This window comes from Drosophila yakuba, chromosome 3L (assembly GCF_016746365.2).
Source record: "Drosophila yakuba strain Tai18E2 chromosome 3L, Prin_Dyak_Tai18E2_2.1, whole genome shotgun sequence".
Taxonomy (NCBI): Eukaryota; Metazoa; Arthropoda; class Insecta; order Diptera; family Drosophilidae; genus Drosophila; species Drosophila yakuba.
Genome location: NC_052529.2, coordinates 4,324,011 through 5,423,916, shown reverse-complemented (window position 1 = coordinate 5,423,916; position 1,099,906 = coordinate 4,324,011). Strand labels below are relative to the sequence as shown.

The following is a 1,099,906-nucleotide window of genomic DNA, read 5'->3' as shown; positions in this document are numbered from 1 at the left end:
ACACAAATTATTACAGAATGCCCCTGGGTGGCAGGGACATGCCCACTTCCTGTTGCCTTCTCTAATTGCCGAGTGCCATAAAAATGCGTTTGTTGTTTGTCTCCGCCTCATCTTGCCATTGGATCCTCATCCCACTCCCATTTCCACTCCCCTTTTCATTCCCACTCCTCAAACGATACGCTTTGTGTGCTTTATGGGTGGATGGTGGTGCTGGTTTCCGCAGGACTTCCCTTCCAAAAACCGAAACGCGTTTGTTTATATTTTTTAATTTGTTGCGGGGCGCAGCAATAACGCGTGGCAAATACATAAATTCGCGTCAATTAATAAGGAATTGTGGGGCATGGCAAAATGCGAAACAAAATGGCAAAAGCTCACGGCACAGATTATTACACGTGTGTGAGCAGGAGGCGTGGCTGGGAAATCGGTCTGCGTACTTCTACTTAATTGCACACTAAAGAGGTTTCGGGCCGCGGAGCTGGAGACGGGGAAAGCCCGGGCCGGGCTAAATTACGATGCATTTAATTGCTCGGATTTGGTGCACAGATTTATGTCCGCGCCACTAAGTGGCCTGCTTAAGGCTTAAATGGCCCGGCGACGTGAACGCGCCAAGGACGCCATAGCACCAGAATACCGGAATGCCAGGACCCGCAAGGACGCAGGGACGAGGAACGCACACGGAGTGAAAGTGAAATCGTTGCCAGGATATGAGCCATGTGCCCCACCATACCAAGCACCTGTCTACGTGCTCCGGTCGCCACTTGGCCAACAAAAATGGCCAGCAGTCCACTTAACCCATTGTGGCTGAACGGAAAAAATCACAGCATAAGGCGTGGCAAAGAAATCTTTATCCAACTATTCATTGCCTCACAGAATTTCAAATTTTCAAAGCATATATCCTTTATATACATATCTTCAGTTGCACATATGATAACAAAACCTAGTTAAATTTATCGATTTTCAATTTAAGGATTAAATTTGCCTGAGTAAAAGTTGCCTTGCATAGGTGATAACTTTATTATAGTCAAATGAAAACATTAATCAACAACTTTTGGGTCTAGTAAGCACAAAACCCAACCTCTTTCGGAATTTAACTATCTCCAAGTCATCAAACATTTATAGATACTTCCACTGTGCGTGGCTCTAAGCAGGTTGTAAAAACTCTGCACACAATAATAATATGAGGGACATGTATTTACCGAAGAACAACCAAAACATTTTGAGCCGAACTTTACGCAAAGTTCTTATTTAATTTCTACAAATCACCAAGCGCAAAAGCGACTCGCAAATGAAATTCCTGGAGTGCGGATTCATCAAGTGCAACCGCTTTGAATCCATAAAACTTTAAAACTTTTTACTTAACGTAACTTCAGCAGAAGGCAGAACGGGTTAATTGGCAGAGCAGAAAGCAATTCCCATATGAGATCTGGGTGCTTCTAGTTGGTTTCGCAGTCGAAGGGAATGTGGAAATGTGGAAAGTGTCGCGTAGCTTTTCTAATTGGAGGTCGGCGAGCCAGCAGCATAATTTTAATTTAATCTTTTTCCTACCGCACACAGAGGGTCGTGTCGCGTGGGAGAGCTCAGAAAATCAGTTTAGGAATGTAAATTGATTTTGCGGTAATATGCAATTTAGTGCCCAGACGACCGACGGACGACGGACAACGGTTGCTTGTGCAGTGACCAGGCCAATGGTGCGTATGCGCAATCTTGGGTCAGCACAAAGTTATGCGCGAGGGGTCAGCAATTTGAACAATTTAAGATATGGTGCACCATAAAAAAGCAAACTAGCGCAAGTATTCCTGGCCCGGCCGTATAAACTTGCCGAAAATAAACAGAAATTACCAGAGGACCACGCCGCAAGTAAATAAAAATGTTCAAGCAGAAAAGCTGCTCAAAAGAAACCGAAAGCGAGGAGGAAAACACAGGCAGTTCTCGTCGCATTACGCATGAGGAATTTTCGCTTTTTAAATTCTTCAAGTAATGCAAATTAAATTTAAATAGCAAATAGGCAAGAGGCAAACACACACAGCGGCACAACAACGAAAGCAAAAAAAAAAAAAAATGGAAAGAAACGAAAGCCAAGGAGCACAGGACTTAGCAGGACATTCTGGGGTCCACTTGCTGGCATGAAACAAATTTCAAAGACAAATAAGCGCCGAAAACAGCAGCAATTAATTTGCTCCCTCCGTGTGATGGTGTCCTGCAGGATAAAGGGACCTACGGCCAGACAATTGCCGGGGCATTGCGTGGGAAACTTTCTTTCTTTCGGCCCCAGACTGAGACTCAGACTCCAACTTTCCGGCGCAGTTTGCAAACCGCACGGCCAACTGTGAAGCGGAGCAAGAACCTACGAGCGACAGCCACAACAGCTACTAGCAACTTAGGGCCCAACAACTTCAAGTTGTTTCGTAAGCAAACAAACGCACCCGCACGCCAACAACAAGGAGCAGGCCCAGCGCGGCGCAAAGGACCAAAAACAGGAACTGCCAACTGGAATCGGAGTGGCGGTAATAGTAGAACTTGTGGGCTAGATAGCGGGGGATTTGGCCGAGAGGCGATGCGACGTTTCCCCGCTTGACTGCCGCTTACATTTCACACATCTCGGTTATTTGTGAACTGAGAGAACTGCTTGAAAAGTTGTTAAGAAACCAGAAGTATTAATAGAAAAATCAACTGGTTACAATTGGTTACAAATGCGTGTTAAGCCATGCAGGAATATATTTCGATGCTCGATTGATTGGCGCCTTAATATTATTAATATTATTATACTTAGGATCGAATAATGTTATATAATTATACAAAATATTTAACTGAAATATTTTACTTCAAAGAAATGTATTTATGTATCTATATCAACTGCTGCTGTTAAATTGCATTTTTTCTGACTGTGCAGCTGCTCTCAGTGCTGCGGGAGGATCGCCCTGCATGCGGTTTAAATTCAAATTTGTTGGCAACAAACAGACAATTAATTTCGCATATACCATGAATGTGCTGAAGGCGCTTTTTGTTTTGTCCTGCCACCAGGCCTCCAGCTCCTCCAGTTCCTCCAGCTCCTTGGCCCCCTTGAATATATCCCCCTACTACTCCGCCGGCTACTCCGGCCAAGTTGTCGTTGTCGCTGTCTATGGCCCGCAGGCATAATGGGCATCTAAGTGCCGGCACAGGCAGACAGCGCGGTTACTGCTCCTCCGCAGGACTCTGTTTTGAGTCCTACCCCGCACATCCCTGAATCCTCGAAGTCCTGCTGCTCTGCATATGTGCGGAGTCTCAAGGCTTTCGCCTACGACCGCGCCCACTTTTATTAGCTCAATTTTTTGCCAGCGCCCCACGCTGTGTGTTTGCATTTGAATTTTAAATGTTATTACTTCTTTTAAATTGATCAGCATCAGGGCGAGTGGGGAGGAGAGCGGGAGGGGTCGCCAAGTCGTGCTAATTTATTCATGGCAAATAATTGTTTGTTAAAAGGGCGCAAAAATGTAGCCAAGTAAATGGATGCTAATCTGCATATGCTGCAAATTGAAATTTGTCAGGGGATAGAAAGGAAAACAGTTTTATTCAACATCGGTTTTTAAATTTTTATTTTAAGGGGAGAATAAAATGGAAATACGCTTATAATAAACTTGGGCAAGGTCAAAGGCGACATTTTGATTATCGTATCTTAGGCATATCAACCATTAAGCGAAATATAATTAATTTCTTGGACTAGTCGGACTTGTTTGCATTAGCCTCAGTTCCCGAGAGACCCTCTGTTTGTCCAGGATAATGCCCGTGCAGGATAGTTGTTACCGAGTACATAACTTAAAGCCAAAAGCAGCTCCTACACTATTCTGCGTTAAATTCCAGGACAAACAGACCTAAGGACATGTCAAGCACAGGCAAACAGGAGGGGCAATCCAAACACACACACAAATGTACATACATATGTACGCAGGGAGATCCTGGAATCCTGGGTGGCGAGGTGTTGGAGTCATAGACAATGATTAAATGATGCCCATCATTCATATGCAAGGCATGAGCGGGAATGGGATTTGGCGGATGGACTGCTGCTGCGGGTCCTGTAATGTAGTGCCATAATCCTTGGCGCAATTTTTGTGTGTACGGAGCAATATGTCGTAATATCCGGCGTTGCCTGTTTTTATTTGCCACGCACACATTCATTTGGCCTACGCAAGGACATATGAGCTAACTGACAGCCATTCTCCTGGCCTCTCCAAGTTTTTGTCCTCCATTCAGGTTTTTGGGGTGGCAGTTGAAAGTACTAAGCGTGGCTATGATTTAGCGCTTTATTATTTGTCGGCTCCTTTTGTCCGCATACCCATACACAGCCGAAAACCATTTCAACAACCTGGCCAACTTGCTTCGACGTGACCGAGTCTCAAAGCTCCAAGCACCGCCGCTTTGTAGCCACTTCATCAATTATTCTTAAGCATAAAATATTTGTCACTTTTACTAAATTTATTGTGACAAGGCTCGTGCACACCTATCACAGCCACACACACACACACACTCGCACACCAGCTGAGGCGAAAGCCAGCGAAAGGACACTTTATAAGAAGCTCTGCATATGAATCACGTGCGTAATGGCAGAAGGAAACCAGAGGGGAAAGGACTTCTTTGGCCTGCGATTGCGTTACCTGGCTCAAGTGGACAGCATTTTGTTTTGTTTACCTTACAGGAAAACCAGAAATGTTGACTTGGATTTGGTTTAGTTACTTAGAAAAAAGATGTAGACTTCTAATATCTGTAACAGCCTAAATGTATCCTACTATTCCATTTCCGTTGGTGAATTTAATGCGAAAGTATACTACTAGTTTTTAGTATACTGCACCATATTTTCCTAGCTCCTAACCCATATACCATTACTTTCCCAGGGCATCTTGACTTCGTTCCGCCTGAACAGACTTCTTCAACTTATATTTTCATTTCCAGGTTTGTTTTGCTGGCACTTCCGCCACGTTTTGTACGCCATATATTTTAACGTCCTGCGTATTTGCCTTTATTTATGCCCTGGCCAAACCATTTCCACATTCACTTCCCGGCATCGTGGACTCCTGGACTCCTTGACTTCTGTACTCCCGGCCCACGTGGCGTATGTGCGATTTGAGTGCTGCCCCAACTCGAAGCGCATTGAATTGAAATTCGCGGAGGACGGAAGTCGGTGTCAAGTGTCGCGGAAGCTTTCTGGCACTTCATCAACTTTGAAGTAAACGTCCGCCCGCCAGGTGGAGCCACAAATCAGATAAGGGCGCACGCGATTAATATTTTTCGAGTCTCTTGGCTTTTCTTCACTTTGTGGTCCTTTGTGGTCTTTGTGGCCGAATCAAAGTGACTTTTGCTTGAAGTTGCCGACGACGACACAACATTTTGTAATTTTCGTCATATTCAACGAGCGTGCTTGCAGGCGGAGGGGGCGTGGCCGGGGTCAAAGGTAGCAGCAGCAAAAACCCATTTAATCCCCGCGTTCCTCAGAAATGGGCGCAAAGTAAACTGTTGACATTTCAGCCTCGGCTTCATGACACCCCAAAAGTGGGTGAAAAGGTGGGCACGTGTGTGTGTGTGTGTGTGAGTTGGTGCTGCTGCTGTTGCAGGACATGCACGTGCTGCTGTCGCTGCAACAGAAGTGGATGTGCATCCAAAGGGACGGGAACAAGCAATCCCCCCTCATATCATCACCGCCTCCCTGCCACGTGTTTACTAAGCACATACACAAAATGCTGCAGCAGGATGCGGCAAGCTCCTCGTTTCCCGCCCAAAACAACTTTACAAATATTTTTGAGGCCTGTGGAGCTCACGAGCAGCTAAATGAGAATTACAATGGTGCAGCTAAGTTGGGGGAAATAATTGGAAGGTACTGAAACAATTCAGCACGCCCAGAAATGTGATTCAAAAGGTTACATGTATTTAAAAGTACTTCAGCCTTTCAAACACAAAAACATACATAATTTCTGTAGGATAACAATTTTTAAACACATTTTGAAAACATTTGGCTGGTCATGATATTTATTTCTGTATTTTTTATCCTCCTCATGATATTTATTTCTGTATTTTTCTCCTCCTCATGATAATTATTTTTTTTATTTTTTCTCCGTGTAAGGGCTAAGTTACAACGTTTGAAAATGGGCGAAGTGTGCGACTTCGATGGTTGGCTGGTGTTAGGGAATGTGTTTTGTGGGTTTGTTTCCAGCCCACCAGCAATCAGGTGCCAACATGCAGGTGAAATGCAAATAATTTTTGTTTTATCTGTAGCGCGGGTATTTTCTTTTTCCTGCTCACTTTGTTTGCCGCACTTTGTTTGCCGAGCTTCCCTTTCCGTTGATTCTGATTTGGATTTGGATTCAGTTCTGTTTTCGCTGCTGGCGGCTCCCCTGCTGTTTGTTGCTGTTGTTAGGATGGCAAATACGAAGGCACACACCCCGCAGTTCCACAATTCATTGTAACTCAAAAACATCACAAAATAAGCGGCTAAGTAACACGCTCCATGCACCACGAACAATTTCTATTATAGTATTTATATATCTATCATCCTTTATTAATTTTATTACATTTTCATTTCGTGATGTATTTGCCAAATATATAAAACCAACACACACATTTTCCTGGCAAAAGGTAGCAGAGCAATTAACAAATTCTCCAAGTAAAAAAACGTATTTTTTCTCATAACCCATTGGCATAGATTGTCATATTTCTACCTACACTAGCCAATAGTTGACATTCAAATGCTCTGATTGTGGCACAATGCAGACTGCCAAAGAAATTGATTTGATTCAGAGTGGAATGGAATGACGTTTACAATCCCCAGCCCTTTAACCAACTTTACTTTCCTGCAATCTGTATTGACTGAATGTGAAACTGTCGACGTTAAGTCGATCCTGGTAGCTGTTTCTACCGTGGCTTTCTATTTCCGATTTTCCTCTTGTTATCCTTTGTCGATTTGGGTTGAGGCTTCTGTTTCATATTTCTGCGTACAGCCAGGCAAATGAAAATTCATTTTCTTCGTTGTCTTTATCCGTGCACTTCTTTATCCTTGTTTTCATAACTTTTGCGCTTGCTCGCACGCAAAACCAAAAAAAAAAATGGGTAAACTGGGGAAAGCCCTCGAAGTGAGGCTTTTGTGGTTGTGTGTGTGGAAAATCCGCATCCGCTGCTGAATCCACATCCGCAGCTATGCGGCTCATGGGCTGTTATGGCAGAAACTAGTTGCATTACACACATTTTTTTTTTTCCTTTTTTGATTCACTGAACGGGACCTCAACCCCTGCCGTGCGTCACTGCCGCCGTAATATTTACTGATGCCACGCCCACTCCGGCCTTTTTCGCCCTCCGGAGAGCGCTGTCAAGTGCACTTGTCGGCGTCATGGCTATTTGGGTTCACAAAATACAAAAAAAAAAAAAAGTCGAGGGCTGAGGGAAAACCCCCTTTGGAAAATGGTGGATGTAAGCCCCACACTGTTGACTGAGCCGATTCACTAAATATTTACCTTGCAGCTGCGTCAGATTTACTTTTATTTGCCCGAACGCTTCTGGAATTTCAATATTAGTTGCGAAAAATATATAAAATGCAACAGCTTATAATACCACAAAGGTGGGGCGACGATTTCGGAGGGGCTGGCGCTCCTCTCACGTAACATTTCAAAGTGTAGTTAATTGATTTTGCAGCACAATGCCAAGCGCAGAAATATGTGCCACCTCCACCCACACACACACACACACCCACACCTACACCTACTCTAGCACCAATACCAATAGCAATTTTCGCAACGTGTTGACAGCCACCCATGAACGCCGTTTTGTATGCAACACAAAAATTGCTGCACTTGTTTGCTCGCTTTTTACATAAATGCCATAAATTGCGTGTTGTTGTCAGTTGATTTTTCGGCAAGAGGCAAGAGGCAAAAGGTTGCCGCACTGCAGTGTTCAGTGTGAAAAGTGTCGCAAAAGGAGTTGCCACGCACCCCCCCTCACCCCTTTCCCAGGCGCGATAAATAAACAAAAATTGTGTTTGTTACCCATGAATATGAATAAATATTTGTCGCAGCTGCAGTTTGCAGCAACAGCATGTGCCGGCAAAAATGAAAGTGTCAACATTTAGGCCAGCTAACTGATTGCTTGAGTGACTAACTGACTGACTGGCTGACTGACTGAATGACTGACGGTTGTCGTTGCCAACAGAAGTTGCCAAAAGCTGTAAATGGCACAAAACTTGTAGCCATCGACATTTTTTTTTGGCAAATTGTTAAAGCGAAATGCGATTGAGTAGTTTGGAGCCTGATCGATTGATTGGCAGTTCCTTCGATTGAATGCAACGCTGAGTGACAGTTTCCTAATGCAATTTGCTTTTCCTGGTAATTATTCGATACGATAGCAGGGAAGTCAACATTTTCAGGCGTGAAAAATGTATATAAATTATACGACAAATTATTGTTCGTCTTGCTCAATGACAGCTGGAAAATTACACATTTATGGTTATCAATCGATTGACAGCCGTAATGCGCTAATTTCAACTTTTGATTGGCAAATTGAACTACAAAAAGTATTTGCACCTACAACTTTTGCCCTTCTCGGCAGAAAAGTTTGTTGTTGCCCGTTGCAAGTTGCAAGTTGCCGCTGCTGTCTGCCGCCTGGTCAACAATTTTCTCACAATAGCATCTCGGGTCGCTTCCTGTGACCCCAACACGTAGATGGGTATACAGCCAATCAAAAGGAAAATCAACCGCAACCGGGGAGGAAAACGAAGGGTAGAGTTGGAGCAGAGCAGAAAAAAATACAAGTAATATGCAAGCATTTTATGCACTTCGACAACTGCCAGCCATGTATTTCAACATTTCCACAATGCGAGTTGGAGTGGCTGGCTGAAATACACAGCTAAAATCGATTAAATCGAATTAAAACATAACTTTAATCTTTTAGATTCAATTTTTAATAATTTCAATTTCTTCCTAATTAACCTAGCTTGTATTGAGCAGATTTAATTTGATTTATATTTATATTTGATTACTTCGTCACTCCAATTATATATTTCCCGTGTAGTAACATATTGGTCAGCAGAAGCTCTGCCATATCGAGATGAGCATGTTCAGCCACTCACGTGCTACATGCTTTGATTTCTTTCGTTACGTTTCATTACAACAATCTCGCTGTCTCTTTCACTTGGACTAGCCCCCTCTCTTACGCTCTCCTTCAGTTCGAGTGGCATTTCGTGTTCGATATTGATGAAAACATACTCACACACACACAGGAGCTCTGTGGTTTTGATTTGCAGTGGCCAAGATGCTCAAGAGTGCTGCTAGAAAATTTCATTTTATTTAAAGCCCCAAAAACAAAAGGCAACTTTTTTTTTTTTGCATGCCAGCACACAACACACAACTCGTTGACCAAAAGCCACACCGTACGGCAAAATCAGCAATCCATCCGAGGACGGACCATTGGTAATCGGAGAATTGCATCAGACCCTTGGCCATAGACAGCATGCATCATGCACTCTTATTATTATGCCAAATATTTTTCTATACCCCCCAGTGATGGAGTTTGCCACCCTCACCTGCACTGAGCGAAAACGGCAGTGACACCCCATCCATTTTCAAGGCAGCCGGGCATTTCGAATGGCAGTTGTTCATTTGTCTTTTTCCGTCTCGCTCCCAAAGTTTGTGGCTTTGCACTCTCGGTCCAAAAACACAACACACTTGCTGAAACCTAATTTATTTAGCAACTAAATCGATGGCAGACACAGCAACAGCATTAGGAGCAACAAAAATAGAAATCTATTCTGGAATAGAAACAGGATGAACTGCGGGCAACAATTGCTTTAAATGGCCAGATCTTGTACGAAAACAGGAAAACTTTCCCTTTATTATTTAAGTTTTGCGAAATCTAAAACGGATTTCTGTGAAAACTTTGAGCGAGTGCTAAGACAGCGGAAATATATTGTTCGGTGAAATTTATTGGTATTTGCGGAAATGCTACGCAGCCTAATGATTCATAAATAAATGTCGTAGAGATGACTAGAGATGTGCAATCAAGTTTAAATGACTTGATTTTGGGGGAATTTTTCAAGTTTTGTTTCGATTTTTGATAAAGAAATTCAGTTATTAAATACTAAGAACAATAAGCTATTAAATAATTGAAAAAACTTTTGTTTCGGACTGTCTTTTTTTTTTTTAAACAAGTTTTTGCTACTGCTAATTGGTTTCAGCCAGCACTTAAGGCAATTGAAGTCATCGGCTTAAAGCACTTAAAAATAGAATGATTTTTTCCTGAGTTACTCTACACCTTTTCCACTTTTTCCTTTCCCACTTTCTAACCTCTCATATCTTTGGGATTTTCAGAAGTGTCCGAGACTTTTCCTCATTGGTTTTTTTGGTCCAAATTCGATGAGATTTTTTCGAATGCTAACTTAAAAGTGAATGTCCCATGTCGCGCACACACATGAGCACATGAAAATTTACCATTCTGTTTGTTGTTAAGCTGTCTTTCTCCTTTTCTTTCCCTTTCATTCACTTCACTGTGCTGTTCTTGTTGTAATGCAAAAAGCGCATCAGGCATTTGTATGCATTAGCTGGCAAAACGAACATTTTATGGCAGCTGAGAGGGGCAAAAGCTGGGGAAAATCGGGCAAAAGCTGGGGAAAGCGAGCCAGGAGAGCTGGGAAATGGCTTTAGCACAAATATGCATGTCGGCACATTCTTGCATAGAATTGCACTTAAATGCAGAAAATGGCACACAGGGTTAGCATAGTATTGGGGTTGAGGGAAAAGGGGGGAATTGTACCCGGGAAAACCGAGAAAATGCGGCCATAGCTGGACAAGGGCTCGTTGGGCACTTATAGGGACGTCATGAAAATCAGGAAACAGGATATATTAAGTTTGAGGAATGGCCGAAGCCTGGACACACTAGTGATGTTGCTGTTGTCGCAACAATAAAATAGCCGCAGCAGCAACTCAAGTAGAAGAAGGGCCGTAAAACTGCCCCCCTTTGCCGCCTGCGACACTTTTTATGGCCACACATAAAACAGCAGCAGCAAAAGCAGCAACAACAGCAGCAGCAGCAACAGCAGCAGCAACATGGAGCTGCAACAGCAGCAACTTTTTCAATTGCCTGCCGCAATTTCTATTAGTGTAAATATGCAAAGTACATGAAGACATGAGGCTCAACTTCCGCTGAGCTTGGCAATATAAAATGCAAAATGTAACAATGTTGCTGCTGTACTATAGATGTTTCCACTGCTGTTGCTGCTGCTGCTGCTGCTGCTGCTATTGGCATTTGGTGCTACAATTGCTGGCCATATTTAAAAATCTCATTTCCAAACGCTTTTCACATTCACACTTCATTAAAGTGCGCAAAAGAGAGGGTCAGTGCGAAATGGAAAGAGATGGCGAGTGCGGGAGTGAAAAGAAATTTAAAGCAGACGCCATTAAATGAATGGAGCGACGTTTGAAAACAGAGAAGAAACATTAGTGAAGCAAATTGCAATGAGCAGGAAAGCAATGCGAAAATTTCGCAGAATGGTAAAGGAAAAAGGGAGGTGGAAATGCTAATGACTTAATATCCACCATCTAGTATACATAGATATTCCTTTGAGACTCAAATGACGGCAGCGTGTTAATTGGAAATGTTTCCCAACCCAATGCCACTCGAAACTCGGATTAAATAATTTTATGATTTGCTCAATTAAATGCTCCTTTCGGCCCTTTATCAAAGCAATTAAATTCTATTAGTCACAAGTTTCTATGTGGGCTAAAAGCCGTCAGTTGTGCAATTTATGACGAGTTTCCACAAATTAATTAGCTATAAAAATATATTCTTAGATAAAAACGTATTTGCTTTGCAGATTAAAGAGGATTTTTTGCGTAAATGTGGAAAAATAATAACGCTAGTTAAGCAAAAATATAAATCAAATAACTTTCATTAACTGAATGTAATAAAATGACAATCAAATAGCTGAAAACTATTTTTTTTTAGCATAAATTCATTTTCAAACAAATCAAAAATCAATAGAATCATTTTTGTTTTGTTTCTCTGATGATGAATAAAAGGCTTTTCCACCTGATTTTAAAGCGAATTGCTATGAATGAACACACTTTTCTACCATCGACTTAATGGAAGGGAAAACTTTTTCCCAGCCGGCACTGAACTACTTAAAATATTACAATTTTCATTCAGATTCCATTCGGAAGTCAGAGTTCGGACATCGGACATCGGGGCGCACTTTTTTCCTATCACAGACGAATATTAAATATTAATAGTCCGGCGAGTTCAGGCCATGGTCATGACTCAAATTTGGCCGCGTTGGCGTTGCGGCATTAGAAATGCAAATTTCACCGTCGAGCGGCCAGACTCTATCACTTTAATGCCTTTCACTGCGATTTGGCCCGTCTGGCGACCCACTCTCCATCTACATTTTTCCCTCTTTAATATATTTTTTTTTTTTTTTTTGTACACCGGTGAATGCAACACGTGCGCCATAAATCATCTCGGATGGTCGGAATATTGGGTGGGTGGGTTTTGGTTTGGCTCTAAGCGCCCGTAGCGAACCAATTTCAAAAATCAAATCAAAAATAGTTTGCAAACTTCCAAGTGCTTTAACTCCCGGCAAACAATGCAACAAATTGCAGTCAGCGCAGGAGGAACTTTGTAATTGTCTTGCGGAGACACGTGGGCGCCATTGCCACGACCATGTCACCTTTATGACGCTGTTGCTCCTCCTCCCCAATGCCTCTCCTCTGGGCTTTTGGCCACAATAGACAGCCACGAGCGAAGTGAATGCCATGGTGGTGGTCTGTTGGTGTCTTTGGGCCCTACGACGCGTTAGCATTGTCTGAATGCATTGCTGAAATGCTTGGGTATTGCAAGAAAGTCTGCTATCCTTTCCTTCAAGAAGGTTTCTATGTGTAGGGAGGAAAGTCTTCATTTATGAATTTCAAAAATTATAGAAAAGTTCAACTCGGTAAATGAGCGAAATAACATGCTTGCAAAGCCTTGAAACACACTATTATAAACTTTAACCTTCTAAAATTGTCATTCATTTATTCTCCTTACTTATGAAAGCTTAAATTCTAAAACCATTTATTTTCAAAAGTAACTATGCGTTGGATTCTGATTAAATGCTTATGTTTAATAAGTACCGAACTTAAATCAAATTATTCGCTGTAGTTGCGCCATATAGGCGAGTGAATAACCCTGATACCCACTCAGTTCACTTTAGTTCAGTGCAACTCAACCGAACTCAACTCGATTCCCTGATGGACAGAAGTTTTTCTCCACCGTCGAAATTTAATTGAATGAAAACTTTTTGTCTGTCTATGGAGCTCTTGTTTCCCCGCCAGCTTAACCCCTGTGTGCCGGCTGTTAATTTGCTTTGAATGAAGTCGAACATGTGTGCCACGACCCCCCTTCCCCTCCCCCCTCTCTGTACCTGGCGTAAGCGTACTGCATATGTGAATGCGAATAGTTCGCCGGCATATCGCCGTGCGTCGCTGCCATTTGTGGGTGCAAATGTCACGTCTACTTGGCCTGCTAGTCGTTTCCGTTGTAGTTGGAACTGTCGTTTTGTTTGCCGCTCAACTACGTGCTGTGGGTGGTTCAGGGTGGTGCTGTTCACTGGGTGGTTCAGTGGGTTACGTGCAGTGGATAGCTCGGTGGGTGGGCGGCAGAGCGTGTGCCGTTGACAGGGCGACTGTGTCAAAGGGCCTGACTGCGGCTCCGTCTGATGCTTGATTATGGTGTTAACCCCTGCGTGAACTTGCGCTAGGTGTGACCCCTTATCCTCTAATTCTCTACTCCCCTATTCCAGCACCTCTATCCGCATTCAAATGCCAGCATTTCAATTGGCTCTCGCACAACCCCCTGGCCAAAACAGTTTTCATGCTTGTTAGGGAATTTGTATAATGCATAAAGTGTCGCCGCCAACTTTGCGTATACGTAATGTGCAATGTGGCAAACTCCGTAGACCGTGCCGTGATGATGAGCAATTAGCAAACAATGCCAGCATTTTCATTTTCACTCAAAAGCAAACAGAGTCCAGTGAGTGAGTGTATAAATGACAGACAGATAGTTAAAATGCTAGTAAAATGGTAGACAGCGAATAGGAGTTGCTTCCACTAGGGAATAGATATGTCATTTCTAAATAATACACAGAAAAAGGAACTGTGAAATTTTTACATATTAATATGTGACTATTTTAGATGCTAACTACGGCAACAACTTATATCAAATGTAGATTTTTGCATTTAAAATCCTTTGAAATAGTTTTTAAATTATAAAAACTTTACTTTTCTCTTTGTTATAAAAGTTGGTTAACTAATGAAACTTGGCTGAAAAGTGCTGGCCCTTGCAATAGTCCGAACTGCTAGCTCATAATTAAAAGTCAACTGTTTTATGGCATGACGGGATTCCAGAAGCGAAGTACTCACCAGTGGGAAAAATGCTGACAGGACTCGCAGTGACATGCGGCGACCCATCCGCTGGCAGTGATAATTTGGCAGAGGACTCGCTGCTGTCAAATATTTGGGGTCCTGGCAGAACATCTTCATAATGCAAACTATCCGGTTTTATGAACGGCGTAGCTGCCTCGCCGGAAGTTGTAAAGTTATGCTCATCATCAACGTCAGCCGCAAACAGCGTTGCCTCCTGCTGATCCGTTGATGTTGCTGCTGTTGCCGGTGATGTTGTTGCTGCTGCTGTTGCTGCTGCTGCTGTGGCTCCTATTGTTGCTGCTGCTGCTGTTGCTGCTGCTGCACAATTTCGCTTGCGATTGTAGTATTCGTAGTTTGTTTTCGTTGCTGCAGCACCGCTGCTGGCATCGCTGTCATCAGTTGTCGCCGCTGTCGCAGTCGTGGCTATGATTTTATCCTCGACCATAAATTGCACTTTTTTGCGTGAACCCGGCGTGATTGCTGCTCCGGCTGCTCCAGCTGCTGTCGCTGCAATGGCGACATTGGGTGTAGGTGTTGATGTCGCCATGGGCGTGCTGGAGGGCGTGGGCGTGGCAGCTGTACCCGTCGGCGTCGGTATATAGAACTGTGACTTGCCCGCGGGCGTTACCAATCCAGAATTGTCAGCCGGATGAAGTGGCAAAGGAGTCATACCCACACCAGGCAACTCGAGTGTCGTGGGGCGCTTCAGTATGGACTTGATGGCTGGCGAAGTGGGCGTTACAGTGAGCACTGTATATGCTGAATCATTGTCCTTCTCTATTTTCTCCACTTTGGCTGGCGTCACAGCCTTGGGCTTCACTGCCGTTGCTGCAGTTGCTGCATTTACTGCAGCTGCAGGAGGTGATGTTGCTGCTGCGGTCATTTCCGCTGGCTCATCCGCTTTTTTATTGGGCGGCGGTCGTCGTGGTCCATTAGACGCCGTCGACTCTCCTCCAGAAACCATAATAATTCGCTCATAGCTGTCACCTGGATCGGAGCTGTCACCAGACTTATCGCCCAGGCTAATACGCTGGCCAGCTATGGCCGCCACATTGCCGCTGTAGAACTTGCTGGTGGTGCCCTTGGTCTTCCGCTCACCCAGCTCGTCGTCGTTCAGCTGGGCATCGGCCACATCAAAGTGGTCGTTGGGCTTCCTTAGGTTGCTCTGCAGCTTGCCGTTTTCGCTTGAGATCAGGTCATAGGGATTGACATGGCAGCGGAGTATGGATCGCCGGCTGGTAGCCCTCGTGGCTAGGCCGCTGCTCTGGAGCAGCGATTCATTATCCTCCATGAGCCAGCAGTCCGTGGGATCGGGAACTGCTGCTGGAACTGCCACCCCTGGAGATTTCTGGTTGGGCGCCGGTGGGGGTGGTGCCCTGGTGCGAGTGCGACCCCTTGTCTGATTTGCCACCGTTTCGCTGCGACTACGTGACTTGCTGTCCGCGTCCTTGGAGCTTGGCTCCGGCGACAGGAGTCGCGTGCGTCGCATCAGGTCATAGGGATCCTTCTGCGGATCCAGAATGGAGGGACGTGATTTCTTTGTCGCACTCACCACACGCATGGTGGCCGCCATGGGGCGACGCGAGTTGCTCGAACCGCTGACAGCCGGCAGACGCACTGTGCCGCCGGTGGTGCCACCAATGGTGGCCAGGGGCAGTCGTGACCCCTTGCACTTCTTGCACACACTCGCCTTCTTCACGTCACGTTTCGTGCCATTCAGATACTCGGCACAGGAGCAGATCACCACGGCCAGGGCTGTTGTGCCCGGCACTCCCTCCGTTGCCGCGAAAATGGCAGCAGCATGTGGATGATATCCGTAGGATGGGCGAGCCGGGATGCCACGCACCGTTCCATAGATCCATGGCTCCGCGTACTTCATCGAGCGTGAGAGGGCGCTGGGCAGGAACTCGGCGGCGGGAACCGGCGGCAGTTGGTAGGCGGTCACCATCTGGTGATGGCCATGGTGGGCCAAGTGTTGTTGCTGCTGCTGCTGCTGTTGTTGGAGTTGCTGCTGGTGCTGCTGCAGTTGCTGGTGTTGCTGCTGCATGTGCAGCTGCAGCTGCTGCATGGCCTGCATGCCGCTGACGGCGGCTAGAGAAGCGTTCTTGTCCACGCTGTCAGCGCTGCCGAGGGTCTTGAGCCGCTGACTCCACGATTTCTTAGACTTGTCGTACATGAGCTGTAGAAAAAATAAAACATTTAAAAATATAAATATATTTTATATATGTATAAGTAAGTAACAAACCATATTGTAAGTAAATACTGATTATAATAATATATATAAATACGTATTTACAAACCGAACTACATTAAAACAAATGTTAGTAATTATCAATCATGTTTCACGGTAATTATTAATTATTATTAGGTATGTAAAATATGTTAGAATTAAAAGGTATTTAAAACCAGACCCATATGATAACCATTTTTAGACTGCATTTTAAATGGCAATGTGCGAACGAACCTTTTTGTCCTTGTTGCTAGTGCGCTCATAATACCCAATTTAAATTAATGGCTCCGATGCACTCTGTCCTTTGTTGCTCATCAGCTAAAAAACCGCCTGCTGCCTGGAATAGAGGAGATAAAAAGTGAAAAAATGGGAAAAATTATTAAAGCGCAACGCGTCCAGCGGGAAATCCGTTTAGAAAAGTTTTATTATTGAAAAAGTTTAAAATGCGATTATGTGAAGGGTGCGGGAAGGGCGAAGAGAGTTCGGTTTTATCTAATGTTTGTGTTTTGCTTTCGAGTTGGCTAATGAAAAGAGGTCCTAAAAAATCGTCCAGGATTAGGCAGAAAATTGATCCGCAAAATAAAAAAAAAGGTATTCCTTGTTTACCTTAATTAATTTCGCCCAAAAGTGATTAAATATTTTCAGCTGTGCCTTTTGCAGCCTCAAATCGCATCCATGCTCGAAAACTCAATTTGTTCCACACAAGTCCCTAGCAATTTCTCACAATTCTCATCCGCTCATTCCCAACTCCTTGGCTGCCAAATCAAATAAACCAGTCAAAAGAATATAAACCGCATTCAAGGCGCTGCTGCCACTTTCCTTGCCTGATTTTTTTCTGGTTTTTGGGAAAGTTCTTTTCAGGCTGCTTTCACTGGAGATTGGCCAAAAAAAAAAGAGTGAGAGAGAGAAAGAGAGTTAGAGTTGGTAGCACCTACACACTGGCTGAAAAGCGGACAACTTTGTTTTCATTTCGCCGGCAGTGAATTTTTGTCATCATCGTGACCACTTTTCACAATCAGTGGGACTGGACCAGAATCTTTGCCAGCTTTCATGTTGCTTTCTTGCTGCGATTGCTGCGATTGCTGCGACTGCTGCGCTTTCTGCTGCCAGTTTCGTGATGTTGCTGCATCTTGCTGCCTCTTGCCGCATCCTGCAAGTGGATATTAATCAAAATGCGGGCCAAAACTCCCACGCGAGAGGTGCTGTTTTGGCCCAGTTCGGACCTGGGTTAGTAGACTCCTGTGGCACCGGGGCTTAGTCTTGGCCAGACTTTCTTATTGTTGTTCTGCCACAACAACAGCAAGTTGCTGATTTTTAGGTTTTTTCATTTCTTATTTCGGTGTCTTGGCCTGCAAACACGTCCGCGTGCCCCGTTGAAAAATGTTGATAAATGTTGACAATTTTTCCGGCAACCACTCGTGATAAATCTAATTTTTCTCTGGCCCTGGCCCGGCCAGTGCCTTCAACTTTCAGTTAGTTGCATTGTTGTCACCAGCAGTTGTTGTTCGTGTTGCTCATGTTGTTCGCTGTGTTGCCTGTTGTTCCGTTGTGACTGTTGCTCTCTAGCAGTTTTGATTACACGGCTGCCCTTGTGTAGGTGTGAAATAAAATTAAAAACGTGTCATTTTTTGCTTTATCGCCATCGCCTGACGCGGTGGCGCCCAAGTCCACTGGGTAAAGTATGAGCAGAGCATGACCCCTGACCCCGACTGCAACTAAGTAACGATGTAGCTACATGAACGGGAACAACAGCTACACTTGCTGTGGGTGTGGGTGAAATTTAAGCCACTTTTGTAGGTTTGGCTTATGTTTAACTGATGGTTTCAGGTTGAGGTTTGAAATGGTAAATATGAGGTGAGTTTGACTCCCAGCTAACTTACATTCTACGCAGGGAGAGACGTTCTTTGCAATAGATATAGTACTTTACAGATAGATATAGTCTAAAAATCTAAAAATTATTTTTCTATAGAAAGGTCATAGACGACTTTTACATTGATTTTTTGTCAAACTTTTTTCACGTGTGATTATCATGACATACAAATTTAGCATAATAAAGAGTGCCTATGTATTATTATCTGATTTTACTTTTATCTTTTCTTCTCTTTTAAAGTATATTTTCTTTGTTCTATTGATTCCTCAACCATTCGATTGTTTTCCGAAAGTCTTTCACTTTTGTCTGCGACTCTCCCACCTGGCGCATTCATTCATTTTTCACTTGGCATAATCAGCGAATCAGAGGGAGGAATTTGCATTTAAGCGGATTTAAGCTGTAATTAAGCACTTTGATTGTCTCTAGCTGGCTGACTGGCTTTGGCTCTAATCCGTTTCCTTTCCTTTCCAGCTTCATAATTTTTCACGCTCAATTGGCCACGACTGTTGGGCGAATCGTTTCGTCCACTTTTTTTTTTTTACCCGCCGCATTTGCGCCAAATGCAATTTGTCATTATAAATTTACGTCAGTTTAGGCAAAGGCAAAGGATCGAGGAGGGGGAAAGAGAACGGTTTCAGGACGACAGACGCAGCCAAGTTGCACAGAAGTTTGCTTCCGTGCGAACTCTTGGCGAAAAAGGAACTACTGCATTTTTCAATATATTTCCAAGTTGACTCTCTTTCTCCCTGCACAAAAGTTTTTCCCCCATTCTTTTCTTTTCGATTTTGTTATTGTCTTGGCCCCGTTGGTAGGTGTTTGGTTAGGTGTCGGATTCGCCCACTTGGGTGGCAAACTTGGCCATGCCGCAGATTGATGGTCATATGAAAAAGTAGTTAACGCCCAATCGAAACTGCAGCCAAAGTCGATGCCAAAGTCGGGCTAATTAAGTGACTGAGGGTTAAAGTTTAATATAAATTCCAGTAATCATTTGCCCATTTGCAGCTGCACGAACATTTAAAATGCAATTACGGTGCAGATGCCCAGCAGCAACAGCAACAGCAGCAGAGACACAAAGGCGAAATAAAGGAGCTCAGATGAGCTCTGGGAATACACCGGAGGGTTCCATTGATGTGGGCATATGCTGCCCGTTGGATTGGGATCATGCCATAAGCGGATTAGCGGACAGCGGACTGCAGACATTGGACACTGGACTCTGGACTTTGGACTGCATCCAGACTGGTGGACATTCAGCAAACTCCGGTTTCTCAGGTAACGGGCAGACACATCAAGCATACGCTCCGTTGTGCAGCTCTAAATTAACAATTTCATTTAGCTGTTTGCCAGCAACTTAATTTATTCAAGTGATGACGTTCCCGGCGCCACCGTTTGCTGTCAGCTCGAAAAATTGGCCAAGAAAATGGTTGCGGGAGGTGGAGCAGCAGTTGCCGTCATGGTGGAAATGTGCAGCACAACCAGACGACGACGACATAATCACCGCTTTGGAGCGCCAAATTTACGCGTTGCAAACGCTCAGCTAAGCTCGGCTCAGGCTAAGTAACATAAAATAAAAGTGGTGGAGTGGTCTGGTCCTCGAAAGGAATCAGGAAGCGTGGAGGGTACAGGCTTGAAGCGCTGAGAAAAATAACTCGGCAGCTAAGTAATTTACAAGTTTAAATCAATATGTTTAATTTTATTAAAATAATCTTAAATTACTGCGCAAAAATAGCTGAAATATGAAGACATATTCGGAACAATATTTCGAATGTTCTGATCTATATACTGATACTTGTAGTCGCAAAAAACAGAAAAACGATATTTGGCCAATATTCAAAAATCATCATCAAAAATTACAAAAAATGTGAAAAAAATGGGATTTTTTTTGAAAACGCCGTTCGATTGGAAATTTAATTACGAACTCAGCGAGGTATGGCATTCCATATTTGGACCACTATTTCGAATGCCGTGATAAAAATACTGATAATTATTTACGCAAAAAAACAGAAAAACTATTTTCGCCAAAATTTCAATATTTACGATTGGTATTTTCGGTATAATTTGTCTGAAAATGGTCAGAAAGCGAAAATAATTACAGTTTTTAACTCCTAATTACCAATACTAACCAACCAAATCACTTTTTGACCGACTGTGTTAAAATAATTTTTGTCCATTTTTTCGCATTTTTTGAAAGGGGTACCATCATCAAAAATTGCAAAAAAAGTGAATAAAATAGAATTTTTTTTTGAAAACACAGTTTGATAGGAAATTTAATTACGAACTTAACGAGGTATGACATTCCATATTCGGACCAATATTTCGAATGTTCTGATCAAAATACTGATATTTATAGTAGCAAAAAACAGAAAAGCGATTTTCCGAAAAATTTCAATAAAATTAACTTTAACTGAATCATGAATACAATATTAGCATTACTCATTAAAATTTATTTATGGATGTTGCATTAGGAATGGCTTAATGAATGCATGATACATATTTATATATTTTTTGTATTTAAACATATTTTTCTAAGTGCACAGCCAGCAGCATTTTCGCTTGGCAAGCGTTGTAGTGGAAGCAGCAGCTTCATCCTGCCCAGGAGATGGCGGCATCAGGAACAGGAGCTCCGGCATCAGCTGCCTTAAGTCCTCTCTGAAGGCGACGTGTGCAACTTTGGAGCTGCTTCCTGCTCCTGCTCCTGCTCCTACTCCCGCTGCTGCTCCTCGCCTGCTTTTGTTGCAGCTGCCACAGGCGGTTGCCAAAAGAACCAGACGGATGCGAAGCCCAGAAGGAGATGAAGATGAAGTGGCTGACGGCAGATGGAAGACGGAATACGGAAGACGGCTGACTGGCAGCGTCTGAGTCGGCACTCTATTTATATTGAATTAAATTTATTGAAAAACCTAATGAGGTATCTTTCCTGCCATCACTCGCAGCCTCGTTTCAGTTTCGGTCACACAGTGCAGCGCCAAAATAGTCGGCAGATTTATGCTTAGACAAATTAATTTATGCAAGCAGACAGTTAAGTAAATTACGACAGGCATAAATTGCAAAGCCGAAATGGGAACGGCAATGGCAACTTTCGGGGCATTAAAGTAATTTACTAAAATGTACACATGCCTGCCTTTGCGGGGGCAGATGACGACAACAAACTAATTGAATTTGCTACTTAGTGAAATGTGAAATGTTAACAACTTTTGTGGTACATTTGCTTGTAGAGTGTAGAGTACAAATAGTGTAGGCAGTTTCTGGCTGCAGGCGGTGTGGCCCAACTTTTGCCAGCCAACTTTCTTCGCCTTAAAGTGCAGTGGCAGTGGCCATTAAATTTGCGCAATTAACCAGACGCAAGCGGAGACTGTGTGTCTGTCTGGCTGGATGGCTGGCTGGCTGGGCCGGAGTTGCTTAACTTTGCTAAACTAATTAAAATGCATATTCTGCTGCAACTTGCACAGCAACATAAATGCGAAAACTTTCGCTCGGTCGCCAAGTAACAGGCAACAAGCAACCAGCAACAATGCAACATGCCAGTGCAAATGGGATAGGTAAACAAATGGCAGCCAGCCAGCCTAACTCGTCTAGGATTCACTATCCTCCTTCCTGTCGCCTGTCTTCGTCCTGCCTTCGTCCTCCATCCACATGCAGGAGCTGCAAAAGGACGACACGTTGATGACAGTTTTGTCCAAGGCCCCTGCAATTTGTATAACATGCTGGGCAGTTCCTGCCAACTCCACACCACACCACTGCTGCTAGAGCATTTTGCTAAAGCAAAACTTTTTGTAAACTCATTAGGGCAGTTGGCCAAGCAGGCAGCCAAGCGACTGCGCTAACCAAACGGGTCAAAGCCGAGCCCAACTAGCCCACCACCAACGAAGGCAACTTTTTGAAAGAAAACAGCCATCTAGTGACAGCGAAGTACACCGCCAAAAAGTGTTTAACTTACACATATTTCTAAATTAAATTTAGCTTATATAGAAATACTACATTGCTGAGGCTAAATTACGTTTATCGGAGGTGAAAAGTTATAGACCAAAACTATATTTTGATTATAGCTTTTTTGCGGTGTAACAAATGAGCCCGGCCAGTGGAAAAAACATGGGATAGGGACAGTTGTTGCCTAGTTGCTGGTTCAGTAATAGGAACAGGAGCAGGACCAAAACCCGGACCAGTATCCTTACAGGACACCGGAATAAACAAAAGGCAAAGAAGGGGCCAAGATAAACAGGCAACTTCTTATGCAGGCACGGCTTACTGTCGCTTTTCATGCGGCTAAACATGCCCGACGGTGCAGTTGAAATTTTATTTATGGCATTAACTCGAGACAAGGGCGTTTCCTTGGCGATCGGGCCGCACAATGAAAAGTGGGCGGGGCTCACACCCGTGGCCAGCTCGTAATAAACATAATGAAAATGATGCACATAATGAAGCGCACTAATCGACTGCCGCTGTCGCTTTAAGTATTTATGCCTTACAAGATGGCAATTGATTTAAATTTCAACGGGATGTTGCTGCAATTAAACATGTGGCTATGTGCATATACATATGTACGTAAAAAACATATTTTATAGAAATGAACATATGGGAAAGTGCGCCTTTTGGCTCGCCAAATTGATTGTGTGGAAAATTTAATGTGCATGCGACATTTTTCATAGCCTACTTTGGAGTGTTTGCAAATTGCATTGCCCACAGACTGCATAATTGCGAGCATATGTAAAACAACACCCCGTGTTGTGCGTGTGTGTGTGTGTGTGTATGTGTGTACTTTAATTGTTAACACTCACATTCACTTTGGGCTGAGGTTTCTGTTTGAACATCGCGCGACTCATTTCAATAATAAAATTGACTTGCTGGCCGCATTATGTGCGCCATTTATTTATTACGGGCTAGCGGGGTTCGGTCGGCATTTATTAATATTATTTGAGCGAAAATAATGATGTTGGTGTTCAGTTAAGTGTAAAGCACTTTGTGAATATTATTTTCCAATTAAAAAAAAATGCTGCTGCTGCCCCAAAAAGTACCCAATCATTAACTGCATATTTTTGTGACCCGCTTAAAAATTGCCTTCGCCAATCGATGATGGCATTCGAGTTTAATGCACCCCGAAGGGCTCATAAATTGCAAAAGACTTGCGGTCAAGAGATAAGGCCCAAGAGCTGAGATGATTTGTCTTGACACGTGTCAATATGGTATGTTGCACAGAGAACTCAATTAGTGGCTGCCGCAAATTGGCCTCACTTGATAGTCACATTGAGGTTGCTTCTGTCCACATCCAAGTCGTTATCTAAACTTGAGTAGGCGGCAACAGCAGTTCAGACAGTTAGGTTATTGCCAAAAATACTATTTACAAGTGCGGTCCAAAAACAGTTCACAGATAGGTCAAAATATTATGATAGATGCTTTAAAAGTCATCATTTAAAATGAATGAATGCATTTGTAAGCTTCGATAATTGACACCATCAGAGTTTATTTAATTATATTTTAATCAATTTATTATGAACGCTGTGCTTTTCTTAATTATCTTCATTCCGCTTACATAGGTTATTAAATTAATTAATCAATAATGTTATTAGTGCACATTAAAGCCCCACTAATTAGAAATAGTGTTCTGGGAATTGCAGTTTCTTGTATGTCCAATAAATTAGATCCCATCTCAATTAATGCGTTTCTAGTTTATCATATGATATGTTTTATTCGTTTATAGTTTATGATTATTTATTGATATGTTTTTTAAACAATACAATTTTATAAATTTACGCAGTCCGTCACTTAAACTAATGAAATTTCCAAAAAGGTGAGTGGTAATACAGAATAACTTTGAGCTATGCCTAAATCATAGCTGGCAAATATTCTTTCCTCAAAAGATCCTGTGTGTATGTGATCACTATTACAATTCCGTGCTCTCCATTTTGGGATTGGCATTCTTGATACCCAGGCTTCTCAGCTTGCGGAGTCGCTGAATTTGGTGACGCAGTTTGTGCCGGAAGACGATCTGATGGTTAACAGTCTTCAATTCGTCGACGCTGCATCCTTTCAAATTCCGAACCGTTTTGGCCAGCAGTGTGTCGGTGATGAAGTACTTGGCCTTGGACAACCTCATGTACTCCACATTTTTCTGAGAAAGTTGCTGGCGGTACAGATACAGGTGATATCCCACATTGGGCGTCCCAAGTGGCTGCTGCTGTTGTGGGGCGGAATTTGCAGCAGATTTGCTGTCGCATTCGTTGATGAGTTTCTGGTAACGTGGCATTTTTGTTCGATTTGTGCGGATGGATAAGGTAACTGAAAACACAAAGTCCGGTGCGGATTTCCTTAGCAAGTTGATAGCACTTCGTTGCTGCTTCTGTTGCAGATTTTCCAGGTGGTGAATAATGATATCCGATGTTGCTTGTCCAACGTTGGCAGAAGGATTGATGTCCTTTCAACAGCCACTCTAGTTTTTATACATTCCAGCTAGTCACATCCTGCTGCTTGTGTATACCTGCATTTTCAGAGTCCCGACATTTTTTTTTTTAAATCCTTGTCCATCGACAAAAAGTTACCTGCGCTTTACCTGCACTTTTGACTTATGCCCCTTTTCGGCTGGCGTAATAAAAAACAATTCATTCTTAATCTGCTGGCCGTCGTAAAGTTTTAGTATTTTGCAAACACTTTCATTCTTAATCCGTTTCACTAATCCGCTCACGCGGCCGCCGCCCGGGCAATTTATATAAAAAGATTAAGTGACATTACACAACGTATTTTCCCAAGCAGCTGAAAAATTTGCATGCCTCTGCCGGATGAACAAGCATTTTCCTGCCACGGAAAAAGGGTGAATTGCAGCGCAGGATGCTAGGGATAACTGCTAAACAGGATTAGCGACCGGCGGCAGCTGCGACTCCTTTAAGAATTTATTAATGATCTCTAAGAAAATACGGCAGCCGATATGCATAATGACAGCCATAACTGAGAAAAATTGCTCACTAATTTTGTTTAATAAAATGTCTTACAAATTATATGTTGACTTAACTCTAAATAAAAGTACTTTCCTATATGTTCCATGGAATTCTTTTCCTTCTTTGGTAATCGCATTAAGCGATATAAATGTGTAATATTTAAATGACACCCATAAGCTAATACTTCCCTATCTATTACCACCCTGCCACATTTTGCATTATTTGTGTAGAGAGCATGACTTTGGAAGTTCCAAACCGCCGAGTTCAAGTTTCATAACTGCATTGTCAGTGCAAAGTGCACTCAGGAGAAAGTGAAATGGAAAAATGTCGCCTGGATTTGAGGGCAATTTTTTCACAATTTTACATTTCTTGCCCCTGCATAAAGCATCATGTCAAATTCCTGATCAAATAACACAAAGTTCAAGCTACTTTTCCGCTCTAAAATAAATACGTGGCAACAAAAATAAAAGTAATCAGTTGAGACAGCTAAGGAGTGAGGTAAAAAAAATCGAGGACGCGGTATAAAAGTGATAGACCTCTGGCAAAATTATGGCAAACTTTTGCTTCTTTTTTTTTATTTTTTCTTAAAATGTAACGAGACGAAACGAAAGTTTTCCAAGTTGAATGTTGAAATAAGCAATTTTCGCGTTCAACTATAGAACATATATACATAGGGCGTGTGCCAGACTAGACGAGTAGGACTCTTGGAGAAAAATATAAAAAAAAAGATTGAAAAGTAATTGCATTCAAGAGCTTGTAGTTAAAAATTTATGGCCATAGTGCCCAAGAATCTGGGGAAAAGGGCACAGCGAATGAAAAAATGAAGCTGATGCAAGTGTTTTTGCTATTGCTTTTGCTTTGCTTTGCTGCTGGGAAATATTGAAAATGTAATTCCAACTGTTGTCTGCCCTCCGATGGTAATTGCAAAGACCGGCAGCTCGAACGGCGGTATTACCAACGGAACAGCGAAAGCAGCAGTTCGAAATAAAAGTAAGTTAAATTGAAAATGAAATGCAATCAGCCTGTGCTCTTTGGCGCGCTTCCTTGGCCCCCAGATACTGTATCTACGCTTGTATCTCCATCTTTATCCGCTGGATGCATCTCCATTTCGCAGCTGCATTATTAACGCAAGGTGTGAACGTTTTAGCCATGTAATAGACACGAAACCATTCACTGTTTTTTTCTTAGAAGATAAAATAAAAAAGATGACGAGAGCTGAAGTTAAATTAGATTTTTAATTTATTCGGTTTTACAATCAGATATTCCTTGAATATTAATCAACAGAAAAATGCATTTGCAATATTTTGTTGTTTATAAAACTTGGTATTAGATATATGCATCTAAATATATATTCATTTTTCATTTTAGTAAGATGTTTTATTAAGATGTTTGAAAATAAATTAAGGCAAATATGTATAAAATATCCTCAAGAACTGTTTACCATTTTACTTCTAATATAGTTTTGCACTCTGATTTTGCAGTGCACATTGCAGGCAATTTTTGCCCAATTTATGATGGGCAAACACTCAATGCCCACTTTCTGGCCTCGTTTAATGGCTTATTTTCCAGGGATATTTGTACAAATTTTCCTCTCCATCTGGCTGCACATACCCAATGCACAAGTGCGCACTGTGTAGCTCCGGATTTTGGCCAAGTCGTATGCTTAGCAGAGTGCACAATGAAATTGAAACATATTAGGTTGAGCTTCTGGTCCACAGAGCGACAGGCAGGTAGTATTGCCGATGAGTTTGCCCAACAGCAAATTGAATTGAATGCAGAAGTGCTTAAAGCCTTGCTCAATTTGACAGGATTTAACCCAGATATATGGTGTCACAACACTGGGAGACACAAATGCAGCACTCTCGACACTTATCGCCCAATCAAAACGTCATAAATCAAGCGACGGGTCTGCGCGTTTGATTTGACAGTGACGGCGAGTGAAGTGCCAGCTAAGCGTTAATTTGCGCGTCTCTACTACACTGGTATTCGGTTTTAGGTATAAATCACATCAAATGACAATTAAAGCGCCATTCAAAGTCAAATGCTAAATTCGAATGCAGGGCACATGCGAAAAATGCAGCTGCATTCGCAGATGCGGATTAAAAATTGGAACGCGAACTGGAACTGGCACTGTGGATGGGGTTTTGTGGTGGCAATTAATTAAGGCAAACCTCAGCGACATCGCTCAAAAGTATGCAACACACGAACCGCAAAGGCAATGAAATATTGCAATCACTAAAAGAATGAAAAGCCACCGAGAAGGCAAAAGGGTAGACGGGAAAGGAAAAAGGGCCAGGCATCCACTTGGTGAGTCGCAAAATCCGGAGACGCTTGCAGCTCTAGGTTTGCCATCTCCAACTGTGGCTTCTTCTCTTCGCAGTCGTCGTCTCGGTTGGCTGGCTGACGCCTGCTTGCCAAAATTAGTTTCTGTGTCAAAAGTTTGAAATGAGCAAGCTCCTCTGGGCCTTCGATACACTGCAAAAAATCATGCATTCTTTTGTGTATCTAAATTCTATGGGAGTTGGGTTTTCGCCACTTTACCGTTGATCTGCTTAACACAGTTTATCTTCATATATCTATTTAATGAAATTTATATGTTTTTGTGTGATCTTTGTTCAATAATTAAATTTATATTTCCGTTTTGATTAAACCAAAGCCAAATTGCTTTTTAATTGAGCAACAACCATTAGTACGTTATAAACCAAAACATTCATAAAGCTAACATTAATACAAACAGAAAATATTTGCAGCTGATGTCCAGTTTCTTCGCGTGCCAGCATCACCCAGTAAAAACTAACCAACGGAAGCCAGAGGAAAAACTACTTGGCAAAGGGTGAGAGGACAAAGTTTGCGCTGCGCTGATGTAGTTAAGAATTGGCAGCAAATGCTGCTTAATTTCAAAAGAAACTTTACGTATTTGTCATGCGGCGCACATTCATTGCGGTGTTCATTTGAGCGCTTATTCAGGCAGTACCAAAATAAAATGGTCAAAAAAAAAAAAAAAGGTAAAGAAAATGCCTGGCCAAAACCTCAGACGTTGACAAACGTTGCCTTATTCGCTCGACAAGACGACGATGACGATGACGATGACGATGACGACGATGCTTCTGCATTGGACACTCGTTTAATAATTCATCAGAATCATAATCAGAATCGAAATCGTGCTCGAAGAAGTGCCAATGCCAGAAGTGTGGGTCGGCGGAATATTCGCGTTAATTTGCGGTCGCCGAGTAGCAAATGCGGTCACCATCTTCGCACTCTTCCAAAAGGCACTTGTGCGCCTCATTTCCTGTGGCCGAATGCCATTTGACTTGCAGTTTCCGTTTCCGTTTCAATGACGCTTTGATTGGCCTTGCGGTATCCGCTCCACCCCCCCTTTTCACTCCCCTCCCGCCGCACAAAAGTGCTCGACTCTCAAGCGATAATTATTTGTGTGGGCAACGAGTTTAGTTTCTTCGCTGACCGCATCGCAAACTTTCGAGGTTGCCACGCACTTCAGATGCGCGTTTCCTTTGGTCATGAGAAGTGAAGTTAATGGTCAAAGAGTGATGCTAATCGCTGGCCACCAACGCTGACTTCAATTAAGATTAATTTAAGGAAAGCCAAGGCAGTTGGCCATTTCAAACAGTTCACACTGTATTAGAAAGAACTCATATAGATTTTTCCAACAAGTAGGAAGTTTTTAATCCTAAAAGTTAACTTGTTCATAGCTAACTACAAACAAATAACAAAACTCACTAGAAGGCCGTCAAAATAGTGCGCTGATCTATTGATCCAATTCGCCTGTCGAACGGAAGGGGTAAACAAATATTTGCACTGTAAATCCAAATCTGTTTGAGTGCGGCACACAAAATAGCCAAAATAAACGAAAGCGTCTCTCAAAAGCGCAAATACAATAAAACTGATTAAATTTGACTCGATAAGCAAATACGATGCAAATACGTGCAGAATATTGAGATACTCGCACCTTATCTCACCTGTTCAATCTCGCTGTCTTGGCCGTTTTTCAATGGTTTTTCTTTTACTGTTGCTGTTGCCCTTTTTCTGTTTATCTGCAAGTATACATAAATAAATTGTTATCTTATTAGTGCGCTGAGTGCTTTGCAGTCTCTATATAAATATATATGGGATTCATGTGATAATTGAATTTTCGGCTTCGACAGCGGCATCGCAATTGCACAATTGCAATCTTTACGTTTAATTTAGCCGCTGAAAGTTGCGCACAATTAAGCAGCGATGCAAGGCCTGAATTTATTTAATTTTATTTCGCTTCTATTTGTATTCGTGGCTGTATTTGCATTGGGCGCTCAGCAGATAAACAAACACGCTTCGTGCCTATCGCATCGGATGGGGAAATTCCGGACTACACCCATATATACCGCTGGATTCGCGCTGGAGATGTGGAAAACTTCATTATCATAGTAGTACGAATATAGTGTAGTATTTGGATGCAAGTGCGGGTGCGTGGGCGCTGATTTCTTTTGGCCATAAACATTTCCGGGCCGAGGTGGGATGCAGTCGTGTGTGAAAATGATTTTAAAATTGGCGCTGAATTGTGCAAATGCAAAGACAATCAAAAGGCAATGGGCGTTGCGCTGATTATAATGGCGGAAACAAAGCAAACGCAAAGCGAGCAAAGGGGCCTTTTGGTAAAGTGAAATTTTGACAGCTTTTAATTGTGCACCGATGCGAGCAATGTTGCCGAATATATATATATATATATATATATATATATATATATATACATATATTTATATGTACATATCAAGCAGACACATCCATATATTTAACTGAATTTGGCCCTTTTCCACCGGCACGCAATTATCAAAACGCATCACGCGTCATGGCCAGGCCCAAATGATAAGCGGCAGGTGAAAGGAAAAAGGGTGGGCGAAGGTAGGGGGCGTGGCTGCAGGTGGCCAACTGTCAGCTTAACGCCTCAACGAGCAAAGTGAAGGCAAAATTGCATTTGCCTTGGAGGCCGCCGCAATTACCGCGGCATCATTTCTATCCAACTTGATGATATTTCAACTTGACTTGAATTGGTCGCAGTTTAACCCTAGTTTGATGTTTCGGTCTCAAAGGGTGCAATTTATATAATTTTATAAAAATTATTATTATTAAACTAAGTAGCCTGTGTACTTAAAGGAGATCACTTATTTATCAGGAAAAATATCATATAATGTTTTGAAAAACAAAATAAATTAAGTTGATCACTAGAATAAATGTTTTTCAGCTTTTTACAAGTTTTTTTAAAATGTGTAAAATATTTGACCTCCTTTGCACATTTATAGGGTTAAAGGCGGCTTGGCTAAAGACCTCAGTTTACGACTGTTCCGTGCGAATCATCATTAATAGACCAAAGTGAGAGTTTTCTAGCGCGGCTGACGCTCCTTGCCTAATGGCAAAATGGCAAAGATGGCAAGATGGCTAAATAAGTGCGCACTTTTAGCTGAGAAAACGGCGAGGAGCGCAGTCATCATCAGATGTGAAAATTGCTGGGCCCAAGGCCTCACAGCTATTTATAACGCTTTTCACTCGCACACACTCTACACTCACACACACACACACACACACGCGAATTAATTAAAAACTGTTGAGCTTTTGGCTGGCGTATCGGGGGCATTATGCAAATGCGCCGCACTGTACCACATCCTCTGCCTTTCAATTGCACTGCACACGTTTAACGAAGCATAAATCTCTCTGATAAGCTACAATCAAACGCAATCAAACTAAATTCAATTTAATGGCAAAAGTTGGGGGGCTTAGAAACCAGGAACTGCAGACTAAAGAGCGCCGATCCAAGCCAGAAATCTGGCTGCAAGTCGAGTGAAATCAGCTGGAAGGGAGCAGCGGGATCAGCCAGCCGTTGACTAAATACAATTTACAAGCTCTCCAGCTCGGACTCAATCTGCATCCCAATCTCCAGCCTGCCTTTCGCTCCAAGGTGGCCAAATATTGGCCGAAATTGATTAGATACGCCAGGTGAAGTTAAAACTGCAGCCGGATATAAGAAGCGGATTAAGTGAAGGATATAATCGCAAATTATAATCTCTGCCTTTTGAAGTTTATATAGCTTTAAATTATATGGTTTTTAGCTTATTTTAATGACATCGTTTAAGACATTGTTTAATATTTATTTTTAGTTTTTACACATAATTTGTACCCAAAACTCGCGTGAATCTCCACTTTTGCTTCGCCTAGAGCCATTCAAGGTTGCTGCATAATCGTGTCCTTTCAGCGCGGCTTATAAATATTTATAGACACGTCGGGACCCCATGCATGTTGTGTTACCTTATGTGAGGATTTCTATTTTCCCCTTCGTTTTCTGTTTTTTAGGAGCCGCAAAGTGAGCTTCAGCGAGATGCGTGGAAAGCGAGCGAACAGCGCGATGGCGGAAACTGCAACGACGCTTGTTGCAGTTTGCAGTTCAACTGAAACCCTCCGATTTTCCCTCAAAGACCCAGCGATTTCCTCCCCCACTTTGCTGGCAATTCAAGCGTTGCGAAAACGTTTCTGCCCCGGCAGCCGTAGCCTCTGCTTTTTGCCCTCTGTCTGTCTAGTCTACGAGTATCTCCCCCCATCACTTCAGTGCACTCTTGGCCCATTTTCCTGGCCCCGGTTTGGTCCCCATCCCGATTTTATTGGCATCGAAGGCTCGTCGACAGGCAGCGACCGCAGAACTGAGCCCCTGATATGCACTGGGCGAAATAATAGCTCAACAACTCTGCATTACCAAGATATAAGTTGGAATCTCTTCCCTATTAATAATAATAACTTCTGAATTACATGTTTTATTCCACCTATTTTTTATTACAAACTTTATTCTCAGCTGTAGTATTTTTTCGCAGTGCTTTGGATTTTTTAAGCTGCCTGGTGAATGCCGTTCGCCGTTGCCATTGCCTTCGACTTGCACACAACTCGCCGCATCTCAGTTAGACTGTGTTTGAGTGAGTGTTTGCTTAACATTGTTTGATATTTGGTTCGGCGGTTGTGAGCGCTTTTCCGCCCTCAGTTTTTTCTCAGTTTTTCCACCCATTCCCACCGATTTGTGCCACCCATCTTCTCCGGCAGCCTCTTGGCTTCTGTTCATTTCTTGACTTGGATGTTTATCTTCAATGATTTGCGATTTTCCGGCAATTTACGCAAAAATATGTGACGAAATTTCAGCACTCCAGCCCAGCTCCTCCTTGTGACTACTGAACTGCAACAGTTTCGTGCTTTTTTTTTTATTTCATTTTAAAATATCTATCTTTCCCGGCGACCCCCTTACAAGCTTTATGCGTTGCGCGCGTGATATCAGAGTCCCAAAAATTTGCTGAGGAAATTAGCGTGCAAAAATGTTGATGGCAAATATTTGCGATTGGGACGGAGAGGATTGGAGATTGGGGATTGGGGACTTGGAGGGAAAACACAACTCCCACGCTCCACCATTTGCTTAACGAATTTCGTAGATTGGCATTCGGCTGCAGTTAATTGAATTCGAAAGGTGAAAGGAAAACAGTCGGGGACGGATTGAAGTTGGGATTGGTATGGCATCGAATCATATCGGTTTGGTTCGGTTCGGATCGAATGGGATGAGATCAGAGCGGATGGAAGTCGGCGATAACAATGAAATACTTCGTTGGCTGATTTATCGACCTGGAACAGCCATCGATTGGCGGCCAAAAAAGGGCCGAGATTTGATTAGCAAACAGTAAAGTGTACAATTTTTTGAATGCGGAACAGGAAAAGGTGAGAGTAAATTATATTGCAAGGGACTCAATTGAATTCGGCGTGAATCACATAAAATATATTTCACTTAAAGTGGGAGACAAATGAATTGAACGAATTTTATTGCTTCCGCATTTTACCTTTCAGTTGCTTTCAAGTTTATTTGCTAACCAAAATATTTGCCTTTTTAGTCACAGTCACAGGAATGCTTGGCAAATATACACAAAAAATTGAACAAATAAAATGTACATTTAATGCCTTTGGGATAAGCCCACAGCTCGCAGCAGCCACATCATCATCATTATAATCATCTTTATACCAGAGATAATCGTCGCCATTGTCGGCAGTGTAACGATCATGTGCTGATTTGATAATTAAAAGCAAACACTAAGCGACATCGTGACAACACAAGTAAACCTGCACAAATACTAAACGCACCATAAAACTCTCGCAAAAAAAAGGGAAGAAAAACAAAGGCGAGCAATTTACTTAAATGCCTGCAGGACTGCCTGCCTCGAAGGAAAGAGCCCCTGCTGACCAATATAGCCAGAGTTTACTACTTCTTCTCCTCCCCCACTCCTCCGGCACTTGGCGAAATAGTAGTTAAACTAGCTAACCAGATTGGGTTACAACCGCATATGCCATAGAAGTTATAGTATTCAGATATACCCCATAAAGTTCATTACACTTTAAGGTGTGGATTTTGTGAAAACTTCATTTGGTACACCTCATATTTGCAAAGTGTAGTTAATCGCCCCCAAGTTACTCCACTATATCTGTCTAGTGGGTAAGAGTGGCAGTCAGGGACTGTCTCAGTGGCAGTGTCTAACTGTGGCAGCGATAACAACTTTCGTGCGTGGCCAAAAGATTGGGAGGCGGGGGGGTGGGTTGAGTGACAGATACATACATACATATATATGTTGAAGGGGGTATAGCAGAGCAGACTTGGCCCCCTGCTCCCCTCCCCACACCACAAATCTCCCCACGAGACTTTCAGGAATGGAACACGTTTCATTTCGTGGCGACAAGGTTTTTGCTCCGTTGATGAACTCGCTCCTCCGCTCCACCGCTTGGCCCCCCCCTCCTCATCATCACCTCGCTGCCGCCGCCGGCCAACGCATTTTTCATTAACACGCCGGCGAAAAGTAGTTGATCCGCTTTTGGCCGTTACACTTACATCTGTGGTGTATATGCGATACATCTTATGGTATCTGTATCTGACAAGCGCAAACCCAAAAACCAGACCTTGTGCCACTTTACGATGCGGGTAAGCCGGAGAATATACGATATACCTATGTACATATATCTTTATGTAGATATATACATTTGTATATATTGAGGCAACTGGCAAATTGATTAACGCTAATCGACGCCATTTTCGTGCAAGTAGCGGTCACTGAGCGTTACCTGAGCTGGCTTAAATGCTGTCTTTATATATTTGTATTTTCTTTTTTTTTTTGATATTTTTGGTAACAACTTTTTCGTACATTGGCTTGAAAAAAAGCTGGCCTTAGAGGGAGGGGGCGAAACGCGAAGAGATTTCGGGGAGCGGTCGAGCAACTGTAAATTGCAGCGGCGACAACTCACAAAAATCTCGTTTGCCTAATAGCCGAGTTCAAGTTGAACGGCTCAATTTCTCAATCTATCAGTCGCCGTCGAATCAGCGTCATCATCGATTTTTTAATTAAGACTCACATAAATTGAAAAATACCCGAATTGACAGACATTTCAACAACAGTAACAATGCAGCCGGGCCAAAAATAGCTGGCTAACTCTGTGGGGAACCCTCATAAAGTACTGCAACTTATGGTCCACAGAAAACTGGTTTTTAATCCCAAAAGAACGAATTTCTTTTAAACAAAAGAAAAGCTAAGCAATCTGTGTAATTAATCAAATGATCTCGGCTTTCGTTTAAATATTTCAGATATTCCCGTTCGCCGTTTATTTAGAATCTAACTTGGATCTATGTTGCGTACTTTGGTAGCCGGAAAAAACGCCCATTAAACGACAAACCAAATCCCACATAAAGGCAAAATAAATCTCTCATTCCTCACTTAAATTCACATAAATGTTTTTCGGCTACCGAAACACTTAAAGTCGCTCATCCCAAAGTGAGAACATTTAAAAGGCCGAATCGCCCGAAAGAAAATATATAGTATAAAATGAGGCAAAGTTCATGAACTCAAGAAGGCGAAGAATTTCTCACACAGCCATGGCAACGGCGTCAATTACATGGCAATGGATGGAGATGAAAACGGGCAGATGGAGCTGAAGCTGGAGTTGGAGCTGCTGGTGGAGTTGAAGCTGGAGGTGGAGGTGGACGTGGAGTTGGAGATCCGAGATGGCCACGGCTACTTAGGAGAACCAGGCAGAACCATGGAGCAGCAGCTTAACTTTTAACCGCACAGAAGTCGACATCGATGCGCCATGGCCACTTGAGTTGGTTACGGCCAAGCCAAGTAATTAAAACGAGTCGAGAAAAATCAGCCCAAAAAGAAAATGGGAATGGGAATGGCAATAGCAATGGGCTGGGAATCGCTGAGGGAAAATGGGAACGGGAATGGGAATGGGAAATGCTGCGCCACGTAACTGAAACTTCAGAGTCAAAGCGGCGCTCGGACATTGCTCATTTCGTCGTTTCGTAATTAATTAGTCTTAAAAGTTAAATAGCCCAAATGATTTTGGACAGGCTACAAAGGCGGTGGCTAATAGAAAACGTTGCCAGGAATGTGGCGGGAAAGCGTATGGTGGTATGGCTGGCAGCGAAAAAGAAGGAAGATCCAGTCCAGTTCGGTTGGGTTCGGCTTAGTTCAGCAAATGAAGATAAGATACGTCTTTGACAGGGGCGCGACAGCAGGGGGATGGGGGCAATGACAGGGCAGTGCATATTTGTGTAAATTTAGTTATATACACAGAGAGATTAAATGCATTTAATGCTAAAAAAAACAAATAGCGTTGACTATTTTTAGAACGTTTAAAATTAGCTTACTCCTTGGCAATTTATGTTCAAAGTTAAAAAAGGAGATTATACCATTAAATTTACTTGCAATGGGATGCTAACTCCCTTAGAGCATGAATGGCATGAAGTAATGAAGCGTTGCTTTAGTTATTTTTCGCAGTGCACGTAGGGATTGTGGCCATAGGAGAGCCAGTTGGATGCTGTCAGTTTGTGTACGCATTGAATTGCAGGAAGAATTTATCTAACGCCGGCAGCAAATGGTGGAAATGTTGGGAATGAAATGGTGAGCTGGCGAGCGTGTGTTCGAGTATCTGGCGGATACGTGTGAATGCTGCAGCTCCGCCCGTTTCTGCCATATTGATTGAGACAGAATTTATTGGCCAAGCTAGTGCCCTGGCTTCAACTTGTATAAATGTGTGTGTGTGTGTGTGTGTGCCTGCGTTGTGGCTTTTTGACATTAAAAACTTGTGCGTTGTTGTTGACTTGGCATGAACATAAAGTGCTGGCTTAAAGCAATTGCATATAGTACCTATATATCCTATATATGGTCTATGACGATTTTGTATTTGTATATTCAAGTGCTGGTTTTGCTCGTTAGCAGAGCTCTTGCAATGCGCCCTCTGCCGGTTTGGGTATATTTAAATATTTTGTTGCAACGTTCTCGAGCTTGCCACACAAATTGGCAAAAATCAACTCACAAAATGCCAGCACCCACCCTCAATGGCATATCAATTTCATTTGGCTTTTCATACCCGATATTTCGCACATATATTTGCCAATTTATTTTACACTTTTGCCGGTTGCTGCTGTGGAAATTGTCATCCGCTTTAAGTGCTACTCAGAAAATTGATAGCTGGCTAGGTGACCACACAGAATTTAAATATAAGAGAATACCACAAAAAAGTTTTCGTCAGTGCAGTGAGACAAGTGGAAAGCCGAATAAAACTCAGAGTATGCCCCTTGTGATGGCCCACAGCTATTAATTTGTATTCCCAACTAAAAATCGAAAATAGCACAAAGTTAAACTTCGGGCCAGAATCTTTATGGCTTTATGCTGACCAACCAATGATTATGCAACCGATGGCCAATACTCAAACCCAACTGGGCCAAGTGCTCGGGAAAAGTGGCAGGGGCATTGGCATCTCTTGACCGCCACATGCAAATTGCAACTGATTCAAGATTCAAGTGCTGCCCAGAAAAAACTATGCTGGAAAATCGAATTAAATGGGTGTGCTACCGAAATAACTGTAGAGCTATACATTTTGAATTCGTTTATTGCGATCTGAAGGGCTCCCTTTGCACTGCACATTTTTGACTATTTTCAAAGGAAACTCATATTGGTCTCATTATTTTCTCATCTTTCTGGCTGCATAAAAAATATCTAGCAGAGAACATTGGACCGAGATCACATTCCATATGTAGCTCCCCAAAGCTGTTGCTGCACTGCATAATTTATGGCCCAGTCTAGACCAAAGTGACAGGCAAGGCAAACGCCCTATGTCAATCCCTAATTGTTCACAAGCCAAGCACACACACAGACACACACACAGAGAGATTTTTTGATAAAGGGAATTTTGGGCATTTCATATTTTCTTTTGCTCTGCCACATAAATTTTGCCAGCTGAATAATATTTTCGTTTGGGGGCCGGCGTGTACGTAAATATTTGGCCAAGACAAATTGCAGTAAACAATTTGCAACAATTTCATGCGGTTGCGGGCAGCAAGTCCTTTGGACCACCCAGAGCAGCAATTACAGCTCATAAGTTGGTGATTTTCTTGGCCCAAAACGCACACACACGCACTTGACCCAGGCAGGCAGGAGCAGATGCAAAGTTTATGATAAAATTATCAACTTAATTGCCGGCCAGGGAGATCACCTAATTGGGCGCCATATGAAAATACTCTAATACTCTCTATGGTATGCTGCAACATCGGCCAATAGCCGGACTCAAAATCGACTCTGTTGGCAAAGTTTTGAACTGGTTTTTGTTGCCTTTTGCCGGCCAGCGAAAGCAAAAGTTGTTGTCTGCCATTGCATATTTGCATTTGACGTCTCCTGGCCAAATGCTTTCAAATTGGGTTAACGACACTTTGGCCAAGGCGAACAACAAAAAGTGCAACTGAAAACTAAAAGCTAAAAACAGCACTTTCCACGGCAAGTGTCGCCGCTGCATGGAAAGTGAAACTGAACTGCAACACAGTTGTTATACATCCACATAGCCCCCAAAAACAAAAAAAAAACTGAAAAAACACAGCGAAACACAACAATTACACAGCTTGATTCGGTTTCGTTTCGTTTGGCTCGATTTTGGCCCGGCCAAAAGTGATGAAAGTGAAGACAAAGTGGGTCTACTAATGGCAGGTGCCGCACCAGATCAGGAGATCTTGGGGATTCAGGAGATACGGAGGAGTGGCTGGGATTCATGTCAATTAGAGCTGGAAAAGTTACCATCATCTGGCATCTTACGTATGCGAGCGTATAGATCGCTAGACCGATGTGTATCTTTGGTTGCATTATGTAAACGATGGCCAACTATCTATGGACACGAAAACTGCAGAGTGGAGTGGCGGTGAAACCTCTTGATTATCCCATATAATAATTATTGTTGCGTTACACTTAACTATCGGTTGTGAGCCTTCTTTGTTTGGTTGAATATTATATATGGCTTTAAATGAGTTTATGAATTGTCTTCTCAAGCCATTTCATTAAATTTAAATCAAAAAGTATAATTATATATAACTAGCTTCACTTATGCATAAAATCCCCTTAAGCCAAAAGCCAAAGTTGCAGAGTAGAAATGCGCCTGAATACCTAAGTTAGCAACTCCCTAAGAGAAAACGCATGCAAATACTCGACTCTTAACCTCCTTCACTCAATTTACCCACAAGTTGCCTTTGAAGCACGCACTTGGTTGATATGTCACATGTTTTCTGTAATTCGAGGCATTAGCAATTACCATTTTGCCTTTAGCCTTTCTGGCATTCGACTAAGAGGTTTCATTAAGTTTCTCCATTTTGTCTCTATTTCTCCGTGAATTAGGAGACTTTACTCATGAGACGCACAGAAGTTGAACAAAAATCTCGCATAATTAGCGGCGGCAACTCACAGGAACTAAACTGTACACAGATGCAAAATGGGAAAAATTCAAACGGAATGGTAAGCATAATGATTGCATAACTCTGACTAAGATGCAAATGCAGAATGCAGAATGCAACTCCGCAGAGATACTCCACACACACCTAGCACACACCTAGCACACACACACACACACCACACACAAATCACTGGGAAGTGAAATCAAATGAACTAAGCCGCAAATGCAACTTGTAAGGTGAGTCGCCTCGGAAGTCAAGGAACCCATAAGCGTTGACAATATGCTGGGCCCAGGGAAGGGAATCAGGGCTCAAATGCCAGAGACATGCTAATTATGCTATATTTATGAGAAATGCACAAAACACAGAGCCCGGAACTGTGTCTTCTCGAGTGAGAGTCTTTACACGCGGAAAAAACGGCTGAAAACGTAGAATATCCAAGCAACATATATATATTCTCGAAGTCATGAAGTCACGAAGTCTTGAAGGATTGTGAATAACCATATATAACATTCTAAGGAATGAACCACACTCTGTTTATAAATGTATCCTATTTTTTTCATTGCCTTGAACTTTTTTTTTGGCTGGCATATGGTGGCTGGTACTGTAAAAGTTAGCCTGTGGTTTTTTAATGCAATTTTTTTCCTGCAGTGCATGTGTGTTGAAGTGCATTGGCGTGCATATGAGGAGCACATTTGGCTCCATGGCAAACTTTTGCCTGACATTTGCCTTTGCCATTGCCGTTGCCGTTGCCAACGAGTATGGAGCCGTACAGCATGCTCCACGTTCTCGTTCACGAGTTTGACAAGAACTCGGCCCATCAGGGGCCATTATCATGCGCCTCATCAGCGTCGTCGTCTAACTCTAACGCCAAAGTCATTAAACTCGCGCCGCAGCTTCAAGTTGGGCGCAGAGATTCCAACTCCTAACTTTCAATGCCCAACTCCTGGGCCAAACAGAATGAAACCAAAGCTCGGCTAACGACTAATTTGCGCATATGACAGGGCGACATGCGAGTCGTTCGATGGGCAAAGACGCAGTCCCAGTCCCAGTCGCAATCCCACCAGCCGTTTTGCCATTTTGCGGCCCTCGGTTAAAGACTGGCCTGCAATGTCAACGATTGGCAGCTCTCGTTCGCCGGATTGTTCAACTGACTGGCTGGGATAGCTGTGTGCGTTGGTTTCCCATCCGCAATCCACCATCAACCATCCGCCAGTCAGCTCTTCAGATTTCCCATCCCGCCATTTGGCCGAGATTGACTTTAAGCGCCCATAAACGGCGGCCCAGGCCCATGACACGTTTATGTGCTTTAGATGATAAGAAATGTGCAGGTTTAACAAAACAAAAAAGAAAACGCGATCCGAAAAACCATTGCACTTAAATGCCCAGGCGGCCAAAATGCTGGCACCCGCGGCGTATGCGCAACAAACGAGGCGTTGGGCCAAACAAATCGTTCAATTTGTTGCGAGTTTCTTTCGCCTTTTTGTTTCACTCCTAATATATGCACTCCCCCATCGGTTATTCACTTTTGCCTAACTAAATAATATAGCACGCAACGGGGAAAATGTTAAATCATCCAGTGCTGGGAAAGCAATGGGAAAGGAAAAAAAAAGGGAAAGGCAGGTGGGAAATCAGGTGGAGACCTTTGCTAATTGCGGAGCAATCACGTGTCAGGTTGCATATTGTGGGGCGGCGCAAAAGGTTATTGCGACAGGTGAAACTTATGAGTCAAAGTCACTCAAAAGGATGGCAGGTGGCGAAAGAATGTATAAGTAACGAGCTTTAAATATTGGTGTGAAGAGAATTTTAAAATGTGCTTAACTCGCCACTTCAATTATAAGAAGATTAAAGGCTTAACGAAGAATGAAGTAAGCCAAAAGTCCTTACCTCTCTCCCTTTAAATTCCAAGTTATATTCTTAGTTTAAATTTAAGTTTTATGTGCAATTTAGGCAGAAAAGTTTTAAGCTTGTTAATCGGGATGCCGTTAAAACAAAAAAAGTGCATGCTAATAATCAGCTGTTAACTAGATATCAATCACTACAAGTTGCAATCCAAAATGAATACCTATTTCGCCTGGTTGACCACAGCACTTGCTTGCATTAGTGCTGAGTGTCATTAGCACCTTAAAGGCATCCTCCTCTCAATAGAGCCACATAGCCCACTTGACTCGCAAACTCCAGTTGGCCCAAAACCCGGAGACAAGGCCTAAGCACAGGGCTTGACAATGGCATTGGATGGCGGCTGGCGGATGCGGCGGAAAAGCGGGTGCGAAATGGATGGATGCACCTTCGGGGCAGCACTCTAATTAAACACGACAGTGAAAATGTGCTCGCGCTGCCATTGACACGTGCGCCCAACAGCAACAGCAAAAGCAACACCAACAATGCCAGAATCAACAATGGCCAATGTCCAGGCGGATGCAGTGCGGCCGATAGGCCGTTAACTCGTACAAATGCACTGAACAAAATTTACAGAGCCTTCCTTTCTTCAACAAAAATATAGGAATATATTCAATAAACTACGTTATACAAATCATTTCAGCTGAAACATTACTCCTTAAAGCATAATAACATATAAAACAAAATTGAAAATTTTTTTTCACTGTACATATGTGAGCAGGCGAGACCGGGTTTTCCTGATTTTCCGTTTGCCAACAGTTGCCGTGACCCTGCAACCCCCACGCATCCCCGCCCCACGACCAACACATTCACAGAGATTCACGCACGTGATTTATGTGCGTGGGTGCGCATTTTAACGCGGCGACATCGCCGGGAATCCAGCTCCTGCTCCACCTCCACCTCCACCTCCAGTGGCTCCAAACGATGTACCGCCTGGTCCTGGCCCCCAAAAACAAGCTGATGGCAACTTTATTGAAAATCGCATATTTTATGTGGCCATGGACGCTGGGCGCCCGGCCTTCCTGGCCGAACCGGGCAATTCAATCAGGATATAATTTTATGCGTAACTTAAACACGCAGGATATGTTAATATTGTGGCGCCCACGCTGAAACACATGCACACAGAAACCCATGAGATATGGGGCATTGGAAAAATCGTTGCACTTTACGCACGAAATAACAAAATACTATATGTGTAAACAATTCGGTGGGCGTGTGTGTTTGTTTGCGTGATTAATTAATTGCGTTTAAAGGATAATTGCCTCTAGCTTTCATTTGATTAAATTTCAGCCAGTACGCCCGTCCTTTTGTGCGTATGTGTGCGTGAGTGTGCGACTGGGAAATACCAGGTGGAAGTAAGGTAGATGAAGGGAGCGGAGGAGTAATAAACCTCAGGTCAGCTCAGGCAGCTGGCTTCCTGGAAAGATTACGCACAGATCAAACTGCACAACCATTCACATTAAATTTTAAATGAGACAGAAATATTCCTGCGCATAAAAGTAGGCAACGAATTTCTATCATTTCGTGTCCTTTGCCGCAATAGCAGTGATTACGGATATTTAAACATAATATTCTTGCTGCGTTATTCCTAAATATAAAAGCCTATAAGCTGTTTGTTAAAACAGTTCGTAGCACTCAATATTATATTTAATCTCTCCCAATTAGCGCATCCAGCTTCGATTCAACAATTTACCTTAGGAGCCGCAATCAATTAGCTAGCTTTTTGTTAGCCGTATTCCATTCGGCTGGCTTTTAACAGCATTTTAGTAATTGATTAATTGCATTCAATGTTCGTCAATTATGGACATAATTTAAGTAAAACTTTTTCCTTCCACTCGCCAATTTTTTCGCTCAACTTTTTTGTGACTTTTTGAATATTATTAATTTGCTATGGAATTTTATGCGAGAGCCAGCTAAATCGCAAATTAAATTTGCTATTTCTGTTACGTGACTCGTGACTGGTAAATGGTGACTGCTGACTGCTGACTACTGACTGTTGCCATGATGCTTTAATTATGACAATTTTTTTCGGAGACGACAAGATAGATTTGTTCGTTAACACGCCGAGAAGTTGACGTGTCAACTGTCTGACATATATATGCATGGTATGTATATAAAATATGTATATATAATCAGGAGCTGAGCGTGCCACTTCCTGTTCCTGCATAATCGATGCCAGTCGGCAGCCTTTTCTCGTTTTTTGGCCAGCATTTTCACACGCAAAGGGACGCGGAACAGCAGCCCAACAGCAACAAGAACAATATTAATAACAAATTTAACCAAGAGCTGGCAGGCGGCGGCGGCACGGGGCCCAAAAAGTTTTGGGAAACAAAATATATGCGTAAATCTCTTTAGTTGGCTTATAATTATGACATTAAGCGGCGATGCGGCTTGAATTTTAATTGGCATTCCGTGCGTTTTCTATTTATTATGGCTTCGCCGTTTCTTCTGCGCTTGTTATTATGTTTATTAATAAATAATTTCCAGCTTGTCGGCTTGTTGGCTATTGCCAATTTGTGGCCATTCAACGAGATTCGCGTTTATGGCCGCAGTTTGACATGTGTTTTTGGCCATAACCGTTAAGCATTGTGGCTTGTCACTAGCGGATTGTCGGGTTCAATGTAACTGAAATCTAGGAAAGATTGTAAATAAAGAAAAATCTGCAAAAAAAAATGTATCTTTCTGCTCATTTATTTTTTATGTATGTATTATTCAAGCCAAGAACGCATTACCTTAGCACTACGCTTAGATTGCCTCACAAATTACTTTGAAAATTCCTCATCCTATCCGTGACCCGAATCGATTTCGTTGCATAAGGACGGACATGTAAATTAAGGTTAACGCTAATTGACATTTCGATTTGCACATAAAAACTTTGGGTCCGGGATTCGAAAACAAATTGCGGGCGAATCCAACGTCTTGCCCACATTGTCTCACTCTTTTTTTTACTTTTTATGGCCACATGAAAATTAAATTAAATCTGCGTGAAAATACGGTTACTTTGCTGTTTGTTTTTCGACTCTTTGATTCGGTTGGCTTGTATTTTATTTGTCTTTGCTTGCCCTTCACACGCTTGAACTTTGAGTTCGAGCACGACAGACATAAAAAACAAAAAAAACAGTCAGACAATCGGGAGCATTGAAGTAGTAACAACAAATGGAATTGGTAACAACATTATTTGCCATTTCCGTGCGATTGTCTTGCAGTCGCTTCTGCCCGATAGCAATCTGAGCCAAAATGTTGCAATGCCATTCAGTTACAGCAACTATGCAAACAACGCACACACAGAGACAACGCCTGAATAAAGTTATTAGCGCATTTAACTGTGGCAACGGACGTGGCGCACTCGAGCATTGTTCGTCTGGCGCTGCTGTTGTTGCTGTGTGAATGCAATTTCCATTTTAATTACCTCGAAAAAGGCAGTTGGAACGGCACAAACAGCACAACCAGCACAACAACACAACAACCACCGAAGAGGCAGACGCTCGGCAGACAAACAACAGTGGCGCATGCGTCGTGATGCATACGAGTGATGCAAAACACTGGCAACAACATCGCCCAACAATGGCCAAAAGCAACACTGCGGCGCTGAAATTAGTCACACACCTCGTGCAGCGCTTAAGATACAAATGCGAAAGGCGAGGCTTGGCTCAAAAGTAATGAGCCAGGAGCAAGCCAGGATAATCAGTGGTTACATCTGAACAGAGGCTCTATAATCACTTAGGCATATATTAAATATCCATCAATTAGCAAGTTCCATTAATACCTTTAAATCAATTTTATGTCTAGCAATAAAAGTAGTTTCAATGAAATATGCACATGCTTTAAGTACTCTTCGATCCACTCACTTGTCGCCGTTGTTTGTGTGGCCATTAAAAACGCGAATTAAAATTCGACTTGTTGTCCGCAGGTTATCACCATATCGCACTATATATAGCTGAAGAGACTTGTCGTTCGCTACCTTTTGCTGCTTTTGTGCATTTGCTCTGTGCACAAATATTTCAACACTTTCGCTTTTGTTTATGTCATACACAAACACACATGCAGAGTGGGGGAAAAATTATTTTAATTATTCCCAACGTGAGCCAGCAAACACCCGCCCCTTTTCTCGCTGCAGCGAAAATGCTGTGCATTTTAATTGCATTTTTATTTAATTTCAGCCTGCTGCATCTAATTTGTCGTCATCTTGCATTGTTTGCCACACTGTTGTTATTTGGTAATCATTTTTTTTAGCTACTGTAAGCTTTTGTTTTGGCTTCTCGATGTCGTGTTCAGTGCTTCCCACGCACTTTGCAGACATTTCTGTTGATTTTTTCTTTATTTGGCTGTCGTCGTGCGATCGTTTGCGTAATTTTGAACAGCAAGACCACAACAAAACATGAAAGTAATTTCGTCACAGTTGACACCATTGTCTGCGAATGAACGTCATCACAAGTTGACTTTTGTCGGCCAGAGAATTAATGCTAATGTTTATTTTTACTGCAGTGTACTTAACACTTTGACTCAATTGCTTTAGTTCATTTCATAGGGATTTATTTGAATTGGTTACACAAATATAAGCACATAGGGCTTTGCAATTTGGTTAGGGAAACATAAGCTAGATTTCTTTGCCAACAACACTGTCGAAAATCTACCAATCTCCGGCGATTCAACATCCGCTGCGTCTGCGCAATTCTAGTGACCCAATTTCGAATTGGTTTCCAAATCCATTCATTGTTGGCCCGATTCGCTGATGTCTGCTAATTTATGACCGCCTCTAGTTTTTGTTTTTTTTGTACAGTGGGCGTAGCGATTAATTTACATACAAAAACACATACCATTCGCTTGACTTCTGACTTCTTTTGTGGCCATAACTCTTTAAGCAGCTTAAATTTGCATTTTTGGTATCGTTTAGATTACCATTTCAGATCAAAGATCGCTGGGGCAAACAATTTCAATACTGTCGGCTTACACAATCCACTTCTACTGGCAAACATACTCGTATAATGCTGAAAATTTCACACACCAAATGGTAATTAATAAGAGTTCAACAAAAAGCGGAGCGCTGCCAGGCTGTATAATAAATTAATTACGACCACGATATCAAAGCGAAAGGCGCCGAAAGCTGAAAATTGAGAATCAGCCAATTTGGCACATGGAAAAATAAGAAGGCTGTACGAATTAAATCAAAAATATCCTGGAATTTTCTATATTAAGGATTAAACAATGATAAAAATGACTAATAAGTTTTAATAAAATTCAATATGCTTCAAACCCAAAATACAGATATGAATGGGAGGAAGTAATACATATAAAAAATTTTATATCAATCTCATAATACATTATTAATTTGTAACCATATTAATAAGATGTCCGAACTATTTGGATATTTTTTATTTATGAGTGTACCGCGAATGTTCTGAACATTTTGTGCCCACGCAGTTCTTTTCCAGTGGCCGTGGAAGTAACAGTAACAAATAATTAGCTTGTAAACTAAAAGTCATCATTAATAATGATTACCACTGCCGGCTCCGCTGGGTTCTTGCCAGCAATACAAGCAGGGCTAAAACCCCTCCACTTCCCCCTCTTGTGACCCATTGTGTGGGTGTCTGATGGCAGATGCTGGCATAAACGTCAACATAATTAAGTGAGCGACTTCTTCGGGCATCGCCATCGACTTTTTCTACTCGTCTGCGATTTATTTCGCATTAACGTTAAATATTGCTTCCTAATTAACCACGGCCCGCTTGCCACATGCAAAAAGTGTGTGGGTGTTTTCGGGGGAAATGTGAGGGATCCACAGTGAAATATATATATTTAGATCTATGTATATATATATATATACAGCCTCGTAGGTATCGAGTTTTGCCCTCGATGATGATGAGCGGCAGGATGATGATGCGTCAATTTTTCGGCAGCTAATTAGTAGCCGGCAAAATAGAAAAAACACGCGCTTAGCGTTTACAGTTACTGTCAAAAGTTATGGCCAAGAACTCGGACGAAAAACTCTAACTGCGATTTGGCGTGACGCATTACAGTTAAACTGATTTTAGTTTGTTACATTTCTGTGCTCAGCGGTCATCAGCAGCTTCATGTGGCCACCCACTACAGTTTTTTGAACTCACATATCTCCCCCTTATTGATGACTAATGAGAAATAGAGGTATATAATCAGCAAAAATATAGGTAGTTAGGTTATGCCTCATAGGTAAGGTTAAAATATAACAATCGAATGGTTTTACTATAATATTTAATAATTAAGGCCAGCATTATCCTAGCTGGTTAATGCATGTGAAACCACACTATCTGACTCAATTTTGGTTATTCACTTATTGATAATTACCATTTAGCTGGATGGAGAGAAAGCTTAAGCTGGCTTAACTTAAAATCAAGCCGAAATCAATCGTCTGTTTCCGCTAAGAAGCCCATACAAAGTTGTCAGCAGGAAGGCACTTAATTTAAGTACCATGCCCACTTTAAGCCTGGCCAGTCAACTTTCGCCCCCGAGTCAGAGCCATAAAGTATGGCGACAATGCTCTTAGCCCGACTTTGGGTGCGATAAAAATTGATATATAATGGATTATCGTTTATTACACGCACGATTACCCACCGTTCGCACACACACACCCACACACACACACACTGGCACAATCTCGCAGAAGATGATGTCCTTGCCGACGTCCTTCGCTGGATATGCATATTGTTTGCTTTTCTCCTTTTTCTCCTTACTTTCCACGTCTTTGGCCTTTTTTCGTTTTTTGTTTCGTTGCGGCGTACATTTTAATGAGCCTTGGCACCCCGCAACCCCGCTGCCAATTTGCATGTGCAGCCGCGACCGGGGCGCTCATATGGTTCTCGAGCCACCGAGCCAGCAAACAAAGAAACGAATAAATAATCGCACAAAGTATTGCCGGCCATAAATATCGGAAGCCCTGGGGGCTGAAACACGGCAGAAGATGCTGCAACATCGGCAGTGGAACGATGGAGGTGCAATTTTCATGCAGCATGAGTCGACAATAAAGTGGCATAATAAAGGCAGCAGTCTAAAGTTTGCAGGAGCAACCATCTACCAGGAGCTTCATAAGCAGGAGCGGCAACTCAGGCGGCCAGAGTTGCCAAATCAGTCATCGGAAATTGATAAATGTAGCTCGATCAGTTGTGTAAATATAACAATATCTGACAAAGCTACTGTTTCCAGCAATATGTGGTTTTGGTTATGTTTTGCACTTTATCATGATTAGAATTTTTTAAATTATTTATATCTAATATTTGTAAGGATTTCTAAGCAATGTAGTATTTTTAAAATAAGCCACTCTTGGACGGAAACTCGCCAGCTTGCCAACACTTGCAGCCAAAAGCAAGCAGCCAAGTAGCAACAACAATAAACAAGACGCGCAGCAATTTCACTGACTACTGAGAACTTTACGTACTGTGACGAGGACTCAACTCCCACACCGTGTTCTCCAACTTCCACGCCCACTCCTTCCCATTCCTCCTACCCAGATCGCCTCGATTCCCCACCATATGGCCATCCCTTTTGGACCTTCCTGCACCGTGTGCACTGAACGAAAATTATGCCGCTGAACGCATGTTGCGCACAGCTAATGGGGCGTATGCGTAATGGGCGCGCTTATTAAAACTTAAAGAGGCGTGGCCCGACTCATTACCGTCGAAATCAAGGGACTGCGCTTACCTTTGAAGGCAAATTGCCAAGGAGTGAGTTCCGATTCCGTTCGTTGGGCAACTGAAATGATGGAAAAGAGATTTGTTGTTAGCTGGGATTGTTAACCTAAAAGATGTTACTATGTAGACAAACAGTTTGGCACAGTCTTAATATATAAAGTTTAAAATATAAAGGCAAGCCAAGATATTCATATATTTTGTCTTTCCTATATCAGCATGCATTATTTAATGATATATTTTAGGTACACTTGGCTGTTAAAGCCCAATAGCATGATTTTTCCTCAGTGCCAATTTTGCACTTGCTCGTGTCTGTTGTTATTATATTATTGCTGCTGCTCCCTGGCCTGCCCCTTGTTGCCTTCATTTATATTACTCTGGCCTTTCTGTCGCCACTTCGCCTGCATTTCCCGCCCGCTTTCCCCCTGAAAATTTCCCAGCCCCCCTTCCCCAGCAGTTTTCCTCGGGCACGGACGCTTTCATTCATGCGCCTCACGCTGCACACTCATTTACCCTTTAACCGAAACGTTCGCCTCCCTTTTTGCATATCATTTGCGCGCATCTTGTTCACCCCTTCCGCCCCACGCCCCTGCCAGTACCCCCACCTCCCCCCTTAAGTGCATTACAATGAACTACGCTGCGGAGCCATTGGATCCACTGGAGCCACTGCATCCACCCCGTCGTGACTCGTAAATAAGTTTTATTGTGTTGGTGTGCCCACGCCCCCGAAAATAGACAGCTCCCCACTTCCTTTCCTTGACCCCCCTTTACCTTTTAGCACAGCCCCCCTGCGCCGCCCCTGCGGGTCCACAACGATACAAGTTACCGCTTCCTTTTGTTTTTGTTTTTCGCTTTTCCATTTTTTGATAATTTAGCCAGCTTGCGCTCCCCAACGAAGTTGTCTAAATTGCTGGCATACATTCTGCAGCTAATACACATCCGCAAAAACTTTGGAACTTCTTTAGAACTACCAGGTAAGTAACCCTATTATTTCTCTAAAATAATATTTAGGAATTAAATATGAAATAAAAGATCTATTACTAAGATTTAAATATGAAATCTTTCATCTTTGGAAACACATAAAACATTAATAAATATACATATCAAATTCAGTTTATAATTAAATACAAATAACTGCTAAATTAAATTAGAAAATTTAGAAACTATTTTCGTAAAGAAAACCTATGAAGCAGATGGCCAGTTTCATTGATTTTTCTCAGTATGTTGCTGCTGCCCACTGTGTTGCAGTTGCCACCGCTGATGTTCCTGTTGCTGCTGCCGCTTTTGCCTAGGTCCCAGGCAAATGACTACAAGAGTGGGCTTAGCAGGGACTCGAGTCGAGGACTGCCGTCCCAGCCATCGCCGCTGAATTATGGCATTCCTAATATGGGGTATAGTAGTTGTTGCTGCCTCGCTGTGGCTCCCCCCTCGAAATACGCGCCACTGGTTTGGGTTTGTTGCTGTTGCATATTTAAGAGCGAATGGGCGCAATTGTTGCGCGTTTTATTGTTTTGGGAATAAGTGCGGATTTATAGAAATTTTCAGTTTCCCCGGTCTGCCACGGGCTAAGCTGGCCCCACGAGAGATTTTCTGGATTGCTGCTGCTCTTGCTTTTCGCCGAATAAGTAAACACGAACAAAAACACGAATAATATGCAAGAATATTTTTAATGCAATTCTCAGCAGTTTTGCAAGGGGCAAGTGAAGAATATTAAAAGAGGTAGAGGCCAAAGCGAGATAGACTTCGACAGCACATGACATGAACTCAATTACGTACTACCATGGCCTACTCCCACCACAAAAAAAAACAAAAAAAAAACAGAGAAGAAGTTAAGGAGGCGGAGGTACTTGGCTAAGAGTCCACAAATTACAAATGCCGCTCTGCATGCAAATGTTCACTTTTCTCTGGGCCAGCATCAAAATTAATATACACCAGTGCGGTCAGGAAGTGCAAGGAAGATGGCATGTAGCAAGCCACAGAAAGAGACAGCTGTCCGGGCGGGGAAAGAGACGGGTATAGTGGACTAAAAGGGCCGAGAGATGGCGCAATAATAACAATGAAAATGCACAGAATGCGCCTTATATAAACGACAACAAATTGCCCATTTGGCACAGAAGACGATGATGACGGTTCGGTTGCTCCGAAAGGTTCGTTAGCAACCAAGTTAGGGAATATATATACATATATATATATATATATATAATATGGCAAAGAGGGCACAGCACAGTATAGCACAGCAAGCCCGTGACATGGTCGACATTAATTGGCTGCCATGTCATTCTGTTTATGGACAGGACTTGGCCCGGCCCCATTCTATTCCGTTCCATTCAGTTCTCAGTACTCAGTTCTCTTCTGTCAACGCCAGGAAACTCGAAGCGGTACATTAGCGTTGAACGCGGCCAGGAAGACCATATTGATTAATAAGAGCGGAGTGATGAATGGTAATTTGGAGGGCCTAATAACTCATACATTGAATGGCAGATATTTCAGTGCTATGAAGAACGAAAGCCAAAAAAAATTCTAATTTTATGCAGTAGTATTTTCTGTTAAGGTATAGAACCATATCTTACTTACAATCCTTGCACTTTAAATGACCTTCTTTGGAAATCAATAAAAAGTGAAATTATCTCTTTGCTAATTGTGTTTCCATTAATCCCCCTCAAGAGCATATCTTTTGACCCCAAAAAAGTCAATTCGAATGCAATAACAGCCATGTCAGCTGTCCAGTTCACATTACGCATACGCCGCTTGGGACGTCCAAAGGACGATGTGTGTGCGTTTGTGTCTGCAGGTAGCCAAGTGACTATGACGGTGAGTCTGGTTTTGGTTCTCTAGCCAGACAGCCGTATTATTAACGCAGTTGCTGCTGCTGCTGCTATTGCTGTTGCTGCGGCTGGCATTTGCAATTTTACGCCGCGCATGTGCCACTTACGTGTTTGGCTGCCACAAAACTCCGCTTGGCTTGGCTGACTCGGCTAAGCTCCTATCATGTTCAAGTGCTTGGCCCCAAAAACACAACACTAGATAAAAAAAAAAACAAGAGACTCTAACCAAGAAAGAAACAGCGTGGCGAATGCATAGGGCTTCTGATGTTGCTGCTGTTGATGTTGCTGCTGCTGCTGCTGCTGCTGCTGCCGTAGATGTTGCTGCTGCATTTCCACTCGAGCTAACCCATGGTGTCACATTCGTCGACGCCAGTCAGTCAGTCATAGTCACCATCCGACTGGCTGTGTGTTGCAATTCTTGTGGTATTTGTGGCAGCATAAAATAAAACGTAAATGAGCGAAGGCAACAGAAACAGCAGCAACAGCAGCAGCAGCAACTGCAACACCACGATGCCACAATCTCATTTCGTAGCTGTCGTATTGAATTCAATGCATTTTCCGTACGACACCTTGAGGTGTTCATTTTCATGCCAGAAGAAAATGCGCTTAATTATGCGCCGCTTGCAAAGCGGTTCTATTATTTGCACATTTTTTTTTGGAGGCCATCACTTGCAACTGGAGCGCGCTTCAAGGCTAAATTCGGCAATTGCAACAGAATCCCAATGGTTTGAAAGAGTTTTACGGCCAAACCGTACAAAAATGTAAAGAGAGAGCGATAGCTTGAAGAGTTATTGCCAGAGACAGCATGAAAAGTCAAACAAAAAAAAAAATAAAAATAAAATAAAATAAGGACACAAAAATAAACGAAACGAAGCGAATCCCTGCAGAAATATGAATGAATACTTTATTGAATATTGTGCGACGTATGCAAAATGATGGCCGGCAATGCTGCTGTTGCCCGCTTCTGGTAAACCGAAGACCGCAACTGACAGGAAACCATTTAAACTGACCTCAAATGACAACGGCAGCGACAGCCGGGATCCAGACTCTCAGTTCCAGTCCCAGACCCAGACCCAGTCACTTTTCCGTAAAATACATGCGAAACACAAAATGCAATGCCAGCGAAGAGGGAAAGGGGGTTACAAAAAAATAGACCCAAACCCAACCCAAAACCATGGTAACCCATAGATGGACAATGCGACCGGCTGGGAAATAAAAACGTGGCGGTGAAGGAAAGAAACGACCAAAATGGTAGCCAGCCACAAACAAATTGGCAGCAATTTGAGGACCCAACAAAAGGCGACAAAAGCCCCACCGAACGTTGTTGTAAGCTCCTGCTACTGCGATGCAATGCGATGCGAAGCAATGGCAGGACTTTCGCGGATTGTGTGACTCAACATTGCGGAAAAACCAACAGGAGAGCCGGCCATGTTGATGGAACGATATGAAATATAGAATAGAGCTCCACATTTCGATTGATTTATATGCCCGTGACCCTCTGCCCCATCCCCCCTTCCATCCCACATTCCCCATCCGAATTGCGAGGGGTTCCATTGCAGCTATGCAAATTGCATGGCTCAGTTATAATGCCATTCCCCCGGACAAGGCCAAAGCATCCAGGGTAATCCAATACGCAGCCAGCCACTGAAGAAGCTGAGCCAAGGCTAAAAAGAGCCAACAGGGCAGATGGCTTGTACTTGTAGGAACGCGGTAACGTGGAATCTCCGGTGAACGGACAACAGTCGATCCATTAATCACAACCATCGTCATCAGAAAATTTCCACTCGATATAAGAAAGTGAAGCTGAAAGATGATTTCTGTCTTTCTGTTACTAAACAAGAGTATTTCCTAGGCAGATTCATCTTGGAGAAAAATGATGGTAATAAGTACAAGTGTCATCAAAAGCAGACTGATCCATGGAAAACTATTTCCGCATAGCTCCCTTAAAGATTCTTTCTATTAAGCGAACAGCTTCCGTAGTTACCTCTCTGCCCAGAACCAGTTAAGCACCCTGGGCTAGCTGGGTCGTCCGCCTGCGGGAGGTTTCACTGTTGGCATCTTAGAGCTTCCTCCAGTTTCGCCAGCACCCATTTTGTCTATACGTGCAGTCACAAAATGCAATTTCAGCTTTCAATTGCCCGTAGAAACGGAGTGGAACCACCATTTCTCGTTGTTTGTGTTGCTGCTGCACTGTTTTTTTTCTTGTTCGCTTTTTTTTTTTGTTGGTTTCAGTTCGGTTTGGGTCATTTTCGTTTGTTGCACTGCATTCGTTTTGCCTTTGCCACACACAATGGCCACGATAACTTTGCATTACATTAGTGCAAGTCGGTGTGGGAAAGACCCCTCGAAACTCCGCTTTCCTCACCGATCAGCGGACAAAGGAAAACTGGTTTCGGTTTCGCTCCTTTTAGCTGTGGCATTTGCAACAATTGCATCAATGGATGCTGCTGCTGCCGCTGCTCTTGCTTTTGCAATTTTTATTTATTATTTTTATGGCCAGAGACAATATCAATACATTGATTTTTCACTAAAAGCGTGGGCGGGTTTTTTTTAGTCAGATATGGGACAGTTAAACAAATACTTGTTTTTAAACTAAATGAATCTTGAAATAAAAGAAATTGCACATAAAAAACATATGTTGTAAGTGAAGCTGCTACAAAATGGTTTTAGTAAAATTAATACTTTTTTCAATTTGAAGTAAGAACACATTACTTGCAGTGTCGTGAACCGAAAACTATAACAATGTTCATTTCGCTTGGCAGCCATCGAATGGGAAATTGTGAATGCACTTTGAACTATTCGACTGCATTCCTTGGCATCTGCAGCAACATCAGCTGACAGCTTTATTATCAAATTGCCATGAGCCAGCTATTTGGCTCAATTTACGTCGTGGATCTTCTGCTGAATATCAGTAGTGTGGCATACGAGTAGTAGTAGTAGTAGTGCAGCATAGTGTGGTATGTGGAATTGTATTTGGCGTTTCGATGGGGGGAAGTGGGACCAGGCCAGTATATAAATCACTTTCGCCGCAAGTATCAATCTCTGACATGTGGCAAAAGTTGAACTGAAACTGAACCTTCCGATTGTGCGGGAGCAAAAGAGAAAGACTTTCGCACAATGAATGAAAGAAAGGAAAGGCAAAACGTCGTCGCCGTTGTCGTTGTCGTGTGACACTGAAATGCGGATACAATAAAAGTTTATTTTGTGTGTGTGTTCGTTTTTTTCTCCTCTACCCTACGTTTATTTTTGTTGTTCATTTTTTTCTCTGCTACTTGGCTCCGTTTTTTGGTCCTTTTTTCATGGTTGACAAGACGCGAGGAGCAGCCAAAGTGCACCCCATGGAGCAATCACTCGATGCCAGTCGGTATGGCACGGTATCCTTGCCGGCAGCCAAAGCAACAGTATTGGTAAGGGCCGCAAGGACTCCTCACACGCATTAACGGCAGCTGCTCCTAGCACACACACCAGCACACAAACACACACACACACACAGCCATCCATAAAAGTTTATTAAATTTACAAGGAACTTTTATGCAGTTACTTTTTGACATGCTTCCTTGTTCACTTTCTTTTCAGAAAATTGTCAACGACAATGTAAATATATGCGCGTATTTGGGTGCGAGCTTATGCGGGCGCAAAGGATTTCAATTTAAATGAACTTGCAGATGAGCATTTTATTTTCTTACACATTCAATAATTTTGTTTTCAGGTCATATAGAAAATTGCAAAAACATATACCCAACATACATATATGTGGACGAAACCAAATGGCATTGAAATACAGCCAGCAACTTGTCATATGTCACATATTTGCGGCTGATTTTTACGAATATTTACGTTGTTTATTTGCGGAATTTTTCTTCACTTTTTGCTTCAGAGCTGAAAAGGGAGTCGAGACTAAAACTGAAACTGAAACCGAGTCTGAATCTGAATCTGAGCCGTTATCTCGTCTCGTGTTCGAACCGCCAACACGTCGTCGTCATCGTCGCCGGTGAAAGGAAGTTGACCTCTAAAGTTTAATGCATTTAAATAAATCTTAAAGAAAAAAAAAACAGCACATTAAGCGAGACAAAGCTGAAAGCGAAAACAACAAAGTCGCACAGTAAATCGCACGGGCCTGAAGTGGAGTTGAAAGGGAGTAATGTAAATTAAAAAAATTTAAATTTTTGCATTTTTTAGTCGGCGGCAATTAAGCCGAGCGACGCGTGCAGCCTAGCCACACAAATATTTGCCAAAAGCCGGTTGCTCCGATGACTCAGAACTGGTTCGAACCGATTTTTTGGAATCCAGTCTGAAATTCGGTATAAGTTGATATATGTAGGAAACTTTTTGCAAAGGGAACTTAAAAAGTACAACCAATCGATATATTTTATTATTTTACGAGCTTACTTTATGAAAAGTACATTTAATCTTAACACAACAAAAGAAAATATTTCCCGCAGAAAAATATTTGTGTTTTACGATAATACATTTTGCTCAACGAGAACATCCTTAACAATAAATGCAAAGCTTTTTAAAACTCTTAAAAATATGTAAATTGCTGCATTTATAATCGACCTCCAGCTGCTCATACATGGATATTAAATAACCACTTTTTCTCCCGCTCCATCGCAAGTAATCATTAATATGAGTAATTATATTAACCCTATTTCCCGTCATTTCAATTCAGCTTGATTGAGTTTCCTCCATCACGCTGACGCATACGTATACGCACCGAGGTCTCAGTCTCAACTATCAGTTTCAACGGAGAAACGGAAAAAACCGAAAGTGATTTGCATTACAAAACTCAATTAGAGGCGTCAAATAGCCTTGTCCCACAGACTCACATCCGCCCACAGTCCAGATGCAAATCCAAATGTCCGCTCCGCTGAACCCATTGATCAAATTTTGATTGACAAGTCGAGTGGCTGGGCTGTCTTGCTCTATTTTTGGGCTATATATCTTTCTTGTGCTCTATTAAGCAAATTCGTTTGGCATTTCAGTGATCTTATTGTTGCTATCTGGCAGGCCATAATTGCATCATTAACGACAATTAATGCGGGAAAGGGACGGCGCTGAGACGTAAATCCATAATGACAGGTCACCACAGAGAATGGACACGCTAGAGATGTGAAGATTTTTATTTTATTTTTTATTTATTTCAATTTCTAGGAAATGACTATATTTTGATACTACATTTAATTTACATATGTTTGCATTTTCTCTTAATGGTTTATTACATGTAAGCATTGCTTATAACATTTAAATGTTGAATAGGAAAGGATATGTATATTGTTTATCGATTTGCTTGTATTTTAAAGTAAAGATTTTTTAAGTTTATTTACGAATATACTTCTCACGCTGGCACCTCTATTACATATCTTTGACTCAACTCCGCTCCGATATTCCTGTGGTTACTATTGAAAATCGTCGGTAATTGTGCGCGAAACATAACAGATACATTTATGGGTTGAGACAGGCGAACGGATACAGCTACAAAACCGTTGCTCGATTATGAAACATGATGCTCAAATTGTAATTCAATCTTTACTGCAGGTGATGTTTTTTTTTTGCATTTAAGATATTGAACTTTAACTCAGATGTCAATCTCGGGCGGAAGTGAAAACGAAAAACATTTAAAGCTCCGATGCTCCCACTCGATAAACACAAGATAAACGACCGTGTTTCTTGGGTTTTCGCCTTTGTGCCCGTATCTGTATCTGTATCTCGAAGAACACAAGGTCAACCGACAACAGCTTGGCAGTCAAATGTTGGCCAAAAGTTTCCTTTTCGCAATTCGACATGTAAGAACAGGAAGAAGCCTCAAATTGAAATTTAACAATTGGCTGTGAAGGTTTTTGCGTGTGTTCTGGGATTCCGATAATCTGACAACCTCTTGAGGGGAATAATTCTCAGCATGAGTGGTTGAAGGCCCTTCACAGATATTCGCCTGATAGAAACGCGAATCAGAAGCTGGCTAAGATTTCATTTTCACAAGAGAGCGGGAAAACTTTTGGTCTTTAGCTGACAAAGTGGGAAATCAAACTTGACATAAATAAACACTGGGCAAAGCTAATTAATGCTTTAATGAATTTACAGTAAGCCTAGCAATTACATTTTTCTGGAATTTTCCACGTTTAACTTTGGTTATACCTGAAAACTTAAAAATATCTGCTTCTGATCTCACGATATCCCTACCCATATTTGCCATTAATTTGAAAATTCATTTTCCATTGTTTGGCTTGTAATTTTTTAAGCTCTCTCAACTGTCCGTTTAACAAACTAAACGAGGCAACTTTTTAGGATTCGTTTTTGCTGTGCATATGGAAACACTGTCATTAGTTAAAGCAAATATGAGCCAGTAAAAAACAAACACAAGCAAACGGCTACTGCTAATTTTTCATATATACATATTTGCATAAATTAAAATGTAATTATAATAGTGTGTTAAAAAACACCGGACATGATTTATGCATGGAACGTAAAGTCCGAAAGATTCTGGGGGACAACAAATGAAATTGTCGCTTTCTATATAAAAATATATGCAAATATTCCATGTTTTTTTCTGAGCACTGTGTTTGCATTAATAATTGCTACAAATAAAATAAAGAGCTATTAAAAAAATGATGTATATGTACATCATAAATTTTAAAAGTGAGCTTTTTTTGTGGCGCTTGGCATTCGCTTTTTAATTTTCAATATTTAACTTTTAATTGTTGGCAATCAATTTTGAAAGAGCCCAGGCTCAGGCCCAGACCTTGCTGTAAAATATATCAAAAATAGTTATTCAAGCGCATTTACTCGCACATATGAATATGATTTTTCATACACGCCGCGCCTCAGCATCATTTATCAAACCGAATATTTTCATCTGTCAAGCGCAAATTGTTATTGAACTGAACTCATTTTTAGAAAGTGAGTTCGACTCGAAGTTGGTCCGCACTTTGGGGAGTCATCGATTATGACTTTGAACGTACGTCAAAGTATATTTACATATACTCGATACATACATACATATGTACATACTCGTACATATATGTGGTATATGGCTACTGTGCAAAATTGACTATTCACCGAATTGATATTTCAAGAACGCTCTCAAACCGCCGCACACACAAAAAGCAGCTCTTGGAGTTTTCCCCCCAACTGAGATTTGATTTGTTTATTTATATTTTAAACATTTTTGTTTGCCTGACTTTTTTGCCCCATCATGGCCAATCCAAGATGTGAAGTGAATATATGTTCACTTATGCCTGGTCATGGCCCCACGCACAGTTTGCCACAATTTTACTTTCATTTCTAATTATCGTATGATAATGTTTCGCAAGTAATCAAGATCGAGATCTCTTAGGAATCCAAAAAATACTGCTGTCGATTTTTAAGAGAAAGTACGGGTACTTAGGTAAACTATTTAATTTTAGAGAAATACTTAATTTGCTGTAAATCATTTTTATGACCTCAAAATCCGCTAACTAATGTCTCTGACATCGAAAAGAGTTGCTCGACTTGTAGAACATTGAAAGCGATTCATTTAGTTGTTAGTGAGTCTTTTCTTGCCCCGTTTTAGTTTTTATGCGCAAAGTTCAAACTACTTAAGACAATTATTTCCGGCACTTTTTCTTTAGCTTCGCCATAAAAACTGGCACAGAATTGTTGTGTTGTTTGCCGTATTCCTGTTCTGGCAATTTGCCTGTCGCTTTAACTGAACTCGACCGAACTGAAACTGAACTCGAATTTCACAGCAAATCGCTGTATAATTCCAATTATAAACAATTACCTGGAATGAACCCAAGACGCCCCGAGTCAAAGTTACTTTTTTGTTTTGTTTTTGTATTTGTAGATATTTTCTTGTTCTGTCCTACTAACCTGAAACGAAAAAGAGAGAAATTGTTTGGGTAAAGTAAACTTTTTAACACTTATATGCGAAAAATCAGCAAGAGTTTCGTTTCGGGGTGGCAAAAACAGAGTGTGACTCACTGGGCGTATGAGCGATTTCGTATCAATCCGGTTCAATGACACCCATGTGGGCCAGCGCCGAGTGCAGTCAGCATTAAATGTTAATATATTAATGATTTGCAATAACCACCGCAACCAGACTTTTCTCGGCCCGCATTGTGGACATTGGCCAACTTAGGCGACAATTGGTCGTTTTTAATTGCCAAGTCGAGTTGCCGCGATTCCAAACCATTCCCATCCGGTTCACTCGGCACCCTAATGCGGTGGCAGATCTCGCATTCATTCGCTGTCTAGGCACATGAAAAAATATTCTTGCATTTAATATTGAAAGAAAAAGTTACCACATCTTAAAGTAAAGATTGGTGGCATTCATTCGTACTTAGATACAAATTGGGGGAAATATTTATTGGCTTTTTAGACAGAACTATACTCTTATTTATTAACAAAAAGTCCCCATTTTTTCCCAGTGCAACTCTCCGCTATGGCAATTCATTAACGCTCCACATGCGAAAGAAACGCTGCAAGTCCGTCTCGGACTCTGGCTCAAAGAAAAAGTTGCTGTGCCAGTTTTGGGTTTTGTGCAACAGTTGCAGCTCGCAGCCTGCGACTTCAGCGGCCAGCCAAGTCATGATTGTCTATCCATCCGTCCGCCTGTCCGTATGTCCGTTTGTCCGTCCGTCCATTTAGCTGGACCGGCGTTGGTTTAATTATTTAATTTTGCGCTCATTTGCATGGGGCAAGCCAGCCCAGTCTCCGCGCCTTTCGCAAGTGATTTGCATCTGAGAGCGTTTGTGTGCTTGGATCCGTGCAGTGGAGCGCATTCCCCCGAAAAACCACCATACACCGATACACCCACGCCCCACAGCGATCTATGACCAGTGCCAAGCCAAGTGGAAATGGAAACTCTGGCAACATTCGAAACGAAAATGAAATGAAACTGAGCCAAAGCCTCGAGCCAAAGGTGCCCCCAGCAGACCGCGTTTAAATTTGGCAGTCTTGCACGTTCAATCTGGCGGTTATAAAACCATGGAACAGCCATGCACATTCAAATATGCAGTGCAAATAGGGAAAAACATTTATTTAAAAGAAGAGAAATATACATCGCACTGCAAAATATTAATTTCTGTATAAAAAAGTATATAGTTGTAGTAGTTGGATATTAATAGAAAAAATAATAGTTTCCTATATCTATAGCTAAAATACATGTGAACTGTATCATTACTGTATATTTCTTTTTGTAATTCCATTTCCATTATTTTCCACACAGCTGTATAGGAAGCCACCAAAGTAAAAGCCACAGGGCGGCTTTAAGAGCGGAAACCCCACCTAACAGCGGAGTAACTGTGAACCAAACGCCAAATTATCCTCCATTAAGCTAAATTCACTTTAAATTTTGTAAACATTTTCCCGTAACAAAATTCATTGTAAAAACATTTGGCCTGCCTTGGCAACCAGTGCAATTTAACGGCCACTGCAGCCCTCGGCCCAATATGTAAATTTTTCTATAAAAGCGAAACCAAAACAGAGACAACAAAACAAAAATGTTAGCCCCGAAATAAATTCAAATTTTTTATGAATCAGGGAAAGATGTGAGTATGTGGGCGGGGCAGCTCGGTGCGTGACTGAATGGCAGACTTGGACAAAGTTAGAGTGAGCCATAGAAAAAAGACCACTACAAAGTGGATTGTGCACTGAAAAAAAAATCAAGAAAGGCAGAAGTTTTGTTAACTCAGAATTTCTGGAATTTATAAGATATCTCCAGCATTCAATAAGGTTTTCCATGGGTATTCAAACAGAACATTATGATTATGTGAGTTAGGATCCCAAAAAAACATTTCTTTACGGCTGTAAATTTTCATCTTAAAGAACTATAACTGCGTTATAATATATTTTAAGTAATAACATATTTTTTTACCGTGCACATTGCAAGGTCCGAACGAGATATTTGATTGCATTTTGAGACGCCATATAAAAATGGTATATTCAATGTATTTTTTTTCCAAGTGACATTGCCCACGTTTGATGATGCTGCTCCTATGATGCTGTGGATATTTTTTTTGGCTGGTCATCACCGAAGCCTGTAGAATGTCTTTCAATATTTTATGCGTGGGCGCAGTGGGGGCAGGTACGAAGATGCCGACGACACACTGACACATACAAGCTGCTGAAAAATTAATGAAAATGTCGTAGCAAATTGAAAACAATCAAGGTCCAAGCGGATAGATAGAGATGGCTGCCACTGGCGTGAAAGAGACGGCGCTTAGGAGACTAGAAAGAGAGGGGCGATAGAAAATGCAGTTGACCAAATATGCGCAAATATTGTGGTTTGAAAAGAGCAACAGCAAGGCAAAAGCCGGTAAAGGCAGAAATAAAGCGTGGCAACAAGATGATGCTAAAAACGTTGACGATGATGATGATGGTGGTGGTGATGAAGAAGCCTCTCTGGCTAAAAAAAGAAAAAAAAATAAAAAAAAGAAAGACGAGGCAAAACAAGAAGAAGACGAAACACAAACAAGCAACTTGAAAACTTGATGTAGGTCAAATATTTTTTTCTTGCGGCTTCCAGTCAACGCCTGCTAAAAAGTGGTAGAAATAGGGGCATTGCGGGGTATCTGAAAATGGAAGAGGCTACCCGGGAACTCGTCTTAAATGTCTGCCTATGCATGTGTTCGTGTGTGTGTGTGTGTGTGTGTGTGAGCGTGTTACTTTCGGTTTATAGGCCAATGCAAGATGGCAAGTTTATGAAGCATATGCGGAAGCAGAACGCAGAAAAGGAGGTGGGCATATTTGTTTGAAAGTCTGAGGTGGGGTGCCTGACGAGTATAAAGTTGCACCCTCTCACCATCCGCATATGGCCCGGGGTTATGATGAAGTTTCCGACATTGATGAGGCTGCCGGAGGAGCGGAGCGGAGCTCCTCGGCTGCCACAATAACCAAAGGAGACTGACAGCTGGCCCGGCTCGGTCTCGGGCTCGGGTTGCTCCTTCTGAGCGTTCTTAATTGCCGGGGCAAACACACGCACAAAAACGAAACAAATAATAACCCACCGGGAGAAACAAAAAGTTGGTCAATAACCAAGTAACCAAGTTCCAAACGAAACTTCCGTCAAGTTGTTGCAGTCTTTTTAACTGGTTGTGGCAACAAAAAATATTCCCCAACCGCAAGCTATTTTTAATAACACCATAAGCGGTTTTAAGTTATGGCTTCTCGGTTCTCATTTTATTAAGCTTATATCGCATTGAATTGCAGTTGGTAATGACAGCTCAAATGCCTTTTTCAATTTCAAATATAAGTATAAATTTAATATAAAGTACAACATTAAAGTGCTCATTTATAGGTATGCATTATTAAAAGCACTTTAAACTGTCTAGAATTTAGGTATGCATATTATTTTTTACTGTTTTGTACTTACATTATAAATACACTATTGTATATAGAATAACTTTGGATGTTCCTAAATTAGATTACTAGACAATTTGAAATTCAGTTTAACTTCATCAGAGATCAAAAAGCGTATTTCTCGCTCTGCAGTCAAGCCAAAGAAAAGCTGCTGTCGAAGTTCTTGGCATCTGGTGTCGTGGGGAAGTGTATAGGTAGTTGAAAACATATTTACACGAAAAATGCAGCCCTGAGCAGATGAAAAGCCCCCCACCAACTGCCAAACCCACTGAACTCCTGCCAAATTGGACCATGAACGTGATCAATTATTGGCCATTGTTGCGCATTTTTTCTTGTGTGCGGCTCGAAATCAATAACACAACAAAAGCCAAGTCAAGCAGCCAAGCGACTCAAGAGTCAAGGCTAAAATCGAACTTAACTCGAATCGAGTTGCGTTTCGTATTTGTCTTTATCAGAGACCACACTGTGAACTAAGCTTAAATAATAACTGTCCAGAGACCGCAACAAAAACACAATTATGAGCATGGACAAAAGGCTAGAAATGCATACAAAATCACATTAAATATCAATGTCAGTCGTTAATTGTGACTCGACCCAATCGATTGTCAAGATGTATGTGGCTATAAAAAGATGATGGCGTCGCCTCGTTGACTTTTGGGTATTACCTTCTCTATAAGTCGGGTCTGCTGACCCCAGGGGCAATTAGAGGAGAGGTGTTATGTGGCCAAAGTGCCGTGGCCAAATATAGATCACCTCAGTTTTTTACTCGGTTCAGTGAGCTGGCACTATTTTTTTGTTGTCAATATAATGAAATACTTGAAAAATGAGCCGTTTTTTAGATTCCGTTTTTTGTACTTCATTGTTCAGTTTGTCTTGCAAGTGGCTTCCGCTTTTTAAGTTCGCTTGTTCGGCTATTCAATTACGTTGGCTGACTTATTGTATCGACGGCTTTTTTAATTTTCGGTTTTTCTGCTGACCTTTGCTGTTTTTTTTTACTATTTATAGTTTGGCAAATAAAATTTATCGATCGTTCACGTAAGCAGTGGTTAAATATCGAATTTAAGATAGTGACAAAGAAATCAGTTGGTAAATAATAGGATAAAAAGAGTGCTTACCTAAGCATTGGGATTAAAGAAAAACATAAACTTTGGTTCATTTAAAAGATAACAAAACTGAATAAAGAGGCTATAATGCGCGGATTACATAAAAAAGTGTTGGTAAAATATTTGAAATATACATTCATACCGCAAGTTTATTTAAATTTACCATTTCATTCAAGTGAAGTCATGCTGTCTTTCCCGTGAGCTGACCAAAGAACACAATGGCAGATAGTTTTGCATTCCCAGCAAAAGAAAATGATTCCAATAGAAAGTCGAAACCCTAGATTAGTCTCTTTCAAATTAACCATAATTAATTTTTTAACCATCTGCAGTTAAAGGCCGTTCAAATAGCTGGACTTTCCGCTTTTTGCCGCAATTGAATTAATTCAATGTGAATTTGAGCAAGAAACAACTAATTTCAGTTTACAGCGCTTTAAGGAAATGGCAGACATCAAGCAAAATGCTGGCTCTTCTGGCCAAGTAAAGATACCGTTTTGGCCAGGCATTATCGGCTTTTGTGTGCATCTCCTCTGGCTCTGGCTCCAACTCCATTCTTTTCAATTTCGTTAATGGATTTGCTTTTGTTTCGGTCGGAGCTGTGAAATGTTTTAGACAAAGTCGTAAAACTAATAATGGCAATATAGTATGTATGCAGGTACTTGGAATCGGGTATTTGGGAAGCTCAAATTAATTTGACGTTAGCTTAGCATTCAGTGATTGCAGTAACCAGGCTAATTGGTGGCCTGCTTCTCCGTTTTTTTTTCTTTTCTTAATTTAGTAGCTTGCTTTATATCTTTTTCCCTTTTGACTAATGGTGACCAGGCCCAGCATGTGTGCCGCCAATGATATATAATTAGCCAAGGCAAAAAGGCAAATTGGCTGACCAATGTCTGGGCCAGGGTTTAAAGCCGCAAATGCCCAAAAGCAAAGTAGATACCCCACCCTTCTTCCGCCGACATAGTGTTTTTACAAATTGCAGACTAATTTGGTAAGGGGCCCTACGAAAAGGCCAACACTTGCTGTAACTTATGGCCCTCTGTTCGGTATAATATTTGTATGTGAGTGTAAGTGTACGTCTATATGTTGCACATTTCCTTTTGAAAAGTTATTAGCGTGTTGAGCGCCATTTTTCTTGCTTTTCTTTTTGATTTAACATTTTTTATTTCCACCCTGCATACATACACATTTTCATTAAAAGACATAAATTGTGCAGAAAAATGCTCCTCCTCTGCTGGCGGCTAAAGAATGTCTGTAGCTGTAGATGTATCTGCATTTGTATCTATGGCTACAGCTATATGTATATATACATATATATAGCTCTGGATCTGGATCTGAATCAGAGTCTGGGTCTGAGTCTGTCTCAGTGGGCGGTAGCAGAAGGAGTAGATCTATGTGTGCATGTCGAGTGCTTTATCTTTCAGCCTTTGCGCTTTTTATTTACGTTATATTTTTTCTCCCAGCATTTTGAATGAATGAAAGTTGCACGAGTGCAGCGCGAATAAATGAATGAATGAATAAGCGACCGAGCAACTGAACAAGTGAGTGGGTGGCAGCAACAAGAATGTTGCAAATGGTTCAACAAAACGCTGCACATTAAAATATTTGACTAGGCGAGGGCGTACACCACTGCGTATGCTCAACATTTGCAATTCGTTGCATTACTGTGAAAGGAAATTAGTCAAATGCCGGCGACAAATTGAATAGCTAAAAAACAAACCAAGCCGTAATGGAATACAAATACCGTTTAAAAAGTCGGCGGAAGAACATTTCTGTTTGAGGGCTCAGAAAAAAAGGTAAAGACCTCTCTGCACCTGTTCACAGCGGAAATGGAAGACTTTGAAATGCTCAGTGGCCGCAAAAAAATACAAGGTGAAGTAAAAAGACTTGCGGGATATTATATTAAACACTCAGACACGCCAGAAAAAAAAGAAAGAAATTATGTGTTCTTCGTGGATTTAGTTAGGGATTAACAGCAGATGGTGAAGTACAAATATCGGCTGACAGAAGGGGAAACTAGATACAGGTATTTAAAAATATTAGGCTGCACATCTAAGGCTTGAACTTAAAGTGAAGGAAAGATAAACTCATTTAAGAAGTCTCACAGTTTACACTTGGATTTTAAAGTTTGATGCTTAGTAACCTCTTCTGCACAAATTCAAATATTTTTCTTTAAGCTATTACCTCAATAACCTTAATGCTTAAAACCAGCTGTAGGCAATGATGAAATCTAGTGATTCTAGCACTTATTTCCACTCTTTCACCATTTCACCGGCGATTAAAGAATTCTAACAAGCCCGCGCCCACTTAAGGTTAAGGTTTTCACTTTTTCCCCCGTTTCGCTTTTCTTTGGCCATTAACTTTGGACGTTGGTAAACAAAAAAGCGAAAGATAGCAACCGAGTGTGTCCGACAATTTTTGCCCATTTCGCTGATGCGACGTCGTAAACTTTCATGTGCCGCCTTCGCTGCCAACTTTTTGGTCGTGATCTTTCACTCACTCACTCACTTTTTCCACTGTCTCTCTTCAATCTAACTCGAAAAAACACACACGCCGAGGCATTCAAATTAGTTGTGGGCGCTGTTCCCTGCTCTTTTTTTTTTGTACCATTTTTGGATCCGTTGTAATTTCAGGCAACACACGTTCGTGAGGGCCCCAAAACCAAACCCAACTGACCACGCCCACCTGCCAGGAGGGACACGCATAAATCTCGCCACTATGTCAATCGCATCAAAGTCACGTAATCTATGCGACATTTTCACTGAATCGTTAAAATTGGAAAAAGCGCTACGGAGGTGCACTTAATTAAGCACAGAAAAAAATGAAAAGAGTTTAATAAGTAATAATTATCTTATAATATTACTTATTACAACAATTAAACTTAAACTAAACTAAAGTTTTGTAAGACAAAAATACATTTTTTTTTTGTAATTTAAGTTAGGTGGTAGCAAATCATTTTTTCTTGTGCACTTTGATCGACATGTCTGCAGGCTCATCATGCATTATTCGAGTGGCATTCGGCAAATGCAGTTAGATGCACATTTGTTTAGCAAATTGTTTTTGAATCTGTTTGTCCAAGTCTGTTAGTGGCCCATCAGCTGACCAACACTTCACGGCCAGTCAACACGATGATTAATGTCAAAGTCAGCGACATGGCGAGCAAAAATAGTAATTAAAATTTTCGTTAAATCCTATCATTATGTAAAAACGAATTGAGTACTGCCAACGCGTGAAGGTTTAATCAAAGTTTTTCACACGAAAATGTTTTGTAAAGCTTTTTGCTTAACCCCGACTGCCAAAAAAAAACAATATTAAAAAATAAACATTAAGCTCAACGTTGGCAAACCGAAGCACAATGCGCAGAAAAAGTGGTTAACACGCCCGTGAACTCTCACACATGTTTAAAAATGGAAGTTGTTGCACTTATTTTTCGCTTTTATTTTGTTGCAATCTCTCGCTATCTTTTGTAGTTGCAGGAAAAGGGAAAATTGTGCGACTTTGTATGTATCTCAAAATTAAATGCATCATAAGTGCACGCGATTTCAGCACTACATTATGCTCCTTGGTATCAAGTTGCAAGGTCAAAACGCTTTTCATTACAGCTGATAACACACATGCTCACATTCAGTACATGGCTGATGTTACCTTATTGATAGAAATCTGGAGATAATAGATTACACTGCGAACTGAAAGGATTTTTAGTGTAATACTTAATGTTTTACCTGAATTTCTCAGGGCTTTTGTTCAAACATTACATCTAACTTCTACGGCTACCATAATAATATTTTGTTGTCATAATTTCTCCCAGTGCCGAGTGCTTCAGTCTGGCTCACCAGTTTCCTTTTGACAGCTTTAAGAATGGCCCAAAATGATTTGTGCGAGGCCGCGAGAGCAGCACTTTCCATTCACGCCCGCGCCTTACGCTTTTCATTCGCAAACAGTTCTCCAGTTGTGCGAAACTGGAAATTAAAAACACTTAATGTGCACTTCCGGCACGAGGCGGGGGTGAAAAAGATGAAAATTCCGGAGATACTATGTTTGAGATGCCGGAGTTGCTGCTGCAACTTATCGGTGCCATCAGCAACAGCAACTAAAACAGCAACATGTTCAGCGGCAACATCGGCGGCCAACAACATTTTACGTTAATATGTTTGTTTGTTTGTCTTTTGTTTCTGGCTCTAACCCTTTTTTGGCACGTTTTGTCTTCTGGCTTTGTTGCCTGTGTGTCGTCTTGCTTTTTGTGTGTGTGTTTTTTTACCACTCCACTCTGCTCTTTCGCTAAATGTTGTTTACTTATTGTCATTGTTGGTGTTGTTGCCATTTTTCTTTTGTTTTTCCCAACATTGTTGGTGCCGCTGCTTAACATTCACCTACTTTTCACCTTGTTAGCCACGTTTGTACAGCAGCAGCAGCAGCAGCAGTAGTAGCAGTAGCAGTAGTGGCTGTAGAAAAAGCAGCAAGTTCTGCGCTTGGCCCTGGCATCATCATCAAAGCCAACGGCGGAGGCTTCAAATGAAATTAGAAGTTGACGCAGTGCAAAAGTAGAAAAAGCAGCTAAAGCACCAAAAGCACCAAAAGGCGGCCAAAACAATAAGGTACAACGGCACGATAGGGGCTGAAACAAAAAGCCAACAATGCAAACTGCACAGCGAACTAAAGCCCAGGAACGAAGCGAATTCAGAAGACGATGGCCTACACTGCAACAAAAAGAACTAGGCCGGTTTTAGGTTCAATGGTAATAAAGAAGTATATGTATATCCTCTATGTATAGGCTATTATAGACAACAGTATAAAAGATTAAAGAAAGATTTTGCCTAAGAAAAATAAGTTATGAAATTGATAGCAGTTCAAGGTACCCATAGTTTTCCCCCAGTGTAAATCCACTCTCCTCGGCGGCGAGAAGATGAAAACTGAGCTCTAAGTAGAAAGTTAATTAGGCTTAAATGTGCGAGAAGTCAACGATGACGACGGCATTGAGTAGGAAACACAACAAATACAACAAGAATAATGGCAACAATAGCCAGTGAGAAGATGAAGCAGAAAAGCCAATTAAAAATTCTTACGCTTTTGCCTTAATTTTTTTTTTGCACCAGCTTCGCAATGGCTAATAATAATAATTTTAAGCCCAAAAACTGAATCGCTGTACGGCATCAGCTGCTTGTTAATTAATTTTTATGCATTTCTACAAATGTTCAATTCGAAAAAGTTTTCGCGATCCGGACTTGGCGTTTTTGTTAGCGTGCAGCGAAGCGAACCAATCAATGGCCAAGCGAAACTTTCGTTTTGACTGAATTTCACTCTTGGCCCAAAGGCGCCCACTGAAAATCGCCCAGAAATCATTGGCAAACCCGCCGCCAACTTGGTTGACATTAATTGGTCCCATTAAACGGTGTTCGCTAATAAGTTGGCATCAACTAAGTTCCGGAAGTGCCGCTCTAGCTCTTCAGTTCCGGCCATTGTTGTGTTCTTCTCGGCCTTGTCCGGCGTACAGATGTGCCGGAATGGGAACGATTAACACTTGGATAAGTTGGGGCAAATCGAATTGGTCTAGATTGCGTATTTCTGTGAGTTTGCGCCACTAACGACATGCCAATATGTGCCACAAAGCCCTTTGAGCTGGATTAAGAACTTTTGCAATGTATGGCTGAGTTAAAGAGAATCCAGAAAAATAATATCAATTTTACCTTTTTACGAATTGACATATTTTATTAAGATTTTTATGAACACGAATTTTAAAGATATGTGTAGATAAAGCTTGTGAAATCATTTAGTATCATTAATACTTAAATATTTAGAACTTGTGTGTTAAAATCAAGTCAAGTAACTAAGAACAAAACGATAGCACACTAATTAAATTATGAATATATAATGAGCGAATGCGTAATGGTGAGTTTTGCGGTTTTGTGAATCCCATACATATATCTATGCTAACCAGCCAAATATTTACGAATTTCTTTAAAAATAGTTCAAGAATATACTTTGTAAGTAAGTCCATGGGAAAACACATTCTTCTTTGCTTATTTTCCGTACATGTATCAATGGAAAATATGGGCTGCCTACTCTACATCCGCCAGCATCGCGATGACTTCATCGAGAGGCCCATTCTGAATTCCAAAAGGGGAAGTATTAACGTGGCCTTAAGGTCGTACCATCAACGCGGCCAATGGCAGCAACTAATTTAGGGCTTAACTCTAATCAACGTTGAGCAGTCCGCCCGCCAGAAATCTCATGGATGCGTGTGCGCCTGCATTTGAATGCGAGTGTGTGTGTTTCTGTGTTGGCCACAATTGAATGGAGTTGCGGGTAGGTGGGTGTTCCAGAAGGAGTAATCCACTGGGGAATGCAGCCACAAAAGGGTCTCCACTTCAGCAACTTTCTACATGTGCCAGTCAATTTGCATTTTGTGGAGCGGAGAGCCAGAGAAGCTGGCAACTGTTGCATAATTAAAATTGGAAAATTAATTTCATAATTTCTGCCAGCGCTTTCATTATTAACAATTGTCCCGAAAAACACAAAAGCTCCTTCTGCTGACCGACATATTCTCTCGGTTTTTTGTTTTCTGTTTTTTCAGTTTTCCGTACTCAGTTTTCAGTTTTCCGTACTCAGTTCTCAGTTTTCAGTTCGCCCGATTCTGGCATCTCGATTCGCTTTTGTTTCAGGTTTCGAGTTCCTGTTCTGGCCGTTTGGTTCTGGTTCCATTTATTATTTTGTGCATTTTGATGTGGAAAATATTCCTTTTTTTGTCGTTTTGTTTGCCTTGCTGTAGCTATGTTTTTATATATTTTGTTGTTACATGGAGTTTTGCCAGTTGGAAATTTGTCGCCACCCGGAAAAGTTTTTAGGGAGATATGTACGTATATATTTTGCGTATTGTCATTTTGTCATTTGGATAACATTGTAATGCAGTTGGACTGGAATAGTTTTTTTACAGTTCGAGAGCTGGAAAAGCTGCAGAGCAATTTCCACTTTACACTCTTGGCCATGTGGGTTAATTAGCACTGGCTTTTCCACAGCTAAAGGGAAATCACTTGGCAGTTATGTACGTTTGAATCTGCAACATTACGGGGCCTTTGAGTTTCCGCCTTGGCAGCTACATATACATACATGTGTGTATGTAGAGTTCCGATTAACCCCGGCTTGAAAACTACAGTTCCGAATTAACCCGGGCTTAATGAGGCCGCAGATGCAGAGTTGGCCAAAAGAAATCGCTGATGTAATGCCACGCACATTTGCAACAAGGCAATGCCCCTACCACAGGCTAACTGCCCATTGTGTGTAAATTTGTTACCATTTTTTTTTTCTGTTTTTCGTTGTATATCTTTTTTTCTGCGCTACCTCGTATTGCACATAAAGGTAATTTCTAATTTGCTGGTGTTTTATTGTTTATTGTTTTTCTGCCGGCTCATTTTATGGCGCCGACTTATGCAACACCTCTAAGGCAGCGACGCATGCGCTCGAATTACACACATGGACATGGACACTAAACGCAGGGTTTTGCCTCCATATCGACCATAAAAGCATAACGGCTTTCATTAATCATGCCGGTCACGTCTACGCAAGAAAAAAAAAAAGAACTGAAAACTTACACTAATACAAAATGTCTAGGAGCGCGAGAATGTGCTCTAGTAAACGGGGAACTAATTGTGAATAATTAATGAGGTTTGGAGACCAAACACAGCAAACACAGTAAACCTTGAAAACACCGAAAATCTGATTTCTTACGAAATTATTCTATTTCGGGAAATTAAGTGGTTTCCCAATGCCATGCTTAATTGAAGATTAAAGGTCTGAGAAGAACTTTCAGAATACTTAATAAGCATAAACAAGTGAGCTGAAAAATCCAACTCGTACTACAAATAAGTTTGTGTTAGTCTTAAAAGGAGTTATACTTTTTTTTTACTTTTAAGAGGGATTTTTTTGTATATGTTCCTTCAAACTCTATCTTAAACTTGTCTTGGACCTAGATTTTTCGCTAACTGCACCGATGCAAGGGGGCAACCTCGTGTGGCAGCAAAAGAACAGTAGCATCGACAACCGTTGCCAATTAGCGGCAACATGCAAAGCGCATTTGCATTCGCATTGAACCTGCAGCTCTCTATTTTGCGATTCTGCCTGCTGGCGATGACACCGGAGCATCGATGGCACCAACAGCCGAGCCGGAAAACGTAATCAGTTCAAGTCGCGGCGCGGGATTAGGTTCAGCTATAGAAGGGCCAGGTATATGCATCCTAATTGAGCACTTCACCTATAATGCGCAGCAATAAATTCAGGATTTTTGCATACCTGGAAAATCGGGGGAAACTCGAGGAAGCTCACATCTAATCATATACCTGTGGGGGTTTAAAAGTCGCCCGCACACGCACTGATTGCATCATTTGGCCTCAAACCAGTGACGAGAACGTTTCGATTTGCATATAAGATACCGCGTAGAGAATGTCAGACTATTCCAGCAGCAACTACAGTGGCAACTCCTCCCAGAGGACGGAGAAATCCGTGAGCTATGCCCTCTACCTCCACCGAAGGGAGTTGGGCCGTCCCAAGCGCAAGATGATGCGAATCGCCAGCACCAAGCTGCAGCTGACAAACGAGCTCATCCAGCTGCAGCAGCGTCGCCAATGGGAGACGGCCTTTGACCTCGAGTTCGACGCGGAGGCCAGTTCCCAGCAGATGAGGGCCCTCGATAGGGAACGGGAGTATCGGGATAGATTGCGCACCAATATGCAGCGGCAACTCGAGAAGCAGCAGAAACGCAAGCGAAAGTATCTACAGGAAATCGGCAAGCGCTAGTACAGCCAACTACCAGCATGATGCGGAAGGCAATTATTAATATATTAATTAATTAATTGAGCACCTTATTAAGTAACTTAAAGAGCATGATAACTCATATGGACAAACTAGAAAATCAAGATTTTCAAGCTATAGGTTTAATCTTTCTGACCATTTAGAATACTCCTATCTACACTCAGGAAAGCAGGAACATAAAACCAGGAACTCAGTAAAAGATTTTGTGATATAAAGAGACAGCCTTTAACATCCCTTTACAAATATTATTTAGTTTTACGGCATTACGAGTGCATCACCTTATATGAATTATTATATAAATCTAGCATTAAAACAGAAGACTATCGCTCAATAAAACAGTTGCATAACAATTACAGACCCTTTTTCATTACCAATTACGGATCAAAAGTAATTTCGAAATATGCCAAAAGATTTGTGATTAGCTACCCATCGTTTATCTTCGCTCGTTTGCAGAATTGATATTCCTTCTTTCTAGGCCACGGACTTTAAGCCAGTCTTAGCCAAGCGATAAAGAGCATCATAAATCACGAAAAAAAACTGCGTCTCTCCGTGTGACTTCCACAACTCAAGAGATCGGGGCTGAGACAAGCAAAAGTGTTTGACTTTTGACACTCTTTCCTAGGCGGTTAAGGTGGCAACGACTGTCAAGTGCAGGAAAACATGAAAAACTACCAGCAAATAACAACTAAACCGATACCTGGTACTAAACAACATTTTTACTAGCAGCTACCAATTGAACGATAATTGCAGTTCTAACCAAAAAGGAAATATAAATGAAGTTTTTATTAGCCACTTTGCTAGTAAACCCTTTTATTGTAAAACTCAATTGCAGTATGTTTTATAGGTTTACCTTGAAAATAACTTTGAGTTTAATGTTTCTTCTGAAATTCAACTATTCACTGTGTTGGGCGTACAGAATATACCTCGTGAATGCCTCGACTACCTCGTGGAAAAGAAAAGCGCCAAGAACAGGCGAGGAAATGCAACAGAAGCCGCCCAAAGGTGAGCGAGCGGCAACTTTTTTTCAATTTCCTGCTGCCATTACGCCGAGCGTCGCAGCTGTGCGCCGTCCCTCTTGCACGCAGTTTTTCACGAGGCCCAACCACCGCTTTTCCCTGCCGCTTCCCCTCTCCACTCAGAATTTTCCTGGCCATTGACGTTTTTTCGCGCACGAAGGCTGCGTCTTCTTTTCAGTTTTCCTCTGGTCGCGGTTGTTGTCTTCGCTCTCGCTTCTCGCTTGATTTGTCACACAGTCCCAACGGGAAAATAAACCTGTCCCCGTGTACTATACTACACTATGCTACACTCGCAGTGTCTCTGGGCCGCGGAAAACCGGTATGTGCGCTTTCTTTTTGCTCCCACTGTGCTGCCGAGTGGGGAAATGCCTTGTGGGGCAGGGGAGCGACGAGGGGACGGGGGCGGTGGCGGGATGCATTGCGTTTCATCTTAGCTCTCGTATTTAGTTGCAATTCCCTTGCACACACTCGCAAGGAGCACCCACACACAGAAAAATATGGTTCTAATTTTACAAAAAGAAATTTTACCATTAAAGCTTCATGTATAGTAATTTTCAGATACGTGATATGTGGGCTTTATACCCTTTCTTAGAATTTGTATTAATTAATTCAAGCCATATTATGCACTTAATAACTTGGTCTCTCTGTGTACCAATCCTATTCCCCATCGCTGTTTACAATTCTAAGTGCAGTATCTCGGCGAGTTTCGCTTAGTTTTTTACAGGCATTTTCTTCGTTTTGTTTCTGCATTTTATTTTTGTTGGCATGTCGGTTATTTATGCGCCTTGTTGTCCCAATTCTTGAAAAATACTACAACAAGCCTCGTGACTGCGTCCGTGTCTCTGTGTCTCTGACCATGCACTTTAGGATTTTTTTTTTGTGTTGCAGCCTGCTATTTTTAATAAGCAATGCTACAAAAGCGCTCCCCATCTCGCTTTTTGTTTCACTTACCTCACTTTATCCATTGGCCATTAAACGCTGCAACGCTGGAAAAGAGGGCAAAAAGAAGTTTTTATTATTTAAGGCAAAATCAATATGAGAAATTCTGCTGACAGCGACCACCAGCTCGCTGCGTTTGTGTGTGCATATAAAATTTTACAACAGCCCAGAGGGCGGGGACTGACATAAATTTAATACCTTTTCAAATTGTTTTTCATAACCCATTTTCCTATAAATGCGCTGCTGCACTCTGTTGGCCAGCAGATAAAGTGCATTTGTTTACTTTTCCTTTATTTCACGCTGCAGTAATTGTTGCAATAGCAATGCCCAAAAACAAATATGAACAATGCAAATACAAAACTAACTCGGTCGCTTGTTCTTTGCTGAGTTTTATCTATTCCCCGGCCCACAGCATTTGAGCCAAAGAGCTTTGCTAATAAGCCTTTTTAAATATGGAAATTTCACTCGTAATAAGATTTTAAGCTGGGCTGTCAAATGTATGCCATGATGTGCTGTTCGTTGAATTTTCCCCAATTTAATGATTTATGGTTGTAATATACAGTTTTAATTTAAAATTATATACTAATTCTATTAGCAAATTTGGAAAATATAAGCTTAATTACATTCTTATTCTGAGTAAAACTATGAATTGACTATAATATCAAAATTAAATTTAATTTCAGTTTAAGATTGTTAACTTTCGTTTATTCCTTGGTGCAAAGCAAACCTCTTCACACCGCGCTGAATGTTATCATTAACCCCACAATGCCCCATCTATTCGCCAGTTCCGTGTACCCATGTCTTTCTGTTCATTCAACCGTGGGACAATGGGAAACTTTGGATTCTACCCATTTGAGTTTTTCCAATGAGTTTTGCTACTGCTGTTGGTTTGTTTGCTTTTACTGTTTTTTACGCTTCGTTTTGGCACTTGGGCTTCTTCTTGTTGCATTGAATTCTGCGTGTCAGCAGCAGCTGTGTTGGCCACTAAACAACGTCCAATGTAACAACAACTGTAATAATAGCAACAATAATGGCAAACAAAACAAAAAACACACTCTCCGGCTCAAACAAACAACATTGTACAAATAACAACACTTTTTATTGCTACCAAAAGGGAGATGGATGGAGTACTTGCCAAAGCAGAAGAAGCAGCCCACTGAAAGGGGGTAAAGGGAAAATTCATTGCGGAGGGGTGGGTGGAAAAGTGGGCGGTGGGGCAGAAGGGGGGGCGTTGTGAGAGCAGTAAACACAAATAAACAATTGCAATTGTGTGGCGATGGTTGTAATTCTGTGAGCTGCTAAATCGTCTGTAAATACTTTTGTACAAGTTAACAGTTATAAATGGGCTTTTTATGACTTGTATGGGACAATATTTGTGAGCACACTACACAACACTGGACACGAGCCGAAGGACGAGAGGGAAAATGGCTGGGTGGCGAAGTGGATTAATGGGCCGAAAGTCCTTGTCAAAGAGATAGATGTGTGCTTCGACTTGAAAAATACCCAGTGCTTGCATTCTTCGTAATGCACGCAATAAGGAAATATACGCTTAAGTGTAGGTATAAAATGCTAATTTTTACAATCCCTGGCATCGAAGAACTGCACATACCAAAATTTATTTCCCGAACTCCAATAGATCCTGAAATACAGCTGTCTTCCCAGGCTAGGCAGCATACAAAACCTGTACTTTGCAAGTTTATAGCGGATAATTCATGCGGAATCGTTGGTAAGATAAGAGGGATAGCATAATTATGCCGATAGTCACAACAAAAGTTCGCATACCAAAGATAGTGAGCCAAAGTCCCAAGGATCGTAAGTTCCAAGTGTTTTATGAAGCCACACCGTACGTACACTCTGCATATTACAGGTAATTGGGGATTTGTTGCCCAATGATAATGGCATTGAGCTGTTTTTTGTTTTTTTTTTGCTACTGCCACTGCTGCACTGCCTTCGCTCCACATTTTTCATGTTGCAGGCATTCGGAATCGCTTAGAAAGTCACTTGAGGGATATGGCCAACAAATCGAGCTGCGAGTGAAGCCAAACACTTTACTTACGTCTGTTTGTCAGTCAAGTGAAATCGTATGCCGCCTTCTGCGTCTATGCCCCATGCCCCATGTCCACATCCACATCCATTTCCATGTCCATCTCCATGTCCAACTTTGAATCCAAGACCGTATCCGAATGCGTATACGAATACGAACCCCAGTTCGAATCCAACTCGACGTGGATGTCTGCTCGTTGTCTGGCCAAGTGGCAAGTAGTTATTGTTACGATTTATGGCATACGCACAGCAGATGAACGGGGGAGAGTTGCTCCATCCGGGGGATTTCTATTTCTATTGATTTTTTTGTACCACTGGAGTTGCTGCTACAGCTTCTGCTGTTGCAGTGTGTTTTCTATTTGCTGCTGTTGATTTGCCACACGTCCATAATAATGCTAAGAAATGGAAATCATAAAAGTCAACAATCATCCACGTTGGCCATGACCAGATTACTGCAGTCGGTGCGCTGGAAAATCGCTTGGGGTATGGGGATATGGGTATGGGTATGTATATAGCAAACAGTTAGTTGCAGTTGAATTTGCGCGGCATCATTAGGAAAATTTTTGCGCTTTCGTCAAAGAAATCAGGCAGTACCGCCATAATGATGTTGACGCTGCGTTTTGAGCAGCCAGGTGAAAAGATGTCTGGGGTCGCAATTCAGTGGGCTTGGGAAAATAATACAGCTCAATCGATTTCCACTATCGATACAATACAAAAAATGTAAAGAGCTAGTTAAATCTCAAATCAAAAACGTATCAGTAAAAGAATATAACACCATCGTCGATATAATTGACATTGCCAGCGGTTCTGGACTACCACTTTGGATTAATACTCTCCAATTACTCGACATTAAAACCCAATCACTTGGGACTGACCAATCGAATCTGAAATTTATACAGCACTTGTGTGTTTGACAATTTTGCATTCGGCGGTGAAAGTCGGAAAAAAAAACTGTAAACATAAAACTAGGCAGGCGTAAAAATGCAACGACACAAAACCCAGCCCTTTTAGCCCATTTACATGCTACCAGCAACAGCAAAAATCAAATCTGCTACGACGAGAGTAATGCAAGATTAAATGCAACAAAAAGTGGCATATAGCATTCGCAAAAGGCGAAGCTCTACATAAGCAAAAGCCAAACAAAATATTTATTATTGCACAGCAATGCATGCAGAAATACCCTAACCCAAAACTGCTTTCAACTGACACACGATGGGCTTTGTTATGCCATAAATGCCATGGGAGCTGGAATATTAATTCTTTGCTCTATTATCTAACAATTAAACCATAAATTCTGATTATCAAGTGACATGGCAGCATGAAAATTTATGAGCGGATGAGGATCGAGGTCAGTAAAAACACATTCGGGTGATGATTTTCGGACATGATGTTGAAAAGGTGATGCAAGAATTTTTTAAATATGTTTTCATGTGGTTTTAGTTTTTTATATAATTCTTTTTGATGGCAATTTGTAGATGAGTTATTGGTCCACAATTAGTGCATTAAGTTAAATAAATTTGATATGTTAAATAAAATGAACCCATTTTGGTTGCTATGTTGGACAGGGAGGGCATACAACTATGTGGTATTTAATTTTGAAGACCGACAACATTTTCCGACTTTTTTACTTCTACAGCAAAATGTTGGCTTTTCAATTTGTTTTAAAATACAATAAAAGTGCATTTTGCATTTTGTCGGCCACGCATTGATTGAATGCGTCGCATCGCGCTGACTTTTTGTACCTCTCTGCAATCCCCTCAACTCAGATTTCGCTTTGCGAATTGACATGAACAATTTTAATTATATTTTACGTCAATTGTAAAAGGCCCCGGTCGAGCAGCAACAGAAGCAACAGGAATATTTTTGGTTTAATTAAATGAAAATTGTGTGGAAATTGCCGGGATGGAAGTGGAAATCGCTGTGGAAATGGGCACCGAAGCTGCTGATTTCGTGCATCGTTAAATGCTAAATCGAATGTGAAAGGGATAACGATCCGCGGAGTTGGAGACAATTGAAGGTTTTTTTCCCACTTGCCCATAATATTGTTTGCTTTTTGCAAAGGTTCATTAAGCCCATCATCGCAGTCTCATTAATTGTTTTGTGCCTCCAACAATACGCCCATTTCTTCACAGGGTATACGCTACAAAATGTGTGTCATTTAGCTGGGATTTTGCAAAAGATTGTCATGAAAATGAGCTGAGGCAACTGTGATTGCCGGCTGCGATTTGTTTGTGTGGCGATTTGATGCAATGGAAAATTTATTGAACTTACATCATAGCCGGCAATCGGAATGTGTAATCCACTGACACTTTGGCCACTCTACCGTGACATTCTTGAAGCTAGAACAAGTTAATAAAACCCACTCGGACATGGTCAAAAAAGGGAGGGCTCCTCAACTTCAGAGTCTTCATAAATTTGTACTTGAGCGGCCAAGCGTGACGAACGAGATTACTGAAATCTTCTGGAGCAGATCCATTTTTCATAGCAGAGAGCCAAGCGCATTGAGTTGTCTTCTCTCACAGATACAATTCTGGTACAATGTCCGCCACTGTATGTGTGTATCTGAGTGAGTGCAACAAATTGCTTTTGCTTCAGCCAGTCGCTGTCATAATAGTTGTTGCTTCTGCTGCTTGGCTGCCATTGTACCTTTTTTTCTATTGTTGCTGCTCTAGTTAGCGTTGCCGCCTGTAATCGGACATCAAAATGCGAAAATGATACTGAATAGGTATCCCCCCTTCTCATCACCCGCCATTGTTGGCCAATAATGAGCAGCTAGCGATCTGGGCGGAAAAAGTGGTTTGAGTTTTATTCAATTAACAGGCGGTGCAAGGGCAAAAACATTCCTGGTAAGGAAACTGAGCATTAATGGTATTGAAAAGTTGCAGCATATAATTTGTAACCATTACCTCCATTTAGCCTCATATTCTTTTACTTAGAAACAAAGATAACCAATTTGTGATATAACATTTTTATCTTTTCGTGATTTTATATAAACTAGGTTTTCAGTTTTCGTATACTTGTTAAGCCTTCTATATAAATGGCAATTAATATTTTAAATAAATTTTACCTTGAATCCTAATTCCATTTTTTTGAGTGCACAATTAATTAACTCCAGTGAGAACTTGAAAGGCTTCCATTCATCAAGCGAGTGTTGAGGTGCCAACAGCAAATGTTTGCAAAATTCTTGCACAATCGAATAACATAAATTACAACTCCCAAAAAAATTATAACAAAACAGGAAAATAAAAGAAGCAAATAAATGAGTACACATGTGAGCGTGTGCAGAAACCAAACTGTGAAACAAAAAGCAATTGTCACATAAACAAAGTCGCACGTAACTGCTATAAATATGCGCGCAAGAAAGAGCGAGGTTAACATTGCGTATGAGTTATATCTGCTCCTCTGCACATTACCCATACGCCACCCGACCACCGCACCACCTCACCACCTATAGCACCATAATGCCAGTTTCTTTGTAAAGCAATGCGCGAATAACCGAAAGAAAAACACAACAACCGCAACAATAAATAAAGTGTAACATATGCAAATGATGATGAGAAGTATTTCGATATAGCGGCTTCTGCTTCTGCGTCTGCAGAGAAAAAAATATATATTTATTGGATGATTTATGCAGCGGTAATTATAGCTATTAATCCTTTTTGTAGTAATCACGTCTTTTATTTAAATTTTTTCAAAAAAATTCTTGCCATTAAAGAAGTAATTTTAAAAATATAAATTATTTTGATAGTTTTCTCTACATTTTATACAAGTGTATTTCTGCGAATCCTCTTTAGTTGCCGTTTCACCCGATGTTGATGACTCTCGCCATCGATGTCCTTGGGCGCTCAAATGAATATGCAACATCGAACAGGTTAAGATGCTGAACTGAAATGCAAAGGCTTGCCTCTGCGATTCCAGAATAGGGGAAACCATCGAAAGTCGAGCGGCAACAACGGCTTCAAAAGTGCAAAGGGCAAGAAACAAGCTGCGATACGTATATAAACGTAATTGTTACAATTTCAATCTCGTTGGAGAACGGAAAACTTCATCGATGTTCACACATACAGACACCCACCACCGCACCCACCATAAAACAAAAGGCGAACCGCGGCAACATGCATGTCAACAACATGTGGCGACAACAGCAGTTGCAACTGCAACAGCAGCAGCAGCAACAACAGCAGCAGCAACATCAAGAGCAGCAGCGGCAACTTGCGCCTGTTGTCATTTGTGCAATTCCCACACACATGCAAAGTTTTTCTTTAATAAAATTAAATGTAATGCTGCCAAATGCTCGGCGCCCGCCACTCGTTCGGTTCAATTTTTTGTATATTTTCTTTATATCATCATTTTTTTGTTGGATTTTTTCTGCTGCAAATTGCATGGCAGACACCCAGCGCAAGGATGACGACGCCAGCAACCGCAAATGCAAATGAGCTACAAATGCAATGCACATGCATAAAAAATGAAAACGGTTAAATTGCCGAAGAGAAAGATGCAGATGCAGATGCAGGCCCACAAAGTATCCATGAGTTACGCTCGAACGACATTTCTGCCCGTCGTCGTTCGTTGGTCGACGGTCCTCACGAAATATGATTAAATATTGTAAATGCCAAAACTTATGAAAGGCTCACTGGGGGCCGCCCCAAGAAGTCGCCTTTTTGGAGCCGTGCACAGACATACCAGAGTTCGATTCCAGTTTTGGGGGCAGCGGCTTACGCCCACCGCAGAATATCGCTGGTTGTGGAAAAGTGCAATGGCCACACCTACGAGACACAATGCAACTCACTGGGGGCATCGGCTGCCTGTTTTGGCCAGAGCAAAGTTGCAGCAAACAAAGGAAATGCCACCAGAAAGGACAATTTAAGCCGGTTTGAGAAATCGCAGGGAATACTAGCTTTAAGAACACAAGAAAACCTTTCCATAACAATATGTTACTTGTTTCCATACAATTGCATCCTAAAAACGATTTATATATCCATGATCGCCTTTCTAAAAATAACCCAGCGAATCTCTTGTCAGCTGTTTTTCATCGCACGAGGAAAAAACATTTTTGTCGCAACTTAATTGACCACCTTGAAAACAAAAGTGGCGGGTTAAAAAAAAGAGTGTGCATATTTTAAAATTATAACAAGTTTCGCTATGGAAATGCAAAAGTGGGCATGGCCAGCGAGTCATGCCAAATATAAGCAATGAAAGAAGGCTGAAAAAATAAGTAATTGCAGCTAAATGTCAAATGCGACAATTGTTGCCTTAGTTGCTCTTGTAGCTGCTATTTGTTGGATTGTCGACTGGCGTTGGCGACTCAAATGGCCGCAAAGTGAACGGTACAAGCTGAGCGGTCAAGACGTTGACGAAGGGGAGGTGGTGGGGGGTGGGGCAGCGGAGGCGGCCTGGTGGGTTGGTCAATTGGTTCGTGGCAATGGCAACAGAGTGCGGCTCTAAATGAGGCTTAACTTGAAATGAGTACACTTGGCAAAAGTAATAATTACCATGTTACTATTCACAAATCTATTTATGTTAAAAACAAACAATCGTTTTTATATTGTTTATTGATATTGTTTACCTATTTCCCGTATTATATTTTATTAACAAACTTGAAATTATAAATAAAATATAATACACAATACACCATTTTTCTCAGTGCCAAGTAATGCTGTGTCACTTGTATCCGAGCGAAACTGAGGCAGGGTATCGAAGTAATTACTCGGCGGGATGCAATCTTCGAGCCACACTAAATATGCTAATTATGCGTAATAAGCGCTCTGGCTAACGGGGCGTATTGGTTATGTGGTTATACTATGTATGTACATATACAGCCAAGTAGAGTGTGTGAGATAATTCCTTGGTGATTTGAGCCAACTGTTAGATTCATTCTCTGTCACCTCGAGACGACTGGCGAGTCCGGTGACGCCAAAGAATTATTGCGAAATTTTTGTGATTTTACTGACTTATTTTTTTTTTTTATAACAGCCTCGGGCCGCTGACTTTAATTATGAACAACAATCGGGCGGTGTTTCGAAGTTGTTGCTGTTAATGTTTGTTCTATCGCTTTTTGCTCCTTTTTGTGCATGTCAATCAAAAGAGCTCAAAGTCGTGATTTGATGATTTTCCTATGCCGCAGCGAATCGGTTGCCATTGACGCCGTGGGTCAGGCCACAGAAATCCATTTGTCAAGTAGAACACAGCAGCAACCTCAAGTTGTCTGCGATTCTAAGCCCGCCTGTCTGTCCTTCAATAATCGTTGCCAAAAGCAGTGACGGCGGCAAAAACAATGAATTATTGAAGCCAACAATTTGTGATTGGCGGAGAAAGAGAATTCTAATCAAAAGTGAGAGGCATGAAAACTTTGATTTGCTTCGGACTAGAATATTTGATGAATTATGAAGTATACCAGAAAATTCTGGGAATTTTCCTTTATGTAGCTTGAATTAAAGTTGGAACTAGGGACTGTGTTCATATTACTGTCTTCATACAATAAGTAAATGTTATATTTAATTAATTCTAAACAATAAATATGAAATGTATCTAAATGTTTGCAAAGTGCTGTAAGGAGCATTCAAGTATCTTAAAAATTTCCAGCTAAGAAATAAATTTTTATAATCAAAACCTTGTTAATAATACAGCTTCTTTTTATTGCTGTTTTAAAAAATAAAGAAATAAGTGTGCAGTTAATTTTGTTGCTGACTTAGCACTGCCCTAACAGCATTTTTGGCCCATAAAAAATCAACAGCATTTCTTGAGCGGCATATGATTTATGGGATTAAAGGCAAGAATGATCGCCGCAATTATTTCGAGAGTTGGCGCCAGCAAGTCAGCAACTCGAAACTCAGAAACTCGAAGCAGCGACATCTGTTGCGATCTATGAACTGGGCTTGTTTTATTACAACATCTCGTAGGAGCTACGGACTCACATAAATTGAACAATGTCACGAAATAAATTTGTCTAGAGCTCGGAAACTCGGCAACTCGGATATTCGGACCTCGGTGGAGAGGAAACCATAGAGAAACAAAGGCAAAAGTGTTTCAGCTAGCGTCTGTTAACGTTGGCTGATTTTTATTTATTTCGCTGACTTTTAGCAAGTTGCTAACTTTTTGTTTCTTCTCATTTTACTGCTGCTCCCACACTCCCAACCCCATCTCCACCCCCTTCACTTGACTTAACTCAACTCTTTGACTTTGTTGCCGCTGCCTTTTTGTTAATTTATGCAACGAACCAGTTTTATTTGGTTTCCAGCGCGTTCGCTCAGTGTCAGCCAATCTTTGTATCTCTTTATAGCGCCACACATATGTACACATGTGTATATTATATATATATCGAATTAAAATTTTATTAAAAAATTGGCATTTGGCCGTTTGCCTTTTGTTAATTGCATTTGCAATTTCTAATTAAGTTGGCTGTGCAAAAACAAAACGTCAAGAAGATAAAACAAAAGCAGTGATCATAAAGTTTCCAACTGGTTTGGGTCAGCGCTTGTCAGAGGTCTTTTTTCGAGCGGATCTCTGGCGACTTTGCTTGCCTTTTGCCGTTAATTTGTACACAGAGAGAAAATGTCGATAAATATTAGGTTTAGTTCTAGACTGGACTGAATGTCACAGTTCATAAGAAAATCTATAGACTTCAATGTTACATCTACATGAATTTTAATAACCACGTAGGATATATGCGCATTTCTTTTGCAGTGTACCCATAGTTCAATGCAAACGAGAAGCTCTAAGCTGAATCAGCTACCAGTTTTTTTTCTCCCCCTTAGACCATTAAAATGAACAAGTTTCAAAAGCGTTTTCAATGCAAAAGTCTTATCAAAAGTATTTATTTACACAGGCTATATACAATAAATCAATCCGCTCTGATTGAATCGACACTAATCCTGTTTGGGTGAGTTGTCTTCGTTCTCTTGGCGCTGCTGCCGCTTGGCCTCCTTTTTCAGCTTGGACACGTTGCTCCGCAGTTTCCGCTTGAACAGAAGCTCCCGGTTGACCGCCTTCAGGTCGTCCATGCTGCACGTCTTCAGATTGCGCACCGTATTCGAGATGAGCTCGTCCGTGATCTCGATTTTGGTGCGGGAAAGCCGCAGCTGCCGGGCATTCCGACGGGCCAACTCGACGCGGTACAGGAACAGATGATAGGTGACAGTGGGCTTCAGCATCTTTTCGTGCTCCATGGTTGGCTTGTGGTTAGAGATGGTATCTGCTGGGTGAAAGTAACGTCTTGACTTCTCGACGAAGAGTGATATCCTCGCAACGCAAAAGCGGTTCTTATATATCTATCTAAACCTTCGATCGGTTACCTGTTGGCAATGATATACCTGTGGCCAGGTCAAAACAGGTCAAGTGCCGCTTGTCTCCCCTGTAAATATTTGTGCCAAAATATTTCATGACCTAATCCGTCCTAATCCCCATTTTGGATCTTAAGCCCTTCGCTCGGTTGACCAGACATTATTACACATTATGCCAGGGAAAGGGTAAGTAAAAGTGATTTCAGGATTAAATAAATTATGTACTGCAAAGCATCTTGCACGAACTTGCCTAAAATATTCAACAGAATATTCTGGAAAAGGATTTAGAGGAAGTGGTGTCAGGATCTGCCAGCAACAGTAAGACTTACTGTACAATTCAAATATTAATTGTACATGTAGTGGAAGTATGTTTGTACATAATTAATCAATACCTAACTTACTAAACTATTTTTGTAGGCCCATCAAATATTAATGAAAGAACTTGTTTTATTTATAACTTTCTCACTAATGAAATAAGATACCCGAAATTCCAGAAATGTAGAGAATATTCTCATGGAAAATAGTTATATGCATGTATAGTTATTCAATAATTGGTAAAAATATGTGTTAAATAGATGTTTGAGGTAATTTATCATCGAAGAATGTAATGTGAGCTTTGTAATAGCTTTTCCCACCGCATTTCTCATGCATTCCCACAAATTCCTAGTATAACTCCCAAGAACTTGTACACGTTTTGTTGTTTGTTTGTTTGTTGCATTTGGCCCAAAGTAAACCTTTCGCCGGCCACCGTTTCACAGAATTCTTGGGGAACCTCAATGAACCGCCAGCGTAGAAGCTCTGAGAACTAAAAACCATTTCCAAGTAAGGCAGCGAACAGAGTTTTCTGACTCAGCACCTGAGTGACATCAACGTAAAGTACGTCAATTTACACATGTGTCGTAGAGGAAGGAGCGCATGTAAATGGAAATCATTAGCATAACTGCAGTTCCCGAAAGACGAGAGAGTTTTTGCAACAGACTTAACTACTTCCAGGTAATTCATAACGGGTCGAGTGGTCCTTTTGGGTCAGGAGATGGCATAATCCTTTTATAATTGCACTTAGTAGCTGAAATGTAGCGAAAACAAAAGGATTTCGAAACCGGATTAAGAACTTTGGGAAAGACCACGCGCCGGATTAAGCAAATGTCCAGCATCAGCGTTTTATGACCCCTCAAGGCAGCTCGACCTCATCATCCGCCTCCTGCACTTCCATCTTCCACTTTACGATCGAAAGGTAGGGCAAGTAGGTAGTGGGGTAGGCAGGTACATTGGTGGGCTAAGGTCATAACGGTGGCCCAGGGGCTCACTAAAAAGGCCATGGAAGCCACACTGACCTGACTAGCAGGCATTTGAAGCAACTGCTTTTGACAGCTCGCCGACAGCTTCCAATTCAACGCGCTCAATGAACTGGCCATCGACATGGATTTGGATTCGATCTGATGATGGTGGGGCACCAAGTCTGTGCGTGCCGAGGCATTTATTCCATCGTATATTAAACCAGACGAGACAATCATAATGATGGCTATATGCTGTATCTGGCCATCATCATCATCATTGGCGCATCTCAGCTTGCGGCCCTTGCATTTAGCACCCAAATGGGCATTGAATCATCATTTATTTACAGCCACCAAAGAATTATCATAAAATACCAAGCAACTTTCACTGGTCATTGTTATAGCCATTACCATTATTATTATTGCGGCCTTAATGCAGGCCAATAAATTGTCTAAAAAAGAATTCGTTCGATAAGCCACAAGACAATGCAAAAGGGAATTTTCACTTTCCTTTGCTCGTAATTAAGTTGAAATTAACTTGATTGGGAGCGTTTTTAAAGCGGGGGCCGCGTGTCAATTACGTTAAGTGAAATTACAATTACATGAAAAGCATTTTTAAAACCATCTAACCAGCCCACAGCAAATCGCTTTTATGGCCAAAGGGGGGTCAAGACAAGGTCGCAGACATTCGTTCATAAATAAATATTTAACACGCAGTCCTTCAGAAGTGGGTTTGTTGGGCAAGAGAAAACAGGAGAAAGAGTGGGCGAGTGCCACTTTGGGATTATATTTATCACTTCATGGCAACTCATTAAATATAAATGATTTCCATTGCCGAGAGTTGAGAGGGAATACATTTAGTTGCAGCGGGATTGGGATTAAAAACGGGCCTTGAGAAATGGCATAAATTGCGAGTAGTTCTTGTGCAATAAACACTTCCAAAAGACTTAGAAAGAGTTGTTACTATTTTTAACTTAACTAATAATGTATTTTATATCGTTTTAGCAAATAACTTTTTTTTTCTGTTTATAAATCAAAATTTGGAAATACATACATCTTAAACTTTAATATAAATATTTGAATGGCCAACATTACATTTTAAATGTTTTTATGGGTTTTTACTTCACTTCCATTCAATATTCATGCTCTTTTAAAAATGTTTTATTTCATTGATAATTTTTCCACCAGCAAGTGTTGGTTGGTGACTAATCTAAGCTTAAAACGATTGAACACAATCCTCACACACTTAGTCACCGCTTTAATCTTTCCCTTATCCCCATATTTATTCAGCGCCAGCTCAACTTGAAAATATCTTTAAGCAAAAGGTCAAGCCATAAACCTTTTCCACCCGCACAAGCTGAGCACCACCCACACGTGGTGCAAACGAAAAAAGGTACAACATCTTTGGCCTGAGATGTCAACTAAGCAAGGGATCGAAATAGGGAGGAAGGATATCTGGTTTTACCGAAGCAATTCAGGTAATTACGCGACTCGCACAAGTCAGCAGGTCAGTTGGCGTGTTCAACAGGTAGCTAAGCGCCCCAGATATAAATAATCCTGGTAAACCACGACAGGACATCATTCACAGCTCAAGCTGCCAAGCAGTCACAGCTCGTCCTGTCACAGCCGGTATTTTGAGTCTACCAAAAAAAAAAAGCCGAAACAAAACTGAAATGGAAAGCCAACGTAATGTCGCCAACCACCGACGCGGAGCTCGTCCGAGCGTGGGCTATCTGCTCTTCCAGTACCAGAGCGAGCTGACCCGCCGTCATGCGGAACCCACGCGGCTGTCCCGCACCAAGATCCACATAATCGATGGCCTGGTGTCCCGCACCATCCGCCACATGAAGCACTGCAGCATGGAGGATCTGAAGGCCTGCAAGAGGGAGCTCGTCTACAAGGAGCAGCTGCGCGATCAGCTCAAGAACATGCGACGCAAGCGCTCCTCGTCCGCCAACAACATCAAAGCTAGTGCCAACACATCCGCCCCCGTTGTGAGTGTCAAGGCGCCAAGCACTCCACCGAAACCCCGATCCTCCACACGAGAGTTCTCCAAGATGGACATCATTGGACCGGAAATCTTCGTCTAAGTTTGACTTAATCTATTGCAATTTTAAATTCATTAGTTTAACACGATTATTTCCTTAATTGTTGACGATTAAAAATCATAGAACATGAAGAATACTTAAGAAAAATAGCAAATAAAAATATATCAAAGCAATGTCGCAAATGTTTTATACTTTACTTAAATGGTGGTCAATGGATATTTACAACTTTTCACAATTTTATTTCTTTTTAAAATGAGAGAAGTAAAACCGATTAAAAACCGAAAATTCGAAACCAAAAGCACAGAAACAAATCTGGCAATTACACAAAAATGTCAATTGTCCGCGGATTTGTTGTAGGAGTGGAAATTCCTGTTCTGCAAGCCTGTTTTTGGCTCTGTTTTTGCCAGCTAGAGTTAGCCAGGGCTAAAATGTGTGCCGCAAAATGCCAGGCCCGAACTCTGGGGCTCAAGAGTCAAGAGTTCCCACGGAGCGAGGCAGCATCGATCCATTGAAAATTGGCCACCACTCACCGATCTGTGATAGATGCGTCCGACCGAGAGAGCCGAGAAAAACAGAAAATCAGAAAAACTGAAAAAATCAGAAAACCAGGCAGCAGACGGGCCAAGAATGCGGTTTAAAGTTCAATCGTGCAGCAAGTGTTATTTAGGGGTTCGCAGAGAGAAGTGGGAACATTGATCTTTTTGGGGGGAAAACGTGAGTTGCGATGATCTAACCAAAAGCTTTCTTTGCCAGCCAAAACAGAAGTTATGAACCTGCGACCAAAGACGACTGATATGCAAATCGTCAGCGGGAGAAATGTATACTAATGAATATATTATCCAAATCAAGTTTTAAGCAGTTCTGATGTTTTCACAATTTACCTCATTAGCTTTATGTTCATTATAGGGGGGGAGTGGGATATTATAAATAGTTTGCTGGCACTATATTATTTTCTCATTTATTAGAATGCATTTGCCTTACCTTTGTGGTTTCTTCGGGGTCCCAAATTAAACGTTGAAATATTCCACTTGCTGTACAAATTTGTTGCTTTCTATTTGCATATCGCTGGGTACAATAAATTATGAGCACAATGTTAACAGGCGAACAAATAGAAGAAGAACGCGCACACCGAGTGACGTTTTTCCTTCTATATATCGAGCACTCTTTTTTCTTTCTTATTTATTTATATTTTCCACTTTTCGGCAAACACATTCGAGTGAAATGCAGCAGCTGCAACTGGTGCTCTGGTTGTAACTGTAGTTTAGACACAAACACGTTTTCTTGCGGCCAGCCCAGTAATTACGGCAAAGGCTATTTTAAGGCCCCCCCAAAACCAAAAATAACGAAAGCCGCCGATTCAAAAGCGAAGAAACCGAGAAATGCAATCGCCGAGCAAATGCAACGCGGCGAAATGGAACGAAATGGAAAAGGCGAGTTAAAAGCTAAAAAACCAAAAAATGCAAATGGTAACACGCACACCGCGCGCACTAAACACATGCACAAAACACACACACAAAACGTTCGTTCTTCGGCGAAGAAGAATCGTGTTTATATATCTTCGTTGGATCGCATATATCCAAATCCAACTGATCGCGTCGCGTTTCGACCTGCACGACGGCTAACTGGCGAATGACCAAAAGTTTGCGCCGCTTGGACAGCTTGGAGTTCGAGTTCGAAAAGCCCGCCGCTCCGAGTTCGAAATGCGAGCAGATCGCGCTCTCTCTCGCTCTCTCTGTATTCTTCATCTCCGAAGATCGCCAGTTCGTTGCCTGAGTTGTTCGTTTTTCCCCGTTGTTTTCTTTTTGTTTTTATTTGTGCTTAGATTCTGTAGTCTGTTGTTGCCATTGATTTATTGTCGAACAATAACTGTTTTTTGCATTGTGCGTTGAACTTTTGAGGGAGCGAGAAAGAGAGAGAGAGAGAAAAGCACAGAATTATCGATTCTTTAATGGCACACTTCGCCGAAAGATTTGTGTTTTTCGGGTGTTACTTTTTGATCTGACAGATCGGTTAATCTTTGCTCTACGATTCGAATGTAGCTTTAACTTTCGCTACTCAACGCTCTCGTTTGCTCAAAGACTTTTACTCTCAAGCTCAGCGCAATTACGATCGCAGCTCTCACTCCTCTCACTCGAAATGTTGTCTTCGGATTTAGCTCTGAATTCGCTCTGTTTACTCCAGAAATTACCACCACCTCTTGCTGCCTCGCTCACTCGCAGGGCGGCTTAGTGACGCTTCAGGTTTTTGTTTTTTTTTTTGGTCTATCCAACTTCGAATGACTTCTTAACGGTTTGGCACTTAATGCCTCGTTTTTCTACACTGATAGAACATTTAAAGATAATAACTAATATTATATTATAAACGCACGCCGAAAATTAAGTATAAAAATGTAATGTAAAATATGTATATGACCTTCTATGCATAAAATACATACAAATAAACTATTGTTTACTATTTATTTTGTAGGCAGTGAATCAAAATGCATAAATATTAAATTGCAACTTTCTTTAGTTATTTAATTATGCATGAAAACTTATGCATTATGTCTGAGAACTTTACGATATTGCTATCCATTTTCTTGCCGTGTGGTAGTTAGTTTTTTGTCATTACTGTGGCTCTCACATAGGGCGATCCCCCCTGCCCCGCTGGAATTGCAGCTGTTATTGTCATTTTCCTTTTAGCAACAGCTTCACCTCAACTTAGTTTGGTTCAGCTCGGTTCGCTTGAGCGTAAATTTCTGTGGTTTCCAGGCGATTCTTTTGGATACCATAATGCCGCAGCTCCTCCGCACCTTCTCCCTTGGCCATTATCAGCATTGTCATCGTTGTCGCTGAGTCGTTTGCTTTTTGCGATTTTTCTTGCAGCTTTTCGCAGTTTTTCCTGCGCCATGCCTTCCACGCTTGTAGGGCTGCTCTGCTGTTGGATCTGCCATATATATGTTTGTAGATATATAGTATGGGTATATATATGTTTACCACAACTGAAACCGCAGCAGTCGGCCGCCGATATGATCTGATTTATTGTAGTTTCCCGACTTCTTGTTGTTGCCGTCGTCTGTTAAAATATTTATTTACAATTTTCACAATTGGCATTTCAGTTCAACGAGCTTGTCTCTGATTGTTTGATTGCATTGTGCCATTGTTATTGTTGCTGTTGCATTTGCTGCAGACTGTTGCCCCACTTTTACTTATGCACATAAATAATTAGAGTATTTATGTTGTAAACTGCTTGATAACAGCATTTGCATCGTTAGCCAAGTTAGCACAAGTACGCCTCAAGTTTTAGGGAATTCTGAGTATGTTTGTCTTAATTTGCCAAATGTTCCACGCTATTCAGTATTTCTATTCGAGTACTAGGAGCATTGCATTGCATCCATGCACAGAATTGTTTTTGATGTTAAAATGTGCCATTTTTTCTAAGTCGTCAACACTCTCTCTGAAAATGGTAAGTTATTTAGTTTAAGCAACAAAAATATTCAAATCTATCCCTTGCTTTCCTATGTGTAATGAGATAAGAGACCTAAGAACAATTTTAATTGCCAACTTATTGTGTGTTGTATTTAATAACCAGGTATTACTGTACCATCGTTAATTAAGACACCTTAGAGCCATTTCCAATCAGCGGACTTTTTACGAACCCGCAAATAAGAAGTTCTCTGCATACTTTTCGGCGGTAAATGTAAAGTAATTGCGTTATCGCATGCGATTTTCCCTTTTTTCTTGGGTAGAAAATCAACAGCAATCGCTTTGCTGTTTTTCCCTGCAATATTTTGTTGGTCTTTGCCGCCGCATGAGTTCCTAATTAGCCCGCAATGAGTTGTCGATACGCCATTTGCGAGTACATGAAATTCGGTTTGGTTTTTGCCCTGCCCTGACATAACAATTTCGGCTTGTCTAATTGGGAGGGCCTCGTTTGTGCCTCCTCCAAAGTGTTCTTTCGGTTTGAGTTGCTCTCTAATTGCATTTCCAAACGATGCCAAACCATTTTGTGTACTCTCATCTAATGGGGAAAACGTTGACAAGGCAGGAGGCAAAGTTAAAGGGTTGGATTGGCAACGAGACAGATAATAAGCCGCTTGCCAGGGTCTCGTTAATTTGTGGGTGGCCCAAAACTGGCACAATTATCTGGCATGTGAGGAAAATTATAGAGGTGCGTTAATTGGCCAAAGGTGTTGGCCTGTTAACTGCCACAATTAAAATCAATGCCACGACGACCCAAATCCGCAGGGCAGCCCGCAGCTTATCGGTGGTTACCTCCACATTTCCATGAACAGGAAATCTTTTGGTTGAAACAACTTATATATGAAGTATATTGTAAATATACATTTAACACAATGAAATAAACAATATCACTTGATAGTTATGGAAGGCTTTGGTGGAGCAGTCAACTTTACTTAAGCTCACATACGAATTTGGCTCGTTTCCAACCACACACTCTCAATTCACATCACCCTTACCTAAACATACATATATCTTTCAATTGTCCTGTTCAACATGTCGCTAGTTTACGGTGTGGAAAAGAAGACGGTGCCCTCCTACATGAAGTTCGTGATGGGCGGAACCTCTGGAATGCTGGCCACCTGCCTTGTCCAGCCGTTGGACCTCCTCAAGACCCGAATGCAGATATCCGGAACTCTGGGCACCCGCGAGTATAGGAACTCCTTTGAGGTTTTATCAAAGGTTTTCAAAAATGAGGGCATGCTATCGTTGTACAATGGACTGAGTGCTGGGCTGTTGAGACAGGCCACGTACACGACAGCTAAGTTGGGTGTTTACCAGATGGAGTTGGATTGGTATCGCAAGAACTTCGGAAATGATCCCTCTATGGTGGCCAGCATGGCCATGGGCATTGTGGCTGGCGCTTTTGGAGCCATGTGTGGAAATCCCGCGGAGGTGGCCCTGATCCGAATGATGTCCGATAACCGCCTAATGCCGGAGGAAAGGCGTAACTACAAGAATGTGGGCGATGCCTTTGTAAGAATTGTAAAGGATGAGGACGTGGTGGGTCTCTGGAGAGGATGCTTGCCCACAGTGGGTCGTGCCATGGTCGTGAATATGGTGCAGTTGGCCTCCTATTCACTGATGAAGGACCAATTGCGTGGGTATCTCCATGATGGGATACCACTGCACCTGACCGCCGCCCTGATGTCCGGCTTGCTGACCACCACTTGCTCAATGCCGCTGGACATGGCCAAAACACGCATCCAGCAGATGAGAGTTATCGATGGCAAGCCGGAATACAGTGGCACCATCGATGTGCTGAAAAGAGTGGTCAAGAATGAGGGAGCCTTTGCCATTTGGAAGGGATTCACTCCGTATCTAATCCGCATGGGTCCACACACAATCCTTTCATTCGTCTTCCTGGAGCAAATGAATAAGGCCTACAGCAAGCATGTGCTCGGTGACTCGCCATCCGATTCATCAAAGGAAATATAGCATATCTCATCCCAAACTTATGGAAATTGATCCGATGTGTAAAGCGCGCTTGTTCTGTAAAGTAAACATTCATATCTTATATAAAACAAATATTTTATTGTGTTATTTTAATTTACTCGACTCAGTTCAGTACTTGCTAGTAGACCAATATCTATTGTATTCCCAATTTTACTAAAATAAGGTATCAAAGAAGGCATAAAAACACCTCTCACTCAATCCCAACAAGGATTGCCATTCTTAGCCTTTTAAAATTTGTTTCGGTTCAAATAACTTTCTTAAATTCGAATTTCTTTACTTCATTCTTTACTGCCATGGCGTACAGCATTGAAAAGAGATCGATACCCGGCTACATGATGTACATCAATGGTGGTCTGGCCGGAATGCTGGGCACCTGCATTGTGCAGCCATTAGATTTGGTGAAGACTAGGATGCAAATTTCCGCCACGACGGGCGAGTACAAGAGCTCCTTCGATTGTCTACTGAAGGTGTTCAAGAACGAAGGCATTCTTGCCTTGTATAATGGCTTGAGTGCTGGTTTGATGCGACAGGCCACGTACACGACAGCCCGCATGGGCTTCTACCAAATGGAGATCGACTCCTATCGCAAGAACTTCAATGCACCGCCCACTGTGCTGGCCAGCATGGGCATGGGCATTCTGGCCGGCGCTTTTGGTGCCATGTTCGGCAATCCGGCGGAGGTGGCCCTGATCCGTATGATGTCCGATAACCGTTTGCCGCCGGAGGAGAGACGTAACTACAAGGGTGTCGTCAATGCCTTTGTGCGGATCGTGAAGGACGAGGGAGTGACCACTCTGTGGAAGGGTTGCATGCCCACTGTGGGTCGTGCGATGATCGTTAACATGGTGCAGCTGGCATCGTACTCGCAGTTAAAGGCTGCCTTTTCGAATTACTTCTCGGGACTTCCGCTGCACATCGCTGCCGCCATGATGTCCGGTCTATTGACCACCATTGCCTCCATGCCGCTGGACATGGCCAAAACACGTATCCAGCAGCAAAAGACGGCCGAGTACAAGGGCACCATGGATGTCCTGATGAAGGTCAGCAAGCACGAGGGAGTTGCCGCGTTGTGGAAGGGCTTTACGCCCTATTTGTGTCGCTTGGGGCCGCACACAGTGTTTGCTTTCATATTCCTGGAACAACTCACCAAGGCCTACAAGCATTTTGTGCTCGGCGACGATTCCGAATCGAACATTTAAGTCTGTAAGGCTTCCAAAATCAGCAGTCATCTGTTAGTTAGTAATAACCTTGGAGAATATCGCCCACTTTGTATTGCCAAAACAAAACAAAACAACACAATGTATTGTTTTCATCTTACAAATTAGGTTTGAAATGAAAATATAGTTCACTGAAATTTCCTCTCTTTAAATAATCTGCATACAGATTTTATATATTAATATTCTGGGAAGTGATCAATTAGAACTCAAAAAGGTAACGATCCTCAGTTAGAATTTCTCTACAATCCTCAGCTAGAATTTCTCTACAATCCTCAGCTAGAATTTCTCTACGATCCTCAGTTAGAATTTCTCTACAATCCTCAGTTAGAATTTCTCTACAATCCTCAGTTAGAATTTCTCTACAATCCTCAGTTAGAATTTCTCTAAAATCCTCAGTTAGAATTTCTCTACAATCCGCAGTTAGAATTTCTCTACAATCCTCAGTTAGAATTTCTCTACAATCCTCAGTTAGAATTTCTCTACAATCCTCAGCTAGAATTTCTCTACAATCCTCAGCTAGAATTTCTCTACAATCCTCAGTTAGAATTTCTCTACAATCCTCAGTTAGAATTTCTCTACAATCCTCAGTTAGAATTTCTCTACGATCCTCAGTTAGAATTTCTCTACAATCCTCAGTTAGAATTTCTCTACAATCCTCAGTTAGAATTTCTCTACAATCCTCAGTTAGAATTTCTCTACAATCCTCAGTTAGAATTTCTCTACAATCCTCAGTTAGAATTTCTCTACAATCCTCAGTTAGAATTTCTCTACAATCTTCAGTTAGAATTTCTCTACAATCCTCAGCTAGAATTTCTCTACGATCCTCAGTTAGAATTTCTCTACAATCCTCAGTTAGAGTTTCTCTACAATCCTCAGTTAGAATTTCACTACAATCCTCAGTTAGAATTTCTCTACAATCCTCAGTTAGAATTTCTCTACAATCCTCAGTTAGAATTTCTCTACAATCCTCAGTTAGAATTTCTCTACAATCCTCAGTTAGAATTTCTCTACGATCCTCAGTTAGAATTTCTCTACAATCCTCAGTTAGAATTTCTCTACAATCCTCAGTTAGAATTTCTCTACAATCCTCAGTTAGAATTTCTCTACGATCCTCAGTTAGAATTTCTCTACAATCCTCAGTTAGAATTTCTCTACAATCCTCAGTTAGAATTTCTCTACAATCCTCAGCTAGAATTTCTCTACAATCCTCAGCTAGAATTTCTCTACAATCCTCAGTTAGAATTTCTCTACAATCCTCAGTTAGAATTTCTCTACAATCCTCAGTTAGAATTTCTCTACAATCCACAGTTAGAATTTCTCTACAATCCTCAGTTAGAATTTCTCTACAATCCTCAGTTAGAATTTCTCTACAATCCTCAGAATTTCTCTACGATCCTCAGATAGAATTTCTCTACGATCCTCAGTTAGAATTTCTCTACAATCCTCAGTTAGAATTTCTCTACAATCCTCAGTTAGAATTTCTCTACGATCCTCACTTAGAATTTCTCTACAATCCTCAGTTAGAATTTCTCTACAATCCTCAGTTAGAATTTCTCTACAATCCTCAGTTAGAATTTCTCTACAATCCTCAGTTAGAATTTCTCTACAATCCTCAGCTAGAATTTCTCTACAATCCTCAGTTAGAATTTTTCTACGATCCTCAGTTAGAATTTCTCTACAATCCTCAGTTAGAATTTCTCTACAATCCTCAGTTAGAATTTCTCTACGATCCTCAGTTAGAATTTCTCTACAGTCCTCAGTTAGAATTTCTCTACAATCCTCAGTTAGAATTTCTCTACAATCCTCAGTTAGAATTTCTCTACAATCCTCAGTTAGAATTTCTCTACAATCCTCAGCTAGAATTTCTCTACAATCCTCAGTTAGAATTTTTCTACGATCCTCAGTTAGAATTTCTCTACAATCCTCAGTTAGAATTTCTCTACAATCCTCAGTTAGAATTTCTCTACGATCCTCAGTTAGAATTTCTCTACAGTCCTCAGTTAGAATTTCTCTACAATCCTCAGTTAGAATTTCTCTACGATCCTCAGTTAGAATTTCTCTACAATCCTCAGTTAGAATTTCTCTACAATCCTCAGTTAGAATTTCTCTACAATCCTCAGCTAGAATTTCTCTACAATCCTCAGCTAGAATTTCTCTACAATCCTCAGTTAGAATTTCTCTACAATCCTCAGTTAGAATTTCTCTACAATCCTCAGTTAGAATTTCTCTACAATCCACAGTTAGAATTTCTCTACAATCCTCAGTTAGAATTTCTCTACAATCCTCAGTTAGAATTTCTCTACAATCCTCAGAATTTCTCTACGATCCTCAGATAGAATTTCTCTACGATCCTCAGTTAGAATTTCTCTACAATCCTCAGTTAGAATTTCTCTACAATCCTCAGTTAGAATTTCTCTACGATCCTCACTTAGAATTTCTCTACAATCCTCAGTTAGAATTTCTCTACAATCCTCAGTTAGAATTTCTCTACAATCCTCAGTTAGAATTTCTCTACAATCCTCAGTTAGAATTTCTCTACAATCCTCAGCTAGAATTTCTCTACAATCCTCAGTTAGAATTTTTCTACGATCCTCAGTTAGAATTTCTCTACAATCCTCAGTTAGAATTTCTCTACAATCCTCAGTTAGAATTTCTCTACGATCCTCAGTTAGAATTTCTCTACAATCCTCAGTTAGAATTTCTCTACAATCCTCAGTTAGAATTTCTCTACATATATCGCTACATTTTTTCTCGCATGCTAGAAATGATACCCGCACTGAATCCATCTGTCCCGCTCCAGCGATCAGCTGAGCTTTGTTTGCGGTGGGGCTTTGTGGCGCTTATCAGTCGGCCGATCAGCCGGTTCGGTATAATCTCGCCGAGTCAGTTGCGTTCCTACGTTGCGATCGAGCGGTTCGCGAGCGGTACGGTTGATTCAGATACACATAGTATCGGTGGCATCGGGTGTGCGGCTCGAGATTCCTTATATGAAATATATCTTCTGGCGGCAGGGAGCTGCAGCAAAGCAAAGTCAAGCCAAGTCAAGCCGGGCGGCGTCTCTCAATTGAAGCCACTTAAGTACGCCGACTGAGATCTGTGAAGGAAATCTCTCACTTGTGATGAATCAACCGTTGAGTTCATGCCGCGGAAGTGTTAATTTAGCATCCAAATACGACTTGTAGAGCTCTGCTCCGTACAAGTGGCATTCGAATGTGCTCTTTGTGTGCCGCATAAATCGTGCCCGAATAATCATAGAAAATATGCAAATGAAATTATGTGTGCGCTACCTTACAAGATAGACACATAAATCGGTAATTAAGTGATAATTGTTTATGGTGTGAATTCGGCCGGACATTGGCATACCTCATTTTTTTGGGCACTGTAAATCGCTGGATTCGCCGGAGGGAACCACTTCACACAGGTGGGTTTGCCGATAAGATCTGTAATCGGTATCTATCGCGGTTTTACGGCGGCACAGTGGGCACTCCTTTAGATTGTGGCGATACGAGAGGTTCTATCGCTGACGCCTCCGATCGAGTATGATTGATTAATTGCTTGAATCTCGAGCAAATTTACGAGCGGCTCATTGATTGCCGTGCCAATTTGTCATAAAAAGTCTGGGCGGCTTATATTTAGATTGATTGATGAAAAACCCGCGGAAATTATCACAGTATATATGTTTAAAATAAGATCCTTTATTAGGGTTTTCGCATTTCTTTATTAAAACTGTGATCTCACAGATGCTGCTCATCTCGCAGTTACAAGTATTTACACTTGTATTTTAGATATTCGCAGTAAACTGCTATTTTCCCAATCGTCGAATTTGACACTTCGATTACCGCCGAGGGAAACATCTGAATACCAGGTAATTGCTGGTTGTCAGTTGGCATGCGGAATGCTCTCCACTGGCTTGGGGTGTAAATTATTTGGCATTTATCATTTGAATCTCTGATAATCCCCACCGTGCTGGTGGATATTTACCTCAGATAGCAGGGAGATAATGACGCGCAAGGTTTTGCTCAAGTTCTATTTAATTATTTCTTGTTGACTTTTTCTTAGGGCAATTAAGTGATTCTGATGTTTGCTAGAAATGGTAATTGCCAAAAGCTAGGGCACCAGAATATTCAAAAATAAATAATGCAAACTTTTTATATTTACCTAAAGCTCTTCCCTAAACAATTAGCACATTTCGTTCCAGTGTAAAATTATTAATAAGAAATTTAGTCATAAATAAAACGACATTTTAATAATTTAATTAGTTTGAAACCGTTTGAAGTTCATAAATATATTACCCATATTCAGGAGTCGCTTCATGAGGCAGATTTGTCGGGCTATGTGAACTAGAAGTTCTAATTAGCACAATGCCGTCTGCATATTAATTTGTCAACAAATGAGCGAAAATAAACAATGAGTCGCCAGCCAGCACGCTCCACTTGGCATTTGAAATTTTTTTCGATTTATTGTTTGTTGAAATTATAATTGGAAATCAAGCGGCAGAGATCAAATTAAAATGCAATCTCCCTTCCGAACATAACTCTATAATGTAGTTAATGTTTGGTTAGGCCGATTAATGAGCGAACAATTGGTAGGGCAAACCGATATGTGTCAACAAAAAAGTGAATGCGGTTGACGTTGTGAGAATGTAAAAAATATATAGCAATATATAGTGACAAATTAAATATCACAATAATCGAGTTAAGTGAGGTGGCTCGCAAGGCGACTATTAGATACTCTTTAAATATTTATAAAAATATTATAAATAGTTGATAATGAATTTCAACTAATCTCTTAACATTCTTGAATGTATATCATATATTGCATTTTAAAAAAGAGGCGACAAAATACACCAGAAACCCTTCATTGAATAGGCTATTCTGTTTAAATAATGATAGCAAAACAATCGCTCCACTTCAAAATCAAATTAAGTGGAACTAATTCATGTTTTTCCAAGTGACTATCATGTCACAGCGATTGTACTCGGCTTCACACTTTTCCCTCAGTGTTTTGCAAATTAAAATGACAAACCACTGGACAGGCAAAGTGGACACACGTCTGATGGCATTCGTGTATACGTTTGCCGATCTGTGAGTCTGTGTCAAGTCATTACCATAGCCTATAACGGGCAGACTAAACCGCACGTGATCTCAGACCCCCAGATGGTGTTGTTGTTGTTGTTGTTGTTATTGTTGTTATTGTAGTGAAACACCCTCACACACAATTGCATATATAACTGGTTTAATAAGCTCGAGCGACGTTGGTTTCTCGATCACATGACAACAAGATCGGTGAATGGTGTTCGCTCGTGGAGGTTTTTATATGTTTTCGAGCATCAAATGCAATTAACCAATAAGCAAAATAATAAACGCCTCTAATGAATTCACAACAGTAAAAATGTCCATCTCAGAGCAGGCACGCAGTAGCCGGGGTCAAAGGTCAATCGCCAATTTTTGTTTGACCGAGCCGCGCAATTCTCTCATGTCATCGTTTCTGGCAAAAGAGACAAGCATGTATAAGAGTTTGTTTAACAAGGATGTAGTGAAAAAAATACTATAAATAAATAGTTAGTTTGGATGTAATATAATATAAATAATTATTTATTTCTTTGTAATTAAAAATCTGTCTTTATAAATTTTGTAGTGTAACTATAAGGTGTTTAAACCGCATCTATTCAAAATAGTATTTTAATTCTTGATGGTTTTAGAATGCGTTGCAAATTTATGCCTGCATGCAAGCACAAAGAAATTGAAACCCAGTTGAAGAGACTTTTTTTTTTAGTATTTTTCTCAGTGTGCGAATATATTTTCCCTCCCATTGATGGGCGGCAGATAAGGCGCAGCAGCAACAAAATAGAATTGTGTATGTCATCTGGTCGGATCTTGGATCTTGGGACACAATCATTATCGTGGTTGCCCAGATGCGTACACACTCGTGCATGGCCACAATTTGTCTACGACGGAACGCGAGAGTTGCAATTTTCGAATTAAGACAATTGCCACACGAATTACGAAGCCAAGATGCCCCGTCTAGATTCGCGACCCACGGCATCTGATTCGCTTTCCTTCGCCGTGCAAAAAAAAATCAATGCCAAAAGTAATGCAAATTTTGTGACAGATGCTTTTTTCGTGGCGCATTGTCGCCCGGCTGCCGAAAATAAATTGAATTTTAAATGAGCGGCAAAAACCTACGTAGAAGTCATCAAATATTTAGATAACACTGGGGCCACAGAGCCAAAGGCTAGACTTAAGATATGGAAGGACATCGAACTGCATGGTGCCGTTCATCTCAGTAAATGGTAAAAAATATATCTGCGTAATACCTTTTCTTAAGCTTAAAGAATGTGTATTGTATACAGCCTTAACTAACTAACTAATTCTAAACTCAATTCTGTCTATTCAATGTACCCCAACTACTTGGCAGAGTATCCAATAAAGGGTAACCAAATAAATTAGAGAAATCTTAGTCCCTGGCCTTTTGTCTTACAGACTCGGCGCAATCACAGCCCAAACACCCAACAGATACGGATACATTGTCGCCGGCAATTTGGCCTCAGATGTGCGGCAGATCGGCGGTAATTTTCCAATTGACGCCTATTACGGTTAATCGTAGCAGTGACCCAAGTCCGGACCAAGCTTAAACTAATAATGTGCCCAGTTTAATGGCTAAGCCGCAGCAAATCGCCCGGTCAGTCCAAGGCACATACATACATCCCAATGGCCCCCGCTCTTAAGTCGGCACCCACTACATAACCGCCACAAGACCGCACGACATCGTTGTCTCGGTCTCGAATGCTATATGTCACCCACCCATTTTGCTAACCACTCCTCGCCCATGTGTTTGTACACCGGGAGAAAGTTGTAGCACAAATTTTCTCTTATTTATTTCCAACATTTTATGGCATTGAGTTCTAATAGGAACTAGATTGTTTTAAACTTAGGAATTAATATTAAATATAAAACAACATAAATCACAGAATGAATATTTAACTATACACCAACTTCGTTGATTTTTTCTCGCGGTGCACGATATGTTCTATTGTTGTTCCTGCTGCTTAGCACGCTAACTAACTAGCAGCCGTCGTCGCTGCTTTAGCATTTCATCGCTGGAATTAGTCGCACCGCGTAGTTCGAAGCAAGTGGATTAAATGGTGACGAAAGATACAGTCCTCCGTCGCCGGCCGCCAAATGAAGTATTCATTATCCTGGACAAGCAATTAGCACGTCGCCTGTGAGACGGGTCAATTCGGCAGCACAAAAGGATGCGCATTGGCATTGCTCATACGACGTGTTGGCCGCCAGAATCTGGCTTAATCAAGAGGCCTTTTTGGGCATGCGGATCCTTTAACCGGATCTCGGTGTCTGTGTCCTGTTTTCGGCTTTTCCGGTTCGATGTGCCGTGTGTCCCGAGTGTACCGTGCGTTTCGATTGTCTCTGATTTCACGCAAATGTAATCCTCGACCGCTTGATTTCGGTGCGTTTTTCGGTTTGTGTTTCGTGACTTGAGTAAAGGCAAAAGTTGATTCATCAGCCGCAGGATACACGCAAACAAACAAACAAACAAATAGAGCTGTACGAGTTCACACGGGCTTGAGTTTTATGTGTGCGTCAGCAGAAAATAAAATAGTGAAAATATAAAGCACAATACCACTGCAGCGACACATCCTTGAATCCTTCGTTCATATATATAGTATATGTGTATATATATAAACATACATATATGAAGCGAGCGAAACGAGCGCTCAGTCACGCAAAACGCCAGCGCACTTTGACCTCATTTTGGGCAACGTTTTACGCTCCAGTGTGTGACCCTGCCACGCCCCCTTTCCTTCAATCCTGCCGCCCCCTTCGACATGTGTGTGCGCTCAGGAAGCAAATTAAATCAATAAGTTGGCGTATCATCGCTTAAACAGGATAAACTGCAGATTGCAATTTTTTTTAGCAACCTCTATTAAAATGGTTTTCAAGTGTTCGTTTGTGTTTGCTGTATGTAATTAAGCCATTTTTGGCCAGTTTATAAAAACGCACAATCGCAAACGCATTTAATTTAATAAATGCGGATATATAAAGTGCTGGAGCCGCAATAAATGTGAATTGAAATGGAAATTTTTGAAAATTTCACTCGTTTTTGAATGAATTAGCAAATGTAAATTATAAAGAATTGAATGTATCTGCGCTTTCTCCATTAACATGACCATTTTAACTAATGAAAATAATAAACTCGTTACCGGAAATGCATTTAAATAAATATTATTTATAAATACGCGACTGAATGGCAAAGCAAGTGCAAGTTAAACGTAAATGATGCCAATTATTTTCGCCAATGTAAAAAGGTCTTTGTTTTGTAAATCAATAAACGAAATTTAAGCCCATAATGTGTGTCCCTGAAAGATATTAACAATTATATACAAATTGCATTTAAATGTATTTAACGGATCAACATAAAATCGTCATGTAAAGAAAACTCAGCGATTACAGTTCAAGTTTATTGAATGCGGGCAAAATACATGTGCAGTTCAACAGTAAATATATTTTTAAAAAAATATTACCTAATTAAATTCTGTGCAAATATCAAATCAACACAAATAGAAACTTAATAAAACGTTCAAAGATTCAATAATATTTGAACAAAAAAATGAGTTAAATCAATGTTGGATATTTAAAACAAGTGTGTGGAAAAGTACACAATTGTACTTCCAATGCTACACATAAAAATACCTGATAATTTTACAGCAATAATTAAACAACCATTTAATCAAAATAAAAAGTATTTTGCTATTTATAAAGCATAAAACAAACTTTAGCTATTTCCAGCAAATCAAATAAATATTACAAATAAACTAAGATACCTACACTTTATTCACGACCGCACAATAAGGGTTTAAGGATTTTCAAGTTGGCCAACACCAATCAATAAAGTTGGCCAATTGCTATGGGCCATTTATGACATGCCGGTGTGGTAAGGAGTAATTTATTGATACACTTATAGACTAAATAGATTATTATTCACACGGGACTCAGTCAATTAAATGTATATACACGCACGTCCCATTAAAAAGCGCTCAGTAATCAGGAGTTAACATAATTCTTTGACGATGCACTCGCTGCGCAAGTTAAGAAACAAATAGTTAGATTGCACCCACAAGTGCAAGCAAATTAAATAATAATTATTTATACAATGGCCGAATAACAGGCAATTATAATGCATATGGAGCAGGCCAAACGGAAATTCCCGGACAAACAGACACACAGAGTTGAACAATTCCAAAACTAAACTAAACTCAACGCGTCCAACGAGGCGTATGAATTTCGTTTGGTATTCTAAGCCATGTTACTGGGCATTAGGCGAATACGAATACTCGTATGTGAGTTTGTGACATAAACTATTGCTAAATGCAAACATTTATAGTTTCGTTTAATGGCTCAATGTGTCGCTTCGTCGGGCGACAGGCATTAAATCATTTTTAAAGTGCCTGCAAATAATTGAATTTGTTAGTTTGCAAATGCTCGCACAAATCTTGTCTGCAGTGTCTTTGTCTTCACAGTGAAAGGTGACTATGAAGGATACCATAAAAGTGTCTTTAAAAACAAAAACGAAATATCTGAGAATTAATTATTAAAAATTCATTTATTCTGCATTATAAATCAGAAAAGTAAACTTGTCTTGAACAACTAATCTCATTTGAGTCTGTCTTCTTAAGTTGTATATGTGTCTTGGCAATTAATATTAATTGAAATGTGAAATTTTAATTTACATAAGTTGAGGCAGGCCAAGTTATCATCGTTCTAGATTAATGCATTTATTAATTAAGAAAATTAAATTATTCAACAGACCTGGATGATGACTCGGAATTATTATCGCTCAATCAATTAGCTATCAAAATTGTATAAACATTTAAACTTTATTATGTAGCTATAGCTATCCAAAAATCAATATCAGATCTATTCTTTGTTCTATTTTAAAGGGTCTCTTGCTTACATTTTTAGTACATAAAACTTTAGAGGAGCCAATTTTTTTGTAAAAATCCGCTGCATAAATATTTCTACTGTGAATGCGAATACTCACTGTGAAGTTTACTCACATGAGGGCGACTTGTGAAGCGAAACTGAACGGCTAAATGCCTGCAGCATTCGCCTCGTTTCTCGACCTTCCGCCTTCTTTCCCGTGTCCTTTGTCTTGCGAGCTCCTAGTTCCTTCCTTGGTCCTGGAACCGTTCAGAGTTCTCCCACGCAGTTAGCAGCGTTCATTCATGCATCCTGACTTCTATTGTGCAACAGATACACACACACACACATGCACTTCGCATGTGGCAGTGATATACTTCGCACTTGGCGAGTGCGACCGTGACGCTAACAGCATCAAAGACTAGAACAACAATGGCAAAGGCCATTGTTGCTGTCTTTGCCATTGTTGTCGTCACTTAATATACAAATTTCAGTAAATATTTTCCAGACACTACACACTCACACAAGGAGTGCAATTTCCGCGAGCTGAATTCGCTCTGCACACGATTTTCTGCCCAAAACCATTTCCCATTTCCATTTTCTGTCTCGAGTTCCTTGGGCAACAATTCGTTCAATTTCATGCAATCAAGTTATTTTAATTCATTACCCTTACGCGACCAACACTTGGGAGACATGCTAGCAGCTCCAACAAACACAACAAACACACACTTTCCCTACCAGTGGAGTATGCCCCGGAAAATCCCCCCCTGGAAACCCCCCCTCGAGGCCCATCGATCCCCGCCATTGTCGCTGTAAGTGCATGTGCATTTTGCCTTGCGACACTTGACATTTACATACACACACGCTTAAGCACTGCAAAAAAAAACTGCCTGAGTTCCTTTATTTACCAAAATAGGGAATTGCCTTGGAACAAAATAACTATTGATAAATAGACAACCCCTTTTTAGCCTGAAAATTATTTACAGTATCCTAAAAAAAAGATTTTGTAAAAATAATATTAAACAATATAAATATTAAACAATAAACAAATAAAAAGTATCACAAAAACTTTGTAAATCCATAGAAATTTGTCAAATTCAGTAGAAGTTTTTGCTCAGTGCACTATTTGCATGTGTTGAGACTGCACATCCACACAGACATGCCAAGGAATATAGAGCCTCACGCACGACTATCAAAATGTCAGACATCTGTCATTTCATTTAATTTGACTTCACTTTGCTTTCATTTGCCCTCCCACTTTTTTCGCCCAGCCTTGTGCGCTTTCTTTTTCCAATGTCTCCTTCAATTTTCCGCCCCACAGCCAAACGTATGTATATAGCAATATATACATGTATATATCTATATATATTTATGTATAGCTGTATGGCGAGGGAGGCGTCGATGTTGGAAACAAACGTGTAATTTAGCGGGTGGTGTTTGGAGGGGGTGGAAGTGGATAGGGGAAGAAGGGATCCCCCCCCCCCCTTCAGGCAGCTGTTATTACTTAGTTGTTGTACTTGTAGTTGTTGTTCCTGCCATTTTTGTATTGTTGTTGTTGTGCTTGGTGTGCAACGTACGCGAGCTCAATTTAAATCGCTTTGCGTTTGCCATGAAAGCGGTGAAAAGCGAGAAGGAAAAGGAAGAAAAAGGAAGGAAAAGTGCGAAAAGTTGCGCGGAAAATGCATCGATCAATGAATACCCTTAATGGGGTTAGTAAAATATTGCAAGAGTTTAAATAAATGGTTGAGTGGCTGCGCGATATAGTGAATGATTGAATTAAGGAAATTCCAATGGGAGTTTATTGATATCGGAGTGCTGATAAATGGCTTACGATTCCAATAAAAATGGAAAGGAATGCAGATTATTAATTATTGAAGCAGTTACATGAAAATTAGGTCTGGGGTTATGATTAAAAATATATGCATATGTAGTTTTTTGGCAAATAGATTAAGGCTTTTAGTCTTTGGTATAAATTATTTAATAATTTTATCGGAGAAAAAGTTAATTTGTATATATTTCCAGTCACAACCTCTACCTAATTCTTATTACTTAACTTTTGTAAGCCCAAATAATAAATAGATCTTATTCTTTTCTAAAAATTCAACCAAACCATCCCACTTGTATATCCCATTCCTTGAAAGGGCATCTCCAAAGACAACTTTGCTTGATTTGCATAGGAAATTTTATTTCTTTAAGCTTAAACCAACTAAACTACGGAAGAGCACACATCATTTGCGCCAAACTAAAACTAATTAAAGTGGCAACCCCGAGGGGAAGTCGAAATATCCTTTTTCGACTCAACCCCTCCTCTCCTGCTGCTTGGCTATGACTTTCAGCTGCTTGTTGCGGTGCTTGAGTTTCTGCTGAAGTTGCCTTTTGAACTGCGTTTGTCTGCTGAGGATCTGCAGATCCTCGGGTGAGCAGCTGGACAAGCGTTGCTTCTGCTCGGCTATAAGCTCCTTGGTCAACTGAATCTTGGTCTTGGACACCCGGACGTAGAGCATTTGGCGACGTTGCAGCTCCTGGCGGTGCAAAAATAAAGCGTAGGCGACGGATGCTTCCATGCTGGCGGCTTACTGGCGAATGAGTAACAGGTCGGCGGTTATCGTGGTTTTTAAAGGACCTCTGCGTCCAAGGACCTCTTTCTATGTGCATGCCAGGTCTTGTTTATCTTGCGTTTTTTGCCTGTCCTGCGGGTTTCCTAATACTTCGCCGCCAATCCTTTGGGCCGCCGTTTTACCTGCGAACCGATTTACCGGGCTCTCTAATCGCCTTCCCACGCAGGTAACAGATGGTTTATCGGTCCAAGTTTTCTTTTCGCTTCTTGCTCGTGCTGGTACGTTAATGCACTTTAGGCCAAAATCCTTCGCATATGGCCAACAGGCAGCAGTGGGTTTCCTTGCGGGTCTGGGTCCTTCAGCAAAGTTAGGTAAACTTTTGCTCTTCGCTCCCCACGAAAAAAGAGTGGGATTGGCGATGGGTGGCACTTGGACATGGACACATTTAGCAAACTTCTTGGTCATGCAGCTTCGCAGCGCATATTCAATGGAATTTTGGGGCCATCCATCTAAAGGACAGTGCAGCTTGGCTGGACTCACCGAGCGACAGGATGGCACGCACGTCCTGGACAGCCCAGCATATGCATCAATAATTTTTGCCAGCATGCAACTGCACTGAGAAAAAATTACTTGATGAAGAAATAGGGAATTTTTGGTTTTCTATGAATTAACTTAAAATTCTGCTGATCGGGACAATATATAAACATATTATAAAGATGCAAATGCTTCATTACTTTATGAACCAAATTAAATGCAAGTTTTAATGAACTTTGATCCACATCTTTTGATTTTCTCCACAAAACCTTACAACTTTTTTGCTTTTCCATTCTTTTTCTCCGTGTTGACCCGGCCTAAGACCCGGACCCGAAACCAGGAACCCAGAACCCGATCCGCACACGAACCCGTGTCTAATGCCACACCAACACTTTGAGGTTTATTAATTCGCATGAACTCCGTCCGGCTGCTCGACCCTGCACTCATTTTTCATGCTGTCCGGGCAACGAAAGCCACAATTAAAAATTGCTTATGAACGGAAATGGCAGACAAAAAAGGGAAAATAACTGCCTGCCGCTTAGAAGCTGGACCCAACTTTCAGTCTAAACCATAATCTGAGCCATGGGAAAGCACTCAAAGTTTTCCGGGGTGGAAGGGGGCGGTGTGCGAAAAACTTAATTTCCTATTTCCTTTGCAGTTTCCGCTCACTGCCACATACCGTCCTCCATCCATCCATTTGGTGTAAACTGTGCGCATCATTATTTTGGAATTTTTGACACTTTTTTAGCTTGCTGGTGCTAAGCTACTTGTAAATCAACCCAAGCTCATGCGTCTTCCTCTAGCCACTGTCTTTTATATATTGGTGTATAAGTGTGTGAGTGTGAGTGTATGTGTGTGTGTCACATTTCCGGCGGAAGTGAAAGCAGAAAACTTGGTTCGTTTTCCTCCTCGCTAAATGGCATCAAGAAATGCAGCATCGTCGCCTCAGAGGAACAGAGACATTGACTGATGATGATGAGCACGATGATGTAAATGGGATTTTAGTGCCGCACATGACAATAGTAAACTTCTTTAGCAGCCGGAATCATAAGCTGTGATGTCTCTGTTCAGATCTCTGCTCTGTGCTCTTGTGACATGCAAGTAAATTGCCTTGCTAAATTTATTGCGCAATTACAAGGAAATCTAATGAGCAAAGAAAAGGATGAGCCGGAAAGAAGATCCACTTAATTCCGGCTACGAAAAAGGAGAATTCGTTGCCTTGTGAGATTAAATATATAATAATTTTTCCAAGGGCGCAACTATTTTAATACAAAATGGCTACTCGTATTGAGGCTAAGCTGCTCTAAAATATTTTAAACTTAAAAGTGGTATTTAAAAATTAAAAACTCCTTAAAACCCGTCAGCTTAAATGTCTTCAGCTTCTAAGTAGTCTTAAGAATCTAACAAAGTTTCACAACCGAGTTAATCCATTAAAATCTTTTCTGTTTTTCAGCTCCCAAGGAAAAATAGGCCATTGCCCATTCTCCGTCCACAAAATGGCTTTCCCTTATATCCTGGCACTGCTGCCCCTCATTTGCTCCGCCTCAGGGCTCAGTCTTCCGAATATGACCTCAACGGATGCAGTGGTTGCCGGTGGAGGCATTTTGCCAATCCTCATTGCAGGAAATCCCGGCAATCTGGGGAGCAGCAACATGAGTCTGGCAGGCGGCGTAGGATTGGCTGGCAGCAGTCCCGGCGGACAATCGGTACCGGATTCCGGAGGAGGCAACTCTGCGGGCGGCTCGCCGACGGGTGGCAGCAGCGGCACCGGCGGCGGTGGCAGCAACAGCGGCATTAGTGGCAACAACTCGGCCATGATCCAAGGGCAAAAGAGCAGCCAGTACGAGAAGTGTGCGGGTCCTGGAGATCCGGGTCCCTGCAAGCAGTACATTTACAAGTGGCGCTACGAGCCAACCACCAACGAGTGCACCAACTTCATTTGGGGCGGTTGTGAAGGAAATCCGCAGAACCGCTTCGGCACCGAGGCGGAGTGCCTGTTCCACTGCATCGGCGGGCCACGTAAGGATTTTCTAGATTTTGTGACTTAATATCCATACAACCTTTAATTAGCTTACATATTAATACGTTAACTGCAATCACATTGATATTTATAACGATTAATTCACCTCTTGCAGACACTCTACCACCGTTCCTGCAATCCACCACCCGTGAGCCGAGCACCACGGAAAGTTCCATGCTCCTCGGCTTGCCGTACACCCAGAGTCCGGTTCAGTCGCCGGACGGAATGGGCGGGGCAGAGGGCGGTGATGGCACCACGCCCGTGCCCATCGAACAGCGCGGCCCCGAGCTGACTTTCGCGGAGACGGGCCAAGGCAAAACTTTCATTTTCGCCAAGAACAACACGTTCATCCAAATGGACGGCGACATCATACAGACATTTCAATTAAGGTGAGTGCAGCGCAGTCCACTGCAGGTGCAGCTGGGGCAACTGACCACCTGGCAGGTGGCAGCCTCAGGTCCTTTGCATGCCACTGCGCTGCAACGGTCGCGTCATTTGGCGGATTGTTGGCCTTTTGGCTGAAAAGTGGTTGATTCGCTTAACCCCAGAAAGCGCAGGGGATTAATTTTGAAATTCAGTTTTATCTGGGTTCTACAGATTGAAATCATTGGATTATTTTCTTTAAGTATGCAGTATTTATATAAATAAGTATCCTGAAAATCACACTAATGCCATTCATGAAGTGCAGGCACTTCAAATACCAACTAAAATATCTCTAACGAATTTTCAAAATACAGAACAGTGAAATCCGACTTTTGAGTGGAAATGAAACCAAAACATCAATCTGACAGCCAAAGTTATTAGGTCTAAAAAATGCTTAAGCCCCTTTACGAAATACTTCCATACTTATGGGGTTAATGGCGAGTGCTGTGCAGCAGAGCAATTAGCCAAACTGACGTTGCCTTAACAGTTTCAAAATTGATTTTCTCTCAGCAATTTTCTTGGGGGACTGCAGCCTTATCGGCAGCTTACACAAAACAATCAAAAGGCAGGCGGAAAAGGCGAAAAAGTCAGAGAAACAAAAAAGCGTACCAGCAACCAGGTCAAAAGTTAATTTTCTGCTCAATTGCCAGAACCTTTCGGCTCATGTTGTGACATCTAAATGGTCCAAAACGACTTCTGGTCCCCAGATCTTGGGGGTATTTAAATTTAAAATTCAATTTGGTTAGAAACATTTGACATTTGCATATTAAATTAAGAAAAAAAAAATATTATTTAAATTCGTACTGTGTGCACATGCTGCACAAACATGTAGACAGTCAGGCAAATAAAATTAAACATAACTTTGCCAAATAGAACTTTTACTTGTTATCCATGTTGCCGCTGGCCAGTAGCTCCTACTACGTACATACTTGGCCAACTTGGCAATTTGTGCAGTAGTTTTAATTGTAACTCATGTGGCTGCCGACAGCAGGAGCAGCACAAACAACAACAGCACCGGCAACAGCAGTCAAGAGCAAAGAACAAATAAATTTAAAACTCTGTCAGGCAAACACACATGTGCTTAAAAGTCCGGCCAACTTGGCTATTTTCTGGCAATACTCGGGTTTGTCTTGGAAATATCTAGTTATAATTCGTTAAGCTAGAAAGAGATTTTCGGGACTGGTAATCAAATGCAAAGGAGTTTCGTTCTCTATACAAAAGTTTATTTTGCCAGCAGATATTCATTTAATTACCAGATAAAACGAAAACATCAAATAGAAGGCTCACCAAGTTTCCAAACAGCTGGTTACATTATTAAATAATTATTTCATATTTTATAATTCATATATTGCAAGCACTTAAAATTAGCCAAATGCCAAATGAAGCCACTTTTGGAAGCCCACATCTGCAACTGAAATGCTAATGCACTAACCGCTCTGCGTCTTTCTGTCTTTCCGTCATTGCAGACTTTGCCGTGAGATTTCATTTCAATTCCGCACCAGACTGCCGCACGGCCTGCTCGTCTATCACAACGTTAAGAATCCGGATCGCATTATTTTGGACCCCTATGCACTCTACGTGATTGTGGAGAAGGGCCAGCTGAAGGTGGTCCATGTCTTTGGCAAGCATTCAACGAGTGTCACTGTGGGCGAGAGTCTAAATCGAGATGAATGGCACAGTGTGATGGTGAGTGTGTGTACCACCTGTGTGTATGCCCAAAATGTAAAACGGGGTCAAGTCTGGACGAGAACCCTCAAAAGAAACCCGGTCGAAGCCCAGTAATCCTGCGGGGCTATCAGACATCCGGTGGATGTGATTCCACTGGAGAGTTTCTCAGCCCCGCCAGGGTAATGGGCAGGTCGGTTAACATCTGGCGTTTTGGCCAAACATTAGCATGGCCATATGCGTTCAGCAAGCAATTAGCAAGATTGCAATGCGGAATGTGTGCTGCCGGTGCATGTGTGCAAAACGCTTTATCAAATTTTTATAACAAAGCGAGCCAGTTGATTTATGTGCGTTCAACTTTGTTAACTCACCTCGGACATGGGGCATTGGTCCGCTGCTTGCTGGTTGCATGTTGCATGTTGCTGCTGGGTTGTTGCATGATGCTGCTTCTATTGCTGCTGCTGCTGCTGCTGCTTTTCCACGCATGTAGCTAACCGCAATCCCTCAAGCATCGTCGGCATCATCATCATCAATAACAGGGGCAGAAACTAGTGAAAACCCAGTAGCAGCATGTTTTCATATTTAAAACAAGCAGATCCTCTACTAATCACATCCTCATCGCAAATGTTATAAAGTACACAAGAAAAAGTAGAAACTATAACCCGAATATTTTTGAAATTTTATTTTCTTGCATATTTTTCCATAACAAATTAGTGTTATCGTTGAAAATAATTAGTAATCAACTGAGTTTGCATCTGAATTAAATATGCAAGTTTAACAAATTTTAAATATTATAAATTCGCATTTTGGATGCAATTTCGAAATTTTGTTCAATACTGCCATTCATTTTTTCTTAGTGCACTCACACTCATGCAAATGCATACACGTGCAGGCACTCATAAATAACACGAAAATTCCTAATGAATTTCAGCTGATCCCAGCTATGAGTTTGTGCGCGCAGCAGTTGCAATTCATTTTCGTAGATTTTAACCCATGCTGTTGCAGCAGCAGCAGCAGTAGCACCAGCAGCAGCAGCAACAAATAGCAACAAAAGCGGTAGCAACAACAATTTATCGCTTGCCGCTTGCAAAAACATGCAACTTCAACTCGGGGCCAAAACGCATAAATTCATAAATTTTTATCATTTGTCTGTGTGTAAATGCCACGCCCCCAATTGCAGGCTGGCTGGTTTATTGGTTTTACGCTCCTAACCGATACCCAATGCTGTCTGTTTCGCACAGGTGCGCATCGATGTCCATGGCGCAAGATTAATTGCACGCGTCGACAATAGTCAGGAGGAGGTCTATCTGAAAGGACTGAATCACGAGTACAACTACGGCGTCTCCACGAATCTGCCATCGGTGGTCCTGGTCGGAGGTGAGTGCCCAAATCAATTGTGTGAGCGTTCTCGTTCCCATATACCCGTTCCCGATCCCGCACCATTGAAAATCCAGTCCAAAATCCACATCCACATGCAACGCACGCCAACGATGCGCCACAATCAATCATATTAAAGGCAACGCCTGAATGTATGCAATGATTTTCGTACGCGAAATTCGCACATAAACCATCGCATCAACGTGGAACATAGAAAGTTTAGTTTGGGTTTATATATATATATATATATATATGTATATAGATGTGGGATAGAATCGCATACAAGAGAGTCGGTGAAAATCGAAAAATGTGCAAATTGAAAATCGAATTTGCAGTTTAGCGGTGACGACGCACACACTCACGCAATACACGGGAAAATCAAAAACTTAAATTTGAATTCAAATATACCACGAAAGTTTAACAGATTAGTACGTTTGGGAAAGTCTCACTAGCTTTCACATGATTTTAAAGTGTATTTTCTAGTTCATCTTCTAGTTTCATACCATTTACACACTTTACAAAAAGGTAATAAAATTCACGAACTTAAAACATTTCTGCTAGTGAATGAGCGCAAAGAGTCGTGTTACTGAATCTATAAATTCGACTTGCTCATTTCCCATTCAATTGTAAGTGTTCGTATGTATGACTTTGAAAGCTGCTTTGGTGCGTTTATGGAAAATTTAATTATTTCACCAGAGGCATGGAAACTGGGTTTCCATAGCAGGTCGACGTAGTGGGCCATTGATTGCACTGTGATGATGTTGGTCTACTTTTTCACAGTCAGCTCCCGCTGAGCGTGTTATTGGATCGCATGGAGCTAGCGCATTTAGAATGTTAAAGTGCATAATTTTATGTACGTTAGCAGAAAAGAAAGGAAATGTGAAAACGAAATGGAAAGCACGATATGAATTTTACACTTACTCGAATAGGCAACAACTTTTTTTTTTTAATTTTATAAACGGACTAGATAAAAGCAATTAATTATACATATATAAATGGGTTAATGTTGTCCTTGAAAATGTAACGACTTACAGCGAACATATAAAATTATAACCTTTCTAAAATGAGTAAAGCTTCTTTTTTTTATAGAATCCCTACCGCCTTTGTCAGTTTGTATTTTTTTAAACCGGTACTTTGCCAATCCGAAAACTGAGTGGAGACAACTTTTTTAATTAAGCAATATTTAAATCTGTGGCAGCAGCAGCGAACAAAAATTCCATCAAAACTTTCAACTGTAAACAACGAAATTATGTTATGGCCATCTGACATACTCACTCCGCCCAACAAAAAGAGCCCCCCGCCCAAACAGATATAGCCAAAATCCATATCCAAATATCCAGCATGTTAATTAATATGTGGCCAGTGGCCACCCAGTCAAGAACAAACAACTGACCAATGCTCCGCAACTCACATCTCACAACTCCCCGTTGTCCCATTTCGCAGGCCTTTCCTCGGAGGAGAAGCTGCACGGCGTGAAATACATTACTGAGTCCTTTGTGGGCTGCATCCGCAATGTGGTCCTGAGCTCCGGCAAGGCCGCCTCCGACCTGCTGCCCATCGCCCCCCTGGTGGCCACCAAGCACGAGAACGTCAACGAGGGATGCTCGGACATGTGCGAATCCCGGCACAACCTCTGCTTCGTGGGATCTCGCTGCATCAACCACTACGGAGGAATCTCCTGCGACTGCTTTGGCACCCACTACGAGGGCGAGCACTGCGACATATACAGTAAGTACTTGTGCCAGAAAATATCAAACAAATTCCACTTTTACTCAAAATGTAGAAGCATTTTAGAAACAAAGGAAAATATATATCATTAATTTTTCAATCAGTAATATATAGAATTAACAATCAAAGCAAGTATTTAAACATATTTTAAATAATTTACGTTTTCAAAAACAGTCAATTTATTTCCTTTATTAGCTGTTGAGAATAGGTTAATTAAACATCGCTCTAAACACTATGAAACCAAATGATGTTCAAATATATATTTCATTTCAAGTATCTAACTGACACTCTCTCTGTTTTTTGCGAGTGTCATTCACATCCATCCAACTCTGTCCAAATCCCAATATATCTCTGTATCCGGACATGACCCTAGGGGCGCCATTTTGTTTTAATTATAAACTATGTTTGTTTGCCAGTGGTTAGCCACTAGCACTGCCCCTTCGCCTTTCCCCCATTTTGGTCGCTACAGTTTTAAACACGCCTGACCATAAATTATGCAAAATAGTGTTTGACTTTTTGACTGCCGGCCAGCTTGGGCCGCACCAGCGCAAAATGTGCGCAAAATTAGTTTGTTAAGCTCGATATATGTATATGTATGCCCCCCCCACACCCTTCAGCAACATCCGACATTTAGTTAATGACATAAAGCCAATTCCAGGCCGCCATAATCTCAATTAAGTCACGCGAGGCCATTATATAGGCAAGCCTATTAAAAATTGAGCAGCTCGTTTATGTTTTCTGACATTGCACAATTTTCCCGGCACTTTTCATTTCATTCCAACACGAAAATGGCAGTTGGCTATTTGGGCTCCCATGGAAAATGGATTTGTATAACTTACACTTACTTAAGACGATTTAGTTCGTTGGTTCAACTGGATTTTTCCCTTTCTTATTTTTTGCCAAAAACGTGATATTTTTCGCCATAAATTAGCCAAACTTAGCCGCACAGCTAAAATAAATACTGTTTTGTGCTGCTAATTAATATAGCCAACTATGTTTATCCCTACTTTTTGGATTTTCGAAAAAAAAAAATTTGAAAAATTTTTGCATTTTCGATAAGGGGTACCATCATCAAAATTTGCGAAAAATGGCCAAAAATTAGCATCTCAATGTATGTACATGGATCGATAGGGAATTTTGTTACGAATTTAACGAGGTATGGCATTGCACATTTGGACAATTATTTTCACTGCTATCGAAAAAAAACGGTTTATTTTTTATCAAAAAATCGAAAAAAAAAAGTAAAAATTGGGATATTATCAATCGGCGTTTTCGCCATAACTTGGTTAAAAATCAAGTTACCTAACTAAACTAAAGCCAAGTTAGGGCATCTCAGCATGCATTCTTCAGATTTGGTCACCATTGCATTTCAAATGTTTGCTAAAAATTTGCATGCAAATGATGACCAACACATGCCAGCGATGGAAAAAGAAAAAAAAAAATCCAAAATAAAATCCTGACTTCGCGGGTGGCAGTGGAATTAAGCGGAGTCCAGTCCGGGGTATATGTGTTTTTTTTTTGTTTTGTTTTTTTTTTGTGAAAAGTGAGGTGGCGTATTGATGCAACGGACAGCTGCAAATTGCAAAATGAACAAAAAAAAAAGGGAAAAACGCTAACGGTTGGCCGTTGCGTTGGCCATTTTGGAAAACTCGACGTGCCCTCTATCTGGGTATTTCCCTCTCTATCTGTCTAAATGGCGTCTGTCAAGGACATCGAGCGACCGCCGTGACGTGCGAGTTTGTCAAGCATTTACAGCGCCTGCTGCTGCTGTTGCTGCCGCTGCAACTGATCACAATTACGTAACGAGCGCCGGCAAGTGCAAGCAAATTACACAGATGTACCTCACACACATCAGCACCTAGAACCACCCACTGGACCACCACCCACCGCCCAACGCCCACCGCCCGCTGGTTTGCCGGTTGCATGTTGAACTGCTCCTGGAACGGAAACAGTGTCAGGCCATTAAAAGCTCGCACATATCGCACGGTGCAGCTGTATTGCAGTGAGAAAAAAGTTACTAAGTCTAAACTCCTTAATAATACTGCTACAATGTTTTTTTTTATAAGCAGAACATTTTGTATCCTAATCTTATTTGTAGCACTTTTTATCACTTCGTTTCCTTTTGGAAAGTAGTGAAACAGGGATTTCTCGCTATTGAGAATCGAGTCCCACTCTTTGCGCTCAGTGCACGCAAAATGGTGAAAATTCAAATACGTACAGGGTATAAGGGAAACGGGACACAATCAAACGCAGACGCTTTTGTAATGCAATAACTAAAATGACAACTGCCAGTACAAGGACATGAGCCTGTTCATGTGGATTTCACCCTGAACCCAGACAGTAAAGCCCGGAAAAGCCCCTCTTTACACTCATTCCGATTTTTGCAATTTTCCATGCTAAAAGTGTCAACGAAATGCGCTCAGTTGGGGAAATCATTAGCCCCCCAAAAAGCAGGCATCAACATTTCTGAAAGAGACTACAAGATTTTTCGCCTTCTTCCGGCATAAGCGAATTGAAATGCTAGCAAACAGGACAGATTGAGGGTGGGCCATGGCAGCATGTCCTGCCATGTCCTGCCATGTCCTGTGATATGATGACTCCGAGCTTAGTTCATCTCTCCACTTTGGTCGACAGTTGTCAGCTCAACTGGCATTCATCATGCAGCTGACAGAGATGCATTTTTCTGGCCCATTTTGAGTCAGAATTGCTGGGAAGGCACATATTAGGAAATAGTTTTAAATTGGGTGAGTTGCGATACAACAGCTCGGTTAAGCTTTAGGAATTCATTTTCAATTAACAATATTTTTAAAAATTGAATAAGACACTTGAGTAAAAGTTTCCATTTAGAGAGACATGTTCAAATTAAATTTGTAAACTTCAATTTATTTTTAAACGTGTTAATATCGTGGCTAGTTCTAGTTCACACAAACAAATGAGTGGATTGTGGTCTCATTTGCCCAAAAAAAAGAATGTCACACCTTTAATTAGTGCCATGGCTTTAATAATTAAGTTATTCGTACATCGCATTACCAAAAATCAATACAACCGTATTATTCCAACAATACAATTGTATTATTTTCATAGCAGACTTAAATTAAGGGATTATATTCAGCTAAATTAAAAAGAATTAAAAGTTCAAATGAAATATCCGACTTAGCTGGCTGTTTGTTAATAAGTCACACTCAATAAACCCAAGCAATTTGCTGTCTGTGTTTTAGTTTGCTTAACCCAAACACAAACACATCGCCACAAATTGCTAAGTCCACAAATTTGCAAGTTAATCTTGAGCGAAAATCGCCTATACAGTAAACCCTCTTGAAGCAGCATGAATAACAGTGGCTTCTCGGAGTTTTTTGTAAAAACTCCAACCAGTCGATCTATTCATTTGCGTGCCCAAAAGGTGGCCAAGGAACTGGTGCTGCAAAATAAGGAAGTGCGAGCAAAGATATTGAATAAAGTGCCTACCTATGCGCAGTTTCGAAAGATAATGAAATCTGCTGGTAAAGCGAGCGATCTAAATCCGATCACTTATAAAAGCATGATTGAAGTACGACAATCGCAGATCGACCATAGACGTCTCAAGAGTATCAAATCGACGGGTGACTCGCTGGGCTATCATGCTCGCCTTCTCAATCGCAGCCAGTTGGCCAGCGAGTTTACCCAAAAACAGGCGATTTTTCGACAAAATCTGGGACTTCTTGGACGGATCAGCAAGACCAATCGACTGAAGGGGGGCGTGGATAGCTTTAATCGCAATTTTCCCGCCCTTCAGTCGAATCGGAACAAGATCCGTGAGCTGGCAGACCGTTTGAGCCAGGAGAACAGGCAGCTCGGCTGCCGCCTCTCGCAAGTGAAATCCAAGGTGGACTCCCACAATCCTTGGGTGACACCCGTCAAGCCGCTCGAGCAAAAGGCCTCCGATGAAACGGTCAGCGTATTCTTGCCCTATATGCCATCGCCCCGCTTGGGCAAACGTAGTGCCCACATCCTACTCCGACCCATTATATACTTCGATATGGCGGTGCGAGAGAATAACCAGTTCCTGGGCAGATTACTCCTGCAACTCTACACCGAACTGAGTCCGGAAGTGGTGCTGCAATTCGTGCGTATGGCCACCCACAACGATGTGGGTTGCCATCGTTTTGTGCGAATATTTTCCAATCTCTGGATGGAGGGTGAACTTGTGCCGAATGGCGATGATCCCTTGCGCAATCACCACAGCGTTAAGTACTCCTTTCTGGATCCCAGCAAGTTGACCGGTGTGATATCATATCCATGGGACTATCGTCGTCACTTTCCCCAAGGACTACTCAGCTATACCATCAGCTTTAAGCCATCGGTGATTCCGTGGCAGCGGGTCATCTTTGGACGGGTTTGCGGTGGCCTGCGAGTGCTGCAAAATTGCCACGAATTTGGCACCAAAAATGGCAAGACCAAGAAAACCGTGATTGTCACGCGGTGTGGCCTGCTCTAATGGGAAGCCATACATCGTGCGCCTCATTATGCAACTGCATTAACATAAGTCCAACGAACGGGTTGCACTCGAAAGTAGCCAAATTGTGGCACACCTTGGTGGTCCAATGCAGCAGATTGTTTTTTTTTCCCAGCAAAATGCAAATAAAATTATGAAGTAAACTGGTTTTTGCGTTGGTTCTAGTGCACTGCAAAAAATACTAGGAAAATAGGGATTGTTGGTTAAGGTTTCTTCTTTAAATTAGGAATACATTTCAAGGCTAGAACTAAAATCATACATTTAATTTAATCATAAACTAAATTGATCAGTTAGTATAGCCTTTATACAAAGCCTTTTTAAATATGTAGGTCCAAAGACTCATAATTGTATTCCCTAGATTTTGTTAATTTAGATACAAAATCTTCTCTCAGTGTAGTGAGTGTGGCCTTGCATAGGCTGTGGTGCGTTATCGGCTGGGCGTGGCCCACGTGTGTCGTGTCAGATAAGCGGCCAAAACGCGGCTGCTGTCACGGCACCACCCACTCCACCCACACCACCCACACCACCCACACCACCCACACCACCCATGGTGGCCAACCACTATCCACTGCACCACCAGCGGCCACAAAAAAATGCGCGAAAATGGCGCGTTACACGATTTGCACATTTGGTCCACGGACAGGACAAGTGGCCAGGATCTGGACCAAGAGTGGGAAAACAGGAACATCAGGCGAATGCCTAAAGGCGGCCATAGAGCAAACAATATAATCCGCGTGTTTCGTTTTTCTCTGCATTTTCTTTTTGTGTGCAGCGCGCAGATAATGTACAAGTGGCCAGGGAGTAAAAAAAAAGGAAAGAACCTTTAAAGTTTAAAATACTTTGGTGGATAATTCGCATTCCAAAATATATATATACAAAAATGGCAAATACGCCAAACAAATTGTTTCGCATCGAAAAAGTTAACAGGTGTTTTATGCGAATGCCTTTTTCTGGTTATTTTTATGAGTATCCGGTTACAGTTTGCAGTTGCAATTGTCGATGGTGAAAAACAAAAACAAATTAAGTTTCGTTTTTTATAAGCTAGCTTTAATATTTTACATTATTTTTGTTGAAGAGCGTCCTTGAGAAATGCAAATTCAAGTAATTGGCACGCATCAATCATATAACCAATTTATATCATTTAATAACTATTAAATGGATTTTAAAGGCTAAAAAAATTGAATACAAATATTTGAGCGTTCTTTAGGAATACAATTGCTTTATTTATTCAATAACCGCAATAATTTTTTTCTCAGCGGCTACCATAATCACATTACGTGGTGCCAGCTACGTATCCTACAGGATATACGACTGGAAGGATCGAGTGCACTCCTCCACCAGGCGCATAAGTCTGATGTTCCGTACGAACTTCGACGATTCTGCACTATTCTACGCCAGTGGTGAATCACTGAAGCATCAGTATATAGCGGCATCCATTAAGAATCAGTCGGTACACGTGGAAATGGACTTTGGTGACAATGTGATGAGTACCGTGCTCACCGACGACTTGACCCGCGGCTATTGGCACAATTTGACGATACTGCATGAACAGCGAACGGTCAGCATTATCCTGGATCAACAGCAAAAGGTCCTGGAACTGCCGGCCACGGCCAGTGGGAATATGCTCTTCGATCCGGAGATATATTTCGGCGGTGGACCGGAGTTGCACAAGAAGAAGGGCCTGGCCTCCCACAACAATTTTGTGGGCAGCCTGAAGTATGTCTACTACAATGACATCTCCATTCTGTACGAACTGCAACGGGGAAATCCCAAGGTGCACTATCACGGTGAGTGGCGAGCAATTTAATATCGAGTGTATAGCGATTTGCTTTCGACATATTTGGCATACTCACTTACGTACCCAATGTACAATCTCGTTTCTGTGGGTCAGGCGTGCTGGAGGCGGAGTTTGTTGAGAACGAAGTGAATGTCATACCCATCACCTATCCCTTTGCGACATCACACATTTGGTGGCCCATAAATCACGCCGAGGAATTTAATATTAAATTCGATTTCCGCAGCAGTCGGCCGGGCGCGGTGCTGGCCTACAGTGACGTAACGACCAGTGCCGGAAATGGCTTTTGGGAGGTAAGTGTGAGCATTCAAGCAATCACCGAAGCATTGTGCACCGAAAGAAATGGGTGCAGATTTATCTAAAGACTATAGGAATTTAAAACAATGTTTAAGGAGCTTTTACCGAATTTTCTTGACATTTTTTAACATACTAACTAGTCGTGTAAATTTCATTTGTATCAAATGTATAATTTCTCTTAGTGCACATACACATAATTTCTCTTAGTGCACATACACATACGTTCATTCCTTGAGCTTTTGAGCCACACACACACATACTTATTACACACAGCCACAGGCACGCACACACAGACAACAGCCGGACGCTTGCAGTGAGAGACGTGCTGCTTAAGACGACTTAGCAGAGCGAATGAGCCGTCGACTGAGAGAATGAAATGCAAATCAAATGTGCATGTGGTTGTGCCGGCTGTTGGTGTGTGTGTGCGTGTGCTTCTGCAACTTGCATTGCGTTGGCTTGCGTGCCAGCCCAAAAACACCCGCATACACACCCGCACACACATCCGCATTTGGCAGGATTCGCAGGCATGCCTGCATATGTGTGCATATGTGTGCATATGTGTGCATATGTGTGCATATGTGTGCATATGTGTGTAGCATACATTGTGGGGCTATGGAAAATGTACCCAAAAATACGGACTGCCATTGGGGAAATGCGGAAAATGCAATTAAATTTAAGCGGTGCTGAGTGAAACTCGACTCCGGCTAATGCAATGAAAAGTCAAATGAGCTTACTGTTTTGTAATTGTTTGGCATTATTCATTCGTCGGTAGCCCAAAGCGATTGTGTGCTTCTTGTGTAGGGACAGTAGTTCTTAAATATCTTTCATATGCTCAGACGATAAGCTTTTTTTCTCATCTAGACTAGCTTAACGTATAGATATAAATATACAGGCAAACGTTAAGAATAATTACTCTATTATTTTTATGTATAAATGAAAACGTTGAAGAAGAAACTTGTAACAACGATATTAAACACAATGGCCCTACAAATGTTTCATTTATATTTTCTGTAACATTTCGTGGCCGGCCATTTATTTGAAATAACAATTTTTATAGATTTATGTCAGGAGCGTCGTATAACAATTGAAAGCAAGTTAAATGCGTCCATGAAATACCAATTTATAACCAGACAAGCAGAGAGAGAGATATTGGGCCAAACATATTGAGGTCCGGCATAAAAGTGCGTTGTAATCGATCACAAAAACAATTCAACAGTTTAATGCTGCCACTGGGGCAGCAATGCTGCCCCCAAAATCCCAACTTAATACCACACACTGTCCTGCCTTTGAGTGGATGTTCATATGGATGTCAGAGGCATTTATCTGCATTTAAGCAAACAAACAAATAAACCTTGTCTTGGCCTGTCCAAGAAGAACGTTTATTTGGTTACTTGGCTATTTGGGCAATGTTCGTAGAACATTTTATCGTAAAGAGAATATGCATGTGTTCCGTTCGTATTTATTTGCATTTTATTGTTGATTTTGTTCCTTTTGATTGCAAGTCGCACTCCCTCATCAAAAATAAACCCACAATGTCACTGCAGAGACTCTGACTTATTGGCATTGCAATAAAATTGATGTTGTTGTAATGCCAATGAATATTTATGCTGCAGGCCATTCAATTTTGCATCGACTGACTCTACGGCTTATTTGCCATTTGACGATTTATGCGCACCCAAATTAATACTAAATTGATTGTGTCAGGTTTAATAATATAGCTCTATTTATACTTTTTATTTCGCGAATTATTCAAATGCTGCCTGTCAACTTGCTAGTGCACACAGCTCGAGTAAAAATAATAGGTCTATGAATTAAAATGATATTTTATTGCTATTTTTGAGTATGCCACAATGTGTATTGATGGCGTTTTGTACTCTTACGAACATACACGAAGTTAATACTTATTTATTATAGAATTTAATAAGTTTTGACTGCTATCTGATGCATTTTCGCACTTAAAGCTATTAGGCTGCCCGCAGCTTTATAGTTTGGAAATATGTTATCTGCATATGTGCAGCTCGAAAAACGCATCAGTTACGAGCTTTTATTTATTTACTATTTACCCCGGCGTAGGCCACAAAATTGCCACCTGCGTGTTGCGTATGAAGCTCAACAAACTAATAAATTGCCAACAGTATTTTCGACCCCTCTGTCACTCATTCGATTCGAGTATCGAAAAAAAAAAATAGCAAAAACCCAAATAAAACCCTTCCATAGAGGAGACCAAACAAGTGCCTGCTACATGGAATGTCATGTCACAGGCGTCATTGGATGGTTTGGTTTTAAGGGGGGAGTGTGACATAAAAACTATGCGCCCGCACAAATCGCGAATCACAAATCAAAAATCGAATTTATTGACAGCGCGCAAATGGGCGAAATTGGCAAACAAAACAACAAAAATCACGATGGCAACGTAGGAATAAAAATCATTTGAAATATTGTCACAGAGTGCGACGAATGTGTTTGCCTTTAAACATAACGCTCTGACAAAAATCTAATGAAATATGCAATAAAATTTGAGTGTTTGCCATTTTGCATAAGCGGCGCAAAAGCGCAAAACACAATGAGCATAGATAAATACGGACTATACACACCATACACACTATGCACACACACCATGCACACACACACTCATCAGCTTGTTGGTACTTTTATTTATAGGGACATGTACAAATTGCAACTGTGCTGAGCTGCGTTGCATCATCGGCGGCACCAACAAGTTCATGAAATTTCAATAAATATTTTTTGCCATTTCATAAAATAATAGACTGCAGTTAGCAAACGGCGAAAATGTTTATATATGCACATATACGGCTATCAAATTAGTAGGATTATGGCAAACCGTTTTGTAGATAGATAAATAGCTTATGGCAAGGTTATCTGCGCGATTTGTTTGTCCATAAAATTTGTAAAAGTTATGCGGTAATCTGGCTAACCTTTTAACTCCATTGGCGTTTCGCTTATCAGCAATCAGATAGTTAGTGAATTGTAGGTGTATCTATTTAGAATTTAAAGGTTTGGAACTAGTTCCTAAAAACAGCATCCTAGCCAAGCTCACATTCATGCGTTGGCAGTAGTAATTATTGCTGCATGCGACACCAAGAAAAGCGCAATTCGGTTACTATGGTCAAGCGAATGATAAAGAGCCGTGTATAAATACCATTTCGAATCCGCTACAAAATCCCCCTTCCATTTCTGCAAATTAATGGGCTGCAATTTCAGCAACTACTCTCTCCCCTGTTCACCCAACGAACCCCATCGAAACTGGCCGGCCGATTGATTCGGCAAATGGCAAACTCAACGTGGCCACGTGGCGTATGCGTAATATGATTTAAGCGAAGCTAATGCACAAAGGCATTTAAATTGAAATGTGTGTGCATGGCAAAAGCGGGTGATTTCAATGTGGTCGTGCACAGTTTTACCAGCATTTCAGGCATTTTCGCAATTTTGATTTATTTCCACGTACACACACATTCAAATCTCCTAATGCTAACAGAATTTTGTATTTTTCTCTACCCCTTTTACATGCGCCGTCGTCGATGACAAAAACTAATATTTGGCAACACGCTAATGCGCGGCTTCGCGTTTTGTTCGTCTCTACGTGCAACTTCCGTCGGTGGCAACAATGGCTCCGCTTCGCTTCGATTTTGGTAAAAAAAAAAATAAAATAAACTAAAACGAACTCCACCGGAAATGTGCGACTAACGGAAATTGCAAAATCGACGCCCATCCATTAGATACGTCTGACGTCGGACAAACTAAGTTTCGATCTGGTGCCCGATGTCAACAACAACATAACCCACTCGACCACCATTAAAATCAATAGGGCCACCTCCTGGCACAGCGTGGAGCTGGACTATAAGCTCGGCGAGATTCGCTTCACGGTTGACTATCGCCACACTCTCAGCCAGATGTACGGCTTAACCTTTAACATCGGCGACAAGCTGATCATTGGCAGTAGTTTAAAGTCGGCAGCCATGGGCCTGGTAGGCTGTATAAGGGATATAGAAATCAATGGACATTTAATCGAACCACGACATGTGGTCAAAACGGAACGAGTTGTTGGAGAGGTAATATAGATTTTATATACTTAAATGAAAAGTATCAAACTCTACTATTTATCCTTGAATATTAATTTCTTAGGTTGCCCTGGACAACTGCAACTACATAGATCCCTGCAAGAGACCCAATACCTGTGAGCATGGGGGCAAGTGCTTTGTAAAAGACGATCGAGTCACCTGTGATTGCAAACACACTGGTTATATAGGCAAGAATTGTCACTTTACCAAATACAGAAAGACCTGCGAGGAGCTGGCACTCTTGGGTTTCACCAAATCGGATGTCTATCTCATCGATATCGATGGCAATGGTGTTTTTCCCCCGGCCCATGTCAAATGTGACTTTCAGAGCCTGGAGAATGCCACCAAAACGATTGTGGAGCACAATCTGCCCAGTCAAGTGGATGTGCGATCCGCCAGGGAATCGGACTTCAGCTTCAACATCAGATATAGGGAATTTTCACCGCACATGCTGCAGGAACTCATCTCACATTCACTGTATTGCACTCAGTACATCAAGTACGACTGCTACCGGGCACAGTTGGAACTGCACTCGGCCACCTGGTTCACATCCTCGGCCAAGAATCTCACCGTCGACTTCCTGGGCAATGTCAAGAGGTAAGAGTTGGTAACACACTCAGTCCCGAAGCTGGGTGTTTGTGATTTACGTGCTGGGGCCACGTCACCGCAAACAACACAAAATTGGATGAGGGCAAAGAGCTTTTGGCACTGTGGATCATAGGCTAGGAATATATAAGCAGAATTTTATTTAAGGAATTAAGTTCGGGTTAAATCACCCCATAGGTTTTACAAAAGTATGTAACCATATATATAAATTCCTTATTATGATGACCTACTTCTACTGCCTTATTTTAGTACCCTTTAATTGGTTTTTTATACTTGTACAAATCCTAATTTCTCTTATATCGTTTAAAGTCAAGTTGTGTATGTTTTAAATTCCCTTATTCCACATCCCACTACTCGGAACTAATGCTCATACTGGCGGATGATTTTGGTCCACCGCTTGCCACACAATTAATGTTGCAGTCTATTTGCTTAACTTGTTGTTGCACCCAAGATTATCATCGTATACCAAACGCAACCCAACACACACAGCTATTCTCCGATTCCCCGTGCAATTATGTGTGCGTTCTGAGCCAGTGGACAATATAGTACGTGCGGTAATCCAACAATATAAATGCGAAATTTTGGGGCTTGGGTAAATGCTTGCCCTTTGTGTCGGCGTTTCAATGGTAAACGAAACTTAAATTAATTGCTCGCACATGCATAATATAAATGGCAGGCAGGCAGCCAGGCAGGCACATTCGCCTAATGTTATCTGACATACTCGTACTTACCCATCACGCACAGATGCTGTGTTCTATTTTCCAGGGAAAACTGACTGCAACTTCAGTTCACTTTCAAAAGGCATCGATACTCGTATGTGTAGTGCTCTACAATCGTCAGTTGTGTGTGTGTGTCTTGTGTGTGGTTTCACTTCGGTGCCATCTGTCCTGTTTAATTTGTCATGGACTTCGGCCCACTGAACTGACCAAGATCTAGTGTTAGCTTAGCTCTTGAAATTTGCCTTCTTTTTAGACCCTCATCGGCCTTTTGCTCCAAAGTTATATCGGCCGCATTTGTTGCCATGCATTCGAGCATACAATTTTATGGCGTCGAAAGCTTGGGCAGCATAGCCGGCTACCAAATGCCGTTTATCCAAGGTAAACTGCTAACGAAATCCTTAAAAAAGCCAAACGAACCGAAGGGAATTTGCGGCATATGGTAAAGAATGCGGTAAAATTGCAAAAGTGCAAAACAAAAGGCCGGAGTTTGGTATTTATGTCAGGCAAATATGTTTCCGCCCCAGCGCTAATAAGGTTTATGACTAAGTCCTGGCACATCTCTTCCCGGTTCCTCTGTTCCATCCGTATTTCTTGTGTGCTCAGCCACCATATTGTCGAACAACTCTTTCGTCATGCCTCTTATTTTTATACTTTGCAGAAGGGTATATTCATTTCAATATGTTTGTAATGTAAATAATGTTGCAAGAACAGAAAATAAATGCAATAAAATGCAACTTATTTAACTAAAAGCGTTCTTATTAGCCTCACATAATTAAAAAGAAACCTAATTTTGTTCAGATCAAAGTCCTGTGAGGAGTCTTAAAACTCCCCACAAATCCGGGTGTAGGAGATCGGCATAGCAACAGCGAAGACGGCTGGAATGCGAGAGGAGCCAAGGGCGGTCAGGTCGAACGGTAAATAATGGACCTTGGACCCCGGCAAAGCGGAGAGACCGTGAATTAACGGTACCGCGCTGGACCTTGGACTCGAACCCGCCAAGGGCGTAGAGGTCATACGGTAACGGTGCGGACTTTGGACAGGCACAAAGAGGACGCACCGTGAACTAACGGGACGTGTTTGGACCTTGTGCCCGAGCGAGCCGTGTGCAAAACGGGAAATAACGGGATTCCCGCAGCCGATATAAGGGACGGCGCCGGCGCGGCTCGGGACAGTCAGTCAGTTAAACACGCGTAGGTCATACGCGCAAGCGCAGAGTACGGGCGCGAGGCGCTCTGCCCGGACACGGGCGTGCGATCAGACGGTCGGAAGTGCCACACAAGGACAGTCAAGGAGAAGTACGCGAGGGCCGTACAGCCAGACAGTCAAGAAGAAGTACGCGAGGGCCTTACAGCCAGACAGTAAAGAAGAAGTACGCGAGGGCCTTACAGCCATACGGAAAGCGAAGAAGTACGCGAAGAGTCGATACCGAGTGACAGTGAAACGACGGGAACACAAGTGCGTCAAGCGGGCATCCAGAGTGGATCGCCGCACGTGAAGATCAGCGAAGGACGAGCGAACACAAGGACCTAGCGTGGTCAGAAAGGGACAGTGGAGTCAGTGGACGCAACGGTGGTTCGGAGGGAAGCGCTAGCTTAACTCGTGGACGATACACCCTGCCCCATAACATCCTAAGCCCCGGTCGAGCCCGCAGGATATCCTTCGGCGAGGACCTAGCGTAGTCAGAAAGGGACAGTGGAGTCAGTGGTCGCAACGGTGGTTCGGAGGGGAGCGCTAGCTCAACTCGTGGACGATACACCCTGCCCCATAACATCCTAAGCCCCAGGCGAGCCGGTACGGATCCCCGTCGGCAGCGACGCAGGCGTACGACGGAAGGACGACGAAGGAGCAACGACGTGCAACCAGCGGCGAGGATCACCGAATCCTGGTCAACAAGTGACGATAAATAAAAGTGGTTAAATCTGAGAATCTGTCTTCTTCTTGGTCGGGCAATCACACAAATCATAAATTTGGTGGGACGAACAAACAAAATCTCTGAGCTAGCCGTTGCATTTCGTAGCGAGCCGAAATAGGAAAAACAGTTCGTTACATCTGGCGCCCAACCGTGATTGTCCTGGCCAAAAGAACAGAGGGGAAGATGGTGAAATCGTGGAAGGAGACCGGCGTGGAAATCCTGGTCAAGGAGCCTACAAGGAGGAGGAGGAGCCTTGGGTTGAAGACACCTGAAGCACGGGGTTTGGAGGCAGAGCTGAAGGACAGTCTCTCAGAAGAGGAAGGGGGAAGACGATACAGGGTATCGTAACGCCCAACCTACGTTCAGAAGGAGGAGTTCAAGCGCGGGGCGGAGGCCAGGAGGAGCAGCTCGCAACGACACGCGCAACAAGCGACAGCAGGGAGTTGCGGGAGACCGGCTCTGGGGAACAGCCCGGAGCGAGATGGAGTAGGGATTCCGGTTCCTATCTCCAGCTTCGGGCGTCACCCCTGGTGTCGCGACTCCATCCCCGGACGAGGGAGTCCGTATGCCGAGAGCCAGGATGGCATCATCGTGGTAGAGACGACGGGGGAGGAGGAGGCTTTCTTAGCGAATCGTTGAGCATCGCTTCCGAGGTAATCAACGTGTGGATTGGCACACAGGAGGATGGGGGTCACGACACAGCCCACCTTGGTAGGAAGGTGCGGAAACAACCGCAGCAGCAGGTCGGCGCGAGGATGCCGCAGGCGCGGAAGCGAGGGGGGCACGTGCTGCCGCAGGATGGTCTCCAGTGCGCTTGGAGTCCAGGGTCAGCAGCCCCGGAACAAGAAGGGACGTACCAGCGGTGGTCCCCAACATCAGAATGCAAGGATGACACCATAAAGCTTCTTTGGATGAAAACAAACCAAGTCAGCTGTGGGCATCAAAACACTGGAGAAAATCGGGATGGGGGCGCTACGATAATAGCGGTCGATCGATAGTGAGATCGATAGGGAACAACAAATACTGGATTTTAATTGATTTTCAACACGCTGCCACACTATTGGCAGCAATCGGCACGACATCGGAACATCGGAACAGGAAGTGGCAACGCCGGTCGCCAATATCGATAACTCGATCGCGCAATCAGCGATGGGACAATATCGGTAGGAATCGGAGGTGGCAACGCCGGTCGCCAACATCGATAAGTCGATCATGGTGAGTATCGGTGGAGTTGCCAGAGATGCGAAGCGAGGAAGAGGCGGCAAGTTTAAATGCGGAGCTGGTGACGAGAAGCGGATGGCAACAGATACAGGAGGCTGGAGAAGGGCGCAAAGATCAAGATGCCGAGTCGAGACGTCGAACGACAGGGTCTACTAGGCTGAGGCTGCCGGGCTGAGATCAAGGAGGCGCAGGTCGACGTGAGGACAATGGAACGGTGAGGATCAAGATGCCACGTCGAGATGCTCGAATACGCTGAGACGTAAGGCTGCGATCAGGAAGGCGCAAGGAGGTTCAAGATGCCAAGTCAAGACGCTGAACGACGGGGTCTAATAAGCTGCGACTGCCAGGCTGAGAACAAAGGGCGCAGGGTCGACGAGAGGTGATTGAGGAAGTTGCCCATGCAAGGAGACACCGAAGCAGAGGACCGCCGGAAGCAGCATTCTTTTGAAATCTTCCGAAGAAAGGGGGAGATGTGAGGAGTCTTAAAACTCCCCACAAATCCGGGTGTAGGAGATCGGCATAGCAACAGCGAAGACGGCTGGAATGCGAGAGGAGCCAAGGGCGGTCAGGTCGAACGGTAAATAATGGACCTTGGACCCCGGCAAAGCGGAGAGACCGTGAATTAACGGTACCGCGCTGGACCTTGGACTCGAACCCGCCAAGGGCGTAGAGGTCATACGGTAACGGTGCGGACTTTGGACAGGCACAAAGAGGACGCACCGTGAACTAACGGGACGTGTTTGGACCTTGTGCCCGAGCGAGCCGTGTGCAAAACGGGAAATAACGGGATTCCCGCAGCCGATATAAGGGACGGCGCCGGCGCGGCTCGGGACAGTCAGTCAGTTAAACACGCGTAGGTCATACGCGCAAGCGCAGAGTACGGGCGCGAGGCGCTCTGCCCGGACACGGGCGTGCGATCAGACGGTCGGAAGTGCCACACAAGGACAGTCAAGGAGAAGTACGCGAGGGCCGTACAGCCAGACAGTCAAGAAGAAGTACGCGAGGGCCTTACAGCCAGACAGTAAAGAAGAAGTACGCGAGGGCCTTACAGCCATACGGAAAGCGAAGAAGTACGCGAAGAGTCGATACCGAGTGACAGTGAAACGACGGGAACACAAGTGCGTCAAGCGGGCATCCAGAGTGGATCGCCGCACGTGAAGATCAGCGAAGGACGAGCGAACACAAGGACCTAGCGTGGTCAGAAAGGGACAGTGGAGTCAGTGGACGCAACGGTGGTTCGGAGGGAAGCGCTAGCTTAACTCGTGGACGATACACCCTGCCCCATAACATCCTAAGCCCCGGTCGAGCCCGCAGGATATCCTTCGGCGAGGACCTAGCGTAGTCAGAAAGGGACAGTGGAGTCAGTGGTCGCAACGGTGGTTCGGAGGGGAGCGCTAGCTCAACTCGTGGACGATACACCCTGCCCCATAACATCCTAAGCCCCAGGCGAGCCGGTACGGATCCCCGTCGGCAGCGACGCAGGCGTACGACGGAAGGACGACGAAGGAGCAACGACGTGCAACCAGCGGCGAGGATCACCGAATCCTGGTCAACAAGTGACGATAAATAAAAGTGGTTAAATCTGAGAATCTGTCTTCTTCTTGGTCGGGCAATCACACAAATCATAAATTTGGTGGGACGAACAAACAAAATCTCTGAGCTAGCCGTTGCATTTCGTAGCGAGCCGAAATAGGAAAAACAGTTCGTTACAGTCCATTAAATTAATACAATTATTTTCCATATATCATATAGCTGGTACTCCTTAGTCGATTGATCAGTTTACCCATTCATATGTTCCATTCATTTTAGCTCGCTGAAAGTTGGCCCGTGTAATTTTTCCTGCTACGGCAGACCTTTTTAAAACAAATGGCTTTGAGCACACAAATTTAGTCTTTACGCCTAATTTCGTTGCAAAACCTCGTCTTATGACTTCAGTTCTTGTGAAGGTCGGACCTATAGGGTCGTTTAGGGTTGCTTTTGAACCCTTTTGACAATACATCATGCGCAGCAAAGTAGGCAACATCTGGGGGCAGCGATTTCCAGTCGCTTGTTGCTGCCACTTGGTTTTTGTATTTCTTTTTTTTGCCGCTTTCGGCCTGCGTCACTAATTTCCGCTTTCAGTAAATCAATTCGAAAACCTTAACAGCTCCGACTTTGGTTTCATTTTCAATTTTTTTTTGCACTTGTTTGTTTGTTAGCCGCCATGAATGAATGGCGTTCTGGTTGGCTACGACCGAAAAATGCGCAACGAAACACACACACAGTCTGGGTCAAGAAAAAATGGGTTAACTTCTAGCTAAAGTCTCCGGATGTGTGCAATGTGCTGGCCCAGACCATTTGGCCATCCATCATTGGCTCGTAGTTTGGTCTTTACTCATTCAAAATTTGACAGCATCGTTTGTTTGCTGGTCTGTGCTGCCACTGCGCCGGTTTCGTTGCGGATCTTGCAACACGGATGCGGAAACGGAAGCGGCACATGCAGGCACAAACCGCAGCAAGTACAAACAGCAGACGGAGAAGGAGTGCCATTTATGAAAGGAAGGGAATTTTCATTTCACACGATGCTCTTTCAATGAAAAATCCCAAGACTGGGTTATAGAACACTGATATGTTGTACAAAACTAAGCATATCCGCTAAATCTCTACAGTAAAGTTCACCTTACTTTATTCTGTGTAAAAAAAGGCCACTATTGTCCAAACTTTAAACTGTGCACAATATTTGCTTAAATTTTCTTAAATAAACTCCCCTTTAACCCCCTTGATAATTGAAATTGATAGTTCCCTAATTGCCTTGTCACTGATACATCCTCAAATTGGCTGATACCCAACGAATATTTCTGCATAAATGCCGCACCGAAAAGCCAAAAAAAAGGGGAGTTGCCGTGGCGGATGTAGCCCAGTCGGTCACTCAACGGGCTCGTCAAACAGCCGGCAGATCTGCGACCCAAATGTATGCAAATGTATGTGAACTTTTTCTAATACCTTTCACCTTTTTTCCAAACTTTTCCGTTCCCAAAAAAAAAAAAAAAAAAAAAAATAAAAAACGAAACCAACTCTTCTGCAGAGGCGCCTGCCCGTGCTCCGTTAACAAGACGTGCGTGGACCCGAATCAATCATGCAACTGCGATGTGAAGGAGAACAAATGGAATTCGGATGAGGGCTACTACCAGGATCCGCAGAGCCTGGGCATTACCAACATGTACTTCCTGCAGCAGAAGGATATGGATGACGAGGCCCAGGGTCGCATTACTCTGGGTCCCCTGGAGTGCGTGGAAACAAGTGAGTGAATGTTGGGCTTAGGTATCTAAAACAACTCAGAAATTAAGCTAATTGAACTTAAATACATCAGTAAGGTTAAATATATCACTTACTTATCATAATCCTTAAATCATTAAATTAAACTTTAATGATTATGATAATTAAGTGATATATAATCATTAAATTAAACTTTAAGCTTATATATCATTTTGATACAGTTCCATGATGTATGTTGAAATTTTCCGTGCTTCCACTGATTGTGTTGGAATCCGATATAGCTATTTACTGCATCTGCCATTAGCCACTAGTTAATGACTCCATCTCCCCACCGTTTGCCCGCAGATACACAGAAGTACGTGGTCACCTTCACCACATCGCAGTCGTACATCGAGGTGCCTGGTTGGAGGAAGGGCGATATCGCCTTCTCGTTCCGCACCACCGGCGAGAAGGCCATCCTGCTGTTCCAGCCACCCATACGGCCGCACTATCCATCGTTCATGGTGGCACTGACCGGCGATGACCAGCTCACGTTCACCTTCACCCTGAGCACGGGCACCACCCGCGAGCTGGTCATTAACTCGCACCGCCGGCTGAACGGCGGCGAGTGGCATAAAATATGGATCGACTACAACCAGTATCATGTGCGCTTCATGATAAACACCGATTACCAGATGCTCGATTTGCTGCCCGAGGAGGAGTTCGGCCCGTTTGAGGGCAGCATGTACATCGGTGGCGCCACATTGTGAGTATCTCCCGGGGCGTCGCATTGCGCTTCACACTGTGCAACGCTAGTTATTTGTATATTTAAATTTATAGTATTTATTTTATTTTTTCAAAATTATTCCTATAAGAATCCCTCGTTCATAATTGCTTTTGAAATAAGTTAGTTTTCGCTGCTCTTTTAGAAAATTACGTATACGCCTATATTACGTATACGCCTACATTACGTATACGCCTACATTACGTATACGCCTACATTACGTATACGCCAGTTGGCACAGCTTTAAAACAAGCTTCAACACATTATTTTGAGGTTTCTAAGCAATATTTTGCTTGCTAGCCAGTGTAATCAGACATTTCTTTTTATGGCTGCCTGCATTGGTGGCACATGTAATGCGAATCGGCGGGTAAAAGCTCTATTTCTGCAAAATGCTCTCCTGCTCTCCAGTTTCTATATCTGCTCCTGCTGCCAGTTGCGGTTGGTGCAATTTATTGCGGCAATTACGTTTTAATTATAAACGCGCGACTAACTGCCGAGCAGGACTAACAATGTCCGTCCATCGAAATGCACCCAAAGGAATCCGTCGATTTTGTGCCCTGCGGGTGGCAAATGCCACGGCTGGGCGAACGACACACTTCAATTGATAATTGGAGCATCTCACTTATGAGTTAATTACAGGCTGGATTGATGAAAGTCGTTTGCAACGCTCAATGGGACAACCGATATCTTGGGGGCGTAAAAACCGTAATTTGCGTGCTCCACTTTATTGTATTCAATTCACTTGAAGTTTAAAGTCTCTCTTCTTTAACATTTATTGTAAACCATTACAATTAATCATGAATTCAGCCAAACGAGAATGTTTTTAGTTTCATGAATTAGATTTTAGTATTGCAGTTTATATTTAAAAGCATGTAGAAAAGCAAGTAGCATTTATTAACTTCGTCGGCTTAAGATTATAAACATTAAAAAGCATGGATAAACTCACACATTTTAACTGCCCAACTGAGAGATATGAAAACACTATTCCACATTTTAATTTCAAATTTTTAGCTGCCATTTACTTTGCATTCACTTTAATGGCCTTTGGCTTAAACAACTTGATCAAACGAGCAATTTGTATGCATAAACCGCTTGCCTGTTTCACTCTCACATCTCGCGAAACACAATCCTTCGGGGTTCGAAAAGAATGGACATAATTAAATTAACTTTTGCGCTGAAAATTCATACCAAAGTCATTATCAATAATCAAGCCACGGCGTCAAAACGGGGGGGGGGGGGGGCGATATGTATATGTATGGAATGTGGCTCTTTTACAATTTTTCTTCCAGTCCATGCCCCTCGAAAGTTAGCGCACTTAAAACGCGCTTATTCTTGATTGGCATAATTTATAAAGTTTTTTCCCTGTTGCCATGGAGCAAGGACCACCGGATGTGGATGTTGGAGCTCATGAGATAGCTGGATAGCTGGAGCGATGGTAAAAAAAAGCTTTTGGAGGGGTCTTTTGAGTACCATGCCCACATGTGCAGCAATTTTTATTTAATTATTGGAAATGTATAAAAATCAAATTGAATTGTATACTAACTACATATATGTGGCAATGTGGCAGAGAAAATCTGTACTCATTGGCACTTAACCCCGAAAAGTGCAGTACATCCGCAGCCACTCATAAAATTTCGATGAGCGGTAAACACGCAGAGTAATTAACGTTAAAGTGCATCCCCCCCAGTTACGATGTTACCGATCCGCTTTCACTGAGCCGATTCATTCAATTTATTTATCACGGACAAGAAAGAAAGCTCTGTAAAACATACGAGTAATATGGAAAATGCAATATTGATGCACTTTACCCTCAACGTTGAGACATCCTGCATCCTGCATCCTGCGAATCCCGACGAACGTAGGCGCATGTGGAGTGTAAGGTTGCACGTAAGCCAATAAGCGGAATCAGCTGTGAATCGGCTGTGGCACATAAATAAAGCAGTTAATCATCATATTGATAGAGACATGGCGAGACTTAAGTGAGACGAATCCAAAATGTGTGCAGTGTGTGGGGTGTGTGTGTGGTGTTAACCCATTAGGAACTTGGGGGTAGCTTAAAAATTCATGCCACACCACGAAGTGCTATTTTCACTAGCTGTTCCATGGGGTTAACAAACAAACAGCAAACAAAGTTTAACTTTGCCACGAGTTTCTTTATTTGAGAGTTGCGTTAAGTGGCATATCCAGCTTCAGTTTCAGTTAAGAGTTAGCTTGCACTTGTACGTAGCCCTTAAATCAACTCAATTAAAGTTCAATCATGTTTCGTCACGAAGCTAATATCTTCAATTAAAGTTCAATCATGTTTCGTCACAAAGCTAATATCTTCAATTAAAGTTCAATCATGTTTCGCCACGAAGCTAATATCTTCAATTAAAGTTCAATCATGTTTCGTCACAAAGCTAATATCTTCATTTAAAGTTCAATCATGTTTCGTCACGAAGCTAATATCTTCAATTAAAGTTCAATAATGTTTCGTCACAAAGCTAATATCCTCATATGCAGAACCCTTTCTTAGCTCGTTAATACCTACTTTTTCCTGCTGATCCAAACGAATTTAAAGTCACTTTTTTGTCCCGTGTTTTTCAAGTTGTTCACCCATAATCAATGGCAAAACTTTTCGAAATATGCTGCAAACACTTTGGGCAACTTCAGCACCATTCAGTTAATGGGTTAAGCAGTGCTTTTCGCACAGCTTAAAATGCCGCGAAGGATGCATGGAAATTTATGCAAAGTTTGGTTGTGGCAAGGGCGAAAATGGCAAAAATTACAATGGCCGTTGCTGCTAATGATTGTTGTAATCGGTTTTTGCATGCGGGTCGACCGCGATCCTCCAATCGATGTGTTGTGTTGTGTTGTTTAGGAAACAGCAGCTGCTGTTCCTCCTGCCACTCGTCCTGCTGTTCGTCCTGCTGTTCGTCCTGGAAACAGCAGCAGGCACTCGGATGTCCGTCTCATCATTTGCATGACCATCGATTACCAGCGCGCCACATGAACGGGGACCACCACACATGCCGATGGGGAAAACACGGGTGACTGGCGTGCCAAATATGCGAATTACTTGCAGAGCAGCAGGAAACAGGACGACGGCAATGGCATGTCCTTGCGTTTATATATGAAATCGGGCCACAGATAGTGGATAAATACATATAGAGAAGGGGTGCGGGGTTGGGCGGCCATGAATGAATGAAAAGTGCTTAATTGCTTGTGACGGCGTTAAATAAATTCTTAATTGCTTCGCACTTTGCGCGTTTGCAACGTTAATAGGATTTCCGTCGCCTGCATGTCGCCAGGATATGCACATCGCCAGCTTCTCCGGTTGCTCCGCCAGCTACTGCTACTCCTCCTGACCGAAAAAAAAAAGTTCTTTCCTTTGCGTTTTATTGCCGTTAATTTCCGTGGAATTTGGGTTTATTTTTTACACAGCCCGTTTTTTGGCCAGCCGCCGTACAAATCCTTTTAGCCAAGTGTCATCCAGGCCAGAAGCAGCCGGCGGCACATCATTTGCAAGGCAAAGCGCTAAATTTCATTTTGCATACGCGTGTGTCACGCGTGTCCACCCACGCGTCCTCGTTACAAAGTTGTTACACTCGGAGAAATAAATAATACAAAGGGCTTAATAACAAAAAAGAAGCCATCGATATGGAGTCATTTATCTAAAAATTTACACAAATTTATTAAAAGAGTTTTGGCATCCTTTAGTTTAGTACGGTATAAATATATGCCATCCCAATTATTTCAAGTGTATATTTGTATATGTATGCAAGCCTGCGTGTCTCTGGCTGTTGACGTATAAAAAAAATTAAAAATGCATTTGTGACGTGCTCGCAAAAAGAAATGCAGCACACGTTGCAAAAACTAATGACTTAATAGCTCGCTCGCTTGTGGCAAGGACATCTCCACGAAGTTAAATGTGGGTAAAGTGCACTCGGTAAATGCAAATGCCAAATTTGGACCTACTCACTGGCCGATTATGGCCAATTCAGTTGATGTTTCGGGCGACAAGTTAAACGCTTAAATACCGATTACGCAACGCTGGCCAAACAATTACAAGTGAAAGCGGAAAGAAAGTGAAAAGAAATTGTAATAAATTCAAGAAAAGTCGCACGGCAAACCCCAAAAATCGAGTTGGGATACTTTTTTTTCTCGTTTTTTGGGAACAGGGAACAAGAATTTTAATTTCACTTCCTGAAAACACTGGGGATTGGGAACTTGGATCAGGGGAAACAAGAAGAGTGTGTGGGTGGAATGTCTTGTAATGAAATTTACATAATTTAGAAAGACATTTGAGCAACTTTCTTTTGCCGCTGTACGCGTATAAACAAGACATTTCCGCCACTTTAATTTTCAAAAGCTTACACTTGAGATTTTATTGGCCAATTCATTGTTGGCCATGGCGAGCAAGGGAAAAAGGGCCAAAAGGGCGAAACAGAAGCTAAAAGTGCAGGAGAAAAACTTGCGAAAAAATGCGAATAAAGAGGGAATCGCTGTGAAGAGATTGCAACTGAAAGAAAGCAGTTAAAGTTAGCTGCTAAGAACTTGAGTTGCGCTTTTGTAACTTTAAATTTTAAAACTTTATACCAGCTGTATTCATATTTCACAGTTTTCAGAAACTAACCAAAATACTTTCCCAATTTACATCATATTTATTTTTGATTTTATTTCATCGGAACTTTGTAAACCAATTTATATATATATTTTTTGTTCGCTAATCAGCCAAGCTGTATCATAAAATTATATACCCTTTAAGAGATAAAAAGAAAGTAGAAAGTGGAAAACTTTTGCCACAGCTGTCCGCTCGATTCGCCATCCACTTTTTATAGAGGGTGTCGCTTCGATTTTCATCTGGGCAAGTTTAAAACTCAAACGCGTCGCATACGATTGAGCGGCTTGCAATTTATTTGCATAAAGTCAGGGAGGAAAGTCACTGGGCAAGTACATGGAATCAAGGATGCAGTTTCCAGGAGGCAGGACGTGATCTTCGATGATGTTTAATGTTGATCTGGGTGAACGGGGAGGGGGGGGGGAGGACTGCAGCTGGTGCGGCTTATGTCAAAGTGGCCAAGTTATTGAATAGTTACGACAAGTCATAATATAAAATAATCCCCAGCTGACTTCTTTTCACTTTTTTCCCCTTACAGCGACCTGCTGAAGAAGCTGTCAGTTAAGGCCGGCCTTATTGGCTGCTTCCGTGGGTTGGTGGTCAACGGCGAGATTCTCGACATCTACAGCTACATGTCGGTGCATCTGTCGGAGATTATCAAGGACTGCAAGCCATCCTGCGTCCCATCGCCCTGTCGCAATGGCGCCCAGTGCAAGGAGCTGTGGAGCAGCTTTAAGTGCGTTTGCAACAATCCTTGGGCACATATCGGCGAATTCTGCGAGACAAGTGAGTGAATATCTGTTTATCCCTGCAATAAAATACTGAAATATCTTCACTCTGAAGTATATTAACTGCCCAACCGTAATCATTCATTCAGACGTCTTTAAAGGACTTAGTTATATGTTCCTAAATCGCATCCCCTTTCTTTACAGACATCAACGAAAAGGCTCTTACTTTTATCAACCGGGAATCCTTCCTGATGCGAAATTATCTGAGTGTGGGTGCCACACCCGTTATCCTAATGCACGGTATAAATGGCGAACGGGATGTCCTGAAGGGAATCCTTAACCAAGATCTACTGATCAATCTACGAACCTACGACACGAATGCACTGGTGCTTTATGCCAACGATCATTATAACAACTTTGTGCACCTGTACATTAGTCTCAACAGGGAGATTGTTTTCCTTTACAATTACGGCGATGAAATTGTGAATCTCACGCTGTTGGATGACACCTTAATGGCGTCCTTAAAAAGCATTCAAGTGGCCATCGTGCGCGGAGAACAGGAAACCAGGATGCATGTGAACGAGCGCAGTGTGAGCATCGATAGAGGAACTCTGCTGCTAGATGAGTACGCCAACAAGCCGTGGAGTAATCCAGAAAAAGGCAAGTCCACTAAATATATATTAAAATTCACAACTTAAGCTCTTTTTGTATAATTTTATTTAAGCCAGTAACACAATACATTCATTTTCACACATATTTCTTAGCCCTTCACAGAACCAGTTAATAAATAGCTTTTAAAGACCCAACGATTCCCCTCCCCAAAACTACTTTCGTCACTTCCATCGGCTGCCCATCTTGGATGTTTTACTATGCGTGTTGCTGCTGCTGTTTTGGTGCTGCTCATCCTGGGCGGCCAACTCCTCATCTATGAGCAGTTCAAAGTTGCCCAAGGCATCGGCACTGGGCACCTTGTTCCAGCGCACATCGGGCACTCCATCGGGTGGCAGAACCACGGATAGTATGTTGTCAATCAGTTTGTACTTCAGTATCCTGTCGTTTACTGTCGTAGAAGTAAGTGAAGGCGAGGCGTTCACCTCCACAAGCCAAGGTTTCAGAGCATTGTCTATGATGATGTCGTAGCCATAGCACTCGAAACAATGCCTATCACTGGCCATCACCGGAGCCACAGCTCTCAGGGAGTGCACTATGAGCCAGGATATGGCTCCGAACAAGCGATCCGTAACCTCTTTTCCCCGGGTTCCTTCCAGATACAAGGCCAGATTTTGCACCGACCACTTGCCGCCATGTAGGGTATTGTATTCGCCACCATGTTTCTGCACACTCACATTGGTCAGATGCACGTACATATTATCCAGTTCCGTGACACTAGTATCGTATTTCACAGTGCAAAAACGACAGAATCCCTGCTTGAATAGATATGCCTTTAGGGGTCTGAACGATGCCACTAGCACATACAGACGAAGATCAAATTTTTTACCACCAATTAAGAGGGGATTGTCTATATATCTGGATATCACATACGATTCCTTGGCGATTTGTGGATGAAAAGGACCCTTGGCCTCCCTTGACCACTTTTTCAGTTTGGATAGCTTGTTTATGAGGAATATTCCCGCTCCTTGGGATTTTCCACAGGGTTTCATGATCCAAGTGCTCAGCGGAAACTTGCGATATTCCTCCACGAACATATTATAATCCGCTGGCAGGACAAAAGTTGTGGGCACAAAATCCAGATACAAATATCTAGTGCCACTGGAATTATTGGATTCCGTTTTCTCCGCCAAAGGATTGCCATCCCTTTCGAGGTCCTTGCGATAACGCTTGATGTTCTTGACCAGCAAATCCTTGCGAGATAATTCATAGTGATTGGGAAAATGATTGATCATCTGGTTGTCGTGCATCCTATAGCCACTATCCACACTGAATATATTGCGGCAGGTTTGCACGCCGGCCCAATAGAAATGCCAATCATCATCGCCATTCACCTGATGCCAGCCGCGTTTCTCGAAATTGTTGACCAAAACCGATTTATCCAGGTCCGTGCAGAAGCCAATTTTCAGTTTATCATGGCCCTGGGCACCACCACTAACACCACCGCCGCTATTGGCGCCACCATTTGAGGTGCCATTCGTCACCGATTGATTTGCACCGCCCGCCGTGCGACCGTACATGGCTGTACCGCTTGTGGTCGTCCTTGTACCGCTCGAGCGGACCGTCGGCTGCAGACTGTCGGTCCGCCACGCCTGCGTCCATTGACTCATGTCCCAAACAACGGCCATGTTGCCAACGTTCCAGTTTATTGAACCAACAAAGCCGAAATTTATTCACAACCCTTTCTTTTTTCTTTGTTTTTGCCTTCTTATGGCGTTTTAATGTGGGGCATGGTTGCCAGGCGGCACTCCTTTTGTTTTTCTATATAAATTTATATTTTTTCTTTTTTTGTTTTCTAGTTAGGGAAAGAGTCGAGAGAGGGGAAAATAAAGCGTTGCACCAAAATTTTCAAATAGTTTAGCAAGTTGAGCTGCAAAAATGCCAAAAATGTTCCCCCTCACAAAATCTGTGCACTGTGTGATGGCCAAATTATGTGCACTTGAATTTTTTCTGCTTAGTTTTTGCTGGGTATCTTTTATTTTATTTTTTTTTTTATTTTGTTCGTTTTATACAGCGAACAGTGTGTGTTTGAAAGTGGCCGTTAAACTCGGTAGAAAATTGTTTGGGGGGGAAAAAAAATAAAAAGCCATGCGAATGGATAAAGTTTTGCTCTATGGCATAAAAACAACGAGTTGCTTTGTAGTTTGTTGATATTTGAAAGCGTTCAAAGTTTTTATTTCGCTTTTGCTCACTCAATATGTAAATTGAACGGCATTTCAATGGTAGATAGTGTGCGGAAATTGTTGTTAAACGAGGGAAATGCATATAGAGTTGATTATGATCTGAACGGATTTTTTTCTAATCCTGTCTGCATATGGAAATTTTTTGACAAATACAAATTTCAAACAAATCGGAATATGCACGTTGGCTTGTTTACTATTTCTGACATTTAAGCCAGCAATTTCCAATGGGATCTAAATGCACAGGTATAACAGGATGTTGTTTTTATTAACCTCTGGGTACTCTTGTTTAGATGGTTAGATACTGGTAATGCTTTTATATATGTATTGCATTTTGAAGATGAACTTTAACACCAATAGAAATGTAATTCGGTTCAGAAACAGTGAGAATCATTACCATTTCCAAAAACCCCTTCCACTGAACCGCCCTTCAATTACACGAGTTGATAGAATTTTGGCAACCATATTTCCGTGGTACTGCACTTCAAAAGCCGCTCGTAACTCACCTTGAAATTGAATTTAATGGAAAAGTTCAGTGCATGGAGCTCAACTCGGCAATTGGCAAAAAGGATAAAATCAATCAAATTGTCCGTAACTCAATGCCAGCGATTTGCCAGCAAAATCAATCATAATTACTCTTCGTTGCCCCGAAATTTTGATGGGCAAAGCATGGCGCTGGTAAATGCATTTTGAAGCAAAATGCGATTACGATTTCGTCAATACTTTGCAGCGTATAACACATACTAAGTACTTTTGTAATTAAATGCGTTAACCAGTCGGATTGCACTGAGCACAGATAGTGGCATTCTGGCCATCGGATCGCTCTATTCAGTTTAGTTTGGCGAGCTCTGGTGGCCGGCAAACATTTCAATTAGACAAACTTAAACTCGAAATTGATGGGCCTAAACCTCAAACGGCCGGGCTTGGTTTGGTCCGGGTTCGAAACCGGCTCTGTGTCCGGCAGACCGGCTGAAACCCGAAATGCCATGGCAATGAAGGCTCATTTCCGCACACACACACGCACACACACACAAACAGCAATGCGCGCCAACATAAAGCAATCTGAACCAACAAGTGCACTGAAAATAATAAATAATTTAAATAGGAAATAATATAGATAAGAAATAATATAAATTAGAAATAATATAAATAAGAACAAAAAAATAAGTAAGAAATAATATAAATAAAAAATAATATAAATAAGATATAATATAGAAAGAATATAAATAAGAAATAATATAAATAAAAAATAAAATTAATAACAAATAATATAAATAAGAAATAATATAAATAAGAAATAATATAAATAAGAAATAATATAAATAAGAAATAATATAAATAAGAAATAATATAAATAAGAAATAATATAAATAAGAAATAATATAAATAAGAAATAATATAAATAAGAAATAATATAAATAAGAAATAAAATGTATAAGAAATATTATAAATAAGAAATTATATAAATAAGAAATAATATAAATAAAAATTAATAGAAATAAAAATTAATATAAATAAAAATTAATATAAATAAAAATTAATATAAATAAAATATAATATAAATAAAAATTAATATAAATAAGAAATAAAATGTATAAGAAATATTATAAATAAGAAATAATATAGCCCCACCGCTGATTAGGAAGCAAAGAAGCTTATATCTGTACCATATAATCTTATTTTATTTACTTCAATCTTAAAACATATTAAATATAAAGTTATTATACATTGTATTTATACAAAGTCTTGGAAATTGTATTATTATTTATTTCATGCCTAGCTTTCATGTTAATTAAGATATTTATTATTTTCAATTATATTTTCTCCATGATACACTGTTTTCCCCAAGTGTATTCCCCCCAGCTATGACCACTCCTCTCATTTGATTTTGTTTATTTGCAGAGGTTCTGTCGCCCCACCGCCCCCCAGCCCCGCCCACCGATTACTTCCAGTTCCACGTGGGCGGCTACGATCCGGCGAATTTGTTGCGGCCCAATGTGGATGCACCGGCCCTCGAAGGCTACATCGGTTGTGTGCGGGGCCTGAAAATCGGAACGCAGTTGATCGACTTGGCGGATATCAATGAAAGGAATATAGCGCCCAGTAAGTAGGCAGTATAAATCAATTTTCACTGAGTGCAATTTTCGTTTGGCCCCCAAATGCCAGTTTGGCTATACTGTTTGGTTCCTTCGAATCCGTGATAGTCCTGCGCTCCTACTCCAACTACTGCTGCACGGATTCTAATTCATAGGCCACCAAATCGACTCCATTCGGCGTCGAATGCGGTTGTGGTTGCATCTGTGGTTGCTGCTGCCTGGCTAACTTAATATGCATGCAATTTCCGTTAAGTGCTGGGGACTCGGTGGCGCAAAATGTGGAGAGAGAGAGAGAGAAATGGCCAACAGAACACAGGCCACTTTGGGGGCCGCACTGAGATTAATGCCAATGCGATAAGATGCAGGCCCACATGGCGTATGATTTATGCGGCCACGTAGCGCGGAAATTGCGACCTGACTTTGATGCTATTAAACGCAGCCGCAGTCAATGTAAACACTTTGAGTTAAAATCGCATGCTTTCAATAAGGTTTCGTTATTGGTAATTGAATGTGTTCGGTATGGAAGTGCAGCAGTTGTGGAGTTACTTTGATTGAACGAGATTGGGAATTGAAGCCACAGGACATGATTAATACAAATCAAAGTGTACTTGCAATATTATACTATTTTCTAGAATTTTCCCTAGCTCCGCTTCCTAGGCAACTTTTGAAGTAAACTCTTTATTGTTTCAGCCCAGGAAGGTGTCCTGCCCAACTGCCAGATCAAGTGTGATGCAGAGCCCTGCAAGAATGGCGGCACCTGCCAGGAGCACTTTGCCGAGCAGCTCTCCACCTGCGATTGTGAGCACACCAGTTTTCTGGGCGAATTCTGTTCGGAGGAGAAGGGTGCCGATTTCAGTGGCGAATCGACGTTGCAGCGCAAATTTGAACTGCTGCCAGGCACAGGTCGCGTTGACTATGTGCGCCTGCAACTTGCCTTCTCCTCCTTCGACCTGAGGCGGGCCAATCGCATAATGCTGCTAATGCAAACGGAGGCCGAGCGCAGCTACTACCTTCTGTTGGCCATCACCTCCGACGGCTACCTGCAGCTGGAGGAGGACCGTGATAATGGACAAACGGTGGGCGCGCGTATCGATCGGAATTTCCTAAACAGTGCCAGGCATTCGGTATATTACGTGAGGAATGGCACACAATCGCAGCTCTTCATTGATCGCGAGCAGGTGCCGCTGACCGAGTTTGCTGCACGTGTCCTTACCACCGGTGGCGATGCTGGCTCGAATCGCGTCCAGATCGGTGGCATCAACAGCACGGACTCGCGGTTCGCCGTCTTTAAGAGCTACAGCGGTTGCCTGTCGAGTGAGTGTCGTAAATTTCATGCCCGTCTGCCATTAATTTCTTTTTGGTCTCATCAAGTGACATTCCCCTTTACGCCCTTTACTAAAAAAATTCAAAATAAAGTACACCGAAAGAATTTGCTATGAAGCGCATTTTAAGAGAATGAAATTCATATCCAAATATGTCACCTAAAATCAAGTGAAGGTGTAAAAGCAGGCTAGAAGTTCTTGTTTTGTGATATATATATTTAATTTTAATTTTGAATTTTTTTATTTTTTTTTGAGCATATATATGTTATCCCTCTGCTTAACTGCTGCACTTTATGAACTCACTGAGCTGAGCTCTTGAAATTCGCTTGGCGCGCGGGGTTAGTGCTCGCTGAGGGGGGGGATTGGGGGTAGAGGAAAACTGCTTCACATTGTTGACCAAAAAATTAAATTTATTCGCTGCCATAAAAAGTCATTTCCGTGGCCGTGGCGTCGTTGCCATAAATTCTGTCAGTTTTTGCGCTCAAGATTTACAGTGGCTCATATTTAAATTGCTGCTTTGCTGCCACTCCAAAAACCGCAGCACAGTGACCAACACTCACACTTTGATTAAAAATTCACCCGAGCTTCCCAATTTCCCTCCTGCCCCCTTTACCCAACGCCCATAAAGCAGCTGCTCAGCCAGCCACGCCCACATCACATGTGGGCGGCCGTAAAACTTCCTTGATCACTGCATTTAAGAGGCATCGAAGTGGAGTGTGATAGTTTTGCTCATAAACAGGGAACATTAAGTTCAGCAAACAGTGAGAAAAAATCGAGAAGAGCTACAAAAATTAGGATAATATTCTCAACAAATTTTTAATATCAAAAGTGTTTAAAGAATGTTACCAAAAATATTATAAACCAAAAAAACACGTTTTTTTCCCATTGCACTTTAACTAATGATTTCAAAGTTTAGACATTTCCTATGAATAAGCACATTAGCACAAAAGAGAAAGTTCTACGATTTGGACTAATCAAAAGCTAAGCTTAATTATAATCTGAGCCCACTGGAAATACCATTAATTTGCCAATATAGCTGGCCACTCCCCACGAAAAACACACACACATACACACAATCAAAGGACATCGGCATTTGCCGATGGGCATTAAAAATGTTATTGCTAATTTCGGGACGGGCATAAAACACGCACGAACGACTTGCCACGGGTCCTTGAAACAGGACCAAAGTCAGTTGAAAGCCCAACCCACCACCGAGTGAGTCAAGATGGCAAACGTAATTCCAATTTCCACTCACTCGCCATCCCATCCACACACATTTGCATTTCAATTTGAATTAATGACCAATACTAATGAAAATTTCGATGCCCACCGCCGCTCCGTTCGCTTCCGTTGCCGCCGAAAACCACCGCAAATTGGGTAAACCAAACGTGTCCCCCCTTCACCCCCCCCCCCCTCCCACAACGGCAGACATCTATATACAGGTGAACGGGCATATTATGAAGCCACTCGAGGAGTACATGCTATTCACAAAGTCCGGTGCCGACAACATAACCGTCATCAATCCGCAGGGCGTGCGGAGCGCCCAGTGCAACGCCAAGTTCGATGTGAGCGAGCAGCCCACCCAGGAGCCCATGGTTAATGTCAGCATGGTAAGTAGACACTGCAAGAAAATGGGGCATACATTGGGAAAATATAGGGTAAATTATAGGGTTATAGAGATCCAAGCAAACCACAACAGCATGCTACATTTTATGGGCATCTACTAACTTCATGCCGAAATTTATCCTGTTTTAAATGCGCTCCTGTGATTGATAATTTGAAATTATATTAGTTCACTGATAAAAATACTTTTTTTTTACAATTGAAACCAACTTGAATCCCTGAATTTCTGTCCATGCAATGAGCGACTGCCTGCTAGGCGCTCCTAGAATCGGATTATCCGAGGCAGCCAGGCGACAAATTGTGCTAATGAATGCCCTCTACCTGTACACTTGTGCATCACCGCAGATTCCCGAGCCGTGGGTGGAGGAGCCGCCAGCCCGTGTTCCCTACATACCGAGATTCGTGTACGATGAGAACAAGCAGGAGGACTCCACGCAGGTCGTCTTCCTCACACTGACCAGTGTCTTTGTGATTATCGTGATCTGTTGCCTGCTGGAGGTGTATCGCAGCCACTTGGCCTACAAGAAGCGCATCGAGCGCGAGACGGACGAGGACATCATCTGGTCCAAGGAGCAGGCAACCAAGATGCACGAGTCGCCAGGTGTTAAGGCCGGCCTCTTGGGTGGCGTCACTGCCGGTTCAGGCAATGGCCTGCCTCCATATACCTACAAGGCGGTAAGTAATGTCTGCATTAGTTTACTTAAAGGACACTGCGAACAGTGGGTTTAATTTCAGTTTATACGTGTAATTATGCCATTAAATATTAGAAAGTTTTTTTATATAAATCATTTATTTTTAAGTATATCCTTTTTTAAAACTGATTTGTTGTGTAAATCGCAGTTGCCGCAGGAGGACAAGAAGCCGGGCAACGGCGCCCCCTTGGTGGGCATTTTGAAAAACGGCAGTGCCACGCCCTCGCAGCCCGGCACGCCCACCGCGCTGTCCAAAAACGGAGACATCGCCTCGCGCATCGAAGAGGAGGAAGAGGAGGAGGAGGAGGCGCCCGTGCAGAATGCTACAGAAAAAAGCGGCGAGAATGAGGAGCCTCCGAAGGACACAGCCTCTGGTGAAATGAAGGAGTCGCAGGCTCAGTCACCTGAACAGCCGACGAAGGACACCACCGATGCCGCTGCCACACCAAGTGGTATGTACATAAAAGTGTCTTAAATTTTCGAAAAAAATATATTGTTTGTTTATCACTATATATAAACATAAATATATAATATATAAAATCTTTCTTGGTTTGTTTTTTTCTGTTTAGCATCCAAGGAGCTGGAGCCGCAGGCGGAGTCTTCGGAGCCATCATCTCATTTAAGCTCGGCACCGAACGGACAGTTGCCACAAATGGAGCCGGTGGCTGGAGGGGATGATGGGCAGGTGCAGGTGCAGGTGCCAAGTCTACCGGTAAGCAGAGGACCCCAATCCACAGTAAACCTTATCAGAATGGCGCCCATAGCCACAATCAGCGAGACCAATTTGCATGGATTGGGCTGAGGGGCGCGGCCTTGGCATTGGCATGTAAATAACACCCCCCCCCCCCCCCCCCAAACCACCCGCTCATCCATAAACACCGCATGAACACACACACATACGCACACACATCATAAGTTAAATGGAAGAGCTTTCCATTACATAATGCAAGCGAGTAAATGGCCTGCAAATACATAGGCAAACAGCTGTAAGGCATGAAAGTGCATCATTTACTAGTGCATCGCAAGGACATCCCCGAAGACAAGCACACACACACACACACATTTGTGCACTAATATTTGGACAATCCACGGGGACATTAGCAGTCAGGTTGGATAAACAAATGCCGTAATGTCAAGTACAATCAGGGGTACACACGAGCGGGTAGCCACTGTAATTGCAGCTCAAGGGGATTTTCGAGAAGTACATCGAGTATTATTCATAATGAAATAATTCAAGGACTTCTTTTGAACATTATCTTATGCTTGTTATTATAAATGTTTTAAATTATTTAATTTTTTGTACCTTAGTTATACCATTTTTATGATTTTGCATGCTAATACTTGTTAAACAACTTTATCTTGTAAATAAATTTTAATACAGCGAATCGCATTTTACATTTACTAACCAGCTACACAATATGTTAATGTGAAAAATATATTATGTACTTTTTTATTTTTTAAATGATTTTTAAATCGATTGTCTATGTAACACACATTAAAATTTTAAGTTAAGCTTATAGGGACATACAAACATAAAGCCAAATACGTTTTTTTGTTAACAATATCCTCTTTTTAATAATTAATTTTTCATATTTAATGTTCGTTGGCTAATTAGAATCTATTGAATTGAATTCACGACGTACGTGAATAAATAAACCTTTATCCTTTGGAATTTTTGATTTGGGAAAATAATTTGAGTTGTCACAAAGAGTCGTTTGCATGATAAATAAATAATCATAGTTCGCACAAATCCAATAATCATGCTGGTTATTATTAGAATAAGAAATCATTCTTGGCTGTAAACTATGCATATATAAATTACATTTTTAGTGGCATTTGTTTGCTGTGCATGTGTATGTGTTGTGTCCTTTGCAAAGTGCCTGGCGGCCATTATCAACTTGGGAAAATGTTGCGTTTAATTAAATTGCGTTTAATTGAATTTAACTAAATAAACAAAACATGTGAAAATATTTCCCCCCACGCTGTCGCTGTGCATATTTGAATAGCGACAAACAGTTTCAGATGTATTTTAAAAATATTTAATCACAACATAATGGTAGAACACACACCATTGCGTATGCGCCTATGTGATTTTGTGCGTGTCGTTTTAATTGTTGATATTGAATGTGCTTATGGTGTGACTGTTTAATTAAATTTAACACAAACCAAGCGAGCACAAAAAAAAAGATTGCGCTGAACAAAGGGGGAAAACTATTGACAATTGGCTTAACGCGACGAAATTGGCCAGGCCAATAGACATTGGTATTGGTCCGATCGAGACAATTCAATTATTTCTCAATTATTGCATAAGCCGATTAACTGCACTATCAAGTTGAATGCATTAATGGCAGCGAAGGTGACTGACGATGTCGAGCCCCAAAAAATATGCTATGGTTTTTGCGTGGCTATTGGTTATTTCCGGTCATGTGAAAATGAATTCATTTTTAATAAATGAATTATGATTCAATTTCAACAGCGTTAAATATGAATAAAAATATAAATTATCAATATATTTCTGTGAACTGGACATCAAATATCTTAACAGCACACAGGTATTTACGTCCTTAAAGAATTTAAAGGAAGTTGGTTACCAGAGTCTTAAGATATTTTTAAAACTGACCGCACTTTATTTAATTAATTTTCATTTCAATGAAAATGCTTTCAAACTTTTCAAGTTTAACGATAAAACCCATTCTTTTGGAGCATTTAATGTGTGTAGGAATGGCCCTTGAATGCTCGTTACTTGATAGTTTTTACATCTCTTTGAAAGTTTTCGATTTCTGTGTGTGTGGTTTTTCATGTCTTCCCTTCGCCCGTTTTCTTTGTATATTGGCCAATTCTTTTCCCTTTGTTAGCCGGGGCAAAAAAAAAAAGAAAAACCCTTCGCCTGGCTGTGTGTTGTGGCCAGGACAATTTCTTAAGCGGCATCAATGCAATTTCTTGCCAGCGGCAGTGTGCTCTCCCTTTGGTTTTTGCAACCCAGCCAATTGTCTAAAATGTTATTTAATAGAAAAAGTGCTCTGCACAGCACAAAAGTTCGAATACCTCTGCGTACAAAATGAAATGTAGCTGCATTTTGAGGTGGTCGGTGGCGCTTTGTGAAAAGACGTTTATTAAATGAGTATGCGTTGAAGAGAAAACCGAGGGAATCCCTGCTTGGAAAATCATGCTTTTTACCAATGAACTTTGTGCCCCAGAAATAACAATTGTTGCAGGCCCACAATTTATGGCAACTTGATGGGGAAAAAAGGGGCTTCTTGCTTATCAAGTGCCTGTCCATGATTTATATAGATTGTATATGCATGGCGGTGACCAGAAACTCTTTGGGGCAAAAAAAAACTTAAGACAAAAAAAACTTAAGACAAAACCTTCAACTAAGCAACAAACGCAGCAGGAACTTTCAAGTTTTCCATCGACTTTTCGGCACGCCCAAAAACAAAGTTTCGACGAAGTTCGAACTCCCTTTTCCGTGGCCCCTGGTTTTCCAAGAGGTTTCTCGATGAGGAAATTGGAAAAGCAAAATATTGAACTTATTGGCTTTCATGTAGTTTTAGCTGCAAAAGTGTCTATCGAGGGGGCTGCATGTTACTTTTGAGCTTACTTAGCGTGTACTTTGTCTGAGCTTAAGCTGCAGTCAAATTGAATTTTTCCCGGCACTTTCCCGGAAACAATCGCTGCACATTCAAATCGGGCTATGAATTTTCCTACGATTTTCCTGCTTTATTTTCCCCCCTGGCGTCTTTTCGGGTGACATCCCAAAAAAATGGCGAAAGTTGTGCAAAGCGCCAAGTGCGTGCGGCATTGTCTGCCACCCATGGCGACCCACATTTTCCCGCCACATTTCCGCGCCGCTTTCCACTTTCCACGTTTCCACTTGACTTGCGGCGTCTACGCGAGCCTGATTGCAAAGCAACCGAAATTGAAGCGCACTCAAAACTTTTTTCCTGCCTCAAAATCAAAAAGTTTCGCTTCCCAAAAGGAGTGAGTGTTGGCTATCTGCTCCTTGAAGGGGTTAATACAGTGGGTTATCGCTAGGGCGTTTCTTATCTTAAAAGCTGCTTCTTGGAATAATTATTTTGACATCAAAAAGTTAATTTCATTAATTACCCCTTTTTACTTGGTGTCTTTTGAAATATAACTTTTGATAGGCCTGCTTTTTGCCAATAACTTTTGATATGAACATTGTATAGGCTGTTGCTTCATAATTTATTCACAAGCAATTAGATAAATTGAATAATTAATAATTAATTTATAGCAATGATATTATTTTTTTCTGTATTTTATCATAAATTATGTTTCATTGGATTTTTTTTACAATTTTAAATTTCAAATTGGTAATGAACGTAGTTAGCGAATATGAATTAATAAATCAAGTATCAACTTAATGAATTAATATATTTATCTATAAATTTATCAAAATGCATATTCATTTACTAATTAATCAATTTTAATTGTACGTAGTTTCCAGCTATAATTGTTGAATATTTACACATTTTTTAGTACCGAATATTGAAATTCCTTAGGTGTTTCTTGAATAGGCTTCACTGTAGTGCAAATCGAAGCTCAAGCTGCCTCTTTTGTTTAAGCAAACCCAAAAAGTGCAAGTGCCTCAGCTGGTGGATGTGGCTCATGCTCCTCGTGCTGATTCCACTGATGTTGCTCCTGTCATGCATGCCAAGTTTTCTTTTTATTCAAAAATGTTTGCGATCGTCTTTGCGCTTTTCTTTCATCCTGCGTTCCCCTGCCGCTTTTCTTTCCCCGGTTTCTTGTACGCTTTTCCAGATTTTCCAGTTTTCCCGCCCGCTGTTCATTTTGGCCTGCCGCAAACGCATCACGCACTTAACTTTGCCAGCTACCACAATGCTGCGGTGAAACTCATTACGAGCTTAGAATGCAAAAACGAGCCCCAAGCCCCCACAAAATGCAGCACCAGCAGCAGCAGGAAAAGCAAAGAAAAGCAACAAAGTGTTCCACATGCCCAAAAAGCACCCACATGTTGGGGCCATCACACAGATTTTGTCTTGTTTGCTCGAGTTTCATATAAATCTTAATGAAGGCAAGAAAGTCAAACTAACTCGATGTGTAAATTAAAACGCAGACCACAGTTTAATAAATAAATGGGAAAAAGTCGGTGATTAGAGATGGTCACCGTTCTTAATTGATTTATTTTTCTCATCTATTTGTTTAAAGCTAAGAAAAACAAAATGTTTGAAATTTCATAACAGTCAATTGTAGTGTAATTTTGCTGCACTTAAAATTGCATTCACTCAGTATGCAGCATATTCTTTAGCCTTGAATGCTTTTACTCCCTGATTTTCAAGCACTAAACAATGACTTTAAAAACGAACAATAGAGGTAAAATACAATGAACTTAACTTTTTTTGGGGGGGACTGCGACTCAAATTTCACTCTTGAATGCGTCCATAATTCTGATTGTCTGAAAATGGAAATGGAAAAATAGTGAATATCAATTGATTGCTCTAGCATCAAATATGCAAATATCGCCTAACTAACAAGTGAGCTTTACGAATTTTCTTGGCGCATGTTAATTAACAAATAAAAGTCGAATAAAAACCCAGCATGAATGTATGACAACGAATGGAATGAACAAAACTAATCACAGCGTACACTTTAAGAGGAATGTATCTTTTAAGCCACGAGCTGCATGCGAAATGTTAAAACAAAAAAAAAAATAAAATACCAACTTGCGATGGGAGACGAAAAAGTTTTTAATAAAAAGCAATACGAAACATTTGTGCACTTTGACAGCAGCAACATGAAATGCAAAAGCAGCTGCCGCCGCAACGACAACTGTCTCAAAAAGGAGTTGGACCTCAGCAGCAGTCGAGTTCCAAGCGGCGAAAGCCAGGAGGAAGTGGTGGAGCCGGAGGAGCTGGCGGAGGAACCTCTGTAGTTGGACCGGCAACAGTGCGGCGACAAGTTTCTTGGGGGCCGCCAATCGTGGCCGAAACGGATGTGGATTTGGCCAACAGCAGCGGCAACAGCAACGGCAATGGAAGTCGAAAAGCGGGCGGCAAACAAAATGGATACCATGGCGTCAATAGACGGGCCACCACCACCAGGAATTGAAGCTGGAAAACTGTCCAGCAATGCAAAAATGTATCCCGAAAATATGTATAAAAGCATAAATATTTAGGCGAATTGATGGCAAGAAAACAAAACAGGGCCAAAACCAACAAGGCACAAAGGCAGCAGGAGAGAGCCAGAGCCAGAAAAACAAAAGCAATTTGTATAAATAAAAGCGAGTCAAAAGTGCGACAGAGACAAAGGCAAAACAAATAACATAAATTGAAAAGAGCCAAGTCCTTGGATTGCTGTGTATAAAGAAAACTGTCTGCCCATCGACTTGAATATTCCTCAAAAAATACAGAATGGCAAAAACTTCTTTGCATCAAATGTTGCCGCATCTTGATTCAAAGCTGGCAAAGAATTTAAGACTTTCACTTAAATACATTTGGGCAACGACAAAAGGATTTCATTCTACATAAAACCAAAATAGCACTAGTGAGATATATGCTGCATTCCATCTAAGAGTTCCCAGTTCCAAGCAAAGGACATTAAAAAACATAAAATAAAAGTAAGGCACGCTTTGGAATTTTTTATAATTGTTAAGATGTTTATTTGCTTAGGAGTAACGATGTAATTTTGTGTAGTTAAAATAAAGCGCACACTTAGCAATAACCACTTCAAACTCATAAGCTTACATGTAAATTGATACCTTTTAGAGTTAAGCAGAAAATTGCCTTTGTTGCAACGGCAAAGTTGCCTCCATTATGTTTTAAGAAGTGCACAACTTATAGTTTTGGTTTTTTTTGTAAATTCCATTCTGTACTGTGTGATATACGAATGTAATAAAAGTTCTTCTCGGCCAGGAAATGAGAACACAACTTTAACTTCTTTTCATATTAAATGATGAGAAATTACGCAGAATAACTCGCCCATACATCAATTCATTTAAATGCGTTTATTAAAAAACTTTCGCACAGCAAAAGTGCTGACAGCGACAACAAAAAAGAAGGGCTTCGTCGAGATTGATACAACAACAAGGAGCCATGGAGTCGGAAAAGATGGAAAAAGTGAAGCTCACATAATGGCACTTCAATATGTGGATGGAATAACAGGGGGAAAACTGGGGGAAAATAGTGTATGTTACGGCGGGGGGTGGAGAGGTGGAGATTTCATGGGGGACGGTTACCAACAGCTTGTTAGTGGCTTTGTTGGTCAGTACTTTTAACTAATGTGTTTTGTGCGACCATAGAAAATCTCAAGTACTCATAGACGCTCTGACACACACATACAACGGCTCCCTCATATGATCTACTTAAAGTGTGCACTGCGAGAAAATCGGGCATCACTTGGAAAAAGTCTATACTAAAGGTACTAATAAGTTGAAGTAATATTTTCTTACTGGAGTGTAATTACTAAATCTAAAACGAGATTCTAGTACATTGACCACACATTACATGACTCTTCAAAATGCCAACCCTTATTTTTCTGAGTGCAGAACCGCAAAGGGTGTTTGTGTGGAAAAGGGGAGCTTATGTAGCTAGACTGGAGCTCCTTCAGTTTCGGCTCCTGACTGCATAAAATAACCGCATAAAATGTCGTTAAGTATAACGAAATTGAGTCTGCACATAAATTCAGATTATGAGATTAAAATGTTGTGATTTTCGCACATAGAAACGAGTCTGGGATGGCCAGAAAACCCTTTTATTTTTTTTGGTGCTATGATGGAACCCGAAAAATGAGCACCAAATATTTTCTGTGGAAAATGCGATGGAATAAGCTGAAGCTGCCCCATCAAAAGTGGCAACAACATCAACAGCAGGCAAGTCAATGTAATGAGTTTATATCGCCCTTTTGGCCCGAAGCATAAATTTATGAAAAAGCAACATTGCGCAGGCACAGTGGAATAAATCTGATTCCATTATCTAAATCGGATAGCAGATGTGGGGAATAATCTGATTTAAAGGAAAATTATGAAAAATATTCAAGAAATGTGTTTTGAATTGCTAAACCGCTTAAAATGGTATATTTCTTATATAGAACGTTACAAATGTAATGAAAGCAGCTTGAGTATATCATAAATATTATTTAAAAAAATCAACCAATTCCCAACAACGATTTTGTTCGATTAAACGCAATTTCGCTCCACTGTTCGCCTGATGAATAATAAAGAAGTTGCGGTTCTGGCCGGCGATCAAAGTCAAATATTTGGTTTGGATGTTTACAAATTGGGTCAGCTGGTCATTTGGCCTGTCCTCCAGCTCCTCCACATAGCTTCCACTTCAAAATGCCCCCTGGTCGCCACTGGTTTTCATCCCCATCGCTGTGAATTTTCCAGAAATAAAGGCCGTGGATCTCAGCTGTCGCTTCATTATGACGCTAATTGCCAGGACATGCCGGCCAAAGGATTAGCAACACGTAAACTGTACAGCATGGCATTCGATGAGACCGCAAAAACCAGGACGAGAAAGGACATGCGAGTCTCTCGACTCATAAACACTTTTGTTTGTCTTAATCCGGTTATATATCCGGATTAGCGACCCTGAGTGCGACGAAGGTGTATTTTTTTTTCGCTATTCCCGAGAACTTTACGACACTTTTTAGGTAATGAATGGGATTACATTTTTTTAATCCACCACCACCCGTTGGCTGTAAAAAAATTAGCGGCAAAAAAGCAGTGCATTCAGGTCAGTTTTTGGTGTGGAAAACCGATTGACCTGCGGCCACGGGTCTCATGAATGGGCAGGTCAGAAAAAAAGGCAAAAAGATTGCATATAAATTAAGCCAGCCACTCTGATGCAACCAGCAAACGAAGTTAAGCAACCAAACGATCAAGATGCGTCGCAGTCAGCAAAACAAGGAAGTTAAGGATAACTGCAAAGAGAATCCTTCCCAGAACTCAATGGAATCACCACCAAAGTCACCCACCGCCGCATATGCAATGTTTTTGCACCGCGAAGAGTTGAGGAGGCGAAAAATCCAAATCTCTCGGGTTTCAGCCACCAAAATTCACCTGACCAGCGAACTAATCGCTCGAACCAAGCAGAATATACGGCAGTGCAGCTTCGAGGATCTGGAGATTCTGGCCAGGGAGACGCTCTTCAAGAAGAATCTGCAAAGACATCTCTACTATCGACGCATGCACATCCATCAACTGATGATGAGCAAAAAGAAGCAGCAGGCCAAGGAAAAGAAGTGAAAAGATACACTTAAGATAAAGATAAGTTATTTAGTATAGGAACAGCAAAAGTGATTTTTACATGCATAAATATTATAAACCTAAATTAAGAACAATAAAACAACACAAAATTACAAAAACTTGACTAGAAAGTAAAGGGAGAAATGGGAAAACATTTTACTTCTAAAAGAAACTTTTTAACAATGCTCTATTATTTTCAATGAGAGAGAAGTGACTTTGAATATCCTTTAAATTCATAAATAGTCCTTTCCAGTTTAAGTAAACGACCTCACCCATTACAATCAAGAATATCTGAGATCCGGTCGAGAAGATATGGTTTAACCCAAACTAAAAACTTAAATTAAACTTCAGTCATTTGTAAAAGCCAAAGGGAAGGGACAAATGCCCCTCACATTCACATCTTATCTTTGCCCCGGCCAAAGTGCAATTTTCCATTTAAATATTTGATTATGTATACGTATACGTATACGTATACGTATTCCCCAGTCGTAATTGTCAGAGAGCAAAGTGTCGGCGTCGACCTGCACTTGTAATGGGTGTAAAAACAAATTTGCACATGATTACCAAAAAACCCGGTTGGCAAAACTGCGAACATTTAATACAACTCAAACAAAATGGGGGGCGTTGCATAAATTTGCACAGGCCAAGGGTAGGGGGGTGTAGAAAAATTCTTGCCTTTTTAGACTACATAAATTTTAATTAAATGTCACTCATACGCCATGTACGCCAAGCACAATGTTGAGCCATCGTGTATTTGCGCGTGTGTGTATGTGTGTGTGTGTGTGTGTGCGTGCAACGGAGTGGTGTTGGTGCGATAGTACGATAGTGTGAGTGCTGTGTCTGTGAGTGGTGCGACAAATGAATGCACATGAAAGTGGCGCACGAATTACACTTTATTGAACAGCAGCAGCAGCAGCATCAGCAGCAGGAGCCAGGAGCTAGGAGAAAGGATGGGAGGACCAAGGACGAAGGACGAAGGACAATGGCGACGAGAGTGGAGCTCATCTAAAGCGAAGCGAAAAACAAAGCAGGACACCAAAGGAGTACGAAGGGTTGCCGCCGCTCCGCAGCTGTGCATTTTTCGCAATTTGCCACAATTTTATTTTATGGACACTGCCAAATAGTTGCACAAAACTAAACTCATTTTTATATTTCTTAAACTTTGACGGGTTAAATGTACATCTTTAAAGGTGTTGAACAAGTATTTAAAAAATATGAATAAGCTATTCAGAACAATAAATTAATTACAATGTAAGACTAGGAATACTTTGATAAGGAATGTTCCATTTTATTTAACGTTTAGCTTGTAAATACCGAAGTTTTCTTTTCAAAGTTTCCATGTATAGAATTAAAATATAATTTAAAATTTTTCGTAGAACTCAGGAAAGCCTAGTTTTAACTTCAGAAAAGAGAAATAGAAAAAGGCGTTAATTTTCTTATATTTTGCCAGCTAGCTCTAATTATTACTTTTTTGCCAACTTTTTGTGTGTCTAGCAGTTTGTTTGTTTCCATTGGTTTCCAGTGGCGAATCTGCGGCGTTTCATTTTTCGTGCATTTTCATTAAACTTTCACAGCATGCATTATTCATGTTCTACAACAATTGCCATGGTCCAGCAGCGGAACATTTGGTAAATGGAAAAAAATTTCCACTTCGCAGTTCACAGTGCCTAATGAGAAGCCATCAGGAGCAACATCATCTTTCGCTGCCACTCGAAACTTTTACAATAATTTCAACATATGCGCCGCGCTTTCTTGACAAATTAACTCAAGTGCGCAATGAAGTGTTTATTGTGCTGGAAAAACTTTTTTCTGCCGCCATGCTGAGCTCAAGGCGTGGTCACGAAAAAATCAGGACATACGCAAGGATATACCCATGTTTGGATACTTTTTTCCACCAATTGAGTGACTAGAGATGGTATTCTTCATTAATAAAAAGCTAAAACACAATACAATAATAACATAAATAATATATGGAATTCAAGACTGAAGAAACAAAAAATCTATAAATAGGCTAACATTTTCTTTAATTTTTAAACCAAATATTTAATATCCAATTTGTTCATTTATAACTCTAATTAATATAGTATAAACTTTAAAACTGCTTATAAAGTAGCTATAATGCCACCACTGAAATCACTGGCTGAACGTAATCGTCATGGTGGCTTAAAGCAATTTGTTATTAATTTCCGCGTTGAAAAGTTGGAAAAAAAACAAACTTTTTCTTTCCTTTGTTTCGGCTGTTCGCTTTTCCCTATATTTTCCCCGAACTTTCCATCTCTTTTCGTCTCACTGCCCCAGTGTCTCAATGCCACTTGGCATTCATTTAATGCGAAAAGTTATTGTCGTTTTTCGTTCTTGTTGTTGTTGTTGTTTTTGTTGTTGGTGCTTGTGTGTTGCCACATTAAAACATGGCCCATAATGGTTAACAAGGCATTTGCTTGTTGACCATCGACCAAATGACCGGCAAAACTTGTGCTTACATTGTTCAACATGTGTAATAAATATATTTCCACTGCCACCCTTCCAAAATGCGATGTGATTGTATGGATAAATGTGCATATATTTATGTGCACCATAGACGCAGTTAATACTTAAAGAAAAAAAATATTAACTACATATTATTATAAGCATTAATAATATTTATCACATATTTCAAGAATAACAATTTTTATTCTCATGATGTTTAGTATGTTTTAAATAGTATGTAAATAGTCTAAATACTGTTTAATAATAATACAAATTTTTCTTTAAATATTTCCCAAAAAAAGACACATTTTTCCGCGTGCGGCAGGTCATAAATTGGAATTTTCCACCTTTGTGTGATGACTTGGCAAAGTACGTAATACAAACATATTCGAAAAGCATGCGCCGCGACGTATGCAATGAAAAATGTGGGGAAACAACAATGTTAATATGGCTGCCAAAGGATCCCTCCTCCGCCCCCACCCCAAAGGGGGCGTGGCAGGTCCAGGGGCTAAGGAAGTGTGTCAGTGTCAGTGTTGTGCTGGATGAAAGTGCAAGTTTTGCTTATTGTTTCCAACGCTGCCACTGCTCCAGTGCCTCCAGTAACCTTCGGCCAAGAACAATAAAAGTGCTGGAAAATGCAACTGAAATGCGTCCCATGGAAATGCGAAATGGAAAAGTATGAAAAGCGCAAGTGGCAGGGAAAAAATAAAATTTTTAATGCTTCATCGTATAATGTACTTTTTTCGTAGAGAGTTGAGCAGGTCTGCAATCTACTTAGTGTCACCTAACACCATTAGTTTTGCATAATTTTTTTTTTTCATTTAAATACTAGTTTGATAGTAGTAGTTTGATTACAGTTTGCTTAGGTTGTATTTTAGTTAGTTCTATTAAAATTACTTATTATTTTTCGGTTAGGATATTTCGCAGGCCTATCTGCTAGCTTTTGGCCAACTTCCTCCATTGGGAGCATGCAAATGCATCGCTGTCGCCGGGCCAAAACATTCGCACTTGACTGAAACGCGTTGGCCGCCTTTCTTGTAGTTGATTTTCGGCTGATGCTGACGCTGCCACGCCCCTAGATCCGGCGCAATATAGGGGGGCGGAATCGGGAACATGAGTTGTGGAGCTGCCATGCAAAGTCCCGTGAAGTGACTGGCGGGTTTCGTGTAACCAAGACACTATCCGGACTCCTGACGTGGCGCCTTTTGTTGGCCGGAGCCTTGGGGCGGGCTTATGGGGCAGCAAAATGGATTTTGGACGGAGCTCGCCAGCCAGAATACACTTGATGCACACACAAGGCGTGCACTTAGAGAAAAATATATACATTAATGTTTTGCATAATAGATTTCTAGTGGCTTGAACACGCAGCTTGATTATTGATTTTACTATAGAAATATGCTATTTAAATAAACTGTCACATTAATCTAGCTTTAATCTGACTATTTAAACTAGTTAAATGTTTATAAACGTATGCTTTGTCTTTTTGCATATCAAGTCAATAAAATAAAAAGAGGTTTCTTTCATAAAGTCACTTAAATTTTAAGGTGTACACCTTCATGTCAGTTCAGTGCATTTATTAACAACATAATCACGGCAGGTGCCAAAATCTCTGAATAAACTTTTGCCCGTAGAAAATGCAGCTTGAATAACCGTCTCATGCCCCCCTCGCTATCTTCTTCTATCTATCTTTCAAAGCCTTTAAATAATTATAAAACTTTATCTCTTCTCTGGACACACGCAAACATGAACCTCTCACCACCACCATGTCCATGTCCATTGAACGTCACTTTGACTAAAGCCAAATAGAATTAAACCCTGAAAAATATTTGATCTAAATTCCTGACTTCCTACCCGCCGCCCACCGCCCCCTTCGCTTTTTTCCCGACACACGCCAACCCGAATCCTGCAACCCATCCAACGTCCTGATGCCATTTTCATGCCCAATCTCCCCCAGAAAGCGCAGCAGCGGCAGCCACAGGAACACAAATCCCGCCACAAAGCGCCCGATGACACAGAGGCTCCAAAGCAGCAGCAGCAGCAGCAGCACTCCTTTGATGTAGCCACAAATGCCAATGGGTCCACCCTGCCCACGAAACGGGCGCCACCAAATCCGGAGGCGCCGAGTGGGAAACCCCCATTGGTGCCAAAGCGACAGCATCACTCGAAAGCGACACACCCACCAGCACCACCACCACTTTTCCTGGAAAACTCACTGCTGCAGCGCCAGTTCGCGAATCCAATTAGTTACTTGGGTGGACCGCGACTGCAGCCGCGCAGTAATCGCACCAGCATCGACTCGATATTATCGCTGGATTAGCACCGCAGCCAGTTTCCAGCATTCCGCCCACGCCACCCCGTGGAAAACCTCGCAGACTAGTCACAAACTGTCAACTGGTGGGCGGGAAAACCGCCCAGTGGATCCTTTTACCCAATGCCACAACGTCCTCAACTTAGGAACTTCAAGTTAGAAACTTACGAAATTGTTAGCTGGTCCTACTTAAAATACAAATAAATTGTTACAAATAATTATTTTGTTTTTTTAGTAACGAAAGAAACCGAAATGTAAAAAGGTAAGTATTTTTGTCATTTAAATATGTCTTTAAAATTATTTACTATTTACTAAATAGTACAAGAATAATTAAAACAATAGTTCTAAAGGAATGAATTATTAGCTGCCCAATTAAAACTCAAGCCCTTTCGTATTTATAAATATTTTTATTTGATTAAATTAGCTTCTGCGTGATTCGCCACATTGGATCGCCTGTATGAATGCATTTACTTTTTTTGCTTAGCTTATACACATGCGATCTGCACAGATTGACTTAATATTAAATTGTAGTTAAGCCTACGATGAGTTTAAGTTCCGCCCACTGATTTACTGATTTATCCCCCTGGGGATTATCCCCACTTCAAAAAGGTGACGATCGCAGGGGGGAGCGTTGTGAAGGGGGCGGTTATAAAAAGCCCTGGCCATGGCTAGGGGGCGTGTTGGGTGGTGGGCGCGAGGATAAGATGACGCTAGGTGAAATCCGGCGGCTTGTACTTCGGCGGTCGCTTAATTGGCTTCTATAACCAATTGCGGCCGCCACGTCAAATGTTGTTCTCCTTGGCGCCCTTGGCCCCGGCACCGGAACCTGAACCCGATCCGGATCCGGCATTAGCTGTCGCTCCGGCGTCGTTATCGCTCTTGTTGTTACTGTTGTTGTTGCTATTCGTATTGGACGCCGTCGACTCCTCGCCATCAGCGCCATCGCCTGAAAACGACATAACGATCTAGTAAGTATGGTTTTAATAAAACTTTAGTGATTTAAAATCACTCACCCTTTTCCTTTTCGTCCTTGATCTCGCTGGACGTCTCTGAGGATGCCTTGTTGCTGTTGGTGTCCTTGTCCAGACGCGGTCGCTTCCGCTGACCCTTGTACGTGCGGTTATCCCTGCGACCGCCCTCGCCCTCATCCTCCGAATCGGAGTACTCATTCTCGGGCACAATGCGCTTGTCCTTGTCGCTCTGCGGCAGGCGATCGTCCTTGTCGACCTTGTCCTCGTCGTCGGACTCATCATTGATGGCGTCCTCGGGTATCGCCTGGATTTGAACGCCCGGAGCGTGTGGCAGCATGCGCAGGTTCTCGAACAGACGATTCTTGATCTTCTCCAGGTACTCCGAGGTATTCTGATTCGTCATGTTGCTGGGGCTAATGTGCAGCTTGAAATCGGGACCAAAGTACTCGAAGTAATCGTTGTAGGGCAGTTCGTTGGCTATATCCACGGCCAGGGCCACGGAGGTCTCATAGGTCCAGCAACGGGATACGTTACGAATGGTATAACCACCACCGCCGACCATCAGGAAGGGCAGGTTATACTTCTTCACAAACTCCACGCACTTGCCGTGTCCCTTGACGGTGAGATTGAAGCAACCTAACCGATCGCCAGTCAGCGAGTCGGCGCCACACTGCAGCACCACGGCTGCCGGCTGGAATGTCTCCATCACCTTGCTGATAATGGGCACAAAGATGCTCTCGTACGCATCATCGTCCATGCCATCACGCAGGGGTATATTCACCGCATAGTACTTGCCCTTGCCGGCGCCAATGTCTCGCAGATCGCCGGTGCCCGGGAAATACTCTCCGTACTTGTGGAAGCTCACCGTCATCACACGATCGGTGGTATAGAACGCCTCCTCCACACCATCGCCGTGATGAACGTCTATATCTATGTACAGAACACGCTGGTGGTATTTCAGCAGCTCCAAAATACCCAGCACAATATCGTTGACGTAGCAGAAGCCGGATGCCTCCGATTTCTTGGCATGATGCAGTCCACCGCCCCAATTGATGCAGATCTCCGAGGCTTGCTTATTCAGTTTTACGGCCGCGGCTACGGATCCGCCGGCGGAGAGTTGGCAAAACTCGTAGAGTCCATCAAAGACGGGACAATCCTCGCCCACATTGAAACGCTGCATCTGCTTGTTGTACTCGGACATGTTGTCCGGCCGAATGGAACGCAGGAACCGGACGTACTCGTCCGAGTGGAACTTGGTCATCTCATCGGCAGTGGCTTTATGGGGACGCTGGAATACAGAAAATCGTATTTATTTATATATAGAAAATCGTATTTAATTGTATTTCGATTTTTTCAAAATTTGTACTAAGTAGTTTTATTTTTTATTAATAAAGTAACTCACGTATATTTCCATTTTACGATACAGCCCATAGTTGAGCAGCAGGTTGTGGGTCATGCGTATGCGGTGCGGCTTCATGGGATGACCCTGGCCATAGTAGTAGTTGCCAATGTCACCTGGGGATCAAAAATCGCGATTATGAGTACCTTGGAATTGTAATTATATGCCACGCTATGCGAAATACACATTTTACGGCCACAGTCGGCGAGGCGTCTGCTGGAGAGCATCACTTTTCCCGAACGACCGCAGCGGTCGCACTTTCGCCCCGAACGAAAAGGCAGCAACAACACAAAGAAGAGGAAGAGAGACATCAGGTACATACAAGCACACGCATACAAGCGCACTGCGGTCGTATGGGAAAAGTGCGCTGTTAACCGGAACGCGCTCGTACAGTCGCCGTAAAACTTGAAATTTGCAAAAATGCTATCATCTGACGCTAAGCGGATGCGAAAAAAACACAAAGTCGGCGTGGTAGTCATAGCTGACACTTTGTAATCACAAATCGCCCGGCTAGAAGGTATTTTACTTAACATAAGAGCACAAAACTTACTGTCGTAGTAGTAACAAACGCGCTTTTTGCTGTGAGACTGCATTTTGCGGTGCTGTTGGCGGTCTTAAAACTCCTTGAAGTCGGGGTTTTCCAGTTCTTCGTCGATCGGAAGAACGCGCGGGCTCCAAAGATGTTTAACTTTGGCGCCGGTCCGACTTTTGGCACTTTATTTCCAATATAATGCCAAATTCGGAAAGGTTGAGATAAATACGCGCAAAGAAAACCGCTGCTGGTGGCCAGTGTGACCGCGGACTTTTAAAAAAAACGTATACCGCGCGGCTCCGATAAATATACCTTTAATACTAGATACATTCATATAAATGTACAAAAAATACCAAACAAATATTATAAATTAATTATTTAATAAATATATTTGATAAGTTTACGTGTAATATATGATTATCCTTTTCATACAAAGTGATAATATTGTCCTTAGTGTATAAACAATTAACAAAATGTCTAATGTGCTAATAAAAAATTTTTGAATATTTTACTGAAATTTTGAACAGAAACGACCTAGATAATATATAATTCAATCTCATATTCGAATGAAATGTCAAGTAAATTTTTTTAAAATATCGCTGCAGCAACTTTAGCGGATAATAGCGGTGTCATGAAAAACATTATTAATCATCGAAAGTGATGAATAAACTTTAAGATTTTAACAATCTATTAAATTATAAAAGATTCATAATTATTTTAAAGAATGTAACTTAAGCGCCAATACGGGGAAAAAAGGAACTATTTGGTTGCAGTCCTGGATATATCGCTAAAATCGATTAATCGATAGGAAGCAGTGCTGAAATCGAACCTTCCCCATCGCCAGAGAGTGTATTCCCTCTCTCTCAGAGCATACACTATCTCGCTCTAAAATCCACCGCAGTTTCCCACGATTTTCCTTCTCACTCTAAAATACACCGTTGAACGACTCGGACGCGATTTTCCAGCGCGGGTGATTTTCCTCCTCGGTCGGCGTTTTTCGGCGGCTTCTTATCGACAAACAATAGTGCTCAAGTACACCGAGATTTTGTAGTGTTTTGGAGTTGCAGCATAAAGGGCGATTGCTAATTGAAAAAAATTAATAAAACTGCGACGCGTAAGTTACCAACTCCCCCATGTGCGAGTGTGTGTGTGTGCCTTGTGTGTGTGTGAAAAAAGAGAAAGAAGAATGGAGTTGCAGTGGAAACACAAACACGCTCTCTCGCTCCATCTCCCTCGCACACACACACTCACTGGGCGAATGAAGAAGTGGAAAAATTAAAACCGAAGTAAAGTGACAAAGCGGAGTGGCCAATAATGCAAGAAAAAAACATATGAAGCCCGCAGTAAACATTTGAAACAAAATTAATATATTTCATATGCGGCTAAAATATCCTGCGCAGCTTTTCTCTTCCCAACTTTTCTCTTTTTCCCGGAAGAGCCTTTTTCTATCCCTTTTCCCCTCGCAGACCAACGCCTCTCCTCCGCAGCTTTCTGTTACTTTTTGTTAACTTCTGTCTCTCGGTTTTCCTACTTTATTTCTCTCTGTTGTTGTTGCTGTGCCCGCAGGATATTTAAGACCTTTTTTGCTGGCGTTTAATTATAGTTTTCATTCCACTCTCTTTCCCGCATCTCTTTTTCCAATTAGCGCCGAAGTTCAGCGCAAAGTAAAAAGCAAAAATTTAGTATTTGTTGTTTTTATTTGGCCCGCAGACCGTGCATTAAAAACAACAACGTTAACTACAGTGGCAGGCGTAACTGTAAAGTCCGCTTTGCTTGTGATAGCCAATAAAGAGAATCGGAATCCGCAGCAAAGTTTTGATTTATTCTAATTAAAAAGGTAAGTGCGATATAAAACCGGATTATAGCTCCTTTTCATTCGCACCTCCTTGGCACGAAGTGCCGTTAGGAAGAGAAGCCAATGAACGCAAATAAGTAAACACAAAAACTAAAAAAAAAGAGTGCGAGATTTGCTCTCCCGCTGCATTTCTATCTATGCTTCTGTGGCTGATAATGTTTACAGTGAATACTCGGATGAAAAAATTAATGAAAAAGTATGATGTTTAACTAAATGATTTTAGAGTCTTGTTGTTTGTTGTACTGCGATTCATACTATCCATACATTTAAATTCGTTTTTGGCAGCGACGAAGTTTCCAATTGGAGTAAGGTCGGAGTTGCTTTTAGATAACTTAGTTCTAATAAATCATAAACTTTGTATTTGCAATGTATTTGTTTCACTATATCGAGTGTCTACCGTATTTAGTTATTCGTTGCTCCGGCTGCTGTAAAAAGTCAAAGAGCATTTGTTGTTGCTGCTATTGTAATTGCCTCCAATTTGTGGAGAGTCATGGGATGATGATTGAATGGGGGAGGGGAAGGGAGACGGAAAAGAAGAAGCTGAAGAGCAGCAGGCGTCGGCGCAGCAGCTGCTCCTTCTCTCTCTCCCTCTCGCTCTCTCTATCTGGTTTATCCCTTGTGCGCTATTTTCGGCATTTTGTGCTTATTTATTTACCTTTTGGTGGCTTGTTTATTAACCCCTCCTTTTCCCTCCTACTCTGGATCGCTCCATGTGCTTTGAAGTTTAAGCCACAAAATTTGTTTTTATTTTTTTTTCTTATATTTGTAGCTTATCTGTTGCAGTAAAGTTTCGCCCTCACTCCAAAAATAAAAACCCCTTCAATTAACATTGCTGCCGTCTGTTTTCTGTCTCTGCTACTTCCTTTCTTTTTCCCTTAGTTTTCTCTCCTTTTTTTTCTCCTTTTACTTTTTGTGGCCAGCCGCTGATAAAGACCGCAAATAGTTTGTCTGTCCCTTAAATTTTTTCAGTACAGTGACTATCGCCTAAATGTAACCAAAAAACAGGAAACTAAATTTCTGCATAAGTGTAACAGAAGGTGTATTTTAAGATCAGAGACATTTCATTCCTGAATGCGTTTCTTTGTCAGAACTCGATTTGATTCTCAGGATGGGAGCTCATTTAAACACTTAAAATTATGTATGTTTTAACGTACTAACATTTTTTCCAAAAACATTTGAGTCCGCAAATGATATCTGATTGTGACCTTTATCTTAGCCGTTCATCACTGTACAGATTTATGGTCGCTTCTTCTGGAGTCTGTTGCTCTTTAACCCTTAATTGGTGAGTGGGGGTTTTCAATGGAGATCCATTTGAGTGCAACTGGGCAATTATGCTTTTTGGCCTCTGCCCGCTCTTGAGCCCCCGTCCCTTTCCCTCGCCGCTTTAGTGCCCCCTCGTCTTTGACCCCTGCTAAATCATTGCAAAATGGCAATCGCAAAATGCTCTCAAACAGTTAATCTGCTTAGCTCGCCTAACGGCAAACTTGTTGAGATCTTTTCATTTCTCTATTTTGCTCGCAGTTCACTTGCTGTTGTTGTTCTTCGAATTTCCCATTTTGCACACAAAGCGTTTTACATGATACGGACGACCACAAAGGGAAAAGGCATTCGAAAAGCGGAGAGGGGTGGGGGAGTATGGGGATAACACAGCGTGGGAGGTGCAATAAGGAGAATCCAAACGAATAAAAAGTAGTCAAAGCAACAGAAGTGGAGACGGAAGAAGCGGCACAAGTAGAAAACTCAATTGTTCATCGCTCTCTTTTAGCTCCTCCTTTGTTCCTTTCCCTGCCAGCTGTGCGTGTATGTGTGCGTGTTTGGCCACTTAGCCAGCAAACAATGCACACAGCAGCAGCGTTTTATTGATAAGAATTGAATAGGAAAAGAGCAGAGAGAAGAGTGGAAAGAGGAGCGGAGAGGGCGAGGAAAAGTGGAAAGTGCGTGGCAAGTGCGACAAAAAAGAATTAATGTAGAGATGATTGCCTGAGTGGAGAGAATTTAAAGTGGATTTTCCCCGTTATTGTCAGAACAATATTTTTGAGCATTTCAACTTTATTCAATAAAATAAGCAAAAGAAACCAATTTAAAAATGCAAAAAGTAAACAAACTCAGGGTAGCAACTCCATTCTCCTTCTAAACGTATCTCTTAACTTATAGTCATCGATAATGAGGTCCAAATGCGGGCCAAAGGTAAACAGAATTTTGTATATACAGCGGTTTATGGCCATCATAAAATGATCATGGCTGGAGCATAGTTTTCCCCGCACCTGCATTTCCTTAGCCGCGATCAGCTTTTCCTCCACCTTCAATAAATACACCACAATGCGTTCCAGATCGTTCTGAATGTAGTAGAATTTGTCTTCCTTCAAGTATCTTACGCACATGGTGACAAGTCCTTGAAGGATCCAAACTAGAGGTTCTCCACACCGCAGCTCATGATTGAGATTGGCCAGAGGATCTAGTTCGTACAGAAAGCTATAGTACTGCGGAACAACTGGCAATATATCCCATAAAGCATTCCGGCAGCTCTGGATCCTATCATAGAGGTATATCCTCAGGTTACAGAAACACCAAGTTTTCTGCGGTGGCTGACAACTTGGAAAACATCGACATGTAGCACAAAGACGTCGTGGCGGAGGAGTTGGTTTCACCAACGAACGAATTCCTGGCTTCTTGGGGTTCTTGTTCTTCAGCAAATGGCTGACCTTAATGCGCGGAGCTGGCTCCAAACAGGACTCCATCCTGGCCAGAAATCGATCTAGCATTCCCATTATAACGTCGCGTACCTCATTCCAATATCGATTTCTTTGGCCAAATTGTTTTTCAAATAGTTTATTGCACAAGCTGCCCGACATGGCGGCATAAAAATCACGGGCTGCCAACAATTGAAAGCCATAGATTTCCGCAGTGTCCAGTGCCATGGCTATTGGTAATGAAAGGTTATAGCGCTGCGCATTAATGGGCATCGGTTTCATTCGCATGATGCAGATAAAATATTGAAAGCGCTCCCATATCAGATTGAATAGACTGATATCTATATACTCGTGCAGGTCTCTTAAATCGCAAATCAGTGATAGTGGGCGCTGCATTATCAGGCCATAAAGTTCCCGAACTATATGCAATTTGGCCAGGATCAAGGTGGCTAGCAACCAAGCTTGGAAAAGTCTTTGGGGTTGCGTTATAATAACAAAACATCCAGTGCTTACTCCGCCTAATTCAGTAGTATCTAGTAAACCCATGGTTGGCCAATAGATCAGAGCAAATAATATAGTTGGAACGAAAGCCGCTTTAGCAGAACTCTTAAAGTGGTGACACCAGATTTGAAGCAGACACTCCATCATATTCAAATGCACGATGGGCAATGGGAATCTTCGCAGAGATCTCTCATGGCTCTTATGATAATAGGAAATCCCACAAAAGCAGCCAAACGTCATGAGGTAATACCAGGACCCTCCCAGCAAGTAATTCCCATTGTTCAAGTCCACAAAGGATGCATAAAGCCAGCTGCTAGCAATGGTTGTAGAAAGTATCGATGAAATTAGCCAAAACCTTATAGGGAACTCATAAGATATCCTCAATAGATTGTATCTGAAGCATCGGGGAGTGACATAATGTATGTGGCATAATACCAAGCCAAACCCCATCGTGCTCAATCGTATGAGAATCAATAGTACCGAGGAATACACCGAAAACAGAGTCCATCCCAGGATTTCAGTTAGGGAATCCAATGGACGTCTCAACTCAAACAAATTGACTGATACGAAAATCGTCAGCATCTGATAATCCAGCCATGAGCAGAGCAATGTGGCAAATAGAAATCGATATAGCAGTATCTTCTTGATCTTACGTGGAAGCCACAGATAATATGGGGGCAACAACCCCATCGATATTTTTGCGTATAAAATCGTTTGATTTGATTTGGTGACTAGTTGATTCTATGCTCCTCGCCTGCTGAGCTGCAACTTGTAACCTTCTTTCCGTCAGTTTACTGTCTCAATTGACATAGTTCCCAAGTCGGTTGACCTGGTCATCAATCTATTTAATGGGCTCCCGTTGACCCAACTTACGCCCATTGTGGACCCCTGCTTGGTTCCTTTTTCGCAAAAGTTCAAAAGTTTTTATGCCAATTTAAACTTTTTCTTTCTGACTACGCTTACAAGGGGTAGTGTGACTATAGCTTCGATCTAGTAACAACAGAAGGAAAGAGTAAACTGTATCCCAACTGATTAAAAACATAAAATAAATCTGTAGCAACAAAATATTACCTCTTGGAAGAGAATATTCTAATAATATGGTAAAATGTTATCTTTTACCATAAATATAACCCAGTATTTCCAGCGTCAATTCCCCTGAGAAACATTTTTCAGCATAGCTGTTGCTCACTTTTTAATTTTTTTTGCCATTCAGGTGACAAGTCAGCCAGGACTAAGTGCATCTAAAAATAAAGTTGTTGCCGCTGCAGGCACAACATTGCATTTCGCAATTGTTTTTATTCAGCGAGCGCCACTTTATTGGAGCTCAGCCACCTGACGGGGGGATAAATGGAGGTGGGGAAGCTGCAGCTTCCAGCTAAAGTTCTAATTTATGTCGCTAAGTTTTTGCCTGCGAAAGAAAAGTTTGCAGTCACATTTAATGGTCAAAGCTGCAGGCGCAATTTCCACCAGGGCGAGGAGCGTATTTCGAACGGGAACTGGACATGGAAATGGACATGGGGCATGGACATGGACATGGCAGAGGATGTTGCTCCGTCCCCCTTTGTTTTTTTTCTTTTGTTTGGCTTGCTGTTTGCCATTTCGGCCTGTGTGTGTGACCGCCTAACCCAAAAGCTGGCCAGGAGTGGAGCGAGGTCCGGGGCCAATTAGATTTATGGGATTAGCACAGGTCGTTGGCTATAAAACACTCGCATGCTTGCAGCGGGGCGAAATCAACGTGAAAATCGAGTCCATGTGGATGAGGATGAGGATCCACTCGGAAACACACACCCATTGGCAAATGGAACCTGAAACGATGGGATATGTGTGAACACTAAACAAAATTTGTAGCTTTATTCTATGGGAATTTCCTTAAGGTTTTTATTTCTGTTTTGTCTTTAGAAAAGTAAAGATGTAAATACGAAATTAAAATTGGCTCTTGTTTATTGCAAAGGCCAAAATAAATTAAAATAAGAAATGGCTTTGTTAACAAGTAATTTTTTCAAGTGATGAATGAAATTGCACACAATCGGAGTATAATTAGCAAAAATTAAAAGGAGTTTCGTGCAATATTTTCTCTGTGGACACTGCAAACATTTGCATTGCTGTGTCCTGTTGAGCACGTCCATCTGTCTCGCTCTCTGCCCATATATCTCTCCCTATCTGTCTGCAGGCAGCTCCTGTGTGAGCCAACTCCCCAACAATCACACACACACTCCCCACTTCACCGCTTACCTTCGCCGAACATCCGGTGGGCAACAAAACATTGTTTCATCCCATAAACCGCCGCCAACTTTTGCATCGGTGGTGGTTTTTTTTTTTCGCTCTCGCACTCGGCGAGCTTTGTTCCGGCCTTTTTATCCGCTTCCCCGCAGTTCCTCCTGGTGCCCGTACTACCCACCTTCCGCCCACCACCAACCCACGTCCTGTTTGCCTTGCCATTGAGCGGCCGCGATGATGACGCGTGCTCCTGGCCCATGCCCATGCCCAGAACCCAGAACCACGTACCGCCGCACACATTTCCGGACTCAGACGGACTGCTTTTGTGCCTTATGAAGGGGCATGATGATTATTACAGAATATTACAGGGTATACTATAAACATACCTAAGAGATACGCACTTTCGATGATTCTATAAAAGATGTGACAGAAAGCTACATATCTGAAGAGGCTTTTTTGATACAATGTATACAGTACATCAAATCCCGAATCTACCACATAGTTCTATTAGAATCTATACCAGATCACAGCTTATAGTATAGTATCCCATTAATCTTAGTCAATGTGAGCATGACCTAAGGAAGGGTATTCCAAACTTCGTCACCCGAACTGAATCATATTCACTTCTTGTCCCTGAGTTCGATTGTGTGAGCTTTGGTGGTTGTTGCTCTTCCTATTTCAGCTGCTGTGGCCCTGTTGTGTTGGCTAGTTTTCGATTTTATCGATTTTCATAAAGCTGCTTTCATGGGCGGCAGGCATTCAGTGGCAGAAAGTTTTCGGCTCTGTTACTCCAATTAGAGCACATAAACCATGGAACACAGCCGTGCAACAAAAACGCTCAGGCGCACAAACGGAGGTGAGCAATTTGGCTGCTCTGCTGACCAGTTGAAGCCAAACATTTCTGGCATTCCAATCGCATTTTTCATTGACTTCGCTTCAGCGACAGCCAAAGGGGAGATTTCTGCTGTTCGGCTTCATAAATTGAGTTTTTACTTTTTCCACCGACCGAAATATTCCTTTGTCGATGCATCCGACTGAGAAATAAATTTCTCTAGGTATTTATTCCGTTTTTGATGGCACTCTTCTGCAGCCATAAACGAACTAATTCGGTTGGCATTCTGCATGCATTATTTTATTGAACACGAGGTCAAAAGTTCAATACAGTCACAAACAATAAATAATCTTTGTCCAGATAGGGTAAACGACACTTAAAAGACTCGTTTGATAAGTCACTTATTACGATAAATAGTGATTAATTCATAACCAGATATATGAATGAAACAAAGTGCTCATTAACTATAGTTATATTCTTCTTAACTCGCTTAACTATAAATCCCCAAAGAAGTAATATATAATCCCTGCGGCTCAATTAATCCACTCGGTCAGTGGAGCACTTTTAATGAGTGCCACTCACGTAGAAGAAACTGCAGCTGCAACTGAAACTCGACCCAATTCGAAGGCCCAAGCAAGTCATCCAAACTTATGGGATGACACTAAAATAAGAGCTCTGCTTTGCGACTTAGTAAAAACTTTTTAATTACAAGGATCAGGACAATAAAAGTTTATGAGGCGAAAAGTCCTGTCTCCATGAGCTGCTACTTTTCCCCTCCCACTCCCCTTTTTTTTTCTGGCAAATAAACACCAGAAGCGTGGTAAAAACTAATAAAACTGAGCTCAACTCTCGGGAAATGTTAAAAAAACTGAGAAAATCGAGCTGAAGTTGAACGTTTAATGTGTGCGGCCAAAACTTGTCTAATCCCTTCAAAGCGAAATTGCAGAGATAGTCAATAAATAGAGAAAAAATGAGACTGTTGCGCATATATTGGATCTTTTGGCACAAAGTTTTGTAAATATTTTCTCGGACGAGCCAAAGGTCCTGGGAACTTTGGCTATTGCCAGTGACAGGGCAACGAAATGGCAAATCGATTCCCCAAATGCAATCTCTGTCTATCTGGTGGAGCTAATATTCAAATGAAATTTCGGTGCATTGAACCCGCATCAGCCCAGCAGTACAAGGTGTGAATTTGCCAGGCATCCAAGGAGCAGGAGCAGAAGCCAGGATGTGAATTGGTCGGCGGCAGGAAGGAGCTCCGGGCCACCAGCCAGATAAATATAAACACGAAAGTGGAGCACAGGCAGCGCTGTAGCCGCAATAACTGTCTTGGGAGATACAAATGCCCCCGAAGCGCACGAAAGTGCACTGATATAAGAGCAAATTACCTAAACTTAATTTGGGAATAAAGATGTTGAATAACGCTTTCAATTTCTTAGTTCTAGCTTCTTGATATCTCAAAAATATATTGATTATCTTTATATTTTCCATATATATTTATTTATAATCATTATTAAGATGTATTTTGTGCAGTGTAGTCAGTAAAGCAGAGTGTGGAAGCTGAGTAAATTCGATGCAAAGGCATTTCCAGAATGACAGCGAATAAAGCAAATGCTCGGGATTCCAGCAACCCTTCATCCAACCCTATTTCCCACTATCCTAACCCCCACTGCCCTGGTAATTCCCCAAACGCACGGGAAACTTGACAACTTCACATTGCTGTGAGGTCTTAGACAAACTCTTTGCACACGCTTACACACAGAGATTCCTCACTCAAAACCCTCAAATGAAATTAAAAAGTTTAACTTCAAACTTGGAAGGGGGAGGGGGGCGAACAACCCCTAACTCACATTCTCACTTGTGCCTAGCAACTCTTCATTTTCCTCATGAAGTTCTAGAGATTTTTACTTGGGCTCATAAGACATTAGCCAGCTACTTTGAGGGCAGGAAGTTCCTTTGACTTTGGAGATGTTGTATGTGTGGGATAGTTGGAGATGCCCGTTGGATGGAACAATGTTTGTAATTAGTCACAACTGCCACAAATCTTTAGAAACATAGTTGTGCAAAACAGGGTCATAAGAGCGGCTTTACAGAACCATGAGATGAGAAAGATACCAGTTGTGTAATTAGGGTGCAATTAATAATCTTAAGGAACACCCAGGTGTGTAATCCTCTAGATAAACACTTTTTAAGTCAGTTGTTAAGATAGTCATTTTTTCTTGTATAACGTTGACAAAGTTTATTCCATTGTGCTAGAATTTTTGGCCAAATACATTTTTCTTTAGTTGGCGATACTTGTGAAACATATTTGTTATTATAGCGCCTGAACTAAATGCTGCTCAGCCATTCATAAAGTTCTCTGCTTATTCAAGTTTGCTTATTTGAGTATTTGTTCCAACACGTGAATTCCTTGTGACAAGTACGTGATAAATTCGTTGTAGCCTCATCAGGCAAACAAGCGCGACATGAACATAGTTTAAGTCTGACGGGTCTTGAGCTCCACAAAAGCGCTTTTAGAGGAGAAAATTGAGGAGGGGATGGGGGGTTAGTGCTCCTTTTCCAAACAACTACAAATTTTCATAGCATATTTCATGCTGACTTCAGTTGGCATGAGAGCGCCACACAAAACGGTGGTGATAGAAAAAAAAAAAACAACAAAAATGGAAAACGACAAACAAAAGAAACGGATTTGTTTTGCTTTGATAGTTCCCATGACAAAGTTTTGATAAACTAAAATGCTTTGATCAAGTTTTTAGCACTTCGCTGAAAATTGCTGTGCTCAACTATTTTTTTATGACAATAGTTTGAAGCTAAGAAACTAAATTGTTCACTAAAGCGAGCATAAAAACAAATTGCATTCTCAGACTAAGAAATAAATAAAGCGAAGTGAGCTAAATACATATCAATATATATATACTTTTTTGTTTTTAGAGATTGTGGAAGATGTCTAAGTTTTTATGCAGTATAGACATTAATCTCATTTTTTCTTAGAATCAAATGTGTCTTTTTTTTCTAATTGTTTAAGAGTTCAATGCTGAGATACTTAGACATTTTTTATTGCCATTACAACTGCAGGAATCTAGAACAGAATTTTTTGTGCCGTACTTCCAATGATGAAGTAGTAATTTGTCTCCACTTTTAAGCTTGACTCGAGTTATTTCCTAGCAACTGCCTCAATTGAATGACTGTCCAAACGACTGACAAAATGTCACGCTGCGATTGTGCCGATAGCGAAATCTCGTTCTCATTCTCATTTTCAATTCGGAGGGTGGGCAGAGTTTTCAATGCCCCCCGCTATCTCAGGGATTTTTCCCCCATTTTCCTGCTGCATTGCGCCGGAGCTTTTGTCTCAAGTGCATTGCAGTTGGAATTGTGTCTAGAGTGGGCTGCACTTGTCGCAAAAAAGCGGCAAAAGTTGGTGTTTTTTTTTTTTAGCTTCAATAGAGAGAACAGAATCCAAACCTGAAACTGAACTCAAGTGAACTGGAATTAAATGAATGGAAGCCCAGTACGCTACCCAAACGCTTCTGCAATGCAATGCACTTTGCTGATTATTATTGCAGTTTGCTGTTTTTTGGTTTGGTTTTTTTTTTTGTTTACTGGGCTACGTGACGCAGCTGTAATCAATTTGACATAGATTTTTTAAATCAATAAATGGGTTTGTCACGAGCCGGGGTTAAAGTGGGCTTTGACCAGGGCTTAAGGGCCATTCGATTTCCTCCTCAATTAACAAACACTGGGGATGCAATAAAAGCTTCTATCTACCATGTTTGCTTACCAAGCAAGCACTTCAAATAGACAAACAAACAAATATTTATATCTCAAATAGTTCGTTTTATCGTTTCCCAAACATTTAGATTCAATTCGGGATTTCGTTGCCGGCATTTCTTGAATTGTTTTCGTAAATTGCTATTTATTTTCGCTGTGAGGATAATTTTCAAATACATAATTCTTTCGTGTGGTCTTTTGGAAAATATTTTCCCACATTTGCATCAAATGTACAAGGCAGCTGTGCTGCCGGAAAATTGTTCACATGTCCATATTGCATGTTCGAGTGCCGCTGCCGCCGCTTTTTGCCACCGTGCCACATAAATTGCATTTTTAGCTAGGCCAAAACATGTTGCTTTCGTTGTTTATGGGGATTGAATTCGTTGCTTTTTTGGGGTGGGGTACGTCTACAACCAAAATGTAGGGAACTTGCAACCGAAAAAGTACTTCAAGATTAATTATTAACCTATGGTGCAACTCCCTAATCAAATTTTGTTATTAATTGGAGTTGGTTTAATGAAATTCCACTCAGTTTTCAAGCTTGCCATGTTTTGACGTCAGCGTATTACTTTGACGTCAAATTCATGACGAATAGCCTTGTTCTGAGAATTTATTTTGCTCGTAAGTAAATACCTTCATAAAGTTATTCGCCGTGTTTATTTACCCTCCTGATAAATGACAACATTGCAAATATATTTTGCTTGATTTCCGATTCGATTCAAGTGGAATTTGAAATTCTGTGCTCGTTCCAAAGGAGTTTCTTTATTTTTCTAGTGCACAACCGCGCTTTTACTATTTACTACTTTTTTGCCGCCATATAACAACTCTCTCGAGACGCTCTTATCTGGTCAGCACTTGAGTTTTGTTTTGATTTCATTTGCGGGTTTACTTTGAAATGATGCAGTCAGGAATGTTTGGACTGAAAATGATAAATCTATTTAAAGATGCCTGTCTATCACAGCTATCAGAATAGGTCCTAAACTTCTGCTTTTCAATATATGTTCGTTTTAAGGGTTTTGGTTATGTTAATGATGCATTATCTTTGTGTGTGTTCTTTGAATTTTTGGAGATGTGCTAAAAGTCATTGGCCTAGAAAAAATCCAATAAAATCGCCGTCCATCATTTGTTCTCGTTTACTCCCTGCTGTTTGTTCAAATTTTGTTCCACGCTATCTTCAAGTGCCCGATCTAAAATAAACACGAGAAGTGTGTGCACGACCCTCGCTGCTTCAACGCTTTTTATTTTGTGGGGCGTACACTTCTCAAAACGCAAAAAGAGAAGAGATACAAAGAAAACGAGGAACAGCTGGTGAAGACCAAGTCGAGAGTAGAAAACCCAGCTGACTGACGGAAACCGAAAGTGATACATCTGCTTCTCTAACGACCCGACTTGCTTTATAGGGTCAGGCGCCCCTCATGCTGGAAATATCCTTAGAAAATGCCTCGAGGCGCAATCCACACACATCCTGAGACGTTTCGGGTTTTTGCGTTGACTTTGGCAAGCAGGTCACGTGAGCATTTCACCATTTTAGCATTTCAGCAAACGAACAGAATAAAAACGACAAGGCAGGCGAGCTGGCAAAGGGAAATCCTAGAAATTCGTAGGGGTGGTCGTCCTGCAAATGTGATTGCTCGCAAAAGGAAATGGGGGGCGTAGTCTTCTGGCCAGCCTTCCCTCTCATATCATGAAATACAGAACAAATTTCCTAGATTTTTTTCGCTCCGTTTTAGCGCCTTTTCTTGGCAATTGTTTCAACGTGTTTGAAATAATTCAAGCCGCGCCGAACCAGCCAAAAAGCTCAGGGTCTGGGGCCCTCTTTTGTTTTGGGCTTGTTTTGCTTTGGGTCTTTTGTGTTTACGCATATTCGGCTGATGCATATAAAAATGAAGTTTCTACGGGTTTATAAATACGAACGAATACTCTTATACATACAAACATGAAAATCAATATTTGCGCCGCGTCGTCGTCACCATTAGTCAGTGTTGCGTTCTTTTGATACCCCTTACTTATATTATTGTGGGGGATTTATATAAGGATATGCATAAGTGCAAAAAATATAACAACTTTTCTGTTATTGCACTGGTGAATTTAATTGATTTGCAATTGATGATTGTAAATCTGGAGAAAGCATATTAAGCCTAAATAGTATTTGTATTTCACTGGGTATACTTTAGTTGATATTTATCTGTCTACTGGTTTATTATTACATTTATTCCTCCTTTATTTGTATTTTCTGTTTGCCCCGAAAGCAGTCTGTCAGTCAGAATAAAAAAAAAAACCGAGTCAGACAGCAGCAGCTGATAAGCCGCCATGCGGATGTGAAAATGTGCATGGATGGAGGGATAGTAGTAAATCTATTTACTTGCATATGGGAATATATACAAAAATATATGTTTTATGTACAATATACAGTGCCCAATTCTCACGATAATTGACGAAATCCGTATCTCTCTTTTTCATTTCAGGTTGCGATAACCAACTTTGACCGAATCAAAGGTGAGCAGAACACGGAATACTTTTTGTAGGATTTTTTTTTTTGGTGGTGAGGGGTTTTCTCTTTTGAGACTGCCAAGTTTTTGTCACATGGCCGCGGGCGATTTTGAACTTGTTCCACTTTGGCAGCGGGAATTTGTGGGGGCAGCTTTATCTTTGCATTCATCTGTATATCGGGCCATTCTTTGGCCCAACTTCTCCTATTCTGCTCCTAACGCCCAGATAAAACGCGAAATATTCTTTTTTTTTTTGGCCCACAGTATTTTCCTTCTTTTTTTTTTTTTTTGTTTCAAGCCAGCTGTGTGCTCAATTCAAAAATAGAAAAAGAGCAAAAAACCTGATGGAGCTAGAGATGCTGGAATATAACAGTGGATGGATACTCGAGCAGCTTGCTCCAGTTCTTGAAGTGGACTCCAAAACGAGTTTTTCGGCACTTGCCCAGCCAGCCGCCTGCCACCGCCAAACCCCGCCTCGCATACGTAAATCACTTGGGTTGAGTTAGGTCTGGTTTTCTGATAGTTGTTTAAGCGAGCGCATATAAAGAACCAGAGAACGAGATCCATAGGCCTAATACCAAGGTTTTTCCAGCAAGTATACTCTTTATGACCGCATAAAATCCGTTATTATATCTTTGACATGTTCGTGGCTGGCAATAAATTTCTATGCATATCCACACATCTGCGGCTAATTGACCAATCTGAAGTAACGATTTCGTTCGAGGCTGAAAGAGAATCGTAAAAATAAATCAGTAAAGCTATATATTTTAAAAGTTCATAGCTTCAGGAATGTACATTTAGGAGCACAGTAGAAAATAAAGTTGAATAGAGTTCGCTTTAGGCATATTACCATTATTCTGTGACTTTTATTTGCAAATTGAAGACAGTGATGAACAGGAAAATCTGGAACTTTTTCCCATTCATTTTTCAAACATAAGTTTATTTACTTCTCAGTTTGGATTTTTTACGCAGTCTGTTTTTCATCGGGTCTGTCTTCTAATCGCTGGAAAACAGATTTTCTATTCCGCTGACGGATTTCGATGGATAAATTGAATTACCATGTTGTCGGTGCCACACGCAATGCAGCTGTCGGGTCCGGCTTTAGCTTTTTGTGATGAGGTGCCTGCCGCAAAGGAGGGGAAAGTCATCGATGCATTGCCAGTACCCCTTCCCTGTGCCTCACTCCATTTGGATTTCCAACGATGCATTCCTTGGATCTTTTGTTGTGCTCTGTGGATGTGTGTTCAAATCACCTGGCCACATGCTGGGCGAAGCGGCAGAAGTTGCCAACAGTCGAGGTCAATAGAATAGCATAGGACATATATTGGGTCGTCTAAAAGTCAACTGTAATCAACATTAGCAATAATTTTAATAACAGTTTAACTAATGACCTGGTACAAAAACAACGACTTGTTTCAAGTAAACGAGTAAAAATATGAATTTTATGTATTAACATTCGATGTTAACGCTCATTTTCGCTTTTAATGACCATCTATTTTGGTGACCGCCACTGTGTGGCGGTAGAGGCCTGAATGACACACGCGGCAAGTAGCCAAGCGCAACTGGCGGGCGGTTGGGTGTACGATTTGTGAGGGGCCAAGGGGACACTGGGGCAACCCTTCAATGCCGCCTAGACAAACCCTCGGCACGTCTCGAATCTCCAATTTCATGACTAATTATACGGGAACGCATGTGGCAGCGGGTAAGGCGAGAAGGTTAAGCGGCTGCCTTCTCGCCTCGTTCCCTCACGAAATTATGCGGATTATATGTGTGTACTTTGCTGTTGCAACTTGCGATTGTGTTTGCCACCTCTGCCGATGGTTAAGGCCAGCCTTTTTGCCTTTTTACCTCTTTGGCCATTAATGAAGTTATGGAACTGACCCTCTGCTGACTTTTGGGGGTGCATGGAGGATGGTTATTTGGTTTCATGCATAAAATAGTTGCACATAAGTGCAAGCTGCAACTGCAGCATTGAAGCGATGATGAAAATTTCATGAATTTGCAACGGACCAAAGGAGCGGCGGTGTATCCTCATGCCTTGTTGGTCCAGTTATGGGATGAAATGCAATTTCGCCCTGCCAGTTTTTTGAGTGGCACATACAAACGAACACCACGTGTGCAGCACACTAATACACATTTATTTTAATAGGTGTAAAGGCCTTAAGTTTACAAAATTATGATACTCACCTCGGTTGTCCCGAGCACTGGGAGACTTTTTGGATCTAATTGTTGTGTTTTTACTCAAGACCTAACATTAACTTTAACCGGAACTTGACTTTAAACTTCTTTAAGCTTTTGAGGTCAAAACAATAATGTTATTGTAAATTAATGACTTAAAAACGGCAAGTGCTTAGATTAACTTTACCCTAAACTTATGTTTTTTGCAATTATGCATTTTGAAGGGTTATAAAGCAAGACGCAGTTTAAAATCTGCAGCACCTCTTATTTGTTCTATTCGTCACTCTGTTCTAGGTTTTTATCAGTGCAAAATCAGTTGCCTTGGCAAGCTGTTGCATAAATCAACTTCACCTGTGAACGTGAGTGTTTGTTTTTACCTGTGCCATACTACTACGGGTGCGTGTGTTTGTATTTTAGATAACTCAGCGTTAAGCGCCCGCTTGAAACTATGTCAAGCCCTCCCAAACACACACACAAACCATGACACACACACACCAGCAGCAGCACTAATGCCGGCATTAACCCACAGCTGCTGCTTCACCTGAAGAGGAAGCTTCGGATGCTGTTGGTTGCTGGTTGCCGGTGCCAGTGCCACCATCATGTGTGCTCTATAAAATATTTGTTTAAACTTGCACCACCCCCTTGCACCCCACCTTTCCCCTGGTTGCCCTGGCTGTTCAACGCCACATTTTCTGCATTTTCTGGTGTTGATAAGCACACTTTGCTTGCGACCACTTGAGGCAGCGCGACGGGTAATCACAACTTAAATGAGTAGTTTAATTTTGTTCAAGTGCAGCGCTAGACATTCTTCGCACAAGAAGGGGCCAAACCGTTAACAGGCCAAGATCACTTAAACAAATCTATTTACTTTCCATTACACCCCAAAACTTTGAAATCGCTCTTTGTTTCTTTAGAACAATCAGTTTTGGAAACACACGTTTAAGTTTTTCTGTATTCTTCATCGTTAACATTTTTAGAATATTTTTCCCAGTGTTTGCCATGGGTAAACGTATCTTTGATGTATTTCTCCCCCCATCTACGGTGAAGATATAGAGTCAGAGACCTGCTTTATGACCAGGCCGAGTGGCAAGTTGCGTTCCCCGCTAGAATGGCTGTTTATTGTATTCCTCTAAATTGTTGTTTATGTCTGCATTCAGACAGCAAACTGCAACGGCGCTGGCAATGGCGATGGCAATGGCGATGCAATGGGAACTTGCAACTGCAGCAACATTAGCAGTAGTAGCAACATCAGCCAGCGACTCGTCAACAACCTGACAATTTGTGCTGTCTCCCGTCTGATGGCAAAGTGTGGCGTTGTTGTCTGTTTCAGACAGTTTGCTGTAGTGGCAGCAGCAATAAAAAGTGCTAAAAAGTTTCATGCCCCCAGACTGCATCCTGTGCCAAAGTCCTGCTCCTTCTGCCGTTGATGCTGAAGTTCCTGGTGTCCACAGAACATTTTTTTAATCTTTTAAAACTGAGCTGCATTGTTGTGCTGCGCTGTGTGCTGCTGCATTTGAAGTTGCGGAAAGAAGAGCGGAAGAATGCCGGAGAGAATGCCGCAGTCCACCCCCAAAGAACCCACTGAATCCCAGTACCCGGCTATGTCCTTGCATATTCCTCGAGCCTAATGAGAGCATTATAACTTTGTGACAAACTTTGCTGTGGCTCTGAAGCCGGGAAAGCGAGCTAAAGTACAAAAAAATAGTAGCTGCTACTGATGCTAATGAGAGAATGAGTTTTAAGGCACAAATTGTACTCATTAAAAATGAAGTACAACTCAAGTTTTGTGTGCATCTCTGTAGAACGGACAGCAATCTTCCTTGGACGGACACAACTCGGAATTTACAATAAAATAATACCATCAGCAAAAACAAACTTGTCTTCTCTCGCAATAAATCTATTTAAGAACGTAAATCATCTTGAATGTTTTATATGATTTTTAAAAATTAAAGCGAATTTCAAGTTAGTTTAAGGGCAGTCTCAGTTAGTTAAAGAATTTGTTTTGTTTTGTTTATATTTTTTCCTTTCCTCATATTTTGCTTACCATTCTGCTTTTCCCTCGTTTCATTCATAATTTCTGTCGCATATGTAACTGCGGGGGTTGCTTGGAGTGTCGCAGGATGTACCTGATATGTCCCTGGGGTTGCTGAAATGTGAAGGTGGGTGTTATGAGGAGGTTGAGTTGGATGTCATAAGAAGGTGGGGGCGGTTGAAACAGAAACAGAACTTTGTCGCGTTGTCAAGCCTTTGTGGCTGTTTTCTATTTATGTTACGTTATGTTACTGCTACCTGACTGGGACTCCCTGACTTTTCCCACCATGTCTGATGTCTGGCTGGGTGTATATACACCTCCCACTTAGGCATTTCCTTCAGCATTTTACCACCACCCCACAGAATGTCTGCTCACGTACATAGAAATGACATCAGTGGCAGCCTGAGGCTCAGACTGCATCGTTGAGTAGGAAATTAAATACTTCATTCGGATGTTTGGGGAAATTTCCGTTTTTGCCTCTCCTTTCCAGCTGAAAAGTCAGTTAAAATTTGCCTGCGCTGCGTTCAAATATTCATACTCGATGCAAAGCAATTTGTATGGTTATTTAAATTGCATATTTGGCAAAATTCCTGCAAATTTATGACCCAACAGAGACTTTCACTATTTGGTTTTACTATCTGCCATTTCGTTTCTCCGACTCTCAACCAACCCCCCTTATTTTTTTTATTATCGCCCATTCAATTAGTCTGGCTCTAATGACATTTAGCCCGGCTCCCATGATAATCCCCCCATGGTCAGCTTCGGTTTCCACTGCTGCACTTTTGCCCCAATTTCCCTTGGTTGCCTGCCACCCTCCCCTGTTTTTCCACATTTCCGCCCCACACTTTGCGTTGCACTGCGCCAAAAATGCAATGGAAGCGATATAAAAGGCAACAAGGCATTGCAGCCTCATTTCGGCTTTCCTTTCCCTCTCAGTTTTTGTACAGGGTATCAGGAATGTGAGGTATGCTGTGTTAGGCGAACTTCATGATTTGAAGAAAAAGTGGCGATGCGGTAATTGGAATAATTGAATAATTAGATTCTTATATTATTTTTTAACAATTATCAGTTTCTACTTTACAAATAAACAACCTAGCTTTCAAGTATTTTATTTGCTACTAGGTATATCATAGTCTAACCACCCGAATACATAGTTTAATTTTTTATTTTTTCGGACACCCTTTTGTTGCCTGTTCAGTTGTTGCGTGTAACACTTTTGCAGCTCCCCATCTCCGCCCGCCCCTCGCAACAAATGTCACACGAATGTGGAGCACGTCATGTGTTTATGCATGCAAATGCAGCAAACACGTTCAGAAAAAAAAGGCAGAAAAGAAAAGGATGTCTCTTTCTCCGATTCTCGATCGCGATTGTTGCCCACATGCCGAGTTGTATAAGAAGATTTTCGATGCCGAGGGGGTGCGACATTACATTTTGGGTAATTTGTCTTGTTGACTTAAATGTGCGATACGTTCTACCATATGTTGTCGACTTGCGACTAGCGATGGTAGAAAATGTGTTCACATGTTTCAAACGAACATGAAAAATCGGAGGATTTAAAAAAATATGGTTCTTAAAGCTAACATTGTGCATGCACATTTAAAGCTTCAACAGTAAAAACCTAAAAATATAGTAAGTGCTATTTCCAAAGGCAAACTGGGAAATGCCACTTTAAACATTTCCATCTCTAACCAATGAAGCGTTGGGCGAATGCCCCTAAAGACCAAAAACAGTGTCTGCGATAAGCGAACCCACCTCCTCCACAGACCATTAAATGCACTCCATCGATATGCATTTGTACATTTCACTCTTTTTTTTTTTTTGGGTTTTGGGGTCAACTAACGACTCTCGAGCGTTTAAATTTTCTGTTGTCCGATAAGAGTCGACCGCATCTGATGGGTCGCTTCTGTTCCAACAGCGCCGTTCAGGCTTAATGGCTTATCAGCCGGTGGGCTGGAATACCGCTCCAGCACCCCGGTTCCCTCTCTTCCCTTTCGTTGATTCCCTCACAAAACTTTTGGGTGTCGAAATCCCGCGCTTGACCCAATTGGAAGTGCGACAAGAGGGACCCACACATGAGAAATGAGCTGCCAATGGCTACAAGACTTCGATTTGGGGGAAAACTTTGAGTAATTGCTGCACTCCAGTCGCAACTCCACCTCTAAAAACTGAACCTTACCCGCAGACTGTGCGAGGTAGTTCCAAAAATACTGGAATGCCACCTCAAAGTAGAGATATAAACTACTAAAAATCATATGAAATAGTCGAAATTTATAGAAAAACAAATGTAAGTTATTAAGTGGACTAATTAAATGGTTTTTCTTATAAAAAAATAAAATAAAAAGCTATTAGCAATTAGCAGGATAAACCGGATATTCCGTCTGCCTTTGGATTATTTCCATCAGCATTGCGCTTGCTAATTTCTGGATAATTACACATTTATTCTTTCCATTTACGTTTCCGCACACTGAATTAAATTCCTTGCGAGTTGCGTGTGTGGCAACATCAGGATTCAGGATACAGGCGTTAATGCCCCATTGTGTGTGTGTGTGTGGCTATGGCTTTCGCTGTCGTCATGGCCATTCCACAATCGACAATCGGACGGCGTTGGTAACAGCGGCTTGACTGGGCTTTGCCTCCACTTAACTGGTCACTGGCGGCTTTTTAGCCTTTTTAGCCAAGTGCTGACGTCGCGGGGTCAGGAACAACAAAAAAAACAAAAAAAGAAGCGTGTAAATATTGCCACCTCGTCACGGCGACGTCGTCGTCCTGGCGCCGTATCGCCATTTCCCGGAGCGCCTGTAATTTGCCACGTCCTTCGTCCTCTTGGTCCTTGGGGGGTGTTGTTTGCTGCCATCTAATCGCGAACAAATATTGTTTTAATACTGCAGCGAGCTTTCTTTAGTTTAGCTAGCCAGTCCGCCACACCCACACCCACTTCCACTTACACATCCCTTTTCCTCTGCAGTCAGCTTAACCTGCAATTAAGTTTTCTCATGGCTATGAAAAGGCAACTCCTGTTATTGTTGACGAAAATTACGGCTGTTTGTACTACCAACAATTGTAACTATTACGTGTTCCCGTTCGCTTTAAGAGGAGGGAAGAACTACTGGGATGGCTACACAAAAACCTTATGCTTTAATCCATTACATACAGAAATCTGATAATATTTTTCAATCCTGCAAAAAATGTATTTATGTTTTTAAGCCTGGGACAAAACAAGTAATTGCCGTCAGAAAGCTACTTATGCCACTGTTAACCACAATAATCCCTCGAGATATTTGCGGTGAAATTCGGTCGGTACTTTTTTATATAGCCCATAAAATATTTAAACTTTTCGCAACCAATTCATTTCCTGAGGGAAAATCTTTAAACGTCATCTATAGCATGTTTGTTCGTTAAGAAATTTATTACTGCCGCACTCGGCGTGTTGAGCTCACATTTTTCTTCATCAGCTCGATTTCGTCATCGTTCCGAACATTCCACGCCCCCATTTTGGTAACTTGTTTTCCGTTTTTTCTTCAACTTTTCCGGATTTTCTTTCCCTTTTTTTTTGCCGTCCTGGCACGAAATAAACTCGAGTTCTGAACTAACCCCGCCTTAATCCCTGTTTCTGTAATTTTGTTGCCCATTTTTTTTGTGCCATTCACGCTGTTGTTTCTCACACGGTAATTAGATTTCTGGGTTATATTTGGTTGTTTGCAAATTTATCCAAGTCTTCTCTTTGACGGCGCTTCTTTTTTATTTAGCGAACTAATTACGTGTCTTTGGATTGCTGCCTGTTAATTCCAAACAATCCCCCAGCCAACCCATCTTGTTCGTAATAAAAATCATAACTTTTAACTTGTAGCCACATACAAATATTTCATTAAAAATAAACGCGAATAAGCCACAGGATGTCTGGTTGGTTTGGTTGCCATCCCGCGACCGCAGGCGTCTGCGGAGGTGGGAACCCATTAAAGTAATGAGCTCATCTCGTGATGTTGCAACACGCCCCCTTCCATCCTCCCTTTTACATCCTACATTCCCTTCAGGGTCCTGCCTTTTCGCTGTTTGCTCATGGAGGTTGACAAACCCAGACCACAGCACACACGCGCTCATCATTGGAGGCAACACCCCATCTCGGATTCAAGTGTTATGCGTTATGATCACACAGCACTTCCGGTTCCCTGTCATATCCTCTCATCAGCCTCTAGGGTATTCATCAATAGGATAGGTTGCCAATAAAATGTATCAATCGAGTGCAAATATCTTAATTATTTATTTTTAGTAACCAAAGTTGTCAGGATTTTTTCTAGGCAAAGAATATCTGCTATTCGGTTTCGTAGCTTATTCCTTCATTTTGAAAGTTTTTTTTCACGGTTTTCGCTTTCAGAAGCCTCACGTTCACAGACAACAACAGAAACTGCGTGAAATTGTGCGTTACAAGCAGGTCACGCCCCCAAAAGGACGCCCTAGACAAAACACGTTCCTTTAGCTCCTTTTTTTTTCATCTTAACCCCTTGGTGCCCTGCTGGGAATGCGGGATTGTTTGGCGCCAACAAATAAATCTGCAAATCTGAACCAACCAGCCAGTGGGAATACCCTACTGTAAGCTCGGGCCACATAAAACCCTAGGGATACCCTACTTGGAGCTTTGCTTTACGGTTGGCATGGCCTAGATTAAATGAGATTTAACGGAATTTAAGGGAAGGCTGAAAATGAGTTTAATGCAGAGTTTTTTCGCACAGCACTAAAAGCCCTTATTTACAGCAGGGTGTACAGAATATAATAGGGGTTTTTTCCATGCAGTTTTTGATTTTATCTCCCGCGTTGTTTTTAGTTATTTTGTACGCTTTTTTTTTTGCCCAAGTACGTGACTTTTTTTTAATTGTGCATACAAACTATAAAGCTGCTCCCTTTCAACCTCCTGCTGTCCCCCGTTTTTTCTCGCCCAGTCCATATATATACATATATATAACTTTAATCTCCATATGGCTGCGACTGCTCACGCCATCTGATTGATTTTTGTCACATGAACTTGTCACACTGGCCCTGAAGTCGGTCAGTATACATAAGACCATATTAATGTATCTACACTTGAGCGAAAATCCCATAAAAAAATCATGTAATAAATATAAATAACAATTTAGCTTATACATGAAAACATTTACAAATAAAATAAAATATCTACTTGAGTCATTGCGAGGGGATCTGTAGTTACTTTATGTGGCACCCTGAATACCCTATTTTTTTTCTCTGTGTTGTCGATGTGGGTGAAAATTTCATTGCTCTGGCTTGTGATTATTGCTTCTAGTTCATTTGTTTAATGGTCTCGGAGGCAGGGAGCGGAAATCGTTACACTGCCAAGTCCAGACCCTCGTAAATAGAATCTCTGGGGCAGATCTGATCCGTGCCAAGAGTTCTAGGGAGTTGGTAATAGATACTTGCATAAATAAATTGATTGGTCCCTTATATCTGGCTGTCAACTTCCCATTTGCTTATGGCATAAATTAGCTTAATTTATGTGCTCGTTCATTAGCTCCCATTTCAATTTGGGCATCCACAGACAAAGTTCAATTAATTCCAACTTCAAAGAAGTAATTTCCTGTAAATTGATAGTCATGAATTACACTTACATATTTGCATTTCACCAGTAATTTTTTCCAATGAAATAACTTTAAATAAATGGTATTTAATACGTAAATTGGCTACAAAATATTTCGCTTGTCTGATAAACAATTTAATTTTCGTGGTATGTCATAATTTCATCAACATTCCGGTTTTAATACCAATTCATTTTTTTTGTTTCTCTGAACTTTTCCCTTGATGCATTATTAATGAATTCACAGAAACAAGGATGAATGTATAAAAATTGTTATTTGTTTGCTGGCGGGGGAAAAGCTCACAGTACGTGCCAATAAGCACTATGATATATTTATGTTTTCATTTATTTATGGCGCTCTAAAGTAAAGAGCAATTTAATATTGAAGCCAGGCGAACGAGTTAAATCAAATGTTTTATGCAACAAATTCCATTTCGTTGTCACGTCAAAGTCACTGGGATGGGTAATATTTCATTTAATCTATGGCGCCTATCCTGTTCACTTGGTGTATATACATATATCGAGAATTTATTGTGTTCTTCATTACTTAGACGAAGGCAATTTCATTGGCACACATTTCCCTTCCGCACCAACAGATGTCCGTATATATGTCCGTATTTTATTTGATTCGGGTAATTCCTTTAGAGGACTAATCGATAGCACGTGACACTTAAAGGTGAACGACTGTGTCACTGCGGGTTGAACGCACAGATAAGACAAAAGTCGGTGGGGAAATGGGGGAGTGCGGCATCGGCATCCACATACACATACACACATTTACACACACATCCATGGCAACAGGATGCCAACGAGGACGTCACACAAATTGACTTTTTAAGTAGGCAACAATGTGGCTACAGCTGACGAAGGACGAAGGACGACGGCGATGGTGGGGATGCGGCATAATAATAATGGAGCGCAATAAAAAATGTGGGCGAAACAGAACCATTTTCCATTTCCATTCTGCAGCAACCACCACCAAGAACACGCCCCCTTATCAAAGACGCTCCACATTTCTCAGTGTGTGTGTGTGTGTGTGTATAGGACTGTCATCGGGAAATGACGGCATTACGGCATTTACAGTTAATGCCTTTATGTCCTCGAGGATTTGGCCTGACATGCGGTTGGTTTTGGGACTCCCCAGGGGAATCACATTCTTTTTTGCATAATATTTGATTTTATTAGGCAGTGGTGAGACCATTTCCGCAACTATTTTTGGGGTCACATTGTTAATTTGGCCAAAATGTAGTTCAAATGGTGGGTTTAAAATGCGAGAAAATATATAAACGAAACTGGGCTGGAATAAATTGAATAAATTCAAAGACTTTGATCACATTTGTTGTGCTATTTAATTTTATAACTTTAAATGCAAATTAAGAGTTCTGATTAGTATTTACAGGCACTGTGATTTACATTTTAGTTTAAATTGTTCTGAGTAACTCGATTTGTTGACCTACTATTTCGCATTTTCATCTTGACACAACCAAACAGGCATCATAACTGCCAAGTTTTCACATTCGTGCTGCCGACTTTGTAGCGCATTCAAAGCCACAATATCCAATTAAGTATTCATTTAGTTTTGTCAACTTCCACAATGGTTATTTATTACTCATGTGCAACAACACAGCCCTCCCACAACCCACCACACACATCATACGTGAGTTGTTCGCCCAAAAACCCCTAAAAGTAAACTAGAAAATTACATTTTCATGTCACACACACAAAGAAATAAAACCGAATCGCTGTCAGCGGTGGAAAACCCGAGAATTGGCTTTTCATTTGCTGGCCATCAACCCATCAACTATGATATATTCGTATACTTTTTCGATTCCAACCCAACTCTTTGCCCGCAATCCCCAATCGACCATTTGCTTTCGGTTTTTGATATACCAGTGCATTGTGGTCATAAATCGCTCGTTTTTGCGGCACACTCTCCATAGCCCCTGTGTGTCACCTGTCCTTTTGGGCAGGAACAGAGTAAAAGTGTGAATATTATTGTGCAGAGGGATTTCATGGCATTTACATTTGAGAACAATGTTTATGCCCTAAGCAAAAAAGACACATAAATAAAATGTATTCAGAAGTACTCATGATGTCCTTTTTTAGGATAAGCAAGAGTATATTAGACTGCCTAAAGTACTCATTATATCCCCTTGAGGATAAGCCAGAGTATATTGGACTGCCCAAACGACTATGACCATTATATAGTTTTTATTCATCGTAGACATACTTTGTTGAACAACAATGAAGAACACTCATTCATCTTTACAAGCTGTTGATAACATTACTAGCATATTACCCTATCACTTCATCCCATCGCCAGCCCATCAACTGTTGCTCGTTCTTTGTTGAACGATGGGTAGTAAAAAATAATCCAGTCACTGACTTTTAAAGTACATCATCTCGTAAAGCCACGTACATAATTGTATAGAATTTCCCAACATTATTGCGCAGCTTCAATGCTGGCTACTCTGTTTCGTTCACTTCGACCCCAAAAAGTAAAGGTTGCTTGACCTCCGTGGAACTTTTCGCTGTTGTTTTTGCTGCTGTTGTTGCTGGGCGGACGGGTTCATGAACTCGCCGAAAAACAAACTTTGACTTTTTATGGGCAAACGAACGCAAATCCATTCAAACTTTTGCGCTTGTTGTTGGCGGATTTTAAAGCGTCACACACGTTGTGTGTGTTTATCAAGTTGAGGGGACAATAAATGCAGACGTCGCGCCGACAAAACGCAGACAGTTTAAATGTCCTGGCACAATTTCCACACTCTAGTCACTGTCAAGTCAGCAACACTTTCCACCATTTTCATTTTGGTTCGCATTTTGGTGCTCATGCACAATGCACTGCAAAAAAGCTATTCACATGGAAACAACTAATAAACATTTATAACATCATTTTGATAAGGTTTTTAAGTTGAACCTAAATGTTTGTAGCTCAACAAATTTCTGTAAAAAGATAGCGTATGAATTTGTGTAAATGATCTTACTTAAGGGATGATCATTCAACTAATTGTTCTAATTTCCTAGTGCATTTTCTTTGTTTGCCAAGAGCTCACTTGAGTCTCGGACTAAACATGGCTTTAATAATTGACGGCACGCCATGCCAGGCGGACCGGAACAATGTCAGGATATTAGCTAATGCCACAAATGCATCCTGGCAACTGCCAGCATAGCGACAATTTCATGCCAGCTGCGCACACACAACATACAACAAATGCGCAACAATAACAATTAAAATTGGAAACTGCAGCAGCTATATCTAGATTGTCAGGGGAGTGTCCTCGGCGCAGGAAGAGCCGGTCCATGCCATCGAGTGGTTCAACCTTGGCCCAACAGCACAACACGCCCATCCTCATGCCATCCTCATTCGCATCCTCGACTCTGCTCTGCTCTGCATTGGAGACCATAATTATCCAATTGAACAATAAACAGATGCCTGCCAGGCTTGAGTCAATAGACAATGGCTGCGGCGAAGTGAAGTTGAGCCTGCCCAGCTGGCATCCTTTCAAATGGTTGTTGTTGCTGCTGCTGCTGCTGCAGTTGTTGCAGCGGTTGATGTTGCTCCTGCATTTGCTGTATTGTGGCTCTTGTGGCATCGTCGAAAGGTTGTGTGCAACTACTGCCCTCCGGCAGAAGAGAGTGATGAGTTTTGCAGGGCAGAAGTGGTGTTTTCTCTTGGGGATCTTAATTGAGTTAAAAATATATATTCGCATTCTGAACGAGTTATTAAATTTCATATTAAAAATGGCACTAAAAAGATTATTTCTTTTTACGAGATATTCTAATTTTCAAATTGAAGGACTTCAATTTTATCTATTCCCTTATTATAAATGGAAAGTCATAATTGAATGCCAATTTAATGGTTTGTTTTATAGCCCTTTATACCTTTTAATGAGCCAAGCTAAAGAATGCCAATTAAAAGTGATATGGCAGCAGCGCAAATTAAATTCTAATGACAATTGCAATGATACCAGTCAAAACAGAATTCACAACAAATAGGTAAATTCAAAAGCAGAACGAATTAAGCCAATTAAATCTGACAACTTCTATTCAATTTAATGTGCGTATCTCAGGGCATCTCTAGAACAAAAGGGGCTGATGAACCCAAAAGCAGCTATGGAATGGAATAGGTTGTAGGGAACAGGACTAGGACATACTAGGGGATTTTAGTGCATAAGCTGAATTCGCCTGCCGGCCAAGTCAAGTGTAATAATGTGCCAAAAACGTTTAGGAAGCCACAGGATGTTGGACAATTGGCAAAAGGCAACTGTCGTCCGGCTGAGTGGACACGGGTCAGTGGACTGAACTGAACAGTGGACACAGGACACAGGACACAGGACACTGCCTGCATTCCTTTGTCTGGGCGAAAATGTTTATTTAATGAATATTTATTAACACTAACTAATTTTGGTTTTCTCCGCTTTGTTTGCTCCCATTTTGGCTCACAGGTGACTGACGACCAGGACGGCCAGCAATGTGCAGACGGTCGCTGGCTGAAATTGCTGGCAGGACACAGAACCAGACCGCAAGGATCAACGCAATCAAGGAGCAGCAGTTGCAGCTGTGAATGCATCAGCAACTGACAACCGGCTACTGGCTACTTTTTATATATATAAATCCAGAACGAAATGCGTTTTTGCAGCTCGGCCAACAAGAAGATCATCACACAGATAGCAGTTGATCGATGAACTAATGCAAATGCCCTCCAATTGCAGCTTTTGATGCAAACTTAAGGCCGGGGCCCAACACACAGAACCCAACTTGACTGATAGTTTAAACTACTTACTATAAAGTAAACGAACAACATAAATACGAAACAAAAGGGCTGCAACAACTTTTTAATTACTGTTAAGAACAACTCGTTAATTGCCAAATATGTGTTGCCTGATCTAAAGCTGAACAAAACTTATATATACATATATATATATATAATAATACTTAATAATACAACAATAAACCAATAATCCAAAAACGCCACGAAAAGCTCAAGATCAAGAGTTGACGCCGGGAGACACTTGCATAAGCCATGGGCAACAAATGCTGCAGCAAGCGACAGGATCAGGAACTGGCACTGGCCTATCCCACTGGGGGCTACAAGAAATCCGACTACACCTTTGGCCAGACGCACATCAACAGCAGCGGCGGCGGCACCATGGGCGGCGTTCTCGGCCAGAAGCACAACAACGGCGGCTCCCTGGACTCGCGCTACACTCCCGATCCCAATCATCGGGGTCCGTTGAAAATCGGCGGCAAGGGCGGCGTTGACATCATCAGACCTCGCACCACACCAAGTGAGTACTTCCCCAAACAAAATGTCATTCTAATATTCCATTAGTAATTGCAGTAAAGAATCTATAACTTATATGATGCATTTTAATTAGTAAGGGTTATAGTTAGTTCGGTTAGGATTCCAACAAGGATTCTACCTTACTTAAGTCAGAGGATCGAGGTTATAAAGCTTACAGCTACGAGTTTTAAATCCTTTGCCCCCAATTTTTTTTACAAGCTTAAGCAATTTCATATAAACTAAGCTGGCGCTGTTGGATTTTCACTGTTTGTTTACGTATTATCATGCATTAGTAATTAGCTGTTGGCTGTTAGTCTCTCCTGGGCCGCGCGGGTGGAGTGATAATTCCAGCTTTTAATTAGCAATTTGACTTTTTGCCTGCCACAGAAATTGGCTTTTACCCGCTGGTTGGCCTTGTGTTTGCATAATGTGGCAGGCAGGGAGACAGCCAGCCAGCTAGCTAGCTAACTAACCTGCCACATAACCAGCGTTCATCCAAGTCACCAGTGCCATGGAACCCCACTTCCATAATTAGAGTTCCCCTCCCAGGAGGTTCAGAGGTGGAGTCAAGTCATTTGCCAGGTGGCGGCAGCGCAATTCTCATATTTGCAGTGGTAATACGATGAGAGTCGTTAACCTTGACCACTTCTCGGGTGCGTGGCCCAGAAATGGAAGGAAAGGGGGTCGGGTTGGGTTGGTCTTGGTGTTGGTTTAATGCCACCTTGACGGCGATATTGCATTCCATATGACACGACATTGCGTTTACGAGAGCCCAGGGAGTTGGCCAAGGAGTTGCAGCTGGCAAGGAGGTTTTCAAGCAGCAATTTCTAGCAGAAGGGCTGGGGCATGTTGCTATATTTGCACAAGAAAATTGTAAGGTTCAGTACAGGAAATTCAAAGGGGTTAAGAAATTAGCAATGCAAATAAAGGGGGCTGCGTTTAAAATTGGCACATATTTTTATACCAAGCTTACTATGAAGTCATTAATTCAAATTTAAACAGGTGCTCTTAAGAATCTTTAGGTTTTGTAGCAATTTAAACTATTTAACTTTTAAATGTTTAAATTCAAGAGCCTAGCGTTTTTTCTTCTAAAATCTGTCCCATTGGTTCACCATTGAAATGGCGGTATTATTTTGATCTGACCTGTCTTTTGTTGAGAAGGCAGACCTCGCTGGCAGGCGATTAACTGCTGGCATTTCTATCCGTGACATGACAGTACTGCCTTATAGCATATATGGCCGTAAAGCCGCTTAGGTCGTGTAAACCCATCGAGAGGTTGAGTGCTTGGCCAGTGATTTGTGCCGACTTTGTCAGCACGAACTTTGCATTCGGCATTTCGCATGGGTTTTGGTGATGATGAAGGGGGATTCGGTGATCCAGAAGGGTCAAAAAGGGGATGGGCGTTGCAATGGAGGTTGCAGCAAGCGGCCAAGGCAACTGAACTGGCAAGCGGCGAGAGCCGTTTATTTATGCGTTGCCTCGATGTGAGCTAAATCAATTAGCCAAATGCAAGTCAGTGCCAAAAATTGTGGCTTGGCAGCTTTTTCCTCCATGCGCGAAATGAAAATGTTTCGTTGTTTATGGCCCCGGCCACCAAAAAAGTATGCTATCCAATTTGCAATTTGCATTTGGCACCCCCTCAACTCTCCCATACTTGAACTCATTAGATTCTAATTAAGTTTCGGTCATGGCTGGCAAATTGGTTAGTCAAAATAGGCAGAGAAAATGAAAAAAAAATAAAAATATTATTTCCCAATTTGTCGCCATAAATTGCAATTTAAGGACGCAAATCAAATTTGCCCAGCCAGACGAAAATTGCCACTAACTCGACTCAACAAACCTCACTTGCCTCATCCTTTACACCTTTTTTCATACTTCCAGCCGGTGTTCCTGGTGTCGTGCTCAAGCGCGTTGTCGTGGCCCTGTACGACTATAAATCCCGCGATGAATCCGATCTGAGCTTCATGAAGGGGGACCGCATGGAGGTCATCGACGACACCGAGTCCGATTGGTGGCGCGTCGTGAACCTAACCACCCGGCAGGAGGGCCTCATCCCGCTGAATTTCGTGGCGGAGGAGCGCAGCGTTAACAGCGAAGAGTAAGTGCCTGTATACATAACAATTTAAGTTATTTTGGTTACTTTTCACAAGCAGAATCACTTTAATCGTAGCCTAGTATTTTGATTTAATATTAAGCAACATCTTCTATTCCCAGCTGGTTCTTTGAGAACGTGCTGCGAAAGGAGGCGGACAAATTGCTGCTGGCCGAGGAGAATCCTCGTGGCACTTTCCTCGTGCGACCCTCTGAGCACAATCCCAATGGCTACTCACTGTCGGTGAAGGATTGGGAGGATGGACGTGGATACCATGTGAAGCACTATCGCATCAAGCCGCTGGATAATGGCGGCTACTACATAGCCACCAATCAGACGTTCCCCTCGCTTCAGGCCTTGGTCATGGCATACAGCAGTGAGTATATAGCTTTCGAAAAGTGTGAGACTGTTAAACCTATTTATTAATTTCCCTATCTCTGAAGAAAACGCTCTTGGCCTGTGTCACATATTGTCGCGTCCCTGCCCCAAACCGCAGCCCCAAATGTGGGACTTGGGTCCGGAACTGCGTGATAAGTACGAGATTCCGCGCTCGGAGATTCAGCTGCTGCGCAAACTGGGACGCGGCAACTTTGGCGAGGTCTTCTACGGCAAGTGGCGCAACAGCATCGATGTGGCGGTCAAAACACTGCGTGAGGGCACCATGTCCACGGCTGCTTTCCTCCAGGAGGCCGCGATTATGAAGAAGTTCCGCCACAACCGCCTGGTGGCCCTCTATGCTGTTTGCTCGCAGGTATGTGCTATAAACATATTGAGTTTGATGTGTGTATTAACCTGAACTATGAATTCTTTGCAGGAGGAGCCCATTTATATCGTGCAGGAGTACATGTCCAAGGGCAGTCTTCTGGACTTCTTGCGCGAGGGCGATGGTCGCTACTTGCACTTCGAGGATCTCATCTACATAGCCACCCAGGTGGCCAGCGGCATGGAGTATCTGGAGTCCAAGCAGCTCATCCATCGCGATTTGGCAGCCCGTAATGTGCTGATTGGAGAGAATAATGTGGCGAAGATTTGTGATTTTGGATTGGCGCGTGTTATCGCTGATGACGAGTACTGCCCCAAGCAGGGATCCCGGTTTCCGGTTAAGTGGACGGCGCCCGAGGCGATCATCTACGGCAAGTTCTCGATCAAATCGGACGTGTGGTCCTATGGCATTCTGCTGATGGAGCTGTTCACGTACGGACAAGTGCCCTATCCGGGCATGCATAGTCGCGAGGTGATTGAAAACATTGAGCGCGGTTTCCGCATGCCGAAGCCAACGAATCACTACTTCCCGGACAACATTTATCAGCTGCTGCTCCAGTGCTGGGATGCTGTGCCCGAGAAGCGGCCGACATTCGAGTTCTTGAACCACTACTTCGAGTCCTTCTCGGTCACGTCGGAGGTGCCGTATCGAGAGGTGCAAGACTAAACAGAGTCCAGCCTATTCACACACATCACCTACACTCTCTCACACGCATACACACACATACGATATATATATATAGTATATAAAGTTATACATATATTATACATTTATATGCATATTTACTATAATTCTTAAGACTTTTTAATGGCATAGTTGCATACCAACCAAACAACACACATGAACTCTATATGTATGGTATATGTATGTGTTTAAGCGTATCTAAACAATTCAGAAACCAACTACAAACAAAAAAAAAAATCAACAAAACACACAAAAAAAAACCTAAGATCGGAAAACAAAATTTTATATTTTACACGCAAAACTATTTTATAATTTATATACCTAACTGTATGTACTATGGAAATAGAAAGTATTTAACTAGTTTTTTAAGCTTAACCAGAAACAGTAAGGGGCCGAGAAATGATACCAAGAAATCAAGAACAGAGCAAGAAAGAAATTGAAGGCAACTCTATTGAATTTCAAATCGAATACAGCTACAATTTAACGCTACTTTAATCGGTGCTTAGGTTTTATGTATAAACAATCCAATCCAATCTACAACTAGAACTTTTTGATCTTAACCTCCCTCTGCTGAATACTTTCTTCTGATACTTTCCACACACACGACTATCAACTAAGCCAAGTATTATTTGACTCAATCAAACCGTATCAAGAAATCGAACATTTACGCAAAACAAATTGTTGCTAATGAGAAACTCCAATGATGGCATTTACTTATAAGGTGGCGTCCACCCCTCGTCTCTACTTCCAAGTCAGAAATCTACACGATCTATCACCCGAAACATAACATGTTGCTTCTTCCTCAAGTAGGTGAGGCTAGGAAAAAAAGGCAAAAAAAAAAGCGAAAATTGCATTTTGTACAAATCAATGAAAAGGAAGAAAAACGCATTTGACATATTTCGTTGTTAGCAATTGAACCAATGAATGTTTATAGTACATTTAAGTTTATGCCAAAATTATTGTTTATTCTTTGTTCGTATACTTAAGCACAAGCAAATCGATTGGGCACTGTCCATGTAGTCTAGATATATCTATTGATGTATAACCTGCAGCGTTGGCCCGCATTTAGTTCCTCTCCAGACCTGCTGTTCCTTGCGCGTGCAGCCCAAATCAATAGCCCGACTCAAGCCATACGGATAAACTGCTATCTTAAGGGTTTCAAATGCAAATTATCAGACGATAACGATTCTAATCGATCAATGTATCAACCAATCAGAACACACACATCTATCTTAGCTTCTAGATGACCGACACGAACGTATCCAGACACTAGAAGAACATACATGAATCGAACATCGATTGAGGAGACCTTATTTAATTTATTTGATTTTTGTTATAATTTTAGTTTGTCGTTCATCGATATAGTACATATAGCATATATTGTGTTGGCCATTGTGTGCACATTCTGTAGCATAAAACCAAAGTTTAGCATTTCGTATTGAGATATATGTATTTGTAAAGATTTATACGGCAACTCAAAGCATTTCACACGTAAACACACACAGAGATCAGTTTTTAGGATAACCACGCTTAGAACTAACAAGAACAACAAACCAACCAATCATTGTATGAAATGGCATTCAACGTAATCACAACGGAATCACTGCAAATAATTAATTAAAATATTGTTATAATTCACAGGCAAAACTGAAATTGTTTAGCGTAGTTGATGAATTTTTGTATATAAACTTGACATAACGTGTAGAAATAAACGAGAAATTTAATTGAATGATAATACCGAACTAATAATTAATAATTTTTTGGCAGCTGAAAAACAACAGCCATTGGCGGCGCAAGCGGCACGAGAGGCATTAACTCCACAACAAGAACAAAAACAAAAATTTCACAAATTTTGTATACAAACTGCGGCAATCAAATTGAAAGATTTACAAAATTTTTCAGCCTTTTGCCTGGGTAGGCGTGTTGCATGCGCCGACAGCGGTTTTTGCCTGATAACACACGAATAGCAATGTCTGATGAATAATTATAGTATAACAACTGCGAATTGTCATGTACTGCGGATAATGGTTCAACACGCAGATTCAAATATGAATGAAAACTGAATTTAGCTGATGTAAAATGATAGAAATGTGTCCGTTAAGTCGGTTAGGTGTGTAATGCATAATACAAATAATAATGATAATAACTAATAAAATTGAAAGATATGTAATAACTAAGAACCGCTTGTTTTATTGGGTCTGCTTGAGAATTTGGAAATAATTTGTTTATATGATTTCCTATTTTACTTCATAAAATACGAGTATGTTTGTAACTTACCATCTTTTAAATTATAATTTCATAATTAAATTAAAAATAAGTAAAACTCACGCTCGGCTTTGTTGTTTTTGCTCTTTTGGATACCAAAAAAGTTGAAGAAATTTTATTGTTCCTTTACACATAAATCTAATTGTATGTGGATAATGAAATCGTTTCTGTTTAAAAATTTTCAAAGGCAAAATTGTACATAATATGTAGTTCGTTATGCTTGTATATGTATATATATATATTATTAATTCATTAACTCTTTTTCGTAATCCATGAAGTGCGCTAAAAAGTAAACGTTTCTGTGTTGCAAATGCACTTTAGTTCCAATTGCATTTCTTTGTTCGACATCTACTTACTTTAAACGCATTTAAGTAGACAGACGGCTTCTACTTCGAGAGAGAGACTAGACGATCTTCTACTTCCTGTGTTTATGTTGTGTGTTTGGTGTGTGGTGTGTATCCGATATGAATATCCAATTTTAATTAATATTTCAATGGGTAAAACAGTTCTGTACGACTTAATTGCTCTATTTGTTTATTGTATGTACAATAAATTCGTATTACTCTTATTTATTGTTTGGCATTCGTATTTTGGACCTACGAACGTTGCTGACTAGTTGATTTGATCTGCTATCATGGGTTTAGCCAACTTTTAAAAGTTCTCTAAACCCACTGTGATCAAACCGCCTAGATGTCTGGATATAATCCAGTGGAAACAGATTAACAGTTGTATTAGTTGTAGGAATGTTGGGTGTACCACATGAGTACAACTGTTCGTAATGAGAGTTATTAAAGTCCTATAAAGTTTTAATTGGTTTTGAACAACAGTAACTCTATTTATACGGGCTAACCTGATCACGTCTTAAAGGTAAATTTGCATAGCTAAGTATACAGCAATATCTCAAGTCATCAGATTCATCCATAATTAACAGGGTAACCATCTTAATGATAAACATTTACAAAACGCATTCGTCAACAATTCTATGGGATATTTGGTTCAACAAGGGCCCGTTTTCTTAACACAGTTTTTAATAATCATATATTAATATTGAAATAAAATTATCTTTAATAAAATACCTAATTAAAGTAGGAAAATGCTTTAACTTTTAAATAGCATGTAAGGAAACGGACCTTTGTGGAATATTGAGTGAAAAACAATAATCTGTGGCTCGCTCAGTTCCAGAAAATACAAAACCAAACCAACCATTTTTGACTATTTCAAATTTCCCAATTCGAGACTTTCAAAACTGGTTGGTTTTAGAATTTTCACCTGAACGACCGCACATCATATGGTGTGATTTGACTAGTTTTTATGCAGGCTGTAAGTATTTTGCTTTGATTTTTGTGTTGTTTGGTAAACTTGAGTTGCACCTCTAGATCCTACATTTAATATTTAGAATTGCATCCTCTGGTCGTAAAGCTACAAATATTAAACTCTATTTTCGCCTCGTATGAAACTAGTCTAGGTTTGTATCTTTGTATCTATGTGACCTCAGATCCCTCGTTTCTTTCGTGAAGGATCTGCAGTCGGCTAACGCATTCGAATCGCACTTATCGGTGTTATGAACTAAGATTTTTGATTCATTTGAATCGTTGTTTCCGTTGGTTGTTGTTTTGTTTTTTGTTTTTATGTTGAAACGCTCTGCACAATCATGTTTTTAACTGATGCTTAATAAGCCCAGGAAAATGACTTGCATTCCCTAACAAAAAATGCATATCCAGCTTTCATTCCCTAAAGGAAAGTAACTCTAAAATGTGCATCTCGGGAGGGAGGGCTATGGGATTTGAGATACATATTTTTAAGCTGGACGTCAGAGTTACCCAGCCTTTGAAAATGCGAAGCAATATTTTCGACTGAACAAAAAGACACTGTTCAAAATCCTTTTTTCTATCGATATTGATATATGCATTTTTTCGAAGGAAATGCAAGTATGATACATATTCCTGAGGTATTTTTATGCCATCTCGTTAACAGGATTTTCTTCCAACATTGTGCAGGACATTTTGGAGTCGACGAGGCCGAAACATTTGTGATCTTAAGCTGATTTACATGGCTGATGAGATCTGCTGCCCCTGCTGATAGAGTTGATCCTGCTGCTGCTGCGACTGTTGCTGCTGCTGCTGTTGTTGCTGCTGCGGCTGGAACTGCTGCTGCTGCTGTTGCTGCAGTGGCTGTTGGTACTGCGGTTGTTGCTGCTGCATCTGCTGCTGCGGTGCCAGTTGCAGTGGCGGCGGTGTGTTGCCAATTGCTGCCGCAGCTGCTCGGGCATTTTGCTGCGTTGTGGCCTCGTTGGTCTTCAGGAAATATGTTATTAAATCGATGGGCAGCGGGAACACAATCGTCGAGTTCTTCTCCGCAGATATGGTGTTGAGTGTCTGAAGTGGTTACAATACGCATAAATCAGTATTAAATCTCTGCTAAATCGCAGATAAGCAACCCACCTGAAGGTAGCGCAGTTGGAGTGCAGCCGGCGAATCGCCAATCACCTCGGATGCCTCGCGAAGAGCCCTCGACGCCTTCTGTTCTCCTTCGGCGGCGATGACTTTGGCACGGGCTTCCCGGGCGGCTTCTGCCTCCGCGGCCATGGCACGTTGCAGTTGCACCGGCAGACGCACGTCCTTGCTGCTCGGTCGATGGAGAAAATGAGATTAGCCGGCGTGACTTGCAGATACTTCGCGGAAATAGCACTAACTCAAAGGAGGTGCCATATTTTACCCACAAAGTGTCTTCCCCTTAACGTTGACTATTAATCTCTCTTCCCTTATACTGCGACGTTTTTTTTTTTTTCAGTGCATAAGTGCGCACGACGAAGCTTGAACATCCCATTTAGATTTGTAAAATTTATCTTTTTGAGCGCTCATCCTTAGCAGTTTTAAATTTAAAGCTATCAACCGAAATGTGCGGAGCTGTATGCTAATGGCGCTCAGCTCAATGGCGCATCTTAAATTCAAATGTGGAACTTGGCAAACATTTTTTACGACCAACGAGCCGTGAAGTTAAATTTATTAAATACAATTTATATCGCCCTATTTTTCTTAAATTTAAATCGAGTTATATAACTCATAAACAGAACAATTTCTCGCATCATTTTATTGGCCATTTGAGGAAGTTATAAACCATCTGATCAATATCATAACACCGACGGCGAAAAAGAAGTGAGATGCAATAATGAAATATTCAACAACTGCCATAAAATGAAACCGTTCTCAACGCAAAGCGCCAAAGTTGTGCCTGATGGAAAAGTGGGAGTTTTTTTTTTGGTGGGAAAGAGGGGCGAAAAAGGTAGCAGCCGCAACATAGCCACAGCAACAGAAACAGCAACAATAATACGAACAACAACAAGCGACAGGGCGTCAAGTTGTTGCAGCTGTTTCAACATGGCCAACACACCAGCAGCAGCAGCAGCAGCAGGCTCATCCACTCCGCCATATTGTGTTGGCCCTGTATGAGCATTTGACATGCCAACGTCAAAACACTTGGCACTGCGAAAAAGTGAAGCTGACAAAGTAGCCACGTGCCCCCTTCCCTACCCCCTCCCCTTTCCACCAAAGAGGGGCAAATAATAAATTATAACAACGGGGCCTCGGTGACAGCAGACAAAGGGCAGCAGCCAGCTCCAACAATCCCACACTTGCCGCCCACCATCAGGCAGGCAGCGTTATTGTGATAAATGTCCGGAAAAATGGTATAACAAATAAAACAAATAACGTACAATCTCGATTGCTGTGGCCTTGCAGGGGCTACGACAATGTTTACGGGTCTCAAACTAGCCAATTTAAATGTTATATAAGCTGGGGATTAGGGGCCACTCGGGAGACTCCAGTCAGCAGAGGTACTAGAGTTTTTTAACGTTCTTTTTGGAGCTCTGACTGGAACTTTCTCGGTTTATTAGTTACAGTTAATTTTAAAATAAATCTCGGTGGAAAATAACTTTATAAATATTAAATAGCTATTATTAACCAGATGAAATCCACTTTATTATAATATTTTGAAGCACATTAAATGGCAAGAAATCTAGGCTAGAAAACTATAAAAATCTCGTTTCAAAAATTAGCCACTGCTAACTAACTGGCACACAATGTCGTTTTCCTCTTCACAATTGACCCAAAGTGAGGAATAAAATACGTAAACATTGAAACTAATCCATTCCCTTTAGAGAAATCACCTCAAAAGTAGCACTAAAAAGCAAAGCTCACAATATCCTTTGGAGAACATCAACTTCGACTTGGCGAGGTGAAACGTTTATAACATTACTTTTATAGCTTGACATAGAAACTTTTCCAGGTTGCCACTGCAAGTGTTGTGTGTGTGTGTGTTTGTGTGTAAGGGGGTTAAAAAAGCTGTGCTACTTACATTTCCACACGTTCAACTTTGATGCCCCAGGCATCGGTGGCTTCGTCGAGTTGAACCTGTTTATGATTGGACCAGGCCAGGTAGTTGAGGTGGGTGCAATCGTTGGTTGTTGGGTTGGTTTAGACGGTTTTGTTGGATTTGTTCGTTTTGTTGGGTTGTGAGGTGGATGATCCGTGTGAGAAATAGCAGTAAAAATACATTAGTTTTTGTTTACACGCGTTTTTCAGGTCGTTAACAGTTTTGTTTCGGTTTTGCTTTTATTTCTTTCACCCTCTCCGCTGCCCTAGTGCATAGTTTTCCGCACATTGTTTGTGGGTCGTGCAGCATCCTTGAAATGAAAAACTAAAAATGCAGCACTTGGCATCGTCGAGGGGAGTGAAAGGAGCCATACAGCCATATAGCCATGGAGCCGTAGAGCCCTGGCAACTTGGCATTTTGCACATGTTCGCACATCGACGTGCACCAACGGCTGGCTGCCTCTGCCGCTGATGCTCGAGATTTTCGCCTGATTTTGAACTATTTTTCATATGGCATGGAAAATAAATAAATAAAACGACCCGTTGCCTGGCTTGCCATAGAATTTGGGTTAAGTTGGCAGCTGCTAAGATATGCGGCTCGTAACTTTACCACCATCGCCTCCCCGATGCCTTTTCAATTTGTACTTTGCGATGAAAAAACGCTTTGGCTCCGAGATTATTTTCATGCCAGGCACGGAGGCCAGACAGACATATCGCCTTTGGCAGCTGGTAAATTTCGCAATTAATATTTCGCCAGCGGAGTTTCACCGCAAAACTTTAAGGTTTATGCTGCATAATTAGGAGCGGAGGCTTAAATGTCATCTGTCAGCAGAAGGGACTGGCAAGTAGCTGCATTTATTCTGCGTGGATTTTCTCGTTTCCTTTGTGCACGCAAAAAAATATTGCATTTTAAATTGAGAAAGAAGAGAGGCTTACGGCCTAGGACTTTTCTGGGTTTTTTTCAACTCATAAAATGTAATTTATCACGATGCATTTGTTAGTGGCGCCCAACGTGGAACTTCTTTTCTTGTCTACGTTAGTGCAAATGGCGCCCAACGTGGAATTCATCTTGATACAATTTTGTACGGATGGCAATAGCACTTTACGTGAGACAATAAATCTTGTATATCTCCGAAAGTAAAATTTGTTTTTAAAACGTAACGAACCATTGCGATTTTTAATGCGGCTTATTAATTATTGATTGTTTTTTTCTATGTGTATTTCTTTGTGACGGCATACTAAGTAAATTAGAGGAAGCAGCTCGACGGAGCCACTAGATTCTCTGGAGAGGGAGAGAGTTTGTTGGCGGGCCGGGCCAACTGGCAACTGTCAACTGTTTTGAACTCACCTGCATTGTGCCGGAAATCGTCATACGCTCGCTGAGTATCTCATGCAAATGCCGAGTTCCCATTGTGTTTCGTAGAGTAGTCTGTGCCAGTAGCCTGGTCGAATGGTGAGCATTCTCCACGTTCGCGATAGAGACGGTCGCATTTGATACCCGATAGTAAACCACTGCATCCACCGAAACCGTAACGCTATCCTTTGTGAGAACCTACAAGATGCAGTGGGTATTTTGTTTTGGGGACATTTGCTTTTTTGCTTTCTCTATTGTTCCTGCTATTGTTGTAGTTGGTCTGTTAGTTATTTTTATTATTCGCTTGTTATTGTTGCCAACAAACACATTCACAGAAGTAAAGAGATATGTGCGTATATACAGATACAATTCGTATACGAGTATATATACACATGTGGGTGGTACTTTGGTGATAAGCTAAGCATTTTGTATTTCAGTATCAGTGGTTGGCCAGTTGTGCTGTGCACTTTATAGCCGACAAGGAGAGTGGTATAATGCGAATGCACTTGACTTGAACGTCGCTGGCTTCTTTTGGCCGGGTCGCTTTTCTCTAATAGAACTAAGTGCAGGGAGTGCAAAACTTTTGCCACAGACCAACGGACCGACAATGGCGAAAGACACACACAAACTCACAAAGGCAAACACACAAAGGCAGCGTTTTTTTTTTTCATTTGGATTATTGCATCTGTGTCTGTGCATTTGGATTTGCATTTGCATTTTGCATCTGAATGTGTATCCGTGTATCTGTGCATCCCAAAAGTCCCAAAGTCTTTTCGCATTGTTTCACATTCAGCGAACTTTATCCTACCAATTTGCCGGCACAACTTTTATGTGCTCGAGTGGGACTCGATCATCTGCGCAATGACGACGATACGTGAAGCAAACCCAAGAGCTTGGGGGTTACAGTGTATAAGTTAATGTACAGATAGTGGGGAAGTTAAACAAATTATTCAAGTACACGTGTAAACGGCACAAATGATAAGCTGAAACTCAAGTACGAAACTGAAAAGCTAATCAAACTGAAGAACCAATAGCATTAAATCGTTTGTAGAGAAGGTCTTACATTCTAGTGGGGAGAACGATAGTGTTGCAAGGGTTTTGTGGGAACAGAGAGATGTGGTGAGTGGGTTCTCGTGGGCGGTTTATGTACATATTTCCGGTGGTCCGTGCTTGGATTACTCCATCATGACCGAAAGTTTACTGGCCCTGCCCCAGTGGTGTCAGCCTCGCTTCATGATGCCCAAATCGAATTCTCGGAATTTTATTTTTATGGTTTCTTTCCTTTCGGCCAAAGGTTCGGAGTTGGCCAAACTTGTGCCCAACTATCTTCCGCCTCTGGCATACACACAGCCCATATACCAGTGGTAAAAAGTTGCTCCCTCAACGACGGAGCGCTTTACATTTTATGACCTGCCCAAACATTGTTCGGCGTAGTCTAGACCGCTTTTTACGGCCTCTCCACAAAGCTGAAGCTGTGGTGTCAATGTTGTTTAGTGTCATCGTTTCCACTCGGCCAGTCTCGAGGCTTTTCCATGCCCAGACTTTTAGGGGGTGAACTTTTGGGCGAGGGAAATCTCTAGCACTTTGCATGTGAATCAACTGAAATGTGAGCAGCAGCTGGAGGAAAACCTAAAAGACAAGGTCGGAAATATTCCTGCAAATCCAGTTATGCATTTGAATTTGCCAAGATTTATTCTGTTTGCTATGGTTCTCATTTTCAAATGTTCAACTATTGTTTGCCAACTTTAAACAGAGGTGCGTATACGCTGCGTATACGTTATACCATAAAGCAATGACTTATGATATTAATTCTCTTATCCTGTTTGCAAAATATTATCTAATAACATTTGTTGTCATGCCATTCATCTGAGAATTTCTCATTTCAAAATGTTCAACTATTGTTTGCCAACTTTAAACAGAGATAATAAAGGAGTTTTATGAATGTCTATACGGTGCATATACGTTATATTGCAGCCATAAACAGGCTGTGACTTATGATATTGATTCTGTTATCCTGTTTGCAAAATATTACCTAATATCATTTGTTGTCATGCCATTCATCTGAGATTAAATTTCATTTTAATCTGGGGCAACAGTGCGTATGATTAACTTTCCATTTTCATACTGGCTTGCAAGCATTTCAGAGATTCACATCCTTCAGTTAGGCAGCTTTCACTACTGCCAAGAACTGGCTTAAACAAATAATCTACAAATTCAATTGGGCTTTGTGTGCGTTCTATTGAAAAATATCAGGGGCCTTCGCTCTGCATACCTTCAGATAATCATGCACTATTCACTTCATTATGAATGCCGTTCGAACATCCAAAGCCTGCTGCCTGTCCATGGGCAAAGCTCTAAATCAATTTGGCTCGAACAATGGCTTATTATTTCGAACAATAGTTGGTCGGGTTAGTTAGGGGGTGGTGGGTGGTTGGTTGGTTTTGTGTTTCAGGTGGAGTGGAGTGGTGAGGTGCTGAGTGGGTGGGATATACATAGGTCGCTTGTTCATTGCATTTTACGGAATAGAATTGAATGAGCAAACGTTCAGGAATCAATGATGAAACCATGGAAACAAGAGCAGAGATATAGGCAGATATAGAGAGAGAAGGGGAATCGGAAGTGAATGAAATGAAAATTCCAAACAATAGTTTATACACTGTAACACCTAAACTAATGAGTTTTCAATTAAACATAATTTGGTTATTTATTACAATTTGCACAGTTTATGCTGCGAATTTGTGTCAGCATTTTCGCAATGGGACTCAACTGAAAATGTCCTTCACTTGCTACCGACTACTGAGTTACTGAGTAAGATAGTGATAGATAGAGCGATAGTTTAAAAGAGTCACAGTGAGTGATTAGTTGGAAATATAGTAATCTTCTTTGAGCTCCGAGCTTTGCTAATCAGGTATCGTATGGTATAGAGTAATCTATATCCTATGACTATGGGGCAACTACTGATGCACTGATGCTGTGATGCTGGGACTTGCTCTAGCTCTAGCTTTAGCTTAACGTCCATGTACTATAGATATCTACTATATCATCACTATAACTGTGGCGAATCTAGCGCGTTTTGGCGGGCGGGCGTCGCATTTAGCTTTTGTTTTTTGTTTTTTTTTTGGTTCTAATGCTCTGGCTTTTGGCTTTTTGGCCTGCATGCGTGCAGGAGTTGAGTTACCACTTTTAAACAGCTTAAACCACGCAAAACACACATAGATGAACTCGACATTATATGTATATATGTATATTCGCAGTGTGCGCATATATATATCGCATATATACAATGTGTTCTTGCATTTTATATTGGGAGGGGTGCGTCCTTTCGCTTGTGCTCAAACAAATCAAATTGTAACGATTTAATTAGTTAGTTGTACAATACATATTTTGTTGTTGTTCTTTTTGGACGGGGCTGGTTTTTTTAATTCTTTTTAGGGGGTGGTGGTGGTGACTATGTTTGTAAAAACTAAAAGCTGTACGTGTGTGTTGTGTAGAGCGTGTGTTCCAAAATGACGAATGTTTGATGTCTGTGTGTGCTTTGTGTGAGTGTTAGATTCCGTGTGGTTTACTTATATTTTGATTTTATACTGTTTTTTTTTTCCAGTCTGTACCAACATCATAAACAATCTGTGGTATCTGTTAGCTGGTTTTTGGTATGGTTTGTTTGGTTTCTTTTTCGTTTAAGACAGTTAGAAAGCTTTTAGAATAGACATTTATGAAAATATATATTTAGCATGCTCTCAAAAATTATTCGAACGCTTAACCGAACAGGGGAGAGTGGGGATTTATCAAGTAAGTGCAATTCGATAGTAAATTTCTTTTTCGTGTGATTTGTTTTTGGGCGGGTTTTCTTTGGTAGTTAGTTTTTAGTATTTGTTGGTTTTGGTTCTTATATAAGGTTTGCTAAACAAAACTCACATAGCTCATAAAACAAAATCAATATATATTTAGATATATAGAGACAGAGAGAGGTAGTTATATAGTTTATATATAGAGCTTAGGTAAGATAGACAGTCAGATAGATAGAGGCAGAGACATATAGATAGTTTAGACAGAGATAGAGAGACAGTGAGAGATCGGTTTGTGACTGCTTAGCAGGAGAGTGAGCAAGACAGATGTAGTAGTAGACAGAGAGAGGTTTAGATAGACAGATTATAATTTTTTTTTTTTTTTTGGTGGGAGGGAGTGCAATTGACAGTGTTTCTGTTGGATTTTTAATGGGGTTCCACTTGCATTTTAAGCTACGCAAGACCTACATTATTTTTTGTTTTTTTCTTTTTTTCTGTGTTCTGGTGTTGTTGTCTTTGTGTGGGTGTCCTGGGAATTGCGTTTGTGTGAGTGCTGCACCCTGTGTTCAGTGAACAAACATTTGACATTCATTTCTTCATCAAGTTTTCTTTTTGGACAGACAGAGATAGAGACAGACAGTGAGTGACAAACGGAGAGGGATAGAGAGACAGAGGTGGAGAGAGATAGAGATAGATAAAGAGGGGTTATGTGTGCGTGTGTGAGAGAGAGAGAGAGCCAATGCGTAATGCGTACAGTTCTTTTGTGGTTTTGCCCCGCCCCCGCCCACCAATTCGTTTTGCATATGCATATGTGGTGCTCGGCTGAACACAGAGAGCGAGACAGATAGATAGAGAGAGATAGAATTTTCAGTTGATATGCATTCTGGCACTTTTGCTTTGATTTATTTTTGTTTTAGTTCTTTGTTTTCAATTTTTTTTATTTTTTTTGGGTTTTTCATTCCTAATTGCAGGAGACAATCAGAGCTTTAACTATGCAAATTGTAATAACTTGAAGTTAATGTTCAAAAGACATCAAAAACTAAATACGATTACGATAACGATTACGATACGATTCAAAATGAAAAGAAATCCAAAATGAAAGTGAAACGAAATGATGCGCAAAAATCGCATTTCGTATGCACTTAAAAGGGAGATTTTCGGGTGAATGTGTTTGTAAATCTGGGCTTGTATGTGTCCTTTGGTGTTTGTGAATAATAACATCGTCATCGAGATGGCTTTGGGGGATTTTTTCATTTTTTCTTGTCCTTTTTTTTTATCCTTGCTGCAGTGGCCTTCATGCGATTTACACAAAAAACCGAACAAACTCAAATGGAACACGAGAATGCTGGCGGATATGCAAAAAACGGAAAAAAATAATAAAAAAGGGGGTATTTTTGACTTTGGTGTGTGAGATTCAGTATATGAGTGTGAGTGAGTTTTGCTCCACGTGACGTCAGCAAGATGTTGAAAAAGCCAGCGGATTGAAATCGAACCAGTTACCATTACTACTATCTTAAAATTCACTTTGGCCTCGCTTTTTTCACCGCTCCATATTTCATTTAAGTCTGCCAAGTGAACAATGAAATATGCGCAGGTAAAAATGAGAAATGTGTGCGGTGTTTTTTTTTTTTTTGGGTTGGCTTGGGCTTGATTGCGATAAAAGATCAAGTAAGCGAACTAAAGGATGAAAAATTCCCAAAAATAAATGGAGCGCGTATCTTGATGGGACTCCTGTGTATCACTATGTGTATGCGTGTGTGTGAGTGAGGACAAGGTGAGTCCTACCTCTGTGTATGTGTGAGTCGTGGGTGTGAGGTTGAGTGCACACCAATGGCAATAATAATAAAAATTCTGCAACATTGTTCAACTTCAATACGACAACAAGTACCATACAAAGTATTTAAAATATATATTTATTTATATGTATATATAGGATACAACAAGACTACCAACAACAACAACAACGAGAGTAGAGAGAGCAATGTGTTAGTATGTGTGTGCGTTTGTGGGTGTTAGAACCACAATATTCTTTTTCTCGTTTTATAAAACAAAATGGACTGCAGCCACTCGAAATGGTAGGGAAAAACAATTAAATAAACTATAAATGTGGTCAACAAAAATGGTTTTCTTTCACTTTGCTCTTGATGATGCTGTTTTTTGTATAAAAGTGGTTGGAAAGAGGGTTTCTTAGCTGGTTGGAAAGTGGAGATAGATACGTTAATAGATATAGATAGCCGTAGACATAGATATAAGTATATGAATATAGAATGTATATAGGGGGAGAGCAGGAAGACACACAGATAGAGAGGCTGCATTGGAAAGAAAATCAAAACCGAAAAAAAAACAAAACGAAACGAAAGTAGAAGAAAGTAGAAACTAAAAGTAAACACCGTGACATGCGACGACAACAAGAACGAGGGGGAAGAAGTCAAAGAAACGAGAAGACAACGTGGCGTATGCGTAATTCACGCTCCAGTTGCGCGTCCTGTATCCTTGTGTCTACATGTATGTGTGTGTGTCTGGGTGTTTGTGTGGCTTTTGGTGCCCATGTGTGTGGGTGTCCTGTCAGCAGTATCCACAAAACAACTCAGATTCCGGCTGTGCTCAGCCAAGCTTCTCTTGCGGATTCCGCCAACAGGGCCCAAAAATCTGTATCTTTTCATCTGTGTGATGGTGTGTCTGCGTGTTTTTAGTATCTTTTATTTTTGGTCAGAACACAAAACCAGAAAATGCAACCGAAAAATACATATATGAGAGTATATATGTTTAAATATCTCTTGTTAACAAACGTGTTGGCTGGAATAACTTGTGGCGAAAGCTAAAAGTTTAATTGGTTTCTGCTTTACTTGGCATCGTTTTAAAATGTCATGTGTTAGTGTGTGTATGTGTGTGTGTGTTTGTGGGTTGGAGGGGACTTTTTGAAGTACATAAACTAAAAAGATTTCCACTTCTGGTTAATAAAACAACAACAACAACATCGAAGAAGGCAGCATATGTTTGTGGCTGCCACTGCAGGTTGCAACCTGCTATTTTTTCGGTCCCAACCGGAACCGGAAATGTTACCGGAACTTACCTCCTGCGGTGGTACGTCGTAGGTGCGAGTACGCAAGTCCACTCGAGCATAGGAGTCGATGCAGGGCAGGATGAAGAAGATACCTGCAATTATGGTTTAAATGCTTTAAACGCTCGTTACGAACTACAGAGCAAACTACACTGGCTAACAGGGAACACCAAATAAAAGAACCCCAGGAATTTTTTAAAGTATCTTTTTAGAAGTTATCATGGGATTTTTGATATAAGAACATCTTAGCTTTAATTTTAACATTTTTAATTATTTGTACTATATTGTGAAGTAAAGGGAAATATTTTATTTTTAAGTATGAACTTTTGAACAGCTTAACAAACCATAGGAATTTTAAAGTACTCTTAAATGAAAGAAAAAAGGAACACCTTGGTTTGTAGTGTTTCCCTTGCTCTAGAAATTGTCGTGGAAATTCTTCACAAAAATGATGCAAACTAGTGTCATGACTGTGGAAGAAGTTCGCCTCGATTTGGCTAATCTCTTCCTCCCTCGGAATGGGAGCACAAAAGCAGAGCACACCGGCTGAGAGGCCGCCCCAGAGTCGCTAATTTGGAGCAAGTGCAGCAATTAACACAAATTCATGTCGCAGGTGAGCGCCACTAAAATTTGCATAGAATCGTTACCCCGCCGCTCTCCGCCGCAGCCCACCCCTATTTGCACCTGCGAAGCTGCAGTTCTGAGTACTCACCTGGGCCCTTGGCACCTCCCTGCATAAGACGACCCAAACGGAAGATAACCGCGCGCTCGTACTCCTGCACCACCTGCAAAATGTGGCACGTGAGTGAAATGTTCGTGAAACGAAATTGAAACTTGAGGAAAAGCTATGGTTACAAGTCTAAACTACCCTGTTAATCTTAATATTCACTAGTACTAACATTTAATACTTTAACAACTAAAAAAGCATCCTGACATGTGGCTTCAACAGCTTGGAGAAAGTGACTGCTTATCCTGTTGTATATTAAACTTAAAAATGTATATCTAGTCAGCTTTTTCTTGATATGTATATAATATATGTATAAAAAAGTATGTTAATCCACAAGCAGCTTAACATTTCATAAACACATAATCTCCATAATACGCTTATTACTTATTATTAAAAACAAACTAGGTCATGGTTGCCATAGAGATTTAGATATACTTAAAATTCTCTTGCTTTATGTATGTCAAAACAGATTTAATTAGAACTTTAATATCTGCTTGGGAAAAATATTATTTGAGTGTTTAAGGATCAAGATAACAACTTGCATAAATAAAGCTTTTCTGCATTCTATTGCATTTTCATAAAATTCATAATTAAAAGAACATTCAAAATTGATGTAGTTTAATTAAAAGCTTACCTTGAAGCAGACGAAGAGACTGAAGGGTAGCGTCATTATCACAAGAGCCACGGAGAGAAATATTAGCAATTTTCCGCATGTTGATGCCTTATCGCTGATTTCCTCGTCCGCTGCGAGAGAACGTGGCGAGAAAACGAGAAATTTTCTTATAAATACATGTAACGTGGCAAGATGGAATCAAGTGCTCAAAGCAAATGCTGCAAATTAAGGCTTAAGCTATAAATTCGTTTTGTATTTTCCTCGCTTTCCTTTCGCTTCTGCTCTGCTCTGTTCTGCTGAGAAAAGAGCTAAGACTGTTACATGAATAATGCGCTGAGCATCTGAAGAAAATAAGAAAAAATCCTTAAACGAAAGACCTCCGCATGGCGCATACAAAAATCGCAGACAGAATGTTGGAATAAAAATTGGTGAGCAGAAAAAAAGGGGGCATTCTTCAATACGCAGTACTCGTATTACTTAAAGTTTAGTAAAAATTGAAGTTTTTGCGAGGGTTTTTGTTTTAGGGCAACAAGTCGCCCATTTGGCTTATTGATACTTGAGTTGCGCCATAATTTCGATGGCGCCCTCGTCGCGTCGTAAAAGTTAAAATGTTGTTCTCGTGGGTAGCTCGAAAAGAAACTGTAGCATACTTAGGTGCGCTCACCAAAAAAGAAAAGGCGGAGACGGAAATCGAAATCGAAATACAAGCAAACAAGGAGTGTGCATACATTTAAAAAAGGAAATATCTCAGTAAATACTCATAGATAGTAGTCATTATAGTTATAGATAGTTAGATAGAGTTACACATAGAAAGTAGAGTATAGCTTTGTAACAGGTTAAAAAGTAGCTGTTTGTGTGTTTCTGTTTTTGTTTTCTGTTTGATTTTGGCTGTAGGATGTGGGGATATTTTTCTGTTTTTTTTTCTTGGGCATTGTCCAAATTGGTGCGACTTACAATAGAGAAATCCATGTGAATGTTTTGCTTGTGTATCTGCAAGAATACGATAAATCGAACAACAAGAGAAATTAATTGGGGGGAAAGCTTTTCGGCTCGATCAGCAACTAGCCAATTGTTGTGTTTTTTTTTGTTAGATTTTCTGGGAGCTGGTTTATGTGTTTCATCGTCTTTTCTTGAGTGCTCGGCGATCCTGCGGGGATCTACTTAGCTGCTCCATGCCATGCAGTTTTATTTTCTTTGGGTTTTTCTTTTGGGTTAAACAGCATGCTTCAAATGAACTACGAAACTTAAAAAACTAGCTACAAAACGCAAGAAAAATCATAAATTATTCATGCCACACATTTAAATGCTGTTTACGCGCCGCTGTTGCATTTTATTTGCCTTCTGGTTTTTTGGTCTGGTTTGCAGCTTTCCGTTTTCAGTTACCCGTAACCAGTTACCAGTTACCAGTTACCAGTTTGCTGGCTGCAGCTGCTGGCAATTAGCGGCACGGCACAGTTTGCATTTCAGTTTCAATTACAGTTCATTGAAAAGTTGCCACAATGCCAACACCCAGCAACGGCGACGTCAGCAAAGTGTTTTTAACGAGCTCTCACCCACTCACTTACATTCACCCAAACTCACACAGACACACACACACAAAAAGTCACACACACACACACACACACAGACAAAACATGAAAAGCGACGCTGGAAAAGGGAAAACTTTGATGGGCGAATCCTAGGGCCCAGGCTAAGCCAACAAGCTGCCAAACATTCTGGGCAATTCCTCACCACCTTCAAACTCTTCGCTTCGCATCGCATCGCATCGCACCGTACCGCAGCAAACTTTTATTGAAATTGATTTCAGAATAATTGCGATTTGAATGTGCCACTGGCACAGGCACAGATGAAAGGATTTCAGGATCTGAGGATTTATGTGTTACGCCCGAGGCTGGTGACCGCAAACCTAATAGATTTATAGCTAAATTGCTTCTATAAAAATGATAAAAAGATGGAGGAAGATCCGCAAAAAAATGTGGCGCTGAAATTGTAATTAGGTGAATGGGAACTTTTGCCCTTAATTGCATCACCTTAAGCCAGGTTTTAAGTGGCGCTTAATTCAATTTGCACACAGTTACATTCAGTACTAATTTTAGCCAAAGGGTTTTATAATTGTTGGTATTGTTCGTTTGCTTATAAATATGATACGTTTTATAGGATATTAAATTGATGTTCCAGTGATATGTATTATGGTGAAAAATGAATGATTTGTAAGTTTATAAATACAAAAATACGAGACTTGATGTAGATACCTTATTCATTTTATGAGAAATGTACCTCAAGTATCTTTAAAAGCTTAACTGACCATTCAAATGTCAATTATCTTTAAAGTCAGTGCACGATTTCCATTAGTTTACATCTAGATCCTGCCAGTTTTAATCAACGTACCCCATATTCAATATTTTATCGAGGCGCCACTTTAGTTACCTGCAAACGATATATCTGATAATTATTCGAGTGCTGCTGCTGGGTAAAAAAGCACTTATTTGGCCTCCTTTTCGGCTGCGGGTTGTTTGGTTTCTGTTATTCCATTTGTGTTGACCCCAACAAACACGGGAAAAAAAGAGCTGAATTTACCTTAATGTACAATCTCGGAGAACAATGTGTGGTCATAATTTTTTAATGACCAGCCAACGGCTGTCCAGCTGCCCGCCGTTATCCACCACTAGCACCACCTTCCCCCTTAACCCACCCAGCCCGCTCCGCCCACCGCTCCCACGCCCCCTCCCCCTCAGCACCCCGCCTCCCTCGCACCACATCAACGCATACGTCAGAGCGCCAGCCCCTGGCAAAAAGCCTTGCTCGGGAAATAGGTCAGCTTGATGTTGCTGCTGTTCATGATGATGTTGCTGCTGGTGCTGCTGTTGTGGTGTTGTTGCTGCTGTTGTTGCTGCTGCTGCTGCTGCCGTTGGTCCTGGCGCAAGTTAAAGCAATTTCTGATTGAATTTTGCATGGCAAATGCTGGAGAGACTGAACTCTTTTTCCAGGGCCTAATGAAGCGATTAGCATGCATGTGAAATATCTTCCTCGGGCCATATATATATACATATATACATATATACGAGTTAGACACTTATGTACACTTGTGTACGCCTAACCTGATTAAGCACAGATACACAAAAAAAAAAAGAAAGAAGAGCAAACGATTGATACAAAAATCCGAATTGTGATTTGTGGCGTCTCTAAACAAATTTTGATGTGGCAAATGCAAATGCAAAAGCGAATTGGTTGGGTCTTTGGAGACCGAGCAACAAGTTCAGCCAGGCGGCTATGTACAGTGCACACTCTCTACAAGAGCCACCAGCAAACATCAGCTCACCTCTTCGCGCCTCGGCTCGATGGATGGCCTGCTGCTGTTGCGATTGCTGCATTAGCGCATGATGGCTGTGTGGCAGTTGCTGCTGCGGCTGCTGCATCTGCTGCTGCTGCTGCTGTGGTTGCTGCATCATCTGCTGCTGTTGCTGCTGCTGCTGCTGTTGGTGGTGTTCGCGTTCCCTTAACTGTGGTTGCTGCAACTGCGTCAGTGGTTGCTGCTGCTGCTGTTGTTGCTGCGGCTGCTGTTGATGCAACTGTATGGAGGCAGTCACTGGCAGTGGTGATGAGACCACATTATTGGTCTGATGGTGGTGCAGATGGTGGTCCCGTTCCCTGTCCCTGTCCCTGTCCCTGTCCCGATCCCGATCCCGTTCCTCCGACTGACTCCCCGCCGGAGCGGGTGGCGCAAAGGTGCTGGTGCTGGCCGCCAGACGGTTGGGCTGATGGTGGTGCGATTGCTGCTGCTGGCGGTGCAGCTGATGGTCCCGATGCTCCATGTCCATCATCGAATCGGGCATCAAGCCGCGCTCGCAAAACGAAGCCAGTGCGGCGGCTGTTCCTGGCTGCTCCTGGTCAATCAGAGTGGCGCGTCCTTAGCACGTTAAGTCTTGTCCTAGTCCTAGTCCTGCATCCTGCCACTAGCTCTGTTCTTTTCTTCAACGTACACGCACACGCACACACTCTAACACTAGCACAGCCACTACTGCGGGCTCACACACACACACTAGGCTGAGCTAGTTTTCCCAGCTCTGTGTCCATTTCCCTTCGGTGGTTCGGTCTCTCCTGGTTGAGCTGCTGTTGTTAGTGCTGCTGCTGCCTCGCTCGGAATCCAACTGAAAGTGCGCCAGCAGCCAGCATCCTTTTATATCCTCGCAGCACATATCCCTGCCGAGCCAAAGCTCACTCGCTCGCTCTCAACTTTGTTATCAGCCAGCGACCAGGATCAAAGAGCTTTTTTCGCCGCTCTCCCAGCTGCAGATTGCAGGTGCTGCAGCATCATCGCCAGATTCAACTTTCACCTTTTTCCCAACTTGCACTGACCTTGCGCACTCCCCTAAACATTGGTCCTGGTTCCTGAACTTCAGGAACAAAGCTTTCTCCTCTCTTTCCAAGCTTTCGACTCCTGGCTGGGGAAATGCGCAACAGAGATGGAGCGATGCTGCTGCCCATTTAGAACCTCCCACCCCAACACACATACACAGAAAGATAGAGAAAGAGAGATGGAGAGTGTGTACTAAAAAAGGACATTCCCCTACCTACTAGAAACAAAAGGCATAGAATCCGAACTCGGCTGTACAGCAGGTGTACAGGTGACAAACCTAATTTATGACACATTCGACATACACACAAAACCACCTGCTTCGACACTCGCATCCATTGTAGTCAGACAAGAGTGCCCTGTACTGTGTACTCTGTACTAGAGTACAGATGCCTTCTGTGTTTGTTAACTGGCATGGAATGATATGTGCGAGCATGAGCACCGGCTCCGGCTCCGGTGCCACTGGCACACCATCAACATCCTGGCTAGAAAAACACATCCTGACACCGCCTGCCACGCTTCACTGCGAATTTCTAATGAACCCACCTCCGAAGCCAAAGCCTGTCGAACTGTCGAATATTTTAGGTCACCTGCAGCTCCTGAGCTTTGCCTTTGCTTTTGAGCTGTCAATTACCGTTTACGCTTCATTAAGCGCCAATGGGGGGTGTAGTGGGGTATTATTTCTGGCGGAGGTGCACATAGAAAAAATGTCAAACTTGTATTAAAATATCATCTCATTCATAACTCTTGCCCATCAATTTATGAATCGAACTGAAGTAAGAAGTTGTCTATGATGCTTGACCTATAAGTTTGTAAGAATCAATGGTATGACAACAATCAGATGTCATCATCATCTATGTCATCATCACGATTCTTTACTTCGAATCATAACCTAAAGTAAATACAAACTAAAGTTATATTTTATGCAAACTTAAGAAACTAAATGTTTCCAAGGCGATGGATAGATGTTCATAATCTCAATTCAGCATTTTTAATAAATCCCTGATTAAACGCTTTTTTATTTGTGTAATAATATAATGACTGCTACTCCCTGAAGTACAGAAAGCGGCCCAGTGACGAGGCATCCGATACACCATACACCATACATGGTGTCAACTGTTGTCCCACAGTGCGTATGAGTGTCATTATGTTTGACATTCATTCACATCACTCCACAAAGGGAGCACTCCACTCTGGAGCAGGGCGGAGCAGTTAATTAATCTCGGGATGTTGATTAATGTCCGGATTGATTTGGGTATTGCCACATATTCCCTTTTGCAGACAAATGGGGCACTCGAGTGCCAGACTAGGTGCTTTATTATTAGTCCACCAGAATGGCCTGCGAATCGGTTACTCATGTGCTCATGTGCTGCACGTGCACACATTTGCCACCAGATTCTAATCACGGAGAGAGTTGGGACTTCGGGTATACCGGATGTGTTATTGCCTTCCATTAAAGGTTAAATTTCGTGTTAGGAGCTATTAGCAATCGATTTTTGGTTTCTACAAAAAAATGTGTGTTTTTAAAACTCAAACACAGTTTGCTTAACCTTGCTCATTTTCTTTAATATCACTTTCTAGGGAGTTCCTTTTTTAACTACCACTACTATTCCCACTCATTCTAGAGCAGCAAAAAACTAGTTTTCCATTCGATTTGCATTTTCTATTAAACGAAATGGCTTCATTTGGCAAAGCTAGATAAGACTGCATGGAAAAGTTGAGGTTTCAAAGAGAATTTCACAGTGGACGATTCCTAAACCGCTTTCGATTCCAAGGAGAAAACTCAGCTTTTCCAAACAGAATTTCATAGCCAAAGACAAGGGAAAACTTCTTAACCACAACCGGATGGCAGTTAAGTGAGTCCCGCCCTTGGCTTTTATTTCGCCATACGCAGGTTTAATAGACAAACACATAAAAACGAAGGCGTTCCTTTTTTTTGCCTATCGAAAGACAAAGCTGCGAAAGCCATAAAAACGATTTTTTTATCTGGTGACGAGGGGCAAAGGATTTGCTGGGCGGGTTTTCCTGTCAGGATTGCAGAGAGCTGAAAACTAAGACGGGCGAATGATGTCACAAACATGGCCACAAAAAAATGGGAAGTGAGTTCACTGGGCGACTGTATGCACACATATGTGTGTGTAGAAGTCCCAACAATTTTGCAACTATTTTGTATGGACGCCGAGTTTCCAGCTCAATTAAGCTGTGGAGCATTTGAAAAAATGTGAGGCTTTTACATAAATTAAATTTATTAAAGCCAGTTTTTAAAATCGATTTAAAACCGAATAGTGGGCTTTTTAAAAATATTTACATGAAAAGCTGTACAGCCTTTAAAGATGTCTCTGTTTTGCAGACTTAGTATTATTTGTGAAAAAGTGAAATTACTATAACTTATATTATATATTGTTGTATGGCCTTTTTGTTCTTCACAAGGCTACCATTCTGGCAGCTTGATTTGTGATCCTTAATTTAGATCTTGATATATTTTGCGGTGTAGGAATTTGGGCCCAGGTCCAGGACTTTGAACCGAAAGTCCTGCGGCGCTCTCTGTGCGAAATTAGCCAGGCAAATATGTCGCACTTAACTGCTAACGGAAGTGTAGCAGCACGTCCGAAGGGGAGAAGTGGGTGAAAGTGGGTGGATTTGGGTGGGTTAGATGGGTGGCTCCGATGGTTGGGTGGTGCGAGATGCTGTGCTGCGAGATGCGACTGTAACAATGGTCTGCTGTGCAATTGTCGAGGCCCGAGGCAAGGGGTCATGCGAAGAGATAACTGTCCCTATCTTTGCCAGTTCCCCTCTCAATTGTCAACGTTTGCGCTTTTCCGCCGGCAGTTGGGAAAAAGCGAGGAAAAACTGTTGTGTGTGTGTGTGTTGGTGGAAGGGATGTGACACAAATGCGTCGAATTATTGTCATATGAGGTTACTGGCCCTGTCGCGCAGTGGAAGTTTTCCGAGACACTCGGCCAAACAAAAACACACATTCAAGCCTTGTTTGTTTGCCCCGCTTTGCCCGTCGCCTGCTCTCGATTATAAGGGGCCAGAAGTTAAGCAAAGTTTGCTCGAACATGGCCACAAGTACAACTGGTAGTGCGATGTAACTACCATGTATCTGCGGCTTGTTGCGAAATTCTAAAGGAGCCCCGTTGAAAGGGAAAAAGGCAGTTGTGTATGTACTATGTAGGTTGTGCGTTTGTTTTACTCCAGCTTGGAATCAATTGGAGGAGAATTACGGAAGCTCAGGGACCCGTATATTCGTTAGCATTATGGCTGGATCCACTGCTCCTTTCGCACTCATAAAATATGAATAGACGGGGTCGGAATTTATTCGACGCCGCCAACGTGGCCGAATGAAATATGCCAGTTCAGTTTATGAAACTGATTGGGCAGCGACCAAGGAGCCTCCCTCTTTCAATTCTCGTTAAAGTTGTGATACTGAAAAAATTCGAACTTTTTCCAGAGATTTCATGGATAGTGGCAGATACTTTTGTAACTTTGAATAAACAGCGAAAAGGTAAGAAGTAAAAAATGTGCTGTACTGCATAAATGAGTTTTGAGAAGTGTCAATAAATCGTTTTTTGTAAAGAGCTTCAGTTATATGACAACTTTAAGTCCACGCTTAAAGCTGAGTAATTTTAATAATAATTATATTTATTATTCATTTATTTAATGATGCTTCTATGAGATAATTCTAAGCCTTTTCAGCTGGCCAAATTGCAATCAATTTTGTTCGGTGCTGGTGATTGAGATTGCGGTGCACTTTAAGCCCAGCAATCAATGGCCATCATTAGATGGAATATTCATCTTTGGCATGCGACCTGCTAAGTAGACCGACTGTCACGGCGTACTATCTCCCAATCAATAATTCATAACCACACACCACATACCATACATTGACGACGCACTCGTATTCGCCGGGCAATAAAATGAAAAGCGAAATGAAAAACTGGCCGAGCAAATGCTTGCCAATAATTCAACGTTGGCTCAGGGTCTTCAGTCTGTTCCCGCCATTGCTGTTCTGCTCCTGACTTTGTCAATGGTGAATATATATATATATATTTTATATGTATGTCTATAGATACTTTTTATATATATCCTGCCCCGCGACCACACAATGAATGAATGCCAAACGGCGCCGGACCTCGATGTCGTTGTCGATTTCGATGTCGCCGCCGAGTGTCGGACATTTTGTCCTTTTCTCGTCCCGTTTTCCCATTTGTATTTGGCCTTTTCCATTTTCCCTTTTAGCTGCTGGTTTGTTCATTTTCCCGCTTGATTTCATACTTTATTTCGTTGACTATCCTTTGGACGCTTCCTCGATAATGTCGCTGTTCCTTCCCATGAAGCAGGCATGAAATATTTATGTCTCACTCTGCGCAGCATTGTGAACGGCATATTAAGCGTTCACATACAGTTTATTATATGGACATATGCTCTGCGAATGACCAACGCGGCATGAAGCACTTTATATTAATTGGTTTCTGCTGCAGACTCTTGACTTTTCAGCGAACTAAAAGAAAACTCAAAGTCTGGAGCCGAAATCCATTTTCCTCATTACTTGCTGTTTACATGCCGATTTCGATAAGCTTAAAACTCTCGGGACTCGTAATTAATAATTTTGCGGGTAGTGGTTATGCTGCCTACAGTTTTTCTTAATGGAAAACAGTGAGCACACTGAGGAAATTGGTGCAGTTCAAAGTCAAAACACCTTATATTGTTATTTCATTAGCCAGTTCTGTTATGTTAACTTAAAACATTTTTCAGCTAAAAATTGTTTCAGTAAAGAGTTTAATAATTCGATTTATTTGCCTAATTCAATATATCTGAAAGTTTAATAAAGCTTCAAGCTGGTTTATAATTTGATCTCGATTTTTTTTATCACTGTATGAGCTCACGCGTTGGCAGTCTGCTGATGTCAGCACCGCTGTGCTAACCGCACCGAGAATTAATCAAACCCCTCATTGTTTGTCCTGCACGGGGAGCGCGATCAAAGGACGCGCCAGGATGAACCGGCGGGGTCAGAGTGGCTTACGCAAAACTAAAAGGATAAAGGATTGTGAGTTGAGGGGGAGAGAGAGGGGAGAGAGGGGTGCGACTGGCGTGGCTGCAAACAGCCAAAAGCTGATAACGTGACCAGCTTGGAAATCAATTAAAGTGCAGCAGGGACCGACTGGCGATGCGGATTCTCTGTGGTCGAGCAGTCGAGCGGTTGAGTGTGCTGGGCAACGGGGTGTTTGCTCCCTGGCTGGTAAAACTTAATTATGGCAAGCGGATGTGGAGCTCCAGGGAAGCGGAAGTGTGTGTGTGTGTGTGCCTGCATATGTGCCACGCCCACACAAACTGCGCTCAACCGCCCACCCCATTCGCCATGTCCACTGCACTCTACTCAACTCAACTCCTCTCCACTCCCATTTCCTCTTGACGCTGTGGGGAACACGCCTCGGCAATTTTTCGAACATATTTCTGCTGAGTTACACCCACTTCTCAATGGATTTCCTCTTTTCCGGCAAAAATGTCGCCCCAGCATTCCGAGGATTTAATTAAAAGCCCAGCAACTTAAAGGCACCTAGCCCAGGATTATAAATTATAGTTGGAGTTATGAAACTGCGTTGCGGATAATTATGCTGAAGGTAGTCATAAATTTGATTCCAGGAAGCTGAACAGGGCGTTTCAGAAAGGGAAAAATATCAAATCTTAGTAATCATTTTTTAACGATCTTTGCTGGTGAAATTTATATGGGTCAAAAGCAACTGAAAGTAATTTGATTGTGTCCAGAACTTCTTGCATTAATTATGCGTTTACATAGATACATTTTCCCATTAAAGTATTTTATGTGGCTTGACTTTCAGAAAATATTTTTTAAATGTATAGAAAATGGCTATTGTTTCAAACTATTTCTCTAGAGCATAGTATAGTTTACCAATTATCCAGCATAAATTAGCCATTGTTCAGTCGGCCTTTGAAACTTTTTACAGGATATTTCCCTCAGGACATTTGACATTGTTTTTTTCGTGCCCGATCAGAAAGAGATATTGGCTATAAATCTGTTGAATTGGCTGATTATTCAGTCCCTTGTTAAGTGCTTACCCCGATCGAAACCGAATCCGGAGGTGGATCCCGAGGCGGTGGTGTCGAGTGCCACACGGCGTGGCGACACGCTGTTCTCCCGCTGGCTACTGTGGTTGCTGCCCAGCATGGTTTGCCTGGCGGTGGAGCGCGGTGTTTGGTTCGAGTGGTTCTGGTGGTTCTGGTGGTGCAGTGCCCACTGGTTGTGGTGCTGGTGGTGCTGATTATACTGGCTGTGCTGGTGCTGTGGTGCAGGTCGACCGTGCCGCTGTGGCGGTGGCTGTTGCATGCTGGTGGCCGTCACTTGCCACAGGCTGTCCGTGCGGTCCGATATTTTGATGCTTTGCGAGGGACCTTTGTTGATTGAAATTGAAGTTCCTGCCACTTGCTAATTGCCACACACACACACAGAGAGAGAGAGAGAAACTGCTCGTCCAACTTTTGGTTGAGTTTGCCACCGCTTTCGTTTATTTAATTTCCCCTTTAAGCAGCACGCTCTCAACCAAGAACTCTGTTAAAAAGTTTTCGGGCACAAAGTTTCCGAGCGGTTGCTCTGGCTGACTGGCTGGCTCTGTTCCAGGACCTCAGTTTCCTCACTTAAATTAGGACGAACACAAAGGAAAAGCCACAACATCAACACAGTGCGGTGCACCAACTGCGATTGTCAAGTGAGCCGTACGTAAGATGGCGTTCCTGCTGCTAAAACTCATCGTGGTTCGTAGTCTGCAGTCCGTAATTCGTAGTCCGTAATTCGTAATCCGGAGTTTTTAATACGCTATCCTTAATCGGTAGGCCAACAACCGGAACACGAGCACTGGAGCACCGAGAATCGAGCACGAAAACACGGAAAACTAATTTAATAGCAAACACAATTCCTTGGGGGCATGCAACGTGCTGGTTGTTCGCTATCCGCTACTCGTTTGCCACAAGTCTGTTGCAGTTTATAGACCAAAGCGAACTGAACGTGGGTTTTACAATTATTTACGTATTTATCGGGTATATTTTGCTGCCCCCCCTTTTTTGTTTGCGCTTCGACAACAATTGATGGCGGTCAAGAGTGGGTCGCAATTTATGCTAATTGCCATTGACAGTGGACAAGTTAATAGCTCGCAAACTACTGTTCGACGTTCTCCACTTTCCGCTTACGTTTTCAGCTCAAGGATGCAGGATGTGGACTGCCGGATGCCAGATGTCAGATGGAACGGAGACCATTCGCTTTGGTGCAGCGCATCCTTTGTTGATGACAACCTCGAACTAGTTTACATGGAGCATAGCTCCATAGCAGCCCCGAAATATATATTACAATAAATACACTCGGAGAAGTTGGATTGCATTCGTTCGATTTCGGTTGAAACTTAAGATTAAGTTTCTTAAGTTGAAGCAAGTATTTCAGTCTTAAAAATACGTGTTCAAATACTTTCTGTTTCAATCAGTTGTTGTGTAAGTTAAAAAAGTAAAGACTCGTTCGCCGTTTTCTAATGGTTGAATATTTAAATAATTTTTTTTGAGTGCACCCCAACCCGTTAGCGAACCGCTGGCGTTGTGGAAAATAACCCCCGCAACCGTCTTCATTATGCCAGTGCTCATTTGGCTGCCCCGCTGATGCTTTTGCATCAGTCAAGTGAAGACGAGTCAAGTCGACTTGAGTCAACTCGACCGCGTTGTCAACTGTCGCATCTGTGCTCCCCCTTCCCGCGAACGCGAAGCCCCCCCTTTTTGGGCCAGCAAGTAGGCCATTTTAGCATGTTCTAAGCCCAGTTCGCAACCACGAACGACGAAGGCTCCAGTCTGGACTCTCAACCGGTTGCTCCCGTGGGCAGAAAACTGACGAAAGGAAAGGACTCGAGTCCTGGCGATATCCTCGGCGATACTCGGCTGGCATTTACATGCTTGCATAAACCTGAATATTTAATGCCCCAGTCACCAACAACTGCTGGCTCGTTATCTTTGTGTTTGTCAAATTGAATTGTAAATATTTGAAAGGCGGCCGTATTCATTTATCCAGCTGAGGGGAAACCTAATGCAGCCGATGAGCTCAAGGATAAATAGTCCAGGAATAGGGGTATTGTTTGAACAGCAAGTTAAATAAACTGTGAAAAGAACAATATCACTTACAGTGAGTGAAGTAAATATTGAAATGAATATTCCGTACGTAATAGACATCGTTAGAAGGCCATTTTGCACTAATCTTCTTATATTTCATATTTTATATTTTTACGTTCACTGAAAGTTTAAGCCATAACAGCCAGGACTCTTGAATGTAAGTAACTGTAACTGATATTGCAACGTGTTCCTTTAAAAGATGTTTAGAACTAAAACCCATTTCAATGTATTAGTTGCATGCCACTGTCAATAAATTGAATTTGTTGGCTTTCATGCAATTACCTGCTTTTGGTAATTTCATTTTCCGTTTTAGACTTTGCTAACGAGCAAAAACTGGTCTTCGTATTGAAATAAATTACACTAATTAGTTGCTTGTGTTTACTTTGCCAGGATGCACCATACAGTTACAAGCTATGTACATACTTGCACATCGAATTTAGAGCCCCATTCTGGCAACAAGTTAAGACTGGAAAGTCTGCAAGCTGCTGCCCTGTCCTTTTGGTAATTATCGGAATACGTATACGTCCTGTTGCACCACGTTGCTGTCTCATGCTAAAACGCCACTTGTGCCAGATTCTATCGCCATTTGCCTTTTGTGCGTCAAATTAACAACTTCCGCATGAGGCCACATGAGGCACTTGCACCCGAATGCGTCATTTTCTGGGCTGCGTTGGCTGGGCCTTTTGTCTGCCAAGCCGTATTGTCAGCGCCTCTTGGCCAACTGCCAGTGTCTGGCTAAAAACTGACGAGACTGGAGTCGACATAGCCTATTATTGTGCTTTAATGGCAGCTAAACTGGCTGACTGCTTAGCCAAGGGAGAGGACACAGATAGCAACGCCTCTAAAGACGGCCTAATTAATGGGATTCTTAAAGTCTATCCTTTTGTGAGTTAAGGGGTTTTCGCTTTAGAGAGAAAATAGTTTCCAATTGTTTGCCAACTATTCAATAGTCAATTTCCAGCATTTAACTGTCATCTTTCCGCTTGGCTCGATGTCCTTAGGGAATTCGAGCCGGATCGATATGCAATATCCTTGCTCTCCACTTGGCCAGAATGCCAAGCATCCTTCGTAAAAGTTGTGAAAAATCTGTGCGCATCAAGTATGTGCTTCAAACGTATCATTTGAATCTGGCCGAAAGGGGAAAAATGCTCAGACATTTATTTTATTATTTTTTTTTTCTTTTTGGCTTCTTGGGCGGGAAAACTCATAACCGAAACGAGCAAGGAAAACTTTCTGCCCTTTTACACAGCACAAATTACGAGGCGAGTACTTGAAACTTTGGGTTTGCAAGAAACTGAGCTCTTACTAATTTGTAAGCTAAGTTTCAAGTTTCAATATTAAAAAAGTTAATCACATTATAGTAAGTGTTCTTTATCATATATTTTTGGAGCAATATTAATTATTATATATATTTGTAGCAACGAATTTGAAGATTTTTGGCAAGCAATTTAAGTCGACCCATGACTCAAACATTAACAGATAGAGATCTAAATTAAAGGTCATAAGAAATCCAAAACTCACTGAAAGCTTATTCTTTTCTCCGTGCACCAAAGTAAAAAAGGCTGCGAAAAGTTTTTCAATGAAGGACATGAAATATTTGCTTTATATGGCTTTTTGTGTTTGCGTTCGCGTCTAAGGCGATTTTCTTAACTTTTGCTGCAGCAACCAGAGCATTGAACTGAGTGCCTCTGCATTTTCGTTGGCAGCCAATTCCCGGGGGTTTTGGGGTTTGGTTTGCTTGTGGAAAATGGGGTTAGACTGGGCCCAGCCAAGCGTTTTTAATTTCTTTTATTCCGACCCGCTTTTGTCATTGGCCTGCAAATGATTTGTTTCCTACTTTTGTTTTCCTTTGCCACTGCTAAATGCCAAGTTTATGCTAAATTTTTTGTGGGTCGAACTGCTCGGCTGGTGGACAACTGGGAACCCAAATTAACTAATGATGAGAAATGCCCTTTTCCCCATTTTTGAGGACCTCCTTCTGCGCTGCTACGTTAATTTACGTTGGAGGTCAGCATTATGGTTTATGAGCCTCTCTCAGTTGGCCCAAATGAAGTTGTATCTTTCAGACGGACGGGCGGACTGAAAGGCCACAGAGCAAAAGGGCCGGCAGGAATATGGCACAAACAGATATTAAGTATACGCCCCTCGAGACCATTTCCTTTTACTGGTAAACGCAAATGTGGATGTAATGCTAATGCGTTGCACACACACACACACACACACACAAGCGCACACAGGAAAACCAACATGCATTGCTCATACGCCCTGTTGAGCACTAGAGAGCAATCAGGCGCCTGTAAATATTTCATTTATGCACTCGGAACTTAATTTTGGTCTAAACTATCTCAATTGCAAATGAAATTATACTTACCAGCACAAAACTGTTGTGCATATTTGCACACAGCTTGCATATTTATATACTAAATGTACATATATACAAACCCGAAATCCGAAACCAAATTCGAATCGAAAGAGTTGTTATTTATAAATATTAATCAAGTTGCACTCACCAAGTCTACGTACTACAGATGATGGAGAGATGTGAGAGAGAAGCGTTTGGTTGGTTGATTTTGGTTAGTTAGTTGGTTAGTTGGATTTTGATGAGGCATTTTTCGTTATTTGATAATTGTAATGCAATTTTGTACAGATTGAGAGCGTTCCAAATTCGTCGAATTTGTTTCGGGCAAGCATCATGAAATGAGTTTACGTTTAATATATAATTTAAAGGAAAGAAACTGGTTAGTTGACGAATTTACAAATTGCACAAAGTTCTTCGTGTGTGTGTGTGTCACTCGTATTTCTATATATATATATATATTATATATAAATATTATATGTGTCGAAATGACGATTGCATCTACGCTTGGCTTAAATCTAGGCTAAGAGTAAGGCGCAGCGTGTGTGAAAGGCATGCAGAGACATGGGCGTGGCGAAGGGGGATGCAAAACGGTTAAGCGAAATGTGAAACGCTATTTATTTGCCCCTCCTGCTGCGGCATGAGTATGGGCATGATATGGGTGTGGGTTTGGGTTTGGGTTTGGGCTTGGGTGTTGGGATTAAACTAAGTATGTCAACTGCAAAGCCAGTAGGTCAGGGATAGTGGTCCTGCCAGTTTCGTTACCTCTCTGTGTGATTGGATGGGAGGGGTTGGGGGGATGGTACTTGGGGGTGGGTCTCTGTTTTCGGCTGCCACTGGCGACACACTTACTTTTCATGATCCGATTCCTGTACTCATCATCGCGCTGCATGGCCACGCTGCCACCGCCGTTGGAGACCATCGAGCTCACTTGTTCCATGGGCACAATATCCTGCAATAAGGATACGCAGTATATGTGAATATAGTAGCGGAAAACACAAACATGCTTGCCACAAACTCCCATCAATCATCAGCCCACGCCATATGTTTGCCGTCTGCTTATCGGCGGGAGTTATGGCCATGGGAAAAACAACAGAATGTGAAGAAATGTGTGTGGAAACCTAATTAGGAATGGCGCAAAAATTGCATTTATTTCAGCATGTCCTGCGGCCAAATAAATTTCATGAATTTCCCCCTACGTTTTTAATTGTGTGCAGGGGTTTTTGGTTTGGTAGGAAAAATGAACTAGATAAATTGCGTTTTTTTTCTCCTGCGCTTTTGTTGAAGTGCCAACAAAGGCATTCCATTTTCTTTTTTGCACTTTTTTGTGTTTTTTTTTTTTTTTGCCACTTTGACTGGTTCCAGCTGCCCGGACAGGAAGTGCCCAGTGGAGCAGCTGCTCCTGCCCAGCCAGCCGTGATATATTCCCCCGGATATATGTATCTGTATTGTGTGCAGTCAGCGGACTGTGGCCCCAGGGGTGGGGGTAGGGAAAGGGGGACGGATGCTGCCACGGGGGGAGATTGAGCAAAATGGATTATGCTCGGCTCGCTCGTCGACATTTATTAATGAATTTATGGGATTAGCGTGGTAATAAACGCATTCTGATCGTCCGGTTAGCTGGTGCTGTTCCTTTGGATTAGTTCGTGAAATTCCTTTTGTGAGTGGTGCTCAATGCACTCGAAATGAAGGGAATGAAAGGATTTACCAACTGTATAATATTTCACTTTGATTTCCTTGATTTGGCATGAGAAAAGGGAATGGAAACAGAAGGTGTTACCGAGCTTTTATTTATTTTATATCTGCGTGAAACATAAAACATAGACCAAACAATATTTTAAGATGGTTGACTACTAGCAGAAATAATAAATAAATAGTTTGGCGATATGAAAGGCTACTTGCATTCAAACTGATTAAATATCATAAATATTTATATCCAATCATGTTTCCTGGTAATTGCATTGATTTCAAATAGATTCAATTTTAAGAGCTGAATGAGAAACCATATGCAATTATAACAATTTTAAATGAAATACATTTTTTTTTTTTGGGATTTTACTCAATAATAAAATTTGAAATGAGGAAGTCAAAAAGCTGCATAATGCGGAGCAAGCAGTTTGATTAATAAAACAAAATGAAATGTATAATTATATGAGCTGACAAAAAAAACATCAAATATATCATAATAATTTTATTGCATTCACGGTAAAATATAAGCTAGAAATCCAATTTAAAAAAGAATTAAAATAAATAACAAACAGAAAAGGCACCCCCAGCATACGTGATTCCAACTAAATAAATATAATTTCACATTTATCTCAATAAACTGCAATCTATGCTCTTTTCTGCTGGTTGATGATGGCTGTGGCATCCGAGTGTTGAAATTTATAATTTATTTCAGCAAATAATTGTTTGATTGATGGCCCGAAATGAAAACCGAAAGAGATTTAAACCAAAAACCAGGGCAAACAAACCATTTTCCGGCCGAGCTGGGCGAAAATCAGCTCTGTCACTCACACTCGTTGGGTAAACACAAAAAAAAAAAAATAAAAAGGAACACGAATCATTTGGACAATGCAGTGAAAATGTGATCCTGAGCCCGAGGGCACATGATGAAGCGGCTGAGGTTGTCACGTATTCGACATGTATAATGCGCCATTCAATTTTGATCTAAACACGCATTATGCAGCATATTACGCATACGCCATGCTGCCCCATACTTGGGCCCATAAAACAGAGGCAATTTAAATGCATGGGCTTGTATGCGGAGTTCCGAATGCTCACCAACTGCTTTTCCGACTGTCATATTAACGGCCTTTGCATATTGAAAATGTTTTTGCCTGCAAAATGTGACAAACTTTCGACGACAATGTTCCTTTTTCGACCTTGTTGTCGTTGTTGCTCTTCGCTGGCTCGTTGCCAGCAGATGGATATATCTGCCATGTGCGGATATGGAGGACCATAGCCAGGAGTGTATGTCCCAGGATAGCGGAGCATCCCAGCACTGAGCACTGAGCACTGAGCTCTAAGCCAACTCGTGAGTGGGTTTTGAACAGGTGTGTGCAGGTGACAGCAGAAGGCGGAGCGACAGGTTTGTGGGCTTCAATTAAAATGTTGCCGAAATTGCTTTTTGTTTTGCAAATAAACTAAACCTGAATGGAATATCAATGATGGAGCCCATGAATCCGGGAAAACGGGTGGAAAACAAAGCTCTTTGAAAGGTTAAAAGCCAAATGCTAAATAACATAATATATTAAAGTGCATTTGCGAAATGTTTGCCGTAAAATTGCGTTGCATAAATTCTGTACTAAGAGCATATAAAAGAGAAAACAGTAATTTATGAAAAAACAATAAAAGCGTGAAACTATAATGGCGAAATGTAAATATTGCTAGATAAAGCAGAAAATTGAATGCCCATTAAAAAGTGTGTGCAGCATGGATAAATGTTTGGGAAAAAAATAAGGGAAAAAAAGAGATTGAAAACTTTAAAAGCATAGTCATATAAATCCAAGTGAAACACTTGATGCGATAATCCATTTTAATTGAAGAACAAGGACTAAAATTCGAGAAGTACACTAATAAATATCCCAGTACAATATTGTCACATAGATTCTGGCGAATTTGCCGCATGAATACTTCTGCAAATTAGGTTTCATTTCACCACAAAGTTGCCGCAAGGACTTGTGTGCAATTTGCATAAATCACGTGGGAAGTCCTGGCAACCGAAATGAGCTTTCAAACTTTCGATAAGAAACCATCAGCACATTTCACCTTTGCCACCTCTGCCACCTTTCTAAATTTCCCCCAGCTCATGTGTGTTGACAAAACTTCGTCATTGCTGTCGCTGGCATCGATTTCAATTTGGAAAATTGTCGTTCGCGCCGCTTGGATTTAATTAAATGCAATTGCCACGTCAAGGACACAGTGGATGAAATTCGATGTCCGCTTGAAATTGAATTTTTTATACGAATCTTCGCTGTGGCCTCTGGTGCCAGCCGTTTTTTGTTTGAATTGCCTCGGCCAAAATTTAACCATTTTCATTTACATGTCTGTCGGCGGTGGCCAGCTCGTTTTCATCCCTTTTTCCCATCGCTTTTCCGACCGCGACGACCTGCCACTTTGTCATGTAAATTAACGGGTATATTGTAGCGACAACGCGACCGAAACCCGCAGCTGTAAGTCGCACAAAGAAAGGTCCTGCCAGGAGCCGGATCCCAGCACGCGTGGAAGTGCACTGAGCAAAAACAGTGGCCTTATTAAAAATTTGAATATCTTACTTAAAGTCTCTATTAAGAAATTATATATGAAGCATTAAAGATCCTACTTTTTTGTGTTCACTTTTAAGTGTTGCATACTTTAGAACACCTGTGCAATATGTATTAGTATATTAATAGTATGCAACCGATTTGAAGCTCAGTTACTCAGATACCAAGTTATATGATTGCATTTTAAGAAACCCTGTGCTTCCAAGTGGCACCCAGATTTCTTTCTCTGCTCATCTGAATTTCAAGGCAGGCAGTCGCTATATGTGTTGGTCATAAATAAGCCATCGGCGGGATTAGTGCTGGCGAAAGTTGATGGCCTGTACTTTACCGCATATGCATGTATGCTGAATAATTAATTTTTATTGATCGCGATTGCGTAGTGACACCCAAACAGGCGCCTCTGCTGTTGTTTATTAGTTTTCCGAGGCTTTCCTTGTCCGCGCCTCGTTTTGTGTGGCATAAAGGGCTTACGAGGGTCGGGCGCCATTGTTCCCAATGTGCCGCATAATTATCAGCACACACTGTTGATATACTCAGCTGTCTTTGCAACGATGAGGATATGTGGATGAGCATGTGTGGATTGTGTGGATGAGGACAACGGATGTGTGCGTGCACTTGCCGCTGTTTACCCAATTGTATCGCGCTAATAAAGTTAATGTGCGCGCTAAACTGTTGGCCATGACTCGCATTTGGCCCCGATGACCCAGTGCCAACACAGCCCAGCCCAGTTAAGACCGAACGAGAAGTGCGCTAATTGCCTTTCAAGTTGTTGACTGAACCATCCCATTTGGCTTTCCCTTTGCGTGCTGGGCTCTTGGCCCGGCCAGAACAACTAAGTAGTGTTACGGCCAACTTTCAAGAGCTCGTAGAAAATATTGGAGCACGAAAGTTTGAGCGACGAAAGACGAAAGCTGAAGACATAATCGATGTGGCAACTAAAGTCAGCTAAAGAGTTCTCGATTTGTGGTTACTTCATTTGGTGGCTACGTAGAATTGTTTAAAGAGTAATTGGAATGGAACTTAGGGGATCGCTTTTGGGAATTTCATTTCATTCCAGTTTGACCACTTATACCAAATGCACATAACCTTGTCAGCTATTTACCTAATGAGTTTGTTTTAGTTTATTTGCCCAGCATGCTGTGTTTTTAATCCACTTGAATGTGATCCTTTGTGATTATCCAGTGGCATTTGCACTATTACCACTGTGCATATTTAAAGTGCACTAATAAACATGTACAAATCTGAATGTAAATATGGAATCAGCGTCTGCATTCACATCGAATTTAGAGACTCATATGCGCTGTTCAAACCCCTTTCACTTGCCATACTGCTGTGGCTTTTGACCCCGAACCACACTTAAGCCAAAGCCATCGCCAAGTCAATGACAACCCAAATATTTGGCCACAGCTCTGGGCGACGAAGACAAAGGATGCGGATCTGGGCTAATGCCGACCTCAGGTGGCAGTGTTTCATCCGGCTTCTGGGAAACCTTAGGCCAAATAATATTCGCCGTAAAACAAATGCGAAATGCGAATTGCGACTAAGTGCAGTGTGTAACTGCAGCACTCAACAGACGGCAGCAAACTGATTAAATATCCGGGCCGCAGTTGGCGTACGTTCCGCTTGCCATTCACAATCCCCGGCTCAAACGTGCACTCAGCATAATGCGAATCCATGTAGGGAAATGTAATTTGAATGCCAAAACAAACAGCGAGCTGGGGAGCCGTTTGAATGGCGGCCAGGAAAGGCTGCCTGCCAGGAAGTTGGCCAGGTGCTTGGGCTAAAAAACAAAGGCCGCCGCTGGATATTTACCCACTGCCAGTGCAGCTAAGCCAGCAAGACCCAAAGCTGGAGCAGTATAGCTTTAGCTGTTGTAAAAGCAGCAGCAACAGCAGCAGCAGCAGCAGCTGAGGGAGCTCAGAACAAAGCCTTGGTAAACAGCCCAGCAATGTGATTAAAAAATAAAGGAACGCAGCACAACAATGGGAAATGGAGCACAGAACCAGCCGTACACGGTGCGAAAATATCTAAAAGAGATTGGTACAATATTGGGCAAGTTTCAAGGCGATGCAAATGCATTTAAATAATCAAATATATTTAAAATAAATATTTTTAATTCACAAAGCATGTCAGGTAATAATTTAATTGCCTAACTCCTTAAATTCTAATTGATTGGTTTGAAATTCAAAAATCTAGGCGTCCTTGGCATGGCAATGCATTGGATTTATAAGACAAATAGTTTATATAATTATATATATTTATTATATATATTTATTTATATAATTTTATTTATATATTTTTGGGGCACACAAATATATGCTTTGAAACAAATGCCAAATTTTTAACAATTTTTTGGGGCTTCACAATTTTAGGATACAAATTTGGATACAAATTTTAGTGCAGAGCTTAGTAAATTCCGCGTATTTATTGGCAAAGAAACAAGAAAATGTTAGTTGTATTCAACTGCTTTTGATTTACTTTTAGGTCTGTTTTAAGACAGCTGCTTTAGTATATTTAACACTATTTTTTGGTGTTTCTTTTCACTGCTGTTTATTCTAAAGTATAAAGTTTTTAGGTTTTTCGAGTGCAACTCACCTCGTAGCGTGTGTCGATTTCTGGCAACTTCTCCAGGAACTCCTCGACCATCTTTCGTTGCACGTGCGCCGAGCACAGAAGCCACACACATACAAGCCCCTACGCACTCACACACGCACACACACACACTAGCACACGCACCTGCACACACACACAGACACACACAGAGTCAGCACGCAGCTCACGGACACGAATACTATTCAAATTGACACGCACTGAATAAAAGTTTCTGCTTATCAATTATGGACAAATGCTAATTGCTGCTGCTGGGCTTAATTATTTTGTGGCTCATTGGTATTGGCAATAGATAAAGCTGAAACACCTGTTGTTGTTTTTAGCTTATTGGCTTTTTTGTAGAATATAGAATTTGGATGTCACACACTGAGAAATTCGTAGGTTGCTGTCCTTTTTTTGTGGCTGTATTGAACCGCCTGAGTTTTGGCAGTCGATCTAAGATTAATCTAAGGTTTTTGCACTTTCCGTTGATGTCTTGTGTGATTGTCTTTTTTTTTTTTGTTTTTGATGGAGAAAGGGGGTGTGTGTGTGTTGTGTATTTCTGGTCACTTGGCACTTGAATTTGGGCGGTAGTTTTTTAGCCCACACACATGGGCGAAGAACCGAAGTTACAAAAATGCAATATTGTATTGGGAAGCGGAGAGGAAAAGAAGCTGTAGCGGAACCAAAACATGTGCCAAAAACTCCCTCGAAAAACGGCAGCTCAACTTTTTCGGGCCCTGTGTGTGCGAGAGACCAACAACCAACAAGCGCTGTCCGTTCACTGCCGTTCAGCACTAACAACAAACTGCAGAAAAACAAAACATTTATAGCCAGGCCAGGCACGAGTCGAGTCCAAAGTCCTCGTCCTCGTCCACATCGCATCGTCCTCATCGCCATCGCCATCGTCATCGTCGTCGTTGAATCGACGGCCCGAGCATAAGGATGTTCTAAAAACAGCCTGCCATTCCTACATGCAGCATCTCACTCTGAAGCGCCGCAAATTGACGGAAGCCGATGATGCTGGCCGATAAAGAGTGTGTGTGGCAACCAACAAAAAAAAAAGTGTGGCGCGCTTTTAGGCGCCGGCGCAAGGCAGCTCAAGCCGAAAGGGGCAAGCAAAACGGAACTCCTTCGCTCCGGCCACTCAGCCAGTATGTATATGGAATTCTGGGGATTCCCCTCTCAACGTGACACACATCCAACTCCGGAGCTTGCGTTCCAAAAGAGCAGAAAAACAGCATCCAGTGGATTGCAATTCGAGTGGCAAGCGCCGAGTGCCGCCGGAGTTGCATGTTGCATGTTATGAGCTGTGAGCTGTGAGCTGTTGGTGCCTTTGCTGTGCCTTTGTTTTGCCAGCACTTGGAAATAATTTGCAGCTAACGAAGGCGGCGCCACTCAAAAAGAAGTCTCTCGCTGGAGCACCCTCCTTCCACTCTATCTGTCTATCCAGCTAACCCATCTAGCACTTTTTTGTTGAATGAGAATGGGGAACCTCCAGGTTTTTCTAAGCCCACTCCGAGTCTAGCAGTTATCATTAATCTCGAGCACTGCACACACGCTCTCAATCGATTGCTGTCAGCAGGTCGAGTTTGTCTAGCAATAACCACTGGAAAAACAAGAATTACTTCCCAGGGAGTTCTGCGCTATGACGACTTTAACGACCCTTGGGGCACCATTAAGTCCCATTCAATCAGGAACAGGTAAACAGCTTGTTAAAGAAAGCACTCACTATCTAGATTAGATAAGGAATTACCTTAACTTAGATCAATGAAAAGTTTGTTAAGCTTTCTGGTTTAGCATACCTCATCTTTTAATGTATATATAAATATTTTTCAAAGGATTACATTTCAATCTAACTAGATCATTGATTAAAGCGATCCTTAGATTTTAACGATCTCAGCATAAAGTTGCTATAGTATACTACTGCTATCTCGATTTTAAAGCCACGCAAGAGAGCATTCCTCGTTCTATTATCAAACAATCTTAAAGAAGTACTTACCGCACTGATTGCCGCCATGTCCTGTCCGTTCGCAAGTCAAGTCAATATTTAATCCCAAGTTGAACTGCGACCCTACCGCACTCGCTGGCCAGTCAAGCAACACTGAACGGTGCTCGGCTAATCACAGTGAAATGGTCGCCGCGATAATGCAACAATTGGCTGCCCGCACACACCTCACTCGTGGGTGTGTGGGTCCTTGCCATATCCTTTCAGAATGTCAAAGGCAAACGTGGACAACAAAAAAAAAAAAAAAACAATTACTTGTCAACAGGCCAATACCAGTACATTTGAAATCCAAACAAGTGGCGAGTGAAAAGCAAATCTCAGCATTTCGGTTCCCTCGTTCGGAGTGGCGGTTTAAAGTCCTTGAACGCAGCTGCCTAAACGGGTTTTTGGTTTCCAGGCTCGCAATGAATTATTTACACGGCAAACAGGTGAGTTAGCAAAAGTGTGGGCGCGTGTGGGCTTAGTGAATATGTGACAGAACACGGACGTATTGAAAAGCCTTAGATTATTAGCAAAGTTCGTTTAAAGGGCTATTTTTATATGAGGCGCCAACCATTTTTAAATTAAAGGTCATCCAGCTGCATGCAATTGTATTTGCTTAACAAATAGAGTTGTTTTTCAACAATAATAGTGGCAATTAGATTGTATATATATGGAATTAAATATATATAAAATACAATTATTCAAAACAAAGGTGGTAGACAAAATATACATGTATTAGCGACTATGCAGTATGAGTTTGTAAATTACGAGAAGAAAGCCGAATATTTTTAAGTGGACTGCTTGAAATAATTGGACCGAGCTGGGATTACAAAAACAGTCATTAAAGAGTCAATGGCCAAAGGCCAAATAATTTGTTATTGCAGAATTGACTGCAATAATAATTACAAATTTCGATGATTTAAAATGACGAGAACAAAATGTTTATTTCTCATTGACAAGCAAACTTTGACTCGTTTAGGTCGAAATGGGTGCTCCTCGGTGTCTGATTGCACTTCTTGCTTGCCTATTTTTAGTTGAAGAGGTATATTTACTTTCTGAATACTTAAATCCTTCCTAAACGATGCAACTACAGGTTGAGCCTAAAGTGGAGTTTACCAACTTCAAATGCACTTCCTTGGACCCGAAATTTGCCATCGTTGAACACTGCTATCTGAAGTCAGTAAATCGTACATATAAATACCTGGCCTTAAAAATAAATTTGCTACAAAAGCCCGTTACCAGAATTAAAGTAAGTAAACTGTCTTAGTTCTTATTGCTAATTCTTATTAAGCTTCATCGTTTAAGGTCAACGGAGCCACATGGAAGCGATTTAATGGCTATAAGCCGTCCCTTTATAACGTTACAATTGATGCCTGCAAATTTCTCAAAAATCCCAAGTCAAATCCAGTCGCTGATTACATTCACAGGCTCTTCAGAACTTACTCCAATATGAATCACTCCTGTCCCTTTAATGTGAGTGCGTTTCGCACCAGTTAAAAAATTGTAATTATATTTTTAACTTGTTTATTTGCAGCACGATGTTATTATAGATAAGCTGCCAATTAGTTTCGTTAACAACCAGGTAACAGCAGTACTGCCAGTTCCCCCTGGAGACTACATGTTTCAATCGCATTGGTACGCCTACGATATCAACCGTGCTACTGTACAAGTTTATTTGACGATATTTTAAAGGAAATATATTATATAACTTTGTTTGCCCGCCAACTTTTCAAATAAAATGTTAAAGAATGCTGATGGATACAAAACTCATACTGCTTTAGAATTAGACTGCTATAAAACTTACATGGGTTGTGCAGTTGCCTCGTTCTCTTGTCATGGTGTCAACTGCTTCCCGGAAACCTAGCAAAAGCTGCTTGCTAGAAAACGCAGTACCTTTCTCCGCAGTTGGCGCGCACTGCTTTTAAATGTTTAAAGCAGTGGATTAAAATCGCAGTTTAAAATATTTGAAATAATAACACGTGTGCTTTGCAATATGTATTTTGAAATGACTTTTATATAATTTCTGACAAACTTGAACATTTAATTAATTTTATTACACATTTATTAAATTTCATTTGTTACCATTTTCGTTCATTCATCGTTTTCAGCGTTCTCGGACCGTACAATTTGCTATTTGTTTTTGATATTTTATGTTAACGTTCCTGGCATTTCTGTTCCCACTTATCTTATTAATTAAGTATATTTGTATAAATGTAATGCATTTGCAGATTTCGATTTTCCATCAATTGGCTTTACTGGAATTTTGGGGATCAAAACGATACGGAAAGTTTGATAGCTTTTAAATACACACTTTTAAAAAAAATAGGTAATTATTATAATCGTTTTTCGTTTGTCCCTACGTATATATATATTTTTTAATAAATACTTCCGTCCATTGTTATGCAGCCTACATCGAATTCAATATTTGGTTTGGTTATACACTGATTTCACAAACACTTGAATCGTCAGCTTGTGTGCTTTGTTTGTAGCAGTTTCATTTCAATCATTTCATCGTTTATTAAGTACTATTGTAGTTTTCTTACGATTTACGAGTTGTGCTTAAGGTTATGCGCTCCTTCTATTGTTGCCGCTGCTAAGAGTTTGGTGTTCGTATTTGAATTCTGGTTTTGGATTTTCTGTATTCGGTTCGTGAGCGATTCGCATTAGATGTACGAATGTGCGGATGTACATGACTATCAGTAGAGTCCTTAGATTAGTTACTGTTCATATGATACGAATGATTGTAGGCAGGTGGTTGGTGGTTCACTTGACTTGCAATGTTCCGTTGTATTCGTCCCGACAAAAATGCTACCTATCAGTAATAAGCTAACATTAGGGATAACTACGAGTTAATACTAAGGCTTAACGAAACCCTAAAACTGAACAGCCAAAGAAACTAAACGTAATCAATCCATTGAGTGGTGCCAGTCAAACTAGCTGAGGCCGGTGGAGCTCGTCTGGGCCACCTCGGAAATGTTGGCACTTGGCACAACAGGTGCGTATCTGGAAGCGAAGGATGCGGATGAGTAGGCGGGTTGGGTGAGCAGTGGCCTCTGGATTCTGTCCAGCGCCATCTGCCAAATGACCATGCTTTCGTCCGGCTTAATCGCGTGATTTGTGAAGAGAAACGGAGGATCCTCTAGATCAGCTCCCCCGGCGACCAGCATGCGAACGTCCTTCTGCTCGAGGTAATGCTTTAGCGGGGTGATCTTGCTGCCCGTCTCCTCGGCCAGGATGCCCGTGATGAGTACATCGTCCACCCAAAAGTATTGGGACTTCTGGGCCGCCTCAAACAGGCGACGCACCACGTCCGGTGCATAGACAATGGCCATTCCGGGACAGTATTCCGGATAGAAGCGGTTCGGGTACTCCTTGTACGTCACCCGCCATTTGGACTGAAAATGAAGAAGAAATCTTCGTTATTTATGGACTTCACTTAATACTCGCCGATAAGATAGCAACATTTTTAATGTTATCTAACTGGACAGTTGACAAAGTAGCCAATCTTCTTTGCCGCTAATTGGTTTTTAATTATATTTTTAAATATTTTCTACTCACACGATATGAACGCTTGACCCTCGAATGATGGACGGATCGGCAGAGCATCAGATTGGGATCACGGAGCAGGGAGTATTCGGGCAGCGAAGGAGTCGCCAAGTACTTGACCAGCTGCGGTGTGTTCATGAACACATCGTCGTCCACCTTCACCAGCAGCTGGGCATGCGCACACTTCTCGTTGAACCACTTGAGCGCCATGACATGCTTGTAGGTCATGTTGCGGTAGGCGTCATCGAAGTTCCCCTGGATGAGATCGCCGTGCAGATGGTTCTCGCGTCCCAGGAACTGTTGCCAATTCTCCGCCTTCCTACCCACGCCGCCCACCAGGAAGTAGACCTTGAGCGGTGTCTGATCTATATAGCTGCGATTCGCCCATGTTTCGCGGATGAGGCGGCGCTTGTCCACATTGCGCACGGCCGAATGGACCAGTATGAGTACCCGAACATCCTTATCACAGGCGGGCTGGTCTATCAGATAGACGAAATTCTGCAGATCCATGAGTTGCATGCTGCTCTGCGGCGGTGTGGGCGTTTGTGACGCCAACATGGTGGGCGTGCCCATGAGGTGGCTGTCGAATGTGTTGCTAACTAGGGTACTATCATTACTATTACTAGGTGTGCGACTAGGCTGGTGTATTTGGTTTGGTTCGCTTCTGCTCCTCCGCAATCCACTTTTGGCACTCGATGGCGGCGGCTGTGCGGTTGTGCTGCTGCTGCTGGCGCCACTTCCGCTGAAATCGGCGATGGCTTCCGCTTCCAGCATCGGCGACTGCTGCACACTGACCAGCCAGATGACCAGGCACAGATTGATGCAGATGAGCAGCAGGCACAACGATCGCTTGTCCATCCTAGCGGCTTCTAATTGGATCTAACTCTCTCTATTTCCGGACACCTCAGACGGTTGCGTTTTCTGCGTGCCTTGGCCATTTAACTCCAGATCCCAGTGGCTGCAATGGCACGAGGGTAAGAACAAAAGCAAACGGTTAGTAATCGCCCACGGAATTGCCACTTAAAACCCACTTCCCACCAGGTTATCGCCGATGCGATAATCATCCGAGGCATTAGGGCAATTGGCTCTGCCGCCTGACATGGGGCCAATTTTCTAAATGGCCAACAGCAGGTGTCAACAGGTCGCACATGAATTAAGTGAAGAGCATTATTCCTGCCCTTTTGGAGAAGTTCAATGAACTGACGTCATGATGTTACCCAATCGATGCCAATAAAACGCACCTGCCATAACCCATTCACAGCTAGATGAATTCCCGGGGACTTCCAAATGTGTACTGAAATATCTTTTTGGACAGTTTCTTTCCTATAATCGAGAGTGAAAAGTGCTCAGAGATAAGTTGAAATTATTGATTTATTGGCCACACTCTGAATTGCTTTGCCAACATCGATAATGGAATTCCACGAACTTGGGCACAACTATTTGTGAATTATTCTACATTCTACTGACAACTGAAACGGTGACGTCCTGCGACTGAAATCTTATCAAAAACGAGAAGTTAATCGTTATGGTTGTGAATACATACGTGTTAATTGCCTGTACTATAAATTTTGGTGGCTACTTGAACTCTATCAGTTTCAGATACATAAATATCTGTGGCCACCAAACACATGTCTGTTATCACTGAAGACCCGAAATGTTTTTAAGTACACAATGTTCAATCATCAAAGTCGGCAAAAGGTGTAATTATCTAATTAGACAATATTTGGGCCAAAGCACCGATAAGTAATATAGCTTATGTTTATGGAAAAATTTGAGTATAGTTTCTTCAAAACATTTACCTCTTAATTATGTTCTCCTTCTAAATATCTACTACATAAATGTAATACCTATATAATTCAATTGTTGTATTGCAAATGAGCAATAATCCCTGCGATTTACTACTGTTTTGAAGTTAAAACAATTACTGAGATTTGAAAATGCAGCAGTTACGTTTATCTTATCAGCCCTCAGTGTCCCTATCTTAAGCGATAAATTAGATGTCTGCTTTAAAGCTATGATTACTTTTTGGACTGAAAATGGCTTCTACAGTACTTAAGAAAGCTTTCTATCAGCTCAATCAAGTTTCACCAATAATGTATAGGATTATTTGTATTGTTTAACTTGAATACGAGTATAATATGCAGTTTATTGAACTTTTCAAGATTAAACAATTAAATGCGATTTGACTGCTACCACATCTTTGGACTCTCCTCGTTGCATATATATTTTTTTTTTGATATTTTCGAAGGCAACCGGAAGAGGCACTCATGCACATGTCCGTAGATAGTGCGACGGAAAGCAGAAGGAGCAATTCTCCCGACTCGAGACAAAAAAGGCTATCTGCGGTTGTTCACGGTCACGTATTCGGGTAAAATGCGCACATGAGCTGCACATTGTAATTGAAATACGACGTACGACGTATGACGGCTCCGTGGAATATGAAAATAGTCCCTACGTAAGGGTCACTTGCACTTCTCTGATTATTTGGCTGCGAAACTCTCCCAGGGGACTTTATTAAACAACATTTGGAAACGCTCTCGATTAGATAGCCAGCCCGTTTTTCGATAAGATTAGTCCCCAAATGCCAGATTGGATGTGCCCCTATTCCGCCCAGTGATTCCATAACTAATCCACATTTCATTACACCCATCGAAAGCGTCTCGAAATTGAGTTTGTGGCCGGAACGTCGCTATGTTCCACACACGAAACGTTATAAAATTTTTATATTTATGTAAATTTACCGATTCAATAGTTCTCCATAGACATGGTTAATGTAAAAGAACTGTACTAGATGGTGATTAATGTGTTCGATGGTGGCACGCAATGGTTGTCGTGTCCTTAGACTTTGGCCACGCCAACTACAAATACCCAGATCTGAGGCAATTGTAAGCGAGTTAAGGTTTTAGCAGCCGGATGCGACGGCCTCAAGATATGCAAAAACTAAATAAAACTGAACCTTTGACCTTAGCCAGCTGTACAGTGCCAGCAAACTTGGCCAAAAACGAACGCCAAATACTTCGTATCCAGCCAAGGGCAAAGTGCAATGCAAAATGAAGTTCTGCTGCAGTTGTGACTTCGAGGGTGGTTTCATCACCAATTGACTGCCAGCAGTCACGACATTCAGGTTGTTAAGGATATTAAAAGTAAGTAGAAAGCACATACGTACACTTTAATCAACACACAAATGAAACACATTTTTCATGTTTTATGTTCATATTTAAGTGAAACGACATTTGCATTCCTCGCGTGTTGTATTTCAACTTTTAAAAATGAAAATACCATACTCATGGTGTATAATGGCTTGTTCTAAATATCTCACATTCAATTAAGCTTCACAATCAATCGATTTCGTACATGCGTGCCACGCTGACCTTATCTGCGCAATTAATAACAGAGATAATTATCTGACGGTCACCCCGGGAAAGTCATCTTCATAAATTATCTGACTGACCCGAATAACGTGACATTTGTGAGCATGATAAGAATTCAATTAGGCAATTGCTTTTATTGACCTTTCAATTTGCATTGCAATATATGCACTGTCATCAAGACGAAAGAAGCGGACTTAAATTGAAATAAATAATAAAGAATTATTATTGGAAAATTCTTATCTTGTGATATGTTTCAGCACTCCCTATGATACTCGCCTCTTTGTGCAAACACTTTCCACATACCTCGCCTTTTTCCATTGAGGTACCCACACTCCTCGTGAACTTTACAAAAATAAGCCTAGACTACGAAAAGTGGTCGTGGTTTTCTGGGGATGGGGATGTGGATGGGGATGGGCTTGTGGGGCTGGGACGTCTGCCAAATGCTGGCATTTTGCAGTCGATAAAATGCCAACAGTAACAGCAACAGCAACAGCAACGCCGAATAACTTTTTCAAGTCGAAGGTTAAATTTTATCGTGGCCCGAATGGGCAACAAAAACGGCAACGACAACGACAACGGCGACAGCCACAATGGATGGATAGATTCGCCTGCAGTTTGGGCCAGACGTCTTCTATTGTTTATCTGGTATCGTATCGGGCTTTTGATTAGTTACCCACCGGCAGTTTTCCCTCGCTGCGATACCCATACCAGAGTTTGCTTTCATTGAATGGCACTGGTTGCAGGTTGGCACTGCAAAAACTTGGCTGCTGCCCAAAAACCACTTTGAATGCCTGTCGGGTTGTCCCTTGTATTCACTTGTATACAATGCAACTTTCACGTGCAGCAAATGCGAAGTGTGGCAATTGCCATCAATCGGGAGTACAATATTTATGTACGCCAAACAAATAAATACAATATGAGGGCCGCCGCAAGCCATAATATCCATTATTCCGACTCATTACAAGGCAAGCTCAAGGCATCGATCGCTATAATTAGCAAAAAAAAAACACACTTTGCAGTATTGCAAAACAAACATCGAGCAGATAATTGCAGCTACCACTTGGAGTTGCCTTAAATGAGTAGTTACATATACGCACCAATTGAAAGTATGTGGAAAGTGGCTGGGATTTTTATTTCACGTTTTGTAAGTCTGGTTCTGCTAAGCAGCTAAAGATTATTTTTAAGGCGTAAAAACCCACTTTAAGTGTGGATAACTTTAAAACCGGTTTTCGGCGTTTGCAATTGCAACGCAAGTCGCGTTGTCTCAAAATGAATGAAAAGTATTTGCTTTAAACTAAGAAATACAATCTTCCCCCAGATGCAAAATATGCAGTTTTAATAAGAATTCAACCATCTGGTTTTTAAACCGTGGATCAAACGCCCCTAAATTTTATTTAACTAAAATCTGGACTACATATGTATGTATGATAGTAATTTCTGTTCAATGACAGTTACACGGTTATTTCGAGGCGTTTACTGGTGATATAGCAACTTGCTACCTCATATATATGACTATATTCACATTCACTTTGCATTTACACAATTCATTTAAATGTGTAAAAGCGCTTTTAATTGCTTGGAATCTTCTCAAATTGATGCGGGGCCATTGTTCACGCAGCAAAGTGTGGCAACTTCTGGGAAACTGAGGCATGGATATGCGCCCAGCTGGAGATCGGGCATATATGTGTCACTGTAATCTGAAGACATCTCGAGATCCCAGGGAGCGTTGCATTCGCCACTTGGCATCCTGTCGCCATCGTCAAATGGGAGTCAAGAACTCAAGCATTAAACATTAAAAACCCCGCCGCCGGCCAAACAAATGTCCCTCACATGTTGATGCCTCCTCACAAATGTAGCCGTCCATTTGCGCTTACAAACATGGAGATTATGTACATACATATGTACAAATGCCATATGCAGACACACTTCGAGAAAACCATTCGGATGCAATCAATTTGATCAAGAATTCTGGTCCAGAATCAAGGTCTTATGAGTTCGTCATCAATTTATTCTTAAATGGTCAAATGCATTTATTATTTTTAGATTTTTGAAATTGCAAACTAAATCATATTTCCAGACATTTTATTATTAGGGTTTAATTGGCAATATTATACCGTTTAGAGTTTAAATCGATTTTCCGAGTGCATGCATCATGCTGAGCACCACGGAAAACTCGCCCTGTCCCAGATGTCGAAAAATGTGAGTCAGCGGCTTGAAGGAGTTTCGCAGACTGGCGGAAAAGCAACGAAATGGGAGAGGAAAGAGGAAAAATTGTGGTAGGAGGCCTAGGAAAACCCAGTCGAGTTTTCTGCTTGCCAACATGCCGCAATTACAACATGCTGAGGGAGTTTTTCTCCGCCGACAACAGCGTTTTGCGGTGCAGTGCGGTTTGTGGGTGAAACTGCATAGGCCGGCTTTGCAGTGCAAACTTTTCCCATTTTCATTTCCATTTCCAACCAACGACAGCACGCACACTCACGTGGGCTAACAAATTGCGGGGCAATGTTGAATAACGATGCCAGACAGATATTTAGCCGAATGCAACTTAGTGGGGGTGTGGATGCCACTTGCATGCAATTGCCATTGCAATCGCAATCGCAAAGTCGGGCATCGCAGCCAACGGATGCGGATGCGGATGCAATCTGCCGGAGCCTCCGAGGCTTTATCCGCCGCCTTCTCTGGACTTTCGAGACCATGCACATGTGCTCAAAAAAAAAATGTAATTTTTCGAAAATTTTCATGAAAATCGAAAATGTAAAATTTTTTGATCGATTTTTTGATAAAAAATAATCCGTTTTTTTTCGATAGCAGTAAAAATAGTTGTCCAAATGTGGAATGCCATACGTCGTTGAATTCTTAACAAAATTCCCTATCGATCGATGTGCATAAATTAATATGCTAATTTTTGCCTTTTTTCGCAAATATTGATGATGGTACCCCTTATCGAAAATGCCAAAATTTGTCAAATTTTTTTTTTTTTGAAAATCGAAAAAGTATGGATAGACATAGTTAGCTATGTTTATTAGCAGCACAAAACAGTCTTTATTTTAGCTGTGTGGCCGATTTTGTCCAAATTATGGCGAAAACGCCGATTGAAAATATCCTATTTTTTACAAGATTTTTTTTTTTTTTTTTTTTGATAAAAAATAATTCGTTTTTTTTCGATAACAGTGAAAATAGTTGTCCAAAAGTGGAATGTCATACGTCGTTGAATTCGTAGCAAAATTCCTTATCGATCGATGTGCATACATTTTTATGCTAATTTTTTGCCTTTTTTCGCAAATATTGTTTTTTTTTTTTAAATTGAAAAAGTAGGGATAGGCATAGTTAGCTATGTTTATAAGCAGCACAAAACAGTCTTTATTTTAGCTGTGCGTCCATTTTTGGCCAAGTTATGGCAAAAACGCCGATTGAAAAAATTTTATTTTTTACAAACATTTTTTTTTTCGATTTTTCGATAGCAGTCGAAGGCGGCGCCTTGGGCGTTGGCCTGCACTCACAGAAACTAATCCAAGCAAAGACGCCCAGGGGCTATACAAAACCTGAGTTTCAGCCAAATGAGCCATCTTAACCACTGTTGCATACATTTTTAAAACAAAATCCTATTGTAATAAGCAATTCCCTTTGATTGCATTGCACATAAGGGCAAAGTATTCAGTATTCGCGAGATAAGATTACACAGTTGGGAATGGAATGCCAAAGAAGAATGTATTTGAGATGCGAAATCTGAGGGCCATTTCTTGCAGTGTATAGGCGCAAGACCATAATTAACTCATCCAGTGCAGCTTGCGGTCGTAGAAAGAACATAGTTGCATGTATTCGTTATTCAGGACAGGGATGTCGAAGTTTCCTGTTTTGCACATAAAGTGCAGGGCATTACTCATAACCCCCAAGGAGGGATCATGTGCAGTGGGAGGGGGTGGTGGCAGGACAATATGGCCGTATGGCGACGACAAATGCATACAGCTCGATTGAAGGACACAAACGGGCTGAGTGACAAACTGGCGACCCCGCAAATTGGCAATTAAAATAGCCTGTGCTGCAGTGTAGGGGAATAAAAATGCAAAATAGAGAAGCCACGCCCAGGCCGACGTCCTGCCTACTTGATGGACTTTATGGACTTCCTGCAGGGTTGCTTGCTCCCGTCCATTCGCACGCTAAGTAATTTATGAATACATATTCCTCGGCTGCGTATAAAAATTTAATTACGCGCCTTTTGTTTACCTTTTCACGGGCCAAAAGTCCAGTTCCACAGAACCGAAACCAAAACGTGTTTTCTGCACGCACTCTAAGAGTTTCTTTTCGGACAAGGAACTCGACCAGAAACACACTGCAAATATTTGTATTTCAATAGGCGAAATACAGAACATTCAATAAGATAAAGCCACTGGGCGACGCCTTTAATGGACTCGCTGCTGAAGCAGACAATCGAAATGCTTGTGTGATGACTCAGTTTTCTTGGGGTTTGCAAGTTCACATTTCTGGGAATTTGCTCGATTCGGCTCGGGATTTGCACTTATGCAAATTTGTTGCTGATAAAAATTACAAAGAACTTTACCAACATGATCATGGAAATTTTGAGCTGGTCTTGCAATCCCTGCAATCGCGCACAGCTGGTAATCAAGTTATCAAGTTACGTTACCAATAAGATGTACAAATCTCATAGATTAGGACGAGAATTTGGTTAAAGTTCTCCTGCAGTGCACATATTTCACGGATGTCTGGTTTCTATCCATTTACACAGGCAATAATGAAATTCCAAATACTTGCAATATTTATAGAATGTATCTTATCTACATGAGCAAATACATGTGTAAGAATAGAGGCACCAATTTGTGTTTAAATTAAAAGAACAATTTTCACTATACAAACATAAACATTTAAAGTATATTGGTATGCCTTATTTAAACAAATTCCCAAGTGTTTAAAAAATGGGTTATGGTTATTCAAGTTTCCCCTTCCCAAATAGCTGATTAAATATTATATTTAATTGGAGCATTAGAATTCCAAGAGGTGCCTTGGGAATCACACGATGAAAGGGAATAAAATATTATTTTCGAGTATAAGAAGATTAGATTCTAGCTGATACTGACACATTGATAAACACCAAAACCCATTTTCTTTTAATTAAAAAGTCGGATAGGGAATTTATACAAAATATATCATTAAGTTCCATATTATTGCTGCGCTCTTTTAACTAAAATCTGTGGAACTGAACAAGTCCTAGTCATCCTTGGAAATACCCTTATCTTGAAACATTAAGTGAAAAATTATGCATGATTCAATGATATGCTTACAATCACATTTTTTTAATATATGATAAAGTGGAAAATCCAAAGAACATGTAAATAAAAAAAAGATGAATAATAGATGAGAATAAAAGATTGTAATGGACTGGTTTACGATGCCAAATCATTTGAAATGCTGGTATTAATAATGAAAAGCAGTTCGTACGTGTCGAAAATTTTGGCGCGGCGAGCGGCAAGTGAGCGTAAAAGAGAAAGCAAAAAGCTGAAAACGCTTACGTTGATTTTGACGTGACGTTACGTTGGCGGAGAATTTTGGGGTCACTGTACGGACCAATAAAAGTAACACCGCCGACGTCTAACGCTTCGCACCGCCGGTTATCAGTGGGCCAGAAGGCGCACGGGTGAATAGCGACGACAGCAGCTGATACGCAAACAAACAGCTAAGCAAAGCGAAGACAACGTTACCTTTGGGCCACTGAAAAAAGCGTTAAAACACATTCGACAGTGGCGGCCGATCGAGGGGAGCTGAATGTAAGGGGAGGGAAAAGAGAGAGCGAGATAGCGAGAGCTTCTCGCGGAAGCTGTCGCAATTAAAAATCAGAGCTTCGCCAACGAGCATGTGATTGGAAATTGAAAGCGCCAAAGCAAACAATGAACTTCAAACTGAACGGAATGATTATATTTCCTTAATAGTCATAGTGCTCAATATATTAAATGTACGTTTCAAAGTGCACATGTGGTGGCTATTACCTATTAAGTTATAGAAACTTATATGTACTTCAAATCTGAAATATTACCAATCATTGAAGATTTTGCGTTATCTTGGTGGAACTCGAACACGAACTTCTTCTTACAAAATGCTCTGGTCTTTTTGAGATAACAAATCTATGGGATATGTAATACGTTACGTACATCGGATTGATAGTGATTGCTGTGATACTAGGCCAAATTGACATGCGATAAGCGATATATCGGAACTAGTGAGGGTTCCACTGTACCTAAGTGATGAGGTAAACACTCTCGCAGTCTTGAGCAAACATTTCGACGGGAGCGAGGCAGACGGAGAGATATGATGAGGAGGACGGAGCGCGGCGGCACAGTGGGCCAGGCCAAGGACACGGCGCTGAGAAACGCGAAAAGGAGCAGAGGAGCCAAAACGGAGGACGACAAGCAGGCATGCGTGCCACTGTGCCTGAACTTGTTCAAGGTCAGTCCTCAGCGACAGCAAAGTGCAAAAAAAGCAAAGAGCAAAATTCATGTTGGAAAAAAACACAAAAGAAGAGCACACAACAACAAAGCCGCTTAAAGGCGACGAAAAGAGCGAATGAAGATATACATATGTAAAATAACAAAAAAAAAACAATACATCGACATAAAAGAGAGAGAGAGAGCGAGTGTCCGCCCCCGCAGCAACAATGACAACAATGGGAAGCTGTTCAATAGATGCTGATAAGAAAAACGAAAAGACAAAAACACTCGAAAGACAAGGAAGATAAGATTCAAGTACTCGCTTAATTAACATAATACATTTTATGCATTTTTATGTATGTATAGTCACCTGCTAGTTGTTTGCCGGGCTGCCTCCTCATTTGTCACCCATTCGTATCCTTGCGAGAGAGCGAGGGAGATGGCAACTAAGGTGCGTTTTTTAATTAATTTCCATGTGAAGCACTCACGCACACTTACACACACCCTTCGCTTTGAGTAACAGTTTAAAATACGGAGTTAGAGCGAAAGAGACACCAATTGGGAGTGCTAATTCCACACACACGCGCACACAGCACCAAATTTGTATAGATTTTTGGCATCAATTTCTTGTTGGCAGCGGGAATAAATTTACTTAACACAATTTTCAAGCTCGTACACACACACGCACATACACGAACACCAATACAAACGCGGCGAAAAGGAATGCAAAAGGAGATGAAGAGGAAGAAGAAGAGGCTGAAGGATGCTGGGCCTGGATTTCTCTTTCGTATTTTCGCTGCCCAAAAAGGCGTTGACAACGCTTTTATTCACTTTAAACTCATTTAACAATGATGTTGCGTCTGACTTTAATTGTTTATGCACTTAGTTTTTTAAAGAACTAAAAAACAACAGAATAGCCGCCGCCACTCATCGAACCATTTTCGACGCGGCTACTGTTCACTTATTATCATGTCATATTTTTCAACAGATTTGAAAGCGAAAGCCTGTATTTTAGATGATAAGTGTACCGTTAGATTTATCAGCGACGTGTGCAATTTTTATGTATTTTTTAATATTTTAATTGAGAATGATACACAGAGCGTTTCAGAGGGCGCTAAATTGTTTTTTGCTCGTTCGAAACTGAGTAACTGAGAAGCGTCGCGTTATTACCAGTCTTTTTCTTCTTTTTTGTTACTGCCCCGTTCGAATTTCTCTCGCACTGTTAGCCGCTCTCAATTGCTGTTAATGCGGCGAAATTCACTGTTATATTTTACAGAGGCGGCGGTGTCATATGTTCATCAAAGGTCTAAGAGGGTTGGCTTCATACAATTTATTGAACATTTAGTGTTTAAAAACAAATTTCCAACTAACTAACTTTCAACTACTATTTTATTCTTTAACAAAGTATGTTTAAAAACAACTTTTTTTAAGTAGTATTTTTATGTATTGAATATTATTTGAAGATCAATTTTCTATTACTGGCCCCGAACATGCGATCCTGTATACGCCACTGAAATGTTAACTATAAGAGGAAGATAGGGATGGAACTTAAATAGCGACACGCGTTTAAATTTTGGGGTGACCATTTCAAACGCTCGCTCTGAGCATATCTAGCTGTCATATCTATCTTGTCTGAATTTTAAGATTCATGTGTCCACAATTGCAATCAATTGATCTGCAGCGGTGCAGTTGCCGTCTGCACATTTGAAACTCAGAAACATAAGTAATGTAACTCATAAGACTGAAAAGCTAGACATTTATTTAGGTAAAAACACTTAAAATTCTAGATTTTTAAACTTTTTCTGGATTAATATCGAAATCAACTATTAAATATATTTTTATAGTTAAAATTGTATTTATAAATAATTGTTTGAATAATAATGTAATATATAATCATTGAACAATTTGAATTTTAAACTGTCAAATAAGACCAATATTTGGGTGACCATAAACAGCAGATTCCCGTTTTGATAAAGGTCTTCTTAGAACTCTTTGAAAAGATGGTTTTTCAGTCGTTCATTAGAAATACCAAATACCAATACATTATTTTCTGTTTTTTTTACTGTTCTTCAACATTGGCTATCGATAGACGCCTTGCGTTGCAACTTCCATCTGCAGATGTGCAACAATCATTGTGCAGTAAATGGGCAAAAATATAAGTTTGCAAAAAATGAGCGCAGCAAAAGAGAAAGATGAAAGCTTAGTTCCCACGGTCAGAGAAGTGCAGCAAAAGTTTGCCGACCTCTTGGGCCATAACAATGAAGTAACCTGGGATCTGTAAGTACGAAGCATCTGAAAATATGACAGTTTTTAAAGCTCAAGGTTCGCAGATTATCGGCGAGTCAACAACACGTGCTGGAGGCAAAGTTATCGCAGCTGCATTGCCATCCTAGGATGTTGCATTGGATTTGGAGTAATAGTGAGTAAATAAAGATTATTCCCAATAAGCGCAACTATGTTGACTACCTTCTTATATCAGGAATGTACTCAAACGGGCAGTGCCTCTCGTCTTTATTTTTTGTAATGCTCGTGGATAATGTATATGATCTCAAAATGGCCGAGCAAAGCAGATCCTGGCGTCTATATCCGGTATTTCGCTGTCGCCGATGTGTGGGTAAGCTCTACATGTCAAAATAAATCGAAATTGCAAATTAATTTACATTTGTTCAAGATGAAACTGGCAAGGCTAGTAACATTAACTGTTGCATGTCATATGTGACACAGTACACAACTTCTAACTCCTGGAAAGTACTTCTAGCCCACAACGGGTTTGGCTCAGGTCTATTAGTCACTCCGGATCTTGGAGTTTACAAGCAAGTCGACGGTCAGGTTGAGCTAAAATCGTATTCCAACACTGAGATATTGTTTCCGGAAAAAGTAGATCTGCCAATAACGCCAGAATCATTGAAAAAAGCCTCCAATATGACTATTAAACATATAAAACACCAGATACAATCCGAAAATCCATTCTTCGCTATCCCCATACCGGTCTATGAGTTTTGCGACTGTGAAAAGATGCTTAATGTGATTTTGGTACGATCTTTTTATTAACTTACATTTGAATTTGTTCAAAACTTAAGTTTTTTTGTAGATGCCTGGCAGTACTCAGAAGTCATGTGATGTGGCTGATCTATCCGATTCCTTAGTAATATTTACGAATAATATTAACAATTCACGCCTCGGAGCATTGATGAAAAGTAATAATAATGATCCTAGCATCCTTGTTAATCAGCAAAGGTAGGTAACAAGTAGATTATATTGCACAAACTCTAAATAAAACATTTTCCAGAGCGATGTGGGATAAGATTGCTGGGGAATCAATCCGCATTGAGGACAATGTGCATCTTATTCGTAGTGGCAATGGAGTGCCGACAAAAGCCAAGCTGGATAAAATATTGCAACACGTTGATAGCAAGAGAAAACAAAGAAAGAAACGTATGGAGCCTAAGAATCGAGAAAATACACCGATTGCTCTTCCAGAAATGTTATCTATTAGAGTCAAAGGAGAAGATATAAACCTAAGAGAATTCGGCACTGTTCTTAAAGAACATATTGCAAGCTTAGAGAGCTTCGACATTTTAATAAGTAGCATGTCAGAGCATTTGGAAGTCGACACTTTTAAGCTTATCATGCAGCTAACGCAAACATTCGTGGAAAATGTGAGGGAGGAAATGTGCCAAATACTGAAATATTATTTTTCCACGGAATCCATTTTATATCAGATAATATTGTGCATAAGTAAACATCATCCGAACTGGAACTTTAATGAAATTGAAGAGCAATCTTCGAATATTTTAAGGCGCGTTCGAATGTTTTTTGCTTCAACAGCACCGAATTCTCGTACAGAGTTTTTAAAGAAATGTGAATATTGTGTTGGGTATTATGACAAATGCAGATTAACTTAACACATTTGTTTTAAAAATATGTTTAATTTTTTTTATCTATTTTTATATTACATATGTGAACACGGCCTTATTATCATTTAATGTTACTAAAAATTCCACCAGAGTATTTTTGTATCTCTTCTAAAAACAGTGCCAAATAATTGAAATAAAACATTCTTATTTTAAATATTTTCAACAGTGTATATTCTGTGCTGGGGCATAATGTGTAATACGCATAACAAATTAATTTACAGCTAGTGATTATCTTATTAAGTATGGTTTCCACCGAAGTACAGGATAAACGTATAAGTAACTTTGACTAAGACGAGACTAAGTCTAGTGATTCGATAATAATGATTAGTTGTACATGAAAGCAATCACAATTGTCAGATGGAGGCGTGTGCGGTGACCTTAACGATCTAATTTAGGGCTAGCATCTTTAGACAGTTTTCGGCTTGCTCTGCCGTCGATTTAGCAAACTGGACAGATTGCTGAAGGGCAGCTCAAAGGCCAGCGAAAAGAGGATTGAGGCCAGGTAGACGATGACTGCAAAGCCGCAGGTGACCACGCACTGAAATTGATGAGAAAATTTATAAAAAATGTATTTTAATATACATAATAATGCGAAGTAATATATTCATGTGTTTCAGGTGTGTCTGAAGGTATACTACGATAAAATGTAATCTTCTGGTTATGGAAGCTTCTGGTTACATGTTACTTACCAGCATGAAGGGATCCGCATGCGTGCTCGCATTGGTCAAACTGTAGAATAAAGCTATCACCAGCGGGTTGAGAAGGTAAATGGCGTAGGACAGTCGACTGACATGTTGGAGGCCCTTGGCCTCCAGCAGGCGTGACCACCACACTCCACGGCCACCACAGCTGCGCGCTATCATCCAGCATACACTGAGCGAAAAGAACAGGCGACCCATCACGAAAAGCGTGATGGCCATCAGAGGGCCCAGATCCCTTTTGACAGTCGAATAAATGCAGGCGAAGAAGACGAACAAGGCAAAGTGCCAGCTGGCACGCTCCTTTTGCTCACTGATCACCAACTGGACACGATTCTCTTGCAACAGCCAAGCCGTTGCAGCTCCCAGGATATATGGAAGGACCCTCACGAAGGGCGATGTATAGATCTCTGTGCCAGTGGCAAACGCCGCGTCAAAGGACAATTGGAACTTGATGCTCAGTCCGATGGCGTAGGACCAAGCAATGGTGGCCACAAAGGAAGATACCACTAGGGACTTCACTACCTTGGGATATCTGTTAATGAATAAATATAGTTTATTAGTTTAGTTCGTATTTACATTTTGATATCAATAACTTACTTCACATAGAGGAACAGCAGAGCGTTGGCCAGGATAAAGAACTGCATTTCGCAGGCCAAGGACCAACTCCAATTGGCGCACATGTCCCGATGGTCGAAGAGGTTTTGAATGAACAATAGATTACGCCACCAGTGCCGGGTGCACATCTCATCGAAACGCTCGTTGATGTGGTAAACTGAGACATCTCCAATGTAGGCGTATACCAAGTCCACGGTGGCCATGACCACCAGGTAAAGAGGTCCAAGTCGCAAGTAACGATGGAAGAGCAGTTTGCCAAAGAGCTTCAGATTCTCGCTGAAGCTATTTTGACGTACTGCCTCCAATTGCGCAGAGTTCCTTAGAAAGTTAAATGTTTGCAGGAAGCCACTAAAGAAAATAAAAAAAAAATGTAGAAAAAGGAGTATGATTTTTTGCAGTGCTCAAAACCCACCTGATGGTAAAGAAGACATCCACGAGCAGAGGAGCCGAAGAGACGTATTGGAAAAAGGCCTGTTCTGCATACGAAATCAGCACCGTCTTGTTGTGGACCGTGAAGTACATGAACCACACAACGTGGAAAACCATGATCCAGATAGCGCACACAGATCGCAGGCCATTCATCAAGGGAATTTCATTCGGAGAATTCTCCCGCACCGCAAAAATTTTGGCCCAATTGGCGGGAACATCCCAGCAAGTGACATATTTCTGCAGTTTCTCCATTTGCAGCAGAGAGTTCAGACCACGCCACATTTCCGATTCCGCAGGTGCCAAGTCACGATCCTGTTGATCCTCAGTGGAAGATGGTTGTTTATTAGTGGCATGCAGTTGATGGGCACAAAGCATCAGAGTTCCAGTGACCAAAACACAGGCAACCAAAAGTCGAAAGCTGGCTCTCTCGAAGAACTCGTCCTTCAGCTGCAGATCCTTCATGTACACCACTTCCGGCTTTATGTCGAATATCTCGTTTTCAGTGAACATTCCACCAGCCACATAGTCCTGGGCTAGGCTCTGAACCTCTGCGGAACTGCAGGCACTGGGCAGGCACAGGCCAATGTGTATAATCTGCTCAGACATCAGCTTAATCTCAACCTGCCAGGGGGAATTGTGACGCAGATACAAAACCCGATAGTCCATGTCGAAGGGCGCCTGCTGGGTGATAATACCATAGTGCATCACACGATCGAAGTTCTTGGACAGGGTTATGCCCACGGGTCTTTGGACACCGCGACAAGCTTCCCGACTTCCCAGCCAGTAGTTTTGCCCATATACGAAGCCAGAGGGCTTTGTTCCAGATGCATCCAGAACTGTGGGAAAATTCAATATTGTTCCATGATTATTGCGAAAATTAACAAATACTTAACAACATGTTAAAAGATTCTGTGCTCAAGGGTTCAAGCTTCAATGCGATTCTGAAATTGATGGTTCTTTGTCCCCAAGTTGGAATTCTTGTGTCCCATGGAGTAATGTCATTCTCAAAATATAAAGTCCAAGATTATTCAAATTTTGAAATTTGCTTAGAAATTCGGTTTTCACATCTTTGCATTATGGTTATAGTGAGGCATAAGCTTATCTAAACAGATTTTTGTAAGATTGTTTGATGTTTTCTACGGTTCACAGTCATGAACTTACTGAGGTGTGAATCACATGTTATGTATTACGAGTAATATAAATATTTGTAGTGCTTAAACTAGTTGTTGTTTACTGATTGGGGAACTTGCTCATTATGAGTGATTAAAGGTGATCTATCTAAAAAAAACTCATTGGATTTAAGGTGATCTTTCTAACAAAACTTATTGGATTTAAGGTGATTTATCTAACAAAACTTATTGATTTAAAGGTGATCTTTCTAACAAAACTTATTGGATTTAAAGGTGATCTTTCTAACAAAACTTATTGGATTTAAGGTGATCTTTCTAACAAAACTTATTGATTTAAAGGTGATCTTTCTAACAAAACTTATTGGATTTAAGGGGATCTATCTAAGAAAACCTTTTGGATTTAAGGTGATCTTTCTAACAAAACTTATTGCATTTAAGGTGATCTATCTAACAAAACTTATTAAAGGTGATCTTTCTAACAAAACTTATTGAATTAAAGGTGATCTATCTAACAAAACTTATATGGAACCATTAATGGCCGCTGGGCCGTGCAAAATTAATTCATTAGTGTACCGAATGCTCTCCTTGGGACCAAATGTATTTGAAAATATTTATTTCGGTTTTTTTAATCGACTCACCCTTCATGGCCCATGGCTGTTTGCCGAGTATGCCGCGCTGCATTTGCCGCAGCTGCGCGTGGCACTTTTGGCTGACGCTGCTCTCGTTGGCCACTTTGGTGAGTCCGAAGATGACGGAGGTGCGAGTCAAATGGGTTTCATGCGGCGAATGTATCTCAATTGTGGTGGTGGGGGCATCCAAAATGTCCAATTCATCGGGCGGCGATTGCGACGCATTGAGTGCCTGACTGTGATATCGCTGCCAGGTTTGTGGACTGTTGGTGGCCGACTGATTGCTGGCGCCCTTGGCCAAAACCGAGCCCAGCCAAAGGCCGAGCAGCATCAGTACTGGTGTGTACCAAAGATATGGTCGAGAGGTGCGCCTGATCTCCATGCTTAGGTGCTGGTACTCAGTAACCTTGGCTTATATATATCTATTTATTTATTTATCTGTTGGGTAGTACGCGTATTGTGAGAGTTATTTGGACCGCGCGCTTGTTTGGCTATCTCAAATGCCTCGTTTGATTGCTGTTTGCTGCCGTCGCTTGCCGAAGGTCACCGCACTACGATTCACTGCGATTCACCTGGCTACGCCTCTACTTCTCTACTCCTCTACTCCTCGTCCCGTCCCGGATCCAGATACCTGTGGTATATTTATATTGGTTAATGCTTGCCAATTGATGGGGAGAAACTTTCGTCGGCCATCGATGGCCAATGAGCACGTTTTCAAACGCGGCTCAGTAATTTCCCACTGACACACATTGCACACACTAAAAAGTAGCAACGCTTTTATCTTCGGTTTTGCCGATTGCATTAGAATATTACGCATACGCTGTGTGGCCGCTTAAATAACCATCGTTGACCGAGGAATACAAGAAAACGAGAGCGAGCTTTTATTTTTTTTTGGTATTTTTGTTTTTAGCAATAATTAACATTTAACGTCTTTTTTTCGTTATGAATGAGTTGCATCTTTTGTTTGACTATTAGTAAGTTCGTTAAGAAATATTTTGCAAGGCATTCAGGCAATATACATATAACACCAAAATGGGTCAGCACTTAATTATATTTGTTTTTTATATATATTTGATGGCAATTAACGTGTTATTTCTCAATTACATTTTATAGCTTTCAATAAGCAATGATTTTAATTAAACTTTTTAGATACATTTGTTAATGAATCAATGGAAATGTAAAGAGTAAGTAAAGTTTCCCTTGTAAAAGGAGAACAATGTGAAGAAGACACGCAATGCACGCACTATCATCGATTTCGTTAGAATATTACGTATACGCCTTGTGCGTCCAATTACCGGATAAACAATCGGCGAAAGAGCAGAAAACGCACCGGAGGCAACTTATGCAATAATTAACGTTAATAATTTTGCGTTTTATTTCGATTGTATTGGATCTCTGCGGGCACAAACAAACGGCACGGGGAGTAAAAGTTTTTGAAACGCAGCAAAAAGATAAACAAAAACCAAATAAACGATACAAATAAACGAGACGAGACGGTACGAGACTCAACCCAATTCCGCTGGGAGTGCGACTCAAATGGAGACTAAGGTTCAATTTGTTCAAATTGCCTTCGTTGCCCGGCGACGAATTTGAGTTGTTGCCCAAAATGCCGGGTTGAGTTTCGATTTGAGTTGTTATTTCCACCTGGAGTGAATTATGCGCAGGTGTAAAGACAGCGGTACTTCCATTGATTTTGGACCCAAACTGCTGACCACACACAATCGATCGTGTGTTGGTGTTGGCCTTTCGTTTTCGCTTTGACACACTCACACACACAATCGCAGCTCACTCATACGTAATAATTCGCAGGTTATTGTTTATAATGACTAAGGGTGCGCGTAATCAAAATTAACAATGAAATGCGGTTAAAGAATTATGTGATTACTCGATTTGTGGTCCACGACAACTTAAAGAGTTAATCGAAAAAATTATCAACAATTTGGTTAGACTTCAAATAATTTTAATGCGTAAGCTTAACTTCATAAAATTCATAAGTTTTTCAATAAATTTTCCGGTTGATGAAACTATTCAACTCGAAATGAAGACAAATAGTTAAGCAACAGATAATTTGATTAACATATTAGGAATATTTATTCATGCTTGTGATAGAAATAAACTACCAATTTCACAACTAACAATGAAAAGCGTTAGGAAATGTGCCTATTATTAAAATACACAGAGAGCATAATATTTTCTTTTAATATTTCTTTTGAATAATTTACTTGTCAGTCATAAAACTAGGTAATTAGGTCTCTTTCTTATTCTTGTAACGCTTCTTTTATTTGCTTTATACTCATTAAGGTTGCTTAAATTTTTCTGGCTAAGTTTGACATATGCAGCTATTAGTAATCGAGAACATTGAAATCCCATTATGGAGCTCTGTTTTTTCTCGCTGTGCATGGTTAAAGCTTTTTGCTCGTTTTCTCGCTTTCCTAAGCGATCTTTTTGTTGGTTTTGCATAATTTAGACGCCGCTTCTTTTGTGGCAAGCACGACACGAGACGCCCATCGAGATATATGTGCATATATACATATATATATGCATATGGACTTTGCCTATTGGGGAGTTTCGAAATGTGTTTGATCTGCATTTACATAACCCTGCTGAACTCGCGGATTTGTCAAAGATTTGGTCTGGAGAGAGTGGGGAGTCGAGTGAGATGCGGATTCACACTAACGCCCAGCTTATTGAACACTGTTTGGGGTAACTTGTTGATCAGAACCCAATTAACAAGTCCTATTTGCACAGAGTACAGAACTCGCTGGAATTGCCACTCACTGATTGGTTTTTTATTTTTGGTTTTTTTGGCCTTCTGTTATATCGTATTTCGAAACCCGTTGAGCGCTTCAATTTTCACTTTTTCCTACATTCCGGCTGTAGTTAAGATTACTTTTATTGAGACATTACCAAGATGAGATCCGCGTGCCTCTGATGAAATGTAGTCTCTTCTGTTTCGATTTTTTTTTGGCTCGAACTTGGACCGACTTTCGTTTTCGTTTCTTTCGCTGACTGATAAAACGCACTGCACAACAGATTAGCTACTATATGTATATGTATGTAGTGCGCACTCTTTCTTCTTGGCCTCTTGCCTCTCTTTCGCTTTTAACTTGGCTTACTCTGGCCCTGCAACTTGTTTGGGTATTTTCTGCCTTTTGTCAGCTTCTGTTGACGTTAACCGAATTTCGTTTTCATTTTCGCTTAAAATTTTGTTTTGATGAGGGCCACGACGCGTGCAACGTTTTGGTAACAACTGTGCGCCGCTGCATTTTGGCTCAAAGTTTTATAAACTTGGTCGCTGGTCAAGCCGAGTGGACTGCGCTGCAGCAGCTCAGCAGCAGCGCAGCAGCCGAGAGATAAATCAACAATTGGAATTTCAGTCTCAAGATCAACAAAAGACGACCGACTCCCGACGACCGACTCCCTACGCGCCCGAGTCCGAGTTTTCAGTTTTCAGTTTCAGTTTTTAGTGTTCAGTCCGGATTTGTTAGTGGTCAGTAGTCGTTACTTTTTGCTTCGACTTCGGCCATTTGGCTCGTCAATTGCACGCACATTTGGAGCTCTCTTCCATTTCATGTTTGGCTCTTTCTCTAACTCTTTCAGACCCTTCAATCAGCCAAAGAGCTTCAATCATACAATGCTCTTTTTGGGAATGTTAAGGCATCACTTAACTTTAATTTTGTTTTACAATTGTTAACAGCGCCATTCTTGTTTTTTTGGTAAACAACTTAAACATTTTTTTCCAGTGCTTAACTTATTGCTTTAATTAATTACATAAATACACGATCTGTAGGTTAACTGGCATGTTCCAAAATACATTTTAATTGGGTTTATGTTACTTATTTTACACCCTGAGGTCAACAGGTTTCTGCAAATATTACGATGTGAAAAGTAAAAGGAAATAATTTTAGTAGTGATTAACAGCAAAAACAAGTTCAATGGAGAGGAAATGTTAAACAGGTAGCAATTATTAAGGTACAAGTACTATATTTATTTCTAACTTAACTATACTAGTTATTCAATGTTTATCAGATGTGATAAGCTGAAAATGCATTTTATTAAAAAGAACCTAGTCTTGAACTTTAAATTTATCTATTATTCATTATTTAATAACTAATTATATTTATACCTAAGTTAGTTTTAAACTTTAAATTATATGACAATCCCCTTTTCTAAATAAACTAAACATTTAAATATCCAACGGTTCGGTGTCCGTATTAGCTTCCCTAAAACTCCGACAGATGGCGCTGTGGTGCAAAGCTAGATGAGCACCTGTCTCGCTCACCTGCAAAAGCTCGGCTTTCGCTTTAAGCTCCGCTTTGGAGCTTCGCTCATCCGAGCGCGCACCTTCGCTCAGTTGATTCGCGCAACTTGAGGCCAACAGTTCGAATACGCGATACGCGCGCATGCGATTCACCGCCCCACGCCCACCACCCCCCGCCTCCGAACGAGTGCGAGCGAGAGGCAGATAGAGAAACTACTCCACGCTGCTTGCCAAACTAAAAAAAAAAAAACAAAAAAAAAATCGTTGTGGGTGCTGAAACGAAACCGAAAATCCGAAAAGCAGAAGAAACGCACGAAATTCATAAAAATACGAGTATTAACCAAAAAAAAAAAAGCTGTGCATCTGTGTGTTTTGTCGATATTGTGCGTGTGTTCAGAGAATACTAAAAAGTTGACAAGTGCAGAATGAAAATCATAAACAAAACAACCAGACGACGGGCAACAAGTTTTTTTGCGTAGAATCCAACGACGGGCAAAATTCCCAGTAAACAAGCCAACTTGCCGTGTGTTTTTTTCGTTTTTGTTGTACAAAATATATTGTTGCAACTCGTTTCGATTGTTGTTTTCACAATTTGTTGTTGTCAAAGCCACACAAAGCGGGTCAAATGCATAAATAAATGAATGAATCGAAATGAAGCAAAACGAGCCAAAATGAAATGCGAAATGTATTTATTATCATTTGGTCTGAAGCGAAATTAATTGCAACCGTGCATTGTCATTGCTGAAATCCGAAAGATACGCATCTGTACCTCAATAAGTGAAGTTTATGACAAAGTATCTACGGTATCTTCCGCTTTAAATTTTGGGAAGTATAGCCATCCCGCTCTCACCGAAAAGCTCTACAAATGAGTCTATCTGCTAGATGCGTTTGCACCTGAGCACCAGCGTATCGCCTCCACCAATGGCAGCTAAAGTAAGTTTAAAAAAACCCCAAAAATCCCCAAAAACCCCTCAGCAATCATACCAAATCCGTATCTTAAGAGCTGACCATCTGCATGGTGCAAACTGTCTTAGCAATTCGGTTCTCACGACACAAAATCATAGTACAAACACCGTACAACGACACCTTTGAACTTTAAAACGGGAGAGTGCAAAATCAGCCTGGCAGCGTGTAACGGTGCCACAGCCGAAACTAAAGCCAAAAGCAAACAGACATCAATGAGCAATTCGAAAAAACATAAAAACTTTACCAAAAAAAAAAAAAAAGAAACTCCAGCAAAAACAGACCGCAACCGGGCCCACAAAAAAGGTTCCAAACAAAAGCAACTGTTACAGCACTAGCACTGCACTGGATACGGTGGGATGAGAAGTCAATAAATCGGTTTCAGAATTTCCAAGAATTAAACGGCAATTATTAGTCAAGGTTCGGGATTTTTCTAGATTTTTGTAGAGCTGGTGCCGAAGAAAACGGTTATTTTACACGCTTTTTAGATTTCAGCAATGTAACTGTTTTAGCAATGTTATTTAGGTCTAATTACTTTCCTAGCGATTAATTCTTTTTAAAAGTAGCTTCTCTAGTTTAATTTATGAGAATAGATTTTCCCAAATTTATCATACTTTTTCAGAATTTTTTTTGAGAGAATGAGGAAGTTACGTACAATGAAAATATTTCCCAAGATAACTCAAAACATTTGACTTAATGACCAAGATAAAAAAATCATTTAAGACCTAGACTTTCAGCGACCATTAGGCACTTTAAATAGAGTTTTTAAATATAATATAGGATTGAAGAAAAATATTTTGAGGTCAATAAAATAGTTAGATTTATTTCATGTTGTTCATAGAACAAAAACGTAGTGCTCACCAAGAACTAATAAAGAATATAGATAATGTTGACAGCTAAGGCCATTGTTTTCATTCTCTATTTGTCGTTATTTTTTGTTAAAGATTTTAACTTTTTTTTAATGCCCTGCGGTTTTTCCGACCAATGTATAAGCATCAACCACTGTATTTTCAGTCCGCGACTGCATTTAGTGGCCATGTCTCTAACTGTAATGGACATGGACAGTCGCGGACCATGGCGCACTTGTCGCGAAACAGGTTTAATCTCGCATTTTGCTGGTTCTGTTTTTTTTTTTTGTATTGCTGCAGCCAATATATATACATATGAGTATTTATTAATGTCCCCCCTGCATTTTTCCATATTTTCCTGCTGACCTCCGGCAATCTGCAGGGGCAAAACGGCATCACCTTGCCGTTCTAATTTGCCAACTGCCACCGCGAGTTGCAGTAAGTGGAGCGTGGCTAATGTGGGGATTAAAAAAGGCCAGGGGTCGAGCTCATTAGCTGGGATCGCCACAGATCGGAGGAGCTGGCCCGAGGTACCACGCCCCCAAATTCACAATACATATTATTTGTCCCAAAGGGAGTTTACAAGTAGAACTTTGCCCGCCGCATTGTTGGCAGCTTGTTTAACATTTAAAAATAAACTTATCACAAATCGTGTAAACGCGAGACAAACACAAATGGCCAACTCGAAAGTGTGTGAACATTTTGCTCGAGTGCAAATTGAAAAGTTGTTTGTCCGGCCGCAGAGTTGACCATAACCATAACCATAATACGGTGGCAATCCGTACCGAATTATGGTTACTAGAGAAGCCACCGATCGGACTGTCTGTGCTGACAACTCACAACTGCCAACTGTCGACTGCTAACCGGTAAAATGTGAGACGGTGAAGGCGGTACAGGGTATGCGGTAAGGGGCAAAGCGGATCGAAGATCGAACCCAGTTGGTAACCGGACGCGGCAGCGGTGCATCGCCAGCTAAATGCATTTGAAATGGATGCTAACGGAGCCGCTAATGTGCCGCCAATGGAGCATTAAGCTGCTAGTTAGTCGCCACTTGTGGGTCTTCGTTATGCAACAGTGGTGCAGTGATTTTTCGATTTCTGTTTGTTTGCCTTTTGTAACTGCCGGCAGAGCTCCTAATGACTCACCACAGTCAGACGTATGCGAAGTGATAGCTATGTACATACATACATACATATACGGAAAATGGCTTACTTAATCTGGGTATAGAAAACTCCAAAATTTAAGACCTTACATTTTGGAATATGAGTTTACATTTGTGTAACACTAAGCTAAGCAAAATGGCATTTTGAAGTTATATACATCACTTCACAGCTTTTGGGAATATTCAACTCTATAGGTGCAGTATTCCGAGTGCTCACTGTGTGGACTTAGGTACAGTTCCAGACGCTTCTATTCTGGGGAACAGCCCCAGTACTTTGCTCTAATTAGTAAATGCAGGGCACTTTTCCGTCTACAGCCGTAAACAATTTTATGGGCATTTTTGCATTAGGTTCGGTCACTTTTGCAAATTGCGCGCCGCACAGACTCCTACTCGATGACTCATGGGCGCGTCTAGAAATTCCAAGCAAAATCGGTCACTGTATCAGTTCCCCCACGATCTCTTCCATCTGCAATATCCATTAGCTTGCATTACAACCTCTATTGTGTTAACTCCAAGCCGCCCACGCGCCTCCAAAGGCGGCACCTTAAAAGTGCACAATATAAGGCAAATAGAGTCGAATGAAAGCCTTGAGCTTGACAAAAGAATAAGTAAATTGCAATTTAGGAGGGCGCAGACTGTAGTCTTTGTGGGAAGTGCAGCCAAACACTCCCTGTTCCACTTGATCCCACTTGAAATGAGATGGTACTTAATTTTATGGTCATGAAATAGCACAATAAAATGATATATATTACATATTAAAGAACAAGGTTACTAAACTTTAGCTACATACAAACTTCAATGCGCGCTTGCGAATGCATAGTTACCCTGCAATTTGGAAAGCGCTGCTCCCGAACAGTTATAGCGGTTAGTGTGCCAAAGGCGGATTATCTAACCCGACCAGCAATTGACTCAAAAACGCCGTTTTCAGTTGATCACACACACTTTCCATAGCCATCGGCTGCCACTTGCGCTTTCCTTAGCCTTTGCATAACCACACACGCAAGTCTCCCATCTCTATCCCCATTTCAAAGCTATATCCCCCGATCCGATTTGATCCGATCCGTACACTCTATATTGCCTGACCGCAAACTGCAAATTTGCTTTAATGACTGCGTCGGCACGTTAACTGTCATTTTCAATCAAATGGCTCTGTATATAGAGGTATACGAGTATCCCCGTTGGTTGCCCCCACCTAACGCGATTTTAAGTGCAGCCCATTAGTTTTCAGCGCTTTTTAAAATGTCTTGCACAAACGGAGATGCGGATTGAATGTTACCAATTATCCAAATGTGCACCCTGGGGGAAAAACGATACAAGCAAATATATTTCGATGAAATGCTCCAAGTGGGAGGCCATTGCTTGAAGTTTGCCGAAGATATTAGCCAATCTCACTCAATGTGTGAGAGCTGAGGTATGAGGTATCGTTAAAAAACCCGAAAATAGCTGACAAATATTTGCGCACTTTGGCACATAGCAGGGATTTCTAGATTCTGCCCGGTTCCGAGAAGCAGACGTGTAAAAATCCGTGTGGCAAAATGATTATAGTGAGTGGGCCAACAACAATGGGGCATTCTTACGTACGTGAGTTCGCAGCGCCATAAGTATATTACTGGGTTCAGGGTTAATTATTCTATTGCACGCTCGGACTCAGCCTCAAAATCGAAATCAGACTCGAGCTCGGATTAAAACTCGGAACTGAATGCTGTGCCACTGTATGAGTATAACTAAATTATGCATTATTTGTATTATTAAATTTGTCGGTAGTTATACAAACAGCATGTAGACAGCGCCAAAAGCTTTAGTTACTTAATATTTATTCTACATAATTATTTCATTACCCCCACAAAAGGAAGTTGACGACATCTGCTGTCGATTTTGTCATGCGTGGCTTGGATTTTAAAATCTTTTGAAGACGACTTCACCTTCATGGTTGACAAAATACTCAAAATGTTCAGCGAGACTAAGCAAATTTGCGTCTTATTTTTAATGAGTTCATGAGCTTAATTTCTATATTTTTTCTAAGAATTTTTGATGTGAATTTCCAGTATTCGACTTAATTTCTTAATATTTTAAACGTTTGTTGATATATGTACTTTCTAACAAGTTAATCTTCAAACGGGTTAAGATGACCTTTGTAAGTGTGTACTTACTCGAAATAATTAGCTTACAGTTATATGATTTTCAATTATTCTACTAACCACTTTAATTATGGATGAGATGCGGCATTCCAGAAATAAATTGATACTTCCTAAGCGCCGTCTGTTAATCAGCATATTGAACAATTAATGTGGGAAAGACCTTGCTTCTTAGTCAATTTAGCATTCTTAGGAAATATATAAACTATTGTTCATAAAATAAATATACCACACTGCTTGAGATAACACACTATATTATTTTTAAACCCATTTCCGTGCTTCTACGAGCTTAAGAAGTTATCCATCTAACCGATTGCTAAGCTCCTCTTCGGTTGCACTCGAGTTGAGTGATTGCAACAGAAACTGGCAATCAAATTTGCATTTACTTTGCCCGCGATGTTTTGTTTTACGAGTTGTTTATGCGATCCGCAGATCGCTCCTGGCTGATAAAATCGGCGGATTGATAAACATTTTTAACTGGCCGTGTCGTGTCTTTGCTCGTCCACGATTTCCCAACGCCAATTTGCATGTTTAATCAGCTGTGGCCAAGTTTAACCCATTGTTCGCCGCAATAGTATAGAAAAATGGCTAAAAACACAGCCGCAGCATCGCACGATCGCTTGTGTGGGCGTTTTCTGAGATGGGGAATTCAATCTTTGTATCTATTCTATACCGAACAGAAATTCTTTCGCACGCTAGGTTCAAATCCCCTTTGATTTCGCGACTGCGCACTTTATCAATCATCGAAGGAATCAAACAAACAGCCCGAGAAACACTTCAAAACTCATCCAATTGTAAGCCACTCCACAAAATATTTCCTCTCATTGTGGAGACGTTGATTGAATTCGAGAGTCAACATGACAAATACAAAATATGATTCTAAGCTGATTTTTTGGCAATTAAAAATGAGGGTACACGTATGAGCAAGAAATGAGTAGGAATGGGTATTACTGGTTTTTTAACAAATGTTTTGAAAGATTTCCACGTAAAAAGATTTTATATTCTGGGGCAACAAATCTAACTTTAATGTGGTGTTTTTATTAATGAGTATCTTTAGGTCTAAACACCTTCATGTCGTTAGCTCACTTCTTTGTAAACGTATTGCGCGCTTTGGCAGTTAAGTTTAGAACGCTGATGTTATAACAAATTAACAAAAAATATATATATAATCATATAAAAACCAGCGCGAACGAGCGAGTCAATGGCATTTCTTATAATTAAACTGGGAGCGAACTTAATGAGCAAAGCTTTGCGGCAGGTACAAAAAAAATCTTTTTCGAATTATATCCAAATTACTAAAAACATATAATTTAAAAAAAAAGGCTATCATGGTTCTGTTCTTTGTGCTCAACACCATGATCATCATGCAAATCTCTTTCTTTTCGGCTTTTCTTATATGACATCCTGCTTGGCTCAATTAATCATGGGAACTGCCGATGGCCAAGAAAGAAGCTTATGATTATTTCTTGTTGGCCAACGAGCGTTGAACTTTCGCCCATCTGCTTTGGCCGTCTACTAGAAAGGTTTTTCAAAAAATAGAAATGTTATGTGTAGCTTTGTCTCGTTCTCCACAATATAATTCATCAGCATAACAAAGAATCAAAACTTAAGTGAGGGTCAAAATGTGGACTCATCATCCGGCCCTTAAAGTCTTGAGCTTCTTGTTTTTTTTGTTTAAGCCAAAAATTACGCAAAGCAATGCCGCACCCAGGCATGAAGGCTTCTTGTATTCGCTGGAGTTGAATGGCAGTTTATGCCGCATACCAAATCGAGTGAAATTGTCAACGTAATTTTGCGCAAGCCTCGCCAAAAAGGCCTCTCGAACACATTTTTAATTGATTCCTCGCCAGGCAATGACACACATTGCCATAAAAATTCATAGTTACTTATGGTTTAATGGCTAACGAAACTGACAAGTCCCGCGTACAACAGGGCGTATGCGTGATGTGGCTTCGGCTTTAGCTTTGGGCTTTGGGCATTGGGATTTTTATTGAACCGCAGGCGGTGTAGCTGATCGGTGAGCCCGACCTCAGTTATCACTCTTACTTACCGCGAATTATAATTGATGTTTGCCCATGCGATGGCCAAGTCACTGGTATATTTTTTACGACTTTATGGCGGCTACAATGTGGGGAGGGACCTTAGAGCGGGCTAGTGTCCTAAGTGTCATAATTTGTTGGTTAAGCTGCTTCTGGACTGCCAAACTTATGGCTTGAATGGCGCATTTGACAGTGGCAACAATTTTGATACCTTATTGGTTTGTGCAGGGTTGAGCAAAGCATTAATGAGTTTGCTTAGGTATTTGTGTGCTTTAATTTATGTCTTACTTACACCAAATTGGTCTTGGCTAATAAGATAATACCTTTTCTGACAAAAAAAAAAAACATTTAACTGTAATATAATGGCCAATTGACCAATTATGAATTTCATTGTTCAGATTGCCCTAAATAAGAGCCCAAACAGTGTACCCAAACGCAATGTACACTTGGCTTAAACCAGTTTAGTTCCCCTCCTTTAAAGTGCATTTGCGCTCCCAATGATTTTCGCCGCATTTACCCAGACTATTTGTGTACCAATCAGCAACATTTCACTAATGCACTCCGATCTCTCTTCCGACATTTGCAGCAAAAGGCAGGCGTACGATTTCCCAAAGCCGCAGCACAGATAAGTCGACAGCACGACTTGAATTATTGCACGCAACAGCAGCAGCAACATCCACTTGGGGCAGAGAAAGAGGAGCCACAGTAACCAAACAGAAGACGCAGCTTCATTCTACAAAACAATTGTGGAAAAGTGGAAAATCCGCGTGTACGTGTGTGTGTGTGTCGGTCGGTCGCTTTGTGTGAAAACGAACAATAGAAAACCAGATAGAAAATCAGCAGAGAAAACAATTGGCCAAAGCAGCACAGCCAGAGCAGCAACTATAATTTTAGTACTTTTGTTTATATTTTTTGTTTTTGTTTTTACGTTATTTGGTATATGCTTCGGTTACGATGTCGTTGATGAAAATCCATCGAGGCAATGAATCATTTTGCAGTTGCTGGTTACTGTTGCTGTTGCTGGTGGCATTGTTGTTGGCTGAGGCGGTAGTGGCAGCGGCAGCGGCAACATTGAGTGAAACGCAGACGAATGCAACTAATGGTGCAATTAGAGAGCCGCCTGTGCAACTGCAACTGCAACAGCAGCAGCAGCAGCAGCAACTTCAACTTCAACTGCAGTTGAATGCGACCGCCAGCGACGGCGAAAGCCGAAATTCAGCGGAAATTTTCAGCCCCGGCGATGTGGGTAAGTTTTCTAGCCAGTAATATACACATACGTACGAACACACACTCGCACTTACACTCACACACTCACATTCGGGCAAAACAAAAAAATTGCCAACTAGCCAAAATAAATCTATGCCAATTATTGACCAACTGCCAGCAGACGAAACAACAATCGCCGTAGACGCTGCAACATTCGAGTGGAAACTGGCTAAAAGCTGAAAAAACAATTGGCCCGGCCAACGAATGTGGCCGAAGAAGCGAAGAAGGCTCTAACTGCAGGCCACTTTTGCTCTGGCATTGGCCAATCTTTTGCATTTTGAAAGCCAGAAGTGCTTGTCAACCAACTTGATGTTGTTATGAGACAGAAAGGAATTGGTTTCTGGCACCGTTTGCTTGCTTTCAATTGTATGTCTTTGCTTTGGACACATAAAAAGAGTATTGTGCATATAATTTTAGTTTTAATGAGACCTCTTAACTTTTTATGTACATTTTTGCGTTTTTTAAAAGATTTACCATATAGTAACATCATAGTAATCAATGCTACATTGGGAAAGTACATTGTTAATATGTAATTCAAAGCTTAATTAAATATAAAAACAAACTACATTGAAACCACGGCCTTCCTGAATCAATTCATAAATAAATAATTTTTCTACGTTAATAATCAATCACTTTAATAAATATTGGTAAATACTGCAGAGTAATTAATAAATTTTAGAAGGTACCCAACCAGAAATGTGACCCTTTGCACTCCACTCGAGTTTATTAAATCAAGATGCCACCGCAAAGATAGGCCCACAAAATTTGATGCCCTATTGAGTTGCAACCGTTGAAAAAATAATATGAAACGGTTCTGCAAGGGCAAATGTCGAGGTGAAGATAACTTTAGCCTTTCATAAAACGCTTTTTAAAAAGGCTGCAAGTGATCGGCGGCCAGTGGATTGATTAGACCGGCTCTTTTGTCCATGGCTGCCCCTCGGATACTCATAAATGTAAACAGTAATTGTTATTTCAATTAAGTGTTTTCATAAACAATTAAGATTGGACTTGTTGGTTTCTCGAATTCTTCACGGCGTGGGTGTCGAAAAATCGAAATGGAAATTGTGTTTCGCATATAAATGTGAATTCAATGGACGACATAAGTGTCTTTTTTATTGGAACAAAGTGTTAGGCCTAGAGTTCCAAGATTCCGAGATTTCGAAGCGAAAAAAATGAAAACACTTAAAGCAAAAATGTTGTCCGCATCTTTATTCATGAACTCTTTGTTTGGCTAGAGACTACTCCGATTTTTTATTGCGGCCCAAAGCTAACTAAACAAATGTTAATGCATTTTGATTATGCTTAATTTATGCCCGATGAATGGGCATAATTTCGGGGTTCACTTTTTGGTCTTTTCCATTTGGCCACTCGCTTACGAAATGCAATTTTTCGGCGTTGAACTGGCGGGTAGTAGGTGTCGTTTGCTGGCCACTTGAACACTCGAGATACTTGGCCAAAAATATCAATATTGGTGTGTCTCGGGCTCGGTTTAAAAAAAAATTTGTGCTCATTACGTTTACCTGTTTCTTTTTGCCTTTATTTGCTTTTTTTTTTTTTTTTTGGTGGTCTGAGACCTCATGTGCGTCCATTGCGTAATGCCACTCGTTTAGCAGGCGTAGTGAAGCTTCAAGTTTTGAAGAAGCGGAGCCCAAAGAGCAAATCTGAAAAGTCAACAGAGAGTCAGCCAACCAGTCAGCCAGCCAAGTGCATTCGGGCCAGGTCTACAGATGCAGCTGGGTATCCAAACTCGGTCTAAGCCCGGGCGTATACGCAATATGAGGGCGTGCATCAATGTGGGAACGAATAAAAAATGGGAAAACTACGGAGAGAAAGAGGCAGTGGAATAATCATTGTTTGCCAGAGGTAAAAGCCACTGCAACTGCTCAAATATTTAGCCCTTTCACGTTACCCACTACCGTATTACGTACTCTGCTCTGATTCGGGTTTTGGGTTTACCTCAGTCTCTGCTCCCAATATGTTATAACAAATATTCAATCAAAACATTTGCTCTGTTTATTGTTCCATCGGCTCGAAGCTCACATGTGCAAACAGCACGGCGAACACACAGATATCGATTCATTTAAAATAGATCTTCGTCACGGAACTAATCGATGGAGTGTAGGGTTCAGTTGAGCCGGATGGCAAGGCCAAGAATTATTTACATATTTATTTTAAATTATGTAAGGTTTTCTGCGGGGAAAACGTTGAATAAAAATCAACAAGGTAGAGAACTAAAATAACAAACATTGAAAATGTGAAGTGTGAGTTAATATGAGTATTCCAACCATTTTTTTTAGTTTTTAGACAGTAACTATTGCTTAATAATTTTATTGGTCTTTTAATCATAAATTGGCCATAGTGAATCCCCTTATATGATTAGGCTAATCTAAGATCCTCAATTTTCGAATTTATAATAATTGCTAAGGCGAAATGAAATGCAAATATATTCAAATCATGTTATACAATTGGCCAAAAATGATTTAAATTGTTAAGCGAAGTATTTACTTTTTTATTTCCTGGATATTTACATTAATTTCGCATGGTTTTTGCCTTTCAATTGAATTTAATTTGAAGACCCAAATTCGCATTCGGAGTTGGTAACTTTGTGGTTGGTGGTTATTTTTTTATTTTTTTTTTGTAAGTTCGGCTAGGAAAAGGAAATAAAGCGCGCAATTTGTGTTTCGGTGGCCACGGCGAATTTCAATTTAGTGTGTTTTTGCCTTATTTTTATATAAAATGTTTATAATTTCTTTTTCATTAGCTTTCGTTGCGAAAAATGTGGCCAGCGTGGTAGTTTGTTGAACCTTTCCCAGGTCTCAGGTCCATAATTTTGTTAATTTCCTTGGCTTTTGTCTTTCGCTTTCTTATGTATTTGGTTTTTTTCGTATCGTGTGCGTGATTAATAATAAAACTGGTGGTGACCCAAAAGTTTGGGGAAAAGGGTTACGCAACTGCGATGATTTACCGGGGACTTAATTAAAATCCGTGGGACAAAAGAAAGCGGCCAAAAGCTAATGATAGGGGGTGGTGCAAAAGTCGTAGTAGCCTACGTTGCGTAAATACTTGGATGCGACTGATGAACAAAGTGATGAACATGTGCCGCGCCCACTCTACGGCCATTTGCAACGCCTCAATGCACAGCAACGTGGGGTATTGAAAACATTTGCTGAATTCGCTAAGCCAAACAAAAAAACGGAAGCCATCGTACAAAAAAAAAAAAAAACAAAACAGCGATATAAAAAAATCCTAACAAATCATGAACAACAAAACTTTGTAATTATCCAACGTTGCAGGTCGTATTGTTGGCCATTTAACATATGGGGCTTTTTAAATGGGAAACTAAAGTGGAAATCGCTCGCTGCGCCGTAATTGCGCAATTAAAAGGTCAGACCGAGCATTTTTCAGTTTGGGTGTCGGCAGTCTGTCAAGGCAGTTAGGGCAGCCAAGGGTTAAAGCCCAAAAACCAGGAAGCCAAGCAAGCCAAAAAAAGGCGCAGAAGGCAATAAGCCATAGCCAAAGCAACGCCAAAACGATTCATTTAGCGGCATTTCACGACAACTTTAGCTTCACATTCAGCTCCATTTCCGCATTGATATACGCGATGCATTTTGGCTTGCATTTCTTCGTTTTGGCCCGGTGCGAGTACCTTTGCCATTTCTTTTGGCTTTCTCACGTCGTCGCTGGCAGCTGCACTTCCTGCATTTGACTGCAATTCGCTGCATTGACTACATTGGCTGCACTTTTTAGCACCCACAAGAGTTGGCTGGCCGCGATGGCTCCTTCTTTGGCCAAAATGTCGAACCGGACAACTTTGAACTGGACTCGTTGTGGATTTATGAGTCCCGCGGGCATAAATATCCGTTTGCTTATGCTGGTGTTTATATAAATATATATTATATTTATAAAGTAATAAGTATATATTACAACATCCTGCTTTCACTTAAACAAGTAAAGAAATTTATTAGAGCAGGAGTATATGTGAGTTTGCCAGTAGCTTAAGCTTAAATTAATATTTATTTTTTATGATTATGATAAAGGGGACTTTATAAGTTTTTCTTTGTTTTTTAATTTTAATAAAATTTTTAGCGATGTTATTACATTTATTTTTGTTTAGATCTAATAAACAAAATTCGTTTTTCGCTTCTTTCTATTTTTTTTTTGCATTTAAGTGTAGGCCCTAAGAAACTTTTTGATTAATGTTCATTTAACGAGTTGGTTGGAGTTTTCCTATAAGGCAACTGAAAAACAGCTTTTCGTTTGGGATTTTCAAAGTCCAGCAATGGTGACTACACCCCCGAGAAAACGGAATTCCCCGTTATGGTTAAGGAGCTATGCGGCATTTGCTGCTTTTTTCGCGTTGCACGCTTCGATTTCACATTAGAAATGCTTTCGATTGGCGATCCCACTAAAAATAAAAAAACGAAAAAAACATGTCTTGCATGTCTGCAGCGCAGTGAGTCAAAAAATCGAAAAGCCAAAAATATATCCGAAATAAGCAAACACGTTTTAGCCATGAACGTGGGACAGGATGGATAGGGTGCAGCAAATACTGCACGCTGCAAACGAAAGCGAGAAGCTAAAAAAAGTTGGGAAAATAACAGGGACAGAGCTGCAGAAAATTGCAACGAAAGCGGAGAAAGTTTTTTTTGTTTCTGCCAAGGCGGCATTTAAAAATTGTATTTATGAACTGACTTTCGTATCGGTGTGAGCTGTTTTGAGTGCCTCAGTGTGTGGGTCTCGAATGCAGCAAGTTGTGTAAATACAAGCACAAATACCAGGCTAAAGGCCAGAAAGCAAAAGTGAAGTTAAGTTTCTGTGAATTGAAGAAAGTTTTCAGCATTTACGATTGAATTTGCATCTGCTGTTTGAATCGCTTTCATTTGCTGGCCAGGAAACATATAAAATTAGTCAGAAAGCGATGAGTCAAGGTCAGAAAGTGTAAGTCTTTTCCAATGAACACGTTGGCGTTAACAAATATGGAGCGGGACTTTAGTATATTTGGCTAAGTAATTATAAATTAATAATTTTGTTTATTAAGGAATATATTTTATATATTAAATATTAATCGGTTCCTCTACAATGGTGAATCATATTAAGCTTTAATACTACTTTAATAATATAAAAACGTACCGTATATTTTCTGTGCGAATTAAATTGCATTGAATTTCGAAGTTATTCTGACCTTCGTTGTACAAGTAGTTACTTAATTCAGGTTTTATTAATTCCCTTAAAAACTATTTCCGCTGACTTCACAGCAATTCAATAATAAATCACATTTAATGAGACCTTAAGGTATAATTCTGTAGCTAATTACTATATACAAAATATTTTAATATATTTTAATTATATATTCCTTAATTTTGGTTCTTGATATTAGAACTTTTTTATTCTTGATTATTCGAATTATTCTTGAATACTCGGTCTGTGTGTCATGGCTGCGATCGTTCGGAAATTTCCAAATTTTTTGTCAATTTGGCAGGCTGTAATTTCGCTTTGGCGGCCTGTGCAACGGTGCGTATGATTGACATTTGTGTCATAGCCCCATAGTCGCTCATATGTACTTATGTGATTATGAATTTTCCGCTCATTGAATGGTATTTCATAATTCCGAATGTGACACCATTAAATAAGTTTAGACAATCGAATCAAACACAGCTGTCAGCGCGATCAACTGCATTGCGTGAGCGATTGAGTATCGTGGTATCTGTGTGTTTGCGAAGTTTATTTTTATTTTCTGGAGTGTCGGTGTACTTGTTCGTTTGTCAATTAGCAATGAATAAAAAACGAATAACAAGCTGCAAAGTCAGCTGTCTGTCAGCCGCTCTGCCCACTCGTGTCCGTAATTCATTTTTAATTAAAAGTTCTAAACAAAAGTCAAGACATGCGATTCATTCAAGCGCTAATATACAACCCATAGTCAACTGTCTATCTATGGTTTAGTTTGGCGTTTTATAATTCAATTGTACTTCGTACACTGCTAGAATTACCAGGGGATTGTAGGAAAAGCGAACACTTAAAATAAGTTTTAAATTAATATATTTATAAAGATAAATACTGTAGTGGGCGTGTTAGTTGATCACAACTTGTCTTGTACAAAGCAGTATATCTGAATTTTGTCTCTACTTCTAGATACTTCTACTTATCTACTTTTCTGCAAGTGTATATATATATTTATTGTGGGTTCGGTTGGGGTAGCATCTGTGCAATTATTGGGCGGGGAGGAGTGGAATTAGCCTTGATGGGCATTGTGCGGCTGGCGGCGAAGACTCATTAGCTGCCAAATAAACTTGGCTTTTTTCGACCAGAATCGCCCGTCGAACCGGGCGGGGTCTTCTCCATTGTAGTTTTTGTTTGTTGTACAAAGATGGGGCCAGAGTTCGATGGCGAATTTCGCAAAAATGTAGAAGCTAATGGTGGCATTAGTCACGCCGCCGCATCCGTTTGATGGCCGCTTTGTTCTCAGCGGAGCTGAAGATTAATCACCTGCCAAAATGCTGCACAATTTTCGGCCATTATGTAAGCAGCTCGCCGAAAGTTAGGTAAACAGTCAGCTTAGAATTCCCAAACCGATTACGCAGTTAATTTCTGTACCCTCACAATAACACTTTGCCAATTGTCGAAGATACAACAGAAATTTCAAAATGGGGAGGGAGAACTGTTTCTGATGCCCGACTTGGGTTAGTTGGCCATTGGTTTTGGCCCGATTCGCTCAACTTGGCTCGCAGTCGCAGTAGAAGCCGAAAAGATCGTGTATATGACCAAAATCAAATTAAAATTCCACAACGCATGCCAAGTGGCCACGATGGCAACGGCAGCATAGCTAATGCCAAGAAGTCGCGCAGGCCAACCGATAAGTATTGGCCAGGCTATGGCCTGGAGTTCCCAATACAATAAAGAAGTCTGGCGGGGCGGAGTCAGCATGTCAAGTGGATACTCTTTTCTTGGGAGAAAAGGATAAATTATATACAATATTTGTATTTTAGATGCAATATTCAAACACTGATTGTTACACAATTGATTATTCCTCAAAGAAGATAATTATCCAGAGTAAACTACATAACATCAGTTGTGATGAGCTCCAATCGAGGCACCCAGTTAATATGCCTTTTGGTAGCATATACCCCAACGGATAGGCGCAGCCGATCCGATCCGTCGGTGACTGTGGCCAAAATGGCAGCGGACGGCTGCTTGTCGTTTCATTGAAGGCATTGCAGCGACGTGACGAGAAGCCCAAATGGGTTGCACAGTGTTGAACAATCCGGCAGAATAGGCGACAAACGAAGAGTGGAAAACGCGGAGCGGGTAAACGAACAACGACTTGGCCAAAACAAAGACAAATTGTTAGGCTAACGAGGTAGGGGCGGAGGGAAGTGGTGGTGGCCAGGGGGCTAAAGTGGCCGAAATGCGGCAGCCGGCGGTGGAAGCGGCATTTGCAACTTGTTCTAGCCGCCTGGCCGCGCTTGAGACGGCTGAAACTGAAATGCAACCTTGGCCTAAACTGCCAGCCAATGAACTAAATGTTTGTGAAAAGCAGCAGTGTTTGTTTGCGTTTGCATTTGGCCTGGCATTGTTTTGCTTACCATTTTGGCAACGCGAAAATTAAACAATTGTGCAAGCAGCCCGCTTGTAATTGTTTTGCCCGATGCCGCGGGTCAAAACAACAACAGCATGGATTTAGGCCCATTGCCCAATTCGGGCTTTTAATGGCCAGCTGCCTGGCCAGAGGCACATAGAACATAGAAACCACCGGGGGCCATTAGTTAATTAACTAGTTAGAGCAAACTGCAGTATAATATCGTAGTTATTCGCTGAACCAGTTGGGCAAGGAGCATATTGGCCAACTGATTAATGGCCCAAAGAGCAGCCTTGTTTCACGACATGTTCATCTTGCCGCCGATGGCAAAAGATGCTGTTTGTCTGTGAATACCGCAGATGATGATGGCGATGATGATTGTGGCCGAGTCGGCCTTACCCTAGGCAAAGTTCGCATTCCAAACGGGTTTCGTGCTCGTTGCCTTAGTCGCATTTAATTTCCATTTCGAGATTTGTTTTTCCAATATTTGTCACGATCTGGCGTCAAGAATTCCAGGCAGCCTACACTGCAATTAAAATTGATAAGGAAACGGGGTCGATTATAGCACGCAACTTTATTGGAAAGTTGTGTTCTTTTATTTACTGTTCAGCTTGAAAGAATTTTCAGTTTAAAGTCTTTAAAAATTGTTGGTTTTATTGATTCAAAGGGTAGTTTGTCGGCTTTTAAGCTAAGGTAGTGTAGTTGACATAATTAAAAGTTGTTTTTTATAATTTACATTTAATTGTTATTTTCCTGTGCTAATATCAATCAATCTAGAGTTCGTGAATATATTGCTATTGTTGTTTGTCGTTTGATGAAAATCTCTGGCATCCAAAGTATTTATATAATCTACTCAATTATTTTGTAACGTGTAAGCTGTAAAGCCACTTTAAAAATATGCCAGCCAATCTAAGTAAATATTTATCCATTCCTCTGCTTACAGATGTGGTTGGTGATAAGCCCACCACTTACAGGCCCTCGGGTGCCAATCGACCCTCGATTGCGCCACTGAATTCGGCTCAGGATCGTGAGAGGAAGCTGATGAATGTGCTGGCTGCTCGTCGCACCGCTCTGCATCGAGGTGGCTTCCGCACCAGGATTGGCACCACCGGACGGAGTGCCATTTCTCCGTCGGCGGCCGTGGAGAGCACCTCCAAGGCGCCCAGTGATCCCAGATCCGTGTGCATCCGGAATTGCACCAAGAACTTTACCCGTCGCACCACCGCCAGTTGCATGCGGCAATGTGCCAACTTCACCCGCATGGCCATGCCCTCCAATGGCAATAGTTCGGTGGTGCTCAAAGGTTCCGCCACTTTGAAGGCAGCTGCTCCTGCAGGAGATCGGGATACCAACGAGATCCTTTTCAGCGACGAGTCCTCACACGGACTCTTTGTGGTGGCCAAAGAGCAGAATGCCACCCTAAACCACATTGCAGATGGCACTAAGTCCGCAGTGATGGGCAAGGGAATACCCAGCAAAACCAACTCCATGGAGGAGGATGTTGAGGACGATGAGGAAGATGAGCTAAAGCCATATGTCTACTTTGGAGCCAAATTGCCACCCATTCGCCCAGGTGGTTTGACAATTAAAGCGGCCGAGGGCGATGACGATCATCCTCGCGTGCTGGAGGTTTCAGTGGCTCAGAGCACTGCACCTACCGTAACCACAACTAGCACCACTCCTGCGCCAGTGAGCTCCACCAGACCCACTGCGTCCACCCGAAGACCACTGACACCTGTGGAGCGAAGTCGCAGTAAATACAAGTACCATATGAGGGAAAGGGGACTGGTGGCGGCAGCTGCACCACCACGCGCTGCAGCACCACCTGCCCCACCGGTGAGTCGAACCAGGTACGTGGGTTCGGGAAGACCCACCGCTGGACTAGCAGATTCCAGTCAGGATTTCAAGCAAACGGAATCGGATGTGGCCAAGCCGGTGGTGCGTAGGTTGGTGCAAAAAGTATTGCCGTCATCCTCAACACCACTGATCATCACCGTGTTAAGTGCCGAGGAGGAAACCACAGTGGCTCAGACGGAAGCTCTTCCCACTGAGGAATTAACCACAACGACAAGCACAACCACAACAACGGAGAGACCTCGCACAACAACAAGCACAAGTACAACCACAACAACACCAGTGCCCAGCACCACAAGAAGAACAACCACCACAGCACCACTATCCACAACAAGTACAACTACCACAACGACTAGCACCACCCCCAGCACCACCACAACGAGCAGTACTTCAACCACTGCCATGCCCACCACAACGAAAGCGAACTCCATCATTGAAAAGGACAAGGAACTCATTCGAGCCTTGGGACCTGCTTTAACCCGGGAGATAAACATCGATGATGCGAACAACTTGATTGTATTCTGCAACAACACCTCCGATTGCGGGGTCACTCCACGCACCCAGACTCAACCCTCCCACACCACCGATTCCAGTCCAAAGATCCTGCGCACCACAGTCCTGACCTCCATAAGATCCACTGTGCACCCGCGACCCACCAGCACCAGTACCACTACGAGCACCACAACCACTGCACCGCCGCCGGTGACTGCACCTTCGAATGAGGTCTACATCGGCATTGTGGAGTCATCTTCATCAGCGTCTCCTGCGGACATCAGTTCCACGGTGATTGCAAATGAAAGGGATCTGAATATGGAGATGCGACGCATGAATCTGGTCACGTTAGTTTTGGTAGCAGTGGGAGTGATACCACTAGCTGCAATCATCCTCTATCTTGTGCGGAATTTTGTGATTCGACGACGGGCGAAACAGAGCGAGGTATTCGATGTGTGCATCACGGACCAGCAGCCCATAAGTCCGGTGAAGAAGGTGGACTCCAAGTACCAGGTCGATGACGATGAAGACGAGGTGGATCACCCGCACCACCAGCACATGCAGCATCATCAGAACCATCCGAGCCATCAGCACCACCAGGCCATGCCCATGTCACAGGCATCCCAGCGGGATGCGAACCACAATAGATACGGCAACAACGATGATAAGACATCCTTGGCCAGCGAGTTCCAGGAGTTCGAGCGCAGCAATATCAGGCTGAAGAGCCTCCTGGGCGAGGGAAACTTTGGTCAGGTGTGGAAGGCGGAGGCCGACGATCTGAGTGGTCATTTCGGAGCCACTAGAATTGTGGCCGTTAAGACTATCAGAGCCTGCAGTGCGCAGGTGAGTCTCAAGGACGAGGCGAATATCATGCGCAAGCTGGGATCCCATCAGAATGTGGTCACCCTACTGGGTGCCTGTGTGGAAGGTGGTGAGTACTTAAAGAAGTTTATACCTGGAGATTGTTATTTAAATATTTAATATACCCGTAGAACCGCACATGCTTATTATGGAGTACGCCATGAGGGGCCGTCTGCTGTCCCTTCTGAGAGCAGCTAGAAGTGCCACAAACATATTGCCAGCCTCAGTGCCAGGTGGTCGAAGTCTGGCGCCCTTATCGCCACGAACCCTGGCAGGATTTGCCCTGGACATAGCCTGTGGAATGGAGTACATCGCGGGACGAAGGGTAAGCAAATGAAAGATATAAACAATTAAACCTATATTAACTAACTCATAACCAACCTAGATTGTTCATCGAGATCTGGCCGCTCGCAATGTGCTTCTCGATCACAATGGCATGTGCAAGATCTGTGACTTTGGCATGTCCATCGATCTGGACGCTGAGCGATTGCGCAAGGAGCAGGAGAAGAATGCGGCGAATGATCTGATGCGCCACAATGCGCACAAGTTCAAGTTCGACTTTGGCAGCAGATACATCCTGCAGCACTGGCAGCACACCTTTGGCCAGGGTCAGGGCCAAGGCCACTGCTCCAAGGATCATCCGCACGGGGAGAAGAAGTCGCGCCATGGCCACGACACCATTGGCAAGCGGCACGCACTGCCCATCAGATGGATGGCGCCGGAGAGCCTGCAATACCACATGTTCACCACCGAAACGGATATCTGGGCCTTTGGCATCGTCCTCTGGGAGATCGCCACTCTGGGTAGGTTTTCGAATCCGTGTATGAGTTGAGAAAGAGATGGGCTTCTAACATCCAATTTAAGTTTAAACAATACCTGAAAGTTAGGTGTGTCATTAATTCGCAGCAACACGACTTCGCCTTTGAAGTTGTTATATCGAGATCTAAATGGGGTATTTAGACAGCAATAACGTTTACATTGAGCTATTAATATGTAGACTATTAAACACCAGCCTGATCAGTCATCAATTCAAACTAAAATGCTATTAGTGTTTTATGTTAGCATTATTCTTTGAAAGAACCTGATATTTTCTATGAAGTGCAGTTTATTAAAGTATCGATTTACGATCTTTTAATGAGCATATTCTGTTAGACGTTGTTTTCTTAACTATTTAAAAACACATTTATATATTTATGTTTAGTATAAAATGATAATAATAATAGTGGGTTTTCTTTTGTTCTGATCTAAACGCCTTAAGCTTAATTAGGAATCAATAATTTTAATTCTTTATAACCAAATTTTAGGCTCCACGCCGTACTCGCAGTTGACGGGACGCGAGGTCATCCGCCGGGTGCCGCAGGGTCTGAGGCCCGATCTGCCCAAGGAGAGCCGACACGAGTTCTACAACCTGATGTCCCGCTGCTGGCACAAGGAGCCGCACATGCGACCCTCGTTCGCCCAGTCGCGATTGGAGATAACCAGGTCACTGCATAAGTGGGTGGACGACGACTCGGCGGCCTCGGATTACATGGACGTGAGCGGGTTCAGCGAGGATCTCGAGCACGGAGTGGTGTACTTCAACCACCGGATCTCGGAGTTCGAGTGCGAAATATGACGCTGACTGAACCACCCCCTCCTTACTGATCCAAGCGCCACCAACTCACTGTGCATCTCAACCACTCCATCCACAACTCATCCACCGCCCACACATCTCTCTATTAGTCTATTTGTATATCCTTCGAAATTCAACTTCCTTGCGACGTGCTTGTCGAGCAGTATTATTTGTATTTTATTGTTAATTTTCCATTTCGAATACCCCGGGAGTTTCTTTCATTGTAAATATTTATTTGTTGACACAACAACATACATATGTTCTAGACCTTACGATTAATGAATGGCGCTACCTATGCCTAGTTTAATGTTCGTCACTTAGTTCTTCTAGTCTGTATCTAAAATCCCATTTTCGAGTTGAGCTACTTTCCCTGGATGTAGCCAAGATTTGACTGCACAAAAAGAAACTTTAAAACCCCATCAGTTATGAAAATAAATCGTTGATTTAGGCGTGCAGAGCATAGGATCTATGTAAATGTATTGAAATCTAGCTATAGAATTGTACAAATAAATTAATTAAAGACGAAATATAATTATTATTACACCAGTTGAATGGTTTTTATTTTAAACATTGCATCTTTAAGTGCAATTTAAATGGTGTGACAATTTTCTCGCCAATGATTATTCCTTGAAACTATGCTTCATTTTATTTTATTTATGACTGGGTATCTGTGAAACTTACAAAGTTTAAGCCACAAGCTTTTCTGTTAACGTCCGTAACCATGTTAACTTTTATTTAAGCTTTCAGTTTTTTCCATACGTCTGGCTTCTCTTTACTAGTTCCAAAAAAAACTGGTTCAAAATAACTGAGCGCTCAATTCAAATAAAAATTTAAAATCTTCAAACAATACCGAAATTTATTTGTTATTAACCGTATATTAATCTGTTTATAACTTTTTAAATTTTATTGACTCTCCATTTGAAACAAATATAGTGTTTAGAACTATTATTTTCGTTATAATATTGTGTTTTAATCTTAAATTTTTTAATGGTGTAGTATTTTTTCTCAAATTTTAATGAAATGTTTGCGCGGTATAATTTTTCTAAAAATGTGATATGTAAATCATCTGCGGGTACTTTACAAATTTTAAGCCAACAGACTTAATTAAAAACCGGAATTGCTTTGAGCGAAGAGTTTTCATCGGACAAGAATAAGAGGCGTAGGAATGCATAATTATAACTTATACGGCATGTATTTTGAATATTAAACTTAAATGTGAACTTAAAAGGCAAACCTGATTATTTTCAATGTCAATGCTTTTATGCATTCGAATAAATATGCCAAGAGCTTGTGACTATTCCAAAATGCAAGCTCAGCTCTGAACAGACTGCAGGGCGAAGTAATATTTTACTACCGGACCGGAACACAAACATCACAAAATAAAGAAAAATAAATATAAAATTAAAAATGTAATGTGCAAATTAGCCAAGTGCATCGCGCAGTTTTATGGTCAGCAAGTTGGTCAGCCGGGATGAATGCCGGTAGCGGAAAGTCTATGCTGCAAAAAGAAAAGCCATGGATAACCGAGTGCAACAAAGTGAGTGAGTGGAGGACACTATCGGACATGGTTGCTTGATTGATGACGCTGCAATTAAACACACGGCCAGCGATGCGGTAATGTCGACAAATGGACATTAAGATAAAATGCGTAAAGGCTGAAAAACATTGCGTGTTCGTGAAAATGAAATGAAAATTCAGCTGATGCCGTTTTGCCGCTGTGGTTACCAATGAAAGTGTGAAGAAAATGCACTTTAAGTGGTCATTGAAAGTGCCACAGAAGCCGGAGGGAGGATGCACTTGCCACTGCCCTGGAGCAGTTAAGCCGATAGTTTATGGTCCTAGCCAATGATGAAGAAATAACAATAAAGCGCAAAAAAGCGAAACGTCAAAATCACGAAAAGTCGTTATTAGACGCAAGTCAAAGTCATTGCACAGTGGGGTGCAAAACAGTAAAAGGTAATTAACTAGGAATAAATTAAACATTGATGCTAATGATCATGATCACTTTCAAATCTTATGAAGTAAAGATTTAATTTCAGTCTTGAATTTAAGTTTTTGATTTTGCTAAGGCACATAGTACTGAAAAATATTTAGCGAGCAATAACATGATAGCAATAATAAAATATAACATATATTTATTTTGATACAGAAAGTCAACAAACTATTTCAAATAGCTTTTGAATACACGAACTTGTGTTACTTCATTTCTTTTTTAGCATGACTATGTTTTGTCCCACTGTTCGGTGGATGAAAAACAGGCGGAGGCGCTAACCACCTGCCCAATGTTGCTACCGAGGGCTTTTGTTTTGAAAAACGAAAGTGCCGCGGCTGTGAAATTAATTTTCTTTCCTTAACTTTAGGGGCTGACCCTCGCGGGCGGCCGAAACGCCCAATGAAGTGGTCAAAGTGGTTTTCGTGGCTAATGATGCCGATAGAAAGCAGTTTAGATACGCCGTTTAGCACGCTTCCGTTTTAGGCAAATCGCTTCCTGACCCAGTGCCAAAACAAATGACTGAAGACACGAACTGGGCAGGCGAGGCTGCTATGAAGTCTATAAATATAGGAAAACTTCCGCTCTAAACGTAAATTAATTTCAAATTTATGGATATGCAAATGTGAGCCAACTAACGGTTCAATGAACTTGCGAACTGCACAAGAAATGCAATTTGCCGATGCGCATTTTTAATGCACAAACACGCAGCTATGTTGGATTTACTGCAATGGGTCCAATGGGTCCAGAACGCCAACTGTGGCAAAGTCACCGCAGCAGCAGCAGCAGAAGCAGCAACAAAAACCGCAGCAGCAGAAGCAACAGCAGCAGCAAAAGCGGTAGGTAAAGAAGCAGTAAGCAGCAGTTGAGGCAGCAAATCAGTCTGCGGCGAGTGTTGAAAGCGTTCAGACGTAGCAGTCGGGAAATAAAAAGCTGGCTCAAAAGCAAAACGAAGGTGAATGCCAAGCGAGCAGCGTTAAGAAGTGTGGCAAAGTAGAAATTTCTGTTAATTAAGGCGCGTGTGAAAACTGTGAAAATTCAGCATACAGACAGCTGAAAATCAGCGAAGGCTGCTGCCAAAGAGCCTATAAAAAGTGAAAATTATTTCTTCAAAGTGGAGTGGAATGGAAACTCGATTCTGGCACCGCAACAGGAAATAAACAGTGTTCAGTCTAAACATCGAAGCTCAGAAGATTGGAGAAGGGAGTGGCTTGGAGAACAAAAAAAAAAAAGAACAGTGGACTGAAGACAAGCTGATCTGAGGTGATTTCTGAAGCTCTGCTTTAGCATTATAAATTAATCGTAAAAACCTAGAGCGCAAAGCGGAGAACAAGAAACAAAATCGAAATTGGAATTTTAAAATACCATTTCATTTGTAAGTGTATTTTAGCCAAATATGTGAAATGGAAACAACTTTCTAAATGAACGAAAATAAAAGAGCGCTTACACCCAGCAATAACAACAACAACGACGCACAAAAATTTGAATTCTTTTTATTCTTTACGCCTGAGGAAATTGTGTCAGTCCACGCTGTTAAAGGTGTGCGTGTGTTTTCGTTTATTGATATGAGTTGCCGCTTTTCGGTGGTCGTCAAGTTTGTGTCTTAAGTCTTTCGTTTAGGGACCGATAAATTGGTTTGGAATTTATATGTCAGTTCGGGTGGCCAAACCTATGCGATGAAGATATTGATTCCCGATCTGTCCAAGAGAGCTCGACAGCTGTTGGCGGTTAGTGGTTCAGCGGGTTCGCTTACTAGGTTAGTCGGTTAGCACCTAGTTGCTTCTGAGGCTGCTTAGTCTGCTTAGTAGGATTCTGCGGAGATTGTCAGTACGACTTTCTTGGTTTCGCGCTTCGCTTTCAGATGTTTCTCTTCTCATTTGCAGCGCTTTAATTTGTTTTCTTCAATTCGTCTCGTTTGTTTTTTTTAGCTTTTTTTTGCCTTTTTTTTTTATTTTTTTGACTGGCCCCGTTTCGTTGTCTGCGCAACGCACGCAAATTACAAGTAAATTAAAGTGGCCAAAGAATTTGCCGAGAGATCGCATGCAAGCAGAGTGCAGCATCTTCAATTGCAATCCATTGCAAGCCCATTCCCATTTTCGTCTGTAATTTGTATTTACTTTCTTGCAAATGGCACCCACGCGAAATTACTGGGATGCCTGGGAACCGAAATAATGGTTGGCATATATGGGAAACGGCTGCGACTTATTGGCTTAATTTGATTTATCGTACTATGCCACTTTCCCAGCTTCAAACAAGTACTCGTATCTATACGTCTATGCAAAGGCCACACAAAAAAACCAGAAGCGCCGTCATCTCTACCCCTTGCGTAGGATCCATTAGCGGGGTCTCCTGTGCGCAGGTGTGCGAGATAAATTAAAGACATCGAGCCTGCCTGCATCATGACAACGGCAGCATCCTCACGTTCGTGCATCGCAAACTGTGCGCATCATTTCATTCAATTATTTGCTTGCCTTGCCTTGCCTTGGGTGCCCCGAAGAGACGTGTATCGCGCTGGCCGATCCTCTCCAGCCCACGTCCGCCATAAGTTTTCATGCTGGCCTTGGCTGCCTTTTCTAAACTGTCAACTGCTTGCCGATGTTGCCGATGCTGCTGCTGCAGCCAAATTTTCACTTTTCATCTGCACAAAAGGTCAAAACATCGATGCAGCTGGTATAGCCATTGCCTCGGAGAAGTTTTCCTGGCTTGGGTGTTGTTAGCATTCAGATTTGTCGACTCCTTGGGGTAGCCGCCAACTACATAAATAACGAACAAAAGGAAAGAAAGACTTTCCTTTGTGCTGAACACATTTGCATAGACAAGAAGAGAAAATCGCAGTTCATAGGGAGAAGAGCTATTTTAGCCTGACAAATGTCTTCATCATGATGATAGGAAGTTAAAGCGCAGTCAAATCAATCACCCGACCTTTGAATGGCTGGTGTTATTACCGCAAAACGGCCAGTTTAGTCAGGAGTCATAACCCCGTGCGCGAAAGTACCTATTACAATGGTAAAAATAGCAACAACCAGAGCAACTTCGGTGCTTCACGCCTTGTTGGGCAGTCAGCAGAGATGACAGTGAAGATCATGATGACGAAGCCGATGGCTGAGTGCGATTACCTAAAGCCGGAGACGACTGTGCTGCTGTAATAGCCTGGCCAAGATTACTATTATGTCTCTTACTGCACAGTCGTAATAGTTTACGCTCATGTTAATGGCTCTTGCTTTCGATGGAAAGCCAAAAATATGAATGGTTTTGAATTTGCCAAGCCGAATTGAACCCGTCCAAGAATAAACCATAAACTGATTTTTTGAAAGCGTGCGAGTGGCGACTGGGGTGCACTCTAGTCATAAATAAACAATTAACAAGACGTCTTTGTTTCGTCTGTTATTTCGGAAAATTAGAGCCAACTTAATAACCAGCAGTGACCGCCCCCTTGCTTTAACTTTCCTTTGCCTTTTGTCATTTTGCAGACGGCTGCTGCAATTAAAAACAAAGCCAAGAAAATAAAGCCAGAGTGAAAATGAAAGCTGGCCGCGCCTTCGGCTGCCTTTTCTGGGCCCTGCTCTATTGTGTGCTCTACTTGGATCTGGTCAGTGGGAACTCCGCCGACGAGGAGCTGCTGGACTTTGATTTCGCTGATTCAAATGATGCTGCTACGGAGGACTGGCAACTGGTTGATCCGGAGGAGGCCAAAAAGGCGGAGCTGGCCGAAAAGAAGTTGGAGTCCAATATGCTGGACTTTAGCGTCGATCTGGATGAACCTGAGCCGGAGAAACAATTACCACCTTTTGACTGGCGGGAAAGGATTTTAAGGAATGCTCTGGCCAAAGCCTTGGCGGATGAGGGATTGCGCCAGAAGTTCGCCGAAGTATTGCCCATCCTAAGAGTGCTATCTTCTCAACAGCGATTGGCTCTTTCCGCTTTGATCTCGGCTCAGATGAATGCTAAAAAGGGGCACGAACTTAAGTTTGAACAGGTGAGTTTCAAAACCAATTCAAATATATTTACGTACATCTATAATTAACGAATAGGTAAATTAATATTGCACATTTAATATCTTGCTAACGATTTTTCTAATCTAATCAGGTTCGCATGATGTTTGGCAATGACAAAAAACTGCTTTTGCCCATAGTGTTCGACATCGCAAATCTCATAAAGAGCTCTACCCGCAAGTACATCAATCTGGGCTCTGATCTCTCTTCTGCTGCCCTTCTTCATACCCCCATCAGTCGTCGTGAAGATGATTTGACTCCAGAAGAGTCCCAACAGGATGACCAAGTGGGCACCATTGCCGTGGAAGTGGAGCCAAAGAAGAATTCTGCTCAGGACGAACCTTCTGAATCCCTAGAGGACTTCTTTGATGAGATGGGTTCTGAAGTGCTCGATCCTCAGATGATCAATGAGGCGCTGACAGGTGATCTTCATGAAAACAAAACCAAGTCTTTTAAGCCAGAAAACCATGGACAAAGAGTTCGGCGATCGGCAAACGAGTTTGTACACAAGTTGACCCGATCCGTGCCTGCTTCTGTGACCGAGCAGCAACTTTTGGGTGGCATTGCTGGACGCACCATCAAGCTGAATACCACAGCTTTTCAACAGCCAAGTAGTCAGGAGGATGTGATGATGGCTTCCTCCAACGATGGCCAGTCATACTCTGAGATTGAAGACCTGGCCTTTGCTGGTCTTAATGGCACTGAAATCCCCCTGAGCGCTGACGAGCGATTAGACCTGCAAGGAAACAGCGCCGAAGAAACTGAGGAACCTCTACCAAGTCCGGAGGAGCTCATCGCTGGACCACGTTATCGACTGGGAAAAAGACCACTGCCTGGTCAAAAATCAGGAGCACCCATCAAACGAAAGAGAGTCACTTCTTCGGTGAGGGGAAGACCTAAGACCGCCGCCAGTTCACATAAACCCGTGGTTGCACCACCACACAAGAAATGCGAACGATTCACCAGCAACATGTGCATCCGCACCGACGACTATCCGCTGTAAGATCCCCGTAGCTAGTTGGTGAGCGGTTCTCCCGGGGTCCTGGTTCCGGTCCATAGTCCTTAATTCTAGTTTAGTCCGAATTTTAGCCATAATAAAACTTTAATTTATAAAACTCACTTGCCCAACTTTCCCTTGCACCTATGCTTAGTTATTGGTTTTGGCTAGAGTTGTTTAAACAAGTATACAGTTGCAAACTGCATATATTATTTTGAAATCTTAGTGAACAGATCATGGGCAGCATTAGGCGTCACAAGAACGCCATGTCCGCCCTTTTGGCCGAGTTCTACGATAGGCCCAATAACAATCTGGAGTTTAGCGATGACTTCGATGACTTCAGCCTGAGCAAAAAGAGGTGAGTCAATGAAGGGGGATAACCTGGTGATCCTTACTTTATAATTTAATAAAATAACTGCCAATATGTTTATATTTTATTTAATCTTGATTCCCATTAAAGGCGTGAAGACGAAGGCAGTGCAGGCGGGATGTGCCAGAGCGTGGTACGTTACGCGCGACCCCAGAAGGCCAAATCCGCTTCAGGAGAATGGAAGTACATAGTAAACACTGGTCAGCACACGCAAACCTTAAGATTGGAAAAATGCAGGTGAGTGAAAATCGATTTTCACTTGAATAACATGGCATTAACGTTTAATCTGTGCAATTATCAACAGTAATCCCGGCGAGAGTTGTTCCTACTTGGCGCAGACTTATCGTTCCCACTGCTCGCAGGTGTACAACTACCATCGTCTGCTGAGTTGGGACAAAGTGCGTGGTCTCCATGTGGATATATTCAAGGTGCCCACCTGCTGCTCTTGCCAAGTGGATGGTTATCGGCAGCAGTTCCCGCCGCTCTCCTCCATTCAAGCCAAAGATTACTCTCCCCATTCGCCAGTCATAAGCTCTAATCATAATGGGTATAGTACCATAAACGAGGAGGATCTGGACTATGCCGAAGAGAGTGAGGAGGACGAACTGGGCCTGCGATATCCCTCTTTCAACAATCGGGAGACCAATGAGCTGTACTCCAGCAGTAACAAGGTGCGCGTTAAGCTGCCTGGTATTAGCACCAGTGTGGGTCCGTATCTCAGTCCCCCTGATGATGAAGAGGATCGCTATGGCGGATACAAGAGCTCCAGTTCTAGTTCCAGTTCCAAGAAGTATTACAGCCAGGTGAGCCGCCGGCGGCCGCAGCATTCAGAGGCGCGTCTGGACTTGGATTTGGCGCCAAGCGAGACGCACTCGGACCAAGAGGTAAACCTATTCGCTGGCCCACCAAACGGCGGTGCAGAGAAGCCGCGTATACCGCTGAATCGCAAGCGTATTTATGCCTCCACCCACACAGCCCCCACCACCGCAACATCATCAGCATCATCATCTCCAGTATCATCGTCCGCAGGAGGAGCTGCCGTCCGCCTACGATTTCCACAGACCACAAGTCTACCAGCCCGAACAGGAACAGCTGCCCTTGGCCCGGGATCCGGCATTGTCACCGGTTTCAGTGCCAGTTCCGGCCTCTCCAGTGCAGCCCCTGCCCATACCGCCCATGCCCATCAAGCAGGTGCCATCGCACCATCAGTCGCATCACCAACAGCCGCACTACCATCATCATCCGTCAACCGGCAAAGTGGCAGCAAGTCGCGACCCCGCTTCTATGCACCACCAGTCGCCACCACGACGACCAACACAGCAGTGGTTACCGGGTCAGCGTCGTCACTTTCGACCGAGCGCACCACTCAGTGGGAGCGGGATCAGTCGACGGCACTACCACAACCGCCGGCAGTCTATCCAGTGAGCTCAATCTTCCCCAGCGGTGGTGGCAGCGAGATGTCGGGCAAGAGAATCAACTATAACTACCATCCCATTATCGATTTCTTCGAAAAGAATCGCAAGACGGAGGCGGCGGCTACAGTCACTTCCTTGGCAGAAGAATCCCGCATTGTGGAGCAGCGCATCTTTCCGCAGAACTCCCCCAAATCTCAACAGAATGGCATGGGCTTGGGCATGGAGAGCATCACTGGAGTGTACCAACATCCCATTCCGGTGCCCAAAACGCACGAGAGGCGTATGGGCTACCGGGCACATAACGGTGGCGTGGGTGGTGCAGGTGCTGTGGGTGGTGGTGCTGGTTTCGCCAGCGATAACGCCTGGCTGCCCATGGTTGTGGAGTAGCTTAAGTCGCATGAGTCCATCAATATCAAAGTCCTCAAATTCCCGAAATCTAACGTATTAACGCCGATGCCTTAGCTTGTAGTCTCTGCCGTTCTCGCCAGGAGCCTAACCTTGTAGTTTGTCTACCTGGCTCCTAATCTCAACCCCATTTACCCCAAAATCCACTCTAATGTTTAACCAACTATGTTTATTTATTTATTTATTTTGTAGTGTGTAGTGCAAAGATTATAAGATGACCTCGTTTTTGGGGGAGGTTCAATTGGTCGTAAGCTTGGTTGACTTGTCGCAAGAGTTCTAGCAATAAATATAATTTATTGAAATCTGAACATGTGTTTGAAGTTGGGCTATAAATAATATTTATTATATATATTGTAAAATTCATTGTCTTAAGGAAATGTGTGGAGTGTAATTTTACGCTCACTGTACTTCTGTTAACTCTGATATCGCTAACAGAAAAAATATTAAAGCATCTTTTAGGCGCTTTTTAAAATGCTGACTTATGTTAACCAAACAGGCATGCGCAACGGCATTGCCATTAAAAGAGCTGTATCGTTTTATTGCTAATATAATCTTGCAATAAATTTAAGTACAGATCAATTAAATAAAGTCCTAAAATTTAATGTCGATTATAGTGCTATTAAATTGTAAACGTGACAAGTATAGACATTTTCATAAATAATTCTGTAAAGATTTTAAACAATTATTTAAACTTATATTTTTGATTTGCACAAAATATTTAATTAAAAAATTAATTATAACGATATCCACGTGCCCTTAGGAGAATTCATTAAAATGACAAACAAAAATAAAAATGTTTTATTTTCCCCGCACAAAGAATCTCATGAATATATTTGTAACTCCTATTAGATATTCCCATAGAATAGCAAGTTCTGCATAAATCATTCCCATTTGAAGACCGCATTATTCCCCATATATTTAAAATACCCAAATTAAATGGCCAGTGCATAAATTAATTCACCGTTCCATCTGCCTTTCGCCCAAATGACACAAATACCATATCAGTGGCTTTCGGCGAAGTTCAAGTTGAGGGTCAAGTGGCGGGCACTAATGAGATTCGAGACTGCGAAAATAAAAACACTTACCCACACGATCGAAAATTGAATTCAAGACAGAAACTAGTTTCTGCACAGCAACCAGAAAGTTGCAATGTGCCAAGCCACCGTTGTGGCGTATGCAAAGTGGGTTTCTAAAGCGAAACAAGGCTTGAGCACCGACTTTGACCAGTTATAACATTGGACGTTGAACGTAGCAACTTGCAACTGGCAAATACTATAGTTGCAACGTCACTTCGGCTGGCCAGATTCGCTTTCATTTGCGGCCGAAGCTAACAAACGGCCGATGACGACGGCGATGACGACTTCAAAGACATCTATCTCGTCACGAAAGAAAGAAAGAAAGGCTCGTGGCGCGGTGATCAAACTGGAAAATTGGAAAAACGGCGAGGAAATTTTATAAAGCCACAATGATAACACACTTACTGCACAGTTGTCGGTTGGCCGTCGAACGCGAAAGTGAAAAGTTGCATTTCCCCTGACCTTGGGATAGTAAGAGTAAAAGTGCAATGGCAGTGCTAAGGATATACATTTTGCTCCTCTTCTATTTACAACTAAGTCGGGCGATCAAAGTGGAGAGTGGAAGCAAGGAAGGTGTTTCCAGTAGCACTCCAAGTCCCTCTGCTTATAGAGTATCAAAGCCCGAGCCCAAGAAACCGGAAAACAGGGTACCACCGCATTTGCAGGACATTCGTCCTGGTTACGTTGACGATGATGCGGGGGATGTGATCAGGATTATTGAGCCCCCGCAGCACTTTCAGCAGCTGAAACGTCTGCGTCAACGGCAACCTTCCAATCCACCTGTTGTCTGGGAGCAACCGCGGAAATTGGCCACCAATAGGGTGAAAATCTTGCCCCAAGGAGACCTGCTCACTCAGGAAACACAGATTCAAAATGCTCCTAATCAGCTACAAATACCCATGGAAATCTTGGCTTCTGTGCGAAAAACAGAGCGTCTGCTGCAGCGGCAAAGACAAAAGTCAAAGTTTCCGCTGGTTAGACAACGACATATACAGCGACAGAGTCACACGTTAATAGCCCAAAAGACCCTGGAGCAGCAGCTCTACCAACGTGGCCAGCAGCAAAGGCTAAGAGCGGTGTTAAGTCGCAATCAGGAGCTCAAGAGAAACAAAAGAAACAAAAGGGAGGTGCCTGCGAAATCCAAGCAGCCTTATGATGTACAAAAGGGTCTGAAGCTGGTGGCGCACATTGGGGATCTACTCAAAAATGCCACACAATATCTACCCGACGAGGGCGACACCAATGAGGTGAAGAGGTCACCAAATTGCAGCAATGCAGCCATCTGCGACAATCGGCGACGTCGCCAAAGACTATTCAAACAACAAGCCAAGTCAGCAGAGCGGGAAAAACTTAAGGAGAGGCGGCGCAACTTCCGGAATAAAGAGGCAACAACCACAGCAGCAGCACCAACAACCAAGGCGACAACAACAACCACTGGCAAATCGGTGTTTTCAAGTGCCAATTCACTTGCGGAAACTTCCGCAACTCCGCTGGCCAGTCGCCTGGTGAATTCACGCAAATCCAAATCGCAAACACCAAATTACAACCGCAATAGCAACTGGGGCCGCAGCGATGACTCCATACTCTATGCGGACGTAATGACAAATATACGCCAATTGTGGCAGGAGCACGATCAGTTGGCGGGACCCAAGTTCATTGCACCTGGCGAGGTGGCCAACAACACGGACTATCGCGCCTTGGACGTTTATCTCAAGCAGCTGGATGATTTGGCCAAAAAACTGCCCACTGCCGCACCCATTGGTGGTTTAAATCGGGAGGAACTGCAGCGAGTCACGCCCACGCCCAGTTGGTACTTGATAAACGCAGAGGGAGGCATCTTTGAGACCCGGCTGGATAGTCAAACCAAGCCCTCGTCATCACTGTTTCATCGCTTTCCCGACATGCCCAATCAAAATCAGAGTGTATCGACATTGGACTTGGAGTAGTTTTAGCTCTTAGCGTTTTAAGCTAGTTGTTATTTATTTATTTACAAAGAATAAAGTATTATAACTGCAACGGAGATAGAAATGCAAATGTCTAAATGGTATTTTCTTGAATTTCCTATAAGTGAAACCTTTAAAATTATTATGTTATTAACAATTAATTAACTTATTAGCCCTGCAACTCCTCACCTTAACTCCTTCAATGCTAAATCTCTGTTAGATTCTTGGTGGCCAACCAAGCATTTAACTCAGCTAATTACAACAACTCCCAACTCCCAACTCTCAAGTCACAAGTTCTTGGCTAATGCGGCAATTTAGATAAGCCCTAGCTGGCAATTAGCCCCGAGCTTGAATCCAAGCTGCCAAACGTGCGAAACGCATTGTCCCAAGCCCTGACCCCGCCAGACATGCAAAGTTGTGAGAAGATTTTCGGCAATTAGCTGGTACATGGAAATTGAGTGGCTCTGATGAAGCGGAAGAAAATCAACCTGACCTCTCTTACACGGGAAATATGTAGATCTGTCGTATATCTCACTCAGTTAATACTAGTTTCGGTTTCTGATCTACGTAGCTTTAATGGGGATCCCATCTCTATTCTTGGAACATTTTCCATTCCACAATCGTTCTTTTTGGCTACTAAACCTAGTCTGACGCTTTTGGGCGGCTATTTTTTTTTTATGGGATTAGAATGTTGTCCGGTCACTTTGACTAAGAATTATTTAATTTATAGAGCGTGTGTTAGGTTTTTATGGTTATTATTTGGTGTGTTGGCGGGACGAGAGATAAATTAGAGTGGATCGAAAGCGAAGAGTAGAGAAAACGGTCCACATTATGTAAGCAAATGAATTTCTGGCCTTTAAAGAAAAGAAGAGGGGCACTGCCCATTGCGACATTGACCCCACTGATCGCAGCCAGTGCGCATAGTGGGTGGCGGAGTGGGCGGTGGGTGGTAAGAGAAAAACAGACAAACAAACATTGGTTGGCCCAAAGCATTGTAATTAGTAGTCGGTCATGCAAGAAATAGAAGCCTCCCACCAAACCCCCCCCCCTTTTGGCGAATTCATTGATGTTTTGGAGGGGGGGGGGGGTTTTCTTTGAATTGTTAGAAGCACACGCAGCTGGAGTCGCCCAAATTGAAGGGGGAACCGTTTTTCGCTTAGACAATTGTTTTGTCGCTGCGCATTGATGGCAATGCGGCGTTGCAAGAATCGCTTTTTGGCCATTATAAAAGCCCACTGCACGTTTCCAGCGTCAGTCATTCAGTTTTTGTAAGCCCCGTGTGGCATTTCCATTTCCAATCCGTTGTTGTAAGCCCAAAGGAAATCCGTCGAAATACTCACCAAGATGTTCCAAGCCAGAAACGTTTGCCTGCTGCTCGCCCTCTGCCTTTTGGCCATGTTCTTTGCGGGATCTGACGCACTGCCACGCCCACAGGAGGGTCGGGAGGAGGGCGGCGATCAGGAGGTGAATGTGGAGGCTGAGGAGAAGGATCTGGAGGGAGCTGCATCCTTTGGATACGGATACTACTCATCGCCCTACTTGGGTGGCTACTACGGCGGATATTGGCCACATTACAGCGGCAGTTACTACGGCATTGGTAAGATTAGAAGAAGAAAAGAAAGAAAATACTTCCCTTAAAAAAAATGTGCGGTGTAAAATAAATATGTAATCGGATAAATTAGTGATATATCTTAAAAGGACTGGATATAATCTGTGAACTTACTTGCAGGTTATCCTTACTATGGAGGTTACTACGGATTGCATCATCACCATGGACACTATGGACACTACTACTAGGAAGGTTTCCCTACCCATCCAGATATAAATACATTTTCAGCCTCAGTAGAACTCTATCAGCACCAGACATCTACCAGCACTAGAAAAAATATTAGAGTTAGTAATAGAAGCGGACAAAGATAGCGTTAATAGCCAGCACTAGCCTCAATAGCCAGACGATGCGTTCTTGACCGCATAGCGACCAGATTAACTGCACTGCCCCTTGTGCGAGGATAATTGCTTCAATAAAGCATAAAATCACAAAAAAAAAAAAGAGTACAATCAACTAAATATTACATGAATAAATGTTATACTTTATATAAATTAATGCCTGCGTGTTTGATGGCTACTGTTGATTGTTTTAATTTTACTCTTAGCTCGTTATTTTATGCCATCGTAAAAAACTCATGAAGCGCCCAGCTAATTTGCAATTCAAATGGAGCCAAACAAACATTGACTCCATATCGTTGGCCTAATCTAATTAATAGGGGTTTTATTTCAGAAGCAAATTAACTGTACAAATTGGCAAGAACTTGGGCGGACGTTAGCCGTAAATGTCTGGCAATAAACGGCAAAAAAGTACAACTAAACTTCGGTTATTTGACTCCTGTTGTGCCACACGGCGTATGCGTTATTTATAGGTGGAATCGTAGAATCGCTTAAGACGAACGAGCATTGTGTAAGCCAAGTGTCTCAGATTCTCCAAACAAGCGCGCTGAACGGTGCTGCCCAAGACTATTTGTCTTGATCGGATTTTGACAGGCAACAATCGGATATTGGAAGTCAGACATCAAGTCCGAAAGGTCACGGAAGCGACGGACAATGGACATATAAGATTAACGGCCGGCAGACGGCGACGATGGTGCGACAATAATCGTTTGATTTCACAGAGGAACTTAAGCATAAATTTTGGTCGGTTAATCTAAGGTCAATCGGTAGCCGAGAAAAGGAACTCTTCAATTGACCGCTGCATTGACACTTTTCTTCGTGGCTTACAAACGTCAAAACCAAGAACGTCTCATCGATTTTCTTTGATTTGTATTCACGTTTTGATGGCCAGATATATCTGTAGACAATAATAGCGTTAAATTGGTTATTAAAAGATCGTTTAGCATTTCATTGTTGATCTGAAGCGTGACTTAGCTCAAAATATTGCTCAAATATGATTATTATTTATTCATCAGGCTGAAATGACTCACTTAAAAAATGTTGCCAAAATAGATAAAAAAAAACTTGTTTTAATTAGAGCTGGGAGACTTTTGTCTGGTTAGCTTCTGCTCTTTGTGGCTAAATAAATTAAGTCAGCTGACGCTAGCACCGACATTCATTGCACTTTCTCACAGTTACCGGACTTTGCCAATGGGTTTCTCTAGATCATTTCGCTTACTGGATTCATAAATCACTTGGCAATAGGCCAAAAATATCAGGCTGATAATTTGGCTAATTGTTTGTTTGTTTTAGTTAATTTTACCCAAAGCTGTTTGCGTTTCGTTGACATTTTTCTTCTATTTATTACTTTCATTAATTGAAAAAGTAAGTATTGAAATTCATTGAAAAACGTTCGCCCATTGTTATATGGAAAAACCACTGGAATTATAACCACGAACTTCTTTGTTGTTTTTTTTATGCTGCGTTATTGTATCTGGCGTGGTATTTAATTTGGGCATCGAACACTCGAGTTTAAGTGCAGAAATTGAAAGAAGTAGAGCACAGTGGTTCGAAATAAAAATATCTTAAAATAAAAAATCCTAAAAAATTTTATAATATAATAAAAACAATAATTTTGTCATAAATTGATTTCGAACTGGGAAGAAAAAGACAATAAAATGTTATGACCAATTGAAACCAATTGACTGCTTTATAATACATTTTACTTTTGAACCACTGTATAATGTTCATATTTTTTTGTGATTACAAAAAAAAGCGAATCAATAATTTGATTTGTATTCGAGTACCTGCTTGTTTTCCATGCGTGGGTCGCTTTATATCTCAATTAGATGCTAAGGCGATCATCATTAGCGGAATGCTGGCGACTGCATTCAAAGCGCAGTCTGCACTTGATGTGATAATAATTTCAGTACAGTAAATTATCAATCTATATGCTGATGGCATTAATTCCTCGTACCCGTCAGCAAGACGGCTTAAAGGTGTCGCAATCTGGCTTCAGCAGCAGCAGCAGTCGCTGTGAGAAGTTCCTGCTGCGACAGGTTCGTGTCTTAAGTCTTTCGTCTTTCGTGGAATTAACATGTCAAGCACGTATCATTTCAGGTCGAACAACAATCCCCATCCGCAATGTTGTGGCAGTCCCGAGCCAGTGTTCGCTTCTTCCTTGCCACCAAGGACGCTGCGGCTTAAACGCACTTGAACCCTTTTCAAATTATACACTGGAAAATATTACTTGTATTCATGAAAAATTTAATGAGCTGAATAATAATTTTATTTGACTAAAATTATGCATTTCACAATCAGTTGAAAGTTAAAATTTATTTCAGAGGTATTTCCTCAACATCAGCTTTGGAATTTTTGCTGCACTGGCATCCTGGATTTGGCCCTCAAAATTGGCCATTGAACTTGCGGCAAAACTTGTTTTCCCCTCGTTTTCTTATCGTTTCTGCGGCAGCTGCTGGCGTGGTTTTTGTGGTTAAGAGTCGAGGCGAGTTGGTCGGATTGTAATGGTAAGCATTTTGCATACCAAAGGTATTAAAGTCTTTCGACTTTGACCTTGCCCAATCTGATCTTTGCGTAGGTGAATAGAGCACAGCAGGGTGTATCTTAATGTGTGTGGCATGCTCGACTTGGCAAGAGGCAAGGGCGATCAGTTGTTGCAGAGCGACCCACCGAGAAGTCCGCTCCAAATGCAACAGACCAGAAACTAGACTGAATAAAGAGAACTACTAGGCTTTGGAGACTGCTCGTTATTTAATTTCCAGTCAAGCTCTTTAATTAGCTGTTAACTTCCGCAACATTTGCGCCAAAGAACGCTTGTCTTGTCTTGCCAAAAAAAAATAAAACAAAAAATTCCATGATACAAGCAACACCCAACCAAGTATTTATTCGTTGTGGGTGCGTTCAATGGCTGAAAGTGATTTATGAACGCCTGTTGAGCCATAGATATTTATGGCAATTGTTTCGCTTCGATTTGCTAAGCCATTTTAGGCTTTAATTAAAGTGCTTAGTACTGGGAACTAGTCTACTAGTCTCCGCGACGGAAACGACGCTCTGCCCAAAAAACTAAGTTAGCCGACAAGTGCTGACAGGAAGTTCTCATCTCTCGGTTCTAGCCATGAATTATGACCAAGTTTGAGCAAGAAGCGACGAAGCGTTTTAGAAAGGCGAAATCCTGTGCCACTAAGGTCACATTCTGGTCCGATCGAACGCACCAGAACCCGTTCTCCAGTCACTTCCTCCTTTGTAACAGGATCAGCTTGGGATTCCGCTTCATGTGCCGGCCATTAAGCGGGTATTCTGGTTCTCAGCCGTCGGATGCCACAGCGACCTTGAGACGAGAGTGCAAAAAATCTGTTCAGATGTTCGCTGCTGCCCCGATCTCTCGGTGTGTAGGTTGCAATTAAGCTGAACTTGTTATGGTCGTCGGTTTCACTTCGGTTGCTCACCGACGTTGGCTTTATGACCGAAAAAATGTGCTTAATGAAAACGAACCGACGCCCCATCCATCTCACAGTGCCAGCGGCTCCCCCATCTGCCTCCCCACTTTCAGCTAATCGCTCCGAAAGTTGTTATAAATTTGTCACTTAAATTCATTACATCGATTGGATCCATTGTCACTCGCGTAATTAGATATTGATGAATGGGCCTTTGTAGGTGCTTCACTTACCGAGTGGGGTATGTAAGCTTCTACAGGAATCGTGATCTAAAGTTTCAAAGTTTTCTTAAATTTTTAAAAATTAAAATACTTGTTTTCCATTTTTATGTTATGTTATAATTTATGCGTTAAATTAAATTCAGTCGAACTGGCAAATATTCAAGTGACATTAAATAGTCAACCTACAAGTTTTTTCGCCTTTTTAAATTTTGCCAAATAAATTTTGAAGAGTATTTGAAGCAGTGTCTGTAGAAGTTTAGCTTTAATTAGTCACTGATGAGTGCAAATTTATTTGCGAATAATTTGTAGCAGTTCGATTTATACAAGTAGTAAACGTTATGTATTTTATAACACACATTGTTTGAACCTTATAATAAATCTAGATTAAATTTAATTAGCGCGTGTTTGTGTCATTTACCTTCTTGATTTTATTAATAGCCAAACCCATCACCTAAATTAAAAGGGTATGACAGAATGCGCCGTCTCGAGTTTTACTTTCATTTGTCATATTTGATTATTTATTTGTGAATATTTTGTATCAGTTCGAATTGAACATGAGGTAAAGCGCCCAGAGGTTTAATGAACTGTTGGCGGATTTGTTTTTGGTGAAAACCATTGGGTCTGAATCACCTGCTGATTATTATTGTTGGTTGTTGGTTTTATGAGCGTTTACCTTGCGGTTGACGCTGCTGACGAATCATTTGTATGCCATGGGCGAAATTGTCCCAGCGAAATGCATAAAAACTTCAGGTGGCTTATATTATTTATGAGCTGAATACAAGGAATTTTAATCAGGTTCTAGCCACATCCTAGTTGCAGTGTTAATCCTGGTTAATATTTATTTATTATGTGACTACCAAATTGTAGAGAATCAGAAAGCTTGCAATCTGTAGCTTAAAATTCTTGAGTGATTTGCTTCGCATTTGTGGGAATGCTAAGTAGTTTTTAGAAGCTTTTAGTTTTAGTGCTAAGCCGCTTAGGCGAATAGAATTTCCAGTTAGCCACGCAAATAGAACTCCGACTGAAATGCGACTCATCTGTGGCAGCCGTCGATCATCTCTGATCTAGCTCTCTGGTTTTTAAATATCGGCTGGCAATAAACGATTTCAGTTCAAGTTGCTAATGGCATTTCGTTATGTTTCATAGTTTTGAAAGTTGAAATACTTGAGTCGAATCAAATGCTTGCTGTACAAGACAACGCATCTTGTACGGGTATCTTCCGGTTTTTCGTTCGATTTATGATTGTTATTAATAATTGAATTTCTATTTGTTCGACGAGCCGTGAACATAGACCAGCATCTTTTTGTGGCTTTGTTTCGCTTGCAGGGTTTTTGTTCCTTCATTTTTTGTTTTTTAGATGATTAGAGCTTAATTTAATGGAATCAACAATGGAAACCGTTGCTTGATCGATTGTCTAATTTGTCAGGCAAGAGATTAGTACGAAAATCAACATTAATAAGCCATTAAATGCGGCATGAACAAGGTTTTGCCCCCTCATCTCTCTCTCCCAGATAGTAAAAGGGTGCAGTTCCGCTTGATTGATGAAAAAGAACCGAAGCTATCTGATCGCTTTTCACACTTTTGGCCAGCTCCACTTCTACTTCCACTCCGCTGGGGTTCTGTTTCCCGTCATTCAAGCCAACTGCCATCTAAGGTCATTCAACAGCCCAAATAAAAGCAAATCAAAACAACTTCAACTTTAGATTTTGGGTGTTCTTTTTGCACTGCGATCGATATAAAATCAATCAAGGTCATCGCATCTCAGCTCACTTCAAACGGTAGCCAAACTGCAAGGCAAAATGGTATCCAATATTTTGGCACGCTTGCGTCTGATTTTCGGAAGTCATGAAAAGGTTTTTGTTGGTGGAGAGCTATTAAAAGAGATCAGTGTTGTTAAATATGTAAACTTGAAATTTATGAGTAAGCAATTTTATAATCAATTATCATTTTATTTGAGACCTGAGCTATTTAAACGGTATTTTGTAGTTTTTGTATAATATTATTTATAACAGATTTTCTGGGGTTCAAAGTTTTTAAATTTTCCATTCCTTCTTTCTTTTTTTATATTTCATGACTTTTATTTCCTTTTCCTACAAAGATTTTATTTATTTCCGTTTTTTTTCTTTTATTCAAATTAAATTTTCTCTCCGCCCAACCACTGCTTATGCTCAAGGTCGTTCCATTGCTATTTTTGGCGCATAATGATGGCAATTTGTAGGCCAATTTTCGTGGCTACTTCTGCAGTTTGTAAAGCAACGGGCTTAGGCAAACACCTCTAATTCCGGAGGAGGAGCTATGAAATCGATTAGCACCCCAAAGACGGCCTAATTGTGAGCACGCACGAAATACCCCACAGGTGGCGGCAGTCTTCTTGTCCGCAGACCCGTCCCACCTGGATTCAAGCGGCGCGGCTGCACTGCGCATGCGTGGCGACTGCCGAGCGATTCGATCGGGCGTCTTCGGCAGCAGAGTCTTATAAATACGCCGGGCGTCGGCGCAGTTTTTGTTATTTGAACTTCAAATTTGCTCGAGATCGCTTCGTCTCGCGCACTCGGCCGCTAGCGAAACGCGCGCGTTTTATTAGCGTTTTAGTAGCGATTTTCTGTGCCGCCTTTAACCGCGGCGATTTTGCGTTCTTTACAAGTGGGTAGCTGTTTGCCATAAACAGAGTGACTTCTATATAGAACTTTTTGGATGTAAATAAGTGATGTTCGTAAATATATTTTAGGTGCTGACGCAAGTGGTGCTGTTAAACTGAACTGAACTGAACTGATCTGCTATTGAATCGCAAAACGCGTTGTTGCATCACGACTCGAGAATGAAGATGGTGAGTGTGCTGGTGTTGCAGTGCGAAACGAGTGCACCGAAATGTGCGAACAATCAGGCCATAATCGTAACATTGTGGCGGCTAGAATCGGCAATGGATCCCAGAAATATTCACACTTTTTTGAGGTGCAGTTTGCATGCTGCACTCTGCAGCAGAGTGCAGCAGATCTGCAGCTTGCAGCTTGCAGGCAGTTGGCCTGCTGGCATCCCATGAGTTGTCTGTCAAACAAAATTGCCCAACGCCAAAGAGTTTCTAAAAAGCGACAGCGACGAAAAACAAACAAACTTACAGAAACAAAAACAGAAACAGATACGACTCCGCGCTCCGAGTGGAGGAGTCGCATGGTAAATTTGCATAAATGGCGCTACAATTGAAGAAAATCGGTACAAGTACAAATAAAATAACAGAAAACAGCTGGCAGCAGTCATCAGTCAGATGCGAAGACGGCGACATACACGTAGAGAAAGGATCATTATTGATTCAAAACCATAATTCAGAAGTTTAAAAAATTCTTTTTTGATAAGTTCATTAGAGTTCAGAACAATTGATTATCTGACAAGACGTGTTATTTGCAATAACCATTTCCCAACAACTTTTAATATTTTGCAATTTATTTATTTGGTTGGCTCTCTGTTATATTTATATTTTCCCGTACTTCGCAATCATTTTGATTCATTAATTTCACAAGACAACTGGAAATTTCTTACCGTGCTGACCTGCGGCAATGGTAACTGCATTGGGTGATTCCACCGGCTCCCAAACCGAGTTCGCTGCCAATGACTGACTCACTCGAGGGCGACTCCGGAGTTGCGACCGGAAGTGCTCATAACCGACCGTTTCAATCCGCCCAGCGCTGAGTTGCTCTTCACGCATGCGCGTGTTCTTGGCCATTTCAAGAGCGGCTAAACGGGCCACGGAATTTGGCAATAAGCCCTGGCTGCTGAATAGGCTTGAATGAGTCAATGGGTGCCCAGAACCAGTGTTAGGCAACAGCAATTAACACCGAGCGCCAAACTGATTTTCACCAAGGTCGTCACACCACATATAAATAGATGTGCTGGCTTTGGTTTTATGATGTGACTTCACACGCCTCAATTGTGACAATTAACGCCCCCCGTTTCGCGGCAATTGTCGCCCGAATTGTCTAAGATTTGGGTGTTTTTTTTTACTGTTTGTTTGGAGTCAGGGCCTAGGAAAATGACTCGACATGATCGAAACAGATTTAGATTCTGTGTGTAAAAAAAGTTCCAACGGCGGGCGCACCTCGAGCAGTAGACCTCACCCACTTTACACACTCTTAAAAACTTCAACTATTCAAGCCACACAGAATTATGCCACCCGAGATGACGCCGCACATTCGGACAGGTATTTTGTAATGGGTGCTTTAATTACGAGCTTGTAGATCGGTATGGTGAAATCCTCAATTAAGGTCAACAGGAAAACGGATATGTATATCTTAATTCACCTGAGCCATGTTCGTTTTGAATAAGCAGAAATCGTTGGTTTCCATCTTGGGGATTATTCTAAAGTGAATATTAACAAATAGAAACATCGAGAGCATTATTCATGTTATGCGACAACTGTGTGCGTCACTGCCATTAAAAAAATACATTTCAACCCAAAACTTAATTGGGTTCTGTCTTTAATGGACATACACATATCAACGCGAGTTGTCAACTAATAACGCAACAGAAAGCCAAATTATACGGGGGTTAGAACTAGTTTCTAGAGGTGCTAGCTATTCATGCCACAAGTTGAAAGAAGATTGGCAAATCCGCTAGAATTTAAGGCCCGACAGCTGACAAGCCGCTTGAGTATCTCACAAGTGGCATTTTTCCATAACAATTTATCAAAGAGGTTAAGCAAAAATAAGAAACATAATCATAAATCCATAAGAACATTGCGTGGGATGGCTTAAACTATATCCATTTGATTGAGATGATCGTTCGGTTTGACGCGACTTTTGTTCCATTTTTATATAACAAGTTTTTTTTTTGTTGAGTTTTTTGCTGCTATTGTCTTGATTCAATTAAGGTTTTTGTTTTAATGGCCAGTGTTTAACGACTTTGACTTGAAGCGCACTCGTAGAAGCCGTTTAAGTTTATTTTTTAGTTTTATTTTGGGCAAATTTATGTGTTTTAATTTGAGAAATGGAATTCCGGGTTTCAAAGATGGTTTTTGCACAGCAGATAAAGGTTTTCACTGCCTCTCTCAAAGTTTCTTATCTATGGCTTAATTAGCGCACGCCAAATTGCTAGTTTCGTATTTACATAAATCAGAGTGAGTGGAGGGATTTCCATCTAATTTAATTTTAACATCTTTTCGGGTTTATCGAACCGGTCGGCGTGACTCTGCCATCAAGTGCCAGTGTTTTTGTCAGACTCTCCACGAGGTTATTCACACAGGCCTGGTATTTAGAACATTTCTAGGCGGTCCAGATCGGTTCGATAAACTAATGGCCAATGTGGCAGATGCTACGACCTTGACTCTGAGTGATGCCCGCGGCAGCTACCAGTTTTTATTTATCTATTTTTTTGTTATTTGTTATGCAACCACATGCGGGCTTGGTGTAGGCCCGGTTTATACCGCCCCTGCCAATAATCAATCAACGCATGGGCAATTAGTGCGCGAAAATGCGTTTGGCTTGGCTTTCGACTTGTTAATCATTAATGTGCGTGGAGAGCCTTAGTTGAACGTGACCTAATTGGATTGTGAGCGCAGTGTCGAATTCTTAGCCAAAGATCGATGGTGTCAAAAGCTGACAATGGCCATTTGCCAAATTTGCGAGCCTTAATTATATGCGGAAATTTTCGATGCTGAGATGGCACGGAAAATAACCATAAACGGTCGAGGCCCACGTAGATATTGTCAGTCACACCGGCTAAATATAAATGTCATAGACTTGGCTTAAGATCATTACTGTTTTCAACACTAAATTATATTTATAAATATTTTTTTATTTTTGCAGCATATTCGCATGTTTAGCCTGGCTTTGATCGCTCTAAGCCAGAGCTACTTTATTGCGGCCCAGGTATGCAGATAATATCTCATTAATATAAGCATACTTAACTAATTGAATCCTTTGCAGGGCTATGACTATCCTAAGCCGAAGGTGTCCTTCACCGATGGGTATTCGTATCCGCAGCCGGAAATTCCGTTCCCACCACCGCTCCCGAAGGTTGTGGAGCCCAGTGGCTACTCCTACCCAAAGCCAGCTGTTCCCTTCCCGCCAGCACAGCCCAAGTACACGCCGCCAGTGCAGCAGATCATTCCGCAGGAACCCAAGCTGGTCAGTGGGTACTCCTATCCCAAGCCAGCGGTTCCCTTCCCGCCACCAACGCAGCCTCCACAGATAAGGGTGACTTCACAACCGGTTAAGGGATACGACTATCCCACACCATCGGTTCCCTTCCCCCAGCCAAAGCAAGGATACGATTACCCCAAGCCAGCAGTTCCGTTCCCACCACCAACTGCTCCACCACAAAAGTACTTGCCACCTGTAACCACAACTCAAGCGCCACCTCCGCAAGTGAAGCAGGGATACGACTATCCCAAGCCAGCCATTCCATTCCCACCACCTACTGCTCCGCCACAGAAGTATCTGCCACCGGTGACCACTACTCCTGCTCCACCTCCACCACCACCGCCGACTAAGAAGTACCTGCCCCCTCCTCAGGTCAAGCAGGGATACGATTATCCTAAGCCAGCCATTCCATTCCCACCACCCACGAACCCACCACAGAAATACCTGCCTCCCGTTGTGCCCACCAGTCCTCCTGTGCCAAAATACATTCCCCCACCTACACCTGCCTACATTCCACCACCACCAAAGAAGCAAGGATATGACTATCCCAAACCTGCCATTCCATTCCCACCACCCACTGCTCCTCCACAGAAGTACCTGCCTCCTGTGACCACAACACAAGCACCACCACCACCACCCAAGTACCTGCCACCTCCTCAGGTGAAACAGGGCTACGACTATCCCAAGCCCGCTATTCCATTCCCACCACCAACTGCTCCCCCACAAAAATATTTGCCACCTGTAACCACCACGAAAGCACCTCCTCCACCACCTACTGTTAAATACCTTCCTCCCCCACAAGTGAAGCAAGGCTACGATTACCCAAAACCCGCCGTTCCTTTCCCACCTCCCACTAACCCACCACAGAAATATCTGCCACCTGTTGTGCCCACGACTCCACCACAGCCCAAGTACTTGCCACCTCCGAAGCCAACTAATCCACCACAGCCCAAGTATCTGCCTCCCCCGCAGCCCAAGTCGGGTTATGATTACCCAAAACCAGTAATTCCATTCCCACCACCAACAAATCCACCACAGAAATACTTGCCACCCGTTGTGCCCACGACTCCACCACAGCCCAAGTACTTGCCACCTCCGAAGCCAACGAACCCACCGCAGCCCAAGTATCTGCCACCTCCACAACCTAAGTCGGGCTATGATTACCCAAAGCCTGCCGTTCCATTCCCACCACCCACTAACCCAACGCCCAAGTACCTGCCGCCACCAGTGATTCCAACTTCACCACCAGTGCCAAAATATCTGCCCCCTACAAACCCACCAACGCCCAAGTACTTGCCCCCGGTGCAGGTGAAGCAGGGTTACGACTATCCCAAGCCCGCCATTCCATTCCCACCACCCACTGCCCCACCACAGAAGTACTTGCCACCTGTGACCACAACTCAAGCACCACCACCACCTCCACCCACATCCAAGTACCTGCCTCCACCTCAGGTGAAGCAGGGCTACGACTATCCCAAGCCCGCCATTCCCTTCCCACCACCCACGAATCCCCCGCAAAAGTACCTTCCCCCCGTTGTGCCAACCAGCCCGCCCACTCCCAAGTACCTGCCACCCCCGCAGGTGAAGCAGGGTTACGACTACCCCAAGCCAGTCATTCCATTTCCCCCACCCGCCCCCAAGTCCGCGGGCTATTCCTACCCGAAGCCGGCGATCGCCTTCGACTTTTGAATAACTCATTCCGCGATCGGCCACTCATCATTGATTAAATGACACAATTGCCTCTGTGTGCGCATAGTGATCCTTAGGAACGTACGAAATTGAATAATTGTAGTCTACTGTAATATTTTATTTAATACCTATCATTAATGATGTACCGGGGATCTTGCCTGCGGAATCTCCAATCGAACTTAGTCATTAAAATATGTTTTTTAAACTTATGTTTTAACGATTACGCAATGCTGCCGAATTAAAAACGACAATGTGAATGTTATGTTTTTGCTGTTTTCGTTCAATGGGTCAGAGGGTAAGACACTAAATAGATATTAGCAAGATAGAGTTAGAGCAAGATAAGCTTATTCAGAATGATTATGCTTTTGAGCGGGTATACTCACATACTTTTAGACATCGCAGTCCATAGTGCTCGCCTGCCGGAAAGTATAATGCAATTGGCCCACAAAAAATTATAATAATTTTACTCAAAGACCTTACAAATAACAATAGTAATAACAAAAGCCTTACTTTGGATTTGGATATAAATTAAGGATTTTGGTAATACAGTAGAATCCGGTTATAGCGACTTTCAACGCAATTTTACGTCGTTATATTTCCAATCGAACTGTGTTTACAAACAAATTTTTTTATATTTTTACTTTTTTTTTACCAATTTTTAATGATAATTTTTGCCGAAAATCGTTTTTTTGTGTTTTTACGATTCCAAATATCAGTATTTTGATCAGAACATTCGAAATATTGGTCCCAATATGGAATGACATACCTCGTTGAGTTCGTAATTAAATTTCCAATCAAACTGTGTTTACAAAAAGTTTTTATTTTTTTAAATTTTTTTCCAATTTTTGATGATGATTTTTGAATTTTTGCCGAAAATCGTTTTTCTGTGTTTTTGCGATTCCAAATATCATTTTTGATGATGATTTTTGAATTTTTGCCGAAAATCGTTTTTCTGTGCTTTTGCGGTTCCAAATATCAGTATATTGATCAGAAGTACATACTATGATAAAATATAAAGAATAATAATATTTTACAAAATGGGACCATAATAAAATGAAATGATTTGAATGAAGACTGCTACAACCGACTTTCTTAGGACTTTTCCTTAGCCTTACTAAAGCTCAAAGACAAAAAAAAAATAAGTCCATCACTTCAGCCCGTAAGTATACAACATACACATAAAGGCCAAAAAGTTTGCTCTTATTAACTTATTGTTGACTTTGAACTTGAAGCTTCGGACGACAATGCACTTGCTGAACAAAAAATTAATTTCGGATCATTAAACGAGTTTCCGCATCTCGAGCTGAACTAGTTTTTTTCAGCTGCTGGATCGTCTCCGCTTGACGACAGGTATTAATGCCCAATATCCAATGGCTTTAATGGCCTAAGCTTCTTACTCTATTATGCAATATTATTGTTAGGCAAATAAGAGAGCTCCCGTGAATTGGGGTTTCCTGTTAGTAGATTAGGTAATAAGGCAGTGGGAGTATTTTTCAATATTTTTATTATTTATGAATTTCTCAATTTCGTTTCCCAGGTGAAACCAGTGAGTCAAATAACAGAATTAAACTCGGTTTGCTGGGGGTTCGTTGGAGCCTCTAGTAACGGTGACGGCGGAGGACGCGGCGACGCTGGGTCTTGTAGCGGTATCCATCGTTGGCGGAGAAGGAGTGGGCGGGCTCAGAGGCGGCGGTCTCGTAGCTCTCAGCGGGGGCGGAGTAGGAAGCAGCTGGGGCGGAGTAGGAGGCAGCTGGGGCGGAAGCGGCGCCGGTGTAGAACTCAGGAGCAGAGTAGCTCTGGGCGGGAGCGGCGTAGGAGGCAGCTGGGGCAGAAGCAGCAGCGCTGTAGGTGGCAGCAGGAGCGGAGTAGCTCTGAGCAGGAGCGGCGTAGGACACAGCTGGGGCGGAGGCAGCAGCGGTGTAGGTGGCAGCGGGAGCTGAGTAGCTCTGGGCGGGAGCGGAGTACACTGGTTCGGGGGCAGAGGCTGCTGGGGGCAGGTAATCGTTGGAGGGCAGGTGGCTCACATCACGACGGTGACGGCGGAGCACCACACGCTTGTGGGTCTTGTAGCGGTATCCATCGTTGGAGGAGAAGGAGTGGGCAGGAGCAGAAGCAGCGGTTTCGTAGCTCTCAACGGGCTCGGCAGCTGGGGCGGCATAGGACACAGCTGGGGCAGAGGCAGCTGGGGCGGGCTGGTAGACGGGAGCGGGGGCGGAAGCTGCTGGGGGCAGGTACTCACTGGTTGGGGCAGAAGCGGCTCCCTGGAAGGGGGGCAGGTAGTCGTTGGAAGGCACACCACGACGATGACGACGGAGGACGACGCGCCTCTGGGTCTTGTAGCGGTATCCATCGTTGGCCGAGAAGGTGTGGGCGGGCTCAGAGGCAGCGGTCTCGTAGGACTCAGCGGGAGCGGAGTAGGACACAGCTGGGGCGGAAGCAGCAGCGGTGTAGGTGGCAGCGGGAGCAGAGTAGCTCTGGGCAGGAGCGGCGTAGGACACAGCTGGGGCAGAAGCAGCAGCGGTGTAGGTGGCAGCGGGAGCAGAGTAGCTCTGGGCAGGAGCGGCGTAGGACACAGCTGGAGCAGCATAAGACACCGCTGGAGCAGAAGCAGCAGCGGAGTAGCTGGACTCAACGGGAGCGGAGTAGGAGGCAACTGGAGCCGAGGCCTCTACGCTGTAGCTGGGGGCAGGAGCGGCGTAGGAAGCCACGGGAGCCGAGGCCACACCACGGCTGGGGGGCAGGTACTGGCTGGATGGCAGGTGGCTGACATCGGCGGCCACGGCGGCGATGAAGGCGCAGAACAAGAAGAATTTCTGCAATGGAAGAAGTGGCACATATTAGCTGATTATCCTGATGGGTGCACCGTTCCTGGTTAGTACCATTTTGCTAGGTGCTCGGCTGTCCAGTTGAACGGAGAGTGCAAGTGGAAGTGATGCCTTAGACCATGTTCTGCGGCTTATTTATATGATTCTAATCACCGGCCTGCGGCGGGAAATTTGCATTTGACTATTTAATTTATGAATTTGTATTTAGTGACACCGCCAAAACATATCCATTATAGTTTTGCAAGCAGGTTTGTGGCGGGTTTTGCGATCTGCTCAACTCCAGCGAAATCATGAGCCACGACGATTTGGGGGTCCCCCTTTCTCCCCCGGCCTAACCACCTAAACAGCCAAACGGCCACTTAATACTTTTAATATATTTCATTAATACTTAGTGGCCAAGATCAGGTTCCATTGTTCCCCCATCCGCACTCGCCAATTTCTCCCAGGCCAAACGCGTGCCGATTTCGATTTCAATACTAATTCCAATCCACCCCAACTCAATTTGCTTAATTGTCGATAATTATATTGTGGCTTAATCAACTGGTACAACCAATCGGGTTCTCTCACTCCGGGTAATAAAAGCAGATGTTCGATAGCGGAGCGGAGAAAAGGCAAAAAAACAGTTGGTAAAAAAGCGAAATGACTGCCGAAAAAGCAATCAAGTTGCGGAAATAAATCACGATCTCAATGCCGAAATAATAGAATTGACTGCCGAAATCGATTGTATGTCACCGCCTGAAAGAAAACCTGAACAAAATGAACTGAATACACTTTTGGAAAAATTACCTTTTTTATAAAGCACAATTCAAAGGAAAACATTAATAAAACGAGGTAATTAATTCCATTTCTCGAACTAGATTGTGCTGAAAGCGTGTTGCCCCTTCCAATATTAAAATGCAAATATTTTGAAAATCAAAGAATTACTATCATTTTAAATTAACATTCTAATAACAATAGTGTTGCTTTATAATAAAATTTTCCTAAATTATGATAAGCTTCTAGGTCATATACAAATTATTGAGCGAATAACGACACTATTAAGATGGCACTCCAACCAAGAAAGTTAACATACCCCATACTTTTGTAGGTAAGCGGTCTAAAAGCGTCAAGCAGTATTGAACTTTTTATTAAAGATGAGTTTGCGGAAGCTTTGGCACAAATAGATTAAAATTAGAGTATGTGTCAAGTGTATATTGTTTGGCAAACATTACGTTCTAATGTACATAATTAGATAATGAAATTTTGAATATCTTCTAACACTTATCTTCTCTTCTTACACTGGTGAATCATCACAGGTAATAGAAAGGCAAAATGTTATAAACTTCGTCAGTTTTTATTATTCGTTGAATATCGAGCCAAGGATTTATATGTTATAGAAATATATTCCTCCATTTAAAATATTTTAAATAGATAAATTAAATGTTGTACACCCAACATTATAAAACTAAAAAGGCGCTTGAAATGATTAATTTGTTATCGTAATATTTTATTTGAATGAAAAGGAGGTATTCTAATAGTAGGGTCTGCACTCCAAAATGAGCACAAATCGATCACCTAGTGAAGCCTTTATCGGATGATTTAGTGACGGCGGAACACAAAACGCTTGTGGGTCTTGTAGCGGTATCCATCATCAGCCAGGATGGTCTCAGAAGCAGCCTCAGCGGGAGCCAGGTACTCGTTGGAAGGAGGCAAGTACTCGTTGGACAGCTCGTTGACGTCACGGCGGTGGCGGCGGTAGACAACGCGACGGTGGGTCTTGTAACGGTAACCGTCATCGGCCAGCTCATGAGCGGGCTCAGCCTCAACCACGACGGGAGCGGGGGCGGCCAGCTGGACAGGGGCGGCGATCTGAACAGGAGCGGGAGCTGGGGCAGCAACCTGGACGGGGGCGGACACTGGGGGCAGGTACTCGTTGGTGGGAGGAACAGCCTGGACAGGGGGCAAGTACTCGTTGGACAGCTCGTTCACATCACGACGTTGACGACGGAACACCACGCGCTTGTGGGTCTTGTAACGGTAGCCATCATCGGCCAAGACGGTCTCAGGAGCAGCCTCAACGGGAGCCAGGTACTCGTTGGTGGGAGGAACAGCCTGGACAGGGGGCAAGTACTCGTTGGACAGCTCGTTCACATCACGACGTTGACGACGGAACACCACGCGCTTGTGGGTCTTGTAACGGTAGCCATCATCGGCCAAGACGGTCTCAGGAGCAGCCTCAACGGGAGCCAGGTACTCGTTGGTGGGAGGAACAGCCTGGACAGGGGGCAAGTACTCGTTGGACAGCTCGTTCACATCACGACGTTGACGACGGAACACCACGCGCTTGTGGGTCTTGTAACGGTAGCCATCATCGGCCAAGACGGTCTCAGGAGCAGTCTGAACGGGAGCCAGGTACTCGTTGGAGGGAGCAACATCATCGACAGGGGGCAAGTACTCGTTGGACAGCTCGTTCACATCACGACGTTGACGACGGAACACCACGCGCTTGTGGGTCTTGTAACGGTAGCCATCATCGGCCAAGACGGTCTCAGGAGCAGCCTCAACGGGAGCCAGGTACTCGTTGGTGGGAGGAACAGCCTGGACAGGGGGCAAGTACTCGTTGGACAGCTCGTTCACATCACGACGGTGACGACGGATCACCACACGCTTGTGGGTCTTGTAACGGTAGCCATCATCGGCCAGCTCGTGGGCAGGGGCAGCCTCGGCCTCCGCGGGAGGCAGATACTCGTTGCTGGGAGCGGCGATGATCTGCTGCTCCTGGACGGGAGGCAGGTACTCGTTGGAGGGCAGGTGGCTGACATCGGCAGCCACAGCTGCGATCACGGCAAAGGCGACCAGGAAGAGTTTCTGAAAGAAACGGTTGGGAAAGTTTGTTTAGTTTAGTCCTTTAGTGGTGTTCCGATGGCTACGATGCCTAAAGTGTCGAATCCTACCATATTGTCCGATGAGTTGCTTGTTCACAGCAGTAAAACCGAAACTCTAATGAGGAATACGCAGAACCTTTTGGTATTTATACAGATTCTCCGCTCTTCGCTGGCCATTACAGAGCTGGCGTTTTTTTTTGCGCCTCTGCCCAAAAAGACGTCGCTGCCAGCGCACGCGTCTGTAAATTCGCACGAGTTCGTCTTTGGTTTTGTTGGACTACGGGTTCTAAGACGCTCTTTTGCGGCTCAAACGCAGCTTGGCCAACACGATTGACGGCGACTGCGACGCTTACATTCGCACAAGCTCAAGCTCGAGAGCAGTTGATGGCTAAAAAAAATGTTTAATGGCCAAAATCGTTCGCACGGATTCTCTTAATTGTTTTATTTAATCATATGCAAAAGATTTGATGGACATCAAAGTTTTGGACAAGTCGAGCGCTCAAACATACTCACATTGAAATATATATGTATATTATATGTATATATATATGATATGTATTAACTTGGCTCTCTCGTCTTGTTTACACCTCTTTGTGTTCGCTCCGCCTGCCTTGTTTCATTCAAGCCGCCGTTTTAAATTCAAATGATGAGTTATATGTTTCAATCCAATTCGCTCACTTCAATAGATTTCCGAATCGCCACTCAAAAATTCGATTATTTCGATCGCAGCCGCTTCTCTTTGTGGCGATGTCGTTCGCCGTTCATTAATCAACAAATAGGAACTGACCAAGCGAGCCATTCAATTTTGGAAATATGATATAATTATGCCCGATGCGTACGAATTGTTCAAGTTTGTAAACAGAATGCCGGATGTTGAATGAAGAGATCTTCAGCAGATCCCATTGTCAGTTCTTAGAATAATCTGCCTTATGCGGATGCGCGCTTATCAATTACTAAGTTTAAAAAATCTTATAATATTTGTTTATCTTATATGACATCAACATCGACATATGTACATATTTGGAAGAATATGGCATGCTTCTTAAGAGCACATTACTTTTAAAAACATGTTTTCTTACAATTATTTATCGACCAATTTGGTTGACAGCCCACAGCACACTTAATCCCAATTTAAGCATTTTTCTATATCATCCAGATGTGTCATTTGATCTGCAACTGATTTTTGTGTCACTTCTGTTCAAAAACCTCTCACCAATTGTTTCGAAAATTAAACATGGACATGCATGGGATGTTTGAATAAATCAAGTAAAGTTGTTTGCACCGGTAGATTTATTTTGGCTTATTTATGAGTTAGTTTAAATTTAAACGCGCCCTCCAGTTAATAAAACGGTATTAAATTATTTAATCAAAGATATTAAAAGAGGAAGGCAGGCCATCAATTCCAGCTAATCAATTTGTTAAGAGCAAAAGTGAACTATAGACTGCAGCTACTCTACAGCTAATGATTAATGATTAAACTTTGGAGAGGGGGAGTTCATGTTTTATTTGGCCACAATTCGTTGTATTTGCAACATCGAAGCAAAAAAAAAATAGCCATGAAGCAAGGCTTGTTAGTGCTAGGAACTAATCGGTTCCGTATAGTCGAGGATAAACGATGACTAATAAACCGTCAATCGATTCATCGAAAAATCGCTATACAAGTCGGGTCAAAGTACAGCTGCGAAAGTCAAGGCCATGATCTATGGGGTTGCCCGAAGTTTATGACGGGATGGAGGTGTTTTTTGTGGGGATTGCGCCGGTGATGGATGGTTGTCACGCGCCACCAATCGCCACCAATCTAAGAAGACGGGCCTTAATAGCACCAGTTTGGCCAATTAACGCGAGGGCCATAAAGAGGTTGGTCGGTATCAAATAGCAACAATATCAGTTTTCCTATTTCCAAATGCATAAAGGTTTAGAGCCTTACGATTCTAGTTTGGCTTGCCATTGTACGCCTGAGATAAATCATTTCATTTCCTGTGTGTGTGCAGCACTTAAAAATAGTCAAAAACTGCGAGTATTAACGATCTGAATTTATGGCTTTGCCAATTTACATTTTATTCACTGTCAACATAGCTAGTTCTATCTACCATATTCTACATACATATGTATGTATGTATTTCTATTTTGACTATGGTCCAGTTGCCCATAGATGTTCTACACGCAAGCTGCCAATAGTCAATAGATCACCAACATTGCCCCATCTGCTTATTATTGTTATCCATCAGTAGTTCGGTGAGTCGGTCCGCACACTTAAGAGTTCCATTTCGGCATCGCTGCTTATGCCGAAAAATAGAGAAATATGCAAATTAGTGAATGGCAGTTTCGGGGTCCCAACACAGTCGTCCCGTAGAAGGGAACAAAACCCCACCGCAGCGGCCACAGACAACACTTAAATTGTCAGCCCGGCTTAATAAGTAAGCGTGGGCATCGAATTAGCGTAACCCACAAAAATAATACGGGCAGGAGAGCGGATTGGCGAAAGGAGATCTCCGTCCCACTGATTGTGTTATCGGATAATGTATAATGGTTAATGGATGGGGACGCTCGATCGGTTTACCCAAATGGAGTTTCCAAAGCGCTGTATATACCAGATTCAAACTGCCTTTGCATAATCCCACAGGTCGCGTCGCTCTGTCTAACAAAAACCAAAGACCACTTGGCGCTGGCTTAATGAATGCAAATTCTATTCTAATTAATATTATGGCCATTCGATTTTTGCCATATATGTGAGCTTAACAGGCGGCAACTTCTTTCTCGTGGCTGCAGCCTTTCCTTTGTCTTAGTCTTTGTCTTTTGGCCGGCATAGTCACACGCGCTAGTTAATTTAGTTTTAAGATACCCTAACTGTGGAGGATACCCTATCACCTTAAAATGTATTTTTATATATTCTTAAAACTCTTGTGTATTTATATTTGATAGCTTGCATTTGGTAAGAAAATCGGAGTATTGTCAAAACTGCGAAATAAACTCAGAGGTAATGTTATTTTTAATAATAGTACAATTCCTTTAATATTTAATAAGACTGGTTGTTGCTATCCAGCTACATTTTCTGAATCATGAATTGCCTGCTGCTTTTTTTACAGAGTAAAAGACTGTCTGTTTAAAAAGGCCTTAATACTCACTAGCCAAGTACACGTTTTAGTCTTTTATGACAAACTTAACGTTTTTTCAGCCTGTGATGCTCTTTTTTCGTTTAACTAAAATATATGATAAATCATTCTGGAAACCCGTTCCAAAATCGCCCCACTCGTCCGAAGCCGGCGACTAGAAAGTGCCACCACCGTCAAGAAGCGCATCTTCAGAGCTCTAAAAAAAACATATCAAAGCCGAAAAAGGCTAAAATATAAATATACAAAAATCAACGCCAAGCAACAGGGCAGCAAGAAAGATAAAGAAAAAAAACTCCGCACACTTCTAACACTCGGCTTGGGGCCAATAAATAATGGAAACGCGTGGCAGCCGAAATTTGGCAAGTTCCTTTCATGTAATTCTGATTTTAACTCGATTCTTAATTTGGGGCTGCTTGCGGCTCATCGAGTGGCTTTCTGTTTGATGGCTGATGGAAACATAAGGCTTAAAGTATGATCGGTCTTGAAAATGTATTCTCGGTTGTGGGCTGTCTAAAATTAATTATGTGGCTGCAAAGTGCTGAAAATTAATCATCCGAGCATCGCATGCTTGTCGATTTCTCAGGCTAAATTTAACAGATGATGCAAAGCGGAGTTACATGAGACCGGATTAGTTATGATCCCAAAACTCAGAACCCTTTGAGTACACAGTTTTGGCTCTAAGTTGGCCATCTGGAAAGCCATTAAATAAAATATGCACATGAAGAAATTAATTTATACTCGATATATGTGAACTTAATGACTTTTGATAATAATTAATTATTTAATGACAATTTAAAAAACAAAACCGGATATTTAATATTCATTTTAAATAAAAATGCAAAATCGCTGAAAAGTAATTAAATTAAAGTGTACGAATTTTGGGAATAATGTTTTATTCTTTTATAGTAGAAAACCAAAAAAGTATAATTATATATACACATGAAGAAATCAATTTGCATTCGATATTTCAGAACTAAATGACTTTCGATAATAATTAAAATAATTATTGATAATTAAAACAAGTTTACTGACTGGGTATTGAATATTCATTTTCAATAAAAATGCAAAATCGATGAGAAGTAATTAAATTAAAATGAACGGATTTAGGGAAACAAGAACCATGTCGTTTCTCAGTTAGGATTTGGCTCAGTGCCTCGGGAAAACCTAGAAATGTTTGATAGCAATAATTGCCAAAGAAGCGGGTGGCTGCGGATCATTGAACTCCACCAGCCCCACTATTAACCCACTCACTCGCTTTGCATAGCCACAAGCCGGCGAAATTCGCACAGACATCATCCGAAATTTATTTCTGTAATCAGCGGGCTTTGAATACCCTAGCGGTCTCCGTTAATTTTATGCCGAGCTTGGGCTCCTACGTAGAGTTTGATCCGAAAGTTTGCCATAAATTATTTTAATTTAATGCTACTTGTAGCCATTTCTTGATGGCCCTGTTGCGGGCATTTGGCTCACTTAAGCGGGCTAATTTCACCAGGAGAAGTGCGCTGATTTATGGGGAGTAGCTAATAGCTTTCTATGGGTCGGTGTATTGGGTCAAGAGCCGACGATATGGACTAATCCTCTCTGACCTACAGTTCGCCAAAAAGAGACGCGCAAGCCGGCAGTGGAATGGCAACATTTGATTTAGGAGTCCACTCGCTAATATTGACATTGATTGCCGAATTTAAACATTACTAAGGCCCGCCTTAGTCTGCGCAAAAAATAATCATAACAAAAAGATAACATACACGCAGCCTTTTATCCATAGGTCACAAATGCGACGGGCCAAAAATGGATCCATTGAATGTGTTTTGGCCAGCTCACCTCTATGCAGTCGACTGGCCAAGATCTGCTGCCTTTTGAAACAATAGATTTTGTTTTATTTCTATTTTGATTTCGGTTGATTGGATTTGCATGAGAATCGAATCTAAATGATTGCATAAATTTATGTCGACAATTCCTTTTGCCTCTCTTTATATAGAAATCGCTTTGTGCCTCTACTTATATATAGCTCTGAACTAGTTTTCTTTCCGCGTACCCTAATGGCCAATATAAAAATCTTTTCCATCAAAGGCAATCGCAGATGTGGCCAGAAAATAAATGCCCTAATCTATTTGCACGTGTATATTTATGTAAATATATGTAATTTAAGCATCATTTGAGACAAACAAAGCTATCATATATTGTTTATAAATATCTAGATCTTTTTCTATTGAAAATGGTAGTCTGGTGTAAAGCTTAAACTGAAGCTCAATTGGTAAAGCTCAGCTTTAAAGCCACTTTGAGCGGAAACGGAAATAACCACCATACTTTTTCGCCTGAAAGTATGCTTTAATTATTTGAAATGATGTACACATAGTTTGTTTTGAGTGCTCTTGTAGCAAATGCTGATAAGTATGGTTTTATTTAGGGTATAATATGTTCTGCTTCAAAAACTTAAAACTCGAATGAATGTTTGGGCTTCTGGTAGTGATAGCCATCCTCGCGATAATCAGTGTCGTACTCCGAAGCAGATGTTTTAAGATCCACGTTCCTTTGCTTTAAAGGGCTCCTATGAGATCGCAGTTTTTTGGGAGCGATATAGGTGGACCTCTTCTGACTGGCCGCAAAGCCCAGAAAATCTAGCTGCCCATCATCATCCGCATCATCGTCGTCGGGAATCAGGACTGAACGCTGATTTGGAGTAACTGATACCAAGGCACGCTGGTGTCCATGATGGGGATCGCTGTAGAAGTTGCCATCTATGATGTTGGTGTCCTGCTGGTTTCCCAGCGCATTGGTGGGTCCCTGGAGATGGGGTTGTCCGAAAACGTTGCCATTCAGCACATTGAGGCCCTGGTAGTTGGATCGATTGGGCTGACGTCGGTTGTTGAGGCGTGGCACTTGTCCCGCCGCCAATTGGGCTCCAATGGAGGGGTCGAATTGTCCCTGATTGGGATCGAATGCTCCCTGTCCAGCTGGACTCGGTCGCTGATTAGGCGCGCCCTGACCAGCTCCAAGTTGAGCGCCCAAAGCGGGATCAAAGGCGCCTTGTGTATTGGGTCTCCGGTTAGGAACACCCTGTCCAGTTCCAAGTTGGGCACCTGTAGAAGGATCAAATGCTCCCTGTCCACTTGGTCTCTGGTTAGAAACACCCTGACCAGCGCCTAATTGAGCACCTGTAGCAGGATCAAATGCTCCCTGTCCACTTGGTCTTTGGTTAGAAACACCCTGACCTGCGCCCAATTGAGCACCCAAGGAGGGATCAAAAGGACGACCTAGCTGTAGGTTGGGATCATATTGGTTTTGCGCAGGTCTTTGAGCTTGACCTCCTGCAAAACCATTGTTAAATGGAGCTCCGGCAGAAGCTTGGGCACCGAACGAGGGGTCGAATCCTTGGCTCGCTCCGAGTTGAGCTCCTCCGGCTTGGGCACCGAAAGAGGGGTCAAATCCTTGGCTCCCTCCAAGTTGAGCTCCTCCGGCTTGGGCACCGAAAGAGGGGTCGAATCCTTGGCTTGCTCCAAGTTGAGCTCCTCCTGCAAGCTGACCTCCTCCGGCAGCCTGTTGATTTCCAGCAGCATTTCCTATAGCTCCTAGCTGAGCGCCCAGCGAAGGATCTACGAAAAAGTTCAGTCGGTTGCCATATCCACCTCCATAGCCACCTGGACGTGGAGGTCGCTGGCCATTGCCCAGAACAGCCAATTGACCACCGGCAACGGGTTGATTGGCCGGAAGATTACCACTAGTGGGTGCCAGAGCGCTGGCTGGAAGCTGAGCACCTATGGGATCAGAGGGTCCACAGCCAGGTGGTACGTTGCCAGGTCCAAACTGGCAGTTGGGTCGGAAACCTGGTGCCTGGGCTCCAGTCGGTGCTTGGGCGGCAGCAGGATCCTGTGCTCCAGGTGCGGGATCTGGGCGAGTAAGGGAATTCAATTCCGAGTCCTGAGACTGCACATTGATCTGTGTGTGGGTGTGGAACACCGAGTTGGGGGCACTGGCGTATAGAATTCGACTAGGACGACGGCGGCGATGAACCACTTGGGTAGCAGCTGGGGTGAACAAGTCCTGGTTGTGATCCGTGCGGACATGGGGCTTGCTATGCTTGTAGTGGATGTGCTGGGTCTTCACTTCGGGTTTCTTGTCATAGTGATGGTAGTGATCCACTCGCTGCTTTTTGGGCTCCTCATGGTGATGCTCCGTGTGCTCCTTGTAGTATTTGGGCTCCTCGTGTTCCTCCTCCTTGTGGTAAACCACCTTTTCACTGGTGTGCTTCTCCTTCTTGTAGAAAGGTTGCTCCACCTCCTTTTCCTCATGGGAATGCTGATAGTGGGATTCCTCATCGTCATCTTCATGATCCCTGGAGTGATGATGCCGCTGGTGCTTGTGGTGTTTCACATGGGAAACATCCGCCAGACATCCGATTGCCATAAGGCATAAAACCAGGATCACAAGGATGTTCTAAAATATAAATGTAGTAGTGAAATTCGGAACTCAGACTTATCGTTGATCTGTTACCATTGCTCAAGTGCCAGTGACTCTAAGCAGCTGTGGATGCAACTTATATACTCTCTTTGCGATCTTTGGCGTTGCATCGCGAGCCCCCAAAAATAAGAACAAAGTTGAAAGCGAAACCTGTTGCCTAGCGTGAGAAATCGATTCCGCGCTTTATGTGACCCATTTGTTTTTATTGAATAGCCGCCAATTTAAATTCTATTGAAATTATACTGAAGCACAGCGAAAGTGTCCCGTAAATTTGTCAGATCAAAGCGTTTAAATTTATTGGCCTAAGTGCACTGCACACTTATGCGATAACACATGGGTTCTTTGAACTCCATGACCACCTGTGAGTTTGGCCTAGTAATGAAAGTTAAGCTTCAAACATTTTTTTCAGAAACAAAGGAAGGTTTGTAATGGTCAAGACAAAAATAAAGCACAGGCCTCCTTGGTGACTTTAAACATAATTAAATTTGTTTCGATTTTATTTTTGTCTTGCCAATTTCTATTGAAAGGCCAAAAAAATAATGAACTTCTCGTTTACAATATATCAGTAACGGGTATCTGATGGTCGAGGCACTTGACTTTATTTTACTAGCGGTCAATCTTCTGGATGTATTTTATGAAGTTAAGGCCATATTATCTTAGTTCATTCATTGAAAAACTGCATTCCAGTGCTAATTAACATTAATTAATAAAAATTTAAGGTTGTTGCTCTATGCATCGTGCGAAATAGTTATTTTTCTTTGCTGATTATTTTTTAAAAAATGTATAATTTTATTTTCGGTGCTTCTTTTGCTATAACTATACACCATGTCATTCTTGTATAATCATCTAATTATCATATTATCTTTATTAGTGTCTCGATGCTCAAATAAAACTATGTTTTTTTATTAATTTAATATTCGCATTTTATTGTCGCATTTCGTTATCGTATCATCATCATCGTTTAAGCGCGGTGCTTGAAGACACGGCGACGGACGGTCTTGTACTTGTATCCCTGCTGGCTGGCGGCGGGCTGGCTATAATCGTATCCGGAGCGGGCGGCAGCGGGGGCGGAGGCGGCGGCCTCGAACACCGGTCCGGAGGACTCGAAAGCAGGAGCGGGAGCGGGGGCGAAGGACTGCACGGGTGCGGGGGCGGGAGCTGGGGCCGAGAAGCTCTGCACGGGAGCGGATGCGGCAGCGTGGTGATGAACTTGGGGAGCCGGAGCCGGAGCAGGGGCACGGTGCACCTGAGGAGCGGGAGCGCGGGAAACCTGTGGTGCAGGTGGCACATAGGTCCTCACTGGAGCGGGAGCAGACTCAGCGGCATGGAAAACTGGAGCTGGAGCGGGAGCGGAGAAGGTAGCTGGAGCAGGAGCAGGAGCAAAGGACTGAACTGGAGCTGGAGCTGAGGCGGCGGCATGGTGGTGCACCTGAGGAGCTGGGGGCACGTAGGTGCGGACTGGAGCTGGCGCAGAGGCGGCCTGCTGGAAAACGGGAGCAGGGGCAGCAACTGGAGCTGGGGCAGGGGCAAACGACTGCACTGGGGCAGAGGCAGCAGGAGCAGGCGGCACGTAGGTCCTCACTGGGGCAGGAGCAGAGGCGGCTTGCTGGAAAACTGGAGCCGGGGCAGAGGCGGCTGCCTGGCGGGGAGCATTGTAGTTGTAGCCCGATTCGGCGGCCACACAGCCAACCACGGCCAAAGTCAAGATGATGAATTTCTGCAGGGAAAAAAAAATAAACGAGAAATAATATGCAATCAAATACAATCAGCAATAGAGAAGACAGATCCTTACCATTTTAGATGATCTGTTTGCTTTAGGAGCAAAGAATCGAATAATATCTTAGACCGGCGACTCCTGTACTTTTATACAAGTCGGCGAATCTGCGATTCCAAACGGAAGTGCTGAGTATCATAAATCAACGAAACGTTTTTCTTCGCGTCCAAAAATATGTTTAATTGGGCGAACAGATACCTCGACCACGACGCCAGATGGGGCTTGTTTTTATCAGTTAGGTACGCCATGGAGTTTGGATTAAAAACTATCATTTTTTTTACTGTCATGCGAAATATAAATATTCATAAGAATACACGTATCACAGCTTAATTTTTTTGGCCAAAACAATTTTATTGCAAACCTGATGGTTGAGTTTTGTCTTGAAGAAGAGCTTTTTTAATTCACCCAAGCTTTTGATTAAACTAAGTCTCTATATTGGAATAATGAAAACAGTAGCAGAGAGCTATTTTTAAATCGATCCAGAACAAGAGGTATTGCAATTAGCCGGTCATAAACTATCTAGTCAGCCGTAGAGCTCATCCACTTAAGCTCAACAAACTGCTCAGGCTAATAACTTAATGTTCCGCTAAGTAGATTGATTGACTGATTTGATTAATTGTTCAGGGAAGCCTCAAGATCGCGACTTCAAAGATATTAGGTGTCTCAAACATTTCCGCTTGGGGTTATTGGCATCTGGGGCCCTTTTTTGCATAATTACGTTATCTGATCTGAATTGACGCCCTCCAATGGTCTGGAAGCTAAACAATGTTATTGTTTATCTTTCAAAGCTTTCTTTATTGTTTTTTCGCACCAATTTGAGAATATGCTAATCGTATCAAGTCAGACACACAAATAAACTCATTAAATGTATTTTTGCATTTCTTTGCCGTGATGGAGAATTAGCATTAGAATATAGTTGGTGTTGTGGGTTAAACCACAAACCAGTTGAGTTGGTGGTTGCTTAGAAATGTTGTATCGGATGATGATGCATCTTACTGGGGCGGCAGGTAGGTGTTCCGGGGAGCGATGACTTGTGGCGGCAGGTAAATATTGCGCGGAGCAGCTACCGAGATCAACTGCGGAGCAGGACGAGCAATGGACACCACCTGTGGAGCAGGACGAGCAATGGACACCACCTGTGGAGCAGGACGAGCAATGGATACCACCTGGGGAGCAATGGACACCACCTGTGGAGCAGGACGAGCAATGGACACCACCTGTGGAGCAGGACGAGCAATGGACACCACCTGTGGAGCAGGACGAGCAATGGAAACCACCTGTGGAGCAGGACGAGCAATGGACACCACCTGTGGTGCAGGACTAATCACTTGAGGTGGCAGATAGGTGTTACGAGGAGCAGCCACGGAGATCACTTGGGGAGCAGGACGAGCTATCTGCACCACTTGGGGAGCAGGACGAGCTATCTGTACCACTTGTGGAGCAGGACGAGCTATCTGTATCACTTGTGGAGCAGGACGAACGGAAATCACTTGTGGCACCACCCGAGGTGGCAGATAGGTGTTCTGTGGCTGAACCACCTGGCGCTGAATGATCTGGGGCTGAACTTCAATCCTGGGAACAGAGATCACCTGGCGCTGCACTTGAGGCGGCAAGTATGTCCTGGACAGAGAAGTCGCACCGACCACTCCCAAGAGAGCCACTGCAAAAGGCAAAAAGAGGACACGCTGGCCGCAGAAAAACTTTCCATTAATCCCACAATTATTAAATCCAAGCCGATTGAAACCCACCATGTTGATCACACAAAGTCGAACAATTAAACTGTTTTTTTGCAAGCAGAACATTTGGTATTTATAAGACATTTTGGGTAGAACCCCAAACATATAGTATATCTAATAAAATTCAGCTGCTATTTTTTTGCATCTGTATCGATATTGTCTTTTTGATTGCAGTCGTCTGGCGAAATGCGGTTGCGACTGCGAACCATAAATAAAAAAGCAGTAGTCCAGACGCGGGTTCCATGTCAGCCATAAAACAATTACTTGAATCAATTTGAGTTAAAATCTTTTTTAAAAAAAGTAACTTGGCAAGTCCATATATTTGTTTTGGTAAATACTTTCACTTTTCTTTGTTATTATGGGTTAACTAATAAGGCACAATTTTATTTTGTATTTGGCTCTGAAGTAAGAATGCAGTTTGTCACGATGTTTGGTATAATTACTATTTTGGGTAGATGATTCAGCACAGATATACTATGTCTACCATACGGAACGGTGCTCTAAGTAATGGGTACGAATTTAATATTTAATATCTATTTCTAAAATATTAATATAAAAATATTTACTAATATAGCAGATCGTCTCGCCTGGTGATCGCAGTCAAGAATGAATATATTTCATTAGGCTGGAAAAGATTTCTTCAAGTTGTTACATACCTTTTATCGAGTCTAGTATACCCTCTAATTTCAATGAGTAACGGGTATAATAACGGTTTTCAGTACTTGAGTTCGTGCTCTGCTAAATTATTTGAATGGCCGCTGTTAATAAAATTAGCTACCTTAACAGAGTAAGCAGAGACACGAACCGCAAATGTTAGTCACAACGGTTGGTTCAAAGATGATGTTAATAATTTTTGAAATTTATGTGCTCTTAATGCAGATTTATACAGCCAGAAAGAAATTTTGTTGTATTCTTAATGAACTTTAGCTTTTGTCTGCTGTGTTGGTGTGTCGTCGCGGTTTCGTTTTGTTCGTACAAAAAGTTGCCAAACATCCAGTATATATTGGCCTGTAGCTGGTTGGCTGTGTTAACTTGGCTTCCGTTGCCTGACCGCTAATTGATTCCCCCCATTATATTCCCCCATTGAAGATTAATGTCTGACATTATGCTAGGATTGATAAAGAGTTTTCAAAATTATTTGCGTGCATTCGGATGGAATTTGGTCTTGGATTTGGTTATGGAAGAACTCACTCATAGGAATGAAGAGAATAAACTTGTTCTTAATTACGCCCAATACCTAATGTGAAATTTATAAACACTAAATTCTAAAGCATTCACCAAACTAACTGAACCGGTTTCAGGATCGGTTATACGGCTCAGATCCCAAATCCCAATACACCGCACGCGTGTTTAGCGGTGCACATATTTGGCTATTTCAACAAAACGCTAAGCAAATTCATTGGCTGAAATACACATTTGCTATGATATATATTTGTTGTATATTTGGGGACTGCAGATTGCAAACTCGTTTACCGTTTTGTGGCATTTACCCAGCATTAATCTAATTAAACCGCAGGCAGAAGAAGCGTTGTTTTCACGTCGAATGAAGTAATCAGAGCTAATTTTTCATATTAGCGTGTAGATTAGCGTGTGTGAGAACTCATTTAAACGCCGGAAACTTTGATCCGCTCGGGTCAAAACACACATATCAAATTCGGACAAATTGCTAGAGTCGCTAACAGCCATTCAAAATTAGGCATCGAGATTAATCGATGACTATGGCATGTTTAATAATCACTTGATTGACGACATAGTCCAAATCATGACGTTGATAGTTCGCACTAAGTATGACGTGCAAACCAGATTTCGTTGATATTAAGAGATTTGCCCTATAGATTACGCAAGACGACTTCCAAATGGAAATTAAGCGAAAAACCCCCGAAATTCTAAAAATAGTACAGCATGAATCCAAAAATATTGCGTCGGTCAACGATCGACCTAGCCACGTTTGGTGAGAATTCTTGGAATACTAGCCATACTAGCCATTTTGTACGTCATAGCCGAAGAGGATAATAATGTATTTGAATCGAGAAGCAATTAACTGGCAAAAATAAATGGATTCCATTAAAATTCAAATCGATTGTATAACAATCAAGTTTGATCGTAGGAATTCAAACGGACAACATTAAAAATCAGTTTAAGAGTGCAACTTTCGACTTGTGTTTATCGATTTATCAATTGCCTTTAAAAAAGAGCAACAGGAATCTGGAACAGTGGGTTAAATTGGGATTGTGGTTGTCCTTGCAACAGGCCATGGCAAAGGTCAGTTCGAGGAGGGCACTGCATGTGGAACCGGTTTCATTCCCGATGACTGATTCATGCACCTGGATGACGTTTGGATGAAGGGCAACATTCACGGCCCTTCGAGAGTGTGAATAATTATGTTTGGAGAGAGAGAGATAATTTGGTGCCTCAGGCCACTGGCGAAACTTTTGGGAGAATTTATGCAAATCCACAAGCGCTCTCATAAATAAAACATCCAAATTAGTTTTTTTTTTATAGAACCAAATCAATGCGAAATTAATTTATGCTTTTCGTCGCGCTAACCAGCGTGGAACGCGGTTTTAAACTAGATTTATGTGGGGGATCATTAAAAGAGTGCCCTTGTCCATGTCGTGAAGTGCGAATTTGCCGAATTCGAAGTGCCTTAAATTGGCTGTCAAATAGTGAAGCACCCCTTGTTGGTCATCGATCACAACTAGCCAAATATTTGCAGATTATCGAGCATGAAATTGCGTGCCCATGCGGGACCTCCATCCCCCGAATTCCAGCATTTCTGCGCCTCCACTTTCTGACTTCTTCCACGCCATTTTTCGTCCATATTTCACCGGTTTTTCTTGAATTTAAATTAAATCTATTCAAACAGCTCACGAAGCGCAAACTCAGCTTTTAAGTTATCTCACATACTCGTATTTAAAAGTAGTCTTTTTGCTTTCTTTGGATTATGATTTTTATTATAGGTGGTGGTTATATTATAGATGGGTTCTACTTGGATGTGCTAGGGGCTTCTTTTTTTTTTTAAATATTGTTGCCCTGGCCAAAATCTAAATTTGTCGCCAAAATATAAAATTTCGCCTGCGACGTGACAGAGAACGAGATACACCGCAAGTTTATGGGTGTCGTTCTGAGGGAGTTGCGTAGCCAGAAGAATCAGAGACGTCAGCAGCAGCCGGTTAGCCATCCCAAGCAGGTTCTGTTTAGTTTTCGGTGCTCCGGCGAGAAGCTTCTGCCATGAAATCTCTTTTGTCCATCCTGAGCCGCGCTGAACTATAAATAATGTAGACCCGAGTAGAAAAGGCACAGTCACAACTCTACCTTCGAGGTGTTGAATTGGATCTGAGCAATATGGTAAGACCGTAGGCCGAGGAATCGAAATGGAGGATCAAGGATTAGTGCACTGCACTCGGTGGTGGATACGAATACCGAGCTAGCAGACCGTGGAATATCTGTGAATACCCAAATGCCGCTTTACTTACCGATCTGTGTTTTCTTCGCAGAAATTCCTGATCGCTTTTGCCCTGGTGGCCGTGGCCAGCGCAGATGTTTCGCATCTGTTCTCGCACAGCAACAACCTGCAGGAGGATGGATACCACTATGCCCCACCACGCGCCCCGGTCGTCATCGATGTGCCCTACGTGCCCCACGAGTCTGCCCCACCAGTAGTGGTCTACGAGGCCCCCAAGCCCAGGCCCACACCCCCTCGCCCCGTCTACACCCCTCAGCCCGCTGGTGTTCTCAAGGACGATGGCTACCACTACGCCCAGCCTTCCGTGAAATTCGAGGTTGCTGCTCCTCCACCACCAAAGGTCGAGTACCTGCCTCCTCCCACCAAGAAGGTGGTGATCGCCCCACCCCCAGTGTACGTGCCTCCCCCAACCAAGAAGGTCGTCGTCTACACCCCACCCCCACCACCACCACCGAAGAAGGTCGTCGTCTACACCCCACCCCCACCCCCACCACCACCGAAGAAGGTCGTGTACACCCCACCCCCAACTGGTATCCTGAAGGACGATGGCTACCACTACGGCCAGCCTTCCGTGAAATTCGAAGTGTCCGCTCCTCCACCACCAAAGGTTGAGTACCTGCCTCCTCCCACCAAGAAGGTGGTGATCGCCCCACCCCCAGTGTACGTGCCTCCCCCAACCAAGAAGGTCGTTGTGTACACCCCACCCCCACCACCACCACCAGTGTACGTGCCTCCCCCAACCAAGAAGGTTGTCGTCTACACCCCACCCCCACCACCACCACCGAAGAAGGTTGTCTACACCCCACCTCCAACTGGCATCCTCAAGGACGATGGCTACCACTACGGCCAGCCTTCCGTGAAATTCGAAGTGTCCGCTCCTCCACCACCAAAGGTTGAGTACCTGCCTCCTCCCACCAAGAAGGTGGTGATCGCCCCACCCCCAGTGTACGTGCCTCCCCCAACCAAGAAGGTCGTTGTGTACACCCCACCCCCACCACCACCACCAGTGTACGTCCCACCCCCAACCAAGAAGGTCGTCGTCTACACACCACCCCCACCACCACCGAAGGTGTACGTGACCCCCAAGGTCGAGTACTTGCCCCCCGTCCAGAAGGGATACAGCTACCCCAACGACCCCCAGCCCGCGTTCAACTTCTAGGCTCTCGAAGCTCGTTGTAAATACACAGATTAAGTATTAGCCATATTTTTGAACGAATTGTGAATGGGTGGCTTGGCCTTTCCCAATCGCAGGAAAGCCAAGACCACTTTATGTAACCGTGAAAATAAAAATCATACGATTTTAAAAATTTGCATTTTATTAGTCGGGAATTTAACAAGACAATATAAGCAACACAAAGCTTGGCAATCGTAATTCCACCTAAGTGGCTTATAGTCATTAAAATTAAATCAATTATGAATAGCTGTCTATTTAGGTACTCAAAAAAATATCCATATTAATTTATAAGTTATTTTGAAAATATAATTTAAAATTTATTTACTGTGATTTTTTGGATAATGGTTCTCATGGTTCACATATTATTTTCATTTTATATGCGCCTTGGGTTATGCAATACTTTTCAATGTGACCCAGTGAGCCTGAAAAGTATGCTTCGTTTTCTAGACAGCGAATTTACAGAAGTCTTATTTTATTGACATAAATCTGTTAGGTTAACAGAAGTAAGTTAGTTTAGTAAGACTAAGTTAATAAAAGACAACAATTTTGCTAACAATTTTAATACTTAAAGTAGGTTTGAGATATAATTTTTACGGTCTTGTCTTGTGTAATACTACCTCCTAGTACTACCGTTTTGCCACAATCAAGTGTGAGTTTTACAACTTTGGGATAAAATGTTAATTTATATTGCAGCGATTGAATTTCCATTGTTCGCCTCGATTGGGTGAACTACAAGTGGGTGTGTCTCCATTCAGATCCCGTTGGCACTTCACAGCAGGTGGAATTTCCGCCTAGACATAAAGCAATCCAATCAATGGCCAAATGGCTAGTGCCATCAATCTTCCAATGTCTACTGAAATGCGTTGCTATACTATAATCAAAATGTCAAGTTGGCGTGGATAAATTGTGCGATCATCGGCGGCAGTTTTGCAGCCATAAACTCCAATGGAACGGAAACGTGTGGAAGCGACGCATTAAAGCGCTTTATATGCTCCATCGATCGGGCAGGGCTGCATAATTGAATGTAAGACGTGATGAGCCACTTGGATCACGTGGATGGGAGCAAACACTGATCTGTCAGAATCATTAGTTCGCATACAAATCGACGAACAAATGCGCCAGAGACAAAAGCAACGCACTGACACTTGACCCCACAAAAACAAGTCTTAGCCTTGGCAATGGCTATGTGGTTGGAGATGGAGATGTTGTAGCATTTTGTGTGGAGTGCCCGATCGGCTGTAGCGGTAGCACCAGCATTTGGCCCAAAACATCGATTCGTTTGTTTGTTTATCTAGGGCCGCTCACTGTTCCACTGGTTCGGTTTATGTTTTGGCTTCAGCACAGTCATCACGATCCAAGACGACTTGGCGCAATTAATAAAATGAGGCAAATGTGGCGAACATATAGAAGTATAAATAGTTTGGGCCCGATCGCCGGCGCCTGCATTCGCTTGAGCAACGCGCCGTTGGCAGCGACAACTATTACGGCATTCTTAAAGGTTTCCATTCGCAGTAATACCCAGCTAAAGATCATCTAACATCATGGTAAGCCATCGTCTTCAGTAGCTTGTAACCACTACTAATTCGTATTGTAATACCCCCAAAGAGCTATTCAATCAATTTAAAAACTCAAAACTACAGAAGTTCAAGCCTTAACACTTCACATTTAACTTAAAAAAAAGTAAAACAAGTCCACTGCATAGCATAAGCTGATGCTTGATTGTTCATCAAATTTGCACTTCAATCATATATCGACTTTTTAAATATTTGTTTAATAATTCAATCAAAACTGGCTTTTTTCAATAGAGAGACTACTGAATGCATCATAAGAAAATTATCATAATTGGATTTGAGCACTATAATTTATTGCTACTATTTTGATTTAGCAAATCTAGTTTTCATATCAAGAGAATACACACTTCTAGCTTTGCACGCAAAAACTAAAATAACTTTTATGTATGCGCCTAAATAAGCTTTTGGTTTTTATTAAATTTATTAAATATTTTTACTCCGTAGCGCCTTTTGGTAATCAGTTTCATACTTGTGGTAATTTGTGTGGCCGCCCAAGCAGATGTCTCCCAGTTGGTGAGATCTGGCAATGGATTTGTTTACGATGTGCCCAAAGTCACGGAACTGGAGCTGGAGGTGAACAACGAGTTTCCCACGGGCGAGGAGTTCCCCCAGGATGCCATCCCAGTGGCTCCCTCCGATGCCGAACTTGGCCAGGCGGAGGATCTGGAGGAGCCAGTAGAACCAGTGGAACCAGCAGCATCCAGCACAACTATCTCCAAGAAAATCCATGGATACAAATACCAGGTGCCCAGTCGGCGCTTCAAGAGCTAAATACCCACCTTAGTAATTCCAATTTGTACCAAAGTTTCGTAAAGATAATAAACAATAAAATCAAATCGAGATCTAGCTGCGTTCCTTTCACAATTCAGGCCCTTGGCCAGGGCTTATTCCAAACACTTTTCGCCTTGGACGCGGCTCAGAACGAGATTCACCGCTTAGAGTGGTGAATTCATAAAAAGCGAAGCAGAAAATGTCTCTGCTCGACCAAATATTTCTAATCCAAACCGGTTGAGAAATCACAAAATTTGCAAAGATTTGCGATGGATCACAGCAGCTGAGGCCTAGCCAGCGCTGAGATGGATGCCCATAAAGAACGACAATTAATTTCATAATCGGCATAAATTACTCGCATTTTGGCCAAAGGCGAGCAGAAACGAGGATGGTTCAGCACACGCCATCCAATTCCGGCACTTGACAATCGATCAGTTCCATCTCTACTGGGCAGTTCATCAACCCATGGTTTTTTGGCATGCTATGAAATAAAAGTGATAGTTATACCCAGACCAGTATCGTCTGTTTGTTTATGCAATCTCGGCTGAAGACGCTAATCCAACTAATTAGTTGATTTTAGCTGGTCTCCAATCAGTGGAGAGTTCTCAGTAGCCCAGACATTATTTAAAATAGTTTTATAGTTCTGTAAACATCGTGTATAATTGGAAAAATATGTTATGTTAATATTATTCTTTAGAATAAAATGAAATATTGCTATACTTGTTCAAAATTTCATTCAAAATAAATATATGGGTCTACTTCTAAATAAATTTAAATAATTTCAGACCGCCACCATTCAAATGAAAATGTATTTTGAAAATAGTCTTAATTTTCCTCGGTTCTCGGTTAACTATAAGCTCCTTACCATCTTCTCCGCCTTTGCACTATAACTCGACTGATCTGTAACTGAATTGCTTCCGCAAAATCATGTCCAGCAGACAGCTTCATTGTCCATCTGTCCATGAAACTCTGACCACTCAAACTTCTTGAGTTGCAAAAGGCAGCGCGAGCCATAATTATTATAAATGAAGTCTAAATGATTTATGACAGCCAGTGGAGCACGCTTACAACGCTCCCAGCGACGGAACTAACTCTTCAGATGCACTGAGAAATAAAATGTAGTAGCTTTAAATAAATATCACTTACAAATCTTAAGGTGCATGGCTGCCAGTGACAGCTGATATGCATTTAATTTTCTATGAATTTACACATAAAATAAATTACTAATTATGAATTATATGAATTTACCCATAAAATAGTTTTTTACTTTACATAGATTTCTGGAGCATTCCATATCAGAATGCAAAGAATTACCAAACATTTATTTTAATAAGATTTCAAATTATTTTATATACTATTTTCTTGTGTGATGGGCTTTTGTAGGTTCCGTCGGAAGTGTAGTCTTACCTCTAATACCGTAACAATGAAAACCCAAGTGACGACTTTGATGAAAATCTGCTCAAAAGGGCCCCGTTGAGGCTTAATGGTGCCGAAACAATGTTGGCGATGTTGACGCTGCTCCTCTGTCAACTTCGGAGCACTATTGTGGCGCTAATCATTCATATAAACATGGCTACGGAGAGCGCTACAGATACAGATACAGATACAGATACATTTACAGATACAAAGAATGCCGTGGGGCTAGCGGTGTTATATCGATTTAAATGATAATAATTGGCCTCTAGAGCGCCATGGACAGTATCGATCTGTTTTAGAATTTTGACTATAAATAAACCACCGCGGATGCAAACGTTCAATCATTTGTGGTTTAAGAGCTCAAGGTGTCAGACATATCATAAGGAAGATGGTGAGTGTGGTCAGTTGTAGATCTGAATTGTAATCTGAATCTAACGATTTCTTACCTATTGTAGAAGTTATTCATTTTTGCCACCTGCCTGCTGGCTTTCGCAGCCGGAGATGTTTCGCATTTGCCGCTGGAACTCCTGGAGGAGCATCATGAACATGGCTATGGCTATGACTACCCCAAGCCGGAGATACCATTTGTGATTACCACGACGACGGAGCCACCACCGCCGCCACCACCACCGACTTATCTGCCACCCAAACCAGTGCCCACTTACCTTCCCCCTCCTCCACCCACGACCACCACTACTACTACTACCACCACTACCACTCCCGCTCCCACTACTACCACCACCACCACCACCACTCCCGCTCCCACTCCTGCTCCCACCTACCTTCCTCCTCCACCACCCCCACCACCAACCACCACTACCACCACCACAACCACAACGACACCTGCACCCACGCCGGCGCCCACCTACCTGCCACCCCCACCACCACAGCCGGAACCGGGTTACCACTACGATGTGCCCGCCCAAGAGTTCACCTTCTGAGCCAAATCGCCGTCGAAGTGAACATGGAAGATTTCCCCGGATTAGTTTTGTTTTGACTCGCTCCACTAGGCTTAGGTTTATATAAGGTTAAAACCATCTCAATAAACGCTGTTTTGTTAACCCCATTAGCATCGGTATCTCCCCAATATTTATTGGGATGGGGCAGAAGTGGTGCAGATGGCCGAGTCAATCACCGTCAATTGTCTGGGATTTCGTCGCATCCGCTGCATATTCATGAGCTGCTTTGTTGTGCAGAGCTAATTTTGGTCGAAATCGCATTAATTGTTTTGGGGTAGAGGGAGATAACACACGCCGATAATTGGCCGGCCTCAAGTTCATGAAAACCAAGAAAAGTGTGAAGAAAACCAAAGAGTCAGCCGAGAGTCGAGGAAGCCACAATCTTTGTATAAAAGCGGTGACCATCGACGTTATTGACATTACTACCTGTTGCCATCAAACGGCAGCAACATCATCTCGATCGGTGGATTATCTCTTGAAGGAAATGGTAAACAGTAGCACCTTACTCCTATCCAATTAAGATGACCTAACTCGTGGTTATTTTACAGAAACCCATGCTGATCCTTGTGGCCCTGGCAGGCTTTGGCATCTGCGTTCGAGCAGATGTCTCCCACCTGCACGGAGGAGGTTACCACGATCATGACCATGATCACCATCACCACCATGACCACGATCATGATCACCACCACTATGATGCCCATTCCCACCACCATTCTGCCTTGTCGCACGATCATCATGATCTGCACATTGATCTGCACTATCAGCCAGATCACCACCATCATCATCATCAGGAGGCCAAGTTCGATATTCCTAGTGGATATAGCTACGGACCTCCAGAGAAACCTCGCCAGAAGTACCTGCCTCCCAAGGTTGCCCTCCCACCGCCACCACCTCCTCCGCCCAAGGCCACCTATCTGCCTCCCTCAAAGCCCGAAGTGAAGTACCTGCCCCCCGAGCCGGTGGCCAAGTATCTGCCACCCAAGGTCGCTCCCAGCCTGCCTCCTCCACCACCACCGCCAGTTGTGGCACCCAAGCCCACCTATCTGCCTCCCAGTCCACCAGAGTCGAAGTATCTGCCTCCTCCGACGCCGGAGGTGAAGTACCTGCCTCCTGCCCCTGCGGCAAGGTATCTGCCACCCAAGGTTGCGCCCAGTCTGCCACCACCACCTCCACCCCCACCAGTTGCTCCCAAGAAGCTGTACCTTCCTCCTGCCGAGCCGGAGACTAAGTACCTGCCACCTTCAGAGCCCGTCGCAAAGTATCTGCCTCCTAAGCCCGAGCCCAAATATCTGCCACCCCAACCAGTGGTAGACTTCCACATCCCGATTCCTTCCTACGCCCTGCCCTTGGGCCCTGCTCCAAGTCTTATTCCCGACGCCGAGCCTGGTTACCACTACAAGCCACCACATCGCCGTTTTAGGCACTAGGATAATCGAGCAACGAAAACAAAACAAAACCCAAAAACAGAAGCACTGCATTTAGTTTTAAGCTGTACAAATTAAAAGCAATTTTAACAAGAAAACAAAATGGAGTATTCACTATTACACCACTCGCACTCTTACCCCATCCTCAAGGTCAAGGTATCGAACCCAAATTTCTGTCACCCAGCCCCCAAGGGATCCATGTGGATTTCAATCTGACCCCCAAATCTGATTGCGGCCAATCAACCGAAATAGCCAAAGAGCTTCGGTTTTAGCTTTAGTTCAGCTCGATCATCACCTGCAGTGTCTATAATTACTGTCTTTACGGATGAAAAATGATGTTAGTTTTGGTTTAAAAATACGAGTATATATAGGGATTGATCGGTGTCGGTTACAGAAAGCTTCAAAGCGACCCAAAATCGCTAATCGCCAATTGCAGCCATCGGCAATGGGGCGACAGTTGACCTCATTCAATGTTGCCCACAGATGGGGCAAGTCTTTCAAAGTTGCCTTGAAAAGATTGGACTGAACTAATTAACTACAGCCCTAACGAATTGAGTATGCTCTTTTGAAAAGGGTTTTTTTTATAGTTTTACTTTTTAAATATTAAGTTACTCTTATTTAATTTAATTCAATCCCAATCTGGAGGTATCAATAAAGTAATTTATGTTAGAAGTTTGGTAGCCCATCATGACTAAGGCATAGGCAAGCATAGGAAATAAATAGTCTGGCAACTGCAAAAGTACTCCAAACTATTTATCCCAATAATTGCCTAACCAGAAAACTATTTAAAATACTTGGCAAACGCAGCGGTGATCGTAAAACCCAACACGTTTATGACTACCAGCCATAAAGAGCTCCCTGGCCGGGCCAAAAAACAAAAGCCAACGCAACGAGATGACTTCGAATTAAGAGATTTAATAAAAATTGAATGCCAATTCCCAATACCGGACTGCCGGCTGCCAAAGGGGCGAGACCCCTAAACGACGCTTAGCTGACAACCGGGCCATATAGATAGATATAGATGGATCGCAGTCAGGTCGTCTGTCGCGGCGTCGGCGTTGGCCAGAGGTAATAACGTGACGCGATAGCTTTATAGCGACCACTGATTCAGATTCAGATTCAGGTTCAGGTTCTCTAACTGTATAAATAAAGAAGCACTTGCCGGAAACTGTATCACTTTGCTAGAGGCCGTCGTCGCAGCAAGAACGTTCCACCACAAATATGGTTTGTGTTTTTTCATCTCCAAGGATAATAATTTAGAGTCTTAAATGGATTCCATTGTATATTTCAGAAAGTCCTTATCCTGGCTGTGTGCAGCTTGGCTCTGGTAGCCGCTGATGTCTCGCATTTGTTCGGTCATGATCACCATGATCACCACGATCATCCTGGCTACAACTATGACCCACCGAGCATCCCCTTTGAGCTGCCCACTCCGGCTCCGGCTTATCTGCCCCCGGAACCCGTGACCGTTCGTGTGGCTCCTGTGACCCTGCCTCCTCCGGTTTACTTGCCACCAGCGACCGTGAAGCCCGAGATCCCGATTGTCAGGACCCCCAAGCCCGCCTATCTGCCTCCTCCACCACCAGTTGTCAAGGTCAACCCACCTAAGCCGGCCTATCTGCCTCCTCCACCACCGATTGTCAAGGTCAGCCCACCTAAGCCCGCCTATCTGCCACCCCCACCACCGGTTGTCAAGGTCAACCCACCCAAGCCTGCCTATGTGCCACCTCCACCACCAGTGGTGAAGATCAACCCACCCAAGCCCGCTTACCTGCCACCTGCACCCGTGGTGGAGCAGCCCCGTTACGTCGCCCCAGCTGTGGTGCCCACCTTCAAGATCCCGATCCCATCGTACGCCGCTCCCCTGGAGGAACCCGTTAACACCTATCTGCCGCCCCAGAAGATCGTGGAGTCCCATGACGATGGATACCACTACGATCCCCCGGCTCAGCCGTTCCTGTTCTAAATAGCCATCATCCTCAGCCATTTTTTATTTGTTGTCTTTGAGTGTGACGTGTATTTACCAGTAGTTATTTATTGTTTACCTAGCTCAGCCTGCACTAAAAACGAAATAAAGCTTAGCACTGTGAAAACGTATTTTCCCCAGCGTGTTTTATATCCTGTTCTGATCTTGAACTTGAGAAGGGAAAATCCTATCGCCAGGTAGGCCAAGACCACGAACTCGGCTCAAGTGCCACGATAGACAGCATAATTGCCCCGGGAGTGCTAAAAATATATCTCCAAGGCATCTGCGAGGCAGAGAACAGTTTCATTCATTGACAATCCAGTTGTGGTTATTTTGGGAACTAGACTGAGTAATGCTCTATGGCCAATTCCGGCTTGATTTATTGACAAACCCACAAAAAAAAAACCCAACTTTGAGTAATTGAACTTAGCAGCCATAACGGCAATAAGCTCTAATTTTATGGGTCGAAATGTGGCTAAGCTTCAATAAACGACGTTCTTATAATTTATGATACCACCTTAATTGCTTGAGACAATCGCTGGCATTGTTTAAGAGGTGTGAAGATACGCCTGAGACCACTGGAGGTATTTTATTATTTTTAATCCGCCCACGATGCTGCGAAAGTGAAATTAATGCGATCAGGAAGTTGAACATTTTTTGTGGGTGCTGCCATCGATGGAGAAGATCTTTTGCAGAATGTTTGTTGACAAAATGAATTGCTTTTATGCAAATCAACTTCATGATCTAATGGCTGGGAACTCGTTTCCCCTTATAGCCACCCGCTTCTTTCTGTCAGCAAATGCAAATTAATTGGATTATTACGTTTATCTTCGTTTGAACGCCCAACGATGATTAACTTAAGACTTTTATCTACGGTTGTTGCTCTTAGTAGCGCCGTTTAAATAAACATGGCCCATAAATTATCTGTCAAATCATTGATTTTAGAAAGCAAAACTGATGACCCCACTCGAGACCAGGCGGTCTAGCCTGTTTCTTATTCGCCACTAATGAAACCAACTATTTGTTTCCTTATTTTTTGGCACGATCATTTTGCTGATGCATTATAGACGAAATGCTAATTGGAAGTCAGCTTATATCGGATCATTCTAGTCGTAGACGTGGATCATAACTACATTAATATTTCGTGTTTTGCATGTGCATACTGTGCGTATGATAAATATAACTCTGCCTATCTTGATCGAACAATCAATTAACAAAATCAGAAAATAAATTAATAAGTGCATTAACACGAACAGAACAAGATTAATCAAATGTAATTTAAAATGGTTATTAAAACTGACCTACACGATATTCAGATTACAAAATCATTAATAAAAGTAATTTGATTTTTTCATGCGGTATGTATTGATTACGTTGACCTCCATTAATTTGTTTTTGTTTTTTAAAATAAAAATTATGACAGCTATTATGTATATTTACATATATACAATTGCATATTAAGGATAAGGATAAGTTGCACTAGCGACATTATAGTTTTAGCAAAATTAGTTCGTTTGAATTTCATTTGAAGTTTTATAAATTAATGTAGTCTATTTTTCGGTCGTGTATCTAAAAGAAACTTAATTAGTAATGCTGCCTTATTGTATGCTTTTCAACATGAGAGTATAACAGTTTTCTTTTCTGGCAGCTATAAGAAAATCCTTTAAGTCAACAATGTAACACATAAAGTGTGCAATAATGCTTGTTGCGAGGGAAGTTATAATTAATACAAACAAATACATTAATATTTAAATATTAATATTATATGATGTGTAAGAGCGAATACAAATTAGTAAATCAATTAAAACAAGTTGCAATGTGGATGTGTAACTCCGGGTAATCAATAGCCAATCATTAGCTCATAACTACCTATTATTGCCATTTGACCCAGGGAATAAATGTAAAATCCCAACAAAGACGGAAGCGCCGATGATGGATTCCGATGATGAATTCCCCGCCTGTCACCACTGGCATACAAAGGAGTCGAGTGGCGCGAAGTGGAGTGGAAAGATCAAGACCCAGTTTGTCATAGTTCACTGACAAAAGTGACTGTTAATGCCCCTGAATAGAAGCTGAGGCAAGGCAATCAAATTGACAATCAATCCATCAATCAAAAGTACATTGTCTCCAAAGCTGACCACCCGGACAGACTATGGCTATGGCTTTTAAATCGCATTGTTTACACTTCTGATTTGACGATGTGGCCAGTGGTCGTGTGAGTGTATTTTTGGGACTACTTGGCAGGTTCAGAAGATGTTTAAACCGGTTCAATTTAATGTATTTTGAAAGTAATCTAGTAGATTTATGTATTTCTATTTGTTTAAGTTGCGGCTAGTTTCGGTTTACGACCCGTCAAGAGTCGTGCAAGAAGCTGCATAAATAATTCCAACCTAATTGGCCGACAGAGTCGCACCACTTAAGCCCAGTGTAGACTTAATGAGTGCCAACACCACGCAACACAGAAATTATTTTCCAGCCACTTTGTAATAGGTCGACCCCAAGTGCGCAGATACGCAGCTTCCGTATGCAAATGTTTATATCAGCTGGAAAATACATTTTCCTCATGGCATTCCATGATTAATGAGGAACCAACACCAAAATGATGACGATGGGGGGTACTCATCAAATCGAGAACGAATCATTGTACAATTTCGACACACTTTATTGTGCCTTGATGAGCTGTGAATAATATAATTAAAACCTGATACTCTTCCCCCATTTGGTCGACCAGTTTGATTGGCCTTGGCAGATGAATGAAATAGTTGAACCAAAAATTTGTTTATCATTTTTACAAATAATTTACGTTTATTTATTCGTACTTTACTGGGCAATTCAACAATAACTGAATACTTCGTTTTTCGATCTTTGTCTTTAGAACATCATTTGTCTCTTTGTACTTCGCTCTTTATGCTTTTGATCTTGACTTGTTCTTGTTGGTCGTTTCTTTGATGGTTTCGTTCTAAGATTAGGATAGTTATAATACGATTTTTTCATAGTTGGATAGATTGATAGTGGGGATCAGTGCGTGGTAATGTGTGTGTATTGATTTAGGTAGTTGTTAATGCTTGATTCGGTTTAGGTTTAGGTTTTGATTTTGATTGGTTTTTGAGTTGAAGATTGGTGCGTAGAAAGTCGATTCGGGCAGGTGAGGAGAGGAGGAGAAGGAAGAGAAACGACAAAAATAGGAGGAATTACTGGGATTGTCAAGCACGTATTAAATATAGTTAAGAGCTAGCTGCGTCCTCTTAGTAGCGGCGCAGGCGGTAGAAACGTCTTACATAGACTGGACGGCGGTACTGGTATCCAGCCCTGTTGCTGTAGGTGTGACCAACCAACTGCTGCTGCTGCTGCGGCAACACCACCTGTTGAGCCACCGGCGCCACGTACTGAGCCCTCTGGACGATCTGCTGCTGGACGGGCTGCTGGACGAAGGATTGGGCCACGGCCACAGGACGAGCCACTGGTCGTGCGAGGGGAGCGGGGGCGGCGAAGACGGGACGGGGAGCAGCGGCCACAGGACGAGGAGCAGGTGCAGCAGCCACCGGTGCTGGTTCGTCGATATCGATGTACTCCGGCTCGGGAGTGGCAATATCCTGGGGATTGGGTCCCTGGGTGGCGGAGTCAGGCAGCTGAGCTCCAGCAGCAATGCCTACAAGGGCCAAAGCCAACAGCAAAAAGAATTTCTGAAAAAAGAAAGAAAAATATATTAACCATTTATTCTGCTACTGAATGACTTTATCCTGACTAATTGGTACACTGAGCACAAATATAAGACTGCAGTAACTTGCTCAGAAAAATATGAACTATTCATGCGTAACTTAATTTACAACAATGCAAATTTATCTTAATAAAACCACAATTTTACGAACACAAATCTAGTATTTGTATTAATATAATGAAGTTAATAATTTGTATAACATTGGAAGTCTTAGCCTTTTTTTTTATAATCTCAAGCAATATCCCATATGGACGAGCTTAAGAATCTGCCATGTACAAATTGAAAGAATTTTAAAAAGCTGCCCGTGAGTGAGATTGTTATTTTAAGAACATTCTGAAGCATAATTATGTGCGTGGCTCCGGCACGGGTGTGAAGTGAATCAAGTCCCGAGGAGCACTCGAAACGGGACAGCGCGTTGATGAAGTCGTTTAGAACACTTAAGTCCGGGTTGGTTGGCACTTGTGGTAAGAGTTATTTTTGGGTTTCTGATTTGAATAGTTTTATAAATCACTTTTCACTTGGTTTTCTTTTTTTTTGGTTTTTATCCTGGTTAAAGCAGATCACTACGACTCATTGTCCTTGTTGCAAGGATCACATACCATTTTTGATTGTTTTGGTTTTGGGGTTTCACGAAATTTTCTCGAGCAGAAGCGAACGAGCAATTTACACTTAAGAAGTTCAAAGCACAAATGATGATGAGCTGGTCAGTGGGTTTGAAATTTATACTATATCGCCCGTTCAGTCCGTCCGGTTCGGTTCAGTTCGCTACGTGGGTCTAAGAGAGTCTGGGTAGAGCGACGGCGACCGCCAAAAACGAAAACCCGATGAGACACAAACCGCACACCGCGTTATAAATAAGGCAAAAACAATGTCTTAACAGCAGAAGCAGCACCGTTCAGCACCAATAGCAACAACGATATCAGCGGCAATTCAAATCAAAATTTAAATTAAATAAAACGAAACGAATTGAGAAGAATCGGTAACTAGAAGAGGCCGCCGGGACCCTTCGGACGATCACTTTAATGTCGTCACGAGTCATGACGCACAAAAAAAAAGTTCCAAAAGATCAGAGATCTACACTGTTAAAAATATAAGCAACGTAAAAGTTAATCATAAGAATTATGCTACACATTCAATGCAGAGTCTTAAATTATTGATAACTATGAGTACGGGCAAGTTCATTGCCTAAGTCTTTTGATCTAAAAAGAGCGAATATGGTTTTTTTAATGCAAATGTAATATTTAGAGGATAAAGAAATAAAAAAAATATCAAAGTTTTATTAAAAAAATAAAATTCGCACCTCCTAATTTTTTGCAGTGCGTGTACTCTAATTTTAACGCCATTTGTCTCTTCACAGCGCGTGCCTCAATTAAAGTTTGTTGCCTAAGTCTTTCATTTTGTCTCCTACTTGAAATAATTTGCATAATATTTTGTTAGAATAATATTTTCATATTGAAGTGGCTCTATTCCAGTATGCAAAAATCTTGCCGCAGTTTATCCAAGAGAAAGATTAGTCACCGAAAAGATAACATAGGCAACGACAAGATTCTGGATACATATATAGTGATTGTGTTTTCAATAGGCAAAACATAACCATGTCAATTTGTAGATTGCTTGCCCATCTGCCTGCCGAACTTTTGCCCCCTCTTTCGTTTATTGGATTGACTGCTGGCATGATTGTTTGTATCTTCACTTGACCTTAGTGGCAACAATAAGCAAATTTAACGGCTTTCGGTCGTACATCATTTCCGTTTCTCATGCGTATGTGTGGGGAAATACATTCACCTGCCACCGTCAAGTGAATGAAGCCACTTGAGCCACAGATGCAGTGCCAATAAAAATGATTTGTTTGATATCAAGGCCGTCCTAAAAAGATTAAGTGGCTCAAACACAGGAAATTGTTAAACCATTTTCGACCCAGCTACCAACGGACTTTGTAAAGATGTTACCATGAATATAACTATAGCTATAAGCCCACTTTAAAATGGTTCTCAACCCATCATGTGACATCATTTTTGCTGCCTTTCACTTGCATTGATTGATGGAATATTTGTCAACGGCCCAAGATGAAACATACAAATTGTAGTAGTATTTTTCATAATCTACCCAAAATAATAAACACCCAACAACAATTTGTTTTGTGTTTTTACGGGTATTAGAAAAATTAAAATTTAATTAATAATGCTTTGGTCCGCTGGCATCTTAGGTTTCACATTCATAAATTTGATCTACCGCGAAACATTCATTATTGGCTGCTTATGCCATTTGCGGCCATTGTCTATTGAGTCAGCGATTTGACTTGCAAAATGTGTCATTTGCGTCTAAATAGCATCGTTCTACCAACGGTTATAACTCCATAGATTCGTATATCAATGACAAGGGCGGGACAGATTTATGTGGCCAACAATCGATTTCAATATAGTGCAGCTGTCTGCTCCGTGATAAAATGTATATAAAGGCACTGCTGACTCTTATTTATATTAATGACAATATACAAAAAATATAACCCGTTAAATATTTTTTGATCTTTCCATCATCGTGTCTTGTGTGTACGGAAACAAGACGACTACTTTTGCCCAATTTGCATACAGGAACCAGATATCGCATCAAGTGAATCAAAAGCCTCAAGCCGACATAGGAGTTTTTGGCTAAATGCCGGTAATCGAAGCTTCTTTAAATTTATTACCATATGCCTGCCTATAGTCAGAACCCAGGCGATTTCACGTGCCTCTCAATATTCGTTTTGTTTTGCTCCAAACGTTCATACATATTACGTATGCGACCTGTTGTGCGACCCGGGTTAAATAAACACAGATAATCGCTCCTGATAAGGGCCCCAAAATCAGCCCCGTGTTTTTTGAATATATCTTTTATGGCCGCTGTTGCTACCAAGAGGTTTTGTTTGGTGTCAGACACGCCTTGTTATCTTGTCACCAGTTTTGTTTAGCATTTGAATGTACGCGTGTGAATAAACAACAAATAAAACACTTTTAGCGGCTCACTAACTTCTTTTTTTGACATCTTTCTTAGTAAGAAGAGCTAGCTTAAAAACGAAGACTTTTTGTGCCGCTGTAATATAATTTTAATATGACCTCGTCTAAGCCAAGATTCTCAGGCCATTCTACCTTTCCCGTATATTTATTTTATCACGATTCTAGACAATATGCTTCGTAAATAGTGTGTGGAATTCCTTATTTGACGAAGCTTCCGCACATTCACCGCGACGTCTACCAAAGGCAATATGAATATTTAATATTTTACGCAAAAAAGTATAACAAACAACAACTGAAGCACGGCAAACAACATGCTGAAAAGTCAATTGAAAACTCTGGTATACTCTTGGCATAAAATATTACTACCAAAAAAGCACACAGTGATTCACAAAGTAATGTTACCCTTTCGTAAGGTAGTAATGATGATCTAGGCCCTGAAATATTTATTGCAACACCTCAAAATATTTGGGGTACTTGAAAGATTTATAACCGCCTCAATAAATTGTCTTAAAATAGCCCATTAATGCTAATGCTTACTCTCGTTTCCGCCTCTGCATTTGACTAAACAAATTGTTTCATCCAATTAACGTCGATCAGTCACTTGACCTACAGTTAGTCTGTCTTTGAAACCAAAAACGAAGAACTCTCTGGAATGGCAAACAAGTTGGATAAGTTGGATGTTTTGCAGGTGTTTCGACTTGTTTACCGTTTACCGAACCAAGGCAGATTCTCCGTAGATAATTCTGGTTCCAATCGATTGCCAGTCGTAGACCGCCAGTCTGGGACACGCGCACAGTGAAAGCTGCCGAAAAAGAACGTTAACATTTAATGGGAAGCATAAATTAATTATTGAAATTAGTCAGAATCGACATAAAACAAAAAACCAAATGGTCACGAGAATCGAAAGGTGATTTGAGAATGAGAATGGCCACAAAAGAGCTTCATCTAATCATTGTTTAACTTAATAATAAGTTTTTTATTATATCCCCCTATAATTGGTTTCGCAACAACACCAAAATGAAATCGATGCCGCCGTAGGGGCAAAAAGCATCAGCGATGTCTCGACACCTCAGCAATTTATTCACTTTGGCACTTTTTGTGCGGCTCGTGCCGCAAACTCAGACATGTGAACTGGCATTTTGAACTTTGAAGCTCATGAAAGAGTCGCGGCCAATTTGTATAATTAAATCGACTACTTCCCACAAATTCTTAAAGTCTGGTACGTAAGTATGAACAGGGTTTGTTTTACCAAAACAAATATAACCCAATTTATGCTAATAGGCATTAAATTTGGTCTGCATTCGGAACTGGTTGACTATAACTCAAGAATTAAGGTCAGGTTCCACATTTCATTAGTTGAGCGTAAATATAGCCATCTAGATAAGCAAAAAATAATATAAATCAGACATTTATGGAGTGCTATACACTTCCCCAATAGATATACCCCAGAATACTCTGCAAATGTGCTGTAATCGACTGGCAGTGAACTTGAATTCTAACTAATTGCAACCAATAAAAGCGGCATTAAGCTTAAAAGGCTAATGTGATAGTTGGAAGCGATCAATACGATTGATTTCATTCATGCCGCTCTAGTTCTGTGACAAGCCCACCCTGACACGAAGTCCAGCAACCAGTTCTAGTTCGGCAAAAACCCAAAGAGAGGTGGTCGATTTAAATGTTTATAGCTATAAGTATAAGCCATTCTAGCCAATTTGCACAAATGCAAATGCTGATTATTATAGTCGTATTTGAGAGTGAGACGATGGCTTAATGGCCATTAGAAGAACCCGTTTTGGGGTTCTTATTTTTCAGCTTCGTATGATTATCTCCAGGCGGCACATGGCGTGGATGATGATGATGATGATGATGAAGGTTCTTCTTGGCCGCCGCTCTGTCTGCCGGGTTTTGTAAAGTTCTGGCATCTGAATCTGTATCTGCTGTGAGTCAACGGATCATCTGGCCATCTGTGTATCCATCAGGCACAAAAGGCATTTGCATGTGTTTTGTGTTTTTGATGATTTGACTAACTGCTATGACATTGTTTCAAATCGGATGCCGTTTTGCTGCGCTTTGTGTGTGTAAGGCCAAGGTTGAAATTTGTAAAGAGATTGTAAACATTGGATTAACTGCTATGCGTCGTCGCGTTGCCTATTCAATCGGATTCGGTTTTATCTTTGTTGACTCTGCATTTGCATTTCTAAGCCAGCCTTTGCAGATCCATTGTGGCGACTTATGTGTTGCTGCTGTTTTGACATCCATTATGGATTGGTTTGACAAGTGCTGTCAGTGCTCAAGACAACGGCCCACATGACCGAATGGCCCAGACTATATACATATATATTTTTGCCGTTAATTGCTTCACGCTGTCCAAGTCGCCAATACAACGAGTCTCTTTTTTTGGTTTAGTTTGAAACATTCAGAAGCGGCATTAACCAAATTTGCGTGACAAAGCCGCCCTCTGGGGTTTAAATCTTCAACACACCACACCAACTGAATGAATGAATTTTCATATCTGATCGATCTGGACCGCATCGAGTTTGTCGCTCTTTTCTGCATCTTTTGATTGATGTTGGCGTTTTGTTCGTTTTATAATTAAAATTTAATAGAGCGCACAAAATGTGTTTTGCCAGTGCCTTGGTATTATGCTAATCACTGGCGCCCACAGCGTTTGTTGGAAATTTCAAGCTTACACAGGCAATCATCCTTAACAAAGGCTAAGTCAATCTCTTTTTTTTTCATATATTTTTAAACAATATTTTTTTAGCCACGAGCCGAATGACTGACTGACTTCTTCTGGAACGACCAAGCGAATAATTGCCAATTTTCGACTGCTAAACGATTTTGTTCACGCTCAAGAATCGCAGCGTTTAATCATAAATCGCCGCTGTCTGTGGGATTCGTGATTAATTCGCAACCACTTGAATGCTCGCCGGGAAGGTTAACAGTTGTTAAACATCTATTAGCAATTGATTAATTTAACGTTAATGCGATACAAGCATGCGAATTCAGGCGTAGGTCAGGGGTTTTAAAAATGGGATGGAACGTGTGGGTAATATCGGTCAATTGGATGAGGAAGTTGTAGAATCAAATGGATTACGCTGAATTTCGCTTGCTGAGCCATAGATTAAGACATCAGTTTCTAATCGAGATGTATGCTGATTGCCGATATTTAAATGAATGAACTGAAATCTCGAAATAGCTTTTTCGGGTATAAATAGTAAACACATTAGGGTAATCGAGGTTTGGGGTTAATTTCGATTTATAACCAGCTATAAGAGTTTGCAAAAATCGAGAATAAGCCAAAATTCAAAAGTCATTAAAGCAACTAAGATGCTAATTAACTCGTAAGTATTTAATAAATAAATATATATCAAAAATAGAAAACATGTTTGATAACTAGTAAAGGCAACATAATTTGTCTTAAATTCAATTAAATTTGCTTAATAATTGTGTAACAACGTTCAGCCATCATTAATAGCAATCAAGCAGCCTTAACAAAGTCCCTCAAATAAAACTGTCGTAAAGTTATTTTTAATATTTAATTAACAGTCGTTTATGATTATAATTGACTCACAAAACGACTGCAAAACACTCCATAAACACAAATAAAAAGCTTAAGATTAATCAATTAGTAAGCTCATGGCTCAAGAGAGGCTTAAATCAAGCTTAGTTAGCTTGGAGATCAGATGAAAAGTATGCTATATATTCGCAAGTAAATAAAGCTCGTCTTCGGTAGTTTGTTAAATATTTTCAAAGTGCAACTTAGGGCTGATAATGATTTTCTCTTTCAGCAAGATTGTGAGAACTGAGAGCTGGTTTCATGCGTGAGTGGTTTGCATAGCTGGTTTTTGCTAGCTGATCCACTCGAGCACCGCTGACGGCTTGATTCATATTTCTTGACTCGTTCCGTCTACACAAATCATTGTACGCAATGTTTGAAGACGTTTGGGTGCGTTGCCGTTTTACAATTGAACAGTTATGAGCCAAGACAGCAAAAAGCGGCACACGGGTGAAGAATAGAAAAAATCAACGGAAACTGTGCCAAGGGCAATTTCGCTGGTGATTGATTTACATGAGGGGCTAACGCAACGCAAAAACGGACCACGTTGCGTATGCGCAATATTTTTTGGCGCTAAGCCAACAGGTGCTGTTTCTTCGACTTTACGGCTTTGGTGCGGGCATAAATCAGTTGATGACTTAATTGTATGTCCATTAAGTCATAAATATAATATGCCCATTAATATTTTCGATTAGCCGCTGTCGGAATAATTTTTGAAGAATTAATTGGAAATTTGAGATGAACGATGAAGAAGCCGGCTGTTAAGAATTTCGCCCTCGGGCTTTAATAATTTATATATATTTGCCGCTTTCATATTTAGAATGATTTAATATTTATATATGTACTCGCATACTCGCATTTACATTTGCGTGTTCGCTTGACAGAATATTAATAGCTTGTTTGGGAAATTTACACCCGGATGGAATCGTAGGGAATTAGAATCGTCAGCGGAGTGGCAGAAATTAGTTGGGGTCACCAGGTGACTCGTATGAACTTCTTTTGGTGGCCCAGTGCTTCCATTTGGATTGCTGTAATTATCGTAGCAAGGCAAACAATGCGTCGCGAATCTCTTGTCATGCCCAATCTTTTCAAGTGCCGTGCTGTAATCATAAATCACGCAAAAACTTAAGTCTAAGTGCAGCTGCAGATCTGATGTGGAGTCTGATGCCCGATGTCTGATGCCTGACAACATAAATCACACCCAAGCCGCTCGTTAAGACGTTAATCAAATGGCTCGGATCGAGCTGAGTGAGTGAGTCTTAGGGCGCCCCCGTGTCCAGCGAAATTGAAGGCCGTTTTGTAGGTGCTTATGTAATTAGTGGCAAAGTACTCGCTCCCCCCCTCTCCCTACCGAAAACCAAAAGAAAAAAAATCCCTATTGGAAAATCGTTGCACAACCGCACATGCAGTTGCAGTTGCAGTTGCAGTTTTTGTTTCGTGTTTATCTTTATTTTTGGGCAACCTAATGAAGTTGCCACGGCTAACTCAATTTATTGACTAAGCCAACTGGCATATTGACTAAATGACTGATGAACCTGGCGACTGACTAACCGACCGACGACAGCCGGTGGGAATTGAGTCGTCGATTGCCGGATTGCCGGATCGCCGGCACAGATCGATCATTGATCGACTCGCTCATATTTATTTTGGCTCCGCCGGCACCTTGAGTGCCCCATGTATGGATGCAATGTCTGTGGCTATGCCAATTGCAATCATTATGGGCTCTCATCGACATCTACCTAAATCTATATATATATATATAGATATATATTTATGGTCGTTATGGGCTTAGAGATATTGCAAACAAAGCCGCCTGAGAACGAACGTTCACGGCTGCTTGACGCTCTCGGAATTTCCGCCTCTGATTTATGGCGCCCCCAGGTTTTTGATTGATTTGACCTACCAACTGGCCACCACACATTGCACCACTGGGTGGTGTCTGGGGACTGCACTTGAACCACTGGTATTTTGACTAGGCCATCTGCCTCCACTGCAAGAAAATTGAACACTTTAAATGAGTGTACAAAGAAGAGATACTGTATCTGTACATTAGATTATATTCCTTAAAAACGTTATATGCATAAAAATATCCCTGTACATGTATTTATCGAAACTATATTTGTATCTTTGATCTAAGCTATCTGCAAGTTTGAAAATTTTTCTCTGTCTTGCAGTTGTCAAAAGTGACGCCTCAGAAGGCCATTTTTAAAGCTGAAACATTGACCCACCAGCGAATCCCCCGAGTGATTGACACATCCAGCTTTGACTTTGGCTTTTGAAATTTGTTTTTATTTGGAAAAAGATTTGAGTGGTGGGGCAACTGGCTCCAATGGTGGTTCACAGGACAGGGGTTTTGAGTACTTTTCTAGAAGGTAAAGGGCTTGGCAGGCTTGTTGTAGTTGTAGCCATCGGGTCCCAGGGAGCCCGCCTCATCGCCACCACTGGGTGGTGGTGGTCCGTACTCCGGAGTGGGTGCAGGTGGTGCTGGTGGTGCTGGCGGACGTGGCTGGTAGGTGGGTCCTGGAGCAGGTGCAGGCGGTGCAGGTGGTTGTGGCTGATAAGTGGGTGCAGGTGGTGCAGGAGGACTCGGTGGGCGTGGCTGGTAAGTGGGGCCTGGTGCAGGCGTCGGTGGTGCTGGTGGGCGTGGCTGATAAGTGGGTGCAGGTGGTGCGGGAGGACTTGATGGGCGTGGCTGATAGGTGGGTCCTGGTGCAGGAGCTGGTGGTGCTGGCGGACGTGGCTGGTATGTGGGTCCAGCTGGTGGTGCCGGCACTGGCGCAGTTGGCTGCGGTTGAGGCGGGGTGACCTCATTCTCTCCAGGTGGTGGCAAATACTCAGCTCCTGGCTGTGGACGTGGCGGCTGCGGGCGTGGCGGTTGTGGTGCCGGAGGGGCGGGACCCGGTCCTGGGGGCGGTCCATATCCTGGTGTGGGCTGTGGCCTTGGTGGTGGTGGTGGTGGAGGAGGGCCGTATCCTGGAGTGGGCTGTGGCTTGGGTGGAGGTGGTGGCGGTGGTGGTCCGTAGCCTGGAGTGGGCTGTGGCCTAGGTGGTGGTGGTGGTGGAGGCGGCTGCGGACGCGAGGGCGTTGGGCGTGGCTTCGGCTGATCTGGAGGCAGGTACTCCGGGCCAGGCTGCGGCGAAGGTGGCTGTGGTGCCGGCTGAGTTGGCTGAGGCTGCGGAGGTCCATAGGATGGAGCTGGAGCCGAGGGTGTTGGCTGTGGTGGAGGACGAGGTGGTGGCGTTTGCGGTGGTCCATAAGATGGTGGTGGAGCGGGAGCCGAGGGAGTTGGCTGCGGTGGAGGACGAGGTGGTGTAGTCTGTGGTGGTCCATAAGATGGTGATGGAGCAGGAGCCGAGGGAGTTGGCTGTGGTGGAGGGCGTGGTGGCTGAGTCTGAGGAGGTCCATAGGAAGGACGAGGAGCTGGCGGAGTCGGCTGTGGTGGAGGAGGTGGAGGAGGAGGACGCGTCTGCGGGGGTCCATACGATGGAGCCGGAACCGAGGGAGCTGGTCCTGGTCCTATGCCCGAGTCCTCAATGCCGTTTCCCGATCCCGGAGGCGGGAAAGGCACCGACGGCTGCTTGTAATGGTAGCCATCCTCCTGGAGATCTGTGTCCAGGTGGGAGACATCCGCGTGGACACCCGCTGCCAAGAGCAGGGCCACCAGAGGCAGAAAACAGCGCTACAAAACAGTTAGGATGAAACCGGCGGCTTGTTGCCTTTGCCAACGAACTCACCATTTCCACTTGATGCAAAATGAGCGCGGTTTTTCCGATTTTTCCTAACAGCACAACACACACAGCGAATCGAACTATTACCGGTTTCGCAGACGAACCGCACTCGAGATAACTTTTCCAGGGGGCCTCGTAGCCGACGTCTTCGTTGCAAAATCAGAAATCGAATGATGCCCAAATGTTCTCCCTTGGCGCATTTATACCGGCCTGGCCCAGAGCAGCCCCTAAGTTGGCTAAGTTCGGAGCCCGCTCAGTTAGATGCCGAAGTTTTGAGTCAGCCGAGTACGAGTACGAGTTTTACCTCAATCGCCGCTCAGCCAAGCTCAGTCGTCATCATCGTCATCATCTTGGTCGTCGTCGTGATGCTGCAACCTTTGATGTAGCCATATAGCCACAGGTGAGGACAGAGATACTAGATACTGTATCTATATCTGTTGATCAGCGGCGATTGTAAGTCAATAACAGCGCGTACTAGTTAGTTTTTTGTCTTCAATTCCCCCGAACTTCACCCGGACCGTGTGAGTACTCCAACCAGGAACCAAATGGGGAAATTTCTGACCATGTTTATGTGTTTGGCCAATTAGGTTTCATGGGATCTGACAGAATTCACACCAAGTGGCTACGTGGGCGGATGATTAATGTGCGAATATACGACTGCAAAAAAAACAGAAACAGCTATGTCTAAGACACATATGCCCAAGTTATGTTAGAATCGTGCTTACATAATTGACTCCCCATTCCTAACACCAAACAATAAACATTATTGACTTAAACAATCGATGCTTACTATATTTAAATCTGCATTCTCCAGTTGGTCAATAAAACATTATGCCCATATCGATTAGTTAATGAGCCAAGTGACCAGGAGTGTAACACGCGGCGGATGAGCGATGCAGGAATGAAATTAATAGACGGGTTTGCTTAATTAACTTTGCATTTTTATTGGTTTTTATTGGTAGGCTCCGGGTCTCGAGTTCTTCGGAGTCTACGATTAATTCGATCTTTTTGCTAGCTGCGATCGTGTGAGAGCATTTACAAATTGATTCGGGATGTATTCCATTCTTAAATCTCATGCGTGAAATTGCGATTACTTATGATTAACTTCCTTGCACAACATAACAAATTATTTGGAAAACGTTTGCTCGCTATTTATTGCTCTTAAACTAAACTTCATTCTAGATGTCCATATTAGCTAAGTTCGTTTTAAAAATTATAAATTTACTCACAATTCCACTAGGTTGGTTTTCTTTGTTTTGATTTTTATTTGTTTAACATTTGTAGCTGGTGTGTTATTTGCTTATTTGTCTTACTCGACGACTGTTTGCTGTGTGTGTGTTCTGTGTTCCAATTCGTGTGTTTACCAAAAAGTTAATATTAGTTAGTTATTTTAGGTGTTAATTCTGCTCAAGCAAGTATCGTTTAGTGTTCATTAATTATTAAAATCTAAAAATCCTCATTAATTGTGGCAATTTTCATTGTGTACGTCTCTGTCTCAATACCTCTTTTGCTTATTATTGTTGCGTTTGCAATGCTGTTAACCATTTCAATCAGCCTCCGGCTGCTCCAAGTGCTCAATCGCTTACTTTCCCCTGTAAATCTCGATGATGCGATCCTGATCCACGTACTCGAAAATATGCGGAGCATCCATCAGAATGCCCACCGTTCCGGCCGTGGTCACAATGAAGAAGATGTACAGCTGCAAGCGATCGATCACCATGGCCACATACTTCCAATCTTCGCGGGTCTGCAAAATTTTTAAGGGCATATTTCATATCATATAAATAAAATTTTTCTGGATTACCCACCTGAATGTACAGATCCTCATTCCGCAAGTGCTCGGCAATGAACTCCACCGCCTCGGTGGCCTTGCTGGCCTCCGGAGAGAGCAGGATGGAGTCGGAGGACTCGCTCTCCCGGCGACAACCGTCGCCCAGGCCAAGTTCTCCACCGCTGTTAACCTTGCGGTTGATCTTGCAGTTGGGATGATGCAGGTCGGACAACTCCATGACCTCCATCTTGGATTGCTTGCCGCCGATGGCGCTGATATGCTTGGGCAGCTCCGCGGGCGAGCCGTAGGAGGGATGGGGATGGGCGGGCATGCTCATTCCGGGCATCTCCATCATCCAGCGCAGGCGGGTCTTCCGAGGGCGCTTCATGAAGAGGAAGGCGGGCAGGTAGTGCAGGAAGATGGAGCGAATGTACATGGGCATGCGGTGGGTGCGCGGCCCCCGGAAGTTCCAGTTAATGATGATCACGGTCACCAGGATGGAAACCGTGTTCATGATGAAGGTGAACAGCAAATATTTGGCGATCAGTGGCAGCACCAGCGATGTCGGTGGCAGAATCTTCGACACCAGCAACAGGAACACAACCAGTGACAGCAAAATGCTAATTCCGAGCGTAACCTGGGGACACAAATCGTTATTAACGGATCGCTTAACAGCCGAAAGCTAGCCTACACTGAAAGTAAATGTGCCGCCCTACTGCTTGTTATGAATTTGGGAATAAATACAAGCACAATGTTTTTAAAATCTTAATCACAAGGGCGTAACGAAAACCACAATCATGTTGTTTTTTGGAATTAAGCAAATCAAGCGCCAGATGCTGAAGCTTAGTTAATTAATGTTTGGGCGTATCATTAAATCATTAAATAAATGGAAATTAGTCGTTTGACGAACTCTAGGTGGATAAGGAGTATTTAAATATTATTTAAGTGTATTTTTGACATGACCCCTCCCGTGACCAGATGTGACCCTCTATAAAGCAGACTTAATGATCGAAAAGCTCTATCTCACCTTTTCGCCGGCCTCGGCTGGCAGGTAAAATACCAAGACGCAGAGGAAGGAAATCAGCACCGTGGGCAGAATTAAATTCACAGTGTAGAAGAGAGTCTTTCGCCGGATGATGATGTAGAATGTGATGTCCGTTTCCGTGGGATGGTTGCTATCGCCCTCGTAGACATTCAGATAGGCGGGCACCTCAATAATGTCCCAGGTGCCCGACTTCCAGTAATCCGAGAGATCCACAAAGTTCTTATTATTGTAGAGCGCCAATGAGACCTGATCTCCATTGAAGGTCCACGAGCCGAACTTCATGATGCAGGTCTGCTGATCGAAGGGGAAGTAGGTGACATCGATGGTGCAGGAGCTCTGGTAAATGGCCGGCGGAACCCACAGGACCTCGCCCGTGGGATAAATCAGCACGTTGGACTTGTAGCGCACCTCGTAGTTGCCATCGGCACTGTTAACAGAAAGATAGGTTATCAGTATGGGCTAGAAATGAAGCATGACTGCGAGGAAAGCTCCGACTTTCGCCTACTAGGTTCATTAGCTAATTGTCTTGGTTAGTGTAGAGAGTTGGAGTTGATGGGTTAGCTAGCAAATGGCCATTTACTCACTTATTGAAGAGCACAATGTCCGGCTTCCAAACCTTGTCGGGGGGCAGACGCAACACCCCGATGCCGCCGTAGTCGGCCTCATCCCACTGCAGCTGGTAGTCGTACCAAACCAAACGTAACCAAACGTTTGATTTCATAATTTGATTTTTCTCATTCTTGATCGGTTTTCGATTTTCGGTATTGTTTTTTTTTTCGGGAATTCGTTTGTTTTTTTTTTTCGGTTTTGATTTGTGATCAGATGGTGGTGGTTTGGTGGTTGGTTGGTTGGTGGTTTGGTTGGTTGGTGGTTTGGTTGGTTGGTTGGTTGGTTGGTGGTGTGATAGAGAACGGTACGAAGTACGGAGTACGGGTACGATTTTCATTTGAGATTCGAAACGAATCGAAATCGAATCGAATTTTTGGCGTACACAAATCGAGAAATCGAGAGAGAGAGAGCGGGTGGGAAGGTAGTTAAGACATTATTTCGCATGTGGCTTTACTTTAGTTAGTTAGTTTGTTAGTTAGTTGGTTAGTTTGTTTTGCTTGTTTAAACTTAATTGTTTAGGGTTAGTATTTGTATTTCGTATTTGATTTTCTAGCATCAAGTTCACTACAAACATACAAAGTCAAGACAACGTGTACGTAATTATTTACAAAGCATAACCGAAACTGAAACGTTGGATGCGCCCCTCCTCCCGCCCCCCTCTTCAGTCTGAGGGGGCGTGGCCGGGGGAGCAGCCAGTGCATGTGAATGTGTGGGTGTTGCTGACTGTTAATGGGCGATTGTGTGGGTGTTTTATGGCATTTTTTTTCAAATGGACGATTATGACAGCAACGAAACTGAAGAATTTGTTAGGAACAGAACTCGAAAACACATTTACACTCTACGAAAGTTAGTTATGAGTTTTGTTTTTTTTTTTTTTATTATATTAGCATAATCTTATTATTATTCAGGTTTGATTTTTGTTTGACAAATTTAATTTTGAGAACACTTACGACATTGATTAGCTGTACGAACGCCAAACCAAATCTTACTCCAACTTTTTGTGTCATATTCTGTACGGGTCGTATGAGTTTATTGTAGCCTCGAAAGAGGTCACGCACCAAGCGCTCTTCATCTTCGGATGCACTGACTAAAAAACACAACGGAAAACGGAAACGGAAGCGAACGAAAACAACGGAAGAGCGTACACACACATATAGGAATTCGGGGCGGGATTTAGGTTTTGATCAGAACAAAATGGCGGAGCACACAGAGACACAAAAGTAATGAAAGAAAATACAGAGAAACAAAGAAACGAACGGATGAGCAAAGTTGTTGTATTCATTGTTTAAGTTTTTCTTGTTGTTCTTTTTTTTAATTTTTGAATGGGTTTTGGGATGATTTAGCTTATAGACAGATAGACTTAGACAGAGCGAGGGAGAGAGACAGAGAGAGAGAGAGTGTGAAGAGTGAAAGAGAGGGTCTGAGAGATAGAGATAGGCAGATAGGACAGAGGCATTATCAGACTTTATAAACCGATTCTTCGTCTTTAGCATCAGCATCATTTTAGAATTTTGATGGGGAAAGTTAAACAAAAATGGACGACACATGAGAACCGCTCGATCGTGGTATATATTTCTGTTTTTGCTGTTTTTTGCTGTTTTTGGTGGTGCAGGTGGTTGTCTGTTTTGTTGGTGGTGGAGGTGGTGTGCGAAGTGGCACTGTTGATGTTGTAGCTGTTGTTCTGGCCTACGTTGAGTATACGCCGCATGGGAGGCACTTCCGTTAAACAAGAACTATGAGCAGGGGAAGAGGTCCTTCCAACCCCCACCCCCCACATAGTGGATGGTTTAATGCAAGTGCCTAGTGATTCTTACAGTCCTAGAGTCCTGACTCGTAACAAGTACTATGTTAACATGGTTATACAGCTAGCTGCTATTCAGTAACTTGTGCTTGACAAAGTGCAACATTTAAGTGGCGCCCGATCAGGGATTTCTGGGAACCTAACGGGAATTTCTGCTCATACATTCTACGTGGGACTGAGATGGCTATAGTGCCTGTTGTTTTCCTTGCCCTTTGGACAGCTGAGCGAACTTTATCCGGAAAAGCTCCACGCGGTGTCCTTCGTGAGAGGAGAAGAGAGAGAAAGCCAGGGCTTCGAAAGCGCAGGGATGCTGGGACCCACACTCTCGGCAGCTTGTGTGTGTGACCGGGTTATCCTTGTTCTTCGAGTGTGTGTTCGCGTGCCTTTGTGTGTGTGAGTGTGTGTGTGGTCTCATATATGGAGCACGAACTTCCTCTACTGTATGGGTGCGTGACTTTCGAAACTCGTTTATGGAGTTGCACTTTGCGCTAGGTGAACGATATGATTTTTTGGGGTGGGTACAATGATGATGATACTAAGCAAATATCTCTTTGTATGTGTGTGTGTATGTTGGTATGCGGGTGAGTGAATGCACTAATATATTTAGTTCTTCTCTAGTAAATATAAGTCTAATCCTGAAGGGGGGGTTCTGTCTATGCGAATATCGACTACAATTTCTATTTGCTTTTCTTTTCGTTACTTCTTGGACTGCTCAGAAGAGAAGGAGTATGAATTAAGATTCGGCAGTTGATACAGAAATCTTTATATACACGTATATATATATATAAGCATTGTTGGTTCGGTTCGTTGCATTTTCGTATGATTTGCATTTTCTGTTTCTTTTTGGTTGCTGTTCAGTATGGTTGCCGTGGTCGTTCGGGATGTAATGTGCCACCACCCATCCTGCGGGTCCCTCAAGGACCTTGGCTACCACGCTTTTCGTAGATACACAGTCAGGGGTTTTTAATATTTATTTTGGGGGGATGGACAGAGACAGAGAGATAGAGAGTCAAAGAGAGAGAGAGCGAGCGAGAGAAATGCAGAGGGGACTCTGGAGAAAGGTTAATTACAAAAGCGATTATAGCTAGGGAATATTATAAATTGCTTGTAAAATATTCATAGAGTAAGACAAGTATGCAGGTGTACTGGACGTATAATTTGATAGTTCGTATCGGGTATCGGGTACAGAAGTTTACAGTTGTCGAGCAATGGATATAGAGTCGGAGAGCGGGAGAGAAAGAGAGAGCAGGAGATAAAGAGAGAGAGATAGCTAAAGCTAAGCTAATGTTTAGTGAATCTATATAGAGATAGAAGATAAAGCTATGCCAAAAGATCTAATCTGTGGGGCGGCACTTAACTGAGTGCGAGGTGTGCTATATGGAGTTCTACTTGAGATTCCAGATTATATATATATATATAAATAGTTTACAGAGTTTTGATGACTAGCGCAGTTGTGATTCGGTTATAATTTTCGGTTCTTTTTTTTTTTTTGGTTTTGCAGCGCTGCAGCAGCGACGCTTTGACAGATTCTCCAAGTCCCATTTTTTCGGGCAATCGCAAGTCGAGATTTGTGTGGCGGTTGTTGTTGCTGGTCTATTTGCTATATAGCTACTAAATCCAGTACATTTGATAGTTCTTGTTGTTGTTGTTCTTTTGGGGGTAGTGTGGCTAAGCTATATACACGAAACGATGCCAGGATGCCAGAAGCTGGAGGGCCGGTGGTAGTTGGTACTTGGTACTTGATACTCGGTTCTTGGTGGTTGGCAATGAGAGCTTGGAGAACTTGTTAAGGCGGCGCTGCCAGCGCAAAGCGTAAATTTAAGAAAAAAATCAAATCATTGCTGTAAAATCGTAAGCTAGCTAAGGAGAAGAGAAATAGAGAGATAGTTTTCATTTTTGTTTTTTTTTTTCGGGGACTAAGAAACGGTTAGCAGAGTTAACAGAGTTGTTGGCCCTTCATTTGGTTTTCTTTCCTTTTTGATTACATAATAGCCCTTACCCGAAAGGGGGCGTGGCTGTCTTCCAGTCGTTCGTAGCCCAAAATACGTACCCAACGAAAAGGCCAGAAGCACCAGGATGCTGCACAACAGCCAGGATTTGCCGGAAGACTCCATGATTTTTTCCACTGCTTTCACTTACTCCAGGGACATGGCTAATTTGTATTTTTCACTTTGGCTGGCCCACGCCCCAAAACTGTAGACACAAAAATGGAGGCCTTAAATCCAGCCAAACGTCTTTAAAACAGCACACTTCACCTTATCTCAAGCTTTTCCTAATTTAAGCTATTTCTTTTTGGATTTTTTCTTAATTTTCACTGGGTTTTCAGGGAAATTTTCTTTCGAACTTTCCGTCTTGAGCTGGAGCCGTCAGTTTGGGTGCGGATTAAGAACTCTACTTCGGGAATCTGGATAAAAATCAATGGGATTCTGACTTTCTAGAGCGCAGCAGCCAAATCTGACAAAAAAAAAACAGCTGTGCGCAGACGCGAAAAATTCGGATAACTGAGAGGAAAATGGAAAGCCCTCTCATTTCCCGAGGTGTTTGTTCAGAACCCACCCTTCTGATAATCTTTAGTTTGTAAACAAAAGCAGTTGGCCTTATCAGCTGTTGATAATTTTTACTAACACGTGCTTGGCCTCCAGGGTTGCCGCCGCCCACAAAAAGGTTCCAACACAGTGATTGCGAAAAGTGAGTGGACGAATGCATCCGCTATCCGGGTATCTCGCTTTATTTTGTTATTAAAGTGCTTAGTTATGGCACAACACTTGGGCCTATAAATTAAGCGAATAACAACAAAAAGGAACAAGGAAAAAGTTATGTGGGACTGGAATTTAATGAGTTATTTCATAGTCTTTTTAATATATTTTCACAGCTTCTAATCGTTAGTGGCTATCATTAGCATATCGCAGTTCCTTATGGCGCATAAATGATTTAAATAAATGTTCCCTAACAACGACAATGCTTTCAAGTAACCACCTTTTGACGAAATTTGTTTTAGATTTCTAAAAATGCAAGTGCATTCTTTTTAAACTCTTTTATGGCCCTATTTTGACCTTTTGGATTTCCAAATCTCATTCAGCTGTCAGCACTTGTATTAACCTTTAATTATATTTGGAATTATATTGCCAAATGGTTTTGGGCTTGTAAACTTCCGTGAATTGATTGATAGCCGCTCAATTTATTTAATCTGTTGGGGATGGGGGAAAAGCAAGTACAATGAAAACTTCAAATAGATTTTTTGCAGAGGGAAAACCAAAAAAAAAAAGATTCAACGATGAGTTGCCCAAAGGAGAATATTATTCATACCATATGTGTGTTATACTGTTTGGTAATGAAAGCATATTTTAACATTACTGATTTTGACGGAGTTGCTAAAGTTGCCTTAGTTGCACTGAAAGAAATGTAACTTAAGGTGTTTATCAATGAAGGTAAAGGGTTAAATACAAAATATTTTTTAAAATATATGGAGGCAATGTTAAATTAACTACATGAAAAAAATACTTAATATAAATAAAGGGAAAAACATCAATCGTAACTTTAAAAATATATTTTTAAATAGATGTCGAACATAGTTTTGTATGTGGGCAAGTGGCACACATTGATCTAATAATAATCCCTTTTTTTCGGTGTGTTATTTCTTCGGCGCTTGGCTTCTCGGCCTGCTGATGATGATTTTCATGTGCGCATGACAGCGCAATACAATGCAGCGAAAAACGAAAGACTCAGGCCACGAACGTGCAAGTTATGAGACATGCGGCTGTGCTGGGCGAAAAGCAAAAACTCTAAGGTCGCCTCTAAGCGCATAAAAAGCACAACTTTGAAGCCTTTGTGCGGCACTGTTGCTGGTGCTGGTGCAATTTGGGTGCCACTTTTTTTTTGGTGTCACCAGCGGCAGCAGTTGGAGGCAAGTTTTTCCTCTCGCCCGCTGGAGATGCGATAAAATCAATGGCAGCAACGCCAACGCAAATTACATCAAATTAATTTCTGTATCTTCAAAAATTTTTACTTAATTATTTCGCTGCATTCAATTGAAACACTTTGCCCAAGGTCGCCGTCGAAAAGTAGTTAGCCGCAGATCTACGTGCTCAAGATGGCCTACAAATGGTGGAGAAATCACCTAAAAACCCACTGGGCGGGGTCGTTATGCAAAGAAATAGCGGCCGCGTGTCGAGGCATTTTAAAATTTGTAGATTGCCACTTCCACCTTATGATTCAATTAGTGTGTTTTGCTCACTCGCTTCTTAAACTGTCATTAATCATAAATGAGCAAAAAAAACAAGCAAACACTGTCAATTGTATGCAAAACTTTGTGAGAAAAAGACCGTCATTCTGTGCATAAGTGTAATGTGATATCATAAACATATTTGGATTGTTTTTGTGTGCGGATTCTTTTGTTTGTTTTCGCACAGCCACATAAATTAATTAGCCGTTGACTCTGGCCAATTCCGTGTTAATTTTTACACCCAAGAACAGGCGAAGAGCGTTTGCCGAAACAATAATAGAGGCGAAATGACTGGGCCATCGAAAATTGCACAATTAGCAGTGTATTTTTGCGGCTGCTGCTAATGCAGCAGTTGTTGCAGTTGCGATTGGGCAATATTAAAAGTCCTCAACCATATTAACACATTTTGGGCAATGTTTTGCGGCGCGCCGCAGTCGAAAATTTGTGTCAAACCCAACGTCTCTGAGCCACAACAACGGAAAAGCATGCGGCTGGGCGCACGACCAACCAAAAATAAGCAGTCAAAACACATAAATCTCCATGGCCCACGGTGACAAGCGCTGGAAAACACCGAATTTGGACGTGTCAATGGCTGAGGACAAAGCCGGTCCCATGAGGAAGTGCCACAGGTGTCACCAGTCACCTTCGACTTCCTTATGCCTGCCACATGGGGCGGCATAAACATGAGCGGTAACTCAAAAAACCAGCCTCCAAAGGCCACCCATTCATTTGGCGCTGAACAAATTGAAGCATTATTCAGTGGCAAGCCCAATGGCAGTCAACATTTTTTTGCACTCACAAATATTGAATGTTTTAGATGGAGCCTATAGCTAGGCAACGTTTCGTGTTGGATGAAGAAAACATGTATGTAAAATTCGATTTAATATACTTGAGTTACTTACATTTATTTTCAGAATATAAAAACTGTATACTAGTATAACCCAATCTCATAAAAATCTTTAAAAAGTCAAGTCATTTCAAAAATATATATATTTTACAAATATTTCTCAAATGTACTTTCTTTCGGCTGTCGAATGTAAAGTAAACACAAATTTTCTTTCAATCATCTCAATTAAATATTTTATTTATAGAGAAACCAAGGTTTTAAAAGGTCTATAATTTTTGAAAATCGCAGGATCCCTTCTCCATTCCATACACGATTTTTTGCCATTCCATGGCAAAATCAAGACTTAAAACTAGCACTCAAAACCTAAAGAAAAGACTACAGCAAACTTAGCTCTAACTAAAACAGAATTTCGTGGGCCATAAGCTATATACACAATGTGCTCAGAACAAGGCCAACACTTGGCCAATTCGGGTTTCATCAATCGATTTGTCCTTTGTGTGCAATATAGGAGTCGTACAGTGAGGACTCCTTGCGACGTTTTAGTCTCGAACAGGCAATGAAAAGAGTAACTGTTAGCACGCACAATACCGCTGAACAGCCGGCTGTCAGTGCCGAAAATGTGCTGGTCTTTAAACATGTTTGATGTGGCGACAAGGGTTTGGTCTGCCGATGGGCATACACATCATCTCCATCAGTTTCACCCTCCTGCAAAACTCGCAGGGACTGGAAAAGGTTCACATTTTCGGATAGGGAATTGGCTGGTGGATTCTCTGTGGTCAGTCCCTCGCCATCGGCTGATAGTGGAGGAATCGAGAGGTTTGTGGCTGTCATGTTGGAGGTATCGCGCTTGGTCACAGCTTTCAGATTCCTCCAGTGACATGGTTGGCTCTGAGTAAAATAATATTTATAATTATAATAAAGTGTTAACTATTAGTATTAGATATAACTCACTGGACACCGTCCATGGCACATGCGCACATCGCACTCGATATAGAGCGCCGGGGATCCAGTGAACCGAAAGGTCTTCATGTACGCATACACCTGCGTCTCGTACACTCCAGAATCCGACCAGGAGCCCCTGAAGCGTGAGATGAGCTTGTCATCCACCGGACAGCCGTGCTGATCGATGAGCTGTATCCGCTTGTTGGCGCCATTGTGGGCATAACAATCGTTGACCACTATGTCGAAGCCGTCTGCGTATCGCCATATTGTTAATAGATTAGTTTATATGGTATGACTCAATCCATTTACCATATTTGCTCCGCATATAGATGATCAAGGTCAGGGGATCGCCGACACGCACTGGACCTGTTACCCTTGGGCCTCCAATGCCATAACCATTTTGTATCTCCATGTAGCACTCGGGGGGACTTAGCGTGAAGACCACAGGATTGCCAGTAGCCACTCTGTGTGATATTTCATTATAATAACTAAATCTATAGCTCATTTCCTATACGTACTCCACATCTAGAAAGGGAAAAGTCACGGTTTTCCAGAAATCATAGCCATACTCGCAGGTGACCTTAAAGTGCTCATCGTACTCTTCTTCGATCAAGGGGTTATATTGAACTGTTACCGTGTTCCACATAAAGTTCTAAGAAAAGACCAAAATTTTCCTCAAACATTGTAATAAAATCTAGTATCAATCATACGCACCGTTGGATTCTTGCGACTTTCCTCTTGCAGGGAATTTTTACCCAAAGTGCCACAGCGATTCAATTGGATATAAAATTCGTAGTAATCCCTGCCAGAACCATTAATGTACATGCAATCCGGATCATAGGCATAGCCAGCGGAATACAGTAATCCACTGAAGGAGCCATTGAATCCAATCCGTATTTTCATATAGTCATCCTGACACTCCGCCTCGATATCTGTTTAGGTAATTGGATTATCTTAAGAACATAATATTTATGTTGGCAAATAGAGATTCTTACGTTGAACTCTGGTGCCATTGGGTTGATGCTGATGTCCTGCATACTCCTGATCCCAGTACTCCTCCTGCCACTTGCTGTTCTCATAGGGCGCCGCATGATAGCCACCGCTGCCAGTTGGCGCACCACTTGAGTCCACTCCCGTAGTTCCGTAGTCCAAGTGCACAGGATGACCAATTCGATGGGGTATGTAGCCGGAGGAGTCGGGCACGTGATCGGGCTGTTTTGAAACCACTTTTTAATTAAATAGTTCCCAAAAATATTCAATAAAAGCCTACAACTTCATGCTGCAGCTTGTTGCGCTCCACTGCATTACTGCTGCGATTGCGCACATCCTTGGGAAATTTCTTAGGTCCTGCCAATCCTGCTCTCTTTGACAACTTCGAGGGTGTGGTGGTGGGTCCGGAAATATACGATTTGGAGGAGATCCCGACCAATTCCTGTTGCGCTTCAGCTCCAGTGGCCAAGTGACGTGAGCCAGAAGTACTTCTAGTGGAGGGAGTGGTTGTCTGAATGCGACCTTTGAAAATTCGCAGTGGTGGCACTAGAGTGGGTGGTGCCGAAGTGGTGGTGGCCACACCTGCTGTCTTGCTAACCACCGAGTAGTCCGTGCTCTGTTCCAATGCACTGATGTGCTGCTGCAAAACAATCGCAAAATAGGCATTTTGAAAAAGTGCGTGTGGCGCGTGGGGCGTATACGCAATGCCATAAATCACTCGCTTGAGTTTGTGTCTCAAGTCTTTGGTTTTATGAGCGCCGCGAAAAAGGAAAAGTGCTGCATCAGCAGCAATGCCACATCAACAAAGCCACATTATTTTGGCCAGACAAAGCTTCTTCCGCTCGCGGTCGATACGCAATCTGCATTAGAGCAGAGCATATCCGTTAGACGGGCTGGGCGATTGGCCAACGATTGGCAACGGCTCATGTGGCCTAATCAGGAAGTTCATGCTAAGAACTGTTAAATAGATTAGATTTCCCATCAGCCAGCACCACTTGGGCAATGCACCACGTTGGCCAATCAGCCAGAGGTGAAAGGTTCCTTACCTGCAACTCCATGAGCAGCATCAGCATCAGAACCATCGACTGGAGCAGCCACGTTCGCTTGGGCAATCTGCACATCTTCATGTCCGTCACCCGACTGGCAGCTGCAAAAGATGAAACTGGAGTCCCATGGGGGACCATTCAATACGGGTATCGGAATGCGAATCGGAATGCGAATCATAACTATCGTCATGCTTGAGGCTGCCACAAGCTGACCTTGCTAGTGGTCACTCAAGTGTTGTCTGCCGTTGGTTACACCAAATGCGTGCTCGCCGGAAGGAAGTGTGTGCTTCATAAATTAATTGTGGCCAATGTGCACGGCTAGTAGATCTCGGATCTTAGTGATCGCAGAACGTGGAGATGAGATGCCCTTAACTTGATTTATGGCAGATCATAAAGATAGAGGTTATTATTCTATGGCTTCTTACTAGCAAAGCTCACTTAGTATGCCTACTTGGCATAGGTGTTTTATAATTTAAAGTTCCTTTGTTATAACTTTTAGCTTCTAGACAATTACAATAATGTGATTTAAAAAGTAGGATACCCTAGTCCAGTTTCAATCCCACTTGATATTTTATTGTTTATTTAAGGTTATCTTTGAGGTTTTATTATTAGATTCTAAGATTGTAATTGAACTACTTGCACATCTGGAAGTTATTTCTCATTCCAGCTATCAGCCATAATGTTACTTCCGTTGGACTCCTCAGCTTGTTAGTTCCAGCCCCTTCAATGTCGTTGAAACTGTGGCCAGAACAATAACCACTTCGGATACATCATCTTCTAACTCCGTTTGTCTGGCGTTAAGGTCAAAGCCATAAAACTGTCACCGGTTGCGATGGTTTAATTATGGCCCACGCAGAACGCACCTGTCTAAGATTTTAGTCTGCGCTTAAACTTGGATTACATTTTAATGAACAACGTGATCCGCCCCCCTCCGAAATCACCCCTTCAGTCATCAAAATGCTTGGCTGCCTTTTCGCTTAGCTGTAAAAACGCACGCCGTTTGCTTAATTGTTGTTATAATTACTTCAACTTCTTGTAGGTGTTTGTTTCATGTTTGTTTATTGTTTTTTTTTTTTCGTTTTTGTTTTATTTTTTCTGCCTTGTTGTTGGCCACTGTTGTGCAATAGTTGCTGCTGCTGTTATTGCCGCTTCTTCGTTTTGTTGGGTTTTTGGTTTCGGTTTTTGGCTTTCATTATTTGCCAGTCTTGTTGCTGTTGTTCTTCTGCTTTTGCTCCTACACTTGGCTTTTATAATTATAGTTAATCGCATTTAACTGACCTTGAGCCGTTTTCCTCTGCCTGCATTAATTGCAAATACCTAACGGTTCCGAACACGTTAATGGCGGAGGGCCAAAACGGTTTAGGCCATTCTTAGTTTTTCCTGGCGGATAATATTGATTTAACAGGATCCTTGTAGGATCTTAGTTAACTATACCATACAACACATGGCTTTATAGTTTCTCTAATAAAGAATTCTGATTTTGTTTGTTAGTTTTAAGTATTATGACGTAGATTCCCAAGTAAACCTTTGAATGCAAAGGTAAAGGTAAATCTAAATCCTTACTAAAGTCATCAGAAATTTACCTTTAAAAAACCCTGTTTAAAATGATAGCAGTCTATAATTTTTGGGCCTTCTCTATCAAATTCTTAACCATATATGCAGCCAAACTTACCTCGTATTTAAAAACTCCTTCGATTTAAAATCGCTTAACCTCTCAGTTCCAGATCAGTTTAATCACTGACCAGCTCAACGTATTTCGGATTTTCTAACGCGCTTTTCTCACACCCAGTACCACGAATCACGGGTCACAGTTCACAGCTCGGCACGCACTTTGACCAACTGACACCGAACAACTTGGCCCATTTCAGGGTGCTTAGCAAATCCTCGCGACGTTGGCCATAAAAGTTGACGATCCGGATCCGATGTTAGTATCAAAAAAACGCTACAAAACGGTTCGGTTTTCTTTTGGGAGGGTTTTGTCTCGGTCTCACTTTCGATAATGGTTTTGGATATTGCGCGATCTTTGGTTGGCAGCTTTTGTCGGGTTTTCTCGGCTACGTCATTTGGGCCGCTTTACATATTGCACGTATGTATGCTGTTCAAAAGGTTTGTTGGTTTTCCGTTTTTTTTTTTTGTTTTTGGAAGCCCGAAAAATCACTCAAGTGCAACTTGCCAAATAGAATCAGCCGCCAAGTGGGGGAGTTGGGCGAGTATGTAAGTGGATGGCTGTGGATGTAAGTGGATGTGTGTTCGCAGATTGCCTAATCTTACATAATAGTCCAAACCGAGTTCCGACCACCGTTGCCGGTCGAACTTCTGAGTCTTATAACTTTTGCGAACGCCGACGCTGGTTTGCAGCTCTTCGCGATGCGAGCAGGTGTGAAGCGAAGCGCGGCTAGTGCGGATCTTTATAAAGTTTTCCTCCATCCATCCACACATCCAGCCATCCAATAGTTTGCACAGAGGAAAATCTAATTGAAGGAGAGCTATCTGAAGCAATGAAATAGGTCTTGTAGCACAGATCCCTGTACCATCTGGCATTCTAGTTAAAATTCTAAATGGATCAGAACGAATATTTTATGTATTATGATTATACATATGTCGTTGCATAGTTGTTGACATCTGTATGATTTACTATAAATTTCTAGTGATTCGAAAGTACTTACAGGACTGGGTTGGTCTGCTATTTACCATGTTACCAAGATTTGTTCTCTGTGTACAAGAGCACAGCCAGCGAACCGCATTCTCGCGGCTCTCAGGGCTCCCCAACAGTTGCAGGTTGTGAAAGAATCTCTTGGAGCCCACCTGAGATGATTCCATTTGCTGATTTACTTTCGTTGTGTTTCGCCGTTAGAGCCGCTGTGCATCGCGGAAGTCGGAGGAAAATGGGGAGTCGGAGGAAATGGGGAGTCGGAGGAGCAGCTGCTGGGTAACCCCTTACCTTTTGGCCAAGGTCAACGGCACCTAACTGTCGAGTGCGGTCTGCTGATTGGGCTCGTTTAATTGCCACCGTTTGCCAAGCGTGTCTGCGTTAAAATACTAATCACTAATTAGTTACTTGGCACTTTAAGCGTTGTGAAAGGCTCGTCCGCCTCCCGACCACTTGACCCTGGGACAACTGCTACTCCATGGACAATGGCTCGAAATCCACGTCCACGCAAGGGCAGCCCTTGTCCATCGAGCGTGACAACACGCTCCTTAAATCCACACAGTTGACCTACATTGCAACAGATCGTATAAGATTTATAGGATCAATAAAAAATAACTTGCTATAAATATTTATACCACTTATAAAAACATGTACTAAGAAGGCTCTTCTAGTATTCCAGTTTTACGATCCTTTTACTCACGGAAATGATTGATAAATCCCAATGCCCATTAAAGTCCAGTTGGCTCTTATAGTTTAGCAGAATTATTTTTATTGTGATTTTTTCCTTCTGTTATATATATGTTTTTTTTTTAATCTTTTTAACCCCTTCTCACACATTTTTGTTTCATACATACGCACGCGCATTTCCAACATAATCAGGCATACAATAGAACATTGGATCTGGTGCCAGGGGTTTAATACAATACATCCTACATGTCGATAAGCATACACTTTACACACACACAGAAATTCATACAAACTCAAATCGATCTGAATCGATTTTCCGAAACTGATCACACAAATAAACATAAACTTTTGCAAAACATACCGTAAAGTAATCGTGGGTGTGTGTGTTTTTGATTGTTAAATAAATAAAATAGTTTTCTTAGCTACATTAACAAAATCGTTTCTGTTGCTTATTTTATACATGCTCTTTTTTGTCATTTTTCATGTTTGTGTTTTTTCTTATGGGTTTTTTTTTGCATAATCATTTTGAAAATTTTATTGCATTTATTTTTTTTGGTATTTTTCATATAAGTTTTGAAATCGAAACGGCAAACGTTAAAACCTACGCATTTACACAGATATTAAAATTTTTTTGTCGCTTTTGTATTTCGTGTTTACACAAGTAATTGTTAAGTTTAGTTAATTAAACATATGCGTTTCTTGTAGCTGCTAGATATTTGATATTTTTGTGGCAATTTTCTTAAGCGAATTTTCCTCGTTTCCACTTTTGGGGGGTTTTGGGTTAAAATACTAATTAAAATCGCGTCGCCTGCCATGATTGTAATGCTCCTCCTTCGGCGCTCTTGGGGCACTGGAGGCGTGGTGGTGGTGGTGGTGTTGTGTGTTGTGTGTTGGGTGGTTTTGGGTGGTGCACGCCTAGTAGCAGCACTTGCTGCGGTTGTTGTTGGCGCCGCTGACCAGCTTGCAGTGCTGCATCTCCGAGCGGCGCGGGCGGTTGGCCTTGGCCTGGAAGTCGCGCACCTTGTTGGCCCGCTTGATGGCACTGCGGCATAGCTGCTGGTGCTGCTTCTTGTTGTTGCTCTAAGGATTGCGAATAGTTTGATTAGAGATAACGAATTTGAGAAAAACTATAGATAATCCTTACCTTCTGGCTCTGACGAGCCAGCGTCTGCTGCTTCAGCTGGGCAGCCGCATGGCGATCGAAGCGAGCGTTGGTGGCACGCTGCTCCTGGAGCACCTGGCGCTGCTCCTGTGGCTCCTCAGCCTGCGACTCGGGCTCCTCCCGCTGCTGCGGCACCTCCGCCGACACACCGAGATCAAGATTAACAAAACTTTCGGTTCCCTCCTGGGTGGACCTAATACTACGATAAACGGACATGCTGCAAAAACGCAAAGAGAGGTCAAAAGTTAATTAAAGGGTCAAATAAAAACCAGATGGGTAACTAGTAGTTTTGCGTGCGTTATGGCCGCAAATTGCGGTTGTTGGTGGAACGGAGGGAGGGTGGTGGGATCGGGTGGAGAGAGACTCGTATTGTGTACTATAAAGATCACCAACCTTGGATGCTCAATCAATAGATTCTCAAATGGTGATGTTTCCATATTGATTGGCCCAATCGAGGTGAAGCATGGTGGCGGTGTTACGTACCAGGACTCCTCCATCAGCACGTTAGCACCCTGACTCTGGTCACTGCCGCTCGGCGAGGCCACGTACAGCGACTGGGTCAGAGTGTCAGGATCACCTGCCCCCAGAGCGGGCACACTTCTGGGCGGGCTGAGGGTGCTGATGCTCAGCGGCCTCGAGACGCGCGAGCGTTGCAGATAGTTGCGCTGCTGCTGCGGCCGCGGCCCACTGTACAGTGAATACGTGTTGACGCCCTGCCGGCGACGGCAGCTGGCCGCTGTGGTGCCAGTGGGCACCGTTGCCAATGCAGAGGGACGCGGCTGCGACACCTCCACCACGGAGAGCTCCTCCTCGGAGTCGCTGCGCGGCAGGGAGTCGTACTCCTCGACTGCAAAGGGAATGCAACGTTTTAGTTACTAAGTTACTTATTTTAAGTTAGTAGTTACACTTTGTTAACTTTTCGGTTTAAAGTTAGCTTAGTTAGAAACTCACCATCGTTCTCCACAATGTACCATTCGTCCTCGTCGAAGTCCTCGTCGGTGATCTCGCCCGCGGGCGTCAGCAACTTGGTGATCGCTGGCTGCTGCTTCCGCTGCTGCTGCTGCTGCTGCAGGTTGGACCGCTGCTGCTGCTTGCCACGCCTGTTCTTGCCCCGCTTGCCGTTGGCGGCGCGTACCGCGCCACGATTGCTGCCCGCTACCGAGGGCGTCGAGGAGGTGACCTCAATTACATCGCCAGCTGCGGGATCGCTGGTCGGGCCGGGATTCGAGTTGGGTTGATTCTGGGCGGGCTTGGCTTCTTGGCTAATGGAATCGGATGTGGCTGATCCAAAGAGATACGAGGCGAGGCTGCTTAACATTATACGGGGTTAATGCGGCTGATCCGGCGGTAAAGTGCGCTGGCTCTTCTTTTGTCTTATTGTTGTATTGCTTCTTGCTGAGATCAAAGTTGCGCTTTTCCACTCGGATTTTTTTTTGTGGGCCTAGTTTCACAGTTAGAGAGAGACGTTTTGTGGGGGAGATTGCTTATGTTGCTGTTGGTTTTTGTTCCTTGGATTTGCTTGAACGTTGCTCAGTCTTTTATTTAATTCTTTTTGTATTTGTTTCTGTTACTGGTTTGTACGCTGTTTTCTTGTCTTATCTTCTTCTGTTTCTTTCTCTTTTTTGATTTCTTCGTAGCGTAGAAGCTGCAAGTGAAAAGAAAAGAGAGAGAGGGCGGGGAAAACGTGAGAAATGAGCTTAGCAAATTGTGTGCACATTGCGTAATCGCCAACCCCTCGGAAAAGTCCCCCGTTTTTCGCAGTAAGCCGCTTGCTTGCGTGGGCGCACGCGGTTCAATGGGGCGGCTACTTGTTTTCATTTAATTGCCCATACTCTGCTAAGTGATGAGCAGCAGGATTTTTTTAAGTGCACAACTCGAGTGCTTGGGTAACACAGCATATTTGAAAAATTCCAATACACAATAATGGTGGGAAAAGTTGAGTTATCTAAGTCATTTAAGAAGAATTTAAGGTCTTGCCAATTTTGTTTGTATGAGAATACAAGTATTTCTATGCAGTATCTAATTCCAAAGAAAATTTGTTTATGGTCATTTCTGATATAATTATTTTATTTATTCTGATCGTCTTGATTTAGCTTTATTAACGAAAGTTGAAAAATACTTTAAAAATTGTAGAGTATTCAATGTGCGTTATTCACTCTATCCTTGTTAAACAATTAATTTAATTGCCTTTCGCTGAAACTCAGTTATTTGACTTCATTTTAATGGATGTGCGAATCCGATTGTGAACTCGAAAAAACACAAAAGAGCAGTTCTCTACATAAGGATGGCAATTATTTTTTATTGCATCACTTCGATGCTTTATTATAAGTATGTATGTATATAGCTCAAGCGAAATCAATGCAATTCGATTGCGAAAGTGAAATTTTCTCTACGCAAATTAACCGAACGCGCCAATTACTTGTGATTACATTAATCAGATTTTTCTTCTGTAGCACTGTGCTGACAACTGTATAATAAACTGGCCAGTGCCATAAAGTATCGCTGCACTGGCCATTAAGTTTCCCAGTTGATAGATACCCCCTCTCCCACCGCCCCAAACCCATCCGATTCCAATTGGAACGGTGTACATGCGCTGAGCTTATGATCGAGGCAATTATATATGGCACACACACACACACACACACATCAGTTTGCCTGAACACTAAGTGTGTACTGCATGTATGCAATTTGAATCGGGCTCACGTCATGACAATAGAAAAATGTGTACCCAAACTATACCCGCATGTGTCTCTCAAAAAGATGAAATAAACTAAATCGTAGGTGCACTTGGAAAAATATATACCAAGTGTATCAATGAAAACAATAGAAAATTCAAGGCAATACTAAAATGTTACCCCTACAAAATGGATATACTTGGATACAGGAAATTCAAAAGAAAAGGTAATATTATTCCCAGTGCACTTTGCTGATTATCGCATCGTCATAAAGATGCCAGCAGCTCGACTGGCATATATTTGTCGATCAAACTGCGCACGGAAAACAGCAAACTCAAGCAAATGGAAATGGAAATGAAAATGGATCTGAAGCTAAAGCTAAAGCTGAAGCTGGACTTGCAGAGACAATTGCCGGGGTAATTTGCAATTTGACCGCAAAGCAAAAACGTGAAAAGCCACAGAAACTAACAAAGTGAAATCTCCGGCAGCAGAGACACAAAAGCGTACGAAAATTGGGTTTGATGAGGCAGTCCAAGTCGAAATGTCAGCGAAAGTTTGACAATCAAATTTGATGGCGGGGCCATTGACTTGGACAGCACAAATAAATTCTGATAATTGCCTGGCAATGGTAATTATCGAAGCAGAGAGTGGGTATTAGGAATAAAATATTAATTTAGCAAACTTAACTTGACCTCAAAATGCCTGGCCATATTTTCGCACATTGAAGAATGCACATCTAACCGAAAATAGATGGAAAATGTTTTGCATACGAAATGCATTTGCGTTGCACAACCGCGTTTGCCGTGCAGGCATTTTATTAATAAACACGTACATATGGGCTACCGATCGAGGGTTCTTTAACTTTATGGCCGACAGCTTACAGCACCCTTGATAACCCGTAGGATTGATTGGTCATGGACCCGGCGATGTATATACTCTATTTGAATATACTCAGTTTGAGCTGCAGTAAGCACAATTTCACTTTTGTCACATCTGCAGCCAAATATATGCGACCTTCGAATGTTCAGATACAAAATATACTGCAGTCCTCGTTATATATTCTAGTCAGGGTGCTGCGCTAGATACCAGATATCATCGCGCTTATTTTAGCTCAGAATTTTGTTGATTTTTCTTTGGCACTGACCTTGATCGCTAATTGGTTATATAAGTCTAAGGAAATCGTTATCCACACAATGCTTTGGCTTTGTTTGCCATCAAATCAGCAAGCCGAAATATTTATCAGCAGCGAATACCAAAACAGAGAAACAGAAACAGAGAATTCGCCAACTCACTTTGAGGACCGAACCGATAAGCCGCACCCCAGACACAAAAATTTGCCAGACAGCGACAACTATGCTAATAATTTCTATTTGTATATTATTATACCATTGTTTACTATATAGTCTAGGTCCGACTAGAGCGCAGAGTCTGGCGTGTGTGGCAAACGAGCCAGCAGTCGAAAGTTCAGGCTTTGTTCAATTGATTGTTCTATATAGTTATACAGTCGAGATAGTGGGGTCTCTCTACTAGGTGGGGGCTTTCAAGTGGGGCTGGGCTAATGAACTTGAACTAAATCAGTAGAACTGACAGCTGCACAGCGAGCACAGCAGAGTGGAACCAGTGCAGAGCAGGGCTTTCGCAGAACTGGAATATCTGGACCATTAAGTCCAAACATCTCTAACCGAATTTATTTATACCTCGACAAGTGTTTCAAACAAAGAGCCGTTTGTAAAGCTCTCCGCTTGAGTACAAACCAATAGCCAATCTATATACGTTCAGAATGATATCTATATGTGGTCATATATTCATATCAGTCAAATCGTATCTGATTAGCTTTAAGCTCTCGCCCATTCAAAGTGCAAAAGAGCCTTTGTTTTCGGGGAATTTCGTGTTATTGTTTGTTACTTGTTTTTCGCTTTCTTATTTTTCAGGGAAAACAAAAAACAAAGTGGGGTATGGAATTTTTCTCTTTATGGCATAATGCGGAATTATGCAAGCTAGCCAAATGACGTCAGTGGCGACCTTGGCATTGCCAAGTGAGTGAAAGAATTCTGTCAATTACAGGCACTAATGCACAGAACAATTGGAAATAGATAACTGCGATCTGCTCACCTTTTGGATGTGGAAAACTATTCAACTGCACAAGGAAAACACACACGTAAATTCACTAAAACCACGTAGAGTCAGGCCACAAAATCGGGTATTGTATGCGGGATATACGTATATATATATATATGGATATATATATGGATATGGATGCGGATGCCACTGCAGACGGTACAGCCTAGTCGACACTCGATTGCCAACTGAATCGACGGAAGCGCATTTGAATTTCAAAAGCGGGCGCAAGAACAAAAGCTACAACACTCGCATTTGCGAGTATCTGTATCTGCGAGTACCTGTATCTGAAGCCGAGTGTGTGCGTACCTTGCCTGCTTGTATTCTTTCCGCTGCAGTTTGTACACTCGCTTATTATTTTGGCGTTTTATGTTTGGGTATCTCACACTGCTCTCGTTTGATTGTATTTACCTAATCTCTTCTGGGATTTTCACTTTTCTTTTACTGCTGCACTCGATTATCCGGTGCTGCTGCTGTTGCGTCTGCTTTCAAATATCAAAGGCGAATGCCAGGCAGCGATCGTTGTAAACGCTGGAAAAGTATCTGAGTATCTCTCGCGTTTTTTTCTTCACGAGAGAGAGAGCAACGTAGAGCGAGCGTTTCTAAGCCCATAATTATGTATTTTTTTAAAACGCAAAAAGCCAACAAAGCCAGCGACAAAATTATGCTCCAACCAAGCAGCTGAGCAGCGCTAAAAAACAGTGAGAGAACCGCGATCATACGTGTTGTTCGTGATTTTTGTTTACCAACAAAGCGATCGCGGCTCTCCTTCTGCAAATACAAACTATATGGCGTATAGTATTCGCTCTCCGATCAGCTGCTCTGACGTTTGCGCACTGACACACTTTCCCGCCTCCGAGCCCGCTCCCCCCTGCCGACCCCCCACCCAATTGTAGTCGTATCTGCTAGATACTTTTCTATCGCCAGACCAAGTGGCTCTTCGCTGCCAACTGGCCACGGACCGCCCGAGTGACTAAGCTTCGGCGGGAAGGGGGTGATGGAAAAAAATGAGTACACGTCAACAAATCATGGGACTTTTGAAATAGGAACTCAATGCCTACTTCAGTTACGCCATTCCAATTTTTATTAGTACATAAATAATAATAAATAAATATAACTTTGCTTTAATTGCATATTGGTTAAATACTATTTACTAACTAGTTAAGGTTTTAGTTTTACTAGCTAATAATGGATTAGAGCCATTAAAAATATCAATTTTTAGATCATTTTTGGCCATAACTTGGCTAAAAATAATCGCACTGTGCAAAAATCATATTTTTTATAAAGCTAATAGCACAAATTAACAATCTGTATCATTACTTTGTTAATTTTTGAACAAAAATTTTTTTTCGATTTTTTTCATTTTTTGACAGGGGTTACATCATCAAAAAATGCAAAAAATTTAAAAATTTAAAAATGTTCATTTTTAAATAGAAATCGATTGTGAGTGTTTCTGTAAGCTTAAAAAAGTATTACATTCCATATTTGAACAATTTTTTTATTGTTTTTTGAGAAAAATACTCATAACTGAAGGTAAGAGAGCACAACAAAGGAAATTTTTTGAAAAAAGAAATTAAATTGTTTTTCATTAATCCCTTAACCCTTAGACTTGTCTAATCAAGCGCGTAATAAAATTGCGTAGATAAGTTTACATACTATGCCTAAGATTTTGATAAGAAATGATGACTACTGTGTACTTAACATTTTCTATATTTTATAAGAACACCTATTTCTGCAAGTGCATGGGTGTGGGATACTCGCTGTGGCAGAGTAGTTGGCAGCTGGCAGCTCCAAAGTTCACGCAGAAATACAGTTTCTCTGCTTAATAATTTCAAATGTTTAATGCCGAGTCACGGCTGAAGCAAAAGGCAGCCAAGCAATAAGTTGTCGGACATTGGGAACGCATAAAAATGCTAATGAACGGCTGAGAACTATTTGCAAACTGTCATTCCCAGGCAAACGCAGAACACCCGTGGCATTCGAATAGGTTCAGACTCGATTTCGTTGCCAGTTTGCCAATCATCGCATTATGCAATTCGAAATCAATTTGAAAAGCAATCATCAAGTGTCGGCTACTGCTTACTGCTTGGATATAAAGAGCTATAAACGATATATGAGCTCATTTAAAATAATCATTAAAAGTCGGCTACTGCTTGTGCAGATATAAAATGTGCAGTATTCCATAGACAAAGCAGACTCTGGTGTTGAATTTGAATTAATAATATTAATTTGAAAATATTTAGAAGTTATAACGCACTAATTTTTACATTAAACTGTTTATTTATTTTGTACAAAATATAATTTTTTTCATCGCATTGTGAATTTTTATTGAGTTTTTTATAATTATTTCAGTCCGCAAGTGCTGCACACCCAAAAATTGATTCCCGTTCGCCACCCATTAAATAATTCCGTTTCGTTTTAGATAATGGGCAATAACACACAAGTGCATGTACTGATACATATTTCTGGCAAAAGCACAACCTCTCGGCCAGGTTCAAGGTTGCTTAGCCATTAGAGCAGCATTTTGTTGTGGCTTTCTATATATTTTTAGAAATTTTATCATGCAACAGCTGACGGCGACAAGCTGTAGCTTTCGTACTGGGAGAACTGCAACTACAAAAGTGGCCGAGCGACACACAGGTGCCAAAAAGCAGCAAAAAGATCGCCGGATATAGCCAGGTGTATATACTCGTGTATATATGGGTGAATATGTATGTATGTTTATGGCCACTAGACCCACACAAAATCTTGTGATCTCTCCCCATTCCATGCCATTGGCCAACCCAAAGTTTTTATAATTAATCTTGGTCTGCACGCGTTTGGTTTATGCTCGAAAAAAATAGTATGGAAAAAATTGGTAATACAAACAAAATTTCCCCACTTTTGTGTGGAGGTAAACAATATTGGCGTCATCGGCGGGACGCCAAGGAAATAGAAAACAACATAGAAAACTATTTGCGCGCGGCAGCACTTTAAATTCAAATAAACAAAGTTCAGATAGAGATGGTGCTTTATCTAATCTGGGGTAATGTTTATGCCAGCTATGTATGTGGCTGCCGCACATCTTCTGTCCCAAAATGATTACAATTACAACAAACGTCGGCGTTTTCATGCAAACAAGCAGAAAACTGGAAAAGCGGCCAGCATCAAAGGCAGTGAAGTGAACCATGGCCCATCCCAAGTGAACTCGCCTGTTCCGAGCACTTCTTTCTGGGTTATTGCGCACAAGCTTCGCTGCAAATAACCCCCTTTTTTTTGTTCATAAGACCCCCCTCTATAGAGTTGAGCTTGCAGATACTACGCAGTTCGGGGACATCACCACATCCATAATGCGAAGTCAAATGACGTACGCCAACGCATCGACAGCAGCTAAATGCGACATCAAGTGAAGCAACTTTTCATTCGCTTTATGTTTTCATTTGGATGGACAAACATTTGAGAATATGGAAATGGAGACGCACATGCTAGCTGCCATGCATGTGAATGCGTTTTTCAGCTGCAGTAAGTGGAATTTTGGGTGCATTGTAATGGATACCATATGCGGTGGCGCAGTGTGCTCATGTGCTATTAGATAGTTTTATGATGTGCTGCCGTTACTTGAATGATAGGTTCCGTCAAGCATTCCCTTGTATACTTCATCAGATCGTTACCATCTTTATTATTCATTTTCTACAAAATGAATCCCATTTCTTTATCATCAAGCTAAATAACAAGTATATTTCTTTTATATCTGCAAAGCCCAGCAAAGCTCCTCAACAAATGACGCAAGCGATTCTTTGATGTCATAGCAACAAAAACATCCCCTTCAGAAAAGAGACACCTGCGAGGCTCCACTGTACCAAAGCCTTTGAGAATCGAGGTTCATTGTGTGGCGGCTGCTTATCAAACGATCGATGATAAATGTGGGATTGCAGGTTCTCTGCCTGCATATATATAATTTCAAGTTCGCGCAACTCGCTGCACTTTGGCTGTACATATTAATGGCATTTAGTTGAGCTTTTTAATATATTTATACATATATAATTGGATGTTTTATAACGCGTAATTTCAATTAGTACGTGAGACGCAGTTGTGCGCATTTCATGCGACTCTTCCTTAGGCAAATCCGCTGGGCACGGCGCACATTTTTTATCACTTTGTTTATCAATAGAAGTCCAGGTCCAGCTGTCGTATTGGGAATTCTGGGTCAGCGCCGTCTATGGCCCTTGAATATATTTATATATTTATATACACTAAACAATCAATCAATCTAATATTCCGCTAGTAAATCGATTTACGGCCCTTCTGGCGCATTACATCAGGCGCTCAACTGGTGACTCGGAAATGAGTCTAGTCATTATGATGACTGTAGGTGAAATATACGACTTAAGGTCGCTATGAAATACTATAGCTTCTAGCACGTGTTCAGTTATAATAAGAAAGTGCTGCACAGGCATAAACTTAATATGAAAATTGTATTTATAAAGAGGCTAGAAAGAATATGGTCTTTAATTATACTCAAAATAGATAGTAGACATCTTTCTAATTGGTGCAGTATATTAGTGTTGATGTCTTCGCTTTATAGGCACTTTATGCAGATTGATAACCCTTAGCAGTACTTTCTTAGCTCATAATCAAATGGATATTTAACACCATAACTTTCCACAGCGTCGGGCGTAAATATAGCACTCAAATTGCTCAATTGCACTCAAAATACAATTGTGTTTGATCGACGCCAATTAAAAAGAAGATTTATGGGCGAATGTAAATCGACCGCCCCCCGCCCCTTGCAGACAACCACCCACTGGGCCTAAAATAGTTTTCCGACCGCAGTTTATTACTGTAACTGGTACTGCCACTGGCTTTTCCCCTACTTTCGCTGCAGGACTTTTCCCGAGCGCAAGAACCTCGCTCTCTTGCTGCTCCTTGCTCTCAGTCCTATTTTGTTTACAAACAATTTTGTTTGACCTGCGCAGTCGTAGGGCATTTTCCCCAATGATGATTACCTACATAGCAACCTTCGCGACAGGGCACACATTCAATGTTTTGGTTCTCTCTCTTGCTGCAGCTATGTGTATATACATATAGGGAATACCCACCATCCTATATATACATATATATTTGTATACAAAGTAACGACTTCCGCATTTGGGGAAATGTAGGCCCAGAGAAACTTTTTCGCAGCCTCCCGTTCCGCAGCCGTTTTTGGGGGTCACCTTTGCTATTTTTGGGTTTTGCAGAGGGTGCCCAGTGAAGAAGCCGCCCCCCACTTGTTTTTCCCCCCCGTGTGGAAATGGCTAAGCTGCAAATCGATGAAAGGCCCATAGCTGCAAATCAGCGCCAGTGGAAAATGAACACGTCAGCAACCCCCAAATGGAAAACGGGAAAGGGATTTTGGGTGGAACTGCGCAGTGTGCAGTGTTACTGGGCCTACCACCTGGAATCACCCCGTACACCACCCCGAATCTTCTGGCCCACAGTAACCACAGCTGCAGCTGCGTTTATTTTTGAGAATTATGACATAATTTTTGACATTTAGATGCGCATGCAAAATCTTACATAACTCGAAAATACTACACAGCTTGAACTTGACTCTGCTCTTTGTCTCGACTAGGTTTTTTCTTTGTTTATGTCCTGAGTAAACAGGTTTTGGCTCACACCTACAGCAGTTTCACTTTCTACACGGCCATAAATCAGGACCTGCGAGTAACCGAAAAACAGTAACCCAAAACCGAGACAGGAACATCAAGTGTTCATTGTTTGGACTTTTGTTTGGTTATCTTTCGGATGCACATGCCTCAGTACAGTTGCGGCAAGTCGCCTGACTAACTTTCTAATTATAGTCGTTCATTATCGGCTCTGCAGGGAGGGTAATGTAGGGTAGGGTAGGGTAGGGTCCGTCCGCAATGCGTGCCATTTTGGGATTAGCCATCAGCCAGCTGCCTTCCCTGGCTACCTGATAGCTGGGCACTGGGTTTTTGTATCTGAACTGAACTGAATGGGCTGAGTTGGGCAGAACCCCTGGGACTGCGGCAAACTGCCGCGTCAGTGCCTCTACTCTAATTAAACCCGCTAATGCCGTCTAACGATGACTTAATTGCCTTCATTCCCTACTCATTCGCTACTCTGGCGAGTGAAAAGCGCCTTAAAGGCGGTCAGCGCCTTAAAAGGCCAAGACTAGTTCCAAAATAGCTCACTAAGGAATTGGCACTGCTACATGGAGAGAAATAATCATCTAATTGGGTCGATACTTTCCCTAGCAGGTAAGTAGTGGTTACTCCAAAGTAAATAACTTTTTAACCATTATAGAAATTTTTACTTAAATACTTCTGTTAATAGAGATATCACCCTTTTTTTCTGCCTGTGCATCAGTTGGACTTTCTGTGACTACGGTTACCCTTTTGGCCAATTAAGGCGACCAGATTTGTTGGCCACGATCGAATCGAGCTAGCCAACTGACTTTATCTGCCAGATACACATTTGGCTGAGTTCGCGTAGCTGCAGCATCATCAGCTGTTCGCTGTTTATGTTGTTGTCTGTGGCTTTTGTTTTTTCAATTTTTCTTTCATTGCCACAGACACACAACTGGCCAGACTTGATTTATCATCCGGCACGGTTCTTCCCATTCGTTTTTGGACCCCTAATTCCTACCCCTCCGTTTGGCTCCAGCACCTTCACTTCTTTAGAGGTTCTTATTTTTTTTTTTTAGCTCTTCAGCTCGAAAAATGGACAATGGACAATGGCAACTGCAAGACCTGTTCTGCACATTTGCCGCATGATTCACTTGGGTTTTTGGGCCTGCTTTTGTGGTTGTGGAGTGGCAAGGTTTCTCCTCAAAGAGCTCCCTATTTTCGTTTGCTTTTCAGATGCATCTCAATGTCTGAGCAAATGTTGGCAGGCATCCAGGCGATTTTTTTGGCCAACACATTTGAGGAAATAATTGCAAGGCTAATTAAGATGTTAATCAGCGAAACATTCATTGCACTTGCCATCGCCAGTTGACACTCCATGAACACACAATGATTGCACGAAAAAAATATAACTCGATCGTGGGGCAAAGTGCAGTAGCTATATAAGCCTGAACACAGAGAGAAAAGTTTCTAAAAAGGAAATGAGAAATGCTGAATGTTTTATATTAAGAATATGGTAAACAAACTTTACACAAAGTATATCTTACATGTTGAGCTTAACATGATTACCATTTGAATTTATTTATTGCAATTCAGAACCTACTCAATTTGGGCCAATTTTTTTTTTTGCAGTGCACTCAGCTGGGAAATGCCAGAGATCTGAGATGTGGCACGGCTCTGATAACGATCGCTACAAATGCTGAAAACGTGATGCAAGTCAAATTTATGGCTATTAGATGCCCAGAATGGAAATCCCCTTAACAAGGAACTCGGCCGATTTGCAACCAAATACAATTGGGGGAAAACTGTGTGCATTTGTGAGCGTGTGTGTGAGTGCATGTGAAGAAGGAAAACTGTAGGCCTGACCGAAAGCCAAGGAAAACTCACACAGCCGCAAAAGTGTGAACTCTTTGGATGCGAAGGTGCAATCAGAATTTTTTCCTGCTTTTTCGTATGTATCGCTTGGCTGCACTTGAGATGTGTGTACATGTAAATCGGCTTGCAGCTGAACTTTTAAGAAACATATCTGAGCATGTGTTGGTGCGAATGCGAGTGTGAGTGTGAATGTCCTTTCCTTGGAGAAGGACTTCCGCTTAAGGTTTTTTTTTCCTGCTATTTTGGGGGTTAAAACTGCACTTACTTGCTGCCCGGAGTTTATTGATCGATCGGTGTCGGAATCTCCCCGTATTCTCTGCAATATTTTGCACCAGCAAGGCTTTTTGCACAGTTTTCGAAATGTTTTTTAATTGCCGTGCTTATAGGTTTTTTGTGCTGATTACTTCCGTTTTTTTTGCTTAACTGAGGGGGTGAGAAGTGCGGTGAAGAGCAGCGCTACAGGAACTCCGTGACGTATGCTAGCAACAACGACTGACGAGCGAATGATGGCAGAAGGTCTACAAACTGGCCAACAAAGCTGGTTGCCCCCTATGTGTGTGTGCCTCAATTGTGCGCTGGTGTTAAGGTGCTGCCCGTGTATTGGTGGCTCTACAGCTGAGCCCGACACACTTACCCTGTTTCTGCCTCTCCGCATCACTTTCCGCTGCTGCGCATGTGCAAGAGAGCCACTAAGGATACTCTATCCAAATCAAAAGTAACCCAGCTATGTCACTGAACGTGAGTGTATGTAAGTGTATTCGTAGATTTCAAACATCTTAGCTAATAAGCCATACCATTTTTATGAGCTTACTCTTCTTGAACACTTTTTTTCTTGAATAAATAAATGCTTTTAAGCCAAATTTGTTTGGCACATTAATATAAATATTATAGGCATTGTTATAATTATTAAAGGAAACTTTTGAATTTTCTAAGGAAAGAGTTTATTACATATGCACTGAATTTAAGGCCCAATTAATTTTTATAAAATTCAGATTTTGTAGTAGAATAGAGCATTTCACGACCACTATAATTCTCAATTTGATTCCTTTTTGTATTTGGCAAGCCTCTCATTTTCTCTTCAGCAGCTGATTTTGTTTGTATACAAACGTCATATTGCATTCTGAGAGCAGAGAGAAAATGGAAGAGGAGAGAGAATAAATGGTAAGTAAAAGAGGAAGAGGAAAAAGCCACATAAGCCTAATTAGTTGTTTTTAGACAAGTAATAGTTTATATGCATTAAAGAAAATAATTAATAAATGTGACATTATTTACACATAAGTAGTTTTTACGAATAAATTAATGCATTAATACACATATTTACCAAAATTGCTTTTACTTTCCTTACCATCTAAACTTAAGCTATATTTAAAAAACTATTTTAAAAATGAAAGTGTAAATCGAAAATTTCAAAACTTGGCGGCTAAATTACTGAAAATTAGCCCTGGTCGATTACTTTATTTGAGCTATCGAAAAGCGCCAGTCGAAAAAGATCGAAAAAATATCGGTCTTCGTTCCAGCTCTAACAAGAACACACGTGTTTACGTTTTTAGCAAATTGAACGCAATTTCTTTAATTCTTTGACTTTTTCGGGCATTACTTGATATCCAATATCCAAAATGGGCAGAAACAATCGGTCCAGAAAACGGCGCGATGAAATGAATAAGATAAAGAAGGCGCGGTATGAAGCCAAGGAGTTATTTCGACTGAAGAAAACTCTGGGACTCCTAGATGCCGATGGAAATGAGATCATGAAGGATATCAGCGATGTGGTCGAAATAAAGACCTCCAAGGAGCTGAAAAGGGTAAGTACCTACCTACAAATATCCCTATTTGCCTTATCTGGGTATACAAAAGGATATTGTACCAAAAACCGGCTTTACTTAGGATTTTTGAATCCTTATTAAAAAAAAATGAATTTTAATCCAAAATCAGGAGGCCAAATCCAAGGAGGAGCAAGAACTGATCTACGAGCACCAGGAGAGTCTGGAGAAGGGCGAGAAAGTCAAGGTGACCAACGAAAAAACGGGCGTAGATCACATATTCAACAGCAAAACCCTCAAGGATCAGTACGGCAATTATCCTGCGTGGTTCAAGAAGAAGAAGACCGCCAAGCGTCTAAGGAAGAAGCAGCACTCGCAGAAAAAGAACTTCAAACAGGCCTGGACCACGGTTAATGTTCCCCTCTAGATCCGGGACTAGGTTACCCATCTATCGTAGTTTATAAGTCCTCGCTTAGTTTAGGAGATTTTGTAGGCTTTTTCTACAAAGATGTTATAGCTAAGAGTTTATATTGCATATTAAAGCCCAAGTTCTAAAAAACCCAGATATAGTCTCACCTTCTCAACATTGTTAAAGCTACGAGTTATTATTGCATTTTAAAGCCTTAAAATCTACACACAGTTGCGATGTCATGTGAACAACAAGTATCTAACGCTTAAACTATACACAAAGTGGAGTTACATTATGCTCATTAGCTCTACTGCACGTGGAAAATCACAAAATGGGGATATTGAACTAAAATTGGTGTCAAAAATCTACTGAATGGAACAATAGCTGCGCACGCTGCAAATCACTCCGGTGGTGGCTGCCTCCAAACGCCTTGTATTCGCCGACCAGATGTGCGTGGTGGCCAGAGCCGTGGATGCGGATCGGGCACTTCCTCCTGCGGGTCATTCTGGCTTCTCTTTTAGCTCCAGTCTCTCCGTGGACTCGCTATCAGGCTCCACCTGCTCCTCCTCGATGTTGCCATGCATTACGTTGGGATTGGCCTTCAGCACGGAGCCGCCGGTGAAGCCCAGTATGCCACATCCCACCGCCGCCAATCCTCCAGCTTTCATACCCGCCACCAGTCCAATAGGTCCACCCACACAGGTGCCCAGTAGAGCTCCAACTACGGGGTACATGGCCTTCTTATAGGTAAGCGCCCGGCGCAGATTCAATTCGCCTTGCTGCACGTTCTCCAGAGCTTCCTCCGCATTGTCCGCTATCTTCTCCACCGCCACTGATTGCTCTACAGTCAATTGACGCATTCCCTGGAACATCCCGTGCAGATCGTAGATCTCCTGCTGCAGATTCTCCATCTGATCCAGACAGGCTTGCCTCTGGGCCAATTGGTGTTCTTCCAGCTGGAAGTTGAGTTGCAGCTGAGGCATATGCCGGTGAGCGGGTAAACAGTTCATATCCACCTCCTGTGGCTGATTGTCCAGATCGTCGTCGTACTGGGAACTCAAAGTGGAGGTGGGGGATTTGAGTTGGAGCTCTAAAGTTACAGTAGATAAGTTGGATCAAAAGTTATAAGACATTTCAAACTCACCCGCAAATTCCTTCATGCCAGCGAAGGCAGTTTCCCTGCCAGGTTTCATAAGGTCATCAAAGCGTTCCAGATCCTCTTCCCGCACTTTTTCCCGTAGTGCATCCATTTCCAGGAGGAGATTCTTGATCTGTTTGATGACCCTCAGAGCATTGAGTTCCTCTTTTTTGATTTTCTGCCAATCGCCCAGAGCCAGACTTTTTTCTATATTGCTGCGATGGTTTTTCAGCAGGCTCAGATGGTGGGGAACCTACGAGTGCTTAGAAATTAGTTTCGTACTTTAGAAGATATAGATAAAACCTACTGCCACATCTTGAAACCTCTGGATGGAGACCTCCGCCTGTTTGAGTGGCAGTTTCTCATCGCGCGTCATCGTGAACTGAATACTTGGAGCTCGCACCGCCTTGATTTTTAATCAGTTTTAGTTGTGGTAAAAGTGAAATCCGGGGGATCAGTTTCTATAACACCCCCCGCCCCTTTTTTTCGATGGACCTTGCTTAACAGATTTCCCTGGTTTTTCTGCGCAGTTTTTGCTTTGTTTTGCCAGTGACGTCACGGCTTGCCTTTCGCGCTGTTTGCAGTGAGTAATGCTTTGTTGTTGTACATGAAACTACGGTGGCATGGTTCCAATCATGCTGGTCTTGTCCCCTATATTTATACTGATAATATTTCTATTGTGCAGTCCAATTATTTGTTTGTTATTGGTGATAGGGATGGCACAAGGCTCGATACTACCGATTATTGCGCAGCCTAGCCCACACTCGATGATACTCGTTATCGATTGTCCCCACTATTTGTGAGGTGGGAATCCCCGCTAAAAGGTCAGCTTACAGCCAAGGTAAAAAAAATAGTAGTTGGCTGACTGTAATTGCCGTTAAAAAATAGAATAAAAAATATGTTTGTTAGCGCGTTAAGACTTCCTGTATATAATAATGGATTTGGCACCTATATTGGAGTAATTTACTTTTAATTCATTCTCTAGTTAATCCCAGAACAAAAACACTCAGACATTTAAATCAGAAAATGCATTTATTCGTGCAGTGATTTCTCATATACATTAAAATTATATACAGATACATGCAGAAACTAATCGGTGCACCACCCACATTGGGGTGGTGCAGAGTGCGGTGGTGCGCTTACGGCTATAACTTCAGATCTCAATACATTTATGACACGTTCGCTTAAGTACTAATAGCCCGATCCGAGGGCTGATTCTACAGACTACAGAGGCACTCGACTCGCATTCGGGAATGGCTTACAAGCAGGAGCAGCTACACATGAACGGAGTGGTCAATTAAGTTAACTAACATTTAATAATAGCGTAGGGAAATGCAGTTCTGTTTAGGGGCAGTTGGCATTGGGGCCATTCCGGCACTTCAGCAGCATTTTCAGCATCCCCTCCAGCTTGTTGGTCCGGGACTCCGTCTTGTAGAGATTCGTCTGCAGTCGACTGACATCCTGAGCCTGCTTTTCCTGCGCGTATACGAAAGTAATTGTTTAAATAACAATAGAAATATAAGAATATCACATATTAATCTAATCCTTACCAGCGTGCTAAGCCGGCCCTTGAGTGTGTCCACCACACTGTAGGTGGCCTGGAGCGACTTTTGCAGCTCGTTGGTGTGCACTCGCTCATTGGCCAAGGACTTCTCGATCTTCTGGAGCCGCGTGGCCACCTCCGCGTCCGTATCATCGATGTCGTTCTCCAGATCCCGAGCCTCGAACGCATCTTCCGCATTCGTGGACACCTTCTTGCAGCTCTGTTGATCCGCTTGGAGAACGAATCCTTGACGGCAGCGGCAGACGTAGGATCCATGAGTATTAATGCACTGTTGATCGCAGGGCTTCTCCGTCTGGCACTCATCCACATCCTGCTCGCAGTAACGTCCTGTGAAACCAGGCGGACAGCTACAGGTGGTTGGAGCCGTACAATTGCCACCGTTTTGGCAGCCTCCTGAGCAAATTGCTGCAAAGTGCAAATAATTATGATATATTTTGGAAAGCTGGATAAAACTTATTTTTATTTAAGACTCACGTTTCATGCACGAATCCGACCTAGGGTTTTCCCGGCTCCAACCCGTGCAGCAATCGTAGGTCATCTGCTGGGCGGTCTTGTGATCGATGACATCCCGGTAGGCCTGCTCGGGCACCACCTGCACCCTGGTGCACTTCTGGCCACTAAAAGTGGGCGGTTGGCAGGGCGTGGCCACGTGCTTCCAGGTTGGACGACTATAGACTTCCGTTCGTTTCACGGGAATCGTGACCGTTCGCTGTTGCATGCAAATGTGCCGCCTGTAATGAGTTGCAAGGAAAACCAGAGCGAGGTGTGAATCGAATTGGATTGGAATGGTTTCGAGCGGTGGGGCTGACCCAAATCAGCGGCTCATCCTCTGCAAAAGTGAAACTGACTTTTCCAGACGACTTCGGCCAATTACAGTCATAACGACAGTGCAGCAGAGCCAACAGGTTGTTTTTGGGAGTGGGATCTGGGCAATTGTCACATGTGTCTGGAGGTGCCAGCGGATTGGATTGGACTGGGTACGATATTAGCGTGTTCGCGTATCTGCGATGACAAACACGACACGCTCCCAACCGATGACTTGCAGCCATGTCAGCCATGTCATTTGCTTGCCCGCCATTCGGACTCAGATATGGAGGAGCAGCCAGATGGCCACTTGGCAGCATGGCAACCAAGTGCTCCAGTTCACGCAACCGACAGTTCAGTGGCTGTCGAACCAAATTTGAAGGCTTGTCAAACTGTTGACAGAAATATCACATGGATATTCAATATTAGCCGTAATCCAATTTAGTTTTCTTGTGCAACACGATAGGTAACCACGCAAATATTTATAAGTCTTGTGCATAATTTTTTTTTACTAATATTTCTGTGGATCATAAAATGTTTGGCATTTTAGGCAGATCTAAAAATATTTGTGAAAAAACTCTTTAACCGTTTTTTTATAACTTCACACACATTAAAACTCATAAGAGCAATTTAAGTTTATACTATGCCAACTTCACACCATATAATAAGTCTCTATATATGACCCTGTGCCTCTCAAACCCAGCCAAAATCCAATAACCAAAGTGCCAATGCTCCTTAGACCTTTGGCCCCAAGCAGCCAAACATAAAAAGCGCTGATAATAAGCGGTTTTTGATTTTGGTTGCCAAAAAAAAACGAGGTAAAAGCGAGGTGCATCCCATAAATTGGCAGGCTGTGGGGCTGCCAATAAACGCTGCTGTTTGATGTGGCTGCTGTTGCTGCAGCAGTTACTGTTGCTGATGCAGTTGCGGCTGCTGCTGCAACAACGGATGCTGCTGGTTCGCTGATGGTGTCGTAATTGGCAATGCGGGCCAAAAACAATTGCGAACGCGTGACGTGGCCACTGAGTGACGACGACTGACTGCTGCGATCACAAAACCGCTGGCCTTTTTGCTGCCCATTTGGTTGGCCAAAATTTCGCGATTTAAAAGCGGAAAGTGGCACACAGTTGGCCACAATGGTCCTGCGACCGGGACATTTACCAATTTCTTTATTGCCGCGCATGCATATTTATGCCCTGTTCTTTTTCCAATTTTTTCAATTTTTTTTCTCCTGTATGTTGTCTGCTATAACTGGCTTCTCTTGTACCATAATTCTCACGTTATTTATGCGCCAGCATTCTGAGCGTTAAGGGCGCCAAACAAAGCCGAAGATACTGGCCTCCATTTCCATCGACAACAATAACAAGAACGGCCAAATAAAATGCGGAAGTCTTCTCCCGAAAGGCAGAAACTGTGCCAACAAAGTGCAACATGGAATGCTCATTCCCAATTCCACATCCAATCCACTGGCTGCATAAATCTCCAATTGGATTCAGTGCACAGAAAAAATCAATTCCGCGTTAATTGTTTTAACTTACTTCTAAAATATTATTGTGGCTAAACAAATAATTATAATCCATAGACAGGTAATTTCACCTGTTTTTAATTCGGTTTATTCATTTATACCTAATCATAATTAAGTGTGTGAAATACAAATTTTTCCTCCGTGCAATTGCAGAGGATGCACCCCGACCCCAGGGCGATTTGCCCCGCCCCCTCCGCCCATCGGCGCATTGTATATATCCCGCTGCGCCAGACAGCGCCAGACAAAAAAGTGTAATCGCATGCATGTGTGCTGGTGAATGGATGGATGGCTTCATTGCTTTGTTTAGAAACGTTTAGGCTAAAATTAAATTTGAATTTTTAATTGCTGAAGGCCCGAACACCTGTGGCTACATCTTAAGGTTCTCCATTGCCTTCAGCAGAAGTTAAAGTTCAGTTAAGTCCAAGGGTTTGACTTCCAACGGACCCATAAAATTATAAAAACATCAATCAAAATTGTTTCGATTTCGATTTTGGAGACAGACGCAGAGCAGCAGCCACCAGAAATAAAATGCAAGCGGGCCAATTAATCAAAAAATGAAAACTGTTAAATTTTACAAGAAACGCAACGAGACAACAAAATATTGGCCACTCCAGCGGACTTAAAAGGAGACCCAAAAGATGCACTTAAAGAAAGGCAGTTAAAAATGTGAAAAGAGTTGGGGAAGGGGTAACTCAGATTCGAAACACGGGCCAAAGCGTCGAATGCGGTTTATTGATTTACGATTTATTTTCATTGGCCGCCACGCAGAAATTAATGAGCCATCGATGGCTGCAGGCCAAAAAGGTGACCCCGAGCGGGTGTGTGGGCTTAATGGAGTGTGCAGATGGGTCCAGGGCTAATAAATGGATAGAGCTCGGAATTCATTTAACTCTCGGATCCCCGCCCTCAAGAAGATGAGTCATTTCCCATGCTGCAATAAAACTATAAGGAAAAGGATTGAATAGATTATAATGCAATAAATATAAACGCACTACCATAAGACTTTCAATTAAAACCAGAAGTGAAAGATAAATAAACAGCCATATATTTTTATTTAAATTGAGATCCTTGCCTAAAGCCTCTGTAAATTGATAAATATTAACAAGGCATCAAAATATTATTCCCTTCACTTAAGCTTGCTTTTTAATTAAGTTTCAACACTTAATATGCATATACTTTAACACGTCGCATTGTGTTCGAAATAAGTCGGACCTTGGGTATCTTATTAAACCCTTTTGATGGGCATTGTAATTTATTAAGAGTGTGCAGCTAAAACTTCCTTTGTGTAGCGCTGAAAATTTGTTTATAGCTGAACAAATTAGGCAGATGAAATGGGTTTTAGCCAAAATGAAACACCAGTTAGATGGCCAGCCATTAGAAACCATAAAGAGCCTTTCAATGGAGTTAAACCCGATTTAAATCATTTTTATTAAGCTCTTTTGAGATTGGGTCATTTTGTGAAACCCGTTTGCATTTTGTCAATCTTTACAACGTCTTTGCAACGTGAATGCATTTAAAAAACAGTTAAGGCGAATAGTAAAAAACCTAAGCCACAAAAACTTGGCGACACTTAACGGCTGTAAACAGCTGAGATATGCGGAGAAAAGTGCAAGTCTAGCTTCGCGTATCTGGTTTCCAAATGAAAATGTGAAATAAATTTATAAAAACATAAAAATATTGTTGTCAGGGTCGTAAAATGAATTTTTATGACCGCGTCCGGATTGGAGGAGTGAAAATGTATTTGGCCCAGGCCAAGACCAAGACCAATACCAGGCCCCAAAACTTGGCTAAAACCGCAACTCAGTGCAGGGAACTTTGGCTAACTGTTTGGGCCATTTGTGGTCCGGCAACTGGGCAGCCAATCTGATTTGCTACATGAAATTAGAATTTAAATTGCCCCGGCCAGCAAATGCACAATTCGAGAACAGAGCGATCGGAGTTGCACTGCATCATTAGGCCAGTTGGATGCACTCACCCACTACGCCGTTCTGCATTTGGCTAAACTGAAAAAAAAACTTGTGCAATTTATTCATGCTGGCAAAGGGAGCTAGTTGAAATAGTAAAATAGCAAGGAGATTAGCTAACAACATTAAAATTACAACAATGTTTTACAATCTAACATATGCAATTAGGTAATGAGAGGTAACTGTTGTGGATAGTTTTCTTCAGTGTACCTTGCAACACGACCAAGACGACGACAACAGCGACAAGAGGAACAGAACAGAACAGAAACGAACAGAAATCAGGAGGAACAACCACGACAAGAAAGAAGCCTTTGGAGGAGGCGACCAGGAGCAGCAGCCGGGGGAGTAGACACATTTTTAGACGTGCTTCCTGGTCCAGCTGCCGCAGCTTTATTTGGATTCTTACTTAGCGTAAAATGCAACGCCCATGTGACCACGGCTCCCGATCCCAGGAAGATGCCACAAAGTCGACAACAACGCACTGCCTCGCCGTTTCTAATAATATTTCAGTCATGTCCGCATGTCTGGGCAAGTGCAACTAAAATCGGAGGCAGCACCACCGCTTTCGGTTTTGTTCCTCTTCTTGCTCTTGCTCTTTTAGCGAAGAAAATTATTACAGCACTCAGCGACGACTCAAGTGGAAATCCAATATGCGACTGGACAAATACTCAGGCCAAAAGGGAGGGAATTTCCCGGCCAGAAAAAAAGCCATGCAGTCGAGATGTCTATTCTCCTGGGATGCAACTTCCTCATCGAAAAAGGCAAACACTGCTGGAATTTCTTCACTGCTTTGAAGTACTTGTCAGCAACAAATCAGATTGGACTTTTCCAGATCGGCATAATATATAGCCATCATTTGTTAGCCACCATGTGTTGGCCTATGCCAAGCAGCAAATTCTTTTCTTTCCAGACTTCACATCATCTGTAGCTGCTTTTTAAAGCAATACAATTTGCAAAGCTGGAACTGAAATACCATTTAAAGGAATAAATTAAGTCATATAAAAGTTGTTATTTGTCCAATTTAATAGAGTTTCTAAGCAAACTCGCTGTCAAAGTCCATATGCCCCCTTAGTCGTACTCTACACAAAATTGTGGCAGAAATCGCCAGTCACGGCTAACCGCAGCCAGCCAGTTCTAATTTGGCTGTAAATTTGTCTTGCTCTCTTGGCCAGATTATGCAATAAAAGACGCAGCAAGAATTTGTTGCGAAAAGTGAAAAGAAAATTGCCGCAAGTGTCAGGCGGCAACTCGTACGAATTGCAGTTGCACTGCAGATGAAAATGGCAATTGCAATTGCAAATTCCTTACCCACGAAGATGGAGCACTATTTTGTGGTAATCTGAGCTGATTATATACATAGGGATTGATGCAGGATGCCCAGAAGGTGGGGTTCAGTGGCCCCTCGAGTTTTCCGTACAACATAATCGCGCGATAAGCGATCTGGAGGCCTGTCAATGGGTTCCTCCCCATTTTCTTCCCTTTTTCTCTTTTTTTATTTTTTTTCTTCTTGTGTAGCTGCAATCCCCCACTAATTCGGGCCCTTTTTTCTTGGTTTTGGGTGCCCTCTGTGTGGCAGCCTCCGCTGGCCAAGTGTGAATGCGATTGAGAGTGTGTGTCGGTGTGTTGTAAATCATGATTAATGCCCCAAACTTGTTTAAACAACAGCCGTGTCGAGCCGTGGCCGAAAATCCGATTAGTGGCAACGTGAGCTGCAGCCTCTGCCCTTCTCCAAAACTCACAAACTCGCAACGAGAAAGAAACAAAAAAATAAAAAAAAAACCCAAGAAGATCCGAAGAAAACGCCAGAGAAATGCAAGAGGCGTGCACGATTTCCATTTTATTTTTTTCTTACGTTGTTTTGGCTGCATACGTATACGTACGTATTCCCAGCTCTTCCAGCGGCTTTTTCCTCTTTCCGATGAACTGCTAACAAAAGCGCAACCGAACGGCAAACGCACACAACAAATTTTCATCAAATTAACATAGTCCATTCTCGGCTACCTTTGTTACATTGTTACTCCTAATGCTAATGCTGAAATTGAGATCCAAATCGCGCAACGACGAGTGAAAAGGCCGTAACACATTTTGAAAGCGCCGCGTTTGGGCAACCAGAAAAGAGAAGCTGCTGCCGAAATGGCCCAGATGAAGATATTTTCCAGCGAATCTCAGTCATTCAGCCCACGCCCAAAAGTCGAGCAAGTGCAGCGCCAGCAACCGATCCTATCCCACTCCCCATACCACTCCAGTTCCGAACCCAATCCCGATCCCAATCTCAATCCCAATCCCTGGTGGTATGTTGCACCGCTTGGTATCCAATTGCAACATAATTAAGTAAGCCAAATGGCGTGCCTCGTATGCTCTCCTGGCCAGGCTAGCATGCTTATCTGCTACACTCAGCGAAAGTAAGTAGTAGAAGTGTAAATTTAAATAGGGCAACTTGTGCTCTAAAGTTTAGTTTCATTAGATTGGGGCACCAATTTATCTATTCATATTTTATAAGTAAAAAAAGGGATTTTTTATAAGTTCTTGAAATAAATAAATTGTACCAATCAATCAGCAAAGCTAATCTATTTAAAATTAAAAAATTCTTGGACTTTGCGTATTTGCATTGTGATTTCAATTAAGAAACTTGAAATGACGATGATTGATGATTCAAGCAAAGGAAATGACTTCATCTAAACGATTGGCAAAGATAATATTCGTAGATCTCTTTGAAGGCAGCATTCAGTTGATAAAATTTAAATTATTTCCCAGAAGTGGGCTTATAAAATATATAACGCTTCTATGAGTCACTAAATTTTTATTAATTAAAATTAAGTAATGATTCTTAAAGTGTAGAGCATGTATGGCTGGAATTTTGTGCGTCATGTTTGGCTCGACTTTTGGATTTGAGCTCGTGTGTGGCGCTTGCATTTTTGTTGTCTTTTGTATGTTGTATTTTGTATTTCGTATTTTGTATTTCGTATTTTGTACTGGCTGCAAGACAAAAGCCCATTGCAAAGACACCGTCACCATCGCCATCGCCATCCGAATCCCCCTAAACCCCCACCCCATCCCGGACCACTCCCCGAACGGGTTTCCATGTAATCTGTCTGGGGTTTTGGGGAACTGCTTTTCGGTCTCCATCTCGGATTCAGTCCAATCCCCCCCAGCATTGCATTAACCCAATTTTCAACTTGAGATGCGAAGCTGCGTGATTTGCAAATTACCGCTGAGCCGATGCAGTTCCATTGTGACCGAGCTCGGCTGTCCATCTGTCCAGAGTGTCCACTGTCCACTGTCCAGTGTGTCCACTGTCCACTGGCCCATTCGAGTTTCGAGCGACTTACTCATGTTTATATAAAAAACTCACTAATTGCATGGCGTGGACAGCGCTGCAGACAATAGGCGTAAATTCAGACCATGAAAAGTGATTTGCATATTCATTTAATAAATTTCATTTTTGCTTTATGTTAAGGCCTGAGGTGTGTGATAGATAGTTATATAATCTGCATTCAGCCAAGGAACTATGCATTGTCAATTTCATTGTTATTGCACTATTGTTTTTTCAATGTATTATTACATTTGTATATCCTGTTTTTTCTTTAATGTATTATCATATTATATATCATATTAATGTAAAATACTTTTAAAACGATATGATAGAAGTTTTCAAGCAGTTTTCTAACTTTCAGTAACTTTCAGATAATTTTATTCTTTCCTCTAATTTCCCATTCAACGCAGCCTGATGCATTAATTACTTTGTGGTTCATTTGAATAGGTTTCCATAACGAGGTGGGGTAAATAACTCAACTGGCAGAGGTAAAGTGATACACCAACAAATACCGAACATGTCACACTTGAGGGAAAGTGTAACAAATATTATTGTCAGACCTTTGACCCACATATATTTTTTGAAAATTCCAGAGAGACAAAACCCTTGAAGGTTTGAGGCCCCCAGCCTGATACATTTAAAGTGACACTGACCATGACTAATGCTGCAATCGGGGTCACCAATTTGAGCGAGCAGTCGTAAACCCACCAATAACGAGGTTTCCATAGGGGGCTCGTAATGTTTCCAGCGGCTTGAATGAGAAATCCATCTTCATTAAAGCGAATATTGAGATGGCAAATCAGCGATTTGCATTTGTCAAGCAATTTGTTCAATTGATGTCGTATCAAGTCGTGTTCGCCGCTGATTTTTGATGAGCACGTGTACAAGTTGCAAGTTTCATGTTGCCCAGAGTGGGTGTAAGCCCAAGTTGCCCTCCCCACGAATCCCAAGAAAAACTCATTAAGCGAGCTTCTGCCTGGGCCAAGGTTTCCATGGCCTGATGGCATGACTTGGACTTCAGATAAGCCCAGTTAAGCTTATGCCCCTCCAGCTCCAGAGTCTAGGGGTCTTTCAGTCTCACTGTCTTCGAGACTTCAATTTTTCTGCCTTTTTAGCTGGGCACGCGTAGGCGTAGCCATTGAGCACAATGCTTCACGGTGCAAAATGTTAACGAATTTTCACAGGCCCAGCCGCGTTCTAAGTGCAGTTTTTCCAAGCGCAGCATATCAAATCATTCGTCACTCGCCCCCAGTTTCCCCCTTTGTGTCTATAATTATCGCAGACCTGGAGTTTGCAGCTTGGGGTATGGGTTTCCAAGCCCAAGTCGATTGTTGACAAGCAATTTGCAGGCGGCGGTCTTGAGCCCTGACTTCGCATCCAGTTGCGAATGGGCCAACGTCTGAGCCATACACTTGAAGGAAAGTGCAGCAACCTCTCTAATAAATTCCCAAGCTAACTAAATTGCTTAATATTTGCCTGAATTCGAATTGTTTTCAGTGCTGTCTGGGGTCACAGTGCTGCTTGGAGTGCACATAGCTCGGCGCTGGCTCTTGTCGCATTTGATTGTGCTTTTGCCAATTGTTGCATTTGGCTTTTATAGCAGCGCCTGATTGAAGTCAAGGCCCTGCTTTGTTTTCGATTTTTATGCTAGGCCATTGCAGATATCTGTATGATATGGCTGCATGTACTTGCAGCACTCGCAGTCGCGTTGCAAGTGGCATTTAAGCGGGACACGCCCACTGAAGTATGAGTGCCCTCCCCGAATCAACACCTTCTTGCATAGAGAGTACAAGATCTATAATTAATTTTCTTTGGCTCGCATTTCAGATCACTTCCAATCGATGGCGCAACTGCGAAGGCAAATCAAAAGTCAATCAATACGATCAGCGCGCCGCGCCATCAAAACCGGCTGAAAACAGACATCAATCAAGTGTCAGACACATGCAACTGCAACTGCAACAGCAACTGCCAGAGCAAAAACAACAACAAATTGGCCAAAACATGCACACTGCAGACATCAATTGAATTTATCACACAGAAGCCAAAACACTGCACCAAACAGACAACAAACTTCGAATGGTTCAAATGTTTTGGCTTTTGCATATGCAGTTACAACACGTTGTGGATAATTAAAAACTTAATTTCCTGCGCCTCGAGGTGGCACAGTGCACAGCAAGAAAAGAGGTTACATTTTTATACTTATTTAAAAGAAAATTGTAAAGTGTAGTTCCTTGCTTATCACTGAACACTTTTAAGCTGTCTTACAGAGATTTGAAAGACACATTTAACACTTTTTTCCAGTGCTTTCATTGCCAAAGGAGCGGAAAACGACTTAAGTTCACTTTTATCCGCAAATCGCCGCGTATGACGCTGATTAACACGGAGTACGTAGCCGCAATTGAATCGTTGCACTGGCCATTACCCATTGACCAGGTTCGATCGCCGTATGGAGTATGGAATGGGATTTATGTGCTGATGGCGGCGTGTGAATATCTGCAGGCAAAGCCAATCCGTACGAAAAGTAATTTCCATATGCTCTGTTGCAACTTGCCACTTGCAGTCGCAGTCGCAGTTGCAGTTGCAGTTAAAGTATCTTGGCGTTGCACGTGCAGTGCTTAAATAAATAGAGAAACAAATGGGCAAGGCAACAGCAACAGCAGCAGCAGCAGCGCCTACGTATTGAGGCAATCACAGTGGAAATGATGCCAGAAAATAGAAGATTTGCACAATCGCTGCACTGCGAAAAATATCAATTAAAAAGTGGGGCAGATTTATTATATAGATAAAAATAGATAGATAGAAATAAATACCATTCCACATAAATATAACCAATATAGTATACAGATAAGTGTCGAATTACATTTATAATTGCCCGCAGTCAGATTAATAATTTTGCGATAACTATCTAGTTTGACATTTTAATTTATTTCAAGTGCCCCAGCTCTTTTTTTTTTTGCCACTGTGCTGTGACTGATGATGCTGGCTGTGTGTTTGCCTTGTGGCGTGATTTTGGCAGTTGCCGCATAAATCAAAAAGTGTCATAATTTGCAACTCCACCACCGAGTCGCATGTGTCGAACGAGCCATAAGCGCTCAGATTGCGCATACGCGGCGTTGTACCGCGTGGCAGATGCAAAATGCAAAGGCGTCGGACTGCAGCTGGAATGCCAGTGCCCTTTAGTAGAGTCGCATTAATTCCAATTAGAAAACATCGGGCAAACAACTGGCAATTGAAAACTCGTTAAAGTTCATTACCTTAAAGACAACGGCCGACTGCCTTTTTCGAGTCAATGCCACCACGATCTTGGCCAAATGGGTGGTGCACACAAAAAAATAAGGGGGAAACATAACAAAGGCAAAGACCAGTCGTATCTAAGCGAAGATCTGCTTGTTACACTTAAGGAGCTGCAATTGCAATAGTTTCGCGCTCATTGATTCGCTGCAATTGACACACGACAATTGAAGTGCTTGTTGAGAAAAATCTGAAAATATCACGGCCACTTGGCCTTGGAGCTAATTTCCAGCCAGCAGTTGGCTGGCTTTTGGTCTTGCCTCGTCTTGGAGCTTGAATTAGCCACGAAGCGCAGCTGCTGACATTGAAAACGCGGCATGTCATAATATTTAAATAATTTATGTGCGACGCGATAAGCCGCAGATCTTGGGCCAAAGGTAAGACCGCATGACCAGTCCGGCTTTTTGGTCATATTTATGGCTGCAACAGCCTTGAACCGCCGCACCGAGACTCTCTGATAAATGCAATCGGACACGCCCCGCCCAAAAGATCCACATCCTCCAACTCCAACTCCACCTCCACCTTCAGCGTCATCTTCATTTTCGTCTATCCCAGGGGTGGAGCCCAAAATCATTACTCTTTTCCGCGGCTCAATGAACCGCAGATGGCAAGGCTATCGATTGGATTGAGGCGATTGGGGATTGGTGGCGTTTATTGGTTCATTTAGATTAGATATTGTATCTCTTGGTAGGTTTTAGTTATCTATCATGATAGCTTACAGTTCAGAATAGTATTTTCGCAAAAGAACCATTTCAACACACTTACCTTTCCATTTCCTTGGGATCTGTGGGATAGCCTCGACCAATGGTGTTCGTCTCGAAGGGATTGTCGGTGGTGATGGTGTTCAGTGGAGGAGCAGTTGTGCTGGTCGTGTAGCTGTAACCCCTTCTGGCCGGCACCAGAGGTGGAATGGTGCCGATGCTGCTGCGGGAACCAGGACTCGCGGATCTGCGATTCAGATTCGGTGGCGGCGCAGTGGTGACCGTCACCGAAGGCACGAATGAGTAACCTCTGCCCCGTTCCCGCACCCCAATGAACTCCACATCCTGGGTGTTGTCCTCGCCCTTGCCATATCGTGGTGACAACGGCATCGGCGGTGGCGGAGGTCCGAAGGTGTTGGTCAGGATGTTGTACGTGTTGTAATCCCATTCGGTGGGGTTTCGCGATTGGTGCAGGCGTCGTGTCTGCACTTTATGATAGGGATTGTGGGGCTGAACACGTCGTAATCTGGTGACCTCCTGCATGGTGACCCCGGGCAGCAGCTCCACATCCGATTTGGCTTGATTCAGCGCCTGCAGTCTGCGCTGCTGCCGTTGATGTTGATGGGTGGTCAAATAGTTACCCTGATGACGCGTTCGATGACTGTGACCATGTCCGCGATGAGTTCGATTCTGGTGAGGCTGGAGGGGACTGGTGCTGTTGGTGCTGGCATTCTGTACACCTGATACCGCTGTTCCCAGCAGCAGGATTGTGCAGCAGAGCAGCAGGAAAGAGGTGGAGTAAATCATTTCTGGCATTTCGATGGTGACGTCTCGCTATCTTAATACACTCGATGGCACTGCAAGTGAAATAAACATAAAATAAGCGTGACTTTATTAAGTGCTGAACTTGTTTCTGCGTCGCTGAAATGAAAACCCCCATCCTGCGTCCAATTACATTCACTTTCGTTCTCATTCAAATTCCTAGGCATTTTGCACGCCAGTCTCGCTTAATGTAAGCAACAAGACGGATCCAACGCTCCTCATTACCGATTCCTTTGTCCAACGGAGCGCCGACCTGTCTGTCAGTCTGTCCATCATCGGTAATTGAAAGGTAGCATAAATGTAAGTACTAACTAGGCTCTAGACGAAGCCAAAGGATCAAGCCGAAAAATGAGTGCACTTTACAGGTAAAACTTTCATTTAGAAATTCATTAATGTATATAAAAATACTTCCCACTTTTGCTTTTGAAAATGATTTAAGAACAAACAATGATTGCTGGTTTCAAAATCTTCAAAGTAACCTTCACTGTGGTTTTAAGGAAGTAATATGCTTTTCCGAACCCAGTTCTTGATGGGGCCAACGGTTTTCATGGTCGAGTGGCCAACACTTCCAAGTACGGTTCGATATTTTAGCCCAGAGACAAAGGCAATTTGTTCAACGCAGCCGACGATGATGAGACGCTGACTGTGATTACTTCTCCCGGTTTTATTTTTTTAATTTTTGTATTTTTTTTTTTGGCTGATAAATCACACGGTAAACAAAAAGAAAAGTAAACGCGTTAACAGTTAACCGGCAGGGGATGCCAAAACGTGAAGTAAAGTGGAGTGAACCGAAGCCGGAAGCGAAAAAGTGCATCAATATTGGCTTTGTTCGGGGGCATTTTTCAAAATTTCACGCACTGCGGGATTGTGGAGCAGTGGCATCTCATTTGTCAGTGGAGTGCACCACAATGCCCCACAGCACCCACAATAGCCACAGTACCAGCACCACCCAAAAAACCCATAAAGAAATGATTGCTGCAATTGCTCAGTGGGCTTATTAATATTCATTGCCTTCACTTGAATTTATGATTCCCAACGCCCAGCTCATTAAAGTGGATCTAACATATGTCCGTTCTTGTTTTTTAATTTCGAAAAACTGTGCACATTGAAAAATTATGATTCTTGGCAGGCTCAGTACTTTTCTGAAAGTCATTCAGAATGAAAACCAAATTGGTTGCAAAATAAAAGCAATTTTAAATCTCTTTTGTAGAAGCTAACACAGTAGATACAATAGCATAGTTTCTTGTGCCATTATAATGACAAATAAGTAATAGTCTTATCTAAACTTGTTACTCATTTTCTGGCAGTGCATGCATCGAGCAATTGAACTCCGCAGAACAGAATGACAGTCGTCATTAGCATTTGCTGCGCTAATTAAAAAACACCAGCCAAAGTTCGAGAATTGAGAAATTGTAAGGGAAATGTGCCAAGACTGACCCTTCTCTCGGATGCATTTTGGGAAAAAAAGAAATGAAACAGGGGGCAGTATCAATCAGGTGTGGTTTTAAGCTGCTTAGTAAGTGAAACCCTGGAACCCCTTGGGCGCGACTGTCACTCAAATGACTGCCAAATGTCAGACCCAGCCCCCAAAAAACCAGTTGTCATAACTCTGCAAGAGTTCCCAGAAATGCAAAAACGCAAAATAAAAATGGTAAAAAGGTTTTTCGGGCGCCGCCACAAAACTTAATCGAGACTGCAGACAAAGGGTACAAAAAAATATAACAAAGTATATACATACATACATATAAGAAGTGGAGTGAAAAACAACTTGATTCCATTGAAATCTAAGCCGCGTTGACAACTCGCCTTGACCTTGCTGGATTGCCAAAAACGGTCAGTCCGCAGATAAATCAAATCCAGCGGCATTTGTCTGAACCCGAAAAGGTGGAGTTCGAGATGGATCCACAGATATGCTTGAGTATATAGATATTCAAAGATCCAGCCCACTGCCGATTGGCGGCAATATTTTGATATATTTCTAATTAATAGCTGGCATTGCCTTGGGAATCATATATAAATCAACTTTCGGGTTGCCGGCTGCATTTTAGCTGTTTAGCTGGAATTTATGCAAAGTCTGCCATACATTTTTCTCATTTCTGTGTGCTGTGGGTCTCGAAATTAGTGTGTGTTAAATGTTATTGATTTGTTTTCCCAGCGCATAAATCACGGGCTAAATGTTTCTAGAGGCGTGGACTTTTTCTCAACGGAAAAGTGTCAACTTTATTTTTGTCACCCTGACAAGATACGGATTCTGTGGGAGTAGCTGTAGCCGAAACTATATATATCTACATCTACATCTGAATCTGTATTTGTATCTGTATCTGCAACTGTGAGCTGACCCAGACATGAGCTATGGCCAATGAATCACCAGAGATGCGTACTGGCAAACATATATGTATGTATCAGGAAACTTATAAAGATTTGGGATACGGTGAGCTCTAGATATGAGGTAATCTAATCTACAGCTACATATGTATGTACATTATATATGGTTCATGGATCAACAAAGTTATCCAAAGGCTTAAGCATACAAATAAATAAATGTATAAATATGCAAGCAATATAAATAAAAAAATAAAAGTGTCTAAAGCTCTATAAAAATTAACAAAATTAATTATACAATTCTGTTCTGATAAAAAATATTTCAATAATATTTATGTCTCATTAAAAAATCTATCTTATCAAGAATTCTTAATTTTCTGACACTACGAACTAGTCAGAAACATTGTCTATGTATCATCCATTTGACATGTTTGGGTTTTCATTGGAAATAGTTGGGAGAAAAGTGGGGAGAATGACACGACTCTGAATTATAAATAGAAATTTTTGCATTTCAAAATTAATCATGTGCGGGGCGCGACTAAAACTGCACCAATTACTTAATTAAGCAGATCATTATGGAAATTTTAACGTTATTTTTGGATGTTCTTCGATTCCGAAGTCTGTTTACCCGTGCTCAATGGCGTGTAAATTGATCATCTTTCGCTTTTCGGAATGTAATTTAAATTAACAACTCTTCCGACGCCCAGCCATTTAAATGTTAATTAAATGCCTCAGTCCGGCTCTTTCTTCGTATTTTTTTTTAAACATTTTTTTTGTGCAATTCCAAACAGCTGCCACTTTAGCAGGCGTTTTTATTTATGTTTTGTGTAATCGGGGCCGCTCCTCAAGTTCTTATAAAGAGATAAACTAAGAGCTTAACGCCGCCTGCCGAGGAGAATCCCCAACAACCAGAAATTGTTTGGTAACTCTGCAGCCTTTTCGTTTATGGCCGCTCGAGGAAAAGTCGAATTTTCCAATTTGTTGCTGTTGCAAACGCTTTTCAACGCTGCTTTTATTAACATTATCTTGGCAGCCGAGATGGGCCGCAAAATGCCTTAGATCTCGGGAAAACTGCACTAGATGTACGATCGATCGCACCCGCATCGTGTAATTGTGTGAGCAAATGGGGTAGGGAAAAGCGGAGGAAAAGCGATGGAAAAGCCACCCACTGTCGATATAATTTTCACGCTGCTTTCTGGGTTCAATAACCCAATGTGATGGGGCGGATTATCGAATATATCTTATCTGACATATTGCCAAATATTTGCGGCTGAGTTACACATTTCATTCATTCCTTCGCTTTGTTTATTGTTCTCGTTGCCAGGGCTCGTCTTGATTTTTTTCCCACGAGACAGCCAAGACAGCTGTGATGGGTAGAAAAATCACGGCCAACAAAATGTTTGTTTAATAGTGTGTGTCGCTTGGCTATTTGATAGCGCATTTCACATGCTGTTTTGTGTCTCAACTGTTGATATTGTGTCGCTTGTCTTTAATATGCAAAATCATGACACATTTCCGCGGCGTTTGTATCTCGTTTACTTTTGACGTGCCCTCCCCTCTATTTCATTTGGAATGTTTTTATTTTTTAACAAGATCAACAAACCATGGCTCGGTCGTTCGATCGCAATTTTTGTTTACACTTTACTTGCAATCCAATTTAAGGAATGTTGTTGGCCTTTGTGGCTGCGTTTCTTCCCCAACAAAGTCAGAGATGAAAAGCGAAAACTATGCAACGTGTTCAACATCGACAGTTTGACATCTCAAAAGTCCTAGGTCTCAGCAACCCCCCGTTAGTGCACTGAGAAAAATAATTTATATTTTTATAATATATATTAAATGAAGATAGGAGTTTATAAGTGCACATACAGTCCTTTTAAGTCACATTTTTATCCTGTGTTTATTTTAACTTATATCTTAAAAGTATTGAACGTTTCTATTGATTGGCCAATCATTCTTTTCTGATCGATAACCATGAGATACATGTATCTTTTTTCACTGCACGAATCGCCAGCAAGTTCAACTGAAAATGCGAAAACTCATTTCAATAACAATTGCAGCGACCCAAAAAAGGCCAAAGGAAAAACGGCAACAGCAGAGCTCAATTTGCTGGCATGTCCAGTCTTTTGCTAATTGCTTTGCAGCTGCAAGGGGGCGGAGGCCACGCCCACACGTGCCCCGTACACCCATTGCCCATATTCCACCGTATATCCATATATGCATGTACATATATACCATAGTTCATGTTGACCCAAGTCTAAGCCAGACAAAAGACATAAACCCAGTCACCGTTAGCGTTAGCTGCGTAATTTATGCAAATGACTTTGTTTAATTAGCAAAGCCGAGGAAAAACAAGAAAACCCGTGGACATGCGCCACCAACAAACTCCACCCCCCTTCCCGCCCCTTTCCAGTGGCGCTTCCCATGATAACATTTGCATAGACATTACGATATGCAGGAAGGCACGATCGCTTTTCTGCGGATCGTGCCCCAAACTTCGATTTTTGATTGCTCACCTGCTAAACGATATGTGTCTGAATGCAGAATGCACTGGCTCAAACCAAAAACGAAACTCATTCAAGCATATAAATACTTACATACATATATGCATAATTGCTGGCCAAACTAGTCTAAACAATGGAAAGTATTAATACATCTATTTTTGATTTGTGTCATTTTCCGCTTTGTCACATTATTTACACTAATTTTTGATGGCGATAACGTCATTGGATTTACATATTTAGTTTTGGGTGTTGACATCAAAATGGAATAGGACTAAAAAGATGTTCATATTTTTAGTGAAAGAAATAAGTTATGTAAACTACTATATTTAAGGTTTTACGTTTAATTTTGAACTTATCTTAAAGAAAAAAATGAGACACAGCAACAATCTCTGTTTACGCAAAAAGAAGCAACGATTAAATTCTTTATCAGATCAATGTTAAAATAAATACAATTTACTGAGCCATTTCGCCACTTCGAAATCAATAAATTTTCATTAAAGTCAACACGGAAACACATTAGACTGTCTTAAAGACCTTTTATTAAGATGGAAATTACCGTATACAAATTATCATAAATTTTACACAGAAAACTACTCAGAATTATTGACGAGATTTTAATAAAGACATTGTCTTCAAGTTCTCACGATAATTAATTCCTAATCCATTTATGGCATTGTTTGGCAGCCAAGGCACATAAATGAAAGACACTTGGTTACGGCCAACTTAGTTAGCCGCTCCACTAAAATGCAAATTGCGTCCATAAGTGACATGTAACTCCTAGACAGGATCGGCAATGTGAATTTGAGCAAGATTAATGCACTAGGAAATGCCGCACGTCGCTTGACACACATTCAATTCATAAGTAATGGCAATTAATTAAAAATATTTGCATGGGACTTACACGCGGCAAACAAATTCCAACTGACCCGCGAGTTCAGAGAAAAACAAGAGAGAACGCTATAGTCGAGTTCCCCGACTATCTGATACCCGTTACTCAGCTAGTGTAAGTGCGAAGGACAGTTTTTGGCGGTTTGTGGGCGTTAGAGTGGGCGTGGCCAAAAGTTTTTTGGCGGATAGATAGAAATTTACAAGACTAATACAAAAATGAAAAAATATCAAAACATTTTTCAAAAGTGTGGGCGTGGCAGCTTTCGGCGGTTTGTGGGCGTTAGAGTGGGCGTGGCCAAAAGTTTTTTGGCGGATAGATAGAAATTTACAAGACTAATACAAAAATGAAAAAATATCAAAACATTTTTCAAAAGTGTGGGCGTGGCAGTTTTGGGCGGTTTGTGGGCGTTAGAGTGGGCGTGGCAGCATGATTCGACAAACTTGCGCTGCGTCTATGTCCCTGGAGTCTGTATGCTTAGTCTCAACTTTCTAGCTTTTGTAGTTCCTGAGATCTCGACGTTCATACGGACAGACAGACGGACGGACAGACGGACAGACGGACAGACGGACAGACGGACAGACGGACAGACGGACGGACAGACGGACATGGCCAAATCGACTCGGCTATTGATCCTGATCAAGAATATATATACTTTATATGGTCGGAAACGCTTCCTTCTGCCTGTTACATACTTTTCAACGAATCTAGTATACCCTTTTACTCTATGAGTAACGGGTATAACAAAGATAATTGCGACCAGATTTGAATGCCTTTTTAAAGAGATGACCCGAAAAACACTCGCGTATAAATCAAAGCACAATTATGCCAAATTTGCAATCACAAACAATAAATTGAATTGAGTTTTCGCGCTGACATTAAGCAGGTACGCGGCATTGCGCCTTTTTATTGTGTATAATTAAATATTTTAATGGCCGTGAATTGGCCTTTTAAAACGTGTATACTCGTATACTTGAATATTTGTAAAATTTACGGCTCTTGTGATTTTCCGGATTCTGCGTTAGCCGCTTCCGTATGCCAGGAGGCGCAAAAAACTGATCGAACTGGCTGCTGCGATCTTTGAGATACAAATTTCCAGCTGGCGCGGCGGAGCTAACGAAATCCAAACCGATCGCTTAGAAGTCCCGAGACGAACTGAAAATGCACAGCCGAAACCGAAAGTCCAGTTAACGATCGGCGATCAACGCCGCTGTCAGTGCTGTCAGAAAAATGAGCTAATATTAATATATATACAAATTTTGGAATCAAAAGTGCTCTGAAAATCGACAATATTTATTTGTTTTTTTTTTTAAACATTCATATTTCATATTTCGGTAAAACACATTACTTTCAAAGGCACCCCAAAAATCGGTAAATATTTATTTGTTTTCTTAAACATTCATATTTCATATATCAGTAAAACATATTACTTCTTGTTTACATCATTGGAATTGTGATTCCGTAAAAATACATGAACATATAAATTTTTGAAAATGATTTAATGATTCTTTATACGATATTTTAGGTATGTCCTTAACTAAATCTGAAATCGATAAATTTATATAGGTTTATATGCCACAAAAAATACAGAACTGTGAGCTTAAGGGACTCAAAAAAACATGTTTACCTCTTATTTTCACCTTGCTAAATATCAAATGAATGTTGATACGTTTTACAGATGTATTTCACTTGTTATTAATCTACAAACACATGAAGATTTTTTTATAGCCAGAAATAGCCAGCTGTGCATCACTGTCAGACCAGTCGAAGCCCATGTTCGGTGCACATTGGCTGGTTCGCTCAAACGAAATTGGACCGATGGGGCACAAGTTGGCTTCCTTTGTTCGATGCAACTGGAACTGCGGAGCGGATGAGTTTGCGAAGCGGAAGAACTCTTTTTGGGAGGATCGAGCTGCGGAGTGGGTGGTGGGCGGAGTGGGTGATGCAGTGGGCAGGTATGCCCTCGGCTGGTCGTTGGCTGGCTTTTGAGTGCATTACAGCTGTTTTGTTTATAGGGATATCATCTCTACACTCCCTGGCACAGTACAAACTATTTGGAGTTTGCGGTTTATGCTTTTTATGGTCCGCCGTTGTTGTTCTTGCGGCCACGGCTGTTCTTTTGTTGCTTCTTCTCCGGTCGGTGGCAAGTTGTTAAGTTAAATATTTACCCACCGTTGGCCGGGCAGCCAGTTTAGGCCACGGCTCGCTGATCTTTCACATCGAGTATCCCAATCCCAGAGCGAAGAACTCGTTTCCAGCCCTACTGTCCATATCGGGTGCTGGATCTGTCGTTGTCATCATAAGAGTGCTACTGTCAGCCACACTCGAAAAAAAACCATTGTGTCTAGATTTATTTAAATGTATATTAAAATTTTAAGCTGCATTCCAAGTTATTTGTGAGTCTGCTAAGTTATATAGATATTTCCTCTTTCAGAAGAGGAATTTATTGATTAATCAATTTATTTCTCCAAGTGCATTGCCACATACTATTAGCCACTGGCAACAGAATAGCTGCCCACTGTCCAAACGCTGAGCACATTGGACATGTCAAAAGGATTTGCGCCTGCGCAGTGGAACATCCAGCATTCGGCATTCAACATTCAACATTCGTCTGTGCGAATCCCACAAACTGGTTGCACATTCCCTGGCCAACAGAATGGTCATAAATCGAAACGATGTGCCAGCCATTGACAGTTCGCTTAGCTGCACAAAGGTACGGTCTTCTTTTAACATTGTGTGTGTTGCTTCGGTTTCCCCGCCGCCGCCAATCACAATTTATTGGGCTATTAGTTGCCACTTGAGTGGGGACTTTGGGTTTTCGGGGGAACACCCACGCCGAGTTCCCAAATCGACTTCAAATAAAGCATAAAAGCGTAAAAGCTGATAACAAAGCCAGGTACCCCGCTCAGACAATTAACTGATAACAATTCATTAGCATTTCGTGTGGGTTGTCCATCATCATCGCCTTCATCGTAATCACGATCTTTTTCATCAGTTGCAGCAGCTCTGCATTCGAGTTTAGGTAAATTGACAGCCATTTGATGAGCGACAACATGGGGCCAAAGTTTAGCTGCTTTAATGGGTTAAGTGGGCAGCAGAATGGATTTAAGTCTGTTACAGAGAATATAGTTTAATGAAAAGTATAAAAAACAAACCCGGCATAAGTTTAGGAAGCATAACTATTATTAATTGAAAGATATACCTCTGAAATCGGTGTCGATTGTTAGGTAGTTAAAGTTTTATCACGGACTTTATTTAAATTAGGCATCTTAAATGAAATTTAAATATTATTGTGTGCTTATTTAAATTCAGAGCACAGTTTAGTCATCTTGATGTTATCGGTGTGTGTCAGCACATTTGTTTGATTCTTGGCCGCAAGATCGTAACTTTTCGCGTGCCCTGTCAGCTATTATCCATGACTTCCATCTGGGTTGGTTTTTGGTTTTGGGTTTTCGATTGGGGTTTGAATGCGAATTTGGGGCTGGGTTGCTTGACCAGCAATCGGTACGATCGTGCCTCAATTTGGGGCAATATGCAGTGTCACTTGGTGGGGGAGAGAAATACGCAAAGACAAAGGGGAAACCGTGAGGAATTCAAACTACAAGCCAGAGACGTGGCCATAAATCCGAAGCGAATGTGTCAAGCGCCAGGCAAATTTTCCAACAAAACAAAATAGAAACAAAAAAAAGACAAATATGCCTGAAATGTTCTTTTGACACTGTCAGCATTCTACAACCCCATAATTTATTTGATCACGCTTTTCCGAGACGATTGTTGACGGAAGCGCACGAATTGCCATTGCAAATTGCAATTGCACCTCGTAGACAAAAGCGAAATTCGCAATGTGGTCAATACAAGTTTAGTCAAATGATGATCCGGCCGCGCAATCGATCGTAGAATGTTCGACGATCTTCGACCTTGGCGCCTTTTTAAGCCGCAACTTCCAGGTTGTTAAGGATAAACAGCATAAGCAACTGGCAGCGAAGCATTGATCATGATTTTGCATTAATGAGGCAATAAGTTTATTGATACTTTAATAGCTACTATAGCTCATTATATCATTATAACTAACATAGTTAGTTATGTTTATTAACAGAACAAAACTGTCTTTATCTTAGCTGTGCGGCCATTTTATCGGATTTTTTTACCCTTATCGAAAATGCAAAAATTTGTAAAATTTTTTTTTTTGAAGATCGAAAAAGTAGGGATAGACATAGTTAGCTATGTTTATTAGCAGCACAAAACAGTCTTTATTTTAGCTGTGCGGCCATTTTTGACCAAAATATGGTGAAAACGCCGATTGAAAATAACCGATTTTTTACAAGAATTTTTTTTTTCGAGTACTTAGAGTTATATAGTAGAGTTATAGTACTTTAGAGTTATATTAGCATACAACTCAAAATCATTTGTCCTGCTTTTCCTTAAAACTCAAAGCTTGAATAACATGCGATTTAGTATTATTTTGAAATTTCTTCGAATCAAAACTAACACCTCGCACTCTTTAGTTATCTTCAAAATTTTTTCCGGACTTCAGTAGCTACCCAGTCGCCAGTCGACCAGGCCTATAATAATGACTCAATTTGTGTTCTGGAGAAGCGATGCCAAGAAGAATCAGCTCGAGCAGATCTCGCCCCTCTGGAAGGATTTGAATGCAACATTTGTGACGTAATATTCATGTAGTATTCACATCTATTATTCACCTCCATATTCTATATTCCAAATAGAGTCCTCAGCTGGAGTTGGCTTATCTACGCGTTTTCTGCATTGGTAATCATCGTTTGTGCCTATTTTGCATATTGTGAGCGCTGCCGCAGAACTGAATCTGTGCGACGTCGACGGGTGATTCAGAGAGCTCAAGAGCGGTAGAATAGTTATAATTTAAATTCAATTGTAAGATTTAATATAAGTATTTTATATATATTAGGCCCCCACAAAAGCGACGACCGAATGCGGCATATCGGGACCACCAGATCTATCGCCATATCATCCTCAGCGTGGCCAAGTACATGAAGAATCCGGATGGCATTCGACCCTTCATAGAGCACATGGAGCAGTTATATCCACTTAGGCACAACTTGGCCGATCAGCAGCAGGTGGCCGAGCCAAGTGCTGGAGAAGATTAGTGTGATCCAGGAGTGGGGGTAAAATGAAAAAAATAATTTAGAAACTAAATCCATAGAATTAAAAACTTAGAAGTAGTATGAAATGCAGTAAAGTGCTCTTATTTTTGTTACATACCAATTTTATTTTCTTATAAAAGTGCATAAAGTATTCAATCTCTTATTATTTTTCTCTACGAATAAAATATCAATTATCTAGAAAGGCAAATTTAAAGTCCCACTTGCCAACTGGAGTGTGGGCGCAACTAGATAAATTAATTAGTTTAACCAGGCTCATGCTTTTGGCCAACTATAATTGGGTCATGCGCAGTGGGAGATTCTGGTCGGCGGTGCCTAAAAATATGCAGTGCTATTTTTACCTGCCACAAATATAAACAAACGCCATGTGCGTTTGTCGAGCTTTCAGCTGGCGAAAGCTTCGCTTTCTCTCGCTTCCTGTTGCTGCCTTTTCCATTTCCATTTCCAGCTGCTCTCTCTTTCAAGAGAGAGAGAGAGAGAGTTGGCCGAGTTGTCGGGGCGTTAGCAGAAGAGAAGAAAAGCGATGGAAAAGCGGAAAACAGTTGCCAGTTAGACAGTGAGCGCGTCGCATCTACGCACGCATCGAAAAGATTCAGCGGCAGCAGCAGCAGCGCGTTCAGTGGTTGTTGTTGTTGGAAACGGTGGAAGCACACACACACACACACTGACACACAGCACCAACACACGCACTCGAACACACACCAACACGCGGCCAGCAAACACACTTTTCGGCTGGCCAAAAGAAACAAAAGTTTGTTCATCCTTAAGTTTTTCATTGTATACGAATGCGAATCACAATCAAAAATGGAAAATTAGAAAATTTGAAAATTCAAATCTCAAAGTGAATTCAATTAAATTGTGCAAATTACGAGCTGGAGGATAATTGAAAAATCAAGGCACACACCTGCGCACATGTGTCTGTGAGAGGGTCCTGTGTGCGCCGTATGTGTGTGTACTAGTATCTGTGTGAGCACGCCGTTTGGCTGTATGTGTGTTGAAGGCTAAGCAGAAAATCAGCAGCCCACGGAAAAGCCAACAAGTAAAGCGAAAAATTAATGTTGCATGTGCCCCGAAAATTGGGAAATTGAAAATGGAAAATCAGTTAACCGAAGTTAATCGAAAGTTCGACAGTGCAAAGTGACAACGTTTGAAAGATATTTTACTATCGCGCCAGCAAAGCCATAAATTATCTTATCTGGAGAAAAAAAAAATCCATTTAAATCAACACCACATAATGCATGCATTAAAATATTATTTGATTGATTCATTAGTGAAAAATACACAGGCTGCTTAAAGTTTTTGGTTTCTTTGAGGCCCACCGACTTTGGTTAGATATATCTTAAGCCCACATTCATCTAGATATTTTACAGTTCTTGCCTGTTGCAGCCAAAGGGTTAGCAAACAAAGTGATAAAGACAAAGTGTTCAAGACAAAATGTAATCAATACCATTAAATATTATACAAGAAATCAACAAACTAATCAACCGATCAACTGCAAAACCGAGCAATGTCAAGGCAAAGGTTCCCAACAGCATGTCCCGTCTAAGGTGAGTAGCTCCTCGGGAGCAGGAGCATCCTGTCGAGCTTTGCTCCAGACGCATCCTACCTCAACACAAAAAAAAAAGCAAAGATTGATGGGAAGAAACAGGGAGCGAAAGCGAAAGAGCGAACCAAAACATAAACAACCCCGAAAAGAGCGAAACTCTAAAAGTAATGTTCGAAAAGAAATGGCTGGCAAGCACTGAAAAAAATTGCATTAGAGCAATAGAACTTTGCGAATTTTCTTTATTTAAAAAAGGCACAATTAGTTAGCTTAACAGAAATGCTCAAAAAGTATTCATTGCATAAATGTATAATTGTAGATATTATTTGAAAATGTTTTTACTTGATTATAAGAACGGAATGAAATATGACATGACGTAAAACTCATTAACTTTAATAAGAATTAAATTTTAATTTTAAACTTTGGTTTTTTTTTCCCAGTGCATTCGGTTCCGTTTTTTTCGTCAATCGGAAATGCTGTGCTGTTCTTCTCATCTCCCTTATGCGCGGTCCTTCGGTGGCGATGTAGAGATACGAAAATAGGCAAAGTTTAGCAAAAAACCAAAGAATTTCACTTGGAAAGCTCAATGCAAAGAATGGCAGAATGGCAGCATTCGTTGGGGATTAGCCAAAGCCATAGACTTTGCGCAAATACTGAAAAGCTCGGCCTGAGCGCATCATTTTCCACGCAAATTTCGTTTGCGAAAATTTCAATTTATGTGCGAGCAAACAGGATTTGCAGGATCTATGTATGTACAGGATGTGTGTAGCCTGCATCAGCCAAGATTATGTATCTGTAACTCGGTCACACGTTACACGCTTCTCCATTTCTTTTTTTTTTTGTCGCCCCATTTTATTGACTTTGTCGTTTTATAGGCAATTTGTCTTCTGGCAGCCGTCGATAGGTTTTTGCTGTGTCATAAAATTACGCGCCAAGCGAATGCCCCGTATCCTTATGCTTATCCTTATCGGCAAGGACCGGGTTTTTGGTTTTTGGTTTTGGGCTACTGGACTCTTTCGCTGCCAAGTTGTTTATATTGTCGTAAATTCGCCTTCAAGGACGCGACAACACCGCACAGTCTGCCTCCCACCGCCCCTCACCCTCCCACAGGGCCATTTTATCGATCACACAATGGGAAATTTCACACGTTGTCCCAAAGGGCTGCGAAATGGGCTGGGAAAGGTACAGTGGTCGCTCCTGGCCTTTATTAAATCAAGTCACCAGTAAATGCACACTTTTACTACAAAAAATCGTTGGTAACATTATAAATCAGGTAGAGAAAAGGATTAATTGAATAAGTAATACATAACCGAAAAGTATTCATTCATAAGTTCTTAAGATCTGAAAAGATACAGTATCTAACCATTCACTGGATATACTTTTACTGAAATGGAATTAACATTTTCGCTTTACGCAGAGAGCACTGTGGCAACGGAACCGTTGTGTTGAGTTGCGTTTCGTTGCTCGTCTTTAATTACGTGCGCTGCAATTGGCAGCTTCAAGGTCGTTGCCGTCTTTTGCATAATTAAGGGTCACCCAACGCCACCCAACGTGGCACCCACTCTGACTCATTGGTGCACCCATCGCAAGTGGCTTTTGTTCTTGCAACACAGTTTCTGTTTCTGAATAATGCAATTGACGCGGGCGTGTGGGCGCTGACACAGTTGCCATTTTTCACACATGACTAGTCAGAAAACCGAGACCAGAAACCAGAGCCCAGAGTCCAGGCACAACTAACAACTGCCGCCGTGCAACGTGCGACGAGCAGCATGCAACATTCGCCGCATGTCCGGCACTCGAGTGCAATTTCCATAGCACACTTCAAGGCTGGCCGTAGTCTAATTTACATGGCAAATGACGCTGCTCTGGCTTTCTCCGCTTTCACTGCTTTCTGTGCTCTCTCCGCTTTGCATTTATGACTCGTGACGTGCGATGGCGATTGTCCGCCAACCTTTTCTTCGCCGTTTTGTATTTCGACACACGTATTCAATTAGCCCGATAAAGGAAGCAAAATGCCGCAGCTGCTGCAGCCCACACATTTGCATATGAAAGTCCGGGGAAATTCGAGGGTGCTGCTGTTTGTTGGCAGGAAATGTGGGCCGTTTTAGCCTTGAAATAAAACGGTAGCATCAACCTCAGCAGGATAATTTTTGTGGAATTACTAATTATTACTATTCTTATAGAGATTATTACCGTAGGTTAATTTTATCTAATTTTATTTCTATTTATTATCATCTAAATAATACTGCTTTAAAAATCAGTTTGTTTAATACACCAATTTAAGCCACTTAAAATTTAATGCCAATTATTTTTAATATGGCTGGCTGCTTTACTGTAAAGTATTCAACTTTTGGCAATTAATATTTATTATTCATCTACCGATCTGCAGGAATTGTGCTATATATTCTCACATATTTATATCTCTTCTGATTTATGACCACAAAGTGTCGCATTTCGCGAATGTCCCGTGTTTTTTATATTTTGCGGCAGACGAAAGTAAAATTTTGGAAAGTAAAAGTGTGGTTTTTTTTTTGCGGCTTTTAGGTTTGACAACAAATAGCTGGCAAAGCAGATGAGGCAAACAAAAAGTGTTTCTATATTTAAATGCCTTAACATAACAACAACCAATTCAGCATAACAAATATGTGTGACGAAATTTTAGTCGCCCAATGACGAGCAAATACTCTTTGTAAAAGTTTAAAATTTTTAAAATAGTTAACTCATATTGTTTTTAATTTTAATTAAATTAATTTTTTCGATATACTTTAGATAATTAAATGGGCTTGTCCGAGCACAAAAACCGCATTTAGCCAAGTGAAAGAAAAACACTTTAACCCAAACTGGCGGGGGAAAAAAACCAAACAAACGCTGGTCGATAGTCGGCCTAAGTGGGCACACCCATTCAGCCTAAATTCCCCAACACTCCCCTATTTTTCTTCCCCTCAATTTTCCAGCCCCTACCCATTTTCCCGCCCCCTGCTTTTCCCGATCCCCCCGCCATGCCTTCGGCTCCTTCCACGCACACACAAATCGCAACTCTCTGTTTGTCCAGGCCATCGCCTAATTAGTTGTGGGCTGTGACCGCCTTGATTTATATATTTATGATGGGCGTGGCCCTGGGCTAGTGCCAACTAATTGCCGCCGGGCATTCCCTTACCCTTTCCTCTCTTTTAAATGCAAGGAGTAGCTTTCTTTTTTACCCCTAGAAACAGATACAGATGCAGATACAGATACAAAACTCGTTCACAGATACACACGTTAATAAGTGTGCATTTGGCAGCTGCTGCGAACAAATTGCTTAAATGTCAAACCGTCCTCAGAGCTTCCGACTGAATCCCGGCCAGACTTGCCAGCTCTTTTAGCGTCAGCTGGCCCATTGAGCCAATAAGCCATTGGTGCACTGAGAAAAAAATAGGGCAGGGCCTAAATCATATTTTAGTAATGCTACAAAACTCATGTATCTAATAATGTAGGTTGTTATCCTAATACCAAATATATACAACTCATATTTTGTATGGTTCAGCTCCTAACTCTACATATTTATATAACTAGTTGATTATTTAGTTTTTACACAAAATAAATTATTAATAAATAAGTTTGTTAGGCGCTTAGTCTTATTAAACATTGGGGAAAAAGTTTTTAAATTTGTATAATCGTATGTAGCATAATCGTTATAAGAAATGTTTTACCATTTACAAATGATATGTTTTAAATTTTCGAAAGTTAACCGCTATATTAATAGCTAATATTATTTGAGTATTTTGATAGATTTTTTCTCAGTGTGCGCGCATAAAAACCGCATTGTCATAGTCCGCGCTTTCCGCACGACCCTCGTCATTGGCTGAATTCGATTCCCCGTTTGCTTATCAATCAGACAGCGAGTAACAGCAACAAATAAACAAGTTGCTGCATTTAATAAAGCAGCTACAGCAGCAGCAACAACAACAATGCAGTGAAAAGGAGCCATGGCGGGGATGACAAATTGATGCATTGCCGTATTGATTGAACGACTGGCTTTGCTATTGCCAGTGCCACAATAAACGCCTTGACTGAATGTCAAGTCGCAGCATTGAAATGAATTTCGTGTTGGGTTTTTTCTTTTATTGATCGATTGTTCCAGTGCTCTGTGTGTGTATGCGTATGTGTGTGTGTGTTCTGGGTGTATATGTGTATGTGTGTTAATGTGTATTGGTGTGGGGGTAGGATATAGCCGGTATCAGGAGCCAATACAATTGTCCTTAGCGCCGAGTGCCGCCAGTCTTATTTATTACGCATACGTCACGTTGTCGAGTGGAGGTTGCGGATGGAAACAAAACGAAGAGGCCAACCCATGACTGTGACCTTGCCAATTGTAGCAATGTACAACATCTGCAAACCCTTGCATTTTTCCTTTTGCCTGATTCAAGTTATTTCCCGAAAAAAAAGCAGACAATAGAACCTTCGCCTAAGGGGAAATCAGAGTTAGTGAGGCATTCGAGCGCCAGTAAACTCCAGTGGGAAATGGAACAATATAAAACTAAACACGAGCGCGTCGCCAAGTCGCTGTTTGCCCTTGGCCCGAGCCACGCCCCCTCTCTCTATCATCGCCCCCTATCACAGGGCACACCCGCGCAACGCAAAATTGGCCCAAATAAAAGCATTGCGTATACGACATGTGGTACGGCATTTCACAATGCGGTTTATGGCCATAACAGCGGGTAGCACGTGAATTTAAGTTGGCCCAATCACGCACCCCCCGCCGTCATTTATTTTGAGGACGCAAAATATTCAGGGCATTTCCTAGGCAAATTGGATTTCTTTTTATGGGGTTCCTTGGCCAAATTGCTGTTTTGGGCAGCTTATTATTATTGTGCCCATATCGAGAATGAGAATTTTGCTAACACTTTGGGATGAGATTACATTTTGCAGCAACATTTGCCAAGAAAATGAATCCTAAGTTTTTCAAGAATTATATCATGGCATTAAAGAACTATGACTTTACATTACTTTACTTTACTTTTTGTAACTAAATATCTAAGAGGGTTGCAATTCAATCAATGCTTTTAGCAAGCTTATATATAACATTTTCGGTATTGAAGTTTGCCAAATTGCCTTTGTGGTCGAACTGTTGCATTTTACGATAAAGTTTGCAGCGTTCCACCACTTTAATTGCAATTTGCCTGCAGGCATTTTTGGGTTGACAAAAGTTAGTGGCCAAAAAGTTTGGCTCGGTGAGCGTGGCGCAAAAGCAACAGGCAGCAGGACCGCCTGCAAAGTCCTTAAGCTACTGAGTGACAGGAGCTGCCAAGTCTAGCCCGGCGCCACGCCCCCCGCCGTCGCCTTCGACGCCCCCTTGCCGAAGGACGAGCATTTCCAGGCATATGCGACACTTGACATGCGTAAGCATAAATTATGCAGGCGCCGCACCAGATGCACTGAGCAAAACAGGTGGCCCCATGTAAATACGGTGCAGGAAATATCAATAGTCAGCTGGCTGCTGTGCTGGCGCAACGAAAATGAAAATGTAAATGTAAATGTAAATGAAAATAAAAGCCAAGGTGAGGTCATGCTTATGTAAAGACGCAGCCACGTGAATGGCGACGATGACGTGGCACCCATCCGCAGCAGCCTTGCCAGCCTTGCCAGCCTGCCACCCACTGTTGTGCCCACCCACTTTTCGTCCTGGGGCCTCCTGCCAACAGGAGGCAGCGTCATCAAACGGGTAGTATCCTTCCTCCTGGGCCTGCAGCTCGCCTTGGCCTTTGTTGCGGTATTTCGCCATTTTGTTTAAACACGTAGCCATCCAAAAGTTTATTTATAGCACCCAAAAGCTTTGCCTGCCATCCTGCCACCGTTATTCACACCCATCTGCCATATATTACATTTGGCATAGTACTTCCCACCTGCCAGGCATTTGTATTTATATATATGTGTATATAAATATATATATGGTTTTATGACAGCGCCACATTCGATGGTTTTCCGCTTCTGTTTGTATTTGGTTTCGGGCTCAAACTTTTGTGTTTTCTGAGGCGACATAAACACGCAGGGAACACATATTTTATGGTCCCGAAAGCTGGAAAATCTACAGCGCAAGAAATAAAAACAGGTCGACGGAAAGTCGGGCGCAAACATACAGTGCGTTTCGGCAATGTAGGCCAATGACTTCATAAGCCCACTTTAAGATTTGTTCTGTGCATATGTGCAAATGTTTAGAAAATATTAAAACATAATGTAAATACAAAAGTTAGTTAGCTGAATTTAGCTAGAATTTCTAATTATATTGTAAAATAATATTTTAATAGAGAGAACGCTTTTGATCTAGAAATAAATAATATTTTTTATCGTAGTGGCTGGTCAATATAAATGTTACTCCCCATTATTTTGTGAATTGTTGTGGCACTGACCCAGTTTGTTCTTTATTTTCCTACTCAGACTTTAATGCATTCCTTTTCCCTTTAACAATCATAAGCTTTAATGGTCAGCTATGTGGGTCAGTTTGATTTCCCACTGCAACGCAAGCTGCATTTCGCCACATTCACAGCTCCGTATCTGTGGTTTTTCAAGTTGGTCAAAGGACTTACCTTAGGGCAGGACAAGAGTTGCCCCCAAAAGCAGGCCACGTATTATTTTTAATTATGTCGAGAGCTTAATGGGCTGCCCTGCAATCCCAGTGGCAATCAAAATCTCATCAGCTTGTTAGCGGTTGCCTCGCAGAACAATGACCATGTTTACATAATTAATCACTGGCCGCGCTTATTGATTATCCTTCCAAGAAACAGCGTAGCGGGTTCGCTGAACCCAATTCTCCGGCTTCTGTGGGCCTCCGGTTTCCGGTTATTCCGGCAACGATTCCGGTGGTCAAGGGGGGCAGTCATTATGCGACGGGGTCCGCTTAAGTTGGCGGCCATAACAGTTATTTCTGCGTAATTGCAGTGGGCCCAACTGAGTGGAGTCGAGTGGATTTGAATGGGTTGCAGGCCAGGAAGTCATTTGCACAAATGACGTTACTGCGGGCTGCAGCGGCTTTCGCAATGATTGGCAAACAGGTGAAATGATGTGCTACACTGAGAGATGGGTGCGCCTAATGCAATACATTGATATTTATCACCTGACCTCCGTCACCTGGCTGACTGTCGAATCCGATGCCCAGTTACCCCGTTGTCGCTAATTTAATCAGCTGGTGGAGCGAAGGAGGGGCGCAAATGACAAACTTGTTACCTCACTCAACGACATCCCCTAATGGCATCCCCATACTCATTCTCATCCTTTGGCACTTGGAGCAGCCCCGTCGATGTCTAATGGCATTTGATAATGGTGTTTGTGTTTGTGTTTGCGTTTGTGTCTGCGTGGAAAATGGCACGATGACGTAGTGCGTGCCTCTAATGGAGGCTGTGGTGTAAAGTCAGTGTTGGCGTTAGAAAGTTTTTAAAAAATATATATAAATACATTATTTAATTGAATATTACATTCTTTAAAACGTATTAAATCCTGCAATACCATGGATTCAAGTGGTACTTTTGCTGCATTCCATTAGACTCATTTATAAGCGCTTATTAAACATTAGTGGTTTAAATATTACGCCACTAAAACCCATTAAAGTGTCGTTCTTAAAAACTTTAGAGTATTAGAAACTTTCTAGAAAAGAGCCAAGCTGGCAGCACTGCTATGAGGCTCGTTAAATATAGATAGAGTGGGCGTGATCGATGACGCTGGTCCACAAATAGAGACCAAAGCGCAGACCCCTCGAGATTTTTAACAGTTCCAGGCCCTCGAGAGACCAACCCAGTTTGAGCAGCCGGCCAGTGACAGCTATGGCTCTCAAACTGTGTCAAGTGGCACCGCAAAGTGGGTCATTGCAGGCGGGAAAAGTGGGTGGTTCTGCTGGTTCTGGTGGTTCTGGTGGGTGGTACGTATGGTCTGACTGGTCTGGGTGGCTCTGATATAGCAGGCAAGTGACGGGCGCAGGATAAGCACGCTTATGTAAAGCGTTTGTGCAGCTAAAAGGCTTTTTCCGCCTGCTGCCGTATGTGGGATAATTTATTGATTGGCTCAAGATGGGAGATTCTGTAAACTATTTATGGAGCGCTAGAGGCTTTCACTTGCTACCCTTTTGTCCTTCCAGATGCGCACAATTAGCTTAAAACGACAGCAGGACGTGGAGCAAAAACAAAAAAACATCAACAACAAACAGCCAGAATTTACAAGCAAAAGGATAATCACAATCACCAAGCAGCGAAATTAAATAGCAAAACCGATACTAAGCAACCGAACTATTATCGAACTATTTTAACTTAACAACTTAAATGTAGCACAACAGAAGCCTTACAAAACAACAAAACCATTTGTGCTGTGCTTTAATTATAGTCGAAAGATATTTCAACCACCCCGAAAAAAAAAACGAGAGCCCTGAAAACCGCGTAATTATTACACATTAAATAGTTAAATTAATAATCATTATTCTTCCACTTGCGAGTTTGAAATGTGTACATTTTTAAATCGATATTTAAACTACTAGCGAATTATTCAAGCATACAACTAACTGTTTAACGTTCATTAAAACTTAGCAAAGAGCGTTGTGAATTTAACAAACAAACCACTTCATTAAATCTTTAACAATCCTCTAAGGCAGAATAGAAATTGTACGCAATTACTAGATTTTAAATGTAAGATTTTAGCCCAAGCAACATTTTTTAAACGAGCTTCAGACACACACACTAGCAGAACCTTATCCTTAACCTTAACCACGACGGCAGGATTGTAAGGGTAACAATCAAATGCTTGGCTCGGCGCCAAAAGGTGGGCACTAGAAGTTGCGGGCCAAAAAAAAATAGTAGGCAGTAGAAAATTTATACAAATTTGGCGCCAACGGTGGAAAAAGGACGAAAAACAGCGCCAAGGACTCCGACGACCTTCGCGTGTGCAAGCCTCGTTGCACAATAAAGGACGCCACCAACACTTGCAACCAACCAGACATACACCAACACAGATCCACACATTCACACACTTACCTAGGCACACATAGACACTCACACACACTTACACACACACACACAACTGAAGGCACAGGACAATTGCATGGGCGTCCGCCATGACCGGAAGTAAAGTACGGTCACGTCCACGTCCACTGGCCTTTGCATAACAATCAGCCCGCCAAGAAGGTGCGGTGAAAGCGGGAGAAAGCAGCAGTGAAAGCGGGTGAAAGCGGGTGAAAGCAGGAGGAGCACCGAGGAAAAGGAGCAAAAACAACGAGCACAGGAGCGCCAATTTCAAACGCCAGCGGCCCGTAAAAATGCAGGAAATGAGCTACCTACAGGATAATTCCAAGGTGGAGGCCCTCACCAAGGCGGTGCTCATATCGATACTGGGCGTGGCCATCGTCCTGTCCAACCTCCTCATAATCGCCACCTATGCCAACTTCAAGGGTACGTTGCACGAATAACACACACGTTTAACACTTTCCACAGGAACATCTCGAACGCGGTTGGGTTTGGCCTAAAACATAATATTTTCATAAGTAACATACTATATGTGTTGAATATCATTTCTTTTGACCAATTAAATCCACTGTTTATACTGCATCCATATTTTTAAATGTGAAAGTGAAAGGAATGAAGTAAAATGGCATCCTACCCAACATTGAAATGTGTTCTTTTGTTGTTTTCTTAATTGCTTTGAAAATTCTAAAATCGAGTGTGCTTTAGAATATTATATGTTCTCCCTTTTTTAATACTAAACTTTAATCCCTTAAATTATTCATTATTGGATACATTTAAATGCCCTAGGTTACCAAATAGTTCTAGTGAATGTCGTACAAATAGACTCGCCCAAAATTATTGAATGATCCATTTTGATATTATTCTTTGCATTTGCTTATTATTTTGGAATATCCCCTATTTCGTTCACTAACGATATGTGTGTTCGCAGGACCCACAGAGGTGATCAACTACTACCTCTTGTCCCTGGCCATTGCCGATCTGCTCTGCGGCCTGCTGGTGGTGCCCTTTTCCGTGTATCCCGCCCTGACCGGAGAATGGATGTACGGCGACATCGTGTGCCGCTTCACGGGCTACCTGGAGGTCACCCTGTGGGCGGTTTCCGTGTACACCTTCATGTGGATATCGGTGGATCGCTATCTGGCGGTGCGGAAGCCACTCAGATATGAAACAGTGCAGACGAAAACGAGGTGAGTTGGGTCTTCAAACAAAGTGGGAATAGTATTGAGTGATCTTAGTAAAATAACATTCATAAATTAAACTAATCCTTGATCCTGTAATCTTTATCCCGCAGATGCCAATGCTGGATGGTGTTCACCTGGATATCGGCGGCCCTGCTGTGCTGTCCACCCATCCTCGGCTACTCGATGCCCATCGAGAACAACATGACGCACATCTGCATGCTGGACTGGGGGAATATGGCGGCATATAGTGCCACATTGGCGATATTAGTCTTAGGTCCCAGCCTCATTTCAATCGTACACAACTACGGCTATATCTTTGTAATGATGCGTAAGATTAGGTCCGGCGAGCCGATACACGATAAAGAATATGCAACTGCTCTGGCTGAAAATTTATCGAACCCTAGTCATATGATGTCATTCGCATTAGTCTTTGCATTCTGGGTGTCCTGGCTGCCATGGATTCTGTTGCGTCTGTATGAGGTGGTCACGGGCGATGTTATCCAAAGTACTCTTATCAACTTCGCCGTCGTCTGGATCGGCATATTGAATTCGTTTTGGAAAATTTTAATCATGACCAGTATGTCGCCGCAATTCCGTATCGCTTTGAGAGTATTTTGCTTAACCATTTGTTGTAAGACTAAGGGCCGTTTGCAAGCAGAGCTAATCGGGTTGGACCCAGATGACTAGAGTTAGATTTAGATTTTCATTCTCCTCAAAAAAAACTACAATAACTATCCGTAATAATCCCCAATCCCGAAACCCCCTCCTTCGTAATCCCTTTGAGAAGAACTACAAAGTCCTGCAAGTAAATAATTGGTTGTAATTGCATTGAGCCATTTCCTTAACTCTCTCTCTCTCTATCTCTCTCTCAATATATATAAACACTTACTTGCCTGTTTGCCATATAGTTGCATATTTACGGGCCGTTTGGCGCTACGCGACATGCCAATGAAAGCACCACCCACAGCCACAGTAAAACTCAAAAACGCAACCACTCAGCCACTCAACCACCATACAGCAACCACACAGCAACCACACAGAAACACCAAAAACACCAAAACCACAGACACGTTGAAAGACATATTCATATTTCTAGACCTAAGCTAAGCTAAGAGTTTTTAGCGTATCCAATTATGATTGATTCATTGATTGATTGATTGATTGCATTGAATTGATTGACGATTATTATTGTGTATTTATGAGCTTACCACGTATATACTTGTACTTAACTCTAGCCATATACATATACATACATATGTAGCAGCGATCTAATTCTAATTCTAATTCGTAGACAAGAGACAATTCACTAGGCAAGTGCAACATTTCCGTTTCCGGTTTACAATTTGAACTTGCTACTACAAAAACAATATACGAAAATCATATGCTATTCGAGCAGCAGGATTATTATCTAACGATTGCATAAGTATAAACCTTTTTCAAAGTCCATATTAAGTAGCATTTAGAATTTTACAAAAAGAAATCGTGTAGAGTTTATTAAACAATTTGCCAAACTTGACGACGGGCCGGAAAATGAGAATTCAAAATTCGGAAAATCTTCAATCTTCGCACGCTTTGCGAATGCGCTTTAGAAACGAAAGAACCCAGGCCCACTAAACGAATAAAAAAAAAAACACAGCAAATATGTTAAAATCCAAATGCAAATAAGCCCGAAAAGACATTTCCAGTAGTTCGTAGACGTACAAAATAAACGTATGATAATGAAAGAATAGGCTAGTGTGAAGTTTCGATCGTTGTTAAAATCGGTAGCATGAATTATTTTCCGTTTTGGCCGCCCCTGAACGCTTCGATTTGGTGGGCGTTGCAATTTTGCCTAGTTCCCTTAGTGGGTCAAATTCAGTTTCTCAGGCTACGCCGATGAAGCATCCAGGGTCCCAAGTCGAGTGTTTGTCGTTGAATATTGTTGATCATTATGTTGCATTGATGATATATTAGCCACAAACATGCCAAAAATGCGAAAATAGCGAACGAAACGAATTCGAAGACGAAACATTGTGTATATTTTGTTGTTGTACATTTCATTGATGATATTTTGTACATTTAGTTATAGTTCGAAACTAATTTACACACCAAAGAGCAAGTGTTATCGATTTTTAAGTGTAAGGAAATTGTTAGAGCCGTATAAGCAGATAGCAAGTGGCGTTTCGACAAATATAAACAATGAACGCAGTAAATAAATGCAAAAAAGAACATGTTGTGTTGTAAGTTTTATTTTGAATATGGCGGTTCTTTTAAACTGCACTTTTTAACACTTGAAGATGTTACTGTTAGTTCATGTTAACTGACACTTAACAGCGTTGCTAAAGATTGCATGCTAATATCGTTCGGCATATAAATATGACATATCGTCTCACGCCACCGTCTCTAACAGCATGTTTTACTAAAATCAAAACAACTAAAAACAGCAAATACTTAAAACTTTAAAAGTATGGAAATTAGAAACAATGATCCCGGCGCCGTTCAATATGGCAACTTCTTCAACTACTATCAGTTCAGTGACGCCACGGAACGCGTAAAGCTCTTGCCAGATGCGGACATATGGCTACCTGCCCTGGATGATGGAGAATCCCAAGGAGATAAACCCTATTTCATCCTGGATGTGGGTTGCAATTGCGGCGTACTCACTCAACTGATGCATAAGTACCTCAAGGAACGTCTTCGGAGAACTGTCAAAGTCCTGGGAGTGGATATAGACCCGCGGCTGATACAACGTGCCACCGCGGAGAATGAATCCCCGGAAGATGTTAGCTACGCCTGCGTGGATGTGCTCGATGATGCAGCCTTTGAATCGGTAAAAACATATATGAAGGAGAATGATCTCCAGAAGTTCGACGCCATTTGCTGCTACTCCATTACCATGTGGATTCACTTGAATCATCATGATCAAGGCCTGCGATTCTTTCTGCAGAAGCTCTCCAATCTGGCAGAGCTTCTGGTGGTGGAACCACAGCCCTGGAAATGCTATCAGAAGGCAGAGAGACGCCTGAAAAAAGCAGGAGAGATCTTCCCTCTCTTCCTGGAACTGAAGTGGCGATCTGATGTGGATTTGCAGATACAAAAGTACCTGGAAGAGTCGCTAGACCGACGGAAACTATTCGAATCCGCGCCCACTAAATGGCAGCGAAAGATCTGCTTCTACAGATGATAATTAAAATATAAAGGATAATGTTTTTATAGGAGAAACCTACTTCTATATTATCATTCCTATTTTAATGACAAGTTACTTGCTTTTGGATTTAAAGATTGGGAAACCTTTCAAATGGATGACAACCAAATAAATCTTTAAAGTAACATATTGACACTAGTCCACGTTGAGCTTCCTAAAGGAACCTTCAACTCCGAAAAGCCCCTCAAAATCAATTGGTTTTCCCGGACGCAGGCTCTCATCGGTGCCGAACTTGGTATTTTCCTGGAAGAAATCGGCATACTCGTCCAGCTTCTTCTCCATAGCGGCCACTATTTCCTCCGTGGTGCCATTTTCACCGCCGTATTCCACGGGCAGATATTTCAGCGGTATCTGCTCCGTCAAGAGCCCCATTTTGTTGCCGTGCACAAACAGGCGGGACTGCATTTTCTTGGACATCATGGGCTTGAACATGTTGAACAGCTGCTCGAATCCGGTGATGGTGTTGATGAAGTGCTGTGCCTTCAGACGCAGTGGAAGAGCCTCCTCCGAGAACACAGTGAACTTCTTGGCCATCGACGGCGTCATCTGGAACAGATGCGCGGCAGTAGCACCCTTCATGTCCATAATAAAGACTACTCCATTGACATTGGCATAGTCATCCTCCAGGATGGCAATCTCCTGCATTGCCTGGGCCACTTGCATGGCCTCCAGCATTGTGTACTTGTCCACTGACACCAATCCCATGCGCCAGATCGCGATGCGTGGTCCAGTTTCGTTAAGGGGCGTGGGCAGGTAGATGAGGGCACTGTTTGGAGAATTTAAGAGGTAAGCCAACAAACTTGTTGGTGATTGGAGTCGAAATCCTTACCCCGTTTGATGAATCTCCCGGAACTTGCTATCTTTAGTGTCACTAACTAGGAAATAATCCGGATACTTGGTCTTCAGCGTGTAGTACTTATCTAACTTGGACTTGGCCCGCTCCAAACTGTACTTGCAGCCGCGAAGGAAGGCCACCAGAAACTGGTCATCCATTCGGGGATTCAGATGCGGCTGCTGCTCGATCCATGTCTTGAATGCTTGCAAATCCGCCTCGAGACGTTCGGGATCCTCCTTCAGCTGCTCCTTGGCCGCTTTTTGCAGCTCCGGCGTGAGTGGACGGATTTGCGGAGACATTTCTAGGTCGATTTCGTGAGGAGGAAGTACTAGTGAACAGCTCGGCGATTCTTGGGGCACTACCTGCCCAATCTGCGTTCTATTGATGGTCGACTTTACGGAGCTTTATCAATTAATTGATAAGCGTCCGATTGGGGTCCATAAACCAAACAAAGACAAACATTGTGAATAGTACTAAGATAAGCGGCGCATTTCATAAGGAATACTTCAGTTTAACTTAGCCAACGATCGGGCAAACCACGAAAGGTTTTAGAATACATTATTAACGAGTTTTATTTGGGGTTTTCATTTCTGGAAGGGATAGTAGTCCAAGCCGGAGTTGTAGTTGAACTTCTTCTTTTGTTTCTTCTGCGCGGCCGCAACAATCTCCTGCACATCCTTGCGATACGCGGGTGGCAGCATCTCCTCGTGCAGCGTGCATTGCTTCTGCTCGGGCTCCTCCACCTTGAAGATGTAGCGCCGTATGATGTCGATATCCCGGCCAAACTCCTCCTTCAAATCCGCGATCTTCGTGGGCGCCGTATCGAAGGCGATGGTGAAGTGGGTGCCTTCGCGGTGAACCACACCATGCTCGCTGACTTTGTGTGGCAGGGCGCGGGATCCCAGGTTCTCCAGCTTTCGGATGATGCCTCCCTTGTCCAGGATGGACTCTGCCGTTCGCCTAATCACGGAAATCAGTTCGGGCTGCGGGCGATGCACATTTCTTATTTACATTTATGTAACTGCCGGTGGATTTCATGTGCTACTCACGCGGGGCAATTGACGAAGCACCAGTGCTAGTTCGTATGAAGGCATTGTGGCTGGTGGATTGTATCAGCTGCTATGTTAGTTGGTTTGTTATATTTGCACTTCTTCTTTTGAGTTTTAATTCATTAAAGAGTTAGCAGTAAATGTAAAATAATTGTTGACCAACCAGCTGATAGTGTTAACAGCTGTTGCACGGAAAGTACTAAAAATGATTTAGCGCCTGGCGCACATGCCACACTTTACAGTGGGTCAAAAACTATTGCTTAAAATATAAATAAAATATAATTCAAAAACTAACCTCTAGCCATTCTTTTGCCAGCTTAAAACCACTAAACTTTTTAATAAGGCTGTATCGAACTAAAGGATAGCATTCTATATTATTTATACTTAGCTATAATGTAATCTTAATGCATACTTGATTTATATGTTAAAGCCCCAATAATCTAGCTAGTCTAAAGTAAACGCCAAGTTATATTTGATTAGTACTACACATTACCTTATTTTATTATATATCTTTTATAATAATAATTAAACTTAACAGTTGTGGCTTAATGGGTTTATAACCCCGCTAAATGTTAGGGCGCTGTCGATCTCTGGTTACACTGCATTCAAGGTATGGTTTCCAAAACACACACTGGTCACACTGTGTTTTGATGCCGAAGTGAAAAGAGCGAACGGAAAGTTGCGAGCGGATAAAATTGTTTTTTCGCACGCCAAAAAGGAGAAACAAATGCTTGCGTTGTGTGAGTGCGGGTGTTCCAACTGTGTGTGTGTGTACAAATGTCGCCCGAATTATGACGCATACGAAAGTGCAGGCGCTAAATAAAACCCGAAATTGCAAGCAGTTGCAACTGCAAAGCAAATGCTGAAAGCAAGTTAACACAAAATACAAAAAAAAAACGGTGGCAAAGGAAGAAGAAGAGTGCGTGCACTCGGCAATTGTGTTTACTTGTGTGCGTGTGTGTGCAAAATTATGTAAATACAACAATAGTAGAATTCCAATTGTCCTCTCTCTCTTTCTGCTTTTCTCAATTATGAAATGCAGTTGCATTGCTCTCTATCTCGCCCTCTTCCTCTGACTCTCCTCTCTCTCTCTTTGCGCATCGAAATGCCAGTGCATAGAATTTTCTTATTTTGCACTTAAACAAAACTCCAAAAAAAAAAAGGGTTTAAACTCCCATTAGCTATAATTTCTTTCAACTTCATTTTTCTACCTGCCGCTGCAACTGACACGTCTGCATTGCCACTCTTTTTTACATGCTTTCTTACCTGCCCAACCACCGAAAAAAAAACAAAAATGAAATATATCTGACTCGAATTGCTCTCTTTCATAGAAAATTAAACATCGCGTCGCGCAACGTTGAGAAAAAAAAAAAGAAAAACAAACGGAAAATGAAAACGAAAAAGCAGCCATAAAATTAATTAACCTTTGCGGGAAAATATAAAACAAAAACGAATAAAAGTTCTCATCTTTTGCTCTCTCCCTTGCTTTCTACCTTTCTCCCTCTCTCCTCATCGTCTGTGGATTACATTATCTTCTGTGGATTATTATTATTATAACAACAACAACAACAACAACAAATACAGTGGCAAGCGGATCGAGCAGAAGCAGCAGCAACAACAAACTGGCCGAATCGGAAAACTCAGCGCAAAACTCCAACAACATGAGTTGGGGCACCGAGCTATGGGTGAGTTTTCACTGGATTCAGAGGGGCTATAACTTCAGATAAGAAGTCGTATATGATTTATTAAACATCGGGTTCTATAATGAATCAATTGTTCAGGGGATTTAGTTTAGAATCAAAACAGTTTCGTACTTTAGTTTGATCAGAATGTATAGTTCTCATTAGTTCTTATTTTCTTAGATTTTTCAGCGGGCTATATCTTCAGATAGGGGGTACATATTGAAATGCTCTAGGAAAGACATATAGAGATATATTTTCAGATACAGTTTATAAATGAAAACCCCTAAAACAGAGATCTTTGTAATAATATCAAATTATAATCATTTAAAGAATGCATTGTTATAACAGCATTCAAGTATCTTTGACCATTGCTCAACTTCCTTAAAGCTTTAAACATATTTTTTAAGCAGTTACCAAAAATTACAAATTGCAAGCAATAAAATTTTAAGTGACCATTCAAACCTTCTTGATTTGCCAAGCACTTGGTCAATCAAATTATTTTCCAACTACCAGAGATTAAGCTCGAAATTCCGGTTTTGAAACAAGCTGGCACTTGGTTCCTGTCAGAAAACCCTACATTTTCTAATTGGATACCCAATCTGAGTGAACTTATGCGAGGCAATTAATTACTATTTCAATGTCATCGGTTACCCATAGGAAAGCCACTCAAATGCTCGAGCAGTGAGAATTTTACAAATTGCTTCCCATAAGCCAAAGTGCAGGCAAATGTTTTAAGAACGCGCGCTTAAAGCGTTCGTCTCTTTCTGCCGCTGCATTGCTGTCTCTTTCCGTCCGCCGACCAAGTTGGAACTCGAAACTTTATAAAAAAAAAACTGGTTTTGCGGGTTTTATGTAAATTGCTGCCATATGAGCACGGCCAGCAGCAGCGTGCGCCTCAATCCAATATATGTACACATATATATATAAATGTATATTTCTCGGATATATCTGCTTTCTTGTTGTTTTTATTTTCCTCGTAGTTTGTGTTCTGTTCGCCGGAGACCCCACATTCCACTTGGATCCATCGGATTCCGAGTACCGGGTCTCCACATTATTATTATTATTTTTTTTTTTTTTGGTTTTTTGTTTTTTCCGCTCTGTCTATGAGCATTCTCCGCCACACAGCTGTTTTTTACCGACGCTTTTTTCATGTTTCGTTTGGGCCGAGGGCGTTGACACGCCCAGCTAAAGCTTACCTGCCTGTCTATACAGGGATTTATAAAAAAAGTGTAAAAAAAACAGGAAAACAATTTTTAGCTTACCTCTGCTGCCTTTTTTCCGCCGCTTTGGGCCGATTTAGTTTTTGCTGATTTCAATTCAATTCGGATACTCGAATATCGATGGGTTGCACATGCCTTCCGCCTTTCGGGGGTAGTTTTCCTTCATCAGACAGACAGCAGCCGGCACACCCTCTAAATGTGCGCTGGTGTGCGTGTGCTCGTAGGTGTGTGCGCTCCTGTGTGTGTGAGCGGAAAATTCGCCTCGACTGAAGAGGAGGCGCCCCGATGTCAGGACCAAAATTGCAAGTCTAGACATCGTTTTGCAATCTGTTAGCTGGCACATTGTACACTTTTTTTCGCATAGTTTTCCCCTTTTTTTAGTTGCAGGGATTTAGCCAGTCTCTAGTGTTGGTTTTGGGCTCTGAAAAGCTTACCAAGTGTTTGTCCACCGGATTTGCATGGGGCTCCAAACGGTTTGAAATGTGGCGGAAACTAATAAAATGCAGCTGGTCTTTAGAAAAGCTATTATTAGAAAATGACAAATGTAGCTCAACATCTATTTAAAGACCTGCAACTGCATATCAAAACTCAATTCAAAACTAGAGTAACTTGCGAATCGAAGCCAAACTTTAAATATAAACAATCTTTATAAATAAAGCAACAGTAGAAAAAACAAAGCCGCACATTCTCAAGAAAATAATAAACAAATGCTTCTCAGGTTTTATGGTCAATTCAACATTGTTCGAGTTTTTGCTTTATTCTCGACTTCGCAACTTTGTTTAGTGACTCATGTTAGTGGTAGAAATCCAGTTTCTACCGCCCCTCCACCGATTTTCCGCCCACCATATCTTTTGCAGACTCAATCACGAAGCATTGTTCGCTTGGGCAAAATCAGTAGCAAAACGGGCATTATGTTTTTAGATGGCCGAAACTGTATATTCAATATTTGCATAATGATTTGCACGCCACACGGAGAAATACTCGATATGCCACTTAACCCAAAGAAAGTGTAACCAGAAAGATTTCGGTTAATTGAATTTGTGCATGGAAAGCGAGGCGGACAAAATTAAAAAAAAAAAAAATAAGGCAATAATATTGTACATTTATAATGCAGTAACCACCATGGCCTATGCCCGCCACACCCCCTTGTGTCCAGTTTCTTGGCTAATAACTGCGGCGATCGAGCGCGTGGCTAAGCGGGTCAATTGTGGGGCCAGAAGAAGCCAACAAGCGCCAGTCGTCGTCGTCGGGGGGGAAAAAAAAACTTTCTTTGCATTTTTCGAGTGCCCATTTTTTTACGTACAAGATTTTCACTTTAATTAAATTTAAAGCATGCGCCGTCCGCTGCGACTCGTTGCTTTGTTGCTTTGCATATGCAAAAAAAAAAAAAATGCCAAACGTAAAAAGTTGCGCCACCACAGAAACTTGGTTAAATAAAGTCGCTTTTTGTTAAGTATTTATTTCGACATTTGCATTTGATGGGAATTTCTTTTTCGGGAAAACACCCCGCCCACATATCTCCCACCTTTTCCCTCATCTACCTCGCTCTTTCTCGCTGCCTCTTGGATTTTCTTGTGTCTACAGAGCGGGCCTAAAAATAGTCCGTGTTTTTGTAATTTCAAAGTGCGTCGGGTCTAGACAAAGTATATTGAATTAAAGATGGTTTTGGTGCCAGCAAATTCATTAGTTTCTTTATAATAAGTTTTAAATAACTGCTTTCAGAACTTTGATATATATTTTCAGGAGCTTTGCATCCTTTCCTGTAATAAATGCCTTTGTAAAACATTTTTTACTTTAATTTATCACAATGTGAGGGGACTTTATATACACGTAACAAATAATAAAGTTATCACCAGTTTATCTCGAATAAGTAAAGATTCCCTAGAGCACTTTCTCAGAATTGTAATGGAGCTGTAACTTTTTCTAATTTATTTGCCTTTGAATATGCTTGCTCCATGATCAATTTGTCTTCATTTGAGTGCTGTGCTCTGTCATACCCTATGTAATCAGCTGGATTTTCTAGAGCACTCTGTGCAGTATCATTCATACCGATGACTGACCGGCTCGTCTGCACTTTTTTTACACCCGTCCTCACAATTCCAGACCTCTGTGATCCACACTTGGCATTCAATGCCATCGAGTCGAGTGGAGTGAAGTCGAGTGCAGCTGTTTAATGTTGTCGAGCACTGTGTAAATAATTTTCATGCAATTTGTGCTGCTGCTGGTGATCGTTTTCGATCAGTTTTCACATGACATTGAGAGGCCCAAGACGGCAAACAAAATAAAACCGAAACATTCACCGCGACAAGTGCCGAGAGCCGTTCACCAGAGCAATTAGCAAATAAGTCGTAATGTATCGAATTGGGGAACGACTTTAGGTTCGCGTTGCCCCAAGTTGTCCCAACTTGTTGAACGGCCAAAAAAACACGGAGACTACAGATCATAAAGCATTTTTTATGCGTCCGGGGTGTGGACATGCTGTTGCAAGGAACTGTTCACTGGTGTGCTCCATAAAAAACGCAAGAAATATAGTCGAAGCTCGTATATCTGTTCGCAGCAGGTCGTTTCCGAGGGGGAGGACCTGGGGATGAGGGGCTTTCTATTTCTAACGTGTCCGCCATGATTGAAATTCTATCACCATCACCCTCTTTAAGACTGCACTTGGTCTTCGTTTTGGCCTTCCCTTTCCTTAACCGAAAAAATGTGTACGTAAGATCTCCTTGGGCACAATTCCAATTAAGCGAGGGCAAGTGTCAGGGCCAGGGCATCCAGGGAGAATTGGGGTGGACTCCTGGCTCAAGGCCATGACCAGCTCCTTGGGTCTCCTTCACTTGTTCACGTCCTGCGTGCAAAACGCACCCTATCTGAAAATCTCAATCTGCATCGCAAACGCCAACGCCCTCTTCTCCTTATCCTTATCGATTTTTTCTTTCTTTCCTTCTTTCTTGCAATATGTCGCCCTAATATACAATCAAAATAGTTTCTGGCTTACTCAAGAGATTTTTCCAAGTTCACGCTCGCCACGGGGGGTTGCAAAAACATTTTCGCTGATTTTATTGCATCCGGATGCGAAAATGGCAGCTCAACCGAATTTGGCGGCAATCCGAGACGTCGTTGAAAAGCTGACTAAGGCGATATTTATTTTGCGAATGGCTGAAGGGTTCCGAGTATGGGGCTAGTGTGTAAATCGTTTCCATGAGTGGCTAAAGCATATTTACCAGAATTTGTTTGGGGAAGTACGTCGAAAAGTGTATGTAAAGGGTTTGGATGGAAAATAATCTCACGAGCAAAAATAAAATGTATAAATTATAGCACTCATATTATTTAAATTTCTGAACTTTGCTTCTAAAATACCCGAACTACAGAACGCTTATTTTTGACAGCCGTGTTATCTGCACATTCCACTGAATATCTCTCACCATCCATCCACATATGAGTATCCTTCTCCATGTTACTCATAAGTCTCGCCTCGATTGCGAATTCTATTCACATCGCATGGGGCAGTGCATTGTAAAATTATTACTTTTAACTTTTTGTTTGCATTTTAGCATTTCGCACGTTTTGGCTCGCGTTGCCATTTTCCAAGTTGTTTTTTGTGATCCGTCTGTCGTGGCGTCTATTGATTTCAGTAGCCTTCAGCCAGTTTGCGCCGTATGCATACTAAACAGCATTCAGATACGTTTGCCAATGCAGCCAGAAAACCTTTTAAAATGCAAATTGCAACCGTTGGAGTTTGAAATAAAAATCGATTGTGGCGCCTGCCTGCAGTGACCATTTCAAATTTGTGCCACTGCCCCGGGATTTTTGCCCCACATGAGAGTAATTATTAACATCAAATATTATGCCTCGGGTTAAAAACAATTCAAAGATAAGCTTCAAATTCTTGTGCGATAAACACGTACATTACGCACTCACTTCCTTTCATTCAGAGCCTTCTCTGATAAGTTGACCAACTTAAGCTTAGTTTGTCCCTGTTTGTGCAGATAAATGAGTAAAAATATATTTTAGAAATATTTCCACAACCGTTCCTTGTGGAATAAATAAATATTAATAGTGCTAAGAACGTGAACGGAATGCTGCCGAATTTCTGTATTTCGATGATTAACACCACAGCGTTTCCAAAACAAATCAATTTGTTGCCACTTCCAGTGAGTCAGATTTTAGTTTTTATTTACAAATACCTGCTGCTGATTCAGCTGGAGAAACATCTTGCACGGAATTCATTATAATTATTTAAGGTCTTGAAGTTTTTAGGTTCACTGAGCATGTCGTTTCCGTTTCCAGTTAGTTTAGTTTGTTTTTTTTTCGTTTGTCGATGTGTCAGAAGAAAACTTATCAGCAAAGTCACTGGGCCAGTCGTATGTGACTAAATTGAATGAACCTGTTGCTGGTCATAAAATCTATATAGACACGCACACCAACAGGTGACAAAAAATCCCTGGTTCAGTTTATTCAATTTGTGGTACTTTTTTTTATCGGTCGGAAGTAGAGGGATTGCCTGGCCCCGTATCAAAAGTAGATTAAGCACCCTATCAAAATGAAGGAAATATTGCCTTTAATAGGAGGAATCATACATTGCAGTCATGTTTTGCAAGCATATATTTATTTATTTATTGTAAAGATATACAAATATTTTTTCGAATTTTAGGAAAGTAAACCTAACCATATAAATATTTTCTAAAAGATAACACTTTTAGTACAGTTTGCTCATCAAAAAGTGACATTGAAAAATATTTACTTATATTTCACTCAATCCTTTCAAGATGTTTGCGCTTTGTTAGCATATGCAAATTTGTCTCAAAGTGAATTATCTCACCTACAAACATATAAAATATTAATAAACATTGTTTTCCATGCATTTTTGACTAGAGTATGTGAAATTCAACGTTTCGTTTCCCAGCCAAACAATTTTTGTTTGACTAAGCACACTCACAATCGCCTATAATAAAAGCTTACACACATATCATATCATATCAGCAAAGGTTAATAAGTAAATATTAGTTAGACATTAGATACACAATGTGGCCGGTGCTACGTATCTCTTAGAATATTTTTTGTTTTCGTGGTTGCCTGAGGGGAACAAAGGCCAAATTCAATTATAGTGGCGGGTAGAAACAACATGGCCAATTTGGGTGTGGTTCGAATCGATGGCAAAAACTATAGAATACAAAATCATGAATCAAAGAATTCGATTTTGGATAATAATTAAAATTCCACGCGAAGATTTACGATGTCTGCATAGAAAACTAAATTCGCTGGAGAAAAAACAACCGCAAGAAAAGATACATATCAATTTCAAATCGAGAACCTGAGATAAAAATGGTCAAATAATTAATTATATTTTTAGCTGGTATCTCATTATTGGAATTACGGAAATTATTATACAATAAAGCATTTTTATCTGTGCTTTGTAAACATATAGTAATATGGTGGATCTAGCTCGCTATGGAGAATTATTAGTTTGTTTGCCAGCTCGATAAGAACGCTTATGCGTTGCCCATTATCAACAGGTTCGCTGGGCTCAACTTTGACCCTGCGCTGTCAGCTTTTGTTTGGCCTTTTTTCCCTTTTTTTATTCCACCATTTATTAATTAGTCTAGAGATTTATGGACAGGCGGTGATAATTCATTTACGCCTTCTGACTTTGCCGGCTTTCTGGGGCATGGCGACATGTGGCCGCTGATGGCTCATGACCAAGTCAAGTTAATGCCTGGAGAGCCCTCCTTTCGAGTGGATCTGGATTTGCAGAGGGAGAGTGTGCCATTTTGCCAGAAATCGGCAACAAAAATCGGCCACAAATCACTTGAAATTGCAGTTGGATCGGGCAACCCCGTTTCTTATTGTTTTCTTGTCCAAAATGCACTCCAACTGAAGTGGTAAATGGGACGTCATGGCAACCGATGCCCTTTGTTCTCAATTCCCTGTGCACATGCATGGGGATATACAGTATACATACATAAATGTATATGAAAATGTGCCCTAATGCCAGTTTGTATCACGTCTTAGCCGTTGGATCTAGCAACACGTTTCATTATTTACATCCATCCAGCTAGTTGATAAAGAGACGCTTTTCTTTTGAGTCACCCACTTCCTCTGACTGACTCAACCGAAAGGGGGTGGCATTGCCGCCTCCTGATTCCACTGTTGCTTCCACCCTCCCACGCACAACAGCCGTATGACTCATCAGCTGAGCCCGTTTGTCCTTCAGACCCACCCAAAGCCACCCAAAACCCTCCCAACCACGAGCAGAAACCCCCATGTAATGCCGCTAGCATTGCGGCAAAGTGCTTGATTACGATGTTTGTTTAATACTTTTTTTTTCGCTGTGTGCGGCATGCGACAATGTTTGTTCGAGGGGATCACTGCAGGAAATGGGTGTTTAAAAAAAGGGTGAATTTTTCCTTTAAGCTGACTTATGAATTATGCAAAAGGCTTCTTCATTGTTACCTTTTTAATGTTAATAAATTTACTAATTCGGAAAAAACTCTGTTTAGCGATATATATGTATATTCTTTTAATTTTTTTCAAGTTTTATAATAAAATATGAAAAATATTTAGATTGTGATAAATTCAAAATTCGTCCTATGTTATGTTTTTTCTAATATAGGTCGGCTGAATTTCTTAATAATAAAGATAAATACATCGTTGCTTAATATTTACAAGTTTCATAATGTAAATATATATCTTTAAATTCCTTAAATTATTTTTCGAGTGTCTTGCTATCGTGAGGAAGCTGTCACAGCTTTGGCCCCATTCAAAGCAGCTTTTTCCGCCTGCTGGAAGGCAAGTTCAAAGGCAGCTGGCGAGGCACGGGAATCACACAAAGGACTGGCTGTGGTCCCTGTTTCGTCATCAAATGTTATGCAAAGTAAAGAAAAACGAGGAATTGAGGACGCAGACCCGGCTTCGGCTTTTATCATTGTCATAAACATAAACGCTGTAAAACACGAAGGCTACGTCGTGGCTTGGGTTTCCTTCAGTTTGGGCTTCATATAATAACGTTTGGGTATTCCTCAACCCCTTGATGGAAGAACAAAAAAATGTCGATGGCACACCCGCAAAACAAATTAGCTTCATTTCCTGTCCATATGACATGCCCAAACATAAGCCCTGCCAAAATTCAAGTATTTTTTGCGTTCAGAAATACATAAATTCGCTGCTTGCCATCTTGTTTGTTGCAAAAAATTCAAACAAACTATGTTGTCTTTGTTGTTTTTTTTTCATACTTTTATTTGTGTGTGGGCAAGCTGGAACCTCCTCCACATGGAGGAGCTATGGCGGAAATCGTTAAATACTCTGGCGATAAGACTGGAAATGTTGCCGCAACATGTTGCTGGGCGAAGTCATTGAACCGCAGGAAGTTGCATTCAAATCGATTCTGGGGACCCTGATCCAGTCTCTTGACTCATCGCATCGCATCCCATTCCATCCCAACCATTTCATCCATCCATATGGTTTTTTGGGGTCGCTTTCCATTTCTGCACTGTCCTGATTCATTTTTTCGCCATTTCGCTGAACGCGTGTCCAGGGGGAGGTGATGTGTTATGATGTGATGTGCACATATAAAGTGCTCGCCTTTTGTCTGCCTTTTGATGTTTTATGACAGTTTCAAATAAAAAGCATCCATTAACGAACCAAATCGCATCATCAACAGCTGCCGGTCTTTGTTTTCCATGCTTTGTTGCACCGTGATTTCCTTGGCCAACCGTGAGAAATTTCACTGATATGGCTATAATGGCAGAGGATCAGTTTATCTGCTTTCTTTTGAATAATCATCGCCGGTAATCGTGATGCACTAAGAAAATTTTAAAAACTGCACGATGTATGTAATACCCATCCAATGCCACAGCTTCAATGTACAGTGCAAGATAATCTAGTCTTAATATCAATGTAAACTTATAATGCACTTTATGAAAGTCTTGAAACTTGTAGGAAATGCCCTAGTAATGCCAAAATATAGTTATAAAGTCTTTGCCCCAAGATGCTCGTCTGAAAAGCCTCGGTAAATTAGGTGGCAACATAGTTGCCACTCAAACGTGCCACATAATATTATTAAAAACCGCAGTTCACCGCCATAAAACGTTGCTAAACGGGGAATGGGTTGGGCCTGGCCTCTCCATGAGTAATGGAGATGGAGTATGGAGTAGTACGGTGGATTGGAGTGGATGGAGGGGCTTGAGGTTGAGGTTGAGGTACCATACACGAGGTACAAGGTATGCCAGTGGGAGCTGCAGATGGCGACAAAGAAGGCATAAAAGTTGCGCGCTGCTCGGTTGCAAGTGGAGCGCAGAGAAGTGCAACCGGGGGGAAAGTAGGTGGTTGGCTGGAGGTTGGGGAGCAGAAGGGGGATCTCCGGAGCATTGCACCCGCCGTCATTGTGGAAAACTGTGCAAACTTGAGGCAGCTGCCAACTATTTTGCATCCATGTGAGTGTTGTTTGCCGTGAATAAGACGAAGCGACGTCTACTTCAGTTAATAGTATTATGGAAAGATGGTAGCCCTGATTTGCCAAGAACATACAATAAATAAGTACTTTATGGCGAGCACATTGACTTTGCTCCTAGTTAAGGGGGTAATATAAGCAGTTGTGTGTAATCAGTTCATTTGCCAAGTACTGATACACTTTAGTTCCAAGAATGTCCAAATTGGTTTAGTGCCTGTGTCTTTATTATTAGGTGATTCATGGAAATTCATGGAAAAACAATATTAGTATCGGCGGAATCAGAAGTTATATCTTATGGCGCCTTATAAAAAACAGTCTTTATCTTAAATTTATATCTCTTTGGAATGTTACACATATACATACATTGTAAATATTTCATATTTATAGTGATTAGACATCAAGAATGCTTAGAACGTTCAATAGTTTCATGAATAATATCTCATTATCTGAATATCTGATTGTATTTATTGCACTTTTTGTTTGTACTGTGTTTCCTTGTAAATGTTCCATTCTAAAACATAAATCAAAGAATAATTAAATGTAAAATCAAAGAAAAATAATTGGGTATTACTCTTTCATCGAATCAACTTCCGTATAAATAAAGTCTTTTGGGGAAATGTTGTATATTTATCCAGAAAATTAAGCCAAATATTTAAAAATGTTTTAACCCGATTTTTTCATTTTCTTGCAGGTAAGTTACCAGCCACATTAATCAAGCGACGTGAAGAACAACTGGCGAGTACAAAATTAAGCAGAAAAGCACTGTGAATAAGGGAAAGTCTGCACTTGAAGTGAATTTTCCAGCCAATGGGAATGCAATCGGTAGCTCTAGTTTATTTTTATAAGACTTGAGCGCATTTATTATAAACAAAAGCGAGTTGATAGCCGCAATAATGTTTACGTTAACATTGACTGCCAGTCAGTGAATCGAACCTGAACCCGAAAAGAAAGAAAACGCTGGGGCAGCTACTACGAACAAACCACCCATGGAAAACTGATTTTTCCTTGACGCATTTCCGTGGCATTTCCATTCTATTTAGTAAACATCACGTCCAACTTTTCTTGGCCAGACAAAAACCATATAACGATAATCCCCAAGCGGTTCTCCCAATTATCCAAAAATGGGCCTGCTGGCTACTTTTACTTTACTTTGGATTGAAAACGAAAACGAATCAATTTGGTATTTGAAACGCAGTGCGTTCATAATTTGTTTATAGATTCGTATATTTATATTTCCGCATTTCGCTTTTGGGCACTTTCAGTTTTCATATGGATTATGCATTCGCTTTATTGTCTCGCCTCGATTTGATTTGCTGACTAATGGAAACTACTACCCTCCGGCATAATTAACATTACAAATCATAAAGATTTCCAAGCGTCAACTCGATTTGCATTTCCATTGTGGGGGACAGCAAAAAAAAATGTTTTGATAAAAGATTTGCTTTCGATGTTGTTTTTTGTTTTTTTGATATGTTTGCTTTAGTCATTTGTTTGTTAGTATTATTATTTATGCATTCTATGGACGAGTCTTTCATAATTTCCTGACAAGTGCAAAACCGGTTTAGGGAAAGGTAAAAAAGAGAAATGAATACAGGGGAAGCTGCATAATTTTATAAACAAATTGGGAAGTTGATTTCGTTTTACGATCCCTCAACACTGTGGTTTCCCTTTTGTTCAATCGCTCAGGTGAAAATCGTTTTCTAACAGACAAATACCAAAAGTATCCGTAATAAACAAATCAAATATCTTTTCAATAGAATTTAAGAAGCGCCGCCAGGTCATTTTAACCTGTTGGCTCATCAAATTTGAAGCCTAATTTGCATTTAAATAGCTTTTCTTTTGAGAATCTTCTTAACGGCATTTGAATGTTGCACTCAAAACTAACTGTTAATGCAACCTCTATAAGTATTTTGGGGAAATTTTAAGAATACCTAACGGCCCACACACAATTAACGGAAAATATATAAAAGAAATAAGCTATTTATAGCTGAATATAATAGAAAACAGCGGAGAGTGAGAGAGCACTCAAGTTATACGAATTTTCTGCAAAGGAAAATCATTCGCCCACACCAAATGCTTATATACATGAAAAGATCTTAAATTATAGGCCGATTGTATTCGAACATTTGGCAACACTTGTTATGAAATCACCGCAACATGCTTAATGATTTTCCATCCAACAATTTTTTCCCCCTGGACGCCGCCGAGGCGTTATCCATTTGGAAAAATTGAACCAGGCCAGCTGAGCGAAGAAACAATGGATCGCCACAGACCCAGACCCAGTATCCGAGTCTCGGGTCCAGTGCTGTGCCCCCCCAGACTGACTGGCACTTTGGGGCACCACGAAACGAGTTTGGTTTTGGTTTCTCGCTGGCTGCTAAAATGTTGCCAACTCCTGACCATCCACTCCATCCATGACCATTCAGCCCCCACATCCTCCGCCTCGCATGCAGACTGCATTTATCGTCGTCAGGCAGCTGGAACTTACTGTCTGAAACTCACTGTCCAGACCTCCGCAGCCCTTGCAGTAAAGTAAAACAAAACTCGTGTCTAAACAATGGCAAACCCAAACCGCGGGCAATTGAAACCAGAATTCATTTGGCTTTGGTTTAGATTTTCACTTTTGCGGCTATTTTGACGGACACTCCCCCGGCGGCGGCCCTTTCCTCTCACTTCCTCAATTCCTCTGGCCTCCTTCACTTTTCCCCCTTTCTTTTATTTGCCCTACTCAATTTCAGAATCAAACTAACATTTGTGTGGAGAGTCGACTGGAATATACCCTACTTCATTGGGCAAGACATGAATGTGATATAGAGACTTTCTCATAACTCCCTTTCAATCGCACACCCTTTAGCTGAGTAATGGGTATCAGTTAGAGGACTGGTATAGAAAACAGTTTTTAATTGATATTCTACTCCATCCCAAATATGAAGAGGGTAACAAAGCCATCAAAACACGTTACAAGTAAATGTTACCGTGCGAAGAGCTGGCCAGGCACGTGTTTAACCCACACCCTGCGATATTTTCAAAGTCCAGCTGGTTTGGAAATTTACATTATTTTGTTCTAAGGCGCAGATGTTCCATTGAACTGGGCATTGTGTGTCTAGCTTTCGTATTTTCCTCCGCTTTTCACCGAACTTAATTGGAAGCGTTTGTGACGGCGCGGCAATTGTCTAAATGTTTGAACTGCGACTGTTAGTTAGTTAGTCACTTGGACTTGGACTTTGGCTGGGCAATTTAGGTTCGGAATTGACATTGACGCGGAATGAGATTGGGTTGCGGAAACAATGAGGCGCTTAGAAATAAACGCAATCCATAATACAAAACCACTGAATGGAGATGGCTTCAAATAACTTTGCGAAAGACTACAACTCTCTCACGTTCGATGGCTGAAGGCGAAACCGAGTTAACCTTTTTGAACTGGTCAAAAGTCGGGGTGCAAGCATTTCGTGACGTCAACTCTCCGTTGCAAACACAACACAAAATCTCTGTCCAACTAAATGTTCTATTTCAATAATAAAAGTATCACTCAAACTCAAAAGAAACTTAATTCGTAATAGAGCTACTTACTTAATTCAAGTCGAAGGTCAAATAATTTTTATAATACCTATTTAGTACTCTTCTTTGTTAATGCAATTTTTTACGGTGCATCTGTGAATTGCTTCAAGTGCAGCTGCGATGCCGCAACATCGAGATGTTTGTCTGGTCAGTGAAATGCTGTCGTCTTTTTCTGTTGCTAGCTGTTTGTTATTAATTGACTTTTGAGTTGACTTGCTGGGCGAAATGGCAGCGCTTAATTTATTGCTCATACGCCCCGTTGTCTGTGGTAAGTACAAAAACTTGTAGGGAGGCATGACTGCAGGGGGGCACTCACAAGTTCGGAAGCAGACGCTGCAGGAAATTGATCAAGCTTTCCCACCCGCCAACTAAAGTGTCTTCGTTTTATACTCGCCACTTCCCCTTGCACTTTCATGGCTCATAAATATATGGAAATGGCAATATTCGCGCTCAAAGAAATATGTGTAGATTTTGTTTGTTATTTTTGTGCTGCTATAAAAATAGCTAATGCATTGCAGTGTTGGCAGTGCTGTAAACATTTCCTCTTTGCTGGCATTTCAAAGCTGGTGAGAGTAATCCATTCTGTTCTACGGCTCGTGGAATAGCAACTATTTGCATTAAATGGCTGGTTTTTATTCCCGCCTAATTGCCACCTTGTTTTCCACGAAGCTATCGCCTCGTATAATCACAGACTATGTAAATACATATGTGAGAAATTTTAATTACCGGCAACGATCTTGTATTGCATACAGCATAGCCCACAGATAGATGTGTTGTGTGCATCTCGTTGCTGCGCCGAGATTAATGATAACTTTGAAGAGCTGAAAGTAAAGACATGAGAAATGAGTTACTCGGAAAATGCTGCCCAGCCTTTGTTGTTGCTCTAGTTTTCATCGTTGTCAGTTGCAAGTTGCCAGCCGCATGTCCCAAGTTGCAAGAGAGTTGCTGCATATTTTCTTGTACAAGCAACGGAAATGCAACAAATTTTTATGGCCACTCGAGAGCGAGTGAAAAAATGAAAAAAGAAAAGAAAAGGAAAAAAGCCAGAGACTTGAAAAGCGAAACTCTGGCCACGCGGATCGAGGCTGATAAGGCGCGACCAGGGCTCTATTTATAGAGCGGGGCAGCTTTATCCAATCGCTGCTGTTCTGGGCGATGTCGAAGTCATGCGGCTCCTAAAATGTCCATCGAATGTCCGGTCTTGCAGTTGCAGCTGAGCCGAGCTCTCGGCTTGGAAGTCGGAATTATTGGCCATGGTTCTGCCGCTGCCGCTGGGATTTCTGCTCGACCAAAGTAGTTCAACCTGTTCGGCGGCTTTGGCCCGGTCCCAAAGAATGTGGCTGCAAATTTATAGCTCTTTTTGCTTTCAGCTCTTTTAGCCTTACAGCTTACAACCGCTTCTATGTTCCATCTTCGGCAATCCGCCGTGCTTACCCCTTTATTTTATGTTTTTGTTTTATATTTTTAGCCTCTCTCAGCAGCATCCAGCATCCGCAGCGACATTAGCTGAAAAAAAGAGTAAACTTTCGTGGCCATTTACTTGCAAGATTTACGCAAAATGTTGCTAAAAAATGGTTAAGTCACATAAAGTAGATAAAGTACATAAACGCCAGACGGCAGATTTTTGCTTCCCATCAAAATGGAATACTTAGTACACTGGAAAAATAGTTTCTCTGGTAATGGCGGTTTATACTGACAACCTTATAAAGTAGAGCAAATGTGTTAAAGACTCTAATTTATTGGCCATTTCTTATACGATATTCCTTGTCATCTCATTATCTTATCTAAAGTGAATAGATTATTAATCACTCAAACTTGATTGGAATTTCGTTTGAATACAGCATACATAATTAGGTCACATGACTTGAATGAATGAATAGAAAATAAATGAAGCTGAAAAATTTTAAACAAATTTTTATTGCTTTTTTCATTCACAGTGTAAACTAAAGTTTCTCATCTTATTTCCTAAGATGCTTGTTTGGGCTAAGATAGAGTTTGTGTTTAGACTCACTTTTTACTTACCCCTTTCGACAGAAAATTGTACTTTTTTTATGGAGGATGAGATGATGGTAGGAAAAGAAAATCCGTTGATCCGTTTGACACGAATGTCATTCAATCATTTTATTCACTCAATGCTAGTTTTTTGTTTTGTGATATACCAAGCTTTTGTTTTTATTCGTCTTCTCGGGTTCGCCTTCTCCTTTTCTCAGTTCTCAATTAAGTTTAATGAGCACATGGGCATTTTCATAATTGGAGCAAATTAACTTGAATGGCGCTTCTCAGCTTCTCATCAGAGATCCACTCCATATCTGTGCTCTATATAAGGCGGAATACGCCCGGAAGTGTTTGTCGTACTTATAGTTTGACTTGTAAGCAAAACATAAGTATAAGTCTTAAGTCTGACCAACTTCCCTCTTGTTTGTGAACTGTGTGCACCTAACGAGCGCCAATTGTCAACTGTTTGCTGACTTGGTTTGGACCAGCTGCTCTGTATATGACAGATCTTTGCGGTTTTGGCACGTTTCGAGGTTACTTGGACAGCGGCCAATCAGCGAAATATAAATCAGTATAATAATAATAATAATAATAATAATGGTAGCGAAGAAGAGAAGAAAACTGAGCTCGGATCTATCGCTATCTGGGAAGCACTCCCTCTTCTTGGATGGCACATGTTGCGAAATTCTTGGCTTATCTTGAACATTTTTTCCCCCACCCCAACTTGTTTTTCTACCACATTTCTTGTGGCCATTGGAGACCACTTAACTGGCTGAACAGTTGGTCAATTAGTTCGTTCGTGGCTCTCAACATGAACTGCCTGCTCGGCTATTTGAATGCGGCTCAGCGCAGCCTCAGCGAATCCGGAGTTGCAACCATTTTCGATCCCAGGGATAGCCATGAGGAATTTTGGGTGAGCTAGTGTGTGTGTGTGTGTTTGTGAGTGTGCACACCCGGTGGGGCAGAAGGCAAGCACTGAAACCAGCAACAAGAATGCCCCGCAGGTGGTTAACTGGACAACCAGTTTGCAATTAAATGTCGCCGCTTAAATGAGATTTGATTCTTTGCATAACCGAAATGCAATTGGGCTTCGACTGCCTGCGTTAGATGTGGAGTCGATTGAGATTGGCCCAAAACAGGTCGGTAATGCACCGTGAAAAACTAAAGGAAAGGCAAATTCAGTTCTTTAAGAAAATCTAACGTGCAAAGTGTTGAATGTGGAAAAGTAAAGGGCAAAGTTTTGGTTGATTGACAAATGCTATTGTGAATGAAACTGTTAGAAATCATCATGATATAACTTTTCTTATATAAAACGTGGAATATTTTCATGCTCTCTCGTCAATTAGTATTCTACCTTTTCATAAGGAATCTCAGCTCATTTATTTCAAAATAAAATATGATAATAACAGGGCTATGTTACATCTCTGACAATATAATAATAATACAAGTTTAGGAATGCAGATAGGAGCCTTTGATCTTTCGGTCTGTCCCAAGAACTATTCATCAGCAATCGCGGCCTCGGCCCGGAGGCCATTCATATTATTCATTTCCAAGCACCGTTTGGGGCTGGCCATCTCTAATGATCGTGGAACCGGGTATTCAGTATTCAGTGTTCAGTACTTGACCAACGGCTCCTGCTGGCGGCTTCAGTTGCGACTTCTGTTTCTTCTGACCACGTTGAAAGTTAAAGTTCAACTGAACTGAACGTTGTGGCTCAACTATTTTTATGATTACAACTTTGCGGTGACTAACGGTTTACACACGTTGGCCAGAAAGCAGCGACGACATATGCGTTTACTTCTAGCCGATGTTTTATGCTTCCTGTTTCGTTTCCATGGCATGAGCATTATCCGGTTGAGCTGCTGCTTCTGGCCAAGATCATGTTACTTCTCGTGGATTTCGGTTGTCGGCTTTTCTCGTTTTTTTCCGTCTCTCTGTTGAATTTCCACATTTTTAACTGTGAAAAGGCGTCGCTTGATTTATTCATTTATTCATTCGCTTGCATGATTGCATATTTATTTGCATGTGCAATTATCAAGTTGCGCCAATTTGTTAGCCACTTATTCGGTTCTAGGCTCTTTATTTTTCATGTTTTATGATTGAAATGCACCTTATGTGGGCACTGTACTTCGATCTAATTGGATAACTTTTCTTTGATGTTGACCGACTTGACCGAAATATTGATTTCTGTGTGTGGACAAAAAGTGCGGGAAAACAAAAAACTAGAATGAGTTACTTAATCAATAGCGAATAGCAAACGGCAGCGACACCAATGGGTTAATGTGCTAATTTTGGGTTCCCACTGTCAACAACAATTTGCAGGCACTGTGTGTGTGTGGTGGAGAAGAGTGGGTGATAAAGAGGAAGTGGCAAACGACATGTAAATATAGATCCAAAGTGGAGTGGGCGGGAAATGGGAGCAGAGTTGAGTTTTCCACGGAGCAGCATTGAGGCGGAAAATCGTTACAGCAAATTAACTGAAAATGAGCAGAAAAAGCCGCTTATAAATAGCAAATGGAAATAGAAAATGGCAAGAAAACGGGTCAGGAGTTGCTTCTTTAGTTTCGTTTTTCTCCCACTCATTGTCTTGGCAATTTTCTACGGAAATTTCTGCGGAAAACCGCCACTAAATTGCTCTTGAAGTGGTTATTCATGTGGGTATTTTTCGATAAGCGATAAAAGTTTGTACACAAAAAGGAAGATTTGTTTGTTTAGCTAAATATTTGAAATTCAGTTAAAGAAACTACCAAATCTGCTCATTTTTCCATATAATCTTTAATGTGGGAAGCTGAACTTCATGTTGAACCGAATGATTTTCTGAGGTCATCGCACTGACCTGGCTTAATGGAAAAACTGATAAAAGCTAAAAAAGAAAAAGTGGCCGTAAAGCTTTCTCGTATGCAACATTTTCATTACGCGTCACGACAAACAAAGGCGCCGCCCAAACGTTGTCATGCTAAACTAATAAAACGAAAAAAAAAAAAAATAACATTGCATGGAAGGCGGTAAAAAGGGGCGTGGCGGAAGCCAATAGACATATTGACGTGCCGCCACGAGCTGCATGTTGCACTCACTGGGGGCAATGTCAATTTGCGTCGGCCAAGGGAACACTCATCAGTGGACATCATCGTCATCCACTAAATGTCGACTGGGTGCAGCACATCAAACAAACAATTCATCGTCATGCCGGGCGGTCAACTTCACTATCGATATGATATACTCGTATACATACATACAAGATGGGTATGTGTGTGTGTTATGACTTCCCCTGCTTATCAGCTGCAATGAATATGCTGCTGTTGTGCATGTTGCTGCTGCTGCTGCAGTTGCAGTTGCAGTTGTTGCTGTTGCTGTGGCAGCTACTGCTGCAATTGTTTGCGTGCCACGTCCGCTGCAGATAAAAACGCGTGCTGCGGAACTTCCATTGAGCGGCTGCCCATGAGCTGAATCCGTTGTTCTTCTCCAAGAATTCGTCGTGGATGCACTGCTAGAAAATGCATCTCAACTGCATGCATAAATGCTTCTAATGAATGCAGATCCCTATATATATTTTCTTATATATTTGTAATGTGTGCTGAATTTAGTTAACTGCTATGAATAATTCTTTGTTCAATGAAGTGTCGCTGAACGAATGTCAAGTGTACCGAATGTGAATGAATATCATTGATGACTCAACCTATCAAAGCCTTGTGAGTTTGGGTTCTTACAAAAATAAGGTATATCCGCTCAATTCAGTCACCCAGTGTAGTTGTTAACTAACTCTGGCTAGATTCGTTGTTTAAGCCACCCCATTTCGTTTGAGCCGCTGTGAGTATGGCTTCCAAAACCGCAGCACTGAAACAAAACAAAATAAATATGGTAACTAAATCGTTGTTGGTGGCAACAGCAATAGCAAAGCAAAGCAAAGCCAAAGCCAAAAGCCCCAACCCGCTGGCTGTTGCAGTTGGTGCACCTGTTACCCAGTTTTATTTAGTTTTAGCCGTTGGCATTGCCAGCTCGGTTAGTCGGTCGTCAAAAACTGGGTCTCTCTCCTAATCGCCTGGAAAACTGAAACACTGAAAAGCTGAATAGCTGCAAAACCAAAACTAAAACAAAAGCCAAAGCCAAAAGGAAGCCAACGTTTCTGGTCGAGTGCACCACCACTGTGATGGTAATGCAAACAGGAACCATAATGTACACGCAGTATTAACCGATCGCTGGATATATATCTGGTATATATAGTATGTATGTATAGACAAATGCCAGACAGTCGCCGTCAACGCTTTCTGCTTCAATTGACACCCTCTTCGGTTGCTGTTGCAGTTGCAGTTGCAATGGTCGCAGCATTTCAGTTGCATTTGACTGCCAAAGTGGTAGTAGTAGTAGTTGCATAAAGGCAATTGACAGGGCGCTTGAGGTCTTTGGGCCAAGCTGATTTCCCTTTACCGTTGCACGCTGCCAATGTTATGCAATTGTCTGGTTTCTGCACCCTGATTATAGTGGTTACTGCCTTTTTACTAGATCGCTATGGGGTATGTGCATTATCTAATGCAACTATCATAAATTATAAACGAAATTGCTGCTATCGCCGGGTTCTACACTTAACTGGTTTCGTGGTTGAAATGCAGTAAGCACTTCCTATGCGATAACCACCCAACCTCAAATAATAAACAAAAAGCGATCAGAATTTATATACTTGAAAGATTCCCAAATGATTATGATTACATTGCATTACAATATGTACGTAAATAGCACCTCAGCTGTTATTTCCAAACAATCAAATACTATGGTATTGAAAATCAATCTCATAAAAGTTTAGATGCACCGCATGACTTTCACACCCAATATAAGTTATTGATATGTTAAACACTCTATTTATATTGCGGTTGTAAATTATTTATATGGTTATCACATTCACTTTTGCAATACAAACCAATGTAATAAGCAAGAATTTCTCACCAATATTTACCACGTCAAGTTCTTGTCCCCGTTCCATTTTTGCCGCCATTCCTTGTTGATCAAATGTCACGAGCCCTGAAAACTGAATCGGAATCACGATTAAATTGATTGAGGAACAAAACACAGTACAATACAATGTGTTGAACAAATAAAAGGGCGACAAATGCGTTTAATCAATCGGATCAGTCTTCAATCTTGACCCACTAAGCGGTGTCAGTCGGCGGGTCTGTTTAATCGTAAATGGGTTGTGGTTAATGGAATGCCCTTATACTGGCTGCCCCATCGCACATTCCACAACCACACTTACCCTTCCCCACAAAAAAAAAAAGAAATACAAGAAAATAACTCAAGAAATGAAACCCAAACAATCGATGACAATCTTCAATCGAATTTAACACTTTTCAATGTTTCATTTCTCTGGCCAGCAATTTGTTAATTTCTTTATTGCTTTTCATTGTCATTGTTTCGCTGGGGGTTGGGCATTGTTGTAAGAGTTATATCTCGCCCATTCTTATTGCTACATTTTGTTGATTGTTGTTTTTGACGAGCCCCAAGAGATGACGGTGATGAACCAACTTGTGTCAAGTGAAAGTCATCAAGTGGCTTCAGCTTCAGCTTCAGCTTCGACTTCAGCTGGGAATGGGAATCGGGATTGGATGCGAGCTGCGTTTTTGGATTGGGGCCTTTTGCTAATAAAGTCTGTGACATCCAAAGCTGCTCATGCTGCTGCTGCTGATGATGATGATTATGATGATGATGCCCCCATGTAAAACTTTCGCCATGATTTATTGGCCAGCTTGTTAGTGTTGGCCAGGCAGCTTTTTGGGATGCGACGACATTAATCTTCCGGCTTTGCCTGCTTAAATAAATAAATATTTTATTTAAATGTGTCATTAACCCGCGGAGCGAGCGAAACGCAAAGTTGGCGACACAGCACATGTGTGGCTCCACCTCGGAGTCAATTTTAAAGACCCTTGATTCCGTTTCCATTCCATACGATTCCATTCCACTTCACTCCACTCCTTATATGCGCAGACTGCCTCCGATCTTGGCATCGCATCGCGATCCGGTCAAGGTCAACAATGCGATACGATTGGCAAATAACCTCGAGAGTCGTCTATCAATGTCGGACTCAGAGCCTCGCAGCCGTTGGATGAGCGACAGCGATCATGTTCGGCCTCTCGGCATCCATAGAAATTCACGGAAAAAATATCAAACAAAACATAAGTGCTTCCCACATTCCCTCTAATCAATCGATGATCGATCGATCGATTGATCCGCTCCTAGAACCAGAGAGAGGTTGACTCCCAGACAAACAGACATTCCATTCTCACCTCATAAACCCGGCGACAGCATCAACTTATTTCAATCAATGCATTTGACTTGCGGCCTATCATTAAACATTTATATAAATCAATAGCGCTAATGGCAACTTTCCTGCCCCAAACAAGCGGCGGGCAATTTGCCATTCCATTTAATCAGACAAGATGGAAAACTGGCACGCATACACCCCTGGCCATAAATATGTATGTATTTCTTTATATATATGTAGGTAGGTAGAGCAGATCAATTGGAAAAACAATTTCCCGCCGGCGGGGGGCGTTTATATTGCGCAAGCGCACCACTGTGTGTGTTACTGTGAAAAGTAAATTAATTTGATTTGATTTTCTGTCGAGCGGAATGGAATTGATGGAAAGGCGCCGCGGGAAAATGTGTGCACCGAAAAAATAGTTATCACAGTTTAGCTGCATTTAAGCTATTAAACTTACTTAATCTTCAATACCTTTGTATGCCTCAAAAGACTTTCTATAAGGAATCATTTTTCTTGGAAAAGGTGTAATGTTAAATTTCAATGGTAGCGAAATAGCTTTTTCTCCCAGTGCACGTCTGGCACTCGATTACATAAACAGTTAACTTCCCAGGGGCACAAGTGACAGATGCCGTATTTTATAGGCCCAGTTTGCAGAGAAAAACCAAGTCGCGAGTCCTGATGGCTTCCACCCACAACTACTGGTGGCCAACGCCCTCGGGCCGCGGTTGCAACTCAATTACTGCAGCTCCTGCGGCATGACATTTGTTCCGTGTCGCCTGACACTTTTCCGTTTTTCCACGCGAAAACGCTTTTCATTGAGTGCCAAGATGTGCCGCACCTTCGAGCGGGTGAAAGTTTTTACTGTGACGCAAGGCGAGCTGAGTAAAAGCCAGCGATAAAATAAACAACCTAATCAAACAAAAATTCTACAAACGCACTCGATATTTAATGCCGCATTGAAAGCCAATTGACAATTGTTTTAATTAATGGCGGGCACGTTGTTAAAGCGCATTAAACTAGGGGAAAATCGCATGCCAAAGCGTTGCCGAATTTCACTGCTAACGACTGAGATTATTATAATAATCACATTGAAACAAAATTACAAAATTTTGCAATAACCCAAAGAAGACACCAAAACATACGAAATACAGACGGCGTAAATTTTCGACAATTTGGCGCTTGGAAATTGTTTGGGCCATGATCGGAACTGGGTTTCATTATGTAATTGATGTTAATTTCTCGACTGCTCGACTGCTCAGCTGAACTTCAAATGCAAATTGGCTACGCGTCTTGTTTGTGTGCCATTTAAGCGGTTTTTAGAGGTATTTTTTTTACCCCTTGGATTCACTTAAAATTCAAATCTGCTTGCCATTGCGTTTGGGGGCGTGATTGGCAGCTAAGTCGGCCAAAACGGCAGCGTCTTTTGATGTCTCTGCAGGCTTGTTGTTTTGTCAGCGTGCGAAAATGAAATCAAAAGTGGAGCGCAGTTTGTTTTGATTGTTGTTAGGTCGGCCTATTGACAAACATAGTATTGAAAAGTGTTGCAAATTGCCCACAAAGGCAGCAAAAGAAAGCAAAAATGAAAGAAAATAGCCCCCATATTATGTCATAACGCTCGACGAGGAGGAAGTGACTGCCCATATTTGTGTCAGCAGTAAACTAATGATACATATCTTTGCAAATAGCCATGCCATAATTTCAAATTGTATCACTCGAAATTGTCGACTAGTAGCGTTTAAAATTCAGAGCTCCTATTTAAGGCTAATGAGTTAATGGCTCGGTCTTCAAGACAACTTGAAAGCCCAATGAATCGATCCATTATGGCATTGTATAAGATAGATCTTTATCCACAGTGCTCGCGTATAAGTGATTTCCATTTGCTACGCAGCGAATTTCCTATATGTCGAGATTAATTTCGTATTATTTTTTGCGCTGTTCCCAATCTACAGCATTTATCGCATATATCTACGCATTTGCCTTGGCTCAATGTCAGAAGGCATTAAGTGTTATTTACCCAGCCGCAGCTTTTTCTAATAGATTCCATCTGCACATTTTCTACACTTTCAGGATCAGAACGAGAATCTAGCGATACACACGAACAGAGGCATCGATGCTCTGGACAAGTTTGCCAACTTCTTGCGCGATCGAGTGGCCATAGAAACGGAATATGCCGGCAAATTAAGGTGAGTCCTCTTCCCCTTATAAATCTGTCATTTATAACGAATACAAATTAGGGGATTAACTGTTGGGCAATACATTTCGAAAGCCGTTAATAAAAATGCTTTTACAGACTGAAAGTTTAAAGTAATTGAAATGATTAACCACTTTTAAACACCAATATCTCCTTTAGACGAAGACTTTATTTTTAGTTACTTGTAAGGCATTAAAACGAATTAATACTCTTGTCGCTGCCAAATTTGGTCTTAACAAATAGCCAATTAAATATAAATATTTCTCTAGTTGCAACTGGCCTCACCCATTTCTGGCATGTCTGGTGGCTTTTGGCAGTCGAATATTAATGTTCTCGCTAATGTAAATCCGATATACAAGTAAAGCCAAAAAACGTGATGCCAAGAAATGAGCACAAGGTCGTCCACTTGTGGAACTGATTGCCCAGCAGGCTCCATTCCCGGCTAAAACAAAAAAGCAAAAATCTCTTAACTTAAAACGCATTTAATCGAAGTCTTTGTCTTGGACATTATTGTACATTAGCTGCAGCCTTCGTTGGCGACAGAACAACGCTCGATTCCCATAAACAATAATCGTAAATAGTTAATTGTATGCACTCACATATGCGCTCACTTGTGGCGCATTTCAATTACCGCCAATACGTTTATGTTTATGGATCCCGGGAATTTTCGAGAGCTGCTGCTGCACCCCTGTAAATTGTAAACTGCACTAAATTGAGTGACACCCGAGCAGAGACACCACCACGACCTGCCCCACGCAATTGACACGCGACTGCCTCGTTGAGTGGCCAATCCCCAATCTCCAAACCCCAATGCCCGCTTGCTGGCTTGTCCAGCAGAACTGGACAACGTGGGACATGTGGGGAACCTAATGGGATTAGGCTTCGGTTACCCAGTCGATTGCCCAACATGGCAGCGTGGGTCGGTGTTGGCTGTCAGTTCGTCATAATTGTTTAATTTAAGCGAAGATTATGTTGCCCCGTCAAGGTGTTCGCCACAAACGAGGGGAGAATCGCTGGTTTCCCACTGCCTGGCACCGAGTTCCCACCATGAGTCGCAGCTTTGCTTGATGACTCCGCTTCAGTCTCTCAGTCTTTAGTCTCAGCTTCAGCTTCAGTCTCAGCTTTAGTTTAAGATTCAGTTTTAGTTGCCTCTCCCCCTGGCTGGTGGGACTGAACTATGGCCCCTGATATGGCTGGGAGCTACCGTCTTGACTCGTTTTAATGACTTTATCATTACGCGTCTAACGTTGCTTGCGGCGACCAGAGGTGCAGTTTTACACTGCGAAAGAAGTCGTGGTGTCTCAAAATGTCTTGCAAAAAGGTGTTAAAGGTATAAGCTTGTTAATGTTTTCAAAGTGAATGCTTTTGTATTTGCATAAAATGGTTATATAGCTTTAAACATATATAAATGTTCGATATACCAGCTCAAATCAAAAGGAAAACCTACTTAGCTTTATAATTTAAAATCTAGCTAGTTTTCAGTGTGTATTTGTACTTTGAGCTGGAGTCTGGAAGAGAGTATGCTATAGTATACCTGAGTAATCGTAGTAGTAGCAACTAGACCACAAAGCCGCCGCATGAAACTGCGAGGAAAAACTGAAAAACTAAGAAACTGTATTAAAATGCGCGGCGCAGTGAAATCTTTTGCGTGAGCCGCCTTGGCAATCGCAAAATGAAAAGTCTCGTGTTAATGCAAATGCGCTGCTTAGCTGCTACTATTAATATTACTACTATTATTACTATATCTTTCTTTGCATAAACAAAGTTTCACTAATGCCATGATTTTGATTTTACCTTTCGTTTTTGCAGGCGCTTAGTGAAAAACTACCAGCCCAAAAAGAAGGAGGAGGAAGACAATGAGTAAGCATTATAAGAAAAAACGCGATCAAAAACGATACAATGTATACCATATAGTATAATTGATTTTTTTTTTTTTTTGTTGTTTTTTTTGTATTTTCCTTTACCCTATTCGTTTGTTAAATGTTTTGGAAAATTATCCGTAATTTGTTGCACTTTGTTTGCCATATTTGTTGGCAAAGTGCTAAGTGGATTTGGGTTGGGATAATCTCATATGAATTTTGCTCTAATTGTGCGTGCTCTGTGCCATTCAATTAGCGCGGAAAAATCCACTTGGCACTCGGCTGAGGTTCAAGTGGTGCCACTATGTGTGGTCTGGGAATCTGGGCTTTTAATTACACGCCATGCAAATCTGGCCCAACTGGCAAACTGACAAACTGACATCATGACCCGCAAATAGATCTGTGAGTGTGGCATGTGTGTAACATGACAATGAAGCTATAGCGAAGCCATGGCGATAGCCAAGTGGAACTCTTGGTAATGAAATGCCAAGCGCTTTGCCATATTCAGTTGTAAAATCCATAAATTTATGCCCCATTCCTACGGCCATATAGAGTGGTCATTCTGACAGACGGCGTTGATAGACAAACGGACACACGGACGGACATACAGAAGAGATCCGGAGTCGCGTGGGTGTTCCACAGCGCGTGTCCAACTCTGTCAATCCGAGAGCGCCATAAATCGGGCCCTCGGCTATGGACTGTCTTGAGTTCATAAACAACGCTAAAGGTCTGCACAGAGAAAAATGTGTCGAACTTGTAATGGCACATAAAAATATCAGTGTTAGTTGGTTTTTTCCTTTTATGGTTCACAATTATAAACGCTGTTTTTTTTCGGTGCACAACCACTCGTAGTACTCCTCAGGCGCAAATTGGCGTAGGTCGAACTGATTCACATGCTCTCATTCCACACTACAGATTCACATCGGTGCAAGCGTTCCGCAATCTGCTCAAGGAGGTGGGCGATCTGGCGGGACAGCGCGAGGTGGTGTCCGAGTCCCTCCAGCTGCAGATCATCGCGGGAGTGACGCTCCTGTCCAAGACATTGCGCGAGGATCGCAAGGTGAGTGCGTGGGATTCCCAAAAAAAAAAAAACATGAATTTAAGTAATAACCCATGCGTACCCATGTGTACTTGCAGAAATGCCTTAGCGATGGTGCCACCCTGCAGCAGAACCTCACCACACAGCTCTCCTCGCTGGACCGGGCCAAGCGGAACTACGAGAAGGCCTACCGCGACTCGGAGAAGGCGGTGGACAGCTACAAGCGGGCGGACATGGACCTCAATCTCAGCCGGGCCGAGGTGGAGCGCTACAAGAACGTGATGACGGCCAAGATTCAGCAGTCGGACGATGCAAAGAACGAGTACGCTAATCAGCTGCAGAAGACAAACAATCTGCAGCAGCAGCACTTCAGCATGCTGCTGCCCGCGGTACTCAATCGATTGCAGGAGCTGGACGAGAAGCGCACACGTGGCTTCAGGGAATTCATTGTGGGAGCGGCGGATGTGGAGTCATCGGTGGCGCCAATCATTGCCCGCTGCATGGAGGGCATCGTGAAGGCCGGCGAGTCCATCAACGAAAAGGAGGATACCTTCAAAGTCATAGAAAGGTTGGAAACGATTTTCGAAAGTAAAATGGATCTTAAACTAACATTCTATGCCCACCTTGCAGATATCAATCTGGTTTTACGCCACCAAGGGACATACCCTTCGAGGATCTGTCCAAGTGCGATCCGGATTCCGTGCAGGACTCGCACTACAGCAACTCGACATCGAACCACCTGACCATTAGGGGCACGATGAGTGCCAACAAACTGAAGAAACGCGTGGGCATTTTCAACATATTCGGCAGCAACAAGGTGAGGCAGTCCGTGGCCAATTCCAGGGGCTTAACTTTGGGATCACTCCGTGGGTTTTAGACTCGATGCCCACTGCCTGACTATCTCTATTGTCCAGAGTTTTCAGTTCGCCACACTTGTCCGTTCCATTCTGTGCACTTGCCCCTTGAGTTGAGACGCTTCTTGATTAGTTCTTAAGTTCGATGTTCTATTGATAAGTCGTAGGTCTTGGTTATGGTTTGTGTCTCTTTATGGTTTACTCATCCAGTCTTCTCTCTTTTCCGTTCTATTTCTATATTAATTTGATCGAATCTCGATTACCATATCTTTATTTCACTTGGACATGGTTCTGTCTCTTTGCCGTAAGTACCAAGTGTCCAAAGTCCTCAATGCGTGTCCTCTCCATTCATACTCCACTACCAGATTGGCATTTCCATATATACATACAACGCCTCATTCCTCGGATTGCTTATGAATTGCCATGTTTTGTGTCTGTCTCATTTACTAATACTTTGTGCTTTGAGTTCGCCCATCACCGACTGCAACCTTATCCCAAAAATCCAAAGCTTCTTCTATAACTCACGAATATTAATTGATTAACTCTTGGTTTCTACTTTTGTACACATATTTGTTGCTGCCATTCGATTTTAAAATGATTAAATGCTTAAAATCACACGAACACAACACCACACAACCGACAAACATGTGATACAATTTCAAAAAAAAAATATGTAAACCTACAAAATAAATACTAAATCAATTCGCTGCCAATAGCAACGGCAGATAATTGAAGCCTGTATCACCATGAAGGTATGATGAATCTTTCAGCTTTCTCCCAACTAAATAACATAACTAACATTAACTAAGTCTAGCCTAAACTAGCCCCTTACGATTAATCTTAATAACACCACTATCTCGCTATCTACTAATCACAATCAGCTAAATAAGAATCTAACTATCACTAGCATATCGTTTCCATTAACAATAATTAATAGTCTGAGCCACTTTCACTTTAAACGCCTCAACGCAAATGATCGGCATATTCTTGGCTTGATTAAACATAGTCAAGTTCTAAAAATGAACACCACCAATTATCCAATAGTTAAGCCTTTAAATTAACCAGTAAATTGTTGGCCAACTAGCTGAAAGTAACAGCAGCACACTTACACATTATTTATCTAATCTTAAATTTATTATTTTTTTATTGCTGTTTTTTTATGTGCCATTAGCTCTCGAATTCCACCGCATGATTGAATAGATTTATCGCCTTTTTTCTCTTTCTTTCCATTTCCATATTTTTTCTTTATGATACCATTTTATAGCCTGTTGAATTCGAAACTGGGTTGATTTATATCGAAAGCGGGGCATTGGATTTAAATCTGCATTTATTGTTTTTCTGTGTTGATATTTTTATCTGATGTTTCAGTTTCCTCTGTTATTTGTACTGATTCTAATCACTGCGTGCAACTATTGTTGTGTCTTGTGAATGTCTTGTCTTTTTAGTCCTGATTTGTACTTTATTATTCATTGCATTGGCCTATAAAGATATCATTAGACATATTTTTGATTCAATCAACTAACCAAGCTGTAATTGCCATAGAATTCCCTGACTGCGGATGGACAAAAGGAGGACTTCAGCGATCTGCCACCAAACCAACGAAGAAAGAAACTGCAGGCGAAGATCGCCGAACTGACACAAAACATCGCCCAGGAAACAAAAGCACGGGATGGCCTGATGAAGATGAAGATCGTCTATGAGGCGAACTCTTCGCTGGGCAATCCCATGACCGTCGAGGGACAACTGAACGAGTCGGAACACAAGTTGGAGAAGCTGAAAGTGGATCTGAAGAAGTACCAGGGCTTCTTGGAGAAGGCCAGTCAAGTGCCGACGGCCACCAGCAGTCCACAGGCGACTCGAAATCAATTGCAAAACGGTCATCGAACCTCTAGGTGCGTTACCATTCATTCTAACCAATACCATATATAATCTGGTAACTAAATTTTCAATTTTAGACATTCCAATGGCAGTGCCGATGACCATCATGATGATGGCGACGACCAGCCCGATGATGCTGGCAGCTTAAGCAGGTCAGATTCTGAGGATAATGTGGCGCAAATACAAAATGGGCATAATAATAACAATAACGGGTACACTCATAAGTCTACGTTCAATGTTTATATATATATATATATTTCACCCACAAAAACATACTCGTTCATACATTATCGTAGCATTATGATTTGGCATCGCATATCTAATCTGTATTATTTAATTGGATCATAATATCACTGCACTATTCACGGTGTGTGGCATTTTCTTTGGTGTTGGTTCCTTACTCATTTAAAAGCATATAAACAAGTAACACAGCCCAGAAAGTCCACAATAAGCCAAAGATATAAGAAAATGTATTTTAAATTTAATTACCAATTTGCGTATACTTCTAATTTGTAGTAAATCTTGATTTTTGATCTTTATTGCTCTACACCAAACATGATGACACTTAATAATGTACAAATTGCAACTTCTTCAAATATTTCGTTTCATTTTGCCTTTTCCATGGTGAAATCCAGCAGTTCGGCAAGTCCCGAGAGTGGCCTTGGCACTTCGCACACATCCCTGCCAGGATCGGGACAGGGCAGCGCAAATGAAAATGCGATTGGCGAGGATACCTACTATGAAACGGAAGTGGAGACCCTTAATCCAGTGGGAAAATGTCGAGCCCTGTATCCGTTTGAAGGTGAGTCGTGGAAAGAATGCTTGCGGCAAAATACATCTAATACATGCTGTATTTAATCCACTGTAGCCTCCAGCGAGGGAAGCATACCCATGAGTGAGGGCGAGGAACTGCAAGTGATCGAGATTGACCAAGGAGATGGATGGACGCGAGTGCGGCGGGAGAACAACTCCAATGGCTGGGACGAGGGCTTCGTGCCCACGAGTTATATTGAGTGCACGCTCTATGCTTAGGATTAAGTTCATTTTCGGGGCGGGCAATCAGCCGGGCGGTTTTAAATGTTACCTACTCAGCAAACTCTTGCGTATGTTCGATTGATTTGTGTACTTTTGTCATAACTTTGCGTTCTGTCGGACAGCCATACCACACAAAACATATGAAACAAACACACCTAACTTTCACACAACACTGTACATTTGACCTAAGCTAAGTTCGATTCATTTACCCTTCGTATGCTTTGTATATTTACTTTGATTTTAAACGTCATTGATCTTATGGTAGTGCAAGCTATATCATACTATAAATACTATAGTCATATGCACCTACGAGCATACCTCACCTAATTGTAAGCACCGCAACGTTTCCCTCTTCACAACAACAATCATGATAACACCTATTTATATACATATATGGAACCAGATTTATATGGCACTTGAATACGTGAGAGCATGAAAAGAAAAACTAAAACTGACACTACGGCCGTTGGACATTAAAAGTAATCTTGTGAACACGTTCTCACGTGCAATCCATTTGGCAATGTGTTGATAATACTTACTTTTGCTCGGTTCTCGGCCTTGGCCTTAGGAGCACCTGTCACCTTTCCCGCAGACCAAATTGGAAAAGCGGCAGTGTGCAATTTCCTCAAATTTAAGCACTAAAAACATTGGTAAATATGCAAAGATTAAGCGAGCGGACATCGATCACATCCCATGTACCCAATATACACAACCGAGACTCAAGGATATGTGGGCAAAAGTTATGGCAATCCTGCATGACATGCGGCATATGCAATTGCGGAAGCAAAAAGAACGCGCTAGCTTGTTTTATATAAATAGCAACAATTGTACATTTTACTTTAAACCACTCTATGCATAATTCGTAATCTTAATTTGATGATAATTTTGTATTGCTCTTGGCCTTGTACATTTTCACACACTATGTTTAATGGGACGCGAGAAGCGCATTCATGCCGAGATAGTGCATCTGATTGATTAGTTATGTTTTAGGTACCCCTATACCATTAAGTTCACAACATTAAGGCTTAAGTCAGAGCAAAGCCGGGCGGCAACGACGCCACTTTGCAATACATTTATTTATACATTAATATGATATACCGCTGTATATTGGTAAACCACAATCAAAAACATGAAACGGAAGTCTGCGGATAAAGTCCAGGCGGAGCGAGATAGGTCTTTAGTTAGATATTCAGCAGCCTTCACCATCTGTATTTTGTACTTTCATTTCGCATATATATGCTACCATGCTTTAGCATTTAAGTGTGCAAACAAAGTGAAAATGATTCTGAAACTGAATTCTGTTTTTCTTACGTTTAATAACACGATGTAAACGAATGACGATGAACTAATCTTAGTGCGAACGCAGAAAATAAATAATTCCAAAATTCTTAAATTTATCTAATTTTAAATTCGAACCGAAAACAGGCACATACGTATTACGCTATAATGTTTACAACATCAAATGGAATGAGAGTAATTGAATTTAAGTGACAGACTACGGCAAATGTATGTGAGCAGAAATTGTCGGCTTAATAAAAGTAACTACAATTAAATGAATCATAAAGCTGATCGGCATTTGATCCTTTTGCAAATGGATGTTTTTTAAATTGAAACTTAAGGTTGGGGTTTAATCCAAGAATTACTTTAAAAGTAAATGACTAGAAGCACAGCTAAACTGGAAATTCAATTTTACTTCAGATTAAGCAATTTCTAAATACTAGGAAATTATGTTTTATTTCTGATTAAGCATTTCAAAAATTTTAATTTATGAAGATTTTTTTTTTCAATATTTTCAATCTTAAAGTGACCATAACTTCCTATTTCCGTTCTACCAATTTTAGTAGATTGTTAAAAGCGCGGCATTATTGCCATTGCATTTACGGTCTCTCTTCTTTGAACAGCCGGTAAAGCAAAATAAGTTTTATTATTTAATGGAACCCGCAGCAAAGAAATCGAAAATGGGCAAAAACCAAAAGTTCAATAACAACAAGAAGAAGTATTTCCACGCCAAGAGGCAGGTGCTCCAGCCCGGCCAACGTGGATTCTTTGCCACGTGCAACATCAACGAGAAGGCATGTGTTCGCGAATGCTACAATTTATTAAATCACTATGCGGACATACTTTACGGCCCGGAAAAGCCGGAGAATGAGCCGGAACAGAAGCAGCCAGAGGAAGCTGGACCGGCTGGCGATGCGGGAGAGGATGAGAGGAAGCCGGCGGCTGGAGGTGCCAGTGATGACGACGACGACGACGACTTGGAGGCAGCTGCCGCCAAGTGCCGTGAGAAGCTCTCCCAGCGCAAGGTGCGATTTCAGAATGTGGACACCAACACCACCAACTGCGTGTTCATCCGCACCCAACTGGAGGACCCGGTGGCCCTGGGTAAACACATAATCAACGACATAGCGACCACCGGCAAGTCAATGTCCAGATTTGTCCTCCGCCTGGTGCCCATCGAAGTCGTCTGCCGCGCCAACATGCCGGACATCATCTCTGCCGCGGGACTGCTCTTCGACAAGCACTTCCTCAAGGAGCCCACCAGCTATGGCATCATTTTCAATCATCGCTACAATCAGCAGATCAAGCGGGACCAAATCATCACCCAACTGGCCGAGCTGGTGAACGCCAAGAACGTGGGTAACAAGGTGGACCTGAAGGAGGCCAAGAAATCCATCATCGTGGAGGTCTTAAGGGGCTGGTGCCTGCTTAGCGTGATCGACAACTATCTGGAGTCCAAAAAGTTCAATCTGGCCGAGCTGGCCAATCCCAGCGATAAGAAATCTTCAGATGCCAAGTCGCAGTCTTCGGAATCTTCCTCCAAGGGCAACAATGAGGAACAGAAAACGATTGGAGAAGCTGCATCTTCAGAGGAGTCTAAGACTAGTAATGATAAAAATAAACCAACTGACAACGGAGATACCAAAAACTAACTGAGGAAACAAAAGGTATTGAGACCATCACCGACCTGCCCTAGAAATGGTATAAAGCAATAGTTATAGATGGACCATCTGCTGTGCAGACGAATATAAATAAATGAACCAGCTATTATTTACTTTTGTTAACTATTTATTCTTGTTTTCTTTTATCCATTGACGCTTAGCGACTAAACTTTGGAGAGTCTGTGTGCTGGCCATATCCTATGTCAGAATGTGTATATTTGTGTTATAGCTTACGTTAGGATTAATTGAGTAAAACTACTTGTAGACTAGAGCCTCTTTTCAGTTGCGCTTGAGCAGCATGACCACGGTGCCGGCAATCTTTTCGTACGCCATAAACATCAGAGCGGCTGTGAGCACAGTTTGCAGGATCTTGGCCTCTAGACCGCGGAATAGACCACGGATGCCCTGATGCTGCAGTATGCTGATCATCAGCTCCAGTGTGCTCTCGGTGCGGGGCTTCGGTCCCGCCGAAGTGGAGGGCTTCGAGTCCGACTCCTTGCTGCGATGACGCTGCTTGGTCTGGACCAACTGCAGCGGATAGGTCAGCACCGTGGCGAAGGCCTTGGCAATGGCGCCAATAAAGAAGAAACTCAGGCTGCCCATCTCGCCGCCGGTAAAGCGCATGATGTTGCGCTTAAGCATCTCGTACATCATGAACTGCAGGGCGGGATTGGAGACCAGCATGAGGGAGGGAATGGTGCCCGACCACAGACCGGCGATGCCCTCCTTTTGGGCCACGTACTTGAGACCCTCCAGCAGGTTCTTGTAGTGCTTGTTCACCTCGTCCGACGTTCCGGCCACGTTGCGCATGCGCAGTCGCGTGTTGACCACCCAAAAGGGTGTGGTGGTGAGCACATTGATGATGCCGGCAATGCTGCCCAGTAGCAGATCCTTGAGAGCGCTGTGCTGGGATGGGGAGCCACCCGATGCCACCGCCTTGAGGGCATGGAATGTGTAGAAGTAGACAAAGTTCGAAATGCACAGGCTCTGCAGCACAGGACCAAGACCTCGGTACAGGGATTGGAATCCCTCGCCCAGCACTATCTCCTTGATCACCTGCCTGGTACTGCGCACCTCGCCGGCTTCCTCCACTGCAAAGATTCGTTGGAGAAAACAATAAGTTTTAAGCTGGCGATTCGGAAAAAAAGTGTATTTCAGGTGTGTTTGGTTTAAGCGCTAATTTAACTTGTCACGCATACTACGAGTCAGTGATATCAACCCAACCTTGGACCCCATTATGATAATTATCCAATTTCTAGCATTAGCTCTGAAGGCGCTCTAGTCGTATATGCAAGCATATGCAGTAAATATTTGCTACAATTGTCATTAAAAAATACATCAAGCGTCACCTTACAAAAACCTTTTCTTTATGAGCGTTTACTTATATAAAAAGTACTCCCTTTTTTTGAGAATTTTAGTGAACATAACTTATTTCTGTAAGAAGTTTTATAGATTTCGTTTTACAAGTCAAAGTCCATTGGCTTTATACAACTGCAAAATTTATGCATTCAGATAATATAAACTGTTCGTGTACTTGAGGAACTAGAACGCACACCTTGTAAAGTGAAGCCTCGATATCACTTTTAATTATTCCCTAACCCATCCAGAAATATAATAATCACAATCTTGTCTCGACACATAAACTAGACGCTATCGAATTCCATCATCTATAAGCAGCACCTAAAATTGGATTAGTGCGGGCAATTGATTAGAATGGGGCTCCTTAACATATCATCAATAGAAAGTTTCAAACGCTGGAATTTGAACTCGCCCGCAGATCCATAGGTGTGCTTATAGAAATTATCAAAGCGTGGCCCGCTTATCGGGTTTCCACTGCAGATTATTAGTTACTTGAGGATTGTCAAATCCCTGGGGGCACTTACGTTGCAGGCGGGAACGCACCGTGTCCAGTGGATAGAAGGTGCTCATGGCGATGCAGCCGCCCTGTGAGGAGTTGACCAAATGCAAATTAGCACCGTTACCATCTTGACCTTTAGCCGGCAAATATTTGCCCACTCACCGCAGCTCCGGATACGGCATGCACAAAGTTCTGGTAGCTAAGCACCTGGCTGAGTTTCGAGGGGGCCACCATTTCTGCTGTTTGCTGTTTGTTCGTCGGACTGTGAGATCTCTGGACTAGCGACTGGCGATTGGCGACTGGCTTATTGGTTACTAGGGACTGGAACGTCCGGCGGCGTCTTCGGGCGAGTGTTTACTGATTGACGACGACCCGATCCGCCGGTTGTTGAAAATTTAGCTGCGGCAGCGCTGTTCGCCGCGATGTGTAGATTAGATTAATTTATCGACGGCGGAGGAGGCGGTGGCGGCTTTGTTGTGCCTCCTGGAACACGGCGACTTTTTAAATGATTCACTCACATATTCACAATTTCTGTATAGAATTCACATTCATTCACACAGTATGACCAGTGTTTGAAGCCGCCAAATATACCATCTAGCTGGAGAAATATACTAAAATATATACATATGTTATACGAAATAGACCGTTACATTACTAAAACTTCAATTTTGAAAAATTAACTGATTTTACTGAAATTTATAGACTTCCTAAGCATTTTCTTCTTGCATTCCACATTCTGAGAAATATTCCTGCAATCAAACAGTACCAATCGCTTATAATGCTCTAATCTAAAGTAATATATGTAAATTACATTTATTTTTATTCACTCCTATTACCTATCTTAAGTCTAACTTTCAAAATGTACATTTAAGGTGCGTCCCAGCTTAAAAGAAGAAACGATCAAAGGAGCTGATCTATTAGGCACTTGTCTCTCCGCGGCTCCATTCTTGGTTTCTTCATGAAGTTTACGCCTGTTTCAGTGCTGCTGTTCAGTAAATCGGCTGCTTTTCTCTTGCGATTCTGAAATTTAACTCATTTGATTTAGAGGGAATTATAATTTAAAAAACATATCATATCTTATCACCTCATGTTCCTCCTCCGTTAGCGTGGCGAACACAAAGTTCTTGGCCTTCGCTGACTTCACAGACATAGTGCCCTCCGCTGCGTCCACATCGCCGGAGGATCCTTTTGTGAGTCCTGCCAGTTTGGTGAGCGTTTGCTGGTCCCGAACTAGAAAGGAGCCACGAGCTGCGCTCTTCTGCTGTTTGCCAGCTATTGTTTTTGAGATCAGGAACGGAGAACTCTTCTTCACCTCCACAGTTGTCTTCTTAGAGGAAATAATGTTCAGCCGGCGAATGGAATTACCAGTGTTACTGGTGTTTATCACGGACGTGGAGAGCGGTGAGGCTACCTCCTGAAAGATGGAGAAGTTTAAGAAAAGAACACAAGGAAAGTAATTGAATATTGCGCACCGGTTTTAGACCTTTCTCTAAGAGAAGTTGCTCGCGTTCATAGCGGATTTTTCGCCACAGATGCTCGTTTTCCTCATCGCCACTGCCTTCGTTTCCTTCACCATTGTCGGGTCGATTATCCTCTAAAGTGAAACCGGCCTCCACGTTCTTCCAACGGAATTGGCGCTGGCGATTCGCTCCCTCCTCTTCCTCTTCGAAGAGCATTTCCTTGATCTTGCGCACTTCCCGGATATCCTGATCCATCATTTTACGTCTATCAAAAAAGTAATATGTTTAAATAACTTTAAGTAGTGAAATTTTTAGTTTATACTTACGCGTGTATCTGGCCCAGCTCGTGCCGCAGCTTATCACGATCGAACTGATCTTCGTCGCCCAACTCAATGTCGTATTGATCCATGTTCTTCTCGTCCTCGTCGGCAGATCCCCATTCGGATTCGGAGAGCTCAGCTTCTTTGTCCACAAAGTTGGCGGCTCGCATTTTACGATCCTTCTTGGTCATCTCCACAACAATTTCATTTTCCTCGGAATCGTAGTCCACAAAGGTTTCCGGAATTTCCTCCACTGGCTCTCCGTCGCTTTCCTCCTCGAATTCCTCAGCTTCACCATCGCTATCTTCATCATCCGAGAAGCCCAACTTGGCCTTTTTCTTTGGCCTTTTCTTGGTGAGTTTTTTGTTTCTTGGCTTATCCACTTCCAAGGTATCCGCCTGGGCTTCTTCGTTGCTGGATACTATTCTGTTGGCCACGACTGCCGATTCTCGGTAATCTTCCTGCTGCTCCGGCTGTTGAGTGGGTGCTTGCGATGGCAACTGGGTGGCAAAGGTACCAGAACACAGACCCTCCAGTTCATCTGCGGCCTGACTGCTGCCGCCAAACTGTGTCATGGGAATCTGACTAATCACAGCTGCATCGACTGAAGGAGCGGCGGAGGAGAGCATCTGGGTTTGCGGAAACTGGCCAGAGCACAGATCAAGGAGTTCGTTCTCCTCGTCGCTGGCCGTGCGTCGGGTTTCCGCATCGAAAAGCTTGTGGGCGGATAATTGCAACTGAGTCGCTGTAATGGGAGTAACATTGCTGGGCTTCGGAGTTTGCAGCAGATCGAGATCATCTTCATCGGAGTTGTCGTCCTCGAAGGCTTTAATGATGCGGTTCTTCTTCCTTGTTTGCGTTTCTGGCTCTGGCTCCGGTTCACATTCCTGTTCACTTTCACTGTCATTTTCCTCATCCTCTAGATCTTCAACTGGATCTTCGTCTGCATCGTTTTTGTTTTCTTCAGCATCGTCGTCGTCCTCAGCAGTGCTATCACCTTTATCTATGATTTCCTCGTCTTCATTTATAGTTACTTCTGCATAAGCAGGTTTATCTTCCGGTTCGTACTCCTCATCCACATCCATGCCTTCCTCCTCATCTTCTGCCAGTTTCTCCTGTTCCTCAGCCTGCTTTTTGCGCAGGTCCTCCATGCGTTTCCTGGTGATCAGGGTTTTGAGATGCTCCTGCATTTTGATGTAACCCGCTCCCGGCTTTGGTTCTTTTGCGATTTCCTCTTCGTGCAGGTGAATGCTCACCTTGGACATCTCCAGCTTGCCATGTTCCGTGGATAGGATGCTAAAAACAGGAACCAAAGTTATTGGGCTTCAAAAGGTGGTAAAGTGGGTTACATACTTAACAGTCTCTGTGGTCTTGTGCTTCTTAGCTTCCCGCGTTTTCATCAGTCGATTTAGCAGATCATCAACACCCGTTGGTTTTTTGGCGAACATATCACCAGTTTCCAGATCGATAACCATGTTGGGATCGCCTTTCAGTGAAGGGCTCTCATCAGAGCTCTTCTCTATTTTCAGCCGGTGAATGGCTTCGCTGATCTTGGGAGTGGCTGGTTTAGAGGGCGGTGTTATGTTGATGGTGCTCAAGTCCAGCTTGGGCAGTTCCACCACTTCTGTAATCAGACAGACTTTGCTCGGAGATTTCGCATTAATCTCTTGCTGAACTTCAAAATCAGTGAATTTTAATGCACCATCAGAAGAGGTGGATGCAATGGGTTCTTCTTCAGCAATTAAATCTGTCACCATTGCTTCTTTCTCGACGGGATCATCTGGCAGGGCTTCACCCTGGAGAGATTCCGCTAAAACTGCTTGGCCCGTCAAGTCCTCTGTGTCTTTCTTTGGCTGCTCTGGAGTTTTGGGATTATCCAGCACCTCATCCAAAACACCTGGATTGTCTTTTAACTCCATAGGCTCTTCGTTCTCCGAATCATTCTCCTCATCTGGCTCCGATTCAGACTTGAAGAACTCGGTAGCTTCTTTGGCGCGATCTTCCATAAGTTTTCTAAAAAATAAAGTAGATAAAATCGATCTATTGTCCAATTAAGCCATGTGTAGCTTACGCATAAGCCTCCAACTCCTCCCTGGTCATTCGCAGACCCACCGACTTCCTTGGCTGCCTGCTGGGCATCGGACTTCCTCCAGCCAGAGCCGTGGCCAAAGGAGCGTTAATGGTTCGTCGGCTAAGAAACTCCTTCAGTGTTCTGGGCTTCGGCTGATGATAGGGAACATTGATGTGCGCCTCGCGGTGCAAACGCTGCTGTTCACTTTGGATGGCCTGCATCCCCTCCAGCGCTTTCTTAGCTGATTCCTAATTATAAAAAGTATGTTTAACTATTTATCTTAAATCTTAAATATTTAAAAACTCACGCGAACCACTTTGGGCTTCTTAGGCTTTCCTTTGGAGTCGTTGCTTCCTGTGGGCGCTTCCTGTTCATCTGCAAATTCATATGGATTGTCTAGCTCTGGTTCCGATTCCGAGTCCACCAGTCCATTGAGTTTGTTCTTGATGGGACTCACTGCTGCAGCCGCCTCTTCCGGCTCAGATTCGGAGTCCACCAATCCCTTCAGCTTGTTTTTGGGTGAACTGGTTTCTTCCTCGCTTTGGGCTTTCGGGATTTCATCTTCGCTATCACTGTCCATTCGTTGCTTCTTTTTCTTCGACTTCTTGGGTGGTTCCTGCTTATCCTGGTCTTCCTTATCGCTGTCTATTTCTGCCTCTTTTTCAGTGTCCATTTGCTTGAGATCCTGATCTTCCCCAGCTTCATCTTTATTCTCCTCTACCTCGTCATCGCTCAGTATTTTCTGTTTGTTTTTCGTGGCCATTTTTTTCGGCTCAACTATCTGCTCCTTGTCCTCCTTATTGTCAATACTATCCAACCTATTTTTCTTGTTTTTCTTGGGTGGCTTCTTTTGCTCCAGGTCTTTCTGATGTGTGACCTCCTCCGATTCCTTTCCATCCAACTTTTTATTATTTTTCTTGGCTGATTTCTTTGCCTTCTGCTTTTGAGGCTCCTGATCTTCTTTTTGATCAGTTTTGGAGTCTTCATCCACGTCCATTTGCGAATCCTCCTCTTTTTCTATTTGGGAATCCTTTTTGGGTTTGCCGGTCTTTTTTGCCTTGGTTTTTGAGGCAGATTTCAAATTCTCCTGTTCAGTGCCATTGTCCTCCTTCTTATCCTCTTGTTGCTTCTGTTTCTTGGTCAACTTTTTAGACTGTTGTGTCCTAGCAGGTTTCTCAACTTCAACCTCTTTGTCTGCCGGGGATTTACCCTCTTTAGCCAATTGTTTCTTATTTTTTACGACTCTTTTTGGTTTATCCTCCTTGGAAGAGTTATCCTCCACCTTTTCTGATTGGGTCTGCTTCTTATTCCTTCCCGCCTTCTTTGTCTTATTTGCTGTCACAGGTTTCTCCTGCTCCTCCTGGTCGTCATCCACCTGGGATCTCTTCTTCCTGCCTTTCTTGACGGGTGGCTTCTCCTCCTCCTTCCCCTCCTGGTTATCCGCCGGCTGCTCTTCATCATTATCCGAATCCATCATGGCGGGTACCTTCTTTTTCGGCCTAGTAACCATCTCCTCCTCCACTTCTCCCTTTGGGGAATCATTTCCCTGCTCCATTGCACCTTCCTCCTCATCACTGTCCATCATCCTTTGGCGCCTGGCCTTGGGTGAGATCTTTTGTTGCTGCTCCTGGGCTCCATCCTCGTTGTCGCTGTCATCCGACATCATCAAACTCTTGCCACCCAATAAATCTTCGCCGGAGACCATCTGCTCGTCTTCCTCGTCGAACTCCAGCTTTTCCATCGAGTCGTCGGCCTGCTCATCATTTTCCGCTGCAGCTGCAGTTTCTGCAAGCGTTTCGCTCATATTTCTGGGTCACTTGTTTTTTGTTAATAATAATAAGAAACCAAAAACATTCGGTGCTGAACACGCACACAATTGCACGCAGTTCGATTTTTGGCGCAAAGAGTGTTGAAAGTGCGGGATCCATCAGCTGATGCTGGCAGTGCTGTAAAGTGCACTAAGTAAATACTTTCGACCACACTTGTGTAAAATTATGTAAAGGAAATGTGTCAAATGAATGTATATAAAGTCCGTTACTTGTAGAAATATTCAAAAAATAGTTTAATTCAATATTATAACTTAAATGTTTAGAAAATCCAACAAAGCCATGTTTTACATATTTTTATTTTGTTACATGATATGAAAATTACTTTTTTTAAATATTAAATAAATATTTAAGTAAAGATATAAATTTGCATAAAACATCAAATTATATTTTGTATTAGGGACTTGGTGAAAATAAGTTAGTTATCCATTTAAAATTTAAACACTTCCTTTTAATATATACTTCAAGTTAATAGCCCTATTTAATTCACCTTTTTAGACAGTTGAAACTTTTAACTAGCTGTAAATAAACTTAATTTCTCGACGAGCTGAAACCTATAAAATGTACATGATTATTCAGAGTCAAATCAAGCAGCGTGAACAAATCTCGGACAGCAACTTAATCAGCAGGCTGCAACCTTTCAGCAGTACAGCAATCGAAAGTAATCACCCAGCGGATTTGCATGCTCTCAGAAAAAAAGCAGACAAATGGAAGAAATCCAGGTGGGTAAGCGAGTAAGTTCACCTGTTCCTGTGGTTGTTGCTGCTCTTGTATGAGTATGTTGGCGAATTGTTGCAGTTGGTTTGATTTTGGTACGATGTCGATGTTGCTACTTGCTGCGATGCTTTCTCCGCATCTCTTTCTGGCTCTGGGGCATTTCTCTTTCACAGTTTCGTGGCTGAAAAGGCAAAAAGCTGAAAAGATCTTTCGACCGCGGGTCATTAAGTAACCCTTAGACGACGAGAGTTGCCTTTTATCATTAGGCAACTTGCTCCGATATAAATAGCATTAAAATGCAATTAATAATGCTGAAAAACGCATTCAAACCGCAACCATTAACCTCGGTTCAGAGCCCAATATTCAATCAACTTGACTTCCAATGAAAGCAAAAGGCCCCGAAAAGCGAAACCAAACCGTTTTAATAGGTGTTAAATTCCTCCGACTTTTCACTTAATGTGTGTATTCTGAGATCACACTCGGTTGAAACTTATAAATGATTAATGCATTTTACAAATGCCTTCGATTTTTAAGGGGGACAAATGTTTCACCTTGCCGAATTGCGCAACGTTTAAAAATCCCACACAACAAAGCCATATGTGTTACCCAACCTTAGAAACATCGAAAGAAAGCAGCCATATTTCACGAATCTTGTGCTTTCCGCTATGCCAAATATATAATATATTCGCATATGGAATCGCAGCATGGGCTTAATCATTCGTTAAATTAGCATGGCTTAATAAATATTCAGATACTCTTTTGGAAGAGTTTCCTCGCTATTTCTCATATTCACTTAGAAAATATAATATTAAACATATCGATATCATATTTATCAGAAAAATGATTTGGGTAAGTTTGAGGAATCTGTTTATATTTAAAGAAAATCTCTTTAATACTAAGATATTATATTTATATAAGTTCTTATTTTCTAGTTTCTTAAAAATGTGTTCTTTCCATTCCATCAATGAAATGACAAGCTCTTAAAGATGTAGATGCACTTGTATATCACCTTTAAGTGGTTTCATAGCCACACAAACCTTAAGTAATTTCTGCCCCTTTCCAGCAGAGCGATTAAATCATAATGCTCTTGCTTACGACTTATGAACTGGGCATTTATAACTTTGAGCTTCAGCTAGCGCACCAATTAGCATACTATATACATAAAAAAAACAAATCTTGGTGCCGTCGCACACAATTTCTCTTTCATTTAGCAAAAACTGAAAAAAAATAAAAACAGTTAACTGTGTGTATCTTTCAGGCATCTTTTTTTCATATCTGTAGCAGAGATTTTGCTTTTGGCCATTTACGGTATTTCTGCGCCTTGTTGTCGCTACCTAATTTGCATACGCACAGTTCATAGATACCACCAAAAAACTAAAAAAATCACAACTGGGCCCATGAGATGAAAGTGAAAACACTCGAGTGTGTGCTAAATGCGGAGTCTAATCGAAAGATACACATAATTTCCAACTGTCTACAATCAATATTTATCTTCGCCTCGCAATCTCTCGGAATTCGAAATTGGGATTTCGATCAAAGCAAACAAACAAACAGCCATTGTATACCCCATTTCTTTAGAAAACTATATTTTTAAGCCGATCTTTTCTTTTTGGCAAGACTAAGTGGCTTATGCAATCGCGCGGACTTAAGACCCTGCAGTTTAAAGTTGAGTTTATGCGGCTTATGCAGCCACTCTGTCTTTCGCAATTAAAAGCAAATCGTCCACGGAGGATCGCATACAAAATCTGATCGGGTCTGATCGGCTTGTAATGTTTGTAACGCCACATGTTTGCGTATATGTATATCTTTCGGTTTTGGCTGTTCCTGGGACCCAGACACGCCTTTGGCTGTCTGCGTCTGGCTTTTCGCTGCCCGATTGAGATTTCTTGCCGTTTTGCTATGCCATTTTTTCCTTAGTTGTGTGCGCTTTTTTGTTTTTTTTTTTTTTTTGCGAGTGAAAGTGATACATGGCGCATGACTCAGGCTCCGTCCATGCTCGACTCGACTCCAACCGACTTCCAGCCGACTGGGGTCCCGGCCCCAAGTCATATGCATAAAATAATAATTAAGCGCCATTTATGCAGCCCAAGTCAAAGAAATGGCCAAAAAGGGCGCAGCAGCCATCGAGCGTGGACCGAAACCAAACTCAAAATCAATTGACATGTTTTGCGCACACTGAAAGAATCGATTGGGTAGTATACCATACCACTTTAAGACTTTTTCAAATGTTCTGCTCAAAATGATTAATGATAGCAAATAACACGACCTCTCTCACACCTTTCAACCGATGTACACCTGTAGGCTGCCCTTCAGCAAGTTGCCATCTGAGACCCAGGTTCATTGTCTTTATAAATGTGATTTAGGGCTGGCGACAGTCCAACGGAAAAGCCGCCAGCGGCGGAGTGAACAGTGAAAAACAGTGGAAAAAACGGGCAGTAAATTGCAGACCAGCGACTGACAAAAGAAATGGAAAGTAAAAAGCGTGGCGATTCCATTGAGCTCAAGCTCGATGACCGGGCCCGGGGTTGCAGCTCCGGCCGGAGTGCGACTTGCATAATGATTGGCATGATTGTTGGGGTCGGGCCATGGTCCACAATAATTTGTTTATAAACAATAAGCGCCCAGATTGTGCACCGTTATAACTGCACTGACTTGGCGGCTACAAAAAACGAAAGAAAAGCGAAGTTGTGCAAATCTGTGGTAGCAACTGGTTTTTATCTTCACCAAAATGAAACGAAATTAACTGAATGAAGCCGGTATTATTTTGGGACTTTTGTTACTTTGGGAGCTGAAATGGATAACAGAGGAAAGGTTCGACAGCTGGTAAGTTTGAAAAGATATTTTTAGACTGGTGGTTAAACGTTTTAACATGGGTTTTTTTTACACTTAAGGTTCGGAAAATAACTCAGGCCTCATTAGGCCATATTGTTTAAGAGGTTATTCCAAACAAAAACAAGAGAGAACGCTGTAGTCGAGTTTCTCGACTATCTGATACCCGTTACTCAGCGGGGTGCTACCGCACCAAAAACTGTTGGGCGTTAGAGTGGGCGTGGCAACATGAATCGACAAACTGGTGCAGGGTGCGGGGTGCGGGGTGCCTGGTGCGGGGTCCGGGGTGCGGGGTGCGGGGTGCGATCCTGATCAAGAATATATATACTTTATATGGTCGGAAACGCTTCCTTCTGCCTGTTACATACTTTTCAACGAATCTAGTATACCCTTTTACTCCACGAGTAACGGGTATAAATAACTCAATTTGTATGATTTTATTTCAATAAATAATCAAATTAAGCTTACAAATAACTTAAGCGTAGAAAATAGCCCAGTATACACCCATAAATGCAATTTAATTTTATTATGAAATATCTTCCACTTCTCCTGGCATACTTTACCTCAAAGTGAGGCCACTTTCTCCAGAAAGATTGCGTCACGACCGCGTTCTCCAGCCGAAAACCATTGCCTTCCCCAACTTCTCGCGACCTGAACTGAGCCCCAAAATGGGGGCCCAGAAGTTGCTCAGTTTTCTAGAAACGAACGTAAGCCCAAAAGAAGCCACTGGATGAGGGCCTGCCCACGTACGAGTGCGTCAGCCGAGACGGATCGCGGTGCAATTAGCATGCCAGACACGTCCCTGACCCAATTCCGAATTGGAAGCGTAACTGCGGGCGATAATGTTACCAGCTCATGTGCCGGTGCCAGAGGATCTACGTCATGGTGCTGCCAGTGAATCACTCCGGGCGTGGAAATCCAAATCCGGGGCGTTGCCGTGCCCTGGCCGAGATCGAGATTCAAATGAAATCGAAACCCGAAGGCAAAAGGCAAAAGGCGGAACTTTCGATTTCTTTCGATGTCATCGCTTGGGCAGCCATGGTGCGTACCTGTGGATATATATATTTAAATGAAAGTTCATAGCGTACGGCGATTACTTTCTTAGCTTTTGGGATCGGCTTTGGCCAATTGGCGGCCAATCATGTTGTATCTCTCTTGGATTTGGGCATTTCTACTTAATCACTTTTTTTGGCTTGTGCCCGCTCGTTTCACTTGCCCGCTTTGAATTGGCATTTTTATGCCATTTCATCATCGGAAATTGGTGGTGGAGTGGTCCAAAAAGCCCATCTCTTTTGTGCAAAATCGAGAGTGGCGGACGACAAATTTACTTTGACGTTTGGCACTTTGGCAAATTGATCAAATTGTTGCTAGCAAATGGGCACAAAGTTGTTTGCTTTTCTTTATTTGCTTGGGTTGTGCAATGGGCAGATGGAATTACTAGCCCCAAAGGCCTTTGAAAATTGGGCTGAAATCATTAAATGAAGTTTGGTGGAAACAAGCTTAAACAGCACAAAATTGGGACATTTTCCTGGCACGAGTCTTAATTTGTTAAATAAAGTTTCGAAAGAAGTTGGGAAAAATGATTAAGTTCCATTTAAAAAATTATTACGGCCTTTAAACAATTATGGTTTGCTAACAAATAAGAGATTGTTATATCCCAATTTGACCTACTATTTTTTCGATAAAGGAATTTTAATAAAAGATATTACATTCTACATTCATACATTTCATTGAATCCCTACAAATTCTTCAAACTGTTCATTATAACAATAGGAAACTTTCTCGAGTTATTCCTACAGCAGCAGTGAATATCAATATGCATAAACAATGCCTCAAGATGCAGAATCAACACATTGTTATTTGATTTACTTTAAATTTATTTACCCTAGAAACAAAAGACTTAGGCAACGAACTTGAAACTGTAAATGACTCAATTAAAATCGAAACATTTTCTATGCGCTTCTGAGAGACAAAAGTTGCCTTTATAATCGAATTAAATTTATTTACGCTACGCACACACAAAGGTCAATAAAATGAAAATCCACACCACCCATTTCGTACACACATCGTGGCCCGTTAAGTGTGTGCATTATGTCATTAGGGATTGCATAAGCGGCTGGCGATCATAATTTAATTTTCCAATGCATTGGCCAGAATAATAATAAGCGTGGCCAAAAAGCCGTTAGCTGACTCACAGCCGGACGCGAACCCTTTTCGAATAACAATCGAAATTAGGCAATCGTTGAGGTAGTTCGCTCGATATCCGGCAGGCCACCACCGCCGATCTACGTCACCAGTTACCTTGACACCACAGAGACGGTGGGCAGAAAAAAAAAGCAAAAAGATTGGTTTTTATATATATCACTTACTTGAAAACCGCAAGAGAAAGAGAAAAAGGTGGCCAGCAGCGGCAGCAGAAAGCGGCCTGAAATGAAAAGTTGGCCGAAAACTTGTTTTTGGAATACCCGAAAACGGCATATTTTGCATTCGGCGAGGCGCTGCCGAGCAAAAGAGCGAATCTTCCAATCTTCGTGAGCTCTCTTTGCCGCTTTTTCAAGGCATCGGGCGCTCGAGCGGAGCGACAGCTCCAATGGTAAAGGGGTCAAAACTTTCACGCGATATAAAATCTTGGTTAGCGATATGGCCGGGCCGCATTTTCATTTCAACTTTGTGAGCGACGAGTTGTCTCACCAGTCGCGTCCTGTTAGCCACCTTCGCGTCCGCTGCGCGTCCCTTCGTTCCGTGATCGCAGTGCTCGGAATCGAAAATTTATAACGATTGGAATATATTTTGGCAATTTCGAATATACAAACAAGCTACAAAATCAAGTGAGCAACTCGAGACTTGCTCTTGTTTCAATTTGTGCAACGAACACATCCGAATCCTCGATTCCAGTGGAACACCCAACACTAAAAAGCAATCGTGATCCGCCGCTGTGCCATTGACTCCAGCTGAAAGGGATTAACCGAACCCAATGCAAAGGATTTAAACTGACTAAAGGTAAGAAAGTGTGACGAAATTGAAAAATAACTGGCTTGCCAAATGTGTTAGCACAGTATAGGGATCAATGAACGGATTCAAGTGTCACAGGATAGTGGTTTTAAAAGAAAATCTTAACAAATTATTTATTGAGTCTTTGGTGTCATAAATATAGTGCACTGCTATGCTGAGTACAAAAAAAAACTTATCACACAATCCCTAAAAAGAATTTCGAAAAATTACTTGCAGTAAAAACAAAAGACTTAGGCAACAAACTTGCTAGGAATGTGCTCTGTTAAAGTAAATTATTCACCTCAGAATTTTTAATATACACTTAAATATATTTATAATTTATTTGTAAAGTTGAAAGCTCTTCTCCACTTTCTGAATAATAATTAGTTATTAATAATTAAACGCTTGCTCTAAAGTCGTTAAAAGAGCTATTTTTACAAAGAAGCCGTTTTTCACACCTCAAACAAAATTAATGATCAGCCTTAGCAGTGGGCCACCTAACTGTCTATGGTCTGTCTGCCGACCATATAAGCATCTGCCCCATTCACATAACTTGTGAAGAAGCCTTCAAACACTCAACCCACAGTTCCATTTGCTTACAAAAGCGTTGCAATCACTTTGCCGAAAGAGAGAATACCAGTAAATGTTTGTTATTTTCGTTGAAAAAAGCAAATGAGTGCAGAAGAAAGCCAAAAAACACACAGCCACTTTCGTCGACGTGCATTATGCGGAAATATAACTATTATTAACAATAGTTGGTGAGCTGCTGAGGCGTGAAGCGGATAAAACTGATGTGGAACCCTTGGCTCATTAAGCTTAATTTGGATTTGCATACTCATAGCTTTCAATTGGCCAGAGAAAGAAGGCATTCAGCTATCCAGCCACCCACCACCCACTACCCAATCACCCACTTGAAACGAGATTCGAGTGGTTCGGTGGTGCAGTAGCCGGCACTCGTTCTGTGTGTCTCATGTTGCTGATTTTTCTGCTGGTGAAATTTCATCGCGTTTCGCGCGAATGAAAGTCTGAAATTATCTTGTGCCGCTTCTCATTCGCAGTTGTGGCTTCTTCTTCTGCTTCTGCTTTTGCTGCAGTTGCAGTTGCAGTCGCTGAGTTTTCCATACATACATGTATCGCAGCTTCTGCGTTGATTAATATTGCGAATTGCTTTGTTCAAAAACTGCTCCACTTTGGGCCGCCGCACATGAAAACAATTTCGCTGGGTACGCTCTATCTTGAATAAAAAAAAACACCACGATGGTAACCAGCAGATATACTTTCTGTATCTGTATCTAAGTAACAAAGTATCTGAGCCAAAGTATCTCGGGATCTCTTAGCACGCGCGCTCTTGGCCAACTGGGTTGCATTGCTCATACGCCGTGTGGGCCACTGCCTGTCAATGCTGCCCAAACATAGCGCCTGGCAATACTTTTAATTGATTCCACACAGACAGACGCCGCAGACGCAGACATTCTCATAGTGAAAGAAGCTGCACCACTTGCTGCAATAATTACTGGTTTCTCGCTCTCGACTGCATCGACTTCCATCTCCACCATCCACCATCTCCAGTGGAATCTCTGAAAACCACGGGCTCTGAAGACCACGGTAACTGGCTCTGGGACTTGGCGACAATTTCAAATTAACGGCAATTGTCTCGCCGCCTTGTGCAATTTTCACGCAGTTTTTCATGGCAGCGTGAAAATGTCAAACAACAACGGGCTAGAAAGAAAATAGAAAAGCGACCGAACTTTCATTGGCAGCTCCAGGAGTTGTGAAAACGCGATTTTCATTAACTGCCAAGAGAAAAGAATGAAATAGAATTCGAGAGAAAAATGCAACGGTAGTGGTAAAAATAAAAGTTACAATTAAAGATTTTAAAGGCAAATTCAAGTTATAAAATCAAAATATTTTAAAAGAAACTTTATACCTCCAAAATATTAACATTATTCACAAGAATTACTATTTCTTTATTAAAGCCTTCACTTGACTTTCAATCCACTTTTAATGATACCGCCAAATGAATTTCGCATATGTTATTCTCGAGAAATAATTCAATTCACTTCCATTTCCTTGGGTTTCTTTCCTTTTCACTTGGTTAACTCTGTTAACCCTCTAAATCGCGGCAGCCAACTCAGCGTTTTTCGGCTTGTTGACCACAAAATCTCATTTGGCACCATCCGCTGCACGTCACTGCCCATTTCAAGTTGCACCCAAAGCTCTTCATTAGACGCAATCAAAGTTGATTTGAAATTATCATGGAAATCATGGAAAATCAGTCAAATCAATGCCCGCCCATAGATCCATTCGTATTTCGTTTTCCTCTAATTTTTTTTCTTTTCTGATTGAGCTGCGCATTAACTCAACGAGAGTCACTCCAAAAATCGAGCAGCTTAAACGAAACATCTCAAGTAACGTATAGTATGGTATGGTAGATAGCAACTGCATGTGGGGCAGAGCGGTGTGCTGAAAAGAAATGAAAACCACTTTCTTTGCATGCATGCCACAAAGTACGAGTACGCCAACACCACACCAACACACCACTACACCAGCAAGCGGTGCCACAGAGTCGAGCAATTTGCTTGCACCACTGCGATCTGCAAGTTGCAAGTGGTGCGCTGGTGGTGGTGGTGGTGGCTCAGTGGTGCGGCGGGCAGGCAAGCGGAACAGGCCGCTCCGTGGCGACAGCCGCCGCAGCCCGAAATTGGGTCACTAATTATTTCAGAGCAAAATGCAACCGGCTTGGGCTTCGCCAACTTCATTGGATCTGTTTCTGCACGGAGCAAAAAACTATGATGTTATCTTAAGGCAACCTAATATATGTATGTCAGTACAAATTCTCAAAACTGTTCAAATTAGAATTTTTATATATTTTTTCGAGAGAACATTTTCTTTTACTTTAAATTAGTAAAAACATTACATGACATTACACTTGCCATTTCTGAAAGTGCACAAAACGCTCAGTGGCACTGCAACTTCGGTTTCAAGTTGGCTTCGGCTAACGATGCGTTGCAAGTGGCAACTGGAGGATATGCCTGCAGCTCACCCCCTTTCTTCTTCTCCTTTCTCCGCTGATCACCTTGTCGCATTTTTATTGCTTTCTTTCACCCGCCGTCTTCTTTCAACTCCATCGTTCTTTCACCGATCGGCGCTGAACTGGACCGGACAACTTGGGCAGAAAGTGCAAGCCCTTGAGTTTTTACTTTCGTTGGCTCGGCAATGGCAATAGCGGCAACCGGTTCTGCCCATTCAATGGCATCCGATTGCGATCCGATTCCCCCCTTTTGCAATTGGAGTCGTTTTTTTTTAGCGGATTTCGCGTTTACCGTTAAAAGAAATGGAAAGTAAAAATGGCAAGAGCAACAAAAGGAACCCGAAATGGGCAGGAGAATATGGGGTTTTGTGAATTATGTTAATTGTCTTGTTTCCTTTTATCTGTATCTGCATCTGCATCACTGATCCTGGCTAACGGCACTCCACTAATGATCACCGAGGGGTTACTTGCCACAACTTTTGTGCAGTTAACGGAAACAGTTAGCAGGACTTTTTCGGACTTTTTTCTTTTTGGGAAAAGTTATGGTTCACTGCAAGCTGGGGGAAATTATACAAAAAAATAATTAATTGCATATCATCACGAAGTTGAGCAATTTTAAAAGTGTTTTGGTAACAGCAAGACTTTCAAGTCTTTCAACATTTATACAAATAAGTAATAATATTTTAAGCTCCTGCACCGTTTATCTGAAAAATAGTCACTGCTTGCGAAAAATGCCGTTTACATTGGTATTTTTCTTTGCTTCCTTTGGCATGATTGCAATTTCCTCTCAATTAGCACATTTCACACCCCTTATAACGCATACCCGCATATGTTTTCCCTGGCCTTCAACCCGCAGTGTGTCAGATTAGTATGCAAATTGCTGGCGAGGCCCATTTCTGAAATTCACTTTCCCTATTTTGCGATAAATTGCGTTATCATTTTTGTACGCACATGCGCGGCGCGGCAAGGCAATTTCCCAACAGCAGCGACCAAGTGAATGGAATGCCGTCGAAGTTGCGGCTGCCACAATTTACTTTCATTTGCCACTCAGACAACACCTGAGGCAAAGTCTGCGGGCGCCTTCGCCTTATCTCATTGCTTAATTGTCGCCTTGTCGCCGAAGTGGAGCATAGAAAATTAATTGTTTGCTCCATTTTACATAATGTCCGGGCTGTGGGGCTCTTCTTATCGCCTGCGCGGTCTTAAGTTGCGAAAAACTGCGGGCTGCTCCTGTATGGTTGCAAGTTCGTTGCTTAAGTCTTTTGTTTTTTGGTATGCAAGTCGCTTGTATTTGAGGAAGTTTGTTGCCTAAGTCTTTTGTATTTAAGGAAGTTTGTTGCCTAAATCTTTTGTATTTAAGGAAGTTTGTTGCCTAAGTCTTTTGTATTATGACCAGTTCAATTCCAAATTCATTTTGCTACCTTTCCCTTATAAAATTGCACATGCCTTGCAAAATATTGGTAAACCTTTAAATTGCTTAAGAAAAATACTCTCCAAAATTATCAGTAACGACCCATCGATTACCGAATTTGTAAGCCCCATTAAACGAATGACCAAGCTGACCTAACCGATATAATCATGAAATTAAATTTACGAACCACTAACTGAAACAGTTACCGATGCAAATTAAAAAGCTTTAGAAAGAAAATCAAATTAAAGGGGAAACATATATGGGCATTTCATCAGCGAAGGTCTCTTTCAACATTCGAGCACGCTTCAGAGCTAATCGGTTTACCCTGTGTTGCCATCTGTTTATCTGTAAGAAAGAAGTTACTTAATAACCATAAAAAAGACAGTTAACTGAGGCACTCACACAAACACACACACAGACACACATACGCGAGTGAACGAAAGTAAATTGCCCTCTTACAAGAAAAAAACCTTCGGCGGCTGTTAACATTTTTGCGCTTTTTGTGCCCCACTCCTTCTCCATTGTTGCTGCTCGCTGGCGGTGCGAACAAATTTCACTTTCACAGCATCCGCGGCTCGTGATATCGACATGTGTAGTTAATTACGCATGATCCGCTGGTGGATCGAAGGGGGTTATCTGGTAGCTGGGGGCCGACGTCAATTTCTATGCCACTATGGCAAATAATATCGATCGTTTACGGCGGCCACAAACGCCGCGCCAGCCACAAATGACATTAAATTGAGTGGAAACGCTGGTCGTACCGTTACAATTTCGAAATGCTGCACTGCAAGAAGCGCGTTATGAAAAGATATATATTTTAATAACGCCATTTGGGCAACTGCCATTTATGTGACAGAGGCGTCCAGTTTAGCTTTTCGTTAATGTTCATGCATGTTTGACTATTGCCACTTAAATGGTTATTGTTATGGTAAAACAAACAATTTTGCATGCACAAAACTGCTGTAAAATTTAAAAGTTAGTGCTATCTTTAAATTTATTATATTTACTCAAGCACGTTTGCTCTTTAGATTGGATCACTTAAATCAGGTTTATATGAGATCTTTTCATATTTTTAATCAAATAATCTCAACGTGACATGTTTCTATGTCAATAAATTCTATGCAAGCATTTAATAATTAAAGCAAGTTTATGAAAAGTTTAGAAACTAGGACCGAATATAATTGTTTTCGGTGTATTAAAAGTAGTTCCACAGCATCTGCAATAGTGAAACTTTTACCGAGCAACAACCGCCTCTTGGAATCGATCCACAAACAACGAAACACATTCCAACGCATAAAACTCCCAGCTCCATTCCAAGTTCTGTTTTGTTAACCAAAGAAGTGTTTGCGGTGGCGACCGCACCTCTGTCATCTATTAGACGTTTTTTTTTTAGGAAGCCCCCATTCATCTGGGATCGCCATCTCCAGACATCAGCGATCCCATGTCCATGTCAAGAGCAGCAAATTTGTCAGCTACTCAATTAAGCAAATATCGGAGACGTATATGAAGACATATGGAAACGTATTTATATGCGCCTTACGCCCCGGGGGCTGCAAAATGCCAAAGATGAATGAAAACGAAAAAGAAGTGAGTTTTAGTTTCGACGGGGGATTTGTGAAAGCGTTCAATTAAATTAATGGACTGCAAGCAGCCGTTTTGGCAAATGCCAAAACCAAAAAATAAATGCAGCGAGTGCTGATAAATAATTACTCGGCCATGGCATTAAATGCAATTTCGTTTTCTTTTAATTGACAACCGATGTCAATGAATGAGCCTCTCTGTATATGTGTGTTCCTTATAAGGCATTTTTTGGATATGAAAATGGTACACCGAAGAAATGAGAGTTATTATCGAATTAGACCAGTCCGTGGGGCTGAAATGTGTGAAAAGTGCCTTACAATCAGAGAAATTACAGTGCCAGCTTGGCTTTTGTTTGCCTTCGTTTCGCAGGAAATGTCGTGTGCTAATGCCGGCTATCCAAATCGAGTCCTGGGGACACACGACCATTGAGATGTCCGATTCGTATCGATATCCGGCTCAGGGGGAGACCCCGAAATGTAAGCCACGTAAATTACCGAGAATTAGAACGATCCAACCGCGAGTTATGTGAGTGCCCCACTGGTGGTTCACCTAGTTTGCAATGGACCACTTCAGTTGCCATAGACCATGCACCATATTGTTTATATAGCGTCACGCATTGTCATTCAATCAATTGGCGGAGTGGAGACATCGCCACCAGTCGTCAGCCATCCAGTTTTCGTTGCATTTTCACTTGCCAGCGCTTTTCACATGATTTAATGCGCCGATACTGTAAATATATGACTGCCGGCAGAGAGAAATGAAAAATGCTGAACCCAGATCGTAAGCTAATTAGCTGAAAACAAAAGTCCCCAGTTGCACCTTTCGCCCGCGATATGTGAGCAAATAACTTTATAGTGTTAATTAAAGCGGGAAACAAAACAAGAGAAAAATATATATGTACATATATATATGCCCTTATATGCGGGATCTGTAAGAAGCGGGCGAGCGCAGAGTCAGAAAAAATAAAGAAGAAGGCGGTGAAAAACTTTCACTTGCCAAACAGCCACAATAAACAATTCCATTTGGCAGTTACACATAACAACAGCAGCAACAATGAGCTTTAAACAAGCACCATCAGCTGCTGAAAAAGAAAGATTTGTTAGCTTCTTTGGTGGCGATTGAAGTGGCTTGATAAGAAATTTCGGTTGGGGTGCCAGCAATTAGCTAGGTACAATATTAGGAAATCCAACAGAGTTTCGCCGCCTTTTTGCTAATTGCCAAAGATTTCTAGTTTTATATGCAAATTTTTGGCCATTTCCTAGGGAAGAAAGTGGCCGAGAAAATCAAATTCAAAATACCTGGTGAAATAAATGGGTAAAGCGCCGTTAAATGGTAAGCGCACTTAAACGAGCAAAATATCTGAGAGTTCATTGCTAATTTTACGATGTTTTCTGCCAGTCAAAATTACACTAATTATGATCCAGCACTGACCTAACCCATTTCTAGAGTATAGCTATTGAACTTAGTTTTTATGGGTACTGTGGAAAGATTAAAAAGCCATTTATCATTTATTTCAATCTTCTTAATAGTCTCAATATATATCTATAGGTTTTTTTATGAGAAATATAAACCATCACATTCTCTATGAGTAAGAAAACTATACTAATAGTTCTGTTCTAATATCATAAAATGAGTGTAGATATAGTTTGGCAGGTAGTCACTTATTTTATATATTAAATAGAAAGATAGGCAGTTACTTGAAATTAGAAACCCATGATTGCATAATCCAATCACCTGAAGAAGGGTGAACCCCCCGACCACTCCCCCGGCCGCTCCTTTGGCCAAAAACAATTGTCAGCCAGTTTAGTGGCATCCGTTACTGTTTCAGTGGGTTAATGGTACACTTGCTCAACGCCAACAAGCCGGTTTTCAGCGGCTGTTCGGCGGACTTTATGGCCGCCGCTTGTTAAAAACCCATTTACATGTGTTATTTTTTGGGAATAAGACCTGGGCACCCAACACCATTCCACACACAGCAACGTGTGTAAAAGTAAAAACCTAAGGCTGCAAGTTAGAGCCAAAAACAAAACTAAGATATAAAAACAAAGACAGTGCAAGCAAAAGAAGCGCGAGAGCAAGTGAAATGCGTTCGAGGCAGAGCAGCCGCTTACTTTTCCATCGCTCCGGCGGCTGTGTGAAAGCTGTCAGTCTTCGGTCTTCCAGTCTCTCGGTCTTCAGTCTTCCAGTCTTCAGTCTTTATCGGCACTCGAACGCAGGCGCACCGTCGGCATCGCATTCGGATTCGGATTCGGCATCGTTAGAGTCCAAAAAATATTACTACAACAACTGAGCTCTCTGTTAGCCAGGCCAAGACGGTATCGGGCCACTGTTAAGCCGATGGCCAAGTCATGCTAGAGTGCGACTGTTAAACGTAAGGAAAACAATCGAAAATTAATGGTTCGTCGTAAAGTGCAGCCACTGTGTGGAAAAGCAGACGCTGCGTTGGCGTTTTGGACTCGCATTTGTACTCGGATTCGTATGTTGTAGTAGTCGGCTTGTAGTCGGATTCGGATTGAAAGAAGCCAAAAAAAAAAACGTTAGCGGAGTACTGTTATAGTGAAAATAGAAAGTGGTTCCTGTTTGGTGCGCGCGAGTTTTCATTTGCTTTACATCAAATGCAGTTTTCTTTCACAGCGCGCGTATCAACTGACACCATAAGCCTGCAAACGGGCAATTGTGGCTATTAATTTGGCCACTTAATGACGGCCATAAAGTCGCATGCGTATCTATATATCTTTATATATGCACATACATATTTCTGACCAAACGGTGTGATTTGGCTTGAGCATTATGCTCATATGTGAGATAAGCTGCGTGGTTCGATAACAGTGTTTTCTAACGGCCTTACAGCTCGTGCTAAATAGCAGCGCCTTTACAACTGGCCTCAAAAATATACGTATGCAAATCGGCCGCATTGTTTACCCTTGTTCCCCTTTCTTTTCTTGCAGACGCCACACCAAAAAAATTCAAGCAGCAGTGAAGAAAGCCGCAGCGCGAGGCCGAGTAGCGAAATCCAAAAATCCACATTTTTGGTTTCCAGGGCGTCAATTTGGAATTTCAATTTCGAGCCAAACACACTCACACACACACACACATAGAACCAGATCAAAATGGGACACCTGACGCGACGCAGCAGCCTAATGGCCATAGTCCTGTGCCTGGTACTCAACACAAAGGTGAGTCGTGGGTGGCATACCCTATAGATGTTGTATAGCTCCCTAAGATTCATCTGAAAGTGCTGCGCATCATTTCGATGCGATGTGGCGTCGTACAGTTAGGAGATCTCTGTGCGGTGTGGCCCACTTTGGAGCAGCTCATTTCGTATGCAGAGCCAACCTGTAGCGGATCTCTTCACTTTCGACTCAAAGATAGACTACCGTTCGATCAATAGCGATTCGAATGCAAATCACTGCGAGTGCCTATTGACGGATTGAGTTGGCTGGCATCTTAGGTTGGAAGTTGGGAGGTTGGGTAGTCAGAAGACTACAAATGCACATAGCGGATTGCTGGCAGATCAATATCAATATCGAATCGAGAGAGTTGGCCGGTGGAAAATGTAGCAACTAAACGGCACTTTGCTAATCATTGCAATTAGAGTTGGAAAATTAGCTGAGAGAGAGAAAAACGCAGAGAAAACTCTGAGTAGAAACTAATGGAAGAGGGTGTAAGCGGGGAAGTACATATGTATATTATGACTAGAATTTATTGTACAGTGAGTTAACATTGTCTTAAAAGAGAGTTTTCAATCCCACAATGTATCTTGTGGATATAGAAAATGTTAAAGTAATTTGCAGTCAGTTACAAAGCTTAAAAATCTTAAATACCTCTAAAATGATGGACTGTCAATCAACATTAGGAGAGCCATAAATTTGGCGGATTTCTTTGGGGCTGCCGCACGCTTTCGATTGATAAGCATGGCCAAGACAAACTCCTTTCTTCCCCCTCGAAAAGAGGCAGCCTTCAGTGGGCTATTTAAAGCGCATCAATCACTGGAGGCCGATGGAAAACTGAAACACACTCACACAATCAGCGCAGTTTAGGCGATGCAATCACGTCAAGGAAAACTCAAACTCAAACGCAAAGGCAAACGCAAACTGGCCAAAGAAATTGTTGGCCAGTTGGATGGCCAAGCGCCGAGTGTCCAAGTATCCAAGTATCCAAGTATCCAACTAACCAACTGCGTGTCTGGGTGCTGAGGCGGCGAAGAAATTGCAGTTATGCTCTGATTTGTACCAGTTTTGACTTTCTTGTTTGTGGCGCATTAATTCACAGAGATTGCTTTATTATTTATTTATTGTCAGTTTTCTTTCTCCAAAGCGTCGAACGTCGAAAATAAAAAAAAAATAAAAAAAAAAGAGAGAAGAAAAATTACCAATGCCATCGCCTCGATCCTATGCGATCCGATCCAATCGATTGATCGATGTGTTTATATTGATATCTCCATCGCCAAGTGCGTGGAATGTCCAAAAAAGAAAATAGACTCGAGACGTTGTGTTTTTGTTTCTCTATTTTTTCCATTAGGTACGTTGCTTCTTTTGTTGGCCAGCTCGTTTTCCTTTGGTCATTTCACTTTCAAAATCATCTCACGACATCTCAGCGCGTGGTCACCAGCCACCGAAAGTAAAAAACCACAAATATAATAATAAATAAACAAACACAACAGCAACAGCCCACAGAAAAAGCCACACCGTCATCGTGCGGGATTTAACTTTCGGTTTTCGTGGGTCCCCCGCCGGACTTTGAGATACATCCGCTTCCCGTGCGCAGCCACAAACCCATGAAATTATCGGCCAGATGCGAAGACCCAGCCCAAGCGAAAGAAAGAAAGTGACAAAGCTCTAGAGGGCAGAGGGGGTGTGGCTCTTTCCCCGTTGTCTTACGCAATAGGTTAAACTCAATTTGAGGCTTTTAGTTTTGTATTTCGGAAATTTTTTGTAAGCGTGCCGCTCTGTCAACCATTTAATTTGGAAATACTCCAGCTCTCGTGTAATTTTCAACGCTTCGCATCGCATTTCTTGCCAAATGTCGTCGAGAGTGATTTCGGTGTCTGGCAGAGATTGCGATTGCATAACCCAAATCCAATTATATCACGGAAAAGATAACCCAAGCACACCCAAAACGAGAGCTTTCCGCAATCCTGTGATCTGAGCCGTAACTTTACTGCCTAAGTAATCGAAACGTTTATATGGGGCGGAGTGTTTGGAAATGGTTATGAAAAATAAGAGTAAAACTTTTGAGTTGACACATATCCTAAATGTGCAACACTGCGTATACGTGATGTACTTTGGTTATGATGTTGCTCATACGCACTGTTGCCGGATTTTCTGTTTAGGGAGAGACTTTCCTATATCTATCTAGCTGAGTAACTAGTTGTAGGATATTTGTAAAAAATGTTTCCCTTTTCTAATGCATTTACCCCTTGTTTTCTTTCCACAGCACCTCTCGGTGCATGGCGATGCCTCGCACATTGAGTCCGCCGCCCTGCCCCTCGAACACAGGGCCGGCTACGGTCCACCGGCGCCCATTTACGGAGCGCCCCAGGGACCACTGAGCACCGAAGCCACCAACGATGTATCCGAGGAGGCATGGCCACTCGCCAGCACCAACGACAGTCCGCAGATCAAGCACCTGCAGGTGCAGTGCGAGAAGACCCACATGCGGGTGAACATTGAGTTTGACCGGCCCTTCTACGGCATGATCTTCTCCAAGGGATTCTACAGTGATCCACACTGTGTGCACCTGAAACCCGGCACCGGCCACCTGAGCGCCACCTTCGAGATCTTCCTGAACAGCTGCGGCATGACCAGCTCGGCCAATCACAATGCCGCCGGCTATGGAGCGCCCACGCCATCGGGCAGCTATGTGGAGAACACGATCATCATCCAGTACGATCCCTATGTGCAGGAGGTGTGGGATCAGGCTAGGAAGCTGCGCTGCACCTGGTACGATTTCTACGAGAAGGCCGTTACCTTCAGGCCCTTCCAGGTGGACATGTTGCATGCGGTTACCGCCAACTTCCTGGGCGACAACCTGCAGTGCTGGATGCAAATCCAGGTGGGCAAGGGACCCTGGGCCTCCGAGGTATCGGGCATTGTGAAGATCGGACAGACGATGACCATGGTGCTGGCCATCAAGGATGATGAGAACAAATTCGATATGCTGGTGCGCAACTGTGTGGCCCATGACGGCAAGCGGGCTCCCATCCAGCTGGTGGACCAGAATGGCTGCGTTGTCAGGCCGAAGATCATGAGCAAGTTCCAGAAGATCAAGAACTTTGGACCCTCCGCATCGGTGGTTAGCTTCGCCTACTTCCAGGCCTTCAAGTTCCCCGACTCGATGAATGTGCACTTCCAGTGCGTCATCCAGGTGTGCCGCTACAACTGCCCCGAGCCCAAGTGCGGTCCCGGTTTGCCGGGTGGCGAGTACGGTCTGCCCCAGATTGGCGCCAATGGTCTGTCCGAGGAGTATGGTCCGCCAGAGGCCTATGAGCGCAATGATTTCGCCTTGGGCGGCCCCGGAGTTCTACCACCAGCTGCCTATCCGGATCCACGTCACCCTGCCTCCGATGCCACTGGTGCCTACTCTGAGAACCAACCGGATGTGGTGCCCTCGCCCCAGGCTCAGACCTCGGCGGCCGTGCCCACTGCCGACTCGGGAACCGTTTCCGGACCAGCCAGCTCGCAGTCGCCACAGCCTCAGCCCACTGGCAGCAACGAACTGGGTCTGCCGCCACCACCACTGCCGGGACAGAGCGGTCAGTACAGCACGGTGAAGCGCAAGGATGACCTGAGTGCCGGTGGCAATCTGGTTTCCCTCGGTGGACGACCCCGCTCCGTGGAGGGATTGGACGATCTGCGAGGCGTGCGCCGACGCAGGGATACCATGGACATTGTGGTGAAGCCACAGAGGATCTACAAGCGGAATGCGCAGGAGATGACCGATGTAAACACCAGCCGGATCATTCAGGTGGTGGCGCCCGGAGATGTGAACTTTGCGCTGAACAGCAATGCCAGCAACGAGACGGTGGTCATCCAGTCGGCCAGGTCCGCGGATGCGGAGACCATCTGCATGTCGGTGCCCAGCTTTGTGGGTGGATTGGTGATGCTGCTGCTCGTCCTGGCCGTCGCCTCTCTAGTCGCCGCCTTCCTCTTCGTCCGCGTGCGCCACTTCGATCGCAAGGGCGCGGGCATGGCCTATGTGAACTAAGGATCTGGAATCGGGCCAGAGGATTCATCACCATCATCAGCGACCGATCGGCGTGAACAGAAAACCAAATCAGTTTTATGTGCACTTCAGAAACACTCATTCCAAACCCATTTCCCATACCCCCATAGGCATCCTATCCTATAACTATTTATTCTTCGGTTATTTATTGAGATCCCAGAATCCACCACTTTGAAATGGTTTCCTACTTTACCACTATGCTCTATCCTTCATATGTTTCCCTAGTTTTAGGCAAAGCGAAATTGAATTGTCAGACTTGTTAAGTTTCAGTTATACCTACGAGGGATTTGAGGCCATCTGAACGAACAGATAAGCCTCGAATGTTACAATATGCAAGTTAATATCGAGAAAATAAAAAACAAACGAAGTAAAGAAGCGGCAAAGCATGGAAAAGCAGAAAATCGTTTACAATAAGTTAATATAGCAAATGTATATATTAAATTATTTATTTATTACTTTATTTGATAGCTGCGAAATAATAAAAAGTTTACTTTTATTAAACGCCGAGTGTTTTAGTGGCATCTAATAGTACCCACTATCGGGCATGGGAACCACTGATAAGGTAGCGCAAAACAAAGCTAATGCAAACTTTATCAGGGTGATGAAATGGGGCTTTGATAACAGCCTTTGTGTTGGCCGTGACTGGAAGTTTTGTTATAAACAAAAGAAGTTTGGCAAAACGAATGAATGGTCTTAAATAGAAATATTAAACAAACGCCTATTCATCTTAAATTTGCTAAGTAATAATTACCAGTCCTGATTTGTGAATTATTATGGGGGTGTGTTTAAAAGTATACTACACTCTTCTGGATTCGCCGTTAAAAACTGCATTATCACAATGATACCGAGGAAAATCATAAGTTGTGTCTGTTTACTTGCCGCGCACAAGTGCAGAGTCATGAATACAGGGAAAGAAATGTGTCTACAGATAAACACTTTTATGTTAATAAATAAAAACGCTTTTCGAGATATTGAAATGATGGGAATAAAAAATTTATAAAGTATTGATTTACCAATAGAAAAAGAAAAATAAAAACAAATTTATCTCTGCGCCAGAAAACACATCCATAGGTTCAATACAACCAACAAGTACGAATATACATGTAAATTTATTGCAAACACATATTTACATATTGATCTAATCCCTTTGAGCTTAAACACTTTAAAAACAACAGCGCACGCTAATCCGCATCTGGAATCGGATTTATGCGTGTATCCATTATAGCCGCCTGAGGTTCGTGTCCCTGGGACAATACATACGATTTCATTCAAAATTATTGACTACATCTAGGTTGAACTAAAGCGAATTAGCACTCAAAATTGTAACAATTGATAACAGTGGTGGTGTCTATCTACGCGGCACGAGCGTCATTGATGGTGGAGGGCACATGCACTTCCAGACCCTCCATGTCCTTCGACAGGGTGATCTGGCAGCCCAGTCGCGAGGTGTCCGTCAATTCGTAGGCCAAATCCAGCATGTCCAGCTCCTCATCACCGGGTTTGTCCGGCAGTTTCTCGAAGTCGCTTGTCTTGAAGATCAGGTGGCAGGTGGAGCAGGTCAGGGTGCCCTCGCAAGCACCGAAGCCATCAAGATCCACATTGTTGTTGACCACCACGTCCAGCAGGGAGTCGCCCACTTTGCCGGACGTCTTGATCTTGTCCCCGTTGGCACGCACGAAGGTTATGTTAACACTGCAAAGAGAGATTGGTCAATGTTTACGTTGCTCTGGCAATGTGGAGCTACCATTGTAGTGATCATGGGGTGGGGGATACTCACACATCTTTCGTTTTCAGGGCCAATCCCGCCGAGAAAGTGCGCGTTGCGATCGGCGATCGCAAATTGAGGCTGCGTAGCGCCAATCTGGAGGCAGCTCTGCAAGAGTTGATGACTAGCATTCTGGTAGGGATTCCTAAGCAATCTCTTTCTATAACTGATCACACGCACCCACTCGTGTCGCTGCGATCGGTTGTTAAATAATAAAGAAATCAATTTAATTTTGTAAAACGTGAAGTTGCGTGTGACCGTATTGGACTTTCTGAAAAAAGTCGCCTTGCCTTTAACATACTAAAAAGTAACATCCAGCTGCATAAACAGATGGTTTTTATTTAATTAGTATTTAATACAAAATTGTAATATTAAAAATATTAATTTTAAAATAACTTTGTATGTATAACTTTTTAAATATAATAAAACAACAAGTTTCTGTATATAACTTAACTACTTCGTTTTGTTTTGCTTTGGTGGTTCTAGTGTGAACACACTAAATACTGAAACAGGGATGCGATAGCCAGTAAAGATAGATAGCCAATATTCACCTGCAGGCAGACAACCCTGTGCGTCAAAACAAGAAGATTTAGGAGTAGAATAAATTGAATTACGTTTTAAAGCCTAAACAATGAGCGTCTTGGACAAAGTTGCGGACTACTTCACAGGCGAGGCGTCCAGGAACAGGAACACCTCCATAATAGCCGGACTTCTGGTAAAGTAACAACCGCAGACAAAGAACCAGCCGCCTGACAGTGCAACTTTTTTTCTTTAGTTTTTTGCAGGATGGTGGGTTCTTATCGACGCCATGTCCATCGACCTCAAGCACCAGATTACCACAGGACATGTCTTCATTGGCATCTTCGGCACCATCAGCTTCTGCATGGTGAACGCAGTGAAGGGGGAACATGTAAGAAACAGCACCCACTTATCATTGGGTTTAACAAGTGACTCACTCCTTTTGTTTTGTGCGCAGATTTCGGAGGAGAACTCTTCGGAGTCCGGTGCCAGGATAGCAAAGATCTGGCTGCTTGTGGGCTTCCTAATGGGCTTCGCCTCCATCATTGCCGCCATCTGGGTGATGATCGACGACTTCATCAACAATGGTAAGGATTAAGCAATGATTTGTGAATCCCTAAGCTGAATTGCACCCACTAATCGTTTTCAGAAAAGAAGGAAGGCTGGTTTGGTGTGGCTCTGCTGATGCAGAACGTATTCATCCTGTTCGCCAGTTTGATCTACAAGTTTGGACGCAACGAGGAGGAGTGGAATGAGTAGAGCTTCCATCGAAAATATTGCACACGGGAACGCTGCTTTTAGTATCTAGACTCATACGTACATATTCAGGAGTCCAAGGAGTTTATGCTTGAGGCCGAGGACACCATCACCCGCAAAGCCTCACCCCAGTTTAAAGCATAAATTGTACAACTCTGTTTCTGTTCAGATTCGTAAGAATCGTTGAAGGCGTAAGGATTTCCCCTTATTACTTCCGATTGTGTCACTTTGAGTCGGAATAGGGCGCAGAGCAGGGCCAATAATCTCATTTATATTTAACATAATAAACGACAAGTCACTTGCGTAAGGCCACCTTTGAGCTGTGCTTTATTTTCAGGCAGAGAGCGTTGTGAGTAGCAACAGGACGATCAACCCATGCCGCCCGCTGCCCCGACTACATCTACAAGGATAGCGACCGTTAAGAGGAAAGGTTTAATAGCTTGTCAAACTTGTGCATCGTACGCGTCAATGGGACACTCGTGCTCGTTTTGCAAGCACCACTGCGGCTGCATGGCCTCCGCACCCAGACCGTTGTCCACCAGTCGCTGGCGATGCAGCAGCAGACGTGACTCGGCCTGGCGCCAACCCTCGCCAGGATTTGACCACAGTCGTTCGGCCAAGGCACTGGCCCTGGGCCAGAAGCGGTTATCCAGGGTGTGCTCGTCGATCTGCTCCGACCAAATGGCTCCTTCCGCGCCCAAGACATGATGCTCGTAATCGCCGGCAATGGATTTCAAGCTGTTGTCGTACACCTTCTGCCAGCCAATGTAGGGGGAGCACCAGTTGTTGCCATCGGTCACCCAGCCAGCTCCGCCGCAGTCCAAGTACAGAGCATCGTAATTGGACACAATGATCTTGTAGCCGCGCTCCAGAATCTTCTTTACCTTCGGATCTGCACCAGTGGTCCAGATCTGAATGATGTAACGCTCTGGGTTCAGATACTCGTCGATGAAGGGCTCCTCGGTGAGTCCACTAGTCCACAGAATGATGGGCGTGTGCGTACCATTGGCCACCTTGTCCACGCGACCGAGAGCCTCCGTCTGGAAGTGTCCCCACAAGCGCATGAAATCGGCGGTCTCCAGCCCCCATCCCTGCTGCTTCATCCACTTCTGGATGGGCTGGCTGCTGTTCCAGCAGCTGGTGGACACTTCATCGCCGCCCATGTGGAAGACATCCGGGTTGAACTGTTCGAACATGGTGCCGTAAATGTCCTCCAGCACATCGTACATTTCGTTCACAGTCGGATCCAGTTGGCCACACGGTGGCTCCACGCAGAAAGACTTCCATGGCTGAGCATTGAAGCAGGCGGTCATGTTCTTGTGCTGCCAGCCCTCACCCACATGGGCAGGTGCATCGAACTCTGGCATAACACGGATGCCTCGCACTCGGCCGTACTCCACAACCTCGGCCACATCCCGACGGGTGTACACCTGGCGTTGGGAATAGGCACCCAGCTTGTGCAGCTCTGGCCGCTTCTTCACCTCCAGTGGGAAGCTGTGCGAGTCCGTGATGTGCCAGTGGAAGGTGTTCAGTTTGACCAAGGCCATGCCCTCTAAGGATGAAATAGGATACTCATTGAGTCAATGGAAAATATACCCCTCCTCTGCCTCTTCCCTGAACCAATGCCTTACCCAACGTCCTCTTGATGGACTTCACGGAGTAGTAGTTACGGGAGGTGTCCAGGAGCAATCCACGCCACTTGTACACCGGAGCATCGTTGATGGTGGCGTTGGCAGTTACCTGAACCTCGCGGCGGATGTCATCGTAGACAATCAACTGGGCCAGGGTCTCCAGACCATGACGGGCTCCAAAGAAGTTGGCTGCGGTAATGTTGGCCAGCACATGACCCGAAGCATCCGTATCAATGTCCAAAGCATAGCTCTCGTCCGTTTCCAGAGTGAGTCTGGCCGGAGTCGGCTCATCCGGAGTATTGATGTTCACAGTCATGCGGTAGCCACCTCGTGCGAGAACCTTGCGATCAGGTATCTGGGCGTCCAGCATCTCCATGAAGCGATCCTCAGCCGCTCGCCATAGCTTCTGCTGCCGGGCCGTTCCATTGAAATTGAAGTCGATGAAGGAGATGTCCACCTGGCGCATCAACGTGTCCAGACGCACAGTACCCGTGGGCTTGGGCCACAGGGTGCCGATGGAGCTGCCGCAGAAGAGCCGGCACACGGGCAGACTAATGGCCTTGGCGTAGTTCTCCTCGCTGAGCTCCACCTTCTGGCAGAAGCCACTGCGGCACTCGTAGCCGTAAACCAAGTCACTGAATGGGGGCGGGGCAAACAAGGCAAAGAGAAAGTCAGTGACTGATCTAGATTTCAAATATACGAGGTTTAATCACTTACTCTGAGCCGTGAGCCGTCAGTTGAGACACCAGGGCCAGGAGCAGGGCCACTCCAAGTGCAGTCCGCGTCCACATCATTTCGTCCACCTCAACACAGAAACTCTCAAAGCCAACTGGCGAATGCTTTGGGAATTACAATTAAACAAATTGAGTATTTCAAAACAAGTTTTTGCCACCGAGTAGAGAGCTCATTGTCCGTGCCAAAGAGTAAAGCCAAGTAAACAATGAACCGGATTTCCTACAAGCCCACTTTTGAATACCCTAACTCTTTGATAAAACAAATAAATGGTATAACGATTGTTTGTAAAATGACTGACACACGCGTCGCATGAGCAATATTTGCTAAATGTTGTTAATATTAAAATTGATTTCTTTAGATTATCTTAATAGATTACAAATGATTATTAATAACTATATTCTTAGATTGCAACACATAGATTATTTTGTTGATAATAGATAATTTGTTGCTATCAACCCGCACACAAAAAGGATGGTTAACAAAGGCTGTTAACAATAATCCACCGCCGTACCAAAATATATGTAGGTTATTCCAAATCGATTCCAACTGAACTTGGCTGCTGTTCAGTGCAGACTAAAGCTACGGCTTCCCCCTGTTGCCAATTTATCTGCCCACCAGCATCGATTCTTGGCCTCTCTCACACACACACAACCAGCCAGGTGTGGAAAGCAATGGGGAATGTCAGGAAAAGATTACATAGTTTTGCTTTTTAATTATCTTTCCCTCTACCGGGCGTCATATTTTTAAGTTCAAAGCCACTGGCAGAACAGCAATCTGGTACTATAAATCTTGAGGATTGAGTTTTCGGCCACAACGGACTCTCAATTAGATTGCCGGTGGGTAAACAAATTTATAACATCCAGCTTCGAGTGCACTTAATTCCATTGAGAGTTGTTTTTATTTGTATAATCTAATGTATTTATTCTACGTTGGGTTCACACCCTTCAGCGTTAGTGTGTTATCCTCGTAGACTTCCAGAACATCGGCCAAATGTTCGTTGTCCCTGGGTTTCTTGAACTGCCGCTTCTTGTTGGCCGCCTTCTTGCGCTTGGGAACTGGTTTCTTGAGGCCATGGTCCTGCATGGAGCGAATGCCCTGCTTCTCGAGGTACTCGTCGATCTTGGCGTCGTCCATGGCATCGACCGTAGCCGAGCGCCATAGCTTCTGGAATTCATCGTCCACCTGAAGATAATTGAATGCAATTGACTTTGATTAGCTGGGATTTCACAAGTTTGTGTTCATAACCCACCGAAAAGTTAGCTGTTCTGTCGTTGTAGAATAGAATCTTCTTTTTGTCAATGGGTCTAATAATGAAAAGTATTTCTGCTGCTCGGTTTTTCAGCACCTTTTCGCAGTGTGGCAGAGATTCCTGGACATCGTCGAGCAAAATGCCGCCCAGGCCCTTCAAATCGTGCTGCTTAAGCAGACGCATCAGTGTTTTGCCATCCTTGATCTTGTAGACTGGCTTGAAACTGAACTTGGTGCCACAGGGACTGGCCTCCACCTTGGGATTGTTGTGCAGAGCCTCGCTAGCAAGCCACTAAATTATAGGAATAGTGGTTAATACCCTCCCAAAACTTATTATGCACTGCAACTAACATTCTTCACGGATTGCCCAATGTCCAGCTGGTTGGTCTCGTCCAGAATCTCGTCGATGGTCAGTGGATGATCGTCGCCGTCCTGGTGACGTGTGCGCATGAATTTCACAATCTTGGCCAGCACTCCAAAGCGGTACTGGGAACTGCCGGACATGGTCTTGTATCTAAGTATGGATTACAAGAGTACCACATGGTTGAGACCCATTTCTGGCCGTACAAAAGCCCTCAAGGAACTCACGTTGTGGCGTCCAGCTTGGGAGCCGTGGGCGGACGCATTTTGCGCTTGGATTCATCACTGGACGGAGGTGGAGCTGGTCTATCGGGCTTGGACTTCTTTTCGACGCTATTTTGAAAGGATAACATGTCATTTTCAAGAAATAATCTTCATCAGAGGAGCCACAAGTGCGGTACTCACGTGGGCGTGGCCATCGCCCGCTTTTTGAAGGCCTCGCGCTCGCGAAGCAGTGCTGGATCCATTTCGAATGTATTTCTTATTATTTAACTCTAAGAAAAATAGCTCTTTACTGCGTGAAATCAACAATTTACAAAATCTAAACAAAAAGCAGCACAGCTGTCGGTGGAACCGGAACTTACCAGGGCTGCGAAGCTGGAGTTGTACATGGGAACCATTTCGGAACTGGTTCATCATAAACCCTTTCAAGAAGTCCGTTGGCTTTTTAAACCATTTCTTTTATATATATGATAAAATGAGCATTAAAAGAAGAATAATCGAGCATTGAAAGGGTTACCCAACAAAACCTTTTATTTGATTTAGAGCATGCGTTATTTTTCGATCCGTTTCCAAAGAAAACCATTATTTGATCCATTTATTTTTATTTATTTTAGGGCTTATACAGTAAAATATCGTTTTTTTTTTAATCTAATATATGAAAAGACTTATTTTCACGCACGGCTTTATCGTGGGTTTACGAGATAGAGTTAATACTCTGGTGAAATTCATTGCGTTTGAATTTATTGCTTGGCTGAATCTCGTCGGAATACGTTAGTAATAGTTCAAGTTACACAGAGTTCGTTCCTGTATCACGGCTAGATTCAAAAGTCCCCTAAGCGGTATGTTTACAGAAATATATATGACACCATATATGGATAGTGTATATAGCAAGCATTGCGGTTTCGTTGGCTCCGTTTAAAAGGTCGTACGAAAAAGGGTCTTTCTACGAGTGCTCTGTACGAGGCCCACTTGAGTTAGTCAATAGTAGAGTCAACGGGTGTGGTGATTTCGTTGGCTCGTTTGGTTTGTTCACCCGGGTACGGTCTCCGGTCTTCGTTCGCCGTTTCCGTTTCCGTTCTGCGTTCTCCAGTCCTCGTGGTTCTTGTGGATATTCCGTTAAGAGAGTGTTGTTGTGGTGGTGGTTCTTGTTTGGTTATTGGTTGGTTGTTGCGTGGTTGCGTTGTTGGTGGTTGGTTGTCAGTTCAACTGTTTTGACTGTTTCGACTGTTTTTATCGGACTGTATGCTCAAGTTAGTTACGTACTCGTACATTGCGTTCTCTGTAAGTTCTTGGTTGTCAGTGGGTCTGTGGAGATAGAAAGATAAAAATGGTTTGGCTTATTATGTTCGCGCTCAGTGGGCGTCATGGGTAACGTGGACATCGATGGCCAACCGGTGCACAGGGCAAGTGCAGCAAGTGGTTGACCCCACCAAAAGCTCTCGGCACACGAGCGTTAGGCGAATGCGTAACTTAAATTGTTAAAAGGTTTCGGTTTGGAATTTGCACAGCTACTTACCTCGGACCACGGCTCACACACTCAGTCCAACTATGGCTACATAAATAGATACGGCAGTTATGCATTCTCAACTGGCTACTTACACTCAATTCCGCCTTAAACGCTTGCGACCGCCATCATCGCCATCGGATCCACTGCGCTCCTCAGCCTCCATTACCTGATATGAGATAAAAATTGATTGATTGAATACACGTACAATATAACACAAGTACAAGATACACACCTTGATTTTGGTGCCGCAAATTTCGGCTCCATTTAGGGTGCGAATGGCCATTTGAGCACTTTCGACCTCCGCATACTTGACGTAGCCGCAGTTCTTGTTGGGCAGCAGGTAGACATCGATCAGTCCCGACCAGCAAGAGAATATGTTTTTCAAGATCGAATGCGGCAAGTTCTGATGGTTGATAAGAAACAATGTTTATAACTAATGCAAATTGGACACGGTACAGTGGCACCTACCGCTGAGAGCACAATAAACAGTCGCTGGGCCACCTGCTCGTCCGGCGATGCCAGTGGCTGAGTTGGGGGCAAAGGCACATTGCAGATGGCATCCTTTTTGGTGCGCTCTAAAATAAAAGACCACATTAAATCTAGGCATAGGAGAGAGCATGCATTTAAAGCCAAGAAAGCGTAAAAAATAAACCAAACAAAAGAGTTTAATAATTGGCTACAGGTGGTGCCGCGGCCTGTAACCCTTGATTGATTTAACTGGCGTACTGTCTATGAAGGACGTGTCCATTCGAGATGAGCTCATTCCATTGACTTTGACAATGATGCGTTCGCCCATTGGGTACTCCAATCCATGAAGTTTGTCCCTAAAATAGAATAAAGTTAGGGCCTTGATAAAAAAAGAGTTTTAGAGCTAAGTTTACTTGGCATAAATGGCGGCTTCTGGGTTGTCATACACCACTAAGGCCTCATTGGTGCGCGGTCCATCTGCAATGGGGATTACAATTAGCTTTAAAGGTAATTGGAACCTACACCAGACTGTTTACGTACGTTCCCGCATGATTTGGCAATAGTCCAAGCCGGGTATGATGTCGAAGAGACGCCATAGCTGATCCTGGTTGACGCAGTTGCTCACGTTGACCTCCAGGCAGGAGGGCTGGGCCACTGGGACATTCTGCATGCGCAGGAAGGCCGCCATGTCGTTGTTCTGCGACACATTCCAGTCGTTGTTGTAGCTGCTGCCGCCGCCGCCTCCGCTGCTGCCACCGCCTCCATTAAAATTAGAATTGCCACGTCCCGAGCTGTTATACAAAGAATTATCCTCGGGTAGACGACCGTACTGATCCCTCTGTGTGCGTGAAGAACTCTTAGGCTCGGCAAAAACAGCTCTATACTTGGCGGAGCAGTTCTCGAAAGCCACAGCTGCATAGTAGAACCTGTGTATTGAGATTAGATTAGTTATGGCTTGGACAATTGGCAACGGCTGCATTCGCCACGCACTTGGTGAAGCGGACATATCCAAAGCCCTTGGGATTGCCATTGTTCTTCTCCTTGACAATTGTGACAGATTCCACATCGCCCCACTGGGAGAATTCCTCGCGAATATCCTCCTCGGTGGCTGTTTTGGGGATTACTATGAAGAGTCTCACGTACTTCTCCTGCTCGTTCTCAGACTTATTCGAGCCCTGATTGCGACTGAAAGAAGGGGGTAGCGGTTAGGCCATGTTCTTGGGTACCAGTACTCAAGGCAAATCTCACTTGGCTGCCACCAGGACTTTGAGGGTGCGATCCATCTTGCCAATGGTCTTGCCGTTCATCTCCTCCTGCGCCTTGGCCGCATCCGAAGTCTTGGAGAACTTGACGTAGGCGATTCCCTTGTTCTCCTGCGTGTGCTTGTCCTTTACCACCCAAATATCCTCGATTTCTCCGTATGGCGAGAAGGCCTCACGGAAATCCTCCTCTGTGTGCGCCTTGTTGCAAATGATGAATAGCCGCGACATCGGCGGATCATCGTCGTTTGAGTACTCCTGGCCGCCACGTCCTCCGCCACTGCGCGATTGTGATCTGTAGTCTGACATGCTTCTGATTTATCTTTGTTTTCCGCTCTGCTGAAATTATTTGCACTTCGACTTTTTTCGCTTTTGCCGCTTTGATAGCGTATACATACAAGATAGAGATGTGAAGTGATCGATATATGAACAAAACAATTTGCAGGGAAATATGTACTGGTTCCGTTGAGCGAACTGGTTCTTTAATTATTACATCAAAATATTTTTAAATGTACCAATTTCAGATTTTAATTTCAAAACAGCTCGAACTGTTTTAAATCATTACTGAGTGCCCGTGATTAGGGATTAATTTATTCAGCCCCGAAAAGAAGTCCGCAAACAGAGCAGTGCGAAAGATAAAGAAATCCCTTAAAAAGGACCAATACCATTTAGGTAATAGTTATAAAATAGATAACGCCCCTTGGCGACAGCTGGTTAGTGACTTTCTACCTGAAACGTTATTACATTAACAATATTACCTACCTGAACAAACAACTAATTTAAAAGTGATCTGCACTCGCACTTAACACCGCAGTTGCATTTTTCAATCCAATATGAAATCACTTGTGACTATCTTCATTTTGCTATCCTTTGGACAGTTAGGCCTCGCAAATATGGCAGAAATGCGTAAAAAGTCGCACATTGAGGAATTCGAAGGAATGCCAGCTCTGTTCAGGGCCATGTCCTCCTCTCCAAACGATGGATACACCTACAATTGGACCGTGGTCTCGTTTTCAACGGCTGGACAACCAGGTTCCGGCCCAAACTGCACCGTGTTGTATCTGGATCAGTGCACATCCTGGAATAAGTGTAGACAGACCTGCCTGAAAACCGGAGCCACCAGCTATAGGTGGTTTCATGATGGATGTTGCGAGTGCGTGGGAGAACAGTGCATAAATTATGGCGTAAACGAAAGCAGATGTCGACTGTGTCCTGAACCGGGAATTGAAGATGAAGAGGATTGAAACATATTATCTCAAAAATACATATTCTAATGCCAGTTAGAAGCTTAAAATTGGGTGTTATACCTAATGCTAGTTGTAATTCATATTAAAGTTTAAGATTTTAGGGATTCACGAGATGATACGGTTTAACAAAAATAAAATATACCGTTAAAAACAGTCTTTAATTTTATTTCTCCAGTTTTTGGTTTGAATTAACGGACATTTTACAAATTTCCCATGCAGTGTTCGGAAATGCCACAATTTAGTTGCACGTGCTGTCGACGCCCTGGTTTTGAATAGATATCCATCCCTGGTTGTTGTCACTCCACGTTTTACCTTCGCACTTCTTTTCAATTGTTTTTAAATATTTAAAGTAGAAAAAATGGGCCGCAAGTTCCAGAATAAGAAAAAGAAGGCTGCGCCGCAGCTGGAGATAGTGCCGCTGGATGAAAACCCACCACTGCCGCCACAGCGATCCTCAGATGATGTGGTGCCCAAGAAGGCAAGAAATGGGACTCCCGAGAACGTAGAATTTCTTAACTAAAAACTCAATTTTAATTGCAGGAAAAGTGGGTGAACAAACAGCGCGTGCTGGTCTTCTCCGCACGCGGTATTAGCCACCGTGACCGGCACTTGATGAAGGATATTAAGACCCTGATGCCGCACCATCGTCCCGAATCCAAAATGGAGCGCTCCAAAACCTTGTCGGTGGTCAACGAAATGTGTGAAATGAAGCACTGCAATAAGGCCATGCTGTTCGAGGGACGCCGGAAAAGGGATCTGTATATGTGGATATCCAACACCACGGGAGCCACTGGTCCATCAGCTAAATTCCTCATCGAAAACATTCACACAATGGCCGAACTGAAGATGACGGGCAACTGCTTGCGGGGATCGCGACCGCTGCTCTCGTTTGACTCCAAATTCGATGAGCTGCCGCATCTTAAGCTGCTCAAGGAGCTGTTCGTGCAGACCTACTCCGTGCCCAACCATCATCCCAAGAGCCAGCCCTTCGTGGATCACGTTTACACCTTCACCTACCTGGATAAACGCATCTGGTTCAGAAACTTCCAGATTCTGTCCGAGGATGGTGGCTTGTCCGAAGTCGGACCGCGTTACGTGTTGAATCCTGTGAAAATATTCGATGGTTCCTTTACTGGCAAAACCATCTGGGAGAATCCAGACTACGTGAGCCCATCCAAACAGCGACAGGTACTCAAGAAGGCCGCCAAGGACAAGTACGTGAACCGAGTGGAACAAAAGGTCAAGCACGAGGCCACGCGACCGGTCAGAGCTTACGATGGCGCCGAGAACGAAGAGCTGTTTGAGGACGATGATCCCGTGGAGACGGCCAAGATTCTGGCTGCGATAGCCAAAAAGAAGAAGGAGGAAGCCGCCAAACAGACACCCAAATCGGCGCTAACCAAAAAGATCAAGGAAAAACAACTGCAGGCCGTTAGAGATGTGATTGAAAGAAAGAAGGCAAGAACCATTAAACGCGTGAAAAAGGTTTAAACACCTCATTTTACATTAAGATACAAAAACGATTAAACTTTATAAATACGTTTACAAACTGTGCATCCTAAGTTTGAATATATCAATAGACAAGATTACCAGTTATTATTTGTCCCACTGTTCTGCTTTGTACGTCGCGACGGAGTAATGGTATGTATATAAATATTAACATCCTAATGAGATGTGCGTTGAGTTTCGGGGAGGTTCTGCGTTTGGAATACAAAAGCGAAAGCATCTAGCTCCATCCTAGAGCTACTCCGCCGACATGGGAGCTACCTCGGGATCGGACTGAGGGAGTCGGGTAATACTAAATGGCTGCTTGTTGATGGGCATCATTTGAACAACTTCGATGGGCGGCTCCTCGCCAGGCTGCAGCGGTTCCTCGCCTACTAGCTTGGCCAAGTTGCTCTGCGCCCAACGACCAGAGCGACCATTCAGTGTCTTATCCTCACAAACGCAGAGGAATAGGGTGTCCACTACCATCTGTTACGAATTCATTGGTTAGCCTCAAGCTTAAACAGATTGTAAACCAATACCTACCTCAAATAGCGATAGGATAATGTGAGCAATGAAGAAGGAGAATATAATGATGATTATGACGGGGGCCATGTAGAAATTCAGACCCGGCATGTCCTTGAGCAATACGATACCAATCAGGCCAGAGAGGGCGGCCACCACAACCTTTCCCAGGAAGAGAATGAAGTCGCCCACACTGTTAATGGTGGCCACTTGCAAAACATTCGTGGCCATGGCATTCCATGCCTAAAAAAAAATAAACATTTTTAGTTTGGAAAAATACAAAATTTGTGTGATAGTAACTTACAATGCCAGCAGCGGGGCAGAAGTTAATGGATTCGATGGCCACCACGGTGTAGGCATTATGATTCAAGAAGCGAATGAACTTCTCTAGTAGCCAGAAACCACATATGCAGCACTTCAAGCAGCAGGCGGCGCACTCCGATCCCTTGTCCTCGCCTTTCTTCAATCTGAAATGTCACGTTCAATTAGTTAAGAATGGGAGACGCTTGCAAAGTTACGACTCAACTTACTTGGCATACAAATAGGTGAGTATCAGGCGGGGAATCTTGAAAATGGTGATGACAAAGGATCCCTTGGCCACCGTACCCAAATGATACTTAACCAGTTTGCCGATGGCATAAACCGTGGGTGTGCTGGTCGGTTTTTGGAAGTACCAGAAGGCCACGGCTGCGGCCAAAGCAAACTGCTGGCATGCGAAAATGAACTCCACCGTCCAAATGAGACCCACCACATAGATCCAGAACATGCTGCGAAGGGCTCCAGCATCGGCATATTCTACACGGATATTGGCTGTTTAAGGAAAAAACACTTGATTAATTCTCTGGAAACTTGATTAATTCTCTGATTACATAAGAAAATGTTGTTTATTTTTGTATATACAATTTAGATCGAAAAGTCGTAAGGAGAAAACACAGAAATATGTACACAAGAGTAAACTTCTGTGCCCTTATCAAATATCACTTACTTATTCACCAAATCACGTTATAAAATAACCACAAAATGCAAAAATATATGATTTAGATTATTTCGAATTAAGCTACTTTGGGAATGGATTTAGAACACAGATATATGAGACTACTTACGTCTTAGATCATTGGCGCTGGTGCTATTGGAAACGAACAACGCATTTGCTGGCAATAGCTGCTGATGGGCTTTCGAGTTGTCGAACGGAGCAATGGGACTTTGTCCAGGTGAACTGGCTGTGGCCAGGCAAACAATCACTGCCACCCAAAAGCTTAAGAAGGCTATAAGCACAAGGAATGCTAAGAGCGGAGCAATCAAAAGTCCTGGCAGATTCATCATGCACTGGCCAGCTTCCTCGAAAAGCGCCGACAAGCCAGCCAATTTGTTCTTCAGGAAGTATATGACCACGATAAGGATTATCTAAAAAGAAGACAGGCTAAAAAACTATGAACAGAGTATTGAATAATTAACTAACCATGGTTATGGTGGCTAGGACAGCCAGGGTGAGGACCGCCTGTTGGTTACGCACAAACTCCTCCAGCAAAGAGTATTGTGTATTCACACCAGACTTATTGCGTATGTTATAGTACGCGTACCAAAGAGCTACAGTGAGCGCCACACTGGCCACTATGACCAGGACACAGATGATCCAGGAGACGATGCGAGACAGCCAGTGCATCATGGTCACCAGAGCAATGGAAATGACTAGAGAAACAGGCTTTTTGAGGCAATACTTTCATTATAAGTTGAGGAATCTCTTACGCAAAGCTAATCCACAGACCATGGCAATGATGTGCCAGGTGGAGTAGATGTCGCCAACAAACTGCTGGGCCACATCCCAGTTGTTGAGCATATCGTAGTAGTTCTGCACCTTCTCTCCCGTACCCTTGGGCACACAGCGATGTAGGACTGGCGAACTGGAAAGAAGTGATTAATGTGTGAATTAAATTAGCATTTGATTTGGGTGATGTAATCAAAGCGCACCTCTCATGAACGGGAAAACTGGGACATGGACCCAGGAAATTGAACGTTTTGGCATCGTTGCCCGCCGTACTCAGCTGCTGCATGTTGTAGTCATATTTGCAAAGCTGAGTGCCTGTTTGGCTGTAGTATTCCAGCAGCTCGCTGCCCTTGGTCATGGTTTTGGCGGGACATGTCTTGACGCATATCTTGAGGGACTGTTTCAGCTCCTTGACATCGAAATAGAAAAGCTCCGGCTTGTCGAGCGTATTCATGCCGGACAGCGGAAATCCCTTGAACTTTTCATTGTACTTAACGCCGCAGGTGTTGCCAAAGGAGTCGTAGCCATTGATGATGCGCAAGGGATTTCCATACACGAACGAAAATATGGCTATCACTATCTGTAATGCGAAAAGGAGGCAAATTAAAGTGGATAGATCATTGTGCAGGTAGCCAACGCCCCATGACCAGCATGTCATGTCAAGGGGCATTATTATTATAATCGCTCTGGCGGACGACATACCCATGCAAATACTTGACATGGAAATGCTTTCGAGGAGTGGCGTGTCCTGCAGAATAGCAGAACATCAACACAGCGGGTATCGATTCGCTTCTCAAGGGATCTAATCTATATGTGGGCTTATATATATGTCGGACTAACCCTGACTGTTAAATCATCGCATTCATTAGAGGAATTAACAATTCCGCACATGAGCTATCCAGCGATGACGACATGAATGAGACATTTTCAAGTAACAAGTAGCCGCTTTCCTCCCGCAAAAACCGCTCACACACACAGCGAAGCAGCGAGACGCGTTGCGCAGATGAATATCTTGGCTTTCACTTTCCCGATACAGACTTCTATATATATATCTGCATATGGCGAAATCTATTTGAATTCTTACCAAAAACAGCCAGAATATAATGTAAATGGCCAGCCAGCAGGTGTCCGTACAGGACCGGTATTTGGGCCTATTGTTTTGCGCCTCCCCCTCGCCGTCCTTGCTCTCCGCACAGCCCATTTTGCACTTGGTAGGCTGCTCGTTAATTAGCGGGCCTAATTTCTCTTATCACTTTGCACTTATATCTATTTCTTGAGTATGTTGAGCCACTTGTTTGTTCTATTTTGATTCAATTCACAACCGACGAAACAACAATAACAACGCCTAAATCCTCAATGGCCAGGTGTGGCCAGGTGTGCAAGCGCGGACAGATAATACCACGAAACTGCGGCCTACAGGAAAATACTAGAAATTCGGCTTGTGGTGCGCGCGTGATTTGAAAATAGGTAGACGCATTTAAGCGCTGGCAAAATACTTGTTATATAATTAAAGCTGCAAAAACTCAGCAATTTATATATACCATATTTATCCGAAGATAAACGCATAGCTTGTAATAAGTTATTCACATTTATTCAAAGATCGGGCTTAATCATTACATTACCTTCGTAGCTAACATTAACATAAGAATCGCAATGAAGTGAAAAAAATATTATTCGAATATCGTTGGATCGTATACTAAGGATTCGATGCTTATACAATGAATGTGATGTGGATTGCCTTAAATACTGAGGACTGGCAGTCGCATTTTCCGCCAATATAAGCAAATATGTCATTCCAAAATTGTTCCCATGCGCGTAAACAATTTTCGAACAAGATTTCGTCATATGCACGATCGACCTAACTAAAGTTATATTCCCTACTTATAACTAACAAATAGAGTGGTTTAAGCTACATCCTTGGATTCTGTTGTAGAACTCCTGTCTCCACTAATCTCATGCTGAGGCTATTTGGCCGGCTTTGCGATCACTTCTTGACCGTCACATGGATGCCGCCCTTGACCACCGCCTCTGCAGGTGGTTGTCCGAATCTCCGGCTCTGGTTGAGGTTGCTCTTGCGCCGTATGCTAATCTTTCCGGGTGAAGAAGCAGCTAAGGGTGCAGCCAAGGCAGCCGGAGCACTGGCACTCCGCTGCGTCTCTTCATCCGCGGCTGGTGGTCTGTAGGTTCGGATTCCGGAGTTTGATCTCACCGGAAGAAGTGTCACCAGCTTATGGACACTGGGTTCCGTACTGCTGCCAGCGAACTGTGAGATCTTGAGCATCTCCTCATAGTTCAGTGGATCCACTACCTCCACTTCCGCCTCGCCAATCACGGGAATGGCCGCTCCCAGCACTTCCGAGGAACCATCATCTATAAAACTAGACATGGGCTTAATAAAGGGCTCTCTATCGACGGGCAGAATAGATTCCGGGATCAGTATTGGTAAATCCGTGGTGGTGGAGCTGGGCATTGGTCTTCTTGTGACTTCTTCCTTTGGAGCTTGCTTCAGTTTGTTTTGCGAAAAGGGAGGAAACTTATTGGGCACACTGGGAGTAATGCCCAGCTTGGAGGCCAAGGTATCAAAGATCAGGGAGATATCCTGAATGTTACTAGCATTGTTGATCCTGGTCTTGATGTCGTTCAACGTCAAGTTCTCTGACTTGTCAATGTCCTCCGATACCCAAGCCTGCAGGGTCTGATTGAAGACCTTCCTTATATTCGAGTTGTGTCCAAATCCTTGGGTCGCTGAACTATTGACAAACTCCCATTTCGAGTGGGACGGAAATAGATTTGAGTCGTCCATCATTGTGGGTCGTTCACTGGTGGTTCGAATGCGATTCCTTTTCGTGGTTCTGGGCTCCTCCGTTGTGGTGCTGGTTGTTGTGGTTGGCATCGTAGTTGTGGTAGCCGACGTCGTTGTGGACTCCTCCAAAGTTTCGTTGGAGACAATCGATGAGGGAGTATTCCTCTGCAAGATGATCTCCTTGAGGTTCATAAAGTTCGGCTTGGAGTGGCTCACACTGGGGGTCTTCAGAGTATCCAGGGTTTCTTCTTCCTCGGGCTCTATCCGGGATTCTAACGCATCCTCTGTTGGCTTTTTAGTCGCAGTCGCGTTATCCTCCTTCGGCAGATTAAGCAGCTCCATGAAGAACTCTCCAATGGTGTCGGCCAGCACAGAGTTATCCGTAGGTTTCACGGATGGTAGAGATGGAGATTTCGTTGGCTTGGGCGAACTATTAGCTGGTACCTTTTGGGGTAATGTGGTAGCCTCCACTTTCTCCTGTTTCTTATCCACTTTTGTGGTTATCTCAGGCCTCTCTGGCTTCTGTTCCTTATTCGCATTGACTTGCTTCTTCTCCAGCACAGTCTGATTCGCTTCCTTAACGGTCAAACTTCCCTCCAACTGGTCTTTCTTTGAAGGTTGTTCCTTCTTGTCCAACTTTTCCTGGGGCTTCTTTGCAATAACTCCTCCACCCAAATGTTCGAATCTCTCGTTGCTGGCGTCCAGATTGAAGGGCATCTTGTCAGCCGTTCCTATTGTAGCATCAATGGGCTTGAATGGTGGTATGATAACATCATCTATAAGAGGTACAGGCAAGGGATGTGGTTCCACCAGAGCGCCTCCCAAGCGTTCTATGTTCTCGGTGCCCGGCATGAAGATCGGACTACCAAAGTTATGGTAGAAAAGCAAGTCCTCATCCTGGGGCTGCGGTCCGAGATTTGGTTTAGGCTCTTGCACTCGCAGTCCCGGATTGAGGAAACCCAAACTATAGGGATCCATGGTCACCGGAGCCACAGCAGCTGTCGGTGGAGTGGGATTGTCTCCAATGAAGGGCAGTTCAAATTCGTCGATTCTCCTCTGTGGTATGTGGTTCACTGTGGGTGTGGTTCCCCCGGGTAGAGTTTTGGTGGGAAAAGCAGGCGGTGGACCGGGCAGCAGCTCTGGAACCTCTCGATGCATTGGTCGCCACGGTTGAGTGTCCAAAATGGGGAAGGTGGTGAACAGATTGGCATCCAATTTGGGCAGAGATCCGCCTTGAATCGGTGGAGGTGTGCTCACGGAGGGGTAGGTAAAGGTGGTGGTGGTGCTGGTGGTGGTGGCTCTAGTGGTGCTTGGAGGTGGTGGCGTTGTTGTTGTTGAGGTAGTGGTAGTTGTAGTGGGCTCCGTGGTTGTGGTAGTAGTTGTTGGCTTGGGAGTGGTCGTTGTTGTGGTTTTCCGCGTGGTGGAAGTTGTAGTTCTCTTCGTCGTGGTAGTAGTTGCCTTGGTGGCCTTGGTGGTTGCCCTGGTGGAGCTAGTAGGACCTACGGTGGGGACCTGTTGTGGCAGCACCGTCGTTAGCTTCTCAATGCTCGGCTTCTTGGGCTTCACCCTCAAGGAAAAGGGTGTAACCGCAATGGCCTTGGGTGGCAAGGTGCTGCTAGCGGCCTGGTAAGCGCGAGTGGGCGGGGTCTTCTTCCTGGCTATGTCCGCATCCGTCTTGGTGATCTCGAACGAACCCTCGAACGAGCCTTGAATAACTGGTGCATTCTCCACATCGATATCGGGCTCTTCGTCAGCGGAATGACTGCGCAGCAGGGGATTCTTCGGCTTGGGCGTGGTAATTGGATTCGGTTTTGGAGCTGTGGCCGGTGTGCTGCCTTTTTTCATAAGACGCTTTTCCAGTTGTGTTTGACTAGTGGGCACCGTTTGCTGTTGGAAAGGGTATTGGTTTGAAATGATAACAACTTTAAGGAGTATCGTGACTTACGGCTTCCTTTAATATCGCTGCAGACCGCACCACCTGCTCATCCATTATGCGCTTGATCTCCACGGACTCCGTGTCCAAACGCAGTGAACGATATAAGGATTTGGCAGCAGAAGTTTCCAGGAACAGTGACTCCTTAATGTACTCCTCGACACTCAGTATGTTTCTAATAAAAAGAAGTACATGAAATCGATGGGTATAATTTGAGAATTTAGTTGTCTTACTGCGGCAGTTTACGGACATCGAGGAACACGCGGAATGAGACCTTGATCAGTGGACCCTCTCCAAAGCCCCAGACATCGGTGCGCAGTGGCTGCAATCCATTGTCCATCATGGAACGCTCCACAAATCTCTTATAGAAATCGATCTTCTGTTTGTAGGTGGTAGTGTGGTTGTACTTTAAGCCAGTGGAGAAAAGATCCCCTTTGGCGATGCGGAAGGAACCCTCAAAGCCCATGACAGCTGTAAAAAGTACCGAATATTAAGTATTTACACATATTTTTATAACTGTCATATAAACTTACGATCCTCCAGATTGGTTTTTATAGAGCTGAAGTAGAATGCCAGTCCTGCGATGGAGATGACGGCCAGCAGGACGATAAATGCAGCCGTTGTAAGGATAATGCTGAATGATCGATTCTTGGGATACTGCGTGTGCGTCTTGGCCGAGAATGTGGATGGTGCGATGTTCCTGCCATCCCGCCAGATGCCCCACGTATTGTAGCCATACTGACTGTTCAGACTGTGCTCATTGGTGTACGAGGGCTGCTTGTTCATGTGGTAGTAAGCACCCAGCTGCGACCTCCGGCCAACTGTGTTCTGGTATGTATAATCCGCGCTCTGCGAGAGAAGATGTCAGTTGTTCTTAACCAGGTTGCCAAAGTATGCCAGCCCCAGAATCGAATCCCGATGGCCACAAATTAGATAATTAGCCGCCAGAAGTCGCACAACTTTCTCGCCGACGACCCTTCGGCCACTTTCTATCGTGACTCCCCATCTAGATGACGGAAGTTGGCCTCTAACGGCCCCACATTGGACTCAATTGGTGCTATCGCCAAGAACGGCAAAAACCAAACTTCCCCTCAAACTTTCCCAGCGTTATGTCAGAATCGCTATCGCCGGTGAGCACTTGTCATGATTTGTTAATGCATCTCATTAACACGGCTGGGAAAACGCATTTAATTAGCCTGGGTTGGCACAAAGTCATTGCACCTGGTCAGACTCTCAGAATCCGGCTAACTTCCGTGTGATTCTAGGCGCAATTACAATAATTTCACTAGCTGTTCTAGTCATACAAGTTCATTTTTGATAATATGCACCTTTGAAAATGCATATTCTCAATGATTTTCTTTTAACATGGTCTTTCCATTCTATAAGCTAGTGCATTTGTTTTAAGTGCTTTTATTGACAGTGCCATAAACAAGTTTGTTGCTTAAGTCTTTTGATTTGGCATTGACATTGATACTGAAAAGACAGACTGGCATGGCATTGATATAGACTTAAACTGTTAATTGCGGATAATATAGCTCGCATTAAGCTAACTGTAAATATATTATTATTTTTTTTTTTTAATTTTAAAAATAACAAATAATTAAGCTAGCGTGTTTTTTGTTTAAGTCATTTGATTATGACTATTTCCGTTTATATTTCGCTGAAATAAAAGTGCCTTGCATATACACGGTACACAGAACATTTCTTAATTTTCCCAGAATCCCAAGCCAGATATTAGCTTCTAATTAACGACAATCAATGACTTATGTTTTGAGCCCCAGGGGCTATAGTCTCGACCTCGGCTGTAGGTGCAATTGCTCGGGGAGATATGTACATGCCCGAGGGGCCTGTGGGAAAGTTTGATTGTTTCTTGATTACCATTTAACATTCGTTAGCTGCAGGGCATTTCCCTTAGTTCCTCTCTTTCGGCCGGGAAGCAGCTCCCTTGCCTTCCGTTCGGCCCCCTGCTAAACCAAACTGTGTTGGCCAAATTGCCGTCTCCACGGCTCTTTTCTTCTGCGTTCTCTTCGGCGGCTCTTCGCTGCCTCTTCTTTCTTCGCTGCCAGAGAAAGTCATTCACCTTTTAGAACGTTCTGCTGTCGAGTTTGGCTCGCTAGTTACTCGTACCTATGTATCTTTTTTTTAGACTCTGGAGTTTGCTGGTGAATGAGGAATGCAAACAGCTCGTTTCCGAGACCCAGGTCCCAAACAAACAAGCAGATGAATACATAAATATGCAAGATGCGTTCTGTATAAAAAAAAAAACACAAATAAGATACGGGCGACGCAAGTTGATGTAACAACTCTATTGACAAAAGGGATTTGGGGCCCCGATTCTATTCTTGGACCTACTGAATGCTAAGAATGCTAATCAACATCATACCGTTAAACCATTTGTACCCGCCAGTGATAAACGATTGGGGATTACTCACCATTTGCCGACATGTCTGCGCCCTGTATATATCACTCACGCCGGATAAACTCTGGAAGTACTTCTTTGTCCCATAGACGGTGTCCATTTTTCCACCGTTACAATGAAAGTCGCAGGTTCTGAAAAATGGATGGAAAATTTGGGGAAACCATTGTTAGCAGTTTTCTTCACTTTCGTTCTTCGGTCTTTGCTTTCTTTTGGGTCCACTTGGAGTGGGCCTGAGTGATCCCCGTGCTGGGGATCAGGCTATGAAAAAGAGTCACTAATGGGCCAGCATGCCGGAGAACCGGCTAATCCTGTTTCCCAGTCCATTAGCCAAGCGAAAATTCTCACTTTTCGCCAGGGAAAAGAGGAAAAGAACAGCGCACAATGGCAATGAGATATGCATGCCGTTAACCGGTTTGATTTGCATTTGCATTTTCCAAACTACTCAAAAGTATTCAAAGGAGTAGTTTTACACAAGGAAAAATGGCTGTAGCCTCATAGAAATTCCTAAACATATTTCTATTGAGATGAAATTTATGAGCCATTAAATTATGACACTCCCAATAATAAAACATTTCCCAGAACAAAGAAAGATAGTTACAAAACTCAGCAGTCCTTAGCAGCGCCTTGCTTTTCTTAACAAATGAAGACATTTCTCATGCCAATAAAAAATCCATGTTCCACCTTCTCAATGAAAGAAGGTATCAGATAAGTTTCATAATTAATTGAACCGAACGGCTGAGCAAAGTGAAGAGCTCTCCAGTGACCACCACCAGTCGTAAAAAGCGAAAGCTCTGCGGGGCATAAACAAAAAATTTAATTAGAGAATTGCCCGACACTCGGATACGCTCAATGGCTGAGCCCTACAAATTTGGAATTTTCACTTCATGGGAAGCCCATGCTGGCTGCCCCAGCATAAAGAGCATAAAGAACCAACTCCGAACGGCTTAAGTACACAGCAGATGGGCTGGCGATGGAGTGGGCTGGAAACCAGTTCTCCACATCCAACACCGCATCCAAGATGCGATGGGGTTATGGCTTGTTCCGCCGTCATATACATATGTAAGATCTCGGTAGTTATGAAGCCACAATGTATGGTTTAGTTGTACATGTGCAATCAAAAGCAAAGTTCAGCCGCAGAGAAACGTGTGTAAAAATAGTTTTTTTCGGTGCGGCAAGCCGCGGGCTTCAGATAGTTTTTTTTTTTCTGTGGCTGGATGATCTTGGGGCTTGAGCTTTTTTTTTTTTAACTGGCAAAAGTAAAAGTTCTGTTATTTTTCGGAATGCCTTGATGATGGGCACTGGCCAACGAGGAGAAACTAACTCAGGTCTGCAAAAGCCGCTTGGTTGGATCATCGAAAATCGAACACAAACCTAATTGGGGATTATGCAAAATGGCATAAAAATAGCTCTAGAAAAGGGTCTGCAAATGCCGCATACTACTATGCTGTAGTTTTATGAGCCCTTTAAATCTTACTCGAAACCGATAACTGCCATTGAACAATTGGTGTTATGGCATGCCTGAGTAGCTCTAAAAGACCATTAATCTTGGTGTTTATTCCTTTCGTGGTAACCCCCATTAACTGTAAACGCAGGTCTGGAATCTCTGTCATCGCCGTCACTTCCCATTGAAATGGAACGGAAACCCATTTGCCTAATAAAAAGAGCGCCAAAAACGCGCTCAAGCTGGCAGAAAATGAGGCAAATTGAAGAACCATTGCAATTAGAGTGGAGTGGAGTGGAGTGTTGTGGAGTCGAGTGGAGGTACACATGTTCCAGTGTGTCTATATGGCTGGGCTCCAGGGGGAATCCAGTCACCCTCCACCCGAAACAGTTAGAACGCTTGCGGAGCCATCGCCATCGCCATCGCCATTGCCATCGTCGTCGGCGTCATCCTCATCGCCGTGGCCAAAGCCATAGCCACCAGCTTTTGACCTAGATGCGCATGCGCGGAGCCACGGGGAATGGAAGGTGCGGGGAGGCGTGGTGGTGGGGTGAAGCCCGGAGACGGCCCAAACCAAAACTGGTAACTTGTGCTCGTCTCCCAGTACGTACTCACAGTGGCGGGCAAAATTATAGGCGTATTTAGAAAATATTTAAAGTTTACTTCAGTTTCAGTCCCATGTTTAAGGCATGCAGTAAATATAAACAGATCAGAAAATATAGTAAACTTAAAAAGTTCATAAAATATTCCATTACAAACAAGAACATTTCCATATCCATATCATACTTCATTAAAGAAATAATTTTAATATTTATAGAATATCTCTCCTCTGTTTTAACACATATAAGAAATATAATATTTCACCTAATATAATATTTCACCTATGCTATATACATATACATATGTAGTTATACTATCTTGACCTCAGTTGTATCCACGTTGCTGTGCTTCGGAGAAAGAAAGAATAAATTGGCTTGCGCCTGAGCGGCGTAAAAAGTTAACGAAAATACAGAAATAAAACAAAAATATTGCTGGCACACTCACTTGCACGGAGAATTTTTGTTCGTTTTTTATTTCGATTTAGGCATTAAGTATTAAGACGTCGACGGCCACGCATAAGTTGATTAAATTTCTCGCATTAGCCGATTTTCACTGTCGGAGAAATTGCTGGACGAAAAAGCGTCAAAGAATGATTGATGAGAATTTGATCTGAAAACTCAGACAGTTGTCGATCTGCAGGTAGCTATGTATAGAGGCTATATATATATCTACGTAGCTGCAAAATGTCTAACGGAAGTCGGCCATTAACCCGTTGGCACGTTTAACCCATTGCGGCCGATATCTGGCCAAATGCGCCGCGATTTTCGGCCAGATTAAGATTCCCAGGCACTTTCAATCATAAAAGCCTCGCCGACAAACTGTCGAAGAAAGTGAAATGTGACAGGTGCTTTTCGGGAGGGGCGAGTTATTTTGATTACTTTGTTTTTTTTTACATTTTTTTCTACAGGGTAGGCATCGATGTCAATGGATGCTTATCGGAAAACGACGGTGAAATGGAAAGTTCATTTCGAGCGCATCGAAAACTAGAGGAGCTGCTCATTGAATCATCCGAACAATGCAGCCGTTTTGATTATTATTCAAGCCTGAGACTTTTGTTCGATTTGGAAAGTGATCGCCAATTTGGCAGCATCATTATGGAGGTTCCAAAACCGCTAGCCATATGTCATATTTGATGGCTTCATTTTAGCTGGGCTGTGTGCAAATTTATGCAATCTTCTTTGGCTGCTTTCCTTTCTTAAACGAAAAAGCATGCAACTATTCTAGTGTAAACAGAGCGAATGGTACAGTAGAAATTCGTTGTGAAAGGCGAAAAAGTTGACGAAATATCATAAGTAAGTTATTATAACAAACATCAACTGAAAATGATAACTATAATATTAGTAAGATACTGCTTACTTACTCAAGAAAGCCCAAAAAAAAGTTAGCTAACTGAACCCACTGCATTTCACCCGGTATCCACTGTACAGCAGCGAACAAAGTAACGTTGCCGCTAATTGTGTGATAAATTAATTAAAATGTTTATGGCCATTAGGGAATGAATATGTATGCGTTGAAGGCAATCTGTGCAGCGTTTGCAGTTTCGTAATCGCTCTAACGGCGCCAGCTACCAGGCTCTTACTGGAGCATGACCACTACTTCATGGAGATGGGGCTAGGAACCAGCACATACATACTGCGATGAAGTGGGTACTCCTTGGGTGCTCGGAAGCACTCGGCTTGGATGTACAATGTATGTACAATGGCACTCACCATGCCCAACCATTGCGGAACTAAGAGTGCACTTCATTTCTGCGACAAACCGAGGGGAAAAGTTGACAAGAACGCACAGAACGAAAAGAACACAAATATATTATAACATGAAAAGAGTGGAGTTGCGAAGAGTGCTGGTGTGGGCAATAGTCATTAAAAGCATTCACCGCTACGCTTTAACCGCCGACCAAACTAATTAAAACCAAACAAATCCGTCAGGTTTTATTCTCACATGTGAGCTCCAACTGCGGGAATTATTCGGAAACTTGATTACTCACTAAATGCAGAACTTTGCCCACTCGAGGGCCGACTGTACAGGGCGCCCCATCGAAGGTGAAAAGTGTCAAGTCAGGTGGCCAGCACCGTTAGGCTGAGGTAACAGTATTAACAACAGTGCCAAATGCCGGATGGGTGACTTGTTGGCCAAGTTGGGAGCTCTGCCAACAATTTAGCGGGTGAATTCGTTCTAAGTTACTTAGGGAACTTATATCAAAATCTTGGGAAATCCGCCTCAGTTTGCTAACTCATTTCATTTCCGATCCCAATTAGCAGGAAATGATTTTGGCACTAATCCAAATTAGAAAACTTGTTTTAAAAATAAATTTGTATTTAATACCTTTGAAATATAAATGCTTTTGTGCTGATTTTTTAATATTATAGTCTGTTTATACATGTTCCTAAAATATGTATAGTTTAGGTAATTTATAAACAATTTGATTGACAGTAGTTTTCGTGATAAGACCAAATTGATTTTAAATTTTCTAATTGATGATTTTTGGCTGAGCTAATTTGGTTTGGCTTTAATGGACACATCAATATTTTATAAACTCCTGCATTTTCTTTTCCCCATTTAGTTTTGCTGTTTAATGCCCACTTAGTCGTTCATGTTAGAAACATACATACTTAAACAATATAACTATTTCGGTATAAAAAATATCTGCATTATCCCAGTTACAATATAATTAACTGTTTATAAATAAAGTGTTGATAAAGTTTATTAGCTAGTTTAATAAATACACTAAAAGGATATAATGGCAATCAAATTGAGTTTGTTCTTCGTCTTTCTGATCTTTTTTACATATTATTTCACAGAGGTAAGAACTTGTTTGTACTCAGTAACCATATTTTAAAACCTACTTTTAGGTTTATTCCCTCGTGGAATTCACAAATGTACAGTGCGAGTCTTTGGATAAGGATTTTGCATTATTTGAATATTGTTTTCTGAAATCTGTGAACCGATCTTACAAATATGTTTCCATTAAAGTTAAACTTCTAAAGATACCCGTAACCAAAGTCAAGGTATATTTAATTAAATTTATATATTTAAGCGATTATAATAAGTTTCTATTCATAAATGCAGGTGAAATTTGGTCTATACAAACGGATGAATAGCTATATGCCTTTTCTCTACAATATAAGCTTTGACGCGTGCAGATTCCTAAAATCTTCGAATCCCAATCCCATTGCTCTGTATTTTTACAGCATTTTCAATGATTATTCCAACATAAACCACACTTGTCCTTTTAACGTAGGTATTCCGGAAGTTTATAAGAAAATATTTATATTATGTTTATTTCAGCATGATCTTGTGCTGGATAAGATGCCATATCATAGTGTAAATAATAAGTTTACCAAAACACTTCCCTTTCCGGATGGGAATTATATGCTTGAAATGCACTGGATAGCCTACGACATTGATCGAGCTGTAACTAAATTCTATTGGTCTCTTACTTGATAAGAAAAGCTATCAAAAATTTTGACAAAATCAAAATTGGTGGTGGATAAAATGTGAAACAATCTTCTTTATCACCACTCTTTGCAAACTCATTTTATTTCCGATCCCAATTAGCAGGAAGTATTCTGGTTCTAATCCAAAATAGAAAACTGGTTTGAATAATGTATCGGTACTTATTACCTTTAAAATATAGATGTTTTAGTAATGATTTTTTAATATTAAAGGTCAACTGGTTTACATGTTCCTCAAAAAAGTATGTAAAAGCTTGGTTTAGGTAATTTATAAACAATTTGATTGACAGTAGTTTTCTTGATAAGACTAAATTGATTTTAAATTTTCTAATTGATTTTGGGCTGAGCTAATTTGGTATGGTTTTAATGGATACATCAATATATTATAAGCTTCTGCTAGTTTTTTCCCCATTTAGTTTGGCTGTTTTATGCCGACATAGTCGTGGATGTAACAACCAGCATTATTTCAGTTACAATTGCCTTAATTGTTTCTAAATACAGTGTTGTTTATTAGCTAGTTTAATTAAAAAACCAAACGGATATAATGACGATCAAGCTGAGTTTCTTCTTCGTCTTTCTGATCTTTTTTACATATTATTTCACAGAGGTAAGATATTGTTGATACTGATTAACCATATCTAAAAAGCTACTTTTAGGTGTATTCCCTCGTGGCATTTACAAATGCACAGTGCGAGTCTCTAGATAAGGATTTTGCCTTGTTTGAATATTGCTTTCTGAAATCTGTAAACCGAACGTTCAAATATGTTTCCGTCAAAGTTAAGCTCCTAAAGCTACCCATAACCAAAATTAAGGTATGTTGAATTAAGTTTATTCATTTATATATAAGTGACTATAATATGTTACCATTCTCTAATTCAGATGCATTTTGTTCTATATAAGCGGGTGAATGGCTATCTGCCATTTCTCTACAATATGACTTTTGACGCGTGCAAATTTCTAAAATCGCCGAATACCAATCAGATTGCTCTCTTTTTTTACAAATTTTTCAGAGATTATTCCAACATAAACCACACTTGTCCCTATAACGTAGGTATACCAAATATTTCTAAAGTAAATATTTATATAAAATTCATTTCAGCATGATATTGTCCTGGATAAGATGCCATATCATAATGTAAATAATCTGCTAACCAAAATACTGCCCTTTCCAGAGGGAAAATATATGCTTGAAATGCACTGGATAGCCTACGACATTGATCGAGCTGTAACTAAATTCTATTGGTCACTTACTTGATATGAAAAGCTATCAAAAATTGTGACAAAAGCAGTGTAAATTAAAGCGTATTTAAATATTTTGGGTATTGGTGGTGCATAAAATGTAAAACCATCTTTTTTAATCTGTTATATTGCTAAGCAACAAGAAAGAACGCTATAGTCGCTAAGTTATGGCGAAAACGCCGATTGAAAATATCAGATTTTTTACAACAATTTTTTTGTTCGGTTTTTTGATAAAAAATAATCCCTTTATTTTCGATAGCAGTGAAAATAGTTGTCCAAAAGATGAATGTCATACCTTGTTGAATTCGTAACAAAATTCCCTATCGATCCATGTACATACATTGAAATGCTAATTTTTGGCCATTTTTCGCAAATTTTGATGATGTACCCCTTATCGAAAATGCAAAAATTTGTAAAATTTTTTTTTTTCGAAGATCGAAAAAGTAGGGATACACATAGTTAGTTATATTTATTAGCAGCACAAAACAGTCATTATGTTAGCTGTGCGGCCATTTTTGGCCAAATTATGGTACATAATTTACATGTTTTTACTTTTATACGAAGCATTGATTGCCAACCAATTATAGTCAAAAATTAAATGGATTATTGGCTTATCCGTTCATGTGGAAAGCTTGTTCTGAATAACTTCATTTGGCTTGTGGCTGAGAGACCGTGTCTAAATGCAAATGTCAACATTTGGAGTCGGCACCGACGCACTTTGTGGACACGAGGCCGAGCCGCAATTAGTGCTACGATCAGCATGCGAGGCACGCACTTCCAGTGGTTACTGCTCCTCCTCTCCAGAGCTACCCATACATTCCATGCGATCCGTACCCACAAGAACTCGCAGCAGACCATTATACTTTCAGTTCGCCTGTGTGGATGGGCTTTCCATCTATCTCAGACACGCAAAATAATACATACAGTCTGTTTTTATTTTTATTTATATATATTTATTTTTAATTTTAAAATATGTTTTTATTCCCAACTAAAATATATTTGCTGCATAATTAAAACAATTTACGTAATTACTAGAAAATTTAAATGACAGATAAATTCCAATTCGAATATTATAATCTTTGTAATTGATGGTATTTAACTGGAACGGTTTTAATGAACACATAAACATTTTATAACCACCAGCAAACTCTGTTTTTTCCCAGTCAGTTTGCTCCTTAATACATGAACGTGGATGTAACAACCATATTTAAAAATATAACTATTTCGGTATAAAGTTTATGGGTTAACACTTTAAAGAATAAAAGTAAATAGTTTGCGTTCAAAGTTCATCATATTTTATGTAAAAAAAAAAAACTGCGAGGTAAGCTAAAAATAGTTTTATTTAGAATAGATTAGAAGGCTTTTAAGCTGGGTACAACTGCATTATCCAAATTATAATGGCCATTATCTGTTTAAAAATAAAGCGTTGTTCAAGTCTATTTTACAGTTTAATAAATACACGGAAAGGATACAATGGCAATTAAACTGAGTTTGTTTTCCGTCTACCTGGTGTTTTTTACATATTATTTCACAGAGGTAAGATATGGTTTTTACTCAGTAACCGTATTTTAAAAACTAATTTTAGGTTTATTCCCTCGTGGAATTTACAAATGCACTGTGCGAGTCTTTGGATAAGGATTTTGCATTATTTGACTATTGTTTTCTGAAATCTATAAACCGAACGTTGAAATATGTTTCCCTTAAAGTTAACCTTCTAAAGATACCCGTAACCAAAGTCAAGGTATATTGAATAAAATTTATATATTCAAGCGATTATAATAAGTTTCTATTCATAAATGCAGGTGAAATTTGGTCTATACAAACGGGTGAATAGCTATATGCCTTTTCTCTACAATATAACCTTTGACGCGTGCAGATTCCTAAAATCTTCAAATCCCAATCCCATTGCTCTGTATTTTTACAGTATTTTCCAAGATTATTCCAACATAAACCACACTTGTCCTTTTAACGTAGGTATATCCGGAGTTTATAAAGTAAATATTCATATTATATTCATTTCAGCACGATATTTTACTGGATGTACCATATCATAGTATAAACACTAAGCTAACCAAAATACTGCCCTTTCCGGAGGGCAAATATATGCTTGAAGCGCATTGGATAGCCTACGACATCGATAGAGCTGTAACTAAATTCTATTGGTCACTTACTTGATAAGAAAAAGCTATCAATAATCAAAAACAATACACCATATAAACACAATTGTAATCCAAATTGTAATATAATGTTTTAAAACAGTCACATTTCGAAGCAACACAAAAAAAAAGAGAGCACACTATAGACAAGTCCCTCGACTATCAGATACCCGTTACTCGGTTGGTGGGAGTGCGAAGTAGAACGGACAGACGGACTGTCTTGGCTAGATCGATTTTACTTGTTTTACACTTTTTAACGGATCTATTGTAGCCCTTTACTCTACGAGTAACAATTACAAAATAGTATAATAGCAAATACATTATAAACCATTATAATTGTTCAGCATTTGTTTTTAGTTTTATAAAAAGCATTGTCAACCTTTTATAGTCAACCATTTAACCGCATTTTTGGTTTATTCATTCATATGGAAAACTTGGCTTAAATTACAATATTTCGCTGGTGGCTCAGAGCCCAAACAGCAATTAGTGGCACGCACATTCAGTGGAAAACCACTCCTGCTCCTTCTCTCCGGAACAACCCATACCCATACTCATTCAACCAGATTTTCTGTCTATCCCAAAGACGATTTTGTATGCTGCTTTTTAATATAATAATATCTTTATGAAGCTCATCAATTGCGATCGGGAGCTTTGGCAGAAGTCTTTTTTCATGTTATTTGAATATAAAAGTCGCATCCACAATATTTTTGCTGCATAATTAAAACATTATCATTAAAACTTATAGACAATTTTAATGACAATATTTTTGCCGATAATACCAAACCGATGTTAAATACTATTACCTCTTTTAATTGATGGTTTTTACCTAAAATCATAATGTGGTTTATAACAACCAGCCAAATATGTTTTTCCTCAGTCGTTTTGTTTCCTAATGCCGATTTGGTCGTGGATGTAACATCCATTTTTAAAAATATAACTCTTTCGGTATAAAAAATAACTGCATTTTCCCAGTTACAATTGTTTATAAAAAAAGTGTTGATAAAGTTTATAAGCTAGCTTAATAAATACACTAAAAGGATATAATGGCAATCAAACTGAGTTTGTTCTTCGTCTTTCTGATCTTTTTTACTTATTATTTCACAGAGGTAAGAACTTGTTTGTACTCAGTAACCATATTTTAAAACCTACTTTTAGGTTTATTCCCTCGTGGAATTCACAAATGTACAGTGCGAGTCTCTGGATAAGGATTTTGCATTATTTGAATATTGTTTTCTGAAATCTGTGAACCGATCTTACAAATATGTTTCCGTTAAAGTTAAGCTCCTAAAGCTACCCATAACCAAAATCAAGGTATGTGGAATTAAATTTATATATTTATATTTAATCGATTATAATAAGCTTCTTTTCTTAAATGCAGGTGCAATTTGCTTTATATAAGCGTGCTAATGGCTATTTGCCTTTTCTCTACAATATGACTGTAGACGCGTGCAGATTCCTAAAAACGCCGAATCCGAATCCCATTGCTCTTTATTTCTATAATTTTTTCAAAGATTATTCCAATATAAACCACACTTGTCCCTATAACGTAGGTGTACCCGAATTTTATAAAGTAAATATTCATATTATATTCATTTCAGCATGATGTTGTGCTGGATAAAATGCCATATCATAGTATAAATACTAAGGTAACCAAAATACTGCCCTTTCCGGAGGGCAAATATATGCTTGAAGGGCATTGGATAGCCTACGACATTAATAGAGCTATAACTAAATTCTATTGGTCACTTACTTGATAAGAAAAATCTATCAATAACAAGACACCATATGAATACAATTGTAATGCAAATAATGTATCTTAATTTAAAAAAAAGAGTTTAATTTTGAATGTATTTTAATCTAAATATATATTTATATATATATTTTTTACAGTGCAGTGGAGTGCTCTGTTCGCTTTACCGCAACGAACTCTTGAATTTGAGGTCGCTTTCCTCTTGGCAGGCAAAACAAAAGATCGGCCCATTAGAGGCGATTTTACATCATTTGAATGCAATTTAGCCGCAGCTTAGCTTAGCGTTATGTTCTATTTCTGTTCCGGCCCGGCACGAACTGCTGGCCAGGCCAAGACAGCTGGAGAGGCGGGCAGAGATCAATCTGATGGCCAGTCTTCAGATTCTTCTGTCATTTGGCATTTGGCATTTGGCGTCGAGCAGAAGAATCGTGCGGCACGGATGATAAGTCGTCGGTCTGCCAATTTGGGCCAGTCGCGATATACTCGTATCTTCATGATGAGCCCCCCGTTTCTTGGCCAATTTGTGATTCTCCACGCGGAATCATTCGCCGTCTCAGAAGAGAGAAGAATCTGAGGAAAGATAACGTATTTTTGTGGAGGCGGGGTATTAACCTGGGTACTAAAGAGCTCAGATCTCAGATCTCCGAGATTCGGTCTCTGACTTGACCGGCTCTTAACGAGCGAAAGTGTTTCATTAACTCGTAAATGAATAATTTGAGTGTCGAGACAACGAAAACGAAATCAAAATAAACCGAAACCGAAACAGAAACAGAAACAGAAACAACAAGAAAAACCAAAGCACTCACACCCGAGAAATGCTCGTAAAAATGTACATAATTTTTCAATCTCAATCTGGTTTTGCGCATTTCTATTTCGTCTGTCGTTTGATCCACTTCCGACTAACGAAAAAACTACAAATTTTCATTGCCTCAGTGAAACTAATTTGAGGTGAAAATTGTCAAAATGGAAAAAGAAGCAGAAAAATGTGGTAAAAATAATGGGTGAAACACTGGAAATGCCATGGTGACAGCTAGACAGAAAGAGCGAAAGATATGGGTGTGTTTATGCGTCTAGGATTCGGATTCGTACTCGGATTCGTCTGCTTGCTGGGATTTGGATTTGGATTTGGAAGTGGATTTGGCAACCTGTTGAGACAGCCTTGTCCCAGTCCGCATCCACATCAGAGTGTCTCGTGCTGAGTCAGTGGCTTTGGTCTTTTGCCACTTTCTCCGGCTGCAGTTATCAATGAGTCAGTTTGGATCGTTGGGGAATTTGCGTAAATGGTCGGTTATTACTGGGTCAAAAAAGTGGAAAAAGAAATGAGTACCGAGAGCCACAGCCTCTTCCTGTCTTTTTGTCGCTTTTTTTTAATGACCGAGAACCGTAAACGGCTGAGATCTTACCTGCGACTAAAAATCAATTTCCGCAACGACATGGATAGTTGCATAGTTGGATAGGCGCAGGCAAAACGCTCATATCTGTAATGGGCACAGCAGCGGTCGTGATAGTAGCGCCCGGGGCTGAGCTCATAAAAGTATAATTATTCAACAATATTTAAATACAGTTGTAAAATGAAACAACTAGATCGCTTATAAACACTCCCTCTATGTTATCAATAAATAAATACATGAATATATTTAAATAAATATATTTTCTTGGCTATACATTTTTAGGATATTTCTTTTTCTAGAATCTACTGATCATATGGAATGGGATGACATTTTTTTTTTCATTTTTCAATAAGTTCTAAAGGTGAAATTGTTGTTGTTTTTCAGATTTATGAAGCTGAAAACTAAGAAGTTATGGCTTGTCTAAGCCACCGAAGGTTCCCCATAATTTCCCCATCTAATATTCCCATTGATGCAACCGCTTCTGTTCGATCTCCTATAACAATCCGCCGACATAATGGGCGACCCACTCAACTTATAGCGGTTAGTGGGATCGGATGATAATGGAGTTGGCGCCCGCAGTCGTGGCTCCAAAGCGGAGTGCAACGGGTCCGGCTACGGAAAAGCCGGGGGAAATGGGAAATGGCCAAGAGCGAAGTAAACCGAACACGGAGTGAATAGTGAACAGTGAGCTGTGAGCAGTGAGCAGTGAACTGTCGATTGGCCCAGTTCATGAACGTGGTAATTGCGCGGTTAGCGACATATAAAGCGACACCAAGAAGAATCGCGACGCGAGGAGGCAACAAAGCGATCTCCGGGCCTTTTGTTTTTCGAGCTCTTTGGAGGTGATCACCTGTCCACCTTTTTAGACATTCTCAACGCTTTTATTGGTGCCAGTGGCAGTGGCAGTTGGATTCGGAATGGTTGTTGGCTGGCTTGAAAGAGCGCTCTTTGCTTCATGCCGCCCTTTTTTCGGGTGTCTTAATTTCTAATTTCTTTTATTACAGACTGGTTCTTTTTTTTTTATTATTTTTTATTGCCATTTTTTCGTTTTAACAAGCATAATTTTGTTGCTCTGCCAGCTCGTTTGTGCGCGATTATTGCGCTCGGCCAGACTTTTTGTGGTAATGTAACCAGTTTTGGACCTTTCCACACCCGGTGCTTTATGGCATGTCTAACTAGTTTATGGCCCAAGTCGCGGCTTAGGGAGAGTCCGAAAGATTCCGGAAAGCTCCTGCACCTTTCTGGCAAATTAAGTTGTAAACTCCTAGGTAACTCACCTGCCAGGTTTTGCTTCACTCAATTATCGTCCAACGTTGATGAAGACAGGTTCCATTTGAGAATAGTTCGGCGGTGTTTTAAAATTACTTTCTGCGATCGATTTGTACTTGAATTCAATCACAAATGTTGCACAGTTTGGATTATTTTGTATGGGACTATTTCTAATTCTATATTCGGCGATTCACGGTATTTTCTTCCACGAACACTGCGCAACCACAGAAACGAAAAAGTCAACTGATCGCGCCCGCCACTGAAGGTAAACTGAAGACGATGGTAACAAATCTTGGTGGCATTGGCCACCAGAAAGCGATGAGAAGAGAAATGAAGAGAATTCCTACGCTCTTTCTCTGCGCTCTTCTCTGCGCTTATCAGCGGAGTATCGTTATTCTTCTGTTATTCAAATGGGCATGGAAGGCATTTCTATTGTGGATCAGCTACTGCAGAAGTTATAATGAAAATTAAAATATACATATGTGCAAGCAGAAAGGAAAAGTTGGTTTAAAAGTTATCTTTTTGTTTGGAATGTCAAAATACTTTCTTGTTTTTGAAATTTATTCGATTTGCCTTTCTGCCTAACTGTTTACAAGCAATGCCTTCATTCACTAATCTTATTTTTATTTAAATGATTAAAAAATTAAATAAACCAAGTTTTTTTTAATTTTAATTTTCAATTGTTTATTAAGTACAAGTTAAACAATAATTAGGTTAAAAGGTTAAAACAATATGTTTTTTTTTGCAGATGTACTAGTGAATAATTTGATTTATTTCCATTTTATTTACAACGCAATCTAAACAACAAATGTAAACACTTTGAAGCTAACAGAACCAGTGATACTTGCACTTTTTATTTACAACGTAATACAAACAACTAAAGTGGCGATTATTGTGGCATAATTTAGTTAGCATTCACTGTAGTTTCCTAACCAGCCACAATTGGGTTGTTCCAGGACCTTCCGATCATGGCCACCACATCGCGCTTCAGCTTGGGCCCAATCAAGGGATTCATTTGGGCCATGTAGCAACATAGCCAGAAGAGCCAGCAGCAGGCGGCGGTCAGCATCAGGATGCAGCGGATCAGGTTCTGATGCGGTCCTTTTGGGGTCATTATGGGCATGGCGATGCCCACTCCGCCCCACAAGGCGGTGAAGAACAGCACGGGAAAGAAAGCGGCACCCATTTTTCTGCTTCAAACTTTTAATTTCAATAATTATCCTGATTTTATGGTATTTATTCCAAACCTACCGTTTTTTCTAACTGCTGTATACGAAAAATCAATAGTTATCGCTTACGATATCTTTATTTTCGTGTGATTATCGATATGTATACAATTAGTAATACAATCAGTTTTGTTTCGTTTTTTTTTTTTGCACATACAGATTAAATAAGCTTTAATTAAAAACTAAAAATTATATTTTTTTAAATATAAAATTAGCAACGGCTACAATTTCACATTGGAGTGCGAACACTACCGATTACATTTGAATTAAAGAAACAACCAGGTTGTCATCCCCGGCCGAAAACTTAGCACGGACGCAAACCACCGCATCACTAACAAAAATATTTACAAATTTTCATTGGCACTTTTACACAATAGATTTTAGAGCAATTGCAATCCCAGCGCCAACATGACGATGCGACCTGATGACCACCGAAGGAAATGGGACAAGAACGAGTACGAGAAGCTGGCGGCGGAGCGGCTGCTCAACCAGGTGGCACCAAAGGAAGAAGGTCAGTGCATGAAATCCATGGTAAAGACTCGCAATCCAAGGCATTCCAATCCCCCACAGAACCAGTGCAGCGGGAGAACCTCAAGCGACGCGACTACAAGGTGGACCTGGACAGCAAGCTGGGCAAGAGCGTTGTCATCAACAAGAACACACCTACCTCGCAATCCGGTGGCTATTACTGCAACGTTTGTGACTGCGTGGTCAAGGACTCCATCAACTTCCTGGACCACATCAATGGCAAGAAGCACCAGCGCAATCTGGGCATGTCCATGAAGGTGGAGCGTAGCACCGTCGACCAGGTGAAGGAGCGCTTTCAGCAAAACAAGAAGAAGATGGAGGAGAAGCAGAAGGACTACGAGCTCGAGCGCCGCCTGCGGGAGGCCAAGGAGGAGGAGGATCGTTACAAGGAACACCGCAAGGAGAAGCGGAAAGAGCGGAAACGCAAGGCCGACGACACGGACTTCGAATCTGGCGGCATGCCCGACGACATGGCCGCCATCATGGGCTTCTCTGGATTTGGTGGATCAAAGAAGAACTCGTAGGAACTAAGTGTTGAACTGCCCCTCCCCTCCAATTTTAGATGTACCATGAAATAGAAACTAAACACAAAACGACGCGCCTAGTTTAGCTTGTGACATTTATTTTGTATATAATTTCACACCAGTTCAGACACCAGCTACCCGGCTGTTCCCAGTTAGAATAATTTAATAAGCAGTCAGAATGCAAAAATTACTAAAAACCATTTCACTAAATCTAAGCATACGGCCGTTGGTCACCTGCGGAATGAGCTTAGGTGAACACAAATCCCTGCTCAGTGGGTATGTCCCACGGCATGGTAAAGAACTCCCCGGGCAGTTGGGTGCAGTGCGTCGAGTTGTAGTCACGTAAATGCTTGCGCAGCTGAAATGTGCACAGAATTAGATATATTGACACATTAAACTGCCTAATAAACCCACCAAGAACACAGCCATGAGGTTGCGCACCTCCTCCGAATAATCTGCTCCAATGTTCATGGGGAAGGACTTGCCCTCGTCGGAGGCGTAAGTGATCAGGCGCGACATGCACAGCTTCTCGTCGGCGGCGGGGATACTGTATGGTTCCAGAGGCTTGGACAGCAGCCCCTTGGCCTTATTCAACTGGGAAGCCCCAAAAATGTTTGGATACCGGTGCTTGAGCACTGACAAGACCAAGAAATTGCCACGATTTGTGTCAATGTGGTTGTCCCTGTGGAAAATCAATGGGTTTCGTTTTAAGAAATACCACTGCTTAAGTGCCAAACTCATCACTCACTCTGCAATAATCTCATCCTCAGTGCGGCGAATAAAGGATATGGGTCCATTGAACTCGTTGGCCAGTTCGGCATTGTTCAAATTACAATAGTTACGAATCGCTACCTTCACAATGCCCGCTAGTGCAGCGGGCATGCGAGGAACGGCCAAGTAGAGCACATCGTCGAAGGTGGCGTCCAGCACCACTCCCTTGACTTCCGGATACACAGAGGCAGCGTACAGTGTACTGAAGCCACCAATGCTCCAGCCATACAGAATGATATCCTCAACGGCGAACCCGAGATTATTGATGGCAAACTGCACCACGGCATCGATGGCGTTCTTGTCCTGGTGCGGATAGGGAGTGCCTGTACTGCCGGCGAATCCGGGATGATTCCAGCCCAGTACGGAATACTTTAAGGCCACTGGGGTGCCCATGATGCCTACTTCATAAAAGCCGGCGTTGCCCTCGGAGCAAATGACCAGAGTCTTGCCATTTCCCACGTTGTCGTTGCGGTTGTCAATAAACAACGTATCGATTTCGTTTGAGTCAATAGTCTTAACCTTGTAGCGGATGCCGTTGTCATCCTCGATGAGCTTGGCGCGTCCGGAGATCAGCATGGGTCCTGCAACATGAGATTATCAGTACATGAAGGACTTAATCTGGCTGAGTTTCAAGCTTGTTATCTGAATACGTTTTTACAGCCCTTACACCAACAGTATATAATTAGGAATGACCATAGTATGACTAATAATTCTGTAGCTATGTATAACCTGTTGGAGAAATTGCGCACAACTTTGTGCTTTATGGGCTTTAGCGAATGAGGCTTGACCGATTGCAGCTTAACAAGATTTCAATCAGCTAGATGTACATGTACATCTTTCTTACTCATGAATTTCTGGACCAGCTTGACCGAACCCGGATAGATCATGGAAAGCCCAAAAGTTTTGATAGCCAGGTAGGCAATGGCCTCGCAGGGCAGTGTCGCCAGCTGGATGGGCTCCCGCCTCCTGGCCGTGACCACCGGCTTTTTGGTGTCCCTGAAAACGAAAGGTGTTGTTATTCTAGCACACTCCAAAAGGTGAAGCCCACTCACCCGGTTAGAGCCTTCACATCAAAGTCCACCGGCCAGGCGTTGAACTCGATGTCGAAGCGACGCAGCTCGCTGTTGGCATCTCCCGGTGCCTTGGTGGCCTTGGCCCGGACAAGGGCCTTGATCATGTTGGAGTAGGAGCGCGATTGTTTGCGCCCCAGGCCGCGCATCACCAGCGATATGATGACGATAAGGCCCACGCTGGTGGTGATCTTGGCCAGCGTCGGCATAGAGTCGGTCACCAGATAACCGCGTCGGTAGAGGAATGTGACGAGCAGCGGGGAAGTGTAGTAGCCCACGGACCACATAACCGATAGCTGCAAGGGGGAATGTCGACATTCTACATTACCACATGCTCCAATTTGGTTTTCCCCCATGGGATAGCAGTGCACTTACCGTCGATAGAATCTGCTCCCCAAACTTTTCCACGGCACCTGCCTCGTACATTTTGCGCTGGGGCTCCGGCACGCCGCGGTACTCCATATAGAGATTGGGGCCAAAGACGTAGTTGAGGAAACTCATATTGAAACGGATCGAAGTCGGTATGTCTGGATATATTTAATTTTTCTATTTTTTTTTATTGTAATTGATGTGAAAGCTGTTCCAGGGTGTCGCATTCACAAACAGATGTTTCACATCGATTACCAGGGCTACCATATCAGAAACCTAACGGTATTGTCATCTTCGAAACAGTGGTCGAACCTACAAAATACAAAAAAATATACAGTGGAATGTTTAATAATTAATGTATTGTTATTTATGTATATATTAAATATATTTTGTTGTTAAATTCAATTTGGAATTGGAAACTAAAAGCTCACTCAAATGTGTACCTTTTAGAACTAGTTCTCTTAATTGCTGTTATCACAGATCTTCCCAGCCCTGGTTCTACCCCCAGGAATTTATTCCCAGTTGATAGACAAAAACGCCGGCTTTAAAATGGAAAAGTTTAATAAAGCGCAAGCAAAAAATTTTGCTGCGGCCCAAAAACTTGTGGATACCTACGCCTCCAGCTCCGAGGATGAAGGCGAGCTGGACGAGAAGCACATTTTGGGTAAATAGACCGATGCTCGTGACGTGTCATTCAAAAGCACCAACTATTGGGCTTTATCTGTTTTAGACCTCCTATACAAGAACTACAAGCCGTCGGATAGCGCAGGAAGCTCCAAGGATGCGGCCCGTACCAGTACGTTCCTGGAGAACACTCTCCACTCGGGAGCCGCAACCTGTCTCATTTGCATCGGAAGCATCCGGCGCGTGGAGTCCATTTGGTCCTGCGAGAGCTGTTACTGCTTCTTCCACTTGAACTGCATCCAGCGGTGGGCCAACGATAGCATGATGCAGATGAAGGTGAAGGCGGCGGAGCAGCAGAACGGCCAGGGCCACTACAACCACCTGGGCGAATTTGTGCCGCCCAAGCGACAGAAATCCCTGCACTGGTGCTGTCCTCAGTGCCGCAGGGACTACCAACCGGTCGATAAGCCCACGCAGTACAACTGCTTCTGCGGCAAGGAGGTGAATCCAGAGAACCAGCCATTCCTTGTGCCCCACTCCTGTGGAGAGCTATGCGGGAAGCTGCTGCAACCAAAATGTGGGCACGATTGCAAGCTACTGTGTCATCCGGGACCATGTCCTCCCTGTGCGCAGCAGGCGCAGGTCTCCTGCCTGTGTGGTAAATCCAGTCCCAGGTCCGTGAGGTGCATTGACAAGCAGTGGAGGTGTCAGCAGACTGTGAGTCCTAACGATTCGAGAAGTGTTTCCTCATTTAATTCCATCATAAAATAAATATTTTCCAGTGCAAGGATCTTCTGGCCTGCGGCAAGCACAAGTGCAATCAGGTGTGTCATCAGCCAGGAAAGTGTCCTCCGTGCACCAGCAAAAGCCTACAACCTTGCGAGTGCCAGCGGGAGTCGAAGATGGTCAACTGCTCTGATCGCAAATGGAAATGCCAGAATGTAAGGCAAGCCCTTTGAAAATGGAGCATATAAAAACTATCAATTTCTTCAGGTTTGCGGAGCTCCGTTTGCTTGTGGCTTGCACATATGCGAGAAGGTATGCCATGCAGGACCCTGCGGCGATGGAGAGTGTCCTTTGCAAGTCAGAAGTTGCCCATGTGGCAAGAATGTATGTTGTATCTTCTTATCATCTTAACAGTTTGTCTATATTTATGATTTTCCTAATCTTGTAGACTCAGGTAAGACCCTGTAATGAGGCAGAGGAAACCTGTGGCGACACATGCCAAAAACTTTTGTCCTGTGGCCAGCACACCTGCACCCAGCGTTGTCATCGTGGATCTTGCATTTCCGTAAGCTAGTCACCAGGAAAGCAAATCATTCATCTCATGCAATATATTTCCTACAGTGTCCAATAAGAACTAAAAAGAAATGTCGTTGTGGTCTGCACGAAAAGGAGCTACCCTGCTCCAAAGAGTTTACATGCGAGACTAAATGCAAGCAAATGCGTGATTGTGGCAAGCATGCCTGCAATAAAAAGGTATACAAACTCAATAGCATTTAAAATATATTAACAAACTCATTAATATATATTTTATAGTGTTGTGGAGATCAGTGTCCACCGTGCGAAAAGATTTGCGGCAAGCAGCTGAGCTGCAACAAGCACAAATGTCAATCCGTGTGCCACAACGGACCCTGTTACCCGTGCAAACTGGAATCCCAGATCAACTGCCGCTGTGGGAAAACCAAAAAAAGCGTTCCTTGTGGCAGGGAAAGAAGTGCACGCATTGTCTGCTTGGAGCTCTGTCGGTTCGTCTTCCTTCCTTAAAGTATAATGGCCTAGTGTTAAACCGCCTTCTTGCAGCATAACTCCCAAGTGTCACCATGCCATTAAACATCGTTGCCACAAGGGTGAGTGTCCTCCATGTGGCCAAGTGTGCGGTCTACCCAATGACACCAGCAAATGTGGGCACATCTGTAAGGCAAGATGCCACGAGGCAGTTAGAGTTAATAAACCCAAAGAGGCTAGGCCACAGGCCAAAAAGGTACCTAATTATTGGGTCTATAATCGCATTCTTAATATTAAAACGCTACAATTTGTTTTACAGTATGAGTATAAGGCATTACCTCATCCCCGGTGCGAGGAAGGTGTTATTGTCACCTGTATTGGTGGTCATGAAGTAGCTACTTGGCCATGCTGGAACTCAAAACCCACGTCCTGCCAGCGAAAGTGCGCACGTCAGCTTAAATGCGGCAACCACAAGTGTCCATTAGTTTGCCATTCCGTACCTCATCCCCAGGATATGTCTGTACAAGCTGGCTGTGCCAACTGCGAGGAAGGTTGCTCCGTTCCCCGACCCACCGGCTGCATTCACGCCTGTCCCAAGGGATGTCATCCACCGCCCTGTGCGCCCTGCAACTTTGTGATTAAGACCAAGTGCCACTGTGGACTCAACCAGTTGGTTTACAAGTGTAATGAGTATTTCGATGAATCGGGAACCGTCCAAGAGATCATCGAGCGAAGAGAGAAGCTACGGAGCTGCGGTAATCGATGCTTGAAGAATGTGAGTACTAAACCCCACATTTTCGATCAAGCTATATCTTTAAATTAAAATACGTTTTCAGTATCCTTGCGGGCATCGCTGCACAGCCATCTGCCACACAGGCAAGTGTCCAAATCCCGAGTTGTGCCGCAAGAAAGTTCGCATTTTCTGCGCCTGCAAGCGACTAAAGCAGGAGGTTGCCTGTGACAAGCACCGTGCTGGTCAGACATCCTTGGAGTGCGATTCCAACTGCAAGGCGGAGCAAACTCGCGCCCAGGCGGCGGAGCAACTGCAGCTGGAACAAAAGCGTCGCGACGAGGAAGAAAGAAACCGTCTGGAACTCGAAAAGTTCGAGGCCAAGTTCGGTAAACGCAAGCACAAAGAGCGCAAAACTGTGGGCGCTGGACCGGCGAAGGCCAAGATCGATTGGCAACGAAGAGCAATCTATGCAGTGTCCATTCTAACAGTTGTGGGTGCGATTGTGGTGGCTTTCTACGCGGACAGTTAAATAAGTGACAACTACCGATTCAGAATTTGTAATATCAATTTAAACAGATAAGCAAGTAGAATAAAAACAATGACTGATAAGCATTTCCAGCCAGCGCAGTGTTTGTCTATGTTGAGCTCTTCTAATCAGGCTGGCCAATTACTCCGCCTTGGCCTTCTTCTTGTAGACACAAGCAGCGGTGAAAACGGAGGCGCTAAGGAACGTTGAAATCAGGAAGTTTGATAGCAACATCCAATCGTGGGACTGGAAGAACACCGTGTAGATTCGAGCTGTAAAAGATATATGCGTTAATTGATGACATCAAGTGGGAGAATGCAAGGGGTGATCTCACTCATGTTTGTAAAGGCGGAGAGTGCCCATGTTGTTCTACTGACGGAGCTGGCATCCTTGGACCTCAGGATAGCCAGCAGCTGGAGCACCTTACTCGTGGCTCCGATGGGAGTGCAGAAAGGCTGTAGAGACATCAAGCATTTAAATAAATTTCAAGATATATATTAATGGTCCGAGCACAAAAGGTATTAATAGCTGCTCAAATATTATACAACAAACATCGGTGACCTTGAGCGAAGATGCTGCCCAGTTAAGAGCACCGCCCTTTCAAACTAAAACAAATAACAAATCAAACCAAACGAGTTTGCCCGGAAGCATAATTAGTTAATTGGAAACGGGAGTGCGGAACGGGTTTGAACTGCGCCGAAGTCGTTATCTGGGCAAGAATGCCCGCCTAATCAGTCACCAGGTGATATCAATGCAGTCTTACTCACCACCAGGAACGTAAGGATGATAATGGGAAATAGCTTCAGGTATATGAGAGTGGCCACTATACTATACAGTATGGCCACCACTTGCGTCCTCTTGCCCAGCAAATCCTGGTACTTGAAGGCGTAGTAAATCAGGGCGTACTCCTGCAGCAGCAAAACAGGATACTCCATGTACGAGAGGAAGTCGTATCCACTGGTGTAGTTATACGACAGCATCACCGTATAGCTGAACAGCTCCAGGCATAGTCCCAAAACGCTGATGCCTAATTCGTATCATATGAGTGGGAGGATGGGTTGGAGATTTTGTGTGGGCGATGCTCACCTTTCGAGGACTTGTTCGCCCGTATCGTGTTTATCTGGGGCACCTTGATCACTAGGCAGGACGAGACCGTTATCAGGCTTAGGAGGTCCGCCACCACGAGCACTGGGCCGCGTTCGAGGTACTCGGACACCACATCTCCGAGAGCTCCACTCATTGCGACCGTCGAAATTCGAAATTTGCAGCTTTTGAGTGTGACCTTAACATTGTGTGGACGGAAATGCTAGTGTTACCACACTCTCGCACAAGTAAACAAATGAACGATATTTGCTGTAAGCGTTCTTAAGTTATTTTATAACATCTAACATAACATAACATCACTTTACTCAACTTGACAAATACCATAATAAACATAACAAACATAATAGTTCTGGTTTCCAATCAATTTTTTAATGTTGTATATATATATATATGTAAATCTGTGTTTATTAGTAAAAAGAAATATTGCATATATACGATTATTTGGTTAGTAAGCAATCGAAAGTAGAAAAGAAGAATTACAAAGAAATCAAAATTTGTAAGGAACCCCCAAAATTACTAAAAAGTTTGTACAAATAATTGATTGAAGAAATCCAACTTCTTACAAAACCTACAGAATCACATATTTTTAAAAACCGAACTAAAGTCACGCGGAGGTTCTCACATCCCTAACTTAAGCTGTAAATTCCCATGGTATATTTGAACGGTCGAGCGGTGGTCACACTGGATCCGCATTAGTTTTTTTTCGGGTCCAAAATCTGTCCAAATCCGCAAATTCTACGCATATTCTAGTATCTGAAGACCAGAAATTTAAATAGATTGGACACAGAGTCAGCTGAAAAACGCAAAACGTTGGCAATTTTCGAGGAGCAGCGTCCTTAAAACGTATGTGAAAATTTCGATTGAACGTGTGTGTGCTGTGCTGCGCCTGTGTGTGTGAGAGTGGGCCCCAAACGCAAAAAGTTTTACACGCGTTAAATGTGCAGTTGAAAAATTGAAAACAAATTGTGGCCGCTAAAGCAGGGTGTGTTTTTAGTCCCCTTCTTGTTGTTGGCTGCCCCAAAAGTTTATAAACAATATGCAAGGCACCACGCGGACTTAAACTTTAGCTGCAAACGAGCGAGCGAGTAGGTTTGTGTGTGTGCGTGACTCTGACTGTGTGTACAACAATGTCCACATTTTTCTTTTGTTGTTTGCTCCACGAATTATGGGGCTATCCCCTCCGTGTTCAATCCGCTGCATTTGCAGGTGCAGAAAAGTGGGGTTAGGATGGCCAAAGAGTCCGCAAGGAACGCTCATTGCACTGCAATCGCTGCTCTGAATTTGCAACGAAAGTAATCTATTTTTGGGGGATTTGGGACCACAGGTCTCTGCCCATTATCCGCGTTGGTGTGCGTCTGTGTGTATGCAGCGATTATGACGACTCCACACCCGTGGCTAAAATCCACAGAGAGAAAATGTTCTCGAGCGCATCCCCGATATTCTTCCAAAGTGTCCTGTGTGGCACAGGTAAAAACGCGTATCAAAATGCGGTGTGAAAGCGGAGACCCTAAAAAACGTATTTTACATTTTTCGGGAGGTCAACAGCCAAAGGCCATGGATCTGTGGTGGGGGAAGGAGACGGAAAAGCAATAGAAGGAGGGTGGGAACAGAATGAATAGGAAGAAGGGAAAATGTTCGGGAGAAATGCCTGCACATCTGATCTGTTTCGGCAGTGATGCAACAGCAGGAGCGCTGAAAATTCCTTTGTGATCTCGCCCCTTTTGTTCTGCGGATGCTGCGCTGCAATGGCTGATCTCTGCTTCTCCTCCTCCTGGTTTTCTTGTCCTCCGCCTCCTCTGGATCTTTCAATCTCTGCCTGCGGCGATCCCTTTTTCTACTCTCTCGGGTGCGTGTGTGTGTCTGTGTGCTGGTAGGATGTGATGGCCAGTCAAGCTGCTGTCAAACATCAGAGATGCGCAGCTGCGATTTTCCAGTCACGGCTAGGATCAGATCTTTGCGCTAATATTTAGTGATTTGCTAACCACTCGAAAAATCCATTTCTCCAGAAAAAGAAAGTCGGTTCGCAGAAAAATTATTTCTTAAAGAATGACTAATATGTTTTTGGAATTCCGGTTTCGATGTTTGCGAAAACATAAAGTACATATTAAAATAAATCACGTATTAATGTAACTTTTTAAAATGTGTGACACATATTTTGCTTGAAAGTCAACATATCTGTGATTTAGTATATCGCTAAGCTGAGTTACTAAGTAGTAAGCATACAAACTTTCGTGACTATAGATTGTACACTAAACATTTAACTAGTAAACACCACCGCCGTTTATTAAAGCGTGTTACTAACATTTTAACTACAGATGTGGTGTCAGAAAAAATGACTTCTTAAATTCAAGTCTTAATTTGCTTATGGTTATAACATTTTTAGGATTTAACAAAAATATTTGATCCTCTTCTTGGAGGGCTTTTCCTTTCACACGAGTAACTCGGTTTCCCGATCACCGGTGACTTTCCCGCGTTGATCATCTCTGAATGTCCGTAAAAAGCGGAGGGAAAAGATAGCGGCTTGAATTGCAAGGTGTACGTGTTGTTGTTGTTATTGTTCTTGTTTGGTGCTGCGGCTGCTGTGTATCTTTGGTGCTTCTTCTTCTCACGTCCGTTACTTCTCGCTCTCGTCATCCGCTCTTCACTCTCCATTCCTCCCCGCTTTACCTTTTTGCTGCCTGCTGTTGTCTCTCTTTCCAGTGTATGTGTGTGTGTGTGTCTGTTTGTGATGTTTTTGTTGTAATACCCGTTTCGTCTTCTTTTGCCCATTCTACTTCGCGCCGTTTTAGCCTCTTCCGCCGATCCGATGCACTTTTGTGATTTCCTTTTTCGCGTTCCAACGACGCCGGCAGAGGCAGCGACGTTACGATAAATTTTTCCCACTGCTTTTCATTCCCTTGGATTTCATTTTTTTTTTTTTGCAACCATCAGTTTGCGCTTGTTGCGTGGGAATTTCGGATCATCTTGGATTCTCAGGGCACAAAAGGATCGTTCATAGTAAGCGGTGAAAAATTTGTCATGCCTTGGGTTTGAAATTTTTGTGGCGTCTGTTTCCAACGCTTTATTATTCACCTTTCCAGAAGAGCTCCCGTTTTTGTTCCCAGTGGTTCTGGAAGCTAGAATAATTTAATAACAAATCTTTAACATTTGCAGGAGAACGCTTTGCCCATTTTTGGATGCCTGTAAAGTATTATGGAAAGAGGATGCCCAGCTGCTAGCAGTGAATCCGTGGCCAGTGCAGGGGAGCGTACTCAGTCAGCAGTCACCAGCTCCACCTCCACGTGGGTCAAGAGTCAGGCCTCCACCAGCCGAAAAGCAGGATTATCAGAAGAATCGGAAGTGGGATTAGGAGCAGTAGAAGCAGAAGCAGGAGCCGGCAGAGAAGCCTTTGTATCTATGTCAACGCTGCGAGATGATGTGGAGGACGTGTGTGTGTCGTCAAACTCACAACATGGTTTCGCCGTAGTTCTGGACGACGAGTCCAGTACCTTTGAGATTAGCTCTTCCAACTCACTGCCCACCAGTGCGGGGGCGGTGTCCACAGTGGGAGTGGTGGCCGTCGACGACAGCTCCTCCACGGACACTCTGAACGGTCATCCTGGTTTGGGCCACCCAGCCTCATCGGAACACAGTCGTCAGGGCTTTTTTAATGAGGATAATGAAGATCCTCCGGTTGTATGCCTTATAAACGATGATGACGATGATGAGGATCCCGAGCCGGAGGAGGACGATGAGGAGGAACCGATTGAGGAGGAGGACGAGGACGTAGAGGACATTGTAACGGGCGCCATCGACTGCCCCAATACATCACAATTGGCTTTAGCCGACGGCACCATCATGGCGGCCGATGGATCCAAGATCTTCCTGGAGACGCCCGTCGTGGAGGAGGCCCAGCCGCATCCCGGCCAGGTGGTCACAACGGGATCCCAGTCAGAGCTCACAGGCAAGCCAAAAAGATTGAGCGATGAGTTCTTGCTGGGTGAGGAAGACCAAGCAGAGAACCTCGCTTTGGGAAGAGGTAATAAGTCTGAGCTGGTCGGTCCCGTGGACGACAATCCTTCTGAAGGCGATGATGCGGCTACTTGCTTCTCACTGCATGACCGCCTTATGTCAGTGCGCCTGAAGCAGATGAGCCTCACGGCGAACGCCGTTTCGAATCCCTCGCCAGCAGCTTCTGCCAACGCCGCCGCCCAAGAGGAGGCCTCCACTTCCAACTCCAGCTCAACCTCCAGCACTGCATTGTCGAAGGCAGACATTGAGTCCATGGATCTGATCGAACGACGCGACTTTGAGACGGAGCAGCGTCTCACCGGCGGTATTATCCTGCGCACCAGCTCCATGATGAGCCAGAACAAACTGAATCTAAGTCTGATCAAGTCCATGGCGGGGGGCAGCAAGGCGGCCAATGGATCGGGTACGGCCAATAGCGACGACTGGCCCAGCAGCAGCAATGGGCGGACCGTCTCTTCGGACAGCAAGTACACCTACAAGGATCTGTCCACGACACCAACGAGCAGTCGCAAGTACACCAACAGCCGGCTAAGCAAGTCCACTGCCAAATTGAATCTGGGATCCTCGTTGGGCGCCTCCAGCTGTAGCCAGCACCGTAGTGGTTCCACTTCCACTTCTAAATCCACGGAGTCGTCGTCCAGTTGCACTGGAGCTGCCCGAACGGACGTTTACACCAACACCAACTCGAATGATTACCCCAATCTGGCTCCAACCACGTCTGGTTCGTCCACATCCGGAGGAAGCTGTCAACAGGATCAGGAGGACAATGTTAGTGCATCCGTTTCGTATAGCTCGGTAGGATCGCAGACCTCTCAGGAAAGTGGTTGCAGTCGCACCACTGCCATCAATCCAACTGCTGCGTGCTCCACCGGATCGGCCTGCTTGGGTGACTCACAGGCCTCGACATCGGCTTCTACCTCTTCCGGAGCCGGAGCGTCCAACCGTTGCCAGTATGCCACTGCTTCGACGACAAAGGCAGCTCGCCAGGTCAATGCCAGCGCCCAAACCCATGAGCGTTTCTTGACTCGCAGCAATCCTCCAGCTGCTAGTGGAGCGGGATCAGCTGCTGCGCACTCGACGGCATCAGTTCGGCAACGTCGAAACGGTTCCAGCGATGTAGTCCACTTGGAAGTAGTGGTGGAAGAGGGAGCTGCCGGAGGGGACAACGGTCTGGTGGAGCCTGGTGACTTTAGTGCCGAGGAGCCTTGGGCCAACTGCGATGAGGAGAACAACTGTTCCGATCTGGAGGAGATTTGCACATGCCAGAACGGTAACGGAAGCAGCTACGGCGGAAGCAATGCCAGTCTCAGTGAGACATTTGACCTGGACGCCATGGATCCCGATGAGCCCATTTCCTTGTCGCTTTCCTCTGGCACAGCTGGCTTCACCGAATACTCGCTGACCAATCCCAGCTCGCTAATCTCTCAGCAACGCAAACGAAAGTTCAACGAGGGACGCCTGCTGGATGGCGGCGACTACCCGCTGACTATATCTTCCAGCGGCGAAGTGGGCGGACCGGGTTCAGGCGTGAGCGACAATTGTCGCAAGCGGATTGCCTATGATTTCGCATCTACGCCGCGCTCCTCGCAACACTTGGGACCCACGGCAGTGCTGTCGGTGACGCCCTCATCGCACCTGACAAGCTCCTCGCCGGGATCGGCTTTGGGTCGTCGCACCCCTCGTTCCGTGCCCTCTCGTGACAATCCGCCTCCAGAGCTCCAGCACTGGTTGGCACAGTTCCAACGATGGTCCCATGTCGAGCGATTGCTGGCTCTGGACCGTCTTATCGATCACTGCGATCCGTCGCAAGTGCGGCACATGATGAAGGTGATCGAGCCGCAGTTCCAGCGGGACTTCATCTCTCTGCTGCCAAGAGAGTTAGCACTCTTTGTGCTGTCGTACTTGGAGCCCAAAGACTTGCTTAGGGCCGCGCAGACCTGCCGCAGCTGGCGCTTCCTGTGCGACGACAACCTGTTGTGGAAGGAGAAGTGCCGCAAAGCCCAGATCCTCGCCGAGCCGCGTAGTGATCGCCCGAAACGTGGTCGCGATGGCAATATGCCGCCAATTGCGTCGCCCTGGAAGGCCGCCTACATGCGACAGCACATTATCGAAATGAATTGGCGGTCGCGACCAGTGCGCAAGCCCAAGGTACTCAAGGGCCACGACGATCATGTGATTACGTGCCTGCAGTTCTCCGGCAATCGCATTGTGTCCGGATCCGATGACAATACACTTAAAGTATGGTCAGCGGTGAATGGCAAGGTGAGTAAATAAAACAATAAGCATTATTTAGTGTTTCCTTGCTAACGATGGGGTTTATTTCTTTTAATAACTGTAGTGTCTGCGCACTTTGGTTGGTCACACCGGTGGCGTTTGGTCTTCCCAAATGTCCGGCAATATCATCATCTCGGGCAGCACGGATCGCACGCTTAAAGTCTGGGACATGGACAGCGGTGCTTGTGTGCACACCCTTCAGGGACATACATCCACCGTGCGGTGTATGCATTTGCATGGCAGCAAGTAAGTAAAAGCCACAAAACTATCCACTAACCAGTGCTAATCATTGGCGAATTTCTCAACAGAGTGGTCAGTGGCTCACGAGACGCAACCTTGAGGGTCTGGGACATTGAACAGGGCTCCTGCTTGCACGTTTTGGTTGGACATTTGGCTGCTGTGCGATGTGTGCAGTACGATGGAAAGCTGATTGTGTCCGGAGCGTATGATTATATGGTAAAGATCTGGCATCCGGAGCGGCAAGAGTGCCTGCACACATTGCAGGGCCACACAAATCGCGTCTACTCGCTACAGGTAAGGTGGTTTACGCTTCTTTGTCGGACTTTGCCTTAACTTTATTCTGAATTGCACGCAGTTTGATGGGCTCCATGTGGTCTCGGGTTCATTGGACACCTCTATCCGCGTGTGGGACGTGGAGACGGGCAATTGCAAGCACACCCTGATGGGTCATCAGAGTTTGACCTCTGGCATGGAACTGCGTCAAAACATTCTTGTCTCGGGCAACGCCGATTCCACTGTCAAGGTGTGGGACATCACAACCGGACAATGTCTGCAAACGCTGTCGGGTAAGTTTGAGTCCTCCGTTTGTCGATGGAATATGGGCTGTTGAGCCATTACTAATCTGGTACTCCTTAAATCTCCTTTAGGTCCAAATAAGCATCAGTCTGCGGTCACCTGCCTGCAGTTTAACTCCCGATTTGTGGTGACCAGTTCCGACGATGGCACCGTCAAATTGTGGGACGTTAAGACAGGCGACTTTATACGTAATCTTGTGGCCCTGGACTCTGGTGGATCTGGCGGCGTTGTGTGGCGGATTAGGTAAGTCCAGAACGATATAAATCCACTCGTTTCAAATGAAATAATAATATCTAAAATCTTTCCAGGGCAAACGACACCAAACTCATTTGTGCAGTCGGCTCCCGCAACGGGACGGAGGAAACAAAGCTAATGGTCCTCGACTTTGATGTTGAGGGTGCATGTGTCAAGTGCTCATAGGAGACGGTGGGGCACTTCCAGTCCGGCCTTCGCTGGCGCGCTTGGATCCAGGCGGCGAACGGTCGGGAACGAGGCAGCTAGTATACAGCTTCAAGCGAGATTTCATTGCAAACTCATCTAAACACAGAAAAGCACACACAGACAGATGTCGCGGATATGAGAGTCCGCAACGTAATGTTGATTGCCTTGCCAACAAAATGCAACTGCTCACATACACCACATACACCACACACACCATAAACACACAAAAAACATTAAACATTTAAGGGAAAGAAGAGTAGTAGGGTCGGGTGGTCGGGGTGTGGCTGTGGCTGTGAGTGTATATTGTTAATAATACTTTTTTAAATTACTTTGCTTAATAGCCAAAATTCGTTTTCCACCGTAGAATAATTTCGCTTCTTAGTTTTTATTACGATTATGTATATGGCGAGAATCGATTGCATTAATGATAATATTATGATTATGATTACGTATTATGCAGATGCAAATAATTGTTTCGCGTCGTGTGAACCTGAGAGAGCGTTTATGAGAACAGAGCTTTATATTGATTAAATTGTAATTTGTTTAAATGGAATTTGGATAAGATGGATATGTTAATATTGGCCCAGCACTTGAGTTGAGTTTGCCGTCTATTATGTTTACATTTGTGGTTTCGTTTCGTCCAACTTGTTTTGTTTAAATGTACTTGTATTTGGATGTACCTAAATTCTATTATCATGTTCTAATTGTTTCCCTTTTTACATTTGATTTGCTTCATTTGTCGTGCAGTAGCGTTAGCGATATTGGCTTCCAATTCCAAATTCGAAATTCCTCATTTGCCAGGAACCTGCCACATTTGCCGCACATAGCGTTTAAGAGTCATCTGCCGAACTCATCGAGCAGCAGCTCACCCCCACAGAACAGAAACTGCAACATGAACACTGCAACACAACAACACTCACACACGTGAAATCATTAAGCGAACATATATTTTAATTATAGACTGATTTATTAGTAATTGAAATTAATCTACAAATATGTATGTGTAATGGTACCGTATGTATTTCAATAAAATTTATCGGTTTAAGCATAAATCTGAATAAACGCAGGAATAATAATAAAAATAGTTAAAACCATTTATGTGCCACATGTTATTGCTTCATGAAACTGGGGGCCTTGCAGCCATTGCATTCTTCAATCAACAACGTAGCCAGAAAAACGGTTGTTGGTAAAACAAAATAGATTGAATTTAGTATATGCGCGTAATTTCACTTTATTTGTTCATATTGTGAGTGGACTGGAGCGGAGAGTACTCCGAAAAACAATAAAATATTTAATACTTTATAATAACACTAAAGTAGGGCTATGCTTGGACGATGCTCGGATAGTTTCCAACGACAGCTCTTGGCAGATACCCTCTGGGTACCGGCTATTTTGAGCAGGGGTTGCGAATTCATTTACGGGATTATTTATACAGATTAACTTTTCTTTAATCAAACAAATCACTTCCATGCGATTCAACTCCAAAAACCATAATGGGTGAGTAATAAACTTAAATTTAAGTTATTGAAACTAAATAACTATGAACTAAATGGGTAATTGACTTTGAGAATTTCACGCTCAGTCATTTTTAGATCTTCGACTTCTTGCTGCTGTGTCCCTCGATGCCGAGATTGCAGCGGGAGGCCACGTCCTGGGCCGAGGTGACCGTGCTGGGCACTGCACCGCCGCCCAGAGCTGAAATGTTGCCATTGCTGGGTCGCTTTCGCGTGGGCGAGTGAACCGGCGACTTTTGCTTGAGGCACTCCACATCGTTGAACACCACTTGGGCACCGCCGCCACAAGTGGGGATAACATTGCCCTTGTACAGCTTGGTCTCAACATCGCCATCCGTATCCGCATCCTGCGAGACGAGACAGTACTTGGTTGTTCCGTGGGCAGTTAGCTCCTTCATGTCGGTTAGTTTCGTCACCGACTTACGATTCTTCAGATACGGCTGCATGATGGTTCCGAGGGGAACAGGATTTGCTGCCCGATGCTCCAGCCACTTGTCGCCGGCGGATCGAGAGCGTCTATGCCGATTGTTGGCCGCTGCAGCGCCCTGTTGGGATACAACATTATTAATACATATTCAGATATTCATGGATGAATCATTCACTTACATGACGAGGGGTCGCGTATATATCTGTTCTTGTTGCTGGCACCGAAGACACCTCCGTGCGTACCGTATATGCACCGCGATCTTTTTCGTTAAGTATATTTTCGGAGCTCTGTGACCGCGGCAAACTGGGCAGATCTTCGGACTGCAGAATGTTGGATACCAATCGCAGCTTTTCATCCTTGATTCGCATACGTTCCTGTAATTTAGCACGCTGTTCACGCAGCTTTAGCTCAAACTCCCGCTTGTTTTTGTCCGACTCAACGGCCAGCTTGGAGCTGAACTTTTTCTTTTGCTTTTCCTTCTCGTGCTCCTTCTGGGTGAGCATGTTCTCCTTCTCGTTCAGCTTGAAAGTCAGCTCTTCAATCTGCCGTTCTTGCTTGCTTAGCGTGTTGTTAAGTACGTCAATAGAGCTCTCGTGGATGCGAACCTTCTTCTCGAGGGCAGCGCTGCGATCGCGCTCCTGCTTGTAGACAGCCTTCAAGGAAGCCAGCTCTGTGCGCAACTGCAGATTGTCGCGGTCAAGGTTCATCAGCATCTGCCGAAAGCTGTCACCTAAAGGTAAAAAAAAAATATGTCAATTGGCTTTAATAAGATTAAAAAGGTGACGACTTACATTTTATGTCTAAATTTGCACGCAGCTTCTTTCGCTTTTCTATACGCTGCTCCAGATAGTGCATTAGCTCGCGGATTTTGATCTCTGCCTCGGGACTGTCCATTTCATAGGCAGGAAAATCGGGCCCCAAGCTGTACACCAAACCCACGTCCACCTCCAAATCCTTGGCCTCAGGAATTCCCAGCTCGTTCAGATTGTTAATAGCAATCTTGAATAGCTTGTTCGCTTTGCGACGGCCGGGAGTCAGACCCAAATCTTGCTTCATAGGAGTCGCCCGTGCAATTTGCACCTCCTGCGTCATCTCGGCGAATTTCATCACTTGCTAAATGGGATAAATAAATTTTAGGGACAAGAGTACATTGCGGTTAAAAAAATAATGTACCATATTCTCATCATAGTCCTCAATTCTTGGATTGATGCACACAATCATAGACACCTGTCCTTCGCCATCGAAGTAGTTCTTAAACATGTGTGTGATCTTGGAGTCTCGATAGGGCACCTTTTTGGGTGCCAATCCATTGCTCGCCGAGAGTTGGTTCTCGCGCAGATATTCCAGGCACGTGCGCAGCGTCATCAGCGAGTTATTAATGTTGCCCGCTTCACGCAGTCGCACGCCGGTGTTCTTGGTCCGTGAGGATCGCTCACTGCCCGCCAGATCCACCAGGGACAGTTGACTCACTGTGATGTTTTGTCGGTCCTGAACCACATTCTCACCCTGGCTATCAGTGGGCGCTTGCACCAAGCGTATATTGAACACCGAGTGACTTCTACTGGATTCAGCATTCAGAACAGTGTGCCCCATGCGTTTGCGCTTCTGGCCCATTTGAAAGACCTCGAGGGCCTCCTCCACTGTCTTCACCTCCACTTCTGTAACGCCGTGGACGAACATGTGACGGTTGGCATCTTCACGAATGATTTTGCTCTGCAAAGTCCTGTGTGGATCACGAATTCAATTAGATTTTAGCAAATGTAAAGTCTAGATATGAATACTTACTTCTGTATACCCGAGTCCTCCAGGAGGTCGTAAACACTATTATTGTAAATCTCAATATAGGTGACAAACACCGAGAACATGTTATCCTCATCCAAGCCCAGCAGCGGGATTGGCTCTACTGAGGCTTGAGATGCTATTTCTGGATCCGAGTCCTTGTGCCTGAAGGCAAACCTTCCTGCGCCAGCAAATCGCTGGTTCATCTCGTGCTGCCGCTCCAAAAGCGCATCCTCTTCGGACAGAATCTCGAAGCCATTAAGCTTGTCCGGCTTGAAGACGAACTTCTTGGCCTGGTAATCTGAAATGGTGCGAAAGAGCACGTCCAGGCAGCGCGGCATAATGCCGCGGTGCCGCAGGTTTCCTGTCATGGTGTACGTTTTTCCACTTCCAGTTACTCCGTAGGTGAAAAGCAGACTGTTTCGCCCTTTCAGGAGGTTCTCCACCAGTGGCTGGGCCACCGATGCGTACACATCCTGCTGCGTGGCATCCGGCTGGAAAACGTGCTTGAAAATGTACTGAATCTCACGCTGGTTTGCGTTATGTGGCTTGTGGTGCTGCAGCAGCTGATCCTGCGGATTCAGGGCGATCGTAGTCGAGTTCTTGACTCTCAGGGAGGTGAGATCTCCGTCGGATTGTAGGGGCCGCACCCGACAGAACACGTTCACTGGATCCCTGGCCTTGTCGGAGGTGTCTCGTCGCTGTTTCTCCACTGTTTGTTGCATCCGCGGAGTTTTCGGGACGACGCGCATTGGCGTCCTCGGTCTGCAAATAGGTATTCTCATTGATGGAGTTGAGCTTTTGCGGACTGTCATATCACTTACACTGCCTTCATGTTGTCAGCTTGCTTTTGCCAAGAAATTTTATAAACGGAAGCTGGTTTTCTTCTTGTTTTGGTGCTCAAATCGATCTCTCTTTTAGTTCGTTACCTTCAAATTTACAGCGCCAAGCGACGCCACGCTTGGTTTTAGAGTGACCGAACTTGTAAAAGCGATTAACGCTGTAAATACCATATCCGACATATACTAAATACTAAATACCGAGGGTGTATACAGTGCTTGCCATTTGAATAGGTTCATAAATTTTAAGATACTGGATCTTAAACGAATTTATAAATTGGATATGCAACTGATTCATTTGAGGTCCCAATTACTTTTTATTAAACTTTAAAACTGAAAATATTTTCCTCATAAGTGCTGGTCCGTTCCAATACCCGTTCATCATGAGCTTCCAGTAAAGCAGAGGCATCAGCTCCTTCTTCATGAAGAACATGGAGTACCGCTCCTTAGACTGGTCCAATGGGAAGGTCTCCACGGGTGTGAGGTTGTAGTCAAACTCCGCCAGGATGCAGGAGCTGTAGCCGGTGACGATGGGGCAGGACGAGTAGCCATCGTAGATATCCGTTGGCGCCTTGCCCTCGATCGCCGCCATCACGTTCCTAAACACAACCGGTGACTGGGCAGCTGTAAGCGAAAGATATTCCAGAATCATTAAATATTCCGATCAGGATCCCCAACGTGAACTTACCTGCCGCCGCAGCAGTCTTCGAGTTGGGACTGGACGCCGAGTCGCCGATGGAGAACACGTTGCTGTACTTGTTGTGCTGCAGCGTCATCTGGTCGACATCCACAAAGCCTGTGGGTGTCACCAGCTTCTTGCAGTTGGCCACCACATCCGGAGCGCTCATCGGGGGAGTCACATGGAGCATGGAGTACTAAGGAAGGGGGGTTTAGATATTATACCTATGTATATAAGGTTATTTAAACTTATTAACACCACATGGCCTTCAATTCTCACATTTTGCAATTCGATTCCGTATGAAATTGAGTACTGACTTTACTTCCCTATATTTTCTGCTGAGAAACCGGACCTTGGGCAACCTAACTTTACTTTTCCCAGAACATTTGTTTATCTCTATTACCTTCACCTTGGTGTCTTAGGTTTCTTTAAGTTGCTAGCATTCTTAAGACTTTAAAAGTAAACTAAGTTTATGTGTTCCTTACCAAATAAATAGTTCTAGAATATAGAACTATGTGTATAGAATTCTTACGTTCTTACCGTTTCCTCATAGTGCACTCCTGGATTTGCTAGATCCTCGAACACGGCTATATTATCGCCATGTCTGACTTCAACGAGATTTCTTTGGACATTTAGCGTGATATTTCTCCTCTTGATCAGTTTCATCAGCGCCTCTGCATAATGCTTAACTCCAAAAATCACGGGAAGCGATGTGTTATAGATGATATTGACGTTGTCGCGACGACCCATCTGAAAAAGGATTGAAATTAATTTATGATTTTCGCAAGATATCCTATAAGTCATATGGAGCACACCTTTCTAAAGTAGTGGTCTGATATGTAGGCGATTTTCTGTGGTGCACCTGCACACTTGATGGGGCAATTGGGAAAGGTGAATACAGCATTTCCTTTGGTGGTCCTGCGCAGACACTCGTACACCTGATCCACGTACTTGGGCGAGTAGATGGAGCAAACATTACTGCCGGGTGTCTCCAGGGCCTCCACCAGTCCAGGTATCTATGGGATAATAACTCTTTATTATCAACTATAAAATATTGTATTATCTTAACGCACCTTTTCATAATTGAGTTGCAATCCGGTGGCGATGATCAGAAAGTCATACTTGATGGTCTTGCCACCAGAGGTGCTAACCGTATTATTATCCGGATCGAACTCCAGCGCCTTCTCCTTCACCCACTTGGCCTTTTTGGGCAGCACATCAGCCATTTGCCGGTGACTCTGATCCAATCTCTTCATACCCCCTCCAATCAGGGTGAACATGGGTTGGTAGTAATGTTTCTATGGGGAATCACCGGGCTATGTCAAAATGGATTTGTCAAACTGCCTTTGGACTGACTCACATCTTCCGGTTCCAGGACGACCACCTTGTCGCTGCCCAAGCGTGAGGACAACTTGGCGGCCATGGCACACCCACCGGTGCCACCGCCCACGACCAACACTTGGCATCTGAAAATAAAACAGGGTTTACTTAATTGCTGAAATACCTAATGACAGAATCCTCAAGGGAGATTAGTGTAGTCGTGTGACCACACCCTCCATCAGTGCCATCGAACCATGGCCCACCAGTTAGCTCTTCGTTATCGCCAGTTATTATTATTAAGCTATATTATTAGTATAGAGCTTACTTTCTAAGCGATATAAACATACTAATTCAATGAGTTTTGGTAGATATAGATAGATATGCGAAAAATGGCATAAACTTTCACAGCGATTAAAACAAACTTACTCTTGTCGCTCGCGGTTCACTCTAGATGTGGACAGGAATCTGGCGGAGAAGGCCGTTGGAGCATGGTTGTGGGTGGCTAGGAGAAGCCTCTGGCACTGGCTGATGGTTCCGGGAAGGCGACGGTTCATCGCAACAGCTGGATGATCTTCGATCTCTCAACCTGCGTTACAAAAAGCGGACTGCAAATGCCCACAGCCGATTGAAGACTGGCGGAAAAGAGCTTTCGATTGGTCGTTATCAAACCGGCCACACTGGCGAAAATTTTGGCTATTTCAAATTTAGAAAGTATTACAGAAATTTAAAAATATGCCGAAGATGTTCAGACGGCACTGTGTGGGACTTCCAAACATTTCGACTGACTATCAAGGAAAACAAATCGAGTATGGGGAAATTCGTCAGTGAAAGCGATCATAACAACTGATTTTAAACACAAATAAATAAAACATTTCAAGCATTTTGTTACAGTAATAATATCGGTATATGACCACTTCTTTCAACTGTACTAATTTAAAAAAATGTCAGGCCTCAGAAAATGTGGCAATTGTTATTTCGCCCGCCAGCCATAAAAATCTGAGTGTACGTGGCTAAAAACCAGTTTTTATGTGGTAATAAAATCGGGAAAACGCAACAGGTTGCACTGTACTTTTCGGATGGGTGTATTAATTGTTCAACCTTGAAAGATGGCTAAAGCTTTTCAGCATGCTTTTGTACTCAGCTGTTTAAAGCTCATTTGGGTGCTAAATAATCTAAAGCTTTAGATTAGGCGAATGCTCGAAGCACTTAGCTACTATCTACAGTGGAGGCCGCCTACAGACAACACATGACATCATGCCTTAAAATACGAGTACTTAATTCTGAGAACAGCAAAGAATTGCCTGCTTATCTGGGCTTAATAAAAAAAACAATCCGTAGGCTACACGTGTGCGCGAACCACTTGCTTTGTGTCTACAGTGAAACCCGGCGATAAGCCACCCATGAGATCATGTCTTCAAATAGAGGTCCTTCAGCGTTCAAAGCACAGCCCGGATAGCTCAGTCGGTAGAGCATTGGACTTTTAATCCAAGGGTCCAGGGTTCAAGTCCCTGTTCGGGCGATCCGCTTTTTATAAAAAATAATATTTATATATTTTCTCAACGCAATCTACTTATTTAGCAGCAAATTATTGCTTATCTACATAACTACTTAATCCCTATAAAATGAAAATATGCCTTAAAAGTTTCACATATTTGCCTGCTTATCGGGGCTAACTTACTTTTTATTTGCCTTCCAGTTCATTTAGTTTTATTTATGGTATACCTCCAGGGGCAACCTTATCAGGTGTAAAACATTAAATGGATTCTGATTGGCAACAGACTATTACACCGTGAAAATATATGCAGTATTTCTTAAGGACAAAAGAATACAACGAAAAACTGACCAATTTGTATAACCAGGCATATCCAGGCGCATGTGGTTAAGTAACTGGTTTAATTTAGAATTAAATATTTAACATTTGCTTTGATTACTTGCGACTCTTATCAAGCAATTGCTATAATATGTGGACATTAAATGGTCAATTAATAGATTGCACAGACTCTAATCAGAATATGAAGGTCACCAATAAATTTTATTAATAAACTGCAGCGGTCATCTACTCATATACGTCAAGCTCTGAAGCAAGTTTAAAAAATGCAACTAATATAAATTAAATGATTTTACAATATTACTGCTGTCGATAACCATAAATTTCTATATTAGTATAACTAAATATTCTATTAAATAGGGAGTTACAAAATTTCATTTCTTTTTGATTATGCCATTTTTCCAAGGGCCTTTTACAGTCCTAATCACATTTTTTGGGATTTTACTATTGCGATAATGATCGGATCGTGTAATTGTAAGTAATATTGCATCATAAGAACAGCTAAAACATTTCCCAGAAAAGTTAATTAATAGAATGTTTTATGTCCGGGTTTTTTTGGATTCTACAGATGTTTCTTGAATCCTTCAAATGCTAGACATTTCCAATGCATTTTAACATATACAATCAAAGCCAATTTAAAAGTCTTTGTGATCTCTAATTTTCCAGTGATTTTCCACTACTACAAAAGAAAACTTGAGTCGTTAATAATTTCTAGATTAGATTCAATTAAAATTAAACTGGTTACTTTCATATTATATTCTCATTTCGACTTCTGATGAAAATACTGACCACAGTAAATTAGGGGTCTTTCCACCATAGCGGCCACTTGTTGAACACAATTTCCCTTGGAGTGTGTGTCACATCCAGGGATTTTCCACGGCTCCCCATTCCATGATCCATGCGGATAGACAGGCGTGCATCGATGATGCTAATAAATATGGTAAATGTGGGATGATTAAGTGAACAATGTTGCCAATAAACGCGAGGCGGACATGTCAAATGCCACGAGACGACAACTGTGACAGCGGCGGGTTTAATTACGCCATGCTGCCGACTGATTGCAGATGGATGGATATGGATGTGGGATGTGGGATGTGGCCACATACTCGTAGTCCACAGCGTGGGCGGAGCTGAGGGGCAGATCCTGGCGAGGTCCCGGCGAGGTCCTAGCGTGGGCTCGACCCGCCATGAGGTGGCCCATCGTCAATTGGAGACAAGCTGGCAATTCAAATGAAGCCCTATTGACTGATGGCCAAATTGGCTCCGCGACTGCGTGGGCGGCTACTCGAGGGCCAATAGATATATACGGATATTTATATTGAAATCAATGGGTGGTTGGGTGATTGGCTTGTCTAGTGACTGGGTGGTTGGGTGGCTTGGTGGTGCCACTCAACGGGCGATGTTCCTTTTTAAATTGGGCGTGGCAGGCTCTGTTGCTAGGTGACCATTTCCACTGCCATTTTCAGCTGCGGTGGCAAGGTCCCGCCACCGGGCCGTCATCATGTGGTTCCCTACCAGATAATGACCGAGCTGGTGGTCACCATGCTGGCTTTCCCCGTCTGTCTGTTGCCGTGATTGCGTGAGCTCCACTTCATTTGAATATAACGGTGGCAGGCCAGTTGGAGCACGTAGGCCCACACAGTGAAAAATGGCTCAGAATATTGGTTTTCTGCAGTTATCAGATTTAAGATAGACATCGAATACGTGACATTATTTAATTGAATCATTTTGGAAAACTTAACCAATGCCAAAAAAATAAATCCTTCCACTTAAAATTGATTGTTAAAATGAGCAAGTAGAAAAAAGAAATGCATTTTACCTTAAGAATTGTTCTATATATTTCAATATTAAACTGATATATTATTAATATAAGACAGATAAGACACCGTTATAAATTTAACTATATGTGTGGAATTAATTTAATTAAAATATTTGTATACCTTGGAAATATCACCACATGGTGACGAATCGCATAGATAAGAGTTTTTTGCCAAATAAAACATTGATGAGCCACTATTTAAAGTAATTTTTTTTTCTGTGCGTACTTAGATATTTTTCCGGATTTTTGTGGTATATTCCACATAAAAAAGAAGGAGCAACAAAGGCCCATAAAGCTCTAATTAGCTCCAATTATTCTCGTGCACCTCAAGAGCATTATTTGCGTAGACATAAGCTCCATTGTGCTGAAGCGGATTACCAATTTTGGCTGGATTTTTTCTCCGTGCCCAGACTCCTAGACTCCGAAGTGCATTTCAATTGACGCCACACCAAAATCAATTGCAGCATCGTCTGTGGCGGGATCTTTGTGCAATTGGTACGGGGCTCTGGAATGCAAATAGTGGACACCGCGGCAATTGATGCAGAACCTCCGACTGGAGGCAGCAGGTCTGCCATCGTCATCGGCATCGTCATCGTCATCGTCATAGCCATAACTATAGCTGTATCTCCAGCTACTTATGTATCCATAGAACCATGATGATTGACTGTCTGACCGGAAAGCAGATGGAACTAATTCCCGCCAAGCCGAATTAAAAGCGCGACCTGCACAAATCCAGAATTATCAGCCCAAAGTCGGATTCCATCCATGTTGGTGGGCCTCAGAATGCACCTCCTCAAGCAATTGACTGACATCTATTGATCCTTGCCAGAGTCATCGCCATATGGTAATTTATGGGATCGAGGGGCTTGAGTGTACTGTAAAAAACCGTACTGATTTTTATATGCATTTGGGGCACGCATTTCATTTCATTTGATTTCCAGTCCGATCCGAACACAGCCGATCCAATCTTCTGCGAATGTTAATGAGAAAAATGTGATTTAAAATAATAAATTTGCATGAAATTTTCTTTGCGAGTCAATCAATCAAAGGGGAGCAACAAGTAACTCAAAGCTACAGCCATCCCATCCCCTGTTGGCCACCCCCTTTTTGGGGCTAACGAAAAAATATAAGAAACCCGAGCGTGAACACGAAGGCAGCGGCCACAGATACAGATACAGAAAACGAATGCGGATTGAGATACTGTATCTGTATTTCGTATCTGTGAAGAGTGCCGACGCCATAACTGTTATTAAAGCCCCTGTAGAGTCCAATTTGCTCGCTCGTCCGTTCGTCCATGCGTCCGTTTGTCCGTTTGTTCGTTTGTCCGTTCGTCCCGCGTTCGCCCACTTGTTGATTTTTGGTTCGGTTCGGGCATGCCCATACCCATACCCATGCCCATGCCAGATGCCAGATATAAAAGCATGGACGCTCAATCTTCCGCCACACAGTCCATCATCACTCGCCACATCTCGAGCAGAACGGAGCTCCACCGAGAATCGACCATATATATTCGCATATATATTGTGTCGAGAGTAAAACTGTTTTAACCCAAGTGAAATCGAAAGCCCACCTCAACGCATTCCATTTCCACCGGAAACTCCAGCCAAAGTTCTAGAACTCTAGTGAAAGTGCCATCGAAGGTTCGAGTGAGCGAGTCATCTAATAAACCAAAAAATATGCAGGTAGGATGCTGGTCAATAGCTAAATAAGTGTACTAACATAAGCATATGGCGGGATTTAGGACAAGTATTAAACAATTTAATTTCTCTGATTAGTGGGGAACCTATATATTTTGGTCTTTAAATGTCAAGTAAATGTCAATGTTGTGACACATTTTCCTATTTTATTTAAATGATTGCAAAATAAGTGTTAACCGTTCTACAACTGCAATTAAAAACAAGAGAGAACGCTATAGTCGAGTTCCCCGACTATCTGATACCCGTTACTCAGCTAGTGGAAGGGAGAAGGAGAGTCTTAAACACAGTTTTTGGCGGTTTGTAGGCGTTATAGTGGGCGTGGCAGAACGTTTTTTGGCAAATCGATAGAAACTTACAAGACTAATACAAAAATGAAAAAATATCGAAACATTTTTCAAAAGTGTGGGCGTAGCAGCTTTGGGCGGTTTGTGGGCGTTAGAGTGGGCGTGGCAACATTTTTTTTGGCAAATCGATAGAAATTTACAAGACCAATACAAAAATGAAAAAATATCAAAACATTTTTCAAAAGTGTGGGCGTAGCAGCTTTGGGCGGTTTGTGGGCGTTAGAGTGGGCGTGGTAAAAAATTTTCTGGCAAATCGATAGAAATTTACAAGACCAATACAAAAATGAAAAAATATCAAAACATTTTTCAAAAGTGTGGGCGTGGCAGTTTTGGGCGGTTTGTGGGCGTTAGAGTGGGCGTGGCAACATGAATCGACAAACTTGCGCTGCGTCTATGTCTCTGGAGTCTGTATGCTTAATCTCAACTTTCTAGCTTTTGTAGTTCCTGAGATCACAGCGTTCATACGGACGGACAGACAGACGGACAGACGGACAGACGGACAGACGGACATGGTCATATCGACTCGGCTATTGGTCCTGATCAAGAATATATATACTTTATATGGTCGGAAACCCTTCCTTCTGCCTGTTACATACTTTTCAACGAATCTAGTATACCCTTTTACTCTACGAGTAACGGGTATAAATATTCCACCAAAAACTGACTAATCTCTATAGCGGCATATGAAATGAAAACCTTCCTCAATAATATTGTATGAAGCCGCCTAGAAACCACGATTTAACAGGAAAGATAGCCCACTTAATTGGGGTTCGGGGTTCAAAAGCATCCATATAACTCGTAGAGCAGCTTCCTCCGTTTGACTCATCGCCTAGCAATCGAAATGTATCTCGACTTTGAGCTTTAAGCGGTTGTACATCTATTATACATTTATACCAGTTTTTGATCTCGTGCCATCAATTCACAACTTTTCGGTATGAAAGTGCTAAAAATTAGCAGTATTCTCATGTTTGATTCATGTGACGTGGGTTCGAAGGGTCAATTCTAAAACGATTTAATTGAAACATTTCATCTTTAATTTAGCACACTCGTGATTTTTAATTGTGCAACAAAAATGATTTGTTATCGCCCTAGGCAACAGCCTATTGCCATATCAGGCACTACGAGATCTTAGTTATTACGAGAAAGTCGCCAGTTGGTCTGTAGGTTACCCTGATATCGGATTCGAATCTGTTGTTGTTTTGCTTCTCAAAAGCCGGGCAATAATGATAAGTGCATTATTTTGGCAGAAATGTGCTTTTATTCGCCAAAGAGCTGGAAATCCAGAGTAAACAAAGTCCTCAGAGGCGATCGAGCGTGAGAAGAATGCCAATTGTCAAACAAAACTTAAGCAAAATATTATGAATATTCGTTGGCCGATTTTTGTTTTTCCATCTCCTCGGCCGGAATTTGTATTTGTCATTGAGAACTGTGCGAACTTGTGCAGTTTGGTCTACATTCATTATCTGCTTATTGAAAGGCGCCAATTTTAACCCTCTGTTTTTGTTCTTGATTGCCTAAATGCATTAGTTCTGCTGAATAGAAATATTTCATGAATTAGAAAGCACATTTAAGCAAATCATTATTACATTTAAGTAACCAGTGCGTTCTCGAATATACCATACATCTAGAATGACTGAAACTCATAACACATGTAGTTTTGGAAACTAGAATGTTTTTTTTAGTTATTACCAGAACTTTTTAGAAAGCACAAAGTTTAGATAGCAAGACAGATATTTTTCACCTTTTTGAAAAGTATTATAGATCTAGCAATGTTTAACCTAAGTAGCAAACGCAGCTTTTGTTCCAGATATTGGAGATATGCTGATACCTTGAATGATATGGTTAGAAATGGCACAAGGAAATGCAAATGGCCATGGGTTAATCCGATCTGCATTTCGCCGATTGCTGAGTCAGTTTCTTGGCTTAGAAAAAAGTGACTATGCATTGAGTGGCGCGTCAGCTCGAGACCTTCCCAATTGTTTTTTAGTTTGAGGTTTAAAGTTTTCCAAGTGGAGCGCTGGCTACGTGATCCGCTGAACATCTCCATCTCCACATCCACATCCACATCCACATCCACATCCACATGCTGTTGCACATGCACCTTTGGAAGCACTTTTAAAGCCGGCTTCCAACCAGAATCGGTTACATGCTCACTTTTTTTAATTTTTTTTTTTATTTTTTTTTTTTTGCTTTTTTGAGCCTGACGTTGCGCTGGTCACGCAGGCAGTTGCCCCACCACCGCCCACCCCCCTCGCAACAGCCCCTGGGAACCACTATCGTTCGATTCTGAATCGAAATCAATTCACAAGCAATTAATAATCAGATCGCTTTTGTAATAAATTGCAATTTTATTAAATGCGAATCAAAAAAAAAAGACTAAGCAAAAAAAAATCGTTGCCTTCGACATTTTCGCAATGAAATTAGTTTGTGGGCGAAGGGGGGTAGGGTGTCGAAGTGGGAGGGGGGTGATGGAGAGAGAGAGAGAGAGAGGGGAGGGTCGCGAGTTCAAATGCGTCACAATCGCAGTTTTATTCGCAATATTCCAATTAGCAAGCGATCGATAAGAGAGAGAGCGCATTCGGCTCTTTTGCTGCCTCCGTTGCTGCTCCCCATCCGTGTGAGTATGGGTGAGTGTGTGTGTATGTGTGAGAGAAGAGAGAGAGACGAGCCCCCAACTGATGCTGTGTGCTTATCCACTCACACATACACATACACACACACCCACACAGCGGGGCACTCAATTATGCTGCACACTAATGAATCGCTGGAATACTGATATATATATCAATTGCGCACACACACACTGGCGCACATTCAAAATACAATTAGAAGGAATCTTTAATTGGCGGCCCCGTCCTCGTTGATATACCCCCCACTTCTGCCACGCCCCTCTTTTCCATGCCCTTGCATACCGCTGTGTATATATGTATATATATCTGTGAGTGTGTGTGTGGGCAACGAGCCCCCTTTTCGACATACATGTTTTTGTTTTCATAATTGTTTTTCAAGCTCTATTGAACTTGGCGCGTTGATGGTGGCGACGATAACAACGCTCCAGTTGCGAACAACATCGCCCCACACGTCATCAGACGTCATCAGCCAACCCAATCCAAAAAAAAAGGGGGGATGCTGCCACTTTAGGAGGTCTTTTGCTTGGATCTCTCGATCTGATGATTTCATTTGACTATGCTACTTCTGCTACCCTGAAAGCAAGTTAAATTCATATACATTTTTATAAACAGGTGTATTTTTCCTGCTAATACGATTATTTACAACCCCAAAAATGCAGGTGTTACTAATAGATCTTTTTATAATCGCTGAGCAATACAACCCACCTGCTTATCAGTATTTGTAAGAGCTCCCCATATCTAAGGTTTCCATCTAAATTTTAATTAAAGGAACTCTCTTTCGGGTAATAGAACAGCAAATACTTTATCCTAGTTCTGTTTTCTAAACACCACGAAATATGGTGTAAGGGTATTACGCCTTCGGTTTCCAAATCTTAACCTCTTTTTCGTGCCTTCTCTTGTTGTTTTCCTTAGCCAATTCATTATAATGGAATGATTACAATTAGAACGGAATATAGCGAAGATAAGAGCTGTCTATGAAGAGGGGGGAAGGCGGTGGGTTCCGATGATTGGACACATAAGTCACGTTCTACTACTCATACCTCTAATATCGGAAACGTAGTCATTGTAGTTCATTGTATCTTTCTGTGTAAGAAGACACATTCAGTAAAATTAATCAAATACTTTACTTTTAACAATATCTAGTTCAAATACCAATAATATTATAACACTCAATGAAAACGTATTAAGTGAATTGGTAATCAATAGAAAATCCCACACTATAGTTTTATGTTTCCGAGAAATTTAACTCCGAATACCTGGTGGCTTATATGGCACAGTACTACGCAGAATTTGGACATGTAGGCAATGCTAATTCGCCGCCAGTTCGATGCTCTTTGGTGTGACCCAGCCCGTTTGCTGTTCGAGTGTATTCATTTGCCCAAAGAGCGAATGGAAATGACTCATCGGGGGTCTGCCTCCGTCTACCTCCCTCCATGATCGTGAGTTGGTCTCGGGGTTATGCTCTAAAACCCGGCTTACCTTTGCGCTGCAGTGAAGAGGTGAAGAGTGTATTCAGACATTGGTGGTCATGTACGGGGGGGTGGGGGTAGCGGTATAGGGGCGGGGTTACGGATCGGCTTAAATGGCTGATGCAATCGGAACGCAAATTGGGCGAGAGCCGGAGTATCACAGTATCACAGCCCTCTCTTGGATTTTGTTTTATTTTTACTTTTCTTGCACAACAAACAGAAGAGGTACATATATATGTACATATGTACTATAACCTCGCGTCTGGGTAACCGGAGACCCAAAATGTGAGCACCCAAATGTGTGGCATTCGAGGAATGCCAGAGAGTCGCATTACTCCGAAGCCGTGCTGGCATTAATAGCGCTCCTTAATTGATACATATTACAATTGCCGAATGCTGATTTGTAAGCCATGAATATGCGACGAGGAAGTCCGCTTTCAATTCCGATTTCAATTCCGTCACCTTCGCTGATAAGCCGCCAGATTTGAATTTTCAGTTTTCAGATTTCAGCTTTTAGTGTTCAGTTTCGAGAGTCCCAGAGCAGCCATTAACTACCCACAGCCATTGAGCAATTAGCGATAATTACATTTCATTCGGATTTGTCGTAAAATTTTCCACATTTCACATAAAGCGAAGAAACTTGATATGCGGTTTCAAAAATTTTCCATTCCATTTGTTCGCTATGCTCGGCACTGTACACCGAACATTACATTACATTGCACACACATGCGGGAAGTGTGTGTGCCAGTGTGTGTGTGTGTGTGCGTCGAGATCTCGATTTCGATCTCGATCTCGTTATGATGTAGAACGGCTATAGAGAATCGGGCATTGCCCAAGAGCAGCGGAGAGATCGGCGAGTGGAGTGGGCGCTTATCAGGAACCATTCAGTTCAAGTTTACGGGTCAAGCAATTCAGACCAATCAACTTTGCCGTGATTTACCCACCTCCAAAGAGGAATCACCGCCAAAACTGTCATGATTCATTGCAACTCACTCATAACATTATTGCATTCATGCATTAACTATAGGTCAAACACTTTGCTTTGTGTACTACAGAGGTTTTCTAAGGATAGACAGGATACAGCTGCCTTAACTCAAGCCTTTATAAGGTGAACCAGTTACAATGGCATTGGATTATGATAATGTACTTACAGATCTTGACGATCGCTAGCTCCTAAAGGAAATAATTTATTGTAAGCTGTAAGCTGACTTTCAGGGAAACAACAAATACCGGGCGAAATAGCATTCATGGCCCAGAAGTTATTCGGTCGGACGTGCTGTCCGATTGCGATTGTCCATTTTCCAGATACCAATTCCCTGAACTGACCTTTCATATAGCGCTGCCAAGGCGACACGAGCTCATAGCGGCGTTCTGCCTTTGTACCGATCTTTAGCAAACAGCCAGAGGAGATCGAGTCGAAAAGTCGGCCTAGAGCCCGAGAAGTTGGCCTGTTGCTAGGCGGTTTCCAACCCGACCCTATCAATGACAGCAGGCAACGGGCGAGGGGTTGGAGGGGTAAGAAACAACACTGTGAAAACGGCACAGAATTTGTGGCATGAACATGAATTTTCTCACGTCGTCACCAGAGTTCCACTGGCTGCTACAGTCACACCGACAACCTGCAATTCACCGAATGCATCTGTATCTGTACCTGTAGCAGTATCTGTATCTAGCTGTAGCTGTAGCTGTAGCTGTAGCTGTAGCTGTGTATCTGTATCTGTGAATGTATCTGGCCGACTGGTCTTGCCAGTTGCCAGTTGCATGTTGCACTATCTTTTCCCCGAACTCTCGGTCTGTCTCGGTTCATATCTCCGTCTCCTGCTCTATCCGTCCGTCCCGCCGTCCCAGCGTCTCACTTTGAATGGGCCGTTTCCCCGACCCCTTCCCGAACTGCACTGCAAGAAATCGGGTGCACTATTCATAATCAGGCTGTGTAGGCAATCTGTAGATACATCAAAAAAATGCATACTTTCTGACTTGTTCCCAGCCATTTAAACCTATACTCCCATATTATCCTTAAAAGTAGTCCGATTTGCATTAGCTTTGGTATGCAGCCCCATATAGACCACACATGCTCGGTGTCGTTGCGTTTCTCTCAGTGCACCCCTTCCATCGACTGGTTCCGGTGGTGTGTTGCTGCTTTGTATCTCTGCGGCTCTGGAGGTGTTGCTATCGCTGGCACGACGTTAATTAGCAGAAAAGTGCAAACGATGCGGGCCGTTCGAGTGGTGCGATGTGGTAGACGTAGATGTAGATGTAGATGTAGATGCAGAGTGGTGCCGCTTGGTGCGGTGGTTCACGAAGAGATTTACCCATTACCCATTACCCATTAGCGGAAGCGGGCCAATTTGGCTTACCCATGCACATGCACGAGTCTCCGATCGTCCATTGTCATGATGCAATAATTTGTGCCATCAACTCGGCAAACAATCGTACGATTTTCAGTCAGCTCTATGGAAAGAAATAACTGAAATAAAACAGAGTGACGGGGGGGCCAGACCTCGACCTCTGCCTCTACCTCTACCTCTCCCTCCACATACAACACGGTTTCGGTATGGTATGGTGTATACAACATAGGTGGCTGGGTGTGCGGAGTGAAAACCAGACATCGATCGTTTCTAGGAAATGGAACCTATAAATCTACGCTTCGCACGAAAGACTTCGATGACAATGCCGCTGGACAACGCCGGCCGTCCGTCCACCTGAGATCGAGATCGAGATCGGAGGGGCGTTGATAATCGGAGATCGGTGATATTGGTGCCGGCCGGTGACGATCGCCCAAGTCGATGGCCACATGAATATGTATGCCAAGCCGCAGTCAAGACGGTTCCGATTCCAATCCAATTCAATGCACGGTGATCTCATTTGGGACAGCCACTGAAATATATATAATATAATATAATATAATATATATATTATAAAGCTAAAGAATCATAAAAGTATGCTACGATAACTTTACTTAGACATTAGCTGAGCTCTTAAAAACCATTTTTTAAAAGAGTAGCAATGAGTCAAACATTTTCCCTTCCTTGTACTTTAATAGCTTATAATTCCCAAGTTCTTTTCCACTTGTGAATCATGACTGCTGATTGATTTCTACGTTGTTATATCGGTGATATAATGCCACACTTTCATCAGCCTTTATTGGGGGCTATCAAATTCAATTTACACTCGAAATATCCGATTTTTATTTCTGATTGCCCCGCTTGAATCCGCTCAATTGCATCCGTGTGTGCGCACCTCTCATCTAGGAAGTGCAACCCCTGACCGCGCGTCACTGGCGAATGTTACGTGAGGGGATCGGATCGGAACGGAATGGAATGGATCGTATCGGATCGGATCGCCGCCGACAGTGCCTCCTATTGTAGAAAGTGCTCCCCAAGTCGCATCAAAAGGCCATTTCAATTCAGTGCCCCTTACGTCAGCGTTACGATATCGTTGCCAGCGCTTTGAGGTGTGCCGTCCAAGGCTGCTGCTCATGATGAGGAGCAGGCGGAGGAGCAGCACTCGAAGGTGTCTAGGGGGACGCAGTGGAGGAGGAGGCACTGATCTTGGTGGCTCGAGGGGTGGTGGCGGGCCAAGGGGTGGCGGCGGCACGAGACACAATTTCAAGCACCTGCAAGATTTTTCTCTCAATTGAATTTCGCTTTGTGGCTGGCTCGTTGCCGCTGCCAAGTGCTTGGGGGTAGGGGGGCGGCAAAGTGGTTGACACATGGGCGTGGAGGGGGGTACTTTTCAGTTGGGCGGTGAGGCGGTGGGAGACCCGTCTGCGGTCGGACGATTTGTGTAACGTGCAATAAATAAATTACTCGTAGAATTGAATCTAGTTGTCGATGTGGCTTGTCGATAAAGCGAAGGAAGAAACTAGTCGCGGTGCCTCAGTATCTCTCTCCCCTTCCTCCGCTTCCCCCCGCCATCTCCTGACCACAAGCGGCTGCCGCCCGGCAACAGCGGAAAGCGAACACGCGATGTGGCTGCCAGTCTGTCTGCCATTTTAACTGCACCTCCGCTTCCCAGCCCGCGGCCGCCAGTTTCCAGAGCTCGGAGCTCCAAGCTCCCGGCCGGCAACGCCAGCTCAGACTAGTTTGGACCGCGTTGCCCTGACCACCGCGTCCCCCTGGCCGCTGATATTCACTTACATTTACGAGCAGCCAATCAGCAGTGCACTGAAAAAAGGGGGCACAACCATTGTGTATCTGTAAAGAAAAATGTATCGAAATGAGTGAATTGGAGGGAAATGAGACTAGATCCATTGAATTCATTTTGCATCAAATTGCTGCTTATTGTAGCGTAAGTCATAGATGCTTTCGCGCAGTGTAGCTTGTGGTATCGTACCTCCCCATCCACCTGCCGCTCCTCCTCCATCGCTCCTCATTCAGCCAACGAACGCCGCAGACAAACTGGCACTCACACTTGATTGCAATGAGGCGATCGCACGGACAGATTGGACAGATGGCCGGACAAGCCAGTGACTTGGAGTCGGAATCGTACTCGAACTCAGACACGGTCTCGGCTAATGGAACCTTGCACCATGTCAGTGCCACTGCACCTCCTCCTGCGTCAATCCGATCTCCAAGCCAACCACTCTGAAGACTGGGCCACAAAATACAAAAAAAAAATAAAAAACGAAGTGGTCTGTTCTTGGCCAGACATTTGAATGCGGTGCGCACCGTCAACGGGCTTTAAGTTCTGATTCTCATGGGTGGTTATTAATTGGGAGATTGGTTATGGATTACAAAATAAATTCGTAAAAATGAATTTAAACCATGCAGTTAAAATTAATGGCTTTGACAACTACAGTGCTCATTCAGTAACCTAAACTAATAAAATACTTTGCACTTCGAAATGATTCATGAATATTAACGGAGCTGTGTGAAACACCAAATTGCTTTGAGTCTATTTAGCACCTTTTATATTTAGGTATCATACCACAACACCATAAATTTTACCTGAGATAGAAAGTCATAGGATCTCAAACACTCTTGCATGTTCTTACGAGCTGCAAGTCTGCACATGGATATTGATGATATGGTTAGTGCTGAACATCGAACTGAAATGGTATAAGAGCCGGAAACCCAAGGGACTCATTGAGCTATTCCCGTGACACCTCAGTTTTCAGACCTCCGACTCTGGACAGTGGACGCAATTAGGCGGTGGAAAGCCAGATCCAGAGGCGGATAATCGAATCCCCCGTCCGGTTATGTCTGTTTTGTTCCGCACCTTCCCGGTGCGGCGGTCGCATAAAGAATGACGATCTGAGAGAGCCGGGAGCGCCACAAGTGAGTGTGAATGTGAATGTGAGTGTGAGTGTGAGTCTGAGTGTGAGTATGAGTGCTAGTGTGAGTGTGAGTGCGAGTGTGATTGTGTGAGTGTGAGTGTGAGTGAGCCGGCGTCGCATATAAATGGAACAGCGCTGCGGCCACCAATTCAGTTCTGTTACAGTTTCCAGCTGTTGAACACGACTTTTGAGAGCCGCCGAAGCCAACTGATTCGAAGCCGCAGTGAACTAAGCCGATCCGTGATCCTCGCTTTTTTAATTCGCCGTGAACCGCAATCGCAGCCAGCAATCCCCCCAAAACCCCCTTTAAGCCAAAAAAACCAACACACCTTGATTCGAGTGTAATGTCGATGAACCGTGCGTATTCAAACGAGTGCCGCGCCAATCATACAGCCACCAGCAAGTATCAGACCAAGTCGACGTCCACATCCAAGGAGCACTGATACCGCCACGAGGATCGAATGTGCCAGAGTCGTCAGCTAGATATACGCTACGCCGCCTGAGTTAACACACACTTCCACCGCCCAATCACACGATCCTGATCCTGATCCTGAACTGCTACACCCGAGCACAGCATCCATCAGTTTCAATACGATCCATACTTGCCCAAGACAGACCGGCAAGCAGCCAAGATTCCGCCAACACTGAGCTGCACGACCTCCAAGACGGCATCCAGGGCCGGACCTATGTCAGTGCTAAGCCAACTGCTGCTCAACTTCAACCAGAAAGCCCAGACCAGGAGCCACCACAACATAGAGCTGATAAATTCGTTCATAACATAACGATAAGCCGACCTGCTCCTGCTATACCACCTGATAAACGCGTATCATCGTCCAACGTTGGGGAGAAATTTGCAAACATTTTTTACCGGAAGAGAAAAAAGAAATCAAATCAAAGGGTGAGTAATGTGCGTTAACAATAGATAGGTGAATAGGTGAACAGGCTATAGGTGATTTGTTGTCGCAGTTCCGTGTTTTTTTTTTTTTTTAATTCGAATTCGTAGAAAATCCCAGCAGTACAAAAATCACCGTCGAAGGGCAAAAAGCGTCTGATGCAACATTCGCCAGCGATTGGCGAATGACTTTTTGTGGGGCTACCAAAACCAAAACTGAAACCAACACAATCATACATAATACCCTCGAAACTACATATTTGAATAATTAATCGGTCACGCAGCTCGTCCAGTCTAGACTATGGACACATTGGCCCTTGATCTGCGTCTAAAGAGTGTGGGTGAAGTGAGTGTGAATTCGAATCAGGCTGTAGTATTCGAATTTAAATTGACGTCACATACCGCGAGTCATTCCGTTTTCGATTTCTGCCTCTGATTCGATTCGATTCGGCCCACGCAAGAATCTTATATCATTTTCGGTTTGTCAATTCTTCTTTTTTTTTTTTTTTTTTGTCTTTCCGTTGACGTGTCATTGTGAAATACGTTGTGAATGGCGAAGATCTCTTAGGGGTCGGAAAAGGATGCCGAATTCTAAATTCTAAATTCCAGACTCCGAGAGGCATTAGCACATTTCGCAAGTGCTAGTAATGTTCTAGAGTCCGCCGGCTGAAGGCCTTGCGTTCTTATCGGGGAAATAGACTCCGAAGACCTCCCCTGATTAATAGTAGGTGATAAGTGGTGGGGGAGGGGGACCAAGTGGGGGATGGATGACTGGCTGGAAACGCGAGCTAATCGCATCACGTTGCTCTGGGGTTTATTAACCTATATTAGAGTCGTACGACTGCCGCTGTTTGAACTTTGAACTCACTTCCGATTTCGCCTCTCTCTCTCTGTCTGTCGATCTTGCAGAAAATGAATTTACATGTGTGCGCCTTAGCGCTGCTGCTGTTCGGCAGTATCGCCACTGTCCGCGGAAGAGCCGTGGACCTGGTAGACGATAGCAACGACGTGGACAACTCCATCGAGGCGGAGGAGGAGAAGCCACGCAACCGAGCCTTCGAAGCCGATTGGCTCAAGTTCACCAAGACGCCGCCGACCAAGCTGCAGCAGACGGATGGAGCCACCATCGAGATCGTTTGCGAGATGATGGGCTCCCAGGTGCCCAAAATCCAGTGGGTGGTGGGTCATCTGCCACGCTCGGAACTCGATGATCTGGACTCCAATCAGGTGGCCGAGGAGGCGCCCAGTGCCATTGTACGCGTCCGTTCGTCGCACATCATCGACCACGTGCTGAGCGAGGCACGCACCTACACGTGTGTGGGGCGCACTGGCTCCAAGACCATCTATGCCAGCACAGTGGTGCATCCACCACGCTCCTCTCGCCTGACGCCGGAGAAGACCTATCCGGGTGCCCAGAAGCCGCGCATCATCTACACCGAGAAGACGCATCTGGACCTGATGGGCTCCAACATCCAGCTGCCCTGCCGCGTGCACGCCCGTCCCCGTGCCGAGATCACCTGGCTGAACAACGATAACAAGGAGATCGTGCAGGGACATCGCCACAGGGTGCTGCCCAACGGCGATCTCCTCATCTCCGAGATCAAATGGGAGGACATGGGCAACTACAAGTGCATAGCCCGCAACGTCGTCGGCAAGGACACCGCCGACACCTTCGTGTATCCCGTACTTGTAAGTATTCCCCGTGCTCACCTGGTTATACCAACTCATCCTAAGTAATCCCATCCCTTCTTCTTTGCTTGTTCTTGCAGAATGAGGAAAACTAAAGATCCTACCACCAGAAAGGTGACAAAAGGCTATTGGATTGACGACGGAAATTCATCTAGTTAGTTAGATAGATCAAATGCCTTCGAAGATGCGTGAAAAGAAAAGAAATATGCTTAGAAAAAATACACAAAAAAAAAAAGATGAAAATATGATGGATCAAAAGGTCATACGATTTACAATTATGTACAATTTAGGTTTAAGCACCATCTAGCTCGTAGTCCAGGTAATCAATCGTATCTAATGCCGGCTTAGACACTAATTTTCCCACTTATTATCCTCGAATAGCAGTCACGTGTAAAGCATTCGAATTATAGCAACTACTTTATGGTTTTCTTCAATTATAGCATTAGTTATCAGCTTGTAATCACACCTCTTTGGTTCTTAATAAGTAGCAATGATTGTTCCTAGCGATTCAGGCAGCTCTAGTTAACATATTTAAACTAATTGGCCGTTTACTTAAGGGCACCGCAGCCCAAGCACTTGTATCAATCAATCAACAATTAATTCAATCAGTCAATCTCACCCACCCAATTCGTATTTATTCGTATGCACCCATCATTTCTACCACTAATTTATTGTTCGACCAAATTCATCCAGCATCGCCACCCATACAGAATCACTGAATAGTATTCACGGAATTAATCGGTTTCATAAGCTACCCGACTATGTTTTAATTTATAAGGTAATAGAACTGAAATATGTTTTTTCTAATTGTTTAGTCTTAGTTTTAATCCAACCTTCAAGCGATTGTTTTTGAATAAATACAAGAAAAGTGAAACGCTATTACTCAATGGGCGGCAGGTGAATAAAACGAGCAGTTACGAGTGCTTTTCACGGTGCTTTTCATTCACTTTATTGACAGATCTACAGAACTACGAATAGTCACATTATTATCTACATAAACTCGTACAGTTACGTACATACATTGAACAGTATTACCATATAATGCGTTACGATCCTAACAACAAATAACGAACTCGATCCGAAGGACCTTTACGTACACAGATGATATATACTATATATTGCTGGAGTAGATATAGAAAGGTATTGATTCAGTGGCTCCAAAGCTGGGGGCTAATCTCACGTCTCACGTCCCGATTTTGTGCGAAAGTTCTATGCTATATATATGCGATTACGTTTCGTAAAATATATATGTATGTATCTTCTCAAGTCACCTTTGATATTGTCGCATGTCTTTGGAAATTCAGATTTCAGAGTCTGCGGGGGTTTTTTTTTGCACAATCGTTAAGATCAAAGGCAGAAGCTTGGGGATCGGAATGTTGGTATGGGTGGTATGGAAATAGATAGAATCTCTTGCTCTGCCACTGGGTATTGTCTGACATGTGGATCACGGATCACGGTTTTGTGTGGACGGACTGTGGTAATACTTCAATTGGAAATGCTCTGTCAATGATTGGGTAGCAATACCATGCGATCCGAGTGTGCGTACTTAATGGGACAAAGATCTCTGGGCTCTATTTTTGGTTGTATCTGCAGGCGAAAAGGGGCGCAACGAAAGTGTTTCTCTTGATCAACCGAGCAGCTGGATGCCGTCGTTGATCTCAGCGAGCGGTTGCTGTTTTTTAAGCGCCTTGCCGCTGTTGCCGGGCGCTGTTTGTCGGTTTCCATTCTTTTTCTTTTTTTTATTTCGGCCAATTTGAAAGTCGCTCGTGAGTCAGAGAGAAGTAGTGGTGGTGGTTGCCAAGTGCGTCGACAACCAGTTTTCCGTCTCCAATCACCTCCTTGCGTCCCATTTGTCGAGCTATCTCTGCGCACCGCCACGAATGATTTATTTATTTATTGAGATTTTCATCAGGCGTAGAAGGGGAGTGTGCCATCCATCATTTTATGCCGCCCAGGATGGAGGATCACCAGGCCAGACAGGTGTACACGCACATAATGCTTTAGTTGGCATAAAAATTCCGCGAATGCAATCGATCGACTTGCCGAATACCTCTAGATACAATTGTCAACTTTCTGGGAATTATGAGTTGGTCAAAGGCTTTGCGTTTGGCACGTCACGTAGCAGGGTAGACAGACAGAAAATAAATCATGACAAATGCCACAAGACACATTAAATAAAACTGGGGGTGTGCTAAAAGCAGAACGAGGGAAACTAGAACGACTACAACTAATGCTAGAGCAGAGGGTAAAAATTCGGGAATTCAGTAGGTTAGCAATGTTTATGTTCCAGCTCCTGCTGAACCTAAACATTTAGCACGGAATGCTTCTTGTTGCCGCCGGAGGGCAGTTGCACGGCGATCACCGCCAGGCGTCCGTCTCGCAGCGGCGCCAGAATGTGGGTGTTGCCCGGAGTGACCACCACCGTCTGGATGGGCACGTGCAGCGGAATGTCGAAGACGGGCTTCAAGCTGCAAAGAAAGTTGTAAGCTGGCATTAAATGGGTTCTTAATTTCAATAACGGTCTTATAATAGCCACATTCTTACCCATGTAGCCGGCTCATGGTGATGTCGCCTGCATCATCAGCCACCACCAGATAGTCGGAGGCACTGGCCAATCCCGTCACCCTGCCGGAAACATATTTGGAGCCCAGACTGCAGCCATTGATGCTGTACACGTGCACCGAGTGCGAGGTGTCATCCAGTGCACTAAACGCAATGTGACCTGTGCATAAAGAACATAGAACGGAAATCAGAATCATGGTTCAAACATCTGCAGCATTCTTTGATCATATCAGCACGGCGATGCCAGAATGTGGGGCAGGGCGTAGTGGCGTCAATCTACGCAGTGGAAATGCCATTATGCTATTAGACGAGGTCCGGCCCACTCTGGTCTGCTGATAACCTGACATCGCATAAAGACATTATCACATGGCGACATACTACATCCAAGACCGAGCAATGCGTAGTTGCTCTTATCTTCACAAGTATCCGTGCTATGTGGCGGCTCTTGTATCTCTATCTCTGTATCTGTATCTGTATCTCTACCTCTGTATCTGTATCTGTAGCTGTGTGCCAATGCCACCCAGCGAAACTCGTTCAGAAGGAAGAGCCACTAAATACCCTAGATTGGATCTGAATGAACTTCCTAAAGTGACCCGGCCACGCGCACAGAAATAACTAGTATAAACCGTGCCCGGTTGGTTTAGGCCAATCTTGCAGTTCATTCAGTAAAAAAACCAAAAACTCTCACAGTGAATATCTGTGCATATAAGTATATACGTATATCTTGATCTTTATTGGGGCCTTTCATCGAAAATTTACTACAACTATTTCATAAATTTTCTGCTGCGTCTTAGAAATTAAAAAATGAATGAATCGCCGGCGCACATGGGCGGCCTGAGGGGTGTGAGGTGGGGGGGATTGGAGGAGCACATGGGGAAGGGGGGTGGGGGGGTGTTGGACTGGTTGGTCGTGTGACTGTGTGACGCGCGATTCGTTCGCGGGGCTCGTTCGCCCCACCGATTTGATTCCATTAACGACGTTGGGTTAATGCCAGAGAACCGAGTGTCGTACGGATGTCGGGCATATGGATGCGTTTGGGTGTATGGGTGGGTTTCGTTGCGGACTGATAGTCAATTAATGGATGGGGATCGGGTCTTCGTTAGCGGCTATGTAATTGATTGGGGCCCGACAAGAACGCAATTAAGTGCCCATCATTGCCCTGGAAAATGAACTGAGACTGACGTTTTTCAATTCGATTCGTTTCGATTCGATTCGATTTCCATATTTCTGAACCGATCACAGCCGGATGTTGCGAATTTATAATCAGAAGTGTGTGTATTAACTCACACGATAAGCGGACGGCTGCAAGTGGCTACATTATATGCATTATAGCCGGCATTATATACTCGGCTTACTGGCGGCAGGGAAAGAGAAGGAAAGTGGTATATCAATTTTCAAGAGTCCAAGCTGATTGCCCGAAAATCGAGTGGCTTAGCGAATCTATATGGCTGGCTGCATATTTAAAGCACTCGATATGCAAGCTGGCGCCATCGGTTTGACGTATTTCGTAGCCAGAATGCAAAGCAAACGGAATTCGAGGCTTTCGAGTATTGATTCGCATTATCACAAGACCAATATTGTATAACAAACAAAAATGAAAGTTAAGTGCAGGCAGCACAATCATATTATATTCATTTTCAGAACGTTGAATTGCGAGTAAATGGCATTACACGCTTACTTTGATATTTAAAAACGTGTTTTGCTCGTTTTTAAACACGCGTTTTAGGGTAATCCCATATTATATTAACCCAAAGAGAATGGAAGTAACATATAGGAATTAATGTACATATGTATGTAAAACTTACTTAAATTTAAAATCTTTCCTACAACGGAAACATTTAGCCTTTTGATTGAAAATACGCTGTAGAAAAAACTCGTGCTAGACGAAAATGTGATTTGTGAAATCGTTTTCCCAAAATCATCGCCATTATATAGAGCAATAATCATAAGTATGTTAATTACGGTCAATGAATCATTGTCGTAATATAATCGAAAGTAAATTGATTTAGGTCGGTACAAGTGCGCAATTATGATATTTCTTTATCGGGCACGTACCATCGGTGATAGTTTTTTGTGCAAAATCAAAAAACCCTGATTTTTTATTTTATGGTAATAACACCTTGACTGTGTTGCTATGAGGAACGATGGGGAATTCCGAGGCATACATTTTCAGCTTGCCAACCAACCGAACAAACCGACAAAGTCTTAACCTTGCTGGGGTTCGTACACTTTACGATCTCGCTGGGTTAGACACGCTTTTATTTGGATTAAGCCCCATCGCCTTTAACTGCAACGCGCGATAAGATATGGCGAGCAGTGTGCATGGGGCAAAGTCGGACGATTTCCAACATCATTATGATATAGCAAGTCGGTGGAGGAGGAGGGAGCAGCGAGGCGAGGCACATGGCCACACAATCACGTGATTCTCATCGCCGCACTTATGTGGCAATTGTCGATAGGAGGGCTGATTAAATTGTTTGATTGCCCACTCTTCAAACATAATGGGAATGCTACGCAGTAGCACGTGAGGTATCCACCGCCTCATCGGAAGATTACGGGCACCATGGGTGGACAGGAAAGAGGGCTGATTGGCTGAGATTATGGGTTTCAGGTGGTCGTATGTGGGGAAAAGATAACCAGCCGTCTTATGAGTCAACCGAGCAAGCTCCGTTTCACTGAGTTTATCAATTAAAAGTTAGCCCATGTCAATTTTCTTATCAGTTATTCTTCACTGAGTCAATTGAGTTTTGTTCAGATGGATCGAATAGTTGTGATTAAATAATTTCGCAGAAATAGCTCTGATGTATGAGTTCAGGAATTTATTCAGTAAATCCACATTGGCGGTAAACTGTGGGCTTAGGCAAAGTATCGAGTATCAATTTAATTGATAAAGTTAAAGAGCGGCATGAATGATAAGTCACTTTTTGTGAACGCCCAATTGCTACCATATATTTACAAATAAATAGGTGGAACTAAAATACCAAAATTGCGGTGCATACTTTTAGGCGAAATCAACTACTCAATGGCTTTCAAACTGTAGGATTGGATTTCAGTTGCGGGGGACTAAGAGACTACCAATTATATACACTTGTTTTTCAGAACTTACCATGATAAGAAAGGGTTACGAATGAGATTTGAACACAGGACTCAGTGCATCCAATGGGCTTAAGCGTTCTAACAAATTGACCTTCCTGAAGTGTATACACGTTAACTGTTCCATCCTGAAAAGCAAAAAAGTTGTTTTACTAGAATCCCTTCAGTTAGCTATTAGTCCTTACCAGGGATCCAGAGACCACCAGATCCAGTTCCGTGTAGATGGCTACACTGCAAATGGCATCGTCGTGACCATAGAGCACCGTCAAGGGCTTGGGTGAATAGCTATTCTGGGTGTTCAGCTGGGTAATGGCCTGAAGGTGCGACTGACCCGTCAGCGCATGAACTGGAATGTTGTTGGTGGATCCGCCACCCTGCTGATTTGTTTGGATGCTCCACACAATACAGGTGCAGTCACGTGAGCCGGTAACCAAGTACGAGCCACAATTGTCCAGGGCTATGCAGGTGATGATGTCCAGGTGGCGGGTCACCGAAGCCACCGCCTTGCCCTTGTTCAGATTGTACACCCTTAAGGAGTTATCCCAGATGCCGCCGGCATAAAGCAGCTTGCCATCCGTGCTCACCGCAAATAGCTGTGAATGCGGTTGCTGTGACGAGTGGAAGGGTCCAAAGATTCTCTTGCGGTTCCTTCAAAGAGATGTACATTAATATGACCGAATTGCAAAATATTTTAACATCGCCTACTTTAGATTAGCCGTTGTGGCATCAATTTCCAGCAGGAATCCCTGGTCCTTATCGAACGATAGCCACGAATTGCAGCCCAGTATGGTAGACTTGGAAATGCTGACTAGAACATCGGGACTCAGCTGCAGGAAGGATCTCGGAGGACTTCGCGGCGGACTCAGGTACACAATGGGATCCTTGGGCGTGGACAGCTCGCAGTAGTACTGCACCACCTTGTCCAGAAACTGTGTGAGATCCGGCCTTCGGAGCTCAGCACGTACGAGCTTGAGAGCTGTCTCATCCTGGGTAAGTCGTCGGGGATGTGGCTCCCGCAGCAGCTGGGAAGGCACTTGGCCAAAGTTATTAATCATTCCTAGGAAAATTAATAGATGTGAATAAAAATATTATTAATGTCTTAAAAGTATTACCTTCAACCGCCTCCCGTTCGACAGGATTGGTGATCTTGTCCAAGTCCACAGCTCCTTCATAGGAGCAATAGTAGAACACGTTTAGAGCCTCCGCTGCCTTGGGTCCCTTCTGCTTGTACCCAAAGATCAGGTCAATCCAGTGGTGCAGATGCTGGCTAACATACTCCGATTCCAAAGCCCGTCGGTGTATAGCTATAAACTCCTCCGGTGTTGTGGCCCAAGCTGGCAATATGACATCGTCCACCTTTTCTTTGGTTATTTGTAAGTGGCCCAAGTCAAATCTGCAAAAAGAATACAATTAGATCTAATGAATTAAAGGTATAACCATATGCATTACTTATTCATGTTCTTGAGGAACTCTGGGAAGTAAAAGAACTCGGGAATCAACTCCTTCACGTCATTCGGATTGTCCATCAGCAACTTCCACGTCTGAGGTATCGAGTGGAATTGACGATCGGCCACATCGAAACGACCGCTCTGCAGTTCAATGTGCAGCGAGGTGAACGGTTCAACGCGGAGCAAATAGTGGAGCACGCCGGCCGAGTTGGAGTAGTGGGTTCCATAGTGGAACTTGGGTATGGCACCAGAGGGATCCTCGAATGAATCATATTTACCGCGCACCTCGGCCTCGTTTTTCGGGTTTATCTGTGGTTGAAATGAATATATCGTGTAACTAATCACCTTATTTTGAGGTCAGCGATACTTACGCATCCAATTGGTTTGGATAGGTCACGGAATGATTTGGGATCGGTTAGATCCAGCACGTCACTGGTGTAATCAGCAAGGATCCAGGGGAAGACGGGGTATTGGCTTAGATCATTGTAGGATCGACCTGTTAGTGTGAAATACGTTAGTTTGGTAAATTTATAGTGCTAATTAGGTGTTACTTGCTTACCTGCGATAGTGTTTAGGTACATCAAGTATTCAAAGTTGGAAATCTCACGGTTGATCCATCTCTGGGTGAGTCCCGAGGCTCTCAGCAGCTCAGCCGGCGATCTTCCCGAGCCGTAGAGTATGTTTGGAAGCGGTAGACCCACGATTTTCGTGAAAACTTTATTGCGAGTCTTCAAAGAAACAAACAAATTGGTAATCTCTACGTTTTTAATTACGCAAAACTCACCTTTGTTGTAAAGTTAAGGAAGTAGCTGGTCTGATCCACCAGGAAGATTTCCAGAGCACTTCTGCGCAGATTGTACTTTCGCAGATGCACCTCACGTATCTTGTTGGTGGAGAACCTGAAGTCGTATTTGGAACCATCTTCCGTTGGCGGACTCAAGTCCACAAACGTGAACACGCTCTGGTTAACCTCTATGCGTCCCTTCACCTTGGTCATCAGTGTGATCAGCTCACAGTCCTGGGACATGACTAGCTTCTCCAGTGCCACATCCTGTTGCGCTTGCGTGTCGATCAGTTGACGCAGTTCCTCCTCCAGTTGGGAACTTTCGTCGTCAGCCAGGAAATCGCGCACCACGGCATTCTTGATGGTGGAGTCAAATTCCGAGATTTCCCTAAGATTAAGGATATTCAAAATAAGATTTTGAAGGACACTACTTGGGACTACTTGGTTGGCCTTACTTGGTGTCGTAGGCACTGGTCGCATTGTCGCGAAGATTGGCGGCATTTTCGTGTTTGTTTGGATATAATTGGGGCTCCAGTTTCAGACGCATCCGCGCCACGTTCTCATGTGGCGATAGCTTCCAGAACTCCTCATCCACTTCCCTAAAAAGAACACACAATTTTAGGTATAGTCCTTAAACTATTGAGTATGAAGAGAAATATTATTTATAAAATACTTAAATAATTCTAAGACTTTTGTAAGCATTATTTGTTATACCTAAAACGCCTTGTTTGAAAATGAAAATACAATCTTTTGTTTTCAGAATTTCTTTAATTTTGTGTTTTTGCGATGAAAGTTATTTAATAGCTCGACAATGATTAATCGAATATGTACAGATGAAAGTCCTTTGTCGAATTGCGGTCAATCCTTCCATTACGACTCCTACTCCTCCTTCTCCTACTTAGGCGACGATGGGAGCGGCCAGGGTCTTGGCGAAGACTGGAGCGGGGGCAGCAGCCACAACTGGAGCCACTGGAGCAGCCACGGTCTTGGCCAGAACGGGAGCAACTGGGGCCACAGCAACGGGCACATCCTTCTGCACCACAGCGTTGAATCCGTTGATGGAGTCGGCGTAGTAGCTGACAATGCGACGGGAACCATCGGGCTCGATCAGAGAGTAGGATCCGCGCACGACATCACCATCACGGGTCTCCTCCTGAGTCTTGGAGTCACCAGTCAGCGTATCCTGGACATCGTAGGCGAACTTGTACTGGGGGTGGGCATCCACGATCTCGGTGGCGATGGGTGCAGCAACTGGAGCAGCCAGGGGAGCGGCAACTGGAGCAGCCAGGGGAGCGGCAACTGGAGCAACTGGAGCGGCCAGGGGAGCGGCAACTGGAGCGGCCAGGGGAGCGGCAACTGGAGCAATTGGGGCAGCGAAGGGAGCAGCGACTGGGGCAGCCAGGCGAGCAGCAACTGGGGCAACTGGAGCAACTGGAGCAGCGATGGGAGCGGCGAACGGAGCTGCGAAGGGAGCAGCAGCGTAGGTCTTGGCTACCAGAGGAGCAGGTCCAGCCACCAGAGGTGCGTTGTATCCCAAAGGAGCACCGTAGCCCAGGGGGGCGGAGTACGCAGCCGGTGCGAAGTAGGGAGCAGCTCCCAGAGGGGCGGAGTAGGCCAGAGGAGCACCCAGAGGAGCACCCAGAGGAGCGGCGGCCAGAGGAGCGCCAACCAGACCAGCCTGAGCCGAAAGGGCCATCGAGGAGAGGACTGCAACAACCTGTGAGGAAGATCCATGGTGTCCAGGTTAGTCTCCTGATCCTACGGCCCTTGGCCGAAGCTATCACCATCACTTACCGCCAGAGGATTCATTGTAAGGCTTGGGTGGGGATTTAGTGCGATTGTCACCGTCGGTTATCGAAAATGAACTGACATACCTTGGACAAAAAAACCACGACTTTTATACCCAGATGCGTTCGCAAAATTTGCATGCGGTGCTCCGTTGAGGGAACTGCGTACCAATTGCGTATGGTAGCCCATTGTCCAAGCTCCTTGCCCCCCGCATCATCAACACCATCGCTTTTTGGGGTCTCTTCCTACCCAGCATTTGGACGCGTCTGCGTCTCGCGTTTTTTTGATCCAAATTCGCAGCACGTACTCCAATTTTCTGTCGTCTTGCGGCGGCTACACCAAGTTTTCATTTTTATTTGCCACTGTTTTTGCCTTGTTCGGATCGAAAGTGAATGCGATTTGATTATATTTCGGAGCAGTAGTTTTCGGTAATTGCCATGCAGGTTCCATCCATCCAATGGCAGTGCGTTTAATTTTCCTTTACACCAAAAGCGCGAAACTTATAATTGAAATACCATAATGAAGTCGGGTTGACAAGGGTTCAAACTCAAAGACATAATTAATATATCTTTGAAAGGAAGAAGTAACTTAAGATTGAAATGATCCTGAATTTGATGTATCACTTAGGTTGCTTGTGTCCAATAAATTGGAAAGTTTCTTATACACTTTATTGGGTATCAATTACTTATGCTAATGAGCTACAACTTGTACATAATAAGGTTTTCACAAGGGGTTCGGTTTCACTTGACGAGGTGAAACTAGGTCGATGTGGGCCAGTAATATCGATTAGCAGTCTAATACCCATAATACCCATATATTGCTATTGAGAAAAGTCTTAAGAAAAGTTCAAAAATTGTTATATTAAATAAATTGCTACGATATTGCAATAAATGATGCATGCGTTTTAAGTTCAGTTCCTATAGGTTTTTATGGTTCCTCTTTAATCATTTATCACAATCTGTGTGATAGGGATGAATCGTATCTCAATTTTATGTTATTTTCCCAACAAATATTTAACAAGAATCTCCAATCTTTTTGGCATCTGCCTAACTCATTGGTTGATTAAAGATTCCCCATCGATTTCGTGCTGTAACTGGTGGCTGGTTTCGAGTTCGTGACTCTTTTCCAAAATGCAACCAACGACCTTGCGACTTGTTGGCTGCGGATTCACCTCGGAGAGTCGCCGAGAGGCCCGGAGAAACGTAGAGAGAGCCCCAAAAGTTGGCACCAGATGGGCACCGGTTGGCGGCATTACTCGTCGGATTGGGGGAGCTGACTAACGGTTGTCGGCGTAGATTGTCGCCACCGGAAACCAGCATGGATATATGTATGTATGTACATTCGTTCGATTTGGCCAAAGCGAATGGAATGCTCCACTGCCATTTATGCAGTTCCTTGCCCAATCGCTTGACTCAGCTCTGAGATGCGAATTAATTAAAAGTGGATGAAATACTAGCCACTGCCACAGCCACAGCCACTTAGCTGCCAATTGTGAGCAAGGTCGCCGCGGTTAGAGCTTCCAAATGCCGGCTAAATGCCTTTTGGCCCGTTCGAGGCAATTACGGTGGCTAAGTGACCGGCTCAGCAATGTGGGCGCTGGTCCCGCTGGTCAGGTGGAAGTCGGATCGGCGAGGGGTTGATGCTTGTGCGTGTGCGAGTGCGTAATTGCGCCTGTGCTCCGCCCATTCCCTCCACCAAGTCGTCGAAACTTGCCATTTTCGTTTTCTAATTAAACGAGTGGCAGCAAACGATTGATCTTGTTTTGATACCCTGCAAGTGGGCACTTTGGACATGGCTGTTACTACGAGGATTGTCTGTTAGTCACGTAAACATGGCGTATGAGTAATAAGCGGCATAACTAAACAGTAGGCAATAAACTTACTTATTTAATTATTGCGTTATGTGGTACATCCAATTGTAATTTAAATATTTTTAAATAAGTTACAATTTAAAAGTTCAATTAAACATTAAGAAAACTACCTCAATTATGTTAAGAACAAACACATAATCAAAAAATGATATTATTTATATTAACCCTTTGATATTAATGAATTTTCTTGAGAGAGTACCAAAAATCACCAGTAAACACCGACACTGTTCTTGTGGCAACTGCAAATGCAACTGCAACTGCCACAATATGAGGCACTTATTACATCAGACAAATTTCGGCTGGAGAACCTGAGAATGTGCCGAAAAACGGCGAAAAAATGAAACCAGATCGGCCGGCGAGTCAGCGGAAAACGAGTCTGGTGTTGGTGGTAGCTTGGTAACTAGGTAGCTGGGTAACTGGGTATCTTGGAGCAGCGCTCTTGAACGTACTCAAATGGACTTTGGTGAGTGGTGTGCCTCGGCAGCAGCAATAGCAGCAGCTATTCCATTGAGAAAAGCCAGCACCAATGATGAAATCCGCACCAGAAACACGAAATCCGCCATCAGCTATGAGGTCTGGGGTGCAAGATCGAGATCGAGATCGGGCAGCCACCAAATGAGACGCAATTGTCACTCTGCCCATTAGATTGTCCAGTTTTTTTTTTTTTTTTCGTCCGCTGACAACTGCCGCCAGTTTCGAATATAAAACTGAAGACCAGGCGGAAAATGCATCTCACATTTGAGCTGAGTTCTCGCAGTGCAGACACATCCAAACCAGAGCTCCCTCATTCACACATCCTTCGCCATGATTGCCCAGGTGAGTTGGCCCAAGGATTGTAGCTTTTAGTTTGACTCTACTGTTCATGGAATTCCTCGCCAGACTCTGTTCGTTTTGGCACTGATCCTGTCCGCTGTGGTGGCCATTCCCATTGATCCCTATGGACTGTCGGCTCCGGGACTCACCTATGCGGCTCCCAAGCTGCTAGCTGCTCCTGCCATCTCCTATGCGGCTCCCAAGCTCCTGGCTGCTCCTGCCATCTCGTATGCCGCTCCTGCCATCTCATATGCTCCCAAGGTCCTGGCTGCTCCCGTTGCCGTGGCCAAAGTGGCTGTGGCCGAGCCCTACGATCCCAATCCGCAGTACAGCTTCTCGTACGGAGTAACCGATCATCACACCGGCGACTCCAAGCAGCAGGAGGAGACCCTGGTCAACGGAGTCGTCCACGGCAGCTACTCCCTGGCCGAGCCCGATGGCACCATTCGCAAGGTCACCTACACCGCCGACAAGGTCAATGGATTCAATGCCGTCGTGGAGAAGAAGGGCGTGGCCGCGGTGGCCATTGCCAAGCCAGCTCTGGCCATCGCCGCCGTTCCCGCCATCACCAAGATTGGATACGCCTCGGCGCCCGGCCTGAGTCTGGGTGGATACCACTAGGCGATGAGTCTCCAGCGATGACAAACTCCATGGCCTAAGTTGTAGGACCGTTGTTAAATAGTTCTAATGCATTTACCCACATTTCTGTCAGTCAAAACCCGAAACACAAAGGACGTGCGTGCTGTTGCCACCCCGCTGTTGACCCCCACATTCCCAATTCCCAATCTCCGATCGATGGATCGCCAACATAGACTACGTTTAGGGATACCGTTCTGGGGATCTGGGGAACGGCTATCGGCCACTTAGTGAATTAGTAACTGCATTTACTGAATAAAAGTTTCGGTACAAAAAAAGTTTAAATGTTGTTCTTAGATTTCTTAGATTTCGATGGGAAAAGATTAAGTTAAAAATGAACTGCAGTCCCCTGCAAAACCTAGTGAAACATTGGGGTAGGTTCCGAGCTTCGAGTTAAAGCTATCGACTTAAGATTCCCATCACGTAGTGCCAACTATATTGACGGTTATCACAATTCATATTGTAGGCTCTTTGCTGGAGGGGAGAATTGTGCAAGTTGGGCTATTTGCTGGCACGTCCATGGGGGAAACCTTTTGCAGGTGGACCAGGCACAAAAATGGGCCATTACGCCAGCGCATGGAATCGTTTTTGGCAGCGGTTGCCACACGGCGCATGTTATTGCGGAAATGTGGCGGCCCTTTATAACCCCGAACCAATGGCAGTTGAAGACAGTTCCGACAGCATTGTCAAGCACAAAGCACCATTGAAAAACAGCACGCTATCCACCAAGCACATCTAGTCATGGCCCTAATCAAGGTGAGTTGGAGGTGTCCTGCTACAAAGGATACAAAGGATCTTCACAGGTGTGCATCTCGAGCAGAAACTAATCAATACACCTTACTTTACCCCTAGATCACCCTCATTTGCTGCGCTCTGATCGCCGCTATCGAGTGCGCCCTGTTGCCAGCCGCTGTTCCAGTGGGCGTGCCCCTCAACACGGAGGTGGATCCGCATCCTCAGTACGCCTTCGCCTACAATGTCCAGGATGCGCTCACCGGCGACAGCAAGAGCCAGCAGGAGGTGCGGGATGGCGATGTGGTCAAGGGCTCCTACTCGGTGGTGGATGCCGATGGCTCCCTGCGCACCGTCTTCTACACCGCCGATCCCATCAACGGTTTCAATGCGGTGGTGCAGCGAGGACCAGTTCCGGTGGCTGCTCGCCCTTTGGTGGCTCCGGTGGCTGCTCCACTCTTGGGCTAAGTGCTCAATCTTCTAGAGCTTCGAGCACTGCTTGTAACCTAGCTTTTACATAACTTATTGTCTGCTCCTTAGTCCGTGGTAAAGTTATCATTTAATAATAAATTCAATAAGCCAAAGATATAAACATTGTCTTTGATTCATATTCAAGGAATCCGTAAGTATCTGCTTCTCAAACTAAAATTAATCAAAAGTACACTTTCAGTAGTAGACTCCACTAAATTCCGAAACGAGTTTACTTTTGCACCTATACACTTTATTAATTAGTCAGTTGATCAGACAAGCTCAAGGCCCAATATGTACAGATAGTTGCTTAGTTAATGATAATGAACTAAATTAAAATCGCACTTAAAGTAGTGCAAAATAACAAGATATTGAGTGGACATATTTTCAAGATCACAATTTGCGTGTCATTATAGATGCAAATATTGTCATTTTGAACTTGAAACTGTGTGCAGTGTGTTAACTTTTGAATTACATCATAATTGTGGGTGTCAAGGAATGGAAATTGTTATGTGTTTAATGGAACTAATTACTTGGTGAGCATACGAGTATTCGTGACTCCATGCCATGTTAAAATTGTTTTGTAATTTTAAATGTAACAAAATGTAACCAGGAAAAGCCCCATTTTCCAAAGAAAGCTGACCCATGTCGCAACCCATTTTCCACTTACATAAGACAGCTATCTTAGATGGTTATCTCGACTGCAGCTGTCCCACGCCCAAAGAACTCTTCCACTCCACATGAATACATTCACTCGCTGGCCCAGCACGCACTCAAATTATTCAATAGCTTAATTGAAAGTAAAAAATCGGCACGAGATGCAATTTTTGGATTACGCAAACCCCAACCCGAGCATGTCCATAGATGTTGCTGCCGGCGCCGACCGCAACTGCAGCAGTAACTGCAACTGCAACTGCAGCAGCAAACGCAGCAGCAACTGCAGCAGCGACAGCAACGCCTAACAAGCGGCGGTACGCGTTGAAAATTAGTGATAATGGCCAAAATTGTCCCAATGGCAACAGAGCGGCGAAACAGAACAAAATCTATACACTTAGAAAAAAAAGCATGAAATTCGAAAAAGTAAATTACATTCTAAGTTCTTTATCAAATTGTTTAGTGTCATTCAAGTAGTTTTTGTAATAACATATATGTATCTAAGAGTCAATATGTCAATTGTACATACATTTTTTGAAATTTTTTGAGTTTCAAAAGTCCTGTGTTTTAATTGTTAAAATAATTAATTTTATTTGGTTTAACAAAACGATATTTGATTCGCTCGTACTTTATTACATACAATCCTACCCCTAACATTGTCTAGAAATTTTAGTATCCGATCGCTTTACTATCACTTTCATCACTATCACATCCATTAAATTTTCGAACATGCATTAGAACTTTGTCACTTTTTCTCAGTGTAGCGAATGCGTCTGGCGTAGATTTTTTGGGTGGGCGCGGTTCAGAGCAGCCAGCCAGTTTCGAAGGCTGTGCCCCAAACACACCTTTCAACAATCGACTGCTGGGTGCGTGTGCAGCTTCGCCCCAATCTGGTGGCCATAAAGTCGAGACATGGAAGCATGGGGACATGGAGACATGGGTGCATGGAGACATGGGAGGCACTGGTGCTCATGCGGCCACCACACACCTGATACGTCCGGCCACCCGGTTAAGGCCCAAATAATTCGCTTTCGAATTGAACTTTTTTGTCACGACAACAACGACGGCGATTCAGCCGGCGTGGGACCAGTTTGGTGCTTTGGTCCGGCACAGTCCTCCCAGACTCCCAGACATGCGTGAACCGCAGAGCCGCACCCTCCTCCTCCTCCAGCTCCTGCAGCTTGGCCGGCTCCTCCTTCACCTCCTCCGGAGCAGCCCCTTGTGATTGCCATGGGCAGTGGAACGAAAAATGAATTATTTTATATTTGTCGCGATCGATGCGAGTATTTCGCATAGGCACAGGCCATTACAGACTCCACACGCATGCGCACTTTTTAGTTGTTTATTATTTTGTGTGTCTTGCTGCGCTTTTTGCATAAATATCTGATGGCAGGCGGCGGCAGGCGGCAGACGGAGGCTGTGGCAGATTTTTTGGGCTCGCGTCTATGGGAGGCCTATAAAAAGCAATTGTCGTGCGGCCACAGAACCACAGATCGAGTTCATTTGTCAGTCGAGCAGCAGTAGTCCTCCAGTTCTCCACGACTCCATCGCAAAAGCACTCCAAGCACACACCCGTTCAGAATGGCACAGAAACTGATCCTCGTCCTGAGCGCCCTGGTGGCGGTGTCCACCGCCGTGGTGGTTCCTGGTCCCGGACTGGCACTGCCCGCCTATCCATCGTACCCGGCGCTGGCCAAGGTGGCTGCTCCTCTGGTGGCCAAGGTGGCGGGTCCGGAGCCCTACGATCCCAATCCCCAGTACACCTTCAGCTACGATGTTCATGTGAGTAAAGCTTCATAGGCAGCACTGCATAGTCACCTTAGTCACTTAGTCACCTCATAAAAAGCAATGCCAATTCAGAAAACTGCATCAGCATTTTATTGCTTTATTGAGCAACTGGTATGCAAATTCTGAGTTTGCCAGACACTTTTATGAGGTGTTTATGGAAGCTTAGAACTATTAAATTGTACATATTGGTTGAGCCAGTTATGTATTTGCAACAAGTGGCACTTTGAAATGCCTTCTAGGATAATTCAGATTTTCAAAAAAAATATTCTTAGTTACGTAATGTTTTCTGTTCTTTGTAGAGTCAGGAATTTCTTGTAATCCTTTGAGTTATTTGATGTGAAGTATTTCATTGAAGTAATTTTTTTACGAAACGAAATTAACAGCTTTAAAAGGACTTACAACTATCCTTTGCTAATCCAACATCTTCTTTCTGCTCACCAGGATGGCTCCACTGGCGACGTGAAGAGCCAGCAGGAGACCCGCAGCGGAGATGTGGTGCAGGGTGCCTACTCCCTGATCGAGGCCGATGGAACCCGCCGCATTGTGGAGTACACCGCCGATCCCGTGCACGGATTCAACGCAGTGGTGCGCCGCGAGGGAGCCGTGGTGAAGGCTGTGGCTCCGGTGGCCAAGGTTCTGGCCCCGTCTCCGCTGCTCCATGCCGCACCCCTGGTGGCCAAGCTGCCCGCCTATGGACCGGCTCTGGCGCCCGCCTACCCGGCTCTGGCCCACGGATACGGACCGGCTTTGGCTCCCGCCTATGGACCAGCTCTGCCCAAGCTGGCACTGCCCGCTCTACCCGCCCTGTCGCCCCTGGGCTACCACTAAGTCAGATGAATGGATGTAATCCCCTCGAATAATGCCGACCTCTTGCCGCAACCGTAAAATGGACACATCGCGACCAACTTCTCCTGCCACATGGCCTCCACTTGTTAATGGGAGCTCATGGGCTGAACATAGTCGATAGTAGTTGTAGTATTAGTGGAAATGAAAGCGATTTATCGAAATATGTACATACGAATATTCACGGACAGCGGATACCGATGGCCCAGTTCTTGGGATCTTGCGGATCCAATGTACCCTCATCTACACTCACACATTCTCGAGGCCTTTCATTTATGTTTCTTGTCTTCTTAATCTTAAGGCTGTTTGACCGCGATAAAAACTCTATAATCCCCAACTCACAATCCCCGTTTCGATTCTTATTTAACCCGAGCCTGTGCACTCGAGTAGAACTCGCAGAATGAGAAACGAGATTGCAATAAACGAACCGACGCTATGCAAATGGAAAGTCGATGCAGTTTTCTTTTACGAGCTGAAACACTGGGAGGAATTTATAAAAAAAACGCAGTCCTTGAGTTTCAAAGGAGAGTTTCAAAAAGCTATTGCTTGGAAATAATATAGAAATTTCAAAATATGATTGAAGATCAGTAGGAGTAAAAGAATTTGCAGCTACATAAGCTGAAAACAACATATTTGGTGGAAAGTTTTGATTGTATCAAATGCATTCATAGCCAAATAAATCGCTCATTGTGAACTGAAGAGTTAGTTATTAACAATATTATTTTGGCTATAGGCCAAAACTAGCTTGTTAAATGTTTACGCTTAATAAAGTCATAGCTACAGCAGCCATTAAATGCATTTAAAGATTGAATTTAGTTTTAAATTGAAAGATAAACGCTGTTATTAGAACCAAAGTGTCATTATTCAGTGGCGGCTTAGACTTTGACTCTGGCAACACATGAATTCCATGTTAATTTTGGGACATGTAATAGATTTCTGAGTTGTTCGTTGTCCGTGAGTGGTTCGACCTTAGAACAGAACAAGCCCCACCTGCGCGTGGGTCACCCACCGGGCTACCGATGCAGTGCAGTTGGTGGTGCCATGGCACTTGGCCTCCAATGGAGCGCTGGCTAATCGCTCAAGGTTCGGGCCACGCACCACAGAAAACTGCGTAATTCTCGAATTACGAGTCAATGCAAAGTGGTCTAAATGCAATTTATGGGCTCAGTTGGAGCACCACACTGCGCCGCCATCCGATTGCCAATCGATCTGATCGAGTAATTGGCAACTGGCCACCGGGCACAATAAAGAGAACTAGAACTGGAAATCACCCCGCCTTTGGATGCGGATAATTCGATCCGTTCGAGAACTGACCTCCATGGGAATGGTGTAAAGTGAAGTGGACCCCACCTCGTCTGCACATCTGCATGGGCGCCTTCAATTATGCGCATATTTGTTATGCTATTTATGTAAAAATGTATGGATCGCATAATGAGTTTTCGTTACATTTGCACTTGCATAATGTCGACGGGCCTTTGTTGCAATCGACATTAAACGCTTTTGATGATTTAATAAAATTAAATTGAAATGTTAATCGCGACACGGCATGGGCGGGAAAGTGGAGGGGCCGATCCAAAAGACATGGGCGAAAGCGTAAGACAATGGGCGAGCTGCAGCTCCAAACAGTCGGTGCCACAGTGGGCCCAAAATGCTCGGGGGCTACCAAAATACCAAAATATATATAGCGAACACTATATACAAATTAGTGAAGTAGGAACATTAGTGAATGATTTTTACTGCTGTCCAATTGTCTTGATTATTTATAATTTAATTTGGCTGCAATTCCACAAATCTGGATCATAGAAAACATAATCATAATCTTAATCTTATAAAACATAATCATATAGAACTTAACTTAATAATCACTTAATCATTTAAAACTTAACCTAATAATAACTTAATCTTATAAAATATAATAATAGCAAACTTAATCTTATAAAATCGTAATCATATAGAACTTAATCATATAGAACTTAATCATATAAAATCTTAATCTTATAAAACTTATTCTTAATCTCTTATCATATAGAACTTAATCATATAGAACTTAACCTAATAATAACTTAATCATATAAAACTTAATCATATAAAACTTAATCTAATAATAACTTAATCATATAAAACATAATAATAGCAAACTTAATATTATAAAACTTAATCATTTAAAACTTAACCTAATAATAACTTAACCATTGAAAACTTAATCATATAAAACATAATAATAGCAAACTTAATCTTATAAAATCCTAATCTTTTAAAACTTAATCATATAGAACTTAACCTAATAATAACTTAATCTTATAACACTTAATCACAGAAAACTTAATCTTATAAAATACTAATCTTTTAAAACTTAATCATATAGAACTTAACCTAATAATAACTTATTCTTATAAAACTTAATCATATAAAACTTAATCATAGAAAACTTAATCTTATAAAATCTTAATCTTATAAAATCCTAATCTTATAAAATTTAATCATATAGAACTTAATCATATAGAACTTAACCTAATAATAACTTAATCTTATAAAACTTAATCATAGAAAACTTAATCTTATAAAATCTTAATCATATAGAACTTAACCTAATAATAAATAATAACTAAATCATAGAAAACTTAATCATATATAGTATATTAATTAATAATGTTTTAAAAATAAATAAGTAGCCTACATCAGGGCGCACGTGAACATAAATATATAATTTAATAAACTACCTTCTATACCAAGTCAGGTCCATGATGCACTGCATCCACAATGACGACAGGATACCCACATGGCCTCTGGAACACCTATCACACACACAAACACACAAACTACTACTTTTACTACCACATCTTAGCTTCCGGTCAACTGACTTGTGAGCTGTCAGAGCTGGTATCCCATGAGGATTGAGTCAGAACTGATTGGGAATTATAAGTATTGGTGGACGAAATTTTTTTTACATTACATTAGTTATGTAAAATTATGTAAATTAAGTAAATTACAATGTACACAAAATAACTTTTAATATGTTTAATGTTTTGCGTTGAATGTTACCTATGTTTCAATGTTGCAAATTTATTGTTGCATTTTAATGTTGCAAATTCATTGTTGCATGTTTAATGTTGCAAATTTAATGTTTCAAATTCAATGTGGCTAATTCACTGTTGCATGTTTAATGTTGCAAATTCAATGTTGCAAATTCAATGTTGCAAATTTAATGTTTCAAGTTTAATGTTTCAAATTCAATGTTGCAAATTCAATATTGCAAATTTAATGTTTCATGTTCAATGTTACTTGTTAAATAAGTAATTTTTTTTTATTTAATTTTTACATACACATTTATACATAAACACAATGTGACACCTGAGCAGATTGAGTTGAATATAACTATAAAATAGTTTTGCATAGTTTCATAATAAAATGACCAGTCTAGACTCAGGCAATATGATAATCTCAACATTTGACCACTAATCTCAGATCAGTGAATAGATTTTGATGAGATTTTCAGCCAAAGGTGCGACCATAAATACGCATCGGATTATCACCGATTTGTGGCATTGTTTTTGACGGATTTCACCCATTGTAGCAGTGGCACTACTAAACGTATTGTGGTTACCACCAGCCGAGTGTGTTGATGATCATGATGACTTTAATGCCGCTGCAGACTTTAATGATTGAGAGGGATTTGTTTGCATTTGGAAGTGAAATTAACACAGAGCGCGGCGGCTTCTGGCCATGTTTGAGTCTTCGAGTGGTTCGTTGTGGTCTTTGGGACCACGAGTGTGTGCCTCCAGGTGATTAAGTGATCACGCACACATGTAATGCGAGTATTTATTGTAACCGTGCACGCTGGCACGCTCGATTACAATTGTCGCCTCGAATGCGAGGCGGGCAATTAAAATGCTGAATTTCGCGTCATTTCATAATGGAATCGGGGCGGGCTCAGTGACGTTTACAGAGAGAGAAATCTCTGCTGTTGAATGAGGAAATTAAAACATATTTCCAAACAAGACAGTTGTATACTGGAAACTTGTATCACAGAAGAGTCAGAATTGATATAGCATTTTTAGAAACTATACTTTCGAAATCCCATAAGAAGTGGCACTTTGTTTAAAAGTTTCTGCCCAAATTCTTTAAATCTTTATAATCTTAGAAGTGACTTATGAAAATAAATAAATTTTCTTTCTGTGTAGTAATAAGTACCCAAGAGAAGTACTCACCCAGTGTACCATGGTCCGCGTGGGCCGTACAAGAAACGCTTGGCGGTCTTCCAGCGCTTCCGTATGTGACTGTCGATGGTCTTGTGCTGCAGTGCAGCCGCCTGCAGTCGCTGCATCTCCTCCACCTGGCGCACCTTCCACGGCATGTAGATCTTCTGCTGGAAGAGGCGCCTGTTCTCCGCCTGGTTTGTGGCCCTCTGCTTGGAGGCAGCCTTGCAGGACTCGTAGCATTCCGCCCAGAATCGGTTGATGGGCTCCCACAGATGCAACTCGATGTCGCGCTGGTAGCGATCGTACAGTGGCTTCACCTGAAAGTGTGAGAAATTCGAGATTAGTACACTGAAAGGAAAACCAACTATAACATCTCTATATCTTCAGCCTTAACCAGGCAAAAACATCTCAATTATTGAAACCTGTGTGGCTATTAATCATTAATGGCTATCTGGGATATCACTTGATAACAACGTAGATGTGCAAGAAACTTGTCTGCATAGAGGTTCTAAATTAACCAGAATCTAATTGAGAGTAATAGTTTAAACTAATAACATGATTAATTGCTAGATAAAATCCATTGCAATTGTGAAATTTTCTTTCAGTCTTCAGCGTGTAAGTTGAAGATCCAGATTGACGATTATGGCAGCTTGCATTTGTTTTCGCTTTCATTCGATTCAGGGGCACTCTTCGTGCGTATTCCAGATCCAACTGCTGGCCAGTCGCTCTGGTGGAGATCAGTCAGCATGTCCAAGTCCGCAAAGTCACGTCCGGTCAGGTTCAAGTTCAATGTGCAGATAGCCGCGGGCACAGGAAGCACTCGATTGCAGTTGTGCAAACCAGTTAGACGCGCTCCTCGATGGCTGTTTATTTGGCGTTTATTTAACGCCGATCTTTTCCAGATACCAGGCGTAGCCAGGAGGCATCCGCATGGCGCTGGTGGAGGCAGCACGGCGGGGATTCTTTGCATAATCCACCAGCGCCAAAACCTCGAGTGCCTCCAGCGAGCGTTCCAAGGCACTGGGCACACATGAATTAAATACAAATACATATAAAATAAAATAAAATGAAAATAAAAGAGCAGGGCAAAATATTTCTGGTAAAATCTCCGCCAGGTGGGTGCATCGGCAGCGACGCCGCTTTGTCATTCGACTGGTTCCAGCTGCGCCTCTTCGAGCCACAAAACCAGACCACTTTCTTGGCGCTCAGCTCAGTTGCCGAAAGAAAGTCCGACGAGTCGTGACCGACCGGGAGCCGCGTGGAAAATCTCCGTCTCGATCTTCAAAACTCCAGCGCCAACTTGGATTTTGGTTGAATTCGATTTTGGATTCGTAGTTGGAGTCGGGAGTCGAAAGTTGTGTGTTGATGTTCGCGTCGATTTTGGAATTTATTTTTCCAAACGCCACCACAGCGTAGATTTTAGTTCGCGCTTTGTCTGCCGCTCAAAATGTGCAATTTGTTTTGGCTTTCGGCCTGTTTTGTAAGCTATTAAATAATATGTGAATTAATTATGCTGCCATCTCATGTGTGCTGTCTGTGATATTAGCTAGAGCAAATATTGGACTTTGAATTCAAGTCAAGGATATCATAAATGCAACTAAGCAAAGATAAAGTTTAGTGTTTGCATAGCCCATTCAAAACTGTTATCCTTGTGTTCAAAAATTAGATTGTAGATCAACAACTTATCAATTTAAGAGTAAATTGGTCCAACCAGTTTTAAAGTTGACACACCCCAAACGACAGGCTTACAAATACTTAAAGATTATTAAAAGAATAATAATCCCAATGCTTTAATGTTATGATAACTAATTCTGCTTTAAGTCCAGTTTATTTTATTAGGAAACTTATTATAGCCACTTTCAAGCTTTGGTAACCCCAGTGTCAACTAGTCATTCCCAAAAACAAAAGCCAGAAAAGTAACTGGGCACGGACTCGCAAACCTAAACCTGGCGATGATCATGTTCAAAGCCTGTCTCCTTCGGGTGACCAGTTCCATGTGCTCCCCAGCCAACTCCTGCACTCCTCCATCGTTTGGATTGCGTGAGAGCAGCCAGCCGGCAAGGTCCCCGCATCGATGCAACAATTACGAGGAGCCTGGCAAGCAAGACTCGTGACTTGGCTGCGGCAGCCACTGGTGAAGGTGATGGCAACTGTGTTACGTGTAAAAAGCTAGGGAAACTGGGAGCCAGAGAGGCACTGAGGCGGAAGCCAGCGCCGAGAGCTAGTGAGTCTTGGATGGAAAGTCAAAGGTTGGCCACATAAGACAAAACCACACAGAGATGACAGCATTTAAGTTTGGAGGGAGAAAGTTGATTTGTCTGATGACCTTTTTTTTGCGGAAGATTAACCCACTCACCCTTTACCTTTTATATATCCCCTTTCCCCCTAGTTGGCCCTCTGTCTGCCCCTCGCCCTCAGCGAACCCAATGCCACCAGTGTTGAGGTGTTGCCACCTAAGACTGAGCCACCAAAAGCAGAGCTGGTGCCCACGGCGGAGAAACTAATCCGATACCGCCGTCAGCCACCCTACGCCGTGATCAAGCGCTCCAAGCTGCGCCGGCGGACTAAGGGTCATCCCAAGATTAAGTACGGACCACCACCGCCGCACATTCGCTATGCGAAACCCTCATTCCCAACGCATGTCGAGGAGCCCAGCTTCTCGCTGGATGACTTTCAGCACCTGAAGTTCGATGGTGCGGACTTTAAGATACCCACTTCCAGCTACGAAGCGCAGTCCATGGATCTGGACTTCTACAATCACGATACGGAACCGGATCTCTATGGAGCACACAAATTCCCAAGCCTGGACTTTGGCTTGGTCACCACTCATGAGCATGTTCCCCACCAGAAGTACGGCTTGCCTCCTGCACAGCAGAGCTTCCAGCCTGATCACTCTTTTGCTACGCACTATGAGCCTCCTCCCGCTCCGGCTCATCCGCCGGCTACTCGCTATGGAGTACCCGATGCACCAGCTCCAGTGCCCAGCTATACGCATCAGGATCTGCCAGCTCCGGACTCGTATTCCATATACGAGCAGAAGATTCCCAATGTGGGCTACCATCAGAACTTTGCGGAACCACCCAAGCATAAACCTAAACATGGTTCCATCAATAATCCCAACTTTGAGATTGCCTATTCTCCGCCCGCATTTGAGATCAGCACTTCCTATCAGTCCAATCACCAGCAGAGCTATGTACCACCCCATCCTCCGTCATCTCATGATGGGTTTGCGGAGCCACCGTCCAATAACTATGTGAAGACTCCCCAGCATCCGCCAACAAATAGCTATGCACCACCCCAACATCCTTCTTCGAGCTACGACCAGCCTCCACAGCATCCGCCTCCCAGCTACAGCCAGCCTCCCCAGCATCCACCCTCCAGTTATGATCCGCCTGCTCAACATCCCTCATCCAGTTATGATCCGCCTGCTCAACATCCCTCATCCAGTTATAATCAACCTCCCTCCTCCAGTTACGATCAACCTCCCCAACATCCCTCCTCCAGCTACGATCAACCTCCCCAGCATCCTTCCTCCAGTTATGATCAACCACCCCAGGAGCACCCAAACTCCTACCAACATCCTCCTTCATCCACATACGATCAGCCACCTCAGCATCCTCCTTCAAACTATGTGTCCTCCGACTCCCATTCCATCAATACTTATCCGCAGGACGACTACGCACCACCGTCGCAGGAGCTGCCCTTGAATCCACACCACAAGTTTCCTAGTTTCGATTTTCCCAAATCCAGCTACGAAGTGCCCATCTACGATCCCGTTCCCTTCGAGGCCTCCAATCGCGATGAACAGGAGTCATATCCACCCATCTTGGCATCCTCTCCCGATCTGAATGAGATAACTTCAGATGCCCATGCCGCTGGTAGTTCCAAGCGGCGAAAGAGGAAGCGAAAGCCCGCTGCTGGAGTTGTGCCCGCCAAGCATACCCTTGATGTTCCTGAGCTTCAGCAGGCCTACGACGCGGATAGCCACTTGGGGGAGTCGAACGAAAATGCAGATACGGATGCGAATAGCTCTCACTATGTGGAGAGGAAGCAGAGTTTCTTCAACTTTGTCACGCCCACAACCACGACGTCGACGACGACTCCGGCACCTTGGACTCCAATGAGGGGCAGGAGTGGTACGACCCGCACGGCATTCATACCCACCATTGTTACCAGTACTCCGGGAACTCCCACCACCGATCGCAGTAGAAGTCGCGGCTCTTCTCGGTATCGCAAAAACCAGCAACCTGTGAATCCCAGTTCACCCGATCCAACCACCACCAGCGTTCGCATCGATCAATCCCACTCGCAAAGCTATTACGATGGAACCATTGCACCACCGACCAGGCAACAGTTTTCACCCACCATCGGAGGACGTGGCACGAGACCTACGAGACCGAGTTACGTTAGAAACCACGGCCCAGTGTCACCACTGGCACTGCAGCCCGCAGATGGAAGGGGTCCACCCACATCCAAGCGAACCACCAAGGGCGTCTTCGATACGACGCTGTTCAAGAGTCCCCTCAGTGATCGAGAAATGGAGAGAAATCTCCATGGGCTGCGTCAGAACTTGCCAAAAAATCACAAACTATACTGAATTCTCAACGGAATCAAAAGGAGGCATAGCTTAAAGACTTTTAAATAGTGCTAAGTTCTTTAAAATATGTTAATACGTTTTGTCCCTAGACTTAGGCTAATAATGTTGAATATATATTTAAATAATAAATAGATCGAGTTCCAAGTAAAACTTAAATTTTTGTCAATTACTTACCATTCGTTCAATGAAGTTCCTCCACTTTTTGCTGGTGCTGTACATTTGGAAATCATTGAAAAAGACGGGACCAGAGGAAGTTGAGGGCAGATCAGGTAGAGTGGAATCCAAATTGAAGGCTATGCGGCATTTCTCCAGCAGTGCTTTCATCACAGGCATCAGGAATGAGTACTCTTCCGGATTGCCAACTAAACAAACAAATGTTCAAACAAACGTTTAGCATTAAAAAATTAATAATAATAATTAATAATGTTCAAACAAACGTTTAGCATTAAAAAATTAATAATATATGTTAGGAACCAACCTTCAATGGCATTATCCAGAGCTCGGTTGATGCTAAATAGAAGATACGACAGCTCCGCGGGATCTTCCGTAGAACGACTTTGGAGTATAGCATGCAGCTTGGCCGTTGCCATGGCAACAATACCGGGATTCGGATGATGCGAGCACTTGAGCAAAAGACCCAAACACAAACGAATCATATCCGACCAATCGTCGGAGGAGCCCTGTTGGAAGATCATCAGGGCGTCCAGCAATGCTAGCACACCATCCAAAAGTTTCGTAGAGCACTTCTTGGACTCATCTTCGTTTGAGCCCAGAACCACCAATTCATAAACCATGCGCAGGATGTGTGATGCATTCTCCTGATTGACTAGCGTTTGACTGCCGTGCTCCGATAGATCGAAGAGAGAGGCCTGCACGGCCATCTCCAAGATGCGTAGGCGCAGCGAGAGATGCGAAGTAATCAACTCGTTGTTCAGAGCCAGCAAATTAATGCAGCCCAGCACCTGGCCACGCTCCTGCCAGCACTGCGGATGATCGTTAGGGATGCCGCGCCAGAAAATGTTGAATAGCGTGTTTGAGACTAGATAAACCAACTGTTCCTCGGTGTCCACGTCGCCATCGGCCACAAAGTCAAAGGCGGAGGTGCTCTGTTGGCAAAAATATCATTAAGAGAGAGTATTTAAAATACATTAAAGCGTCGCTTACCTCCAAGGAGTCACTTTTCTTGGGAGGACCATGAGGCGACTGCGAGGAGGTGTCGGAGCTTAAAGATTCCTCGCGCTGAATCGAAGGCGTCTGTGGACCATCAGCAGTGTCCGTCGAGCTGCCCAACGTCAGGGACTCGAAAGTGTCCTGCAGATCATGAGTGGTTTGTCGAATGACCGAAAACAAACTGTTAGCATTTTCAACCACAGCTCCAGAGACAGATTCAGCCAATTCTAAAATTTAAATACATTAGCATAGTTCACAGTGCGTTAGGGTAGAAGTTACCTTTGATTTCACTCTCGATAACTGTGGCTGCTTCTGTAACACTAGCTTGGATTTCGTTTAGTATTAGGCCACTGTCGCTCAGCTCCTCTTGCTGCTGCTGCTGCAATTGTGCGAGGCCAATCTCCTGCTCGGAAAATGTAATGAGATCGGCCTGCGCCAGGAAGTTTGAGTTGTCTTCCAACAGCACGTCGAGATTTATACCAAAACTGCGACGCTTCTCCTCGTCTGGCGGAGAACTGGTTAAAGGTTTGCGGATGAGCAGACGGGCAATGGACTCCTGCCATCCCGTTTGCCTTGCCATCGCTACTGTGGACTGCTGCTTGACGAAGGTGGTTTGAAGCAGTCGTTTGGCGATCTCCAGTTTCACGGGAAGATCACAGCTGCTCACATGGTAGACCAGAAATATAAGACCGGCATAGTCAGGCTGTAATCCCAGCATTTCATCAACCAAATGAAACAGGATTGTAGAGCTCAGGGAGAGCGGTGTAATGAAAGAGAAAAATCCTGGGAACATGCTCTGCTCGGTAGTCTGATCGTACAATCGAAGCACTTGCTTATACTTCTGATGCACACGCGATGTGGCCAACAGTCCGCTAATAAACTGCAATTATATAGTATATGTTATATAACTATCGGGATAAATCATATATGTAATATTACCCTTATTGCTGCCTCCTGAATCTCATTACTGTAGCTCTTGTCCACGAAGAAGTTGTATATAAGATTGGCCGACTGAGGCTCGTGCAGAAGTAGAACCATCTGATCCTTGCAGTTCTTACCGCGCACATAGAAGGTCATCATTTCAAGGAACTCCACAAGTACGACATCTTGCCGTACAGAAGCCAGAAACGTAATCATCGAATTGACCTCCTTTATGTTAACTTCTTTTTGCAGATAAAACTTAATGATGCCGAAGAGCGTGGCTCGAATGGTTTTAGCATCGTCATCGCTGATGCTGTCCGGTGTGGAGTAGTATTGACGCACCACGTCCAGCACAAACTGGACGGCATAACGCTTGCGGAAGAACTTTCTGTCATTTTTAATCATGGCACTGAGGTATTGGGCGTGTCCCAGGGTTATTTGAAACTGCAGACGCGACCAAATAGCAAAGTCGAAGACAATGTGAGCATACAAAGCGTCCAACAGCTGTCCACCTGCTTCCGCCTTATGTCCCTGCAGCGACTCCATCAGCAGGTGGGTGGCCATCAGCGCATTAACATCGAATAAAGATGGCGGACAGCGTTGGAGCATTGTGCCCACAATGGCCAGACATTCGCTACTCAGCAGTTGTTCTTGGTTTGTTTCGTGCTCATGTGTGAGGTAGCGCAGCAGGCACAGAAAACTGGCCAGCGGATGTTGCAGCATTTTCCACTCGGTGTATGAGTTCGAGGATAGCATCTCCCAGTCAGTGAACTCTTCAGCCGAGGGCGTCGGTGCGCAGGACAAGGACTCCTCGCTTACACTGCCAATAGAGATGTCTGTCGTCTGATCCGATGTGATTAGCCTATGCAGCATGGGTAATATTGCACTGATACCTCCGATACTATTGATTGTCTCCTGGATCTTAACAATTTTGCAGTGCTGAGCATTAATCCTTCCTGGATACTTTCCTCCTGGTATCAAGTCCTGGCAGGTTCCATGCCACACTGCTCCCGGAGCGTAACAGAAAACAAAGCGCGAGTTGAGTTCCAGGAGATCATTGTCCTGTGAGAAAATGGAACTGAAGTTGGAGCCCGCGTCGAAAATTGTTTTTAAGCTGGTGGTTGGATCCGCCAGAAGAACACCGCCCAGGTGTCCATTAAGACAAGTTTGCTCTCCAAACACAGTATCCTGCATTCCGATGGGAAAGTTCTTCACATTAGGATCAAATGCCGTCTGTGTGCGCATCGGTAAGGTGAAGTAGTTTGAAACCTAATAGGATAAACTTGGTTAGAAACGGAAAATTAAACCAAAATCTTGATTCATACATTTGCAGACAGGGTTCGCTCAAGTAGGCTTGGGAGCATTCCTTTGTAGCCACTGGATCCGCTCTCCTGGGATGAAGACCTGGGCATAATCCCAGTCTTAGCTACTTCACCTGGTTGTGGTGGAGCCACCACTGCGCCGATGGAGCAGACAGTAAATGGTTCATTAACTGCCTGAACTTTTAGGGTGGCACTCAGCTTCTGAACAAAATCCACATAGATGTTAATCTGACTATATGAAAATGGTCGTTTTGGGGGCGTTATGGCCACGGTAAGGTAATGCCATTGGCCATCCATAAGTGTTTTGGTGGCAGTAGAGGAAGTGAGGTATTCCCGCCGAGTCAATGCGGCAACCACAACGTTTCCATTTGGCTGCACAAAGACCTCGAAACCACTGCCACTGGCTGTCTGTAGTGTAAGCAGCATTCGCCGACTGTTTGACTGCTCCTTCACTTGATTGAATCGAACCAGAATGTGAAAGATGAAGCCATATGAGCCGGATATAGTCCAGTTACGAATATCGGGTACAAGAATGCCATCCGTCGGTTGCTCAATTGAAAAGAACTCGGCGCATGAATTGCTGCCTCTTAAACTCTGCAAAGCAATTACAACTAGAGTCTGGAAGAAAATTGATAATTAATAAGAATTCGAGATTACAAAAGGGTAGAATTTTACCTGCTGAAGCTGCTTGAACTGTGGAAACTTTGTTCCCTGCCGCAACAGCGATAATATGCACTTAAGCTCCGCGGGTACAATACTGAGCTTGCTTAATTCCTCTATCAACTTAATGAGATTCTGAACACAGTTCTCGGCTAGAGATTCCGCCGTCAGGAGGCAACTACATACTGCCTTGATGATATGACTGCCACATGCCACAGATTTTCTGTTAGAATATACATAAAAAGGAGTATTTATACGTTTAATACATTAATCGAATCTTATTTTCTTACGTTCTGTAGTTGTCGGTGCAGCCCTTGAGCACAAGACTGGTCACGTGCAGCTGTTCCCGCTCCTGGAGCGTTGGCACCCAATTGAGCAATCGGAGCATAACTTCGGGTAGCAGCAAAAGGTGTTCACTTTCATCGTAGCCAAGCATGAAACACGTGTCCAGAAGATCCACTGTTGGATTGCCAAAATCCTGCAGGCTGGCGAAGAGCCTCTCGATCCGCTCACCCTGTCGCAACTGGGCCGCAGATTGAGGGGAGTGGCGCGTCAAAGCGGCCAAAGCCTCCATGGTGCTACATAAGGAACTTGTATGGGATATGTGCCAGGGCTATAAAGCAGTAAAACGATTAATACTGAAGTTGTAAAATATAAGAAACCTTACTTTTATAAGCTTTGGCAGATTGGTGAGCAGTTCCAGTAGATTGGAATCGGAAACGGCTTCACTAACACCTGCATCGCCTGTCACAAAGAATTTAACAGCCGCTACGGTGGAGGACAGTGCAGACATGTCGATGGCCACATCCTGGTCAGCATCGCTGGTTATATCGAAATTGGCATCCCCGCTATCAAAGTGCTTTGTGGTCAGCAGCTCTTGGAGAGCATCACAATAAAGTTGAACTAACGTAACTAGGTCTATTTGGCGCTGTTTAATAAAGATGCGATTAGTTTACAGTGTAATTGATATGGCAGGCTACTCACTTCTTCCGGACTAGATTTCTGCAGCACAATGACCATCAGCGCATAGCATTGTAGGGCTACGCGGCGCAGATTATTGACACTCTCCCACTGCCGCAGGATACTCATGGTGATGGACACCGTGGCGGGGCAAATGGCCTTCATACCATTGCGCTGATCAGACCAAAATAACCATTATAATGGATGAGTTCAGTGCAGAACATGGGACACACAAGCAATGGCATGCATGGGCAACGGTTAGGAGACAACAATGATCGGGACAATAAATGAATCCACCACTCACCAAGTTATCACAGTCTAGCAGCCCATCACCCGAGCAGGGGGCAAGTGAAGAAGTGGTTAGAGCGTTAGTATTTCTATTTGTCAGGGTCGAGGTCGAGTTTAGAGACTTCTGCACTTTCAACTGCAGCTGGAGAAGATCCAGCCACATCAACGATACACGAAATGAAACGAAATAGGACATGGAAACAAAATGATAGAGCTCTAACGTACATTAATAGCGAAAGCAGTGAGCAGGAAGGTAAGCTGTCAGAAAGTGAGGTTAATAATAAAACGGATTTTAAGAGAGAAAGGACTACACAGGAGGGGACTGGAGACGCGTTCTGGCGCTACCTGCGAGCCGCAAATCACAGCGCCCAGGATGTTCAGCAGGCTTTCACCAATTTCCGCATACTGGATGAGCTTCTCCTCCTGAAAGCAATCTGCAAGGCAAAGCGATATGTTAGTGGGCCAAACAATTATGGGGCAGCGATTGGAGAATTGAACATAGGTAGGAAATTGAACTAGTAGTTACACTCCATCACTGCCCTTTTGAGTTGATCTTACCATAAATAAAAGGTACAATTTCCACATGAACCGAGTGGGGCTTGTAGGAAAGACGACTGTAGTCTGCTGACTGGCCTCGCACAAAGCTGCGCCACGTCAGATATGGATCATACATGACCTCCAGGAAAGCGGAGAAACTGCTGAACAGGTGGCTTATAGCGGGCACGCTCTGAGGCAGCTCCATTTGCTAAAATTCATAGATAAGTAAGTTGTTAAAATTTCCAGCAATGTAAATAATATATTTGCATACTTGTTTAAACACCCGGGAGAGTATGGCGATCAAATTCGGCTTGTATTCATACTTGATGATGGCCAGTATATTGTCAAAGTGCCGACACACGATCACCAGACAATCCACGAGTATGGCCACTTCTTCGATGGCCTTCTCGTCCATTTTCCCCTCCGTTTCGCAGACATCTCTGGCCACAATGATGAATTTACCGATGGCGGGCAGCAGTTCATCCGGCAGGCGGCCCAAGTGAGGACCACTATCCGGCTGAACCTCGTGCCACATGGGGCAATTTTCCGCCTGAAAGTCCAGCTGCAGTTGGCTCCTCCAAATGGCCACAAAGCGGGCCACAAATTGCCGGAAGTGGGTTTCATCGTTCTTGAAACGAAAAGAGCGAAGGAGAGGGGAGGTTTCAGTATGAGCCTCTCTGGGATTATATAATCTTTACACTGTTTACATTACTTCAATAGCTGATAAACAATACTGCTTTGACTTGCAGTGACTAATGCTATAAACATTTGCGGACGCCCCCGCAATGGGAGCGGCACCCCCCCGCCCCTACTTCACCGTAAATCCGACTTCTTATCACTCGAGTTTTTCTAATTGGAACCTTACCTTTGTCGTGTACTGCACCCACAGATTGTATATATCCTTCTTATTGTCCATCGTCGCGTTTTTCCTTGCAATTTTCTCAGCTGAACGGCATTTGTTAATTGCTAGTTAAGTTTTTCCCCCAGGCGAATTATTTGTTTACAAAATGTTGCCGACGATGTGTGTTGTTTTGTCCACAGCCCAGTTTTCGCTCTATTTCGGCGCTGTTTTCCGAGTTCCTCCTTGGGATCGAACGTCTATATAGTCAGAGTAATAGCCTGTATAGAGTTAGGCAGCCGTGATTCAGATTTCAGCACATTTACAAGAACTTTTTGCCCAAATTTTCACATTTCTAGAGGCACAGGTGAAAACGGCAACAGCTGATTGCTTCTTCTTTCCTGTCATTCACCACGCATGGGTAGTATTGTAAAACGCGCGGGTATGCCAAATTGTTGGCGCCAAATTTTGAATTAACAATATCATTAGTTAATTTGAAGATCTTTGATATTGATTAACCAATTTTACTTTTATAGCTGCAAAAATTCTCCAAGAAATGCAAAATAAACTACATGTCAAAATAGGCTGCTAAATGCGTATTTATTTCGAGATTTTCATGTATTTGGTTTCAATTCTAGTAGCATTTTGTTATTTGTTTGTCTGTTTTACATGATATTAGCTAATAGTTGCGCTTCTGTTGCCATTGCTTGACCCTCGTTAACTATTTCCAACTGTCGTTAAAAACAAACGATTTCTGTGTAGTTCTTGCCGCCTATCATTGATACAATATGCGCAAAAGTGCAGTTTATTGATGCGGATGCGGATGCAGATGCTGATGCTGATGCGGATGCTTCTATACGCCTAGGCATCGAATTTCGATATCGAGATTATTCGCCTTTGAGTTTAGAAATGACTTGGTTTCGTTTTCGGTTTTGTTTGTAATATAAAAAGGAAACGTTAGTTTATATTTAATTTCAGACCTAAATTATTAAGATTTAATGCAATATTTTATTTGTAAGTTTTTAATTGAATAGCTTGAACCATTTGTAGGACCTATAAATATTCACTATCCGTTAATAATCTTAATAAAATAAATATGTAGAAGAAAAATCTTATGCCTCCGTTTCAGTTAGTTAAAGCTGTGAGTTTTTATCCGCATTAATTTGAAGGATAACAATGTTAGTTAATTTACGTTAATTTAATTTAATTTAATGTTAATTTAATTAAATTTACTTCAAATATAGGCATTCGACTTGCTTTCGTTTATCATTACGTTTAAATGAAATACACGAGATGCTTTCGTTTGCTAAATTTAATTTCTGTTTTTCTTCTGTTTTTACGCTTTACGGGTTGCAGCACTTGAATGGGCATTACAATATTTAAAAAACCTCAGCGCCTCGATTTATCGATTTGTAAATAAGTTGCGCGCCTTGTTCTCCTTTATTTTTTCTTGCTTTTATTTGCTCTATTTGGAATTTGGTTTTTGTATGTTGGGCAAATGGGTAGTGGTTGAGTTTCTCTGTGTTTCTGCCTCGAGACGACGACGATTGTTGCGAATAGAAAAATAATTCAAGTAAATATTTGTATATGCGTGTATAAGTAATATAGTTTTTCCTCTAGGTATATGAATAGCACTCCATGCTCGAGTCCATGCGGCATATGTTTATTGTATTTGTACCAATCGCCTAAGATCCTCCAGATATCAGATACTGTGCACATACTATAATGCCCGTGTATTGCAATTTTGAGTGGGTGTGGCAGTCCGGAGTTACTCCGGCTATCTAGCGTGCTTTATGTGGGTGAGTGTGAGTGTCGGTGTGAGTCCGAGTAGCTAGTTCATAAGGTAAATATAATCTATCATAGTTCATTAGGTGCCGCTAACAGCTCTGAAGGTATTCAGGTTCGGTCGCATTCGCTGCGTTGTTGTCGATTGTTTCGGGTAGAAATACTTGGGGTTATCGCTTCACGGTTATCTCATGAGTTCTGTTTTCGGGTTGGGTCTCTGCTCCGGTGATCTCCGCCTGCTCTGTGGTCCGTGGCTGGCCGCTCGGCGGCCTACGAATCCAGCAGCGGCTCATTTTCCGAATCGGAATCTAACATTTTCCAGACCATGCGCCTGACGTTTCAGACTGCCGCCGTCGGCCCAGGAGGAGTTGAGATACTCGTCGTCATCGTCTTGCTCAAGTTTCTGTAAAAAACATGTTGGAAAATTTTAGTTTCAATGTTAACGACAAGATTAAAGCCTAAAAAATGTTTTTTCACAGGTTTTATGATTATGCCATTTTGCGCATAAATGTATGCTACAAAATAACACAAAAGAGATTACGTATACGTAATATTCATTTCCTAAGCAAACGCCTATTATAGAATCCTTTTACAGAATCCTTTCGGATTCTATTTATATCTATATCTTCAATCCTACTCCCTTACTTTCAAAATGAATACCCTATGTACATATAAGTATCCCGTCTTACCCTTGCACTGAGTTGGACGTGGAGATAACTCCGTTCTCCAGCGAGTCCCTCGATAGCTCGTCGGCCATCTGGACTTTCAGCTGGTGACCGAATGAGTTGATCTCCGAGTTGGGCGTCATCTGCGAGCCCGCCGGACTCTGCGCGATGTACGGACCGGGCGTGGTGACAGAGCCACCCTGCGATATGGATGCGGTCATACCGGGACCGCCGTTGGGCAGGACACCCTCCAGACAACTGTCGTTGGTGGTGGAGTCCATGTTGATAATCTGGCTGCCGGCCACATTGTCCGCCAGCACAGCACCATCGCTGTCGTCCACGGCATCGATATCATCGATGTCCATGTCCTCGGCGTTCTTGTCCAGCGGCGCCGTCTCCTCGTCCTCGTTGTAGATCTTGAAGTAGGCGTACGTCAGATAAATCACCGAGATGATGAACGAGGGTATTGGAATGGCCATCGAGTAGACCAAATTAAGGGTGTTCTGCCAGTAGTCCAGGTCGCTGATGACCAGACTCGGGTCCACCTTTGAGTAGTAGCAGGGAAACTTCATGCCGATCTTGGTGTACCTCTTCAGCCAAATAGTGCAGTTGAGCATTGGTGGGTAGCCACAGCCCTTTACGTTAGGGAAAAGCCTGGCTCCCACATAGTAGTACATGGAGCGGTTCCCCATGAGGCCCTCGTTCAGCTCGGAGATCTCGTCGAAGGGCCTCCGCTCGTCCGGGATGAGGGTTCCCGAGGCACTCAGACCGCGTGTGTCCTCCGAATCCTCAATGAGGTAGCCATTGGAGCCGTCGGCATCTCCAAAATTAAGCTGCTCCAGGCGCCCACCGCCTAGGTCGATGTCCAGGCCGGTGCCACCGCCAAGATTATCGTACTCGTAGTCGCTCCTCAGAGCTCTCTCATAGCGATCCGTTCGCTTGACGGGCGGCAGGATGCGCTCCGACTCCTTGAGATTGATGTGGTACTCCGTGAAGTTGAACTCATCGGTGTAGTTGTATAGATTGAGGCGGTAGTTCACCCGGATCTGGGTGCACGTATAGATGTCCTTGGTGCAGCCCTCGCGGCAGGATGACCACGAGCAGTTCTTGGCCCCGTAGTAGATCTCCGTGTCGTACGTCTCGCAGAGCGCCGGAACCTCTTCGAACTGCATGAAGATCGTGGTGAAGGCGGGCTCGATGACGAAGGGCACCAGGAAGAGGAAGGCGAACAGGCTGAAGGTGCCTAGCAGGATGAAGAAGGCGGTGGTGTAGAACAGCAGCTTTTCCTTGCCGGTGCGCTTGTCCTGCTCGTCTCCCATGTTTTAGCTCAATTTTTGGTCGGGTTTGAAGTCTACTATATATTGGTGTATTATTTATATTTATTAATATTGTTAGTTTTTAGGCGCAGGTCTGGCGGTGGCGGCGGCGGAGCAGAGCGGCGATAAGTGCGATAACTTAGCTTACAATTGCGGCGATTACTGATCGATAACGATAACTAATAGCTAGATTACGATTACGGTGCAAGTTATATCACAGGGAGAGTTCGATTTCTCGTTTCGTTTGCTTTTGCTTTTGCTGTTGCTTCTGCTTTTGCTTCTTTCTCTTTGGTTGCCTAGCTGTCCGGTGTCCCGTTATCTCGCACATAGCTGACCAGTGCAGGGAGGTTCCTGCATCTTTGTGCTCCGGTTCATCGGCATCGCATCACTCGATTAGGCTAAATACTCCACGGAGTCCGAATGCGAGTCCCACGCATCCCGCATCCTTAATCTCCTACAGCTTCCTTCAGCTTTCTCCACCTCCTCCTCCTCCTCCACCTCCTGGCAGTGTGGTGGCAACAATCCTGAACCTTTGCTAATTGCTTTATTCGTCCCAATGGAGATGTTTCGTCAACATCAGCACGTTGCAGTCGTCTTGCTTTTGCCTGATTTAGCTGCTTCTTGATTATTTTATGACTGCGGCAAAGCACTGGATGTTCGTGCGTGTGTGTCGTGTGTGGCCTGTGTGTCCTGTGTGTTTGGTTTGCTTGTGTATGTGTTTGGCCTGCCAATGGCCAGTTTTGAGGTCTCTCTCTCTTTCTCTCTGTTTTTCTTCACTTTACATTTACATTCTTTCGAAATGTGTGTAGAAAAATGAATGCTGGACGGACAGTTTTGTTTGTCTTGTTCACTTTTTTTGCTTTGCTTGGCTATTCCTCGCGCTCTCCCTCTCTCACCAGCACGCTCTTTCCTGCTCTTCTTCTCCTTGCTATCCTTAGCACGTGCAGTTCACAAAGGCTGTAAGAGAGTGTGAGTGCGTTTTAAAATACCGTTAGGCCGCGCTTTGCCGTTAATTCGTGTATATTTTTAAAGCCCGCAAAGGTGACGACGTCTATATTTATGTAACCCCGAGTGTTACGAAACGGAAACACGCGGCACGGCACCAATGAGCTCAACTCGCACTCGTCGTGTTTAAATAATAAAACTCCTTCGATGCATTTGCGAGGGGCGAGAGGGGTGTAGGAGGGTAGACGGGGGATGGGTGAGACAGAGTGGAGCCACATGTAATTTTCAATTCATTTGGCACGCTTTCACTCACACACATACCAGCTCACACGAACTGGAAACAGGCTGTGCACATGCAAGTAGGCTCTCCCCCTACCCCTCCCCAACCCCCTTACACACACTGACATACACAGAGCCTCAGGAAGGGGGGGCGGCCTGTAGAAGAGAAAAAGAGAGGGGCAGAGTGCCAGCTCCAATCGAAATTATGCGGCAAAGGACCTCCCAAAGGAGTGAGTGAGTGGGCTAGAGCAAAGCCAACTTCTTGTGCCTAGCACGAAACGATTTTTTAGGGGGCACCATATAACAAGATTTATAAGAACCACCTGGCTGGGTCCCCCACCTCTGGGAGATCAATTAAATGTAGTTGAACTACAATTTTCAGGTATTTCGGTTGGGGCCTCTCCACTTCAAAGCCCCTCCACCCCCCCACACACCCGTTTCTAGTTCTTGTGACGTAGAGTTGCGTGCTCCCGTTTGTGAGCTTGTATGTGTTTGTAAGTGTCCGAGTTGCGCCTGTGTGTGTTTACTCAAGGTTCAGGTTACGCGGTGAACACGATGACAACGGAACGAGGATTACGCATTTTCAATCACAAATCACCAGCACACATTTGCTGCTGCTCTTTGGGCAAGCACTGTTTACCATGGAACAATGGTGACCTGATTGCGCACGGGGTCAAAAGTTGCTAACGCTGAACAATTGTCACATTCACGCTCCACATTTTCTTTCGTGGCATTTTCGGTTCCTCTTGCCTTTCTTTGCTGGCAACAATACAGTGACAGACCAACAACGACCACGACAACTACGATGGCGACGGCGACGACAACGACGGCGACAACCAAGAAAAGGAGCAAGGCGACAACACGACGGCTGAACTCTTCAGCGAAAGGACTGCCTGCCACTGGCAACGCTGCAGCGGAATTAAGGGCCCACGTCCAACTGGAGCTTCGGAGCGGAGCTTTCTCCTGCACCGCCGTCAAGCTCCAGTCCCGCGTTGCCCATTTGGCTAATAACCAGCTAGATTTTGCAAGGAATGTGCTGTGGGAGGCACTAAAAATTCCCTTCGCTTGGCTAATCTAGCAAGTTGTATGCTGAGCTTGGCCATTTGTAGCTTATGAAGCAAAAGCACCAAATAACTTGGCCTTGTATTGCCGTCTGCTTGGGCGCCACGAAGTTAATAATGATTTCAGGGTTCCCCCTTTTGGAACTCACGAATTATACTTGATAACTATTAGCTTTTGGGTTAAATTTGACAATTTTTAATTTATACGGCAAAGGCAGAAAATGACTCCTACTTGCATTGGTCTCTGCTCACAATCTCACAAATTTGTACAATACCGCTATTTTGTAAGAAATGGTTTAAATCATCTTATCTATAAGCACTTATTTAATAATAAAAGTGATACTTAAATATGATTTACGAAAATAAAACTGTAAATGAACATGTGTCCATAATTGCCATGAACATTTTTATATTTGACCTAGAACTTATAGCTAACATTATAACTTTTCTTGGACCTCTTACTGTTCAGCATCACTGGCCAAAGCTCCTTCTCTTCCATTCTCCAGCTGGGAGCAACAGCGGCCAGCGATGACGTAAAGCCAGTCGACGCAGGCGCCCAGCGATCCCCGCCAGAAAGAGAGGGCTCCGATGGGCGAAAGCTGAGAAGTGTCAGAACTCAGAAGTGGCATAAACAGCAGGGAAACGTAACGAGTTCTCCTGTTTGGAATTTTCTCGGCTCGCCCAGCCACGGGGAAATGGTGGAAAAGTGCAGAAACGCAGCAATTGTGGCACTTGCTTAGCTAAGGATCAAAAAGAAGGTCCAATAAACCGTAGAGTTCCGTCGAAGAGTGAGCCATGTGCGGGTTATGAAACGATTTTGAAGGCACACTGTGTGCAACTGTGACTGTGACTGCGATTGCTGCAAGTGTATTGGTGTGGTTAACCTGACCCCTCACGTCCACCAACCCCTTTCCCCACGTGTGTGCGTGCCCCAGTAGCAGGAACGTAAATAAACCTCAACACTTCGAGCTGAAACATCCTTAATTTACATGTGAGTACCGAGCGAGAAACTCAAAATGGTAATCGAATGCAGGATCCTTCGATGACCCCCAAAATCGTTGCCTACTTCTAAGCGCACTTTCCATTGATTGGCATGCAACTAGAATTTCTCCCTGCGGCCATTGATTATTCCATTTGGTCCGTGATAAAACCAAAGTGGAGCGTGTTCAGTGGTTGTGTCGGTAGAAAAGACATTGTACCCCATATTGTGATACCCTGTAATCACCATGCCAAGAATCGTATATGTGTATGCCTACCATTTCCCCAAACACTTATAAAATGCATCATTCTTAGATTCCTTCATTCAATGTTTGACATAAATTTTTAATAGGTTCGTAGTGGAATCACGAAACTTTTCCTAGAAACAAAGTTATGGTATAAATCTAAAAAAAAACATTTAGCTGAGAATGTTGTAAAAGGTCAATCCATAATGATAAAGGTAATAATAGCTGGGTAATTATAAGTTCTTGCATGAACGTTTATATAAATATCTTTATGTCTATCTTTATAAAAATATTTTTATATGAACGTTGAAACTTAAAATAATAATTGATCTTCGAGAGTATTATTAGTTAAATAAATTTTTCTAAGCCATGTCTTAAATAGCTAAAATTTAGCAAATAGGTTTATCTATTTATATAGTTGAAGAAATTCTACTATTGTTTTTGCAAAAAACGTTTTGTTATATACAATTTAATTAACAATAATTAATAAAACTAAGCCGCCAAACCAACTGTTGGCCAGTGTTGAAAGAGATTGAGTGCGCAAGTGTTGGGCAACGGGTGACATGTGCGGATTGTGGTGGGACGCGTTAGTAGATTTCCGCCAGCACAGATGATTGATAAAAACAGAATTTGATTTGACGCAAATAAAGGAAAGTGGAGAGAATTAGCAGCAGCCATGGAAGTAATCCTAACGATCATCTTCTTCACCATCTTCTGGGCGGCGGTGGCCAAGTACGGACCCATCCTGCTGACCAAGGAACCGCACGATGACCTGGTGCGCTGCATTTTCCTCCTGACCGCCGTCGTCTGCTGGCTCTTCTGGCTGTGCTGCTATTTGGCGCAACTGAATCCACTGCTGGGGCCGAAACTTAATGGAAACACCATCCGGATCATTGCCTCGTCCTGGGGCAATCCCATCAAGGAGGGATAAGGGATTCACACATAGAAATCTCCACATAGCTAATCTCTGGCGGATGCTTCTTCTTTGGATTTCCGGATCTGAAGCCACATCACACGCATTCGGTTATTCCGCGGAAGCAGTGGCTTCGCCAAACTCTATTTGTACTTCAATACTGGCACGTTGATATGGTTGGGCTATCCAATCCCCAGATACGCCCCACGATTTCCAAACTAATCCAATTAACCTCTTGATGTAAACTTTCACTGCACACTATGTTGTTTATATCTCAATTTCGTTGATCCACATCTCTTCCTGCTTATTGCAAAGCATAAGCCATGTATTCTAACCATAAATCCAATAATTTCAATCTACGATTTTACAAACTTGCCACATGAGCGACTTTTGTTACCAGATAACTATTTATCTATTATTTGGTAGTGTAGATAATTTACTAATCAGTCATTGTACTATTTGTGATTTAGTTATTGGCAAATATAGAACAATTTTTTCTTACTACTTTTCTATTTGTTTATTTATTATAAGTTTAGTATAATATTAAGTTTATTCAGCTTTTGTTATAATCTATATTTAATATTTTTTCATTGGTTTTTTTATATTACATTTTAAGTACCTAGTATATATTTATCTTGAAAATGTGTCATTTTAGAATGATGCATCCCAAAGAGGCTATTTTATTTTCGCATTTATGTGGAAGGGGGCGTGCCCGGTGGTTGACCATAACTGGAGCAAACACAAAGTGCCCGCACATGGCGCACTCGGTGCACTTGCACTCTTGGCCATGTGGAGGCCGACTTAATCAATGGGAACGCTGGGTGGGAGTGGGACTGGCCCGAGCGGAGCCAGCTTGGCGGGCGTGGGCAGGGGAGTGGGTGCGGGTGCAGGAGCGGGAGCAGCAGGGGTGTCCTGCTCTTTTCAGCAATATGTGAATGCGGAACTATTGATTTTGCAATAAAAGTGCGCGCGCATAGCCGAGATTTATGCCAAAAAGCGGAGAGTAGCGAATTCCACGAGACCCGCCACGATGTGTGCCATGTTGTCGGCGGTCAGTGAGGAGAAACCGGAGAGCTGGAGCACCGGAGCGCCGTAACGCTAGAGAGCTGTGAAATCCATAGAACCAGAGCCGAGCCGAATGCAGTCGCCAGTGCGGAGCAGAAAGCCTTGGGTCACGAGCCACCAGCTGCCAGTAACTCGAAGGGAAAAAATAATTACCACAGAACAGCGCACTGCTCCAGAATTAAACAAATAATTGTATATAAATTATAAAACCCAATAATAACCAGATAATTGTGTTAACAAGCGGAATCCCTGGAATTGTGTGAATTTCCCAGTCCAAATCGACAGGGAAACCCCCGCTGGGCACGTGATGCAACCAACGTATGGATGGGCCCAGTGATTAAAGTGAATTTCTGTGGGGTCAGCTAGCCAAAAATCGATAGGTTTGTGGCCTATCCAAGAAACGTGTCCTCCAGCTGGAAACGTGCGCAGCCTGCCGAGTTACCAATTTTCCCCAATTTTGTGGACCCATAGAAAAGTCGGAGGAAAATCTCAACCTACGCAGGGTTATATAATCGCACAACATACAACACCGCCCACGCAGTTTTCCAGCTAAATCGATAGACTAAAAACCGACATGACGAGCTTCTAATTGGATTGCACGCGAGGGATTAACCAGCACAGGGATTAAAGAGGCGACACCAGTGACCACCCACACCCACTTGCTACTTGGAATTACAGGGTAGTCGGCCCGCTTAAGAAATGGGCAAGAAAAAGGTGCCCGTTGAGGACCTGGTGGTTCCGCCGCAGGATACACGAATATGCGGCACCATATGCATCTGCCAGATGACCCTGGTGCTCAGCTCCGTGGCTCTGGTCTACCTCACGGTGGCCATATACATGCCCTCCACCAGGGCCTTCAAAAGTGGCATTGATCCCACGCCGGTGATGTGCACCACCACACGGGCGGTGAACAAGGACAACTGCGAGTGGGGCAGCTGTGGCGAGTGGTGCCTGAGCAAGACCTCCGGTGCCTGCATCCAGATCTACGTGAATCTGCGCAGCAATGGCAGCAATCTCATATTTCAGAACTGCACCAATTCGGCGAATAAAACGTGCTACGGCATCGACCAGGATCGGGCGGACAAGGCCAGGTGCATTAATGATGAGTGCAAGAATCTTACGGGCACCTTTAATTGCACCGCTGGCCAGTGTCTGAACATCACGGATGCCTTCGAGTGCATCTTCCACAACAGTGATGCACCAGTCAAGTGTTCCGGCAGGCGGGGCAAGATCAACTGCATGGACATTAGCGGCTTGTACTCCTGCAGTCGAGGAACCTGCCGGAAGATCAGGACTCCGTACAACTGCGACCGCAGGTGTGTGGACATCCCCACCCGGAACAAGAACGTGGTGGTTCTCAGCGGGGACAAGGTCTACCTGTCGCAGTGCCAGAATGCCATCAATGCCGAAACTCTGGAGGAGGTGTGGAATGAATCCAGCGACAATGTGGCCATGACATCGTGCTACTTCATCAGGCACACCTCGGACCAGGTGGATGCGGTGGACTGCATCAATGGCTCCACCCTGGAGACCAACATGCTCAGCGATCTGACAAACTTCACATATCTGAGCCACCTGCATGTGTCGGTGGCCACTCCAGTGCCGGAGATAGCACCACCCGATGTCGATCTGACCATTTCCAACGAGTCGAAGCTGATGATCAACCTGGAGGGTTGTGTGAACACCCTGATGGACGAGTGCAAGGAGTTCCTGAAGGACTTTGGACGCGATGGCAGCGATCACAATGCCCGGGCCCGCTTCCCGTGCTTCTATTCGCCCGGAAAGAAGGATGTGGTGGTGGCCCGTTTCGACCTGGAGGTCACCTATCGCCAGTTTGTGTTCGCCTCGGTGGTGCCATCGGTTCTGTTCGTGGTCTCGTGCTCCATCCTGATCATGTGCCAGACCACCGTCTATGTGGGCGACGACGCCAAGATGCGGTTCAAGGGATGCGTGGACACGGAGACGGTCCTTAACAAGAACAACGTGGGCGCACCCACCAACGGCGACATGGGCGGGGGCGGCGGCGATGAGGTTATGGCCCTATGAGATCCGTCACGTAAGCTCTATATTTCGGTACTCTTATATCTGGAAATCTCGTTCTTATAATGAATTCTCTCTGATGACTTGCAGTCTTTGCGGTAGCCCACATGTGACATGTCTACCAGGTGTTCTAGGTCTCTATTTTCAATACGCCCTATTCTGAATTCCACAGAAATAGAACAGTCTATAGATTTATTCCACCATAAGATACTAGAACAGAAGGGATACTATTCAGGAGTTAATTTCCCCCCATTTCCTACTTTCCAATAGAACAATTTAATCTGCAATATTAACTATACCCATTCAAACTCCTTTTTAGAAGAGCGATTAGTATAAGTTATATTCAAATAATCCCCACCACTGAAATTCTATGTATGTTGTAACCAATAACTTAGGTAGTTTTTTAACTTCCCCTTGATATCCATAATCACTTAATAACATGTAGTACTGCATCTTCCAGGCATTCCTCTGCTCCAGGAAGACAGTCCGACACACCAGACGGGAGTCTTCGCTTTGCAATAATTGGAGTTGGGCACCAGCTGAAGAAGTCAGGAACACAATCGAGCAACTTGAAATTCTTTGTAATCCTTCCATCGAACTTTTGACACTCCGACACCCCAAACACACAGAAAGACACAGAGACACGGACACGAGAGACCACACACCTCAGAGGCTTGCAAGGACACTACTGAGCTAACCAGGACAAACTGAATCTCACAGACCGAAATCCAATGCGAGGCGCTTGACATACTCAAGATACGACGATCGGCAGATCTGAAGACAATATTAGTATATTCTTCGACTGTTTAGTTCACGATTAGTTGGATTTTTTCTTCGTTTTTTTTGGAAAAGAGCCACAGGCTGCAGGACTTGTAGGATAGCAGGAGATTTAAGGGCGAGGTTATATATTTAAAGTTATTGCAATTATGGAACTTAGTTTTATCTAGGGAGTAAACGCACACACGCATACGCACACCCACATGCACAGCACACACACACACACAGATACACCCAGTACAACACACACCACACCAGAATCGGCTGAAGATATAGAAGATATAGAACAAGGTTCAGTCGCCGGGAGGACAGAGGGCAGAGAAATTCAAAAATGGCTTAGAGTGAGGGATGCGTGATCAAAAATCTAAAGAAAAATCTCGAAACGACAACTCGTCGATAAAGTCAAAGCAAAATAAGTTAACCCCAAAAGGCTAACATAGAAACATAATAAGCATTAATTTAGATTAAAAAAAAAAAAGAACAACTAAAAACAAAGAAAACGATTTAATATACAAAGAATACAAAATAAGAAATACATTTTCCATTTCGGCTATAAAAATAAGGCAGATAGATGGGCAGGAGATCGTTAGAAGATTAGGCTAAGGGATCCCCAAGCAAGCGAGATCTTAATTGTTGTAGAAGCGCGAATGTTAGCGGTGTTCATTTTAAAGGCTTTTACCGATCCAACTACAAACTAAGCACCCCACACACGAACCACACACCCAAAATAACTAAGAGAACCGTATTTCTCCGCCATGAAGAAGAGCTCCACGCTGACCACGACCACGTCGATGCCGGCGAGTCCAACGCTCTCGGCGCAGACGCTCTCCGCCAGCAAGATCAGCCTGAACAGCAGCCGGTGCGGCTCGGCGGGATCGGGATGCGGATCCGCATCCGGTTCGATGCGCTCCGCCTGCCAATCTCCGGTGCGGCCGGGAAGCGGATGCGTGGACGCCATCAAGGCCAAGCGCGAGGAGATCGAGATGGACACGCTGCTCGAGAAGGCAAAGTTCTATACCTCCGTGTGCCTTGGTGAGATTTTAAGTGCCTTGTAAACGAGGCAGCGGTCAGGGAATCGAATCTATATAGAAACTGCCAAAAGGAGAAAGTACAACCGCTGCATCGTTTACAAGCAACATGACTGCTGGAATACCCTTATCTAACTGACTTCAAACCCACAGGTACGACTGCCATTTTGTCGGTGTTCACATTCCTCTTCCTGATACCCTTCGTCGTGGATCCCGCCATCTCAACGATCATAGCGGACTATGATCCAGTGCCGGTGACCTGCATCGTCATCGATCACATCTACGCGGAGGGCATCAAGAACTGCAGCTGGAGCTCCTGCCGCGAGGGCTGCACCTCATCACTCACCAAGTGGGTCCTTCATTTGCCTGTTTATATACTTTTGTTGTAAATGTTGGTCTTATTCACAGGTGCCATCAGTTGTTTGTCAACTATACGCGCATCCCGTTCAGCGAATGGGAGCGCAATCCTCGGGACCTAGACACGGTCAACTGGGATGTGAGCTATACCAAGTTTCTGATCAATTCAGAGGGTTGTGGCTATCCACCCACGACCAATTGCAGCATATTTGCCAGGCAATATGGGTGAGTTGGCAGATCGCTTCCAATGACTTCGAGATTACTAACCCAAATCCCTGCCAGGTTCTCGCACATTGGAGAGCCCTTCCCCTGCTACTACAGCAGGGCGTATCCGGAGGTGGTCATCGGTCGGTACTCGTGGGAGAACAACCTGTACCACCTCATCCTGTCGCTGATCATACCGAACGTGCTCTTCGCCATCTCGATCGGGGTGCTCAGCTATTGGTACTGCCCCTGCTGCGAGAAGGCCTGCAACAAATCCTCGCGGGTCTACGCCGAGAAGTTCCCGACCAAGGAAGAGTGAGTCCTATTCCGTACCAGCTGTCAGCATCTTGTCCTGCATCTTGTTCTCATTCATTGCGAAAAGTTTGGCAAATTGAAATCCCCCGTAATCGTATTCGTATCCGTATCCGTATCTGTATATTACACACCCAGTTCCATGGACCATGTATTCATTGTGCCTTGTATGAAGATATTGTTGCTGTATCCTCCTATGAATGTAATTTCTTCCTTTTGTTAATCGTTAAGAAATTGGCCTGATCCCTCAGTCGAAACACGAATGTTACCCGTAGTTTTCCAGTATATTTCCTAACCAAAAGCCTTTGTATTCTATTAGCTTTTGTTATCTTCTCTTTACTACTCTATATTACTTTCAGGATCGTTAACTGCATGAAATGTAACACGGAAAAGTCGTTGTCCTTGAATGTATTTTGAATATGATCTAATCAATGCGCGAGTGCCCGACCTTTGATCCCCAGAAATCTATTGTGATAGGTTAAGTGCGATGGTATTTGCTATAATCCCTGGATCCCTCGATCCAGATATCTTGCACATATTGTGTGGCACCCAGTTCTAGCTAGTCCACTGAAACAAAAAAGAAACACCCGCATCTATTTGAAGTCCAATACAAAATGTTACTCTGAAGTGTCCTTAGCAATTACTGCCTTCCTTAATATTTCCATTTGTAGTCTCCTTTTCTTTATCGCACAAAAGCAAAACACCATTCGAAAGGAATTTTGTATGGTTTATACACACGATCACTCAAATAAGAAATACAATCAAAACTCACAAGAAATATACTCAAAATATTAAAGGTCTAGGCTCAAGCAATACAGATAAATTACAAACGGTTTCTTTCAGGTTTAAATTAGTTAGTTAACACGCGGGATCGCAGCATTTCCCTTTTTTCTATAATCTATAATGATATAATAACATATCGAATACCCTCAAGTCTTAACGATCTTATACTAGAATGGCTTTAGAAAATGTTTTTGCATGCTTTTCTTTTCAACTATTAGAAATGTTTGTTAATTTCGATTCTAGAATGGCATGATCCGTTTATCCCAATCTATTTAGCATATATATATATATCGCTTTTATCTGACTAGCATTGATTATTAAGAAATCTGTTCCAATCGCATTCCAATTCTAGCAAACTTCTGTGTCACAGTGACGAAGATGATGATATGGAATACTAGCAAAAATAATATTAGTTAAAGCCCTTAACAAATAGCAAATTCAACTTTGTAGTCTGTACCACACACATTGCTTACCTAGAATTATAAACAAGCATATAGAATTCCATTTGCCATCACATCGGACGATCAATATATATATATAAAAATATATAAATCAAGTGGAGCATCGCCGAAGGAGTAACTTTTTCTCAGCCATTTTATTCAACTTTTGCGCTCAAGAGATTTGTTAACATAAACTTTGCCATCATATTGTTATGCTAGTTATATGGAAATTTCGTTGGCTTTAATGGCTTTTTTTTTTGGAGGCTGCAGCGATGCTCCAATCTCGACTTCAATTTTCACAGAGATAATACCAATACCAATTAATGAGTCGCTTGTTTTCAACAAATTGTGATAGTAGTCATAAAAATATTAAGTAAATTCGTAAAACTAACTAAAACGGAAGCGAAAACCAAAAAAAAAACCAATCAAACAAACAATTGTATAGAACCGAATCCGCTCCAGGCCGCAAAACGCGGCGAAGATTCATAGAAACGGGGCGGTACGAACTCCAGAATGAAATAAACCCAGATAAAGATAGATATACTACAAGATACCAGATACAATCCATTGGGGTTAAGCAGCGGAACCAAATTATTCACTCACACAACACGCTCACATTGGGAAACTCTCAACATTTTTGAAATAGTTTTAACGATCTTATGTAAAAACCAGCATCTAAACGGATTATAACAGTATATATATAGGCATATATATGAATATATATATATAGATATATACGTATACATATAGCTTAGCAGAACCGATATAACGCACGTTGCTTATGAGAATTTTTTAAATCATACAAAACAAACCGAAAGAACAAACCAATTTGAATGCAAAACGATTAAAAATTTTTTACTTAACGTGTCTTTATCAATAAACAAATTAAACCAGCTAACGGCCTATTTAATAAACAATTCAAAAATGAAAGAAACCAAAACAAATGTGGAGAAATGCTAAACAAAACCCAAAGCTGTTTTCATTTACCCAATTCGGGGAGAGAACGCGCAAAACGAGGACACACTGGGGAGGACGGGGGGCGGAGGGGCATCCTCTCCAGGCGCAGGCGTGCTTTCCAGGATTCGGAACCGTTTGTTCAACTGGCTCCATCCCTGTCCCGGTTTCCATTTCACTCAAGGGTTTGTTTTGGCCTGAGCTGCTTCACTTTCGCTTTCGCTTTCGAAGAAAAAAGTAAAAGTGCGCAGTGTCCTTTGGCAGTCCTGAGTCCTGGCATTCTGCACTCCTTCCGCTCCGGGTTTCAGTCAGGACTCAGTGGCCGTCGGGAGTGGACGTGCGAAAATCGGGCAAACAGGCTCCTTAAAACTCTATTAAAACTCATCCATCAAACATTTACTGCGTTTATGCGATGCACTTTTCATGCATTTACTTTCCTGAGAAGTGCCAACTCGCGTGTGCATAAACGAAAGCAAACGTTCGAGTAAAATGCGTGAACGGGTGAGTCGCAACCCTGGAAACTCCGCATAATTTAGGTGGCAACTCCGTCCGCAAATGAAAGACAAATTGAAAGAGTCTTCAACTGGTTGAATCTCTTAGAACATAAGACGTCCCAGTTTCCCACCTGCCATTCCACATATCGCTATACCGCACGTCCAAGTGATTTTAAATTCCAATGAGCCAAGCTAACTAAAATAGAACGGCACAGGCCACCAACCCGCCCACCACCACCACAAACAAACCACCCACCCACCAAAGCAACCACCACCCACCAAACCCAAAAAAGGAATCACCTTGAGAACGGCGTAGGGTGACAATACAAAGGACAGCATTGGGCAGGAGGAGCAGCGACGGAAGTGGGCCACCAAATCAACAAGTCGTAAATTAGCCGAGAATTGGATACTCAACCCACAACCAGGAGCCATTACCAGGTGGAGAACCACACTAGGACGGGTTAAATGGGGCGGCGCAAGGACAAACCGCGGGTGATTCCCGAACAGGATGCGCGCATCTGTCGCGCCATCTGCCTGTGCCAGCTGACCATGGTGCTGTCCTGCGTGTCCATCGTCTACCTGAGCGTGGCCATCTACTCGCCCTCCCTGAAGTGGGTATCTACTTCGTAGCCTTCTTTATAACCCACTCATAAATGTATTCTATTCCTAGGGCCTTTAAGTCCGGCTTCGAGCTGGATCCGGTAATGTGCCAGACGGTGGATCGCCAGATGCCCAACAACTGCCCCTGGGCATCCTGCGGAGAGTGGTGCCTGACCAAGACCAGTGGCTTCTGTCCCCAGATCCACTCAATAGTGCGACGCAACGGCACCGATATACAGCTAAACAACTGCACCCGAGTGACCAACACATCGTGCGCCATGGTGAGTTCATAGCACCTGTCCAGGATAGAAAGTTCCGAAACAACAGTTGGCAAACTTTTGTGACCAACTGTGGCAGCACTTTAAAAGTAAACAAACTACTAGAAGACGTCATCGTCTTGGGCATCCAGCTATAGGAAAAGTTTCGCCATGACTCATTCTTTGCTTCATCCACTTCTAGTGGACAGACGATGAGGCGTGTCAAGTATTGGCCCTCCATGGTTTTAATAGCCACTTGGCGCCACGAGAGTTTAACGATCATCGAACGGCCATTATCCTTCATTATTCTCTCTTTCCATTTACAGATTGACCTGAGTCGGCTGAACAAGTTCAATTGCAACAACGGCACCGCCTGCAACAACATTAGAGGCGTCTTCAACTGCTCCAATGGTAAGTTCCATGCTAGAGACCCCCTGTGCATGTTCATTAACTGATTGCTTCTCATCGAAGGACACTGCAAGAATATGTCGGAGTTTTTCCTGTGTCACCACAAGGCCGACGGACTTACGGTCAATTCGCAGAAGGATAACACCAAGCTGAATGGATTCTTCGAGTGTCACGGCGTGCACTGCACCAAGATCAAAAAACCCTTCAGCTGCGATCGTTACTGTTCCAAGATAACCACCACCAATGTCAACACCCTCATTATGCATGTAAGCTGGAGATGGAGTGGAATTTAGAATGGTAGTAAAATCCTTTATCCTTTCAGGAGGACAATCTCATTGCAGCCGATTGTGAGAACGCAGTGGCTTTTAACCAGGCCCGAGGATCCGAGCATGGCGTGCGTATCGAACCCTTTGAGTTCTGGAAAGAGGATGATGGCAACCTGTTGACCAACTGTGCCACAGTCACAAGAGAGTCGGACAATCGCATCACGTAAGTCTAAGTAGGGCACTAAAAAGTCTATAGCTTACAATATAAAATTTCGAAAGTGCCACGGATTGCATAAATGGAACCCTCCTGGAACATGACACCTTGCCAGCGCCCTTCATGAACTTCACCCAGTTCTGGGCAATCTACGAGAACAGCACCAGGTCGGTGGATCCCGAGCAGAGGTACCTACCCAACCAGGCCAACCTGACCATCTACAGCTGGAAGAAACTGTTCATCAACCTGGAGGGCTGCGTGAACACACTTCGTGGCGAGTGCAAGGACTTTGTGGCTCGCTATGGCAACGATGGCGACAACAATACCGCCCAGTCACGCTACCAGTGCTACTATAACAAGGTTTGTGGCGGAACAAACTCCATTTGAATGCCAGTTATGGTATCAGTTTACCTGACGCTTGTATTACTACCTCTTACAGGACTCGAATGTGGAGTTTGTGGTTGCACGCTACGATTTGGACAAGGTTTACAGGGAACTTGTAGTCTCGCTGATTGTGCCCATTGTGCTCTTTGTGATCTCCTCCATATCGCTATGTATCATCACCAAATCCGTAAAGGTGGGGGACGATGCTAAGATGCGCTGTGTTTGTGCCGGCGATGACTCCGATAATGATGGTCCCTTTGGCCCAGGACTAGCCAACAAGCAGCAGGATCAGATGTATGACACGGACGACGATGTAGTTGACCTGGAGCAACAAGCGGTGGATGGCCAGGAAATGTCGGACCACGGACTTCCGATGGACAACCAAGAGCTAATCGGCAGCACCAAGTCGCTGATACCACTAAGTCCCGCCGGAGATTCGGGAACCAGTCAACAGAACTTCGACCAAGATCAGGAGAAAGCCACTACGTGCGATGTGCCCGAGAAACCACTAGTCATACTGTAAGCGAATTAAGCATTGCAAGTCGCATCGAAAAAAAGGATTCCAGAAAGGACTACTGGAAAACCACACAAAACAGCACCAATCTTTAAGGACCTGTGCATTGTACAAGGGGAACTGAATTTAAATTCTACTCAGCGCATTTATACAACGTTTACACCAACTAACAGATAAATGGAACGGATCTTAACTTTTCTTGGTTCAATAAGGATAATCACACATATATACTGGACACCCAGATGAACAACGATGGGATGGCCGAGCTTTATTTACCCGATCCCCACTCTAACCGTTGCAGCAGATGCGCCTTAGACAAAGTTGCATTTATATAGAGTATATATAGCATAAACCAACTGACATCTGCTGAACGACGCAAATGAAGAATAACACCAGGACAGACCAAGGATATAGGCATCCGTCTCGCCTTAACTCTCGACTTTGTAGCTACGCAATATTCAGCGATTCTTAAACTAGTTTAGCCGATGGAGCAACAGTACCTACTAATATCTGATATACTTATACTCAAATTATAGCAAATAAAACACCATTTGGAATTCTCTCTACAAAAAAAGGGTCCTACCTTCAGTTCCTCCTGGCGGCGGAAGGCCTCGGCCATCATCTGACGACGCAGGGGCTCGGTGATCACGGCCTCGCGTCCTGGTGGTCCTTCACCAAGTTGATTCAGCTTCACGACCACCTGGTTAAGTATTAGACTGGGTTATGGAGCACATAAGTAAGATTTCTTAGGGACAGCCACCTTGGTTTTGTCGTTCTGACCCAAGTAGTCACTCATGAGCTTTCCCATTAGCATCTGGCGTCCAGCAAACCAGAACTGCGCCTTCGAGGGCTCGATGACCTCCTTGGAGGCCTGGGTGCCAGTCAGATCCTCGGTATTTGTGAACTCCATGCGAATGGTGTCGTGGGGCGGCAATTGCATGGGATATACAATGGTGACAGCACCACGAAGGAGGTTCAATGCCTCCTCAATGATCTTTAGGGTCAGAGTCTTTGAGGATTTAGCCAGGCGCTAAAGGTTTTGAAGATTAATTATTAATGTAGTTTGGCTTTTAAAATATCTTCAAAATTCGAGCAGAAATATGCATCTCCAATACTTTACCCGATCCACCATGGCCTTGGCATCGGTTATGGCACCTGCCAGGACCTTTTGCATCGCCTCCGTTGGTTGCTGTCCATTCCGGCGGAGAAGCGGATCCTTGTTGATAGTGAAACCACCCGACGGGATACACTTATCCGCCCAGACATCCTTAAGCTTGAGCTCCTCCCTCTGTTCCTCGTTTAGGCCAATCATTTCACCCGGCACCATGGTGCCATGTTCGGCCAGCTCCTCAATCTCCATGCAGACACGCTGAATCTTGAGTTGACCATTGTGGAGAGCCACAAGCTCGCGCAGCACAGTATCGGTCTTCTCCTTAACACTTGTCTCATAGAGGAAGATAACCTCGTCGCCGCGTTTCACCTGAAGAAGCACCATTTCGCACAGAAAATATAATCACAAGAGCAATCAAGTGCAGATCGACTGGATAGCAATTCGTAAATGTCACAAAAGCCGACAGCTGGAACGGCAAACAACTTGGTTGCTAGGACCCGTATCGATGGAGACGTTAAAGAGGGGGTTTCAAAACAGACAGAAGTTTATTTTAGGTCCTTGTGTCATAAGGTCGTGTTATTGCACAATGCGTTTACTTGCTCATTAAGTTCCGCTCACAAACTCCTCCAGATACAATAAATACTATGCTAACTTACAATAAACACCTGCATCCTTCCTGGGCTAATTTTTTTGTCATTTGGTTTTTCTTTTAGGGTGATTCGGTGCACTAAAGTACAAGTAGCCTAGGGTGATAGATTGTATGTACAGGGAAGCAGCTATCCTGGGGTTGCTAGCCTCTGGCCGGTAAAATGTTACAAACTATGGGAGGGAAACCGCATTCAGGAGGAAGCCCAAGATGCAGCCCCAGCGATGTGCGTATGAATTAACTAGTACGTGGAGCGGCGGTGCACAACTGCTCATGTGAGGCGAATGAGATCCGACTCGTCACTCGGTTAGTACAGACTGGATGGGTTACCTCAGCACGCGCCGGAAGTTCTCCATCTCGTATATACTGTTGGATAGTCTACAAGCAAATGTGGAGTTATAAATATTCTAGAAAAGTGATTTTACCCCTCAGGACTCACCTGCCGAAAGCATTAAATAGAGCTACAATCTCTGTTCGCGACAGCCTGAAGATGGGATCCGCTTCGATGTGCGGCTTGTCCCACAAACCGCTTTCCGTGGCCAGATTGAGCTTCTCTGAGTAGAGAATCTTTAGAGCAGTACCCAATCCCTGCGTCTGCAGCTTTCCCCACAGTTTGCACTTGTCGCAGCCCACGCAGCTCATGATGCGGGATATGTTGCGGAACTTCTCCTTGTAGTCGTGCTTAAACTTAATGGAGGCAATCCCATTACTAAAGAGGGCGTTCTCGTCGAAGTGGGATTGGAAATTTCTGCAAATATAAGCAACATTAAAATTTTTGTGGAAGAAGAGGGAATTTTTCGACTTACTCTATAACAGACAACATATCGTTGATAGCTAGCTTAACCTCATCATCCTCCTCCGCGATGCCTGTGTAGTAATCTTCTCGCCGCAGATAAGGAGCAGCCTTGGCCAATGCGCGAAGTTCTATCAGATAGATAAAGTAGAGGTTGCGCAGCCAGTGCGGACCCTCACCGCCTGTGGTTTCTGGACTAAAGCGTCGTTTGAACTCCTTAACATTGGGACCCCAGATGCCCTGGGGATCGAGGAAGTCCTTCGACTCTGACAGCAGGTATTTGGAACACAGATGAATATTGATGCTAGAGTGAAGGCCAGAAATAATGCGGTAAAAGGCACGCTGCTCCAAACACACATCACGCAGATCCAAATGGGGCACGTAGTTAGAGAACTTGTTAGCCGTCTCATTGTTGCCACCGAAGCAGTTCTCCAGATAGATACTCTTCCAGATCCGATGTGCCGACTCGCCCTTATAGCCTGTGTATCGCTCCGGATTTAGAAGCAGATCCACATACTGGGAGCCCTCCTCATGATCATCCACGATGCAAAAGTCCTCTTCCGCCTCATCGTGCTTTGCCCACAGCTCGAATTCCCGATGCGCCTGGTCACTGATGCTCGTGTCCAGGAATCCCAGAGAGCTGTCAAAATCCTCTCCATCCGAGCAGGCTGCGCCACCCACTTGCGCCTCGCGCGTGTACTGTAAAGAAAAGATCCAGATGAGGAAGTCAGTAAGGTAAGGTAAACAGTTGTGCAAACAATCGTGCTTAAGTTTTAAGTCAGTCATTGTTTCATTGATGGTTAAGTAATCTTTAAGCAAACTGATAATGCTTTTCACGAATATATAAATATATTCTTAAACGGCATTATCAGTATAAATAATTATCTATACGTTCTTACGATATCTGGCTAATAATATGGTTTTGTTTCTTTTTGCAAGTGCGAGTATAAATTGTTTTTTGTTTATGAAGATAAGAACAAGTGCTGTTCAAGAAATATATTGCACTGCACTTCTTTTGAGTTATCTGTAAAAATATAATTGATTTTCTTCCTAAAGAATTTTGGTGTTTTGTTTTCTTTACTATAGGGTATTGTTTCTTAATGAGCGATCAATATTTTAGATAAGATGAGAACTAAAAAGGGGCGGATGAACGCTTGATGACATATGAAGACCACGTCAGCATTGCAAAACAAAATCAAAGGCCACATCATTAACAGCGTACGTAGGCTCACTTAAAGATTACGGATGCGGTTCATTCTTGTGGAGCCGCAAACATTCGCATACAAATAAATCACCTGCAAACCCATTGAGTGCTCGGCTAGATAGTGGAGTACCACCGATTTTGGTCAAAGAATGAATGAGATAAGAATCGTTGTGTAGACGATAGCTCGGTAATGGAAATACCGGAAAACTCACCTTGAACGCGGCCTTCTCCTTGTGCTCGCCCTTGTCCTTAATGCCCTGGGGAATCGCTTGCTCCTCGCAGTTTTCCACCTGGCAGAAACGGATCGCACAGCGACTGTCATCCGCCCAGAAGGGGCACTCCTGCCGCAGATTGACCTTGTAGAAGCGGAAGAAGTTCTTCACCAGCAGGCTCTGCAGTCGCGGATAGATCTTCATGTTGTTAAAGTGGTCCACCGTGTCTACATCGCAGCTGCAGTCGTTTATAGATCCCTCCAACTGCGAAATATATAAATATCATACAGTTGCGGTAGGCATAGCAGGTATATACATACAAATAAGATCGTCGGAGCATTATAATAACTATAATTGACTTAATATATACTGTACATGCTGCAGTATAATAACTTTGCACGAATAACTTTTCCACTAATATAATTTCATAGTATTTACATATGTACATATATAATCAGTTAATAAAAATGTTATAAATAGAAACATTCAAGAATCACAGTAAGGATCGCTAGAGGATAAGCAAATTATGATGAACTTAACATTTAAGACCAACAAATGTTAATAAGGCTTAAATCAGTATTTAAATCTACCGTTACAATAAGAAAGAACCCGATTATAAACATACCTCGCAGAAGCAGTTTTTGCTGGTCTCCGCCTCATCGATGGCTGCAAAGTATCCTCTGGTGGTGTCCGTCCAGAACAGGAGCAGGATCAGCACCACCACAGCAGAGGCCCAGAGATTCCTCTGCACGGTGCGTGTTGTCATTGTGTGTTTTATTGCAAGTGTTGCTATTGTTGTGACTGTGGCTGTTGCTATCGGCTGTAACTGTTTTTGTTGTTCGTTGGGTTTTGTTATTGCGTGCTCAGTAGTTTTGCGCTTCACCGACGGTATGCATCTGAATCCGATTTCCACACCGGTGTGATTTCGCACCTGCGATTCCGAATCCCAATTTCACGAGTTTAGCGAGCATTTGCGTTTCGCAGCAGCAACATTGTTGATTTACTTTCGATTCATGATTTTGGACACGTACTTGGCGTTTGTGTGACCGCAGGCGCCGAGCGCCGAAATGTACTAAAAAATACCACGTCTTGCGAGGTAGCATTACGGAATGCGGTCACTCAGTACAGCAGGTGCTTTTCAAATAGGAACAAGTGTGTAAATATTTCAATATATATTAAGACTTAATTTCCTTAATATTCCCATTTTAATTTACAACAAAACTTAAATCGGTTTTAATAAAATTTCTACAGAATTTTCTCTGAGCGACTATCCTATAAATTGAAGGGGATTGGAAATTTAAAATTCTCGGAATTAAATTGACCGTAAATATTAAAAAGGAGGATTTCGAAAACAACCCGATGATATGTTCAAATTTTGCGCCAAATAATTGAAGAAAGGGCAACCCTCTTTCCAGGGATGAAGCATTTTAAAAGAAGAGGTTGCCAGATCGCGGTATAAGGAACAAGCGTAAAGACCGCTTGATTTGAATTTGTACGAAAAGTACAGAGTTTCAAGAAAAGTTTTAATAACACATTCTAGAAAGTAAAATAATAAATGTAAAATAAAATATGTTAAATTTGTAAAGATCTGATATAAAATTAAACAAATTTTAAAGGAAAAGACCGTTCTTAACCATTCATGATATAATACAACATTTTTTTTTAGATGTTGTTCATTAGTATTAGTTAATAAATTCTGAAAAGCAAAACTTATTTGATTTAGATATGAAATCTGATCATACCATCATTCCAAGTGACTTTTGCCGATAATATTCAAGATAACATTCAATTGTCAATCAATTGATTGGTAAATGTGAATCATGTTATGGGTTTTCTTCGTCTCCAATATTGATGCAGTTAATTAATTACCTCAAATATTGATTTCGCCTATTCTTCGGCGATGAATGCATCTTTTGTTCCCATGACAAACCCTTTCTCCGACGATAGCACCCCTCAAAGAAACTCGCGACCCTCGATATGCAAATTGAGGAAACTCGGTCAGAACTCCGAACGAATCCTTTCGAGCCCAAGATCATCGTCGTTCATCACACCGGGGGGTGAATTGCTTAGAATGCAGGGCACGACGATGCAGGCTCGTCGATTATTTGAACATAAATCGTCTTAGGTCGCTTGGAAAATGCATTTCAACCGCAACAGAATGAGGTCTATCATTTTAATTTAGTTACATTTAAAAATGTTACACAGTAGCTTGTTCATTTAAATAAATTCAAGTAATCATATAGCATAAGTAACTTGCTTATAATGCTAAACATATACAAAAAATTTCTTCAAAGATTCAAGGCTCTCGTTTGTTTTTCTATATTCCGGTTTTATTTGAAATAAAACTACATTTTTTAAAAAAAAAAATCATTTTTTTATGCCCCACCTGAGCATCCTATTTCCATACGAACCCATCAAAAGTTCTCACGGAAAAGTGAAATTACAACAACGGGATGACTTAAGCAAAAAAAAAAAAGATGAACCTGAAGAAAAAAACGGGGAAAAATCTTGGAAAAAAATGTACCGAACGAAAGGGTTTAATCATTTTTTTTCCAAATAGGACGATTAATGCAGAAAAAACGCAGACGCAAACATGTGTGGCCAAAGGACAGGGCGGCGACCCTCGGCATTGTTCGAATTGAAAAGGAATCATCGCGGACTCGGGCGAGCGATTTGCATACGCAGGACGAAGGACGAAGAGCGCAGGACGAAGGCTAAACCACCACCACCAACTCCTTATCTATTTGCCTGAGGTCCTCGGAACCAGGTATAAAACGATCGCACTCACACTCGCACGGAATGATAAATACTTTTTTTCTCAATTCGTTTTTTTTATGAACTTTTTTCACTTTTTTTTACCACTTTCGGTTTTTTTTATGCAGCGTTTTATTCAAATTTCTAGCCGATCTGGTCGTGTGAAGTTTTGTCTTGAGAAGATTTTGCCCCGAAACGAAGGATGCGCGACGGCTGCGAATGCGTGTCTCTCGGGGAATCCAACGAAAGGAGCCTGGGAACATCCGCGAAGGACTCGCAGGATTGTCTCTGTACTCATTTGCCTAGACATTGGATCTTGGAACTGTCTAGACAATGGATAGGAAATGGGTGGCGATACTAATAAGCACTATCTGTTTTCTATTTGAAACTTAGCAGAAAGATATTAATAAGATATGATTACAATTACCTTACCAACTTAAAAACAAACAATTAAATTTATAAGATACTTAAATCATATATTAATTCAAACCACATTAATTTACAACCATCCAAACGTGTGTTATTACATAAACAAAATATTATAGTTCTGCTAGAGGTTCTTATGTTTTTTCTTAATTTTGCACTGCAGTATTTCTTCTTCAGCTTATTAAATTCTTGTAAGCATAAATTTGCAATATAATTTCCATCACCACCCCAATTAAATACTATTTTCGCCAATGCACTTATGCAAAACTGATGACTGATTTTCCCGACTCACCGCAAATCCCGGGATCAGCGGCTTACTCGATTTTCCCAGGCCATATGCAAATGCACTTAGTTGCTCATTAGATTCGCGTACACTCGTAATTGCAGTTTGCAATGTTTTGGCAACAGGACGACGTCAACAGCTCCTCAAGATTTGGGCTCAAGGATCAGGAGTTGTGAATTAGCATATGTAACAAGATGTTGGCCAGCGAAAGGTATGCAAGCCAGGCACTTGAGATTTGCATAACTAAGCCGCGCACACAATGCAAATGTGCAAAAATGATATTTACAGGATAGGGGTACGTTAATCCGCTAAAGTAGGCACACTCCGGGGGTTCTTTTTCATTTGCCAAAAAAAAAACTGCAAAGTAGGGTGGTGCTAATGAAGATGTTGCTACCTTCGGTGATAAAGTGGCGAGTTTCGCAGATTTAGGAGCAACAGTGCTTATGTTTTATGATCCAACCATAAACAAAAAAAGGTGTGGGCCAGGTAAACAGGTGATGGTGTTAAGAGAATCGATGGCCGCTCTTCGCGGGAGAGAGCCTCAAACTCTTCCACCTTCCACACACTTTCTCCGGAGAATTCCCGGCCTTGGCGGCTTACCATCGCTGAGAACCTTGAGTGCTGGTCAGTCGGCTTTTGGCTTTCGCAAGGTGCAGTCGCGTCGTGATCGCATCCTCCAGATACTATATACTTTATACATATATATATATATATATATATACATACACACAAAAGAGATACCGAGGATCGTTCTAATTTAAACAAAAACCTTTGTGAGTGAGTGGCTTTTCCTACCTGTTTTTCGCTGGACTTTGCATATTGGACACTAGTTAAAAGTGGGTTTCCGAATCGATAGCAATTCTCCTGGCTGCGCCAGCACACACAGTTAGGCGGTATGCAAACATACCGTTAAGATCTGAAGATCTTACGATCTCGAGATCCCAAAGAAAGAAAAGAGACGGGTATGGGGATAGCCGAGAAACCGAGAAACCGAGAAGTCGCTTAACTTGTTCGTGCGACAAGCCTAAGGCGAAGAATTCCTCCAACTTTTCGAGACATCGTGGTCTTCTACGTTTCTTCGCGTGTCTTCATTTCTCCAGTCGGGACTTTTATGGAAGTGCTAAAAACGAAAGAAACCAAACAAAAGAGACCCGAATCGCTTTGCAAATTAACAAATCAACTACGATAGTTACGGTTTACAGTGTACGCTTTACAGTTAAGCCAAGCGGTTCTATTTGTTATGAAAGAATTCTTTTCTTTTTTGCTTTTCGCCTGGCGTGAAATTCAAATTCGTATACGCATTTGGCCAACTGGAATGCCAAGTGATTCGATTCCCAACCCATATCCAAGCCAGTGCCAAGAATCGAAAAACCAAAGAACTGAACAACCGAAGAATCAAAGAACTGAGGAAACGAACCCGACCGAAAGAGAGAAGAACGATCGGTGTTAATGCCGTCCCGCCTTATGCATCTGACCTAGTTTTCGGTTTTGGTTTTGGTTTTGGTGCCGGACTTGGTATTCATGGTGGCGTAGGCGTGGCGATACTGCTGGTATTGGTGGCATTCGTGGATTTGGGCTGACAGAATGGGGCAGGAATGTGTTACCCAGAGGAGAAACGACTCACTTGACCCAAAATACGTGCTAGCACTTTCTAGCTCCATCAGCTGGCCAAATAAACATAATAATATTTTCATTTTTTCCTCCGTTTCTGCTCGAGCCATTGAGAAATTTCCGGTTTGTAGAAAGCTTTTGTTTAGTTCGCACGTGATTGGGGAAGTCCGATTCCGATTCAAATTCCGCATCCCATTCCGATTCAGTTGCTGTAACTCAAGTGCACTTTCGCTGGAACATCCGAGATCTCTATCGGCCAGGTTTCATTTCGTACTAAGTACTTTCTATTTCATTCATTAAACGGTTTCGTTAATTGTGGCCCAAGAATGCCCTGGCTTTTACCGACCTCTCTGACTGCCCATAATTATTTGCATGGTCTTCTTGAATTTTTTCGTTGACTTGTCTTGAGTATGTGTAACCAGTTTTGGGTCGTCGGTTGCCATACTCGTTCTGGGCAACCCAGATACATGGATTACGGCCGCGAATGGTGATGGTGTGGTGTCCGTTAGGCGGCGGCAGGCACCGCTACGTATACGTAATATTGAAATGGGGCACCTGCAACGCAGAACCAGAACAAAAAAATATACAAACTGGTTTCGGGCTTATCACACACCTCACGCCTCCCAGTGGTAATATCTCGATGATGAACCATCATCATCATCATGATGATGATGATCTTCTTTCTAGGCCAATGATCTCTGGGCTCGTGGCAGATGATGCCCCGGCTCCAAGCTGCCGCATTACGTCACTGGCGGGGCCCCGAGGTTACTTGGCCCGGAATCATGATGATTCAGTGGCAACCACCTCGACTTTCACTTGACCAACGCTAATTATCTCCCCGCTATCTTTCTCTCTGTCTCTCTTGCAGATTCTTGGTAAGAAATGAGCACGTGCTGACCATCTTGTGGACCATCGAATTATGCCAAGACATTCGAGCACAATGAGCCGCCTTGTTCTGCCCCTGATCTTCAGCGTTTTGCTGTTCAGCAAGCCATTCCCATCGCAGGCTCAGGATGAATCCCTGGCTGGCAGTTTCCTATCAGGTGAGAATTCTGTTAATTCTGGGCATAATATAATATTCTTATATAATTTATATGTCTGTTTAGGTCTTTTGGACACCATAACGAGCACCGCTGATTCAAAGGATTGTCCTGGAGTATGTGTCCACACTTTGGCCACTTTGATTTGCTACGAAGTTCTAGACGATGTCGCATGCCCTTCGCCCAGCATGAAGTGCTGCATAGAGAATGCTCCAGGTAATATTGGTTATAAATCAATTTTAATTCTAGATCTTAAGCAAATCATCTTTTTAGCCGGCAAGAATGTCACTGCTGTGAGAGCCACCACAACGCCGAAAACCACAACCACTGCTAGCACCACCACCACCCAGAGAACCACCACCACGGTGGCCACCACCAGCACCACAAAGAGGACCACCACAACGAGCACCACTCCAAAGCCAAAGCCAAAGCCGCAGACCAAGCGACCTGTCACCAGCTCCACCACAAAAGCCACGGCGGCCACCACCAAGAAACCCAGCACCACCAAGAAAGTGGCCACTGCCAAGCCCAAGGACAAGGAGGAGTCCACCAAGGCCGATGATGCCAACAGTAAGTTTGGAAGAGCATATGGTATATGAATAATAACTATCATTAGATTCATTACAACTTCTTTATAATATAAATTTCCAAATTCATAAGTACCATGTTAGAGATCAGAATTTTCAGAATTTTCAGAATTTTCAAGTCATTAAAACTTTATATATTGAAATACTTTCAGAAGACTGCACTGGAGTTTGTGTGGCTGATCGCATCGCGGAGTACTGTGAGGCCTACTTGACCAGCGATGGACTGTGCAAGGAGGGCACCAAGTGCTGCGTCTCCCTGGATGAGTATTCCAATGGCAAGCTACCCAAGGATATCTACATTCCAGCCAGTAAATTTTCCCCATTGAAAGATAACCCTTAAACTTAACAAACTTTCCATTCGCCCATAGAACACATGGGCAACTTGAAGCCCAACCAGACGCTGTCCGAGAAATCGGCTCCCGCAAAGAGTTCCAGCACGTCCACAAGTAGCACCACTAGCACCACCAGCACCACCACAACGCCAGAACCGGCTAGAACCAACAATAGTTCTCCGAAGCCGAGCAAGCACAAGAAGCACCCGACCACCACAACGACGGAGGCAGCCGAGGAGGAGGAGGATCAGGAGACGGAGGAGGATGGCGAGGAGGAGGAGCCACCACTGAGTAACAAGCTGAAGTCCGGACAAGGTCAGGGTCAGGTGCTGAAGGAATGCGAGGGCGAGTGCATGAATGGGATATTTGCGATCTTCTGCGACGACATCGATTCCGATGCCTTCTGTCCCGGCGAAGGAAGCTGCTGTGTGACTGGAGGTGCCTCGGAGGCACCACCCTCCTCCAAGGCGCCGCCCACCAAGCCGGCCATCAAGCATGCCCCCAAGCCAGCAGCCAAGCCCGCTCGTCCCGCGTCTCCCCCACCACCACCCCCATCGACCTCTGGAGGCGGAGGAGGCGGGGACTTCCTTTCCCAAATCATTTCCTTTGCGGAGAGCACTCTGAACTCGCCATCTCCACCACCGCCGCCACCTCAGGCGCCGGTTCAGGTGCCTCGCTGTCCGGGATTCTGTCTGCTCAACATTATGGCCGCCTTCTGCGAGAGACCCTCGGTGCTGGTCTCCACACCCACCACCTGTGCCAAGGGATCTGTGTGCTGCGACAACTCCAGAGCCGGAGCTCCCAAGCCCAAGTTGCCACCACCCACGCCCTCGCCAACGGCCCCGCCCACTGCTCCACCATATGTCCTGCCCAATACCCCCAGTCCCGATCCGCGAGAGGAATGCCCAGGATCCTGCATCGTCAGCCTGCTCAGCTTCACTTGCTTCAGTAAGTAGTCCTTGGATTCCATCTTGGAATCTTTGATTAATGTATGATTCCGCACAGAAAACGCCGAGATGACCGACATGTTCCGCTGCAAGCGTTCCGGCCAGATTTGCTGTGCGCCCAAGAGCAAGATCCTCGAGAAGCAGCAGTTCCAGACGCGCAACGACACCGCCTACTACCCGGCACCACCCCCACCGCCCATTGGGCCACCACAGGCATATCCACCACAGACGCCACCCTACTCGTACATGAACAACCCACCGCCACAGGGACCACCACCACAGATGGCGCCACACCATCCAAATCCCTACCAGCCACCGCCGCCGGCGCCCAACTACGGAGATTACTATCCCGTTTCCGGACCAGGTCTTCCGCCACAACCTCAGCCACCGATGACCACGCCTCCGACGACGACTACAACCACGACGACTCCAAGGCCACATGTCTACTCCAAGTATGTGTGTGGTGTGAAGGGAACTCTGCGAACGGGCAGATCCCAGGCATTATCCATGGTCTCCTACGCCCGTGCCAAGTACGGAGTACAGAGGACAGCTCGCCAGATGACCTCCGCCGCCGGCTACTCTCCGAACTTCAACAAATCCAATGAGAGATTGGTCCTGGGATCCGCCATTGTGCCCATCCAGATTCACAACGATAAACTGGGTGACCTGGTGGAGTCAAGTAGCCTGCAGAGCAACCAACTGCGCTCGTATCACAATCACCAAGCACAGGCGGATCAGCCAGATCTCGTCTATCCGGAGTACTACCAACAGAGATCGCTCTACGGACTTCAGTCGAACTTCAGCGGCAGACGAAGGGCACGTGTGGTGGGCGGAGAGGATGGCGAGAATGGAGAGTGGTGCTGGCAGGTGGCGTTGATCAACTCCTTGAATCAGTACCTCTGTGGAGCAGCTCTAATCGGCACCCAGTGGGTGCTCACAGCAGCCCATTGTGTTACCAAGTAAGTGGTCACTCCTTTAACAAAGAAGATATGATTTGTAAAATGATTCCTGTTCCAGCATTGTCCGTTCCGGAGATGCCATCTATGTGCGAGTAGGTGACTACGATCTGACCAGGAAATACGGCAGTCCAGGAGCGCAGACACTGCGCGTGGCCACCACCTACATCCATCACAACCACAACAGCCAGACCCTGGACAATGATATCGCTCTGCTGAAGCTCCATGGTCAAGCGGAGCTGCGAGATGGAGTGTGCCTGGTGTGTCTTCCTGCACGAGGAGTGAGCCATGCGGCGGGCAAGCGATGCACAGTAACTGGATATGGTTACATGGGAGAAGGTACTTAGTAGATGCTTAGTTTTACGTTGGAAACTTCTAACTTCTGGTCGTATTTCAAGCTGGTCCCATTCCACTGCGAGTGCGCGAGGCGGAGATACCCATCGTGAGCGATACGGAGTGCATCCGAAAGGTGAACGCCGTGACGGAGAAGATCTTCATCCTGCCCGCCTCTAGTTTCTGTGCCGGCGGCGAGGAGGGACACGATGCCTGTCAGGGCGATGGAGGTGGACCTCTGGTTTGCCAAGATGATGGATTCTACGAGCTGGCCGGCCTCGTCTCCTGGGGTTTCGGCTGCGGGCGACAGGATGTGCCCGGCGTCTATGTGAAGACGTCCTCGTTCATCGGCTGGATCAACCAGATCATCAGCGTGAATAACTTATAGTGAGGACACACTCGCAAAAGGACACACACTGACACCATGTGCGGGAGGAACCCCGCTCTTGTGGCGATTTCCAGGACTAAGGACTAAGGCCTGGTGTAGCCTACGATTGTTTCCAGGGGTTCCCGCTCTTCGACTGCTAACGTAACTCCATCCTAGTGTAATCTATTCATACCTAAACCTAAATCTAATGGCTCCAAATCCAGCAAGCAACTATATTAACTATTACGATTATCGGTAGCGTAGACGGCAATCTTTAAAAGTATTCCCCTATTTGATAACGCCCTATATGGTAAACTGTTTTTGTATATACAAAATAAATACAAAAAATCTTCAGTTAAATAAGTATTTAAATTTCGAAGGTTGGGTAAAAGTAAGAACTTTAAGCAAACATAATGGAGGATTTGGTTCATAAAAGTTAAGTACGTTACATATGTTCTTCGTTTTCCATAGGAAACTGTATACAAAAGTCTTTTAATTAAATATTTTTTACCCAAAAAATATTTAAATATTTCCGAAGGAAAGCGAATTTTGTTTTCAAAGACTAAAAAAAATGCACTTACACAATGATTCATGTGACATGGAAAAAGGGTAATGCAATCTTTGAACCTTTTTTTTTTGCTGAAATTTGAATATTCCCAACAGATTTAACGGAATTCTTCACCAAAAAGGGATTTCAAAGGATCTTATGGATAGTATCTCAGGCATTTCAGATCTCTGAGTGTTTCTCAAGAGGCGGAGCACAAAAACTCACTCAAAGCCGCTCAATTGCGAAGAGAGAGAGAGAGAGAGAGAGAGAGAGAGAGAGAGAGCAATGTTTGTTCTCTAATAAGAGAATCAGAATCTTGAGCATCGCTACATAAAAAGTAACCCTCAAAGCTGGAAACCAATGTCCTACGTCCCCTCACCCTCCGCAAAACGCATTCGTTTGGTTTTGTTTTTATCCCTGATTTTAACCCTTTTTTTAGCTGCGGCTGATAGAAAACGAAAGCGCTCGTCACTCGGTTGGACTTCGGGTGGTCTTCGTGTGGTCTTCGGGTGGCTTCGTTGGCTTCGTTCTCGTCGGCCGGTTGCAAAAAGGGTTCCTCAGATGTCCGTTCTGGGATTCGAGAACAGAAGTTCGTCTGGCCTCGAGCTGAGCGGATCGCAGAGATCAGAGATCAGAGAGATTGAAAGTGTGGCGCGAGTTTACACAATTGCCGTTACAATCTTCTGTTTAACTCTCCCTAAAGCGACATACTTGCATACATATCTAGTGTAGTTAATCCGTAGTCTGTAGTACTCACCCGATCCTCGATCCTTGATCCTAGATCCTAGTTTGCATGCATTTCGTCCTGGTTGTTTGTGTTTGTGCCTGGTTTTTGTTCGCCTCTCGTGAGCATCGCGTTAATTTAATCCGTCATCGTTTGTCCACGAGTTTCATCGCAATGGAGGCGAGTTCGAATCCCACAACTCCCACGACGGCGGTGGCCACCACCACATCCACATCCAGTCCATCGCCGGCTGCGAGCACGAGCAGCAAAGGACACAGCCAATCCGCCTCCGCCTCCGCATCCGTATCTGCATCCGCATCCGTCACACAGTCACAACTGCTGACCACCAGTCTGGAAATGCCCAAGACGGAGGATCTGTACAATCTGTCGCTGGCCAGCGGACTATCCGAGGGACAGAGATCGCTCTCGGGTGCTCCGTCTGCCTCCTCCAGTCCCATCATGAGTCCGCAGGGCAAGATCTTTGGCAGGAATGCGAATGGCACAAGTAAGTATTAACAATATAATATTAATAATTTCTATAAAGTAGTAAAAAGGATTTTCAAGGATTTCACTACTGAACTCTGTACAGTTGTGGATAGAAGTTAAAGGTCTTTAAAGCTCTCACTTAAGTACCAACCTTAGAAATCAAAGTACAGTTGTGGAAAGGAAACATATTTATTTTAGAACTAATTAAATTTAAAGCTGAGTTATAAAAGTTATCAATAGGAATTTTTAATGAAAAAGGTGTGCTATTTTTTCTTTAAAAATCATAAACTATCTTCCGTCAGTTACTTTATCTTTATCCTTATGGAAATTTAATATTTTCGCTTGTCACATATAGTTTTTCTGATAAAAAACCAAAATATACCTGATACAGGTTCTGATTTATTCCCGAAAGACATGCACATCCTTTTGTCATTTGATCATGCATATGCCTCCCCTTGTATAAATGTTATTGTGTCCAATCCTGATCCTTCGACCGCAACGAATCCTTTGACAAAGCTGCGCTGCAGACAAACAAATCTCCTCCAGCCGCATGCTGCAGTTTTCGCGCTCTTTTCGCGAGCTTCCATTGTGTGGCAATGTTATGTAACGGAAAACGCAAGGAGCTTGTGCCTGGTCTGCAAGGACCTCCATCTGTTAACAAAGGACGCTGAAAGTTGCCTTTGCTGGGTAATTTAATTTTTTAAAAAAATAGCGGATCCTGTTCCGGTTTTCACATCCTCGGTGCTCAATTGCTTGGGGTGTCTTACTTTGCATATCTGCTCAAGGTCTAGGATTTCTTGAGGTAGCAATGGCAGACTTCATCCAATAGGATCCATTCCAGAGCCAGGTAAGATGCCTATTCCAAGGCAGCCGTTAGCTGAACCTCATGATGATAGGCCATGTCTTAGGGGTGATACGAAAAAACGTTGTAAGCAAACGGAAAAAAAACTCACCCCAAGCGATGAGGGTAGTAAAATATTTCTATAAATCTCTGTTAGAAGAAGGGTAGTCAACCAACGAGACGCGTTCTCGTTGCAAAAATGCTCAACCGTCGAAAGAAAAGATGTCGTCACACAGAAAGAAATATATAACCAACATTATATGATACCAATAAATTTAAATAGAATTTAGAATAGATTTGGGCTTTACTTCAGTGATAAGGGATGATAAATGGAAGAGTTTCCTATGTAATTATTAGTAATATTCAGACAAGCAGTTAAGCACATGGAAATTTATGACGAAACAGGTCCTATTTAAACCCTCGAATTACCAAGATTAAGATCGTAATGAGACCGAAAACAATGCAGGCAATATTTGGGCAGACATTATTCTTTTCCTGTGCAGGTTATGGTTATGGTTCCTCGGCTGGGGCCATTGGCCATTGGCACGTACGGTCCAAGTTATTGCCACCAATGGAATTTTGATCGACAAGAATTTGGTCGTTGAAAAAGTTGGCTTTTAATTTATCGTTGTATATGAGAAATAGTTTCGGTTACTTGCCCATTGCCGATGCCGAGTACCAAGGGAGGATCGAAGGGAGGAGTTGAAGAAGGAGGAGTTGGAGGATTCAGACCCTGGTCCCAGTCACAAGTCCCAAGTCCCAGGTTCCAGGTTCCGATTCCAGGTCCAACTCTCCAAGTCAAAGTCTGCAAAGTCCGGCGTCTACTTTTTGCCCATAATCGAAGCGATCGCACGATTGACTGCTCCGCTCCACACGCACACATAGACCCCTCACACACACACAGGCGCACTCTCACGCATTTCCCAAATGCACTGTAAGAAAAGTAGGCAATTTGATGAACGGTTACACCACATGTGAAGTACATACATAACTTAATTCTCATTTGAATATGGATCAGAATATATACTACACATTACAATTCTGATAAGAAACAAATATCTTAACATAACAAAACCAATCATATATTTTTTTTTCTGAGTGCCAATCCTGCTGGCTACTCGCGGTTTTCCGTTTTCTGCTCCTGGCTGCTTGGGCAGCTGCTTGGTATGTGGCGTCGAATGTCATTATTGCTGCCAAGTGCCAACTAAAAAGTTACTGCAGTTAATTTTTTGTCCATCTTCACCATTTGCCGTTCGCATAAAAACAGCATATTTAGCAAATGACAACAACAGCAGCCGCAGCATCGTCTCTTACCCAGTGGCTAAAAAATGGAGGAAAAAAAAACCAAGCCCGCAAATTAAATAAATAAAAAATCAGCAACAATCCGCAGAAGCAGCGGAGCTGGAGCAGCCACCACAAAGTGTCCCCAGTTCTCTGGCTCCCCATCCTCCCCATCCTCCCTGCTCCTCTTGCTCCTCCCGCTCCTCCTGCTCCTCCTGCTCCTCCATATCCCCCTATCCCCCCTCCTTGGCATTATTTGTGTATTGAAATCACGTCTCATTTATTTATTGCTGCCACCGGTTGCCCCTCCCGTTTGCTCCTCCAGACTCCCGACTTACGCAGGTCTGCGTTAAATACCCAAGTTGAGATCAGGGAGCTGGGGGAACCAGTGCTTGGATAGACCAGAAGTGTGGCCACGCTATTAACCCTTCAGCGGTCACTCTATGCGGGGTAAACATTTTTTTTTTAAATTTTAGATTAAATGAAAATTCATATTTCGAAATCATGGAAACATCATGGAAACATCTATTAATTAGAGAGGTTTATGATGCTTTTGAAGTTTTTGTATATTTTAATCCCACAGAACTTTCACTTAAGCTGGCAAAATGTAACTCTTGTAACCCTTTCATTAACTAGTTTCAACAGCCTCGTCACTTAGCTACTAGTTAGCTGGATTTAGCGGACATTTGTGAGCACTTTCAAAGTCGACACTAATTTCAGTTCAGTTGACCACAGCTTTCAAGTCCGCGTAACTGGTCTGATATTTTAGTTTCCAAACTATTTATGATATACCCAATTAAGCGGCTAAGAATGCGAATTATTCTTGCTGCCTGGCCATAAATCGTAACAACCCCATGGAGCGGAGCGTGGGTTAATGGCGCGAAGTGCGCATCCTTGGTGTTGCACGTCGGTGGATGCGCTTGTGGCTTCCAGTTGACCAAGGCGAACGAATAACAAAAACGTACAAAATAAAAAAAAAACAAAAAGAGCGAGTGGAATCGGAGGATGGCAATCGATGTAGGCAGCTTTTTCTGCACAGAGTTTGTTATAATTTAGCCGGCCAGCTCGTTTTTCTATTAATTAAAGCTGGCTGGAGACGTTGTCGCCGCCTGAAATATTCTCACATAATTATTTACGATTTGACATAATCATCATCCTCGTCATCGTCATCGTCCATTTAGAGCTGTGCTGCCATAACAGTTACAGCCTCCTCGGTCTTGGGATTCATTAGTATGAGCAATAAATCGCTGGCTACTCAAGGCGGTTTCCTATGAATTTTAGCTAAGATACGACTCTATATGTACGCATATATATTTCACACGATGCTATCCTTCTAACCATATCTCAAATATCTGTATTTTGGGCCAAAAATCGAAAGTGATAAAACCAAAAAAAAAAGAGAAGAAATAGGTAAGATTTAAATGATCCTGGCAATCCTTGCTGGCATCTTGCGCATGCGTGACGCATTTCTAACGAGTTTGCCGACTCACAAAGCGGATCGTATCGGATCCTTGGTCTTTCAAAAGGGGTTGAACCACCATGCTTATGCAGATGAGTTGGTTCCCAGTGCTTGCCTCATCCTTTTTGTGTGCTTTCCAGTTTTTTATCTTTTTTTTTTTCATTTTTTCATTTTTTTGCTGCTGCTCAGCCAGTACGAAAAAAGGGTTAGGGTCCAGACGTCCGTCGAGTTTTTTTTTTGTTTTGGGTAGGAAAAAGCGAATTTAATTAAAATTTTTTTCTTATAGGCGCTTGGCATTGTGAGAACATTGCAGGCCAGAACTTAATAAATATCATTTTTTTTTTTTTTGGTTGCCGTAACTTCTTCAAGCCCGTTTCTTATGCATACGCCTGTTTTGTGTCTTCCAGTGATCACCACATCGCGACCGGGCAACGAGGCGGAGGTGCAGCTGTACCGAGTCCTTCAGCGGGCCAGTCTGCTGGCCTACTACGACACCCTGCTCGAAATGGGCGGCGATGATGTGCAGCAGCTGTACGATGCCGGCGAGGAGGAGTTCCTCGAGATCATGGCTTTGGTGGGCATGGCCTCCAAGCCGCTCCACGTGCGCCGACTGCAGAAGGCGCTCCACGAGTGGGCCAACAATCCGGGTCTCTTCCAGGGTCCCATGATGCCGCATCTGGGTAAGGATCTTAAATGTTTTTTGTTAAATTTCCTTTTTAAAAATAGAGTAATACTAATACAATATTATATTATAACAGGTCTCTGCGAAACGCCACCGAAACCGGCATTGATCTTCAATCCAGACACCACGCCCGCTCTGCCCCGCCAGAAGTTTCCCTCGTTCAATCCCTCCGGCTCCTCCTTCGTGCCCTCGCCGGTTCCCCCAGCTCCCCTGCCCGCTTCCGCCTCGGTTCCCAATCCCGCTGGCCCCTTGATTACCCCAAACAGCTGTGGCTCAGCTCCTTCGGTGCCCATGCCCCTCGTGCTGGCGCCCAATCCGCTGACCAGCAGTCCGCATCCCTCGGCGAACAGTAGTCTGCCGTCGAACACCGCCCACCAGGTCTCCTCCAGTTCGCCCCAGCTCACACCTGTGCTCACCGAGGCGCAAATCCAGCGGATAACGATGTGTGCAGAGAAAATTGGCAGGCAGCTGCCGCAGAGGGAACCGCGTGCCCAGACCACCAGGAAGCGCACCACGCGGGAACTGGAGCAGGTGATCGCCATGGGGGAACAGGATCCGCGGCGCATGGACGAGATCCGTAAGTACTCGGCCATCTATGGCCGTTTCGATTGCAAACGGCGGCCGGAGAAACCGCTGACCCTGCACGAGGTGTGCGTCAATGAGGCGGCGGCCCAGTTGTGTCGCAATCCCCAGACCATCTGGCTGCTGACCCGTCGCGATGAGCTCTTCCCCCTGGCCCGCCAGATTGTCAAGGATGCCGGGTTTGGCCACTCGGCCAGCATAGCGCGGTACGGTGGTCTGCTCACCCAGCTGCCCTCGCAGGGTGCGGGATCGGGCGGAGGACGAGCACCGGGCGACACGGACTGCGAGTCCAGTGACGCCGCCGTGCCTTCCAAGCGTCAGCGACTCTCCTCCACGGAGGCTGCCCAGCTGCCGCTCGACTTGAACCGGGTAAGGAAGCTAGATACCGTAGAGCTATAGGTTCGATGCCCGGTGCAGTGCTTCAGCTTCGCTTCAGAGTCCTCCGGACTCCGGAGGAGCTCCCTGATAACCCAACAATTTGCCTTGCAGCTTTCGCGATCGCCAGAACACATTTACTAATCCCGGTCGAGAAGTTCTTCTCAGAATATCCCGACCTGTGGAGAGGGATCCAAGTTCTTCACAGTAGTATTCTTGCCGTAGACTTGATATATATCGCTTATTATCTTGTAGTTAAAAACTGACTAAACGTATGTAGTAAATTTGGTCTTAAAGGCCTTTGAAAATAACTAAACTACTAATTTATTAATTAAATTATAAGTCGCTAGTCTTATTAGCATGAATTCATATATTTATATTTGGTTGAGTTGTTGTAGTCTTTACTGTTGATTTGCTTAGTATTTATTGCCTGAAAGTTTATTACATTGGACTTTGCTAATGCTTAACATACTTTACTGACTAACCCTTAACCTTAATAGATATAAATCCAAGTTATTTAGTCGGTAGTCGTTTTGCAATATATTCTTGTACCTTTTCCCGCTTATGAGTCAATAAATAAATCCTATAAAATTGCCAAAACCAACGATCCACGTGTCTTCTTCCTTGGCCTCCAACAAAATCAAACTCTTTCCATGCAACTGCCTTCTTGCCTCGCTTAGCTTTCGTTTGGTTCCATTGAAATGAGAATGAGAGTCGCTAATCCCCGATCTTGTTGATACATCCAACCCAAAAATAAAGGAAGCTGTCGAGGATTCGCGCTACAATCTGTTCGCCATGTACCAAAAGTTTGCCAAGCCGCCATTCGATCTTTCGGAAATTGCCAAGTTCTCGTAAGTATAAACTAATATCACAAAACTAAAAACATAACTTAACATTATTTTCAAATATTTAAATATATTTGCAGACTCAGCAAGGCAGCTGACTATGAGGACAACGATTCGCGCTTCTCGTTCAGCAACTCCAGCTCGCCGACCATGCCAGTGAGTATGTGTTGGAGCTCTACGTGGGCATTCCGCACCCCGGGAAGAGTCCATGAATAAGAGAAACCCATTTGCTCCTCCTCCTCCACAGACGCCCTGCAATGGAACGCTGGAAGGTGAGCGATCGCCCGTCTCGCGCCAGTTGGAGTCCTCATCGCCGCCCCGGGAATCGGTGGATCTGAGTGGCACATCATCCTCGGGCGGCGCAGCTCTCAGTGGCGTCCAGGTCATCTCGGCGGCGGGGGACAACATCATCGCGGTGGCCAATCCCGCCCTGGCACTGAGTCCCGCTTTGAACGAGGTGCTTGCTCTCAAGAGGAGTGCTGCCTCGCCGGAGGCTTAGTTCTGGAGAGGATTGGTTGGATGCCATTCGTAGTGCCAGATTTGGTTACACACACCCAAATCGTTTTGATTCCAGTGCAATTCAACTAGATTAGTTTCGTTTAAAGCATAACTTTGTTTAAGGAGTTTAAGAGTTAGTTTGTAGTCTCTGTGATCTATACTAAAACACTGTAATAAAATCATTATTTATCTATCAATAAAAAGTTATATTAATGTTTAGAAGTTACAAGCTAATTTGTTTCATATCTGTTTGGTTTTTCTTATTTACTACTATTGTTAATTGTATTATTTCTATACATAAACAGAGCAGTCAATATAGAGATGTTAAAAGATGTTAAAAGAGATAAAAGTACAATACCTGACAATTGCCCTTATTGATCGTGGCAAATTGAAAGATCATCGAGATCATAGATCACAATTGCACCCAATTGAATTGACTGATCGTGTTTACATTTGCGATTGTGGGCAATTCCATTGTTCGCCTCTTGACGTCGCAAAAAGGCAAGATCCTGGCAAACATCCCTGCGATCCTTGCTATCCTTGCGATCCTTGCTATCCTTGCGATCCTTGCAATCCTTGCGATCCTGGCGAACCCTTGCGAATATTTTCGAGATTGGCAATGAAGATGTGTGATCCAAAAGATCGGGTAATGAGCAAATTAACACCCTTGTGGCATCGGCTTAGATATGCAAATTTGTTGCAAAAATCGCGCGGCATGCAAATTCTGTTGGCATTATTGATGATGATGATGATCGGCTGATGATCTCTGATCGGTTTACTTTCGCTGTTGTGATTGCAAGATAATTGTTATAAGGAGAGCATTGAATAATTCAAGGGAAAGCAGTTTAATGAACTCTTTCTTCAGACATGTGGAAATAAATCATCTGCCAGATGCGATTTGAATCTTAAGGGAAACCCAAACATGTGGCCACAAATGCGCGGGAGGCGTTCTGACTTCCAAAAAGGATTCGTTGTGCTTTGTAGTCCAACATTTGATTTGTTCATCTGCCGCTGGAGAAAAGAAAGGAAGAGCGCATTGGGGAAGACAACCCTTTGTTCCCCTTCAGTAGATGGCGCCCATGCGATACCATGGCCATTCAATTCCCCTCCTCATCCTCCTCAGTTATGCAAATCCGCTTGTGGCTGCCGCAGCAATTACAATGCAGCTCATGTCCAGGATCGCAGGCTGCCTTCTTAGCCCGCATTTACATATGTGCACCCCTAACTCCTCACCCCTGACTCCTCACCCCGAACCCCTTTTGTACCTTCTTCTGTGGGTTCGCCCAAGACGCGATCATTACCAGAATGATTGATGGGCGTCTTGCGCTCGATTTGCATAAGATGCTGTGACCCAAAAAAAGGATCTGCCTTCGGGCATCGGGCGCAGGGATTAGACGTCCTGAGAACAAAGCGAGCAGTGTCAATATTTGCACTCAAAAAGTACTGATATTACATAAACTATATAGTTTCTAATGCAATCTACTACATTTATACATTAAAATACATTTTAAATTCAAACATAAGTTTGATCTAAAAATAAATGTATCTAAATGTGAAATAAATATTTTATTATCACCGTTTAGAATGCTAAAAACATTTAATATCATAATGAATCTTAAATCAATCGTTTAGGTTTGCTTTAAGTTAGGTTCCTTATGAGCTACGTGCAGCACGAGGGCGATGGCAATTCAGGGCGTGTCCTGGACCTGTTGGATGATCCAGTCCATGAAGTACTGTGTGCTGGTGTAAACGCCGGGCGTTTCTGGTCGTGCGCAGCCAATGCCGTAGGACACCACGCCAATCAGATAGTAACGTAACTGGTTCTGGTACGGTTCCGGCGCCATCAGCGGGCCACCGGAGTCGCCCTGGCACGTATCCTTGCCACCGGACAGGACACCGGCACAGATGACGGCCTTGTCGAACTGATCCGCTGTAAAGGAGCGATTCTGCTTTGCGTAACTCCGCGCGCACACTGCGTTATCGTAGATGGGTATCTGGAGTTCATTGAGCACCTCGGCGGACGGACCATTCTCCATCAGCCTTCCCCAACCGGCGACGAACGGCATGTAGTTCACGTAGGATTTCTGGCGCAGATTGGCCGTTTGCGGCAGACAGATGGGCGCAATCTTGGTGGTGAATTCCACATTACGCTCCAGGTACACTATGGCCAGGTCACCGCGTCCATTCCGCCTATTGTAGTTCGGATAGGTTACGTACTGCAATAGGGCATAAGGTTGTGAGTGAATGAATCTACGAATGAAATGCTCCTTTGACTCACTCTGGCTATGTTAATGTCCACATGGGCAGCCTCCGTATCCGTGGTCAGGTCATGTTCTCCCAAACGCACAAATTGCCTGACAAAAGTGACTTCGTTTAGAATAAAAAGCCGATGGGAAAGTAGTTACACTTACAGATCCGACCTGATGCAGTGGGCCGCCGTGAGCACGTGCCTGGCGGTGATTAGGGTGCCGCCGCACTTGAACGCCGATCCGGAGGGATCATCATAAGCCAGGAGTGCAATCCAGGGCCACGCCCCCACGCGACTCACCTCACCGCCCACGATCTTCTTGTATATGCCCACCTTGGAGCCACATCCCTCCTCCGCGTTGAGCAGCCGACGTGGTATTTCATCCGTGTTCTTGGGCACCACTTGGACACTACTTGGACTAGGAGTGGTGTTGGCGTTGTTGCCCTGTGCGGTGGGGCAGCACACCTGGGTGCCCCTGTTCTGGCAAATGGTGTTGGAGGCACGCAGGAAGTTGGCAAAGGTCGCGTCCTGCGACCTTGACCTTAGCTCATTCAGCAGCGTGGCGCACTCCTTGATTTCTAAATGGAATAGGTTAATATTCATTTAATTCGTATGTGAATCGTAGATTGAACCTAAAATATATTTTATATAGTAAACTCTTCTGGACAAACAAATGATCTGTTGACGTTTCGCAAATAAATCTGTACGAGAAGCAAGTGTTTTTATTCCTTTCCTTGCATACAACGATTTCTAATTAGAAACAGGTTTCAAGTTAATATTTCAGTTGTAATTGCCTTTTGAGCACTTTCCTTGAGTAAAATGCTATTCGAATATATTAAAAACAAGTCAAGGCACAATAACAAACATTTTACAAATTTATATCAAAAACGTGCGAGCTCATTGAACCAAAAACAAGAAACACGTGAACACATTGATAATTAAATATAACATTTCAGTTTGAATTGGAGGATAAACTCACCCACACAATTTCCTGGTTTTGTATCTGGCCCACGGCAATTGCTTCCCCGTGGTTCTATCAACGGAGCCGCCGATGTATCCGGAATGGGAGCTGGAGTGGTAGTCGTCGTGGTGGTCGTAGTCCTGGGCGTGGGATACAGGAAGGGATTGGGTTCGGGAACTTCCGGCGGTGGCTGTGGGCCAATGAACGATGCCTCGCTGGTGAAAAAGGGGTTCGGTGGACGTTCTGTGACCTGGTTATATCTGGGTTCAGTGCAGCAAATCTACGTGGAAGGAGCGGGGCGAAGCTTAGCAAGTATGGAAAGTGAAAGGATAGAATGAAGACGTGTCCCTACCACTGGATCCCCATTAAAGTTGCGGGTGCCACAGCTGCGCTGCAGGGCGATCACATATCGCTGGGCCCGATCCCTGCTGGTGACCTGGAAGATGTTCACCACCTGGGGGCAGTAGGTCAGGGCCACGCAACTCCCATAATAGTTCTCGGGTGTGATGCAGTCCTGGCGCGCTGGATGCCAAAAAAAAAAGAAATGGTTCAACATTTCGTTAGGTTTTCTTGTCCTTAAATGTCCTTATCTTGTTCGATTAGCAAGTTCAGTATTTGCATTAAACGACTTTAAAAGTTTAGTAATTTTTATTAACAATTTTCCCATGCTTTTAGATTTAAAATGACTTTTAATCGTGTTCAACAAAGTAATTTGGTTGTTTTTCAATAAGGTTTGCGTCGTTAGGTGTTAAACGTATTAGCCTTCTCCCAAATATGAGTCAGTTATGGGATTGGCAGATTTAGTCATGTATTTTCTGACACTTTTGAGCAAGAACACAAAACACAAAAAAATAGACAAATACGCTAAAGCTCTATTATTATACTTTGCATGCACAAAAGAATTAACGAAGTGATCCCTTGTTGTCTTAAGTGATTTATTAACATTTAATTTTTCAACGCTTTCTGGCTTGAATAAATAATATCTAAGCTTAAGCTTTTTCAAATGTGATTCTGAACTCAGAACTTTGTATGTGAAATGCAAATTAAACTTGCATAAGACTTTCTCATAATCTTAACAATCTTAGATCGTCGTAAAAGCGTTTGCTGCTCAAGATATTAGCTTCTAGTCAATATCTCAATCAAACTTTACGAGTACCGGTCACAATACGATACGTGCTCTAAGGGAACGCCCCGCAGGTAATAAACACCTGCTTAAGTCGGTGTCCGAGTCAAAAATCTGACCTTGGTGACTGGTTTTGTGAATTGGAAGTGAACTCGAACACAATGAGCCAAAAATTTTGTTGTGTATAACCGGGGGATGATTGTTTATTTTTTGCAGTTAATACAAATTGCCGCATTCAAGTCGAAACCGCTGTCAAATCGAAAGACTTAAACAACGAACTTGCCATTGAACTTGAAGATGTCGGCAAGTTGACACAGGTTAGAGGTCTTTGCATTTCGGCCTTTTTAACCATCTGGGTTAAACTCATTTGAATGCGTTGATTTGTTTATGGTTATTGATTAAGTTTTCGAGATGCGTTGTTAATGAAACTGGTTTCTTGTTTGCTTAGTTCGATCGTAAAAGTTCTATAGATTTTAGATAGTTGTAGTTAGACAGTTAGGTAGATAGATAGATATGGCAAAGCGAAAAGCTCTCTACTAATTAAGTGACTGCGACTACCTTGCCTGTTCCGATTAAACTGGGCGCCACTGGGCGCAGGGAGGAGCACGAGGGGCAGGAGTGTGATCACAGCACTAACACAGCACAACGACTTCATGGCGAGATCGATCAATTCTATATATATGCGATCATATATCCGGAATATCGAGCGGCAACGCGACGTACCGACGTTCACCGTCCGAATAACGTTATCAGACTGAGTAATTTGATTTTTTTTTGGCGAACCGGACAACCGGAGACTGGAGACGCGTCTTCAACCGCTGAAGCTTCTTCGGAGATTGACTAGTTGTGTGTGTCTTTTCGTGGCCTGCGTGACCAACGCGATCGCGTCTTCGATTCGGCTGAGCGAGCGGCCCTCGGAGCCGAGCTTTATATACAGGCTTCTCATGGGATCTCCCAGTCAGTCCACCGATCTCCCAGTCAACCGATCTCCCAATCAGCCGATCTCCCAATCAGCCGATCTCTCTGGGCAGCTCTCTCGCCGGGAAAAGTGTGCGCTTTTCGTTTGGGGTTCACACTCGATCTTGGCGAGCATGCCAAAGCACCAAAATTCACACATTTGAATTGTAAAATGAATTTTCCATTCCGGCGCTAGCCAAAAATGGAAACAACTAAGCTTGTGTGCTTGCTGCCTAATAACATGGATCAGTGACAATGTTTGGTAATAATATAGGGACACAATTGGAGATTCTCAATTAGGGCATGAGTCAAGTAAGACGCCAAATTGCTGACCTTGCTCTGCTCTCAATTTGCCATTCGATCTCGTCCCGGGAATTCTGTGACTCAATTAGACGAGCGTCTAGTCAAGAATAATAAATGCCATTAATCAAGGTAAATTAAAACGGATCCCGTTGACATTGCCAATTGGGAATCACTTGGACAAGTAATCAAAGCCACCGACGACATTTTAGCACAAGTTATATTTCAGCACCATGATTAGCATTTGCATATCATCATACTTTTCTATTCACTTATTACATAGATCCCAGCCAATAAACCTTATGTAATTATTGCGCTTACTGTGGGTACTTATTACTATTGAAGATCAAGTGGTCATCTTCTGGGGATTGAAGGTCAGGGCGACAGAATTCCGAAAATAATTTCAGTGTAATAGGCCAGGCGAACTTAATTCCTAAATAACAGTATCAGCAGTTAGGTTTACGTGCCAGATGGTAATACAACTTCAATTGGCCAATGGCAAATCGAAAGACTTAAACAACGAACTTGTAAATCGGTACTTCGACCATCTGCATAAAGCTTCATTGTGTAAGTTGATTTGCGTTTTTATTAAACTTCAAGATGCGTTGTAAAGGAACTTGGAACTGGTTTTTGACTTGCTGGTTATGAAAGATCTACATTAAAATATCTTACAAAGTACTAGTTCAATAAATGTTGCGAAGCGAAAAGCTTTCAAATCACTATGCAAGTTGTTCCGACTACCTTGATTAGACTGACTAAACTGGACGCCAGCGGGTGGAGGGAGGAGTGTAATCACACCACCAACGCAGCACTTCAAATTCACTCTGAGATATGTAGATGCGATCATATATGCGATCATAACTGCATTTTTCTATCAGTGTAATTCAGCGATCTTCTAATCTATCGAGTGAAAAACTCGGAAACTCTCTCGGCGAAAAAGTGGGTGGCATATCAGATGGGATTCACACTTGTACTCATCGAGCACGCAATTTGCCTACCGAGCATTTTAATCAAGGTGGAAAAGCATTCACACACCCAAATTATAAAATGATTTTCCCAGCACAGTTCGAAAATGTAAACAAATATTATGTGTGTTTGCTGGCTAATAATATGGATCAGTGGGTAATGGTAAGGGAACACTATTGGGAATTTTCAATTAAGGCATGAGTCAAATGTAACGCCAAATTGTTGACCTCCCACTGCTCTTAATTTGCTATTCCATCTGATTCCGAGAATTTTGTGACGCGCAGCTCCACAAGAATCTGAAATGCCATTTTCCAAGGTAAATTAAAACGGATCCCGTTGACATGTCAATTGCGAATCATTTGGAATCATTTAGTCAGCTAATCGAAACAAACATTCAAGCGCTATTTATATATAAATTCTTACTACATTTTGAACGATTAGCAATATAATAAACTCATACTTGCAGAATCTATTAGTATGCGAGTACCGCCAGTAGCTTTCGCTGATTGTATAGATAGCAGCCTCCCATTGAGCATACGTAATTATTGGAATACGGAGAGGTTTTGAAATTGTAAATTTCTCACTGTTATAATTAGTTGATTTATTCAATCTGTAAACTATCTTTCATCCCATACAAACCTTTTTTTGTAGATGTGTTGAATTTGACTAATGACGCCATATGCGTTTATAATGCATCTGATGTGCGATCACAGTTATCGCTCACTTAATACATTCCACTAGGTCCCCCCAAACGCCAATGTATACATCCCAGTGTCCGGGGGCACTCAACCTGATTAGAATTCCGGGGGAGCCGTCGCCAAAAGTCAATTGGCATGCGATCGATGCATTCGGTGGGGCTTAATAACACCGATCGTTCTACTATAATGACTAATCCGGATCACTTGGCCATGCAGTGCAGGTAGAAACAGCGGGGGCCGAAAGTGAACTGCGGGAAATTCCAGACTTTTGTCCCCAAAGAATGGCTTTTTCGGTTCCGGCACATCAATTTCATCTATTTTATTGCAACTCATATTGCTACATAATAATCGCTACAATTCACATTATATATTCTAGATCAAACCAATGAATTTGTTTCTCCAGTATACTTAAGAACTTTCTTATCAGAGCTGTTGAAATATTATTGTTTATTATATGTCGAATGACCCGAATAAAATGTTAATTGTGTAATTCGGCACTTATTTGAATTGAAACTTCAGCTTAAAGTACAAGACGAATTCATTAAATTATATATTATGATGTATTAAATTTAATGATGATGGTGATCGTTATACATCGGGGATTTTAATTCAATGGATGTAAATGTTATACAATTATCGTAAATCAAACAAGAACATAAATAAATGCAATTTATTAAGGAAAGTCCGGTGATTGTGTGTATTTGGGATTCTCGATTTTAGTTCAAGTATGTATAAAGTGCTCTCGATTTGGATGACACATCAGAGTTAGTAACTAGATGTAGGATGTGTCATATTCTAAGCGGATGCGAGGTGTTTCTTGATCCAAGGAACGTAGGAGGCAACTCTCGTATAAACACCGGGAAAATTGGGTCGAGCACACTCATAGCCAAAGGAAACCAGGCCGAGCAAGTAGAACCTATAGGCATTGGCCTCCAACTGAAATATTCCAAGATCAGAATTTATAAACTTGTTAAATCATAAATTCCAAATGCTCTTCTGCAAGTCACCGGCATTTTCGTTGGCCAACGAAATCATATCTGCGTCACGAACATGGACAATTAGCGGGCGGCATTTCAGTGAACCACCTTGGAGACAACGCTTAAGTCCGAAGACATGGCCAGAAACAGGTTCGATGACTCACAGCAGAGGAGATTGTAACTGACCTGGGGCATCATGAGTGGTCCACCGGAATCCCCTTGACAGGCGTCCACGCTCGAGCTGCCCGCGCACAGCACCTGCAAAGGATTTATTGCGTGCATTTTAGTGGCTTCCACTGCCTCTCTGGGGGAACTCCCCTTTGGCCAAAGGATGACCCCGCTCACCTTGTCACTGAACTGGACGAACTGGAATACGGACTTGTAGCTCTGCTCGCAGCTATGACGGGACACGATTGGCACCTGGGCATCTCGCAGCACCTGCGAGGTGACGCCCTGGTGCTTCACTGCACCCCAGCCGGCCACAAAGGGATTCATGCCCACGAAGTCCTGCTGCATAAACTTGGCCGCCTCCGGCAGACAAATGGGCGCGATGTTACCTGCGCGATAAGAAAATATTAAAGATGATTATTGATTATAGATAAATAGTATTAATACCTGGCAGTGCTCCAACTACATTGAGCTGAATCAGGGCTATGTCATTCGATATGGAGTTGAGATCGAAGTGGTCATGCACCACAGTTCTACGGATGCGGAGATCCATTGCGCCCGGTTCGGCTGGCTTGGAGAGATCATGGGCTCCCAGTCGGACCAGGGTCAGCATCGGATTGATGCAATGTGCCGAGGTGATCACGTAGTGCGAATGAATTAAACTGCCGCCGCAGAGGAACTTCAGTGCATTCCGATTGCTCTCCTCGAAGTAGCCAAGGGCAGCTATCCAGGGATAAGCTCCTGGTAGTGGAGTTGGTGGAAGTTAATTGAACATTTCTATGAACTGTTTTTCAGTTGCACTTCATTACCTTTCCGCGCTTCCATACCACCCACAACTCTATTGGAAGTGGCACCACTAATGCCGCAAGCCGCTGACTCACGTGGAGCAATGGGTGGAGGTGGAGGAGGTGGTGGGTTAAAGTTGGGTGCCACCACCTGGTTGAGCGGCGGAGTGGGTTGGAAAACCATCGGAGTGGCTGTAGAGCCACCACTCAAGGGCGAGAAGTGAAAGAATCCGAAAGGAGCTGCGGTGGTAACAAACACATCCTTTCTGCTCCTGCCGGTTCCACTTCGATCAGTCGCACAGCACACCTAATCGAATAATTACTAACATTTACTTACTAACTTAAAAAATTAATCTTATTCATTTATATACATAGGTTTTGGATGAAAAAAAATACTGCTCCTCTTGCAAAATATAATATTACAATGAAAATGTTGTGCTGTACATATATAACATCAACTTTGCTTTTGGAAAAAGGTTTATCAAACGGAAATCTCTAAAAATAAATGCAATTTAATGCTCAGTTGCAGATAATCATTTTAAACAATTTTCCAATTAGCCACAAAATTCAATTGCCATAACATTCTGAAACAAAAAAAACTGAGGAATTACCATGAAAGTGGAGCCGTCAAAGCCACATATGGACTGGCCCAGAAAGGTGTGGAACTCGTTGTCCCCCTGGCCCTGGTACTCCTGCATGAGCTGGGGACAGGAGGTCAGGGGCAGGCAGCTGCCAGGCCGGGATCGGGCATCTTGACAGGATTGGGCTGCAAAAAGAAGGAGGTGATTGGGATGGGGCGTGGTTGAGGACTTCATAATGCCAATCTTAGTTTGCCAATTCGATTTGCTTTGGATTTTGTGATCGTTTTTATTTTGACTAATTTTGCGGTGTATATGCAAGTGGTTTTTTTTGTTTTTTTTTTCAGTGTAGGGGTAGGTAATTTGTGGCTAGGAGGTGTGCTTAGTAGAGTATCCGACGTCTCCGGCGACGACGCCGCCTACGTCCGGAATTGAGCGGCATGAAGACCATCATATCCGAACCGATTTGTGGTCCCGTGGACGAGAGCAGCGGCGAGCTCTGCTGCTGGCGAGGATCGATGCAGGGACAGTTGGGCAGTGGACGCGCACCGCCGGGCAGGCAAACCAGCGGCTGGGATGGACACGTGGGCACCGGAAGCGGCAGAGTGGTGCCAGCGGCGGTGGTGGTGGTGGTCAGTCCCGTTGTCGTGGTGGTGGACAGGATGGTGCTACTGGTGGTGCTGCTGCTGGTGGTGAACAGGGGTGGCGTCGCTGGCGGCTGGGGATTCGGAGGCGTGGGCTGGAACGTCGGTATCACTGCAGGTGTGGACGGAAGAGCGGGTTGGGGCGGTATTAGTGGACCAATCGGCTGCAGCGGCGGTGGGGGCGGCGGAGGATATGGTTGTCCCTGCGGCGGCGGCAGGGCGTAGATGGGATAGTAACCTGGTGGGTACAGCGGGCACCAGCCCTTGATGCTGGCCAGATAGGAGAGGAATGGCCAGAAGTACACCTTCACACAGAACTCGTCCAGCAGTACCATTTCCAATCCGTAGCCGTAGACGTATCCGTATCCGTGTATCCGTGCTTACTGCTTAGCCACCAGGTGGCAACTGTCCACAGAACGCTTTAGTTTTGGCCAATTGCAGCTTGGCCAAGTGGAGCATGGCGGCCCATAATGATTATAATTCAATTGTATTTTAGTGGGGCACAATTATCCAAAGAGCCAGACTGATATTATTAAGTTCAGGAGCGGATTGAGGTAAGCGAGGGGTCATAGTTGGTCATAGTTATGTTCGTAATGTTTCTATTATATTATTTACTTAAGGTTTTTGTAAGCAAAAACATTTAAAAATGTTTAAACATATGTGTATGACTACAGAACCTTATCGGAAATTCAACAAAAAGACATTCGAATGCTTTGTGACCCATTACTCATATTATAAAGACATCACATGTATTTAATGACTTTTGGGAAATGCACATTTCTAAAAACTTAATTCTGTGCATTATTCACGCCCCTAATTGCAGATCCAACGAATTCACACCGAAATGCATCGTTAATTCTGGGTAAATTAAAATAACTGGGCCAGTGGCGCTTGAAATCCGATTCAAATCATTTGGTGGAGGAGGATGAGGTCTGCTAAAATCGTTTGCTGGGTGTTAGATGATGTGCTCTGTGTGGGATTTGTTTATGTTGACACATTAAATGGAATGACACGATCACATAGCTTAAACAGATCTATTGGCACGATCGCTTGGTTATTTTTAAACCGAATTTTGAACTATATATAGAAAGTCACACCACTTACACTTGACTCTCGTGAGGAGGGAGACAATCATATAAATTATTAGGAATTTATGAGCTTTTGGGAGGACGGAGATCGCGCACATTCTGATCCTATGAACTTCAACGACGAACTGAACCCGTGGGCCACTGACACACCGGAACTTAAGCGCCAATGGAGTGGGTGTCATCAAATGCTTTAATTGTGGCAATTTTCGAAATCAAATTAAATTTAATCGTCAGCCACTTTTTTTGGGGGATGAACTTGAAAAGTTGAAGGCTGGTTACTAGAACCCCCTGATAGCAGATCGAAATCCATGTCGGATGCGCTTATTTATTGTTGAGAAAGGAATGTTCCATTAAATCTAAATGCCGACTACGACTACCTTGATAACGTGCTGTATATACGGGTATTTATACATATATAGGGTGTGTATGTGTGTGCGTGCTAGACATCGTCCGAGATCCGGATCAGGATCAGGATCTAGTTGGCATAGAGCCCTCTACTCGCGGTGCCTGCAGTCCACGAAGAGCTGTGCCTGAGATTGCACAAAGCGGAAGATCTCGAGCAGCATCTCGTTGGAGGTCTTGCAGTTGGCCGGCGGCGGCTCGTAAAAGGATCCAGGACCTGCTCCGCCCACCGAACGCTTGCCCCAATCCGGCGAGAAGGTCAGCTAAGCGGGCGAAATGGATGAGATATGCAGCTATATAACTATAACTACTCACTTGACACTGGACGCAGGCCAGCAGCAGGAAGAGCACGGCTGCAATGAGGACTTCGCTCTTGGGATTCATACTGAGTTCTATGCTGCTCCATTTCGATGCGGCCTGCTTTTATACCCACTCAGCTCGAAAGGAAGACAGCTGGCAAGTAATTAACGTAGCACTAGCAAGGATTCCTGCTATAATTGCTTGGCTTTGGTGGGCCTTTGCAATTCCAAACGGAGACCGTCATTAAAAGATTCTTCTATGTGGAAGCGTTTGTGATTCTCCATGTGTTTATTAGAATTGCGCATATGTTTAATATTAAATTTAATTATATATTTATTTATATACCATTAAATAAGTTTCGTTAAATTAAGCAGTGTATAAGAGTTAAACGAGATTGCGGCTAAAGCAACTGTTGCAATACATTTGGCGAACAATAAACCATTGCATCCGACTGGGGACATGTACAAAAGTATCGTTAAGTGAGTTTTGTGTGCGCCTGGCAGCTGAGGATATAGTACAAAAATGTTGTGTGTGGTGTGTAATACAGAGTTTGATGTTTTTAGATTTCTACGCGCGAGAACGAGGCACTCAATTTGTTACAACAAAATCGGTTTGTAAGCAGTTTATATATGTATACGTATATATTAGTAGTAAATAACAATACAAATTACAATAACACATTATTACGTTTTGGCTTAATCGAAACAAACGTTCTGGGCATAGTTATTGCATTATAAAAACAAATGGCCTGCGCGCCACGATTGGTAATAATTATGAAAACATTCGTCCTTAATTGTTGTCGTTGATCAACAAATAATATTACAAAAATATATGTAGAAATATATATATATAAATATATATATATATATATGTATATATAAGTTATTCGTGTGAATCTGTTGTATATATCTACCTATGTTTCGTGTTTAAGTTTGCGTGTGACATGTGGCATTGTTAGTTGTCAGTTGTAAGTTTCTTCGTAGCTATTTGAAAGTGGCGAAGCTTATTCGATTCGTTCGTTGAATGCGCCATGCACCTGGGCAGGTAAGAAATGCACTTCGTTTGGGCTCGTTGACACTTTTTGCGCTGTTACTGGTTTCGGGTTACTAGTTTATCGTCTTCTCAACGGAATTCAAAGCTCAGTCGACGCGTGTTTTTCAAGAAATTTGGTGTTATACTCATTATATGTGTGCTCCTGCTTCCGCTGCGGCATTCAGGAGATTCTCTCCGCTTCCTTCTACATCAGGCAGCACTTCCTCTTGCCCTTCTTCTTGTAATCCTGCTCGATGAAGGGACGCTCGGCGATCTGGAACTTGCGCACGATCCTCACAAGCTCGTGGAAGGCCTGATCGACGTTGACCCTCAGTTTGGCACTGCACTCAATGTAGGGAATCATCAGGTTGCGACTGGTGTTCTGCGCCTCCTCCAGGGACACCTGCTGCTGGTGCTTCAGGTCGCACTTGTTGCCCACCATCAGCATGGGGAACTCGTCGCGATCCTTGACGCGCAATATCTGGCGCTGGAACTTGGGGATCTCATCGAAGCTGGAATGATCGTTGAGCGCAAAGACGAGCAGGAAACCCTCGCCGGAGCGCATGTACTGCTCCCGCATGGCACTGAACTCCTCCTGGCCAGCCGTGTCCAAAACTAAGTAATAAATTAGATTGTTATAAAGGGTAGGGATAGGGGTAATGTAAGAGAACTTACTGTCCAATTTGGCTGGCACATCGTCGATGTTACACTGCTTCGTGTACGAGTCTTCAATGGTGGGATCGTAGTCCGTGACGAAGTAGCTCTGCAAGATTAGGATTAAAATAATTATAGTACGCGCTGTCGAGGCCACAAACTATATAAACATTATGAGACTGGGTTTTTGTGTGGGAGGGTTGCGTTTATCATGCCGCCTTTGATTTGTTTACACACGTCACTTTTATCATTCACTATCCACTATGCTCTATATATCTTCGGGAAAAGCTACAGCATATACACGAAAGATGTGCAGATGACGCAAATGACTAAAAATAAATGGAAACGGGCGGGCATTGTGGTCGTGACCATGGCACACACTCGCGGGGGAATCGATCGGCACACCCAGAAAACTTTTGGGGGCTACGTCTATCGCAACTCCCTGCTTCTTGGCTTTGACCACTTGATCCCCAAATGGAGATACACACGGGGGTGTGGCCACCACGATGATGATGATGCCAACGACGATGATGATGATGATGATGATGGTGGTGGTGGCGATGATCTCGGCCCGAAACTATGCACACGCATGTCCAAACACAGACGCACATCACACAGTCGCTTGTTGCTTGTTTGTTGCTCTGGCCAAAACAAGGGACGTTCCCCCTTCCACCCCCCTCAGCAACTGTGCGCCATCGCCCCCCGCTCCCACATTCAAACGCCCCTGTAGAAAGCGACGTCACCAGGATTTGGGCAGATGCTGGGCGCCTTACCTGGATGAACTGTATCGTTATCGCTGACTTGCCCACGCCGCCGCCGCCGACGACCACCAGTTTGTACGTTTGCATCTGCATTTCCCCGTTTAAATCGACCAGTTGGCCAGCGAAATTCTTTTATTTTCCTTCCGCGACTGCAGCAGTGTGACCGTTCAGTAATAACTGAGTAATGCACATTGGCACGAAATATGGTTTGCGTGTAGGCTAACCAGTAGTATCGATATCAATTAACCTTAGACATACATCGACTTTCGGCCATCACTAAGGCTAAGTCATCAAACGAAAAAAATACAGAAAAATTGGCCAAGGAATAGATAAAATTCGCCAAGTCAAGTTAACGCACGCGAAAAACGCGAAAAAGAACAAGCTAAAAAGACATATTTGCACGCAGTGTGTTCATTATCGAGTTGCCTTTGCGCCCGTGACCAATAAAACGCAGTGAAAATGGCCTTGAAAGTGCTGGTGGGCCAGAAGCTGATGAACGAGGTGGTGAAGTACAAGCCTCCACCACCCAAAAAGCAGGGCGTTACGTCCGCCGCGGGGGCGGGGGGCATGGAGTGGAGGGTGCTGGTGGTGGACAAGCTGGGTATGCGCATGGTCTCCGCCTGCACCAAGATGCACGAGATCAGCGCCGAGGGCATCACCCTGGTGGAGGACATCAACAAGAAGCGTGAGCCCCTGCCCACCATGGACGCCATCTACCTGATTACGCCGTCGGATGAGTCAGTGCGCGGGCTGATTCGAGACTTCGAGAACCCAGCGCGACCCATGTATCGCTATGCCCATGTCTTCTTTACCGAAGTCTGTCCCGAGGAGCTCTTCAATGATCTGTGCAAGTCGTGTGCCGCGGGAAAGATCAAAACCCTGAAGGAGATCAACATTGCATTTTTGCCGTACGAATGCCAGGTGTTCTCGCTGGACTCGCCGGACACATTCCAATGCCTCTACTCGCCGGCCTTTGCCTCCATTCGCAGCAAGCACATCGAGCGGATTGCCGAGCAAATAGCCACACTGTGCGCTACCCTTGGGGAATACCCGAATGTGCGCTACCGCAGCGACTGGGACAGGAACATCGATCTGGCGGCGTCGGTGCAGCAGAAGCTGGACGCCTACAAGGCCGACGATGCCACCATGGGCGAGGGACCCGAGAAGGCTCGATCTCAGCTGCTGATCCTGGATCGCGGCTTCGACTGTGTGTCGCCACTGCTGCATGAGCTCACGCTCCAGGCCATGGCCTACGATTTGCTACCCATCGTCAACGATGTCTATCGCTACACGCCCGGCCCCAATCAGCCGGATAAAGAGGTGCTGCTCGACGAAAACGACGACTTGTGGGTGGAGCTGCGTCACGAGCATATCGCTGTTGTCTCCACACAGGTGACTCAGAACCTGAAGAAATTTACCGACTCGAAGCGCATGGGCTCGGCCGACAAGTCGTCGATGCGCGATCTCTCGCAGATGATCAAGAAGATGCCGCAGTACCAGAAGGAACTGTCCAAGTACTCCACCCATTTGCATTTGGCCGAGGACTGCATGAAGTCCTACCAGAACTACGTGGACAAATTGTGCCGCGTCGAACAGGATCTGGCCATGGGCACGGACGCCGAAGGCGAGAAGATCAAGGATCATATGCGCAACATTGTGCCCATCTTGCTGGATGCCAATGTCTCGAACTATGACAAAGTTCGCATCATTGCACTCTATGTCATGATCAAGAACGGAATTTCCGAGGAGAACCTGACCAAGCTGTTCACGCATGCCCAGCTGTCGCCGAAGGATCAGGATATGGTGCGTAACCTTAGTTGCTTGGGCATCAATGTCATTGCAGATTCGCGCAAGAAGCAGTACTCGGTGCCGCGCAAGGAGCGCACCACAGAAAGCACCTACCAGATGTCCCGCTGGACCCCGGTGATCAAGGACATCATGGAGGATTGCATAGAGGATAAGCTCGATCTCCGCCACTTCCCCTTCCTCGAGGGCAGGGCACAGAATACCAATTATCATGCCCCAACCAGTGCCCGCTATGGTCACTGGCACAAGGACAAGGGCCAGGCGCAGGTGAAGAATGTGCCCAGGCTCATTGTCTTCATCGTGGGCGGCGTGAGTATGTCCGAGATGCGGTGCGCCTACGAGGTGACCAATGCGGTTCGCAATTGGGAAGTCCTTGTGGGCTCCTCGCACATCCTGTCGCCCGAAATATTCCTCAGCGATTTGGGTAGTCTCTCGAAGGAGGACTAAAGAGCTAATTGGGTCATATTCTTGTTAATGATTTTGTCACATTTATCGTGTTTAAAAATAGTTTGTTATTCCTTACCGAAGGTTCAAAATGATTCCTTAAGAAATTATTATACTAATTACATATTGCAATATATATTAAAAATACAATACATAAATTATATACGCATTACATAATATATTACAAATATATAGTATTTTACTCTTAGCCGAATATAAATAAATATTAACTTCAATAATACGCGTAGTATTATTTCAATTAAGCCCCTATACTGGCTCATATACTGTAGTACGAAATGTAGTAGAAAACACGGGTCACGGATTTCACAGCACCATAAAATATTCACCTCGGATTGCAACAATGTTAAATGTATTTCCGAATTAGTCAAATTGATAATGTTATGGATGAGCCTGTGGAAAAAGACACACATATTCGGCAAAATGACATAAGAAAATATTGAAATGTTAACACTAAAGATAAATTATTGAATTATTGAACCAAGTTGTCTTACGATCCGAATACTTTTCAAAAACCTATGATATACTTGGAAATTGGTCAATGATCGTATAATTTAATTCGAACTATCTTAAAATGCAAGTTCAAATTTTCGGCACCCGATGCATCTTAATGTATTGTAATTTCTTCAATACCCAATAAAGCTTACCAAAAAAATATCAAATTGTTTCAAAATTTAATTGAACTTTTTAGTTTGAGTACTTACGTACCTCTGATTTGCAAACCTCATATACGTACATTTTACATTGTACACAAGAAAAACTACAATCATTTGGTGGTGTTAAGCGTGTGTTTTCTTTATATTTAGAATTTTTCAACATTTTATAAACTAAACGTTATTTTTATTTCGAATATTTATTCTTATCGATAATTATCAGTAAATCGAGAAGTTTAAGAAAAATACCAGGCTAACCGTAGTGTTTTGGCGCCCAAGGTACGGTCACACTGCAGCCCCACGCTTAAATTTGTTTGTGCGAATTCGTAAAATTGCACATAAAATGCCGGAAGAACCAATGATTACGGCGGACGACAAGCGCAGTCACTTGCCCTGGATTGAGAAGTACCGCCCCGCAAAGTTCAAGGAGATAGTGGGAAATGAGGATACCGTAGCAAGACTGTCCGTCTTTGCCACCCAGGGAAATGCACCCAATATAATCATTGCCGTGAGTTTGTGCGCACTCAAAGATGTTAGGAGGTACTAATTGTGATCTATAGGGACCTCCTGGTGTGGGCAAGACAACTACCATACAGTGTCTGGCCAGGATTCTCCTGGGAGACAGCTACAAGGAGGCTGTCCTCGAGCTAAATGCCTCCAATGAGCGAGGAATCGATGTGGTCCGCAACAAGATCAAGATGTTTGCCCAGCAAAAGGTGACACTGCCACGGGGCAGGCACAAGATTGTGATTCTGGACGAGGCTGACAGCATGACGGAGGGCGCCCAGCAGGCACTGCGCCGAACCATGGAGATCTACAGCAGCACCACGCGTTTCGCCCTGGCCTGCAACACCAGCGAGAAGATCATAGAACCTATCCAGTCCCGCTGCGCCATGCTGCGATTCACCAAGCTATCTGATGCGCAAGTTCTGGCCAAGCTCATCGAGGTGGCCAAGTGGGAGAAGCTTAACTACACGGAGGACGGACTGGAGGCCATTGTATTTACCGCGCAAGGTGACATGCGACAGGGACTGAACAACCTGCAATCCACCGCCCAAGGATTTGGTGACATCACCGCCGAAAACGTCTTTAAGGTCTGCGACGAGCCGCACCCGAAACTCTTGGAGGAGATGATCCACCATTGCGCTGCCAACGACATTCACAAGGCCTACAAAATCCTGGCCAAGCTGTGGAAGCTTGGATACTCGCCAGAGGACATCATTGGGAACATATTCCGCGTCTGCAAGCGCATCAACATCGACGAGCATATGAAGCTGGACTTTATCCGGGAGATCGGCATCACGCACATGAAGATTGTCGATGGGATCAATTCGCTGCTGCAGCTCACCGCCCTTCTGGCCAAACTCTGCATTGTCGCCGAGAAGCATTAGGTTTTTTATGAACTATAGTATTAGTATATTGGCAAGTTATTCAGTAAATTTCTGTAAAGAAATCTCACAGATAAATAAAAACGGAAACGAATAAGTCCTTTTAAGTAGTGAATACAAGTGTACCTAAATTTGCAATTGTGTACCGTTAGTTAACAGAGTCTGTTAATCGATCTGTCGCTGTACTTGGAGTATACCGTCCCAACTGGAGTAATATTTCTTTGTTTTCTTTAATGTCGCAAGCTGAAATTATCATGTAACATTAGGAAATGTTGTTATAGAACTAAATAATTATTATACAAAAAAAATAACAAATAAGTTTAACATTTCTAGTATTTTCCTAGAAAGCACAAGTATATTCAGTGCGACCGCATTGAATGGTTTATCGCAGCAGCACAGAGCTGGCCACACTGTTTGCAGCGCTAAAGTAAAGTGAAATATGGCGAGTCTTGGGGGCCAACACGGAAATATTTCGACTAATCCAGAAGGTACGCATTGAAAACAGCCCGCTGCGAGTGCGAAATCGAAGGAGAAAACTCACCGCGTCCAATGCGATCGAAAATCGGCCAGGATCTACGCGTTTTCGGGGCATTTTCAGTGGCCAAAAAGTGCTGGTCGACTGCGCAGCAAAACGGCACTCACACCACGGCCAAAAAGCAAAATCGGAGTGAAGAGAGAAAAACGAAGAAAAAAAAAACAGCGAGGCGAGAGACAGAGAAAAGAAAAGCCGAGAAGCCAAAAGTGTCTGCCCCCTAGAAATGGGTGGATATATGTATTTCGAGTTCCCCCGATTCCGAACCGGAGTTTTGAGTTTATAAATAAGTTCCAGTCGGAAAAGTCGGTGGAACAAGGGAGAGGGAAACATACATTATTTTCCCGTACTTCTCTCTGTCTCTCTCGCTTCGTCATCGCAGCTGCTGCCGTGCGCTGGTGTGCGTGCGTGTGTGTGTGTGTTTTTGTGTCCCCCTCCTTCCTCGCTCTTTCGCCTTCTTGTCACCTTTCCTTTTTGCCAAAACGCAACGGCAATTGATTTTCCCCGCACGAAAACCAAAAGTCCGTGTAAAACTCCGGAAAATCGCAGCCAATCTCAACAGTCCATTTTTCTCGTCCTTCTTTTGCAGTGGAAAACACAGCCAAGCGACCGGAAAGTCGCGAGGGCAGCGCCGAGCGAAAAGGTAAGCCTTCTATGCGGATTATCTCGCGGGTTACATAAAATCGGCAACGACACCAATGTATATCTCACATACGCACTATATATGTAATCGCTTTAACATCACCTATAACTCGAACCAAACAGCCCACGCATTCGCACCTGCCAAGATCTCGGGCTGCAGCGCCGGCGCAACCTTGCATTGGTTCGCCCAGGTGGGCGGTCAAATCTCCGCCAGCGAAGACGACTCTCAAGGTAGTTGGCATTCCATTCAGGCTGCTCTAAAGTCTTCCACAGCCACGCCCCGAACTGTTCCGCCTCCAAAACGAATGCTCTGAATGCTTGCCGCATGATCTCACTAACAAATAAGCTCCATAGTCCGCCTTATCGCGATTTTAACCCCCGGAATACCACTGTCACTGGTCTATTTGCAAGTTTTTCAGTACCGCTTTTCTAATAGGAAAATCATCTTATCTATATCAACCAGTGACACACTTTATGTCTCCAGTAGTTTTTAACTGTCTAGAATGTCACTTACTAAAGTGAGTTCATAAAAACCCAAAGCATCTCGAATTTAATATCTAAAAGATTAAAATGTTATATCTGGACTAAAGGTCTAGCTTGATTTCAGATGCCAAATGAAATATTCAAACTCTAAATAGAACAACTTTTAAAATATGCATAGTCATATTTGACTACATCATTGTGAGACTGCAAAACAAGGAGTGATTAAGTTATTGGGAATTTGAATTAAATGACAGTGTTCTTAAAGATTGATTAAGTGAAAGTTAATATTTTTATTTGTAACATTTACTTTATAAGTAATTCAAAAGTCACGCCTCAATTTGAAATTTCACCCAAAATGGAAATGAAACTACCCAATAAATGGGTATTGGATTTTATCAAGCGAAAAATCAATTGCAACATTCTTGGCTTTCCAAAAACACAAGTAAATTGAGCATACAGTGGGTTAAAATACAGAAAAATTCGACTGCGACCTTGGCAGCTGATAATTTCTCATTTGTAAGATATTTTCACACCTGTAACAAGCAAAAACATTGACTTGCAGTTGTTCCTTTGTCGTCTTACTTACGTCATGGAATTCCAAAAATATCTTAACCGATAAGGCGATAAGAACCGGTTCCCAGTTCGATTATGCAGACTTAGGCAGCCAAACCGCATGCTACCAATATTATTGTTATTATTGTTTATTTTTTGCACTTTTCCGCCTCAATGTCATTTCAATAGAACAAAATGTGCGCTTGCATTAGCCATTTGCTTTCTATTTTCCTTTTATTATTTTGCATTTTTTTTTTGTTCGCCCATTTTGCACATAGGCAAATTTGAAGCGGGGGCGGCGGTATTGTTGTCCGTGTGTTTGTGCCATATTTGCCATTGTTGCTGCTGCTAGTTTGTCAATTGACCCACAAACTGCGAATGTACATCGTCGATGACGTCAGTGCTCGGCTCTCGTGTAAATAACTCGCCGGCAAAAGTCGAAAAATGGGGTATAATACTATACATATTAAGCAGATATTTATCGATTTTTGTTTGGGCCACAGGTAGCAACTGCTGAAAATATTCCCCCAGTTTTATTTGCTTGCGAACCGTAACTTGTTTATCCAAATTCAATTTATGCCCTTATAAGTATGTGCGAATTTGAATCTCTATTCATTTTGCTACGCTTTTTAGCGTCCAAAGACCGTGAGGAGAAACTAAAATATGCCCGCGATCGCCAAAATGAGGAGCGCCACCGGAAGATCGAGGAGCTGCGCGCCCAGGCGGAGGCCGCGCAGCGGTACCGTGAACAAAAAGAGGAGGAGCGCCGTCGACGCATCGAGGAGATCCGTACCCGGGACACAGAGAAGCGCCACCAGGTGGAGGAGCGCAAGAAGGCAATCTTTGAGGCCGAGAAGGAGCGTCGCGAGTACATCCTCAAAAAGAATCAGGTGCGTTATTGCTTTCATTCCATTATACTCTTACTAATCCATATATGATTCTCCTACAGGAACGCGAATCCCGGATAGAATTCAGAAAGCGGGACAAAAACTCCAACGGCTTCGCTTTTGGCTCCTCGACTCCCCGCCTGCTGGATGTGCCCGCGGATTATGGTCTGGTATCGCCCAGTACCTTTTGGGGTCAGCGGAGGTGAGATCCGAATGAAAGTTATCTGACCACAAAGCCAAAAGCTCACACAGAACGCACACTAATGTACTGCCATTCATGGCTATCTAGACTAGTATTCTGGCCGATTTCGTATGTGCTCTGTGCTGCACATGACTAATTATCGCTATAATCTGATTGACATGCTAAATTAGAGCCTAGACATTTCATTACTTAATTATTTTTATCAGTTCTTGAACTTTCAATGGCGAAATTGTTTGCCAATTAGTTTAAATCATTATTCATATTATTATTGACTTAGTATACACCCGAAATGAAAGCAAATAACTGGCTAAAGTAAATATCGTTAACTAGGAGCCAATCAATTTTTGCGAAAGAAAACAATTGCACAATTCACAAGATTGCAAATACTTAATTGTTTTATAACTACGTAGAAAGCTTATATGTTTGGCTAAAATCTTTGATTAAGAGTACTAAACAGAAGTTTCCCTTGCAGGTCCACATCTATATCGAACGTAGCGGGCGCCTCGCTCACACGTCGAAGTTCAGAGCGTGAACTTGCCGACAGTGGTGCTAAGAAGCGTGCCTCCTCATCGACGGACCGACAAGATGGTGAGTCGCGATGCCCCCGGCGGCACTTGAATCACCCCCGAAACAGATATACTATACACACACACACTCTTGAACACTCCACACTCGCTGAGACACCAGATACACATAATGAGATTAAATTTTACTTTGCAGTTATCGTTATCGTTACCTTAGACACTCGTAAATCTTGTAATTGACAAGTCCCAGTTATTGTTTACATGTGTCCCCGCAAACCGGAGATTTCTATAACCCTCTAACTATGTTATCTCCCACTGTGCCCAGTTGGTGTACATGTGAATTACTTGTATTGTATATATAGATACAAACCCCTAGCACCCACAGACTTCTCACACGGCACGATCACTTTTGCTCCCTTTTACGATTTTTTTTTTTTATCTTACATTTGTTTTCCAATATGATTTGCACCCAAAAGCAAACAGCAATCACACCTCTGTAACGTTCACTTCTATATTTGAAACAAATTCGAAAAAACTACCGAATCCACACAGATCACCGACGCAAGTCTTCCTCCATGTACGAGGTGTTCAATTGGGGCTATTCCAATGACGAGCCGCCCAAGCGATTCTCGCTCTCCATCGCCGGCAGCGAGATAAATATCGATGGGCCGGCCAATCCCAATCCGCCGCCCACTTCCAAACAAACAGCCAACGCGCACAGACCTACAAATCTCACAACAACCACAGCAACAACAAGCACCACAACTGCAGGCCACAACAACTTTAACAACCATAACTCGTATCGTAAGGGTGAGGGTTCTTCTACTCTTCTCAGCTCCTCCTCGTTCTTAACCCCTCTCGTTCTGACTCCGTTTTTTTTGTTTTTGTTTTGCCGTAACCCCAAATGCCAAACCTAACCCTATATTCGTAACCCCGCCGTAAGCTCGTAACTCTCGTTGTCTCTTACCCCCGTAACCCAAATCAATGGCATGTCTTGAGCTCCTCAGTTTTGCATGATGTTTTTACGCCAGATTACCCCAGATTGTACAGATCCCAAGCGCTCTTCGTTGAAGCTAACCCCTCGAAAGCAGCGTCGACCGTCTGTAAAGAATTCAACGTAGATCCCCAACAGCATGGTTATTTTGTACCCAAAGTGTTTACACTGGCTGACATTTGATTAACAATTAATGTTCTACAATTCGCTTTAAATATTAAACTAAGATTAGCTAATCCCAGTGTAAACACTTGAGTTTTAGCTATTTCGCTTTTGGTTTCTATCGTTCCTAGAAATTAAGTTTTTTCATATATAGTTTTGAGGCCGAAATCGCAAGTGAATCATTTCGGCAGTTGCATCTTAAAATCGAATATCAAAATCCAAAATCATGTACAAAACAAAAACCAACAACACAAAACCCGAATATTGCAGAAGATAGCGTTGACTCATCACCCATGGTGTTCCGAAGCGTTTACCGCAGGAAAACGGACCTCATGCCGACAATACCCAGCCCCCGAGACGGGCATTATGGTTCGCGAGGCTCCCTGAGCTCCACGCCGGCCAGAACCCCAGGTAAGACCCAGCCAACCGATCCTCTAGCCCATCCAACCAACACACTCCCATTGCTATCAGAATCATGCTCATCCAGCGATCAGCTTCATCGTCTAGCTACGCATCATCAGCTCTTCATTCGACATCCCTCCATCCGATTAGTTGTGTTTTCTTTTGGTTTAGCCCATTCCGGACCAAGAGTTGCCCCTAGCCCCTGACTTTTTACTGTCGATACCCGGGTTCTTTGCCGCTTCGGCAGCGATATAGTGAGAAAATATGGAACACCTTCTCTTCCAGGCACCCGAAAACACCAGAACTTTATTCCACGCACTTGATTGAAACACACTGTAAAAAAACACACCAGCCACCTGAACACACCTTCTTTCAAAACACACCTTGTACACACCATTTTGTAGCCCAGTTTGTCCACATCTTTTTGTGAAGTTTTCCTGTGATTGCAGTTGCGTTCGAAATAGTCAAGTCAATTTGCTTCTGAAATATAACGACATCTTATTATTTTATAATTGTTTTACCAGTACTTTTTCTATCTTACTGATTTTCATATGATAATCAATATAATTAAGTGTATTTTTCAAAGTCCTCGAATATTATTTCGAACGCAACCGTGAGTAGTTAAGCGTAGCTCCCTAAGGATCCGCAGCCAGAGCCAGGCTCAAAAAAAAGATTCACGAAACCAATTTCAACTTTCAACTGAACCGCAGGACGGGCCTACTCGATGAACCGCTTGGACCAGCTGGCGCAGCCGATACGCCGGAATGGGGAGCACATGCGGGCGATTCTGGAGCGGGAACGCCGCGAGCGGGAGCTGGAGATGCTGGACGAGACCGCCTCGCTGGGCGGAGGAGGGGGGCGACGCGGTGCGGGGTCCAGCGCCCGTGCACGGCGGGCGGGTAGCGCCGGAAGCGGCAGCTCCAGTGCCGCCGGCATAATGTCCCGCAGCATGACACACCTGGCCGGAGGAGGTGGGCAGCGGGAACGCGGAAAGTACTCGCTGGGAGGCGGCATATCGACCAGCTTCCGGCCGCTGGCCAGCGGAGCCGGAGGGCAGCGGGACTCCACCAGTAAGAGCATGTCACAGATTAGCAGTTGGTCGGTTTATGGCAGCACAGCACCACAGCAACCACCACCCAACCACCTGCACCACCTGCGCCAGTCCACACTCGGCCTGCAAACTGCGGCAACTAAGAAATACCTCCAGTCATCATTTGCCTCAGCCTCATCCTTCAACTCTGCATCCTTCCGCGCGAACGCGACTGGGCGTGGCCGGCAGCAGCAATATGCGATCTCTACTAACCCCCACCGTTTTCTCGATCTCGATCCCAACTCATTGTTGCTCATGAACTCTGCTAGTTTGTTAGTGAATGCAGGTGTGTGCGATTTAAACAAAAACCTAAATTACAACCAAACATCTCGAACTACCAACCAATCAAAAAAAAAAAAACACCAATCCAAGAACACACTAGCACCACCACCACACACTACTCACTAAATCTAAAATCTTAAATCTAAATCTTCCGATTGCGTATAGCGTTGTAGCCATCTACCCATTTACTCGAGTACTTACTGATAGTCCCCACTGCAAACCACTAGAACAACAACTCGCGCACCGAAATTGGCTAACTTGAACTTTCACCACACTCCAAAAATCAAACTCGTACACCCGCATAGGCTTTGGTTACCCGGTTCCCTCGGTGCATAGAGGACATACGAAGAACGACCGATCGAGGTTGTCTTTAGTTCATTTGAGCAGCAATTTGTGATCCACTTCCCATCTCTCATGCGGTTTATAAAACCTTTGATGCGAGTCATCAGTTCCATCCGCAAGTCCGTTTATGTGATATTACCACATGGTCTTTTCATATGATTCGATTTAAAGAAAACATTTAAGAAACGTTATGGTTTTTAAACCGCCGTGTTTGTCAAAATTCCAAAATAATTCGAGATCATCACCATCATATTATCATAATAGATCCTTTTTGGAGCTTCCCTGGCCCATATTGTTTGCTGCCTGTCGCCGTCTGTCGGTCGTTTCGTTCGTATGTATCCATAGTTACACTTGCTTCGGTCGGGTCTTATTTAATAAATTACATTTATTTAATTGTTATCATTATTATCATTTTGATTTCTATTTATTTAACATTTTAGCCATAATCATAACATTGAATACGCATATAAACATAAGTATTTATGGGCTCAGTTGAGTCGGTGTACTAGGTATATGATCTTAGTTCATTGGTTTTATGTTCTGTATCCTCATTATGTTCGCTCGCTATATGTGTAAGAATTGGAATCTATATATCTTGTCTGTTGGTACTTTGGTTAACTTGTGTCCTACATTTGGTTTTGTGTTTCCCTGTGTTTCCCCCCTGCAATAATGGTACTCTGGTGACGGTCACTACTCACGTACGCTTTATTTGGTGCTCCACATAAGCTCATCCATATTGACACCCATTACCCCCTATAATCCCTCATTCCGTAACTGTTCTAACGATATCTGGAATCTCTAGGCTCGCGATCGGGAAATGCCACGCCCGGCGGACACTTCAATAGCTCAAGGCCCGGCAGCGCCATGTCCACATCGACAAACATGTCCACATCCGGGATGGTGCCCAGGCGACCTGCAACAGCACCCCGGAAACCGAGGCCCGCCAGTATCGCCGGAACGGGCATGTCCCTCGAGGGTAAGTCCACTTAAAGAACACTTGGAACAACAGATATAAAACCATATAATCCTCGCAGAGATTAACAAACTCAAGAGGGATCAAAAGCCGCCCGTGAAGACGACAGCCGCCTCGCCATCCGCACAAACGACACCCAAACGAACTGCAAACCTGATGTCCACCTCCCTGATCGTGACCTCCAGCTCATCGCGGCTGAGCAGCGCCGAGAAAAAGACGCCATCGAAGCGGGTAAGATTCTCAGTCCTTTAAAACCCATTACGTTTATTAAACTGTATTTTAAACTGTAGGAACCTCCGGTACCCAAGGCTGCATCAGCTTCAAAGGCTCTGCCAAGCCGCACGGCCAGTTCCGAGCGCATCAGTAGGCTTACCAAGGAACCGAAAACCAAGGATACCTCTGCAATGACTAGGTCAATGATTGTCACCAGCAGCAGTACCTCCACCATCACAAAAGCGGCTCCTGCCCCGGCTGCACCCGTTTCCGCTCCCGTTCCCGAGCAGAATGGTGTGGCCAAGGAGGTTGAGAAGACTCCGGCAGATGAGCCAGTTCCTGAGGCTGAAGTTCCTACCGAGGCTCCTGTTGCTGTTCCATCAGTGAGCAAGGCTGAGAAGGAAGCATTGAACACGGAGAAAACGGAGGAAGTGGCGCGTCAGGAGGAGGAGCAAACGTTAGTGGAGGAATCTGTGCCCGAAGCTTTGGTTACCTCAGTTAATGTTGAGGAAAAATCCGATGAGGGCACTGAAAAGGAGGTGTCTAAGCCGCAAGAGCAGGCTGTGCCCAAAAAACCATCGCGCAGCAAGGAGAACTCCGAGGTGCGGGAACTGACCCCACCAGAGGGTGCTGATCTAATGACTGCTTCGATGATGGCCAAGAAGATCACGACCGAGGAGGAGGCCAAGGCCGCTTTGGCCGAGAGACGACGCCTGGCCCGCGAGGAGGCCGAACGACAGGCGGAATTAGAGCGCCAACGACTGGAGGCTGAACGCCTCGCAGAGATCAAAGCCCAAGAGGAGGAGGCGGAACGCCAACGCCTGTTTGAGGAGGAGTCCACTCGCCTGGCCGAGGAACAGCGTCGCGGGGAGGAGGAGCGCCTGCGCAAGGCCATCGAGGTAAGTTGGCGACGCCCAATCGGAAACAAAGAAAACAAAGGACTCTAATTTATTACTCACTTCGCTTCATAGGAAGCCCAACAGCGTGAGGAGGAGGAGAAACGACGGCGCGAGGATGAGGAGAAACAGCGCGTGGAGCGTGAGGAGGCCGAGAAGAAGGCAAAGGAGGAGGCAGAGAAGCAGCGCGTCGAGGTTGCCGAGCGCCTTAAGCGGGAGGAGAAGGAGCGCGAGGAACGCCGCAAGCGCGTGGAGGCCATCATGCTGCGTACCCGCAAGGGAGGCGCTGCCACCACACCCTCGAAGGTAAGAACTAGCAGCACTAATCTAAAATTCATTAAGCGTATTAAAATGTCAATTTTCAGGACGCTAACGACAAAGCAGCTCCTGCCGCACCGGCTCCAGAGAATAATAGCAGCAGCAACAGTAGCGTCACCGGGAGCAGCAACAACTCGGCTGAGGGCTCGCCCAGCACAGTGGATTCCACACCAGCGCCAACGGCACCGGTAACTGTCCAGGAGCCGCCGAACAATCAGGCGATGTATGAGCAATCGGTGCTAGACAAGGAGAACTCGCTCATCAACAGCTTCTCCACAATGATCATCGATGAGAATGCCAAGAATCTGCAGCAGGTGAGCAACGGCAAGTTGCTGGTGGACTTCGAGGGCACCAACGCTGTGCCGGCGGTTGCCAATGGCAATGGACACATCGAGAATGTCAACAACAAGAAGTGAGTAGAGAGCAGTGGCTTGCATTAAATTATTATTAACTTTAATGTACTCTTTAGTGACATCAATCTGCTGCAGGACGTAGTCGCTCCGGTCGCCACCCAGCTGATAGACCTCAGCATCGAGTCACAAGATCTACACCTGAACAATAACAACAGCTTGCTGACGAGCACAGCGGCAACCACCACGCTAGTCACTGCTGATAGTCACGAGAATAAAGGTACCATTGATTTTATTTCTTGCTCGCAATAGTCCTTAATTGATATTGTTTTTACCAACTTAGATATATCGCTGCTGTGAATTGGATGAGGAAACCAAACTGATTGTTTTCTAAACCTTAATCTTGATATAGCTAAATGTGTGTGGAGTCGGAGTATTTATTTATAGGATGAGATCTATATAGGAATGCGAGTAGAGAGTGCGACAAATTATGGTTACTAAAAACAGGAAAACGTAAAAGCTTATAAAAACCTATATATTTAAACGTACACATTACATAGATAGATCTGAATCAGAATCAGAACGGGAGTAACGATAAGACCGATCCCGAGCAGCTGCAGATAAAAATTAGTTAAGAACTAAGACAAACCCTAAACCCTAAAAGAGAAAGCGTGAGATATGGAGGAGATCCTTCCCAGAGATCGGGGATCGTTTGCGAAGCAATTTAATATCAAAGAAATCTGTTTGTGAAGTACTTCAACTAAGCTAAAACAAAAAAAGAACATTTGATGCAATTTTCGATTCGAATCGTTGCGTTTCGATCTAATATAATTACAAACTCGCTTCAAAAGTTGAAAGTGCATGCTTACATTGAGTATAACTTAAGCCAGAGAGCAGGATAATCGCCTGGGCCGACGACGAAGCAGCGTATATAATTGAAAATTATATAAAATTAGTAGACAAACCCCTAGTATAAACAACAACGCGAGATTCTACGGGGCACCCAGATCAAATTGTGTGTGCCGGGTCCCGAGCAAGCAATAAAAGAATACGAAGACGCGGTATCCACATACCATTTACCCATCCACATATACAGCGCCTCACTGCTAGGAGGGCATCCGACGCCCCTCTTTATTTTTTTGCCCAACTTTGCACAGTTGTTTTGTAAGTTAAGTTTACTACGTTGAGCCAACGAATCGTGAGGTATTATTTATTAAAACAAAACGAAACAAACGAAAAAAAAAATAGAAAAAAGGAAATAAGGAAATTCAATTGAAATTATTTGCTGATACTGTTCGCAGTTAGTTGAGCAGATATATAGGTAGCCTGCAAACAATGAAACAATTATACGCGGATATATACACCCACTGTAATCACAGATGTCAGTGCTTGATATACACATGCCTAGGTCTAGTGGAAATGGCAGTTGTTGTACCACGTTGTACTATTTGTAGTAGGAGTCCCAAATCTGATTATGCTTATGTCACCACCCTTTATTATAGGAAAGTTCTCTGTATATTATTGCGTCTATTTTGCGTCTACGTATATATTTTTTGGTAAACAATTTTTTATATATATACACATTTATATTTGTAATTTGTATTTATCCATGTGCAAAAATAAATTATGATGATTATTTTTTAAAGAGTCGTCCCCCTCAAAAGCATGCATAACAGAGTGTAAAAAATGAATCGATTTATATACAACATACATATTAAATATCATCCCCCATAGTCTACGAAACTCACAACACCCACTTGTATCTGAGCGAAAGGGCCTTAACAATTAGTAGGATGCATGATCGATGTAGATCGGTTGTAAAACAGATATAGCAGGCAGATTCGCATGCGAAAACCGTTAATAGAATAATATTATTATAATGGCAATATGTGTATGCAACTAATAAGCCCTAACTTCTAGTTAATTACTGCTTTCCTATGTTATAAACCTAATGGCGATATAATCAAAACAAAAGACAAGCCCACATAAGTCCAATGTGTATGCTACCAACATAACAAACCTTAAAAGATCAAGCTGAATTATGTATTTCTAATATTAAATATCACACACCAACACCCACACAGAAAACAAAAAAAAAAACAAAAATCCAACACGACAAATAGAACAACAAATTATACAAGCAATTCCCCTATTTATTTAGAACCACACTGAAACACTAAAGAAATTCGCTTCTTATCGTAAAACAACAATTGCATAATTTATACGATTAAACAAAATATATATTTATGTGAATAAACTGTAACTAATTCTCAAGGCAACCATTCGAATTCGATTTGCTACTTCTTGGCTTCCAGAAAGTCCCCCAAAATGTCATTGTCATCAGAACGGAATGCTGCTGCAGACCCTCTCGATAAGCGGGAACACGGGAAGTTACCAATGGAACTTTACTCTTATCGAATAGTTAGTACACTTTCAAAAAGTTGTACTTGAAATGTTTACTTATTTTAAAAAGAAAAGGCAACAGGTGCATTAAGGAATTCAAAATCAGTCAGATGATCTTTACGAAACCTTTGGTAAACAAGAGTTACTTCTCAAAATTCTAATGCAATAGAAATTTTGTATACTAACAGAGGTGTAGTTTTTTCCAGTGCTCGATAGTGCCTTGGCTTATTATTTTAAAATACAACTGCCGTTAAAAAAGCGGTATGACATCACCAATGCCATCACAACAAATCAGCTGACGCTGATAAGCCGCAAACACAAGAGAGCGAGAGCGCAGCTTGGAGCTTTTCTTACTCTCTTGCCAGTGCTGTGAACTGTATGTCAGATACTTACGTACGCTTCAGCTTACAGGTTTTATTTACTTCATAATTAATGAAAATGTTGAATTTCACTGGAATATACATTAAGCAGACTAGCATACCAAAGCTACAACATGTGTCAATGACCTAATTTCTTAGTTCGCCTATTGCTAATGTTGTACCTAACCTAGGTACAATAACTAGAGCACTAACCAACACTGAGCGGTTAGGAAGGTTTCCTCGGTCTTCCAGTTTCGGACGCCTTTCATAACGTAGTAAGCTCTCGTTGCGAACGGACGTAGCCCAAACCAACTTGGCCTTAACCCTTGCGCTCCCTCCGATTTATTCCGCGACAAACACATTCCAGTGGACAGTGGTGCAATTCAGCCCAAGACCAACCTACATTTTAGCTCCCTGCAAACCCGTTTCTTCACCAAAATAACTATGGCGTCCAACCGTGCAGCGAAGTCTGGTTTTGCCGCCGAGGCCCAGCGCAAAGTAAGTACAAAATAACAATAACAACAAGCAGACCCCCCACCCAAAAAATATAAAGCGCCAAACAAACAACAACAGCAACAACAACAAGAGCACATTAAACAAATTGCCAAAAAAAAACCAAAATCCACTTTTGCATGGGTGTGCGCATTAGTGTTTGGAAGCTGCATTGACTTTATTTGGCGCTGCGATGCCAAGATTTTATCTCCGCGCGCCAAAATGCCAAAAAATTAGCCAAAAATGGTCTTGAAATTGCCAGCGTCTAACAAGGAATGACCTCATTTCGCTGATAAGTCGAACAAGTATTTATGTGCACACGTATATATAGATATAGAGGTATGTATATATATACACACACATGTGTGATGATGCATGCGTAATTGGAAAGCTTGAAGATGATTTAGGTGATTTTGAGGCATTGTCAGTGCGGGTGATTCAAATCGAAGCTCGAGCTGGCAGTGGGTCATCCATAAATCAAACTATTAGTGATCGAAAAAGTTAATCAAGCTCCAGAAATTTCGATATGAATAATATTCTATATTATTATATTATTGCATATTATAGAGATGAAGTGATAGAAACTTTGATACGATCTTTTGGAAGGATTTCGATTTATCGAAATCGTAGGTACCATCTGTAGAGTACCGACTGTAGCAGGGTGACCCTTTGAATGATCTCAACTGAACTACTGCAGTATGCTAGCTGGTAGCTTCCCCAATGTAAATTGACAACATTAGTTCCGTCCATTAGCAGCACTTTGCCTCAAATGCACTCATACAAATGCATCGGGTTTTGTTGGGGGTAGGGTATAGTGCCAGCCGTACCCTTCGACCATTTAGCCCTCGTCAAGTCGGGGTTACGCAATTCCAGTCGCCCCTTCGTCAGTCCATAGTGAAATTGTATATGTCGCCGGCACTGGGGATTAAGTGCAGTCCAGTAAAATCCACAATACGACAACTACAGTTACAACATTGCCCAAACAAAAAACGAAAAAAATAATCGAGACTATCATATCCGAAGTTTGGCATACCCTTGAGGAGCACTTTACCATGCTGTTGGCAAAATGAAATATTTACTCTTGTTTTTTGCTTTTCTTATCTGGAAGTTTTTCTACCCGGATTTCATTCTCTTGAGTCAGCCATTTAGCCAGAGGCCTTGTTTTTAGGTATTATCTGCTTTAGCGCATTTTTAAATCACAGTTGTGGTTAAAAATGTAGCATCCGATAAAATGTCTTATCTGAAAGCGAAATTAAGTTTGTTTTAACGTGGTTTAATTGGTGATATATAATAGTCACTATGATTACAACAAATATTTTAAGTATTCTGTAGTGTTTATCTAGGCCATAGCATTTTAAGCCACAACAACTAACTATAGGTGGTTGGAACTAGGGATAGGAAGAACCTTGGGTTAGGGTATAGCAAAGCATAGAAAGAGGAAGAGAAATAGAGGCGATGGCCATTTGAGGTTCCGCGATGCCTGAAAGCGCAGCTGCTGGCGCGACTCCAAGCCGCGATCAAATGGCTCCCCAGGAGCTGAAGGCGATGATGTCATCCATCCAGCTGTCCCTCCTCTTCGTGCTCCTCGATCCCTTCACGAGCCATGCAACTCGAAGGCGTTGTTAGTTTGAGCGCTTTTTACCCGGTCGCTGCAAAGCACTCATATCTTTTGGTGGGGAATTCGGGTTTGTGTTTTTGAGTTTTGGGGGTGACAGGAGGAAGCATGCGATAGCAGCACCTTTTCCACCACATGAGCACTTAAGAACAACCGAGTATGTGGCGTAAGCAAACAGCAAAACAAAACAGTGGTATGAAAGAGGTATGAAAGCAATATTTTTGTTTGCCTCATGGGTTCTCTACAGTCTGTGTGCTTGCGTGTGTGCTTTTCCCGACTTTTACGACCAGTCACCGACAAATTGGCATGGATCTCAAGTTTCGGACAAGGAATTCGTGGCCCCTTTAGTTTCAACCCTTTCCTGGGATCGTGGCACCCTAATTACGGAACCATTTTCCCTCAAACTCACACCACCACCAGCTGTCGGGAAAGTTCTGGGATGCGCCATTCGAGGTTTCGAGTTACTCAAAGTATGTTTACTAATTTGTAACTACATGTGAATGATAGCATAAACGATTGAACGTATTAGTTTACCAAACTTAAATTTTGGCGTGAAACTATTTTTCACCATAAGAAAGCCGGACTGTAGTTACTTTCTTGTTCGCAGCTGTATCTCAGCTAGTGGAACATGGGCCACGTACTAATCACCTGGCCTTTTTCGGAGTCAAGAATCCACACTCAATTAGCAGCGAGTATATGAAAGACACCGTGTTCATTTGTACATCCGCAGCACGCACCTCCCTGTATCTATATACATATAAGTAAAGGTATCTAGGTATCTCTATCAGTGCGGGCGACTCCTAAGTGGAACACTTGGCCCACATGAACTCCGTGCTCGTAGTGCTACTTCCAGATGGGTAAACCCTCGCATTGCCAAAGCTCTCCCCCCAAAAAAATTAAACACTTGTTGGCCGTCAGTCGGCGTCATTTGTAGATAAGCCATAAACAGTCGCGGGAGGAGGTCGTCAACGGCTTTATCGTAAATCAAATGTTGTTTTGGATTTCCGGTGAAACTACTCGCCGCACCGAAAACACGAAAACACCTCGACACATGAAAATGGAATGAAATTCTGCCCCCTGTCCAAATCCCGCCCAAAAAAGGCACTCGATTGGGGTCTATACAAAACTCACTCAACTGAACTCGAAGCTGATCGTAAGCCAGACACAAAAATCATATAATTGACCTCGTTACATTTTTGCGAATTTTGTTTATGTTATCGTTGTGGCATTTTTGTCGTTTTCCCATTTATTTATCCACCCGTGAGATATTGGTCAGCAATTGTTCATGGATCATGACGCATTCGCAATGCGAAAGAAAGCGAAATCGGTTGTCGCATAGTGAATAATCACCAGATCTGGCCATTTCGTGGATTGATTTTTGACGACTCGATTACGTAATGTTTGCCAGGCGATGCGTCAACTGCCAGCGATCCCTTTCGCAGCAAACACATTTAACTCATCATCACCATCCACCATCCACCATCTACATCTATGTATCTGCGCTGAAATATTGCCAAAGTTCAAATCCAAGCCATAACGATGCCATGACATCATCATCACCGGCTCCAGAAAGCCATCAGCCAAGCAAAACGTGCCTCTGTCTCTTTTTTCGGTGATCCTACAATGGATTATTATGCAATAATCATCAGTCTGGGGCTCCTCGCCGGTTTTTGGGCTAAATTTATACAGAAACTCCTCGGTTGGATGGGCGGAAACATCCGTCAAAGTTGCACAGGGATTTACTTTTTTTTTAGAAGTAGAAACCGTTTTTAGAATCTTAGAGATACTTTCCGAAGCTCTCCAATCAAAGAGGAAGCTACTTCGAAGCTCTCCAATTAAAGAGGAAGCTACTTCTTAGATACATATCTGTTAAATACGGCATATGATCCTAAAACGTACTTCTTTATTTTGTAAAGACTTTAGTTTAAAGTTTTTTAAGTATTTTATTCCCTGACTTTGCTCAATAAATCAGTGTAACTACTTCCCAAAGTTTCGGAAACTTCCACGACTCTTTGATCGTTAAATTTGTAGTGAAGTGAATTCTCGGAACTCTCACTCAGTTGTGAGGACTGAATCATGATGAACATAAATAATAATGCTATGTTGTACCAAAACATTTTCACTTTTCAAGTGGCGTAGGTGTGAATTAAATTGAGTTTTGCGTGGGCAAGCCCTCCTCTCCCAAAAAACTGGACTTTTTTCTGCTGACCCACAGTTTTTAGGTTTTTTTGTTTTGGTAAAGCCATTAGTTGTATGCGGGAAGCTTGCTCAGCCAGTTTGCGGGTAATTTCAATTTTAATTTTAATTTCACTAAAAGCCAACCAGGCTTGGCTTTGGCTTAGCATGTCTCGGCCACTAATGCGCATTGCGTGTGGAATGCCATCCACCCAGAACGCACTTGAAAACCCAGAGAGGTAGAGACCCAGCCCCATAGAATACGATGTACAAACGTACATCATGGGCTGGGAAATTAATTAGGTTCTTGAGTCTACTGTTCTAGCTTTTCATTGTCACGCCGTTTTGTAATGGCCCGTAATCGTGGCTAACTCATCAAGTGACCCAGAGACCCAAAATAATTTAAAATGATGTATAATTTTGGCTGTGGGCAAGAAACATAAGGAAATCATAATTTCTAACGGCAAACGATGACCAATTTATAGTTCCGCTTCTAATTATTGTGTTTTATACGTTTTGAGTTCCAATCGAGCGATGACTTTCGTCTGGAATTCCGCACTCCCGATAAGGCAGTACGTTCTAACCAGCTGTACATATGTTTTTTAGAGAAATATTTATATATATGTGTACATATATGTGTACTATATATGTGTATATGGGGTGTACTCCATTACGGGCTGTACTTTTGGCCCGGCATTCGATCGTCGTTGAGTTTCGAGTCGACCTCATAGCGCTAAACCAAACAGAAAACACAAATGAAACTCGCTGGCTGGCTGCTGACTCATTAAAACAGCGCTAAAAATATGTATTTTCAGTAGGCGACGGGGCAGAAGACGAGGCTTTGGAAGAATCGGCAAATAACTTGGCTATTCTTCACCATTTTTCATTTAGTTCCGAACATTGTTTGCCTGTCGGGGACCACCAACTGTCAAATTTGCTTTGGGATTTGTTGTGAGAGATTTTCGGGGGTTCGAAACCCCAAATAAAACGTGTAAGAAACGATCGGAATTCATTAGGCTCTTAACGGCTTTTGGTCTGCGATTATTATGTATGAATAGTATGCATAAACAGCAGAATCCCATAAGCATATTCCCTCCATTTCTAATCAAAATTTATTCATCTGCCCCGAGGGTGTCAATTTATGTGCCACCATCAGAGTTTCTAAGTTATGATCATCATCAACTTCTGGCTGCGGCCAGATTCCACATCCCCAACGGGATGTCAATCACAAATTGCTTTTATTAATTGTCTCACGCTTTCGATGATGGATGGTGCTGTTATTGGGTTTCCGTTGCTCGCTCATTTTGGGCTCTAATGAACTGACCTCTGCTGTTAACTGCTTGACCGTTAAACCAAAAAAAAAATTCGAACAAAGCAATTTGGCCAACGGTCGATTGCAATTATTGATAATCTCCAGTTTCGGCCAGCTTGCTTGCTAGATATTTCCATTTCCAGGCGATTACCATATGCGTCATATCTCGCCGAAAGATCGGTAGCTTTTATTGGGCTCGAACAACGAAAAAGTCGTAAATTTGTAATCTTCAATAGCTGCGGACTTCTGTTGCCCGCAAAGGGAGTGCTGAACTCAGGTGGTGAGGGTTAATATGTCTGCAAAGTGCATTCACCTCCATTAAGTACACAAAAAAAAAAACACAAAAAAAAACATGGGGAAAAGCGGGCGGACTGTATTTCACTTTTATAATACTGCAGCGCCAACTTCTCCCCCATTTGCCAACAATTTGTGAGCTTGCATTTCCCCAACTCGAGCGATAAGGAGTGGAATACAACTCAATTGGCGACAATCGTTCATTTGTTTTCTCTGAGATCATTCGTTTTAATAGACTTGCCAGTCAGAACAAAAAATCACACAAATAATAAATAGTAATACAATGCTGGGCAGATTAATAGGGAAGGGGAAAACCAAGGAAAACGAACTACATAAATATTTGTTACCCAAATAAAAAACTTATAGATATGCATGGCAAAGATAGCAACGCTCTTCAATCAGACTTTATCTGTGGACATAACCAATCTTATCATATAACATGTATTTCATTCATATTGTACAGTAAAATATAGTTTGAAAGATATAAGTAACAACCTACTCTTCAGTCTGAAATAAACTTTGTATAGTACCTAGTATTGTACTATAGTACCATTATTTTCAGTACTTGAACTTACTGTGTAATGGCAGCTAATCTAAAATCTGTTTGCGACAGCGATTCAATTCAATCAAATAAATCTAATAAATACGTGTTAAGTGAGTCGCTGCGATATGACCCATAGTTTGCTAAACATTTTGATTTGGCTTTTTATTGGCAAGCTGGCAAATGGTAACCCAACACGCAACGATTTTGCGGTTTGTTTTGGGACTCTGGCTTTTGTGGTTTTGTGTGCTTTTGTTGCCAATGGAGTGGAAATGGCATTAGAAGTGGGGGCCAGCTGCTCAACAAGTGGCTTTTTGTCTGTGGCCAAAATCGGTGCGAAGGACGCCCAAGCGGCCGGTAAACTTACGACCATATATGGTCAAGACGTTCAGTTTTAAAGCGGGCTTTAAAGCTGGCAATCGAAGCTATCGGCATTGGCAAATATGGATACTTACTATTCTACATGAGAGCATGTGAACGTGACTGACTTTTAAACGCTGTGCAAATCGAGTAATGGAATATGGGAAATGGGAATATGGGGAGTGCCGGTGGGAGAAATGAGAGCTGCAATCTTATCCTTATCGAAACTAGAAATATAACCGCCAAATTGTCACGAGTGCGAGACAAGGGAAAGGCGGAGTGAGCAGCACTTTTATAACCAATTAATGATAAGTCTGCTATCAGCGATATTTCATATGATAAGCGAGGGGAAATGGCCCACAAATAAAATAATGGTCTGCACTTGATTTAACCCCCGATTGGGCATTCAGTCTACCAAGTGCAGCAGCCAGACAGGGATTACCCAAAAAATGTACCAGTCCAAGGTGAAACGGGCACCTTATCCTTTTGCCAGTCACTACAATCAAACTGTTTGCCTACTTTCCAGATTAACTCCAAGTACAGCGAGGAGCTGGCCCAGGAGAGCCTCGAGTGGATCAAGGCCGTCACCGAGGAGCCCATCAACACATCCGGCGACACCGACAACTTCTTCGAGGTGCTCAAGGATGGCGTCATCCTGTGCAAACTGGCCAACGCCCTGCAGCCCGGCTCCATCAAGAAGATCAACGAGAGCAAAATGGCCTTCAAGTGCATGGAGAACATCTCGGCCTTCCTTGCGTGCGCCAAGAACTTCGGTGTGCCCACCCAGGAGACCTTCCAGAGCGTTGATCTCTGGGAGCGCCAGAATCTGAACTCGGTGGTTATCTGCCTGCAGTCGCTGGGTCGCAAGGTGAGCCGATTGCTCCAGTTTCCAGTTGATTAATCTTAATAATAATATGTTTAATAGGCCTCCAACTTCAACAAGCCATCAATTGGACCCAAGGAGGCCGACAAGAACGTGAGGAACTTCAGCGACGAGCAGCTGCGCGCCGGCGCCAACGTCATCTCCCTGCAGTACGGATCGAACAAGGGCGCCACCCAGTCCGGCATCAACTTCGGCAACACCCGGCACATGTAGATCGGTGTCCTGCAGCCAGGATCCTCCGCCCACACTTCGCTCTCAGACATTCCGCATTCCGCAATGAAAGACCAAGCCAAAACTTTTGGGTTCCACACACACTTTTCACGATTCGAGCTAGTTTTGGGATGAGCCCCTGAATGATATGGATATGGATATGGATATATATTTATGATACCAATTTGTATTTGTATTCCAATTGACCAGGCGTATGCTGTTATGTAATAACATAAACTACTTTAATTTAATATTATTAAGTACTCGTACATACGGATCTTAGGATGATTTATTCTATTTTCAACATTTGCATTTGCAACACGATCGTTTTGACTAGTTTCGTTCCATAAAAACCGCACTCAGATTCGTTCTGTGCCATCGAAGGCAGTTGGAGATTGTTTCCAATGCAAAGTGAGATAATAAGTGATCAACGGATCGAAAACGAAGTGAATTGTTTTTGATGAATGTGTCTTCTATCTCGTAGAGTAACGATTACAATGTTGTTTCGAACTAACCACCTGAATATCAATCAAAAACACAGAGCATTTACGATAATGTATTTACAGGCAGAGAAAATATATACGTGTTACACACTTTTGAAAGATCTATTTTAAATAATGTCCCCTGTTGAAAATAAATAATTATTCCTTTAACATATATATTGCTCTTTTTATGGATCAATTGTATCTTGGACGGTAAAATGTTGGTAGAATTAAACAATTCCTATAATATTTGAGAGCATTAAATGCAGATAAGGTAATGAAACCCTTTCCTATGCCCACGTTGAATATCGTTTTATGGTTTTTGGGGTCTATTTCTATTTCAGCCAACCCAGTTGTTGCCAAATTCAAAAGAATATAGTGTTTTGTAACAATTACATATAATTTATTTGATTTCAAAACAAATTAATTGTTGCATGCGTTGACATTTTTGACCCTAACCGGCCGAACCGTGGTCTTCATTCGAAAGATTCAATTTCGATTACGAATAAAATTTCGGGGCATCTCGGAATATGCGGACATCGAATAACAATTATAAAATAATTTTATACGATCGCTTACATTAAATAGAACAAATTGTACAGTCGTTGACAATGTGTTTGCATTCGTGCATTCACCTAGGAGTATTTTGATAAAGATTCGAGACATCGTTAGCTAAGTGTATACGAATATTCAGCACGTTTAACTAAAGCAATTACATTCGAGGCGGTAATACGTGGTTGTAGTTTGTGAGTTTAGCCGGCATTTAGCAGAAGTTCAGCCGCCACCTCCAAGCTCCAGTTCGTCTGCTGCAGCGCCTGCTCACACTGTGGTCGCCCAGCCACTCCCAACCTCGCCAGTTGGTCGATCTTGTAGTGCCGCGTGGCTAGTCCGACATCCCCGCTGGCCGCACGCAGTGCATTGCGCACATCCTGCTCCACCGCAGAGCTGCCCAGTTCCTGCAGTAACTGCTGCAGTTTCTCCTGTTCGCGTCCGTAGTCGGAGGGCACTGGTGCGTAAAGCTGATGGGCTCCGTCCAGCTGTTGCTGTTGCTGCAGTCGCATCTTCTCCATCCTTCGTTGAATCTGCTGTGCAGAGAGGGGCGGTGGCGCCAGTGGAGCTGGTCGCGTGGGCCGCAGGTAGTCATCCTGAGTCACTTCATCGTACAGAACAGCGCCACTGCCATTCGGCACTTGGCCGTAGTATGTGGAGCCCGCCGTGCTGGCCGCCACTGCATCGTACAGGGAGGCGGTGGAGGAGTACGCATTGTTTTTGGGTGCCACCACTCGATTGGAAATAGCAACGAACGAATGGTTTAGCTCCTGCTGCTGGTGATGATTTTGGTAGATCTGCTCCTCTGCCTGCTCCGGCGGCGGCTGGGCATAGTACTCGGACTGCGTGGATGCCACTTGCTCATACCAAATGCGATTCACCACACTTTGGGTGGTAGCTGCCGCAGCAGCCGCGGCCTCCACATTGTTCTGCTTGGGCGACGCGGTTGAAGAGGGACTGGAATGATTTGAGTGGCCTGAACCGGGAGCTACTCCGTTCTTTAAGGGCGTCAGATTCTGCTTATACACTACGTCCTTGCTGGCATACATCTGCGTTGAATTGCGCTGGTACTCCTCCTGCGCTCTGTTTTGCCCGTTGCTGTACATGTCCTTCTCCAGTTCGGCGATGAAGGACTTGTCCAGCAGCACTCCGTCAGCAGGGGGAGCAGGATCAGGCTCCACAGGCTGGCTGCTGATGGTTTCGTGACGCTCCAATGCAAGATTACTGAGATTTAGCTGCATAGCCGCTGATTCCAGGGCTGGTATGTTTTCTTTATTCGAGTTGGAGCCACCGAAAAGGCTTTTCCTGACCGAAGGACTATTATAAATTGGTGCCGTTGGAGGAGCTGCCTCCAGAGAATGGTTGAAATTCGAGTAGAGTGCCACAGCCGTTTCAATGTTTGTGGTGTCGAAGGGATCCCGCTCCCTTACAGGCGTCGCTAGCTGCTGTTGTTGAAGGTCTCGTTTTTGTACAAACTCCATTGTATTCGAGTACGTGGGTGGCATCTGGTACGGCGGCGGTTGCAGGCGCCCAGGTGAAGCTGTCACATTGGCCGGATCAAAGTCAAACTGCGGCTGCTCGTTGTAGTATGTAGGGGAAACATTAAGATCTCCCGATCCACTGGAGCCGGCATAGGTGGGCACATCTATGGGAGCGTCTAGTATGCAAAAGGAGCTGTCCGCCTGCAGAGAAGAACTATCGCCAGCTCCCTGAGCTCCAGCGCCTGCGCCACCTTCGGCTATGGGTCGCATGTCGGGCGAGATGTCGATGAGTATGCCCTCCTGTTGAAATTGTGGCGGTGGAGGACGCTGCGGGCCCCCCACTGCTCCCTTGTGCTTCACTGCATTACGTCGATGCAGGCCCGCCGCAGCCTCATTGACCAGTTTGTTGTAGGCAAACTGCTTACTGGACGTGGACTTGCGCTCCTTGGCATGGGACTGGTTTGTCATCGAGGCACACTTTCGCTGGCGATCATCTCCGTTGGCCATGGCCGCGGCTCCACCCCAACAGAAGCCGAATGGCGAGGATGGCGAGCCATTGCCAACGCTGCTTCGCATTACCACATCTCCGGCAGCACCCACTTTTCGCTGCTCCAGCAGGCTCCTGGGAAAGATTCCTATGTCGAACGTTCGCTGGTTCTGGCCCTTGATCAACTTCAGTTCGTGCCGTCCATCGATGATGGCGATTGTGTCGCCAGGCTCGATCTGCAGTCCCTTGGACTCGTGATGACTGCGGGAAGCACGCATCACAGGAGGCGACATACTGGCCAGATATTCTCTGTAAAGCAAAGATGGAAATATATGAATATAAATTACAAATGAATACAAAGGAAACATACTTGAGAGCAGCAAATGTGGGTCGCTCTGCAGGCGTTTTATCCCAGCATTGCAGCATCATAGCATAAACGTCCGGTGGACAGGCGTCCGGCTGATGCAGTCGCTCGCCTTCGCGATCGATTTTACGCAGGATCTGCGAGCCATTGAGTCCCACCCAAGGGTCTTCGCCAAAGCTGAACATCTCCCACAACGTCACGCCAAACATCCAGGTGTCAGAGGCGTGCGAGAACTGCCGGAAACGCAGCGATTCAGGAGCGCACCAGGGAAAAGGCACCTTCTTATGCTCGGACATCACATAGCAATCATCCTCTTGTGGCAAGGCACGCATTAGGCCAAAATCTCCGATCTTGATCTTGTTTCCAGCTGCCAGGAGGACATTCCGGCAGGCCAGATCGCGATGCAGAAAGCGCTTCTGTTCCAGATAGGCCATGCCAGTCACAATCTGCACCGACCAGTTCCAGATGATGGTCAGCGAGGTATGCCGGCACTGTTTCCGCAGCGTATCCAGCAGCGACCCTCGCTCCGCCAGCTCAGTAATCATCATCATGGGCTGGGATAGAACCACGCCGTACAGCCGCACCAGATTTGCATGATCCAGGGCGTGCATAGCTTGAACCTCGCGAAAGAAGTCGTCGATGATGCCCGGCTGGGTGAGATTGTCCGACTTCAGCACCTTGACGGCCACCGGAATGACCTTGCCCGCTGGCGAGGCACTCCATTCGCCGCGACGCACCACGCCAAAGGATCCGTCGCCCAGCTTCAGGCCCATTGTGATGTCCTTTTCGTGGATGAGGCAGGTTAGCTGGGTGCCATTGCCCTGACTGGATTCCCGGGCGGCGGAGGACTGTTTCTTGGACGAGGGCTGCTTGCCGCCGCCAATCAGCTTGGACAGGATGTTCTTGCGCCATTGGTGGGCCTTCTTTTTCCGCACTGCCTCCATCAGCCGCCGAATGGCTGGCTTTCCCAGACCACATCGCTCCAGATCGTCAGGTAGCACGTAGTCAAAGTGAGCCAGCCGGGTCACCTGTAGGTCATCCCGTATCCTGTCCAAGAACTGCTCCAGCTGCACCTCCCGCAGCAGATCCTCCAGCCAGGCCGTCTCACTACTGAGCCCGCCATCCACCGCCGAAGTGGAGGTCATTTCCTGAAGGCACACAAAACGAAACACAATAAATTGAAGGCAATCTCAAACACATAGTGATCGGTGAATGAACTGTGGTCAAGGGTACTGGGTCAGTCGCGCAATCACGTATGACTTGCCATATGCGATATAATGGTCAGGGAACGAAGAAAGTGAGGAAGATTTATGGACTGCAAGCAATTCCATATCTTGTCATTAACAAAAGATGAAGTAATAATACTTGGAAACCAAAGTTTTCAATTGGTTTATTATATACTCGTATACATACATACATAGATAAATCATAGGTTAGTATAATCGTATCAATTTCTGATTTTTAGCTATATTGAGGTAGGTTTTCTAGAAAGTATCTTTCTTAAATTAATTATTCCTTAATATAAGGTTTAACATTCATTTTGTTAATCTTTAATATTGAGTACAGCAAGAGAATCAATCTGTTATATACTATCTATCTATCTACATTAACTTCAAGTTCTCCTGGTAGTCACTGGTAGTCACAAGCGGAAGTAAGCTGGTTTCTAGGTAACCATTCAGTTAGTTCTATGAATGCGACATTACTTGTTGAACCCATGGCTGTATTTAAGGGGTCCGATGCACACAGAAGTGGATTTCTGTAAATATGTCCCCACATGACGTCACGTTTTCTTGACAATCCACCTATGTAAACGCATTGCGTCACCCTATGAACCCTCATCACTGGGAAGCGACATTTGAATTTGTAGATGGTGGGAAGTGGCTGGTTGGGGATCTCAGGAAATGCGACTTGAACTCTGGCGCGTGCTGAAGTGGAGTTTATTAATAGAGCGCGATAAAAGGTGAGCAGATGCAGCCACAGAATGCAACCGATATGCATGCCCCATGGGATTCCCCTTTGGGAGGAACTTAAACTGCTAATGTCTATTGTTAACGAGCGAATAATAGAAATTACACTGTGTGGCGACAGTTTGACTAATTATTCGGGCGGAAACTGGAATTTAGCGGATGCGAGAGCCACACAGAGATGTCCGACGAGACAACAACGCCCAGTTGAGAGCAGGTTGCAAGTCCATCAGCTGTGCAATTTAGATACAGTCGAGCATCCGTAACGCGGCAGCTGTCGTTAAACATATGTACATGTGTGCATATACTCGAAAATGGTGACTTTAAGGTACAGAAATAACCCAGGTACAAACGCTTGCATTGTGTATCTAAAAATAAATACACTCGCACTTCCGCAAATCGAAGGAAAACAAGTTAAATAAAACTTTTGATATATATTTAATAATCTGTTTGCCTATCAAGTTAAATGAATACATCTTGGTGGTCATGTTTATGAGGAATATTTTTGTAGTCTAAGTAATCTTTAAAGATTATCAGAGTTTGAACTTTAAGATTCCAACTCAGTTTAGTTAGGGGCTTAGTTATGGGGGTTCCACTGTACGACAGCTATCCCACCCCGAATTCCACGAAGTGGCTAGTTCCATTCACTGTTATTTTGTTGGACATTTGTACAACATTTCCCCCGGGTGTTCGCTTGAAAAGGGCTTTCCTTTGTTTTTGGAAATACTCACCGAATATTAAACAGCTGCGCAGCTGCTGCGACGCTGGCTGAGGAGCTTCGACGTCGACGCGGACGTCGCAGTCGCTGCACTTGGCTAAACTTGAGAAAATTGGCAAACTTCCTGTCTGGAAGCGAACAGGTTGGCCAGACAAAAGATGTTGCGGCAGATGGAAGTGGTTTATGCGGTGGATATGGAGATTTCTGGCTTAAAGATGTGAAATTGGATATGCGAGCTGGGAGCAGCGCAGTCGGCGTCGCAGTCGCCGCAAGGTAAACGATTTTGTATGCGTGCGTGTGTGTGTGTGCTGGCTGCTTTGTTTACACTCGCCAAATGAGCAGCTGTCTGCTTGGCTGCTGATTTTGATGGCGGGCGGTTAGTGGTCCCCTCATGACGCAGACACGTAAATATTAATTTATAGTGCACACACGGGAAAACAATGAATATTCCGCTTTCAACAGCGCACAGCCCCTCCCCCACCGACCCCTTTGATCGTTACACGTTTTTGCACAATTTCACACACACACGCATTCGCTGCACGGCCGTTTGAGTCTAGGTGTATGTGTGCGTGTGTACGAATCGAAATGCACGAAAAAAAACAGCAAAGCAAGTCGCAGGTGCCACAGAGAACAGTAAAAAGCGTGAATTCGTCACTTTTTTAATATGCTAAGTCGTTGAAATCAGCATGATTTCGTTTTTATTGCGGAAACATCGTCGGTAATCGGAATTAGCTGCGCTTAATTTGCGATTGAAAATGCGCGACGGCCAAACACTTTTGGTATTTTTTCCAGCAGCTGATGCAGTGGTGATGGAACAACAAGCAATGTTTGTTCAATACTATCGATACTTCTCAAAACAAAATTGGTATCATCGATTTCTTTCCATGAACAATCGAGTATTCAAGTTATTTACGGTTACGGATTTAAAATTATGTCGAATATGTTTTGAATTAAATCTTGAAATATAAATATAAAAATAAATATATACCGGTTTTGAATATATATATCTGTAAAAGGTATATTATTGAAGTAAATATTATATAGTTGGTTTGTTATATTAAATATAATTCTCATATAATATTTACTCTAAATTTTGAGTTTTAGGCTAAAAACTAAATATTTGTAAGCTAAAATTTAATAAAAGGATTATGGAAATAGATTCCACAATTTGTTATTGTTCCAGTATTAAAATATTTCTGTGATAGTGGCAAGAAGCATTTTTTATTTTTATTTAAAAGATAAAAGCTTTTTTTTCAATTATGTAGAATTGTTTATATATTAATCATGTCATGTTTTTATATCAGAAGCGCCCAAAAGTGATTCAAATATAGGTTTATAAGAATTCAGTTTATTTTGGGGTATAGAATGTGGTTTGCATTATTCATTTGGTTCGTATGAAAGTATTCCTCCATTAGTAATGTAAATACTTACGACTGTGACAAATTGTAAAATGCATTTTAATAAAAAAATATTTATAAATAAAGTGTGTGTCAGTCTCTATTCATATCCGGCATTTTCCATACTGAGAGTCACCCCGTTAAATTAAATCAAATTGAAGATTTCGCCAGCCATTGCGTGAGAAGTTGCCCCATTCTGAGGCACATAACTCTGGGAGGCGGTCATCAATCAATGGCATAGCACGGAGCTTCCTATAATCTCGAATCCCCATATATGTACAATATACGACTGTACAACGCCGTGGTGCTTGGTGCTTATCAATCCAATTGAGTGCGCTGTTATTAATAACAATACCCGTGCTTTATATTAAACGGCCGACTGTTGCTGTTGTTGCATCAACGCCCCTCAGAAGCACACAGCCCGCAATAAAAGTTGAATGAGTAATCCCGATGGGCTCGGGTTTCCAGCTGCCCCATTGGGAATGCATACAAACAAAGAAGCCGTCGTTTACGATCATTAAAAACATATAAAATAATTTATTCTGCTTATTAATTTGTTTAATAAATATACAATATATAAAACTGCGGGTTAGTCGCGCAAGTCCGCACAAGTGTGGTAAAAAAATGGACTTAAGCTGTGTAAATTTAACGCTGTGTTAGAAACAGACAACACAGAGAACACAGGACATTGACTTGGACTTGTTTTGGGTTAAGATTGCTCTGGCAAAGGCACAACATCGTTATCATTATCGTTGGTGATTGTTATTAGTCTAGAATTCCACTTTCATTAACACTTATACACGAACGCTTTCGATTCGGGTGGGTCGACTGCATGGGTTGATTAAAAAAGTAGGTAATCGTTGGACAACTTCAAGAAACTTCACTTTAAGATATAGATATGATTTCTACAACACGAATTTGAAGACTTATATTTTATAAAGTTAACTAATTGTTAGGTAAATGCCGACAATAAGAAAACAAACTACTAGTTACTACTAGTCTGTCAAAGTTGTTTCAAAAGTAGATACATATTTAGGTTGATAGCCCGAACAGAAAAAAACATTGCGAAATTAACAACTAAAGTTACGAACAAGTTGCTTAGTGTGGTCCACAGATTACTTTTCAACCCATAAATCAACGCACCCTACATTAGGTAAATATATGTAGATAAAACTGTAGAACATGCGACGAGGTTTGTGCTTGGCACTCAAAAGACTCCAGTCCACTGCTCCAGATTGCGCTAATCCGCTTACGACCAGCCGCCCGTCAGCTTGTGGAACATCTCCTCGTTCAGCGTCTGGTTGTTTTCCTTGGATCGCATGGACATGAATATGTAGCCGCCGATGAACTCGTGCACCACCTTGCAGTCGGCCGACTGCACGGAGAAGACGATATTCTCGTCCTGCAGCTGAATCATCATGCACTTGATGCCCCAGTTAACATTCCAGGCCTTCATTGTGTTGTAGCGCCAGGTCTTTATGTGGTCGCCGGAGCTGAGGTCCATACGCATGATGCGGTTATTGGCCACGCCCAACAGCTCCTCCTTCTTGTGGCCGTCGAACTTGATAATGAAGAGAGTTACACCAAAGTCGGGTAGAGATTGCCAAGCCTGGATGTACTTCATCTTGGCGTCCATTAAGCTTAACTGGCGAACGTTGGCATGGGCCTCCAGGATCCTCTGCACTGCCTTGCTGGATAGTTTGCGCATCATTTTGGGGGAGAGGTAATCCATGGGCTCAACACTTCGGGGATTTACAGTGAGTGGAGCTCCCTGGGCAGGTTTCTGCATCTGCAGCAGCGATCGAATACTGCTCACTTCGCTGTCGTAAGAGCTATCGGCTAGAGAGCGACCCTTGGCGGCCAGACGACAGGCTGCCATCCACTTGGCGTACTGCTCTTCGTTGTCGCATCTCACCCAGACCTCACTATTCGGACCATTCCTACCCTCGGGCGGAACTTCCAGACGAATGGCGAACTTTCCTTGTGCCAGGTTAACATCGGGCGTCACCTCGCAGCCCTTCAAATTGATGCTGATGGTGGGAGCTCCCCGCCTGGACTCTTCCTGCGATTTGTACAGGTGCAGATGCAGATCCCTGTAGGTGAAGAAGTAGCGCTTGTATCCTTTGAGTGTGAACCTTTGAGGCTTGAGGAATTTCAAATAGTCCGACAGCTCTGGTATCCTGGTGATGTTGCCCTGATCCTTGCCGCCTCCTGGTCCTTCAAGGGTGATCTGCAGTTCATTGAGAGCGGAGTCTATGTCGTCCTCGCCGCCGGTCTCCTGACTGGAAGTATCAATCCCGGAATCGATGCCTGGTGGATGCAGATCCGTCTGATGATTCACCTGGAACTGCAGGGCGGCAAACATGAGGGTCTCCTCCTCGGTAGGTTCCAATTCCTCGTTCAAAATGCTCCATTTTGCTTGCTCGTACAGTTGATTGATCCTCACTTGGTCGTATTTGGGGTTCAGATCGAAGAACGTGAAGTATTTGAAGCGCAGGCACAGTGTGTCGTACTCCCTAACGCCCTGCTCCATGATGGAAAGCGACGAGTCCAACCATCCCACGTTGAGACGGGCTTTCTCCACCCGGGACTTGGGTCGAACCAAGCGTGCTCTTACATCCGGACTGGGTGACCTGGGCGACATGGCCAGGTTCTCCTGGAGGTCCCCGAAACTAGAGTTGGAATCGTAGCTGGCATAACCAGTGGAGTTGTGCTTCCAGGTGCCCGTAGGCGAACTGATGGGTGTTCCTGGAGCGGTGGCTGCCCTCCGGGGAGTGGTCGCATACGGTGAGGCTGGAGCGCACAGCAGATTGCCATTGTGCGAGCGATCCAGGCTGCCATTGCTGCCGTTATAGGCTCCTGTGATCGGGACAAAGGAGTTGGTGTCCAACGCTGGCTGCACGTAGGCAATTCCATTTGCCTCGGCCACGGGAATCTTGCGCTGTGGCAGCTTGGAGAAGTTCTTCTTTAGATGATCCGGTTCCAGGGGCTTGCAGAACGACAGTTCCTCCGGATAGCGAATGTCCAAGTCCTTGCACAAGTTCACAACAGCTCCGAAAGTTTTGGCCGAAAAGTTGACGCGGTAGTCCAGATAACGCAGATCGGGCATCTGCACCCTCAGCGTCTTGTGCATGGGCGTGAAGTGTAGAAAGGAATCGGATTGAACTCCGGCCTGGTCCAACGTGGACCGTGTCCTGGTCAGCCACACATTCTTGGCGGGCCACCACAGGGCGTGATCGGACCAATCCTTGGGCATCTCCGGATCCACAAGGTTAAGCATTACGCCTCCAATGTGCTGGTCACCCTTCACGCGCAGCGTCTTCTCCACCTGCAGATCCGTGATGAGGATCCGCAGGTTCCACGTATTTTCGCCCACATGAATCATCTTTCGCTAAAAGTTCCGATGCGCGGGCGTCGTTTCTGTCCAAAGGCGAACCTATAACTGCGGATATATCTGTATAGTGTGTATATATGGCACAATCAGAGTCTAAATTTGCCCTCGAAACGATGACGTAATCCAACTTACGTTCAGCGCCGTTTTTGCAACCAAGTTTTTGTTGTTCTTGTCGTTGCTTGGGTGGCTGGGAGCGGAGGGGCAGCGAGGGGGCGGGGCGAAACTATATAGGCCCTTATCTCGCCAGATGTTTGCACGGAAACAGAAACGCCAGCGAAACAGACGCAACAATCCAACAAAACGAGTAATCCAGATCAAAATCGGTGGATGTGGAGGTATGTATGTAGATAAAAGGGGGGAGAGGCGGGGAGGTACGGATCACTTGATTATCACACGCCCAAGGTTATGATTTTGATGGCTTGCTGCTGCTTGGGATGTTTTGTTTTCCCGATCTCTCTCGCAATTCGCAGCGTTTTCCTCGCGCTTTTCCTCGCACATCAACACACCGACGAACACTAATGCAGACGCTCAAAAATGCGATGCAAATTTTCACAAAACAACACGTCGCGGACGACGAAACAAGGCGACAAACGAGCCGAGATAGAGAGAAATTAATTTATAAATAAATCAGCAACAGAGCAGTGTGACCGCTTGGCTGCGCCTATCGATAGTATACGCTAGGGATGGGTTGCGCGGCAATTGAGCATATCGGAACGGATGGTAAAAAGAATAGTTTAAATTTCCTAATAATGACATGAAAGAGATAGAAAGTAATAAAATAATTCCATTCCGGTAAGAGTTATAAACCATGCATGAGGCATATCGAATACATTAGATCCACCCGATATAAATTTAACCGGATCAGATCTGAAACGAATTTGTGTATGGCAATCTAATATATTTTTAGTGTTCAGAGAATTTCTGACAGGCAAACAACAATGAAGTCTTGGGGATTGGCGGTATTAGTGCTCATGTATTTATTCGAAGTGGTTCATTCCGTCCGTGGTTGTGGCCCAGGAAGGGATAGGAACTGCGTTCTTATTCCGGAAGCAAGCAGGCGGAAATACCCATAACGGCATTTTTAATTGTTTACATCAGTTCAAAAAAATTAAACTTAATAGACTTTCATATTTGTATGTTAACAATTCGAATATGGTTTACACAATAAACAACTATTTTAAAAAAGGGGTTTTAAATACAAAAAGTGTTTCGATATTTGTTTGCTTTCAGCAAGGGCGGTCACACCGGCGACAAAAGTCATCTCTAAGTTATCGTAATGAAAATATAATTCTGTTTTTTATAAAAACGTCGGCATAAATAACATTTGCTTGTAAATTTTGGACATCAATTTAAATTAACTCACTCATGTTTCGGTCAACTACTTTAGCATAAAGAAAAAGTACAAATATTTTAATAAAACCTGTTTACCGCCCACACTCTCTCGCTCTCTCACGCTGTTTCGCTCTTTCCGCTCTTTTTTCTCCACACCGCATTCGTAAACAAAGACAATGAAAGCTCCAGTCAAACGCCTAAGGAGGCCTCAGATTATTTTTCGCCGTCGAGCCGTGCGCACGTATTCGAAAAAAAACACAACTAATAGTGTATAATAGTGCAGTATTGTGTAAAACACGCGCGTCTCTGCTGTCTCGCTCTGGCACCCACACATACACTCTCGCGTGCCCATACACACATGCACACACACACGTATACAGATACCTGTAAGAGAGCGAGGAACGAAAAACGGTGCATGGAAAATAGGAAAATCGGAACTGAAAAAGTCGGAATTTCGCTTAATCGTAGTTAGCTTTGCGTACGACTGTCAGTGTGAAATTGAAAGTGTCGGCGATTTGTTTCAGAAACTAGAAGCGTTACAAAATTCGAAACCAACAAATATTGCATCCACTAGTTTTCGCAGTGAAAACATCTGGGCGCGAAAAAATCGATCCAGACAATGTGAAAATTGGCCAAACTCTCGTACCTCGGAATGCAAGCAACAATTTTTTGGCAAAAACAAAACAAATAGCGATACTACGGTTTGAAATTAAGATATACACATATATAGTGCTTATATAGGTAGATAAACGGCGTGTTACGTTGATATAGTTGTAAAAGTAATAATAAAAGCGCGGCGCAACAACCCGAGCGGCTTAGTCATCCGTGCAGGAGATTCGCTTTGGCAGCAGATACTACAAGATACGAGATACAAAACACCAGATACAATAGCAAAACAGCGGTCTTAAGAGCCCAGCTTTAGCCAGTTGGAAACACCGTAAAACCACAGTGAATTTTCGGATGTCACACCAAGTTCTCATCTTAATAATAAAGCCTAACATTTTAAGTGATTAACGAATATTGTAGCTGCAGATACAAGCTATACTACAGCAAATACCCCAACATTAAGCGGTTGATAAACCCGAACCTAAAGGAACTTGAAAACTGGAAGACCTACGTAATTACAACAAATTGCAGCAACAACAAGGCAACGCCTACGACACGCCAGTGATTACAACAATAATAGCAGCAAACAGCAACAGCAACAGCAAAAACAACATTACTTACCTATCCAGCGTAACCTGTTGTAGCTATTTCACTGTACTGCATTGCTGCTCACCTCTCGGCATCTAAAATTGGGCATTCACAAGCGGCTTAAATACGTGGTTAACCATCGGCTGCGAATACACATACACGTTATATAGCCGGAATCTGCAAGTGGCACACCTGTGGCCACGGGTCAGTTGAACACCAGTTGGAGCAACAGCATCACCATCAAAGCCACAATCGCACACAATGTCGAGACTCACCGAGGAAATGGTGATTGCGCGGGCCAAGCAATCCGATCTGGCCCTGATCAAAAAGCTAAATTGCTGGTAAGCACACAGGCCATATAACTAGAAATAATTATAGAAAATATCATAACATATCGTATTATATTGCTAACACTTTGAATAACGCAAATATTTCGAAAGGAATGTTTGCCAAACTACAGTAGAACTTGTATAAGTCGAACTAGAAAGTACATTTGGTATTGTTCATATATTTAGATCTTTTGTTCTTATATTTAGATTCTTGACATTGCAAGGAAAAAGGGCTGCACTTGGAAACTTTTCTCCTTAATAAACTAAAAATTATTTGATTAGTCAGCGGCATACTTATCATGCCTTAGCTAAGTTAGCACGACTAATTGTTTATTACAGTTCAGAAAATGTGGCACATGCAAGACTCACCCCACTGTTCATTTAATCGCTTTTCGATCTAATTTCCGCCCGTGCATTGATCTATTGCTAATCGCACCGGGGCAGGTGCAGTCATCCACTATAGTGAAAGCTTCGATCTGTGTTGAATGGGTCTGCGATCTGCGATCTGGTGTCTGGGGTCTGGTGTCTGGGGTCTGGGGTATCTGCCCACTTTGCTGCTCACTTTGGCCGCTCCGGCTGCTTTCACTCGACCCAAATCCGGGGGCAATCTTCTAACCAGTTTAGAAGTGTCCACTTTGGAGCGAGTCACGATTCCCTGGGCTGGAAAAACACGCGCCCCTCGAGAAAAACGCTTGGAAAAGCGTGAAAAGCTGTTGAGCTACTTTTCGTGATGCGGCCCCCAAAACTCTTGACCCATCTGCGATAAGCGTGATGACTGCTAAGGGGGCTCCACTGTACATTATTTATCATTATTAAAACACCATCTATTCTGTGCTTATTTCAGGGGCAGTGATCTCAGCGATGTGTCCATCATCAAGCGAATGCGCGGAGTGGAAGTGCTGGCTCTTAGGTAAGTCTTAAATCGAGAACTTAATCTTGTATAAGGATCATCTTGTTTATCATTTCCTGACCCGCTGCCTTTTGATTGATTCAAAGGCGGATTCGCCGCCAAGAAATATTAAAAAGTTGAGATATTTGCTTTCCAGTGATGTCATCGCCCCATCATTAGGCAAGCTCAAATACAAAATATACTTTGGCACGCTCAAGCGCGTAATTAATGCAAAAAGCTGGCGACGCAGAAAACTACAGAAAATAAGCTAAAAGTCGTGGGAGCTCCAAAATTGGCAATAGCAACTGGCCGCGTACTTTTCCAAGTCGCGTAGGCCACACTGCGTAGGGGGCCTGTATCTGTAGTTTGACTCGTATCTGGCAGATACTTTTGTATCTCGCTGTGCCTTGTACTTCATCTTGTACTGGTTACTTGTTGTACTTGCATGTCGCTCGATAAGTTTGCATGTGCTGCTGCTGCTGCTTTTGCTGATTTTGCCACTTTTGCCATAAAAGGCGACAATCATTTTGACTGCCAAGGTCGCCGAAATCGATTCCCCCCCAAACTTCTCTGTCATCTGTTGGCAATGTGCTGAAAACTCTCGACTCGGCCGATTCGTTTAATTATGCATATAACAGATATAGAAGGAGGCCTTCTAGGGAGCCAGCGTGATGGGATTTGGCATTGAACTTGGGGAAAAGAACCGTGAGAATGGCAGTTCCAAACAGGAAATAATAATTTAGGTATGGGCAAATTAGCTCTTTCAAAAGGAATTTCCAGATGAAGCGAAAAATAGATGTGGCTCCAGGGAACAGGAAACTATAATTATGGTATGAGAGTAGAAGATATCGCACCTTAAGGAGAAATCAGATCTGGTAGAAATATTATTAAACGCAGAAAACAAATATGGATATCAGATATATTCGTGAAGTAAAATACAAATAATACCCTTGAACATAAATTGACACCGATCTTGATCAACAGCAAAAGTGTTCCTTATTTGGCATATTGTTTTCGGTATTTTATTTTTGGGCTTACCATTTAGTGAATCATATAAATATATGTATGTCGAAAAATTTATGATACTCAAAACCAAAAAAATATATAAAAGTTTTTAAAAAAAAATAAAAAAAAAACATTTTGCATTGCAAAACATGAAATCGCCGTTCATGAAAACAATGTGTTCTCAAAATAGAAGCTTATCTTGAGTAAATTTTGGAATTAACGAGATAAAAAATGTGCCCTAAATTCGTTACAATATTAGCTTTTGGTTTGCCTCTTGGAACTTTATTACGACATACTCTATTGCTCTTTTTAGACCAGATTCCATGCCACTTCTATTATCAGGAAGCTATTACCGCAATTGAGACTACCCAACTGTCGTAGAGCTTTATCAGTCTATAGATAATGAAAGGCGATTCCTATATACAAACGTGAATGAATAAATTGATAATAAATTGGCATGGCAAGCGTGTAAGCCAGAGGGCAATAACTTCTTATAGACCTCTGCTCTGTTTGCATTACTTTACGTGGCTAGGAAATATACAAGGAAAACCTTTCAGTCTCAACCCGATGGGTATTAGTTTTACGTGGGGTTCTCGGCTTTGTGGGCCATTTGTTGGGCTAGGCGCAGAGTGGTGTTTGCAATAAATGAACCATAAATCAGATTGGCTTACCATACTTCAGGTAGAATGCGTTGGCGTAGTCTTCATGGCTTGACGGTATACTCGCCCTTTACTCATTACCATTTACCAGCCCATTTCCCTGCGTTATGAGTGTGCATATTGATTTGACTTGCGTGCTGCAAGCACTTTTCTTTTTACCTCCAATGATATTTCCACTTGGTAGGCCTCAAGTGCTAGATAACCTTGACTCTTTGGGGGAAACATTGGTTATGCATGCCTTAGGAGTGGCACTTATTCCTGGCCCAACTGCTGATTGGCCTGATTTAGTTGACGAACTATTAATAGTGCCACGAATTCCAGATACCAGACACTCACTGAGGCAATGCACTCGTGTGCCATTTAGCGATCTTCCTGGCTAAGTTTAGACAGTTGTTTCGGTCGTGTGATGTTTTGGGTATCCACACAGGGAGAAAAGTTAATGATAATTAGGAAATACAATTATCTGTTCCCTCAGTGTAGTAGTCTACCTTCTCTTTACGCATTCAATCACTTGGGAAGGCAATCGTGGCACGCGTTTGGCCATTGGCAATGAGCCACTTCAGTGGGTAATTAGCATTGTTGGGAGCCCAGGTGCTAAGCGGGAATCGCCCGGAACATGGTCCTAAACCTGACCTAGACGAAGACAAATGATGACAATCAGCTTTTCCCCCTGTCGAGATTCTTTAACTGTTATTTGTGGGGAATTCTGCGAAGAATCCGACGAGTTAATGACCCCACGCAGCTGCCGGAGCATCTTTTGTGTGATGATTCACGGCAGTTAGTTTGCTGTCGCCTTTGTCCTCCAAAGAGAAAGTTTCTTGAACCTAAAGTCATATGCTTGTTTTGCAGTGTCAACAAGATCAGCACGCTGTCGCCTTTCGAGGAATGCCACAAACTGCAGGAACTGTATCTGCGCAAGAACAACATCTCCGACATCAACGAGATTGGCTACCTGCAAAATCTGCCGAGTCTCAGGTATCTCTGGCTGGAGGAAAATCCCTGCTGCGATCGAGCGGGTCCCAAGTGAGTAACTCAAATGGTTTAGAATATCTATTACGAATTAGAATGAAAATATATCATAGACACGATTTGTATACGTAATTATAATATTCTATTATCAATGAAACGTGATATTCTGTCAACGTGCCGAGCGATGATTTTGCTTTTCTTCTTTTGAAACGTATATAAATAGTTTTTCATAATTGAAATATATTTCTGTAATTTATAGTTAGCTCAGTAGAGAAGCCCCTAATGATCGTTCTCACCTCCGTTTAACCACAATCACAGCTATCGTGCGGTCGTATTACGCGCCCTGCCCAACCTGAAGAAACTCGACAATGTGGAGGTCACGCAGGAGGAGGTGGACGAGGCGCTGCGTGGCGGCGGAGGCGCCGCACCAGAGGATGAGGTCTACGAGGATGCCTACCAGCAACAGCAGCAATCATCGCGCACATCGCCTCAGCAGATACCGCAGCAGCAGCAGCAGCAGCAACAGCAGCAACACAGCTACCCGCAACACTCGCCGCCGCAGCAGCAGCAGCAATATCACCAGCAGCAGCCACATCATCAACCGCAGCAACAGCAGTCGCAGCAGCAGCGCCGCAGCTCCAGTCCCATGAAAGAGGTAAATGGCTCCCATTGTCTGGGTGGAATTTCCCACACCACGCCCTGGTTTAGCGGCTATAATCTTTCGCCTTGGTAATGAACTCGTAACTCTGTAATCAACTCTTGCGCCCGTTTTGCTCTATTTCTCTGTTAACCCCGAACCACCTACTTCCATTAACTCTGCATTTTCTAAAAAAAAGCCGCCGCAGTTGCCCAGTCCGCTGGTCAACAACAGCAGCGAAGGAAGCATCAGCCACAGTGCCAGCGATCTTTACCAGGTGCAGGCGGCTCAGCCGCCGAAGGGCTCCCAGCCACCCACGCCCACCAAGGTATATTATCCAGGGAGTTAGAATAAACTCCTTCTCCGAGATCACTCTTGAAAGTGTCTTGCAAAGTAGATGTTTATTGTCTTAGTCAGTAGCTATAGTTTCCTTATTATTATTCTCTTTGCTAATTTGTTAAATTTATATTGTTATTATTAGTTTGCTTAATCAATATTGTTAGTACATGGCGCTAGTTTTGATTTCCTATTTAGTTTCTTTTAAATATGGTTTGTACTCTGCTTAAATTGTGTTATATGCTTCAACAGTAAATACTCGTATTTTAGCGTCTTGTAAGATCTGAGATCAGTGTGTCCCCCGTTTCTTAGCCACAAATCCCCACTAATCTCGTTTCGGCCTTTCCCCCAGGAACCCGTGCATCCGCCATCGCCCATGTATAACACCATAACCAAAGAGCAGCGCACCTCCTACCACCAATACGATGTAAGATCCACAGCCCCACCACCGCTAGCAACTACTAAATAACACCATGTAACAGCCCCACGCATCCGACATGACAGAACTCAGTTTCAGTGTGTAGCCGGGCCCACTTTCGGGGCCCTATTTTCGAGGTTCGAGGTTCGATGTTCAATGTTCGAGGGTGTGGGCGCCCGTCACACACGAGTGGAGATGGGGTTAGGGATTGGGGCATAGCCATCACGCGATAGCCTCGGCATGGTTAAGGTTCTCTCGTTTTCCCGCCGCCTGTCCAATGGGCCATTGTCTGCTTGTCGGCCTTTGTGGGTTAAGTCAATTGGTTGACTTTGGAACCGAGTGCAGCGAGATGGGAACTGGGTGACGAACTATGATTGCCGAAGAAGCCCAAAACAAAAGTCCAAAATGAGCCATATTAAATTGGTCTTTATGTATTCATGCACGTGGGGAAAATATTTAACCAGATTGTTAAGAGCAATTGAAGCTCTACGAGATGTAACGTGACCTTACGTAAATATCTGCTATGAATAGGTATACCTCCAAGTCGCGTTACTTATACGAAAGCTTAAATGTTTGCTGTCTAATTGCATTTTAATAGCACAATTTCTCTCGGTGCTGAGAAAGGGCTAGGCCCTCCGAAAACCCAATGAACCAGTAGAGAATTAGCCCTGCCCCGAATGACTGACTGGCTGAGCAATTTGTCATGTGTGGATTGCCCTGGGGACTGGGAATGGATGGGGGGGGGATATCAACTCGTATCTAATGTCTCTTCTCTGCTGCTTTTCTCACCCACCATGCACTGATCCCAATTGCAATCCACCAACCAAAAACAACTAAAACAACCACAACCCGAAACCCAACTAAAATGCAAACCGCACCACTAACGCCTCACCAACACGGACTCGACGAGCAGCGCTCGCCGGGATCCGACCAGGAGAGTAGTACGCACACGTACAGGGAGGTGCGGCCCACGCCGCTCCCGCCCAGCATTTCGGCGCACTCGATGAAGGTAAGACCGGCCAGCCTCAGTGGAGTTGCAGTAACGGAACGAAGGCACTGGAGGATGATGACACTATCTAATTGTGGTATTCCCGTACAGGAATACTATCAGTCGGACAGACCCGCCTACCCGGCGCACTACCGCCACAGCCAGACGGATCTCACCGAGTGGGAGGAGCACCAGCAGGCGCCCCAGGTGCATCACAATCCCTACGGCAGCCAGATGCAGTTGCACCACCCGCAGCGACGCTCCGCGGGACCGGAGACGACGGCCTACAGGAATGGCAGTGCTCGGGAGAATGGCGGCGAATGGGATCCGGAGGACAGGCCCAGGGCGAGGTGAGGTCATCGACCAGGTTATTTGGTGGTCGTTACTATTAGTTTTTTGCGTTCTCCGCTTATTTTATTATGCGTAAACAGCGCGACATATCACAGATAGCCAGGCGACTTTTGTTTATTTTAAATGGCTACGTCTGTTATTTTTAAATGGGTTAAAAGCGCATTTTTTGTCTGCCGTTTAAACAAATAACCTGTGTGCATACAATTCTTATTGAAAATCGATTAATTTATGTGTGTAATTAAAGTTAACCATTTGGGTTCCAAATACTGTAGCAATGTTGTATGCATATGGAATAATTGGTTTATGTGCAAATTAAAGCTGAGCGATCTCAGTTAAGGCCAATAAAAATCGGTAACATCGCTTAGCACTCGATAGCTAATTGGCCTAATTGTATTGCTAAGCTTATATATACTTGTTTTTCAGGCGGCCCGAGGGAAGGTATAGTGACTCGACCACGACATTGTCGGCCTCTGTGATGAATCACTATGCGGGCTACCACCGCAGGCCCGTGAATAGGGTGAGTGTATAGCCTGAGAAACCATTGATAAGGCAGATCGATAACTGAATCACATCCCGTTTTCGCAGAATTCGAATATTCTTTCCGCCACTCTCTGTTTGGTGAAGGAGTTGGACTACGCCAGTCTGGAGGTTCTGGAGCACGCTGTGCGATGTCGCATTGATGAGTTGGCGAGCGAATGATGAAGACGGCTCTCTAATCGCATGTCGATTAGCTAATCCACGGCCTGTATGGCGTTACAAAATACAAATGACCAGGAAAATGCAACACACATAAAAGACAAGATGAGCAGCAGGTGCTGCGTAGGGGAAATGGAAAAACTGATATTATACTAACGTCTTAAGCAACAAATAACGACTACAAATCAGATACTTAACGAGGATAACGATTCATACTTGCCAATTGTAAACTGTCATAGTGTAACTAGCAACTTTTGTAAGCATTTTGTCATGTAACGAACTTTGCTAATGGTATCAGAAAACGAAACAGTAAGCTAGGACATAATCGCCAGTGGATGGAGTATATATATTGTATTGGATGATTTGCGCCTATTGATCCCAGATCCCGTTCAGTTGATCCCCGATCGAGAGCACAGACCACAAAAACTAGCCTTCTTTTGTACTTAACTCGCGAAGATCGACTAACGAACTAATGTCGCCCAAGGCGAAGAAGCACAATGTATCTTCCTTGTTTCATTGTAAGATTAGTTGAAATTATACTCATGACTTTGTTAAATATTTGTACGCGAAAGCAATTAACGCTAAATCTTAGTTTTAATATATTTACCTATGATGCAATGAACACGTCCAGTTTATGTTTGCCGTTCTCTATTTAACGATTACGTTGGAAACTATTATTATAAAAATAAACAAATTAACAATAATTAATCAGTATTTGTGGTGATTATTATTCTGATGTAGACATAAATATGTTAGGTAGAGTAATGAAAATCGATAATTCTTATTAGAGTTCCTTGTATCAGACAAGTTAGCTAAGCAGCGAATGGAACACTGTTGGAGTTATTGGCTAGGTGCTCAAAGATCCAATCTCGGAACATTCGCACACTGGTGAAGACTGCTGGAACGGTTTCCTGTTGACAACCGATGCCCCAGTTGACGATGCCAGCCTGCTCGTAGCGTGTTGGATCCTCTTCCATGGGACAGAAAAGTGGGGATCCTCCATCGCCGATGCACTCACCCTTATCCTTCTCACCGCCGGCGCATATCACACTAGCAGGCAGCTCAAAAGCCGCGCCCAGTCTGGTCTTTCTCAACTGTTCCTGGCACTCCGCTTTGTCAATCATGGGCAGATCGATTTTCTTTTGGATATTGGAGTAATTTTTATCGTTGAGTGCGACGATTCCCCATCCGGCTACCAAGCAGCGCTTCTGATCGAAAGACGCTCCCTGGCTGGGCAAGCAGATGGTTTGAATGTGGGGTTTCAACTCAAAGGGAGAGACTAGAAACAACAGTGCAATGTTATTTTCCCCCGATCTGTACATGAACTCCCTGTGTGGCACAACTCTGGACACCTGGCGATCCTCCGACGGTAGCTTTTGACTGCGGCTTGCCATATTCCATTCGCCTGCTCTGACCACCATTTCCGGAGCGGCCTTGTTCACCACGATGCTAGCCGCTGTAAGGACCACTCCTGGGGCAATCAGGGAACCGCCTCCAAGGAGTTTTTTCTGGCTGAAAATGGCAACCACCCATGGATATTGGCCAGGTGCAGATAGAGATTCGGGTACCTTCAAGTTGCCCTTCAAGCCATTTGGGTTGCTTAGGCCGCAAACTTGATATGGGTCCGGCTCAAGATTGTCCGTGAATGTCCATAGTGCCTACAAATTGTTTAAATTAATTTTAAAAAAATGTTGATCGAATATTTTTAATAATTATACCACTCCATCGTGTTGCCCAGTCACACTATACAAGGAGCAAACAAAAATGAACGTATTTATTGCCTTTAACATGGCTTGCTTGAGTTGAGAAATTAGACTGAAATCAAGAACGCTGCGTGGCTTTTTAAATTCATGCTTATCAGTCACTATGAGTACTATATACACTTTGTATAATAAATGCGCACACAATTGTATTTGCTTGCATGTGATAAAATTAAAATATAAAAATATGCTAAAAATTACGACAACAATAAATTTATTTTAGTACACAACGAACTGGTTTGTATTTTAAATATTTCGATAGATGACAATATAAAGTGCGCGCCCTGATTTGAAATACTGCTTAAAGCAGTGCAAGCGGGCTGTTGCGGTTAAAGCAGTGAAACGGTTCTACAAGTTTAACTGGTGAAGCAGTGCATTCAAATTTTATGCAGTGAAATAATTCTAAACGAGTTGAATGATAAATCGGTGAAATTCATTTTAAAAAAGAAATATATTAAAAAAGCAATTGATTATTCCTTGAGAAGTCCTTGAACCTCCTATCTATCCCAATAAAACACCGTTTTTCTTTTGTTTAGAGGGGCTTTACAACATTTAACGTATATAAGATAATAATTGCCTTTATTTGGTTGTGTAGTTGCTGTTATGGTTATCTGTTGTGAAATTGCCTTTAAATCTATTTTTCTGTGTTATTTTGACCATAGCCCCAGACATTATCCACTAAGATAATGCCCGGCCATAGGATAAAACTGAAAAAAACGAAACTGCGAAACGGCATAATCGGTTCGAAACGGTTTTTCGACTCGGTATTCGTAATTGATGATGATGTGTCTGTTGGTTATAAATATATATATTATGGATTATGGATTATGGATATTATTCCGGCATAATCCGTGTGATCGGTTCGTTAGCCGCTGTATTCATGGCAGAAACGCAACGCCTAAACACATATACATATACATAAATGTAAAGTGCATTTCGTATATTAATTACTGAGTGATTAACTTGCTACACATCGATATACATACTGAAGCCGCATTAGGTTATCAATGAATGTGCTCTGAAAATTGCCTTATAACTTTGGTGCAATACAATATTAATTAATTATTTTTGATTTCCTTTGATTAGTGCATGGTTAATATTAGCAATAGTACTGGTATATAGACACTGAGTATGCGAACTTCCTTGCCTGCTGTTCTCCTCCTAAGTTATAGTTAATTATTGTCAGTCACAGCGTCGCGTTTGCCACAACAACGTGTGCTTCTATTGACTATATCTTCGAGTTCGAATCGAAAATCTCATTATTATTATTATATAGAGTATCTTATAAACTAATTGGCAGCTGGCCGATCTTGTTGCCCCTGCCGCAACGCATGTCTTCCAGAATGCGATTTGCTTTAATTGTCTTCCATTTCAATGCAATGCGAAAAAATGTCTTCCAAACACACAGATAATATGCATACAATACATCATATGCGATTATTTATGCTGAACAATATGACACCTAGATATTATGGTAACTATGGTTTACAGCTTTATGTATATATATATATATATAGATTTATATATATATAAGATATACGGGTCTGGTAGATCCAGTATAGCCCGTCTGAGTTTCTGATTTGCAATCGCAACTCATTTTGTGGATATATATAGACCAATTACATTTGTTATTCATTAGTAAGTACAAGTATATTTTATAAATGTTGTTTTTTGTTTATGTGTTTAAGGGCCGTAACCAACACTAAACTCTTGGTTGGCAACTTGGCCTAATTGCGACACTCCTAATTGATGCTGTTTTGAAATATCTCAATGCTTTAGATTCGCCAATAACTTGTAAGCCAAAACAAAGGAAATTCTTTAGATACCAACTTGTTTTTGCCTCCTGGTAAATTGATATGCTGATTCCATCGAACCAAGGTGTATTTCCAACTAAATGTGATTGGGGTTTTTTGATTTTGGGTAGTGTTTACCGCACGATATGTTGTGTACATTGATATTAATTGGTTGTTCTTCTTGTGTCTCCTCAGTCCAATTCCTTGACTAATCATCTAAATACGGGTTGTGTCCGTCCGGAGGGCTTTGGATTCCTTTGGTTGGGGATCCTCATCCTCCGAGGCGGCGCACTGGAAGCCCTGCGTGATTCTGCTGTTTCCGAGTTGGGGGCATGGTGCCCCCTTGCTTACTCTATAGCTTTCTATAGTTAGTTGTAATTGAAATTAGTTACAAATTAATTGATTCGCATAGGGAATTTTTTTTGCTTGCTCCTCCTCCTCGTATATTCTTCTCTATGTATTATTTATATTGAATTGTTTTTTTTTGTGTGTTTTTTTTGTTGATTTTTCTATAGTTTTTTGTTTATCTCTTTACAGTATTTAACTAAACTTTCGTAACAAGTTTTCCGATATAGATTATATATGGGAGATACTTTTTCATGACAACAATAGCACTAACTGAAGTTCAAAAACGAAGAACAACAAAACATCAGATAATTCTCGATCCATATATATGGGTTTGTGATTTAGCGCCTCCATCGGTAGCGATCCCCTCAGGAAGGTGGGGATCGCTCAGCTGAAGAACGGCGATAAATCACAGTTGCACAAAGACCCGCCATCGCCAGTCTTGCAGAGCACCTTGCACACTTCGTCCCAGTCCGGAGCCGGAGTGGTCGTCGTATCCGTATCCGAGGCGGCTGCCACGGCCACTGTGGTCACTGTCCACAGTGCATCGTCGACCGATCTCCGTTCTGCATTCTCCGCGACTCTGGAACCGTGTGTTGGATCGCCCAGCACTCCACTGGCCTTCTCCTCGTCCTTTCGAACCTCCTCCTCCTTCTCCTTTTCCTCATTCTCCTTCGCCTCCTTCATCCTGCGCACCTCCTGCTGGCAGGGACTGCATCCGGGCAGCGAGTGACCCCTCTGACGACAGAAGCTCGAGCAGACCAAGTCGCCCGTTTCACCTGGAAGTTATAAAGTGGAGTCATTTAGTATGCTTATTTATCAGAGTGATATTTTCAAAGGAATTAATTATTTGTTTTTTTAATGCCTAGGAAATTTATATTCATAATAAAGTGTGTGAGACTAGCTATTATAATTTATATATAACATTAAATATGGAGTTTTAATACTCCACTTACCCCTAGGCAGTCCACACAGTTGCCGGCACTTGGCCACATCCGACTCCGGTCTCAGGATCGTGTTCTTGGCCACATCAGGCGTTGAAGCAACGCCCAGGCCAGCTCTGCAAGGATCAACCATAAAATGCTGATGTAATAACAATGCAGAATAAATTAAAAAATGATTTAAGCCGAAATATACCGTAGATGACAAAGTTTTATTAATGCGCGATATATTTAATAGATTTTAAGATTTAAGGCGCACAAAGAATCTAGGAGTATGTCGACTTCATTGACTTTCTTTTTTCTTCAAAAAATATATTTCAAACGTTATATTGCAGAATTGAACACTTTATTAAAAAAAATTAGAAGTATATTTTAAATATTTAAGCGTTACAACACTTTCTAGTTAAAATACAAGACAACAGCTTCTTGCATGTTCGCAGATATTATTGTAAATTCGTAAAACATTTTTGTTTAAATAATAACCCAATATTTAAGCTATATTTTAAATGTTTTACACATGAACACAGCACTTCAGGCGACTTTGTGTACCAGTTATACTTAAAATATTTGGCACTTGAGAAAAACAGATATAGCCACCGATCAGGAATGTCGATTGTATTTCCCTGACACACGCGATTTGGGGAAAACCTCGATAGACCCCACTTGAAAGGCCGACGCGAATCGCGAATGATTTCACAAGGCCAGCGACACGCACATTTTTAACTTGGCAAACGTTTTCTATTATCATTATTAGTTCGCGTTTTTTTCCTAGTGGGAAACCTGCTTCACTTGCCAAACAAACACTTGAGTCACTTGGCTCTAAGGCACCTTACTTTCCAAGTAATTGCCAGAGTTTTGGATGGCTGTTCCATCCGAAACTTACCCGCAGAGCTCTTTACACAGCAAACTCCAATCCTGAACTGCGCTGATGGTTTGGACGTCTTCAAGGATTTTGGCTGCTGAATGCGATGTCAGTGCAGCATCCCCCAAAGTTTCGTCCTTCACGACAGCTGATGACGTCATAGCCTGCGCCTGCGCAGCAAGGATAATGATGGTGGCCAATGGGAGTACGAGATGTAATCCACATCCCCCCAATTTTCCCTGTCGCTTTTCCACACGCTCTCCCATCGCTGGGCTGAAAAGAGATGGGTAGATTACTGGACTGGGGAATGGGTTTTCCAGGCTGGTTTGGGGCCATATTATCCTCGGGGGGGGGGGGACTGGGCCAAAATGGAGACTGTTTGGCCCCGTACAATAGGAGCAATTGTGCTCGAAATGCAATTATCGCGCTCTCAAAAATAGGCAGCAAAAAGCAGCCTTCGGAAGGACTTCACTCCGGGGCCTAATCCCTACACCATTGTTATCCCGAGCATTTGCTATCCGAATATCATGCGCTTGATTTGCCAAACCGAAAGGGGTTATGCAATCGCCTGTCTCTCGCACAGAACTACCGAACTGAGGCTACCACCTGGTATCCTGGCATTCTGGCATCCTGACAACGCTTTTGCAATGGGATTCCCGTCGAAAATACCTCACAAAAATGCCAGAGCTAACCAACCTGCTGGAATCTTATTTTGTCAGCGTAATGACAGGCTAAGCAGTCGAAATTCCCAAACTCCCATTCATTTTCCACTGGCACCGAAAAATGCTTATGGCCCCCGGGTGCAGAGCATTCCCTTGGTCCTCTGGTCCTCTGGTGCTTCTGATGCCTCTGGCTGTGTTCTGGCAGTTGAGAGTCGAGTGCCAAAGAGGACGCTTCGCTCAGGCCCGAAACTCCCGCTCTAAATTAGCAACCCCAAGCCAAGCTCCATCCGCATCCGTGGGTGGCACTTGACTCCAAACATTTTCGCCTATCTGGGTTACAGGGCCTACTTGCGCTACGTGCAATCACAGCCAGGTGAGCATCCTATTTTCTGGTCGAGAGCTCCTTTCATTGTTCAATCCCATTCGCCAGTTGTGCCCTTTCAAAAGGGCATCGATCCAGTTTGACTATTCATAACATTGCTACATATGTAAAGTATTTACTCAATTATTATTTTTTGTTTCATTAATAATACAAAATGTATAGAATGTAGTTTTATTAAAATATTCAATGACTGCATATTTTTATTATCTATCTATAATCTTAAATTCCTTCCAATAAAAATTCCTTTTAGCTTTCTAGTTCAATAGTTTGGTTCTTCAAAGCTTTGATATTTTTAGTAACATACTTTTTCAGTTTAAAATTTCTGATCTGTTATTTCATTGTTATAACCAACAACTAAATTTTTTTTGATAAATTAAAACTTTTTAAAGTTTACTGCCAAGCAGATGTGCTTCTATGGCAACCATTATTTTCAAGAGTATTTTAAACATTGCTCTTAAAATGGCTTAAACCCATAATCCTTTTGTTGTCCATGTCTGCTGCTGTTTCTGTTTCTGTTTCCGTTTCCGTTTCCTGTTACAACTTACTGTGCTTTTCCAAAGTTTAACTCAATTAAATCCGATTGTTCGTGGCACCTGCTCCGCTCGAAATGCTTAAACTCTTAACTCGACAGGATTTATATAAAGCTGTCCGACTCAAATGGTAGCAGTTGTTCAACTGAGCCTCTGGCCCAAAACGAAAATCCCACTTACTAATAATAAATGTTTTTGATGGCTTTATCTGCCGGTGTCATAGATTCAAGTGCGAATCAGAGGATAGACTATCGTGGCTTCCCATCGCCGTACTCCTCGTTTTCCCCCATTTTCAGTCTGGTGGCCATATATCTGCGATAAGTGCAGACAGAGTGCCTAATTATTATTGGTAGCACATGCCGCTGAAGTGCTTTCCAGATAGCAGCCGACTTTATTTTGCCATGTTTAGCGGTTCTAAATACCATGAGCTGCTTTTGTATCAGAAATATTTGTCTGACACTTGTGATGGATGGGTTTTGCTAAAGGGTTTCGTATTTTGTATAGTGTAGGCTGCAAATCCATATCAAATAGGCGCCATACTTTAAATGTAAGTAGAGTATTCTACTAAGATTTAATTTTGAGTAAATATACATAATGCTTAACGTTAAGGAACGTGGAATGCTGTATATTTAATTTAATTTCAAAGTTTCGTTTTAATGCAGCTTTGTTTCAAAGCAAATTAACCAATTAACAATTAAAAAGCTCAATTGCTGCCCCATCAAAAGTAACGAGTTCCGTGTGCAATTATGACTTTCTGCAACTGTCGTTGGAAACTCCAAGCTCAGGCTACAAAGTAATGTACTGCGTACTGTATTTGAGAATGTTTTGAAAGTCATGTTGAACAAGTGTCGACTTCATTTTGCCAATATTGCCAGATAGACATTCAATAAAAAAGATGGATCGCAGGGACTTGCAAGGGAGTTATTGCCACTGTAATGGCCTTCTTAAGTTGCAATCAGTTACATCGAAAGACACTTTTCAAGTGCCAGAGCCCTCACAACGAATATGCTGACGCAGTGGATCCTGCCCAAGGAGCAGCAGCAGGAGCAGCAGCAGGAGCAGAAGCTGGAGCAGCGGCAGGACCAAGTGCCAAGTGTGGTAACATCCTTCGCCAGCTGCTCCGTGTGTCAGATAAGAGTGGGAGGCACTCTTTTGCGGCAAGTATGCCTTGTGTTCTCGTTGTTAAAGCTTCTCCAGTTTGATGGACGTCCTTTTGGTCCTGCTGCTCCTGGGCTCCATTCCCCAGTTGCATAACATGGCTATAGTTGTTCTCTGGCCCTCAGAAGTATGCTATGAAACGCGTTCTATTGGAAATGATGCAATTTCACTTGGGAAGATACATATCTTTTTTTGCATAGCCCAAGTGGGCGGGCGGCCTAGCTTTGACCCAAATTTCGTTTTTGTTCTATATACCAGGGGTTCTATGTGTTCTGGCTCCTATATTCTAAGCGTACATATGTGCGGGAAATGAAAGTAATTATAGAGGTTTTTTTGTGTCCATTTGGTGGCAGCAGGAAACTCTCATAAAAAGTTGTGGGTCATTGTAAATGTCAGAAACAGTGGCGAAATTAGTTTGTTAATTAGCTTTTCATTTGGTCGCCCCCTCACAATCTATGTTTTCCTTTCCTTTCATCGCGTTTTCAATCGTTTTTCATTTTCTTTAGTATTCACGAGGCGTGCGCACACACATTTCATGTGTGTGTATCTGTTGGATACTTTGGGGCGCGCATGGCCGAAGCTCCGCCCACGCAAAATGGCCTTAACAAAGATGGTTTCCGAAAAATCAATGACGTCACCCGGAGAATTTCCCGCATTTTCCTCAGCCCCACTGCTGTTGTCGTTGTCGTTGAAGGTTATGCAAGAGATTGAGGAGTAGTATATATATATATATATATATAGGTATACGTGTAGTGGTATATGGGCAGCCATTTTTTGGATGCGAAAAGCTTCGTAGGCAACTCAGGCGGATGCTGCTGCTCATAGCTCCGCAGATCGTCAGCGAGTGTAGGCTGCTCAGTTCCCTAAGTTTCCCAACCAAAAGTGAAAGTTGCCCGATATACCTGAGAATATATATATACATATATAAATTGTATATCCAATAATACCCATATCCGTTTGTTCAGTGAGTTGTAGCTCCGTTTCGCGAGTGATTTTCAGTGTTTTGTTGCTAGGAGAAAAGGAACTCTGTAAGTTGTCGTTGGTTTAGACCACAAGTAGTAAATCGCAGCTCCATCTTAGAGATACATTTCGATACATTTCGTACTCGCACATTCCTTTAGCTATATCTATTCGAAAGCCACGTCGGTGATTCGTCGCCACCCGCAGACAGTCAAAGTGAATTACCTAAAGCAGTATATCGACGATATCCGCAGGATTATCGGTAAGACTTCCAGACGATTTTGTTGCATAAGTTTCGCACTGTCCAAGGTTTTCGCCATTAATTGCAGCTGTCGCGCTGTCTGTATCCCCATGTAAATCAAGCCTTTATACATATATATCGTATATATGTAGTATATATACGTTCCGTCGCAGGAAATTGGCTTAACACTCACTGCGCAATAGCAGATGGCGCCAAAAGTGAAAAGGAGGGGTCCTCAAATCCGTGCACATATATATGGCATATACCAGATATTTACCACCCACTTGGAGCTTGCCCTTCAGTTGTCCTTGTACAAACAGCCCCTCCTCGTTCTCCAAACTCCACTTCCACCCCCCATTTTCCATTTTCCACTCTGTTTATTTACACGCCCATTGCATTTTCACACCGTTTGTTTGTTTGTCTTGGTTATGCAATTTGCGTGTGTGGGCTGCTCGGAAAATGGGGCTTTTCGAAGAGCAAGGACTTATGTAACACCTGCACCGAGGACCTTCAGACCCTCGGACCCTCGGACTTTCGGTCGATTGCATAACATTGACTCACTTCATTTGGCCGAGCTCCATTTTTCCTTATCTTGCAGAGTCCGCAGTTTGCGATGTCCCCTGAATAATTGCTCCTCGTTTTTCACTCTTTATCTTTGCAGAGGAGAAAATGTCGCTGAATCCCAACGGGTACAAACTGTCCGAGAGGACGGGCAAACTGACGGCATATGGTAAGTATTTTATTTAACATTATTTTGTTTAAAATAACATGTATGTACAATCAATAAACAAGGAAGTTTAGGGAACATAAAATAAATATGTATACATTGGTTAGATTTTAGTCATCATTTTGTATAGCGATTCAAAAGCTAAGGCTATTTTCGTAGCATACGATTCTTTGAATTTTTGAGTTTTTATAACTGGAAATAAAAAATAACTTAATTAAAAAGTTTATATGTTGTATTTCCCTCATCTTCATTATTAAATGATATACAATAAGCTTGGCTCCTTGCAGTTTTGTTGTTAATTTGTAAGTATAGAAGGCCTTAGAAAGTAAACTATAACCGGATGTAATAGAAAAGGTTATATCATCGTTGATTAGTTTTAAAAATGTAATTTTCAGAAAATTTATAAATAATTGTATTTATACCAATGGGCTCTTATTGGTATAAAAAATGAGACAACTTTATAGTCAAGTTCCTCGAATTCAAGATAGTAGAGATCTAGCTTTTGGGAGTGCAACGAAGAACTTAATATAAAATCGACGGAATGTCCAATTTTGTATAGTACTTCTATACCCCTTTGGTATACATTGTATCTGCAGTCAATGAGTAATTAATATTCAATCGAGTGGCTGCTTGTCGTAACCATAAATTGCAAGAAAACAAGGGCTTAGAGCTATTTTTTGAGAGCAAGAATTTATTTTCGAATTGTGCAACTCCAACCTGTCACATTCCGGCACAAGAAACATATTTTGCGAGCATGTGAGTCCAGAGGCGGGGGTGTGGTGCGATTACTTCGCCTTGGTAATAATCCTGGCAAACATTGGTCCCACGCATAACTGCACTCGAATCGCATCGCTTTTGACTGGGCAAATAATAAACGAGTGTTAAACTGACACTGCCAGGAACAGGGAACAGAAAATGGGCAAACTGTTCGGGCTGGGCAACTGGCGAACAGGAGTCTGCTGTTTAAGGACATGGACAAGCGGTGGGCTGTCCAGGACACTCGTGTCCTTGATAAATGGCACCGCACTGGCAGCTCCTTGTGTTTCGTGTGCGTTTGCTGCCTCTTGTGAAGCGTGAAACTGGCGACTGTTGCCCTGTAACAGATTTCTGCGCTCGACAAACACGCAACAAACAGACAGAACACAACTGAACTGAACAGAACAAAATAGAAACGAACAGGACAGAAGGTCAAAGAATCCACCACCATTCGATGTGTGTGCCACGAGGACCAGAAAGGTGGCAGGACTCTCCCCGAGGCGGCGGACGCGTGCCTCAGATTGAAAGGCCAACAAACATAAACCGTTTAGTCACAGGATATTGCTCACGCTCGATTCCAGGACTCTCGTGTGTGTGTGTGTGTGTGGCGGCTGTTCGTAATGCCTTCCAAGGACTCGCAGGATTCTGGGTGCAGAATTCAGGACAACGTCTGCCTTTGACACTGAGCACCCTGCGCACTGAAGCAGTCGTGCACATTAAATTTTATTTAACTTCTTGGCCGTAAAGTCGAGGAATTTTTCAAATTGCTACAATTTGTCGCACCACCTCCCCCTTCCCCTCCCTCTCTCTCACCCGCAATGAAATTGGTAATCATGCGCAACGTTAAGTTTGCAATTGATTTCCAGCTGGCTTCTAATGGAGCTGCTCCCATTTGCTCGGTGGCTTAGTGGCCACTGCCGATGCTTAAACAAAAGCCCCAGTAATTAATTGCAGCCACCGCAGCAGGACGAAGGCAAGGACACTGACGTCGAGGATATGTACAACCCACAAGGGTGTTCTGCGCAAATCCTGCTAGTTTCGAAATAATCTTCGCTGATGTAGTGCATTTTAATCCCGGGCTAGCAGTAAAATGAAATAAAAATTGTCATTTTAAAAGACATGAAAATTACACTCTTAATGTATGTTAATAAAAAAAAATTGTGGTATAAATGGTTTACTTTACTTAGCAATGTTTATTGAATTAAATATAATTTACGCCAAGTAAATATATAATATAAATATGTTTAAAATTTAGAATTTAAAATTTGCAAAGTAAGAATTCAAATTAATGAGTTGATAGCACAAAATAACATTTTCTAGTTTGGCTAAGATTTTTAATATAAAATCCTTTGATCAATCTAAATTTTCTCAGTGAATAAATTGAAATAGTCCAAAAAATAATTGAAATCTCATCTCGCCCCGAAGGATTTTCGTCTTAACTTACCTTAAAGTCAGTCATCTCATTTTACGACTGCGCCAGCCCACAAATCATTGTAATAATAATAGCCATATATCACGATAAGAGAGGAAGACCATTTTTTCTGTCAGCAGCGGGGCACGCTTTTCATAAATACCGATAAGAAATGCTCATTCCGTTTTTTTCCGCACCCTCTTTTTATGCCGTTGTGGTTTCTCGTATCCAGATCTCATGCCCACCACAGTGACCGCCGGACCGGAGACACGGGAGTTCCTGCTGAAGGTAATCGATGTGCTGCTGGACTTTGTGAAGGCCACCAACGACCGGAACGAGAAGGTCCTGGACTTCCACCATCCCGAGGACATGAAGCGTCTGCTCGATCTCGATGTTCCCGATCGCGCCTTGCCGCTGCAGCAGCTCATCGAGGACTGCGCCACCACACTGAAGTACCAGGTCAAGACGGGTAAGTCAAAGATCTAAACAAATACATACAATATATGGTTACAATATGGTTAGCTTAAATCGGAACTAAAAATGATGAATATTCAAAGGTGATCTAAGCTAGCTGACTTCCTTATCATCACTTTGTGAAGTTTGCTCAGTTGGGGATTAATCAAATTTGTCCCTGCTTAGCATATGCTTTTTGTCCGTGGAATATGATTTACTTTTTAAGGACGAGGGCAGGACGCGTGTCTCTGGACCTTGCGGTCGTATTAGGGCACAAAGTGTGCAGCCTTCTAGATAAGCACATTAGCATATTGATGGCACTCGGCGAGATACTCGTCCTGCCAACAGGAAGAAGGGGCAGAAAGCAGACAGCATCCAGCAGACAATGCCATTTTATGGCCCATTGAGCTGCGGCCCCGGCTTGTTTACACCTTTCAAAAACACTCGCCTCTGGGGTTCGTAGTCTGTAATCCCAATCCCAGTGGTTCAGATCCACTCGGCCATCAATCATATATCGCGCAAAGGGTTCATTGTGGGCGCGGCTGTAGCAGCCAAAAGTCATTCGCACGTTTCACTTTTAACTTTTTCATACCCACTAGTTGATGATGAAGGGGATATTGTGGGGCAGTATACCTTAAAATACTCTATAATAGTAATACATACATATTTAGTTTTTAAATTGGAATCTAATATATCTATATCTATATTCATGTCAAGAGGCTTTAAAATAAAATATACTTTGCTGTGCACTTTAATAGCTAAATACATAGATAATGAAAGCATGTAAGATATGATTTATCAAATGAGTTCCTAATACAATTTCGAAATTCTATGGTATCCTCAAGTCGATAGCTTGCGTTATAGTTTGCTCCAGCTTGTTTTGAATGTCCTTGCTGATTTGATTTCATTGAAAATTAATGCGAGAGGCAGTCGGTCCCCAGGCGAGCGGCGCTGTCTTTGTCCTTCGATGTTTGTGCAGTCCTCGCACGTGACCGCAATTGTGTTTGGAGTATCGATAATAAGCGTATTTACTCTAGCCACCCCACACCACCCACTCCAACCACACCACCCACTCCATCTCCCTTATGAAAGTACCACCCCCCAACCCCCGGAAACTGCGGCCTTGTCTCGGAAGCAGGCGTCGCTTCCCTGATTTTCCTCGCAGGAAATGAGGCTGCTGCTGTTTAGCCGTCTGCTCCCATTTGGCTCGCCAAAAAATTGAATTAAAACTCTACGCAATCAAGGCTGCAACTGAATAAGCTCAGATTGCATGGGAAACTTTTTGGGAAAGCAAAAAGAAACGTAATTAGGATGCGTAGTTCTCATGGAGTATGTTCAAGTTTTGGCCTAAGTTGGATATTAGTTTCTCGCTCATTACGTTTAGGAAGTGCGCTATTGTTAAAATAAAGTTTTAATGTAATAAGTTTCGGATAAAGGGGCTTTAGACTCGCAATTAAAACTGCTGCTTAGAATAGTTGCTCACTTACAAAAAAGTGTTTTTAAATACAGCAGCCAATTTAAGTTTCTCCTAAAAAGATGGCACTGTCAATTATTTTGTGTGTGAGACAGCTTTTCTCCCTGCAGACCCGATAAGAGTCCCATTTATGATCCTTAATCTCACATAATGCGCGCCCTGTCAAACGGGCAACCTGATACGAAGGAAACGACTTCTCTTCCTTCTCTTCCGAGGACTCCATAAAAACGAGGGGAGCTTTAATCAAAATCCGTTGTTATTTTCTGACTCGCTGCATTCCTGATCCTTTGATGCGAATGAATGGCTGCCGGGGCGAGGGTGAATTCGCTCGATTCGAACCCGAAGGACTCGAGTCCTTCCAACGAGCATATCCTGGCCACATGCGCAAATTGAAATGTTTGGATGCCAACGCTCTGTCAGTTTACACATGGGGAAATTAATAAAAAAAAAAAACGTCACAAAAAACTGATAAATTGGGAAATCAGTAAGCTGGAAAAATATTATTTAAACTGTATGCTTAAGATTCTTTTTAAATTGATACGCAAAGAATATGTTTGCTTTTTATATTGAGTAAACATTTGATTATGTTTATTGTGTCTATTTGGCATGAGTTTTTGTTTTATATTTTCATCTACTGTGAAGAATGATTTTTTTCCAAGTGCACAAATTTTATTTCTGTGGGTGGATTTAGCCTTGTGGGCAATGGGATTTTAATCACACGACTTATGGCACTCAAGATGTGAACAGACAGACGCCGAAGGGTTCAAACTGGCATATAGAGGAGCAGGGCACAAATCCGGCAGTTGGACAGCTTCCTGATGGTGACTGAAAGCATTTTGTGATTCTTCGTGGGAGTTTTGCCCCACTCTCCACATATTTCACCCCAAAATCGAAGCTCGGCCAGTCGCAATTAGCTACAATAAATGAGCAATTTATAGAGCTCACAGGGAGTGGGGGCTTAAGGATTACAGGGCCAAACTTGTTGAGCCGGGGACACGGATTTCGAGCAGACTATCCGCTATTGATTCACCAGGACCTTGTACCGTCTGCCCTTGAACATATGCACTTCCGGCAGTCGATTCCTACGTACATTCTTCTTCTTTTCGGGGCCAGTCAGCCGTATTTTGGCCTTTGTTTCTCTTTCCACTGGCCTCGAATATATTTTTAATAAAACAAAAAACAGAAAACATTGGGTGGTTGGGTGGCTGATGGGGCGATGGAACGCTGGAACGATGGGTGAAGGACAGCACAGCTGCCAGGCACATCTGCTGTCAGCTTAGAATCACTCGGTTCTCCGGAGAAGCGAGAAAAGTCCCAGAGACTTGGAGAGACAGCGAGACAAGCGTGGCTAAATGGAAAGCATTTTCAGCTACATTAGGCAGGCACACACAAACTGTCCAAAGTATTACTCTCGAAAATATTAATTAAAGAATGGAATTCTCTATAAAATGGCAAACCTTAAATATAAAGGAATAAATGCATATTTCAAGTTAATATGTATATTTACCATTGTTATTTAATTAAGTGGTTTACTCGGAGCTCTGCTGATAGTTAACATTTTCTTTGACAATTTTCCAGGACATCCCCACTTCTTCAACCAGTTGTCCAACGGTCTGGACCTGATCTCCATGGCCGGCGAGTGGCTGACGGCCACGGCCAACACCAACATGTTCACCTATGAGATTGCGCCAGTTTTCATCCTGATGGAGAATGTGGTGCTGACCAAGATGCGTGAGATCATTGGCTGGTCGGGTGGCGATTCCATTTTGGCCCCCGGCGGTTCCATCTCCAATCTGTATGCCTTCCTGGCTGCGCGACACAAGATGTTCCCGAACTATAAGGAGCACGGCTCCGTAGGATTGCCGGGCACCCTGGTAATGTTCACCTCGGATCAGTGCCATTATTCGATCAAATCATGCGCTGCCGTTTGTGGACTGGGCACCGATCACTGCATTGTGGTGCCCTCGGATGAGCACGGCAAGATGATCACCTCGGAGCTGGAGCGACTGATCCTGGAGCGCAAGGCCAAGGGCGACATTCCATTCTTTGTGAACGCCACTGCCGGCACCACTGTGCTGGGAGCCTTCGATGATATCAACACGATTGCAGATATCTGCCAGAAGTACAACTGCTGGATGCACATCGATGTAAGTGAGAAATTTGAAAGCTATTTCAAAAGTAACATATATGATTAAGAGTAGCAAGGATCGTATTTAACATATTTTATATTAATTTTTTATATTTTTTTCACAGGCTGCTTGGGGCGGCGGATTGTTGATGTCGCGTAAGCATCGTCATCCCAGATTTACTGGTGTTGAGCGGTAAGTAAGAGTAGCTAAATGAAGCCATCCTTTATTCCTTCAAGTTCCAGTGAACTTCTCAGAAGTGCTTTAAAAACCTCTTTTGTCCCAAGCAATTGCAGTATCCATTCATCATCGTTCTTGACATGAACTTTGTGCCCTTGGGCGCCCTCATCTTCCGGCGAGTGAAAACAGAAATTGAAATCTCTTCCCTGGCTTGGGTTAAATTTAAATCTAAATGCTCCCAAATGGCCCGCATCGCTCAGCTTTGCCGCCCCTTTTTTGAAGGTCGGCGGTTGGCAACGAGCTGAACATGTGGGAAAAATCTCAATTTGTCATTTAGTGCCTCCATCAGGTGTTCAGAGCTTACAGGGATTACAAGGCGAAAGCCGAGTGCATTTTGGCCCGAACAAACAAATGAACAAAGTGGATTTCCCCGGCTCCTTCTCCTTCCCCTTCCCCTTACTAACCAATCCATCTAGCCCAGGGGGGTGTTTTGGATGGCCATGGGCATTACTTACACAACAATTACGCCAAACAATGAATGGGAGGGCAAGTCAGGAATAGGGATTCATCCACCGGGGTTAGGAATTTTTAATTTTAAAGTCGCAACCTGAAATGCACTTTACTCCATCTCCAACTCCAGTTGGTACACCGTTTCCAACCCGAATCCATTTACTTCGGCAATCCATACAACATCTTTAATTCTACACAGACTTCGGGAAGCTTAGGCAAATGCGGCAAGTGCAGCTGTCGTGGAATCGACAGCTTGCGGTCAAGCAGCCGACTCCGTAAAACACTTTCAAATTGATTGCCATCGGCGGATGAGGACTTAACCTACACTTCCACTCCCATTTCCAATCCCACTTATAGCCGTCCATCCATCACGCAGGCGAACGCCTTCAATTAGTTTGAATGGCTCCTAAGGCCCGAATTGTTGTGGCATGCAAATCGAGGTCCTTAATTGAAAGGCTCTCAGTGCGAATTAATCATTAAAATGCCCATACAGCTGACAATTTGTGGCCTTCGGCGGCTTACGCAACTGATTAATGGTCCTTCGATGGCGGAGGCTCTTAAATCCGCTGAGTTTCAATTTGCGAACAAACTTAAAACAATCGAAAATCTCTTCTTAAAAGTTTAGCCTCACATGCCAGCGCTCAATCAAATACACATTACATGTAAAAAGTGTTTCGACTGAAGGATACTCCTTAAAGCTAAATGAAAAACCTTTTTAAATGTTCTTTCAAATTTACTTATATAAAATATATCAAATATTTGCATATACAAATTTATAACTAATATTTATTACTAATATATCAAATATTTGCATATACAAATTTATAACTAATATTATAGTATCATAATTATTTCTAATATCCTAACCCGTTAAACCGAACCGAATATCCCTTGTTCTATGTAAGCGAACTGCTTGAAAAAGTGAAGCATACTTCATGATCATGTTTATAGACACCCACTCACTCACTCGCTCACTCACACTAGCAAGCCCCTTCCCACACACAGGCGCACTCTCAGCGCCCACATAACTGTAAATAGCTCCCACAGGGATGTTTAGCTGTCAATGTCAACCCTGCAGTGCCCACCGAGGGTTGTCCTCGCTCTTTTGAATTCAATTAAAGTGCTGCGGCCTGAAATTGCCACAATTTATGGCACTTGCCAGGACCTTCTGCATCCCTTCCCCAATTTTCGTTATTTTTTTTGTTGTAACTCTCTTGTCGAACAGCAGGGGGTGGGATTGGTGTCCTTGGGAGTGGGAAATTGTGCCGCAGTGCGGCAGCTTAGTGTTAATTGTTTGTAATTCGTAATTGAATGTCCATTTAACGCCATGCCTTTCACTCTTGCAGCGCCGATTCGGTCACCTGGAATCCCCACAAGCTCATGGGAGCTCTGCTCCAGTGCTCCACGATCCACTTCAAGGAGGATGTAAGTATATCATTTTAGAGATAATAATTTAAAGAAAAGGAGTTTGTGTAACTGATAGAGAAATAAGCCATTTTTTAAACATGTTAGGTACTTAAACATTTATTTTTTTTAAACAGAAGTTTGGCTATATTTCAAGTTTTAGAAAGTTGTACTATCGATTTAGCATAATGTAAACTTTCTGGAATTCGGATGGGATTTGTGGCTTAAGTTCATGCTACAAAAGTATGCAAAGAGAAACGAAACGCTTTATCCATTACAGCTGTGACCTCACATATTTCGTATTTTATTGCCCAAAATCACTGAAATCATTGTTTGCAAAGTAATAAACGAATAATTGCTCTTTGAGTTGCAAATTAAAATTAAAGGCCAGCCTGTCGGAGGAGTCATTCCATTCCACCACCATTCCCATTGCCATTCCCACCGCCAAAAACTCAAACCAAGCGATACAAATTGGAGGCATAGCCCCAGCTCAACCCCATGCTTTAAATTCCTTTTCCGACCAGCCCATTCCCCCGCCGGTTCACCCAAAAATTCTTTTGGATGCACATCGAACAATGTTTGTGTAAAGAATTCCAATTGTACTCCGAACAATTCCTTGTTGTTTCGTTCCGTCGTCCGTTCGTCCTGCCAAACCAGGAGCAAAATGGTAGCCAAGGGTAGTCGCCCTCGCCTCTCGCACTCGCACACACACAATGCGTAATGAAATCTTTGACGAACCAAATGCGCCAAGTCACCCTGGCCTTTTTTACATGCCATGCAATATGTTACCATCGGTCACAGTTGCGTCTTTTGGCAGGCGGAATTTTAATTAAAATTTCAACTTGACTTATGAACGGACAGCGGAGTTACGAAGTAAGCGATTTCATCCCAAATCGATAACTCCATACATCTTTCACACAGGGCCTGCTCATCAGCTGCAACCAGATGTCGGCGGAGTATCTCTTCATGACCGACAAGCAGTACGACATTAGCTACGACACCGGCGACAAGGTGATCCAGTGTGGTCGGCACAACGACATCTTTAAGCTGTGGCTCCAGTGGCGCGCCAAGGGCACCGAGGGCTTCGAGCAGCAGCAGGACCGCCTCATGGAGCTGGTCCAGTACCAGCTGAAGCGCATCCGGGAGCAGTCCGACCGCTTCCACCTGATCCTCGAGCCGGAGTGCGTCAACGTCTCCTTCTGGTACGTGCCCAAGCGGCTGAGAGGAGTGCCACACGATGCCAAGAAGGAGGTGGAGCTGGGAAAGGTAAGATCTTCGTTGTTTTAATTATAAGTTAAGGATAGTTTATAATGCCAAATGCTATCCAATTATCCTTGCAGATCTGCCCCATCATCAAGGGCCGCATGATGCAGAAGGGAACACTGATGGTGGGCTACCAGCCCGACGATCGCCGGCCCAACTTCTTCCGCTCGATCATCTCGTCGGCGGCGGTCAACGAGGCGGATGTGGACTTTATGCTGGACGAGATCCATCGCCTGGGCGACGACTTGTAAGGGGTTTCAGTCTGGTTCGGTTCGGTTCGTCTTCGATTGGTAATGGTAGATCGCACAACCAAGAAGTATCATTTAGGTAAAAGCATATCAGGAGACCGGCTGAAGAACCCAGTGATCCGGTAATCATCAGAGTTCAATGTTGAATGTACATTTGTTTGTATCTATAACGTGTTGCTAGATGTTCCTTTACGATTTCACATTCTGTTATCCGTTGACCGTTATGCGTTAAGCGTCGTTATCCGTTCGTCCCGGAGTTGGAAAAAAAAAAAAACAAAATACTATGTATAATCGAGGCGTTTTACTTTTACGTTCGTTGGCAACTATATCTAAATCGATGGACGGAGAGGAGAATCCACAAGTAATATTTGAATATCTATATGTATACCGCAAATAACGATAGAATTCAGAGTATAGAAGCCACCGCTCCACACACGCACCACCAATTTGAAAAAACAGTCCCAGTCCCACACTAAAGTAATATGATACAATGATATATACGATATAGAAACTGTTGGAACGCTATCTTAACATATCAGGAGAAGATGAAAAGCAGTCGAGGACCTTAGTTCGATTCGTTGATTTCACTTTGTTTGCAAATAGAGAATGTTTTCGTATATATTATATCAATGGCCATGCGTACCTTTATAAAAAACGAGATCGAAAGAGACCTGTGCTTGTTAATTGTATAGACAAACCAAAGAGTGGGGATCTGAGTCTGGATCAGATCCCATTTAGTCCATGTATCGAACTGTGCTATATATAGAGACGTGAATACGTATAATCGAATTAGTTGGAGTTTAGTTTCCACAAAAATGGCTGACAAAAACATATATATTGCCCGGAGTCAATTAAGCTCAATTACGAATGTTGGAAGATTCAGATTTTAGTTAAGTTTTAATCAGTTAGTTGCTCCAGAATGGTTGGATTGGAAAGTCCCTATATTGAAAAAACACAATCAGACATTTTACATTCGACCTGTGCACTAAACTCGTTTGTCAATTCCGCAAAAGTAACAAATGGCATAATAATAAAATTATAGTACTTTAAAGCGTGTTATCTGAGTTTATCCCGCATCACGCTCATTTTATGTATGTATAAATTAATGTATGTATATGTATTCGCAAAAATCCAAAATCAAAGCCACAACAAGAATTATTCCAACATCTATATAAATGCAAATGAATATATTATATATATGAATATATGGGTAAAATAAATAAAAGTAACCAAAGCGCAATACAAATTTCTCTTTCTTATAATTATGTTGCTCTTTAGCTTTGGGGGCTTGGTTTTGCTAAGAGAACTGAGAGATCTTGTGGTCTTGTGGTCTGGAGCACCCATATAAGGCGGATCGTGAATGGAAAACACCTCAGTTGTTAACTAGCTCACTCTGGCTCCGCGCACGTTTTTTCCGCTTCTCTGTTTCAGTTTATTGATTCGCAGCCACCTGCCCAAGTTTTCCACTTTGAGCGCTTTCAAGATGTCCCAGAGTTTTGTGCCAGTGCCAGCGGGCAGCGATTTTCCGCTGGAAAATCTACCCTATGCGGTCTTCTCAACCGAAAGCAATGTGAGTGATATCATACTGAAACAAAAACCATTTCAGTTTGAGATTTAAAAACAATCATTTCGCTGTTTTAAAAAAAAAACGACAGTGTCATAGACCCATGCTAGTGTTCCTTTAACTCTGCACGTTTTTCGTGTAAGATTTTCAAGATTTTCTCCAGTTTAAGCAGTTTTCATGTGACTTTGGATCGTCGTTCCACATGTTCTAGAAATCAACTTGAGAACAGAAACCGCTTTGGGGCATAGCATTTGCATACATCATCCAAGACAAACTAGTTTGTTTACGAAAACAATATGCTAATCCAATCTTTAATAACCCAGCAACCACATTCTGATAAGGCCCCCCATATCATATCGTATGTGTATATCGTAAATGGTGTTTTTCATTTTACTATTCACAGAAAGTTCAACGTATTTGTGTGGCAATTGGAGAACATGTCCTGGATCTAAAAGCTGTCTCGCAGTTGTATCCTGCCCAAGTTCAGAAAAGCCTGCAGGCCGAAACTTTGAATGAGCTTATGGGCTTGGACTTTAAAGCCTGGGATGTGGTAAGGAGCCAGACTCAAAAGCTTCTCTCTAAGGGTTCAGAACTGGATAACAATGTGGACTTGAAGGCGGTGTAAGTGGGATTTAATAATGTACTATTATATATATGTACATATATATTTATAATTTATGTATTACTTTGTATCAGTTCCATTGTGCCTCAGTCTGAGATCAAGCTGCACCTGCCTGCCCAGATTGGTGACTACACGGACTTCTACTCATCCATCCACCATGCCACCAATGTGGGCATCATGTTCCGTGGACCGGACAATGCTCTGATGCCCAACTGGCGCCATCTGCCGGTGGGTTATCATGGTCGTGCAAGTTCTGTGGTGGTTTCCGGTACACCTATCCGTCGTCCTCTTGGTCAAACCTTTCCCGATGGGGTGGAGAAGCCCGTCTTTGGGGCCTGCAAACTTTTGGATTTCGAACTAGAGATGGCTTTCTTTATCGGTGGTAAGGGCAATCAGCTGGGAGAACCCATCCGCGTGGATGAGGCCTGGAAAAATGTGTTCGGTTTCACGCTGATGAACGACTGGAGTGCCAGGGATATTCAGAAGTGGGAGTATGTGCCACTGGGCCCTTTCACCGCAAAGAATCTGGGTACCACCATCTCACCTTGGGTAGTGCCCACAGCTGCCCTGAAGCCGTTCCTCTTGGACAACTTCCCCCAGGAGCCGGAGGTGCTGCCCTATCTGCGCCAGAACATTCCCTTCAACTTTGATATCAACCTCGAGGTGTCTTTGAAACGTAAGATTAAAGATTAAATTAAAGGTTTTTAACGTTAATTCACCAAACTCGCATTTTCAGCTGCCGATCAGAACGAATCGCTCATCTCAAAGTCGAACTTCAAGCACCTGTACTGGACTCCACTGCAGCAAATCGCACATCACACTGTCACCGGTTGCAATCTGCGTCCAGGTGATCTAATGGCATCCGGAACGATCTCTGGCGAGACACCAGACTCGTACGGATCACTTTTGGAGCTGTGCTGGAAGGGCACCAAAACCTTGGACCTTCCTGGTGGCAAGACCAGGAAATTCCTGCAGGACTTTGACGAGGTCATCATCCGTGGCCACTGCGAGAAGAACGGCCTGCGAATCGGATTCGGGGAGTGTGTGGGTCAGGTGCTGCCTGCCCATCCCGTTCCGGAATAGGGCCAAATATGGATTTAAATTAATCCCCCTGAGTAACTTTAGTAACTGAAATAAATTCTATTGAAAACGAGATTTTTAATGGCAATTCTTATCTTGTTACGCACATATCGATCAAATTATTCATGCTTGAATAATAATTATAAGTCACATAATTGTATAGAATAGTAATCATGTTTTATATGCTTATTTCTTTTGGATAAGTGGCCATCGTGGCGTATACGTTATATGTTTATAAGTGCACAGTAATAAGCTCAACAAGTGCTTACCTCGCTCTCTTTTCTCTCTCTCCGTACCTCATTTAGCCATGCTCTCATTGGCTACTCCACTCTCGCTCCAATCGGTGGCTCCGCCATTCCACGCAGCTTCGTAAATACGCGCATGCCGCTTCTTCTTCGTTTGCTGAGCGGTGAAGAGCGGTAAAGAGCAAAAGTGCGAGCAGAGCAGAGCGGAGCAGCAAACCGCATTCATTCCTTGAAAGTCGGCGGGCGAAGGTGGGCGCGCTGCGAAAAATCAAACGGCAAAACGGCAAAACGGCAGAAAGGCAAAAACGACCCGCCTATCGAGCAAACTTGTTTAAAGTGCCATAAAAAAAAGCCACAAAAAAAGAGGAGAAATAAAACAAAAAGAAAAACTGCTGTGCAGAGCAGACGCGACTGGCGCCGGTGCCCCAATAAAGTTTTCGGCGAGTCCACAATAAATAAGTAATACAACTTAAAGTGCAAGTGCAGTGCTGGAATAGCGCTCTGAATTAAGTGTAAGTGCTGCTCGCAAATTGGCGTTAAAAATAGTGCTGTATAGTGTAGAATAGTGCAAATGTTTTCCGCAAACAACGCTGGAAAATGCCTTGGAAAAATCAATTTTTTACTCCACTCTGCGCAAGTACACACACACACACGCACACACAAATACGCAGACTAGTGAAGGGCAGACGGCGGGGTGGACTGGGCCACCCACCCTGGCAGAAAACTCTGTCTGCTCGCAGTACAAATGCACTGTCAGAAAGAAGTACAAGTTGATTACTTTATTTTAGTAACAATTTGCAAAACCAATATGCATAAAGGCATATGTTCTTGGAATGTAAATTAAACATTTGCTTTCAAGAATATATAGAGAATTTATCCATTTGTAGAATCAAAAGGGTCATTGAAATGAATCGCATTTTCGCTACGTGTTTAATTAACAAACAACACATTTGTTCGCTGTGTGGAAAAGAGTCAACAAGAGACCTCCGAATCCATACCCATTCACATTCCCTTCACCATTGTTGTTCTCCATGTCCTCCGTCTGCATGCACTTTTGTGTTTTTGCATTGATTTTCCACATCGTTTTTTATGCCGACTGTCGCCGCAGCTATGCCAAATGCATCTGCAGCACGAAGATGTATCCCAAATGACGAGGATGTTGTTGAGGATGGGATTGAGGATGGGATTGCGGATGGGATTTGGGGATGGGATTGAGGATGGGGACATGGAAAAATGCACACGCAGCACGCAAAAAGTTAATCAGGCCCCAAAGAACAAGAAAACACACTGACAGCGAAGGGAAAAGTGAGCATAGTGACATAGCGATAAAATTAACTATTGCCTTGTATAAATTTTTCTTCATTCCGACAAAATTGATTAAAGAAAATTGGAAAATGTTTGTTTGCAATGCAATTCGAATGCAAGATAGCTTTCGGGCCACTGGGCACACCCCAACAAGTGTAGGGTATCGGGCAGTATTTGCAATTAACTGGCGCCGTCGGCTATCGTGCGAGAGCAGCCGGCGGGTACCGCCTCCTCGCCCGTGGGCTTCCCCCCGGCCCACTGCACTCCACGCCACGGCCACGGAGCACTTGGGGTACAGCGCCAGTAGAACCTGTTTTGGCGCGCCAGAGACGCCGCTCTCTTGCTTCTCGAGTTCCAATTCTCTTTAGGTGCGCATTTGCTGAGAGCGGAGAAAGGAGATGAAACCAGAAGCAGAAGCGAAATGGGAGAAAAGAGAGATGCCAGAAATAGAGTTCCTTTCAAATTATAATTACTCTATAAATTGTACATTATGAAATGCATGATACAAAATGGATTAGGAACATTGGTCAATCTATTCGGAGCTGTCCTTATACTGGGCTTTATCGCGTTTGCGCATCCTCCAAAGCTTCTTCTGGCGATATTCCATATAGTCCAATGGTGATTTCGGGAGCACTTTCGACTTGATGGCACTCAGTTGGGAGTTGATCATCGTGACCAAAAGGCCGATTGCTTTGACCACCGAGTCCTGATCGTTTGGATCCACCTCCAATAAGGCTTTTGGTATTTCTAGAGGTGGCGAATCCTGTGAAGAATCTGATGATGATGATGAGTCAGAGTCCTCGGATTGGGATGTGTCCTTGTCCCCCTCCTCCCCATCTAATTCTAGAGTTTGCGAATCCTGTGAAGAATCTGATGATGTGTCAGCTTCCTCGGATGGTGATGTCTCAGATTTCTTGTATTGTGATGTGTCATTGTCCTTGTCTGAACCATCAAAATTATCCTGCGACTCTTCTGATGCATCGGGATCCGTTTGCAAACTCTTCTTCGCCTCGGAATCCTTAGTGTTGTCCGAATTCTTATTCTGCGTGAAAAGTGGTAAATGAAAACTAAATGCAACCAGGGCACAATTAATTAGTGATGATTACCATATTATTCATCTTTCACAAGAATTGCAAAATAGTTTAGCACAATAACGAAGCCCAGAAAATTCACAGCAATCCAGAAAATAAAGTACGCGAACACAAACTGTCCGCTCATGACAATCAGTTTAGAATGAAGAAATTCTATGACATCTATTTGACAAGTAACTCTCAGACTTCTGGATAATTCGACTTTGGCAACTCTGCCTGAGAAAAAATTGCTGAGTAATTCTATCAGCTGTTATTTTTTTGACAGTTCAACAACCTTTATCCAGAGTTGTCACCCTACTTCTTAATAAACCATGCCGCAATAATCTAGTATTAATTTGATGCTCATAAACATTTAACATTTTTCTAGAGATTTTGTAAAGCTTAATGTTAAGCACAAATTAGTAATGGAAATTGAAATCAACATAATACGCACATTGGCTTTCATTCTTCATTCATAGGAATTTGTTGAATTGAAAATGCCATAAATAATTGGCGTAGATAGCGAAACGCGATTTCATAATCGCATGATAAGTCTATACTGAACTTTCTGATAAAATGCTTATCTTGAATTTGAATTTCATGCCTCGTCACCCACAATTAACCCAAATGTCGCCGATGCAAATTTGTTACCAGCTTGGCATAAACACATTTTTATTTGCAAGATTCTCTATACATATATATGTATATATAAGACAAACTTACGTACCCTATAATTGGAGCGTAATAAGTTTAACCAGCCACATAATTAATGCCGGCAAAATTTCTAATCAGCATTTAAGGGGAAACGAGTGGGATGGAGTGTTTTCAAGAATGTGTACTTACCTTTCGTGGGAGTACGAGTTAATGGATGATAAGGGGGATAAATTAAAGTTAGCTCAGATAAATACTACACAATTAATGGTACAGATATATAAAGTCACAGTATTAATGGTACATATATATAAAGTCACAGTATTAATGGTACATATAAATAAAGTCACAGTTTTAATGGTACATATATATAAAGTCACAGTATTAATGGTACATATATATAAAGTCACAGTATTAATGGTACATATATATAAAGTCAAAATATTAATGGTACATATATATAAAGTCACAATATTAATGGTACATATATATAAAGTCAAAATATTAATGGTACATATATATAAAGTCACAGTATTAATGGTACATATAAATAAAGTCACAGTTTTAATGGTACATATATATAAAGTCACATTATTAATGGTACATATATATAAAGTCACAGTATTAATGGTACATATATATAAAGTCACAGTATTAATGGTACATATACATATAAAAAGTCACAGTATTAATGGTACATATACATATAAAAAGTCACAGTATTAATGGTACATATATATAAAGTCACAGTATTTAATGCGAAAGGTTTTTAAAGTGTATATGTCTGCTGCATTTGTGAATATTCCCAAGACGAGATGTTCTGCACTGCACTCGAATCTCAACTGAATGATTCCTATTCCGGCGGCGCCTGGTTCCAAATGGGTTCCAAAGTGCAACCGTTCCCTCGAGACTTGCACTTGGAGTGGGTGGGTGCACGTCGTTCCCCCATTTCGATTCCCCCAATCCCCACAATCTAGAGAGACTTCGCGATCGGTAGTGTTCGATTGTGGAGCTGTGCGAGCATTTGAGTATTTGGGTCTGGCCATTATCATCGGCGGCTGACTTGATATAGTCGCAGAGCTGGCGAATTGTCATCGTCGATTGATACGCAAACCGAATGTGAGATTTTTGTGGCGGGGAACAGCGGTTGGAAAGGGTGCCCGTCTATTGATAATACTTGTGTACACGCTTTTTATTCGAAAAAGACAGAATAATATTTATAATCTTGTTGTTCTTTTAGCACCTTTTGGTTGTACAAAATGCCGTAACATTAGTCAGCAACCCAAAAGTCAACGCCATCCAGAGTATATCACACTGAAGGTGGTTTCGAAAAGGATTCCAGACATGAATTGGGCTATCTACTTTTTGTTGGCCTTGATATCGCTGGGCAGAGCAAGTGAGTACCTTTAAGACTTGTTATCTATAGAATGTTGACGAATAGAATTTTTTGTCTGTTTTAATTAGCACCGGTGCCCAATCGCCAGTATAGCTGCATGAGCTACCAGGAGGACGACAACTCATTCCATGATGATGACGGCGATCAGGACTCCAGTGGCGAAGTGCAGGAACAGCAGGTGGAGTCCACTCCGATTCCCAGTGAGCCACATAGACGCACCTGTCCCGACGGCTACACTTTCTGCTTCACCATCTGGAACCAGACGGCCCATGGAGCTCGCGTTGTTAAGCAGGGTCAGTTTATCAAAGTGATTTCTGGTCTGACTTTGGCTCATAACTCATATTTAACTCATATATTTAGGTTGCTGGAAGGACAACACGGATCGCACTTCCATTTGCAGCCAGTCGGAATGCACCAGCTCGGCACCCACTTCGAAGACCAGTTCTCTGTACTACTGTTGCTGCTCGGGAGGATTGTGCAATGCCCAGTATGCCGTGGTAGAGCCAGCACCTCTGGAACTGGGCTCCAATGAGGGAAGGACGGCGATCACAAATAGGGCCACAGAAAAGCAGCACCAGTCCTTTTTGGCCAGTACAATGCTGGGCCTTGCTGGTGGACTCACCGCACTCACCATTGGCATCATCCTGGCTGTTCAATACTGCCGTGGGGCCAAGGAGAAGCCGGAACCGGAGGAGTCGCCTCTGGCGCCATCGGGTCCCGGCTACAGTTCCAATCTCCGGAACGTGGACAATATGAACTTGATCGGTATGCTCGGTAGCGGCAAGTATGGAACTGTGATGAAGGGGCTGCTCCACGATCAGGAGGTGGCGGTTAAGATATATCCCGAGGAGCATCATCAGTACTATGTGAACGAGAGGAACATCTACGCCTTGCCCTTGATGGAGTGTCCCGCGCTGCTAAGCTATTTTGGTAAGTGTAACTTGGAAGTTTCCCAAACTATGTACATATATGCATTACATGTCCTTAATTCCACTTTACAGGCTACGATGAACGCTGCACTATGGACGGTCGGATGGAGTATCAACTGGTACTATCGCTGGCTCCCCTCGGTTGCCTCCAGGATTGGTTGATAGCCAACACCCTGACCTTCAGCGAATGCTGTGGAATGCTGCGATCCATCACGCGAGGAATCTCGCACCTGCACACGGAACTCCGTCTGGGGGATCAGCACAAGCCCTGTGTGGCTCATCGGGATATCAACACGAGGAACGTGTTGGTCCAAGCAGATCTCAGCTGTTGCATTGCGGATTTCGGCTTTGCACTCAAGGTGTTTGGCTCCAAGTACGAGTACAAGGGCGAGGTGGCCATGGCGGAAACGAAGAGCATCAATGAAGTGGGCACCCTGCGCTACATGGCCCCAGAATTACTGGAAGGAGCTGTGAATCTGCGGGACTGTGAAACCTCGCTAAAGCAAATGGATGTCTATGCCCTGGGTCTGGTGCTGTGGGAAGTGGCCACCCGTTGCGCGGATTTCTATGCACCTGGACAAGCAACACCTCCTTATAAAGCTCCCTATGAGCAGGAGGTGGGCTCCCATCCCAGCTTCGATCAAATGCAGGCGTTGGTGGTGCGGCACAAGGCGCGTCCCCTATTTCCCACTGGATGGGGTGGAGGAGCAGCAGCCAAAGTGGTGCGAGATACTTGCGAGGACTGTTGGGATCATGATGCGGATGCTAGGCTGACCTCCTTGTGTGCCGAGGAGCGCATGCAAGAGATGTCGACTTTGAGGCCACGAGCACAAGCTCAACCTGCCAGTCCACTGCTGAATACGAACAATCTGGTGGCCAGTCCAACTGCGGAACAGGTAAGAGCCCTAATCGAGAGTATGCCGATAGTTACTCAATATATGAATGATTTTCTAGGGAATAAATACTATAACCACGACGACAACGGCGGCTGCAGTGCACCATCAGATGAGCTCGGACACCACGGGACTTATACAGCCACCTCCCAATCAGCAGTTACCTCTAGCTGCCTTGGAACGGGAGAAGAATCACCTGAGCTACCCGCAACAGCAATTGCAACCGTATCAGGGCAGGAATCCCTGCCAGGAACGCAATCTGGCACCTCTGACAATGCGAACTCCTCCGGTTCTCGTGGAGCGGAGCAAGAAGCACAGTTTCCAGACACAGCCGCAGGAGAACTCACTGTCCTGCTTGGAGCATGATGTGAGTGTGGAGGAGCTGATAGCCAGTCATCATCATCAGCAGCAGAAGAACACGATTGTCAGCGCAGGTGGCAATGCCAATTCCTGTTTGGGTCAGGGATTTCCCAAGCAGCAAAACACGGATCAAAAACTGGGGGGATGGCATGGAGTAAGAGCCCTGATCCACAAGAAGCTTTTCCGCAAGGAGCACGCCGAGGAGTTGTGCCGCCAGTTGCAGTTGGGCGAGGAGAAGTCCAATCTGGTGACGGCTCTACGTCGACCGAACAACCTGGATCTAAGTCCTCGCCTCGATAAGCCTCCGCCGGTTCAACTGAGGAGTGCAGAGCAACGGTCGGGAACACCGGCCCACATTGTACCACGCTCGCTGTCCAGCAGCCTGATCAAGCACATCAACGGAAGCACCAACAATAACTCCATCCAGAGTCATGGTAGCGAACTGCAGACCCTCACCCGTCCCGCAACGAAGCGAAGACCAGGTCACCTGCGCACCAACTCCCTGATGGCCACCACTGGCCAGGGTCCTGCGACGGAGCAGCAGATGCGTCGTCAGCACAGTCTGGAGGTATTCCGTGAGGTATTCAGCGGTCGGGGGAGCAGCGAGCGGTTGAGGGATCCCAGCGAGCGGGTCAAGACCCCTGGAGATGTGCCACCATCCGTGCGGAAAGCCAGGGCCAGCAAGACACTAAGTTTGTACGACGATCGGATGATGGACTCTTCGCTGCTGAACATCCTCTAGCATGAGGAGGTTCTGCTGCTGGAACTATAAACTGATCGAATGCAGCAGAACATCAATCCACACCCATATCTCATCCTTCATCGAACACATATTCAACGAAAGCCATAGAGCAGAAGACTTGAATCGCTTCCTGGAAAAGTCTTCTCACAAATCAGAAGGATTACGGAACTTTGGTTTTCTACTCAAAATTCTCTTCGATTTCAAATCAGTAAAATTACATTATTATTTATCAGGAAACATGCATAAGTATTGTCACTGACATCACACATCATTATTTCTAAATTCGGTTTGATTGATGATGATTGAAATCGAAAGAATTTTGTGAAATTGAAAACACAAAACAGGTCCTAGAAACAATTATTTTTCGAGCATAGTAGAAAGACAGTATGTGTATATCTGAATGTATTTTTTCACCAATCATCCTAGCGTGTAGTGCGGCAAACAACCAAAGTCCTTATAGGTTAGATCAGACTAGAATCGTACGAGTATCAGTATATAGCAGCATATAGCCTACATACCACAACTCACATATATTTTTGACTTGATCTTGGACGAGAGCGAAACAGGTAGTAGTCTATATAGTTTGTATATGTGCGATTTTCACTCGAGTTGAGCTTAAGGCAAGAAGGGAGTACTGAAAGTAGGGGATTGGACGGACCACTTTTAAAGAGCCATATATAGAAACGAACTGCATTACGAGTATATATTTAAACTAAACATTGTACTGGAATATGTATTTAGTCAAGCATAATTACACACTAAAGCCCCGGAAATGGGTTGTCAAGCCGAAAACATATATACAAAAAGGAAAAAGCACAAAATACTCGAGGAAAATATGTATCTGGTTAACAAAATAAGCAATCTTCTGTGGATTGACAACCCACACGCCCTATGTTCGAGTATTTGGCAACCCTATCTAGTATACCCCTTTGGAAGAATTTTCGATGAATGCCTTTTTGTCGTTCTCTTTAGTACTTAGACCAAAACACCCGCAGCCTTTCAATCACATTAAATGCAAGTCTAGTTATTAGTTATATATAATTTACACTAATTATAATTATGAACTAATTTAAACTAATTAATAAACGAATTATTTAAAAGTGAAGCAAGTCTGGTATCTCAGTCTTAATACAGTCACATACTTATTCCCTACGCAATCGCAGATCGATCAGCACTGGAGCATCGGGTTTATTTATCAACAGGGTCTTGACATCCATCTCATCGTCGGTACCGCTCCAAACCAATTCGTATTCACGCAACAGCTGAAAATGCAAATCGATTCCATGGAATAAACAAATTGCCATTATTTGGGAGACCGCAAAGTGCTGATCTGTTTCCGTTGGCTCACCCTGAGAAGCAAAATGTGCATATTCTGCTCCGCCAAACGGCGGGCGATGCAGGCCCGCATTCCGTGTCCGAAGGGGAGGACCAGGTAGGGATTGAGGGCACTGCGGTGCTGGAGCCAGCGATCTGGTTGGAAGCGCAGGGGTTGCTGAAAGTGCTGCTCCAGGCGGCAGGCTACCATGTTCTGGGTCACCACGGTGGTCTGCCCAGGAATTACACCATTTAAAAGAATTATTATTGTTATATTTGTATATATTCACTTACCCCCTTGGGCACAAAGTAGCCACTGAAGATGGCATCCTGGTTTAGAATCCTGCCCACGCCCACCGCAATGGGATTCAAGCGAAGTGATTCCTTGAGCACAGCCCTCGTATAGGTGATATCAGTTCGCAAGGCATCCATGGAGAGCTCATCCTTGGTACACGGAAGCACTCTCTTGGCTTCCTCGTGCAGTTTCTGCTGCACCTCCGGATTTCGAGCTATGTGGTAGAGCAGGAATGCCGAGGCATACGAGGTGGTATCGATGCCAGCCAGGAGTAAATCTGCTGCAGTGCCCACCACATCACTGCGATCAAGTTCGGGATTCCTTATGTACGCCGAGATCAGTGAAGATCCCACTGAACCATTCCTCACATTCTCCTCCACCAACTCCAGGGCCACTGCCTCCATGTAGGATTGGGCCTGGCTGAGTTTTCGAAAGCTGGGTGTGTCCAGGAATCGCCACAGTTGGAGCCCCTGATCTGTGGGCAGGATGCAGCTGTTTGTGGTCTCAGCTGCATCCATCAAGCGGGTGGATCGCGATTCAGGAGCTTGTTCCTGGGGAGAAAAGGACTGCAGTCGAGCTCCAAAGGTAAGCAGACAGGTTACTGAAAAAGAAAGTAAGTAAGCGAGTGAAGTAAGTCCAGAAACTATCTTATCCTAGATCTTACAATATATATTGTTCTTCTACTTTGGGTAAAGAAATAGGAATGATCTAGTAAAGGTGTTTTTAAGATAAACTTTGTTTTAGAAATTCAAATGTTCCTTTCTCCATTTGAAACTCAAATACTTGATACAATGTTTAATTTATTTTTCGAGTCATCTACTCACATTCCAAATTCAGTCTGGTGAGCATGGGCAGCATATCAATGGCACCGCCATCGCTAGATTCTTGCAGAAACCCAAGGAACTCCTTGGTCACTCCATCCACTTGACGAACAAAGTTCCGCACGCTCTTAGGAGCACTCAGCTCCTTTTGCACCTGGGCGCGTATACGCCACCATTCCGGACCATTGGTGGGCAACAAGCCGGTGGTTTTGTAGACTTCCGGTCTGTTCTTGCGATATTGGGCCAGTGCCAGGTGACTTCTTCGCTGCGGACAGTCCCGCTCGTTGAGCAGTGAAGCTATGTCCTTGGGATCGTACAACCAGACGATGTCCTGTCCGGGAACTATAGTTTCCCGCACAATTGCGCCATACTTCTCATACTTATCCTGGCCGGCTTGGTGCAATCTTAGCCAGGAATAGCATCCGATTCCGGGCAGGTAGTTGTATAGATTACCCATACCAAAGGGTCCTCGTGGTCCTGGAATCGCCTGATACGGCTTGGCAAAGGTGCACTGCCTCGAAGTGCAGCTAATCTTCAACAGTTTGGTCAGCATTTTTCGTCGATTCTCTGGTCTTTTCGCGGCAAATTCTCAAAATACACTGAAGACTACGTGGGTCTGAGGGTTTTATTGCCGGCTCAGCATTTCGGAAAAAGGCATAAAATGTAGTTGTGCCTACCTGTGGTGAATCTACCTACCTGAGTGTGACTTTTCTAGGTATTTTCACTCTTAACTTAAGAGAATCAAGGCGGGAAATTAATGTGGCCTTAAAGAATAATATACTTTCGGGCTGCAAATGTATATAGATTTTGTCAAAAATATAAATGTAAAAAGTTACCTTAGCTTTACCTCAAGTTTGATTTGCATTTTAATTGAGATTTCTCCAAATATGAAATTTTACCAAACACATCATTGTATTTAAACATAAAATATGTAGGTCAAAATCCCTGAAATGGGCTTACCCAAATTAACAAATAGATGTTGTGGAGATAGTTACAATTATTTATGGGCAGTCTTATTTGAAATATTATGGTACATGAAAATACACAAAATATGAAGCTAGCATTTAGTCTTCTTTCTTCATCTCGAGTGGCTTTTCTTCCACTGCAAGGAGTTGCTCCTCTCCCTCAAGAATCTCATCATTCAGATCTTCAAATAATTCGCTGGTTTCTAGTTTGAGTGTTGTATTCATTGGTGTGGAGTTCGTTGAGCTCTTTTTTGACTTCTTGCGTTTTTTGGGTACTTCTTTCTCGGAAGAAAGCTTAGCTTTGGATCTCGCATTGTATAGGACTCGGACCAAGTTGCCCACAGTTACCACCGCAGCCAGGAGAATTATGAGAGGCACTGTCAAGACATCTAGGGAATTGGCCACGAGGAAATGTTGGGCTAAAGCCTCGGTTTGTGCGAAATATTTAAATAATCGTGGCTCGGCGATAAGTTGTTCCGCATGCCATACGGCCAACTCTAGAGGGGATTGCGGACGAGTCCGGAACTTCAACTGGGCCTGGTAGAGGGCACTTGTGAAACGCTCTTCATCGAGGATTCGCTTAAGGGCACCCGACAGGGAATTTTGGTCAAGTTCCTTGGCCTGAAGCACCACTCCCAAGTTGCGTTCCATTACACGTTGGGCATTCTGCAGGATCAAGTTTAATATGACTTAAGACTATTATTAGAAATATTAGAAGTACTCACATTAAATTCCTCCAGTTTAAGGGGTATTACAATGACGGGCACTGCATTGTGAATCGCCTCCTGGAGACTGAAACTATCTGCATGATTCAGGAACCCCTTGACGTACTGCATCGCTGATAGTCATAAGCAAAAGTATGTTTCTTAATCTTTTCAACACGTCTAAGCATACAAACCTACCCAAAATATCTTGCTGTAGTGATTGATCCACATGGAGCGTCAAAAGATTTGGTTTCTCAGCAGGCAACTGCGCCAGTTGCTCCACATTCCAAATAAAGCCACAACTGGGATTGGCTTGAATCATGGTATCTATTGCCTTAAGTCCCTGGCCATTCATATACTCGATATAGGGCATATTGATGTAAACGATGCCATCACGGAACTTCTCTGTGAATTCTTGTATATACCTAGGCAGAGGACTGGTTTTGTTCTTGATGTGGAGACCAGCCACCTCGATGACTCCGGGCGGAAGATTCTGAACATAATCCAAGGTTGGATGGGTATTCAAGAGCACTAATTGTAGAGTGGGGAAACCAGTTTCCGTCTTCATGTAGTTATTAATAACCGGACGTATAATAACTAAGTGGATCCTAGAGATAAGGATTATTGAATATGACCACTGGAAATAGTAGTAGATGATTATCGAACTCACAGTGACTCTGAAAAGTACATGATGTGGTTGTGAAGGCGATTCCAGAAGCCCATGTTCTTTGGAACTTGGCTAATGTAGTGCGGTATTCTGGCCGCATTTATAGTGTTTTCCGCTTGGAGCAGGGCCATAAGGTCCGGGGTGAGCTTACCAGCACTCAAGCCCAGAACTGGCTTGGAACGCCAGCCGTTAACCGTATCCATGAGGCACTCAATGCCCTGGGTGACATCCGTAATGATCAGATCAAAGCCCGTGCTCAGGTGGGCGTTCAGCTCGGGTAACTTGCTGCTCATGGAATCCGAGAAGAGGACAGAACGGCAGCTGCCCAAGAGAACCTCGTACCACACCAGCAGCTGCTTGATGGTCACCATATTCTTGTACTCCCGCGGCTCCTCAAGGAGGAAGTGCTTCTTCATCACATCGTATTCGTTGTGCAGATGGTAGTACAACAGACCGTCCACTTGCTTCTTTGGCTCCGGATTGGGCGCTGTACTGATGACCAGTAGGGTGTGACCTTTGGCCAGCAGGGCGTCGAAAAGGGACTGTGACCAGCCGGGATTGTTGTGCTTGGCCGTGCTCACCAAGCACAGGATATTGGCGGCCTCCAGGGAGCAAAAGCTACCCAAAAGCACAAACACCGGCAGTAGACACAAGGCCCTCATTGCTCCAATTACTTTGCACTACTGAGTCACCTTTGTGGGTTGTTGTGGGTGGCTTCGCCCGATAAGATTCACCGGTTAATGTGTTTGTCGCGCTGATAAGGTTTCACTCGGATTTGTTTTCCCTCGATATCAGTGTGATTATGGGAACAGGAAACCGAACATTCACAACGAACTGAAGTTTTGGGCATAGACTTACTCAGATGAGATTTTATTTCCCATAAAAAAAAATCAAATATTTATAATTTAAATACATCTTTTTATTGTCTTTAAACTGCTTAACAATAACATTTTTCGCAATACATGGCTAAAGTTTTTAGGCAACGGGTATTCATTCATTCTTCAGAAATGAACAGCTATTGGCCAAAAAACGGCTATCGTTAATTTTGTTTGGTATAAATTACGCTAAGGGGCCAAGTGGGGAGTTCCAAGTGATGAACAGAGATGTTAATTAATTTACTTTTTGTTAATATGGCAAGATTAATACGTGAATCGATTGCTCCCCAATCACTTACACAATCTACATTTCGTGCGGCAGTGAGTACCCCAAATGAACTTATTCTAAGCGCTAATTGCACAGTGTTTCGATTTATAAATTATGTTACATTTGGATGTGATTAAGCATTAAATTAATTAACACAGATGTCGTTTTCTTTGCGTGTGTGTGTGTGTGCGTGCAGTACAGATAAAAAAAAAGAGTGGGGCTTTGAGAGAGGAAAGCTCTAAGCGGGGTTATATGTACAGGTTAATCGTAAGTGGGGGATTCCCCTTGGTTGAGGTTCAATGGTTAGTTTTGGTGCCTCGTTGAGTGAGTCGGGATTCGGGTTACGTGCAGCACCTGCATTAGAGTGGGTCGATTTACACGGTTTGGGTGGACCTACTTGGTACTTTAGTAACTTGTCCTAAAAATCTATAGGTGTAAGCTCCGAAAAATCAATTTGATGAAATACTGAATATCCATTTAAAATTTATCACATGACATAAATATTATAATTTCACTACTCGCATTTCTTTAGAGCTTATGTTTCTAGCTTTATGGGAAATCTTCTGAAAGAACCCATAATAAAAATGTAGCGAAAAGGTATATGCCATATCCTACAACTCAAAATTACCCAGATTTATTCGATTCCTAACCCCTAAACTCTTTGAAGAACCCAAAAATCGCTGACAAAATAAATCGACCCACACTAATCTCCATGAATGATCCTACTCCCTACCATCTATTCGTTGACCAGCTGCGCCGGACCCGGCGAATCGAATGGCGCTCCATTGGCGCCCACAAACTGGTTGTTATTCCGATGCACGAATCCTCTGCCGGGAGCTGCGTTGTAGTACACTACCCGCCGGATTCCGAAGGGATCCACGTAGCCAAAGCTGCCCGCTCGCTTTCCGTCCGCCGGATTCGTTTCCTCCTCGTGGTACTGCTTGGGCAGCACATACCGGAATCCATTACCGGTCGATCCCACGCCATCGTATTCGGAGGCGGCCAATCCCTCGAGGTGATTGCTCGGGACTGGCCTTGGACGCAGGCGTCTTCGGTAGGTGTTGGGCAGTGGCGGAAGCAGAGCCGACTCCAGGGAGTTCACATCCACTGGGGATTGCGGAGGCGGATAGTAGCCATATCCCGTGCTGGCGGACGTGGCTGGCGGGGCGAATTGATAGGCAGGCGCAGCGAAGGGTTGCGGCGTGGAGTAGCCGTACAAATCCCCGCCAGAAATGGGCGCTGGTGTGCTGGAAACGATGGCTATGGGAGCTGGAGTCGGACGCGGACGCAGACGTCGCCTGTGTGCAGTCAGTGGAGGAAGCATATCCAGCGATGGAGGTCTGGCCGTAGTGGAACTAATAACCGAACCAAATTGTCCATGACCGAAAGCTCGATCTGCTTCAGCGTCGTACACATTGATGGCATTCAGTTCCACGTCTTGGACAGGGTCGCCATTGGAGTGGATGTCCACCAGTGGGCTGAGGGGCGTGGCCGGAAGGGGCGAGAGTAGCTGATCTCTAGCCCGCGGCAGCTCATCCGGATAGTGATCGAATCCGAGCTGTGATTGTGGCTCAATCTTGGCCGCTTGTTCGGGTGGCAAGTAATTCAGCTTGCCAGCGCCGGAATCCTCGACGTCCAGCAGAGCTGGTGGTGGATATGGAGCAGGAGTGGTGGTGGACGTGGTGCTGGAAATGTAGCCATAGCTGGGACGTCGATAGCTGCCCAGACTGTTGGCCGTAGATCCCGAGGAGCCGCCGCCATGCACTAGGACACCCGATTGAGCTGGCGCCGCCTTGGTGGATTTGATGGCGTCCTAGGAAGAAAATACATTTGAGAAGTTATTTAATTTAGGATTTTAATAGGGTTACCTCAACGGCTCTTCCTAGGCCCACATAGATGGTCTTGGACTTCAGTATCCTGTAGCCCTGCTTATCGGCGATGTAGTCCTTCTGTCGCAGATAGCCCGCCGCATCGATCCACGCCTCAGTTCCTGTCGAAAGCAAATTCAGTTAAATAAGTTCAATAAACTTTTACGCCATAGAGAGCGTTGATCAATCACCAATGACTGTGCCATCCTGCAGCCGCTTCTCCTTGCGAAACTGTCCGCTGTCCGTTTGGAAGCGGAAGTAGCGCTCCGGTCCCTCGTCCGTCTGGATATGGTATTGATTCGCACTGGGCGTCTGGCTGCCAGTTGCAACTGCTGCCAGGGCCACCACAGCCAGCTGAAAGGAAAGCTGCGATGAGTGGTGAGCATAGCTTTTATAGGGGGGTAATGCATCGAGGATTGGTCACTAATCACATCCGCCGACAGCTGCCCCCAAACCAAAGCAGGCAGTCATCAATCCATTAACGGCTTTCCGGTGGGGCAACTCATGTCCAGTGAGAAATATATATTATGGTTTATGTGTATCACAAAGTATTTTATATCAACTGTTTTTTCCCACCATTAAGTTTTGGTATAAGCAAAAGAAAGCACCACACGTAAAGAAAATTGCATTGTATAAAATGTATTGAGCGACATTTCTCCCAGTGTATGTGGCACGTTTCAGAGTCAAGGTGACACTGGACAGAGAGGAATCAATGGCACGAGATGCGGTTGTGCAACATTTCAGCAACCGCTTGCGGAAATGCAGTATGTGAAAGTGTTTTCCACTGCATCCACACCGCCACCAGTAGCAGCTGAATCAATAACAACATCAGCAGCAGCATCAGCAAATCGAACCGGTTCACGTGGCGTATGCGTAATGCAGATGACTCGATTTGGTTTTACTTGGGTTTGGCATTATCATTATACCCGATTTGCCCGCGCTCATGGTTAAGGTTGGAGCTCGAATAATAATACTTCTGGCAATTATTCTAATGTATGAGCCACCCGCACGTTTAATCATTTACGCTTCAATTACTTTAGCATTCCGTCATAAATTTCCATGGGTTGAAAAAGATGGAGGGGGTTTTGGATGTGGGTGGAGCGGCTATGAGCCAAGTTTACTGGCTAATTTCGGCAGCCGCTGACATTTTTATTATAATTTCGTGCTCGTTTGGGGCGATACGTCTTGGCTCGACGCAATTTATGGCGCTTTAATTAATTGTTGTTGGGACACTTTTCAGAATAATCAAAATAATTGAACCGCGAAGAATGAACTTTCCTTAAAGGGGGAACTTTATTCGCCCCACCTTTCGTAAGATATGTGCATATTATATTATTGATTTATGACTCTAATAAGTATCGCCTGTCATCTGACTAAACTTGGCCATTAATCATAATTTAAGGAGACAGAAATTACATCAGCACAAAACTGTAAGTCCTCTCAAACAGTTGTTTTGTGTACTCCTACAATACTTTGTTTTTTAATAATATTTAAATTGCATGCAAAACATAAAAAGTTATAACTGATTGTATGAATATTTAAATATTATTCCTATGATTTAATTAATCCTTATTATATATTTGCCGGTAGTCATTATATTGTTTCCAACGCAGCTAATTGAATTTCCCCCTAAAACCAATGACATAATATATCAACATAAATCTGTCACTTTCCCAACCACTCCCCCGAAAAAAACTATAGCAAATTGCCGTCTAGTTGTGAGAAATTCGCGTGTCTGAGTCGCAGTGGCCATAACTAAAAGTATCTACAAGCTCCGTGCGAGCAGATGGAGATTTATTTGATCGGCCAACGCAACGAACGAAATTGCGAGCAAATTATTGCGACTGTTTCCGCTGTGTTTGGCCACAACGAGAGTAAAAGTGGCCACCAGCGGGGCAACATCTCTCTGAATGAAATTTTGTGGCCCGATTTGGGAGCCTGGGCTGCCCGGTTTTAAGCCAACCGGTTGGTGGCTGCACTCTGCAACATATGTTGCACATTTGGAGTTGTTGCCGCAGAGGCTTTGGTTACGTGAGAATCGCACGAGATGCGGCGAACTCCTTTTGGGCGCGATCAAAAGTGGAAAATCACGTTTTCCTTGGCGCGCAATTTTGTTTACTTTATTGTCAGTCGTTTGTTGTTGTTGTGGTTGTTGCTGCAGCCTGTCGAAACGGTAACAAAACATTAAAAAAAAAAAAGAGTTTCTTTCCGTTGCGCAACCATCTCGCCCCCGCAGCCTCTTCCCCCACTTTGGGAGCCCCTTTTGTAACTTACGCAATCATAAATTGCTCAGCTGACCCCAAAAACCCGAGCTGAACAAAGAATTCTGCAAAAATGCTAGAAACAAAGCAATCATAATTCCCCATTGTTGGTGACCTTCGCCTGATCACAGCTCACTTTTTAATTAAAACCCACTTCAATTACGATCACAGTTCGCTCCAAATCCACCAGAGATGATAAATGAAGCAAAGAAAATTCCCATTTTATGTTAATGCTTTATTTTTGCCTGCATTCTGGGCACGAACAAAGAGCTAATGAAGCCCAAAGCCTTTCAAATCGATCCCCATAGTCGATTCACATGGATCGTATTTGTATTTGCTCAGTTGGATTGGTTCCGATTTGGTGGTTTTAATTTTGTGTTTCGGGGAGTGTTTTTGCATACTCGCATGGGAGTGCATGTGGTGATGGATTTCTACTCGGCTATTTCCCCGTTTTCAATTTGATTATGCTGCTTCCGCCTGGGGAATGGATGCCGTGAATCATGTGGCATGAAAACCCACAGAAATCGGCTGAGGAAAATTTAGTTCATGTTGTAGTTCGGCGATATGGGTGTCCAGCATGGCCAAGTTAAATAAATTATTTTCCAGACAAGTAGCATGAAACAGAAGGCAAGAAAAACTACTGAAAATATTTGCATGTTAACAAGAAAAATTATGCTGATTCAGTGTTAGCGCCGTTTTGGATTTCGAAGAAAACAAATGATAAATATAATTTTTCCTAATAATCAATGAAATAGAAAACACATATCCAAAATTGGAAAATCCAGTTCCAGCTAATATCAAAAGACTCAAGACAGGAACTTACAGAGCTTTAGAACAACAACGATGAATCATTGAAAGGGTGTCCCCCGCATAGATATAATACTATAGTTTCATTTGATTCAGCAAATTTGTTTTTAATAAACTCCAATAAAAAATATATTTAAGGCTTCTAAAATAGTTTAAGCTGAAACGAATGACTTAGGACACAAACTTGGAGAATTTCGAAAGTATAAGTATGACTTTGTTAAGTCATTTCATTTTGTGTTTAAGCTATTTAATAAAGACATAATAACTGAAAATACTTGCCACTGAGCGGGGACTTTTATATTATTGTCAAAATCGTAAGAAATACGTGTCAATAATCTTGTTAAGCCCCTCAGCTGCTAAGCGAAGCAAATAATAATTTCTAATTGCTCAAATTCCACAAACACAGCAGCCGCGCAAAACATGAAACCCTATATTCAGCTAATGAAACATTTCATTAAGCACAATCAATTCCAAGAATGCGACCCGCCAACGGCAAACGGCGACTATTGAATTACACTCAGAGCAGCCGAAACATATTTCAGTGCCTCACGGATGGAAAACACCCACTTGGATATTTTGCAAGGGGCAAAACGGCAAATTGGAGGGGAATTGGAATTCTGACTGACAGCTTGCTGTCAGATTTCGAGCAAAGTCCGCAGATTTTTGACTGTGGGAAGCAGCTGACAAACAACAACAATCTGCCGTACAAAATTGTATTAAATTTCGTTAGTTGTTTGACTTTTCGTAACTTGCAAAAAATAATACAAAAAAAAAAAACTAAGCAACAAAAAACTAAAAGAGTAAAAGCCAACAAAAAAGTGCTTGCCTTTTTCGGTCAACGATTTTTTGGCTGCGGCATTTCCTGTTTGTCTTGGAGGCCCCGCCAAAAAAAAAAGAAGCAGTACATACAATAAATAGGAACATTGTAAGCAGTTATACAATCCACTTAATGGTGTCTACGATCAGCAGCCATGCCTTCGAGCCAGGCTCCAACTATGGCCAAGTCAAGAGTGTGGGCTCCCAGAACCCGCCCCTGAATTGAATAACCAACGAATGCGTCCACGCAGCAAGCTGCCTGTCTTGTTTGTCCCAGTCGGAGTCACTTCATCCGATCGACTGGGGTCCAAGCCACATCCGATAGTTGATTTACAGCCCCTAAGTAACCCAGTTTTCCGCCGGACAGCTGCTGCCTGATGCTAATCTCTATTTATAGAATTTACCAGTCAACTGCACGCGAAGAATGTGCAACTTGAATCGGATCTCACTTTTACTGAATCATATAAGAATATTTACTTGCTAGAATATTTATACACTGCGGATGGCACAGTAGTAATACTTAATGATTTATTTCTACAATTATATTTCTACAATTATATTTCTACAATTATATTTCTACAATTATATTTCTACAATTATATTTCTTGCAATTATTCAAAAAATATAAATATATCATATTACTATTTCTTTATAAACTACGAAGTATTCCCAACTCGATTCGCTTAAATTCTTTGCACAACCCGCATCCATCTCAACCAGCTCTAACCACATTTTGCACTGCAATTTATTGCATCATTGTAAAGCTGCTGCTCTCCATATTTGTGGCACTCGCGGTGTGATAACTCGATTATTCGAGTGAGTGTTGCGTAGATGGGTGTTGTAATTTGAAAAGTGGATGCGACGTGTGAAATCCCCAATAGTCACGCATAGAACGAAGCGAAGCGAAACAGAACGGAACACCAAACACCAGAATGGAATTAATAATTAAGCGATAATCATGCAATTGACATGCATCGGGCGACTGTCACAAACAAATGTTCATCACCGAGAGCCATAAACAATTATTGAAGCACAAATGGTCATATGCATATGGTTTATGTGTGCCGCCCCAAAGCGGCAAGGTCATCCAGAAGCGACAAACGTGGGCGGACAACTCAGGGGCAGAGCTATGAACTCGACAGAAATAAAAACAAACAGCTGGCAAACGAAGCGGCGCCAAAAGTTTTCCACCAGGCGACACTTCCGACACATTTCACTTTGGTTCGGTTGACACAATTATTAAAATTGCATAATGAGTTACACAGTTGCATAAGGAGAATGAAAAGCGCACTAAACAAGTTGATTTTACTATAGTTTTATGTTTTTTTTTCAGCTTTGCATAGCACCCACAATTCATTGTAGAGCTGACCATAATTGGAAATCATAACTAGTGGTATTAAATGTAATTTATGTATTTCAAGTTTATGCATTTTTTTATGGATCTGAGGTGGAGTGCAGATAATCAATTACACAAGCAGTTCATTACATAAAACTGTTATATATTTCCCACTTGACAATTCTGTTGTTTAATATATTTAAATGTTATCTGAGAAGGCTGTTTACTTTTAAGAAGCTACGCTAGATAAGTTGCCCAATAAATCAGTTGCATAACAAGAACCTGTGCCAGACAGCGTCTGTTCTGGGCGCCTTCCGTTCTTCCGGCGCGGCTGCGCCCAATTTGCCGAGGCGTGAAAGAGTGGAACTAAGCGGAGTGGAGTTACTGTGAGTTGATCGGCGTTGGGTAATGCCCCATGATGAAGGTCGACATCTGGTGGCGGGGAGTTGATGGAGAGGAAAAGTGTGGCCCGCTAACCAAGTGGAAAATCCACCTGATGTGGCACCAAACGGCGCCGCCAACTGGTTGATTCATCCAGCCATCTCGGCCAGTTCGTGTCTTAAGTCTTTTGTTTTTTCGCTTTGGCTTTTTTTGCGCGTCGCTTCGCGCTTCGTCGCCAAAAATGTTTCCGCAATTTGGCACTGCACTTGGCACTTGGCAGTTGGCAGTTGGCGGTTGGCAGCTGTGGGAGCTCTGCTCCAAACGTCTGCTCCAATTGGGCGGCGATGGGCAACCCAATCGCAGCCCCAGAAACGGTGGCCAAAAATGCGAAGCAAATCGTATCGAAATACAAAATACCCCAGCCGGCTGACATTCGGCCCCAAAAGAGAGTGAAAGCTGCACGAGCACATTGCTATCGCATTAATTTTCAGCTCAGCTGCGACTTCGATTCGACTTCTTCGACTTACTTCGACATGGGCCAATGCAGGCAGTTGTTCATTGCTCGCTCGTGTTTTAATTTCGTGTTGTATAAAGTGTTGTTTCACCCCAACCAGCCCCCCTTCTTTCCAACCAATTTTCATTGTCAGCGTGCGGGCATGCAACCACCTAGCCTGGCTTCTTTTTTTCGAAGCCCCCCTTCAAATGCTAAGGCGTATTTCATAATTGCGCCTGAGCTGGGCCTCCGAAAAGCCAAGAGTCCAGAGCCCGATGCACATATCAAGCGAAATTAATCATAGTAATTGCCGGCGCTGGATTCGACTCTGTTTTGCGCGCTGCGTGTAAATGAACTCAGCCGGCGGAAAGCATTTAGCTGTGTGGGAAAAGCCGCATTTTTTGGCAGCCAGCTGTCCCTGTTCGGGCGCCATCTGTGTCAGCGGCATATGCAAAAATGCCAGCTATGTGTGATAATTGTTTTGTGTTTTACTTTCGAACATACCGCTGCACTTGAAAGAAATATATATTATTTCCTTTATTTCCTATTATTTAAAATTTAAACTTTTTATGTCATTTAGCATAACATTTAAAATTGTTAAACTGCATATATTTGTAAATAGAGATATGCCCATTTGGGTGATCATTTTTCACCGTGTGAAATTTCCATTGCCACTGGGTTGGGAAAATGTGAAAAAGGGCCAGGCCAGGCAAGCCAACTGACTTTGGCATACTTTCGATGCCAAGCGGATTGATTAGCATCTATAGCCCCTCTGCAGCTCCCTCATCTGGCATTCAAGTGGTGTCCCATGCGTGGGACTCACTCATATTATACGCTGGGTATCTGTGCATATATTTCTTATTTCTTATTTTTTATTCTCCCCGATCAACTGGCGACATTGTTCCTCGCTCGCTGTCAGTTCTTGTGTGGGCAAAAGTGCCTCTGATTGTCGCTGCTTTTCAGCGTGGTTGCCTCGTTTGCACTCTAACAACTGCGAACTGTCAGTGGCCCGATAGCTTTATGTGCATTAAAAAATTCGGGGCGTTGCAGACAGAAGTGTGACAAGGAAATGGAATTGTTTACCGAAGGATTTCAAGCCAACACCCTGAGGAAATTTAAATAATCATAATGCGAAGTCAACAGAAATTCCATACCTAAAATTTAAAACAAGCTGCCAATAGTTATTACAATAGTGCTTACATTGTTTAAATAGTTGCAACTAAGAAAGCTATTTTACAAATGTATCGGGTAATCCGAAATAATCACTATAATTATATGTAGTATAACCAGAAAGAGCTCATTAATATTGAAGCATTTATTACCCGTACTCCCATGGGTGACCTAATGGATTAATTGCCGCGGAGTCTCACCCAGAACATCTTCCCACATCACTCACTGCTCACTTCTGAGGTGACCCGCCACTTATGGCTGTGACCGCATTTGGATCCGCTTCCCATTCGACTGCAAAACAGCAGCTGTTGCTAATTTGTTAAGACGGGCATTAAAAAAACAGTGCAAAATTCACCGGCGTGTGAACCATCATAGAATTCCGGCGAGTGACCAAGTAAATTAGCCACCTCCCCTGGACGAGAAGAAGGAATTGGGTCAGTGTCTGGAGTAAAAAGATATCTCGATGTGTCGGCGGAATGTGGCCAGAAAAAAGTTGCAGCATCATCGATCGACTCTGGCCAAAACAGTTTATGGCCAAATAATTTATGCGTGAAATGCAGAAAAAAACAAAATGCGAATTGGCCGCCGGCAGGGGCGGTTCCATTTGAAATTTAATAATGGGTAATTGTGAAATGAAAAACATGAGAAACAGAAATCGGACGCCCATATATCAATCCATCTGGGAGAGTCTTGCATAATTATCATAGAGCAACTAATCTGTTTTTATGTTTTCAGTTTTTACCTTTAAGGTATCCGAAGCGAAGAAAAGTGCGAAACGAAATGGCAAAGACAATTTGAATTTATTATTGTCACTTCGCCATCTCCCCCTTTTTTTATTTTATTTTTTTTTTTTTGGGCCAGGCTATCTCCCTCAAGGTCGCATAGATAATAAAAGTAAAATGTGGCAAGTGATTCCACTGCGCTAATTAATTCAGTTGCTCTAATTCAGCCCTGCTCTGCTTTTGTTTTCTTTCAATGCCCTAGAATGGGGTGTGATATATTTATGAGCCAATTTGTAACAAAAGGGAAAGAGAAAACCAGACCCATCAAAAGCGGAGTTTTATTACTTAATTATACATTGCTACGTTATTATTATATTTGTGTGTTATATTTTTTTTATTAAATTTTGAGCTTGTTCACTTGTAAAATTTCAAGGAACCGTAGAATGATTATAATAGGCTGCCTTAATTAATAATAAATTTTAATTTAACCAAAATCCCAAAATCATATAAAGGAAACCATAATTACCATTTAAGGGTGAACTAAACTAATTTTTATTTATTTAATCATGAATTAGGGTATTTACATGTTCGATTCCCAAAAATACCCTGTTTATGTTTTTTGGATTTGTCTGTTTTGCTTTTGATGCCGCTCGAAACTGATTTGCATATGCTGAGCTCGATCTCTTTCCTTTTCTTATCGCTATCTTTTTCTTGCCTAGCGATTTGCGCAATTGTGGCTGCAGTTGGGTATTTCTCCTCCACTGTTGTGTTGTGATTTGTTGGCCCTTTTTAGCAGTTGCCTTCACAACTAACCAGATGTGAGGCCCACGTGCTGCTGCCCACTTCAAAGAAGATACAAAGATACAAGATACATTGACTGACTTGGAGTGCGGAGTATCTGAATAGCACATAATCGTTTGCGTCTGCGTCATCATCATCATTATGATCATCATAAGATGCCAGTGACCTTTGGCGGGCTCTTCATTTCTCTAGCTTCTCTTCGCCGATCGATATCTGAGCAAGCCTCCATGTAATGCACGATTTTTGTGGCAACCGAATGATTGAGGCTTTTGAAAACAGTTAAGGAACATATACATATATAGTTGCCCCCTCTGTGTTTGTTTTCTGACCCCGCTTCTATTCGTATTCAAATTTCTGGCGAAAATTATCTGAAATATGGGTCAAAAACTACAGGTTTCTGGTTTCTCGCAGCGAAATATGTGTTAATCACTTCCCATGAATTATTCAATAAATTTCGCATCAAAAAAACAGCGACAAATCTATAGAGGAAGGTGCGAGTGAGATGGCGTGCAGATTTATGTGATTTACAGGTGGCAATTAAGTATAAAAGTGTTGCCAAACATAAGCAAACAATTTAGCAGGCGATTCTACACCGATTTTACGACTCTCAGAACACGTTTACATCGCCGACCACTGACGACTGGATTATGGCACCCCACCGATCAAGGGTTAACCCACAGCCAGCTGGCTCATTTTGAAATCAAACTCAGCTACAAGTTTGCAGAATGGGGGGACGTTAATTTATGGCCATTGCACTTGGTCCCCTTTAGCTTAATTAGTGGGGGGCTACTTGGTAGCCACTTAGTTGATAATTGCTGTGGCTAATTCCCCCCGACTTTGTCTTTGGCTAACCCGTAAAACAAACCGAACGCTGCTCCTAAATCTTGGCCGCTTCACATAAATTTTGGGTCGAGGTCAGGCGGTTATCTATGGGAAGTATGTGCTGATTTACGACCCGACTGGGGGTGATTGAATTTCGAGCCGAAAGCCGGCGACAAAGTGATGGGAAAACTCTGGGTGACATCATCGAAGGCAGTCAATAGAAAACCAAACTGCATTCTCTGAATATCTAATGACCCAATTCTTAGCTCCACACTTCATATACAAATATAGTCACTATTTCTGATCTCCACACTTAGCTTTTAAATTTAGTTACTATTTCTAATCTCCACACTTAATATATAAACTATATTTATTGTTACTATTGAGTAATAATAACGATAGTAAGGTATTTTAAAATGAGACCATTTATAGCTGTCACTTAGCAAGTCAAGCCTTTTGTTTCAGTAGCTTGTGGAAATAAATCCTATGGGCTCATCATTTTCGTCATTTTGGAAGCGACATTCACAGCAGTTAGAGCTCAGTTCGAATCAAAAATTAAAAAAAAAAAAAGCAAACTAAATATTTTTTAAATAAACGGTAAGAAATGTTCAGAATAATAAAACATTACTAGAACCTCTTATATAAAATTCTTTTAAAATATCAAAGGCTATATTTTACACAAAACTGAATTTGCAAAAAGGAACCTATTGATTTATCCCTTAGCCCAAGAATGCCAGTTTCCCCAGGAGAGGCGGAATTCAATGGCGGCGGAGATGTGGCCAAGAACGACTCCCACTCGCAGCAATCGATGGAGGGACCCAATGCATTCGCCGCCTGCCAGAAGCCGCGTCCGGATGTCAGTTCCATGCCGGTGCGCCAGTATCTCGACCAGACAGTGGCGCCCATTTTGCTGCACGGACTGCAGGCTTTGGCCCGGGATCGACCCAGTGATCCGATCAGTTTCCTGGCTACCTATCTGCTGAAGAACAAGAACCGCTGTGACGAGATCAAAATGGAAGAAAACTAATTACCCTTGTCTTGTTCCCTTATTGCCTTATCATGATGCACTGCAGGCCGATTTTTAGTTTTGCACACCAAAAATTACTCTTGTACACAACTTATCGCTGATTAAAACTGAAGGCCACTTACCAGCCACGATTTCATGGTGATCCTTCGGTGCTTACGTATTAATATGCCGATTTAATTTGCAATTTATTTGCCGTTGGCTTTTCACGGCTTCGTACACACGCACAAGATTTTCCAAATTATCTATTTTTCTCAGCGGTTGCCAATTTCGGCAATCCTCATTATTGGCAATTAGCCGGGAGGCTTTCAATTAGTTCCAGCTCCAGCTACAGCTGCTGTGCTTTTTTTGTTTATTATCCAAATATTTATTTTTGCTTAACACTTCCGATTACAGCCCACGCTCGTTGCAATCTGCGATCACTGCTATTAATGCTATTTCGACGGTTTTGAATTTCAGTTTGGGCCAGGTTTTCGATTTCAAACTCGCGCTCGTGTGTCTGGTCGACTGGCTGGCTCGTTTGCCACTAAATTCGCAGCGAGCTTAGTTGACGGTTTAAAAACTTCAAATTCGAAACCGCTTCGGTTCAAAAGCGAGCGCCAAGCTTCGGCTCTGGGTTCGTCGTATTTTTTTTTGATTCAGTCAGTTCTGCTTGGGCTAATTTAATCTACTTTGGGGGCTGGCTCTACTCTCGAGTAAGCCGATTTCTCGGTTTGAGGCCCACCCGCAATTGCCACGCGCCAAAATCGAAAAATGAAAATGAAAAACTATACTCGCATATGCGGCACATATTGCATAGAATAATTACATATAATTGCCAGCGAGCTGGGTCTAAAGATCACACCACATCGCTGGTTCAGTGCATCTCTGGGCCAAATGTGTGATCGATACTTCACTCATTTTCGAAAGGGTTTGCGAACGGCCTTGGCATGTTGGATCTTGAAGTGCGAAGCAGGTTCAGGTCGATGCAGAGTTAGATAACTTGGCGGCTCGACAGTTTCCGATCAGTTTAAAAATGATTAAAATAGCTCAGGCCATATCCAAGCCATTTTTATCGAGACAAATAAACACGTCTAAAAGTAATAACAAAATCTCCGGGCAATTCGCGATTTGAGTCAGCGAATTTTAGCTGGCAACGCAAATATTTGATAGTCAAGGGAGAAAGGCCAAGTGCATAGCTTTTGATACCCTTCGCTCCGAGGGATAGACACTATTCACTTAAAAGCGGAAGAGAAGGGCACCTAGATAACGTTCCCTATAAATAGATGATTCATTTCGGGGCTACCCAGCTAATTAGCACGCCTTAGATCACTTATTTAATGGCAGTTACTTTGAGACTTCAGTGTGAAAAATGTAATATATTTTTAATGGCAATTTTGTTCTGTTCTGTTATGTTTTTCGAAAACCGAAGAAGTAGGGACAGGCATAGTTATGTTTATCAGCAGCACAAAACAGTAAAAAAAAGTTTTTTTTTTGATTTTTTGATAAAAATCAATCCGTTTTTTTTCGATAGCACTAAAAATAGTTGTCCAAATGGGGAATGCCATACCTCGTTGAATTCGTAACAAAATTCCCTATCGATCCATGTACATACTTTGAAATGCTAATTTTTTGACATTTTTCGCAAATTTTGATGATGGTATCAAAAAAAAATTATCGAAAATGCAAAAATTGATCAAATTTTTTTTTTCGAAAACCGAAAAAGTAGGGATAGACATTGTTAGCTTTGTTTATAAGCAGCACAAAACAGTCATTATTTTAGCTGTGCGGCCATTTTTGGCCCAGTTTTGGAAAAAAATACGATTGAAAATATACGATTTTTAAAAAAATTTTTTTTTTTTGATTTTTTGATAAAAAATAACCCGTTTTTTTTCGATAGCAGTGAAAATAATTGCCCAAAACTGGAATGCCATACCTCGTTGAATTCGTAACAAAATTCCCTATCGATCCATGTACATACTTTGAAATGCTAATTTTTTGCACTTTTTTTGCACAAAAATGCAAAAATTTGTCAAATTTTATTTTTCGAAAACCAAAAATTTTGGGATAGACATAGTTAGCTATGTTTATTAGCAGCACAAAACAGTCTTTATTTTAGCTGTGCGGACAGTTTTGGCCAAGTTATGGTAAAAACGCCGATTGAAAATATCATAATAATAATATATAAAAAATTCTTTAAGAATGATTTAAAGTATCTAAGCCCATCAATAATCTTTAAATTGACATTCGGATTGTTTTGGATTACCTGTAGAACCATTCCCTGCCCTAAAATATAAAGCTCTCGAATAGGGTATGCTGCCATATTCATAATCCATTAGAAGCCAGGAAAACAAAATAAAACAAACAAACCTAGAAACAAAACAACAACCCGCCAACCCACACGGATAATAAAAGTCCGGCATATGATTTCTGCTGGCGTATCTATGGCCATCTGTATCTGTATCTGTATCTTGTGCTCGCCTTGTGGCTCGAATTAATTAAAAAATCAAAGTCGTTGTAATTATTTGGTCTCGACTGCAAAAAGTGTCTGGCACTCGATGGTATCTGGTGTGGCTCTCGAGATCTTAAGCCCCGAAAGTGGAGTTGCAAATTGAACTTAGCTTTTTTTGGCGCCACAGCTGCCATTGTTGTTGGTAAGTATCAAGTGCGTGGGCGACTTGGAGTCGCTTGCGTCTAATGGAGCGCTGAAATCCAAGGCCTCCCAGTCAATCCGAGTGACTGACTTGGGCTCGATAAACCGATCGTGGCGAATAGGCCTGCTATATAGTCATATATCCGATGCAGTTGACGTCACGCGGCACGAAATCATTTTCGAAAAGTAGGAGATAGGGATAAATCAGCGAGCATTCCATGAATAATCATAGACAAGCGGACGAGCACTAGAGATACAATATATTCGCCAGCTAGTTCAATAAACAAAACCACACGGCGGCGATTCAATTACCAATGCAGCTCACAGCGTCTGGACTTTGACTTTGACGACCCACGGTGCGTATGAGCGACGCGGAACAAAACTGTTTTGAGTTCGGCTCGGTTTGGTTTGGTTTGGGGGTTTTCGGATTATTTATGCGTTACATGCCGAAACACAAAGCCAAATCCGAGTATTTCACATGACGCATTCGGTTGACATGCGTGTCACTCCAAACAGAAGCTGCCACGCCCCCTCGCCAATTTGTAATTACAGGAAGAAATATATTTAATTGGCTGTTGTCTATATGAATTATATATAAATATAGTATCTACGAGTAAAGAAATTTTTAGTAACTAGTTTTTTTTTTAGTGCATCTTGAACTATTCGAGAAATTGACAATTGAAATGAAGTTGATTGAAATGCGATTAACAAAATGAATATCAAACTGCAGCGACAATAACAACAAATGACCAGCACTATAAATGTTTTGTTTTGTCGGATTGAATGGAATTGAATTGAATAATCACACATATGTATGGCAGGTGGTGTAAAAAAGAGGGGGAAATGATATTGGCATAGTTCAATTCGGCAAACTGTTCAGTAGGCTATTTTTATGGCCCCACATCGATTGTTTTTTGGCCATTTTCCTGCAAAGTCACGAAATCTTGGGGCGCTGCGACAATTTTATTCGTTTACTTTATGTAATGCAATGAGATAATGAAGTCGAACTGGGCCAAGCTGGGCTCAGGTGTTTCTAGCACCAAATAGATCATATGGTTATGCTATGATCTCAGCAATCGAGCTGTGAAAGTTCTAGCTTTTGGATTAAGACACCCACGCCAGGCCAGCATAAAATGGAGTGGACGACGGTGCTCCACTTCGGACACTTTGGAGTCCGATCTCCAAAAATAACAGCATGACCTACGCTAATAGGGAACTTGGAAGAGAAAGATTTCAAACTAATTTTAGCAGTTGCGACATCGCCAAAATATCGGAATATCGAGCCAGCAGCAACAACAAAAGTTCGCTGAACTGCACAAAAGATATAGCAGAAGTATAATAAGACAAAGCCGGGCTTCATTAGCCCTGGCATCATCATCACCATCATCACCACCATCTGACCATCTCACCAACATCGCCGAAGAAAGCAGCAGTCGCAGATTGGTCAGCGGACAAAAAAATGCACACAAATCAACGTTAGAATTTCGGAATTCCAGCGGGAACAAAGCGAAAAAAGATGGAGAGTTTGGGGCAAAATTCCCGGTACCAACGAGTCAAGACGGTGTAAATTGACTTTTTATAGACAGTGACAACAATTAATTATATTTTAATATGCTGCGCAGCCTGGCTTATTAGTTTATAGTATCAACAAAGTATCAACAATACAAATTAAACAGTCCCTCCATCTCCATCGCCATCCCATCCCGAACCCCTACCCGTATCCAAAACCGAACCCAAACTCGACCTCGAAGAAAGGCCGCCACAGAAAGTCATCGAACTTTCTCCGTGTTCTTTCGCCGACTAATTTCTATATTAGGTGTCATGGTCTTCGGCTGTCGGTGGTTCTATTAATTACCCCAACAGCTGGGATCATTTATAATTTCGTCGGAGTATTCAATCTCCACAGATCTGCGATCTGTTACAATTTGTAAGTGGAAAACCCGGGGAGTCAGTGGAGCTCCCAAGACGCGAGGTCGAACAAATTTGTCTAAACACAATCGCAGAGATTAGCAGCCAAATTGCCGTGTCAAGTGAATCTCTCAAAGTTGGGAACCCAGTGGCTCCTCCAGACGAAAGAAAAGATCCGAGCCGAGTATTATACAATCGCGTGAGTCTTCTCAGAGCTGCTGCGAATATATTTGTTGCCCAATTCACCTTTGTAAACGGTGACATGCGAACAGAATGGTTATGGCTAGAATGGTGAGATGGATGGAGCTGCGGATGGTGTGAGTGGTGCCCCTAAGCAGCGTCTGAGCTGTAATTAATAGCAGCTTACGAGTTAGTCGCAAATTAGCCACATGACAGAGTCGTAGGAGTCTGGAGACAGAGCCGAGACTATTTCTCGTGGGCGGAACTGACCCCATCCGGGAGAACTCTTAAGCTCTTAGCCACTTCCCTTCATGTTTACCATCGACGGTTGAAAAAGTCGCTAACAGCTTCCGTTCGATTGGAGGCGTTGCGATTGACGAGTTTTACAGCGTAGGCGTTTGCTTAGCACTCTAGATTACTCGAAACTTAATGCGAGTCATAAATATGCCTACCAATGGTACACTATCTATTCGCTAACTTCTATATAGGAATATAAAATATTAAAAATACTTTTAGTTTATACATATGTCCATATGCTTTTAATTCCAGAATTCTGTTTTCATGTTTACTAAGTACTATAATAGATTACACACTCGCATCCAGCCCGCTCTGAGCGCAACTAGTTGAGCGGATTCGATGTCTTGGCGCTCTCCTGGCGGATGGCGTTGATCAGCTCGTAGTTGACCAGGAAGGTGAAGCGTAGCCCGGAGATTTCCACTGTGCAGTTGTGACCGAGTCGGGCTTTGTTGGCGGACAGCAAAGGGGTGCCGTCGATAAATATGGCTCTTTTTCCCTCGTTGGCGATGAAGAAGTCGCCATTGCTGCGCAGCTTAATAGTTCCCTGGCGGCGCGAGATCTTTGCAGCCGGTCCTTCGAGCCCCAGATCCACGTCTACCACACAGTCCTTGGCATCGCGACCAAATGTAATCTCCTTGGAACGCATAAGGTACCGCACATGGCGACCGCACAAGCAGGCCAGTGTCTGGTTATCGAACTCGGAGGCAGCGGTCGGACTAAGCACGGAATCCACCAGAACACCCCAGCGGGAGAGCTCGTTCTCCAGCAATCGAATATCACGTTTGTTGCGTCGATCTGCCAGAGCTCGCTCCATCTCCAGAGCTTCATCACGTGGCTCGTTAAGGTCGTGCTCGAAGATTTGATCTTCTGCATCCGAGAAGCTGAGTGGTTGCTGATCTGTGCCATATATGGGCTTCACCGACTGATCCGGCAACAGGCTGTACTGCTTGAGAAGAAGCCAATGATTTTGCAAGGATTTGGCAGTGCGAGCGCAGTAGAAAACAGACGCATTCTTGTCCAGGAGCTCCTGGAACTGCTCAAGCTTAGGTTGTTCCGACTGTGGATTGTATTACTGATTAGAAAAAGCTTCAACTAGGGTGAAAATGGTTCACTTACGCTCTTAATGGTTCCAAGAAGATCCTCCTCCTGCACGCTGTACAAGGCCTTGCGCTGAACGGACTCCACCAGCTCGGGGTGCAGGTTCCTCATGGCAGACACTGCAATCCTGGACACCGCGGGCTCATACAGCAGAGCATACCAGCGCTGTTGCAGTTCCTGCAGAGTAAACTTGCACGAAAACTTGACGCCGCGATGGATTATGCGCAGATCGTTGGTCTGCTGGATGCCAATTATGAGGGCCAAGTCGTCAATGGGCTTCCAGCGGCCCAGGTCCTTGGTGGCCATATGTCCCATGGGACGACCATTTCTACGCTGCGCCTTTTTGCTCGCAGGACGCACAGGACGCGAACGCCGCTCGCTGGTCGTGGGGCGCTCCATCGCAGGCGGTTTGGGATGCGCTACGGCAGTAACAATTGGGGTCACTGGAAGAGGAGTGGCCAAGGGCGCTGGCGTTGTAGGCGTGGCCAGGGGCAGCGATGCAACGGTGTTGGGTGTCCCTGGTAGCAGGGAATCCACTGAGCCCGGCGTTTTTGGCGTCTCTGGCGTGGAAGGTGGTATGTTAATGGGTGCTAGCGTGGTGTGCGGCACGCTCACTAGAGCAGGATAATTCTGGGAGGTGGTGCGTGGTCTGCTGCTGCGATTGGCGTCTGTTCCGCTGCGATTTGTGGGCACTGCAATGTTGTACTCCACTATTTCGTCATCAAAACGCTTCCTTTTAATCGTTCGTGATGAACTGTTCGAATGAAAAAGGACTTGTCATCTAATCTGTCAAACTTGACATATGTCATCGTCTCACCTTCTTCGCTTTTGATCGTTTTGCAATTCTATCGGCAGATTTGGAATCGGATTTCGTATCGGTGTTGAAATTCCAACTGAACTGCTAGCTGTACTTCCGATTGTGGTTGTTGTTGTTGTGGCTGCTGGTGTTGGTATGGTTGCTGGCGACACGCCTACTTGGATTATTGTGCTCGCAGCCGCTGTGGGAATGGTGGTCACTGTGGGGGCATTTTGAGTGGTAACTGGCGCTGCACTGGTGGTGCTGACTGTGATCCTTGATGCCTCCATCGCTCAAGCAGGCTGTTTATGGGCTAAAAAGTAATTATTTTCGCGACGCACAACTCAACAGTGTGACCGCAGCAGCAAGAAAAAGTATATCGGGTGCAGGGTTGCCACATCTTCGAAATAATGTGACACTGCAAGAAAAACATTTGTTAATAGCGGTTATAACACAACTTAAATTATAATTAACTTAACTTAACTATACTTTTTCTAAATTGGCGTAATATTTCACATTTGTGTACCCAAGTATTTTGTTCAGTAACTTAAACTATTAATAAATTTGTTTAACAATTGTTTAAAAATTTTAAAGATAAATTGCTGGAAGTGAAAATGTCTTCATCATTAAAATTGTTTCTAAAATTTAAAAACTGCGACTGGCCTGCCACATCTCCATGGAAAACCCACGTTTCGCAACACTACCACCCACACACACATTCGCGAACATCTGGTAACCTCGCTGCTGGAGCCCTCTCGAAATTTTGTTTACTGGCATTTAAATATCAGCGAATTTTGTCCAAAAAGTCTGACTTATGCACCCAGCACTGATGCCCGGAGCGACTAGATGAGTGTCTAGATGAGCGCGCCCTTGAAATTTCGCACTAGCCACACAAATTATACTGGAAACTATGAGGTAAATGGGTCTTTGCACGAAAACAAAAAGGCGACTGACTAAGATATGACTAATCGATTTACAGTTTGCACTACGCGGAATCGGAATCTTCGCAGTCAGAGAGCAAAATGGACATCTCGGAGACGCCGACGGACTCAACGGGCGTCTCGCCGCTGGCGGATGATGTTGTGCCCACCGCGCCGGAGAAGAATATCCTGGAATTGGAGCAGGCCAAGCAGGATCACGATAAGAAGGAACTGGAGTTCAAGACGACCTCCACGCTGGACAACAGAATACTGCGTCCGGAGCTGCTGCCCTTGGAGGCAATGCCACAACGACACAACACCATCGAGCGCACCCTGGCCAACAGCCATCCACTGATGTCGCCAACCAACACGGACTCCGACTCGGAGCCATTTCAGCTAAAGAAGCAAGAGAAACAGACGCCGAGGAGCAACTTCCCGGACGTAGTGCCCACCACGGAGACGGTGCAGGTGAAAAACAACCTGAATCAATCCCGGAACAAGCCGCAGACCGCCAAGGTTAGCTTGCTACGGGCCAACAGTCCGGATATCCTGAGCAGCGAGTCAGATGCGGATGTGTCGCAGTACCTGGCCGCTGTGGAGTCCAACTTTCAGTCCGTTTCCCTGATGCCCAATGGCAATGGCAAGAAATCCAAGCGAACGACTACTCTCCCTGGTGGCGAGGACATATCTAGCCTGGATTCGATCTCCAATCACAGCTTCGACGATGACGAGGACATTGAGCACAATTTGGCCTCCTTAAGTCCATCGAGCTCGCTGATTGATGGCTTAGACGGGGAGGATGACGACGACGATTGCGAGGGTCCAGAACTGCTGCCCGATCACGACGACGACTTGGAACTGGACCTGGAGTTCGGTTTGGCCACCACGCCCACGCCAAATGCTCCGGCATCGGCCACGGCTGCCTCAACTCTGCCGCAGTATACGGCTGCTGAAGAGCGACGTGATTCGCGGAATTGGCAGAAGATCACTTTACCGGATGGACGCACCCGGGAGATCGACATGCGCGTCATAGAGCCCTACAAGCGTGTGCTATCCCATGGCGGCTATCTCAAATCTGGCGGCCAGAACGCCATAGTCATCTTTTGCGCCTGTCACCTGCCGGATAGGTCGAGGGCTGACTACAGCTATGTGATGGACAATTTGTTTCTCTACGTGGTCAAGACATTGGAACAGTTGGTCACTGATGACTATGTGCTGATCTATCTGCATGGCGGCTCCAATAGGCGGAACGTTCCGCCGTTTCCCTGGCTCAAACGGTAAGTTGTTCTGCTTTAGTTTTTAAGAGGTTTCTAATGCTGCGTTATGTTAATGATGCAGGTGTTATCAGCTGCTTGATCGCCGACTTCGCAAAAGCCTCAAGCACATGTATTTGGTGCACCCGACATTCTGGATAAAATCGCTGGTCTGGATGGCGCGGCCTTTTGTGAGGTGAGTAATAATTATCATTGTTAAATTTAGATATTAATCAGTATTTACTGATTTATCGATTGTAGCACAAAGTTTTGGCGCAAGCTGGTCTACGTAAAGTCCCTGGAGGAACTGGGCATGCACGTGGTCGTGGAGAAGGCGGCCATTCCGGAAAAGGTCAAGCAATACGACGCCAAGCGGCACTGAGGCCCAGCGATGCCCCAGACTTGTTAAACGCAAAACGCTAATGCAAACTTAACGCATTCATGCCACACTCGCTACTCGAGCCTCTGCATTCCCCATCTTCAATAAGAACTGAGGCAAATCCTCCAAACCGGTCGTTTGCGCTCTCTCGCTATGCTTTAATTTAAGATCTCAATCTTTGTGATACTTTATTTTTGCCTTCTCTCAGCCAACTCGAAATCCCCCCTGCATTTTTCTGTGTGAAGCGTGAAGGCGTTCAGCAAAACATCGAACAAGTTTTTGTAGTTCTTTATTGGCAGTCGTAGAAATTGTATTAGACACAGACTCATATGTGTTAGGATCCTATATATACACCCACATACATAATGATATCATGTAGTTAACGTGTAGCTTCCGCTTCATATATATTTTATAATGGAACATACATATGCAACCAGAAACCACCAACCTTCCGTACATGTTACCTTTCCTTTGTAGTGGCAAACAGAGAAAACACGAAGTTGGAACAGAAGCATAACACTAAAACTGAACCTAAACATAAGTAATTGAAAATCTTTAGCTGAATTTTGCATCTTATATCGCATATTGTATATTCCAAGCGTTCCAAGCACGACACTTTCGCTGACACATGAGAGACCCCATGCCAGTGGACAGTAGGTGCCCCATTTATCTCATCCACCATCAGAGTTAGCAGATTAGCCTGTAAGTGAACTAGCGACCATTCTTTGTGAAATCTACACACGGACACACGTAGAATCTCTCTAGTGGATAATGTGACGTACAATTAGGCAATGTAACCGATTGATATTAAGAGCGACATTTTGTTGGTTTCCTTTTACCGCTTTAAACAAACAATAATAATAAAGTGCAAGATGATTTTTTATTTATTATGCAATAACACTTGTCATAATCGTCCTCCTATGAGTAATAGCTCTGATCGCAGTCCCACAGGTCGTTGTCCTCGTGAAATTGGATGAGCACCAGTTCGTAGGTGACGATGGTTCCAGCAACCTAAATGGATACACTATATAAACTATATCAATAGATTCACATTTTTATAGCCTTACGCTTAGCACCAGCTTTCTTGTGAGGTGGAAAAACTTCATGCCACTGAGGGTCACCTCATCGCTTATTACCTCCTCCGTAAATCTCTTCACCTCCGGGCACCAGGACTCCTTGGGCACGCAACGTAGGTATCTCAAAGTCAGCCTGGATTCGTCATGCACACTCGACGAGTACAGTGAAACCGCCAGAGTGCGACCAATCAGGAAGATGAGCGAGAAGTAGAAGTACACAGCATGGGCCACCGAAGGCATAGTGCTATGAAGGTATGTATAAACTGATGAACTGAAAGCTATTAGGTTTAACTACTCACTTCAAACTCCGCAGCAACTGGACGCAAATGAAGTACAAATTGTTGGAGAAGGACACCATTGTTATGAGTGATATGGCATCGTCCATTTTGTCGCATAATATACATATATTCCTGTACTGAATACGACGCTCTGACCAGTAAGTTGGTGACATGTTCTGCAAGAAGTTATTGCTTCTCTGCCATTTGCTGGGTTTCAATATACATTTGCTTACCATTCCTTTGAAATTTCGCAAATCATCGTTGAGCTGGCGAAACTTTGCGGCCAGTCCAATGCTCACAATCATCACGAACATGTCCATGTAGTTCCATATGAAGGTGGAGTACACGTTCTGGAATTTACCCCACAAGGCCAGAGCTGTGGTGTAGCTGGCCACGTAGAAGATCTCGTCGTTGGTGCGCAGAAAGTAATTCTGAATGGGATCGGCGGTGCGGTTGCAGAAAGAGGCGTAGTTTATAGCCGATACCATGCTCAGGATATGTTCCGCTGTGTTGGCATTAGGGGTTTCATGAGTATATAGTATAGTATATTACTTACCAAAGGATAGCATCATGCCCAGCAGCATAACCATCGAAATGGTGTGCCCCATCTTCCATTTGCTCAACTGCGTCTTATACTGCGGCAGACCCTTCTCCACCGTGTGCCAATACATCATCAACTGGGGCCACTGCCTGGCCAGATTAAGCGACACTATCAAGACCAGCAGGACAGATCCTCGGAATATGATGGGCTTAATACTGTTGAAACTAATCGGATTGTTTAACACCTTAAACAATGACAGTCCAAAGTTGGCCAAGCTCGAGGCGATGAAGAGCAGACTGAAACAGGTGCGTATGTTGCGCCAGGAGAAGCTCAGATCGGAAGGATGTTTTCCTGTCACTCCCTTGACTGGCATCATGGCGAAGAACTCCGCCACTAAGAGCACTCTGCCCACCGCCTGGTGGAAGCTTCCATCGCTGAGGAATGCCTCCCTGTCGCCATGGGACAGCTCTATTAGAACTAGGATTGTTACATTTTACTTATATTAATAGTTTAAGCATTACTTACTGGGCAAATTATTTCTTATCTCGTACTCGTTTTCAATCTGATTTTTGTAGGTGTCACAGCTTTCCTGAAATGCCTTCTTTCGGGCACTGAAATAATGTTATAGTATTATACCAAGAATAAATAACATATAATGTTCAGGTATTTCAAGTTCGCTTCTAGGACCTTTTTTCTAAGATACCAAATCCCACCTCTCGTGAACCAAATCCAGTTTCCTAACCAGTGATGGCCTGGTCACCCTCTTCTTCAGCCGGCGCCACTTGCTCTCCAGCTTCGGAAGGATCTTCATCCTAGGACCTACTGATTCCACTCGCAGTGGCAAACTGCTTCAAAGGATTAGCCAAGCCAACTGAATCGCCACATTGTGGGTGCCCAATGACTATTAGAAACACCTGTTGTTTTGCACTTATCTATAATTAAGGAACAGCAACAACAAAGTATATATTTTGCGGACTTAACCCCCTGCCACTCCCACAAAATTCAGCTTTCGAAACAGCCGGCCACCTTTTCCTCGCCATTGAACTGCAGCAAAATGAGTTCGTAGGTCACAATTGTGCCGGCCACCTACGGATATAGTATAGTCCTATAATTGGATATTTTGCCACTACTTTTTTTTTGGTAAACAAACCGAAATGACAACGCCGCGTGTCAGGCGAAAGAACTTCATGCCTGTCAGAGCCACATTGTCCATTTGAACCTCCTCCGAAAAGCGCTTTAGCTGCAAAGTTGTGAGGGATTATACAAGTTTCTGGTATAAGGAAATAGTTACAACCTCATCACACCAATATTCCCTGGGTACCAAGCGAAAGATGACTAGAGGTCGCTTGGACTCATCGTTTATACTGGAACTATACAAGGACAAGATGAGGGTGCGACCAAGTAGATAGACCAGTGAGAACCAAAAGTACAGGGCATGCAGTATAGACGGCTTGGCCCTAGAAATAAAAAGATACAAATTCATTATCAAATAAATATTAAAAAATGAATGATTAAACAGCGCACTGCATGCTCTTGAGGATTTTGCCACAGATGAAGTACAGATTGTTGCTGAAGCAGAGTAAGGTAATGGTGGACAGGGCATCGTCCACCTCCTCGCACAGCTTGCAAAGGTTGCGGAAGTTAATCCTGCACTGCATCCAATAGTCCACAGTGGTGGGCTAAACACGGGAGAACTTAAATTCATCGAAGTTATTTTCTGTGAAGCGAATTCCTACCAATCTAGCCTCTTTCATCATGTAGTCGTTAAGCTGACGAAAGCGAGCAGCCAAAGCCACGCTAACCGCCATCACAAAGATGTCGTTGAAGTTCCAGGCGAAAGTGCTCAGTACATTGATTACCTTGCCCACGATGCCCAGGAAACGGGTGTAGTCCACGAAGTAGAACACCGAGGAGAAGTTCAAGTAGAGGAAACTGTCTAAGGTGCGATGTGGCCATCGTGGACAGGAGTTGACATAGTAGCCCATGGACAACATGCTCATAATGTGCTCCACTTGAAAAGTAACCAGTAAGTTAAGTAATTAAGTAGATAGTAAAAAAAATTATTGCTTACCCAGAGAACAAGTGGTGGCCACGATGGTGATCATGTTGATGTGCTGGCCCAGATATCTGCGCTCCCTGGGCAACTTCAGTGGTGGTAACTTGGCCTCCACCAACTGCCAGGACTGAGCCACTTCTGGCCACTTTCTGGCCAGTTGAAAAAACGACAATGAGATGAGGAATATGGACAAGTAGAAGACCAGCGTCTCCACCGAATCGAAATTAAACGACACACTCGTCACGTAGGCCACCATATAACCGGAGCTGATCCCAAAGCACAGGATGGTCACCAGGGCGTAATAGGTTCGCATGCTAAACCAGGTGAAGGTCAGATCCTCGGCGAACTTGGAGCTCACTTTTCGAACTGGCATTAAAGCAAAGATCTGTGCGATTATGAGCACTGGAAAAAACTTGTATGATAAGTTAAAGAAAATTTAATAAGCTTAAAAGCATTACCGGGCTTAATGGCTTCCTGAAAAGATCCACTGTATTTATAATCCTCCTGTCGGAACCGCAGAAGCCAAGCTTTTACTTAAGAGTTAAATAAATAATAGTTATTGAGGAAAACAGATAGAAAACTTACTCAAAGAAAGCTTAAACTGCTTGGTAGATTTCGAGACGACTCTGTATTTAATGGTGCCCAAGGTTGTGCTGGTAATCATAAGCAATCCGATTAAAATGAAAACAAACTCAACAGAATCCACCTACTCGCTGCCCACGCGCGATCTTCGCCAGAACTTGATGCGAGCTATGCACCTGCGCCGCCTGGCAGGATCCCCAGTGGTTCTGGCCATGTTCCGTGCTCGACTGACAACTAATCCTCCGCAGACAAGTGGCAAACCCGCAAATTTCCACTCTTTAGTGCTAATTGTTGGCCCCATGCCAATTGTGCGCTTATCTGTGCATAATCTTGTGCAAATGCGAAGTAAACAGCTCTCGACGGACTTATGTATGTAGTATATATTAATGAAAACGAAGTGCTAAGAGGGGCTAAGAGAAAAAAATGCTCATGGAGGAGCCGGCTCCGCGGCTGCAAATACTTTTCTGCACCACGGCACCTTCCATTTGCCGGAAGAGCACCAGCTCGTAGCCCATCAAAGCACCAGCCATCTAAAAGGAAAAGGGTTTTTGAAGATATCTAAAGATATCTCTGTTCTAGTACCCACAGCAAAGATGAGCCTGCGGGTTACAAAGAAGTATCCCATTCCGCTGAGTGCAAAGGTTTCATTGCGAAGCATTTCGCTTAGGCGCTCCAGATCATCGCACCAAGGACTCGAACGAACCTCGTACAGGGTATTCGATATATCCTTGACCTCCTGCGGAATCGAGGAAGCGGCCAGCATCATGTTCATCAAGCGGCTGATCACGTAGAGCAAACAGAACCAGAAGTACAGCTCATCCATGAAGGCTCCTTTGACTCTATTTTTAAAGTGAAAATATTTTGAATATATGGTACATATAAAAGCAGCTTAGAACTCACTGAAAACTGTGGTAGACTTGGACGCAAATAAAGTACATGTTGTGGGCGCAGCAGACCAGAATCAATCCAGACAACTCCTTGTCGTAGAGCTTCAGCAGATTGTCCAGATCCAAGAAGTCAGAGCGCACTTCCTGCCAGAACTCTTTGGCCATAGGCTTTTCCAGATTCTGGCGAATACGCCAGTGCAGTTGTTGGAAACGAATCTTCAAGCCTCGACACATGAGAAACAGGAATATATCGCCAAAGTTCCACACAAAAGTCATGGCCATGGTGTTCCATTCTATGAAGAACACCATCCAGGCATGGTAATCAACCACCGAGAATACCTCCTGTCGCTCCCGCAGAAAGTAGTTCTCCACGAAACCCACTATCAGATTGCAATCGCGAATCTGCACATAGTTACTCCAAGCCGCACTTCCCACATAGGTTAGGTGTTCACATAGAGCACACAGCAGCAGGACTAATGCCCAACGCCTTAGAAATCGACTGAAATTGAGTCCTTCTTGGCTCGCATAGCAGGGTTTTAGAAAGATACGCTCACATAGCGCGGTTTCCCGGATGATGTGGGGCCATTGGCGGGCCAGTTTTATGAAGGATCCGAAACAAAATATGCAAATCACACTAAAGCTTAAAGAGCCTGCGAAACAGTGCAGGAAAGGTATATAAGCAAACTAATTTGAAAGATAGATCTTACCTATGGTATACAGCTGAAGTCCGTCGTTCAGCACAATCTTAGTGGAGAGCATAAAGTCAACGATGACAAATGTGAATGCCACCACGAAAAACAGAATGAAGGGGGAAAACCAGCGAAAGCGAACATTTTCCGGCTTTCCAGTGGGATTTATCCCGGAAAGCGGAAAAACGCCGAAAATCCGGGCTACGATGAGCACTGGAAGGGCAAGGTAAGAGATCTGGAGAACTGAGAACCCAACTCACCATTGCCAAGGGTATAATGCAGGGTATTCTCCTGCACTGACCGCTCCATTTGAAGTCCATGGACAGACAAATGGCTCTTCAACATGGACGTGATAATTGAGACACTTGCGACCAAACATTTCAGACACGCATTGTATTCATAGATATCATCGGACAGGTGATTGATTAGGTGCGATTAAAAAATACACAGAAGGTGCACATGAATGCATATTTGAAACTAGAACTAGGAGAATATGCTCTTGGAGGAGCCAACGCCGCCCTCGCAAAAGCTCTTTTGCACCTCGGATCCAGCCATTTGGTTAATGAGCACCAGTTCATAGACCATCAGAGTAGCAGCCATCTATCCACATATTGAGTTGCTTAAAATGCAATAAAATGTGTTACTGTACTGGCCAACTTACTGCAAATATTAAACGTCTGGTCAGCAGAAAGTATCCCTTGCCACTGAGTGCGAAATGGTCGGATAGAAAAATCTCATTCAGTCGCCTGAGCTCCACGCACCAAAACTCAGTGGGTATTTCATACAGGGTGTAGGATATCTCCTTCGCCTCTTGGGGAATAGAGGATGCGGCGAACATCATGTTTAGTACGCGAATGATCACATAGGACAAGCAAAACCAGAAATATAACTCATCCGCATAGTTGCCCTTGGATCTGAAGCAATACAATGGTTAAGAATGTATACCATAGATATTCAAAATAAAATTTAATTCAATCAATCATTCAATTCAATCAACTCACTGAAAGCTGTGATAAATCTGCACACACACAAAGTACATGTTGTGTGCACAGGACAGAACTATTAAGCCGGATAGTTCCTTGTCGTAGATGCCCAGCAGATCACTGAGGTCCAGGAGATCACAGCGAATCCTCTGCCAGAACTCATTCGGCATTTGCTGCCTCACATGCTGCCGGATGCGCCAGTGCATCTGCTGGAACCGCATCTGCATGCCGCGGCAGATGAGTATGAGAAAGATATCCACAAAGTTCCACACGAACGTCATCGACAGGGTGGTCCACTCGATGAAGGGTATCCACCAGGCGGTGAAGTGCATGATCAGGAACAGCTGCTGTCGCTCCCGTTGAAAGTAGTTCTGCCAAAAGTTCGCATCCAGCTTGCACTCCACGATGGCCAGGTGATTGTTGTACAGCGCACTGCCCACATAGGTGGAGTGCTCACACAGAGCGGCCACCAGCATGCACACTCCCCAGAGGCGAAGGCGACTGGAGTAGCCACGTCCATGGCTGCAATCGTACGCCGGCTCCAGGAAGATCTGTTCGCACTCCGCCGTGCGACGGATGATGTATGGCCAGCGGCGTGATAGCAGCAGGAAGACCCCAAAGCAGAAGATGCAGATCACGCTGAAACTGAGAGATCCTGGATGGGGAAAGGATTGCTGGTCAGTAAGCTATGGAAAATATAGTGAGCTCACCTATGGTATAGATTTTCAGACCATGATCGAACACCACTTTCGAGGATAGGGCGCAGTCCACGATGGAGAAAACAAACAGGATGAGAGCAGCAAGCAGCGACAAGGATATCCAGCGGAAGCGCACCCTCTCCGGTCGAGAGCTCGGCCAGACCCCAGCAACGGGCAGGACTCCAAAGAACTGGGCTATAACCAGAACTGAACCATAACCGAGTTACTAAACTACAAGCCCTAATCCTTAACTCACTCACCGGGGCCGATGGCGTGCTGAAGCGTGTTTTTGGTGCTACTTTGACCCGACTGCTGCATGGCTTGGCTGTTGGGTAGCAAATGGAAAAGAGGTCCTTCAGGTCGTAAGGACTAAGGACACGCCACAAACAAGGGGCGTTTGCCGAACTATTTGCAGATTAGGATCTCGCGAATGTGGTTTTTGTGCGGTTGCATTGGGGCGTGACACTTATGACTAAATGTGTTCTTGAAATGGAGATTCGAGTGCTAAATTCCAGGATCTAATATTCCCTGCAGTATTGAGTCTTTTGCCTGATGGAACCTTGGTTAATAACGTCCGATATCATGAGCTCATAGGTGATAATAGTGGTGCCCATCTAGATTGGTGTGCAACATGGTCAGCAACATGAATTGTACTATTTTATTGGACAATCTTACGGCCAGGACGAGTGAGCGGGTGAGGTAGAAGAATCCGCAGCCGGAGAGAGCTGTCGTATCATTTCCCAACTGCTCACTAAAGCGCTGAACCTGCAAATAAACTTATATCCTTTTAGATATTTTCTATTAAATGTAAAAGATACTTGTACCTCAATGGACCAAGCTCTGGAGGGCACATCCCGCAAGGCTGTGACAATCTTGCGTTCGTAGTCGTTAATGGAAGAGGCCACGAAAATAGTTAGCAAAGTGCGAACCACGGCGAATCCTAGGGAGTACCAAAAAGCCAGCATCACCAGGAAGTCCACTCCTATATTTCTGTAATAGAATTATACTATATTATTGATTTAAACGCTGTAAATTGGTAACTGCACTCACTTGAAGCTATTAAAGAGTTGAAAGCAGATGAAGGACATGTTGTTGCCAAAGGCCAGGAGCACGAGTGGCGCTATTGCAGCATCCAGCAGATGCACCAATCGCTTTAATGCCAGATAGTGCTCCCGAACCTCAGTCCAAAACACTGCGGGCATCACTTTCCTATGAACGGCAGCGATTCTCCTGTAGAGCTGATGAAATCTGGCGGCCAAGCCAATGCCAATGCACATGATGAAGCAGTCGGTGAATGAGCGCGGATAGGCAATGGTCTGGTTAACCCACTGGAAAATACTATTTTAGCTTTATAGAGTTAGATACGCTTTAAGGATAAACACCTCTAGGAGGGGCAGCATCCAGAAGTGGTAGGGCAGGATCATGTAGAGATGTGGACGCTCCCACTTGTAAATGCTTTCGAAGTAGGTAACATTGATCTTGCACTGCGTGCGCTCCATATTACTCAGATGAAATGAGTTGCCCAGCAGAAGACAGTGTTCCACTTAAAAGGTTATTTAACACTTCAATTTAAGTTAATTATTTAAGCAGCTACTAACCCAAAGCCGATGACATGACAATGCTGAACACGATGTAGATGCGCCTCTTTATCCGGTACTCGCCGTAGAAGCGATAGGGAACGCGCAGAAAGAGCTGCTCCACTCCATGCCAGGTGCGCATAATCCTGGGCCACTGGATGGCCAGTCGCCAGAAGAAGAGGTGCTCCAGCAGGCAGACAATGTACAGCGAAAGCGTGCTGGAGGTGTGAAAGTTAATGGTCACATTGATGACATAGTTGATGACAGCACCAAATTCGCTGAGATTTAAAATCACAATGAGAACGGAGTAGAAAATGCGAGGCGAGCACCAACGAAACCGGATATCCGCCACGTCCAAAGCGCGGACATTGCTGACCGGAAGCAGGCCGTAGATTTGTGTAATAAAGAGCACTACAAAAATATATTTTATTCAATGTTTAATCAGAAAGTGTTTAAAGTGATAGACACACCTTTCGAGACTGCCCGATGGAAAGTCTCGCCCTGCGGCATGGCCAAACTAGCACTAACTAACCAACCAACTTGCCAATCTGGCGTGCGAAGTGCCCTCGATATTTCCAAGGGGGGCGTGGCCCTTTTAAACGATTTACCAGCTAAGTATTTACAACTAATAGTGGCGCCTGTCACATTCAGCTGACATGACAAATGAGTGGGTTTGGGGAGTGCGATGATGATGATGTGGTGGCTGTTGTTGTCCATCAGGCGCACAGTGGCTGCAGTCCTTTGCGTCGATTGGGTTCATCGAATTGCAAAAGGACCAGCTCGTAGGTGACAATGGTACCAGCCATCTATAGTAGTGGAGTAAAGAAAATACAAAGGTGTGAGCATAAACTGGCATTCTTTATGCATTGGGTGCACTTACTCCAAAGAGCAGGCGTCGGGTGAGGAAGTAGAACTTCTTGCCGGAAAGAGCCACCGTCTGCGTGGTCATCTGGAATATGAGGCGCTCCACCTCCACGCACCAGCTGCGACTGGAAACCCTTCTGAGGACTCCGAGTCCTCGCTTGGACTCCTCATTGATGTCCGCTGCCGTGAGGAACACAAAGGCCGTGCGTCCAATGAGATAGAGCAGGGAGTACCAGAAGTACACGTAGTTGATGGGCCAACGTAGTTTGCTAATATTATTAGATATAAATCTATAATGATTTGAAAATATTTTCTTGGTTACCCACTTGAAAACGTTGAGTAGTTGGTAGCACACAAAGTACAGGTTGTTGACACACGAAAGCAGAATGAGACTGGACATGGCGCTGTCCACAAACTCCAGTAGCTCGCACATCTTGACGTAGTGCTCCCTGATTTGGATGAATACGGATTCAGAGACTTCTTCGTGTTCCAATTTGCGAATGCGAGCAGTTATTTGCTCGAATCTGTAGGACAAACCCTTGCTAATCATCATGATGAACAGGTCCATGTAGTTCCACACAAAAGTGAACGCTCCGTTGATTAACTAATATATAGAATGTAAATAATATATAAAGTACTTTTTTGATAAGAGAAACTTGCCAGTACAAGAACAGCGATGATGGGACTGTAGGGCAGCAGTTGAAACACGTAGTCGTAGTTCGTCTGCATGTAGTTGTTAAAACTGGGCACCGTAGTTATATTGGCGCACATCTGAATGCGACGTGTATAGCTTAGAATAGCAGATACCTGGTACAGAGCATGCTCACCTAACAATTAGAAGATAGGTAGTTTAGTACATCATGATAAAGATAGAAACTCACCTAAGGACAAGCCAATGATAGCCAAGGCAGCCAATTGCACCCGACGCGAAAGATTCCTTTTGGGTACTTCATACGGTGGCTTGGTAAAGACCATTTCCGTTCTGGTCCAGATCCGCACAACTGCTGGCCACTTTTTGGCCAGGCGAATAAAGACCACATAGGCCGCCAAAACGCAGCCAAAGAACACTAAACCCACTGGGCGAATACAAATACCCATTTTAACTATCAGCTAATAATAGTAGCTGACTGAACTTACCAAAGTTCTTAGCTGTGATGCCAATTTTGATGAGGTGGGTGAACATGCTCAAAAACAGTATGGATGTGGCGGCCATAAAGATCAGGGTAACGAGCATGGGTATGGACTTATAGGCAAATCGAACACGGCGGGGATTAGATTCCCGAATGCCCACCAGCGGCATAATGGCAACGCATTGGGCCAAAAACATCACTAAATGAAAGAATAATATTTAAATGTTGGTTTAGAATACTTTTTAAATCTTACACTGAAATACAGCTCTATGGAATAGATCCAGACTGGCATAGTTGGGCAACTTTTCGCTGGCCAAGACATTGAATGCCAGGTGGGAATCCTCAACAAACTTCGGTGGCGGAGTTTCCGGTTTGGCCAAACTTTCCACCTGCTTAACGCCATTATCCTTGCTGGGAGTTTTTCGTAAGTTCAGAGTGGGTCCTTTCATGACGCTGGTCCTTTTTGCACTGACACGAAATGCGAACTTTCCACATGTCCACGGTTTGTCAGGGGCGGAGTTGAGCCCTCCACAATGGATTTGGTTGTACTAGGGTGTCCGTCTGAAGTGCCACTAATTAGGGGCTTTGGACTGAGCTAGTCCGAGTATGTAAACAACAATTATGAGACACTCCAAGGTAAGTGAAATATGTGAATATTTTAGGTTCTGAATCTTGTTTTTAGTGATGTATTTAGGTTTTAGTTGGTCCACTTTTAGGCTGAATAATATTTTGTGAATCAATTTTTGGGGCAGTGGCTGAGAGCAGCTCGTGGCGACTGGTTCTGCGACAGGTGTCGGAATAAAATAAAAGCAAAAACATTCGTGTGCTTTTTGTTTGCGCTGATAAACAAGCTGCGCATATGAACAAGCAAAGCAAAATATTGCTCAAATAATTGTTTGTTCAAAACAATCAGGTGTGCCTTTCATAGTGCTAAAAGTTTCTAATTTCTAAACAACAAGCTGTGCCCGCTTCTACTTACAAATTTCGGTATTAAATAATTTAATAAGTTATTTTTAGTTTAAATGCTTTTGAGCTTTATAAGATGCAGCGGAAGTATTGTGCACAAGAAATTAAACAACCAAAGATTACAGCTTATGGTAAATGTAAAAATGTTTACAAAAGTGTCTAAAAGATATAGGCTTACTTAGATTGTGGCTTAAGGGGGGGGTAGGGTTTTGAGGGTTCAAAAAAAGTGATTTTTTTTAATTGCATATTATGAAAGTATAGTAACTCAAGATTGTTGTCTGTAAATAGGAAGTCAATCGGAGCAAAACTCACAAAGATATAGCTTTGGAAGTAGGCGGGTCTCGAACGACAACCTGAGTAATCCCTCAGCAGGGAAGACAGCAACAAAAACTTTAAACACGTTTTTCTCAAATCGATGTTTTTTGAGTCGGTGCACTCTGTATCTCAAAATCTATTCAACCGATCGTTCTCAAATTTTTTACAGTATTTCCTTACATAATTTATGAGGTAACCCTGTCGAGATTTTTTCGTTTTTGATTTTAATTTTTTTATTATTAACAACAATAGTCATGAACTTTGGCCAAAAATCGGTATTTTCACTTTCAAGTTTTGTAAAAAGTTCAAAAATTATAATAAATGGAAAAACTCGACAGGGATACCTAGAGGGACATAAAAATTGATGGAAAAACGTTGGGTATTTCATATCAGATTATCCAGTGCTGAGGTATGACGTGCACCGCAAAATGTATTTTTTCTGAGGCGCCTACGAAGAATTGCTGCCATTCGGTCAATTTTCAATATTTTTCAACCAATATTTCACAGAATATAGTTCAAATACTACTCTTTAATGTACAATAATCAGAAATAAATTTACTTTTACCGTACGCCCAAAAAAAAATCTGTAAAAACCTGTTTTTTTCTCCCTTTAAAACCCTACCCCCCCCTTAAAAAAAATCAAAATATTTAAATAGATTACCAGAAACATATGACATGAAACTAAAAATAATCCGGATTTGAGAACTACTAATAAAGCTTAATGAACTGGTACTTAAATTCATTAAAATTAGTTGCGTGTCTGTGATGTTTGGAAAACCTATAATTAAACTGAAAGTGATATAAAAAGTGCTTATCAGAATTGAAATTGCGTAGGATTCTCTGTATTTATAACCTCTCACAACCTTATCGAAATCTAAGAATATAAATATTTCACTTATTAAGATATTTCATAAAAGTAGCTCGCTCATACATAAGTAATCAAATGAGATCTTTACAAACCGGTACTTGGACTAATTTACACGATTGCTGGGTGATGGGTGTATAAGGTCTCTGGGCATTCGCATATCAGGTTGCTTATCAGTTCGCGTCCGACGCTCGACGACTTCGCTTCGCTTTTGGTCTGGGTTTTGGGTTTTCGCATCGAGCCAATAACATTTATTTGACCGCCAAGGTGATTAGAGGCGTCTGTGACGGAGGCGGCGACTTGGAAATGTCATCCGGACCGTTTTTTGTGGGCGTGGACGTGGGCACGGGCAGTGCGAGGGCTGCCCTGGTGGCCTCCGATGGCCGTGTCCTGGAGCAGGCGGTGCAGACGATCCAAACGTGGAACCCAGAGCCGGGCTACTACAACCAGTCGTCCGATAATATATGGCAGTCCATCTGCCAGGTGGTGAAGGCAAGTAAAGACTTGTGTTTTGGAGAGAAGTATAGATCCGTTCTGGTAACATAAATAGCTTGAACTTGCTCTAAATATAATAATAATATATAATCAACTAATTAAGTGAACCACTTAAATTTATAACTTATTAAACTATTGGAATTGTTGCTTACTTTAAAAAAATCTATTTTGAGATTTGATTTCTTTATACATGGAATATTTGCAATATAAAATCCAAAAATAATATTTTGAAAACTTCAATTTGGCGCTATAAACCCAGTAATGATCTTATATTTGCTCTGTGCGATAACCCCTGTCGTTCGGCGACGTTTCTCGCGAAGATTAGATTAACCCAGTGCCGATTTTACAGAAAGTCATTGGCGGCGTCGATAAGTCAAAAGTCAAGGGCATTGGCTTCGATGCCACCTGCTCCTTGGTGGTTCTGGGCCCCCAGGGATCGCCGCTGACAGTGAGCAAGTCCGGTGATGCGGAGCAGAACATAATACTCTGGATGGACCATCGTGCCGAGCAGGAAACCCAGGAGATAAACGCCTTCAAGAACCCGCTGCTCAAGTATGTGGGTGGTCAGGTTTCGCTGGAAATGGAGGTTCCCAAGTTGCTGTGGCTGAAGAGGAATCTCTCAAAGACCTTTGGAAAGATTTGGCGGGTCTTTGACCTGCCCGACTTTCTGACCTGGAGAGCCACTGGTGTGGATACCCGATCACTTTGCTCAGTGGTGTGCAAGTGGAACTACGATGCAGCGAATGGCAGCTGGAACAAGGAGTTCCTGAAAGAGGCCGACTTGGAGGAGTTGACCCAGAATAACTTCGAGAAACTGGGCAGTGATGTCCAGCCTCCTGGCCGAGTAGTGGGCAAAGGACTCACTGCCAAGGCAGCCGGGGAATTGGGCTTAGCCGCCGGCACTGTGGTCAGCACCTCTCTAATCGATGCCCATGCTGGCGCCTTGGGAATGTTTGGCTGCCGCTCGAAGGAGTCCAAGGGTGCCGACGATGTCCAGGGTAAAATGGCGCTGATTGCCGGCACATCCACCTGCCACATGAGCATCACGCGGAAGGCCTGCTTCGCACAAGGTGTTTGGGGTCCCTATCAGGATGCCATCATTCCGGGTTACTTCCTGAACGAGGGCGGTCAGAGCATCGCCGGACACCTCCTGGATCACGTCCTCAAGTCGCATGAATCCTACGCTGAGCTGAAAGCCAAGTTGGGAGAGGATAGGTTTATCTACCAGCATCTTAATAAGTTGCTGCCGGAACTGGCTGCAGCTCGAGGATTGAGCCAGGTGGGTTGTCTCACCCAGGATGTCCATGTCTGGCCGGACTTGCATGGCAATCGGTCGCCCATCGCCGATCCCACGCTGCGAGGAGTGGTAAGTAATATAAATTTTATTTAACCTATTCATTACTGATTGAAAATGATTGCTTTCAGATTACTGGTCTGGATATGACGCGCGGAACTGAATCTCTGGCCATCAAATACTTGGCGTTCGTTCAAGCTCTGGCTGTAAGTTGCATACCTATCATTTAGTTAGAAACTATGATATTTATTCGATATTATTTCAGTACGGCACACGTCACATTATCGAGAACCTCTATCAGTATGGTAGAGCTCCCTTTCAAACGCTGCTTTTCTGCGGCGGATTGGCCAAGAATCCCTTGTACGTACAGTGCCATGCGGATATCTGCAATCTGCCCGCTTTGATTCCGGATGAACAGGAAATGGTTCTGGTGGGAGCCGCTGCCTTGGGTGCCGCTGCCTCCGGACACTTTGACAGCTTGGAGGTGAGCTTAAGAATGGCGTTTAATATCTAACTGGTTTATAATCTACTTTTTGTGCTCGCAGAGCGCCTCAAAAGCCATGGGTGGCACTGGACAGCTGGTGAAGCCGAACCCGGACACCATAGAGTTCCACAATCGCAAGTACAAGGTGTTCCTACAGCTGCTGGAGAACCAACGCCAGTACAGGCGCATTATGCAGGGAGACGACACTAAGTGATTTTATGTTTTCGATGTCAAGACTTTCAATAATTTAAAATAAATGCCGACAATGAGCATTGTAACAAAATATAAGGTTGGTGCACACAGGTACAAGGTGATCTTGTTGGCATTTGGTTGGTTCCTAGGCGATGAAGGCGGCTGCCTTGGAGGCGATGCTACCACGACACACGGGGCAGGTGGCGGAGATTTTCTGGGCGCAGTCCTCGCAGAGACACACGTGACCACACGGCAGTAGGATAATCTAGAAGAAAGGACATTCTTATTAAAGGAAGCTATAGTAATCATATTAATATTGCATCACTACCAATACTTTTACTTAGATCAAGGTTTATGGTCATCGTATTGTAAAAACTTTACTACAATGCGGACGTTTGGTGTTATTATCTTAAGCATTTAAAGTTATATTTCCCTTATCTTGGTGGGCGCTTTTTATACGGCTCTCATTTGATAAACTCATCAAATATCAATTCAAATAGGGAAACTGAGTAAATAATTAAATTAAAAGATAGAGATCCCCAAAGCATAGCATTATGTAAACTCGCAGTTCAAATTAAAGGTTTGTATTCACCTCCTTGGGATTGGTGGAGCACACCACGCAGAGTTGATCCTGGGACAGCGTGTGAGGACGACTCCTTGCTCTTCGTTCCCGGCGCTCCGTCTCCAGACGGTCGCGGATTTTGGCCTCCTCCCGCTCCTGTTTCCGTTTGCGGTAGAACTTTTTGGCAATGAAGGCTACCAGGACAACAGAGATGGTGCTACACACAACCAGCTTAAGTCTAGAATGGATTAAGTAGAAAGTATTGAAAGTAGACACACAAACAGAAGGAGCACTACCCACATTGTCGTTGCCTTGGCATCTTCGAACCGCTTGATGAGCGTGGACTTGGTGGCAGTGGTCAGGAAGAGGGGTCCCTCATTGGAGGGCTGCATGCGCAGCGTATTGCCATCCAACTCCAGTTCACCTATAGCGGTCAGGAAGCTGCCTTCCCTGAGAACCTCCTCCGTTGTTTGCAATCCCCTCTGGCGAACGCCAGAGAAGAAACCAAACACATGGTCGAAGAGGGACAGATTCGAGGGCTCATAGTTGTCGTAGACCATGTCCACATCCAAAACGGCGGCACTCAACGCGTCCACAATCTCCACACCATGGTTCTGGTTACGCAACTCGAAGGGCATCTCATTGGCGGACTCGTGCAGCAATTTGTGGTGCTCCGTCCAGAAGCCGGCGAATCCCCTTGTCACCCTGTGCTCGTGGAGCTTCACAATCTGCAGGACGCCACTCACACTGGGCACCAGGGAGCTGCGCAAAGGCACGCCGATGGGCGTCACAGTGCCCCGGATTACCGCATATGGTATCTTCTTGTCGCGCTGCCGCTCCACCACCGATTTCAGCTCCCCATCGATGTTGTATTGCGGTGCCGCCTGAAAAGCAGCAGCCTCCACTCAATAAACGCGTCCCAGGCAATGCATGCATCACGTATACGCACCTTGAGCACCTGGGCGGTGCGCTTGTAGTGCACGTACTCGCGCGCACACAGGCCCAGTATCAATAGATCTACGCCCAGGGCAATGGATTCGTGCAGGAATTCCATATTGTGTTATGCTATGTTATTTACTTTACGCTACAGAAACATATGTTTATTTAGTGTTGCTGTGTTTTTGGTTCCTTGTAACGTGTATAAAATACTGAATTGCCCTGCGGAGCGGAACTGGTTCATTGTAGTATATGCATAAGGGTGCATGGTCACTCTAATAGAATACTTTTATATTTTCAAATTTACCGCCATAAGTAAATAAGTTTAATTCCATTTCAGATAACTACCAATGCAAATCAATCTATATTTTAAAACTCAATCACTGTTGTGTATTTTAAGCAATTTATCACTAAATTCAAATATTCAAGCCCAAAGCTGAATTCCCTATGGCTTGCCAATGATGTTGTCGATGGTAAACAGCGTGGTCTTCGATCGGTTGCTGGCCACTGGACTACTCCGCGCAGCGTCCTCCGCCTCCTTGAGTCCATGAAAGGCTTCACCTAGGACAGGCGCAGCCGATGAGCTGGTTTCCCGGCGAATCAGCGGAGGAGTAAAGGCGCTCGGGGAATGTAGCTCCTCATGGAGTTCCATGGGGTTTGGCAGTGCTTTGCTGGAGCTGGAGGAGGCGTCCACATCGTCTGGGCATTCCCTGATCTCGGGCAGTGGTCGGATACCACGTGCCTCGCTGTTGAACAGACTGTTGAAGCCCAAGGACACGGACAAGTACTGCCTGTGCAGATCCGTAATCCTGTCGGAGTAATTGGGCCTCTCGTTGCAGAAGATATCGAAGTCACTCAGCGGTTCGCTGGACGAACGAATCTCGGCTGCACTATTGTTGCCATCATTGGAATCCTAAAGGTAAATTTAATTATTATACTGTTCATGTTTAAGTTTTAATGTGTATTTTATACCCTTACGGATTCCCTTTCGTAGCGATTGGCGTGGCCACAATGCCTCTGTCTGCGCGTTCTCCTCCGGCGGTAGTTTCCCTGCTCGAACATATCCGATGCGGAGGAGTCCAGCATCCAGTAGCTTCCCTTCCCAGCACTGTCGTTATCCTCAATGGTGTTCTTGTCCCGCGGAATCTTCACGAAGCAGTCGTTCAGGGACAGATTGTGGCGGATTGAGTTCTGCCAGCCCTGCTTGTTTTCCCTATAATAGGGAAATCTAAAAAACCATTGGAAAATTAATGATGAGTTTTATATTCCAGGGAATCTTATACTTTTTAAGAACCTAACATTTTTATGAAATTTGCATGTTTTAACCGACGATGCTGTAAACTTGAATACATTTACAAATGTCCATCAAAAAGTATTTACTTCAGAGTTCACACATCTGAATATCTGAATTTGTATATATAAAAATCATTTTACTATCCGAAAAACTTGCTGTTGATACACATCTTATTAGCCCATATCTATATCCTCCGTTGGTTTGTTTAAATCCAGCGATTCGAAACAGCAATAAAAATAATATTTGTTTATGTTGATAAAGAAATCGGAAATATTTAGTTTACAAACACATGAAGTCATTGTTCATTTTCTTGTTTTTTAAATTACTTGCGATCCATTTTTTTTTATCTGACCGCCATTTTTTATTAATTTGGCTCACGCAGGAAATAAAAAATACGCAAAAATATATTTTGTAATATTTGTTAAAGATATGACCAATAAATTTAAGTCATGAAATGAAACCATTTCATATGGAAAATTATCAAGCAATCTTCGTTATGTTAATATATATTAACACATTAAGAAAATAAATTTATGCTTAATATATCACCAACTTAATCCCAGTTGTGGCAAAAGTTTCGTCAACTGTTTTGAAATGAGTCTTGGGATAACAACTTCTTGGGCTTATACAGATACTCGGAATGTTGCGGTTGTTTATTTTGGCATTTGATTTAGTCAAGAATGCCATCTAAATTTCTCTTGAGTTTGAACGAGGCAGAACATTTATTATTTTGGGATTCAAACAACAAGAGCTTCAGTACAATATATGTAGAGACTTTGGAAATTGTTCGTTGCTGATAAGTTTTGCGTGCGTTTTACACACGAAATTAGACTTGTTGATAGATCCAAATGGGTAGAGAGTAGCAAGATCTCATAATTATGTCTCATATATGTAGTTAGTTAACTTACTTATCCATGATGAACTTGTAGATTCCACTGAGAGTCAATCGCTGATTGGGCGCACTGCTTATGGCCATGGCAATGAGGGCGATGTAGGAGAACGGAGGCTTCTCCGGCCGATGGGAGTTGTGCAGAAAGGATATGGGCAGTCCCCAGATGTTGTTGTGCAGGGCCAGGAAGCTATCGATGCCCTGGTAGTAGAAGGCCGGCGAAAACGATCCGCACATCAGACCCTCCATGCCCGCACCTCCGACGGCACTTGGTGCCAGTGGATTGGGCGACACCTGGGTCCTGAGATAGTCCGGATTGGCGAGCAGGGAGCTGACGAGCTCCTCATTGTCCGGCAGCATGGATCCAGTGGCATAGCAGGAAGGTAACATTTTGCAAACGTAATCCCAGTAACTTGTTATTGAAGTTTACTTATATTTTTCACTGCTTTGTATCACTCGGAAACCTTGTTTCGTTTATCACTTCACTTTAAGTTGGCAAATTACAGGGTATTTATCCTGTTTTCCGGAGAGCTATAACTTCCGTACTTGTGGGTGATGCGAACGCGACTGTGGACCGTGTGTTGCGTCAGCCAAGAAGTCCGATCGACTAATGAATGAACTCGGATACGCAGATTACTTGTAATGCCTCATCCCAGAAGAATGGGTGTGTGTTTTTGGGGAGAGCAGCGCATTGGTCTATAAATATAGGGATATGCAGACACCCTCACCACAAGATCCACACATGCTCAAGTTCTCAGAGAGGGAAAAACCATTTTCCTTGGAAAATCGAAATTTTATTAAGCAAGGATTTTGAGTAACTATGTTCAGAAGTATGAGTAATACAAATGGAACTATTTTGTTAAGATATGATATGATGATATTAATATATTTTATACAAACGTATTATTAACCTTTTTTGTAGTTGTAGATTTTAGTGCAACATGCTGTTTAATTTGTGATATCATTACTTATTTAATATCCTTGGTTATAGTATAACTTTTTCACATATACCCGCTATATGGCAGATCACTCTTGTGAGGGGGCGTGGCTACGAATACGTTCTCCACGCTTTTCATGTTTATTTATGTCCGTGCTCATTTGCCTGTGTTTTCCACGATGGGCGGAGTCAAGATCTTTTCCGCATGTGTGAGTGAGTGTGGGAGAGGCCCAATGTGTTTTGAATAATATGTAGATTTGATTTTTCAACAAATGAAAATCGAGCAAAGTTTACACTTGAATTGCGGCCACTTGAAGTGGAATTTTTAAATATTAGAAAATAATGTAAAGGTTCTAGGATCTCATTAATAGTACTTACATATATAGTTCTTATATGTTATAAGGCAGTTATCTTTAATTTATATTAGTCATATATTCTTACTTTGTCTAGTTTGTGTTGCTCAGAAGAAGTTGATATATAAATGTTAAAAAATTGATTCATTTTCAGATCTGTTGATAGCACTCACCAAAAAGCTGTGATAACTTCTCAGTTCAATTGGTTTGTAAACATTATTCAAGGCAATCGATTCCCAGAAGCACTCCGTTTATAAATTCCACCGGATAACAGCTGGCAAGATAATGCCAAAAGTTGGCATTATCTGGTCCCTTGACATCGCTATCTTCCGATTTTTACGACTTTTCCGAGCGATCGAAAGCGAAAGTAAACTCGGCCGGCAGCAGTCAAGTACGCAATTTTCCGAATGCAACCAAAGACTTGGTCTATATAGTATCTTAAAAGGTCGTAAAATAATTGTGTATACATTTCAAACAGGACTACGATCGATTTTTACGATCGTTCCATTCTCAAGTAGAAAGCAGAGATCATTTGAAAGAAATAAAAACATTGAACGCAAATCGAACAAACTGAAAATCCCAAATACTCGCACACGTAGGCAATTGAAGAAGTTCACATGTGTGTTAGATGCCACAAAGGATTCTTCACGCTCTCTCTCTTGATTTTTATTCAAATTTTACGATCCGATCCAATTGCTTACCGCTGGTGAAAATGGGTCATAAAACAATGGGTTATCCTATGGCCCATGATCCTCTGATCTTCTCGAAGATGTCGCTGCCCTGCGTGTTTTGCTTGCTTATTTTTAGACCTATGCTGTGAATAGTATTGGAAACAAATATTGTTTTTTATGGCCCCAGCTCGGTTTTGGTTTTGGAATTTTGCTCTGAACACCGATGTTGTTCGTTCTGAAACTATGTTTTCTTATGGCTTCCCTACATATCTTTGTTGGACATACCCATCGCACTAAGCCATAAAACGCCTACGATTCTGTTTGTTTAGTCGCCGCTCCCCACACCGCAACTTAATCGCCGTGTGTAATTGCATAGTTATAGTTATAGTTTAGTGCGTGACTACCGGTGTTGTTGTTCCCGTTGTCATCACTTGATTTATGCAGTGAACTGCCTGCACTAAGCTGGGATACATTACAGTGGAGCCTCGAGTAGTATGCACTCTATAGCATTATTACAATGTTAGATTTGTGCGCTTTGTGTTAAGATCAAGTGGGAATATTGTTATCCAATAGAAGTTATCTGGTCAGAGGTTGTATCCACACCCCATACCCCGCCGTTTTTATGAGGCTCCACTGTAGGATCTTCAACTTCAGGCACACTTCGTGGAAAATGCTCTCGGGCTGCCAGTCGACACCTTGTCAAAATTTGATTTAATCACTCGACACTGTGGCTTGTTCCCGAGATCAAAGACAACAAATCATCGATCAGTGTGGATTTGTGGCTGTGCTCGACAAGCGGTGATTTGTCAAAAATCGATGGGGTGCCCCCGCCAGACTTGTAATGCCCCATGCCCCATGCCCCATGCCACATGCCACATGCCCCATGAGCCAGCGTTTATTGGGAGGCATTAACATCTAGTAGGACCTATTTATAGGCGCCGTAAAATGCAGCACGGACTATTAAGAGGATGGGATGATGTTGGGCTGCTGTGATGATGCTATGATGCTGCCGTGTTGTTTGACAACAAATAGCGAGGACCGCAGTGGCGGGTCCCTTCGTTCCACATCATTGACAGCAAATTATCCACATTACCTGAATTGTCAGGACCGCTCTTTGCCCATTAGCCATTACGGCGGTGTGAACGTGACCTTTGCCGGCCATTAAATGGCACACTCGGCGTCCCGGAATCGGAAATTTATGCGATTCTTGACACTAGTTGCATGGCACCAGCTACAGCTCCACCATCCACATCCACATCCCCATACCCATACCCATACTCCAATCTCTGCCAGCATCCTCGATGATAATGATGACTTTCGGAACGCCAGAAGATTTCTGAAATGAAATGCGTGAGCAATAAACTGGTTGTTGACCTGTGACGACGGCAGTTTCCATCGCTCTGCGCTCCTTTCCTTGATTGTTGGTAACAGGTGTTGGCCAGTCGAGTAATCGCGGCCATTTCGATTCAGCTCCTTGGCCCAAAGGGTTGGTGTTAATTAATGGCGGGTTTGAAGTCGATAGCGGTAAGCGAAAACCATAATTTATTTAGCCCTTGAGTTTGTTGGCAAGTGCAATTGATTTGTGTTTTGCAGACTTTTTGTGTTGGCTGAAGGAATCAAAGGTAAATGTACCAGGAAGTCTTAAATCTCAGAGAATGCCAGTTGCATCATAATATTAAATTAAATCTAAAAAATGCACTTACAAAGTGTTTGAAACACACTTTCAAGCTTGCAACTTAAATGTACTCGCATAACTCGAATCATTTGTAGCATTTTCCCTCTGACAGCACCTCATTTGCACTTGAAAAACCTATAAATTGAGTGATAACCTCGCCTTCGCAGCTATTTGGCATCTTCAAAAAGAGCAATCTATACACAAATCGAGAATGGCTGGCTTTCGAGTGGCCCCCAAACCACGGGAATCTCGTGGATTATTATTTCGTATTACTCATATTGATTTCCAGCCGCAAGAAAAGTTTTCTCCGATTTTCTAGGCGCATTGAGGGGTTCGAGGGGGGTGGTCGGAAAAGCCAAGCTGGGGCGGATGTTGGGGGGGGAAAAAACATAAACCAAGCACTCACATTGATTGCTTTCCCGGCCAAAATGAATCAAGTGGAAATGGAAATGTGAATGAATTTCGCACGTTTTAAGTGCCAAATTATCGGCTACTCAACCGGCCAACGAAAAGGAATATCAAACAGTTTTGCTGCACAGGTTTAACAACAATAAACTTTCAACAGCAGCGCAATGGTTGTTTGTTTATTTGTTTAAATTTAGAATATCGACCACATTAAAATAGCAACAGCTTCAAAAAGCCTCTCAAGTGGCCGTGCGGCCCATTAAACAGATTTCCAAGATGTATTACGGCCGAAAGCGAAACCGAAGCCCCATCTATCTATCCCATTTTCTAACAATTTTCCCCCATTTTTCCCGGCATTTTCACGGCCCTATTTTTTCAGTTATAGTAGGTAGTACATGTATGTATGTTGCGGTTGACCCCGCGGGTAATTCGCACTTCAAAGCGGGCCCCATGCAATCTGTTTATGCCATCAAGTGGGCCAGCTGGTGGCCACCGAAAAGATCTATGGCATTTATGAGTAAGTGTGCACTACCACGGGGGATTCCTCGAGTGCCATGTGCTAATGAGCCGCCGATTCCGTTGATTTCACTCCACTCCCCTTGTCGCCATTGAATTATCTCACATTATGCCGGGGGAGCTAAGTGAAATAATCTGTGGCAAGTCTGTCTACGCACCTGACATGATGCCAATGGGCATTATTACCTTCCATTGCGATTCCATCATCGATCCTTGTCGCCGGCATAAAGCAGCTGTCAAATCTCCAGTTGACAGCCACTTTCATTTCGATGCATTATTAAAATACAGGCAGTGGCAACATCCTGACATCTCCCCAAGGACCTGCACTGCGAGAAAACGAGAGCAGCTCACTCCGTCTGTATATATTACCAGTAACACGTTGTTGTCTCATGTTGATTATAAGTTTAATTTGAAACAGGCATTTGATATATATCGAATTAAGGCTCGAATCCATGCGTTTCACAAACGTATAGAGCTTCGAAGAGGCATTCGTTATTAACGTAGCCCCACGATCTATAATTGGCAAAGGAACCGCATAGGTCTTTGTAATAACCACTTGGTTGTTTTTTGGCCCAGGGAGTGTATTTAGGGGGATCTCCATTTTTGGATAGCACAAAATTATGATCATTTCCCTGGGCATCAATTCCCACCCAAATGCAGTCTTCCCATTGCCCAGTGAAAGGCACTCCTATTGTCAACAGATGAGCTGTGATTGTGATCTGTTCGACTTCAGAATCGAATACCAGCAGACTGCCTCCAAGTTTCCGGCATTTCCGATCTGCCGCGTACCAATTTACCTGAATAGAAAAGGATTGGAAAATATATTAAGAATAAGTTCCTGATCGCAGTAACTACCTTATTTCTTGAGACAAAGATGCACTTTCCGGCAACAGGCGTAAACTGCGGTGGACATATTAGCGCTTGCAGTTCGAAAAGCACTGCGAAAATGGTCAAAACAAATATGACTCGCTTGTCCATGATTGCAAGTAACATAAAGTTCCGATGGGTGGCCCTTTATATACCCAGCCTTCTTCACATTAATCAATTAAAAAAGTAGCACATCGATTAAATCTTTTATATTACACGCAGTGTCCTATATATCATGTGTTTAATGATAAGGCTCATGTTAATTTTAACATTACATTTCAGTTGATTTCAGTTCTTTTTTTACAGAATTACACCCAGTTTCTTATACATAATGCCTTTAAAGATAAGGCGTTTGTTGATTTTAAAATTACATTTAAAGAAAGCTTGATTTAAAGTATGCTTTTTTTTACGGCGTTTGTATTGTATCCAAAACACAACTTTTCTTTACCTTCATTTCCTTCATTTGTTTTTCCAAGTGCACCTTGCAACACACGCCTGCCACCTTTTGGGGCAGCCGGAGAGCAAAAGCAAAAGCAGCAGCAACAGCAAAATCCATGGCCCGTCGCAGACTTCTTGGCGACTGTCGGAGCCAAACGCTTGTTTATTTTTCATGGGAAAGTCAGCCAACAAAGGGGGAGGTGGGCGGGAAAATGCTCCGGTGCTGTTGCTGCTGCAGCACTTGTTTGTATGTAAATACAAGTAGGCAAAACTTCATGCGGTGCTCATATACCGCACTCACTCCTGCTCCTCCCACACCCCACACCCCACACCCCATACTTCATACCGCACACCGCATACCCTTTACCCTATTCCGTATTCGTAGTACGGAGAATGGAGTACGGAGAACAGAGAAGTACGGAGAACGGAGACCGAAGTCCGGAACACACGCATCGCGTCAGCAACGGAGCAACAAAGGAACGTGTAAACAAGCGGAGCTGGTTTCCCCCGCCCCTCAGAAAGTCCCCCCCCCCCCCCCCCCAAAATTGGGGATATATGGCGGCACTTGTTGCCACATCGAACTTTCTATACCCTCCAGGCGATCGGAGGGCCGAGCACTCACTTGCCACGGGAGATTCAATTTGGAGGCGGAACTTGGCCTAAACTGATAAGGCCAAGGCTCTAACCGCTTTCACCAGGCAAAAACTTTCAATTTGAGGGGCTAAGAATATAGCACTTGCGGGTTGAAAGCAAAACAAGCTTACCACAAGTGGTTAAAGATCGAATTAATACAAGCAGTTAACAAGAAAAGCTAAAGCGTAAAGTGTTTTAAGTTGAGTATTGTAAGTGTTTTGAAGTCAAAATAAAAGGTAATTCATCTTGAGTCACCAAAACTAGAAGCTTTTGAAGGTGTGTTTTTCCAAGAAGTTGTGATATATTAAGTTTCAGCAAAACGTTGTTTAATGCAGGACAAAGTTTCGCATAACTTTGCAAGCGATATCAATTTCCTCAAGCATTTTTCTATTGACTTAGAGCTGAAAGAAACTGCGAGGGAGAATAAATTTCACTTGGCCAAATAAGCGGACTCCAGATCTTTTGCAAATTGCAAGCGACCTTTGCGCCAAATAGTTAGTATTGACCCCCATTTGGTTGGCTGATACACTTTTTTTCGCCTGGCAAAGGAAAACTGGTGGGAAAATGGAGGAAGGGAGGGGAAAATGCCAGAGTTCACCACAAAACTGTTCGCACCCGCTGGCGTAGAGTGCATAATAAAAAGGGCATCTACGTATGAATATTTTTTATTCGAAATTCGAATGCAGGCCGTCAAGGCGTGGCGCGGCAGACAGAGTGGCGTCAAAAGTTGCTCGACTTTCAGTTGGGTTGGGGCTGGTGTTTTCCTGATGTGGCGATGGTTGGGGAACCTGCTCCATGTGCACTGCTCCAAGTACGTGCAGGGGGGAGGAGCGAAAGAGGGGTGTCTTTTGAATGTTATGAAAACAACGGCAGCCAAAAACCACTTGGCACGGGCCGCACCTCGTTGTAGACCCAATGGTAAATGGTCGACAGTTTGATATGCGGTTTGGCAGAGCCAGCAAAATATCAGTTTGCACGGAGCCGAGAGCGGAAAACTGAAAACTGAAAACCGAAAACCGAAAACCCAAAAACCGAATACTGCAAACTGAAAACTGCAGGCTGAAAGCTGCAAGATGAAAACTGCAAGCGGAAAACTGCAGGTTGAAAACGGAAAACCAAAAGGAGAGTCGCTGACTTGGCCGAGTTTTCGTAGACTGCAAATGTGGGTGGTCGAAACTGGAAAACTGGGCTCTCGTCAAATGTTTACAAGCAAATATGCCACATCATCAGGGGGAAAACTGGAAAACTAGAAAGTTAGTTCTTTCTTTTGCTCGAATGTGGGGGATTTATGGATTTCTTCGCTGGTTAAGCCGCGAAATCGGGGGAAAACAATAAGTTGGAATTCGCTTTGATCTTTTCGCACTTTTAAATGTTTGAGAAATCTTTGTAGAAGGCATGAATCGGATTTCGAAGAACCAATAAAAAATTAATGGCAGCCCGTCTGTTGTTCTTGTTGTTACTGTTTGCCACCGCCACTGCCGCTGTTTTCTTCGCCTGTTATTTGTTTTTTAAATTTTCTGTTTGATAAAGCGCACCACAAACAAAATGGGTGGCGAAAATAAATGCTCCACCCCACCCCATCCCCTTTGTGAACAAAAATATAAAAAAAAAAGAAGGAGAATCGAAGGAAATAAATACGTGTGAGGGCACAAAGATGTGCAACTAGTTCGGTGGAAAAACGGTGGAAGCAAATGGCCTCCCCACCCACTTTCCATTCACCCAACTTGCCGCACAGTCCCCCTGATTTACATTTGATTCGATTGGAAGGCGGAAATCTTCGGCAATTGCAGATTAATGCCCTGACAGCTGCCTCCTGGCGAGAGTCCTGGCTTTCCTGTACACTGCAAGAAATATCCTTAAGTGGAAAGTGGAAATATCCTTAATTTTGGAAAGGAGCAACTTTTTTGGGAAGTCTTTCTTTACTTGAACTATGGGTGTTTAGGAGGCTTAAAAGCAAAACAATATAATTTATATAAAATAGTTTATACGTTAGCACTTGACTTCACATCCTTTTCAACGTGTAAAGTTTTAAGATGGTATTGGCTACAATATCGTCACTTCTCTACAAGTTTATATATATTTTTAATACATCATTATTACAATTTTGCTTAGCTTATTTTAAAATTAATTTCTCTGCAATTGTAATTGCCAGCTTTTGAGCGCATTTTCTTGTAGTGCCCCTGTCGTTCCTGGCTCTTCTCAGGTGTCAGGATACTTTGCGCTGATTAGATAAACATTTTGGGGAAATGTGTTAAGCCTTGTTTGGCTTTTGTTTTCGACTGGCGGTTGGTGGTTGGCCCTTTGCCTTGCCGATTGCCTTTAAAGCCAACTTTCTGCGGGCCAGCAGAGAGCGCTGTGCAAATGGCATTTTTATTGAGCCATTAAAATTTTCGCTTCGCCTTCGATGCCTTTGCTCGTGTACATGGTGAATACCTACCTATCCTATCCAGGATACCCGTAAGATGGCCATATCTGGCGGCCAGGACACTTTGGGCCCCCCCGGCTCCCCGCCAGCATTTTGATTAACGTGCTACTGATGCTCGTTTGCTGCGTTGTTTTTTCTTAGCTGCTCCTTTTATTTTTTTGTATTTTTTTATTTGCCCGCAAAAAATCCCACCTAAGGGGATAAAGTTGTGAAATATTTTGGGATTTGCGCGACTTAGAAGTTGTCCCATTCCCCATTCCCATTGCCCATTTCCCACTCCTAGACGCTGTAGGTGATTAGGCAGCAATCCATATTTCTTGCGGCCAGCGATGGCCAACAACTGCTACCGCATTCCATATATTTTATTTCCTATTCCGCTAAAGATTTATGTACATATTTGGCTTGGGGTTTTTCGGGCTTGGGGAATTTGCCTCATTAGCTGCAGCCCACCAAATTCCACCCCCCAACCACCAATTCTCAAGCTATTTTTTTTTTTATTTTTTCACCTGGGGGCGTGTGCGTGTGCTTATCACATGAATGTCATTACGCACCTTTCTCTCGTTTTATTTCGCTGGCAATGAGATGTGCCAGCCCATAACTTTTTGCCCCCTTTCTTCGCTGGAGAAAAACAGAGAAAGTGCGAATGTGAATGCGAATCCGAATGGGAATACGTGAGTTCTGGAAGTTATGTGCGCGTAAGTGAATGAAATTACCGTAAGGCATTTAACCAATGCAGGAAAGACTGCTGGAATAGATACATAAATGACAATGCCGCAAAGCGTTTAAAGATGCCGCATAAAAATGCTGCCTGGGATTGCCAGGCGTTCAAATCCAGCGCCACAGAAACAGCCACATCCACTGTCACATCCTCATTCTCATCTTCATCCTCATTCTCATCCTCATCCACGTCCTCGTCCTCGTCCTGGTCCACATCCAGATCCAAGGCATCCCCCTTTGGCTGACTGGTTGTCTTTTCACTCCGAAGAAGGCGCGCTTATCGTTTTGACAGGAATATCTGCGCTTTCTAAATGCCGACGCCGTCGTTTATGACGCTGACTGCTGCGCTTACGATTGAGTCTGAAAACTCCCCCCTAGAACAGCCCCCTTCCCTACCTATTACCTACCCATACCAGCCATACTTTTGCCAACCGATTTTAGCCATCCTGAGGAACCTTCTTTTGTCGCCGTAAAAACGTGCTGTGCCTGGTTGTTACTTTAATGGCTTTTACTCCCCACGAATCCCGGAGTCCCGGAGTCGTCAGGCGAATTATGGAAGCTGCCGTCGCCGCCATCGCTATCGTCATCGCCGCCTCCAAGGCACTGCGAGAAAATCTGGTCCAGAATTGGGCAATAGTTGAAGGAAATACAAAGCAAAACCTTAATTCAGAGAAAAGAACGATATGGTTTCAAGTGATCGAAGATCTGTTTGTGATATTCTGTTAAAATGTTATATATTAAATTATAGAAGGATTTATTCACCATCAACTGAAACATTACCTCAGATATAACATTTTATTAAGAATACATTTATTAAAGATATATTTATTAAAGATACATTTATTAAAGATACATTAGACAAACAGCTCTTGGTGGGATATCCTACAAGCAAAGTCAAATTATGAAAACGAAATGCGATGATGTAAAGTTCTTTTACTCGACCTAACTCTATTAAGTGAACTAGTTTTGAAGAGGCACAATGTGACTTTGAAAGTGAGTTTTTCCCCAGTGTAGAGCGCTCTCATCTGCTGGCTTTGTTTTTCAGCACTTTCGCGTGCCTGCGTGTGTATTTAATAGTCTGTGGTTTGACATTGACTGCCTGGCCCCTGTACACGAGAATATACATATACACACAAGGAATCATATACAAATATACATAAAGTGCGGGGCATTAAGGACGCTCAACTTGTAATCTGGGTGAAAGGGCTGGCGCCGATGTCGTGCCAGGATCCAGGATCTACCTGCTCCAGTTGCCATCTTAGTGCCCATGGAAGGCGCGAGCCTGCGATTCGATTATCGTGTCAAATTTTAATTACTCAAATTACAACTTGGCTTTTTATGCCCGCGACTTACTTCCTCTAATGCCCAGCGAATCTCTGCATTTTCCCCCACTTTTCCATTTACCATTTACCATTCCATTGCCCACTTGCCCGCCTTCTCACTTTGCCAGCGAGTTGTCAACGCTGTCACAACGTCTCCTGGTCATTAAACATCCGACTGTGAGGAGGCGTGGATTTGTGGCGAGATTTTAAAGCCTGCTAAATAAGTGAAATAATTGACCCGAGGTAAATTCCTGCAGAGCAGAATAGGAATGCGGTTGGGATTTGGCGCCAGGAAACAGCAGCTTAGCTGGCTTTAAAGCGAATTTTAATGAAAGAGCTGTGAAGTATGATGATAAAAGATAACCGAATATAAAGGTGATTTCCCACAAGAAACAAGGAGCTACGTAGCATTAAATGGTTAGACACGAGATTTTAGTACATATAACTATTCTATCTTAAAGGAATACTTACTGCTGCAAGAATAGTGGTTTATCTTAAATACTCCTGTTTATTTACAGTTAAAATCAGAAATAAACCACCATTTAAGAGGCACCTCATTAAATTCATAAGTTCTCTTATCTCTGTTAATGCATTTTGCGTTGCCAGCGAACCCTTTTCCAAGTTCATCAATTCGCTGGTGAATTTGACACGCATTTCGGTCTATTAACCAAGAAAAGCATGCCGAAAAGGATTTTCAAGGCAACCAGTAGCCAGCGGCTGCCAAAAAATATCTCTGGCCATCTATCTTTGGTTTAAAATCGCCAAAAAACGTGACGTGGGGTGGGAGATGTCGAGGGGAACTGGAATTGGAAGCTGGGCTAAAGATGGCAGGATCAGCCAGATAGCCCGGGGATAGGAAACGACTTAGGCCGCCGCGTTAGTCCTTTAATATGCCAAGATTGACGTCGATTATGCATTAATAGGACACGCACTATAAATAACGCGCCTTTGGCCCCAGCGAAGTCCTGTCGTGACGTCTATGGGCCTAATGAAGGCTTTTTTCAGCATACGTTCCACGTAGTCGCCCGGGGGAGCGAGTGAAAAAGAGGCTGCCAGGCGAGGTGCACTGCGAGAAAAATGTGCTGCTGTCCTACAGTAATTACTGCTGCGGGGAGATGTACTTTAATAATAAACGAGATTATCTGCAGCTTGGGAAACTCTAATTTAAAGTACCTTTTGCAATGAGAACATTATCTCAACTTCATGTAAATCAATCTCTCGCATCCGTGTTAATTTTCTAGAGCGCTTTTTTCGATTTCCGGCACACTGTGTTTATGTACGTCTTTTTGCATTTTTTTGTAGCAGTGCAGTGGGCGTCGCCACCCATTTCGAATTTTGCGCTGACATTGATTGATTATAAATCGGCATACATTGCAAATCCAAAGAGAGGACAATAACTGCCTGCTGTTGTTGCTGCTGCTCGTGTTGCTTTGTATCCTTTGTGCTGCTGCTGCTGCTGTTGTTGCTGCTGCTGTTTTTGTCGCTGCTGCTGTTGTTGTTGTTGCTGCTGCTGTGGTTTCCTTTGTTTGGTCTGTGACAGCTTTTAATCTGGCACGAGGCACAGCAGCAACACCAAGTGCTCCAGCAGCAGAAGCAGCAGCCGCAATAGAAGCAGCAGCAACAATAGTGAAAGTGGGGAGCAACAGCGGCAGCAACAATGGCCATTCCTAGAGTGCCTGCCACGACGACGACGGCTGTGTGGCAAATTTGAAAATCACTTTAGTTCATATTTCGGACGCACAGCCTGAGACCTCAGCCAGTTGTCATTGCGCTCCTAATGCCTGTCCAAAGCGTTAATGATGCGGTTGCTGGTCAACCGCAGCAGTCGCCGCAGCAGCAGCCACTAGCAACGCCCAACTGGACCATCCAACTGGACCACCCAACTGAATCACCCAACTAACCAGCCATCCAACCACCCAAACCACCCGACTGCTCCACTCCCGCCCCCTTGTCCTTCACGCAATTTACATAATGGTCGGCTCCTGATGCAGGAGAGATGCTTTCACCAACAATAACAACGCCACCAGTAGAAATGGCAGCAGCAACAACAGCAGCAGCAACAGCAGCAACAATACTAGCAGCAACATCAACAACATCAGCAGCAACAACAACAACCGTTGATGGCACGTTTTTGATTTCAATTGCTATTGCCAGTAGTTTCACTTGACTTTATGTGCTCCTGCGTCTCATCCCTAAATCAGTGCACTTCGAGAAATAGGGATAAACTTGATAGCTAGAGATTTATATCCTTAAGTAAACTGTGTTAGATTTAAATATATTATTTTAAAAGTTCGAGGAAACACCAATAGTTCTCCTAGCTTACTCGTTCCTGTTTCTTTCTTGTAACATACACTATAAACCAATAATATTAAATCTATAATAATATATGTATGTATATATCATCTATAGGTAATTGAAATGTATACTATAATAATATATGTATGTATGTATAAATCATCTATAGGTAATTGAAATGTATACTATAATAATATATGTATGTATATATCATCTATAGGTAATTGAAATGTATACTATAATAATATATGTATGTATAAATCATCTATAGGTAATTGAAATGTATACTATAATAATATATGTATGTATATATCATCTATAGGTAATTAAAAGGCATACTATAATAATATATGTATATGTATGTATATAACATCTATAGGTAATTAAAAGGTATACTATTAGATTGTTTTATCTGCTTGATCCTACCTCTATTCTTTAATATTTTAATTATAGAAGACATTTAGAACTGTATGCTATGACTTTGATGGTATGTTTGAACCCTTTTCCACTGAACTTCCCCCAGAAGCACACGACTTTTCGCCGAGTGCAGCCATCTTTCTCGTTGCTCTGATGTCTGGCCTATATAGGTTGCTTGGCGCCATTTTATGTACGTTGCAAAACAAAAGTTATGGCCCGATTTTCCCTATCGCCTATGTCGCTCGGCCCCACCCACTTTCTTTTTTTTTTTTCTGTTTTTCTTCTTTTTTTTTCCGTTTGCTTTTCTGGTAACAAGTGGGACATTTGCCAGTTTGCCTGGCCGTTGTTATTGTCCTTGTTGTGGATGTTGCTGGCAGCAATAAAAACAAGCAAAAAATGTTGACGCCACCCTTTTTTTTCTTTCGGTGGACCAAAGTTACGCATCTAATAGGAAATCGGCATAAGTATATGTGTGCACAATGGAAATTCTAGTTTTCCCTATAAACATGTATATGGCGTACATATACCGCTGCCCAAAAATCCAATGATAATTTCAAGCAAAACGAGCGAAGGGCCGTAGCGAAAGTCAAAGTCAATTACGTGGCGCTTTCACAAATCTTTCCAGCCAGGACAATCGAGCCAAGGAGGTGGAGCTCTGGAAGCTCTGGATGATTTGGGTGGCTTGGGTGGCTTGGGGATGCTGGGGATGCGATGGCAAATTAATAGAGAGCACACACGTAAGTAGAAGGCAGCCAGCTCACCCATCGTAAAATGTAATGTCATAAGTGCTGCTCTGAACCTAAAACATTCCGCTTAACGCGACCTGCTCCTCCCCTTCGCGACTCCATCTCCAGCTCCATCTATTGCCTTTTTCCTTTCGCCATCCTGGTTATGGCCAAGTGGAGGTCCTTGGCTGCGATATTACGACTTTGCTATGCCCAGTAACAGGTTCTTGTGCTCGCACAGGAACTCCATAAGTTTGTATTGTGTGGAGTTCCTGTTTTCGCTGCAAACAAGTTATTGTGTTCCCTTGTCCTTTAAGCAAGGCTTTTAAAGTCCTTGGAGTAGTCTGCACAGCTTGACACCGCCGTATCTTCAGACAAGTGTCCGAGAAATGTTAATCTCCTGTAGGTTTCTTAAGTGGAAACAGAAAGAGAACGTGTAGGAATTATATAATGCGTGGATAAGGCAGATTACAATTAAATATCAGGATGCTGGACCCTCTAAGGCGTAACCCATTTCCACAAGCCACCGATTTTGGCATACCCTCACACCCAGGAAGAGATGACCGGGTAGCAAAGTGGCTTCCACTTCGACTTGTCTTTTTCGGCGGAGGGGAGTAAAATATTCGGATTAGTTATGCTGTTGGTCTGCCCCAGGCAGTGTCTGCTCGACATCCTCCCCCTTTGGATGGTGATGGTGACGGAGTGATGGGTGGTGGGTAGTGGGCCCTTTGTGTACTGGCACTCGACCAGCACGAAGACGAAGATGAAGCTGGAGCTGGAGCCCTGGACCAGGACCATAACTAATTCCATGGTTATGTATTGTATATTGTAGTTTCCTGCGCTGGCGTTGCTGCATTCATTGCTCACAAATTGGCAGGCAGCGCCCGAGGCTTGTGCACTTGTGTCCAAGGAGTCACTGTGGACCTATGGAACAGTGGACCAGCGCCATGCCCATCAAGGAACTGTTGCTCGCCGTGGGGAAGCATGAGCATGAGCCGGAATCAGCTTAGTACGGCTCTGTTGTTCAGTCAGTTAGTGGCTTATTTGTAGGCAAACATTTGCCGGTGAGGCCCCGGGATCCATCTAGTTCATAGATTTATCTAAAATAAGTGAACCATCTAATTGTTCAATAAGTTCATCCTGGGCCCCAAGCATCTCCTTGTTGCTTGTTTAGAATATCCAGCGAATGAATAGCCAGCTTAGGCAAATGGAATCCCCACTCCACTCCACTCTACTCTACTCTACTCCATTCCAGAGTATACCCATAGCTATAGCCATGCCCATACACATACCCATGCTCGCCCGCAGGCTCCGACCTCTAGACGTGCTTAAACCCAAAATTAGGGGTGGTTACAGTGGGTCCTGCTGGGTGGTTGGGTCTCATCTTGGTCCTTGGTGGTCTACTGCTGCCTGTTCCCAGGCCTTCTTACGGGCCATAAAATTTAAAAGCGAGCAAAGCATTTTAGCTCTGGTGCAATTTATTAGGCCGGCTCATCGCGCCGCATTTCGGTCCTTTGCGTAACAATTGCCTTCATCTGTTGATAAATCCCTGGCATGGCACCAAGTAAATTGAAAATATAACCCACACACACGATGGGAAAGAAGGTGGCACACCGACTTCGCCTCCAATTCCGATTGCGATGTGCAGCCAACTGTGTCGCAGTTCTAATTATCCACGCACATGTCTCCTGGCGCCGGCATTAGAAACAGGCCGACTTCTTGAGCTGGGCCTATATCCACAAAATCCGCTAATGAGCACAAAAGTTATCCAGCTGAAGTGCCAAGTTTAAAGTCTAAAGTTTTGTCAGTAACTGGTGATACTTGGAGTGGTTGCTTTCCAGAAATGAAGTCGCAGTTCCACCAAACAGAAGCTCGACTGTACCCGACTGTACAAGCTGCAGACCTGGCTTTAAGGACACTGACACAGAAGCTGGTAAAGCAGGAGCTTCCGCTTCTGTCTTTTATGCAACTGCAGTGGCCACCCGCTGGCTGCCTCAGTGGCGAGAGGCATTCAAAACAGCAGCCAGGACGGGCCGCCAGCTGTGCAGCTGCCTCCGCATCCGCAAGTGGCGTGAAAGTTATGAATTTTAAACATTTTCTGGCAGGCCATCGTCGGAACCAGGGAACGTAGTACGCAGCACGGAGAACGAAGACCGGAGAACGGAGTATAACGCCCCTTTGGCCACGTCCATATATTAGTTTCGGTGTCTTCGTGGCGTCTGCAGATTTATAGCTGCCCAAAATCTGCAATTGTGGGTGACTCCCAACACACTCGCAGTTCGTTTTTTTTTTTTTATAAATTGAAAGAAATCTTTATAAAATTTTGGCAAAAGCCAGCATAAATGAAGTTGCATTACTTAAAGCTAAACATTATTGTTTGTCTTTTTTAGGTTGCTGCGCTGCTGTTGCGCCAAATATCCACATCGGTTTGCAGGCATTTTCGGAATTTGTAGTTGACCAGGCCAATGGAATACATGGGATTGGAGGCCTTGTAGAAGTGCAGACCTCGCCCAATCTTGATAATGAAGCCATTGCTCAAGCTGCAAGGAAAAGCGAATAGATAAGAGTATTTATATATATATAGAGCTTTGTAAGATGGTAAATAGATTGTTTTTGCTGGGGAATGCCTCAAAATAAGCTACGCCTTTACTACATATAAGGAAACCAATCGATCCGCACCATTACAAGTAAATATTTGCTGATGTTATCATTTTGCTAACTTACTAGATTTTGCGATCGTGCAATGAGTCTTCGTATTTTATGGAGACGGCTACGTTTCGCCGGTCCAAGTCTGCCTTGATCTGTCCAAGATTTGTTCTCTGTTGATCCGGATTCTTTGCATCCTGGTACTCCTTGGTGATCAGTCGAAAATACTTCAGGTTTGGGCAGTTTGTGGCAGCTAGCTCTAAGAATCTCACTAGATTCTGATACTGCAAGTAAATTGAAAATGTAGGCAATGGGTCAACAATCATATTTCTTATCTAAATATGATATGAAACTTCGTATGAGGATTAACTATATTTGTTATAAAATCTTAACACTGATAAAACAGCTCATTGAACATTGCCAACACTTCAAACTTTATGTTAACACTTAAGTTGTTTATCCTTAAATTATATTTGCAATTATATATCATAACACAGTTGCAGTTGGCCTTGAGGATCATCTGTTATCATTCATATCCGCTTACCTGATAGTTCTGCGTCATATAGGGTTCCTCCAGCATTATCTCGACTGTCTTGTCGTCCATGTATTTTCCGAAGAGCTGATCGTAATCGAAGCCCGTGTCATTTTCCTCGATGGAAACGTGGGAAACCACCTCGCCTAGCATTAGTTTGCCATTAATTCGCGCCTTAATCGCGTCCGCCCGATCCATGTACTCCTTGATCCTGGTGAGGAACCCCTTCCGCTTGACGTCATCCGGTTCTCCACTGACGAACTGCATCAGCTGGGCGATCCCCTCCGTGTACAAAGTTTGCGCCTCCAAGATCCGGCCCAACTGGTCACATTCCACGGCGCGCATGAGTAATTCCTTGGCCTTCAAAGCGTTGCTCATCTTGGCATCTCAGTCTTCTCTTTTAAGTACTTCCAAGTGGCTAATATATTGCTGTTCAGGATCTATTGATCGAGGATCTTTCACATTGAATATGTTCTTGCCACGGCAATCAACAATAGAAACCACCATCAGCTGATTGTGTGACCATCGCGCGCTAGACTGAAAATTCTTAAAGTAAACCCGATTCGTTGGTATATACTTGGCATTATCTTTCGCTGACCGTTACTTTTTGAAACTGCAAAAGAACTTAAGTTCTTGAAACTTATTTACAATCATTAAAGGTGTGTAAATTATGTAGTACATCTTATCTGTATATATTTAAGATTTAAGTACTTATTTACAATCATTGAATTAAGTAGTATTAATGTTATAAAATGCAGGTAGTTGGTATTATAAGGGGATTCCCGTAAATAACTTTTTTGATTTAACTGTGAAATAGTATATCTCCTGGTTTATTTACGAATAATTGCAAAACTGGCAAATGCCAGTTGCGAACATATGTTTTGTGCATTAAATAAAGGAAATAAATAAAAGCCAGACTTAAATTTAAAGCTTTCCCCTCACAAACATTCAATTTAATACTCATTGGTTTGAGTTTTTAAGAGTTGGTTTCACCTCTTGCTTTTTTTTTGCGGCAAACTTTTCAATTGCAACATGTGCAAATTAAAAATGCCCCAAATTTGCATATTTCACTGTGGCACGATGACATTCCCTTTACGAGCAATTACGTGGAATCGAAAACGAAAGCGTTTTATCGCCAGCCAGCAGTCAGACATGACAACATGGAGCCAAATTCAATTTCACTAAGCCAAATATTAATTTATTTGTGTTTTCATTCCCCGACTCACTCCCATCCAGCCAGGTGACCAATGGATCTGGATGAGGGACTGGATTGCTGTGGCCATCCAATCCAATCGGAGTCAGCCAAGGAAAAAACCGAAAACGTTTCGTGTAATTTCGAGTATTGGGTGGGGTTTTTTTTTCGGGTTTTTTATTTTTTTCATTTTAAGTGGGTGGGTTATTTTGGTGGCTGAGTGGCTTTTCCGGACATCCCGAGTCCGTATTTTTATTTATGTCATAAATTATAAGCCATTGGGAGCTGTGAACGGGAACGTGACGTCAGCTTATAGTTCGCACTGCGGGGCTTAAATTTTTCGCATTTTAAATGCGTATTAAGCTGAAAGAAAAGTCATTTCGGGTGATTCGACACAAAAACCAGGTACCCAGCTCATCCAATTGCGTATAAATATGGCTTAATACATGCGTGTGATGATGTGCTGCCATTTGACTATGCAATTTGTTCGCTTCGATTAAGTGAAATGTCAAAAAAGTATAGCACAGCTCGAAAAGCCATTGAAAATGAGCGAAAATTTGGAGTGTGTGGACAGAGGTATTTGAGGTTTCTTTATAGAAACACAAATTCATACAAAATTATACGAAATTATAAATGTTTTGGTCATCTTTCCCAACTAAATATTGTAACTTTTTATACTTTCTCACACTTTAAAAATAACTTAGTCAAACTTTTGGTACACGTAAGTAAATAGACATAAAGTTGCTCTCATGCTCCACGTTTTTTACAAAGGCCAAATGATTCAAATAGTTTGCTGAGCAAGCTGGTAAGGATCCTAAAAAAACATTGCATACTTCTAGGCGAAATCGGGAATGCACTCATGTTGTGCTGTTCCATTGCTCCATTCAGATGGGGAAATTAATTTGCCGTGGCTGGGAACAAAGTGTTTTTATTTGTAAATTAGACAACTTGAAGTGAAAGTGACCTTGTTAAGGACAACATGATGGAGGAGCTTGAAGTTGAGCTGCTCCTACTGAGCGAGTCCTCCACGCAGGACAAACTTTTTGTTTGGAATTAGTGAAATTGTATCTTGTAAAACACAAACTCAAGTGGGCCAAAGCTGCGAGCCTAGAGCTCTGGATATCCAAGGATATATCCACATGTCACCCAATAATGCGCTGTGATGTGCCAAGCCACTTGTCCGAGTGTCGAGTGGTTGGGGAGATGCTTCTTGGGTGATTTAGTTTGGTTTGGGTGTTTGGCTGTATCTGGGGATATCAGCGGGTATCAGGGGGTTCCCAGGATAATTCAGGGCGTTTTAGGGGTCACCAGGATGGGTTACGTTCGGGGTGACTTGGCTATATAGGATGGATAGGAAGCGGATTCGGAATCGGCATCGACATCGGCATCGGCATCGTTTGCCGAAAAGGGGGCAGTGGTTAGCTTGGCTTAGCTCATATTACGGGTATCTTGGCGCCAGCTTTTTATCGACGATTATTTTTCTTTAACTGTGTGCGCTGTTGTATTTGTTGGCCCGATTTTATTGTTGCTGCCTTTTCGCTCAATATTTGCTTGCTTGCTTGCTAGCTGCTTCCTCGTCTTTTGGCTTCCACTTTTTTTTCCTTTTTTTTTTCTTCAGCCCGCCACTTTTGCAGCCTTTCTCGTTGATTTTTATTTGTTTCTCTTTCAATTTATTTTGCCATTTCGTTTTCCTTTCTGCTGTCATTGCTGTTGTTGCTACCACTGCCATTTTCATCGCTTTTATTACAAACACACACTCGCACACACACCACACACACACCGACTCACTCACACACGCACTGACACATGTGGAGCAGCTCCCCGCATTTTGTGTCCTTCACAGTCACAGTTACAGGCACACATACACACACACACACATGCTTGCAGTCGCACATTCACACCCACATTCGCAGTGCGTGTTTGTCAGTCTAACTGTGTGCTCAGTGCACTGCGCGAAATGATTGGACAGCTAATCAAGAAATAATTAACGATGAAAAATTCGATAAACCAAAACGAAGCATAAGTATTGAAATTTCTCTTGAATTTCTCTTGCAAACACTGCAATTAATATTGAAATAAATATTTAAAAGTAGGAATCCTATAGATGTGCCATCTTTGATTTCTATGTTTATGATCTACAAATTATTTGTTATTATCTGTACTTATGGACAAAATGGCTATTGTTTACCCATTAGTTACAACTCCCAAGAAACCAGGTTTTCATTGTGAAAGTGAAAACTATAATTTTCCGTGTAGCGACTGAAAACTTCTTTAAGCCCTTTCGACACATGTTTTTCTTGGCATCGAGTGTGCGCTTGCATACCCTTGACTTTCGATGGCTTTTTCTCAGTGTGTTTGCGAATCTGTTTGTTTGCTGCTAAATGTGCGCTCAGCCCGCCACTCATTTATGTCGTCGATGTGCCACAGCCGCTGTCACCCGTCGCCCTCTGGAAAAACAGCCCCCCCCCCTTTCACCCACTGAGCAGCCTTGCCACGCCCTCCTACTGGCTGCCCGCCCCATGGCACGTTCGTTCGTTAACGTTCAGTTTTCCACTTGATGCTATTTATGTTTGCTTCCATTTTTCAAGAAGGATCAAAATTTATATTGGCTAAAAAGTCCCTCGAGAGCTTTTTACCCCACTCCCTGGGTTCCTTAAAGGAAAAGGCCCTCCTCCTTCCCCACGCCCCCTGCCCCTGCCCCCTTCTGCGCCCCTTCATCACATCACACACTCTTACAGATGTAGCAAATTGTAACACAATCGTAACTGTTTACCCGGGGGTCAGGGGTCGCCAAAATCATAACCTCATGAACTTTAGCGCCCCTTGTGAGCGCGGTAAGTGGCCACGCCTCCTTCTCCCACATCTCGCAGCCCACATTTTCAGCCCACATGTCCCTCAAGTAGAGCGATTGAATTGAGCTGTGCAATTGTTTTGATTTCTGGCCCAGGGCCTTCGTTTTTTCGCTTTTCCACAGCCATTTTCCTCGAGACTGCAGCCCACACTCCCGTACATTATGACTTCTCGTATTTATCGCCTGTGTGGCAAAAATGTAATAAACAATTCGAGATGCTTTATTGCTCTGCAGCAACTCAATTTATATGGCCTGGCCTTTGAGGTGCTCCCTCTTTCCTCCTAGATCCTGGCCAGAAGCCATCCCCCTCCTCATCCTCCCACCTCAATTCCCCCAACCACTTTGGCCTGGTTTTGTTGTGCGTCAGTTTCCCTATTAAGCACACACAAATTGATGATGTTAACAATGACGCTACCAAAAACCGCCGGCTGGATGACTGGACAGAAAAAGCAGAAAGCTGAAGTTTGTGCCGGCGAACCGGAACAGCGCATGGCCAACTGAAATGGAAACTGCCTGGATATTCCGGAAGCAAACTATTGCAGGAATAGTTCAAGATATATATGCTTCATTCGTGCTGTTCCAGAAATCATTCAATTTTGAGGGGGAAATAATATACATACCTCCTTAATAAACTTCAATGATTGAATGAAAATGAACTACTTTCTTAAGTGCTCCTTACACATTCTACATACTTTTAAAGGCCTTATCTGCTTGATATTTATATATTTTTATATCCTAGCACTACATGTTGTCCTAACCTCCCTTTTCTTGTTTACTTAAAAAATAAACACATTGTAAAATACATTATCATATTAAATGCGGAATAAATTTGGTGGCGAACATTCTTATTTGTGCTCCAGCTCACGGTTGAGTAGGCATCATGTGTTTTTTATGGCTTTAAGCCTCTTCAATGGAGCCTAAGTAATTGTATTACCAAAGGTAAGCAAAAGTGAATAAATAAATAAATACATTTTGCATTAATATTTTATTTTTATGTGGTGAAAGGTTAAAACAAACATTCAGATAAATTAGCCTAAATGGTGTGATATGAAAAAGAATATTTAAATTAAAAGGAATTTGTTTGAATCAATACATAATATAAACGGGATTAACTATTACTGTGGGCGACAGTCAACATGGTGACGAAACGCACCAGGAGAAAAGCGATCGCGGAGAAATAAAAATCTGCAGTGGCTGTACGATCATATTGCTTATAAAGAAATTGATTTAAGGAAATAAGCTTTAAGCTTCTAACACGTTTTAAAGAAAACTATCAAATGGATGGAAGAACCGCTTTGTTCCAACTGCATCGCTTTATAGTGGAAATATCAAAGTTTATGCTGTAAATACAGCAGCTGATGTTTATTAAGCATCGTTAAATATAAACCCAAAAAGTTTTCACTCCCCCGACGGAGATTTATGGCTCTTTCAGCATATTCAGGAGCACAGTCAATAGCTCTTCGTGTTTGTGTTGCAGGCCAAAAATGGCTTTAATGTTTTCGCATTTGCTTTGTTGGCTTTGATGGAAGCTAAGTTGGCATTGGTTGGGGGCCATCCTATGGGGCCCACCCCTTCGGATCGACAAATCAATTGAAAACTGACAGTTGTGACTAAACGGCGCATATTTCCTTGACATCTGTGTGGGAGTCTGTGTCTGTCCCCCAATCCGTATCCCGAATCTATATATACTATATATATAGATGGGGTATTTCGGCATTGAGTGTGTGCTTGGCTGTGTCATGCATATTTCTGTATTGGATTTCAGTCCATTACGCGTCGCTCGAGTTTCGGGAATTGGATATCGGCTTTTATATATACGTATATATATATGTATATACAGTGTAGTATAACGTTTGGCCCTGTTGCCGTTTCGATTGGGTTCAGTTTTTGGTATCTGCTATCTGGTTTTGTTCTGTTCTGTTCCGTTTCTGTTTCTGGCTGTGTTTTTTTTTGTTACTCTCCCGGTTCCGTTTGTGCATTAACGAAACTCACGCACGCCAGCCTAGCGAACAAAATGTCAGGGGCTTGATTTATCCTGGCCAACTCCAGCACTGCGTGTTTGGCCACAATCAATCGATTGCCGCCATCGCCATCTCCATCGCCATATAGCCATATAGCCATAGCCCATCAACTTGGCCCATCACCGCCTGGCTGTTTGTAACTGTCGCTCAGGGCGTGCCTACACTCGAAAACCAATGTCTTCTAAAGATAAACGCACTAAAAACCGAAGGCTGTCATAAAAAATGATTTTAGGTACCTTATTTTGGTCGAAAACAATCACACAGTCAACAAATCAACTGTTTATTGCAGCTAATTACCGTGGCTAAGGATCCTTATAATTTACTTGTAGATTTTCAAAAAATTATTTTTTAGTCCATTTTTGCATTTTTGATAAGGGTTACATCATCATTTTTATGAAAAATTGGCGAAATTTAACGTTGGAAAGCTTGAATGCCATTCGATTGGAAATTTTAGTGCGAGTTCAACGATATATGACATTCCATATTTGGGCCACTGGTTTTATGGTTTAACGCAATTTTCGCTGAAAAGATGTTATAAAAGTTTATGGCAGAAAATCGACTATTTGAATAGGTCTTGTTGTCATAATCCCATCTGTATTACACACTTACACATTTTTTTATATTCGGTTGACCTTCAACGTTTTCCTTTTATACTGAAAGTACAGGTAATTTTTTTTTCTGAGTGCCAAATCGGAACAGGATGGGGCCCACTGACTAACTGACTGGCAGGACAGGAACAGGATGGAACCTTGCCCAGAAAGCGGCAACAGCTGAGCAGAGCCTCTGCTCATGAGGGGCGATAATTAAAATCCGCTACGCGCCCCATAATTAGTTGCACTGGTTGAGGAACGCGTTGCCAGTCCACTCCACTCCATTATACGTAGTGCTGCCCCGCGGCGAGCACTTCCAATTCCAATTCCGATTCCGAGTGGCGATGCCGATGCCATGTGCTATCTCCATCTCTCTGTCCATTTTTATGGACATGTGCGTAAGCGATCCGTGCGAAAAATGGGCGCTTCGCAGCAATTACCACCGCGGGAGAATTCAGAACCGACCAGGCCAAATAGATTCGCAGGCCGATAAGACCGCTTTTCCGCTTTCCACTTCCCACTTCCCACTTCCTACTCTACAATTTCCATTCTGTTAAGTTCCGAGCGTGCACGCCTACGCACCTTTTGCTGTCATGCAAATCAGTTGGCGGCGGTTGGCCTCCAAGTGTGGCCCTTCCCCATTTCGACCCACACCCTCACATATGCGTAACGCCCGTTGAATTACGAAAACTTTGACTCGCGAGGCAATATTTCTGATAGTGATGAGTAACATTTAGTTCAATAAAGATGGGTATTATAGATAACTGATTATGAAATCCTTAGGAACTCCTCATGTTGATTCTTTTGTAATAAAAAGTATCATTTCGGATAAAGCATAAAATTTTTTCGACCCTACATTGTAGCCTTATCTAAAAGTGGCGCCCAACGTGGGGCATTATTATGAGCGTACTATCTGTGTCCCTCAAGGATGGAGTTAAATGTTTCTTTTTTCTTTGACTTAAAATCAATCACTGCCCAAGTAATCGGTAATACTTAAAAGTTATTCACGTTAGCGACTTAGCCCTTTTTCAACCGGAGTCGTAGTTCTTGCTTTGAGCGTATTAGCGTCAACTCTTGGCACTGGATTCGAGCCAGGTCAGGTGGTTGGCCGGAACCGTCTGAGTTTATCATTGCGTTGCGAAATGCGAATCGGAACATCCGCTTTTAAATGCCAGGCATTTGCAGGGCTCTCAGTCCTCCGTTCGACCAAGCTCATATCTCTCTAATGGGGTTAGACCTGCAATTGTGTCCAGTGTTCGGCGCTAAATTGAAATTGAAATTGACCAGGGCTGTGAAGAAAGGAATTGGCGCGGAGTAAACGCCCACGCCTTGGCTTATGTAACGCGCGGCTTATGTAATTTCAGCGTCACTTTGGAGATTTATAAATTTTCGTTGGTTTTTCTTTTTCATTTCGCCCCGTTCTTGTTTTATTTTTTTTGTTTTATTTTTTTTTGGTTTTTTGCCCCGTTTGCTTGTTGTTTTGTATCTCATTCCCAGTGAGAAAAGTCGCATTAAGCCAGCTGGACGACGTTTCATTACCAAAAGAGGGAAAATTGGGTGGGGAAAAGCCCGAATGGAGCTGGGAAGTATGCAATGTAAATAAATGGATAGGAAGAAATCAACGTTAAAATAAATGACACTAAAACTGGAGACACACTCACTTTGTTTTTGTTCTCCATTCCGCTCATTTAGCCCGAGTTCTTGTTTCTGTAGCTCTCTAGCTCTATAGCTGTTGTTGTTTTCTGTTTCGTCCCGCTCTTCAATTGGCTATTAAGCAAATTGATTCAGTTAAATTTATCTTAATGCAATCTTCAGGCTCTCCCCCGCCGCCATTGAGATAGTGCATAATTTGAAGGGCATAGTAAACAAGCCGACAATTCACGCGCAACAACGGCCGAGAATATCTGGCACACTTGTGGATACACAGATACATCTCGTGGGTCCGACACATGATGGCGGCAAAAACGGAAACAACAACAAAAACCGAAATAATGGTAGAGAAAAGCCATGTATCCAGCCTGGCTCTGAAATATCCCCAAACCCTCCCAAAAATACTGGAGGGGGCAGCGAAAGGACGAGCGACCATAAACCGCTCGAAGCGTGAAGAACAAGGGTGAATGCGGAAAGTTACAGAAAAAAAGCATTAGAAAATATATATCTGGCTTGGCTTAAAAAGCGCGCTGTTGATTGTTTTGCTGGATAACGGCCACGACGATTCCATTGCCCATCTACTCATCCCCACCCCTCCCTCCCTTCCATCCTGTGCCATCCCTTTTTCTTTTTTTTTTTTTTTTAGTACTCCGAACTGTTGCGGAGCTATTTTGATTCCGTTGTCGCCATCCGCTATCCGCCATCCGCCTATGATGGAATCGCCCCGAAGGGCTGCTCTGTCTTCCCCCAGAAGAGCAGAACCCATACTCATAGCAAACCCATTCCCATACCATACTATACCATGACATCCACCCCGCAAGCCCCAGCCCTCCGGAAAACTATCTCTCCTCGAGCTGCGTATGTGTGCTACTGGGCAATCTCTAAGCCGTATAAATATGCCATCGTCTGAGGACAATCTACTAAAACCATCGGATTCGACTCGACTCGGCTCGCGTGGCGCGGGCCCAGCCCAAAAACAAAATGGAACACAGGAAAAAAAATGGAAAATGATTAAATTAGAGTCCAACTTATCTGACTTTGACTTTCCCAAGCCGCATTTTGTGTTGGACAGCCCAAATTGGGCTTGATTAGCCAGCAGTGGCTCAGAGTGGCCTTGTTTGGTCTATTGAGCTCCTAGTTTAATAAGGTTATTCCTTAAAGATACAAATCCCCTTGTAAGGAGTTCAAAAGGTGATTTTTAAGACTACTTGATAGCTTGTTGATAAATTATTAATATATAGATAGTTAGGCCATCTAAAAAAGACAATAAAATTAATAAAATTATATAGGTCTTAAATCGCATTTTCGTCCGCTAATAAAGCCATTATTATTTCTATTTAACTTTCTAAAATTTCTCCAAGTGCAAAAAACATAATCAGCCTCGCCTTCGAGCCATTGATCGGCCTATAAACAGAGTTTTTCTCCTGCCTTGTTATTGCCCCATAGGCAAATCATATAAATTATGCTCAATTTTTTCCTTTTGGCTTTTAATAAGCATAAAAACTTATGATATGTGAAAATATGCGCAACAAACAACAACATTTTCGTTGGGGGTGGTAGGGGGTCTTATATGGTCCAGGGGGCTGTTTATGCTTCAAAATTGTTTACTTTCTTGTTTTTGGCTCACAGTTACGCGCAGTTATGGCAGCCACAGTTGGGCCAGGAATTTATTTAGCTGACAACACAGCAATACAGCCGGAAGGGGTTTTGGCTTTGGGTCTCGAGTATATCCAACGCCAAACGTGTCACATTTCCCCTGGGGAAAACGCTGGCATGTACTTAAAGTTGAATTTAACTTTGATTTGAGGAGGTCCTTCAAGGATGTAGGGCACACACTTTACGGGGACTCGAATCTCAGTGTTAAAGTGGGGATAAATTTGAATGCATTCGAGGGCTCAGAGAAGAATGCAAATATTGATGAAAGCAAATAATTGGGAAAATTACTCATACGCAGTGTGGTGCGGGAAATTCCACAACGACGGGAAATGTTTATAATTGATTGTTGATAGATTTGGAAAAACCACTTCCATTTGTGAAACCTTTGTCTACAACTCAATACAAAATCAGCGACCAATAATTTGCAACATTCCACTTCCGGTGAAAATACGGCAGTTCAATGGGAAAGTGTAGCTGCAATTACTTTTCCATCGAAAATACTTAGTTTCCGTTTCGATGATTCGCACAAGTGAGGCTGCATTGAATGGAATTCCCAGAGTCTGCCGTTGACAGAGGTCCTTTCTCCGCAGGATCCCCAGAGATTTTCGCCCAAATTGTGCGAAAAAAAAAAACCCACAAATTGAAATCAAACGCGTTTGGCTGTAGCTTTTTTTTTTGTCAGATTTTTATTTTTTTATTCACTATGTTTGTTTTCTCATTTACTACGCAAGTTGTTTTGCATCGTCGCACTTTTCTCCATCTCGTTTTACTCCATTTCGGTTTTCTTTTTCATGTATAAATTTGTCATGTGTTATGAAAATATAATATACTTATGTACGTTTATGTTAGATGTTTTACAGAATGCTTGGCTCCTTTTTTCCCGTTAGTAACTATGCATTGATTAGCCATTGTGGTGTTCATGTGTCTGTGTGTGTGTGTGTGAGTGGCTGTGTGTTTCCGGTTGGATTATACAAATCAATTAATTAAGTACAAAATATATAGTATACTCGTTTAATGCGTATATATGTAAGTTTTATATATATTTATTGATGCACTCTAGTCGAAACCACGCAATCAAACTGAAGACATTCATAAATTCTTTATCGATTTCTCTTCATATTTTGTCGATTCTGCCTTATTGGCTGCACAATTTTCAACAACTTAGCATAAAAACTACTGAAAAACATGAAACGATTAGAGTCATAATTGAAATTGACCATTTGGTTAAATTGACTTTCGAGGGCGGATCCTGGAATCTATGACTCCAATCAGGCTTGGCAGGACATTCCTGTCAGACTTTCCTTCCATTATCCTTGATTGACAGCATGAGCCAGGACCTTTATGTTTGCTTGTATATATTGTGTGTTTGTGTTTCGCTGCCACTTATGTACATGAATGTCATATACATAATGCACGTAATTAATAATATAGAATGTTTTGCATATATCGCATAATAAACGCATTCTTGTCCTTCTTGTTTCTGTGTGTATATATTTATAGTTGCATATATCGCTTCGTATATATATTTTCGATTAGCTTGTTTCGATGCAATTAAATACATAATTAATGCGTGTGTTTTTCTGTATGTGTATGTGTCGTGTGTGTGTGTGAATGTATGTTGTATTTCTAGGTACAGAATTCATTACTTTTACTTTTGCTGGCTCACTAAGGTGCAGTGTTTTCTCTAATCGTAAGCTTAAATTTATGTTCGCTTTTTAATCATATTTTTGCAACTCTACTTTTCTACAATACTACAGTTGTGTCTGTGTGTTCGTGTCGTGTTTGTTTGTGTGAGTGCTCTAAATACAAGTTAAAATGACTTTTTAATCTCTACGCAGTAACTGTTTTCGTTTTCGTTTTCCTTTTTTCATTTTCTTTTGTCAACTATGGTGTGTGTGTGTGTGTAATGTATAATCGACCAAAATAGGTTTGTATATCTATCGCAACAATATGCACCTATGCAAAAACATAAGATGAGTTCTCATTAGTTTCCTTGGTTTTCTGGTTTTTCGTTGTATAAAGTACATCAATTGGTCTCGTCAAGCAGCACAAAAGTTGCGATAACAATATGCAAAAAACAACTCTACCTGGTAATATATCTGTATATCGATAACTAATAATCGTTATAATCGTTTTAATCAATTCATCGTTTGCCAGCTAATCCAAAAATCCCTACGGCTCGTTAGTTATAAGTTATTGCTTATTTTTTTGTTTGCGCCTCTGCAGAGTTCTCTTCGCTTTTTTCCTTTTTTCGTTTTTTCCTTTTCCGTGTAAACTAAATTGTTTATATTCTTTATTCTGCTATATATATATTTATATATAGTGTATAGTGCCATAAATGTTTTGGGGTTTTCGCCTTACTTATCGCAATAATATAACGAATTCCAAATATTTACTCATAGATACATGCGATTTAATACTTTTTAGTTACCTTAATGCTCTATTGCTTTCCATTTGCATTTTTGTTGCTTTCGTTAATTGCTTTTTGCCTCGATTTTCTATGATTATACCATATACAATACAATAGCTGTAAATAAGTATAGCTTTTCTCCGTTATAATTATAATATATATTCAAAGTGTTAAGTCTTTCATTTTTTGTTCTCGCTTGCTTATTCTTTGTCGGCTATATATATATAATTCTCATGACTTTATTAGTTATGTTCAATTCTTGAATTATTAGTGTTAACGTGCCAAGTCTTTTATATTTTTTGCTCAATTATTTATACACGTGTGGGTGTGGTGTGTGTGTGTGTGTGTGGTGTATGGTTAATGGTGAGTGGTTGGGCTTTTTGTGATTCTGATTTGGTAAATAAATAAATCACGCTCAATGCAAACTATGCAAATGAAATTTCCTCGAATTAAATGCGTGCAAGGACACCCCCGTTCGCGTTTTTCCCCGTTTTGCAATTTTCACCATGGGGTGGTGCGGCAGTACCTCCCCCTTTTTTTTATTCGCCTGCTTTTTTTTATTACATTTCCCTTTGTTGGCGTTCGCCTAACGAGCGCTCGTTAAACTGCATTGACACAAAAAGGACAACACAACACAATACAACCGAACGCAGGACAACATTGTGTTGCCATGGGTGTGCAGTTGCTCAGTTGTTCGCTTGTTCGGTTGTTCGGTTGTTCCCTTGCATGGTTGTTCTGTTTTGGGGGTGGTGTCAGCAACAGATAATGGAAACAATGGATCATGAACCTAATGCTACAAATACTGAATTCAACAATTGCATTTCGCGTTGCGCTGGTTCCGTTTATGCGTCTGTTTCTGTACAGGATAAGTGTATGCAAGTGTGTATATGTGTGTGTGTGGGTCCTACGCTACTAATGTATCAACTTTAACAATTTCCTTGGGTTTAACAATACATCATGATGATTTGTGTATGTGCGTGATTGGAGCAACTGAAATGGTTTAATTTTGGACTAAAGCTTTCCAAATATACATATATAATTGCCAGGGGTATAGTTAAGAAGTAGTTTTATATATGCCAAGAGACTTTCGTTTTACAATTTTTAAAATATTCACCCCTTAATGTAGTATCCTTGCTGCTCGCTCTTTTCTCATATATCTTTACCACTACGTTTTATTGCTTTTCGATACACGTTATTTCTATTAAAAGTTCCTGGAGCTCAATTTGATTTCTCGTTTGCTCTCTTGCTTTTGAGCAAATTTAATGAATAGTTCTGAAAATTGTTAGTGTGTTTTTGGACTATCACAATATTCGAATTGCTTTGGGTTCGTCGTTTCATATTCATCAAAAGGTAATCAGCAACAGAAGTTGGTTAAAATGATAAAAAGTCCGAATTGGTTTTTAAATAAAAAACTTTGTTTCGCTCGTAAAATGTGTGGTTATTTAATATGTATTGTATATTTGTAACTTTATAATTGCTTCTCTCGTTTTTCATTTGTTTTTGGTTTTTACATGTGTGCTTTGATTGCTAATTGTAAGTAGTTCCAACCTTACAGTATTCATTAAGACTAATAAATCGATTAACTCGTTAGTTAAGTTAAGTTATTGCTTTACTTTCCTTCGCCTTCTATACAATTGTTATACAAAATTTTTAAAATTTAATATTATTGCCGGGCTTCAATTCAATTTAATTCAACATTCTTATAATGCAAATTTCATAAATATTCATTACATTTCTTGCGTCGATAAATAATAAACGATACGTAAATAATAGTTGACTATATGCTAGATAACGCTATATATTATATATAATTAATTGTAGTTGTAATTGAAATAATTGTAATTTGTCTTGCGGTTTGCAGGGTTTCTTATCTTGCTTTTTATTTTTGAGTATTTGCTTTGGTACTTTAGCCGATTTATTCGATGCCGATGCCGATTGCGATCTCGTCTCGATTATTCGATTAATAATATTCCTTAAAAGTGTTGCCATCTCTCTCGTCCGACGCTCCCTCCTCCGAACAACAGTATAAAAATAATTTCGTGATTATACTTACTAGTTTAACTTACGAGTACATGTCTGAAGACTAAACCTAGCTGTGTATAATATATGCTTTGTAAATATTACGCAACTACATACGTATTCTAGATGTATATAGTATATCTTCTATATATTCCCAAGATACCCGCTTAGAAATACCAACAACTTTGGTTTTGGGTCATCTAAACTTGGCTACGACTAGCGCTACAAAATGTTCGTTGCACTTCTTTCCCCCACTTCCTCTTTGAGATCGGTTGCTGAAGCTGATTTTAGTTGATTCAGATGATTATAGTATAATGCTGATGTGTGATGTATGTATATGCTATATCCTAATATATACAGGCTGTGCAGCGATTGAGTGTTTTGAGTGTGTGAGCTTGTGTGAGTATGAAGATGAATGCGTAAACGATTCAATGAATGAGTGAATGAATGAATATGAGTTACAGTTACATAATATAGGGCTAAGTAATATCGTACTAGGTCGGTTAAGTGTCGAAAAAGTGCAAAAGTATTATTCACGCATGGACGAAGTGTACTGTTAAATGCTTGAGACTAGATCACACTCGATATATTCCGTTCTGTTCTGCGATTGAGGGGCTCTCTCTATGCGATCGAATACTGGGGCTTTCCCGGATTTCTTTGGTCTTATTCGCTGGTTTCACTCCTAATTGGGCCTCGAACTGAATGCAATGCTTGTTGATACTAAAAACTGGTTATAGGGTCTAGGGTATAGCTTTGGTATGAAATAAGTGATTTTGCTGTTAAACAGCGACTAGATGTTCACTTCTAAGGACTAACATAAATAATCATAGGCTATTTCACTGGTGAGTAGTGCTTTTTGACTGCGGAATTACGGCGCCCAACGAAAGAAAAGGGGTTTCGAACCGCCCTCTGTGACTTCTTTGCAATGCTCTTCTAGCCTTTAATGATAACGGAGTGAACTTATTTTTTTTTGGGGGGGGGACTGACCTATATGTATAAACGTGATCGTGATGCTTTCTACAAGGGTTAATATGAGGCTTACACAACCAGTTCTCGGGGAGTTTGAGTTGGTCCTTGTTGTTTTCAGTTTGTTAACATTCGCTATGGAACCGCTCCCACTTTGAACCGGTTCGCAAAACCCGACTAAATATTGCTTTGCGTTTCGTTTTTGTTGCTTGCTTTTGATTAATTTGTATCGTTGTCAATATATATCGAATCTAAAAATTGAGTTGAGTGCTTAGATGTCGCTTTCGTGTGACTTAGTTTAAAATTGCTTAGTGGCTAGCACTCGTAATTACTGCTTATAGATAGGCTGCCCTTAAGTCCTAATTCGTTGTTTGAGAAACATTGCATTTGCTTTTGTATTCGTTGCATTAATTTTAATCACTTCGTCGTCATCGTCGCCGTCATGTCACGTCAACTTTGTCGATTAAAGAGATAGAGATAGAGAGTAGAGAGATATTGTTCGAGTAAGAGTTAGGGTTAGCTAGAGGAGTGTTCTTCGAGAGTTAGTTGGAGAGAGTGGGTAGATTAAAACGTTCGTTTGGTTTCGCTACAGGTTATAGTACACTCTATATATGCATTTAAATATAGTACTCTTATGTGTTTGTGTTTTTGTTTTCGCTTTCGATTCAATTCAATTCGATTCGTATTCGATTTGGTAAGTAGTAAGATAGATAAGATAGCTGCTAGAATTGCTTAGATTTCTTCAGGTTCTCGGAATGCATGTGGCTTTACCACCTCATACACAAGGCTCTCTGTGTGTTTGGGGTGTATTGTGTGTGTTCCTTCTTTTTTTGTTTGTTTGTTGTTTCGTTTTGTGGAATGCTTTGGTTTTTAGGAATGTTCAACTCACTTATGCTCTAAAGAAGAACCATTTTGAGTTGGTTAATATGGGGGTGTTTCCAAAATCTGACCACGAATTTGGAAGTTTCCATTGCATACTTTTAGAGGCACCTTTGTTCTTAAAAATTGAGTTCTCAAATCAACCAACAGATTTTGAAAACACACCCATTGAGTATTTGGTTGCTTGGCTGCCTAATGCGAATTTCTACAGTCTCTGTGTTACTCTACTACACTTTGCTCTTGGACGTATTGTGATGTATGTATCTTCTATAAAAACGGCTATCGGTTAACCTAGTTGTAAATGGTAACGGTAACTTTAACTTTAACGGTAAATTAACTAACCAGCTATGCAGTTACAGCACATCCTCCTTCCTCTTTGTTCATCGGCGTTGCAACAGAAATCCCCAAGTCTGGTCCAACGAGCCGGATCACGACTTGATTTTTGTGTAGCGCCCAATGTGTTTGATGCTTACATGGCATAAGTGGCTCCTCCGCTGCCCTCGAGTTTGACGCGCTCCAGGAACTCGTGTGGCGGCGATGAGGCCATACTGGCCCCACTCTCACTGTTGCTGTCGTGCATCGAGAGCGACATGGACATCATCAGCTCCTCCTCGTCCTTCAGGCAAGCCGACTCCAAGTGCTTGTTGAGGTATGACTTCAGGGCGAAGGTCTTGTGGCACCGCTTGCACTCGAAGTTCTTGTCCACCGAATGGGTTTGCATGTGTGCTCGCAGATTGGAACGATCGGCAAAGGCTTTGCCGCAGTGCGCACATCCATAGGGCTTCTCGCCCGTGTGGGATCTCAGGTGACCCTGGAGCAGCCACGGTCTCGAGAAGAGCTTGCCACAAACGCCACAACTGTGCGAGAGTTTGTGCGTGAGCAAGTGCATCGCCAGGGCGGGCATGGAGACGTAGGCCTTGCCACAGGTGTGACACTTCTTGGCGGACTGCGAGTCCAACGAGCGATGCGTTTGCTTGTGGCGCGACAGATTCGAGGAGGTGGCATACTGCTTGCCGCACTCGGAGCAGGTGTACTTGGTCTTCTGCTGGTCAGGAGTGGGCACACCGGCGGCGACAGCTGCGGGATCCGCCACATGTTTGCGCTTCGAGCGGCCATCGCTGACAAAGAAGGCCTCGTAGGTGTACGCCACTGTTTTGGCCGAGGCACCGGAGGCGGCACTGTGCTCGCCATCCTGCAGGCATCCATCCCCATCCGGGTTCGTGTTGGTGGTGTTGCTGTTCTCGTTCTGCACCTGGCTGCTGCTGCTGCTGCTGCTCGAGTTGCTGCTGGGACTGCTGGGCATGTGATTGCTGCTGGCACTCGAGGCATTGCTGGCGGGGCGTTGCTCATTTACCACACTGGCCGCTGCAGCCAGTTCGGCAATCGATGACGTGCTGCGCAGATGCGCATGCGTCTCGAGAGTTGGCAAGTGGGTGTGGTGTGCCTGCTGCTGCTGCTGTTGCTGCTGCTGCTGCAGTGGCAAGTAGTGATGTTGCTGCGGGCCAAGGTGTTGCTGCTGGGAATGGTGATGCTGCTGCTGCTGTTGCTGCAGCTGGTGTGGCTGCGTGGGCGGGTGGAAGGCTGTGCTGGCACTCAGATCCAGGATAGCATGTGCCGCATGCAGGTCCTCCTCCGCCGGAACCCTTCTTCTATAGCCATGCGCCGGCTTGTCGTCCAGGGAGTACGGCCTGTAGATGTCCTTCTTCTTTGGCGGCAGCGACAGTGTGGCACCCGTACTGCTGAAACACTTCCGTTCGCTGGAGGTTTGTCCACTCGAGAGCGGACTGTACCGATCGCCGGCACCGCTGGGCGAACAAGAGGGTGATGACGTTGTGGACGAGGGCGGCGTTTGGTAGGCGGCCAGGTGCTGATCTCCACTTCCGTTGCCGGATGTCCTGGCTGCCACCAGAGCTGTGGCCGCGGCACGGATCACGGTTATCTCGCTCTCCATGCGGGGCAGGTACGCGGTGTAGTGCAGCGGCGACAGTTCGCGGGTGTAGCCTGTAAAAAGCAGAAAAGAGAAAATCATGGGTTAAGTTTTATTCAGCGGCAGTTGTCAAAACCCCTGAAGTATGCTACACTTTTAAGAGTTTCAGTTATAGCAATATTTTGTAGAAATTTTTTTAAAAATATGTACTGTGTATGTTTCTCTTAAACATTCTAGACATGCATTATAATTTCTTTGTAATTATAAGTTCTTCCGTTTCCTGTTCCTTACAAGCTGCCAAAACATTTACCCTCTGCCATTCTAAAGATTTTTGCTTTTGCAAACTTTAACAATAGCGTTCATTGAAATCTGAGGGCTGCCACATGGTTCCACCCTATGATTGCACTGCGCTTAATTTCTTTTAACCGAGGGCAAACTCTAAAAGGCCAACGTAAATGTCAAAGAGCACGCCTGAAGTTGAGCTAAGATAACTATTTTGTATGTGCCAGAAAATATTTTGTTTGCTCAAAGGATTCTCTCCGAGAAATAAGAACTTTGGCCAAGTAGAAAAGCACACAAAAATGCAACAGCTCGCTAAAAAATGGGTTAGTGTAATATCACATGCAGATGGCTTAAATTAGTTTGGCAGCAAGTTATTTTTAAGTTTTAAAGCCTAAACATCTATAAAAGATGTCTATTTTGAGTGGTTTTTAGGTCTGCTTCTAATTTCCACTGAATAATTAATTTTGCAATTGTACGTGGAAGGCAGTGACAGGCGCATATTCCAACAAAAAGGACGAAGAAGGCAAACGGTTTAATTTTGGCGTTTGCCATTGTTTTCACGCCAAAGGGAATGAAAACCGAGCTGGAAGTTGGCAGTAGGCAGTTGGTAGTTGGCAGTTGGCGAGGCTCTGCGTTTTGTGGCCCGCTGGCCGGAATCGCAAACAATATTGAGTGACAACAAAGGCAATTAAATTGATTCGGAATTGTTTCGCAATCGCACAATGGCCACATCAATGACAGCGATTACGTGCGCCCCATCTCGATTTCCACCGATTGCCACCACCCTCGTGTTTTCCGCTTTTCCGACTCTCCCGAGGGCGAACTTACCGTTGTAAACATTGCCGGCCACTCGCGTCGCCGCCTCCGGCGAATGGGGTGGCGGACTTGGAGCCGTGGTGCCCGCCGTGGGTGAACTGGGTCCCCAGCACTTGGATGTCGTCGTCGTCGTCGTCGTCGAAGGCTCCATGTTGTTGTTACTGCTACTGTGCGATGTTGCTGCTTCGGATGATGTTGCTGCTGTTGCTGCGGCTGCTGCTGCAGCATCTGCTGTTGTGCGTTGCTTCTCCAACTTGATCAGGAATTTATCGCCCACCACATCGATCTCCTCATCGTCGTCCAGGGTGGAGCGTCTGGACTTCAGATGCAGCTCCTCCAGCTCTCGAGGCGAGCTGGGAGCACTCTGCTGCTGATGTTGCTGCTGCTGGTTGCTAACATCCTCCGTACGATCCAGCCAGGGATAGGCCTTCCACTTCTTGGCTATCAGGCAGCGCGGCATTTTCGGGATTAAGTTCTTGGTAGATTAGAGGTTTTGGAGTTGGAGTTGTTTTTGGCTAGGAGCTTGATTAGGATCCAGTTGGTAGATCTTAGAGGGCTAAGTGCTGAAGCTAGTGTCGAGTTTCGAGCGAGCAAAGACCGTCTCAGGGGGTATTATTTGTGGCAAAAGCGGAAAGGAAACGTTGCTGTTGTTATCTCGCATGTGAAAATATATATAATTTTATATATATATATATATTTTGTATATATTGTATATAGAGTTTGGCTCGCCGAAAGATCTCTTAAAGTTTTAGTCGTACAGCTTGTTGAGTTTCAGGCCTGGCATTTCTGCTGTGTTTCGTGTGTCCCTGTGTGTGTGTTGTTGTTGTTGTGTGTGGAGTGGTGTGGTTAAATATTCTTAGTAATTTGCATTTTATTGTAAATTGGTTTGGTTTTTAGTTAGGATTCCTCGGGTTTCACAGCCACTTCACACATTTCGGCGCTTGATTCGTTGTCAGACCCGTATCCGTCATTTGGGCTGGAGTTTCGAGTCGCTCTCTCTGCTCTGCTTTGCTTTGCTGTGCTTTGCTTTGCTTTGCTCTGCTTTGCTTTGCTGTGCTTTGCTTTTCTTGTATTTTTTTTTGTTGGGCCGGAGTTTTTGCGTTTTTGGCCAGGGCCACCGATTTTTGGTCAGTTCCCCCCGTTCAATCCCCTTCGCTCCACAAAACACACACGGACACGCTCGCGTTCAGTTGGCTGGCTGCGTGTGGCTTATCGATTTTTACATTTACATTCGCGTTTACGTTTACGTTTGTTTTCAACACGGTATTGGACTCAAAACATAACGGGGGGGAATACGATTTTTGAACGAATCTTTGGGTTATCCTTTCACCACTTTGGCTTGGCAATTTTCTCCTTCTCGGGTTTTTTTTTTTTGAAAAACAAAACTTTGTCAATGGCCGTCGAGAGGAAAATAAATGTTTTGGTTTTGCAGTTTCAGTTTAAAAACGGAAAGTTGACAGATTGGTAGTGGTAGAGTTGTAGTTTGTTGTTTTTTTGAGAAAGTTAAGTTAAGGTTGACGCGAGTTGAGAATAGTTGAGTTGTTATTATTGTTGTTGTTGTTGGTAGTGAAAAAATTGATTTAGGAGAAAATATAATATTATATAAGATAGAGAAGAAATGCGAACGAACCGAACGTAAGCAACTCTTGAATGCTTATGAGAGTCGTACGGCCCGACAACCCGCTTATAAGGGTGGTCCACCCCCAGCAGACCGACTGCCAGCCGAAGTCCCTCGCCTTGCAGCCGAAGCGAGCCGAAGGGAAGAGCGTGACAGCGAGAGCGCCAGAGAGCGGAACGCCGAGAGCGGCACAGCCCCTAAGTTCCAACCCCTAGAAGGGAAGCGCATAGCTGTTGCTATTGCTGTTGCTTGTCCTGTGGGCTGCTACACACGTTGGAATATTTCAAGAAACAAAATTCCAATATATATTATAATGTATAAATGATATAATGGGTGCCAAAAGGGTTTAAAATACGCTGGGGCTGACTTGTATGCCTAAAATAATAATAAAACCCTTTCAAATTAAAGATTTCTAACTTATTTATTTAAAAATCGCATAGTGCGCAAGCTCCCTAGAGGAAAGGCAACAATCAGGAAGTGTTTCATTGCCGAAACATTCCCCGCTGTTGCTTTCTCCCGTTTTCAAAATTGTTGCGCCTCTCTCTTTCCATTTCCCCACCCTCTCCCACTCGTTCTCTGTCTTTCGACACGAAGGGGTGGGGAGGGGGGGGGGGAGGGAGCACCGGACCCCCAGCCATACCTGAGAATTGGCTCATGGCTCTTTGGCCCTTTTGGAACTTTTTCGGCTCGGGGCTCGCGGCTCTTGGCTCTTGGCTCTTGGCCGCCTGAGGCTCCCATTCACGATACACGGGGTGGATTTTGCGCCCAGAATGTGGCAGTTGTGCCGAGTTAATTGCTGTTGCATTGCATTTGTTGCTGCCTCTGATTTTGAACAAATTGCCAGCGACGGGATGGCAAAAGGGGGGTATATGTACTAGCATAGCTGAGGAGGTGAGGGGATGCAACAGTCGCTGGTCCTTGGCCCTAACTCAGTTAGTACAAGATAAACAGCACAAACTAACTTCTGTCGCCCTCGTCTCTCTGCACTGACGGCTCTCCACTGGCCATGAATAAGTGGTTTACTTTCCAGATCACAGAGGTCGGATATGAGTGCGGCAACTCAAATCGTTGGATGATTAATTGCAGCTCCTGCCGAGTTGGGTTTTGATTGACAGCTGGATGTGTCATATGCCACACTCCCAGTATGAAATGAACACGATTTCGGGATGGATTTCCACTGTTTTTTGATGCCCGCAAAGGGGTCCAGTCATGTGAAGTCCATTCAAATATTTATATTTGTAACCACATTCCTTTTGGAAGCCATTCAAGTTGAAAGGAAATGAATACAAACATTGGTTTGGCTATTAGCTGAACCTATATGAATAAGGATGCGCTTACAATATTATCAATAAGATTAGATAACTTGTAACTTAATACTTTAAAATGTAGTAGCATCCACCGTATTGTGATGAAAGTAAAAACCTCAGAGAATCCTTGAAAAGCTTCCAAACAATTCGCTTAAGATGACCCACCATAAAATTGCTACAACATCTTGAAAAGCGACTCACTTACATATACAATCTGTTCGCATTCCCAGTCAGTGCAACACACACAAAACTAATTAATTAAAGTGGAGCTTCGGTTAGCTGAACGGGGAGCCGGGCTTTGCATAATCAGACACTTAAATTACAAAGTTCTTAACCTTTTAATTAGCCAGCGACAACAGACAATTTGTCTGCCTCAGACGAGCTTAGCGTCGCTGCAGTCGCTTCTGCAGCAGTCCTTAAAAATTATACATACTTTTCATTGGAATTTTCATTCGGTTTACTATGGTATCCCCCGGGTCCTTTGTTGATCCCACTTCCTGTGCCCCACTCGAAACAGATGCAACCGTTTTTTTTGTTTGTATGGTTTCCCTGTTTAAACTATTTCGACTTTTTTTTTTTGAGGAAAACCAAGAAGTGCACAGCGATCCAAATATCTGTCCATCCATCTCGCGGAGTGACAGTTTGTAAGGACCTCAACGGACATTCCTTGAAAACGAAGGGCGATATGTAAATATTAATGCCAAAGTAACGTATAGACCATCTGTGGAATTCGACTGCACTAATTATAAAAAAAATTGGGCTCGCCCTACGCCCTACGCACCTAAGTAGAAGCCCTAAATATGCCCCTTTCAACCCCACCCAGGTTGCACTGAGAGAAAATGTACCCAATCTTAGCTATGTGCTCTTATACAGAGTAATTAACTATGTAATTTATAGGTGGGAACTCTAAACTTTTAATCTAACAAACATCAGTAAAAAATTACTGATTTAAAAGCGCCTTCTTAGAGCGTATTTTTCGCAGTGCATCTCCTTTCTTGGTGTTGACGAAACCACTCGTCTGGCACACGGCTCCTGACGCATGGTAATCTGCTTTTCCAGCCAACAGACTTGAAGGCGATTCCGACCAAGATGCGCTTTATGCGGCCCACGACGAAATTGTTGCGCTTCGTTAGTCGCGCCCTCCGCCTCCTTAAGGAATTTACAAGGAGCCACTCGGCAGGACCTCAATCCCTCGATCGCCGCTGGCCACGCGGCACACTCCACACCACACACACCCTCTACATGGACATGAATATATTTCCACCTCGATCCGATCCGGAAGGTAGACTGCAGATGTTGAGGCACTGAGGCGATTCAAGCTCTACAGCTCTACAATTCTACAGCTCTACAACTCCGTGGCCATATGGCTTTGGCTATGGGTTTGCGTTTGCGTTTGGCTAGCGAATCGGAACTTGGGCCACGCGTCACCCAACAGGAAAATGTAGAATAGGAAAAGCGGCCACCGAAATTATGCAGCCGGCGGAGGACGACGACGACGACGACGACGACGACGGGCGGAATGGGGCGCGCTCACCTGGAACAAGGACAATATGGTTAATGCAGCGACAGCCTTCCTGTTTCGTGTTTTACGAGCTGTGCGGTGTGTGTGCTAAGTTTGCAGCTATTAGTTTTTGTTTATGCCCTATTCCATACCCTGCGAGGGAGTATTTCAAATGGGCTTACACTCTTGTCAGTTTTTCCAGGGGCGCTACCTCTGACACATTTTCGAGAAACAAATATTTTAGGGGTCTGCGGTGCAAGTACTTGAGTTTGCTGGCTTACTATCGCGATTATTGCTGGTTATTATAGCTGAATGATTGTTTTTAATTGCAGGGTTCGCAGGACCTCTTTCTAATGCTACTAAATGTGTTTATCTAAACTTTAAATTAAATTATTCTGCAGAAACTGCCAATTAAAATGTTATACATTTCATACAGATTTTGTTGGATTATTAACCTTTATAGGATCTTTTACTTTCACAACCTTTCAAATGCATTACTATTAAATGTCCTGGAAGTGTATTTACTTGGTCAACCCTTTAAATTTAGTTAAAATTTGTTAGTTTATTTAGTTTTGAGTGGGGGGTGGCTGTCCATGTCCGAGAGTACGAAAGGTGCACCGCAGCCCAGTTACGGGGATTCAGTTGAGCGCGTTTGCGAGCGTGCAAAAAGGAGCAGGAGCAGTAGCAGTAGCAAGGACCAGTTGCCAGGAGCTGGAGCAGGAGCAGGAAATGCTCTACAAGTGCTGCAGCTGGCCCAGCTGTTTTTGGGTGCTTTTCCCCCTTTTTCCAGCGCTTTCCGCTGCTGGGTGGGCACTGCGCCCAACTCTTGGCCCAATCTAAAATGCACACCCCCCACAGTCGCTGGCCATTCGGCTTGTCAGCTTGCCAAGGGCTATTTGGTGGCGTTGCCTAGCGAGTTGCCCCGAAACTTTGGCTATAACCCCCTTCCCCCTTCCCCCATCCCCTTACCTCAAACCCTATATGGCTAGCGCATATCCCTATCCCTTTCTCGCCAGAAGTGTGACGCTCGCGTGGCACGGAAGTGACGTCGACGGCAGCTGTAGCTGTAGCTGTAGAACTATAACCAGAAACTGTTGATCCTTTCCTCCTACCCCGCACTTCCCCTTGCCTCACCCCTACCCTGTTCAATTTGAACTGGGCACCCAGAGCAGACCGAGGGCCAGAGGGAAAAGCAAGCCAGGGGCAGCGGCAGCGGCAGGGAGTGGTACAAATTCACAAAGGTACAGAGCCCAAGGGAGCCAGGTGTCTGGCATGCTCATTCCGTTTTCCATTCAATGATGTATTAAAGTGGAAACAGCACGAGAGTACCAGACTCAGACTCAGACTCAGTCTGGGTCTGATTCTGAATTGTATATTGTGCATGCCCTATGGCGAGGGATATGGAAATTGGCACAAAACTGGCTCTAAAAAAAGAAATATCTCAGTTTTATGAAGAGATGTTTAAATAAGTTAAATAGCACAAAAGTTGCTCTAAAATAAGAAATATCTGTTTTATATACATAGATACGTTTAAATTAGTTAAAGAGCTTTGTTAAAGAGCACAAAAGTTGATCTAAAATAAGAAATATCTCAGTTTTATATAGAAATGTTTAAGTTAGTTAAAAAGCTTTGTTAAAGAGCACAAAATAAGAAATATCTCAGTTTTATGAAGAAATGTTTAAATTAGTTAAAGAGCTTTGTTAAAAAGCACAAAAGTTACTCTAAAATAAGAAATATCTCAGTTTTATATAGACATGTTTAAGTTAGTTAAAAAGCTTTGTTAAAGAGCACAAAGTAAGAAATATCTCAGTTTTATATAGAAATGTTTAAATTAGTTAAAGAGCTTCTAAGTAGCTTTTAAGTTTCAAATTAGATATACATTTTTTTGGAATTCCTTTTGAAGTAAAATATATTTTAATAGGATGAAGAAGTGCTATGGCTACATGCAAACTATGCCACTCCATCATCTGCGCTAAAGATCTGAGGTGGATGATGGATGATCCCTATGATGCATGACAATATTTATTGCCGGAACTTGGTATTTTAACTCAGAGATCTTAAAAAAATGTGTAATTAAATTTGTTTATGAACAATCCACTAAGATATGAGCATCTTCTGAATATATACCTAATATTATATTACTTTTCAGTGATGAACAGACCTCTAACATGATTAAAGACTTGTTACTTTACATTCTTTATAAGTTTAAACATTTTCGTGTTAAGTTTTCCATTATCCTGCATAGCTTAACCTATACACCCCATTGATTCGCGGACATATGTTGCGCCAATTCGACGGATTAAACCCCAAGTATTTCCAATAACCGAATCAATAGGGAAATGAAACAATTGAGGTGCATGGAAAGCGGTGAGGCAGCCGAGCAACATGTAATTTGTAAAGCTTCCTTTGATTAGGATTCCGTGGCCTTTGTCGCCGTATGACTCGTGTAGTTTATGGCACCATAAACCAATCATTTGGCCCGACAAAGAGTATTCACGCTTCGATGGATCCGCAATTGACTTCTCTTTCATCTTTATTGTATTCGCGATGTCTGTGTCCGGGTTTCTAGGAGTCTGGGTGCTTTGGCTTTGGCTTGGGTTTGGGTTTGGGTTTGAGTTTGGGTTTCTGAGTCTGAGTCTCGAGTCCGGGTATTTGGCATTTTCGGTATATATATCCTTTAGCGACCCGGCGCTGTCGAGTTTTTCCCAAATGCTATTTATTCCTGTTCCTGCTGTAATTTCATTGTTACTCCTTTTTGAATGGCTGTGTGCAACAACCACCACCCCATCGACATCATCGTCATCACCATCATCATCATCAGAGCAACACGGCACCACCACCGCCACTTCCACTTCCACCACCCAGCACCACCCAAAACACCACCCCATTTTCGGCATTTGGCGTCTGCATAGAAACAGCAAACAGGTAAAAACAAAAAAAAACAACAAAAAAAAAACAATAACAACATCGCAACGAGGGAAGTGAAATAAAGGCGAGTTTACGTCATCGCCCGAAATTGCACTTTGCCCAGTTTTGATGGGCCAACTTATTAGCATATCCGGCAACAGGATATGAAGGATATGGTGGATATGGAGGATATGGAGGATATACTTGCGGGGCTTCCCCAAAACTGGACGAGCGCGTGTGTCCAGTTCATTTCAGAATCCAGTTACCATTCCGGTAATTCGAAACTTTGTATTTTTAATTACATTTGTTTCGGACTTTCGTACGAATCGGGTGTTGAGATAGCGATAGGGATTGTGCTGCAGTAGTAGGGGGAAATCTCACTGGGATCGTTATATGGATAGGGATAGGAATAGGGATTCTCTACCATTTCTTCCACTAAAATTGGCAGCTGTTGCAGTCGGACAACAAAAGCGAATGAAACCCACAAATCGTTAGGCGAGTCCCGGAGTTCAAAGACCTCTCCTCATGAGCGGCCAAATCGAAGGAGAAGGGGAAGTGGATATGGATGTGGATGTGGAAGGGCACGAACCCTGGCCCAGAAGTTGAGGTGCGGTCCAGGTAGCGAAAGGCAGGCAGAATGAAATGAAAAGGACAAGGACGCAGGACGCAGGACTCGCCCAGCGATCTGCAGACGGGCCATCAGTCGATGATCTATGTAAACACACACTGAAAAAAATCGATATTTCAATTGGAGATAAAAATGTTGCACTTAAAGATTATATAAAAACCAGGGATTTATAAAACTATTTTCAATAACTATTTATATATCTTTAATTTGGTAAATCACGTTTGAAGTAGTGGTCCTGAAAAGAATCACAAAAATTTGCTTGGTATTTCCAACTATGCCCATAAAAAGGGTTAATAATACAGTTATTTTTCTCAGTGCTGCAAACTGCATTCGGCATGATAATGATGATTTGCTGATGCCAGGACGAAAACCCTCTGCATAAAAAACAGCCCAAGGGCAAACTGAACCCCATACGGAGAGCAGCGAGCAGAGCGCAGACCGCTTTTCACTCGCCTTTCAACAATTTTCCGACAGCTGTCCACATTGGCATTATTTCATTTTCCATTTTCCACTGCATAGATGCAACAGCAGCAGCAGCTGATTCCTGATTCCTGACCCCGCTTTCTGTTGAGGTTCCTCCACGCTCAAGGTTCCAGGCTCTAGGTTCTGGTTTCTAGTGCTGCGCCCAGATCTTGAATTTCATTTCGGGACTGGGACTGGGACAAGAACTCGTTTAGGGAAGGGGCATGGGTTTTGGGATCAGGATTGGGATAGGGATTGGGATTGGGATCGGCTCAGGTTAGCGCCCTCTGGCATTTGTTTTGTTTGCCATCCATAAACTAATGGCTTTCAGGATGCAGCCGCTTTCGGAAATACTTTGAATATCTGAGGCTCAGGCTGCATTCTCCCCATGCAGCAGTTGATTCAATTAGAGCCCCGGAGAAGTCAAAACTGCTGAGGGTTAGGCATCAATCAGGCAACCGAGTTGATTCTTCAATTTGTGGGAATTACCGAGCCAACACTCATTCGCACAAAGGAAACTGCTTTCGGCAAATCTGTGCTGTGTAAACTGGTAATTCCAAGTGCAGGAGAAGCCAAGTGAAGCTGCACATTAGTTGGAGGAGATGGAAATTAAAGCTTAAAGTGGTCTACACTCAGCTTGACTAGAGCTGTTTCAGTTTTGAAACCAAATAATCAAAAGTAAAGTCATTTTAATAGTTAGATTGTTTGCTTTAAAGAGATAGTTAAGGCAGCCACGTAAATAATTAAATTATTTCCTTTTATTAAGCACTTCTTCTACATTTCTGCTATACTTTCGTACAATAAGTTGCTTTTAGTTTCAAGATCCTTTAAATGGCTTTAAGCTAAGAGCATGTCATGCATTTCCTGCAAAATTTTTGCAGAGTGCAGCTAAAACAAAGCGAACACGATGGCATAGAACAAGTTAAGTTGTTTGTCTGAGGAATCCTGTCTTCAGACAAACACTTGCAAGTGTATATGTGTATGTGCATGTGTATGTGTAGTAGTGTGTTTGTGTGTTTGTGTGTTTGTGTGCATATTGAGTCACTAATCTTAATTACTTGTGCAGCATGCAACAAGAGCACTTAGCGCTGATATCCTGGCACAGGACTCGTGTTGCCCGAGACATATGCACATACGTGATTATAGTTTCCGATGGCCTTTCTTGCTGCCCCCTTAAGATATGTATGTGTACCTTGTATTCCACGTACTACCACCCCCCACCCCTCAATTTTTTTCTCCTTCCCCTTTGCTCTTTCCTCTTTTCTCTTATTGAAATAAATTCTCAATGAACGCGCCCATTCGATGGGCCTTTCATTTTCATGCGTGCCATTTGCAGCAGCTGGCGTTTTGCTCCTTGCAGCTTGTTGCTGATGGGATGCTGCTGATGTTGTTGTTGTTGCCCCTGCTGCTGCTGTTGCTGCTGCTGCTGTTGTTGTTGTTGCTATTTGTGAAACGCTTGCAAATCTGTGGCAGATGCTGCGCCGCACATATATCCGCAGCATATACATTCCCGTATAGTATATCATATTTGGTTTGCGCATTAGCCCGGCCAGCAAGGCTAAGCGACACATGGAGCTCATCCACGTAGATGGATACACTCCGCGCCAAACAGACACAATTGGGGGCATTTAAATAGGAATCTTTAATCAAAAGGGGTAATAGCTCTATGATCTATCTCTCTCACCTTTAAAACTGACCAAAAACAATCAGACAGTAATATCTTTAAGCATAGAAAGTATTTAAGTGCCACCACAAAAATTCCCATATATAAAACGATTTTTAAACATTTTGTTTATTTCTAAAAACAATTTGTTTTTTACTTATATCTGTAGTATTATTGTTTGATCATTCCATAAGTGCTGTTTACGTGGCCAAAGTATTTTGGCTCAGATGGAGTCATTATTTTTACGCAGACTGTGCGACGCTTGTTTGCGATGTATGTACTGTGTGCTTAGGGGGTGGAGAGAGTGGGTGATACGACAGCCCCATCCTTTATGTTATCCTGCATGTCCTTGTGCTTCAACTCGACAAATATTCAACACGTATTCATTTCCTGCGGACGCTCAGTTGCCAACTGGCAACATTCTCTGTCGCAGGAGTGGGTTGCGGAGCCGCAGGAGGTGGCGATGATGACGAAGAAGACGCGGCACAAGTGCAGCCAGGACATGGATACTTGCACTTGATGCCTTCGCTATAAAGCTTTGGCTTTGCCTTTAGCTTCAGCTTCAGCTTCTCCTTCAGCTGGAGCTGCAGTTGTAGCTGTGGATGTGGATGTGGATGTAGCTGCTGATGAAGTAGCGACAATGCGGCAATGCGTCGCAAACTCACGTTGAGTGCTACTTGGCAGCAAGACAACGACGCCCAGACTGCCACGACAAGGACGAAGGACGAAAGGACGAAAGGAGTAGCGACGCAGGCGATGGAGATGCTGATGCAGATGGAGGTGCAAAAGGATGCTAGAGTGGGTCCTTGGGGAGAGCGCTGGCGATGCAGGATGTTGAATGTTGGATGTAGATGCCAGCGACGACAGCGTGACACGCAACAGGAGGGCGGAGATCCAAGGACAGCGGTATTTCCCTGGCCAGGATAAAGGAAGCTATCGCTGAATTGGCGACAGATACGCTAAGGAATCTTTCCGTCTTGGATGAAAAGCAGAGAATGCCAAATCCTGTCACTGAACGATGACTGATGGAAACCATGTGTTGCGATAACGATGAATAATAAAAACCGCAGATCAAACTGCACGTTTATGAGGTGAATTTTTGAATGACTTTAACTAGGAACAACTGCTAGTATCTAAAGCCTTCTTAGATAGTAGATAACAGACCATAAAAGGTATAAGCCTTAAGGCATTTTATGATACCTACATATTGCCTAATATTCAAATGTCCTATCTTTCCAAACCCTCATAAATCAACTATTTGCTTAAGGGTCAGCAAACTTAAATGGAATTTGAAAGAAAGAGATTGTAAATTGATGCGGTTCGTATCTATTGGCTGTTTTTATTCAAAGGTTTTCCTATTGTCTCACGGGGTTTTCTTTCTGCAGGGAAGCCGCTTCTGCCCAAGACGAATAGGGTTTTCTTTTCTGAGAAGTCTTCATCTGCTCCTTAAGTTCCCTCCCCTTGCAGTGGATGCTGCCCGTGAAGTCTTGATAAATTTCCCTCACGAACCGACCTCATCGCCAGGCAGAGCGAATGTGTTGATCCTTTGACGATTGCACAACACTTCCTCCACATGCATTCAGTTCCCATTTCCCAGTTCCCAGTTCGCAGTTCCCGTCCCAAAAGATAGCCCACCTCAAACCCAAGCCCCCAACCATTTCCCAGCATTATTTCACCCCTCTGGAGGTATTTTGTCAAGTGACCCTCTCGATGGCTGTGGCTGCTACTCGGGTTCCCCCAAGTTCCTACCATCCTACCATCCCACCAGCTCTCCCAGGATATCTCCAGGACCTGTGCTGCTCCAGGAGGAAGCCGTGAACGCTTAACGCCCGCTCATTCCCAGCGAGAGAGTCACACGTAGCCACGAAATCATTTTTCACCACTTAGTCACGTCGCTTTGACAGCACATCCCTGGGAGGATGGGGCATGGGTCTGGGATCTACTAAGATGGGTTTGGGGTTGGGGTTGTTGGGGTTAGTCTGCGATATATGGTCTCGGTCGCAGCCTCAGCATCCGCTCTTATCTGCGGTTTAGTTGCTTATAATTGGCAGACATGTGAGTGTGTGTGCGTGGAAAGGATTGCAGGGGAGAGCTTTCCCAGTGTCCTTTTTCCCGCTACCTCTACACCTCCCTCCTTACCCCCGCCTCCACTCGAGAACCGGATGCGAATGCCTGCCAACTGCTAATAGTTACACTCGCAGGATATCTATATGTCGGTAATTAGCCAACCGTAAGTCAGTACTACTACTACTTTCCCACGCGGCGAATATTGCGTGATGTTGTTATTAAGCAGCAGTAGTAGTATGTAGCAGTAGTAGTAGTAGTAGTCCTCCTACGTAACTTGCTCGGCAATTACATTTGTACTTCTGTCGATCGTTAGTTGGGAGGCGAAGTTTCCCGCCGCTTCTGCGTTTTTTGGGTGGTGGGTAGCTAACAGATGGCATCAATCAAGTGGAAACCACTAAGTATAATGCAGCAATGTTGCCCAAAAGTTGCCACTGCAGTTGGGAAATCTTGTTGCCCGGCCAGCACCCCTTGCACCACCGCCCTATATCCTGCACGGTGAAAAAGGAAGCCAGGGGACATAATTTAAGTTTCATATCAATTAAAATATATATGAACATGACAGGTTTGTGAAATGAAATGGAGAGTAAAAGCAAACTGAATGCGGCTCTTTTTGGGAAACTATAGTGAAATAGGAAGGATAACATTTTATGAGAGAAGTATTAAGTATCTGAATTTCATGGGAAGTTGATGGAAAGCTGATGTAAGACATTCTTAGTGCTCATGCTTATTTCACACTCACTTCTGATTAATAAAGAGATCCCCCATTTAGCCGCCTTTTAATATTAGCAATTGTTTTTGAATCCCCATGATTTGCGGTTTTGCGATTTTCGCAGTGTAAACTGAACATCCCAACAAGTGCTTGTGGTACGTGTTGTCCTGCTATTTGGTTACCTTGTATGGTTGCACTTCCTTCGTTTTGCTTGTGGCACGAATCAAAGTATTGAATTTCTATATCCGTTTTTTTATTTTCTCCAGCTCCCTCTCGTTTCATTTTGTGTATTGTTCGGGTGAAAGGGGCGTGTTGCTTCGGTGTTGCTGCCGCTGTTGCTGTTGTCGCAGTTGGTGTTGCTGCCACTGCTGCCACTGCTGCTGATGTTGCTGCCGCTTACATAAAGGACAACAGCTCAGCAGGACTAAATGAGTGCACAGGAAGTTTTTACACTGCTCACCTTGAGCGGGGGTTTTGGGTTTGCGTTTGCGATTGTGCTTGGTTTGGGTTGATGGGTTGAGAGGGTTCGATGGTTCGGTGGTTCGGTGGTTGTGGGAATGGAACTCGACTCGAGCTGTGGATGTAACTGGGTGCGGGGCAATTAGGTCCTGTCCCAATGGGTGACTACATGTATCTGAGGCAGAGCGGAAACTGTCGCAGGTGATCGGCGTGTTGATAAGTTCGAAAACATCACCAGCAGCAGCAAAAGCAGTGGCATTTACAGCGGCAACAATCACCATCAGCAGCAACTTGAAACCGAAATGTGTTTCGCATTTTGGCATTTCGCAATTGCCAAGGCAAAAGTTCTGAAATCGTTTTGTGGCCCCTGCGCAGAAATCCATTTTTCGCATTTGTATACCCTGACAGAGGTTAATTGCTTGAGTTCGTCAGTTTGAAGGTCTACACACACACACATTTTTTGTCTGCTCGATTTCATTGAAAAGTTTTTGAATGCTGCGAGCTCTGGTTTTCATTATGTAGCCATCATTTGTCACACACTCTTTTGTTTTTTTTTTTTTGTTGGGATTGCGATCTAAAAGGGCATCCTGAAAATGGCATTGAAACAAAAAGTTGTCAGGGAGTTGCTGATAGGAAGTTCCTATTTAATAAAACTTTCGCCTTAATTTACTTAGTCCATAAACTTTATCGTAATTAAATCTTGATAATTACATTTGTAGCAAGACAGTCATTTACATGCATACTAAGATATTGTGATAACGTGCCTAAGATGAACATAACTTGTGGCTATCTATTTATGTGTGTGTCTCTAAAGTTCATCCAACAACTAAATCCGTATAATTACAAACCATTTGAACACATTGCAGAATATTTAGTTCTTGCTTATATGGATTTTTAAATGATAATCATAGCAATTGCCAGAACTGAACCATCTTCTATATGAAAACGACAATGAAAAACTAGTTTATTTTGTATTTTTGTAGCAACTTTCAACGTTTTAGCTGTCATAACAACAATGGGTAAACAAGGGTATTCAAACCTTTTGGAATCGAAAGTTTTCCTCTTTTTTTTTCACAGTTTTTGGTGCAAGTTTGGGATCTGGTTTTCTGAATAGCTCCAGCTACTCGGAAACAAAGTGCTATAAAAGTCACGCCCGAGGCGAAATGAGTTTTCAGTTGCTGCTGGCGGAGAGAGGGAAGGGAAGGGTGGGGTGAAAGGCGGGCGGGAAAGCCGCTTTTCCAGCGTGTTTTTTACCGTGTTCAGCATCAGGTAAGCTAACCTTTTGTGCCGCCCATTAGAAACATGCACGCAGTCGGCTTACTTAAGCATACAAATTGTGTACGGAGGCAAATGCAAATGCGCCAGACTCCCGGCAATGTGGAAATGGGAAATGGGAAATGCGGAATTGTAGAATTGTGGAAATGCGGATACGTGCGGGGATTTGAGCCAGCTCTCTCTCTCTCTCTATCTCCATCTCTCTCTCTTTATTTGGGCTGGGAAAACTTTGCCATGCGTGCCGCCATTTGACTCGCAAGATTGACACGCTGCCAAGAAGAAGTGGGGGGGATTTTCCTTATTTTTTGGGGGAAGTACAAAGTGGGAGGAAAAACTGTGCAGATGTGTCCAATTTAGTGGAACACTGGACCAACGCCCCCGGCCAGATGCTCTGGAGCTCCTTATGATTATTATTCCTATACATACATATATATACATACCAGTGTACAACCCCCGAAAAAGGAACGGCAAAAGGAAAAGCGTAAAAGAAAACCCAAACCAAACTAAACCAAAAGCCCCAAGGCAACTCGACAAGTGGCGGAAATTAATGCAGTAATTGTGGTAAGCGCTTGTCCTCCTTGCTGATTCATAATCGCATGTATTCAATTAAGGAGATTAATTATTTCACGCAGTATTCGAGGGATTTAAATCTGTCAGGCTTAAGTTAAAGGAAACTCTTTGCCTCCCCCCTTTTTCCTTTTTCCTTTTTCCCTTAAAGGGGTCAGCGTTTCCTCTTTCCAAAATATCCAGCGGTCAGCGAAAGGTCACGTGGCCACCATAAATATGCCGGCTATCGATTGTACCTGACCACGCCACAGAACTATCCATCTTCCATAAGATGTCAGCGGCAGGAGCTTATGCAAAGTTCTCCAACCTCTCAGTTCTCAGTTTTTTTTTGGAGGGGAGAAAAATCTATGCCGCTGCCGAGAATTTCGACCATGACAATAATCATCTGAAGCGGTTTCCTCGTTTTGGGGGGAGTGTCAAAAGTAGTTACTCCCCCTTTTCCACAGCAGAGGGTGGTTTCGATTGGTTTGGGTATTGGCCAAATAAATTAGGCAGCAAAAAATTGACATTCCAAGGAGCCAGGACATCGCCACTGATTAGAACAATATGCGTGAGTATGTAAAAGGCAATCTGCAGACCCATATATGTATATATATATATATATATATATATATATATCAGCGTATCTGTAGAGTCGTATTTATATAACGCATTTGTAGCTGGCCAAAAAAAGATGTGTTCAAAATAAATATGCGTGCGTGTTGCTTCCCCACTCCAAGGTACAGTAGCCGAAATGAGTATAGATTTGTTTGTTTGTATGTCGTTAGCATTGTTTTTCCCTCAGTGCGTGCGTGCGTGTGCCTCCATCTGCATCTGTGTGTGTGTGTCCCTGTGTGTGTGTGTGTATTTTTGCCTTTCGTTGACACTTTCACAATTTATGGCAAATGCTGTCTTCCACCCGGTCCCCTGCCACAGGAAAGGCGCCAACTGAACGACTGAGGCAGCCCAACCAACCCCCTGAAAGTAACTTTCGCCACCCACCAAAAACAAAAAGAATTCCCAAAAAAAAGAAGGCGATTCTGCAGTTTCGGGGTTACGACTGCGAGGTACCCAATCTAATAGAAGTATTTTATAGAACTCCATCTCACTTCCTGACCATATAGTAAACTATCACTAAGTTTCTGTGCTCAGTTGTTTAGTATTAGTTCATCAATTGCTTTCGTCGCACCAATACACCCCGCTACAGGGTATCTCCCATGGGCGTTTTGGGGGCGTGGCCGTTGGAGGTTGGGCCGGAAAAGCATTCTGTTTACCAGTTTCCGCAGTCCCCAGTTGTACGCCAGGACTCATTTGAAATAAATATTTTTGTGTTTTTACTTGAAGCGACAATAACGCAAAACATGAAACATACACTAACAGCAGCAGAGACAAATGTGCCACTGTGCTCTACGTGTGTGTGTGACAGAGTCCTGGAAAGAGTGTGAGACTGTGTGTGGGTGTGTGTGTGTGGGTGTGTGTGTGTTGGTGGCTGTAGGCAAAACCAAGCGCGGCGATGCGGCGTCAAAGTCGAATTACTCATACGCCACGTTGGCCAATGTCGCTGCCACTTTGGCTTTGCCATTGTTGTTCTTGTTCGCTGCCTTTGCCGCCTTTGCTGCCTTTGCCTTTGCTGTCTGACACACAATCCGTGCCTCCAGTATGCGCGTTGACGTTAAAAGCTACAGAGCAATTAATCATTAGCTTTTACAGGATTTATTGCAAATACTTTTATCGGATATATTAAATGAACTCCACTCCACAAGCGCTTCACACAGCGGCTCTACGTGGAATTATGGCAGCATTAATCCAGTGGGGACTATCTGCCTATCTGCCGACAACATCTTACTACAGTTCGGTTTGGTTGGGTTTGGTTTCTGTTCAGTTCTGTTCTGTTTTTTGGGGGCAGGCCTTTCGGCTTTAAGATTTGCGTCATCGCCAAGTGTCAGTCATGTGGGTCACGGGGCGAAAAATAAGAAAATGTAGGGAAATGTGGAAAGTGTGGGGGAGTGGAAAACTTTTTTAGACATATGCACACACGCGATGGCTTAGCAACAGTTTACATCGCATTGTACTACGTTGTTTACTTTCGGTGACAAAATGAGTTACAGGTTTCATTCATTGCCCTAATGCAGCTTGATAAATTTGAGCGCATTAATTACGCTCACTTGGTCTTGCTGCTGGCAAAATCGCATGCCAAATATATCCTTCGTCCTTCGCCTTTGTCTCCATCGTCTTGCTCCTTTGCGTAGCCGGCGATTTGGAGAGTGCCTCTGTTGTTCAGTTTCATGTGCCATTAACCGGCTCAAGCCGCCGCGATTGATCTTAGCCGTAAGTTGGGTTTATTGCCTCCTCATCGCCAAAGAAGCTGTTTCCATGCGTGCACTGAAAACAATTGGAAAGCTGTAATACACTTTATATTTTGTACAAAATTCCCTACAAAATATTAGGTTACTACAAATTTCTTAAACAAATACAAACTTTTTAGCACCAATCAAAATGATTTAACATTCAAACTTCAAATCCCCCATTTAAATAGGAAATGTGCTACAAATGTAAGTGAAAAAACAAAGTCACTAAGTACAAACAATTGCCTTAATATTTATTTAAACAAGTTTTGAGTGAGCAACCATAGTTTTATGACACCATCCACAGAAATGTTTTGTGATATTTTCAGACTTTCGCACGCTTTGAATTTGATTCGCGTTAGTTTTATGGTAAATCACTAAATTGAAGTGCGATTTTGAGCAATTCTTTTTTTTTCAGAGTGGCAAGACGCAGTGGCTTCTTTCGCATTCTGCACATGCAAATTTATAACAATTTTACGTTCTCACATGCTCAAAGTCGTAAATCGTATTCGGCAAGGTGCGAACTGCTCCACTCCAAGCCATTCCACGCCAAAACCAAGTGGCTGTGCATAAAAAATCGTTTATGGCTTTGCAGCGCTCAAATAGAACAAAGCATAAATCCTAATTTACTTATGTGGAGCTGCAGCAGTTGCCACTTGCTGTGTGTTAGTATGTGTGTGTGTGTGCACGTGTGTGTTGGTGTGTGTCACCCAACGGTAAACATATATCAACAACATCTTAAACTCATGACGCCAAATAAATACAAATGTTGTAAAATGCAGGGGATGCCACGGCACGGGGATAACATAGAACCCAGGCCAGACTCGTAAATCGCTCGGAAAAAGAGGAAAAACCCATACCCATTGGAGTTTTCCACATTGCCTGGGAAAATTGTCGAGCAGGAAAAGCAGCGTGTGAGCTTAGTGGCATCGCGATTCAATGGGACTCTGAATAAATTTCACCTCAGCAAGTGGCTGTAAATTGTTTATATTTTACTCGAGTCCGCTGTATTAAAAGCGAGTTTGATGGAATATGGATTAGGAGTGCTGTGTGAAGCTACTTTTGACTGGGTTTTTGATTTTGTACGAGAGTGACAGAGTGATAGAGATTCCGATGCAGATATTCGAAATAACTTTACAAGTGTGTTTTACGATGTGTCGCATTGTTGGGTTTATTTTAGAAATGCCATTATATTACATGACTCATTTGGCACAGAAACAAGCAGGAGTTATTGGAGTAATTCCTTATATTTTCATTGATTTAAATGCATGTTCACATCACAAATTTCACTCAAACAGTTTTAGTTTATGAAAGGAATTTATTAATTTGAAGCCAATTAACCTTCTTGTTTGTGGCCAAGCATGGCAGCCTTGAAAGCGAAATATTTAAGAATTTGCAGTGCGAGAAAACCAACGTTTAGCCTGAATGAATCCTTAATGGATTTGAAGTTGCCCCGAAGACATTTACAAAGTGCAGTTGCGGCCGAAATGAATGCATTTCACAAATATTTCAAAGAGTTCTCGGGCAATAAATTTAACCGAAAGTGAGCTTACCTCTTGATCAAACTAATCAAGTTGAGTAGCCGCCATTGAAGTGGTTTTGTTTACTTCAAGTTCTCGCCCAGAAATTGATATAATTGATGGCCAGCCATAACAGGCCACATTAGAAATGCCGGTCAATGTTGGAGATTTTGCTTCTTCAACATCCGTAACCCCTGTCTGTGAGTGAATGTGTGTGTGTGTGTGATTCTGAGTCCTTGTTTGCGTCTGTGTTTGTCGTCCATCTGGCAGAAGGAGCTTTCCAGCTTGACTTGTCCAATCCGAATCCGAATCCTAACAGGAGGAGGTACAAAAAAAATACTAAAGCGTCAGCGGCATGTTAAGTAAACTTTATGACCGGAGCATTCCGCAAAAAGCGCCGGGATGAGCTCGACGGATGGATAAGTCCGGCGGATCGGGAGGAGTGGAAATTGCTGGCCGGGCCGCAAATAAAACCAGAACCAGAACCAGAAGCAGAACCAGAACAAGGATTCCCAGGCAGCGCGAGTGAGGCATCAAAAAGTAAGAGCAAATGCAAAAGCAACAACTATAAAAACCTGCAGCGATAGTAAAATGCAAATTGGTTGGGGTGGCTGGGCAGCAGCAAGCACTTCCAGGACTTCAGGACGCCACAACGCCAGGACACCAGGACGCCAGGACTTCTGGACTCCCTTGGTCCGTCACAGAAAACGGGGAGGCACAAAAAAAAAAATAGTAGTAAGCTCTGGCATTCGCACTCGTAAAATAAAAGTAAAGTGCAACAGCAATTTGTTTGCACAATTGCTGAATGCGGCCATTGCTGTTGCTGCTGTTTGTGTTGCTGCTGTTGCTTTTGTTGTTGTTGCTTTTGTTGCTGTTGCTGTTGGCACTCGTCGCATTGTTTGCTTTGTAGCCGGTTGTTGTACATTTTTATGACAGCTCAAATTGGCCCCCATCGCCGCCCGCGAGCAACACTGTCAGCATATGGCAATAAATGGGCAACAGGAGTTGCTCGTCGCTCCCCACAAATGCCCAGACTATAGTCTGCTTTATACTATACTATACTATACTACTATATATACATATATATGCATATAGTCGCTAGCAGCTTTTTGCCCACTTCGCGTCTGATTTGCGATGTCAGAGGAGCCAGTTGATTTGATGCCTTGTTGCAGAACCCTTTTGCTTTTGATGACGACGCCCACCATCCTTTTGCTCCATTTCATTTTCTATTTTGGCACTTTGAAATTAAAATATAAAACCCGCGCCGCTTTGACAACTTTTTAAGCTCCATTAGCGTTGACGGCAAGAAAGCCTATCAAGCGGCAACAAAAGGCGGCCGTGGAAAAAGGGTCAATGTAACCGCGAAGGCAGCCGACGACGCGGCAGGACATTGGGACACCAGGACATCCCATCGCCGGGACATCGCCAGGACATCGGCAGCACATCGCAGCCAACCCCTTTGGCCGGGTAACCTTGCGGTTGTTTCCTTTCCCATTTCCCATTCCCGGCTCCTTTCCCTGCAGCACTGGCAGGACCCAAAACCAAGCCGCAATTGCGAAACCAATTCAAGCACTACAAACAATTTTTTTACTTACTTATTGCTATTATATATATATATAAACTATCATAAACTATCATTCATCCAAACTGGAAAAGGAGTCCAAAATTATACTACTACAATAGTTTCATAATTTTCACACATTTACCCCAATAAGACAGTAGTAGTGCTTCCAATATATTGCCAATAACTGCCACTGTTTTCGCCCAGTGCATCCTGTTCCGGTCTGCTCTGGTTTGGTCTGTTGGCTGGCCTGGTTGGTTGGTGTTGCACTTCCGTGGCTCGAACAACAGCGGGAGCCGAAAAAAAAACATTTAACTGTTTCGCTGTTTGGCATTCATTGCGAATTTAAAGGGCGGCTTAGTGACAGGAATAATAAGGAAGCCCGCAGCGGAAGCGCTGATGTCAACGCAGCAGCAGCAACAGCAGCAGCACCACCAATAGCACAAAAACAAAACAAAAAAAAATGATACAAAAACCGCAAGGGACTCTATTGGATTCGGGGGTGGAAGGAGGGGGGCTGGTGGTTGCGACCAGGGGGGCAATAATGGGCCACGGCCCATGGAGTCCTTGCGGCCGTTGTGTGTGTCCTTTGGCCCCCTTTTCGATTCGGTCTCGCATCTCGGCCTGTGCAAACACAGCCAAACCAAATGAAACCAAACCAAACCAAACCAAACGAAACGTAACGAAATAAACCCAAAACCTCAAAACGTTAAAAAGGACAACGGACAAAGCAAGGAGCAAGTTTCAGTTGTCAACTATGCTAAATATTTGGTCTAGCTAACCAAAACGAAGAAGCAAAAAAAGAAGAAAAAAGAAACAGCTTTGGCCAACCGAAGAATGAAAACAATACCAAATTAAACGCTTACAGCTGGAGCAGCTCATAATTTATTTCTAAGCCTTGGAACCCCTTGAAAATTCGAACTTTTTCCCTTTACATCTTTGCTTTTTTGGCAGCCAAGTGGCAGACATCAAAACACACCCCCGGCTTTTCGGGTTCATTTTTTTTTTGATTTTTTTTTTTTTTGGAACGGTACTGGTAGCGATACTTCTTCCCGGTTTTTGCGGCCCCCCCGTGGCCAGCAGAACCACCCCCTCCTCCATTCCAAAAGCGGTGCTGTTGCATAATTTTCGGCAATCCACAAGTGTGTGTGGCACGAGTTCCTGCCAGGATATGTCCTTTGTCTTGGTATTGGTGACTCGCTGTTTGAGTTTCGCGAGAATCACATGAAACGTGGAGAGTGTGCGCAGACTCAGATGCCACGCTCTCACGGGGTTGTTGCATGTTTTTGGGTGTTTTTCGGGCGGCTAGGGGGTGGTGTTGCTGGCTACTTGTTGTGTCTTAGTGTTATGTTTAGTATTTCTTACTAGCTAATAAATGGAGTCATTCAGATCCTAAGATCTAAACACTATCGTTGGGATTCTAAGCAGTGATGTGGCTCCGAAACCCTTTAACCAATTGGCCAGGAACCAACCCTTGCCTGCCAAAAAAAAAAAACACCACCACCCCCTAGTGGTGTGCGTTGGTGTTGACCCGAAATCACGCACACTCGCTGTAAATCACACACACATATAGAAACATATACATATATATGCTATATGCTATGGCCAAGTGAGCGGCAGAGCCAGCGAAAAGCTGCGAATGCCAAGCGCACAGTAGAAGGGAGTGGTACGTCAAAAACTGACGCACAGCGGCAGGCCAAACAAGTCCATAGTTTAATAGCCAGCACACACCGCACCACAATAATAATATAAACTGTAAAATATATAAAAAAAAAAATATATATAGTAACACTCAAGTCCAGGCCAAAACCAGAAACCCAAATATATTACGTGACCAAGTGCAGCTAAACAAAAAAAAAAAACAACGGGAAAAAAACAAAGAGGAAAATCTATAACTATCAAAGAGCAAATTGTGTGTATGAAGAAAAAACAAGCCACAAATCAGAGCGAGTACGAAAGTTTCCTACGATATCATATCATATAACCGCCATAGATTGTTTCAACTGCCCCAAAAATTGTAGTTATAAGCTCGGTTCCTTACTTATGCATGATTTGATTTGGTGTTGCATGTGACAAAGTGCTATATAGGATATATGTTCCTTGCATGTGTGTGTATAAGTCGCTGCAGCTGCAAAGTATGCAATAAAAATCTCGCATTGTTTATGTGCAGCAGGACATCCACAGAGCGATAGAGAGAGAGAGAGAGAGCGAGACATAGAGAGGGGGAGAGCGAGCAAAGGAGAGAAACGGGCGAGCAATGGGCTGGAGAAAGGGGGTGGTACAGTGAGGTAGGCTAAGGCAACCAACAGTTGACTATTTGTTGCATGTACTCGCTACTTTGCCATACCACCTACTAGTTACCAAGCTTCAGCGAGTGCGCCGAATTCACCGTTTCTCTTTCTCGGTATAAAAAATACTCTCTCTCGCTCTCTCTCTGAGAGCTTCTACGTCGATTTCAATTCACAAAACATTCGACAAGTGCAGAGTGAACAAGTTGTTGTTGCTGAAGCAACGAACGGAAAACGAGGAAAATTTATAGGATTTCCACAGACCGCAATAGCATTCAGGCCATTACCTAAGAACTATTCAACATGTGATACAATTAGACAAAACAACAAAAAGTGTATATATTGCAGGAGGATACATAGGTAATCCCCATTGAAATCGCAGTGCATTTCCTAAACAATGGCAGCGAGTATATGCGCCATTTTTAAACGTGGGATAGGGATAGATAGTTTCGGTGTGCGTGCGTGTGCGCCACCTTCCAATGGAAGCTTTTCCGCCCAGCCCTCCCCCTGCCCGCAGTACACCCATTTTCCCACCTCACCCGCTCTCTTTCCCTCTCTCTCTCTCGCTCGCTGTGCTCCACGCAGTGCGGAAAATGAACTGCCTGTCCGTGTATAAACCGTGCAATTTAGTGCAAAAAGTATAACAATTTATCAATTAAGTGTAATCAAGTGTTGCAAATTTCCCCCTCCCCCCACCGCCACCTGGAAAACCCACCACCACCCATTCCCCTGACCCACTCCACCCCGCCCCTGCGATGGGATGTCCTGTTCCCGTCTGACGCTGATTGCACGGCGGTTTCTGCATTTATAATGTAAATATTATGACTGGCAACCACTGCAGGAACTTGTTTACAATTTTCGCACTTTAATCGCCGTTTAAATTATGCAATTTCATAGCGCGTTCCTTTCTCCTCGCTTTTTTTTCGAGTGCAAGGTGTTTGGAAAGTGGCGGAGTGTGCAGTTAATGGTTGCCATAGAGTATTTACCTGCGATTTATGGGGTTTGCCAGGGCAAAGGGTGCATTATGGGCTATCAGCAATTGCTTAGCAAGTCCCAGCAGCGAGTTCCTGCTTTTTATGAGCTCAGGCCCCCCAAGAAGTTCCAGTCAATTGAAAGCATGATAAGCAGACCTTTCATATTTCGGGAAAATATGGCCAACTGCATATAAAATAGCTGACATCATAAATGGGGCTTGATAATAGTTCCTCGAAATATTTTAGCCATAACGAAAACCTACTTCCATTAACTTAAAGCAAAGTGTATAGCAATTACTAACTAAAACCTACTTCCATTAACTTAAAGCATAGTGTATAGCAATTACTAACTAAAACCTACTTCCATTACTTTAAAGCATAGTGTATAGCAATTACTTACTAAAACCTACTTCTATTAATTTAAAGCATAGTGTATATAGTTATGTTTAATACTGTTATGATTTGCAAAGTGCATTTAACAAAGCTTCTACAAGCGTACGCTATACAGCCATGCTAAGCAGCTTATTACAAAGACGCACCTTTGTCTTGGTCCTGCGAGCAGGATACAGCTATTACTTGCATGTAAATGTGACAGGGTCTTTGTGCACTGTCTTGCCGGTAAATAAGTGCAGTTTAATTTACCCGCCTTTCCATTACTTGCAGAAAACAGGAGCAGCAGTAGCAGCAGTAACGGTAACGGCGGCAACATTGCAACATTGCAACAACCACCCAGCAGCAACCAGCAACTAGCAACGCAACAACGAAAGCCAGATACCTTGAAGATACCGGAGATATAGCCGGGGGTGCAAGTTAAATAAGCTGGCAGGCGGATGTGGTAGGATCGCAGGTGGGCAGGATCTTGCGGCTGGGGGAGGCAGAAGGATGCCAGCCAAAGGACGCAATATTGCAACATCCGCCAGAAATCAAAGCTGAAGGAGCAACCGCAGCAATACTCTCAAGGCGACGCATGTCAATGTCAAAGTTGAACCAGGAGTAGAAGTGGGTTCCATTAGAAGAGGGCCAAGAACGGATAGGAGGACAGGAGGGCGGGTCAAGAGCTACGGCAATAGCTATAAAGGCAAAAGCATTTTAACTGCAGATGACAAAGAAGGTTGTGCTACATCTACATAGTAAATACAAAACAAATCTAAGCATAAGAATACCCCAAAAACCACACCCCAACCACAGAGAAACCTAGACCAAAATCAACAGGACGGCAGCAAACAAGTGGAGGGCAATACCCGGAATTTTGATTGCCAAAGCGCCAAGCTGGCAAACTGGGAAGGCAGACGGATACGGATACGGTGACCCGTTTTGCAGGCAAGATGTCCGTGGACTTTATACTGCCCAATCGCAATAAGATCCAAACGATTGCCTATGCGAGTGCCAGCAAGAAATATATGCCCGGCGGATCCGCATCCACTCTGAGCTCCGGATCGGTATCGGTATCGGGATCGGGTGCTGACCTGCAGAGCTGGCGACGCCCCAAGCCCAGGAACTCCGGAAAGGTGAAGCTCGAGGATAAGCCCGCGGTGACTGCCAGTTCGGTGCTAAGGAATGCCAATGGAAATGGCCTGGGAAATGGCGGCAAGTCACCACTCAAATCGCTGACCAAACGGAGCTCGCGTTCGATTCTCAAACGGGAGATCATCGATCTGGACGATGAGGATGGCGAGGAGCAGGAGGATCAGCTGTGCGAACATCTGGAATGGTCCGCCGCCCAATCTCTGGTCCAAATGAACTCCTCCAAGCAGGAGAAGCAGCGACGAGCAGGAACCACAGGAACAGGATCCCCTGCCACTGTGGCAGCGACAGTCTCCGCCTCAGGTAAGTTCCACTTTTCAAGTTTTGACCCTTTAATATAATATATTTCCAAACAAAAGAATTTCGAAGCTTGGAAGAAAACAAGGTGGTGTGAAGTGGGTTTTATTTATTGAGAAGGTTTATGACTTATTTTCGGCGTTTTCCGATTATTAATCCACATTTCCTGGATTTCCTTCACTTGAAGTGAACATTCTTGGGTTCCGAAAGCGGTTTTATTCTCTGGATATCTATTGTTCCATTTGTGAGACCTGCCACTCGGAATTCATGCCCCCCGGTATCACCCGGTATCACCCGGTATCACCCGGTATCGCTCGGAATCAACCAGCTGCAGCCCCCTGAAAGTTGCGTCACAACAATGTGAACAGGTGGCTGCGACAATTTGTGTGCTCGTATTTATTTTTAGTAGCCAGGCAGTGTGAGTGTTCCCACTCCATCATCGAGAGCCAGCGGCACTTTCAACCATTTTATGGCCACCCACTTGGCCAGCGTCCTTCAACTGGTGGCGCGCTTGTGACTGGGCCTGGTGACCCCCCCATGGTGACTGCTGGTGACCCCATGCAGTCCCTGCTTTCCCCACTTTTTCCCCGCTTTTCCCACTGTTTGAAACACTCCACTGTGGGCGCTCGTGTTTGACATTGTCGCCGTTAGCTAATCTTTTTAGCGTATGTTGGCATTTTCCATGTTTGCGCTTGCCTTCTTGTCGATGTCGTTGCTTGTTGCTCTTGAATGGAGCAAGAGGCAGGGGAAGGCGGTGGAAAAGCGGGGGGGGGAAAGCGATGGGGAAAAGCCAAAGCAGAAGCAAATGCAAACAAGCGGTATTGACTGCCACTGGCGATGGTGGGTGGGTGGTTGGTGTTGGGTGGCTTTGTTGGCTTGAGAGGTCGTCATATCGATTGAGGAACTCGGAACGTAACAGGTCAGCCGCAGTGGAGAAGGGCTATACTGCGTCAGCTTCAGCTTCAACTTCAGCTTCAGTCCCATAAAATGCCAAAATGTGCATTTATGGTTACTGCTGTCCTTTATGATTCCTTTTGCTTTTCGGTAGTCCCTTCACCATATCTCTTGCATTTGGCACACGCAGCCCACAAACACATGAGTATGTGTATTTAGGGGAGCTAACAAAAAAAGGCAAGAAAAAATGCTCCCTTTTAATAAAGACAGTTCAAAGGAGCTTGTAGCTTCGGGTTACACCTTCTGATGTCTACACGTACAGGTGGTACAGGTGGCAGCTCTGGAAAAAGGAAGACAGAGTATTTGCCAAAAGGCAAATAAAGGAGTTGTAGAGCGAGTCAGCACAGATTGTGAATGTTTTCTGATTTGCACAGTACATCATTGTTAGGGAAATTATAATTACTGTCGGTTTATATATATTGCTTAGGTATTCGTTATTAAGCCTCATAATAAGACTTATAAATATTTCAAGAATCCAACATGTTTTTTTACAAGTAACTGTCTTTTAACGAAATTAGCACTTTGTGGGTTTTTTATTCAATCTCTACTCAACTAGTTGATTGTATTTGACACATTTTCGCAACCATAAAAATTTCGAAAGAAATGTTGAGCGGTTTCCACCGTTCCGAAAAACGTCAAAGCTCCCAAGCGATTAGGCAGCCCTGGTCCAAGATGGCAACCCTGCCACTAGACAGTCTGAAAAATCAACAAGTCGCTTGTCAATCATCGCATTCGATTAAGTTCCGAGGATGATGACTAGTCTAAAATGAACTTTAAAGTGTTCACTGCCCAAAACGAGGATAACAACCAGCCCCTGGACTGTTAGTTGCATTGAGTTAGCCCCTGAGTATCTTGCGGATACTAAAACTAAGTATTCATTTCCCCTTAAAAACAGTATCGCTTCGCCGTCCAGTGGGCAGAGCTCCGGCCGAGGATGGCAAGGTGATTTTCTATGCGCCGCCCGCCAGCGCCAGTGGATCCCCCCGTCAGCCGGAGCCGGTGACCTTGAAGCGGGAGCGCGAGCGAGACAGGGAGCGCGAGAGGGAGAGGGAGCGCGAGCGGGAACGCATGCGGGAGCAACAAGTTGCAGCGGCCGCGGCGGCAGCATCGATATATCGAGGTCGCAGCGTAGAGGAAACGGAAGCGGCACACGATCTGCTCTCGCTGTCACAGAGCCTGCCGCCCCTGATCCCGCCGTGCGTGGTCACCATCATGAAGCAGGAGCAGGAGCAACTGCGCTCCCCGGAAATCCAGGAGATAACGAACAGCGCTTCCAGCCGATCGCCGCAGTCGACCATTCGTTTTATTGGCAGCAGCTCCTACGACCTGATGGGTGGCTCCGCGGAGGGGGCCAACAACTGCTCGCCACTGACGCCGCCGAACTCGGATCACAGCTCCGACGTGGATATCGACATGTCTTCCTCCTCCGAATCAGGTCTGCAGCAGTGGGGCAAGTCCAATGCGCAGCAGAATCAGCAGCGTGCCTCGGCCCTTAAGATGTGCCTCAACATGCTGGATGGCAGGACCAAGGCGAGCAAGGCCGCTGCTGTGACCAAGCAGGACAGGCAGCAGGAACCCCAGCAGCCGCGTCCCAAGAGCGCCCAGAGCAATGCCTCGTCCGGCGGTGGTCCGCCATCGGAGCCGCCAGAGAATGCCACGGCCAGCATGGGACACAGCTCCACGGGCAATGGGGAGAACTATGCCAAGCGGAAGAGGGGCTGCTACAAGTGCTGCGAGTGTGGCAAACAGTATGCCACATCCTCGAATCTGTCGCGCCACAAGCAGACGCATCGCTCGCTGGACTCGCAGTCGGCCAAGAAGTGCAACACCTGCGGCAAGGCGTACGTCTCCATGCCCGCGTTGGCGATGCACTTGCTCACGCACAAGCTCTCGCACAGCTGCGACATCTGCGGCAAGCTCTTCTCCAGACCCTGGCTGCTCCAGGGACACCTTCGATCCCACACCGGCGAGAAGCCCTACGCCTGTGTCCACTGCGGCAAAGCCTTCGCCGATCGCTCCAATCTGCGTGCCCACATGCAGACCCACTCGGGTGACAAGAACTTCAAGTGCCATCGCTGCAACAAGACCTTCGCCCTCAAATCGTACCTCAACAAGCATCTGGAATCGGCATGCCTCCGGGATGCCGGTGCCATCGATCAGGGCAAGGGCTTGGAGGAGGACGACGACGACTGCAGCAAGCAGGATGAGCTGGAGATGGGCGACGAGCTGGACAGCGATGAGAACAGCCAGGACATTGTGGTGGCCTAGGGTTGATCGACCTAGGGAATTTTCCTGCCCGCAACTAAAATACTTTATACCAGAACCCTATAAGCAATACTCGAGCACCCTTATCAAATTAATACTAAAAAGAATTAACAAAACCAAATGAGAATTAAAAACAAACAAAATCTAGTCTAGAAATCGGCTTACTAGCGGAGTAGTTCTTTAAATGGCATGATGATGATGATGATGGATCTCAACTCAATAGAATCTTCTTCAAGCAGTTATATACACGCACTTATATCTACTCACTTATAATCTGAACTATTCCAAAAATCTCTCCAAGTTGCAACTTTTACTGAACGAAAATGAAGATTGGCAGGCGTAAGAACAAAAAGAAAAACAAAAAACAAAAGGTTTGAGAAGGAAATCCAAAACGTAACTTATAGTAAAAATCTGACACAACGAATATTATGGAACATAAGTAGAAATTCTATATATACACAGATCAAAATAAGCATTATATACAGATGGTGGTAGGATGAAAGGAAACGATGGAAACGGCAAATTATATGTATACATATGAACTAAGTGAATAATACCTAGCGAGCAGAACCAATTTGCATGTTTTTTGGTAAATATCTACTTTTAGGCATCGTTTTAGGGCTCTAGAGTTTATATACACCCCCCCCTCTCACAGATACCAAATACCATACACCAAACACCAGATAACACACACACTAATCCACTCACCACTAGATGTAGTCCTTAGAGTACTGAAGGATTCGTTCGGAGCTCAGTTCAAGTCCTAGCAAACTAATCAATTAGTGAACTTATAGCACTACCACTACAACAAACCGCAAACGCAAACGCAACTCCCTATATCTCTCTTGCTCTTAGACTCTTTTAAAACGTACTCAATGATCAAGTTAGCAATCGGAAATCGGATATATCTATATCGGATATATATATATATATACATATATAGGATCAGAATCGAATGAGACGAACCATTTTAACCGCTGCGGCAACTTTACACTCTAACCAAGTTTAGGATGAGATTACTTCCATATTATGCTCTAACTCGATAAACGGAAAACTACTTCAATTACTTAGAAATGATTAAAATTAATGAGAAAACAATTTAGAAACATATCACAAGGACAATACTTAACATAAATAAATACATTCAAAGTATGGAAAGTATATAGTGGCGATGGAGTCGCGTACCCAATTAAGACATTCTCATACACATGCAACAAAGTACTTATACTTACGAAATAGTTATTTTATTACTAGCATTAGAGTTACCCGAACCCCCCTCCCTCGACCTCGTGTACATATACAAGCGCCACATAAAATGCAAGTTTAAAAACAATTAAATTTTTGTACAAGAACTACCCCCGTACCCGCGACCCCTCGAGCTTTGGCCCAGCCAAAGGTTTCTTATGGACAGGAACACATCCTCCCCGATCGCATAAGAGGATATACATAGAGATATATATATCCCCATATACCCAATGTTCTGGGAGGTCGCAGATGGAGAAGATAGCAGAAAGGTTGATGAAACGATGATGATGATGATGATAGATGTAGAAGACGCACTTGTAAAACAAATGATAACTAAAAGCAATTCCAAAGTTAAGTGACATAGTTTTTAACAAACCAAAACCAAACAAAAAAATACAAAAATTTGTAATTCTATAAAACAAAAAAAAATCGAAAAGTATTGATATATACACAAACATGTATTTATTTTACGCGTAGTTTTTATTCCAAAAACCAAATGCAAAGGGCAAAGAAAATCCAAAAGAAAACAAAAACCAAAAGAGTAAACATGAAAACAATTTAATTAAATTGTCAATTACGATTATTTCATAATTTAAGAATTGATGAACGAGGCAGACGCGATAGATGTTATTTTTTAAAGCATATATATACACATAAATATATTACAAATAAATAAATATATTTAAAAGAGGCAGTTTTATATCGAAATTAATAATAGTAAATGCAAAGTAACAACAACAAAATATTGAAAACCATTCGAACTTAATTATACAACGAGCAAAAAACCATTAATTATAAACACCCCGCCCCCCACACACACACACCCACACACACACTCTCACACAACAAATACGCCCACATTTTATAGCAACAACGGATTATTACATCGTATCTACATACGTGCGCGCCATGTAGATAACCACGTAAAGTAACGCCGCATGTCGCAGTTCTAGGCAGCAATTCTAGAATCTAGAATTTAGAATCTAGAGTCTGGAATACGAGTATTCGGGGCAGAATTAGAATTTAGACCAGAGAGTGCTATGTGCATTGTTTATAGGGCCATAGTTCGAAATCGTGTTTATGCATGGCTTTATTGATGATTATTGATAGCGTTTTAAATAGCATTAAATGCCTATATACACATAAGCAAACCAAACAAAAACCGAACAAAAAAAACCAATGAAAAACCAAAAAAAAAAATAAAACAAAACGTATATAAGAAATTCCATTGAACAGTAGTGGTAACAATTATGTGATTTGCAATTTTACATTCAAAATATATATGAAATAATTACGAATATAAATAGATTATATATTGAGGCGAGCGTTTAATTGATTTATTTATGAGTAAGATTTATTTATACACATTATACACCACAAAAAAAAATAAAAATGTAATGAAAACAAATTGACAAAGAGCTAAAAGTAAGATGAACTCGAATGGATTGAAGTGGGGCGAAGCTGAAAATATTTTTACACAGAAACCTTGTTTTATACACGCGTCAAGTTGAGTCCCAAAACCAACATACCCCGATCACAACTGCAAAAATTAATTAGAGCCCCCAGAAACACTTACAAAACAGATGTGCAGCTGTGCTCCCGATTTCTCTTTACTTTATTCACTTACTTAATAATATGTAATATAATATGTAAACATGTTTAAACATCTGACGTTTGTCCTTATAATTTCGGATCAGTATTTATCGGCATGTTAATATTACACAGTTGTAATAAGTTGACACTTTATTGTAGCTTATAATTTCTGTAATTGTTAAAAATGAAGTCGGGAACTTTAGCTGATTGTCATGCACACCTTCTCGATAGGAATAAATAATTTCAAGATTAAAGACACCAATTACATTTTGATTATTATACAATAAACAGAAGGGCAGAAATCGAACGGTGAGATATTTTATAATGATGAACGATGATGAATAACGTAAAGATATTAATTTATATATTCATATATTAGAGATGCAAAAAGACTTGAACAGTTATATACATTTAAAATTGCAATATATTGTATACTTCATTAAAAAAAAAAATATATACATACATACCGGCATATATGCAACCAACGTATATAAGTAAACATATTTAACTTATTTATATAAATGCTTACAGCGAACCATAAACATATACATCATAAGCCGAATCTCAACTCAACTTTTCCAATGCAAGACGAATAGGAATCCCTCAAGTAACTCAAGATCAATTCAAGTACATACAAGTATATACTCAATGACCACACGGCCGGCAAGATCGCCAGGCCGCACAGGAATATATAGCTATATAGCTAAAGATATATATATAGTAATACGTATGAATGCAATACAATGCCACGCCCACTCCCGCGATGGGCGGACAGCGATTTTAAGGCGCTGCCCGTCGGAGTTTTCACAGATCAGATCAGAACAGATATTTCCTTTTGATACTTAGCATTCGTTCTTGTTCTACTTTTAGTTAGAGAATGTTCAACTAGTTTCAGCTTCCGTAGGAGTTAAATAATCGACTTTAAAGACACACCACCACACCTAGATGAACACCCCGCTATACTAATAGCCCCGTGACCCCATGACCCCATGACCATATGACCCCACACACACTATTAGACACTAGCCGACATCTACAGACATACCCACATGCATAGCCATGCGATTTTACGGCAAATATGTAGAGCATATAACCTATTATATCCCAAAGAAAGCTAATCCATTCTTAAATTAAATACACGCGAGTAGCCGGAGAAAGCGAACCGATTCGATTTGAAATGAAATGAAACGAAAGCAGAAGAATCACAGCAGAAGAATCCATTATGGAAATGACAACAAACAGAGAATTAAACTTCCCCCCCAAAAGAGAAACAAACAAAAGAACACTAAGAAGCATCCACAACAAGATCCAAAAACGATATGACACGATGAGTGGAAGAATTATAAATTAGAATCATAGTTATAAAAGCTACACCCACACACTAGTGCAGCCATGTAACTATTTTTAGAGCCTCGGAAATAAACATACATAAAATACATAAAAATATTAAATAAACGACAAAGAAAACTAAATACTTCTTTTCTGCGTTTTAATCATCGGAAGTGGGTGTGACGTAAGTAGATTCAATGACGCAACGCTTCTTTGCAGATAACTAAACAATATAACAAAATAATTCGACTTCCGGATAAGAAAATTATATAATAAAAAGATTTTATTTCATCATTCTAGTTTTATAGGATTTTTAGTTTTCTATACATTTATTCATTTGCAAAATTATGGAAAATACAATTAGGTGTCATTAAGTATGAAGGGATTCGAAATCGTTTTAAATTCAAATGCACACTCAACAGCACTTTATTTAAATGAATTCTTTAAGCACCTATTTTCATATATAAATTAATTCTTTAAGCACCTATTTTCATATATAAATTAATTCTTTAAGCACCTATTTTCACATATAAATTAATTCTTTAAGCACCTATTTTCATATATAAATGAATTCTTTAAGCACCTATTTTCATATATAAATGAATTCTTTAAGCACCTATCATTGCATATATATGATTGCAATTAAGCTGCTTGCTCACTTTTTGAAACTTTAATTAATAGAACCACTCGAAATGGTCGGACTTCAATGAAAGTTAATTCAATGGCCCACAGAGAACACGCACTTTGAGTGCACTTGAGTCCAGTACAAGTGCGTTACACTGAAAGTAAAAGGGGAGTAGAGGGAGTGATTTGTTTAGATGCCATTGTTTTAAGGGCAAATTACAGCGCAACTAATAAACTATGCATCGCTGATTCGATTCGATTCAATGCAAATGTGGCAGCCACATTCAGTCAACAAGCGGCATTCAGCAGATGGCTGCACATCATATGGCATATAGTATATAGGTATAGTAGTAGATATATGTCTAGAGTAGCTGCAGCACTTGAGCATTATATCGGAATCTGGATGGGGCCAGGCACACACACACTCAGAAGAGGGGGCACAAGTGCCTCGTCATGTGGAGTGTGTTTAAATGAAATTGCTTGATTCGGCATAAACATATTTACTCTGTTGAATATTTGCCCAACAATTTGATTCGCAATCTGTGCGGCCAAGGGCAGGGGGCAGGGGGCAGGTTTGAAATGCCGAAATCAAAATGGAATTGTATCAAGGACGCGGAACAATCGAGGCGGGCAAACACACACACACACACACAAGTTGAGTAGGCCTCCTGCCAATCCTCCGGATTCGAGAGTCCTCCTCCACTTGCATTCAATGGCGTAATCGCAGGCAGATACAAGTACTTGTATTCCGATTTCCGCCGGTGCAGTACAACCAAAAACCGAATCCAATCCAAGCGACGACCCGCGGCATTTCATTCACAGATGTCAGCAATTTCTCGATTTGAATACTCAACAAAAACGAAAGTGGGCAAACAATTCGAAAGGAGAGTGCGGAGTGCGACCAAATAACTGGCAGCAGGGCGCAAAAAAGACGAACCTCTTCGCGCAAATGGCTTCTCTAACGACCCAATTAATTTGAAACAAGTTACAAAAAAAAAGCGGAAAAAATGGTAAAAAAAAAAATAGAATAACGTTTGAGTTTGAGGAGCGGAATCAGAGTGTGTTGGCGTCGCAGGAGTGGAACGCCACAGGCCACTAAATGCTGGGTTAGAACCCCTGATGCCCCCATGCCCTTGCTGTTTTTCCAATGCCCCCCACCACCTTCATCCACTCAGCATCAAACTCTGGCAATTGCCGCGAAGCCCCAAGCTTTTTGTGCCCCACCACAGCGAGAAAAGTTCGCCGACAGCTTCATTACCAGCCATCATCGGAGCCATCATCATTGCGCGTGCACTGCGAGAAAAGGGGAGCAGCATTGGCGCTTGCAGAGCTAAGAGAGGTTCAAGGGTAGGAAGAGTGGATACAAAGTGATTACAACACAGCTTGGTAAATCTCCCACACTGTAAAATATTTTTCTATAATTTTAGCATATTTTAAATAAATTTGGAACTTTATAAGCTGAAATGATTAGCTGCCCTTAAAAATATTGATTAGATAATTAGTTACTTTACCTATAATAGTAAAACTTTAAATTCATGCCAGTCAGTGAGTGATTTCTCTCAGTGCCTGGATGCTGCTACCCATGAGTAATTGGCCCGGCAAAAGTTTGCTGAAGTCGAGTCAGATTTAAGCTTGGACGATGGCCGATCTAGCCTGAGTCTCGAGTCTGGAGTCGCGTCGATCGCAGTCCGTAGTTCGCTATTAAATCGCGAGAAGTTCCCAACAGAGAATACTTAGCCATGGTCAAGACATCCGCCAGCCTGGGAAAGAGCATCTTGCTGGGATTTGTAGTGTTCCTGGTTGTCGCACTGCTCACCGAGGGTAAGTGAATGAATGTGTGCGCCTGGGAATATGATGTTACTCGTTCATTTACGAGCACTAAATACTTAATATTAATGGCACATCTGCTTGAAATATTCGCGGCTATTGTTTTGGCATGAGAGCGCCGAAAACAGGTTTTTTCAAGCGCCAGAACCTCCAGTCAGCCAGTCAGCCAGTCAGCCAGAGGCGTAGTTATTTGTGGGGGTCTTGGGGCCCAAAGCTCTTGCTCGTTAGTCATAATTACGCTTTGTCGTGATTCAAGGCTTCCGGGTGTATGTCATAGCCAAGGCGGCGCAGATTAACCAGCTGATAAGCCGCACAAATGGAAAAGTGGAAATGTGGAAAAGTGGAAAAATGAAGCGAAACATAATTTAATGGCGTGTAATTAAACTCTCCCACAGCTGCGCCCTTCCAGGAGCTGGAGCCCCGCAAAGGTCATGTGCCCGTCTACATTCGACATGGCGATGAGCCGCTCAGCGAAATCCATCCAGGACTCGCCGAGGCCTTCAAGGAAACCGAATCGAAGGTGAGTCCGAAGGACTTTTACTTCTACTGCAGCATTATGTGGATTTTATTTGAAAAAAACTAACTGGTTTTCTGAACAACATACATACGCATAAGAACTTGTAGAACTTAGTTCTTACTACACAGATAGTTAAGAAATTGTTCAGATCGATAGATTCAAATCAGAAACAATGTAATGTTTCTTTTAATTTCAATATTATATAACTATTTATGTAGTTTTCCATTCGTGTACATATACCCGTACATATTTATATCTGCTTTATTAAGATATTTTTATCTAAAAGCCAATTGAATTTATTATCATTTTTCTGCTTTTTTCACAGAGTCTCGTCACCGAATCTCCCGAGGCGGAAACTACAAACCCACCAGCCACATCCGATGCTCCTGCTCCGACCAGCTCCACGGTATCGGATATAGCCAGCTTTGAGGCCATCAAAGGAAAAACGGATTAAGGAATTGAATAAGTGCAGAGCTGCTGCTTAAACTTATTTGTACGAGTTAAGTCCATCAAACCAATCAGCATTGAAATGCTATATACTTAAATGCAAAATAAATATTTAAATAAGAACAATTTTAACACTTCCGAGCTTAAGTTACTTTTTTTTAAGGGGCGTAATTCAAGTGAGTTTAAATCAAATGGAAACCAATTGCTTCTCAATAAATCATTTGCACCATTAATTTCACTTATGTGCTTACTACAAAAGTATGACAACTATTTTGCTATTAATCAAGGATTAAATATTATAAACATTTGATGAAAAAGGAGCCTACTTTGCTCTGCAAATAAATCCATGTTTTGGCGAGTTCAAGAGGGTCGTGACCCTGTTTAAAATAAACTTAAAAGAGTTCTCTAACTCAATTATTTGTACAATTTACAAAATTACCAGGCACGTTAAGTCGCTTTAAACGATGCCATTCCCACCAAAGGACTTCGTCACCATAACCAACCAGCCAGGACATTGTGCGTCCTGTCTGGCGCGCTTAAATGAATTTCTGAATTTGTGAATTTCTGTGGACCCAAGCTCGTTAAGAGCTGTGCAAGTTTCACACATTCAATGGAAATTATTCGGTCCTTTTGGGTTTCAGTTTCTGTTTCAGCTTCAGCTTCAGTTTCAGTTCAGTTTCTGGTTGAGTTTCGGCTTTGGAGTCCTCGCAGCTCGTCGTTGGAATCGCCTTGGAGCTTTGAGTGTGATTTACTTGTTGTGCCCATTAGGGAGTAGCGGGCACCCCTCAAATGGGCGGATGGAAGGACACCAGGACACCAGGACAACGGGACTACAGGATGGGTCCTGGCCAGGAAGCTGTGTGGCGCAAACGTTCGTAATTAATATAATGGCAACGGCTGGCCCGAGTGAAACTCCAAAATGGCCTACACACGTTGCGGTTCGGCTTTATTGGGGAAAGGGAAGGAGAATGGGTGTTGGTCGTTTGGGGTCTTGGAGGATTTTTTGGGGAGTCCTGGCTGATTGGGGGCGATCACAAATTGTTGTTTCATTGTCTCACAGCACAGCCCGGCTGTCTAACGAGCAATAAAACTAAATACATACACATAAAGTTAATTATAAAAGGGCAAAGGAAATTGGAAGGTCCCAGACTATTGAGCCGTTGGATGCAAGTGATGGATTAACCAAGATGGAGTGTCCTTCGCGGCGGTTTGCGGGTTGAGAGGTGGTTGCTGCTTTATCTGCAGACGAAATCGGGCTGCAATCAAGAGGGCATTAAAAGGAAGGCAAAAATACTTGGCGTAGAAGGAGAAAAAAAGAAAATGTGGCTGTATAAAGGAAAAAGCAAACGGAAAAAACCCCAGAAGAAATGCCACAAAAAAGCGACGAAAACTATGCGTAGTAAAAGCGAGTTTTATGGAGCATCCTCGTTTAAGAAACAGCTCCTGAATTTAAATTTCACTGCGTACAATCACATATATGCGAGTATTTGCACTCACACACACACAGAGAGATACACCAACGCGCACTCACACACACAGAGAGAGGCTGCCAGGACCGTGTTCTTGTATCATTGTGTGCGTTCGAGCGCATTCAACCTCAAAATGAATAATTGCATATGCTTCAATGATTTGCGACTTTATTCGAGAGCACAAGCTTCTCGCAGGCGGCTCCTCCGCTCGCCAACTGCCAATACTTTAAAGTTAAAGGCCAGGAGTTCAATTGCAGGACCCAAGGACCCAAGGACCTAAGGACATGGCAGATGAGATGAGATGGCAATGGTCACATTGAAAATAAGCCATGAGTGCCCGACCATCCAGGCTAATTTGAGAATTGCCCGGCTTAATTGCGTGGCACTTAAACAATAATCAAGTTAACGGTTATGCCAGCGATTATCGCCATTTTTACACCGATGCCAATACTAAGGATTATTGGCTGCCCATTAACAGGAGCAGCAATTCCAATCCGTGTCCCCCATCCCGATTCTCAATTCGATTCCGTCCACGGCAATGGCACTCGTACACAGTGAAAAAAGGTTTGGCAATCAGGAGATGTGGGATTCTGCTTATGATTAGTTTAGATTATTTAGTTTTGAGTCTTTGTTTGTCACGAAGTAGAATTCGAAGCTAGATGTCAAAGTTCATACGTAATAATGTCACATCTACATAAAATCGAGGACTTGTTGAATCAGCTGCAGAAGCAGGAGAAGGACCTTCAACAGCTGACTGCCGAGGAGTCCAGAACAGCCACTCCAGAACAGCGACTAGACCAACTGCAATCGTGCACTTCACGGATGCATCTATACCACAGCAGGCGCGAGGAGCTGCTCTCCAGTTTGGAGGAAGCCATATCGCAATATGAGTCCACCACTCCGCTCGTGGAACGCATTGCCCAGATGATTGGCCAGGTGAATGCGGTCAACGAGGCACTGGACTACATGTACGAAATCAGAGTCTGCTCCATCTGCGAACTGAATTGTGAGCCAGATGGCAGGCATTCCCTGGTGTCCCTGCCCTGTGGCCACCTCTTCGGGCTCAAGTGCATCCACAAGGTCCTGCGGGAGAGCAATCGCTGCCCCAGCTGCTCACGGAGAGCCCGTCACCGCCATGTCCGCAGGATCTACGGCTTGAGCTTTTATCCTTTTTAGCCGCGTGGTATTTTATATCTCCAGTTACTACCAATTAGGTTATATTTATATTATAAATGTGAAAACAGTAATGGAATTTATTTTATTTTTTAATGAAACAATTTAAGTGGAACACAATGCCAGTTTATATGATAAATCTTATGCAGCTTCGGTAGCAATAAATTTTTAAGAAATGAAAGCATTTTCAAATTAAAATTTAATTTATATGAAGCAGTTTCCTCTTTTGAAATCCTTTGAAGGAATACAATTTTTTCGCCAGTGCGGCAGCAAGTTTATTGGGTTTAATGTGAGCACATTTTCGCCACCACCACCGCCTGGTCCTATTTGCCACCCAGGAGACCACCCAAGATGCCACCGCCGCCGCTGCTGCTGCCGCCGCCGGTGATGCCGGGTATGGAAATGAGATTGCCCAGCAATGGGTTGCCATTTAAAGTGAGCAGGCAGCTGTCAAAGCAATTGCACGAAAGGGAGCAGATATATGAGCGAGAATATCCTGGAGAACTCAACCGGAAGTTGCCACTTACCGCAGATCCAGCCGGATGACGTACTGACAGGCCCATTCCCGAAGGCACTGCAACGTGGAGCAGAGAGATCGGTTTGGAGTTTGGAGTTTAAAGCTGTCCAAGGGATTTTGTTTAATCCACACTTACCCGTAAAGCTTCGGGCGAAGGACGCGGGCAAGTACCGCCGACATCGCCACCGCCTCCGCCACCACCTCCACCTCCACTTCCGCTTCCGCCGCCGCCACCTCCACCACTTCCGCTGCCTCCGCCGCCTCCACCTCCACTGCCGCTACCTCCGCCGCCTCCTCCACCACCACCGCCATCTTTGGGATAAACAGGAACTGGCACGGGAACTGGCACCGGAACAGGCACTGGCACTGGCACTGGCACTGGCACCTTTTTTATCGGCGTGGGCTGCTGCTCCCAGGGATTCTAGAGGTTGCAGTTCTAAAGGATCACAAGAAATAGATTCCCAACACTCCAGCTTACATTATGACCCAAGGAGAGGGATATCAGTTGCAGCACTGCTAGGGATAAAACTAATTTCCTCATTTCAGCTGCAGTCAGTTCAAAGTCATGCACTGATAATAACTTACTGACTCAAATCGCTCTATATATATATAGTTCCAGATCCCACAGGTGTTTTAATATGTGGGTCATGCAACAGTTTCAATGAGATAATCCACTTTTATTCAGGATTTTAAATAATAGTTGAATACAACAATAAGTGAGTTAAAGTTCTTAAACAAACATAATATTCTATTAATATTATAAATGATAAATAAATAGGTTATATATTTTATCGCTCATGTGTTTCATATGAAAAAAAAAATTCACTTTTTAAAAATCTGAACAGTTGCTTTCAATAGCTTGGCAACGCCGAATCGGTTAACAACACTGTTTATGTAAACGATCTGGCAGCTCTGTGGCCCGTTTCGCTTACCGCCAAATTCAAATGTTCCGTAGCATAGTGAACTAAAGAGATTGTAAAACTACATCAATTGCTTAAAATTACAAACTCTAAAACAAAATAATAAAACACCTTTATCTCCATAGATTTTCTATATATATTTCAATTAATTTGATAATCATAAATATTTTATTTATTCGCCATGCAAACCATGTACAATTACATAAATAGGTAGGTTCATTTCAATTTCAATTTGTTTTTGGGTTTTAGTGGTTTCGTGTACTGTTTCTTTTTGTATCTGGTTTTTGGCAACTAGTCGTTTATATGTAAGTATATTCAAGTTACGAGAACTAATTGTACAATAATTCATCTAATAATACCGCTGTGTATAAGAGTAATATGAACGATCGCTTGCTAGTTGATTAGTATACGTAAGACAATATCATTATCATTATCATTACCGTTGGCAATACAAATATCAATGGTGTAATTGAACTGCGCGAGAACGGTCGCAGCTTAAAAGAGGAGAAACTCACATCCAAAATCGAGACTCCAGCTCGTAATTCCTAGTTCCATTGTACAGGTAGGTGAGGCTAACCATGCTAATCATGTTCGAAACATTCAACTGACTTAACTTGACTTTTTGAGCAGTGTTTTTGTGGACAGGTGGGTGTCTGTTTTGGATTAACGCAACATAGGGGCCAAAAGTAATCTCCGCGTAATGCTTGGGAATTTTTGCTTGTTTGTGAATTCAATATTTAATTTAAAAAACTAACTGAAATTGTGGGTTTTTGTTAGGAATGTTGTTTTGATCATTTTCATTTATATGCTCTTTTATCTTTACTGTTTGAAATTTGTTTAAGTTTTTCTCTTGGTTTTTGCGAGTTTAACAAATGAATTGAAATATTTTCTGCATATATTAGTAGCATGGAAATATGTTTACAATAATCTGCTTTTTTTTCGAGTACTTTGTATTAAATCCTTTGATTTTTGTGGCTCTTAACATTGTAAGGAAAACAAGTGCCATTAAAAAATTGTTATATTGGTTAAAACGAAATCTGACTATTAGTTTTATAAAGTCAATTGCATATATACTATTTTCCTTTTAGCGGATATGCAATCAGTTTGTTAGCCAACAGAAATGATGTTCTAATTAGTGAAAAGCTAAAATTCGATAGATTACTTTTCGTCCTTATGGCGATCCTGCAAGCCCCCAGATTCACCCACCCATCTGTGATTTGTATATATTTTGCATTAATTCGCAGTCGTGTGCTAAACGGGGTGGTCGTGTGGAATCCATTAAATCAGTGGAGCACTTAGCGTCCGAATCCAAATCCAAATCCAAATCCGTATCCGCAGCTGCACTGGCCCGGCGATTCTCAGGTGCACTGCATCTTCTTGCAGTTGCACAGCCACTTGATGATCCTGGCATTCCGCTCGACAATCGACGGCGGCTCCGAGGGTCTATACGCCTGTGTGGTCTGCGGCTGGGTTTCCGTGCTGTCCGGCAATCTCATCGAGTCCACGGTGCTCACGTCCGAGAAGAACACCGTGCTGGAATCATCGGAGGCGTCATCCGTCTCGGAGTGGTGCCGCCTCGGTTGGCTGTAGATCTCGTGGAAGGCCTCGTCATTCAGTCCCAGGCGATCGAAGAACTTCTCCAGCTCCGAAATGCTGGCATTCAGCGCCTCCCGCTCCATGTCCAAGCTGTTGTGGTACACCTCCGAGGAGAAACCCTTGGGAAAGAAGACGTTCTCATGGTCCACGCTGCCCCGGTGCTGCTTGTAGGCGGCCAGCACACCGCTGGCCGTGCCCATTCCTCCAGATCCTGGGGCTACAAGGCCTCCTCCTGATCCTGGTGGTCCTCCCATTTCTAGAGAAGTATAACAAACAAATGGAGATGTGCCTAAATGTGAGTCTTAAATTAATCTGAGTTCCTACCTCCTTGAACTGGCAGTCGATTCCTGTTCTTAAAGCGGATGCACCGCTGCCTCTTGAACTGAATGGGCGGCGGACTGATGTCGTCCACGGATGGCGCCGATCCGGGGCTCTGGACCAGCGAGCTCTGCGAGTGATTGATGCTCGTGTAGCCCTGCGAACTGGTGTGCAGCTGCTGGCTGGAGGAGCTCGAGTATCGTGGCGTTTGCGTCTTCAGCCTGGGCGATGGCGGCGTCGGCGTGTAGTCATCCTGGAATGCCTCTGGCACCTCCGGTGTGGGCGTGAAATTCAGCAGATAATCCGAGCCCATTGTGGTGTCCTGTTTGCAGCGGCAGTCCAAGCACTCCGTATTCCGGCCACCAGCCATGCCGGTGTATTCGCCGGCGGGCGTGACATAGCCACAGTAGGAGTTGGCACTGTGCTGGGTGGAGGAGCCGCTGTCCCGGCGAGTGGCGGCCACCAAGGTGCAGCAGTTTTTGATCGTACCGCTCGCCGGTGCCGCACTGCCGGCCACTTCGCGCTGCCGCTCCCTCTTGTAGCAGGGCTCGCTGCGATGGGTGTAGTGACCGGAACTGCCGCCGGAGTCGCGGTTTATCGAGGACTCGCCGGCGGACTTGATCGATCGATTGCCACGGCTGCAGCAGCTCAGGATCTCGCTGTGCGGCGAGTGGCGACTTATCTGCGTGTGCAGATCCGGCAGCGACTTGTGGCTATTGATGTTGTAGTCGCCGGAGGGATAGGGAGCGCTGCGATCCTCGCCCGTGTTGGGCACCTCGTGGGAGTGCGAGTACGAGCGCTGGTAGTTGTATCTGGTAAATGGTAAGGAATCAATTAATTAAGCTCAGCTTCTGGTAAATTAGTTTTGAATTATGCCTAAAAGCATGCAATGAATATTTAAATTATGCTTTCGGACTCCGAAATTCGGAGTAACGAGTCAATGGTGTTTTCCGAATAAATATAAGTTGCATACTTTCAGGCATGTTGCTAAATGATATCCTGACCAAAGGATGATGCTCAACTGGGGACTTGTAGCTTACTAACTCTTCAGTCCCATATGCCAATCATTAACTTTTAGTTTCCCCTAAAAGTAGTTAAGCCATCTAACTCACCTGTATCGATCGTTGTGAGCCTGTCCCGACTTTGCAGCATATTCGGCGGGTGGACTGATGGGTCGATAGTTCTCGGTGAGCACCAGTGGCTCCTCGCCGTCCCGCCCATAGCCGTGAGTGGTGGGCATGTAGAGGGGCGGCGGTATACGCAGTGCGCCCGCCTGACCATGGCCCATCTCCTCCTCGCCATAATCCGTGGGCAGCAGCTCCGCGCTGCCGTCGCTTAACTCGTGGCGCCTCAAGGTTCCGCCGTTGCGCTCCTTGCCCGTCTCCGAACCCAGCAGCATGCGCAGCTTGTGCTGCAGGAGGTTGTTGTTCACGGCAGCGCCTCCGTTTCGTCCTTGACCTTGGCCCTGGGCGTGGCGGGAGTGCGAGTGTGGGTGCTGGTGTGGGTGGGCATGGTGGTTGTGCAGATACTGCTGCTGTTGCTGCTGCTGATGCTGCTGCTGTTGTTGTTGCTGCTGCTGCTGCACTTGCTGCTGCACCTGCTGTTGCACCTGCTGCTGCCGACTGAGATTGAGACTCATATACCGCCTGTCCTCCATGTCGTAGTGGTGGCTATGCGACTCCTCCGGCCGACGTCCTCGCTTCCCACTGGCTCCGTTGTTGCCACCGCCATTGCGATAGCTCGCCTGCTGCAGTCGCTCGAAAACCGCCTCGGATTTGATGTAGAACGGCTTGGACTCCGCCAGCAGCTCCACGGCGGACTTCCTCTTGCTGTAATGCCTGCCGCCCGTGTGATAAAAGGCGTTGTGGTGACCCCAATAGTTCCGGCTGGCCGCCGCAGTTTCCGGCAACGCGGATGCGGATAGTGGTCGCTGTCCGCCGGAGGACGACATGCCGTATCCATAGCTCGCATCCGCCATGCCGCCTCCACCTCCAAATATCTGCTGACTGGTGGCGTACAGTGTCTGGCTGGCGGTACGCGAGTACTTGGGCATGGTCGGGTAGGCGGAGGAGGGCGTGGAGCCGTGGTGGCCACCTGGTGAACTGCTGCCGTTGCAGGATCGCTGACGCGGACTGCTGCATCCATGGACCACAGCCGCCATTGTTGGACTTACTATGGGTTGTTAGCTGAGAGATTATTTACTTTTTCAGTTCCTTTGGGTTTTAGCTCCTAGATTCTGTGGTTTCTTCGAGATTTGGTTTCTGCGAGATTTGGTTTCTTTGAGATTTGGTTTCTTCGAGATTTGGTTTCTTCGAAAGTTTGTTTCTTCTTGAATTCTTTTATTTGCGTGGTATTCCTTGTATTCCTTGGTTTCTCTTGCCTGTTAAGCTCTCATGTCCTTTGAGTTCTTTGATTTCTTTGCTTTGATTTCCTTCGTTTCCTTGGACTTCCTCCAATATCTTGGTTTCATTGATTAGTAGGTTCTAACCGCTGCTTGTATTTTTACTGCATAAATTGGGTAATATTTGATAGCCAGTTCCTTGAGCTCCCGATGGGCAGGTGTTGCTGCAGGTGTCACCTGCTGTTCCACCCACTTTTCTCCGCCCCTCAGCTTTTCTGCTGGCCCCGATTGCTGGGGATGTGAGCTGGGGGTCCGGATTTTGTGGCATGCGCAGTGGTCGGCGTGCTGCGTATACTGAAATTACAATACAATAATTTTCAGCTAGCCAAGGCTCGACGGCAGTCACCTTCTACACCTTCTACACCTCCATGGCAATCCCAAAAAACTAGACCACACCAAGGCGAAACCAGCTACGACACGCACTTGGTCCCTTGGAGCAAGTGGAAATGGTGGCTCTTGTTGGGACTTGGACTTGGTGTAGTCAGTACCCAAGGAGTATTTATAGATTGCAGCGCACTTTCACTTCGATCCTTCAAAGGACTTGGAGTTATAACTAACTAGTGGCTCTCTCTATGCATTTAAACCTTTGCTATAAGCACAGTAACACTTTTTGATTTTCTGCTGGACTTGGAGCACACATCCACAAAATGCCTTGGGTGGAAACTCACCAGGCGCATCGAAAATTCCTTCACTTGTGCGACGGTGGCAAGGTCTGGTACATTGTGCCTCTTTGAATAACAGATGTTGTGCCGCTTCCAAAGTGTTCCGTCCTCCCACTAAAAGCTCCACTCATGCGCCCCACCAAAAGTACCACAGGCACAAAGCTTTTATACTTCTCACAAGTAGGTGTGGTGTTCAGTCGAGATTCCACATTATCCTGGAGTCATAGAAGTTACTAGGGTAACAGTATTACTAAGTCGAACTTTGCTTTCATGTTCTACAAAATTCAAATTCTAATGCTAATGAATCAGCTTGCATAGCTTAAAGTATATTACATCTATGTATATTCCTAACTACAAATTTCAAAAAACCGTTTCAGATGTGTGGCCATAGGTGGACCCTATCTTCCCGCCCATATTGGCCAGCTTTTCGAAGCACCCAGAGCTTTCCTCAGAACTTTGTGAGAGAGAGCTCCATGGAGATGGTTATTTCAGGCAGTCAGCGAGCAACTGCGGAAGCGCCAAGATGTCCAGCAAAGTTCCATACGTGAAGCACAACAACGGCACCCAAATTCAGTCCATCGGCTTGGGCACCTACACGGTAAGATTACGCCTCAAAGATCACGTCTTCGATGGTTATCAGTTCGCAACCATTTGATATCCCATTATAAAATGATCCGTCTTTTTCCAGTCACTTGGCGGCGATTGCGAGCGGGCCACGCTGCATGCGATTGATGCGGGCTACCGGCACATAGACACCGCCTACTTCTACGAGAACGAGAACGAAGTGGGTGCAGCTGTCCAGCGCAAGATTGCCGAGGGCGTCATCAAGCGGGAGGACATCCACATCACCACCAAGGTGAGAGCTCTAGTTAGCCAGTCATGGAATCATCCTAAAATGGTAATCTATACTCGCAGTTATGGTGCCACTTCCATGAGCCGGAGAGGGTGGAGTACGCCTGCCGCAAGACTCTGCAGAACTTTGGACTGCAGTACGTGGATCTCTACCTGATGCACTGGCCCTACTCCTATGTCTACCGCGGCGACAACGAGATGATGCCCACCGATGCCAAGGGCGAGGTGGAACTCAAGTGGGTAGCATAACAATATTTATTCATTTACTCAATTACTTGCCAACTGTGGGTGTGTTTGGTTTGTATTTGTCAAAGCCTTAATGAGTTAAATTTTTGTTATTACAGCGATATCGATTACTTGGACACCTGGCGCGCCATGGAGAAGCTGGTGGAACTGGGCCTGACCAAGAGCATCGGCGTATCCAATTTCAACTCGGAGCAGTTGACTCGCCTGCTGGCCAACTGCAAGATCAAGCCCATCCACAACCAGGTACGTCATTTGTGGTTTTACCCCAGGGTTTCGTATGCCTAATAGACCAGTTTCCAGATCGAATGCCATCCCGCTTTGAACCAGAAGAAATTGATTGCGCTGTGCAAGAAGAATGACATTGTGGTGACCGCCTATTGTCCCCTGGGCAGACCCAATCCTGCCGAGAAGACGCCCAACTATATCTATGATGCCAAGGTGCAGGCCATCGGAGACAAGTACAAGAAGTCCACCGCCCAAGTGGTGCTCCGATATCTGGTAAGGATTAGCTCCTAAGTTTAATGAGCAACAAGTTCTTACTAAGCTTATTACTATCAAAATAGATTGAGATTGGAACTATACCGCTGCCCAAGTCCTCCAATCCCAAGCGCATCGAGGAGAACTTCAAGATCTTCGATTTCCAGCTGGATTCTGAGGATCATGCCGTCCTGGACTCGTATCACACTGGAGAACGCCTGATTCCCATGACGCACGCCATCAAGAGCAAGAACTATCCATTTAACATCGAATTTTGAACCGAAATGGAGGTGCAATGTTTGATATTAAAGTGGTTGTTTTATCTGATATTTTGTGTAAATATATGTTTTTGAAAATATACAGCAATCATTATTTTTGAGATCTGTTATTTCATTATCTATTATAATATATATATATATTTTGGGAAGAAGATCAGTAAAAGTTCGAACACACTTGTTTTTTACATACTAACGCTTTATTTTTAATTTTAGTTATTTTGTTAGTGTTCATACTCAATACATATATTTTAGTCTTATCAACTATTTCAAACTAACGTTCAGTGGCGTGGTAAATATTTCCAAGGGGGTTTCAAATTTTTTTAAGCTTTAATATTTATAGTACAATTACTCTAGAGATACTTCCAAGTCACATTATAAAACATTACGAAATTTATTTATTTTTGTATTATACAATTTATCAATAAATCAATCCCTTTTTTGGACACCCCTGCTGAACATTTAGTGATTTGAGAGAGAGCTTTCGCGCGATCATCTAGTTTTTGGCGCAGGCTTGGCATGGAAAATTCCACTTAATCAAGATCATTTAATTTAGTGCAATTTCGCCAACACTTGTCTGAATTCCATTATTCACAACTGCAATGCAGATTGCAAAAATTAAAAGCCATAAAAAGAAAAACATATAAACAAGCCCACATGTGATATGTAAATAAACAAAACTAGCGATAAAGTTTACTTTGCGAATGAGCTTTGCGCGCCACTCAACTATCAAACTATCGATAAATGTTTTTTCAAAAGTGTTCCCACAATTTCGAAATGGGTGTTTACACAGGTTTTGAATGATCATTTGAAATATATAGCTTTATAGTTCCTCGTTTTAAATATGAAATAAAATAAAAATAAATTCTAGCACATAACATTTGATTAGAACAACTAGCGTATACCCTACTTTCCACGCTAGAAACTATTTCCGAGTTTTTTTTTTGCCAACTTGGCCTCGTTTTATCTGCAAATGAAAAAGGTCTTTTGAAGGTTCTGTGGGCCCATTGAAAAACCTTATAACAGGGGTGCAACGAGCCACCCGGGCATTCGGCGTTCAACTTTGTAACAGGAAAGATGACCGGAAAAGTGGAGTACTACTTCAAGCACAACGACGGAACCCACATCCAGGGAATCGGACTGGGCACCTTTGCGGTATGACATTGAGTGGCTGATCATAGCGGCGGATTCGATACGGATCAGGAATGTCGCTTATCAGTTGGCCGGGTTAACGTCATTTGAAGAACCGCTAACGTTACTGATGACTTGTGATTTCAGTCAACGGAAGGCGATTGCGAACGCGCAGTTCTCCATGCGATTGATGTGGGCTACCGGCACATTGACACCGCCTACTTCTACGGAAATGAGGCCGAAGTGGGCGCGGCCGTTCGGAAGAAGATTGCCGAGGGCGTCATCAAGCGGGAGGACATATTCATCACCACCAAGGTCAGTTGGCATGTGACTATGGCAGACGCATCATAAACTAATCCTTGACCAATACTAATCCTTCTGCAGCTCTGGTGCAACTTCCATGAGCCGGAGAGGGTGGAGTACGCCTGCCGAAAGACCTTGGCGAACATTGGTCTGGATTACGTTGACCTCTACCTGATTCACTGGCCTTTCTCCTACAAATATCGGGGTGATAACGAACTGATACCCAAAGATGCCAATGGGGAAGTGGAACTTGTGTGAGTGAACTTAATAGTTATTGTGAAATGCGCCTTTTCTTATCTCTTATCTTATTACGTTTACTTTACGTTTACTCCAAACTACAGGGACATTGATTACCTGGACACCTGGGGCGCCATGGAGAAGTTGGTGGAACTGGGCCTCACCAAAAGCATTGGCGTTTCCAACTTCAACGAGGAGCAGTTGACGCGCCTGCTGGCCAACTGCAAAATCAAGCCCATCCACAATCAGGTAACAACCAGCCACACAAAGTTCCCTAAAGTTTTTTAATATACAATATAATTATGTCTGCAGATTGAGGTGCACCCCGCGTTGGATCAGAAAAATCTGATTGCCCTGTGCAAGAAGAATGGCATTCTGGTGACCGCCTTCAGTCCACTGGGCAGGCACAATGCCGAGTTGAGGACGCCCGCCTTCATGTACGATGGCAAGGTGCAGACCATCGCAGACAAGTACAACAAGTCCATTGCCCAAGTGCTCATCCGATATGTGGTAGGGATTTGGATTGAGGCTTAATCTTCCAGCGGATCTCTCATTATGATTACCAAATTCCAGATTGAGTTGGGCACTATTCCGCTGCCCAAGTCATCCAATCCCAAGCGCATCGAGGAGAACTTCAATGTATTCGACTTCAAGCTGAGTGCCGAGGATCATGCCATCTTGGACTCGTATCACAATGGAGAGCGTGTGGCTCATGCTCGACAGGCTATCAAGAGCAAATACTATCCCTTCAACGTTTATAGTGCCTGCTTCTGATTCTACAAATATAGTTAAATTATTATGAATTATAAATAAAACGTAGCCCTTGGTTAGGGAAATCCCAAAAGCAACAAGTAACTTTCTAACGTCATTTTCGATCGGTAAACATTACTTGAGTGTTTTGTGTATGTCTATTTTAGTCTTATCACAAGTACTTGCATTGACATTCACTTGGATGGGCTATAAATCATACACGGCGGCTTATTTTTGCCCTAATCATTCAGGTAGTTTATATACAAGGATAACATTTTTAATAAAAAAAAAAGTTAAAATATATCTAGCTTTCCAATAAAAGTGAAAACTTAGAAAACACAGCTGTAAACTTATCTTATAGTACTATAAAAAATATAATAGAAAAGCGGGTTGCGGATCACATTTTGGAAGTGAACTTGCATAGTTTGTCATGTTCTCGATAAGAAATATGTATGAAATAGATTCCTGCACCGTTTACCTGTGTAAATAATAAACAATGAAATAACTTCAGTTCCAGCGGATATTTTGAATTTCGATTGCGTGGTATTTTGTAACGGCTTACAGTATATTTACTTGCTGTAAAAATATCGATAGAGCGGTCGCCGAATGCTATCGATAAGTATTTATTTACTCGAGCAAATATTGTTTGATATTTTTGTGTGCGCACATCCACAACAAATATCCTTGCCAATCGCCGGGAAGACCACGAATTGCGTGTAAACAAGATGCCAGCAGTACGTGGCCAATACCGCAGCGAAGATTACGTGGAGCAGCAACAGCAGGAGGAGTAAGTGCGCCCAGGGCAACCAAGTGAATCCGTCCAATTGCCGAAAACCAGAGCCTCGCCAGCCGGAAAAGTAGAGCAGACACACAGAAATCGATGCCCCACTGCCACACAATGGTCTATATGCGAATTGTGCTGACAACCTTGGTGACCATTACGTGTCTGCTGGGTGACAACTTCGTGGAGCTGACCCAGCATCCACTGCTGAAGGCCCTGGCCGACAATGCCACGCATGCGGCTATTGGAGCACTCACGGGCATCACGTTCGCCACACAATTCTACGAGCGCACCTCGCAGTTGTTCGGCTGGATATTGATTTTCACCTGCTTCGTTGTGTCATCGTTCATTGACTTGGACCACTTTGTGGAGGCTCGTTCCCTGTATCTGGAGGTGAGTATGCACTAAACAGGCTGAACACGCACTAACCAAGTTCCTATACTGCGCCCGCAGGATGCCACCAATCTGTCCAAGCGACCCTTCCTCCACTGCTCCAGCATTATAGTGGTGCTGCTGCTGTTCTACATGTGCACCGCCTGTTTGAACTACTTCCGGACCAGTCTTATGCTGGGCTCCCTACTCTGTGCCTTCATCACACACCACACCAGGGACGCGGTGCGTCGGGGCTACTGGCTGTGCCCGCTGGGCCACACGGACAGGATGCCCCAGCTGGCCTACATATTGACCACCATCCTGACGCCCCATCTGCTGGGCTGTCTGCACAATGTGTGCCGCAGCGCCATTGTGCTCAACTTCCTGGGGCAGTACGTGAAGCTAAGCGAGGGCCAATACCGCAGCGGTTCGACTGCCAACTATCGCTACATGCAAGTCTAGGCTATGTTGTAGGAACACTTTGTGATAATATTGCAAAACATCATCAAATGGTAAATGCAAATTGCTTTTCAAGCTTCAAGCGCTTTATGATTAGAGATCGCCTAGAAACCCCAAATACTTCCTCACAACAGGACACAATTTTACACGGATCTACTACTAGAAGTACCTTTTTGAGGGAACTATGCTTCCCCGTCCAATTGATTGATTTTTCCTTGTTAAGTAGCGTGTAGGTTTTTACTAGCATCTAAATAGAATACAGATAATATCCGGATATGTGATATGTAGTCCTTAGACAAACTAGATTAAAGAGCATATAGCGCACAACGATATCTAATCGATTTTCAACTTCAAACTCTGACTCTTGTACTTGTAGGCCATACGAATGTTAAGCTAATCGAATAATAAAATCAATCTAATTGCCTTACAACATCAGCCTTGCAATCACCATTAATCGCATTGGCGTATTTGGCCCACCTTAATTTTATTCGCTGTTTATTTGTGGGCCAAATTAGTTGCCGTTTACAAATTGGCCCTAATGGCTGGCATGGCTGCGAAGGAATCCCATCATAAATTGACTTTTCTGCTTATTTTACCGCTTCGGTCCGGCTATTTTTAAACGAATTTAATTTTAAATGTTCGCCATTATAAATAAATCACAATTTCGATCGAAAAAGTTCGCAAGGAACCAATAAAAAAAACTTTGGTTTTTCGAAAATTTTCCTACGCTTTTCGGCGGAAAATCGCTGTGTTTGCGGGTCAATAATTGGGTAATTAAACTTCCACGTGCGATCAAACAGGGAAAACGTTCCAGGGTATTGTCGGTACCAGAATTTCCCACGCATGCCCATTAACAGCGCCACGAACAACAATAACAGCGGCTGAATCGGTTGGCAACACCCACGACACAACATTTGTTTGACATACACTGAAAAAAAGGCCTGAGCATACTGCTAACGGATTTGCAACAAAATTTGTAATCTTGCATTGCGAAATAATGATGTAAGGCATTCATGTATTTTATCTTCCATCTTAATAAGACTTTAATATTGACTTCTAGTTCTTACTTCTTTTCAGAAACAAATGAGATCACTTTGATTAATTGGTAGTATATCCTAATGTATATATTAATTAAGCACTTTTTCAAAATATGTATGTACTTAGAGAAATTACTCCATTAATGATGAACGATGATGAGATACAATAATGAGGAACGATGATTAAATTAGTATACAGTGTCGGAAATTAATATATAGCATGTGCATTATCAATGCACCAAAGTTTTTTAGTTGCACATGTCAAGATCATTTCTATCAGAATATAGAATCAGGATATGGCAGCCTGACCCAATTAAGACCACCCAATTGCCCAATTTCTCGCAGTGCACGCAAATGATGATCGCCTTGGGCGCGTCTCGTTAGTGGACACACATTTATGCGACCGATCAGAGGCGCAGATCGCTGCAGACAACCCAGTACAAAAAGTGTCGGCGTGGCGACCACAGCATTCGTTCTAAAAAAAAAGAGTCCATAGGTCGCGTGTCCCCATCTCTTTTGGACTTCGAATCCAACGCGAGTGTGTGCTCCAAAGTGGCCAAGATTGCGGAACACGAGGATATCAGTGAAAATCCGTTCGCTGTAAGTGCGCTGGATTTGTAGTCACGTAGATTTGGCTAACCGTTTGGCTTTCGTTACACTGCACTTCATTTTCGAATTACTATTATTTGTATTTTTTTTGGAATTGCAATTGCCCAGTTAGAGTTCCGCATTTTCGGTTTGCCCCACGACCTTGGGCGCTTTTCACGCTTCGTTTGGCCGCCAGCCGTGTGTGTTTGTCTATCGATGATATCACGGCTGGGTCATTAAGACCCGGTTAAGTGCGACATTTCTGTTTGCCATTTGCCGTTTGCCTTCCGCCGATAACTAACTTAAGTTGCTAAACGCCGTTCCCAGAGTCATTAACACCCCGTTAAAGTCCAGGGCAAATCACGGGATCTCCGCCACACTGGTGGCCCCAGCAAAGTTTCATAATATTTATCTGGCACGATCATAATATGCATACGCGATGTACTACAAACATCTATATTATATTTGTACATATATGGTTTAAAAATAAACATTGTAAATATTTACATTGGAAATCTATAAAGAGCAACTCGCCGTTTTCCACCCATAATTCTCTTGCTCGCCGTTCACACGGTTTTTGGTTTATTATTACCAATTTTCCCGTTTTCCCTTAGAGAAATAGTAATAATTGCTTTCAATAAATGAATAACTCATAACATATCTGTTTCTGGCTGCCGCTTTCATGTTTATGAGCTGATAATGAGCTCGTAAACAGTCCCATTCCGGTTGTCTCTGCTTAGAAGCCATGCAAACTGAACCGATCTCGTTGGAAATGACGATCCCTGGATGCTCTTGCAGCATCGCAAGTTCACTGCCATCCAGGGGTAAAGTCATCCACTGATAGTGCCAATGATCGATAGCGAGTTCCGTCACAGTTTCCAAACAGCTGTGCAATATTTGCATGCCTATAGAAACCTACAGTCCAACTTCATTGAAATATATATGTATATTTTCCTAAATTTATATGTATTCAAAAATATAGAGCTGTGATATAGGCAGTGACTGAACCTTATGATTAATGCATATTTGAGCAGCTGTGCTCAGGCAATTGCTATGTACTCCTCAATTCGAGTGTTGTTTCAACATTTAAGCTCGAGAATATCTTGACCCCACGGCGTATGAGCAATGTGTCATTTTTGGGCACCTCACCTGAACATTTTGAGCGATCCGCGACAGCTGCCTAATTAAAGTTATCGAAGATTCCGCAGCTTCTTCGCCGTCTGGCAGCGTTTTTGAGTGCAGCCAACGGGGCGGATGGTCGATCGGTAAAAATAGCTCATACGCAATGTGGGCACACGAACGCACTGGCACTTCTTTCTTGTCATCCCATGTGCAACCGGGTTGAATGACTCGCGACTAAATATATAACACTTGCGATTTGCCCAGTTTATGTAATAGCCATTCCTGCGTTGATCTCAGCTAATGCAGGGCACTTCAGAATTGGATGTTTTCGAGATCTCATGGGTGCTGCTCATTAGGGCGCATTGATAAACAGAGATGGGGAAACGTGTTTGGTCAAGTGTTTTCTTCCTAATCATTCGCTTGCGATGGCACAGTTCTTTCTTCAGCACAACACATACGCCCATTGAAAACACTCGCTGCGCCAGAAGATCTATATTTTATGCCGGCTGTTGCCGTTGACAAAGAGCGAACGAGCATCGAAATCGATGAAAATAAATAAAAAAAAAATAAAAAGAAACTCAGCTGAACAAATGGCAATCCCAGAACGAGGCGAGATTTCAAAATTTTTGGTTTAAAAACAACTGGCAAGAGAGGGAATACCGCTCTCAACTTTTCTCTCAGCGACTTGTTTTTGGCTTTCGCTTTTATTTTTTTTTTTTTGGCAGCATTTTGATCGTTGGAGCGCCGCACAAAACTCAATATTGTTTGGGATTCCGTGGCGAGACGATCGTCGAAAAAGTCGCGCGCGCTACTAAAATAAATTCAAGCAATATATTATTGGAAGAACAAAAAATAACACACATCATTATAATCCACTAAAAAGTTAAGATATATAAATATACAGATGAGGAAAGCGAATACAAAGTAAACACATTTTATTGCTGGATAATTTGAGTGTGCACAAGAGTGACAAGTGTGCTAACACAAATAATACACAATCAAGTGCTGGCAAATAGAGCTGCAACTAGGCCAAAGTTGATTTGAAACAAAATATTACTCATACGCCACCGCCACCGGCACCGCATTCATTCCCACACCTCAGTTATCAGTTCTTGAATGAGCCCAATGAGTGGACTGCGCCAACAGCTGAAGGTGAGTACTGTGCTTCTTATCGACGGGATAACTCGATTCATATGAGCCCTAATTCCCAGATGATCTTGTGTGTATTTAGCCAAAAAAAACCTGCTTGCATTTGCATAAATATTTACCTAATCGCTTTTCAATGGTGGCAACAAATTTCTTTCTCCGTCTGCCAGACACTAAAGCTGCCCGCGTTGTATATACAATTTGTTTTTATTTCGTTTATGATGAGCAAATATTAAATCCCTCTCTCGCGGACAGGCTATAAATAATTTTAATAACAATATTGGTACTAAACTGCGGCAATTCGCTTGTCAGGGTCGCCAGGGAACCTGTAAATTGCCAGATCGTATTGGTTAGTAGTCAAATATTTAGATTAACCCATTACACGAGCGAATAAATAATGCTACAGGTTTATTTTCGGAGTCGAGCAAATTTAAACAATTAATGGTGTTAGTGCTTAACAGAATAAATACAAATTTCGCCATTCAATTGTTTAAGAAGTATATGGTAATGGCTTTTTTGTAATCCCTTTGTTAATGAAAAAAAGTAAAATAATTTATATATTTATATTCTTTGTTCAAATGAATCTATTCAACTTTCCTTGCCACAACGAAGTATTATTTTGAATGATCGAATATTAAATTTCTGCACGTTTGCCAAAGTGTTTCCCAGAAAATATATTTTTAATAGGAAGTCAACAAACTTGCCCCAATTGTGTGGAACAGTCGGCGATATATTTTATCCAGATCTGAGCAGACGAAAATAAATTTGAAAGCGTAAAGTTGCTTCACAACAGTGCATTCTGTCTTTCCTAAGTCATAAAATGCGTCGCTGTCGCAGCCCATAACTTTGTAGCCAAAACACATCATTAAAAAGTACAGACGGGCATCCATAAAAGGCATATAGCTATATATATAACATAGGTATATATAGATGTAGATATCTGGAAAATCGACTTTCGCGGAGGGGCATCATAATGGTTTCTTAATGTGCCCGTTCAGGATTTTTGGCATACAAAATGCGCTTCAGTGCTTTCGAAGGCATTAAAAACGCGATTGTTTATCGACATAGACTTACGTATGTATATCTACTTGGCCAATATAAACACTGGCGATTATTAACTTTTTCCTTACCTTTTCGTATTCTATATATTTCAATATGATGCGTGCCCACTATGCTCATTTTTATGTGTGGTCCAAAGTATGATACTTGTTTATTCGAATTCATTTATTGACGACACAAATATTATTTCACCTAGATTTATACAAACAAGCCGCAAATTTATGATGTTCGCTGAGCTCTGTGGAGCATAACAAATTTTCGGAAATTCCTGAACAAGTGTCAAAGAAAAATGCCATTAAATGAGCTTTAAACGCCGTTCTGCGAAAATTTATTAATTTGTTTACATTGTATGCTTCTTGGCACGTGAGCAATGCCACACTCTGCATTTATTATCTTGCTTTAAGCCAATAAAGCAGCAGTTGGCTAAGGCAACTAACCTGGGACAAGGTTTTACATGGTTGCCGTTTGGGCCATCAGTTATATTTTACTTATTAATTAAAGTGTTGCTGTGAATTTCGCATAGTATTACAAAAATAAATAAAAACGTATTTGTAAGAAAAACAATAGATTTATTAACTGAACTAACACAATTTTTTTAACTAAAATAAATTAATATATAATAAGGAATAGGTCATGCTTTAATTGAAGTGTAATCAACTTCTAGCCTCTGCACACGATTTAAATGAATTTTAAATCAATGTGAAATGGGAAGTATTGGAATCTGTTTCGTATATTTGCGTAAACACTTTCACCGCATTTGCTGTTTTATTTTAGCAATTAATCAAAAATAGTTGAAATGCCTGCCGTTCAGTACGTAATTTAGAAATAAATTGGGAAATAAATAAATGGGAGGCACGAACACTGTGGCCAGCTAGATTCCCAGTCAAGATGCCTCATATTTGGCCTAAATGAGGGTTTGATGTTTTCGAATTGGTCTTAAAGAGCCAACTAAATGCATTTAAAATTCTTTTTGGCTAACTTAGGGTGCTCGGAATTCCTCGAATGAAAATAGATTGAAAAAACAACAAATGCAAGTGGGTGCTAAAATAAACAAAGAACAACGTAATAAACAAAAATGTCAAAAATAAAAAAAACCTTAGACGAAATGTAAAAATATCTATTTAGCCCAAACCCCAAATACCTTTTTGATTTTCCACGCAGCTAAAGAGTATGCTACACTTTTCTTCACACCTCTGCCCATATATTTCCCTAGTTCTTTGTATTAGACTTTTACTTAGTATACTTAATGTTTTATTTGCTTAATGTTTTGTTTTTCAGATGCTGGGCACAGCATTGCTGGGCAAACGGGCCACCAAGGTAAAGACGAAATTATTTATTTTGACTGCTCGGTATTTATTTGATTTTTCACTTTCGTTTCGGTTTTTTGCCTTCTCATTTCACAGTCTGTCAAAAAGAAACCATTTACGGAGGTGGAAATCAAAGGTAAGTAACCAAATCAAACCGCAAATCAACAGACAAATTGTTTATTTACAAACAAGACGCACAGTGACCTCTGTGCTTCTGCGAAAAACTCAACAAAATATGGGTTAATACACGCAGCTATCTAGTATTTGATTCTTCATAATTACAGTCAATTTATGTGGTAAGATAAATAGCGAGCTCTGCCATTTCTTGGCCAAGCCCACGCTGCGTATACACAATCTCGATTTGCACACTATCGGAGTGTAAAACAATATGGCTCGTGCCCATGGAAAAATATTTATGTTTGCTGTGTTTTGATATGAAATAATAAGGATGATTAGGCATATTTAACATTTCAAATGTTGTGTTTAGATTACACTTTTGTGTGCAACCATTTGTTAGAGTTTAAAGCCAAAGTTCATGTAACAACAGGTCTAGAAATTATTTGTACATTGCTGTTCATGTAAATTTAGACCGCCTTTTGCATGTCAGCCCATTTATTCTTGGGACAGGTGCACTGCCACCTCAAGATGGATGTATACCCACTTGTACACAATACTGGGGCTATTTTTGTATCTTGCATTTGTAGACCCTCTGAAAAGCAGCTTAATCTAATCACGATAGCCATAATCGAGTTGAAATTTAATTAACGCGCCTCTTTTTCCTTCGTCCGATAGTAGAAATCAACGGAATCGCAGTAGAGGGAGTATAGAGGGCAGCAGATAGCCGACACCCTCACATCACGTGCCCAATTAACGCGAAAATAAAGTTTCCAGTGAGAGGAAAACAATAAAAAAGTGGAGCAGCAACGATATACCTGCCAACACGGCTTTTAATTTTGGCTCTGCGAGTTTTGCAGCCAAAAGTGTTTACCACCGAAAGACGAATCAGATAAGAGGCTGATCCCACACCACTTCAGTTTCAGTGACACATTTCACCGGCTGACAGGCCAAACAAGTCATATTTAAATCGGCGCCAGGCACTTTCATTTGACATTGCCCTCAGCTGTTGATCTCTGCCAAATATTTGGGCTTAAAAAGCAGCACGAAATCATATACAATATGAGTCATTTAATGAGAAATGTTTATCGGTGCATCGCAGCTACTTCAAACTAGACAACCATACAAGTGACACCTTTTCAAATACTATTATTAACCAAGTATCTCATAGGAACATAGAAGATACTTTTGGGGCTAAGGCCCCACTACGATTGTCTTGCTCCTGTAATCAGAGAACTGAAATCAAGATAAAGTTGATGGGAGTAGCAATAATGCGAGCAATACGACTGAGAGAGTAAATACAATTACGACATATAGACTAGCACTTAATCAGTCGGAATCAGACAAACCATCCCAGTTTCAGATACCCTCGTTCATATAAAAATAAACCCACCCACAAAGCAGATTTGGGCACTGCCATCCGGCTGATAAGTCGGTTAGTTATCTGCGGGGAGCGGCGGGTGCTATCACCCAAATGAAATATAATACAATATAGCAAAAGTCGGTTGGGTTCTGCGTACTGGGTTCTGGTTAGTTCGTTTCACTTCAGGCCATTATCTTGGGAGTTTTCGTAGATAAATCGCTCGGTAACGCGGCATTCCTGCAGCATTATTATTTTTCGCGCCCTCGCAGAGTATCGCCAGCTTATGTAGCGGTCGGAAGTGCCCCTCGAGTGTCTCTCTGCAGCCGTGATTGATTGATTGATTGATCACTTGCTTGAATCACTGATAAACTGATAGTGCCTTTTCGCTTGTGCCGTTTCGAAAGTCTACAAAACCGAACCAGTTCTACCTGGCAAATTAGCGTCTTTTCGCTTCGGAAATATGAGCAAAGATGATAAGTGTGAGTATAAGCTGGTGCCCAGTCTTGGCCAAAAAGCGAACTTTGGCCAATAGCCAGCGCTATCAGTGGTAGTGCGAGTACGAATGCGAGTACGAGTAGTAATCGCGACAAGAGAATATTACTAATTTGCAAACACCAATCAACTCGCGCAGAAACACGGCACTGTCAATTTGTCGCCACACTCGTAAAACTAATTAAACGAATGTCAGCAGCCACGTAGGGCCCCGAAACACTGCGAGAAATATTAGGGACTAATGTTTTGATTTATGACTCATCGTGAGAAGATATACGCTTATATTGAAACCAAAAATCTTACAAATAAACACAACAATAAATATTAAAGTATGAGTGAAAAGAATACTAATAAGATAACTAAGTATAAAAAACCTAATTTTCTTTAGCTATAACAAATGTGGATAATTATGTTTAAAAATTATAAATGTTTTGCATCTGTGTCTTAAAATCCTTGAGACTTTAATAGCCCGATTTCTCTCAGTGTATTGCCCCGGTCCCTTAATATATCTGTCTGTTATCGCCCGGAAAAATTATCTCACTGTGTGCTTGTGTATTTGGCAAGTAGGCGGTTGGCAGTTAATTTGTTGCCACTTTGCCGCTGATGAAACCTGACACTCAAAGGAGGTTTTGTTTTGTTTTTTTTTGCGAGTTTTTATTTATTTGTACTTTCTTATTTTTTTTTTTGTGCTACACGCCTGCACTTTGATTTATGGTTACGCAACGTTGGCAGTTTTTTAGGCTTCGTCCACAAAATTCTCGGCTTGCTACACGACTTGAGTTATGAGTAGCCAGGCAATTAGCCAAAAAAAATAAACCAAGAAGTGAAAAGTGAAAAATGAGAGTTTTAAAATTTCAATTTTACCTTCATGTGATTTATTTAGGTCGTTTAATTTTTGGAAATTTGTCAAGAAATATATGTACATACAAAAATTCGCTCTGTTCAATAACATAATTTGCTAAGCTAGCACTTTATTGTCATTCAATTTGCACATTTATGCATTGAAAAATTTGAAAATGCATACAAATCGCTAATTTGGTCACGTATCAATATCAGAATGAGATAAAAAAGTGTTTTTTGTAGTCTGCTGCTGTGCGTATCGAAGTCCTTGACCCCCAAACGCCCACCACCCTCTTTTAAAACCCCCTTTAAAACCTCCTTTAAAAAACCCCCTTTAAAAACCCAACTACCCACCCCTTTTTCAACCCATTTAAAAGCTCTTCTCGGGAGCACGTTTTGCATATGAAAGATTTTGACGATACCAGTGGCCCTCGGATTGATTTTTGCATATTAATGCAGGACATTGGTTCGGACTTCAAATGCATCCACTTTCAGTGTTGTGTGTGGGGAAGCTCTCTGGCCTTCGATTTCTTGACGGCCCATAAAAAAGAATGGCCGCAGATAAAAAGCATTGGGTGCTGCGCATCTATATTACCAATCACCTCGTAAAAGCGCCCATTTATGATGCGTTTTTATATGAAACATGAGAAATAATTGAAATACAATCTCCCAACGCATTTCATTTTAGTAAAAAGTTAAAGAATTTTTTAGCAAACCTTTATGAAATGTTATACAGTTTAACAAACACTCTAACTGTCCTTTGTATGCTTAAGTCTTATCTGCCTTGCTTTCTGAAAGTAATCACTTATTGAAATCAGGCACCTTGTTCGATTTAAGCCCACTGTGCGTGGGTGGCGCCCTCTGGCGTCGGCACGTGACTTCGTTTGCGTACTTCCCACGATTTTTTTCGTAGGCGTTCGTGTTGCTTTTGGATCCTTCTAGTTAGTTACATCGCGCCTAATACAATTTACGCCTTCTGCAAAAGTTGCTCTTTTTGCGACGCAGTTCTCTTTTCAGATATTAAATCGTTTTATACTATATTCTAAACGTTAACATAGAGGCCATCGTCCTGTAATAAAACTGCACATATTGTGAGCTCTATTCATTCATCTGAGTCTGAGTTTACAGATTGCTACTGGCTTGCATTTCACTCTGTTGGCCGCCCAAAAGTTTTCCCAATTAATTTTCATTAAAAAGTTGTTTGCATTGCATGGGGTTGAACAAACTGGTGAATGGAGAGGAAAATCGGTGGACAGAACAAAGGGAGAAAGTAGTGAAATTCGAAACGGTAGACAGGTCTCTGTTAAAGGATTGCAGCTCATTTGTCGGAAGGGAAACCCGATGCCGAAATTTGTTTTAAAGTTCCTTCAACCCGTCTTTGTTAAACAGGAAGATTCTGCGGCCAAGAGGTCAAGTTAAATTCTCTTCCTTTCTTGTCTTGTATTTTTTCTTTATTTTCTAATAATAAAGCCCTTTGGGGTTTGAAACAAAGTGTCTCTTAAAATATGCTTTAAAAACATTACTTCCGAATTTAAATCATTCTTATATGATAAAACATAAAAATTTGTTTGATAATCCCATTAAGCTAAAAATACATTTAGCCAAAAGAATCACTACGTTTGAATGAAGTAAGCCAATTTAATGATGAAACGTAATAAATCTGGCTCATACGCTACGTAAGATGACAATGCGATTTAATTGCGATTACATAAAAATGCAGCGATACCGTTGCATAAACCTTACGGATAAGACCTCTACCTCTCTCTGTTCCTCGCGTTCGTAGACTCACCCAAATGCCGTTGCCTGCGATAACAACAACAATCCGTTTTCGTTCATTTTGTTTTGTTCGCCATATTCGCTGAGCCAAACAAACGGTCTTCGCTGCCTTAAGTGTGAGTGAGATGGCGTGCCAAAGAGAGACTCTGTCGGCTTTTCCACGAATCCAGGCAAAAGAATAGAGAGAGAGAGAGCGCTTCGGAAATTCCCCTTAAAGACCACCAATACCATTGCACAAGGCGCATCTGCGTTTTGTTGTTGTCACTCCAATTGCACGCTGCGTTTAGTTGTTGCTAACGTTTTAGTTGGAGCAAGGCCACTGGAAAGATTCTTATAAGATTCCATTTAGAAGGGACTTCCCCGAGTACAGGGCGTATGCGTAATATTTTGTCTTGCAAATATGGGTTACTAAAGGGCCAACAAAATATTAATTTTAATATAAACATCTTATTTATGATTTTATATTATTTGTATGATAAATTTTTTATGTTTTATAATTTTTAATGCTTTGGAATTATTAAGAAATCTATAGTAAATATTCCGAAAACATGGAATACCCAACTGAGCGTACAAACTTATCAAATTTCATTTGAAAAATACGCGCAAAAAGCCTTAAAAGTCCTTCAAACGAAAAGCGAACGCCGTCACGTGAATGCTAAGACGAAAGGGAAAACACTAAAAAACATTCCGACACACTCTCTCACCCTCTCTCCTTTCGCTTTCTCCGCGACGAAGAACGTTATGAAAACAGAGGCAGCAACAAAAACAGAGAAGAATTCGCTGTTTGCTGGCAGCAATGAATGAAATTTCACCGAAGCCAGCGAATCCCGAAGTCTCGGCGATCCGAAGCATCTTCGGCTAACGGGACTCGCTGGGGGGCGCACACACGAACCTACTGCCAATGGGGCTGCCATTCATGGGGTTCCGTTTTAGAGCGCTCAGTTTCAGTTTCGAAGTCGCCGCGAACAGAAAGTCGCGACGGATTGAAATTAACTAACAATTTAACCGAACTTTCGGTGCGCTATCTCGCTATCTCTAATCTTTCACTAACTTTTCGCTATCGGTTCTTTAAATTTCTTGGCCAGAGCAGCTGCTTCCCCAATTCAAAAGGTTACAAATTATGAGAGCTATCTCACCCCTTGTTTTGGTTTGATTACTTGCCACTGATGGAAGACCACGCCGCCAAATCATTTGAACCCAGTGCGCGTAATTGAAGCGTAACTCGCGGCCTTGAAGTGCCCGTCTATAAGTCATCTAGTTAGCGCGGAAAGTTAAGAGCCAAGCAACTAAAACCAGGACATTCAGTAGCCCCCCAAAAGGAAAGGAGTGGTTATGTCACTGACTTCGACTAACTGGCGGCATTATCATTTGTCTAATTGTACATATATTCGCAATTAAAAGTCAAGAAATTGTATAGGGAAAGATACGGGTTACGAATGATATCAAAAACATGATTCAGGGTGAATCAATACCCTTAAAGCTAAATGTCACGAAGGGGGTGTCTTGTTATCAATATGTAGAAAGCCGCGAAAGAGCCTTTGTAACTGAAGTTAATGAGAAACAAGAATTATAAAATCATTTTAAGGGATTAGAGGTAGTTGAGAGTAATTAGTTACGCATAATAATTATATACTTTTAAGACCTGCTCGTATTAAACCACATAAAATCCATTCAGCTTAATTTGCCATCATATTTCTCTTGCTCGTGGCATACAACTTTCAATTTGCATCAAGCCAGACGTATATTTATTGGCCTTAAGAGAAATGGCTGTCAGGCTGCATAATTATTGAAACATCAAGTCTGGGAAAACTCAGCGAGTGACGGGCGATAAATTGAGGAAAGCCGACAAGTGTCGACGCTATGTGGGGAAAACAGAAAAAGGAACAAAAAGGAAAATATAATGCACCCTGTCCCTGAGCTATTGCCACTTTGACCTTATTCAGTTGTGATTTTAGTAATTAATTGCCATTCAAACATCAAACCAAATCAATGGGGTCAATTGTAGTTGTGTGCTGCTCGGCCAAGATCAAAAATAATCCAACACTTGTTCCCAACCAATTTTCCTATTCATTGTTTAAGTAGTGAAAACTAAACAAATCGCTGGCGTTACTCATACGCCCCGTTAGCAGAGACACAAATAAGTGCACACATCACACATCCGCAAAGCAGCAAAAAGTTATAATTGCCGGAGAGCAAAAAGAAACATTAAGCTAATAACAAACAAACGAGTGTCGAAAATAACACAAAACACTAAATCTATAAATACTATATAGATATAAGCAAAGAACAGAAAACAACTGAAATGGATCACAAAGAAATCGCAAGTCAAGTGCGAGGTGAGCTAAGTATGGAAAATAATTTATTCTCTTATTTCGCACACTTTTTCTTGATACCCTTAAATTAAGATAATCCAAACCACGTTTAAGTTAAAACTAACAAGGGGGAAATACAAACTTGCTGTGCATCATAAATTCAATCTACACTTTTTGTTCACTACTTGGTTTTTACCACTGCAATTAACTCGCTCACACATGCCTATGATAGTGCTAAGCGAGCACATGATGTTGATAGGGGCAATTATCGCCGAAAACTAATATGCATGAGTACAATATTTAAAAAAGAAATTAGAGCAGGGGAAATTTAGCAAAACAGAGTCGTGTGTCATGCCAAATCAAGCACCCACTCACCAAAGGAATACAAACAAAAGCACAATCAAACGCAATCAGCGAAATTTCAAATCTAATCAACACGATAACTTTCTGTTGTGTTGTGTTCTTTTATTCTTGCCTCTTTTTTCTGCTCATTTGCTGTGAATAACATGCACCACAGTATCTTATCTTTGCGACCCGGCAACAAAGTCCATGATTATTTCATGTTTCCATTATAATTACTTCGATTTGCCTTTAGGACTTCAGTCAGAGGACTATCAACAGCTTGAAGCTGATAGCGCAGTGTGACCATGCCCATTTAATTTCATCTTAATTAATAAAGTGACCATGCGCCTTGCATATTTCCATTAATTAGGTGCTTATTAGTGCTGATTATTCAATATAAGCAATCAATTCAGTTTCAGAACTCCACTTGGTTTTTCCTTCTTACCCATTTTTCACATAATAGTTGTGCGTTTTCTGTTGTCTTGTCGCAGCTTTATTATTCAACTTTTTAGAGTCCCTCACAGTTTACCCGTGTATGTAGGTGACAAATAGAGGCTCTTGAATACACCCACGCCCACTTGAATTTGACACGTTTGAAGTGTTGAAAAGCCCGCGTAAAATGTTCAAGCCGCGTCCTTTGTGCTGGATAATTTGATTTCAGAGCGAGCAAGGAAGGGGATTAATAATGCTTAACGTCGGGGATATAAATAACCATGGAAAATCCAAAAACAAAGGGCAAACATGGGAATTCCAATTAGAAAACATTTACTTTGAAGATTTGCCCATGTCGGCTGTTATATTGTTTGCCACAAAGTTGCTAAAGACGATTGAATAATTTTAAATAAAAGACATCGATGGGAAATACTTGGTTTTGCTTGGAAAATCTGTTGAATACAATTTGCTTAAGTGATTTAAGTAAAGCAAGAAATCCGTTACCGCGATAAAACCGCGAAAGCCCGAAATGAAATGTAACACTTCCCTTTTTTCAGTTACTTTTCATGGTCCCAGTGGTTTAAAATCGAGCAATTTTCCCCTCAGCATTTTATTTCGCTTCGCAAGTCCTTCGTCAATAAATGTGAGTGTGGGATTGAAAAAGTTTTCGGAGCTAAAAAACTTTTCGCCTTTAAGCGTTCTTTACGACGGCAGCCACAGTGTGCAAGTGCAATTTATTGGGGTTCCTCTGTGCGCTGTGCGAAAAGTGTTGTCAAGTTTTTGTTGCCAACTCAATTACACTGGTCCCCGAAAACGAGGCACTCGGGAGGAACCAAAGGCATATTAAAGGCTCTGTCGAGGGAGCGATGCAATGCAATTATCAAGTTCAATGACAAGACTGGCATAAGCGACAAACCCAAACAGACAAGGGCAAACAACAAATCTTTCTGCCCCTTTCCCCTCGTTGCAAAAGGAACTTTAATTGCTCAAGTGCAGTGGAAAATGGAGGGTGTGGAGGGGGTGGCATTCCCCTAACTCGCATTTGGTAGCCCAGGAATAATGGCGAATTCCAAGGGAACTGGGAGCCCCAAGCTGTCGGCTCAATTAGTTACAGCGACACTTACAGATGGCCAACTTTCTGCCACATTGCACAGCGACTTTGTCATGGAAATGTCGCGTTCAACTGATGGAACCTGAAGTTTGTCTTTGTTCCGATTTAATAAGGCAATTATAAAACTTTCGCTAATTACTAGTACCAACTTGGCTTACATCTTTGTAGAATGCCGGGGGGGAAAGTCCTGCGGGTTTGGTAAACTGCACTAGAAAGTTTGTTTATAATATAATATATAATAGAAAATAAACAAAACAAAACACTTTGATTAAGTTGCATAATATTTAAATATTTTCTCTTTATTTTTAAATGATGAGAAATGTCTGGCTTTTGAGTAAATTGATGCATACTTTAAACCCCTTAAAAATGCCTTATAAATTTTTCGCAATTTTCTTACTCTTTGCTTTGAGTTTATGTTGATTAGCATATCTCATTTTTGCCAAATTTGAATTTAAACCGCCACAGACATCAATCCGCTGCCAGTGGCACAAAAGCAGCAGCAACAGACCAATTTGAATTCGTTTGGGCATCGAAATCTATATGGCATATACCATTATATATACGAGGATATCTGGCGAGAAGGCGGCGACAGCAACTTAACTAGATGCCAATCAAATGCGCCGCTCCATGGGTTAACCTCAATATGTTCCAATGGCCCGACACCTGTCATTCCCTCCATTCCGCATTCCCTTCGCAGCTGCAGACACTGTGCGCTGAAATATTGGTGTCAATGTGTCAATATTTGAAGTATAAACACGTGTGCAATTACAAACTATACAAGTACGCCGGCTCAAGTGTGTGTGTTTGTGTGTGTGTGTGTGGTCGTATTAACAAAAGCTACGGCAACGGAAGTGCTCTACAAGCGCCGGAAAACGGAAAACGGGGCAAAATGGAAAAGGGGGGCGTAAAAAGGGGCGTGGCCTGGCAGAAAAGCCGCTTTGCCCAAAGCAATTTACTTGCAATTTTCGCATATCTTCTTTCGCTATTCCAGATTGTTCCTTTTTGCATAGGAAACACGCCAGCAACGGCTGTCCTTAAAGGATAATATTACTTTTTGCCCTCATTTCGCTTTCTAAGTTCTTGTACATAGCAACAATAAATAGGTTTTGAATGATAACTAAAGAATAGTCGTAAAAAACCTCTAAGAATCTGTATTACCAACTAATATACATATTTTCAATCGGCGTTTTCGCCATAACTTGGCCAAAAATGAACGCACAGCGAAAATAAAGACAGTTTTGTGCTGCTAATAAACATAGCTAACTATGTCTGTCCCTACTTTTCCGGTTTTCGCAAAAAAAAAATTCAACAAATTTTTGCATTTTTGATCAACCATCATGATCACCATCATCAAAATTTGCGAAAAATGGCAAAAAATTAAATGTTCCATTATTGGGCACAGGTGAATATTCTGAATAGGAAATTTTGTTACGAATTCAAAGAGGTATGGCATTCCACTTTTGGACAACTAGTTTTACTGCTATCGAAAAAAAACGGATTATTTTTTATCAAAAAATCGAAAAATTGTAAAAAATCTAATATATTCCATTGGCCATATTCTACTGTACTGAGGTATATAAAAGGAGTCTCTTTTAGATACTTTTAAGCAGAGATATGCAAATGTTTGGAAATTGCCGTCTGGGCTGGGCTGTTCCAGAAACTTTTCAGCCTATAAACTTTGATAAAAGCCATCATCAATGTGCTCCCAGTCTGGGGTGTCATGCGAATCGCTGTAATTTGCCTGCCCTCCTCCATTACCGCATTTAGCAAGGCAAGTTGCATAGCCGATTGCACGCAAAGTTATGCGCGATTGGAAAAATTATAAGTTTTGGCTAAGCGGCCATATTTATGGCCGCCTTCTGGCGGGCCAACTGCATGTTTGATCGATTTGGCATTGGGGCGTTTGGCGTCTGGGGGCTTTTGGCCAGATTTGATGGCCCCCAAGGCATTGACTGGGGTCTTGGCTGCCGGCACTTGGCGTGCCGCAAAGAAGGCCATCGCAAGGCCTTAATTATTGTGCAAGGACCCCGCTCGAAGAGCCACCAAACTTCTGGCCAACGGAGCCACCAACAGCCAACGGAGCACCAGCAGCCACAAAATCCCGAATGAGCCTTTAAGCCCGAGTAATTTCCGTCTTAGCCTGGAAGCATGCAGCGATTACTTTTTGTTTGCTCAGCGGGAAAACCAGAAAATTCCCCCAGACGATAAACATTTTTCAATGCCTCTTTTTTTCTCGCGCGTTCCATAATTTCTACAAATGCAGTAACAAACGAAAACAGGCACGCAAGTTTTTCCCCAAAAAAAACAAATCACGCATTTCTATAGAGAAAACCAAAAACATTTTACGACTTTGGGTTTCTTAGGGTTTGCCCTACTTTTTTCTATATAATTGTTTCATGGCACAAATTTGCGTTTCGGAATTGTGAGAACTTAAGACGCCATTCATTTCCAGCTGATATGTAAATACTTATGTGGCCAGAGTAGTTTGTTGTGGCTAACACGGCGCATACGCAATTTTTTTCTCGGCAAAAGCAGAAACGAAAGTGGTTAGGGCTTGGGCTAAGCTCTTAATGGCCTAAAATGGATTAAACAAGTGTTGAAGAACACATTTTACTTTTATGAAACTAAAATGTGTTTATAGATTATGCATAGAATAATGTGTTACTTTAAAGGGTTTTTTGGAATGCATCTCGCCTTTAAAACCATATTACACTATTCTTGATTAGCTTGATTATTTTCTAAAATATTTTCTCTACCTTTTGCAGATCTACGCACAGCATTCGATCTACTAGACAGAAATCGCGACGGTCGCGTCACCGCCAACGAGCTGCAGTTTATGCTGAAGAATCTGGGCATAAACGTGAGTGACGAACTCATACACGATCTCATACGTGAGGCGAGCCACTCAGGTGAGTGCCACTCGAAGGACCACTTCAGTGGTTCCCTTTTAGCCTGGCCAACAACCTGTGGACGCAAACGTGCAACAGTTTGGCCCCATGAAAGTGTTTGTTTGTTCGTGTCTGCCCTTTAATAATTCACGACGCTCGATGGCATTTGAAATGCCAACGGGGAGCGTTAATTAAACCCACCGAGGGATGTCGATTGGCCTTTAATCAAGTTCAGACCTCTATGTAAACAAACTATGTGCGGGTTGAAAAACTTGGCTATTCGTTTCGATTTCCCAAAGGTAAACAAAGTGCCACAAATATGGTTTTTCGTGCTCGCATTAAAGAGTTCGCAACAAGACCAAATAAGTATGCTATGAATTTAATTGAATGGCAGTAATGGTAATAGTAACTGGCATGATACTGGTATTACAACTAAAAAGTTATGACTTATATTGCATTTGGTTATGAAGTATATAACAACCAGGGAATTTCATTTAAACAAGTTTAATGCCCACTGGGCAATTCGCTTTAAGCCACTGCTGTCTCTCGGGAGCGAAAGTTTTTCTCATTCAATTTACTTGTTAGGAAATGCATTTTTTTATATATACAAGTATATAGAGAAGAAGGACTTCCTTCGTCCGAGAAAAGTGCAAGGATAAGAACGGAGGGTGGTCAGTACGCCTGCTATGCATGCAATTTGTGTTATTTATATTTCATTCATCAGTTTCGCCCGGCTGCGCATATTAAAATTAAATTAGGCCAACCTGGCAGAAAATTGAATTTCCTGCATTAAAATGCAGTTGTTGTCCGTGAACGCAATCTGCTCACATCCATAATGTACTTATCCTTAAATAGACATCAATATATTTCGAGTCTGCACTGAAGAAAGTGGTTTTATATAAAGCCAATTTGTATTCACTCGACAAATAATTAAAAGGCTATTATTGTAGATACTAATTACATTGAGCGCTTAATAAATAAAGTAAGTGTTGATAAATTGAGTAAATGAATATAGTTCGCCAGCCTTTTGTTTGCATATATTAAAGATAGTGTGCGTGCTGTCAAAAGCCCATTAGTGTCGCTTTTGTTTGGCCAAAACTGTCAATTGAGTTTGGGTTAATCGCTTCACAGGTAATTTAAATATTTGTCCACTGCATTAGGAGCTCTTATCGCTGGTCTGCAGTTTGCATCGGTTATGCTGTAAACAGAAACGCGGTCACGTTCTGGGGAAAAGAGGAGTATGGGGTTTTTCACAGGAATTGGTGTGCAGACTAGTGACATTTATCATATAAAAGCAGGCAACTGTTGCTGACAGCCCTTCACACAGCAGCTACTACGCAGGGGTTCTGTGGCAATGGCGCCGGTTTTGAAGCCTGCCACCAGCAGACGAGTGCTGCACACACCCGTCCTTGCCACATGTTTGCCGACCTCTGGGCAACCTGTAAGTTGTAAGTTGACAGCGCACCACACACTCGCAGCACAGACTGCGACATGTGCCAGCCAGACAAAAGAAAGGGCCACTGGCTGCTGCCGAAATTCAATGGAAACTGTAGAGAAAACCGATCTGAAACTCGCTGCTTTCCACAAATTTGTGTCATGTTTGCAACGCACCAGGAAATCACCAAGGGGTGTTCAAAAATATGCAGCAGTATATGTGATTCATAAAACTGAAACATAGTGACTGAAACAATGCAGTTATCTGTCTGCATAGTTTCAGTCACTTTTAATGCAAAAGTGCTTCATTTTAAAATTATTAAAACCTTTTTAAAGCTTTTCTGATTTAAGGTGCCCATTTGAGCAGGTCCTTGAACCCCATTAAAGGCCAGCAAATCAACATAAAAGGGCAGAAGTAACCACAAAAGGCGAGAGACAAAGCCACACTCGACTGTGTTTTAGCTTTCGCTACTCACTTGGCCAGCACTTCCATTGGGACGCGTTCAAGCCAGTTGAATGTGGCTTAAAGCGTGCACTTTATGGCTTCATTGACATGCCACGGGATTCAGTGACACTCTCCAGAGAGAGAGAGAGAAAGGTGTCCTGGAAAATGGGGCATCAAGACGCTGATTTAGCCATTCCTTTTCCATTGCTAAGTGACCACCTGGCGGAGCTTTTCTCCAACTTATTTATGCGTTGAATGAGGCACGCGAGCCACAGTTTTATATTTTTTTGCCATTTTCCTCGCTGCTCAGCTCCGTTTTTCCACCTATTTTATTGGGGGTCAATTGCCGCTTCACGTTGGTTGTCATTTCAAAATTGTTTCACTTAGGCAGCCAAATTAATTGCCACCGGGAGTTGGGGCTGCTTTTAGGCGCTAAATCCACATAAACGGCAGCTGTAAGCCATTAAGTTGCCTATTAGCCAAGTTGTTAAGTGTCAAAGCCAAACCCGCGGGGAAACTCTACCTCTCTCTCACTCTCTGTGTATCTTTGCCATGTGAAATTAGTTTGCCGTGGCCAAAAACCACAACCACTGGGCTTTCGCATTAGCAGCAACTGTCGTGGCAATTGCACAACCACCCAGCCAACAGAAAAACCAAACGCCGAATCCAAAATAACCTTGGTGCACTTTGGCCATAATCGAATTTCAGTGAGTAGGACCCCTGGCCGAAATTTACATAACCAAGGGCCAAAAAAAGGAAGCCGGGAGCCAAATTAAATACAGCTTAAAATGCCAGCAGTGAAAATGCCTTGAAAATTGCCAAGCAAGCGGAATGAAAATGGCTGGCAACCAATAAAATTCACCCAAAAATGGTCGAAACTAAGTTCAAAGTTCGTTGAGTCGCTCAAATGCGTTGCCTTGAACTGCATTCCTTGGTCGAAAAATGAAAATGAAAATACCCCATTACCAGCAGACGTTGCACATACGCAACGTTGGCCCTTTGTAGTGATTTAATTAATGGCCCCAAACTGCAAGGTAATTTATTGGCCATCAAAGCCAGTCGCTCATGGCTGCCTGCCTGTGTGTATTAGTCAGCATTTATTGCCAGCTTTACAACTCCAAATGTAGGCAAACATCGTCTCACAGCAAAGCAACAATCTAACAAGGATGTTGATACCATTCCCACACACACATACAGTCCAAATCCCCACGGCGAACTTCCGTTTCCGTTCGCTTTGTGGCATGAGGTCACCTGCTATAGTATAGTATAGTGTAGTATGCCACCTACAAGCGGCAGCCACATTTGCCAATAATTGATTACACTTTGCCATGAAGTTGTTGCCACACACCTCAGCGATTCTCTCCACAGGATCCCCCCATCAGCCCAACCTGAAAACCACGGAGCTGCACTGGCAGACCGCAGTGGCCATTTGTTATGCCGGCTGTCATTGGGTGTCTGTCAGCGAGGGTGGCCTATAAACCAAAGGGATCTGTGATTGAAATGGAGCCATCCAAAAAGGACGCAGTCACAGTCGGGTTCAGATTGCTAGTGCAGCACAACTAAATTTCGAGTTAATGGAACATTCGCTGATTGTGCAACTCAAGTGCTTGTGTTTTGCATTTTGGAAAGCTTTCCTCTTTCTCCATCGATCAATGCCTTGAAATGCAACCAACTGCAGGTCAAGCTTGAAAATTCATTGCCTGCCTAACGAGGCAAGTGCGCACAGACATGTGTATGTATGTGGCAGAAGTCGCTCCACAGGATACGCTCCTGCTGTATGCAGGACATTACCGAAATGTGCGACAAACAGTCGCGGCCAGAAACGCCCTCGCCTTCGTTTTTATGGCCCAGAAAAATAAGGACGCAAAAAAGGAAGAAGGACGACAAAACGATGACAATGGCGGCAACGTCAACACCAACATACACATAACCAAGCCATTTTCATTATCCTTGGACTTGTCCTTTTCGCAGGCTGACACAGACATTGGCGCAGATAGAGGCAGAGCCGGAGATAATGTGCATTTGGTTTTCGCATTTAAAAAGGACTAAGAGGAAACAGCTGAAAGGAAGGCCTCTCAAGCATGAGGCTTGGCCCTTGAGAAGGAGCAGAAAGCCTGCAAAACCTGCAGTCCTTAAAGATGATGACAAACAGATTTGATCCTGCATACCCTGTGTTTGGGAAGGGCCATATATTATATATGGGTCACATAAATGGGATATGCTTTTGGTAGTACATCTTACTCAACTTAAAACTTAAGTTTCGAAAGTGCCACAGATATAACGTGAGACTATGAAACTGTTTTTGAAGGTGCTAGAAAGTATGCCAATAAAATATATTTTAACTAAAAAAAATGGGTATAAAAATTAATTTCTAACATACTATTAAAATAGTTCTTTTTTAAATAACACTGTTAATTTAATTTATGTTTACACAAAACACATCATCTATTCTAACAAGTCTTATTCAACTACAAGTAGTACGAAAGCCGCTAAGCGCAAATGAAAATATTTTCGAAGCCGCGCCGACACACAGAAATGTCACACAGATGTCAGAGCGACAAGAAAAGCAGGAAAAGCTGGAAAAACTGCGGCAGGAAAATGGAGGCAAATAGAGGCGAATGGCGAATGGCGAATGGTGCGGGTAGGGGAGGTGAAGGACAATAATGGGTCATGTATATGGCACGTCGGGTGGCAACATATGAGCAAATACCCAAAGCAATCATCGTGATATGTTGATATGTTGACGATGGAGCAATATTTGTATTCCGCAAGAGAGTTGAGTGTGGATCTTTGTTTTGTTAGCTGGCCTCGGGCCAAGGAACTCATTGGGTGCAGTTGTCTAATTGATGCGGATTCGGATTAGGATTCGGATTCGGTTGTTTGACCCCTAATGCGTTTTTGATGCCAACTGACTGACAACGAATGGTTTCTACGGAGCCAAAGTGTCAGCGGCACTCTTGGTAATCATCACTATACCAAATCACTTTGGCTATCTTCGCTAGAAAATTAAACGAGGAGCCACTTAAATTCTGCTTGAAATATATTTCGATATAAAAATATCCTAAAAATAGGCAGAACCTTTTCATTCTGTAAATAATGTTGTTATCTAAATGCAGCCTTTTTTTTTCAAGCACATAACTTTGTTATTCCAAATTAGGCCTTCTTTTAAGTCACATAAATTATTTAAGTTAAGAAATCCATCCCACGACACATAAAAAGTCCGCGACTTGAGTTCTTTAGTGCCATTTGATTTAATAAGATTATATATAACTTTCAAGCTTATTTCATTCCTTTCAGCTGGCGAATAAATTAGCAATTCTAATTATTTGCAGTTTGGCCAAACAAATTAGATATAAAAAAGCAAATGATATACCAACTGCTCCTTTTTTTTATGCTTGTTGGCTTTCGCCACCAAATTTATGCGGATTTATGTGGACTATCGCAGATTTCGACTTCGCTTTCGTTGCCATTCACACTTGTTTTTCTCTTAATATTTTTCTTATTATCTTTGCTGAAGGTCAAGGCCGAAAAGCAGAGCGCAAAAGGTTTTCCGGACGCAGTATCTTCTGCGCTTAATTATAAAAGTTTCAGCGGCAGATAAAGTCGAGTCCTTCCCACAGAGAACATTCACTTGCAGCATTTGGCTTAGGATTTTCCCTTGGCTTTGGTTTTGATTTTCGTTTTCCTGTTGTACTGTTTTCCTGCCTATTCTACTTGTAGTCTATTTTTTTGTTGAATGTTGAATGTTAATGGTCGGCGAGATCTCAGCCGGAAATGCCTGTGACAATGCCACCACCTGGGCGCACTGGGATTGGCGCCTGGTAGGAAGCCTGCCGAGCATGTCCTGCCAACAAAGGATGTCCTCGTTGCTAGGGATTGCTGGGGCTGTGTGAACACTTTCCAACAATGAAAATGCATTTTTCTTTCGCAGCTCGGAAAAGTGTTTTGTGCAAAATGTTTCCAGCAGCGCTTGCACGGAAAATGTTGATGTTTTGGCTAAGCATTTGTGGAATTTCAGATTTAGAAAATGCCATAGGGTTTCCATGGCTAAGAGATTTATTACGTATATTTTTTCGAGTGAGCTCAGTTACTGGAGTTACTGTTGCACTTGCTTACCATCGGTATATATATATAAGTCCAGAGTTGTCCTTGCAATACATTTCTCAAGCAAACAACCTTCTCTGCTCCCTTTCGATTCGCAGGCAATGGCTTAATCAACGAGGCCGAGTTCCTGCAATGGGTGGGCAGGATTCAGGCGCTGCGGGATGAGCAGCATTCACATGAGGACAGCAAGGACAGCAAGCCGGTGGACGAGGCCGATGATGTCACCGAGGACTTGATAGCCGCATTTAGGTACATATACTTGTATTAAGCACTATATGCATATGCATTATTCCTTTCGGAGCCGTTGGTTAATCGCCACACTCACATTCACTCACCCTGCAGAGTATTCGATCGGGATGGCAATGGGTTCATAACGCGCGACGAGCTGCAGACCGCCATGGAGATGATTGGGGAGCCCTTGAACGAGCAGCAGCTGGAGCAGCTGCTGGTCATCGCGGACTTGGACCAGGACGGGCGCATCAATTACGAGGGTGAGTACAGACGCAGTCACAGCCACAGCAACAGCCGCAGACAAAGGACACGGGACAAAGGACACTGCTGACGCAGGCGTTCGCATGGAAGGACATGCGTTGCACATTAGGGCTTCCACTCGAAATTTGAGTCAATTATGTTCTAAAGTTTTAATATGCAAAGAGTAGCTAGTTCACTAAGTTAAACTTTAATCCTATAAACTTTATCCTTAAAGATTCTGGAAATGAGTTAAATGTTTCCTAGAGAACAATTATACCTAAGTTGTCATATTTTATGCTGTTTCAGAATCGTTTTAAAGCTAAAGTCCTGTTGCTTTATTTCTGAGTCTGAGTGCCAATCAAGCGCTCGCATAAAATATGGCAAACTCATGTCAATATTTGCCAAACGCACCGAAAAGCGTACTATGCGCCCATAAATCAGCTAGACAAATAAGGCGACAACCAAGTTTATTAACCTCGAGTAACAGCAACAGGAGTTCACCTATTGCACCCCAAGGTTTATTTGTTTGTTTACTCGTAAAGTTTTTTATACCGGCTACTCGCGACTTTGCTGGGTTTATTCGGTTTTCGTAGATTGAGTTAAGTGCTGAAGAAGTAGAAGTGGAATTTTATGTTGTACGCAGTAACTGAAACGGGTCATCAATTTCGGAGCTAAAACTCGAAAAACTTGGAATCTATCAGAAAGCATTTAGTTGTTAAAAGTACGTTTTGTTTACTCGTGGTAATAGCTGTGGTAAATCTAAAGTTTTTAGGACATGTATAGTTCTTACACATCTTTCGGGTATATCTACTAGTATAAAGAAAAAAAGACCCAAAATGAATTGGAAAAAGGCAGCACCTCAGCTCAGAATCCACCCACTTATTATTGTGCACTAATGGCAAAAAAAAGGACAGCGCAGAATTCCCTTGCGTGGCATAAAATTGGCTTAATAAACTTAAACTAATACGGGGACATGCTCGAATACAGTGTCCTCTTTGTACTTATTTCTCTTCTTTTTTGTTTCTTTGCGGCAAAAGGTGTGTGTGTTTGCCCGGCCAGTGGAATGCCTTGTATCATTAGGTTCATATGCCATCGCCTCGCTAGTTGATACTTTGACCTTGTAACGCATTGACATGCCAGCGCCACCTCCCAACCTCCCAACCTTTCAACCACCCACTTCGCCCACAAAAAGTCCGCCCAGTTCAGCAAAGTTCGAAGGGCTCGACCCGCAGCCCGCACTTGTTTGCTGGCATCTGCAATTTATTTACTCATTTCGCTGCTGCTGTTGCTTTTGCCTTAACGCTATTTACTTTGCACCGGCATCGACAACGGCCCACATTGCGTATACGTTATACGTTATACGGCATACAGCATACGCAACGTTGTCCGTTCCACTTTCTGCTGACACTGCAGTGATGTGGGGCCCAGAGAATGATGTGGAGCACTTGAGAATGGGTCGATTGGTCGGCGCAACACGTACAACGCCCCCAAAACACAAAAAACGTAGTTTCGCCCATCGAAGGCGTGATTACCCGAGGCGACAGCTTATATAGTTTGTATATCTCATGTGCAAAATGTTTTTGCCTCCGTGGACACAACTGTCAAGGGAAATGGTGCTTCTCCTGCATGTCAGGTTTATTCCATTTAACTTTAGCACCAAATTGGCGTGCTTACTTATAGAATAGGAACAAATTTGTGTTTTCAAAACCTTATAAGCTTGGGAAATCATTTTGGAAATGAAATCTCAAAAGTGGTTTTCTTTTAACCAAAGCATAATTTTTAATGAACTCTTTGCCGTTTTCTCGCTTTTATTTCAGAATTCACGAGACTTTTGCTCTAAGCAGATTTACGCCCATCGAGGAGGCATGGTCAACCCCAAAACCCTGGAAATTTCGAGCGGAATGCAGCCCGAGTTGCCCCATTCAGCATAATTGTTAAGCTATTAAGAATATACTCAGACATGCAGAAAATAATAATGCAACAAAATGTGCAGAGCGTAATTGTTTGAAATTTTATACAACAATAAAACTTATTTATACAAGGGTATGAAAAAAGTGCAAGGCAGGCCACACACACACATACACCCATAATGTTTTAGTTTCATCACAACCACACACACACAACATATTCATATGTAAATTAGTTTCAAAGTTTTGTCGATTGTAAAAAAGTGAATTATTCATTTTTCGTATGATGCAAGTGAATTCTTCATGTGAAAAATGAAAATGAAAACTGTTTAGACTAATTTTTGTAGACGTTTTGCGACGGAAATGATTTAAATCACTCAGAGACACAGACACACAAAACATTTACATCTAACATATAAAATGCATATTCGGATAAGTCTGAGCGCGTGAGTGATATTGTGTTTAGGGTGCTGCGAGAATGAAGAGCAGACATGTGGAAAAATTACCAATAAAAATAAAATAAAAATATATCCAGATTCGAGGAATGTCAGCAGGTGGATTCATATATTTGTATTTTATTGTAGTTATGCTGCTTTCGATGTATGCGCGTTTCAAATACCCCAAAACAAACAAAAAATTGTTTCAAATTTGTTAGAATAAGCAAATAAATGTTAACAATTTATATAAGAAACGAAAACATTTAATATCAGTTGGGAAGTTACTCGGTAGAGCTGCTAAGACATCGATATTTTAATAAATACATAAACTACTTAATGAATAATTAAAACAAAAATTACCACTATTTTTTAGGCAACCGAAAATAATAACAATTTTTGGTCTCGATGTTTTTTCAGCTCTATAATATAGAAATTTAAGCCAGAGGAGCAACAACTATATTAAAAGTTGATTGATATAAATTATCATTAGCCAACAAACAGAAAAGAACATTTCAGAGTTCTTAGATTTAAAAGTTTATTGATAATTAATTTAAATTGAATTATTGTTTATTTTCGGTTCCTTTTTGATTAATTTTGCAAAATTCAGTCCATTGCATATTGCCGTCCCATAGATAATTCAACAAAAAAATACAAAATTAGTTTTGATAACAATTACAACTCATCGATTTGAGGTATTGCGGTTTCAAATAATAAGTTTTAATTAGTTTATTGCCCTTTTTTGATACAAATTTAGAAAAGTTGAAATGAAAACAGAAAATACAGTTTAAACAATGTATAACAAAAGTGCTCTTTTGAAAAATCAGTGAAACGAGAATTCAAATATATATTTACATTTAAAACACTATAAGGATAACAGTTGCGTGGAGTAAATATAATCAGGTCAAAGGTACAAATAGCAAAATGGGTAAACAGATGGAAAGCAAACCGAAAACCACAACTTTTGTATGGTATTTACAACAGGACTGCAAATGCAAAGCTACTTAAAACCTAATCAAAAATCGAAGACCGAATCAAATTAAACTTTAGCCCAAAACATTGAATATACCCAATATATGTATGTATGTACTTCAATGCAAGTAGTTTTTTATGACCTCTTAATGTGCTTACCAACTATATGCAGGACTATATACCTACCCAACAATATTACTATACTACGTATATACACGATTACTGTTTATGTTTATGGTCAAACTACATACTTAATATTATCTTCTATATGTATAGATACTGGAAAACACACACAAAACAACTAAGACACTATCTGTATGCGTACTTAAAGTGGTAGATAATTGGTTTAGGTATTAAAGATTTCATAATTTATAAATGCGATTTCGAGTCGGAAAACGAGAAGTGGCATAATAAATAACGGTACACGAACGCTCAACAAATGTTTTATTACTAATAGTAGGCTGTACCATTTCCCGTGTCAGTTGGCAATCCAGAAATCAAAGTACTTGTAAGTTTGTGCTGTTCGATTTGACAACGTTTCTAAATTTCTGGCTCCGCAAAATATTGCGTATATTTTCCTTTTCAAACTCTTAACGCGGTTAACTCACGACAATGAGTGATTTTAATGAACCCGAGGGAAAGGTGAGTGTTTCTATTGATCCAAACTTAAGAAGTAGAATATAAATATTTTATGTGTGTAAAATGTAAAAGAATTTGAAAAAGCGTTACAATTACCAAACTCAGAACACGCGCTTTGGGATTTCTCATTAATGCGCTGCGATAAATCGATTAATATGTCCAATTGGATGCTATCGCTGAGAGGCCACCACTAAGCTCACGAGGAGCATTTTATAAAATCAATTTTTACATAAATTTCAAGCGAACGCGAACGAAACCGCCGCTAAAGCTCAATTAAATGCCAGTGCGTACTGGATTTTGTGAGCGATTTCGGTGATAAGATATTTAGGTGTTCCTTCCAAGGGTTGCTTTAGAGCGAAAACCCTCCAATTCCTACCGTGTGCGTTGATTAAAAGCCGCAAAAGTGGATACCGAAACAGTGAAAATCGAGGATTTGATGGACTCTGATCCTGAAATCGAGTTCATTGAAAAGGACAGCGGCATGTCGTCGTTAGGCGGCAGCAAGGACGAGACGCCGGAGCGGCGGGCAGTGGCCGCCGTAAGTAAAAACGTGGTGGCCCCTCGTAGTCCCCCCCTGAATACCCAGTAGCCCCCAGTCCGCCCGACTTCTTATCGTGCTCACGTAATTGTCGATCAAACAGAGCAGCTGGCGAATGACACCGACTCACTGATACCCCGCAATAATCATTTTCTTTTTCCGTTTCTTGCAGACTTCCAATGCGCCGCAGGGCGAGAACTACGATGATGTAAGTGTACCCTGTTTGTAAACACAACACGCAATCTAACCTCAAAGTTCAGGAGGCAGGCGCAAATTAAGGACATTTTGGGGTTTTCGAAATGTAGCATTAGTCTGGAGGATCTCTAGTTTGAGTACTGCTTGAATAAGTGCCGGGGTTTATTTAGAAATTTAGCGTTAGCTATTTGGCCACGAAATGTATCAGCTGTTAGGCACAACGTGCATGCGATAAAGGTCATTGTCATATACCTTTTATTTCCTTCGTTTTTAAACAAGGAAAGGTTTTCTAAATGTCTTAACGTTTAACAAGCACTGTTCTTATTTAATGTTTAAAGTAATTTTGTTGACATTTTTATATACCTTAATTCACATAAATAAACCCATATAGTTGCTTATATGTAAAAGCCTATTGATAAAGATAGTCATTCATTAAAAATATTTCCTAATACGCGACATTAAATTTAGATACCTGATTGGATTGATTGCAAATTGCGTTACATGTTTAAAAAGATCTATTAAAACTCATTTCTGTTCACCATGCAGGAGCCCGATGAGACTGCGTCCGAGCGCTTCTGGGGCCTGACCGAGATGTTCCCGGAGCCACTGAGGAATGCGGTTGGTGCCGTGAGCAATGCCACGGTGAAGAGCGTCAAGGGCCTGTACTCGTTCTCGTGCAACGCCAGCTGGATATTCTTCACCAGCTCGGTCATCCTGTTCGCACCGGTCATCTTCGAGACGGAGCGCGCCCAGATGGAGGAGCTGCACAAGTCGCAGCAGAAGCAGGTGCTTCTTGGACCCGGCAGCGCGATGGGTCCTGGAGGACCGTCGCCCAGCTTACCTTTGATTCGTTAACCAAGAGAGACCCTACCACATACGCATATTAGCTCTACGATAACCGGCAGCGGAAATCCGGGAATTGCCACACGTTAGCTTAAGTTTGTCGATACCAATCAATCCCAGTCGAAATCGAGCGATGGAGGACGTCCAGCGATTTCCCGAATAAGCAAGCCATCCATTAAATGCCACTTCAAAGCCCAGCATTTACGCATTCACACTCTCGGAACATCCGGCCCCAAAGAGGACGTCCTCGTCAATCGAAACGAGCAGTTGCAAAACTTCAGATAGGTGTTAGCATTGTAGTTGGCGTACAGTGTATAAACAAGCAACCACTACGGTTTAAACCAATTAATAAAACTACGTTTATTAATAGTTAAAATAGTCCGCTTGTGCTTGTGAATTGATTTACTTTAGTAGAAGTAGGAATAAGTTTATTTAGAGATTAACAACAGACTGAAACTAAGGACTTCCCAGATACTCCCTTGGAATCGGATGATCCGTGAAGTAGCGTCGGAACTCACCAGCGTACTTGTTCCTCAAATTCCGCTCTCCAAATTCGTTAAATCGCTGTGCAAGGAACACATACACATCCAAAACTTTCGCGTGGGCGGAGAGTTTCTTAAATGATTGAGCTGCACGCTCGAGGATCTCCAGAGATTTGAGGAGCTGTGCTTTTCGTTCCTCCACATTATTTTGATTGATGGCCAAGAGGCAGCGAACAAACACGAAATCCGTTTTCGCTCGTTCATATAGACCACCATTGATGTGAATGTCGTGCATGCAGCGCTTTATGGCCTGATAGGCCTTCTGCGGCATTCCGAGGAGCAATAGTTGCTGGGCCAAGAGCAGATCCACCAGCGCCAATTCGTAATCCATCTGAGACTCGGACATTTCCTCGGCCACCCGAATCAGAAGCATTGTAGTTGCACTTGAGAAACGACCCTCCGCCATGCCACAATAACCAAGCAGAACTTGTACCCTCATTCTCAGAAGGAAGGGCAAGTTATCCTGCAAGGCCAGCTTGTCCAGTAGGCGCCTGGCATTGAAAAACTCCCGCTTGGCCACGTATATGGAAGCACGTTGGAATATGGAGTCAGAGGGATCGAGCAAATAAAGCTGATCGCAAGCTTTCAAAGCATCATGCCAGCGACACTGGTAGATTCCCGCTTGGATGACCACATGGCACTGGCTTATCATCCAACCCTCGGCGCTGGGCAAACGCGGAAAACGATCTTTAGCATGATGCAGCAGAACTTTGGATAGTTGGGGCTCTCCCTGCAACTGAAGCCACAGGGCGTAGCTGGCCAAAGCGCTTCCCAGGCTCGCCGATCCACTGCCGAACCTGTCTCTGGCTGCCAACAACACTTGGCCGTACAAAGCAGCTAGCTCGTGCCTTCCATAAGCAGACCAAACAGCACTCCTCAAAGCCAGAGCCTCTGATGCGTGGTCGGCAAAGTTGTTGCGATTTGTAAGATTGTCGCTGTGCTGCAGGAGATCAAAAAGCTTTAGTGGCTGGTAGCCTGCTACTGTGCCTAGTTTTACAGCAAAATGCAAGGCTAAGGTGTAGTTCTGCAGCAGGGATCCATCCACTTCGTTGGCATCCTGCACGCTCTTTTGAACAGCGGACAAGGGAAGCTCATCCCTGAGCAAGCAGTACCAAGTATTGGCAAGGTTGAGGCTCCTCTTGTCGCCGTGCTCCTGGGCCAGCATTATGCTTTCCCTGAGCGCCGCTAGCGCTTCATCCCGATGGCCAAAGGTGGCATGTAGCACCGCCAGGTTGACGCAAAAATACTGGTAACCCTTCTCCTGGCTCATCAACCGCACGGGACTCCTGTCCAATGCTCTGTGGAGCGCAGATAGAGCATTGTAGTAATCCCTAACTCTTAACTGATTCATGTAGCCAAGGAAATAGGGTGTGGTTATCAGTGGGAGGTCGTGTATGATCTCCTGCACCTTCTTTTGGAGTTCCAAGGGCGGCAAAGCCTTACGTTCGTTGTTCTCCAGCAGTTCCGACTGTTTGTTGATGAAGAACTTGGCCTGTTTGGGCGCCCATTTGCTCAGGGGATTGCGCTCTTGAGCAATACGAGCAATGACCTCCACTTTTTTCTTAGTTTCCGGATCCGCAGGCTTTTCGGTTATGGTATTCGGAGGAGGAGTCTCCTCCCTGTGCAGAACACCTCCGGCTACGGCCATTCTGGAACCAGAGGCAGCAGCTCGAACTCCTCTCTCGTAATAAGAGCATATGTTCTTGTACATATCCATCATCTCAGGGAAGCTGAGGCGCTCCAACACCACGCCCACTCTGCGGACATAGACGCCCACCATGCTGAACTGGCTGATGCCGTAGTTTTCGTTCAGGATCTCGTCGATGTTCTGGATCTCCGTGAAGTCAAACAAGGCCTCAATGCTGCCCGCACAAAACTCAGACATCGCTTTTTCGAAGGATTCCAGCATCAGTGTATCCAGTTTGTACTTCCCTGTGGTCAACAAACTATGTAGCTCATTGTAACTCTTATCCGGCTCTTGGACGAGCTTGAATACCAGCATATAGAACATGCGCCGTCGCTGGGTGCGCATGGATATCCCCGTATCCAGACAGGACTTTTTGTTCTTAAAAAAGTTTAAAAAATGTGTAAGAAGTGGGTTTTATGGAATAAATAGTGGGTGCACCTACAATCACATACTGTTTAAGCAGTATCAGCACGGTTATCTTATGCGCCGTGGGCGTCTCGATGCGGGGAGGCTCGATTTTGAAGGAGGGGTCCAAGGTGTCCAGCTCCTCGAACAGATTCATGGTTAATTTAAGGCCTTTAAATCCAGTTTTCGATTTGCCGGGAAAATGTAAACACAAAATCATCTGCCGCAGCCAACTTAGCTTTGCTGGAGATGCCAAACGGTACGGAGTTCAGCAGTGTGGCAACTCTTAATGGCGCGTTATTTTAAAATGTTAGGTCATAAAAAATGCATTATTTATTTACTAAAGCTTTTAAAATGCGTTTCATTCTAAAATTAAATAATTAAAAGCAAGTCACTTTAAAATCTGACCCAAGTGACCTCACATTTTTTGCACGGCAAGCACATGGCACACCTTTAAAAGCCCCAAATAAACTATTACTGATTACACGAGCTTCGTCGAAATACCCATACGATCGATCAAAGTCCAAAAATAGACGAAAACACGCCAAATGTACGCTTCTCCAATTTGTATTTGCTTTAAATCAACGAAAGCACAAAGTTCACTAGACAACTACCCTGTTAAACGCTAGCCAAATGTGTAAATATATAATGTGGAATAGGTAATACAACGAATGCGTCATGGGGATACCCACATCCATCCTACAGGACGAAGGGGAAGATGGAGCGGCGCTGGCGAGGGTAATCCTTGAACTCCTTCCTGTAGTTGCGATGCTTGGCCAAGGCCCAAATGGTCATCTGGAAGGCACCAGCAAAGGCGAAGAGATAGGCAGCTAGGCAAGAAGTCAGCACAGAGAAAGAAACCCAGGCACCGATCTCATAGGTATAGTTGGGGCAAGAAACAAAGCTGCAGGTCGAAGAGCGCGAATTAATAAACTTGAGTTGTGGGTGTCTCTAGTAAACACTTACTCGAACAGCTTGGTGAGGGGATTTCCATCGGCCACCGGAATCTTGCGCACTTTGGTTCCCGGCGGGCGCAGGTTGCGCAGTGCAATGTGCACCGAAAAGTTTCCCAGTTCGCATAGCTGAAAGTGAACAAATTAGAGCTTAGTTTGTGGGTCTGTATATATGATTAATGGTTGTAGAACATATGCCAAGTAATTCTAGTCTATCACCAAACAAAACTTTACAAATTACTTGACCAATCTACACTCAAATAGTACAATTCAATTAGGAAATCCAACTAGTACTAATAGTTTCGGAAAATATTAAACATCGATCAAATAAGTTTTTGACAAAAGCTACAGCCCTGGTATTAAGAAACAAATGTTTTGAACAAAAGCAAAGGAAACCGGTACATTACGAAAACATATAACCCAGATCCATAAACCATAACCATCAATACGTACAGCGAATGCTGCGAGAGCTGCCCAAACAGTGCACATGCAGGGCGAGGTGAACTGCGGATGGTTCACGTGGTAGGACACATAGGCGGTGAATCCCCAGTAGTATGTGCAGTTCTTAAACAGATTCCTCAGCGGCATGGTGGCGTGGGAGAAGCGATGGACGAAGATCGTCTCCAGCAGACGCTTCACATAGTGGACCGTGTAGCAACCGGCGGCAATGCTGTGGCAAAAGAGAAAAGAAAGCGGGTTACTGGGTGAACCACCATCCAAAGTTCGTGGATAATTATGCAGAGCCGTTGCGTTTTAGTTTGCATAAGCGACGAGGTCGATTAGGTCGACAATCGAAAGATTTCAGCGACTACTTTCTACAACTCACTGGGTGGTTAGGGAAATCGGCAGACTGGCAGCTTTGCCGTATACCAATTCCGGTCGGAAGTAGAAAATCAAGTATACGATCAGTGGGCCGGCGTACTCGGCCAGGAAAACGGTCTTCCAGCCAATCTGGGGACCCAGATCCTTCACATAGACCTTGTCGCCGGAACGCAGAGATAGGGATTCCAATGTGTCCGTATCCTTAAGGCTCTTGCCCTTCAGCTCCAGACGCAGCGACTGGCGATTTGCATGGGGGGTCTGCTTCAGGCTCTTGTGGATTAGGGCGCGCAGGTCCCCGATGGGCGTGGTGCTGGAGGGCACCTTCACCTTGCCGTACGGCTTGCTGTTTTTGGCGTTCAAAATCTCCAGCTCCATTTTGCCTTCGGTGCGCTTGCAATCAGTACTGTCCAAAATCGAAAATCGCCGATCCGCAGTGTGACCGTGCTAGTCTCTGCGAAAATTAACTTAATTGAAATACGGCCACAAGGGAAGAGCACAGTGGAATATATGAGAAAATATATATTTGCAAGCTTTCTGTGACTTATCCAGAATTATACCCAACTAAAGTGACTAACTTTAAAATGTATTGAATAATGCTTTTGAAAGATTACGCGCTGCCAGATGATATTTTCATTCTATTTACAAAACTTCAAAATAGAATCGAATTCGAAATATTAATAGCAGTCGTTGCCGCAACGCTCAACACATCACACTTTTTAAACACCTTTTACCTACACAAAATTACTTTTTAAATTTCCAGTCAAGCTGCTTGTTTCAAAATTATAGCCGGTAAAGAAGACAGTGCTATTTCAAAAACAAACTAACAAGGGTCTTAAATTTCAAACCAACAACAATCTTAGCAAGCCTTGGATTATGTGAGTATGATCAAAGGTGGCATTGTAATCAATGTCAAGGTAAAAAGTAGGTAGTCTGGTTAAAGCATTTTATTCAGCCGGTCAAGTCAGTACGATATAGAGGTCTCGATTTGAAATTGTCCTAAAAATATTTTATTGTTTTGTATTGTGGTGAGTTCAACGGAAAAATAAGTGCTATATAAATACATATTCAAAAACATTTCGGCACAATTTTTTGCTGTGTATTAAAGTGTTACGAATCTTTGCGGTATTTTTTAGTACCTTTCAACCGAGAGCAAAGGTATATAAGCTGCGTTCGCGAACGGTCTCATTTAAAATCATTTCATATTTGCAGCAGCAAGTACAAGCATAAAGTAAAACGCATTCAGCGAGAAAGTATTATTTAATTGTTGGTGATTAAAGTATAATTAAAAGAACATTCTCGAAAGTTACAAGAAACGTAAGTTTTAAACTCCTTGCTCCCAACTAACTATAAGAACACTAAAACGATGAAGAATTTTAAGAAAATCAGCTTTTCAAGGTTTTTGTTCGGCCATTTTCTTTCTTATTCAACCGTCTGCGTAATTAGAAAATAAGAATTGGCAGCTACGCATCTTGTTTTTCTATCGATTTGGCATTAAAACACAAACAAATCTATAAATAAAAGTTGCGTCTAGATTTTCGCCCAGATTAATTAGCGAATTGCGAAATTCGCAGTGACGCATTTGAAAATTCGAGAATTCACGTACGCACTTGCGCTTTGTGTGCATTTTTTTACTTAAGTAACTTCCATTTTTGTCTTACGAAATCTGGTTATTCTAGCTGAAATAAAATAGTTTGTTCAACTAAAGCCACGTCTGAAAATTTCCAATTGCTGAAGCAATTGCAGTATACACACCAAATAGTGTGTATGTATGCATTTCAAGCTGCGTATACATGCACACACTCACACAACGAAAACGATGACGAAGCGACGGAACAAAGGTTTTTTCAACTTCCCTTTGTTTCCCCGTTTCTTCGTTTCGCTTTGTTCGAATGTTCGTGAGGGGTGGGGCATAGGGGATTCTCAACACAGTTGGCGACGATAAACTTCTTACTTTTTATTGTACAGACAGGAAGTTGTTGTTCATTAGTTGTGTAATTTCAACTAATACGAGCTGAATTCGTATTAATTTTCAATCTCTCAATTTTCTGCCCGCAGAATAATCTAAAATGCAGATCTTTGTGAAGACCTTGACTGGAAAGACCATCACTTTGGAGGTGGAGCCTTCCGATACCATTGAGAATGTGAAGGCCAAGATTCAGGATAAGGAGGGAATCCCCCCAGATCAGCAGCGTCTGATCTTCGCCGGCAAGCAGCTCGAGGATGGACGCACTCTTTCTGACTACAACATCCAGAAGGAGTCGACCCTTCACTTGGTTCTCCGTCTGCGTGGTGGTATGCAGATCTTCGTGAAGACTTTGACCGGAAAGACCATCACCCTGGAAGTTGAGCCTTCAGACACCATTGAGAATGTGAAGGCTAAGATCCAAGACAAGGAGGGAATTCCTCCAGATCAGCAGCGTCTGATCTTCGCCGGCAAGCAGCTCGAGGATGGACGCACTCTTTCTGACTACAACATCCAGAAGGAGTCGACCCTTCACTTGGTTCTCCGTCTGCGTGGTGGTATGCAGATCTTCGTGAAGACTTTGACCGGAAAGACCATCACCCTGGAAGTTGAGCCTTCAGACACCATTGAGAATGTGAAGGCTAAGATCCAAGACAAGGAGGGAATTCCTCCAGATCAGCAGCGTCTGATCTTCGCCGGCAAGCAACTGGAAGACGGACGCACCCTGTCCGATTACAACATCCAGAAGGAGTCGACCCTTCACTTGGTTCTCCGTCTGCGTGGTGGTATGCAGATCTTCGTGAAGACTCTGACCGGAAAGACCATCACCCTGGAAGTTGAGCCTTCAGACACCATTGAGAATGTGAAGGCTAAGATCCAAGACAAGGAGGGAATTCCTCCAGATCAGCAGCGTCTGATCTTCGCCGGCAAGCAACTGGAAGACGGACGCACCCTGTCCGATTACAACATCCAGAAGGAGTCGACCCTTCACTTGGTTCTCCGTCTGCGTGGTGGTATGCAGATCTTCGTGAAGACTCTGACCGGAAAGACCATCACCCTGGAAGTTGAGCCATCAGACACCATTGAGAATGTGAAGGCTAAGATCCAAGACAAGGAGGGAATTCCTCCAGATCAGCAGCGTCTGATCTTCGCCGGCAAGCAACTGGAAGACGGACGCACCCTGTCCGATTACAACATCCAGAAGGAGTCGACCCTTCACTTGGTTCTCCGTCTGCGTGGTGGTATGCAGATCTTCGTGAAGACTTTGACCGGAAAGACCATCACCCTGGAAGTTGAGCCATCAGACACCATTGAGAATGTGAAGGCTAAGATCCAAGACAAGGAGGGAATTCCTCCAGATCAGCAGCGTCTGATCTTCGCCGGCAAGCAGCTCGAGGATGGACGCACTCTTTCTGACTACAACATCCAGAAGGAGTCAACCCTTCACTTGGTTCTCCGTCTGCGTGGTGGTATGCAGATCTTCGTGAAGACTCTGACCGGAAAGACCATCACTTTGGAGGTTGAGCCGTCGGACACCATTGAGAATGTGAAGGCCAAGATTCAGGATAAGGAGGGAATCCCCCCAGATCAGCAGCGTCTGATCTTCGCCGGCAAGCAACTGGAAGACGGACGCACCCTGTCCGATTACAACATCCAGAAGGAGTCGACCCTTCACTTGGTTCTCCGTCTGCGTGGTGGTATGCAGATCTTCGTGAAGACTCTGACCGGAAAGACCATCACCCTGGAAGTTGAGCCATCAGACACCATTGAGAATGTGAAGGCTAAGATCCAAGACAAGGAGGGAATTCCTCCAGATCAGCAGCGTCTGATCTTCGCCGGCAAGCAGCTCGAGGATGGACGCACTCTTTCTGACTACAACATCCAGAAGGAGTCGACCCTTCACTTGGTTCTCCGTCTGCGTGGTGGTATGCAGATCTTCGTGAAGACTTTGACCGGAAAGACCATCACCCTGGAAGTTGAGCCTTCAGACACCATTGAGAATGTGAAGGCTAAGATCCAAGACAAGGAGGGAATTCCTCCAGATCAGCAGCGTCTGATCTTCGCCGGCAAGCAACTGGAAGACGGACGCACCCTGTCCGATTACAACATCCAGAAGGAGTCGACCCTTCACTTGGTTCTCCGTCTGCGTGGTGGTATGCAGATCTTCGTGAAGACTTTGACCGGAAAGACCATCACCCTGGAAGTTGAGCCATCAGACACCATTGAGAATGTGAAGGCTAAGATCCAAGACAAGGAGGGAATTCCTCCAGATCAGCAGCGTCTGATCTTCGCCGGCAAACAGCTCGAGGATGGACGCACTCTTTCTGACTACAACATCCAGAAGGAGTCGACCCTTCACTTGGTTCTCCGTCTGCGTGGTGGTATGCAGATCTTCGTGAAGACTTTGACCGGAAAGACCATCACCCTGGAAGTTGAGCCTTCAGACACCATTGAGAATGTGAAGGCTAAGATCCAAGACAAGGAGGGAATTCCTCCAGATCAGCAGCGTCTGATCTTCGCCGGCAAACAGCTAGAGGATGGACGCACTCTTTCTGATTACAACATCCAGAAGGAGTCAACTTTGCACTTGGTGCTCCGTCTCCGCGGAGGAATCCAAGCTTAAACTAAATACATTTCCAAATAAACACAAACTTAGCACGCACTTCACCCAAGACTCATGATAAATACTAGGAAGCCATGGATGGACACTTTCCTTTCTTTATTGTTGAAAGGGAAGACATCAGCAAAATTCAAAATTCCAGTATATGCCAGGATATATATATTTGATGAAATCCAAATTTCTTTATTGAATCTAAAGCACAAAATAAACGAAGTTATTAAAAATTTGCTATTTTATTGGGGTGTTACTTTTGTTAATTTGGCGCTATTACTACTTTTGGTATATACTAACATACTACACTTTGTGTAATGCAGCCCTTGTTTGTTAGGAAGGAGGCGTTAGTACCATTTCATTATTTACCTTTTGCGTAGATAAATACGATTAATTCTGTGCAAAAAGAGATGGCTAAATTATTGCAACGCGTGGAAATAACGTTACGCAGCTTTTACATTTTCAACTCGAGCTTTGGCCAAGTAGAAGGCGAGGTGAGCAAATAAAATAAATAAAAGGGATACGCCCCTAATGAGTAATTTTTACAGGAACACAAAAAGGTTTTGTTTTACCATCCAAATGACATCGAATTAAACACGAAAATGAAGGATGTGGGACTAAGTGAGGCCATCATAAGGTTTACTGGGTATTTATGGAACATTTTACTGAGTGATAAGTGTGTAATAATACGGATTTTGTTGTTACTTGCAGAACTTTTACCTCCGAAGATGATTGCCAGGCATTGCATACCCAAAAAACGACCCAACTTTTTTACCAACCCGAGCCAGGATATTGGTTAGTATTGGTCCTGAATGTTCCCAAGGAGGTGCGGTTAAAGGAGGGCGTGGAGGTGGCCGATTACCGGGGTGCCGAGATCTCCGACAGAATTTATAGAGCAATACTTAGACAATGCTATCAAATGTTTCGCTTTGAACACGGATGGTTTTCCTCCTTCGGAAGTGAGGAATCTAATCCGGATAAGCGTAGGGAACTGCTGTGCCAGAAGCTACTTCAGTTCTATGATCAGCACCTGTCCAACCTGAGGGATCCGTCGCAATGTGATATCATCGATATGCTGCATTCCATTCAATACCTTCCCCTGGATAAATCGCTCTTTTTGCGTGCCCAAAACTTTGGCACCCTGTGCGAAACCTTTCCCGACATCAAGGAGAGCATTATGCTCTACCAGGAGCAGGTTCTTTGTGGCGGAAAACTCAGCCCGGAGGATCTGCACTGCGTACACTCGTATGTCGTGCAACACGTGCTGAAGGTCGAGGCCAGCAACTCCTCCATTGCAGTTTCTCCTTCACTAAAGCGAAGCATAAGCGAATGTCAGGTGGGCGGTTTCGTAAGGAGTCGTCAGAAAGGCGAGGGAGAGGAATACGAAGTTGTAAATGAGGAAGGCAATCCTCTGAAGGTCTATATCACATTGGACAAGGAGGCCAAGGCGTACTACCTGCTCATCTACCGCGCTTTGCACATAACTCTGTGCCTGTTTTTGGATGGTATGATAAGGACTTGATTTAATTGGCCAAAATAACAAATTAACATTCTTGATCCTCCAGCTGCTCAGCCTGCGCCGAAACAAGATCTCTACGACGAGCTCCATGGCTACATGGCACCCCAACTGACTTCGTTGGCCCGGGACATATCCAGCGAGTTAACTAAGGAGGCGGTGGGTGCGGCAGGTCAAGAAAACTCCACTGGGAACAGCGAAACGGCACCAAAGTACGTGTTCATCAACGAACAGAGCTTGCAGCACCACACGAACTTTCAAAAGCACGTGCCCCAAGGACTGCCCCGCAATGTGCTTAGTATCATTGCGGATTTGGCTAACGACAGTGGCAAGGCGGAAATGGAGAGTGCTCCTGCCGAGGAAGTTCAGGTGAAGACAACTAATGACTATTGGATTGTGAAGCGGCGCTGTAACTATAGGCAGTACTATGTGATCCTGTGCAATAGCAAGGCCACCCTGCTGGACGTCACCCAGGAAGCGAGGCGCATTTTCGAGCAAGAGCTCACAGATGATGTATTTTTTGATAAATAAAAAGGAGAATTAGGTAAAGAATGGGAGTGCGCCAATTGTGGGGTCTTGGCCCGGTTGCTTGCCAACAGAATCTGCAAGTTGGCCGGACATCCGAAGACGGATTTCAAGCCAGCACCGCCCCGGAATCGCTGGCATCGTTATACACGCTGTTCGACGAGGAGGAGCTCGTGGTCGTGGTGACTCCGTTCTGCGATTTGCTGATCTTAACAATGTATATTCGACGGTTGGACATGCAGATGCTGTAGTAGTGCTGCTCGTAGTCGATGGTGATCCTCTCGCAGCTGCTGTTCGGCATGAAGGAGTCGTCGATGCTAAAACAGGTGCAAAATTATTGGAAAATTCCATCAGCCTTTGTTTCGAAAACCCACCTCTCTGTAAGATTCAGCAATCCCATTATCACATTTGCGCTACGCTCATCGTTCTTCAGATCTCCACCGGATTCCAGAACTGCTCCATCTTCCTTTAGTATCAGATAACCAATTTGATTGGGCGCAATCAACTTTTCCCTGTCCATTTTCAACAATATTTATTTATTTATCTTTCGCACCCACACTTACAAGTGTGACCAGACGCGCCGGAACCAAAAATTTCTCAGCATTTAAATACCAAATCGGTAGCCTGGCAAACCGGCTTAAGTGTTGTAAGTCGTCAACTGCGCGCCATTGACACAAATTCGAAATTGGGACACCGGGCTAAGGTTAATTCATTCAAAAGACAAACAACGCACATCAACAGGAAACTAAAACTCCGGCTCTAAGTCAACAGGGGGCGTGGTCGATAAGGGGGCGTGTGCAGGTGCATGGCTAATGCGAACGTCTGGCGAAAAAGTGGTAAAAGGCCATGGACAAGGAAATTCCGGACACAGTCTCTCCGGAATGGCCAACTACTATCGACGCAAGAAGGGTGACGCGGTGTTCCTAAACGCAAAACCGCTAAACAGTGCTAATGCTCAGGCATACTTGTACGGGGTACGCAAGTACTCCATTGGATTGGCGGAGCGATTGGATGCGGACTATGAAGCTCCTCCGTTGGAAAGAAAAAAGAGCTCGGAAAGCACGGCTTCCAATAACCCGGAATTTACGCCGGTGGGTGTATCTTATATGCTGTTGAACCCGCTTTGTAAAACTGGATATCGCTGTTCTAGAGTGTTTTCTACAGGAACATAGCTCCCGTCAATTGGTTTTTGAGGATTATTGGAGTATTACCCATCGTGCGAAATGGTCCCGCTCGTGCCAGGTTCGAAATGAACTCCGCCTCCTTTATTTACTCAGTGGTTTTCTTTGTGCTCTTGGCGGTGAGTGTGTTTGATTGCAGAAATGGGTTACATAACTCAACATTTCACAATTTAAACTTCGGTTCAGTTTAGATTTATACTTCTTGTATGTATTATGTAACCTAAACACTTTTTTTTAGTGCTACGTAGGCTATGTGGCCAACAACCGCATCCACATCGTGCGATCCCTGAGTGGACCCTTCGAGGAGGCGGTGATCGCCTACCTGTTTCTGGTCAACATCCTGCCCATTATGATAATACCAATTTTGTGGTACGAGGCCAGGAAGATAGCCAAACTCTTCAATGATTGGGATGACTTTGAGGTGCTGTACTACCAGATATCCGGACATAGTTTGCCCCTAAAACTGCGACAGAAAGCGGTATATATTGCCACCGTGCTGCCAATTCTCTCGGTTTTATCGGTGGTCATCACGCACATCACCATGTCGGACCTGAACATCAACCAGGTGGTGCCCTACTGCATCCTGGACAACTTGACTGCCATGCTGGGTGCGTGGTGGTTCCTCATCTGCGAGGCCATGAGCATTACGGCTCATCTTCTGGCGGAGCGGTTCCAGAAGGCACTGAAACACATTGGACCCGCTGCCATGGTGGCGGACTATCGGGTTTTGTGGCTTCGATTGAGCAAGTTGACCCGGGATACTGGAAATGCCTTGTGCTACACCTTTGTTTTCATGAGCCTCTACCTGTTCTTCATCATTACCCTTTCGATTTATGGACTAATGTCCCAGCTCTCTGAGGGATTTGGCATCAAGGACATTGGACTGACTATAACTGCTTTGTGGAACATAGGACTGCTCTTCTATATCTGCGATGAGGCACATTATGCCTCGGTTAATGTGCGAACCAATTTTCAGAAGAAACTACTCATGGTGGAGCTCAACTGGATGAACTCGGATGCCCAGACGGAGATAAATATGTTTTTGCGAGCCACCGAAATGAATCCATCGACCATTAATTGTGGTGGCTTCTTTGATGTGAACAGAAGTCTTTTCAAAGGACTCTTAACCACAATGGTCACATATCTGGTGGTCTTGCTGCAGTTTCAGATCAGTATCCCTACAGACAAGGGGGATTCTGAAGGCGCTACTAATATCACCGTGGTGGACTTTGTTATGGACAGCCTGGACAACGATATGAGCCTAATGGGAGTCAGTACCAGTACTCCGAGTACCACCACTGCAGGAACCACTTTGCCACCGCCAATAATGAAGCAAAAGGGCAGAAAAGGATAATGGAACAAATACTCTTAAGAAATTAAAGATATTATTAGGTAATGTGCATCTGTAGCTGAGGCCAAATAATAAAAGCACCGCAAATTCAACATTCCTAACATTTTTCAAGCTGTACGAACAATATTTAAGTAAGTATGGAACTAATAAAAACACGTTCATTAGATATGTTACAATTTTTCACTTTTATTTGATATTCATACTTATTTCGTTCTGTGCTACTAAATAGAAATACTTAAAATATTGCTAGTCAACATAATTTAAGGCATATTATAGTACAATAGTTGTAACTCTACAGAGAATCTGAGCTTTAAACTTCGTTGCTATTATTTGAACGCTAATTTATATAAGAGAAGATTTTGGTTTTAAATCAACCTCGGCTTTCGCGAGAGTTTCGCTGCCGTAGCCCAGAGGTTAGAAGGTGCGACCTTCGCTTGGAAGTTCCGAGTTCGAGTCGTGTTGCTGACTAATAATTATTTTTGTTTAATTCGTTTTAGGTGCTTTTGAGAGCTATTTCTACACAAAAATAGTTTATGTTTTACCGACCGCTTTGAACCGATTTTGCCTTTCTAACAAGCCGCTCCATATCCCTTGGCTATTTAAAATAGTATCTCTACTATAACCATATCACACTCTGTTTTGCAATACAGAATCTGTAGTGCAATTGCAATCAAGACACCTGATGGGAAGTTCCAAATATATCCAATCTTTGAGTACTCATTTAACACTGTCCATCGGGAGACTCGGTTAGTATGTGTTTATATCCATTGCTGCCCAGATACATGTGCTCGCGTTGAAAACGATATGGTATCTAATGGATAAGGAAGTTACTTTAGATGTTTTCGAAATATTCGATTCCAACTTACGGCTCCTGGAGCTGGACAAGGTATGGCCACAGTGGCAATCTCCCGCAGCTTGTTCATGGTTCGTAGACTCTGGTAGAAGCTATGCATTACATACCACTTGCAGTAGTCCATGCAGATCAAGATGTAGCAGATGATAACTGATATATAAGAATATTATAAAGCATACATTTCAAAATGTAAGTCTAAATTCCAAACTTACAGTAGGGCACTTGACCACCCAGCAATTGCACGATTTTCGTATCCCTCAGCATGAAGACCAGTGCCCCCAAGCCGATCATCAAGAGGAACTCCACGACCAGCCAGGGAATGATTAGGCCCGGTCGATTCTTGAGGACTCCGAAAAACAGGGATATGGTACTCAGGGCGTAGGTACCCGCTATTCCGGCCATCACGTAGAGTAGATTCTCCGTGGCGACGGCCAATTGGGTAGCAGTTTGCAGCCGCAGATCATTGTGGAAGGGCGACATGTTGTAGAAACCATTGTCCTTCTGGTCCAGGATGTCCAGCTCCAGGACCTCGCACATCTGCTCGGCATGAGCCAGTCCCAAGAGCACCAGGAACAGGGCGCAGTGGGAGATCAGCTGAAAAACACATAAAACGAATTTTAAGGATCACGTTTTTCAATAACATTATAGCTTAAAAAGTTATTATAAAATAGTATATAATAATTACAATTGGTGTTTGTGAAAACCGGAACATCCCAGCGATCAGCTGAAGTTATTTCCCCCTATACTAAGTGACGCCCAAAAGCTGCTTCTATAATTCGCAACTGGTTCTAGCAGCTCTCGCAACAACCCCCACTATATGTGGAATGGAGAGCTTTAAAAGGGCGCTCGTCCTGGCACGTTCCCGATCACGGAACTCAAGTGCAGACGCATTGCGCCGCAGGAGCGTCTCCTTCGCTCCGCTCCTGGATTTCCAGTGGTGGGCGGGGGCGAGCGTTCCATTGCCGCCTTCGACGCCTCCTTGCGCGCCCAGTGGGGTATGGCTTTGCATATCCAGTGCGTAATTTTTTGCTTCTGGGGCCGCGGCTGCACATTGCGGATTGCTCGGGGATTCCCCGAATCTCCTTGCGTGCCCGTGCGCTGCGCCCCGCCTGAGATATCCATGTTCTCTAATCTTACATAATGTTTGCCTAGTGATATATATCTTTGAACTTACCAACTGATAGATGCTGGTGAGGAGGGCCGTGGTCCTGAGGTTCTTGGGCGATACGGGTGCCATTAGCATCTCCCAGCTGCGGCGACAGCAGTTCTTCCACTTGCATCCTGCGCCTGATGCACTGCTAACCGTCGGCAGCAGCATTTCACTATAGTTTCTCTAGTTTTCCGCAATCAATTTATGGATTTTTCCCGCTTTTCCAGTTAATCAAAAAGCGACGCAACTGTTCCGCGGCTGTTTCGTCATGCAATTGGACTCGGAGACGTCGCGAAAAGGTGGAGGGGCAACACCCACGCAACTCAAACTTTTCCGGAGCTTTTCCGCTGGTTTGATGCTTAAACTACACTGGCGAATTTATCAAAAAAAAAACTATATGAATAAAACAACGTTGAGTGCCAAGGTCCGCGAAATGTTTTGACTTGGCGGAAAGCTTTTACGACTGTGTTTTGCTTCATACTCTGTCGTTAAGTTTTATTGATTATCTAATGCGTTTGGTTTATACAATACATATATAAAGATAATTCACAAAACAAAATAACTATAGTTAAAAAAAAATATTTTGGATTATTAGGCACTAATTCTAAGAGCTTACATTACATAAGTAATCTATCTTTTAATTGGTGACCCGGATTCATTACTTCAAGGTGACCCAGGCAAAACGATGACTTGTATATAGCAAGGCAGATATATTTTAAAAGTTTCATTTCGTTTTCCAAAAATTACAATATTTATAAACATATGACTAAGGGTATCTAAACGTTCTCCAAAAAAACAGCCTTTTAGCAAACATTTTTTGGGGGTTGTTTTCCTCTTGAAAACGCGCAGATGTTTATCGCCCCATTCACAAAGCTTTCTTTTGACTTTTCGAAGCTTCCGCCAGAGTTGCCACCGTCTTGCGAGGCCAGGCAATTAAAGTTGGCGCGGGACTTGCCCCCGCATACTGCAGCCCGTTGCTATGATAAATTTTTGCATTTTAAAAGTCAATTTACACTGGAACTATAAAAATGTAACATAAATTTTGCCAAAGCAGGCCATAAAACTCCTGCCAGTCGGTGCAGAAAGAGAATCAAAGTCGTGTCGATGCCACTGGGCAACATGCCAGCCATGGGTACCAACCTAACCAGCCAAAACTCCATCATCACCATCATGATCTTGGGATGGGGAATTGGGGTAATGGGGGAGACGGAAACTCATGGCGCTCCCTTGGAGTTGGAAGCTACTTGTGGGCCTAATTGATTGTTTTTCTACGAGCTCGAAGCTCCGAAAACTTCTGGTAACCTGGCGAGGATCGACTGGGATGCTGGCGGTTCTGGCGGATCATCTCACAATGTTGGGAAATACGAAACGATGATGAAGACCTCAGGGGCAATATATATATATATATATATATATATACGAGTATATGTTGTTGGCGGCTTGTTATCATTGGGCGTGTTTTATTAACTTTTAAGCTGCCATACACGCGAGGGGCCATAAAAAGTGCAACTGGCGGTGGCTCCGGCAACTGCGAAACTGCAAAAGTCAATTAAAAATTTTTTACATTTGTTTGCACACACAGGAACGGAACATACATATATGTTGCTTAGCTGCCCCATCTTCCATCCTGGCGCGATAATCATAACTGCAAAAAAGTAAGAAAACTGCGCGCAGGCGTCGCCCGTCCATAATTTATGGCCAAAAAGTGTTGGCCAAAAGGGGAGTGAAAGGATTGGAAGTGCGGTGCACAGGTGATCCCGGCAAGCTGGTGTATTGAAATATCATCTTGCAACCATTTGCCGTTCAATTTGCGTTCGCAACGCTCTTTTGATTGGTTTTTCCAGCCCATCACCCGCCCGCCCGCTTGCGATCCACGCGATTCGACTACAAATTGATTGCCTTAAAGTAACTTGTAAAATGCATCTAAGAGATGCACCGCAAATAACTGAAAAGGGTTCTGGAGCTGCTATTAATGATTAAAAATATTATTTTATTATTATATTTTCTAATTTCTTTACTTAGTTTAAAATATTTCATGGTATTCCACCTTGACTTCTTTTACATTAACATTTTACTTTAGTAGTCTACTGCCAGCTGGTTTTTCTCAGTGTGAGCATTCGGTGCATTTCCTCTGCTGTCTTTGCTGCTTCCTGGGCTCCTCTTTCAGCCAAAAACAGAAGCAACATTACAAATGTGTGGCGTTATTGCCACGGGGGAGGAGTCTGGAGTCGGGAGTCAGGAGCATCGACTTCTTTTTGATTAAAAAGAGGAAAAAGTGGCAGAGCAGGAGGTTTAGTTGAGAAAGGAGTTGGCTTTGGCTTTGGTTTTGGCTCCGATTTGGAAGTGGATGTGGAGTTCGATTTGCTTTGTGGTTGGGGGTGGGGCTGGTGCTGTGACTACGACTGCGACTGGGGATATATAGACGACTGACTTGGCCAAAAGCAATCGACGTTGTTAACAAGCATTTCAGCGCATGACAATTGGCATGCACACCTCCGGGCCATTAATATGCAACCGATGCTGACACATTTGGAGCTCGGCTAAGTTGCAACTGCTGTCATTCTGCAACACAAACGGACTGGCGAGGCGACTGGCCAGGGCCTTAGTTATTTAATCACGGAAAATCTTACGGGCATAAATAACATTTCCCCGACTTATTTGCACAATTTGTTTGCCTGTTTTGACAGTTGGGTTTGCAGGCATTTTCGATCTATGAAAGTTGCTGGATTCTGGAGTGGGGTTAAAAAGTGGTATTGATAGTTTATAGGGCTCTGAAAGTAATTATGGAAGTAAAGATGTATTTTTGTTAAAAAGTCTTTACAAAAATAATACAATATATACTCAAAATATTTTCTTTGAGAGATTAAGCAGTTGAATGCTTCAAATTCATACTTCTCCTATAAGATACATAATTTGACTTAGCATTTGGCACAGTACAATGAATACAATCCCCTTAAAACGTTGTCACGTTTTTGGATTACGCATTTCGACGCCAAGTATCAATTGTCGCACATATTTGCATAGACCAAATACGGAAGGGGGTTTTTTGGGGGATTCGATCCCCCATTATAAGCGGGAATGTATTGTCGCTGTCTTGTTTCGCGGATTTTATGCGATGCCGCAATGATGAAGATGTGGTTCCAGTTGCCATTAAACATGCACCCTCGCCATCAGAAGCAACAGCAACACGCGGCAGCAACATCAGTTCCTGCAACGGCAATCGCAAACACTCGAGTCTCAAGGGTGTGTTCAATTGTGTCAATTTAACGCCTTTTACGGCCCACCAGCCTCGAACCATTTGCACCCACTCCGCAGTCCGTGAATCCCCCTTTTCGAGCCCCTTTCCCACAATTTGTCTGCTGCACGTTGGGCATATTAATTATTGCAGGGCAACGGTTTCAAATAGATCGCAGTACGCCGATGTTTAGCCCACACGATTTGGCAGCAGTGTTAATTATCCATGCCATAGCATCGCATCCAATCCGGTGGATGGATAGTTTCATCTGGGATATCGGGTCGGGTATTTGCCAACTGCATGCTCGCTTTACGCCGGCCAAACACGATTATTAGTAGTTGCCTGTCTAAATATTGGAAATTGTCAATACTCGTATGCCGGCACTGCTGCTTAAATGGTTTATGAATGTGAGCGTCGCCTGGTAATCAAGGACGAGGATTCATCCAAAGGATGCATCTGCAGAACGGCAAACACGGATTGCTGGCAAGGAAGAAGGAAGCTGCTCCGTTGCAAATGTGGGCGGTGCTCTGCCAGCAGCAATTGTAATTAAATTGGTAGTTGCACAAAGCGGTTGTACTTAGTTATGGATAGAAAAGATATATGCAAGCCCATTCTGCAACTGCCAATCGAATTTCATATAGAAAACATTATATTCATGGTAGTATCATCAGTGGTATAAAATATCCTGTGGCATTGCCTATAAATAAATCTAATTAGCATTGGGCATTGTAACTATTATGTTGCAAATGAAGGGTTATTATTTTCCCTTGGGCTTATCCTTTGTTTGTCAAGCTGCTGGCCTTAAATTAAGCAATATTTAATCTAATGCCCAGTGGCCAAATCTAATCAGATGACTCGAGAGTCCTGCAAGCCGGGAAAATCGTGGAATTCATAGGCTTTAAGAGGCGTAACCTGCTGGCAGGAGCCAAAGGCAGTCGCGCTTGCCTGGCAAATATCCTTGATATCATTTAGTCAACTGGAAAAAATTCAATCAGCATACTTGGCAAATATTCAACAGCGCTCTGGATCTGAATCTGTATCTGAACGTGGATGGGAATGGGGATGTGGATGTGGATGGGGATCTGGATGTCGATTGTTTGACTGAGCGAGCAGCCCAAAGGGGGCTGAAAATGTGGGGGTGGTGGTGGGTGGCAGGGGGTGTTCGCTGCATAAATCAACAGCAAATAAATGCTGATACGCTGAAAGTTCGTCTTGGGATGCTTTCGGCTGAAACAAAAAAACATTCGAAGCGGAAACGAGGAGAACAAAAAAAAAAGGAAAAAAAGGGAAACAAAAACGAGAAGAAAAATTCGCATTCGATAATTGAATTTTCCATGGCGGAGAATATGGGAATAGGAGGGAAAAAAGTGTCCAAAGGAGCAGGATGGAGGAGTGGGTGGCCACCAAGGACCCCCAAAGCGTGTCCAGCGATGCATGCGTCGCACGTAGCCGGAGGAGCAGAAAAAGGAGGAGAAACGGAGTCCAAGGAGCAGGAGAACTCAGGGCGAAAGTTGGGGCAGGAGCTGCTGGCTTGGAGCTGCTCCCATATTATGTGCACAATAAATAGACGTGATCAGCATGAGCAAGGTGAGGGAGCATCGCTGTCGTCCTTCTCCAGCTCGTCCTTTTTCTCGGGAGCTGTCCTTGCGCTTGGTTGAGCGGCCACATCGCTGGCTGCATGCTGAGAAGTAGGACACTTGCGAAAATTAATCAATCTAGAAAGTAATTAATGGAAACATATCTTTTTAACTAATTATACAGTAGTCTTAATTGCCATTTAGGCACACAAACTGTAGCTGGTAAATCTCCAATAAGTAATTAATCTTTATAGTTCTAAATTCAGTTGAGTTGCAATACTTTTCCAAAGATTTTTCCCAAGTGCAAAAACTTGGAGCACCGAAATCCCCGAGTGGAAGGCAGCCGAAGGAGCGAAGGAAGCACTTGAGAGGATGTTGACTGAGTTTTCCTCAGCTTCTTTTTGCCGGCTGTTTCCGGCTTTTGTTGCACGAAAAGTGCTCGACGGAATCTTTTGTCCCGGTATCTGTATCTGTGTGTCTGTGTGTGTTTGCCTGGCACTGGTGGAAAGGGGGTGGGGGTGGGCTAAGGACGCAACCCCCCTGCTTCTTCCACCCCCCGCTGAAGATGTTGAAACTTCCGAAAAACAAGGCGCCGCTAAACTTTTTTATGCTAACTTACTTTGTAGTTTCTTCTTATTTGCAACTTTGATTTTTGTTTATTTTCGCTTGCAGAGCCACCCCCGCAGAGCGAAAAAAAACAAGAAAATGGGGGAAGGAAAAGCTCGGGAAATCGCAACCCCCGAGAAAGAGAAAATGGCGGCAAAGCAGCTTCAAGTAGAAGGAAAATTTCTTGACACGGAAAATTTCCTTGGACTGTATAGACTTCTTTTTCTCGCTTTTCCTTGCCATTTCCTTTTGCTTCCGTTCACTTTAAAATGCGCCATTTTCTTGTTTGCTGACCCGGGCCTATAAAATCTCCTACCCAGCTCTTCAGTTTTCCCAAGCGGAAGTTTTATGAATTTTCTACAAAGCGGCCAAGTTTTTTTCCCAGCTCCAATGTCCTTTGGGTATTTTATATTCCATTCTTAGGCTTTTTTTATGCTCCTTTGCTTGTGGAAAAATGTCTATCTTGCTGTGGAATCACTGCAGTGTGAATAATGACTAAAAGCAGAGGAGCTGCGTCAGGAAATATTCATAAAAAATGTAGCAAGAAATTCTCGTTCACAGAAATGTCACCCAAAATAAAAAAGAAAAAAAAGTTGATGGTTTCCGCCATGCGGGTTGGTTACCAAATTTCAAACATTTTACTTGCGTGCAATTAAAATGAAATGGAACAAATAGAGAGGAGCGTTTTTTAATGAAGTTATTAGAGGCGTCAATGAAGGTCAACGAATCGACAGCCCGCACTCAGAAATGATCTTTTAATTATTGGGCACATAGCACCTAACCGAAATTAGCCTCAGTAATAATATTCGTATTTTTTTTGGAGGACTTCTGATAATTATGTCGCCTAGCCAATTGACGGAGCGTGAAGCGGAAAGACTTTCCACATGTGGCGGGTCATTACAGAGTGCCATTTGTTTGGGGTCATCAAGGGGTTAAGACAGGTCGTTAGGGAGTACTGACATTGGAAAATCATGGAACTGCTACTTTCACTACAATGGAATTATACAAGTTCCTAACAGTTTATAATGAACTCTATAGAAAGATACTTATAATCCTTTTACCCATTAGCAAAATCAAAAAGCATAAACTAAACATTTAACTGTGGGAAGTAAGAAAAACTCTGTACGTCCACACGAGGAAATTCTTAACCGACATTGATTGATTTAATGTGCAATTAACCAAGCAAGCTTGAGCAATTATTTAAGCAACTTAGCACCACTAAATCTTAGATTAGCTGATTTAATGAGCTTCACTGACGTCAAAAGAATACCCTGGGAATTAGGCTTACTGCAATGCTAATGTTCATTAAAACAATTTGTCATAACTCAGGTTGATCTTAAAGCTCATGTTTTCACTGCGACTGCTGCTCTATTTATTCATAAATATTTTTATTATTTTTGGCTGCGTTTCTCATGCGAATTAGCATAAATTATGCACGCCCACTTGCGAATGCAGTTCGTGCGTGTGGCCCCGTGTTTTTCCCCCCTTTTCCGCATTTTCCGCGTGTGTTGCACGTGCCATTTGCCATTTTCCATTTTCCATTTTCCCCGGCAGGTGGAGCGACGCACAATTAAGCCTCAAGTGGCAGGACCAGCGGGAGTCCTTCAGGACTTCAGTGTAGTTTATTGAATTTTCATATTTTGTGCCTGCGACTCGCTCAACTATGTAAAGTGGATTTGGTAAACGAATTAGGCATCTCGCTGGCTCGAAACTTTGGCCAAACAAACAACTCAGCAGAAGGGCCAGAAAATAAAGCTGAAAAAATGCAAAGGCCACGCCCCCTACGGATGCCGACCGCCTTCGTCTCAGCGGGGAGTGAGGAACAAAAAGAGGAAACAAACACTGAAACAAATCAGCAAAACTTGAGTGTCCTTTAATTTTGAGTGTCGCGACTTCATAGATAGACTCAACAATGAAAGAATTCTTTTATTCAAAATATATTTTTAAATTTCTAAAGAATTTTACCCAATTCATTTATTATCTATTACTTAATAAATACACATATATCATTCAATTGTAAGTTCTAAGGATTTATATTTTTAGTACAACTTCTTTTCTCAAGTGCAATATAATCGAATTTATTTGTCTGAGGGTTTTCTTTTGGGCAAAAGTTTTTCGCAAAGCTGGCAGCGGTTTCATCTGGGTTTGGTCCGTGCCCCGAACCCCTCTCCCCTCCCCTCTCCTTGAAAAAACCTCAACCCCTAACCACATTTGCACACGCTCGTCCACACACGAGATTTGATTTTATTTCATTTTCGGGATGCTGTAAAATTAGCAGCATAAGATTGGATTATCTTTATGTGTGGTGGCTACACAACTTTGGCCCTTTCGAGTGTTGTTCCGCATTTTCTTCTTTTTATTCAGAAAAGAAGAGACACAGCCCTGTGATCAAATATGTCGAAGCACGTGCCACGATTAGGCCAGTGAGGGGTTAAGGCAGAGCATAGCTACGGCCACACAAGGGTTAAGGGCGAGGCGACACTTTTGTGGAATTGCTAATTTGCTTAAAGTCAGCCTTTCTTACGCTCGACTGGACCAACAGACCGGAATACGATGGCGGTCCCTCTGAAATGGGATTATTTTGAAGTGGCATCGGTTTTTTTTCGGGACTCCAGTGAGAGATGTTAACGGAAATAATGGGGGCATTATAGGGTTAGTCACACGATTTGCTGCAAATCAATGAATTCAAGGCTTATCCGGGCAGTACAAGAAATGCTGTCAGTTGGAGAGTTAGGAATATACTTAAAATATACTTACCATATTATAAGTTATGTGCAACATATTTTATTTAATATTTTCCTTGTCTAACAATGTATTATAATCTAAAATTCGCAGTTTTCTGAGGGTTTCTACACTCTATCTGTATGGAAGTCTTCGTCGCCTGGGAAAGTCTTTTCCAGCTGCAGCGAAGCGCTAACTAATTGGAACCCCATTGCCTCACAGGCTCTGTAATAAGGTTGTTCTATAAAATCACCCCATTCCCCGACGGAGTCATAAAGTCAATTAATCGCCTAAAGTGCGGGATAATAATTCCGGGCTCAGAGAAACCGCGACAACCGCCAAAAAGCGGCGAACACCTCAAGAGGTCTTAACTATAAATCGAGCCGAAGGTGAAATGGGAATGGGTATGGATGTGGATGTGGATGGCTTGGGTTATGGAACCCTCTTTATAGAGAGGGCAGCGGCGGAATGGGCAACGCGCCTTTTGCTGTTTGTTTTTGATGTTGATGTTGATGAATGTCGGTGGCCGCAACTTTCCGCTGTTGTTTTTGGGGCCCGGTGTGTACATTTCTGACCATTTTCTGTTGTTCCCGGTTAATGTTAATGTTTTCATTTTGTGGACTGAATATATTGGATGGCCAAGTAGTTGCGTGCTGCTTGATGCATGTTCGCTCACATTTCACAGATCCCACTTAACCTCGTGATTGATATGTTGCAATAATTCTTATCAAACAATGAACCGAAAGCAGTGAAAAATAGATGCTTATATTACCCCCAGTCAGCAACGCCTTTTACCCACAGAAACACAGAAAAAAAGCTCTTGTAGGATATACACCGAAATTCTCACTTTTGTAAACAATATTAAGAAATATTAATTTTCATTTATCATTTTGATTGAGCGATCAAATCAAAAGAGAGATCTCTCTGTCTTCTGCGTTTGTTTTCTCGTGTGATTTCTTTATTATGATAGCAGAGATTCTCTTTTAATGATCTTTCGCCGTGTTGATTTATGGATCCCAATGATCTCTCGTATCCCAGACCGCAAGCCAAATCCAAACCCAAGATCCATTCCGAGCTCAACTTTGGCCGCAAGGTGTCGAAACTGCAACTTGATTTGGGAATGGGAAGGTGTATCGATGTGCTATATAGCTTTGGGCCTGGGAAAATGGGTGAGCAGATCACCTTCAGCCTAACGGTGGTCCACTCTAATAGAGTGGACTCTTTGTGGGCGTGAATCAGCGTGAAAACGATTGTGAATATGGGAATATACATATATGGAAGATGATCGGTTCCCAGGCTTGGAAGGTATTACAACTTAGGGGGTCTTTTGTGCTCTCTAGAATAGTTTTAGTATAAGTAATATAAGTCATGTTACTTACACAGATATAAAAAAAAAGTGAAATTAAGTTTAGTTATGAAATAAGTTTGAATTGTTCTTTAATTATCTATAATTTGCGTGTTATAATCAAAAATTGCCTCATTCCATTCTAAACCCTCAACGATTTTTGAAGCTTAGCACACTTGTGAGCAACGGAAAAAAAGGCTTTCATGGATTAGGCAGTCTCTGAATTGAAGTGTGTCCTTTGAAGCTGACTCCGCCTCTTGCGACATATCCTCCCACTTCCCCGACCTTCAACCTTTGACCCCACCCACAACCCCTCCCCTGGTTACGCGAGTGACGTCGACTCTCGACTTTTGTTCTTTTTATTTCCTGTTCAGCCAAGACTTAACTTAATTATTCCCTGTAAATAGGCGTTCGCGTTGCGCAATCCCTTTGGGTCCTTTGTGCATTCCAGAGGGGTGGCTACCGCTGATTTCCTGCTGCTGTTCGAAAGCGAAAGAGATCCTTTGTAAGCCGCTTAGATCCCGAAGGGTTCCGGTCTCTGTCGGCTGGCTGCCTCAACCAGTTTCAAATGCTGCTAGCGTGCAAATTAAAATTCGGTTTCTGCGGTTGCCACACTTGCATAACACCCCGTGCAAACACCACCATAGAGCAAACAACCCACACTCGAAATCCCAAATCCAAAACCCAAAACCCACACCAAACCCATACTCATACCCATACCCATACCCTGTCGCACAACAAACCACTTCGCACAACACCACACTCAACCAACCACACGGACATGTTCTCTATAATTTATTTTGACATGTTTGCCAACACATTTCAATTGATTTTATTGTTGCCGCCAGTCGCGCTCGTCAAAAAAATAAAATAAACTGAAATCAGGCGAAAAGTATCACAATTATTGAAATATGAGAACTTTTCGACTACCAACACTCGCAAGTACACTGAAAACAATTGAAGCTGTGCCTTGAAAACAGGTTGCACAGCAATTCAATTTCGCTTACCCATTTTTCGAGCCTTTCAGAAAATACATTTTATTATATGACTGGTATGTGTTAAACTTAATTCATTTAAAGGTAATGATTCTGGTAGGTTACAACTTTATATATTTTTTTTGAACTGCAAATTCATGTTGTAATAACAAGTTGCAGTTATCGCCTACAAATCGCACCGCTCATCCACGCAAAACCACATGGCAGACAGACTCCCTCGCTGGCAAATAGTTTTGCGGATTTGTAAATTAACAAATTGAATTAAATGCGCGACTGGGCAGCGGCATCAGACGCCCGAATCAGGATCCTGGAAACCCCGGCTACCCTGGCAACCCTGGCAACTTGTTTTACAAAGGGGGTTTTTAGTTTTATTTCGTCGCGATTCACGCCTATTTGCATTTGCTGGTTGCCCCGTTTGTTTTCCTTTTTTCTCGGCTCATCTCGGAAATTATGAAAATGTCCATGTTTGTTATTCGATGATATAATCGCGATGATAATCGCTGTGTGTCATCATGTGGCAAATTGCGGCAATTGTTGTTAATGATTAGGCCGTGCAAAAATTGCCGAGATCAATGGCCTTTGATTGCGGTCATAGTTCAAATTGCAGGTGGTCTTTTTTTTTTTGGGGGTAATAGGGTTGAAATAGGGAAATATTTTTGGAAAACCCTTATTCGCTTTTCACCCACTTTAAAGCAGTGCATATGGCTTTTCTTTTCTTAAGCACAGAGATTTTTAACTTTGCAAAAAGGGGGAACATTTTGATATTTGTGCATATTTTAAAGGGCAAACAATTTGCATGCAAATACTCACACATGCGAGAAAAAAAGTTCTTCTTGTCTGTTTGCCATATGGGTGTGTTTGTATTTGTGATGCCTCCGCCTGTGAAAATATTCGACATATTTTCCAACAACCAGAGCAAACATCAAAGGATGCCAAGGAAACGAATGACAAGTGCTCAGGCTTTCTATCAAATGGGCGTTAATGTTCTACAGAGATTTGTTGGAGATTTAATGTTTGAATTTACCTCTTACCTCCTTTCTTCAATTTAGATAAGAAACTAAATTATTTACCTTACTTACTCTTGTCTTTTTACAATTTAAAAACGTCTTCAAATATTATTCATTAATTACAAATTATTAAATACTTAAACTTATAACTAAGAAATTACAAAAAGTGCAGTTCAAGAATATGGAATAATTTCCCCTCGTTTTCCTTTCCATAAAATTCTTTAAAACTTCTCCAATACCCCGTACACCCCCCCTTGGAGCCCTTCTATAGCAAGCAGTAAATATGCATTTTGTTGAATTTTCCATTTCCATTTCCATTTGGGCAACCATTTTGCGCATTTTTATGTTGTTTATTTTTGGTAGCTTTTTAAAAAACATCAGAACTTTTCATTTACATATTCGCTTTGTAAAGAGACACAGAGCGGATGGGTAGCCATGGCTGACTGGTGTCCTGTGTATCCTTCGAAACGTTTGCCACATTCCGCCTGGTGCCTGGTGCCTGGTGCCGAAAATTTGCATAAAATGCAAATGATGCCGGCAGCCAAAAAAGCCGGGGAGCTGGAAAAGTCGGTGGGGGGAAAGCGTTAAGGATGAGGATGAGCTACCTCGGTTACCGCTGTGGCTTTTTGTGGTCCTTTGCGATATCATATTTATTAAAAGGATTATTGGTGCTTCACTGGCATATCCTGTTAGCGCCGCTCAACGAACCTGCTCCCAGCACCACCCAGAAATAAACCACCCAGTCGGAAAACCTCCACCCACCAGCCCACTATTCCGTTTATGCAAATGAACAACGGCTGCCTTTTGTTTCAGGTTTCCAGCCAACTCCAACTCCATTTGAAAATATGCTGCTTTCATTTTCCTTTTCCAACAGTCGGCGCCATATTTGATTTAAAAGTTGACGCCAAATGGCCCCCACAAAAAGGCCTGGGTGAAAAAAATTACACAAATACAATTAAAATGGGCGAGTTTTCCGTTTACAACTTCGCCGGAATTTCTAGAGTTTTCACCTGATTTCACACCTCGCACTTAGCACTCGGAATCTGTAGACGGCGCTATCTTTGGACTTGGCGCTTTGTTATGATTGCACTCTATTTACTTGGCTTTTCTCACCTCCGAACTCGGCTTACTTCTAATGAAGTCGAACGTTTCGGCTGGATTTTATGGCCGAGCGCCTTCAATTGGCGATTGGGATGATGGGAATGCTGAGGATTCTCAGGATATGGTTTTCTCTTGAGGAGAAACGAGTTATGCCGCGTTTATTATTATTTATACACCCGGTGTTCAAGAAATAACCACATTACAAATACACAGTCAGCAAGACAAGTCCTACTAGAAAAGGAAGGAGGAAATTGCTGCTAACATGTGAATGTATATTAGTTGGTTAATAAGAAACATCACTTACCAGTGTTGTAATTAAATCCATAAATCTTTAACTGCTTTACGATTCCCTCAAGGCTTTAATGCGAATTTTCCTTGAATTCCAGATGCCCATTTTAAAGGCCTCCATTTGCCATTTAGTATGTCAATTCAAGAGTTCATCTCCGTATGACATATTGCAGCAAGTGGAAATTGCTCGATTCCATCCCCAAAACCCCAAGTCATCCCCGGGCACACAGAAAACACCCTTTTGCCACACACAGATAACACCCACATATGGCACTAACACCGCCAATTTGACGCCAAGTGTGAGTCCTTGTGTGTGTGTGCTTACCCCCTTTTCAGATTTCCCCCAGTTTCCCCCATTTTTCCCCGCTTTCCCAGGCCCGCCACGATGTCGATGCCCACTTGTCAGTCATTTTACGAAAATGTTAAAGTATCAAATTCATTGGAATTGCGTTGAGAATGTTTGACAGTTCATAAATGCCCGACGCTTGACTTGCATAAATATTTTGCAAGGCAGCCGGAAAACGGGGTGGAAAAGCGGGCTGCAAAGTGGGTGGGGAACTGGTGGAGTCATGGAGCATGTGTGGTGAGCACTTGAAAAACTTTCCAAAATGCGAAAAGTCAAACAAACGTCCGCGCCGCCGCTGCCTTTTTACAGTTTTCAGTTTTCCATCTCGCATTGCTGAGCATTTTCCGCTTTTCATGGTTGCCATTTTGTTTCGAGAGCCGTCGCAAAGTTGCCCCCCCCTCTTTTTTCTTTTATTTTCCACATGCTTCAGTTTATTTTTTTTCCCTCTGTTTGTTTGTTTTTCAATATATTTTTTTTTGTTTTGTGAGTTTGCGTCGTCGCAGTGGCGAAAGCACTCAACCCAAAAGTCACTCAAGTTGCTGTGTGCCCAACCACTGAGAAATCCACTCAAGGGGCGTTACCCAAAATTCCAAGTGTTTCGCTCGACTGAGTGCCTGACTTTTGAGACAGGGTGTTTCGGCTTAATTCCGATTTTCAGCTGCTTCTGGCCGCAAAAACAGCTGTTGGCTGCAACGAAGTCCGGCACTCTGAGTTATGTCCTTGCCCTGCTCCTGGCGCTCTGTTAGTCCGATTCCGGGAAATCCGCCTGCCAGAAGGCGTTTTCACCGCACTTTTCCACTTTCTGTGCTGGCGAGTTCTAGCGCCGGCAAAACGATTGTGGGTTCCACTAACACAATGGCTACGTGTTCGGTGGGAAATTTTTATGATATGTCTATCAAATAAATTATAATAAATATTATTTATACGCTCGAGCTTAAATATTTATGTACAAAATTTAAAAATAAGAAATAATTATTGTAAAATATATAAACAAGACATAAATCGTTTATGTTGTGTTTAAAACGTTTTAGTTATAATTTTGGAAAGTGAATATAAAATAGGAGTGTAATATTATAGAAAAATATGTTACATGATCATAACTTTCAGTATTATGTCTAGGCAAATTCTAATGTTGTACTATTAAAAGCTAAGAACTTTTTTTTAAAATATATCATATATTCAGCTCAAAGACCCTCTCCCGTTAGCTTTGTGCCCCTTTTGTTATTCGCACTTCAAAGGGGCGGTAAAGGCGCCTAACAATTCACTTCCGCGTCTACAACCATTTCCGTTGCACTACTCAACAAAGCCAAGGAAAGAAGCTAGCCTAGAAACGCGAGAAAAAAATGCCAGAGACTTTGAAAGCAAAGGCAAATAAATAATAACAAAAGCCGAGTACAGTGAAAAAATACACAAAACAGCGACAGGAAAAAGGTGAAAAAATGATGTTGAGGTGCCGCGGCATGCAAAAGTTTTGCGAGCAGAAGAAACCCCCCCCAAAATTGATGGCTTCTGCACACGAAGTACGAGAAGAGTATGACGCGATTAGAATCTGTAATTAGTTTTCGTGTATCTGCAATTGTTGTTCGCTGGGGTTGAGAACTGCACTTGTTTGGCGGCTAAACTTAAAAAGGCGTTAAAACGAGCGCCGACGCTTCGCACACGCGATGTTCTCCCTCTTCTCCCACTCGCCCAGTCGACCCCAAAAAAAACTTGGGGGCGTTATGGGGTCCCAACTTGATGAATGGCAGCCAAGATGCAACTGCCACTTCTAAGCAATGCTAAAAAAAAAGAGGCAGCCACCTGTCATGAAAGCCAATTGCCGCTGTTTGCCCTCGTCGCTCAAAGGGAGCAACAAAAAAAATGGAATAGTCAATAGAAACATAAGAACATACAGGGTATCAAAACTCGGTGCTTGCTGTAAGAGAATCCAAAGGATTGATTGAATTGAAAATGGGATACAATATAGTTGGTTCCTTCCTAAAGTTAACTGAGCTTGTGTAGTTGGAGGAGATTTTAAATCTTATCAGCTACTGGAGCATTAAGTGCCACATCTGCATGCCCTTTGAACTGCTTTTGGCCTCAGGTGTTTTGGGCATTGGTCATCGTTTAAATTATATCGATTTCGTATCATAATCAAATGTTTGCTGCTTGTCGTTTGGCGGCATACCCATGTCCAATATAACAACTACAAAAACACCGACACCGGCAGCAGCAACAGCAACAGCAACAACAATAATCAACGTGCGACAACGGCAGCAGCAAGCAACAACAACAACAATGGCAAACAGTAGTGGCAACAAACAGGCTCATTTGCATATTTACCAAACACACACACTCGCACGCACACACACACACACACGCAGAAACGCACACAGAGCAACAAAAGCGGAGGAGCATGCCAAAATATACGATATCGTGTGCTCATAATAAGTATCTGATAAGTAATGATATACAAACACAGATACAACGACATAGATACACGCAGTGTGTGTGTATGACTGTGTGTGTGTGTGCGATAAATGCATGCATTCACAAAATGGCCGAACACCGCAACGCACACAGGCAAACAGTGGGGCGAGGGACCGTTATGCAAAGTGCAATGGCTGCAAAGTGCAATGCTGCACTTGCAACACCAATGTTGCAACGCTTGTTGTTGCTGTTGTTGCTGCTGCTGCAGCTGCTGTGCTTTCCGCATTTGATGTAGCTCTCGTTTAACTTTGTGGCGCATTTTTGGCGTAACACAAAGTGCAGCACACACGGCAAGCAAGACCAAAGTCAACGAGCGCAGCAGCAATTGCAACTGCAACAGCAACCTGCCACCTGCCACCTGCCACCTGCAACCAAATCGAGGGGGACAGCAATTTAAAGCATTTAAAAGTGCCCCAAAAGGTTAAATTAAGGATGTGAATAAGTTCGAGATGATTGCTTTTGGCAGCTAACAAACATTAATTGAGGCTGCTAGTTTACACCTATCTCGTTACAAGTTTCAAATAATAAAGGTTTTTAGTTGAACACATATTAGGCAAATGTAGGATGTAGATACATCTTTTTAAGAGCCCATTTTCAGCACTATGACCTATGCAAATTTCGCACATTAAGCCATCATTTCATTTTAGCACACAATCCACAAGCTAATCTCCGCATCTTTTGCTTTAGCTTCTTTAAATTACCGATTCTTTTGTGGATCAATGACGCACTCGTCATTTTGAGATAGCAAAGGCATCGCTTTAGTATCGAAATTCATAAGCGATTAAACATTTAAAAGCCCATAAGAGACTGAAAGATTTTCATAAAAAATCGATTCGACTTTGTTGCGCCGTGCCGCCATCGACTGAATTAATACCGAATAAATATGTGTGGACGCTGGAGCGTAGGTCTAAGTTGGATTTGGAGTTAGACAATGGAACGCACAAAGGAAATTTTTCAACGCAAAAGCCACGGAGACAGTGAATTAATATCTGGGGGATGACACCGCAGATGGCGGTTAAAATTAAAAGCGCAAACCCAAACACAGGCAATTAATCACAAATGCTGGGTGCCACATAAACGTAGTGGTTCGGTTTGACCGGCAAACCAGTGATAACTCTATTATTGTGGCCACATCTTAGTAGCGACTAGATATGGGCTTACAAGCATTTAACATTTTCCATGTGCCCCTCTACTCATTTCTCGTTTTTGAATGTGGCAACTTGTCAACAGGTTGCCCCGAAACCCGATATCTGATACCTTAAGCCCCGAAAACGGAGGAAAATCAAATCGGTAGGTTTACCATTTATCTGTGCCCCGGGATCGGGCATAAATTAACTTGTTACACCCCGGCCTGGGAAAGAATCTCCCTCCTGTGTTCCCAAAAACACCCAAATCTACACTGGCATCGCGTATCTCTCGGATTGCATCTCGTATAGCATTGTGTCCAATATGCCAGTATCTCTCCTGGCATTCAAACCACAATCGGTGGAAGGACGCTGGCTGTAATTACCGGATTAAGGACACGTGCCTCCGGCTTCCTTTTGACTCAATGAACTCGCTGCACTTGGCGCTTCGTCCTTTGTTTGATCTGCCCCTAAGTCGCGTGCGAGTCTCACTTGATTTAATCATAACTATAGTTGTATAAATATACTCCTCTAACTCGGTGACAAATTCGCTGGCGACTGCATTAAAAATCAATCAAACGAAATTAACAAGTTAACAATGGCAAAGACACAACATTGTGGGAAGCGCCCGGGGCTACGCAGTGAAATCTAAATGTACACTGAGAGATATTTATTGGTTTAAGCATACAGTAGTTGTTTCTAACAAAAGATACTTAACTTGCCATAGGTAATGTCTATGGGGTTGTACAACTCTATAACCAAAAGAGTAAAAGATTATTTATTAATGACGCCCTATTTTGGTGGTATACATTTTTGTTTTCACTGTATATCTGGACTCAATCATTGCGCAATTATGTGTCCATCCCTGTGACATGGAAAGTCAACAAGGAGTGAATGCAGATGGGGAGGGATTGTTATTGCTCGAGGGCTCTCGGCTCATTTGTTTGATTCTTTTTGAATTTCGCGTGGGACACGCGAATGTTACGAAAACAGGATTCAATATACCCAGGACAAAAAAAAATTAACGAAACAAAATAAACCTATATTTCACGCATTTTCTGAGAACTTCCTTACATACGCATGTATGCACTAATTTTATGACACCATCGAGTTTTCCCATTAAACTACAGTTAAAAATGCTTGAAAATAGATAAAAGTTTAAAACCAATAAACTTTATAATTTGTCCGATTGAGATTTACCATCAAATGACTCTATTCTTTGGAATTCCATTTTTTCATTAGCCACTTCGATTGGAATAGTTTTTTAATTGATTTTCTATAAACAAGAATCTAGTTTCAAGGCATTACTAAAATATTTGTGCTCGCTGATCCACTGTCCATTAAAAATAAGAGCTTCCCCAAATTTTATGGCTCCTTAATGTGCTGCAGGTATAGTTTTTGGTTGTTTTTTTATGCGGAACTACGATCTATGATTTGCTTGCGGTCTAATTATGCGGTCAAAAGCATAAATAAATTATTTTTGGGCGTCCCAAAGTCGGGTAATAAAACTCGAGCAAAGTGTCAAGCGGGTTCCATTTAAGGTTTTATATAGCACGTTCCATGTTTAAAATTTTGATTGATGTGAATGGCGTCGGAGTTCATTAATATTGATTCAATGGAAAGGCTTTTAAATCGTCAGCTTAGCAAAACTATAAAAGGGAATTTTGAATTCAAAGTGATACTCTGCCATTTAAATCCTGTAAATAATATTTTAACACTTCTGAAAGCGGTTCTGAAAGTATTAATTAAGATGTAGTTTTTTTCATTATTTGCCATTATAGGCAACCATTTATATAATTTACATTCAGACACACTTAATGTAAGCCCCCATAAAGCTAGGATTTATTCAACTCAGTTATAATTAACGACGTGAAAATGATTTACAAGTTATTCCGCGTTTAACCCATGCAATGAAGCATTAAACACTTGCCAACTAAAATGTTAATTACTAAAATTGAACAAACAACAGCGTAGTGCTCACATAACTCCCCCTCATACTTTCGCTCACGACCCGGTGAATTTGCCGGCTAATAAACCCCATAACTTCTCGGTTTTGCCTAACAATCATCGGATTTATGATGTGCACCAACCCACCCACGGCTCAGAACAGCTGGTCAAAATCAAGTTCGCTGGCTTAGTGGCAACAATGTGTTGCCAATTTAATGGCCCATCTCAACACACAATTTTCCAGACGAGTGCGCGGAAATGCGCGCATCATTCGACTGCTGATGACTTGAAGAAGGTGCCTCAAAATCGGACCTGGATTCGGATTTTTGGATTTCGGGATTCCAACTCGAACTTGCAACTTGGAGCCGGGTGCACCTTTCCAAAGCCATTAAGTAGGCTCGGTTTCGGTTGCGGTTGCTGGGCTATCAGCACGATGGCATCTTTGTAATAGACTCCTCACAGTGCGCATTTTTACGATGCTTACAAGCATTTCAACAAGTTTTACAGCTTTTCCACTAAAAGCCAGCCCCCGAAAACTAGTCGGCACACAAATCTCCATGGCGCTACGAATGAAAATCCAAGAAGAACTCCCCCTCATGCCAGTTGGCTGTCTATATGTCTCAGCGTAGAGGCACTCAGAAAAATAGTTACCCATTCTTAAGTAATATGAAAGAGTAAAGAAATGTTAATCAGCGAAAAAAAAGCAAGACTGCAATTGTATACAAAAATTGTATACAAAAAAGTAGAACAATTTAAGTTGCTCACAAATTAATCTAATATTGATTAATAATATAGTTTAGAATTTATTACCTTATTGCTCCTTTAGAAAAATGTTTAATAAATAAATATTCAATTTGGTAGTCAGCATTTAAAAAGTTTTTATATTTGGCATTTTCGACTTCTCGGTGTTTTTCGTTTGTGTGTGCTCGGTTAAAGAAATCAATTCGAAATGAGCCATTAAACGCTGCTAAACACGCGGGCATTTTCCACCGTTTCCAGCATTTTCACCTTTTCCACCTTTTCCGACGGTGGCTCCGTCTCCGTCTCCAGTCATAAATTTCCAACAAAAGAATGTAACCCGAGGCCTGGGAGTTATCCGCCGGGCAGGTTTTTGGTTTTTTTAGTTTTTGATTTTCGGTTTTGGATTTGGGGTCTCCCGTTCGATAGCCGCAGTCCCGATTTCTTCTGAATAAATTAAAATTAAAATAAAAATCGTTTGTTTTTTTTTTTTTTGTTTTTTCGCCGCCTCAAACGTGGGAAATGTGTTCATCACCGAGTGACCGGGATGCATTTGGATCTTCTCTCCAGTTCTCCAGCTCTCTGTTTCACAACATTGGGGCATTATCGTTTTTGTTATTTTAATTTAACGAGCTCTTAAAAGTGCAATAGAGCCAAAAAGCCTGACCAAAGTAATGTCAATGATGTCATAACACCTGATGCCCCCCAACAAATCGTGCAGTTAAATGGCAGCAGCGATGGCCAAAACTGTCTACCCTCATCGAGTTTGTCTTGTACTTTGTCAGTTGAGCATGAGCGACTGATCAAATTGGGATATTATGTCACTCGCTGAAAATAATTCCCGGGGCATCCAAAAAAGAGGTGTGAAACTTGCGAAAGAAGGGCTGGAGATAAGTTTAAAGCGGGCCAAATTATGTGGAGCTCTTATATACACTTTAAGATAGTTTAGGCAAAAGTAAAACAATTGTAAAAGGATTTAAGTGTTTTTAGTGTTCTTAGTTAGATTTTGTGATTAGAAATCGAACGAAAACCTGTAGTTCTGTCATAAGTTGGTGTTAAAATGTTTCATGCAAAATAAATGGTTTTTTGCCCATAACAACGGAAATATTGGTCCAAATTTGGATTGACATGGCTCTATTTACTCGCATTGAACCCCCCAATCAATTGGCAAACAAAAAAAACATTTTTATTTTTGGTCGATTTTTTCACCACCTTAAAAAAACTCAAAAATTGAACAAAAATTTTTTTTTTCAAAATCTGCATAAAGTTGATTTTTACAGTTAGTTGGAATTATTAGCTGCACCAAAAAGTGATTTTTACATCTGTGCGACACTTTTTGACCTTTTTATTACCCTTTTATTGTGGCAATATTGCTCTTATTTCCTGCACCTTTTCAATTCCCCATATCGAATTGTGATCTACTTATAACGTCTCAATAAAAGCCCATTGATACCTAGGCCTTAAGCCTGGTCAAGATATCCAGTCTTATCTGGCAGACTCCTCTTGTAAATTGTCACTGGCCAACAGGCACTAGCTCAGTGTAATCTCATGGCTATAAGCTGCCAGTTGGTCTTTCCTCCGACTCGATGCCTTTAAAATTCCAGCTAAATACCCGCGAGTGCGATAAGATTTTTCCGCCTTACAAGTTGATGCTGCCATGCTCCCATGATCACAAAAATCCAAGATCCCAGATCCCAGATCCCAGCAGCAGCCAGCTCCCAATCTCAATAGGCTGCCCATTCGGGAACCCATTTCCATTTCCATTTCGATTTCGTTTCCCATCTGGTGCTCACATTTGACATTTAGGGGCGAGCATATTTCTCTCAAGTCTATGCCGCATGAACCGCCAAATTGGTATTAAATTACTCACTTTGGTGATAATCGAAATGGACACGACACGATTACACGCGGTGATCCGGGGAACTCAGGTGGGCAGGAGGGGCCACAAAAGTTGGATCCCAACGTGAACCAGTTCTTCGGACTGCACGGCTGGATCGTAAAGAAAGTAAAAATATTGAGACGCAGACAAGTTGAAAATGCCACCACATCACATTTTGAGCGTTTTCAAAACGATCAATTCGCCCGATAAGCCGGCGGTCCCACTGTCTCTCTGCCTGGTCGGTCCTCCGATTCCATCTGCCTGGGTTGTCCAGAATGTCTGATTGTCCAGTTGCTGCCAGGCAACTACTACTACTACTACGAGTATATTAAGTCGCGCGATTCGATTCGGTGCCCGGTTGCAATCTCAACATGTGTCAAATTGGGCAACTAACTGACTAATCTCGGGCGCAAACAGCAGCCGTTGGAAAACAAGTGTTATTATTTCTCTAAATGCTCGGGATCAAAACAATTCAACTGTCAAATGGAATTGGCCAACACAGACAGACTGACAGACAGACCGACAGACAGAGAGACAAACGTACACAGGAAAAAGGATAAAAGAGGGTAAACGGAAATCCTATTTGCATTTCAAACATTGCAATCCAGGGACTATTAAAAACAAATATTTGTGGGCAACACAACAAAAGCAAAAAAGGCGAAAGACCTGTGCGAGTGCAAGGGGTGGACTTGGAAATACCCCTTGATTTAATACAATATGAATTCGTTGAAATAAATGTAGATATGATATTTAATGGTTTAATTTAGAAAAGATGTATGTACATTGTATACAAATAAGAAAGTTTTTATATATATTTTAATTAGGTATGTTAAAATATATAGATATGTATTTTAAAATACATTGCGTTTATAATTTTTATTCCTTTTCAATCAATCAAATGCCCTTTATACCCGCAGCCCTCTGCTCGATAGCAAAAAGGATCAAGGCGCGAACACAAAGTGAACATATGTATTAGGCAGTGGCAAGGACACCCCTTTTGGCTGCCTAATCCTGCATTCCGGCCACCCCTGCACCTCCCCCTCTCCATGCAGTCCATGCAGGACTCCCTGGATTTCGGGCTGGCCCGCACAGTGGACATGGCATGGAATCCGAGCTGGAACTATTTTATCCCTGCCAGCGTTTCCGCCTTGACAATTTGTACAATTGTCGCTCAATTTATATGTACAAGGGGGTGGGGTAGGGGATGGGGTAAGGGTAGGGGGTGTGGGGTGTGGGCAAACGAACAACTTCCGATTACAACTTCATTTGTGAATGTTTCCTTCGAATCCTTCGAACCATTTTTATCCTGGCGCACACACACACACAATGCCTTTGCTGGCACACGTGGCCCGCTCCCAAAAATGGGTTTCAGTTTGCGAGGGTGCGAATTCTTTGGTTAGGATCTGAGAATCCAGGACCCCAGAGCTGAGTGTTGAGCACCCAGGACGAACCCACATCTGTCGACTTCAATGAAGTGTCAAAATGGAAAGTTCATCATCATCATCATCATCATCCACAGCAATAGAAATAGTTACTCGTGATAATTTCCTCCTTTATTTTTTTTTTATTTGTTTCTTTTACTGTTTTTATTGCCGGCTGCTGTGCGACGCATTTCTGGGCCCAGGGGGTGGTATGGTGGGTTGGCTTCGTCCTTGGGCATTTTGTGGGCGGGGTGGTGACGCAAATTAAGCCTCTGGTGTATTTGGATCCCTCAGATTTAACGCCGTCCTTTGAAGGCTGCTAATCACTTTAACATACATTTGCATTGCATTTACACGCACTTTGACCCTCATTAATGCGTTGCCTAATAGCCCCAGGGGCAAGTCCTTTTTCCAACAAATATCCTTGGCTGCAGGTGTGGCAGGGGAGTGACTACTGTAGAATAACTTTATTACGCCCGATATTGTTTAATAATTTTGTATCATTTCTAGCATTATTACTATTTACAGCTTAATGTACTTCTTATGTGATTTTTTTTAATCTTGACATTTATTGCAAGCTCCAGAAGGAAGCCTTTGATAAACCCAAAGACTTTTTCTCTTACACGATTGTTTATCAAGTTTCGGTGCGAAGTTTTCTTGAAACTTGTGAAATTTCGCGCGTTCAACGCGTTCAAATATGCGAACTGCTTAAAGGATGCCCTTCTTTTCCGGATCCAGACGGGATTGTAGGGTTCTACCAGCTGTCCTCGTATTCTATACCACCATACCCCTCACCCAAGTATGTTCTTGGGCTGTTTTTGTTACCATTTCTGGTTTAGATGCGGGTTCCTGCTGCTGAATTTCATCTTTGAATTGCTTTTTTGCGCCAAAAACTTTTGTTTACTTCGCAAATAGAGAAGACTTGCAGCCACCCACTAGATAAATGGCTAGAGACAAAGTTGTATCGTGAATGCCAAAATCTAAGCGACTGTTTAGTTGCTTACCTACCTCCCATCCCAATCCCAAAATTTCAGTTTGTGTAAAGTTTTTGTTGCGCAAAAGTTTTTGTTATGCCTTCTACTCACTGTCATCGTCATCGTTGGTAAATTTTCTTGTTGTTTCTGCAGTCTTTTGCCATTTTTTCACAGTTGAATTCATCGAAATTTGTCACGTTTGTTTTTTTTTGCGAAACGAGAGAGTTTCGGTTGTATTTACTCAACTGATTTTGATAACATTCGTGTAACATGGTCGGCATTTTATAGCAATTTCCGCTGGCTTGGAAACAATGCACCTAAAGAGTTTTATAATTCTAAGTTTCTACAAAATGTCAAAAAATGATTTTTAAACTACCCTTGCAATGTTTGTACAATATCTAATACTGAAATGAATACTCCAAAGTCTTGAATTTTATTATTATTTCGTATGTTTTCCTGCAACCACGCCCAAAATCCCATAAATCGCAGCCATGAGCATTTTGTCCTTTATAAAGTCTAATCCGCATTTATTTTATGCTCGGCTACAAATCGTCGCTTTAATAGTGTCACCATGAGTTATTGGAGCAGATCCTCCCCATATCTCGTCCATGCCGCCCGCTCACTCTATAAGAAAGGAGATCCGCCAGTTCTTCACTTCTTCAGCTCTTCAGTTCTTCAGTTCTCCAGTTCGAACCGCCCCAGCAAATAACAAAAATAAATGCATGCATTAGTTAATGTCCAGTCGTTGTCGTGGTCTCCTCCCCTCCCATATCCCGAATCCTCGCACACGGGGGCAGCGGATCGCAGCAGGATGCAGTTTATAAGCGGACCGAATCGAGCATCCAGTTGCCCCGGCTATCGCCCCACTTGATGTCAGGCACTGGCAGAAAAATAGGTGTGGAATTTCTAATAAAAATTAATATCATATTATATATACATGTTTCCCCTAAATTCCTATAATCCATATAAGTTAGTAACTCAACTTTGTTACTAAAGGTATATAGCTTATATTGAGTTTTATATTTACATTTTTCTCAGTGTAATATATTTGGTATTGCTCCGAATGTTGCGGCTGCCGCTGTTGTTGTTGTCGTCGAAGGCGGCGGCGTCGCTTAAGCCAATTCAAAACGGTGGCCGCTGATCTGATACCCCGGCTCTCGTCCTGCTCCGCTTCCCGATCCCAGCTCCCAGTGGTTTCAGTTGCCAGTTCCAAGTGCCAGTCCCCAGCTCCTCCAAGTGGCATGCCCCAGTGGAGGACGTTGCTTGCGTATTACATTTCGCGCTCGATAAATCTCCGCTGCCTGCCGCCCGACACATATTTCATATCAACGCAGATAGTCCTGCGAACAGTGGGGCCAAACCAATTTTTATTTGATCCTAAATTTCACATGATTCTGCTGTAAACAAAGGACTTTCCCATAGTTAAACAAACTGCTAATAGCTCAAATACTATAAGTTTTATAGTATACTGCTGATTAGTTCAAAGTAAGTGTTGTCTACATTTCTTGAATGAATTAAGCAAGAATTTTATTCTTTTGCAGCCGTGTTTTGCCACTTCCAGCCCACTGTGCGTAGGAACGTCGAGCGGTTGCGCATCATAAAGCAAATTTCATTTTGAATTATTTTCTTATATTTTCTTTACTCACTTATAGCTGCGATTTCTTCCTCGTCTTTTTGCCAGCTTGTTGTTGAGAAGTATTGTGCTCGGTCGCATGTGAGTGAGATCGCGGGCAGAAAGGTGTTAATGATGATCATCATTGCGCTCATCATCATCATGGCCTTTCAGAGTTGAAAAAAAGAAAGAGAACGAATACCTCTTGGATGTCAGCTGCCCATTGATGTTCTTAAGTAAAATTTAGGAGCTTTTCGGTGTCCCGTCGCCGCACTTTAAGTTGATTTGCTGTGGCGAGCATAATTCACTTGGATCCTGAAGGATTCGATGGGGATGGGGCGATGGGGATGTGGTAACATAACTTGGGGATTTCAATACAAGAAATTGTCATAATTTATGAAATTAAACCATGAAAATATTTACCACTTCTGCAGCACGAGTCATTCTTGTCGCCGTTGGCTCATTAAAATTGCAAGTGTGGCCCAAAGCCGAAGGCAAAACAAAAGGCCAAATGTGATGTGATCGTGGTTGTCGATGTGGTTGTGGATGTGGAAATGTGGCCACCACCCGAAAATGGCTAATAAAGCAAATCTTGTTGACTGGACAACCTGCAGACACTTCCTCCCTTTTCGCTTCCCTGTTGCCTGTTCTGTTTTTGGTTAAGCTCTACATGGAAATTTCGCCAATTAACACCTTTTAGCATGTTGGCCAAAAAGACAACGACAGCAGAAGCAGCAAAAGCAGCAGCAGCAGGAGGCGACAACAACAACAGCAGCCGCAGCAGCAACATCTTCGAATGCGTTAATTAAAATTATACCAAAAGACAAGGGCACTGAAAAAAAATCAATAAAACGAAGGAATGAGAATTGCGAATGAGAACGTGAAATGAGGCAGCACATGAGGGGCACAAACTTTTTACTGTCGCTCAGCTATTAATATACATAAAATGGCTAAAATACGATTAGCCAAGTTCTGTACGCGGCGGCAACATGCTGCATAGTAAATATTGACAAGCAGCAACATCAGCAGCAGCAGCAACATATCGGCCCAAAGACGCAGCAGCAACATGAATATCGCACCTTGTAAACTCATTTGCGCGTACGTGTTGAAACAAATGTTTGCGGGGGGTAAGTGAAATAAAAAAATTGCCTTTCAGCCACCAAAAACAACAGGAACTTCAGCAGCCATTCGAGATTGTCGCGTGATTGAGCTGCAGATTGTGGCGTGAGCAATCACGATGGTAAATCGGTATATTGGATCAGCTTAGCAATTTTATTTTCATATCAAAAATCACGGGAATATACTCGTCAAATTCCAAAAACATTAAAAGTCTAATTTAATACAGGATGCGTTCAACTTGCGTACCTTTTTGATGACTTGTTCATATTTAAAGCTGACAACCTAGACATTGTATTTAAGATAGAACAAACTCATTTTATTGCTGAGACTGCTAAGTCTTAGTACTTTCTATACTTCATAGATCTGCTGATTAACTACGAATTTAGTTTACGACAATTGCTGCTGGTAGTTTGCTGACAAACTTTGAAGTAGTAGTTAGGATAGGTATGTGCCTACTTAACGGATATTGTTTGGCGGGCGTAGTAATTGGCTTTTAAATATATCCCTTTATCCGAAAGTAGGGAGTTCTTGGCGGACCGGTCACGCCCCCATCCTTAACAGAGGCATTCCCGGCAGCAACAAATGTTGCATTGGCAATTGCCATAAGTCAGACACAGCAGCAACTCCAGTGCAGTAGCAACATGGCCACGCCGCAGGAGTAAATTTCATTGCATGCAGTTTATGTGCGGCCTAATGGGTCTGTTGTTGTTGCTGCTGCTGTTGCTGCTGTTGCAGTTGCAGTTACTGCTGCGGCTCCTGCTGCTGCTGCTGATGGGAAGCCACCAGCAACACGTCCATCTTCATCATGGGCAGCGCGACTGGGGCTCCTTCCTCGTTTGCCATGCTGTGCACTTGGCGTTTGTCTGGTTTTTTGGGCACCATGACACCAGCAGAGCAGTTGGTTGCCCCCTTTCACCTGACCCTCCTTTGCCTTTATGCAAATTCAGTGCTGATGCGGCTGCTGCTGTTGCTGCTGCTGCTGCTGCTGCCGCTGCTGCGTGTCAATGCAAACTTTGCTGACTTGCATGCGAATGTTGCTTGCACAAACATTGAGGTGTACTGCCAAAGTTGTCGGCGTAGTTGGGAGGCAAGAAGGAGTCGCCTGCGTTCACGTTGTCGCTGCCCATGTTGCTGCTTGTCCCCGGTGTTGCTGCCGTTGCTGTTTGTGTTGCAGCTTCAGGAGCAGCAGCAGCAACCACCGACGGCTTGTTGGCCCGGCGACCACAGCTGGGTGTCCTGTGCGCGCCCAGTTAACTTAAGTTAAGCAAACTCGGTGGCCAGCAAAGGCAACGGCAATGGTGAAGGCAAAGGCAAAGGGCAAGGGATTCGCATCCACTCGCCCACATGGCACAGTCGATGGAACAGGAGCACCAGTGCTGACTGATGGTAATGAATAATGGAATGCTAGCACTAAAAATAATACAAATAATATAAATACTACTGATTTATAACAACATTTTCCTTAGACTTTTATAAAAGATATGACACGAAGTCTTTACAAATTACTCATCTTTTGCTCCTCAGATTTTTATTTTATTATTGAGCACATCATTTCGACACTGCGCATTGATTAATAATATTGTTTAAATCAACCAAGTATTGGTAATTAATTTTAATTATTGTGTTTTCAAGACTCACTGTTATGTTTTTGAAAGTCCTTTATAAAATCAGCCTTATTCAGCCAGTAATAAACCAAAGAGCCATCTCAGATATGCGTAAGTTGTCGATGTCTCATTCCTCCTGCCCGCACCTCCTCCATTTATCCAGCCAGTTGGTGTTACATTTTTACGTGCTCCAACGCCCAATGGAGGTAAACACGGCGCAGGGGAGAAGGAGCAGGAGAGGCACGAGGAGAAGGAGATGTTGACCACCAGTAACGCCTACGCAGGCAGTCGGTTGCGCATTTGGATTCGGATTCAGATTCGGATGCAAAGAGTCAGGCAGTTGGCAATGCAGCATGATGAATGTCCCATTCCAGCTCCTAGGTGAGCAGCGTTTTTCGTACGTGCCTTACTCGAAAACACAGGGGCTCGGAAAAAGGGGGATTTAGCTAGATATTCGTTAAGTACATCGTAGCTATAACTCAAAAAGATAAATAACTTGAATAACACATACAAATGGCTTATTATTTTAAGCGTGGCAGAAAATAAACTTAGTATAAATTATTTCACCGCACCTTTTTAGCCAAATAAAGCCATGACAGCTTGCAGAACCAATTTTCCCACATCTTCTTCAAGCCTCCTTCTCTCGACTTATAAACGGAGCTTATCCCCTGGGAATCCGTGATTCAGACACCTATGCGAAGTCCATAGGACGTGTGCCAGCGGGTCGTGTGGTGACGTTGGGGATTTTGGCACAAGATTTTTGCGCCCCCCAAAATCAATTAAAATGCCAAGCGGCGTGAGTCACACGCACATGGAGACGGATTGAGATTCGATGAGGTTGGTCTTCGAATGGTCGAAAGTGTTCAAAAGTGTTGAAAGGAGCGGGCTCCCTTTGTCGGATCTGGCCGGGACCTCCTCGACGGTTGGATGTATAGATGGTTGGATGGATGGATGGATGGATGGATGATCCAGCGAGGCGATGAAGGAGTTGAGATGTGATGATGGGCCAATGGCCAGGAATTACAATGCTTATTGCATCTGCTGCAAATTTGCATACCCAATCACCGAATGGCATACCCCACTCTTGACCCCGTTTTCAATGGCCACTCGACACGACTCCGGCACGTTCTGTAATCGATCATCAGTGTCCAGTGCCCAAAGTGGCCAGAAGACTGGAAACGGGGCTCCGAAGACTGGAAAGCGAAGACTGAGGGCCGCCTCTCATCAAAGTCCAACAAAGCGCATACCACAGATATCAATTAATTTCAGCGGGCCAGCGTGGATGTGAAAAGGCCAACAAAATCGTAATAAGTCAATGCCTTTGACGGGTACACAGAAAACATATCAATACAATAGTTCGAAAAATTCTACAATTAATTTACAATAGCAGAATGAACTCTTTACGCATATTCTTTAATTAAAAAGGCTTTAGAAATATATCCCTCGACATTTAAACATCAAAGAAGTAAAGAATTATTTTCTGTGCACTGACACCGAAACAGAGATCGAAGTTCCGAGACTTTGGACCCTTTTTCAGCGCAGTTCTATTGATAAACACAAATAATTTTGTAGCAGAATGATGATTCTACCTCGGCGAGTCACAATCATCATCAATCGGTTAAGAAAATATTTAACAAGTGTTTGAATGATTTTGAAAAATGATGTGCAGCATGTGCAGCAACAGCAACGATTCCGATTCCGAATACTGGACACTGGATTCACGATTCTGGATACTGTGAATGCTATGGCCTGAAAGTCTGCGCGACGGCAAAGTCGTCTACAAATTATTGCACGCGATCGCTCATTTCCAGCAGAAATAACACAAACACGGCAGCAACAATTGGAATGGGGAACTTGGGGCCATGGGATGTGGGTAACTCATATAACTGGCAACCAGAAACCAGTCAGCAGCCAGTCGAGTTGCCAGTTTCCAATCTCGCGAGCGATGTAGATATAGCAAATAAGATATGGCCGGGGCATGTCATGGGCCCCGCGACTGTGAAAACATCTCAATGGCAAAAGTATCACATCATTCATAATTTCATTGCCGCGGAGGGAGAGTTGAAGGGGCAGGAAGAGGGGCAGTGGCAGGGGCAAGGGACAGGGGTAGGGGCCTCTGGGAATTGAGTTGTTGGACCTGGCCACGAAAATCTCTCGGCTCAAGTGTTGAATGTTTGCTCAAATAACAACGGCAACAACACGAGATCCGATCCGACCAACAGATCTCGAGATATATCTACCGGGGATCTCTTGGGGGCGCGGTGAAATTTGACAAATGAACCGGGCAGCCCGAAAAATAAACACACACAAACACGATGAAAAATACGCTAAATATATGCACTGAAAAAAAACTATATCAATTGTCACAAAAAGGGTGTTGGAGTGTCGAAAACATTGTCATTGATTTCAGTTGTTGATTCAGAAGGTTTTAAAAATATTAATATTTTCAACGACACTTTCCTTTCTGATATATATTTTCAACTGAAGTCCTAAGTGATAAGCTATTTTACAATAAAATCCCTAATTTTGATAGCTATTTTGAATATGCTTTTCTTTCCGTGTAGTAGCAAGCATAGCCCGGAGTGATCATTATTAATGATGACGATTTGTTGATATTTTTGTAACGTGCTATGGAAAGCCCTTTTCGTCTGCAATGCGATCGCACAATTATAAACCAACAACAGGAATTACAAACAAGTGCAGTACCCAGAGCCTGCCCAGTCATGCCCATTCCTCAATCCGAATGCCCGAAACCCCGAACCCAAACCCAAACCCAAACCCAAATCCCCAATACCCAATACCTTATCCACTCTCGATACCAATAAGCATGATCATCGCGATGATCTTCCACACAAATTGCTTTATCCGAACAGCTGGATGTTGGATGTGGGATGTTGGGCAGGAAACCTCTGCATAATCTAGGCTTATAATTCAATTAATGCCTTCGCTTCTCTCTCGATGCACTTAGCACGGAACCTGAAGTGCAACACTAGAATCCAGCCACATGACTGGCACCTCGAGTGCCCACAAGCCATGTGCATGTGATCCGACCGGCGATCTTGCGATCTTGCAGCTCGAACTCAAAAGTCGTCGTCACACTGTCTGCGGCAGATGCTTATTCAACAGATCGCTTTGGTGGGGCACAGGTTGATGATCGAGCGATTGGATCGGATCGGATAGAGGAGCACCGGAAATCGGTTTGGAGTGTTGCCCAAAGAGATTGTTTGGCATTAGCAAACGTTCAAATTGATAGAAATTGAGGTATTAGCAGAAGATTTCAATCAATAGCAGTTAACTAATAGCAAAACAAACAACGAAAAGCTACAGATACACTGCCCATCATTATGGGAAGAATACAAGATACATTCACTAAATATCTTTTGATATTCATCCATTCAACTGATATATAAACCATTTAATTAGACCCTTCCACTTCCAATAAATTTACAACACACGTCTGATTTGTTTTTGAAAAAGTGGTTTTCTCTTTAATTTGTTTTTCTTTTTTAATTGATTTCGGTTCATCTTTAATTGTATTTTATAATTTTTGTTAACTAAATGTTAGTTTTTAGCTGTGTAGTTTCTTCGCATTAACTGTTTTCTGCGTTGCTTATCAATTTCGGCTATCATTACTATATACAAATTGCCTGGCGAGCTATATTTAGGATACGACTATAGTTCTAAGTTTATATATATATATATATATTTATATCGATTTTTATACATTTAGAAAACAAGAAAATAAACAATAACAACGTTTCTCATGGTAAATATATACGACAATGATTGGTTAGGCATACGCATAAATATATTACAGGAGCCTTGGCAAGCAGTTATCAATCTTCGAGTTGAATGATGGGGAAACACTTAACGATTACTGAACATTAAACTAAATTAAATTTAAATTTCATTTAAATTAAATTAACTAAGCTGCAGTTTCTTAGACTACAATGCAGGAATGTTTGTTTGTCTGTTTGTTTGTTTGTTTGCTGTGTCTTTTATGATGAGATTTCACTGTGTTGACGTTGGGTGGTTCTTTCGGGTTGCTCAAAGCCTAAAAACTGGGACTGCTTTGTATGATGGGTTTATCTTTTTTCTAGTATTCAACGGATCGAATTTTGTGATTTCTGCGAAACTGCATTCGTGGACGCATTACATAAATTTTGACTAGGAAAGGACGTTTTGTGGGTGGCCAGCCAGGCATCTAGCGATGTGCTCGAGCTGGCGAGGATTGCTCCAGTCACACCTCGCTGGGCATACAGTGCACACTGGAGTCCTGCGACAATTCATCCATAGAGGATTCTGAAAGTAGACGAAAGGAATGTATTTTTAGTTGATTATCCTTGGTATGTATGTATAGTTCCCTAAGTAAGTCTTTAGTAAGCCAGCTTATATGCAATTTGTTAACTTTATTTCTTACCATGAGTCGGGTATAGACCCGCTTTAGAGCCGTTCAAATGCATTGGGTTCTGTGCGTTATTCTGAAATGAATACGTTAACTGCAGGTTAATATGACGCGCAAATGAGCTTCCTTCCGGTTCGCGTACTGCAATCAAAAATCGTTTGTTGAAAGTAGAAGAAAACAGAAGAAATTGTAAGTACTGTGTTGGCAGCTGGTAAGGATTGCATGTGGGGAATCAATTGCAAGTGGGCATCAAATCGGGTTCTACTTTTATTTTATTTTTTTTTTTTTTTGATTTTCTAGGGATACTCTAGAGGAGGATGCATGCGGCACTAATCCACTACTTACTTTTATTCTTACCAGCATGTATGTGTTTTTTCTGACGCGCTCGCGAGTTCTGGAACCACACTTGCGTCACACGCTTGCTGAGACCGGTCACCGAGGCGATCCGCTCCAGATCCTGGCCATCCGGATTACTGTCAATCTGGAAGTTGGCCTGCAGCACTTGCAACTGCTCCTCGGTGAATGTGGTGCGCACCCGTTTCGTCTTGCTCTTGTGATAACCATCGCCATCACAGCCCTCTGAAATGGGAAAAAAATAAAAAGAGTTAAAATCAAATAAGAAGGCGATCAGAAATGCAATTACAATTGCAACTTAAGTCCCTACGAGACTGTAAAAGGTAGAGTATCATATGTAAACAAACAGGATTCTTCATTTAATGTAAATATATCAACAATTATTTGAAATATATATTAAGCATGAAAAGGAACTTATACTTATAGCAAATTTAAAATATATTTCAATTTTATAATATTTATGGAATGTTGTGGACGTTGTATGAAGGGAATTCTGAACCGTCTCAAGTGCGTGTAAGCCATAAAGTTCTTTAACTGAAAAGTTCCCAGTGACTCCAGGCCTGGTCTAAAAGCATTTTGACAGTCGGCCAAATTGAAAACGTCAAAAAGTGTTTATGGTTTATAGAGCTGCTGCTGCTGTTGCTGCCATGCTTTATGTGGCCACTGTGACCGGACACGGTGGTCTGCCCCATCCAGGGAGGAGTTGGGGTTTTCAGGGCACTGCAGATGGAGTCTTTTGGGTTGGGGAACTGGGGGACTGGGCTACGACATTCACAAGCCGATCACGTCGTCTCAGGAAAGGAAAGAAATCAACGGCAGAGTTGTTTTTTACGAGTGTGACACGATTTCGTCAGTGGCGGCGACTGGCTGGCGCTTAACACTGCCGCAGCCTCACTGTACCGTTCACAGTGAAGCGTCCCGAATTGGCAACCGTTCTGCCGTTGAAGCGTGCAGCATGTTTGCAACTTGTTTTTATGCCCCCAGTTTTGTTCATACAATTGATGAAAGGTACACAAGTAAAGCGCTAGTAAAATACTAACCGTCGCTCGATGTGGTGCCACCCTCGACCGTCTCCAGATAATGAGCCTTGCAGAGCACCCGGTCATCCATGAGGGCGAACTGCTCGCCGGTGGACAACTGGCGTCCACACTGGTCGCAGGCGAAGCAGGCTAGGTGGAAGACCAGCTCCCGTGCCCGACGCACCCAATCCGAGGCGGAGATGCCGCGACAGCACTTCGAGCACTTGGCGCCGAAATTTCTGCAATTAAACGAGTGGAAATAGCAATCAGTGGGGCTTAATAGGTGATAAAAATGAAATACAAAATACATCTGGAGAACTTAAATAAATTAATAAGTAATTAAACGTACAGCGTAAGAGTAAGTAGCAGTATTAGCTCGTTTAAAACTGGATAACTATCAAAATGGAATGCAAATTATGTTTCATTTGAAGCGCATGCCCATTTAGATATGGGAGCAAATCGAAATGGAGAACGGAGGCATCTTTATCAATGCGATATGCTTAAGTATTTTCCTGTATGCCAGAGCGCTTTCCAAGCGGAAGTTGCTGGCCTGGCAAACGTTTTTCCAAATGAGTCGGCAACTTTCGGTGGCTTATTGTTAGCTTTTAAGCTTATTTTTACAACAGCCACAACAATGTATGGCCAGAGCATGACTCGGATGCGGATGGTGATGGGGATGGGTCTCGGGATGGGTTCAGATACGATGCGATGCGATGCGATGGGATGGGATGCCGAAGCCGATGACGATGGTGAAGCCAAAGCCGAAGCTGGATGATGTCTCCATCGGGCAATGCACACTTAAAATTCTTAACTTGAAAAATAAATATTTTTACAGCATCTCACGGCGCGTCTGTTTGTTTATTTTCATTTCGTTCGACGTCGACACCGTTTTCCTACGTTTCCCCATCCCATCCCCTGTGTTTTTTTTTTGTATCTGCCAGATACTTTTTAACTTGCAAGTTGCATTCTCCCCGTAAAGTTTTCATTTCGTTACGTTTTGGCCGCATCTTTGTCGCTGTTGACTTTATGGATTAAGTTGCAAACGCTGTCGAATTGTTACAATTACAATTAACCAGGTGGACAGAAGAAGATGTGTGGGAAACTATTCGGAAAACACTTGTGCACATACACAATCGAGTTTGGAAAATCAATTGGAATTTTTCGAAAGTTCAATGGGGCAGTTTTTTGAGTGAAGTGGTATGCTACACGGTGGAAAATCGAATTAAAATCAAGGGGAAATGTTTAAAAGGTCAAGTATAGTTGTATGATACTTCTAGATTTGTATCTATAGAATATTTTATCTCTATAATTTTATCCATATTTTGTTATATATTTTATTTGGCAATACTCACTTGCTGTAGTCGGCCTTGCAGTACACCTGCCGCTCCCGGATGAAGCAGGACTGCTGGCGATCCAGGGGGCACATGCACATGCAGCAGCGGAGGCAGTGGGCGTGCCAGGAGCAGCCGCCGACCTCCAGGAAGAACCGATCCGAGATGGGTTCCCCACACGCTGCGCAGGAACGCAGCTCAGTCTGGAAGAAGAAAGCGGGTATATAAAATATAATATATAAAATATATAATGAAAATCGTGGTCAGCATTGGAGTTTAGACAAGTTTTCTATGCAAATTCATGTGATTCTTTATTTTTTTTATTATCACACACACACACCTGAGAACCGGATCGGTTTGATATACATACGAAAAGCTATGCGATCTGATCTGAAATCGTAGCGCCCGTCGGATTTGTTTCTTCTTTTGTTGTGCCTTCAAATGAAATCGTTCAATAAATCTGGCAAATGTCCCGGCGGCTTCTGTTTTATTTCTTAGCTGCAGCATTTAACTTATGTATATTAACAAATTTCAATAGCCGCACAAAAGACGAGTTTCATTCGCCCGGTGGATTTGTTTTGTTTTCGTTTTGCATTTTTTCGGACTCCGATTCGCTCTTTTTTCAAAATTGAACCATAAATTTAAAAATGTTATGCTAATTGTTGTTGGCGATATCAGTGTTATTGTGGCTGCGACGGCAACTGCTTCACTCCGAAGTCACCAAAATGTGAAATTTATCGACCCATCCAAAGATCAATCTTATGAATATTCAATGTATCGCCTGCATGTTACGCCGATTTAAATGAGTGTTTCCAACAAATTTTATTGCGTTTCATAAAGTACAAAAAAGAGACCGAGGCGAAAAATAATCCGCCGTATTATCCATATTATTTAGATTGCGGCTTTCTTAATTGATTTTTTAGTGCTGAGCGTAAAGTGTTGATTTCAACAAATATTTTAACGGCTGCCAAATCTGCATTGCATTGCCTTATTAATTAATTAAAGCGGATAATTTGAACAAGTGTATATTGAAATGGGAATTTCGACCGACTGCATGTAATAATTTAAATTTAAATACATTTATTTTTTGAAAATTTATGTCACTAGGTAATCAGAAGGTGCTAAAATAAAATTAAAGTTGAAGCACATATTTAATTGATGCACATGAGAATTTGTAAATCATTTTGTAAAGCATTAAGGTATTTTTAACGAAGGTAAATTATTTGTTGTGAATTTATTTCAAGTGATATATCTCAAGTGTTCTAAATAATATGTAACTTAATTATATATAAATCAAGCAAAGATAAGATAAAATGTGAAAGTAAATCCGGTTGGTTTTAAAACCTTTAAAATGTACTTTTAATATATGCATATTAATACATGCTGATTACAGAACCAAAACATTGAAACATGTTCCCTTAGTTTAAACGCAAGTAAATCAAAAATCTTTTAGAAAAATAAACCACTGTATTTTTGCTAATATTCAATAAATTTTTAATATATTACAGTTTTAAACTGGAATAATTTACTTATTTCCATCAAAGAACGCTTCAGTCCAAGTTAATGCCTTCTCATTATCTTTCTTTTGATTGAAAAACATTTCAATTGCTCGATCTGGTTATTGTTGATTATGATGTGCAATTTGGGATGAATTTTAAATATCCACATAAAGAGAATTGAATGCAGTACTTGAAGCGTTTAATTAATGGTCCGCGTTGCGGTTATGTACTTTTCATTCATTAATGCAACGAGCAAGGAAATGCGAAACGAAGTTTTCCATTAATCAAAAATGGCAGGGAAAATACATGTTGACTGTTATTTTTTTTTGTATGTTGGTAACTGGCGTTGAGAAAACAATCGTAGACGCAAATAATTGTCGTTTAACTTATGGCAACTTGTTGTTAACTTAGCTGACGAATTCGTTTCTTCTGTTGCCGCCGGAAAATAAATACAAATAAATACGAGATAAAACCTTTGGCCGTGACTAAAACCCGATCAAAGGGCCCGCCATTTGCGACTAAGGCAATTAATAAGACAATGCCGAAGCGCAGAGCTGAGGAGGAAAAAAACAGCGCATAACCAACAGCATACCCCTTGGGTAATAGATATCTATGAGAATAATTTATGACAGGCCGCAAACTATCAGATACAAATGTATCTACTAGTATGGCCCACGTTCGAAGGAAGGGAGGGGGGGTTTGAGGCCTACCGAAATATGCAATATGGCCACCATCAAAATGAGCAACATGTGAGCTTGTATCTGCATCTGTATCTGTATCTGTGCGTGTTCCGTGGACATTAAATAACTACATCCTAACATGGCCGTCTCTGAACGCGCAGCCGCTGCCATTTAACTTTTCAACTCCGCCGTGTATATGTGACGCGTTTAATAGCGGTAGTCGGCAGTCAGGCCCCCCGACCCATAGATACCACACCATGCCCACAAATACCCCTCAACCACCCGATTTTCCCTGGACGAGCCTGCGCTCTGCCATATCTACCGCAGCCCAGTCCCAGTCCCAGTCCCAATCCCAATCCAAAACCCAATCCCAAACCCACATCCCTTCCTCTTTGGCGTCGCCTGTCACTTTCGTTTAACTTTTCACATTGCGCGCCCGAAAAACACAACCAACAACAAGGCCGAATATTGCCGGGAAAATTGGGGTGGGGTGAGGAAAGGGAAGGCAAGGGAGGGCAAGGGAGGGGTAGCGGTACGAGGGGTGTTTTCAGCAATTTGTTTTCCCAACGCCCGTTTTAACACACAAAAACGGAGGCTGAGACAGTGACTTCAATGCACTCAAAAAAATGATTTTGAAAGTATTCGAAATATGAAAATTATAAGTAGAAGATTGAAGAGCTCATAAATGATTCGATTTTAAAATATTTTAAATATTATTTTATATGAGTATTTAAATAGCTTTAAGTACAAACTTTGGTTAAATAATCGAATGGAGTTTAAAGTACTTTTTCGCAGTGTGTCAGAGTCGAAATCGCACTTCCAATTCCCTGCAGCTTGTTGGTTATACACATGCAATTGTTGTTGTTGTCATGTCTATGCCCACTTTTGAAAATATGTCAGTTGTCAGAAGGACAAAATAGGCGGATGGATGGCTGCGGTGCGGAGAGGGGGCAGAGGGAATCGGGCAGAAGGACACATTTGAAGTGGCATTTTTGGCGAGCATGTCATTTGACTGTAATTTACTCGTGAGTGTCTCGTGAGCCTTTTGCGACTGTGTGTGTGTGTGCTTTTCAATGCGAGTTGCATAAATCTGCCCATGAATTCAAAATGGGTTTCTTGTCGGCTTAGAATTCGTGGAAACTTTTCCGACTGGGTGACAGAATAAAGTGCGGAAAATGGCTTTAGTAGGCCAGAAATGGTGAATGGCTTTGGCTGAGGGGTAGATACATTTATCACATGGTTAATGACGTTAAGGAACTTAATTTGTAACACATTAAGTGGTTTCGAACTTAAGGATCAAGGCTGCTTATCTGAATCTTAGCTTCTATTTCAAAAAATAGATATAAGTGGAATTAAGACCCCCATCTTGGCAGACGGAACTGGGAAAGATTTTCGGAATTGATAGAAGATGATGAATTCGCCGGATCTCTGCGGGTCGCAAAGTGCGATAAAAGATCTCCCCGGTTATCTGTGAGAGCGAGGCTAGTTCTGTGCCTTTTATTGTTATTATTTGCTATGAATACCCAATGTTATATAAGCACACTCGACCCATGCGAAGCGAGGCCCTCATAAAAATTCCACAATTTAAAACTTGCACCTTGCAACTTTTGGCTCGAAATGTCGTAAATAACCCCCTGGCATACGGCATACGGCATACGACTGGCAAGTCGTATAAAAGTGGGAAAAACAAAAGGCCCAGACCGAACTATAAAAGACACATGAAGAGTATGCAATAAAGTTTATAATTCTGCCCATTCCACAGGGATATGCATAGAGTTATCTGTCCGGGCAAGGTGTTCAAGGAAAAAAAAAAAACAAAAATAAAAGTAAACGCAACCGGTAGCTGGCTGAGTTGAGAACTGTATCATCTTTGGTTCGAATAAAAATAAGTAGGGACACGCCTAGAAGATCGATTACCCCACGAAAAAAACCGGGAATCTTTGAATCATTCGAATCTTTCACGTCATTGCGCAAATTGAGCGATCATCGGAGGGACTACCGAACCAATATCGATTGCTATATCAATGGATGGATCGTTGGTTTGATGACAAAAGCCCTTGGCACTCAATTGGTTTCTCCGGTTGTGACTTGTCATCTCCTTGCGTTTTCTATCCACCGTGAGAATGTTGTGCTCCCAAAAAAAGATAGATAGATGGATGGAAAAAAATCCAAACAAAAGCCGCTTGATAGCAGAGAAACCACAATGGACATATCTTTTTGGCCGATATCGAAGCAGTTATAACAACAACTTGGCCACTTGGCCACTTGTCACTTGAACGGATTTTGGCAAATGTTTTCCTAAGGCCTTTCGATCTCTCGATTTAAGCTGCTTTTCAACAACAAATCGCAGCGAAGGCTGCTCGGTTTATTTCCAATATTTTTATTGTGTAAACTCTTTTTAGCTGATTATGCGCCATGAAAATTTTCAACGGGCGTCTGTCAAATAAATATATTTTTTTTACTTGCTATGGACAGTTGCTGGTTGCGCGCTGACTTTCCAAAAAGGCGTATCGCTTTTTAATTAGAGCTACTTTTTTGTGTTATCCCGCGTTGCGTGGGCCCTAATATATTGAATTATGCTAAAATATGACTACCAAAAAGTTAACACGTCGGCGTTTGTTTGGCGTTAAGTTGGGATCATCGTTTCGTATCTGATTGTTATTTAATGGCCACACGAACTGCTCTTTATGAATGGAAGCGGCCAACAAACGCCCACGATCTGGAGTAAAGTAATACAAAGAAAAAAGGAAAAAAACAAAAAATGTGGAATAAAAGCATCCATATCCATAATACGAGCACGCTCCATAAATTGGCTAAATGTTTACAAATATTTCATCAGGCAGCGGTTAATGGTAATGTCGCCGACCAACTCTTTCAGTCCTTCAGTCCACATACTCCTCCATTTATATATGTGCATCTACATATATAAAGTCTATGGATGTTGGTGTTGCTGTTGTCGCGCCCATTGATCGAATCAAATTAATGGGCTGCTATAACTGGGCAGCCAACAAAAACGCAACAGAAATGAAAAGGGCATGCATTTCTATGGGAATACAGTGCGCACTGACTAAGTGTGCCTAGAGTATCAAGAAAAGTCTTCAGTGCAGATATTAACATGCTTATCTTTGTACTACTATCATTTTTACAGACTTTTGATGGCTATGAATTTTACTTGATGGCTATGATTCTTCTACTTCCTTTATTTCCGCAGCTACACTTCTCTCACTCATATTTAATTTCTCCTTTTTTCTGCTTATCGAATGCCTACTGCACTTTCAAGCAAACCTGTCCAACTACGAGTGCCTTACTGTTGGTTTGTGCATCTCTCCGGCAAACTTAATTACCGCTTTATGTCAATGGTGCAGCGTGTTTTTGCTAAATTTATCAGTGTTATTAAATTTTATCACTGGCGACAAAATGTGCATATGCCATTCAATTTTCACAACATATTCGCACATCACACGCACACACAGCTCCACTTCCCCACCTCCCTCGGGCATCCAAATCCAGAGTGGAGCCTAGTCAAATATTATGATGGCAGACAACTCGTCGATGTGGATTCATCTGGGAATCTGGGAAGGGCGTGGATTTTTGGGAGGCGGGAGGACAGGGAATCGAGTTGGCGTAACATCGTAAAATATTTTACGGCCAAATGGTTGCGAGCCAAAGTCGCCAACGTTTTTATGGGCCCAAAACAAAGAGCCAATATTCTCGACAGCCAACAGAAATATTGAGAAGAAAAGCCCTTCGATTTGCAGCTGTCAGTTTTCAATTTAAGCCGCTAAGTGGCTAATTGACAATTGCCAAAAAGTAACTAAAATGCAAATGAAATATCTATTAAAGATAATATACAACCGATCGTTAAAACGCCAAGAGGCGAAACGAAAAAGGCTGTGTTAAAATATAAACTTTATATATGCATATATAAAAAGTTTTATTTCACTTTATATCATTGTATTTTTTTTTTACATTTCGGTTTCTGAAATTCTGACGATGACGAAGTCTCGGTTGAGCTGGGTAAAATGGGGGATTCGGGGTATATATTAGGTGTGTAAATTACACTGCAACAAAAGAGGGATCAATAAGATCGGATTCCAAAGTCTCCTCATTACTATAGATTTATTACTTAGAAATATTTTGATGCACATACATTAATACTAAAAACTCCTTTAGTTAAGAGGCTTTTTCAGTTACTTTTTGTTGAATTTTTCTCAGTGTAATGTACCCCAGTATCCCACAATTCCAGTGTTGACAAGTTATGGCCTAAAGAGCGGCTACGACTTCAAATGTCGCACTTTATTACACTACAAAACACAAAACTGAACTCAACGCGAGATGATCTCTCCGGGTCTCGGATCGCATCAGATCGGTATGGGATCGTTTTGGGCTCTGAGTTCTGTGTTCTGTATGCTGTATTCTGTGTTGTGGGTTCTGGGTACTGGGTTCTGAGTTCTGGGTTTCATTGGGACTGGTCTGGTTGAGTTTTTACAGCCATTTCGTTGGAGATGTTGCTGTTGGCAAACACACCGGCCTCTTTTTTTTTTTTTTGTTGTGTGCGCTCCCAGCCGCGTTTTATTATAACTGTTGACTGCTCGCATACGAGATAAATTTCATTTTAATACTTTCTTCGTTTTAGTTTTCGTATATTTTATTTTGTTCGGGGCTCCGGAGCGGGGCTTTTGAGGTCGAAAAGTGATTTGCATACGGGGCAACGTTCTCACGCGTTTTCCACCGCGCAGATCATCCACTCGAGAACGACGACCAGAATCCCCAGATCCCAGTCGGGATCGAGGTTGATAGATCGCCCGACTTATGCAGCTAATGCCGTTTTTGGAGCCCAGCTTCCCGCTTTTAGCTTTCAGCTTCTCTGGCTGCCATTTCCACTGGCCATAAACATAAACAGGTGGCAATGTTCATTTGCATAGACAACGTTTCGATATTAAATTTCAAAGCGAACGACCAGCGTCAACGACATTCCGAAAACACTAAACAAAAACATAAAGCAAGGAGTTGAACACACAAAAAAAGCAAACTAAATATTCAGATGACAGTGGCAATCTGAAAATGGCTTTTCGATTTGCTTCTGGGCCCTCTGCTCTATCTATAAGTATCTATCTATGTGGTATACAATTTGGTTTTGGGGACCAGCAATTTCCTGAACTTGTTTCGTGTTTTAATCATTTGCGGCTTTCGGCAGCTGTCTTCGATTCAAAACGAACTTGTAAATTATATATGTCGCCACAGGTTCGGGCTTTTGTCTTCTGAATTGATAAGGTCGAATTATATGGTAATGGGGCGGGGAGTCAGAATAAAGCTCTTTCTATAACGATAGATTTATGGCCACTTGGATTTTTAATTTACTTTCAATTTGGGAGTAGCGGACAAGTCAAAAAAGGTAATCCTATAAATTAATATATTTTCAGGTGAGCATTGTTCAAATTTAATAAATATTCCATTTAATTTTGATTGGTTTGTATGTAGTCATATTTTCCCGTTTTCATATCCCTAGATCTGTTATCAGTTTAAATCAATATTCATGGCAATACAAAGGTTTGTAACGATGTCAAATTAAATTATGCTACTGCTATGTTTTTTTATCGGGATCTGATCTTGCACATTTATTAACTCTTAATTAGAGATAATCGCCAACGAATTTATTTCGAATGCACAAACGGCGTTACTTTGTATAATAGAGCACCCTGTGGCTATGCAATTTGTTGGCCAATAAATTTGAATTTGTATTTGAAACATTTGCATTAAGCTGGAAATTCAGAGCTTATGGGTGTAGCCACCCTCGCAATTGGAAGTACGGCAAACATTTCGTTTGCCATTTTTTATCAATTAACATTATTTTTGTTTATTTTTATTTTGCCACAATAATGTTTTGTACTTTTTTGCATAAATTTAGCGGGCGGCAGTTGTGCAAATAGAACTCAAAACTCAAAGTCTGGTGAGGAAATCGCCATGCCAAAGTTCTCTTAATAAACCAGTAATAAATCGCCCGCAAGTATCTCAAAACGATTTCGACACGCGTTTTTCTTGTTCTCTTGTATTTGTTACGTGCTTTTTATTTTGAATATGTATCTTTTTTGTTTTGCGCATTTTTAAGGCATTCATCATAATGTTGGGGACTCGAGCATCGAGTGAATCCGAAACCGAAAATCCCAAATGCTTTTGTCTTTTCGTCAACATGTCACAGCCACTAAACATCAATAAGTTGGGCTTTTATTGATTTCGCGTCGTCTGCCTTTTTTTTTTACAGCTCATCTTTGTGCGGAGTTTTTAGGGGGATTTCGTGTTTGATTTCTTATTTTTTATTGAGCATTGGCCACAATTAATTAGCTAAATCTGCATTTTGCATAAATTACACATATAATATTTTCATATTTCAGTTTCCAGCTTTCGGCTATTGTATTTCAGTCCCCTCTTTTTTTGTGGGCCAATAAATCAAGTCCGGAGTTGTTTTTTGTGGGCCACCGCCAGAGTTCTAGCCGATAATTTATTTGGGTGACTTTGAATGATTTTAGCGGTGAGTTTCAAACAGCAAAGAGGTTCTAAACTAGTTTCGCTTCCCTAAAACTAATCACTTTGGCTACTGTTCGCAGATGCCACCGATAACAACGTATTGAAAACCCCTATCTTGTCAATTTGCAATTGTCAGACAATCAAAAACCATTTGTTGTTTGGCTGACAAAGTGGTAAGAACAGAAAAACAATCGATACATATAATATGAAGTTTAGAAGGTCTGGGTATTTAACGAAATATATTTTTATGCCCAAATCAAGTTCTTTTAGAAATGTTGGATAACTTTTTTAGTAAGCGCACTGCCGTTTGTAATACGAAAACGATTCCTCTTTGGCCAATTTGCAATTGTCAAGCAATTAAATGAGAATATTTTCAGGCGACAAACTGGCAAAAGGACATTTATTTTATTTATTGGAATTTTTTTGCCAGAAATCAAATCGAATGGTTTGCTGTTAGGGGTTGGCTCGTAAATTCCAGGGGCGGGTTTGGGTCTCTATCCTTCCTATATATACATTTTTTTTTTTTTTGAGTTACCGGCAGACAGGAGTGGCAATGATTTGTGGCATTTTACAATTTTACAGGCCCAAGGGCCATGCATCATTTGTAGGCCAACTAAGCGTCCTTTAAGGACTATTTTGTGGATGCACTCGAGCGAACAATGGAAAGACACTCGACTCGCCATCTATTGTGCGGTTTTGTGAGGACCTCTCTTGTGCCTCCTGCATTCGATACACATTCGAAAGGGGACTTTTCGCATTTACCTGCTAAAAATGCTGCTGCGATTTTGACACGTCTGCCCGGCGATCTCTTCCTGCAATTCGCATGCGCAACCCGACAACTGACCAGGAACTCTGGCATTCTGGCATCTATTGTCAATAGTTATATGTATGTCCAAAACAAAGGTGTGATATTTGTTTCTCTTTTGTCCCTGATCGGGGCAATTGGCTCAAGTCAAGATGCATTTGCCGTTTGCCCATTGTTTTCCTAAGGAGGCCCAAGGCGTAGACTTCTTGTCAGCGTTGACAATTAGGCATTTTCGCCCAGTGGTCACAGGACACTCGTGAGCATGTCCTTTGTCTGGGAATCCAATTATTAGGGGGCTTGCTGAAAAATCTGCTGACCGCTGCTCAAGCAGCTGGTTTTCCCAATATCCTTCGGTAAGTAGGAAAATCTTGGCCATCGGCACGCGCTCCTTTTTTGGTTTCTTGTGCGGGTTTATGGGACAAAGGAGTTAGGCATGTAATCCTCAAAAGGTGTTTTGTTTAAACACTCAAAGCTAATAAGTAGATGGCGATATGGAAAGTCAAAGGCTCTATCCTAAAATCTTTGTAATCATTCTGTAAACCAGGAAATATACTCTCACATTCAATTTACACTTAAAAATATTAATAATTAAACGATCCTATAAAAAGTCATGTTTATAGTATAAATACTTTGAATATGAATAGCCTTTTAAAAAACCTAACAAAAATTAAAATGCTTAAACCACTAATCCCCAGTTTTAATCCTAATGCAAAACCCACTTTAGTTCGCCTCCAAATACCCAATCTCCAATTAAAGAAAACTTTTGAAGCCACAAATGGAGGCGTCAACGACTTCTTACACAAAACATCTTTGGTGTATTTATGGGGGGTTTAGTTTTTTCCAATCTTTCAATTTTCATGTGAATTATTAATGTAAAATCGATTATTGAAATATGTATATACGTTTTTTATAGCTGCTTCGCAGGCATTCGACATTTAAACGCTTAAATATTTATGCCTTTTTTTATATCTCTTTCTCCGACTGACTACCTAAGAGCAGGGAAAAAAGACTCCATCTCCATACTTTGTTGAATATTCATAAGGCAGCGCCTAGTGGCGTCATTTTCGGATTTGGATTTGGATGATAAAGCGGGGCGACGATATGGCGGGGGGGATCTACCAACATCTGGGCCGGGTCAAGATCGATGATGTCAAGAAAAGGTCTCTCGCCGAGAATTCCCCATCGCTGACCAGCGACGGCACCTCAGAACTGTTGACATTTGAGTTCTAGTTCTGGGCTTAACGGGGAATCGAAATGTAAACGGATCCCCCGCTGATCTGATTTTTCCCCAAATGACAATGGTCGGTAAAGAAATGTAGCCGAATAAATCGGGCGATTAAAAATATAGCGCAGAGCAATAAGCGTCAGCACCTTGTCCAATTTGATATGGTAATGAAAATTATGCTCGTCGAACAAAGCCATGGCAAATCGATCATCGGCGAGCATAAATCATGATCGATTCTCTGCAGACTCATGGCAAATACTTTTCGAAAATCCTGTGGGTGGTTCGCACACAACAACAACAAAAAAGCCCGACGCACAGCGGGTGTAAAAATCGATTAAACGTTTTCGGACTGGGTATAAAATAAAATCAAAATCAAATTCGAAATTCAAAAACCAAATACCAAAAAAAATATGTGTTGTTGAATGAACAAGGGATTGAGCAACATCATCTAGGCGACACGATCAATGCAATGTCTTGAAAAGATACAACAAAAAAAGGCCAAGTTGAATATGATTTTTTTTTGGGGTTTGGTTGCAGAGACATCCGAATATCAGCCTTCATTTCACAGCCAATACTCGAATAATACCCAAAAGTGTGGGCTGTGATCTGGGGTTTATTTTCTGAGTGTTTTCGTAGGGAACCCCACTGTGCGATTTGTGTGCTTTTCATATTCACCGCCCTGTGTCGTCTCCATATTTTTTGAAAACTCATCGTTTTCCAGCGGTTATTAGTGTGCTGGCTTTTTTCGAATTGAATTGGAACTGTTTTGCTCCGGTTTTTGTCTTAACTCCGGCACACTATTTCCACTCCTAATGGTCAATCAAACGCCGCCTGTTGCGTTTTCTGGCCCAAAATGCTCGCAGCGGGCTAGGAAACTGGACATAAAAAACTGATTTGTGGGTCACTCGGGGTCTGGACTTTATGTCCGGCAATTAAAAAGGAAAGCAAGCACTTCATTTCAAGGGGGTGTGCAAACAAACTGGTGAAACACCGAGTAATACGGGTTAAACATGAAACATTCACAGTCTAATTTAATAGAGAATATTAAAGACTAACTTCAATAGTAAACACTGCAAAATGTAGAAGCATTTATTTAATTTGCAATGTTATTCTAATTTGCCTACTATACATCAAATGATAACTTGCCTCTTGCCAGAAGCAAATAAATTAACTTATTACAGTCCATATAGAAGAATCTATCACTTTGTATATGCATAAATGGTTTTTAATATCTACAAATCTTTTCCTCTCAAACTTCTGCCCAAGAAATCCAAACTCACCTTCATTTTAATTGCCTCCACAATTTTGGCGGTTGTTAATCCAAGTATTTTGCACGAAATTCTGTCGCCAGCTTTAGCCTGGGAATGGGAATGAAGCCCGATCGCAGCCAGTATGAAGAGATATAGAAGATAACGACGACGACTTGATCAGTTTGTCAAGCGTCCCACGGAAGCCGCCGTCTGCATAGGATGCTTATATAATCGTATTCTTAAACCAGATCTATTAATAACCAGAGTAAATTCGCATATCCGAGATAGAAATCAATTTGCAGACGTTTGCAACATTTTTCTTCTTTTTTTTTTTTCGTTTTGATTAGCACATTTGATAACAGTTCACTTTTTCAGCCGACGGCGAATGTTGGGGTTTTCGATTTCAATAGTTGCGGTTGAGATACACCTGGTGTATGATGGTATGGAATACACACGTATAACGTTATCACGATAACACGTTTCACTGCAGATACTCAAGATACTCTCTGCGCTTATCGCTATTCTCGGTGACGGAGCGGATCGAGCGGACGCGAGATGTTGTTACAGCTTCGAGGCCACTGCGTTAACTGCCGGCGCTCGGGGTTCGAGCTCAGGGATCTGGTGCTGCTCAACTGGCTCGCTTCATGCCCGGTTTCCATATGCTCATGCCCACCACCACCACCACCACCACCACAGGTATAATGCCGATGATGATGAGCCATCCGTAGCCGTGGCGTACGCACAACCACCACAAGTCCACACTCCACAGTTCGAAAACTCGACTCGAGAACCCGCTCAACTGGTTTTTGAGCGCACATCTGTCGCACAGCGGCGCAACCGGGCATGGTGGTGATTGGCCCGACTGGCCACGCCCCTATTGCGCCCCGCATAACGAGTTCCGAGAGTGGTGTCCCCCATTTTGAGTGCTTTCCCAGTCCGCGCCTGTGTCTGTGCACCAATTGAGTGCGCCGGCGCGTGCCAACCTGGCCACTTGAATCGAGTCGAACTCGGAGTGGAATCTCCCTGCGATTCGGGTGGGTGTTGCTCCGTTGACGATGTTGCTGCTGCTTTTGGGGCTGCTTTTAATGTTGCTCCTGCTACTGCTGTTGCTGTTGCCAGTGCTACTGCTTTGGGTGTCATTTCTACTGATATTGCTGTTGCTCGCAGGAATTTCCGTCATGTTGCTGATGATTTCAATGCTGCTGCTGTTTTTGGGGCTCGTGTTGCTGCTGTTACTGTAGCTTTTGTTGCTTCCTAGGTTACTTTTGCCTACAAAATCTACTTATGTTGCTTCTGTTACAGTTGTATCTTGTCATGTTGCTGCTGTTACTGGAACTGACGTTGCTTCCATGTTGCTTCTAGCTCTATTGCTTTTACCCAGGATGTTTGCGCTTAAGATACTTATTGTTGCAACTTTTAGTAATAATGCTGTTGCTTTCCTACTTTCTAATGTTTTGCTACTGCTTCTTGGACCAATGTTGCTGCTGTTACTTTCCTTATTAACCTCTTCAAGTAAAGTTATTGTTGTTACGCTTATTTCCACCATAACTTCCACTGATGTTGCTGCCATTTCTGCTTTTCCTGCTAATGTTGTTGCTGACACTAAAGCTGCCTTTGCTTTTGTTGCTGTTGCCTGAGTGAGTAAAAGTCCAGGGAAAACCCGAAAATCGAGGGAGGAAGTACGGAAGGGGGAAAACGGAACTCGAGCTCCGCCGCACTTGACTTTTTTGGGGTCAAACCGCTTGATGGAGGGGAAGTGAGTTGTTGCCAGTGGATGCTGCTCTCTTTTTGGTTAAACATTTTTTATTTTTTTTAGCTGCTTGCGATGGCATGCCAAACATGAAAGCGGAGCAGAAAAAGTATTTAAGTTAAAGAACATTTTATCTGAATAATTTAATTAAAACAAAATTAAATTGCACGTCTTTTACAAAAGACTTTTTCGCATTGCAGAATGCATTTTAAAAAGAAAGAATTGTAGCTACAATTACTTTTAGAGAAAGTACCATAACCTGACGAATTAATGATATCTTCGTACTAAATAACTCCCTGAGTTACTCCAGTTTCCATTGTCTGCATTATCCTTTGATTTAAGCCTGAGTTTAAGCTTTATGTGCAGCGCCATTCTCCTTGAGCATTTCCACTGACTTTCCGCGCTGCGAGCACTTTAACCATTACTTTGCACCATTTTTCATTCACTGTCTCTTTGATCGTGGGCTGTCGCTTAAAGCCGCTTGGCATTCAATTGGCATTTGGCTGTCGCCATCATCCAGTCGAGTTGCCCCCTTCTACCCCAATCCTCCTGGCTGCCCCCGTTTTTTAGCACTTTTTCTGCGCTTTTTGCTTTGCTCACGTTATTTAAGGATTAACATCATTTTATGCTGCCTCGCAATGCCTTTTTTGCAGGATTAAATGCTGCCGTCTGCTGGCTCTCGTTCTGCTGTCAATGCACTGGGAAAAAAAAACATATCTTATTACATTTATATATTTTAAAGAGTTCAATGAAGCTTAGAGCCAAAAATATGCAAAACTCAAATAATAAAACTTTTAAGCTGCTTTAGGGAGCTGGCTTTTGTTGTTTGATTTCAATGTTGACCAGCAAACTTATGTATATATATTTTGTGCAGTGTAATTTCACAGCCCGCACTCGCTCCGCCCGCTGGATTTTCCGCTCCCCTTTCGCCGCTTTGAATTGATTGCATTGCACTTTTTCTCGCCGTTGTTGTTGCATAGTTTGCGCTGATGCACCGCCTCCTCCATGGCTACAAAGTGATTTTTATGGCTTTCTGTCAGTGTGTGTGCGTGTGTTTGTGTGCGTGTGTGTGTGAAATGTTTGGCTTTCAGTGCGTGTGTGTAAGTGCACTTTGATGTTTCCGCATTACAAAGGCGGCACTTTAATAGCGGTGCATTTATCAAAAGGCAGCCAAAAGTCCGACAGCAGATGGCAGCTTTGACACGCATACGCCCCGTGGGGTGCCGGAAAAAAAGCGCTCTGAAAACTGAGAAACTACAGGAAATAGAGCGCCTAGAAGAAATACTACCATTAAGATTGAACATTAAACCAAAGAAAACTGCAGTTAACATTCAATTCTGCAACTTGTTATTATCATTGCCTTATTAGCATAATCGTAGTGCATAAAGAGATCTTCATATACAAGTATATTTTTTCCTTTGACTATCGCCCATTAATCAGCACATCGAAGAGCAGCCTTTTCCTTATCCTGCACCGCATCTGACTTTGAAAAAATAAAATTACTCTACCCATAAGGCTCTAAATTGATTAACAGTAGCCCCCCGAACAAAAAAATAAAGAAATCGTATGGTTGGGGTTCCTGAAAGAGATGCTGTCAACGCATCGGCGTTCCCGGGAATGCCTTCCATTTACATGCCATAATTCTTAAATGTCACCCGTTTACAAAAGCCATGACCATTTGATTTTGACCGCCTTCGATTCTGGCCCTCGAACAGGTTGAAAGTCGGGCAGGTAAATGGAACTGGAACCCGCGAACCCTAAATGAACACATATCCTTTTCATTTCTCCCATTGTTCGACTCATAGAACCAGCGATATTATATTTATTTGGATCTTTATTGAGCTGCAACCTGTCGCCGTCGCTCGTTTTTTTGGGCTCTGGGTTTGGTTTCCTCGGCTCGCCCTCTGGATCTTCCCATTTTGTTGGCAGATTTATGTTCTAGGCCTCCAAGCAGATACCGATCCAGGCGATAAGATCGTAGGGATGACCAAAAGTAACTCTCTCTTAAAAGAAGAAAATGCACTAAAGAAAATGTGTGCCTTAAAAATGGAATAAAACGAATGGAGCTACGTAACTTATAGATGAGACAAAATAATTTCTCCCAGTGCTCCATTTCTATGATCGGTGAACATTTCAGGGTAATTTGTTGGCTACGTTTTCAGTTATTTTTTTTAGTCGGTTGGGTTTTTGGGACAGGTCTTTGGAAAAACTGTTGGTGGCATGTTCGATTTTCTGTGGCTACCTTTTTCGGCTTTGTGTTGCAGTCGCGCGTGTTATGAAGATGTTAAGATACCCTGGTCAACCCCTAAAATATGTCTTAATTGTCTGGGGCTAGAACCATGGAGTGGACAACATGTAATAGATGGTAAATGCAGCTAGATATACCCAGTTCCCGGCTGTTTGCACAACTCCCGGTCAGCGCCTGTTTGCTCAAGTTATGTTTTATGGCCAGTTTTTGTGGTAACATGTGCCAAAGGACATCATTTTGTGGTGGTAAGCGGCTGTCCAATGCGTTCTCATAGCCCATAAATCATAGGCAAAGCTGTTTGGCCAGGGAAAATTTATGTTAAATGTGCCTGAGGGAAAGATAACCTTTGACCTATATACTTGAATAATTTTGGGAGAACTTAATAATTTGCCAAGGGATATAAAATCATTAAATATATATGTTAAAAGGAAATCAGTTAAAAATAATAAATTTGATACACTCCCCCATTGCAAACTCATATTTGTTTTTGTTCTTTCTCCTTATACATTATGTATATATATATATTTGTAATAACTCTCTAGTGTATATATAAATTAAAATAAATAAATACATTTTTTTGGTTTGTGGATTTTGTTTGCTTTTTTGTTAATAATAATTATCATTACCATCATCATTATCATTAGAGTTATCCTCGTCGGTAAAAACGCCGCCCTCGTCCCATTATTTTGTGTCTTTATCTCATTGCATGCTTGGTTGTTCGAGTTGCTGGTTGCTGTGGTTTCTGCTTTTTGGTTTTTGGTTTCTGGATGCCGCGGTTTGGAGCTACAGTGTTTCCATTACCAATTCGACCGAATTATCATGATGCAGTAATAATAATAATAATAGTATATTGTATAACATATTCCGCGCCTGTCCTGCCATCGTTTGCACATATTCCCATACCCCAACTATCCCTACCTCCTTCTCTCCCATAACCCTCTCAACATTCTTTAGTCGTCAACGATTTTTGTGGTTTCTTTAACAAACAGAGCAACAAACAAAGAAATGCACAACAGGAGCAAATGTTCGATACTCCAGGATACTGACCTCCGTTCTAGCTACTGATCCTGGCATTCTATTTTTTTGTTTTGTTTTTTTGTTTTTACTCTGGCGCGGGACTAGCCAACAAAGCGTTTTCTGTGTGGTTTTCTGGTACAATACGATTCGGTGCTTATAATAATAAGTATCATTCGGGCTGTAGTCTCGAATCTTGAGCAGTTTTTTTGTTCACTAACTTAGTTGGTACTGTTGTGTTATCGGCTACAATGCTATATATGAGTTATCAAGTATCAAGCTGAGTTCCTAGCGCACCTTAGTCGAAAGCTATTCATACTTATCGCATAATGTTTATGTGAGTTGTTCAGGATTCGAAAATGATAGATGACCGATTGCATTGGAGCGAGACTAGCGTTGCCGTTTGAGTGATGATATATCCTGGTTGATTTTTGGCAGATCCAAAACTCGTAAGACTGCCCGGCACTAACCTACTTACACGCTATATGTATATATGTGTATATACTCGTAGTCGCGTTTCAGATTTGTGTAAATTATTGTTATGTACATTTAGACATGCAGTTCTAGAAGATCCGAGCGAGCGGGGCGAGAGAAGTTGCCATTGCTTCTAAAGTTCGTTGTACAAAAGCGGAAATGAGGAAAATGATAACCATATGCTGTGGAAAGTCAATAAATAGAATAAAAACGGAAGGAGGAGGCAACACAAGTTGTAACTTTAACTAATCATGTGGTTTTCTTTTTTATTATACTTTTCGATTTTCGCATTTTGTTTGTATTCTTTTCTTTTCACTTGCCTATATATTATTAGATGGTACATATACATATGTAGTTACACGCTAAGCTAATTATTTTGTTTAACAATAAATGTATAGCTGCTTGACTTCTCCATCTTCTACTGATCATCGTACTCCATTGTCTGTTTTTAATTTGCTTACGAGTTAATAACGAATTTTAGCTGCAGCTTCTTTGCATTAAGGAACAGAAAATTATACGGAAATTCTATTTCGAAAGAACATAAACGTAATAGGGCAAAATTCAAATCAAAAATCAAATTTAACAAAATTTTCATTAATTAAAATTACAAAATAATAATAATTGACTCGCTAAATTATAGATGTAATTTATATGTAGATGTTATAGGTCTTAAATAAACAGATTTAGTGGCTGTGTCGAGACTTGTGTCGAAGAGCATTTCACGAATTTTGCTGAACAAAATTAGATATAAGACTCGCCCCAATTCTGGCGGCAGATTTGGGGATCCTTGGGTCCAGAGGGCCAGGCTGTCCGGTCGGGTCGGTCGTTTGGTTGATGGAGTTTCTGTTTACGCTTCTGCTTTCGGTTGAGATGTCTAACATAATTAAAACGCATTCAATTAAGCACACCAAAGCAAGGCGATATTTGAAATTTGGATAACAACTGTTTGGTTTTTTGGTAGCAGTTTTGTAGGTGATAGGTTAAAAATAGTATTCGAGAATTCTTGGAGATTCTCTTGCTTTAGCGTGCATACAGCGAACGTCTCTGACTTTTGATTCCATCTCTTCTCGAAACTAAAGTCTACCTGAATAACCTATTATTTTATGCTTGAGAAGGGAAAAGTGGAAGGAAGTGTGTTCAAATTCGGTCCAGTGTTCAGTTCGAAAGTCCGTTTTTTGGGGGGCGTCGTTGTGTGTTCATTTATTGCTTCTCCGGGTACTAGATTTTGTTGTTTTATTAAAGACTACTTGTAATGGCACAAAATATACAGCATTCAATTCTTTCTTTCTGTAGCGGTTCAGTTATTGTAGCTATATCCGTACAATACTCCTTAACTATAGAGGCTATATGTTATGCTTTGTCGGTCTCCCCCTTTCCCATCGCTTGCTGCGGAAGATAACAGTGATGGCTTTGCTCTGTTTCGCTCCCCGGCTCTCAAGTGGTGTTCATGGTGTGTTTGGATAGTTTGGTTTGGTTTTCTGGTGACTTGGCGACTGAGTCCCTGCCACGCCCCCTTCCTGTCCAGCTGCTACCAATAGTGCCCGACAACTCTGCGGCCAGCACTCGACGAGTTCTATTCTCCTCCTGCGCTGCTCTTCCATTTCCATCCGTTTGTCCGGTCCACTACCTCTGGTTTTATGTTTGTCAACTACGTTATGTTCCACTAGATTAGGATGCTATTTATATTTATCTTAGGTATGCCGTTATGTGTATGTAGTTTTTGCTTTGCTTGGGTATCCTATATCGGTTTTCCGGCTGGCTTTACCGCGGACGCGAACCTTTGTAGTTCGGGTTCGGATGGCGACTGGGATGACGCGCTGGAAAGAATGCGTGCAAGCCGTTAGCTTTGTTTTTTATCAATCAAATTTATGATATTATAAAAGCATAGGGCGTTTCTAACGATCTGTACTCACCTTGTATCATCATTGTGGGATACATGCCGGCCACCTGCGCCATTTGAGGCCGGATATCGTTCGACGGAGATCGTCGACTGTTGGGCAAGGCCACCGAGGGCTAAAATATAAAATGAATTTATTAGTAAACGTGTCCATCTTAGGATTTCAGCGAACACTCACATGGGCAAAGTACGTCTGGCCATACTTGAAGTACACACCGGACGCCCCATTTGGATTGTAGCCGCCGAGGGCGGCAGCAGCGGCCACGCCGCTCAGCACCGCCGCCGTTGCCTGTTGGCTGCCAGCAGCTGCGGCGGCGGCAGCGGCGGCACTGTGGTGCAGCTGGGCAGTGGGAATGTGCGAGCGGGCGCCACCGCCGCCACCCGGCTGATGGCCACCATTCGAGCCTGCTGCTCCCGAAGCGCCACCTGCTCCTCCACTTATTCCAGCATTTGGACCTCCACCGCCTCCGCCATAGAGCGAAGGTGGCGAGGCATTCATGGCGGCTCCGGTTGTCTGATCCAGCACCACAAATCCTCCAGAGTGGCTTACCAGCGTGGGCTGTGGCTGCGGTGGTGGTGGGGCTGCTGCATTCGGCGTGTTGGCAGCACTGTTGCTCTGGCTGCCCACAATACTGTTGGGCGAGTTGTTGCTGCTCTCGTGGCTGCCACTTCCTCCTCCATTGGCGCTGGGCGAGTTCCGTTGGGAGACACTGCGTCGGTAGTCCTGGTTCATGGACTTCTGACTCCGGAAACTAGCGGCTCCGGCATTTAGGCGCACCGGTGGCTTCGACTCGTAGCTGGTAACTCCAGGGCTGGAGTTCGATGCATAACTAGGCGGTGGGCCACTGATCAGCGGCAGCTGGTTGGGCTTGTTATCCCGCTTCACACCCATCGTGTGTGGTGGTGGCCCACGATGTTGGTAGGAATTGCCTCCACCGGATGAAGAAGCACCGCCCAAGCTTACGCTGCTTGGCGAGGCACGCGGCGTAGGCTCGTTGTTAGAGTTCAGCAGAGGAGTCTTTGCTCCAGATGGGATGCCGCCTAGTGGTACCGAATGTCTTGGGTTGTAGCCGCCTGGATGGTAGGGTTTACGTACTCCCACTGAGTGTGCTCCTGAGGCTCCGCCGCCATGATTTCTCTTCTCATAAGGCGAGGTGTAACCCTCGTTGCTGTTCTGGCTCTGGTAGTAGTGCGGAGTGGAGCTGTTGCTGTGATAGCCACCGCTGTTTCCGCCGCCACCCGCACTGCTGCTGCCACTGCTTCCATTATTTGGAGCCGGCGGGGTGCTGAACAGCGGTGCTTGTCTTCCAGGAGCCGCTGGAGTGCTAGGAGCCGACTGAGAGGCACCCTGATCCATGTTACCGCCGTTTGAAGGATAAAACGGAGCCGCTGTAATAAGAGCATGATGGGGAGCACTCTGTGGCGGAGGTGGAGGCGCCTGCTGCACCACCTGAGGAGCCGTGGGAGGACCTCCTGGCCCTCCGGCTGCTGCCGCCGCCGCCGCTGCGTAGGGGAAGATATTCGTTGGGATCAGCGCGGTGGCGTGTTGGGCGGGGAGAGCATACACATGGGCTCCACCCGCTCCACTGAGATCCGTGCCAGTCGCTGCACCACCGTGGGCCAGCGTCAGCGTAGGCAGCGCATGATATGTGGTTGTGCTGGCCGCCGGCGCAGCGATGATCTGGGCAGAGCCCGCTGACGGATGATGAGCACCACCGGCATGTGCCACCGAACTTGGTGTGTAGCTGGGGTTGTAGTGGATCGAGCCACCGCCTGGTGTGCGCTTAACCCGAGTGCCATAGGCATTGGAGGTGACCACGGATCCATTGCTCGAGTGCTGCGGTTGCTGATGGTGCGGCTGATGCGGTTGGTGGTGCTGTTGCCCTGAAACTAAAAGGTAAACTTATATAAAATGTACGATTTAAGGGGAGATTTATTTTAGTTACCGGAAACCACCGTTGGTGGACCTGTGGTTGTTCCAGCTCCCGTGTGCGGCGCCTGCTGTTGCATCGGAGGCTGACCCACCTGCGGCTGGGAGGCAACCATGGGTGCGGCGGCCACTGCCTGCTGGGGCACATAGTACGAGATGGGGTGGTAGTACGGGTAAGAGTATTGAATTGGATACGGTGCCATCGGAAGCTGTTGCAGCTGTGCTCCGCCACCCGGTTCGCTGGAGTAGATAAGCGGAGCTTGGTATATCGGCGTGCCATTTGGAGCCGCTGCCGTGGCGAACTGGGCCGTTGGATAGGCAGCCGCCGTCGCCATTGGCATCACTGTGGTGGCTCCCGGTCCGCCCGGCCCCGTCTGGTATATGGCCTGCGCCGGGATGAGTCCCTCACGCGGCTGCTGTGCCGGATCAAAGACAGGTATCATGTAGGTGCCGCCAGGTATCTCTCCGCCAGCCTCCGGAGAGGCAAATAGTGTCTGAGCGGGCGGATGACTGCTGGTGGTCAGTTGGAAGAGCGGCTGAGAGGCACCACCGGCCGTGCCTACGCCTGGTTGCGGATAGGCGGCATAAACCATGCCCTGCGGAACCGCATAGATGCTGCCATCGGGCTAAATGCAAAATCAGAACGTTAAATAGTGAATACAATATGATTTCTCTAGATGGACTCACCCCCTGCTGATATGTGGTGGCGCAGTAGGGCGCAGCGCCATTGGGCGTAGTGGTAGTGTGAAAGACGGTAGAACCGTCTGGCGCCTGGTAACTCTGCGTGTACGTCCAGGTGGTGGTCTTGGGCTCCTCGACGGCGGCACTGGGTGCGTGGCTCTGGCTAGGAGTTTTCACCTCGCACTGGCTGTAGGGCGTGGTGCTGGGCGACACCGATTGGAGGTCACAGTTCACCTGAGTCACCATCGGGAGCGGTGTCTGGCTGGATGGGAGTTCGGTGATGCCCACCGATGAGGTGGCAGAACCGGAAGAGGAGGGTCCAGCCATGGGTTCCTGTTCCTGCTCCTGCGGCAAGGCAGCCTCCAGTTCCAGCTTCTCGCCCACGGCACAACAGGCGGGTATGTTCGGACTGGTGGCCTGGTTCTTGTACTTCTGCACCTCGATGCGATCGTAGTTCTTAGTGGATGTGGAGGTGGTGATGCTGAGGCAGGCGGTGGCACTGGTCAGGCTATCACAATCATCGCCCTTGGTGCTGGCCGAATCCCCGTTGCCGGAAAGCTGCTGCTGGACAGGCAACGATTGCTGCTCGTAGCTTTCGTATCCTTCGGAACACTCCATTCCAGGGGAGTGCGCCTCCTCCTCCGCATAGCTCTCGGTGGAGCTGCAGGACAGCTCAGTGGTGGCATATTGCTGGGATGACTGCTGGTGCAGCTGCTGGTGCAGCTGCTGTGACTGCTGCAACTGCTGCTGATGGTGCTGCTGAGACTGTTGCTGGTGCTGCTGTTGCTGCTGATGTGGCGACGACTTGCGATAGTTGTTGTAGCCGCCGGAGGAGGAGTTGCCCTGGTTCTGCGATTGGTATTGATTGCCCGTGTGCTGGAGCGCCTGGTTGGGCGGCAGATTGGACGGGTCGTAGTGGTAAATGGAACTGCAAAAATCGAATGTAATTATAAGCTTTTTGTACATATTTGAACATGGTTTTGCTGATAGGATTGAGTGTGTTATTCGGGTATTTTTTCTCGCTCGGCAACATGCAACGTTCGAATAGGAAATTTAAGAATAAAGAGTAGAGGACTGCGATTAAAATAATCATTTACAGGATAAGAAAATCCGAGAGCTTCATAAAATGAAATGTAGACTCCTTTTATTTTAATCGCAGTTACTTGAAAGGAAAGTACAGTCGACACAAGCGTCTGCTGACAGAGTTTCCACAGTTTTGTGGGGTTTTTTTTTTTATATTTTTCTTTGCAGTGTGTTAGCGACGCGACGGCAGCGACGGACACTCAGTATTATATAAGAGTAATTGAAAAAAACAACAACAACAAATGGCTTAATTGATTGGATTGATACAATGCGATATGCAAATTGAACAAACAACACATAGGATATATGACGACAACACTGGCAGACGATAGACGATAACACACGATACATTCAACTCATTCATTCGATCAACGCTGAAGAGGCAAGCTTGGTGATTTTAGTTTAGAACATGAAAGGTGGAGTACTTTGGATTATAAAGTGAAAGAACGCTCGATTTCGTGTTAATATGGTGTCAATGAGCGTGGCAGTAAAGGCACAGAATCAAGAGATGTATAGACAGGTGAGGCGAATAGTTATATATTCGAAAGCAGCTGGTGTTGCGCTTGGTGTCGGGTAATTTGGTTCGAGTTTAGGCAGATAATTTACAAAAACAACATCGATAAGTCTTCACGAAAAATGAAAAGCTAATAATATTGCATATTTCACATATAATAACGTATTAATATTTATAATAAGTAAATAACAAGGCTAAAGTTATATAGGTATAATTTAAATATGGCTAGATATTTGGTAGATATTAGGCTTCAAGCAAATAACTTTTCCGCATTAAACACAGATAATTATATAATTTTATAAATAACGTGTAAACTATAGAGCAAATAACTTTTTCACAAATATAAAATTTATCAAAACTCCGAAGAGTTGGCAGAATAAAATTATGTTACGTTTTATTTAAAAAATATTACGTTAGGATATTTTACGATATTCAAAATAATCATATTATTGTTTGTATACAAATTTGAATAAGATATGCTCTACTAAAAGTTGCTCTTTAACAGTAAGTACATTTAATTAATAGAGAAAACGTTTAACAATAGTTTACCAATATATTTGAAAACATTATATATATATATATAAAACTGTGTTCTAAAGTTGCACTTGTCGCTTTGTTCATTGTTTAGTTAGAATATGTGTAAATCGAGAAAAAACTAAATAAACGAATATACCAAAAGCAATTGCAGTAAACGAATGCGATAATTTTGCAGCGATGTCTGTATTATATTTTTTAGTTGTTTGTGTGGTTTAATTTTCTTGGTTTAGTTTTTGTAAATTACCCGTCTGCATTGACAATTGGTTGGAGGGTTTGCGGATCAATGAGGAGGCTGCCAATTGGCACATTCGAAATGTCTGTAACGGCCCAGACAAGTCCCGACGTTCCCGACGAGCAATTGGACGTGGACGATGGATCAGCCCCGGTGGCTTCTGTTCCCATTTCCACGGAGGATACGCTGACTGCTCCAGATCCTCCACCGCCGACAACACCACCCGATGACATGGGTGGTGCCACCCGGCTGTGGTTCACCATGGATGGATGGTTTAGCTCCGGCGTCTGCCTGTCGCTGCCGTAACTCGTGGGCGATGGAGTCACGGAGTCGGAGCGCACGGACTGGGTGCGCGTCTTGTAGCTGGACGGTGGGGAGTTCGAGTTGGTTTATATGTTGGTTGATTCATTTGTTGTTGTTATTGTTGTTGTTGTTGGGATTGCATACAAAAATGGTTTTGGTTTGGTTTTTTTTGGGGGTATTTTTTTTAAGTTTGTCAATTTAAAATTATTCATAATTTAAGAAATGGAGCGAGAGCGATTTTGAGTTTGGGTACATGGACATGGTTTCAACATAAAGTTTACCCTGCTGACCGGCTTCACTAGATTCTTTAAATAAATAGTTTGGCTTAATAAATGAAATTATTAACCACTTCTTAAAAAAGCTGCCATTTTCAAATAATTTAAAAGAATTAAGTGGAACATAAAATAAATTAAAATACTTATTTCTATGAGAAGTTTATCTTAAAACAAAATAATAATTTGTCTCAGTGAAACCGGTTACAATTAATGATTTTGAAGAGACGGACTTCGGGGCTACTCACCCACTGCTGGAAGGAGACAGTCGCCATGGAGTGCTGCCAGTTGAGTCCTGCTTTACAAAGCCGCCGCGTCCACTTTTAATCGAGGTTGTTGAGTCGCCGCGAGGCAAGGAATGGTTGCCAGGACCTCCTGAGCTGGGCGGACCTCCGTAATTGCCAAAGTTGTGCGACTTGGGCACGGCTCCACCGGATCGCATGCCATCGCGAGATTCCGTGGACTACAAGATTGGATATACGTTATTTTAAATCATATGCTACTCTATGGAAACTCATACATTTTGCATCTGCAACATCTTTCCATTGGGCCTCTTGGGTCTAGGGGGCTGAGACTGCTTCTGCTGTTGTTGCTGCTGCTCCCAGCCACCGTAGCATTCCTCCTCGCCACCTCCGGAGTATCCCTCATGATTACCACCTGTTCGACTGAAGATGCGGCTGCGCGCCCTATCGTAATCCTCCTCGCGCTCCTCGAAGCTCTTGGCCTTGCGATCCAGAGAAAGGGGGCACAAGTACGGTGACTGACGCACCTCGTCGAAGCTGTGCGTGTCCCGCTTCAGAATTGACTTGCGTGCATCGTCGCGCACCAGCGACTGGAAGCGGATCTGAAAAAGTATCGATTAAGTAATTAGTAAATATTAAATGCGCCCGTGCGCGACTAAGTACCTCCGGTATGCGCGTGTTCTTGGCCACGGCCACAATCACACACTGCTGCGTCTCCGTGTCCACATTGTGCTCCATGCCAAAGAAGGCGGCAGTGCGATGGATCAGCATACGATTGTAGGAGGAAGCTGGCGGAAAGCGGTACTCACAACCACGACTGCAAGAGAAAAGGGGTAAAGATGATTATATTTATAATACTAAAACCAATTACCGTTTTCCACCCACTCACCTATTTTCCTGGACAAAGTCTATTAGGTCCTTCTCAATCTTCAAGAGGATGTTGCGATCCTTGAGGTTCTTATTGAGTGTGTCCCGGAAGAAGACCAGAAGATCGGTCCCACCATAGTCCGTGTACTGCTCGCTCGAGTTCTCTGATTGATGAAAGACTAGAATCAGTGAGTGATGAGCCTGGGTATTGGCCAATTGACGAAAAGTCGCCACTTACCGCGCGATATGAAGCCCGAGGTGTTGTTGCTCGAGTTGTTGGATAGGCCATTGTTGTTGGACATGTTGCTACCGTTGCCGTTTCCACCGCCGCCTCCTAAATCAATGCTGCCAGATGAGCTTCCACCGAGATTCTTCAACCGTGGTTTGTTACCTTTGGCATTGGTGTTGGCACGATGCTTCTTGCCGCCTCCTCCACCCCTGGGCTCATAGTGATACGACTCCTCGTCATGGTTGTTGCTCAGATTGCTGTTCTGGCTGGACATCTCGTGGCGCTCGTGTCGATCATGCCTCTCCGCCGCCTTGTAGTTCATCCCCGAGTTGTAGATCACACCCGTCGATGAGTTGTTGTGTGGCTTGTTGTCCAAACCATTGGCCTTCAGGTCGACGACGAATTTCTTGTTACTGGTGTTATTGTTATTATACTCCATGCCGCTGCCGTTGCTGTTGGTGCGATTGTGTTGTCCGCCGGATTTCTTTGGAGGCGATAGCTTTGGGAACTCGGCTTCATTGCTGAGTGGCACATTCTGCTGCGGCTTTGGTGGCACACACTGCTGCTGTTGCTGTTGCTGCTGCTGCTGCTGTTGCGGTTGCTGACTAGTGACAATCACGGCTGGCGTCTCCATCAACGGCGAGTTGCCCATTCCAGCTGATTGTGCTTTGCTGCTGCTGTTGATATTGTTATTGTTGTTGTGCTCGTGGGGTTCCCCCTGGAGCTGCTGCTGCTCGGAGGCAGCCCGCGGCGTTGGCGTGCGAGGTGGCGAAGTGGACTCACGCATAGCATGGCTGCGCGTCAGATGTTTGCCCTTCATATTGCCCTGAAAGCAAAAGCAAAAGCAGGCGACAGGTGAAGTTATTAGATTTGAATTAGTAGCAAACGAATGTCAAAGTTGACCAGGGTTGAGGTGAGTAAGCTGTCAAACCTTCAAAGCCTAGCACTTGGTTTTTCCTAGAATAAATGTTAAATATTCAAACTGTTTTTTTGGATCCTGAAGTTTATTGAAAGAACTACATTTTGGTTCTGCACGGTACCTAATGTATACTTTTAATATACCAACAAAAGGCAGGTGTTCAAAATCAATCCATGATGCAATTGTTTGGCTCATTGGAATGTGTAAAGCAAACGACTCACACACGGGAAATTCCGTAAAGGTTACCGGGAAGTATACTCCGCTTGGTTGCCGTGCTAGGCTAATATTATATATGACATGTATACCTAATGTAGTCCGCCCCAGGATTGCCTTTTGACATTTTTCGCGCGCTGAAGGGCAGGAGAAAAACCAACGGATAAGCGCAGTCAGGCGATCAGTCTGTCGGCCAATCGTTCAAGTTTAGTCATCAGGCACATTAATTACTTTTCTTTGCTATTTGTTGTTCCCCATTGATTTTCTGCTATACGAAAACTAACGAAACTGACATCATTAATCAGCTGTTGAAGTCACTTGACGTGGCCAATGGGCTAAGTTAACACTTGAAGCTTCAATAAGAAGCAATTAAGAACTTAACCAAATACCAATATCACTTCAACGTAAACTTAAATGGCGTTTTTGGTGCTTTTCAGAATTTTCCGCATTTTCTTTTCTTATTACTTAAAAGCAAGTAAGCGTAATGCAATTGACAGATTGTTTGAAGGAAAAACTTTGCTGCCTAACCTTCAGGCGCAGCTAATTTTCCAGTTCTTGAAACTGGCATTCAAAGTGATTTCCAGGAATCTGGTACACCCATTTAATTTTCGTTGTGGGAAAAATCAATAAATCGACCTTGGAGCCTCGCAGCAGCAGCATTTGCCAGTGAGTGTTCCATTATGTGGGAGAGTGGGTGAATCCAGGGGGTGGCCAGGAAAACCACTCTATCGCCCTGCACATAAACAATGATTGGCGATAAATCCTGCATGAGCTGTTAACCAAGGCAACCGGCCGACGGAACGACAAAGCGACCAACCGACCGACAAACCAACCAACCAGCCCACCCACCAACTCACACATAAACCTTGAACTCTGTTGGCAAAAAGCGTTTGGAAATGTCTGGGATTGTGGGACAGCAGCGAACTGCTGCAGGAGCAATCAGAAACACGATTACCAATTGCAACACTTTGCCCGTTCGGGGTCGAAATGGGGAATTTCCAGCAAATGCGATTCGCAGAACCAAAATCCCCCCACGTCCCCCAACGACATAGCCCATCACCGCCCTTTTGGACTGCCACTGACCTGACCCAGTTTACTAGACGTTTTTTGGGCGTGTATCCTTAGCTCGAGAGTTCAGTTCATGGCTGCACTTATGTGTGTGCATCCTGCGAGAGACACGGAGAGATATCACAGGCACCACAAGAGAGAGAACTGCGAGAATCGAGAGCACAGCAGAAAGGATGTTGAGTGGGGAGAGAAGAAGCCAACTGCAACGCGACACCTGACTGACTAGACCTGACCTATATAGAGCTCTTCTATAAGCCCTGCACTCGCCTGTTTGAACCACATAGTACTAACCTATTTTACGTGGTATATAAAGCATTCAAAATGGATTCCTATGCAATGCCCATCCTTAAGCAAATATGATTAGGAAATAATACTAATGCACAAGGCCTACTTTTTGCAAGATCTTTCCGGCAATACTTACTCGTCTATTGCCGAAGCTGTTCTGTCGACCCAAGTTGGAGGATCCACCCGCCGACTGGCACTCCTCGCCGCAGTTGTTGTTGATGTTGTTGATGCTGCTGCTGCTGCAGCTGGCTGAGATTGTGGCAACGGAAGTGGAGGAGGATGTTGCCGCTGCGGATGTGGCTGCTGTGACTGTTGATCCTGTTGCTACGGCAGTGGCTGCGCCTGCGGCTACGGGTCCTGATACTCCTGCTCCCGATCCAGATCCCAATCCCGATCCCGATACTGAACCCACTCCGGATGAGTTGGCGCTTGAGGCAACGGCGGCGTTGGCACTGGCAACAACAACAACGGCGGCCGCAGCGACCGCTGTTGAGGCAGAAGCGGCGGAGGATAAATTGGTTGGAATATTCGTAGCTAGGGCTACTTGAGATTTTGTGGAACTCATAATCACAGTTTATGTCAAGTGTACTGTAAAGGAAAAATACATTTGTTTACAGGGTTTTATGTAGCTCCAAAAATTTGTTAACAAATTTTCATTATTGGTTAGTTTCGTCTTTTATTTCGTGTTGGTTTTGTTGTCTGCGGCTCATAAGAATTTTTGCTTAGTTTTCCCTTTAGTTTAGTTTATATTTGTACGAATATTTTGGTTTTTATTCTTTCAGAAAAAAAATCATATTTGTCGAAAAGTTACGGCAGTGCAGTTGAGAGAATATTTTTTTATAAAAAAGGTTGAACCAAAAATCTCTGACGCTAATGTTTTCACTCGATTTGCTTTGGTTTTGTGCGACTTAGAATAGTTTACTTTTAGTTTAGTTTTTAGTTTATTTGTTTTTTTTTTTATAAGATGCAAGGCTTAGTATTTGTAGATAAATAGTTATTGTATTGGATTTTCGTGGCAAAAAACTTTGCGAGGGAAGGAAAAATAAAACACTATTTTAAGGTATTTTGTTCGTTATTGTGGTAATTGAGTTTTAAAACGATTTGGTTGTTTGTATGTTTCTTTGTTGTTGTTGTTTTTTTTTTTTTTTTTAGAACGTTGTTTATCACATTTACACCATATCACCGAAAATCAGAAGCTGCCCTCACTTTTTGGTCTGTACACTTGCTCGATTTTCCCAGTTTTTTTTGTTTAAAATTTTATTTTACGCACTAAACACTTAGGTTGCTATTTCTATAATTAATTTATATATGTATGTATGTATATTGTATAGTTAAAAATATTTTAGTTAAAGCTTTCTTTCTTTCTGGTTGTTTTGTGATTATTTCTCTCGCTGACTTTTCCTTTTCTTCGGCTTTGTTATTTGTTTGCTTATTTGTTTATGTTTATGTTTATTGAGATATTTCCATCTGGTTGTCTATATAGTTCAGATTCTTTGAGGATTTCTCTGACATCCTGTTGTTTCCTGTGGCACACATTTTATCATCTGCAAAGTTGGAGGAAGTTTAATCGAAGGCTTTTCCCCAAAAGAGAAAAACGCGCAGTCGAGAGAGAGAGAGAGAGAGAGAGAGTCGGAAAGCGAGAGAATGGAATAAATCCCTTTAGCAAAACTGTGTATCCGTGTATCACACACTCGTAGACAATATGACCTTGTTTACGATTTATTTTGATATTCAAACTGCACGAACCGAAAGCCGAGAAAATTTCATGATGCGAATATTGCCCTCGGCACGATTAGAAGGGTGGATATTCGCCTGCTCTCTGCTCTTCTATCTTCAGGGCTCCTCAGCTCCTGGCGAATATCCTTATAAGGACACCACTCACACACACACACACACTGAACACCCGTAACAAGCGACTGGTTCCCTTTCAGCGTAATTATCTTGAGTTTTTGATTGTCACAATTTATGGAGTAGGTAGCTAATTTTTGTGCCTACTCACAGGGGTTGAGCTGAACTCCCAAAAAATTGTTTCAAATTTGATGTTTATCTGTCCGAGTTGAATGGACTTTGCATAAATAACTGAGGCAAGTCGGTGTTTGCATCGGCAAGTAAAGGAATCTCGGGTAAGGGGGCTATTCTTTTCGTTTATATAATTAAAATTTTCTGTGTGAAGTTAAGGGCAACGGAAAGTTCCCAAAAAGATTTAAAAAAGCTAAAGGAATTTACATTTTTCATATGAAAAAAAAAAAGAAAGAAAGTCACCAAACTTGGCATCGCAGGGAATCTTTAGAAATCCTTGTCCTGCAAATCCCATTTAAGGAAAGCACTTTTGTAAATGAACATTTAAAAATTACTTTAGTAAGATCTGTAATAAATATACTAACAAAGTATGATGAAATTTTTAAACGACCTTGCTTCATTTTTCCGAAAGCGTTTAGCCCTAACAAATTATGACAATTACAATTTTCCTGTCGCTTGTTTTCTACCAATACTGATTTAAAATGCAAATGCCAGCGAAGCAAAAGAATAGATGAATGAAGGTTTCGAGGAGGCCCTCCCCCATTTTGGGCCAAAAACACCTGGCCAAATGCGAAATGCCATGACAGACGCAGTGAATCTTTTATTCTGGGAAATACCCGCGAAAAATGCGAAAGGCGAGTGGAAGCGAGGAAACGAGAAACGAGATTTGGAGAATCGCACGAGAGAAAAGCGAAAAAGTGGGCAGGTGACAGATGACGTAGCCGCCTTAAAAAGAAACACGCATACGACGTGTGGCACACGACCAAAACGAAGGTGACGACGTCGTCTTCGTTTTTCCACCGCTTTTCCTATCCCCCATTCTAACGGCTTTCGGTGGAAACGAGGCGAAGGCAAAGCCAACGACAAAGTTCGCCAAACAAATTTGGGACAAGAGTCGGAAAATTGCATTCGGTTAAGGAATCTGAATCAGAACCAGAATCCCGAGAGGAGGAGGGCGGGGTGTGGAATTATGGGTTGCATGTGGCAGGGTATTATGACTTGGCCTTCCTGCTGTTTGGCTGTTTATAGCCGCTCACTCACTCACACACACACTACACACACACCCTCTCTTTCTTCGCCTATCGGCCCCTCTCCTTTGGACCGCCAGCCGCTGAAAGCGACAAACAAAAAGCTTCCTCGTAGTGACGAGTACTAGGAAATGTGTTGCGGTCGTCTAGTCTGCGGAGAATGAGCTGTAAAGCGCCTGCGTGGGAGAATCCAACAAAGAGAAGGGCCTTACAAATAGAACACTGAAGAAAATATTCAGAAATGTTTCCAAATCAACTGGCCTAGGTACAAAACAGCTTAAAGAATGTAATTTTGTAAAGTATAAAATGCTAACGATACAAAACCCTCTCTGAAAACCATTACTCAAATGTAACTACAACATTTCTTCAAGTGTATCCCCGGAGAGAGCATGGCGTGCCTGCACTTTAGAAGCTCGAGCAGGAAGTCGGCTGCAATGCACCCGCAAAGGCGGCGCAAGGGAAATGGAAAATTAGCCAGCGAAAAACCCCAACAGAGCGAGGAAGCAGAAGAGGACGAGGACGAGGGAGAAATGGGGCGTGCATTTCCACCTAGAGCCAAATAACGATTATAATTTGTTGACAAGTCGATGATAAGTTCTAAGCATGCAGTTTTCCACCTCTCGCGAGGAAAACTCTTACTAATTTGTATGTTGAAACGTCACCGAATGTCGAAAACAAAAAAATTAAAAGGCTGAAAAAGAAAAATACGAAATGAAAAACGAACCCGAGGAAAAGAGCCGAACTCTCATATGTGTGTGTGTGTGTGTGTGTGTGTGAGTGGGGGAAAAACGTGTGCAACTGTGTATGTATAATACACCAAAAAGGCCACAAAAAAAAGAAATTGTCTTTAAACCAAATGAAAATTCCTCGCGACTCGAAAACATTTTTCTCGTTTTCGCACACATTTCTTTGCACTTTTTTTTTTTGTTTTGCTTCGTATATATATTTTTAAACACTCTGCCCGGCAAAGAGGCTTCCTTTTGAGCTTTACATATATCCATTTACCACTCGGTGTCTGCAATTTCACTCGCACAACTCGGTGGACTCCTAAAACCGATATTTATATTTTTTCAACGCGCGTGCCATTTGTATTTTCCTTCATTATTTTTTTTAGTTTTCAACAGCAACTCTTGTATTGGGGAAGCGAAAAGCGAAGAACAGAGCCCCACAAAACGCAAAACCCCCCATCGACCATTGTTCTCTCTCCATCTCACTCTCTCTGGTTTTCTGACCCTCTCACTCGCTCTTTTTGTTATTTTTGTATTTCTGCTTGAAAAACTAATTTTCTCGGGCACTAATTTTTCTTGCCTCCGCTCGTTTGCTTCATTGTGAAAAATGTATTTTTAAGCTGCTGCTGTTGCTCCGCTTCTTCTATAGATGTTGCTGCTGCGAAGTGGCTGCTAGTTGATGCTAGTTGCTGCTGCTGCTTGATGCTGCTGCTTTTGCTGCTGCGTTTGCTGGTACGGATGACAATGACAACTTTGGCAACGGCTGCGACAGAAGCGACGACCGCTGGCGGACATTATGGGAACACGGCCGAATGGATACTGGGCCAATTCGCTGGCGGATGGTCTCTTTTCCTCTGCGTTTCTCTCTAGAATCTCTCGGCTGAAAATCTCCTTCGTGCGCTAGTGCTTTTCCCCCAGAAGGGTGGCAAAAAAAACAACAACAAAAAAATATATAAAATAATAAAGCGAGTGTTTCGCTCTCTTTTTTGCTTTCGCTCGCGTACTTGGAGAGCGCTGCGAGTGCGTAAAAGCTTCGCGGAAAACAGGTTAAAGCGTATGGGTCTCCCCCTCTCTTTCCCACACCCTAGCCCCCTCTCTCTCTTTCGCTCTCTATAGATATCCTCCCTACCATATAGTTCGCCCGATGTCCCATGGCCCGGAGGCATAATGCTTATTGGGGTGGCATTTGCTCGAGACTCTCCACTCTGCAATCACTCGAAGAAATTATGCTTTCAATGGATTGTGCACAAAAGTACGAGGGGGATACTTAAGCAACCCTTTAATGTTGATAGAAATCTTATACTCATATCGCACCATATATTACTGACATTAACATTTTATCATTTAGAGAAAACACGAACTAGTTTTTAGAGCCTACATTTGGGAGTTCTTCTCAACTCCTAAATATAATTATTTAATTTTATGTAAAATCGACTTTCTGGATTGATTACTTATAATCAATATCTTTTATAGAAACTTTTTAATAATTTCATATTTTTCCCTGAGTTTTTTGCCAGTGTCCTCATCTACTCCTTCTAGTTGCTGCTGCTCCTGGTGGCTATTGTTGTTGCTTTTATTGTCCTTCGCGGTGCGTGTGTGTGCGTGCGTTGTTGTAGTTCTTCTGGTTACTGGCCATCTCATCCTTTGTGTTTTTCTGCGTTTTTTGCCTATATATCCCTATATCCCTGCTTGCTTCTGTGGCTTCACTTCCTAGCAGGCCGCAAAAGGACCTTGGACATGTGAGCATAAGTGCGTGAGAGGGGGGAGGGGAGAGAGTCCTGCAGAAGGAGCGAGGAAGGGGAGCGAGCCAAACAGGAATGTTATGGCACAAAAGAGTAAAACAAAAACCTCGTAAAAGTCGATGGAAAACATGCTATACCTGGAAATCGAATTCAATTTTAATTGAATGTAAATACTAAAGAGATTTTTCATCAAACCAATCTAAATCTCGGTTTCAAACACTTTTAATCAAATTGCTTGTGTGAAAGCCAGCAGCTAAGCGAATGGCAAATAGTTTTAGTGGAGAGATAAAATATTCGACTGTTCTATATCCTTTAAAACTACAAAACTCAAATTCAAATAGATATTCGTTTTTTGTTAAATGTAATTTTGTAGCTTAATTTCCAGTACTATCTCCAGCCAAGTCTGCAACATTTAAGCCACTTAAAACTTTTCCCATAAATCATCATATACTCTATATCGCACAAAAAACTTTTTCCAATTCAATTACCCTCGCAAATCACTGGCAAATTGACCAAAAAAGTGTCCATCAATTGAAGTTTTTCCGTCTCTTTTTACTGCCCTTTTGCCATCTCTCTTTCGCTTGCATATCTGTCAATTTATAGTCTGAAATTGCATTTGATTCCTGACGGGATATGCCAGTTATTTTATTTGCCTCCGAGTCTCATCGTTTGAGTGGGCAATAAAAAAGCTTTTAGGACCTCGTTGCTTCCGGGGCGAGAGGGAAATCACGAGGGGGGAAAACAAGCGAGGAGCGATAAGCAGGCGACAAATATGGCTTTAATACTTTTGCATACACCCCCATCCTTAGTTGTATATTATTTACCAGTTTATTGAAATCTCTTCACGTGAAGTCTGGCCTGCATCCCGCAATTTTGGGCTGAAAGTCAGGTGAAGCGTGTCCTAGATTCCACTACAAACACACACTCAACCCACACCCATACAAGCACACACTGATGCGCAAGTAGAGATTCCACCACGAAGTATGCAACATAATTTAAGTGCAAACAACGCAGTAAGCTCGACTATTTGCCCAGCGGGACCTTGAATTTAATTAAAGTTGCTCCAGCAATCTATCTCTTTCGTGCTGCCATCTCGCTCTGGCAAATTGCAAAATAATTCGCATCGATTAGCCAAATGAGCACCCTTTGCTCCCATATCATATCATTCCATTTTTTGCTATCAAAGGACTTCTTGTAGCTTTTATTTGCATCTGGGGGATGTTCAAATGCGTTTCCCCAAATGCGTCGTAATAAATAATTGATGTAAAATGCTGGGAATACCAGGAATCGAACTGGGAACGATGGCAAGGAAACAGAGATAGAAAGAGAGGGAGAAAAAGGACGAGACTGTTGCTTCCTTGTCGCTCTCCTCCCTTCGGTTAATGTAATTGCATATTCGTGAATGTCGCGCCTTTCGCCTGCAATTACGACATCTTATTTGGGTCAACGCAGAGAGATTGCTCTCCAGCGACAGAGAGGGGGCTAGCCGGAGCGAAAGAGTGGGCGATATGCGAATAGAAAAGGAGAGGTTTATATCCCGCAGAAAGAGAGGGGCCGAGCCTAAGCTCCGTCGCACGTGTGAGCTTAAAAGCGCATCGCATTTCGAGGCCAAGTGCCGAGTACGAGGATACGAGAATACGAGGATGCCAGGATGCGAGGATACTACCAGCATCCGTCTGTCACTTCCGCAGGCAACTGCAGTATCCAAAGGGGCGTTTGGGCGGCTCTCGAGTTGGGTGGAGGTAATCGTGGGGATGTCCAGTGGGTGTGGCCTGCGTTGGCCCAGTTTAGTTGGTCCACAGGGCAGAGATATGCAGATGCAACTGCACCGATTTCCTGCTGGAAATTCAATTTAAATGTTGTAATACCTGCAATCCCCCCCGTGACTAAAGGTTACCAGAATTATCGCAGTTAGTAACAGGAAATTAAGGTATTGGTAGGGGAATAAAAGGGCTGTGTTTGCAACACGAGTATTCCACGTTTATTTCATTGAATAAAAATGTTCGTATTACAATGGATATGTTATTTATCACTTGTATAAAGAAACTGTTGTATGTTTATTTTAATTCGATTTACAAGTGTATTCACTGCCTGCTTCTTGAGTGTTTAGCTAATAACCCAGCGTAACTTCACTGCCCATTTAACCTTTGCAAAAGCAGCCAAGACAATTTTCAATAATAGCCCCAAGATTACTCTTTAGTTAGTCACAGGTTTTTCGCACCACACAAATTGTAGGTTGAGCAGCGAGATGGCCATAATAGCCTTTTCTTACGATCCTTCTGGGGAATATTAAGCAAGCAAATCTAATCTAATTAGTCGGCAAATGCCAAAGCAAAGTCAACTCTTGCCCGGCTGAATCCATCCACTTTGGATCCCCCTTAACCCACCGGTGGCCCCCCTGTCACTTGCTTAACACCTCGACGACTGTACGCCTCCGCCGCCTCGTTTTACGGCGCAATTAAAATGCTAAATGCTTTACGACACCGCCCAGAGGGGGTCCTTTAATTAATTTGCCTGTGACAATGACTGGGCCATGCCATGTCTCGTGTCCTGGCGGCCATGAAAGGTGTTAACAACAAACGCCTGGCCAAGAAAGCAGGTGTAGGGCGGACAAGGCTACCATCACCTCCATTCACTTGACCCAGACAGACAGATGGAAGAGGCGACCCAAAGAAGTCTTCATTCAAGCGTGCAAAGCTCTTACTAAAACCCTGATGATGACAGGTCTTATCCAATGACAAACATTTCCATTTTTTCACATAGAACTAATTCTAATCCGCTAGTTCTTACAATAATTAGACATATCTCTCTGATAAGGTAAACAATTTCAACACATTTTACACACCTAAAAGCCTACAATCTCATTCAGTAAAATCTCAAAATCTTGAAACTTGTGCCAGCTACCACTTTTAAGGCCACGTTTAGCAACCTTTTGAGTTATGCGGCACAGAGCTCAAAAAGCCGAGCTAAGCACAGCTGGCGAAACGAGTATCCTGACTAGCAGATGTCCTGCAAACTGCGAAACTCATAGCATACTAGAGAAAATATTAATAGAAGTAGGAGGGCTAGACTTTCAGTCTCCTCAATCATTCATTTGGCATATGAGACATGCCCATTGCATACGAAAAGGGGCACCTGGGAGCCGACATTTGGGGCCATTTGATTGTTGTCTTCGGGTTTCCCCGGCTTCAGTCCACGTAGTCCCAGCCGTAGCCACCTGCGGGAATTATGAAATATGCAAAAAGCATCTGCACGGGCCTAGAGGCACCCAACCACCGAACCACCTCCTTCGCTTTTACGGGAATAGAATTCGCTTGGCATCGCAACTTTGTCTGCGGATGTCTACAGGGGACATCGGTGGGGCAGGTGGTGTGCGGAAATAATGGGGCTCTTTGAGCCAAATCAAAATCAAAAACAAAACTGGCGCAACCGATGTGATGTGTCTGCTCTTATCACAGGCGATTATTCATAAGCAGCAGACTATATAAAATACAGCGCATCTTCGTTAAGAAGTAATCACCAAAATATTAATTATTCTAAGTGCATATACATACATATATAAAAAATTATTTTTTAAATTGGTATCACCTTGAAAACAGAAAATATGATTGTAAATGTGTTTAGAAGTATGCAACAAAATATTTGCAGTTAACAAAAAACTGATAATTTATTTGTGCTCTTTTAAAGAAAACGTAAGAACGCCCAATATTTTTAAATTTTTAATAATGCTTACTATAAGCATTTTGCAATAAATTTCAAGATATGTTTTTTAACTAACAGGAGTTCGTCTGCCGAAAAATCGAAATGCGAAATCAAAAGATGTGCGCCTGCCAGAATGCGTTTGAAAATGTAAATAAAATGCCATCCGATAGCAAGTGGCATGAGCGAAAGGCAATAAATTAATTTACACAAATTCTCGACATTTTCGCATGAAAAATGCTTCGCTTTCGCGAGTTTTTGCAGTAAGATTTCTGTTCACATTTTTTTTGTTTGTGTAATGAGTGCGAAACGGACGGCCGAAGCGAATCCGAGCGCAACACAATCGACTAACTAAGTAGCAGCAGCCACTAAGACAACAACTACAACATTGTGTGACAACGACGACATTTCGTTTAGAGCATCAGCCAAGATACATCATCCTCATCACGGCATCATCGGCCAAAAACATCATCATTGGTGGAATCATTGGACGCAAGTATTCGAATAAAACAATAAACAGAGAATAACAAAACAGCGACGTTTTAAGTATAAATTTATATCAATGCGAGTAAGTATACAGTGGGCACTTGCATTGAAAGACCACTACATTTATTATTTCTCAATTAAAGATCGAAATCCTTTCTTTTAAAAAAGTATTCTAATAAAGCAAGAAAGGAATTTTAACAATGTAACTTTCACTTCAACCACTTTTTGATTCTTAAGTTTTCTAGTTTAAGTACTGACTTCGAAATTTAGTTATTAACCACAATCACTAATTAGGTTTAATCATCACCTGTACACAAGTAAATTTGTGTGAATTTACCAAAAATAAAAACTATTTTACCCGGGGTTTCGGTGTTTGGGAGAGCGAACAAACAAAAAAACCTGACGACATTATTGCGACGCCAGCGATGTAAGAGAATTGGAGACAAATGCGAGAAAGGCGCAGAGAAGGGGCGGGGTGATATAGCCGGGCTAGTCGGATGATTCGCAAAATAGATTTTCAATAAAACCCACTCGAAAACGCCGACAATGGCGGACGCAGGCCAAAGAGCCATTTCGAATCTATTTTAAACACAAACAAAAGCATTCTCTATAAATCGAGCAAATGCGAAGAGGAAGAAAACTTACAAAAATGTTGGCAAGAATGCGATATGTCACCAGAAGTTGAGGGTTCCTAGCGAACTGGAACGCACATTTTTGGGTTTTGTAATCGATCCTTAAAAGCAACCATTTTCAAAGATATTAATCCTGAATCTATACATAAAAATCTGCATAAAATATAGTTAGGTTAATATGAAAGGACTGAATGGAATGTACAACTCCTCCATGAAACTGAAATCCTTCAGTAAATACTCATAACAGTAAGTGTAGGAACACATAACTCTCATAATAGTGCCGTGTTATAGTTTTTCACTTCGTTATGAATAAACCTAATATGAATATAATATAATATCCATATAATATAATATAATATCTTTATAATATAGTAGGAATAAAGCTAGTATCAGGATTTGAAGAACGCAAAACTGCAGAATTTGATGCTAAAATATAAATTATATTAAATATACTGAAAGATTGACATAAGATAAAATCAAAAAGTTCTATTCAGTAACCAACCCACTATTGGCAGAATAAAAACATAATTTACTATTTTCCGATATACTGATATGTATTGTGAGCGTGAAGGCCATGAACTCCTGGTATTAGCCATGCTATAGCTTTCCTTCATACCTCCAACGAAGTTCTTCGGCGAACAAAAATCCCAACTAACAACTCCAATTAGACATACAGCCCGGAATCAGATAACGGGGCCTTCCCGGCAGCACTACTAAAAGGCATATACTACATACATACGAGCATACAGTGGTGATAAATATGTATGTGCACATGTGTGTGTATGTAGTGCACTTTAAAATGCAACCGCAACCGGCGGCTGCAAAAACCGAAAATGTTGCAATTATAGTAATAAGCACACACTATTCATTTACAATCCACATCATTTTCAACGCAAAATGTGAAAAAAGGATAGTTCTAATGAATTATCGGGACATTTTCTTAGAAACTCACCATTTTCAGTTCTGCTGGCCATGGCGAGTCGTTGTTCTTGCTTTTCCTTTGATTGATCTTCGTTTTGATTATATGCGATTTTCCGACTTTTCCGGGTTGGCGAACAATCTGCGGAATCGGCACTGCAGTTTTCGACGTTTTTCGCGGTGTTTTCCAAGTTTGTTTAGGCCTTTGTGGCACGCATTTTCACTCGCGGCCCTAAAACATATATATGTTTATTAGAGCTGGCACAAAAAGCGATGGCTGTTCGATATTGATGTTGCCAGATATTTCAAGAGTTGATCGAAACTTCATCTCTATCGACTATCGTGAGCACTTGCTTTGTGTCATACGGTCCCATTAAATATCGAAAGGACAAATAAGACAAGAAAGGCAGATTAACGGTTTAAATCGTGTTAAAATCGTTTGTTTTATAAATAAATAAATAAAGAATTATTTTCTTATTTGTTGATGAAAAAAAGTTACCTGTCCCTACTTACTAGAACACACAAATTTTAATAGGAAACCTTGCTTAATCATCAAATGCATCTCACCATTTTAGAGGAAATATTTAGTTAAAATAAACGTTAAAATTTAAAAATAACTTTGCAGAATAACAAATAACAAGTCTTGCACATTTAAAGACCTCGAGAGTTCCGCACATCTATCCTGTTTTTATGCATATTTATTACACATTTAGATACAATTCACATTGATATTTCGAGCAGGTATTTAAAATTTAGGCAAAATTCTGTTCGCAACACAAACAATGAGCCGAGTGCAATAACAATTACAAATCTTCGTTTTGGTGCGAGTTATTTTAGTTCAACTTGGTGGTACGGCAGTAGTTAACTTAATTCTTGGAATACATGTCACAATTCAACGCCTTTTCGTTTCTCTCTAGTAATTTTTCACAATAATTTATTTGGGTTCGCTCGAATTCAATTTCGATTTTCGACACTTTTAGCTTAACTTTAGGTTCATCATCATGAGTTTGCGTATACGCTTTGTTCGGCGTACGGATTCCGGTTTGGTTATGGCCTTTAATTATTTACACTAACTCCAGACGCTTCATCTCCTTGAAGAGCTCGTGGCCCATTTTGGCAGGACTCCTGGTCACAATGACGCCAGCCTTCTCCAAAGCGGCGATCTTGTCGTTGGCGCCTCCCTTTCCTCCGGAAATGATGGCTCCAGCGTGACCCATACGACGGCCGGGTGGCGCCGACACACCGGCAATAAACGAGACCACAGGCTTGGCCTTGATTCCCTGTAATAGTATATAAGTAGATTTAGTAATGGAAAGTATTGATCTGGAATGGCTTATCCTACCGAATTGTACTCGGTGAGGTAGTCGGCCGCCTTCTCCTCGGCCACGCCTCCAATCTCGCCGATCAGAATGATGCCCTTGGTCTCGGGATCCTTGAGGAAGACCTCCAGGCAGTCGATGAAGTCGGTTCCGTTGAACGGATCGCCTCCAATGCCCACGCAGAGGGTCTGGCCCAGGCCAACCTCTGTGGTCTGGTGCACGGCCTCGTAGGTCAGGGTTCCCGAGCGGGAAACCACGCCGATCTTGCCGCGCTTGTGGATGTGACCCGGCATGATGCCGATCTTGCACTGCAATCAGAAAGGCATAGTACAAGATTATACAGTTGTCTTAAGTTTAAATGAGACTTATAGTAAAAAGTATTTATTAAATTATACTCTTTTGGGAATTGTTTTATCAAACTGTTTTTGTTACTGACCCACAATTTTATATAGATTCATAAGATTACCACAAAGCACTTAAGTAAAGTGGGTAATGGATTTCGTTTATGTTGCCTTTTTGAAGTTTGTGACGCATAGGGAGATAAGCGTTATAAATGGTAATAAATAACGTATAAATTAACTAGCTCATAGGGTTAGTTTCATCAACTTGGGGGGCAAAGTTCAATGCATAGATTTAAAGGTGTGTCAATGGAGGCCTGTTTGTACATTAATAACAAGCTTCAATTGAATATTATCTTTCAAACTGAATATTAAACAGATACGAGTATAGTTCACCGCGGACGTCATACCAAGAGATAAGGAAAGCACCAGATGAGCGTGGACTTTGCCCTCTGGCGAAGCTTATCTCTGAAGCACTGAAGATGTACGAACCTGTTCGGGGGCGATGATTCCCGGGCAGTTGGGCCCCACCAATCGCGACTTGCTCTGGCTGATGAGGGCGTGCTTCACCTTCACCATGTCGTGCTGCGGCACACCCTCCGTGATGCAGACGATCAGGGGGATCTCAGCGTCCAGGGCCTCGATGATGGCGGCCGCAGCGCCCGGTGGTGGCACATAGATGACGGTGGCATGTGGATCGGTGGCCTTCTTGGCCTCCGCCACCGAAGCGAAGACGGGCAGTCCCAGGTGCTGGGTGCCACCCTTCTTGGGGGAAATGCCGCCGACCAACTTGGTGCCGTACTCCAGAGCCTGTTGGCTGTGGAACGTACCCTGTTTGCCGGTGAATCCCTGGCAGATCACCCGCGAATCGCCGTTCAGCTTCAGGTTGCCGCGTGTCTTGTTGTACTGCGAATTGCAGCGCACTCCGGCCACAAAGCCATCTGAAAAGGATATAAATGAAAATAAAAATTAAAAAATAAGCCAAAATATATGAAAGCTTATTTGCTCCATTATTATTTATTAAATTTGTCACATCTCACATCAATTGTGTAATTGATTTTTAAGAGTAAATGGTAGAATTTCCGGTACTCATACCGTTGATCTATTTAAGTTCAGTTTATTTCTTTAGAATAGCAGTCGCTTAACAAGATGCAACTTATCCTCGTTTTTATTCTGGGTGAGTTTCAGAACTTCTGTAGCACAACCACTTAAATTTTTATATTTTTCTACCACATTTAGTCATGTTAACTGTGCAAATCGAGAGTAAATGCAGTACTTTCGTCACACTACAACTAGATCCTCACTGTGGAATGTTTTCTGATTGTGTCGTTAATGGTGCAAATCCAAGTGTCCTGACCAATATATCTTGTAGACGTATAGAAAAAGGAAAATCAGGTGGGTGGTAATGAAGCATAGCATATGTGCCTTTGAAAAACTGAATCGATCTATTCGTTTAGGACTCATCAAAATGAAATTGGGAAAATGTAACCCTAAAGTACCCCGGTGTTCCTTTGAATAGTATTATAATTTCATTTTTCATTTAATGCCATAACGTACACTAGTAAATATATATTTCAATTTTTCTGATAAATTTTTTTATATAAATACATATACATACTTGAATTAGAAGTTAGTTAGTTACAAGTTCTTAATGCAAAACTTTCCAGTAAATCTTCTGAAGAGCTCTAAAAGCATTAAAGTATATCTAATATACTTAGTCTTAGTGCAAATTTTGAAGCGTATACACCATTATGAAGGTCTTGGGTTTCATATTTTTTCTGAGTGAGTTTTTATGTAAGCAACTGCAAATATATGAGTTCTAAACTATTCGACAACTGCAGCTATGAATATATTCGAGACTACGAGTGGAAAAAGTGCCTGCGACGGATACATTAAACCTAGATATCTTTACTGTGGAATTTCTGCTGATTGTTACTACCAAGGCTTAAGTCTCTTGCACGTTGGACAAGAGCAGTGTAAGCTTACTGAACTAGGAAAACCTGGTAGGTTTATTCCAATTGACACATTCAGTTCCCTAAACCTTAGTTATGTACACTCGTATCCAGGATTTCTTAGATTCCGCGCCGGAAGGTGTCCCAGGGATAAGCCCAAATGCAGGAAAACTAGATGAAGGAAAAAGTGGAAGCATTTTCACTTCACTTCCAATAAGGATTTTATTCTGCATTAACAACTTCGTTTAGTATAAGAACTTCTATGGAATTATTTATGTTTCTTTAAGAGTTTAGATCCGCTGTCTTTTCTTTTTCACGTAATATAACTTTTGGTGGCCTTGACATTTGTTGAAAGACGTCATGCCGGCTACTTTTATCGCTGTAAATACGAAACTGTGCGGTAATTACGAGCTAAGCTTTATCAAATTTGAAGTATTTTGGAAATATTTGGATCTCATTTGGAACTTTGAGTTATCCTTATGCTCAGTGAGTTGCTCAAGATTTAATTGAAAGATATACTTAGTATATCTCTTTAAACAGTAAAATTTACAGTATAAATAGAACACAGAGTACCAATTAAGAAGAAAGGTAATAATTGTGATCGACAGAGCGAGGTTCCACTGTACTTGTTGCCGAAAAAACGGTTGTTTGTACGATGGGTCACATGCAAGCGAACCTTGAACACAGCCCCCGCACACCCCCTCCGCAACGAAGGGGGGCAACACTTCCACATTTCCGAAGCCACGTATCTGCGGATCTGCAAATTGAGCCGATTATTAATCCCAATGGTGGCCGACTAATCAGCAGATCCGTCGCAACGACAGGTGCCCCCTAATTGTTCGTCCATTGGCTCTTTGTGTGCCGTAAATCCGTCGAAGTTATATAATTTATTATGCTATTGGGGAGAACGGCGTGTGTTAGGCAACCGATAGGGGGAATACGCACCTCGCACTTTCAGCAGCGCCCTCATTGAAGCAGCCATATTATCTCTGTGTGGTGGTTGTGCGATAAAAACAGCTTTACTTAATTAAAACGCGTTTAATTAATGCAGTGCGAAATCGGCCGAATAGTGCTGGGTTAACCACTGCGATAGTATCGATAGCGCGACTGCAACGGCTTACGACACACCATCGATATTCCAGCTGCGATATTATGGGGAAACTACAATCGGGGTATTCTTCCAATCGATTTAACAGTTACTTTTGAAAACGAAATAAACATTAATAAATGAAAGTATACACAAAATCAAATGTAATTCTACTCCACTGAACCTTTATTTCGAGAACTTAAAGAAAGGACAGCTCAAGCGTTGTATGGACTACGTAAAATATATTGCCTCTTGTTAGACTGTTTGCGTCTAAATACTCAGATGGCTTACACATTATCAACTAGCACGAAGTACACAAAAGGCGCCTAGGAATATCTATTGATTTTCTGTTCTCCTCGCGCGACAACGTTTTAAAAACTTTTGCTAAGGCCAAATATGGATACAAAATATATGCGTTTGTATCTATCAGGTAATATCAAATGTGTCATTGCTTCTTTCTTTTGAACGGAGGGCTGCGGTGGGGGGTTCATTATCTTTTGCTCTATCCTCTAATTGAAGAGATTCTCGTTCTCATTGGCCATGACGAGATCCTCTAGCGGCGGATGATCGTGGACATCCGGTTCCTTTTGCTCTTGATTAAATGCATTCTCCTCGCCCTTCTTCAAGCGCTGGTAAACCAAAATGGAACGACCTGTGCGCGATTGGCGATGCTGCAATAGAGAAGCAAGATTAGGTGACTGGGCGCCCAGTGCCTCCGACCACTGGTCCACCAGAGCCTGCGAGCCCTCCAGCCGGGTTACCTCTGCGTGCTCGATGCGATGGAGCAGCCGGTAGTTGCGGAGGAACACGCTAATGTTCTCGGCCAGCGGATCGAACATAACCACATGCGTGGGCAAAGCGGTGAGCGGATGCACGGGAATGTGCGAGTTAATCCAGTGCACGGGGTCCTCAAAGAACCGGTCGGCCTCGTCCTTATACTGTTCCTTCTTCTCCAGGTTCGGTTCGCAGGTCAAAAACCTCATGGTGACATTCTGGTGGATGTGACTAACGAAAAAGAATCATTAAACCATTCAATGAAAGTAAAGTTAAATCTTCTAACCTGTAATATGGTGTGGAGTGGCAGGGCATTAGGAAGAGAATATTCGCCTGGTGTTCGCGTTCATCCCTGTAATCCTGAGCAATCTCCCTCAACTTGGGCATCAGTTCAATGGGGCCCTTCTGGTGCACTGTGCTCAAATACCAGGCAGGCAGAACATTGCCCACGAGGATGACTAAAGCAGTGGTCCACAACATTGTGCTGGAGGCTCTGGCGCTCCAGCGGGATAGAGCATCTGTGATGACGTACAAGCAGAGCGGCAGAAGCGAGGACACAAATCGGAACTCCTTGTGCTCCACGGCACTCAGAACGACCAGAGTCAGAAAGATGGTGATCAGGAGTTGCTTGCTAACCGGATACTTCTCCGACTTCCTCACAGTTTCCATCACACCGAAGATGAAGGGCAGGGTGTTGATGCCCAGAACTGTGGGCAATCCCACGCTGAAGTACCAGTGCCACGGGTGTGAGCCGTAAAAGCTGCCGATGTTGTTGAATACGTTGTACTTGAGGAACTCGTACGGTGTCACTATCAATTGGCCATGCCAGTAGGTATCGATGGCAATTCCAAGTCCAGCAACGAGTAAACTAAAATGTACATGGGCTTATTATAAAGTCACTGATGTCTATCGTTTAATATCTTACCCGATGAGCACAAATCGCTTTAGGATCAGCTCCAGCACATTCTGGCGACTCTTGCGCAGATGATACAAGGACAATGGGATCCAAATGACAGCTGCCGTGGGTCTCAGGAAGCAGCAGATGGCAGCTGGCCACAGATAAGCTGTGGATTCGCCATGCCAGGGGAAGTAGCTCAAGGCAATCGTTGTCAGGGAGGCCTCCAGTGTATTGGCCAGAGTTCGCGAGCCCGTGTAGAACCAGAACCAGGGCACCAGAATCAAAAACAGCGCCCACTTTCGCTTGCCCGTCCACACAAAGAAGCGATAATCGGAGTAGGCCGACAGCAGAGCCTGGAGAATCCTTGGCAGAACTACCAGAAGGTGGGCACTATCCAATTGCAGGAGGGCCAGGATTTTATAGACTCCTGCGATCAGCAGGGGGTACACATAGCTGCGAATGCCCTGCACCCATTCCCAAGTCAGGTAGCCATAGCTAAAAGTAGAGAACATGTGAGTTAGGTAGGAAGAGATTACAGATAAGGTTTATAGGATTCTGTTTCAAGGATTCAAGTGAGACAATTCCTACAGCTACTTTTACTAAAGGACATTTATCAGCGAAAATATTTAGCTAGACTGTACTAGACAATGAAACTGAGTGTGCGAACTATGTACCTTGAATTTGTAATCAAAATGAACATTCTTTTATAAAGATAAAGGCCAGAAATCAGACAGAAATTGCAGAAATTGAACCTACCCAAAGGTTAGTTTGTGGGCCACCTCCAAACTCTGCCAATATTCATCCGGAACGTAATAAGTTTGGACCACGAAAACGGAGGCCAGGCGCACGGCCAAAATCAGAAGAAACACGTAGAGCAGCCTCATTATAAAAACGCTGCGTTGGTCCAAAAACGCAAAACTGTCGTCACCCGGAAAACCGGATGGCTTTCTGTCACCTGGAAGAGAAAAGTATTTAATGCACGATTCTAGGCGTTTTTTCACGCCGGTCCTAACCTTAAATAGTTGCGTGTGTTGGTGGTTTACCAACCGGTCTGATTTGGATGGAAATTGCGATGGGTTTTAGCCAGCAATATAAATATTTTCGGCAAAATAGGCGGCTAAAAATAACGCGAAAGCGGTGGAAAGCAAAACCGAAAAGGACAGTGTGGCCAGAGCGAGTCAATGGCGAAATAAATTAAGTTATCGGCGTATATCGGTTAGTGCTGTAAAGCGTTTGAGTATTGAATTTAAAGCTTTCATGTAATTTGTAACTTTGCAGTTTTATGGCACTGATCAATGCTTTATTAAATATTATTCAATAAATCAAAAAATCAGGGCTTTCAATGTCAGAACAAATACAGAAAATACAAGTTTTTTTACTCAAATCATACACCTACAAGTCAACCATCACAAGAGCAAAACAAGTTTAGATGGAATCACGATGCTTAGTTGGACTCGGCTGTCCAATCCGCTGAAAATGGGCTTTCAGTTCGTAAACGTTTTCTCGACAAGCTCCCAAACTCCAACGAATGCAAAATTCTGGTCCAAACTGTTCGGAAAGTACCTGTTGCTGACAAATACCGTCGGATCGGGACTCCTCGTCGCCATCGGAGATGCAGTTGCCCAGCAGTACGAGGGAATTGGTGAAAAGAAAACCTTTGACTACTCTCGCTCAGGATGCATGATGATTACAGGCTTGGTGATTGGTCCAGTTCAGCACAGTTTCTATCTGCTGCTGGACAGGTTGCTATCGGACACTGGTCGGTGGGGTGTCCTGCATAAGATACTCGCGGATCAGTTGATCATGTCGCCCACCTATATTTTCCTGTTCTTTTACGTCAGCAGCTTGCTGGCTGGGAGAACCATTGCGGAGTGCAATGGCGAGCTGGCCGAGAAGTTCCTTTACACGTGGTTGTTGGACTGCTGCTATTGGCCGGTTCTGCAGTATCTGAACTTTCGCTTTTTTAAGTCTAACTATCGCGTGATCTTCGTTAATGTGGCCAATTGCGTGTACGTCATCCTGCTCTCCTATATAAAGTACGGCTTTTCCTCCCAGGATCCATAGTTATTACGTGTTTTTTGAGGGCAATTAAAATGGAAGAGAACTGCACTAATTAAGAAAACCGCTTTTCAAAATCTCATAAAACGCATTTCAAAAGTGATAACAAATACTATCGTTTTTAAGCTTGCACATACAGTAGATGGTCAGTCGAAAAAGTGCCATCCCCAATCAGCTGCCAGTTTAACGTCAAAACAATCGAGTCTTTCGTAACGTAAATCAAAAACACACGGGACTACAGTAGTCCCCAAATTGCAGTGGCTGCGAATGATGTTGGGCATTCGCTGCCTGCGCCAGTGCTATGGTCTCCGTAACCCGCCAGTTCCGTGGACCCAGAAAATCCATGGCTCCACCCATGCCCGCAGAGATTATGCGGCTCTGTGCCGAATGAGAACCCAAGTAGTGGGTCACCAAAAGTACGGATTTCGTTTGAGCCATGGTAAAGGGGAGACGGAGGGTGGAACCCTGACTTTCATACTGCTGCGATGGACGAAAATCGCGTGGAGCAACATGTTCGGAAAGTATCTGCTTGTGACGAACGTGATGGGCTCCGGACTGCTGATGGTCGTGGGCGATGTGATAGCCCAGGAGTATGAGTACAGGCGGGGATTGCGGCACCAGGATCGCTTTGATACGGATCGCATGTACAGGATGTTTGTGGCTGGTGCGCTGCAGGGACCGCTGCACCACTACGTCTATAACTGGATGGACAGGGTAATGCCCGCCCGTACCTTGAAGAATATCTTCAAGAAGATCCTGATTGACCAGCTGGTCATGTCGCCCGCCTGCATCATCATTTTCTTCTATTCCCTTTGCTATCTGGAGCGGCAAACGCTAGAGGCCACAAATCAGGAGCTCATCTCGAAGTTCCCGTATGTGTACATGCTGGATTGGATGACCTGGCCGGCGGCACAGTACCTAAACTTTCGCTATCTAGACACCAAATACCGGGTGACCTTCGTCAATGTGTGCACGGCTGTTTACAATGTGCTCATGTCCTACATGAAGCACGATTTCGGGGTTCACTTGCCACTGGAGGGGGAGTTAGTTGAGTCTTCCGAGAAGACCTTATTACCTCCAAGTTCATAGACGAATCCCAAAGCCCAGAAAGCTGTTTAATACACGACGACCACCGCGGAATATGTGTGATAGGAATCCAAATTAAATAGTTATTGTGCACACGAGTGTTATTATGTAAAAAAGAGGCTCTTAAAACCAATAAATATGTATAAATAATATAAATATTTAGTACACGTCTGATGCTATAACAGAAATGTTAAGGCAAAGAAATTGCTAGTCGATCAGTTATATTTATTATACTCAAATTACCTTAAAAATAAGTGTTAATATTATTCTTATGACTAAATCGAAACATATCAAATGCAACCAACCTTTAACTATGTTATCAGCTGATAAAATAAATATTTGTTTAATTGATAAGCAAATTACAGTCTAGACTTTGTATGTTCAAACGTGTGAACTAAAATATAGTAGTCATACATATTAACAAGTGGAAATCAAACACACAAGGTGTAAGATAGTTGTATACTTGCTGCTGTAATATTGATATTGTATAAATGTTCCCCCTCGGTAGTTTAAACTGCTCACTTAATCACAATCGTCTCCAAGGGTTGGCTGATTCCAAAGATATGTTGCGCCAGCATCAAATGTTCTTGGCTAATGAAATTCGCCAGCAAAGTGATCACATTCTCATTGCAGCGCGCAATCTGCTGGCGTGTGATCGACCTAAATTCATCACGGGCTCCTTTGTCCGCTCCACGGGTTCCAATTCTTCGACTCTGGGAACCGCCAGCTACAGTTGTCGCAGTCGGTGTGCCACTGGAAATTGGTGAGCTGGTCAACTCAAAGTTATCCTCCTGCTGCGAGTTCCAAATGTGCGAGAGCTCCTCAATCAAATCGATATTTATTATGTAGGTGGATAGAGTGCGCAGATTGAACGATTTGCGTTGCTTGATCAGGCTGAATATCTGTTGAGTGAGCAGCACATCGTTGAGCAGATTTAGTTGCTGCAGCACTAGAAGATCGCCCAGTAATCGATCTGGGCAGTTCGGTTCGTAGACCTTGCGACTGAGTCTGCTGATGATGGCACCCACGCAATACTGCACCAACGCTGATCGAGTGAGGGGCAGAAAAACCATGTGCCTGTGACCCTTCAACGACATATTTTCCAAAAGTTGCCCCTGGGTGGCGGGAAGTTCTGAGAGGATCTTCAAAATGCACTGGAAGCCTTGCAGCTGTGTGAGAGATTCCTTAAAGTTTATCCATTTAAAATAATTTACTTTTAACTTACCGTCATGCTTCCCTGCATTAGATTAAGGCTCAAGATCTGCAGGCTCTGCACCAGGCTGCTCTGGGTGGTCATGTCCGCCATAAGCTTGTTCGCCTCATCCCGGTGTCCGAAATATATGGCCAAGTCGAAGAGGAACCTGGATATCCAAGGCGCCAAGGGAAGAGCCAGCATAAGTTGACTGAAATCCCTTTGGAATTGATCCGTATTGAGCAATTGCCAGCACTGCGCTGCATGCAAGAAGGCCTTGGATAACTCCGGACTTATGGTCGTGGTCAGGGAGAATTTCGGTGGCTCCATGCTGGGCACTTCGGAGCCATCACCTTCCGGGGACCATTCCATGAATCCCTCTACCAAAACATGACTTACATCGGCATCCTCGATCCTTAACTTGCAGTTTCGTATATAACCATGCAGAGAGTATATGAACAAGGTGGTGGCGTAGAACAAAACCTGAGAGCTGCCCGCAGGACTTCCGGAAAGTATGTCCACCAGCTTTTCCCAGTAGACGTTCTGGTTGACATGCTTGCTGAAGGGCAAAAAGGGCTCCCAGCCCATCATCTGTCCGCAGATCATCAGGACTTTGAAGATGTTCTTCCAGGCATCCGCCGTATCCGAATCATCCATGATTTGCCGCAGATAAAACTCCAGGGAACTGGTATATAGTCTGCAGGCCAGATTTGGCGAAAGTTCTGGTGGTTTATTCTGGATCATGGGCAAGACCTCCTCCACCAGAATCCTCTGATAGAGATCCGGTTCGGTTTTCATGCCCTCAGCCAGCATTTCCAGTAGGCGGGGAGCCTGAGTTATGGCCGATTTGGGAAACTTGTTGAACATCAGTATATAGATATAGACGCGCTCCAGATTATCGCCACTGTGGTTGATGGTGTGCATGAAGATGTTGTGCTGAACCTCGGGAGTAAGGTGCTTATACATTTTCACATAGAACTCGTGCTCCGGCGTAGTTTCATTCTCATTTCTGAGGGCATTCGTTAGCGAGTTGATCTCCTGCCACAGCTCCGTGTGTTGATTCGGGAAATTGGAGGCTCTAGAAGTGTAAAACATATAGTAACTGAATAGGTATGTTATTATCTACTCACATAAGGCTGAAACACTTTGCTGCCTCCTCGTAATTTAGAGCATCGCGTTCCAGAAGGTAAGCCTCGTATTGCAGATTGAATGCATTGGGATACAGTGTTTTAGCCGTGATAATCCAGGCCATGGCCGCGCAAGGATCGCTTTTTCTGAGCCTTTGCGCCTCCTTGACCATGTACAACTCATTTTCCTCGTGGCTCGGCATGTTTCTTAAGGTATTTCTTATGTTTTTAATAAATTTCTTCTACTTTCAACAAAAACAAACCATTTAGCCGGCTATTTGAAAGCCATTTGCCAACACTGGCCATATATTTCTATTAGTGCTGCCACCTATTGGAACTGAAATAAAGCTAGTGGTATTAATTATTAAAAAAAAAGTATAAAACAAGTTTTTCAAGCATTGCATTTTTTTAGTGAGTTTTAGGCTGAAGATCTTGTGTTATAATAACCAAAAACGCATTTTCTTATAAACTTCGTATGTTCGATATTCTGGTATTTTATATTTCAGCTTTAAAATAGCTAGATAGAAAACGCAGCTCCCGGCTCACCTGCAATCGATAAGTATTGTGTACCACCGGCTGTAGTGTTGGATAGCGGCTGCCTGCCAGCTGATTGTTCGCGAAATGAACAATGGTTTTTTCGCGAATTTTTGTATATTTCTGTGATTTTTGCTCCCACAAAAGCTTAACTTATATTAAGCGAAATACATACGAAACTGGCTATTGCGTCTACTTATGAAATATGTGTGACTAACAACGTTTTCTAGAAAACGCCTGCCAACGCGTCGTTTTGCTTTGTTTTTGTTGCGTGAACAATACATCGTTGGATATTTATTTAGAAATTCGCAAACTCTTGTAAATAAGATATATGTTTGTAATTCAAGTGCCACAGCTGCTGCAGTTAATCAACGAAGTAAGATAAAAGTGTGATTTGTCCTATTAGTTCAAAACATCATAAATTCGAGTGCATAAAACGCAGTATGCTCCATTTTCCGATTGTCATTGGGAAAGCGGACAATGACAGTCGAATTAATAATTTAAATAAAATCAAATCAAATCGTTTCGCACAAAATTCGTACGTGAATAGCTGAAATGTCAGATGCTAAATCCGAAATTGACGGCTTTATAGCCGGTCCCACGACATCGGGCGAACAACAACAACAACCACAGCAGCAGCAGCAAAATGAGCAACAAGTGGTCGCCACGAAGGACATCAAAATATCCGAACAAGGTAAGCAATGCAAAATGGAAAGGAATTCCTATAAAATAGTTCTAGAAACATAGTAACTTCGGTTAAGACCACCATTAAGTAACTGCTGCACCCATTTTACCTTTGTTTACTCGTAATCAACACTATTTATTAATGTCTTAGCACTTATCGCTTATCACAGGTTGCTTACCGATGAACAAATCAAAGAAAAAAAAATGTAAAGAAAAAGATAAATAGTAACTAAACTATAAATTGTATTGTATGTAGTATTCTTCATTGTAAAATAATCTTTATTATTAGCTTAGAGCATCACTGATTCTTAGAAGCTAGTTCTATGCTAAAATAGAAATCATTATTTAATACACATCACTGAACAATAGATACGCATAAATCATAGAAAACATAGAAACAAGACAATAAACACTAGTTCCTGCATTATGCTAATAACAATATGGTCATCACTTAAATATATTCTAACAAAATATTGGAACCTGTTTCGATTGTTAATTTATAGAGCATTTTGTCATCCTTTATTTATTTATGTATTGAACTTTGTACCCTTTCTTAACTTGAATAAAGTTCCTTACACTTTTATCCCAAGATCGGCGACTCTTTTCGATGAATCATCCAGATAACAATGAATGTACCATAAATTTTAAAAAACCCGTTTTAGTATTTTGTAATTTGCTTCAAATCGCAAGGAAAATAAATTTGAATGTAAATGAATTTGTATTTGCTTAGTACTACATTAAACAAACTATATACACTAGTGCTTTAATAAATCTTCTAAACTTATTATTTATACAAGAATACAAGAAAATACTGATATAATTTTAATTACCAATTATTTCTGACTTCTTAGTGATTTGTACAATTTGTGATTTATATTTGAATGCAAGTGTGTATTTATTATAAAGTTTCATTTTACTCTTAATGTAATCGCGAGTTTTGAGTTAACTTCTGTGTCACATATTTTGTAGTGTTAAAATGTATTGTATATAACCACCAGTTTGAGTTGTTGCTTCCCAAATCCGCACACAGCAGGTTAGTTGCTGCAATTTTCAATATTCTCCTAACCACCAGCACACACAATTTCACTAATCATATCCTTGAGATTTCGTTTAAAGTTAAATATAAATAAAACTCGTTGCAGTTGCGAAAAAGCAGCGACAGCGTTTGATACAAGAGAAGAGCGTCCAGGAGCCGGATCCCTTGATCCTGGAGCATGCCACACGGGAATCGGTGCCGCAGCACATGGAGAAGCTGCTGAATCAGTACCAGGAGAACCGAAAAATGCCGGCTGCCGAGTGGCTGCACTTGCTCACTTACTTGGTGGCCCTGGAGTGCGGCTTTGTGGAGGAGCAGACATTTGCCCAGAAGCGACACCTCATTGAACCCGTTCCATCATTTAGCAGCTTTCACGCCCTGAATGTGCGCCTCCTGAGCGAACAACCTGCCCAATATGAGGTGTGCTTCAATGACACCGCATACCAGATGCGTTTGAGAACTCTGTTGGATAAGCACGCACCCGAGGAGACCTCCCTGGTGGCTGCCCTCCAGTCCCGCCTGATGGCCATCACGCTGGGGGACCAGCTCGTAGTCAACCTATCCCCAGCACCGCCTTCGAAGCAGCCTGGCTACAGCATCAGCCTGCCCATCGGACGCTATGTGCTCAATATTCAGGCGAAGAACAAGCCCGTTTATCATCGCTTTCGTAAGCTGGATGAGCTCTCCTATCAGCTCAAGCAGCATGTATTCCAGCCCATGCGATCGCAGCAACTAATGCAGATGGAAAACAAGCTGCAGCCATCGCTGTTGGGCCTGCCCGATGAGTTGTACTTCGAGATCTTCAGATATCTCGACAAGAGTCAACTGCATGTGGTGGGCAAGGTCAATAGACAGCTCTACTTCTACAGCAAGGAGATGGAACGAAAAAGGCAGAGGGGCGGCAGAAGCTGAGCTTCTGCTCGTGTTGTAATCGAAACCGATGTAATTTCCATGAAATATATTTAATTAGGGGTTTGGCTTTTAATAAATGTCAAGTGGTGGTTAAGAATTCTCATAAAAGTCAGCTATAATATTTAAAAAAACCCCTTTATGAGTTGGGGTAGGTTTTGAAGTAAGCAATGAAGTTCTTATATGTTTTATAACATGTTTTAAATTTTAAGATGGGTCATTACAATAAATTACCTTTCACATATAAACGAATTCAAACGTGTTTTAATTATTTAAATTGTTTTCTTGTAAATAAAGATCTGATTTTGCTTTGAAATCATACTTTGCACATTTATCCTTATCGCATGCATTTTTGGTTTTCTTTTTTGTATTTAAACGCACATCGTCAGCAGCAAGGATAATGGTGGAGCCTTCGACGCCCTCGGCAGATTCCTGCAACTCCTTCGACATCTTTGAGCCACCTGCCACGCCCCTGGACTCCATAAGCATCAAGAGCAGCGCCAGTAGCTACCTCTACGATCGTGATATTACAGGTGAGTTGCATTCACATGTACACGCCACCTGTTCGTCGGCATTTCAACCCCCTTTTGGTGGCCAAAAAGAGGGGTACACGCCCCTAAATGAGTCGGCCCTCAACCACAGAAGTGCAGAATGCGAAACAAGCGGCTCCAGCAGCCAAAAACACGCGCCGAGATTGTCGCATCCACAATTCCCACTGCCCCCAAATGCCCCAAAAAGCACCAAGCCCCAATCCCCAATCCCCGAACCCCGATCCCGTTCTCTTCGGCTTCGAATCTCCAACCTCACAAGCCCACTTCGATTTTTTATGCGCACGCAAAATCAACAAAACCCACGCGAGCAAAGCGGCACCCCTATAACCCCTATGTGTGTGCTACATCTTTATACACTGAGAGAAAGTCATGGAAAGCAAACTAAATTTTTATGCATTTCCAATTCCAATTCATTTCAAACTTAAACGCTCTTAAGAGCATAGCAAGCTCTACCCTTGAGTCCTAAACTATTCATGCACTTCCTATTAGTTTCTCTCAGTGCACACCCCTTGGCCTCTTCCCATTTTCAGTTTTCCTGGCGGATGGCATCCACAATTTGGTTTTTCTCCCTCAACAGCGAATTGCTTGCTGCTCGTCGCTGGGCTCCTATTTCGTGTTTATATTACGATATCGACTTTCTCGAGCCGAGCCTTATCACTAAAATAAAACGAAATCAAACTGAAATAAAAGAGAGTGAGCCGAGTTTGGTGACATTCCCCTTTTGGAAACGCTAGGTTTTTGGGTTTCCCGTGGGTCCTGTCGAAATTATCTGGCTACAACTTTATCAAAATAACGAAAAAACAGTGACAAATGCATAAATAAATTATGGCAAAGGCAAACAAAGCGAAACATATTCCATTCGGCTGCTGCTCTCGCAATTACTTTTAAAACTAGAGTCGTGTCTCCTAAAAAAGCTCCTGAAAAACGAGAGAAGCTTTCCATCGCGCTGCTCTTGAGCAGTTACTCTGCATTTTCCAGGAGCAGCTGTTTTCCCCAGCCACCTCCCCACTTTTCTCCGCGCACAATTCGGTCGAATGGTTGGGTGAATGAACCCACAGATGTGGGTTTCGCACAGTGGTCTAATTTCTAGTTACAACATATCCGTTGATAAGATTCTGATAAGATTCTTATAAAAACCGGTTTGTCCGAGTTTCTGCAATAACATTTTTATTGCCTGGGATGATTTGCCAATGCTTTTATTGGTTATTAAAAGACTATCTTATCGCTCATGAAAGCGTGCAAATTTAGAATTTCATAAGCCACAGAAATGTTTTAACAGCAAGTCATTTCGCTTGTATTTAGTTGTTTCTAAGTCTTAAGTTTTCAGTCTTGCAGAACACATTTCTCTTCATTATAGAACTAAGTTGAGTTACAAGCGAGTCTGGGCACACTGTTTGCTCATCTGCGATGGCTAAACTGTGCCAAACTCTTAGTCGCTGTTGTTGCTTCTACTTTCCATTCTCGTTCTCCTGCCGTGTGGGTGGTCCAGTAACGGTAAACACCAAAGCGGAATCAAGGAGAGTTGGCAAAACATACGCTTCTCCTCTTTCACCTCTTTCTTTTGGAATGCAAGCGCAGGCAGAGGCCACTTTTCTAAGCACCAGCAGATGCAACTCTGTTTCGCTCACTCATGGTCACACTGAAAAAAAAAATAAAATACTCATAAAATAAACAAAGTTTAACGGTTCAGTAAATGTTGAAATAAACCGATCTTCTGTACTTACTAGTGATTTTCAAAATAATTATTTTAAGCAATTGAATTAGTTGAAACTCCTATTAAAACATTTGATTTTGAGTCCCAATTCTGATGAAATCCTGATGCTGTGGATGCTCAGATGGACCCGAGTGTTTGCTATCCGCGCTTTTCGTCTCTCGCAGACTCCCGATTTCCTTCGCAACTCTCTCTCTCGGCTGATTGCGCTTTTGGCCAGCCAGCCAGTCAGCCAGCTTTTCCGCAGGATAACAAAGCTCGGCGCAATCAGTCGTCGTACTTTGGCCCAGCGTCTCTGGTCGGAAAAGCGGAAAAGCGGCACTTTTCACCCGGGAGAGAGTGTCGCGAGTCCTCGCTCTCGCCCAGATACCGTTAGAACCTGTTCGAACTAGGTCCTTTCAGTGACATACATATGCGTCGCATCCTTCGCCATCGCGTCCGTGTGCTTTGTGTGCTTGGTGCTCCGTGTTTTCATAAATATAAATAAATAAGTCCTGTTGGCTACGGAACCACTTACTACCAACGCACAACAGCTGATTATTTTCAAACTACGCTGGAGATTTTTATAAACACTTTCAAGTGGCTTTGAGTGGCTGCCAGGCGACCTTGACATAGCAGTCAATGGTCTAGTTACCATTTGCACTATCTTTGACTCGCACAAATCAAATCCTCAAAGCAGCTGGATTATTTTAAGGACATTAAATGCTCGATACTAAAGAGCAACGTCTTAACTTAAATTTTGTAAAACATGTTTTTGAATTAAATAAGCAGAGATTTTGTAACATCGATAGATATATATTCTAAGGAATATTAGTGTAATATATGCTATAAGTACTGGCTAACAAATCCAGCGACCTAAACGCAATGGTCTAGTGGCACTTTTGAACTGTACAAGACTACAAAGGAGCAGCCTCAAGCTGGATTACAGCAGCGATAGCAACGGACCCTGGGAGAAGCAGCAGCAGAACCCAAATCCGCAGAATCCCAACTCGGAGAAGGACAACAATGCCAGGACCAATGAGCAGCTGCAGCAGGACTTGCTGCAACAGTTGCAGCAGCAATTCCAGATGGCAGCGGTGCAACAGCAGCAACATCAGCAGCAGCAGCAGCACCAGCGACAGTTGCTGCAGCACCAGCACTCCCATCCGCCCTTCCAAGCGCCCCCGCAGCACCAGCCCACGCAGCAGCCGCATCAGGCATTGCAGCAGCAGCAGCAACAGCAGCAGCAGCAGCACCAAACATTGCAGCAGCAACAGCAGTTGCAGCAACAGCATCACCAGCAGCAGCAACGCTTGCACCACTCGCACCACCCGCCGCTGCAGCACCACCTGTCGCTGGGCGGCTACCAGCAGCTGCAGCTGCAGATGCAGGCCACCAGGAATCAGTACTCCACGCCGCAGCATCACTATCGCAATGCAACCAACGCAGCAGCAACAACTGCGAATGCTGCCACCATTAGACGCCGCACTTTGAGTCATGTATCGCGCTCCTACTCCCTGGGCACAGCGGCGGCCAATGCAGCAGCATCCGCAGCAGCCAGTGCAGCAGCCGCAGCAGCAGCAGCAGCAGCCGCATCAGCAGCAGCAGCCACAACAGCAACATCATCGGCGAGTAGCAATAATCAACTGAGTATCCACAAAACGGGCATCATGGTCGCCGCATCGCGCTGTCGAAGTCCCATAATGCTGTGCCACAGTCACAGCGACGGCGAGTTTCCACTGTACCGAGGTGAGTCCACTGTACAGGTGTGTGTATCCACAAGCGAGTGCCCACTGTACCGGCGTTCCCAGGTGGATCGACGTACATTTTGATAGCTTAATTAGCCGCTGTCATTGTGTGTCACTCGCATGTGCGGAGTGCAACAGTTGACGGCATCGGAAAATGGGATGAGATGGGAAATGAGATGAAAAGTGGTATGAAAGTGGTATGCGAGTGGGGGCATTTTCCGGGCTCCATTGTGTCCTGTAACGCTAACTGCGCGATTGTTGCGTGTGCGGGTTTTTGGGGGCTGCAGCGCGTATTGATTGATTACTTGGCAATGATTTATTAATTGGATTACTGCCATGCGGGCTTGCTTACGTTTTAATTAAATATTTTGCAAACCCATATTTAGATGCCTATTTTTATGAAACGAACCCTTAAATTGAATAATGAGTACGCTAATAACGAAATGCAAATTGTGATACCCATTTAAACGTAGCAAGGAGCTCATGCGATGTAATAAACTCAATTAGCAGCGTTTACTTTGATGCCAACCGGTTTATATTGCCACTTAATTACTCAATTACCGTATCAAGCGATTCGATATAAAAAGCCATCGTTTCCTAATCCGCAACCTTAACAAGCTATATCGTACTTAATAGATTGATATTTATGACGCCAATTTGCTAAATTGAGTAAATCTCATTGAATGCGCATGGCGTTTCGCAAAAAAGGTTGGCTTTACTTTGCTGCAATCAATGTCCTTTCATATGCTTCTTATGCTACAGTTGATCCGGATTTTATGCAATTTTCCCGGTGATTTTTATGCTTTTCTTTGGCTTTTCCTCCTCCATTTCCACTTTTGTTTCGCTTGTCATTTGGTGCGAAACTTAATTAAATTACGACACTTCTTCGGCGCTTTTTTTCGCAGCATTTCCTGGCAAGTTCAAAGCGCAATGTGTCGCACATCCTGCCAAGGATTTCCCTTCCCTTCCTCTCTTTCTATTTTTATCGCTCTCCCTTTTGCCCACACACACACACACAAACACATTTGTTGACTGGTCTAATATGCTTTAAATGATGGAATCGATTTGGACACATTTGATGAGCTTGTTTCAGCGGCGACATCTGCGAAAATTTTTCATGAGCCTGCACGAAAAATAGATTTAGACCAGAAACAAAATCTTAAAAAAATCTGAGCAATTTAAAAAGTTTTAAAATTATTTTTATTAAGGGTTTTATTTACGCTGAATAAAATACTACTCTATTTATGCCAATAAAGATAGGTCATAGATTATTTGATTTATTTAGACACTGTTTTCCCTCAGTGTAGAACATTTGCGGCTGTTCGTACAAAATAAAATTAGCAGACTGATGATAAGAGGGAATCGAGGGGGCAAACAAACTTTTCTGTGTCGTAAAATGTTGCAAGCAACGTTTACCCAAAAATTGGTGCTACAAAAATTGATATCTCAAGTGGAAATCCATGCGCATTTTGTACCAAAACCTGCTGTTGTTCATATAAAATTTATGAGTTTCGTTCGACATCTTTGAAAAGTTTCATTTTCGGATTTGGTTGATTGTTTAAAAAATTATTGATTCGAATTTTATTGAGGGGCCTGATTTATGTGGGATCCAACAGCTGAAACGAATGGTTGGTTAATTATTCAGGCCGCATTTTTGGGTTCAGTTTTGACATGCATAAATTTCGATGAGCTTTGTTAAGGGTTCTTAATATCAATATTAATATTAAATATTAAATTTAAAATTCTAAAATTTATGAGAAAAAGTAAGACATGATCTCAAGTAACACTTTATGATATTTACTGGAATTTCGTTATAGAAATATTTATTTATTTGTAATCCACTCTTTGGTTTTCTAGTTCTTAATTTTCCTCTGGATTTTCTGGCTGAGTAAATATTGACAAATATTGATAATATTTCATTACCATCTTCGATAGTTATGTGCTGCTTTTTTTCCCTTTATCCTTGTCAACAATTTTTGCAGTTGTGTTTGGTGCCTCCTTTTTTCAATTTTTTGCTGTCAATATGGCGCCATTTATGACAAACTGTTCGATGATGGCGTCGACAGCTTCCTGGGCTTTAATCACAGCGACGCAGGAACCCTCTCGTTGCCTACACTGAAAGAAATGTATTCTGCATATGCTGTTGGGTTTCCCACGACTGTTTTGTAAGCCAATCACTTAATAGCGCTATTTATGGTAATACAAACTAAACACTTTGGTTGTTATTATATTATTGTGGATATTCAAGTGCTAATGTTTAATTAAAAACAAACTTTCTAACTGATTTAAAGTACGAATGAAATATATTTATATCAGATGTTTTTTTTAAATGTTTGCCAGTTTTGTTTCAGTGCACTGCATGGTGGATACTTAATGACTCCATGGCGTGTCTTTAGTGCTCGAGTTAATGTTTCGCGTATTGATTTCGCTCCCTTCGCCTGCAACCCCAAGTCTCCCCCCTCTTTCGCTCAACTGTTTCTTGGCATTTCGCCCACGGAAAATGGGGGCGGTGGGGCTGGGCCGTAAAGGGGGCGGGGTCGGAGTTGGGAGGACAGCATCCGCAGCAAGTTGGCCAAGTAATTAAGGTTCTTGTAGCGCTGCTGCCTCAATGGCTCCCCAAGTTACGTGCACGAAATCTAAATTTAATTTGCAACTTGTGCCAAAAACGTGGGCAAAAGAACAAAATTTAATAAAATATTTCAATGCAATGCGAGTCTTTCTTGTGGGCCTATTGACGTCATCAGCTCTGGATAACTAATGAAAAGGATGAAAATGAGGATAATTAATTGACCAGGAAAGAGATAAATGGATAGTGCGGGATTGCATGATACTTCAAATACTTTTTCTTAAAATCTAAAAATTATTCGTAAATTAATAGTTAAAGTTAGAGCAGTTTCACTATCCAAAATTAAACTTCAGCTAAAGTTTATTTGATTCAATTGAATTTGTTTTAAACGTGTCAAACTGAAAATAAACCCCAAACAAAAAAAAACACATTTCCAGAGAAACATTTCCCGATGAAGTTGAAATTTTGCCCGCAATTTAATTTCACTTACAAACATCCTTAGAAAATCAACTTAGCCGCCAAACTTTTGCTCCCAAAAATTGAGTTGCAAATTTTCTCGCTTTTGGGCTGCCATTTTTCGTGCCATCTTCTAGGCGCTTCAAGTTGGCCAAGAAACAACTCAATTTGCGTTCGAATGCAGCTGTTTTGGACTTGGCACTTGGTCGCAGCATTTGGCATTGAATTAACGTCTTCTCTCCGCCAGTTTTTCCTTTTTTGTTTGCTTTCACTTTTGGCCGAAAAGCGAGGAAAGCCCAGCGAAATTACCATAAAAATGCGCAGCTCTGTGTGAGATTATCTTTATTTGCAAAACGAGACAGAGACGGACACATCAAATGTAAGTCCTTGAACCTACGCAGCTCCCCCCCCCCCCCCCAAACCTCTTGAGTTTTCCCTACAGTCACATCAGACTAAACAAAAGGCCGAGGAAAAACCCAAAAGAAAAACACAGCAGCAAAAAAAAAGGAAGACAAGTCAAAAGGTAACCAACAACAACGGAGACAACGCCAACCGCAAATGACCAACTTAAGCCTCAATTTGGGCTTCGGTCAAAAGGGAAAGCATGCAAAAGATGGCCAAAAGTGGGCGGAAAAGCGGGCGGGGTGAGTGGAAAACTGTGACCACCTTGCTGGAAAATTGCCTGGCTTAAAAATTTAATACTGCTCGCTTATTTGAAAACAATCAAAGCGCCAGCTTTGTTGTTGATTTTCCGAGTGCACAGAAATAAAAAGGTTTATCAAAATTGTAAACTAACTTAATTTGCAAAGTACTTAATACATCTTTCCTTTCTTTTATTTAATTTTTTAAGTATAATGCTCAAATTAATGTTATAGTGAGCAGATACACTCAATTGTGTATATAATATGTAAGTAAAATATTTGCTGTATTTTTCTCAGTGTCGCTGTTTACGGTTTTTCTCGTTTGGCTCGTCCGCTGTTATTTATTTATATTTTATTTGCTTGCCCCACTTACCTGACATCAACCCCTGTCCGCCGCATCCTTCCGACTTCCTTCCTGTCGTCCTTCCGCTGGCTGTCCACCCCTCATACCCTTCATACCCTTCATACCCTCGCATACCCTCGCATACCCCGCATTTAACTCATCTTCAGTGACAGAATTCCGGTCGTGTGCTGCACATAATTGCATTCAAAGCTCTGGCAAACAACCCTCTGATTCCACTTCCACTTCCCTTCCCATTTATTGAGTAGCGCGGTAAATGACAATATGAGCGGTTACTTATACGCCATGTTGTCCAAGCGGAAAGTTTCTCATGTAATTACAGCGCAGTTTGTTGTTGCGGCTGGTCAGGGAAAACAGAATTCTTTATGCAAACTTTTAGGTCACGCCATTCAGACATGGATCTGGCCAATGACAAGTTTCAGCAGCTCTGCAGTTGCAGGGAAAGTTTTGAGGAAATTCAAGTTTTCCAACTGAGGGAAAGGATATTTTTTGGAAAAACGTGGATGCAGTGAAAGTTTGTAGATATACTATTAGTCATAATAACTTGAAATAAGTTTAAAAATGCAGCAAATTAAAAGCTACCTTAATAAATAATTCCTTAAAAAGTTATAGACTCAGCTTTCCACTTTAGGTTTTTACCTAAAATAAGTTCTAAATACAACTGTTGTTCGTACTTGTAACTTTTTCTAAATTGTGGTCATCTCATTCGATTTTTTCCTTGCCTTTTTCACTATTGCACTATTGATTTATGTGGGTTTTATGTTTTGGTGCTCTATTCTTCTGAACGACCTTCTCTGCCCGTTTCTCTTTCTCTTTTTTGTTGACTGACTAACAACCAACAATTCACTAAAAAGAAACTTTTGTTTTGAGGCTTTTATGTAAATAACGAAATAGTGATTTACTGAAATCCCAAAAATTTGGCATAACTATTTATGAGCAAAAACTTTAAAATACTGTAAAATGCATATCAATTTATGTTAAATAAGATCTGAAGATTTATATTTTTTATTTAGGGTTTAAGAACAGGGTTATACAAAGACATTACAAATATTGTTTATTTTTAAAACACTTTTTAAAATGTGCCTTAATTTTTTCCCAGTATACTTGCCAGCGAGCAGTGGTCATTGTGACAGTTTTGTTTTATTTTGACCGCGTTTGCGATTGCTTTTAGTTTTAGTTGAACGCGAACCTTTACCAACGACGGCTGAGTAAAGCGTTCAATGCTGAAAAAGTAAAAGAAAATCAAATCACATATGTGTACGCGAATAAGTCAAATAAAAATCGATTATACGCCACGTTGAACGCGCTGAAAAGTAAAGATAAAATTGTGCCGCGGATTCAATTTAACGCCAGACTTGACTTTATCTTGCGTATGCGATTTCTCACAGAAAACGAACAGATATAGAGGGCGAAAAAAAAAGGATTTGTAGATAGCAGGAATTCACAGAGGAACGCAAATGGAGTCAAGTGCCAATTGAGATGTACTGTCGGCGCCAAACGATTTCCATTTCATCAGCACTTTGATTTGGGCCTGGCTAATAGGCCTGTATTATCCAGCATTTTGTACTCCATTGGAGCCAGCTTCTTGGGGCCAGAATGTTTCGCAAGCGAAGGCAGCAGCAGTTGAGATTGAAACAGCGTCCCGGCGACAGGAAGCGGAAATTGTTGTCCTGCATTTTTAACAGAGGTTGGCTTAAAACTGTTGTTCATTTCCACACTCACACTTCAGCCATGAATTTTTAATATTCCCCCGGTAAAAAAAAAAAACACAAAAAAAGGAATGAGCAACAGTAGCCAGCATTCCTTATCCTTGCCGTGAAGGACTTAAATATGTTTTCAGTATACAAAAAAAAAGAAAGAAAAACGAAGCCGACCTTCCGAGGAAGGATAGCTTGCTGTAATCACTTGTTGAGTGCTTTGTTTCGTCCTTTTGTTCGTCCTGCTAATAGTCTGGCAATTAATTGCGTGTCTGCCTTGATTCCTCGCCTGCGGCCATCATTAATCAGGGGCGAAAATTGATAAGCGCTATGATTTAATAATAAATTGCAACCAGGGCAACGATTTACTTGGAATTTATTAAGCAAATTGCTCGTAGCCTTTATAAAAATGAAATGAAACTGATTAAAAATTTGTTTAAACTGTTGTGTATAAATGAAACTTCTTATTGAAATGTTCAATTTGTGTTGGATTATTTAAAAGAATATAAGTTAATCTTACTTACTTACAACCACGTTTATATATACTTACTTGCTTTCTCTTATAAACCAAATCATCTGAATTTCTTTAGCCCAATGTTGACATTAATTTTAATTTGATTTGACGTGCCATTTGCATAACACAATGGCCACAAAGAAACAAATTTCATAAGCAAATAATGCGTGGGTAGCCCAAAAAGAATGATAAAAAGCAGTGTCGCTTACTCTTAAGTTTACAGGAAAGCAATCAGTTATCTTTGGCTTCTTAGAAAGCTGTGAAAAATGATAAGAAAATATAGCAAATCATTTACTTAACTCTTCTTCAATACCAATTAGTTAGCTGAGGAAGTGCACCTGCTAGTCGCCACACAGCCAAGTTTCCCGAATGGCTCATTTGATATTGCTATTTACCTGAGGGGCCCAGAGAAACACTTAACTTTATTTAGCCTGAATTAGTACAGCGTTTGCTGAGGCCACGAATTCCCTTTTATCTCACCACCTTGTTGCTCTTTTCTTCTCTTGCAGGTAAGTTTGACATTGATGGACTACGCAGTCTGCCAAATCGAAGGATGTGCGTTGTGTGAGGATAAGGCAGCTCCAAGAAGTGCGCCCCAAAAAGTATGCAATGACTTTTGACATTCCCCTGTGTGTGTGTGTGTGTGTGTGTGTGTGCGTATGTGAAAAAGTTGTTGATGGTGGGCGGAAAATTCGGAAAAGCGCGGTGCGTGGGTTTTTCTTTTCCAAGTCGCCGCCTCCGCCAGCTTAACATTATCCGCCTCACGATGCAAATTAGATTTAGATTTTGTGAAAATTTCTCCTCCTTCTTCCTTCATTTTTATATACACATCTTAAAGTTCCATTTTTGGTTCAAAGAGAAAACGAATAGAAAACAAGTTTTTTGAGTTGGGCACCCTGCTGATGACAGACTTTTCCCGCTTTTCGCTCGCATTTCCTCTGTGCAAATATATACCGTGGTGTGTAAGGCTGGGAAAACAGTTTCTGTTTGTTCTTTGGGCGACAAAGTCCTAAGAAAACAATGGCAAATTAATGGCAAGTTAAGTGAAAAGTTGATTGCCGTTTTTATTTCTACTTGCTGGCAAATTATGCGGCCAATTTCAGGGGGAAACATTAAATGTTCCTGCTAAAATCTCCTTATTTATACTCAAGTTTCTTAATTTATAACGATTTAGGCTAAATTATCCTAATTTATGACCATGTTTCCTAATTTATAATCTAATTTATAGTCAAGTTTCTTAATTTATAACGATTCTATATTTATAACAATTAAAAATTCAGCATTTCGTTTGCTTTTAAAATGTGTGGGCATCTATTTATTTTGTGGCTCTGCTGTTTTGATTTATGTGCCACTCGTTTATTTACATTATTTATGTTTCAACACATTATTCTACCGCCAGCAGAATGCCATCTTCTTGTTGGCCAATCAAGTGGAAAACAACATTAGCATGAGCATAATTCAACGTTTAACCACATTCGGCCTTATCTAAATGCATTTATTCAGGATGTTGCACATATTTTTCATTTCGGGCCAATTTCCATATGCATTGCGATGCTCTTTTCTTTTTTTTTCGCAGCACCACGGTGCACAATGCTCCTGAAAGTATGCTGCAAACGGCAACGCAGCAGCACACTAACACACTTGCATTATGCAAATGGCGACACTGAAGCTGACGTCTAAAAATGAGTAGAAGAAGTAGGAGTGGAAGGAGAAGGAGAAGAAAGGGGACAGGAGAAAGGGAAACGGAAATGGGCAGGGAAAGTGTGCGCCGGAAATGCAGGGCTGTGTGCTAAGGTGGGGAAAAGGCGGCGGGGAAAGTGAAACAGCAGCTCAAAGAAAGTCCTTGCCGCTTTCTTTATATACATATACCGAAATATATATACTTTTGTGACTTCAAAATATCTCAACACAATTCCTAATAACATTCTGTGTTTGAAAACCTTCAAAAACAGTTTTAATATATAAAACATTAATAGTTTTTAAATTATAGATCTTCAATTTAAAATCACTTCTACAAAATCATGTAAACTGCTAGAAAAAAAATGTTAATATTAGATATTTCTGCATTATAAACATTTTTGAGCCTACACGTTTACCACTTGTTTCCTCATGTTTTTTTTTATTGGAAGCATTATTTAATGCTCAAAGTTCACATATTTGTGTGTAATTTTTTCGAGTGCACTCCACTTTACCCATTGCGTGCTTGGGACAACATAAGGCAACTTAGTTGCCATAATTTGCACATTTTAGCAGCGATGCAAATGCACGCCAACGCATGCCAGCGACAGTTGACCCCCGACCCCTGGTGACTCCTTCCCTCTCACAGCATCCCCCCCTTCTATTTGGTTTGCCCCCCCCCCCTTGAGCCCACAACAACCGCCCAAAACGCCCCGTTTTGCCACATGAAACATGATATACGAGCCAACACGAATGTTTTTGATAGCTAACGGAAATTGCCAAGAAAACCAGCAGCAACGGCAGAAACAAATTCGTAAATATTTTAAAATACGCCTCTGCACCCACAAACACTGTGCACTGCGCGAAAAGCTGTGATATAAGCTAAATTTCTTATAAGAAAGCTTTTATATATGTGGTGAATGCTTTGCAACCCAAATAAACATAATAAAATCATTTGATTCTGGTTATTATAAGTTTTAATTTCTGTTCAATTATTTAACAACTGTTTTTCTGCGAGTGTAGGGCCAATGCCACTCCCCATTTGCAGCCCCTTTTAATCTGCAGTTGCTCAAAGCAAATGACTGCAAATAGCTGGCCTTTGGTATGCGAATCTTTATCGGTTTTATCAGCTTTATTTGTTCATTAGGTCGTCGTCATCATCGGGTATTATCATCGTGGTACAGTGAAGCTCAGCGTCTCAGGTACACCGAGCTGTAGGGGTAGGCTCCGTAGGCGTAGGGCGTGGCATAGACGCCGCTGGTGTACGCAGCACTGTACGCGGCTGGTGCGTAGACTCCGCCGGTGTAGGCGTAGGGCGTGGCAGCCACCACAGGCGAGGCCGCACTGTAGGCGGTCAGGAATTGCGGCTTGCCACAGGCAACGGCCAACAGGGCGCACAGGCACAGAGCGAACTGGTTTGAAAGTGGCGGAAAAGGGGGATTTTATTAGCCAAGGAAAACAATTACAGTCTTGGGGAAAATAATGGACCTGCCAAAACAATGGAGCCTCTGAGATTTTCGTAAAGAACATAAGTTGGGATTTTAAAGGAAATTAAAGTGCTGCGTTGGTTTAAAGTTTCATTAAGCAATATATCTGAGATTGGTATATCTATTGGATTGAACTAAGTTGCTAATAGGTGCTAACTTTACTGAGAGATTCTTTTATCACTGATGTATTTGAGAATTCACTTTCTGTTAAAATACATTATCACTTTCTGTAAAGCTACATTATCAAGTTCTTTAGGATACTTTAAGATCACTTCCTTTAAGATACATTATTACTTTATTTAAGATACTTTAAGATCACTTCCTTTAAGATACATTATTACTTCATTTAAGATACTTTAAGATCACTTCCTTTAAGATACATTATTACTTCATTTAAGATACTTTAAGATCACTTCCTTTAAGATACATTATCACTTCCTTTAAGATACATTATTACTTCCTTAAAGATACTGTATTACTTTATTTTAAGATACTTTATCTCTTTCTTTAAGACACTTCATCAATATCTTTTTTATACATTATCACTTCCTTTAAGATACTTTATCACTTCTTTTAAGATACTTGTATCCTTCTTAAGTAAATACCACCTAGTAACCCTTCAGGTACTCACAAACTTGAACATCTTGGCTTGATTGGTTGTTGGTGCTATATCCGCTGATTGAACAGAAACTGATATGATTAAACAATCGCAGAAGCTCCGGCTTTTATAGTAAAACTTGAGTTGACTTTTGGCTTTACCAGCGAAGTGCGTGGGTGGCCCATGGAAAGGGGGAGGTGGGCGGTGGGTTAGAGGTCACTCTTGACCGTGGCACGTTTGCTCATTTTCTGTAGTATTGTTTTTTCCTCTGGTATTATTTCTTTTTGCTACTACTTTGCTGGCCCGTTTTAATTTGGCTGCTGCCTTTTGGCCCAAACGTCTTTATGGCCGCTTTGCGTTGCGTGCACTGCATTCCTAATTGAGCTCTGTTTACCTATGTATGTTTTTTGCTACATGTTTTTGGTTATCGTCGATACTATAGACAATAGCAACAGGGGGATAGAAATAAACGGAAGCAATCAGAAATTCCCCGAGCAAATGCCATTTGACCTCTGGCAATGTTAATTTGCGTTGGCCAGATTGTCAATTATCGTTATGACTGCCAGAGATTCCTTTTCAGGTCGCAAGTAGAAAATTCCAAGAGCAATTCCACTGCGAAGACCTCGCAAACGGGTTGCCTTGGTTGCTACCCTTTGTTACCCTTTGTGAGCCTCGTTTTTCTAGCCCCTTTGCATTGCTGTGTTCCCATTGTTAAGATGCAGCTGATTGTGCTTACACTGCGAGAAACTATTAGCTTGTAACTCTAGGGGTAAGCATCTATATCAATCAAGTCAGTCAAATGTAGTGAATATATAGATTGTCACATTAAAGAGTTTTATTGGTTGGATTAAAACTAGAAACTTCTTTGTTGTTACTCCTTGGCCACTCTGCAAACATTCAATTTGTCAAGTTGCTAAATTAAAGCCGCTTTTCAGCTGTGGGCCCCGCCCACTCAACCAAGACCGCCCACTTTCTTTGCGCTCGCCCATTGTTGAATGCTGTGCATTTTGCATTTTAAATACAATATAAATTAAGTTGGCAGCTAGTGGCATTGAGAATGAGTTTTCGGCAAAGTGAATGCTGCTGAGTGAATGAATGGCAGCCCTTTTATCAGGATTCTCAAGTTAATTTCGCTGAAGGATAAGAGGGTCGGGGAAAATGGTGCGGGAAATGCGGGGGGAAAACTGACATTGAAGACGAATTGCTCGCCCGGAATGAAGTGGCATTTTCTTCCGGTGGGCGGAAAACTTTCCTTGGCGTTTGAATAAAACGATGAGCTGTTTGCTGAATTCAACAGCGCAATGCTTTTTTTAAATACTATTGTTAACGAAAAATCTAGCTAAAGTTATTCTTCATTCCGATATCAATTTATTCAAATTATTTATCCATAAATAAGCAAAGAATGTTTGCCAATTCTTAAATTGTTAATCTTATATTTTCCTTATTTAACAAATTTTTTTTTACTAATATTTAGTTAGTAAAAATAAACAAACGTTTTTTTATTATATGCTATTTTTTTTAGTTTTGGAGTCACCCAAAAAACCCGCTAGAAATTTCTCGCATGCGAGAAATAATGAGTACTGCACTGCTTGAAACAGTGCTTCGCAAACTGCCAGTGCCTCTGAAACTGCTATTGTTGTGCTCTCTCCCTGAAAATTCGCTCTTTTTTGGGTTTTCCATTCTGTTTTTCATTTGCGGACCTGCGCTTTTCATTTGCCGGCATTTGTGGAGCACAACAACATTCCAGCGCAGAGTTTTCCCCCCTTGTTTTTCCTCCCTTTCGTATATCCTCCTATCTCATTAAATTTTTCCAACTAGAGCGAATGATACTTCCGTTTCCTGTTTTATATAAATAGGATTTACAATTTATAAATATACATATTTAGTATATATATAAATAGTTTATACTATATATGAAGTAAATAAATACAGAGGTGCCAATTTTGTATTTCATTTTAAATTAAAATTAAAATTCAAATTAGAAATTATATTTTCTATATTTTCCAATTAAATTGCAGGTTCCAAATAAAATAAGATTTAAAATGTTTTTTTTGCTGAGAAAATCTGTAATTTATTTCTTCGATTTTTGTCCTAAGATAATACCAGCAGTTCACTTTCTCGAGTGCGCACTGTAGGGTGGTTTTGTAGTGGCCCTAAAAATAGGAGACGCCACCACTCGTGAAAATTCTTGAAGAGCAGTTTGGGAAATTCCTTACCCAAAAGTTATATATGGCCGAAAAGAGATTTGCCTCGCGCCATTGTTTATCCACTATTTTGGTTGTGTGTATGTGTGTGTGTGTTTGTTTTTGGAAAAACAAGGTGAAATTGCTTTTGAAGTGCGGCTGCTTCTTGTTTTTCTTTCGCTTCCCCCCCAAAAAAAAGATTTTCATTTGCCGATTGCCTCATTGGATTTTGAGGGATTTAAGTTTTCGAGAGGGGAATTAGTATTATTTGCTTGTTTCTGCTGCGGCGGAATGCAAATTGATTTTCAATAGTTTTTCCACATTTTCCAGACTCTTTGGCTTTCCACTCAAATTGCCACTTATCATTGGGTGGTGAAATTTGTGGCTGTGAATTGCAAAACAATGAGCAAATCTAATTCAATTTGAGTTAATACAATTAACTGCTGTGAATGTCAAATGAAAGGCAGACCAAGTTCACTGCATTGCTTAAATTGACTTTAGTTAATATCGCTTCCTAATTTAGCAAACAAAAAACTTATATAAATATATAGCATATTGAAAAAAAAGCACTATTGCAATTGAAAGCAATAATAATATAAATCTGTTATAGTTTGAAAGTCATGTATTATCTTACCCTACAATATTGCTTAGATGCCATGGCATTAATATCATATTAAATCAAGAAATTTAACAATAGATAGTTAATCAAGTTTGGCGCCAAAATTTTGAAAATTTCATTCATACAGCCGCGGTGTGACCGCGCTGCCGAAGAATGCCGCCAAACGGGCGAAACTCGGCCTCATCGGCCGCCTAGTAGCTGGCCACACTGCGCCATATAAACAATTTTTTGTCACAATTTTTTTGAGAGCAGACGAACGCGCATCGAACGCCAATTGGGGATCGTAAAGTCGGGAAATCAACGCCGCGCTCGCTTCGAAATACAAAGAAAACCCCACAAACATTCAGTTAAATTCGCATTGGCAAAGTTTTCAGTTCCGATTTGATTGAATTTCACGGTGCAAAGCAAAAGAGAATTTTCAAACGTTTGCTTTTGTTGTTTCGCCGCTTCGTTCGTTGTTGTTCTTTTTGTTGTTTTTTTCCGGCGCGTCGCTTGGCGTTTCATGTGTGTGCGTACGTGTGCGTGTATGTGTAAATACGTGCAGCTGTGTGCGTGCGTCAGTTTGATTTAAATAAATTATTAGTGAAAGAGCAGCGAAGTAAAAATAAAGAATGCGAAAAAGCGCAAGTAAATGCAATAAAAATATTACACATTAAATAATCAACAAGTGTAAGTGCAAAGCCAGTGAAAAGCAAATGCAAAAGCAGAGAAAAGAAATGAAAATAAAAGCAGGCAAAAGCAGAAAGCAAAATTGTTGTAACATTTGAAGAGGCCAATATTAAATTCAAATGGCTATTAAAAATCGAAGATCGAGGCAAAGTGCAAAAGGCAACAAAACTACGAAAGCGCCCAAAAGGAAAATCCGGTTTTACAACTTCTCTCTTCACACACTAAACTCACTCACTCACACCAGCACACCATCGCATTCTCTCTGAGAAACTTCAACTAAAATTCCTTTGGTTGATTTTAATGAATTTTCTATGGGAATTTCACCAGCTCACGAGCTGAAAAAGCTAAAAACAATAATAATCGTAGATAAACAAATAGTGTGAATGGAAAATCAGCTGCGACAGGTGCAAAGAAAAACAATACTTTTATGTGAGTTCGATCACAGTGAATGCTCCGTAAAGAGGGAAATATAAGTTATCTGATTAGAAATAATATAAATGATAAATATAGTTTTAAACAAAATAATTTAACTTATGCTCAAATCATTTAAAGTGCTAGAAAGTGCAAAAAAAAATGTTTTAAATATATTAATATTTATCCATTTTCAAGCTTGACTGTAGCTCAAGTGTTTAAAAAACCATCCAGAAATGCCTCGTAAAAAAGTGAAATCAATAACAAAAGAATTTGGGAAAAAAGCTGAAAGCGGCCCATAAAAATAGCATAAACAGAAAATAATAATAAACCAGTCAAAAAATAAGCAGTTAGCTGTCTCACTCTCTCTTTCGTTCACTTGGGCATTTGCGTAAACAATAAGCCGCTTTACAGTAATTTCTGGCACCTGCTTTTTGTTTACACAAATGCATAAATATGTTGGAATATGAATAAATAAATTCATTTTACCCCATCACACGCTCGCTCGCTAAATGGAATTTTCACACGAAAAATGGGAAAAATGTGGAAATATTATAGCGCCTACACTTGTGTTATCTTATCCGTACCACGCTTTTAATGATGGTGCAATTGAAAAAATAGCAGAGAAATGTGCTACAATTGCTTCCTTATCACAAAAAAAAAAAAAACAAAAAATGGGTATTACCTGGCGGAAAGAGATAGTAATAGTGGTGGCAGGGAGGCCAAGAAAGAGATGGGTGTACGGGGTAGGAAATTACATATTTCATTATTTCCTTGCCCGATTTTTCCGTTTTTCCGACCAAATACTTTTATCTACTTACAATGTTGTCTAGACAGATTCCTTTGCTTTTCTTCCTTCTTTTTCTTGATTTTTTTTTGCCACCCATTTCTATATATTTACTTGGGCATGGGAAAAGTCTGGTAGTGGTGTGTATACTACGGGATTTCGCACCCTCTCCTAGGATTTTCCTCCGCTGCTGCCGCCTTTACTACTTTTTGTTGTGCTCCAGACTTCAGTTTACTCCACTTTGCGCCGACTTTCGACCCCCCACACCCCCAAATTTCCACACCCACCAAAAGGGCCACCCCCTTTTGTGAAGCACCCCCCTTTGCAGCATCCAGCAACCCCCAAAACGCATTCTCTGCTCCCTTTTATTGCCTTTCCTTGTTGTGTTCAGACAGTGGGGCTTGCCTAATTGAAACTAAGCTCAACTGAAGAATTAAGAAAGAGCTACATTCTGTTTAGAGTTTATTCTAGTATTTCCCAGAAATTTTTCAGCTATTAATAAAGTATAAATGATAAACTATAGGACATACATTTTTCGAGTTTCCAATCATTGTTTACTGTTAAGAATCAGCTGTTTGTCAGCTGCTTCATCAAAAGAGCGCAGTGTGACCATGCATGGCAAGTAAAATTACAAATTTTTCGAATTTCAAAACATCCCCATGCATTTTACTACAAATTCCTTTTGATAAATTGCATACTGTAGTGTTTGGCTTTGTGGGCGCCGTTTGCGCGCAAATTTAAATTTATGCGAACTTTCTGTCCGCTCTCTCTCTTTCTCCCCGCATATGCCCATCTCTTTTCCCTCTCCGGGATGCAGAAGTTTCTGCCGAAACAACAAAAAAAAAAAAAAAAAACAACGGAGAATGACGACTCTTGTCCAACGTTTTGTTTGTGTTTTTGTCCATTGGTTTTTGCTGTCTGCCGCGTTTTTGCGTTTTTGTTGCTGCCATTGTCGTTGCAACGGCAGAAAGAGATGGGGCGACTGGGGCGGGACAGAGAGGGCTGCTGCAGACAGAGATAGAGAATTGCCAGTGAATTGTGAATTGCGTTCCATTAGCAGCAACCCCGAACACTTGTACTTGCGGACTGTGCTGCATGGGCACAGTGGAATGGGATGTATTTGAATTGGAGTTATTACTGTTTTCCCCATTTAATATTGAGGGGTATTTGCTTGTTTTCCAGAGTTAAAAGCATCTTAAACAAAACATTACTGCACCTGCACAAAATGTAAGCCACCCCTAATTGCCCACTGTGCAGCCCACTGTGCGACAGCTGCTGGTCAAAAGAGTTGATTGTTGTTGGTTTTGCCCACTGCTGCTGTTTCGCTTTTTGTTGCCTTTTCTGTTTGTTGCTGCCTCCGTATTTCCTTCACCTCTCCCCCTTTCCCGCCTTTCCTTTCCTTTCCTTTCAATTTTCTTGTGGCGTTCGACAAATTTGTTGTTTAAAGTCGCGTGTGCTGGAAGTTGTTATTATTATACTTTTGTTTTTTTCGCTGCTGCTGCTGCTTTTACATAAACAATATTTTTTTGTTGTACACAAAAGTTCTGCTGCCACCGTTTTTATCTGTGTGTTTTTTCTGGATTTTTTTTTGCGCTCTTAATTGGATTTGATTGCTTTTGGCTGGCGGCGCCTCTCAAACGAAAAATCCATGAATCTGAGAGGTTTTTTTTTTTTGCTGATGTTGCTGCCGCAAATCGCATTAGTTTTTGTTACTATTTGGTTCCCAACGCTTTCCTTTCTTGTCTCACATTTATTTCGATTTTTTTCGCAAGCCCATTGTTTGGTTTTTACAGGCGAGATTCCCTAAACCGGATGTTCCCATAACTTGAACTACATTTCTAGAACTAAATGCCTAAATTACCATTATCTCTTAGGCATTTCTTGACTTTTTCCAAATAAGTTTCCTTTAACGTAAAAGAAATAATCTTCTTATATATTATTTAAAGTAAAAAAAAATAATCATGATTTATCTCGATTAATTACTAATAGTAATGAAAACGATTTCAAGTAAATATGATTACATTTATAAGTTGATCAATGAGAAATTGCCATATTATTTTACCATACTTTAACTTAAGATTTTTAATAGATTTGTTTAAAAGGTGTTGGACTGTATTTCAGTTCATTTCTTTGGCAAAGCCAGAGTTGCCCCAAAACTGAAAGTCGGGCCTCCCTCTCAGTGTGTGCGTCTCTTTCTAACCCGCGCTGCTGCCGTCTCTTTCCCATGAGAATAAAATCGCTAAACTACTGAACTGTAAATGAGGTTCAATGAACTTGCCACAAGGCGAGTGCAAGAGAGACGGAGACTGCGAGCAAGCGAGAGGGGGACATTCGCTCTTTGTTGGAGCTTTTTCCTCATATTTTTTTACATTTTTTTTTTAATATGCGCCTGCTGACGTTGCAAGTTGCTTGCATCGTTCCACATGTGCAATGTGCAATATGCAATATGTTGCAGCCTGCCCACCACCCCCTGAAGCCTCCAACCGCCCCTGCACTTTCCCTCCGCCCCAGCAAGCAACGCATTTGCTAATTTAATCGCCTCTCTTTCTTTTGGCGCCGTCTCTTTTGCACTTCGTTTCAATGGATGTTCATTAAAACAAATGCTGTCGACATAAAAAATAAGTTGTATGTTGGCTTCGTCGCTCCGACAAAAAAATACACAGGAACATAAGTGTAATTACTTATTTTATGCATATTAAAAAAAGAGATAATTAAAATTCAAAGGTAAATTGAAAAAATATTTTTTTTTGTAAGGTGTTTTGTTTTAGGTGTTATGTTATAGGTGTTATGTTTTAGGTTTTATGTTTTATGTGTTATGTTTTAGGTGTTTTAGTTTAAAAAAAAATTTGTTACTATATATATTTATATACAAATTTGTTGTGTTGTTTTTTGCACTGCCTTTAGCAACAAATGTTCCACATTCAGCCCCCCCCTCCCCCCGGTTTCTCCCCACTTCCTGAGCCCTCTTCAATTCTCGCCTGGCCGCCTTTTTAATGCGAGTCGCGCGCCAAATCCACAAAGCTGAATACCAAAAAAAATAAAAGAATGTAAAGTAAAAAGTTAACTAACTGCCGACTCAAAACAGAATCGAAGCTAACGAGCCAAAAGTCAGTGCACTGGAACAAGCCACTCAAAAAAACCACAAAACATCGGACAGCGGACCACAAATGCCTAGTTACTGTTACTCTTGGCCAAGATTTCGCCCAGCGCTGTTCTGCTTAACAATTCTCCACTATTTCCATCGACTTTGTGGGCCAGCAGAGCAGGCAAGAAATTAAAAACAGATACAGATATTTATATGGGCACTTTAATGACGGCCAGTCATTAAGAGTAGGCCTAAACGGCTCTTGAGCTGAAGGAATTCAGATTGGAAAAGTTCCTATTTAAAATATATAAATCTTGGAATAATTTCTAAATTTCTCTTTATTGTTTAATAAATATTTTACATGAAGCGCTGGCACTCAGAGATCACGAAAAAGTGAAAACAAATTTAACCAAAAGCAGAACGATTTGAATTGAAGGAAGAAACACGAATTGAATTTCAATTCGCCGCACAGTAAAAATATTCTTTTTCTGTTGGCCGCCCTTTTTGCCCTCGAGTTCCTTAATATGTTCAAGTTCCTTCATATCTTCAGGTTCCTTAATATCTTCAGGTTCCAGCTGTCGTGTCTGGTTTATTATTTTTTCTTCGATTTCTGGATGGTGCCGCTTTGTGTGTATCCTGTCATCATCATAATCTGCCCGTAATTCCGCTTACCTGTGCGCTTTGCGTGTCTGCGTTTCTCCTTTTCTCCGATTCCCCGATTCTCCTTTTCCCCGATTCTCCTTTTCCCCGATTCTCCCTTTCTCCGATTCTCACATTTTTTCACTGCCATATCTCTCGGGCTGAACCTTTCAACTGAACGAAGTTACCTACCTGCGTTCCAATATGCATTCTAATAAGATTTTCCCCAACTCGAGCTGACTCAACTCGTTGCCCTTTGACCTTACCACCAGTTGTCGAATGGTAGAAAATGGGGGGAAAAAGATTTTAAATTCTGTGGGGAAACTTTTTGGCTTTCCGCTCGAGTCGAGTTTGAGTTTCGTTGTGTCTGAGCTGCAAAAAGGATTTGTTTCACCGCCGGGATTTAAATGCACTTTCGCACTTTGCACTGCGGCGGTAGTTTTGTTCTTTTGGCTTGAATTTCCAAAATGGGATTTATTTTTCAACGTGTTTTCTTTGGGCAAATAGTGGCTATTTAAGCAGATTCGAATTTGTAATGAGATCATCTCTACTTAACTGGTGCTAATTACCATTTTACAGTCTTATTTTCATAGGCTCTTTTGTTAGAGTTCTGACTTTTACAGTCTTTTTTTCACAGGCTTTTCTGTTAGAGTTCTGAATTTCAATGACTTGTGTCGACTTAAAATGGGAAAATTTAAACATTTTTCTCTACTTATTTCGATTATCGCCACAATTTACCCCTTTCGCTTATCTTAAAGAGCTGGAAATTGGCTTGGCAAGTAGCGCCCCTCGTGTGTTTAACCCCTTTCCCCCAACCCACTTGGCTTGGTTACACTCGATTTCCCCACGGACACTTCAATTTGAAGCGCACCCCCCTGTTCCCCCCGGCTGCCTCGTCCTTGTCCATTTCCTTTGTTGCCTTTGGCCATCCTCCAGAAATCCTTTGGAGCCCCTCTCCCTCCAGCTCGTTTTGGCTTCTTTTGTTTCAGTTCAAGTGGAGCAGTGGTGCAGTGCACATGATGATGCTCCATTTCCTTGGATGGATTTCCATCAACTCCATCAGTGTGTTTCTCACTCTATTTTCACCCCGGCTTTCCCTCCGCATCATTTTGGCATGGAAAATCTTCACCAGCTGTCGGCAATTGCAGCGTTTTTGATGACGACAACGTCAAGTGGTTGCGTTCTGTGTGTTTTTACTGTGGCTTTTGTGGCATTTTGTGGAAAATGCTAGCTGCATTCTCAGTTAATTTTCTCGAAGGGAAACCCATGTAAGCAATATTGCTGTTGGTTGTGTTATTTTATCTTTTGTCAAATGCCAAATTGTTGAGTAAATGGACTACGCAAGATACAAACTTGCTCAAAATAATACAATTTACCGAATGCAAACGGTAGTTATGTTTAAGCACAAAAATGATTTGAGCAATAAAGGTCTCTGATGTTAAAGTTTAATTATTTATCACATTAAAAAACAATCATGTGTGGGTGAAAGAGAGAGAAAAGTCGTGGTTTTTGATGCCTTTTGATAAAAGTCTCGTGCCATTCAGAATTATTTGAAGGGCAATTAAAGCGATTCAAATAGAAGCATAAATACGCAGAACAGAACATTTGCTGCTAAATCAAGTGACAAGTGCCTAGTTAAACTGTGCTTGTGGTTGCCTGCTGCCCCAGAAAATACGGCAACTTGCAACAAGCAAACGCCATCAACCAGCAACCTCATTTTAATTGCAGCAATTAAGGCGCCGAAAGAAAAGTGAAACCCTTGAAAAAGTGACACAAGAAGAGTGAAGTGGGTGTGAAAAGCGTGGAAAACATAGGAAAAGCCACGCACACGGGCGTGCTAACCGCCAATTAGCCGAACAACCAAAGTCACGTGACAATGAAGTAGTAAGAGTGTTTCCCACTCGACAATCATGTCGCTGCGCAGCAACAAGTTGCACAGCCAACAGTCGACGGCCAGCAGCAACAGCAACGGCAGCAACAGCAGTGGCAACAGCAACAGCAATAGCAGCAACTTGCAACAGCAGCAACATCCGCCAATGGCGTACCAACAGCAGCAGCAACAACTGCTGCAACAGTTGCAGCAGCAGCAGAAGTTTCAGGCGCAGCAGCGAGGCAACACCAGTCGCAATAATCTGGCCACTTTGGTGGCGGCCATCAATGGACACGACGGTGGTCAGAACTCACCGGGCAACAGTGGCTATCAACTGTCACCCGCTGCGGCCTCTAGGGTGGCCCATGCACCGCCCCACTCGCCGCTGGGTCCACCCTCGTACTCCGCTGCCACCGCGCAGTCCGCCTTCAGTTACTACGGACAGCATCAGCAACATCAGCAACATCAGTTGCAATTGAACCACAATTACCAGCAGCAACAGCAACAGCAGCAGCAACAATTCCAGTTGCAACAGCAGCAACAGCAACAGCAGCTGCAGCTGCAGCTGCCACCGCCCGATCTCACCGATGGCATCGATCATCCCTCCGCCCAGACGGCCACGCCCCCGGACTCGCCAAACGCCCAGTCCACTGGGCCATCGGATCTGGAGCAGCAGCTGTGTGTGGTCGCCAAAATGCAGAAATCGGTGACCATCACTGTCACGCCGCAGCGCAGCAACTCGATGGACTTCCTCAACTTCGAGGAGAAGCGACAGCTCATCGCCTCCTCGTTATCCTTATCGGATATCCTGCACAGCAGCAATGCGCAGCAGCAGCAGCAGGCGGTCAAGGATGGACTGGCCATCAACGGGGGGCAGTGCGGTAAGTTTCTGGAGGTTTTCCTTGGGGGAAATATAAATGGAGATGGTTATATGGCAACTCACACTTTGGGATTTAATACTGGTGCATATATGGAAAGTCTTGCAAAGGAGGATAATTATTATTTAATTTACAAAGACATTTACTTTGTGATTGAAATATAAGGAAGTGAGTTGAATATATATGTAAAGCTTTGCAAAGTAGGATAATTATTTTTTAACTTATACAGACATTTACTTTGTGATTGAAATATATGGAAGTGAGTTGAAATAATCTACTCTTTCCAAAAGTGCGTCTGAAAAGGTGCCCTTTAACCTCCTGTTTGGTTTTGAAACTGAAGCCATTTTAAAGGGGAAGCGCATTCCATTGGAGCTGCACCCTTTGCACCACACCCTGAAAATTCCCATTCCCACTACCCTTCCCTTTCCCCTCGACATGTATGTCACACCTGATGTGTGTGTTGTGCACACAGAGAAAGAATTAAAGCTGTGCCCTCTGCCCTCCCCTCTCCTTTCCCCTCACTGTCCTACAGCATATTGTTTCGCTTTAGGCATCAGATAAAAGCGTTGACAAACCCAATCCGCTGCCGAACGCAGCCCCGCCCTGTTTTTTTTCCATCCCCAACCGCCCACAATCGCAGAGTCAAGTGCAGTGAACCATTTTTGGGGCCCGTCGACGGGCAAACAGAAATGGAAAATGGGAAACGAACGAAAAACGATGAAAAAAAATCACATTTCCGCTCTGCACTGAAGTGTAAAAAACGAATTAACAAAGGAAATAAAGTATTGGAGTTTAAGTTTGAAATGCGCATGCAAACCAAAACTTCTTTAACAGATGTTTAAATGAATTATATTCAAACTGAAGTGCGTTTATCGAAACATTTACTAATTTCACTCAACTTCAATTTAAATTTGAATTTTCCCTATAAGTTTTGAGATGTTTCTCCATTTATTTAACAAGTAAGCTTGCTTTAAAAGATATTATATATTTTTATTTGACCATCTTTAACAACGGTCACCGTTTGTTTTATGCTCTCTTATTTATTGTGCCTCGTTTTATAAGTTTATTAGCCCCTTTATTTGCCACCTTTTATTAGACTCATTCAACAAGTCATCGTGGCAATCATTTCTGCCCCATATCCGATTACCGTGACATGTCAATACAAATCACAGTGGACCTCAGTTGCCAACTTAACCCACTTACCCACTGGGCAAATCTCACCGCAGCCGCCTGGCATTTCTTTCTCTATTTTATATATATTTCTCCATAATATTATTTCGAGTTGAGTGACTCATAATCGGGCATCATCAATCAAAGCAAACTTAATTCGAGTCGAGAGAGAAATGCCGAGCGAGGCAATAAAATAATACAGCCAACGAATGAGCTTGTTGACTATTTTTAGAAAAATTCGCTAAGTTATTGGCATTTAAAGATGCAATTAAAGTGCTTTGCACTTGCCTTTGTCTTTGCCACAGTTTCTGCCGAAGATTTCAAGTTCAAGTGGCGACTTGAAATGGCTTTTTAATGCGTCTGCCCTCGCGGGCACGTGGCTGCAAATAATAAAATTAAAGCAGATAGGCGATGGAGTTTGTGGGCTAATTCAGTGTGTCAAACCAGAGTCGATGATTCATTTCAGTTATGTGAGGAGGTTGTACGCAAACACAGGTGTTCGTCGCTAGCTGCACCTCAAAAAATTCAGCTATAAATTAAAATAGAAAAGCTTAACTTTTTGGAGATAATTTACTGATCGCTGTTGATATGAATATTAATATTGATTTTGGATTGATGGCGTCAGTGTCAGAGAAATTTGATGTGAAATATATATTTAAAAAGCTAGTCTGAATGTTAGTAATAAATATGTCTATAGATACCACAAGTAATGATCAGATACTTATTGCCACATTGTGGTTAACCACGAAAGTGGTGTCCAATTGTTTTCCGTGCATGTATCGAAGTCAACGTCTTTGTTTCGCTGTTGTTTTGTTTTGTGTTGTTTTGTTTTGTTAGTGTTGTTTGACTGCTTTTGGCTTAGCCGCATTCCTTGAATATTTTTGCAATTATTTTGTATAAAAGTGATGCCGATTAAATCGGGTTTTCTGCGACTTGTTACTTTCGTTGCCGCCGATGTGATGTGCGAAATTGTCAAGCATTTATATAACAACAGCTTTTATAGCCCGGTCATCAATTGATCTCCGAATTAAAAGCCCCCTGTGCCATTTCCCATGACATTTATTTTTTATTTTTAGCAAAAATTGTAAAATCAATAGCAAAAAACACTGGCGATGGGAATTTTTCGATGTTCAATTACTGGTTCGCAAAAAAGGCAAACAACAAATTGCCTTCAATAAAGCATAAATCGAACTAACTGCCGATACCCCTCACCCCTTTTGCCACCTGAAAACGCTTTTCAATTTCGTTTCAATTCATTTTCCCTAACGGTCGAGTCTTCTGGAAATTGTTCTAGACCCGCATTTCCCCCTTTTTTGCTTCAAATTTTGCTGCCCAGCTGTGCAAATCAATAAGCTGCTGTTCTAGTAGTATTTTTATTTTTTTTTTTTTCCAATTTTCCATCGTACGCCTATCCATAATAAGGCCATAAACTGTATACAATGTCGCGTCGCTCCACCTAAAAATTTCATTGAAGTAGATTCGATTCTGGTTTTGTTTTTCTTTGTTTTTTTACAATTTGCTGCTCGTTTTTCTATTTTCAATTTGCACGCCAATTTCGCTGTCAGATCTACAGTTACTGCCCATTAGCCGTAAAAAATACAGTAGCCATAAAAGTGGAGTGCTGAAATGAGGAGGCAAGTCGAGTCTCGAGCTGACTGGAGCTGAAAGCCTGACAGCCGGCGGACGCCAAAAAAGCAAACAAAGTTCTCGAAACGGTAGCAGGAATAATAATTACAAAGTCAGGCGAGCACATGTTCTCCTTAACCCATTGGAGTCCGTTTTTTCAAAGGCTCTAAGAAGTATCTCTAGATGGAGATGGTTAAAATTTGTCAAAATAGACAGTACTATAAATTACTTTAATTTGATTCTATATTCCAAACTTTATATATTAAAAATGTAATGATGTAGGGATAACCTGCTGCTTTTAAAGCTTATATACTACAGCTGAGTGCTTAATGCCGCCACAAAAACTAGGGGTTAATGCTGAACCTCCAACTTGACACATGAAGTGGGCTCCAAATGGGATAAAGAGGATTCTCGAGCTTTTGTCAGTGCACAATTTTTGAAGGGGGGCGTGTCCTCCGTTCCGCTATTTATACACCACAAAGGACAGGTACACAATGGACCCACTGGAAGCTGCGTATCCTGCGTTCTTTTTAACCCACTCATGTTCCGCATCCAAATTTAGTTTCTATTGTTCTCATGCTCACCTTTTTTCGATTGACGGGCATTGGGGCAAAAATTTGGCCATCGCTCTGTCTCTCTACTCTTTGTGAATTTATGAATTTATGAATTTATGGGGCCCTAATCGAAGCGAACCGCATTAATCAATATTTTCGGCGTCAAAATGTTTGGCTGATTAAAATTCTTCTATTTTCGGCCTGTCTGCCGAAGAAGGGAAGTGGGCGTTTTTACAATCTTGAATTTGGATTCTTACGTAAGTCGCTTTTTGCGTGCTTACAATTATTTGGCGTTCTTGTGTGTGGGTTCAATCGCAGGTGCTAATTGCTGTCGACTGGAAATGATTACTATTGATTACTTTAGATGATTATCCGCTTCATTAGCAATGTGAGAAATATTTGGTTATTTTTTAATTGATTTTTTGTTGTCGCTGTCTTTGGTTTCCAGGTGCGATAAACTTTCTTAGTCATCAAGCGTTGTTGCTTGTGCTGCTTTGACTTGCTGCTTTTGTCTTGAAACTGTGGCTTTGGTTATGGCCAGATAAGAGTTGTTTGCATAAAACGTGAGTTTACCCATGATTGATAAGTATTTATGTACTGGTCGATTGGGGAGTCGGAAGATTGCTCACCGGGTTTTTTTTTGCACTATTCTAGTATTTGGCAACTGAGTTTGGGTTTATATGGAAAAAACATAAAATAATTTATAGTCTTTAACATTAATACCCATCAAAAAGCAATTCCCACTGCCACAAACTGACATTATCTAAAAACCAATTCATTTCGGAACCAAAGTTCAATTTAGCCGCCGGCTTTAACTTCATTTCACGAGTTTTGAAAGCGTTTTAACACATTTACCTGACGGCTTCTTGAACAAAAAGCTTTGGCACTAAACTTGGAAACCAGGCAACGAATCGAAGCCATGACCCATTGATGATCTGAGCAATATGATTAATGAAACGACGTCTGTAATGACCCTCGGCAAACTCACTTAGTGCCAATAACTTGGCCCAGTGTACGCTGAATACTATGGCTATATTTCTATATATTTATATACGAGTATTTATGTCCCTTAGTGCCATCGAACAATGATCGATCACAGTGGATGGACCGCACCCCGGCCAAATAAAACATAAAGCCAACACGACGGCCATTAATCAGGAAAATGTTTATGTTAATCGGTCAATCGACAGAGTTCAGCACAAAAAGTTCTGCATTCAAAAGAACACCACTCCATTCAACAAAGATTGCAATTTGCTTGCTGTTAATGGCTGAATATGTAAGAGGCTTTGTAAAGTTCAATTTATATGTGAACAAAAATGCGTGAATGTGTATTGCTTTCAGAGAAAAAAAAGCATGGAAAATATATAACTGCAATAATACTTGCTTCACTATAGGAATGCAAAGAATAGTCAAAGAAACTAAATCAACCAAAAAAGTGAACTGAAAACAGTGTCCTGTACTTTGTACTTGAAATTGCAAGATATGCACAAATCAAGATACTGGTTTCTCAGTGCATTTATGTATTCCGATTTGTATCTGTCAGTATTCATCTGGTGGCTGCGCTTAATTAATGAGTAGGAACTGCAAATGATGGCCAGACAGCGGAAGCTGCATTGCAGGTCAAGAGTTTTTGGGGCCCAGTCCATTTCAAAATTGATATCACTTCGTTCGCGCTCTGTCTCTTGCACACTTACGCTGTCTGTCTCTTTCCGGCGGCACAAATATCTAGACTCTAAGTACAGTCTGTGCAAAATGTGTCAAAGTTTGTTGCTCATTTCCGTTGAGTGTCATCGTCATCATCATCATCATCATCAGCGTCAACGTCGTTATTATCATCATCCTGTGCAGACATCCAAGCAGACATTGTCCAGGTGTCGGATTCTGTTTGCGTTGCCATTTTCCAACTTGCCCACCTTTTTCCACAGATTTCCCTTATCTGTCTGGCTGTTGGCCAATTTGACAGTTGGAAAGTTTGCCACTCAACGGCGGACAAAGTTTTCCCGATGTGAAAAACTGTTTGCAGCCATTGCAAAAAAAATATCAATTAACTGTAGTTAAAGTTTGTCTTTTGTGTTAAGATTTTGCATTCAGCGAGATTCATTCAACAGATATTGGTATTTAGGATTCATTCAGATGGCTCAAAGTTTTACAGTCGATTTAAGATGCGCTGCATAAATTTAATTGCTTTTTAGTAAGGGGAATAATTATAGCTCAAATATTTTACGTAATTTATTCTGATTGCTCACTTGTTATTTTCTCATACATGTTGTACAATTTATATGCAAATTTCCAGACAACTTTAAGACTCCAACGCAAATTAGTTTAACAACATTTTACTTATTTCATACTGCCTTTTGTTTACAGTTGTACTTTAAATGCTTGTAAAAGAAAGTTAAATATTTTTCTAAAAACTAATAAAAATTGTCTTGGAAAAGAATGGAGAGCAAAAATTCTCTGTTTGTAAGCCAGCAAAAAAATAAATACAATGCAAAGTGATATAACCCTGACATACATTTGCGAAAATTATTTTGTGAGCTAATTAAACAAATGACATATAAAAGCGCAACATTTTTCAAGGATTTTTAATTAAATGTGCTGTGTGTTTAAATTGAAGTTCAATTTGATTTTTATACGTCGACAAATGAAATTCAAATTTTATGGTAATAAAGAAAAACATTTCTTATGTCTTGCCTGATGGCTTTATTTGCGTTATCGAAATATCTTGTAAGTGGTATGTAAATATTTACCTTCGATTTGGTAGACGAAAGGGCATTGAACCTTTTATAAATAAATATGAACAGAACAGAATAAAGTGTTCAAAGTTGTGATATGTGGACATATGAGACTCTACCCTTGAGATTTTTTCAATTTCATCTCCACCACACGAGTCAATTAAGCCGATGACGATGTTCATATCTATTTATAAAGCCCTTCGGAAGATGTCAAATGTCAATGCAATTAGCCGCGTGCATTTTATAAATGTCCAACGGGGCGTATGAGGGTTTTGATTAAAGCTGGAAAAAAGAGAGAATAACAAATAGGAGGCAGCTGCAAAGAGTCTTCAGCGATTTATGGCCAAGCATTTAATGTGCAATTTGTTATTGTTCATTCGTTCGATCGTCGCATGATTCATTGCCATTCCATTATTCATAAAGTCTCCTTCTCCGTTTAATTTGAACGATTGTTAGCCACACGAATTTCGACCAATTACGTGCTCTGTTCTCGTGTTGGGAGAAATACGGAGAAATATAGAGAAATGGAGAAGCAGAGAAAAAGAGAAACAGAGAAGCCGGGAATCAGTTCTGAAATTGCTTTCATAATTGACTTTGACACAGACGCCGGCAATTTGCCGGGAAATAATGGGAATTGTGCCTGCAACGGCATACAATTAGCTGCAACTTTGAATGTCTGGGTTCAGGTGAAACAATAAGTATTTTTGTATTCGAATTTGGTAGCAATAAATCTTAAATGGCAGGTGAAAGATGTTATTAGGAACTCAAGTGCATAATAAAGTTATTTATATATATTTAAGCACTTTGAATTAAAAGATGATGAAGCAAGTCGTTTGCAATAAACAAGTTAATTGTTCCAAAATTCCATTAATAAAGTCAGAGCTCTGCTATTTTAGTTTAAAAGTTTATTTACGAGTTTTAAGCACTTTGGATTAAATGATAAAGTAACTGACTTTAAGTAAACAAATTCATTGATGCAAAATTCCATTAATAAAGTCAGAGCTCTGCTATTTTAGTTTAAAAGTTTATTTACGAGTTATAAGCACTTTGAATTAAATGATAAAGTAACTGACTTTAAGTAAACAAATTCATTGATGCAAAATTCCATTAATAAAGTCAGAGCTCTGATATTTTAGTTTATTTATGAGTTAAAAGCACTTTGAATTAAATGATGAAGTAACTCATTTTAAGTAAACAAATTCATTGATGCAAAATTCCATTAATAAAGTCAGAGCTCTGCTATTTTTCGAGATCTTAATAATCAGTAACTCTATACAGTGTCCGCAGTAATTTAGCCGTCACTCTGCTCAATGTCAACAACTATCTAGGGGCGATGTAAAGTGATTCGGATTTTGTCATTGCCGATGACTGCGCCGCTTTGCCTCAATGCTTCGGGTTCATTCACGAAACATATACATGTGTACAAAAATAAACAAATTTCAAATCAATACACCCCGCCCTGTTTTGCCTTTGCTGCGCAACGTTGCGTATACGTAATGTGATTTTAAAATTTTGTGCATGTGCATTTGAGACCAGCGCTGCTTGTCTGTGTGTTCCTCCGATGCTTTTTCGATACCTCAACTGCTAAACTACGTGCCACCAGGCGTGACCTAACACCATCACCCCCTGAACTGAACTAAACTAAACCCCTTTCACTTGCCAATTCGATTGCACACGATTACATTTAATTTCAGGCTTCATATTGCAATCAAATCGACATTAGACCGTGCCCACAAATTGCCAGCGACGCTCTGTGCGTTCAATTCATTTGTAATTGCCGTTGCCTGGCTTCAATTAGCGCCGAATAACCTTCAAAAAAAAAGCAAGAAAACCAAAAAAAAAAAGCAAGAAAACCAAAAAAAAAAAGCAAGAAAACCAAAAAAAAAAAAGGCCCACCAAATATCTATTTTATACAAAAATTAGCATGCGTTGCAAATTAGAGAAAATTGCAATTTATTTTTCACACAATTTGTTACACTTTTTCTTTTCTCTGCAAGTGTTTCACTTGCCGCCAAAGGCTTCAACCTGTCTGACATTTGGGCCATGCTTTTTTCACTCACTCAACTAGAGATGAGTCCGTGATTTCAATTAGGTCTTAAAAATTATACTATCAACAAGAAAGTTATGCGAAATCATTTGTTAGTATAATGTGCATATGTAAGTACATTATAGTGGCTGAAAAAATTACACTTACAGATGCTTTCGTTAATAATAACACATTTTTCTCACGCACCCACCGCCAATACATAACTCCTATTCGTTGTAATTAACTTTTAGTTGGTTTTTGTGGGATTTCAGCTTTGACATGTTGTGTCAGCCTCAGTCTCCGATTTTTCACTCACTTTTGCTTTTTGCTGTTGCGATGATTTATTTATTCGTTGGCTCAAATACAAAATGTGTTGCATGCGATAAGTCGTAGAAATAATTTATATACCTTTGACTTTGTTGGGTGCCTAAAATCCCCGACTTAAGTTTATTTCTCAGCTCTTCTTTTCTGTGTTATTTTAACAAATTGTTGAGCACATCACGTTGTGCAAATAAATTCCCCCATGTTATTGTTAGCTGTTCGGTTTTTTTTTCTTGTTATATTTATTCATCGTGTTTGCGGTGTAGTTATCAGCGACGATTTTTGTTTATTTATAAGCGAGTAGTGCGCTCTAAAGTGGAACATGCCAATTGACATTTTACATGGAACGGAATTCGTACACCTTCAATAAATCGTGCAAAGTCTTGTGTGTAAGGTTTACAAAGGTTAAAAGTAGATGTAGCATACTACTTAAGAACATATGCTATTTTAAAGTTTAAAAATCGGATCCAAGCTTCTTTAAGCTGCAAAATCCATTCGTTTAAGCGCTTTGCATAAATCCAGCTTGAACATTCATAATTTGTGTGTTCGTAATAATTTATCCGCATATCGAATGGATGTTTTCATACTTTTACTCCTTGACTCTCGTCTGGCAGCCAGTTTATGGCTTGTTTTCTGCCCAAGTACCGTGTTTTTCCCTTTGGTATGTAACATACGTACAACAATGAGAAGAAAACATTTTTCCAGCAAGAGTCAGCCATATTTCTTGGCTTTTCTCTCTGCCTCTTTAACTGTCTCGGTTTTGGCCTCAAGCGAATCTGGCGGGCGCCCCGAAAAATTCGAAACCAAGTACAGTGGTTACTGGTAAAATGGATATGAAGTAGGTTTCACCTAACAAATATCTAGATTACTTTAAAATATCAGAAGTTCTTAAGCATAAACATAAGTATTCCACGTATTAGTCATATGAGCAAGTCAGATGTATCCATCTGTGAAGAGTTCATTTTATCGAAGTTTTCCTGTAATAGTAACAAAAAACTGCCGCTCAAGCGAGAATAGCAGCGAAAACAATAAGAGCAACAACAAGCGAACAATGACAACAACTTTCGCGAAAACCCGTTTTCCACGCGTTCGCATAGCCATACTTTTTTGATTTTGTTGCTGTTTTTTTTTTTTTTTTTGATATTTTTGCTGTTGTTTTTGCCGCGCCCTTCACTGGCTTTTGTTGTTGTTGTTGCTGCTGTTGTTGTTGTATTCGTTGACGCTTTTTTCGAAGCCAAAATCTTGGAAGCTGCTGCATTCATTCAAACGTCAACGAAGCTCCCAAAACCGGTTCTCCCCACAGAAAATCGTGTAAAGAAAATGAAATAAAAATATTATAATGACGACAACGTCGACTGCGTTGTTTATTTTTGTGTTTTCTTTTTTTTTTTTGCATATAGCTTACACATTATTTGCCTTATTTTGTATTTGGTTTTCCCTTTGGGCCATAAAAAAAAGGGCGAACAGCCGCGGAAATTGGGGAAGACGCATCCGAAATTGCCATTTCGCCTTAACAATTTCTGGTCTCGTGCTGAGATTCTGATGATGTGTAATTTGTTTACCAGCCAGTGGGGTATGCCGATTATATGATCTTTTGGACTGGAAAACATATTAGTTGGAAATTAATTAACTGCTTTGTGTGGGAAGATGCACGAGGTGCACGATAATTTTTCTCAGGCGTATGAATAAATGAGTCTAAACAAATAACAAACCAAATGAAAGGCACTAGAATTAATTAAGTTGTTTGCTTTGAGTGTGAAATAGAGCCATTATAGGTTTATTTTTGTAAGACTTACATTAAAGAGATTTCAAAGCTTAGTTGCAAACAATTAATAAATGAATACTCTGGAATTAATTAAGTTGTTTGCTTTGAGTGTGAAGTAAAGCAATTATTGGTTTATTTTTGTAAGACTTACATTAAAGAGATTTCAAAGCTTAGTTGCAAACAATTAATAAATGAATACCTTTTAAAAATATTTCAACAAAATCATATGTATGTATGTTTCTAACATATCCACAGTCTTATTTCAAGGAACTAAAGTTCTTTCCAAATAAATATGCTCGCCATGTGAATTTGTCACCCAATTTTCCGGGTATTTTCCGCATTTTCCCCGCTCTCTTTTTCTTTGTTGGCGCCATTCGAAATGAGCGAAAGATTTTCCTAGCTGTTATTCTTTGTGGGGCGTCTGCTGTTGGCCCAAGTAATTCCCTCAAAGTGACACACATTTGCGAGATACACAACACCAAACCAGAAGCAACTTAAAGATGCTGGACTTCTTTTCCCCCTTTCCCCTTCTTTTTTCCCCTTTCCCATCAGTTGTTATTATGTAACTGGCTGCTGCTGTTGACCAACAATTGACCACAATTGGAGCAGTCGCTGCGAGAGAGAAGCCCAGTTATGGTAAGAAGATCAGGAAGCCAAATAGTTGTTAGCCCATTTGCAGTAGTTTTACAGTTGGTACACCCCATTTTTTCTTTTTTCTATTTTTTTCTGTTTTTTACCTCAGAGTCTCCCCCTCTTTTTCCTATTCTCAGGTAGCCTAATTTCAACGCTTCAATGCAGGCAGCACTTCAAAGTTTTTCACCATGTGGGTGTAGTCTCTTTTTTTTATGCTCCGCATTGTATGCCTGAGCTTATCTGGAAAAGCAGGCAGCATCAACAGCAGGGAAAAGTGGGCGGTATGGGTCGGTCCAACTTCGGAATGAGTCGACATATCTAGTGCTGTATTTTTTGTTGACTTTTCTTTACCTTATCTTCATCCTTTTGCTTGTGTACTACGAACTGGTATGTATTTCTCCCATTTCCTTGGCATCAATTGTTTGGCCAAGAGATTTCCCAATGCAAACTGACATGGAGTCTCAAATAGCAGAGAAGGAATTTAAATATTTGTCCAGTTGAAGAAATAAATAAAGAGATTCCCCTGGGAAACTTCATTCGCTTGAGTGACGAAAATGGGCGAGAATATATTTATAAGCCTTTTACGTTCAATTTAAAGTTTATCTTTTGGGTTTGATCAAAAGGAACAGATTGATTGAATGGAAAACTAAAAATCACTTAAACTTTTGCTTAATTTAAAGAGCAATCATTTATGTTTTTTTTTTACAATAAATCGTTTAAAAATCCGCCCTTTTAATGACCTGAGTAATAGGATTTTACGCACCATTGCCAGTGCATTTTGTGTTTCTTTGTTGTGAATAAAAGCATTTCTGCATTCCTAGCTGGCAAAGCATTTCGCTAATGATTGCACAATCGTATGAAACTGCAGTTTGCACATATTTTACACAGCAAGCAAATACTACAAAAAAAAACTACATTCCGCCGCAGTAGCGGTAAAAGTGGGCGTGGCATGCGTCCATTTAATAAGCGGTGGCCCAAAATGGGGGAACGCCCGCTTCCGTTTCCGGCAGAGCGTTTTCATTGAAATGTTTGCCATGTATGCCAATTACTAATTGCCCCTCTTCGTTTTCATTTTCGATTGCAGCTAAGAAACAGAATGGAGCTGCCATACGCACAAATAGCTTGGGCTCGGGCACCAGGACGCCACCTTTGGAGCGGAAGAGCAAACTCAGTGCCCTGGGCAGATTCTTCAAGCCGTGGAAATGGCGGCGGAAAAAGAAGAGCGAGAAGTTCGAGGCGGCCTCCAAGTGTAAGTAAATCAAATGCATTAAAATATAGAATTTATAGTATTTATTTATTTTTTTTATTTATTATTTATAGCACTGGAGCGTAAGATTTCTGTGCGTGCCAATCGTGATGAGCTAGTGCAAAAGGGGATTCTAATGCCGGAGAGTCCCCTGGGCAATATTCCAGAACCAGGTGAGTTTCTTAAAATATATGAACCTAAACTATACAGATTAATCTTTAGTTTAAATGAAACAAAAATGTCATTCATTTTAGGGTATTCTTATGTAGTATTTACTTAAACCAATGTGGCTGTATAAATAACAAACTCCAGCTGAAATACAAAAAAGCATAGATATCTCTTAGTGCGTGCCAACCGCACAAATGAACTTGCTGATTATTTGCACAACTTTTGGCGACCCCCTCCATTTCTTTTGTTTTATTTGTTCGCTTGTTTAGTTTCTTCTGTTTTATTTGCTCGCTTGTTTAGTTTCTTTTCTTTTATTTGCCATGTGCAACAAAACTTTTTGTTGCCTGCCAATTGCTGGCAAGTTTTGCTTACGGCTTAGCCAGAAAAGCAGGCAAAGCAAAGCGCAAGCATAACGGAAATTGGCCATAAGCCACGCACGATATAGCCAAGGCTTATAGTGCGATATGCCCACCCCCCTTCAAAGCCCCGCCCCCCCTCATCCACTCGAGCTGCGTAACTAGACAGGTTAGCACTCTGCTAAATTGTTTGCTTGCCGAAGAAGAAGAAGCGTCTTCCTTCCGCTTGAGTTGCGTAGTTGAGCTGTGACAGGCAGCTCGTCAATTGGCCGTGTTGGTGGTGAAAGACAAAAGCAAATGCGGCAATACAGAGAGAAAATCGCTTAAACTTCAAGAGTTGCTAAAGCTAGAAGATGCTGAAGAATTCTCGCTTGAAGCGCATCAAGCGCTGTACCTAAGATGGTAAAGAACTTGCGTTTTAAATAATATTTTGCCCAGTGTACTAGGCGAAGGAGGAATATGAGGCGGCCATGGGGGCGTGGTCTTCAAGGAGGCGCCTTGTCAGCGGACTTCACGAGTTGCTGTCCCGTCGCCAAGTCGCGACTTTTCCGCTAAATGTCAATTAATCAGTGGCGGCTAATTGTCCATGCCCATGGCCAGTTGATGAGGCATCCAAGGAGAAGCAAGACAAGAACCAGCCGTCCACAATAATACGCGAAATGCATTCAAATGAGATTGTGCAGCGAAAAGGAAAGGAAGGGGGCGGGGGACGGTGGGCTGTGCAGCAAGAACTCCGAACCTACCTCAACTTTGAGCTGCTTGCGGCAGGCAAAAAGCAAGCAGTGTTAGGCCGCCACTCGGCCAGAGATGGCGCCACTCAGAGAAAGGCTTTCGCCAACAGAAAGCTGTCTCTATATACAGCATAAATAAAGCTTTTATGAATGGGTGCGCAAGTGAAGCGGTGTTTTCTTATATACTACTTAAAAATTTAAAAAAAATATATATTTCGAGAATTGTAGGCATTTTTTGGAAGAGGTTATTAACCCTAGTCTGCAATATGTTTTCAGCTCTCCCAATAGTTTAAAAATGTTTTACTGAAGCAAATCTACAATATTTTGTTTTTTAAATAATATAATGGATGTATACAATCTTGTATTTCTACATTCTGTTTGGAAAAGGTCAACTACCTCTTCTTAATAAAAGAAAGTTTAAAATGAAACGCACGTCTAGCCATTTGTATTTTCTGTATAAAAAGGAAAGAATAGTCTAGCTGCTATTTCTAAAGACTCAATTACAACAGAACATTGATTATCTTTGCTTTTTTTTGATTTTTTGCTTGCAGGCGAGGAGTCGTATTACAACAATAGCAATAGTGGAGCCACCGCGAATGGATCCCTGCTCAATTCAGCCGTCCACAATAATTCCATGAGCCAGGCCAACAATTCCATAAATGCCAACACCGGCAATCCGCTCATCTCCGCCGCCCAGCAGCAGCTCAACCAGGGACTCCCCAACTCGATCTCCGTGCAGCAGTTCAACGGGCAGAACCAGAATCCACAGAATTCCATGGCCAATGGCCTTGTGGGTGGCGGTTGTGGCGGCGGCGGTGGAGATGGCTCCTCGGACACGTCTTCCCTCAGCGGCGGTGTGCCGCACTCGCAGTCGGCGCCCCAGCAACTGGGGGTGGGGCAACCGCCACCACCTCTAACACCACTGGCCCAGCACCACCAGGCGCTGGCACAGCAGCTGCAGCAGCGATTCGCCATCAGCAACAATAACGGTGAGTGTCGCCCAAGAAATGTACTAAACTTAAAGGGTATTTATTATTATGAATGAATGGAGCTTTGGGGATTTTGAAGAGAGTGATGTTGGTGGTGCAACCAAAAATAATCATGTCAATGGTCTCCTTTTTTATTTCATTATCAAAAACTTTTAAGTGATTATTATTGCAAAAAGGGTTGTATATAGAAAATAAACCAAAACTGAAATGGTCTTATTTTACACAATTTCTACATGATATCTACATGGACTTTTCTACATGCGGCCGCCGAGTATGCAACACAATTTATGTTATCATATTTAAAGCAGTTTCTAAACGTGAGAAGATCACAAAAAGTTTTTTCTTAAACTCCAATTTTTATGAGGGGAATTGATGCTTTTTTTAATATTAACAAAATGTTGTACTGTAGACTTTGTACTTTTTGTAGGGACTTTAGGGACTGCAAAATGAATATTAACCATTACCTGTTAAGTGACCATTGCGCCTGACTCTTCCACTAGTTTTCGTCATCAACATAGGCCATAAATTAGGAGCACTTAACGCCCATTTAAGCTCAGTTAACGCCTAGTTAAGGGTCACCCACGCACACCCGTTTATGTATGTACATATTTACATACATATAAACGTATATGCAAATGTATCCATGTTTGCTTTTTCACTTTTCAAATCTTTTCTGAGCACTTGCGGCACTTTACTAAAAGTTTATCGCAAGTTACTGAATGAGAATCTCAGACAGTTACAGTGGAACTTTGATATTAAAGATTTCAAAACTGCTCAATACTATTAAGTATACTTAAATTTATTTAAAATTTATTTAAAATTTAAATTAAAAAGTTAAAAATTTTTTATTTATAAATTTAGTTTGGTTTTAGGAAGGGCAGACTGTGGCTGAAAAATGTGTGGATGCCTGAGAGACTTGGCATGGCACTTAAATGGCCATAAAGCACTGCTACTGTTGAATCTCCAGAGTTTTCGGCTTCGTTTTTCCATCTCAATCTTGAATTCTGCTGATAATTAGCACGGCCTCGTGCATTTATCGTACATTTATCGTCCAGTTTGTTTTCTTTTTTGATGACTATTAAGTTTTCATGGCGCTGCCTTGTTGACTTAACTTTGGAAGCTTTTTATTGTCGTTTGCATCTGGATGTGGCGCTCTCTCTTTCTGGCCGGCTCTACCCCTTTCTTTCGCTCGCACTGGAGGCTGCAACCGGCATACGGTTACATCGCTAGCGCCCTCTCTCTTTCGCACAGTCTGCGCACGTTTTGCGCTTTTGTTTATTTTATATTTCGATTTGGCAAAGAGCGCGGTGTGCTTACTCTTTTATCGCCCGTTCCTTCATTCCCGCTCTTCGTCACTCTCTTCCGCACTCTCTCTCTCGCGTTTTTTTGCGTTGGGGCATTTTTATAGGAAACCCGATTCCATTCGATTCAGTTCTCATACAGTTCAGTTAACATTATAACGCGTTCTCGTCGTCGCGTCCGTCGAAAACAAAAATAAAATATATAGCAAATAATAACACTCAACCGAATCGAAAATCAAATAAAAATCGGTATAGGAAATCGTAGATATTACTGCAGCATTATGCGAGTAAAGTGCTTTATAACTAATACGTAATTTACCCCCGTCTACGTCATATAGTGCATAATAATAGTTTAGTGGCCACTAACGATACGCAAAAGTAATTGCACCCAACTACTACAAATTGCGACCTCCTGTTTACGTTTACCTTTCGCTTTTTGTGCTTTTATTTTCGGAGTCACATGGGCTGCTATACGCCGGTTCTCTAAATTCCGCCCATTCGAGGGTAAACAAACGCCGACGAGGAAGTCATCGTAAACTACTTAACTAAACTAAACTAAACTACTACCTCTCATAAACTGCTGCACCCATCAATCAGCCGCGAATGGGAATGGAATGTCTAGAATGGGACTCAAGTGTTCATTGAAAATTTGGTCAAAGAATTTTGTTCACCAATGCACTTGCCACAAAGTCGGAAAATATGAAAGATAATGAATATGACCCCGGGAAGTGAATAATATTGTCAAAATATAACATTTATGAAGTTCATAGTCAATATTAAAATTGTAATATATCTTCGCTTGAATTTGCAATCTCAAATTGGTTGCACCTTAATGTTGATTGATGATTTCTAATGAATTCAGAGTTTGTCTCCAGCTTGCGATATATGAAATTGCCTTGGTCAAAAGTACTTTACCAGAACATTACTGTGTTATTTGTCACAATTAGTCACATTTGGGTTGATTGCAACCGATTCATATCGGAATTTCCATATTTTCACAGTTAAAGGCGAGGACACGCTTGTAAAAATGTGTTACTTAATCGCAAATATTAAATCACACAATTAGTCAACATTTTATTGACATCAAACCGTTGCCACAGCCCGTTTTTTATCTCGAAATAAATATTAGAGGGATAGCATTTGCAAAACAGCTGATTCAAACCAAGAATTTATATTTTATAAGCAAGGTTTAATTTTCCGAGATTTTTAGTTTCTTTGCCGACCTCGTACTTACTTAGTTTGTGGTAGCAACCTGCAAACTTTTCCCATTTCCCTAATGAAACCGCAGCTTATAGTTTTTCGCTCAGTCATTGCATTCCTTGCAAACCGCCCAGCACTGTCAGCGAAATTTGAATAAATGCAATTTAAATTGACCGAGCAACACAACAAAAAATAAAAGGAAATTCGGGTAAGGGGAGAACGTTTCGTCGTCAGTGCCACCCACATAATCATAAAACAAACAACAAACCAAATGAACCAGCAGCAAAAAAAATAAAATAAAGAAAAACAAAATAAAGCGGAAAAAGGAAAACATTCTCCTCTTGTATTTTCCTTCAATTCGCCGACGAACAAAGCCGACAAAAGCGAAACAAAAATATTTTCGTTCCCAAAAAGGAAAAACACAAAAAGGAAAAAAAGGAAATTTTTGTGCAAATGCAACATGCGAGTGCATTAGGGCTAAAAAGAGAGGAAAAGTGTAAGAAGGCAAATTAAACACGGTTGAACTTTTCCCGCCCACTTTTCCCTGGCCAAACATGCAGTTTAATTTATGCATGTCTGTGAAAACAGGGTGATTCCCTCAGCTTTTCTAACTTTTAATTAAGGATATGCAAAGAAAATGAAAAGTGGGTGAAAAGCCATTACTAATACGCAGTGTTGCCCCAAGTTTGTTTTAAGATTTTATATTTGCACAAAGGGAAGAAAAAGGAACTAAAGTTGTATTAATAAATATAACATATATTTTTGGGAAGCTTTAACCAAAATAATTTGTATCCCTAAAACTGAGAAACAGACTGTCTGGAATATGTGTGTTTCCCACGAAAAGCAGCCATTTAAGGTGATGAATGTTAATGTTTATGTGGTCTAGCCTAGAAAAGAATACGCCAGTGTCCGACTGCAGGGTGTTGCCTTATTGCGACCCCCCTTGGGGTGGCGCCCCTGCTCCATTTCCACCCCCTTTTTCCCAGCAATACGCAATGCCACGCCATAAATTGCGCTCGCCTGCACGTCAGGAAGTCGTTGGAGCTGTCGAAAAAAATTGCGGGCAGAGGGGCGGGGAGAGAATTCTACAAAAAAAAAAAATATATAAAAGGGAGGCCGACAGGGGCGTGCAGTAAACTTTAATTTTCCGCCATTCCACTTTCTGTTGACTCTTCGCTCACATTACGCATACGCAGCGTTGACGGCTGCGAAAAGTGTTGCCTGCCATTGGGCGGCTCTCTTTCCCTTTCGCCGTTTCTCTGCACTTCTCTCGTTCTCCTCTTCACTGCTCTCCCTTTGTTTTCCTTTCTCACCACTCTCTCGGTATATCCTTCTGCTTTTCTCTCTGCCAGTTCATGCGGCATGCATTGTTTTTAAAATTCTTGTACTTCTAAAATTTCAACAATTATGACTTTAAATTGCAAACCAAGCAAGCTTTCTATAATTATTAATTAGGCATATATATATTTATATATTTATTAATTTTGTTATATTTTTGCCAACAGTTTCATTTGAGTGTTTTGTGGCCTTACAGCTTGTGCAATCATTTTTCCACGACGAGGTCGATTACCTTTTTCCTGTTTGTTTTCCCATTGCATTCCTGCCGCACATCACTGTGTGTGTCTGTGTGCAGAGTCTGTTTGCCATTGTGTGTGTCAAAATCATTTGACTAACAAATCGCTATGCAATATTTTCTCGGATACTTGTACTTATCCAGCGATGAATCATCTTGAGCTCAAGTTCTACGACTTTGTGTAACAGTGTCGGGCATGAAACTGATAGCCATTCCCGCTGAGCAAATGACTTTTTACATTTTGTTGGGCTAGGTCACGCACTTTGTAATGAGAGTGCGCCGTACAGTGAACACTCATCACGCGCCCGCGGGACGTCCGATTCCTGTTGCTCTATTTTGCTTGGCCCGCTGGGAGCTTACCTAAGTGAGTTATGGCCATTAGTTTCATTTTTATGGCCAAGTACTTAGAGTTAATGACCACTGAAGCAAAAATGAAAGTTTGCTGAAGGAGATAAGGGTATATTGAACTGCCAGCGAATAGATATTGAGTCAACAAAGGAAGATATATCTATATATATATATATAAATATAATATAATATAAAAAGGGAGTATATGTGATAGAGTTGAATTTGTATAGACAACAATGTATATATCTATGTTACAATAAAATTAACATATAGGAAAAATTTTAGTTTTCGCATTGCTTTAAAAACTCAAGTATTTCCTATTTGGTTTAGGTGCTAAACATATTTATAACATGAAAACTGATAAATTGTCTGCTTAAATATTTGCGCAACGAGCAGCAAGAAAAACAAGTGAAATCGCTTAAGAGTGAGAGAGACACAAATTATGATACAATGTTTGCTAAGTAAAGCAGATATAAAATTTATGATAAAATATTTGCTTAGCCAGCGGTATACAATTTATTGTATAATATTTGCCTTTGCCATTCCCACCAATCAACGCATTTTAATCTAATAAAGATGCCATTCTTGTTGAGCTCTTTCCTAAATGGAAATCTCATTAAAGTCGCATAGCGAAAGATAAGCGATATATATATATGTATATGTGAATATATCATCTATGTATAGAGTACACAATACCAAATTGAGTCAGCCAGATAATGCAATTAGTTGGGGCCAATGGGAGTGTGTGGAGCTTTCCACTGTCTTGCCTCAGAAACTCGCGACATTCTTTATCTCCGCAGGTCATTTATATTATTCTCATGCTCGTTTCATTTCTCGAAGATTGCACCAACTTACTCATCAAGGGTGTTTAAGGAATGTTGCGACTGTGATAAGCCATAGAATTCTTGAAAGAGCTCTGTATGTAATCAAAAAGAGCTTGATTAGTTGTTTGTAATCAGTTACCCACTTTACAAGTTGATAAATAAATTCATAACCAAGCGTAAATATAGGCCAAATATTGGATTAACCGCACAATTTAATTTAAATTTTCCAGACTTTCCACCTGTGTGCGGTTTTCTTGCTCTATTTGCTTTGGCATGCCGGCTCATTAGTTGAGGTCACCTGATGAATGAATTCGTTTCAATTTGTTTACCCTCCCAGCGGAGCGGCCACATCTCTCCATTATAATGGAAATGAATGTGGAAAGTCGGCAGCGCTAAATCGATTTTCATTCACGGCTGTGTTTTTTGTTTGCATGCGAATTTAATTTGGCTAATTAAAATCCAGAAAAAAGAAACATCAGGCTACCGAGGGCAAAGTCAATAGCCCAATCGGGGTGACCAAATAGAGTCGTGCTACGCCCATTTCTAAACACCACTCCCCTATTTATTTTCATATAAATTTTTTTTTTCGGTTGCATGTCCGACGCTCGTAATTCCGGCATGTGGATATCCGGTTCCTGTCCTGTCCGCCAGACAACCAACACATGCAAATGACTCAACAGGGTTCGCTTTCTCATTTTTCTCAGCATTTGTTTAGCGCTTTTCCAGCGCTGAATTGGACTTTTCCAGCGACCGGGTGGTCGATCTACTTGGGCCGCGGCTAATTTGTTGTTCAAACTTATATTTCTCAGGATATATACACGAGTATTACGAACGGCTCGACCCTCGAGCTCATTAATTAGGAAATTCTTTGCGCCGTTTTTCCGATTTATTGTTTTCGCATTCCCCAGTGTAAACATATTGCCAAAGGCAGAGCCGAAGAGCAAATGGGCGAAAAGCAAACTGAACAGCACACAAAAATCTTTCAGTTTTTCATTTTTCATTTCGCGTTCATACACTACGAATTTGTGAAGGGTATTGGAACTTTATGAGGGTTTATGTTCTTTTTTAAGTACTTTGTTTACTTAACAGTAAAAATAACACTACAATTGAGTAACATTTGGAAACCAAGCCGAATGCAATCCCTTTTTAAAGAATGTCACCCTTACTGCATTTTCTTTTTATTATAAAAATGGTAGGGTGTTTAAAATTCGTCAGCCCACCTTTGCTATCACTTCCTCCACTTGCTACTCAGCTCGCATTTCGCCATCTTCGCTCCAGCGATGGCAACAATTTCGAGATACATTTTTAAAGGCGCCATAAAAGTCGAATGATGACAATGTCAATGTCTTGCCCCGTTCCCCTCGAAATTGTTCACCTCTGGAAGCGTGGGGCATGTGCTACTGACCTCCAGCCGGGGCCATAAAATCCACACTGTGACAGATGCGGGAGCTGCGGGGAGATGGGAAGAGCGATATGGATATGGAAGAGATATTGGTACTGAATGTGGGCGCCATCAAGTATAATTCTCGCGCGCAAAAAATTCACTTTTATGGTGGCGTATACTTGATGTGGTCGTCCGTTGATTTCCCATGTTTGCTTCGCTGTGCTGCTGTTTGTTCGCTGTGTGTTTAATTATGAACAATTGACGGGCGAGAAATTTGTCTCACTGCAACTTCCGGTATTTTATTTCTCACTTTTTATTTCTGTCTTTTCGCGGTGCTTATTTGTTCCCAGAATTCCCATTGAATAAAGTCCCATTACGCTCAGCTTGAATTCAATTTAAATTGGAATATTCGCTGGCGGATTTTTGATCAATGCAGTCAGAGTTTTTCTTGTATATGAATGTATGTGTATATATTTTTTATTTTTGTTCATTTCTGGCAGCGGCCCGTGCCTGTCGCATTGGCTTTCGGATAATCTTTATCAATTTGGGCCACTGACAGTTTCTCAGCTAGTGTTTTTGTTTGTGTCTGCCTTTATTTATGGACAATGGGCTGCTTGTTTAAGCAAATATGGCCGCAATTCAGGCCAGTGGCTTTCAAGTGGGTAGCATTGCCCATTTGAAGTTCCTACTGAAACTTAAACTGTTTAAACTGTGTGTGAATTTGGTTGTGGGTGTGTTTTTTTGAGTGGCCTGAGTTGGTTGCGTAAAATGTTTTCATTGGGCATTTTTGTAATCGATTAAAATGTGTTTTTATTCGTGTTGTGATAATATGGAAAAGATTATGTGCAAATTAGCACAATTTATGCATGCAACAACATAAATTTAAGAAGATTAATGGATTGCATTACGGGCTTACTTCATTATAAAGATATAGTGTTTAGTAATGCATTCGTGATAGATGCTTAATTATATGCGTTTTGCATTTGTGGTATATACAAATACAATCCAAATTAATAAAGTTATATGTTCATGTTCTTGAAATTTTTTAAATGAATGGAATGAAATCAATGGAATAAAATCAATTACATTGAGTTCACTGGGAATTTAATAACCAATTTGTTCTCGGCACTTTGACGCATTTTGATCTCCCTGCTGAAAATACATTTCCCGAGTAAATGCCCTCTATTGTGAGTCGCTTTCATCATACAGTCATTCCATTTATCAACCCCGAAATATGTTCTCCAAAGCGAAAACCGAAATAAAAGCACAAAAAGCGTTTGCAGCTTCCTTAAATGTATATGATTAATTTCGCATAATTATTAATAACAATTTTAATTGGTTCCTGCTGGCCTGTCAGAGATTCTCTTTTGTGATACTATAAATTAAAATACAACAAACACCAAACCACAACAACTGCACAATCAAGTTAAATAAATTATAAAATGCAAACGCACAACTGAAAAAAGAGCAACAAAAAATAAAAATTAACAGCAACGAGTGAAATCATCGAGAATGGGCACATTTTCCACAATCATCGCAAAGAGATAATTTCGAGAGCAAAGCGTCAAATAAGGAAAAGCAATCAGAGAGGCAAGACAAAAAAGCAAGTCAACATAAGAAACCCAAACCAATTTTAAGTGATAATCAATATAAAAAGCAAAAACGTCAAGCGAAATCAAATCGAAAGGCTTTATTAGCTATAGACAACAACACCAATCAACAACAAAACACCAATCAACAACTAGCATATGTGATAAAGTCAAGTGTAACTCAAGGCTATTGTGTGCTTGTGTTAATAATGATGTACGGTGTGCAATAATAAATAAAAGTTTCACGGGGCTTATTGCATAAATTCCCGTTAACCGTTAAGAGTGATAAGACCCGACGCTAAGGTCCCATAAACCCAGATTGCGTGCTAAATAATACATGGCCGAGAAGGCAGAGAGCGGCGAAAGATTAAGTGTATTCCCATAACTGCCATTTTCAACAACACACTTTTCCCGATGTCGTTCACTTTCCCAAGACCCGAACCTCAACAACACCAACTAAATCACCAATAACAACTACTTCAACAACCTTTTCAAAATCGAAGGATAAGAAGTTAATTGAGAGACAAGCGAATCAGCTTGAAGGGCGACATCAAAGCCACGCTGATGATGGGCTACATCATGGGTTGTGCTTGTTTCAAAGGTAGGAAAAAATCCTGTTTAAATACGAAACTGCATACACTGGAAAACAATGTTAAGCCTTATGCAATAAAAAAACATTTAAACGTCATTTAAAACCACAAAAATGGTCAATCCCTAATTGATTGTAGAGTTTAGATACTTATTAAAAATATTAATATTATTTTTGTTATTATTTGCCATTGGAAATCGACATAAGAATGTAAATTGAGTGCCAAAGGAATGCAAAGTAGCTTTTTAGAATTTTGATACCTATAAATAAGTTGTTGAACTTCATGTAACACGAAAGAGTTTACCTCAATTAACTCTATCATCTGGGAAAGTTATACAAAATATTTTTTCCTTGCTTTAAAGTTGAAAAGAAGAGTTATGAAAAGTTCTAGACTAATTTAAAGGAAAGTTTTAAAAGAGTTTTGTGTTAACTGTCAGATCCGCTTGCCACAAAATGCCGCTCAACCGTCAATCGTCAACCTGTCACCGCCCACAAGTTTCCCACCTTACTCGTTCGGTTTTCCTTCCGCTCATTAGGCGCCTCTCAAAGGAAACGAAAAATCCCAGGCGGAAAAAAAAGGAATCGCAGCTTGAGGCTTTTCCTATTTTGTCACGCTTTTTCGGCTCTTCTCGCATCCTGCTGCACACGCAGTTTCGCATTTTTCTATGCAACGTCACCGACGACGTCACAAAAGCAGAAATGAGAGCCTGCGCTCTGCATCCTGCGCGCTCTTTATCCTTTTTGTGCTCACTCTCTCTCTCTCTGTTAAGCTTTACGTTTGTAACATTCACTTAACATCAATTTATAACATTTTTATAGCAACCCGATTATTTTGACCTTTTTTTTTTTTTGTGAAATTTCGCTTGTCCTTTTTCCGTGTACTTTTTTTGTTTTTGTCTGCTTTTTATGGTTTTCTATCGGATTTGGCTACTTTTTGTTGGGTTTGTGTGTAAATTACACGATTGCCATTTTGAGTGCAATGTGATTTTGATGTTTCCTTTTGCAGTTTCCTTGTTGTTTTCACTTCTAGGTGCATGTTTGCGGACTTTTAGGGTCCTTGAGTTTGTTTATCTGGTTAGATTGGGATATGAAAGGTATAGAAGGTAAACGAGGCGGTGGCTTCATTTGTTTAAAGGTTAAGTGCACTTCTTTGGTTACCTCTGTGGTTATTCCATTTGCCCTGAAAGTCAGTCAAGCTTCATTTCTTTGGTGGAACTTGATGTTAGTTAGCGACATAAATAATCTTAGTAGAAACATGTGTATTTGAAACAATTAAAACAATTTAAATACCATATATCATAAGCTCTTGAAGGCCTTTTCATTTTACTCTGTCATTATGAAAAGGCCATAAATACTTGCCACTTCCTTATGCGTGCCTGAATATTTGGTGTATTTGTACTTTATTTTTAACACCTGGAATTTGAGATTCCCTGTGAATGGTTGGCATTTTCGAAGCATCTTGTTTGGTACATTTCCTGCGACCTGCGAAGGCAGAGAATGTCTTTGGGCACTTGGCAGTCTCCTTTTGGCTCCTGGTGCCCCCTTTTAACCACCACTTTCTCCACCTTTAGCGCTGTGGATTCTCCCCTTAAGCTGTGCCTTGCTTTTGCATTCCATAAACCACAAAGTATGAGTAAGCACTTAACCCTTTCGTTGCACGCCGCTTTCTCTTACCCCTTTCTCCGCTCTCTCTCTCTCCTTTTCACTCTTTTGCTCTCTTGCATTCCCGACACGCATTGCTAGTCTAACCTTTCACATTTATGCGTTGCACACGCCCATTTGCCGCCCCCTTTTGCTGTTCCAGTTAGTTTTATTCAATTCTTGCGCTATTTTTACAGATGCAATTTTACAGCGGAAGCGAGGAAATCGAGACAACCATGGAGAAAGTTGGAGAAAGGGGTGCGCAATGGGTTCGATGGGGTTTAAATGTGTGTGTGTGTGTGTGTGAGCGGAGAAAGGAGGCTGCCTAAGTGCTTCGCCCATTAAAGTATGCAATCATTTTGCGGTTAGTTGCCCTTGCCTTCCTCCTGCCCCTTGAACCCCTGCACCCTGCACCCTTCACCAGCACTTTTATCATTTCCACTTTCCACCTTTCTTTCCACTTTCCCTACCCCTTTTGCCCTTTAGCAATTTTCGTGCCTTCGCAGCTGCATAAATTTCGCCTCCGGCATTCGCTCTTAACCAATTTGCTAATCGCTTCTAAGGTCGCCACTTTCTTGGCAGCATTAAACATTTTTATGGTGTTTTCGCAGTATTTAACAAGTTTATTATTTAGTTAAGACAGCTAATTCTGTAATGCTTGGTTAATATAATATTAATTCCAATTAATAGTAAACTAGTCTTGAACTTTTCAAAGACAAAATATTTAAACAAGAGAGAACGCTACAGTCGAGTTCCCCGACTATATGATACCCGTTACTCAGCTTGTGGAAGTGCGAAGGAGGTCTTCAACACTGACAGTTTTTGGCGGTTTGTGGGCGTTGAGTGGGCGTGGCAAAAAGTTTTTTGGCAAATCGATAGAAATTTACAACACCAATACAGAAATGAAAAAATATTAAAACATTTTTCAAAAGTGTGGGCGTGGCAGCTTTGGGCGGTTTGTGGGCGTTAGAGTGGGCGTGGCAAAAAGTTTTTTGACAAGTCGATACAAATTTACAACACCAATACAGAAATGAAAAAATATTAAAACATTTTTCAAAAGTGTGGGCGTGGCAGCTTTGGGCGGTTTGTGGGCGTTAGAGTGGGCGTGGCAAAAAGTTTTTTGACAAATCGATACAAATTTACAACACCAATACAGAAATGAAAAAATATTAAAACATTTTTCAAAAGTGTGGGCGTGGCAGCTTTGGGCGGTTTGTGGGCGTTAGAGTGGGCGTGGCAAAAAGTTTTTTGACAAATCGATACAAATTTACAACACCAATACAGAAATGAAAAAATATTAAAACATTTTTCAAAAGTGTGGGCGTGGCAGTTTTGGGCGGTTTGTGGGCGTTAGAGTGGGCGTGGCAGCATGATTCGACAAACTTGCGCTGCGTCTATGTCCCTGGAGTCTGTATGCTTAGTCTCAACTTTCTAGCTTTTGTAGTTCCTGAGATCTCGACGTTCATACGGACAGACAGACGGACGGACAGACGGACAGACGGACAGACGGACGGACAGACGGACATGGCCAAATCGACTCGGCTATTGATCCTGATCAAGAATATATATACTTTATATGGTCGGAAACGCTTCCTTCTGCCTGTTACATACTTTTCAACGAATCTAGTATACCCTTTTACTCTACGAGTAACGGGTATAATAAAAAACGCATTTTATCTTTGACATTTTGTGCCATATGTTTCGGTTTGCCTCTTCTGTGGGCCAAGTTCATTCATAAACAAATTAGAGAAAATTCGTCTGGCCCGTTTTCTTCTTCTTTCAAGTCTTGGCCCCCACAATTAAATCGAAAACACAACGTTCCCACCTTCCACATCTCTACCCCTCCGATCCTGGAGAGAAAACCCGTAGAAGCTACGTATAAATAAATAAATAAACAAGCGTTTAATTGAACCGGAAATTATTGTGTGTGGGTTGTTTGAATGCTTCTTCTTCTTCTCTATCCCGCACATATGTGTGTTGAAGTGCATTAGTGTGTGTGAGTGTGCGTCTTATTGGAATTTGTTCACTTTTATTTAGTTTTATCCCACAGATGTTGTTGTTTGTTCGCATTGCGTTCTAGCTCTCCAACTTGTTTGCCCAGTTGGTTTATCGTGGTGGGAAAGAGAGGGGTGTACGGGGAGCGAAAGAGAAGGAGACATGTGTGATGGAGAAGACTTCTTGCTTTCGGGCAACAAAAACATATATACTTTTCTGATTAGTTCTATTCTCAGTTATGGTAACAAGTGCCAGAGATTTAAGCTGACATTCGAGTATGCAGTAAAGTTTTTGGAATACTTAATACTTTCACTTAAAGAAGATTTAAAACTTTTTCTATAATTTATAAGACTCTGAGAACAGTTGCCATTTTAAGCAAATCATGAAGTTACCTAACATACTTGGCCGATTATTCACTAAATAAACATCTAAAGAGCTTTACAGAGAATTTAGCAATCATCGTTTACATTGGAAATTGGGATTCCCCAACTGAATCCCATTAACCCTTCAACTCATCACATTAGCGTGATATTTTCAATTTCCTTGTGTGGGTGTGTATCTGTTCTTGCACGTATCTGTGTGTGTGTGTTTCGTGTATCTTGCAACACATTGTAGTAAATTATACTTGACAGTCGTTGCATGTTCGACTTGCGATACTCGACAGTTTCCATTTCCATTAATGGCTACTCAGCCACGCCCCCCACTTGTTGAATTAAATATAATTTGATGTTATTTATTTGGCTGGAGAAATTAGAGTAGATATCTTCACTGGATAATCTGGTATCTCAACACCATAATTACCCAGTGAAAGGGCATAAAATATCCTGTAGACATCGAAGGACACATCAGTACCGCCAAAATGTCCCGCTTTGTGACAGCTTTCAATAAGACGGTTGTAGAATATTTTCGAAAAACAAGTCTCAACGGCTTTGGTCTGCTCTACTTTATAAGAAAACGCAGAATGCAAAGAATCTTCTGGTTTTTGTTTATTAGTTTTGGCATACTTTTCGCTAGTTATGCAGTGTTCTCGATGATTCTGGAATTTCTCAGCTATTCAACAATTACAGATCTCTCGGAATTAAAGGTTTTGGAAGAGGAAATGATTTTTCCTGAGCTAAAAATATGTAGTGGTTATAAATTTAGTCGGAGGAATATGTTAGCTTTTGCTCTGGATTTAGTAAATTCCCACAACAAATCGCAGGATTACTGGCTAAACAAATTGTCATTGCTGTCTGGATACTTCGATCCCTTGTCTGTAAGAGAAGAGGATGTTTATGACATAAATTCTGTACTCGATATGAAGAATATATCCTCAATTTTACTCGGCCTAACACCAGCATGTGAATCTTTAATACTCAAGTGTAAAGTGAATAATATTTCTACTTATTGCTCGCAACTATTTAAATTAAAACCTTATAAGGAGGGAAATTGTTGTGCTTTAAGAAAGAGTAATCTAACTGGAGAGCTCTCACTTTTTGTGGATTCCTCACAAGTAGATGAATATCCTTTAAATGGTAATTTTCCTGGCCTCAGCTTACATGTTCCAAGTTGGCAGGGTAGAATTAGTATTAACCCTGGCGAAATAGCAGCTGTGGAAATAGAAGTTATGGAACTTCAGGGAAATGCTCAACTAAACGAGTTTGCCGTAGAGAAGCGAGGTTGTTATTTTTCTCAAGAGGGTGAAAGTAGGGAAAAGTGCCTGCATGAGTGTAGAATAAAAGCCACGCTAATTAATTGCCAGTGTGCGTCATATCCATTCGAGTTTAGTACGCAAAAGTTTAAGCATTGCACTTTGGAGAACATAACATGTTTGCAGTTGGTAGAAAGTGAGTTTTGAATTTCATATATGTAATTCCTTAAAGGTAATTAATTCTTATTGAACAAACCCAGGAAACTGGTCACCAGCTCAGTGTCCGCAATGTTTGCCGCTCTGCAATCAAATGTTTTACAGGTTGAACAAACAAATCCTTGGGCATTTGCATCCTTGGAGAAGTGAGTTGACTTTCAAATTTAAAATGCCACGTCGACAGCTGTACAAAACAAACATACTCTATCATTGGTATCAAATGCTGTGTAAGTTTGCTCAACGCTTAACCGAAATGCACTTGCACAAATTGTATGTATTTATCTTAAACAAAAGCAAACGTTGGCGGCGTTCTGGGCATTTGCATTGGCTGCTCCTTCATCAGTGGCTTCGAGTTGATCTACTTTCTGGTCTTTCGCCTGTGGTCCAACTATCATCGACAGTCCGAGATTTAATTAAGTCAAATGTTACACATACGCCGTGTGGGCAAATTTGTTGCGATTTATCTCGTTGACAACGTGCCAGCGACAGGGTCGCATTAATCTTGATGACTTGAATTGTAACTGAGGCGAAATAAACGAGTGAAAAAGAAACCCCTTTCCCCCCCCCACCCAATGAAGGGTGGCACTTGGGGGCTGGTTTTTGTGGGCGGGGCTTAGCTGGTGTGTGCCGATCATCAAGGTTAAGTGGTCTGCTGAGCCTCTTTTCATCGTCTCAGCTTGTTCGCCTTTCGTCGCCTGGGGGGCCACTTGATGACTACTGAACGGCAACAAAAAGATGTCTCTTCTTGTGTATATAAACTGGAAAAAAATGCTAACACATTTAAATGATTTCTGAAACTTAGAAAAAGACGTATTGCCAGAAATGGTTATTTAAAACATATTATTATAGTAAGCCATATGGAGCAATACAGTTCTTGAGGTGCTCAATAGTGTGCCACTCTTAATTTGAAATAAAATATTACTTTCACCCTTTTTCTCTCAGTGCATTGTGTGTGAGTGTGAATACCTTTCCTAAGTGCACTTCAGCGTGCGTTTTACTGTATTGATTTTTTCTCAACCGACTTGTCAACTTTTGAATAATAAAATTCTTGTTTCTTTCATTGCAGGTGAGTTTTCCCAAGAAAATTGTGTCCAGGTTTTCAATAGCGTAAGTTTCACTAAGTTTAAGATTTGAATTTTCCAAAAACTTAGTTAACAGCACATGTTAATAAGCTGCAAAGTAACAGGTAAAAGCTTTAAAAGCTTCATAGAGTGGGAAAATCAGCTAAGGGCCATTTTGTTGGAAAAGCTTGATGGAAAGCTTTTACTTTGGGGTCGTCGGCTCTGTTTAATAAAGTGTAATTTTTGATGGCGCCCCGTCGCTTATCACAAATCATGTTCAATCAATTGAAATTTAAGATGGAGCACTCTGAATCCTAGAATGGCTAAAAATTCAAGCCATGAATTTTAAAAAAAATCTGGGACTAAGAAAAATGCAATCTAAGCATGCAGTAAAATCTAGAAGCCGCACACCCATTTAATAGCCTTCTGGGGGCAAAGAAAAACAGAACGTGATCAAGGCGAACGTCTCCATTAATTTAAAAACCGCCAAGTTATCAGGGCAGCGTCATGGTCCTAAGTGATTTCCCCAGCTTCGTTGATTTACGGGGAAAAAAGTAGCAACGGATATCTGCTGCTCTATATTACACACATAGAGCCACTAAGCGCAAGGACATGCGATGCCATGTCCTTCACCTTCCCCATCGCCTCCCAAAAAGGAAAGGAAAAAATTTATACATAAATATCTCCGAGCGAAGGAACCTTCGGAATTCCTTTTAAAGTATTCCGTATACGGTGGCGGCGGCGGCTTGCCCTGACATTATTATTTTTTATTTTTACTTTCTTTTTTTTTTTTTTTTTTTTTACCAACTGATGAGTCGCTGATCAAAGGCATTCCCGACTGGCTTTTCCGGCCAAGAGTTTCGGGGGAAAATTCAATTCGTGGCACTTAATGTGTCACATTACAGTCACTTCGAGTAGTTCGATGTAGCTGGAACTAATTTGGGATATTTGAGTTAAAAAGGGGATGTTTTAAAACATATATGTATATTCCAATTTCAAGGGGGCCACATAGATTATTGATTCTTTCTGGCTTACTAATGGGCATCAAGTTCTCAAGAATTGACTTAAAGCATTAGCATTACCAAACAATAAGTAATAAAGCAACTGACTTTCATTTTACTAAGAAAAAAGATAACTCGAATGAAGAATTAAGCTTGAGATTAATAATTTACGGTGTGAAAAACTTGCTTAATTTCTTGAAAAGTGGCCATTGTTACCATTAGCAGCATGTGCAAGCGATTTTCCAGAGGTCTGTGCGTTTGGGCGAACGAACAAAAGTTTTCGTTGCCAACTTGAAATGAAATTGGTTCAAATTAAACATTTCAAACAGCTTAAACTTGTCCCTCAAATTGCCGGCCATTGTTCGACGCTCGACAAACTCCGATCGGATGTGGGCCCAAGGACATTTAGGCATACCTAAACACAGTCGTCTTCCTTCCCCCTTTTTTTTTACTCAACAGAATCTGAATCCTGCATCTACGTGGACTGCCTTATTTGCATAATTCTAATATGGAACATTTTTGGCCAGCAGCTCCCTCAACTGTCCACCTACACACACACACTCTCACACACACACACTCGCACACACACGTGCACACGCACACATCCTGTGCTGGGAGATTTGCATAAATAAAAGCGTAGTTGGGCCTCCATGTCGTCCTTGTCAACGTAAATTACGGCCATTTGATTTAGGCAATTACAACGCATTTTTGTGCAACAATTTTCCGTAGACTAGCCAACTTTCCTGCTGGTTTCCCCCCCCCGGCATGATTTATATATTCCTATTTTCCTGGAAGGACAATTTCAATTTAAGCTGCACTCACTCAGCTTCGACATGTTGTGTTGGCCCAAGTTAATTATGGGCTTATCCTTGGACTTGTCTGCAGTCGAGTATATTTATTGTCGCTGTCGTCTGTCTGCAGGATTTCCTCTGTGATTCTTTCGCTTTTGTTCGCCATTGTTCGCGAATATTTTCCTGCAACCGAGTCGCAGCAATTTGGCACTGTTCCCAAAAACAAAAAAGGTAGACGACCTTGGCCATGAGAAGGACAGGACTTTCTATTTATCTATTTAGCGAAGCCAAGTTGCCGACTTGTTTTTCGGTCTATTTGCATTTTGCGGGCGAACGAAATGAGAACGAAAATGATTATCATTTGTTTTCGTTAAGTTGGCTAAAACCAAACTGTCCAGAGCCAACAAGTTGTGGCAGCTCATAAAAATGAATTACGTGCGACGGTCCCAAGGATTCTGTAGTTTATCTAAGCCATGCCTCCACTGCCTTTTCTTGGATATTTCCCAGATTTCCTGGGATCAGCTTAGCGTAGGGGCTTTAAAGATACATATGTGACAGTTTTTGTTGTGGTTTATAGGAATGCGAATTGAATTTGCTTCAGCAAATTTATGTATGACTAAACTCGCATATTAAAAGCCACCTAGAATGGGTTTCGCATTAAATGTATTTACATATTTTCCTCATCAATTTATACTGCTGCGGAAGTTGAAACTTGGCCATAATATAAATAAATATACTACTAAATATATAACTAACTATAAATAATAAAACTATAATAAAAAGCAAGCGGATACGTTTATTACAGCCCGAAAAATTGTATAAATATCATTTAATCCTGACTAATAGTCTCTCATTATTTTGCAAATGAAATATGCCAAAGTAGCTTGCAAATTTCAAATGCTCCTTGGGCTAACGACTTGAAACGCTGCGTTCCATTACGAAAAATAATTCATAATAATTTGTATCGATTTTGCTGAAGAGCTCTTCCCGATTTGTTCCCTAACGACGTTTTTTTGCCTGCATAAATGCGTCCTTTGCGATTTACATGATTTCCTCTGCCGACTTTCCAATCCGCTTTTCCACATTTCCGCATTTTCCCCCCGTCCATGGTGTCTTATGCAAATGCTTTCGTTGGACGAGTCCTCTCAATCGAGGAGGGATTCCTGTCCGCCCGTCCTGTCCGTTCAATCAAAGTTGACATTGCCTGGCGGGAACATCCTGGATCCAGGACTTGCCAGGACTCAGGACTCATCCCTGCCATTGTCATTTGGTTTGTCGAGTGTGTGGGCGCTTTAAAGCGATTTTATTTATGCAGCGGCATGTGCTCACTGAGCTGAGTTCTTAACCGAGTTTGGCATGCAAATTTTGCACGTGCCTCCATCCTTGTGTGCATTTAATTATTAAAATTTAATTTGGCCAATTCTCTTCGGTTTCCTCGGCCGCTGTTTTCAACCCCAAAATCAAGCTGTGCAAGAAACTACTATAAAATCGGGGACACTGCTCCACTTGCTTTTGTCTACCGAGCAAACAACCTGTTTGCATCCTCGAAAGAAAAAAGAAAATCTAAATTATGGACCGAAATAGTTTTTTTCTGGTTTTTTTGAGCAGAATGGCACATCATTGTTATTCCTGTTGCTCTTCTCCGTTGGCGGATAAATTTTTGATAACTTGCGTCACTCGCATTTTTAATGCAAAAGGGAGCATTTTCACTTTCGAAAGAGAGCGTGGGAAAATTTTAAGAGAGCCAAAAGCTTTTCGATTTTCCCAGCACGTGCCGTTTTGTCGGCAAAAAGCGAATTCAAGTTCAAGTCACACAACATTGAAAGCCAAGTTCACAGGCTCCAAGGCTCCCTCGTCCTCTCTCTTTCTATTCGTGTCATGCTCTCTCTTTCCCCGACGCTGACTATGTATTTTTGTGATTATGTAAGCAATTTCTCGGCTGCGTTCTGCTATTTGTCCTTTATTTTATTTTTACCTAAATAAATGCACAAAGTTGTAAATATTTTTACAAAATCTAATTTTTTTACAGAAGGTTTTAATAAATTACAAAAAAAAAGGCATTTTTGCATAGTCCATCTGTTGAATAGTTTAAAGTTATTCCTATGAGAAAACCTTTAAGCATTTTTCAGTATAGAAGGCATACTTTGGCAATCCAAAAGAATGATCTTAAAGCCGAGTTAAGCCACTTTTTTTTTTTGTTTTGGCCAACAGTTGTTTATCTTCGTTGTTTTGTTTGCGGCCCAAAAATTTCAATTGCATTTTCTACTATTTATTTTTCATTTTCCTTGGCATTTTGCTCGATGCTGGCAGCCGTCCTTTTTGTGATTCCTCACCAGATATCTGTTGTTTGTTGTGTTTTTCCTTTTGGCCTTCTTTTGGCCGCTTTTCCCCCTTCATTTCCCCTCTTGCCATTGAGCACAACAAAGCGGAAGGACGCCCGCCGCCATAGTTGCCCCATCTCTTTCGTTGTTCCAGCTGGCTGTCTCTTTCGGCCCACCTCTACCCGTCCCTTTCCCCGTTCTTGGCATTCATTGCGTGGCTGTCTCACATATCTTAGCTTCTAAAGCATCTATTGCTTGCTTGGTTGTAGCATCCATAAACTCGTGTCAACTTGTGTTTTCTATACTAACTAGTTGACATTGGTTTGATATGCTCCATATTTCTGCGATCTGAGGCGAAGCCTTCTCCTTGTTGCGCATTCGAGATGAAGTCGGATTTTCGCCTCCAGGGACCTTCGACGTGGTCCTGGCCTTGATTAGCTTTCGGTTTCGCCCTGGAGATTCTGGGAATTTCAATTCAAATCATTCTGGCACTGGTTTATATTTAGACCCAATGTTTAACCTTGTGGGCACGGGCGCAGGCACACTTCCTTTTCGGTGTGTCACTATTGTGGATTGTGGGTTTTTGCTGCTCCTCATAGTCAGATGACAATGATGGAGCCTGGCATTGATGGTGAAAGGACCAAAAGGACAGGGACAAGCAGAAGGACACTGCCAAGGACGCGGCAGGAAACGAGAATGGCGGCACTCAGTGGCATCGAGTTATTACATTGAAGTGTTTGCTCATCAACACGAAAGTTATCTCTGCCTCACTTTTCCGCAACTTCAATGGTTTCCTGTTGAATCAGCCCACGAATGAAATGCACCTGATAGAAAAATAAATCTCTGAAAATGATTTAAATCCCACAATTAACATCTGAAAAGGATTTAAATCCCACAATTAACATCTGAAAAGGATTTAAATCCAGTATTCATTTAAAAAGGTAATGGAAATTAGCGAACATCTTCACATGGTACATCATTTTGTTAGGATTGTTTGGTAAAGAAAATTATATAATATACTTGTGTATATTTAATTCGACTTTGAATGGTGTCTTTAGTTCTTCATTCAAGGGCATACCCCATAGTTAAGTGTATTTCGTTGCCTGTTAATGACTTGGACTTGGGCTCCTTCAATTTGCTGCTTGTCTACCGCATGCCATTCGGCATTAATTTGCCGCAGCCTTCTGCTTTTCCCGCACTTTCCACTTTCCGGCTCATTTTTGCTCTCTTTTACTTAATTACAATAATTCATCAACTCGTTTTCGTTCTATGGAAATCCAGCCACGCTTCATGTTGATTAAATTTATGTTCCCATTGCTTGCGCCTTTTTCAATAGATGGGGGAAATATACAGGGAGCTAAATGCGGAAATTCTGTTACATTATTTGGCTTAACTTGTGGTTTTGCTTCGGTTGCATGTGCAACAGGCAAATAGCAGCATAAATATATGGCCGTGACCATGGCAACTGCAACTGCAACTGCAGCATTGACGCACACGAAAAACCCCCTCGTTCTGCATTTTCCATTTTCCTTGCTGGCTAGCCGCAAAACTCCTGCCTGATGATTTCAATCAGACTGTGGGCGTGCATTAATGAAGGGGAAAATGGAAAAGGAAGCAGCAGGGAAAATGCGGGGGAAATGGGGGAAAAATGGGGGGAAAATGGGGTGCGGGCAGGACAACAGGCTTCGAGCCGGGGCAACAAACATGGAATAAACAAAACACACGCACACATTGCCAAAATAATAGCCAATGAGAGCGGGAAAGAGAAAATGCAGCGGGAGTAGGAAAAGCGCTTTTCCTGGCCAAGAGAAATTGGCATAGCTTTTCCTGCTCTTACCAAATCAAAGTGCTCAGTGATGCTCGTGTTTTTCTAGCCTTTAAATTAGAAAGTAACATTATAAAACTAGTTTTATACAATGTTTTATTATGTTTCTCTCAAACTTAGTTCTTTACAAAAATATTTAACAAAATCTAGAAGAATAGATATATTTTATTCTTGTGGAAAAAGTTGAAATACACATGTTTCTGTGAATTAATGCAACAAAGTAGTTTAAAATCCCCTAAATCTAACTAATACTCATGAATTACAACCATGATTGTATAACATTATCTCTGTCGTTTCTGAATTTTCAATGAGCCTTAAAAAGTTGTTCATAGTTAGGTAACCGGTATAATGATATATGGCTGTCAGGGTTTTTAGCCAACTTTCTTATTCCATAACTTTTTCATTGGATTATGCAAACACCCATCTAAAAGTGCAGTTTTTATGGCGAAACTTTGTCGCATCGGTTAAATTATGCAGTGGAAAAAGGATTGCAAGGTGTCATTAATAATTGCTTTATGCGACTACAATGTATAATGTAGCTAATTGACAGAGCAACGTGGCCAAGACGCGGCTCTTTTGGCCAACAAAGAGAACTCCGGATGATGGGCATTTGCTGGTGGGTTCAACCACCAGGAAAGCTCTCTCTGCGCCGCTTATCAGTGGGTGATGCTGCTGCTCTGGTGGCTCGAATCTCCGTTCTCGATGCTCGATTCTCGAAATTCTTGGGTGGTTGGACGACGACTTGTGTGGTTTTGGTCGCTGCTCGTCGCTCGTCGCTTTTCGCGCGGCGCTGCGATGTCATGAAAAACATTTGAACGGCTTCCGTGGGCCATCAGTTTGTTGGCAATACTCGAGCCCGTCGGAACTGAAAAGAAAATATAAAAGATTTTCTAAAATATATTCCAAAATTAGAATACAATTCGACAGCACAAATCTCAAATCTCAACAATAATCTCCGACTCACAAGAATAAAAAACAAGAGACACACAACAAATGTTTATCAATACAAAAGCCAAAGAAATTGTGATGTGATACGAGGCGGATAATTAACGCGTCTTTTGAGTTTTTCCCTAATTTCCTTGATACCTTTCTGTTGTTATTTGGGTAATTTTTATGTTCAGCTATTTTCCCATTTTTTTTATGAGCTGCTAAGCGTATTTATTGCCGAGTGTTTTGGTGTGTTTGCGCGCAAAGTTAATTTAAAATTTTTATGCTTTCGCCATTTATGCGCGCCGTTTTTATGTGCCAAGAGAATTCAACAACAAAATCATAAATAAATATTTTTGGCCGCGAATGAAATTGAAAATCGTGAGCATACGGACAGTCGCAAAAATACATATTCATATCTGGCAACTAAGTGGATCCATTCATTTTTGAAATTAAACAAAAAGTGCATTGACATTGCCGCGCTGTCCCACAAAATACAAAGTCAAGGTGTTTTCTTGTTAACTCTTGTTATTGTTGACACTAAATGTTTATGTGCATTTAAATGCGCGTGTGTGAAATGCATTTTATTTAACGAATTTAAACGGAAATATTGCTATTTTTGTGTGTGCTTGCGAAAAACGTAATTTGTAAGATTAAATTAGGTGAACACATGAAAAAGCTGAACCTTTTTTCAATGCTCAATATTAAATGCAATTATTTCAATTGAATGCATACAGTCACTTATGGTCATCATAATATAAATAAATATTGAAATTTAAAATTTGAAAGTAAAGCTCGTTTTTTAAAGTGATAAATAAATTGTATTCAAGCATTTAGCCATTTAAGCTCTTTTCACAGCTTACTGTATCACTGGCATCTTAATTGATTGGTTGAATTTCTGCTAATTGCTGTCTTTATTTCTCTGCCACTATCCACTATTTTAATCCCATCAGCAGAAATAATTCAAACATTTGTAAGCAATTTGCCATATACAAAAGCAATGTATCAACCAAAGACGAAACTAACTTAAGCAAATGATTGAGTATCAGCTTCACAAAAACACACACCAAACCAGCCACGCCCGTTTGAAAAGCTATTATAAGTTTGATTTGCAACTAAGAAAGTAATTGCCGAAAATTTCAATTCGATTGAGACTAAAGTAAACAAAAGAAAAGGCGGCAGCCGAAGACACTCATTCAATTCACATGAGGATTTCCATAGATGGGAAAAGTTTGGCAATTAGAATGAGTAGAAGTTTAGCGGATAGAGAGATAAGAAGGCAGAAGGTCAAAAGTAAATTGAAGTGGAATATGTTGATACACCAACTTTGTCATTATCCAGCAGCCGGCCAATCAAATTATAATTTACTGTCCTTAAGCCCAACTTTTCAGACTTTTAGCTCGCACAACATGCCGTGCACAGGAAAAATAAATGGAAAAGTAAATACGGGTTTTTTCTTTTGCTAAATAATTATAAATTATTTATATATTTTCCAAAATGCCTTGTCCTACCACGTTAAAAGCATTTAAAGATCAACATAATTGTGATTCTATTTCATAATAGAACAGTGTAAATTGTAGTGTATTTTTCGTAAACAGAAAATACGCACCTGAGAGCGAAAGTTGACCCGTGTATCTGCAGGATACATAAATAATAATACCCCGGGTTGGCGAAGGCGGACCAGCTGGGTTAACTGAAGCAAATGGCCATCGATATGGATGCCATTTGCTGAAGTATCCTTGAGGGACTAAACAGAAAGAGAGAAGGATAACTGTGGAGGGGCTAGCTAAGCAGGCTTATTTGCAGGGCTGCCCCTTCGAGTTTTCCACCCCAAACCATTGGGCTTACGTGACTTTTGTGCCATGTTCCATAAGTCTTTCATTTTCTGTGGATCTCAGGGTGCAAGTGAAATTAATGAAGCAGTTCATCCGACACTGAATTGATTGGCTTATTACGCTGGCAACTTGCGTTCAAATAGGAATTGGAATTTCACTTTCGCTTTCTTTTACTTTACTCTCTATCCGCTGTCTTCTTGCTGGCAACGATGATTTTTTTCTATCCATAAGGATAAGTGCTGCGATGACAGGACATTTCTTTCGGCTTGCATGGCTCATTTGTCTCGCTGTTTTCCCCCATTTTGCCACATTTTGCCACATTTCTCCCCAGGAGGAAAACATATGGAGAGCTTCTCATAATTGAATCCCCATCAAACCGCAAATAACATCAAAATTACATTATTTGCTCTCGCCGTTTTGCCCACTCCTTTTTGTTTTCCGTATCCCGACTCTTAATTGCGAAACATTTCCGATATTTCAGTCACGTTCGAGTGCTATCAATATGCCACGTCAATGCCTCAATACTCAATACTGAATACTCAATACCCAATACTGTGCATCAATGGCAACTTTTTGCCATCAGCCTGCCCCAACATTTCGGCTGCCATGCCATTAATTTTTGGCTTTCCTCTTTTTCAAAACACACATTTACATAATACCACAAAGTATATTGGGGTGGATAAACCTCCCCAGTCATTTGTTTGATTAGCAATTTCAATGGGCGTGACAGAAACACTCAGAAGTCGAGAAGACGGAAGAAAAAAAAAAGAAAAGCTCATAAAGAAAGTTCCGCTTGACATAAGAAAAAGATTTCCCATTATTTACATTTAAAATATTTTACAGAAGGGCAGAAATTGAAACTGAAACGGCAGTTACTAAAGCCAAAAACAGATTGTGTTTCCTGAATCAAACTAGAACTACAAAACTAACTTAACTACTAACTACGATTTTAAAAATCTCTATAATTAAACGGTTAACAAAAGCATCAAATTAAAGTCAACTACGCGGGTCGGTTGTTGTTTACAAATACAAATGAAACCATAAGCTATAAACTATATACGTGACAAATATATATTAGTATCTATATACAGACACCCAAAAGACAAGCGTTAAAGAGGCTTTCAAAACTACATTTAATGTGAACTTATTTTAGAACCATAAACCAATAAGCATCGTAAATATATATATACAAAGGCTTCAAGATTGAATTAAATGTGACAAAAGCGAATTAACAATTAGCCAACTGCTCAACCAAGTCAACTAAATAAATATTTGTTAATTACAAAGGCCAAAACCAACAAAAAACAGCAACACTATACAAATAAAAGCAAACAAAGTTACAAAACGCCGCAATTGAAAGCTTCCATTTTAAACAGAAAATAAATATATATAACACACATATAGCTAATATTTTTGCAGTATATATGAACCTATAAAAAGTATATATAAAAAGTTACTATTTTCTATATATTTAATATAAATAATATACAAAGCTTATTCTGTGTGTACGTGTTGAAGACAGAAAACAATACCTTAAATATTAAAGAAAGCAAATAAAAAGAACAACAGAGCAAATTTCAATATAACCACCAAACATTGGACATTCAAGTACAGTATTTATTGGAGACAAAAACAATATTTCAAACTCAATCGAATTGACAATTCACAAATGCTGCAATAAGAAATAAATAAGAATAAAATTAAATATTAGCAAGTGACTGAGAAAGAAATTTAGAGAACATTACTCCACTTTGGTCAGACAAATGCTGCAGTACCAGCAACAGCAACCGCAACAGCAACAACAGCAGCAGCAACAGCTACTGCAACAGGAGCAACACCAGCAACTGCAACAGCAACAGCATCAGCAACAGCATCAGCAGCTACTGCAGCAACAGCTGCCACAGCAGCGACGGCAAACGTACAAGGAGTACTTGCAGCAACATCAGCAGCAAAAGCAACAGCTGCAGCAACAGCAACAGAACAACCAGCAACTGCGCATCTTCCGCGTCCACTACATCCGCCTGAATTCCAAGGACGGCGTACCGTCCCTCAACCAGCAGGTCAATGGCTATCCCAACGGCTCACCGAATGGCTCCAAAATGAAGACCATAGCGCCGAACATCCGCCGACGGCGGCGGTGCGATAAACACCACTTGGAGCTCTACTGCAATGAGACCACCACACCGCCCACAAGTGTGCCCACCAACACCAGTGGCTCCAGCGGCACCACCAGCACCGGCATCAGCACCAGCAGTAATCAGTTGAAGCCCGGCGGCCTGAGGATACGGGAATGCATTACAGCGCCCAGTACGGCGGCCAGTTCGCCGGTGGATGAGCACATGTGCATTCCGGCACCGCCCATCACACCGCCGCCAGCCTTCCTCACCGAGGGCTACAAACGGTCCAGCACATCGGTGTCCACCTCGGCTTTGCCCAGTGCCACCAGCAGCAGTCGGGAGACCCAAACCCAAACCCAAACCCAGACGCAGAGCCAAAACCCGACACACAACCAGAATCACATGCAGTGTCTGAAACCGAACCTGATACGCCAGCAGAAGCCATTTCCCGTAGTTGCCAAGCCACTGGGGCCGCAGAAGCCCAGGACGACGGCCACCATTGCGGTCACGTTGAACAGCGGCTCCAACAAGCCACGTGCCACGGTCAAGAGGAGTTTAGGTGAGCCACTACACTTGCAAAAAATGTGCAAGCTAATAATAATAAAGTGGGCAATTTCATTTAAAGAGTATATGTACTACCAATTTGAAGTTCAAAGTGCTGCCAATAAACTTTTTCTAAGGTATAAACTTATAAAAGCCACAGATCTGATCAGATTCTTGGGTATATCAGTCAAGAAACTTGCTTGGCTTCATTTTAATATCGACATTTCTCCCTCTGCTGACGTTGGTCAGCAGGAGAAGGGATCGTCTTGAATTCCCAAACTCAAACCCACTCAATGGCTGTGCGATGAAACATTGCCCTGGACATTGCAGCATTTTATGGCGATGGCAATAAAGTGTGTTATATGTGAACGAGGGCGGTTTGCTGGACGCGTGAGTGGATTGGGGAATGGTGGGCGTGGTCAGCCATAAAGAGGAGCCACGGAATTGCAGCTGCGTCCAGTTGGCGGAATGAATTGTGGGGTGGTTTTTACGGGTGGCGATGCGATTAGGCTTAAGCCTGCAACTTTATTGAAAACTTTTATGGCCAACAGAAGCTGTGCGCTTGTTGTATCCATTTTAACGTAGAGACAAAGAGCTTAAAGTGTCGATCAGGAGCGCTGCTGCATTTGATAGTTTGTGGAGGGTCCTTAAAAGTGACTGTGCAACTTTAGTTTCGTATATGGAGTTACTCTCTTTAATGAGTCGCTGTCATGTGATAGCCAAAATGGCTGGAATATTGGGTGCTTTAATTGTGTTTTTCCATTAACAACATTAATGCGAGTTGCATAAAATAAATTCGTTTTAATACTTATATAGAATATTTCATTTAATAAGCTTTATTCATTTCAAGTTAATTAAATGCAATTAAAGTCGGAAAAGCACTCATTTTATTCACGCAGAAACCTCTTGTGCGCAACTTCATTACCAATCAACGTTTTGCCGTGGCAAATATTAACAGCCACTTGTGTCCGTCACATATACTCGTATTCTGAACCTGATTCTGATTCCGATTCCGATTCAGATTCAGCCAGATCCTGCGTGTAACGAAGCCCCTTATTGCCAGACTGATTTATTCAAGTGTGTTTGTGGGTCTGCGGCTCCCTTTTGCGAATGATACTCAATAAGGCCATTGAGGCCGATATGCAAATGTTGAACTTCTGCGCTGAGTGGCAAAGAGGGCGGGGCGCTGCAAGAAAGTGTCAATAAAAATAAGTTTCAATGCAATTGCCGCCGCCTGCGAGGTGGGATTGGGATGTATTCCGATCCGATCCTTCGTCTTTAGTTCAACCAAACTCCTCCCATTTGATTGCATTTGCTCTGGCAGCCAGGAATGGCATATTGAGCCGGGCAAAGTTGCCCTGCAGGCAGATGAAAACGAGAATTGCATATTGTGTAGGTGCATTGGGGGATTTTTGAGGAAATGGCATTCGGCTTTTGCCAAGAATTGTCGCTATGAGTTTGATCGATTTGGGGGTGCACAATTTGCTCATAATAAAAATTGTATGCTTCGTTCGTGTATATTCCTGAAAATTGTTCACTGCGCACTGAAAGAAAATATTTGAATGGAAAGCATACAGCATGGACAAGACCGAAGAATTTCAATTTTACTTTTCAAATGAAGTCTAGTGTTTCAGTTAACACACCCACTTTGCTCAACTGTTCTCATATCTCAAACGTACTAGTTTCAGTCATGAGTTGGATAATTTCTGTGTTCCCCATGAGTTGCATAAGGCCATTTGGAAATTGAGCTCCGCAGTCTTGTGCCAAAACGTGTGTGTTGGCAATTACCAGGTTTTGGCATGAGTTGGCCAGATTTTCGTGCTTGTGCTTTTGTGCTTGTAAGATGCTGCCACAGAATCTAATTCCGCAGAGCAGGGCCTTCATAATGGATGGAGGCGACTATGGTAAATGGGAAATGGAAAATGGTAAACGGAAAATCTATGCCACAGGCGGCGGCAAGCGAAAGCAGCTCTGCTCTCTTCGCAAACTGCATGTTATGAAATATTCAATCAAAATAAACAATTTTCAAGCCATAAATCCGACTAGCAGTCAAGGTTTGCTTGCAGTGCCAACTTTTGCATTCAGTCAGTCAGTCAGCCAGTCATTCAATTCAGTTCATATCTGAGACACTCATTACATTATTAAAATATTTTGATTTTGTATTCAGCTTACAAACTCCTTGCACCGGGGCCAGTTAAACTCTAGTTGCTTTTCCAATGACAGGGAGGCGGAAAATTCCGGGAAAAGCAAGTTGGTTGCATGAGCGCAAACTTTTGCAATTTTCTGGCATCTGAAAGATGAAGCATGATTCAAATGAAAAGGAGGTGGGCGGAAAATAAAGTCAGTAGGTTACGGCGAAAATTTAGGAGCTTCAAGAAAATGCAGTTTGAATGTTGGGCCCCAATAAAATTTAACAGAAAAGAATTTAAATCAATGTAGATTCCCCTTTTCCATTGCGCAATCCAATACAAATCTGTTATTTTCTTAGTTCTCTTTTCCATTGCCGAAACTTTGTTCACAATCAACTTTAAAGTGCCGCAGCAATTTGGATCATTTTGTTGCCTTTTAAAAGCCATTTAAATTTCCTTTCCCTACAAGTATCGACCCTCGAAACATTCTATTTAATGAATTTTCACACCATTAATAAACTTTTCCTTTAGAATGGAGTGACCATCCAAGTTCGCTAGTCGGAATTAATTGGCAATTAATTGAAAGTTGTCCAAGTTTTGGTAACTTTGCAAGAACGGAATTTGGCCCACATGTTGTAACGCTGAAGAAAGCAAAACCCGAACATCTCAAGGTCTTTTCCCCGTCGAAGAAGAAATTGCATTCTGCAAAAGTCCTCGAGGCAATTGCTAATGTGGCCTGCAACTTTTAGCCCAAGTGGGGAAAACTTTATTCCGCGAGCATTACGTAAAAGGGAGCGAGTTAATAATTAAATGCATAAGTGCGAGCTGTTTTCTTTTTTATATATATTTTCACTCCCATTTCTGAGGCCTGGGCGCGTTATAATCCGCAAACATTAACACTGCGTCATCATCAGGAGAGTGGGCTGCGGAAAAGTGTGCGAAAATACGAGGAAAACTCTTCTCATCTGGGTGGCAAGCAGAAGCTGAAGCTTTTAATTGAATGCGTGACTTGTTGAAACTTTTTGTGATTTTGCCAGAAATGAGGTGACGATTTGTGGGTGGTAAGCTGCTTTGCTGACAGTTTTTGGCCTGATTTGGGTGGCCTTCGTATAAACCGATTAAATGAGGCATCAAATGTGCTTTGTGGCCAAGAAGAAACGAGCTTTTAATGAAAATAAGCTGATACCGTAGCTGTACTCGCGATTAAATTAATTGCTTTAATTGTGTCGATTAAAAGTTAATTGCATAATTTTAAGACAGGGTAATTTAGGTTCTTAACCAAATTAAATTCGCTTTACTAACTGCTTTATTGTCTTCTCTTGTTTATTTTCAGGTGAGTTCCGGCGAGCAAAAACCATTGAAAATCTGTGGGTAAACTTGAAAAGTGTTCTTTCCTTGCCATTTTTGTTTGCATTCATACTTATAATCAATCAATAAGTGTCGCAAACTTGCTGCTATCAATTCGAAATGCGGCAGCGTAATCAATTATCTGCCACGACAAAGTGGGGACAACTATCGAATGAAGTTTTCCCCTTAACGAGAAAATGAAAAAGTGCCAGCGATTCTCTGCCTCCGTCTCACTGATATAAACAGCAAAATGCTGAAAATGTCGAGCGAAAGTAATCTAATAAAATTGTTTGGGGTTTGGCAGGCAAAGAGAGCTTATTTATGATCTGCTGAATTTCGCAGTACGAGCAGCTATTTCATGTGGAATATCTGCTGCAAGCACTGCAACTATTTGCTTAACAATTTCAATGAAAATTACTTCCTGGCCGGGGAGGAATTGAAAACAAAATGTAGCATACTTTTTTGGGCCAGCACTTTTATTGAACATTTTTGGGTTTCGCAGCTGCTCTGCAATGCTACACACAAAAAACATTGCAAAATGAAATTCATTAGTAAAATTAAAAGAATTTAGTTTGAAAACAGATATTATATCTTTTCTCCATTAATTATTCCTGCATTTAGTGTTATTAATAATAGCCTCGCATATTGCCATATTGTATCATTTATTTTTTTGTTGTGTGCAACTGATTTACATAACAATTTGCGGGTTGGCTTTGCGCCAAAAAACTGCAGTTGCGAACAAAAAATTGAATGCAAATTCGGTTTTGTTTGCTGCATTCCACAAAATATGTAATTAAAAATCGTTTTCGAGTACCAGTGAAATGGGACAACTTTCACGCACTTTCCAATGCGGCACGTGGACGCAGTGAGGCGTGCTCGTGTGTGTTTATCTGGTCCTGCCGCGTCCTTGCACACCGCAAAAAAAAGGGGGGCAAAACCCAAAAGGGCGAAAGAAAAGGGGCAGCGGCAGAGATAAGCGGGGAAAATGTGGGGAAATGAATGCGGGGGAAAATCAACTTCCGGCGCAGGAAAACTGAGCCAGCAGCGGCAGCAGCAAGTGGCAAGTGCAAGGTCAACTTTGTTGAAGGACAACCGCCTGCCATCATCAGCAATCCACGCCCCGTTTTCCACTCTTCTTTCGCCCCAACCCCCCGCTTTTTCCGCCCGCCCCCCCCCCATTTCCGCAAACACAAAGCGCAATTGTCGCGTTCTGGTTGCCGTATTCGCTGTTTGTATTGTTGTTTGCCTTTCCATGTGTGCACACTCTGGTGTGTTAGTGTGTGAGTGTGTGTATGGGGTTTGGTTGAAAGTGGGTGTGTTTGGCATGTGCCTGTGTGGTTGTGTTTACTATTCTCTTGGCTGTGACGTTTCATTTCGTTTCGTTTAACGTTGTGCGGTTTTTTAGCGCACACTTTGCGCTTAATTGCTGTTGGCCAATCCAAGGCGATTTTTTATTAGCCATTTTTGGTAAATGAAAAATAAGGTTTTAGAGAAGATTTTTGTTTTGAAAATCGATGGTTACATATAACAACTGATTGGGTAGTTTAGATTTGTGTATCTGCTCCTTTTAAAGTGTACTTTCTCGACTCTTTTTGCTACGAACTCATTCCCATTGTTGGTTTACGCAAACAACTTCCCCGCCATTTCACAAATTGCTATTTTTCTTTGTTCCCACTCACATTTCGCCAACTTGGCTTTACATAATTTTATTTTTTATTAAGCAGTGGCAACAAAGGATCCAAAGGCGGCAACAAGTAAGCAAACAATCAAGCAAACGAACCGCACTGATGACCCAGCCATGAACCACTAATTTTCCTCGCATTTATCAATGTTGGAGCCTGTAGTCCTTGTGCTGCCTTCTCCACTTCGTATAATTTGCCATGGCGCATAATTCAAATTTTCTTTTGCTCCTGCTGCTGCCAGGATTGTTAAATAATTCAATGCTAATCTTTAAATTAAAATCAAACTCCGACCATTAGGAGCAGACGAGCTGAAATGCGTTTGCACTTGCCAGCCACCCGAAAATAAGAGGAAAATTTCTACTACATAAATAAAATGAAATAAAATTCTTCTATTAGCTGGCGCGCGTGTGTGTGTGTGTTTTGTTCCTTTTGTTGCACATGCCAGTGAAAATTTTATTTACTAACGCTTTACGCTGAACGAAGGTTTTCCACGCTCCACTGCAATTTTGTTGGTGTCTGTGTTTTTCGCTTCTGCATAAAATTTTCACCAGCTCGCGTTGAAAAACAAAATGCGGGTGGAAAATTCATGAGGCGTGGCTGGCTGACTGGCTGTTTGGTTGGTTGGTGGGACCTTTTCCACCAAACACCACAGCTTTTCCTTGATTTCTTTTTTTTTTTTTTTTTGGCATGCCTTCACCAATTTTCGTTCAAAATTTGCAAAATGTTTGGCCTGTGTGTTATGTAATGGTGGGTAAATGTGTAAAGTTTGCACTCACTTAAATAGATGCCAGAGAATCATATCCTGGCTGCGCATAGTGTGCAGGATCTGCCGTGTCAAACTAATGCCCAAAGTGTGACACAATGTGGGCGTGGCGAAATTAAAAATTCAAATGGAAATGTGCTGTGGAGAAGAAAAATGGGAGGAAGAGCCGAAAGGAAGCGCCGTTGAAGTGGGTGGAAGCAAACAAATTAAGGACTTCCTTGCTGAAGAATTTCCTCCTTCACTCCTGATGACTTGGCACCACACCGTACATCCTTTTTCTCGTCCTTCTTTCTGTAATTTATTTTAATGCAAACGCCTTTACTGGACTTTGCATGGGTTAGTCGTAGAGATGTGAGTCAGTGGTTCATCGTGTCACGGCGTTCCTTTGAAATACCTAATGAAATAATGTAGTTATTCTCTGATTTGTCAAATTGGATTTCATAAACAGAATTAAAGGTATATTTTGTGGTACTAAGATGAATGATAGCGTACTCTTTTCTATTACTTACTTTCTTAACTTAATAAGAATGATTGATATTAATGTCTTGCTCACGTTACCAGCTCTAGTTTAAATTGTAATTTCCGGCTTCTCAAATTCTACTTCCTTTTGGACTTTCTCTAGGCTCTCCACTTCCAGTTTACTTTGTATGCCCAGCAATTTCAAGCTGGGTCTACCTTAGTATTGTCCTTTTTTCATTTGCTTTTCGAGAGTCACTTCAAAGTTGTCAAAAGGGTATTGCACACAAAGCCGCTTATGGAAGAACAACAAGTGAAATAAATATTGTTAAATAACAAAGAGTATATGTTGGAAAATACACTTATTTCGCCGAGCCCGCAACTTCAACAGAAACTAGCTGAAGCCGATTTTCAGCTTTTGGACTTTGAGAAAGGAAAACTCTGGGAAAATCTGGGAAAATCTGGGAAAATCAGAGAACAGGGCAGAGGAGCATGACTGGCAGACGACGGTGGAGAAGCCATAAAATTTATTGCTCACCTTGGACGTGGGCGCAACTCAGGTTTAATTAACCCTTTTGCACAGTGTCCGCCTGCGTTGAGATACAAAAGGAAGCCCCAGGATAGGCTTTTAAATAAAAATATATAATAAAAGGCTTAGCGCAGTAAAGCCTTTTACTGATTTCGTTTATCTTTTCTTTTTTTTAGGGTTTTCACGAGTTTTTTAGTCGTGGTTCTGCGGCTCTATGCTCTCGTTGCATAATAGTCAGTTTCTTTGTGTGCTTAAGCACTGTAAAAAAAAAGTTAAAACAACTAAAGTATAATTACTACGCTATAATGTGAATCGTATTATCAGTAATGAACAATTTATTTTATATGTGATTTAATAGTCTATCAATATTAGTGAATCTTTAACAGCTTTTTTCTCTTTTTAAGGACGAACCTTGCTCGTTTTCAAGGTCGAATTTGGACGCATAAAAATGCAGTTGCCTTGGTTTTTAGCTTTTTCGCTTTTTGTGGCTTTGATTTTGGCCAGTCCTTGATCTTGATGGGAGGTCACGGGAAAACGAGGACCCTGACTATCTGGCTTTTCCCATTTCCCATTTTTTGTGCTGCCGCTGTGTTGGCTGTCATCATTATCATCCGGACCCACATCAGAACAGGCCACATATCTGTCCCGCTTGTTCGCCTTTATGTGACTAATGACTGTCAAGCGTTGACTTTTGGCCAGAAAGTTGCTCCTCCTCGTTGGTTAACTAACCACTCATCATCGTACTCAACTGACTTTCCTCCATCCCCCCCCGCTTTTTTGCATGCCACATTTCGTTTTGATTTATGGTAATTTATGTACGCATGTGCTGCCATCGGTGGAAAGTATCTTGAACAAACTAATTACATAAATCCACAGGACCGGCATGTCCCATGTCCTCAGGTTATCAAGTAATTAAGCTGTTATCAAAGTCGTTCCATGGAAAAGTTCTTGGAATTCAATTAGGAAACCGATGAGAAAGCCGAGCCGAGTTGAGTTGAGTTAGTCAGGTATTATTTTATTTCCCATTTGATTTGATTGATTGTGTCTTGATTGCACTTTGCTTAACTGTGCAAAGCTTTTCCATCACATCATTGTAATTTACTCCGAGTGGCGATAAGAACACATTAGCCTGGCAGATTATGTTGTGATTGCGTGATCAAGGTGGATTGTATTTGGCCAGCAAAATTGCTTTATTTCTGGAATGAATGGCAAATGCGTGCGTGGGTCTTGCCCAAGATTATTCAACAAAAAAAAAAGTACATTTGGTTGCTGTGGCAATACTTTTTTAATGAAATATTATTCAGGAAAAAAGAAATGGTATGGCGTGTTAATTCAGCTTAATACATTTCAGCTGTAACTGAATATTTCACACACATTTTTCTTTTGGTAAAATAAATGCATGTTGTCAATTTGCCATGGCCAGATACAATGTATTCGCCATTTCCTATAGTTTAACAACAGGCACTTTGGCAAAGATTTATTTATCTGTCGAAATTCCAATCGAATTAATTTTCCCCCCATTTATTCGCCAATCAAAATTTACTTTGGCTCGGCGCAGATAAATCTCAAATCCCAAATGCTGTCCGTGGGACGCATTTCCGCACATTTGCAGCGTCAGGCTAACAAAATACAGATTAGGTCAAAATCTGGTGGCGATTGTGAGTGTGGATGGGAAAAATCGGGGAAACGCTGGACGTCATCAACTGGGATGACGCCCTGCCATCAGTTGGCCAAGAAAAACAAACAAATCGAGTGGGACAAACAAATTTCCAGCCGTTGTCCGCACATGCTAAGTCTAAAGCTAATCCTAATGATGATGGTAATGGTAATGATAATGATGATGGCGGTGCTGATGAAGATAAAGATCATGATGGGGATGCCACAAAAATGTCCAACAAAAATAAAGAGGGAAAGAAAAGATACAAACTATTTTTCAGACGACCTTCACCCAATCGCTTGTGCTGAGTTTCTCGGCATTTTTTGTTCTATGCTTTTTTGAGTGACGCGGAATTTTAATGAACTTCACCTTCAGCAAGGCGAAATGTGTTGGCAATTTGTTGCAATCTTTACATGTTAATGAACTGTATACGAGTTTTTCTCTCTCTCTTTGCAGAGAGATATATATGATACATATGTGTATATTTTCTATTTTTGGCCCAGAACAACAGTCTCTTATTTATTTATAACGTGTTAATTTTGGTTGCGAGCTTAATGAATATTATAATTGTGGCGACTGCATGTGACACATTGACTCATTGAGCGGGAATTTATTCTCTTGGCTCTTCTGTCTCTGCAAATGTGAAGTGATTCATTTCGGTGAAAATTCTCAGGCGAAAATTCTTTGACGCCATCGAAATAAATGTTGTCTCTTTTCGCGCAGTTTTGCTGTCTTCTTATATTTTTCAATGTTGTTTCTTTAATGTGCGGACATAATTCATATGTTTTATTTCGCTGGCTTAAATTCCGAGCAGCCGTATAAATATATTTGTTGCCATTTTCCAACGCTTAACGACTTTAAATAAATAGGAAAAATATGTAAATATATACATTCTAGATAAAACCGGTTTGGTTTTTTTTAGGTCAATTCCTAAACATAGTTTAAAGTATATAAGAAAATGTGTATAAAGTGTTAGTAAATTCATTCGTTCTGCTATATTGCTTTATTCCTATCCTTTCAACTCTTCCCAATGATTTAGAGGGAAAATAATAAACATAATGAGCTCCGCCGATCAACAATTGTCCCTCTAAACCCATAACAATCAATCATATTTCATGGCATCAGCTGATGACAATTCGGATGCCAAATACTCCTTGAGTTACATAGGACAAAGACTGTTCCACTTTCTACCATCAATCATGGTAGTCAGCAGCTTGCCCTAGAGAATTGGAAATCCTTGGTCTGCCCGGGAGCTTTAATTTATGTTTATTACTTTCACTTTTCCTCAAAGCGCCAGCAGAGGAAATGGCAGTAAATTATTTCATTTTAATTATGTCGTTTTGACCGAAAATGCCGCTCAAGTTCTTGTCAACAGATTTCTTTTTAGCCACGTCCAAGCAAGAAAATAAAAGATGCGAAAACAAAACAAACACGAAATCACCAGCATAATGATGACCTTGGAGGCATCCGCTGCTGTTTTTGGCCAAAAGTGATGGCTAATTTATTGCAAGACTCTAACGCCTGCCGCTAAAATGTTTTATTCGGGGCACTTCCGCTGTCAATTAAAGCAATTTACTGTCCAAGATGCCACGGTATATATATATATAGCCTTTAGGGCAGAACGATGCTATGCATACTTCAAGCGGTAAATGCTGAAACTAATTGCTCTGCGACAGGCGCAACACATGGCGTATGATTAATGTGCCCAACAGGGCGCTTATCATTTTTTTTCCTTCCTCTTCTGATGTTCTTGCTCTATAATAAATAAAAAAGGGAAGAACTGAGTGTAAGCTCTTCTTCGTGTGTGACCTTCAGCTATTGATTGAAGCCAACGCCCTTAAACATATTTACAGCTCATAGGATGAGGGACAATGGACAAAAAGTAATCCTGCCATAAGTGGAATTCCTCGAAAAACTTGTTACCTTGGATGGGAAAACTGTGAAATTTAATGAAATAACCTACCTAAATCGTTGGAATACGTAGAAACAAGGCTTATTGAGTTGGGAAGCGAGTTGTCTGAAGCAAGCAATTTGTCTGCTCAATTTCGATAAGGACTGCCGAAAAGTTAATACACTTACGGCAGGCTAAATCGAGTTTTTAGTTTCTTAAACCCTAGCCTTAAAATAAAAGTTTAACTAAATCGATTATATTAAATGAAATTTTTTGTATAGCTCAATTTTTTAAGAAAGCTTTGATGCTGCCGATGTTCACAACTAATAATTTGTACAATTTCCTGTGACGCTATTCATAGAATCTCGACTGTACACGAGATTGTCTTTCCGAGCGGAGAATGTAATCATAATTCGGAGTATGCGTTAAACATAACAAAAAATAGCTCAAAGCACGTACGAAACACAAACACACACTGGGAAAACTCTTCTCATATTGCTGAGTTTTCCGCAAGGGAAAGAGAAATACTGCAAAAGGGAGACGGCGACAGACACACACATACCATTGTATGTTGGGGGGGGGGAAGGGGATTTTTCGTGGCCGGGCTAAGCGTTTTTCCTGCAGCAGCTGAGGCTGTGTGTTATTTTGTTGTTCCAGCAATTGGGTGTGAAAAGCTTTTGGGGGCCTGTTTGCCAGCGAGTGTGAGCTCGAGTTTTAGTCCGCAAATATGGCCGTGGGCCAGGGAAACTCGTTTGCCAGTGCTAAAGTGACGTTTACTGTTACTCAACTCAACTCAACTCAATTCGCACCACGTGGCCGTGCAACCCAGAAACCTCGCCGAAAACCAGCAAAACCTCTTGCCAAAAAGTGTGGAAAAGACCTAGAAACGGGCATTTAAGCCCTTCGGCACTTTCCCTTTGCCAGCTAGCTCGTTAATGTGCCTAGTTTGCCCCAACTGTGTCTTGTTTTCTTGTTCCTACCCCGTCTTAGCCCTTAGCCGCTTAGGGGCTTTCATTAAATGTAAACTCTAGTCTAAGCATTTCAGAAATCGTGTAAAATGAGTGGAAGACACCCGTGTATTGGTTGCCCCAGACAACAAATCCAATTTGATGAGTTTCCCCACTTTTATTTCTACCATATTTCTCTACCGGCTTTGCGGACTTTTTAAGACGATTTGGGCCCGATGTCTAGGAGTTCTCTTTGATGGAAGTGATCTGGTGCACGGAGGTGCTCGACCTATGACAGGTGATTGTGTCGAGTTGAGTGCGTAATCTCGGTTGTTTGCTAGGTAAATCTGGGAAAACGTCTTAGGGTTCGGTTCAAGCAGCTGTGCTTGATTAACGAATTAACTTTAAAAGGTGTCACTTTGACAAGCTACAAGTTGATTTGGCACTTGGGTGCTGGAGAAAATCTTGTGGCCGATGCTTAATATAAAATAGTAGCTATTATTACATTTCGGTGCTTTCCAGGATTGTATCTCTGGTTAAAAAAAATGTATATATATTTTTAGCTTGGTAACAACCATAGGAACCTTTTCTGGTTCTTGAGATATTTGAAATAATTTATCAAAGAAAATCACTTAATTGAGTTTGGCCCACGCTTGACAAGCAAGTGTCAAATGTTCTTCAGCTGAGACGCAAATGATGATGATGGTTATACATTAGGACTTAATGACAGTTGACGCTCGCTGCAGTTCATTTCGCCATACTATATCCTATTTTCTTTGATTTGGCCGCGAGAACTTGTCGCTGGTATTTTGTTTAATGATGGCCAGAAATTAATGTCGCATTGTCGCTTTTAAATTCCTATACATTCTGTGGGGCGAATTTTTATTTTCCAATTCGAACGGAAAATATATAAGAATGTGGGACTATATAACGCAACAGATTTATGAGGCGGCAGCAAGAAAATTTTAGCTGATACTTTCTTAATTCGATAGATGAAATCAGCACACAGTTATGCAGGGGGAGAGAAAATAAAAATAAATATCGTGTATAAAAATGAAAACAAATGAGCATCGGAGAGCCTAGAAAGTATTAAATAAATCCATTTAAAAGGTCGGACACTGCAAGGTGCGTAAATCTCTCTCTTTTTGCACGATTTATGGAGACTCGAGGCAGAAATTGTTGCATATCGTAAAAAATGAGGCTGGTAACAAAACGAGAAAGCATAAATAACATTTAATTTTTCGTGAACTCGGAAACGACCCCGACAAACGGTGGAAAGGGAAAGGCCAAGGGATAGCAAGGGAAAGCCACCCAAAAGTTGATGAAAAACCGTTTCGACAGCACGGCCCGCATAAGGAATTGGTCGAGAGAGCAAAATAATGCCATAAAAATAAAAATCAACAACGTGTGCGAGTCAGAAACGAGAAGCGAGTCCGCAAAAAAGTTATGCCAAAGTTGGTGAACCAAGTTCGAAACTGCAAATGGGGCTTTCCAATGCGGTTTTCCAACATAATCAAAGACTACAACAAGTGCGGGGAAAAATCGGAAACTTTACGAGCCGCACACACTCGACACATGGACAGCAGTCCCTCCTATTCCTACTCCTCCTCCTCCTCCTCCTATATTGCCACGCCCACTTTTCCAGCCCACACACACACGCACGCCACTGCGGTGTAAATTTTATAGATGCGCCCAGAAAAGTAGGCAACGCCAAATGGCATAAAGCGGCGGAGAAAGCGGAGAAATTGTGGGTGAGAAAACACAGAATTCCAATTAGAGATTGGGCTGGGCGCAAAAGTCCTCATCGAGAAACGGGTATTCCATTTAATTGGAATATACCACTGACTTTGGTTGCCATTTGCGCCAAACTTAACTTTTAATTGGACATTTTTTTAAATGCTTAAATGAGAAAAAGTTGCGCAGACTAATGTAAAATTCTAAAAATCATAAAAAATTACATAACAAATAGCATTTAAAGCAAGTATAAGCATTATTCAACAGCAAACGCCACTCGCAAGTGTACAAATAAACAGTTCTATATATAAACGAATTTATTCAATGAAAATAAATAGATTTGTCTGTTTTTAAGCATCCGCTAAAGCCGATAGCATTTTGTCGGACTCGAATACGGATTCCACCCACTTGAATTGACCATCAATCGTCACCTCCGAATTTCATTTCATTATTTTCATTGCGATGACAAATCTTTGGCAAAGAAATTTCGTTAATGGGGAAGCGAATAAAAAGTAAAGAAATGCGAAATTCTTTCTGCCCGTGGGCCGAAAATTTCGGATAGACTGATGGTTATGTTTTTGTGGCATTCGACCTTCACCTTTGTGTACATTTCAATGGGAGGTGAGGAATTCGCTGGGTGGGTACTTGGTACTGGTGCAAAAGTGAAAAAGTGAAAAACTCAAACATTATTCAACTTAAATGTTACATCTCGTCCCGCTGCGTTTGCCATTTGGCTTATAACAATTGCCGGGGTAAACTTAATTTATTTTTAATCGCCTTTTAATTTGGCGCTGCTGCATTGTTTTGTTTACTTTGGATCGTAAAACTTTTAATTGTTCGCCCAGGTATTTGAGCTTCGTGCCTTTCAGCCTGCTGTTTGATGTGTTTATTTTTGCATTAACCTGCTAAATGGCAAACGCATTTCAATCTCGGCCAACGAATTGTGGGCCAATGTGTCGTCGTCGACCGCGGGGTGTAAAATGCTTTGGTATGCTGGGTATTTCTTTATTTTTTTATTTTTTCAATCCTCCACTCGTCGTGCGTAGAATATTGAAAGTAAACAGCGGAGAAAAGGCCAAAGTTCAGCTACTTTCGGTTGAAATGTGGCTTAAGTGCCCCGAATTTATGCGCCAGCTAATGGAAGTCTGTGTAAAAATTGCTATATATATATGTGTACTTAGCTGCGAAGCAACAGCTTAGGTAAAAGGTGAAAGGGCATAAAAAAAATGAAACAGGCTATTCAACCCCAATTTGATATAGTTTATTTGCTCAACTTCACAATTTTTCTTAGAGGTAACCCTTTTACGCAGTCTGCTGCTTTACATTCAATAAAATTTTTGCCATTGTCAAGTGCACTTGTTCGAGTGGAAAATGTTTTTCGCTTCGACAAACACGAAAAACTGTGAAAAGACGAATGGCAAATAGAAAACGGTGAATTGCAACGAGTTAACAGGCACAAGGGTACTTGCAAAAGAACTTCACATGTCAAAAACACAAAATGATGGCGAAATTTTTTCTACGACAAGGTGAAAAATTCGTGTAATATCGCAAACTCGCCGCACGAGTGGACATTGAATTTGAAGCCAGTAGGCGAAATAAGTTATTCAATTTATTTCAAAGAAACAAAATATTTACATCATCATACAGTAAAGCATTTTAGCATTTCTAAAGAAATTAAAAGCCTTAAAAAAAAATTAAAAAATATAAAACAAGGCATAGTTTAAGTACACTCTTGCTTTCCTATAGATCTGATCATATGAATACAAATCACTCTTTCTTTTCTCTGGGTCTCGTTGAACGAACGAGAGCGAGGTGGGTGCATTAATTAAATTTAATGAATTGTGACACAGTGTTGATTTAATGCCTGCACAGCCGCTGCAAATGGGGCAAGGGGTGTGAGCCCCTCAGAATTTGATACTTATAATTGCCAAGTTGTTTTGCCGTGCTGCAGCACGGGGCGTATACGTGATGCAGTTTTGGAATTCTAGCAGTTTTGGAGGCCAAGATTCCATTTTTCGGAGGATGGCATATAAATTTTCCTCCCAGGGTTAAGTCAAATGCACGTGTTGTTGCCTAATACTCACCCATTCCTAACCCCCAACAGCTGCTCCTTCTGCTGCTTCTGCTTACTGCTGCTGCTGCTCATGGGCACATGGCGTATGAGTAATGTAATTTCGTTGTGACGTCAAGCTTTCAATCTCCAAAGGATGCCTACATATCGCTGGCACTCATCATCGGATCGTTCCCCGACCTAAATGTTCTCGTGTATTCCCCAAATGTCCTCAAACTCTGTCGTCTGACATGTAAAAACTGCGAAAGAGCTATGAAAATTTGTTGAGTGTGGCTTTTTTTGCAGCATTCCCAGGGTTATTTACTCTCTTTGCACCACTTGCCGCCGCAAATACACAATGCTCATTGCTTATTTATCAAATATCCACACATTGCCTGCAGTCACAGTGGGCCCTCGACTGCACACCCCAAACTTTTTGCCCCCTTCCGCGTTGATTTGTTGAGTGGGAGCGAAAAAAAAGCACACTTTGAAAAGGTTATGCAACGAAAGTAAGCGGAATTAACCAAAAATAAGTTGCAATTTAATTTGAACGGTAGGAAAATGTATGATCCATTTGATAATTTGATTTGAGTTGAAGTTTCAACTAGTTAGTTTCTTCCAGTGTATCTGCTCGTGTGCGATTGTATGGGTGGCCGCGCAATTAGTTAGCGGCTGCATAACGAATACTTCACTGTCTGTATTTTTCCCGTCGATTTTCACGTAGTGCTGACTGAATTATAAATAAATCTCCGCATTACGTTTAACATGAATCCAAATCCCGTGTGACGTCACTGTGTCGCCCACACACACAGACATAAACTTTGTTTGCTGCGTGCGAGGAAATCATATTGCGGCTGGCAAACTTTAATCAACTTGGCTGTGGGCGCTGCGCCCTTTGAAATGTTTTCGAGAACCGCATTTGACATGATTTTTAAATAATTAACAATGTAAGGCATAAGATATAATGTAAGCGAAATGTTAACTGAAATTAAGGCAACACTTTATGCATTAATTACCTAAAAGCAGACTGTCTGCTGGGTGTCCCGTCTCTTCCCTCGAATTTCAACCCATTTGTAATTGTAGGCCAGACTTGGCTTGGGGTAATTGATTAGAGTTTTGTTTTAAGTGTTGGGTAGTTGGAGGCGGGGCTCTGGCGTTAATGATTTTGGCCATGTTTGTGTTTGGCCGCATCGAGTTCGTCTGTTTGTGTGTATGTGTGTGTGTTTGCTAATTAGAGGCCAAACTTTCTGCTTAATTAATGTCATTAGTGTGCACATTGTTCCTCAGACAGGGAGAACAAGAGATGTTCTGATATGGAGAAGATATAAGCATGGAAATGGAAACTAGAGAACGGGAGAAAAGCGGAGGAAAACTTTACTTGATGTCTCTTCACGAATGATTACAAACGACGGCTGGGGATTCAAAGGTCCATGCACCGAAAAATAAATTCAATGATTTGGCTTTTAAATATCAATTTTGTCTTGAATGCAAACGCATATCCTTAGCATACCGATTTCTCTCTGTGTAGGATTGAGGTGTGTGGGTGTGCTTTCATCAGATACAAATCCAAAAGATATCCAGCTAATTTAAGACTCTCACATTGTGTTTGCATTTCAGGCTGTCAGCTCTAATTGATAAATGACCGAGAGCCAGAACATTTTATCTCAATTTGCATAATTGATACTGAATTTTAATTGGTTTCAGTTTGCTTATATTAGTTTCGAATTTGTATACATTACCGCTTTATTTAGTGTGCAATATACAACGATTTCACCTATGTCAAAGTCAAGGCTATTTCATCAGCGGGGTCTGCCTTTTGACAGGCATCAAATACCATACATTAAAGTAAAATATTTAAATCCCCTAAGCCCAATAATAATATATGCAATTCAATAATGGATCGTTTAGTGACTTTTTCACCTATGTCAAAGTCAAGGAATTTTCTTTTGCGGTTTCTTTTCAGACAGCCAGTCGATTTTTACTTTTCATTTTGCTCCCAACTGTTTTGAACTTGATGCGAAAAATAATTTCATTACTTCAGCGCGTCAAACAAAAAACGAAACGAGAAATATACTCTTTGTTTAAAAACATATTTAGGCAAACACGTCAAGTCTTTCGAAGGCTGGCATTTTGCCAGCGGAATTCGTATCTGTTTCGAATAGTTTGCCGAGGTGCTGACGATTGCCACGCCTCCTTGTATGGGGCATATAGTATTTACGCCCACCGGGCAATTTGTGCTGCGTATTTACAGCCGCTTTGATATTTATTTGCGTGCGATTAACCCAGCTGGTATGCAATCCCAGCATTTTTCTTTGCACATTTGCATTTAATATTCAATGGATTATTCACTGCTGCGGCGGTTTTGTTTATGCCACGCAACTTGTTGAAAAATTAGAATTAATTTGCTAGTCTGAACCGCCAATTAATCGTGTGATGGCCGTTTGAGCGATATTTTCATCACTGTTTAGACCATAAACCATTTTTCGCGTGGGAAATTGCGCAGGATTTTCGAACGGCTCTTTTTTGGCTGTCTGTCAACCGATCAGCGGAACGTATTTGGAATTTCACTTTAATTGCTTCTGTAAGCGATCTCCTTTTGGTCTATTTGGTCTATTAGGATTGGAATTTTAATTGCGTGATCTTTTCGCTAATAGTACGAAAATAAGATGTTTTCCTCCTCGGTTCTTGTGGTGGGATAATTTCTAAAAATAAAGTGCTACGAGAAACTTGGGACTCGGCGCAATTTCCGGTCGTTTTGAGGCTTATTTTGCCCACATATATCACTTTCACTTTGCCATACACTTAAATTTAACGAGAAAATAATGCGCATCCGCCATGTCAGCCGGAGGAAAAGGAGCCAAGTCCTTGCCACAATTTGACCCAGCAGAGTTGGCAACGCTTAAGCCTTTAACAACAATTAAAAGTATTACTCTCGAGCGCGGAGAAAGCGAACAGGAGCGAGAAGAAAGAGTGCAGGGACATGTGTGCACTGCGAGAAAAAGGGGATACTTTTCAGTATGAATTAAGCCAGACATACTTTAAAGTTATTTTACGTTTAAGTTAGGCACCTTAACTGCTTTTCTCTCGGTGCACAAGAGAGCTTTGTGGCCAGTGAAGTGGTTGCACGGTCAGCTGTCCGCCTGGCAATTTTCCGACTGGCCAAAGGACTCACCGCCGAGCGGAGAGCCCAGGACCAAAAGCCTTTGACCAGCGCACACGACAATTAAAGTAAAAGCTTGTCAAGTGCACATACATGCACATATACGTATACGTACAAGTATATAAGCTGTCAGGTGGATTGTGTGGGCTACTTTAAACCATAAATTAGTGTGCTCCCGACTCATTTGGACTCATTTCAATTATCTTGTATTTTTGCAGAACCAAGAAAAGACAAGACTGATGCACAACAACAACACGGAGGCAATGGCACAATATCCACGCCCAACATCGAGCAGCCCACCTGCCAGGGCTCCATGCTGCCGCCACCCGGAGGCGGTGGCCATCACCAGGTGGACGCCAGTGGCAAGATGGAGCGACCCAACACGCTCGCCGGCGCCAATAAGCTGACCCGTCGCGGGGTCAACATCTGCTACCACAACGAGCACATGTGTAAGTGCAGCGAATGTGTAGCCTTGGAAATCGCTTTTCAAGCCATTAGATAATAAGGCATCGGGTGGAAATGGGCAAAGGAATTTGAGACTGAGCATAAAATTACTTATATATCTTATAGCTATTTTCAAAATGATTTGGCACATTATATACCAAAGTATAAAGCTTCATATTAGCTACTTTAGATCTGAAAACGTAATGGCTTTTAAACCAGATTTCCTTCGCCCTGCCGCCTACTTCACCCACACACTTAGCCACCACGCACACACCTAAACAGTCACTCACCCACGCACACATGCACACACTCTCACACACACACATTGGCTAGATTCGCGAAGAAGAGCTGCTCACTCACTTTCTCTTTTGACTTTCTTTCTATATCTATCCATCTATTCTATCTACTCCTCTCCTCTCTATCTCTCTCTCTCTCTCTCTCTCTCAACTGAACTGCAAAAACAATGCAAAATTACGAATACGATTGCGAACCAATGTTTTAATTGATCTTAATCAGATGGCGAAGATGGAAAAATGGTGGGTGGTCCGCCGGGCAGCACTCCGCCACCTTATCCGGGTGGCAAACTACCGCCGGGCGTAATGCTCAGCGAACTGCCGGAGCCGCCGATACCGCTGTCGGAGATCGGACCGATCCCACCGCCACCGATGTTCTCCACTCCGAGTCCCACGCTCATCGCCGGACGACCGCACGGGCCAGGCGCCGTTAACGATCAGGATTATCAGCAGGACTACGACTACGATGGTAATGCCCGCCCCTACCCAAAACCCAAACCCAAACCCAAACCCAAACCCAAACCCAAACCCGAACCCGAACCCAAACCCAAACCCAAACCCGAACCAAACCATCCCCACCTGGGCGCCCAACCCCCCTTCTAGATTAACCAACCCTCAGCTCATTAACAAAAACGCGCACTTCATAATGTAATGCTAGTTGGGGAGATTGACATTAAGTTGATACAAGAATGTTCCTTTTTAAAAAACTATACAGCATTCAAATAATAATTGGACCAACAATCAAATTGATATCAACACCCCAATAGCTAGATCCCTTCCAACTTTCCCGACCCACAACCCAATTCCATTAGATTCCACTTGTAGCCCTTACTAATTTGAAACTTTCTCCCCGGTACAGATAACGATCCCGATCAGGATGAGCTTGACTCGGACGATGAGTACGCACCGTATGGTGGCAACCATGTGCGCATGATGGACACGCAGCGCGTCGAGGAAATTCCAGCCAAAGAGCCCAAACCAAATGCAGTTCCTCTCAAGTCGGCGCTGAAGAAGAAGGGCGGCATGCAGCCCGCCTCCGCCTCCACGCCGGTCACGCCCACCCAGGAACATGGAGCGGGCAGCGCGGCAACGGCGGCGGCCATGGCAAACAGCAATGGCGGTATTGGTTCAATGGCAGCAGCTGCCGCAGCAGCGGCCCAACAATCCGCCAACCAACGACCGCTGGTCGTTCGCCAGGATGCAGCGGGCAACAACTATTCGCTCAAGTGAGTACTAAATGCATACTTAGCTCATAAAGCGGGCAGAATGCTATTTATGCCACGAACCAAGTAGATAGCCCTTGGGAAAGGGCATAAGCAGCGTAATTGCCCTTTTAAGTAGAATAATTTCCAACCATTTTACTTAACTCCCCGTTGACCTGTTACGACCAACCAAATTCCCCACGTTTTTTGGTAGTTTTTTTTTTATTCAAAACACCCAACTAAAGTTTGTTCAACTTGCCCACAGAGAGTTTTCGTTTGTCTCTCTATAGTATAATCACAACTTTTTTCGCCCACTGTTAACTATGAAACGAAGAAAAGCTCACCAAAAGATAGTAAACCCTCGAAACCTTTTTGTACTTGTTATGTTTTTATTGTTACTCAAACTATTTTCTATAACAAAAAAACAATTTGTTCTCTTCTCCTTACCCCGACTGCCCCCTGAAAAACCTATGTTTGTTCTATTTCATATACAATTTCGATTCGATTCGATTCGTTTGTGTGTGCGTGTCGATCAACAACAAACCCCATCCACTTCTATATCAACTACTACTACTACTATCTCGACTAAAACCACAAAATATGTAACGAAATATCAGGCCAATACTACGACCACGGATTAGACTATGGTAAACAATTTTAGCTAATTTATTTGTAATGTGAAAATCATGAAATCCCAAACAAGAAATGCTTTTAGTGCACCCCCACATATGGCTCTACATTTCCCTTTTTCTCTCTCATTCTCTTTTTAAATGTTTTAAATGTCGTTATATAACACCTTACGCCCACACTCTCTGTTGTATAACACTTTCCACACGCCCTTTTGATAAATAATTCCCCCACAAAAACAACAGAAAAACTGCTCTCATTGTATCCTTGCACTTTGCTGTACTCTAACACTCAGCTCGCCGTATTTTTGAACAAGTTTTTGTTTTATTTTTGGGCAAATAAAATGTGAAAGTTTTACTACTTTACAACACTGGTAGTTCCCTTGCAAACACACACAAACTCGAACAATCACCCACACATTCGTACTCTTATTAAATTACTAACTTTTTGCTGCGATTTTCGTTGTTTGCCTCTTATGAGATTTTTTTTCATTTTTTTTCATTTTCCCGCCACAACAACACCCACACTCGAGTCCTCTCCATTTCCCCTGTAACTGTGTGTGGCTGCGTGTATGTGTGTGTGTGTTCTTCTTTAGTAAAACTTGCTTTTCCGTTTCATTTTGGTGTCGTTGTCTGTACTTTTCTCTGAGTCCTGCATGTTTCATTTCAAGCAGGAATTTGTTTCAAATTACAATTTGCCCTCCCAGTTTTAATTTGATATTTCCCACATTCGAAATATGCAAAGCAGGATATGCAGAGAGAGCGAGGGGAACCTAAAAAGGAAATGAGTTTTCCGGCGGTGTGTAGGTCAAGTTCCTTTTTTTTTCATTAGGCAAACTTCGCCTTTAAGTTTTCCAGCGGCAAAATAAAAACTTCAAGTGTGTTGAAAGGCAGACAGTGTAGTAAGCAGTGCTTCGAAATTGAAATTCAAATTGAGTGCAGGACAGAGACAGGCTTCACTCAAATGCTTCCATCGTTTCACATGACTGATATGGCCAACAATTTCTGCACTTTATAACGCACAAAAATCAAATAAAAAGGAAAAAAAAATTGAAAAGAAAAAACTGCACAGTGCGGGAAAAACGTGCCTGGTAAAAAGCGTTTTCTTGTTGTGCGCCCTCCAATATCTAACCATCTGTACATCTATCTTTCCATTGGAAAATGTGAGAGAGAGTTGAATTTATGGGTATGTGGCACTATGAATCCATTTTGATGGAGGCTAAATCGCACGAAATGTGTCAGAAAAGAAATGTGTGCCTTTTGCAGGGGTTATGGTTCAGCAGAAATATTTCTAAAAGATAATACATCTAAATTAAAAAATTAAAGTTCAAAAATATAGAAAAACTGTAACTTGAAAATTGTATTAGGTAAAATAATTTGGCCATTCTAAAGGAAAAAGCTAAAGGAAAAATATCAAGAACAAGCTAAAAGCACACTTTCTTCCATTCTGTAAAAAAGTTATAATCTTCACCAGAGATAGAGACTTCCTGTGTGGCACTTTTAGTCGACTTCAGCGGAGACAGTTGCTAGGAAACTATGTACAATGTGCTGCTTCGTGCCCCAGGGAACGCGTTCTGCGTCACTCATACGCCGCGTGCACCACACAGAGTGTGCCACGAAACACCAGGCTTTGTTCAGTTTTTTATCCAATCGTGTTTTGCATTAACGCCCCAAAAGCGCGGCGGAAGCAGCCAACAGGATATGGCATTCGAGGCGGGTTTTCCAAACCTTCTTTCCAAACCCGACAGCTTTAAGTACAAAGTCAAACACATGAGCATCGTACATATACGTATACGTATGGTTATATGCATGTGTTTTGCATATTATTTTCATGGGTGTGAGTTGCCAGATGTGCACTCCACGTGCCGTTTGCCGTTTGCAAAAGGAAAAATGGGATGTAAAAGAAATGAAACTGCCGCAGCAGCAATGGAAAATAAAGAGGTGGAAAAAGCATTTTCCCTTTTCTTGTTTTTTTCTCGGCTTGGTGACAAAACTTAAAGAACAGATGGAAACAGACAAGATACAATTGTGCTTACAGCAATAGGAAAGGAATGTAAATGAGCCGCAAAAAGATGATGGGTTCTATATTCAAATTGGTAAATTTATAATTAAAAATAGTAAAATTACAAATGCAATTTTCATTTAATTCATTTCTAAAATGTGTATATTACACGTTAATATTTCGCGTGCCACTGTAGATGAGCCAGAGCAAGATGATAGAGAAAGACCTAGTGCTGTGTGCACGTGGATGAATAAATTTAACACATGCAGGGATATTTATGCACATGTGAGTGCCAGAAGCCGACTAAATCTGGCAGATTGCCTGGCCAAGATTGTGGCCAAGAAGGAGGAGGTAGGGGGAGCGGACTCAGAGGAGAAGGGACTGAAATGCATGGGCTGTTTTGTAGTTTGCCAGTAGTTACTGTTTGTGGCTGTGTTGTAAGCGATGCGATGTCTGTGTGTGTAGTGTTTAATGCGAATGCGAATGACATAATTCCAATGTGCCCTAATGTGAACGCCTCCTTTGATGCTTAACCCACAGCAGGCAGCAAATGTTCAACATCCAATTGCCGTGCACCGTGGAGAACAAGGAGAATGCCCGGCCCTTTGTGATACGCGAAAGCAGCAGCGATAGTGACGAGAGCGATGGCCATATCGTCTACAGGGACGAGGACAACGACAACACCCGGCTGGCCAAGCTGGCACGCAAGGAGTCGCTGTCCCTGAAGCTGCAGCTGCGGCCGGACAAGCAGGACCTGATCAATCGCAACATCCTGCACCAGGTCAACGACAACGAGCTCAAGGAGTCCAAGGAGGCGATCGGGGCACGCCTCATCCGCCGGCTGTCCATGCGACCCACGGCCGAGGAGCTGGTCGAGCGCAACATCTTGAAAAGTGAGTAGATACTGCCTGCCAGCTGAATGCCAAAATAAATTCTATTATCATTTTGGTTTGACATGGCAAACCTGATAATACTTGATTTTAGTAGGCATTTTACCTTTCCCGATTCTATTCGTTTGATTCAACTAAATGTTTATCCCTTTTTGCCATTCAGCTCAATCACCCGCCGAGGAGAAGAAGCAGAAGGAGGAGAAGAAGTCGTATCTGTTGCGCAAACTCAGCTTTCGGCCGACCGTCGAGGAGCTAAAGGAGAAGAAGATCATCAGGTTCAACGACTACATCGAGGTCACGCAGGCCCACGACTACGATCGGCGGGCGGACAAGCCGTGGACAAGACTGACGCCAAAGGACAAGGCCGCCATTCGCAAGGAGCTGAACGAGTTCAAGTCCTCCGAAATGGCCGTCCACGAGGGCAGTCGGCATTTGACGAGGTATGAAGTGCAATACGGGTAGAATTTCATGGGAAAATGGTTAGGAAATATCAGATTTAGACTCAAATGTCATTTATATGGCTAGCACAAACTAAATAGCTTGGCATCTAATGTCAGTAGCCTAGTAATATTGCTCTTCCAAATTTCAATAGTATCCAACCGATATATGTGCATATTAGTTTAATTAGACAGCGTGATGTAGAGTAATTGACTTTGCCAGGGTATTTCGCGCTTCGGTGGCCAAGGACAAGCGCTGCGCTGTGTGCTGTGTGTAACTGGTTTTGCAAATTGCTCCCGTGGGTGAGTGGGTGAGGTCATCTGTGGCTGGATGGCTAAATGGCTAAGTTGTGGGGCCAAAGCAATCTCGCAATGGAGACATAGCAGTGTAGTACAGGCCCCTGAATTATGTAGCGGGCGTGTCCTTGCGGCCAAATCGAATGGCCAAAAAGTGAGCCAAGCAAAAAATTGCCAATGCCAATGGCCAGTGAAGTGTCACGTGCAGTTTCGGCCACCAGTCACCGAGTCGAGTCGAGTCGAGTCGACTCGATTCGATTCGAGTCGAGTCCCTTACAAATGTGCTTTGGCGATATGCAGTCACAAAGGATTCGGTGGCGGCAACGTTTTTCCATTTATATTTCCATTGCAGTTTTTTGCTGCTTCTTTTTTTTCTTTTTTCTACTTTGTGTTTTGTTTTGGAGGGGGGGAAATGTGTGTAATGGCTTTTGGATTTTGTGCGCTGCCAATGGCCAGTTGCACTTTATGCTTAAAGAGCTAAGCGACCTGCCTGCCACACGCCATTTAAGCATCAGTCGCATTTAATTCTATTTCCAGGACGGGGCTAAAAACAAAAACTAATCAAAACTTTCTCTTGCAGATTCCATAGGCCATGACGATTGCAATGGCAGCAACTTTCCAGCAAATTACAACAGCAACCCAAGCAGCAATTGTATTTTATGCAGCATAAAATTGTCAACAAATGTTTAAAAGCAAAAAATTAAGCCAGCAAACTAAAAATGAAGGAAACTTTCAACGCAAAAAAAAAAAAAAACAAAACAAAAAAAAAAACCAAGCATAGAAATGCAAAAAAATAAAAATGAAAAAATCACAAAAAAAAAAAGAGGAAGGAAACATGAGAAAGCGAAAATGAAGATGGAAAGGCCACATTCAAGAACATAATTGATAATTTAAGATTTCTGTTGATCATAGCGAGAGTGCCGCTCGGTTTTCTAATTTTAAGTTCTTTGTTTCACCTCCTTTATTTGTTAATTGTGTGTAAATAAATTTCTTTCGATATTCATGCCAATTTCACAACGCAAATCAAAATATCAATTCGTCTTTTGTAGAAATGTTAAGTCGCTTTTTGAGTCAAGGCAATTATGTATTATATTATATAAAATTAAATGATTAAATAACAAGGAGAAACACTAAATGATATTCGATTAAATATTTACATTAAAGAAAAACTGGCTGAGAAAAATTAATTAAAGCTTAGGCATTAATTTACAATTACTGTTGCTTTCCATAAATTTTTAATTTTTGAATTAAGCCAACTAAACAACACAAAAAAAAAAAACAAAAATACAACTAAACAAACAATTCTAAACGAAAAATTATGTTTTACAATTAAAATACCTATATTATTGTAAAAAGCTTAAACGTAAACAAAAAACAACACATTAAACTTAGAACTACCACATATGCGATAATACGGAAAAATAAATTCTAATTTTTCGAAAGACATGTTTACGAAAGATAATTTTGTTTGTTTTCATTTTTTTCTAGCCTGAGTTTTCCTAAGTTTCATTCTCGATTGTCTTCAAACATGTACATACATATCGCCAAAGAAAATTTGCAAATCTAAAACTTATCGTGGAGAGATAGGAAGGAAACCCAAAATGCAGACAAAGGAATGCTCAAGCTGAAAAAGAATGGTACGGGTAGTTAAAGAAATACCCAAACGTATATAAAACTCTAATAATAAATGGCAACAAAATATCAGGAAAAATAAACTGAAGCAAGTTGGACCCAGAATGAAGTATTTTAGTGAGGAGAACCAGTAGAAGAAATAATTTCAACTTAAGACGTAAGTCACGTAACCTACAACTTTTTAGAGACGGAGTACAGAGTTCGGAACCAGATGGAACAACATCATGAAGAATATTTATTTTGTAAAAGCAGGGAAAAGCGAAACTGTAACTTTTACTCAAGCATTCCACATAGTAAACTTAATCACGAAGAAAATATGGAAAATTTCCAAAACAAAACAAAAAAGGAAAACACAAAAACCAAAAACAAAAACAAAAACAAACAAAACAAAAGCAGAAAATTGTAAATTTTGAGGCAAATGCAAATTGAAATGCTCGCGCGTGCTCGTGAATATCTAAACTTAAAAGACGTAAAGTAAATGTAAAACTAAACTAAAGTTAAACTAAAACGTAACGTAATGAACTCCGTTTCAAAGGACAGTTAGTAAGATACAGATACAGATACAGACACAGCATATAAATTAAACAAGCAACTTATTTCGAATACACCCGATAAAGGGTTAAGCCCGTGGACATTAGTTTATTGATAAAGTGGCGCTTCCTTTGCAAGTTTAATTCTTCTAAACCGAAAAGCAGCAGGAGACTTGTAATGTTTTCGGTTTTGGATAATCCACGGAATCAAAACTATAGCAGTCCTTCGTTTCAATCCGAATACGAATACGAATCCGAATCTGAATCTGAATCTCTCTCTATGTCTGCCTCTTGCTTCAAAGCGTTGCATTGTCAAAGTTAAGCAATATAAATTGCATATATACATATAAACAAATATATATAAAACGGAATAAATAAATTATACATATTTAATGACTATACAAAGGCCGAATATATATATGTATATATTCATTTATGTATACACCTATTTATATGAGATGAATCAGCCGAAGCTATACAACTCTATCAATATGGGATAGCATAGTTTACACTTTTTCTATGGAGCGATTTATAGTGTACGATACACAAGAATTAGAGCAGAAGAGCCAGAGGCGTCGTCGGTTTCGAACCCCGACCCCCTTCGAACTCCCCGAGTTCAGTGCAATAGGAGTATGCATGCGATATACGCGGTATGCCATATTCGAGCTATCTAGAACCGACTTTCGTATTACAGCAGGGCCTTTCCTCCTCGATCCCCACCAGTTTTCGTTCTTCTGCCATTGGTTCTTCCTACTCCCTATTTTTCGACACATCTTTGCCAAGTTCTGCAGTTGCAGAAACAAAAATACATTAAAAATACGAATAAAACCAAAAGATCTATAGCAATAATTAAGAACACCATGAGCGATTGGAGCGAAAGAGTTTTTGGGCCCAGGCCGAAGTAAGAAAAAAAAAAAACCACAGAAAAGTTGTGAAAATTTGAAAATGCGAAAAGTAAAGAAGTTAAGTACAGTAGAGGAATAAGTGTAGCGAGAGTTTTGGCAAATAAAAAAAAAACAGAGAACACAAACAACAGAAAAATAATGAATAATAATCACCGACAAATTGAGATTTAATAAAGATTTAATTACTTACAAAACTATACAGTGGTTTTGTTTAAAATTAATGAACGCACTTTTGATTAGTGTAAACATATATTCTCTTTATTTCAGCAGACGAAGTAAGGTTTTTAGAACTGTAAATTTGTACAATACTCATCATTTTCATGCTGTAGTAAAATGGGATGGAATACAGTAAAATATTAGATCATCTTATAATTTACTTACAAACAAAAGAATATTTTTTACGCCCTGCTGATCTCCTTAATTCCGCTGATTTGTTATTTAACATAAATAATTTTAGTCTGCATTACAAATTAAACTTTTTGCGTATCTCCTCGACACTTTCACATTCATTTAAAGCATCTGCCAGGACGTGAGTGGTGGCCTTCAACAAATCTTTCATCTGAAGGTAGTTTGCAGCAAGGATGACTTGCATTAGAAAATCATGGCTGGCATTTTCCTCCGTTAGCAACTGTATAAGCTGTTTTTTGCCCATAGTCCCAACACTTTCTTCTAGATCCTGCACAGATGACCACCACTTGATTATAAATCTGAGGTTTTTGGCATCGACTCTCGGTAGCGGGATAACGTCATTTGTGTACAAATTTCGCTGTCTCTCCAGCATTATCATATTGCGCACGGGGCACATCTGTAGAGCACAGTCGATGCTCACTGTATGAATTACTCCATCGTTGGTCTGAAGTTGAACACTTTCTGATTCTGTGGCAATGATCGACATTTTGTTTAACGAGTGCTGAAACAAGCGTTTGATGAAAAATTTCCAATACTTGCTATGCATGGAGATGTTTAAATTGTTAAGTATACCTTTGACTAATGTCAAGCGCCAACTAAGGTAAAACCAAAAACATTTTTTAGAGACCCTGGAAAACATTCTTAAAAAATCGTTGATATATTATTTTCTTAAAAGTTTAATTTTTGTGAATTGTACTAGTTTGTGGATTATGATTATGAACTTAACGATTCCGTTTCTTTGGTGACCGCCTGAAAATATGCTTCATAAACTGGCAAGGTTCATGCATAAACCGCTTGTCTACTTTTGTGAAGCGCTGTATTTTCCCATTTCCCACGGATTTTCCGGGAAATCCGCTTAAGCTCTTGTGCGAATATTTCCCGTTTCATTCATATTCCGTTTAGTCAAAGTAAATGGCATTCATTCATGAATTCCACTGCGTTTTCCTTAGCCGTTCTGCACATATTTCACATGCCACGTACCTCCGGTGGTTTTGTGTATCTCCGTATCTCAGTATCTTTGCATCTCGAGGCATCTGCGTACGTGCCAGACCAGAAACAAAAAAATCTCAAAATAAGCCAGGTGCGAAGCAGGGGCGAGGAGGTGAAGGGCCCCAGGTGAGGCGACACCAATCACAATCATCATAAGACCATCATGCCATCGCCATCCCAGTTGATTATGATGAGCTCTGGAGATCTTTCGAGTGGAGTGCCTGGGCCTTTTTCAACATTTCAAGCGAGACTCTTTACTCGCGAAAGTTTTATCGCCGCGGCGAGATTCTAACATTTTTGTGTGCATTCCACTTTGGTGCGTTGCGGTTCCTCCGATTTCTCAAGAGTTTTTCGCTCATAAAACGTACTCGAACTCATTAAAACGCGCACTCTGATAACTGAGATGGCCAAAAAAGCAAATTGGACACCGTCAACCGGTGCCGGCATGCTGCGGTGGTATATGGCTACACTGAGAATCTTTTTCTTTCATTAGTGTGGGACTTTAATTAATAATAATTAATATAAAAGTCACACAAACTAAACTTTTTCATATACGTACAATATACTTTGATTTAATACATTTGTTTAGCTTTTCTTTTTTTTGGTTTTTTTGGTAACTAGTCTTTGTCGAGTGTAAAAGCCGACGTGTTTGCATGTGCGTCTTGCTGCTGATTTATTTGATGGTGATGTTCTTGCTGTTGGGGGAGCACGTTGCAGGTTCTTAAAATGGGGCAGACGGCGGTAAGAGTCAGCCAGCTTTCCAACTGCCAATTAGCCAGGCTCATGTGTGTGTGTGTGTGTGTGTGGGAAAAGCAGGAA

General features: G+C 42.5%; 157 protein-coding genes, 2 long non-coding RNA genes, 2 other non-coding genes and 2 pseudogenes across 304 annotated transcripts in view; 83 read left to right on the top strand and 80 right to left on the bottom strand.

Moving 5' to 3' along the window:
• Nucleotides 1-90,044, bottom strand: part of LOC6533011 — a 105,103-nt gene extending 15,059 nt beyond the window's left edge. The window contains exons 1-6 of the mRNA XM_015194281.3: nucleotides 89,389-90,044; nucleotides 74,776-74,810; nucleotides 48,764-48,814; nucleotides 29,406-29,480; nucleotides 16,870-16,972; nucleotides 14,403-16,584 (exon numbers count right to left, since the gene is read on the bottom strand). Coding sequence (XP_015049767.1) covers nucleotides 14,403-16,581 — 2,179 coding nt within the window. The 5' untranslated portion in view covers nucleotides 16,582-16,584; nucleotides 16,870-16,972; nucleotides 29,406-29,480; ... (1 more) ...; nucleotides 74,776-74,810; nucleotides 89,389-90,044. The remainder of the gene's footprint in view (nucleotides 1-14,402; nucleotides 16,585-16,869; nucleotides 16,973-29,405; nucleotides 29,481-48,763; nucleotides 48,815-74,775; nucleotides 74,811-89,388) is intronic.
• On the bottom strand, nucleotides 24,159-29,374 carry LOC6533010. The gene has a single exon (XM_039373446.1). It carries the CDS (start codon nucleotides 24,741-24,743, stop codon nucleotides 24,381-24,383), a length of 363 nt encoding a protein of 120 aa, XP_039229380.1. The 5' UTR covers nucleotides 24,744-29,374; the 3' UTR covers nucleotides 24,159-24,380.
• On the top strand, nucleotides 34,655-35,846 carry LOC6533009. The gene has a single exon (XM_039373448.1). The coding sequence runs from the start codon at nucleotides 35,374-35,376 to the stop codon at nucleotides 35,539-35,541; it is 168 nt and encodes a 55-aa protein (XP_039229382.1). The 5' UTR covers nucleotides 34,655-35,373; the 3' UTR covers nucleotides 35,542-35,846.
• LOC6533008 lies at nucleotides 70,786-73,161 on the top strand. The gene has a single exon (XM_039373447.2). It carries the CDS (start codon nucleotides 72,440-72,442, stop codon nucleotides 72,791-72,793), a length of 354 nt encoding a protein of 117 aa, XP_039229381.1. The 5' UTR covers nucleotides 70,786-72,439; the 3' UTR covers nucleotides 72,794-73,161.
• On the bottom strand, nucleotides 84,590-85,458 carry LOC6533007. Its single transcript, XM_002093706.4, has one exon. It carries the CDS (start codon nucleotides 84,969-84,971, stop codon nucleotides 84,672-84,674), a length of 300 nt encoding a protein of 99 aa, XP_002093742.1. The 5' UTR covers nucleotides 84,972-85,458; the 3' UTR covers nucleotides 84,590-84,671.
• LOC6533006 lies at nucleotides 87,940-88,561 on the top strand. The gene has a single exon (XM_002093705.4). It carries the CDS (start codon nucleotides 88,033-88,035, stop codon nucleotides 88,447-88,449), a length of 417 nt encoding a protein of 138 aa, XP_002093741.1. The 5' UTR covers nucleotides 87,940-88,032; the 3' UTR covers nucleotides 88,450-88,561.
• A 2,680-nt stretch (nucleotides 90,045-92,724) lies between the features above and the next one.
• Nucleotides 92,725-93,932, top strand: LOC6533005 (mitochondrial 2-oxoglutarate/malate carrier protein). The gene has a single exon (XM_002093704.2). It carries the CDS (start codon nucleotides 92,901-92,903, stop codon nucleotides 93,840-93,842), a length of 942 nt encoding a protein of 313 aa, XP_002093740.1. The 5' UTR covers nucleotides 92,725-92,900; the 3' UTR covers nucleotides 93,843-93,932.
• A 115-nt stretch (nucleotides 93,933-94,047) lies between these two features.
• LOC6533004 (mitochondrial 2-oxoglutarate/malate carrier protein) lies at nucleotides 94,048-95,229 on the top strand. Its single transcript, XM_002093703.4, has one exon. The coding sequence runs from the start codon at nucleotides 94,154-94,156 to the stop codon at nucleotides 95,057-95,059; it is 906 nt and encodes a 301-aa protein (XP_002093739.1). The 5' UTR covers nucleotides 94,048-94,153; the 3' UTR covers nucleotides 95,060-95,229.
• Nucleotides 95,230-97,976: 2,747 nt separating this feature from the next.
• Nucleotides 97,977-162,587, top strand: LOC6533001 (contactin-associated protein-like 2). 8 transcript variants are annotated; one of them, XM_039373863.2, is made up of 21 exons: nucleotides 97,977-98,498; nucleotides 109,561-110,126; nucleotides 110,243-110,516; nucleotides 112,017-112,236; nucleotides 113,457-113,592; nucleotides 115,036-115,320; nucleotides 121,069-121,591; nucleotides 121,666-121,900; nucleotides 125,642-125,974; nucleotides 126,048-126,580; nucleotides 133,506-133,720; nucleotides 134,042-134,441; nucleotides 139,598-139,845; nucleotides 139,992-140,447; nucleotides 144,539-144,739; nucleotides 145,423-146,046; nucleotides 147,483-147,664; nucleotides 148,023-148,352; nucleotides 148,518-148,821; nucleotides 148,939-149,081; nucleotides 162,016-162,587. In XM_039373863.2, the coding sequence occupies exons 2-21, from the start codon at nucleotides 109,604-109,606 to the stop codon at nucleotides 162,376-162,378; spliced, it is 6,528 nt and encodes a 2,175-aa protein (XP_039229797.1). In that variant the 5' UTR covers nucleotides 97,977-98,498; nucleotides 109,561-109,603; the 3' UTR covers nucleotides 162,379-162,587. The 8 variants fall into 8 exon arrangements, with proteins under 8 accessions (XP_039229797.1, XP_039229794.1, XP_015049763.1 ...); XM_039373860.2 differs by lacking the exon at nucleotides 97,977-98,498 and adding an exon at nucleotides 102,183-104,029; XM_015194277.2 differs by lacking the exon at nucleotides 97,977-98,498 and adding an exon at nucleotides 102,184-104,029 and having other exon boundaries at nucleotides 121,069-121,599; nucleotides 121,704-121,900.
• On the bottom strand, nucleotides 107,180-107,611 carry LOC6533003. The gene has a single exon (XM_002093702.4). The coding sequence runs from the start codon at nucleotides 107,577-107,579 to the stop codon at nucleotides 107,313-107,315; it is 267 nt and encodes an 88-aa protein (XP_002093738.1). The 5' UTR covers nucleotides 107,580-107,611; the 3' UTR covers nucleotides 107,180-107,312.
• LOC26535267 lies at nucleotides 118,481-119,955 on the top strand. Its single transcript, XM_015194280.2, has one exon. It carries the CDS (start codon nucleotides 118,646-118,648, stop codon nucleotides 119,792-119,794), a length of 1,149 nt encoding a protein of 382 aa, XP_015049766.1. The 5' UTR covers nucleotides 118,481-118,645; the 3' UTR covers nucleotides 119,795-119,955.
• On the bottom strand, nucleotides 135,918-137,636 carry LOC120321437. Its single transcript, XR_005561045.2, has 2 exons — nucleotides 136,990-137,636; nucleotides 135,918-136,379 (listed from the first exon to the last, which is right to left on the bottom strand). It is a non-coding gene; the product is annotated as an uncharacterized LOC120321437 (long non-coding RNA).
• On the bottom strand, nucleotides 140,485-142,572 carry LOC6533002 (probable tubulin polyglutamylase TTLL1). The gene has a single exon (XM_002093701.4). It carries the CDS (start codon nucleotides 142,082-142,084, stop codon nucleotides 140,621-140,623), a length of 1,464 nt encoding a protein of 487 aa, XP_002093737.1. The 5' UTR covers nucleotides 142,085-142,572; the 3' UTR covers nucleotides 140,485-140,620.
• On the top strand, nucleotides 156,448-157,692 carry LOC6532998. Its single transcript, XM_039373876.1, has one exon. The coding sequence runs from the start codon at nucleotides 157,233-157,235 to the stop codon at nucleotides 157,593-157,595; it is 363 nt and encodes a 120-aa protein (XP_039229810.1). The 5' UTR covers nucleotides 156,448-157,232; the 3' UTR covers nucleotides 157,596-157,692.
• A 169-nt stretch (nucleotides 162,588-162,756) lies between the features above and the next one.
• On the bottom strand, nucleotides 162,757-165,546 carry LOC6532996 (histone deacetylase HDAC1). Its single transcript, XM_002093695.3, has 4 exons — nucleotides 165,290-165,546; nucleotides 164,743-164,855; nucleotides 163,383-164,628; nucleotides 162,757-163,315 (listed from the first exon to the last, which is right to left on the bottom strand). Exons 1-4 carry the CDS (start codon nucleotides 165,330-165,332, stop codon nucleotides 163,152-163,154), a joined length of 1,566 nt encoding a protein of 521 aa, XP_002093731.1. The 5' UTR covers nucleotides 165,333-165,546; the 3' UTR covers nucleotides 162,757-163,151.
• Nucleotides 165,547-166,153: 607 nt separating this feature from the next.
• On the top strand, nucleotides 166,154-198,800 carry LOC6532993 (tyrosine-protein kinase Src64B). Of its 4 annotated transcripts, none has more exons than XM_015194273.3 (8): nucleotides 166,154-166,385; nucleotides 166,982-167,108; nucleotides 179,600-179,630; nucleotides 193,863-194,705; nucleotides 196,583-196,799; nucleotides 196,916-197,169; nucleotides 197,237-197,544; nucleotides 197,608-198,800. In XM_015194273.3, the coding sequence occupies exons 4-8, from the start codon at nucleotides 194,441-194,443 to the stop codon at nucleotides 198,220-198,222; spliced, it is 1,659 nt and encodes a 552-aa protein (XP_015049759.1). In that variant the 5' UTR covers nucleotides 166,154-166,385; nucleotides 166,982-167,108; nucleotides 179,600-179,630; nucleotides 193,863-194,440; the 3' UTR covers nucleotides 198,223-198,800. The 4 variants fall into 4 exon arrangements, with proteins under 4 accessions (XP_015049759.1, XP_039229799.1, XP_015049760.1 ...); XM_039373865.2 differs by having other exon boundaries at nucleotides 166,917-167,108; XM_015194274.3 differs by lacking the exon at nucleotides 166,982-167,108.
• LOC6532995 (nucleoporin Ndc1) lies at nucleotides 167,583-171,446 on the bottom strand. The gene has a single exon (XM_002093694.4). The coding sequence runs from the start codon at nucleotides 171,005-171,007 to the stop codon at nucleotides 169,232-169,234; it is 1,776 nt and encodes a 591-aa protein (XP_002093730.1). The 5' UTR covers nucleotides 171,008-171,446; the 3' UTR covers nucleotides 167,583-169,231.
• Nucleotides 198,801-200,575: 1,775 nt separating the features above from the next.
• On the bottom strand, nucleotides 200,576-238,174 carry LOC6532992 (band 7 protein CG42540). Of its 12 annotated transcripts, XM_039373871.1 has the most exons (12): nucleotides 238,142-238,174; nucleotides 230,138-230,237; nucleotides 229,440-229,451; nucleotides 224,848-225,180; nucleotides 215,367-215,402; nucleotides 214,434-214,543; nucleotides 213,785-213,857; nucleotides 213,088-213,170; nucleotides 206,224-206,427; nucleotides 204,859-204,914; nucleotides 202,947-203,127; nucleotides 200,576-202,880 (listed from the first exon to the last, which is right to left on the bottom strand). In XM_039373871.1, exons 1-12 carry the CDS (start codon nucleotides 238,157-238,159, stop codon nucleotides 202,551-202,553), a joined length of 1,536 nt encoding a protein of 511 aa, XP_039229805.1. In that variant the 5' UTR covers nucleotides 238,160-238,174; the 3' UTR covers nucleotides 200,576-202,550. The 12 variants fall into 12 exon arrangements, with proteins under 12 accessions (XP_039229805.1, XP_039229801.1, XP_039229800.1 ...); XM_039373867.1 differs by lacking the exon at nucleotides 224,848-225,180; XM_039373866.1 differs by lacking the exons at nucleotides 224,848-225,180; nucleotides 238,142-238,174 and adding an exon at nucleotides 236,146-236,910.
• On the top strand, nucleotides 235,305-239,888 carry LOC6532990. Of its 5 annotated transcripts, none has more exons than XM_002093689.4 (5): nucleotides 235,306-235,565; nucleotides 239,109-239,171; nucleotides 239,223-239,378; nucleotides 239,435-239,602; nucleotides 239,664-239,888. In XM_002093689.4, exons 1-5 carry the CDS (start codon nucleotides 235,533-235,535, stop codon nucleotides 239,817-239,819), a joined length of 576 nt encoding a protein of 191 aa, XP_002093725.3. In that variant the 5' UTR covers nucleotides 235,306-235,532; the 3' UTR covers nucleotides 239,820-239,888. The 5 variants fall into 5 exon arrangements, with proteins under 5 accessions (XP_039229809.1, XP_002093725.3, XP_039229808.1 ...); XM_039373874.1 differs by lacking the exon at nucleotides 235,306-235,565 and adding an exon at nucleotides 235,914-235,998; XM_039373872.2 differs by lacking the exon at nucleotides 235,306-235,565 and adding an exon at nucleotides 238,273-238,575.
• Nucleotides 239,889-240,114: 226 nt separating this feature from the next.
• LOC6532989 (lactosylceramide 1,3-N-acetyl-beta-D-glucosaminyltransferase) lies at nucleotides 240,115-252,635 on the bottom strand. 2 transcript variants are annotated; one of them, XM_015194266.3, is made up of 3 exons: nucleotides 251,854-252,635; nucleotides 241,688-242,633; nucleotides 240,115-241,524 (listed from the first exon to the last, which is right to left on the bottom strand). In XM_015194266.3, the coding sequence occupies exons 2-3, from the start codon at nucleotides 242,531-242,533 to the stop codon at nucleotides 241,063-241,065; spliced, it is 1,308 nt and encodes a 435-aa protein (XP_015049752.1). In that variant the 5' UTR covers nucleotides 242,534-242,633; nucleotides 251,854-252,635; the 3' UTR covers nucleotides 240,115-241,062. The 2 variants fall into 2 exon arrangements, with proteins under 2 accessions (XP_015049752.1, XP_002093724.1); XM_002093688.4 differs by lacking the exon at nucleotides 251,854-252,635 and adding an exon at nucleotides 242,917-243,130.
• A 948-nt stretch (nucleotides 252,636-253,583) lies between these two features.
• On the top strand, nucleotides 253,584-255,554 carry LOC6532988. The gene is made up of 6 exons (XM_002093687.4): nucleotides 253,584-253,760; nucleotides 253,814-253,902; nucleotides 253,963-254,097; nucleotides 254,155-254,516; nucleotides 254,575-254,720; nucleotides 254,773-255,554. Exons 1-6 carry the CDS (start codon nucleotides 253,627-253,629, stop codon nucleotides 255,386-255,388), a joined length of 1,482 nt encoding a protein of 493 aa, XP_002093723.2. The 5' UTR covers nucleotides 253,584-253,626; the 3' UTR covers nucleotides 255,389-255,554.
• LOC6532987 (nose resistant to fluoxetine protein 6) lies at nucleotides 255,548-262,131 on the bottom strand. 3 transcript variants are annotated; one of them, XM_015194261.3, is made up of 6 exons: nucleotides 262,021-262,131; nucleotides 258,914-259,535; nucleotides 257,129-257,981; nucleotides 256,699-257,064; nucleotides 256,090-256,633; nucleotides 255,548-255,938 (listed from the first exon to the last, which is right to left on the bottom strand). In XM_015194261.3, the coding sequence occupies exons 2-6, from the start codon at nucleotides 259,284-259,286 to the stop codon at nucleotides 255,807-255,809; spliced, it is 2,268 nt and encodes a 755-aa protein (XP_015049747.1). In that variant the 5' UTR covers nucleotides 259,287-259,535; nucleotides 262,021-262,131; the 3' UTR covers nucleotides 255,548-255,806. The 3 variants fall into 3 exon arrangements, with proteins under 3 accessions (XP_015049747.1, XP_015049748.1, XP_039229603.1); XM_015194262.2 differs by lacking the exon at nucleotides 262,021-262,131 and adding an exon at nucleotides 261,812-261,910; XM_039373669.1 differs by lacking the exon at nucleotides 262,021-262,131 and adding an exon at nucleotides 260,200-260,848.
• LOC26535706 lies at nucleotides 261,950-262,598 on the top strand (annotated as a pseudogene).
• A 653-nt stretch (nucleotides 262,599-263,251) lies between these two features.
• On the top strand, nucleotides 263,252-284,516 carry LOC6532986. The gene is made up of 6 exons (XM_002093685.3): nucleotides 263,252-264,098; nucleotides 270,899-271,558; nucleotides 280,095-282,428; nucleotides 282,490-282,683; nucleotides 282,744-283,161; nucleotides 283,663-284,516. Exons 2-6 carry the CDS (start codon nucleotides 271,267-271,269, stop codon nucleotides 283,971-283,973), a joined length of 3,549 nt encoding a protein of 1,182 aa, XP_002093721.1. The 5' UTR covers nucleotides 263,252-264,098; nucleotides 270,899-271,266; the 3' UTR covers nucleotides 283,974-284,516.
• A 1,974-nt stretch (nucleotides 284,517-286,490) lies between these two features.
• On the top strand, nucleotides 286,491-293,441 carry LOC6532984 (neurotrophin 1). Of its 2 annotated transcripts, none has more exons than XM_015194263.2 (6): nucleotides 286,491-287,223; nucleotides 289,431-289,936; nucleotides 290,047-290,951; nucleotides 291,176-291,307; nucleotides 291,410-291,556; nucleotides 291,624-293,441. In XM_015194263.2, the coding sequence occupies exons 2-6, from the start codon at nucleotides 289,481-289,483 to the stop codon at nucleotides 293,119-293,121; spliced, it is 3,138 nt and encodes a 1,045-aa protein (XP_015049749.1). In that variant the 5' UTR covers nucleotides 286,491-287,223; nucleotides 289,431-289,480; the 3' UTR covers nucleotides 293,122-293,441. The 2 variants fall into 2 exon arrangements, with proteins under 2 accessions (XP_015049749.1, XP_002093719.2); XM_002093683.3 differs by having other exon boundaries at nucleotides 286,491-287,335.
• A 1,251-nt stretch (nucleotides 293,442-294,692) lies between these two features.
• Nucleotides 294,693-296,161, top strand: LOC6532983. The gene has a single exon (XM_002093682.3). It carries the CDS (start codon nucleotides 294,704-294,706, stop codon nucleotides 296,159-296,161), a length of 1,458 nt encoding a protein of 485 aa, XP_002093718.1. The 5' UTR covers nucleotides 294,693-294,703.
• Nucleotides 296,162-297,344: 1,183 nt separating this feature from the next.
• Nucleotides 297,345-298,258, top strand: LOC6532982 (pupal cuticle protein Edg-91). The gene is made up of 2 exons (XM_002093681.4): nucleotides 297,345-297,755; nucleotides 297,888-298,258. Exons 1-2 carry the CDS (start codon nucleotides 297,503-297,505, stop codon nucleotides 297,953-297,955), a joined length of 321 nt encoding a protein of 106 aa, XP_002093717.1. The 5' UTR covers nucleotides 297,345-297,502; the 3' UTR covers nucleotides 297,956-298,258.
• A 6,007-nt stretch (nucleotides 298,259-304,265) lies between these two features.
• LOC6532980 (extensin-1) lies at nucleotides 304,266-309,839 on the top strand. Its single transcript, XM_002093679.3, has 4 exons — nucleotides 304,266-304,400; nucleotides 304,486-304,584; nucleotides 307,553-307,615; nucleotides 307,673-309,839. The coding sequence occupies exons 2-4, from the start codon at nucleotides 304,576-304,578 to the stop codon at nucleotides 309,575-309,577; spliced, it is 1,977 nt and encodes a 658-aa protein (XP_002093715.2). The 5' UTR covers nucleotides 304,266-304,400; nucleotides 304,486-304,575; the 3' UTR covers nucleotides 309,578-309,839.
• A 1,225-nt stretch (nucleotides 309,840-311,064) lies between these two features.
• Nucleotides 311,065-312,508, bottom strand: LOC6532979 (extensin). The gene is made up of 2 exons (XM_002093678.3): nucleotides 312,457-312,508; nucleotides 311,065-312,390 (listed from the first exon to the last, which is right to left on the bottom strand). The coding sequence occupies exons 1-2, from the start codon at nucleotides 312,457-312,459 to the stop codon at nucleotides 311,176-311,178; spliced, it is 1,218 nt and encodes a 405-aa protein (XP_002093714.2). The 5' UTR covers nucleotides 312,460-312,508; the 3' UTR covers nucleotides 311,065-311,175.
• A 1,359-nt stretch (nucleotides 312,509-313,867) lies between these two features.
• On the bottom strand, nucleotides 313,868-315,438 carry LOC26536153. The gene is made up of 2 exons (XM_015194259.3): nucleotides 315,336-315,438; nucleotides 313,868-315,249 (listed from the first exon to the last, which is right to left on the bottom strand). The coding sequence occupies exons 1-2, from the start codon at nucleotides 315,336-315,338 to the stop codon at nucleotides 313,981-313,983; spliced, it is 1,272 nt and encodes a 423-aa protein (XP_015049745.1). The 5' UTR covers nucleotides 315,339-315,438; the 3' UTR covers nucleotides 313,868-313,980.
• Nucleotides 315,439-320,741: 5,303 nt separating this feature from the next.
• LOC6532978 (collagen alpha-2(I) chain) lies at nucleotides 320,742-322,808 on the bottom strand. The gene has a single exon (XM_039374198.1). It carries the CDS (start codon nucleotides 322,781-322,783, stop codon nucleotides 320,813-320,815), a length of 1,971 nt encoding a protein of 656 aa, XP_039230132.1. The 5' UTR covers nucleotides 322,784-322,808; the 3' UTR covers nucleotides 320,742-320,812.
• Nucleotides 322,809-323,734: 926 nt separating this feature from the next.
• LOC6532977 (skin secretory protein xP2) lies at nucleotides 323,735-324,655 on the bottom strand. The gene is made up of 2 exons (XM_039374199.1): nucleotides 324,630-324,655; nucleotides 323,735-324,554 (listed from the first exon to the last, which is right to left on the bottom strand). The coding sequence occupies exons 1-2, from the start codon at nucleotides 324,630-324,632 to the stop codon at nucleotides 323,799-323,801; spliced, it is 759 nt and encodes a 252-aa protein (XP_039230133.1). The 5' UTR covers nucleotides 324,633-324,655; the 3' UTR covers nucleotides 323,735-323,798.
• Nucleotides 324,656-325,382: 727 nt separating this feature from the next.
• Nucleotides 325,383-326,385, bottom strand: LOC6532976 (MAGE-like protein 2). The gene is made up of 2 exons (XM_002093675.3): nucleotides 326,360-326,385; nucleotides 325,383-326,296 (listed from the first exon to the last, which is right to left on the bottom strand). Exons 1-2 carry the CDS (start codon nucleotides 326,360-326,362, stop codon nucleotides 325,604-325,606), a joined length of 696 nt encoding a protein of 231 aa, XP_002093711.2. The 5' UTR covers nucleotides 326,363-326,385; the 3' UTR covers nucleotides 325,383-325,603.
• Nucleotides 326,386-329,584: 3,199 nt separating this feature from the next.
• LOC6532975 (extensin-3) lies at nucleotides 329,585-331,120 on the top strand. Its single transcript, XM_002093674.3, has 2 exons — nucleotides 329,585-329,695; nucleotides 329,845-331,120. The coding sequence occupies exons 1-2, from the start codon at nucleotides 329,693-329,695 to the stop codon at nucleotides 330,970-330,972; spliced, it is 1,131 nt and encodes a 376-aa protein (XP_002093710.3). The 5' UTR covers nucleotides 329,585-329,692; the 3' UTR covers nucleotides 330,973-331,120.
• Nucleotides 331,121-332,435: 1,315 nt separating this feature from the next.
• On the top strand, nucleotides 332,436-333,394 carry LOC6532974. The gene is made up of 2 exons (XM_002093673.4): nucleotides 332,436-332,531; nucleotides 333,003-333,394. The coding sequence occupies exons 1-2, from the start codon at nucleotides 332,529-332,531 to the stop codon at nucleotides 333,327-333,329; spliced, it is 330 nt and encodes a 109-aa protein (XP_002093709.1). The 5' UTR covers nucleotides 332,436-332,528; the 3' UTR covers nucleotides 333,330-333,394.
• A 1,707-nt stretch (nucleotides 333,395-335,101) lies between these two features.
• LOC6532973 (formin-like protein 3) lies at nucleotides 335,102-335,811 on the top strand. The gene is made up of 2 exons (XM_002093672.4): nucleotides 335,102-335,136; nucleotides 335,201-335,811. Exons 1-2 carry the CDS (start codon nucleotides 335,134-335,136, stop codon nucleotides 335,684-335,686), a joined length of 489 nt encoding a protein of 162 aa, XP_002093708.1. The 5' UTR covers nucleotides 335,102-335,133; the 3' UTR covers nucleotides 335,687-335,811.
• A 335-nt stretch (nucleotides 335,812-336,146) lies between these two features.
• On the top strand, nucleotides 336,147-337,220 carry LOC6532972 (extensin-1). The gene is made up of 2 exons (XM_002093671.3): nucleotides 336,147-336,191; nucleotides 336,253-337,220. Exons 1-2 carry the CDS (start codon nucleotides 336,189-336,191, stop codon nucleotides 337,129-337,131), a joined length of 882 nt encoding a protein of 293 aa, XP_002093707.2. The 5' UTR covers nucleotides 336,147-336,188; the 3' UTR covers nucleotides 337,132-337,220.
• A 1,024-nt stretch (nucleotides 337,221-338,244) lies between these two features.
• On the top strand, nucleotides 338,245-339,225 carry LOC6532971 (proline-rich extensin-like protein EPR1). Its single transcript, XM_002093670.3, has 2 exons — nucleotides 338,245-338,352; nucleotides 338,420-339,225. The coding sequence occupies exons 1-2, from the start codon at nucleotides 338,350-338,352 to the stop codon at nucleotides 339,092-339,094; spliced, it is 678 nt and encodes a 225-aa protein (XP_002093706.1). The 5' UTR covers nucleotides 338,245-338,349; the 3' UTR covers nucleotides 339,095-339,225.
• A 2,654-nt stretch (nucleotides 339,226-341,879) lies between these two features.
• On the bottom strand, nucleotides 341,880-343,564 carry LOC6532970 (cell division protein ZipA). The gene is made up of 3 exons (XM_002093669.3): nucleotides 343,412-343,564; nucleotides 342,373-342,777; nucleotides 341,880-342,053 (listed from the first exon to the last, which is right to left on the bottom strand). The coding sequence occupies exons 1-3, from the start codon at nucleotides 343,412-343,414 to the stop codon at nucleotides 342,000-342,002; spliced, it is 462 nt and encodes a 153-aa protein (XP_002093705.1). The 5' UTR covers nucleotides 343,415-343,564; the 3' UTR covers nucleotides 341,880-341,999.
• An 8,067-nt stretch (nucleotides 343,565-351,631) lies between these two features.
• Nucleotides 351,632-353,262, bottom strand: LOC6532969 (extensin). Its single transcript, XM_002093668.4, has 2 exons — nucleotides 353,099-353,262; nucleotides 351,632-353,043 (listed from the first exon to the last, which is right to left on the bottom strand). The coding sequence occupies exons 1-2, from the start codon at nucleotides 353,099-353,101 to the stop codon at nucleotides 351,730-351,732; spliced, it is 1,317 nt and encodes a 438-aa protein (XP_002093704.2). The 5' UTR covers nucleotides 353,102-353,262; the 3' UTR covers nucleotides 351,632-351,729.
• A 159-nt stretch (nucleotides 353,263-353,421) lies between these two features.
• LOC122319600 lies at nucleotides 353,422-354,341 on the top strand. The gene is made up of 2 exons (XR_006245207.1): nucleotides 353,422-353,613; nucleotides 353,680-354,341. It is a non-coding gene; the product is annotated as an uncharacterized LOC122319600 (long non-coding RNA).
• Nucleotides 354,017-360,732, bottom strand: LOC6532968 (acetylcholine receptor subunit beta-like 1). Of its 2 annotated transcripts, XM_002093667.3 has the most exons (7): nucleotides 360,574-360,732; nucleotides 360,369-360,511; nucleotides 357,468-357,604; nucleotides 356,493-356,647; nucleotides 355,891-356,335; nucleotides 354,901-355,500; nucleotides 354,017-354,839 (listed from the first exon to the last, which is right to left on the bottom strand). In XM_002093667.3, the coding sequence occupies exons 2-7, from the start codon at nucleotides 360,430-360,432 to the stop codon at nucleotides 354,675-354,677; spliced, it is 1,566 nt and encodes a 521-aa protein (XP_002093703.1). In that variant the 5' UTR covers nucleotides 360,433-360,511; nucleotides 360,574-360,732; the 3' UTR covers nucleotides 354,017-354,674. The 2 variants fall into 2 exon arrangements, with proteins under 2 accessions (XP_002093703.1, XP_015049742.1); XM_015194256.3 differs by lacking the exons at nucleotides 360,369-360,511; nucleotides 360,574-360,732 and having other exon boundaries at nucleotides 356,493-357,686.
• A 2,893-nt stretch (nucleotides 360,733-363,625) lies between these two features.
• Nucleotides 363,626-369,065, bottom strand: LOC6532967. The gene is made up of 8 exons (XM_002093666.4): nucleotides 366,366-369,065; nucleotides 365,600-365,959; nucleotides 365,325-365,541; nucleotides 365,044-365,261; nucleotides 364,848-364,981; nucleotides 364,639-364,793; nucleotides 364,339-364,580; nucleotides 363,626-364,275 (listed from the first exon to the last, which is right to left on the bottom strand). The coding sequence occupies exons 1-8, from the start codon at nucleotides 366,501-366,503 to the stop codon at nucleotides 363,865-363,867; spliced, it is 1,875 nt and encodes a 624-aa protein (XP_002093702.2). The 5' UTR covers nucleotides 366,504-369,065; the 3' UTR covers nucleotides 363,626-363,864.
• Nucleotides 369,066-370,466: 1,401 nt separating this feature from the next.
• Nucleotides 370,467-383,638, bottom strand: LOC6532966. Of its 4 annotated transcripts, none has more exons than XM_015194253.3 (5): nucleotides 383,407-383,638; nucleotides 371,816-372,509; nucleotides 371,258-371,711; nucleotides 370,847-371,081; nucleotides 370,467-370,782 (listed from the first exon to the last, which is right to left on the bottom strand). In XM_015194253.3, the coding sequence occupies exons 2-5, from the start codon at nucleotides 372,180-372,182 to the stop codon at nucleotides 370,618-370,620; spliced, it is 1,221 nt and encodes a 406-aa protein (XP_015049739.1). In that variant the 5' UTR covers nucleotides 372,183-372,509; nucleotides 383,407-383,638; the 3' UTR covers nucleotides 370,467-370,617. The 4 variants fall into 4 exon arrangements, with proteins under 4 accessions (XP_015049739.1, XP_015049740.1, XP_015049738.1 ...); XM_015194254.3 differs by having other exon boundaries at nucleotides 371,348-371,711; nucleotides 383,407-383,637; XM_015194252.3 differs by lacking the exon at nucleotides 383,407-383,638 and adding an exon at nucleotides 376,069-376,180.
• A 1,018-nt stretch (nucleotides 383,639-384,656) lies between these two features.
• On the top strand, nucleotides 384,657-385,464 carry LOC6532965 (protein LLP homolog). Its single transcript, XM_002093664.4, has 2 exons — nucleotides 384,657-384,943; nucleotides 385,074-385,464. Exons 1-2 carry the CDS (start codon nucleotides 384,758-384,760, stop codon nucleotides 385,326-385,328), a joined length of 441 nt encoding a protein of 146 aa, XP_002093700.1. The 5' UTR covers nucleotides 384,657-384,757; the 3' UTR covers nucleotides 385,329-385,464.
• Nucleotides 385,465-385,481: 17 nt separating this feature from the next.
• On the bottom strand, nucleotides 385,482-387,179 carry LOC6532964 (syntaxin-17). Its single transcript, XM_002093663.4, has 3 exons — nucleotides 386,756-387,179; nucleotides 386,455-386,701; nucleotides 385,482-386,400 (listed from the first exon to the last, which is right to left on the bottom strand). The coding sequence occupies exons 1-3, from the start codon at nucleotides 386,822-386,824 to the stop codon at nucleotides 385,811-385,813; spliced, it is 906 nt and encodes a 301-aa protein (XP_002093699.3). The 5' UTR covers nucleotides 386,825-387,179; the 3' UTR covers nucleotides 385,482-385,810.
• Nucleotides 387,180-387,461: 282 nt separating this feature from the next.
• Nucleotides 387,462-407,307, bottom strand: LOC6532963. Of its 3 annotated transcripts, none has more exons than XM_039374016.1 (6): nucleotides 406,837-407,307; nucleotides 406,157-406,176; nucleotides 399,675-400,467; nucleotides 388,487-388,743; nucleotides 387,999-388,417; nucleotides 387,462-387,924 (listed from the first exon to the last, which is right to left on the bottom strand). In XM_039374016.1, exons 3-6 carry the CDS (start codon nucleotides 400,424-400,426, stop codon nucleotides 387,793-387,795), a joined length of 1,560 nt encoding a protein of 519 aa, XP_039229950.1. In that variant the 5' UTR covers nucleotides 400,427-400,467; nucleotides 406,157-406,176; nucleotides 406,837-407,307; the 3' UTR covers nucleotides 387,462-387,792. The 3 variants fall into 3 exon arrangements, with proteins under 3 accessions (XP_039229950.1, XP_015049734.1, XP_015049735.1); XM_015194248.2 differs by having other exon boundaries at nucleotides 407,136-407,307; XM_015194249.2 differs by lacking the exon at nucleotides 406,157-406,176 and having other exon boundaries at nucleotides 407,136-407,307.
• A 3,244-nt stretch (nucleotides 407,308-410,551) lies between these two features.
• On the top strand, nucleotides 410,552-411,374 carry LOC6532962. The gene is made up of 3 exons (XM_002093661.4): nucleotides 410,552-410,806; nucleotides 410,866-411,003; nucleotides 411,066-411,374. The coding sequence occupies exons 1-3, from the start codon at nucleotides 410,712-410,714 to the stop codon at nucleotides 411,262-411,264; spliced, it is 432 nt and encodes a 143-aa protein (XP_002093697.1). The 5' UTR covers nucleotides 410,552-410,711; the 3' UTR covers nucleotides 411,265-411,374.
• A 430-nt stretch (nucleotides 411,375-411,804) lies between these two features.
• LOC6532961 (G-protein coupled receptor 52) lies at nucleotides 411,805-424,637 on the top strand. 5 transcript variants are annotated; one of them, XM_039373711.2, is made up of 5 exons: nucleotides 411,805-411,901; nucleotides 412,650-412,826; nucleotides 420,927-422,226; nucleotides 422,729-422,987; nucleotides 423,092-424,637. In XM_039373711.2, exons 3-5 carry the CDS (start codon nucleotides 422,094-422,096, stop codon nucleotides 423,666-423,668), a joined length of 969 nt encoding a protein of 322 aa, XP_039229645.1. In that variant the 5' UTR covers nucleotides 411,805-411,901; nucleotides 412,650-412,826; nucleotides 420,927-422,093; the 3' UTR covers nucleotides 423,669-424,637. The 5 variants fall into 5 exon arrangements, with proteins under 5 accessions (XP_039229645.1, XP_015049731.1, XP_015049729.1 ...); XM_015194245.3 differs by having other exon boundaries at nucleotides 411,827-411,898; XM_015194243.3 differs by having other exon boundaries at nucleotides 411,837-411,920.
• Nucleotides 424,638-425,324: 687 nt separating this feature from the next.
• On the top strand, nucleotides 425,325-426,290 carry LOC6532960 (probable RNA methyltransferase CG11342). The gene has a single exon (XM_002093659.4). It carries the CDS (start codon nucleotides 425,428-425,430, stop codon nucleotides 426,142-426,144), a length of 717 nt encoding a protein of 238 aa, XP_002093695.1. The 5' UTR covers nucleotides 425,325-425,427; the 3' UTR covers nucleotides 426,145-426,290.
• Nucleotides 426,163-427,407, bottom strand: LOC6532959 (alpha-tocopherol transfer protein-like). Its single transcript, XM_002093658.3, has 2 exons — nucleotides 426,995-427,407; nucleotides 426,163-426,931 (listed from the first exon to the last, which is right to left on the bottom strand). Exons 1-2 carry the CDS (start codon nucleotides 427,297-427,299, stop codon nucleotides 426,301-426,303), a joined length of 936 nt encoding a protein of 311 aa, XP_002093694.1. The 5' UTR covers nucleotides 427,300-427,407; the 3' UTR covers nucleotides 426,163-426,300.
• Nucleotides 427,408-427,546: 139 nt separating this feature from the next.
• LOC6532958 (probable 28S ribosomal protein S6, mitochondrial) lies at nucleotides 427,547-428,238 on the bottom strand. Its single transcript, XM_002093657.4, has 2 exons — nucleotides 428,050-428,238; nucleotides 427,547-427,983 (listed from the first exon to the last, which is right to left on the bottom strand). The coding sequence occupies exons 1-2, from the start codon at nucleotides 428,092-428,094 to the stop codon at nucleotides 427,585-427,587; spliced, it is 444 nt and encodes a 147-aa protein (XP_002093693.1). The 5' UTR covers nucleotides 428,095-428,238; the 3' UTR covers nucleotides 427,547-427,584.
• A 432-nt stretch (nucleotides 428,239-428,670) lies between these two features.
• Nucleotides 428,671-461,617, top strand: LOC6532957 (formin-binding protein 1-like). 15 transcript variants are annotated; one of them, XM_015194242.3, is made up of 12 exons: nucleotides 428,671-428,789; nucleotides 429,634-429,734; nucleotides 453,265-453,380; nucleotides 455,198-455,248; nucleotides 456,163-456,307; nucleotides 456,385-456,854; nucleotides 456,917-457,103; nucleotides 457,857-457,892; nucleotides 458,683-459,032; nucleotides 459,096-459,230; nucleotides 459,654-459,820; nucleotides 459,887-461,617. In XM_015194242.3, exons 1-12 carry the CDS (start codon nucleotides 428,777-428,779, stop codon nucleotides 460,048-460,050), a joined length of 1,935 nt encoding a protein of 644 aa, XP_015049728.1. In that variant the 5' UTR covers nucleotides 428,671-428,776; the 3' UTR covers nucleotides 460,051-461,617. The 15 variants fall into 15 exon arrangements, with proteins under 15 accessions (XP_015049728.1, XP_015049722.1, XP_015049725.1 ...); XM_015194236.3 differs by having other exon boundaries at nucleotides 428,699-428,789; nucleotides 459,096-459,170; nucleotides 459,657-459,820; XM_015194239.3 differs by having other exon boundaries at nucleotides 428,699-428,789; nucleotides 459,096-459,170.
• A 309-nt stretch (nucleotides 461,618-461,926) lies between these two features.
• LOC6532956 (THUMP domain-containing protein 1 homolog) lies at nucleotides 461,927-463,118 on the top strand. Its single transcript, XM_002093655.4, has one exon. It carries the CDS (start codon nucleotides 461,985-461,987, stop codon nucleotides 462,981-462,983), a length of 999 nt encoding a protein of 332 aa, XP_002093691.2. The 5' UTR covers nucleotides 461,927-461,984; the 3' UTR covers nucleotides 462,984-463,118.
• LOC6532955 (peroxisomal membrane protein PMP34) lies at nucleotides 463,102-465,413 on the bottom strand. The gene is made up of 3 exons (XM_002093654.3): nucleotides 465,013-465,413; nucleotides 464,876-464,936; nucleotides 463,102-464,083 (listed from the first exon to the last, which is right to left on the bottom strand). The coding sequence occupies exons 1-3, from the start codon at nucleotides 465,082-465,084 to the stop codon at nucleotides 463,272-463,274; spliced, it is 945 nt and encodes a 314-aa protein (XP_002093690.1). The 5' UTR covers nucleotides 465,085-465,413; the 3' UTR covers nucleotides 463,102-463,271.
• Nucleotides 465,414-465,653: 240 nt separating this feature from the next.
• Nucleotides 465,654-470,598, bottom strand: LOC6532954 (claspin). Its single transcript, XM_002093653.3, has 7 exons — nucleotides 469,009-470,598; nucleotides 468,702-468,949; nucleotides 467,984-468,643; nucleotides 466,637-467,926; nucleotides 466,323-466,575; nucleotides 465,935-466,264; nucleotides 465,654-465,870 (listed from the first exon to the last, which is right to left on the bottom strand). Exons 1-7 carry the CDS (start codon nucleotides 470,503-470,505, stop codon nucleotides 465,751-465,753), a joined length of 4,398 nt encoding a protein of 1,465 aa, XP_002093689.1. The 5' UTR covers nucleotides 470,506-470,598; the 3' UTR covers nucleotides 465,654-465,750.
• Nucleotides 470,599-476,724: 6,126 nt separating this feature from the next.
• Nucleotides 476,725-490,810, top strand: LOC6532953. Of its 2 annotated transcripts, none has more exons than XM_015194235.3 (3): nucleotides 476,725-477,073; nucleotides 486,036-486,263; nucleotides 488,524-490,810. In XM_015194235.3, exons 2-3 carry the CDS (start codon nucleotides 486,198-486,200, stop codon nucleotides 490,291-490,293), a joined length of 1,836 nt encoding a protein of 611 aa, XP_015049721.1. In that variant the 5' UTR covers nucleotides 476,725-477,073; nucleotides 486,036-486,197; the 3' UTR covers nucleotides 490,294-490,810. The 2 variants fall into 2 exon arrangements, with proteins under 2 accessions (XP_015049721.1, XP_002093688.1); XM_002093652.4 differs by lacking the exon at nucleotides 476,725-477,073 and adding an exon at nucleotides 485,302-485,458.
• A 573-nt stretch (nucleotides 490,811-491,383) lies between these two features.
• LOC6532952 (adrenodoxin-like protein 2, mitochondrial) lies at nucleotides 491,384-492,350 on the bottom strand. Its single transcript, XM_002093651.4, has 2 exons — nucleotides 492,089-492,350; nucleotides 491,384-492,003 (listed from the first exon to the last, which is right to left on the bottom strand). Exons 1-2 carry the CDS (start codon nucleotides 492,205-492,207, stop codon nucleotides 491,664-491,666), a joined length of 459 nt encoding a protein of 152 aa, XP_002093687.2. The 5' UTR covers nucleotides 492,208-492,350; the 3' UTR covers nucleotides 491,384-491,663.
• Nucleotides 492,351-492,622: 272 nt separating this feature from the next.
• LOC6532951 (transmembrane protein 50A) lies at nucleotides 492,623-493,658 on the top strand. The gene is made up of 4 exons (XM_002093650.4): nucleotides 492,623-492,791; nucleotides 492,852-492,986; nucleotides 493,053-493,182; nucleotides 493,245-493,658. The coding sequence occupies exons 1-4, from the start codon at nucleotides 492,708-492,710 to the stop codon at nucleotides 493,352-493,354; spliced, it is 459 nt and encodes a 152-aa protein (XP_002093686.1). The 5' UTR covers nucleotides 492,623-492,707; the 3' UTR covers nucleotides 493,355-493,658.
• Nucleotides 493,651-496,361, bottom strand: LOC6532950 (chitooligosaccharidolytic beta-N-acetylglucosaminidase). 3 transcript variants are annotated; one of them, XM_015194234.2, is made up of 4 exons: nucleotides 496,229-496,361; nucleotides 495,700-495,821; nucleotides 494,983-495,617; nucleotides 493,651-494,903 (listed from the first exon to the last, which is right to left on the bottom strand). In XM_015194234.2, the coding sequence occupies exons 2-4, from the start codon at nucleotides 495,774-495,776 to the stop codon at nucleotides 493,795-493,797; spliced, it is 1,821 nt and encodes a 606-aa protein (XP_015049720.1). In that variant the 5' UTR covers nucleotides 495,777-495,821; nucleotides 496,229-496,361; the 3' UTR covers nucleotides 493,651-493,794. The 3 variants fall into 3 exon arrangements, with proteins under 3 accessions (XP_015049720.1, XP_039230898.1, XP_039230897.1); XM_039374964.2 differs by lacking the exon at nucleotides 496,229-496,361 and having other exon boundaries at nucleotides 493,651-493,751; nucleotides 493,814-494,903; nucleotides 495,700-495,924; XM_039374963.2 differs by lacking the exon at nucleotides 496,229-496,361 and having other exon boundaries at nucleotides 495,700-495,923.
• Nucleotides 496,362-496,587: 226 nt separating this feature from the next.
• LOC6532949 (general transcription factor IIE subunit 2) lies at nucleotides 496,588-497,905 on the bottom strand. Its single transcript, XM_002093648.4, has 5 exons — nucleotides 497,731-497,905; nucleotides 497,554-497,658; nucleotides 497,317-497,479; nucleotides 496,967-497,257; nucleotides 496,588-496,899 (listed from the first exon to the last, which is right to left on the bottom strand). Exons 1-5 carry the CDS (start codon nucleotides 497,790-497,792, stop codon nucleotides 496,642-496,644), a joined length of 879 nt encoding a protein of 292 aa, XP_002093684.1. The 5' UTR covers nucleotides 497,793-497,905; the 3' UTR covers nucleotides 496,588-496,641.
• A 193-nt stretch (nucleotides 497,906-498,098) lies between these two features.
• Nucleotides 498,099-501,183, bottom strand: LOC6532948 (RNA-binding protein 45). Of its 3 annotated transcripts, none has more exons than XR_001454080.3 (9): nucleotides 500,771-501,183; nucleotides 500,513-500,707; nucleotides 500,063-500,448; nucleotides 499,936-499,999; nucleotides 499,781-499,878; nucleotides 499,523-499,629; nucleotides 499,287-499,457; nucleotides 499,064-499,220; nucleotides 498,099-498,852 (listed from the first exon to the last, which is right to left on the bottom strand). XR_001454080.3 is itself a non-coding variant. In XM_015194233.3 (9 exons), exons 1-8 carry the CDS (start codon nucleotides 501,088-501,090, stop codon nucleotides 499,149-499,151), a joined length of 1,413 nt encoding a protein of 470 aa, XP_015049719.1. In that variant the 5' UTR covers nucleotides 501,091-501,183; the 3' UTR covers nucleotides 498,099-498,852; nucleotides 499,147-499,148. The 3 variants fall into 3 exon arrangements, 2 of the variants coding, with proteins under 2 accessions (XP_015049719.1, XP_002093683.1); XM_015194233.3 differs by having other exon boundaries at nucleotides 499,147-499,220; XM_002093647.4 differs by having other exon boundaries at nucleotides 498,099-499,220.
• Nucleotides 501,184-501,250: 67 nt separating this feature from the next.
• LOC6532947 (protein twisted gastrulation) lies at nucleotides 501,251-502,207 on the top strand. Its single transcript, XM_002093646.4, has one exon. It carries the CDS (start codon nucleotides 501,615-501,617, stop codon nucleotides 502,023-502,025), a length of 411 nt encoding a protein of 136 aa, XP_002093682.2. The 5' UTR covers nucleotides 501,251-501,614; the 3' UTR covers nucleotides 502,026-502,207.
• A 93-nt stretch (nucleotides 502,208-502,300) lies between these two features.
• LOC6532946 (ribosome biogenesis protein BRX1 homolog) lies at nucleotides 502,301-503,627 on the top strand. Its single transcript, XM_002093645.4, has 2 exons — nucleotides 502,301-502,506; nucleotides 502,569-503,627. Exons 1-2 carry the CDS (start codon nucleotides 502,387-502,389, stop codon nucleotides 503,517-503,519), a joined length of 1,071 nt encoding a protein of 356 aa, XP_002093681.2. The 5' UTR covers nucleotides 502,301-502,386; the 3' UTR covers nucleotides 503,520-503,627.
• Nucleotides 503,497-507,160, bottom strand: LOC6532945 (choline transporter-like 1). The gene is made up of 9 exons (XM_002093644.4): nucleotides 506,888-507,160; nucleotides 506,007-506,383; nucleotides 505,785-505,939; nucleotides 505,498-505,727; nucleotides 505,142-505,442; nucleotides 504,569-504,848; nucleotides 504,343-504,505; nucleotides 504,060-504,281; nucleotides 503,497-504,002 (listed from the first exon to the last, which is right to left on the bottom strand). The coding sequence occupies exons 1-9, from the start codon at nucleotides 507,002-507,004 to the stop codon at nucleotides 503,772-503,774; spliced, it is 2,076 nt and encodes a 691-aa protein (XP_002093680.1). The 5' UTR covers nucleotides 507,005-507,160; the 3' UTR covers nucleotides 503,497-503,771.
• A 215-nt stretch (nucleotides 507,161-507,375) lies between these two features.
• On the bottom strand, nucleotides 507,376-526,536 carry LOC6532944 (mucin-5AC). The gene is made up of 6 exons (XM_002093643.4): nucleotides 526,268-526,536; nucleotides 512,972-513,089; nucleotides 511,073-511,388; nucleotides 510,773-511,010; nucleotides 510,552-510,714; nucleotides 507,376-510,493 (listed from the first exon to the last, which is right to left on the bottom strand). The coding sequence occupies exons 2-6, from the start codon at nucleotides 513,056-513,058 to the stop codon at nucleotides 507,788-507,790; spliced, it is 3,510 nt and encodes a 1,169-aa protein (XP_002093679.1). The 5' UTR covers nucleotides 513,059-513,089; nucleotides 526,268-526,536; the 3' UTR covers nucleotides 507,376-507,787.
• Nucleotides 517,740-518,443, top strand: LOC26536420. 2 transcript variants are annotated; one of them, XM_015194232.1, is made up of 4 exons: nucleotides 517,740-517,802; nucleotides 517,852-518,007; nucleotides 518,069-518,185; nucleotides 518,282-518,443. In XM_015194232.1, the coding sequence occupies exons 1-4, from the start codon at nucleotides 517,740-517,742 to the stop codon at nucleotides 518,441-518,443; spliced, it is 498 nt and encodes a 165-aa protein (XP_015049718.1). The 2 variants fall into 2 exon arrangements, with proteins under 2 accessions (XP_015049718.1, XP_015049717.1); XM_015194231.1 differs by having other exon boundaries at nucleotides 518,069-518,236; nucleotides 518,288-518,443.
• LOC26534479 lies at nucleotides 518,989-519,709 on the top strand. 2 transcript variants are annotated; one of them, XM_015194229.2, is made up of 4 exons: nucleotides 518,989-519,061; nucleotides 519,111-519,266; nucleotides 519,334-519,450; nucleotides 519,548-519,709. In XM_015194229.2, exons 1-4 carry the CDS (start codon nucleotides 518,999-519,001, stop codon nucleotides 519,707-519,709), a joined length of 498 nt encoding a protein of 165 aa, XP_015049715.1. In that variant the 5' UTR covers nucleotides 518,989-518,998. The 2 variants fall into 2 exon arrangements, with proteins under 2 accessions (XP_015049715.1, XP_015049716.1); XM_015194230.2 differs by having other exon boundaries at nucleotides 519,334-519,501; nucleotides 519,554-519,709.
• On the top strand, nucleotides 521,087-521,868 carry LOC26536161. Of its 2 annotated transcripts, none has more exons than XM_015194228.2 (4): nucleotides 521,087-521,229; nucleotides 521,279-521,434; nucleotides 521,496-521,612; nucleotides 521,710-521,868. In XM_015194228.2, the coding sequence occupies exons 1-4, from the start codon at nucleotides 521,167-521,169 to the stop codon at nucleotides 521,866-521,868; spliced, it is 495 nt and encodes a 164-aa protein (XP_015049714.1). In that variant the 5' UTR covers nucleotides 521,087-521,166. The 2 variants fall into 2 exon arrangements, with proteins under 2 accessions (XP_015049714.1, XP_015049713.1); XM_015194227.2 differs by having other exon boundaries at nucleotides 521,496-521,663; nucleotides 521,716-521,868.
• Nucleotides 522,893-523,608, top strand: LOC26536007. 2 transcript variants are annotated; one of them, XM_015194225.2, is made up of 4 exons: nucleotides 522,893-522,955; nucleotides 523,005-523,160; nucleotides 523,228-523,344; nucleotides 523,442-523,608. In XM_015194225.2, exons 1-4 carry the CDS (start codon nucleotides 522,893-522,895, stop codon nucleotides 523,601-523,603), a joined length of 498 nt encoding a protein of 165 aa, XP_015049711.1. In that variant the 3' UTR covers nucleotides 523,604-523,608. The 2 variants fall into 2 exon arrangements, with proteins under 2 accessions (XP_015049711.1, XP_015049712.1); XM_015194226.2 differs by having other exon boundaries at nucleotides 523,228-523,395; nucleotides 523,448-523,608.
• Nucleotides 526,537-527,010: 474 nt separating the features above from the next.
• On the bottom strand, nucleotides 527,011-527,658 carry LOC6532943 (V-type proton ATPase subunit e 2). 3 transcript variants are annotated; one of them, XM_002093642.4, is made up of 2 exons: nucleotides 527,511-527,658; nucleotides 527,011-527,449 (listed from the first exon to the last, which is right to left on the bottom strand). In XM_002093642.4, the coding sequence occupies exon 2, from the start codon at nucleotides 527,443-527,445 to the stop codon at nucleotides 527,188-527,190; it is 258 nt and encodes an 85-aa protein (XP_002093678.1). In that variant the 5' UTR covers nucleotides 527,446-527,449; nucleotides 527,511-527,658; the 3' UTR covers nucleotides 527,011-527,187. The 3 variants fall into 3 exon arrangements, with proteins under 3 accessions (XP_002093678.1, XP_015049710.1, XP_015049709.1); XM_015194224.3 differs by having other exon boundaries at nucleotides 527,011-527,459; nucleotides 527,511-527,653; XM_015194223.3 differs by having other exon boundaries at nucleotides 527,011-527,452; nucleotides 527,511-527,528.
• A 121-nt stretch (nucleotides 527,659-527,779) lies between these two features.
• On the top strand, nucleotides 527,780-528,609 carry LOC6532942 (zinc finger matrin-type protein 2). Its single transcript, XM_002093641.4, has 2 exons — nucleotides 527,780-527,996; nucleotides 528,056-528,609. The coding sequence occupies exons 1-2, from the start codon at nucleotides 527,894-527,896 to the stop codon at nucleotides 528,535-528,537; spliced, it is 585 nt and encodes a 194-aa protein (XP_002093677.1). The 5' UTR covers nucleotides 527,780-527,893; the 3' UTR covers nucleotides 528,538-528,609.
• A 6-nt stretch (nucleotides 528,610-528,615) lies between these two features.
• LOC6532941 (phosphatidylserine lipase ABHD16A) lies at nucleotides 528,616-530,979 on the bottom strand. The gene is made up of 6 exons (XM_002093640.4): nucleotides 530,754-530,979; nucleotides 530,361-530,674; nucleotides 530,153-530,304; nucleotides 529,286-529,889; nucleotides 528,952-529,219; nucleotides 528,616-528,895 (listed from the first exon to the last, which is right to left on the bottom strand). Exons 1-6 carry the CDS (start codon nucleotides 530,877-530,879, stop codon nucleotides 528,785-528,787), a joined length of 1,575 nt encoding a protein of 524 aa, XP_002093676.1. The 5' UTR covers nucleotides 530,880-530,979; the 3' UTR covers nucleotides 528,616-528,784.
• Nucleotides 530,980-531,243: 264 nt separating this feature from the next.
• On the top strand, nucleotides 531,244-534,444 carry LOC6532940 (NF-X1-type zinc finger protein NFXL1). Its single transcript, XM_002093639.3, has 10 exons — nucleotides 531,244-531,411; nucleotides 531,478-532,088; nucleotides 532,154-532,312; nucleotides 532,365-532,481; nucleotides 532,546-532,662; nucleotides 532,719-532,850; nucleotides 532,911-533,119; nucleotides 533,175-533,355; nucleotides 533,419-533,874; nucleotides 533,936-534,444. The coding sequence occupies exons 1-10, from the start codon at nucleotides 531,297-531,299 to the stop codon at nucleotides 534,359-534,361; spliced, it is 2,523 nt and encodes an 840-aa protein (XP_002093675.1). The 5' UTR covers nucleotides 531,244-531,296; the 3' UTR covers nucleotides 534,362-534,444.
• On the bottom strand, nucleotides 534,374-535,649 carry LOC6532939 (solute carrier family 66 member 3). The gene is made up of 4 exons (XM_002093638.4): nucleotides 535,445-535,649; nucleotides 535,126-535,385; nucleotides 534,693-534,813; nucleotides 534,374-534,630 (listed from the first exon to the last, which is right to left on the bottom strand). Exons 1-4 carry the CDS (start codon nucleotides 535,596-535,598, stop codon nucleotides 534,500-534,502), a joined length of 666 nt encoding a protein of 221 aa, XP_002093674.1. The 5' UTR covers nucleotides 535,599-535,649; the 3' UTR covers nucleotides 534,374-534,499.
• Nucleotides 535,650-536,123: 474 nt separating this feature from the next.
• LOC6532938 (F-box/WD repeat-containing protein 7) lies at nucleotides 536,124-544,086 on the top strand. Of its 2 annotated transcripts, none has more exons than XM_015194222.3 (7): nucleotides 536,124-536,305; nucleotides 538,616-541,735; nucleotides 541,812-541,993; nucleotides 542,056-542,281; nucleotides 542,343-542,553; nucleotides 542,635-542,806; nucleotides 542,872-544,086. In XM_015194222.3, the coding sequence occupies exons 2-7, from the start codon at nucleotides 538,655-538,657 to the stop codon at nucleotides 542,981-542,983; spliced, it is 3,984 nt and encodes a 1,327-aa protein (XP_015049708.1). In that variant the 5' UTR covers nucleotides 536,124-536,305; nucleotides 538,616-538,654; the 3' UTR covers nucleotides 542,984-544,086. The 2 variants fall into 2 exon arrangements, with proteins under 2 accessions (XP_015049708.1, XP_002093673.1); XM_002093637.4 differs by lacking the exon at nucleotides 536,124-536,305 and adding an exon at nucleotides 538,378-538,459.
• A 119-nt stretch (nucleotides 544,087-544,205) lies between these two features.
• Nucleotides 544,206-547,701, bottom strand: LOC6532937 (kinesin-like protein KIF23). Its single transcript, XM_002093636.4, has 6 exons — nucleotides 547,549-547,701; nucleotides 546,731-547,489; nucleotides 546,119-546,668; nucleotides 545,737-546,058; nucleotides 545,125-545,675; nucleotides 544,206-545,063 (listed from the first exon to the last, which is right to left on the bottom strand). Exons 1-6 carry the CDS (start codon nucleotides 547,557-547,559, stop codon nucleotides 544,593-544,595), a joined length of 2,664 nt encoding a protein of 887 aa, XP_002093672.1. The 5' UTR covers nucleotides 547,560-547,701; the 3' UTR covers nucleotides 544,206-544,592.
• Nucleotides 547,702-547,860: 159 nt separating this feature from the next.
• Nucleotides 547,861-550,333, bottom strand: LOC6532936 (sulfide:quinone oxidoreductase, mitochondrial). Its single transcript, XM_002093635.3, has 7 exons — nucleotides 549,989-550,333; nucleotides 549,603-549,708; nucleotides 549,316-549,540; nucleotides 549,058-549,258; nucleotides 548,783-548,992; nucleotides 548,252-548,438; nucleotides 547,861-548,187 (listed from the first exon to the last, which is right to left on the bottom strand). The coding sequence occupies exons 1-7, from the start codon at nucleotides 550,114-550,116 to the stop codon at nucleotides 547,874-547,876; spliced, it is 1,371 nt and encodes a 456-aa protein (XP_002093671.1). The 5' UTR covers nucleotides 550,117-550,333; the 3' UTR covers nucleotides 547,861-547,873.
• Nucleotides 550,334-551,008: 675 nt separating this feature from the next.
• On the top strand, nucleotides 551,009-551,081 carry Trnak-uuu. The gene has a single exon. It is a non-coding gene; the product is annotated as a tRNA-Lys (tRNA).
• Nucleotides 551,082-554,666: 3,585 nt separating this feature from the next.
• On the top strand, nucleotides 554,667-568,082 carry LOC6532933 (neural/ectodermal development factor IMP-L2). Its single transcript, XM_002093633.4, has 3 exons — nucleotides 554,667-554,891; nucleotides 566,429-567,208; nucleotides 567,289-568,082. Exons 1-3 carry the CDS (start codon nucleotides 554,886-554,888, stop codon nucleotides 567,301-567,303), a joined length of 801 nt encoding a protein of 266 aa, XP_002093669.2. The 5' UTR covers nucleotides 554,667-554,885; the 3' UTR covers nucleotides 567,304-568,082.
• LOC120321475 lies at nucleotides 565,314-565,525 on the top strand. Its single transcript, XM_039374020.2, has one exon. The coding sequence runs from the start codon at nucleotides 565,314-565,316 to the stop codon at nucleotides 565,407-565,409; it is 96 nt and encodes a 31-aa protein (XP_039229954.1). The 3' UTR covers nucleotides 565,410-565,525.
• A 47-nt stretch (nucleotides 568,083-568,129) lies between the features above and the next one.
• LOC6532924 (neurobeachin-like protein 1) lies at nucleotides 568,130-600,560 on the bottom strand. Of its 3 annotated transcripts, none has more exons than XM_015194220.3 (27): nucleotides 600,207-600,560; nucleotides 599,613-599,969; nucleotides 599,363-599,549; nucleotides 599,150-599,238; nucleotides 598,821-598,946; nucleotides 598,541-598,690; nucleotides 598,224-598,484; nucleotides 597,847-598,169; nucleotides 597,572-597,779; nucleotides 596,900-597,514; nucleotides 595,593-596,843; nucleotides 594,933-595,533; nucleotides 594,648-594,880; nucleotides 593,962-594,589; nucleotides 593,658-593,845; nucleotides 588,896-589,203; nucleotides 575,551-575,694; nucleotides 575,096-575,483; nucleotides 574,871-575,039; nucleotides 574,683-574,807; nucleotides 574,313-574,620; nucleotides 573,976-574,256; nucleotides 573,569-573,920; nucleotides 573,049-573,511; nucleotides 572,877-572,991; nucleotides 569,753-569,930; nucleotides 568,130-569,676 (listed from the first exon to the last, which is right to left on the bottom strand). In XM_015194220.3, the coding sequence occupies exons 1-27, from the start codon at nucleotides 600,255-600,257 to the stop codon at nucleotides 569,511-569,513; spliced, it is 8,265 nt and encodes a 2,754-aa protein (XP_015049706.1). In that variant the 5' UTR covers nucleotides 600,258-600,560; the 3' UTR covers nucleotides 568,130-569,510. The 3 variants fall into 3 exon arrangements, with proteins under 3 accessions (XP_015049706.1, XP_039229951.1, XP_002093660.2); XM_039374017.2 differs by having other exon boundaries at nucleotides 598,821-598,940; XM_002093624.4 differs by lacking the exon at nucleotides 598,821-598,946.
• Nucleotides 575,872-577,093, bottom strand: LOC6532930 (cuticle protein 21). The gene is made up of 2 exons (XM_002093630.4): nucleotides 576,890-577,093; nucleotides 575,872-576,812 (listed from the first exon to the last, which is right to left on the bottom strand). Exons 1-2 carry the CDS (start codon nucleotides 576,902-576,904, stop codon nucleotides 575,994-575,996), a joined length of 834 nt encoding a protein of 277 aa, XP_002093666.1. The 5' UTR covers nucleotides 576,905-577,093; the 3' UTR covers nucleotides 575,872-575,993.
• On the top strand, nucleotides 577,407-580,480 carry LOC6532929 (larval cuticle protein A2B). Its single transcript, XM_002093629.4, has 2 exons — nucleotides 577,407-579,569; nucleotides 579,633-580,480. Exons 1-2 carry the CDS (start codon nucleotides 579,558-579,560, stop codon nucleotides 580,185-580,187), a joined length of 567 nt encoding a protein of 188 aa, XP_002093665.1. The 5' UTR covers nucleotides 577,407-579,557; the 3' UTR covers nucleotides 580,188-580,480.
• LOC6532928 (cuticle protein 21) lies at nucleotides 580,540-582,582 on the top strand. The gene is made up of 2 exons (XM_002093628.4): nucleotides 580,540-580,958; nucleotides 581,055-582,582. The coding sequence occupies exons 1-2, from the start codon at nucleotides 580,944-580,946 to the stop codon at nucleotides 581,400-581,402; spliced, it is 363 nt and encodes a 120-aa protein (XP_002093664.1). The 5' UTR covers nucleotides 580,540-580,943; the 3' UTR covers nucleotides 581,403-582,582.
• LOC6532927 (larval cuticle protein A2B) lies at nucleotides 582,614-585,135 on the top strand. The gene is made up of 2 exons (XM_002093627.3): nucleotides 582,614-583,838; nucleotides 584,286-585,135. The coding sequence occupies exons 1-2, from the start codon at nucleotides 583,638-583,640 to the stop codon at nucleotides 584,670-584,672; spliced, it is 588 nt and encodes a 195-aa protein (XP_002093663.1). The 5' UTR covers nucleotides 582,614-583,637; the 3' UTR covers nucleotides 584,673-585,135.
• LOC6532925 (extensin) lies at nucleotides 589,222-593,612 on the top strand. Its single transcript, XM_039374018.2, has 2 exons — nucleotides 589,222-590,366; nucleotides 591,276-593,612. Exons 1-2 carry the CDS (start codon nucleotides 590,334-590,336, stop codon nucleotides 593,481-593,483), a joined length of 2,241 nt encoding a protein of 746 aa, XP_039229952.1. The 5' UTR covers nucleotides 589,222-590,333; the 3' UTR covers nucleotides 593,484-593,612.
• A 200-nt stretch (nucleotides 600,561-600,760) lies between the features above and the next one.
• Nucleotides 600,761-606,086, bottom strand: LOC6532923 (protein tipE). 5 transcript variants are annotated; one of them, XM_015194216.2, is made up of 3 exons: nucleotides 605,697-606,086; nucleotides 602,654-604,902; nucleotides 600,761-602,367 (listed from the first exon to the last, which is right to left on the bottom strand). In XM_015194216.2, the coding sequence occupies exons 2-3, from the start codon at nucleotides 603,946-603,948 to the stop codon at nucleotides 602,304-602,306; spliced, it is 1,359 nt and encodes a 452-aa protein (XP_015049702.1). In that variant the 5' UTR covers nucleotides 603,949-604,902; nucleotides 605,697-606,086; the 3' UTR covers nucleotides 600,761-602,303. The 5 variants fall into 5 exon arrangements, with proteins under 5 accessions (XP_015049702.1, XP_015049703.1, XP_015049701.1 ...); XM_015194217.2 differs by having other exon boundaries at nucleotides 605,747-606,086; XM_015194215.2 differs by having other exon boundaries at nucleotides 605,810-606,086.
• A 1,946-nt stretch (nucleotides 606,087-608,032) lies between these two features.
• On the top strand, nucleotides 608,033-608,870 carry LOC6532922 (V-type proton ATPase subunit e). The gene has a single exon (XM_002093622.4). The coding sequence runs from the start codon at nucleotides 608,130-608,132 to the stop codon at nucleotides 608,382-608,384; it is 255 nt and encodes an 84-aa protein (XP_002093658.1). The 5' UTR covers nucleotides 608,033-608,129; the 3' UTR covers nucleotides 608,385-608,870.
• A 623-nt stretch (nucleotides 608,871-609,493) lies between these two features.
• On the top strand, nucleotides 609,494-612,611 carry LOC6532921. Of its 2 annotated transcripts, XR_001454079.3 has the most exons (3): nucleotides 609,494-611,487; nucleotides 611,562-611,605; nucleotides 611,932-612,611. XR_001454079.3 is itself a non-coding variant. In XM_002093621.4 (2 exons), exon 1 carries the CDS (start codon nucleotides 610,131-610,133, stop codon nucleotides 611,475-611,477), a length of 1,347 nt encoding a protein of 448 aa, XP_002093657.1. In that variant the 5' UTR covers nucleotides 609,495-610,130; the 3' UTR covers nucleotides 611,478-611,487; nucleotides 611,932-612,611. The 2 variants fall into 2 exon arrangements, 1 of the variants encoding a protein (XP_002093657.1); XM_002093621.4 differs by lacking the exon at nucleotides 611,562-611,605 and having other exon boundaries at nucleotides 609,495-611,487.
• Nucleotides 612,612-612,959: 348 nt separating this feature from the next.
• Nucleotides 612,960-616,266, top strand: LOC6532920 (protein tipE). Of its 2 annotated transcripts, none has more exons than XM_002093620.3 (5): nucleotides 612,960-613,280; nucleotides 613,430-613,625; nucleotides 613,685-613,858; nucleotides 613,916-614,152; nucleotides 615,285-616,266. In XM_002093620.3, the coding sequence occupies exons 1-5, from the start codon at nucleotides 613,004-613,006 to the stop codon at nucleotides 615,328-615,330; spliced, it is 930 nt and encodes a 309-aa protein (XP_002093656.1). In that variant the 5' UTR covers nucleotides 612,960-613,003; the 3' UTR covers nucleotides 615,331-616,266. The 2 variants fall into 2 exon arrangements, with proteins under 2 accessions (XP_002093656.1, XP_015049700.1); XM_015194214.2 differs by lacking the exon at nucleotides 615,285-616,266 and adding an exon at nucleotides 614,509-614,979.
• Nucleotides 616,267-616,486: 220 nt separating this feature from the next.
• LOC6532919 lies at nucleotides 616,487-620,037 on the top strand. The gene is made up of 7 exons (XM_002093619.4): nucleotides 616,487-617,431; nucleotides 617,491-617,701; nucleotides 618,004-618,088; nucleotides 618,149-618,351; nucleotides 618,408-618,574; nucleotides 618,631-618,925; nucleotides 619,005-620,037. Exons 1-7 carry the CDS (start codon nucleotides 617,286-617,288, stop codon nucleotides 619,470-619,472), a joined length of 1,575 nt encoding a protein of 524 aa, XP_002093655.1. The 5' UTR covers nucleotides 616,487-617,285; the 3' UTR covers nucleotides 619,473-620,037.
• Nucleotides 620,038-620,047: 10 nt separating this feature from the next.
• On the top strand, nucleotides 620,048-621,046 carry LOC120321622. The gene is made up of 3 exons (XM_039374881.2): nucleotides 620,048-620,159; nucleotides 620,220-620,493; nucleotides 620,584-621,046. Exons 2-3 carry the CDS (start codon nucleotides 620,258-620,260, stop codon nucleotides 620,834-620,836), a joined length of 489 nt encoding a protein of 162 aa, XP_039230815.1. The 5' UTR covers nucleotides 620,048-620,159; nucleotides 620,220-620,257; the 3' UTR covers nucleotides 620,837-621,046.
• Nucleotides 621,047-621,100: 54 nt separating this feature from the next.
• LOC6532917 (ero1-like protein) lies at nucleotides 621,101-624,484 on the bottom strand. The gene is made up of 5 exons (XM_002093617.4): nucleotides 624,055-624,484; nucleotides 623,430-623,693; nucleotides 622,027-622,712; nucleotides 621,660-621,968; nucleotides 621,101-621,598 (listed from the first exon to the last, which is right to left on the bottom strand). Exons 1-5 carry the CDS (start codon nucleotides 624,193-624,195, stop codon nucleotides 621,547-621,549), a joined length of 1,452 nt encoding a protein of 483 aa, XP_002093653.1. The 5' UTR covers nucleotides 624,196-624,484; the 3' UTR covers nucleotides 621,101-621,546.
• A 3,038-nt stretch (nucleotides 624,485-627,522) lies between these two features.
• Nucleotides 627,523-633,418, top strand: LOC6532916 (protein masquerade). Of its 2 annotated transcripts, none has more exons than XM_039374211.2 (9): nucleotides 627,523-627,665; nucleotides 629,372-629,546; nucleotides 629,610-629,759; nucleotides 629,817-630,113; nucleotides 630,283-630,438; nucleotides 630,499-631,410; nucleotides 631,468-632,368; nucleotides 632,427-632,704; nucleotides 632,764-633,418. In XM_039374211.2, exons 2-9 carry the CDS (start codon nucleotides 629,423-629,425, stop codon nucleotides 633,084-633,086), a joined length of 3,141 nt encoding a protein of 1,046 aa, XP_039230145.1. In that variant the 5' UTR covers nucleotides 627,523-627,665; nucleotides 629,372-629,422; the 3' UTR covers nucleotides 633,087-633,418. The 2 variants fall into 2 exon arrangements, with proteins under 2 accessions (XP_039230145.1, XP_039230144.1); XM_039374210.2 differs by having other exon boundaries at nucleotides 627,523-627,669.
• A 795-nt stretch (nucleotides 633,419-634,213) lies between these two features.
• On the top strand, nucleotides 634,214-641,582 carry LOC6532915 (NGFI-A-binding protein homolog). Of its 2 annotated transcripts, none has more exons than XM_002093615.3 (6): nucleotides 634,214-634,841; nucleotides 638,811-639,083; nucleotides 639,162-640,036; nucleotides 640,802-640,893; nucleotides 640,968-641,043; nucleotides 641,135-641,582. In XM_002093615.3, exons 1-6 carry the CDS (start codon nucleotides 634,406-634,408, stop codon nucleotides 641,384-641,386), a joined length of 2,004 nt encoding a protein of 667 aa, XP_002093651.2. In that variant the 5' UTR covers nucleotides 634,214-634,405; the 3' UTR covers nucleotides 641,387-641,582. The 2 variants fall into 2 exon arrangements, with proteins under 2 accessions (XP_002093651.2, XP_015049699.1); XM_015194213.2 differs by having other exon boundaries at nucleotides 640,968-641,047; nucleotides 641,135-641,241.
• Nucleotides 641,583-642,851: 1,269 nt separating this feature from the next.
• On the bottom strand, nucleotides 642,852-646,615 carry LOC6532914 (venom serine protease Bi-VSP). Its single transcript, XM_002093614.4, has 6 exons — nucleotides 646,276-646,615; nucleotides 644,947-645,116; nucleotides 644,613-644,874; nucleotides 643,797-644,211; nucleotides 643,664-643,739; nucleotides 642,852-643,601 (listed from the first exon to the last, which is right to left on the bottom strand). The coding sequence occupies exons 1-6, from the start codon at nucleotides 646,370-646,372 to the stop codon at nucleotides 643,074-643,076; spliced, it is 1,548 nt and encodes a 515-aa protein (XP_002093650.1). The 5' UTR covers nucleotides 646,373-646,615; the 3' UTR covers nucleotides 642,852-643,073.
• A 2,317-nt stretch (nucleotides 646,616-648,932) lies between these two features.
• Nucleotides 648,933-653,060, bottom strand: LOC6532913 (venom protease). Of its 3 annotated transcripts, none has more exons than XM_039374175.2 (7): nucleotides 652,895-653,060; nucleotides 651,180-651,334; nucleotides 650,593-650,875; nucleotides 650,231-650,524; nucleotides 649,961-650,172; nucleotides 649,802-649,873; nucleotides 648,933-649,574 (listed from the first exon to the last, which is right to left on the bottom strand). In XM_039374175.2, exons 1-7 carry the CDS (start codon nucleotides 653,058-653,060, stop codon nucleotides 649,434-649,436), a joined length of 1,323 nt encoding a protein of 440 aa, XP_039230109.1. In that variant the 3' UTR covers nucleotides 648,933-649,433. The 3 variants fall into 3 exon arrangements, with proteins under 3 accessions (XP_039230109.1, XP_002093649.2, XP_039230108.1); XM_002093613.4 differs by lacking the exon at nucleotides 652,895-653,060 and adding an exon at nucleotides 651,546-652,397; XM_039374174.2 differs by having other exon boundaries at nucleotides 649,802-650,172.
• Nucleotides 653,061-653,189: 129 nt separating this feature from the next.
• On the bottom strand, nucleotides 653,190-653,750 carry LOC6532912 (adipokinetic hormone). Its single transcript, XM_002093612.3, has 2 exons — nucleotides 653,596-653,750; nucleotides 653,190-653,543 (listed from the first exon to the last, which is right to left on the bottom strand). The coding sequence occupies exons 1-2, from the start codon at nucleotides 653,662-653,664 to the stop codon at nucleotides 653,373-653,375; spliced, it is 240 nt and encodes a 79-aa protein (XP_002093648.1). The 5' UTR covers nucleotides 653,665-653,750; the 3' UTR covers nucleotides 653,190-653,372.
• Nucleotides 653,751-653,837: 87 nt separating this feature from the next.
• LOC6532911 (ras-like protein 2) lies at nucleotides 653,838-656,213 on the bottom strand. 2 transcript variants are annotated; one of them, XM_002093611.4, is made up of 3 exons: nucleotides 656,040-656,209; nucleotides 655,288-655,375; nucleotides 653,838-655,227 (listed from the first exon to the last, which is right to left on the bottom strand). In XM_002093611.4, the coding sequence occupies exons 1-3, from the start codon at nucleotides 656,118-656,120 to the stop codon at nucleotides 654,818-654,820; spliced, it is 579 nt and encodes a 192-aa protein (XP_002093647.1). In that variant the 5' UTR covers nucleotides 656,121-656,209; the 3' UTR covers nucleotides 653,838-654,817. The 2 variants fall into 2 exon arrangements, with proteins under 2 accessions (XP_002093647.1, XP_039230110.1); XM_039374176.2 differs by having other exon boundaries at nucleotides 653,838-655,375; nucleotides 656,040-656,213.
• A 79-nt stretch (nucleotides 656,214-656,292) lies between these two features.
• LOC6532910 (protein ROP) lies at nucleotides 656,293-658,687 on the top strand. The gene has a single exon (XM_002093610.4). The coding sequence runs from the start codon at nucleotides 656,487-656,489 to the stop codon at nucleotides 658,278-658,280; it is 1,794 nt and encodes a 597-aa protein (XP_002093646.1). The 5' UTR covers nucleotides 656,293-656,486; the 3' UTR covers nucleotides 658,281-658,687.
• Nucleotides 658,688-659,210: 523 nt separating this feature from the next.
• On the top strand, nucleotides 659,211-660,451 carry LOC6532909 (replication factor C subunit 2). The gene is made up of 2 exons (XM_002093609.3): nucleotides 659,211-659,456; nucleotides 659,509-660,451. The coding sequence occupies exons 1-2, from the start codon at nucleotides 659,292-659,294 to the stop codon at nucleotides 660,337-660,339; spliced, it is 996 nt and encodes a 331-aa protein (XP_002093645.1). The 5' UTR covers nucleotides 659,211-659,291; the 3' UTR covers nucleotides 660,340-660,451.
• Nucleotides 660,452-660,692: 241 nt separating this feature from the next.
• On the top strand, nucleotides 660,693-672,459 carry LOC6532908 (ensconsin). Of its 16 annotated transcripts, none has more exons than XM_039374167.1 (16): nucleotides 660,693-660,824; nucleotides 661,458-661,511; nucleotides 661,634-661,741; nucleotides 663,179-663,435; nucleotides 663,495-663,634; nucleotides 664,107-664,222; nucleotides 664,711-664,968; nucleotides 665,585-665,725; nucleotides 666,427-667,092; nucleotides 668,233-668,406; nucleotides 668,465-668,634; nucleotides 668,694-669,515; nucleotides 669,588-669,818; nucleotides 669,878-670,242; nucleotides 670,300-670,460; nucleotides 670,524-672,459. In XM_039374167.1, exons 1-16 carry the CDS (start codon nucleotides 660,776-660,778, stop codon nucleotides 670,538-670,540), a joined length of 3,729 nt encoding a protein of 1,242 aa, XP_039230101.1. In that variant the 5' UTR covers nucleotides 660,693-660,775; the 3' UTR covers nucleotides 670,541-672,459. The 16 variants fall into 16 exon arrangements, with proteins under 16 accessions (XP_039230101.1, XP_002093644.2, XP_039230102.1 ...); XM_002093608.3 differs by having other exon boundaries at nucleotides 660,694-660,824; nucleotides 663,188-663,435; nucleotides 666,427-666,786; XM_039374168.1 differs by having other exon boundaries at nucleotides 660,694-660,824; nucleotides 666,427-666,786.
• A 742-nt stretch (nucleotides 672,460-673,201) lies between these two features.
• LOC6532907 (myophilin) lies at nucleotides 673,202-681,481 on the top strand. Of its 2 annotated transcripts, none has more exons than XM_002093607.3 (3): nucleotides 673,202-673,440; nucleotides 680,258-680,599; nucleotides 680,657-681,481. In XM_002093607.3, exons 1-3 carry the CDS (start codon nucleotides 673,387-673,389, stop codon nucleotides 680,825-680,827), a joined length of 567 nt encoding a protein of 188 aa, XP_002093643.1. In that variant the 5' UTR covers nucleotides 673,202-673,386; the 3' UTR covers nucleotides 680,828-681,481. The 2 variants fall into 2 exon arrangements, with proteins under 2 accessions (XP_002093643.1, XP_015049686.1); XM_015194200.2 differs by lacking the exon at nucleotides 673,202-673,440 and adding an exon at nucleotides 680,166-680,195.
• A 206-nt stretch (nucleotides 681,482-681,687) lies between these two features.
• LOC6532906 (serine/threonine-protein kinase par-1) lies at nucleotides 681,688-687,673 on the bottom strand. The gene is made up of 3 exons (XM_002093606.4): nucleotides 686,883-687,673; nucleotides 684,194-685,335; nucleotides 681,688-684,132 (listed from the first exon to the last, which is right to left on the bottom strand). The coding sequence occupies exons 2-3, from the start codon at nucleotides 685,330-685,332 to the stop codon at nucleotides 682,059-682,061; spliced, it is 3,213 nt and encodes a 1,070-aa protein (XP_002093642.1). The 5' UTR covers nucleotides 685,333-685,335; nucleotides 686,883-687,673; the 3' UTR covers nucleotides 681,688-682,058.
• Nucleotides 687,674-689,006: 1,333 nt separating this feature from the next.
• On the bottom strand, nucleotides 689,007-692,297 carry LOC6532905 (unc-112-related protein). Of its 2 annotated transcripts, none has more exons than XM_002093605.4 (2): nucleotides 691,793-692,297; nucleotides 689,007-691,720 (listed from the first exon to the last, which is right to left on the bottom strand). In XM_002093605.4, the coding sequence occupies exon 2, from the start codon at nucleotides 691,649-691,651 to the stop codon at nucleotides 689,516-689,518; it is 2,136 nt and encodes a 711-aa protein (XP_002093641.1). In that variant the 5' UTR covers nucleotides 691,652-691,720; nucleotides 691,793-692,297; the 3' UTR covers nucleotides 689,007-689,515. The 2 variants fall into 2 exon arrangements, with proteins under 2 accessions (XP_002093641.1, XP_015049685.1); XM_015194199.3 differs by having other exon boundaries at nucleotides 689,007-691,708.
• Nucleotides 692,298-693,112: 815 nt separating this feature from the next.
• LOC6532904 (cilia- and flagella-associated protein 410) lies at nucleotides 693,113-702,049 on the top strand. Of its 4 annotated transcripts, XM_002093604.4 has the most exons (10): nucleotides 693,114-694,527; nucleotides 695,360-695,425; nucleotides 697,918-698,091; nucleotides 698,356-698,692; nucleotides 698,874-699,002; nucleotides 699,363-699,437; nucleotides 700,342-700,437; nucleotides 700,528-700,766; nucleotides 701,191-701,284; nucleotides 701,353-702,049. In XM_002093604.4, exons 1-10 carry the CDS (start codon nucleotides 694,448-694,450, stop codon nucleotides 701,464-701,466), a joined length of 1,404 nt encoding a protein of 467 aa, XP_002093640.1. In that variant the 5' UTR covers nucleotides 693,114-694,447; the 3' UTR covers nucleotides 701,467-702,049. The 4 variants fall into 4 exon arrangements, with proteins under 4 accessions (XP_039230123.1, XP_002093640.1, XP_015049682.1 ...); XM_015194195.3 differs by lacking the exon at nucleotides 698,874-699,002 and having other exon boundaries at nucleotides 693,115-694,527; XM_039374189.2 differs by lacking the exons at nucleotides 698,874-699,002; nucleotides 699,363-699,437; nucleotides 700,342-700,437 and having other exon boundaries at nucleotides 693,113-694,527.
• Nucleotides 702,050-702,167: 118 nt separating this feature from the next.
• Nucleotides 702,168-704,929, bottom strand: LOC6532903 (phenoloxidase-activating factor 2). Its single transcript, XM_002093603.4, has 2 exons — nucleotides 703,182-704,929; nucleotides 702,168-703,121 (listed from the first exon to the last, which is right to left on the bottom strand). Exons 1-2 carry the CDS (start codon nucleotides 703,251-703,253, stop codon nucleotides 702,276-702,278), a joined length of 918 nt encoding a protein of 305 aa, XP_002093639.1. The 5' UTR covers nucleotides 703,254-704,929; the 3' UTR covers nucleotides 702,168-702,275.
• Nucleotides 704,930-705,144: 215 nt separating this feature from the next.
• LOC6532902 lies at nucleotides 705,145-707,437 on the bottom strand. The gene is made up of 3 exons (XM_002093602.3): nucleotides 707,186-707,437; nucleotides 706,318-706,421; nucleotides 705,145-706,140 (listed from the first exon to the last, which is right to left on the bottom strand). The coding sequence occupies exons 1-3, from the start codon at nucleotides 707,428-707,430 to the stop codon at nucleotides 705,749-705,751; spliced, it is 741 nt and encodes a 246-aa protein (XP_002093638.2). The 5' UTR covers nucleotides 707,431-707,437; the 3' UTR covers nucleotides 705,145-705,748.
• Nucleotides 707,438-708,132: 695 nt separating this feature from the next.
• LOC6532901 (glutamate decarboxylase) lies at nucleotides 708,133-722,895 on the top strand. Of its 3 annotated transcripts, XM_015194193.3 has the most exons (9): nucleotides 710,720-710,924; nucleotides 711,018-711,118; nucleotides 711,759-711,827; nucleotides 714,224-714,460; nucleotides 717,497-718,065; nucleotides 718,172-718,239; nucleotides 720,081-720,159; nucleotides 721,060-721,404; nucleotides 721,479-722,895. In XM_015194193.3, the coding sequence occupies exons 3-9, from the start codon at nucleotides 711,767-711,769 to the stop codon at nucleotides 721,650-721,652; spliced, it is 1,533 nt and encodes a 510-aa protein (XP_015049679.1). In that variant the 5' UTR covers nucleotides 710,720-710,924; nucleotides 711,018-711,118; nucleotides 711,759-711,766; the 3' UTR covers nucleotides 721,653-722,895. The 3 variants fall into 3 exon arrangements, with proteins under 3 accessions (XP_015049678.1, XP_015049679.1, XP_002093637.1); XM_015194192.3 differs by lacking the exons at nucleotides 710,720-710,924; nucleotides 711,018-711,118 and adding an exon at nucleotides 708,133-708,199; XM_002093601.4 differs by lacking the exon at nucleotides 711,018-711,118.
• Nucleotides 722,896-723,017: 122 nt separating this feature from the next.
• On the top strand, nucleotides 723,018-724,990 carry LOC6532900 (fumarylacetoacetase). Its single transcript, XM_002093600.3, has 4 exons — nucleotides 723,018-723,219; nucleotides 723,617-723,834; nucleotides 723,910-724,511; nucleotides 724,572-724,990. The coding sequence occupies exons 1-4, from the start codon at nucleotides 723,133-723,135 to the stop codon at nucleotides 724,916-724,918; spliced, it is 1,254 nt and encodes a 417-aa protein (XP_002093636.1). The 5' UTR covers nucleotides 723,018-723,132; the 3' UTR covers nucleotides 724,919-724,990.
• A 393-nt stretch (nucleotides 724,991-725,383) lies between these two features.
• On the top strand, nucleotides 725,384-733,360 carry LOC6532898 (bone morphogenetic protein receptor type-2). The gene is made up of 6 exons (XM_002093598.3): nucleotides 725,384-725,672; nucleotides 729,427-729,582; nucleotides 729,651-729,875; nucleotides 729,943-730,512; nucleotides 730,584-731,407; nucleotides 731,466-733,360. Exons 2-6 carry the CDS (start codon nucleotides 729,531-729,533, stop codon nucleotides 732,504-732,506), a joined length of 2,712 nt encoding a protein of 903 aa, XP_002093634.3. The 5' UTR covers nucleotides 725,384-725,672; nucleotides 729,427-729,530; the 3' UTR covers nucleotides 732,507-733,360.
• Nucleotides 726,918-727,747, bottom strand: LOC6532899 (clumping factor B). Its single transcript, XM_002093599.4, has 2 exons — nucleotides 727,572-727,747; nucleotides 726,918-727,507 (listed from the first exon to the last, which is right to left on the bottom strand). The coding sequence occupies exons 1-2, from the start codon at nucleotides 727,581-727,583 to the stop codon at nucleotides 726,998-727,000; spliced, it is 522 nt and encodes a 173-aa protein (XP_002093635.2). The 5' UTR covers nucleotides 727,584-727,747; the 3' UTR covers nucleotides 726,918-726,997.
• Nucleotides 733,209-735,542, bottom strand: LOC6532897 (cytochrome P450 302a1, mitochondrial). Of its 2 annotated transcripts, none has more exons than XM_002093597.3 (4): nucleotides 734,940-735,542; nucleotides 734,115-734,716; nucleotides 733,855-734,052; nucleotides 733,209-733,768 (listed from the first exon to the last, which is right to left on the bottom strand). In XM_002093597.3, the coding sequence occupies exons 1-4, from the start codon at nucleotides 735,487-735,489 to the stop codon at nucleotides 733,649-733,651; spliced, it is 1,470 nt and encodes a 489-aa protein (XP_002093633.1). In that variant the 5' UTR covers nucleotides 735,490-735,542; the 3' UTR covers nucleotides 733,209-733,648. The 2 variants fall into 2 exon arrangements, with proteins under 2 accessions (XP_002093633.1, XP_015049676.1); XM_015194190.2 differs by lacking the exon at nucleotides 734,940-735,542 and adding an exon at nucleotides 734,780-734,841.
• Nucleotides 735,543-735,915: 373 nt separating this feature from the next.
• On the bottom strand, nucleotides 735,916-738,109 carry LOC6532896 (UDP-glycosyltransferase UGT5). Its single transcript, XM_002093596.3, has 4 exons — nucleotides 737,276-738,109; nucleotides 736,804-737,213; nucleotides 736,627-736,739; nucleotides 735,916-736,567 (listed from the first exon to the last, which is right to left on the bottom strand). The coding sequence occupies exons 1-4, from the start codon at nucleotides 737,932-737,934 to the stop codon at nucleotides 736,001-736,003; spliced, it is 1,749 nt and encodes a 582-aa protein (XP_002093632.1). The 5' UTR covers nucleotides 737,935-738,109; the 3' UTR covers nucleotides 735,916-736,000.
• Nucleotides 738,110-738,169: 60 nt separating this feature from the next.
• On the bottom strand, nucleotides 738,170-751,457 carry LOC6532893. Its single transcript, XM_002093593.3, has 4 exons — nucleotides 751,042-751,457; nucleotides 740,475-740,637; nucleotides 740,284-740,405; nucleotides 738,170-740,228 (listed from the first exon to the last, which is right to left on the bottom strand). Exons 1-4 carry the CDS (start codon nucleotides 751,054-751,056, stop codon nucleotides 739,152-739,154), a joined length of 1,377 nt encoding a protein of 458 aa, XP_002093629.1. The 5' UTR covers nucleotides 751,057-751,457; the 3' UTR covers nucleotides 738,170-739,151.
• LOC120321516 lies at nucleotides 744,760-750,265 on the top strand (annotated as a pseudogene).
• On the top strand, nucleotides 750,323-751,061 carry LOC6532894 (protein dpy-30 homolog). 2 transcript variants are annotated; one of them, XM_002093594.3, is made up of 2 exons: nucleotides 750,323-750,489; nucleotides 750,616-751,061. In XM_002093594.3, exon 2 carries the CDS (start codon nucleotides 750,623-750,625, stop codon nucleotides 750,917-750,919), a length of 297 nt encoding a protein of 98 aa, XP_002093630.1. In that variant the 5' UTR covers nucleotides 750,323-750,489; nucleotides 750,616-750,622; the 3' UTR covers nucleotides 750,920-751,061. The 2 variants fall into 2 exon arrangements, with proteins under 2 accessions (XP_002093630.1, XP_043062984.1); XM_043207049.1 differs by having other exon boundaries at nucleotides 750,593-751,061.
• A 4,689-nt stretch (nucleotides 751,458-756,146) lies between the features above and the next one.
• On the bottom strand, nucleotides 756,147-758,211 carry LOC6532892 (microspherule protein 1). Its single transcript, XM_002093592.3, has 3 exons — nucleotides 757,849-758,211; nucleotides 757,050-757,785; nucleotides 756,147-756,990 (listed from the first exon to the last, which is right to left on the bottom strand). Exons 1-3 carry the CDS (start codon nucleotides 758,115-758,117, stop codon nucleotides 756,256-756,258), a joined length of 1,740 nt encoding a protein of 579 aa, XP_002093628.1. The 5' UTR covers nucleotides 758,118-758,211; the 3' UTR covers nucleotides 756,147-756,255.
• A 289-nt stretch (nucleotides 758,212-758,500) lies between these two features.
• Nucleotides 758,501-761,269, top strand: LOC6532891 (protein prune homolog 2). The gene is made up of 4 exons (XM_002093591.4): nucleotides 758,501-758,742; nucleotides 758,807-760,024; nucleotides 760,086-760,196; nucleotides 760,262-761,269. Exons 1-4 carry the CDS (start codon nucleotides 758,738-758,740, stop codon nucleotides 760,380-760,382), a joined length of 1,455 nt encoding a protein of 484 aa, XP_002093627.1. The 5' UTR covers nucleotides 758,501-758,737; the 3' UTR covers nucleotides 760,383-761,269.
• LOC6532890 (gustatory receptor for sugar taste 64f) lies at nucleotides 761,118-763,230 on the bottom strand. Of its 2 annotated transcripts, XM_002093590.4 has the most exons (7): nucleotides 762,988-763,230; nucleotides 762,800-762,885; nucleotides 762,290-762,742; nucleotides 761,967-762,238; nucleotides 761,755-761,909; nucleotides 761,447-761,699; nucleotides 761,118-761,390 (listed from the first exon to the last, which is right to left on the bottom strand). In XM_002093590.4, exons 1-7 carry the CDS (start codon nucleotides 763,083-763,085, stop codon nucleotides 761,298-761,300), a joined length of 1,410 nt encoding a protein of 469 aa, XP_002093626.1. In that variant the 5' UTR covers nucleotides 763,086-763,230; the 3' UTR covers nucleotides 761,118-761,297. The 2 variants fall into 2 exon arrangements, with proteins under 2 accessions (XP_002093626.1, XP_039229467.1); XM_039373533.2 differs by having other exon boundaries at nucleotides 761,755-762,238; nucleotides 762,988-763,123.
• Nucleotides 763,195-765,213, bottom strand: LOC6532889 (gustatory receptor for sugar taste 64e). The gene is made up of 9 exons (XM_015194189.3): nucleotides 765,041-765,213; nucleotides 764,916-764,983; nucleotides 764,789-764,863; nucleotides 764,346-764,732; nucleotides 764,011-764,285; nucleotides 763,799-763,953; nucleotides 763,569-763,731; nucleotides 763,425-763,514; nucleotides 763,195-763,360 (listed from the first exon to the last, which is right to left on the bottom strand). Exons 1-9 carry the CDS (start codon nucleotides 765,211-765,213, stop codon nucleotides 763,277-763,279), a joined length of 1,470 nt encoding a protein of 489 aa, XP_015049675.2. The 3' UTR covers nucleotides 763,195-763,276.
• An 85-nt stretch (nucleotides 765,214-765,298) lies between these two features.
• LOC6532888 (gustatory receptor for sugar taste 64d) lies at nucleotides 765,299-766,701 on the bottom strand. Its single transcript, XM_002093588.4, has 4 exons — nucleotides 766,507-766,701; nucleotides 765,813-766,449; nucleotides 765,499-765,751; nucleotides 765,299-765,442 (listed from the first exon to the last, which is right to left on the bottom strand). The coding sequence occupies exons 1-4, from the start codon at nucleotides 766,556-766,558 to the stop codon at nucleotides 765,323-765,325; spliced, it is 1,062 nt and encodes a 353-aa protein (XP_002093624.3). The 5' UTR covers nucleotides 766,559-766,701; the 3' UTR covers nucleotides 765,299-765,322.
• Nucleotides 766,702-766,866: 165 nt separating this feature from the next.
• LOC6532885 lies at nucleotides 766,867-773,205 on the bottom strand. Its single transcript, XM_039373821.1, has 17 exons — nucleotides 771,994-773,205; nucleotides 771,748-771,939; nucleotides 771,492-771,686; nucleotides 771,271-771,437; nucleotides 770,937-771,214; nucleotides 770,627-770,879; nucleotides 770,465-770,552; nucleotides 769,768-770,157; nucleotides 769,552-769,712; nucleotides 769,220-769,497; nucleotides 768,994-769,159; nucleotides 768,845-768,934; nucleotides 768,430-768,538; nucleotides 768,182-768,376; nucleotides 767,490-768,126; nucleotides 767,150-767,402; nucleotides 766,867-767,088 (listed from the first exon to the last, which is right to left on the bottom strand). Exons 1-17 carry the CDS (start codon nucleotides 772,187-772,189, stop codon nucleotides 766,972-766,974), a joined length of 3,765 nt encoding a protein of 1,254 aa, XP_039229755.1. The 5' UTR covers nucleotides 772,190-773,205; the 3' UTR covers nucleotides 766,867-766,971.
• On the bottom strand, nucleotides 768,533-770,452 carry LOC6532886 (gustatory receptor for sugar taste 64b). Its single transcript, XM_002093586.2, has 7 exons — nucleotides 770,217-770,452; nucleotides 769,768-770,157; nucleotides 769,552-769,712; nucleotides 769,220-769,497; nucleotides 768,994-769,159; nucleotides 768,845-768,934; nucleotides 768,533-768,783 (listed from the first exon to the last, which is right to left on the bottom strand). Exons 1-7 carry the CDS (start codon nucleotides 770,254-770,256, stop codon nucleotides 768,688-768,690), a joined length of 1,221 nt encoding a protein of 406 aa, XP_002093622.1. The 5' UTR covers nucleotides 770,257-770,452; the 3' UTR covers nucleotides 768,533-768,687.
• Nucleotides 773,206-774,031: 826 nt separating the features above from the next.
• On the top strand, nucleotides 774,032-776,465 carry LOC6532884 (FGGY carbohydrate kinase domain-containing protein). The gene is made up of 5 exons (XM_002093584.3): nucleotides 774,032-774,378; nucleotides 774,731-775,747; nucleotides 775,807-775,881; nucleotides 775,941-776,159; nucleotides 776,221-776,465. The coding sequence occupies exons 1-5, from the start codon at nucleotides 774,193-774,195 to the stop codon at nucleotides 776,371-776,373; spliced, it is 1,650 nt and encodes a 549-aa protein (XP_002093620.1). The 5' UTR covers nucleotides 774,032-774,192; the 3' UTR covers nucleotides 776,374-776,465.
• Nucleotides 776,374-778,027, bottom strand: LOC6532883 (mitochondrial E3 ubiquitin protein ligase 1). Of its 2 annotated transcripts, XM_002093583.3 has the most exons (4): nucleotides 777,863-778,024; nucleotides 777,214-777,797; nucleotides 776,944-777,151; nucleotides 776,374-776,616 (listed from the first exon to the last, which is right to left on the bottom strand). In XM_002093583.3, exons 1-4 carry the CDS (start codon nucleotides 777,965-777,967, stop codon nucleotides 776,497-776,499), a joined length of 1,017 nt encoding a protein of 338 aa, XP_002093619.1. In that variant the 5' UTR covers nucleotides 777,968-778,024; the 3' UTR covers nucleotides 776,374-776,496. The 2 variants fall into 2 exon arrangements, with proteins under 2 accessions (XP_002093619.1, XP_039229469.1); XM_039373535.1 differs by lacking the exon at nucleotides 776,374-776,616 and having other exon boundaries at nucleotides 777,011-777,151; nucleotides 777,210-777,797; nucleotides 777,863-778,027.
• Nucleotides 778,028-778,183: 156 nt separating this feature from the next.
• Nucleotides 778,184-780,628, bottom strand: LOC6532882 (fork head domain-containing protein FD2). The gene is made up of 3 exons (XM_002093582.3): nucleotides 780,052-780,628; nucleotides 778,822-779,077; nucleotides 778,184-778,762 (listed from the first exon to the last, which is right to left on the bottom strand). The coding sequence occupies exons 1-3, from the start codon at nucleotides 780,420-780,422 to the stop codon at nucleotides 778,295-778,297; spliced, it is 1,095 nt and encodes a 364-aa protein (XP_002093618.2). The 5' UTR covers nucleotides 780,423-780,628; the 3' UTR covers nucleotides 778,184-778,294.
• A 4,348-nt stretch (nucleotides 780,629-784,976) lies between these two features.
• LOC26534469 (C-type lectin domain family 4 member M-like) lies at nucleotides 784,977-785,570 on the bottom strand. Its single transcript, XM_039374090.2, has 2 exons — nucleotides 785,445-785,570; nucleotides 784,977-785,386 (listed from the first exon to the last, which is right to left on the bottom strand). Exons 1-2 carry the CDS (start codon nucleotides 785,565-785,567, stop codon nucleotides 785,027-785,029), a joined length of 483 nt encoding a protein of 160 aa, XP_039230024.1. The 5' UTR covers nucleotides 785,568-785,570; the 3' UTR covers nucleotides 784,977-785,026.
• Nucleotides 785,571-796,703: 11,133 nt separating this feature from the next.
• Nucleotides 796,704-798,124, bottom strand: LOC6532880 (MIT domain-containing protein 1). The gene is made up of 3 exons (XM_002093580.4): nucleotides 797,619-798,124; nucleotides 797,153-797,358; nucleotides 796,704-796,968 (listed from the first exon to the last, which is right to left on the bottom strand). The coding sequence occupies exons 1-3, from the start codon at nucleotides 797,982-797,984 to the stop codon at nucleotides 796,815-796,817; spliced, it is 726 nt and encodes a 241-aa protein (XP_002093616.2). The 5' UTR covers nucleotides 797,985-798,124; the 3' UTR covers nucleotides 796,704-796,814.
• Nucleotides 798,125-811,393: 13,269 nt separating this feature from the next.
• Nucleotides 811,394-818,524, bottom strand: LOC6532879 (protein snail). Its single transcript, XM_002093579.4, has 2 exons — nucleotides 816,878-818,524; nucleotides 811,394-815,841 (listed from the first exon to the last, which is right to left on the bottom strand). The coding sequence occupies exons 1-2, from the start codon at nucleotides 817,323-817,325 to the stop codon at nucleotides 814,310-814,312; spliced, it is 1,980 nt and encodes a 659-aa protein (XP_002093615.1). The 5' UTR covers nucleotides 817,326-818,524; the 3' UTR covers nucleotides 811,394-814,309.
• Nucleotides 818,525-830,151: 11,627 nt separating this feature from the next.
• Nucleotides 830,152-830,627, bottom strand: LOC26535457. The gene is given in 3 exon segments (XM_015194187.2): nucleotides 830,152-830,210; nucleotides 830,243-830,297; nucleotides 830,300-830,627. Coding segments are annotated over 3 exon segments (393 nt in total). The 5' UTR covers nucleotides 830,579-830,627.
• An 8,450-nt stretch (nucleotides 830,628-839,077) lies between these two features.
• On the top strand, nucleotides 839,078-846,105 carry LOC6532876 (zinc finger protein 37). 2 transcript variants are annotated; one of them, XM_015194185.3, is made up of 3 exons: nucleotides 839,078-839,383; nucleotides 841,359-842,522; nucleotides 844,366-846,105. In XM_015194185.3, exons 2-3 carry the CDS (start codon nucleotides 842,021-842,023, stop codon nucleotides 845,736-845,738), a joined length of 1,875 nt encoding a protein of 624 aa, XP_015049671.1. In that variant the 5' UTR covers nucleotides 839,078-839,383; nucleotides 841,359-842,020; the 3' UTR covers nucleotides 845,739-846,105. The 2 variants fall into 2 exon arrangements, with proteins under 2 accessions (XP_015049671.1, XP_015049672.1); XM_015194186.3 differs by lacking the exon at nucleotides 839,078-839,383 and adding an exon at nucleotides 839,922-840,081.
• A 6,069-nt stretch (nucleotides 846,106-852,174) lies between these two features.
• Nucleotides 852,175-853,440, top strand: LOC6532875. Its single transcript, XM_002093575.4, has 3 exons — nucleotides 852,175-852,347; nucleotides 852,749-852,873; nucleotides 853,196-853,440. Exons 1-3 carry the CDS (start codon nucleotides 852,266-852,268, stop codon nucleotides 853,322-853,324), a joined length of 336 nt encoding a protein of 111 aa, XP_002093611.1. The 5' UTR covers nucleotides 852,175-852,265; the 3' UTR covers nucleotides 853,325-853,440.
• A 1,964-nt stretch (nucleotides 853,441-855,404) lies between these two features.
• Nucleotides 855,405-856,033, top strand: LOC6532874. Its single transcript, XM_002093574.4, has one exon. The coding sequence runs from the start codon at nucleotides 855,468-855,470 to the stop codon at nucleotides 855,960-855,962; it is 495 nt and encodes a 164-aa protein (XP_002093610.1). The 5' UTR covers nucleotides 855,405-855,467; the 3' UTR covers nucleotides 855,963-856,033.
• A 95-nt stretch (nucleotides 856,034-856,128) lies between these two features.
• Nucleotides 856,129-857,055, bottom strand: LOC6532873 (heavy metal-associated isoprenylated plant protein 33). Its single transcript, XM_002093573.4, has 5 exons — nucleotides 856,955-857,055; nucleotides 856,783-856,897; nucleotides 856,613-856,743; nucleotides 856,487-856,533; nucleotides 856,129-856,406 (listed from the first exon to the last, which is right to left on the bottom strand). Exons 1-5 carry the CDS (start codon nucleotides 857,015-857,017, stop codon nucleotides 856,283-856,285), a joined length of 480 nt encoding a protein of 159 aa, XP_002093609.2. The 5' UTR covers nucleotides 857,018-857,055; the 3' UTR covers nucleotides 856,129-856,282.
• Nucleotides 857,056-857,514: 459 nt separating this feature from the next.
• Nucleotides 857,515-862,423, bottom strand: LOC6532872. Of its 2 annotated transcripts, none has more exons than XM_039373887.2 (4): nucleotides 862,058-862,423; nucleotides 860,423-862,005; nucleotides 859,317-860,122; nucleotides 857,515-859,248 (listed from the first exon to the last, which is right to left on the bottom strand). In XM_039373887.2, the coding sequence occupies exons 2-4, from the start codon at nucleotides 861,469-861,471 to the stop codon at nucleotides 858,755-858,757; spliced, it is 2,349 nt and encodes a 782-aa protein (XP_039229821.1). In that variant the 5' UTR covers nucleotides 861,472-862,005; nucleotides 862,058-862,423; the 3' UTR covers nucleotides 857,515-858,754. The 2 variants fall into 2 exon arrangements, with proteins under 2 accessions (XP_039229821.1, XP_015049670.1); XM_015194184.3 differs by having other exon boundaries at nucleotides 860,423-861,996.
• A 398-nt stretch (nucleotides 862,424-862,821) lies between these two features.
• LOC6532871 (aldo-keto reductase family 1 member B1) lies at nucleotides 862,822-864,327 on the top strand. The gene is made up of 6 exons (XM_002093571.3): nucleotides 862,822-862,971; nucleotides 863,062-863,229; nucleotides 863,289-863,461; nucleotides 863,570-863,714; nucleotides 863,772-863,969; nucleotides 864,035-864,327. Exons 1-6 carry the CDS (start codon nucleotides 862,897-862,899, stop codon nucleotides 864,224-864,226), a joined length of 951 nt encoding a protein of 316 aa, XP_002093607.1. The 5' UTR covers nucleotides 862,822-862,896; the 3' UTR covers nucleotides 864,227-864,327.
• Nucleotides 864,328-865,241: 914 nt separating this feature from the next.
• LOC6532870 (aldo-keto reductase family 1 member B1) lies at nucleotides 865,242-866,742 on the top strand. The gene is made up of 6 exons (XM_002093570.4): nucleotides 865,242-865,378; nucleotides 865,502-865,669; nucleotides 865,739-865,911; nucleotides 865,999-866,143; nucleotides 866,207-866,404; nucleotides 866,468-866,742. Exons 1-6 carry the CDS (start codon nucleotides 865,301-865,303, stop codon nucleotides 866,666-866,668), a joined length of 963 nt encoding a protein of 320 aa, XP_002093606.1. The 5' UTR covers nucleotides 865,242-865,300; the 3' UTR covers nucleotides 866,669-866,742.
• A 532-nt stretch (nucleotides 866,743-867,274) lies between these two features.
• Nucleotides 867,275-868,691, top strand: LOC6532869 (transmembrane protein 267). Its single transcript, XM_002093569.4, has 2 exons — nucleotides 867,275-867,818; nucleotides 867,879-868,691. Exons 1-2 carry the CDS (start codon nucleotides 867,525-867,527, stop codon nucleotides 868,257-868,259), a joined length of 675 nt encoding a protein of 224 aa, XP_002093605.2. The 5' UTR covers nucleotides 867,275-867,524; the 3' UTR covers nucleotides 868,260-868,691.
• A 1,185-nt stretch (nucleotides 868,692-869,876) lies between these two features.
• Nucleotides 869,877-896,388, top strand: LOC6532867 (calcium-binding protein E63-1). 8 transcript variants are annotated; one of them, XM_015194181.3, is made up of 7 exons: nucleotides 869,877-869,893; nucleotides 874,487-874,525; nucleotides 874,612-874,651; nucleotides 886,063-886,206; nucleotides 892,267-892,417; nucleotides 892,511-892,659; nucleotides 894,457-896,388. In XM_015194181.3, the coding sequence occupies exons 2-7, from the start codon at nucleotides 874,487-874,489 to the stop codon at nucleotides 894,477-894,479; spliced, it is 546 nt and encodes a 181-aa protein (XP_015049667.1). In that variant the 5' UTR covers nucleotides 869,877-869,893; the 3' UTR covers nucleotides 894,480-896,388. The 8 variants fall into 8 exon arrangements, with proteins under 8 accessions (XP_015049667.1, XP_002093603.1, XP_015049669.1 ...); XM_002093567.4 differs by lacking the exon at nucleotides 869,877-869,893 and adding an exon at nucleotides 871,777-872,155; XM_039374474.2 differs by lacking the exons at nucleotides 869,877-869,893; nucleotides 874,487-874,525; nucleotides 874,612-874,651 and adding exons at nucleotides 880,041-880,210; nucleotides 881,183-881,445.
• A 65-nt stretch (nucleotides 896,389-896,453) lies between these two features.
• LOC6532866 (mitochondrial import receptor subunit TOM22 homolog) lies at nucleotides 896,454-898,545 on the top strand. 2 transcript variants are annotated; one of them, XM_015194180.3, is made up of 3 exons: nucleotides 896,454-896,594; nucleotides 897,302-897,337; nucleotides 897,871-898,545. In XM_015194180.3, the coding sequence occupies exons 1-3, from the start codon at nucleotides 896,565-896,567 to the stop codon at nucleotides 898,177-898,179; spliced, it is 375 nt and encodes a 124-aa protein (XP_015049666.1). In that variant the 5' UTR covers nucleotides 896,454-896,564; the 3' UTR covers nucleotides 898,180-898,545. The 2 variants fall into 2 exon arrangements, with proteins under 2 accessions (XP_015049666.1, XP_002093602.2); XM_002093566.4 differs by lacking the exon at nucleotides 896,454-896,594 and adding an exon at nucleotides 896,775-897,129.
• A 23-nt stretch (nucleotides 898,546-898,568) lies between these two features.
• Nucleotides 898,569-901,046, bottom strand: LOC6532865 (anaphase-promoting complex subunit 5). Its single transcript, XM_002093565.4, has 2 exons — nucleotides 900,839-901,046; nucleotides 898,569-900,774 (listed from the first exon to the last, which is right to left on the bottom strand). Exons 1-2 carry the CDS (start codon nucleotides 901,019-901,021, stop codon nucleotides 898,624-898,626), a joined length of 2,334 nt encoding a protein of 777 aa, XP_002093601.2. The 5' UTR covers nucleotides 901,022-901,046; the 3' UTR covers nucleotides 898,569-898,623.
• Nucleotides 901,047-901,352: 306 nt separating this feature from the next.
• On the bottom strand, nucleotides 901,353-903,045 carry LOC6532864 (very-long-chain enoyl-CoA reductase). The gene is made up of 4 exons (XM_002093564.3): nucleotides 902,581-903,045; nucleotides 902,208-902,424; nucleotides 901,768-901,883; nucleotides 901,353-901,705 (listed from the first exon to the last, which is right to left on the bottom strand). Exons 1-4 carry the CDS (start codon nucleotides 902,949-902,951, stop codon nucleotides 901,501-901,503), a joined length of 909 nt encoding a protein of 302 aa, XP_002093600.1. The 5' UTR covers nucleotides 902,952-903,045; the 3' UTR covers nucleotides 901,353-901,500.
• A 213-nt stretch (nucleotides 903,046-903,258) lies between these two features.
• LOC6532863 (polyubiquitin) lies at nucleotides 903,259-907,383 on the top strand. Of its 3 annotated transcripts, none has more exons than XM_039374473.1 (2): nucleotides 903,259-903,451; nucleotides 904,632-907,383. In XM_039374473.1, exon 2 carries the CDS (start codon nucleotides 904,643-904,645, stop codon nucleotides 907,160-907,162), a length of 2,520 nt encoding a protein of 839 aa, XP_039230407.1. In that variant the 5' UTR covers nucleotides 903,259-903,451; nucleotides 904,632-904,642; the 3' UTR covers nucleotides 907,163-907,383. The 3 variants fall into 3 exon arrangements, with proteins under 3 accessions (XP_039230407.1, XP_039230406.1, XP_039230405.1); XM_039374472.1 differs by lacking the exon at nucleotides 903,259-903,451 and adding an exon at nucleotides 903,586-903,601; XM_039374471.1 differs by lacking the exon at nucleotides 903,259-903,451 and adding an exon at nucleotides 903,780-903,890.
• Nucleotides 907,384-907,483: 100 nt separating this feature from the next.
• LOC6532861 (vacuolar fusion protein CCZ1 homolog) lies at nucleotides 907,484-909,218 on the top strand. Its single transcript, XM_002093561.4, has 4 exons — nucleotides 907,484-907,644; nucleotides 907,699-907,796; nucleotides 907,862-908,655; nucleotides 908,716-909,218. Exons 1-4 carry the CDS (start codon nucleotides 907,561-907,563, stop codon nucleotides 909,195-909,197), a joined length of 1,458 nt encoding a protein of 485 aa, XP_002093597.1. The 5' UTR covers nucleotides 907,484-907,560; the 3' UTR covers nucleotides 909,198-909,218.
• On the bottom strand, nucleotides 909,154-909,771 carry LOC6532860 (ragulator complex protein LAMTOR4 homolog). Its single transcript, XM_002093560.4, has 2 exons — nucleotides 909,566-909,771; nucleotides 909,154-909,508 (listed from the first exon to the last, which is right to left on the bottom strand). The coding sequence occupies exons 1-2, from the start codon at nucleotides 909,709-909,711 to the stop codon at nucleotides 909,301-909,303; spliced, it is 354 nt and encodes a 117-aa protein (XP_002093596.1). The 5' UTR covers nucleotides 909,712-909,771; the 3' UTR covers nucleotides 909,154-909,300.
• Nucleotides 909,772-909,814: 43 nt separating this feature from the next.
• On the top strand, nucleotides 909,815-912,064 carry LOC6532859 (gustatory and odorant receptor 63a). The gene is made up of 3 exons (XM_002093559.4): nucleotides 909,815-910,282; nucleotides 910,342-910,491; nucleotides 910,611-912,064. Exons 1-3 carry the CDS (start codon nucleotides 910,004-910,006, stop codon nucleotides 911,724-911,726), a joined length of 1,545 nt encoding a protein of 514 aa, XP_002093595.1. The 5' UTR covers nucleotides 909,815-910,003; the 3' UTR covers nucleotides 911,727-912,064.
• LOC6532857 lies at nucleotides 911,890-914,157 on the bottom strand. Its single transcript, XM_002093558.3, has 4 exons — nucleotides 913,751-914,157; nucleotides 912,789-913,170; nucleotides 912,590-912,726; nucleotides 911,890-912,534 (listed from the first exon to the last, which is right to left on the bottom strand). Exons 1-4 carry the CDS (start codon nucleotides 913,892-913,894, stop codon nucleotides 912,445-912,447), a joined length of 753 nt encoding a protein of 250 aa, XP_002093594.1. The 5' UTR covers nucleotides 913,895-914,157; the 3' UTR covers nucleotides 911,890-912,444.
• LOC6532858 lies at nucleotides 913,412-913,684 on the top strand. The gene has a single exon (XR_005561390.1). It is a non-coding gene; the product is annotated as a U11 spliceosomal RNA (small nuclear RNA).
• A 31,142-nt stretch (nucleotides 914,158-945,299) lies between the features above and the next one.
• Nucleotides 945,300-961,540, bottom strand: LOC6532855 (LIM/homeobox protein Awh). 4 transcript variants are annotated; one of them, XR_006245173.1, is made up of 6 exons: nucleotides 960,958-961,540; nucleotides 948,965-949,146; nucleotides 947,634-947,851; nucleotides 946,597-946,818; nucleotides 946,255-946,315; nucleotides 945,300-946,136 (listed from the first exon to the last, which is right to left on the bottom strand). XR_006245173.1 is itself a non-coding variant. In XM_002093556.4 (6 exons), the coding sequence occupies exons 1-6, from the start codon at nucleotides 960,961-960,963 to the stop codon at nucleotides 946,075-946,077; spliced, it is 828 nt and encodes a 275-aa protein (XP_002093592.3). In that variant the 5' UTR covers nucleotides 960,964-961,532; the 3' UTR covers nucleotides 945,300-946,074. The 4 variants fall into 4 exon arrangements, 3 of the variants coding, with proteins under 3 accessions (XP_002093592.3, XP_039229537.1, XP_039229538.1); XM_002093556.4 differs by having other exon boundaries at nucleotides 946,255-946,380; nucleotides 946,585-946,818; nucleotides 960,958-961,532; XM_039373603.2 differs by having other exon boundaries at nucleotides 946,255-946,380; nucleotides 960,958-961,521.
• A 5,109-nt stretch (nucleotides 961,541-966,649) lies between these two features.
• On the bottom strand, nucleotides 966,650-989,202 carry LOC6532854 (protein encore). Of its 5 annotated transcripts, none has more exons than XM_015194174.2 (12): nucleotides 988,972-989,202; nucleotides 975,210-976,026; nucleotides 974,994-975,150; nucleotides 974,768-974,921; nucleotides 974,383-974,706; nucleotides 974,111-974,325; nucleotides 973,300-973,650; nucleotides 970,928-971,849; nucleotides 970,257-970,866; nucleotides 968,489-970,200; nucleotides 968,327-968,426; nucleotides 966,650-968,230 (listed from the first exon to the last, which is right to left on the bottom strand). In XM_015194174.2, exons 1-12 carry the CDS (start codon nucleotides 988,972-988,974, stop codon nucleotides 968,175-968,177), a joined length of 5,421 nt encoding a protein of 1,806 aa, XP_015049660.1. In that variant the 5' UTR covers nucleotides 988,975-989,202; the 3' UTR covers nucleotides 966,650-968,174. The 5 variants fall into 5 exon arrangements, with proteins under 5 accessions (XP_015049660.1, XP_043062934.1, XP_039229525.1 ...); XM_043206999.1 differs by lacking the exon at nucleotides 988,972-989,202 and adding an exon at nucleotides 977,822-978,250; XM_039373591.2 differs by lacking the exon at nucleotides 988,972-989,202 and adding an exon at nucleotides 977,822-978,250 and having other exon boundaries at nucleotides 974,994-975,135.
• LOC122319565 lies at nucleotides 978,236-982,366 on the bottom strand. 2 transcript variants are annotated; one of them, XM_043207002.1, is made up of 2 exons: nucleotides 982,041-982,366; nucleotides 978,236-978,273 (listed from the first exon to the last, which is right to left on the bottom strand). In XM_043207002.1, the coding sequence occupies exon 1, from the start codon at nucleotides 982,253-982,255 to the stop codon at nucleotides 982,133-982,135; it is 123 nt and encodes a 40-aa protein (XP_043062937.1). In that variant the 5' UTR covers nucleotides 982,256-982,366; the 3' UTR covers nucleotides 978,236-978,273; nucleotides 982,041-982,132. The 2 variants fall into 2 exon arrangements, with proteins under 2 accessions (XP_043062937.1, XP_043062936.1); XM_043207001.1 differs by lacking the exon at nucleotides 978,236-978,273 and adding an exon at nucleotides 979,132-979,229 and having other exon boundaries at nucleotides 982,041-982,293.
• A 385-nt stretch (nucleotides 989,203-989,587) lies between the features above and the next one.
• LOC6532851 (succinate--CoA ligase [ADP/GDP-forming] subunit alpha, mitochondrial) lies at nucleotides 989,588-993,648 on the bottom strand. Its single transcript, XM_002093552.3, has 4 exons — nucleotides 993,492-993,648; nucleotides 991,087-991,535; nucleotides 990,280-990,564; nucleotides 989,588-990,217 (listed from the first exon to the last, which is right to left on the bottom strand). The coding sequence occupies exons 1-4, from the start codon at nucleotides 993,526-993,528 to the stop codon at nucleotides 990,002-990,004; spliced, it is 987 nt and encodes a 328-aa protein (XP_002093588.1). The 5' UTR covers nucleotides 993,529-993,648; the 3' UTR covers nucleotides 989,588-990,001.
• On the top strand, nucleotides 992,181-992,932 carry LOC26535456 (accessory gland protein Acp63F). The gene is made up of 3 exons (XM_015194168.3): nucleotides 992,181-992,376; nucleotides 992,436-992,597; nucleotides 992,661-992,932. Exons 1-3 carry the CDS (start codon nucleotides 992,346-992,348, stop codon nucleotides 992,723-992,725), a joined length of 258 nt encoding a protein of 85 aa, XP_015049654.1. The 5' UTR covers nucleotides 992,181-992,345; the 3' UTR covers nucleotides 992,726-992,932.
• Nucleotides 993,649-993,796: 148 nt separating the features above from the next.
• Nucleotides 993,797-996,479, bottom strand: LOC6532850 (GPI mannosyltransferase 3). 2 transcript variants are annotated; one of them, XM_002093551.4, is made up of 6 exons: nucleotides 996,319-996,479; nucleotides 996,062-996,260; nucleotides 995,333-995,800; nucleotides 994,694-995,275; nucleotides 994,395-994,638; nucleotides 993,797-994,304 (listed from the first exon to the last, which is right to left on the bottom strand). In XM_002093551.4, the coding sequence occupies exons 2-6, from the start codon at nucleotides 996,187-996,189 to the stop codon at nucleotides 994,143-994,145; spliced, it is 1,584 nt and encodes a 527-aa protein (XP_002093587.1). In that variant the 5' UTR covers nucleotides 996,190-996,260; nucleotides 996,319-996,479; the 3' UTR covers nucleotides 993,797-994,142. The 2 variants fall into 2 exon arrangements, with proteins under 2 accessions (XP_002093587.1, XP_015049653.1); XM_015194167.3 differs by having other exon boundaries at nucleotides 993,797-994,638.
• A 92-nt stretch (nucleotides 996,480-996,571) lies between these two features.
• On the top strand, nucleotides 996,572-997,473 carry LOC6532849 (mpv17-like protein 2; the record flags this gene model as incomplete). The annotated part of the gene is made up of 1 exon (XM_002093550.3): nucleotides 996,572-997,473. A coding segment is annotated over one exon (798 nt), but the record flags the coding sequence as incomplete, so codon positions are not given.
• Nucleotides 997,474-997,513: 40 nt separating this feature from the next.
• Nucleotides 997,514-998,975, top strand: LOC6532848 (mpv17-like protein 2). Its single transcript, XM_002093549.4, has one exon. The coding sequence runs from the start codon at nucleotides 997,631-997,633 to the stop codon at nucleotides 998,450-998,452; it is 822 nt and encodes a 273-aa protein (XP_002093585.3). The 5' UTR covers nucleotides 997,514-997,630; the 3' UTR covers nucleotides 998,453-998,975.
• On the bottom strand, nucleotides 998,689-1,001,070 carry LOC6532847 (integrator complex subunit 10). Its single transcript, XM_002093548.3, has 3 exons — nucleotides 1,000,772-1,001,070; nucleotides 999,675-1,000,719; nucleotides 998,689-999,618 (listed from the first exon to the last, which is right to left on the bottom strand). Exons 1-3 carry the CDS (start codon nucleotides 1,000,969-1,000,971, stop codon nucleotides 998,968-998,970), a joined length of 1,896 nt encoding a protein of 631 aa, XP_002093584.1. The 5' UTR covers nucleotides 1,000,972-1,001,070; the 3' UTR covers nucleotides 998,689-998,967.
• A 295-nt stretch (nucleotides 1,001,071-1,001,365) lies between these two features.
• Nucleotides 1,001,366-1,097,886, top strand: LOC6532841 (protein nutcracker). Of its 19 annotated transcripts, none has more exons than XM_015194156.3 (12): nucleotides 1,001,402-1,001,996; nucleotides 1,004,324-1,004,464; nucleotides 1,040,970-1,041,134; nucleotides 1,041,206-1,041,304; nucleotides 1,042,938-1,043,375; nucleotides 1,088,650-1,088,880; nucleotides 1,089,392-1,089,637; nucleotides 1,090,028-1,090,394; nucleotides 1,090,988-1,091,017; nucleotides 1,093,539-1,093,891; nucleotides 1,094,052-1,094,328; nucleotides 1,095,203-1,097,886. In XM_015194156.3, the coding sequence occupies exons 1-12, from the start codon at nucleotides 1,001,858-1,001,860 to the stop codon at nucleotides 1,095,216-1,095,218; spliced, it is 2,502 nt and encodes an 833-aa protein (XP_015049642.1). In that variant the 5' UTR covers nucleotides 1,001,402-1,001,857; the 3' UTR covers nucleotides 1,095,219-1,097,886. The 19 variants fall into 19 exon arrangements, with proteins under 19 accessions (XP_015049647.1, XP_015049642.1, XP_015049650.1 ...); XM_039373596.2 differs by lacking the exons at nucleotides 1,001,402-1,001,996; nucleotides 1,004,324-1,004,464 and adding exons at nucleotides 1,020,965-1,021,388; nucleotides 1,028,039-1,029,061 and having other exon boundaries at nucleotides 1,093,542-1,093,891; XM_015194163.3 differs by lacking the exons at nucleotides 1,001,402-1,001,996; nucleotides 1,004,324-1,004,464 and adding exons at nucleotides 1,020,966-1,021,388; nucleotides 1,028,039-1,029,061.
• LOC6532844 lies at nucleotides 1,016,787-1,019,347 on the bottom strand. The gene is made up of 2 exons (XM_002093545.4): nucleotides 1,017,951-1,019,347; nucleotides 1,016,787-1,017,244 (listed from the first exon to the last, which is right to left on the bottom strand). The coding sequence occupies exons 1-2, from the start codon at nucleotides 1,017,960-1,017,962 to the stop codon at nucleotides 1,017,023-1,017,025; spliced, it is 234 nt and encodes a 77-aa protein (XP_002093581.1). The 5' UTR covers nucleotides 1,017,963-1,019,347; the 3' UTR covers nucleotides 1,016,787-1,017,022.
• LOC6532842 (sodium channel protein Nach) lies at nucleotides 1,055,442-1,058,212 on the top strand. The gene is made up of 3 exons (XM_002093543.3): nucleotides 1,055,442-1,057,645; nucleotides 1,057,710-1,057,892; nucleotides 1,057,960-1,058,212. The coding sequence occupies exons 1-3, from the start codon at nucleotides 1,056,679-1,056,681 to the stop codon at nucleotides 1,058,076-1,058,078; spliced, it is 1,269 nt and encodes a 422-aa protein (XP_002093579.2). The 5' UTR covers nucleotides 1,055,442-1,056,678; the 3' UTR covers nucleotides 1,058,079-1,058,212.
• Nucleotides 1,097,887-1,097,925: 39 nt separating the features above from the next.
• LOC26535827 (S-phase kinase-associated protein 1) lies at nucleotides 1,097,926-1,098,683 on the bottom strand. Its single transcript, XM_015194153.3, has 2 exons — nucleotides 1,098,071-1,098,683; nucleotides 1,097,926-1,098,012 (listed from the first exon to the last, which is right to left on the bottom strand). The coding sequence occupies exon 1, from the start codon at nucleotides 1,098,642-1,098,644 to the stop codon at nucleotides 1,098,153-1,098,155; it is 492 nt and encodes a 163-aa protein (XP_015049639.1). The 5' UTR covers nucleotides 1,098,645-1,098,683; the 3' UTR covers nucleotides 1,097,926-1,098,012; nucleotides 1,098,071-1,098,152.
• Nucleotides 1,098,684-1,099,906: the final 1,223 nt, after the last annotated feature.

Coding starts and splice junctions, on each gene's coding strand:
- LOC6532876 (XM_015194185.3), top strand. CDS start 842,021: ATGTCCGTGGACTTTATACTGCCCAATCGCAATAAGATCCAAACGATT. Junction 842,523..844,365: donor AGCGACAGTCTCCGCCTCAG/GTAAGTTCCACT, acceptor CCTTAAAAACAG/TATCGCTTCGCCGTCCAGTG.
- LOC6532916 (XM_039374211.2), top strand. CDS start 629,423: ATGCCAAGACATTCGAGCACAATGAGCCGCCTTGTTCTGCCCCTGATC. Junction 631,411..631,467: donor GCTCAGCTTCACTTGCTTCA/GTAAGTAGTCCT, acceptor GATTCCGCACAG/AAAACGCCGAGATGACCGAC. Junction 632,705..632,763: donor ATATGGTTACATGGGAGAAG/GTACTTAGTAGA, acceptor TCGTATTTCAAG/CTGGTCCCATTCCACTGCGA.
- LOC6533010 (XM_039373446.1), bottom strand. CDS start 24,743: ATGCCACGTTACCAGAAACTCATCAACGAATGCGACAGCAAATCTGCT.
- LOC6532945 (XM_002093644.4), bottom strand. CDS start 507,004: ATGGGCTGTGCGGAGAGCAAGGACGGCGAGGGGGAGGCGCAAAACAAT. Junction 506,384..506,887: donor TTATATTCTGGCTGTTTTTG/GTAAGAATTCAA, acceptor TTCGCATTACAG/ATAGTGATAGCCATATTTTC. Junction 504,003..504,059: donor TTATCCTATCGCTATTTGAG/GTAGGTATTGGT, acceptor AATTCGTAACAG/ATGGTAGTGGACACCCTATT.
- LOC6532947 (XM_002093646.4), top strand. CDS start 501,615: ATGAAATCACTTGTGACTATCTTCATTTTGCTATCCTTTGGACAGTTA.
- LOC6532921 (XM_002093621.4), top strand. CDS start 610,131: ATGGGCAAGAAAAAGGTGCCCGTTGAGGACCTGGTGGTTCCGCCGCAG.
- LOC6532995 (XM_002093694.4), bottom strand. CDS start 171,007: ATGGGGTTGTTGCCCCCATATTATCTGTGGCTTCCACGTAAGATCAAG.
- LOC6532906 (XM_002093606.4), bottom strand. CDS start 685,332: ATGACCTCCACTTCGGCGGTGGATGGCGGGCTCAGTAGTGAGACGGCC. Junction 684,133..684,193: donor CCCACATTTGCTGCTCTCAA/GTATGTTTCCTT, acceptor TTTGCTTTACAG/AGAATATCTGGCCAGTATGT.
- LOC6532949 (XM_002093648.4), bottom strand. CDS start 497,792: ATGGATCCAGCACTGCTTCGCGAGCGCGAGGCCTTCAAAAAGCGGGCG. Junction 497,480..497,553: donor CCCAAGCTGGACGCCACAAC/GTGAGTTCCTTG, acceptor ATCCATACTTAG/ATACAAGACCATGTCCGGCA. Junction 496,900..496,966: donor ACAGAACAGCTAACTTTTCG/GTGGGTTATGAA, acceptor AATTATCTTCAG/GTGGACGATGAATTCCAGAA.
- LOC6532903 (XM_002093603.4), bottom strand. CDS start 703,253: ATGTTAAAGGCAATAAATACGTTCATTTTTGTTTGCTCCTTGTATAGT. Junction 703,122..703,181: donor CTGGGCAACACGATGGAGTG/GTATAATTATTA, acceptor AACAATTTGTAG/GCACTATGGACATTCACGGA.
- LOC6532960 (XM_002093659.4), top strand. CDS start 425,428: ATGGAAATTAGAAACAATGATCCCGGCGCCGTTCAATATGGCAACTTC.
- LOC6532875 (XM_002093575.4), top strand. CDS start 852,266: ATGGTCAAGACATCCGCCAGCCTGGGAAAGAGCATCTTGCTGGGATTT. Junction 852,348..852,748: donor TGTCGCACTGCTCACCGAGG/GTAAGTGAATGA, acceptor ACTCTCCCACAG/CTGCGCCCTTCCAGGAGCTG. Junction 852,874..853,195: donor TCAAGGAAACCGAATCGAAG/GTGAGTCCGAAG, acceptor CTTTTTTCACAG/AGTCTCGTCACCGAATCTCC.
- LOC6532894 (XM_002093594.3), top strand. CDS start 750,623: ATGCCAGTTTCCCCAGGAGAGGCGGAATTCAATGGCGGCGGAGATGTG.
- LOC6532897 (XM_002093597.3), bottom strand. CDS start 735,489: ATGCTGACCAAACTGTTGAAGATTAGCTGCACTTCGAGGCAGTGCACC. Junction 734,717..734,939: donor CACCAGACTGAATTTGGAAT/GTGAGTAGATGA, acceptor TTTCTTTTTCAG/TAACCTGTCTGCTTACCTTT. Junction 734,053..734,114: donor GCTACTTTGTGCCCAAGGGG/GTAAGTGAATAT, acceptor ATTCCTGGGCAG/ACCACCGTGGTGACCCAGAA.
- LOC6532988 (XM_002093687.4), top strand. CDS start 253,627: ATGGGCAAAAATATAAGTTTGCAAAAAATGAGCGCAGCAAAAGAGAAA. Junction 253,761..253,813: donor AATGAAGTAACCTGGGATCT/GTAAGTACGAAG, acceptor CAAGGTTCGCAG/ATTATCGGCGAGTCAACAAC. Junction 253,903..253,962: donor GCATTGGATTTGGAGTAATA/GTGAGTAAATAA, acceptor TTCTTATATCAG/GAATGTACTCAAACGGGCAG.
- LOC6533001 (XM_039373860.2), top strand. Junction 113,593..115,035: donor ATCGGTGGTCCTGGTCGGAG/GTGAGTGCCCAA, acceptor CCCATTTCGCAG/GCCTTTCCTCGGAGGAGAAG. Junction 148,822..148,938: donor TGCCGCTGCCACACCAAGTG/GTATGTACATAA, acceptor TTTTCTGTTTAG/CATCCAAGGAGCTGGAGCCG.
- LOC6532943 (XM_002093642.4), bottom strand. CDS start 527,445: ATGGGTGCCGCTTTCTTTCCCGTGCTGTTCTTCACCGCCTTGTGGGGC.
- LOC6532924 (XM_015194220.3), bottom strand. CDS start 600,257: ATGGACAATAAGAAGGATATATACAATCTGTGGGTGCAGTACACGACA. Junction 595,534..595,592: donor TTCAGGAGGCAGCAATAAGG/GTAATATTACAT, acceptor ATATAATTGCAG/TTTATTAGCGGACTGTTGGC. Junction 573,921..573,975: donor CGAACGGGAGGCGGTTGAAG/GTAATACTTTTA, acceptor TAATTTTCCTAG/GAATGATTAATAACTTTGGC.
- LOC6532952 (XM_002093651.4), bottom strand. CDS start 492,207: ATGCTAGTCATCAACTCTTGCAGAGCTGCCTCCAGATTGGCGCTACGC. Junction 492,004..492,088: donor GCCCTGAAAACGAAAGATGT/GTGAGTATCCCC, acceptor CTCTCTTTGCAG/TGTTAACATAACCTTCGTGC.
- LOC26535456 (XM_015194168.3), top strand. CDS start 992,346: ATGAAGGTCTTGGGTTTCATATTTTTTCTGA. Junction 992,377..992,435: donor GGGTTTCATATTTTTTCTGA/GTGAGTTTTTAT, acceptor CGACAACTGCAG/CTATGAATATATTCGAGACT. Junction 992,598..992,660: donor TACTGAACTAGGAAAACCTG/GTAGGTTTATTC, acceptor ACTCGTATCCAG/GATTTCTTAGATTCCGCGCC.
- LOC6532889 (XM_015194189.3), bottom strand. CDS start 765,213: ATGGGGCCAACAATTAGCACTAAAGAGTGGAAATTTGCGGGTTTGCCA. Junction 764,864..764,915: donor GCAGTTTAAGCTTTCTTTGA/GTAAGTTTTCTA, acceptor TTAACTCTTAAG/TAAAAGCTTGGCTTCTGCGG. Junction 763,361..763,424: donor CACGCGGCGTTGTCATTTCG/GTTTGTTTACCA, acceptor CTATATCCGTAG/GTGGCCGGCACAATTGTGAC.
- LOC6532955 (XM_002093654.3), bottom strand. CDS start 465,084: ATGGTGGCCCCCTCGAAACTCAGCCAGGTGCTTAGCTACCAGAACTTT. Junction 464,937..465,012: donor ATGCCGTATCCGGAGCTGCG/GTGAGTGGGCAA, acceptor AACTCCTCACAG/GGCGGCTGCATCGCCATGAG. Junction 464,084..464,875: donor GGTGCGTTCCCGCCTGCAAC/GTAAGTGCCCCC, acceptor GAATCTTTGCAG/TGGAGGAAGCCGGCGAGGTG.
- LOC6533003 (XM_002093702.4), bottom strand. CDS start 107,579: ATGGAAGCATCCGTCGCCTACGCTTTATTTTTGCACCGCCAGGAGCTG.
- LOC6532913 (XM_002093613.4), bottom strand. CDS start 652,125: ATGGTACTGCTGGACGAGTTCTGTGTGAAGGTGTACTTCTGGCCATTC. Junction 650,173..650,230: donor TGTAGTTGGAGCACTGCCAG/GTATTAATACTA, acceptor CTTATCGCGCAG/GTAACATCGCGCCCATTTGT. Junction 649,575..649,801: donor GACCACTCATGATGCCCCAG/GTCAGTTACAAT, acceptor GGAATATTTCAG/TTGGAGGCCAATGCCTATAG.
- LOC6532872 (XM_039373887.2), bottom strand. CDS start 861,471: ATGGCGGCTGTGGTCCATGGATGCAGCAGTCCGCGTCAGCGATCCTGC. Junction 860,123..860,422: donor GCTCACAACGATCGATACAG/GTGAGTTAGATG, acceptor ACCATTTACCAG/ATACAACTACCAGCGCTCGT. Junction 859,249..859,316: donor TCGACTGCCAGTTCAAGGAG/GTAGGAACTCAG, acceptor ATACTTCTCTAG/AAATGGGAGGACCACCAGGA.
- LOC6532911 (XM_039374176.2), bottom strand. CDS start 656,120: ATGCAGATGCAAACGTACAAACTGGTGGTCGTCGGCGGCGGCGGCGTG. Junction 655,376..656,039: donor TAACGATACAGTTCATCCAG/GTAAGGCGCCCA, acceptor CTAATCTTGCAG/AGCTACTTCGTCACGGACTA.
- LOC6532851 (XM_002093552.3), bottom strand. CDS start 993,528: ATGGCTGCTTCAATGAGGGCGCTGCTGAAAGTGCGAG. Junction 990,565..991,086: donor GAATCATCGCCCCCGAACAG/GTTCGTACATCT, acceptor TTCTGATTGCAG/TGCAAGATCGGCATCATGCC. Junction 990,218..990,279: donor ACCTCACCGAGTACAATTCG/GTAGGATAAGCC, acceptor ATACTATTACAG/GGAATCAAGGCCAAGCCTGT.
- LOC120321622 (XM_039374881.2), top strand. CDS start 620,258: ATGAGCTTTCCCATTAGCATCTGGCGTCCAGCAAACCAGAACTGCGCC. Junction 620,494..620,583: donor TTTGAGGATTTAGCCAGGCG/CTAAAGGTTTTG, acceptor CCAATACTTTAC/CCGATCCACCATGGCCTTGG.
- LOC6532959 (XM_002093658.3), bottom strand. CDS start 427,299: ATGTCTCCGCAAATCCGTCCACTCACGCCGGAGCTGCAAAAAGCGGCC. Junction 426,932..426,994: donor CGGGAGATTCATCAAACGGG/GTAAGGATTTCG, acceptor TTCTCCAAACAG/TGCCCTCATCTACCTGCCCA.
- LOC6532958 (XM_002093657.4), bottom strand. CDS start 428,094: ATGCCTTCATACGAACTAGCACTGGTGCTTCGTCAATTGCCCCGC. Junction 427,984..428,049: donor TGCTTCGTCAATTGCCCCGC/GTGAGTAGCACA, acceptor CATCGCCCGCAG/CCCGAACTGATTTCCGTGAT.
- LOC6532919 (XM_002093619.4), top strand. CDS start 617,286: ATGGGGCGGCGCAAGGACAAACCGCGGGTGATTCCCGAACAGGATGCG. Junction 617,432..617,490: donor ATCTACTCGCCCTCCCTGAA/GTGGGTATCTAC, acceptor TTCTATTCCTAG/GGCCTTTAAGTCCGGCTTCG. Junction 618,352..618,407: donor TCAACACCCTCATTATGCAT/GTAAGCTGGAGA, acceptor TTATCCTTTCAG/GAGGACAATCTCATTGCAGC.
- LOC6532864 (XM_002093564.3), bottom strand. CDS start 902,951: ATGGAGCTGGAGATTTTGAACGCCAAAAACAGCAAGCCGTACGGCAAG. Junction 902,425..902,580: donor CCGATTTCCCTAACCACCCA/GTGAGTTGTAGA, acceptor CTTTTGCCACAG/CATTGCCGCCGGTTGCTACA. Junction 901,706..901,767: donor CCCCTCACCAAGCTGTTCGA/GTAAGTGTTTAC, acceptor TTCGACCTGCAG/CTTTGTTTCTTGCCCCAACT.
- LOC6532892 (XM_002093592.3), bottom strand. CDS start 758,117: ATGGAGGCATCAAGGATCACAGTCAGCACCACCAGTGCAGCGCCAGTT. Junction 757,786..757,848: donor AACGATCAAAAGCGAAGAAG/GTGAGACGATGA, acceptor TCATTCGAACAG/TTCATCACGAACGATTAAAA. Junction 756,991..757,049: donor TTCTTGGAACCATTAAGAGC/GTAAGTGAACCA, acceptor TACAATCCACAG/TCGGAACAACCTAAGCTTGA.
- LOC6532920 (XM_015194214.2), top strand. CDS start 613,004: ATGAAGAAGAGCTCCACGCTGACCACGACCACGTCGATGCCGGCGAGT. Junction 613,281..613,429: donor CTATACCTCCGTGTGCCTTG/GTGAGATTTTAA, acceptor TCAAACCCACAG/GTACGACTGCCATTTTGTCG. Junction 613,626..613,684: donor TGCACCTCATCACTCACCAA/GTGGGTCCTTCA, acceptor TCTTATTCACAG/GTGCCATCAGTTGTTTGTCA.
- LOC26535267 (XM_015194280.2), top strand. CDS start 118,646: ATGAATAACAGTGGCTTCTCGGAGTTTTTTGTAAAAACTCCAACCAGT.
- LOC6532939 (XM_002093638.4), bottom strand. CDS start 535,598: ATGAGTGGAGCTCTCGGAGATGTGGTGTCCGAGTACCTCGAACGCGGC. Junction 534,814..535,125: donor TCATCCTTACGTTCCTGGTG/GTGAGTAAGACT, acceptor ATGTCTCTACAG/CCTTTCTGCACTCCCATCGG. Junction 534,631..534,692: donor CTCCGCCTTTACAAACATGA/GTGAGATCACCC, acceptor TATCTTTTACAG/CTCGAATCTACACGGTGTTC.
- LOC6532951 (XM_002093650.4), top strand. CDS start 492,708: ATGAGCGTCTTGGACAAAGTTGCGGACTACTTCACAGGCGAGGCGTCC. Junction 492,792..492,851: donor CCATAATAGCCGGACTTCTG/GTAAAGTAACAA, acceptor TTTTTTCTTTAG/TTTTTTGCAGGATGGTGGGT. Junction 493,183..493,244: donor CGACGACTTCATCAACAATG/GTAAGGATTAAG, acceptor AATCGTTTTCAG/AAAAGAAGGAAGGCTGGTTT.
- LOC6532904 (XM_002093604.4), top strand. CDS start 694,448: ATGTCGAGACTCACCGAGGAAATGGTGATTGCGCGGGCCAAGCAATCC. Junction 698,693..698,873: donor GCTCCAGTCCCATGAAAGAG/GTAAATGGCTCC, acceptor TCTAAAAAAAAG/CCGCCGCAGTTGCCCAGTCC. Junction 701,285..701,352: donor ACCGCAGGCCCGTGAATAGG/GTGAGTGTATAG, acceptor CCGTTTTCGCAG/AATTCGAATATTCTTTCCGC.
- LOC6532847 (XM_002093548.3), bottom strand. CDS start 1,000,971: ATGCCGAGCCACGAGGAAAATGAGTTGTACATGGTCAAGGAGGCGCAA. Junction 1,000,720..1,000,771: donor GCAAAGTGTTTCAGCCTTAT/GTGAGTAGATAA, acceptor TTACACTTCTAG/AGCCTCCAATTTCCCGAATC. Junction 999,619..999,674: donor TAATGCAGGGAAGCATGACG/GTAAGTTAAAAG, acceptor TCTCTCACACAG/CTGCAAGGCTTCCAGTGCAT.
- LOC6532987 (XM_015194261.3), bottom strand. CDS start 259,286: ATGGAGATCAGGCGCACCTCTCGACCATATCTTTGGTACACACCAGTA. Junction 257,982..258,913: donor ACAGCCATGGGCCATGAAGG/GTGAGTCGATTA, acceptor ATTTTCCCACAG/TTCTGGATGCATCTGGAACA. Junction 257,065..257,128: donor GATGTCTTCTTTACCATCAG/GTGGGTTTTGAG, acceptor TATTTTCTTTAG/TGGCTTCCTGCAAACATTTA.
- LOC6532915 (XM_002093615.3), top strand. CDS start 634,406: ATGCATTTCGTCCTGGTTGTTTGTGTTTGTGCCTGGTTTTTGTTCGCC. Junction 639,084..639,161: donor TCCCATGATGCCGCATCTGG/GTAAGGATCTTA, acceptor ATATTATAACAG/GTCTCTGCGAAACGCCACCG. Junction 641,044..641,134: donor CCAGCTCGCCGACCATGCCA/GTGAGTATGTGT, acceptor CCTCCTCCACAG/ACGCCCTGCAATGGAACGCT.
- LOC6532883 (XM_002093583.3), bottom strand. CDS start 777,967: ATGGAATTCCTGCACGAATCCATTGCCCTGGGCGTAGATCTATTGATA. Junction 777,798..777,862: donor GCACCGCCCAGGTGCTCAAG/GTGCGTATACGT, acceptor GCTGCTTTTCAG/GCGGCACCGCAATACAACAT. Junction 777,152..777,213: donor GATGCCAAGGCAACGACAAT/GTGGGTAGTGCT, acceptor AATCCATTCTAG/ACTTAAGCTGGTTGTGTGTA.
- LOC6532970 (XM_002093669.3), bottom strand. Junction 342,054..342,372: donor AGTACCGCCGTCCAGTCTAT/GTAAGACGTTTC, acceptor TCCTAATCTTAG/AACGAAACCATCAAAGAAAC.
- LOC26536007 (XM_015194226.2), top strand. CDS start 522,893: ATGGCAATCAAACTGAGTTTGTTCTTCGTCTTTCTGATCTTTTTTACT. Junction 523,161..523,227: donor TACCCATAACCAAAATCAAG/GTATGTGGAATT, acceptor TCTTAAATGCAG/GTGCAATTTGCTTTATATAA. Junction 523,396..523,447: donor ACCACACTTGTCCCTATAAC/GTAGGTGTACCC, acceptor TATTCATTTCAG/CATGATGTTGTGCTGGATAA.
- LOC6532967 (XM_002093666.4), bottom strand. CDS start 366,503: ATGGTCCCCCATGGGACTCCAGTTTCATCTTTTGCAGCTGCCAGTCGG. Junction 365,960..366,365: donor TGCTGCTCATGGAGTTGCAG/GTAAGGAACCTT, acceptor ATTGTTTTGCAG/CAGCACATCAGTGCATTGGA. Junction 365,542..365,599: donor ACAAGCTGCAGCATGAAGTT/GTAGGCTTTTAT, acceptor GTTTCAAAACAG/CCCGATCACGTGCCCGACTC.
- LOC6532855 (XM_002093556.4), bottom strand. Junction 947,852..948,964: donor TGCAAGGCCGACTACAGCAA/GTGAGTATTGCC, acceptor GTTTAATTGCAG/AAATTTCGGCGCCAAGTGCT. Junction 946,819..947,633: donor TGGCACCACATCGAGCGACG/GTTAGTATTTTA, acceptor TTCCCATTTCAG/AGGGCTGTGATGGCGATGGT.
- LOC6532992 (XM_002093691.4), bottom strand. CDS start 218,245: ATGCCCGATTCGATGATGGACATGGAGCATCGGGACCATCAGCTGCAC. Junction 214,544..215,366: donor TTCACATGGATTTCTCTATT/GTAAGTCGCACC, acceptor GTTCTCTCGCAG/CGGACGAGGAAATCAGCGAT. Junction 204,915..206,223: donor CGATTTCCGGCACAATGCAG/GTGAGTTCAAAA, acceptor AATCATAAACAG/GTTCAACTCGACGAAGCCAC.
- LOC6532986 (XM_002093685.3), top strand. CDS start 271,267: ATGTCGTTGATGAAAATCCATCGAGGCAATGAATCATTTTGCAGTTGC. Junction 282,429..282,489: donor GGGTGCCTGTGTGGAAGGTG/GTGAGTACTTAA, acceptor ATATACCCGTAG/AACCGCACATGCTTATTATG. Junction 282,684..282,743: donor AGTACATCGCGGGACGAAGG/GTAAGCAAATGA, acceptor TAACCAACCTAG/ATTGTTCATCGAGATCTGGC.
- LOC6532908 (XM_039374167.1), top strand. CDS start 660,776: ATGGCGAGTCTTGGGGGCCAACACGGAAATATTTCGACTAATCCAGAA. Junction 661,512..661,633: donor GGGCAGCGCCGAGCGAAAAG/GTAAGCCTTCTA, acceptor CGAACCAAACAG/CCCACGCATTCGCACCTGCC. Junction 663,635..664,106: donor ACCTTTTGGGGTCAGCGGAG/GTGAGATCCGAA, acceptor TTTCCCTTGCAG/GTCCACATCTATATCGAACG.
- LOC6532880 (XM_002093580.4), bottom strand. CDS start 797,984: ATGAGCAACGCTTTGAAGGCCAAGGAATTACTCATGCGCGCCGTGGAA. Junction 797,359..797,618: donor ATATGACGCAGAACTATCAG/GTAAGCGGATAT, acceptor ATTTACTTGCAG/TATCAGAATCTAGTGAGATT. Junction 796,969..797,152: donor TTGCACGATCGCAAAATCTA/GTAAGTTAGCAA, acceptor TTTTCCTTGCAG/CTTGAGCAATGGCTTCATTA.
- LOC6532888 (XM_002093588.4), bottom strand. CDS start 766,558: ATGCTCTCCACTAAGATTGTGCTGAACGACGGACTTCAGCTGTATACC. Junction 766,450..766,506: donor ACTTCAGCTGTATACCATAG/GTAAGATCTATC, acceptor ACTGTTTCGCAG/GCTCTTTAAGCTTTAGTGTG. Junction 765,752..765,812: donor CAAGTCTACCACAGTTTTCA/GTGAGTTCTAAG, acceptor CTTTAAAAATAG/AGTCAAAGGAGCCTTCATGG.
- LOC6532941 (XM_002093640.4), bottom strand. CDS start 530,879: ATGAGTTTCCTCAACTACGTCTTTGGCCCCAATCTCTATATGGAGTAC. Junction 529,890..530,152: donor GCTGGTCCAGAAATTCATGA/GTAAGAAAGATG, acceptor CTCATGTTGCAG/GACCCATGCTGATCTCCGGA. Junction 529,220..529,285: donor GAGGATGAGATTATTGCAGA/GTGAGTGATGAG, acceptor GATTTTCCACAG/GGACAACCACATTGACACAA.
- LOC6532944 (XM_002093643.4), bottom strand. CDS start 513,058: ATGGACACCGTCTATGGGACAAAGAAGTACTTCCAGAGTTTATCCGGC. Junction 510,715..510,772: donor GATGTCCGTAAACTGCCGCA/GTAAGACAACTA, acceptor TCTTTTTATTAG/AAACATACTGAGTGTCGAGG. Junction 510,494..510,551: donor CAGCGATATTAAAGGAAGCC/GTAAGTCACGAT, acceptor CCTTTCCAACAG/CAAACGGTGCCCACTAGTCA.
- LOC6532870 (XM_002093570.4), top strand. CDS start 865,301: ATGACCGGAAAAGTGGAGTACTACTTCAAGCACAACGACGGAACCCAC. Junction 865,912..865,998: donor AATGGGGAAGTGGAACTTGT/GTGAGTGAACTT, acceptor TCCAAACTACAG/GGACATTGATTACCTGGACA. Junction 866,405..866,467: donor AAGTGCTCATCCGATATGTG/GTAGGGATTTGG, acceptor ACCAAATTCCAG/ATTGAGTTGGGCACTATTCC.
- LOC6532964 (XM_002093663.4), bottom strand. CDS start 386,824: ATGACGCGCGATGAGAAACTGCCACTCAAACAGGCGGAGGTCTCCATC. Junction 386,702..386,755: donor AGAGGTTTCAAGATGTGGCA/GTAGGTTTTATC, acceptor AAGCACTCGTAG/GTTCCCCACCATCTGAGCCT. Junction 386,401..386,454: donor TGGCATGAAGGAATTTGCGG/GTGAGTTTGAAA, acceptor CTGTAACTTTAG/AGCTCCAACTCAAATCCCCC.
- LOC26536420 (XM_015194231.1), top strand. CDS start 517,740: ATGGCAATCAAATTGAGTTTGTTCTTCGTCTTTCTGATCTTTTTTACA. Junction 517,803..517,851: donor TTACATATTATTTCACAGAG/GTAAGAACTTGT, acceptor ACCTACTTTTAG/GTTTATTCCCTCGTGGAATT. Junction 518,237..518,287: donor ACCACACTTGTCCTTTTAAC/GTAGGTATTCCG, acceptor TGTTTATTTCAG/CATGATCTTGTGCTGGATAA.
- LOC122319565 (XM_043207002.1), bottom strand. CDS start 982,255: ATGTCCGCCAGCGGTCGTCGCTTCTGTCGCAGCCGTTGCCAAAGTTGT.
- LOC6532859 (XM_002093559.4), top strand. CDS start 910,004: ATGCGAACGTCTGGCGAAAAAGTGGTAAAAGGCCATGGACAAGGAAAT. Junction 910,283..910,341: donor ATAACCCGGAATTTACGCCG/GTGGGTGTATCT, acceptor TCGCTGTTCTAG/AGTGTTTTCTACAGGAACAT. Junction 910,492..910,610: donor TTTTCTTTGTGCTCTTGGCG/GTGAGTGTGTTT, acceptor ACTTTTTTTTAG/TGCTACGTAGGCTATGTGGC.
- LOC6532905 (XM_002093605.4), bottom strand. CDS start 691,651: ATGATTCATGTGGGCGAAAATACGTGGAACCTGCGGATCCTCATCACG.
- LOC6532957 (XM_015194242.3), top strand. Junction 455,249..456,162: donor AAGGAGGAGGAAGACAATGA/GTAAGCATTATA, acceptor TCCACACTACAG/ATTCACATCGGTGCAAGCGT. Junction 457,104..457,856: donor ACATATTCGGCAGCAACAAG/GTGAGGCAGTCC, acceptor CGCTGCCAATAG/CAACGGCAGATAATTGAAGC.
- LOC6532940 (XM_002093639.3), top strand. CDS start 531,297: ATGGAAAAGTTTAATAAAGCGCAAGCAAAAAATTTTGCTGCGGCCCAA. Junction 532,663..532,718: donor ATCGTGGATCTTGCATTTCC/GTAAGCTAGTCA, acceptor TATTTCCTACAG/TGTCCAATAAGAACTAAAAA. Junction 533,875..533,935: donor GTAATCGATGCTTGAAGAAT/GTGAGTACTAAA, acceptor ATACGTTTTCAG/TATCCTTGCGGGCATCGCTG.
- LOC6533004 (XM_002093703.4), top strand. CDS start 94,154: ATGGCGTACAGCATTGAAAAGAGATCGATACCCGGCTACATGATGTAC.
- LOC6532867 (XM_002093567.4), top strand. CDS start 872,120: ATGAGCCCAATGAGTGGACTGCGCCAACAGCTGAAG. Junction 874,526..874,611: donor TGGGCAAACGGGCCACCAAG/GTAAAGACGAAA, acceptor CTCATTTCACAG/TCTGTCAAAAAGAAACCATT. Junction 886,207..892,266: donor ACGTGAGGCGAGCCACTCAG/GTGAGTGCCACT, acceptor TTCGATTCGCAG/GCAATGGCTTAATCAACGAG.
- LOC6532980 (XM_002093679.3), top strand. Junction 307,616..307,672: donor GCTACTTTATTGCGGCCCAG/GTATGCAGATAA, acceptor AATCCTTTGCAG/GGCTATGACTATCCTAAGCC.
- LOC6532968 (XM_015194256.3), bottom strand. CDS start 356,854: ATGAAAATCGTACCCGTACTCCGTACTTCGTACCGTTCTCTATCACAC. Junction 356,336..356,492: donor GACATTGTGCTCTTCAATAA/GTGAGTAAATGG, acceptor TTCTGTTAACAG/TGCCGATGGCAACTACGAGG. Junction 354,840..354,900: donor ATGAGGATCTGTACATTCAG/GTGGGTAATCCA, acceptor AAAATTTTGCAG/ACCCGCGAAGATTGGAAGTA.
- LOC6532841 (XM_015194163.3), top strand. CDS start 1,028,221: ATGTCGCTGCGCAGCAACAAGTTGCACAGCCAACAGTCGACGGCCAGC. Junction 1,041,135..1,041,205: donor GTTCGAGGCGGCCTCCAAGT/GTAAGTAAATCA, acceptor TATTATTTATAG/CACTGGAGCGTAAGATTTCT. Junction 1,090,395..1,090,987: donor GGCAACAACTATTCGCTCAA/GTGAGTACTAAA, acceptor ACGAAATATCAG/GCCAATACTACGACCACGGA.
- LOC6532962 (XM_002093661.4), top strand. CDS start 410,712: ATGACTCAATTTGTGTTCTGGAGAAGCGATGCCAAGAAGAATCAGCTC. Junction 410,807..410,865: donor TTGAATGCAACATTTGTGAC/GTAATATTCATG, acceptor TATTCCAAATAG/AGTCCTCAGCTGGAGTTGGC. Junction 411,004..411,065: donor ATTCAGAGAGCTCAAGAGCG/GTAGAATAGTTA, acceptor TATATATATTAG/GCCCCCACAAAAGCGACGAC.
- LOC6532989 (XM_015194266.3), bottom strand. CDS start 242,533: ATGGACAAGCGATCGTTGTGCCTGCTGCTCATCTGCATCAATCTGTGC. Junction 241,525..241,687: donor GGGTCAAGCGTTCATATCGT/GTGAGTAGAAAA, acceptor CTTCATTTTCAG/TCCAAATGGCGGGTGACGTA.
- LOC6532850 (XM_015194167.3), bottom strand. CDS start 996,189: ATGAGGCTGCTCTACGTGTTTCTTCTGATTTTGGCCGTGCGCCTGGCC. Junction 995,276..995,332: donor AAGCGATTTGTGCTCATCGG/GTAAGATATTAA, acceptor TGTACATTTTAG/TTTACTCGTTGCTGGACTTG. Junction 994,639..994,693: donor CACTCCACACCATATTACAG/GTTAGAAGATTT, acceptor CTTTTTCGTTAG/TCACATCCACCAGAATGTCA.
- LOC6532866 (XM_002093566.4), top strand. CDS start 897,028: ATGGACTCTGATCCTGAAATCGAGTTCATTGAAAAGGACAGCGGCATG. Junction 897,130..897,301: donor AGCGGCGGGCAGTGGCCGCC/GTAAGTAAAAAC, acceptor CGTTTCTTGCAG/ACTTCCAATGCGCCGCAGGG. Junction 897,338..897,870: donor AGGGCGAGAACTACGATGAT/GTAAGTGTACCC, acceptor TTCACCATGCAG/GAGCCCGATGAGACTGCGTC.
- LOC6532984 (XM_015194263.2), top strand. CDS start 289,481: ATGAAAGCTGGCCGCGCCTTCGGCTGCCTTTTCTGGGCCCTGCTCTAT. Junction 289,937..290,046: donor ACGAACTTAAGTTTGAACAG/GTGAGTTTCAAA, acceptor TAATCTAATCAG/GTTCGCATGATGTTTGGCAA. Junction 290,952..291,175: donor CGCACCGACGACTATCCGCT/GTAAGATCCCCG, acceptor TTGAAATCTTAG/TGAACAGATCATGGGCAGCA.
- LOC6532927 (XM_002093627.3), top strand. CDS start 583,638: ATGGCACAGAAACTGATCCTCGTCCTGAGCGCCCTGGTGGCGGTGTCC. Junction 583,839..584,285: donor CCTTCAGCTACGATGTTCAT/GTGAGTAAAGCT, acceptor TCTGCTCACCAG/GATGGCTCCACTGGCGACGT.
- LOC6532923 (XM_015194216.2), bottom strand. CDS start 603,948: ATGGGAGACGAGCAGGACAAGCGCACCGGCAAGGAAAAGCTGCTGTTC. Junction 602,368..602,653: donor ACGTCCAACTCAGTGCAAGG/GTAAGACGGGAT, acceptor TGTTTTTTACAG/AAACTTGAGCAAGACGATGA.
- LOC6532885 (XM_039373821.1), bottom strand. CDS start 772,189: ATGAAAGGACCCACTCTGAACTTACGAAAAACTCCCAGCAAGGATAAT. Junction 771,215..771,270: donor TCATCGCTGTTCTTGTACTG/GCAAGTTTCTCT, acceptor TCTATATATTAG/TTAATCAACGGAGCGTTCAC. Junction 767,089..767,149: donor CCAGACGTTTAATATTTGCA/GTAAGTTGGCCA, acceptor ATATGTGGATAG/ATGGCTGCTACTCTGATGGT.
- LOC6532848 (XM_002093549.4), top strand. CDS start 997,631: ATGATGTTGGGCATTCGCTGCCTGCGCCAGTGCTATGGTCTCCGTAAC.
- LOC6532990 (XM_039373872.2), top strand. CDS start 238,273: ATGGTCGCCGCGATAATGCAACAATTGGCTGCCCGCACACACCTCACT. Junction 239,172..239,222: donor GCCTATTTTTAGTTGAAGAG/GTATATTTACTT, acceptor ATGCAACTACAG/GTTGAGCCTAAAGTGGAGTT. Junction 239,603..239,663: donor ATCACTCCTGTCCCTTTAAT/GTGAGTGCGTTT, acceptor GTTTATTTGCAG/CACGATGTTATTATAGATAA.
- LOC6532891 (XM_002093591.4), top strand. Junction 760,025..760,085: donor CCGTTTCCCTGGCTCAAACG/GTAAGTTGTTCT, acceptor TTAATGATGCAG/GTGTTATCAGCTGCTTGATC. Junction 760,197..760,261: donor ATGGCGCGGCCTTTTGTGAG/GTGAGTAATAAT, acceptor TATCGATTGTAG/CACAAAGTTTTGGCGCAAGC.
- LOC6532965 (XM_002093664.4), top strand. CDS start 384,758: ATGGGCAGAAACAATCGGTCCAGAAAACGGCGCGATGAAATGAATAAG. Junction 384,944..385,073: donor CCTCCAAGGAGCTGAAAAGG/GTAAGTACCTAC, acceptor ATCCAAAATCAG/GAGGCCAAATCCAAGGAGGA.
- LOC6532865 (XM_002093565.4), bottom strand. CDS start 901,021: ATGATTTTGTGTTTACATTTTCCCGGCAAATCGAAAACTGGATTTAAA. Junction 900,775..900,838: donor TGCTTAAACAGTATGTGATT/GTAGGTGCACCC, acceptor AACTTTTTTAAG/AACAAAAAGTCCTGTCTGGA.
- LOC6532925 (XM_039374018.2), top strand. CDS start 590,334: ATGTGCAATTTGTTTTGGCTTTCGGCCTGTTTT. Junction 590,367..591,275: donor TTTGGCTTTCGGCCTGTTTT/GTAAGCTATTAA, acceptor CTTTCCCCCTAG/TTGGCCCTCTGTCTGCCCCT.
- LOC26534479 (XM_015194230.2), top strand. CDS start 518,999: ATGACGATCAAGCTGAGTTTCTTCTTCGTCTTTCTGATCTTTTTTACA. Junction 519,062..519,110: donor TTACATATTATTTCACAGAG/GTAAGATATTGT, acceptor AGCTACTTTTAG/GTGTATTCCCTCGTGGCATT. Junction 519,502..519,553: donor ACCACACTTGTCCCTATAAC/GTAGGTATACCA, acceptor AATTCATTTCAG/CATGATATTGTCCTGGATAA.
- LOC6533005 (XM_002093704.2), top strand. CDS start 92,901: ATGTCGCTAGTTTACGGTGTGGAAAAGAAGACGGTGCCCTCCTACATG.
- LOC6533009 (XM_039373448.1), top strand. CDS start 35,374: ATGGCAATGGATGGAGATGAAAACGGGCAGATGGAGCTGAAGCTGGAG.
- LOC6532963 (XM_039374016.1), bottom strand. CDS start 400,426: ATGCCAGAAATGATTTACTCCACCTCTTTCCTGCTGCTCTGCTGCACA. Junction 388,418..388,486: donor GTCGGATTCGTGCATGAAAC/GTGAGTCTTAAA, acceptor TGCACTTTGCAG/CAATTTGCTCAGGAGGCTGC. Junction 387,925..387,998: donor AGGGCCGGCTTAGCACGCTG/GTAAGGATTAGA, acceptor GTATACGCGCAG/GAAAAGCAGGCTCAGGATGT.
- LOC6532922 (XM_002093622.4), top strand. CDS start 608,130: ATGGAAGTAATCCTAACGATCATCTTCTTCACCATCTTCTGGGCGGCG.
- LOC6532854 (XM_043206999.1), bottom strand. CDS start 978,250: ATGAGTTCCACAAAATCTCAAGTAGCCCTAGCTACGAATATTCCAACC. Junction 973,651..974,110: donor CTGTCTCCTTCCAGCAGTGG/GTGAGTAGCCCC, acceptor CCCACCGTCCAG/CTACAAGACGCGCACCCAGT. Junction 971,850..973,299: donor CCAATTGTCAATGCAGACGG/GTAATTTACAAA, acceptor CGATTTTTGCAG/TTCCATTTACCACTACGACC.
- LOC6532907 (XM_002093607.3), top strand. CDS start 673,387: ATGGCGTCCAACCGTGCAGCGAAGTCTGGTTTTGCCGCCGAGGCCCAG. Junction 673,441..680,257: donor CCGCCGAGGCCCAGCGCAAA/GTAAGTACAAAA, acceptor CCTACTTTCCAG/ATTAACTCCAAGTACAGCGA. Junction 680,600..680,656: donor TGCAGTCGCTGGGTCGCAAG/GTGAGCCGATTG, acceptor TATGTTTAATAG/GCCTCCAACTTCAACAAGCC.
- LOC6532874 (XM_002093574.4), top strand. CDS start 855,468: ATGTCACATCTACATAAAATCGAGGACTTGTTGAATCAGCTGCAGAAG.
- LOC6532902 (XM_002093602.3), bottom strand. CDS start 707,430: ATGGGAGAGCGTGTGGAAAAGCGACAGGGAAAATTGGGGGGATGTGGA. Junction 706,422..707,185: donor CTGTGTAAAGAGCTCTGCGG/GTAAGTTTCGGA, acceptor TGATCCTTGCAG/AGCTGGCCTGGGCGTTGCTT. Junction 706,141..706,317: donor ACTGTGTGGACTGCCTAGGG/GTAAGTGGAGTA, acceptor TATAACTTCCAG/GTGAAACGGGCGACTTGGTC.
- LOC6533006 (XM_002093705.4), top strand. CDS start 88,033: ATGGAAAGCCAACGTAATGTCGCCAACCACCGACGCGGAGCTCGTCCG.
- LOC6532909 (XM_002093609.3), top strand. CDS start 659,292: ATGCCGGAAGAACCAATGATTACGGCGGACGACAAGCGCAGTCACTTG. Junction 659,457..659,508: donor CACCCAATATAATCATTGCC/GTGAGTTTGTGC, acceptor TGTGATCTATAG/GGACCTCCTGGTGTGGGCAA.
- LOC6532893 (XM_002093593.3), bottom strand. Junction 740,406..740,474: donor GCAGGATGGCACAGTCATTG/GTGATTGATCAA, acceptor TGCTTTCGACAG/GAACTGAGGCGTGGATCGAT. Junction 740,229..740,283: donor GCCTAGGAAGAGCCGTTGAG/GTAACCCTATTA, acceptor TTTTCTTCCTAG/GACGCCATCAAATCCACCAA.
- LOC6532982 (XM_002093681.4), top strand. CDS start 297,503: ATGTTCCAAGCCAGAAACGTTTGCCTGCTGCTCGCCCTCTGCCTTTTG. Junction 297,756..297,887: donor CGGCAGTTACTACGGCATTG/GTAAGATTAGAA, acceptor ACTTACTTGCAG/GTTATCCTTACTATGGAGGT.
- LOC6532886 (XM_002093586.2), bottom strand. CDS start 770,256: ATGCCGCAGGGCGAGACTTTCCATCGGGCAGTCTCGAAAG. Junction 770,158..770,216: donor CCATCGGGCAGTCTCGAAAG/GTGTGTCTATCA, acceptor ATATTTTTGTAG/TGCTCTTTATTACACAAATC. Junction 768,935..768,993: donor CCAGAGCTTGGTCCATTGAG/GTACAAGTATCT, acceptor GTTTATTTGCAG/GTTCAGCGCTTTAGTGAGCA.
- LOC6532953 (XM_015194235.3), top strand. CDS start 486,198: ATGGGACACCTGACGCGACGCAGCAGCCTAATGGCCATAGTCCTGTGC. Junction 486,264..488,523: donor GCCTGGTACTCAACACAAAG/GTGAGTCGTGGG, acceptor TTCTTTCCACAG/CACCTCTCGGTGCATGGCGA.
- LOC6532917 (XM_002093617.4), bottom strand. CDS start 624,195: ATGACAACACGCACCGTGCAGAGGAATCTCTGGGCCTCTGCTGTGGTG. Junction 623,694..624,054: donor GCAAAAACTGCTTCTGCGAG/GTATGTTTATAA, acceptor TATATTTCGCAG/TTGGAGGGATCTATAAACGA. Junction 621,599..621,659: donor CTATTTAATGCTTTCGGCAG/GTGAGTCCTGAG, acceptor ATTTGCTTGTAG/ACTATCCAACAGTATATACG.
- LOC6532869 (XM_002093569.4), top strand. CDS start 867,525: ATGCCCCACTGCCACACAATGGTCTATATGCGAATTGTGCTGACAACC. Junction 867,819..867,878: donor CTCGTTCCCTGTATCTGGAG/GTGAGTATGCAC, acceptor CTGCGCCCGCAG/GATGCCACCAATCTGTCCAA.
- LOC6532956 (XM_002093655.4), top strand. CDS start 461,985: ATGGAACCCGCAGCAAAGAAATCGAAAATGGGCAAAAACCAAAAGTTC.
- LOC6532871 (XM_002093571.3), top strand. CDS start 862,897: ATGTCCAGCAAAGTTCCATACGTGAAGCACAACAACGGCACCCAAATT. Junction 863,715..863,771: donor TCAAGCCCATCCACAACCAG/GTACGTCATTTG, acceptor ACCAGTTTCCAG/ATCGAATGCCATCCCGCTTT. Junction 863,970..864,034: donor AAGTGGTGCTCCGATATCTG/GTAAGGATTAGC, acceptor CTATCAAAATAG/ATTGAGATTGGAACTATACC.
- LOC6532937 (XM_002093636.4), bottom strand. Junction 546,669..546,730: donor GAGGACTCGGGTATACAGAA/GTAAGTATTCAT, acceptor TGATCCACACAG/GACTTTGCAGAGCAAAATCA. Junction 545,676..545,736: donor TGCAAATTTAGACATAAAAT/GTAAGTCGTCAC, acceptor TTTTACCTTTAG/GTGACAGCTTTCGGCAGATG.
- LOC6532884 (XM_002093584.3), top strand. CDS start 774,193: ATGTCATCCGGACCGTTTTTTGTGGGCGTGGACGTGGGCACGGGCAGT. Junction 774,379..774,730: donor CCATCTGCCAGGTGGTGAAG/GCAAGTAAAGAC, acceptor CCGATTTTACAG/AAAGTCATTGGCGGCGTCGA. Junction 775,882..775,940: donor CGTTCGTTCAAGCTCTGGCT/GTAAGTTGCATA, acceptor ATATTATTTCAG/TACGGCACACGTCACATTAT.
- LOC6532912 (XM_002093612.3), bottom strand. CDS start 653,664: ATGAATCCCAAGAGCGAAGTCCTCATTGCAGCCGTGCTCTTCCTGCTG. Junction 653,544..653,595: donor TGGCCTGCGTCCAGTGTCAA/GTGAGTAGTTAT, acceptor TCGCCCGCTTAG/CTGACCTTCTCGCCGGATTG.
- LOC6532857 (XM_002093558.3), bottom strand. CDS start 913,894: ATGCTGCTGCCGACGGTTAGCAGTGCATCAGGCGCAGGATGCAAGTGG. Junction 913,171..913,750: donor TCACCAGCATCTATCAGTTG/GTAAGTTCAAAG, acceptor TGTGTTTTTCAG/CTGATCTCCCACTGCGCCCT. Junction 912,535..912,589: donor CTTGTCCAGCTCCAGGAGCC/GTAAGTTGGAAT, acceptor CTTATCCATTAG/ATACCATATCGTTTTCAACG.
- LOC6532942 (XM_002093641.4), top strand. CDS start 527,894: ATGACGATGCGACCTGATGACCACCGAAGGAAATGGGACAAGAACGAG. Junction 527,997..528,055: donor GGTGGCACCAAAGGAAGAAG/GTCAGTGCATGA, acceptor AATCCCCCACAG/AACCAGTGCAGCGGGAGAAC.
- LOC6532946 (XM_002093645.4), top strand. CDS start 502,387: ATGGGCCGCAAGTTCCAGAATAAGAAAAAGAAGGCTGCGCCGCAGCTG. Junction 502,507..502,568: donor ATGATGTGGTGCCCAAGAAG/GCAAGAAATGGG, acceptor TTTTAATTGCAG/GAAAAGTGGGTGAACAAACA.
- LOC6532910 (XM_002093610.4), top strand. CDS start 656,487: ATGGCCTTGAAAGTGCTGGTGGGCCAGAAGCTGATGAACGAGGTGGTG.
- LOC6532882 (XM_002093582.3), bottom strand. CDS start 780,422: ATGTTACCTTCCTGCTATGCCACTGGATCCATGCTGCCGGACAATGAG. Junction 779,078..780,051: donor TACAAGTTCATCATGGATAA/GTAAGTTAACTA, acceptor ATGGTTTTTTAG/ATTTCCCTATTATAGGGAAA. Junction 778,763..778,821: donor ACGAAAGGGAATCCGTAAGG/GTATAAAATACA, acceptor ATTTACCTTTAG/GATTCCAATGATGGCAACAA.
- LOC6532900 (XM_002093600.3), top strand. CDS start 723,133: ATGTCCCAGAGTTTTGTGCCAGTGCCAGCGGGCAGCGATTTTCCGCTG. Junction 723,220..723,616: donor TCTTCTCAACCGAAAGCAAT/GTGAGTGATATC, acceptor TACTATTCACAG/AAAGTTCAACGTATTTGTGT. Junction 724,512..724,571: donor CCTCGAGGTGTCTTTGAAAC/GTAAGATTAAAG, acceptor TCGCATTTTCAG/CTGCCGATCAGAACGAATCG.
- LOC6532948 (XM_002093647.4), bottom strand. CDS start 501,090: ATGTCAGACTACAGATCACAATCGCGCAGTGGCGGAGGACGTGGCGGC. Junction 500,708..500,770: donor AAAGTCCTGGTGGCAGCCAA/GTGAGATTTGCC, acceptor CCCTTCTTTCAG/TCGCAATCAGGGCTCGAATA. Junction 499,221..499,286: donor TTTGCGGCACCAAAATCAAG/GTGTGTATCTTG, acceptor ATCTCATATCAG/GTAATGGAGGCTGAGGAGCG.
- LOC26536161 (XM_015194227.2), top strand. CDS start 521,167: ATGGCAATTAAACTGAGTTTGTTTTCCGTCTACCTGGTGTTTTTTACA. Junction 521,230..521,278: donor TTACATATTATTTCACAGAG/GTAAGATATGGT, acceptor AACTAATTTTAG/GTTTATTCCCTCGTGGAATT. Junction 521,664..521,715: donor ACCACACTTGTCCTTTTAAC/GTAGGTATATCC, acceptor TATTCATTTCAG/CACGATATTTTACTGGATGT.
- LOC6532901 (XM_015194192.3), top strand. CDS start 711,767: ATGTCGCTGAATCCCAACGGGTACAAACTGTCCGAGAGGACGGGCAAA. Junction 711,828..714,223: donor GGGCAAACTGACGGCATATG/GTAAGTATTTTA, acceptor TCTCGTATCCAG/ATCTCATGCCCACCACAGTG. Junction 721,405..721,478: donor AGGAGGTGGAGCTGGGAAAG/GTAAGATCTTCG, acceptor TTATCCTTGCAG/ATCTGCCCCATCATCAAGGG.
- LOC6532950 (XM_039374964.2), bottom strand. CDS start 495,776: ATGATGTGGACGCGGACTGCACTTGGAGTGGCCCTGCTCCTGGCCCTG. Junction 494,904..494,982: donor GTCCATCAAGAGGACGTTGG/GTAAGGCATTGG, acceptor TTTCATCCTTAG/AGGGCATGGCCTTGGTCAAA. Junction 493,752..493,813: donor CACGAGTGTCCCATTGACGC/GTACGATGCACA, acceptor CTATCCTTGTAG/ATGTAGTCGGGGCAGCGGGC.
- LOC6533002 (XM_002093701.4), bottom strand. CDS start 142,084: ATGGCCGTTGTTTGGGACATGAGTCAATGGACGCAGGCGTGGCGGACC.
- LOC6532860 (XM_002093560.4), bottom strand. CDS start 909,711: ATGGACAGGGAAAAGTTGATTGCGCCCAATCAAATTGGTTATCTGATA. Junction 909,509..909,565: donor TTGCTGAATCTTACAGAGAG/GTGGGTTTTCGA, acceptor CACCTGTTTTAG/CATCGACGACTCCTTCATGC.
- LOC26534469 (XM_039374090.2), bottom strand. CDS start 785,567: ATGGACAAGCGAGTCATATTTGTTTTGACCATTTTCGCAGTGCTTTTC. Junction 785,387..785,444: donor TCTTTGTCTCAAGAAATAAG/GTAGTTACTGCG, acceptor TTTTCTATTCAG/GTAAATTGGTACGCGGCAGA.
- LOC6532896 (XM_002093596.3), bottom strand. CDS start 737,934: ATGAGGGCCTTGTGTCTACTGCCGGTGTTTGTGCTTTTGGGTAGCTTT. Junction 737,214..737,275: donor ATGTACTTTTCAGAGTCACT/GTGAGTTCGATA, acceptor CCTTATCTCTAG/GATCCACTTAGTTATTATAC. Junction 736,740..736,803: donor ACTACAGCAAGATATTTTGG/GTAGGTTTGTAT, acceptor TATGACTATCAG/CGATGCAGTACGTCAAGGGG.
- LOC6533007 (XM_002093706.4), bottom strand. CDS start 84,971: ATGGAGCACGAAAAGATGCTGAAGCCCACTGTCACCTATCATCTGTTC.
- LOC6532996 (XM_002093695.3), bottom strand. CDS start 165,332: ATGCAGTCTCACAGCAAAAAGCGCGTTTGTTACTACTACGACA. Junction 164,856..165,289: donor CGTTTGTTACTACTACGACA/GTAAGTTTTGTG, acceptor TTTGATCCCCAG/GTGACATTGGCAACTACTAC. Junction 164,629..164,742: donor ATCGTAAAATGGAAATATAC/GTGAGTTACTTT, acceptor TCTGTATTCCAG/CGTCCCCATAAAGCCACTGC.
- LOC26535827 (XM_015194153.3), bottom strand. CDS start 1,098,644: ATGCATAGCAAGTATTGGAAATTTTTCATCAAACGCTTGTTTCAGCAC.
- LOC6532978 (XM_039374198.1), bottom strand. CDS start 322,783: ATGGCAATCGGATGTCTGGCGGATGTTTCCCATGTGAAACACCACAAG.
- LOC6532993 (XM_015194274.3), top strand. CDS start 194,441: ATGGGCAACAAATGCTGCAGCAAGCGACAGGATCAGGAACTGGCACTG. Junction 194,706..196,582: donor CAGACCTCGCACCACACCAA/GTGAGTACTTCC, acceptor TCATACTTCCAG/CCGGTGTTCCTGGTGTCGTG. Junction 197,170..197,236: donor CTTGGTCATGGCATACAGCA/GTGAGTATATAG, acceptor CTATCTCTGAAG/AAAACGCTCTTGGCCTGTGT.
- LOC6532961 (XM_039373711.2), top strand. CDS start 422,094: ATGCAGGAAATGAGCTACCTACAGGATAATTCCAAGGTGGAGGCCCTC. Junction 422,227..422,728: donor CACCTATGCCAACTTCAAGG/GTACGTTGCACG, acceptor GTGTGTTCGCAG/GACCCACAGAGGTGATCAAC. Junction 422,988..423,091: donor ACAGTGCAGACGAAAACGAG/GTGAGTTGGGTC, acceptor TTTATCCCGCAG/ATGCCAATGCTGGATGGTGT.
- LOC120321475 (XM_039374020.2), top strand. CDS start 565,314: ATGTCAGTGCTAAGCCAACTGCTGCTCAACTTCAACCAGAAAGCCCAG.
- LOC6532879 (XM_002093579.4), bottom strand. CDS start 817,325: ATGCCGCGCTGCCTGATAGCCAAGAAGTGGAAGGCCTATCCCTGGCTG. Junction 815,842..816,877: donor GGCCGGCAATGTTTACAACG/GTAAGTTCGCCC, acceptor TGCTTTTTACAG/GCTACACCCGCGAACTGTCG.
- LOC6532890 (XM_039373533.2), bottom strand. CDS start 763,085: ATGAAGATCCTTCCGAAGCTGGAGAGCAAGTGGCGCCGGCTGAAGAAG. Junction 762,886..762,987: donor CTGGATTTGGTTCACGAGAG/GTGGGATTTGGT, acceptor ACATTATTTCAG/TGCCCGAAAGAAGGCATTTC. Junction 761,700..761,754: donor CAGTTGCTGCGGAGTTTGAA/GTGAGTAGTTAA, acceptor ATACCTTCATAG/CACTATGCCTTCGGTGGCCC.
- LOC6532936 (XM_002093635.3), bottom strand. CDS start 550,116: ATGAACCGTCGCCTTCCCGGAACCATCAGCCAGTGCCAGAGGCTTCTC. Junction 549,709..549,988: donor GTGAACCGCGAGCGACAAGA/GTAAGTTTGTTT, acceptor TTTTATTTTCAG/ATGCCAAGTGTTGGTCGTGG. Junction 548,439..548,782: donor GAGTGCACTATGAGGAAACG/GTAAGAACGTAA, acceptor CCCCTTCCTTAG/TACTCCATGCTCCATGTGAC.
- LOC6532966 (XM_015194253.3), bottom strand. CDS start 372,182: ATGTTAAGCAGCCTCGCCTCGTATCTCTTTGGATCAGCCACATCCGAT. Junction 371,712..371,815: donor GTACATTGTGGAGAACGATG/GTGAGTTTCTAA, acceptor TTCCCTTTGCAG/TCGAGGAGTACGACTCCCTG. Junction 370,783..370,846: donor TGGCTCGTCAGAGCCAGAAG/GTAAGGATTATC, acceptor CGCAATCCTTAG/AGCAACAACAAGAAGCAGCA.
- LOC6532954 (XM_002093653.3), bottom strand. CDS start 470,505: ATGAGCGAAACGCTTGCAGAAACTGCAGCTGCAGCGGAAAATGATGAG. Junction 466,265..466,322: donor TAGAGAAAGGTCTAAAACCG/GTGCGCAATATT, acceptor TCCATCTTTCAG/GAGGTAGCCTCACCGCTCTC. Junction 465,871..465,934: donor TAACGGAGGAGGAACATGAG/GTGATAAGATAT, acceptor GTTAAATTTCAG/AATCGCAAGAGAAAAGCAGC.
- LOC6533008 (XM_039373447.2), top strand. CDS start 72,440: ATGTCAGACTATTCCAGCAGCAACTACAGTGGCAACTCCTCCCAGAGG.
- LOC6532938 (XM_015194222.3), top strand. CDS start 538,655: ATGGAAAGAGGATGCCCAGCTGCTAGCAGTGAATCCGTGGCCAGTGCA. Junction 542,554..542,634: donor ATGTCTGCAAACGCTGTCGG/GTAAGTTTGAGT, acceptor AATCTCCTTTAG/GTCCAAATAAGCATCAGTCT. Junction 542,807..542,871: donor GGCGTTGTGTGGCGGATTAG/GTAAGTCCAGAA, acceptor AAATCTTTCCAG/GGCAAACGACACCAAACTCA.
- LOC6532998 (XM_039373876.1), top strand. CDS start 157,233: ATGCGTCGCAGTCAGCAAAACAAGGAAGTTAAGGATAACTGCAAAGAG.
- LOC6532842 (XM_002093543.3), top strand. CDS start 1,056,679: ATGTCCCGCTTTGTGACAGCTTTCAATAAGACGGTTGTAGAATATTTT. Junction 1,057,646..1,057,709: donor ATGTTTGCAGTTGGTAGAAA/GTGAGTTTTGAA, acceptor GAACAAACCCAG/GAAACTGGTCACCAGCTCAG. Junction 1,057,893..1,057,959: donor TCATTGGTATCAAATGCTGT/GTAAGTTTGCTC, acceptor CTTAAACAAAAG/CAAACGTTGGCGGCGTTCTG.
- LOC6532861 (XM_002093561.4), top strand. CDS start 907,561: ATGGCTAAATTATTGCAACGCGTGGAAATAACGTTACGCAGCTTTTAC. Junction 907,645..907,698: donor TTGGCCAAGTAGAAGGCGAG/GTGAGCAAATAA, acceptor TAATTTTTACAG/GAACACAAAAAGGTTTTGTT. Junction 908,656..908,715: donor TCTGTGCCTGTTTTTGGATG/GTATGATAAGGA, acceptor TTGATCCTCCAG/CTGCTCAGCCTGCGCCGAAA.
- LOC6532898 (XM_002093598.3), top strand. CDS start 729,531: ATGAATTGGGCTATCTACTTTTTGTTGGCCTTGATATCGCTGGGCAGA. Junction 729,583..729,650: donor GATATCGCTGGGCAGAGCAA/GTGAGTACCTTT, acceptor TGTTTTAATTAG/CACCGGTGCCCAATCGCCAG. Junction 731,408..731,465: donor CCAGTCCAACTGCGGAACAG/GTAAGAGCCCTA, acceptor ATGATTTTCTAG/GGAATAAATACTATAACCAC.
- LOC6532983 (XM_002093682.3), top strand. CDS start 294,704: ATGGCAGTGCTAAGGATATACATTTTGCTCCTCTTCTATTTACAACTA.
- LOC6532873 (XM_002093573.4), bottom strand. CDS start 857,017: ATGAGGAAATTAGTTTTATCCCTAGCAGTGCTGCAACTGATATCCCTC. Junction 856,898..856,954: donor CCCTCTCCTTGGGTCATAAT/GTAAGCTGGAGT, acceptor TGCAACCTCTAG/AATCCCTGGGAGCAGCAGCC. Junction 856,534..856,612: donor CTTCGCCCGAAGCTTTACGG/GTAAGTGTGGAT, acceptor TCCACGTTGCAG/TGCCTTCGGGAATGGGCCTG.
- LOC6532914 (XM_002093614.4), bottom strand. CDS start 646,372: ATGAAGTCGTTGTGCTGTGTTAGTGCTGTGATCACACTCCTGCCCCTC. Junction 645,117..646,275: donor GTTTAATCGGAACAGGCAAG/GTAGTCGCAGTC, acceptor TTTGGCATCCAG/CGCGCCAGGACTGCATCACA. Junction 643,602..643,663: donor TGGACATTAACATAGCCAGA/GTGAGTCAAAGG, acceptor GCCCTATTGCAG/TACGTAACCTATCCGAACTA.
- LOC6532863 (XM_039374473.1), top strand. CDS start 904,643: ATGCAGATCTTTGTGAAGACCTTGACTGGAAAGACCATCACTTTGGAG.